The sequence below is a fragment of the Caloenas nicobarica genome, chromosome 9 (genome assembly GCF_036013445.1).
Source record: "Caloenas nicobarica isolate bCalNic1 chromosome 9, bCalNic1.hap1, whole genome shotgun sequence".
NCBI classification, from domain to species: Eukaryota; Metazoa; Chordata; class Aves; order Columbiformes; family Columbidae; genus Caloenas; species Caloenas nicobarica.
The window spans coordinates 22772040-23821965 of record NC_088253.1 but is presented as its reverse complement, the minus strand read 5'-3'; the positions used below and the strand labels follow the sequence as shown (position 1 = coordinate 23821965).

The window sequence follows — 1049926 nt, the reverse complement described above, 5'->3', positions numbered from 1 at the left end:
TGGGAACTGGCGGGTGGGGGAGGGGGCTGATGGAGAGAGGGACATATAAAACCCCCACACGTGCATTTCCATAATGTGCAGCTTTTCATACATTTCAGAGAAGAAAAAAATGAACATTCATTTTAAAAGATACTCCAGTCAGCTTGCTTTAAAGGACCGATCCGCACACGGCTCCCGTGCCGCGGGCGGTGTCGGCGTCGCCCGCACGCTCACCCCGCGTCACGGAGCACAGCCGCAGCAGGCTCCTCGCACCACAGATTTCTAACGCGCTTTATTTGTCCGTACGCAAACACAAACTGATTAGTTTGAATTACTTCTCTTCTCCAAAGAAATCCAGATGAAGCCCCCCAGTAACGCGCGCTCTGCTTTCACGTGCTCTGGCAGGGAGGGTTTGCCCACCACGCGGGGTTTATGCAGGTTGCACACACACCGGGTGGGAGAGAGGGCAAGAGAACGGCGAGGCGGAAAATGGAGGGGGCTAAATAAAAATAAACAGCGCTAAAAATGCCGGGCGATAAGAGAATCTCTCAATATCGTCTCCCTTCCCCCTCTCCCCAAATATAGCCTGGAGACAGTGACCCCGCTGGGGCACGGAGCCGCAGAGGTGACCCGATGCTAACCAGCCTGTTAGAACTAATAAGGTGTGCGCCTAAGCCAGGGGCTGACACTGGGGCATTGTGGAAATAACTCTCCTTGTTATTGCCCATCCTCAGCTTGAAATTTACTGCTCCTTTGCATTATTAAAGAGACAGCTTGCGTGCACGATGGGGGAGAGGCGCTGGGCAGGAGAAATAACTGCGCACGCTTTTTTTAATGTTATGTTTGTGCTCTCTGTAGTCTTTATAGTAAGCTTCGCAGCATTAAAGCATGCTGGGTTAATAGGTTGTTATTTATTATTTGAACTGTTTTCAAAAATAAAATCTGGTTTAGAAAAATCAGAATTATTTTTTTTCCCCAAATGGTCAGAAAACAGGAAACGTGTGAAACATCTTTGCGAAGGTCGGGCTGTGGCCAGCGGCAGGCCTTGTGGGACCAAAGCCTCTCCCAAACATCGCCCAGTAGCGCTGCTTCTCATTTACATCGGATGTGGAGCAGCACTTAAACAAAAAGCACAACATGGTGGATAGCGGGGATGACAAGACGGAAACAAGAAAGGACGCGCTGCAGCGCGTGTCCATCCTCACCGGGCAATGGGAAAGGGTCTGCACACCCGGAGCTGGTTTGTATCTCCGGGTTCTCATCAGCTTTCCAAGCAGTTGCGGAGAAAGGCTAAACTCAAAAATAGATGCTGGTGGAAAAAATCTCATGTTTGTCTCGGCCTCTGTTGCCACAGACTCACCCGCTGCCCACAGGAGCCGACTTCCACCACAAAACCAGGATCCCCGTGCGGCCGCGCGGAGCGGGGGCCAGGCCAGGCCGGCGGCCAGCACAGCAACCCCGACATGCATTTGCACGTGAGAGATCGAGTCTTACAGAAAATGAGCTGAACCACTCTTTCAGACAGTTTTGCAATCTCCGAAGCAGTTTTCATGGGGCTGGGGAGTCCGAGTCACACACGCTGGGGTCGTGGGCAGAGCCCCACGGCCACTGCTTCCCAGGGACGCACCTACAGTCATTAGGACGCAAATCTTTTCTGCAGAAAAACGGCTGACTGCACATTGGAGACATCACCGTGAATGGTGATCAATGATAAATACAGTCCTCGAGGTAAATACTGAATACAATTTAGCAGTCCGTGGGGGAATGGCAGAGCCGAGGGCTCCTTCTGAGGGGGCTGAGCCAAGGGGGGGCTGGTTTCTTGGGGTTTATTGTCAGGGATTCCATGAAACCAGCTACCAGAGGGATCTGAGAGAATTCTTCAGAGAACCTGAGCGCCACAGCAATATTCTAGCTGTCCAAGCCAACTGTTTTTTCCTGCCTGTTCAGGGACAACCCACTCCTCTCAAAGGCTGATGTGGGCGGCTCTGGGCCGGCAGCAGGGACCAACGTGCAGTGACGCGGTGACACACGGAACTGCCACCGTACGCTCAAGAGTGGATCACGTCAGTCCGGCACACTCGGGGACCAAGGAGCAGCTCTGAAAGCGGGTGCCGTTTGAAATGAGACCCGGAGCAGCCCCAAACGAAACAGCTGGAGGGAGCGGAGGGCCCTGGGCGGGCTGGAGGTGGTCGGGGGCCACCGCGTCCTCCTCGCCTCGCGCTGGCAGTGGCTTTCGCAGGACACGTGCCACGGCACAGCCACCGAAAACCGGCCAGGCCCCGAGGATGCTGCCCGTGTGCGCAGGATGAGCGTGCTGGAATCACAGCTTAACAGTGTCCAAACCTGTTTATAACTCCTGGTGCGGGCCGCTCTATCCTGATCACAAAACCAGCACGACTGAAGGCTGTGCATCACTGTTCAAAGTAGGTTTAAATACATTTGTGGTAACAAATCACAAATAAAAAGTATTGCTTAAGAGCAAAGGGATAACTCCCAGTGAAGACAGGGAAATGAAATCCAGATTTTTGATAGTGCCAGATATAAACAAGGAATTAAAATTGACACCTGGACAAAGAGGGAAAGCAGAAGCCTCGCGGACCCCTCCCAGTTATTCCCTTTCTGGCGTTCTGATTTTGTGAATCATCAAAAGCAGCCAAACTAGTCCTATCAGCATCTGAGCGTATAGATACTCATAACTCCTCTGTGCCCAAAGTATAAAGTTACGTTTATCAAAACACTCATTTGGTTGCACTTGCCTAAAATGTATTTGACCATTTTTGCATAAACTTATTTTTAATCATATCCCTCCTGTAAGTAATAACAACAGCAAAGAATGCGATGCTTCATATTTTGCTTGGAATATCGAAAGGTTATAGGGTAAAATCAGAGGTGTGGAGACTCAGAGGACTGTGTTAAGCAGCTCTTGTGCTCAGCCTTCAGGTGGTAAAGCTTAAGTAACGAGAGTATTAGAACCGTGACAACACTCTACTGGATTTAAAAATATAATTTTCAAACCTGATTGCCAAACTCTGATCTCAATGGCGTGCCAATTTTTTTCAGCTTTACCAGCTGATCCCATAAAAAGTATTATTTCTCCTTATAAACCCAGGCAAAGTTAGGCATCCAGAGAAGAGCGGTTTGATTTAAGGGTTTCTAATTGCCTGCAGCTCTCACAGTAACACTCAATGTCCTCTTCAACTGACATCAAAAACGCAATTATGAAAACAACGCCAAAATTATTTCTTACACATCCGGCTTGTATCAGTTCCGTATCTCCCACATAAAGCCCGGCGGTGTTTACCCTGCTGCGCTTCGTCCTGGGTCTTCAAACTGTTTAAAGGATTCTCTTGCCGCTTTGGCTGTTCTGGATATCACGCGGCACGTGCCTGTCGCAGGGAGCTGGTGCTGCTCAGCACCTCTGCAGCTTTGTGCTGTCCTCCCTCTCTTCTCTAACCATAACAGCAACCCACAAACAGCTACAACTTCTTAAAAATAATCAAAACCCCTTGTAACTAACGTATCCATAACAAATATAAGGGTGCATTTTAAGGCATTCTTTTGGGAATCGGAACATTAGATTGTTTTCTACAGAACAGGACTTATCTGCTAAATTTTCTAAGCAGTATCATTGTCAGTTATTAAAAAACAGCTCACAAAGCTTTTAGCATCCAAAACCTAATACCTAAATATATGAAGCCACTGCATGTGTCTTATTAAAAGTTATGAAGGGGTTTTGGATTTTTGTTAGTTCTCTGCTTTTAGTGTGGAACTGTTACAGAGAACCCACGTCCCCATGGTGAAGATGCTGGGCCTGGCCCAACTGCCGGGCTCGGCTCAACTGCCAGGCTCGGCCCAACTGCCGGGCCTGGCCCAACTGCCGGGCTCGGCCCAACTGTGAGGCCTGGCCCAACTGCCGGGCCTGGCCCAACTGCCGGGCTCGGCCCAACTGCGAGGCCTGGCTCAACTGCCAGGCCTGGCCCAACTGCCGGGCTCGGCCCAACTGCCGGGCTCGGCTCAACTGTCCGGCCTGGCCCAACTGCTGGGCCTGGCCCAACTGCCGGGCTCGGCTCAACTGTCCGGCCTGGCCCAACTGCTGGGCCTGGCCCAACTGCCGGGCTCGGCTCAACTGTCCGGCCTGGCCCAACTGCTGGGCCTGGCCCAACTGCCGGGCTCGGCTCAACTGCCAGGCCTGGCCCAACTGCCGGGCCTGGCCCAACTGCCGGTCCTGGCCCAACTGCTGGGCTCGGCCCAACTGCGAGGCCTGGCTCAACTGCCGGGCCTGGCCCAACTGCCGGGCCTGGCCCAACTGCCGGGCTCGGCTCAACTGCCGGGCCTGGCCCAACTGCCGGGCCTGGCCCAACTGCTGGGCCTGGCCCAACTGCCAGGCCTGGCCCAACTGCTGGGCTCGGCCCAACTGAGGCCACACCACCAGCCGCCTCCTGAGCTGGAGTCCATTGCTTAATCCTTCTGCAGAACAAGGACAGTAATTCACCTCTCCCATGACTCATCTGTTTTAACTATTTAAAATAAAACTCTGCAAGATAGGCAGTGAAATTTTAGCTCCTCTCAGCGCAGTGAGATTTGGCACACACTTCAATAAACAAAAATTGTATGTTAAACAAGTTCAGGTGTCTCTACAGTGAAACACTGATCTTGCCTGTGGTCTCTAAGTGCTTTCAGAGTGCTAATAATAAGAATGTGGTGGCACAGCCAAGACTACACTGCAGCCACAGAAATGAAAGGTCTTCGCTTTCCTTCATCTGAACGCTGCCAAAACCGCCTGTGCAGAAAAGTACACACCAGCGGTGCTCGGGGGCTGGGAATCCTGGAAACGTTACCTCCTAGCTGACTTTTTTTTTTTTCTGCCATTGCTTAAAAACTTCAGAATTATATAGTCAATATTGCAATTTAACAACTAAGAGATGGAATAAGTAAGCTCATCTTTCGGAAACACTTTGAGGTCTAAAATATTCTACATCATCCAGGAATTACTGTTATTCTTCTGTTTTCATAAAGAATTTAGGTGTAGTTCTGCACGGTAAATGGTGCAGAGTAATTCTCATTGCATTTCCAAAATCCTGAGCAAGTTGGGGGTTATGTTAATAAAAACGAAGGCATGAACTTAAAATACACACAGTTGTAACTCCCCAAATGACCTTAATCTGGAATAAGGACGTCTTTATTTTATTTAGCTTAGTGGTTCCTAAAGTCAGGAGCAAGAGACCACTCCCCAGTGCCGGAATTTCGAGTCACCTTGCACAGCCACACAGAACTGACTCATTCATAAATTTTACTGTTTAATGGTAATTCTATAGACTACAGTTAAGGAGCCGGTGGTTTATTTTACAGTATTTTGAAGAAGTTAAACCAAGCCCAAAAAGGCAATTGCTCCGGAGGGATTGTCCCTCGGCAGAACTCTGCTGGGGCGGGAGGTGCAAACAGCCCTGAGCAGCTGAGTCCTGGGGCTCAACAGCACTCGTGTTCCTAACGCAGATGCTTCTGAAAACACACGCATCCCTTTCATTCTTGCAACTCCCGACGTTGTTGAAAGATACAGAGAAATAAAAAACTGCGGAAGTATCTGGATGCTCCTTTAGTGTCCTGCTGTGGCCTGAGCCACCCTGCGCTCGCTCTGCCACCCCCGGCACCAGGCGAAGCTTCGGACACCTGCAATACGAGACACCTTTGCTCAGAAGAGTGTCCTGTGGTGTTATGTCCAAACCAAGTATAACCACGATAAAAGTCAACCAAAACCCCATCCCTTCCAGCTGGAACACCAGCAGGGAAGGTGACGCCACGAACTGCTCCCATGTTTGTATTCACGCCAGCAATGACTGGCAAGAATTGCGCTACTCGGTATTTGGAGGATGAAACTGCACAGTTCAACCTACTTTTTTCTGTCTCCAGCTTGTTCCTTTGCCTCCCTTCACCCATCCAGTGATTCGATATATATCATACAGGGAATAAACATAAAATCTCTCAAAGGGGAATCAAGAAGGGCATTTTAGGAACAGATAGTCAATTAAGCATTATCTGCAACTCTTGTGCTTTCATCATTAAAGAAGAAAGCACAAACCCCATTATTGCCTTTAAACAGCAGCTTACTTGGGGAGGTGCTAGTTGACAAGTCTCATGCACTGCTAAATAGATGTTCTTACAAACTAGATGATTATTCCTGGAATTGTAAATACAGAAGGGTGTTGGCACTGTGTCTTTAAAGAAAAATACAAAATATACACACAGCACAAACATTCTACTGCATGGTTTATATTTCAGCCAGAAAGTCGTGGCATATGGTGAAGTCAGTTTTTATACAAAGACATGGGAACGTATACCAAAAAAATTTCTCAAAAATAATGAAAAGCTAGATCTACTAAAAAACTCCAATATGTGTAAAAGAGCTCACTGTACAATTGTGGTGAGTAATAATCTCGCAGACCATTTAAAACTCTTATTTCTAGATGATGGGAGGTAATAGCGTAACTTCTGCCACATCCACTTCCATCACAGGCCTTGATCTTAGCAAGAGGCTTTTACCTTCTGAATGGACTAACGCAACAAAATAAAGCTGACCTTATAAAAAAGATACTATGTTTAAAAATGATTGTGTAAATAATTAATACATACGTGCATGCAGTTCTTTCAACCTGATATCGAATAAGATTGTGCCTGCTTTCCAGATCTTTGGTGTGCGCATTGCTCTACTCTGTGTCGCCAGCTAGAGCGCCTGTGTGGAGTCCAAAATAGCTGGACTCTCAAAGATTTCGAATTTTAAAATTTTATTTGAATTAAAATTATTCTCTTAACATTTTTCTGCTTCTGCATTACATTGCTAAATTCACATTTGGAATTCTATATCTATCTTTGAAATATTTATTCTGAATTGGTTTCTTAGGTACACTATTTACATTTTAAAACATTACATACGTGTTGCTCAAGATTCAAACTGCTCCTCCTCTCCACCCAGACTCTCCAAGACGCTTCTCACACGAGTGTTTTGAGGGGCCGAGGAGCAGGAACGTTACAGCTCCCACGTCACGAATCTGACCAGAAACAACCCCCGGAGCGGGTCTGGGCTCCCCGGCCGTGGGGGCGCGGGACGCGCACCCTGCGCGGCTCGGCCAGAACAGCAGCCAACGCAGCCGCAGGTGGCCTTTGGAAACAACTAAAGACCAATTTGCTTTATTGTTTCTCTCCATGCATGGTTAAATTATTAGCACATTTAAGCTGAAATGGTAAACCAAATAAGAGCTTAATTGTCTTTCGCAAACATCTTCTCTAATTAATGTGTTGCAGAAAGCAGAAAAGATTACCGAGAGCCAAACTTCGCCTTAGATTTTGGAGAAAGGCTTGTGACACCTTCAGCAAAAGTAATATAATGTAGAGGTTTTTCACTGGCATTTCTTTTTCCCCCTTTGACAATCTACAGAAAGAAACAATCTCCTGGGTATGCACTGTTTATTTTTTTCTAATGGTAATAACATCCTCTAGGAGTCGGTCATGCTGAGACCTGCTGGTTATCACTGCTCTGCCTTTTATTCCGTCCACAAGCCCTGTGGTTCAGCAGGAGGCGATTCCCACCAGCCAAAAAGATTAACTCATTAACAGCTCCCTTGGCCAGTTTATACCCGCCCTTTCTACTCTGAGTTTGGGACAGGCCATTCAGAAAGGAGCACAAGCTTTTCCTGAAGGCACGGAAAGTAAAGGATATGTGGGTTTAGCACCAAATAATTCACATCTGGAAATCTGAAGCGAGAGCTTCAGGAACTTTCACCTTATATTTAACCTGCTTATGCAGATCACAGTTCCAAAGTGCGTATACGTGGTATTTCCTAAAGCTACACGAAATATTGAAAACTGATCATAAGAAAGGATTTAGGAGGATGTCAGCCAAAACCACAGAAGAAACTTATTAAATGGCTAAAAAGACAATTGGACAATGAAGAAAGGTTACAACTTCAGCTAAAAGGCATCTCGGTTTAGTAGCAATATAAAGCCAGCAATTAAAATAGAAAATGAAGATGACAAATGGAAACCAGGGAAACAAGTAACAAGTAAAATAAACTGGAAGCCGTGGGCAGCAGAATATGGGTGAGGAAAGCTAAAGATAGCAGAAAAATGGTTACAGAGTTGGGGATACACGTGTTTTTAAGTGCACTAGAAAACACAGAAATTGTAGCCCAAATTCAGTAACTTTCTTGAGCAGAAGCCTCAGTCAAACTCTAGTTTTGGACTAGAGAAAACAGTAGTTGGGAAAAACTAGACAGATAGAGCAGACGTACATCCCAAGACCCCTCTGGCCTTAAATGCTAAAGAATCCTAAATTCTAAGCATTTTCTAAAGAAACAACAAAATGAAAGAAATATAACGACTCCGCAAAAGCCCTCAGAGCAGCCTCACCCAGCTGAACCCCAGTGTCCCACTGCCAACGCGCTCTCGCACTTGGGTGCCTCTCCTCCCTGCGCTCGCTTGGCAATGAAGCACCCCTGGATGAAAACGCGGGTTCTGGAGCATTTACCTGCTTTCTGAAGGACAAAGTAAGACTTCTAAAATGTTCGTTTTGAAGCGCAATTTACAGTGAGAATTTGGGCTGAAACTGCATCAGTACGCTGAAGAGGGGATAAAAGGCCCAGCGGGAAAGAAAGCAATAAAAATATCGTTGTACTATCCCTGACTCGATACCGAGCTGTCTCCGGCGGGGAGCGGGTCGGGAGCACAACGCGCGCTTCCCCGCTGCGGGCGCGGGTTGCAGCCGCAGCTGGTTGGAAAGCCCGGGCACCGCGGTTGGGCAGCTGCAGGTTCCGCCGCGCTGGAAGAGCCGGCTGGGCCCAGATGCCACCGCCCGCGTCCGCGGCGGCGGGGCCGGCACCGGCGCTGGCCCCGGCACCGGCGCTGGCCCCGGCACACCCGCGCGGCACCGGCACCGCTGCACCGGGCAGCTCTTCCCCTGCCCTACCCGAAACCGCACGGATCTGAATTCATTTCCATCCTTAGCAGCTACGTGAGAAACAGAAAAAAGGGAATGGCCCGGGAGCTTTGTGCTCAAAACATCTTACGGGTTGGGTGAGGACACTGACTATTAATGTACGCTGAAATATCTCTTTTTAAATCAGGAATAAAAGGTAGGGGCTTTAAAAACAGATTGTAGTGTCCCGATGAAAGAATGACAGCAACAATTCATAATTTTCTGCCGTCCGGTTCCCTCACCGGTTCCCCCGGCCGTCTCCCCTGCTCTCCCCCCACGTCCACCCTCCATTTGCCGAGGACTCGGCCCCGCGCCGGCTCCGGCTGCGTGAAATGGTGGAGCGCGGAGGGACGGGAGGAAGAGCGCGAGGAAGAGAGATTGAGAGAGACAGAGAGAATGTCAAAGCTCAAGTCTGGCATTTGCCTATTTAAATTCAATCATGCAGCCCTCGCAGAGCTGGAAATGGATGGCCTGTGTTATGAATTTCTGATCAGACGGCTGATAGGTTATGAGCAGGGACGTAATCCCATTGAGAAAGGCTTTTTTCCCAAGCAAGGGCAAGCAATAACTGCCCTTCAGAGATGGCTCTTTGCTTTGCCCTTTTCATATTTTTTTCCTTTTCTTAAAAAAAAAAAAAAAAGTCCAAATAAGCATTTTTATGATGATAAATGTGTAATAATGATTCACTCTGCCTGCATCTGAAATGGGATATGCCTTTGCAAAGCAGACATGAGCTCAAAATAAACTGCCATATTTTTTCTTTTTTAAACCTAATTAGAATTCTCTCCTTCTCTCAGCTCATTTTGTACCAACACTAGTGATCTAAAAAGAAAGTGAAAGGAATGAACACATGCACTGAGACCGGTATTTTTAATACCCTGCAGGGTTTTTAACATTTTATAGTTTGCCTTTTTTAACAGGATGTGTTTACATAAAAGGATACAAAAAAAATTTTCTTCAAATGGCAAGAACTACTGGCATACAGAGGGGCAAGCCAGAAATTATTTTAAAAGCTGATGTTTTCGTACTTCTACCCATGTGACATCATTCCGTGTTGCTCTGTGTTATCGTGAATTAATCAAAACAGCTGAGGACACGGAAGGATGGAGTGGCCCAGCGCAGCAGTGGGGACGCGCACGCCGCAGCCCCGCGGGCCAGCCCCGCGGCCTCGAGGGCGCTCAGAGCTTCTGTAGCCTTAAAAACTCAAAAACGTGGAGTTTTCTAGTTCAAGTTCAGGATGTATGTGCTGAAACAACACCCGTCCCAGTCTGCGAGGGCTGGAAACAGTCGTGGGGAGGAGAACATCACCCCAGAAGTGCGCTAACAGGGCAGAAACTGATGTGACCGAGGCTTCTGTAAATAACCAAAAGGGAAAAAATAACGTCCGTAGGCGTGGGGGAGGGAGAGGCGAGCACAGGAGCATCTCGGTGCGGGTGCTAAGCGGGAACTTGCTCTTGGAGCTGCAGCTCTAACGAATTTGAAACAGCGAGGAACACCAGTGGGATGCTTTGCACACGCGAGCGCTCTGGACAAGAAGGTCCTGGAGAGCTTGGCTGTCCTCACCAGGGACCACTCGTGCTGGAAACCCAGCGCCGGGGCACGCGCCGCATGGCAGAGCCAGCAGCGTCGTCAAGAAAAGATGGGAAGAACATGAGCTACTGTTAGCCTCTGGTGAAATTACAGCAAATCTCTTGTATCACAACTCCGTGGTGTCTTACAAGAATCCACAAGAGAAAGTCCAGGTAGGTGGGCAGGTGGCCACACCCCACGGTCGCGGAAGGACTGTCCGTGGGCAAGTTACAGCTGCAGAAACGTGTGCACAACCTTCCCCCTTCAATTCCTGTTTCATTCATATTTTTCCCTACTAATGTACTCACATGTCAACAAATCACCTTAAGTAAACGAAGCGATGTTTTAAGCGCCAGGCTTTCCCCGGCGAGCGCTCCGGGTGCCGCGGTCAGGCTGGGACGGTTTCGGCAGGTCCCGGGAAGGCGGGTGCACGGTCACCACCGATAGAAAACGTGTGGCAGAAAACACGAGACAAATCACACGTCACGTCACTGCGTTTCCTCTTTGATTTAAGCCGAAGGTGGCTCGTAACGTAAAGGAAAACGTGCTGTCTGTTGGTTCCTGTGGTGCCACAAGCCCCTTGGAAATAGAGATGGAACCTGCAGCCCGGGCTGCGATGTCTGTGTGGCATTTCTACAAGTCCCTCTAGGTTTGTTGGATTCATTCCCAGATGTGGCTTTTGCTTTTTTCAAGTTGCAATATGCCAGAACACCTCAAGATAAGGAGCACCTGAGGCTATCGGTGCCTTAAAGGAGATTGTCGTTTGCAGCTGGAGCTCTGTGAAATCCACGTGCTGGGTTTGCGGAGATCCGGCACCAAAGGCCGTCAGTCGGTCGGTCCCTGCGAGCTCTCGTTTGGAACCACCTCCCACCGGCCAGGAGCTGAAGCCAACTCTATTCTTACAAATGCAACTACCTCAGAATAGCAAAGCTATAAAAAAAACCCAAAAAACAAAAAACCAGCTTTTCAGGTGTTTCCTCATTTTGGTGAAATCATCGGCTGAAAACCAGGGCGTCGCGGGAGCCTCTCGGATGCACTCGGCCAAAGCTGCACGTGCTCCCCGGGCTCCAGCCGCTCCCCACGTAACCCCCGACCCTCCTGGCCGACACGGACACCTCGTGGCATCTCCTGACACAACAGCCTTTTTTTTCATCTTTTAATATATTAAGTTGTGTTAAACTTGCCCGTGTTGAGTTGCCAAAGCTACATGCACAAAGGGAAAACAGGTATAAAGTGATTTTCTACCCTTCTGACAACATCATCCCCGCAAACCTTTCTGAAATGTCACGTACACAAATGAGGGTCCCAGGAAACCCCTGCACGGCAAACGGGCGTTTTTCCTGAGGAACGCAAGGAGCTGAAGAGCCAGGTGGTTTCCTACTCTCACATGCTCCAAACAGTTAATTTTGTTCAGTGTCCTCGCACTGAAACGGGCGAGAAACTTCGCAGCTGATAATTATGAAATAACGTGGCCACAGGGGAGCTCCCTCCCCATTACCATTGGTTAGGGATTGCCTCATGTCCTGGAGCAGCAGAATTTTGATTATTTAATTGAAATTATATATATTAACATGGATGTCCTCATTAGCCATAAAATATCTAATATTTTCAATCTTGTTGCATCAACATCTTGTGGCAATGAATTCCAAGGGCTAAGAGTATTATGTGAAAACATCATTGTTTAAATTTGCCACCTTTCGGTGTCGCTGCCCGGACTCTTGCATTAGGAGAAAAGAAAACAAAAAGGAGAAGGGAGAGGTGGGAACAAATAACCGCCTATTTTCCTTCTTTATCTCTTTTTACGTCATACGCAGAATTTAAAAAATTGTTTTAACTGAGGTAGAAAAGTACTGTCAATTATCCAGCATAACACATAATTTCTTTTCAATTAAGTTTCTAAAAAGCTCTGTCTTCCATTACCAGAGCTTAAAGCTGAGCGTTGTTTAGTTCACAGGATTGATCAGTTCCCAATGACCAAGTAAAAATTCAGATAGAATTTTTTTTTCTAATTATCTGTGTTCCAACCAAATGGAGGAGCTCCTAAGCTGGTGGTTACAACTGCTGCCACTTCTGTTTGCAGTATCTACTTTACAGATTTGTTTGTTAAATCAAAAATAGAGGTTAGCTAAAGAAGCAAACCTACAACAACAAAGCATCTTCTTGCAGAGAGCTTTTAGTGGTTTAACTTATCCTTAAATTTAAACTCATTTTTTGCTAGTTTTCACTTCTGCAGTTAATAACTTTTATATAGCAGTCCTATAATTACATTAACAAAAAAGTAAATTCCCCCCATTTCTCACAGCATTACTAGTATTACAGCATTAATGGTATATTAACCAGTAAAACCGCAAATTAAGTCAACTCATCTTCCACTGATAGGGCATGAATTTGTAATTTAGGCAGGTTTGAAGTTTTCAGTGGTTTCTTAACTATTATCAAGCTTCTGCTTTTCCCAGTGTAACAGTAAAACCCACACAGGAGTCATTTTCACATCCTAATCACCATACAGCACGTTTTTATGTGGTTGCTGAAGTGCAGCAACCACGAGAGAGCAGCCGAGACGTCGGGCACCAGGAGAGGGTGACACGGGGACGCGCGGTGCCCAGAGCCAGCGGAGCACGTGGCCTTCGCAACGGTCTCTGATGGGCGTTCTTCTCGAAGCACGTCCTCAGCCAGCGCTCACCCGCAGTATTTTGGTTGTGTCCGTCGCACATTGCCCTCAAACCCACCTGCTCTGGGCCGCGGCGGTGCAAGCCAAGGGCAGCGGAGCCCATGGGACATGGGCGTCAGCCCCAGGGACGCCACCGCACTCCACAGCGCCAGCCCCAGCACCCGCAGCCGCTCAGTTGTGTCACCAAACTCTAACGAAGGGGCCGGGGAGGCGTCCACGAGCGGCCTCGGCTGCCCGCCTCGGCTCCAGCGCCCGCCTCGGCTCCAGCGCCCGCCTCGGCTCCAGCGCCCCGCAGCCCTCGCGCTGCCGTGGGTCCTCAAACCTTGAAAGGAGGAGGGGGCAACACAAATCGGGATAAAATGAACGGATTTCAATAAAAACTCTGACAGTTGAAAAGGTCTTTGGAATATTAGATTTATGCAGTGGGAAGGAGCCATCAAAACTGTTCCGTTCCAGCACTATCAAGGCTTACCGAGCTAGTGAAGCACAACAGAAACACTCAGCGATAAAGGACATCACAGCCCTTTATAAACTGAACTGGTGGTTTCCCAAATTTAATATGCATGAACAGTGCATGTGAGTCCTCTTAAATCCAAGTACCAAACCCTGCCTGTTTAATAAATCTCACCAGTACTCCACTATTAGACAGGGGATTAAAACTAATCTATCAATCCCAAAACCAAGCACAGAGTGGATTAAAATGCAAAACACATGAGAGTATGAAGATGCTTAATGCTAAATAACAAACATTTCAATCACAAAAATCATTTTTATCTTCTTGTTTATGCTAAGTACATACTATTAGGCTTAATATCTGTATTAACACAAGTGGGGGAAGAAACAGTTTTAAGAAGACCTAAATACTTGAATGCTACCGTATTGCTTGCGAGCAGCAGCTCTCTTGTTGGAAGCGAGTACACCATGGCGTTTAAAACAATTGTTTACTCTCTGAGGCCAGCTCAATGGTGCTTGACCTTTATCTGTTTTTTTTTTTTTTAACCCGAAGCAACGCACCCATAGGGTCTTGAGAAAGACAGAACTCAAACCTGCTATTTGCATCATAATATCCGAATATCACGTTACCCCCAACTCTGGTGTTGTCACAAATGTTAGTCTGACATTCAGTTCAGCTTGTCGAACAACTGCGGTTTGAGGTGGGTTTGGTTGCCTTTTTTTAAAGAGTAAATGCAAAAGAGCCCATCCCAAAGATGCAGAGAGAAGCGTGGAACTGTGTTTGCTCATATGAAACGGGGAATGACCAACGTGACTCACACATTGCTTCCCAGGCCACCCAATAATTCCCAACGTTTGCCCGAATTCACCTGGGAGCACAAAACCTGCACAACTGGGCTGTATTCCTCAGTATCTGAGCAAAAGCTACCCTCTGAATCAATGAGTAATCATTTGATTTGATAGGAAATAATAACCGCCAGGGCTTGTTTGGGGTGACCACCGCCCTCCCTTCGCTCGCGGGCAGAGCAGGTTGTGAACTGATGTCTGCGCATGCGAGAGCTGGCGCATTAGCCAGCGGTGTTATCGCAGCAGAACGTGCAGTGAGGAGAGGGAGAGCGGCTGCTCCGCGTGCGAGGATGGATCACGTCGCACGAGTTCAGGCTGTCCAGCTGGAGAGGGAAGTTTGGTGACAGGAGAAAAAAGCAAAGCCAAGGCCCAGCCTCACCTCTGCAGCGCTGACTTGTGGTGACGGTTCTTTGTCCGTGGGCTCTTGCTTTTGGTGTGGCAAGAGGCAATGGTGCCATTTCAGCTGGAAAATGCAGCAAAGTTGCACTATTCTTGTTTATCTTTGCACTGATAGCTAAACGTTTTCTCTGTTGTCCCTCACCAGTGAGCGGAGCCCTGCGGCAGCAGCGGCCATCCTCGGCGTAAGCAAGAAATCAAGAGAGAAGTACACTGGTTTCTGAGGCTTGGGACAGTTAACAGACTCACGCTGTCCTAACCTCTTAATTTTAGCAGAAGCCACAAGTTGAGGAAAAGAAAGAGGGAAAGGAGCAGCAGTTCGATAGTTTCTACATGGATCAAAACCATCGGTATTTGATTTCACAATAAAGTAAAAACACAAACCAGCGAGCACGCGCTCTCAGCTCCATTCGACAGCCTTTACTCTGCCGCTTTTTCCTGTTGGTGCTCAGCATCGCTCGTCACTCCCCAAATGCCCAGAGTGGTTCAGTCCTGTTATTTAAAGGCATTTTCATTTTCCCCACTTTATATAACACTCGACAGCAAAGATGCTGAGGAGGCGGTGAGAAGTCAGGATCATTACAAGTAAACAGCTCACGGTTGTTACCAAAAGCTGTACAAAATAAATTAATGACATTATCATTAGTAATTATGGAAGCACTCATTAAAATGCTATTTGGAGAGAGGAAATACCTTTGACAATGGTAAAATACCTGGAAAAAAAATTAGCCTGTAGCAGCACAGGGCTCAAAGAAGAAACCCGTGGGCAGAAGGAGGGGAAGGAAAAATGGTGCAAATGCTTTGGAGTACAGAAACTATTTGAACACATAGAGCAGCTCGGTCTCAACTGGACTTATCTGAACTCTGTTCAGCTTCTCCCAGTCAGTTCCCAGGGGTAACCGGTCGGTAGCTGTTGTTGTTATTTCCACTTTCAGTCCCTTTCCCAGCTGATCTCAACAGCTCCGAGCGGTTCGTTGGACGGAACCTGCAGGCACGGGCCAGCGCAGGCTGCCCGCACAGCCGAGCGTGCCCCGCAGCTCAGCACCGAGGCGCTGACCGACCCCCGGAGAGACAACGAGTCTGGAGCGCAAGCACTTGTGTGTGTCAACCAGCCATTTACCTCTGTCAGTCTCCACGTCTCCTCCTTCCACGCCGGTGCGCCCGTGCGGAGGCCGGGCAGACCTGGCCCAGCCTCGGCAGCCGCGCAGTTCGGGAGCAGCTGCCCCGGCCCTGCGGTCTGGGTACCAAACACATCACCCTCCAGACATCATCGGTGTTCACCCCCGAGCCAGGTCCCCAGCCCCGCCGGGGCTCCTGGAACAAAGGGGCTCCTGCGCGGATCAGGGGGAGCGTGGAGAGGTTTATAAGATTAATTCTTATCTCTCTGGGCAGTGGGTCAAGTCAGAACCGTCATTCAACGAACTCTATGGATAATCTCCCTTTATTACTTTCAATCAAACTAAGTGTCTGCAATCTGCAGTATGGTTACTAATTTATTGAAAGAAATTACTTGTAGAGCGTGATTATATAATAGACGAAATAGAAAATAGTCTGGGTAAGCATCCATTAAGTTTTTCCATATCTCATTGCATAGTAAAGCTTCTTCAGCTTCGCCGCATTAGCACCCGGCAGCTGTTCGGTAGGTGAAAATTCACAGAAAGAAGTGGACATTATGCTTGTCCACTTCCTAATTAAAATTTTAAAAAAAGAAATGTGATTAGGGTTATATTTGGTATCAAATCTAAAAATTTGCTGTTTGCGAATATTTAACAAATGCGTTTTGTGAGAAATCACATTCCTAGTGTATTCTGGTTAATGGAATTCTGCTGCAGCCCCTGGACAAAACAATGTAAAGCTGCCTGGATTGTGGAAATCATTCTCCTCCAGTGATGGATAATATAGCATGAGGTTTTGCTTGGTTTGATTAATTTCAGAATATTGCAGAGACACTGCATAATCCCTAAGATAGCAGAGAAAAGAAGGAAGACATGATGAAGTAGGATAAAAGCGCGTAGTAATGAAGCACAGACTGTTCCATATATTATAGAAAAGCTCCCAAACTCCTGGGTTTCTGGCAGGTAGCAACCACAATAAGGGGCAACACTGGAATGCACTTTTGCTTATGCAATTATATTACATGATATGAGCAAGGATATTTTGAAAGCGAAAACCTACTAAACATTTCCACAGCTATGACTGGAGACAGAACAGAAGGAAAATGCACGTTTCCTTTTTTCTGTTCACAACGGCCATCATTTATACAAGCACTGAATATGGAAAAGGCTCTGACAAATTTACAGTGGTGTCTGGATGGATGAGGATGACGAATGATGGATGAGGGAGGCAGAGGATTCCCTTATTAAAGCATCAAATCTTTCCCTAAACATCAAACAGACATCTTAGCCTCAATTGCTCGACTCATACCAAAAATTACGCAAACCACATAAAATTACGCTTGTTATTCAGAGCAGAGATGTGAGAATTGAACATGCAATGGCAGAACAAAAAAAAAAAAAAAAGAGGCAGAAAAACTAAAATTCCTGAAATTCATTGAAAGCGTTAAAAAGGAAGAGGCAGGTTCAGTTTAGCAACGTGCCAGACAAGGGGTTTGTGAGCAAATAGGCAACTGACACCCTGTGTTCAATTCCATGATGGAAAATAATATTTTAAATTCCAGGAAAAAAAAAAATGTGTAAAAAGTAGTAATTAGCAGGTTTCAGAAAAAGCTTTACGGCTCAGCTTCAGTCCTGTAGATGAGTCATTTTAGTTCCAAAACGTCTCACCCGAGGAAGCCGGAGCACGTAAGCAGCTCTAAGCAGCCCACCCAGAAGCGCCGTACGGCCTCTGTGCTGCGGGAGACGAGGCCGGAGCCCCCGGGGCAGCGGAGCCGCCAGGGCCCACCCGCACCCACCCGGGGAGCCTCAGAGCCACAAAGTCCAAAGGTATCAACATTTACCATGTAATTTCTACACTGTAAGAAGTCGCACAGTTTAAAGTAATGATGAACAAAGCTGCTTTGTGTATAGATGGGACAGTGTGATGCTCCAGGTACTTACTGATTCCCCAGCCCACCCTGTTTAGTAATTGCAACCTCTGTCTGTGTTGCCGTAAAACCTGCCCTGTTGCCTTTCCAATGACACACAGGAGGCCAAAAAGGCAACGAAGAGAAGAAAATACAGTCCCATGCGTGTCCCAGGCCAGGCAGGGAGCTGCGGCCAGGGGCGCGCGGGGGGACAGGAGGGACCGTCCCCACGTTGGGCTGAGCGTCCTCCCGGCACCTGCGCTGACCAGGCCCGACTGAGCAGTTTGCTGCCCCAGAGGATCTTTGCATTGTCTCCGATATCCAAAAATCAGCGGCGACTCACTTTGAATGAAGACAGATGACTATAAAGACACCGCTGCCGCTGGCTCATGGTCGCAGCCCCGCGTCCTTCCCGCGGTGACCCCAACGGGCTCCCTGTCCCCTCCGCTCGCTCCCCCTCCTGCGCCAGGGCCGGCGGATTCGGTATTCAATAGTTCGGAGGGACAGGTAAGCATCTATCCAAATTTAAAGCACCTAAGTGACGCCTGGAATTGTAATAAGCAGTTATTTATTGAGGCTCAAAATTCTGTTCTGTGCTACTAACGAAAACAAAAGAACCCACCAAACCCCGAGGAATTTTCATTACTGAAAATATCTTAATACGTGACTTTACTCGTGTGAGCAGTTCCTTTGAAGTCAACAAGACGTCTCGCACGTGTAACTGTTTGCAGGATCAGACACTTAGTTTATCATTTTTAAGTTCTGCTCCGGCACTGAAGGATGATGAAAGCATTTGGTGGTGCGGATGGGAGCCCGCGCGGCTCCGCAGAGAGCCGGCTTTGCGACAAGAGGCTTCGCGAGGACAGGAGAAGCAAGAAGCAGCTTCCAGGACTGGGGGAAACGCCGGGGAAGGTGCAGAGGGATATCGGGAGATATCACGTATTCTCAGCTGCAACGTATACTAGTGACCATCCTATTTCAAAAGAATACTGTCTAATTAGAGGTGATTCACAGCAAACCATCAGGAATGACCAGGGATAGGGAAAAATCTCTCACATGACCAGAGATTGAAAGAATTGGGGGTTTTTTAACCTTAACTAGGCAATAAATAAGAGCAGACATAGTAACAGCATATAAGATAATGAATAACCTATGGGGGGTAGATCAGCTTCTTCTGATATCTCATAACACCAGCACCTGGGCATCCTCCATGAAATTAAAAGGTGATGCATTCAAAACCAATAAGGGGAATTTCTTTCCACAAATGCAAATTAAACTTGGGAACTCCCTGGCAGTGAACACACCAAGCAGAGGAATACAGACAGATGCAAAAATGGAGTAGACATTTATGCAAATATAAAAAAATTTCCAGAATTAAAGTAGTTAATGGTAACGATTGGTGGAAAAAAGTTGTGGTTTAATTTACTTTCTAGTTACAGGGAATCAAGAGGAAAAATAGCCCATGGGCAGATGGTTGCATGTGTCTAAGTGGACATTTCTCATCCGGATTTGCTCTACCAGACATCCCAGCTACAGAGCGACACACAAACCCGGCCCTCAGCAGCCCACAGACAGCACGGGGAAATGGAACCCACGGGAGAAAACAGCCCCTTAGCCGCCTTCTATTAAAGCTCATCGGAAAGCTTTCTCTCCCTTTGTTGTGCAGGGGGGAACCACAAACACAGGAGAGGAAAACAAAACACGCAAACCACACACACCCGCACACACAAGAAAACCAGCCACGCGGTTCATTTACAAAAAGAATTGTTTGGCTCAGTTTCATCAAAAATTTTTTAAAAAAAATCCACTTTCAAAAATTAGTTGTTGTTTTTCATGTTAAAGGTCAAAGATTTTCAATCAAGACAGATATTTAAGTGAAAAATTCCGCTTCCTTACAACACCATTACAACTGGGAAAAAGTGTGTGAGCAAAGCTTTCTTCTCAAACATCTCGTGCTCCTCAGCTTTACGAGCTTCGAGCGCGTCACGGGCGCAGGTCAGGATGCTGCCAACCCCGCGCCTGGTCCTGCCGGCACCGCCGACATCGCGCCCACGCAAACACCGCAAAGAGGAATCACGGGCGTTAACGGCCATGGGAAACATTCAGAAGCGCCTTTGCACTGGAAGCCATTCATAGTTTCACTCTCCTGGGAAATATACACCTCATCTGGGTCTCAGTAAGGGAGATAATTGTATTCTCAAGTTGTCACTGTTGTATATTGCTTCTCCGTACCCGCCCACAGGTTTGACGTGCTCCCCGGTACCTGCACAACGAGCAAACACGCGCAGGAGCTGGGAGATGGATGACAAAGGGCTGAACGAAAAATGATGGACCCTTACTCAAACAACAGCTTGGAGGGGTCAGGGGAATCACCTGTAGGTAGATTTTCATTTGTTTGGTTTTGCTTTTGTTGTGAGAGCTCTCAACCCACAAAACAAACCTCTGCAAAGATAAATACGTAAGAAAAGCTAGATAAGATTAAATGTACTCCCATCAGTTTCCTGATGGGTTGCAGTTACATTTTTACATGGAAGTCAATAAAATTCCACGCAGTGTGGTTTTTTCCAATGGACGCAATTTTTACCAAAAAAAGGTTATAAATAAATTATTAGTTGGGTAAAGCTGCATTTGTTCTTAAAGGAGAAGAGGATCAAAGTACAGCAGTGAGAGAGAGAAGGCAAGAGCTACGACTACGTTAGGCTGCAAATACCTTTAACTTTTCTTTTATTACTGCACCTGTTAGATTCATTTTTAATGATTTTTAACCTTATAATTTTATATTTTAAGTCTCTAATAAATCAAATTTACCTCCCCTGGGGGCTGTGTTTTGATATCTGTTTATTTATTCACTTTAGTACCCAAATGGTTCTGGTAGAAAAAAATCTTCCCAGCGTATATTTAACATGTCAGAGTCTAGAAGGAAACCTGCGGTTCTCATAATATTTCTTGAGATAAACTCTCTCCTCTCTGTTTGCGGTGAAGGGGGGGGTGTCCCTGCACACCCCACACTGCAGGTACCACCCGCACCCGGCAGCCCCGCTCTGCAGAGACCCCAGACCCGCCACGCGGAGACCAGGGCGGTGGGTGCACAGACTGTGTTAACAGTGCATTAAAACATACTCGCAATCCTATTTAAAACTTCTGAATTGGAACTTAGGAGGGAAGAGGACAAACCACTACAGTGAGAACAACGCGCTGCACCACCACGGCTGGGAAGCGTCCGGGCCGCCCGGGTTGTACCCGCACGGAGAGCACCGGCAGCAGCCAGCAGAGAAGGGGCCGCATCATACCCACCTCCAGGTTCTCGGTTTGCGTCCCCAAGGCTTGGAGACGTGGGAGAGGCTGGTTGGGTCTGCAGTGACCTGGTCTTGCTGCCGATGGGGAAAACACCACTTCTTCACCCCTTGAGCCTCTGCTGGTGCTCACAGCCTCCACCCACGGGACCCGCCCAGACCAGCCCAGTTGGCCAAAGTAATAGTGATATAAGGAGTTTTGCAAAGGAATTTCCTCACCAGTCATTTTATACTTAAAACACGCTAGAGACTCACAAACGCTTGTGAAATAACGATAGCCCTGAGAGACGCCATCCTCACAGCAGGCTCCCACCCGTCGGCGATCCCAAAGCTCACGAGTTCCCAGCTGAGCAGGAGCCTCCTCCTTCCCTGCACCATCTCCCGCAAAGGCTCAAACAGCACAAACCCACCTTTGCTTCAACCTCCTCCTTCTGGTACAGACTGAGGGAAAACAGAGGTCTTGGCCAGGCCGGCGCTGCTCCCAAAACGCCGCTGTGCCGCGGCAACCCGCGCTGCTTGGCCTCCCCAGGGCTGCTCCCCAACAAGGCACGTTCCCCCTTTATCCGATGGGGTGGCATCCCACGAGATGCCACTGCTGCCTTTTCTTGGGCAAGGTTATGTGCATTTGACACACAGCCTCAAACAGAGTTTACTAGATAAAAGCGGAGCTCATGGTTGAATGCAGATAAACACATTTTCTCACATCAGGTAACAATGTTCTGTGAAGAAGATGTTGCACGTACCCAAAGAACAGAAGTCTCGGAATTGCAGAAGCAGCTGCTTTCCCCGCGAGCAGCTCTGTACCCAGCAGGCAGCCCAGCATCCGCTAACGTACGGGGCTGCAAACCCAGCAACCAACGCGCAGTCATCTTCTGGGTGGTACTTGCCCAAGGACCCAGTGCACAGAGATTCCTCCTCGTGCCGGGGAACACGGAGCTCCCCGTGGCTGCCAGGTTAACGCCGGCACCGAGCAGCTGCAAAATCAGCTGGGAAGCGAGAAGAAAGGGCCAGAAACACCGAGTGACAATGAAAAAGGCTGGAGAAGCCCTGAAGCACTAAGCAGAAGGGAGCAATTTTAGCGCTGTTTTTTAGAGGTATAGTAATTTTCTTGTCTGCGAATAAACACGCTACGCCACACACACAACGGCCACAGCCACAGGAAAATTACCGTTTCAGGATCCCATGCGGGATCCCCGAGTGTCTGGAGGAAGACACGACAGAGCAGGTGCTGGAGGTTTTGCTGAGGAACCGCACGGGGAGGAATTTCGGGCAGGACGGCCGAGGATGGGGACACGCGACCGGTGGCAGCTGATGGAGGAGCTGGCTGGAGGCACCAGCGCCGACACGAGATCACAGGAGCCCGTAGACTCCTGGCCACTAAATTCCACTTTTTTCTTTTTAGAAGCGGTGAGAGATCAGACAATGCCTCCTAGTCCCTTCCCATCACACTGTGTGATTTCTGTGATCTCCTGAAGTTCAGTCCTCGTGCACACAGAAAGTCTGCAGGACAGCAGAGTGAGAATCACGGGCTGATGTCACCGTTGAGGTCTGGGGGAGAAAACGTCCCGCGCCCAGCGGGAGCGTCAGCGCAAGCTGGTCGAGACAACACAGCTCTCGGCTGCAGTGACGCGTTTTGATCTGGATATGCTCCGAAAACCCAGAAAAGTAATCCATCTCAAGTATTATGGCTTTTCTATAGACAATGCATCCAAAAAGGCTTCTAACTGTAGGAAAACAAGTATATAATTACATAATTAAGCAGATGCCCAGCAATTTTTCTTTTATGTTACTCTTTATACTTTTAAAAGGCAGCAGGACGGAGCTGTGCTAAAAAGCAATAAAGCATGGGTAATTTAATACTAAATGACATCCATATTGAAAAGTTTACATGAAGTTGAGAGCAGACAGAGGTCAGGTTTTCAACAGGACTGTCTTTAATTGTGGCCATCAGTTTTAGCAATCCAGATCTCTGGATCAAAGACAAATGTAATGCGTTTCCTCAACACCGAATAGTGAAAGCAGACAGTAAGCATGGCACTATCTTGCACCAAAAGGTCATAAAAAAGATTATCAGAGGGGGAATACGTCTTGCTGTTCAACACACACCTTTGCATAACATACTGTATATTTTTAACAGTTACATTTTTCTAGCAGATTTTTCAGCAATCAGGAATTTAAATTTAAAATGTTACTATTAGTTTTCAGATGCAAAGGAGTTTTCTTGTCCTCTAATAAATGTGCCATCTTAGTGTAGGTCTTTTTAATTTCTTCCTCTGCTTTCAATCATACTCTCAACACAGTGAAACAATTCCTCACTCCTTAGGGAAGCGATGTGAGCCCAGACATTCTTTTCTTAGGGGGGGAAAAATACAGGAAAATTTTTAAAAACATCAAATGAGGATTAAATTATCAGGAAATCAGATAGAAACAAGTTTCCTAGATCTGCAGATCCATTGTACAAATGAAGCAGTTTCATCTCTGCTTGCTCTGGGGGGTGGGATTTTAAGTGGCCAAGGGGGACTGGAAGGGGATGCTGGCAGATGGAGCATCACAACATTTGCATGCACAGACCACTCAAATCTGCACCAGGAGACTACTTGTGAGAATCCATCTTTTTTCACTTAACAAGATACAAAATATAAAACACATTTGCCTCTTATTAAGCCTCTCTGTAAGTGGTTCCAGGTCCACCATTTTTAAAGGAGGGAGAGGGAGCCTGGCTGCTCCCTTGGGAATTTCACGGGAGTGACTGGAGATGAGGTACAGGCTGGGAGCCTTTATTACTTTTTGTTTTCATTTAATATTCCCTCCCCCTTCTAAAAGGACAGAAGGAGTAACATTTTAAATCATTAGCATTTACTTTAAGTAGCACTTTCTTCAGCGAAGCCCCCACTTCCCTCCCTGCCCCACAGCGCTGCACCCCGGAGGAGCCGCCCCACGGAATCACCTTCTGGCTCTTAAATGCACAAGGTGCTTTCTTAAAACTCCGGCCTCTAAACTGAGGCAGCTGTGAAAAAAACCTGTAATCTTGTTTTTCTTTAAAGTGCACTGAGAATAGGGTTCTTGTGTTTATTAGCACCTAGACCGGCAAAGCGTACGGCCTCAGAAAGTTCCTTTGGTGCTGCTGGAGCGGTCGCTGGTTTGGTTTGAAAACAAAACAACATGACACAAACCCACCACCAACCTCTGTTACAAACAAGGCTGCTTAGCAGCCTAAATTCAGTTCACATCCCTATGTCACACGTTCAGCAGCATTTTCATCATTTCTATGCTTGTTAAATATTAGATGCAATATTAAAATATTGAAGAGAAAAAAGGAGGCTGGTAGCAACTGCTTGAATTTGCAACACAGACAAAGAGATGGGTGGAGGTGAGTTATAAAAGAAATCATGGATCCTGCAGGTTCAAGCATGTTACAGAAAATAGTTACAAAATACCCCTCGTTCAGCATTCAGAAAGGAAGGGAAAATAAGTTGCTCCTTTACTGGCAAATTAGGTGTTAATGTGACCTCCTCAGAAACAAAAATCAGGTAATTTTGACTGCAAACCAGAATGTATGTGCTCCCTTTCAATGTGCGCAAAAGGAAACCTGAGGCGCAGGTGCTGTGTCTCGACTATCTAGTATTCTAAAGAAAACGGACCGTGTTCTGGAACAGATCAAGCATTGTCTTTCATTTCCACATGAAGAAAGAGGCAGAAGAAATTCTTTCAGAAAACAGAGAAAGAGATGGAAAATAGAGCATCAGTTGGAGAAGGAAAAACAAAACATCATCTCTGCTACATTTGGCACCAAAAACTACTGGATATTTGCAATGCCCCTTTCCCAATTGAGCCAGTTGCCACGTTTCCCCCAGATCCCTCGGAGACGCAGCTTTGCTGACCAAAGCGTGTCCATCAACCCCGCTCGCGGTGGAAAAGGTTCACCAGGAAAGTCCCGTTTCCCGGAGCAGCGGTGCAGGAGGTTAAACGCTGGAGCCAGCGGGAGGTGTCCCAGGCCGGGAGGCGAGCGCTGACTCCAATGGATGTGCTCGGCTCCGAGCAGGAGCTGCACTGTCCCCAGAGGGTCCCAGCTGTCCCCCTCTGCACCCCCCAGCTCCTGCAGGGACACACACCACCTGTTTGTCCCAGGGTCCCACAGGAGAGGACCCAGGCTGCACAGGGATCTTGTCTCTCACCCCACCTCAGAAAACACATTCTCCACCTCACCAGCCCAACCCTTGGCCACGGCGCCCACTCTGCAGCCAGAGGGACACCGGCTTTTGGGCTCCTACCTCCTGAAGGCGCTCTCCACCATCTCCTGCCACCACCAGTCCTCTTCCAAGGGCTCCCCTGGGCTGACACTTCGGGGAAGGATGGAGGAAAGCAAAGCCCTGTCCTTCGCTGCACAGCTCTCCCCAGGCACCAGCCAGCCCTGGCTCAGCAAAGTCAACCTCCCAGCTGCCCCCAAGGAGCAGTGATTGCCTTCAGGTGCACCTGCTCACAGCAATTAACACAGCCAAAGATAATCACTAATCCTGGTGAGACATTTCTCACCTATTTTTGGTAGGTTTTGTGGCCTAAACAAGACAGCAACTTGTGTTTCTCCAGCCAGGGATTCACTCGTAAGGAGGGAGATGTTAGAGAGCTCCTACATCTCAAGCTTCAGAGAAGCCACCTGTGAAGCCGCGTTTCCGCGGAGCTCCCCGTGCACGGTCAGCAGCGGCCGTGGCATCGTCGTTACTGACTCTTACCAAGCCTTCAGCTACACCACTATTTTCTGGAGGAGTACATACACTCTTTTCATCTCTTAACTAGGTCTCTCATTTCAGCAAAGGTCCCCAAACACCATATGTAATCTCCAACTTTCTCCTTTCAATATCCTAGTAACATTGTTACCTTTTTCAATATAACTTGAAAACGGGGATTGGCTACAACCATCCTGAGAAACCTGGTTGAAACAGGTGAAGGTATTAACTACGGCATGAACGAGCAGCCTCCAAAGGGCTGTTTCCCTCCAGCTCTCCAGTGCTCCCGGAGCGTGGCAGAGCCTGCTCCCCGCCGCGCGGGCACCCGCACCGCGGCCGCGGGTCGGGCTGGGAGGTTCCGGCCTGAGCTTTTAACGCCTTCGTCCCTCAGTCACCCCATCCGGAAAACAGGGATGATAATGTTTGCTAATCTCAGAAGGCCTTAATTGATTGTTTGTTAAGATCATCAAGAACTTAGCAGGAAGACTTTGAAGACCTGCAAAGTCTATTAATTATTTTATCATTATCGTTGCTGAAAAATGATGCGACTTCTTCCTTTTCCTTTGTGCTGTTCAGACCGGGAAGGTTTTGAGGTGAACTTTCTGTCTTCCTGCTCGATCACGTAGCGCACGACACCCCAGGGCCACATCCCAGCTAAAGTCTCTGGGCACTATTGTAATAAATAAGGATAGTTTTACTAGTGAATTTTTCAGACGGAGGAGTATGTCTTTCTGTTTATCTCATTGTTATATAGCAAAACAATGAAAACGATATGGCAGAATCCAATGCCCTGGCTAATGATGAGTAAGTCCAGCATTTAAGTGAATACAGCATGGAGAAGGCGGTAACATTTCTAACAGGGGAACTTTAGCTGCAGCTTTTCATCGCCCGATCTCCGAGCACTTTGCCGTGGAGCAGGAGCTTTTCCACGGCCGCGTAACGCACAGGTGACGAGCGATCCAGCCAGGCCCTCAACTCAGTCTTCATGAGGCGTTACTGTAAAAACTGAGGCTGTTTATCACTGCTAACACAATGACAATTGAATGTTTATTAATGTAATATATATAATCATATTAAAACCATATGTTTGTCTACATATGGATTCGTAGATTTTTTTCTTTAAATCACTTGACCCAAACATCGGTGTAACCGCACTACAATAATTTTCACCCTTTAAGGCCAAAGGCTTGTTAGAGCACTGACTAGGCCAGAGTTCACCGGCTCCTTTGGCAAGTTCTTGCAGCGCTAACTGCTGTCATCGGCACATCCGTGCCACGTTCTGTGTTTGAATTTTGGTGACCAGAACCTGAGCCCACCACCATTTGCGACAACGTCCTCCATGCAGACGCACACACACGAGGGAAGGGTTTTATGTCACCTGAGCTTACAGAAAAAAAAAAAGCTGACTTCTCAAAAGTGCTTTAGGCAGCCACTTGTGTTCCAAATTTTTGCATTTTGAGACTCAAAGGTTGAGCAAAAGTTCTTGTCACCAAAGCCTACCAAGACCAGGACTATTCTGATGCTCTCAAGTGAAGATTTTTTGCATGATTCTGGCAAAATTTGGCCACACCTGAAAGATTAGCTTGTCTGCTATCAGTAAAGAAAGAGATTTCACGGCTGGTGTACTAGGAGGAGGCATGTCCTAAGTGACTTGGGTTCACACCGGATCAGGGCACGCTGCGCGGCGTGCGGGCCGGGGCGAGCTCAGCCAGCGAGCGCAGGGACGCCGGACAGCCCGGCCCGGCAGGACGAGCCGCAGCCGGCACCGCGGCGGCATCAGCATCCACCCCACGCACCGGCCGGGGAGCATCTCATTTTATTATGGCCTCGGGACACTGAGCTGGAATTGGGCTAACAGGAAGGGGAAACTTATTGAGCCACAAGCTTTCTCTCAGATGGTTTTCTCTTCAGAAGTTTACTTTACCTCCCAAATTAAATTTTTTTGTAATATTCAATACCTTTCTTTTTAAAAAAATCTTAAGTTGTAGCAGCGTGTCCGCAGTTATTTATTACCTGCCTTGTGGTCTGAACAAATATGATTTTGTTATTCTATGTTGTCAATAGAAAAAGCACATATGGTTTTGGTTGACAAAATTATGATAAAATTCACTGTATCCTAAAAAATGATTGAAAAGTTTGCAGATGGTTTCTGGGCATAGCAGGGAGGGGGAGGATTGAATTTCAACAAAAGACGTGCCAAAGTTTTTTTCTCTTCTTACTGTTCACCCTGTTTCCACATCCCAGCTCTTTCCTGATTAGATACTGGGGCAGAGCAGGTATTCAGCCCAGAGTCATATGTTTCTCTTTAGCTTTTGGCATTCCATCACACTTGGTCATGTTCACATTATGTTCTAGCCAGGTTCATTCACAGATAAACATGAAATGACATCATGAGCCTCAAGTCACAAACAGCAAAACACAATTAACGGTAATCTAGAGAGTCACATTTGCACCCCAAAAATTTCAGGTTTGAGGAACGTTGGTTTTACACATATTCTCAAGGCTTTAAGTCAATTTAAATTGAGGTTGGTTTTTTTTTAAAAAAACCCTTAAGTTCTGTTCTGTGTTCTTTCACTTCCCAAGGGACAAAAATGTGGGGAAAGGGCCAGGAACTGTCAGCCCGGATCAGCCATTCTCTTATTTCTGGTCTGAATTGATAATGCCCTTTTCCTCAGCACTGTTCACATCGTCAAGATGATCACTTCTGTGGGCTCTGCTGTAGCTGCTCACCGTGTTTGTAAATGCTGGAAAGTAAAAGAGCCAGGCAAGCTCTGCTGTTTGCGTTTCACCTCCAAAACTTCTTTACACAGGGATTTCACCTGTCGTTTGGTGAAACACATTTTTCTTCTACTTTGTCTTTCTGGGGAAAATATTTATTTGACGGTGGCAGTGGCGGGTGCCCGGGGCTGGTGTGGGGCTGGGACCTGCGGCTGGCCCCGGACCCCGAGCCCGCGGGGGTTCTGAACCAACCACGGCACCCTGGCACTGACCTGCTTTGCTAAAGTAACCCGTGGGGAGCGCTTCTCACCTTCTCATGCTTTCCATTAATTTGGTAACAGACTTCAAGCTGTCGTGGCCATTTTTCTCTCCATGACGCTCTCGGTGGGTGATGACCTGCTCCATCACCGCCTCTAACGCCGTCCGTACCTCGGTGCACACATTGCGTGTAGCTCCGCACTGCACGTGGTGTCAGCGTGGGCGGAAAGAACAGAAACCTGGGCAGGAGATTCTGCTTTCCCCAGGAGAGGGTGGACGGACAACGTCGTCTCCGTGTCTGAACAAGAGCCAAGCTCTGAACTCTGTCCCTACTCTTTCACTTTAGCCATGTTAATGATGGATAACGCAAAATACTCAGAATTCATTCAGCCTGCCAGAATATTCCCACCTCTGCTGAACCTGGCAGTGGCCTTCAGCGGCTGCCGTCCTGCCTGCCCGCGGTGCCTGTGGAACAGCAAGCCTGGAGAAGGCGGATAATTACTGAGGGGAGAACATCTGGAAGGTGTCACTGGAGTGTTAGTAGCTCTCCCTGCCTACGAGCTACGCCCAAACATGTCGATAAGTTTCCCAACATGGAATTCATTTTTATAACAGGATACATGTGGAAGTTCATGTTTCAGTGGTGGCCAGAAGTGGCTCTTTTCTTCTTCAAAAAGATCTGTGACCTCTTCTCCAGGCTACTGTAATATGATTTATTTGGGTCTCCCTTCACAGAGCACTCACAGGCCACGGTATTACAGCACACGAGGGCACGGGCTTTCAACTGCGAGCTAATCGGAGTTACGCTCCGCGACCTGCCCCGGCTGCCCGGCAGGCAGCGAGCACAGGAGCGTGAGCATGGTGGACGTGAGCACAGCAAAACGTGAGCAGGGTGAAACGTGAGCACAGCGAACATGAGCACGGCGAAATGTGAGCACGGCGAAACGTGAGCACAGTGAACGTTAGCAGGGCAGAACATGAACACGGCAAAATGTGAGCATGGTGAACGTTAGCACAGCAAAACATGAACACGGCAAAATGTGAGCACGGTGAAAGTGAGCACAGCAAACGTGAGCACAGAGAACCGCTGCTGCGGCTCAGAGCCGTCCTGCGCTGGGTCCGTCTGTCCTGCACGGCCGCGATGGGCAGCGTGGGCTGAGCTGGGTACAGACGGCAAAACTCCACCTGCACAGAGCAAGTGTCAGAGGGCAGGACACGATGGAGGAACATTTCCCATCCCGCACCTGCACCCAGCCGCAACAGCCGTCTCCAGGCATCTTCTGTTCTCTGTGCACATCCCAGATGCGATGGAAAATGTGCCTGGTATGGACAATCAACCACTGAAAGACCAGAGCAGCACAGCTCCTTCCATGCTCGTGGAGTGCCCAGGACACGGAGGTTTACAGCCCAACTCCAACATGTCTCAAAGCTTTTACTGCATCCCAGAAACGCTCAAGGTTCTCTCAGCCGTGTGTGTTTGGTGGAGAGGATCCCTGTCCCACAGCAGAGGTACCTTCACAGGCAATTGCTTGATTGTGCAAAGGAAAAATTTTGCTAAGTCTTTACAGTACAAAACTCTGAACTGACAGAGGAGCGAGATGCTCTCCATACCCCTGCCTATTTCCAGCAAACAACAGTGCCTCTTAGAATTTTAGCTAAAACTATTTTCTTATTCAAGACCCCACAAAGCACTTATTAAAATAACCAATTTACCTATCACAATGACTCTAGACAAATGCAGCAGCTGGAAGATCTTTAGCAACAACTCAAAAAAACCTCCGTGCAGAATCCCACACATCACACGTATCTCAAGATACCTCCCCGGGCAGAGGGACGCGAGGCTCTGAGCAGCCCCTTGCAAAGGGCCTGGGCAGCGCCGCCTCTGCCTGGACAGACCAACGGGCTTTTACGCCTCGTCCGAACGGCTCTGGGAGCAGAATCAGCACTCTGCATTACTGCAAATCCTTGATGCGATGCCTAAACCTCTAACCCACCAGTTCAGAGGAAAGAGTTCTACCCAATAAACCTTCCTGACATGCAATAAAATAACACATTTATTTACTTGCTTGAACCCACCAATGTGCTGTTCATTTCAGTGATTGATAGAATTGGGTTATAATAAGCATACTTTATTATTGAAAAATTTAATTTAAGGTTTAAACATAAAACAAATGGTATTTTCAAATCTATTTTAATGAAGACTATCAAAACCATTCCATTGCCATAAGGGAAAAATTCTGTCTCCATATCTGTTATGTATATATGCATAAAATCTTCAGCCTACAAATATAAGTCGCCTGTCCTTCTATCAATCCATCATTCTGAAAATAGAATACAGAAAGCCTTATTTTTTCACTTAATTTTCATTAGATTCTTGAGGGAATTAAAATAACACAATAATGGGCAAATTCTGACACTACAAATCCAAATGACAGCAATGAATCTACTTACAGGCAGAATTTGGCCAAAACTCCAGCTCGGAGTGCCAAATACAGAGCGGACACCCATAAAAGTGTACTTAGAGCTCAAGCATGTCAGGTAGGTAAATAATAGACTTTAAATTCCTGCAGGAATAGCGATGCTGTTACCGTGCCGTGGTAACGGCCGGGCTGCGGGCCGCGGTGCAGTCCCGGTGCGCTGCAGCGTGCGGAGCACCAGCGGGATCCCGGCGTCGCGGACACAGCCCGCGCTGGCGCCGTCTGTCCAGCTGCACCCGCCCGCGTTCCTGAAGAGGTTTTTCTCGTCCAGGGCCATGCAGGAGTTCGGGTGCCGCCCCAGCAGGGCTGCTGGACACGCCAGCACCCGGCGTGATGCTCGCAGGGCTCCCTGCACAGATGGCAGCTGGGCTGTCCTCACGAGTCGCGGGCCAGGACAGCCCAGCACCGCCAGGTCACCTCTGCTCTTTCAGCAGGACAGAGGCACGAGGCTGTGCGCGTTGGCTCTCCCTTCCTCCATGCACATTATGAGGGCACCTCTGCCCCTTACACACGCTTGGAAAGAAGACTTTGGAGGATATACAGAGAAAAAAAACCACCAAAGCCAACTTTATACAGCTTTTCCCTGGGACCTTCCAGAGACCTCCCCACAGTCAGTGCAGACATCACCTTTCGCATCTTTAAAATAAAATATTGCAAAAAGCCCCGTCATGCCAGGAGCAAATCCTGCCTCTGGGTCCCTTTGCTCACGCTGTCCCCGGCTGGCGCAGCGCGAGGCGGTGGCTGCTGAGCCGGGGCTTTGGGAGCCGAGTCCCAGCCCCAGCGCTCAGCTGAGCGGCTGAAGATGCTGCCCAGATGTGGCACCGGGATCCCCCCACCCTGACAGCCTGCGCACATCTGGCGTCAGGCCCGATGCACAAACCCACAGCGTCCCATCCACCCGCAAACCACCGTCCCGGGCAGCCGAAAACATCTGCTCACAGCTGGCCCAGCTGGCTCTGCTCTCCTCAAACCCCTTCTCTATTCTTGTCCCATTGCCCTTCCTTTTCGGACATAGGTAATTTTTTTTTTCATTTGAATGCATTTAAAAAAATAATATGTGGCTGCTTGCTTGTTATAACTGAGTGTGTAAGTTAAGCTTCAGCCATGTGCTGGAGTTCAGGGAGTAGGAATAATAGCATCACATTAAGGATGCTGGGAACGTTCTCATTCACATTTTCCTTAAATTTTTTAAATCACCTTAAACCATAGCAGTACATTAAAAGCACAAGGTGTTGGCGGGATTCTTGTTTGATAATTTTTAAATGATCGTCTATATTCTAATTTGGTTTGTGCACTGCCCTGGTAAGTCAACAGATTCGTTTCTTCAGTGGGTCAGACCCTTAGTACGTTTTGCCTTTTTGCAGAAAAGAAAATTATCTTTTGAAATGACTTATTCTTTCCCTGGATGTTCCTTTGATGCAGGTCTATTGTTTCAGCGTAAAGAAAATGTATTCCTTTAACAGGTTTATGCCTTCAATGGAATTTGTGTAAGTAGGTTCCACTGCACAAACACAAAAAGCCCTAATACATGCAGGCTGGGTCTACATCACGCCGTCAGATGTCAGGTTTGATGACTGATGGTACTTACACAGATTTACACAACAAAAAGTACATTAAAAGGACGTTAAGATTGTGAGTCAATGTCACAAAAGCACAGAAATTCACATTTCAGGATTTAAACATCCAATATTGACATGGAATGCTGAATACTAAAATGGTATCCCGCTAGAGTTAAGGTGCTGAATAATTTTTAATCTAGACTATTAATTTCCTGAAATTTGTTGTTCTTTCTGCCTCCTATGGCTTTCACATTTTTAACGAAGTTTTTGTTGTGTACGTGTTCTTGTCTTGCAATTTCTAAGTTGCTCCTTCTATGTCTAGTATAATTACATAATATATGCAGCATGTATGATAGCTTAATTGGAAATACTAACCACGATATGTACAGGAATCATAAAAAGCTTCATGAAACTTTGAGAGTAAATGTTTCTACAGATTTACCAAGGTTTATAAACGGTTGTTTCCAGTATTATTCTCTAACAAAACCAATTACACCTAACACCAGCCCAACTTGGAGTAAAATTACGAATAATAATAAGAAGAATTAGTACTCACAGAATCCTTATCACCACAGTGTTATTGTTTCAGATGGAAAAACAGATTTAGGGTTAAGTGACTTGCCAAAGGGCCCATTCTGAGTCAGTGTAAAAGGTAATAAAAAAAAGCCAAGCTTAGCAAACACGCACCTCGAACCCGGCTCAGGCAACATCCAGCTCCCTGTCTTTGACTGTTGGACGCCCTCCCCCCGTGGCTGCTGTTGTTCTTACAAATCTCCTTTGGATCCAACCCTTTTGGCGTTGAATCACTCTTAGGAGATGGTGAGCGCTAAAATAAACGGGAATTGAAGGTGCTCAGAAACGTGCACCGCCAGAATGATGTCAAGTTAAAAACAGTAAATTGTATCTTGAATTTTGTAACATTTTAAAAAATATTCCCAAGTTTACAGGTCTCATGCCGGGCCTCACCCTGGCGTGAATTCTCCTCGGCCATTTTATAAGCCGAGTCCAAGTGTGCAGCAAGCCCAAGAGCGTGCTGTAACTTTAACCAGCAGCCTCACAGCCTCGCTGCAAGAGAAGCACAAATATGCAAGTTAAACCAGCGGATGAAAAAATCTCCCCTGTAATGACTATTTGCTACGCTCTGGAAAGGGGCTGGGACAGCTGCTGGGGACACAGCACCGCGAGGAGGCAAAGTGCGGTGAGATAAAACAGGAGCCGCTGGTTGGGATACAACGGACGTTTGCTAATTCCATTTCTATCCACACAGAACTGAGGCTCCATCTTACAGCACAGTGCAGCCATTTTAAGTTCACCAAGAATGAACTAATCAGAAAAGAGTATTCTTCCTCAAATAACCCATGGTATTGCTTCAAACGCTGACGGGAGTGAAGTAATGGCTAATAGATGATTACGGCCAATGTTAATTAAAAAAGGAAAATTTTCTTAATGTCTGAAGACTGCTCTGTAATTCCAGGACCAAAGGAATCGCCACTCTCCAGAAGTGCTCCCACATCAACATTTTTGTGTTAAATGCGTACAAAAATACACCAGCTACGTATAGGTACATTATTTGCAGAATACGATAATTTATCCATTTCCATTTTTGTAGAATTTGCTTTCTGCCAGCAGCAGCTTCACTTGGATGAGCAAGAGCAGGCTGTGCCGCTCCCGTCAGCCGGCACCGGGAGCCACCCCCGGCACACGGGCCGCGCCAGCCGCGGGCTCGCTGCGCAGGACGGGGCAGCAGCACGAGCGCAAGGCTGCGAAACGCCGGTGGGGTTATTCACCTGCTCCCTGCGCCGGTAACAAACGGACGGGTCTGATGGGCTCCGGAGAGTGCCAGGGTCTGGGGGCAGCGGGGAGTGCATCCACGTCTGCTCGTTAAACAACGGGCTTCTGTGGCAATATTCCCCGTCCCTAGATCAAAATTTACTATTGCTCTTCAACCACTTCTAAAATAGGGGGTTGAGAATCAAGGGGAAGCCAATTTCTGCTGAGGGAAGTTGTCTAAGGTGCATTTCAGGTGGTTTTGCCTTTTTCTCCCCATCAAAAAGCAAAGAGAACATGAGTTACTAGAAGAGGGGTTTTCTCACCACGGCCAAAATCTCACACATTTGAAATGTGGACGCAAGATAATCCAAAACGTGAGAGCTGAGCAGTCTGTACCGGAAGCCGCCTGTCCCAGCGCCGCCGACCCGCGGGGCTCCCGGAGCCCCCGCCCCGGCCGGCTCCTGCTGCTGACCCGCTCTCTGCAGAACCGCTCGCGGGAGCTGAAATTCGGGCTTATATCGAGAAATAGTTTCAGCCTCTGTTCTGCCTAAAGACAGCGCTATCGGAATAGTGGCAAGAGCTCTTTCACTTGGACTTCAGCAAAATACGAGTATCAGTAACTTTTAAATGGTATGTTTCAGCAGACAAATTGTTATGAAAGAAAACAATTGCGAGCCTCTCCTCCCCTCCTCGCTGGTCCAGCCTGAGGCCCGGGCTCCTTTTCCCACACCGCCTCGTGCACCGGCCCGGCCAACACCGATTCCTCCTCCCAGCAAGGCTGAGAAGGGCACTTTATTCTTTCCAGGTGTCCTGCACTGGTTTATTTATGGCCTCACTTTCTTTCTCAGTGCGAGCAATCCTAGCTTTTAGCCAGCTGTAAAGGATTGGCAAGTCGCATTTGTAAGAGGGAAAAAAATTAGCAACGCTTTTTTCTCACCAACCTTTGCCCACCTTATTAGGCGGGGAATTTTCCAGAGTACTTCAATAAGCCCCGCAGCAGCCTCGGCATCTCCCCCGGAGCAGCAATACACAAGGCACTCGATGTGTGAGTCCAGAAACCAGCCGAAACATGGTCACATCTGAGAAACCCGGGCTCTGGCTTTAGAAAAACTTCCCATGAGGAACGAAGGGAAGACAGACTGGTATTTCTACTCAGGGAGAGGGAGAGGAGAGGAGAGGAGAGGAGAGGAGAGGAGAGGAGAGGAGAGGAGAGGAGAGGAGAGGAGAGGAGAGGAGAGGAGAGGAGAGGAGAGGAGAGGAGAGGAGGTCCCCGCAGTGCCCACTGTGCAGCACCAGCTCAACCCCAGTGCCATGCAACAGCTACAGCTTCTGCACCAGAGCCCCCGACCCTCTGCCGGCTGCGTCTCACGTGTGAAAAATGGAAATGGCACGTTCCGAAAGACACGGCTGTGCATCGCTAGCCAGGCCTCGAGCTGTAAATTCGCACCCAGAAGCAGAGTGTGACTTTTTCGCTGGAAAAGCAGGCTCGGGGCACAGGGATGTGTTGCAGTGGGTCCATGAAGCCCAGGATCCCCGTGGGACCCAATCCAGGCGAGGCTGAGCAGCGCCGGCTGCACGGAGCCCGTCCGTCTGTCCGGCCCACACCTGGCCCACAGCACAGCTGGCGCTCGCTCCTCGGAGAGGTGACGTGGGAAACGTGCCCAGAGCTCAGGTTTGAAACACAGAAGCACGAAGGCCCTGAAAAAGTTGTTGCTTGAAAGAAAATTAATCTTGGGTTTATCAAAGTGAAGTGTCAGATACCTTTATGCATATGCTAGAGAGACTCTACCCTGCTTGGTTAATGGCAGGTTATTCCTTTTCTTACGCTGTCAACTATTGTTACTGATTGTTAATAGCATTAATATTTCCATCACTTAATTTATTTTATTAATCCCATTCAGGTTTACCATTACCAGCATATGAACTGTAAATAGCAATAATAATGCCATCAAGGTTAATATCAGTGATGCTGAAGGGTATTATGTAAAACACAGCCTGTGAGCGGCAGCGAGACAGGCGCCTATAAAACCTCGCCTGCGATAGCGGGGGGTGGGTTAAACAAAGGTCTCGCACAGATTTACGGAATTGCGTTATCTTCTGGAAGAGGTGAAGATTTAATACCAAAAGCCTCCTTTAAATTTCCTGTAATGTTCCTCTCTATCCTCCGACTGTAAAAATATAGCCAGAGAACATTCTTAAGGAACGGCATTTTTATCTTAAATTATTAAAAGTCTAATAGTGGTTTCAGTTTTCTCCTAAAAGCAAAGGCAATGGAAACAGACGATTTGTCAACTTTTAAATCACAATATGCAGGCATTAGGGTGATTGCAAATGGTGCCACGAAAAGGTCCGTGTAAGAGGACAAGACAAGCAAAATTATGGATGTTCCCCTGAAAGCCTGATGCCAAATGCCGGGGTGGGAAGGGGGCGGTGGCCGGGCAGGGGCTCGCCCCCCATCCTGTGCAAACGGCAGACACTGCTCGCTCGGGGCTTTGCAAATATTTCAGGTGCCGTCCGGAACCCCCGGGGCTGGGGGACAGCGAGGCCGGGGGGACTCGCGCGCAGCCCCGGCTGGGAGGGCTGCGAGCGGGACGCTCCGTCCTTGGGCTGACTTTTCAAATATGGGCGGTGGCTGCAGGGGCCTCGTGTGGCAGCAGCACCCGGGGCACCCAAAAAGGCCCCGTGGAGCACGTGCGGGCAGGTCTCGCGGGGGGACCCTGACGAGCAAGACACCCGCAGCAGCAGCCGAGGCCCCCGGCCGGGCGTGCCAGGGGCTTCTGGGCGCTTGGCTTCGGTAAATCCGGCACATCGCAAACCCAGGGTAGCTCTGGATTGCATTGCAAACCCACATTAGCTCCGGCAGCCAGGCGCTGGGCATGTACCGTGGTTGACCGAGAAGAGCAGCAAGCACACCTGCATTATTTATTCCCCTGGAAATAAAAATAAACCTGCTAGCTGAAGGTCTTATCAGCAATTAAAAGGCCAAAATATCTTCATGCAAACTATCATTCTCACAAGAAGTGTCGTGGCACAGCGAGGGGACACAGGTCTGACCCGTGTGTCACCGTCACACCCAGGTGAGCCGGCACAGGGCACCGGGACGCGTGGGGCCCCTTCTCCCGAAGTGACAGCCAGAGGGAAACACCCAGGGACGTCCCTGTCACGGACCCTGCAACCTAAGGAAATATTTGCAAATGCTGCTTTGGAAAAAAGGGGGTAAAAAAAGATAAAAGAACAAGAATTTAAATCCTACAGGAATTCCAGGAGAGTATGGAAGCCGTGAGTAAAGAGGCCACTGAATACAGTAGTTGAGGGAAATCTGGAGAAAGGGCTGTTGCCCCTCAGGGATGGATTTTTGAAGGTAAAGAACAAGTCCGCTTCCTGAGCCTGGACAGGGTGATTTAGTATTCACACCGCTTTATTTGGGAGGAATTTGTAGAAAAGTTGGAGCTATAAAATACCTTTCTGCTCATTTTTCACGGCTGCTGCGGCGGAGGCTGCAGGACGCTGGCGGCGGAGCAAGGCTCGGTCCTGCCGCAGGAAGGGCCCATCACACAGACCCTCCTTTCTTTGTTACATCTGCCTTGCCTTCCTCGAAGAATTAAATTAGATATACAAGGGGGAAAGAGAGAGGGAGAGGGGGAGAGAGGGAAAGAGGGAGGGCGAGGGAGGGAGGGAGAGACGAGAAAAAAGGCTCAGGCAGGAATATATTTCCTATGTCTGGATAAGGGGAAGGATTCGAGGTAATTGCTTGCTTTTCTCATTGTTCTCAGCTGCCAAGCAGAGATTCATAGAGTGTCTGCAAAGATCTCTCTCTTTTTTCTTTTCCTTCTAATTCTTCACACCCCCCTGCGAACCCCCAGCTACCCCGGTCCCCTTCCCTTCCCTCCCCTTCCTCCTGCTTATTCCACCCTAGGAAAAAAAAAAAGTAATTTGTCTGTTTTATTTATGATGCAATGAAGGTATGCTGAACGCATCGGGATAACCTGACACTGGTCAAACTATCTGTCAGCAAAGAAGAACTGCCTTCATACTCCAACGAGTGCATAATTTAACCATTTCTCTACCAGAGGGCAACGCCAGACCATCCATTTAAAGCAGGAGGGTTTGTCACTGCTCCCTTCACAATAAAACCCAGGTTTGTTGCACCCTGGCAAAAAGCAGCATTTGACATGTTTTCAATCAACCCTTTATCTTCTCATTTTCACTAGTCATATACAGATTGTCTGCATGTAATAAAACCTCTACTTGGAAAAATATAAAATGATTTGAGATATTCATAGGAAAGCCAGGTCCCAAAACAAGATGGAACACACAAATCTGCCAGCTATGAAACCAATTCAGGATGGATTTAGGACCCAGCCAGATCCAGACAATTGGATGCTGAGTATGGGGAAGGACCAGTAATGGCTCAGGTCTGAGAGGAGCACGTCTAATCCTGGCCTGATGCGGGAGCCGAGGGCTTCAGCTCGGAAAGAAAATGCAACCCATCCAGCAAGCCGGTGAGAGGGAAACGTGCGCTAAAGGAGGAGAGAGGGAAAAAAAGAAAATATTAATAAAAAATATTCCAAAATATTTGAAATGTGAACTGAGAATTTAAGGAAAAAAATAAGAAAAAGGAGCACAAGGGCTTTAAAAAAAAAAAATCCATGCAAGCCCTGTTGCAATAGGATGGAGCAAAGAGGGGAAAGGAATGGCTGGTGGCGCTCCACCATCTCGGCTCAGTCCCGCGTTTTCTCCTGGGCCCGGGCTGGGCGCAGGGGCAGAATGCGCCAGACCGCGCTGCCAGAGACCGGCCAAGGGAGCCGCTTCCCGGCAGCATCCCCGCGGCTGTGCCGCGGCCAGGACAGCTCTTGGGACGAGACAGAAAGCAAGACATGCCCAGTGTTAACCGATTCTTGATTTTCTCACAGAAATCACCCCTCAGGATCCGGCCCAGAACGGAGTGGTGGCAGCGCGAAGCCCGGCCCTGCAGGATTGCCTGAATGCTGTTGGAGCACGCTGAAGGAGTTCCGATGTTTAATAAATGACAGAAGAAAGTATAAAGAAAAAAATAATATTTTGCAATATAATGTGATGCATGCAAGAGGGATCAGGGACGGAACTCCGGGAAATCTGGGGTTTGAGGAACGGCTTCTGCACCTGATCCCGTCACTGCGGTGCCGCCGCGCTCGCAGGGCAGGGGAGGGAAGGGTTTATGAACGGGAATATCTGCAGCAAGGGGAACGTGCGACGGGGGAGAACGGGAAGGGTCAGAATTGGGAATATCTGCAGCAACGGGAATGTGTGATGGGAGAGAACAGGAAGGGTCAGAACTGGGAATATCTGCAGCAACGGGAACGTGTGATGGGAGAGAACGGGAAGGGTCAGAATTGGGAATATCTGCAGCAACGGGAACGTGTGATGGGAGAGAACAGGAAGGGTCAGAACTGGGAATATCTGCAGCAACGGGAACGTGTGATGGGAGAGAACAGGAAGGGTCAGAATTGGGAATATCTGCAGCAACGGGAACGTGTGATGGGAGAGAACGGGAAGGGTCGGTCCCGGCAAGGGGTGGCGCCCGGGCTGGCAAGTGCCAGCGGCCACCGGCCGGTCACCCCGCGTCACCCTGGGCCGGGGCCACCACCCGCTCCCCTCCCGCCCCGGCTGGAAATTAAACTGGGTTTGTGTTCGGCATTACTGGGAAACCGGCACTTGGAATCGACACCCATTTTCCTTTGTGAGATTATCCAGGAGTCATTCGTTCCAGCTGCATCACATACTCACCTAGAACCATGCAAGTATAAAAAACACAGTAAGGGAAAACCAAATCTATTTGGCAAAACATAAAAATAAAGACATATTTTGGATACGGGCAATCAATTTCTAAAATAAGAGATTCTGGAGTAGATAATATCAAGAAAAGACACGATGTTTGTGCTGTTATTTGGGAAATCCTACAGCTGCACAAAAATGACAAACATTCGGATCTTTTTCACACAAAAATGCTCCATGATAATAAGTATACTTGAGAAAAGACCATTTTACTTTCTTGTTCATCTTTGTTTTTTCACTACTGAATGAAGAAATAACACGAAATTACAACAACCAGCCACGCTCCTTTTACTTCACAGCCAATTTAAAATATGAAAATACAAATCTAGATAAATCCAGTGAGCTTTGGTTTTATTGTCAAATCACAACTAAAATTAAAATGAGTTAAAACAATTCAAATTTGTTAAGAAAAAGCTACAATGAGATTGAAATATTCTGTGCCTGTCTTTAACTTGAACCGATTTTTTAAGGCTGAGTTACAAACCTGAAAAGAGGGTGTCAATACCTGAAGCAGCTGCGTTAATGTAAATATAGGAGCCCAAATAACATAATTATAATTCTGAACAGGTTGTTTTATCTCCTCAAATCCAGAGTTAAAACCTACTAAAATAAAATTACAAGAGCCTTTTCAACAGACAAGCCTCTCCAAAAGAAACTGTACAGTTCTGAAACCTGATTTGTGTTACGGATGTTGAAGTGTTGATAATCTGTATTTGTGCACCAAGCTGGATTCTGACGGTGGGAGCTCAGATCCCTTCCCAGCCGAAGCACCAGCCTCCTCCCGGCCCCGGAGCGGCTCTGCCGATCTCTCCTCGCTTTGCACCTGACCCGGCCCAGGGAGCCCAAACCGCACGTTTCAAGCCGATCAGAACGGCCCAACCCCAAATCTGCTGTTAACGACATTTCTACCGTCCCCCCTCATCAGGAAGCGGAGGTGTGGGTATGCTGATGTGAGGGAATTCGCTTCAAATCAGTAATATTTTACTTAAATCAGGGACTTAAGTGAAAATCATACTTTGTAAAATAAAAGAATGCTAAAATTTCAAAAGAAAAGTAGAAAAAAAACACAGAGAAAAACAAATTCAAAAAAAACCAAAGAAAGGATAAAATAGGTAACAAAAGAAACTCTAAAAATAAACTCACAATTCTCATTAGTCATGTAAAAATTATTTGGATTACAAATTTCTGTAATATCCAGACCTACATTTTTGAGAGCTGGCTTTACGGTCAGTGGATATTTTTGTTTACATGGTCCTTTGGTGTAATAAAACCAAATAATAAAATGCAAGTCCTATTAAAACTGAAACACATCTGCAAGGGTTTTTTTCCACCTTTGATGACTTATGGGCATAGGAAAGTGCATAACCATTTTCCACGCTGTTTTAAAATAACTGTAAGCAATTTCTATAATGTATTTTCAATGGGAGCTTGTTAGTAATAAGAGAATTTTTTTCCCCACAAACTCCAGAATCCTTAATACTTAAACTGTTTTATCATTTGGCTGCTGAGTATTTATTTAGCACAGACATGTACTGTAGAGCCTCACAGGGAGAGATCCCGATATTTCTCTGGGCTGAGCTCTTTCTAAGTCTATTTCTTTCTCATATATAAGCACGAAAGAAATAGAGTTGAAATAAATACTGGTTTTCAAATACTGTGACGTTAATACCTCGGTAGCTACAGACTGACAATAATTTGGTATATTTGCCCCACTCTGTTGCAGGCTTTTCCCTTTTTTGGGTAGTGGTTTAATGAAAGCATTTACCTCTCTCATCCTCGACGCTATCCAGTTTTAAAGCAGGAATGGACCCTTCCCCTTCCCCTTTTCCGTCCCCCCGGTTCTGCAGACCCGCACCGGCCCCCCCGCCTGCTCCCCACCGGGCTTTTCCCTTCTCCTTAAATCTCAGCTGCTCTTTCAGCCGGCCTCATGCACTACAAGGGAATAATTTGCTTTCATAATTTAAATTTTTTTTTTATCTCCACGTCTCCTGCTTTGCTGGGGGATGGATGCTGCTGGGGACGCAGGAGCCGCGCTGCCGGGCGGTTGGTGGATGGCGAGTGCCCTCTGCAGGAAAACGCCCCAGACCCGCAGAGAACAGAAGCAAATCAACTCCCGCTTTTTTTTTTTTTTTTTCCCTCATTTAATTATTACCCAACACATCCGTGCTGGGGGATGCGGGAGGGCTGCGGACCCCCGGGCTGCATTTCCCTCCCCACAGCCCCAGCCCAGGGCGAGCGCTCGTCCCGCTGCGGGGGCACCGCAGGAACAGCACCGGAGAGAAGGAGAATTTTCATTTGCAAAGGAATGGTTTATGGCAGGGTCTGAAATCCCTGCCACGTATTTCAGGGCACAGACATGCAGGATTCCTGCTTCCCCTGCAGCACAACTGCACAGGATGGAATTTTTATAGGTTTTTCCCCCAAAATAAGCTCTTTAGGAAATTCCAGACCAAGTCCTGTTCAGACACACCTGTCCAGAACGACGGCGCTCACTGTATGCAGCGTGCACCATTCACTCTCCTTTTTAAATAGCAAATTCCGATTTAGTGTCTATGTATCTATGGGTAGAACCAATGCAAAACAAGGGCCAGGAGAAAGCTGTAATGGCAGGTTACAAACCAAAGGGAACAAAACAAAGCCTTTGAAGGCAGGTCTCTGCCCAGGAGCCTGCGAGCCCTCGAACGCTGGTTCTGCGGGGACCGGCTGCCCCGGCTGTCACAGCCACGAATCCTCCCCAGCACAGACGCGTGTGCTGCGGAAGAGGATGGGATTAGGAAAGAAACCTTCTGTAAAGGGAAAGCATTTCAAGAGACATCATGAAAGGAGAATTTACTAGTCTTTTCCAAGAGCTAATAATACCTGCGCAGCACAATCGGCATCGCTCATGGTGCCGCGGACAGAACTTGCAGGCTGCTGTTTGTGTCCCCCGCTTTTACAGAACATCGCTCATGCAAACCTCGCCGCAGACTTTGCCTTGAGATTGTGTATCAGAGCAGCAGGGGGGCTGATGAAGTGCTCATTTTTTTACATCAGTCTTATAAATTGCTCTCCCCATTAATTGTTTCCATGGAAACAATGCATTTGGCTTGTATGGGGAACCTGAAAATTTTTAATGGGATTCTTAAAAATGTGCAGGAGGTGGGCGGGGGGTAGGTTAGGTGCTCTCAGACACCCTCAGAAAAGATCCAGCCTAAGTTCTAACCAAATGTGCAGTTAATTGCTTGTTTCCAAATGTTGCTAGACTGAACCCAGACTAAATCGAGGATCTGAAAACATTATTCAAATGACCAGGGGAAAGAAAAAAAAAAAGGAAGAAACAAAAGGGCAAGTACAGATTACGTGACAGCACAGACGAGAATTTTCAAACACCTCCTAGCAAAACACAGCCATGAGACCATGACCAAATAACAATTCTTTAATGTCACAGCCTTAACTAATAATTTAAGCATGAGCAGTCCTTGATAACCCATCAGATCTTCCAACAAATACTGTGCTCCTCGCAGAATCTGACAGGGACAGCAGTCGCTACAACGACACGGGCCGCGCCAGCAGCCAGACACACACCCCCAGCTTCCCTTCGCCGCTCTTCATACGCCTCAGAGATTTTCTTTTTTTTTCCTTTTTTTTTTTTTTTTCCCCAGCAGGGAAAGTATTTGTATTACAGGGTATGAAACTAGTCCAACATGCAAGCATATTTAATTTGGAAAATGTGTGGCTAAATGCCACTTGTTATGGGATTAGTTAACAGCTGCAAGTCTGCTACTGTGGAAAGAATTTAAAAAAAAAAAACCAACAGAGTGAACGAAAAGGATTTAAGTGAGAACTGATATGTGCCGTCTCTCAACTTTCTCTGTGTATTTCCACGTTACATCCAGTTTCTCAGCTCTCTATGGGGTTGTCCTCACTTTACTGTCAGTTGCAGCCACCTCCACTTCAATCAACTCCTCTCAGTCTGTGGGCAGGAGAGCAGCCCCGGAGCTGCACCCCGGGCTGGGGCAGCGGCTCAGCCCCGCACGGTCAGCCCCGCACGATCAGCCTCACAGGATGAGCCCTGCTGTGATCAGCCCTGGCAGGATCAGCCCTGCAGGACCATCCATGGCAGGATCATCCATGGCAGGATCAGCCCTGCAGGATCAGCCCCGCTGTGATCAGTCCTGGCAGGACCATCCATGGCAGGATCAGCCCTGCTGTGATCAGCCCTGGCAGGATCAGCCCTGCAGGACCATCCATGGCAGGATCAGCCCTGCTGTGATCAGTCCTGGCAGGATCAGCCCCGGCAGCAGCTCCAGCCCAGCACCAGCTCCTGCCCGGCACCAGCACCAGCACCGGCACCGCCGGGTGGGCCCCAGCACAAAGCGCCCTTTGGCTCCAGCTAAAGACAACGCTCAAGCGTCAGGTTACCGGCAGCTCTCAAGTTATACCTCAAGCTAATCACGCAGTGAAGACAGGCTCTAAATTACTTGTTAAAAATACTGTACTCATCCTGAGTGTCCTATAGTGTCCTCCAACGCTAAGCACTGTTAATGAAGGAGAATATCACCTTTAACACATCAGTCACATATGGCAAACCCACCAGCCACTTTATTTTTCCTGTCCATATGGCCATGACCTCCCTTTGTGACTGCTAACAGATACTTTCATAAAGATGCCAAGAAGCAGGTTTCTAGACCATAACTTAACCCCCCACTCCCATCCCAAAGTGTTTCTCATTAGTATCATGTTGCTGTCTTCTTTCCTGCTCAGGAACAGCTCTTCTCTTGCGCCAAAGCCCTTCAGCAGCCTAAGCTGCTGGGAATTCCCTGGAAATGCGGCTCTCGGTACCAGGCTCGAGGAAGGATACGGCCCTGGAGCGAGCAGCTGTGGAGCCAGCCCAGGAGCCGGGGAGCAGCCACCCCCTGGGCAGGAGCCGCTGCAAATCCCCCCGGGGGAGTGCAAGGGTGAGGATGAGGATGAGGATGGCTGGGGGGAGGGAGCCGAGCACCGCGGGGCTGCTCAGCCGCTGTCGCTTTCCACTCTGGCCTCTGCGACTTGCTGCTGTTCAACCTACAGCAAAACGGTCTAAAGCGTTTTCATTGCAAAAGCCATAACAAAAGAGATAAACCGCTCCATTTGTCACCCCCTCCGACTGGTGTTACCCAAGTCACCTTTGTGGAAGACGTACCGTATTGGATGTACTGGTCTGGGGCAGGGAGGCCTCTTGCCCGGCTCCGGGCATGAGGGGCTCAGGAGCCGCAGTGACCCACGGCAGGGAGAGGGACGAGGGGCTTGGCGCCAAACCTCGAGCTCAGAGAAAGGACGTGGCCGTAGGGGACACTCATGGCAAGGGAGCGAGGGCAGGAGGACGAGGTGGGGCGGCCACCAACGCAGCCCCGTCCCGGCAGCACGTGCCCCTCGGCCTCTGACTCACAACCACGGCTGCACCTTCCTGCTGAACGGCCCCTGACGGACTCGTAATATTGGTACTTGGTGTGAGGGCTGTGCTAAGACAAAATACCAGCAGAGCGGCTGGAAAAGACCTTTAAAGGGTCTTTAAAAAGCACTGGGGATCAAAAGTGTATTTGTAGCTTTTAAGTGTATCAATATCTAATTCACAGTGATGAGTGGCAAACCAGCACAGAGGCTCCTGGTACCTTACGGGGCTGTGTAAGCTAAAATTTGTCACTTTATTCTGTGAGCAAACATAATCTCCCTGCACACAAACAATGTAGGGCAGCAGAACTCCTTTGAGCGAGCAAGCGCCAGAGCTGCAGGTGGGTTTGCGCGAGGGAACGGCCCGTCCCAGCGCACACGGGTACGGCTCCGCGCGACAGAGACAGGGGAAGTACGGCCCTCGTCCTGCAAAGTACGGCCCTCGTCCTGCAAAGAGCACAGGACGCATTAACTTCACGCACATCAGCAGCTCCACGGGGCCCTGCACGCTGCAGATGCTAAAAGTGGAAAGTAGCGTGCAGAAGAAAGCTGTCATTTCCTTAATTTTATCTTAAAATGGTCCAGACTGGGTACATTCTGTTTTTCACAACGCTACAGCAAAATTTTCCTTTTCCGATATTCCCTTTTAAAACTGACAAAACAAAAATCACTGTTTCCAAAGCTGGCGGTTTGCAACCTCACTCCCCCCAGGGAGGCTGCTGAAGCTTTTTTCCATGTGTCCGCATTAAAAACCGGGTCCACTTTAAGAGAAACAAGTGAGAAGTGGGTTTTACCATTTCAGAAATGAAAGGCATTTACCCTCAAGACAATAAAACAGATCTTTTAAACCTTTCTGATGCAAGAGAGGAAATGGGAAATTTAGAAAAGTAAAGCCCCGGTCCTGCACACACAGCCCCGATCTTCCTCGTGTGGATAGCTCACTGAAATCAATAGGATTTCTCACGAGCAAAGCCGCAGACGCACATAAACGTTTCCATATTCGAATCTTATATCAATACTAAAGTTGTATTAAAGAGGAAAACATTCTTCATTCTTCCCAGTAAATTCAAAGGTTTGCCCAGTTTAAAAATTATTTATGAATTATATATGTACTAATGTTTTTCACCAAAGGATGTAATTTATGCATTTATTTAAAGACAATACCCAGCTCACACACTCCTGTTAATGCCGAGCCTGCGGCATCAAGACATTTCTTTCCTCTGTATAGTGCTGCAAGGTCCCTGGACACAGCAAAGCAACAAGTATCGCACCAAAAGGACAGCAAGCAGTGCAGGAATTACTTATACATGACAGAGGGATCACTTCCCCAAGGCCGCCACAGAATCATTTTTTGTCCCACTTTATGAAGCCACACAAAGCAAGTCCCTCCTGCTAACCATAAAAAATGGGAGCTATTTGCTAGAGACTTGATAATGTTTAAAAATATATAGTCAAACATCTTGCTAAGTGAAGGCACGATAAAGTAAAGTCCATCTCTTACACTAACCTTCAAGGTAAAATTAATAATTAATTAGTAAAGCCAGGACATGGAATGATTGCTATCAATATTTTAATACTTCTACTGCTAATTTCATTCCCCCTCCATAATCTGCTTTCTGAACAAGCAGGAGAGCTACGTGTGCATTTTTGTCAATGCTGGAGAAGAAATATTGCCCAGAAGTGTGGCACAAATGTCATTGCTGCAAGAGACAAACGCCAGCGTCCGCCACTCGGATCTTGCTGCGTGCATTCTGCAAGCGCGCGCCGGGGCCTTTCGCTGCCTCTGCGCCAACGCAGGGGAAATCCAGGGGTGCTCGTCATGAAGATCAACAAAATGCAACCAAAAACTTCCCTGAGCATTAGAAGTATCTAATTCCCCGTCCTGCAACCAAGCAAGGAAATCTTTGAGCCAAGAGGAAACTGCTGGGAAAGTTCTGCGGGTGGACGCAGGCGGGTGGGTGAGGGGAAGGGAGGAAACTGCTGCCCTCCGCTAGTGCAAAGAAACGTGTGTCCTCCCTGCCTTATTTACTCTTTATTAGTCTAATGAGGCTGTTTCCTGGGAGTTTCATTACCATAATAAAGACAATTCCTTTCTCAACCCTCTTTACATCCTGGAAGAGAAAGAGCCTCTGAAAGGGCAAAGGCAAGAACACGAGTCCCACAGGGCGGTGGTGGTTCGGAGCAGGGGAGCGGAGCACGAGCCTCCGGCGGGTGGCCCCGAGTCCCACCCCGTGGGGCTGCGCCACGTCCCCGTGGGGCTGCGCCGGGTCCCCGTGGGGCTGCGCCGGGTCCCCGTGGGGCTGCGCCGCGTCCCCGTGGGGCTGCGCCGGGTCCCTGTGGCCGTGTGGCCAGCGGGCGATGCCGTGGGGGGTCCCCAGCGGCTCCACCGTCCACCCACCCTGCGCCCTGTGGATCCCAGAGCGGGAACGCAGCGCTGCGGGTTCTGCTGCAGAAAAATTAAGAGCACATGATTAATGCTACATAAAATGTGTGGGTTACCAGCCTTTTGAAATCTTACCTCTTCATCATTTTCCATTTACAGTTTACTAATGAAATTAGATATGGTAAAGGGTTTCTTTCTTTCTTACTTTCCCCCTCCCCTTAAATTGACTGTGCATTTTTTTAGAGTTAAATCAACATATTTTCCATTCCATATTCAGCAAGAAATCAGAAAAATAAATGTTGGGGTTTTTTTCTGGTGCTACTAAGAAATATTTCCACGGTGTTGCCATAACACATACAGCGATTTACTGTACGAGACTTACACATCTGTTACTCTATGTGCAACAGATAAAACAGATCAGATTAGAAAAACCTCTCGTTAGCTGGGCCAGTCCGTACTGACATAAAGCTGAAACACACACAAACCAGATCAGCTTTTCCTCCTCCCAAGAAAGCATACGTGTGTTAAATGGCAGACACTAACATTGTTCTGCTCCTTGCCGTGTACTTATTATTTTTTAAAAAAACCAAACCAAACCAAACAAATACCAAAACCAAACCAAACCAACAAAAAACCAATCCAGTGTTGAAAAGCATCAGTGAGCGGCAGGTTCGAAAGCAAAGCCCTGGTCAGCAGCCCCTGCGGCATGGCCGGGGCCGCGAGGCTGGACCTGGCAATGTGCTTCCACAGAGCTTTGCAGCAATAGACGTTTCAGAAAGGTAAAGGCAAAAAGGCAGTGAGGATGAAAAGAACCAGATCTAAGAGGGGAAAATATACAGCCTATGAAAAAAACAACACAGAGCTGTGTTAACCCAACCAGAAGCCTCTGCTAGCCTGCTTCATTCAGACAACAAACTGTAAAAGCAATTGCTAAAAAGGGGATCTGCAGCAAAACTCAGAATCAACTTGTGCCAGAGTCCAAAACAACATAAAATCCTCCACTATTTTTCTTCTAATCAGGCATCATCACCACCCATGTGCAGGGGTTTCCCTCGGCTGGTGCACGATCCCCATGGCTATTCCCTGGGCGCTCCCACTGTCCCCAGGACGTGCCCTTGTCCCTTGGGTGCTCCTCAGCATGAGTGACGTGCCAGGCACGAGGACACGGGCTCAGCGGGGCCATGCCAGAGGGCCGGGTGGGTGCTGAGCAGTGGGAAAACGGGGTAACTATTGCATGTTTTGGTACTCTGCCTCTGCCCTCTCCCACGCCCCAGCCAGTGCTCCTCTTCATCACTGGTGCACCGCAGAGCCCAGGGGAAGAGGTGACAGCAGGTGGCCACAGCACAGGCAAACATACGTGATGCAGTCACCAACTGCTGGTTCTTACTGTGTCTAATTGCACCACTGCTGCCTATCCTGACCTTCTCCTTCAGGACATCCTGGAGCGGCTTTGGCCCATGTCCCCTGCCAGGGACAGTGAGTGCGCGGTGCTGGGGCCGCTCGCTGCGGGGACCACCGGCAAACACCGCGGCACTTTGAAACAGCGGTGACCACCACCCGTGCTGTTAGCACAGCACAAACAAAACAGGGTAAGATGCCAAGTTATTCAGAAGCCACTTCTCAGGTAGGACGGTACTGATGAAATAAAGCAGTGAAAACATCAGTGCTGAGTTCCCAACTCGAACAAGGCCAGGCCACAAAGCACTGGTGCCACACACGCAGCGCGTCCACGGCAGCCAGAGCTCGCTCCTCCTGCACGGCTGCCACGGGACCACCGCTGAGCAGGGCCAGGGACCGGCGGCAGGAATCACCGACGTCACTTCAGGTCATACTCTCCTAAGAAACAGGCTTTTTGGTGTTTACGTAGCTGTTACCATAACCATCAATCGACACTGTAAAAATGAAGGTGAAATGGTATGATTAAAGACATTTCCCCAGAGGTTCTGATCACAGAGTAGCCACAAGAGCAAAAGGATTTGCGAGCCTCACGCTTCATAATGCAATGCCACATATTCAGATTAACGTTATCTTTTCCTGTGCTGCAGTTTGAAGGTTAGGACTTGGCAGCAAGAAACTGCACTCTCACTAGAACTGATACATGGAGATCCCCTTTGAACATCTCCTGAATGGTTATTTTGAATAACATTGTGTTTATTATCAGAGCAGAGGAAGGACTGTAAAGCGGGAGAACCAGAGTTTGATTTCGAGTCAGTGATGGATGGTGGGGGAGGCCGGGTCACCCGGCTGCAACATCAAAGGGGCGACTCAACCCGCCAGCACACTTGAAGTTCGTTAAAATGCCATAACAATTTTCTGAGTTTTTCTTTTTTCTTACATTTAAAGAAATTATATTTCACAGTGCTGGCTTCAGCCGTTATTTCCAGGTCTCTGACAATACCCGGAACCATAAGGCGGCACTGCCTGCTGGCATGCTAAGGAGGATTTGCCCCACATTTTAATTGCAATACCATGTGCTCCTCTCCTCAGCAAAAACGACAACTCTAAATGAGACAGAACAAAGCATCCACCTCCGACAACGCGCCGTTACGCACCCTCACAGCCCACACTTACTCTAACACATCAGGATTAACCTGCCAAGTGATCTGCATGGCTCTGGTTCCTTTGGGGCTAAAACTGGCCAGGCTCTTCCACAGCTCTGCAGGGCCAGCCTTGCCCTTGCCCTCTTGTCTGTCAACACAGAGTAAGGAACCGGCCGATTTGGGGTGTCCCTCGGCAGGAAAGGTAAGTGCTAAACCTTCGCTGGACAGCTGAACCAGGTACAGGCTGAAGAAATAAAGTCGCACACTAAGTGTACCGTGTCATTTACTAAGTGTAAGCTTCTAGTTAGCAAAGGTAAATGCAGTCTCAAACCGACTTCCAAGAGCAAGTTATATGTACTGAATGAACACGTATTCACAAAACCTCAGGTCTTCAATCAAGCCTTACCAAATACAGATAGAAAATAGCAAAAACTTCTGGTAAAGCAGCCACGCCTGCTGGCAGCGCTGTGCTGCGGGCATGCCTCTGGCGGCTCCCTCCTCACTCAGTAACTGCTCGAAGTATTTTTCCAATACGCATTTTCCATCCTGGAGAAAAGGAACCAGACTTAACGTGCGCGCCGCTGATTTATTTATTTTTAAACAACCACGTTACACCAGAGCATCCCCCCTGCTGCCGCCCTCAAACCTGCTCCCAAAGCCCCGGCTCCAGCAGATCCCCCGTGTGTGGCGGCCCGCGGCGGCTCACGGCGGGAGGGCAGCAGGGGGCAACCTCGGCCCGGGAACGGCCGGGGCCGCCGGGGCCGCGCCGCTCGGGAGCGGGGCCGGGAGCGGGGCCGGGAGCGGGGCCGCGCCGCTCGGGAGCGGGGCCGGGAGCGGGGCCGGGAGCGGGGCCGGGAGCGGGGCCGCGCCGCTCCCCGAGCCAGGGCCGCTCCGCTCCGGGAGCGCCCAGCCCGGGCTGCCAGGTCACAGCAGCGGTGGACGGGCCGCTCCAGGATAAACCGAGATGAAATAAACCGAAATAAGTAAAAAAAATCAAACACCCCCACACACACACCCGGTGCTGGCAAGAAGGAGGCTGCGGAGGCCGATAGACTTACCGGGGGTTTTGTTTTAACTTTGCCTGCAGGCACTTTTGAGCCCAAGTAACTGCGGATCTGGGAATAACAGGTGTTTATTGATTTCCTTGTGGTTGTTGGGGGTTTTTTCAGCCGCAGAGCTGCAGCAGAAAGACATATGTAATCCATATGTAACACATCAGAAAATGAAAGGCAGCAGAAACACCGAACAGGTGGGCAGGATGGGGCCGGGGGGGCAAGTTTTGACTCTCTCCCCAGTAAATTTTACCTACTTTTCCCACATCATCAATATTAGGAAGAAAGAAAAAAGAAATTTTTTAAAACCCGACCTGCCCTGAAATAGCTTTCAGTGTCGATGCTGCATCCCCCCAGATCAGAACCCAGGCTGGGGTTCCCTCACCCCCCATGCAGTGGCAGGTACAGCACAGCACCCCTAATTCCCGGCAGCTAATGCTCTTAAACGGAGGGGGAAATGCTGTTCTGCTGCAAAGTGAACAAAGTCACAGATCACAAGGACAAAGCCAAAAGCCTAGAAAACGCAAGCAAGCCGTGGCGTAAAGCTGGGCAGGAGGACATTCCTGCGGGTCAGGCTTTCCAAAATTACTTCCTAGGTAAACAACCTAGAACTGGCCTCTCCGCTCTGACGTACACCAACTTGTTTCCATAGGCATTCTGCCTGGGCAAAGAACCCAGGCCTTTGTCCCAGTTTGTTATCTGCTGAATTACAGCTGTGTATTGACGGTGGAGGGGGGCTGCCGACACATGGCCCGCGCTGCCTGCCCTGCCTGCGCTGCCTGCCCTGCCCACGCTGCCCATGCTGCCCGCCCTGCCCGCGCTGCCTGCCCTGCCCACGCTGCCCATGCTGCCCGCCCTGCCCACGCTGCCTGCCCTGCCTGCCCTGCCCGCGCTGCCTGCCCTGCCCACGCTGCCCGCCCTGCCCGCGCTGCCTGCCCTGCCCACGCTGCCTGCCCTGCCTGCCCTGCCCACGCTGCCTGCCCTGCCCACGCTGCCTGCCCTGCCCACGCTGCCTGCCCTGCCCGCCCTGCCTGCCCTGCCCACGCTGCCTGCCCTGCCTGCCCTGCCCACACTGCCTGCCCTGCCCACGCTGCCTGCCCTGCCTGCCCTGCCTGCCCTGCCCACGCTGCCTGCCCTGCCTGCCCTGCCCACACTGCCTGCCCTGCCCACGCTGCCTGCCCTGCCCACACTGCCTGCCCTGCCCACGCTGCCTGCCCTGCCTGCGCTGCCTGCCCTGCCCGCCCTGCCCACGCTGCCTGCCCTGCCTGCCCTGCCCACACTGCCTGCCCTGCCCACGCTGCCTGCCCTGCCTGCGCTGCCTGCCCTGCCCACACTGCCTGCCCTGCCCGCCCTGCCTGCCCTGCCCACACTGCCTGCCCTGCCTGCGCTGCCTGCCCTGCCTGCGCTGCCTGCCCTGCCTAACGCTGCCTGCCCTGCCCGCTCTGCCCGCCCCGCCCGCGCTGCCTGCACTGCCTGGGGAACCTTCACCCCGCTCCTCCCTCTGCAGCCACAACAAATCCTCCTCCACCGCATTAGCCCAGCATTATCTTATCAAACTGGGTGAGGGGGAAATAATATTGATCATTTTGTCTGATTTCAAAAAGAGGGTGAGGGAGGAAAAAAGAAAAAAAAAAAAAAAAAAAACTCAAGAAGGGGAAAGCCGACAAAGAGAGGTTAAATCAAACCACAGAGCAACAAAGGAGGAAAAACAGGTGGAAGACAGCAATTGTTTTCTGAACCCCAGCTAAGCAGAGAATTGAAGGGAGGCACCGCGAGAGGACCGGGGGATGAAAGGGAGGTGGTCAGAAACAGAAGGGCTATATAAGTCTGAAAATGGCTAGAAAGAACAAGGGGGAGAGGAGAGCAGAAGGGAAACCTCTGATGTTGGCAGGAAATGTTGTGATTCTAAAGATGAAACAACTTGTGGGGAAAGAAATTGGGAAAAAATACCCCGTGTATCTCCCAGGGTGAGTGGAGCAGCAAAGGAAGTGCAGAGGAGACGGCAGCCGGACTGCGCCGGGCAGCAAAGAACCGCGCAGCGTCCTCTGAAGGAGGATTCATTGTTAGAAAATGACATCCTTTCATAATACCCATCTTTTTCAAAGCCTGCTCCAGCTGCAGCTGCAGATGTGGCTTAAAAACCTGAGCAGGAGGCCCAATCCCCTATGGCAAGACTATATATTCTACGACCGTAATATTATTGCCATAAAGGGAATGGGAGAGATGGGGCAGGAGAGATACTTAAAACTTCCAAACTCATTCAAGACAAGTAATAAGGGACATACAAGGAGTTTAGGAGAAGAAACATGATGGCTTTCTTATCTATGAAATTATTATAGAAATGTTTATCATGTACATTTTCACTGTCCCCTAGTACGTTGGGGCTTTAACTCCTTTGGACAGATGCCAGCGCATCAGGAAAAAAGTGCTGGGGAGAGGGAAGGAATACATTTACCAGAAGAAAACTGCATTCCTTCCAACCTTTCTGCAGCTTCTTAAAAAAATACAAAAAGCCTCCTTCAAACTGCTCAGTGCCATTCCAATTTCCTGTGTAGACCTGAATATTAGGATATGTTTTTCTGTGTCTCCTAAGTTTCCCAAGTTACCTAATGCACACTCAGCATGAAGCATTTTTAAATGAGTTAGTCTTTATTGAATTATGATTTCCAGCAGTCACTAATAACAAAATTCAAATTGCTCCAGCAGACGAGGATTTTAAGAATGCTGAGAAGAAACTGAGTTTTTAAGAGACTCTAGAAGAGCCACCCACTGCTTGTGTATAGTAACCGTGAGCCTCTTGATGAAATACTTCAAATAGTTAATTAGATTTGCTAAAAAAAAAAAAAAAAAAAATCAGTCATTAGGAGTTCCCACTCTGGGAGACACGGGATAAAGACTGTTACTGGTGCACCAACGGCTTCATCAAAAGTAAAGCTAAAAAAATTTTTTTAAAATAAACTTTCAGGTTTTCCTCACACTGTCCCTGCAGTAGGCACGATGCAATTAGCAACACATCCAAAGGGGAGAGAGGAACTTTCATTCCATTAGGACTTCTTTTGTACCTCGGGAATTTCTTCAGGCTGCTAAAAAGGCATTTTTCAAGCAAGGAATAATAGGGACGCGCAGGGCCTACGTGCAGTCCACGCGGCTGAGAACTGCAGATCACCTGCAAACTGAATTTGTTCTATTTTGTTAACCATTTATTTTGTCTTTACTGGCTGTTCAAAGGGAAGTGTGATAATCCCACTGTTCCTCACTTGCTCAGCAGGGAGTTTAATCTAATAAAGCTATTACAGCAGAATGGATTAAAGCAACGTGAAGCATTAGTAATTTGAGGAGCAGTTAAAGAATGTTAACGCTGAGACTCGGCGCGTATTCTCCTAAAAACACCATCACAGAGATGAAAGCAGAGCTCCTACTCAATATGTCATTTTTCAGGCACAAAATTTAATTCTTTCAGCGTCCTCGTCCAGATGTTTAGAGTGAGGAGCAGGAGGCTGGCCATTATTTTACAACTGCTGAAACCAGAGGCTGCCCAGAACGGGCATGCTTTAGCTTACCCTAGTTTTGATTAATGCCTCTGTTATAATATCATCTTTTTTAGGAAGAAAGATATGTGAGCGAAGTCATCTGACACAGCATATTAGGATGAGGTGTAGTATTAAAAGCCAAGGGACTCGATAACGTTCCCCGTCATTCCCCCTGGGCGGGCAGGACCGGGATGGAGCGGGGAGGGTTTGGCTCCCGCGCCATGTCCCCATCCCAAACCGACAAACCACGGCGGTTTCGGCAACAGACGACCTGCGAGCTTCCTGTGCCTGCGCCTGTGCCAAACCTGCCCATGACGGCCCAAAGTGAAGACGTTAATTAATAACTGACAATTATAATTAATAACTGACAATTACAAGCAGGACTTGGGCTGCACCTCCTGAGGACGCAGAGCTGACGATGCCGTGTCCCCGTCACGAGCCAGGAGTGGTGGCAGCGCGGCCAGGGGACCGCGGCACCAGGTCCTGCTGAGATGGAGCAAAGCAAACAATACAGCGGCAGTGCACTGCGTACAGATTTTAAGTACACTATACACTTACTTTACTGCACAAGGTCTTTAACACATTATTGGCCTTACCGTGAAATCAAGCTTTGGGGGACAAGAATGCAAAAAACCCCAATCCCGCTGCAGATTCCCGGATTCTTTATCAGTGTTGTCCCAGCCAGGAAAGTCCTCGTCACACCTTTGGCATTTTGTCTGTATGTAATACACCTTGAGGATAGCAGACAGCGACAGGCTCGGGGTCGCTCCTGTTCTGAGCCTGGCAGGACTCGCAGCTGCCTCTCCACGGCCCAGGGTCACACGCTGGTGTTTTAAGGAAGGGATACGTTTCAAAAGCTGAACAGCACACAATTGCCGCAAAGCCTTAAGACAAATGATACAGAAAACACTTTTTTTTCCTCACAGTGTTCAGAGATGCTCCTGCTCAGTCCTGGTGTCAGAGCCGCTCTGGCTCTCCCAGAAGAGCTCATAAGAACAGAGGGAAAAGCCATAACGGGATCAGTTGTGCACCGGCCACATGGAGTCCTGGGCAGGAAAAACCTGAACTCCACATCATTTCCAAAGGCCACCAGTATGGTTAGAGCCAGGAACCACCGCACAAATTTAAGTCTGAACTTGAAAAGAAGAAGAATAAGCATTTGGAGGCAAGAACATGATCCCCCTTTACGCCTCAGTGCTGGCAAGGACAAGTGCATCTGCGAGAGAAATCCAGACGATCTCACCTCTTGAGCAGCACTGCAAACTGCTTCGGTACCCCAGGATGTAGGTTCCATTTGGTGCCCGACTGGTGCCTAAAGGGCAAAGTGTATATATATATATATATGCCTATAATATAAACTGTAACACAGCCCAGTCTGCAGCAGCACTTGCAGAGGCACAGAAGCTTCCAGAGGCACTGCCCCGGCCCAGCGCCAGCCCGGCAGCACAGCGGGGCCGAGCATGGCTGTCCCAGGGATGGACACGGCTGTCCCAGGGATGGACACGGCTGTCCCAGGGACGGACACGGCTGTCCCAGGGATGGACACGGCTGTCCCCAGGGCTGGGGGTACGGGAGGGCTGGGAGTCCCAGCAGCCCCCGCAGCCACAGCCCCTTCCCCGAGGGAAGCCCTACCAGGCAGCTCCCTCCACCCGCTGCCTCCCTGTGCCACAATAAACACTCCTCTATACATGGGAAATGGGAACCTCTCCTATCTGACGGTCCACACATGCAGTGGTCTCCTACAGAAAACTAACGGCTAGAATAGGGAAGACGGTAATTATTTTGAAAAGCTGGGAAGCGAGTGAGTAAATAACGGCGAGCATCCCAGGAGCACAGCCACGGCAGGCGCGGGAGCTGCTGCCCGGAGCCGGCACAACCATCCGTCGTGGGACATGGGACGGGAGCTCACAAACCCACCCGAGCCACCAGCACTGCCATTCATGCCGTAGATGTGGAAATGCAGATTAGCGCATTCAAAACACCTCTTCTGATGTTCTTTATTACATTTCCTATGGAAAAAAAAAATAGCTACATGCTGACATATGCAATGATACATGGCAGCAGCATTATTTCTACGAAATTCGTGGGGAAACTTGGAAACTGGACTTAAAACATGAAAGTAGCTGGCAGCTTAACTATGAAAAAATCTATTGCCTCAACATGATGCAAGTTCCTCCACTTAATTCAGTCACTGGTTAATTTGTTTCTTTGTTTAATATGATAGAAACCCCAGGGATCGAATCATTCATAATAAAATTATATTAGTACTTTATTTTTGTCATTTCTGATTGCTCTGAGCAAGCGTTATTGGATAGTTTGATCATGGGATACAGAAAGTTACCATTTAATTAACATGAAAGGTGCCTAAATTTTGAATAATATTGAAGAAAAAAGCCTTAGGACGTGGTAGGAGACTTGGATGTATTATTAACTCCTACTGCTTTCTGTGCCGCATTGCCTGTCAGCTTTTGGGTGCACTTCAAGACATGAGAGTTAATCTATAAAGCCCGAAGTTTCTCAGTGTCCTGGTCAGAAATCCCCATTTTCAGCAGTGGTAGGGGTGGGGTGGGCGCTGGGGCTGCCCCGCTGGGCTCGGGGCTGCCGGGGCCACCCAGCAGTGACAACTGCCTCATAAATCAGATCAGCTCAGGAAACACTAAGTTGTTATTGACAGTTTGAGAATAACCGCCAACCCTGCAGCCATGTGTTCACACAAAACCAGCCAAATCTTGCACAAGGTGGGGACAAACGTTTTTCCCAAGTGCAAGCGGCCGAGTCCAGCTCCTTGGCGGCTCCGTGGCCCCGGGCTGTGCGGAACCAGCCCGCAACGACACCATGAGCAGGGGCAAGTACAACTTGCTCTCTGTAAAACCCTTACACAGGAGGTTTCACAGCAGCCCTAAATCTGTGCCCATCCTTTAGCACTCCAAGAGTCAGAAAGTTTCATGTTACGCCCCGGCCAAGTCGTTCTTGTCACAAAGTAGGTTTCTGCTCTTTAATATGTTTGGTAGAAAAGATAAAAATTCGAGAGCAATTAATGAAGGTGAGGATAGTGAGGAAAGCAGGGGAATTGGCAACATGATTGGAAATGAAAATCAATGTTAGTAAGTAGAAGGAAATGTATACTAGAGGCAAAAAAATAAAGTACTTATGGACTTGGCGGTATTGTAGACAAACAGGGTCAAACCCATGTTTTCACAGAGCATGCTGTTGGACTGTCCCAAAGGAACTCACTGCAGGCACAGACACAGATTAAAAGTAACGAGATTTCCTAATTAATTATAATAAATTTAGAAAGGATAATAAAGTTTGTACCTTAGGGTTTATGTCAATCTTTAACTACCAGGGAGCAAAGTAAGATCTATATTTTGGGGAGCGCTTATGCAGCACCAGTGCCCTCTAAGGTTCTTGGGTTTTCCCCTGGAAGATGCAAAAGCCCTTGCAGGCAGGGATGAGTGTGAACCAGCAAGAAATTCCCAGCTGTCTCAGCCCAGCACTTGTTTCCTGCAGCATCAGCTCTCCAACTGTTCACGTCTGCCCGCACCAATTTGTACCTCTCTGTAGTTAATAGCACAACAAAGACAACCAATTATTGACTGGTGGTACAATTTGCAATAAAGAATGAGAAAAGCCTGATCTAAAAGGCAGCACACATGCACTTGAACAGCAAACGAACAAACGCAGTTCCCACCCTGCTGCCGGGGCAGCCACGTCCTCTCGCTGCCCACGTGGGACAGGCAGGAGCCTCGTGAGCGCTTGGGCACCAACCACCAGGGATGCTGAACCTGCCCCTTCCCTGTGGCGAGGATGGATGTTCCCAAGGATTCATGTATTTGTTGCTTTTGGCTGAAATCTTCGCTTGAAAACTGCCACCAGGACTAGCGCTGGCAGAACAATCCAGAGTCTGCTTTCCTTCAGCAGAAAGCCTCTTTATTTTGAAGTACCGGAGCCTGGTTCGGTCCGGGTGCTGCGGTGGTGTCCGCAGCCATGCGGCTGGTCCAGCTCACGCTGTTTGTGCTGCTGGGCCTCCTCACGGCTCACGAACCACCCAGCTCCGGCTTTGCAGTTTGCATATTGTTATGCAGACTGACCGAGATTACACTACACGTTGGATTAATTTTTAAGGAATCTGTGTCTTTCTAGTCATACGTCTTTAAAAATGAGACTTTATACACACATACCAAGAAATTCAGAGTTGACATTCCCCTAGCAACCTTGATTTTCTCCCCACAAGAACAGAGCGTGACCACTGAACATATTTATAAAGACATTAGAGCCGGTTATACTAACTTCTGTAAAGATGACATGTATACCTGTTCAGTGTACCAATTTCAATGCAAGCGATGGGGCTCTGCTGGTACGGCCGAGGAGCGGGAGCTGGCGGGGGAGCAGCCCAAGAGCTTTGCACGGGTTTCTCGCTGTCGTGAGTCGCTTTCACTATTTCCAATGTGCAAAGGCAAGGGATATTTTTTTAATTGTTGGGACTAGTTTAATGAATGTGAAGGTTATATCTAATGACCTAAATCCTCATTTTCAGGTCTTAAGCAGCTCTCCATGATATTGCCCAACAAAACAGGTGACATTGCCATGCCCTGGCTTTCCTACCAGCTACAGAAAACGCTGTGATTTGTCCCCAGTCGGCTCCCTAAAGAGTCATGGGTTGCAAGTTTAATAGTTTTTATTTCCATATCCAGCTGAAGAATTTTAGAAAAAGTCCCTGGTGCTACTTTGTTGCACAACGGACCCCAACATCTCTTTCCAGACCCTCTTTAACCCTGATGTGCACATGGGAGGAACTGGAATAGCACCACGATAACACACGGGACAGGCTGGCCCGTTTCATATTTGACCTGGGAGCTGTTGATCCAGTGCTGCCAGTTATTAAACAGGCACAACACCAAGGAAAGCTGAGCTCAGTTGCCGATCCAGGGGTTCCCGCAGCTGGAGCGAGTCCCTGTGCCCTCGGCATCGGGTCCTCCCGCGCGCCCTCACCAGCCCGGCGCGGCATCACCTACCAAGGCAAACGTTCTACGCAGTTTTAAGCGGCTGATCACTTGGTTACATTCTCAAGCGTAAGATTTGTTTGTCTTGGGATGTTTACTTAATGTATTTGGGAGCATTTCAGGCATTCCTCTCAACACATAGGCTTCTTGTTTTGCGGAAACATTTGACTACAAAGCACGTCAGGACACTCTGTCCCTCAGCAAAGAGGGAAGGTGAGAAAACAGCTGGGGCTGGTTGTCTTCAGGTCCTCCCAGCCCCGTGACTCCTCCAAGACCTCCAGCGCCATCCACAAGAGAGTGGACTCAGCCATGTGCTAATTCTGCACCTACTGCTGGCTCATTTAATCACTCCATTTCCAGCTTCAGAACCTAGAAGAAAGCGTTTCTCTCCGCTACAATGAACTTCAGGCTTGGGCAGTGCTCAGCGTGAACTCCAGCGAGATTTGCATGCTGCCGTCCCAGAAGAAATGGATCTCTGTAAAGTGCTGCACAGCAGCTGACAACCGAATCCCCCCAAAAGGGAATCGAGAAAGTGACGTGTCCTGCGGGTACCGGAGCAGCCACGAGGTCCCAAAGCAGCAGGTTTTGGGCAAAGAGCAGGAGTCAGGAGAGGCTGGTCACGGCGGCGACTGGCCCCAGGCTGACACAGCAAAGGAGCGTCTGCTCTGGCGTTTCATCATGCCGTACTGACACTTCCCTGGCTCTGGGGCTGGAGCTGGCAAAGCAGCTTGACCTTCCAGCTCCCGCTGCAGGAGGCAATTCGGCTTCGGGCTGTGACCGTAGGGGCGATTGTCCCTAACGCGTTCCATGGGCAAGGACCCGCTCGCTGCAGAAAAACAGGCATCGAGAAAGGATCTGCAAAATGTTTTACACTAAGCTGGCCACCTTTGCACTTTATCCTGCTCCAGCATTATCTTATGGTCCTCCCCAGTTAGCAAACGCCTTGATGTTATCTAAATATTTCTTTTAGCCACTTTCATCATCTTTTGTAGATTGTAAGTATTACTGGTTTGGCAGGTCCCCTCTGCAGTTTGCACAAGTGCAAAACCAAAAGCAACCAAGAGGAACTTGCTCAGACAATGAACAGAAGTTGCCTCCATTTATAAAACTTATTTTTCTCTTTTGTTTTGTCAGATACTCACAAATGGTAACATAATTAGCCTCCTTGTAGGTCCAGTATGAATAGTTCTTTTCAGTCAAGTTAAAATAATTGATGTTTTTAATGCTTATCAAGGCTTTGGAAGTACAAGATGCTGTAGGCTACATACGACAAAAATAAGACTACAGTTAAAAACATATATTATAAACGGTCCCTTAAACCCTAGAGTGGTATCCTTTTATCATTCCTTCATTCTGAGGTTAGTAGGTTATTAACCTGTATCCCAGGGGAGAAAGGATGCACATCAATTATATCAATTGAATAGACAAATGAAAATCAAATTAAAAATTTAACATGCACAACCATAATTACAATACAGTGCTTCTAAGAGGAATTTCATCTGAGGAATGAAATGTAGAAAAGCTTTCTCAATTTTAACTGCAATTTACAGTGCCAGGAAAAAGTAGCCAGAGAGAGGCAACCTAACAAAAGCGAAGTCCATCCAGGAGATTTCAATGAAGTCTTTAGTCCTGAAACATTCTTGTGACAAATCCATTGTAATTTAATTGACTAGTCCAGTATTCAGCACTGCGAGGAGTGCTTTGAAAAGAGAGATTCGTTGGTGTCACTAGTAGCCCCGGCCTAGCACAGCGTGGGCTGAAGCCGCTCCAGCCTGGCGCTGGCACCGCCGGCAACTGGGGCCGGGCTGCCCAGCGCCAAACCAGATCAAATCCTGCACCCGTCAGCACGTGCTGCCCGTGTCTGCGCCGCCCTGAGGAGAGCAGTGCGCTTGCTCATCTCACCTGCTGCACAGCTCCTTTCAAGGTCATCACGAAAACCCGAGTGAGCAGGGAAAACCTCTTCTTTTAATACTTTCTAAATTGTGGAGTTGTGCTGCTCTGGATTTCGTGCCCTACGACACCTCTATTCCTAACAGAAAAGAGTAAATGTTTAGAGGTATCCATCAGAATAAAAAAAGGTCTTTTTCTAAACCTGCCACCCACTGAGAACTTTTGCTTGCCATTTTAGAGTAAGATGCAAAAATATTTAGCTCATTTAAGTAATTAAATGTGTTTATACTGTGTAATTATGCATATTAACGTTGGCATATTTAAACAATTAAAGAAGCGATCATGACGCTTCTGCCTGTCATGGAGTTTCCCTATCACAAGCAGCTGCAGCTCCACGACCCTTCCAGCTGCCCAAGCGCTGCTGGGACCGCGGGACGTGCGAGGGGTCCCTGGCTGCTCCGCGCCCACCCGCCGGGGCTGCCGCCCGCCGGCACCGCCACGAGACACGTGTGAAAAATGCAATGGCGCAGTTCACTCATTTCAGTATCTCCAAGGGATGGCAGAGAAGAGAAAGGAGCCTGAACAAAATAAAATACCTGGAAGAGGACAGGCACGCTTTTAAGATAGCTCCGGTGATGCGAAAACCGGCATGTCCAAGCACGTATGAACCGAAGGAAGAGCAGGCCCTGACCCAAAGTGCCCACAGCCTAAGATGAGCAGCTGGCATCTACGTACAGTTCCAACAGCTGTTTTAAAATGATAAAAGAGCCATTTAGAGGTTGTAGAAAAACCTCTCCAGAAGGTACAGCAATAAACATCTCCAGGCCTCCACGGAGGCTCAGAAGTACCAGGCAACAGGGGAAAAGCGTGTAACTCCTGCCAACAGCACGCAAGACTTCACCTGAGAAGCTGGAAAACAAACCACTCAACCAACGTGCAAACGTGGGACCTTGAGCTCCTCACTGGCAACACGTCGAGCAGAGCTTGCGGAGGAAAGCCGAAAACGACAACCAGAACAGAAGTCCTGGGAAATAACTGGGTCACAGGAGCAAAAGAGACGTTGATGAAGGCTTCCCGCTCCCAACATAAAATCCTAGATACAGTATCATTTCCCCATATTCCGCTTTGACTCTGCGGACACCGTGACATGTGAGACCATATGCTTGTTGAACTCGCCTCCCGGCAGACACCACAAGCAGATGCTGTCAGCAAAGACAGAAAATACCAGCACGGCCCATGGGAAATATGGGCATCTCAGGCACAGGGAACAGGGAAAGCCTAAAACCAGGGCAGCCAACCCTTCCCTTCTCCTGTACGGCCCGGCCAAGCGTCCCCCGGGCGCGGGTCCAGGCGCCGCGCTGGGCGCAGGGTGCCGGTCTCTGCCCTCCCCACGCTGCCGGCAACGACCTCCAGCGACGGCTCCCCGTTATCAGAGCACTAAAGTGGGGGAAGAAGCAAGAGGCTCCACTTCTCTCTGCAGATTTGCCTGTAACTTCAACACTTCCTCACTTGTGAGCTGAGGACAATTACTCAGAAACAAACAGGGAACGAAGGCAGCGCTGCAACGGAGCTGTGCCATTTTAATGCTATTTCTGTCTATATAAAATCTTCTGTAATTTGTTTACAACTACCAGATTCAACAATAGTGTGCAAATGCAAACCCATTTATGTTAATGTCCTCTCTCTCTCTTTCTCAGATCAGATTCTGAATAAAAATTAGGTAAATACTCTGTTTGAAAATATATAAGGCGAGAACTAGTTGGGGAGGGAGCAAGAGAACCTCCAAATGCACGATCCTATCAACCACATTATTTTTTTTTACTTAATAACTTAAGTGTACTGTTAGTGAAATTACAACCTGCTTGTGACACAATAAATTTACAACAAAATTCATTCCATAAATTATTCAATTTGCTGACTGCAACTACGCTGAGAAATATCAGCATGAGCAGATGATTAGCATGTGAAAGGAAAGCCATCTCCAGACTGAAACAATCACTGTCACACCTCCATTTGAAGATGCCTAGTGGAGTTTTGTAAAATTACCATTAAGAATACACATTTAAGGCTTTGTAGTTTCTATAAAAGCGTTAAGTATTTGATTTACATTAGGTTCATTTGTTCTTTCTTCAACTGTCTCCTTTTCCTACAAACCATAACCATTTCAATAAATGCCGGCTCAATCAAGTGTGCATTAAAACAAAAGCATTTAAGTTCACTGCAAGTGATGAATCAGAACCAGAAGTCGGGTGCAGCAGGAGCGCCGGGCTGGCAGCCCAGGGCGCCCAGCGGCCTCACCCCCATGGCCACAGCTGGGGACAGCCGGGGCCGGAGCGGCGGGAGGGACACGCAAACCAAACGCCGCGTCCTCCTCACCGCCAGCGAGGAGAGAGCGGCTGATGGAGAAATGTTTCTGCACAACTCCTCCTCCTCCAGAGAAACAGTGGGGCTCTCCGCGGACACAACTTGGCACCTCACGGCCTGACCTGAACCAATCTGAGTATCCACCGAACTACAATTTTAGCAAAAGTTCAGCAATGAGGTCTGCAGCCTTCCCAACAACGACGGGAGAACCAGCCTGTAGAGGTACCCGATGCCCGCGCGCCATCGCAGCCACCACGAGCAGGAGCCGCGTCAGGGAAATGCTTCGCCAGGCTGCTGAGGTGGTTTCTTCACCTTTGGGAGTTATTTTCTGCCCCAAACGGCTATACAGCAGTAGGAGAAGCGACTACAGCCATATATCTCCTACATCATTGCAATATCATACCAGCAACAACTCCTTACATTGGTCCTTTAAAAATATTCCAATAGGGCACGGAAAGTATTAAAACCTCCCACTGTGTTCTCCTTTTATGCTAATTGAAGAATTCTTTTTATTTCAGGATGGAGTAGCTGCTCTGAAGACACACGTTACCTCCCGGTGAAAACCTGCAGCCGGCTATGGCGTCCCCCGCCCAGGGAAAACCTGCCGATAGGTTCATTTGAAGGAGAATTTTCTGAGGTGACCTAGATGAGTTTATCAAAACACCTCCATACAACAGACCCTTCTGATCCAGGCTCATCTTACCCATTAGAAGCATCTAAAGGGCTACCAACATCTTTACCTCCTGCTGGATTTCCCAGCTAGAGAAATTCAAGGAGTACATGTAAAGAATTTCTTTCCCTGGAAAGGAGGAGGAAGGATTCTTCTTGTTCTAGGAATCAAAATGCTAAATTTTTACAAAATACTTTTTTAAAAAGTCCATCAGCATCTCCAAGTGATTCAAGACTCATTGCCATGACAAAAAGCCACTTTCACAGACGTGTTTCAAAATAACAGCTACTGTCTTTAGGCCGCATAATGACATTAATCTGACTTCCTCCCCAACTGTGCAACTTGCATTAAAAAAACCAAAATTGTTCTAGAAGAGGTGACCACAAGGAAACAAACAAACACACACCTTTTTGCTCCTTTACCCAGAAACTTTCCTGGCTCTCCATAAGACTGCACTTCTCCATCCACTGCCAATTGGCTTTATCCTTTCTTATTCTGAGCTCATCAGCAGCACTCAGACACGTTCCCTAACTCTTTCTCGAAGTCGCTCCCATCTGAAAGCAGTAGCTTCCATTATTCATAAAGATAATCACAAATATGCAGAGAGCTGTAGACATGTAATGGAGAGGCTGACTTGTATCCGATCCAAATTCCATGCGCTTCATGGAGCTTACGACTTTCCCATAAATTCTTGCAGCATGGACAAACTTCCATTCTCAGCCACTCCAACAGTCCCAAAGCAGGGACAACTTCAGAACAAGTTCTCATGCTCCCCCATCAAGTTTTATTTCTTTGGAAGGATGGAAATCAAGTAGGTGTATTACACCACCTTCTCCTGGGTTCTCCACTTGGACGCATGTGTTCACGCACGCTGTCTCCTGCCCGTGCACAGGGAAGGCACAAATCATGGTCATGCTCTTAAACAGTATTCTGGAAATTAAGTGAAATTCAATATTTTCAAGAGCACAAGGAAAGTAAAATCCAGTTCCTGTCATTTCCAATGGCTCTATGAAAAAGCCAAGACAAGTCAGCGCCTTTGTTAGCATTGACTGCTGGAGGCCACAACTGGGCGGGTTTTAAGGCAGCTGATTTACCTCCAGTGATCTGGAGAGATTTCTGTCTCCTCGGCCCTGCAGGAACCTCCCTGAGCAGCCACAGTCCTGGGGCAGCTGCTGGATGGCTGAGGAGGGAGGAGTGAAAGGCCAGCCAGGCTGGAGAGGAAGGCTGTGTGAGCAGGGGCTGCAGGGGGGTCTGACGGGACCGACGGGGAGGGTGGGGGATCCGCACAGCAGGGGCTTTCCACTCATGCTACTGGAAATATCCCAACTCCTCCTGGACAAGATTATTAAATAACAGGAAGAGAGTAACAGATTAAGAAAACGGCAATATTTCTAAATCCCTCAAATTTGAGACCAAAGAAATATTCTTTCCATTAAGCTCCAAACACATCCTGAGCAGATTCTTGTTCTCAGATGCCGTCTAATGAGGAAGAAGAGATGCATTCACAGCCACATTAACCAGTAATGACTGTGTAACTTCAGCACAAGACAGATCATGGAGACATTAATAAGTGATGAGATCACAAAACATCTGGAGAAATGTGAGCTGATATAAAAAGTAGCCAGCAGAGTCTTATAAAGGGTAAATCTTGTTTGACAAATCTGCTGGAATTTTTTAAAGAGGTAACACAGACTCCAGACAGGAAGAAAACACAGGACATAATCTGTTTGGATTTTAAAAGGTTATTTGACCCATCACAGCCCACAGGCTGGTGTATTAAAGTACAGCAAGTCAAAAAATGCACCAACTTTGAATGAACAAATAAAATTAAGGAAGTTAACAGCCTGGTAGTGTTATCAGCAAAAACCAGAGGGAGCCAAGCGGAGCACGTTTTGTTCTGCGCACGTAAGAAAGAGAAGAGATCACAACACAAACATCCAACCAGACGGATCACATCGAACCATTATGTGGAGAACATAAAGTAAGATACTGTATAATGGCCACATTATTCATCTTAACTGTAAAATGAAGATTTTTTTATAGTAGAAGCTTTATGTATAATGATGCTTTCGGAAGACGCACAGCAGAAGAAACTGGACAAAACTCCAGAAACGACTGCAGAAGATGTGGTGATGGGCGAAGGCTCACGAGGCAGCGGGGGACCTGGCCCGTGCTGAGCGGAGCAGCGGCCGCGGAGGAAGAGCAGCCTGGCCGGCTCTGCAGCCTTCAGCCCTTTTCTTTGGGACAAAGTGCTAAGAGGTTGATGGCAACTCACACAGAAAAAATACAAACAGGCCCTTTAGATTTTAGTAGACCAAAGTTTCACTATCATTTCTTTTCCCAAAAGCTTCTAAAATCTATGTGGTTATATCTCTTAGAATTAGGAGAGAGCATTATCTGCCCCAAATCAGGTTCTGACACAGTAGGGTAGGGCAAAGTGTTAGAGTTTTTCCTTGCAGGAAAAGGCCCATGTAGTGGGCGCTCTGGTCCCTCCTGCTGCCCGACAGAGAGAAGAGTCATCGCTCCAGGAGCAGATGGACACACGTCCAAGGACCGCCCCAAGAAACAGTTCAAATGTAGGTCCTTGTGAAGCAGGTCCCTGGCAGATGGGAGATCGCCGATCTCTCCAGAATGTGCAGGTCAGCGGTGAGCTGAGCAATGAGCAGCCAGTAGCTGGCAGGTGTCCTCCTCAGCAACGGGCTCCACACGATCCTGGGAAAACTGAGGGGAACTTTCTCTCCTTTGAAACACAGCAAATGGTCTTACATTCGGAGATCACACACAATGAGGGCTCAAAGATTTAGATTATCACTAGACTGAAAACCTGGAAAGCAAAATGACCACTCCAGAGATCCTCTGGCTGTTTACAGCAAAGATGAAGGCAGCAAAAGAAGCATAGAAACTAAAACCAGAAATAAAATACAGTAAGGAAAATTCTGGTGCCAAGGGGATGCTGTTGCATCTCTGGCTTGAGTATCTGTGAGGGTGCGAGTGCTCAGAGGGGAAGGCGCACACCGGGCACTTAGAGGAAAACACACCAGTGCTTTCTGTTCTTCTTCAGCGGCCCTTATTTTTTCTTGATAAACCATTAATGACTGAGATTATTTGTTCCGTTCTATTGCCTCCCCATTCCTCTGTTTGCAGCACAATTCTCTTTGTGCAGTGGAATGGACTTGCAGGGAACTCCAGCAGCCCTTTGCATGTTTACTGCTCCATTGCACACAAACAGTTGTCTTATTTCAGTTCAAACACCACTGGCCTTTTTTTCCCCTCTGGCAGGCAGCAACAAGTAAAAACTAATGCAGAATTCATCCTCTGACATAATACATAGAACTTGATCACATTTTCTGCTTCTCAGCTGAAACATATTGATCTGATTACTCTTTGGGATGAAACATGGAAAAAGACAAGTTCTTCATAAATAAAAATAAATTATTTATTGTAGATGTCCAAACACATACACAATTATATTACACGTGTAGATCAATACATTATTTTGCAAAGCGTTTGGTCATCTCTAGAGATAAAGAACATATATGAAATTAAGCCCCAATTTACTGCATTACGCCAGTTTAATATATCCATTAATAGCATTGATCTTAGTGGAGTCAGACTTTCAGGGAACTAGAGAGGAATAAGGACAACCCAGAGAGGAGAGACTCACAGAACAAGAAGGGGCCAAGGCGGCAGCGCGAGAGGGGCCGGGTCAGGGCCCAGGAAGGAGCCCGGCTGCTCGCAGGGGGTTCTGTGCTGAGCAGCACCCGAGGAGACACTGCCGGCGGTTCGAGAAGTTTCTCATCAAACTGAAGCCTCGGCACAGCAGGAGATGCAGCCGCCCAGGGCAGGAGGGTCTGGCTGGGAGCGGGGCAGAGGGACCACGGACAGTGAGCAGTGCCGGATCGGTGAGCCCAGGGCAGCACCAAACCCAGGGCCGAGGCTGTGGCTTTGCCCAGCGAGGACGGAACGGTCCCAGCGCGGACGCGGCGTCCCCGTGTGGGGTGGCCGCGGGCACGACCCGCCCGGCAGTGAGAGCCACACGCGCTCCGGGAGATACGAACACGTTCGCAAAGAAAACTTAGTTCAGCAGTCTCCAACTTTTGGAATTTGGAACTTGAATAATCTCCTTTTCGCCTTTTCTTAAAAAAAAATATGCACAGAGGATTGTTTTTAAACACAGCCTGCAGTGCAGGAGGCTGCTGAGGCAGCAGCGTGGTCTTGAATTACAATTTTTATTTATTATTTTGTTGTGCTCCCTATATTTTTCTTACAGCACAGAGAAGGAAAAAGGCAATTTTCAAAAGTTTATAACTCAACTCTACCACAATGAAATGTAATTTGGGAGAGAGAAAAGTGGGGAAAGAAGGACATTTATGGCAAATCTCCATTGCCAGTGCTTTTTCTTGTCTCTTTACAAATGTCTGCAGAAAACACCGACAGAACTAAGGCTTATAGGAATTAAAAAGAAAAAATAAAGCTACAGTGGAATATGATAAGCAATCCCAGTTTTATATAGCTCTCTCTTTTTAAATGTTCATATAGTAATATACTAGTAACCATGTAAATGTGCGTTCTGTGAGGGCAGGACAGGGCCCTGCGATGGTTTCTGATGGGCAGCACTGGGGGAGGCAAAGTGTCCCCGCCGGTGACCGTGCCAGTGCCACCACACACCACAGCGGGCCCTTGTCACACGTCTTACCGGGATTGCCTTGGAAATATTCTGGCAAGCACTTACACATCTGTTTAGGGAGACTTACTGCATTCTTCCACCTGTAAAACTTTAACTGCTTTGTGTTTAATTAACATAAACCTCAGAAGGAAGGGGGGAAATATGAAAGCAAAGGCCCCAGGTTTCTCCTCGGCTGCAGGCGCTCAGTGGAGTTTCCCTTTAGCTTTGGTAACATTAACCAGCATAAAACCAATTACTAGAATGAATGAAAATTAATTTCTCGTCCCAAAACTTGTAACTTTCAAGCCAGCTCCTGTGAGCCTCCCCGGGCCAAAGGGAAGGGCTGAGCCTGCTGGAACCAAGGGCCGTCTGCTCCTCGGGGCAGCGGGGCCCCAGTGGGGCACTTGTGGGGTGAAAACAGGACAGAAAGGAAACGTCATGAGCAGGTATCGGAACTTACAGTTCTAAGTAAAGTGGATCTTATCTCTGTGCTGCCAAAACAAACACAAGCTGTGAGCAGAGGGCAGGTGAGGAGGTCAGGGATGCGCAAGTCACCGTTTCAAGATGTTATAAGGAGTGTGCAGATAGATAAACACTGCAGCAGCACCCAGCACCCGCAGCTCCCCGCGCTGACCAAACCCACGCCGGACTCAGAGGACTGACCGCCAGGAACAGAGCGCGGCTTTACCGAAATACCCCGCAGCGTGTCCCCGCACAACCAGGCCCAGAGCCCTCCGGGGCCGCCGCGGCCAGACACCTTCAGTTCCCACGGCTGAAACCAGGAACGCTTACAATCAGTCTTTCCTGGCACTCTCTCCATTGCAGCAAAACTATCATTAGGAAGGGGTTTGAAGAGCCGACGACAAATTCAGCATCATGTAATGCATGTGTAAAATACATCTCAGACCACTCCTGTAGCACAGATTCTGGAATGAAGTTGATTGCGATTTCACCAAGCTGCTCCAGGAGTATCCTTGGACAGTGTAAAGTAGCAAGAAAAGCCACAAAAATCAGAACACACATACTGGCATGTGAGGCAGGGAGCTCATTCTCAAGTATTGAGTTCTTTCTATCTGCAATGTGGAGCTTTAAAATAATTTCTACATAGGCTTTCTGTGTAAAAAGCACAGTCAGTGAAAAGTTACACTAATTTAAACAAAATTAATAAAGAAATGTTCTGCTTCTTTTTATCATCTTTCTACCTCTCATCATTTATCATGCAAATTAAATTGCAGTAATAGAAAATGTAAAGAAAACAAACTCTGCAGTATATTGAAACCTCTATCCAGCAAGAGATAAGGTTGAGTATTAGAAGGAAAGGTGCAGAAAATTAGCTGTCCATACAATAACTGGGAGGGAAACTGTTTTATTTAGCCTGGAGGGATTTTTTTGTTGCAAACTGACTAAATTAAAATCCAGGCTATTATACCCAGTATCACACCAGAAAACGCCTTTTCCTTGCACTTTTAGATAAATTTTCATTGATCTCATTTTATGCATGATTACATTTTTAATGAGATGTACAATATTTCGAAGCCAATTTTAAATGCCTTCTCTCTATCTTCTCCATTCCCCTTATACCTCCTCCCACGTCCGCACTCACTGCTCGCTGGACTAACATTTCTGATAAATTGCTAGACCAGAGAGGAGCGTTACCGAGGGGAAATAAATGACTTCCATCTTTTGCAGCTGCAGTGTAATAAAGTAACCTTAAAAATGCCCACTGTCTAATTACGCCACCTTGCAATTCTTTCCAAAAGCAATCATTTTATTTCATGTAATAATTTTATTTGTTGTCAGTAACTCTGAAAAATCACACAGATGCTGGTAAGAAGTCACCTTTATCTGCTGGCAGTACTGGTCATAGGAATCAGAACTCCCTTGAAACTCAAAACTCTCTAGAAATAAAAAGTTTTATTTGCAAGATCGTTGACTCTCGTGAATAAAGTACAAAGCAGGTGAACGTGAGTGAACAGGCTGGTTGCCAGAGCACAGCGATCTTGACTTCAAAATATTAGGTAATAATTGATTTTCAGCATGGAAAACTTGGCTCATTCCCAGAAGTTTTAAATTTTATTTTCTTCCTTTGACTATTTTTGGTAAAGTCATACCCTATAAAACAAAGGGGGAAATTGCAGGGACAAAGCATGAAATAAAAGTTCTGCCTCTAGCTCATCATTAAGTACCCAGCATTTTATTTCCCTTTGACTCAAGAGCTGCTTTGTTGTGAACAGGGGCTGGTTTGTTCACGTAGGGCAGAGGTTTCAGGAGCACGTTGTGGCGCCCATGTCAGCAAGTGCGACAGCAGAAAGAGCCTCAGAGACGTCGTTATTTGGGAGCAGCAGTCAGAAAATGAGAGTAACGCAAGCCCGGCTGAGGGGTATCGGCTGCGGCGGGCTGATGATGCACTGCGTTCAGGTGGCTACAAAAGAAGGAGGGTTTGCGTATCACATCACCTTCACGCACTGAGCGTCCTGTTCCTATCCTGTGACATGCCAAACAGCCTCAGTCTTCCCAAAGCCCCTCCCTGGGCCACCCCCAAGCCCCCAGCTCCGCGCGGGCTGGGACCCCCCCAGCCAAACCGCGCTCTTTTCCCCTGCTCTTCCTCCAACTACTCAATATCTTTTTCAAAAGGGGATTCTCCGACCGGATACTGAAATGTAAGCCAGGCTTTGCAAGCCCTGCCCAGTGCGAGGCAACAGCTATAGCTTAATATAGAAGGTAACACATCGCAGAAGGCTCAGCCACCAAGACACTGATGTGTATTAATACACCATCCCACTGACAAGTCACCCTCAGTCTGTAGTTACCTCTGTAAATTTCTTGCAGTTCTGCTACCTGGTTAGTTTCCCTCCAATTTGTGTTTAAGAATGGAAAATAAGTAAGTATGGAGATTTAGCTGCTTCTTAACTGAATTTCAACTCTAATTTCCAGCCAATTTTCAAATTTTCCAAGATTGTCTTGAATTGCTCTTGTCCTCCGGAGAGACAGCAGTTGCTCTCGTCCTTCCTCTGCCCGCCTCACAGACCGTCACTGCTCCTGTGCAGGGCAAACCCTCCCAGCTCTCCACTCGATTTCCCTTCTCAGTTTAAGAACAAACTACCGATAACTGCGCTTTTGGAAAATTCTGTTCTCCTAGCAAACGCGTACCCATCTTCAGAGGGCGCCAGTGCAGACAAGCATGAGCAAGGCTGCGCGGGACCGTGTCAGAGCACCACTGCACATCAAACGCACCACAGCTCCGGCCTCCGGCGGGTCAGCGGTGGCTGCTCCTGGGAGTCGGGTCAATTGGACACAATCTGCCAAACCCCTCCTGCCGTCTGCGTTTCTCCCGAGCTGCAGTTGTGTCAGGAGGAGCCGAGAGCATCGTTGGCACTGACCTGAGATGGCAGCCGGGCTGGTGACGGGCAGGGATGGGGCTGGGGGGAAATGAGGATCATGAGATGGGACAGCCCTGGAGCAAAGCAGAAGTGGAGACTACGAGAAAACCATCGAGGATACAGGGGGAGGAGGACTGAGATGGAGACTGGGTCTGAAAAACACGGAAATGAAGGAGCACCAGAGGAATATCTGCTCAAGCTGAAGCATCAGGAGAGGGGATTAGGAGTTTAGACTCGGGACAGTGGAAATAAAGCCGAGCAAAACGTCTCACAGACAATGGGAGCAGGAAAGAATCTTAAATGCAAATCCACATTTCATAAAGGATTTATTGTTATCCAGCACCGCTTTGAGAATTAAGTGTTTCCATCAGAAGTCTTGTCCCGGTGCACTAACACGACAGACGGCATGAGCCTTTCCAGATGTGGGAGTGCGGATGGGCTGACGGACCTGCAGCGCAAAACGCTTCCCTGCTCTCCCCAAACAGATGAATGGGACCTCTACAGAAGACGTGAAAAATTATTGTTGCTGTAACAATGCTTTCTCAGTAGCAGACAGCAGCATCCTGGGATCAGAACCAGTGTGTGAAAACACAGAAAAAAGCTCTAGAAAGGTAAATACTTGAAGAAACTGACTATAGATCCTGGAGCAAAACTGGACCCTCAGGATGCATCCCCAATTCGTATTAAATTGTAGTTATGAAGGATGAACAATGTGAGAATTTTTCCATGAATAAATGACAGGGTTTTGTGGTGAAATTTAAAAAAGTGTTAAACTTCCATAGCTAAACAATAGCAAAGAACCGTGATCAACAGGTCATTCCAGCACGGCTGCTATTAAACAGAAAATTTGTGAAAAAATCATGATTTCCACAGATACACTTTGAGATGTCCTGCAAATGATACAGGTGGGGGAAAAGAAAAGCAAGAGAAAGAAGGGGCTGGGTAGAGGAAAAAACATCCTGCACAGCCTAAGCAACCATAAATTTACAAGATGACCAGCTAGAGATCAGACATCCACGGCTGCAAACCTCTGGCAAGAAAGGTGCCTTCATAAAGGAAAATGAAACTAATCACAAAGCAATAAGAGTAGTCCAACATAGCCAACATTTTAAATACAAAACCTGCATGTTCATGTGGCTTCCACGTGTACCAAAGGCACCCATCAAATACATGGTGTGCCAGCAACAGACCACTTACGTTTGCTCTGGCTGCCACCATTTCACACCTGTCTTGTTAAGCAAATCCCTGTACAAACTACACACAATTTCCCTGCAGTACCTGTGGCACGTGGTCTCGTGAGGAAGTTAAATCCCTGACCTGCCTGTAAGGAGGGATAACCTGCAGTGGGCAGTCCATGCGTGTTAGCCGCCCACCTAGAGTAAACCAGAGTGAAATACAATTTCCATCTGTTTTTTAAAAATATTGAGCATCTTCATGAATATTTGTATTGAGGTAATGCATGTAAGAATGGCAACATGGGGTTAAACCCTGGATTCATCTGCCCCAGTGTCCATTTCTGACAGGGACCAGCAGCGAGTGCCTCAGGTGAGCACAAACCCTTCCCGGCACAAGCAGCACCCCAGCATCCACTGCACCAAAGCCTGGTTCTCTGGGCCCAGTTGCACTCAGCAGACACCCGGGTTTTATCTTAATTGTGCGGCTCTGTTTCAGGCTCGGCCTGTTTTCAATAGAGAGCATTTTCAAAATAATCCCAGACATTTGGCAGGGAAATTGCGAAAGCTGCTTGTAGGCTGTATGTCACTTCTAACACACCAAAGCAATTACTGAACGGCTCTCGAAAGGGATCCCGTTGGAGTGCTGGTGAGCGGAGAGCCGGGGCCGAGCCCAGAGCCAGGGCCGAGAGCCCAGAGCCAGGGCCGAGAGCCCAGAGCCAGGGCCGGGGCCAAGCTGAGAGCCCAGAGCCGGGGCCGAGCCCAGAGCCGGGCCTGAGCCCAGAGCCGGGGCCCAGAGCCAGGGCCAAGCCCAGAGCCGGGGCCGAGAGCCCAGAGCTGGGGCCGAGCTGAGAGCCCAGAGCCGGGGCGCAGAGCCAGGGCCGAGCCCAGAGCCGGGGCCCAGAGCGCAGAGCCGGGGCCCAGAGCCGGGCCTGAGCCCGAGCCGTGCTCAGCAATAGAACCCCGGCCAGGGCTGGCTCAGCCCCCGCTCTGGGGCAAACAGCAACAGTGCGGGCTGGGGACAAACTCTTTCAACCCAGGCCTGACCAACTCCCACACCCTCTTATTGCTGCTACTGCTTTATTAAAATGCATAAAGCGGCCAGAAGCAAAGACACCAATAAATTCTTCTGTAAAAGCAGAAGTGTTTTTTTTCAAATGGCTCCCTTAACACTAATAATCACAGCTCTCTTATGTGTACTTGACTCCGGTTAACCTTTTTCTGGCACTTTTTAACTTCTCCAAGTCAGGTACTAATATGGAACTAATGTGGGGTTTATTTTCCCTGTAGGAATAGCAGAAAGAGCACTGCACATTATCGTAATCACGCGAGCTCCTTCCAGAAACTGCAGGACTTTAGATCAAAGCATCCGCATTATGGCACAGGAAAAGAATTTAATAACAATTGTGGGACTAAGCATTTTTTTTTAATGTTAAGGGGGTTTTTATTGAATATTAATCCTATAAAACGCTCCTGAAAGTTGGCAGAAGGAAAACCGATGTCCCAAATAGTTACCAGGGCCTTCCACACTGTGGGGATGCAACTGCAGAGTAATCAGAATTCATCACACCATTAGTAGAGGACAACAGGAGAGGAGACACGTTCTCCTGCTTGAAACAATAAGAACGGTGAGCACAGAGCTCGGCGTTGTTAACCTCAGCCAAGCACTTGAAGTTTGCATGGTTTTTTTGCTTCATAGCCTGCAATTTCTTTCAGCTCATACTCTGTATTGCACTTTCAGTTTTACCTTCTGTGAAAGATTTGCATTATATTTCTTCTCCCGGGGGAACGGAGATGCTGGGAACATATCTGCTGTGAAAATGAATGAGAGGTACCCAGACTTTCCTCCCCTATTTCTAACTGCTGGATACTTTCCTTTTTTTTTTTTTTCCTGGAGGAGGTCACTCCAGCAGCCCAGCACGGCCGCAGCCGCGTTCCAGCCGCATTAATCCCTGCCCTGCTGAGCTGCTGGAGAAACAGGAATTCATCTGACACCAGCAGGGGAAAGACAGAAGGAAAAATTACGGGGGAAAAAAAAAGAATGAATAAACAATTGAGGCAAAGGATGAATACTTGAACAAAGCAGTGCCTGTGTGCAACGGAACGTCAGGCTGTACTAGAACAGATAAGCGCACCAACCAACAAAGGCACAGATTATGGCAGCACTGCACACGCCAAAGGAAGGTCAGGAAGGTAAAACCCGTTCCTGTAACGCATGAGGCTGAAGAGCTGGGGAGCAAAGCAGCCCCCACGCCCCACAGACCCTCCACACACTTGGACAGGGTCTAGTTTCAGACAGACTCTGTGTTAGTTTCTTGTACTGAGACACCTCTAACTTCTCCTTTACTGGAAAAGGAAAACTCTCCTGTTATGTATCACAGTGCCGTGTTATTTAGTTAACAGCCCAAAATGAAACAAGTGCAGAAACTACTTTTATCATCATCTCTGTCTCGTCGGTTCAGAGGCTGCTGGCACTCGGTGCAGACATTTTCCCACCTGTTTATCTACAAACATCCTAAAACGATAAATGGGAGAGTGACCAACCAAGTGCAATACAAAACACCAGCTGTTACCCCACGGTCCCATTCCAGGATCTGCTCCATGAACATTCTTGTCACCTGTGAGCCGCTGCAGTGCCACCTTCGAGCATCCCCAGCCCGGCTGCACCAACGTCCCAAAGCGATTTACCTGCCGCGAGCATCGAGGCCGGGGCTGAGCAAAAACACATTAATGCGTTTTGATATCTTAGTGTTTTATCAATGCAGTCTTGCGAGTTCATGAGCATTTGGCTTTATTTTACACCAGACAACTCCCCGCCAGCCCAGAGCAGCCTGCCAGATGTGCAGTATTTACTTCTACAGCCTCATCGCTTGCGACAGGTCAAGTCAAATAGAAACCTCCTGGGAGCCAGGGCCGCTCCCACACACTCCGCTGGGCACCGCTCTCCAAACAGGTTGACCACATTTTTGACACGTCTGGAAGTTATTTCAGGGACAAGTTGATGCTGCTGCCCAGCATCTGGGCCTGGGATGCAAAATTATGGTCTAAACATGTGAAAGACCAGCAAGGTGGGTGCTGCAGCACAGATTCATGGCACGAACTAGGTACATGAGGATCCCAGAGCTGCAAAGGCAGTTTTCATTCATAGCCACATACAGATCTCCCAAGATAAAGTTAAACTTGCACCTATGCAATACCAAAGCATATATGTGCTATCAAACGGTTGTGGACATCTCAGCAGCACAGAGCTCTTCACTGTCCTACACACTCTGCCATCACCTAACCTGGCTTTAAAACTCCCCAGTAGCTGAGTTTTCTCCTGTCTTTGAGGGACTTTTTCTTAAAGATTTCACCATCAGTTGCTTTTTTCCCTACTATTACCTAAAAATTTATTTTGTTAAATTCAGCCTCTCACCTTTGGTTTGCAAGATGGGCATCCTGCTGGATAACAGATCATTCCATCCTCGCTCACAGCTGTGGGCATTTCTGGATGCTGGCGAGGCTGCTTAGTCACTGCTTGGCCAAGCTGCACAAATTTACCTCTCTTCATCTCTTCTCATAAGCCAATTCTTCCAGGTTCCCAGTTCTCTGTTGCTTTCCTGTGAACTCGTTCCAGTTTGTTAACAGAAAGGCACTGACGCGGGGCCAGAACGGAGCACAATCTCCCAGCTGCAGCCACAGGTCAGTGCGGGGGTCACTGTTTTTTTCCTGCTCTTTACCATGATGGTTTAGTGCACGCAGTCCAAAACTCTGCTGGTCATTTTTCCTACACAACACTGCAAACTCATCTCTAACTTGCTGTCTGTTGTTACCCTGAAATGTCTCTCAGCATCACTCCCGCTCGGGTTCTTTCCTATTGCATATACCCGTGATGGATTAGTACTTTCATACACAGGCAGCTGTATCATCTGTATTTTTCAAGGCTGAATTTCATTTTTCCCCCTTCCTCTTCTAACTTCTGTAAATAACCTGGTATTATACCTGTATAATACCCCTCACTATTCATCATTCTCCAAAGTTAGTCTAATGATGTTTACTTCATCTCTTAAGTTATTAAAGGAAATGCATAGAGTTAATTCAGGACCAGGCACATGGCTGTAAATAACCCACCACCACAACATTAAACATTTTGCCTTTACCGCTGTTCTAAGCTTTAGCTTTTTGTTGAGTTCTCCATTTGGCAGACAGAGCTTCCACATGTGCCACCAGAACTGACTTTCCAAACAGGAGCCTGTGAGAAGACGAGGGCGGTTTCACTCAAATCTGCCCCAGGGAACCTACCGCCTTCCTCACACCCACTGCCTTTTGTGGGCAAAACACCGGAGCAACCTTTGAAGAATCCTGTTACCTGCACTGCTAAGGAGTCTGCAATTTGCAGTCTCAAGCACAGTTGCAATTATCAGAACCTGGGCCACCTTCTGAAGCCTGAGTTGGCACTTTTGCCACTGTTGCTGTTGGGAATTGTTTGAAGACTGGGAAGGCACACACAGGAGACATCTTGACAATCTGTTAAAAAAGTCAACCCAAAAACTGGAAGGGAGAAATCTTGCCTGCATCCCTGTTTTAATGTACCATGCAGATAATCTGAGTTACATAAACAACAAAACCTCAAAAGCTGTTGACATCTGAGTATTTTAAAGTTGCTGTAAGGCAACTTTCTGGCAAGTGGTCATATAATTATTTTTTCTGGAGACTCTGCATCGACTGCAGAAGTAGCGAACACAAGGTTGCAGAAGTTTTGCCCGAACATGCAGCAGAAGAAAGAGATGGTCTCTGTTCCCTAGAAGTCTGACCCAGCCTGGGCTCAACCACAAGAAATCTCTATTTTTCAGAAATAAACTTTAGTCTTATGACAGGTGGCTAAAGGGAAAACCTGTTGACACTTGGCCTTCCCTAAGGCCTTCAGAGGTGCCCGGTCCCCTGCAAGTCAACGCCTTGAGGATGGGGCTCTTGTCTCTGGGGACAGGCAGGGGCAGCCTCCATGGACCAGCAGCATCTTCAAACCACCTTTTCAAACCAGAGCTCCAAACCGACTTCATCCATGTTACAGGGAGGGAAAAGAAGCAGGAATCAATACAGTTTTACATGTTCCAAGGTGCAGATCACTGACAGAAGAAAACAGCTGTCAAAGTCTGAGCTGGCCAGACTATGGACAGCAAGGAATGTGTTTGACACATCAGGACCAAAACAAATGCCCAAAACTGAGATGGTTTATTACTCAGTGGAGATGATTATATTATTAATAAGGATACAGACAGGGCAGAACTGGTCAATAAACATTTTGTTAGGAAAGACACAACACACTCAGATCAGATGAAGACAATGAACTAGTTTGAGTCTATTTGTAGCCACATGGAGTATGAAACAGTCTAAAATCTGATGGCCTCTGGATGCCTTGTGCTACTAAGTTGTAAAAGAGTTGCCGAGAGAGATCACCAATCTGTCAATAGGAACTGGAAAAGTTAGCATAGCAGGGAAATTGCAGAAGGGCGTGAAGATTATATCCATACTCAAACAGAGCAAGCAAGACTTGTAACTATCGGTTACTTAACCTGACATCAATCCTCAGAAGAAAGTAATGGAAGTTAACATAGAGTTTGATCAATAAAATATTAGAGGATGGGAATAAAATTAACTCGAGTCACAAATGTTTTGTACAGAATCTTGTTGAGCAAACATTGATTATTTTTTTAGGTTTTGTAGTGTTGTTCGAATTGACTGAATCTGAGTCGGAGCCTTTGGGCAAGCAGGGCTGCAGGACACAGCAAACCCGGCAGGCTCTGTCTGCCCGGCCCCCCAGCGGGGGGACAGATACGCAGGCCACCGGCAGCACACGGGGCTCAGCACGTCCCCCCAGACCCTTGCTACCACAGCAAGTTATTCCATCTTGGTTTGAGGAGAAGGAGCCCCAGCCTTCACTTGAGTTGATCTTCTCTAGTAGACCTTGGAATACAGGTCACACCGCCGATAAACGCACAGCAAAACGTAGGGAAACATGAGGATTATCATGGTGTTGGCACCCGAGTCCTTTCTCTCTTACCAGTTCTCCTTGCAGCCCAAGCACAATGGCCAAGGGCGGGAGGGAAACTGTCCCACAGAGCGAGCGTGTGCTGGCGGAGACACTCCACAAACCACCGCAGCCACTTCCGCAGAGAAAATAAGCAAGCTAAGCGGAAGTTCGGCCGCAATCCTCTGAAAGCAGGAGATCATCTGTAAGCGTTACAAGGTGTTCCCATCCCACGTTATGGCCGGGCTCCAAATTGCACAGAAGTTGAAATAATGGCTTTTATTAAAGGGGATTGAGGCTGGCCCTTGGCTTGCTCTGCGCAAGCTTCCCGAGGAACGGAGGCTTTACGGCCACAGCAGAGTGGAGCTGATCTATCCAAAGAGTTTACTTTCCAGTTGCTCAGGTAAATGCAACTTCAGGCTAATTTTTACTAGTTAAATAAGTTCTCCATGCGCAAATTTACAACACATGTGACTGACTCAAAATTTTAATTACAAGAAGAGAATGATTAAGCTGCTTATTTAAAGAAAAGCCAGAGCTAGTCTGGTGGCCTTCTGGGAGCACTCCCTAACGCAATGGAGAGGCCTGGGCTGGCGCTGGGCTCCGGCAGCCTTGCTCGGGGCTGGCAGATGAAGGACAATCATCTGCTGGACGGGCTCCAGCATCCGCTGGGCCTCCAGAGCCTCACTGCCTGGCAAGGGTGAGCGCTGGGACGAGGCCAAGGTGCTGCAAGCACCAGGCGCTGGGGACCCGGCTCACCCTGCCCTTCCCGGAGGGGACGGGAGTCAGCAAGGGCTGAGCTCTGGGATGGGTTTGGGGTGTTTTCTTTTTCGAGAGGCAGAGCATTTTCTGACACTAGAAGGTCATAAAGTCATTTAAACCACGGCATTTTCATTGCATCTGCTCCAGCATTATTGGGTCTATTTGTAAATTATTTAAGTGTCATATATGAACTGCTTTAGGGAAATGCTGCGTGGTGGGATGCAGGAAGCAGGGTGGGCTGGGGCTTCTATAAAGTTAACAGTGAAACACCGCTGCAAACTGGCCAAGTACAGTTATGGTGCTACCGCACACAGCGTCACAGAGCACAATCAATGACTAATTGCTGCAGTGCAAGAGGGCACTGGGCACTCCTCTTATGGGTCCTCCAGGGGAAGGACTGGGATCCAGCTCCCAAAGGATCCGGTATCAGCCCCGCTAATGAGGTGGGAACGTGGTCCAGCTCCAGCACATCCCTGGCATGTCCCTCACCCTGCAGACCCCTCTGCAAGCCCCACCGCTCCAGCAGCCCCTCCAGCAGCAGCCTGCTGCAGGACACCCACCACCACCGTGAGCAAACCCCAAGATAACGGGATCCAGCAATTGTAAGATTCAACTTCAAAGACATTAAAACACATAAAAGTTAAAAAGCAGACGGCAAATAAAATGTTGAGGTCCACTCAGGTAGTGCTTTCAAATTTTTAATTAAAAGTAAAAGCAAGGCTGCTTCTACAGTCATTTCTCTTTGAAGTTGGACATTTAAGTATAATACCTGTTACCTGAAGACTTTGCTAAAGCTACGAGTTTAGGAAAACTGCCCAAAACATGTGTCTCAGCAGATCTGGATGCGTATTTTGGTTTGATCTAGTTTTACTTTGCCTAAAACTCTTCCCATACATTCTTTTGGCAATTTAAAAGTGATTTTGAATTCCATGCAACTTTTCTTTCTGCATTTTAAATTTAAGTGTCATGCATGGTTTTCACATCATCACGACAAATCGCCTCCTTTTCAATCCAGGAATAACCACGTCCTTGCTCAGCACCTTCCCACCGTCACTGCAATGGTTAACAGCGCCCAGCTCTGCAGGGTGGGATCCGCGCAGGGTGGGAGCCCCGCACACCAGCCCCGCACACCGGCCCCTGCAATCAATCGCACGGTGCTGCACGGGCATGGCCGCGCTCCAGCGCTGGGAGCAGCACAAGCCTCCAGTCTCCACGTTTCCTCTTCAGCACAAAAGCATCCTCACATCCCACATTACTGGGTGTAATGGGACCCATCAGCAACATACCCTTTCTACTGGAGGACTGTTACATTTCATTGCTAAAAGAACTAAAACTTTTGAAGCCTCTCCTTAATTTTCAATGAAAAGCATTTGGTTCCAGGGTGACAGACGAGGCTCTTAAGAGCTGTTACCACCTCGGGTAATTATAAAATGACGGAAGGGGGAGAAAAAAAAAAAAGAAAGAAAGAAAAAGAGAGCGAGCGCCACATTAACACTCTGTGCGTTTGTACAGGGCTACAAAGGCGCTTCCGCGGGCGCCTGTGCTTAAAGCTCGGCTATAACAGATTCCAGTTGGAAAAAAAATTGAAGGAGGATGGAAGTGAGGAAAGAAGAAATTGCAATTAAAAACTGAAATGAATTCCAAAATAACGTATGAACTGGAATGTTACAAAACTCTTTTGGATTGGGGGAAGAAAACAAAACAATTAAAAAAGTGGCTTTTGATGCAAACTGAAAACAGCCCAGATTTGGAGCCAAAGTCCAAAAGCTCCTGTGCAAGCTTGGGGCTGGCTCAGCCCTGCGGCTGGAGGAGCTTTGTCCTCTCCCTGGGAAGCAGGGACAGCTCAGCACATTGGAACCGCATTTTGACATTTCACTTAATGTACTCTACAATAAGTATAACTGGGGGAAACCAAAGCAAGACAAAACAAGGCAAAGAGGCTGAGCAAAGCCCTACAAAATGAGACTATTCCAGCAGTAATAACTAGCTGTTCAATATGGTGAAACTGAGTAATGTAACACATGCAGACAGACCATGCAAGGAACATGCAGACTAGAAGCACAAAAAGGCATTTTGTCTCAGTAAGAAGTAAAATGAAGCAGCTCTTAGTGACGACAGCTGGACACAGAGATGGGAATCATGCACCACATGATTAAACATCGCAAAAGCTGGAGACAAGGGGCATTGCTGGCGTACAGCAGCCTTTAACCTTTGATATCCCGGCCCCTAAATCTAAATTAAAATAAAATGCAAGATTACTAGCCTATAGGTCCACGCAATAAATTCTTCCCAAATTCTGCCTGCTGCCAGCAAACCGTTTCTGGTGCTACGTGGGGCAAAGCTGGGAACGTGTGTTCCGAGCAGCCGTGCTCGGTGCCAGCATGCCGGGCACTGGGACAAAGCTGGGAACATGTGTTCCGAGCGGCCGTGCTCAGTGCCAGCATGCCGGGCACCAGGACAAAGCTGGGAACATGTGTTCCGAGCGGCCGTGCTCAGTGCCAGCATGCCGGGCACCGGGGCAAAGCTGGGAACATGTGTTCCGAGGGGCCGTGCTCGGTGCCAGTGTCCCGGGCACCGGCTGAGCCAGCACAGAGCGAAGGCACTGCTCGACCCAGGGGAGACGGCAAAGAAAGGGCGCTTTAATAAACCAGCAGCATAATACAGGACTCTGTCCGCTTTATTTTTTAATAGAAGCCTTTCACGATATGGAACTAATTATCGCCATCTGCCGTCCCCATACTTATATTTCCTCTCTCACAGCTCATTCTTCAAAAACTCAGTAGCTTCCTCCCTTTACATTTGTAAATGCTGTTGACTATGGATAAAATCCATGTTTACTTTGTATTCAGGGCCCATAGGAAAGCTTGTTTTAATCATCAACAGATGTTACATTCTGCTCTGCTGTGCTTGGCACACAACTTCAGAGGGAAATAAAAGAAAAATCTTTATTTTAAATTTAAATTGTAGATTGTTACAGACTAAATAAAATGCCAAATTGTTATTGGAAACAACATGGCCACTGTAATAACTATAACTGACATTTACTTTTTACAATTATAATTTTTTTTTCTGGTGCTGTTTAAACACGAGATGGTTTCCACATTTTGCAAAGGTTTTTTTTTTTCCCCCCCTTTTCTCTGAAATGATTTGCAATCAAGCCACAGACATTTGTAATTTATTTTTATTTAATACTTTCCTACGAGTTTATGAAATACTGGGATTATTATGCTATATACAGTAGATAGTTTTTGAATACGCACTCTCCCTCCGGACTCATATTTCAATACACATTATCCCCTTGAACTCATTTATAAACACCCATTATTCCCACAGACCCCGCTATAAACATGTAATATCTCTGTGGACTGTTGCAGCCTTATGGTCCTTTTTATCTCTGGCTTCTTTCCCATTTCTGTCCATCTTTGCTGTGTGCACTCTCAGTTGTGCTTGCGGGGGCGCGGGGGGACCCTTCCCACAGGTCCGGCCCAGCTCTGCGCTCACCCGTTTCCAGCTGCTGGACACACTGCGCTGGCGACAGGGCCTGGCCGGGCACCTGCTGCCCCCTGGCTCTTTTTTAGCCACCGGTGTGAGCACAAGAACACCACCTCCACGCCTCCGTCACCAAGTATCATCCCACACCTTCCCTTATCAGCTGCAGCTTGGCCTCGCGCTCAGTTACAAAACCAATGCTTGCTTTGAGTGATAATTTCTCACTCCAATTTTATTTCTACACTACTGAAGAAACTAATTTGTGAAATTACTTATATGTTTAGCGTTGCTCAGAAGTAAAATGGAATAAAATGTTTGAGCAGAAAAAAATGAAAGATTAGGCATGAGAGCTCTTTGCTGTACCTGGCTACCGAGGGCGATAGGGAGCGCTCATTCCTCTGACATATTTTGCCATACATCAAATATTTGAACATTTGCAGTGGCAAACAGTATTTGTCCACTTTACTCCTACGGTTACAAAATACCCAAAACCAAAAACGGCCATGTGAGTCTCCAGAAGACCACACCATCCCAGGCTGGATGCAGCAGAGGGGTGTCTTAGAAGCAAACAAAAGGGAATGGGCCTATACTGCCATTTATAATCAAACCTTATACATTTTTATGGAATAAAACCTGAGTACTTTGAAAGGAAGGGGCATCCCACACAGCCAGAGTGAATTTCAAGGGGAGTGCTGGCTTCAATTCCTAGTCTGAAGAAGAGAGACATTTCTCAATTACTGCAGCATCCTCTTCTCTGTCCTTGACAAATGCTCTCTTGCTCTGTTCGCAGCCCGTCTGGAGTGTTCCTGCAAAGCTAATTTCCCCATCCATCACCGGGAGCGTATCGCACATCTCCACAGCCTCCATTAGCCGCCTCTTCTCCGCTCCTCAGACACAGGCTCCTTCTCTTCACAACCTCTCCCTGTTTTACAGACCATCACCCCAGCAGTGCTGGGAGCATCTCCCTGCCCATGCCTGCGGCTTTCCACACGCAGCCTGTGTTCCACCACTGAGATCCTGCTGCTCACACCGGCTGCAGAGGCAGCGCAGGCGTCTGCCAAACCCAAACCCCTGCCCAGAAATGCGCTCAACCGCAGGCACTCGTGTCCCATCTGTTCGCTCCGTGCGTGATCCTGCTTGGGTGCAGGCTGACAATGCTGAACTACAGTGCAAAAGCAAACCATCGAGATCACTTTAAAGTCACAAGTCATTTTTGTCTAAAATCATCTAAATGTCTAAAACTCAGACAAATCAACATGAAAGGGACAGAACTTTGTTTTACCTGCAGCACTTTGCACAACACACTGTCAGCTTTAACTCTGTTGTGCATCTCGCACTGAGGAGTTATCGCGAGTCCCTCCACCGAACTTCCTTCGGTTTTTATATCTCTCCAAAGCCCATCATATTGAAGCCCAAGCTTTCAGTAAATCAACAAGAGAGGGAGAGTTGTGCAGTTTCTCAATTTGCCAAGTGAAGAAAAATTATTGTGATCATCCTCATGCTGCTGCGAACCTGCACACGCCCCCAGCAATTTGCAGGAGTGTCCCCAGTGGGAGCCCGGGGAACGTGCTCCCGCGCCGGCGTGAAACCACGTGCACACAAGAATGCGCAAGCACAACAATACTGACAACATGGATGCAGATGCGGGGTTTACATGTAACATAACACACGTATGAAAATGCAACAATGCACGTGCAACTACTTACTGTCAGATGTTGCACAAATTTGTGCAAATACTAATCACAAACAAGTTAAAAAAAATCTTCTTAGGAAATTTTGAGATCTGAAAAACAAATCTCAGGAGTAAATAAATCCTTTTCTTTAGAAATTGCAAACTGCAGCAGAATGCAAACCAGCTTGGAAAGCAGCAGACTTCTATTTTCCATCACCAGTGAATACTGTTATGAATTAACAGCTCATTAAGAAAAGAAACTTTGCAAACCATGAATGTCAAAAGCAAGTCAGAGAAACTGTCATCTGCAATTTCCAGTATGTGAATAAATCTAAAAAGATGTCAACAGACGGAGTTCTTACCGAGCACCAAACAAACAGGTGTGCCCTGGCCTCCTGACCCTGACATCAACAGCGCAATAAAACTCTTTCCATTTTGGGACAAAACCATTTGGTACCAGTACGTGGAATAATACCTGCTCCTTAAAATACGGAAACGTGTATAACAAATGCCTCTTAAAGTCCCAGAAGAAACAGAGACTTGCACTGTGAAGTATTCCCCCTAGGAATCCTGTAAATCATACCAAAATTTTACTTGTCTTGGAACAGGTTTAAAAATCTGTTTGCGGTTTCTCGTACATTTTTTTAAGATCTATCTGGTCAGTTCATAAATGAAAGAGTCCTTCAAATTCCAGTGTAAAGATCTCTGTACATGTTGTTTTAAATAGCCTTAAATTGCAGACAAATTTGCTCTGAAAACTCAATTATTTTTATACGTTTGAAAAACGTTTACTCTCCATTGTTTTTATCACATTGGATTGATCTGTAAATTAAAGCGTCATTACTTCATCCATTCATTCCTGCCTATCAGATCCGGCTGTGCTGTCACCACAAAGGCCGCGCTGTCACAGCCGTGGGTTATTTTTAGCTCTGTATCTCCAGCATTTCCAGCGTGCAATCAGGGAGAACCAGCCGTGTTCAGCACAGCACTACCAAGAACACGTTAACATTGCATTTAACGTACACAAACACGCATTCCGTGTTAGGCTTTAATTCAACTATTTAAATCAATGCGTTCAGGTGTTACAGAAAGAGCTGTGCAGGTTAAACACGGAAGGCATGCCGGCTGGTGCCAACCAGCAGAACCCAGGGCCTCGGCTGCACGTGGTCAGCATTTGGGCAAAATAAAAATAATATGAAAAGAAAAATATCTGAACAAAAACCAAACAGATACTCTGTCACAGAAAAACATACACGTAGTTACATGGGTTTGTTTGTGTGCTTAAAATATAATGGCGTACAGAAGGAAAGGAACTGGAAAGTAAATGGGTAAATCTGAGAGAGAAGAGGAAATAAATATAAGCAACCAAAGCGAAGAGAGCGCCTGAACCAGTTGTTTTCAGAAAAGAGAAAACACCGGCAACCCCTCTGCTGGCCCCATTATCCCCAGTCATCCATGGAACCAGAGATCTCCCATTTCACCCAAAAGGAACCGTCCCCTCAGCACGCTGACCACGGTGAGTGCCACGGCCATCCCAAATGGCAGCGCCTCCTAAAGCAAAGGTACCTTGGCAAGACCTTCTTGGTGAAAACAAGTACACTGAAGATCAAAAACCATGGCTCATTTCCCCTCACGAATAACAGATATTATGTTGACTAGCATCACCACCCCGATGGAGGTTTGCATCCTGCTCTCTGAGCATCTGTGGAAATATCTCACGTAGCAACTTCTCAGCACGTGAACCTTGTTTGCAGGACCAGACTAATGAGGATCTTGTTTGGAAGAGACAAAGCCATACAGTGTTTCTCATCATTACAGAACTCTGGGCATAACAGGTAATCACTTGATGATAAAAATAAATAGGTCAGGTGTTACCCTGTATAAAAATCTCTGCTCATGCAGATGGTCGCCCACATTTAATTTCCTTGACTACCTCTCCATCCATCCATCAATTCCTCTGCACATGAAATGTAAAGTCAATTTGGAAAGCTATTCCAAGATAACCTTCAAAGTCATTTCCAAAAGGTATGCCTCTGATCGAGGATGACAGTCCAGCCACTCTTTGGTGTTATATCTTTGTGACCATAATTCACTGTATTCACTCTGTATTGCATCATATTTCAGCGAGAGGAGCATTTTTTTAACAGTACACGTTAGCGTGCAGTTTATTACAATGAAAACCCTTTATCTCCTTTGTCACTTCTCTCAGTTCCTAGCAGTTTATCCCATCATCACTCTCTATCATTAAACTAATACGACATACATACAGAGATATGGTAAATACCAAATAATAAAACAGACAACGCTAATGTTGTGACATTCACAAAAGGCAACAAAATTAAAGCTGGAATTGTCACTCCAGCCTTGCGTAATGCTGCGTTTGACACGGGGAGCCACAGTCGCATAAAGCATGGCAGATTTAAAAGAAGAATGGACAGGGATACACAAAAAGGCAGAAACATCAAGGATTTTTTTTAAAATGTATTTTTTCTGACAGGTCATTGCATTACCATTTCTTTTCTATACTTTGGATCATCACTGAAGAAATCCCATGTTCAGACAATTCACAATGATGGCATAAAACGTCATATCAAACTCACTGGATGGTAGGACTGCTGAATTATTCAACAGGAAATTATTAGAGGTCATGTTTATTCAGAAACAAAAGTGCCTTATTAATTCATAGGACTCTAGGTAGTGTGATGATTTGATCTGACACTTTACATAATATAGGCCACCGGAATTTTCTGTATTACTTCCAGTTTAAAGCTCAATAGTTGCACTTGAACTGCAGCTTTTAGAAAATCGTCCAATCTCGATTTTAAAATACCCACCAGAATGGCCATTAAGCTGTTCCAGTGATTAATTACCTTGCCTGATTAACATGGACATTATTTCTAGTCAAATTTTTGTCTACCTTTGATTCAATTCACTAAATCTAATTATACTTTTTTCTATTACTTTTAAGAGCTCTCTATTCTCAAACTTCTTTTGCCTGTGTGGGCACTTAGTGACCATGTTCAAGTCACCTCTTAAGTGCCTTTTTGATAACATAAGAGACTTGACTTTTTTTTTTTTTTTTTTTTGATCTGTCACCGTAAGATAATTTTTCCACGTATTTAATCACCTTCCTGGATTTTCACCACACCTGTTTCAGTGTCCTTCCCCAAGTGCCAGGCCAAGGAATAGACAATATTCCAGAGGGGTTTGCAGTGGCCAAGAGAGACCAGGTCATCCAGCCCCAGCCCGGCACAGCATCCACCGGCACATCTCTGTACTCCTGCTAAAAGTGACACACAACTCCAAGACAGAACAGTCTCCACAACAGACATGTCGTAACGTCTCCAAGCAATGATTGCACAATTATTTTAAACTTTATTTAAGGTCATGCAAATGACTTTAAATGGAAGCGCATTTCTATTAATTCACAGATCACCAAGGTGACACATGATAACAGCTTTCAAAACAAGTGGTATTTCTCAAGCTGGAAAGGAAGGTACTTTCACAATGTCAAATGAAAAGTCAAATAATAGCTTGTCTAGAATTTGTCTCATCCTCTCTTTGTGTATGCAGCCAGAGAGCGATATCTGTTAGAACACCAGAAAACACTGCGGACCGGCAACACCAGGCATCCTGTACACCAGAAAACACTGTGGACTGGCAACACCGGGTATCCTTTACACACTCAAGTGCTGCTGCTCCTTACACAGCACAGAAATATTGTGGATGTGCAGAGACACAGTCCTGGCTCGCCCCAAGGGGCACCTGATGGAGAGCAGCCCGACAGGCCCGAGCTCCAGCTCAGCCAGCTACAGGCACCGCCAGGAGAAAACCACAGCCCTGCTGGGCATTCCTGTGCCGGCTCACCGTCCCACGGCGACCACACGCCAGGCATCACCGGCTCACCGTCCCGCGGCGACCACACGCCAGGCATCGCCGGGGCTGCCCCGCGTGTGCAGCAGCCACAGCCGCCTCCCCGGCACCACAAGGCGTGACGACGCGTGACAGACCCCAGATGCAGAAAAAAGTGTGAAGTGACATCACTGCCAACATCATGAGAAGGGATCTGTGAGGCAGGGGAAACACAATCAAGAACTCCTGAAAGAAAAAAATGTATTCTTATCCAGGGCTGTCCACCTTCTTGATAAATGGTGTTCAGATGACACTATCATAGTTTTCCAAAGGGCCAGACAGCAAAAGCCTTTTTTGATGATAGATGGTGGTGACACAAAGCTGGTGACCACTCACTGTACAGCCCTGCCCCAAGCCCTGACTTCGACCTACTTGATGTTCCAGCACAATGTAATTTTCCAGAACACTAAAGCCATCAAGACCAGAAAAATATTACAAGTTATATTCTACATTTAAAATATTTGAGTTGCTTCAACTGGATGCAAGCAAATTAAAGCTGTAATTATTTTATCTCCTGCATAACCCTATGCCTTGATGAGACCTTTATGTTTCATATTTGAAGCGAAGGAAGAAAAAAAATAAAACTCATAAGTGAGAAGGAAATTGATGAACATCTCAGGAGCTTTTACTGCAGAAAAAGCATCCTTTGCTGCTGCTGGGATGTACATATTTTGCTGCATCAGGCTTTACTAATTTAATTTAAGTATTAAGACTTCCTTTAAATAAAACACAAATGACAGGAGCAAGACATGAGTTTCACTTTGAACGCTGTATGATTTCTGCATTGCCTGGGACAGGCCAGGTCAGCCCCCGAGCTCCTGGCCTGGGCCCGGGAGCACGGCCGAGCGGCCCAGGAGCCCCCGGGGAACCCACTGCACGCAGAACGCTGCAGCCGCTCTGCTCCTTCCCCCCGCACGCAGAACGCTGCAGCCGCTCTGCTCCTTCCCCCCGCACGCAGAACGCTGCAGCCGCTCTGCTCCTTCCCCCCGCACGCAGAACGCTGCAGCCGCTCTGCTCCTTCCCCCCGCACGCAGAACGCTGCAGCCGCTCTGCTCCTTCCCCCCGCACGCAGAACGCTGCAGCCGCTCTGCTCCTTCCCCGTCCTGCAGCTCTGAGGACTCTGCTCGAAACACTCAGTACACCAGCGCAGGGGCCGCATGAGGGTGGCAGCTGCAGGTGTGCACCCAGATGATCATAGAGTCTCTGGTCACCAGTACCAGCGGCTGCTTTGCCCGTGTGCGAGTCCCTGCCCGGCACCCATGGCTGCAGGAGCTGTGCTGACTCCTGAGCTTCACTGAAGAGGAAAACTATCAGAATACACAAACTTTTCAGTGATTATTTTTAATTTTTCAAAAGAGCCGCATGCTTTTAAAATGAATTTCAACAAAAGGCAGTATCTTGCGTTTTTATAAATAGACAACTTTGAAATGTATTCTCTTTAAAAATTATAGCATTTCTTCTTCACATCTTAATTAATGCCAAAAGCTTTATTTTCTTTCTCAGTAGTGTATTAGAAAGCTGCTATTAATGTAATTTAATTTTTGTTAGGAGCAGCATTTGTTTTCTATTTTTAAAAAAATAGGTCGTTCTGAAATCCTGGCCTGTCAACTTCGCTTAAAACATTCCCATTCCATGCCTCTATGTAATAAATTAAATCAGTGTTTTAATTGTGCCCATGCTTTCTGGTTCCTGGCAGTACAAAAAGATCTTCTGTGAATGCACGTCCCAAAAAATCCTACCGAGTGATTAATTACTAGTCTGGAAGATATAAATATGCTTTTCAGTAAAGACAGTGTGGACCGCTGGAAGCTTTGGCCTTATATATCTCTGCCGATCTCCTTCACCCAGCAGATGTCACCTTAATTCAAACAAGATCCTAGGTTCAATATTCACCAGCAGTTCAGAAACCCTCCTCTGCCCATTTGCCCTGTTTAATTAATACAAGGTATGTATATTTGACAATGAGGAATATGAGATATGTTTATTCACATCTTTGATTTCTCCAAGTTTTCCTCATCATGAATAAGCCATCCACCATGGAGTCTGAGGTCCTGCATGTTCTGGCCAACACGGCTCCTCCAGGGTGAGGTTTTATCGGCATCCGAGCACAGGACAGCCAAGGTGCTGGTCCCGGCCCCATATATTATTAATACTTTCCTCCCTGCGACTCTGCTGTCACAGCTGGTGGCTTTGCTCTCTCCTTAAATGCTTCTGCTCCAGATCAGTTCTAGGAGAACCCAGCAGTATTTGCAGTTTGTTCCCAGCTTGTCATACAATAAATACACAAGGAGAGGAATTTTATTTTCCTTCCTACCAGAACACCATCTAAATTAAAACAGAAGTGATTTTCTACCTGTGCACGTGGAACGAGGCAGTGCTGCCCCAGCCAAGCAGCGGGGTCCAGCTGGAGCTTCCATCGCCTCAGGGAACATCTCCCAGCGGGGTGAGGAGCAACGGGCAGGAGATAGTTCAGTAGAAGGAAAACTAATCAAAACCAGCAGCAAGTTGAAAGGACCTGGAACCCGCAACGCAATATTGAACTTCTCACAGTCAGGTTACCAACACCAACCACAGCATCTTAAGTGGAGATTACTGTGTAATGGCCTGAAAGAGGGGCTTGATGGATCATAATCTAGCTCCTTATCATAAGGAACACCATTTATTTCACTACAAGCAAGAACATGACAAACAAAGACTAACTCCATCCTTACTCTTTGAAAAGGTCTGTCCATAGTCAAGGAACAGACTGAAATATGAAAGAGAAACGTGTGTCTGCTTTGAGGACAGAAGACCAGAGTCTTGCAGTTCTCTGAGCACCAAAATTCACTGCAATCACTGGTGCCATTGTGATTGCTCATTAACAATACACATCTTCCAGCTGACATTTTTCATTTGGACCTTGTGAAAACCACAAATCAAACATACATAAGAAGGCAGCCAACTTCAACTGAGGAAAGGTCTTTAAAAAGCAAGCAAGAAAATAAACCTTTGATAAAATAATTGCTTCTACTGTTATTTTTTTTTGCTATTGCTTCAAAAACAATTTCTCTTTCTTTCTTGTTCATCTATCTGGTGTCCTGCTGTTGCACAGATGAAAGGTCCAGTCTCTTTAAAATTTCATGCAGGGCTCTTTAGAACATCTCAGTTTTAAATGCCCGTGGCAAAGACAACAAAATGTAACAGTAAATGGAAAGCAGATGAAAAACCCTGTTTATATACTTCATAAGGTAGTACATGCAACAGAAGGTGTATTTTCACACCCAAGCGCAATGGCTATAACCATTATTAAAAATCACTGAACCACATAACTTGTATTCACCGAAGCATTGACCAGAACTCAGCATCCCAAAATCTGTCTGTAACTTACCAGGCCTGGGTGCCGTACAATTATATTACCTGGTAAGAAAAGTTTCCTTCTCCTTCCACCCTTAAAGTAGAGGTTCTTCCAACATTGCACTAGCCTGGCTGTAACAACAGAGGACACGTTCTTGTGGCTGCTTTAAGGGGTGTAAAGTAATGACCCTGGTGGAGTAAAAGCTCGAGTTGTGCAGGGTGGATGTTCCAGCACAGGCATCACCATGGACCAGACATGTCCTGCCACCCACCACCCAGCCCAGGTCCTGCTGGCTCTGCAGCATTCTGGTGAGAGGAGCCTGAAGATGCACACACACCGACACAGGTGCTCTGGATTTGGACACACACCGACACAGGTGCTCTGGATTTGGACACACACCACTAAGCAGCAGCTGTTTCCAAACTTAAAAAAAAAAAAGCCTAATTCCCTTTTGCTGGAAATAGAGCATACTCCTATGAAGATGAGCAGATTTCACTGACATTTCCTTCAGGTCATTTTCCCAAACACGAATGGTATGTTTTTACCAAATTCAAAACAACAAGGCCTCACCACCCGTTTCTACAGCTTGTGAGGCAGTGTGGTCACCACCACCACCACCGAGGCGGCAGCCGCCAAGTCGGACAGGTCCGTGTGGGTTTGTAGCATCATTTTGTATCTAAGAAGTCTAAGGTATTTTACCAGAATGGTCACTGAATTTAAAACTGAGGCCACAACATCTGTTTCAAGTATCTCTGCTATTGCTGCTCCTATTTACAGTGTTCACAAGTCTCTGCACTCTCGAGGATGTTTTTTAACTCCCTGTGGATCTGAAGCAGAAGTGTCACACCTGTGGTGCTGAAGCACCCAGGGGAGAAAGCAGCGGGTCCCTGCCTGCAAAGACTGGGATATGTACGATTTAAGTAACACACACAAACACAACAGAAGAACCAGTTGCCAAACCTTGAGACACTTCAGGACAGAAACTTATAGGCTATTTTTCAGAGAACTGTCCTGATACCTAATCATATTCACACTCCAGAGATGGTAATATGGACTTTGGCAGAAAACTGGAATGTAAGTAAAATACTGGAGGTGTTTGTGCAGATTCAAGAAAAATAGTCTGGCGTTTCAGATTATAAGAACTGTTGAGCCTATCGCATCCAGAGTGCAAAGCAGCAAACACCGCGACAAGGAGGAGCCCCCAGGTGGCTGAGCAGCACAAGACACAAAACATCTCTCATAAAACAGCACCAGCTTTCCTACATACAGAGGATTTTGGAAGTGCTGCTTAGAATATTGGTTACAACATATGAAATACAGATGCAACGAAGACAGGTGACAGGACCTTCCCCTTTAGGAACTGGGTAGTTTTAGCTGCATAAACTCATTATCAGTGGAATTATGTTTTGTTCACTAAAAATGAAAAGAACAAACAACTGTATCAAAGTGCGCAGGCCTGGAGGTTTAGATTCTCCGCATCCCGAAACAGAAAATGTTACTCTCCAGGAGTTGCATTAATCAAAATACTCTGCTAGCAAATCCCACATTGATAATGAGGTTTAACCACTAAGGGAGATCAGGTGTGCGATGAGAATGACACAAAGTAAAGATGATTCAACACGGAAACATCTCTGCTGTAGCCTAGAGGTCAAGTTTGGAGGGAACTGCGCAACATCACCCGCAACAAGAAAACTTATTCTGTATCCAAACGAGCTGCTGATGTACATGCTCATCCCGGATAACCTTGTGCCAAGGCAGTCTCAAGGAAGCAAATCAAAGTCAGCAGATGTTCAACGGAGCAGCCCTGCAGATAAAGGATGGCATCACAGAGCGACGTACGAGTGAGTCACAGGCTATTCAATACCCAGAAATGAGTCATGGCTTAATAAATGGGCTTCCTCTGGCCACATCCCTTCATCATATAGGGCTAATAAGACCAAAACCCCTAATTGCATCAGCCACAACAGAGGAAACAATAAGCTCATTCAGTCTAGACTGAGCTCATGCATCCAGAAACATTCCAAGTGACTGTGCTGATAATTTTTGGGAAGGTATCAACAGAATATGAAACACAAAATACGTTCTATATTACCAAATAACCGAGGAGGTGAAGCAGCCCAGGACAGCCCAACTAGGAGCGAGTCCATCCTGAGCCTGACAGCAGCACACCAGCCAAGGCAGTCACACGCCAGAAAATACTCACGTGCATGTTGCACATACTGTGCATTTTATAGACTATTTATTTTAGCCTATATTGTCCATCTTGCCACCCCTTCATATAGATAGGTATTGCCTGCGGTATAGCAAACCAAAATAACCTGAAGGAGTTGCCGTGCCGTGGTCCATCAGCGTGGGACGGAGCAGAGCGTGTGGAGCGAGAGGCTCCTCGGCCAGCACTGCTGGGACCAGTGCGGCCCCGCACGGCCCAGACCCGGCACCGGCCACGGGAGCTGGGGAACCCCCGGCTTCCTCTGGCCGTCCACAGCCCAGGACCCGGAGCTGCTGGTGACTATGGCCATACACAGGCCTTCTGCTTTTTAATTAACGTACATCACAGAAAAACTTCCAACTTAGAATTGTTCCAGTACTCATCGACAAGTATTCCAACTTGAAGTATCCGTATATTTAAAACTACTGGACCCATTTTCCACAAAACTGGCTTCTACTTCCTCCTTCAACAATGATCACATCTACTGAATTCGAAATTCCAGCTTCAATGGTTTTGGGTTTCTTGGCTATGCACAAAGGAGTAATTTAAAAGGGAAATTATTTTCACACTAAGATCCAGAAGTCCAACAGACTCTGAACTATTTGAGGAAATATTTGAACAGATAGCAGGCAAGAAAAATTTCAGCTTTAAAGAACTAAAGCAAGCTATCAGTTACTGAAACATTGAAAGACATTAAGCCAATAATGGGTTTCTATCAGCTCCTGAAATATTGCTCATATTCATATATTAATTAATATATGAATATATTAAAATAATATGTTCATGTATTAAAATAACAGACTTCCCATGGAAAGCAGTTGAAGAGGCGAGGCGTTCCCATGCGTGCCGGCAGCACCGCAAGCCAACCGCCTGGGCACGTTAATCACCCCGCTCGTTAGGCACTCGGCGCAATTAGCTGCAGTCAGTGCAAAGCGCATTTCTGCTTGGCCTTTCTACATCTGCGTTTTCCCCAATGTCTTGACTTGCTGGTTTACTGCTCAAATGCTAAAATTCAACTCTCTCTCCATAAAGTATTTTAATCTAAAAATAATTTGAAACATGTTTATTTTTAAAAACTTTTACCCTCCCAAATACAATGTTAAAAAGAAAGCAACCTTAAACATTAATACAGAGTAAGTAATTGCTGTTGCTTTTGTTGCAGATAAATCACTTTTAATCTAATTTTTTTTTAAAAAAAGATCAAAAGTAATATTAATCCTGCTGGCCAGGGAGCAAAAGGACATACCCAGACATTAACTACTTTCCAAATATGAAAAGCGTATTAAATATCTCTCTTAAAACAAGATGTTTTCCTCATGTTTCCTTTGGGGGAATTCTGCTGAGCGCGTTCCTCCTCCGGCAAGGCTCAGGCACCACCAGCCGGGGCAGCCCCGCCGGGCACCGGCACCACCGCTCACCAACCCGCCCGCATCCAGCCCCGGGGACGCCCCCCAGCGCTGGGACATCACTGGGGACACTGGGGTGGCACCGCCACGGGAGGTGCCCACGCCACCTCCCCTGTCACCAGCCCCGCGCCAATAACCACAGCACAGGCCTGGTTTATACGCGAATTCTGCACTGGGAATTGTCCCAATTCTGCAAATTGATTTTTCCCCAACTTTTATAAGAAAGTGCACATGTGGAAACTCCCAGCCCCGCCAGCTGTCACCACAGCACGCGTTGATCGACCACCACACACAGATTTTGCTTTTATTTAATCATGACCTGCAATTTCTGTTGCAATAGGACCAGAGAAATACACTTGTGCAGTGTAAGGAAATACAATTAGGGTGAGTCCCAAGAAAGATCCAGTGAAGCTGCTTTTCCTTGGGCCAGGTCTGCCCAGGCCAGCAGGGCGGCCCAGCGCTGGCCGGCTCCTCACTCCCCACACAGTGAGAGCAGAAACCCGAGTCAGGGGAAGGTGCTGCCTCGGGCACACAACCAACAGTACCAAAGCAGCATTAAACCCACAAAGTGGATTTGTTACTAGGACAAAAAGCAGCAGAGGAAATGATGCTCAATGCTGCATACTGGCCACAAAGACCATCAAAAGCATCACTTCTCCCGGAGGTTTTTCACCCCCTCTCCCCTCCAAAGACTTTTTAGCGATTTAAAGACACGTCAAGAAAATACAGCAACTTTCTTCCAATCCAGGAGTGCGCTGCCAGTCCAGCCTCCTCCACCCACAGCAGGGCACACCAGGTGCCAGCCGCAGGGATGTTGTACGCACGATGCCACCAGCCACGTGCGATACTTGAATGCCCAGTTTCCTTAATTGCGGTTGCAGTGTTCCTTACGCACAGAGGCGTTCTCAACAAACCCCACAGGCTCCCCACGCACAGCCAGGGGACACGGCACCTCCGTGGCGACGCTGCTCCCAGCTCCTCAAACACCTCTGCCTAAAAGGACAGGGATGGTTCTGTTCTCCAGCAATAAAGGCTTCTCAGCTTCTCAGGACCTCCTTCTCCCCACTCCCGCCAGCAGCAGGACGGACCCACGGCCAGAGAAGGCTGCTGAGCAACAGCCAAATCTACTGCTGGGTTTGCTTTGTGTATTTATTTTTAACTGAAGCCAGTCACCCTAATTACTTTTAAAGCATGTGAATTCTGGTCACATGAATTAGAATCTTCTGTCAAAGTAATTTTCCTGAAAGAGCTGTTTCTCTGGAATAGGCTTCTCATCTGCTAATCCACCAGAGCTGCAGCCACTGGCCTTCCCAAAACAAAAGAATAAGATTTTTTTCCTTCTCAGATACACAAGGTAGAATTTTATTAGGATTTAGCGTACATGTATGATTAGAATAACTGAAATAATAGTTTATTTGTGAAAAAACTGACGTAAAAACAATACCCGTGTCCTCAGAGGACAGGGTAGATGCCTTTTAGCAAGGAGCACTTAAAAAGTCCCTCACTTTTTCAATCTAGTTTCTTCTTCCTACCTCACCAGTATCTTTTTTTTTTTAAACAGAACAGCAGTAGTACTGGAACTGTGACCAACTCCTAATGAATTAGGATTTTGCATGTTCGTCATCCCTCTAAGAAAAAATTCCCACATATCCCAGTAATAAACAGCACATAAAGCACAATGCAAAATGATAAAACTGTTGGAAAGTTGATAAATAAAGAACTTTAAAATATTTTAATGTTAAATATACGATAATGCTCGATTTCGCTGCACTTGGTCAAAACAAATTAAGTGAGGATTTGTAAAAGGATGCTGCTCAGTACCTCTCACCAATATGGTAGCACACGGCACGTTCTAGATGTTAAAAATCCTATTAAGCTGGAATTACCCCCCTAGACTTACCTGCCAGCTCCCAAGTGCCAAGCTCTACAGCTGGCAGCTGCCGCTGGCACTCGTGTCACCCCAGAGGAACAGGAGCAGCGGGTCCCTCAGCCAAGGGGGTTCCCAGCTCAGTGGTGGCCGCAGGGCTCCCTCTGCACCCCCCACATGTCCCACCTGGGCCCTGACAGGACTGACAACACCTGCGAGATGTTTGGGGTGGCGGCGGCAGAACCCAGCGGCGCCTGTCCCGACCAGCGCTGCCCGCTCCGTTGGAACACACACCCTGCTTGGAGCTGGAACACCACAAAAGGAACCTACAGCAATTATTACTGTGTTCTGATGCACCACTAGATTGATGTTCAAACAGAAGATACACAGTCTAAAGTTATTTTCAAAACATTAGAAGAAGAAAAAAAATATTTAATATATTGATTTCAACTTCTGTTGGACAAAAATACTTCAGACCGTACTCACAGCTGACTGTTCATAGGTGTGTCTACACCACTGCTGATACCAACAGACCTGTCGCATTCAAAATTCCTGCATAATTGATACAGTAAAAAACAAAGAAAGAAAAATAAGTAAGGCTTCCCTCCAAACTTTCTCCTTTCCTGTGAAAGAGACGGTTATCCCTGCTCCGGCAGGGCTTCGATAAGCACATGCAGAATGTCCACAGGCTGCAGTTTTTCATTTTCCTCTTGGCTGATCTACAGCTAAGCTGCCAAAATAAACAAACTTACCCTTCCAGTCAGGCTCAAAATGAACCAGCAAACTGAATTTTTATGTCATAAAAGGAAGCAAAAAAAAAAAAAGCGGGAGCAGTTAAAATGCTTAAAATATCAACACTTTTTTCCAGGAGGAAAATAAATTTATGAAGACAAGCTATTAAGCAATGATTTCAGATGCTAATTACACAGTCCTCAATGCATCCACCACAGTATCATCATCACAGTCTCCCTTCTGAAGTCAATGAAGAAAGAAAGTTTGGCCCTGTGGCATCAGGGAAAAAAAAAAAATCAACTTTTTAGGTCAGAAGAGGAACAAGCACATATTTTGACAGCTACCTCATCTAACTCATTCTTAGCAGAGGAACAACTTCATTAAAGTACAGGGCTTTTGAGTGACACGTCTGCTGCCCAGTGAAAGCTCCAGACACAGCCTGGGGAAGGACCCGACGTCTCTGGAGCCGCAGGGATGTCCCAAGGTCACCTGCGCAGTCAAGAGCCAGCTCGGCTATTGGGAAACACCAAGTTTTCTCCTTAGGATTCATTTCTAGACCCAATTTGAACTCCTGATTAAGTTATTAAATATTTTATTGTGCATTGCAGACCTGCAAGGTGAACTTTTCTAAAATGCTGAGAACACAGCAAGCAAAATGAAGACAGCGCAGATCCGAAGACTCCCGCAATCGCCCCCACAATGCCGGTCAGCACGTCTCGGTGTCATCTGGGCACGGTTCTGCCTGCCAGGCCAGGAACCGCAGCCAAAGCCAAGCCGTGAGGTGCCGCACAGCGTTCGCAGCTCCCCCAGCACCACCACACTGCTCACCGCGTCTTGTGCGCACAAACCACCCAAAACGCTTCATGGAACCAGTCCTGTACTGACTTGTGCAAGAGATTTCTTGGACCACTTGGTTCATTATACAAAGATAATTACGTCATGCAAACTACTTGCTCTTGAGAGGCGCAGCCCCCACAAGGTGAGGCTCAGCCGGCCACTGCAGGAACCTGCAGCCCACGGAGCGCAACAGCTCCGTGGATCTGGGCACGTGCCGGGGAGCACTGGGGGTCACTCCAGCCTCCATCACACCAGCCCAAGCCCCACACCTGCGGGGAGACAGCTTTCCATCGGCCCCCGCAGTAAGGAAATGTCCTTTCCTGGGAAACAGAAGATGCAAACCTCACTTAAGGTATTGCCAGCTCATGTTTTAGGATGACTGTTTCAATGGAAATGTTCGTAGGGGAACACCGCAAAGGAAGCCACTGGTATCCATTCAAACTGCTCTGATCTATTGAGCAGTTATATTATAAATTGTACAAGTAACTGGTACCTGTGCGTGGGACAGCAGACCTGGAGACTGAAATTCTTTGGTTTCACTTACACCTGTGCACTATTCCCCACAGAACATTTCCAGGTTTGTGACCAACCCTGCAGTATGTGCTAAAATGAAAGATGAGCACGAATGTGCACAACTTGCTTTTTTCTGCTTGCAAGATTCATTTCACTTGAGTTTATAACAGCCCTCTTTTTTCAAGATAAAAACATACCGCAGGCTTCTTACAGAAGCTGTAGCTGCGTCCCCATCCTTCAGTGTGTAATTTTTCTTCACATTTGAACTATAACCGAGCACATGTGCTGCTTCATTTATCTCCACTCTTCTCATTAAACTAATTACTCAGTAAAGCACTTGAAGTACTTTAAAATATCAGCATACGTCTCCAGCTTGGCTCACTAAGGCCTAGACACGAGCCTGGTGCGGGACTGCAAGCTCAGTCCCAAACACATCTTGGCGCAGTCCAGCACTGTTTGAACTCACCGACAGCTGAGGCACCAGGGGAGCTGCGCAGAGCAGAGGAAATCCTCTGGCAGCTCACACGGAGCACTTTGCATCGGGAAACCGAGGAAAAGGATCCCGACCAGCAGCCAAGGGCTCCAACAGCCCTTCACAGGCTCCAGCCGCCCTGCCCCGCTCTGCACACGCAACTCCAGCCTGGGATTCTTTTCCTTGGGGCAGGTCTTGCCGTGCTGCTTGCTTATAGACATGGCCCTACCGTATTTTTTTTAATTCTCATTATGAAGAGGGAAGTAACAATATGAAAACAGCCCTTGCTTCGTCTCTGCCTGTCACTTTTGCTTACAGTAATTAAAAAGTTTCTGTTCTTTTTATCTCTGCAGTGGCAACACTTCAAGAGAAGTCCCAACTGGAGCTGCCCGGCCTCACCCACCGGCACCAGCAGCGCTCACCGAGCCCCCACTGCACAGCCCTTAATACTGATGATAACGTACGAGCCAGAGAGAAAACAGACCTGGTTTTAGAGGCCAGAGCCTGGAAAAAAACCAAAAAACAACAAACCACACACAAAAAAACCAACAACACACACAGATTTTAGCTTTTAAACTGCAATTTTGCTGGAATCATTGAAAAAGAACGAGGATTCCATGATGTCACTTTTACAGTCAATGTTCTGACAATAACTGCACTCTACTGACCTGCCAGTTTGAAGTACTAGTACACCTATTCACAACTTTGCTGCATAAAAGTGTAAAAACACCGATTTTGAATAAAAAGCCCATTTTGTGATTCATATATACAAAAGTACAAACCCCAAGTACCTGCTGCGTCAAGTAAAATACATAAAGCATTATCAGAAAAAACACACTGGAAAAATGTGAGTGCCACATAAAGCACTCTGGAAGAGTAACTTAAAATGACTTATGTGATGCTTGTCTTTTTTTTTTTAAATGTGCTTTCGCCCTTCTTCCACTTACTGCACTCATTTCTCTTAAAAAAAATATTCCCCTTTATACGGTGCTTTTGTTTGAGCCTTTCAGAGAATAACATAGCATTAACAAAACAGGCAGGCAAACGTAGAGACCAAAAGAGAGCACAACATATATTACACTCAGTTCCACGTGAAGGACAAGCTTTGACTGGGAATTTGTGTGGACGGTAAAACTGAATTATCAAATTAATTAGAATTTTATGTTCTTTTCCTTGTTATTCTCACAAGAAGGAAAAAAAAAAAAAAAGAGGAATTATTTCTACAACATATATCTTAGGACAAGATGACTGCAGATCCTAAGGAGAACCAGAACAGAATAAATCCCTGGAACACACATCTCCAAGATTTCACTATTATTCATACACAAAGGCTTAAAATAGCTAGTAATTTGGACACAAGCAAAATGAAGCATTGTCTGCAGATCTTTCTGTATCCAATCCTTGAATAAACTTAGCACACAAAATAATACGGTATTACGTGTATTTTATACCAAAGGCGGATTTCCAATCAGCTCTGTTTGTTCGGTCCTGCAGAGCCCCGGTGCAAGACCCTGCCCAACACCCGAAACGGCAGCACAGAGGGACGGACACGTTGCCAGAGGCACTCGGACAGACACACGGCAAGTCTGCGACCCACCTCAGCACCACTACCAGACTAGTTTCCCTTCTTTTGAAAAGAAGGTAAAATAATGGAGCTGGAAACTAGTGTGAATATGCAGACAGCAGGCAGCAGCTCACAGCTGAGCCGCCAGCAGCAGCGCAGCTTGGTCACGCAGAGCAGCTGCACCAGCTCCTCTTGTCCTGCTCCCGCCACAACGCCACCGTTGCATTCCTGTGAGACCAAGGCAAGACACCTTTTTTTACTGAAAAGAGCCTAGTTTGAATCGGACATTCAACTGAAGTTTTTGGCACTGACAGCACTCATCACCGAGAAATTCCTCCCCAAAAAGCCTGGACTCTCCATCCCTGTACATTCGCAGATCCCAATTTGAGCCCCTTTCTAAACACAGGCGTTGATCAGAGGCGCCATCGAGCCCCGTGCTGGTCCCACAGCCACAACCAAGGGGTTCTGAAACACGGGCCAGCAAGAGGGAGAAAATTCCGATGGGCATTGTGGTTTTGGACAACTAAGTGTTTCCCTGGAGGATGGAATTTCATCCTGCCCCTGCAGAGACTTCTACCAGCTGAAGCCCCTGGGTCAGGCCAGCCCTGCCAGAGGCTGTTCCAGACACCGACCTGCAGCCCGCACACGGGGCTGTGGTTTGCACCGTGCTCTGTATCTTCAAGCACTGAGTTAATGGGATTTGTTTTTACACGTAGTGCTCAACAGCACTAGATGCTGAGTCGCACGGTCTAGATAATTTTCAGTTTAATCTCATGGAGATTCTGACTGAACCCTGCTTCTGACATTGCCATAATTAGAAGTGTGTGACATTACATTTTAACAACTTTCTTTTTATTGAACATTTTTGTGTGCAATTAATAACCTAGACTAAAAATAATATTTATGTATATATACACTGCACTATGAAAACCAAGATGTTTTCAATGTATTTCATTTTAATACTTTGAGGTCATGTGGAGCATCTGTTTATATGGATAACTAGAAGCAAAGAGGAATCCATCATGATAACATGCAAATAAGTATGGTGCATTCATACGAAACCAAACACTGAAGTAATAAAAAGGAAGAAGACTACCCAGCAGGACAGATACTTCCAGCATTAATGTAGCATTTTCACCTGCTGTGCAGACGCAAATTCTGTGTACATGAATTAACACTTGTTCTTATTTATTTTCTCACCTTCTTTATAGACCAGAAGCCCTATGTGCATCTTTACCTTCAACTAATATTAAGAAGCATCCGTAGCTGAAAAGATTATTTCTGTTTCTACACATATGTGGAAAACGTGGTTGTTATATACAGTTCCTGGGGGGAGTGGAAGTTATGCTAAAAAATAAGAAATGTCTTTTTGACTCTCAGCCTTTTAACACCAAAATACCTTTAAAAAACACACCTTACCTCTGAATACTCATCCAAATGCAAATAATAAGGACTAAATCAATTTAACATAACTTCTACATCTGCTGGTCGAGCAAAGCTCAGCAGGGAGCTCCTAGACTTCACATAGGTGGAGACTGGTCTCTGATTTCTTATCTTACTGTTGTGTATTAACCTTCTTTTAAGATGAATACTACTCTGAAAACAGTCCTGCATGTGCAATTTTGTCATGCATTTATTTTCATCATCATTCCTCTTGCAAGGTTTAACTAGTTTCTTGTAGATAAGATTCTAAAATATATTTATATTTTTGTGGTAGCCAGAAACATTTTAATGTCAAAACAAACACCAAAACACATGGTTCTGAGAAAAAAAAAATCATTACTTCAAACATAAAAACAAAAGGCAGAGTACTGCCAAACTCACAATTGTCACAGCAAGCCTGGAACAGACAACAACAGCTCAGCCTACAGGGATGATCCATTGGGGAGCACAAGGAGACCAAGCCCGTCCTGGTTCCTCCCCATGCCAGCAAAGCCCATGTGCCCCCAGGCAGAGCCCAGGCAGGTGCCCCCGCGCTGGGTGACCCCGCAGGGAACCCCGCAGCTCCCGCTGCCCCACGGCCGTTTCTCGCTGTGCTGGGTGTCCAGAGCCTGGACATGGTGCTCCAGAAAGCGGTAACCGCTCGGCCATACACCTCCTCCTCAAGCAAATTAACTCGCGAGCACCATTTTAACTGTTGTTATTCAGACCAACATCTCTTTTCTCTTTCCCCTGCTTTGCCTCCCCAGTCCAAACTGAAATCACTGTCCCCTTCACGTGCATATCCAACCACAATATAAACAAAATCAATTTTACCAAGGCGCACCTCTCAGGTTTTACCTCCAGGCATTCCTTGTTTCTCCTGGCTCATCTTCACGAACAGCCATCACCATGTTCACACTCACAACCTGGCTGGTACCCAAATCTCACCTTTCCATTTCTTCCATCAAATCTAACTGCACGCTCTTCCTGACCAACATCAGGACACGACGCTTCCTTTCCATCCAACTAAATGTCCTGATCAAGCCTTTATCACATAACATCATAACTCCTACAGCCTTCCTCTCTACAGCCTTGATAAATGCAATCTTGCTCAAACTCTACCCATTTTAAAAGTTGGCTCAAGAATAATTTTCTTGTGTTTTTTTTTTTTTTTTAATATGACAAATACATCTTTGCAGTTCTACATATTGCTTACCCTCTTTACTATAAAAAAAACCCCACAACTGCGCATGTTTATTTTTAAGGTACTTAATCACTCAAAGTTTACAAAGGGCTTTGCCTTTATTTTTTGTTCACTGTTGAACTCTATCTTCACCAAAGATATTTGCCAATTCATTTTGAAGTAGGATATTTTCACCTTCTCCTATGATACAGTTGTGCCACAGAACGTGACAAATATCAGATATCTCTCATCATGCCTCTTATGAGAAGCAATGATAGAACAGTCCTGATTGCCTTTGTTCTGATAATTAGGAGGGAGAAACCCCTGGAATAAGTTGTTGCCAGTGAGTGCATTAGTGACCACACAGCACAGTAATACAGCACCACAAGAAACTTCTGTAACAGATAATTCTGTCTTTCTGCTTTCTCGAGTCTGACACAAAGCTGGAATAATTAGGATGATGGAGTCTAAGCAGCCCTAGTAAATTCAGCTAAATCTGCTATCACCACAGTTGGGATGCTTAGTTGCATATTTAAATTACTCAAGTGACTAATTTTATAATTTCCTTTTCAATTGCTGAATGCCTTACTTTTAAAATTAGTCCCCTGAGAAGCAGAGGCACAGTGCACGGTGCTGTTAAAGTTAAAAACTTGTTATACTTTAAAAGATTAACATAATATTGCATACATTATTTCTTATTTAATAAAAATTTAATTGTGCATATAATTTGATAATTTAATACCAATAATTTGTTATACAAATCTAGAATGCATTTGTTTGTTTTTTTCTTGGAAAAAGTCACATTCCGAGTTTCTGTGAATAAACATTCTTATTACTAGAACTCCCAATTTTGCCATATTTTGCCCACAGTCTTCCTAAACGGGACGACACTCATACCCAGTGAAACCTATCATTTTGTTGTTACTCAGACGTCCTTCAATCAGCCTCCTGTTGTTGTGGAAGGTGCAGAACACTGAGACAGGCAGCCTCGCTTCATTAATGATGTTCTGATGATGCTCCTCGGGCACATCTTCAATGCAAAGCCAGTGACCAAGCACACAAAGCCATGACCAGCACCAACAATGTTTTGTCACCCCTGGAGGCAAAATCCTCCCCTACTCTTCTTCCATTGGTGTGCAGTTTTTAGGAGAAAGCCAGATCTCTGGCAACCATTACAAACAGTGCTCACAGTACAACGGGACCTGTTTTCTGCAGAGCTGACTCCTTATGACCTTCCAAAAAGCCACGCTCAACATTAGCTGTTTATTTCCTCACACAAGGACAACAATTCAGCAAGAGGAAGCACTCAATAAGTTGCATGAGCAATGGTGATTTGCTTGGCTTACAAAATAGATAAAAGAGAGTCCTGCTTGTAAGGACACTGCCACTACAATCCTAATTTCTCCTGGGTTTGTAAAATATATGGATTTCAGAAAAAAGAAATCTTGCAGGTTTTACTTATAACCTGGATCAATCCTTGTATAACTGTGGGTTTCATCCATCCACCTCCTTGCATCAATAGCAGGTTTGCAACACTGGCCTTGGCAGTTCTGCATAGCTTCTGTGTGTATTGAAGGGTATGTGTAGATTTTAATAACAGACTGCAAATGGCCACTGTAAACGTCTTTAAAAGCATTTGGAAAATCCCATTTTGTTACATCATTGCCAATTATTGTCTCTGGCAAACTAGCCCCTCACTGGCTTGTTGATGTGCAATCTAGTTTCCCGTATCCTGGGGGAACGGTGATCTCAGGAACCTCCTAATGAAAGTAAAACTCACACAACAGGATCACAGGAACGACAGATCAGTTATCGTCTGCAGAAATTATGAGAAAGTATTTTCTAATGTGTTCTACTGACATGTTATTTATTTCCTGTTCTCCACCTTGGCTCTCTGCGGACCTCATCAAATCTCCAAAGACAACAGGAGCAGTGGTACCAGCTCTGCAGGCCTCTGCAGCCCCTTGCAGTCCTGCTCATTCACCAATAGTGTGCTGCCAATACCACCGAGCCCCGGCTGCACCCAGCCCCTCTGCACTGGGGTGACACAGCCCCACAGCCAGAGCCCAGCTGCACCCAGCCCCTCTGCACCGGGGTGTTGGTGCTGCTCACATCAGTTCCGCCCTGGATGGGTAACAGCCCAACAGCCAGAGGCCACATGCAAACAAAATGTTGGAATTAGTCTCCCAAAACTCCTGCTTCACTGTACTCTTGTTTAGTTCCCTCGTTCTTTATTTCTTTCATTTTTTATACTTCTAGTTTCCCTGGCCAAATATAGCAGTTCGGTTTTCAAAGCACCTGTTTCTGGTAAATTCACTTCCACCCTATCTTTCTATTGCTCGGGAAGGCATTATCTGAACACGGCAGTGACATAAAAGTTCAAAAGCCTAGATATTTTTCCCTTCAAAAACAAAAGAAGAGCAATCATCACTCCTTCCCCAAACCGAGAACACAATCCTGCACCCATGTGCCCAACGGCAAGTCATATTAATGTATTTTGTCCAAAAGTTTAATCAAGAAGAATACCAGAGGATGTATTTTTCCACTGGGGAGTGGGGGGAAAAAATCCTCAAGTCCTAATAAATTTCCACCTTCATGCAGGTGTTAAAACCATTAAAACATATTAACTTTAGCTCTTGGTACTCAGAGAGTAAAGGGTTATTTCTGTCACATGAAAACAAACTTTTCATATAATGTAGTTTTCACAGAACTACGCTAATGTCCTCACACAAAGGTCAATAAAGCACACACAGCAATCTTCTAAAGCTTGCTGCTAAGAAAACTGACTTTTCAATCTGGTAAGCCTATACGCAATCTTAATATAACATACAGATGACCTTACTAAGCTTCTCTACCTTCTATAAATTTAAATTAATTGTATCATTTTATTTAAGTTCCCAACTTGCTGTGGTGTATTAGCATATTAAAATTAACTCTGCAGGCCGTAATCACTTTACCTTAATAAAACAACTTACCAAGGCAAATTTGATAAAATTATAGTACCCCCTTGTGGTGTTACCTTCATACCCCAATAGAACATTTCTTAATATTATATTCCAAAAAAAATCATCTTCTGTCAAGCTCAGTGGATAACTAATTAACCTTTTCTAAAATCCAATATGAGCAAAGGGAAATTAAAAGGACTATCACCAGAATCTGAAAATGGATGAGCTAGAACGACATTTTTCCTTAAGCTGAGAAAGTAATCTTTAGTAAAACCTTCTGCATTTTTACACCAACAAACAGCATATAACGCTTTAACATGAAAACAGCATTTGGGTAATTGTCTCCACAATGCAACACTAGTAAAGAATGCTTTCTATTAAAAAAAATCCTGAAAAACAGTCAGCTTATCAGTTATAAAAGCAATTTAAGAGTTCACCATTCGATGATTCTGTCTCACCTTGTACGATGTTTCCTCTCACTGAATTTAAATTACTCTGGCCCTTCAATTCCAGAAGCCCCTGAACTCTTCAGTCTCCCATTCTCTAATATTTATACACATATATATACACCCCACATTCTCTTCTCACCTCACTATGAAAACAATTATAATAATGATAATTAAAGCTTAAAAAAAAAAAAAGAAGAGACATAATTGTCCCATTTTCTTCATGATTATACGGTGAGAGTTTCAACTGGTATCTGGCCAGACTAAAGTGAAAAAGCTGATTTTATTTGCATTAACCTACTGGCTTACTAACTAATATATCTATAAATGTATTTTGGTGCTTAATCTCCACATGAGAAACATGGCAAAGGATATCAAAGCACGCCGGTGTCCAGAGCCTGGCACAGACCAGATGGCACAGAAGTTGTTGAGTACCTGAAGCAAGCATTCACTGCACCCGGCAGAACCGCTGCTGAACCGCCCTGGAGCCGTGCGCAAACCTACAGGCACATTTTGAGCAGCCAAGAGCCCACGCAGCACCGGCTGCGTGCCCCGTCTCACCCAGCAGCCCGGACATGCTCATCCCCGGATTTTAACCCCAGCATCTACCCAGTGCAACACGGTATCTTCCATCACAACACAAGTACGCAAAAACATGAACCTCCCCATGACAAGCAAAGCTTTACCTAGACAAATGTACACATATTCCTGACATTTGACTGCAGGTTAAGGATGGAAAAAAAGAGAAAGAAATAGACTTAAGGAGATTTTATTCAGGAAGGAGACAACCTCCTGCTTAACATACACATGCCATTAAGAATTTTTCAACCAAATCATATGGAGCTGCACACACAGAACACGTTAATTCTTCTTCTTCCTTACAGAAGTAATGATGAAAGTATCTTGGCTCCAGAAGGGACTGGTTTAATTCTGCTTCAGCACTCAGTTCTGCCTTTCATTTTCCTACTGACTTTCTGAAGTTCCATGGAAAGCCATTGTTGTTAAACAGCAGTGAGTGTTATTCTCACAGCAGTGTACACTAATAATAATTCAGTGTGGTGTCATGGAAGGCTGTGAGCTCTTGGCTGAATTTATTTGAAAAATAAAGTTTGATTTTTTTCTCAGAGATCTTTACTTAAGTCAGCATGGAACTCTTGTAAAAGATAACTACCAATAAGTCACAACTACCCAAGGAACAGCCTTTTTATTTTATTTTTTTATTCCTTGCTCACCATGACAACATAATAAATGAGCCCTGAGAGACTAGCAGTGCATAACTATTTAAAATTTTGTATTTTATCTTTCATTGTATGCTTCCAGACATAACACTCATGATCTATTTTTTAAAACCCTCTTCAGTGTCTCCAAGTGAAATACACCAATTTCCAGCTGCAATATACAATCATCAGAAATACGCCTTAGCTGCGATTCTAGGTAACAGTTTACAAAACTAGTCTTATAGTATTTTTGCGATCCATTAATAATTACTTGCTCCTGTAAAAGAAAAGCAACAAGCCAACAGTTCCAACATCTGCTTTTTCAATTTTTGTTTTGAGTTCTGTTGGAAGTCTCTGTATTCTTTCATACATGACTAATAGGAAAGATACAAGACTAATAGGAAACATAACTGCAACTTCACTTACGGTTGGTTTCAGTTAACAGATGGTCTTTAAGCTATCCAACATAAAAGCATTCATTTTAGAAAAACTGACCCCGAAACTGCTTCATAAAATAAAGTATTTCAATTTTTTTTCTTCTCCTCAAAGCTTTAGGATCTGTCAAGACACTGCAGTATAAGAGGCCCCAGGGTTTAAAAAAAAAAAAAAATCTGACCTTAAATATCAGAGACTAAAGGTTTTGCAATACGAGTATCAGAAGTAACATACACACTACACAAGAAGGTGGGTCTCCTAGACTACATCTTCTCTTGCTAAATTTCAAGTGCCAAAATAAAATGACAGCAAAGAGATCTGCAAAGTCCCTGTGCTAGAGCAGAGTGCCGGCGGCCACGCAGAGCTGCGGTGTGCCAGCGGCACAGCAGGAACCGCGGCGCTGGGCTGGGCTGGGAGCTGCCTGCTTCTGCAAAACCCACCACAAGTCAGCCACAAAGAAACATTTTCTTTAATTTCTCAGTAATAGGCTTTCACAGGCATACGGATGAGGGTGACAACAGTACGAGCCCTACTTCCAAACTATTTAATGTAGAATACGGTCAACGAAAAGCTTGTCCCCCACATAGCTTGTCCAGTTGAAGAGAGTTTCCTTAGCAGCGATAAACAGGTTTGGCAAGACCTGTGTTGTTCCACATTTCTTATTCTGACAATACCACTGTAGGTTTGCCCTGTTCGAACGCAACCACAAACCTGCTGCTGACCAGGGCCAAGGAACGGGTAGCAGAGCAGACACACCTTTGGTGCTTCTGGGCAGTGTTTTGGTGCATGAATCGTCACAATCAAGAGCTCTGCGATAACTTTGCTACGAGCACTATCTGCTTACACGGGGCTTTTCCTAAAGGTCCGTCTACAAAAGAAACCAAGAACAAACCAACCAACCAAAAAAAAAACCACCCAGCTATTGTCCAAAATTCCTCCCAAGCTCATCCACCACACTCGGCACAACCCGGGGACAAGCGGGTGCCGCCACAGCACCCCAGTGTGCGCCCATTTCCATCTGAACAGGCGCTGATGCCTCTGCCCTTTTCAGACTTGTCCTTCCACATGAATATGACAGCAGCCCAACTGAAGCCAAAACATCAAGAGCAACTTCACAACACATTTTAGGTTGACAGTTAAAGATCATGATACTCAAAATGACATCACCAAGTACTTTTTGCTTCTCTTTCAAAGGTGCCTGTGGAACAGCCCAGGAGCGCAGCCGGCAGCGGCCGCCCGGGCACAGCGGCTCTCTCCAGGACGAGACTGGTGGTGGCAGCATTTTCCATGGAAAACCACAGAATTCGCTTTTGTAACATTCAATTTACACTCAGATTCTGAGCCCCTTGCTCATACACAAGGATATTTACCCTTGCAAATCAGTCCCTCCCACAGAGCTATGTCTGTTAACAAAGTGCCCATACGAGCCATCAATATTTTGGCCTAGACAAGCAGCTAAATTTTCCTTTCTGCTAACATTCAAAACGTCACTCAAATACAAGTGTAGAAACAGATGAAGCAACTGAAGCTTGCAAAATAGCACTATACCCTAGCAGCACGGCTCTTTATTTTAAATAGAGTATTTATATCTCTTCCTAACCAGAATTCTTTCAGCTTTGCAGAGGTATATGCGCACTTTAAAACAAAAAACACCACACCAATCTCTAGTTTAAAAAGTGCTATTTAAAAAAAAAAAAAAAAAAAAAAATCACACAAGAATTAGCACTGGGAAAAAAGTTAGTGAATAAATCAAAGTTGAAAGTAAGTTTCTTTCTCTCAGACAGTCTGTTTTTCCAGATGCATCATCAGCATCTGCATGTTAGCAATTTTTCATTATTTATAAATGTATTACAGGAACACAGCCAAGCTACAAGCCAAGAAGTCCAACACACACATTTTTAAAAATAGGGAATGTGTCTTGGTTATAGAACAAAAGAACTTGTTTTATCACTTGGCTTTACCGCTTGAGAAAATGGCTCCTGGTGTGCTGAACTCCATGATAAATGTGCCCCCTCTAGATCTTTATTGCCCTTGTAAATCACAGGACTGACAGCAGTTAATAAGAAAGCTTTTGAGTGGTTTTGAAGTTTTGCTTTGTACAAATAAAATCTCATATTAAAGAATTTGCTAGTCCTCAAGGTGTGGAAAAATGAGTATGACTAGAACCTGTTGTGCCTTTTTTTTGTTAACTGTTTGTTTCCACTATTTTTTCAAAAAGCATTCTGCAGCAAGGATACCAGAATAAAATAACCAAACCACTCTATTGAAATATAAAAATTAGAGTCAGTGACTTAATTATTTAAAAAATAAGTGTACAATATAAAACGTGAAAGATTTTTCCATATTTACATTAGATGTTGACAATACTTTTACAGACCATTTTTAACTAAAGAAAGTGATGATTCTACATCCAAAAACTATCAGTCAAAATTCCACTGTGATACTGTTGTGGGGATGATGGGATTATTTGAGTCACCAGCTAACCCATAGGTATGGACAAAAGTTTTTAAATCCATTGGCAGAAACTACAGCAATATTCAGAGACAGCCAAATTATGGTAAGTAGCACGAGCTCAACTTATGTATGTACCTTTTGGTTGCAACAGTACCCTATAGGAAAGCAAAGAAATAAATTATTACAAATATTTACAGATCACATAGCAAAATGTACAGATCAATTGATAATTACAGCTTTAAAAGTTGCTTTAGAGAGTACATTCTAGAACAGACATTTGGAGAAAAGGGTTATTTGGAGGTGTTTGCAGCAAAGTGCAGTTGGATAAGGACACCCTTTACAGCATCGTGCATTGAGTGCACAGCGCCAGCACTTCACTGAGTTACAGATTAACCAAAACAAATTAGAATTCATGTTGTGGTGGCTCGCTGTTGTGCTTCCATGGCTTGCATCACCCTTGTTCAATTCCAGGCAGCATCTTTCCTTCTAAAACAGTTTATGGCATGGCCTGGCCGAGGAAATCTTAACAGGAAACTACGGTTATTTGGACAAACCTAAACGTATTTATAGGGAAATAAATCTGTTTCCTGTTCAAACCGGTGGCACAAAGGTATTATGTGACAAACTACCAACAGGTCTAAAGAAAGCCTAGCTTCTCTTGACTGGGTCTTAAAACAAATTTTAGAAGGCATCTCATGGAAAATGCAGGTAAGTGGACATTGTCTCTTTAACTGTTTGGTTCCCCCTGCCCCAATCTAGGAAAAATAAAGTAGGGTTTTTCTTTAAAAACAAGGACAACCAGTATTAGAGAAGTACATTCATTAGCATCATTTCGGATTAGCATCCAAAGTATCAGGCGTCGGTATTTCCCAGCTGCATGGATCCTTTGCAGCCAAAGTCCCAAGGATGTCACTTATCGCAAGCGCACCCTGGAAAGCTACAGAGAAAAAGTAAATCTGCCGGCAGCGTTACTGCCTGGAAACACAAACCGAAGGTGCTCAGGAAATGTATGATGATCAGGCTCTTCTGCGATTCTGCCACGACAATTACCTCCATTTGGTTTTTCCCCATTACAAATTTCCATCACTGCCCCGTTCACCACCCGATACCGACAGATGGGAAGAAGACAGGAGAGAAAGGCGGCAGCAGCGTCCCTCGGCCGTGGTGCTGCGGGTGGAGGGCAGCCTTACTTAAACGAGAAAACAGCTGGTAAGCAGAGGCTCCATAAAACCACGCTTGGTGGCTGCCAAGAGAACACGGCACCAAGCTGATAAGTATCTAGGCCCAAACACAACACAGGTCATTTCACAGGAATAAAACCTGAGTTTCTGAAACATCTAGTTATGTTACAGTTTAAAGACAAATACTAATTCCCCACGGAAAGTCTGACATTCATGAAGTACAAGTGTGATCGCCAGGGCTGGAAAATGACAAAAGATGTAGAAACTCCACAAAACCTGGGTACCGACGGGTGCCACACACCATCGTGGTTCCTCGCTGCCAACTTCAGGTTATCAAGGCCATTAACACTCGAGGTTGGTTTAACATTTATAATCATTAATTTGATTTTTAAACAATTTTATGATGATCCATTCTTATTTTTCAATCCAGAAATTATTCTTAAACCTCTGAGAACAGTTATGTGTAAGTTTGGGGTTTTGTGGGGCGTGTTTTAGTTGGTTTGTTTTTGTTTGGTTGGGTGGTTTTTGTTTGTTTAAAAAAATAATAGCCCACCAATTAATGACGGAATCACTTGTTCCATTTAACGAACAAAACGCAGCTCCCTCCCTCCCCACCTGCGGTCAGCTGCCAGGTGCTCACATACTGCAGAACCCCTGAAACTTCGAGTTTCAGCTCAGCAATCATAGGTACTTATTGATGGTTGCCACTCTACAGTTAAATTACATCAAACATCAATGCAATCAACTCATTAGCTGTTTTTTATTGAGCACCAACATTCATTACTTACTTCTCAATTCTTTGATTAAGCAACATATTGCCTGTATTCCCAGTCTACATCTACCAGCTGATTAGCTCAATAATACTGATAATCTTCTCAAGTCAAAAGAGCTGGGAAGGGAAGTCACTGAAATCCCTACAAGCAGACTCAATTTACTCCTTTGTGTACAACATCAATACACTAAACTACTGGCAATACAATCCAGTAAATGAAACTTCAAATGTGCTAAGTTAGAGAGTAATTTTAACAAAAAGTCACAGCAGGTCATTAAAATGCCCCTTAATTGTCTGTAGATCATACTCCGTTATCCTTCCACAACCTTCCTGCCATGCTGAGATTTTAAATCTCTCCTGACTGATGTACGAACCAAGAAGAGAATTGAAGTGTGATTGTCACATATGAGTCTGAATGCCAAAGGTCGGAGCAGCTCACTGGTACGCTGGCCCACTGCTCCAAATTTTATATCTTTTCTGTCCCTTGGTTATTGCCTGACATGATTTAACAACTGTAATTCCTTATTTAACGATGTCAAAGGTTTTTAGGAAATTGACTGTATTTCACCAACGATATATTTCTTCTTGATTACAGAGTGGTTAAAATGATTTTAAACCAAGACAGCAAAATAAAGCAGTAATAAAATCAATAAAAGGTGCTTAAAACATTCCTTCTATTAGGTAATGGCATTTAAAATATCCGTAGCTTGTAATGGCACTTAGGATATGCCCAAAAATCAATGAGCTAAATTACTTATTGAACTAGTTAATTTGAACATTGAGTTTTATATGTATATTGATAAAACAAGCTACAAGAATACCAGCTATATTTGAATTTCATGGTAAGATATCTCCCTCTGCTGGAAAAATCCCTAAAAACTCGCCCAGATTTTATTTTTTTTAAAGTAGCAACACTTAAGGATGTAACGTCTAAAAAACTCCACAAGAGGTCTCTGATTCTCGTCGAGTTTGGCAACGAATGCTGTTTCTGCTGAAATCTGCTCAGCGTTAAAAGATGTGAAACAGCAACACAAAACTTTAGATTTCACCCAGAACACCGGACCTGAGAAATATGCAAAAAACACATAAAGTGGGGAAAGTATAGAAAACAAGGGCTATTGCAGTGCTTTAAAAACAGCGTGGCTGTCCTCAAGAATTTGGTAATACTCTTCATGTTAATAACTCCTCCGTAGTAAAATCAGAAATAACAGCCTCGGCTTCTATTTTCTTGTTAGAAACACAAAAGAAAAGCTCTGTATGCACTCGTTCCTACTTGTGAGGTGCAAAGCCCCTCGTACAAAGGCCAGCCCAAGCACTCCGCTTGCTTCAGGCTGTTTCCTTACACCGCGGAAAGCTGGAATTCGGAGGGGAAAACAAGCGCAGAAAGAGAGGCTGAAGTCTGTTGGGTTTGCTGGCAAAACCAAACCAATTAGCCTGAGGTAACCCCCTCAGAAGAAAGCAAACACCAACAGCAATAGGTATTTCTGCCTGTTTACACAGACTTCCATCCCTGCAGTACTGGAACCACGAAGCTGCAGGGGCTGGGGAAGGCCAGGCCGGCTGATGCAGTTTGCGCAGCCCAGGCTGCAGCAGCTCCGGAGTTACAAACACAGGAGTTCACGCAGGGCACACAGCCCGGGGGCAGATACAGATACAAGCACAGGAGTTCACGCAGAGCACACAGGACAGGTCGCGATGTCACGCCCTGCCCGTGCTGTTCGGGCTCTCGCTCCGAGCAGACAGCACCCCCGCGCTTTAAACCTGCAGTCTAGCGGCAACGGTAAAATCACGCCATCATTCTGAGGCCGCTCTCTCATTTTTCGAAAGGTCACGGTGATGAGGGGACGTTCCTGGCAACTGGACAAAGGCAAGTGCCGCACTCGTGTGCCCGAGGAGCGGCAGCCGGGCCGCTGCCCGGCCCCGAACCCCGGTCCCAGCGGGCTCGGGACGCACGCGGCCTGAAGGACCCGCTGTGGGACCGGGGGAACTCCCGCTTCCCTCCACCCCCCGCTGACAGGAACCAGCCCCGCAGCCGCCCCCCCCGCCCTGCGGCGGGGCGCGCCGAGGTGCGGAGCCCAGCACCCCCGAGAACCCCTCGAGCGACTGCCGCTCGCCGGCTGCCCGCCTCCCTGCTCCGCCGGCCCGCCCCTCACCTCGGGCGGAGCGACTCGACTTCCCCAAGATGGAGCCGCGCCGCCGACAGCGGAGATGCACCTTCCCAAGATGGCGGCGGCACATCCGGCCCCAGCGACCTCTCCAAGATGGTGTCCTGCCGCCACGACCTCTCCAAGATGGCGGCGGCGGCCCCGCCCCGGCGCGGGGCAGGCTGGGCGCGGGGCCGCGCGGCGGGGAGCGGGCCTGGTGCGGCGGGCGGGCGGCGCGGGCTGGCGGCGCAGCGGGGCCGGGCGGGCGCCATGCCGGAGCTGGCGGTGGACCGGGTGGTGGTGCACCCGCTGGTGCTGCTCAGCGTCGTCGATCACTTCAACAGGTGGGGCCGGGCGGGCGCGGTGCCGCGGCGCTGAGTCACGGGCCGGGCCGGGAGGGACCCCGGGCCCTGAGGGGAGCGGGGCCCGGGCGGGCAGATCGGGGCGGCGGGGACTCCCCGCCGTGAGGGGGCGGCGCGCCGGGGCGCGGCCGGTCGGTCGGTGCCGCGATCCCCGTGTGGCGGCGGCAGCGCGGCCTGCGGGAGCCCCGGGCCTGCGGGAGCCCCCGGGCCTGCGGGAGCCCCGGGCCTGCGGGAGCCCCCGGGCCTGCGGGAGCCCCCGGGCCGCGCCAGCGCTGTTGTTTCCTCCTCAGGCGGAGAGGAGGGGGCGGGCGGGGGCCCGGGAGGGCTGTCAGGGCTGGGGAGTAGCGTCCTGCGCGTTTACACACGAGTGGGGGAGATCGTAGAGTCATTTGGGTTGGAAGAGACCATCCAGATCATCGAGTCCAACCGTCAGTGGAGCTCGTTCCTGGAGCTGCATCTGTGCCTCATTTAACTTAATTGCGCCAGTCCACGAGCAGTTTTAGTGCCAGAACTAAGACCCAGGCTCTCCCAAGGCGAGCCAGCCTTGTTGTGCAAGGAAATGGCGATGACACGAGCAGCTCCCGAGCTCGCTCCTCACAGCCGCGGTGCTGCGGGGCGAAGCAAGAGGTCTGCTGGTTCCTTCTGTCCCGAATCTGGCTTTTAGTGCCGGAGCTGACAGTCTTCTCCATTTAGAATAGGAAAAGTTGGAAATCAGAAGCGAGTCGTTGGTGTGCTGCTGGGCTCCTGGCAGAAAAAAATCCTGGATGTGTCCAACAGTTTTGCAGGTGAGTTTGGGCATCCTGCCCTTGTTCAACTTACTGAATTATTTAATAGGTGAATTGCGTTTGGGGTTTTTTTTAAGCCACGCCGCCAGACCACAGATTGTTCCCTCCGTGTACCGATCAGCCTATATCAAACTAAAAATGCTAACTGCTGTCAAAACCACAGCGATTCCAGCCAGTCTTGTCCTGCACCTTCCCGGTGCAATGCGGAGTGTTTCGGGAGCGGTGTAAACCCCTTCCAGGACACTGGGGAATGTTTTGCTGCAGTGGGCTCGTGGAGCTCTGCTGAGCGATCTGTGTCGCAACACGTCGAACAGGAATCACAGCTCTCGGTGCTGATGTCACTGTTAGCTACTTGTGTGAAGATTTCATGTACATTTTAGCTTTATTTCTTTTCCTCAGATTTTGTCCAATTCAATACTAGTTCTTAAATTTGTTGTTAACAGTGTCAAAATAGTTTCCTCTTCAATACTTATATGTGATAGTAAAAGTACTTCTTGAACGCACGGCTTTTGCTGACCCGTTTGTGTTACTTAGATCATTTCCTTCCCAGTGGCGCTACTCTGTGACACAGCAAAATTATCTCAGTTTATATGGAGTTCTTCTCTCAAGCGTGGACTATTTTTTTTTCCCCAATTTTTGGAGGAACTTTTTTCCATTTGAGTTGAAAAGAGGGTTTTTTGTCATTTTGACAGCCTTTCAACTATGATGCTTTTACCCATAAATTAAAAGACTGAGAGCAGTCTTTGTTCTCAGAACGGAGCCTGTGTCCCTGTGTACGTGCTAACTGATAAAATGACTAGTTGTGTACTCGAGGGTGAATAGTCCTCACGTAACGTGCCTCACGGTGTTCTGGTAGTCCGTAAAAGTGCTGATGACATGCTCTGTGCTGAAGACTGACTTTTCTCTGAGCAGACTGCTGTTGGTCAACAAACTCTCCGGTCTGCTGGGACACTTTGTTCATTATATCGAATGTCTGTGCACACCAGTGAGTCACCACTGTCTGTGGGAGGATTTTTCTCTGATGGTTTGTGTTGTCTGCTGGGGACACCCCTCAGAATGATTTGCGGTTAGTTCCTCAGTTCGGAGCTGTCAGTAATTACGAGACGGCCTCTACCTGAGAGACCTGGCCGGCACTGCAGTTTCGCTTGCGCAGTGTAGTGTTGCAGGACAGTTAAAACTGATTAAAGTCTGCTCCCTTTAGCAGCCACAGATATCCTAAAACACAGGGTTTCTACACACATTTTCATTCTGGAAGTTGGATTCTTAAATATTGATATTATTGTTTTATTCCCAGTACCTTTTGATGAGGATGACAAGGATGACACTGTGTGGTTTCTGGACCATGACTATCTGGAGAACATGTATGGAATGTTTAAGAAGGTCAACGGTAAGTTGGAGTCTTCTCGCAGTCAGGGATACGCTCCTAAAAATTTCCAAGACTGTGCGGGGAAGGGAATCCATAGTAAGGTAGAGAGTTAATTGCTTACTTGAGAATCTGTTCCATGCTAATTCCTTGCTTGACTTCACTTTCACCGATGGTTTTCCATGGGTTAATTTGTGCAAATATGTGGTGTTAACAGATTAATTTATACCTTGATAATTTTTCCAAGTCTCCTGGCAGCTTCGTATCTTCAGGATAATTCAGATTTCAAAAATACCATTTCTTCTGAAGAATCTCAGAGCTTTCTCCTGTATAACCCATCCCATACAGATGTGCAATGAAGTTAGTTTTTTAATTAATTTAAACACTACGAACTCACATTTTAAGTAATGATTCTTATTGCTTCACCACTCTTTTAAAGTGTCGTCACTGCTCAGTTTGAGACTTTAGAGCAGAATGTTCAGTCCTAACTTCATTTTTCTTAGCCCTAGGAACAGTTGTCATTCTCGTGATACAGTTTGCACTTTTAGAATTTTTGTATTCTTGGATGGCAGAGTTTCAAGCTGTCACATCCTGATCTCTGCAGAATTAATAAATGATACTAAATAGTCCAGCTTTGTTAAGAACCCAGGAGCAAAGTTATGTATGTGATTAGAAAGCTGTGACAGTCGGTCCAATCAATAAGCCGTCACTGGCCATGTCATTGTCTCACCTACTGCAGTTCATTTCCAACTACTTTACACTCCTTTCTACACACATCAGGTTTTCACCCTTGATTTGCTAATTCAGTCTCTGCCCAAGTCTCTCTGCTGTTGTCAAGTCTGATTTAGAATCCTTTCTGGTTTTGCTCAGCTAGAGAAAGAATAGTTGGTTGGTACCACACAGGCCCTAAACTGCACAAGAATGACATCGCCATCAATGAGCTGATGAAAAGATACTGTCCGAACTCTGTAAGTGCAGAACTTTTTTGGTTTGTTTTGGTTTTTTTTCCTCTCTCTTCCTAAATGGGAGATCTGGGAACCCTTGGCTACCTTTGTTACTGGTGATACGGCATGTTAAAGACCCGGTAGCTGGCAAGTGATTGAGGAGCTCAGTCTTGTGCCTGACATGAACACCTCTTAGCAGCCAGCATGCCATTGCTGCAAAGAGCTGACTTTGATTTTTTTTGTTTTCTTAGTCTTTGAATAAAAACTGGTTTTGTGAAATGTTTGCTTTTTCCATAAGGTGTTGGTGATTATTGATGTGAAGCCAAAGGACCTGGGGCTGCCCACAGAGGCTTATATTTCGGTTGAAGAAGTTCACGATGTGAGTATTGAACATGTGTCTTTTCCTAGGTGGCTGTTAGGATGGCCTCCTTTTCCAAAGGATGTTGCCTTGTACATGGTGGGGGGGTGTTGCACACACTAGTGAGGGCCTGCGACTTGCAGCCAAAATCTGCTGAAAGCACAGGTTAAATCCCAGTCACAATGTAACTTTGTAACTAAACCTTTCCTCCCCAATGCCCCTGGGAGAAAAGCTGCGGGGTTCTGCCTGACCTGAGGAACTGCACAGCTCCAGCGGTCCCTGTGATTTAGGTGCTTCTTACCTGGTTCTGTCATGTCCATGGCCATGAAGAAAGTCACAGATGGGAACGCTCGTAAGGTGTCGCTTTGACATGTCAGCCTGTTTCTGAGGTGTTCTGAGTAATTACAGGCTTAGTCATTGTGCACCAGCAGTGCTGAGTGGGCAGGTCCGCTCTGAGCAGCACTTACTAATCACTTGCAGCACTTACTAATCACTTGCAGCACTGTGTGGACAAACAACATACAGTAGTGAGTCAGCTTTAGCTTGGTATTTACAATTGGTCGATTTAAATTACATTCTGGATGTATATTAAAAAGAAGTTTGGTCCTTTTGCCTTTCTCAGGCCCCCACTATGCAGAAAAAGCTGCTCCCAGAGTTGTAGATTTGTTCTCAGTTTTGCAGGTTCACAGTAGTCCCAGTGGTGCTTTCTATTTAAAGCTCTATACAGGGCCAGGTAATGGTTTTGGAAACACATGGTAAAACTCATTCTCAGAAATTCAGCCTGTGACTCTTGTAAATGTATTCCTTAATCACCAGTGTATAAACTGTAATTTTAATGCAATTGTTCCGTGTTAGTATTTTTTTTCTAGCTCTGCAAATGTGCTTCTAACCAGCTGAGAGCAAATACCAGAATAGCAGAAGGTGTCCCAAAATGTAATAAGGTTGTACCAGGAAAGAAAGAATTGGTGATATTTAGTGAGACTTTCTGTTCTACTCACCAGTACATAGACCAGCAAAATACATTAATTGAAAATTACACGCAGCAGAAGAAAGAAGGAATTGCTAGTTGGTAGCACTAATTAAACCAAGAAAAATCCAAGTAGTCTTTCTGGTGGACTTTGCTGGTTTTATTAATATACTTTCTCACACTCCATCTAAAATTCCATGTTTTTAGAAGCCATTGTGACTCAGTTACAGACTTCTCCCCTTAGCCGTGTACTTCAGCCACTCCGTACTCTGTTTTGCCATCATTTGCCCCATTGCCCCTTCCTGACCCTGTCACGCAAAGCAGTGTTGGTTAATGTGACGCTGTGCGAGGCGCCGGCACTCACCGGCGTGTGCCTGTGTCCCTGACTGTGTCTCCTGCCTGCTGTCCCCTCCAGGATGGGACTCCCACCTCCAAGACGTTTGAGCACGTGACGAGTGAGATCGGGGCAGAGGAGGCGGAGGAGGTTGGTGTTGAACACTTGCTGCGGTAAGTGGCTCTCACGTGAAAGCGTCCTTACGAGATGTGCAGCAGCCAGCACGACCCATCTGGCATCTCCCGCTGCCAGCTTTCCCAAGGAAATGCGCGGTGTGTTAAACACGCTACTTAAATTCTAAGAATGTATTACTCGTTGCTAGTGAAATGTGTGACTGAAACTCCATGAGGTGATGAAAACGCCACTTCCATTCTGTGACAGCAGCAGAATGCAGCCTGGGTTGGGCCTGTGCAGCTGCTGTGCACGTCCCCAGGCAGGAGCACAGGGGAGCAGTGCTGACGGGGCTCCGCGCTCAGAGACACAAACCACCTTGCCTTTTTGCCACGCAAACTGCTGTTCTTTGTTTCTCTCTGTCCCTCTAACCAGTGTTACAAATATTACTCCAGAGAACACATGCAGCACAGGATACAACACCACTCTATTTTAGACCTACTTTGTCACAAACATCAGGCTATTCTCCTTTGACTTGGCGCTTTCATTTCACTTGCGCTTCATCAGTGCTTCAAACTGCTTTTCTGTTTAAGTGGGAAAGGTGTCTTAAGTGAACAGGCCCACCTGTTAATGAGACTGCAAATAACCTTCTCATGCTGATTTTTTCTGTTGTGGGCGTTTCAGAGATATCAAGGACACAACAGTCGGCACGCTGTCCCAGCGGATCACGAATCAGGTCCATGGCTTGAAGGGACTGAACTCCAAACTTCTGGACATCAGGAGCTACCTGGAGAAAGTGGCCATGGGCAAACTCCCCATCAACCACCAGATCATCTACCACCTCCAGGACGTGTTCAACCTGCTGCCCGACGTCAACCTGCAGGAGTTTGTCAAGGCCTTTTACCTGAAGACCAATGACCAGATGGTGGTGGTTTATCTGGCGTCCCTCATCCGCTCGGTGGTTGCCCTGCACAACCTCATTAACAACAAGATTGCCAACAGGGATGCAGAGAAGAAAGAAGGACAGGAAAAAGAAGAAAGTAAAAAGGAGAGAAAAGATGAGAAGGAGAAAGACAAGGAGAAGAGTGATGTCAAGAAAGAGGAGAAAAAGGAGAAAAAGTAAAATGTGTAGGTTTTTTATTTGTAAATTAAAAATCTTGTAAACTCTTTTCTCTTGTTGAAATGCACAGTGCTCTGCTTTCCTCTGCTTTTTGCGTTCATCAGAAGGCAGCTGGAGCGATCTCAGCCGGGCAGCGGCCGCAGCAAGAGCCAGCTCTGCAGCACAGCCTGGCCCTTGGCGCTCAGCTCAGGCGGGGAAGGGGAAAAACCAGAGGCAAGATTGTAGATATTTTTTTGGTGCAGCACTCTTTCTTCCCCCATGCGCCTTCAAGGGCTTCTAGACCAACAGCCGAGGATTTCTACCACATCCCATGTCAGCCTGCGTTCCAGCTGCTGGTCCTACCTGCTGCTGCTTTCGCTCTGAGAGCTGTTTGCAGCACTTCAGTTGTGAGCTGAGGAGGTGCAGAGTTCTGGAGGCGCCGCAGTGATCAGCAGCGAGGCTGCTGCTGGCTGCTTTATTTTTTTTGCTATCTTTTCTAGCTGGGCAGTGACGAGACCAGGGTGGGCTGATTCATTACCAGACACTTAAAAAAAAACCAAACAAACAAACCTAGATTAAAACCTGTACTCCTGGCTCACATGATGCTCGCAGGGGTAGAAACCCAAGGGAGGGAAGAGGGGATCCTGCTGCCGGAGGAGGAAGGTTGTGTGTGACGCTCTCACACAGGAGAACATCTTCCCTTCCTCCCTGAGGCATCAGTGACCATTCCAGGCTTGCAGCGTGCGGACGTATTTGCACTTTTCAGGACCAATTCATTACAATGAGCCCATTCCGTGACGCAGACAGCTGCGTATTTAACCTGGCTCCTATTTGCACAGTCCCTGTGCACCTCAGTGCCCGTGGCTGCAGCACAGGTGCCACCTCATAGCGCCCACAGCTCTGCGCCAGCCAAGGCCCCAGTGTGGCCACCTGCCCGGGGAGGGGACAAGACAGGTTTTTAGTGCTGTTTGTGTTAGTTTTTTTTGGTTTTGCCCTGACCACCACCAGCGCAGTGTGTGCATGGGAAAAAAAAAAACCAAAACGTTACTTATTTCTGCCCCTGTCAATAAGCTCCAGGTGCCCATCAGAGTCTGTCACCACCCCAGGCTGGGCTGTCCCCCCCGTGTGACACACCAACAGGGACACACACCAACAGGGACACACACCTCGGCAGCTGCTTATCGTTTATTGCACAAGAAGTCGGCGTCGCTGAGGCAGGACGGTGCAGTACAAAACGATCCGGGTACCAGTCGAAAGCGATGGCAGCATCTCGCACCCACAGTCCCTCTCTGTACAGCTCTGTACAGCAGCGCTCGCGCGGGTCCATCTGTCCCGCGCGCTGCAGGGACAGCAAAGGAGGTGGCAGCCCGGCGAGGAGCTTGATCCTGCCCTCACCCACAGCTCTGGCCGCTCCAGCCACCAGTGCAGCCAGTGACAGAGGAAACGGGGAGTTTGGGCTGAACCCACAAACCCAGCAAAGGCCAGATGTGCCCCAAACATGGCCAGAGCCCCCAAGGCTGCTGCAGAGCACCAGCTCTGGCAACCACTTAAGTATTAAATACATCATCACAGGGGCCACACACTTGCAAATCAAAATGCAGGGGACACGCTTGGCCAGGCCCTGGGTCCAGCTTGTGGGATGCGTTGGCCCCAGCAGTAGCAACTGGGCTTCCTCGTCACCCTTGCTGGGTGCAGGACAGGCCACAGATGGGACCTGAGAGGTGGTTCAAGAGCCAATTTTCCTCCTCACCTCTGCGTATTAAAATGCCACGAAAAGGCAGAAAACACTACAGGGAAAAATAGCCTGTGCTGAGCCAAGAGCTCCTTTAAGTGTGTGTGCAGGGGGACCAGGGAGCCTCGGTGCACCGCGTGCTTCGCCCCATCCCCTCTGTGCCAGCCCGCGCCCCTCGTGAGCGCACGAAGCCAGGCTCCTGCATCCACCTCCCCAGCACACCTCAGATTTGCTTGGGGAGGGAAACGCAGACCCATTTCCCCCGGGGCTACATTAGCGCAGGTCTCGCGCAGAACAAGAGCAACAGCGTCCGCAGCCGCCTGCGCACCGTCCCGTGGAGAGGGCTCAGTGCCGGCAGGCAGGACCTCACGGCCTGGGAAAGCACCAAAGCTCCATCACTCCTGTCCAAATCCTTCCGTCTCCTCAATGGCATAAAGCAGCTTCTCCTTCAGCTGTTCGTAGCTCTTGTAGGGAGGGAGATCCAGGCGGTTAAAGCTGGAGAGACAGCAGAGGCTGTGAATTGTGCTGCAAACCCAACTCTCCCTCCTTGGCAGGGTCTCCCCGGCCTCAGCCACGCACGGCAGCTGCGGTGAGACGCCCGGCCGGGAACAGCAGCCACGTCCCACGGGAGCGCGGGTGGAGGGGACGGAGGGCGCCTGGGGCCCCGTGCACCTGCAGAGGCTGCCAGCAGTTGTCCCCGTGTGCTCTGAGAGGGGCCACAGAGAAATGACTTACCACGTATGGCTCCGAGGCAGCCACGTCTCTTTGCCAACTTTATCAATACAGAACTTCTGGGGCCCATTGCTGCCTGTTAATTATGAGCACAGCAAATTTCATTACGTGACCAGGAGGTGAAAAAGAAAACACTCCAACATGCCGTGCGCCAGCAGATCACACCGTCACACCCCCCATGATCCCAGAGACACATTGGGGCAGAAATCCGTAGCAGCACTCACTTTGCAGAGGTGGGGAACAAAAAACAAGAACAGAGAAAGCTGAGAAGCATTTTTACAGCACAGAAAACACAGTGTGGCTTCTAAGCAGGATGGTTAAACAGCAAGTGCTAAAATATATTTATCCGTAGACCCCAAGGATGGAGCGGGTCCACCTGAGCGTTTTGAAGGACCTGGCTCAGGAAGTCTGAGCCACTGAGGTCAATTTTTAACAAATTGTGAATGCTGGAGAGGTTCCAGGGGGTAGAAAAGAGCTAATATGCCAGCAAGAATAAACGAGTGGGCTATGTTAGCTGGTTAGCTCAACACTGGTTCCAGGAAAGTAAGGGAAAAGCTGGTACAGGCCCCAAAAAGTAGCAAATTAAAGGATGAGAGGAGAATTATGCCACACTGTGGTTTTCTGGAAAAGGGGTATCATCGCACAAAAATCAAAATTAAATCAAAAATCAAATCTCATTCAAAATGAGATCACAAACTGCACTGACAAAGTTAACTGTGGCTGCACACTTCATGGCTGAGGAATTTCTCTGGGTACAGCACGCCACCAGATTATATTGCTGTGCTCAGCCACCTCAGCTGCTTCCCTGCTTGCGTGCTGCCCCGCACTGTGATGGAGCCACGGACAGGCAGCCCCGGCCGCAGCCCCTGCAATGCCGCTGCCCCCCCGGAACACGCACCGATGAGCTCCGCAAAGCCCCCGACGGGCAGGCGGCACGTCCCCGTCACAAACTGCAACAGCCGGATCCTCTTCTCGTTGTCCATCTCTTTAACCACCTACAACAAGAACGCGGCAGGAGTGGGATCCCCGTCGCCCGCAGCCACGCAGGGCAGCGTGGGGCCCGCGGTTCAGCTCTCGCCCCCACCCCGCGTCCTCAGGGACAGGCGCACCCCCCAGGGCCTGCGGGAGCGGCTCTGCTCAGCCTCGCGCTCCTTCAGAGCCATTGCTGACCCCTTCCCTCCCGGCCAGCACAGAGCAGCACCCCTGAACTGGCGCGGCTCTGTCACATGCCACCCCTGTCGTCCTGCCCAGAGCAGCAGCCATTGCGAGAAGCGCGCTGACCATCGAGCGCTGCCTGCTGGCCACAGCAGCCCCAGGGCCACCGTCAGCCACAGCCAAATGCTTCTTGCTGAACGCGGGCTTGCGGTTGTATTTCGTTCCTCCTGACAGCCTGCGAGGCCGCCTGTCCCACGCCGGCCCTGCCAGCCCCACGCCACAGGCAGGGGACAATCCCAGCGTGGGGAGCGGGACAGAGGCGCTGCCGGCGCTGGGACTGACCTGCCAGAACCACTGGATCTGTTTGCTGTTCTTGGTGTAGTGCCGGTAGATGGTATTCTTCTGCCAGTCGTTCATGTCGATCTCCTGCATGCCGCACAGCATCAGCTGGGGACAGGGGACAGTCAGCAGGGAACAGAAACAAGGCCCTGCGCCCACGTTTTGCAGCACTGACCCCTCCAGTGCCGGGCTTCACCAGGCACAGGCTCCGGCCCTGGGACTGGGAGGTGTCACCTCTGACATTTTCTTGCTAATGGACCCAACCAGTGTAGCCGAGGGCTGGAGGGTGCAAGCAGAGCCTGTGCACTCTGCCGTCACCGTGTGCCGTTCCCGGGGCAGCCAGAGGGAAGCACCGGCATCTCCGCTCCCCCCTGCCAGCCAAGGCGCCAGCTCACCTCCAGCTCCTTCTCGTCGAAGTAGCGCAGCCACTCCAGCGGCACCACCTCGTTGAAGCCGTCCAGGAAAGCCTTGGTCTGCTCCTCCACGCCCCGCGTGAACCGCCAGTCCGTCAGCAGCCTGGGGAGCAGACGGGGTCGGCCGGCAGCCAGCGACCCCCCCAGCCCTCCCACTGGCAGGGAGGGCCCTGGGAGCCACAGGGGCGCATGGGGAAGGGGACAGGGGCTCCCTGCAATTCCCACTAGCGTGTTTCTCTCTCCGCCCCTGAACCCGTGAGCACAGACAGCCCCAAGCACACACCAGCAGCAGGTCAAGGCTGCAAACCACGGCCCCTGGTCAGAGCGGCCGTCAGCAGGAGAAGTTGGCCCTGGACCCCCAGCTCCCCTAGCGGGGCACAGGCTGGGTGAGCAGCCACGGGACAGGGAGAGGAGTCTCACCCTCTCTCCCCTCTCCTCTTTCCTGAAAGTCCTGGCAGCTGCCCAGCCAGCAGCACGCCAGACCGCAGCAAGCTCGGCCGCCCGCGCCAACCCAGACTTGTCACAGGCCACGTAGCCCAGGGAAGCGGCCACGTCCCAAGGCCCGTGTTCCCACCCCAGAACTGCCCGCACCGGCGTGGGCAGGCGCCCGGCACGGGCATCGGGACGGTGACTCACATGATGTACTCCTCCTTGTTCTCCTCCGTCACCCGGATGCTCTCGCCGCCCTCCTTCAGCTCGTGGGTGGTCACCTTGCCCAGGATCTCCATGTCCTGGATGAAGTACAGCTCCAGGCCGCACTCCTCCAGGCTGTTCTCCCTGCGGGAGGACATGGGGATGGCATTTCTGACCGAGGCACCGGCAGTGGTGTGGGGCTGTGGGGGGAGTGCTGTCCCCGCAGCAGGGTAGCCCTGGGGCTGGGGGGTGTCGCGAGGACTCACTTGGTCCAGACGATAGAGTTGTAAAACTCGGGGTCGATGGATTCCAGGTCCTTCAGCGTGGGCCGCTTGTTCAGCATCCGCTTGTAGAAGGGCAGCGTGAAACCGGTGTCGATGAACTTGCCGTGATACAGAGCCTGTGGCCGGGAGGTGACATCAGGTCACAGGGGACCCCGGGACAGACCCATGGGATGAGATGGTGCCTCGCCTGTGGGGTGGCCATGGGGACAAAGGGAATCGCTCCTGGGGTCCCTGACCTGCCGTGCTCGCTCCCGGCTGGCAAAGGCGGTGTGGAGGAGCGGGCTTCCCCGACACGCTGCCCAGGGTGGGGGTGCTCGCAGCCCCTTTCCGCTCCCCACCGCAAATTCCACCGTCTCCTTCGCCCCTCACTGCTCTATTAAGAGCACTTGTTTAAACAGAGCTGTGCTGCGGCTTCCCTGAATCCCTGGCTTCCAGGAGCCCCAAGGCAAAGGCAGCCAAAAATAACGCAGACGCTTGTCTAGAACGGCCCAGCGGTGAGTAATAGTCTGGGGTTTTATTGGTATCCTGCAACGCGCAGGGCAGGACAGAGCAGGGAGCAGAGCAGCCGCCTCCCCACACACCTCGCAGGGCCACGGGCCAGGGACCCTTCCCCAGGCTCGGGGAGCCCCTGGCAGCCCCGCTGGCAGCCCAGGGTCGGGTGACCTGCGGCACGTTGGCCTTGGAGAACGCAAGACAAACGGGAGGAGCCGCCCTGGGGCTTGGGCAGCTGGAAAATCTCACACTGCTGGGGCTAAAAATAGTCCCAGAGCTGCAGCCCCGACAGCACCTGGGGTGGCAGCCAAAGACCTGGAGCCGTCCCCGCCACACAGCCCCTGGGAAACCAGGTCCCTCCAGCCCCACAGCCGCTCGCTGGATTCACAGCGCAGCACCCGCAGCACGGACAGCCCGTGTGCCACAGCCCTCACCTGGGTCAGCGGAGCAGGACGGTGACAGGGACGAGCCGAGCACAGCCCCGGCGTGCGGAGCTGCCCCTCGCCCCCTGACCGTCCCCATGCCCTGCAAAGCCCCCACCCCACGGCAGGGACACAAACCAAGGGTCTTGTGTCCCGTCCCCTCCCCGGCCCCTCTCCCCAGGCGCTCACCATGGCGATGAAGCGGCCGATGAAGCGGAAGTAGGTGAGGTGGTCGGGGTTGATGGAGGAGGCCGGGTTGATCTGCAGGCAGTAGTTGTTCTTGCCGGCGTACTCGAAGAGGCAGTACATGGGGTTCAGCACCTCGTGCGACAGGAGGAAGAACCACTCCCTGGGGCGACAGGAGGGCAGCGGTGACCAGGGGGCTGTGCGGGGAGGGGACAGCCCTGTGTCCCCACACACACCCCGCACAAACCAGGTGCCCGTCTCCTCGGGGTGTCAGTGCAAGTGCCGGGTCCTGGTGGGACTGGGTGCGGGTGTGCTGCACCCAGGGGTGCTGCGGGGGCTGCTGGAGGCACCAGCAAGAAACACCCTGATTTGCCGGAGGCCCTGCTCGGAGCACCAGGGATTCTGGCAAGCACCAAGTGGCTCAGTCGTACACAGACACACACGCTGTTGTGCACACCCGGACAACACACACGCTGTTGTGCACACCCACCCCAAGACCCCAGAAGCCCCACTGAGCTCCAAGCAGTGGGACAGGCACTGTCCTGGCTTTGCTGCCCCAGCCGCGCAGGAGATGGAGTCCTCAGCTGCAGAGGCAGCCCCAGCATCCCGTCCGTGGTTCTACCCTGTGGTAGAACAGCATGACGTAACCTACCATAGGGTAAAACCACTGGCAGGACACGGAGAGAGGCAGCGAGCAGGAGACTGCACCAGAGCCGGGGCAGCAGCACCACGAAGGGGAGTGGGTGAGAGCGCGGCAGCACAAATGCCGGCACGGCGGTGGGTGGAGGAAGCGTTACCAGCAGCAACGCAGACACCTTGGGCGAGCTGGGGGGCTCCTGGGGCCACAGGACCCCCCTCCAGCCGAGACACAGCCCATGCTCTGTGGTACCACCATCCTTGGGCAGGCAGTGGGGGCTGCAGCAACCACATATCACCACATCTGCCCCAGCAAACACTGGCTGCTCTGGATACACCAGGGCCTGCTGGCTGCCAAGGTGGCTGTGGGGAGAAAAGGCCGCTCGACCCATCGACCCACAGCCCAGGGGCGGCAGGAGAGCCCCAGCTGGGTCCCCCAGCCCCCTCGGTGCCAGGGACAGGCTGGTGCCATGCTGTCAGGGTGTTCCACCGCTCCGAAAATTCACAGAGTTTCCTATTTGAGCACTTTGGGCTCCTCCACCCGAGCAGGTGCTGCAGAAGGGCCAGGACCCTGGTGCAGCTCACACAGGCTCCCTGGCCTGCGCTGCCCGGGTGGATTTGCACTGCGGGCAGGGATGGCCCTGTGGCCCGGCACACCGGCGCTCACCTGGCGATGCCGCCGTAGTCCAGGCCCTCCTCCCCTCGCATGATAATGTACAGGCGGCGCCGCAGGTCATATGGCTTCATGTTCATGATCTGGGGAGAAGGAAGGGGAGGTGTTACCATGGGCTGGTGCAAGGGGCTCCACACCGCCCTGGGCTCTGCAGCCCCGGCACCTGCTCACCTGCTGAAACGAGTCCTCAAAGAGCGTCTGTCGGGAAACGCTGATCTTCACGTGGCTGGGCAACGCGTTCGACTACGAGCAAGGCAGAGACAGGAGGTTTTGTGCAGGCAGGAACAGCGGCTTTTCTCACCTGTGCCTGCCCACGGGGTCAGCCCCACGCTGCCGAGCCCTGTGGCTGCTCTACTCACGTGGCAGAGGAAGCGGAACTGGTGGTACTTCCAGCGAAAGCTCCGGTCATACGCTCCTGGGGAGCCGCCCTGCTTGCTCCTGCAAAAGCAGCAGAGCCCTTGGTCCAGCATCCTGCCTGCCCTGGCACAAGCGGCCCGGCCCCGCAGCCCCATCGCCCGCCAGGGAGGAGGAAGAGCCAAATGTGGGCCCTAAACCCACCGCTCCATGTCCTTGCAACAAAGCTGACCCGCTTCCCTCACCCCATGTCACGACCACGGGAAGGCAAGAGCTGCCAACAGCTCAGGTCCAGCTCCTGGTGCACCGCTCAGATGCAGAGCAAGGCGCCTGGCCCAAAAACGCTCACCCAGACTCAAATCCAGGGCGCGGGTCCTTGAAGGTGGTGGTGCGAGTGTTGTGGTCCACGAAGTAGCGCACGCCCTCGTTCGTGTACTTCATCTCCCAGCCGGGCGGCAGCGGCGGCTCCTGGATCATCCTGCCAACAAGGAGGGGGTCACTGGGCTGGCACCTCGGGCATCTCACCCCGAACTGCAGCTCCAAACCGCTGCCCTTGGGGACCACCTTCCATTTGCAGCTCCATGCCAGGCAAAAGGAGGGATTCGTGGGGTGGGATTAGCGAGCGCCTGCCTGCACTCCAAGACAGGAGCCTTGCTTAGGCTGCGCTCTTGGCCACGGCCAGGACTGGCCATGGTGACAGCTTTACTCTCCATCTGCGGGAGAGACGGCCGCAGCGCAGAGCTGGGCCAGGCTCTGGAGAACAGCCCAGAGCTCTTGGGAGCCCGAGCAGAGCCCTGCAGGAAGGCGACAGGGCAAGAAGCAAACACCTCTGTCTACCCAGATGCCCTGCAGTCTTCTCCATCACCTCCTCTCCATCCGCAGCTCCCACAAGCCAGTGTTGCCCGGCGATGCCCAGGCCTGCAGCATCCAACCCTCCTGGGCTCCAGACCTGCCTGCAGCTCTCGGTGCTTTGGCTCCCCGGTGCCGCAGCCCGCTTGGTGCCCCGGCACAGGCAGCCCTCAGCCCATCGCATGGACCTCCTGACACCACGAGCATTCTCCCTGCTCTTCCATGGGCTGCCTACCCCTGCGTGCGAGGGTCTTCCCACTGGGTGGTCCGCGTGTTGTGGTTCACGTAATACACTCGCCCATTGTCCTGTCTCTTCTCTACGAGAAAGGCGAGAGGAAGCATTAGCTGGAGCACCCAGGCCAGCCCTGCCCTGCCCAGCACAGGAGAAATTTGGCAGCTCCCCCGTCCCACCTCCCCAGCTCCCTGGAAAGGGCAGGAGAAAACCCCGACATTGCTCCTGCGTGCACAAGCTGCCATGGCTGCGGGAAGGCCGGTTCCCCCAGTGCCCCCACGGCCAGCGTGCGGGGAGGTGCCACAGCAGGGGACAGCCCTGTCACCACGCTGCCAGGCAGGTGCCAGGAGTTTCCCAAACGCATCCCCACTCCTGCATGGCCCTGCTGCGGGCACACAGCTCACACACACCCGCACCGCTTCTGCTGCACGCAGACACGAAACATGCACTCCACCCCCCAGCACTGCTGCTCGGCCCCTCTGTACCCACAGCCTCGAACGCTTGCTGCATAGGAGCCCCCTAGCACACGGTCCCCCCATCCCACACCCCGTGTGCGCCATACGCTACCGCAGACACCCCTGTCCTGACACTATTTGCATGCTCGGCAGAGCAAGTGCCCCCCAGCTGTGGCTGAGCCCCACATGCCCTGGCCCAGTGCTGATCCTGCACCCACTCCCCCGCTCGCCAGCCCCCACCCCACACACCTCCCTCATCACTGCTGCACATCTGCCAGCGCTGCTCTGCCTCCCCAGGCGCCCCACACCTCCTCCCTCCACGTGCCCGCGTCACGCCCCGCACGCCGCTCCATGCCGGGAGGGACGCCCTGCACGCACGCGGCCCTGTCACCCGGCCACCGCCGCCCCCACACTGCACCCACGTCACGGCTCTGGCAGACCCCGCACGCGATGACTGGGACCCCATCCATCCCGGGGACCCCCACCCCAGGGTGCTCAGCCCCGTGCAGAGCTGTGCCTCCCCCAGTCTGCCCAGCAGACACTGGGGACGGGCCCCCTCTCCTCGCTGCTGCAGGAGGTGGCCAGGCCACCCAGTGTGGCATAGAAAAAGCTCCAGCCCCGTCTCCATCAAGACCCAGCCCTTGGGACACCCCCTCACCAGCCCGGGCCCCCTCTGTCCTGCACCGCGCTCCCCACGGTTCTAACGCCCCTCCCGCCCTCCCTGCTCGGCACAGCACAGCCCCTCCGCTCCCACCAGCACCCCAGCCTGTGCTTTCCAGGGATGCTCTGCCATGGAGGGGGGTGCTCTGTGCCCTGGGGTGGCACAAGGACCTTTCAAAATGTCCCAGCACCTGACGCTTGGGCCATGGGGACAGGACAGTCCCACTGGAGAGCGGGGCAGAGCATCCCGAGGACACGCACGGCAGCAGGACGGGTCTCTGCTCAGCAGAGGAGGGATCTAGGGAGAGCGAGGAGTTGGATCCCCTCGTCCACCTCTCCCCCGTCCAAAAGAACAACCACAAGCACTTCTGCATTCAGTAGCTGAGAGAGACTGGGAACTCCTCCAGGAAAAGGGGAAAAAAAGGAAAAAAAGCTGGATTTCAAATCAGAGATCGTGCTAATCACAGGCAGACTCAGCCCTGCATGCAGCAGAGCATGGGGATCACTGGCTCCCCAGCCACCACTCCCAGTAACACCAGGGATGGGGGCGAAGGAGCCTCTGACAGCACCGTCCCCCCCGCGGGACGGGTGACAGGGGAGTGTCCCCAGCGAGCACAGTGGTGGGCAGGTGAGGCTGCTCAGTACTTACCCCAGCCAGGAGGAAGGGGACCAAGAGGATCATTGTCAGATGGGGCGCCAGACGACTAGAGACAACAGAGAGGGCGAAAGCACAAAATAAAACCAGGGCAGGGACGCCTGGGAAGAGCGGAACATGGAGGTGAGCTGTGCAGCCCCTGCTCCCACTCGCCTCCCCTTGGCCCGCAGCTCCAGAGAACTAAAAAAACACTTGCACACTCAAGGGGGTTAAAAAAAAAAAAAAAAAAAAAAAAAAAGGCAAAAACAAAAAGGAAAAAAAAAAAGCACAAACTAAACAGAGGCTGGGGCAGCCAAGGGGGCGGCGGGGCAGGGGCCGTGCGGGACGGGACGGCAGGTCCAGATGTGCGCGGCTGCTCGGCTCCCGCCGGCCGTCCCCACCAGATACACCTCCAGCCTCCTCCAAGAACCACACACCAGAGGGGAAAAAATATCGCAGGCCTTTCCAATGAAATCATTCCCACAAGCCCTGTCCACGCCCAGTGCTTCCTGGCGGCGGCCCCCTCCTCCGGGCCGCGGGGCGCGGGGGGCCGCACTGAGGCCGCATTCATCCGCCCAGACGGGCGGCCCCGCGCCCGCCACCCCCCAGCAGGTTGGGGGGCCGCCGCACAAAGCACCTTTCTTCAGCCCCGGGGTGGGCAGAGCCGCGGCCATCGGCCAGCCTGAACCGGGGCTGCCCCACGGCCAGGGGAGCGGGACGGAGGGGCCCCACTGCCCCTGTGCTGAGCCCCTGTCCCCGGCTCTGCTGAGGTCCCCAGGGATGGGGCACAGCCCCACAGTCGGGGGTTCAGGGGAGAAGGAGGCCTGCGAGTGCTTTCAGTGGGTAAATACAAAATGCAGTTACCAAAAAGGCATTTTGAGTGCACCTCCTGAAACCCGGCTGCTGGAGAGCAGCCAGCGTCCCAGCCCTGCTGGCATCCCAGTCCCACCGATGTCCCAGTCCCAGCAGTGTCCCAGCCCCCCACGCTGGGCTGGGGATCGCAGCCTGGGCTCAGGCAACGCCACCCGCAGCCCATCCCGTCCTTCCCGCCCAGGGCTGGGGGGAAGCCCCAGGCCCAGGCATGGCCACTATTTGTGGTGCCAGGGCCCCCCACCAGCATTCAGGGTGCCCCATGACAGCCCAGCACTCCAGGGATGTCCTGGGGCACATCAGGGACCCGGCTGGCACGGTCTGTGCCTCTTCGAGCTTCATCTCTGGTACCCGACCCCCCACACCAGGACGGGGAGCAGGCGGCACTGCCCTGGCAGCCGTGGCTTTGGGGGCAGCCTCTGCTCCCTCCCTGCCCAGACAGACACAGTCAAGTCACATCCCAAGGCACCACCTCCCTGTGACCTAAAAATAACGAATTGAACTAACAGGGCAGAGACACAAGAGCCCAGGGCAGAGCTGGGGGGAGCCAGCCCTCTACAGCTCCAACGGCCCCGCGAACAGCCTGGCCTCTCAGGCCAGCGGGACCCCTGGGTGCCGGGACACTGCAGGGACAGAGCGGTCTCTGCTGGCACCTGGGGCTGCAGTGCTGCTCATCGCCTCCCACCGGCCTGTCCCCGCGAGGAGGGAGCTGGGTGCTGGAGCTGGAGGGCTCGGCAAAGTAGAAAGTCCCCGCGGGAAGGAGGCAGAGCAGGAGCCATCGCCGCTGGCAGCGGAGAGCTCCAAACAAAAAGTACAATCGTTTCATCAGGCTAAATTTGGAGCTCGAGTCCCTCCCTTTGCGCTCCACGGAGCCCGGCCAGGGTGAGCTGCACAGGGCTGGAGCGACTCCAAGGCCGGCGCTGGCGGGGACACGAGCGGGCAACAGGCCCGCAGCCCGGTATGGTCTCGGGGGGAGCCCCCCCTGCACCGCTCCGCAGCCGCCTGCTCAGGACAGCGGCAGAGCCGTGAGGGTCCCGCTGCTGCTGCCAGGCCTGGAAGGGCTCTGAGCTGTCTGGGGAGAGGTGGGGGGAGAGGGGCATGGCAGCTCCCCACACCCCCGCGAGCAGCCCCAGTTGTGTCCCATGCAGAGCAGCACTGGGGGGCAGACTCTGCACCCCCTCCCACCCGAGGTCCCCGCTGCAGCACAGGGCTTGCACCCACGCTCGCAGCACTGCTGGGACCCGTCAGCCGTCCAGCTCTCCCTGAGAGGAGCTAAAGGGCGATGCGGAGCTGGTCACCCCGCTCTGCCCACCTTCGCTCTGCACCTGCCCCACCAGACCCCCGCCTGCTGCCAAGAGCCATGTTTTACACCGTGGCACAGCCCTGTGAGGCTCCCAGCGGGCTGTTGGCAGAGAGCAGCAGGACATCGCTGCTCCGGGAGGCAGGAACGCACCAGCCTGGCCGCTTCCCCAGCGCTGCTCACCCCGCAGCACAGCGGCTGCCAGCATGGGCCTGGTTACCAGCGGATGCTCACCAGCCATCAGAAGGTGCTTTCCGGGAGCCAGGTCCCGGCTCCAGCAGTGACGGCAAGACCAGGACAAGGGTGTCTCTGCCCAGGAGCTATTGCTCCGCCGGGCTGTTGAGAGATCATCCCCTGGGCGAGGAAATGCAGCTGCTCAGCCCAAACCGGGAACAAAGGGAAGAAGCGGGGGAAGCAGGAGGACACTCGCTGAGCCCAGCAGTGCTCGTTCCCTGTGCTCTCTGGTGTCCCAGCTCTTGCAGCCCTCACTGTGCCACCCCTCAAACCCTGGGCCTGCAGCTCCTAATGCCACCCAGGACCCAACCCGCTGTCCTCAGCCCAATGGAGACTTGGGGAGGGATGAGCTTGGCCTCACGAGCTGCCCCTCCTGCTACAGACCAGGCTCCCACAGCTCCTGTAGTGTCTGCCCGGCTCCGACAGCACGAGCAAATCCTGCCAGCCTCGCAGGCCAGCTGCAAGGCCTGGCTAAGGGAGAAAGCATGTGCCTAGCCACGCTGGCACTGAAGGGACACCAGGGACAGGCTGTTGAGGACACCTCCCACCATCCTTCAGGGCCGTGCAGGCTGTTTTATAAAAAGAAAGTTACTCCCACGGGGTTCTTGGCACGCAGCAGAGGAGCTGATGGGCTCTCCTGTCTGAGTGCGGAGCTGACAGACTCCACACAGCCCAGCGAGCACCTCCCCACACTTGGGGTCTCGCAGGTGGGACTGGCAGGAGAACAGGGGGAGACCCCCACCACCGCAGCCCCGGCTCTCACCTGGTAAAGGAATCTTTGGCTGAACTGCTGCATGGCTCCTTGGAGCTGGTTCCGCTGGGACTGCCACTGCTCATAGTTCCTGACGTACTCAGCCGTGGGGCGCTGCCACGTGGTGGTCCGGGTGTTGTGGTCCACGTAGTAGTACCTGCCTCGAGGATCCACGCGCTTCTCCCACCTGGAAACACCCAAGGAAGATGTCACTGTCTGTCCCCAGACAGCTGGCGGGTCCTGCTGGCAGGTGCCTCCAGCTGCCGTGTGGCACCTCAACACTAACACTGATGTGAAGACAGCAGAGAGAAGCCCCGGAGAGGTCGGGAGGCACAGCAGAAGGCACGACCCATGGTCCCACACTGAGGAACCTCCCATTGCCCTCATCTGAGGGCCGTCCCTGGGGCCATAGACACGCAGCAGCAGCTTGAGAACATCCAGCTGCTGCCCCAGAATGCGTTGGAAGCCCAGCTGTGAGGAGCACTGGGTGTGAGCCCTTTCCCCAGCTGCCGCGCTCCCCTCCTGCTCCCCACGCAGCGGCTCAGGAGAAGATTTGTGGCTGAGTTCTGCCTCTCGGAAACGTGGGTGAGAAAAGCAGCTCATAGTCCTCCGAGGGGGAAGAGCTGAGAGCTGCCAGGGCCAAGGGCTCAGCTCTGAAGACCGTGATTTTTCATGTCACTCCAACACTACAGCCTGACTTGAGACACTTTCTCTCTGGCTCCTCTCACAAGACTAAGACACCCTTTAACACGAGGGCTCTATTCCCAGCTCCAGCATAACCACCAGTTTCGCAGCTGAGGGGGCTCTTTCAGACTAGGATCCACCAGAAGGAAATACAAAAGCCTAGCAAGACCTGCAGCAGCTCCTGCAAGGGCACATGAGGCCTGGATGGGGTGCCTGGACACCAGCAGAGTTCACGCCAGGATGCTGTAAGCTTCCCTCCAGACAGCTGACCTCTAACAGGGCTGGAGACCTGCGCGGGAGGGCAGGAGCACACCTGGGGTGCTCCCAAACCTGCCTTCCCAGCTAACAGCCTCCCTCCTTTCACACCAGACAGACTGCACGCTGTTGTAGGATTAGAAAGCGGCTGCAGAGATCACAGCTTAACTGCAGGCAGAGGTGCCCACAGGGACCTGGAGGCTCCTGTGGAGGGAAACTGGAGAGGCTGGTGTTTCATGCACTGTGCTGGTGGTTAAAGCTCACTCCAGTCATCCCAGCCCCCAACAAACTCAGCCTAAAGAACAACGACGATTTGTCTGTGTCGAGTTCTCTGCTTTTAGGAGCACAAAGAGGTGAGAATTCAACAAGTTTCTGGAAAGCACGTGGCACCCAGGGTTGCTTATGGCTTGTGTGACCAGATCATTTGCTCCTGCAAAGTAAAGCATGGCCCATGGACATGAGCTTTGCAGAATGCTCCCTGCAGGGCTCGTGGAGCTGAGCAGCAGCATCTTCTCAATCACAAGCAGCCCCCAACGGGGCTGAGAACACAAGAGCCTCCCCGAGAGAGTCCCAGGGTCCAGGCCTGGGGCACGCTGAGCACGCCTGGTTCTGCTCACCGACAGCTCACTTCTCATCTACGAGCATCTGTTTTCCAGGTGACATGAGGCCCACGTCTCTGGTCCTGGGGGGACTTTGCTGGCACCCCATCCCGAAGGGCCACTCCTCTGCCCTGCCCGCACACGGCTGCACTGCTGGTCAAGTGTTCAGTGACTCCCATGGACTGTTTAAACAAATAATCATCTAACAGAGGTGAAAATGCAACAGACTGGAAAGCTTTTTCCTTTTTACAAATGATGAAAAGACCTTTCTGAGGATACAGGGTGTGCTTTCAGGCCAGTGAACACTTGGTCATCTCACCCCACTTCTTTTTAGGAAAGAAAAGACCTTCCTACAACCAATCCACTTCTCCCCTTCTGTGCCGACTCCCGCGCACCTGACACAACAAGTTAGCTCAGTATGTGAGACGCCAGCTGCCCCAGAGCCCCTTACCCTGGAGGAAGAGGTCTCTCCCACGTGGTGGTCTTGTTGTTATGGTCTACATAGTAGACTCTACCATTAGGCAGCTCTCGCTGTTCCCACCTGCAAGAAAAACAACAACAACAAAAAAATCATGAGACAGTTGACACTTGCACAAAGACTGAACCCTGGCCAAGGTGGAGCTACCAAACCAACAGTGTGTCCCTGCTGCAGGGCTCCCCGGGCACCCAAACCCACCACGCTGGGGCAGCTGGGGAGAGCAGCACCCCGGGGAGAGAGCAGCACCCCGGGGAGAGAGCAGCACCCCGGGGAGAGGCCACATGGAGGAACGCTGAGGCTGACGAGACGGTGCCTGTCCTCTCCCCAAACACAAGGGTGAAGCGAAGGGTCTCAGCTGGAACAAGCCCCGTAGATCCAGCAGCCCTGGCACCCACAGGGCAGCGAGTGCTTGAGGCGTGCAACAGGCAGGACTTCACAGGGACCTTTGCTTTAAATCGTGCCCAACAGCCTCCCAGGAAAGCTGTAAGCGTGTGTGCCCGCAGGCTCGGCCTGCAGCTGTGCAGCCCAGCTGCCCCTGCAGAGCAACGAGCTGCAAATAATTAATAATCACCTTATTACCAAGAATGTCCAGAGAGCTGCATCTGGTGGATTAGCAAGCCTACCTCCTCGCACTGCCTAGCTACAGTGTTCTAACCTTGGTTTAAAATCAAGAATGAGAGCAGGTCTGCATGGCATTTTGGCTGGCTAGATCAAGGCTATTGGAGCGGTGCTGCAGCAGTCTGCTGTCTGAGAACAGGCGTAATTCGGAGCATAAATTCCTCATTTCCTCCAGAAAGTAGGAGAGCTGGAGTAAGATTTCACATAGGGTCAGCTTTTTGCCCTGTGAGTTTTTGATGTAGTTTTTGTTTGGTTTGTCTTAATATATCTTTCAAGGGGAGCCTCTGAGCTTGGGCCGGGGCTGAATTTTCTCCCTGGCAGCCCTCCTGCTCGCTGCTGACAGATAAGGCTAAAAACATCGCGTGGCCACAGGCACGGGGTTTGGAGCTGGCCCCTGAGGGCAGCCGGTGCGACAGGGACGCCTGGCTTTGCACAGCTACACTGAAAACCGTCCTTTGCCTTCATTCATCCATGAAAGTGATTGCCCTGGCGAAGGTAAAAGCTCCGTGGAGCATCGCACTTCCCTGTCCACTTTCATTCTGCAGCAGAGAGAGGCGAGCCAGCAGCTGCTGATGGATAAAGTGTTCTGCCACACTTCTGCTCCCACAGCTCCCCTCCCAATCCAATCTTCAGCCTCAATCATCACAAAAAGCTCTAGGAAATTAATATGCCAGCTTGCATTGTGACAGCAAGGGAACAAATCAGGCTTTCAGCAAGCAAGCAGCGCTTGTGATGGAGATGCTCTAAGCACTAATGCCTCATCGCCCAGGCTCGCACGGTCCCTGCTCATCCACAAACCTCTCCAGGGGAAGATGAAGCCACCAAACAGTGACCACAGCCTCGACACCGCTCTCAAAAGGTGGTAAGGCAGAAATGGGGAGAGCTGCCACCGTGTTTCCAAGCCCTGGCAGCATGATGTCAGCTGGGGACTCCGATGGTCCAGCGGCTGGAGAACCCCTGCCCTGGGCAGAAGCAACCTTGAACTCTGAGAGAAGAGCCAGTTCCCCAAAAGCAGGAGGGAAACGTGAATGCCAGGCTCAGGATTTAGCTGAGAGATTGTCTAACCCAAATCAGAGCTGCTGGCTTCGCTCTGTGTGCTTCTCAAAAGCACTGTCAGCTGAAGGCGTCTGCAGAGACCAGGGAACAGCAGCAGCATGGGACCTTTCTCATCCCCAGAACAGCTCTGGGGACACCAGGGGTTCTCTCTGATGGCACGAGCCCAAGGCAGGACTCGCTGTGCCCGTACACCTTTGGCAGTGAGGGGCTGCCAAGCGTAACGCTGCCCAAAGGAGGGACCGTGCTGCTCTGGCACCAGGACAGCCCTGTGTCCCCAGCCCACAGTCAGCCCTTCCCTGGGCTACCCCGGGCAGCGTTGGGCATTGTCAGAGGGAAAATGCCTGAAGTTGCCTGTTCACTAACAATGAACTTGCTGCTTCATGAGCATGAAAGCTCCAGGACAGCTAAAAAAGATTGAAATCTCTAAAGAGAAAATCAGCACAGTTGGGATTTCTTGAAGACACAAGCATGTCCACCCCATGAGATGACAGCAGAAGGTCCTCTGGCACCTCCAGGGGAAGGCAGGGCTGTGGAAGTGCTGGGGGCTGGAGCTGCCCACCGCGGGCAGAGCTTTGGGAAGCCCCTGCCCAGCTGGGCATCACCGTCACCACCAGCTACAGACCCAGCACAAGGCTCAGGAACACTACTCGCAAACAAAACTCCAAGGCACGACTCCGCTCATGAGACTTCGCAGGAGTCAGCATCCCACGAAAAGCCTTTAAGCCTCATCCTTGTGAAGTCAGCTGTATGTACCAGCCTCCATCGGGCAGATCCAGCAGCTGCAGCACCGCTCGCGTACAGTGAGAACAACCCAGCCAGATTCCCCCCGCTCTGTCCCCCCGACGCGCGGTGCTTCAGACCTGAACGGGGCCTCAGCCTCGTGCACACAACCAGAGGTGCCAGCAGCTGTTACCGGAGGGGACAGATCCTCCAGACTCATTAACAACAGGTTCTCTGACCAACGTGGCTCTGAGGACTTGGAAGTCCCTTATCACAAGGGGCTCTCAAGCTCCCAGATACCATTTCTGTGGTTGCAGAGACCAGAAATCCCACAACAAGGACTCCTCCAGGGCAGAGGTTTTTGTATCCCTCAGATACTCCTCTGGGAGCCCTTGTGACTGCAAAGAGCCCTGCAGGACGGGGAGAGCAGTGGCAGTGACTGACCGATGTCCTCGGTCCCCATCTCACACCCTACACAAACATGACAAGCTCACGTGCTCCGCAGGTCAGCAGCTCGCTTCTGATCCAAAAAGTAAATTTGCACAGGGATGCCTCGCCCTGTGAACACTGAACCACGTTAAACCGCAAGCTGTGATGAATTGTTATTGTTGCTGACGCGTGGCAATGGCCGGAAAGACAGAGGCACTGGGGACAACCCACCCGTGCTCCGCCCCTCGCCCTGCTCCTCACAGCCTCGCCGAGCCCCTGCATCCCATTTACCATCCAGCAAGGGACAGCTCAGGGACACGTGTGACAATGGGCTCTTCCTCTGGGGACCCCAAGTCCCGCCAGCGTTCCTCTCCCATGCCTGCTGCCACACGGCCACCAGATCGGCGGTTTGGCGAGGGCTGGTGGTGGGAGCTCACCCACGCGTGCCGCTGCCGCACGCACGACACGTCAGCCCCACTCACTGCTCTGCGGCTGCTCCCCAGGCTGCGATGGCAGCGGATCCAGCGAGGCACGGACGGGGCGAAGCAGCAGCACTGAGGCAGTCCCACAGTCCAAACAAAACGCCCTCCTTATGCAAGAAACCGCAGCCCACGCCTCTGCCAGGCGGCATAATGCACCTCTTTGTGCGGGCGAGACAGCGCCTGTGCACAGTGCGCTAACGACCGTCTGTCCCTGTGCAGCATCATCACTGATAGGAACCAGATGCAGGAGCCAGCAGCTCTCATGCCCTCCCCGCTTTGGCTATCGGTCCCCTCGGAAACCCCCATGTGAGAGTCGGGACCCCCCAAAGGCCTTGAACATGGCGACCAGCTGCTCCTCTGCCACCCGTGCTCCCCAGCTGCGCTGGGAAACGCTCTGTCCAGCCAGGAGGATGTGAAGGAGATTCTGGGCACTGTCTGGGCTGGAATTATTCACATCACCTTCCAGCACCCTCCAGCCCCTAGAACATACTCCCAGTTGTGTGAGAGATGCCTTTGTGCCCACCACATCTGGTGCAGATGTTTGGAGACAGCTCTCTGAGCAGGATAAATAGCTCTGAATCCCCACATGAACCCAGCAGCTCCCGGCTCCATGTGCCCGCAGCCCGGCACGAGCCGGGGGCTCAGCACACCCGTAGCGGGGAGGGCCGCTGCCCTCCAGGGCCAAGGGAAGCCGAGCGCAAGGGTTCTCTGCACTCCCACAATGAAAGGAGACGCTCAGGGAATGAGGCAGAGCCCCTATAGAAAGCAAGAGGGACACAACAACTTTCCGTCTTGTCAGCGCCAGAGCAGCTGACAGCTCTGCGGGGGAAGCCGCTCCTGCGAGCAGCAGAGCCAGAGCGATGGGTCCTGAGCTCCGCAGCGCTCTCTGCGCAGCCGTCCCAGCGCGGGGCTGTCCTGCTCCTCTCTCTGCAGAGCACGCTGCTGCCAGAGCTGCAGTGGCCTGGGTTTGTCTGCGCCCCCTCTGCCCGGGACGCCGCTGCCCCCGCCAGCCCAGCCACCAGAGCCCCGGCTCCCAGGCTGGACCCAACCCAGGCAAAGCAAAGCCCTGGCGCGGTGAGCCAGCCAAAAACCAGCTGCCCCACATCAGCTCTCAAGAGATCCCCAGAAGCTCATTTATACCACATCAGGGCCATAGTGTCTTATGCAATCCCAGTTTAGCAAATCCCTGTTTAACAAACCCGTTAGCCCAGAGCCTGGCCTGGCAGCTCTTGGGCAGTTCACGCCATGCAGACCTCAACAGACTCAATTCTCTGCTCTCCTTCCCCTGGGCAGACCCTGATATTGGTCTCCAGCTGAGCGAGCAGGTCGGCTGCTGCCCCAGCCAGCCCCGCATGAGCAGGCGGCTCGGACAGCCCGTGCCAGGGGCTGCTGCCCTCCTTCCCTGCACACCCCACAGCCAGCGCGGGGAGGGACAGACACACAAAGGAGTCACCAGAGATCCCAGTCCCACCGGCTCAGCCTGGTGGATGGCTCGCTGCGCCTTCACCTCTCTTCTCCATCCGCATCCCAAAGCACAGCAGCTTTATCCTCCTCCCCGCTCCAACACACGTGATTTTCTGGTGCAGGGACACGGGCACAGGCCACCCTTCCACCCCGCGGGACCAGGTAAACACAAGTCTGCATGTCCTAGAAAGCATCGTCTGCAGCTCCCCGAGCCTCCAGAAACCCTGATCTGGAGATACCGTGAGTTCCTCTGCACCCTGGGAAAGAACCAGCAGCCTGTCTGCACCTGGGCTGCGCAGAGGTGGGGAAAGGAGCCCTCCAGTCTACCTGGTAGGAGCAGAAAGGGGCATGAGCTCTGGTGGAATAAAGACCTTTTTCAGAGCACTGGACTTTTCCAGCTGCCTGGAAACAGGAAGGGCCCAGGCGGGAGAACAGAAACCCTCACACAATTCTCGCACACCCGCGCAGAGGCACGCTGAGCCGTTAACCCTAATTACCTGTGACTGACATGCGAGCAGGCCCTGACCTTCCAGGCATCACCTCAGCTGAAGGAAAATAAACAGCTCCCTTCACGTGAAACGCAAGTAATTTTCAACCCCCCCCCGCCACTTTGCATTTTCAGTCCGGAATTAAAGGTGTATGAAATACACCGGAGAAGGACCTGGCGGCAGCACGGAGCGGGCTGAGCCCACCGGCTCCGCTCGCCAGCCCCGGCTCTGCTCCCTGCCCTTCCCCGCCACCCAGGGAGGAGGATGCAGAACATCTGCGCCAGGGAGAACGGGCACGGCCACGTGAGGGTCCTGTCCACCGCCCCCAACAGCGGCCAATGCCCCCGCAGTGTCTCTGGAACGCATGTTTGTGCCCCCCTGCTCAGCAGGAGCTCCCTGGAAATCCCTGCTCAATGCCTTATGCACTTTCCTCTGGCTGACCCTTACAGCAGCCCCAGGAGAGCCGGAGGCTTTGCTGCCCCCGCGGGCACGAACACCGAGTGGCTGCTCGCTGCAGAGAACGATTCACTGTTTATTACTCCAGGGACCCACAGTGGACGCAGATCAGACCCCAGCCCAGAGGAGGGATCCACAACAGCCAAGGCCCCGCCAGACAGCTCAGCCAGGGGAGGCCAAGCCGCGCCTGGTGAGCGTGGCACAGGGACCCCCGACAGGCACCCCAGACCCTCTCTGCTCTGCTGCCACCAGCGTTTCCACCACCTCCTGGTGCAGCACAGCCCCTTCCCTCAGCCATCCTCTTCTCCCAGCACACAGCAGTGCCCCAGTTTGCTCGTGTGCCCCCAGCCATCCTTCCAGGGCCGTGCCTCCCTCCCCAGGGCCACGGGCTCCCCGTCCTGATGACCCGTCAGGGGAACAAGCCTCAGGCAGAGGCAAAGCTTACCCGGGGGGCAGAGCGTCGGGGGCTGGCACGGCTGCCCGGGCTGGTGTGGTGCCAGAGCCGGAGGCCTCCTCAGCCTCCCCAGTGCTGGGCAGAGCAGGAGTGCCGGAGCCGTCAGCCGCACTCGCGGGGGCTGGTGCACTGGCTCCCGCTGCCGGCCTCTCCTCTTCGCTGTCTGCAGCACCCGCTGCGTCTCCGTTCACTGCAAAGGCAGAGGGCAGAAACGTTAGCACCCCAAAAGGGCTGATGAACCGCACCCATGCTGCGCTGGCAGCGGAGCACACAGGGGGTGGCAGCCACTGCCACCGAACACGGGACCAGCGGTGCTGCCAGCCACGGCAGTAGCTCCTTCACCCGGCAGCCAGATCCCTCTGGAACTGTTGCCACTGCCTCTGTCCCGGGACAAAAGCAGAGGGCACTATGCATTTGTGCTCAGTGTCACCTCTGCCACCTGCAAACGTGCTGCAGGCCTGATGAGAATTCAGGGAAGGAACAGGAGCTCAGAAAGTGCTGGTGCAGAGTGTCCCCCCCGGGCAGAGGGAAGCCCAGGCCCAGCACGTCAGCTGCACTGGCAAGAGCTCAGCACTGTTGGATTCCACTGAACTTGGGGAAAAGAGGAGGGGAAGAGACAGAGCAAAGGAAAATTACAAAGAGAACTGATGAGGAGGAAAATGCAGACCAAAAAAATGAAAGGGAATTTGTTTGACGAATATTTATGAAATAGTCAAAACACCTTGAGACTGGGCAGCCCGGCAGAGGATAGCTTTTGCTACAAGACATCCTCGCTTCAAGCAGCAAAGCAAAAGCCTTAAAAACAAACCAGCAACATGCATCAAAGGAGTAAAGGATGCAGACAGAGCTCCAGAAGTGAGAGCTGAGAAACGCAGAAAACTGTAAGGGAACCATCTGTCTCTACAAGCCCAAGTTTTTAGAAGTACTGTAGGAAAAAAACCTCTCAAAAGCATAAACCCCTAGATGGGACAGTGAAGAGCTACAGAGGCTCCAGCAGACCGTGCGGGACACTCCTGCTTTGCAGCCGAAGCGGAGCAGGACGGCAACCCAAGCGCCGGAGAGTCCTGTACCAGCATCAGCAGCTGCAGGCGACCAGGATCCCCAGGTTCGCAGCAGCTCCCACAGACTCCGGCAGCACTCAGCTGAGGAGTTCCTGACCGCTGCCCATTTCCAGGAAGCCCTGGAAAGGGCAGTTTTAGAAGCTTCAGCCGCGTTGTGCCAATCTTCAAAGGGAACCTGCAGAGTGGCCCAGGTAACTGCACTGGGATCGGCTTGATCTTGGTCCCGGACAAAGCAGGGGAAAAGCTGATCCAAAGTTCACCTGATAAGGAAGGCTCCAGGGGAACACAGTCAGGGCTGGGCACAAAACGTGCTGTGAAATAATCTCCTTTTATTGTCAGATGAAATCACAGCTGTGAGCGACAAATGTAATGGGGACATTCTTGCAACAGTCTACATAAAAACCATAACAATGTCACTGAGATGTACTAAACTGAAGAGGAGGAGGAGGATGGTTTCTAGAGGCATTCCACAGGGTGCAAAACAAGGTGTCCAGCACTAACCCCAGCCACCCAAAACACTCCTCTCCCGCCCTCAAGTATGAAATCATCGCCAACGGGGCTCACGGGAGACACGGAGGGTGGTGAGTGGTAAACAGTGATGAGGACAGCACGGTCATAAAAGCACCGTGGAGGCTGGGGCTGGGCCAATAAAACATGTTTTAAACAAACCAAAGCCAAGGAGCCAAGTTGTGCTCAGGAACAAGAAGTCTGTCCCCAGCCCGAGGGAGTGTCCCCTGCACAGCGAGGACACTGGAAGGGCTGGCGGGTGCAGGGGACACCGCACGGCTGTTGCTCCCAGTACGGCGCCCAACGGCACGGACGAGCCACAGTCCCAGGAGAGGAGCACAGCGCTGGAGCCACAGCTGAACGGCAGCATTTTCCACCAGCCTTCCACTCCCCATCTCCCTCCCAACGTGGGGTTTGGCAAAATTGAAATGGCACTGCTCCAGGTTTTCCAATGAAATGCAATTTAAAAAAAAAAAAAAAAAGAAATATTCCTTTTGAGTTGGACAAAACATTTCTTTCTACCCAGCACAAAGCACTCTGCTTCTCCTTCCAGGTCTCTGCTAAATGCGAGAGAAAGGACGGTGTTGCCTGCAAAAGCAGAGCAGAGGAGCAGGAGATGCCGCGCTGCTCACCAGCTCCAAAAAGGACACCGGATAAACTGCTTGTAGCTTCATAATCAGGCACTGAGCAGGTCCCAGTCCCTACGCCACAAGGTACTTACGGCTTTGTGGACAAAACCAAGAAAGGACAAGAGAAACTCTTCCAGAAATACTCCCTGGTGTAAGAATCAGCCCCCTTTTGTGGGTGGGTTTGTGTGGTGCTTGACAGCTGCTCCTCCCCGACTCGGTGGGCAAAGACCTCAGAGCATTTTTGCTGAAGACTGAGGGGCAAATTCAGCTGAACGCTCCCAACCCTGAAAAAAGCCCACTCAGCTGTGACAATTGTCCTTCTTGCTGTGGCACTGATGATATTGCTGTCCCAGTATTCTGCCAAAAACCTGCAGCTGGATGCAGTGCTTTTGTCAGGGGCCTCCAGAGAGGAGCCACAGAAATAATTCACAGCAGGCAGAGCAGACCCTACCAGTGTGCTCTGCAGAGCTGCCCAGCTTATCAAAAGTAAAATCAATAAAAATTAATCAATTCACAGGGAGAAAACCCCCAGGCACTACAAGATCCGTTACCTCAGCAGAAATTCATTTTCTCTCACAAAACGCAGCCCCAAGTGCCGTCCCCCCACTCCCCAGAGCACGGGCTCACCTGTGCCGTTGGCCAAGCCATGGGCTGTGCCGGTGGTCGTGCCGTTGGCCACACCGTTGGCTGTGCTGGTGGCCATGCCGGTGGCTGTGCCGTTGGCCATGCTGTGGGCTGTGCCAGTGGCCGTGCCGTTGGCCATGCCGGCGTGCTGCACACTCTTGGCCGCCTGCCGGTGCCGGCTCCTGGTGCTGGGACTTTGCTCTCCACTCCCTGTGTTTTGCCGAGTCGCTCCAGCTGCGTGTCGGTGTGTCCTGGAAGGGAAAGAAACACAGGAGGTAAGACACACCAGGGGCCTCACAAAGAAAACGCCGCTCCTGCTTTTCCCCTAGCACAGCCACCAGCCTCCCCCAGGAACAGCTGGGACGCAGCCATGAGCCTCCGCTCCTCTGGCAGCACCACAAACATCGCGCTGCTCACTCAGACCTGCCAGCTGCGGGTCCTGGCACCTGCCTGCTGCGCAGAGTCCCATGGAGGAGTAACCCAGGTGACAGTGACCTTGCTTTTGTTTGTGGGTGCTCACCCCGGCTGCCTCACGTGCTGAGGAACAGCCCTGGGCACTCACAGCCAGAAATCTGCCGGCAGCACCCAACTGTCACGGCTTGCCGGCAGTTTGCTCGTTCCAGCCTTGCAGTAAAGCTCCAGGAGAGATCCTGTGCAAGCACCAGCTCCTGCACTTCGGTGCCGTGGCAGGTGCCGGTGGGAACCCTCACCGTACCCCTGCCCAGCAACGAGCCCTGCACAAAGCAGGTGAGGAAGGTGCCGATGTCCCCTGCTGCTGGGACAGCCCTGACCCTGCAGGGGGGGAACCAGCAGGCGGGAAAGACCAGAGCCCAAATCAAGGCACAGGTTTCAAACAGTGCAGATGTGGCTGCTCCAGCTCACAGAGGGGTATTCTCTGTGCCACACCGGAGCTCTCTTGCCAGCGCGTCCTCTTTGCTGGGTGGCAACCTGGCCACACAGTGGCTGCCATGGCCAGGGCAGCCTGGCCTCCACGGGCAGTGTCCGCAGCACCCCCGAGCAAACCCTCCCACCCCACCAGCCGGCCCCTGCAGCAGCCCGAGGGCAAGCACAGAAGGGCCGGGTTTCAGGTTTATTGAGAAACCTGGTCACTGCTGCAAGCAAAGAGGGGGACAGGGGATGCTGCCATCCCGTGCAGGGGGCCGGGGGAGCAGAGGCAGAGCCCGGCCACCTCCGCCCAGGATTGCAGCTGGGGCAGCGGCTGCAGGGATTGGGAAGTCGCCTTATCCCAGCCAAGTTCTCCCCTTAAAAGGACAAAACCCACAAACTGTCCCCACATCTCAGGGCTGGAGCTGGGAGGGGACGGCAGCTTGGCAGCGACAGGATGCAGCGTCAGTCATGCCACCCTTGCCAGCTCCAGCAAGCCCCGGGTTCCTCCCACTTGCTCCGAAGTTCCTCCTGACACTGGGCAGAGGAAGGGCTGAGATCGGGAGGAGACAAGGGAAAGCAGGAGACGGTGGTTGAAAATAGACTGGGTAAGAGCCACGGCCAGAGCAGCCTGTGAGCAGGAGCTGTTGAGGCCACTTTGACCAGCCCCAGACCTTCCCAGCAGGGCAGCCCCGCACAGGGGCTCCTCGAGGGGTTCCTCAGATGGGGAACTGGCCCCACAAACCCCAGCTGCCCCCAGGACACCACTACGTCCTGGGGATTTGCTGTGGCCACCAGCACCGGGGGACTCAGAGCGGCTGCGGGCACAGAACGGGCTCCTCTCCCTGGGTTTGAGGGGCAGGTTGCCCCTCACCGCCCGGCCATGGGGCTCAGTGGGGCACACCGGCACCAGGACCTCCCGAAAGCTGCCCAGGACCCACGGGCGCACAGTCACCCTGTGGCGAGGCCAGGAGGCGGCACAACCCCCAGCCCCGGCCGGAGGGGAGCTGGCAGGTGGTACCATGGGCAGGTGGCACCGTGGGCAGGTGGCACCACCAGGAGCGGCCCCGCGGCACGGGAGGAACCCGGTCCCTGCCCTTCTCCGCACAGATGAGCTAAGCACTGCCCAGAGAGTTTTTAGAAACCAAAACAGGATGTTTCCAGGCTGCCAGGCGGCCGCACAGGGTGACCAGGCCTGAATTAGCCATCCCGCCGCCCAGCCCAGCCCTCCCACGCGTGCTCCCATCTGGGCATTGTCTTTTAATAGACACCTGGACACAAACCCAGCAAGGCCATGCAAGCGCAGCCAGGCTGGGAACAGGCTCTTAAAATAGGAGTGGGGAGAAAACATGGCAGAGTGGGGATGAGAACAGCCTCTCGTGGCCACAGCGGTGGGACGGAGTGGGGCGCGCAGAGGGCAGCCCACCGCGCCGGCAGCCAGCAAGACCCGCCGTCCCCCACCCACTGGGGACCTGGAGTGGCTGCTCCATGGTGTGCTCTGCCCATGGTGTGCTCTGCCCATGGTGTGCTCTGCCCACGGCCCCTCCTGGGCTGGAGGGCGGAGGGAGCTGACTATGCTGAGGAGGAAAGCGGCATCAGCCAGGGTGACATCAACCTTCCAGCTGCCCGTCCTGCCGAGGCAGAGCCCCCCGGGCCGCAGGGGCTGACGTGGGCCCCAGGCATGGATGCAGGAACAGCTGCCTCCTGTCCTGGCACGGGACACCCGCAGAGGTGGCAGCGCCGGGCTCAGTCTCACACACCAGCTCACAAACAGTGGCCGAGGAGGCAGGAGGGCAGAGCACGCAGTGGGAGCCAGCACCAGTGGCGGGGGGCCGGGGCACGGCCACCAGGAAGCACAATCGGAAGAGCCCCGGTGCTGCGGGGGCTCAGCTCCTGAAACATGGAGCCGAGAAATCCCCCTGCCCCTGCGTAGGGGGAGGAGGCGGCCACGTTCCCTGCACCCAGCCCTCATGCCCACAGTGTCGGGGACAAATGGCACCCGGGTACCAGCCCCTGGAGCTGGCCAGGAGGAGCACTCCCTCACCCCACAGCGGCGGGACATGCAGCCGAAGAGGTGGCTGGCTCCAAAACCCCAAACCCAGTTGATTCCTGTCAACTCCCCCCTTCCCATTGACCCCAGACCCATCTCATGGCTCATTCTGTGACGCATCGAGCAGCCGCCGGCCCCTCAGCAGCAGTGGGCAGCATCCCCACATCTCTCCTGCCCATGCCAGGGTCGCAGCTGCTGGCAGCTCCCCTGGCCTGCCCCTGTGCTGTGTGACACCAGAGGCCACGTGCCTGGGGACACCCCGCAGCCACCTGTGGGGCTTTGCAGCACAAGGGCTCTCAGGAAGGGGAACACTTTGTCTGAGTGCCCCGGAGGAGCATCTCCCGCCTGCTCTCGGGGACACTCATGCCCGTTGCTGGGTGAGTGGTGACACCTGGACACACACAGCAGAGAACACGGAGCTGCTGCACTGAAGAAACCACTTGGGTTTGCACGAGCTTGTGACGGGTGACAGCAGTTTCCCATGGCTAGATCTCTCTCTAGATCACGACGCTAGCCGCAGCCTCTCCACAGGACCAGGGGACTTTACTCCCTGCTGGCAGAGGGGCCCTTCGGCCACCGCGATACAAATGGGGACCGCAGCAACTCTCCCGGCACCCATGGCACCAGCTCTCAGCCGGGACCTCTGGGCTCTATTTTGTCTCCACACAGAGGACTGTGGAATTTCACACCCCGTCACCAAGGTTAGCAGCAAATCCCAAGATGACATTTGTTCAGAAGAAGAAAGAGAAGCCCTGACCAAGCAGTTTCCTTCAAGGGGACAGCATAGAAATAGCTGAGGAGCAAAGAATGACCCTTTTCTTTCCATCCTGCCTGCGAGTGAGTTTGCCAGCATTCATCACCAAGCCCGTGAAAATAAACACAGTGCTGTGTATAAACAGAGCAACCATCAAACAGCGTGTGCGAAGGACCTGTGCTCCCCTCCGGAGGACGCAGCCACCTCCACAGTGGGTACGCACAGCGATGCTCTGCCCCACGCAGCTGTACTACATCAAACTATGGAGTTACGTCCAGAACAACCCTAAACTGGGGTGAATCTAGGAGGAATTGAAAACTAGCTGGGATGTTTCCCGTACCAGAGCAGCCACAGGATTCTGGTGACTGCAGGCACACCTGGCAGGTCCCCGAAGGTCCCTGCAGAAGCACTGGCCTCACCACACTGATCTCACACACTCAGAGGTCAAGATGATACCAGAACCCAAAACTACTTACAGACAACTGGAAAGCAGTTGTGCATCAGGAGTAAGCAGTCGCCAGGCTGAGCCTTCCAAACCAGACCTTTCTTTGCTTTCTGGCATCAACTGGTATCTGCTGAGCGGCTGCAAAGCCCAGCTCTGGTCAGGACACTGGGCACTCCCAGCCCTCAGGAGGCTTTAACACCGGGACAGTGGGACTCGAGAGGAGCAGCCACAACAAAAGGGCACAAACTGTGTTCAGCAACCTGCTCCCAGTTTCCCACCCCACTCCCTCCTCAGGTGGGAGACGAACACGTATACAAAGGGCCAGGGTCACATCTTAGAACTAAAAACATTTCTCCCCTTCACTCATCGCTTGTATGCACCTGGCAGTTGAAGAAGGAGCAGAAGAACTGGAGGTGTGGGGCTCACTGCTGAGTGTCCCCAAGCCTGGGGACAGGCAGAGCCTCTCATCAGGCAGACACTCCTCAGCAGAACATCTGCATGGGCTGCTGGGCCCCTGCCACACTTTGGAAATATAAATAGGTGTTAAATTCAAGTCCGTGTTGACAGTGTGACACATCTCTCGGTTACCACAGCTGCAAACGGAGCAGCGCTGAGCCACTGCAGCCCAGCGAGAAGGCAGGACCGGCCCTATGCCAGGCGCGGGGTGGCCTGGTGCCCGAGAAGCTCGTTTCCGTTGGAAGCAGCTGCTGTTTCCCTGCAGCTCTGCTCCGCCTGCTCCCCCTGCGCCTTCGGAAGGATCCGCCTGTGACCATCACCCAGAAGGACATTCTGCTTCCTGGTTGGGCTTGAGGCAGGAGCTAGGGTCCCCCTAGTCCCCATTTGAGGGGACCCTGCAAACAGCCTGCTCACAGCTCGCCCCACATCTCCCAGCAGACCCTTCCTCTGGCTGACAGTAGAGCAACCAGAGGAAACTGTCTGGGCCATCACGGACCTGATATTCCTTGAGAAACAAACACTTGACAGGAGGTGCAGATCAGCTGCACGTCGGCTGTGTGGCCACCTCCCAGCTCTGCTGTGCCCAAGTCGACCAGTGTCCCCCTGCCCCACTCCTCCTGTGGGAGGCTTTGCTGGGGCTCACTGGGAGACCTGGAGCAGGCTCCGCTGCACAAGGATGACCTGGACACTTCCCAGCCGCCTCACGGCTGCAGCAACACCGAGTAGCGGACAGATGGTGCTGCCAGCATGGGAGCCTTACCTGGGTCTGCTCCCAAAGCAGTTTGCGTTGGGAGGTTGGTGTCTGCCCTCCGTGGCTGCAGCCGTGCTGCCAGGGTCTTGGCCAGGCACCTGGGACCCTGAACGGGCAAGAAAAAGTGGGTGAAGAAAATGACTGAGTCACCTACTTGTTCTACCCTCCCTCCTTCCAGAAAGGAGACCCAAAAGCTCAGCAGCCCTGTACGTGACAGGACAGACCCACCGGCACACGAGGAGCCCCTGCCCTCGTGCTCTTCTCTCCCACTGCTGTGCAACAGGCTTCATCTCCCAGCAAGGAAGAGAAGGAGCTGAGGGAAAGCAGCACACCAGCCCCTGTCCCGCACAGGCTCTGTCACTCCTCAGGTAGCCCCCACAGGTCAGACACTGGCCCGTGTCCCCGCACACCCTCTGCCACAGGGAGCCCTTTTCTGAGTGGTTCATTAAATACAGAAGCCGCTTCCCCAGCCCAGGGGGGACAGCGAGGGAAGGGACTGAGCTGCACGGGTGGCTGTGGAGGGCCTGGGGAAGGGCTGCTCCTCTCATGCTGGCGGGGATGCAGGGCATGAGCCTGTTGATGCTCCTGCCCCACCGCACAGTCACTCCCATGGGAGCCCGAGAACAAGCCCAGGGCTGTAGCTGGGGGAGGAGGCAGCTGCTGGCTGTGGGACCTCGCTCAGGGGTCCCGGGGGCCGCACTCCCAGGCCCGCTCCCGTCCCCACCGCATTGTGCCCAGAGCTGCTGCGTACACGCGGGGACAGGCGCACTCACCCTCTGTCGTGGCACTGCCATTAGGCAGAGTTCCCAGATCAACAGCTGGGCCGTCCAGGAAAATCGTCAGCTCTCCGCCGGAGACAACGCTGCCTTTGTTCTCCGTCTGCAGGTCCAGGGTCAGCTGCCTGTTCTCCACTGCGAGGGACGAGGGGATGTGGAGAAAGAGAACGAAAGTCACCACTCAGGATGCTGGCCATGATGGCTCCATCACTCCGGCTCCCCCATGGGACGGGACCTCAGCCTCCTAGTCCCCTCCAAGCCTCCCCATGCCCCCAAAGGACAATGTCCTGCTCCCTCAGGGCCACTTTTCCCAGTGAGCACGATCAGCATTGGGCCCACACCTACAGGGACCCACCAGCGTGGCCAGAGGACACGTGGCCAGCCTCAGCACCAGCTCCCGAGAAAGACCCTCGTCACCAGCCACTGCTGCCAAAGCGGGGTACTCGCGTGGGGGGAGCTGCCCCGGGGCCCCCAGCTGCAGCACAGCCCAGACACCACGGGTCCAGAGCTGGGGCTGCAGGGGACACCGGGGCAGGAAAGCTGAGGGATTTGCTGGTTTGGCACAACACACGAGGCAAGAAGGGTCCTACGTGAGGGTGATGCCAGGCAGGTACCCGGGACATGAAGCTGATGGCCGCATGCCCAAGGGCGCCCACGGCCCTGGTTGGCTGCAGAGGAGCAAGCAGCAGCTCCCAGAGCCGGGAGATCCTCGTGCCACCTAGAAAACCCAGGTACACAGCAAAGGAAATGCCCAGGCACATCCCTGCATCCTCATCCCTGTGTTTCAGTTCCACTGAACGGAACCGGGACAAAGGGCTGCCCCAAACGCACAGAAACACCATCAGCTCGCCTGAGCAGAAGCTTCTGGAGCGGGTGCCCTGGGCTGGGAGGCTCCTGAGGCAGCCGCCAGCTCCACTCTCCTCCCTCCTCAGCCAGTTTGGCTCCAGCAGCTCAGCGAGATTTTGCCAAGCCCAGCTCCACGCGCAGCTGGACATGGCGGCTTTGCTCAGGGGTAACGGCCCCAGAACGCAGCTCCTGTTCTCCCCTGGGCACAGAGTGAGGGGCTGCCCCGGTGGGGAGGGGAGCCAACGAGTCGCATGGTGCTGGGGTAGCCAGCAGCTGCTCCGAGAGCCAGCGCCTGCCCCGCTTCACCGACACACGTTGGCAGCCACAGCTCTGCCTCCGTGCACCCCAGGACAGAACCCACCACCTTCCAGCTCCTCCCGACAGCTCCCTGCCACAGAAGCCAGAGGTGGCCCTGGAAGCCACCAGCACCCAGCACGGCTGGAGCAAGGCGCAGGGCGAGGAGGCTGCCCGCACACCTCCCACTGCCCCACAGCTGTGCACCCAAAAGCAGCCACCGCAGGGCTGCATCCCCACAGGCGATGGGAGGACCCCACGGCAGGCAGGGCTCTGGCACCGCCGCAGCAGCCCCTGCCGGAGCCAGCGGGACCGAAACACCCGGCTCCACCACAGAGGGACAGACAAACTGGGCTGTGCCAGCCTGGGACACCAGCCCAGACACTTCCTGACTCATTTGCTCAAATAATATTTTTATTACACACAGATTGCTCATGACACAATGGCATCATTTTTTAGCAACCTGCTTTGTCCCAGCCCGCCATGGGGATGGGGTGCGGTATCTGCCAGCAGAGCAGGAGGAGGATGGGGACACGCTCCCCCCAGACCCCTCGTCCCATCTCCAGCTCTGGGATGAGACGCTGCTGGGGCCACCCCAACGGCACCCACGGCTCCCGGCTGCCAGCAGCAAGAACAAGGCTGCAGGGCAGGCTGTGCTCGTGGACCACAGGACAGTCTCAGGTTTTTGGTGGGAAGGAGGTCGGTGTCCCCTTGACACCCGGGACTGGGCACAGCAGGAGCACATGCTCATGGGGGCACAGCACAGAGGCTGGAGTGCAGGTCTGTCCCTTGTTACCCCAACCATCATCAGACAAGGGGTTCTGCTAAGCCTGGCCTTACCCCTCTGCCTAAAGGAGCTGCTCTCAGTTTGCTCCCAAGGAGAATCAGTCTTGTAGACCATTTGAAGAGCCTGAGATAGAAGATGCTACTGGGCACAGCCAAAAACCAGACCCTGTTTCTCCCTGGCTGCTCCAAGCCATAGGAATTTGCATTTCCTCTGAGCCATGCGGAAGTTGCACCCGGTCACTCCAGGGGTCCCCTCCATGCCCCGCCGTGAGCGGCCGGCAGCCGAGTGCGTCCCTCTCCCGACCGGCACCGCACAAGCCCCCATTGTGTGGGCGCCCAGCCGAGGGGCCGGCAGCACGGGAGCAACGACAAGGTGTCTCCAAGTGGAGGATGTGAACATGAACCTCCCAGCTGGCTTCCTTCTCCCCCTCTCCAGCCCCTCCAGCTTTTTTAAAGAAAATAAACACCAGCAGAACCTTCCATTCACTGTCCCCGTCCAGCATGCAGGACGCACAAAGGGACATTGCTGCTGCACCAACAGAGGGTCCCCTGAACGCAGAGCACAAAGGCTGCTGTGTCCCGCGGCAGCCAGAGTGTCAGAGGGATTATTATTATTTTGGGAGGGGGTCGGGGGGTGATTCGGTCCTGAATAAGGTCTCAGTTCAGCTACTTCCAGTGCCCCGCATGCAGCATCAGAGCTCCCATTTAGCAGAGGTGAGCTGGAATTCCCACCCAGCCCATTAAGCGGATTTACGGTTCCATGAAGCGGGACTGGGAGCAGCCAGCGTGATAACGGCCCCGCGCTGAGCCCGAGCCCCCTGGGACCCCCAGGAGCCACCCGTGTCTGACGCCCACAGGCACCACGGAGTTGCTGGGGGGCGGGCAGGCCCCTCACCTCTCCTCTGGGTTGGGTGGCTTCATCTTCACGCACACAGCCAGGAAGATTTCCAGACAGACAGACAGACAAGACAGACAGATGGTGCTTCCTGCCCTTGCAGTTCCCCAAACCCTCTGCGCAGTCCCACAGGGTGCAAAGGCCAGTTCCCACTTAAACAGCTCCAGGCGATCAAAGCTGTACCCACCATCACCCCTCCAGAGCAGCCGGGACTGCCGCTTATTCACACAAGAGATCAGCAGATACCCCGTGCTACCCCAAAAACCACGTGCTCCAGCCACAAACCTACTTGCCCCCATTAATCTAAAGAAGAATCAAACCCCAGAGGCAGAGCCCTGCCCGAAGGTGCCCTGGCACTAGACAGAAAGGGCACGGCAGCAAATAACTTCAGCAAAGAACTGAGCCCTGCGGCTCCCAGGGGCCTCAGGACCCCCAGAGCTCAGGACGGGCAGACAGGCAGCAGTCACCTCCCTGGGGCTCAGCAAGTTAGGACCGGCTTAATCTTTGTGCATACCTGCAGCAAAAGGAATGACTCTGTGCTGTGGCTACTGTCCCTCCAGGAAGAAGCCGGGGGAAAGTTAAGCCCTTCCACAGCCACCCATAAACCAAGGAGGAACCTGGAGGTTCGAGGAAGGGAGAATCTTACAGTCCCAGGTAAAACATAAAAATCTCCCCAGGCAGAGAGAAGCTTCACTCTTGCTGCTGACACAGCCTCAGCCACCGGCAGCTCAGGGACTACCGTATCCCACCATTTATCTGTCAGGTATAACCAGGAGGACACCTCAGCCTTCTAATTCTTTCCTCTGCACCCCCACAGCCCTGGGAGGGAAGACAGGATGGGAGGAGAAAGCCAAAAAGCCAAAGAGCCCACATCTCTGCCCAGGGGCAGCCAGCCGTCTGCGGAACAGCCCCGCAGGGCTCAGCGCAACTGGAGCCAGCGGATGGGGTTCCTAGGGACACGGTTTAGTCACAGTGTTGGGTTAAGGGCTGGACTCTATGATCTTGAGGGTCTGTTCCAGCCAAATGATTCTGTGACCTGGGCTGGGCGCAGAGAGCAGCTTCCCGTCCACAGAGAGCCTGGGGGTGACCAGGGCACAGGGACAGCGCGGAGGTCACAGTCCCAGCAGCTCCGCAGGACACTCGGGATGTGGCACCCAAGGGTGATGTGGGGTAGGCACAGTCTGACCCCCGCTATGACTTACTGGCTTGGGTGACAGGTTTTATGAGACTGGCCCAGCCACCACGGAGCCACCCACTGAACAGGCATTTGCCGTCCCGGCTCCAAGCCCAGGCCGCCAGTGCTGGCTGCCCCGGCAGCACCTTCCCGCAGCACAGGGCAGGCTCTGCGGCTTTAAGAGTCCTCCCTCCCAGCCCACGGTGTCAAGGAAAAATCTGACACGTTTTTTCTGCTGAATGTTAACGGACAAGCTAGAACAGCCAGTTGCCTTTTCCATTCATTTTCCACATAGCCCCCTGGGATGCTTGCTAATGAAAGAGCCGATTGTGCTCCTGGCAGTGGAGCAGGCAGGTAAGGCAGGAGCAGCGGCGGCTCCAGAAGCCTGGTACAGCGCGGCACTCACACTGCTTGGGAAGAAAAAGCTGCCCAGGAGGGTGCCCTTGGCAGGGACCTGACGCTGCAGCCCCGGGCAGATGCTCAGGCCCTCATGAGCTTTGCGAAGTGACACAGCTGCAGCACCACTTCCTGCACTGGCCTTTGCCACCCCGGCAGGACAAGGTGCCACACCGGGGCAGGGCCGCCTGCCCATGCAGGGAGTGCCGCGGGGACACTGGCGCGGTTTCGCAGCCGGTAGTGCCAGGGGAAGCAGCTCACCCAGCCTCTGGCACGGGGAGAGGCTGAACTAGCCCCGTATCCCCTGGCGCACGGGAGGCCCCTCTTCCCGCTCAATACCAGGTCTGTCTCCTGCGAGCGGTGGAGCTTTGCTTGGAAAAGACACAGCGAGCCTTTTCCAGCCCTGCGCGGCCCGGCCCTGAATGGCTGCCTTTATGCGGTAGCTGCCATCACGAGCCACACTCTGGCGACCACAAATGGCAGCACATAGCTGAGGGGTTTGTGTTTCCGTGCCGGCGGCAGCGCCCTGGCTAACAGAGGTATGGCTCCCGTCACGCCCCGGCCCGGGCGCACAACAGCACCTTGTTCCCTCCTGGGGCACGGCAGCCACTGCGGCCACTGCTGCTCCCCCCGTGCGCGCCCTGGCCAGGATGGGGCTGAGGGACCCGCGGGGTCCGGCTCGTACATACATCTCCTGCCGCTCTTGAGGAGGCTGCCCAGGCTGACGGAGGCTGTGCCCAGCAACTCGTTCCACAGGGTGTGGCAGCTCCACACCTTGAGGTCCAGGTGGCTCTGAGCCGTGACGTTCCTGCAGAGACCAGAGAAGGGACTGTCACCGTGGCATCGCCCGTGCTCCATGCTCGGGGAGCAGGCAGTGCCAGGCCAGCAAGCAGAGGGAGGCGGGCACAACCACGGGGCAGCGGGAGCCCCCCTCCCACCACCCTCCAGCCCCGCTGTCCCTGGCAGTGTCCTTATCTGGGGACCCTGGGGTCCACCCGGAGTCCGGGGCCAGTCCCGGCACCACCCAGGCTGAGGTGTCACAGGGACTCACAGGATGAGGATCTCATTCCACAGCAGCTCAAAGCTCCCAATCTGCTTCCCCGTCTTCTTGGTCTCGCTGGGCAGCCCGTCGCCCGCCACCTCCACATAGCAGTTCATCCGCGACGGGCGGCTGTGCACCTTGGGCTTCATGGACACCACTGGGCAGGGGACAGACTGGGGGTCAGGAGGCCGCAGGGGAGACCCTTGTCCCCTGTCCCCTGCTCAGGCCACACACACCCCAGCCCTGCCCGCTCGGGGTGACGTGGTTCACCACAGAGTCAAACTGCTTTTGGGAGGAGGGCAGCGAGAAGCAATTCTCCTGATGGCAGCAATGATCACATCCAGGTGGTCCTGTCACTGCCTGTCCCCAGCTTCACCACTCCCAAAGCTGCAGGAGTGTCACAGTCCCCACAGACAGTGCCCTGCCCCAGGGCTGTGGGTGAGGTGGGGGGACACGGGGGAGCCCCTGGGAAGAGGCACCCACTGGGCTCGGCCCTGCCACCCCCAAGGCAGCAGTGTCCTGGGCTGTGGGACAGAGCAGGGACACAGCTCCAGAGGACGCAGCTCCAGGGGACGCAGCTCCGGGAGCTGGGAGCCATCTCGCGGCCACGGGAGCACTGAGGCGGCCCCAGAGCCACCTCCCGATGGAGAGGAGGTGCAGAGCCCAGCTGATGGCCACTCCACTCCCCTGTGCACCCAGGGGACGCAGGGCAGCACTGGCCGTCCCCAGCCTGGGGTGCAGGCAGCGCACACACCAGGACCAGATGCACCCAAAATCTGCATTCTCACTGCGAGTCCCCAGTCCCCCCTCCGGCCAGGCAGCAGGACCCACCTTTCACGGAGAGCTGGGACTTCTCGCAGGGCGGCCCGGCCCTGGCCCTGCTGGAGCTGGCAGCAGCCATGGCATCACCCCTGGCTGGAGGCAGAGAGAGAGGAGACACCTCAGCACCGTGCCAAAGAGCCAGGGCTGCAGGTCAGCCCCTCGGGGGGCCCAGAGCAGCCCCAGCCACAGCGCAGCCGTTCCTGCGGGTGACCCACACAGCGGGAGGCTCAACAATGGACAGGCGCACACCTGGGACACACAGGTTTATCTCCCTCCTGATAAACCAGCCCTGCACCCAGGGAGAGAAGCTCCACCCAGTGGCATCGCCGAGCTGAGCCGGGCAGCGCTCAGGCCTCCGGATGCCCCATTTGGGTGGCTGCAGCTCACCCCGAACCAAAGGCCACGGCCAGTCACAGCGGCACAAGGACAGAGCCATCCCCAGAGCCTCCTGCAGACACACTGCCCCGCGCCTTGCAGAGAAGCCTTGGCTCACAAGCGGCCAGCATGGCCGCAGCACAAGGGACCCCTCGGGAAGGCCAAGGCAGCGACACCAGCAGAACAGAGGACGGTCCGGACACAGCACGGGGAAGCAGCCGCGTCCCGGGGCTCCTAGCTGCAAAATCCCACCAAAAAAACTGATCCCATCTGCTCTAACACACCGCGGAGGGGCTGGGAACCGCAGCTGCTCTGAACGCAAGGAAAGGTCATGCTGCAGAGCCAGCTGCAAGCACAAGCGCTCACTGGGGCCACGTCACTGTCACCGCAGGGACAGCACTTCCCCTGCCTCTTCTGCTGCAGCTGTCCCTGGAGTCACCCACTGGGGACAGCGCACAGGCAGGCAGGACACAAGCTCTAACACCCGGGGATGCTGGCAGAACACATGGCCGGGCACTGGTGCCACGAGGACTGGCTGCAGAGCAGGAGGGTGAGGTCACGGATCACGCTGGAGCACGAGGTGCCCAGGCTCTGAGCACAGAGCCACCCACACACACTCCCTTCCCCCCTGGCACAGGGGCTGCAGGGGACACACTGAGTGCAGGCACTCACAGTGGGTGTCAAGGTCCCAGACCTGAGGGTCCATGTCTGTGCAACCCCTGACACAGCGGGACAGACGGGGACATTTGCTGCCCACCCCTGGGTAGGAGCAAAGAGGAGACTCAACCCTGTCACCGGGGGTGAGGGCTCTGATGTGGGCAAACCCAACGCCCTCCCCAGTTCCGAGCCCCCTGCCCATGCTGCCAACCCCTCCCTCCCCAGATCTGGGAGGGAAGGACAACAAGGGGATGAGAGCACCCCCAGCAGCTGCAGCCCCAAGCGTTCCTCTGTCCCCACCTCCCCTGTCCCGCAGGACTCTCTTGCTCTCCCTGCCCTTTCCCTACACCCTCACTAGACCTCACCGAGCTCCGGCTCAGAGCCAGGTTCCTTTCCAAATCCCCTCCCGTGACCCAGGGGCTCCGCTCTGCATCCCCTTCTCGGTACCCCGAACTCAGCGCCAACCTGACCGGTGCCGGGACAATCCCCACCTTTGCCCAAAATCCTCGTTTGGCACCAGACCCGCCGCCTTCTTGGCTCTGTCAGATGGGGCTGGTTAACATGCTGACCTCCTCCCCTCACGAGTGGGGCGAGCAGAGTTACTGAGGGAGATCTTTCACCACACGAACTGCACTCGCTATTACTACAGTTGCTCCTACTCCAATTGTCCCAGCCCGCAGATCAGCCCGGCCTTCCCTCAGGATATTGTTATCTGTCGTGTTTGTTGTGACTCCCCAGCTCCGCATCACCGCTCATTTCATCAGTGCCGTTACGCAGGGACAGAGGGAACACCCGGGGACAGTGTCCCCTGTGCCAGCGCAGGCCCAGCCCCGGGAGCAGCTCGGGGCCCCGGCAGGACCGGGGTGCTCAGCCCCACGGCCGGGGGGGTTCTGGATCTCGCTCCTCCCCCCGCTCACGGCTGCAGCTTCTGCTCTTCTCCGGCCGCCACCACGGCCACAGACAGCGATCCGGGGTCGTTAATCCCCGAGCGTTCCCCGTTCCAGAGCCGGTTCCCCCGCGCTCGGGGAGGGCAGAGCCGCGTCCCACCCGCCCCTTCCCTCACCTCTGGACTCTTTGCCCATTTTTTCTTTTTGCGATTCTCCACCATTTCACCGTCGCTTCTTTAATCTCCCCGGCCCCGTCAAACGCCCCCAGCGCTCAGAGCCCGGCGCTCGGTGCCGCTCCTCCCTCCCGCACCGCGGTGCCGCTCACGCCGTTACCGAGTCCCTGTGAGCGGAGCGGGCCCGGCCGCCCACTCACCCGGGTTTCCTTATTTCCGAGACTGAGGCCTCCCCGTCCCCGCTTCCCCCGGGGTTCTCGCTGCCGCCTCCCGGCCGGTCCCGGAGAAGCGGGCAGCCCTCCCCGCCCGGCCTCACCCCACCGGGCCGGTACCGCCCCGGGGCGGGCAGAGCTCGTGGCCGAGCAGCTCCCGGGACGCCCCGCCTGGCCCTGCCCCTGGACGGGAGCGCCTGCGGGGCTGTGCGGGCCGGCCCGCTCCAGGAGGCCCCGGGAGGCCCCGACCCCCCCGCCCGTCACCCGAGTTACCGGCGGCCGCTCCGCTCCCGCTTCCGGCTCCAGCGCGCGCCGTCATGTGACACCCGCTCGTCACCTGACCGCGCCGCCCGGAAGCGCTCGCGCGGCGCTGCCGCTCCCAGCGGGCACCGCGGCAGCTACGGCAGCCGGCGGGGGCCATGGGGCGCGCGGACATGGCGCGCGTGCCGCACGTGGTGGCCGATAGCGGCGCGTTCCTGAGCGCGGCCCCGCTGCAGGTGCCGGGCACCGGGACACAGGGCACCGCGGGGAGCGGGACACCGGGGGGAGCGGGACACTGGGCACCGGGACACCGCGGGGAGCGGGACACCGGGGAGCGGGACACCGGGGAGCGGGACACCGGGCACCGGGGGGAGCGGGACACCGCGGGGAGCGGGGACACCGCGCTGACGGCGCTGCCCGCAGGACATCGCGGAGAACCTGTACACCGTGCCCGAGGTGCTGGCCGAGATCCGCGACCGCCCGACGCGCCGCCGCCTCGCGGCCCTGCCCTGCGAGCTGCGGCTGCGCCGCCCGCGGCCCGACCTGCTGCGCCTCGGTGAGTGCCGGCACCTCGGGGCACCGGGACCCGGGCCCTGAGGCTTGGGGGTGCCGGCCTCGGAGAGGCCCGGCCCGACAGCCCCGTTCCCGCCCCGCAGTGACCGAGTTCTCCAAGAAGACCGGGGACTACCCCAGCCTTTCGGCCGCCGACCTGCAGGTGCTGGCCCTCACCTGCCAGCTGCAGGCCGAGACCGACGGCCCCGGCTGCCTGCGCTGGGAGCCCCAGGACAAGGTAGGGGCCACCCCCGGGGATGGGGCCACAGCCTCCGGGCAGCCCCGCCGACCCCCTTGCTGCCTCCCCAGGTGCAGCTCAGCTCCACTCCGCGGCACCCCGAGGCCCCCCTGCACGTCGCCGGCTTCCACCTGCCCGCCAAGGTGAGGGACAGGGACACACACCCCAGGGGACGGCCCTGGGAGTGGGGCCGTCTAGGCCATGGGGAGGGGGACGGAGCCCCACAGAGCCCATGGGCAGCAGCATGCAAGGGACCCCTTGTCCTGTGTCCCCCAACAGCACAAGCCCCCAGGGAAGAGCCAGCATCAGCCCAGCCCCAATCACAGCACTGTCCCCTCCGAGAGCGACAAGTTCAGCTCCTTCCTGTACTGGCGAGCACCTCTGCCCAACATCGAGGAGGAGCTGCAGGAGCTGCTGGTGGGACCCGGAGCCTCCTTGCCCCACTGTCCTTGCTGCCCTGGTCCCGACCGGGAGCGCAGCGTGAGCTGTACCTGACTTGGCTTCTCCACCCCAGAAACCGCCGGCCGCCCCCATCAGCACAGAGTCCGCTGAGGAGCAGCAGAGCTCTGAGGATGAGGCCAGTGCGGAGGAAGAGGAGGACGAAGAGGAGAGCGACAACGAGGGCTGGATAACACCCAGCAACCTCAAGCAGGCCCAGCAGGACATGGGACACTGTGACACTGCGCCCGTTGGCATCCAGGTCGGCTGCGTCACCACGGACTTTGCCATGCAGGTGGGTGCTGGTGACTGCCCTGCGTGGCACTGGCACCAGCCTTGGGACTGGGGGTGAGCTGGGGGCAGGTTCCCACGTTACCCAAAGCTCCGGGCTGGTTAAACCAGCACAATGAGACAGAGGAGCGTGTGGCTGCATCCCCTGGACAGGGTGAGAGCAGCTTTGCAGCAGCTCTTTTTACTGGGCAGCCCCAGCTTACGCATCCCGCTTTCTCTCTCCTCGCTGCAGAACGTGCTGCTGCAGATGGGCCTCCACGTGCTGGCGGTGAACGGGCGGCTGATCCGCCAGGCCAGGAGCTACATCCTGCGCTGCCATGGCTGCTTCAAGTGAGCATGTGTGTGTGTGGAGCGGTGCTGCCCTCGGCATGGGCTGGGTGCAGGATCCTGCTCCTGTGTTCCCCACCCAGGGAGCAGTAACCCCCCGGCTCTGCCCCTGTCTTGCAGAACCACTTCGGACATGACCAAGGTTTTCTGTCCCCACTGTGGTAACAAGACCCTGAAGAAGGTCGCAGTGAGTGTCAGCGAGGACGGGAGCCTCCACATGCATTTCTCCCGCAACCCCAAGGTGCTGAACCCCCGAGGGCTCAGGGTGAGTGGCTGCGCGTGACGTGCTGGGCGGCTGCTGCTGGCACGAGGGCCTGGCCTGGGGTCAGCTCTGCATTTGCTCAGTTCTGTGCTCATCTTGAGGTTCCTCAGAGTGGGAGTCACCCCTGAAGCGAGTTTAACAACCTCTTTTCTCCTGGCAGTACCCGCTGCCGGCCCCAAGGGGAGGGAAGCACGCCAACAACCCCCACCTGGTGGAAGACCAGCCCTTCCCGCAGCAGCGGCTGTCCCGCAAGGCCAGACAGAAAACCAACGTCTTTGACCCAGACTACATCGCCGGGGTCTCGCCCTTCGCAGAAAACGACGTCTACAGCCGCGCCGCCAATCTGCAGATCCGGGACGCAGCCCTGGGCGCGGGCAGGAGGCGCCTGAACCCCAATGCCGTGACAAAGAAGTTTGTGAAGAGGAGGTGAAGGGTGGGACGGGGCCCTCGGCAGCCGGTGCTGCCAGGGCCCAGCTGCCCGGGCCTTGCCCATCGCTGCCCAGCACGGGCAGGAGCTGGACCTTTCCTTCCAGGGTCTCAGGTGCCCGAGGAGCAGCTGGGATTGGGGTGACAGTTGTTGGGTTTGGGGAGCCTCCAACCCTGCCAGAATGGGGGAACCTGGCTGAGGTAGGGGCTGCGTTGCTAATAAACACAAAACCGCAGCACTGCGGCTCAGGCTTGTTTCTGCGGCTGCCTGTGCCAGCTCGCAGGCCGGGGTTTGCCTTCCTCTGAGCCTGGAGAGGAAGAGGGTGTCACAGGGTGTTCTGTCCTGCCGTGCTAATGAGGGGGGTGGATAACGAGCCGGCGGCCGGGAGTTGTTTGTCCTGCTGCAGCACGCACACGTCTGACCAGGGATGCCCAGGGCTGAAAGGGCAGGTGCTGGGGAAAAGCCGTTGTATGAATCTTTCACAGTAACGCGTTCTGCCCGGCTCTCGGGGTAACTCCAGTGTTTCTTCTTACCTGTTGTAATTTTTCAAAGTTACACAATTGCTGGCGGTGGCTGCCAGCCGCGCGGTTGTGATGGAGGTTCCATCCCCACAGGTCGGCAGGAAGGGGAACACACCTGAGCCCCAGCAACCCCGCCACAACAACAGACGCAGATAAAGTGGGACAGAACAACAGACACTTTCCCCCGGCAGAGAGAAGATGCCCTTGAAAAAAACACAACAAGACTTTACACTGCAAAATGAAAACTTTCATTGTTTTATTCTTGACTGCGGCTGTTTACAGAAATATAGTTGCGAGTATACAAATGTCCCAATAGAAGCAAAATATTTTTATTTTTTAATATTCAACAAGTTATCACAGGATAGCTAAAAACATAGATGCAAATGAAATATCCCCTCATAGAACAATCTGAAAACACTGGGAATCAGTGCTTCAAAACCCCCCACTACGAAAGCCGTATACACAGAAACGCACAAAGGAATATCTGGTGCTACTTCCACATGGCAGACGGTGAAGAGCAGCTCAGCGGTGGAGCAGGCGCTTGGCAGCACATGGCAGAAAGGCGGGCGAGCCGCTCGCACACGCAGCTACTGACAGAGGTAGAAAGCACTGCTCTGATGGTGTTTGGAGCTTACTCATTAATAATGAGCTCAATGTAAAGATCTCCTAATTTCTAGTAGTGTCCAGAATCTTAAAAAAGCTTTGGGAATGCTGTGGGTGACTAAGCAGGACATGGGACGTGTTCCCAGCTCTGACAGCCAGCCGTGCCCCTCTCAAAGCCCCGAGTGCCGGGAAGGCCACGTCCCCGTGGGGACCCCCCTGCACGGGGACACGGGGCCAGAGCGTCCCCGTCGCCCCACGGGGCAGTTCCAGGGACTGCACAGATGTGACCCGAATGCGGGACCCTTGGCTAATCCGAACCCCGGAACCCACCCCCCGCCCCGCGGGGACGTTTTCCAGCGGCTGCGCCGGGTGTCGCAGCTCTCGAGTCTGACCCGTGTTGTGTCAGCGCGTGTCCCACCGCGCCTGGGGAATCCTCACACCCCTCAGCCTCGTCCTGCTACACCCGAGGGCTGGGAGGCAACGGCAGCAGCTCCAGCGGCAGCGGAGCTCAGACCCGCCAGGGGACGGCGGTGGTGGCACAGGGCTCTGATCCAGCCTGTCCCACCGCAGTAAGTCCATCATTGCCTAATGCCTGATTTGGCATGAAGAGTCGTGCTAGACAAAATCCACGCTCAGGATTTTACGATCTGGAATTCTTGTAGAGTCTAATTTCTCAGATGATCTGTAAGGAATCAGTACAAGTCGGGGCAGGGCTCCTCACGGCTGGAAACCGAGGAGAGCTGGCACCAGCTTTCAAGGAGTTTCCTAGACAGTGACTGTTACAGTACAAAGTCAGTTATAAACAAAAAAACCAGGATGTCTGCCTTCATGAGAACAACGAGGAACGACAGGTTAAGCTTCACCTTTCCAATCCAAAAGAACCCAGCTGGGATCCTTTGCTGACTATATAACTGATTAATATGCTGATTAATAACCCACACAGAGACCCCCCCACTGCCCGTCTGCGGGAGCTGGGGGGCACTGGGAACGGGGGTCACCGGTGGGGCCTCGGCCAAGGCCGCCCCTTCTACTCTTCCGCTAACACACCTGCAATCGTAATAAAAAAAGATATAAAAATACAAAAGTGTACAGCTGTTTTCAGCCCACGGGTATTAGTGACGTTCACAAGCAGAGCAAGTTTCTGGAGCAACGTTACCAACGGCGGCACACGTACAGTACTGAACGGCGTCCATACAACTGCTTTACTACAAAACCTTGGTAAATAACCTTATACTAAGGAGATGTTCTATTGTTTCAGGTTTATAAAAATGTAAATATAACAGTATTATGTGTGTCTACTAGTTATTTATATATAATAGATATATGATCCTCTATATACATATATAACCCTACAATATACAGGCATTGCATATTTACAGACTGTAAGAAAGGAAACGCCTCTGTGTGACCCCGCGGAGCCCAGAGCCACCAGAGAACGTCCGAGGACACCTGTACAGGAGTTCAGCTGCTGCCGCGCCTCCTCATCTCCGAAGGACATTCGCCTGTTCCCAGCAGGGATCCTGCGCTGGGTTCCCAGCCCGCAGCGGCGCAGACCCCACTGTCCAGGGGGCTCCTGCCCCGTTCAACTGGCAGAATTGGTCTGAATACGAACACAAAGTGCTCACAATCTATCCCAAAAAAACCCAAACTAAGACAAAATCTGCAAACAAAGCACCTCAGTACCAGTTTCCTTTTAGCTCCCACAATAACGGAGCTGCCGCCAGGCCCTCTGAACATAAAAAGCACTTATTCCTTGAAAAAGTTTTGCACTAATGAGAAGCCACCAGTGGCGGGTGTTTCCGCCCGCGGGTCGAGCGGAGCAGCCCCGTTCAACCCGGGACGGACCCCGCGGGTCCCAGAGCCATGAGGCCCAAAACCCGACAGCAAAATCCTGTTCTAACCCTTAATGAACCATCACACGCGTGTGCACACACACACGTACCCTCGGGGAACCACCTGCGGCTGCTTTAGTCCCGGAACAACTTCTTTGATTTTGCTTTTTTATTAAACCACCTTTCCCGCTACTCAGTGATTTAAACTACATTCAAGACGAATGCAAGCTGCTGATTCGTCTGGCGTTCTGAGGACTCTGGAGCAGACAGATTTTCAGACAAGTTTTCTTTTTAGAAACTACATCCTAAATCAAAACCACAACAGCCACTTTAAAAAAAAATTCAATTTCTCTAAGGTAGGGGAATGTCCACTGATAGAGCTGCCCAGACTCGGAATATTTCCAGTACAAAAATCTGCCAAAGTTACAATTAACTGTTCATAATTTAGTCTATTTCAAAGCTAAATAGGAAGTAACCACCCTGTCAGTAATTAAAGGTAATTATAATAAAATGGTTGGTGATTAAATAAATACCCACTTTGAAACAGAAAAGCTGAAACTATTTCACAGCAAAGCATTTGACTTGAATAATGGCTGAAAGATCCGGCAGCGAAGAGGCAATTAATAACAACACGTGAACTTGCTAATTAAGCACAAAGCTCCAATCACTTCCTGCCAGAGGAGACGTTTGGCTGAGAGCTGTGTGTGTTAGGTGTCATTCACATGACTTTTAAAATATATATTAACAGGATATAAGCACCCTAGAGATGTGCGCCAAAGCCATGCCTGGGGATTTAATCTGGATCCAAACCGGCTGTTGTGTAACCCGCCGTGCCCGGCACTCCCCGGCACACACAGCCGGGGCCACGGCCCGTTTTTGGTACGGAGACTCAGATTTAACGATTCTTTTAAGGGTAAGCTTCAGCCACAGGAAAAAACAACCTTTAGAAACCGCATCCCAAATACGCAGCTCTGCCGTTTCTCATTTTTCACCAAGTTGTATCTTCTATAGTTAACTGCTGCTTTGTGGATATGACAGTAACTCCCTCTTTACAATGATGTCAGGAACGCTAAATGTAGAGACTCTGATACCTCAGTCTGACCTTCTCAACCCGAGCGGAGCAGGTGCCACACGGCAGCTCCTCTGCAGCGGGGGGCAACCGCGGGGATTAAAACGACAAAAAAAGCAGAGTAAGCTCCAATTATCAACTGCTTAAATCACCAAAGCACATGTTCAGGACTCTGATCAAATCCAGATGTGGCTCACGCTGCTGTTGGGTCTTTCTGCCATGAAATCCTGCAGCCCGTCGTTAGCTCGTGACGGGTTTACCAGCCCGCGGCAGCTGCCTGCGAGCAGCACTGGTCCACCGCTGAGCAAGCTCTTCGTTCATAAGACAAATACTTTTTGTAACCAAATCACATGTTCGAAGTGTTGTACATTTACACATTGACCTAAAATGAACAAGGTAAATTTAACACAAGGTGTCATCCAGAAGTGAAAAATGTGATAGTACAGCCCTTTTTATTTTTATTTTTTTTTACACTTTTTTATTTCTCTTCTTTTCATAAGCGACCTAAAATCCGCAGACAGTTCAAACATACCCTTCCCCTGGAGCTGTCTTGGGTAAAGTTCTCTCTTGGACACCCACCTTGTTAAACGGAGAATTGGTCCCTGGTCACTTGGCACTGACAGCACCTTGACACGAGGATAAACCCTTCGAACACCACAACCACGGGAACAGCACACAGCCAATTTCTCATTCCTGTTTCTGTGTATGAGGGCCCCGGGTGACACCACCAGCTTGTCCTGGGACTGCCATCCTGCAAAAGCCACCAGTTCGCTCTGGAGTAACCAGCTGTCGACTGCCAAGAACATCTGGAAGTCATTTCGGTCCACAATTCTGAGTCTTCTACAAAGCCTCATCTAACATTTAGTCAATGCTGCAAGATTGCTGTTTGCATGTCATGAACCATAACAGGATTTCGTTAATATTTTGTCTTAGTAGAAGAAAAAGAGGAAAAAAAAAAAATCACAGAAAGAAAAAATATGGTTCAGGGTTACAAAGCAGCTCTGGACATTATGAAGCAGGAAATTCTTTTTCTTATGATTAAAATTTTAAACATTTTAGCATAATCATAAATTAAGAGTTAAAACACAGAGGCGCTAATAATAAAATATTAAATAGACAATGATAGTGGATAAAAGCTGAATGGCTCATTCTGAATGAAACCCCATTATCTTCTACGTGCCTAAACGCCTACGGGTTTCCTTCCTAGCTCATACTGCTGAGGGACAGACGCATCAAAACACACAGAGAAGCTTCTCGTAGCTGGAACAATAAACTGCCTGATGGAATGGCGAGAGATGAACAAGTTATTTATGTTGCAAAAAGTACTTAAATACTTGATAAAGACATAACAAACCCCACCCCACCCCACCGTTATCAGACGCCACGTTGTGGTAGAACATCAGACAAACTCACAAATTTACCACAAAAATGTGTGGCAAAAAGAATATTTTATATATATGTATATATATAAATTTTTATATTTATGCCAATGTACTCACTCAGTACAAGTAGCAAAATAGTATACCATTTCCTAAATACAAAATATAGCTTTCCAAAAAAATGAAACACACATTAGATATAAACCATCCAAAACTTGAACGATTGAAAACTGTATTCAAAATTAAATGACCCAGAGCAGGTCTCTTTCTGAAAAGTTCCCTTCATATCGGCAAGAAGCCTTACTACTGAAAACGTAATTCAATGCCTCTCAATGAGAGAGAGAGAGAGAGACAGAAAGAGCAAGTGAACGTTATGACAGACGGACAAACAGGAAAATCCATTAAAACGAACAAAAACTACACGGCTCAACTAAGCACACAAGGGAAGGGAAAAAACACACAGTAAACAGACTAGAGTAACTTAAAAACCATTTACAGACTACTCTTTGTTATTTCAAATAACAAAAATGAAGAAGGACATGATACCGACTACACCCTACCAAGGCATGGCAGCCGCCGGCGCGAGCTGCTCGGCTCCCACCGCAGCAACGGCTCCCACGGGCCGGAGAAAATCCAAAACGGGACGCGGCTGTAGTGAGATATCGCAAACTGCCCGAGTCGGAGCACCCACAAAATGCGCGTGGCTCACAAGACAACTGCGTGGTCTGGAGTGGGTTGGTTTTACATTCTGTAACATCTTTTTTTCAATTGAGACATGACAGAAACGAGACTTGGGGGACTGTTGGTAGGAAAAAGAAAAAAATCACTTCAAAGCTGCAATGAGCTCAATGTGCTACAAAGATGCAACAGCCCAGGATGAAGTGACATTTTCAAGAATGCTTTAAAATGATGTAATTTGCCCCCTACTTGGAGTAAAGCCAAGCTGAAGATTTCCACCAGTAACATCTGGAAAATGCCCAGCTAAGGGGGAGTCCTGCATTCAGAAGGTGCTGGAGAAATTGCCTCCTCTTTCCTTAATCCTGGATTGTTTGTCAAAGCTCCCACTGACTAAGCAACTGAATGCCACGGATTCCTAAAAGCTGCTTCTGATCTTTAAAGCCAGTAGGATATTTATGTCTTTTTTAAAAAACACAGTACGAAACTGAGGGAGAGAAAAGGAAAACTATGAGAAGAATGAAAGGGAGAATGCAGGTCTGAGAATGGATAACGCAGCCTGAGCGGGTTCTAACCCACACAGGCCGCGCGGTTCTTTCCTCAGCCAGGCAGAACGGTTCTTCCAAGCTGAAGGTATTCTAGAGGGTAAGATTTTAAGAGCAAAATTTAAGGGAAAGTTCCCCTTCATTTTTTCATGCTGCTGGAGCCACCAAACCCTCGCTCTATGTACAGTAAGAGACGTGGAAAACCGTTAGTCACATTCTCCGACAGGAAGCTCCCACCTCTGGCTATCTACGGTAGAAAGCAATTCTCTGGTTATTTATTACAGTTATCAATATTTTCACTGCCATCTACTGTAATTAATAAATTGCAGTATTAGCTCTCCCACTCGACTGTAAAACACACAATCCCTTCCCTTCCTGACAGCTACAAGTCACGGCTCATGTCACAGGCATTTCATGTTTCTGCTTCACAAGCTTTTCTAGTCAAAAGAAGGGATGTGAAGAAGGAAGAGGAGGGGAAAAAAAAAAGTAAACATGGTAACATGTATTACCTTCTAACATCAATAATAACTGACCAGATATGCTTTAAATTAAAAGAGCACCCCACTGTCAATGTGGTTTAGGAGTCTGGTAACAGTACAACCCCACAAGCATAGCTTTTCAGCGTTATTGGCACTACAAATCCCAAATACTGCGGGCACAGCCCGAGGTGCCAGACGCTGCACTTGGCCACGTGTGTGCTCTTTAGAGAAGAGGGCCGCTTTTTGACAGAAGCAATTGGTTCCACAAAGCCTAATCCAGAGTCGGAAGGTCTGAGAGGATCTGGGAAATCATCACTTTTTTCTTCACAGAATTTCTGCAGAAAAAAATAACAAGCAAAAAAAGTTAGGCATAACTAGCAAAAGTCATTCTCTTACTTCTGTGCAGTTCTTTCATCTTGAAAGTGCAGACACGGAGTTACGAGCGGGTATCAGAATGCAGAACTCTTCCATAGAGCATGATTACTCGTCTTCCAATTTTTTAAATTTTTAACATTTGTAACTTCATGTACAAAACAGTTTAGATTAGAAAATGAACTGTATCACTTAAGTGAAGCTTATGGGGGATTTAGGACGGCAGCACATTTAACTAGAGCCAGGCTACACACTGCGGCCAACACGAGGTTCCAGAGTCGCCGGTTCCTGGACTGGTCTGCACCGAAGCCCCCCTCCCCTCTGCTGGGGCACCTTCCAGGCACAGGACGCTTCCCGGAACAGCTGAGCGCGGCAGCTCCTTTTTAACAACGGCTTGGCCTATCGCACACTCTCAACAGCCCCCATATCCTACCCAACTTTGTTTTCACATTACGTTATTGCAACCCAGGGGGCAACTTCAGACTGGTACAGACCTGAGGTGTTATTTACTCAATAAGCCTTAAGTTTTTAGCTACACCCATACTTCATAATACCTTTATCTGCCAAGCTGTCAGTGATCTACTCTCCTTCCTAATAAAGTCCTAGACTGTGACAGCAGATGACAAAACACACAGCAATTGAATAAGACGCAGTTTCAACCAGCTGTTTCATACAAATTCTGACCTCCGACTGGTTTTAATAACTTTTAACTCTAGTCACTGGTTTATCTTCTCTGCTCAGCAGTACTGGTATTTCAGCCGATCCTAGAGCACGGTGATACACGCCGAAGCAAAGACCAAAAGCACGCATGGCAGGAAAGAACCCCAAACCCCCAGCACCCAACTTACTTGACTAATTAAAACGAGCCAGCCATATTGTTCCCCTGGTTTTGCAAGGACACGAGCAGATCTCCTATCTTCTCCATGTTCTGATTGGTTGCCATGGCTGAGGACAGCGGAGGGGTCTCGGAGATCTGCTGGGAGAGCAGCGTGGGCACGGCCGCCTGCCCCTCGCTCTGCGCCTGCCCCGCCTGCCCCATGGCCATCAGCTCCTCCGGCAGCGCCGCCGGCCCCGACGGCAGCAGCTGCCCGCAGTCTGGAACGCAGGAAGGGAGGAACAAAGCAGCGTTTAAACCAGGTTAATACATGCAGTGAAACAGCCAACGTCTTTGCATCTATCCACACAGACTACCAACTGTGTAAGAAAGCTGCAGGTGCTCTTGTTCCCGTGGACACCTTTGCTCCCCACTCCTCAGGGTACAAGTTCAAGGTGCATATACCGAATATATAGACTCTGTATCATGACTAAACACCACTAACACCCCAAACAGAGGACAATACTAGTTAGAAGAAAGACAAAACACATGGCATAAGGGTCGAGTATGCCCATCCTTTGTCTTTACTAATCACAGATGCGTCTTTTTTGGTTCAGCCAAGGCACCCACCAGCTTCTTCCATTTTAACAATACATACGCGAATAATAGATATTATATATATTTCCATATAAATATAGGCCAAATTCTAAGATTATTTTGTCACATGTTAATCCTAAGTGTAAGAAGATCAACAGATATTTAAGCTGAAAGTTCTCATGCAAAATCAGCAATGTAAGTGCACACTGAGAGCAACATGATGAGCATGTATATTCTCAGTTGAAGTGCTGAACTACTTATTTCAGGATTTTCTTGTTTTGGTAAGGAAATATCTTAGAATTGACTAATCATTGTCTCATGGACTCCAATCAGTAGCTCTTCTAAACTGGAAACTCAGAATCAGGCATCTACCACTTACTGTTTTGAATGCCAAAGAGGAATATTCCTGACGTCTGCTGAGATGAGGCAGGAGAATTCTGCAGCTGGTTGATGGCTCCTCCTGCTGTGCTGTGAAATAAAGCAGCTTGTTGCTGTGGAGGAGAAGCGGGTCCTGGCATTCCTGCCATGCTGTTTTGAGAAGAGTACATGGGAGACTGCTGCAGCTCCGGCTGGCTCATGCCGCTCTGCAGGGCAGACATGGAAGCTGAGGAGATGAAGAGGGTGACTTGTTGCTCTTGAGAACTCGGTGACCCTTGGACCAGCTGAATCTGGGGTGAGTTATGGAAGATGGCTGGCTGCTGTGCTTCGGCCTGGCTGGACCCCGGGTTCTGAAGAGAAGACACTGGTGTCTGACTCTGGAATTGCAGGGGCTGCTGCTCCTGGTTCATTGGTGCCATGTTAGTCTGTGGATGAAAAATGGACTGGCCTTGTTGCTCCTGATTGGGAACTGGGCTTTGATTTGGATTGAAAATCATGTTCTGTTTTTGAGAAGCAATTGTACTCATTGCATTTTGGTTACTGAACATCATGTTCTGCTGTTGCTGCTGCTGCTGTTCTTGGGATGGAGGACTACTCTGAATAGCAACTATCGAATGCTGAGGCTGGAAGATGGCTCCTTGCTGGTTCTGGGGAAGTGAGCTGGACTGGATGGAGCCCAGCGACACTTGGGACTGAAACAAACCCTGCTGGGCAGGCTGGGGCTGGGGCTGGTCCTGGGGAAGCATGGAACTCTGGATATGAGCTATCTGCGGCTGCTGCTGGAAAGAAGTCTGCTGTTCGGTGTTTGTTGCTGCCTGAAGAGGAGAAATGGGATTTGGGCTTGTAAAGAAGGACATCTGTTCGTCCTGAGTTGCAGGGTTGCTCATGGAACTCTGGGAAAGGAACATGTTGGCAGACTGCTGGTCTTGAGGAACGGAGGAGCTCTGCAACACTCCCATGGCGTTCTGTGAGTGGAACATCGGAGGCTGCAGCTGATCTGAGGAATTGGTACTGGGCTGGTTGTGGACAATGGAATTCGGACTGTGAAAAATAGAGCCTTGTGCTTCCTGCGATATATTTTGAGCATCACCAATAGGATTCTGAGAGTGAAAAAGCTGAGCTTGTGAATGTGGAGACTGCTGCATAAAACTTCCCGACTGAATAGACATGATTTCTCCGCCTTGCTGGAACAGACCACCTCCTTGCTGTTGGGTTCCGCTTGCCTGAACAGTCATCATGTTTTTGGTAGATGAAAAGAGATTAACTTGAGACTGACTTTCTCCACTGTGCTGCATTTGAACCATGGTCTGAAATACTGTACTTTGCATCTGTTTATTCTGACCTGAAGCTTCTTCTCCATCCGCAGAATTTGATGCCTGAAACATAGAAGGTCCATTGTTGGAGACCTGTGGCTGAGCAGCAGGGGCAGCCTCACCTCCAGACACACCGGGAGACGAAGAGAATAACTCACACTGCATCTGCATGTCTTCGCTTGAGGATAACCCGCTCATCATGTGAGAGGCCTGCTGGTAAACGGGTGACTGCTGGAGGGCTCCGTTCCCTGAAGTCGCTGATGAGAACAGATCAGACTGCATCTGTGTTGCAGCTTGGCAAATGTTCTGTTGGATTCCCATCACCATTGCTGCAGAAGTCTCCATCGCCTGTTGCTGCTGCTGCTGTTGTTGTTGCTGTTGGTTGGACAACGCGTTTTCAGGCTGTGAGTGAACATTTTCAGCTCGTCCAGGCAGAAGGTTTTCTGGTCTGGAATGGACAGCTGTGTCTGATGAGGAAAATATCCCAGAATTGACACTATTTTGTATCTGGCTAACTTGCTGAAAGATATCTGCATTTAGCTGATCTTGAACATCCTCACTGCTGTCTGAACCAGAAAATAAAACAGAAGATAACTGCTGTTGAGCTTCCAGTACCTGTTGCACCAAGTCAACGTTTCTGTTGCTGCCAGTGGCAGTGTTGGTCGGGAAATTTCCAGCCTGCAGCTGCTGGATAGTGTTCTGTAACTGACTCACACCGCTCGCCGATGAGAAAATACTCGATGAAATCTGTTGCTGCAACGTCTGTGCTGGTTCCGAGAGTGAAGACTGTTGTTGTTGTGATGCATCGGTTAATTGTGACAAAGTGACCACTGTGCCATCTGATTGCAAGACTTCCCTGGTCTGGGAATCTCTCGGTTGGAACTGTGCAGCTTGCTGCAACAACGCATCACTGTTCTGCAGCTGACCCGGAGTAGAGACTGCGGAAAAGTTACCAGGCTGGGAAATGTCCTGCGTTTGGATAGTAGTTAGTGTCTCTGGATTATACACCTTCGGCTGGATTTGTTGCTGGTTTTCATTTTCAGAAGGTAAATGGGAAGCAGAAGTTGATATGCCAGACATACTGTTTTCCAATGTTTGTTGAGTTGGTCCAACCACATTTGAAGCCTGAAAAGAGCAAAACATTAAGCAATTCATAAGCTTACTCAGCATAACCATAACGTAAGCATAAACTTATAAGAAGTCCACCAATCCACTATGTTCAGGCAAGATCAGATGGAAGATCTGATGGCTACGTATCTCTCCACACATAATCAAACAAGTAAGCAAACGACCAGCAGTGGAAATGCTACTTCATGGAAGGAGTCAAGGTACAATTTAATGAAAACAATGCTAGGAAGTGATTAAAACAATATTCTTACAGTAATTTACTAGTTTGGTGTCACAGGACAAAAGAAGTTCATCACAGTATCACTAACCAATCCATTTGTTTGAATGCAGGAGCAAGATAAGTTACGTTCAAAGGAAAACATCTAGTATTTTAATCATGCTCTGTGATCATACGTTTTGCCCAGACCGATCTCAGACACAACATTTTCCGTCTATGTTACTCTTCTCCACTACTAGAACACGGACCGATGGGCAGAGGTAACTCAGACTATTACAGCTACTGTCTTCGGAACACAACCAAACTCACCTTGAAAACAGGGGGAGACCTTTTTTCTGCACTTACTTCCATTGGAGACACATCTTCATTCTTAATCATACTGCTTGGCATGAGTGGAGTTATCAAGGCACTAGGAAGCATGTTCACCTTCTCCAGGTTACAGCTGGTGGCTTTCACTGCTGCAGTCACAAAGAAGGGAAAGGCAATGGAACATCAACACTCACTATGCAGAGTGGGTTCCTTGTTTCCCTGCTCCCCGTTCCACTGTGCAGCTCTACCCTAAGAGCTCTCATCCTCATCTAAGATGTCGACATGCACAGAGATCACTGCAACCATTTGAATACTGCCAATAGTCCTAAAAAACAACTCAAACCTTCAAAGATTATTTTTAAGACTAACAGCAAAGCCCTGGTTTTGTTTTTCTTTCATTTTGTATCCTTCTAGACCAGGACAGCTGTCCACCAACTGCTTTAGCTACAAACGTGAGAGCTCAAGACTCCACACATTTTTTTAACTGTACGACTTTTCTATTTCATTTTGAAAAATGTCTGTTTTCAGATAAACATGTGAACAGAGCGACCGAAGTGTTCAGACAGTATCCTAATTCTCTTAAATGACAAGTCAAGTAAAACCTTGATAAATCTGCATGCCAGCTCTGTAGCAAAAGCAAATTGTTATTTTGCTTTTGTAGTGCCTGTTTCTTCTATTTTTTTAAGTAGAAAATTGGTTTCTTAAAATGAATTTTTAAAGTTTTAATTCGAATTTTTCCTGATCCACATTAAAAATATTACATAAGCTGAGATCCCCACCTGGTCTTTATCACTTACAACAGTGAGGAAGGATAGGCTAGGACACATGGAGAGATAAAGTAAAGAGAGCAGACAGGATTGTCTGACCTCTGGTTCATGATCAACCCAGAGCACAACAGGTACAGGAATGAGCTGTCAAAAAAGAGCTGGCTCACAGAAAACCCACATAAGAAATTAAATTAAGATTTATCACACAAATCAAGCAGAGGGCACGAAGCGACAGCACCAGCACATTGTGCCCTGACAGGCAGCAGATGTTCTCCCAAAGCCGCTGGTCTCCCCTTGGTTGATCACTGGGTCAGACGGGTGTCAGCCTTGCCCCAGTACATCAGTCATTATTTCCCTCACCTTTTTAATCTCGACGATAGAAGTCTTACCAGTCCCTTTATCAACTTGTTTCATTGCCCTAAATATTTTTGCATGTTTCTCCCCCAAATATTCTCTGCAGGTTTAAACTCATCATACCTTGTATTATCCTTCCCAACAAGTTGCAATGTCGACTTATAAATACATGCCCTGCCAAGACCAAGCTATTAACTTCAAACACGAGCTTCATGATTTTAACTTGAAGCTACAGATTCCTATCAAACCTGTGATCACCTCGTTAATTTGCTTATCTTTCAACCTGCTTTCAGCAGAGCAGCCTATGGAAATTTCCATTAACCTTTGTGCACTGCCATAGTTCTACCAATCGACTAAGAAACGTTGCTTTCCTCTACTTCATTTCAATTATCGGAAGGATCAATTCACTTCACACTTAAAAGCCAGGCAAACCTAAACCTCATTCCCTTGGAACAAAAAGATAAACTTTGCATGGACAGACTGGTCAGGAAAAAACCCTCGCTGAAGGGGAATTGCCAGAATTAATGGCAATTAATTAGCTCGACCCACTGGAAGCATCAACAGCTTCTGAAAAATACCGTGTTGGCACATCAGGGCTTTCAGTACTCAGTTCTTCCCTCACCATCACCTTGTGTTTCTGCTTAAAAGAGCAGTACATAGCTTCTAAATCCTTTGTATTAACTGACATCTTAGGCGGCTTTCTTGTTCTTTTTCCCTTGCAAGAGTATTAAATGCAGATTAGACTGTATGGCCTGAGGCATGAAAACAAAAATGGGGTTTTTTAGGTGGTTTTTGGTTTGGGTTTATTTTGCGAAGGTTTTGTTCTATACTACCCCATGTTAAAATATACTTAAAGCAATACGGTTATAAAGTAAAATATTCAGAATCAGAAAACAAACCTCGCTAGAAGAATATGGCCAGATTTTATAAGCACAGACTTATCTTCACAGGATGTCTGATTCATTCCTCCAAATTTGGGTAAGAATTCATAGTTCAATTATTAACAACAATGATAAGAATCAATTTAGTACCTTTTATAGCCTCTTCAAAAGAACAATGTTGGGCTGGGCTAGAGATTTCCTTCTTCACATTAACTTTCAGAGTACCAGCTGTTGAGACAAAACACATTGAAAACTTCCTTACGTTAACAAAATAAACAACAAAAAAACCCAGAAAGCAAACCAAAATAGTTACACCTTAAAGAAACTGAGGTTGTTTGAAACCCAGAGACACATTCCGAGTCATACATAAAATTTTCTGTTTGTGGCTGTGAATGCACCAATGACCACAGTGCCCAAAATACCATTTTCACGTCCAAAACCAGTCAGTCGGCAATTGCACTATGCATTGCAATACAGATTAATAAAATGCATCAGATGGTCAAACCTCAACAGTCTTCAGGATAAAGCTTGGTGTGGTTTTTTGGTGTATTTGGTGCACTGTATGTAACATCTCTGCTTTTTTCCTGCTCAGCTTCATTTTGAACCTTATACTAGAAATGGATGCTACTTTCAAAGAACAGCTGTCTCCATGAGCTGGAATTTGAGCTACTTGCCACATAAACAAGGAAAGCAGGCCAGCAAGAGGAGTTTGAAAAGATCCATGTTCTTATTAAACATTTCTGGTTTATGCACTAAATACTACAAAATCAGCAATGAGATGCTTAGCAGGTGAAACTGTCCACTCTTTTCCCCAGTTTTGTGTTTTACATACATGTATCTGGAGTGTAGGTAAATGGTTGCACATCGTGTGATCTGCCAGCGTTGGTCACCACGTATATTCCCACAGAAACAGCTGAGGTTATTTGCTGGTCATGATATGGTGGCACCTTCACAATAAGGTGATTCTGTAATGCAAAAATAATTTTTTAAAAAATCACTTCGTTACTGTTGACTTTAATTGTATTTACACCCACCAAAACAGAGACACAGACTGATAAAACATAAAAACCAAAGACACTGGGGAAAATGTGATCGAGTTATACTTTCAGTAACTAACCTGTGCTAGAAGATATTCGAATAATCTGCCCATATGATGCTCATTGGCACTTTACAGCTTAAATGGAAGGTGAAGAAAGCAAAGACCTGTAAAGTCCAGTACTTTAATCATAAGCTTGGCCTAAGGTGCCTTACTGAACTGCAATCCCTTTGCCATCAAACGCTGCCGGACTCAGACACTTCACCGCTCTGCTGAATCAGGTCCTTGTATTTGGTGTGAACAGATGGAGGAGGCAGTTTCATGTTACACTTAAGCGGATTTAGCACTGAGCAGACATCAAAAAACAGACCTGCGATCAGTCACCAACAGCAGCAGCGACGAGTGATCTACAGGCTGTTTATTCCCCAACTATCTGTCCCACCAGAAGTGTGAAATCATTTCTACCAGCACATGCACAGAACTGCCTTCGGAGGTGGGAGCAAGACGACATTTGTTAGACATTGTTCACACCTAAATCTCTCTAATTTCAGACCGATAGTCCAGAAAGACAATTAAGTGTGTCAAAAAGAATAAACGAATACTTTGCAAAACGTTGCCCAGTGGAACAGAAACCCAGCCAGGTGTGCAGACCATGGCCCACACACCATGTGCTTCCCCTCAGCAGTAACCTAACGCGTTCTTAGGAAAGCTGCTGGAAAACCTGGAGTAGGCCTGTTAATTACATCCTAATTAAGGACAAAGACTTGCTCACCAAGGTCATGTACCACACTCCTACGGTGGTATCTAAGTTCTCAATTAGAAACTGAAAAACTATACTTCCGTAAATCTCAAACAATGATATTCTACCAGACTCACTGAAGAACTTATCTGAAGAAAAGCAATATTATTTCTAGAAATGCACGGGAAGAAGAAAAGGTTTATTCGGGTTTTGAGGAGGCTTGGGGGGGTGGGGGTTGAGCGTTTTTGTTTGTTTGTTTTTTCTTTGAAAACAGAGTTGGAGTATTTTTTCATAACAACAACAATAATAATAATACAGAAGTACCTGATGGAATAATTCCATGTCTATTTCAGCTTCTGCCTTCCAAGAATTCTCATCTAAATGAAAGTTAAAAAGCATAATTTATTGTACATCCATATAAAGCAATTTATTTTAGTGCCTTTGATTCTGCTTCTTGGTTTGCTCTCTACAACTAAACGTTATCAACCCCCATAAACCCAAACACGTGCTCTTCAGCACCCCCAGCCGTTGCTGCTTTCACACTAACCAGAAACGTTCTCTTGGAAAATCACTTTTGTTCCCTTTAGAAAGTTCTTGCCAATCAGAAAAACCTCCTCTTCGCCCTTCACAGAACAACTGTGCAGACTTTTCTTTAGGATCTCTGGAACTCCCGCGGGTTGAGCTGCAATTGAAAAAACACACAGCTTGAAATCAAGACAATACCAACATCCAAAACAAAAAGCTTTTCCTTACAGGATTATAGAGGAAGGAACAAAATAATTCCTGAGCTTCTTCCTTTACTATATCATGCATGACAAAACTTTTCAGAAGATAACCGTTCCGAGTATTTCCTCGCTAAATGTAATGACCTCATAAAAATCACACTTAGGTAAACGATCCACTAATAATATTTTCCCTTTTCTCCTGTATTTATTAAATCTTCAAAACAAAACTTTCAGTGTTTGAGCTAAAGCTCAAGAAGTGTTCTGAAGAGAATTCAGTTCTGTAATTCCCTGGCATAGAGAGCGATAAACAAATGCATCAGCCCTCAGATACAGCTGAAGCACAAACTTATCCTTAAGCTCATAAAAACGTTTTTGTGAAGCTTATTTTGTTCTGCTATGCAAAAGGGCAGAAGTAGCAATTCTCATATTACCTGTTGGTTTTTTTCTCAGATTTTTTTCCCCTGCCGTAGCTGGCACAAGAGCTGGAGGGTGTCCCTCCGTGCAGGGCTGGGGCTGGACCCGCATTAAGGTCCCTCCCAAAATCCTGTGATTCCTGGACTTTCAGAGCTCTGCACTTCAGATGATACAACTCCTGCAAGAGCCGCGTCTCTGCAGTTGGGATCGCAGCACTTTATACCCCAGAAACTGGCCGAGAGAACACGGCTTACAGGTCACAGCCCTGGAAACCTCCACCTCTCAGGGATGATTTATATAACACATTACAAACTGTCTCTGCTGCAAACTATTTCTGTGCTGCTTAAAGCATTAATCAAATAAGCCCACGTGCACTAAATGAAAATGAGCGCCAAAGACAATTTAAATACAGACATACATTTTAAAATAATGTATTTTGACTATGTCACATGTAATATGTTATTAAATCATTCTAGTTTTTAATAATATTTTCTCAACCATCTTTTCTGTTCAACACAAAATCCCAGTGGCATAAGCCTGTACTTGTGCTTTGCACGTGCATGGCCCATTTTTAGTGTTTAATAACAGTATTCTCTGGCCTTACACAGAAGAACACACACACTGTAACACTCCAAATTATTTCATGACCTTTCTGAAAGGATTTTTCTACAACTGTTGCAGCGGGTTCCTCGGCAACCATTACGCAACACTAAATACGCTCAAGGCACATGAACTTCTGAAAAGAGCAACTGGATTTAGGTTTGCTAACAAGTTAGCAAAGCCTGTTTAAAATGTAGACCTTAAATAAAGAGCCCACATCTACTTAATGTTTCCTATGGTTTCAGGAACATTACTGAAACTTTTGACAGCAATATTAGTTGTAAAACATTAACAGGCTCTGATGAGTAAAACGAACCTTATTATGAGAAGGTGCAATACACATCTGTAGTAAGACCCATGTAGCAAACAAAGCAGATGTAATGTGCTGGAGGAGATGATTTATATAAAAGAATAACAGAAACAACAACGTTTTATGCCATATTGATCAGCCAGTATTTATGTACCAGCACTACTCGGCTGGTTGAGGTTTTACTGCGATCACCGTAACTTGGGAGTAAGTTACGGCAGCAGAAACACAAAATCTGGAACAGCAAACCTGGGAAGAGCCTCAAGAACTTTATTTAGGGAAGGATAACTTTTTTTTCTTTCCTTCTTCCTCTTCTTCTAATGTCCTTTAGCATGTCATCACTCAGATATTCTGCTTTTTACTCATCGCCCATATCTCAAAGCATAGCTACTAATGTTACAGGTATCAAAGGATCTATTTGACAAACAGGAATTAAGACCACAAGGGACCCTCATAAACCAACCATGGAACGGCCTTACCAACAATCGAAGCAGGAAATGCACCAAAAATACCTTTTTTAGCTAAACGGCCTGTTTTAAAATTGACCTCTCCAATAGCAAGTTCTGAATTCAAGAAAACACCAAATAATTTACATTCCCATTTCTGCTGTGATTTAAATAATTTTATCTTTAACCAGTAAGTTAATGATACAAACCAAACATATACAGAAATAGGTTTTGGAGATTTTACAGAAAATGTTTATCTCTTAAATCAGAAAATTAACATCAGATACTAAAATGCGATACTGACTGGAATGGACTACAGAGACAACCATATTTCTAGCAAACGTACTTATGTATTTTCCAACAACATAAACGGAGAAGTCTGAGAACTCTGCCAGTTTGAAAAACACAGGGAAAAGAAGGATTTAGCAAAAAGTGGCAGGAGAAGGAAAAAAGCTGGGAACACCTGGAGCTGACCTTTGTGGCAGAGCACCCAAGCACCAAATTACGGCCTGAAGCATCGCGCACGGCAGAGGGGAAGGGGAAGGGGAAGGGGAAGGGGAAGGGGAAGGGGAAGGGGAAGGGGAAGGGGAAGGGGAAGGGGAAGGGGAAGGGAGAGCCCTGTGCTGGCAGCACCACCTCCCTGGTTACCAGCGTTTGGGGATCCCGCGGGGCTCCTGCTCCCCGCAGGCCGTGCCCAGGGACGCTGGCAGAGCAGAGCCCTGGCAGGCGGGACAGGCTCCACGGCACGCCTGCTGAGCCGCCCGGCGCCCGCAGCGCTGAGGCCACGCGGGGATCTGATGGGGAAGCTCACATGGTTCTAATTATCTCCTCTTCCAATCTGTTCTTTCTTTGGCAACAAAGCTGCGCTTTCTGATGAGTTGAATAGCAGCCCTGACACAATAGGTATTGACAGTGTTTAGAAAAAAGAAAACACCAAAACCAGGAAGTTTTTATACAATGTAAAGAGCACAACACAAGCACCCAGGAGCTTGCATAATCACACCACGTTCCATGCATGGAGAAAAAGCTTTCCTATCGTCCTGTTCATTGGGAAGTAGCAATAGTTCCACCAACAGCTGTCTGAAACACACTTCCCCATCTCTTCCCTTTGAGAGACGAGCACAATTCCCCAGAGCTGGCCACGGGCAGCCCCGACGTGCTGCAGCCTCCTCCGACCGCCCCAGCCCTGCTGCTCGGTCCGACCAGCCAGCGCGGCCAGCTGCGCCCAGTGCTAAATAGAGCATCTTAATAACTAGCTATAAAAAGTTTCATTCTTGCACTGAACCAGAACAGATTCAGCCTCTGGCCCAACAAACTCCCACAAATGTGAAGAGCCGCGCTCACTAACTTCTGAGAAGCCCTTGCTGTCACTGAGAGCTGGCACATGTACGTGACAATACAGAACAGATGAAAACCTCTATCAGGAAAGTCATACAGTGAGTTCAAAGGAATCATGACAAAAATTCTGACCTTTTAAGAGGCAAAAAATCATTTAATAAAAGTTATAATTACTTTTAAATATTGGTCAGTCATTTAACACCCCACCCCAAATAAAAATCAATCCATGTGATCTTAGCCATAGCAATTCTGAAATAATCACAGATTAACATTGGGTTTGTTTTTTTTCCTCAGGCATTTTTAGGCAATCACACTAAAATCCAGAGTCCTCTAACAGCAACTTTTAATTTTGATACTTACTGCACAAGATTGGGGAAGAAGGTGTCTGAAGAGTCAAAGTTGAACCATCTTTGCGGGTGATGTTAACACGAAACACCAGCCTAGCACGGGTGCTTTTTTTCTTGGAACCAGCAATCCCTATCCTAGCTTCAACGTCTGCATTTCTCAGCTTCAGTATTCCCACACAATCAACCCTAACAACACAAAATAATTGAGAGTTTAAGAATTCAGTATCTTTAATAATCTTACGACTACTTACACATGCCACAAAGTAAAAAACTCTTGAAGCAATTACTGAATATTAGGGGCTTTTTAAATTTACATGAAGTCTCTATATGACCTTTCTCATTATATAGCTTTGTTTTCAATTCATCCCTACATAATTTGGATGATGAATCATGGGAGGAAGGAATATGAAAGCAGTATGAATAAAACAGAAAATCCAATGTAACCAAGTAATTCTGGTAAGCATGCAATTTATAATAATGGATCTTCATTCTTCCATTCCTGGGGCTAGATCTGGGTTTGTAGGATTATTACTACAAAATATTCCGTGTTCACTTAAAGCAGCAGTAGAAGAAAACTTACTGTAGTCCCGTTATTTTGTATGCTGAGTGGGACGTGGGAGTGACAGACCCGTCACCCCGTAACCGGTCCCAGGCTGAGCCCGATGTGGCGCTGACGCGCAGAAACACATGCTGGATGCAAAACGGGTTCAAGCAAAAAGCAAACAAAGAAAACAACCTCAAACACAGCCTGATGTATTAGGGAGAACGTTGTTGTTTTACCAGGATCTCAAGCCCTACATCCAAAAAGTACAGGGAGCATCTGAGGCCTAACTTGGGATGTTCAGTTCAAAAAGAACATGAAATTAGCGTAACAAAGTTAATTTATAGGGTTAGGGAAAGACCAGATGAAGCATCAAGTATAATAAACACAACCTGAGAATGCAATTTTAAAGTTTTTCTTATATGTGTAGCTTCACTAAATTCCTGGTGTGTGCCAAGATGTTCCAGACTTTTAACTGCTAAAATCCAGCTGAAAAAGGAAAATCAGTTTCTGAAAACAAGCGAATAAATGACAATTTCTTAAAAAAAAAGCTACTCACGCAAGTGTCATATTGTTGCTCGGGTCCAGTCCGACCTCAATAACAGTCGTCCCCTCTATATCCACCTCTTTACAGGGAGTGGTGTTTCTCCCAGTGACCCTGCAGGCCTGGTAGAACCCGTGCGGCTTCACCCGACCGGAGTCGTTCCCCACGAACACCTGCAGCACCACCGGCTCGTTGTGACCTTCCAGCTGAAACGCACCGACACACGTTAAATATTCCAACTGGCCAGCAACGCCTCTTAACCAAAACAGAAAACATTTTACGCCGCTGAATTTGAAGTGAATCTGCTCCCAGTGTAGCTGGAAACAATCCTAAGTGAAGAAGGAACAAAAGTTTTTCATCTAGTTTACAAACAAAACGCCAATATTTTTTTATCTTTTGTCATTTGTTCTTCCAGTAAAAGACAATCAACCCTTAAATAAACACTACAGGCTCCCATGTACGAATCACATCAAAGAGCTCAAAAGCCAAGAGAGCACGAATGAACACGGGACTGTGAAAACAGCCAACAAAAGGACTCCGTTTCACGCGGTGGCCCGAAGGAGAGGGCAGGAAACAGGACTCTGCCATCCTGCCGTTGAATCTGTCACACGGAAAGCTGAACGAACAGTCTTTGTCACATCACCAAAGCGTCCTTGGCCAGAAACAGCCTCACTACAGCAAACCAGTGCTCGTTTTCTTCCCGGTGCTCTTGTCAGAGGAAGATACGAAAGGTGTGTAAGAGGATTTCCCATCATCTGGATGGTAACTGCTCCAGCTGGGCAACACCATCAGCAAGAAAACGCAAAAATCTGCTACCGACGGCTGAACACCCACTGACACCTCGCAGGCATGATCATCTTTCTTTTGCCAGACAAGTCACTTCACTAAGGTCTGATTATACAATTTTAATGTTGCATATTGACTGTAGACTCTCTAGTTCTAAGTCATCAAGTAATGTGGTTTTCTCTGAAGGGCCACAGAACCTGCTCCTCCTCAGTGTGCTTAAGGGGGAGCGTCTGCACGGCTGCCCATAAAGACCAGTGAGCGCCAGATCCCTACTGAACTATCAACATTTTTACACTGTTCCTCCTCATCTTTACAACATCCCAAACAAAACAAAAAGCCCTCTTGTACTTTACTTTTTTTTTTCCCCACTAGCTCAGATTTCCTGAAAATCCACTGACTCATTTTGTCTGTCCAGCCCTGGCAGGCTTTTATATGCAGAGTATGAACGAGTTTGCTTCTTGGTGAAACAAGCTGGAGCTTCCAGGAATTCAGTAACATGAGACTCTTCCACACAGAATTTTCACTGATGGGTGCTAAAGGGTAACCGGGAAAGGAATTAAAAGGAAATTCAGATGAACAACGGCCCATTAAAAAATTCACACAAACGAGCACTAAACCACCATAGCAACAGGACTACACAAAGGGATTATTTTCTTATGAAACTTTACTGGATTTTCTACATTACCCAGGAGGACTGAGTGAAGTGTTAGAGATGGTTTTAACACTGTTGAACTGGACTTCAAAGATAAGTATACTTCTATATATCGGCAGCAGTAGTCAGCACAAATTTTAAGGGCTGTATCATAAACATTTCTTTGTGGACCTGGTAAATTAAAGGCATCGAAGTCTACACAGGAAACAGGCTGCGTTTGCTCGGCGTGGTCACAACTGCTCCCCCTGCTCCTCCTCCCTTTGCCGGTTCTACCGATCCACATGTTCTTCCCCCCTGCTAAGCACACTGCTAGCACACCTCGGCTCCACCTTATGACTCTGCCTTAAAGGCAGACACTGGATATGTGGATGCAGATACTACTTTTTTTTTTATAAAGGCGCCTTTTATTTTTTAAATGAAACCTAGTTTTATGTCTTTACCAATAAGGCAAAATGATGACCTACTGTCATCAGCAATCAGTTACAGCGCTTCACCGTCCTAGTTCCGTAAGTTTCAAGTGTCTATTTACACAGTTGGTGTAACTGCAGTTTAACAGGACGTGCATCACAGATCATATATATCTGCCTTGACATAACGCGTCCTTCCTCCTGTAACTTTGCGATGCAAATCGGACTTCTTGTTACCTGCAAGAAGAGTTACAGCACAGTCCCTACAGCAAAGAGACTGCAAAGTCCCTCCGCTTCCCTCTAAAACCAGAGATTCCGGGCCTCTTTGAACGGAACCAGTTCCCATGCTACCGAAGCGCCCCTGGGAAGGGTCCCGTCTCCCCGACACCCACCTTCACGGTGGGGAAGCCCTGCTGCGTGCGGTCCTTCACGGAGCCCCGGCTGCCCTCCGTCAGGTACCGAGCCCGGTGCTGGGTCTCCGGCTGCACCACGATCTTCAGCTCCTTCCCCTCGCTCTTGGTCGGGTACTGACCACACAACATGGGCGTCTTCTTCCCGCCAGCGCCCTTCGGGGTCTCCGATGCTCTGGGAAGCCAAAGCAGACCATGAAAAACATGTTATAAGCAGCTCCCTAGTAAAAACAAACTAAATCACAGAAAAGCTAAAAAAGATAGTGTATATCAACGGACAGAAGGTTTATAGTTGAGAGCAAACTTTGGAGTTCTGTTTCTGAGAAGGAAGGAAACCTGCAGGAGGAAGAGGAACGGTGCTTCCCTGCCTCCTCCATCCAGTGCAAATGAACTGCATTGCAGAGAGTGAACGTAAAGGATGGGAAAAGCAATTAGCGTTAAACTATGCTAACAAAAAGAAGGCTGATAATCTGCTTTTTCATAGTATGTGATACAGCATGATATTATCCGAATATGCTGTTTCGCTTCTGTAACAAATATACGTATGTACACACACACACTGAATGGATTTAAGGTTAAATGATACTTCTTTAAACAGGAAAACAGCCTCATGCCTGTCTCCGCCTGAACTTGCATATCCATGCAAACTCAAACACCAATTTCTGTCAAAGCAGATTGATAATTTTTTTAAAAACCAAATTAGTTACTGCAAAAGCTCTGACATAATTGCACCAGTTTTAAATCTGCGGTGTATGCAAAAAACACTGTTTCTTTCCAGGTGCGTAACTGAAGATGTACTGTAAAGATTTTGTGTTCAGTTCCATAATTAAAACATGAATGAAGAAGCCCTCCAAAGTACAACGTCATGTGGTCAATTCTGTGTTCACTTTAAAGCGCAATGGAAAATAAATCTTGATCTTCTCTGGGGCAGGTTTGTATAATGATCCTGAACTGAAAATGGACTCATTTCCCACTAGCAAACGTAAACATGCCATGGCAAACGGGACAGGCAGAAAAAGCGCTCAATGAATTGATGCAGAAATGTCATCATCTTTTTTACTACCAAAAAGTAGTTTCTAACAGCTAATGACTCTGAAGAAAGCAGTTTAAAATAACAGGTGTGAATTGCTTGAAAAACAAATCCTGTTTCAACGTGCAGTACACAGAAGTAGTTTATCCTGGATTGTTTCTTCTCGGGGAGAAGGCTGAAAGAAATGCCGCCTCTTCCAAATCCTTTCCCGAGAGCTTTGCCACTGCCCTGAAGGCTGGGGTAACCCGTAGTGTTCTCTTCCCGATCCCCAGTTGATTTATACCGACAAGCTTAAAAGGACCTTCCTAAAGCCGCTGGGGTGCGGTGACAGTTCCACGTCACTCCCGCACCGCCTGGCCCAGCTGCTCCCGCACAAGCGCTTCCCTGCCCCGACTCCGCCGCGCCTCGGACCCCTCCAAGCCCTGTTTGTCACGCTCGTATTTCTACAGACCGTCCAAAACCTTTCAAGAGATGTAAGAAAGGGTTCAAATGGACATGGCCGTGCTCTGTATGAATTGCCCTCACGTTTTCCTGCTCGGAGGGTGAACCGCATCACCACGGGCTGCCCAGCGAGGCTCCCGCTCCCCCGGCACGTGTCCCCAAGCAGCCCCGGCTGCCCCACACGCTCGTCTTCAACCCAGTGAGCACACAGAGGCAGGGTCAAGGTAAAAACTAGTACAAAAAACTGCCAGAGCACCATCTTTCTGCCAAGGGGTCCCAATTACTCTGCCGTAGTCTAGTCAAACAGGCCGTTTAAAAAACAAAAATGCTATGTAAAAACATACCTTCTCTTAGGAAAATAAAAGAGACAAAATTCTTCTTCAATGTAGCATATACAAAACCTGCAATACACTAAATTAACCGTAATTAACACCACTACACTCTTCGCTTCTGTATAAGTTAAGCAAAAATGCTAATCAACCTCAAGCTCATTAGATAACCCCTTTTTCTGTTCTTCTTGTCAGGACGTTACTCCAATGGACCAGTGATTAAAAATCATACATTTATGAGCTTTCTGTGACATCTCCTCTTTTCCTCACTCAGGATTCTAAATCGCACAGGTGTAATCTCTTAATGTCCCGCGGGAAGGTGAGGAGGAAGCCTCAGCCACTGCCACCGCGGCACCAGGATCCTGCACCCCGCGCAGGACGGGAGAACCTAAAACCATCGCTGGGATTGCCCAGACCAACCTGGTCATCTCCAGCTCCGTGAATTAATACAGGAGGCTGAGATGTTATTGCATTTGAACGGAAGCATTAGAGAGGCAGCCAAAGCGAAAGTCACTTTTAACACTCAAAACGTGAAGTTTTAGCTGTGCGCCATTAACACTTGGCTGCTCCAACACAACTCCCTTTTTCTGACAGTACTTTACTCTTAAAACCTAAGTTACCTCAATTGCCAACATACTAATATTTTTTACATTGTCATATCTAGGCAAAGAGGTGCTGGCTAACAATTATTTTGAATGTCTTCCCTCTAGAATCCTAAAGTAATCGTTGCTTTCAATCAGATTAGCTGAACTTGAAAAGCAACTGTAAAGTCTTCACCAGAACTGCGCAGTGGTCTTTATTCTCCAATTATGAGGATATTTCGTTTCCACATCCTTTTAATTTAGTTTTTTTATATCACTAATACCCATGCACATACAAACAGTAAAATGTTTCATACACATTTATTAGCTCAATTGTTACCAGACAACGGCTCCTCAAAGCTGGCACTTCTTTTGTAAAACAGCCGTGTAAGTGGCAAAGCCCGTGACTGCGTCCAAAGCGATTCCCCGAGCTGAGCTTTGCCTGGTCCTGGCGTCAGGGCTGCTCCCAGCAAAGGCCCGAGCGACACCAAGCACGTCGGAAACCTGAGACTCTGCCCTAAATCACCACCAATTCATCTGTTTCTAAAGAGGCTTTCACGAATTCTAAGTTTCCACAGGAATATATTCTTTTGCTTCCCAGCTCTGAAGACAACTGACTCCAAGGCTCTTTTGAGGCAAATGCTATTTCCACTTCGCGGCCCAGCCCGGACGCTCTCCTTGCTCTTTTCTGAATGCCGGGAGCAATGAACTCCCTCGGCACAGCTCCACGGCCGGGCAGCCAAAAACCCCAGTCCTACCGTGACCTAGATTTGTAACGCTACATCTCCATATACAGCTGCAAAACAAAGTTCTCTAATACCTTGGCCATTTCTTGTCCCAGAGCTTTTAAATAAAAGGTCAATTCTGTTACATACGAGTTTAGCTGCAGTTCAACCTAGCCTGTGTATGACACATTAGGAAAAAAATTATGATTATCTATCCCTACGTTCAGAGTACTGCTGACAGGAGCGATCCATGTTCACTGGTTAGCCCCTAATATTTGATGGAATGTTATCATTTTGTGATGTTTTAGACTGAGATCACATGTATTGTTCCCGAGTTTACTAAATCTCCCTTCTCTGTCCAGAGGTCCCATTCACAAGTCCCACAGTTCTTCCCCTTCCATAAAGTTTGTGGGGAGAGCTTGATCTTTGTGCTCGCCGAGGCAGCCTCCTAGTTCCAAGGAACTGCTTTACATATGCAAATCTGCTTCTGCACTAATGTTTTATTATCAGCTTCAGCTGGCGCAAAGGAGAGATGCCAGACCAGCGCAGCCAGGCGCGGAGCGGTCGGTGTGAGGATGGAGCAGAAGAGCCCGAGGCGTGAGCGGGTGCAAGGCTGGGGCTCCCAGTACCGCCAGTTTGGCTCCACCGCTGTGGTACCCAGGCCGCACACTCTGGAGAGTTTCTCAGCATCACTTTCTCACAGTGAAATTTTAAGTATGGAACTGCAACGACCCTGGGAATACAGACTCCAGGCTCTTTCCCTTTGGAATATGAGAAGTTCATCATCTTTCCCATCAGCCAAATTTTAATATTCACCATTACTGTGATGAACATTAGAACATACTGCGAGCACAGACATGAAAGTAAAAACAGAAACAAAATATCACCCCTCAAAAAAAAAAAAAAAGCACCAAATCTATCCACTTGACCATCCATACTTAAAAGTATTAAGAAGCCACAAGTTAAAAAAAAAAAAAAATCAAAATGTATCAACACACTAACACACTAGTGTAAACTGATGGACTTTTCCCTCTTTAAGCAACTACTGAAATGCATTTAGTGAACAGTGTGAAGTGGGAGAGATGAGAGGCCACCACCCAGGCGTGCCCACATACAGACACACGCATGCACACAACCCAGAAGCACAGAGAGAAACAGGATTAGAGGTTTATTTCTGAAAAAATCAAATACAGAAGTGAATTAACAAGAAAAAACAAAATTTTGGTTCACCGTATCATCTTAACATTTTATAAAAAAGTAAAGGGTATGTTAATTTAAATGATGAGAAATCTTAACAAGCCATTAACTTCTACTCCCATCACTCTCTCTATTTCATGAATAGAGAAAGAGAGAAACAGAAGCAGGTAAAGTGCACAGACTGAAATCCTCACATAAAAGTCTGCAAAAAGCATTAAGACTTAGGGTGCGTCCAGTCCACTTCTGACTTTTTTTTTTTTTAAATACAATAACGTTTTCACTGCTATTTATAAATGGAATGGTGCAATCTTTTACGAATTTCACTTAAACAAGAATACAGATGAACTCATCAGTGCTGCATCCAATTGTTGCGGGCAAGTTTAGCTTTATCTTCTAAATAAAGATTAACCAGCCTAATGAGAACTGATCGCCGTCTAGGACGCCAAAGGGAACAGCGAAGAAGGGAAGGGATTTATGTGAGAACCTGAGTAGAACACTTGACGGGGAGCGGGGGGAGTTTTATTAGTTTGGTTTTACATATGGTGATAGAACTTTTTTTAAAAAAAAAAAAAAAAAAGCAGATACCAACCCATTTCCTGCTTTAGAGTTGCCTTTGCTGTCCGTGCTGAGCTGAGAAAGGACATAGTGAGGCGCTTTGGCACTGTCGGCATCAAATATATCCATGTTGGACTCTTCGCAATCTCGGCGTTTGATCCCTGGCCTCTGCTTTGGGTTTCGTTTGCGCGATTTACGTGGCACCTCAGTGTTATCATTGTAGGAACTGGTGCTCATGTTACTGAAGTTGGAGGGTGAATCCTCCATCCACATACTGCAGCTCTGCTCGGACTCCAGCGCACAGCCCTCATCCTGGCAGGACATCCGACTGTTGTCCAGCAGGTCCTCGGGTGGCGGCGAGATGTACAGGACTGTGTGTCTCTTCGGCGCGGGCGGCGGGGCCGTGTGACTGGTGAACTGCGGGTCACTTACCCCTCGGGTACTTACCCCCACGGCTGAGGAGCAGCTCTCCACTTGCATAGCCTTGCTGTCGGTGACTGAGGTAGAGCAAACGGCGGCGCTGGAAGAGGCGGGAAAGGAGCTGCAAGCACCGCCCATGGAGGAAGAGGAAGGAGCTGAAGAAGCATCTGCGGTGTATAATTCACAAGTAAATACAAGATACATGGTTCTGCGTGTGCTGGCTATAGCAGTCCCATTGAAATAAAGTGATTTAGGAACCGATTGCTTTCCCCCAGCAAATATTTGGAATTTGGTAACGTTTTAGAATGTTAATGCTTAAAGCAATACGGCCTAACCGCTACGGTAATTTGGCCATGGCCAAACAAGACTTAGTACGATCCACTGTCATCAACTTGTTTAAAACTTAATGTTAATTCATACAAACGGCTGCAAGTAAACAGAGCTTTCATTGCCTCAGCTGGACTAGTTATTGTGTAGAAGCCATTCCATCTAAAATAATGGAAGCCCCAATGCAAAATGCTTATAATCCACATTCAATGCCAATTAAACCATTTATTGTTGGAAATTTTTATTTTTGAAAAAGACGGGACTGTGCTTAGCCACAAAATATTAAAATAAGTTTCTAACCTATGAAGCAGAGAACTACAGGTCATTTTTAATGCAGACACTCCCTGCTTCAGAGGCAAATCCTGGAATAAAAATATGAGAAAATAAATGAGAAAAAGAGCTGCTGAATATTCCATCATAAATGAGAAATAAAATATAAAATCAACTGAGTTGGTAGGCAAAATGGAACTGGTATCAGTCACTATGACATAGCTGTTGATTTTGAAGGTATTGGTGACGCGCTGATATAAGCCGATGTTAAATTTCTGTGGTTTGACTCTTTCAGTCACCGAGCCAGAGTTCGCTCAGACTTTATTACCGAGTTCCTTACACAGAGACAGCTCGGGACAGAGCTCTGAGCAGCCCTGTCGAGCAGAACATTGAAACAGTGCGATCCTCCGGAGGTCGTGAGATCCACCTCTCTTAGAAAGATGAAAGGACAGCTGAATGACTGAAACAAAACCCTGCGCGTTTCTGGAGAACAACATCGTGATTTCCATTGAATAATTTTAATGGACAGATCAGCCAAAAATATGGGCTAAAACATTTGAGAGGAAATCGGTACAAACACAGGTTTTTATTTATTCATTTAAATCAGCTGTAGCTCACTGAGGAATAACTAACTGCATTTTTTATTCAGATTTACACTTCCTAGGGGGAAGATGCTATTTTCTGCATTTCTGCACTGCTGACGACACCTTATGCAATAAACCAGAACCACAGAAATAATCTCATTTTGGAAACAAATCGTACATAATATATACACATAATTATCCAATAAGTTTGTTCAGCTGGTTACTGGTGTCCTAGAGGTAACACCTGTTATTGAGAGGAATGTGATGTTTTCCTTCTTGTTGTTTAGGATTTTTTAAAAAATCCAAAATAATATATTAATCTCTCCAGTCTAAGAGGTTTACAGACGGTCACAGTATTTATCCAGTTTAAGCTATTTAAAACTAACAGAATAAAGTATATTCAGCCATGACGTATTTATTGAACTAAGAGCCAAACCCAGCCAACCTCCCTAGAAACCAACCTGCTCGTGAGTACCGGGGGGAGCAATGACCCATGAAAAAGAGTTTTTAAACTATTATTGTTTCTTGCAGCTCGTCTGCGCTAAATGAATTTAAAAGTAAACCTACGCTACTTCAGATTGTAAAATTTAGTGGTCATTCCAGTTTCTCAATAAACTATTCTGCTTTTATCTTCATAGGAAGCCTCTTCCCGAACCTCCCAGTGAACAAGGAGCACAAGAATGATACCAGTTCCATTTTCCAGTTCCTTCGGCAAATACAGTGGCTGAAATTGAAGAATTCAGTCGCTTCGAACTGCATTCCAATTTAAAGGCAAATTTATCCTTTCTATATCATGCATTAATGCAATGCTTTTTTCAAAAACAGTTATAGGATTGGCAAGAACTATTCAATCTAGATATTAATTTCAGTGACAATATTTAGGAGCTGATTTGCAGCCACTTTGAGTTGAGGAAGACTTGCTATTTGGGATCTCCACTTTGTTTTGTTAAAATAGAATTAGTCTCCATTCACCGTTTGTACACGCCATCAGAAACCTGCAGCATGCAGATGGTGTATACGCTGCACGCGAGTGTTTGCAGAGGGAATACGTGGAGCACACAGCACAAACACCGTACAACTGCCTTACTGAACAGCTGTATTTTCCCTATTTTACATCGATTCTGCTTTTAATTGGTGAAACAGTGTGCGCACGTCTCATGTCTGCCAGCCCGTGACAAAGGCTTTGACAATTAAATGATCCTGTTCATAGAACCAGGCAGCAGGGCTCCGGAACTGGAAGACTTTCTCCACTACGTTAATATCAAAGATTTATCTTTTCACAGCAAATACTGGGAATGTTTTAGAAAGGTCTTTTAAAAGACCTGTAAGAAAAACGTGAAGTGCCAATTCCTGCAGAGGCGTGCACAGAACAGGGGCGGCAAACACCGCCCAGACCCTGCCCAGCAAAGGGTTCAGTGCACACCCTGCCCACAAATACAACCATCGGACTTTGCCCTGACCTTCCTAGGGGAAAAAATAAATCTATCGCTAAACAGAATACTTTTTGGTATAAAGCTGAAAGAGCTGCTAATGGTATCATTACTTTAGGGTGCAGCATTTTGCAATATTTAAGTTACTTTCATTATTACTATCCAAAAATTTCCCCTCCAGGTTTTTTCCTTGAAGTTAAAAGCATGTGTGTGTATGTGTTCCTCCTTTATGCATTTAAAAAGGAAAGAAACACTGTCCCTTATAAATTGGTTATAATCTCCTCCATTTATCAGAAACCCCAAAGGAGATCTCTGAGTTCAGTATGTTGTATTTTAGGGGAGGAAAAAAAAAAAGTTTAGAATAAAGTTTTCAGTATTTCAAATGTGCCCAGTATTGCTGTAAGAGGTGAGAGCATTTTGAATTCCTTGGGTTTGAGGAATGAAATTTCCCCCCATGCAGCCAGTAAAGCCAGTGCAAGCAGGGCTGGGCTGTCACCGTGCGAGGGGACACGGCCACACGCGTTCCCAGCTTTAGCATTGCTCTTGTTTGAGGCGACTTTCTTCAGACGCATGGGAATGGGAATTGTTACAGGTGGCTCTTTCACTTGCAATTTAACAGTGCTTGCAATGACAAATATATAGTTTAAATGAGCACGGACATTTTGAAATATAAGACTGAATATATTTTAGCACAGTCTCAAAACAAAAATCGCTTTCAGAGCAACGCCACTGACCAGAAGCCAAGTGCATGTTACGGCAAGTGTGTGGCCCCAGGATTACACATGAAACGGGCACCAGCATCACAAGGTGGCTTTTCCTTTTTCTTAGTAAAATAATGGGAGAGAAAAGAAAACTACTTCCGCATTAGAGCAACTTTGATCGTTGTTGAAACTAAGCCTCCTGAATCTATTCGTTGCCATCACTGTAACAGGTAAGGTGGCTGAAATAAGTAATTCAGAATTTGTTGCCTGTCTTGCGAGCTTTTTCTTTCCAAGAGAGGCAGAAGGACGTCAGCCAGATCAGCATATGGAAGCGCTGGTTCTGGTTTGGACATCATAATTTACACCTCAATAACAAACAATTCTGTGATGTGTAAATGAAAGAGAAAATAAAGAACGAACAAACTAAGTGGTTAGTGCTGGAGTTCAGAATGCAAGTAAAGATAACCAATTACTCCGCACCACTCCCAGGAAAACTAAATTTCAAAGAATTTCCAGTTGTTCGTGACACCAGTCATTTGTACTTTCGCTTCCCAGAAATTCTAAAAAGGTGCCTCCCGCTCCCACACATCTCCCTCACTTTCGGGGAGTGAATGGAATTACATTCACAATCGAGAGACTGAATAATTCCGGTTCTTTCTGAAGACAAAAAGCAGCCAAAGGCAGCAGCGGCAGACGGACACGACGCGCCTGCGGCACAAACGCATGCGGCTGAAAATCACAGGCCATGGAACGGCAGAGCCCGGGGAACACGCAGCAAAGAGCATCCCCGGGAGCAAGTCAGTGCAGTCTTTTGCTTTTCAGAAACATAAAGCATTGCACAAAGAAAATGTATTACCTCCTGAGTTAGCAACTAAGGCAATGACATATATGTCTATATCCTATTATCTTGTGAAGTCAAACAGGCATTCAGCCTCTACAAAAAGGTCTGAAAGGCAGGAGAAAAAAGAAAAAATCACTACTTGGCATTGAGGGAGTCTCGTCTTTAGATAACACTTACGTGGAGCCAATCCCGAACTCCTTGTTCATTCATGGTCTTGATAAGACTTTTGTATTTTCATTGGCTTATTTGAACCTCTGGACACAGAACAATTTCAGAACAAAACCAGAAGGATACATGTGCAAAATTTCCATCACTGACCCTTGTATTGCCAAAGGTTTTAAAGGTAAAACCCAGAACTTACAAAGTGGCTGCAAACCTGCTTTCAACATCTCACATGCCAAACTTGGGGTTCTACTTTTCTTCGTCTTGTATTACTGATGTAATGTCAAAAACTTTTCCAAAAAGTTTAGTTTCAGATCAGTATCAATCCACTATTTAGAAATAAAACAAAAAATAACAAAAAAAAAAAAGAAAGAAAGAAAAGAGACTTATGAAGAAGTCTGAAAACAAGACCGACCTATACCCTGGGTGAGATTGGATGGGTTAAGTGTCTCTGGCACTATTTGTCTTCACTATTGACAGACACTGTCACACAACCCACCACTCGATGCCTGTCTCTGAATGGCGAAGCTAGAATGCAAGTTAAGTGTATTAATAGAGAAAAAAACTAGCATCCCAGCAAATATAATAAAGCAATCCAGTTCACCAGTTATTAAAAACACTCAGATTCAAGATAGGTAGGTTAATTTAATTTTCATTAAGCCCAACAGTGTAAATTCCCCTTACATTCACATGCTGAACCAAGCAGTGTATTATATTTTGGGTAAATACATCGATCAATCTGGTTTTGTTACAAATGCCATCGTTATTAAACGAGCACTGGAGCTGAGGTACCCGAGCAGAGCTGTGGTTAGTGGCTCGCACCCCAGTCCGTGTATCTCCGAGTGGTATCAGTTGCGCACAAGCAAGTCAGAACTCTAGGACCCCCAGCTGCTCTCTCCAAGCTCTGTCACCAAAAAGAGTGACGGTACCGTCACCTGGCACAACAACTGCACAAACACTCCTCTGTTCTTCACATGTATGGTGGTTCTTTTCTAAGAATTTAAGAACTCTTGGCCTTCACCAAGTCTTCGATGCTGCTACTGCAAGGAGGTGCGCAAATAAAACTGCAATAAGATTGTTCTCTTTCTGCCCTTCGCTGGCTTGTTTTTTTATTATTCATCAGGGAACAGGGAATTCTCTTGTCACAAAGTAATTCTCAAGTCTTTTCAATGTAAGAACGGAAGCCACTTAATGCAAGAATTTGCCTTAAAAATAATCTCTCAGAATGATAAAACAGCGCTTGTGTTCGATTGAGCAGTTCCGGAAAATGTGGTTTACTGACCATATCAGATTCAGGAAGACTGAAAAGAAACTTAATGTAGAAAAAATGTGATGACTAGAGTACATCTATCTGACCCTCTGCAGGTAACTGTAAGGAAGCTCTGCTCCACGTCTGCACTCAACGCACATACAATCCCCCACAACTACAGCGTTCTAACTGCATTTGCAGAGAACATGTTGCCTAAAGAGCTTCTATAAAACAAAACCTTGTCTTTGGCGCTCCCAGAGCTGCCTCCTCCCCAGCAGACAGTGCAGACGACGGATCCTCCCCACCAGCCCAGGCCGTACATTTCCCCATCAGGGCTCCAGAAATCATTCTCAAACGTGTCCACGTATCTGGCAGTGCTAAATTAATGGTTGGACTCCATGATCCTAAAGGTCTTTTCCAACCAAAGCGACTCTCTGACTGCGAGTGCTGACCCAGCGCGGCCAGGGCACCGCGCTGCAATACGCACCAGGAAGGTGCCGTTTGAAAGAGCAGCAGGACCTGGTCCCAATGACTCTGTAAGAGAGCGGTGCCTGGGACACCGGCAGACAGGAATCCCTGGAAGGCGCCCGCCGAGGACACACAGGAAGGTATTTCCAACTGGAAGGGCGGTGGGAAGGGGAAGGGAAAAGCCTACAAAGAAATTGAAGTCTTTACAGGCACTGGAGAGCAACTACAAAGAAGAATCCTTTTTTTTTTTTTTCCTGATAATTGGATAACAGAATTAGTAGCAGCACTGATATCCCCTTTGAAATCTCTGGTAATTATTTCTGTATCAACAGGAAAAACTGACTAATGACTCCAGGAAGGATGATAAATTGACAAAATATTTTCATTAAAAATAAAAATTAAGAAGCCTGACTCTAGCTACTCAGAAAAAAATAAAACCTCACATCTCCATTTTGAGGCTTTATTAGAATCTTTAGCTTGAGAATAATGAAGCAGCCTTATCCTGGCAGTAGGAATCAGCACCCAGTCTCTACCCCACAGATAATGCAAGGATTTATATCCACTTCTCTACAGCAGCAAGTGAGAAGCAAAGCCTTACTTTCATAATTAAAATGACCAAAAATGCTTAGGCAAGTATTTCAGTAACAAGTCTGATCAAAAAAGCCAATTATGCCTGTTTGGGACAAGTAGTTTATCCCTTTAATTAAGCGGAGCACAAAAGTGACATGACCACAAAAAGGTGAAGCTTCACTGTTTACCAAATATTTTCCCAGGATACAATCAGAGATGTTTGGGAGCCAGAAAAATTCAATATATCACAGATTAATTATATCCAAATCTGAAGAATGTGAAAAAGAGATCAGTAAATACATTTCAGTGGCATCAAATCTGTTCCCCCTTTGGTTACGGCAAGAACAATGCTCTTTTTGTGGAGAATTCAGTTTGAGATAAGAAACTGCCAGAATGGAAACTATGCAGGAATTACTATCCTGGGGAGCGATATAAAACATTGGTAAAGAGGGAAAAGGGAGAACAGCCCAAGAGCTCATCAAGAGGCTGGATCCGCCACAGCGCGAGGAGCGGACGGGAGCAGAGGAGCAAGTTCTGCAACCGCTTCCTTCCCTGGGGCTCGGACGGTTGGAGCATTCCTGCTACCGGAGATAGAAGATGAAAATGCAACACTTGTTTGAAGTACGTGGTCGAAAATACACCTGACTCAAAAGACAAGAACAAGGTGTTGAGCTACCGACTAGAAAGGCACCTTTGGGAAAGGACTTAAATTAGCAGGTTGAATTTTAAGCATTCAAAGCACTTGTTCAATGTGTCTTGCTCAACACACAAAAAAAGATGTTCAACTTTTAAGAACCGACTAAAAAGAACCAAGCACCCCTCCTTGCAACTGGAGCTTAAAAATATTGTGTCGAAGGCATTATTGAAGCTTCAGGCACATTTACTTCATATAGGAAAGCTCCAGGCACAGCTTCCAATGACATTTCTCAGCATGACACCCTCCTGCATTTCAAGAGTCTAGAAGATGATTCATATTTAATGTGTTTATGGTACCACAGCAGGCAAAATCCTCCTTTTCCTGTCCCCTGAACAAAGACACTTGTAATTCAAATAGCAAGCACAGAGAACAGTTTCTAGCAGTAAAACCAGATCCTTTTCCTCCCTTCTGCTTTCCAGAAGAATAATGGAGTTAGAAGCTGGAGACAGCAGCTTAGGTTGTGAACATCGCAGCTCAAAATCCTAGAGTTCTATTAAATGATACTTGCCTGTTTGATATTCAGAGAGTGGGTAATACCTCTTTTGTCTGGATTAATGAATATGAGATACACATTTATTAACCAATTAATGAAAATCCAATCAGCAACATTCCATTTTAATACTCTTAAAACTGTTCTGTAAATCACAAAACAAATTTCCAAATGGAAGAACTAGAAGTCTGCCCCTGCAAGGTCATCGCTGCTAAAAACAGCCCATCCTGCTCCTCAAAAAAAACCAGAGAAGTTAACTGCAGCAGTATGTATTTCTCAGCTATAACATGATTTATATGGAGCAAAACCCCACAGCAAAGTGACTGACAGAAAAGCCTCAAGCAAGTTAAATTTCAGCCAGATACGACCTTACTCTGTGTTTCAGGAAGCAGAGCACACACTGTGTTAACTACTACAGGAGTAGTAAAAAGCTCTCATCACGTTGGATCATTCCCTGAAATGTAATCCTCTCATTATCGAGAGTAATTATATCTGGAATTGGCTTCCACATAAGGCGTTGCTAGCAGCGTTTCAAATTAGCCCTTCCTTTTAAAAACAAGAGTAAATGAGATGATCTACGACGTTATGGAGACTGAACTATCATTTCCCTATCACTTCCAAAACAAGTGAGGTTTTAGAGCAACTAAGAGCTGACATAAAAATGTAAAGAGAGAGAGAGACTTACAGAGAACAAGGGCAAGATTTCCGATAAAGGAACACTGGGTTGCCCGAGCCATCTTTCCTCCTCACCCCCTCATCTGGACAGTGTCAGCTCCTTGAAAACGTGCCTGCATTCTGCTACTATGAACTTGAGACATGCAAATGAACAGTCAGTCTCAGGCCTTTAAAAATATAAATGTAGAATATAGCTTTGTTTTCCTGTGTAAGCATACAGACATGCACAAAGCCCAGGCTGACTTTCCTCTTATTTTCCTGTTGAGAAATCAGAGCCCAGCCCAGCCAGACTTCTCCTTACTACACAGGGCAGAGTAACAGGGCTGGAAAACGTGGCAACAACTTTCAAAGACACTGTAGCAATCCTGAAACGGTTAAAGAAAACACAAGACACCCTTTTAACTAGAACCATGGCACAGCTACGGCAAGAACACAGCTGAGACACCTGTGTCCTGTTCTCTGGAGAAAGGGGAGAGGTTTGGGACCAGCGCCCGTCCACACGCGCTGAGCTGAAATGGCTCAGAGGACAAATCCTGATCGGTCACTGCACAGGGGAGTTTGTGGGAGGGGGGACTGTGACTGAAACAATCCGCTGAGATCCACCACAAAGACTGAATTCACCTCTCCTTGTACCCCCACCGACAATTTTTGTAGACATTGATGTTCCTTCCCCTGTTCCTAAGAGTTTGTCCCCAGTTTTAAAGAGAAAAAAAGCCTGGCCTCGGACGTATCAGAAATACCCAACCATCTGTCCACCCATGAGATGTATTTTATATCTATCTATCTGACCTCCCAACAGCAGAGGGAGAAGCAAGGACTGTTCTATTCAGCTTTCTGCTCTGTCTCTACACTTTTGGAACAGTCTACAGACCTGTTTTGCAGGTAAACATTTACCCAAGATGTAGGTATTTTATTTCAAGGATGTGGTGGATAGGCGAAAAAAATAAAACAAATAAAACCAAACAAAACCCCACTAAGATGTTACACTAAAACTATTTGACCCTGTACTATCCACTGGGGCTGAGCCGGCGCGAAGCGCGGGGCAGCGCTCCCTGCACAGGCGGCACCCGCAGCGCTCGCTGCACGGACCCTGCGCACACAGCTCCACTGCTCCGGCCCTGCTGGAGCGGACAGTGACAGAAGCAATGAAAACAAAACTAGCCTGTATTCTGCTTGGGGTTTATTGTCTACCTGGTTCGGGCTTTTTTTTTTTAAACACAATTTTTAACTGTAGTTGCTTGTGTTTTGTAGTTCTGAGCCTGACTTTACCAGCACCCAGAAACCCGGCTGGCTCGTCGCTACACGGGTGGAAGGGCTCGGAAGCCACGGCTCAAGAACCCATTTACGGCGGCACAAGCTGCCAGCCGTGGACAGAAGCTGCCTCTGCCGTGTCTGCCCGCTCGAACCCAGAGCAGTTCCCCAGTCCCAGCACTGGCAAAGCTCGGCTTTGGGCAGCTACCAGCCTAAGCCTGAGTGAACCTACGCCCGCTGACTCGAACAAGTGCTCCTCATTGAAGGAGAAGGTCCTTTCAGTGTTAACAAAAAATCTCAACGCTACTTTTTGAAGCTTTTCACTCAAGAAACTTGTGCTGCAGTTTAACCCAAACACAGCGAACACTCTCTGTTTTTTTAAAAGGAACTGGACTGGCTGTTAGCAGACACTAAATACCTGGAGGTAACAGACATTTAGTTCCATTCAAGTTTTTAAGTCTTTTCTGTTAGATACAGAAGTAATTAGCAGTTCATATCTATCTGTGGATTTAGAGTATAACAGGGTTTGTGGGATTTTTTTTTTGTTCGCTTATTTTTAAGATATGTGCTTCTACAGGATTTGGTTGCTGCTGTCTTTGAACCAAACCAATCATTAAGTAACTCAATTTTAGAAATGCATGCTCAAATTATTTTTTGAATAAAGTGATACAAAAGTATCAAATCCTTTAAATAGAATAAATAAAACCATCAAATTATTTCAATGCCCGAAGTTCCACTGTGCACAGTTAAATCCACAGGCTGTCTCAGAGAGGTCTGGCAAAACATGAATGGTGAGCAGTGCTGGAAAGTTTCTCAGACAAGTCTACAACCACTTTGGTTTCTGATCAGGATTCCTGCACCATGCAAATCTGGGAAACATTCTCACACGAATATTTAATGTGTATGAACTCATAGAAAAAAAAATAACGCAGCTATCGGAATCCTCACCTTAAATATATATGTTTTTCTCAAGCAACAATTTAAGGCCAATTAGGAAAGTAGGACATGAGTTTGTAAGAAATATGGGGATCAAATTATGCAAAAAACCCCTTTATCCAATGAAGAAAGATGCGTCCATAATGTTTTTTTCCTCATTGCACAAACATTTACTAACGTACACAAGTTACTGACAAGAATTCCAGGTGCAAAGCAGCACTAAGGCTAACCTCACAAATCAGAATTTTGGCCTTAAATCCTCTATTTTGTTTATGTTTAATAAAGATCAATGACAGGGCCTCTAACCTAAAGTCTAAAACATGACTGGGAGTAAGATAAAGATAAAACCGTCATGCCTCATTTTTATATGCTGTCAATTAGAAAAATAACTAATTTAAATCCATCAGTTTATAAAAGTGTCATCCTAACATATTTGATATTCTCATGTGTTTGAGAATTGTGTAATACATTCCAATAGAGAGATATGTGTGAGCGCAGCTTAAGTACTAAGCTTCCTCATGACCGTCCTTCCTCTGTACAGTCTGGGAAAAGTTTCGGGCCCAAAATGTAATCTCCCATTTTTAGCCTAGCTAGAATTCGCCGTTTTACAGTCGGTCAGCATTGTGCCTTAGTTCCAAATTGGTATTTATTCCCTCTGAAGCAAGAGTGCATTCCAGGAGGTAACAGCCCTGCGCTGTGTAATAACAGAAGAGCAAAGCAGGTAACTTATTGCTTGAGGATACATATATGAAATACAGCAATCATTAGCACAAAATACCTTGTCATTTGGACTGCCCAATTTACTTTAATTTACCTAAATTCTCCTAGAATGAACTCTGTTACTTCTCCACAAGCTCTTTTTTACAGTCGGAACTTTGCCAGCACTGTTCATGTTGGCCAGAGCGCCACAGCCCTCAGCAAAACAAGGGAAGAAATGAGAACTCTTACCAGCAGCAACTACAGCGGGAGGCGGCGAACCGGCCTCGCCACCGCTCGTCTGGCTCATGGATGCTACAGAAGTTTCTCTGGAAGGTGGTAACTGCAGCTCCTTCGGGAGAAGGTCATAGACAGATTCTGTCGAACAGAGGGAAGACAAAAAGGATATAATCAACAATTTATGCGTGTTCTGTAAGAGAAAAGAAATAATGTTTTTGCCTAGAAGATATGAACCATAATGCAACCTTTGCAGGACCTTCTGAAAAAGCTACACTAAGTACTTGGCGATCTTAACATCATGGAATAAAGTTATTTCAGAAAACAAGCAAAGCACAAAAACATTAAGATATATATTCTTGAGACTGAAACAAAAGTATACAAACTTGTTCAAACAAAGAAATAATTTATGAACTTCCATGGAAACTGCACTCATTTGGAATGAAGGGGCTGTCAGCAGGTACGGCGGATCACGTGAGAACTAAAGACAAACCTGTTCGCTGAATTCCAACTGTGCCACTGACTTCCAAAGAAAAAGAGACTAATTTAGTACCATCATCCGCGCAATATTGTACAGTCTTCCCCAAAGTGTCAATTCTTGTTATGTAAAATCCCTTATCTCCATTTCTCTGCAACTTCTTTTCTCCTGAAGCTCTTCTGTAAGCTCGTGCAGATGCCCCCAAGCCAGCAGGCTCCGCTCGCAGCATGGCCAGCGCCAGCCCGGTTTGCAGGGAAAGCTCTTGGCTACAGCTGTGGCAGAGCTGGGCAGCGGCACCACCTCTGCCAAACGGTTCTGCGACTTCCCTGCCGCGAAGCTGCGCTGGCCAGCACAGCTCGACACACGGAGCAGCCACAGCCTCGCGTTCCACCGGCTGCTCCATCCCGGCTGGGGGTTCACCCAAGTCGCTGCCGGCGCTCGGGTGGCGACGGCAGAGCCCTGTTAGCAAGAGACTGAGAACGTACCCCCAGTTACTCCAAGGTAACACCAGCACGCAGCGCTGAACACAGCCCTTCATGGGGACGCACCAAACCCACAGCATTTCCAACACCCCGTGCAGAGATGTACATAACTGGGATAAACAGCTCTAAACCGCATCTACAGTTCTACAGCACAAAACTTGATGAAATCCCTTTATAAGTATTATTTAGGTCCCTGAGACAGACATGGAAAACTCAATGTGCAATTTTAAAGTTCTTTTTTCCCCTATGAAGCAATAATTATATTCAATTGATCCTGAAGTAAAATATATTTGCGCAGCAATTCTTCTGTAAAAATTAGAAACCCCCCAAGTTGTTAACTAAAAAGCTTTATCTGCATTAGACCCTGTCATAAATGCATCCTACTCAAGACAAATGCACAGGTACATACACACCCAGCAACACATAACTGTATTAAAAATCTAACACATACCAAGTGCTGGCTATGCCACAGACCAGCACAGGTACTGCACTGGGTAAGAGTGCAAATACTCCTGCCACAAATTGGCATAAAAGGAGCCTGAGAAAGGTTTCATGCTGTTTACAGGATTCTACTTGTCTGTTACGCAGAAAATCAAAGGCAGCACGGAGAGCGGCTGCGAGCTGGCGGGAGGCGGAACCCAAGCGAGCTCTGCTGCCCGGCCACCGGCTGCCCATCCCATGCAAGATTTTCTTTTCTTTCAGTTACACCCGCTTTTCAGAGTTACGCTAACTTTTCAGTACTGTGACAAACAGAACTTTCTTTTAATTTAAGCAGATAATCAAAATATTGGCAACCAGAGGCTCCCATCCAAATGCCAAGCAGAAATTCTCTGCTGAGGTTTTCTATAAGGGTTACCTGTAATGGTGAGACAACATACAAGTAAAATATTTCAAGACAGTTCAAGTTAACTAACCATAAATTCATAGCTTTATTCTTTGGAACAATCAGGGGAAAAAATGTGCTTGCCAAAGATCTTAAAAGGTACGGAAGGCAAAGGGAACAGGTATACACTTGTTGGTATTTTTGCTCCTGTTATACTCTGAGGAACAGCTGTATTAGCATTTCCCTCCAAGATGAGTTCCCTTTTTAAAATTTAAGTTTTTCCCAGAAATACGACATAAGAAAACCCCAAACAGGAGTAAGGAAAAACATGGGAGCTCTACAGGGTAACACGCGAGGAGGAAAAGAGACCAGAACTACAGGATTAAAACAGCCTGGGGAAGAGCTGGACCTGCTGGAGAGGGGCCAGAGGAGCCACAGAACTGATCGGAGGCTGGAGCAGCTCTGCTGGGAGGACAGGCTGAGAGAGGTGGGGTGTTCGGCTGGAGAAGAGAAGCTCCGGGGAGACCTTATTGCAGCCTTTCCGGACTTAAAAGGGGCCCATAAGAAAGATGGGGACAGACATTTTAGCAGGGCCTGTTATGATAGGACAAGGGGTGATGGTTTTAAACTAAAGGAGGGTGATTCAGGCTGGACATGAGGAAGAAATTGTTGCCCCTGAGGGTGGTGAGAGCCTGGCCCAGGTTGGCCAGAGAGGTGGTGGATGAACCATCCCTGGAGACATCCCAGGCCAGGCTGGACGGGGCTCTGAGCAACCTGAGCTGGTGCAGATGTCCCTGCTCAGGGCAGGGGGGGCACTGCGGGAGCTGGGAAGGGCCCTGCAACCCAAACCATCTGTGATTCTATGAACGCATGGCAGAAGTTTAAGGTCAAAGCCAAACTTTAAGAAAAAACAAAACAAAACCAAAATCGCCAACTCCTGGCTTTTCTTCAAAAAAGAAGTAGCTTCACAGGCTAAACTAAACCTTTAGTGAACTGGATTACTAGGCGCTATCATTTCAAATCTCTGGAAATTTGAAATAGCCTGGGTACCTTTAAGAGGGCTTGCTGCAACAAACCTGCTCTTCACAAATCAGACTTCAAATGAAACTTTGTGTTTTCACCTAAACACAGGCCAATGTTTATATATGCTGCACTATAAATAACATTAAAGCAAAACCTGACAAATTCCAGAAAGATTAGAGTCGTTGCAAGGAAACTACTTCTTCCCCAGAGGATACAGTTTCCCTCCACATCTGATAGAGTGTTTAAATAGCTAAAGCTCCCTCCCCTATTGATCAGCTCATCCCCATCACCGGGTTTTACATACGTGTGCGCACACACATGCACACTGAGTATATGAAATGTTCTGTTATGATTCTATGTTTATTCATGTGGAAAATATGCACAAAAAAGGCTGTTACGTAACTGCAGTATTACATTTGAAGGCAGAAATAAAAATTCAGTCTCGTTATGCATTTCTACCTAATTAGCAAGAAAAAATATGTAGACAGAATTCCTGTTTTAAGCGTTGAATCAACGAGCCAAGTTTCAGCTGCCTGACAGCATTAAGTGTCTTGTAACGTATTGCTGATTTAAAATCCCCTTGACAAATACACTAGTTGATCTTAAGTTTAGGGCTTTTTTTGCTATAGGTAGCTCCATTTTTATCAAACATCTCGCAGAAACAGATTTTCTTTCTCCATATAGGAACAGAGGAACATGCGTTTCAGGGTCACTGTTAGTATGAAATACAAACAAGATCAACACACAAACAAAACAACCAAACACTGGTGATCAGCCGGGAGCCGCTCACACTCGTTCCACCTCAGCCAGACAAGCCCAGGCTTCCAAACTGCTGAAATCAGGGACACCCGGGGACAGGCAGATTTACAAAAAGTACTCGAAGTGTCAAATTTCTCCAACTGCCCTTTATCCGATTATCCTGCCCCTCTAATCTCTCATCTGAGATCAGCTGCTTCTAACTTTGATCTTCCTGCCAGTTATACTGACAGGTCAGAAAATTATATTTCACGTGGCTATACTGACCAGAGCAGCAAACACGAGGTCGATACCCAACATGGCAAAACTGTAAATCCGGGGAGAAGACTTAGTGTACTGCTTGAAACTGCACAAAACATTCAAAATTGAAATATTCTTGAAAAATAATCGAGTAACGTGGTAGCGGACTTGCTTGTTATGGCAACACGTCAAAAGCAGCGCAGCTGAGCCCAGCAATAACCGTCCCAGTCCCACTGGCCATGGCAGGAGCCCAGCAGCACCCAGGGACTCACCACTTCTCCAGAACCACAGGAGCAGCACCAGACCCTGCAGATCCACACCCGGACACACAACGCTGCTGGAAGGGATGCGCACTGAGGACAAAATGCAACGCGCAACTGAGATCAGTTCACTTGAAATTAAAAGAAGGGCACAAAAGCTATCTGTGAGAGGGCTGCACGCATTACCACCGGTCTGCACAAAAATACTTCCTTGGGTCAACATGTATCTGCATTGGTCCCAGCAGCCGGGGACAGGAGGGACAGAGAGGAGAGGCCTGGCAAAGACTGAGGCAAAATAACTCACAAAAGGTAGGAAACAGCAGGTGAAGCTGATCTGATGATACTACAGTGAAAGTGCAAAAGCCTGGTTGGTTGTGATGCCAAACTGAAATTTCGAAGTGCTCCTTCTCTCCTGTTCTACTCATTTCACCATAGTGCACACAGACTTTTGTAGGAATGTTTTCAGATTTCTACACACAGACTAACCAGGATGGTCAAAGGCAGCTGGGCTTACAGCAAAACCTGAGTACTGCAGCCTTTCCCCACCACCACCACCAGAACATACTACACTTGAACTTTTAAACCATCCTCTTCATCACAGTATCAAAGGACCTTTCAGAAACACACCAGGAACACTGAGTTCCTCCTTACTAACTAGGAAACTGTGGTTCTATTTAGATTCTATTCTTAGGAACAGAGCAGCTAAGCTCATGGAAGCAAAGCGAACCCAGCTTAACACAACTGCTTCCTTTGGGGAGCGCTAAGGCAGCGCTAAGATTCTGTGAGAAGTCACTGCGGCTTTGGACACAGCCCAAAGCCAGCCCCGCTTCTTCCAAAGCACACGCATTCCCACCATGGAGAGGGCTCTCCCTCGTAACCAAAAAGGAGAATTCTCATCTCAGAGTTTCAGATAACCTCCCATGGTCAGAGCACTGGCCACTTCCAAGGAAAAGGTCTCTTTTAATAATACAACTTCAACACTCAAATGGAGATGGGTGCTGCCACTTCAAGTGGACAGAAGACAGGAGGAGGAAAGAGAAATAGTTTCCCCAAAGTAGCTAGTGTTGCACATAATCTGTTTAGCTGTAACACAGTAAATGAAGTACCCACGGCTGCAGTATTCCATCCCACGGAATTACAAGTGGGGGTCCCTCAGCAGCTCCCCTGTGCTCCCCAGCGCAGGCTCTGAGGTCAGGCCAGCCCTGCTGTTCAAACGCGATTGTGGGGTGATGGAGAGAACCAGACACGCTGCCAGCAGCAGAGACGGGGCATTTTCCACTCCAGCCAGCATCTTCTGCCTTTAAGGGTATGTACATCCTGGAAATCCCTCACCACTTCTGTGACCTCATGACCAACAGCAAAGTTAATACTTGTCTTTAAATAAGCTCCCGGCACGGAATGGCTGCCGCTTGATCCCCACTGATACTGCTCTCCTCAACATGTTTTAATACCCGTACAGAGTTGGCTGCTTCTTCCAAAGCCATTTCCTTGCTGTAGCACATGACAGTCACACCAGAGATTACACAAAACCTTGGTGTACTCTTCTAATCAGCTGGCAGCATCCAAGCAGAAATCTCTTCTAATAATGTACTTCTAAGCTGATTAAAAAAACCAAGCAAGCAAACAGGCAAAGAGAGTTGTTTATATGGAACTGAGATTAAGAAACAATTAGAAATACATGAACCTGCAAGTAGCCTCTGCTACACAGGAGGGAGCAGAGAAAAGTGGAGCACACGTGCTCAACAAATCAAAGCAACTCTATAAAGGAAAACACAACGGTGTCCACGCTCCACCACGTACCCAGCTAAGCGTCCAAATTCAGGTTCTGCATGCCCACACACACATGTATGAAGATTCTATGGTGCTGATCAGCTCATGTTAAGACAGAGTTTTGGGTTAAACCTGTATTATCAAGGTTCCAAATGTCAGCTAAGGGCCTGACTGTCACTCCTCATTCCAAAGGTAGCTGCATTTTATTAAAACTATACATGCAACCAAGTACCTTTCAAAAACTTTTGTGGGTAAGAGATGCAAAAACCAAGATCTACTCTACACCTGAAAAATCTAGGGCTCTGAATCTGCCAGACCACCCTGTGGTTTGTTTAACCTGAAGTTCTGTTCTACAAAGAAGTCCAGAGTCTATGATAAATAATATAGTTTAGTAGTTGAGTTTACTGTATGCCAGTGTTTCCAGCACAATAGCTCAGTTCACAAATAGTTTTTAGAGGTGGGGGGGAAACGGGGAGTGTTACATCTGCTCTGAACATTCACCATCTAAGCAAAGTCTTGCTTTCTTGCAAAATGTTAGCGGCACGTGACCCTCATGGATTTTTCTGTACACAAAAGCTGGGGTGTGGGAATATCTCGCAGTGAACTATTCCACCTGTCAGGAAAAACCTGTAAGAGCCAGCCGATGAGCCCTCCGTACAGCCACCAGAGGCAAACAGGTTCTCCTGCAGATCCCAGGAAAAGAATTTATTGCACAAGTTTGGTTATTACTGCACAGAGAACAGAGGATTCATTTCAGAATCCTCAGGACACCCTCAAGTACAACAACCAACGCAGAACCTCCCCGTGACGTGGCGCAGTCACGGCTCTTTGCTGAGGCTGAACTGGGAAAAGTAACATCAGGACCCACTGGAGTAAATTCTGCAGTGAAAATATAGACAGTGTATTGCTTTTTTATCTCTCAATTAGCAAAATGAGACAGTAGTACAGCTACTCTACGAATACACACCTACGCCTCTGTGCAAACGACACAGCCCGTCGGCAGCCAGGGCAGGTTTCAGGAACCGCAGCCCCAGGAGGTGGCACGCTGATAGGGCTGGCGCAGGGACAGAGCGGGGACACGGACCGGAGCCAAGGCAGGATAAGGAGCACTCAGTAAGCAGCTCAACAGAGGAAGCTTTGAGAGTCCCAGAAAGGCAACTGGAAAAAAGACAGAGTGCGCAGTGCATCAAATCGGAACAGAGACAGACTGAGACAGGCCAGACCAGTCTTTGACCACTACAACACTTTCTACTCCAGTGAGGCGGGGGCGGGTCAACTGGGGTTTGGGGCTTGTTTGTTTGAGGTCTTATTTGTTTGTTGGTTTGGTTCCCCCCTCCTCTTCCTTTTGTTTATTTGTTTGGCTTTTTTGAGTAGTCCATAGGGGACCTACACTCCCACCTGCAGAAGTGAGAACCACCCGTAACTGCAGACAACAGCAGCTCTACTTAAGGTACAGCAGAGATTTTACATGGTCAAGTTACAAAAAAAAGACTGGCAAGAAGGAAGGAATAGGCAACAAAGGTAAATCAGCTTCTGTTCTGTATCTGTTAAAAGAGGACTTATATTACAGACTATCGCAGTTTCTGTATTTCCTACCATCTTTGCAACTTCAGTAGACTTGACACAGGCTTGCTCAGCAGCGCAGTGAGGGGCACAGCCCTGCAGACGGGTTCAGGGTACGAACAGGGCAAGAAGGGAAGACCCCACTTGAGCACACATAAGAACAGATAAACTGCAGCGACTGTTCCAAGAATGAAAGGTACCTGTTGCATAACTGCACGGCAAAAGCCAAAGAGCAAGAAAAAGCCTTTACTTGGCGCAGCTGAGCAAAAGGACACAATATAGTACTTAATAGCCTTGATGCAGATTTATAAAGTTGTCAGTCTGATTACTCCTGCTTTTTTTTGCAAATGCAGAAACTGAACAGTAGGAAGAACGTAACTCAGAGTGCTCCCCAGCTGGCACCAGGACTCAACTGAGCATCCCTTACCCAGAGCTCAATCCACCAGGTAACACGTGCTAAAACAATGCTTTTATTTCATGTCTTCAAGCACATGTCAGAATAACGTGACTAAACACAGGACTCAAACTGTCAGCGTAACCTGAAATTCCTTCTGTTCCCATGTGCATTAACTATTCTGAGGAAGCTCCTGTGCACAACCTGCAAAACTATTCTTCAGACAGCTCAAGTGCAGGAATGTCGGCAAGACTCGCGGTGTGTTCCCAGACATTGTGCTGGTGCTTCCAGCCCAGCAGCACCTCTGAGGAGCAGCAGAGGAACCTCCAGAGCGCTGGTCCCCGCTCCCCAGCCACGCTGTGTTCAGGGTCTGCACACGGCAAAGAGGACAGGACTGCGAGCGAGTCCCCCCACCAGTGCTCCTGTTATTGTCAGCACTGGCACAACTATATTGCTGCTACAGCAACAGTGGCAGGTTTTCAAAGAAACTGCAGTGTATACAAGGATGTTTTACACAGCCAAACAGAAAATCTTCCTTCCAGTTCCCTCTGGCTTCAGACAAAAGCAGCAAACCCTAAATCAACACCATTCAGGAGCACACAGGGAAAGGCAGATGCCGCAGTTCTGCCTGCACTAGAAAACTTTCTGATTAAAAGCCGATGTTTGTGCAGCTCTGCTCTGAAGAATCAGCAGAGGATCGGAGCCCTTGGTGGTGATGATGCTGCACTGGACACTGTCACAGCCAAATCTTGCCTGCAAATGTCCTACCCCAACGCTGAGATGCACGTTACAGTATGTTAGTGAAAGGGAGAGAAGAGTTTGCTGACAGACAGACACTTCTGTCTTAAAGAAATATGGTCAGGAATATATTATGAACCAAAGTCATTAAAATTTTATCACACCTGTAATACCATTATTGCTTGTACTTAGTGAAAGCTAAAAGTTGTTTCTTGCATTATTTGAAGCACTAGTATTAGTACCACAAATGCTAGTACTGAAAAGGTAATTTCACAAGCAATTCGTAACTGATCAGATACTACAGTATTCCACTAACCTTCAGAAAAGCCGTTAATCTCAATATTCAGGATTCTGCACAGCAGGGTAGGGTTGAGAAATTAATCCTTTTAAAGTTGAATTTCAACAACTGACAAAGGCATGTGTTAGCTGAACTCCATCTATGGCGTTCATCCAAATATCAAATAAAGCTTTCCTGGCTGTGGTTCAGCCAGCCCCATTCACAGCTCTAAGAGTACGTTTATAAATGTAGACGGACAGTATAAATCCTGTGTCTTGTTTGCATCCAACTTTACACATCTCCAAACGAGAGAACAACATCGTTTAGTATTTGTCACTTCAAGAAATGGACCAGTAAGAGTCTAAGCCATGCAGTTGTGAACTCCAAACAAACCCCCAAGAACTCAAGAGATACTACTAAAATACTACAGTGGGCAGGGCAGAGCGAGTAAGGGCTGACAGATCTGCCCATACATGAACAGACCAGGGTACCGCTCTGCTAAACTGGTAAACCCTTCGGCAGCATATTTGAAAGGCTTTACTACACAAGTGGTATTTAGAGATGCACATAACCCAAAATGGGAGGAAAAAAACAAATTAAAAACAAACAAACAAAAAACCTGTTCAAAATAGGTGAAGAATTAAAAAGGAAATAAATCTAATGTGGCCATGTTTTAATCTTCCAGCAGGCAGGAAACCGAGCCAAGCTTATGTCTGGAAAGAATCCAAATACAATAGGTATAAAAAGTCAATTACGGAATTTAAACAAGCTCATTTTGCCATAACACTGTTATATACAGTTGTTACAACAGTGGCATTTATTTATTTGTGATTCCATACTAAACTGAATTTTAAGGATAGTTGGTTTTCTCCCCATCTTCACACTCTGTCACTACAAAGACTTCTGTTCTCAAACACTCAAAGAAACCCAAATACAGCATGACCAAAGAATATTAATAATAGCTATTTATTAACCACTTTAAAACATCGCTATTGTTCCAAAATCAAAGTTCAGCAGAAGCACAGAGGTGATCGGGTGCTCCAGCCAGTTCTGCTCGTTCCATGGGGGCACCACGCCGCCCGCATTCAGAGACACCAAAGCCCACCTGACCTGTTACTATTGCCTCAGAACAACGTTTCTCAGCCTTTTCAGGTTTGTAAAGTTTTTTCCAATGATCTCACATTTCCAATGATCTCCATCTCTCACATTTACTGTAGAACAACCAATCCAATACCAGCAACAACAAATGTAACGCACCTTTTTCTTTTGAGGCTATACCACAATATCTGACCTTGAAGAATAAAAGCGTGCAGGTATTCAGACCGACTTGCAATACATTTCAACCTCGCAGATTCAGTATTTTATTATAGACCTGGGTGCAGAGGCTCCGCTCACGAGACTTGACATGTCCCAGCAACTCCCAGCATGATGTCTTGTGTCTTGAGCCCACAAACCATCTTCACACCTCCCTCAGCTCAGTCCACTCAGATACTGACATTGAAAGGTATTTCCTTTAGTCATCCCCAAAACTGAGAAATATTTATGCTACGGCTGCAGCTCAGGCTCCACATCCCAGCCCCTGGTTCTTCCCAACGCACGCAGCGAGAGATGCGGCTGCTGCGGTACCTGCTCAGCGCCGGGCACACCTCTGGGACACACACCGCACCTGGAAGGGATTCTGCAAGGAATAAAGATGCAAGTTGTCTGTAAAAACACAGTTTGAAACTCTAAAGCAAGTTCTTCTCCAAGTATGTTTGCACATGACTCTTGGGAGACAAGTGGGAACCTAAGCCAAGCATCTAACAGCAAAACGGGGATCAGAGATGAGATCCCTTTCTGTACTACACAGCTACACCTCCAACGGAACCAGAGGGACAACAGCAGCGGAAGAATCAGTGGTGTAACTGCTCGGGAGCTGAGAGTTATATAAAACTTGAGGATGGTTGTAAAAAAATCAAATTAAATATTGATTAGCCTGTATCTTTTCTCTGATAGGAGCAAACTATATAGAAATGTTTACAGGAACCAATAAGTTTAGAGAGTATTTCTATTACGATATCTTCCAAATTCTCACAATCAGCTACAGACTAACTCCCCAGCCCACAGGCTTCCCTGAACAGACATATCCTCTATAAATCTAACAGCTGCTGAAACCATTTATCCTTTTACCACCTAAAACATCCCTCAATTGTTTCCACAATCAAATGGTGTACAGACCAAATCTGGACGGACACAGTGTGCCTGTCAAAAGCTTCTGGGGATTCCAACATCCCTCGTCCAGGACTATCCCCCACACATGAGCAGCTTCTCAAAAGTCATATGCTGGCAGACTCAAAGACCTCTTCAGCTTGATTAATTTGTCTTTCCTTATGGGACCTCTAAGCGGGAAAAAAAAGTTGTACTCTGAGTTTCTTCAACAGATAACCGGTATCCCACTACAGAGATCGTTTGTTTCAAACACCCAGAGTACTTCAGTTACCTTTATGTCTAAAAAGTGAATTCAGTAAAAATAAAGCCTTTAAATTCCTTGGCTCAGGTGCAGACAGGCAGTAATGTTCCCAAATTAATTCTTCTGCTATTGTATTAATGTATTGAAATACCTGCATGGCAAGGAGTACTTAAATTTACTCTAAACAATACAATCCCTTCCTTGCTACCACACCTCCAAAAGCACCTTTTTTACTTAAGTGGCAGCAAGGAACTGAATTCCTGGAGCTTAAACTGAATCCTTTCAGGCCACAAAATAAGAAACCAAATGATTTCCCCATCTGATTAAAGAGCAACCCCATTCAAGGTGCAGTTCAAGTTTCAGGGTGAGGCAGATAGCCCTTTCTAGAATTCAGATGTCCTAGAAGAAAAACAAAATAAGATTTACTCCCAAATGAAATCTGCACACAGGCTAAGGACGGGCACTGATCACACTCACAGATATATACTTACAGACAAGAGATGATGGAAGTTCTTTATTACTAACAAATGCAGGGAAGAGTTTAAGACTGTGTGCCTGAGCACAGAACTCCAGGAATGCCCACAAAGTGGTTTTCAAAGAACACACTTGATAAACAAGTGTGATCCCCTTTCTGAAAGGGGCAATGTGGCAGTCACATCTCCCCACAGGTTCTGAACCTGGTAGATATCCTCAGCAAAACTGATAGCAGAATACAAAAATCTCAGGCTACATTTCCTACAGAATTCAGGAAAATAAACAGCTATATTCAAAAGGAAAAATCTGACTTAGTGCCCCAATAAGAAAATGACTGCAACGTAACACTAGACGCGAGAATTTCTGATGTGAAAACCCGCAAACATGGCGACAATTGTAAAAGCTGTTCAGAACCCACCAACTGACAGGCACGTAGGGCCACAAAGATGAGGGGCCTGGAGCATCTTCTACGCAGGGAGGGGCTGAGAGGGCTGGGGCTGTTCAGCTTGGAGAGGAGGGAGCTCAGGAGATGAGGGAACAAGAAGCTTTTCTCAGCGATGCTGAAGGACAGGACAAGAGGCAATGAGCACAAATTAAAACACTTTAAATTCCATCTTAATTATCTTACCCACGAAGGGAGCCAAACGCTGGTACAGGCTGGTCAGGCAGGTTGCGGAGTCTCCACCCGTGGGGACGGGCAGGACCCACCTGGCCGTGGTCCCAGGCCAGCGGGTCTAGCTGGCACGGCTTGGCCAGGCTTGGCTTAGATGATCTCCAGAGGGCCCTGCCAAGCACAGCGAGTGTGTGACGGGCCCTGGCACTGCCTCCCAAAACACTCCCCTGCTCCTCTCCCACCGCCCGCTCGGCCGGGACATCCCGCGGTGCTCGGAAGTTTAACCTGAATAAGACTCCTGGGGTCTATTTACTTACGAGATATAACCAAGACTATTAGAAACTGTAATTCTAAGTTCCTCAGTACATCTGCTTTAATAGGAATACATATTCGAAGCTAAGCCACTTTTTTTTCCCCCCTAAGATACAAAAACATACTCAAATATTTTAAACTAGAAAACCTCTTCAGTCCTAATACTGAACTGAAGAGAGAGTGAACTTAAAATGGAAGACAAGAAATATTTCTTCACAGAGTATACAACTGGACTGTGGAATTCCTCGCTGAATGCAAAAAACTAATCAAGAGTCAAAAAAGAACTGAATAAGATCCTAGGTACTCCTGTTATACCCCAAATAGTTAAGCATATCCACGTGTACATACAAAGGAACCTGACTGCAAAGGTACAGTCCTGAATTGGGAAACACGTCGTTAGTGGGACTCGTGTTACTCAAACATACCATGTGCAGTGCTGCTCGGCGCAAGCTCTGCCACGGGACGGAGCCACCGCAGCCACCACCGCTCCCCGAGGACACGCGCCGAGGGAGCGGAACGTCGTTTAACGGGGGAGATGGTCCCAGCTCACATCCCCCTGCCTCGCTTTGCAAAGCGGCTTGTGTGGCCACTACCAGTTAGAGCCACATTAGCAGGTCCTGTTCCCCTGTGCACAGGAATCAGAAACTGTCACAGTTAATAGAAGCTACTGAACTCTGTAGTTCATTATTTTCCAATCACCCCGTAGCGCTACTATCAAAACTCACAGATTCTTCTGCTGAGTGAATCCACACCAAAAACAAAAAAACCAAACCACCAACCACCACCACCACTAAAACAGGCCTCTAGACAATGAGGGACTGAAACAACTGGCTTGTAATGTCAGTTTTTTCTGAACAGGACTGGAACTCCAACATTTGAAAACTTTATTACTGTCTCTAAACCTCTTTCCTATATGTGTCACCTTGTCAGGGCATTAATGGGACGTGTGATCCATCTTCCCTTTGTCTGCCCGACAGCCTGAACTTCAACGCAACTCAAATCTGCTTTCGGTACCAACATTTTGCATTACTTGGGCATATTGCATTAGTTTGATAAGCTTTGCGACCCAAAATTCTTTCTAATAATTTACAAAGCAACTGTCGAACCTTTCCAACTGCTGGAAGGACAAGTAATCAAGGGAACTGGAGAATGATTCTTCAGAGTGTATTTACATAAATTGTGAAAACATTCCTCTTGGTCTGGCACGGTGATAATTCACCACACAGACCACTCCGAACTGCACAAGTCAATAACCTAACGTCACTGATGCTGAGCATTTGCATTTCAACCCCTGCTAAAGCGCCTCATGCTTTTGGAAACTGCGGTTACTTAAGATTTTACTATGTGCCTATTAGAATCTGCTATTACAACACAGTGCAAAGTTAGATCTGAGAGTTCATGTCAGCCAGCCCCCAAAATAATTGCCGTACTTGCTGACGAGAAAGCCAAAACTTGTCTGAATATTCAACCTCATTTGCTCTTTACATAAACATAAAGAAGATAACAACCGTGATAAACTGCAGAGACCTGACCACATCCCCTCCTTCACCTGCACTTTGGCCACTCATCAATTCCTCCGGGGATTTACCAGCACGTCTAAACTCCAAGATGAGTTCAGGTCATTGCCTTTTTGTACAAAAAAAGAGCATTCCTTCTTCCTTTTCTCCAGCTCAAGTACATTTCCACACAAAACTAAGTAATCTGTGTATTGGTGCAAAAATCAGATCAAAGCTCCAGGCCGATAATCATTTTTAGTCAAGAGACCCTGAAGGGAGTCGCTGCAACACTGGCTGTGCTCACACTGAGATCTCACTAAATTGAGTCAAATTCAAGCCTCTCATCTCAATGTTCAAATCCTTCCATGGGATGAGAGAATTGAGCAATATATGGAGATTCTCTTAATAGAAAAAAAAATCTACAACTTTTGTAGAAGGATTTAAAAAAACACCACATAAAATTGACTCTGAGAAAAATCCAACTAGTCTTAGAACTAAAGAAAAAGCTTACTTAATTCCTCTTAATTTCCCCTACTCCTTGATCCACACCCCACATTTACAGCAGCCGCAAACAGGCAGCAGAGCAGCAGAGGCAGGAACAGTCTCGCCTTCCTCCATCCCTGGGGCGCGGGGTGTCCCCCGCTGTCCCCAGCTCCAGCCCTGGGTCCCCAGCTCCAGCCCAGGCAGCACGTCTGGCTTTCCCAGGCCCAGCACAGCGGCACCGGCCCAGCGAACACAGCAGAAAGCACGTCCAGAGGAGGGTTTCTTTCCCCGCAGAGCCAGGTGAGCAGTTCTGCCTCATCTGCTGCCTCCATTTAATCCCAATCCTCAACACTCCCTTCTTGTCTTGACACTACCCATGCAGCTGCGCACTAAACCAGACCGGGGAGCAGAACAATGTTAGAAAATCTTATCAGAAGTACAACAGACTCATTCTAGATTGGTTTCCAAATCCCGTTTATCTTGCAGCCACAAAAAACAATTGTGCTGGCACAATTCAGAGAACAGTCCACGGGTGAGAACAGTCGGCAGGGAAAAGGGTCTGTTTGAACAGCTCTGGCCCTGCAATATTCAAATTACAGCGTGGAAAGCTGTGAATTCAGAATCCTACCCCCAGCACCACACAGAATCATCCTGCAGCAACATATTCTATAGTTTTGTTTGTAAAGCCAATAAACAAGTAAGATTCAAAGCAGAAAAGGACATTTACAAGGCTGGCACAGAATTTAGGAAACTTCGGTAGACTCGTCCCATTTGCCTTCAGTCAGACATGCCAGGACAGCGGTGGGTGCAGCCCCCCCGGAGCGCCCAGCGCCTCCTGTCCAGCACGGCACCTCCTGCAGCTACAAAAGGGAGCCAAGTATTATTTCTGATCCTAAAAACTGCTAGTACTAGTTCTAAAGTTCTAAACAAAATGCAGGCTCTTCCTATTTTTACAAAGCATCTGTTCCATCCCTCTTTGATAACTCAGTCACTGTCTCATAGAGTTATCCTTTGGATCATGGGAAGAAAAAAATTCTCATGGGGGAAAAAAAAAAAAAATCACCAAAAACCACGTGTTGTATCAACAGTTTGCAGTTGAACACAAGTAGATTACCGTCAGTTAACATTTAAGCATGGATGAAAACAGTGTTTTGACTATATGACATTTTTAGGGCAAAAGAACTATTTAAGAGTCTACTAACATTTTTCTAGTACCTTCCAAGTTCCAGAAAGACTCTCAGTTTTACAGTTACTCAGCTATGTAAAGCAAAATCAGAGATGGGGAAGGAATATATGAATAAAAAGTTTTCATCATGCTTTTTGCCATCCAAAAATGCAACTTTACTAGTGTACATACATTACTTCTTAATTGTTAAAAATGAATCTATCAGCTAAATTAACCACACATTTAATCAGCTCAGATTTAGTACCTGACATTTGATAAACTGTTTTAATTACAGGTTTTCACCTCTGCCTGTTTACGAGGAAGAGCCAACTTTGCTATATTTGAATGTTCCATATGATATTCCACCGCAGAACAACTAGCCTCAAGGTTTTAGGTTTTATGCTCCAGTGATTTTTCTACTACATGACTAATTTGTATGCACATTTGGGTTGTTTTATTTCAAAAAGGACAGCATGTTACGTAAAGATGGGAATTAAAACTATTACATTCTAAACATCTTCAGCATTCAAAAAGGCAAACTTTTTTATATCTCTATTAGCTTCTTACTAGGACATACTATCCTTCTGCCATGGTTACAAAGCATATACGTTTTCAAAATATTGATTATACATAAAACGATGGGGCATAGTTCTTAGCCCAAGCCCATTCCCCAGGAGCTGTGGGGATGAGCTCCACAGCAACCGGCCTTGGACTCAACGTTTTGCATTTCTGTTCTTTTTAAGAGCTCTAACCAGTCGTATTGCACAGCCCTGCCGCTTGCCTACAGTTTCACTACCATTTCAAGGCAATTTAAGCTGGCGCTGCTGCTGAACAGTCCCACGTTCCCACACGGCCCTGCCTCGAGTCAGCACCAGCCGCTCGCAGGATCCTCACCTGTTACAAACCAACACTTCTCCTCCCCTCTTCCTTTTGGTTGCTGGGGTGGCAGCTGGGAAGGAATAAGGGAACAGCTGAGTTGATTTTAACGCGATCCCCAACCCGGTTCGCAGCGTGGCCACAGAAGGTCTGGCAAGAACAGAGAAATGAGGAAAAGACGGGGGACGAGGCTGCTTGAACTGGGCAAGTGGGAATTCCTGTTGCTTGGAACTGCTCAGGAGATCACATCTACAGGAGTACAAACTGGAAGTACTTAGATACCCAAAGAAAAATATTCTCTTTCCCCAGGTATGCATAAATGGAAAGAAATAACTCAAATGACTTATCAGATCAAGTTTTAAATGAACGACTCTCTCTTTGTCCATCTTGCCGTTTCACCTTAGGTCTGCATGCCTTCAGAAGTTTTGCTGAATGTTTTTACAGGAATATGAACAAAAACCTTAACCAAAATGGCCAAGCAAGCCAAAACTTTAGCACATAACTCCATCTGTCCAGGGAATGGGACAAACTATGCCATAAAAAATAGCACCAGCATAAGCTACATCTCAACTCACTGGGTTTTCAAGTAAACTCACTTTTAAGAGCAGGCAAGTACATTTTAATCAGTACACTACTAATCTTCTACTTTCAGTAAACTAAAGTTTGTATGTTAGAAAACCACCCCAATCTTCCAGCTTCTCTTACTCTCGTACTCTTTATATTTCCAAAACCCCGCAGTGATCACCATCGACAAACCTCCACAAGCCGATCACTAACCCACGGCTGCCCCGGCGTGCATGGGAACACGATGCGCAGGAGACGTTCCTGGCCCCGGTTCGACCTGCGGGCTGGATCCCGACCCGTGGGCAGGTCGCTCCAGAAAGGAAAGCACTTAGGAGAAACTACAGCTCCTAACACACCCTCATCACAAATGCATATTTGTGGCTTTCTCACTGTGTTCAGACCTTTCCCTTTATCTCATCACTTGTATTCATACTCACAGCATCTCTCCACAGGATAAATTTATCCATATCTATCTAGGGAAAAAAAAAAAAAAAAAGAGAAAAAAAGGCACACGCCAAAGTATATTCTGATTAATCAGATAAGCACTAGTATCTTTTCCTACATCCAGCTAAAAATTGTACCAATACCAACACACCTCACAGCAAACAGGATCACTTCATTATTCTGGAAAAGTATATTCATTTGTTCTCAATTTTAATTTAATTTTCCATTTCAACTTAACATCTCCTTGATCTTTCATTATGACAAAACAGGAAAAGCAAACCTTGCTTTAACCTCTTTATAACCATTCACTGCTTTATACACCTCTATCGTATGCCATTTGTTTGGATCAAGCAGCTCATTATGGCCACTACTGAGCATCAAACATCCTTCTCTGGATCTTTTCTAGCCCTGAACCCACATCAACGCCACCAGAAGAAAAAGTACACTCTCGATTAATCAGTCCGAGATAATTTTCCCACCCTAAACAGACACTCAACCATTCCATTAAATATAAAAAATTCTCAGTAAGGTGGGTGAGTTCACAAGTTCTGCGTAATTAAGCACGAGTCCTTGAAGAAATTTTGCAACTTACATGCAACCTCTTTATTTTAAATGTTTTACAAATTACTTTAACAGTGCACGCTACTCAGCTTTCCAGTACGCTAAAGGATAATTTTGCTGGGGTTTTATCACCTGTATTTTTTAATTAGAACTGCCCTGTTTCAAAATACTCTTTCCCTTCTGTTGCCCTCACTAGGACTGAAACCAAATGGAGCACACAGTGTTAGAGAACAGGAGAGCCGTAAACCCCTGGAACAGCTTTTAAACAAACTGCAAACTCTTATGCACTGGTGATAACTTTAAGATCCCCAAACAGTGAGCCAATGACTCTGGGCAGTTTGAGGGCTTTAAAGATGTGCTTTGACTCGTTGAAGTTTTTTTATTTGTTTTAGCTTTGGCACTAACGACACCCAACTCAAGAGTTAGTGAACATATTACAATTAGTTCCAAAAATTCTAAAAAAGTTTATTCTTTCCTGTAACAACATTAAACTCTTTTTAGCTCCCTTCCTTCAGAGTAATAGAAGGCTTTACGTTGCTGTTGTCATATATCCCCAAAGTTGCTCCCCACCCCGTTGCACCGTGGGCAGGTATGCTCAATGAGCTACTACGAGGGACTTGCAAGCCTTTTAAATATGAGAAAACGAGTTAAGAACTTGTGTAGCATGTAACATTTGTCCTACCATACATCACCTCATTACCATGCGCTTGTCAAAACTAAAACTCAGATACCACGAAGATAGGTGTTCCATTCGTTTACAACTCTCGGTTTCCCCCAAGGATGCCGTTTTACCCCCAGACCCCCATGGATGGAGTTAACGCCCCGAGACGGCCTGAACTGCCAGGTACCGTAACCCGTGCTGGACACCGGCCCTCCGCTTCTCGGGTTCTTTACCCGTTTCTAACCCAAATCAGACCGTCCACGTTCTCTCCGAGGCCGCTTGTTCCACTGAAACCCTTTTCCGACAAACTTAAGCAGCAGCTTCGGGGCAATCCCGACCCGGCCGTGCTCGCCGCGCCCGCTACTTCGCGCTCCCAAGTCCAGGCCGGAGCGCCCGCGCCCCCCGGGCTGCGCCGGCCCCAGCGGGCTCGGCCGCATCCCCGCGGATGCGCCCGGAGCGGCGCGGCGAGCGGGGCCGCGGCCGCACTGCCGGCAGCGGCAGGGCAGGAGCGGGGCAGGAGCCCGCGGGGCCGGGCAGCCCCCCGCCGCGGAGCCGCTCCCGCGGGGGCCGCCGCCGGGCCCTGAACGCAGGAACCTGTCGGGACACATTCTTGAGGCCGCGGCGGCCGGGCCAGGAATGCGGCCGGGGGAGCCGCCGGGCTCGGCCCCAGCGCGGCCGCGGGGCCCCTCGCGGCGGGGCGGCCCCGAGCATCCCGGCGGGGGAGGGGGGGCCCTCGGGCCGCGCGAAGCTCCCGCCGGCGCCGGGAGGAGCGGGGCGGGGGGGGCGGCCCGGGGCGCGGGCCCCGGCGGCAGGGCCGGCCCTCAGCGACGGTTAACGGCGCGGGCCCAGCGGCCCCCGCGGCCCCGCCTCCCCGGCCCGGTGCCACACTCACCCTTGGAGTAGAGGGACTTGGGGGACTCGAGGTCGAGGTCGGCGCTGAGCAGAGAGATGAAGTCCGAGGGCATCGCAGCTCCGCGGCCCAGCAGGGGCGAGGGGGGCGGCGGGAGGAGGGGGCCGGGCCGGGAGGGGGGCGCTGAGGCCCCGGGGTGCGGAGGGGAGACACCGGCAGGCGAGAGCGCGGCGCTCCGCACGTCGGGGCCGCGAATCGGGCCGGGTCGGGCCAGGCCGGGGGCTCCACTCGCCGCAGGCACCGGGCACCGCCACCCGCCGCCGCTGACAGGCACCGGCTGCTGCCAACACAACGCGCCCGGCCGCCCCCTCCGGCCCCGCTCTGCGCCTGCGCGGCCGCGGGGAGAGGGCGCGCACAAGGAGCCTCCGCGCGGCCCGCCCGCGCATACGCCCGGCGGGCGGGGAGACACGCCGACAGAACAGCGCCCGTGCCGGGCCCTGCGCGCCTGCGCGGAGCCGCCCGCCGTCGCGCGCCCCCCGCCGCCGCCAGCAGGGCCGCAGTGCGCATGCGGGAGGGGGCGCGGCGGAGGGCGGGGAGCCGCCGGCCGGAAGAGCCGCCGCGGTGGCGGGGCGCGCGGAAGCGTCTAGAAGCGCGGGGGGAGCGCGGCCGCGGCCGGAGCAGCGCCGGGGCCCGGGGGCCGCGGTTCGGTCCCGGCCGCTGTGCGCGGGGCGGCCCTGAGGGGAAGCGCTTTGCCGGCAGCGTTGTGCGGCTGCACGGGCCCTCCCCAGAGCCAAGCGGCGGCGGCGGCCCCGGGGCCGTGGCGGGCAAGTGCCCGGTGCTGCCGCCTCCCCCGGCGCGGGGGGCAGAACGGCGGCCAGGGGGCGGCGGCGCCGTCCGCAGCCCGGCACAGCGCAGAGCGCGTCCGCACTGCCCGTTTGTCTTGTCCGAATAAAGAAGCAAATATTTCTAAGCAAACAAAATGGAAATGTAGAAAGAGCGTCAACAGCGTGTTATAGTAAAGTGAAACAAAGCTGGGGTACAGCTTGGGGAAACGTACCGAGATCAGGGGAATCCGGACAACGTAAGTGCTAGAAAGCCGAGAAGTTGAGGGGTTCGGGAGCCGTCGCTGTGCGAGGAGGTGTCAGGTGCGGTCACCCACACACATCTCAAATTGCTTTTCCAAAGTGATTAAAATCCGCTTTGGAAATGGGAAAGGGATGGGAAAGCAGGAGGGTTTGTGGTGTGAGCAAGTGGAGGCGCCAGGCGGATGCTTAAGCTGTGAAAAATGGAGGAGGCCGAGCTGCGAACAGCTGCCGCGTGCTGCCGGCTCCGGTTTCCCCGCAGGGACGGTGTCACCGAGACGTTGGATCCCGGCCTCCGCGCGGCTGGTTCCTGTGCCAGCCCGCTCCGAGAGCCTGGCGAAATCACCTCCAAAAGCACTCCGCATCTTCCAGGAACCCGCCGTGCCCCGCCAGCGGGGCTGAGGGTCGGGGGGCTCCGGGGACGCCGGTCGGTGGGTCACTGTGGCACAGCCTCCCCCGAGTTGTTCACCAGGTGCCCGACCGCGCTCTGCGCTCGCCAAACTCTGGTGTTGGTGCTGCGCGCGCCGCGTTTCGTTCTGCCGCGTTACCCACATGAGCCGAGCGCTGAGACGGTGCCAGTGCGTTCGGTTCACAGCAGAACGGTGACAGCCGGGCGGTAGGTGTTGGGTTTTGTTTGAAGTCGGGTATCCCTTTCACCCCAGACCGACTGCTTTAATCCCCCAGAGCTGTGCTGACATCTTCTCTGCCCAACTTCATCATCACTTGTGGCGTTTTGAGAGGACGTGGTGCTGAGGACAGGGAATACAGCTGCAGATTTCAGCACTGTCCAAGGGCTCACGTGTATCTAGACTCTGACACCCTTTTCCGTCATCATCTGCCCTCCATATCTCCTGCTTCTGCCCCTGTCACCTACTCACCCATTACGGTTTTGCACCAACTCATGCTGGGCTGTGCAGGGATTTACCCAGCAACGCTCTCCACCTTTCCCTTAAGGAATTGCCCTGTTGCTGGCCAGGCAGCCAGTGTGTGCCCCGGGGAGCGGGCAGCGTGTCCCGCCGTGCCAGGGCGGTCGTGCCGGGGCCGTTGTGCCAGGGCGGTCGTGCCAGGGCCGTTGTGCCAGGTCCATCGTGCCAGGTCCATCGTGCCAGGGCCGTGCCGGTGAGCAGCCCCTGCCTGTGGCTGCGTCCCTGGGCCGTGGGGTCTGCAGGGCCCTTCCCGGCCACCCCGCTCCCCGGGGAGCGCCCATTACCATAATTCTGCTGCTGCTTCAGGGCACTCTGACAAAAATACGATATCGAACGTGTTATTTTCATCACGTCTAGAGAGCAGAGTGTTTCTGAGGCTGAACCCCAGACGAAGCAAGGTGTTTGTCCTTCCTGCTCAGTAAGTGCGATCATCCCTGGGAAGGGCTCTGGCCGCTCGTGTGCTGCCATGCACAGCAAGAACCGCGCTCGTGCGTTTTGCTCAGAAGCGGCTGTTGGTCCCTGGCCCCGTCCCTGGCTGTTCGCTGCTGCCGGGAGGGCTCTGCCGCTGCCTGGGGAAGCGCGGGGGACGTCTCTCTGCTGCGCCCCGAGCTCACACGGGCCCTTTCCTCTGCTCCCGGAGCTCCGGTGCCGAGTGGAGCGGCTTTGTGTGAGGATGTGGTTTGTTCTTTGTGCCAGGCACGAGTGTCCTCCCGAGTTAACCATCCTCCAAAAGGGTTTGCTGTAATCAATATGCAATCACTCAGCTGGCAGGTGAAATTTCCTTGTGGTAACCCGGCTGCTTTGCAGTTTCTTAAGTTACAGCAATGGCGAGTGATTGAAATAAGGTAAAAGCCAGCTATAAATCCAAGAAAGGAAGAATTTCAAAGCGTGAGTCTGAAGGCATTATTTTGCCTCATCCGGCTGCCAGAGCATGCAGGGGAGAAGGGGAGAGCTGAACATACAAACGGGCAGGCTCAGATTATACAACTGTGGAATTAAAAGGAATAGCTGATAAATTTACTGAACAACTGGAAATTATTTTTATGGTGGCAAGATCAGAGAGGGGAGAAAAAAAGCTGTGGAGGAGCAGTCATATTCCCAAGAGCTGCAGGTTAAGTGTCCCCTTGGCAGCGCGTCCCTGGCAGCCCGGGGGGAAGGTGAGTCCCTGCCCCGCGCGGGAGGATCCGTTCCCGTGAGAAGAGAGGGAGCTGCTCCTACCCTGGCACTGAGAAAGCAAACTGTTTGGGAAGCGTCCAGGGAAAAAGATGTAAGACTCTGCTATAATCACCTTTTCTCAGTAATGAGGGAAACAAGGCTTTCTGAGAAGGTGCCACTAACGGATGGGCTGCGGCAGAGAAAAACAGCTCTTGCTGCTGGAAGGGGAGCGGTGGGAGATGGAGCAATCGGGGATGGAGCAGGTGGCTCCACTGCTTTTGGGGGGCAAAGGAATTCACCGCTGACCAGCGAGACCGGGCAGCACCGACAGCCCAGACGCCACCGGCACAGCGGCAGCAGCCACGTGATGGCGAAGGACTCGCGCTGCAGCGGGGACACGTCACCCCGCAGCCGATGACTGGTTTAATTGCCAATAAATGCACTCGCGGGTGGCACGAGAACGTTCTCCTTGTGGCGCAGGCCCGCCGAGGCGGCTCTGTCCGCCCCGGGATGCTGCGCTGGTGTCCGGAGCTGCTGCCCCGGTCCCGCTCCCCAGCTGCGCCCCATGCAGCGGTTCATGTGCCGGGGCCCACGGGAGGAGTTTATGGCCCCAACTGGGCTCCAACAAACCTTGTCCTTGTGTTTCACTGACCTGTCCCGCTGCGTTATTTCCCCGAGTCCCACGGCCAGGCACCGCTCCCTGCTGCACCCTGCGCTAACCGTATTTAGTCATTAAAAGCTCTAGTTGTGCCGGACTGCCCTCTCCTCCCAAAGAGCAGGTTATATTCTTGATTTTGCAATCATAGTATATGGAATAAATGTAACTAAAATACACCAAAATCCTAACCTATTAACTGCCAGACACTGCAACAGGAGACTTCCTGGGAGAAGTTACGTGTCACTAAGGTATTTTCTCTTTTCATAATGAAGTTCCTCTCCCTGCATAAGCGGTTAGATAGCAGCAGCTGTGAGGGGGACAGCATCTAAACCAGGATAATGGCGATAAATAGCAGGTGCATGCGTAATATTGTGAACCCCATTTGCAATTTTGAAGCCTATGTAGGTGTTTTATTTTGTAACTGTGTTAGACAGACTGTCAGAAAATCATTAGGCTCTGCCAACAGTTCCCTATTCCCAGGTTATGGCTTCCTGACTCATTACAGCTGCTGAGCTTGGCAGGAAACTTGTTTTATAGTAATTTCTGCGAGTGGTGTCCCTGGAGAAGAGACACCAGCGAGCCTGTGACACCGGCGATACCTTCCCCCGGTGACGGAGGCAGCTGGAGCCGTTGGGATCACCGCGTTCCTGCTGCAGGGACACCGGCACCGTTTGTCCCCATGCTGGGACAACGGGATCCCGGGCTGCGGAGCTGATGTCTGGGCAAGGCTCCATCGTAGAGACCAGGAGCTGCTGTGATTTGCAGCTTTCCTGAATATTTGGTAAGAGTTTTAAAGAGAAAAAGGAGCTGTTTAAAATCCGTGAAAGAAATGACATTCCCATTCCATCTCGGGAATGAGCCGCAGCATTGTCCCCCATTGCCCCAAGAGCAGTGGCGGCTGGAGGCTCCTCGCTGTCCCACGGGCGGCACATGCGGCCGGCCGAGCACGTCCTGGGGTGCGAGTTTGTTCCCTGGCGCTCTCTGAGCCCTGTTTTCCCCATCCCACAAGTACTGAGGTCATGAGGCAAAACCCCATATTCAGGTTGTAATAATCCCGAGGCAGCAGTGTTGTCAGTGCTATTAGGGGGTACTTGGAAAGCTGTGGTGTTTACCCTTTTGTGTTTATATTTAATTGTAGAAAATATCTGTATAAATTTCCACAGCATAACTCAAAATTTTTTTTCCTCTTTATCAGCTAATTTCAGCAAAACCAGGAATACACTCAGTCCTCCGACCCATCCTCCGCAAACCATCAACCCAATTAATCAACAGTTCCATTCTGCTTTGTCAAGGACTTGGGGCTGTGGGGAGGCAGAAGAGACCAGCACGTTCTGCTGGCGTTCCCCAGCAGCCACAATACGGTCACGTTAATGTGGAAGCTGCCCCCGCACTCGTGTTTATGGTTTCTTCACTCGACTCCGTGTCCCAAGCACCTGAAGGAAGCAGAGCACACACACCCAGCTTTAATTTCACCCCGCGAGTTTTCTCACAGGCTGACAGCCGAGCTCGGCGCCTGCATCGCGCGGGGACCTGGCAGCAAACACCTGCTGTGCGAGAAGTTCAGTGTGAGGACAAAGATTTGGAGTTGTCTTTTTTTAATCCTCAAATAAAGCAGGTAAACAAGCTTTGGTAACACTCCTTAGTTGCCTGAGCCGTTTCACACCCGTGGGACCCGCCGTTCAGCGAGAATTCTTCTGAAGAAGGAAGGAGCGAGGAGAGGGGGCAGCCGGTGGGATGGGGAGCCCAGCGCTGGGGGAGCCAGAGCTGATGGAGTCGCCTCCATCGTGGACGGTCCGTCCTCCAAACCGCCCCAGCTCCGGGACAGAGCTGCAGGGGGCATCTGCAGGGTGACAGACCAGTAAAACCGATACCTGTGCCGGGTGCAGACGCTGCTCCATGCCTGCAGTTCCTGGAGAAGCGGGAAGACTCCGATGTCCCTTCTGTAAATGCAGCTCGAGCCCCTCGAGATCCCCGAGGGAGTGGGCACGTGTGCGGAACAGGGAGAGTGGTTTGGCAGAGGCTGCCTGGGCTTCCAAAGGCTCTTCACAGCTCTCGGAAGCCCTGGAACAAGACTGAAGGTCTCCCCATGGTGGTTAATCGGTTAAAAGGAAACAACAGCACCAAAAGAAAGGCTCCCTAACAAACGGGGATTAACAGGTAGTTTTCCCAGTGGTTACTGAGAGACAAGAATTTGCCTGGACTTACAAAAATACAACTGAAAGTAGAGCGTGCCAGGAAAACACTATTTGAAAGAAAAAAAAAAAAAACTAAAATGCAGGTAAAAGTAATGCCAGTGGAGCAAACAGCCGCGTTTCGAGCACCACGTCAGGCATCCGCACCAGCCCCTTTCCTCAAGGCTCCTGGAATCCAACCAGCTGGCGTGTGCAGGGCCCAACCCTGCCCTGAACCAACCTGTCTCAGAGAGATGGTGCTTTAGCCAACATGTGCCTTCCAGCTTTAAAACTTTCCATTGATAGACAATCCACTCCAGACCTCACTACAGCATTTTCATGGTTAATGGCTTTGTGCTAAATGTGCACAAGTACCTATGTCCAGTTTGAAATGCTCAATCTTCAACTAGTGGCCTTTTTAGACCACTGTCCTCTAGATTAAAAAACCCTTTGATGAAGTTTCCACGCCATACACGAACACCTCCATGCTATGATTTTGTAACCCCCCCTTTGATAGCTAGATGGGGCTCAAGCCTCTTACCCTAAATAATGTTTTCTGAGCTTTTAGTCATTTACATGGCATTTCTGTTGATTCTTGAAAGCCAAAGACCAAAAAGCCCAAAGCAGCAGTTGCCATTCCCAGTGACCACACAGATCCTTGGCCTTCATTTTTAAAAGAGAGAGTGTCATTCCACACCCAAGAAGTTCTTCTGCACAACCCTCTGGGGAACAGCAGTTTCACGAAGAGAGAAGAACAGCCCCAGCCCATGGAGGACCCCAGGACATCGCTGCCCTTTCTGCTGCAATTCAGAAAGAGGATCAGCTTTGCTGCGATGTCTGACTTGGGCACCGGTGTCAGAGCAGCGTGTACAGCACCACTGAGGGTATCAGACACCAGAACACAAGTTCCCGATGTGCTGGAAGAGCTGGAAGGATCCCAGTGGCAGCACATGAAGCACACCTGGCATTGCCAACTGCGATACACAAAAACAGACACGAGAAACATCCTCCTCTGTTCCCTGACAGAACCAGTGTTATGCGCAAATCCCACATGAATTTCTTTTTCCTTTTCATTTGGGGAGAAGAGACCAGATTTATTTGTTTTTTCTCCATCTAGTGCACATTCACAGTAAGTGAGTTTTGTTTCCAACATGTGTCCAATCAAGACCTCAGGGAGAAAGAAAAACCTGCGTTTCAAGAAGCCACGTGTTAGTTCCCACTTCTAGCCACACAAAAGCACCCAAACAAACCAGGATTCAAGGTATAAATTGTTTCACAGAATATACATTTTAAAGGGACAAGTACAAATATTACAAAATGAACAGAATCACTTTTAAAATACTTATATTTGTTTAACCGTTAAAAACAGACACGTACAGAAAGAGGTAGCAAAGCTAACAATTTCCTGCTGCTCCGGTTAGTGTTGCCTGCATGCACTGGGAACGTTACTGTGGAGCCGCATCTCCGGACAGCTTTTCTGGACAGGACCGCAGACAACTCGACGGTTATTTCTGCCAATGCTATGTGAAGGACCGAGGCAAATCCACAGGCTCACTACCAGCTGTTTCACGTTGTCTGGCTTAACGAAAAGGCATTGAAAGAAAAAGGTTGTCTGTGGTTTACTGCAGAGAGCGAGAGAGAGTGGGAGAGAGAGCACGCGAGCACAGCGGGGCGACGGAGACCACAATCAAATGTCAGAGAACACCGGGAAGTCGCACTTGCTCTGCCACCGCAAGAGAAAGTACGGCAGGTCCGTGGGTCCCAGAGTTAGGACAGAGTATTAGCTTGGTCCCATGGATATCAGCATCACTCGACAGACTCAAAGCCAAAAGCAAGGCAGAAGTTGGGGGAAGCTGCACACCCGGGCTGCACACGCGCTCTCTCTCACGCCCTGTCAGGCTTCCTGAGGGGCCAGCAAGGGCAGCTCAAGAGGTTCTCCCATCCAACAAGTAATAGCGATACATTAACCCTAGGACCAGTGCTCCGAAGATGGGGATTAGCCATGTTGACCAGAAACTATGGGGAGAAAAAACAAAACACACACAACATAAACCAGAAGAAAGTATGGAGTTAATCATTCCTTCAGGATGTTCATCACTCGCTACCCGCCTGGTTTCAGCTGGGAGCTCTGGGAGCCCTGACAGCCCCCCCGCGGCCCCGTGCCCGCACGGCTCGGTGCTTATAAAATAGCAGCTGAAGTGGTGATGTTTCCAGCCTGGCACATACAGAAACCAATTCAGGGGTTTTTGTCGTTGGTTGTTTTTCCTTAAATAAGTCAGGCTGTAATTTGTGCTGTACAAACAGCTGGGTGGATGCTGGGATGGAAATTGCTACAGCCATCCCACAGTAGATCCTCCTCGCTCACAAACTAGCGGTCACAGGCTCAGCGTCAGCAAAGCGTTCTGTGTCAGCCACGGAAGACTGGGGCCCTGTTCTAGCTGGGAGCAGCCCTGGGTTTGCAACTAAATGGGGCTGCTCATGGTAAAGACCCTCCAAAAAACTTATTTTGGACCATCTGCTTGCTGGAAGGGTAGTGCAGTGATACCCCTGGGGGTTTTTGCCTGCTCATTAAGGTTAATATGCAGCTCTCCAAACAGAGTCTCCTAAACCCTGAATTTCTTACTCTTATTTTAAGGAGATACTATACCTTGCTTGGCCTGAGGATGTCATACTTGGATTCTGCAGGAGGAAAGAGGGAGTTAGCAGGGGAAAAAAAGAAACATGAAACACATTCCATCAATCCCATCCCTCTCCAGCCTCTTCCTCAACAGCTGCTGCTGCTCTCCAGTTTCATCAATACTTCCCAGCCAAAAATCAGGTTTCCTGCCCATCCTAAATGGAATTATCTCAATTTCTGGAGAGCCTCAGCACTTGCTTTTCTGCCATAATGCATCCAGTGGATGCTAAACATTGACATTATCTGTGGGGAGCTACTTCACAACACTATACAACTTTTTTTTTTTGGTGGTTCCCCCCTATTTATTTTTACATTGCTGACTTCTCTCTCCTGCTATTATTTTTAAAGTGTACTTGGGCCTGCTTTTAAAACAGACATTGTGCACTGGAAAAAGACCTTGGCTGTACATAACTGACTGGACTTTCTCCTCAAAAGAGAAAAATACTTGAAAAAAAGAATTGAACTCCCATCCAAGGGAGTTACTCAGGTCAGTACTTATTTCTATGCACATTTTACGCACATGATTCCATTTATGAAACGGAGCTGAACCAAACAGTAAGTTTTAAGGTGAATATATGGATAATCCCACAGTCCTGTGCCAGAACTAAGCACAGGCTTCACCCAGCGCGAGTTGCTCTGTCTGGCTGACTACAGCAAGCGAGCTGCAGGCTCAGGCTCCCCAGGGCCCAGGCCCAGCTCACAGGTTCCTTCTGGGCCCTGCGGCTCCGCCGCTCTGCACCGCGCCGGCTCAAAGCGCTGCTGACGGCAGAGCCGCCCAGCCCGCAGCTGGGCCGAGGACAGCCCGCAAGGCGCATGTTTACCCCTCCGCTGGGATTCTATTATTACCCGTTCCCTCGCCCCATCCATTTCAAAAGCATTTCTGCAGCGCCATTCCCTGTTCTAATCCAGGAGCACCTGAGTTTTAAGCAACACCAATGATTACTGGGGCGGTTAACAGAGAATTCTTGTTTCACAGCCAGCCCCACGGTGGCTGTGCCTGTCTCCTGGCTCAAGCATAACAACACTAACAGTTCAGTGGTCAGGCCAGTAATGCACAAAAAATGGTCTGTGGCTCAAGGTGTGGAAATAACATGCTGATATCAGGGGAGAGAGGGCACAAAAAACCACTTCCAGTTTCACAGAGGTGACTGCTGAGCTTCAGAACAAAAACAAAGCTATAATTTGCTTGCAAGATTTATTCATGACTGCAGTTTGTGTAAACATAAAGCCGCAGGCTCCACAGGGAAAAATTAAAAAAAAAGGAAGGTGTGACAACTTCTTTGTTCATTTTGTGAGCATAATATTGTCTCCACAGCATTAATTACAACGGAAAAGTAACACTAATAGCTTACCTTAGAACCTTCTGTTTTACGATCGTGCTGTCAAGAGGGAAAAAAAAAAATAGAAAGATAAGCACTGACTTCAAGAGAAACCTGCAGTGTTTATTGAGGGAATTGCTCTGTACACATCCTTCATCACAGGGGTAATTGCCTGGACTCAGTTTTCAAAGGAGTTGTTCCTTCAGCACTCAAAGGCACCAAAGGTCTCCGTAGCAGACAGGAGGCTGGTTTTTGCACCCCTGTGATCTCTCACCCTCCTGTACTCGAAATGCCAAGGCAAGGGGATGCTATGGCACCACCAGCCAACAAGGGAACCAATTAGATTAACTTTTTTAAGTGCCACTGATTTAATTGTAGTGAGAAATCTGCTCTGAATGGTGGAAAGAGAAGACTTGTTTAGTTTCCTCAGAGATCCTCTTTCCCCAGCTGAAATCCCAGACAGACACTGTGTAAATCCCTGAACTACTCACTTATTTCTTGAGACACATTTTGGTGTGTGTTTACTGTGTGACACAGAGGACAGTGACACCTTTACAGAGTCCCACCGTGTGTTTGAGAGGCTGGTCCTTACCGGGTGGACCTCCCCAATGTAGTACTGCTTGAGCATCTCCCTGGCGTCTGTGGAATGCCCAACATCTTCAAAGCTCTCAGTGGCATCTCTGCCTGCTTGTTCGAGCAAAACTTCTTCTCCACCTGGATGCTGGAAGAGAAGATTTCGGGTGAGCAAAGGGCCAGGTGCAAAAAAGGTACCAAGAGACTCAGCAGCCTTCCTTCTAAATCTTCCTCAAACCAACATCACCACTAAAATCTCTCCTTCAAGAACTGACAGAGAACAACATGTGCAGCACAGCCTGGGAAATATCATACATAGAATAAAACCCTCCCATGATTCTGTAATGGACTTGGGCAAGAAAATATAAAATAAAGGATATCCTCATGTAGCTTTTCACAGGCTTCACCGCATAAATCTCTTGCTTGCAGAGGAGCCTCTCCTGCAGGATTTTCTCCTTAAGAACTTTTCTGAGGCAACTCAACTGCCAGTGAAGCACAAGCCAACGCTGCCTTCACGGGCACCAGTGGAGGAAATCATGTTCAGCTACTACTGCACAAAAGACAATGGTATTTGGCTGACAGCCTCTCTCTGCAATGCAACGAGGAGCAGAGAAGAACAGAGGAGAAGTGCATTGTGTTTCCCAGTGGCATAAGCAGGAACAACTCCAGTGTAGCTGCACCAATACTGAACCTAATCCAGTGTACCACCACTCAACAATCAGGGGAAAAAAAGCATAAAATGTCAAGAAAAATGATACTATTTGGCATCATATACCAATTCCAGAGTTTCAGGAGGTACAACAACAAAAGTACCAAATCCACGGAACACTCCCCAGTGACACTGGCAGTTCTGTTGCAGCAGGGTCACAGCTGCCGTCACATCAAGCCATCTCAAGTGACTAAACCCGCTGCAGTTCTGGTCTCTGTGACGGGTTAGGCTCTTCTCTAGCACAATCAGTACCAGAATTCAAGGAACGGACTGGCAATGGAAAGCACTAACCCCAGGGCCAGCAACATACAATCTCTTTACAGTGTGAGTGTGAACAAATAGTGCAGTTCAAACTATCAGCTAATCCAGTCAAACCAATAAAGCTTCCAGCTCCTGAGTGCACACACAGGGACTAACCCGGTTTTCTGGCGCATCAGGCACCAAACAGAGTTGAGAGGACCAGGCTTATTCTCCGCTGCCTGAAATTCCTCTCCCAGCTCCAAGCCTGGAACTGGAGATGTCAGACATCTCGGATCAAAGGACCAACGCACCTGTTTCTCTCTGTAATGTCCTTTTCCTTCCCACAGGCACAGAACAGTTGTCATTGTCTCTCTTCCTTCAGCTTCTCTGGTTTTGCTGCCAAAAGCCCCAGTATTCCCACTTGGCTGTCAGACTCATACCAAACATACCCTGTGTGGACCCAAAATCAGCCCAGTTATTTACTGCAGTGAGTTGCTGCAGCCAATCCCGTAATCCTCATCTCAGAGCTCTTTATTCTGAATAAATCCCTTGATTGTCCAGGTACATAACAAAATCAATGTGGAGCGTTCTCAGCAGCCCTGAAGGGCAAAGTCTGCGGTCAGGGACAGTTTGGTCAGTCAGTTATGAGACTGCTTTAGCTGTAACACCAAGCGCGGCTCTGCTTGCTTGCTCGCTCCCTCCATACCCGGCTACAGGTCTCACTGCCGTTTCTCCCACACTGACCCTCCTGCTCCCTCGATCTCAGAGGCGGATCAGGGGCTGCCCTGGAGAAAACCCACCTACGAAACAAGGAAAGGAAGCGATAGTCTGCAGGGTGGCTGTGAACAAGCTCACTACGTGTCTCTGTCCACACAAGGGGGTCAAGGGGAACACAGGCTGCAGCAAGAGCACCCTGCAGATCATCTCTGCAGCCCTGGTCCCAGGGCAGGGTGCTGCACACTGTGTGCACATCACTCACACAACCGCCCAGTTTTCAGCTATTTTATAGGCATGCTTGCAAAGATCCACAGAAACCAGGGAACGGAAAGTTGGCCGGTTACTTTAAGCCTTCTAGAAGAACTCCTTAGGGATGTCGCACCAGAAATCTCATTTCAGATGGAAAAATATCAGAACTGAGTTTGAAGATGATAACCTGGCTTTCCTTATCACCTGCCCTAAAAGGGCAGGCAAAAGCTGCAGTAACAGGGAACGTGCAGTTGATATTGGCTTTTGGGGGCATCCAGTTTTTGCTCATACAAGACACAAGAAGAATGGAAAAGCACAAGAGGAGGATGGTAAAGTTTACTCCTCTTTACATGTTTGGGTCTGAAGCCCTTCTATGCACTTGCTAAATCCACAAGTGACAAAAATATTTATTCATGCACATATGTCCTTTGCTATAATCACCAAGCCAAAAGAAAAAACTTCACAACATTTTGGCATTTCGTATTTCTGAAAGGACTCCCTAGTCCAGACAACCACAGCTGCAGCCAGACAATTCTTACCTTGTCCAACCCCAGCAAACGCAAAGCCAGACTATTTATACAGGAAGACATTTACTTTGCCGCAAACGTTCTAAAAGCTGCAGCTCCTGCAGGAAAACATGAAAACTGAAAGTGTGGCAAACAACAGAGGGGCAGCAGGAGGGGACCAGGCTGCTCTGCCAGGGGGCCTAGGGAACACCCCAAATCTCCCCACGCTCCCCAACGCTTCCTGCTGCAGCAGCTGCTGGCAAAAGCATCATTTCAGGGTGAGCTTTGAATCAAATTCTCCAAATTCCGAGCTGGCTCCAGAGACCCAGTTTGCGAGACTGCTGCAACCAGGAGTAACAACGTGTATTCTGGTGGTCCAGTCACCAAGATTTGGGAGAAAATTATACTATTGCCATAAAACTATCTCGGATTTCAAATAATCGCACTAACTCCAGGTGCTCACAGGCTCTCTGAAGCACAGATTGCAGTCTCAGAAACATCTATGACACTGCTGCCTTTGCACATCTCCTGCATTTTGTTCACGTTCTTACAATTCAGTAGAATTTTGCTACGTGATAAGTGTCCTAATTGTTGCTCCTGTTACACAGTAGATAAAGTAAATTGGAAGTTTAAACTGGTCAACAAACTTCAAACAACGTACAGACTTTGAGCTAACAGCTGACCTGCTGTACCTAGTTTACAGGAATCACAAAGCAAAATTCGACAATCTTTTTGCAGTGAGGCTTCTTTGCGATTGCAAAATCACCCCGAGGTAACGCTCCAGCGGGATTCAGCAATCCTGGACACATCACCGCGGAGCAAAGGCCAGAAAAGGTGCCCGTTAGACACCCCTTCAGTGACCACACAGGGAACATGACCCACTGCAGCCCCAACAGCTGCAGCTACAGCAGCTCAGAGCTCCCAAGCAGAGCTATTTATCAGACAAATGTAACTTCTAAACAAGACAAACACTCCTGGTTCTGATCAGCTACACATTGTTCTCCTGTCACTCGACTGATTACAGTGGGGTAACAGATAGAAAGTGTATTTCTGCCAATAAATCAGGCCTTGATCTATGTTGACAAGTTTCACTATGTCAGCAATAGGTGTCCACAGCAGTGTTGTGTCAGCCACGCTGGCACACTTCAAACACTGGCCTTATTCTTCTGCCTCTCCCTAGGCCAAGTAGGTCTTTTTCATGTCAGAAAAACAAAAATGAGATAAAGGGCAATGCAAAATATCATCTCAAGGTAACATTCAAGGCACTGTTTAATGTACTGTTCACCGCCTGGCTTGCTGGGAGCAGTGAAGCGTTTTTTCTGGGCTTATTTCTAACACTGAAGGTGTCCCAGGGAGCACGAACCAGACGCTGCCTTACACAGAGAACACCGAGATGAAGAGTGTGACCGTGACGCAGTGTCCGCGCTCTGAAACACAGCACCATCCACACTGGGGAAAAACACGTTGAAAACATTTTTCCAACTCGTAAGCCTGTAAAGCGATAAGCAGCAACCACAACTGGAACACAGAGACAAGTGTGAGACAAGGCACGCGGTTTCTGCAAGTACCGTCTCAACATCCAGCTGGTTTTGGCTCTTCCAAAACCTGCATTGTTATTTAGAAAACCCACAGCGAATTGCTTTTCCATATTTCTGCTTTATCTTCCCCTGAATCTACTTAACCTTCTTGCATCCACAACACCCTTTGGCAAGCAGTCGCCAGTCTGCTGTTGTGTGGAGAAACACGGTTTGTTTTGAACCTGGCTCCAGGTTTCCGTGATGTCCCCTGGTTCTGGTACCAGACATTGAGACGCAGGCAAACACAAGATATGTCAGAAACTAGTGGAGTAACAAAGTTGTCCACAATACACCCGCCACCCTGCCCATTTCACTTGATCAGCAGAGGTAGCGGGACCCACGGCTTTGCATTCTGCTGCGCTGTCTCAGGAATGTGACAGATGCTGGGTCTGGCCTAGTTTGGGAACCCAAACAAGGGATGGGGTGTGCACTGAGGAGTCAGCTGCTCCAAAAATCCTCCTGTACCAGCTGGAAAATTCCTGGTCTTGTGAACTGACCCTGTAATAGGAATCCGAGCACCTTAGTTCTGCTCCTGGCTCCACCATTTAACAGCTTCCTGAGTTAGGGCTGCACTACGTAGGTTTGTCTCCTTCCCACCTCGACTACAAGCTCTTTACGGTACAGTTTACGTCTTGTTGTAGACGCACGCGCCTAAACATTCAACTGGTCCCTCAGCTCTCCTGTAGAGCAAACAGCTGAGCACCAGCTGATCCTTCCTGCTTGTGCTGCTCCGCAGCACCGAGCTGCTGTGCTTTCACCAGGCACCATCCCACCGCCCCACGTACTTTACTTTCCAGCACACTGGGTGCCAAGAGACTCTCTCCAGCAGCAAAGACCCAAGAACAGCTGCTGCTCTTCAGATCCCATGCCTGACACAGAGGCACCTCTGAGCAGCGCTGGAGAACCCACAGCAGACGTCGGTGAGCAAAGGAGCGAGCAGGCAGGATCTATTTACAGTCCTGGGAAAGCAACATTTTTCATTATAAAAGCCACAAACAGTGCAGAACTGGCTACAGTTCAAGCCATTGTAGTAAAAGACACTCCCTAATTTGTTCACTGAAATACCTGAGAGGATGTCTTGAAATAAATATTGGGGGGAAGCCTCAAAGCGCAGTCAGATTCTGAATGAAGCATTACAATGCTGGATTGAATGAACAAAATCAATTGTGTCCAACTTGATAAATAAATACCAGAAAGCTACACAGAAAGCCACTACCCCAGCTGCCGGGTCACTGTAAAAATGTGGTTATCGTTCTCCACTAAGCCTCTCCACCTCACCAAGGTAGCTTGGTTATTGGATGTTATGACTACAAAGGAGACGTGCTTTAATCAGATGTGTCCAGAGGAAGATCAGAGTTTAATTGAGACAAAAAAGCAAAAGCAGCAGCACACGCGTTTTCAACGAAGTGCTCTTCCACAGCTGAATCAGACTAACTCTGGTACCTTACCCTGTAGATGCCACAAAGGGTTCGGTGTTATTTTAAGCTGGGATAAAAGCCCTTTGAAAGTTTGTTACCATTTCTTCCCACTCTATTTTTAGCTCCCAACACTAACTTGTGTTTTCGAGAAGGTTGAGAAGGTTGAGAGTGGTACGGTTAAAGGCATCGGGTCTAGAAGCAATGTCTGTCCCCACCTCAGGAGAACCGGAGATCCCGCAGCAGAGGCTCAGCCCTGCGGAACCGGCCGTGCTGGGCGCTCGGGGCCGGCGGGAGCTTCCCTCCCAGCCCCACACCTCTCGGGGGCCGGCGGGGGAAGGACGGGGCCTGGGGGGGCTGAGGGGAGCGGGGGTCCCCCCGCTCCCCTCAGCCCCCCCAGGCCCCGTCCTTCCCCCGCCGGCCCCCGAGAGGACAGGCCAGGACCCCGCCCCGCCCGGCCTCACCTCCTCCAGGAAGCGGGTGACATCATAGACGCGCCCGTGGATCACCAGCCAGGCCTCGCGGCTGGAGTTCCGCTTCCCCACCTCCTCCAGCGTGAACACCGGCCCGGCCTCCGTGCGCTCCGCGGCCTCCGTGCGCTCCCCGCCTTCCATGCTGGCCCCCGGCGGCTTCGCGGAACGAAAGGCGTGGCCCACGGCAGCCGCCGTAACGACAGCGGACGCCTCCGCCCGCCCCCTATGGCTTAATGGCGCGTGGCGACTCCCGGGCGAGCCCGCTGGCCAATGAGGAGCGAGCGGCACCGGCAGTGGGGCGACTGCCGGCGCCGGCTGCAGCCAATGGGAGGCCCCGCCGCCGGGCGTGGGCCAATAGGGAGCGGCCAGAGCGACAGGGCGGGAAGGCGTTGGCACTCGGCCGCGACTCCCCCCGGTTCCCCCGACCCCCCGGTTCCCTCCGGCCCCGGACTCCCCGGGTCCCCCGTTTTCCCCCGGGCTGCGGCTGGCGGGCCGCCAGGGCGGCGGCTTTGTGCTGCCCGACTCCACCTGGGCCGCCGGAGAGTGAGGTGCCTGTCAGCGGGCTGTCCGCGGCCGTCCCGGCCTCTGGTAACTCCCCGTCGGGCCTGTTGGGCGGGTGAGGGGACGGAAATCCTTCTGTGGAAACCGGGAGCACCTGTTCTGTCCGGGACCGTCTGAGCTCGCAGATCCCCTCCCAGGACTGAGCCGCATCTCTGTGACAGGCTCATCGGGGCGTCCCTGGAAGCAAATGTGACGGGTGCGAAGACAGGGAGTCACAGCAGCAGCTGTTTCATCAGGAAGGTGTGAGGGAGCTGCTGGCAAGAACCATTTGTCAGGGGCGCTTGGCTGAGCAGCGTTGCTCCTTTGGTGGCTTTTTCATTCCACTGCCAATGGGAGCAGCTTTTGCACTGATCCTTTTGTTTTGATTCTTTCTGCCTGTATATAAAATAAATAGTCATCTCACCAATCTTTAAAGTGAGCCAGTGCTCTGATGTCCTTAGATTGTTGCATTTGTGTTGGTGTCTAAAGGAAAGTGTCCATGTGCAGGTCTGGTGTGGGTCGCTTGGGAAGTTCTCTCTTTCCTGCCAGCCACATCGAACAGGTTTAGGGACAGAGGAACAGTTTGGAAGCGCAGGAGCCCAAGTAACTTGTAAACCTGATGGTTTCCATTCCTAAAGTTGTATTCATGGCTGTGGAATTTCTTACCCTTGCAGTGCAGGTAAAATGCTGGACAGTGGACTGTTTGTTTTAACGTAACTGCTGAGGAGGCAGAAATGCCCCACGTTGTAAGAAGTGCTGACACTGTTACCAACACTGGCTAAAGATTAAAGGTCTATGCGAAGAGCATTTGAGCAGGTGAACATTGGTGCTGTTTCCTATACTTGAGATTTTCAAAGGAGCTCAAGTGAAGCGGGTACCTGTACCTGGGATCTCTGTGGGAACGAGACGTACCTAATGGTGCAGTCTGGGAGATTTATCAGCTCCAGGATGTTACGGTAACTGCCTGTGCTGTCTGTCCAACCCACTTCAGGACAAAGACAGGTCGGCTCCCTGGAGGCTCCAGGCTGTACATCAAACAGATCTGGGTCACTCTGGTAGGAAAGCAGGGTGTCGTCTGTGATGAGGGAGAAGGAAATAGCTCTGGTGGTGCCTGCCAGCCCTAGTCTGTAATACAATTGCTGTTGTAACACACAACCTTTACACACGGCTGAAATTCTGGGCCGAGACTTGGCATGGCGGCTGTTTGTCATACACTGGCTTGTCCTGGCCTGGTTCTGCTGGATTTGCACAAGGAAATGGGGAGGCAGGTGCAGTTGAAGAAGTAAAGAAATAAAGCCACTGTGGGACATGAAGAATAAAGCGTGGGGAGAGATGGCATTTGAGCCAGATCAATCTAATCTGTGTAGGATTCAGCTCCCTCCTGCGGTCAGTGTGTTTGCCATTAGAAAGTCAGCTACAAATCTGGATACACCACAGCAACAGCTGAACTTCACTGAATGCCTCGTGTCCCTTGGTACTTTTGGTGGTGACTTTTCCTCATGCAGGCTGTTGTGCCCCGGTACCTCAAGAGGTTTGGTTCTCACAGCTGTAGCACAGAGTGTTTGTCCTGCAGGCGCACTTACCGCCTTCTGTTCCCAGCCAGCTTGCCGTCTTTCATCAGAACTCTTACTCACACTCTGCTGGCACAGCAAACAGGGGTTTCTGCTGCCCACCAGCCTGGCAGGTATCGCAGCATGCGGCTGCATGCGCTGCCCTGCCTCTGCTCTGGTGCTCCGGTGAACTGGAGGCTTTTGTGGGGCCATTCTCTAAATTAAACTTTACGGCGTTTGTTGATGCAGCCATAAAGCTGGAATATTTCTCTGTCTCTCAGGGCTTTCCATTATGCTAGCTTTTTTTTTTTTCCCTACCGAGGTAATGCAAGTGCTCGTGAAGTCCTCCTTTAAATGCACACTCATACGTGCTGTTGCCCAATAACGTCTGCAGGGTGTTCTGGCAGGCCCAGTGCCAGAGCCAGCACTGTCTGTACATGTCTGGGCTGTGCGAAGCTGCTGCCAAGGTCGTGCTGCTCTGGAAATCCTTGGCCTCCTTCTCCTCTCAAGCTCTGCTGCAGGCTGGAGGGCACCAAGCTCCCGGCCTCCTCTCCAGCAATTTCGCAGCAATACAGATACTTCACCTCTAAACGCAAAATCTTCTGTTTGGGCAAGCCCATAAATTTACTTAATCTGATATTAGTGCAAGTCTTAGCCTGTTGTTCTGAAACTTCTTCACAGTTACCTAATCAATAGCTCACTCTCAACATAGCTTAAATTTTGAGCTTATTCATCTTCTTTTCATCCTTTCTGTGTATCTTTTTCCAGTCATTTCTGCCATCCACATCCCTTGGTTGCATCACAAACCACGTCTCTCTTTCTAGACCCTGCCCAACACGTTCCTGCCTGTCTCGGTGTCGGGGTGAAGCACCTGCCTTTGCCGCACATCGGTTCACAGCATCACTTTCTGCAGCCTGCTCGATGCATTTCCAAATGAGCGCAGTGCCTTTGTGCTTCCTTCTCCGCAGCTCTCGTGCTTGGAGGGTTTCTCCCTATATTTTGCAGAGCAATCTCGTCACCCTCCTCAACTTTTCCCTTTTCCAGTGACAATGTTTCGTCGCTGCCTGTTTTTCCGTAGCTGGTCACTGTCTTTCTAAGACTACTTGGCGCAGGATCTGTTTTGCACTGGTGTGTAACACAGTGGATCCTGGTCCGTGACTCTCCAGGCACATTAGCGACACAAATAATGAGCCTGGTAACAAACAAGTTCTATATTTATTTATTGAGCAACAGAATTCAATTGCTGCTCTTCCTTACCATTATCAAGCCCAAACAGAAGTCAGAAATCTGTGGCGTGTGTCAAGAGAGCAAGCCCTTCGGAGCAGGTTGGCTGCCTGGTGCGGCACTGCACATGGTGACCAGCTGCCCCCGCTGATTTTCCTGTTTTCTTTTCCACTGTAATTCATATGGAAAGACACGAGACCGCAGCAACGTGCAGATCTTGTTCCCTGGGATGTTTTCTTTCATCTGCAATCGCTTCACCAAAATCCATAAATCACCTAGTTAAGACTAAAAAGCACAAACACAACTGTAATTTGTGCCTTCCTGCCTGGTGTTTCTTTTGGCATGCGAAACACCAAACCTTTTCCTGAAATACTGCTGATGACACCAGGCAAGGACTGGGTGCAACTAGACAGCGAGGCCACGTGCTTTCCCGCTCCACTGCCTTCGTCCCTGTGTCCTTCTCATTCATCGCAAGACATTCCTGGAGTAAAACAGTGGTTTGTGTTTCTGTATTGTCTCTGGCAATCCCAGTTCCGGGCGGGTTCCCCAGCGCTGGGTGCTGTGAACACACGGTTGGCCCTGCAGGCTGTGAAACAGGGGGAGGGCAGCCCAGGATGGGGTGCCAGGGCTGTGTCCCTGTCACACACCCTCTCCTCACTCCGTCATCTCCTCTCAGCCCCGGAACTGCCCGTTGGTATATCCGCATCCTTCCTACCGTCCCACAGCCGTGTGACAGGGTTGTGCCACATCCCTCGCTGTCCCCGGGGCGGTCCCGCTGCCCCGGGTGACCAGCCACCCCTCTTTCCTGCACAGATTATTTTTATCTCCCTTTGTTTGCCAATAAAAAATTCCCTCCCAGTTTTACCGTTTTCCGTTTTCGCAGGGATTTTTCTCGTGTGTGTTTCCTTCTCCCCTGGCTGGGCCGGCAGGAAGGGAGGGTCCAGGATAACCTCATTCCAGAGGAATTTTCACGTGTGTTTCCACCTCAGGTGCGATAGTCTCTGGAACGGTGTCAGTGACGTTCCCTGGGACAAAGCCACACCGTGTCCGAGCAAGGGACATCCCACAGTAGCAGAGAACCAGCCCGTAACCGAGAGGATCTGTTTGTCCTCCTCGGGCCACCAGTTCGTCCTGGCCCTCGCGCACTGGGCTCACTGGGAACCAGCGCTTCAGATTCATTGCGCAAAATCTGAATAACTCCGGGGAAATCTCAGCCTCGAGACGCTGAAACAGGGACCTTGTGATGTTGTTGCAGGTTCAGGGGAAGGGATTTGCAAGTGTCTGGAGTACAAGGAGCGGGTGTAAAGCGTGTGAAAATGTCCTAGCTGTTCAGCGGACCGAACAGATAAAGCAGCCGGTTGTGCCCGGGACCAGCGCTGCAGCGCCCCGCCCGCCCGCCAGAGGGCGCCGGCCACGCCGGGCGGTGCACGCCGGGAGCTGTAGGCGCCTGCTTCGTATGACTGTTTGCTGCGCCGGGGGGCGGGGCAACAGCTCGGTGTGACCGTCACTTCCGGCGGGGCCTGACGTCAGTTCCCGGCGGGATGGCGGGGAAGCGGGCGCGGGCGGCTCGGCGGAGGGGGATGGCGGCCCCGGGCGGGGTCCCCGAGGACGCGGTGAACGGCCACGTCCTGCACTTCTACTTCTACCAGGCCATGGCGGCCTACCGCTCCGGGCGGAACCGCGACTTCCGCCAGCTCCGCGACGTCATGCAGGGTGGGCCGGGCCGGCGGGACGGGAGCGGGGCGGCGGGGGGGCAGGCCCGCGGGGAGGGGAGCGGGGAGCGGGCCGGGCCGCGCTGGGCCGCTCTGACCTGCCCTGGCCTGCCCCCTGTCCCGCAGCGCTGCTGGTGCGGCCACTGGAGAAGGAGCCCGTGGTGGTCCAGATGCTGCGGATAATGCAACTCCTGTCGCGGATCGAGGAAGGCGAAAACCTTGGTGCGTCCCCGAGCTCCCAGCAAGGCCCTGGGGGAGTCTTGCCTGGCAGCCCAGCCCCAGCTGGAGCGTCCCTGTTCCTTGGCTGTGTCTGCAGCTCCCGGGAGCTGTTTCCGCACAGAGCAGAGCCCTGGGCTGCAGCTCTTAACCTGGAGGAGTTTCCTCTGAGGGTGAAGGGCCAGAGAGCGTGGCTGCTTGCATCTGCGCCACGCTGCCTCAGCCAAGAGCGGTGTGCTCAAACCCACACCCCGGGCTCTCCTGCTGTCCAAACGTACTGGCCTTGTGACTTCTGCTCAGCCTCAGGGCTTCTGAAATGCTCCCCTGGGTCAGTTCTCTACAGTCAGGTGCTGCTTCTGTAGGTCTTGGTGCCTGGGGGATGAACCTTGCAGCTTGGACCCTTGGCAGTCAGCCTGCCATTCACCCTCGTCCTCTGTAGCTCTAGAACGTGTGGTCAAACTGAGCAAATAAGTAACTGGCTCTCTGTAAGGCAGCACAGCGAATGTCTCGCAAACCAACGGCTGTGAATTCTTGTAGATTGCACCTTCGAGAGAGAGCTGGAGCTCACGCCCCTCGAATCAGCCATCGGTGTCCTGGAGCTCTTTCAGAGAGAATTCTCTGTGGCTGAGAAGACGATGGAAGCTGTTCAGAAGATGGTGAAAGAGGCTGTAAGACCGTTTTCTTTTTCCATAAATGCTGTGTTCACCTTTGGTTTTGGAAAGGCCTGGCTAAAGGGCAGTGGGAGCTGTAGAATTCTTGTGTAGAATATTGTAGTTAGAACTGACTTGGCCGCGAACGCGTACCTGTGGTGTATGCGCATTCACAGCAGTTAGCATGCATGTTGTTGCTCTGTGTGAGCTGGCGCTAAGCTGGTACCCGTGTGCTGTGCTTGATTATTATATGTGCATTTCCCAAGCTGGTGTCGAGCGTATGGTCGGTTTGATGTCAACAGAGAAACTGACGTTTTTCTTCTGTAGGCTGTTATCGTCTGCATCAAAAACGGGGAGTTTGAGAAGGCTTTGAAAATTGTCAAGAGGCACATGGGGAAGGAGCCCAAGAGCCAGGTGAGCGTTGGGGGAATGTGTGGTGTGTCTCCTGGGGCATTTGGGATAGAGGGAAGGGGCACTGTGACCTGTGTCACAGGAGTAAGAGGTTTCTCTGAGACACAAGCATCTTGGGGAAACCTGGGCAAGAAAAAAGGGAGCAAGTGATGAAAGAGAAAGGGTCCTCCCTGAGTGACGGGCCCTCAGTGTGACACATTTTTAAAGCTCGTTGCTTTGGAGCTCTCTCCGTTACTCACGTTCCCTCAGGGACCTTCATGAGCCTTCCAGGCATCAAGACTCATCCTGTGCCTCAAGGCGAACTCGAGCGAGTGCGTCAGCAGGCCTGGTTCTGAGGCCAAAGTCCCCGTCCCTGTTTCTGTCAGCGGTGCCGTGTCTTGGGCACCAGGAGCAGAAAGACAGAACCACTGAAACAAGGTGGCTCTCCCGTTCCTCCAGCCTTTCCCCAACCTTGTGGCAGTGGCAGCTGGTTGTTCTTGGAGGATGTCAAGTAGGAAAGGCCCAGTCCTTGCCCAGCGCCTGGCTGCTGCCATTGTAGGCTGCGCCCTGTGCCTGCTCAGAGCATTCTCACCTCTCCTCTAGAGAAAGCAGAACGAATTGCTGGCTGTCATCCGCGAGAAGGATGTCACTCATCCCATCATCAAAAACTTCTCTTACAAGAACTTCCAGCAGAGTGTGTTTCAGTTCCTGAAGAGTTACATGGACGATTCGGAGCCGCTGCTGCTGACGGTGCGTGTCTGCCCCACTCACCTGCCCTCCTGTCCTGCTGCAGGAAAACAGCACGAGGTGCAAATCTGGGGAGAACTGACACTGAGACAAGGCAATGAAATACAGTCATTTGGCTGCTGTGTGGCTTCTGTGCAAGTAATGAGTGAGAGTTTAGGCACCTAATTAACAGTGGGTTAAATCCAAAATACTTTACATTTTGTCCATTCCTAGAAGGTTTATACAGTTAGAGCATATTTTTCAGCCTGTGTAACAAGTTTTGATTGATAGATGTGAGCTCTATGTGCAGTGCCAATTGACCTATAAGTAGCAGCTTAAAATGCCTTTGGGAGGGGATGAAATCAGCTGGTCGCACGAGGAGTCCCCTTTATAATGGTTCTGTGCTTTCTCTCTGTCCAAGATAATGAAGAAGACGTTGAATTCAGAACATGCTGAAGGGTCAAAATGCTCATCAGCGACTCCCGGGTCTGCAAACAAGCCGAAGGACCAGGCGGCGACTCTGCAGCCCTCGGGCAGGGCAAAGGGCTCGGCAGGAGCCGCGGAGCCTGCAGAGACGGCAGCGGAGCCGGACGGAGCTCCCAGCCCTGCGGGAGGGACAGACGACCCCACGGCCGCTCCCGAGCCCATGGAAGGAGATGATGACTCTGCAGCAGCTCCCAAGGCCACGGAAGGAGATAATGACCCAGCAGCAACCCCCGAACACATCACAGCAGCGGTTAATGTCTTAGAAGATGCTTCAGAGCCTATGGAAATACCTAAAGAACCAGCAGCAACAGCTCCAGAACTTCCAGGAGTGTCCTTCAAGGACTCAGACAGGTGAGCAGAGCAGTCTGTCCCTACGCTGTGGATGAAGTTTGGTGGCAGTTCTGCTCCCAGGGGGAGTTTGCTCTGTCCAGGCAGCTCTAAATTCCCCGAGCGGGTCCGCCCAGGCCGGCCCCAGGGGCTGTTGGTGCAGGACTTCTGTAAAAACGTGAAGGTGTTTGGCTTTTATTTCTGAAGATACGTAGCGCTTCAGTAAGCGAGGGCGGGAGGGCAGTGGCTGCGGGAGGTTTGCTCTCGGGGAGCAGACTGTGGGGTCTGTGGGGCTCAGCCGGTGGTCAGGATTAGCAGGAGGGCGCCTGGGCTGTCTCTGGCTGGGAGTCTGGTCCTGTACTCTCCAGACCTGCTTCCCCCGCACTGTTCAGGAGGCTGCAGGGTTGGCAGTGTGCCCTTGAATAGATTTTGTTTGTACCCAGGGCCGTAGTGAACGGTTAAGGGTCACACCAGAGGGGAAAAGCCCGATTTCAGTGAAGTGGAGCCACGTTGGGGAAACCTTTACAAGCTGCTCGGTTGTGTTTGTTTTGTAGGCAGCCCCCTGGAGCTGTAACCACCTACGGGATGTCTGTTCTGAGAGAAGCTTTCAAGATCCTGTCGGACTCCCAGGATTCTGACGCACTCTTCACCAAACTGGATGAAACAGACTTTTCTTTCCCCAAGCAACTGTCTCCTTCTGTATCCCACAGAACCAAGAGACGAAAAGAAGAGGAGTATCAAGATTATGACATCTCAGACCCTCCCAAAATATCCCATAAGGGCAAACGTTTGTTGACCATAAGCAAACTGGTCATGGAGCAAGACAGCCTGTGCAGCGAGTCAAGTGAGAGCCCAGACTCTTCCCAGGAGCCAGTTGTATCTTCTGCTTCCAGACCTGTTCAGAAATTGCTTGACCAGCCGGTATCTTCTCGGAGTGCCAAGTATGGAGCCTGTCTCTTGTGGTATATTCTAACCTGCACCCAATCCTTTGACTTGCAGCTGATGTTGGTGGCATGAACAACAAAAATCTTGATTCGGGATGAGTATATTGACCGTCTTGTCCACTGGTGTATGTGGAACTGGGCAAAGGAAACCCTTTGTTGTCCTTACGCTTGATGTTTGGTTAACGGAGAGGGAAAATGATCTGGCAGGGAGTCTGGGGTTCTGCAGTTTGGTAAAAGTTCGTAGGTGCATGGTGTGGAACAGACCAGACTTTCTTTTCCACCTCTTGAGTGATACAGCACTGACCCCGTGTAAGCTCTTTTTTCCTCAAAGCTGTGCTGGTTCAGAAACTCCTGGCTGTAGCTTTCTGACTTTCGTGAGTGAGTTACCACCTTCCAGCTGAAATGACAGCAGTAAAGAAGGCAAGGGCATGTTAGGCTTTTTTCCCTTTTGTAAGGATTTCCCACAGAAAACAACAAAGCAACTTACTGGCTGAAGTCTCAAATTAACGCTGATAAGAGACTCTTGAGGCTCGCAAGTGTCTCCTGCAGGCTGTGGCAAGGGTGTGATGAAGGTTCCTGCTCAAATGTCCGAGTTGCTCTCCTGTTGTTTGGTGAGGCTGCATAGCAGCCAGTGATGGTGGTTTGGAGTGAAACTGAGAGGATTGAGGAGAGCTCAATGTGTTCGAAAAGATAACTAGAACAGTTTCCCTTGGTTTCCTGACTTTGGAATGCTGAGAACCCCGAGGTTTGGTTTGGAAGGGTCACAGTGCTCTGTGCAGCTCAGCTGCCCTGGAGATGTGTTGGGATTGCGTCTGTGAAGTGCAGGAGAGCAGCTGCAGGCAGAGATGTGCTGCGGTGCTGCTGGCGTTGATGCAAACAGGGTGAAATCTCTCAGACACCTCTCTGTGTGTCTTGCTCAGGGTTAATTCTCAGATGTGATGGTGAGAAGGGATTTGACTTCCTTGAGTCACTGGGAATTTTACCTAATAGATTTCCTACTTTTTCAAGGACTTGCAAGTGGTGACAGTTGATCTCTTCTGCTTTCTATTCAGCGAGGAAATGTCTGGAATTAATTTTGAGGGTGCTGGGGGACATTGTGGGGCTGGGATGATGTTTTGTGAATGCTTCCAGAGCAGAGCGCGGTGGTGACTGCACCGGGAAGGGGCCAGACCCAGTGACTTGGGTGCGATCCCATCCTGTGCCGGGTGCCCGGAGCGCAGCTGCTGCTGCTGCTGGCTCGAGCGGTTCTTGAGCTTCAGCCCTGCCGCTGTGCAAACTGGTTTCCAGTTCATCTAGGAAGTGATTTATTGTCTGGGCTGCTGGTGTGGGAGTCTTGTCTTGAAGCCTCGGAGCGTCGGGACTTGTAGCAGTGGTGCTAACGATGTCTGTTTGGAAATGGAATCGCGTGCGTCTCTGCCGGTAGCTGTTTCTTGGATGTTGATGTGCAAGAAAGAGGCGCCCAGCAGCGCGACCTCAAGTCAGGACAGAGAGCAGTTATTTTCCTGTGGTCATAAATGCTGCCAGTTCTACTGGCTGCAATAGTCTTGGGTGAACCTTGTGAAGTTGTTTTTTTTTTTTTTTTAAGAGACTCAATTTAATCTCACAAGTTTGTGCTTGAGGGTCGGAAGCAGGTGACAGCATTGAGGTGCTTGATCTCACGGAGAGGCCTCTGTGGCTTGGCTGGCCTCAGCAGTGTCAGCAGTGAAACAGTAAGAATTAAATGCTTCTTAGGAAGATTTAAGGGCTTCTCTGATGAGCTGTTGGCAAATCTGTGCTGTATTGAAGGCTTGGGCTATCCAGCTGTGTGTGTTGGTGTGCTGTGAGTGCTTAATTGTCTAGTATCCAGTCACTTGTTTATGCAAATGTGGGCTACAAAATACAATATTTAATTGTATTTGAGTCTATACTGCACACTGTACTGTCTGATATGGGCTCCTGAGGATTCTGTCCCCACAGAGGGGAGTGGAGGAGGTGGTGCTGTGTTTATATATTGCTTTATGGGTGCGTTTCTCTGTGCTGTGTGCTCATGACAAGCTTGCTCCAAGTGCCCTGCACCTTCTCCCCCTAAAACATTCTCCCCAGCCAGTGGCCACATCAAACGCTTGCCTGCTTTCAGGTCCTTCCATGGGCGGTGGAACAGCTCTTACGGCAATGAGGAGAAGGACAGCTGGACAGAGGAGGACGAGCTCTTCTCGGATGCAGGTAGGGACAGAGCTGCTCTTGCAGCGATTAACTGCTGATAATCCTGGCTCTGGGGCTCATTCACGGGCATCTCGCTGCCTTTTGCGTGACTGGATTTTGAAACCAGAAATCCTGAAAGCCCAATAAAATAGGTAGCTGTCCAGCTTGGAGATATTTGTTCTTTGTCCCTCTGACCTGACCTGCACACCAGAAACTCCTGTTCGGGTTTCAGACTAATCACGCTTAGCTTAGAGGATGTAAATATTGGAAGTACAGCTCTTTCCCTGTTCCCACTTTAGTGCCATGACATAATGGCTGAGTTTACCTCTTCAGCTGATCAGTTTTCCAGTCCGGTTCCATTTGCAGCTGGATACGCAGCTCTGCTGCTGAAAAAGAGCGGAAAATGGGCGCCTCTTTCCAACTTCAACACGCAGTGTAGCCACGTCCTGGCTCCGTGCCCCTGTTCTTGACATTTTTGTTTAAAACAAACCAGATCTCACTGGCAAGCTTCACACAGACCAAGTGGGGCTTGGAGCAGAAAGGCTGCACATGCTACAGCTGTAGAAAGGGGAGGGACAACAGAATTTGGGTTTATTGTCTGCCACAGGGTGCTCTTCTCATAGGCTGCCTGCTCAGTGCAGCAGTTCAGCCCCCAGCAGCGTCTCAGGTCTGTACCTCCTGCGTTACAGTGACACGTAATCCTCTCACCTTGTTTTTTAGCGTCACATGAGACAAACAGCCTCAACGCTACAGTCTTCGGTTCCAAGAAACAGGTAACGTAGAGCCCGTAAGTCCTTTCAGTAAGGCCTGAGATAGGGACGTGTCCGTACAGAAGAGCAAACTGTTGGGCAGTTTGCCGTGCGTAGAGCGCATCCCCAGCAGCTGGCAGGCTCTGCGTGTGTTGTCCCTTTTCATGCTCAGAGCTGGGTTTGCTGGGTTCCCCGCATGCAGGAGAGGTTCAGCATCTTGTTTGGGTGAAGGACGCGCGTCCAGCAGCCATTGCCTGGGGAGAGGCCCCGAGTTTGGTGCTGCTCGGCACGCTCACACGTGCTGGCAGGATTGCTGCGGGTTCCTGTGCACACCATGTAGCACTTTGTTCTCACAACCGCTTTCTTCAGTTACTTTGCATTTTGCTTCCAATACAAAAATTGGGGTCCCCTGTAACAGGGGACCTGCAGACCTGAACTTGCAGGTTAATTATTTTCATGCTCTACTTGGGCGCTGTTAGGCGGGGTGTAGGCAGTGAGCACTCTGTCTGCAATGCTGTTGCATTTTGATGACTCCTTATGTACGTGTTCAGTGTTGAGCTTCGGGAGGCAGAACTTCTCCTGAGCTGGTGCCGCAGCTGAGCAGTGCTCTTATTTGTAAGTTAGAGAGCACGTCTATGGAGATTTGACTATTGAGCGGTGTGTGCAGTGGACAGGACACCTCTCTGCCTTTCCTCCGGACTGGCACAGGTGACAAGGGGGAGCCAATGTGCTGGGAAGGAGTTAGTGCAGTTCTCTGCCCCTTGCAGCTCCTCCTCTGCTCACCCCGTGCTGCTTCCCTGCTCTCTTGTAGAAATGGACCATCCAGGAGAGCGAGTGGATCAAGGATGGTGTGAAGAAGTTTGGTGAAGGGAGGTGGAAAGCCATTTGCGAGAAATACCCCTTCCAGAACCGTACCTCGGTGATGATCAAGGATCGCTGGCGGACCATGAAAAAGCTGGGAATCCTCTAAAGTCGGGAGCCATGGGACCTTTGGTGCAAAAACTTTCTGATTTTTTTTCTTTTGAAAGATGGACTGGAGCAGCAGCAGCAGGGAGGCTGCTGTGCTCATCCCTGGGGGGTGTCGGGCTGGCGTGGTGATCCCCCCAGCTCAGGGTACCCAGAACTGCTGCAGCAGCTGGAAACCGCGTCTGACCAGAACCGAGGAGCCTCGTCTCTCCCGTTGTAGCTGCGAGTTTGGGTCTCCTGCAGCGGCAGAAGCTGCGCAGCCTGATTGCACAGAAACACCTGGGCCTGGAACTCTTTCTGCCACCTGCAGCCTTTGCAGAACGAATCCCAGCCCGGGGGGCTGCGGAAATGACAGTTTTCTCTGCTCAGTGCAGGATAATCCCATCAGTGGCTGGTTTTGTGTTTTAATTGTCTCAACTGTGAATTGCTTGTTTCATCTGTTTGCACCCAGTGTGCTGTGGGACAGTGGCAGCACCGAGTCCCAGAGCTGCTGCACTGAAGGAGATTCAGGCCAGGTGGTCGGCTTTTTTTTTTTTCTTTCATTCTTTCACATTTCTTTCTGCTTTATAAATGACCTCCCAGCTTTGAGGCTTCAAAAACATTATTTTGTTTCAGTACTGAAATGTTGGTTGTTCCCATGTTAAAAGTTGTAGAACTTACTGATTTTGGTCCTGTTGTACTGACACTTCTCCCGTGCAGTCCCTGAGCGCGTGAGCCCGAGGACACTGTGTTTCCTGCCTGCAGGTGCCAAAGCTGGGGCCCACATTCCAGTGCTAGTCTGTAAAATAAAGTTCCTTTCTTGTTGGATATTGAGAGTTGTAATAAGTGTATATTTGTACCTTGGGTGGGAATGTGGCAGCTTGGGGAGTGCTCCCTGCCCCCTGGGGCACCCACTACCCTGGGAAAGGGAGGATCCGTGTTCCCCCCCAAGCTGGCTGAGCTGGGGATGTCATGTCAGCAGCGGTTTGGGTCCCACCACGATGCCCCAGAGGTACAAGCTGCTGCTGCAGCGGCAGAGGTGCAGAGCAGCAGCTTCTGGACAGGATTTCTGATGAGTTAAAGGTTCGGGGAGTGCAGGGACCCTTTCACCTCCCAGCTGTGTCCCTGCAGAGCCAGTGCTGGGTACGAGTGTGTTTGGGAACACCTGCGTCCCCTCTGTCCTTCAGCTGCAGCTGTGGGACCACATGTCCCTCGTCACCTGGCTCTGGCTGTGCCTTTCCCTCCCCTTGGGCTTGTCGAACCCTTTCCCCAGGCTCGGAGCAAACTGGGGCTGAGGGGCTTGATGTGAGCCACAAACTGGGTCAGTAAGTGTCTGGTTGTGTCCCGTGGGAAGGAGACGTGTCCACGCTGCACAGGGCCGGTGTCACAGCAAATGGCCGGTGTGTGGGGAGCTGCTGTGGGGGACACTGTGCGCCCTGTTCAGGCAGCCTGGGGAGGGCTTGGGTGAGTTTCTTAGAGTAAAAACACTTTTGCTGCTCAGTTTGCTTGTTCAGAGGATGCAGATTGGCAGTGTTGGTCTGCAAAGGAATGGGGCTGGTTGGGGACAGCTTTGTGCTGCTGGGGACAGCTCGGTGCCACTGGGGACCAGGTGCCGCTGGGGACCGGGTGCTGCTTCACCACAGCCTTGGGCTCCACTGGGGGCTCAGCTGGGTCGGGTCCAACACAGAGGAGCCGGACCAGCTCCTGCTCTGCACCGGGATCAGCCTGAGGACCAGAACATGTCCGTTCCTCTGATACCAGCCCTGGCACTGCCAGCAGCTGCTGCAGGGCAGTTAATGATCAGTTAATGATTATCCCTGCCCTGGCCTCGCTGCTGCCCTGCCTGGCAGAGTGCACTGGGGTGCGACACAGGATACTGGGGCACAGGATGATACTGGGAGGCAGGATGATACTGGGAGGCAGGATGCTGCTGCTGGTGCTCCTGGCACTGCTGGGCCCTACCAGCTGCCCCAGGACCGAGCCCCCGAGCGGGTCTGCCCAGGACCCCCGCTTCCACGGGGCGGATCGCTACGATTTTGCCATCGTCATCCCTGCCGGTGCCGTGGAGTGCTTCTGGCAGTTCGCACACCAGAGCGGCAGCTTCTTCTTCAGCTACGAGGTGAGTGGCACGGGACACGTCCCAGGATGCCGCCGGTGCCGAGCGGCTGCTGATGGGGACTGGAAATGGCTGTGCCGGATCAGCCCCGCATGGCAGCGGCTCCGTGGCCGGTGTGGCTGCCTCCCCCGGCGGCCCGGCAGGTCCTGCGCTGGGCAATCCTCCTCACTCCCTCTCAGGTGGAAGGCGACCCCACCTGCTGGCCCCCGGGGCGGAGATTTTGTCTTGCAACAGAACAGCCCTTGGTTGGGGCTGCAGTCACTTGGATGCTTCATCTCAGGGATCGTGCTTTTTTAGGCATCATCTATCCCGTTTGTTTTTCTAAATACCTGTTCTAAAACCATAAAGCAGTGCTGAGAGCTCTGGATATGGTGGTCAGAGCTCACTGGCAGGGAGCTGTGGGGTGTCCCGGCACCTCTGGGCTCTGCCCCTCGCCGGGCTGGCTGCAGACTGTGGCACAGCCCTCGGCTCTGCCCAAGCTGCAGCACAGCCCCCGGCTCTGCCCAAGCTGCAGCACAGCCCCATCTGCCTGTCCCCGCGCCCGTCCCCTTCCCACAGGGTGACCTGCAGCCCTTTCACCTCCTGTTCACAGGAGGCTGGTTGAAAGCGAGCTGGGCATGGCTGTGCCCAGCGCTGGCAGCTTCCCCCGGCTCTGCGCTCGGCAGATCCACCCCACAGGGACAGGGCTCGGTCCTGGTGTTCAGCACAGCCCTGGGGCTCGGCACAGCCCTTGGGCTCAGTCCTGGGCTCGGCAAAGCTCCATCTCCCAACTCTCCGGCAGCTGCGGTGGTGCCAGCAGCACCTGATCCGGGCGGTGGGGAGCCAGATGGGAGCCGCAGGGTCTGTGCAAGCACCTGTAGCCCCATGGGCAGCGTTGGGAACCGCAGGGCTCCTCATCCAGGGCTGCAGGTTGGGGTTTTTTCTTTCACATGTAGCTGGCAGCTCACTGGAGGCCATTCCAGCCTTGGCTCACAGCAATGAAGGGGCAGCTCCCCACGAGACCCCAAACCAACCCCCTGCAGACCCCCTGCTGGGTCCCTGCCCTGTGTGCAGGGGCTCCTGTGGTCTCCCGGCCGTGTTTCCTGGGGGCAGTCAGACCCACAGATGCCCCACGGGTGTTTCTGCCTCCAGGTCCAGCGGGCAACAGGGATCGGCAACGACAGGCACATCCGGGCCACGGCGAGTGACCCCAGCGGCTTCCAGCTCGGCGCGTCCCAGCACGTGCGGGGACAGATCAGCTTCCCCACCAAGGAGACAGGTCCCCAGTCCCATCCCGCCTGCGGGCAGAGCAGCAGCTCCAACCCGCCCAGGCAGCCGATTGCACCTCCCTCCCCAGAGGGGAGGACAAGCATGGAGCCCTGGGGACAGCTCTGCCCAGCCCCGGCTCTTCTACCAGGGAACGACAACCCCATTTCTCCCTGCAGGGTTTTACCAGCTGTGCCTGGACAACCGGCAAAACCACTTCGGCTTCATGCAGGTGTATCTGAGCTTTGGTGTCTACTATGAAGGCTTCGATGTGGAAAACAAGCAAGTGGGAGAGAGGAAAGAGCTGAATGACACCCTGGAGGCAATTGAAGTGAGTGTCAGGGTGACCGCAGGGTGCTCTGATGCAACGGGGATGGGCACATCCTCCCGAGGGAACCCAGACGGGTGTTAAGCTGCAGCTGAGCTTAAGGCTGAGCGCGGCGGGCAGCTCTAGGCACGGCTCTGCCAGTGCCGGGCTCGGCCATGGCCCTGTGTCCCCCTCCCGCAGTTCAGCACCCAGAAGCTGCAGCACCACATCTTCCACATGTGGCGGTTCTACAACTTCGCCCGGATGCGGAAAGGGGCCGACTTCTTCCTCCTGGAGTCCAACCAGAGCTACATCAACTGGTGGTCGATGGCTCAGAGCTGCGCCATCATCCTCTCCGGGCTCCTGCAGCTCCACTGCTTGAAGCGCCTGCTCAACACGCAGCCCTCGGGCAGGCAGCAGTGCTAGAGCAGCGCCCAGAGCTGCGGCAGGACAGGCACCCGGCTGCTGCCGCCCACAGCTCTCCGTCACCGAGCTGGCCGCTGCGAAGTGGGACAGGCTGGATCCTGCTGCCAGGAGGGAGCGTTGTCGCCGCTCCTGCCTCCAGCTCTGGCCCTGCCTCAGCTGAAATGACCCCAAGAAAAAAGCGTGAAGTGATCGCCTGAGCTTTGCGTGCTGGGCTGGTTCATTGAGTCCCTGCCTCTCTGTGTCCCAGCGCGCCTTTTCTGTCAGACCCCCAATAAAGGAGTCCCCGGCACACACTCTGGGGAGCGTCACAACCTGCTGCTGCTGCTGTCCCTTCTCTGCCAGCCTGGGCAAAGCAAGTCCTGCCCCATCCCTCCCTCCCTGATGGCTCCTCCAAGGCTGTGAGCCTCCCCGGGGCTGCAAGCCTACACCAGCATCACCTTCCAAACCAAAGGCAGCATTTCTCCCCTCTGGAGATGCACCCGGAGCATCACGCTGCCCCAGGACAGCAGCACCTGTGGCAGGGGGAGGGCTCGCTCCCCCGGCCCCACACCAGACACCAGGCGCTTGGGGAGAAGGAACTGGCTTTATGTGCGGCAGGGGCAAGGCTGGCGCGGGGGCAGCTCCTCCTGCCTTGGCAGCACCCCCGGGGGTGTGGGGCCGCGTGCTGGCAGCTCCCAGCCCCGCTCGGGGGGCTCTGTGCGGCTCTGTGCGCCGCAGCTGCACCGACGGTGCAGGACAAAGTCTGGTCAGCACAGAAGCGCTCGATGTCACTTAGGTCAGCGTGTCCTCGCTCCGCACGTACTCCCCGACGTCAGCCTGGTGGAACACCACGATGGCCATGGGATCCACCTTCCGGCACTCCTGCGTGGACTTGGCGGCCACCCCGAAGCCCTAGGAGGGTGATGGGGAGATGAGAGCAGGTTTTCCCCACAGCCCAGCCCTGGGCAGCGCAGGGGCCGTGCCAGGCGCTCACCAGCGGGACGTCGGCCATGGAGTAAACCACCACACCCTGGTACTGCGCCGTGTTCTCCGTGATGCGGCCCAGCCCTGACTTCAGGACGTGGTTGCCATAGAGGAAGGACTGCTCCGAACCAGGCTTCACCCACACCTTGTACTGCGGGGACACAGGGCCATGAGGGACTGAGGGGACACGGGGGTGAGATGGGGCTGGGAGGTGACGCGGGGCAGGGGGTGACGCGGGGCTGGGAGGTGACGCGGGGCAGGGGGTGACGCGGGGCAGGGGGTGACGCGGGGCTGGGAGGTGACGCGGGGCTGGGAGGTGACGCGGGGCAGGGGGTGACACGGGGCTGGGAGGTGACGCGGGCAGGGGGTGACGCGGGGCTGGGAGGTGACGCGGGCAGGGGGTGACACGGGGCAGGGTAGCCAGGGGCCCGTGTCCCACCTTGGCGTAGGGCGCCAGGAAATCCAGGGCCGTGACGCTGAGCCGGAACTTCTGCGTCTTGGTGAACTTCCCGAAGCAGGTGCCGGGTGACACCAGGTTGTCCCGGGGGACGCTGGCGGCCACCTTCAGCAGCTTCTCGCTGCGGAGAGCGGGGCAGGGCTGGGGCGGGTACCGGAGGCCCCGTACGCCCTGCCCGGTCCCCGCCGCTGTCCCAGCCCTCCCGTGTCCCCCCACCCGCTCACCTCAGGTAGAAGACGCGGTCCCGGTGCAGGCGGAAGCAGTAGGTGCCATCGGGCCGATCCACCAGCAGCTGGATGTTCTCACCGATGCTGCGGGGAGGGACCCCGTGAGCCCGGCCCCGCGGGTCCCCCCGCCCCGCGCTCCCGGTCCCGCCCCGTGCCCGGCTCCCCCCGGTCCCCGGCCCCTCCCCACCCCCGTGCCCGGTCCCTCCCGATGTCGGTGCCCGTGCCCGCCCCGGTCCCTCACTATCGCTGCAGCTTCTCGAACACCGCCCGCGTCTCCGCCTCGGTCAGCGGCCGCATCGCCGCGCACCGCACACGTGGGGCCGCGCCGGAACCGGAACCGGAGCAGCCGGAAGTGACGCGGCGGCCGCCCCGAGCGCGATGGCGGCGGAGGAGGCGCGGCTGCTGGCCTGGCTGCGCGGCCCGGCCGGGCCCGGCGGCCCCGAGCTCTCCGCCTACGTGGCCGAGCTGGCGGCGCTGGGGCTGGCGGAGCTGGGCCGGGAGCCGGCGCGGCTGGCGGCGGAGCGGGCGCGGGTGGGCGCGGAGACGCGACGCTTGGCCTTCGAGCACTACCGAGCGTTCATCCGCTCCGCCGAGTGCACCGGCAGCGCCGGCCGCGGCTTCGGCGGCATCGAGAGCCGCCTGGGCAGCCTGCTGGAGCGCCTGCCCGCCCTGCAGGACGCCTGCCGGTGCGGGACCCTCGTGGGGAGCGGGGCCGGGCCGGGGGAGCGGGGGCCTGGGACGGGGCTGAGGGGGCGGGAGCGGCCCTGGGGCCAGGGGGAGCGAGAGGGGTCCTGGTGCTGGGCCCAGTGAGGGCCGGGGCAGCTGGGACTGGGCTGGAGGTGTTGTCAGCATCGCTTAAAAGAATGAATCTCGTCAGCAATTGCTGCCCTAAAGCTGTGTAAATCCTTCTAGTTCGGGGTCAGTCTGACAAAGACAAGGGTGACTTGTAAAGCACCTCATCAGAGAGACTGACCTGACGGCTTGAGACATTTTGAACCTGCACGATTAGTTGAGTCTTGTTCTAACACAGATCTGGAGACTGTTGGATAGAGCGTCCTTTAGCTGAGTGTTGCTCATTACATGCTAAAAGGATCATGTAATGCAATGTGCAGGTGTGTAACCAGTTGGCTCTTTAGGGCTGCCCTGAGTGTGATAAGATTTTGTACATAACAGCTGTTACTTCTCTTGCTGGCATGCTGGCTTTATTCCAGCATCCAGACGTGTGCAGCCCTGTAATGACCAATCTGTACTGAGTTTGGCTCATTTGTCTGCACACTGGGTAAGGAACCCTGGTGCTGGGACAACAGAGGCAGCGCTGGGAAGGGCCCTGGGTGACGCTGGGGAGAGGCCGGGGAGGGTGGGGGGCTCCGGGGCCCACCTGCTGCACAGAGGGGGACCCTGGTGCTGATCCCATCCCGGTCCCACAGGAACTTTATGCGTGACGCCGAGGAGATCGCCTGCAGCCGGCGGATGAACAGCCTGACGCTGAACCGGCACACGGAGATCCTGGAGATCCTGGAGATCCCGCAGCTCATGGACACCTGCGTCCGAAACGGCTACTACGAGGAGGCGCTGGAGCTCGCTGCCTACGTGCGCCGGCTGGAGAAGAAGCACAGCAGCATCCCTGTCATCCAGGTGGGTCCCGCGCCAGCCCTGCCCCGTGCCTGCCCTGCACACGGCCCCGCCACTGAGGCCTCTCCCTCCCTCCCAGGGCATCGTGGACGAGGTGCGCCAGTCCACCCAGCTGATGCTGAACCAGCTCGTCCAGCAGCTCCGCACCAATGTGCAGCTGCCGGCCTGCCTGCGGATCATCAGCTACCTGCGCCGCATGGACGTCTTCACGGAGGCTGAGCTGCGCATCAAGTTCTTGCAGGCGCGGGACGCCTGGCTGCGCTCCATCCAGGCTGCCATCCTGGATGACGATCCCTACTTCCACATCACCAAGACCATTGAGGCCTGTCGCGTCCACCTCTTTGACATCGTCACCCAGTACCGCGCCATCTTCTCCGATGAGGAGCCGCTGGTGCCCACCGAGGGGCAGGCCCTCAACGAGGGGGCCATCTTCCACGGCTGGGTGCTGCAGAAGGTCTCCGAGTTCCTGCGGACGCTGGAGCGCGATCTCCAGCGCGGGGTGGGCGCCCGCCTGGACTCGCTGCTGGGGCAGTGCATGTACTTCGGCCTGTCCTTCAGCAGAGTGGGGGCCGATTTCCGCGGGCAGCTGGCCCCACTCTTCCAGCGCGTGGCAGCTGCTGCTTTTGTGAAGGCGGTGGAGGAGACGGTGGAGAAATTTCGGGAGGAGATGAATTCCTACACGCTCATCTCTGCCCCAGCCGTCCTGGGCAGCAGCGCGGCAGTGCCAGTGCCTGCGGCCCAGCCAGGGACGCTGCAGCCGCCCATGGTGCTGCTGGACTTCCCGCCCCTCGCCTGTTTCCTCAATGGCCTCCTCGTCGCCTTCAATGACCTGCGGCTCTGCTGCCCCGTCGCCCTGGCCCATGACGTCACCGCCTGCCTGGAGGACGCACTCGGGGAGGTGAGACACCGGGGAACGGGGCTGTGCCCTGTCCTGGAGGAGCACAGGGATGGGTTCCCCCTGCCCCAGGTGTTCATAAAATGATTCTATAATTCTATTCTGGTTGGAAGAGGCCCTCAAGATCGTTGAGTCTGACCATAACCCACTCCTGGCACTAACCCATGTCCCTGAGAACCTCATCTTGGGTCTGTTCAACCCCTCCAGGGATGGTGACTCCACCACTGCCCTGGGCAGCCTGTTCCAATGCCCGACAGCCCTTTGGGGAAGAAATTGTTCCCAAGATCCAACCTCAGCCTCCCCTGGTGCAACTTGAGGCCGTTTCCTCTTGTCCTGGTGCTTGTTCCTTGGGAGCAGAGCCCAGCCTCCCCTGGCTCCAGCCTCCTTTCCTCCTACCTATGTGTAGAATTAACAACTTTTTCAGAAACTAAAGACTTTTCCTTTCGCTCCAGGTGACCAAAACTATCCTGGCCTTTCACCGCGCGGAGGAGGCGGCGTTCAGCGGGCGAGAGCAGGAGCTCTTCGTTCAGTTCTGCACGGCCTTTCTGGAAGATTTGCTGCCCTACCTCAACCGCTGCCTCCAGGTCCTCTTTCCCCCGGCACAGATCGCTCAGGCACTGGGTGAGACCCCAGGGTTGGCGTTTCGTGGTGGGGGGAAGCCACGGGTGGCACCCCCCCACCGAGGAATAGTGGGTTATGTATCACTGTGGGGGTTCCTGTTGCCTGTGGGCCCCCAGCCAAGCCCCCTCTTGCTCTTCACCAGGTGTCCCCCCCACCCAGCTGCAGCGCTTTGGCCGCCTGGGTTGCATCGATGTGGCCGCCCTCCGGGAGCCGCTGGCTTTTCTCCTGCCGCCACCGGGCGAGGAGGAGGAACCGGCCCCGGAGAGCAGCATCCCACACCCGGAGGGAGAAGAGGAAGAATAAAGTGCCGCCCCTTGCCCCTAAAACCTCCCCCCAGCACCGGGCAGCGCCCACCCCTTCCCACCGCCTGCACCGAGCGGCCTCCGCGCCGCCAGGCGGCGCTGTCCCGCCCGCAGTGCCGCCGCGGCTGCGCGCGCAGGCGGCTCTATGGCGGCGGCGCTGCGGCTGCTGGAGCGGGCTCGGTACCGGTACCGGGCCCCGGGCCGCGGCTGCGGGGACGCGGCGGGCTGGGGCCAACGGGAGCGCTCGTACTGGCGGGCGCTGCGGCGGCGGGTGCTGGGCCCGCCCGTTCCGCCGTTCGCCACCCCGTGCCAGGTGGGAGCCCCGGTCCTCCGCGCCGCCGCTGCCACCGTGGGCCCGGAGCGCCTGGGCGGCCCCGAGCTGCGGGAGCTGGCGGCGGCGCTGGCGGCCGGGCTGCGGCGGGGGCCGTGCCTGGGGCTCAGCGCCCCGCAGCTGGGGATCCCACTGCGGGTGTTCGCCGCCGAGCTGACCCCGGCGCGGTGCGAGCAGTACCCGCCGCCGCTGCGCCGCGCACACCGCATCGAGCCCTTCCCGCTGCGGCTCCTCGTCAACCCCGCGCTCCGCGTCCTGGACTCCCGCCTCGTCACCGGCCCCGAGGGCTGCGCCAGCCTCCACGGCTTCTCCGCCTACGTCCCACGCCACTGGGCCGTGCACGTCTCCGGTACTGACCCTGCTGCCCCGCACCGTCCTGTCCCGCGTGGGACACCCCACTCACCTTCCTCCCCCATTACCTCCCCTCTCCGGGCCACAGGGGTGGACGAGTGCGGGGAGCCGGTGAGCTGGGAGGCGACGGGCTGGGCTGCCCGCATCGTGCAGCACGAGATGGACCATCTGGATGGGATCCTGTACATTGACCGCATGGACCCCCGCACCTTCACCAACGTCAGTTGGATGGAGCTGATGGACTGACCTGGCCCCCACCCCCAGCTGTGCTGGTGCCTCAGCTCGCCACCACAGAGCGGGGTGGAGCTGGTGAAAGCAGCACAGATTCGCAGCCCAGGGAGTTCCACAGGGCTTTACTGCAGCCAATACAGCCCATGAGGACTTAGTTCGTGCCTATTCCTGCCCCCTTCCTGGCTGCTGCCTGGGTAGGCAAGATGGGATGGGCTGGTGTGGCCACCAGGAGCCTGGCTCTGGCTGCATTTTGGCACCAAAAATTACTTCATGGGTCTAGGAACAAGACCTGCTGGCAGGGGTTGGGAGGAACCCCTGCTCCTGGGTGCCTTTGGGGTCTGTGTCATGGCGTGGGCAGCCCCACACCGCCTTGCACAGGCACAGGTCCCTGTGCAGGGTGGGGGGAGCCCTGCACCCCCCGGGGACAGGCACCAGCCCCTGGAGTCTCCTGCCTGTTGGGGGAAGTGGGGGGTGTATGTGGCCTCCAGTGCGGTCAGAGCCTCAGGGAGGGACTGGGTGTGGATTGAAGCTTTTGGATTGTTTTTATTTTCATACAAACAAGACAGAACCCAAAGCAGCATTAATTTAAAAAATAAAAAAGAGCGGGAAGAAGAGTGGAGTGGGGCACAGCCAGGGGGAGCATCCAGCCACCCAGGCCATGCTTGGGCTCCCCCCAAAGTAGTGTCAGCCCCCGCCCCAGCTGTGCTCCCTGCACCCTGTTGGGTGCTGCAGTGTGACGGGGGAGTTGTGAGAGGAAGATGAACCTGTTTGGCACAGCTGGGGTGGGGGGGGCCGGCACGGCCACCCCAGCCCCCCCCCCCCCTTACCCCTCCCTTAGCCTTCCTGCCCAAAATCCTCCGTGAATTTCTTCACTTTCAGGAGATCCTCAGCATTCACGGTGGGGCGGGTGGTGGCCAGTGAGCGTAGCATGTCTGACTGCAATGTAGGGATGGGGGGGCTGAGCCTGGGCACTGGGGTGGGAAAGGCCGGGGGGGACCCAGGCCCTTCCCCAGCACCCAGCCCTGCTGTGGGGGCTCAGCACCCTGGGTGGGGACAGGTTGGAGGGAGTGAGGAGCTATATCCTTCCCCAGGAGCCACAGCCTTGGCCTGGGGACAAGCAGCTGTGCTGAGGGACATGGACAGAGCCGGATGGGTTCCCGCCCCCAGGCCATGCTGCCACCCCTGTGCCGTGTTACCACCACACTCACCATGCAGACAATGGGCTCCATCAGTTTGTCACTGGGCACCTCCATCCAGGTCATCTCAGTGGCACCAGGGTCACCTGGCGAGCACGGCGTCAGAAGATCGTCCACGATGGCACCCGGGGTGGTGCGGGATGGACCACGCACCTACGGCACAGCACGGCGCTGGCAGGCGGGACGGGACCGCGGCACCGACTGCTGCCAAGGACCCCCCTAGGACAGACCCCCCCTGTCCCAACACAGCCCCATTCACCTTCTTGAAGTGCGTGGCCGACTGCACCTTGCGCACCGGCTGCATGAGTGCGTCCCGCACAATGATGCTGATGTCGGCCCCCGAGTAGCCCTCGGTCTTCCGCGCCAGCTCCTGCACGTTGGCCTCCGTCAGGCTGTGCGGGGTGTTGCCCAGGTGCAGCTTGAACATCTGCGCCCGTGCCGCCTCCTCGGGCAGCGGGATGTAGATCCGCTTCTCGAACCTGTGGGCAGGGCAGGTGGGAGGCAGGGTAAGCCCCCCCATGCTGCCAGACCCCACCGGGAGCAGGGCGGGCTTGTGTCCTGCTCACCTCCTCCTGATGGCTGAGTCCAGCACCCAGGGGATGTTGGTGGCACCCAGCACCAGGATCCCGTCACTGCTGTTCCCCACACCTGCTCGGGGACACGGCCGGGGATAGCTCAGCACGATCCCCAGGGAACTGCGGGATGAAGGCGTCCTGCAGCGTCTCCCACCCCACTCCCCGCCAGGGCCCCCCCCGCACCCTGCATGTGCACCAGGAACTCCGTCTTGATGCGCCGCGCCGCCTCACTCTCATTCTCGTTGCGGGAGCCGCACAGCGAGTCCACTTCATCAATGAAGATGATGGAGGGTTTGTGCTGCCGCGCCAGCTCAAAGAGGTTCCTCACCAGCCTGGGAAGAAGGCAGAGGACAGGGTCCCTGCTCAGGGCCCCTCCACAGCCCCAGTGGCACCCAGAGCCCATGACAGCCCCGGGAACCCTGTGCTGGCAGTGGGTTGCCCCTGGCACCCATTATCTGTGTTAACAGGGTTCACTGATGCTGGTGGCTGCTCCGGCACTGCTGGCGCAGCCATGGGGATGCCAGGAGCCAGCCTGCAGCCACCGCGTGTCCCCATGCTCACTTACTTCTCGCTCTCTCCCAGCCACTTTGACATCAAGTCCGAGGACGACACGGAGAAGAAGGTGGAGTTGGTTGCCTCGGTGGCCACGGCCTTGGCCAAGTACGACTTGCCGGTGCCAGGGGGCCCGAAGAGCAGGATCCCGCGCCAGGGTGTGCGCTTCCCTGCGGCAGAGGCCACTGTCATGGCTCTGACAACCCTGCGCAGGGTGGCTCTGCATGGGCCTGCAGGGACATGCGTCCCTGCTGCTCGGGGTCACCTCCCTGCACACGCTCGCCCCAGCTGCTGCCCCACAGCACCTTCTCTGTGGGCACAGCCACGGTGCCGCCGTGACCCTCACCGGTGAACAGGTGTGGGAACTTGATGGGCAGGATCACGGCTTCCTTCAGTGCCTCCTTGGCTCCCTCCAGGCCAGCCACGTCGCTCCACCGCACATTGGGCTTCTCCATCATGATGGCACCTGCAAGGGGGCGGCTCTGCTCGCGTGGGCACCGTGCTCCCGACGTCTGCCGAGAGCCGGGACAGCCAGAGCCCCTGTCCCTCCCCACCAAACATCCCACCCACACCAACCCCTACCTCTTGGCACAGAGGCCGGTTTGGGGGCTACCAGATCCCAGCAATGCACTCCTGGGCCCCCATCCCACAGCCTGTCCCCCTCCCCGCAGCCATTCAGGAATCCCCCTGCTGACCCCGCGGCCACCACAGCCCCTCACCCATTAGCTGCTCCTGCAGCTTCTTCTTCTCGGGGTTCTCGCCCTCACTGTCACTGTCGCTCCTGGGGAGAGGGGACACGCGTCAGGAGCAGGAACAGCCCTGGTATGGCAGCAGGGTCCCGCCAGCATCACTGTGGGGCAGGGAGGGGCCCCGCACCCCCACGCACCCCTTGTTGTCATTCTGGGACTCCTTGACTGGCTTCTTGCCGTGCTTGTCCTTGCTGCGCAGATACTCCTTCAGCTTCTCCGCCCGGTCCAGGTACTGCATGCACTTGGCTCGGATGCTCTCCTTTGCCTTGTCGTTGTGAGCCTCATCTGCACAGACCCCCGCCAGGCATCACCTGGGGCCCCGTGCTGCAGCCCCAGTGCCCCCGGAGCCCCGGCTCACATTTGATGGCGTGCAGGAAATACTCCACGGCGTGCTGGTACAGCCGCAGCGCCTCCTCGTAGTTCTTGGCCTTGTCCTCCTCGGTGGCTTTGGTGACCAGGTCGATGGCTTTCTGGCGGGGGAGGAGGCAGCGCCGTGAGCCGGTGAGCGGCCCCGAGGGGGCCGGTTGAGGCTCTTCCCCACCGCCCCCCCGAGGGGCCGGGCCTGCTCGCACCAGGGCGGCCGGCGGGGCCCCTTCGGCAGCGCCCGGCAGGACGAGGCCTCCGTCCCCCCGGCAGGGCCCGGGGCTGGATGAGGCCGCCCCGACGGGACCTGGCAGCGGCGCAGGCACACCTGTCTTCGGTCGGCACCGGCACTGGGTGAGGCCTTTCCCCAGCCGGCACCGCACCGCCCCGGGGCCGGCTGAGGCCTTTTTCCGGCGCGGCCTCTCAGCGCGGCGGGAGGAGGCCCCGCCAGGCGCCGGCCGAGGCCCGGCTCCGGCACCCCCCCACCCCGGTCCGTACCTGCAGGGTGGACGTTGTCATCTCATCGCCCGGTGTCGCCGCTCCTGGCGCGGCCCTGCCCGGTGGCGGCGGCGGGGCCCGCGGGACCGGCCGCGACTGCGGCTGCGCACCCGGCCGAGGGGCGGGGCCACCCTCTCGCCCCGCCCCCTCCGCGACCCACCTCTTTCTGCTCCGCGCATGCGCAGCCACCCGTGGGCGGGGCCACCCTCTCGCCCCGCCCCTCGGGCAGCCCCAGCGCACGTGTGGGGACACGGGGGCTGTTCACGCCCCGCCCCCGCCGTGCTGACCCCAGCGGGGTCCCATCCCACCCCCCCGGGACCCGCGGGTGTCTGTGACACCGGAGATCCCCCCACACCCACCCACCCGCGGCTGAACCGGCCCCCCTGCCCTGCCCCACTCCCACCAGAGACACCCCAGCTCCCCCCAGCAGCCTCATTCCAGGCTCTGGCCGGTACAGCCCAGTCTCTTGTACCGGACAGCCCAGCACTGCTCACCCCCTACGTGTGCTGTGCTGGGTATTAGCTGTCCCCCCCCAGGCAAACGCACAGGCTGTGACACCCACACTGCGACGCCCGCACCGTGACACCTGCAGCCCCCCCAGGCACCCGCTGCTGCAACCCCAGCACCCCCAGAATGAGACTTGGAGCCCCCAGAAAAGGCAATCTGATATAAATAGCGATTTACAAAGAATACAAAAATAGAAGGAGCGTGCGGCGCCCACGGTGGGGGGGCCGGGACCTGTAGTGCTTGTGTGCAAGTCACAGCCCCGGGCTGGGGGCTGGCACCCCCAGCAGCCCATGGCCCAGGGCCAGCACAGCCCCTGGGAAGCAGAAAAAACGTGCAGCAGAGTTTGGCTGAGGGTAACGGAGTCTCAGCCGGGAGGGGGGGCCCTGCGGGTCCTGCTCACACCATATCCAGGGTTCCCCCCAGCACCCTGGGGTGAGGGAGCTGCCCCCCGGGGAGACAAAAAGTACAAAAAGCAAAAGTGCATCAATCTACACGTCCTGCCCCAAACCCGCAGGGGCCTGCGACCCCCCCGGCAGCGGGGGCTGGACCTGCACAGCAGCTCCCGGACAGGGGGGCCCAGGCTGCAGGGTGTGGGGGGGCCGTGGGGTCAGCACAGCTTTGGGGGGCACCCCAGGCAGCCCCAGCCCCTCTGCCCAGGGCAGCAAAGATTCAACTTTTGTTTTCTGGCTTTGGGAGGTTTGGGGGGGTCACTGCCACACCCTGCCCTGCTGGCAGTGAGGCGGGGGGAAATCAGCCCCTTTTGTACCCCTGAGTGTCCCCAGTAAGACAAGTGTGTGTGTCCCAGCCTGAGTGGGGCAAAGGGACCCCATGCTGCAGCAATGGGGGCTCCAGCCCATGCAGGGACAATGTGACCCCTTTGGGGGGAGCCCCAAGGCAGGGGGGGCTCCCCCAGTGCAGTGGGGGGAGCACCGGGGGTCCCCCAGGCCGGGGGGGTGGGCTGGCCCCGCTTCAAGGCACAGGCGGTGAGATCAGCAATGGCTTCGGGCCCGGGGGGATTAAAGCTGGTGTCTGTGCCCAGGGGGCACGGGGGGGCTGGGAGTGCCGCCGTGGAGCTGGAGGGGCTCCCCCCAGGCAGCCGTCCTGCCACAGCCCTGGCGGCTCTTGAGGCGGCGAGTCCCGGCCCCGGCAAGGCACTGGTGGGGCAGGAGGGCTGGGGGTCCCTCCACTTTCGCCGGCTGGTTTGTGACGGGGAGGTGGGCGGGGGTCGCCTACGCCAGCAGCCCCATGCGAGTGACTTTGGCCGAGAGGAAGGTGTGCAGGACAAAGACGATGGGCTTGGGGCAGGAGTGCAGGTCCAGCGCCTGGGGGGAGATGGAGAGCAGCGTCAGCCCCCACACCGGCACACCAAACCCTGCGGGGGCACTCACAGCTGGGACTGGGGGCTCCCACCCAGCAGTACCCGGGCGAGGAGGGGATCGAGGCAGCTGGGATGCTGCAGGGATGGGGGGAAGCAGGAGCCACCCCTGGAGGAAGGTCCCCCCCAAATCAGGAGGTGAGCCCGGCTGCCCTCTTCTCACCAGCTCCCCCTCGGGGCCCCCGAAGTCCAGGTAGAGGGTCCTGATGCCGTCGTCCGCCGACATCTTCAGCCTCTCATAGGGGTAGCGGAAGAGGATGGCGCTGCCGCCTGGCTCCTCCCGGCTGATGGTGAAGCCGCCCTCGTAGTGGAGGCAGAGCTGCACCCCCTGCCCCCCCAGCGTGCAGCCTGCGGCACCGGCACCCTCAGCCCCCGGCACCGGCAGCCGCAGCCCCCTGCCCGCCCCGCTGCCCGCGACATCCCCAGGGCAGAGTTCCCCCTGGGCTGCCCGGGTCCCGTTGCACCTAGAGCCCCGGGAGGGAAAGGAGGAGCCCCAGGGTCCCCCCCTGCCTCACTCACCCACTGTCACCTCCTTGATGAGCTCAGCGGCGGCGTGGCAGCCCTGGACGAGGACGCGTGTCCAGCAGGAGAGGTCCCGGTGGGTCTCCACACGGAAGACGTGCATCTCCACACCCTGGCGAGAGCCCGTCCGCGTGGCGAAGGTCAACTCCGAGCCCAGGGCGGGCGAGCGGTGGCCGGAGCCTGAGTGGACCAGCCTGGGGGGGAAACGGATGGAAGGGGGAGGTCAGGAGTGCAGCTGCAGCACCAGCACCACACCATCCCTTGCCCACCAGTATTTCGGGGTCATCCCTGGCTCCAACAAGAGCCAAGGCACGAGTAGAGGGGCTGGATGTGGCCAAGGGGGGGCCGGTCCCTGGGGACACGGGGACAGATCCAGCCCCCCAGCCCACCTGGTTGCCACCAGCGGGTAGCTGTGGCAGGGGGAGGCCCAGGCGTCCCGGGTCCAGGGCACGGCATCGTACAGCAGCAGGTCCTTCTCTGTCACCGCCATCAGCACCGGCCGCCACTGCTGCCGCCCGCCGTCCAGACGCGCCTGGAAGAGACGGTGAGGGGCACCGGGGGTGGTGGCACTCGCTGCTGCCCGGCACCCCGCTCCTGCACCCACAGCCAGGGTGGCCCCACACCAGCGGCTCTGCGTTGCTGGGCTTGTGGCAGCGACCATGTAAAGCCACACACGGTGCTACCGAGAGCAGCCGCCCTGGAAAGCGGCACCATGGGCAGTCCCTCGGAGCCGAGCTCATGGCAGTGCCCAGGCAGGCTGCGGCTGCCGGGCAGTGAACTGGCGGAAAAGCAAGGGGGTGATGAGCATCTCCAGCTAGGAAATCCCAAAGGGAGAGGGGGCTGAGGACACGGCAGCGCCGCCTTTGCCAGGGCACAGCTGGCTGGGGCAGGGGATGGCGGCTGAGCGTGGTGGCCCGGTCGGTGTCAGGGCTCCCCAGCAGCAACCGCAGCCTCGCCAGTGCTGCTGTCCTTGGGGATGACACCGGGCAGCACCCGTCCCCAGAATGGCACTTTTGTCACATTCCAGGCACCGGGACATCCCCAGCAGCGCGTACCTGCTCGGCCAGCCAGGCAATGTGCTTCACCTCCCGGCTGCCAGCTGCGGCCCCGCCGGCGCCCAGCATGGCGTTGAGCTCGGCCAGGACCTGGGGCAGCAGCGCGGCGATGTTGGCGTGCAGCGCGGTGAACCAGGAGTGGGCCGTGGCCGTGTCCTTGCAGCGCAGGATCAGCGTGTTCCTGCTGTCCGGCGAGTGCAGCTCGATCAGCCTGCCAGGGGATGCGGCGCTGGTGGGGCCAGGGCAGCAGTGCCCGTGCCCAGCCCGGCAAACTGGCTGCACTGGTTTGGGGCTCCGGCCGCACTGGGGAGCTGCTGGCACAGCCCAGTGCCAGCAGGCAAAGGTGGGGGATTTGCAGGGCCCCCCTGACTGTAGGCAGAGGATGCTGCCAGCCCCATTTGGGGGGGCACAGCCCCAGCCCCGGCCAAACTCCCCAGACTTTTCTTTCCCAGCTTGGGGAGGAAAACGAGAGGTGACGGCCGTGGTGAGAGGCAGCCCCAGCCCCATCCCGGGGGGCCCATGGAGTCCCCCCCCAGCAGCAACCAGTGGGCTGGGGGTGCGGGGGGGCCCTCACCTGTTCTCCAGGTCAGGCATGCTGAGGTTCCTGGCAGCGAAACACATCTTAAGCGGGATCACCTTGCGGTCACGGGGGCCCTGGTGCTGGGGGGAGCCCGAGTCCTCGCTGCTGCTCAGGCTGGGTGACTGCGGGGGGGCCCCCTCCCACGGCAGGTCCGACACCAGCGAGGGCTTCTTGATGTAGGGGGTCACCTCCCGCATGAACTTCACTGGGGGAGCAGGGGGGCAGGTTAGGGCTGGGCAGGCCTTCTGCAGCCCCACGCCGCAGCCCCACACCCCGGGGATGCTCTGACCACAACGGTGTCTTGTCCCCCCCCAGCACGCACAGGCACAGGGTCTCGGCCAGCCCTGCGGGGTTGTGGGACCCTCCCAGCACCACCAGCACAGCCCGAGAGCTGAACTCACCCCCCAGCCCGTGCTGCAGGCAGAGGACACACAGGGGACAGGCAGGGGACAGGAGACACCCTGCCACCCCCCACAGGGGTGCTGCAGCCCTGGGGAGGGGACACGGCCCGGAGGGTCCCACCCTGCCCCGAGACGGAGATGTCCCAAGGACAGGCGCTGGCGGCTCATCCCCGGCACCGGCGCGGGCATAGGAAGGGGACACAGCGCAGGACAATGGGCCGGGCAGGAGGTCACCCCACAGCCCATCCTGACCCGCCCCGGCCCTGCGCTGCCAGTGCGGCGCCCGCCAAGTTTCCAGCGCCGTGGGCGCCGCCGGCGCGATGACCCCGTGCTGCCGCTCACGCCTGCCAGCAGCTTCGGCAGGACGAGGAGGAGGAGGAGGGTTTGCGGCCAGGACATCCCGGCTCTGCGCTCCTCTCCAGGCTGGGCAGGAAGGAAGGAGCCACCGGCTCCTGCTCCCCCCGGACCGTGGCTCCCCCGGCACCACCCAGCACAGCCCCGGCGAGGCGCCGGCACCCCGCAGCCCCCCCAGCTCCGGCCGGGGCGAGCAGGGCGTGCGGAGCCTGGCTCAGCCAGCCCATGGTGCCACCGCGGCCACACCGGTGCCAGCCGCCACGCTCAGGGAACGCCAACGCTGCGCCCATGTCAGGGAGCGTCCGCCGAGCCGCCGGCCGGAGCGGGGACGAGGCCAGGGGAGCTGCCAGCACTGACGGCAGCCGGGGCCCCCACCCGCCCCGGCTCCCCGGCCAGCACACACGACAGCAGGCTGCCTGTGCCAGGCCCCGGCACACCAAGAACAACATCCACATACCCCAGGGCAGTGGGGAGTTAAAACCAACCCAAACCCAAGCAAATAAGCTGTAATTCGCTGTGAAGCGAAGCTCCTGCCGCTTGGGGAAAGTGTCTGTGGAGCCGGCACAACACAGCGCTGCAGCCAAGCCGGCCAACCTGCCAGCGCTTTGCTGGAGGGGGAATGACAGTGGCGACAGGGACCAGGTCCGGCTCTTGGACGGTCGTTCTGCTGCCCAACCCACCAGCGCCTGCCTGTGCGGGCAGGAGATGTGGGCAGGGATGGGGAGCGGGCAGGCAGACCAGCCCCCGACGGATCTGCTGAGCCGAGCGGCGCACCGGGGACGTGCTGCCACAAGGCGCTTGTCCTTGCTGCGGGCAGCAAACGAGTTAATATTAGCCTCCCGCTGCACTGATCCTGGGATTACTGCCGTCCCCACGCACCCCTAATCCTGCAGCCGGGCCAGGCAGGGCAGCAGCGCCGCGGGCAGCGGCAGGGGCGGCAGCTCCCGCCACGGGGCTGCTCGGCAGCTGTTTGCCAGATGTGGGCACTGGCTCCAGCACTGGCTGGGAGCCCAGCACCCTCCAGCCAGCCCCTGGCAGGGCTCCAGCCCACGGTGCTGTGAGCCCGTGGTGCCAGTGCCAACCTCCGCCAGGGCACGGCCACCACCTCCTCAAAGGCTGGGCTTGCCGGGAGGACAAGAGGCTGAGGAGGCAGCTGGTGGCGTGAGAGCCCGAGCCCTGTGCTAGGAGCTGCCAGAGGAGCGTGGGCTTGGCGGGGCTGTGGCCAAACCGGTGGCTCTCAGCAGTGGCTGGGACCAGCAGGCAACTGCTGCCAGCTGCACCAGCTCGGCCACCGCAAGCGAGGACCCAGCACGAGCAGATGTGGGGATGGCAGCAGAGCTGGCTCCCTGCTTGCGGGGGGACACAGCTGCAGCACACGCGGGAGTGTGGAGCCCCCCGTGCCAGCAGACACAAAACTGGGACCGGGGCAGCAGCACCTGCACCCACCTCTGCTGCTGCTGGTGAGCCAGCGGCCGGCACACACCGCCCTGGCACACACCACCCCAGCACAGCTGCTGCCGCCCGCCTACACGCTCACCGCAAAGGAAACCCGGCCGCTGCCTGCACCCCTGCCTGGCCCGCCGCAGGACGGCTGCTCTGCCTGCGCGGCAACACCGGGTCAGCACCAGCCTCGTTGGGCTGAGCCCCCATGCACCGCCGGGCAGCACTGCTCTGTCCTCAGGGCTGGAGCCCCCTCCTGCCACTGGCACCCAGAGAGAAACACGGAAGAAAACACCGAGAGGTTTCCCCACAGTTGTACATGGGTCGGTTCTTGCAGTCGCGCTTCCCGTTCACCAGCGCCCACCAGCCCGTGTGCTGCCGGCCAGCGGCTCTGCCCGCAGCCTCCCCGCAGATGCGGAAGGGCTCCCTTCCCCCTGCCTGTCAGGGCTCGCCGGGTGCCTCTGGGCACGCCAGGAGGAAGGTGCCCGGTGCAGGTCTCTGCAGCCAAACACAGCGCCCAGCACAGGGGCTGTCAGCCCCACGGGTGGAGGACTGGAGCTCCCATGCACCACGGCCAGCCCAGGGCCCCAGCAAAGCCCCGGCACCTGCCCAGGAGTTCAGATGGTTGCACCTCCAGGGGCTGGCAAGGAGGAACAGGGCAGGACATGGGGCTGAGCCCTCCCAGCTCCTCTCCAGGCCCACGGGTGCCAGCGGGCCCGTCCTGCCACAGCCACAGCCGCAGCTGCAGCCGTCAGACAAGCAGCCCCACAGCCCCGGCGGGACGGGACGGGAAGGGACGGCCGCTGCGGCGCCCGTGCCTGTGGCGGAAGCGAAGGACAAACGCTGCGGGGCTGGAGCTCCTGCGGATGGGATCAAACGGCCGAGCGGCGCGAGGCAGGACGGGGGAAGGACATGGGAGAAGATGATGAATCTGGCACAGAGTCCTGCCAGGACTCTCACTGCCTACGATGGTGGCCCTGACCTGCTGGGTGTTTAAACATAAAACCCAATGCCGTGACTCCACCTTGGCCCCTGCAGCCCCCAGCCGTGGCCAAGCCGCACAGAGCTGCCCTGTGCCGGGTACGGCTGTGCCAGAGAGTCACCTCACCACCCTCGTGCCAAGGGCAGGTGGGTGAGCCGGAGCGCCCGTCACCGGCTCCAGCCCAGCTGGGCACAGCTGCATTCATGGAGCAGCCCCACACACCAGAGGACAGGCGGCCTCACTGGGACAGGACAGTGTGTGTGGCACCATGGAACTGCATGGGCCACCCTGACCCTCAGCACGGGGGGTTCATGTCCTCCTCGCTGCCCGATGCACAGCACCCCACAGCACCAGCCCCGTGCCATGTACCGCCGGGCATGGCGGGTCCTGCCCGAGCTTGTCGGGCAGCTGGGAACAGGTTCGGCAGGAGCTGGTGGCTTCACTGGGCCAGCCCCAAGCCAGCTGCACTGCAGGCATGAAACCCACGGGGACATGGGCAGACCCCAAACCCACCCCCCAGAGGGCCAGTGCCCTCCCTGGGGACTCAGGGCGGGCACAAGCAGCCATGCTGGGGGCTCCATCCCCAAAGATGGGGGACACCACAGCCAGGGGACTCCCGCTCTGCCCCAGGGGACACAGTCAGCAGAGATGGCCCATCCTCGTCCCCAGCTGGGAGGGGTCCCTGTCCCACAGCAAGCAGGAGCACCCTGGCCAGGGAGGAGACACTGCTGTCCCTGTCCCTGTGCCAGGTGAGGACACACTGAGACCCAGCACTGGGGTTGTGGGTTTTGGGGGAATAAACACACATGTACTGTGAGTGGGGTGGGGTGGGGAGAGTGGGGTCCTGCAACCGGAAAAGGGGACCAAGAGCGGGGTCCGGGAGCCCGGTGACAGCGGCAGGGGGGTGTCGCGGGAGCCGGTAATAGGACTGGGGGACACCCGGAGAGGAGAGAGGGAGCACCGGGGGTCTGGGGGTGGGGTTAGTCGGTACCTTCGAGGATGACCTCCTTCCCGGCTCGCTTCAGCGCCTGGACGGCTTGATCGTGGGTGGCATCCCGGAGATCGACGCCGTTAACGGCGAGGATGGCGTCGCCCAACCGGAGCGCTCCGCTCCGTTCCGCCGCCAGCCCCGGGAAGATACGCGAGATGAGCACCGGCATACGGTTCTCCCGACCTCCCTTGATGCTGATACCGAGCCCTCCCGCCTCCGCCTTCACCACCCGCACCCTCCGCACGCAACCGGGCGCCGCCTCCGCGTTGCCGTTCACCACGCCGTTCACCGCCGCCGTTTCGCCACCGCCTCCTCCTCCTCCTCCCCCCGGTTCCGCCGTCAGGCTCAGCGCTTCGCCGCTCAACTCCGCCGCCACCCGCACCCAGCGCTCCCGGAGCAGCAGCTCTAACAGCCCCGTTTTGCACGCCCGCGTCCACACGGCCATGCCGCTGCCGCCGCCGCGAACCGGGAGAAGGGGCGGGGCCTGGAGCGGAGGGGGCGTGGCCGTAGGGGCCACGCCCCCGCCCGCATGGCGCGCTGCGGTAGGCTCCGCGTTATGAATGAGGCGGGGCTGGGAAGCTCCACCCCTCCCTCCGACGCGACCAATCGCAGCAGCGGCGGCGGCCAGCCGCCGCTGCTGCGATTGGTCGCGCCGGAGGGAGGGGCCATGAAGCCCCGCCCCGTGCGTTATTTCCCGCCCTGCTCTCCATTTCCCGGGCTCTGCCAAAAGCCCGTTTAGCGAAGCTTCGCTCCCCGCCTTATTTCTGGGAGACCGACTGGGCAGCTGTTCCTAGACCCTGGATTTTCCCCTCTGCCCCCTCCTTTGGGGTGCGGAGGGAGGGAAATCACAGGGAACCCTCAAATTCTGCTCTCTCCAGGCACGGAGGTCCCAGTCCCACCAGGGAGCCTACAAGCACAAACTGGAAATGGGGTACTGGTGTTACTGGGAGGGCTGGAGGAGAAGGTGCCACTGCAGAGCTGTATGTGTTGAGAGAGGCGGTTTGGCGGGGGGACCTCATGACACCCCAATCCCACCCGAGGAGCACCAAGACACCCCAATCCCACCTGCACGCAGCCAGGACTGTTCCAAGGCACGCAGCAGGGGCACAGGCTGCTCACACAGCTACAGGTGCTGCACGGGGGACTGAGCACCAGTAATCGCTGTCTGTCTGTCTGTCTGTCCAGAGCCCAGCTCCCTCCGCGATGGGAGTCCCCTGCCCCAGGCAGAGCCCCGGTGGTCACCAACCCCCTCTGGCTGCTGGAGAAGCCCAAAGCAGGACCTGATGCTACCCAGCAAAGCAGGCAGCAGGAAGGAGATCCAGGGTGTCACCTTGTTCCCACAGCCCCAGGATGGGGACTGGCATGAGCTGCGGGACCCTACGAGGTGCCACATCCTTGTGCTTAGGCCAGTGCCAACCTGACTTGCTGTCCAATACCAGGGAGCCCTGCAGCACAAGGACGAGCCCTGAGCCTGCAGCTGTACAGAACAGCGGGGTTTATTCCTACAGTACCCTCTGAAACCTACACACACAGCTTCTGCAGCCAAAGCAGCTGGTTCTGCTCTCAGGTGCCGAATTTCTTCTGTTGGACGGGCAGGGGCAGCTCGGTCTTGATGTCCATGATGGGCCGCTCCACCATCACCAGGCAGTTCTCATCCAGCAGATCCGCAAAGAGCAGGGGCTGTGGGCAAGGAGGGCAGGGGATGAGGGTGCAGTGCTGGCCCCCTCCACCAGGCAGCCGGCTCTGGCTTAGCTGTAACCAGAGCCCACGAGATCGCAGCCATTGGCTGCACTGTGACAGCGTGGGACAGCTCTGCTGCTCAGGCGCCTGGCACTGGTACAGAACTGGGAGCAACTGGGCACAAGAGCAGGTGGGGCTGCAAGGACCAGGGGGCAGGGCTCCCCCCAGTCCCTGTTCCTCGCCATGGCACGCACCCAAAGACACTGTCACCCACCTGGAACTTCTTGCAGATCTTGAAGGCGTGGAGCTGCCGCTGCCGGGCTGTCTCCGGGAGCTGCTTCAGGGTGCTCTGGTTCAGCAGGAGGGCACTGTTGTCCGGCAAGGGCTGCCGGGAGAGCACATGGAACACATCAGTGCCACCCGGACCGCCGCCAGCTCGGTGCCGCAGGGACGAGGACAACTGGAATGGGCAGGGGACATACCCTGGGCACAAACCCAGCCCTCCCGACAAGGCACACGGGCTCACCAGGGACTTGTCGAGGACACAAAACATGTAGACGTCGTGGAGCAGGATGTGCGAGGGGTTCTTGGGGTTGAAGGTGATGTGGGTGATGTGCGTGTCCCTCTCCAGCCAGAGCCTGTGCAGCCCGCAGTTCTGCACCATGCGGCTCCAGGCCGTGTACTGCTGCTCGGGGATGCTGAACTCAAACAGCTGCAGAAGTGGGAGAGGGGGTGGCTGATGAGATTGGGTCCTCCCCAGCATCATTACAAGCCAGGCAATGCGGCCGGCAAGCCCCAAGGCCAGGGAGAGCCGTGGGGAAGAGACCGTGGCCACAGGGGCTGTGACTGGGATTGCTCCTACCTGCTGGTCCGCATAGGCGATGACGAGGTTGTTGGTGACGGGGTGGATGGCGAGGGCCGTCACCGCGCAGCTGTAGGTGGGCACCGTGCAGTGATGCTGAAGGGCAGGAGGGGACAGAACTGTGACAGGAGCAACCAGCACCACCTCCAACCCCTCTTCCCTTACACGCCCCAGCCCTGCTCTGGGGGCACAGCAATGCCCCAGGGTGGGGTCCGAGGCGCTGAGCCCACCCTCCCCAGCCCCACGGCAGGAGGGCAGACGGATCGCTCCCGCAGCCCCCACCCCTACCTTGAAGCATTTCAGGCTGTAGATGTGGATCGCCCAGTCTCCGCCGACCGCGGCCACCCAGTGCCCATCTGCACTCACTGCCAGTAGGTAAACGGCCTCGGGGGTCTCTGCAGAACACCTGCTGGCTGTAATGGCTGCTTGGGCCTGCCAGGAGCCCCAGATCCCCCCGGGGACATGCAGACACAGGTCCCCCCACTGACTGGGGTGTCCCGGCTCCCCCAGTCATGCCAGGCCACGAGGGTGGCACAGACACGGGGCAGGGGCTGCCAGGGGGCAGGACCCACGTGCCTCGGGGCAGGACGGGGGGGACACGCTGGGCCCTGCACACCCCTCTGCACCTGCAGGGGGGACAGGACTCAGACCCCAGGGACCTCCAGCACCCCAAGCTCGAACCTGATGGTGGGCGCAGTGTATGCAGGTGTTTGCAGCCCTCTGGCTCCAGCAGCTGGAGGACGTGGACAGAACCTTGAGCAGAGGCGATGAAGAGGCTGCTCGAGTCAGCGGCAAACTGGAGCTGGTAGGCTGGGAGGAGCAGTTTGGGGACTTTGGGGACCTTGATGGGGAGAAGCAGCGCTGGCAGTCACCTACTGCTGCCACCCTCGCTCCCCACGAGCAACGCTGGTCGTGCCAGTCCCCAAGCACCCCACAGCCACCCACCAGCCCTCCCAGCCATGGGGTGGCCCCTCGCCCTCCTCACCTTTGCAATACTGACGCTGTCGCCCTCGTACCGCAGGCGGTAGAGGTGGAAGCGGGAGGTGGTGGAGTAGGCAATCCAGCTGCCACACGGTGAGACACAGCTGCAGTAGATGTGCTCCGGCCCCTGGAACACAGAGCGGCTGAGTGGGGCTGTGAGACCTCCCGGTAGTGCAGCACACACAGCTCGGCCATCAGAGGGAAAGCGGGGGCTGCCCTGAGCCCTCTGGGACAGCCCTCAGCCCGGCTCAGCCCTACCTTGCTCTTGAGCTGCACGAGGTGCTCAGGCATGTGGCGCAAGGGAAGGACCTCACCGTCCTTTCCTGGGGTGACAAAAACCATGTGGCTCATCAGTGGCAGTAGGGAAACCTCATGGGTCCTGTCAAGCAGCTGGGGATCCCGGGGAACAGCCCAGACCCTTCCCCAACCTCCCGAAGGCTGAACCTCCCAGGCCTGGCCCAGCTCCACTGAACCACAGGCTCAGCCACACACTGGCCGCGCAGCCGCTGCCCGGGCACACACTGCACTGGGAAATGCGGAGCTGCGGGGAGGAAAGGGCCGGGGCGAACCCACCCCACACTGCTCCACAGCAGGACAGGTCGTGCCCGAAATCCTGCAGGCAGTGCGGGCAGGGCTGCAAGACTCACCGGTCTTGTCAGTGGAGCCAAGTCTCCAGAGCTCCAGGTGCTGGGTGAACTGGAAGAGGAGCAGCCGGGCTTTCCTGGCACAGGAGACGAGGCGTCGCTACGTACAGAAATGGGCAGAACTGTTGTGAACCCGCAGCCCACGAGACAGGGCTGGGCCCAAACCAAAACACCCCGGGGTGCCAGAGACTCCCAGGTGGGGAGAGGAAGGACTCGGGTCCTGTGGGACGGGAGCCTGGAGGTGGAGACCCAGCAGGACCAGTGAGACGAGCCTGCCAACTTCCCACCCCGCGCCCGCTCCACAGCAGGAGCCTCCAGACATGCCAGGGCCAGGGAGCGGACCCGGCAGGGCAGGGAGGGGACACAGTGGGGCAGGGAGGGCCAGTCTTTTCCCGCAGGACGAGCCAGCCCTGCCAGCCTGCCTCGCCAGGCACGAGTCCCTCCAGAGCGGCACTCACGTGGGGGAAAGTGAATTTGCGGAGCGCTGCCTCGTAGCCCTTCTTCTGCACCTTCTCCATCAGCGAGCGGATCACCAGCTGCGCATCCAGGCCTGGAGCCAAGCACAGCTCAGCCAAACCGGTACCACTGGGAGCCCCGCGCCCTCCCCGTGCCCACGGCCGGCCCTACCCCCCGAGATGAGAGCGGTCCCGCTGTGCACCACGGCTCGCACGTCATGGGTGTGATGCTGGAAGGGCTTCGTCCGCACCCAGCGCTTCTCCAGGCTGCCCACTCGCACCGGCAGCAGCTGGAGCTGGTAGGTGGCCCCGGTGGAGGTGCCCACAACGATGCTGTCCTCCTTCTGGTGACAGAAATGGGGACGGGGCTTGTGGGCACAGACTGGGAAGAAGGAAGAGGCAGCACTGGGAGGCAGGAGGGACCATCAGCCTTGGTCCCAGCCCTGCTCCTGCCCGAGCGCCTCTGGCCCTGCACAGAGCAGCCCAGACGGGCCCCCAGCTGCCCGGGGGGCGCTGGGGGGGCTCAGGGGACTCACCCACCTCTGACACAGCCAGCGAGAGGGCAGAGGAGGTGCTGACGGTGTGGGACTCCACCAGTGTCCCCCGCTGCCAGTCCCAGAACTGCACCCTCCCAAAGGAGTCGGAGGTGACGATGGTGCTGCTGGCGAGGAAGATGACGCTCCAGACGACGCACTCGCGCTGCACCTTCTGCACGTGGTAGTTCACCATGATCCGCTGCACCGTTTGGCCTGAGATGGGGGAGGGACGGTTGGGGGTGGCAAGGGGACCCCCCAAGGCGCAGGGTCAGCCGGTGCTGACAGTCCCCGGGTCAGGGGACAGGCCAGGCGCGCCCCTCGGGATGTGAGGTACCTGAACAGACATCGAGCACACGGAGGACGTCGACGGAGCCGGCTGCTATGTGAGTGTCTGACGGGTGCCAGGAGAGACAGAGGATGCGGCCTGTGGGGAGGGACACTCCAGATGTGCCCAGTCACCAGGACAGGCAGGAGGGGTGGACGGAGGGACAGAGGGACGCTGCCACCACAGCACCGACCTCCTGCACTCACCTTTCCGCCTGTCCAGGTTCCGCTCAAACTGGATTCCCCCAGGCATGACTTGGAAGAGTTTAATGGAACCGTCCTCGCAGCCGATCTGCCGGAGGGCAGGGGTCAGCCCCGGGTGGGGCTGGGGTCCGTCTCCCCCCACTGCCCCAGCTCGGGGCTGGGAGAGCCCCCCGGTGCCGGTGCCGGTGACTCACCACGAGCCGGGTGCCGCTGCCATTGGCCGCCATGCTCCAGATGGGCCCCCCACCGCCGTCCACCGAGCAGGACGTGCTCAGCCGCGCCAGGTCGTACTCGGTGATAGCCCCACCGAGCCCAGCCCCGAACAGCCGGTCGCCCCCCGCCCAGCACAGCGCTTCCACCGACCGGGCATCGTGCCCGGGGATCACCTGCCGAGAGAAGGATGCCCGTTACCCACCGCCCGGCCCGGTGCAACCCCCCGGTACGGCCCGGTGCAAGCTGGTACGGTTCGGTACAGCCCAGTACGGCTCGGTACGACCGGGTACAACCCGGTACGACTCAGTACGACCGGGTACAACCCGGTACAGCCTAGTACGGCTCGGTGTGACCCGGTACTGCTCAGTACGGTTCCGTATGGCTCGGTACGCTCCGGTACGGCTCGGCAGAGCTCCGTACGGCCGGGTCCAACCCGGTCCGGCCCCCTCACCTTCTCCTGGAAGTAGTTGGCGGCGAAGTTGTAGACCTCGACGGTGCCGTCGGTGCGGGCCAGGGCCAGGCGGGCGGAGCGGGGCTGCCAGGCCAGGCAGCGCACCCCGGCCGGCACCAGCCCGAAGAAGCGCACCCGGTGCACCTCGAACTCCCCCATCCGCCCCGCTCCCGGTTCCGCCCCGCGCTGCCCCCACGTGCGCGCGGCGCCCCCGGAACCGGAGGTCCGCGCGCCGGGGAGGAGGGGGCGCGGCCGGAAGCGGAAGTACCGGCGCGGCGGGAGATTCGGGCGCTGCCGGGCGGCGGCTCCGGCCCGGGCGCGGGTGCGGAACGCGGGGCCGGGCCGGGGGCTCGGGGAGCGGCCGGGGCTGGGAGAAGGGAGGGGCCCGGGCCGCGGAGCGACTCGGCTGGCCCGGCCCGGCCCCGCACCCCCGGGGCCGCTGGAGGGCACCAGCGTCCGCGGCGACGGCCCGGGGCGGACTACGGGGCCGGGGCGGGGATCCTGGGTGCGGAGGGGGTTGCAGGACTGGGGGGCGTCTGGGTCTGGGGGGGCTGTAGGGCCCGGGGAGTCTGGGTATGGGGGTCTATGGGGCCCGGGGTGGAGGGGCCTGGGCATGGGGGCGCTGCAGGGCCCGGGAGGGGCAGCTGGGTACGGGGGGCCCGGCGGAGCCGCACACGGCCCCGGACACAGGGACCGGGGGCTCCCCCCACGGCAGGGCCTCCCCTGCGTCCCCCCGCACTGACCGTGGCTGTGCCGGTGCTTTGCAGGCCCGGAGCATGGTGCAGATCGTCATCTCCAGGTGAGGCCAGCGCGGGCTGTGCAGCCCCGGGGGGGCCGATCGCGGCCCCGGGTGCTGGGGCCGCTGCTGCAGCCCCCTCTCTCCCCGCAGCGGCGGTGCCGACGGGCTGGCACAGTGGGTACTGCTGGAGCTGCAGGGCGAGGTGGAGCCCCGGCAGAGCGGGGGGCTGGCGGGGAGCGTCCTGGGAGACCTGCACTACACCCGCCAGGTCAGGCAGCCCCCGCCGGGTGTGCTGGGACAGCCCTGCAGCCCTCGCCCTTTGCCATCATCCTTTGTCCTCACCCTCTGTCTCTGCTTTCTGTCCCAGGGCATCCCCGTGCTCATCGTGGGCCACCACATCCTCTACGGGAAGGTGGTGCAGCTGGAGAAGCCGTTTGCCGTCCTGGTGAAGGAGGGAGCCGGCGAGTCCCAGCCCGCAGGGCCACACGCCCGCTATGCAGTCACCGCCCTCATCAAAACCAAGCTCCTCTTCAAAACCCGCCCCAAGCCCATCATCACCAACGTGCCCAAGAAAGTGTGAGGTCCCACATCTGGGCACCCACGGCCCTTCCCAGGTCACTTGTCCCCCCCTTAATGACTCTGTGTCTGAGAACAGCTGAGCTTTAGGGTGCAAACCTGGCTGCTGTCCCAGGCGAGATGGATCCTGGAGGGCAGGAGCCTCCTCCGAGCCCTACCCTGTCCCCACACGCTGCCCTTTCTCTGCATAAGTCTTTATTTTGACAAATCCATCAGGATATAAAAACCAGACTTTTCCAAGACATGAAAAAAAAAAAAAAAAGTCCACCCTGCAGGTTAAAAAATAAATAGATTTACAAACAATTTGCAATCAGTATGAATACCAAAGAGCTACAAAAGTCTTTCTAAAAAACCTTGTATTAAATTAAACAAAAAGCCATCTAAATGCTCAGTTGTAGAAAGGTGTTTTGTTTTTTTTTTTTATAAGCCCTGAAAAAAGGGCACAGGAGAGGGGAAAGGGACAAGGTGGGGCTGTGGGTTGGCCCATTTATGCATGCCGGGGTCTTTGGCAAAGCTGAAGGGAGGTTCTGCCCTCCCGGGGCAGCTGGACCCCCCTGGAAGGGGCTGGGGGAGCCTTGGGGGTCCCCGTGGGTACGTGCCCGCACATACAGCAGCCATGGGGCAGAGGCGGCACCAGCCAGTGGTGCCGGCACCGTATGGGGCTGTTTTGCCATAGCACCATGGGAATGGGGAACACAAGGTCCCCGAGAAAGCACCAAAGGGTGGAGGATGGAGCTGTGGCGGGGGGTGGGGGGAGCCCGGCCAGCAGCGCTCCGCACACTGGGACGCTCGGTTCGGCACCAGGAGGGACACTGCCGTCACCCCCCCCAGCACTGGGGCTGTGCCCAGGCTGGTGACGAGCAGCCCCAGCTCAGCCTCGCCCTGGCTTTGTACAGAAAAACGAAAATAATAAGGAAAAAAAAAACAAACCAAAATCAGGATAAAAAAGTGAGACAATGAAAAACGCGGCGGCGGGCGCGCTCAGCGCTGCCCAGCACCAGACGGCTCAGTGCCGGCTGCGCCGGGGCTGGTGGCAGGAGGGGATGGGCAGTGGTCACCTGGTCCCCATCCCTGGGGCCACCCCGGCACTGCCCGCGGTCACACCTCGGCAAAGGCCAGCCCGCACTGCTCCTGGCGCTTGCCGCAGCGCCGGGCCACGATGGCCAGGTAGAGGGCAAGCAGGGCCACCCAGTAGCAGGCGTAGAGGATGGCACCCGCCACCAGGAAGGCCACCTCGGTCTCGCTGAAGAGGTCCTGGCTGCAGGCGGTGTAGGCCAGGCCGCCCAGCAGCACAGCCACCCACACCGACACCGGCAGCAGCCCCACCGCGTTCACCACCAGCGTCCGGCGCCCCGAGGTGCCCCAGCCCGACTTGTTGATGGTGGCGATGGCGAAGATCTTGGCGGGCAGGAGGCTGGACATGTAGAGGAGGGCGTAGAGGGACATGAAGATCATCTCGGCGTTGCCGCGCAGGAAACAGGCGTAGGTGGCCTTGATGATGCCCACCAGCTGCACTGTCAGCAGGAACAGGAGGATGTTCCAGACGCGGCCACGGTAGAAGAGCTGAATGACAGTGGCGATGAGGAAGAAGGGGAAGAAGCCGGTCACCACCGACTCGTAGGTCATCCAGAGGTGATGCTTGTGGAACCACAGCGCGTTGTAGAGCCACTCGCGGAAGTAGGACTTGCTCCAGCGGGTCTGCTGATTGAGCCAGCGCAGGTAGCGGGTGGGCGTCTCCGTCAGGCACTTGGAGCGAGCCGTGTACTTGGTCTGGTAGCCCAGGCTGAGCACGCGGTTGGTGAGGTGCCGGTCGTCCCCGAAGCTGCACTTGCTGCCCAGGAAGGTCTGGTGGTACCAGTCCTCGAGGAAGTGCTGCAGCAGCGTGTTGCGGTACATGCCCAGGGGCCCGCTGATGCACTGCACGCACCCAAAGTACGACTGGCAGGCGCGCTCCACGTTGAAGGCCATCCAGTACCGCACACTGCTCAGGAACGACAGCCACGAGTCATACTTGTTCAGGATCTGGGAAGGGCACAGATGTGAGCCCCGGTGCCACCACAACCCCCCGGCACCGCTGTGTCCCCCCGGCACCCTCCTTCGTGACTGCGGTACCTGGACGTCGCCGCCGACACCACCAACGCGGGGGTCTGCCTCCAGGATGCGGAGCATCTCGGCGGTGCAGGCGGGGTCCAGCACCGTGTCTGAGTCACACACCTGGGGGGCAGAGGGAACGTGGAGCCCCACTCCTGCCGCCCACACGCGCCCGGCAGACAGCCCAGCCCACAGCCGGGCAAGCCCGAGCCACGGCTGGCGAGACCAGGCAGAGCTGTGGAGCCCGGCAGGCGGTGGCAGAGAGTGGAGTACCCGCGGTACCCGGTCACCGCCGCCCCGGGCCAGCCACCCGCTGGCACCGCCGTGGGACCTGCCCCAGCCACCACCCCGCACCCACACGCGGGAACCCGGCACCCTGTGCGGTGCCACACGGGGTGACAACAGCCTGGGGCACGTCCTGCCTGCACCACAGGGGATGCGCCGAGGAGGCGATGTGGGACCCTCGCGGGCAGCGGTACAGGCAGGGCTGACCCCTCCGGCCACCCTGGCGGCACTTCACCCCCAGCCCACTGCTGGTGGCTCTGCAGCCGGTGCACGGGCCGAATCCAGCACCAGCAGCTGCTCCTGCCCCTCCCGCAGCCCCCTTGCCTGGCTGCACATGCCCCTGCCCAGCTGTGCACCCCCTGCCCGCATCCCCCTGCCCGCCCAGTCCATGCAGCCACCTGGATGTAGTCCACGGAGTCTCCAAGTGCCCGGAAGGCTGTGTACATCACCTCCCGCTTCCCGCCCCACTTCTGGAGGATGCAGGAGTAGGTGTTGCTGCGCACCAGCGCCTGGACGCGGGCCAGCCCTTCCTGCAGCCCGGCCTCTGTCTCCCCCTCGCCTCGTGCGTGGAAGTTGCTCTTCCAGACGTAGCTGCCCGAGTGCTCAGAGCCCATCACGTCGTGGAAGATGTCCAGCATGTAGGTGTCGTCAGGGCCATTCCCGTCCACCACCATCACCACTTTGAGGTCAGGGAAGGCGATGCGCTTGACGGAGCGCAGGCACTTCTTCAGGTAGTCGGGATCCTCCTGGTAGGCAGCGATGCAGAGGGCCACCGAGCGCCCCAGCCGCACCGGCCGCCCCTCGCCCCGCATGCGCCGGTGCTCCAGGAAGGCAAAGAGGCTCTGGATGAAGAGGTGCAGCCCCAGGATGGCCCCGTAGAGCCCGAAGGAGAGGTAGTGCTTCTCCGTGTGGATGAACTGGTAGCCCGTGACGTATGCGGCGAGGATGCCCCCCAGCACCGCCAAGGCGAAGAGGCTGGTCCCGACGATGCGCAGGGCCGTGGAGAGGCTCCCTGGCATCTAGGGGAGCGGGCGGCGTCAGGGCAGGGCCAAGGGGACAGCCCATGGCACCACCCACCGCCTGGATCGCCCGGAGGGGAAGGCAGGGGGACACCACTTGGCTGCTGCCCCGTGGCTGCCTTATCCCTCACCAGTCACCAGTTTGGGGGTCAGACCTTCCCGGTGCCTCCATGGGGCCGGGAGAGGTGTGGGGGTCCCGAGCATCCCACTGAGCACTCACAGCCCCGTCCAGCCAAGCAGGGACATGGCCAGTCCCGGGCCCCTGGTGATAGCCGGGCTGCAGGGCTGGAGGGCAGGGAAGGGCACAGGGACACTGGGGACCCGGTCCCGGGGTGTCCCCAGGGCAGAGACACTTCCTGGGCACGGCCACCCAGAGCCTCCGGCCGCCCCAGTGCCTGCGGCGGGACCTGGCCCCCGACCCCGCTGCAGGACGGGGACCCGGGGACGGGCAGCGCGGGCGGCGGGGACTGCAGAGCCGCCCAGCGGGGCACGGCGCGGGGCGGGAGGCGGGCAGGGCGCTGCGGGCAAGGGGTGCGAGCAGGGGGTGCGGGCAGGTGAGGGGGTGCAGGCGAGGGGGGCGGCACGAACACGTGAGGGGTGCGGGCAGGGGTGCGGGCAGGGCGCAGAGCCACGGGCAGCACCAGCCCCAAGGACCTCCCGCGGCACCGGCAGCGCCCCCCGGGCAGCCCCTGCCCCTCCCCGGGCCCCGCAGCCCCCGGTGCCGGCTCCGCGCTCCCGGTGCGGGTGCGGCCGCGGCCGGTTCCGCGGGGGCGGAGGCGCTCCGAGCCGGTACCGCGGGGCCGGGAAGGAGAAGGAGAGACCTGGAGCGGGAACTCACCGTGGTGGTGCCGGTGTCGCCGCTCGCCCCGGCCGCCGCCGCCGCCGCTGTGCGCCCGGCCCGGCCCGCGCGGCCCCTTTATACGGCGGCGGGGCCAGCACCGCCCGCAGCCCGCGGGGGCCCCGCCCGGCACCGGCACCGCCGGCACCGCCACCAGCCCCGGCACCGGCAACACCTGGCACCGGCCCCAGCCCCGCACTGCGGGAGCGATGATCGGCCCCGGCGGCCCCGGCATCCCCATCCCCCGGCGCCGGCATCCCCCCGCGCGGCAGCGGGCGCCACCGGCGCCGCCCCGGGGACCGGCCGCCGCTCATCGGCCAGAGCAGCGCTGGGCCACCCAGGGCCACCTCAGGGTCCCCGGTGCCACCCCTGGGGACACTCTGTCTCTCCTATTCCCCTGCCCCACTCCTGAGGCTCCTCTCATGACACCCATGTGTAACCTACATGTCACCTCCGCGTGCCACCGTGTCCCCTCCACGGTGCTGAGCCACCTGGGCACGGTCTCCCCGCTGTGTAACTCTGTCCCCGTGGCTTCTGGGTCCCAGGGCAGGACCGGGGCCATCCTGGGGACAGCAACCTTGTGCCGGTCACACACAATGTCCCTGTGCTGAGCTGATGACAGGGGACAACCAGCCCTGGGAGGGACCACGCTGAGTCCAGAGGAGGTGCAGCCTCAGCTTTGGGCTCAAATGCAGACTTTTGGGTTCCTCACCCTGGTACAGACCATCGTGTCCTGCTGGGCTGGGAGATGAGTGATGCTGGGATTAGGCCTGGACCGCCCAGTCCCAGGAGCTGGGGAGAGGGATCTCTCCAGCACGAGCCCCTGGCCAGGCAGGCCCCCTCGGCTGATCCCCCGGCATGGCGGTGACGCCGCTGGCAACTCCCCACCACAGGTGCTGGAGCCGCGCCTGGAGACGGTGCTCAGAAACTGGTGAGCCTGTGGATGGTGGGGATGGGACAGGGACACCAGGACCCTCAGCTCAGCTGGCGGGGCTCCCACATGGCAGTGGTGGGGTGTGGAGCTGCGAAACCTGGCACAGTGAGGTCAGACCTGGCATGGCTGTGCTGGTGCTGTTGCTGCAGCACTGCCGGGCACATGGGGTGCCCCTGTGGCTGCAGGGACCTGTCTCTGGGAATGGGGGGGACAGCGGCAGCGTGTCCCAGCTCCACAGCCCTCCCCAGTGTCCCCCAGCAGGGACCCAACCCTGGGGCTGCCCAATGGCCCCTTACCCCTCAGTGTGCTGGCAGCTGCCGGGCACCTGGCCCTGCTGCCAGCCACAGGAGCGCTGCCCAAGGTGGAAACCAACCTCCTTCCTCTAGCACGGCCGCCTCCTTGCTCCTCACGGCAAGAGGGACAGCCAGTGCCCAGCCAGCGGCATCAAAAGAGACTTTTCATTCAAGAACGGTCCTCTGCCGGTCACAGTAGGCCCTGGGGAGGCACCGCTGGTACGGCAGCATCCTGGCACGTGCCCGTGGCACCGACGTGGGCTGGCGGCAGCGGGAGCAAGGAGGAGCGCTCGGCTGCCGCTGCTCGGCTGCCGCTGCTCTCCGGCGAAGACAACGTGCTCCTGCTGCCCGAGCACACCTGGCCCAGCGGCACAGTACAGTATGGCACAGCACGGCGAGGTGTGGGCCCGGCGCAAGTGGCTTCACTGGGCATGGAGACACAGCTGGGCACCCCCAGCCTGGTAGGAAAGGGTATGCCGGGCCCCTCACACCATCCAGTACCCGGGGCTGTGCACAGCGGGGCTGCCCAGCAAGGGGGCTCTGGTGTGACCCCTCAGCATCCCTGTCCTAGTGCTGGTTCCCCCACCCAGTGGGTGCACGGCAGCTCCTGGCACAGGAGTGGGGCTCACAGTGCTGCAGCACCCATGGGCCTGCCCTGGCCAGAGGCAGAGAGGTGGGGGTTCCAGCCTCCAGGGATCGTCCCCATCCCTCACCCAGGGCTGGCACCCAGAGACGGTCCCTCCATGGGCACCCACCAGCGAGCGTGTGAGCGTGCAAGATGCCAGATTGGCAGCCCCAGCGTCCCCCAGCAGCCCCTCGGTGTGAGCGCGGTGCCCAGGCAGGGCCATGGGAAAGCAGTGGCTGCTGCCAGACCCCGGGGTGCACAGATGCCTGTGCTGGGGGTGCAGACAGCAGAGGCCCCCCTCACTGGGGCCTGCACCGCTGCCACCACCCCAAAAATGGGAAGGCGAGCATGGTGCAGCTGCGGGACGGGACGCGGCTGGGATGGCACCCAGGGGCTTCGTGCGGCTCCATGAGATGTCACAGGCACAGGACTGAGCAAGTCTCCGTTTAATCTCCTGCCTCGACCCCGCGAGCCCACCCTCCCCAGGCTGTGGCTTCCTCCCCGCTGGCACCCGCCGGCGGTGTCCCAGGGACACAGCGAACCCATCCCCTCAGGGAGTCGCTTGGCCCCGATGCCAGAGCAGGAAGAGTTCGCTTCTGCAGTCTTGGCACCCGCTACGGCAGCACCACGATCTTCTTCTCCAGTGTCTGGGGTGGGAACAGGACCCTCCTCATCACTGTGTCCAGCTCCTCCAGCGCCAGCTGGGCGTGCAGCACCGTCGCGCCGTCAGGCTCCGTCGTCACCACGTGCTTCAGCAGGCGGTACAGGTCCCGCAGGACGTCCTGCAGCACCTGGGCAGAGCGGGCCGAACCGTCAGCACCCACTGGCATCTCACCCACACCCGCAACAACCCAAAACGCAGCCCCTGGCGTACCCCGTCAGATTCGGTGCTGCCCCTTCCACTGATGCTGCCAGTGCCAGGACATGGTGACAACACCACCACCGCACTGCCCCCAGCACGAGCCCTGGCGCTCCTGTGACTCAGTTTCCCCAGGCACCAGCAGCACAGCGGTGTCCCCCCGGCACAGGGGCATGAGGGGCAGCTGGGATCCCAGCTGCGAGGATTCCCACGGGGACCAGCTCTTTCCTCCTCAGGAGCTGAGTCTCAACATGCTCATTCCTGGGAAGTGGGCAGGGAGGCCACGGCCCACGGAAAAAATGGGCATTTCCAAGGCAAATGAGTGACAAACACCTCCCACGGCTCCCAAGAGCTGGCACTGCCCTGGCATGGCCAAGCAGCACAAGGGGATGTCCCTGCAAAGTCCCTTTAGCTGCTGGCGGGGCCCTTGGGTGGGGGCGGCATAAGCCGGAGATCCTGATCCCATGAACTTTCCCTGGAAGCTGCCTGGGAAGGAGCCCCCGGGGCTGTCCCCGAGGAACACCGTGCCCTGCCCGAGGACACCCGGGAGCCTGGCAGAGGCTGTCCCAGCCCTGGGGACAGGACCCACCTCGGTGGCCTTGTCACTGAGCCCCCGCAGCAGCAGCACCACCACGTGCACGGCAGCTCTTCGCACCTCGGCCTCGGGGTCCGTCTTGGCTATGGCCGTCAGGCAGGACGTGACCTGCCGGGACAGTGTTGTCAGCAGGGGGGACACGAGGGGACCCCACAGAGCAGCTGTCCACAGCAGAAGGATGAGGACGGGACCCCTACATCCCACCCGGGGCAGCTGCGCACCCCCCTGCCTGCGCCCAGCCCCCCAGATTGGCTTTCTGCAGGTCACGGAGCAGCCCTCCCTCTCGCAGGGGCCAAGCAGAACGCTTTATAAAAAGCAGGCAGTGTCAAAGGAAGCTAATTCAACCCCTGGCAGTGACAGCCGGGAGAATTAGCAGAGCTAGCGCCTGCCTGAAATAGCTGCGTGTGGTGCGTTGGCATCACGCAAAACGCTGCCGGTACCCACTGGTGCCAAGCGGGGACCCGCGGAGAAACCCAAGTGCTGCATCCCTGATGTCTCCTGCCCTCCCTCCTGCTCTGGGAGATACAGAGGGCAAAGCTCCGGCTCCCAGGGGGACACAGACCCACCAGCTCCAGGGCTGCCGGACTGTGACACCAGTGGCTCCCAGTGAGCCCCCCCAACCCTCCAGGGAGAAGACCCCCAGGAGGCAGGACCACAACTCCAGCAGCCCTGGGCACCCCCAGAACTCCCCAGATAGCAGTTGCCTGGTGATAACAGGAACGGTAAGGAGGTCTCATTAACTCATTAAGCTGGAGGAAGTGCCCCGCGCAGGTGCTAACTGTGCCCCCAGGTCTCCTCCTGCAGAGCCATTGCACCGCCTGGCCTTGGGCTATTGCTTCTCTGCACAAGAGACATCTTTAGCTGCTTATAAAGCTTTTAGCCCTAAAAATCAGGGTGAGAATCTCCTGAGTGTTTGCTTCAGGTCCAACAACTTTTACACTCTCTGATTTCAGTAAATATCCCCCATGTCCTTTATGGAAATCCCAGGCTGTTGTACCTCCAGCAGCGAGCCCTCAGCAACCCTGCCATCCACTAACGAACTGCCCTTCGTTAACAAGCGATGGCCCCTTGCCCCGCCAGGGACCGAGCAGTACCTCTTGGACGATGGGGCCCAGCTGGAAGCCCAGGCGCTGGCAGAGCTCGCCCAGGTTGGAGAGGTTGCTGGCCCGCAGCGCGCCCTCGGGGGCCCGCGCGCCACGCAGGAAGGCCTGGACCAGCGGCTCCCGGTGCCGGAACACCATGTCCCCTGTGGGAGAGAGCGGAGCAGCACGTCACGGGCAGGGGACAACCCCAGCCCTGTCCTGCCCGAGCCCTGGCTCCAGCAGGAACAGCCAGACCGCAGCACTGGCCAACAGCTGGGTGCAACATCTGGCGTGTGGCTTGTGCCCAGCATGGGACCCGCTGTGATGTCAGGGAGGACACTGTGGTGCAGCCCCCGGGGCGCTGGCGAACCCAGTCAGCACACGCCCCCGGCAAAGACCTTTGTCTGGGGCCGCTCAGTGAGTCCCACGACCCCCTGGCTCCGCTCAGAGTGCCCAGAGATCCTGCACAGAAACAATGTGCGAAGCCCTAATTCTCACCTAATTCAGCCGCACAAACCCCCACCCAATTAGCATGGGGAGGTGTGAGCCGCCTAATTAGAGGCCAGAGGCCGGTGCGCAGAGCCTGTGACTGGCATGCAGGATCGCCCAGCGCAGGAGGTGCAGCCCGAGCAGTCAACGGGTTTGCAGCGGAAGCGAGTTGGGTGGGTGCGGGGTCTGTGTGAGCCCCCACGCAGCGCTCGGCCCCGCAGGGCTGCAGCCAGGGGAGCAGCTCAGGAAGGGGCTGCCACGCACATCCCACCGCGCTGCCCATGCCAGCCCATTGCTGGGAAATAGGTGCTGCTGCAAAATGGGAAAGAAGCTGCTCCAGTGGGATGGCAGGCAGGGCTGGGGACAGGGCAGGGGACAGGGACAGGGCAGGAGGGACGTGCATCGTCCCCAGGCAGCAGCAGGAGAGCTCTGAAGGGCAGCAGCGCTGCTGCACAGCGCAGAGCGTTTCTAGAAGCACCAGATAAACCCTCGCTCTCGAATCCTGAAACTTTGCAACAAAAACAACTTAATGCGATCCGTTCTATAAATATGCAGGCGAGCCAGGACGTGCTGGAGCTGCTGCTCGCGGCAGAGTCACCGCGGAGCAGGGGAGAGCCGCGGCAGAGGCTGTGCCGGCCATCCCACTGCCAGCTGTGCCGCCGGCAGCTGCCAGGGAAACCCGGCCGCAGTGCTGGCCATGGTGAGGGCTGGACACACGGACATCGCCCAGGGGCTGCAGAGACCGTGAGGCTCCAGCGCTGCTTGCACGGGCTCTGCGGGGAGGTGACGGGGCTGTGGCCCGTAGGATGCCCCCTCTCCATCCCAGCAGCTGGGCAGGGCTGTGGCACAGCCTGGTCCAGGGAGCACTGGCCCTGGCAGGATGCCGGTAGAGCTTGGGGATGCCACCACGGCCGGGGGACACTGCTGCAGTGGCTGTGCCCTGCTCCAGCAGGCCCGGCAGCCAGGGGCGTTGGCTTCGCCTTGGCCAACCTGGGGAACAAAGCGCCTGGACAGCGACCGGGGACCCGACCCCTGCCCAGGCTGCTCCCACTGGCCTCTTCTCTACCAGGGAATCAGACAGGCGTCTGAGTCGTGTCCCAACAGTGGCTGCTGGAAAGGCCTCATCCAGCTTCTACCCCTCGGCCCTGCATGTCCGGGCGCTTCCCGGCAGCCTCTGAGCCCAGCGCTGCGGCCGACGATCGGTGGGCTGCCGGCAGGACCCACTGCCCCGCTCCTGTCCACCGGCAACCCCCGGCCAGCCGCCCTTTAGTCCCCTGTGGTGCGGCCTTGGGAGCTGGTTCTTGCCTCCAGACATCAAGAGCCCCCAATAACATTGCCTCCCAGACCTGGCAGCGTGGCAGAGAGCAGCGAGGGGGCGAGCAGTGCCATGGCTGCCGGCATCGCCAGCACTGCCACGGCCATGGCTGTGGACTCACCCAGCGCCCGGGTGACGCGCATCAGCACCTCGCCCAGCTTCATCCGGGTGATGGTGGCCGCAGTGTCCTCGGTGCCCTGCGCCGAGCAGCTGTACTGCGCCAGCAAGACGGGCAGGATCCGCTCTGGGTACTCGCTGGAGAGCAAGGACACGCCTGGGTAGAGCAAGGGACAGAGCAGGTCAGGGACAGACACAATGGTGGCACCTGCCACCCCAGTGCAGCCATCACCCATAGGACCCCTGAAGCACCCCAGCCCCATGGTACAGCTCCTGCATGCAGAGCCGCAGCACCAGGTCCGGTTGGATGCCAAGCTGAGAAATAAATAACGTAGCAGCTGGCAGCAGGTGCCCACTAATTGCTGCTGGTTAACGTTCCTCGAGGGAGTGCTGACTCGGCACGCTGGCCATCAAACACTGCCAGGCTCGCCTGTGGGCTGGCCCAGTGTCAGGGCAGCCGGTACTGCTGGCGATGCTCGGGCGCAGCCCCCAGCTCCCTGCCACTGGGCGCACACCGCTGGGGCATCCTCGTCCCCGCCAGGGCTCCAAAAACCCCCTGGTTGTCCCCAGCCCAGGCTGGTAACCAGAGCCCGAGTGTACCCTGAGCTCACCGCATCTCCCCAGGGACGGGAAGGGCTCAGGCCCCGGCATGGGACGTGTGCGGGCTGTGCCATGGGGCTCCACCAGCCCTTTAGAAATGTGGGCTGGGGGCGAGTGCTGGGCTTCCCAGGTGGTTGGCACCCCTCCGATATGGAACGGCAGCTGCTCTCCAGGAAAGAGCAAGTGGCAGCGGCTGCTCCGGCAGTGCCCGGCGCTGAGTCATGCTGAGCCCCGGCTCCCCTGCCCTCCAGGAGCTGCTGCCTTCACCTCCAACCTCATTCCCCAGTTATCGGAGGGTGCCTGGCATGGGTTACCCTCTGCAAGCCCACGCATGTCCAGCAGGGCAGTGACCTCTCCTCTGGCATCACTGCACCAGAGCCCAGCTCGGTGATCCACCGTGGTGCCACGATAGCTGGCTCCGGTCCCAGCCTCGGCACGGCTGCTGCGGCAGGGAGCCTGACCGGGGCAGTGGGGAGCCCGCCTGGCACAGCCACTGGCACCGCACATGGCACACCACAGTGCCACCGCCAGCATGGCGCGGGTCGGGTGAGTCACCGCCACAAGGAACCGCGTCAGGGTTAATCACAGCTGCAGCTGGGCTGCGAAACACGGAGGCAGCTGCAGCGGGTGTATTAATCACCCGGGGACGGTTGAAGCGTTCGTGTCTCACCTGCGGGGCAAGGACAAACCCGTCCCACTCAAGACCGTACAGGCAGAGGGAAACACATCGATAAGCTCCTTTTCCCGCTGATGGTTACTGACCCAACGGCAGCCGTGGCTCCTGGCAGCACTGGCATCACTTTGGGTCATGGGAACGGCACCTAGTGACCTGCCGGCACAACCACCACACAGGACACCCACCCCCAGCCCGGCCACAGCTCTGCTGCTCTCTGCCCTCACTGCCCAAACCCCCCGGCACAAAACGCTCTCCTGGGAAGCACAGGCGCTTGCCCCGGCCAGGTATCGCTCACCTTGGATGGCCGACAGGTAGACGAAGGCGTCCTCGTGCTGCAGGTTCTCCAGAAACACCTGCAAGGAGGGGAACACCATCAGCAGCGGCCCCACACCAGGCGGCGGCACACGGGCAGCCCTGCTCCGGTGCCGGCAAGGTCGGGGGCTCTGATAACATAGACCGTCCCCAGCCCAGCCCACCAGACACTCAGCCGCGGCGCTGGCGCAGGACGGGACCACGGCGGGAGCTGGTACCTGGAGCAGTTTCTCCTGCAGCCGAAGCGCCTCTGGATCCCTCTGCGTGATCAGGCTGGCAAGATGGCGCAGGGCGGCCGCCCGACCGGGGGGCTGTGGGTCGTACGCCGATACCAGCAGCTCCTGCAGCCCCCCTGGGGCTGGGCTGGTGGCACATGGGGCTGGAGCGGGACCCATGGTGCTGGGCTCCTGGCTCATGTTCTGCTTGTCACTGCTCTTCCCGGGAGCCGAGGGGCTGCTGTGGCCACCGCCCGGGCTTGGGGCTCTGCCGGGGACACTGGCAGGGGTCTGCGCTCCCATCCCTGGCTTCTTCCCCAGCATGTCGCTGGCAGCGGCACCCACCGTGGCGGGGGAGCAGGCGCCACGGGTGCAGATGGCGATGCGCAGGTCGGCAGCCAGCTCCTGGGTGAGGGGCTCGGGGTAGGTGCGGGACAGCTCCTCCAGCAGCGGCACCAGCCGCTGCAGCACCGCAAAGTCGCTGGATTGCAGCTGCGGGGGGAAGAGAAGCTGCGCTGGCACAACCACAATGGAGGTTCACTCCCTGGGGTGCTCCTGGCAAGGCAGCTGTAACCTGCTCCCAGGCTGCAGCGCCCGATGGGGAGAAGCACCTGTCCCAACCTGGGTTTAACTGCTGCAGCAAAATTTGGGCCGTAAGATCTGAAAAGTGATGCTTTAGGGGAGATTTCAGGGGAGGTTTTGGGTGATTGTGTCAAAAACCCTTGGCCACTGGAACCCAAACAGCTTTGGAGCTGCCTCCAAAACCTTTTGTGTTCAATTTGCCAAGATAAGCTGCTCCCGCTAACACTTGAGCTTGCCTAGGAGGGGGCCTGTTAGAGCTGTGAAACTCTGGTTTTATTTTTTCTCCAACTAAATAATGTTCTTTTCCCAGTGCTAGGAATTTAGCAATAAGACACAATAAATTATCTTTTTCCATTAAGAGTTGGATTTTCCTTTGGGCAAGTCTGGGGATGAAGCAACCCCAGCAGCTCCGTGATGTGAACTGGCATGATTGCAGAGCCCTAACACACGTGGGATCACTCCCTGTGTGACGGGGTAACAGAGCAAGGTACCATTTATATAGACGATTTTCAAGAATGGTCAGTCCTTGAAACACTGTGAAGTTTACTGCACTCCAGAAATGAAGTCGGGATGCAGAGGATGGACTATTGGCATTTAAAGATGCTGTATGTGATTGCGCTGCTCTGTCAGTGCCTTCTCAGCAGCGGATTTTGAATTATAAATTAAATAAATGGGCCCTCAGGGGTGCCCTGCCAGGACTGAACCCTCAGCCAGTGCCCTGGCACTGCTCTGAGGAAAAATTATATCTATCTATCTATCTATCTATCTATATATATATACACGTATACATACACATTCTCTGGGGTTAAAGAGCGACCTGACCTGGGGGAGCACCAGAGCCCAGAGCACTGGGAGCAGCAGGACAGTGCTGGTCCCCCTCTCCCTGCACCCCCATGTGTCCCCCCCTCACCTGCACGGCCCCGCCGAGCATGGCGGCCACCAGCCCCATGGCCATGGCCAGGGTCTGCGCCTCAGCCGCCGCGCCGGGGCCCCGCGCCGGGCTGGAACAGGCGCGCTGCAGCACGGCCCCCACGAACTCCTGCACCTGCGGGGACAGCGGGGGACAGCGGTTAGCAGGGGGACATTGGGGGGTCCCAGGAGGCAGCCACTGCCTTCAGCTCTCCCTGGCTTTGCAGCTGTTTGAATTTTTCCAGCCCAAAAGCCTTTCTCCAGCACAAATCCTTCCTGTTTCCCTGTTGTCACCCTTCGACCTGGACAAGCTCCCACTGACGTGTGTCACTTATTTTATGATTTTCTCACAATACTTGTTTTTTCCCCTCAAGCCCATAACAACCCTGCCGGGCATTGGCCTCCTCAACACTTGGCACCAAACCTTGGGATTCTCAGGCTTCTAACGGAGCTTGAAATTAGGGAGTTTATTTTCTCCCGTGCCTTTGCCAGCTGGGAAGGTGCTGGATCAGGGTTGCTCCTACGTAACCAGCACGTTGCAAAATAAAAGGAACTATTTTGCTCCTATGTTGGAAAAGAAAGCACAAAGGCAACAAGGTACTATTGCATGAAACTCCACATTTCCAGCCTCCAGGGCACAAGCACTGGGTGCAAAGCGTTTCCTCATCAGCAAAGGAGCTGATTGCGGCCAGCTTCATTAGCCACTTCCCTGCTGCGGCTGGGGGGCTGCGGAAAAGGCTTCGGGACCTTCTGGGCTGGTTAGCCCAGAAATGAAATGCCACCAAACAGCAAGAATAGGGAGTAAAAACAAGTGTCAGAACATCTGCTCTCACAAAACAGTGACATGCAAACTGAACGGGTTGAAATTCTATTTAATGCAAAAAAAATAGGAACATCGTGCATAAATAATCTACTAGTAGATAGCGACTGAGAAAAACACAAAGCTAAAAAAACACCCTAATCAAGAAGGAAAAAAAACCCATCCTAATCTAGAAGGGAAACAAATGCTTGAAAAATAAAACACTGGAGCATGTTTCTGTCTCACACAGGACGAGAGCCAAGGAAACCAAGTGATTCTCGTGAAACTCAGTTGTGAGGGGTGGAAAAGGTAAACGAAATCCATTGTGCCACTGAGGGGTCCACAGCTGCTGCCACTCCCAGGGTCTGGTTTTGCAGAGCGATCCCGCTTGCTCCAACCCTGTTATACACAAATCCATGCTCCAGAGTGCCCAGAGCAAGAAAACATCCCCGGGGGAGCCCTGCGCTGCGGAACCTGCTTCAACGTGGCTCTGCCGCTGCCAGCCCAGCGCAGGAGCGTTCCCCAAAACCCAGCCCTGGAGGAGGCACAATGGCTTTTTTGTCTGCGTTTCTTTTTCGGTGGCTGTTGCTTTTTAGCCCAGGCTCACGGTTGGATCCAGACCTGGCAAAATCCTTTCCCGTTTCCCACCTGAATTTCTGATGCAGGGCGCAGGGCCGGCTCCATGCGGGCGGGTGAGGACGAAGCTGCCGCGGGGACAGCAGCTGCGTCCCCTCCATCACTGCAGAGCACACAACGGTTCCTTTGTCCCCGAGAGAAAAGTGAGGAAACCTGTGCGAGCAGCAACTGCCCCTGCTCGAGCCAGTCGCGGTTAACTGGCACAACCAGGTCACGGAGGTAAAGAGACAACTTGGACGAGGAAGTTACACCACGGATTGGCTGGGGGACACTGCGGCGCCCAGCAGCCAGCACAGTGTGGGACAGCCGAGCGCTGCAGCAGCATGGGCTCAGGTGGGCAGAAATCCCGTATTTTAACAACGCTGTTTGGTACCAGGTTCAGGGAGCCCCAGCTGGCCTTTCCAATTACAATATTTAATAAATTTTGTGGCTGTCCATTCATGAAGACACAGACAAGTACTGGCCTTATCAGCAGTTACACAACCCCAATGACTGCACACACCACCTGGTGCGGGTGTCCCAGCAGCAAAAAATCAGGGAGAAGCCACGAACGGCCTATCTGGGGACAAGGGGCCAGCAGGACATGGCAGTGCTGTTTGTCTGGCTGGCAGCTCGGCTACCACAGCTCCTGGAGGCGGTAGCTGAGACGTGTCAGAAAAAACAGGTACCGACACCATGGACAGGCAGCAAGTGCTGGCTGGAGAGGTCTGTCAGGTACGGATGTCTTTAAACTCGGGATTAAATTTTGCTTGAAATAAAGACGAGAAGCTGGCAAGTCAGAGTTGTGATTAACACCCTGACCACTCTCTTGGCTTTTAACACACAACCATGGACAGAAATGCGAAGATGTCCCTGGGATGCTCCCTCCTGTCCCGGTAGCTGACTCTGTCCCTCCTGCTGGCACCGAGACACTTGTGACCAAATCAATAAACCACTTTTCCTGGGGATGCTCCAGCTTTCTCCAGATGTTTCTCAGCCACCATTTCCCTACAGTCCAGAGCTTGGTTTTCCCCGTGCTCTGGCCACTGATCCCCCAGGGCTTTGCCATCACCAACCTGAGCAATGTTTGTGAACACGGTGTCTGAGATGCTCTCACACAGTGTGGCCACGAGCTGCAAGACCAGCAGGTTCCTCCCCTGCGCAGCGCGGAGCTGCTCCAGCTCCAGCAAACTCCCCCCAGGCACCGCAGCCGAGCTCGAATCTGCCTCGTCCTCCGCAACCACACGAGTCAGCGCCTGCCGGGAAGGAAACGCAGGGAGAGGCCACGGTTACATAGAATCATAGAGTCATTGTGGTTGGAAGAGACCCTCAAGATCATCGAGTCCAACCATAACCCGATCCCGGCACTACCCCATTTCGCTGAGAACCTCATCTCCAGTCTGTTCAACCTCTCCAGGGATGGTGACTCCACCCTGGGCAGCCTGTTCCAATGCCCCACAGCCCTTTCTGGGAAGAAATTGTTCCCAAAATCCAACCTCAACCTCCCCTGGCGCAACTTGAGGCCATTTCATCTCGTCCCGTTGCTTGTTCCTGGGGAGCAGAGCCCGACCTCCCTGGCTCCAAGCTCCTTTCAGGCAGGTCAGAGATCAGAAGGTCTCCCCTCAGCTTCTGTTCTCCAGCTGAACCCCCAGCTCCCTCAGCTGGACGGGGCTCTGAGCAACCTGACTTGGGTGAAGATGTCCCTGCTCATGGCAGGAGGTTGGAAAGGTCTCTTCCAACCCAAACCACTCTGTGTGCCCAACCAGAGACGTGCCTGCCCTCACCTTCAGGCAGCTGATGAAGAAGTCCCCGGCCAGCCCACTCTTCTGGCAGTGAGACACGAGCTCCACCAAGTTCTCCACATGGCACTGCTCCGAGGAAACCTTCTGGTAGAGGGCCTCATCTTCATCACTGAAACAGGTCACCGTGCCACCAACAACGTACCCAGACACCCCAGGACCAGCTCTAATCCACTCCTGGTGAGGTGAGATCCCGCTTCTGCCTTCTCATGAAAACCTCCCTTCGCAGTGCTACCAGAAAGAGGGAGCCTGGAGGCAGCAGAGCCAAACTACTGCTCCTTTCATTTAGTCTACGTAACCACGCACTCTTTTTATTAACTTGCATTCATTAAAGGAATAACATTAATAAGCCATGAGCATAAAACACAGGTTTAATCCGGCTGTTCTAATGGGATCAGTGCTGGCTAATTCATGCAGTGGTCACCGCCAGAGGAGCAGGACAGACACCGGCAGAGCCACGGCCGTTGTTAAGTGCTAATTTTAAAGCACACCCAGTTTAACCAGTGCAGACCTCAGGGCATACCTCCTTCTAATTCAGCTCAGGAACAGACTGAAATGAAACCAAAACGAGTGTGTTTGTAGGGGGTTTGTTGTGGGGGCACACAGCTCCTGGGCGCTGCCTTGGGCTCCAATTAACAGCCGCCCCTCGTTAAACCAAAGACTGAGGAACAGGCCTGTTTGCACGGCTGGAGGCTAATGGCTGCCGTTTATTCCCCACAGGGCCACGCTCTGCCACTGCTTGTAGAGACCATCTGTGAGAGCAGGAGGGGAGCTCGGTCGCTGGCATCGCCGCGAGGCCTCGCTGTGATGGTGCCACCTGCGCCCAACGGATCCCGCTCACTCCATGCAGCCACAATCCACCACGGGACAGGCTGGAGTGCAGAAGATGGATTTGGGGAGTGTTGGGGCTGAAGGAGCCTGTCCCTTTCCCAGACTCCCCATAGACGGGACTTGGGACTCAGGACAAGCACGCAGAGCAGAGGCTAATGCTCAGAGCGTGCTGCTTCTCAGGAGTGAAAGTCAGAGCTCTGCACCATGTACAGGGAACCGGAGCTGTGTGGAAGCATCTCCTGCCCGAGCTCGGCACAGGCAGACAACGAGACCGTGGTGGGACAGCACCAGCAGCCCGTGCTCACTGGGGCTCTCTCTGCCAGGCATTCCATGAACATCCATGCGTGCTGGATGACGCCTGGGGACACCCCTCACACCCGGCACTGCCCAGCAGCACTCACCCGATGGGCTCCTCCACCACAATGACGGCACCGCCCTCGCTGCCCGCACGGAACTGGCACCGCGGGTGCAGGGCGCACATGCTGCTGCTCAGCCCGGCAAAGCCTTCCAGCACAGCCAGCGACGCCTCCCGCTCCGACTTCTCCAGGAACCACAGCAGGATCTCCTGGCACGGGGACCTGGAGAGGACAGAGGACACGGTGGTGACATTGCTGTGCCCGCCGCAGCCCCCCTGCACCCCAGCAGGACCACGGGAAAGACAAGAGTGATCTGGAGTGACCACAGACACTCCTTGGGATGCTCTGGGCCAAGAGAGAGACTGAGAGAGTTTGGGTGTTCAGCCTGGAGAAGCGAAGCTCCCAGGGGACCTTATTGCGGTCTTTCGGTGCTTAAAAGGGGCCAATAAGAAAGATGGGGACAGACTTTTGAGCAGGGCCTGTCGCGATAGGACAAGGGGTGATGGTTTTAAACTAAAGGAGGGAGATTCAGGCTGGACATAAGGAACAAATTGTTGCCCCTGAGGGTGGCGAGAGCCTGGCCCAGGTTGGCCAGAGAGGTGGTGGATGAACCATCTCTGGAGACATCCCAGGCCAGGCTGGACGGGGCTCTGAGCAACCTGAGCTGGTGAAGATGTCTCTGCTCATGGCAGGGATGGCACTGGATGAGTTTTGGAGGTCCCTTCCAACCCAAACCATCCTGTGATTCTATGACAGCTCCAGCATTTCTGCCATTTTACAATGGGACCAGCAGCACGTCCTGTCCTTCTGGCGTTCCCAGATGGAAGGATCTGGGTCCTTCAGGATTTCAGGCTGGTGAGGAGAGGAGTGCTGTCAGAACAGCGTGTCTGTACACGGACGGGCTCCGCACGCCATGCCCGGTGCTTCGGGCCAACATGACAAAGCACAGAGCTGTCAGCTGGGCCAGGGAGGAGGAGGAAGGAGACGGGGAGCCCTGGAAGGTGGCACGGAAACTCCTGCCAGGGAAAGATGCAGGTTAATGAGGTGCAGCAGCAGCGCTGTGCCAGGGGTCTGGAAATCCAAACACTTCCAGGCAGCTGCAGTTTTAGCTACTCCTGCCAAATTCCTCTGCAAAGAGAGAGGCGAGCAGCAGTGATGTTCATGCAGCAGCAGCATTAACTTGGCTTGTTTGACGAACTTGCCACAGTGCTCACTGCTCTTTGAAGTGATTAATGACGTCTTTAATAACAGCAGAGGCTGTGTCTGCACAGACCTTTCAGGGAAAGCCTCCAGCACCCACATGCCAGAGTCGCCAAAGTGTAAACCCACCAGGAGCGTATTTACTAGGCTGGCCCACACCCAGCGCAGCCCAGGGAAAGCCTGGGGGGAGAGGGGAGAGGGGAGAGGGGAGAGGGGAGAGGGGAGAGGGGAGAGGGGAGAGGGGAGAGGGGAGAGGGGAGAGGGGAGAGGGGAGAGGGGAGAGGGGAGAGGGGAGAGGGGAGAGGGGAGAGGGGAGAGGGGAGAGGGGAGAGGGGAGAGCCAGCACCTGGTCACCACCATCCCTGTCACTGTGAATGACACATGTGGTGCTCACCATGGCATATCAGTCATGGGGGAGCAAGGAGAATGCTCTGGTATTTCCAAGAGCCAGCACTCAAGCTGTTTTATCCAGTTTTTTTAATCTAAATCCTGGATACACAGATCCCTCCAACACCCAGCCAGGTCCCAGCATCACCGTCTCCACCCACAACCACGGTCCCCGCTCCTCGGTGGGCACAAAGAGTTAACCTGTGCTGTCAAGGTGCCCGCGGGTCACATCTGCCTCTGCACCCAACATTTTGGCTTCAGGGAAGCCAAAAACTACTGCAAAAACTGCTTCCCCAGGCACAGGCCTGCCAGGAAGGTCACACACCGTGCCTGTGCCTGCGGTTACTGCCTGCTTTGAACGAGAGCTCTCCAGGGTGAGAAAACTGGTCTCAGCTTCTGTACATGCCCATGGAGAGCACGTCCTGTGGCAGAGGGCAGAGCGAGGAGGATAAAACCCCAGAAGTCGTGCACAATCCTTCCTTACCGTAAGTATGACACATTCTGCTTGGCGAAGGAATAGAGGGAAAAAACCACTCCCAGGACTGACTGTAAGGATCCCAGCAGCAGGCTTGAGCTGTCGTTCCCAACCACATACACCTACGGAGAGAAGGGCACGGGGAGGAGAGTCAAACACCTGCGCGGAGCCGAGGGAAGGACAGAAACCACGTCTCTGCGCAGAACAGCTCACAGAGGGTTTGCAGCCTCTGTTCCTTCAGTCTGGAGCCTGTTTTCCCTGATTATCCCCTGTCCTGTATTCAAAGCAGCCTTCAGCAGCATCTTTCTCCAAGTGTTTGCTTAACCGCAGCTTGGCTCCAAGGAACAGGAACAGTGCAGCTGGCAATTCAGGAACTCTGCTGCTCAGGAGTGAGGGCTTGTGTTACAGAGAGGTGCAACAGGCACCTCTGAACCAGGAAATCTTTACGGAAATACCGCACTTAGAGCCAAATCTCAAACACAGAGATCAGTCCCACACAGGACAGCGGGGCTGACGGGTTGTGGGGGCTCCGAGGAGGCTGTGGGGCCACGCTCCTCTCCTCCATCCCACCCTCCCGAATCACTGTCCCTGCCCTCCCCACGAAACCAGCACCGTCCCCACGCAAACCACTGCAAGCAGCTCAGCACACACGGGTCCCACCTCGCTGACCACAGAGCACAGGACAAACACTCACAGAGCTTTATAACATTGTGTTTCCTTTTGAATCCTTTGAATTGAATTGTCCAAAACTAAAAGCCAGGTGAGACACTTTCAGTCAAAGCCATAACGCTGGGAAAACTTGGTTTAGAGAATGGTTAAACATCAAGCCTCGCCCAGGCAGACTCAGGCTTTACTCGGGGTTGCTGTGTCCAGGTCCTCATTTGAGCAGGCTCCATCTCCCCTCACAACTTTTAGTTTTTTTAAAAAAAGGGCAGAAAATCAAGTCTTTTCACAAGTTCTCCAAGGGACTTCCAGCAGTGTCTGCTCCGAAGATGCCGTCCCTTTTCCCTTCACCCTACACCTCTCAGATGCTCTGTGGCTGGAAGTGTCCTGGGGACAGACCAAGGAGCTTTTCTCACCTGCTGCAGGCAGTGTGACAACCCAGGTAGGAGGGAGATTCTCCTGATAACATTCTGCCCCACTGTATTGATGCAAACAGACCTTTTTTCCTGTGCTAATCCCTGTGGAGCCATTCTTCCTAACCAGAATCTTTTGTACACAAAGCCTGCCTGATGAAGCCTCAAGGATGGTTTCCCACTCGGCATCAAATGACACTTGCCAGGCAAGAAACTCCGTCAGTAATCTGGCTGCTCCCAGGCCTCCAGAATTACACCGTTAAGGAGGGATCCGCCCCGAACTCCCCAGCACTGCACTGTGAACCACAGAGCAGCCCTGCAGACCGGTCTCTGCCTGCCAGCTGGTTACAACAGCTCATTCCGACACAAAATACTACAACAATCCCAGCACTTAAGAGCTTAGCCTGCCTAGGGGCATGCCAGTAAGCAAGTCACCGGCTTCTGAAAATGGAATTCCTGGGCTGGAGATGTCCTTCTGGGCTGGAACGTGCAGCTGAGAGCTGGGCAGCTGTCCGGGCAGGCAGCGGAGCCGGCAGCATGGCACTGGTGATACTGGTGGGAACGGCGGGTAAAAGGAGCTGTGAGGGGAGCTTTCAGAAGAGCTGCTTGCACAGAACAACCCAAAAACAGGGATCCCTCCTCTCCCCCAAACGCCAGAGCCAAGGTCTGTGCTGCTGAACACCCTGCGTGTCGCTGCGAGGGAACCCTTGTGGGATGGGGCTGCACAGAAGGTGCTAAACCTGCACCCCCCTGCCCACAGGACATCTCTATCACTGAAGATGGTCTGTTATTGGCAAAGCCAGAGCATTTATCCAATGAGGCCTGAGTTTCCTTCCATTTTCCTGAACTCTTCCCATCTCTCCTGCCCTTCAGCAAACCTTCCTGCACCCAGCAGCCCCTCTTGCTTTGGACACACCGACCAGCTCTGGGTCCCACCACCACGTCCATGCACCGTCCTGCAACCAGAGCAGCTCTGGAAGGGATGGCTGGACACCCAGCAGCAGCGGCTGGACGATTATCCACCCACAGCCTTAAAATTAACTTCATGCACACAGAAACCCACGTGTCATGGGGTTCAGTTTAGAGTGATCCCTGCAAAACAGGCTGCTTATTTTTCCTTATCAATTTACCTCATTTGTCCAATGGGACTAGACAGACTGTGATGCCTTGAGCCCCCTGATTGCTATCAGCAGGGGAAGATGAACAGCTGGGGACACCCCATGGGGACCAGCTGCAGTGTCCCCAATATTCCTGGGACACCTGAGGGGAGGACACAGCCAGCAACAGTGTCCTCCCTACAGCTAAGCCACTGCCCACCCTCCCTTCCCCAGTTGCTCTGACAGTTCACCCAGACACAACAGTCCTGTCGAAGCTGCACAATTTAGCAATGCTCCAAGTCTTGCTGCAGCTCATGGAAAAAGAGGATATGAGAGCACTGTGGAGACTGCTGGCTGACAGGGCACTGCTCAGACCCTTCCTGCTCTGACACACCAGAAAGACATTGGAAAAAACTAGAAGCAAGAGCTCACTGCCATCTTGCAGAATGTTTTGGGGTGAGAATTCCTGAAAGGATTCCGGCAGTGCCTCTGGTAACCAGCATAAAGCTGCAGTCCCGCCAGTGCGGCACTGCATACAAGGTTATTCTGTGCAGCTCTTGGCCCCGCCGCAGCATCGCGACTGCAGGAGATGTTGGTTTGTGTCACGGTCCAACACACACACGGAACTGCTCAGAAAGTCCCAAACCAGCTCATTTGTAGCTCCCTTGCCTGCCCTCAGGCCTGAATCAGACACGATACCTTAAGCACATCTTCCACGCATGTGCCGAGCTCGGCCTCTGTTACCAGCACGGTCCCTGCTGGTAAATCTTCCACTGCCAGCTCTGAAAACAAAAGGCACAAATATCAGCACCCCCACACACCGAAGGGTCTGCAGCAGAACAACAACCCCACCGTGCGCAGTGCCAGAAAGAAATTTGATGGGTCTCTCACCTTCCCCGCCTCCATCAGCACTGCATGGGAACGATGAGCCCTCGTTAGCAGCACTAAATGTCACTGTGGTGTTGTAAACCCCACGAGGTTACAGGCAAATCAAAGCAGACCACAACTTCTGGATGGATTATTCCCCAGAGAGCTGCTCGGTCAGCGTGGGGAACCGATGGCTTCCGTCCGGAAGCCCAAAACGAGACTGTCAGACTGGGAGAGCTTCCCAAAAATCAAATGGCAGAAGCCCCACTACGTGGCTGTTACACTACAGCAATTTGACCCAAGCGCTAGTAAATACAGTGCATGCAGATGTGTTCACAACTGACAGCGCTGGGCTGGCATGCTCCGCAGCCCAGCCACCAGCCCGGGAAAATCCTGATGGAAAGACAGAGATCAGCGAGAAACCAGCCCCTTCTCGGATCGGGGGCTTGGGGTACCTGCTGTCCCCACACACCTGAGCCCAGCCATACCTGCTGTCCCCACACACCCGAGCCCAGCAGTACCTGCTGTCCCCACACAGCGCAGCAGCGGGGCCAGGAGCGGCCGCAGCAGGTGCGACTCCGCCAGCTGAGGGTGCTCTCTCGCCATGGTGAGCAGTGTGCTGGTGGCCACTCGCTGGAACTGCCGTGCCGTCAGCTTGTCCTGGATGTGCAGCAGGTCCAGAATCTGGGGGGAAAATCCAGGATAAAGGAACAAAGATCAGCAGCCCCTCGGAAGGGGGGTAGGCCACCTCCTCGCAGCCATTGGTGGAGACTGAGCAGCCTCTTGCCTGCTGCTTTGCAGGACATTTTGGCACAATATTCCACATACAAAAAAGCCGCTCTCCTCCACACACACGTGAATGTAGGATGCGTTTCTGGGCTCAAACCAAGAGCCTGCACCACTCCCACCGTCAAAGGCTGGAAGCGAGAGCTCCGCAGCAGAGATCTCCTAGTGCTGCACAGCTTGTGCGACCAGGCAACACTTTCCAGCATTTCAATCAAACATGGAAAATTCAAGAGTAGGGCGGAAACGTGTCCCGCTGCTAGAGCAGCAGAAAAACATCCACGTCGTCCTGGCTCAAGCAGGCCATGCTCAAGCAGAAGCAACAGTAACGACGCTCCCCAAGTCAGGAGCTGGCTCCAAATTCCCCAACGTGCTGCGGGGAGTGCGGGACCCACCTGGGGACACACCAGCCTGTAGTACTCCTCAAGGGACAGACACTGCTGTGGGCAGGCAGCCAGGATCTTCGCAACCGCGTCACATTTTCTCCAGTCCACAGCTGCGGCTTCAGCGCCAGCACCACCTGCCACAGCAGCAGAGAGCCCGAATCAGCTCAGCACAACAGCAAGGCCAGTTTTGGCTGAAGCCTGACGTTTCTGGCCAAAAATTGGATTTCTAGCTTCTGTTACTCTCTTTAGAGCAAGCATAACTATTTAACGACATAAGGACATAACTATTTAACGACAACAGGACATAACTATTTAACGACAAAAGGGGAAAAATTATTGTCCGAGACATTTGATACTGGAAAACAACCTCTACAAGTGTATGAGCCAAAAGGCGGAGGGAGGGAGGTCATGCTCAGGTGGTGTCATCAGGTTGGTATTGGCCAGAGGAGGCTTTTGCACAAAAAATCATGGAGTTCAGCTTTTAAAGGGCAACAATTTCCCTCCCTGGCAGGAAATGGAGGGCAGGGGAGCAAGGCTGCCGAGCCCTGGGGCAGGATGGGTCTGACTGCATCTGCGTGGCCCACAGCCCCGCGCCGAGCACAGCTCCCACAGAACCAGCACCAGCGCGGCTCCTCAGAACCGACCCCCTCGTGCACACAGGAGGTGCAGCCCCACAGAGGCACAAACAGATTAAATTAGCTCGGGGGCTGGACCTCAAACATGACGCTGTACCCTGAACTTAAGGTTTGTGCAGCTGGAAGGCGTTCAGTTTGGGGGATGAGCACAGAGACAAAAATCTGTGTGTCACGGAGCCAGCCTGGCCTGACAAAAGCTGTTTCCCATCTCCACGCTCTGGGGGCACCGCTTCTCCCGAGCCTCTCCTGGGATGAAACGTCCCAGACACAGCACCACAGGCTCTTTTAATTGGCCGCCCGGGAAGCCAGGCGCAGCGTCAGGACACCCACTCACCGCCCGTTCCCTCCATGACGCCCCGAACCACGGCCTGGACCCCGCTGGGCCGCAGGAGCCTCTCGGAGAGCAGCTGCCCGCACAGCCGCCGCAGCCATGCTGGGGCCCGCGCCAGCGCCGGCTTTGTCCCTTCCCCAGGAGCAGGGGGACTCTGAAAGGAAAGAAAGGAACGGGCTAAGGAGCACATCTGCACAGTCCTGCGCAAACCCTCCGGACAGCAAACCGCCCGCACCCTGCCTTGCAGGACTTGGAGCACACGACAGGGAAACCTTTAAATAAATCACTTCTTCATTCGGCGGCACAAAGCAAATTAGGGCTTAATGAGCAAGTCCAGCCTTCCCCTGAGCACTCCCTGATACAGAGCTTCCTTCTGCTAATTAAAGCCCCTCAGGCCCAGGCAGCAGCTTTACCAAAATGGTGCACAGGGGACTCGGGGGACAATTTGGGCTCCATGCAGGTAAGGGGTCTGCAGCAGTGACCCCTGCCAGGGCCTGGCACACAGTCGGGCGAGCAAAGTGAGTGCCCCAGGACAGCACAGACAGCTCTGGGGCCTGCAGAACCACAATGCGAGAGCTGGAATGGAGGAGCAAGGCTGGGGGAAATCAGCTCAGCTTTTGTTTAACTGGGAGACTCCGCTTTTGTGTGGAACAGCCGCAGCCTCCGGGACAGCAGCCTCTGCCTGCTGGGGAACCACGTGTGATCCCAGTCAGAGCATGGCCCCGCACCACCCTGCGTACACACCAGCAGCTCCTCCTGTCCTGACCCCAAACAGTGATGTGGCAGGTGGGCACACACCCACCCACAGCACCCGCTTGGAGCTGGGACGTGGTCCTTTCCCCGGGGACTCTACACACATAGTGCTAAGGAGATTTCTCATCTCCTTCTCCCCAGTGCCAGGAGGCAGCCTGTGAAACAGCCACGAGCAGCAGCCAGTGCCGAGGCAGCACCTCCTCACGCCCTGGAGTGGAAAGGGGCAGGTTCTGGAACGGGAGACGCTTTGCTTGGCCGGGCACAGCGGATTTAGCTGCCAAGGCGGCACGTGCTGTGATGAGTCCCCAAGCTCACACGCCCCGTATGGCAGGGCTGCCGCTGCCGTGCAAGCGATGCGCACCCAGCAGCTTCACACGTGTGCTCACACAGCGCTTAGGGTTGGGGTGCTGCATCAAACTGGGTGTCAACACATAAGAACGTTTCCAGGAGAGCAGCAAAGGCACCCTCGGAGCGTGGGAACACGCAGCCCAGCCCCGCGGGTGGCAGCACCGGAGCGCCCCGCGCCGGGTACCTGCTTGTGCCGGCCCTGCAGCATCAGCAGCTCCCGCACCGCCAGCGGCGGGTACACGCGGTCCAGGACGTGCCGCAGGGTTTCCCTGCACCGCGCTCGCTCTGCTTCCGAAACACCCTGTAGAAAAACAACCCCCGGGTGGGGAGGACAGTTCGGCCGGGTGCCGGTGCCCCACCAGCCCCTAGCCAGGCTCCGGTCCCTTCTCTCGCACAGAGATTAACGTGCGGGGTTTGGCAGCTGCCACCTCTCGGTGAGCAGGAGTCCGTGGGCTCAGCCATGGAGGGCGGCAAGAGGCTCTGGGGAGGCTGGTGACCGGCACGTTTGTGGCAGGGCCGGGGGCCGACGCTGGCACCGACGGGACCGGGGGGCACGGACCTGGCAGTGTGCAGCGGGGCCGTGGCCCAGCACGCAGAGCCCGGCGAGCAGGAGGCCGAGATGGCGGGCGAGGAGGGGCCCGCCCAGCGCGGGGTGCTGGGCCAGCTCGGCCAGGGCGGCGGCGGCGGCGTGGAGCCGGGCCCCGCGGGCGGCGGGCGGCCCCGGGGGCGGCGCGGGCGGCCCCAGGCGCTGCCCCACGCCCGGCGGCAGGTAGGGCAGCAGCCCCAGCCCCACGGCGGCCCGCAGCGCCCGCCGCACCGCGCGGCCCTGCGCTACGCTCAGCGTGTCGGCGCTGGGCGGCGGCGCGGCCCCGGGCGCGGCCCCGCGGGCGGCGGGGGCGGCGGCGAGCGCGGCCAGCCGCTCCTTCAGGCACAGCAGCAGCGCCAGCAGCTCGCAGGCCGCGGCCCAGCCCGAGTCCGCCTGCCCCGCCGCCCCGGCGGCCAGCGCGGGGGCCCGGGCCAGCACGGCACGGCGCAGGCCGCGGAGCGCCGCCCAGCCCGGCGCCCGCCGCAGCCGCCCCTCCAGCTCCGCCGCGTTGCTGCGCAGCGTCTCCAGTCGCAGAGTGCTCTCCGGGCCGGGCCCGGCCTCGCCATCCCGCTCCCCGGGCCCGCCGGGCGGCCGCAGCAACAGCTCCAGCGCCTCCACCACCCGCTCCAGCTCCGGGCCCGGCTCCGCGCCGCCCGCCATCTTGGGGCTGCCGTGAGGGGGCGGAGCGTCACTCGCCGCCATCTTGGGAAGGGCGGATGAGCGGGCGGGGCGCGGCTCGCCGCCGCCATCTTGGGGAGGTCGGGCGAGGGGCGGGAGCGGCGCCGCCCGTCGCCGCCATGTTGGGGCCTGGCGGGAGCGGTGCCGGGGCGGCGGCCGTCGCGCTGCTGTCTGTCCGTCACGGCAGCTCAGGGCTCGTGTTCTTCCCAGCCCGGAGCGCAGGGGGCACGGCTGTGCCCGCGGGGGCCGCGCGGCCGCCGGTCCTGCTCCTCGCGGGGTGACCAGCACCCGCCCCCGGGCAGTCGGGTTTCGGGAGCGCTCCCGCTACAGCGGCAGTTTGCAGAGAGAAAGCAGCAGCTGCAAAGCACAGGCGTTGTCAACCGTCCTGCCCAGGGCTGCGGGGCCGGTGGTGCAAGCCCGTGTGTGCGGCAGCAGCCCGGCGCTGTCGTGTCCCTCCCGGGAGCTCCAATACTGTAAAATCGGCACAGCGACGGGCTCCTAGAACCGCGCCTTAAGGTTTTAAAAGCAGCATTTCATATTCAGCACAGTCCGCCGCTGACCATGTGGTTATATATGGCTTATATTGACAGAAAAGTTACATATTCATTACAATTCTTGGCAACCATTAATATATTCCACACCTATTCTAACACAAGCCGTTTAAGCAACGCTAAGTAACATTCGCATGCTTGTCAGTTACCTGTTTGAAGGGAATATGTCATAAATTGTGTCAATTTCAAGAATAGGGTAGGATTACTAAGTACAAAGATTCTATGGTTACGAGGATGGTTGATCTTTAAAGTTTGCTGCCTTAATGTTCTCCTAAACTATGAGTCCTAGAATTCCTTAAAATAGAGTCTAGTAATTAGAAATACAGGTATCAACACCCTGTCCTGCTCCTCCTTCCCCAGGGCCAGGACCTGGGTGCCCGACCGATGGGGCAGCGGCTGCTCGGACGCGGCCCGTCCCTGCCCGGTGGAAGCGGAGACAGCGGCCGCGCCGAGGAGCAGCTCTGAGCGTGGGCACAGGCAGCGAAACCAGCGCGGAAACCCAGACAAAAGGGCTTTTGGTTTTCTTAAAACAATTTATTATTTCAATTTTATATAAAAACCATACAATCAATTAATACTAGACCATTGCTGGCTTCCCACCCTTTTCCCGTGATAAAAAAAAAAAAAAAAATACAAACCATAAAAACAGCTAAACACAAAATTCAGAATTTCAGTAAAGCCCTTTGATTTCCGAAAGCGTCTTTCATTGACTGCACGATAATTACACCTGGCACGACACAGAAGGAAATCATATCGTAATCTGGAGTACAGAAAAATAGAAATCTGCCTGTGAGTGTTTTATCAAATACAATTCCCTCACGTGCAGCACATCTTTGGTCTGCATTTATCGAGGACCTCGCCTCACAGCGCTGCGGTGCTGGGGCCGCATTGCTCCTCCAGCACTGGGTTTGCAAACACGAGGATTTTCAGAAAAAGCCAGAAAATCCCTTTTCCCCTGCGGCAAACGCCGGGAGGTGTCAGGGTCTGTCCTCCCCGGGGATGAGGAGCTGATCCTGCCCCGTGCAGCCGGGAGCACCTCAGCTCCAGGATGGGGAACGGACCGAACGGCTCTGTGATGCCCAGAGCTGATGGGGAGGAAACACACAGGCTCCCTAAAAAACCAAACCCCCCAGCCCTGGTGACCCCGAGTTTCCCCTGCACTGAACGCGGGGGACGTGGACACCAGGCTGAGGGGGGCTGGAGAGGGTTCACCTCCCTGGGTGAAATCCAACGTGAGTCCGGTGGGTGAAATGAGTTGAGCCGCCTGCGCGGGGCGGCTGCCGGCTGGGGGGTCCTGGGGGATCCTAATCGTCCTCCTCTCCCCCACCATAGAGCTCTGCCAGCTTCTTGAAGCGGCTGCCCCAGTCGCTGAGGTAGTCATAGTCCTGGTCGCGGTCAGAGTCGGAGGAGTTGAGGGAGCTGAGCGAGGCGGCCTCCGAGCCGCTGCCCTCGTAGTCGAACACCAGCAGCGAGTCGTAGGGGGGGGCCGTGGGGTCTGTGTCGGCCGCTTTCAGGTTCTGGGGGAGCAGAGGGGTCAGTGCCTGTTCCCTCCCGTGCTGGGGACACCCCAATGGTGCCTGCATGAATGGGGACTCACCCCCCCAAAGCACGGTGTGGGGTCAGGGCTTACCTCATCGATGAAGTTCCCGATCTCGTCGGGGTTGGCGGGACGGGGCCGGTACTGGGGGGCGGCCATCAGCGGGGGGGCCACGTCGTTACGGATCACCTCGGGGCGGGCGTCCAGGCCCCGGTGCAGCTGGCTCAGGTCGTAGTCCTGGGGAGGGGGGGGGACACGGACATGAGGGGATCACAGAATCACAGAATGTCCCCGGTTGGGAGGGACCCACAAGGATCATCGAGTCCAGCTTCTCGATGATGTTTGAAGGGTGGCCATGGGCACTGCTGTGCTGGGAGGACTGGGGGCACCGGTGACCACAGTGGGGGACAAGCAGGTCCACCACAGCCTTGTGCACCCCAGGTGTCACAGAATCATCAAATCGTTTTGGTTGGAAGAGACCTTCAAGATTATGAAGTCCAGCTGTTAACCCAGCACTGTCACTGAACCATGTCCCCGAGAACCTCATCTGTCCACCTCAGTGACCGAGGCCACCCTGCAGGGACGGGTGCAGGGTCCCACCTGGTCCTCCTCGCCACCACCTTCCTCATCGTAGTGGTACACGTTGTCCCGCATGTCGTCCTCAGGCGGGAGCAGCGGCTCCTTCACCACCTTCCTCTGCCTGGCAAAGAGCAGCAGCAGCAGCAGCAGGACTGCGAGGGGGGATAATCGGTGTCAGGGCTGTGGGACAGGAGTGTCCCTGTCCCCATCCCCCGGTACTCACTCAGCAGGGCCAGGATGCCCCCCAGGATGCCGAGGATGGCGGGGACGCCCAGCCCGCCGGCGACGTACGCTCGCCGCTCGCAGTTCTTGGCCGGCCCTTCGCAGTCGCACACCTGGGCCTTGACTGGTGTCATCTGCACCTTCCCCTGCCCGTCCGTCAGCTTCAGGAACAGGCTGTACTCGCCTGGCTCCAGCACCTTGTTCAGCTTCAGCACCACCAGGTCTGCCAGCAGAGAGAGGGGTTGGGCTCAGAAACGTGTCCTCACTTTGGGGACACCTTCGGCACCGGCGCGGGGCTCTGCCAGGAGGCGCATCCCCAGCCCGCTGCCCGTCACAGGGACCAGCACCGGCTGCTCTCAGGGAGCACAGAGAGATGAGGGACCTGGGATCTGGACCTTAGATTAGTTGAATAATTTTGGTTGGAAAAGACCCTCAAGGTGATAGAGTCCAACCCACCTCTGGCACTAACCCATGTCCCTGAGAACCTCAACCTCATCAACCCCTCCAGGGATGGTGACTCCAGCACTGTCCTGGGCAGCCTGTTCCAATGCCCCACAGCCCTTTCTGGGAAGAAATTGTTCCCAAAATCCAACCTCAACCTCCCCTGGCGCAACTTGAGGCCGTTTCCTCTGGTCCTGGCGCTTGTTCCTGGGGAGCAGAGCCCGACCCCCCCTGGCTCCAAGCTCCTTTCAGGCAGGTCAGAGATCAGAAGGTCTCCCCTCAGCTCCTGTTCTCCAGCTGAACCCCCAGCTCCCTCAGCCGCTCCCATCACCCTTGTGCTCCAGCCCCTCACCAGCTCCGTTCACTTCTCTCAACTCGCTCTGGCACCTCAAGGGCTTTCTTGTCATGAGGGACCAAAACTGACCCCAGGATTTGAGGTTTGGCCTCCCCGGTGCCCAGAACAGGGGGACCTTGCTCAGTGTCTCCCCACTGCCCCACACCAAGGGTGGGTGGCTCAACCAGACCCACTAGCACCTACCTGGATCAATCACCTTGACCGTCCAGTTGCTACCGGAGCCGTGCTCCAGCACTGCCTGGAAGGGGTAAGTGTTGGGGGGCAGGTCCTTGTCCACAATGGTCAGCGTCTGCTCCTCAGGCTGCTGGTTGCAGATGTCGAAGTTCCGGGGCTCCGGCGTGGGCCCGTTGTCATTGACGTCCTGGAGGAGGAGGAGCAGCGTCCCTGTGCCGGTGGCATCCGGCGCCCCTGCGGAGCCGGGGGTCAGTGCGGCGCCCGGGGAAGGGGTCTCAGCCCCGGGAGTTCCATTGGGACACGGGCAGGTGGCAGCCCCGTCCCCAGGGGTGCGGCAGGGCACTGCTCACCGTTGTCCACGGCCAGCACAATGGCCTTGTAGGTGCTGTTGATGGCGTGCACCGACTCGCGGTCCAGCGGCTGGGCCGCCGTGACGATGCCAGTCTCAGGGTCGATGGCCAGCCAGCCCGCGGGGTCACTGCCCATGCGGTACCTGGGGAGAGCGGGGGTCAGCGGGAGGATGCTCTGCAGGGTGGCAAGGGGCAGATGGCACAGCCCCCCGCCACTAACCACCCCACTCACGTGATTTTCTGCCTCTGGTCCTTGTCGGGGTCCTGGGCTGTGTAGGAGGTGACCTGGTGGCCCAGCGGCAGGTCCTCCATCACGTCCACCTTCTTGACCGGCGGCATGAAGACGGGGGCTTCGTTCACGTCCCCCACCAGCACCTGGACGCTGGCCGTGGAGAGCAGCAGCGGCACGGCAAAGGGGACAGCATTCTCCACCGTCACCACGAGGTTGTACTGGCTCCTGCTCTCGTAATCCAGGCCCTGGGAGAGAGGACTCGCAGTCGCACCCATGGGGAGGTCACCGGTGCCGGGGCAGCTGCACGGCAGCAGGACCCACCTTGGCGGTTTTCAGGATGCCGTCGTTGGTTTTGGGGTCAGTGGTGATAGCGAAGCTGCCATCCTCATCCCCACTCTTGATGCGGTAGACGGCTTGCCAGGCAGGGGAGCCCTGCATGTCCCCATCCGTCACGTGCAGCCGGGTCACCACCACCCCCACCTCGTTCTCCTTCACCGTCCCCTCATACTGCAAGAGAGAGGACAGGGATGGTCACCCACGTGTTCCCAGGCACCCCGTGGTGCGGGGACTCGTGCCGTGGTGACGCGGGGAGGGCAGCGGCTGGCGGGAGCTGGCTTGGGTACCCTGGTGGGGTTGAAGATGGGAGGGTTGTCATTGGCATCGGTGACTTCCACGATGGCGGTGGCAGTGGTAGCCAGGCCAGTGCCCTCCTGGTCCGCAGCCTGGATGATCAGCGTGTAGTTGGGGGTGGTCTGCAAGCCAAAATCACTATGGTTAGTGCAGGGATGGGATCTGGCACATCCCACTCCTCTGGTGCAGTGCCTGCCTGCTCCTCCACCCTCCTCTAACCACGGTGTTCATCGCCAGCACAGACACTCGCCGACATCCCCACTGCCCACCTGCTCTGGGGCTCAGCAGGGCTGGGGGCCCTGCGATATCTCCAGCACAGATCCCTGACAGACTCAGGGCTGTGGCAGCCCCAGAGCAGGGGACGGTGACCCAGGGATGGCAAATCCCCAAACTGGCCAAACCCTGGGCCTCTGGCACCCCCAGCTCCTGTGGCCAGTCCCATGGCAGAGCTGCTGTGCGGCACAGCAGGATGTGGCGAGGGCACTCACCTCCCGGTCCAGCCCCGTGCCGATGACACTGATGACACCTCTCTCTGAGTCGATGGCGAACATCCGCTGCGCGCTCTTGGGCTCCTCGCTGAGGATGGAGTAGCCAATGATGCCGTTGTTCACAGTGATCCCATCGTCTGCATCCGTGGCGTCCACGGTCATCACGGATGTGCCTGGGCACAGGGACAAGGAGGGGAGGTTTTACTCATGGAACAAAACCCACTGGCCACCCCGGCACAGCTCTGCCCAGGGCTCTGTGTGGTCCCAGCTGTGAGGTCCCCACTCGCTGGTCCCCACGCACCCGGTTTCGCGTTCTCCTCGATGTAGCCGACAAAGACCTCCTTGGTAAAGACAGGCCGGTTGTCGTTCTGGTCCGTCACGGTGATGATGATCTCCATGGGGTCCTCCACGGGCTGCCCATTGGCTGACACGGCGTGGGAGAAGAGCTGCCAGAGGCACCATCAGCCCTCGTGTGTCCCTGGGGACTGTCCCCTCCCCACCCTGGTTCCCCACTCACCACATATTTATCGATCTGCTCCCGGTCCAGCGGCTTCGTCACCTCCAGCCACCCAGTCTCGCGCTCGATGGTGAAGACGCCCACGGGGGGAGTGTCCGCCCCCTGCCCCGTGATGCTGTAGAAAACCTTGGTCTCCTTGTCCTTGTTGGATTTGATCTGGCGATGGGGCACAGGGGGGTTAGAGGGGTTGTGGTGCCCCAGGGACCCCCCTGCCCTGTGCCCCATCCCCGCAGGGCCACGTACCTGCACCAGCTTCTTGGGGAAGGGCCCCCGCTCATTCTCGGGGCAGTTGATGGGGGGGATGACCCAGTCCCTCTTCTGCCGCTGGAGCCCATAGCCACGCTTGGGGAAGGTCAGGACATCGGGTGCCGTGTCCTAGAGTGATGATGGCTCAGATTGGTGCCAGCACCTCACTGAGACCCGCACACGCTCTGCCCCAGCCACGGTGACCCCGGGGAGAGGAGCTGCGCTTTACCTGCTGCTGCTGGAGGTGGTGGAGATGGTGCTGGTGCCACCGCCTGCGCAGGGTCACCCTTGCCGAGTGCCTTTTGCCCGTGGTGTCCCAGGCATGGACGGAGAAGCTGACCTGCCGCCGCTGGAGCTGCAGGGGCCGGGTGGCAGAGACGATGCCATCCCTGCTCACCTTGAACCGCGTGTCGTCCGAGAGGAACACACCACGTTGCTGCTCATCGCAGTCCCTAAAACTCACTGGAGACAGGGACAGCGAGTGGGCAGGGGGTCCCGGTGCTGCCCCAGGGAGAGCTGGCAAGGGCAGGGTTGAGGCCCAGGCACTGTGGTCCAGACAGACAGCAGGACAGCGTGACATGGGTGTACGCGGCACGTCCATGGCTCAGAGGCCCGGGCGGACTGTGGGGTCGCAGGTGCATCCCCATCTATAGCACCGCGTATGGCACATCCCTGTCATGTGGCACGTCCCTGTGCACGGTGCATCTCTGTGGCACAGCACATCCCTACGCATGGCACATCACCGCTGCTGTGCCTGTGGCAGCGGGCAGAGGGTGCTGCTGCTATCACCGCTTTACAAATAAAAACCAGGGCAGCACCCGCTCACCTGCACGGGCACCCAGCCCGGGTCCTGGGGGCTGATCCACAGGGCACTGCAGGCCAGTGGGCACCCTGGGGCCTTGGGACCTGTGGGGTCCCCAAGCCCTTGCGTGGCCAGGGACCATGGCCACACATCTGCAGCAGGCACAGCCCAGGCTGTGGGAAGGGGACACCCGCCTGTGCCAGCCCCGCTGCACAGGTCAGCAGCTGGGACGCCCAGCCCACCCCGGCAGCACCAACACCTCGGCTGTGCGGTCCCTGGGGACAGCGGGGGCAGACAGTGTCCTGGTGGCGCCAGCCTGGCAGCCTGCTGGGGCATGGAACGAGCCGGGACTGGCCGCGGGAGCCGTGGTGAGCTCTGAGATAGCACCGCAGCGTCACAGGCATCACATGAGCCAGGGCTGCGCTGCCGGAGCCACCGAACAAACACCCTTTGTCTGAGTGATGGTTTGTTTGCGCCCGTGGCACCCAGGCTGAGGCCCCCAACAGCATGGTCACCACCGGCCCCAGCGTGACCCACGCAGAGCGGGTGCTGGGGCTGCACCGTGGGAAGGCAACGTTCTGGGGTGGAAACAGCGCAGTACAGCCAGACGCTGGATGTGAGGCCATTGCCAGGCCTGGTGCCACCATCGCCAGGGCCGGCACCGTGGCCAGCACCGTGGCCCGGGGGGTTACGTCAGCCCACAAGCAGCCCAGGAATTTGGTGGCGGCAGCAGGACGGCGGCAGGCGGGGAGCGATAGTTGAGCTCCAGGCTGCCCCTGCCCACCGCGGTGCCCCCGACCCAGCCCGGGCAGCTGGGGGGGACTCGCCAGCACAATGCCAGCCCAGCCCGGCCCCACGGCGCAACCCCTGGCACAGGCTGTGGCAGCCGGTGGTGCCGGCTGGGCAGGAACGTGCCGGGACCGGCTGGGTGCTGCCACAGTGGGGGCTGGCGGCGGGGAAAGGCACCCGGCACCCACGGGCACAGGTGCAGAGATCATCACTTGGGTCCTGGCACCGTGCCGAACGGGTGCAGTGAGGGGGCAGTGCTTGGACCCCAGCCCTACGCTGGGTGCAATGGGTGCTGGGTGCTCAGCCCCACGTGAGATGGGTGCAATGGGTGCTGGGTGCTCCGCCCCACGCTGGGTGGGTGCAATGAGCACTGGGTGCTCAGCCTTACACCAGATGGGTGCAAAGAGGGCTGGGTGCTGAGTGCTTGCTCTCCCTCTTCCCCCGCCCAGCCGTGCACAACCTGTTTTTCCAGCTCCTGGGCCGGTTGCAGCCAGCCCTCCCATCCATCCCTCCCCTGGCGCGGGGCCCCTCTCCTCTGCAGGAGCAGCGGGGTGGGAGGTGAGGGGAGCTGTGAGGGTCCCTCGGGGGGATCTCCCCTTCCCAACCCTCACCACTACCCACAGGTGCTGGGACCGCCAGGCTGCCTGGGTCATGGCCGTGGCAGGGAGATGAGACCCGCACCTGGATGGGGACCGAGTCACCCCATGTCCCATGGTGTGTCACTGGGGCTGGGGACAGGCTGAGTCAAGGGCAGAGCCGAGGGCCATCATCCCAGCGGTGTCCGCTCTGCCTGGGCTGTGCAAGCGCAGCCGAGCCGGGGCAGGAGACGGTGATGGGGAAGTGGGGGGGGTCACGTCACCCCGTGGGCAGCCAGGGCAAAGGCACCACGAGTGGCACGTCCTGCTGACACACCCGCTGACGTCACCCCAGTTTCACCGTGACACCAGACTCTCCAGGTTCCCCCACCCAGGGCTGACTGGGGAGCGTCCCAGCCCACGTCACGTCCTGTGGGCCAGGGGGGCTGCTCACCCCAACCCAGAGACCCCCCCACCCGCAGAGGGGGACACGAGGCCGGGCAGAGCTGCAGGGTCCCAGCCCAGCCCCGGGGACACCGCGGCCCCCGCGCAGCTGTTTGCCTCCCTGGCCTGTCCAGACCTGTCGGAGGGAAAACACCGCGCTCAGCTCATCAGCCAAATTACAGGCTGGCTCGTCAGCTCAGCCTCACCGCCAGCTTTGGTGTGCTGCGTGGCATGGGGGGCAGCATGGCCGAGCACCCTCTGTGCGTGTCCCTGCCGTGGCTGGGCATCGCCGTGGCACAGCTGGGCATCACTGCGTGGGCACAAGGCCCAGACACCCATCCCCTTCCCTCCTCCCTCGCCCCATCTCCATCCGGGACCCGAAACTGGAAGTTTTGGTGCTGGGATGGGGGATTTCCAGCAGGTCCTGGCTCTGGAGACCAGCCCTGCGTGGCTGGGAGACACCGGGGACGCGTGGCCACCCGTCACCCTGGTATCGGGCACGGCTCTAGTGGCACAGGCTGCTGCAGCGGGCAGCTTCGTTAATGAACAACCAGAAAGCTAACGAACAGGCAATTCCTGAGGTGTGGGGCAGGGTGCAGCTTGATACCCGAGCCTGGGCAGCTTCCAGAGCTGGGGGGGTTTGGGAGCCCCCGGCGCGGTGCTCTGCGGCTCCAGCTGCCCCCGGCAGACTGGTGCCAGCCCTCCATCAACCATTAACCAGCGCGGATGGCAACAGCCCAAGCCTGAAGCCAGCGACCCCGCAGCCCCCAGCACCCACAGATCACAGGGTGGGGATGTGCAGGGCACCCCAAAGCGGCAGCGGGTCCCCAGTACCCACTTCCTTGGACACACCTTCCCCCGGTGCCTCCCCCGCACCCCAAAGCCACAGAGCCACACAGGCAGGGCTCAGCACCTGCCACACCAGGACGGGGATTTCCTGCTGGCATGGTGACATGCCACTGACCCCTGGGGTGGCCGTGCTGGAGACTCAGTTCCATGGCTGTGAAAGGTGGGTTAGCCCCCACGCCCCAGGTGCCGGGACCCCGCGGCAGGCGAGGCGCGGGGCAGGACAGGCGCCTGCGCAGCCCCACGCCCCGGCTGCCGGCCCCGACAGGTCTGCACCGCCTGAGTCAGCGCCGCCCGCGCCGGCGCACCCCGGGGAGAGGCACCCGCTGCCCCCGCACCCCAACACCGGCCTGCTGTGCTGGAGCACCCGCGCTGCCCCGGCCCCACCGCCCTGCACGGACACAGATGTGGCTCTGACCCCAGTGCCACCTGCGGCGGTGTGCACCAAGCCTGTCCCCACCGCTTTGACACTGTCCCCATGGCCCTGTCCCCACGGCCACCCACAGAGCCAGGCAGAGACTGTCCCCATTGCCACCCCAGCACCATATGGACACAGAGCCACAGCTTCATCTCCCATTGCCAACTCCAGCACCATGCACCCCGCCTGTCCCTGTGGCCTTGGCTCTGTCCCCATGGCCAACATGTCCCCACACACCCAGCCAGTCCCCATGGCCACCCCGTCCCCGTGGCCTTGGCTCTGTCCCCATGGCCACTCCGTCCCCAAGCACCCAGCCCATCCCCACAGCCATCCCGGTGCCACACACCCAGCCTGTGCCCACAGTCCCCACCTCACCTCGTCCCAGTGCCCGTCCCGCCGCCACGCTGTCCTGCGGCACGGTGAGGGCGAAGGTCTCCGCGGTGAAGCCGGGCTGGCACAGAGCTGCCTGCTCACACAGCTGGGGGCTGGCCTGCCCGGAGAGAGGGCTCAGCACCGAGCAGGGTCCCACGGTCCCGGGCAGGGTCCCGCTGCTCCGGGCAGAGTCCCAGGGTCCCGTCCCTCACCTGGAGCAGGAGGAGCAGGAGGCAGAGCGGGGCCGGACAGACCCCCCGCCGCCCCATGGCTGCCGGTGCCACTGCGGAGCCGGAGGGATCGAGGCGCCGCCGCCGCGGATCCGCAGGTGAGTCCGGTCCCGGTGCCGATCCCGCCCTGCAGGTGCCGGCCCCACCCCGGGGGACCCGCCCCGCCGGGAGGCGGTGCCGCCCCGCCCGGCCCCGCGCCCCGCTCCCCCCGTCCCAGCCGTGCAGCCCCCGGGCCGCGGGGGCTCCGTGGGTGCCCGTCCGGGGCGCGGGGGCTCGGGGCGGTCGGTGGGGGGGCAGGAGCCGGGGCGCACCCACCCCCCGGGATGCTGCAGCCCCCCCGACCCCTCCAGCACCCTGTCACCCCACACACAGTAAAGCTGGGGGTGACCCCACGGCACGAACAACCCCCCGGAGACCCCCGGTGCCATCGGCTGCCCCCTGGGGCTTCGTGGGGGACAGAGCGTGGCCGGGACCGGGCACGGAGCCAGTGGGATCTCCCGGGGCTGGGGATGTGCCGGTGCTGAGCCCTCGGCCCGGGGCAGCAGGCACAGAGTGGCGGGCTCAGTGCCCTGCCCGTGCCCCCCTGCACCAGCTCTGAACCCCGTGGGGACAGGGGCACCCTAGGGGAGCCCCCGCTGCTGGGGGGCCATGGGCGCTGCCCCGCCATGGGCGATGCTGCAGCCGAGCCTGTGGGTACCAGGCAGGGAACAGATGGGGGCTGCTGTGGGCAAGTGGGATGGGGCTGGGGGGGTCACAGTGGGGCTGGGTTCAGCACCAACCCCTGTGGAGGGCAGCAGCTCCCCAGGGACCTCTCCCAGGGCACAAAGCCAGGCAAAGGCTGGAGCATCTAAAAAAACCACATTCTTTATTAAAACTTACGCCAGCACCCGCTCACCTGATCTGTAGCATCACACTACTTTATTTAATACATTAAAAAAAAAAATACAGGAGAGGAAGGTGAGGGGGCTGCCGCCAAGGCGGGGGGCACAGCGGGAGGGGGCAGCCCCAAGGCACAGGCAGCGGTAAGGCAGGGGGCAGGGGGGCAGCGGGGCTGGGGGATCCTAATCGTCCTCCTCTCCCCCACCATAGAGCTCTGCCAGCTTCTTGAAGCGGCTGCCCCAGTCGCTGAGGTAGTCATAGTCCTGGTCGCGGTCAGAGTCGGAGGAATTGAGGGAGCTGAGCGAGGCGGCCTCCGAGCCGCTGCCCTCGTAGTCGAACACCAGCAGCGAGTCGTAGGGGGGGGCCGTGGGGTCTGTGTCGGCCGCTTTCAGGTTCTGGGGGAGCAGAGGGGTCAGTGCCTGTTCCCTCCCGTGCTGGGGACACCCCAATGGTACCTGCATGGCCGGGGTCAGGTCTCACCTCCTCGATGAAGGTGCCGATGTCGTCGGGGTTGGCGGGACGGGGCTGGTACTGAGGGGCCGGCAGGAGGGTGGGGGCCACGTCGTTGCGGAGCAGCACGTCAGGGCGGGCGTCCAGGCCCCGGTGCAGCTGCCGCAGGTCGTAGTCCTGGGGGGGACATGATGGAGAAGGGCAGGGTCAGGCTGCCTGCACTGGCACCACCCCCCCAGCCCCCCAGCACACCCACCTGGTCCTCCTCCCCGCCGCCCTCCTCCCCGTAGTAAAAGATGTTGTCCCGTGTGTCATCCTCGGGCAGCAGCAGCGGCTCCTTCGTCACTTTCCTCCTCCTCACAAAGAGCAACAGCAGCAGCAGGATGACTGTGGGGAGCACCAGCATTGGTGGGGACATGTCCCCCTTCTCTGCCCCATGTGGGGTGCAACCCCTCAGCACCGGGACCCCAGGACCCCCCACTCACGCAGCAAAGCCAGGAGGGCGCCAAGGGCAGCAAGGACGAAGGGCAGGCCGGTGGCGGGCTGGGGTCTCTGGGGACAGCTCTGCACCGGCCCCTCACAGTCGCAGACCCGCGCAGTGATGACGGTGAGCTGGGCTTTGCCCGGCCGGTCAAAGAGCCGCAGGTAGACGCTGTAGAGCTCCGGCTCCAGCGGTGCCATCAGCCGCAGGGTGACGGTGTCATCTGCACAAACCGGCATCGTGGGTGACCCATCTCGGTGTGCACCAGTAATGCCACCGCAGCGCAGCCCACGTCGCGCTGAGCATCCCCCCGGCATTACCTTTGTCACCGACCTCCACAGCCCAGCTCTCTCCCGAGCCGTGGCTGAGCTCAGCGCGGAAGGGGCTGGTGTTGGGGGGCAGGTCCCTGTCGGTGATGGTGAGGACCTGGGGCTGGGGGCTATGGTTGCAAACGGTGATGTCCCGGGGCTCGGCCTCAGGGCCATGGTCATTCACGTCGAGCAGGGTGAGGAGGAGGGTGCCGGTGCCTGTGGCGGGCGGTGAGCCTGTGGAGGGGAGCGATGCTGGAGGGGGGACCCCAAAACCAGGACCCTCACGGGGACGGGGATGCCCCGAGCAGGAGTGGGGACAGGCAGTCCTGGCACCGCTCCGTGCCGGAGCTGGGACGTGGTTCCTGGTGCCGGCAGCACATGTCCCTCATGCGGGATGGCAGGAACAATGGCCCCTTTCATGGCCCTCACCGTCGTCCACCGCCAGCAGCACGGCAGCGTAGGTGCTGTTCTTGGCGAAGGGCGACTCGCGGTCCAGGTGGTCCCGTGCCGTCACGAGGCCGTTCTCAGGGTGCACGGCCAGCCAGCCCGCCGGGTCGTGCCCCACCAGGTACCTGGGGGCAGAGGGGAGCTGGTGCTGCAGTGGGGGGCAACGGGGACCCCCCCAGACCTCGACCTCAACCCCATCCCTGCTCACTTGATCCTCTGCCCCTGGGCCGTGTCGGGGTCCTGTGCAGTACAGGAGGTGAGAGTCTGCCCCGGCGGCACGTCCTCCGGCACCCGGGCCAGCTGCACCGGTGGCTCAAATACAGGCGCCTCGTTGATGTCCTCCACATTGACCGTCACCGTGGCAGTGGCCGTGGGCAGCTTCACGGCGAAGGGGGCCTCGTTGGTCACGGCCACGTGGAGCACGAACTGCTTCTTGGCCTCGTAGTCCAGACCCTGGGAGAAGGGAGGGTACGGGCAGCACCCTGCTGCGGGTGGCAAGGGGGGACGTGGAGGGGACACCTACCTTGGCGGTGCGGAGGACGCCCTCATTGCTGGCGGGGTTGGTGGCGATGGCGAAGGCTCCCCCCTCGTTGCCGCGCAGGATGGAGTACACAGCTTGCCACGCTGGCGTGTTCAGCTCGTCCAGGTCAGTGACAGCCAGCCGGGCCACCTCCCGCCCGGCCGCATTCTCCGGCACGGCCGCCTCGTACTGCGGGTGTGCAGCACCGTCAGTGCCGTAGCCCGCCGGGCACTGGCCTGGCCCCATCCCACGGGGAGAGGGTCCCACTGGGGGCGCCCCACATTACCGTTTTGGGGTCAAACTCAGGGGCATTGTCATTGACATCCGCGATCTCGATCACGGCCAGTGCCGTCGTGGTCAGCCCCTCGCCGTCCAGGTCGGCCGCCTGCACGGTCAGCGTGTACTCCCGCACGCGCTGTGGTGGACAGACAGACAGACACAGCGTCAGTCTCACCCAGGCCCAGGGCCGACCCCCCCGCAGTGCTGCAGGCCCACCTCCCGGTCGAGGCCGCTGGCGATGACGCTGAGGGTGCCAGTGGCCCTGTTGACGGTGAACATGTGGGGATGGGGCTCCCGTGGCTCCTGGCTGAGGATGGAGTAGGCGATGACGCCATTGTAGGTCTCCACCGCGTCGTCCGCGTCCGTGGCGGTCACCTGCATCACGGAGGTGCCTGGGGACAGGACATCCCAGTGAGCGGGGAGACGGGCACCCACGTCCCCCATAGGGACGGTCCCAGGGCTCTCCCCAAGGGACGCGGCACAGGGTCCTACCTGGCAAAGCGCCCTCGGGCACGGAGCCCCTGAAGATCTCCTGCGTGAACTGGGGCTTGTTGTCATTCTGGTCCGTCACTGTCACTATGATCTCCATCGGCTCCTCCACCGGTTTGCCATTCTCAGACACAGCGTGTGAGAAGAGCTGGAGGGCGGAGGGGTGAGCTGGGGGGCCGGCATGGCACACTGGCACACCACGGCACACCAGCACACCATGGCACACCGTGGCACATGGTGGCAGGGACCTACATGGTACTTGTCGATGCGCTCCCTGTCCAGTGGCTGCGTCACCTTCATCCAGCCCGACTCCTTCTCGATGGTGAAGACGCCCTCAGGGGGGGCATCTGCCCCTTGCCCCGTGATGCTGTAGAAGATCTTGGTGTCTTTGTCCCGGTTGGATTTGATCTGGGAGGAGACATGGGGGATTCAGTCCCCCTGCACCCCCAGCCCCGATGCAGGGGAATGGCCACCACCAGCATCTCTCCCACCCTCGACGTGCGCAGCCATGCTCAGCCCCAGCCCCCACCCAGACCGACCTCCCGCATACCTGAACCAGCTTTTTGGGGAAGGGGCCCCTCTCATTTTCAGGAACCTTGATAGGGGGGATCACCCAGTCCCTCTTCCGCCTCCTGGGAGCGGCACGAGCCCCGGGGAGCTCCTGCGGGACAGGTTGTGTGAGTGTGCAGCCAGTGGGGGGTCAGGGGATGGGGAGGGGGCAGATGGGCAGCGTTACCTGGGGGGAGCGCCTGGTCCGCACGGGGACAGGGGCAGGGTCTGGCTGACCGGTGGCATCCCGGTGGCGGCCAGCAAGCACCCTGCCCACGCCCAGCAGCCGCACAGGTCCCCCGTCCTCCTGCACCCCAACATCGGGCTCCTCGGACCTGTACGGCCCCACGCAGCCTCCGGAGCTCGCTGCGGGAGGGCACAGGGTCAGGGTGGCCGGGGGGACCTGTCTCCCAGCCCCTCAAGGCAGCAGCCCCAGGACCCTGCGACCCCCCCAGCCTCCCGAGGCAGATCAGGTCAGGCAGGGGATGCCGGGAGCAGCACAGGAGCGCGGAGGTTTCGGCTTTTGTTTCATTGATGACGGGAAATTCCTGGGCAGGCAGGGCCCTGCTCCAGCCTCCCACCTGGTGTGTCACCCCCCTCGGGGCTCCCAGAGCCCCCACCCAGTGTGTCGCCCTCCAGCAGGCTCCCAGCCCCCCATGGCCAGGACATGGGGCACAGCACGGGCCCCCCGCCCAGGACCACGCTGCATCCCCCGCGCTGGACATGGCCCAGCTCCCTGCACCCCCAGCCGGGCACAGGATTAGGGGATTAGTGGAGCTAAACCAGCTCTGCCGGCAGCAAGGGGCCACGAGAGCCGGGAGGGGATGGGGAGCGGGGCTGGGGGGTTGCAGGAGCAGGGGGAATGTGGAGTGGGCTAAGATGAGCTGTGTCCCACGGCTGCCCCATATTGTGATGGGGAGCGAACCCCGGGGCGATGGTGGGGTCCCTTGTCCCATGCTGGGTGCAGCAGCCGTGCCTGGAGGGCAGCACTGAGGGCCCCTCCCAGCCGCGATGGCCTTGATAAGGGACATCAGCAGGGCCGGAAGGGACCCAGCCATGCCAGCAAGTGGGGCTGGGGCACAAGGAGCCACGGGGAGCCCCAAACACCCACCATAGGGAGCCCCCAGCACCCGCCGTGGGGACCCCCCAGCCCTGCTCCCCACCAAAGGCTGGGCGGCACAGGGGGGTCCGGGTCCGCAGCCTTGCTCCAGCCCCCTTGGGGGGCCAAACCCCGCTGTGCCCTCGGGGTCCCCCCATGCAGAGCCCCCGTGGCACTGTGTCCGGTGGAGCTGCACCGCTGGTGTCAGGGCCACGTGCTGCCCACAGGAGGGGGGTTTTGAGGGTTTTGCAGCGGTGTGGCCGGACCCCAGCCCCTGCCCGCGCGGGGTCCTGGCAGAGCCCAGCTCCATCCCGCAGCCTGGCAGGAGCTCCTGGTGGGCTCGGCCAAAGCAGCGGAATGTGGCATCCGAAGGTCAGGGCCTCTCCCGGCACAGTGAGAGCACTTAGGGCCGGGAAGAGCTTTTAGTGCTTCGCGGCCATTAGGCGAGCGCTGGCTCTGGCTGCGGTTCCCGAGCAGCCCTGCACCCCCAGGACGTTGCCGAGCAAATGGGGCAAACAGGCCCATGCAACACATACTGCCCCAGCCCCAGGGCATCACCGGCACTGGGCCAAGAGCGGCACCAAGCCCCTGCCCAGCCTCGGGCCAGGCCAGCTGGACTCTGCAGCCCACGGCACCCGCTCCTGCCCACGGCTGGAGAAGGTGGCCCTGGGGCACCCAGCCCCATCGCCAGCCCGGCGCCAGGCACCCACCCTGCGGGGATCCAGCCCTACCCTGACGGGTGCCCCACGGCTGGACCGCAGGCGCCAGCATCAGCCGCCACCATCCCCAGTGGGGCCAGACAGGCAGGCTGGGCATTGCCAGCCCTGCTGCTTGGGGCACCGCCAGCCCCACGGCCCAGCCCCGCTGCTGGGGGAGCACCGCCAGCCCCACGGCCCAGTCTTAGGAAGGGGCAGCTCCATGGCCCAGCCCCACAGCCCTATAACACAGGAGCCTGGCCAGCCCCACAGCTCAGCCTCACACCCAGTGAACGGCTCGCCCCATGCCCCGGATCCCTGCCAGCCCCACACCCGGGGCAGTACCAGCTCTCCCTGAAAAGCACAGACCCCATAGCCCGGGGGGGCACAGCCGGCCCCACATCCCTCCCCAGGACCCAGCCCCACGGTCCGGCGGGCACACCCAATCCCAGATCCAGCCCCACAAGCCAGGGGGCAGAGTGGGGCCGACCACCGCAGCGAGGTGGGACCCCCCCGCCGCCCCCAGCCCGGCCCGCACCCGAGGGCACGGCCCGCCCGCCCCAGCGGCGCCCCGGACCCGATCCCGATCGCAATCCCGATCCCGCACCCGATAGTAACCCCGGTCCCCGCACGGCCGGTGCCCCCACTGCGCATCCCAAGGGTCCCGGGGGGCCGGGAGGAGCCGCGCCCCGACGGCGCCGCTTACCTGGTGCCGGGAGCGGCCCGCGGCGCAGCCCCGGGGGGACGCACGGCCGGGCCGGGGGAGCGGCGAGCGCGGCGGCCGCCGGCAGGAGCGGCAGGAGGAGGAGGAGGATGAAGAGCGGGCAGAGCCCGGAGCGCGGCTGCCGCATGGCCCGTCCGCTGCCGCTGCCGCTGCCGCCGCCGCCGCCGCTCCGGTCGCCGCCCGCCGCGCCCCGCCCCGCCCGCTGCAACGCGCCGCTCCAGGTGAGGCGGCGGCCGCGCAGGTACCGCCCCGCCCCGGCCCGCCCCGGAGAGCGACCCCGGTCCCTCGGTTACCCCCCCAGAACCCCCGGTTCTTCCGTGCTGCGCCCCCGGTGCCTCCGGCCCCCGCCGCTGCTTCTCCGGTAACTCCGCGCGGCCCCGGAGACACCGCCCGGGCATCCCGGGATCTCCGGGCGCCTTCCCGATATCGCCGTGTGTCCTTCCATGTGCCTCCGGTACCTCCGGGTGCCCCCGGGCACCCCGGTACCTCAGCGATAACCCCACACTCCTCCGTCCCGGGGGCTCCCCCGGCCCCGGTACCGGCCCCACACCGGGGCTGAGCGCCCCCCGGTGCGACCTGTACCCCCGCTCGGGACCGAGCTGCGGCTCTTGGGGACCCCCGGGGACCTCCCACATCCGGCGACCTGGCACCCTGCGGCGGGGGCTCCCCCAGCACCCCCGGCCCACTCTGCCGCAGGGTTCGGGGTGCTCTCCGCCCTGGGGGGTCCCATCGGGCATCAGCCGCAATGCTACTCCCTCCCCAGCACCCGGGGGGGCCCGGCCGGTCCCGAGCATCACCTGGGGGTGGCACCATGCTGGGGGTGGGGGCTACGAGGGTTCAATGGAAGGGGCTCAGCTCCTCGGGGTGTCCTCAGCACTCCACAGTGCATCGGGCTGCTGGTGAGGGATGCCTGGGGGGCCTGGGGGGCCCGAAGCCCCCTCTCGAGTTTGGGTGCATGGGACCCCCGGAGTGAAGAGGGACATTGGGGTGGGGCCATGTGCACACCCCAGCCCTGCTGCGGTGGGGTGTCCTGTGGCCCCTCTGGGCTCCTGGGATCCGTCACCCCCCAGCCTGGAGCAGCATCTTGTCCGCTGGCCCCGTGCTGGTCCCCTCAGGCTGGTGGTGGCAGCTGGGCCCCCCCTGCACATCCTGGCACCCGCGGGCTGGCACTCAGCCGTCCTGGCAGGACTCGGCCAAGGTCACGGCAGCCACAGGGAAGGTCCCAGCCAGGGCAGCCGGAGCCATGTCGCCCTCCAGTTTCACCTTCCTCTTCTTCCTCCTCCTGCCGGTAGGACCGTCCCCACATCTGTCTGCGGTGCCGGAGGCAGCGGGACAGCCCCCCCAGCCCCTGGGCAAAGCTCCGTGGCCCCTCAGCCCCGCTCTCTGTCCTGCAGGGGGTGCTGGCCTTCCCCGAGGGCACCCATGGGCTCCAGCGGCAGAAGAGGGACTGGGTCATCCCCCCCATCAACTACCCCGAGAATGAGCGGGGGCCCTTCCCCAAGAAGCTGGTGCAGGTACGTGGCCCTGTGGGGACGAGGCACAGGGCAGGGGGGTCCCTGGGGCACCACAACCCCTCTAACCCCCCTGTGCCCCATCGCCAGATCAAATCCAACAAGGACAAGGAGACCAAGGTTTTCTACAGCATCACGGGGCAGGGGGCAGACTCTCCCCCCGTGGGCGTCTTCACCATCGAGCGCGAGACAGGGTGGCTGGAGGTGACGAAGCCGCTGGACCGGGAGCAGATCGATAAATACGTGGTGAGTGGGGAACCAGGGTGGGGAGGGGACAGTCCCCAGGGACACACGAGGGCTGATGGTGCCTCTGGCAGCTCTTCTCCCACGCCGTGTCAGCCAACGGGCAGCCCGTGGAGGACCCCATGGAGATCGTCATCACCGTGACGGACCAGAATGAAAACCGGCCCATCTTCACCCAGTCGGTTTTTTGCAGCACCGTGCTGGAGGGGGCTGAGCTGGGTGAGACTGATGCTGCTGAGCAGGAGGCAGAACCAGGGTGGTAGCAGAGAGACGGGGGAGATGTCACCAATAACCACCCACCCCAGGCACCCCCGTGCTGCAGGTGGTGGCCACGAACGCCGATGGCGCCATGAGCTCCAGCAATGGGGTCGTGGTCTACTCCATCCTGCGCCAGACGCCAGACCAGCCCCAGCCCCACATGTTTGCCATCAACGGCAGCACTGGGGTGATTTCTGTGGCAGCGGCAGGGCTGGTGGCACAGGTGAGCCTTGGGCATGGCCCATCACCCCCCCACATGCCTAGTCTGGTTCTCGCCCCCCATTTGAGGGTGACGCTGTCTCTCACTGCAGGCTGTCCCAGAATACACCCTGGAGATCCAGGCTGTCAACTCGGAAGGTTCCGGGCTGCAGGCCACCGCCACTGCCTGCATCAAAGTGCAGGTGAGGCACTGAGCCCACCCCTGTGCCCCCCGGCAGCAGACGGGCAGGGGGAGGCCATGGTGAAGCCGCTGCCTGCTCCTGGCAGCCCCCACCACATGCCCAGCTGCTGCGGCACTGACGCACTCCAGGCACTTTCCAGGCTGGGATGGCAGCTCTGCCGCGGCTCCTCCTGGCCCGGTGCCCCAATGCCCTGCTGGGCTCTGGTCCACCAGCCCCAGGGCCGCGGTGCTGCCGGAGCCTGGGTGCCGGCAGGGCTCCCAGGTGCACCTCCCAGGGGGAAGCCACCCACACTGGCTCAGCCCAGCCGGGGAGGAGCGCCCGGTGCTGCCGCAGCCCCACACTGGGATAGCAGCATCCAGCCTTGCCAGCTCCGTGGGGAGAGGCTGCGGTGCCAGGACAGGCATCCAGGTCAGGGGATGGCATTTTGTGCGGTATTATCCTGCCTGAGCAGGGTGGAGGAGAGCCAGGTAAGCAGCCGGGCACCCTTGTTGTAGTTGTGCCTCTCCAGTGTCCCCTCTTCATCCGGTAGTCGAGGCCCAGAGCCGGTGCCAGGACGGCAGCAGGAGCCCGTCCCGCTCCAGGCAGGCAGCCCAGCCCTGCCTGGCCGGCAGCAGCCCCAGAGCCGCAGGACCAGTCCCTGGGTCATGCTCCCACCCAGCGATGGGAAGTGGCCCCTGGCCCTGGGCAGCTCTGGAGCACTTGCAGGGTTAACGTCTGCCCACACGTGACACCACGGGCAGGGAAGGGGAAAAGATATGGAGCTGCTTCCTCCCTGGGTCCGGGCCAGCCAGTGCCGCCACGCTGTGGCCCACCAGGACGAGCGTGGAGCCCGGCGGCACGCGTCTCAGCCTCGCTTACTCCTCCACCTCAGGCCAGCGGCATGTCTGGGACACTGAAAGGCTCCCTGACCACCCACGTGCTGAACACGGCCACGGGGCTGCCGGCAGCCGGCCTCGCCATCCGCTTGGCCCAGCTGCAGGAGCCAGGGCAGTGGACGGAGGTGGTGCAGAGGTAAGAGAGCCAGGGGCAGCCACCGGGCAGGGGATGCTGCTTCCTGTGTCCCCAGAGCCAGGTGGCGGCCAGGAGAGGCTGCCCAGCCTGCGCCCTGGGGACAGCCACCACTGCAGGGCTGGGACAGCCACCACGGCAGAACTCGCTCCCGCTTGCAGGTGGACCAACGAGGATGGGCGCTGCCAGCCCCTCCTGGCTGCGGGAGAGGCCAGGGCCGGCACCTACAAGCTGCGCTTTGAGACGGCGGCGTACTGGCAGGGCCTGGGGCAGACCAGCTTCTACCCCTTTGTGGAGGTACAGAGTGCGGGGAGCAGGGGATGGGTGACATGGGAGCTGGCTGTGGCCAAAGCCACAGCAGGACCAGAGCAGAGTCCGGGTGCTATGGCCGGGCTTGGGGGAGCTGCCTGCTCCCTCCTGCAGTGCTGCCAGTGCTGCTCTGAGCACCCCCCAGCCCGGCTCTGGCTCACTGAACCCCGGCTGCTGCCCCTCGCTCTCCCCCAGGTTGTCTTCACCATCACGGACCCGGCACGGAAGCTGCATGTCCCGCTGCTGATCAGCCCCTACTCCTACACCACGTACCGGGGCAGTTAGGGGACAGGAGTGTCCTCCCCCAGGGACACAAGGCACCGGGGGGGAACTACGGCACTGACACCATTAAAGGCTTCAAACAGCACCATTTGTCTCAAAAAAAATCACCTTCCTGGGGCCAGTGTACACACGGCTTCTGGAGGGGGAAAGGAGGGGAACCCTGGGGGCAGCATGGGCAGGGGGGCCCGGGGGGGCCCTGCTCCTGCTGGGGCCAGCGGGTGGGATGCCGGGAGCCCTCTGGCTGTGCCGTAGTCCTGTGCCACGCTGGGCACTGCTTGGTCACAGCTGACCCAGCTGGCAGCTGCCTGTGGCCAGCCTCCCCTGCAGCAGGAGTGGGGGGCTGCCCCAGAGGAAAGCCCCTCAGGGAGGAGGGAGAGGGTCGTCCATATCCTCCAGAAGGCTTGGGAGGGTGCTATTTAATGGCACAGAGCAGGCAGGGGGCACAGCCCCGTTCCCTGCAGGTCCCTGCTCAGGTGGGCACCGCCACCAGCCCCGCGGGGCCCTGTCCCAGCACCTGCCCCAGCACTGGGCTGGCCAGCGGCTTGAAGCCCAGGTTGTCCAGGGGGATCCCAAAGTCCGTCAGCTTCGCCTGGAACGTCTGCAGCATGTCATTGTGCGCCTGCAAGACAAGGGCAGAAGGTCCCGTTTGCACCCCCTGAGCCACAGCCACCACCCAAGAACCCCCCAGCCCTGTCCCTCACCTTGCAGACCCGGGCCAGCTGGAGCTGCAGGTCCTTGATGGTGGCATTCTTGGAACTGAGCACGTCCTGCAAAGTGACACAGCGCGTCAGGCAGCCGCTGCCTGGCCCCGGCGGCACTCCGGCTGTGCCATGCTCTGCTGTGCCGCTCCTGCCTGCACGGAGGAGCTGCAAAGCGGCCTGGCTCCAGTGGAGCAGCTGGCAGCACGGCTTGGCAGGCTGCCACCCCCCTGCCTGTCCCCTTCAGCCGGCAGCCCCGGGGACAGCCACCCCCAGGCAGAGGCCAGGGACAGGGACCTCCTGGACCAACACCACAAGCACCAGCCGCCACCGTCAGCCCCGCTGCAAAGGGGGGTGACGGCAGCACCTGCTCCGGCAGCACCGCCCTGCCGTGGCGGCACTGGGGGAATTACAGGGAGAGAGTCCCCAAGAAGATGCCGGAGGCAGCCGGGCAGAGGAATTTTGGGATCCCAGCAGCTGCGGGAGAGCTCGACGCCATGACGCCTTCCCAGGAATGTGTTTTGCTTCCTGCTGCGGTGGCACCTGCTAGTAGGTGACACATCCGCTGCCCCATCCTACAGCCACTGCCGTGCACGTCCCCAGGACACCTTGGCAAGGGGGTGTCTGCGAGCTTCACTGCCACCCACCCAGAGGAGACCTGGGAGGGGACAGGCATGTGCAGCATGAGCAGGAGGGCCCTGGGGTGGTGGCCTCACTGAGCATGGAACCAATGTCCCCCGTGTGTCAACCCAACCTGGAGCAAGTGCTGCTTCTCCGGTTACGGCTGCAGCAGGCTCCAAGAATGTGGGTCTGTGAGACACCACGCTAAGGCTTTCTGCATACATATTTTTAGCACGGCAGACACTGCAGAGCCCTGGGGAAGCCGCCCGTGCTGTCTCTGCAGCTGGGGAGGCCAGGCGAGGTTCGGCGAGGCTCCACAGCTGTGACTCCCCGTGCGCAGAGCACCCCAGGTCACCGAGGGTCCCCGCACGCAGCCAGCTGCTCGCAGCACAGAGCTGGTGAGCGCTGCTCAGCCTGGGGCCATCCTCCTCGAAACACGTCCCACCTGAGGGACAGATCAGTGCCAAGCTGCCACCCACACGCTCTGCTCTCGCGGGAGAGCCGGCATGCCCTGAGGCACCGCACGTGGCCCTGGGAGTGTCTGGAATGAGTGACATGGCAGCTACAGCCATGTGAGACGGGGACCCGCAGGCTCCGAGGTCTGTGCTCCCCCCAGAGCAACCTCTGCCCCCCAAAACCAGCCTTTGCAGGGCCCACAGCAGCACACCTCCAGCTTGTTCGAGACCAAGGAGAGGGCACCCGGGTCGAGGTTGGAGGCTGCAAAGGCCTCGCTGAGCTCCACCTCCTTCTTCTCCAGGACACCGAGGAGTCCTTTCAACTTGTGCTCCAGGAGCAGGTTCTTGAAGCCTGTTTTCTGCTGCACCTCGTTAATGGCTTTGGTGAACTTCTGGTAGAGCTCATCTCGCTCCGCCTGCACCTGCTCCCAAAGACAGAATGTCCCCACACTGCCCACGGGACCCCCGGGGCCCACGGCCACCCGGGGCTGGTGGCAAACAGGTCCGGCAGCTCCAGCCACAGCCCGGCTGCTCCCGGCAGCTCCTGCAGGCCGCGGGGAAGGCAGGAGCCAGAGCAGAACTTCCCTCCCTCCTGCCATGGCTGGCACCTCCTCAGCACCTGCACTTCTGCTTCCTGCTCCCCAGGACACCCCTGACAGCAGAACGGGCTGACAAGCTCGCTGCAGCACTAATTGAGACCTCGGAGAGGGCCCTGCAGCACACGGGGTCTCTGCTCTCCTGCTGGCAGCTGGCAGGAATCCCTGGCTCACAGCTAGTTAATAAGTGTCCTAATTAGGACACATTCTCTTCTCCACAGCCTATTTCTGAATGCACTGAATATGTTGCTGCCTTAATGATGGATTGTTAACGAGGCCTCAGATCAATGTTCATATTTCTGGGGATTTCTACGAATTGCAAATGAGCTCTCTTCTTGCCTCAGTAGATTTATCTGGGTTAGCTGGTGGGGGAAGAGGCTGAGTGGGGGAGAACTCACTCGAGAGGGCTCATCCCCCCACGGCACGCGGGGGGAGCGGCCCCCGAATGCTGGCAGAAGGAGGGAAGGAGCTCCACACTGGGGTGGTGTCCCGTGACAATCTCTCTGTCCCTGAGCCAATGCTGCGGCCAGGCCTTGGCAGGTTGGGAGGGGACCGCTGGAGCGTGCACGATTGCTTAGCAAAGTACAAGGTCAGGCCTGTCTGCTGACCATGGGAGAGGCCAATGCTGGGAGAAGCTTTGTGGGAAGCGGCAGTTATCGCACAGCTCGGGATTAGGGCTGCGGAAAGCCCTCGGCTAAGCACAGCCTCTGCTGTGTCGCCTGCTCTGCAGAGGGGACAGGGTGTGGGGGGCACCCAGAGCCACCAGCAGCGCTCACCTTACTGAACCTCTGCTCCAGCACTTCGTGTTCCCACTGAAGATCCTTCAGTTCCTTCTGGCTGACTTTCAGATGGCCTTTTGCATGCTGCAAGAGGGAGGGGACAGTTAAGGAGCAGGGGTTTCTCTGAGAGGGGCAGGGGACATGTTTTGGCGAGGAGAGTGACCAGCAAGGAGATATGGATGAGAAATGCCAGGCCAGGCAGCACCCACAGCAGCTCCCTCTCCCTCTGCAGTGGGGGCTGCTCTGGTTCCCCACTGCCAGAGTCCTGGGAGTCCCACCGAGATCTCACTAACACCTGGCTGAGCTGGAAAGGACTGGAGGACTTCACTGAGCGACAGAGGTCATTGCCAAGCAACTCCCTCCAGGAAAAATCCAGGGTGACTTGGGAAAGGCCAGGGCTGGCCACTCACCTTCAGGGCCTCCTTGTCCATGTCGTAGTGGGCCAACTTCTTCTGCAGCTCGAACACCTGCTCCTGGGTGTGCTGCAGGGACTCCTTCAGCTGCTTGTTCTGGAGCAGCGCATCCGCCTTCTCCTTTTCCAGCTTAGTCTCCCTCTTCTTCATCTCCTCCATCTGCTCCTGCGCTTGAGAACACGAGTGTCAACTCTTGGGGGCTGCCCAGCTCCTCAGAGCTTCCCACACCGCCCAGACGCCCTTCCAGGGCTGGCCCAGCAAGATGCACCTCCCTGCGCTCAGGAGCTCATGTAACGATGTACAACCCTCCAGAGAGCAGCAACACCCACCCGGGAAATGGCCAGATCTGGGTGAAATCCTCACAGGATCGGTCCCTTGGTGGCAGGGTGACACTGCAGGCCAGGCAGGGGGACAGGCAGTACCTTCAGCAAGGTGATAAGTGCCAGGTTTTTGAGGGTGATGTCGTTGTAGTAGTTCTTGATGTCACTGAAGGCCTTCTCATGGTTCCTCATCAGCTCGCTGATCTGGCTGTTCTTCCTCTCCTCCACTTCGTGGATCTCCGTCTTCCTCCGCAAGTCAAGCTCGTCCCGCAGAACTTGCATCTTCTTGTTGTACTTGGCCTCGATCTCTGGGGAGGGCACAGGGGCTGTGAGGACCTCGGGGAGACCCCGCGCAATGCCCTGCAGCTCCCTGAGCCAGCGCCGCCCGGTGTGTGCCACTGCTGCATTACTCAAGGACAAGACGCTCATTAGCAGCGTCACTGCAGCTGCCACCAGCATGCGGAGCAGCCACACTGTGACCCTGGAGAGCAGAGCCCAGAAATAGCATCCTTGGAAAGAGGGCATGGAGATGCTAAACATTCCCAGTCAGCCCAGGAGAACCTGAGATGTCCCCCAAGGAGGAGACGGGAGCGAGGGCTCTGCAAGAGCTCCACCACGCTCAGCTGTATGGCCTGCAGCAGCGACAGCACCCTGCCTGCACCCCGCACCATGGGCACCCGGCCTTCTTCCATTCACACAGTGCTGAAGGTCTGGCAGCCCCAGAGCACAGGGGAGCAAGAACTGGGGGAAAACCAGCCAGAACCGGGGGAAAACCAGCCAGAACTGGGGGAAAACTGGCCTCCTTTCTGCTCAAGGCCCTGCTAGGGAGCCTGGCAGCGCAGCAGAGCTCGGCGGAGCCTTCCCTGGTGCACTGACAAAAGGAGCTCGCACAGGAGTTACACGCATGTCCTGACCTTTCACTTGTCTCTCAAAGTCGTTGCACAGCCGGGTGATCTCTTCCTCTTGTTTCTGTCAGAGAGAAGCTACGTTTTAGATGCAGACAACCAAATCCTGTGCCAGCCGCATCCCAGGGGAGTCCCTCCTGCTCCCTGGGTGCCACCATGGCACCAACCCCACATCATCCATGCAAACGGCAGCTCACAGGCCCTCCAGCTGCTCTTGCAGCTCCCTGCTGTGGGAGGGGTTCACAGGACCTGCCCCAAGAAGCCCTTGTCCTGTTCCTGCCGCACACCAGGGCTGGGAGGGCACAGCCTGCGGCCCCACCACCTCCCTCTGCAGCGGAGGCACCTCGTCCGCAGCTCCAGCCCAGCCAGGGACGTACCAGGCGCATGTTTTTCACCACCACCTCGTTGGCCAGCTCCTGCTCCTTCAGCTCCACTTTCAAGGAGCGCATGTCCTTGCGCAGCTCCATCTCCTGGGCCCAGTGATCCTGCTGGGCCCGCTTCATGGACAGGGTGCCCTCCACCTTTAGGTCGCTGAGGTTTTCCTGGTGTTCGTACAGCAAGTGCTTCACCTTCTGCTTGTAAACCTAAAGACAAACCACAGACTAGGTGAGGGGCTCCAGCATGAGACATCCAGAGCTGGGATATTGGCTGAGATGCTCCTGGTTTGCATCTTGCCCAGCTCTTCCTCCTCTTCCCTCTCCTCCTCAGAGCTGCCCAAGGCTCACCCGGAGCTTGGGGCGCTCACAACACCTTTAGTCTTCTCCTCTCCCACCTTGATCTCCACTTGATGCCGCTCCTCCGCCTCCTCCATCTCCCGGTCCTTGTTCCGCAGCTCTGCTTTCTTCTCCTCCAGCTGCCGGCGGGTGATCTCCCAACAGGCGTGAGTCCTGTCACGCTCCAGCTGGAAATAGTTGCGCTCTTCCCGTTCTCGGTCCAGCTCCTCCCGGAGACGCACAACGTGCGCCTCCAGCTGCAAAGCCAAGGGGAAGAGCCAGGGAGGAGGGAGAGACCTTTAAGATCATCGAGTCCAGTCATTAACCCAAAAATGCCGAGACTACCACCAAACTATGTCGCTGAGAACCTCATCTCTGGTCTGTTCAACCCCTCCAGGGATGGTGACTCCACCACTGCCCTGGGCAGCCTGTTCCAATGCCCCATAGCCCTTTGGGGAAGAAATCGTTCCCAAAATCCAACCTCAACCTCCCTTGCTGCAACTTGAGGCCGTTTCCTCTTGTCCTGTCGCTTGTTCCGACCCCCCCTGGCTCCAAGCTCCTTTCAGGCAGTTCAGAGATCAGAAGGTCTCCCTTCAGCTCTTGTTCTCCAGGCTGAACCCCCCAGGGCCCTCAGCTGCTCCCATCACATTTGTGCTCCAGCCCCTTCCCCAGCTCTGTTCCCTTCTCTCAACTCGCTCCAGCATCTCAAGGGCTTTCTTAGCCTGAGGGATGCAAAACTGACGCCAGGATTTGAGGTTTGCCCTCCCCAGTGCCCAGCACAGGGACGGTCACTGCCCTGGGCCTGCTGGCCACACCAGTGCTGGTACCAGCCAGGATGCCATTGGCCTTTCTGGCCACCTGGGCACACTGCTGGCACTGAGATGCACAAGATCTTATCCCAGAACTGAGGTCCCCAGGCAAGAACCATCTCCTCCTCTGTTTGGAGGACGCCCAGCTAAACAAGCAGGACTTGGGGCAACCGAGGGGCAGTGGCTGCACCTTCCACCTCTGCTCGCCCTCCCTGTGCCCACAGGAGCCTCCTGCCCCTGCAGCAACATGGCTGAGAGCACGGCAGCTGCAGTCACAGAGCTCCAGGCTGAGCCATCACCCAGCTGAGCCAGCTGCCGGCGTCGGGGAGAAGACAGCGAGGACACAGGGCTGGCGAGCAGGGCACCCTGGATCAATGGAAGTGAGGGTGGGATGAGGGGGCTGCTCCTTCCAGGAACAGTGAGAACCCCACACACAGCCCAGACAGGTGTCAGGCAGTGAAATGAACCCCGATCGCTTGTCCCTGTCACCCTCGGCCACCTGTTGTCCCCAGAGCCAGGCACTGAGCAGAGGTCCCTCAGCACCGCCCTTGCAAGCAGCATCCTCCCAGGGGTGGGCTGGGGGCCGGGGGTGTCTCTCACCTGTTCTTTGCTCATCTCCTCTGGGGACAAGACATCGGGCACTGCTGAAGCTTTGCTCCCTTTCCCTTTTTTTCCCGCTTTCTTTTTGGGCGCCTAAGGAAAGAAAACAAAATACATGAGCTGTGCGTGTGGCTCCGGTGCCAAGAGGAAGCTGTGGCACCCAGAGCTCCGGTGCCAGCCCAGCCCACCGACCTGCTCTCCCGGCGGGGACACGAGCAGGGGGACAGGGAGCGCTGGGTGACGGAGCCGGCGTCCCCACGGAGGGGCCGGGAACCCTCTGAGGTCCCCACACACGCTTAGCTCATGTCCAGCCGCTGCCGGCTCAGCTCCGCGGTGAAGCCTCCAGCGCGCACCCCGAGTCCTGCCTCACGGGGGTCCCGCAGCGCTGGGCACGGCGACAAGGGGCTCCCCGAGAGAGGGACAGGCCGGAGCCCCCGCACCCGCGGGCCTCCCTCCCCAGGAACCAGCCGGGCGGGGCCACCCCGCCCCCTCCGCTCGCAACCCCGGCTCCAGGGCCCCTTCAGCAACAAGCCCAGGGCCCCCAGCCGCCCCGGGCTCTCTGCCCAGCGCCGGCCGCGGTTCCCCCCGCCCGAGCCCCGCTCTCACCATGGCCGCTGCCCCCGGCGCCGCCGTCTCCAGGCAACGGGCGCGCGGCTCTCGCGAGAGGAGCGCGGCAGCAGGACACGCCCCCTAGCAACGCGGGGCCCCGCCCTGGCAACGGCGGCGGGGCCCGATCCGGGCGCGGGGGGGCCCGATCCGGGCGCGGGGGGTCCCGCTGTGCTCGGTGCCTCCCCGCACCCCCGGGCTCAGCGCTGCGCCCCGGGCCCCGGCACCCCCGGCCTCCCCACCCGGGGACCCCCAGGGCCCCTCTGCGACTCGAGTCCCCGCCGCACGCCCGGGGTCCCCGCTGCGCGCCCGTTCCCGTGTGTCCCGGCCCTCCTCCGGGTCCCCTCCGCACCCCCGCGGCCTCCCGGGTCCCCGCCGTGCCTCCCGCCCCCCGGACCCGCGGTCCCGGGCGCTTCTCCGCACGCCCCGGTCCCCCCCCGCCCCCGCACCGCCCCCAGCACCGCCCCGCGGCGGCGGGCAGGAGCGTGCGGGCTGCGGGCTGGCACCGGGCCCGCCCCGCCCAGCACCGGCGCCGGCCCGGCCCGGCTCATGGAGGCTCCGGGAGCGGCCGGCACCGGAGGTGAGGGCGGGGCGGGGGCACGGCCGCTGCGCCCGTCACCGCGGCCCCGGGCCGGGCGGCTCGGCCAGGCGGGACCCGCAGCGGGCGGAACCGGGCCGGGCCCCGCGGGGGGCGGGGGTGCGCAGGGAGGTGCAGGGCGGGGTGTGCGGGGGGTGTGTGCGGGGTTGCAGGGGGTGCATGGGGTGCGGGGGGGCGTTTGTGCAGGGGGATGGAAGTGGGGGTGCGGATGTGCAAGGGGGAGCGTGTGTGCGCCCAGGGACATGGGGGCCGTGCTGGGGTGCCCGGCTGCAGGGGTGCGGAGCTGTGGGATGGGGGGGCTGGGGGCCGGGACGGAGGGTGACAGCGCACGCAGGGGGAGTGACTGCGCAGGGAGGTGTGTGCAGGGAGAATCTGGGATGGGACTGTGGGTGCGCACGGGGGGTGCCCACGGGACGTGGGGGTGCAGTGGGGTGCCCAGGGGGTGTGGGTGTGCAGTGGGGTGCCAGGCCAGCATACGAGGTGCCCGGGGCAGGGTGAGGCGCAGGGGCAGTGCTGGGCAGGCAGATGGGGTGCCAGTGCTGGTGGAGGAGTGCGGAGGGCTGGGGCGCTTGGGGACAGGGTGGTGGCCATGCTAGTGGAGCTGGGGGGGCTCCAGTGTTAGGGGGGGCTGCAGCGGGGTCCTGCATGGTGACACGGGTGGTGCCGGGGCTCCTGTGCACGCCCATCCCTCCTGCATGTGCCCCGCACACGGCTGTGCCACGGCCCCTGTCGCGGCAGTGGCCCCGGCTGTACCCTCCTGTGGCACCGGGCCCTCCAGACCCCATGGGGGAACAGTGTCACCAGGCTGGGCACCGGCCACGAGTGGGGCTGACACCAGTGGAGTGGCCGGAGCCGGCTGCTGCCGGGCTCTGCGGATTGACGTGAGTCAGCAGAGCGGTGTGCGGGGAGAGAGCCCTGATGGCAGCCCCGCTCCCTGCCAGGCAGCCGGTGAGCCCAGGCCGGAGCGGGGCAGCGTGGCCGGCAGTGTGGCTGGCGTGGCGTGACCATGCAGGCGGAGGCCAGAGGGGATTTCTGCGGCAGGGACCAGTGCCCTGGTGGGTGGGGGTTTGGGAAGGGGGAGTGGGGCTGGGAGGCTGCTGGTGGAAGGGGAGGACGTGCTCCAGGCAGTGACACCGCTGTGTCACCCCACAGGGCTGGGCAGTGTGGTGGTGCATGGGGTGGGATGGTGGGAGCGGGCAGGAGCAGGCAGCCCCCATGTCCCCCCCAAGGAGCACTTCCCAGCATTGGAGCAGGGTGGGGACCCCATTTCCCAGCCAGTGGGAAGGTGCCAGCAGCACAGGGTGCGTGGTCCTGCCTTGCGGGGTCAGGACACAGCAGAGCTGGTGCTGGAGCAGGGGCACTAGTGTCCTGTGGCTCCGTGTACCAGGAACCAAACACCCCCATAATGTCCCTTTCCCTGTCCTGCCTCCTTTGGGTTCAGGGGATTTCTGTCCCCTGTCCCGCTGTCACCATCCTGGGGGGAAGGAGGAGATGCCCAGCGCGGGGTGAGCCCATCCCTGTGCCATCTCACCCAGCAGTGCGATGATGGCAGGACCCGGTGGCACGTGGTGCCGGGGCACAGCTGGGTCCATCCTGCTCCAGCACCGACCTCGGGTGGGCTGGGGCCCCATGAGTGGTGGTGCCCAGTGCTGCCCCTGACACACAAGGTCTCCTGCCCACCCTTGGTGCCCTCAGCCCCGGAGGGGTGTCCAGGCACGGCTGTTTCATGGTCATGGGCTGTGCCACCACTGTGGCTGCCTTGGCCCCACCGGCTCTTGCCGGGAGACAAACCATCCCTTGTCTGGGCTCCGGCACAGGCCGCGCTTTTGTCTCGCCGACACAAAGGGGCTGTGCAGGGTGGGGGGCGTGGGGCTGCCGGCTGCCAGCACAGGGGCTGCCAGGACCTGGGCAGCTCTGCCCGTCCTTCCGGGGGTCCCGCTGCCCTCATTCCCCTCAGCTGGGACACCCTGAGGGGGCTGGTGGGGCCTTGGGAGGGAGCTGCTGTCACCGACGCAGCAGATGCCATTGTCACAGAGCTCAGCAAGGAGGCACTGGCCCCAGAGTGCCCAGCAGGGACCCCCACCCATGGGCCAGCCCCGGAGCCCCCCGGAGCCCCTGCAGAGGAGCAGGGCGGCATCCCCATCCCCAGCGCTGGCCTGCTGCAGGTCACCGAGCGCAGACGTGAGTGCCACCCTGCGCAGGCAGCCTGCCCATCCCCTGGCATCCTCGGCCTGTCCCCAGGATCCCCTGCCAACCCCTGGGGTCCCTACCTGTTCCTTGGCATCCCCTGCCTGTCCTCGGGATCCTCCGCCTGCCCATAGCATCTCCTGCCTGCCCTCAGGGCCCCTGCCTGTCCCTGGGGTCCTTACCTGTCCCTGGCATCCTCTGCCAGTGCCCAAGGTCCCTGCCTATCCCTGGGGTCCCTGCCTGTCCCAGCGTCCCCCGCCTGCCTCCAGCTGGCCATTGTCCCCGCCGAGCCCCTTGTCTTCCCGCCAGCTCCCCGAGCTCCCACCCCGGGTGCCCACCCCCGCTGTCCCCAGCCTGTCCCCGGGGCTTCGTGGCGGGTCCCCAGTGCAGCCGCTGTCCACAGAGCCCCTGAGCAGCGTCTCCTCGCTGGAGGTTCACTTCGACCTGCTGGACCTGACCGAGCTGACCGACATGTCGGACCAGGAGCTGGCCGAGGTTTTTGCCGACTCCGATGAGGAGAACGCGGCCGGAGAGTCGCCCAGCGGTGAGCGAGCGCTACCGTCCTCGGCCTGTCCGTCCGTCCGTCCGTCCGTCCCTGAGCCGTGTGTCCCCGCAGGGCTGCAGCCGCCAGCCGTGCCGCGGGCTGGGTACCTGCGCTCGCCCTCTTGGACCCGAGCACGGGAGCAGGGACGGGACAAGAAGCACCTCAGTGACCCGGAGCTGCCGCCGGGCCCCCCGGACGCCTTCCTGCCCGCCGAGCGGCCCCGAGAGCCCTAAGGGCTGCCCCGGCCCCGGGGGGCGGCGGGGACGCGCCGAGGGACACACGGACACGGGGACACGCCGGTGCCGGCCGCTCCCCGCCAGCGCTGGAGCCCGAACCCGCCGCGCTGCCCGGGGGAGCCGGGGCGCACGACTGGTGCGGCGGGAGGGGGGCGCAGAGGCAGCGGGGGCCGGCCCCGGGACCAGGCGGACCTCAGCCCCGCGGAGAGCGGCATGGAGCCGGCCAGAGCCTGTGGCCCGAGGCTGGCACGGTCGTGGCTCCCGGGAGCGGCGGCCCGGGCCCGGCGGAGCGGGGCCGGTACCGGTGCCCGCCCCGCACTCATGTAGCAGCGCTGAGTTCCGGTAAAACCGACCGACCCACCACCCCCGCGGCTCTGCCCGTCTCCGTCGCCGCGGGGAGGGAAAGCGGGGGGGGGTTAGAGGAGGGACCCCCCGTGCGGGACACGAGGCTCCCGTCGGGCCCGTGAGGGACGGCGGGCGGACACCGGGGATGCCCCGGGCAGGACAGAGGGAGCCCGGCCGTTACCGGGACAGCACCGACTGCTGCCCCTCCCGGAGGGCGGGAGACCGGGGATGGTCACCCCTCCTTATGTCACACCGATGACGTCATGCGACACGGCACCGGGGTGGGACAGGCCCACGAGGAAAGCCCGGGGTGGGGGGGTCGGGGCAGCCCCGGTGCTTCTCCCGTAGGGCGAACCCCCCCGCTGCAGCCGCAGCCCCGACGGGAGCCCCTGGCCCGGCCCCCGCTGACGCCGCGCCAAAGCAGGGACACGAGTGCCGGGTTGCACAAAGAGGCCTCGTTAATGCTACAGGAAACCTGGGGGGACCCGCGGGGTGTGGGGAGAGCAGCCTCACATGGCGCCTTGCCCAGCTCCAGCCCCCCTGCAGCCCTGGGAATGGGTGTGGGGAGTGGAACCAGGTGCTTTCCTCCAAAATCAGCAGCGTTATCCCAGTAGTGTGTGTGGGGGGGGTGGCAGGGCCCCCCAGCTCCTGCTTCCCGCCCAGGCCTTCAGCACCCACAGGTATGGCAAGCGCGCTCACAGGGGGCTCCTCCAAGTCCCCATGTGCTCGCCCTCTCCGGCAGCACCTGTTGCTCCAGCTCGACCGGCATGATCACCCGCAGCGCGTGGCTGCAGGCAGCGGAGCCCCTGCCTGCGCCCCTGCCTGTGCTCCGGGCTGGCTGGGGCAGGCTCAGCGCAGGGGTGGCGGGAGCTGCTGTGGGTTGTTAACCGGCTCCCGACACCTCCCGTGGGGCTCATCCGACCCTGGGGAGCAGCTGGGGTCTGGCACCGACCCCCCCACGATGTCCATGCCTCACAGAGCCGGGGGCTGCCCATCCGTCCCAAGGCCCCGTGGCAGGTTGGGGGGGCTGTGGGGCCGGGCCCCCCTCAGGGCTCTGCCTCGTTGCCAGAGTCCTGGAAGAGGGACTGCTTGCGCAGGCTGAGCCGGGCGCACTTGGGGCACGTGGTGGAGTTGTCGTAGTAGCAGTCCCTGCGGGGAGGGGACAGCAATGGGTCACCCCATGGCACTGGCCCAGTGACACCCGTGTCCCCCCCTCCCTGTGCCACACCGGCGGGCCCGGCTGCCCCCAGTGCGTGCCGTACCTGTGGAAGACGGCAGAGCAGTCGGTGCAGACGGAGGTGTGGCTGTCGAAGGGGAAGAGCACGTCGCCCTCCTTGCAGAGCTCGCACACGAAGCCTTTCGCCTGGCAGCGCTGGTGGGGAGCGGGCAGAGGGTCCCAACGGCGCCCGGTGGGGCCCCCTGCACCCTAACAGGGTGCTGGCCCCACCAGAGCCACGCCGTGGGTCGCGGCCGAGGCTGCCCCATGGCACCAGCTCACCTCGCAGTCCAGCTTGATGTGTTTGGCGAAGAGGGTGTGGATCTCCGTCAGGGAGCAGCTCAGGCGCCCAGCTTCAATGTCAATCAGGTCCTGCAGCGAGTACATCTCATCGTTCTCCACAAAGTGCTGCCGGTCCTGCAGCTGCAGGCAGACAGCCTGTCACCCTTGTGCCCATCCCTACTGTGCCTATCATCACTGTGCCCATCACCGCTGTCATCCCTACTGTGCCCATCACCGCTGTGCCCTTCACCGCTGTGCCCTGTGCCCATGGTCCCCCCTGCCTGGCTGCCCACGGGGGCTGACCTGCAGCAGCAGCCGCGCCTCCATCGCCTCCTTGCAGGTGATGAAATAGGGCTTCATGAGCAGGATGTCCTGGCGCAGCTTCTGCGGGGGTACATGATGGGATGGAAATGGGGACAGGGATGGGACCAAGACAGGGAAAAGGGCAGGGGCAGGATGGGGACAGGGGTGGGAACGAGATGACAATGGTGTGGGAATGAGATGAGGATGGGGATAGGGATAGGAATGGGATGAGGACAGGATAGAGACATGTGACAGGGACAAGGTCAGGCTGGGTCAAGTTCAGCCCTGTAGCAGTTTGGGCACCCCCCATCCTGACCTCCACCCATGCCCTGCCAGGTGTGGGTCCCCCCACACAGATGCTCCCCTGCTCACCCGGATCTCCACCAGCTCCTCCACGTAGTTGAAGAGCAGCGGGTTGATCTCCCGCAGCTTCAGCACGGGCCGCGACACCATCAGCGCCAGGTACCGCATGCTGCAGCGCGACACCTGCCAGGCCCACACCCGGGGCCACCATCACCCCACAGGCACCGGGATGTCCCCACCACCACGGCCCTGGGGACCCTCGGCACCACTGCCCAGGAACTCCATCGCCAGGGACACAACTTTGGGGACACCCCCACAAGTGACCTCTGCCCAGGGATGCAGACCCAGGGACAGTCACGCCCAGGGACATGGACCTCTAAGTGACCTCCAAGCAGAGACACAGCCCCCAGGGACCCCTGCCCAGCAACATGGCCCCTCAAGTGACATTTACACTGGAACACAGTCCCCTAAGTGACCTCCAGCCAGGGACACAGCCCCCCAGGTGACCTCCACAAAGTGACACAGCCCCCAGGGACCCCCATGGCCAGGGACACAGCCCCCTAAGTGACCTCTAACCAGCGACACAGCCCCCCCAGGTGATCCCCTAGACCCTGGGCACCCCCGAGCCCCCGCCCCACGCCAGGGGCACCTTGCGGGGCTCGAAGTCCCAGTTGTGGATGGCGCGGGCAGGCACAACAGCCAGGTCATTCCAGTGGCAGCTGCTGCAGTAGTAGAGGCCGGTGTAGTCGCACTGCCGGGCCTCGCTGGGCACCCCCCCTGCGGCGGCACACGCCCCGGCACACGCGTTGGCACACGCGCCGGCACCCCACACCCTGCTGGCCCCACGCCACAGACCCCCGTGGGACCTGCGGCAGCACCCGGAGACACAGCAGGGCCCCAGCGTCACCTTCACACGCGCTGTGCCCCCCCAGCTCCAAACAGCCCTGACCCCCAGCTCCCCATAGCTCCAAACAGCCCTGACCCCCAGCTACCCCAGCCCCAAACAGCTCTGACCCCCAGCTCCCCCCAGCCCCAAACAGCCCCGACCCCTGGCTCCCCCCAGCTCCCAGCCCCAGGCAGCCCACAGAGCCCCAACCTCCAGCTCGCCCCAGCCCCACAGCTCCCCAACCCCATGAAGCCCCCAAAGGACCCCAGCCCCTCCAATCCCCCAGCCCCACACATCCCCCAGCCCCACACAGCCCTGGCACCCAGCTCCCCCCAGCCCCACACACCTCCCAGCCCCACAGAGCCCCACAGCTCCCTCCAGCTCCACACAGCCCCATCCAGCCCCCAGCCCCATGCAGCCCTCAGCTCCCGCCAAGTCCCCAGCAGCCCCTAGATCCCTCCAGCCCCACACACATCCCAGCCCCACAGCCCCACACAGCAGTGCAGCCTCACGGAGAGAGATGGGTGCGCGGCACTCGGCACAGCGGTAGTCCTGGCTGTCCAGCCCACTCTCGGGGCAGATGCTGAGCTGGTACTCGGCCTGGTGGCTGACCTTGGCACGCACGCAGGGCTTGCTCACCAGCGGCAGGCACTTGCTGTGGCACCGGTAGTAGCAGCCTGGGGCGGGGGGCGGGGACAGGTGACTGTCCGCGCAGGGATGGAGGGGGTGGGGGCCTGGGGTTGGGGGGGGTCCAAGCCCCACCTGTGCAGGTGTACCAGGTCTGGATGAGGCCCCAGATGATGGTACTGCACTTGTCACACATCTGCTTCACGCTCTTGCTCTTCTCCTTGTAGAAGCGATGCTCCAGGACCACCCGGATGTTGGGCTCATCCTCACCAGGGTCCTGCAGAGGTGGGGGGTGGTCAGTGTGGCACCCCCCAAGCCATGGAGACCCCCCACACCCCCACCTCGGCCCCACCTTCAGCTCCTGCAGCTTGAGGCGGAGGTGGATGAGCCGCACCACCGCATCCTTCTGCCGCTCCGAGTGCTCGGGCAGCGCCAGGATCACCCGCTTGCACTCCTCGATGGCCTGGCGCAGCTGCTGCACATCTGGCGCCAGGATCAGGCCCTGCGGCAGCAGGGGGAGCAGGAGGAGGGGGGTCAGCAGCCCCATACCCCCCAGCCTGCTCCCCCTGGGCCCCGCTCACCTCGGGGCGGGAGAAGTGGTCCTCGGCCAGCCCCAGGTCCAGGGTGCCTTCAGGGTCCCCTGGGGACGGATCCGGCTGTGGGGCTGCAGGGGGGCAAGTGCCACGAGGGGGCTGGGACCACCTCCCCTCCCCCAGTGTGGGGCCGGGACCACCCACCCCCCCGGCCACGGGGCAGGGATGGGACAGGGGCAGCCCCGCCATGGGGCCCAGACCACCCACCCTCCCGGCCGTGGGGCAGGGGGGTCAGCACCCACCTGGGGCGGGGGCCCCCCCGTCCGGGTGCTCCTGCTGCTCGGGGCCCTTGTTGAAGGGGTTGAGGTGGGCCTGGCGGAAGCGGGCCAGCCGCTCGTCGTACGCCATCGTCACCCACCCTGCGGGACGCGGGCGGCCGCCTCAGCCACCCGCCGCCACTGGCACCGTCACCCCGGCGCTGGCGCCGTCCCCCGTGGACAAACCCGTCCCTCAGCCTCCCACGCCCGCGGTCCCCGCCCTGCCCGGCTGCCACCGCCCGGCTCAGCCCCGGTCAGCCCATCCCGGCACCGTCCGGCCCCCCCGGCGCAGCCCCCGCTGCAGGTCGCTCCCCGTCGTGGGGTGCCCGCAGCCCCGACTCTTCTTGCACGGGCCTGGATGGCAGCGCCCCCCCGGCACCCCCACATTGCACAGCCCCCCCGTGCACCCCACACAGCCCAGCCTCCCGCACCCCCTCCCTGCACCGGCTGCTCCCCGCACCCCTGGTTGCACAGCCCCCCCGCACCCCGCATGGCACAGCCGCCCATTTCCCAGCCCTCCCGCATCCCCCGCTGCAGGGCCGCCCCATGCACCCCCTATTGCCCCGTACCCCGCTCCCCCCCGCCCTCCCGCACCGCACCGCGCCCCACCCCGCAGGGCGCAGCCCCCTGCCCCTGCCCCTGCCCCTGCCCCTGCCCCTGCCCCTGCCCCTGCCCCCGCCCCCGCCCCCGCCCCCGCCCCCGCCCCCGCCCCCGCCCGCCAGGGGGCAGCGCCCCCGCCCCGCTCACCGCAGCACCGCGCGCCGCCCCCGCTCTTGAGCGCCGCGCTCCGCCCAGCCGGGCGGCCCCGCCCCCTCCGCCCTGCCGCGCTGCCGCCCCCCGCCGGCCGGCGGACCGCACTGCACCGCAGCGCACCCGGGCGGGGCCGCGCCGGGAGACAACGGGGACGCGGCGTCCGGGCACACGGGCTGGACCCCCCTGCGCGGCCCCGCGGCTCCCCCTGCCCACCGCCCCCTGCGCCAGAGACCCCAGACCGCTTCTCTGCGTAGCCCCCAGCCCCGCAGCTCCCGATCCCCAAAACCCCCAACCCCCATAGTCCCCAGCCCCCATAGCTCCTGGTCCCCAAAGCCTCCAGCCCCATAGCTCCCCGCAGCCCCAGCCCCACAGCTCCTTGCTCCCAGAGCCCTTAGCCCTATAGTCCCCATCCCCTTAACCCCACGGCACAGTCCCTCTCCCCACAGGGACCCCCAGGAGGGAGCAGCGGCCCCAAGGGGCTGCAGCACCACAGCCTGAGCCCCCCCGGGTCAGCCCAGCACCCGGGCTGGAGCTGGGGGTCACCAGGGTCAGGGGGTTCAAGGTTGTTTGGGCTGGGGGTGCCCCGGATCCCCCAAAGCCAGGCACATGCCCAGCCCTGGGGGAGCACCCTGGGGTCCGTGTCCCCACCTCGTCTAGAGGGACAAAGGGCCATCACTGTCCTGGCACAGGGATGGGGCAGCCACCATCCCCCACCCCAGAACGGAGAAGGGTGACAGTGGAGACAAAGGGACAGCCACCCTCCCAGGCACTGCAGCCGGGTGAAATGACACCTGTGCCCCCTCCCTGGGGACCAGGACAGTGTGGGGCACAGCATCATGGGACAAGGGGACACACTGGGGACAGGCACCAGGAAAGAAGCAGCACAGCCACCCTGGGCATGTGGGGTCCCCAAGTCCCCCCATGAATGGGGTTGAGCCCCCAAGTTGCCCCCAGCAGAGGGTCCATTGCTCCCCCCTCCCTCCCTCCCCAGGATCTGCAGACAGGTGGTACCTGGACAGCAATACATTTATTAAGTATTCAAAAAAAAAAATAGACACGAACCAGTAAAAAAAGAAAAAGGGGGAGGCAGGAGGAGGAGTGGGGGAGCTGAGTCGGCTCAGGGTGGGACAGGATCAGGAGACACCAAAGGGACACGCAGGGACAGCCCGGCTGGGGGGCAGCAGCACGAAGCCGGGGAGACTGCGGGCAGCGGGGGGGCAGCGGGCATCACTTGGCACCCTGCGCCTCCGACTCCTCCTCATCATCCTCGTACATCTCGCCCTCCTCCTCGGCCGTGGCGTCCTGGTACTGCTGGTACTCAGACACCAGGTCATTCATGTTGCTCTCGGCCTCGGTGAACTCCATCTCGTCCATCCCCTCGCCTGTGTACCAGTGGAGGAAGGCCTTGCGGCGGAACATGGCCGTGAACTGCTCTGAGATCCGCTTGAAGAGCTCCTGGATGGCAGTGCTGTTGCCGATGAAGGTGGAGGACATCTTCAGCCCCCGGGGAGGGATGTCGCAAACAGCCACCTTGACGTTGTTGGGGATCCACTCCACGAAGTAGGAGCTGTTCTTGCTCTGGATGGCCAACATCTGCTCATCCACCTCCTTCATGGACATGCGGCCACGGAAGACGGTGGCCACGGTGAGGTAGCGGCCATGGCGGGGGTCGCAGGCGGCCATCATGTTCTTGGCGTCGAACATCTGCTGGGTGAGCTCGGGGACGGTGAGGGCGCGGTACTGCTGGCTGCCGCGGGCCGTCAGCGGGGCGAAGCCCGGCATGAAGAAGTGGAGACGCGGGAAGGGCACCATGTTGACAGCCAGCTTGCGGAGATCGGCGTTGAGCTGGCCGGGGAAGCGGAGGGAGGTGGTGACGCCGCTCATGGTGGCAGAGACGAGGTGGTTGAGGTCGCCGTAGGTGGGGGTGGCCAGCTTGAGGGTGCGGAAACAGATGTCGTAGAGGGCTTCATTGTCGATGCAGTAGGTCTCATCCGTGTTCTCCACCAGCTGGTGGATGGACAGCGTGGCGTTGTAGGGCTCCACAACCGTGTCTGACACCTTGGGGGATGGCACCACGCTGAAAGTGTTCATGATGCGGTCGGGATACTCCTCCCGCACCTTGCTGATGAGCAGGGTGCCCATGCCGGAGCCGGTGCCGCCGCCCAGCGAGTGGGTGAGCTGGAAGCCCTGCAGGCAGTCGCAGTTCTCACACTCCTTCCGCACCACGTCCAGCACCGAGTCCACCAGCTCAGCCCCCTCTGTGTAGTGGCCCTTGGCCCAGTTGTTCCCGGCACCACTCTGCCCTGTTGTGGGGGGACAAGAGGCACCTGATGGCTGGCGGCACCCCCACGCCCATGCTGGGGAGGGGATGGGTGCTGCCAGCGGCAGCATCGGTGAGATCTGAAGCTGGGGTGGGGTGGGAAGCGGAAACCGCAAAGGTTTGGCGGCGTGCCGGTGGTGCCAGGCCCTGTGGCGCAGGTGGGGACGCACCCGCCGAGCGCCCCGGGGATGGCGACAGCCCGGGACGGGTATGGGGACCCAGGGGATGGCGTTCCCCACCCCGGGACCTACCGAAGATGAAGTTGTCGGGGCGGAAGAGGTGGCCGAACGCTCCCGAGCGCACACTGTCCATTGTCCCTGGCTCCAGGTCCACCAGGATGGCGCGAGGCACGTACTTGTGAGCTGCGAGAGACCCCATGCTGGGAGGGGATCTGCTGTGCCCTCTCTGGGGTACCCCCCCACCCTATAGGGTCCCATGGGGCTGGTGTGTGTGTGTTCATCCCCCCAAAACACAGGGTCCCTGTGAGGCTGGGTGCACTCATCGTATGCCCCCCAGAGCACAAGGTCCCACTGGGCTGGGCGCACTCCCCCAAACCATGGTGTCCCCGTGGGGCTGGGTGCACTTGTTATGTGTCACATCTGCCAGACCACAGGGTCCCATGGAGCTGGGTGTGTGTGTTGTGTCCCCCCACCCCCAGAGGACAAGGTCCCACGTGGCTGGGTGCACCTCCCCCAACCACGGTGTCCCCAAGGGGCTGTGTGCATGTGTTGTGTCACCCCGCCCCCCTCCCTCCCCAAGGACAAGGTCCCATGGCGGGGGGTGCACATGTCATGTCCCCCCCCGACAACAGGGTCCCTGTGGGGCTGGGTGCAAGAGTGTGTCCCCCACAGCACTGCAGGGCCTCACAGAGCTGAGTGCATGTATCTGCCCCTCCAAAATCACAAGGTCCCACAGGGTGAATGCATGCCTGCCCCCCCCCACCCTCAGGGCCCCATGGAGCTGATGCATATATCTGCCTTCCCAAAATCACAGGGTCCCACAGGATGGGTGCACATATCTGCCCCCGCCAAGGGCCCCAGGGGGTGTGTATGTGTACCTGCCCCCCTCTGCCCCAGCAGACACAGGACCTGCCTGCACCGGGGGGGAAGGCACAGGCCCCCCCCCACGGCTGGGGTGGGGGTGCTGGGCTGCCCTGCCCGGGGGGCCCGGGGGGGGTCGCTTACAAGAGGCCTCATTGTAGTAGACGCTGATGCGCTCCAGCTGCAGGTCGGAGTCACCCACGTAGTTGCCGCTGGGGTCGATGCCGTGCTCGTCGCTGATCACCTCCCAGAACTGGGGGCACAGGGCTCGGTGTCGGGACACACACACACACACACGCACCCCCCGGGGCCCCCCGGGACCCCCGGGACCCCCCGGGCAGGGCGGGGCGGGGCGGGCGCCCCCTGGCGGCGGGGCGCGGGGCGCTGTCCGCGGTGCTGAAGGGCGGCGGCCGGACAAAGGCGCGGGGGGGGCCGGGGAGGGCGGGGCCCTTTGTCCGCCCGGTGCGGCGGGGAGGGGGAGGGGGTGCGGGGGGGGTGTCTTTGTCCGCCGCTCCGCCGCGGCGGGGCGGTGCCGCCGTTACCTTGGCGCCGATCTGGTTGCCGCATTGCCCCGCCTGGATGTGGACGATCTCCCTCATGGTGCTGCCGGGCCGGAGCGGGACGGGCGCGGGAGCAGGAGCGGAGCGAAGCGGCACCGAGAGCGCGGGGGGCGGCCCCGCCGCCGCCGCCTCCTTTATAGGCGCCTCGCGCCGCACCGGGCCGGGCGCTGACGCCACCGCCCCTCCGCAGCCAATCAGCGCCCGCCGCCGCAGCGCTGCAACAGCCCCTGCGGCACCGGCGCCGCCGCCCGCCCCGCCCCGCCCCGGCCCCGCCGGTTCGGGGACCCCCGGCAGCCGCGGGGGGCATGGGCGGGGGAGGGGACCCCTGCACCCATGGCGGGGAGGGGAGGGGGCCCGCCCCGGCACGCGGGGGGACCCCAGGACCCGCGCGTGGGGGCAGGGATCTCCCGGTACGGCGGGAGCATCCCGAGGCAGCGGCGGGGGGGATACACCCCAAGCCCCGTCCCCTCGCGGGGGTCTGCAGGGACAGGGCACGGGGGCTGTCCTGGGGGTCGCGGGCATCAGGAGCCCCCGCGGGGCCGTGGTGGGCGGCGGCGGGCGCGGCCCGAGAACAAAGGCGGCGGCGGCGGCGGCGGCGAGGGGACCCTTTGTCCGGGGGCGGCCGTGGCTGCGCCCCCACCGCGGGGACCGGCCTCCCGCCGGCCCGCGCCCGGGGCTGCTCCCACAACCCGCCGGTCCCTCCCGGTCCCTGCTGGTCACCCCCGGTCCCGGGACCAGTGCAGGCGGCTGTGGCCTGACAGCGACAACCGGGAACAATTGAGCTTTGAATAAACAGTGGGGCGGGGAAGGGCTGAGACCACCCGGGGCTGCACGGCGGTACCAGCTACAGCATCACTGCAAAGAGCCTTTATTGGGTACCGCGAGCCCATCAGCCCGGATCCGGGGACACCCCGCAGGGCATCCCGTCCATCCGTCCATCCATACATCCATCTGTCCATCCCGTGGCAGGAGCGGCCGTGCTGTTACCCGCGTCCCGCTGCCTACCAGGAGCACAGCACCACCTCCCACAGTGTTCGCCGGAGCTCCTGGCTCCGGAAGGCATAGATGAGGGGGTCAACCACCGAGCTGATGATGATGAGGATGAGGAAGAGGTTGAAGTAGCTGAAGAAGCAGATGCAGAAGGGGTTGGTGGGGCAGGTGACGATGAGGAAGAGTTGGAAGAAGAACGGTCCCCAGCAAATGAAGAAGACACCCAGGAGGATGGTGAGTGTGACAGCTCCCTTCAGGCTGCTCCTGTGATAGATGGGCTGCTTCTGCTGGCTGGACATGCTGCGGAGGTGGTGGCGGGCCAGGGCGAACATGTGGGTGTAGAGCACCAGCATGAGGACCAGCATGAAGACAAAGAAGCTGATGAGGCAGAGGAGGATGGCGTTGTTGCGGTAGTAGATGATGAAGATTGTGCTGGAGACGGTGCTGGCCAGCCAGATGCTGACCATGGTCACCACGGCCCGTTGCAGTGTCATGATGCTGTGGTAGCGCAGGGCGTAGAAGATGGTGATATAGCGGTCCACGGCAATGACCCCCTGGAAGGAGAGGGAGGACATGACAGAGCTGCAGGTGAGCATGTCGATTACATTGTCCATATGGTGGACGATGCTGGCGCGGATCACCAGCATGCCGTGCTCCATCAGCAGCATGAAGAGCGTCTCCACCAGGTTGCTGATGCTCACCAGCATGTCAGAGATGGCCAGGCAGCAGATGAAGTAGTACATGGGTGAGTGCAGGTTCCTGTTCTTCAGGATGGCGGCCACCACCAGCAGGTTCTCCACCAGGCTCACCAGCCCCAGCGTGAGGAAGAACTCGTTGGGGATGTTGAGCCCCTGGCACCAGGTGCTGCTGCCCACAGAGGTGACGTTGCTCTGGTTGCCCTTGCTGGTGTTCCAGGGCTCGCGCAGCAGGCGCAGGGGGGCCAGCGTTGACATGGCCCCCACCTCAGCTCCAGGGCACCCCCAGCTGGGGGCTGCGCCCACGGGGCACCCTGCAGCACCCACCGTCTGCCAAGCCTTGGGCCCGCCCCACCAGTGCAACCACGGCATGTGGTGGCAAGGCTGAGGGGACGCAGAGGAATTGGGGATGGGGGGTCCCACCACCTGCGGATGTCCTGGGGATGCCGTGGGCCAGCCTGGACCCCTGATATTGCGCCGTTCTCCTCGCCAGCCCTGCCTGGTGTCCCTGCAGCTGCGCGCCTGCTGGACAGGGGTGGTGGGGAAGAAAGGGCCCTTTCTCTATCCCGCTTTAAAGGCGGCTCCCGCAGCTCCTCCTCCCGAGGAGGGTGGGCACCCGCATGATGGTGACACCCTGGCAGTGAGGGGGGCTGCTGCACAGCCTGGGGTTGCCGGACCCCCGGCATGGCCGTGGGTGAGCCCCCAGGCTTGGGGCCACCATGTGTCTGCAGGTCCCATGAGCCCTGGGTGGATGCATGCACCCCAGAGCTGTGCTGCTTGGGGGGTTGTGTGCCGCAGGGGTTCAAGCACCTTGGGGTCCCTGAGTGTCCTGGGGTCCCCATGTGCCCTGGGGGAAGCCCTGCACCCTGGGGCACTGGGTGTCTTGGTGTATCCCATGTGTCCTGCAGGCCTGTGTGCCCTGGGGGGTCCACACACGTTGGGGACCCCAGTGGGACCCTCCCCACTACAGGAGCTACTGCCCCTCCCAGCCCCGTGCATGGGCTGAGAGCCCTGTCCCCTTGACAGCACCATCAGCCTCGCCTGGCCCAGCTCCAGGGATGGTGTTTTGCCACAAAGAGGTCAATGGGTCTGATGGGGGTTGACAAAGACGGGATCAAACACGATGCCTTGCCCGTGCCCTGGCCCAGCCCAGTGCTGGAGGGAGCCTGGGCAGACTGGGGGGACACGGGACACATCTGACTGTCATGTGCCTTCAGTTGGTGTTGATGCCTGGAGCTACTTGGCTGCCAAAGAGCCATTCACGGCCGCATGAAAAGGCCGATCCTGTGGTTGCTCCCACCGTCCGCTTCTGCTCCTTGCTGCGGGAGCCCTTCCCTGCAACACAGAGCACCCCACGGCTCAGCGTGGCTGGAATCAGCTCAGCTGGCAGCGGGGCTCAGGGAGCTGCGGCTCACATGTGCTGCACGTCCAGTCAGTGCATGCACAGCCCCGGTGCCCATGGGGAACGGCAAAACACCGCTCACCCCCAGGGAAACGTGGGCTGGGAGGGGGAGTCCGGACCAACAGCCACTGGCTCCCCTCCCCTTCCCGGCTGCTGCTCATGCCGGGACGTGCCGTGAATTTTTATCTTTATCAACAGAAGCTTTGAAAGCGGAGCTAGAAAACGCCGAGTCTGCAAATCCAATCGATGTGAGCACAAGGAACAGGGTTCCCGGGATGGGGGGGAACGGCCTGAGCCCTGGGGTCTGCATTATAGCGCTCAGACCAGCCCCCTCCAGCCCCATCCCCACCATCGCCCAGGGGAGAGGACGCAGCAGGATTTGCAGAAAGGGGGAGGATTTATTCCGGGCAGCACAGCCTGGCTCAGCAGTAAGAACCACATCGACACCGTTACACAGCAAAAAAAGGGAAAAACCTTTGCGGGTTTGAGTGCAGTTGACCTTATTCCTGGCTCTGCATTGCTCCGTGTCCCCATGTGAAGGTGGGGAAAGAAGGGATGGGGGGGAGGAAAAAAACAAAGATGGGGGGAAAAACAATGAGGGGGGATCCTTTGTGCTCCCAGCACAATCAAACAGCTGCGGCACAAAGAGGAGCCGCTTCCCGCACCCCTTTGCTGGTGCAGGGAGAGCTGCACCTCCTGGGGAGCCCCAGCTAGAGCGCAGCTTGGTCCTCTGCACCCCTAGGGACCCCCTGCACCCCCAGGGACAGCACTGCAACCCTGGGGACCCCCTGCACCCCAAGGGACCCCACTGCACCCCACACTCTCCATCAGCGAGCTGGAAGGTTCAGCACTGTCAGGGCTCAGGGTGTTTTGTGGAGGGAAGTGGGTTTCAGCTGCAGGAGAGGATGAAAACCCACCCCAGACATTTAACACAAGAGGCAGGAGATGAGCAGGCGGGGGACGGGGCAGCAAATGTGCTTGGGAGGGCCCGGGGGAGACTAAGCCGGGCTGGGGCCGAGGGACAGCTGCTGTAGATTAGCTCTGCCACACTCAGACTGTCCTCGCCCCCCACCGAGAGCCATGGAAGGTGCCCGTGGTGGCAGCCCCCCTCACCAGAGCCCACTCCCTGCAGCGAGAGCAGGTGCCTGAGGTTTGTGTGACTTTATTGGAGGGTGACACAAGTCAGGGGGTGATTACAGAGGGTTTGGAGAGGGTGGGGGGAAGACACGCGCTCTCGGCTCAGTCCCAGTCCCCATCGCCTTCAGGATTGTCATCTCGGGGGGGCTCCTGGAACTGGATGTTCACCAGCATGTCCCGCATGGCCGCCATCAGCCTGTTCACTCCCTGGTTCAGGTCCTGTCCCGCTCCAGCCTCCTCCTCCCCGTCATGCCTGATGTCCTCCTGTAAGACAGCAGCACTGGGGCGGGCGGGCAGCTGCCTGCACCGCAGGGACGGACGCAATGCCGCTCGCCAAAAGCAGCAGGCTGCTCTGCAACCTGACGTTGCCACGCTGTGCATGCCAAGAGCCGCTCCCTTTGCAGGGAAAACTCATGCGCACCGACAGCAGCGTGCGCGCTGATCTGCCTGCGGCAGCCGACGGCACATACCTGCACGTTAAAATTTGGCAACAGCGATCGGAAGAAGAGAGATAAAGTGTTTTCGTTGGATGGCGGATTCGTTCTGAAAGACACAAGTCACAGCAGGGTTACAGGGACAGCTTGGGACTTGACCTCTCGCCGGGGCTGGGACAGCGCAGAGATGCTGGAGGGACCCAGGCTGCGCCGAGCCACACGTTCGAGCCACTCTGCAGCAGATATCGGGGGATTCGCAGGGATTTATCGCCCGGGCAGCCAGCAGCTGCCAGCCGCAGGGCCCAGTGGTCACCAAAAGCCCTGACATGTTTGCTCTGAGCTGGGTCAGCGCACAAACCCCACATGGGCTTCACCCGCACGCTCTGTGCACACCATGGCTGGCTGCATTTAAACCTTCATTGACCCTAAACCAGCTCGGTTAAGCAACAGGCAACATTTTTCAGTGGCCTCTGCCTCAATGGCTGCAAGCAGCTGCCGTCTCTGCCGGTGTCCACCAAGGCAGAGTGGCAGGACCAGTCCTGCCTGCGTGCTCTGCCTGTTGGCGAGCACCACAGGCCAGGCGGCTCTTGCTCCGCGAGGAGGAGGACGCAGCCCGCAGCACCCAGGAGCACACTGGCGGGGGCTGAGGGCGTGCTGGGAGCACACTGGCACAGAAACAAGGGGTGGAGAAGGTACCTTTCTGGTCTGGTGTAGGAGATGATGGAGTCCAGAGGGGGCAGGGGGTCGTGTCCCATCACCGGCTGCGAGGTCACCTCCTGCGGGTGGGGAGAAGGAAGAAGGGGTGAAGGCGGCGTGAGGAGCAGCAGACACGGGGCACAGTGATGGTCAGAGCAGCGGCACAGCCCTTAGTCTCAGGGAGCACAACAGAGTTGGGCAGCAGCTGAGCCCGGCCTGCCCGTGTGCCACCTCGTGAAGCTTTGCATGCAGGGAGGATGCTTCCAGCTCAGGCAGATGTATTTTGCTGGTGGCTGGGGTTTAAGACATGCCCAGTGTCGCAAACACAGCAGGGATGCGAGTGCCACCACTGCCCGTGCCCCGTCAGGGCCCCTCACCAGCGGCAGCGCTGCCATGGCCTCCTTCACCTCCGATAGGACGATGTGCCGGTAGATGTTCCTGGGTGCACTCTGGTACCGCGTCTTCCTTCTAGAGCGGGGAAGGGACAGCAGATGGCACCGAGCACGGCTCAGCATGGCTCAGCATGGCCTGCTGCACGGTTCTGCTTCTCCAGCTGCGTCAGCTCCAGCCCTGGCTCCGCAGGGACACGCCAGATCGGACAGAGCTGGCCACAGCAAAGCCAAAGTCACCTGGCAGCTGCTGAGCCCAGAGGGAAGAGCAGAACAGCCCAGGGACGTGACACAGATCTCTCACTGGCCCTGTTCCTCTGCAGTCCAGCAGAGCAAACTAACTCTGGTTTAGGACCTGACCTGACTCCTCTCTCTCTCCTGCCCCTCAGGGCTGGAATGTGTTTCAGCAGCCCCTCCACCCTCCCCGGCGATTTCCAGGGCTGGGGGACACCAGCGCAGCACACGCTCCCTCCCCAGGGAGCAAACGCTGCAGCTCTTCGCTCACACTTGTGCGAAGTCGGCAAGAAGAACCTCTGCCTTCCTGGACCTGCAGTGTGACTCTTGGTGTCACCAGCCCCACCAGATCAGCAGCCGCGGGCTCTGCACCAGCCCCAGCGCTGCCACAGCCCAGCGCAGAGCCCCACACCGTCCGCAGAGCCCCCTGCCCGCTCCGTCCCCACGTTTCAGCCCCCAGGCCCGGCACAAGAGCCACTTGCCCCCGCTGTCACGCTCACTTGTGCTCAGCCTCCTGCACCAGCGGGTCCCGGGCGTCCACCTTGCACAGCACCTCGTGGACGTGGGTCTCCAGCCACGCCATGACGGCCGGGTCCTTCCACAGCGAGTGGGTCCGTTCCACATAGAGGGAGGTCAGCTGGGTCAGGGCGGGGAGCTGGCTGTGGGGGACAGTTGTTACTCAGGACACTCTCACCCCTTCTGCCCTGCGCTTTGGCGTGAGAACACAGAGAGCAGAATCGCGGGCTCTCTGCTTTGCTATTTCCATCTATCTTCACCAGTTTTTCTGCCTCCGTCTATTTTTGGGATAAGCATAGCCGTGAGATGAAAGTCAACGCTGCCTTGACCCAAGGGGGAGACCGTTCGCATGTTTGATGACCATGTGTTGGGGAAACGCAAACTGGCAGGAGACAGCGTGCCCCGAGAGTGGGCACACATCGTTCTCTGACTACATGCACCGGCAGCTCCAGTATGAACTTCTGACCCATCCACATTAAAGTGAGGTGGCTGCATTAGCTTTTTCTGGTGGCCATTATAGGAATCTATTATCAAAACATCTAACAGCCTACTCAGGAAAACCAAATATTCTCCTCCTCCACAGCTTTGTCACTCCATTAGTAGCCTGAGCAAGTAAAAGCCCCACTACTGGCAACATCAATTCCTTCTCTTTACTGGAACATCTCCAGGGCTTACCTTATCTGAGCATTCAGCCCAAAAAAGGAATGGGACGCGACCCTGGCGTCAGGCTGCACGCCACAGTGATCCAGCAACGGCATCAGAACTGCAGGAGAAAGCCAGAGAGTTCACTTGTGAGGAGAACCACAGAATGACCAAGAAACAGCCCGGTCCCAGGGCCGGCACCCCCCTGGGTGCTAAACCCACACCACGAGGGTGCAAGGGTGCTGCTGGGGGTTGTGCTGCGTTTTGATCTCCACGTGGATGGTGGAAATAGATCCAGAGCAAACCAAACAACAACCTTTTTCACCCGCCAGCGCTGCTGGCCTTTGAACTTGAACAAGGGGTTTACTTCAGTCACCATGAGGAGCAGCAGCAAAGATGGTTTCAGCCAACATAAACTAAAGCTCTGTTGGAGAGCTGGTTATTCCTGCCTGTGAGGACAGGCCCGCCTCGGGCCCGGCGGGGCTGTGGATCTGCTTTCATGGCCGTCAGCACCGCAGGATAAAAGCAGGAGTGCTGGGCGCCTGAAGAGAGCAGATTGGAGGCAGAGCAGGGCCTCGGAGGGAAAGCTGAGGGAGACTCGCTGTATGTGGGGTGGGAAACCCAGGGCAGAAACGTTGTCCTGTTCCAAGGCTCTGGTTCTCACCCTCCTTGAACTCGCAGGCCCATGACCATCCCCAGTGATGGGCTCTGAGGAGGGCATGCAGCAGGAGAGCAGAGCTGAACTCAGCCTGGTGTGCCAGGGGAAGTTTAAGCTTTGACATGAGGAAAAGGTTCTTCACCCAGAGGGTGCTGGAGCACTGGAACAGGCTCCCCAGAGAGGTGTCACAGCCCAAAGCCTGGCAGGATTCAAGAAGCGATTGGCCAACACCCTTAGACACGTGGTGTGAATTTTGGGGTTGTCCTGGGCAGGGACAGGAGTTTGACTCAGTGACCCTTGTGGGGCTCTTCCAAATCAGGACATTCTATGATTCTATGTGGAGGGCTCGTGGCTGCGGAGATCCTGTCTGGTTCCACTGCTCCCTCGCCAGCCCTGCTGCGGTGCGGGACCGCTAAACCGCCCCAGAACCACCCCACAGACACACGGACAGCAGCATCTGCCCACCTGCCTCACCCTCTGAGTCAGGGCTCCCGCGGATGGAGGCAAATGCCATTTGCAAAGTGCTGCCTCTGCATGAACCTGACTGGAACCAGACTCTGCTCTCACTGATGGAGGCGGGGACAAAGCCTGCAGGGACGGACATACCGGTGGGGACAGACTTACCGCTTGGGAACATGATCAAGGCTAGCTGGATGAGCTGGGCGGCTCTCTCCCGGGCCTGGCTGAGCTCCAGCTCCGAGCGCTCATCCTGTTGGCTCAGGAAGAAATAGGCCAGCGGCACCGAGAAGGCAAAATTGGGCAGCTGGGACAAATTCCGGTGACTCTGCAGGATCGGAGAGACAGATTTACCCAGAAATGATGCTGTGCAGAACGATCTCGATGTGGCTGGGCTGCACACAGAGGGAGGTTTCTTCCTGGATTTAGGTACTTGCCAGCCACTGGCTTGGTGCCCCCACCACTGAGTAAGCACTTTTGAGTTGGTACAATTGTTTGCAGGGTACCAGGATTAGAAGAACAAACACCCTGAGACTTTACAGGTCATTCCAATGACTTTGGGATGCCAGCCTGGCCACGAGACAGCCTCCAAAGGGCTACGCTGGCTACAAAAACCTCCTGTTCCCTGGCCCAACAGCCCTGTCCAGCCCAGCCCGGGGGGGAGCCCCAGGAACCAGCTCTCCCCCATCTCGCTGGGGCTGCCTGTTGCAAACTCACCTCCCACTCCTGGAACATGCGGGTCAGGAAGGTGTATTCTCTGGCTCGGAGGGACAGAAAATCGATCAGCAGCAGCATACACAGCGGGTCGTTGTCTGGATCGAGGCTTTAGAGGGGAAGGAAAGAAAAATCAGTCTCACAAAAGCTGAAGAAGTAGCTGCCCTCATTTGTAAGTCAAATGAGACTGTCCCACCAGCACCCCGAGAGCTCATGTGACTCAACCAGCACAGGTAAAGGGAACACGATCGTTCCTGCATGGCTAGGATGGTGGTGACACACGCTGCCGGTCTGTGTCCCTGCAGAGGGGTGACGGTCCCCCTGTCAGCACCCGGGAGGAGGATCGGTGGCCACAAACCAAGCAGGCTGAAGCCACCATCGGATGTTTGCTCTGCAGAGACTCTGGGCTCTGCGGACCAGTTGGGCCCACGGCTCAGCAGCCGAGAGCCAGGGCCACCCCGGTCCCAGCTGGTTCAGCCTCCTCCTCAACAGTCATCTCTCTCCAGGGCAGCACCACAGACATGAGCGTGTGCTCGCACCTGCCCTGTAACACTGTGTCTGTAAGGAGTGGAAACAATTCCGTGCTGAGCCTGGGAGCAGCAGGATACCTCAGAGGTTTATGTCCCCCTCGGTTAGGCTGGGTGCATTGTTTGAAGCCCATTCCACCAAGCCCGAGACGCCCCATCCCACAGCGCAGCCCTTGGCGGGGACACCGACCTCAGGATCAGCTTGCAGAACTCCAGGGCTGTCCGGGGACAACCTCTCTTCTCCAGGAACATCAGGTGCTTGAAGAGAGCCAGGAAGAATGACCTGCATGGAGAACGCAGCATGTGTTAGAAGCCAGATTTGGAGAGAAGCACCTCATGCCAATGGGGACCCACGGTCAGCCCCAGCTCCTCAAGCACCAGCGCTGCTGTGCAGCCCATGGGGTGCAGGGAACCCAGCCCAGTGCAGTACAGGGGGGCACAGACCCCCCACCTTCCCACCGCTTGTTTTGTTTAATCTCTTTGTGCAAGTACAGGGACAGCAAACTCTCAGCCTGCTCCGTCCCTGCTGCCCAGGGCCCCACAGTCTTGTGCTCTCACAGAGCAGCCGACAACTCAGGACAAGAGAAACAAGTAAATCCCCAGAGTTTGCATCCTGCCTCGTCCCAGCCACACAGGGATGGTGACACAGCACGTGCACGATGTGTATGGGGGGAGGACTAACACCCAAACCCGGTGAGATACAGATTACAGTGCTCAGGTCCCAGATGGCACAAAGCCCAGGAGTGAGCGGGGACTGGAAATGTGAGCAAGCTCCAGGTACAGCAGTTTGGGAGGGATGACTCGGGTCAGCTGAGTGGAAAATTCCCAGAATAAAGTCACCTTTCCCCGCAGCTGCAGAGCTGTCGTTACATAAAGAGCCAGGCCAGGAGCAGCGTGAGCACTGGGGACGAAGGCTGGGCAGGCACCACACAAGTGACCAAGCATAGCCGTAAACACAAAGTGAATATTGTGATAAAAATAAGGGCCATTTTGGGCTAAGGGGTACTAATCACAGGAGAAGGATGTGATGGGGAGAAACAGTTAAGGAAACTCTCAGGAAAGAGGATGTTTTGCAAAGAAACCTCAGTGCAAGAGCTGTCTGTACCCCAGCACCCATCTCAGGAGCCCCGCTGCTGCCTCGCTGAGGGGCATGGCTACCAGCTGCCAAGCCTGTTTCCACAGAAAGGGACACTCAAGGTCCCTGTGTCACCGGTCGTGATGCAGCAGACACTGTGAATCTGGGTCTTGGTGTCCCAAATAGGCCAGGACGCGCCACCACGGCTCTGGGCAGGCGCGGGCGGGCCGGCACGCTGCCTACCTGTTCTCTGGCCGGCGGTAATCCAGCCTGCAGGTCCCGCTGGTGAGGCTGAAGACGGGGTGGAAGGTGCACTCCATGCTGTAGAGCGCCTGCTCTGCAGACAGCAAGGACAGTGTCAGAGCAGCCAGCACCCCGGCCCGCCGTGCTGCCCCACCACTCACAAAATGGCAGCTGACTTAGCCCAGAAGACAAAAATTGAGAGTTTTGGTGCCCACAGACCATGAAATACGCTTGTTCACAGTCCAGTGAGGCACAAAGCTACTTCAGAGGACATGGTCCCAGCAGACATTCAGGGAAGCAAGCCTGGTTCCCTTCTGTAGGTGTTATAAAAATAACTTCTGGAGGAGCTCTGGGACTGAGGCTATGACAGTCACAACTATCTTCACGTGGGGAAACCAAAGATCCTGTCCTGACTTCACCTCTGGCCCCTCCTGTCACGCTGGAGAGCACGTGTCCCTCTTCCCAAACAGCACGGCTCAGACACCCGGGACAGGGCACAGGCTGCCTGCAGCAGCCCCCCCGCAACGCAGGGCCTGGGAGCTGCTCAGTCAGCCCCTTATCCTGCATGGGACGTCTGCAGGTGAGACTCCCATATCTAGACAATCCTTCTGTTTGTTTTGAGGGTGAATGCTGATGTGCTTTGCCTCAGACAAGCAGGTCCGGCTCTATTTAAAAGCCTCCAGCAAAAGCTGCTGGTCTGTAGGATCACATAACGCCAAGTGCTCATGGCCCAGAGCTGCAGACCAGGAGCCAAACCAACCCTTCTGGTTCGCTGCTTCTCCACTGAAACAAAACCAAATGGAACCAAAAGCCCTTGGTTACTAATTCACGCCAGTACATCTGCTCTCTTCAGCTCTTACCTATGAAATCCCGGGCCATTTCGTGATCCTCCCGCATGCGGCACACGTCACTGAGCTGCAGGAGCGAGTCCACGTGGTACGGGTCCAGCGCCTCGAGCAGCATCTGCAGGGGAGCAGGAGCTTCATTACATGATGGCACAAACCACGGGTTCCTCCTGCACTCACTCTGCACACGAGGCAAACCCGGCCAGCGTGGCGAGGAGGCAAATGCCCCGAGAGGGGCTGTCTGAGGGTGACAAATCCTGTTGCGCGCCGTCAGAGGGCTGGTGCTCAGGCTGCGGACACACCTCGCGTGAAAGGCTCAAACTATGGACTAAAGAACCCAAGAACAGCCACGCTGGGTCCAAGCAGAGCTCCACCGTGCCCTGTCTGCAAAAGGAGATGCCTGTGGAAGGTGGCACAAAGATGGGCACGCGGAATGGCTCCCAGCTCACTCTGAGCTGCCAAACTTCAGCAATTTGGGGACCCCTACTGCCAAAGCTGACGTTAATGGTGTCTCGTCCCAGGAATTTGTTCACCTACTGACACAGGGACCTTTCCAGCAGCCCAGCTCTGTGATACAGAAACTCACCGCTGAAAAGAACTTGATTTAATCCCAACCCACCAGCTTCACCCTTATGTTGGGAGGGACACTGGGGAGATCTCCCCCGCCCCAGGCAGGATCTGAGCCCTCGATTGCAGCCTCCCCCAGGCTCCTCTCTCCCAGCCAACCCAGCTTTTCCAGCACAGAGCCCGTGCTGGGCCTTTGATCATCCCTCCTGTCCTCCTCTGAACCTCCCCGGCTCCACTACATCCTGCTCAAGGTGAGGGCCCAGCTCTGCACACAATAGTCAAGATGCAGGCAGGAGGCATGATAACATTTTTTGTTTTATTCTCTCTCTCTTAACAATTCTGAGCACTCAACTGGACTTTTGCTTCCTCTGGGTACTGAGGACATTTGGACACAGCTATTACTATTCCAGAATCCAGCTCCTGAATGGTAACAGATTAAAAAGATTTTTTTCAGGCTTCAGAATAGAAGTTTAGCTGCACCTCAAGAACCTCTGCATTCACTAATTACATTATGAATGAGCTACTATTTCCAAGTACCTAAAATTCCATTTCCATATGAAAATACTGAAACTACTTCAAATCTCCTCAGAGTTTCATTTTGGGATTTTTTTTTCCCCTCAAACTGAAAAAACACACTTCACAAGCTGCAGAAGCCATACATCTGCAGGGAGCAGCCAGCGTGCCCATCTACAGTACAAAACCTCAATGTCCTGGGCTGTCCCAGCCCCACACCTTTGCCTCGGTGCCACTTACTGACGTTTTACTCTGTCCTTGCTCAAAGTTCCTTTCTAGTCCTTGTTTTCAGCAGAGATGGAGCACCTAGGGTCACTGCGATGGGAAAAAGTGCTCTTCGCACACTTACAGCTTCACCACAAAACCCTTTCAACCCACTGGCAAGATCAGAAAAACACTCACTGAGCAGGACCTCCCAAACACTCCTGTTTTGCACACTGGAACCACAGCAGCCAGGCTGATCAGGGCTCCAGCTACGTGAAACTGGGGGTGTCACAGATCAACTGGTTGGGGGTTTGAAATACTTCTGGCATCAGCAAACCCCGTTAGATTTTACCTTTAACAGAAAACCCAAAGAAGAAAGCTGTAGGAACATCTTCAGACGTAGCCAGACCCACTTAACAGAGACAGAGCACAAAGACTAAAATGTACTGTGGAAAATCCATCCCGCTCTGCCCAGCCCGGTGAGACCATGTCCGAGGGATGCCGGGTCTCAAGTGATCGCTGCTGCACAGGAATTACTTGGCATCATTTACTGTGAATCCCTCAGCCCCGTCCACAGCAGAACTAAGGAGCTGGAGGGAGCAGCGGCCGTGAGCGGAGGGTGGGAAAGCAGAAGGAAATAAACTTTATTTAGCAGACAATGGCCTTTTTAAGAAACTTCCCTGGGGCATATACTCAAGCTCATGTGGCCAGGGTTTTCAGAGCAAAAATATCTCAATTATAGTCCAGTACGGTGTAGAGCAATTTTCTTGTTGCTTATCACTACAAACTCTAAATGCTACCATACAGTTTAATGAGCTTGGACACGCATGAAGAACTTTTAACACAAAGATCGTTTTGCTGAAATACCAGGAAAAAACACATTCTTCATCCATGCAAGAGTTTATAAACAGGTCAGCTGTTAGTTTAGCTTCCCATTTAAAGATGAGTTTATACAATATTTTTCCTTTCCCAGCTGAAGAGCTGAGACAAGGGAGCTTTATTCCTCTCTCCCCTGCCGGCGCCTCTCCGGATGGCTACTGGGATGTGCTCGGGCAGAGACACCAAGGCTCAGCCACCAATTTGGACCAAGGTGGTCACTTATTTTATGGATACAGTGACAGCAGAGCTCAGCACGCACCGCTGCCTCACCCCACACAGAGAGGGCATGGGGCTCTGCTTCTCAAAATGAGAGCAAGAAAAAATAAACCCTGGGATGCACCAGCCCACCTCCTCCTCCGAGAAAGGGGCTGCAGGAACACGGGAGGGGAAAAACGATTTCCCAACGTACCACAATGCTGTTGAGGTTCATGGACTCGACAGCCTCCAGGAACTTGAACTGCAGTTGCTGGTACTTGTGATGGTGCTTGAAGGCGAAGTATTGCACACCCCGCCTGGTCTCCAGCAGCTCCATGGACATACCTGGAGAGGGGACAGACATGGGCATCGCCACCACCAGCACAGCCGCGAGGAAGCTCTTCTGCTTCTTAGCTCATACACATCATCGGCTCCAAAGCCACGTGTGTTTGCGAAAACTCCCAGAGAATTTCACTCCTTTCCCTCCTCTCGTGAGTCAAAATCCAAAACCCACCTGAGGAGCCCAGGCAGCTTGTTCTCCCCATAGATATTTCACATTATCCAGCAATATTGCTGTTAAGAAGGGAGGTATTCATCACCTGCTACCTCCAAGAAGTGCAAAAAAAAAAAAAAAAAGCTCAAACACTCAGACACTATACAACAGAGCTCTCCCTCCTGAACACAGAGGTATTTCCACCAGCTGATGAGCTATTCTCTCCCTGTACAGCCAGCGTGAAGCCTGGGCCTGGCAGCAGATAAAAGCAGCTTGGATTTCTGAGGCTCTGGCAGGAGCAGCCGCCTGTGTCAACGTGGGCACGGGACTGATGTGTCTCCCGTAGGCTGCGCGGTGCTTCGGTGGCACCGAAAGCCTCACCTGTTCTGCTGTAGCGTGGCCATGTGTTCTTGGGAGTCGTCAGCCACGTGCTGCGGACGTGCTGGTGCTGCCGCTGCCTTGGCCTGGGGAAATAAACACAACAGGTCACAGTTCCTCTGTACTGACAGGGTGAAGAGGGCTAAAACGAGCCAGAAAAAGGATGATTTGGGGGGAGGCGGGGCGGGGAAAAGATCCAACAAGTTCTTCCCCAGCTGCAGCCCTGCCACAGGGAGCTTGTGCTCAGAGCTTTAATGTGTTTGCCTTCGAGACACAACATAGCTCGGCTCAGGCTCTGCCCTACTTCAGCTGTTCCTCTTTGGGCCAGCCAGCGCCTCCAGCATTTCCGTTCAATGGCTTCGCTCCTCTGTTTTTACTCCTGCCAAGTTCTCAGCTGCCTCTTTGCTTCAAGTAGCTTCCCAGGTCCAGTTAAGCGAGCCCCACATCCCTCTGACTCATCCCTCTGCCCAGCAGGGCCCTCGAAAGTCAATGGATGGAGCTCAAGCCGTACTCACAAATGCAACGTATGTATTGGTTCGGGGCAGGAGGAATTCAGAAATTAAGGCCACTCTAAGAAAGTCATGTCTCCACAGTAAGGGGCTGCTGCTTCTTCCTTGAGCACTAAATATTCTCCCACAGACTCTCTCAGGGAAGATTTCCGCTTCCACCGTCGCTGCTCTGAGCTTATACCCTTCTGACATGCACATTTTTCAACCAGCTCGTGGAAGCGGGTTTCTGGAGAACGCTGACCACAGTGCAATGGGTGACTGCATGGAGACCTCACACCCAAGGGGCAGGAGGTTCCCTGGGCAAGTGCTTGAGACCCCCGGGAAGTATCCAGGGTCCACTCTGTAAGACATCAGGGACTTTGGAACAGCAAAACATGACAAATGCTGGAGAAAGAAATAAAATGGAAGAGCCTATATTCTACAAATTTGAGTGAAAGGGCTTTAGAAGGGAATTTGACAGTAAATGAGCGGGGAAATCTGCAGAAAAAGCAAATGCTAGCAAAAGCCTGGGGAAGTCTTACACTCCCTGTACATGCATCATAAAAAAATATTCTTCTGTCCCAAAAAGTGACTCCCACATGAGTAACACACCCCGACTACATCGGGCTGTTCCAGGTCCCCTGCCCAGGTGTGGCACTGGGAGCTCAGTAAGCCCCACCCAGGAGGGACAGCCCTTGAAAGGGTTTAATATTAAATTCTGAACTAACCTCTGATCACCAAGAACAGCGCGAGCCCCAAAGTATCTCTTCAACTCATTCTCTGGATTCAAGTTTCTGAGAGGTTGAAACAAGAAAGAAAAGCTACTGTCAGTTAAATGCAGCCAAAGTGTCACACTCGCATCTTCTCCATCAGCACCAAGTGTTCTGTACCTCCAAGTGCCCCTGGACAAGCCCTGGAGCTGTCACACACTCCACTGACCCAACACAACACACCGAAAGGAGCCTAAAAACGGTCAGAACATGGAAAACCTTGATCAGTCAGATGTGTGCTCCCTCTGTGCTCCACACCAAACAGCGCAGAGCTGGGGAACATGGGAATACTGCTGCTGCCCTCTCCAGGCAGCCGGGGCCTCAGCCGGGACACCCTGGGGCAGGAGTCGCTCCAAATGGCACAAGCTGGGGTCAGGAGGGCACAAGCCGGGTTCGTGTGCCTGTAGAACACCAGGTACATGCTGCCCAGTCTGGCAGTGACAGCCTGTGATTTGGGGCCAGCACCATAATCCCTGCGTGGAGGTCGACATGGATTAAAATACACTTTTTTAATACAAAGATCTTGTATTGAGTCATGACAACACCTATGGTTTTCTTGATCTACTGCTTGGCCCAGAGAAGGGAGGTGTATTTTGAGAGGCGTTTCTCACTGCCACCCAGTGAGCAGGGCTGGGAGAGTGGGAAGGCTGAGCTCCAGCACTGCCAGTCCTCACTCACCTGGGGATTCTCCACCTCTCAAAGGTTTCTGAATAATGCTTCCTTGACCAGAAATGTCAGTGAGGTTTAAAACCACCTCTAGACAAAACAAACATTCCTGCCTTTACCGAAGTGCCCCTGAACAGGCTGCGCTAGTGCCAAGCACCCACCAGCCTAGACTCAGCTTTGATGTTTCAAAACCCGGACACATTAAGTTGTCCCAGCTGCAAGTTTAAATGTTTTCTTCAGGAACAGAAAAGAGCTGCCAGCGTCTGCACCAGCCCAGGGCTCCAAAACATGCTGGACCCCCCAGCCAGCCTTCTCCCAACAGACCCAGACATTACAGGGCTCCAGTCTCAGGAAAATTCATCCTTTGGCTCTTGGACACACTTGGCGCTTAGTCCCCTTTGTCAATGGTGACATGTGGGGAAGGTCAGACAAGTCTAACCAGCTTTCCTGGTGACATTAGCTCCTGGCACTGCTTGGCCTCCTCAGGGGACAGCACACGCTGTCCTGGGGCCTGCCCGCAGCCTGTCACCCGGCCGGGCCAGTTCCATGGCAAAGCTTTATGTGCCAGAGCTCTGGGCAGAGATTCTCCCGCAGCATCACGGGGTGCTTGAGGCTGGAAGGCATCTCTGGAGGTGAAGCTGGTCCAGACACCCACTCAAACCAGGCGTCGCAGCAGAGAACAGCAGCCACCACTCAAAACCAAACACGGCTCTAAGAGCAATGGTTAGAAACAGGGCTGTGCACAACCATCACCACGACCTCGGCCAAGCCAGGTCCTGAATTCACAGACAGATGAGGCTGGCAGGCTCCCAGCTCCCTTCCTTGGGGGAACAGACATCCCTGTCGCACCCAAGGCCAAAACTGGCAAGGAAGCGAGTACTACCTGTGCTCCACATAGAGCAGAGGCCTGCTGTCAGCGATCACCCCGCTCTGGCTTTGCTGTGACAGCCCGTTGGTGTCCTCAGGCTTCTCCAGCAGCCCGTCGATGTCTTCCAGGTCGTTGTCTTCCTTGAGACAGGCACAGACAGGGCAGTTATTGGAGAGCGAGTCACCACAGCACGCAGAGATCACACCCATACCCTTTGGCTGCTCTTCCCTGCACGCTCAAGACACTGTTGAGCTGTTGCTCTTCACACCATTGCGAGTCCAAACGCTCCAGCTGAATAGATCTCGTGTGGGCAAGAGCCGGCTGGGCTTTGGTCTGTCCCTGCCCATCCAGCCCGCGCTCTCCTGGCTCTGGTTTATTTATACCACAATCCCTATAATAGCACGAAATGTTGGGGTGCTGATTTTAGTCATAAATATTTAAATAATCAGCCTTTACTGTCTGCTTTCCACAGAAACACTAAGCTATGGCTGTGACCCTTGTAATAAGACATCAAATACACATGATTTTAACCCAACTTGAACGCATCGCACTCTCACTTTCCACATCTTCAACCAACCCAAACAACCTGTACCCCAGCACACATTCAACAGTTGTGTAACACTTTTATCCTGATTTTCCTCTATTTTTCCCCATAAATAGCAAGTGATGCATTTCTTACGCGGCCCTTTCACATCTTCCTCATGATGTACATGGGTGGAACTCGGAATTCCATTCACGACACGCGAACAGTGCTTTTCCAGCTAAATATAGCCGCTCCGTGCAGAGTGGATTCGTGAAGAGCACAGAGCGTGCTTTGCATTTAAGCGCTTGAACAAAGGTGGTATTATCTCCACCCAGCACAACTAACTGCCTGGTTGTGGGCACGGAGTTTCCCTACAGCTGGCAGAATTCACCCTACTGCTGGTTACTCTCGGACAGGAAGCTCTTTGGGTGGGTTTTCTGCCTCGGTAACTTGCTCTGAGCTCACCCTGCCGAACTCCAGGGGAGGCGGCACCTACACCAGGGTCACGGCACCTACATCGGGATCACGGCTCACCTGTGTGCCTCAGGATCTTCAGCCAAGGATCTTACTAAGTAACAGTTCAGACTCTTAAACCTTGGCAGAAAACTACCTCCCACTTGGACTTTATTTCTATTATATTTAAAAAACCAAAAGACTGTGATCCATTTAGTCTCCCAGTCTAGCTCACCTAGATAAAGCATATTCAGGCACACACATTTGCCTCTCGCAGTTTTATTCACAACAGACTGTGGATAAAGTTCTCACTCCAAGCACGCTTGCTTGCGGGGGGACAGCTTAGTCAGAGAGAATGGCCCTCCCCTCCCTGCCTGCACCGCTGAGGGATGGAGCCCGGCTTCCCTGGAAGTTAAACACCTGCCTGCTGATGGGAAGCAGTGAATTAATTCCGCGTTTTGCTTTGCTCGTGCGCGCGGCTTTTGCTTTGCCTATTAAACTGTCTTTATCTCAACCCATGAGTTTTGCCACTTTTACCCTTCCAATTCTCTGCCCCATCCCACTGGGGGGATGCGAGTGAGCGGCTGCGTGGTGCTTAGTTGTGAGCAGGGGTTAAACCACGGCAGCTACCTAAGTAGGGCAAGGAAAATATAATGAAAATGCAAAATCCCTCACGCAGTACCCCCTCCCATGCGAAGCCTCAAAGCAGAGATGAAAGAAGATGTCACTGGGAGGATTTTGGCTCTGAGCATCTGCAGCGCAGCTGTGCCTGTCCCCGCTGCCTGAAGGACCACAGTCAAAAAGCTGTTGGTGTCATTTCATAATTTTAAACGAGTACAACGCAAAAAGTGGCATTTCTGCCTCAAAATCCTTTCTGGAGCTAGCTCAGAGTGGACGCTTTGTCAACCCAAAGGAGAAATTAGCACAACCACTAACTCAGAGCAAACGCAGACATACCAGAGTCTCCTCTGTTGAAGTTTTCTTGGCTTTCCTTTTCTTTTTTTTCTTTCGTGGCTTGTTACTCAATGAAGGCTGCAAAGAGAAAAGGAACAGCCATCAGAGCACACAGGGATGAAGCTCCACGGGGGAGAAGAGCATTTTCTGCAGGGATCAGCAGGCCAGGAGGGCCCTTAAATGAAACGAATATTCATCCTTTCGAGTTTGTCAGCAAGTGGAAATTAAGACACAAGGAGAAAATGGAGGAAAGCACCAAAGGTTAGCAAATGTAAGGGTTAAATCTCTCCTGACTTTCTTATCAATGTCTGAGATTACAGAATCAGGCAACAAACAGTTTAGATACACCAGGTGTAGAAGAAATGTTTCAGCCCTCCTTCACTCTCTAGAATACACTTTATTTCTGTCTTTCTAGTGAGCATGACAGTTTCGTCAGTCTCTCCGACTGCCACAGAAACCAACACCTGCCGAGAGCACTGCAGGACACAGGCTCCTCTCGCTGCCGATGCAGCTGCTGCAGCTCACGGTGCTGCGCGGCATTCCCTGACCCGACAGGCACATCGCTGCCCACACCGGCTCTTCCCAGGGCACAGAGAGTGAAAAACCACATTTCCAGGATTGACGCAGCAAGTAACAGCACTCCCAGAACAACCCTACAGCTCCTGGGCTCATTTCAGATCCAGGGGAAGGCTCAGCCCTGATCTGGCTCTACCAAACACAGGGAGACACTTGCCAAGGGCTCCCCCATTTCTGCCTGGGAGGCTGCAGGAGGAGCAGCAGGTGAACCCCGTGGTGCCCACACAGCAAACTCACCAGGACCGGGCCCACTGGAGCCACCACTCACGCAAGGACCAACCAAGCAGAGCCCACACTGCACATCCAGAGCGTTCCCAAGCCCTGGGCTGGCTGAGGCCACCAGCACAGCTGGTCACGCACAGACAGGGGTTTTGGCTACTCTGGCCACAGTGCCTGGCACCAAAACCCAAGGGGACACCCCCAAACGCTGAGCCCCAAAGGGTGAGGCCAGGGACCCAACGCCCCTCATTTCCAGTGAGACACGGGCCAGACTTGTAAGGACAAACTGTTAATTAAAGTGGCCCTTTCCTTACGTGCTTTTGCAAGGAGACACTTCTGGGCTCATACAGACCACAGGAGGGAACCTGAACACAAAACAACAACAAAACACTACAGGGAAGAATAAGTTCAGTGTCCGGTTTATTTTGTGTGGAGTCTTCACATCATCCACTCCAAAACAAACGCTTCACAGAGCATTCACCCAGCAGCCCAGCCTCCTGGATGGCGCAGAGCGCAATTAATCATGCAGGGAAGGAGCAGAGCAGCAATCACCACTGCAGAAGTCCAGGGGTGCTTCCCTCGCACACCCTGCCTGCCCTCAGCGCTCGCAAGGCTTCAGCCCAAGGTCTTCCCCAGGAACCTCCCCTCTGGGGCTAGAAAATCTCCCCAGATCCTGAGCACAAACCCAACGCTCAGCACCAAACTGCTCATTCCTCCACATCTGGAGCCCCGAGTACCTGGGTTTAAGCTCCCTGCACGTGTTCCTCTCCTGAGGCTCACAGCCTCAGCCTCCAACAACATCCCGGCACAAGAAACACACTGCGCTGTCACCACAGAGCTCCTCAGCGCATGCAGAGACAGGCAGATAGGAAATCTTCTCTCTGCAGCTCAGTTACCATTTGGTCCAGCTGCTCTGCCTCCTCCCCATCTCTGTGCCTGTCGCCTTCGGCGTCTTCAGCAACAGCCACCTCGTTGTTCCCTTCTGCTGCGTCCCGCTCGCTGAGCCAGGCATCTGCTCGCTCCTCACTGGACGGCGGCTCATCCTCTGACTCCTCCGCGGGGATCTGCACAAACAGACAGACAAACTGCAGAAACAGCCAGCATGGGTCTGCGCTCTGCCCTCTCCTGCACCCAAGGGACAGAATGCCCCAGGGATTGGATCTGTTCCATTCCCACCTGCAAATGGAAGACAAAAATATCACAGAAGCAGCACAGGGCTCAGCTGCCCAAATGGCTTCTCCAGCAAATGGACAGGGACAAGGGGATGACCCCTCATATAACATGTGTCACTCAGCGGGTGCCTAGAACAGCCCCACACCCACCAAATTGCCGGAGGGGAGCATGGCGTCATGAGGACACATCCCCCACATGGCATGGCCCTATCTGGACTCTGCTCTTCCTTGGGAGAAGCCTCCAAGGCTGGGGAAAGAGAGGGAACTGCTGGGGCTGGCCAAGGTGCTGGGGGAGGAAGGACAAGGTTCTGTCACCCCAGGACTATTTGTGCCACCAGGGTCCACCTGACCCCCAGCCTCCAGCACCAGGATCTTGCGGGGCTGGGCAGGTGGCAGGAATGTTCCTGAAACTGGCTTCACCCATTGTTTGACCACCCCGATATTCAGGTCCAGACCACCCAGTCCCTCCCAGGTCTCCCTCCAACTCCCTCCCAGTTCAGCCCCAGTTACTGCCCCCTCAAGCCCCCCCTGCACCCCCATGTCACCTCAGCTCCCCCCCTTTCCTACCCCCAGCTCACCCCACCACGGTCACCCACCATCCCAAACCCCTCAGTTCCACCCCAGTCACTCTGACACAAACTGTCACCTCGATCACCGCACCCAGCCACCACCCCTGGGTCACTGTCACCCCTCAGTCACAGCCACCCACCCGCCCTGTTCCCTCCAGCCCCACCCCGAGCCCCCCCAGTCACTGTCCCCAAAGTCACCTCCTCACAGTCAGTCACCCACCCTCCCAATAACTGACAACTCAGCTGCCCCCAGCAGCCACTGTCACCCCAGCTGTCTCCCCGCCCACTGCCACCTCAGTTGCCACCTCGCAGCCGCTGTCACTCCGAGTCCCTCCCGGCCCCAACCTCCCCCTCAGCGCTGTCACTCCCTCACCAGCTCGAAGCGGTTGCTGACACCGGTGCGGGCCGGCCCGCGGCGTCCCCTCCGGGTGGCAGCGGAAAGCGGCGGCCCCTCCGGGCCGGGCTCCAGGCCCAGGTGGCCCAGGCCCGGCTGCTCCTGGCCCCGCTGCTCGCCCCGCAGCCGCCGCAGGGCCCGTCGCGACATGGAGCCCCCACCGCACTGCGCCTGCGCCGCCCCGCCCCCTGCGCCTGCGCGCAGCTGGCCGGCGCACCTGCGCCACTCCGCGCCCCGCCCGCCCACTGCGCCTGCGCGGGCTACGTCTCCGTGCGCCCCGCCCGCCCTATTGCGCAGGCGCACTGCGCAGAGCCGGGGACCCGCTTCGCGCCCGGCGCCGTCACCGCGTGAAATATGTCTCGGGGTGGGAGCGCGGCACCGACGCTTTCCCACGGTCCCTGCGCGGGGGTTACGATGGGGAACGGCCCACGGAGACGGGGGGGACCTGGAGGGCAGCCCAGGGGGACAGCCTGGGGTGGGTACGGGGACACACGGCCGGGCAGGGTGCGCTTTGGGGAGGCGTGGGAACGAGGAGTGGGATTTTCCCACGGGCCCTGTGCGGGGTCGCCGGGGGCGCACGACCCGGGGGGACACGGGGGACGGCCGGGGGCTGAAGGGGATCACGATCAAGGGGACCACGGTGGAGTGAAGGGGGTGGTGGAACACCCAGCCCCGACCCCAGGTGCTGCCCGTGCCCCCCAGCACCCTCCGCCCCAGCTCCACCTTCCCTCCCACTCAGCAACAGCCATACGGCCCTGGGGCAGCCCAGCGGGTTTATTAGCCGGGGGGGGATGTACAGAGCAGCTGTGCCAGCCCGTGGCGCCGGGCACCCCAGCATGGCCAGCACCGACCCAGCGCAGCCAGGGCTTGGCACAAAAGCGGGGCTGGGGGCAGCGAAGGCTGGCAGCTGTGGGTGCCCCACAGCAGGATATGTCCCCCTAGGGGCCATGTCAGTGTCCCAGCGGGGACAGGGGAGTCTGGCAGGGACAGCAGGTGCCCCACTGTGCCACTGGTCCTTGCCACCCCCTGGTCCATAAGGTATATAAATATAGAGCTGTATGTATACATCCTATGTATATATGTACATCCAGGTGGCCACCAACGGGGTCTGCACCCCCACACCACGCCCCTCACTTGTGCCAGGAATCACTGTAGAGGGAGCGGGCCTTGGCGCGGCGTGGTGCGGCATTGAGGGCAGCCACGCTGCGGCGACTGGAGCAGATGACGTCGGTGACAAAGCCGGCGCAGTCACTGCAGACGTCGCGCAGGACGGAGCCCTGGGCGTAGATGTGGGGGAACTCCTCTTCCACCTGGCGCCAGCACGTGCCCGAGAGCGAGCTATGGCACGGGGCATCCGATCAGCCCCGGCCCGAGGTGAAGGAGGAGGGGAAACAGGGGGAGGAAGGCTCAGGACTATGGGACTCACTGGAAGGTCTCTCTCCTCCGCAGTGGCAGGGCTTTGGCCAGCAGCGAGCCTGGGAGGCTCTCAAAGCCCAGCGCGTAGACAGGGATGTGAGCCAGCTTCTTGGAAGGCATCTTCATCTGCTGGGTGTGTGGGCGTCAGGGCAGGATGGGGACGAGGATGGGACAGGGATGGGGACAAGGACAGGAAGAGGGATAGGACAGAGACAGGGACACAGTGGAACTAGCCAGAGCCAGTCCCTTACCTTCAGGCTGCAGGAGCTGCAGACAGACCTGCAGACAGAGAGAGAGGCTGGTGAACAGGGCCATGGCAGGCACTGTCCTGTCACCCTCCTGTCACCCTCCCAGCCGCGTGGCACAGCACAGCACAGCATGGTGCTCACCGCTTGCAGAAGAGACAAGCTGCAGGCCAGGAGAAGAGGGGGAACTTGGCCCTGCAGCAGCAGCAGACCTGGGGGCAGAGGGAGGTGAGAGCGGGGCCGGGCGGGCGGCACTCAGCCCCTCTGGCCCCAGCTCCCACCTTCCCCTTCCGCAGGCTGCTGTACAGCTCCTTGCTCTGCAGGAACTTTTCCATCTCGGCCTTCACCAGCACCTTCCGCACGTTGATCATCTCCTCCACAGTGAGGGCCAGGCTCTCCACGGGGTGGCTGAACTCCTGCGGGTGAGGGGGGACGTCAGCCCAGTTTGCCGCAGGGCTGCGGCACGGGGCATGGCCGAGAGCATCCCTGTGCTGTGGGCAGAACCTTCCAGCATCGGAAGAGCGTCTCGACATAGAATCGTAGAATCTTGGAATCATTTTGGTTGGAAGAGACTCTCAAGATCATAGAGTCCAACCATAAGTCAAGCCTGGCACTAACCCATGTCCCTGAGAACCTCATCTCTGGTCTGTTCAACCCCTCCAGGGATGGTGGCTCCACCACTGTCCTGGGCAGCCTGTTCCAATGCCCGACAGCCCTTTGGGGAAGAAATTGTTCCCAAGATCCAACCTCAACCCCGCCTGGCGCAACTTGAGGCCGTTTCCTCTGGTCCTGGTGCTTGTTCCTGGGGAGCAGAGCCCGACCCCCCCTGGCTCCAAGCTCCTTTCAGGCAGTTCAGAGATCAGAAGGTCTCCCCTCAGCTCCTGTTCTCCAGCTGAACCCCCAGCTCCCTCAGCTGCTCCCATCACACTTGTGCTCCAGCCCCTTCCCCAGCTCCATTCCCTTCTGTGGGGTGACATGGGCAGAGCACCCCGGCGCAGGCACAGGGCACACAGCACAGTGTGCCTCAAGCCCCAAATCCTGTGCAGAGGGATCAGGGAGGCCATGGGGACCCACTGGCCACCTTGTGCCCTCATGCCAGGCTGCCGTATGCCAGTGGCCATGTTCACACAATATCCCCATCCCTAGTGTCCCCAGCCCCACCACCAGCACTCACCAGCCAGAGGTGCTTGGAGCTGGTGCTGGGGGCAGTGCCAGATCCTTCCTCCGGCCTCTCCTCCACGGCGCTGAGGGCAGCCCGGGGTGGCGCTGAGCTGACTGGCAGTGGGTGGCAGCTGGCGGGGACAGAGCCTGCAGGGAGGGACAGGATGGCCGTGGCAAAGCCACATTGCCCGTTGTCACCCGTGCTGCAGGGCACAGCACAGCCAGCCCGGGGACAGGGGGACGGGGGTTGTGCAGGGCTGGGGACCCCGGCGGTACCTGAGCGGGGCCGGGGCTCGGGCTGCAGTGGCTCCGGCTCGGGGGGCGCAGTCTGGCCCCCCCCCAGCTGGCTCTGCAGCTGCGCCAGGTCCTGCTCTGAGAAGGAGCGGTCCCGCTTCAGCGGCACCTCCACACCCGGAGAGTCCTCCTCCTGCAAGGCCATAGCCACCGCATCAGCCCCTTGTCCCGCCAGCACCTCCCGTGTCGCCCTCTCCACCCTCCTGCCCCGCTGCGTCCCCTCTCTCACCTCAGAGACGTTCATCTCCTCCATCTCGGCCAGGGTGGGCGCCTTGAGCAGGACGCGGGGCCGCGGTCGCGCCGTCATGGTGCTGCTTGGGCAGCGGGAGAGCTCGAGGCAGGAGCTGGATGCCAGGCGGCCGGCGCAGGCCTGTGGGATGCAGGGCAGGGAGCTGTACCCTGCACGGGGACACGGGGCTCAGTCCTGGTGCCGCAGAGACCTACCGTGGTGCCAGGCATGCCACTGGCAGCCCAGTGTGGCGGGGAGGGGATGGTGGCACCTTTCTGGCCGCAGTACGGCATCTCCACCGGCCGAAGCTTCCTCTCCTGCCTGATCTCCTCCAGGATCTTCTCGTGGAGCGTCCTCTGCTTCTGGGGCAGGGGCCGCAGCCGCCGCTCTGATGCCTGCGGGACGCAGGGATGGGGCCTCAGGTGGTGGCCGCAGCTCAGGGTCGATCACCCTCAGGTGCCCAGCCAGATGGGGGTGTCACCCATGGGACCCGCCAAGCCCTGCCCGGCACTGCCGCGCCATGGGGGTGTCCCAGTGCTGGCACCCACCTGCTTCAGTGGGGGCCGGGAGCGGATGAAGTCGAGGATGAGTTCATGGGCGTCCTTTTTCACCCGGGGGGGGATGTCCCCGTCCACCTGGGAGAGGGCAGAGGGGCCACGGGCAGTGCCAAGGCCAGCGGGCAGCCCGGCACCGTGGGGGGGCTGGTACGGGAGCAGCCTGGCCATGCTCACCATGACCTTGCGGAGTTTGTAGTTGCGGGCGCGGATGTCCTGCATTAGCATCTCGAAGGGGGTGAGCTGGTACTCAGTGGGCAGGGGGTTGAACTGCTTCTCCTGCACCTTCTTCAGCTTCACACCATGCCGCAGCTCCCGCATCAGCTGCACCCACAGCCGGGCCTGGGGGGGACATGGTGTCAGCCCCCGTGTGGCCGTGGCACGGCCCCCATGCCCGGTGGTGCCACCGTACCCAGTCGGTGTTGCGCAGGCTGCCTAGCTCCGCCACCGGCCGCTCCTCCGCCTCCTCATCCTCCTTCAGCTTCTGCAGCATCTGCCACAGCATGAGACGCTGTCACCCTGTCCCAGCACCCAGCGGCACTGGGGTCTGGCCAGGATTGTGCTGTGGGGCTGCAGTGCCGAAGTGCACGCCCAAAGCACTCCCATCCCTGCCATGCGCCACCCCTTTCGCAGCAGTCAAGGGTAGGTGGGAGCCGGCAGTGCCAAGGCACGACACCCGGGAGAGGGTGTACAGCCAAACACTGGTGCCAGCAGCCCTGGTGAGGGCTGACAGAGGGGGACACCATGCTCACCCCAGCGTGTTGAGCCTGCTAGTGGATCCCCTGCCAGGCATTGGTGCTGGCTGTGCTGCCAGGCGTCCGCACTCACCTCCTTGGCATCGCGGATCTTGGCAAGGAAGGCTTTCAGCTCCACGGTCTCGGCGAAGAGCGCCCGGCAGACGGCCTGGTAGTGCACCTGCGCCTCGGTGGGATCGGCCAGGCGTGCAGCACAGCACCGCATGGCCTGTCCGAAGGTGCGCACCACACGTGGCGGCCCCTCGCCCCCCTCCTCCTCCTCCTCCTGCCCCCCGTAGCCCTCATCGGCCGTGGCACAGCCGCTGTCCTCTGAATCGCTGTTGGTCATCAGGTCGATGAGCTGCTCCAGCCGTGGGCTCAGCTCCCGCTCCTCGTTCTCGTCCAGCCCCCAGTCCAGCGCCCGGTAGATGGCGAAGCCCAATGACTGCACCATCTGCGGGGAGATGGCACTGGCTGGGCCCTGGCCAGACCCCGGCACTGGCTGCGCCATGAGAGCCCCTCAGCACACACAGCCAACACCAGCTGCCCCCCTGTAACCCCCAGCCCTTGGGGTTCATTCTCGTCCCCCCGCTGCACCCCAGGACCCCATGACCACAGGGTGAGGGGGCAGGCAGCAGTGCCACCCAGGGGTGTGATGGCAGATGGTCCATGTCACCAGGAAGCTGTAGCAGGGCCGGGTGGGTGTCTGGCCCCCACCTACCTGGGCTTCGGCAGAGGGTGTCAGCAGCGGGGGCAGCCCTGGGGGAAGGAGGGCAGAGTCACCTCTGGCACCTGTGGCCCCATGCTGGGCATCCCCCTCCATGTCATCTCCTGTCGCACACCCCAGGGATGCTGCACCCCCAGCCTCAGCTGTGGGGCACCCAGCAGGGCCCCCTCCCATCTCCAGCAGCTCCTACCCCAAGCTGAGACCCACATCCCCAACTGGTCCCATCCTGACCTGGTCCCATCCCGACCTGGTCCCATCCCGACCTATTCCCAGCGAGGACCGGCAGGTCACCCACAGGACATGGTGTGTGCTGCGGTGACAGTTGTGCCCAGCAAATGATGGTGCTTCCCACCGCAGAGCCAGCACAGCTGGAGCATCACACACACACAGGCCCAGGACACACTCATGGGCAGCTCAGACCCTCCCAGGAGCTGGACAGGCAGGGGACAGGGAGCAGGAGTGGCTTTTACTGTGTCCCCAAGGGCAGTGCCCAGGGTGCCCAGCTCCACTTTCGCGATAGTGGCTGCAGAGCTGCTTCCCTGGCCCAGGGCAGCACTGGCCATTAGCTCTGTGTTTAGCTGATCAACGCACCAGCCACAGGGATATGCCAGCTTTGTGCCAGTCGTGTGCTAGCTGTGTGCCAGCCATATCCTGGCCATGGCCACATGGAGCCAGCCCAGGACCCTTCGGGGATACCGGGTACCACATGGAAGGGGTGGCACAAGCATCAGAGATGCGAGGTCTGGCCCTGCCGTGATGCCACACACAAGGACAACATCAGCCCTATGTCCCAGGCCGTGCCCAGCTCCCACTGCAGTGCCAGCCCCGGGATGCTGTGTCCTGGCTGTGAGGGGACACACCAGTACATCCCCAGGACCCTGTCACCAACACCATGGCCATGGTGGGAGCCAAGCTGGTGGGCTGAGCCTGGCTGGTCCTGCCAGCTCCCTCCAGGCACTGGGACATGGCCAAGGAGTGAGCTCCCATGGGACAAGGAATTGGAGCAGCTCAGGCGAGTGGTGCCGGCTCACCCACCCGGATCCAGCCCCATGCCCAGGTGGAGCTGCCGAGCCGTGTGCCAGGCCAGTGCCACCGCCTGCAGCGGTGCTGGGAGGCAGCCAGAGCCCTTCCAGCTTTGGGCTTCAGCAGCAAAGAACCTACATTTGTCCCTGAGGAGATGGTGCAGGCTGGTATGGGAGGGACTTGGGAGCAAGAGGTGTCACGGTGGCACCAGCTCCGGCACAGCGGTGGCGGAGGCTCAGGGAAGGGTGTGGGGCCATTCCTGTGTGCAGCCGGCAGAGCTGGTGTGACCACACCATGACCAGCTGCTGTGGGCACATGCCATGCCCATGCATGGCCCTGCCATGGGCACAGAGCTGCCCCACATGCCCCGGCCCCTGTGGGCTGCCCCCCGGCAGCGCTGGGCACCGGGTACTGTCCCCGGGCGCGATGGCCTCCCTGCGGGGAGAGGCGGGTGATGCCATTCGCTGTACTCTGTTGTTAGGCACAGGGGTGCTCCTTGCCGTGCCGAGCCACCCAGCATCGCTGCTGGCGGCCAGCCGAGCCTAATTACAGCCTGTAAACACTATGGCCCTGCCCGGCAGTGCCAACCACCCGCAAAGAGGGTATGGCCACGAGTCCAAAGGTCAGGGATGGTGCTGACCCAAAACACTGCTCCCAGGGGACTGGGGGGCGGTGAGGGCTGGGCACCCTGGGCCCAGCCTCACCAAAACACCTGGCTGGGCCCTGCTGGTGCCAGTTCCAGTGCCACTCCAGCCCTGGAGACCCAAGACACCGGCCCACCACCGGTACCAGCAGTGCAAGCAGTGGTCCTGGCTGCCCCGGTGCTGATGCTAGTCCCCCTTGTCAGGGCTTGGGGTTCGCCCCCATCCCTTTGGGTGCCGGTGCCAGCTATCTCCCCCATCCTCTCAGTCTCTCTGGTGCCGCACCCTCACAGCCGGTGCCGCACCGGTTCCCTGCTGCCGGCGCCAGTGATGCCAGTGCCTGCCCGCCCCTCGCCGGTGCCGCTCCTCCTGCCCATGCCCCGCTGCCGGCACCGGTTCTTCTCCGCCAGTGCCGGTCCTCCCGCCGGGGCCGCTGCGGGTGCGGGTGCCCCCCCGCTGCCGATACCCCCGGTCCCCCAGCGCCCCCTGCCGGTACCGGTAAGTCCCGGTGGTGCCGGTAAGTGCCGGTAAGTCCCAGCGCCCCCACCCGGCGCTGCCGGCTCCACCCCACGCCGCGGTGCTCGCTCACCGGGTGGCGGTGCGGGCAGGACGACGCTGCCGTCGCCGCGGAGGCGGATGTCGGCCGTGCGGAGCGGCGCGGCGGGGCCGGCGGGGGCGGCGCGGCAGCTCTGGAAGCAGAGCGCCCAGGCCTGCTCCTCGTTCAGCGGCTGCTCGTAGCACTTCAGCACCTCCTCGAGGGACAGCTCCCGCGGGGCCCCGCCGCCCGCCCGCGCCATCGCCCCATCCCGCGCCCGCCGCCGCCGCCGCCGCCGTTCGGGCGGGCGGGGCCCCGGGAGGGGCGGGCAGGAGCGGGGGGAGCGGCGGAGCGGAGCGGCTGGCGGAGGATCGGGCCGGCCCCGCCTCCGCGGCTCGGCCCCGCCCGCGCCACCGCCCGCCGCCACCGGGGGCGCCCACCGGGAGAGGACGCGAGGGACGCGGCGGAGCTGAGGGGCGCGGCGCGGCTCGGTACTGTACGGTACGGCTCGGTACGGTACTGCACGGTATGGTGCGGCTCGGTATGGCAAGGTACGGCTTAGCACGGTTCGGTACTGCACAGCTCGGCACGGCACGGCTCAGTACGGCACGGCAGGGCATGACTCGGCACAGCACAGCGTGGCGCGGTATGGCACGGCTCGGCATGGCAGGGCATGGCACAGCACGGCTCGGTACAGCACAGCTCGGCACGGCTCGGTATGGCACAGCTCGGCACGGCAGGGCACGGCCCGGCCCACCCAGGCTGTCAGGATGCAGGATCAGGATGCAGGACTGTGTGCCGGGAGCATAACCGGCTGCAGGGTGCAGGTGCAGGGCATGCAGCAGGGTGCAGCTCATGGGGTGCAGGCACAAGACAGGGTGCAGCAGCGCATGCGGGGAGCAGGGTGAAGGCCGCCGGGGGCAGGAGTTGCTGCAGGGCACAGGGCATGTGGCTGGGTGCAGGGTGTGGGTGCCCCCAGGGTGAAGGGTACAGGGCATGTGACGGGGTGCAGCATGCAGTGCCCAGGGTGAGTGCTGGGGGCTGGGTGTGGGGCACTGCCAGGGGACACTCCCCCAACAAGGGACGCGGTTATGGCTCCCCAGAGGGGTGAAGCACCTGGTTCCCAGTTATCCATCCCACAGAACACATGTGCTGCGTGTGGGGCAGGCAGGTATAGGGACACGATGGCGTCAGGGCCAGGGGAACATCACGGGAAACATGGCCATGAGCTCCCACATGCCAGCTCTGCTCGTCTCAGCAGCTCTGAGGAGCTGGTGGAGGGAAGGCACCAGGCAGAGACAATGACACTCCTTGGAGGGAAGGACAAGAGCTCAGGATGCTGCAGAGCAGTTTGGGCATGGCCAGGAGCAGCAAGAGCCAGCTGAAGGATGAGGAGCTGGAGTCTCTAGGGACACGATGTCCCACTGGAACATGGCTGGTGGGATGATGTCCTGCAGCCAGGAAGGGCTGGTGTGGCATGGGACTAGTAGGTGGCTCATGCCCCAGCAACAGCAGCTCCTTCCAGACCCATGGGACGGGCAGGATGTTTTGGCAGAGCAGGAAGGACAGCCAGCCTGCCGTGAAAGGTCAGCTAGAGCAAATTAAAGCTCTTGTCATTATGAGCTTCCCATTTCCATGATGGAAAGAGCATAAAACCTCGTCTCAGCTCCATTAACATAAGAGCATAAACTAGGGCTGATCCTGGAGCTGTGCTGGTGGGACTGGGAGAGGGACAGAGCCAGCAGCTGAGCGCTTGTCCATCTCACGTGGCCAAAGAGCTGCCCTGGGGCCAGAGACCCGCGGCAAAGAGTGTGGGGGGAGCAATGCCCTCCTGTGCCCATCCTGGAGACCATGAGCAGCGTCAGCTCCATCGCTGGGGAGGGAAATGGGAGAACAGGGTTGGACGGCTGGGAAATGCAGCCACGCACAGTGCCCTGGGGTCTGAGAAGGGGGAGGATGGATGCAGGCAATCCAAAATATCTGTGCATCCCTGACTTACTCAAACATACCATCGCTGGGACGGGAGCATGGTGCTGGCTGCAGGCTGAGCCGGATCTGCATGCCACAGCAGAGCCACACAGCTCCAGCCCCCCAGAGCAGCTCTTGGCTGCGACGGTGATGTCTGGGTCTGGCTTTCTGCACCAACAAGTGAGATTCGAATGCGACATTCACCCTGTAATCAGACGCCTTTGGAGCCTGCTTGGGGAGCGACTTTAGAGGAAGGAAAGCCGTGCATGCTGCCCACCACAGCGTGTCTGCGCTGCACCGAGCCGGCTGCCGGCGTTCCTGCGCCACACACACCTGCCAGCACCTGTGGACACAGCCAGGGCGGCACCACCAGGGACTGGAGTGGGGAGGACATGCGGCGTTTGAAGGCGGCGATAACCCAACCTGCAGGATTAATGGGAATGCATTTGAAGTATAAAGCACAAAGCCCTTTGCTTTGGGTAAAACTGTGATTAATATGAAATCGAGATGTAATTAAAAGCTACCGTCTTGGAAAAAAATCAAACAAAAGCCAAGTGTGTATGTGCATAGGGAAAATATAATTAAAAATGAAAGAAATAGGGAAACATAAATAGACAGGTTGGGAAATGGTTGCAGAGCCCTACGGGGGTGTTGGGTTTCACCTCGGCAGTGAAGCGGGACGTGCCCAGCGAGACGGCCGCGGAGCCGGGCTGGGGGCACAGCCTTTCCCCAGCAGCCTGCAGTGGGGCTGCGTGCTGGGTGCTGCTTGCGGGTAATATGTTCACATGGGTTTGCTCTGCCAAATGCAAAGAATTTCCTTAACAAGCCACAGGAACCTGAGATGAGCACACAGAGCACCTGGGGGGCTGGATGTACCATTTTCCTGGGATGCTGCAAGAAACTGGGGGTCATGAAAGGAGGGGGCATTTCACACAGTAGCTTGCTTCGCTGTGTGCTGTGTGCTGGCCTTGGATGTAGCTGGAATCTGAGGAACATCCTGGCGTCGCTGCGTGGAACGCAGCCCCTGCTCCGGGCAGCGATGCTGAGCTCTCGGCTGTACCTCCCTATGGGTTTCTTCTTGTTTTGGCCATCACGGTGATGGCTTCCCCCCTGGTTTTTCTTCTTTGGTCAAAGCAGAGGCGAGTCCCTGACCGCGCTTGGTGTCACGGAGCACTCGTTGCTCCCAGACTTTCTGGTTCCCCAAAACGCCCCTGCCACCCTGCCAGTGGGTTCCCCACCCCGAGACTGGCACCTCGGTCCCCCTGGGAGGGACACCGAGCCCTGTCCTGCTGCGCTCGCCACTGCTGCCCTGCACCCCGCGCTGGGGCAGGAGCGGGTCTGCAGCGTCCCATCTGTCACACAACGGAGGCTGCTGCAAGGGCTCCCTGGGCTCCTCTCCACATGAATAAACTCTGGGGCACCCCAGAACCTGGAGGTCCAGGTGAGATGGCCACGCTGGGTGATCCCTTTGGAATTGTAGAATGTCCTGAGTTGGAAAGAACCCACGAGAGTCATTGAACTCCTGTCCTTGCATAGGACAATCCCAAAATTCACAAACGTTGAAGGATTAAACACAGCGAGCACAGCTCCTTGCAGGTTGGTGAGCCGGTGTGGCCGCAGGGACCGGTTGGTGATCACCGGTGACAGGGACATTTGCTGTGCCACTGCTACCCGCGGGCGAGGGCACTCCCGGCTGCAGCCTGGCACAGACAGACAGACGCAGGGCTCTGTGACACACAGGACACGGGTACCAGCCTGTCTGCAGGGACGCTCAGGGAAGATGGGACAGGGGACATTGCGGTGGCTCTGAGCCCACACGTTCCTGGGACACATCTTGATGGCCGCCCACTGCATCCCACACACGCTGCCTTTGTAGAGGGCATTCTCCCCTTTCCGTGTCCTACCCCAGCGCGTCCTCCACGTCCGCCGTGCCCCCACACATCCCTCCTCACCGCCTCATACAGCGGCTACCGCCCCGCGACAGACACCGGCCGCCCTCCTCAGCATGGCAGCTCCCCGCCTCCGCCACTACCAAGATGGCGGAAAGGCGTGCGGGACCGCCGTGCTCCCAGCCAATGAGCGGAGGCGGCCTCGCCCGGCGGGGAGCCAATGGCGGCGCAGGGCGGGCGGGTTTGGTTGGCGGGGCCGCTGTCATGGCGGGCCCGGGCGGGAGGACATGGCGGGATCTGCTGGGTAGGTCCGGGCCGGGGCAGCTCCGGGACTGCTCTGAGGGAGCTCTTGGACTGGAGCTTCCTGCAGGGACAGCGGAAGGGAGGGTGACTGTCCTCTCTCTGTCCTCATGCATCCTCCGGCCTGTGCGGTGCTCTGGGCTCCTGGCAGCCGCTCACCTCAGCCCCTCACCTCAGCCCTCTCAGCCCCCTCAGCCCCTCACCTCAGCCCCCTCAGCCCCACCTCTCCCAGGACCCCTCTCCCCAAGGCTGGTGCTTTCCTGTGGCTCTGCCGTGGCTCCCGTCCTGGGGCGGGGGTGTCAGGGTGGCACTTTGGCTGCTCTAGGCCAAGGGCCTTTTTAGGCCGATGGCTGATGGTGCCCGACGGGGCTTGGGCTGCATTGGGCCACCAAAGAGCACACCATGCAGAGCTGCCTGCAGTAAACCAAACAGAAACATCCTGCACAGCTCCTGCCACGCTGCCGGCTCACCACGGTCTGACCGGGGCTGCCTTTGCCCTGTGAGTGCTACAGCAGCAGAGCTGCCGGTGTCCTCGGGGGGCTGTTGGAACACACTGTGGTTATTAAACAAATCCGAACGTCTCAGCAGGGAGAGCCAGGAAACGAAAAAGCGCCTTTGGGAGTGGAGCAGAGCTCCGGGAAGCAGCTCTGCGCATGCTGGATCGCCATCAGAACCTGAACGACCTGCTCCTGGAGGTATGAGCAGGCTGTTGGGGTGGTGGTCAGGCTGGGGATCGCCGGAGGTCCCAGCTGGAGGTGGGTTCCAGCAGGGTCCTTGCTGGGGCAACTGCGGAATGAATGTCACAGGAACACAGATTTCATGACAACTGAAAAGAAAAAACAGCACCGTAGGAGGAAAACCAAGTTTAGAGGTCTGTGTTGCAGAAATGAGATTCGTTTTTCCTTTATTCCTCTATATTTTAATGTTACAGGCTTAAGATGGTTAAGCATGGTTTGGTTTTGGACAAAAGGAAACTCAGCACCTTTTTCTTGGGGTCCGCACTGGCTTCTTGTGAAGACAGGAAAAAAAAAGCAGGGGAGACTATTATTGGGTGTTCTCTGAACTACAAACCGTTTCTGACTAATGTGGCTGTTGTTATGAAAACCTGTGTCATTTGCCTGTATAGATGCTTGAGCCAACATTCTGACTTGGCCACGTTCTACCTCCTCCTCATGTATGGGAGAGAGCTCTTGATTTTCATAACTTGAATAGACAATTCAGATACTTCCCACAGTTCAGCCACAAGGATGTTCCTTTCTGTACAGAATGCCTGTCTTTATAAAAAGAAAAAAGGGGGTTTAACTAGAAAAGGATCCAACATTTTGACACGTTTCATCAAATATTTATGACAGCGTGGCTTCACGGAAGGGACTTGAAAGATAGAGATTCTGTTCCTGGTGCTGTTGCTGATCTGTTGGATGACAGGGGACAAGCAGCTTTGACCTTTATCTCATTTTCTCTGCATAAAATGAAGATAACTGTACTTATGTCTCTTGTAAAGTGCTCTGAAATCTCTGGTTTGCCACAACTATGTGGGAGCTTGGTGTTAACGTCACTTCAGTTGCTCCAGCCCCCGAGGATGCCAGGGCTGCTCAGTGTGTTTTAGAGGAAATAGGTTTGTAAATGTGTGTAACAGAGATCTCAGAGTGTTATGTTGTTGTTTGGCTTCCAGGTGGAAGATGCACCCAAGCCAGGTGGACAGGGGAGTGTAGAGCACCAGGAAGTACCCTCAGAATCATTTATAGGTGACTATCTATTGGAGACAGACACGGCAAAGAACTTTTCTTTATGTATTGAATTTCTGCCTGTTGAATAGAACCCCAGTTTTGCTTTCTTTTCATTGTTCTGGTCTCCCACTTGGCTGCTCATTTCTTTGTCTGGTGATGACACTCCTGGCAAGGTCTGATCGTTAAATACTTTGATTGTTTGGAAGTGTCACTGTGAGCCCCACAAGACTAAAATACAAGAATCTGCTTAATAAGGATACTCCACCTCTGTGGTTGTTTTGCCCCCATTTTACATAGAGAAAAGGAATGAAACATGGAAATGAAAACTATTTGCCCAGTGCAACAAACAACATCTGTGCTGGAAGAGGTTTAAGACTTGGGACTTCTGTCTTCATAGTCATGTTCAAACCCTTTTTTCTCCCATGCTGACAGCTTTCTGCTTTGTTGTTTTTTTGTTTAGTCTCTGTTCTCCAGGAACAGGCCTCAAGACTGGGTGTGCCCGCAGCAATCTTGGCAGCCAAAAATGCCATTACCAACATCGAGCGGATCTGCCAGGATTCTGCCAGCCCCTCTCAAGCCCCACTACTGAACTTGGACCAGAGAGTAAGGGAAAAGGTTTATGTTTAATTTATCAAGAAAATTGTATTGTTAGGTTTGACTTTAAACTCAGTTTATCTGTTCTGATAAAGTCACCCAAACACGTAGCACTTGAGCAGCGATTATTCTTTTATGTGTCCCATATGTGCACAGAAGTAGGGAGTTCTTCTCCTATACAGGAAAGTGTCTGTTTTTGGCAGCTTAGAACTGAAGTTTTTTATCTGTTGCCAAAGTGCAGCATTACAGGGGTCTCTCTAAGCAGATCCGGTGTTATCACCTCTGGTTATTTACAAAGAAAATTATCTCTGCTTCATTTCTGGGGTGATTCCAGAAGAGGTTGTCTGGCTTGCTTCATACCATGAAGGATTTGCTGGCGAACAATGTATTCTGTCGCTCAGTCTTCTGTCAAGAGATGTGGAAAATGAAGGTAAGAACTCACGGAGAAATGTTGCCGTGATACAGGCCAGTTCGACTTCACCTGCGGGATGTAGTAGCGTGTTTTCAGCCCTGCTCTCCCGCGAAGGCAGAGATAACAGGGACACGGACTGACAAAGTGCTGAGATTTCCCTGCAGTTTCCCTTGGTGGTTTTTATGGTGACTGAGAACAACTTCGCCACTGCTCATCCCTGCAGTCCTTAACTCCTGACAGTCACTGTGGTCTCTCTGACCTTTCAAAAGCACGAACTGAATTACAAATGGTGGGGTTGTTTTTTTGTTTATTTTAAAGCAAATTGACTGGGACCTTCCTTGCCTCTAGCAGGGTTTTTTTTTTGAGGAGGATTTAGTAGAACTTTGAAAGTAGGTGAATTGTTAAAATTGCGTGGCAGTTTCTGCTAAAAACCACCACATGGTCCCAGAAGTCCATTATGTGCTTCATCAGCAATATTCAGTGAGCCTTTGCCATCGTGTTTATCTGGGAGTGGTGATAACTCTGAGTGAGTTCACGCAGAAAATGGCTTGAGAGATGCAATCGCAGATACCAGGTTGCGTTGCTTCACAAGAGTGTTGTCTTGATTTCATTTGGGGGGTTTGTTTTCTTAAGATAAGTGATGGTCTAAATGTGGGTAAGGACTTTTTGCGAGGGGGGCAGTTCTGGTTGCTCCAGTGGGAAAGAAGGCAGAGGCTGATCTGCCAGGATAAAGAGCCACGCTCTAGTCTCAAATATACGACCCTGGGCTGAAAATAGAATCCCGTGTGTTTTGTAGGCTGATTAAGATCTCCCAGTTCTCGGGCAGACATGGAGATCAAGTGCTGCTGTGTAACTGAGATTGTTACAGGAAAGAATTAGGTTGTCCAAGACAAAGTATGTGGGCGAGTCCAGGGCCACGCTATGAGGCAGCTGCTGGTCGCTGCAGAAAGCTTGTGGGGTTTTTCTCCTTCATGGCCTGTCTGCCCAGGACTCCCAGGTATCTCTTCTTTCTGTTTTTGTCCTCATGGACACGATGCTTGGTGCTGATTTTTGCCAACGGTGAGCCCGGTGTTCAGGAGCCGGACTGTCCAAGTAGCATTGGCTTTTCCTCTGCATCCATCAGCCTCTCTGCTGGTACAGTTGCCATGTTTTTCTCTCATCTCCTATTGGGAAATGGATTTGAGAGCAGCAAACTCACTTCACGGAGACTAATAAACAGTTAATAGGCTAAGCGATAATTCTCTAATCTGTTTCCAGAGCCGAATTATTATAACAAGACGTGAAGCTTAGTGGTGTTACCTGTTTTCTGGGATATCCCTTGCTCCCTTGAATATGCAGCATCAGCATTATTCCAGGGGGACAAAATTTGAGATATTTATTACTTGACCATGAAAATTTAAAATGATGATGCATCTACAACCCTAAACCATTCAAAATTTGTAGGAAGAAAAGATCAGATGTAATCTTTCCTCATTTGTTATTTCCTATGTTATTAAGTTTTAATAAGTTCTGGATAGTTTGAATAAACAGAACTTAGTTTTATTCTTTTATGTGTAGTTTACATTAGCCAAATGTTAATGTTAAGTGCCAAATGCAGACCATGACCTGATTGTGACACCTCGTTAGGCCCCTCCGGTGCTGGAAGCTGTGTGGCACCTGCACAGAGGAGACGTCGTTGGGCTGGGAGAGCTGCTGGAGAGGTGAGCAGAGCTTTGGAGGTTTGCAGATGTATTTAATCTCGTAAAGCCTATTGAAATATAATCAAGGATTAGTCATGAGTATTCTGGACTAAGAATATAGTCAGGTGCTGGCAAGTGATCAGATTAGATTTAAGAAGTTACCCTGGGTTTGAGAGGTTACTCTGGGTTAATTAGTGCAGGTTAAGTGGCCCGATGTCTGGCAGCTGCCGAATCAGCTGCGGTGTGGAGCGCAATGGCTCGGTGGGACCTGTCACTGCAGCTGTCCTGGCAACGCTTTCCCCAGAGCTTTGTTTCACCGCTTTGTTTCTGCCTTGGAAACTCATTTAGCCCCCCAAAATGAGTGCTGGTCTCGAGGAGAAGCATCGCTTTGCAGCAGCTGTGAGCTGCTGTCTTCACAATCCCTACATTTCAGTAAGGTTTGGTGGAGTTAATCTCCAGAGAACAGTTCTTCTAGGAACTGATTTATTTTTAAACTAACAAGTAATACCAGTTATCCTGTGGGAACTTCAGGGTGTTTTCTTATGGTGTCAAAGGAATGTTACAGTAATCTTCTATGCCTTTGGTGTTGGTTTACTTGTCTGTTAATGGAAGAGGAAAAAAGCCTTCAGTGTCCACTGTACTTCAAATTTAAGCAAACCAAAGGGATAGATTAAGAGCTTGATTTTTTTGGTTAACCATTTTTATCCAGGTATCTTAGAAACTGGAACTAAAGTCTTCTAGCAGAACTTTCTAAATGGGAATACTTTAATGTCAGAGATGAGGAAATACTTGAACACACAATTTCACACATTTTTTCCCTTTGGATGTGTTTGTTGTGGAATCTTTTTACAAAGCAAATAAAGCTCTTGCTGGTCCAAATTAAATAAATGAAAAGCCACATACAGGGCAGAGTCCTGCACAGATGGTTCTTTCCCGAGTCCAAGGGGGTGGTGGAGGAAATAAAACCAGCCTTACAAAGAGCAGGAGGGATTGAATTGAATGTGCTTCTGTTTGTTCTCAGCACCCCGTCTGTCCCTGCTGTGGTGGAGTGGCTGTGCCGTGGCCTCGGTGGCCTCTGCGAGCAGGCGGAGGGGACCCGCGGGGAGGAGGAGCTGGTGGGACGCGTCCTCTCAGGCAAGACACCCAACCAGGCGCTGTGGGAGGGGGCTGAGCAGGTCAAAGGCTGGGAAGTGTAAGGACAAAGGCCTCGCTTTGCATTTTCTTACCTCGTCTCAATGAAGGGAATGTATTTTTATGTTTAGCAAATTCAGCAATTTTTTTTTCCCTTAAAAGAGAATTGGTTTGCATTTCTGTATCTGTTTGAGTTATATTATCACAAGAAAGAGTAATTGCAGGGAGTATGGAGCCAGGGATCATATATTGAGTGTGACACTCCTGCAAACTGTCTGAGATATTCTGGACCAGAATATCTCGGAATATCTTCTTTTTACAAGGAGTCCCATGGAAAACAGGAGGGACAATGGGTACAAGCTACTCCTGGGGAGATTCCGATGGACACAAGAGGGAAATTTTTCCCGATGAGAACAATCAGCCATTGGAATAATCTCGCAGGGAAGTGGTGGGTTCCCCAACACTGGATATTTTTCAGATCCAGCTGGACAGGGCTCTGGGCCAGCTTGGCTAGACTGGGCTTGTACAAAGAAAGATTGGACCAGGTGATCCTTGACGTTCTTTCGACCTGGTGTTTTATGATATTTAACAGTTCCATTTTCCCCTTGCCCTTTTCTGTTATTTATTTTATGGTTTTGTTTAGAAAATGTCGCTACACAATTTGATTGACAAGCTGCAGTCAGACTGTTGGACCAGTGGAGTTGGTCAGGTACAGCCCACACAAGTTCTGCAGCAGTAATAAGACCTGTAAATGCTTTGGTCTGTACAATCCTTGGAGTTTCTGTGCTCCTCACCCTCCATTGTTCTAGGTCCTTTTGCCCGGGAGTAATTTTACTCCAAGAAAATAAAAGATTCCTGCTGGCTGCTGTGTAGTGAACGAGGCTTTTCAGCCACTGGTGCTGTTAGGAGATGGGGAGGCAAAACAGCGAGTGATCTTTATTTTCATGCTGAAACACTAATTCCTTCTCAATTTGCAGACTTTGCGATCGTGTTTCTTCAGAATGGCTTTCAGCAAACTTCAGAGCTGGGAAGGAAGTTGGAGTTCAAGAAGGTCCCCTATGTAAGGACAAAGTGAGACTATTTACAAATGATTGTTTAAAGAATAGTTCCTTTATATACCTCTGGGCCTTGCTGAATATAAATAAATGTGAGTTTAGCGCAACAAAGAAAGGGTGGTGGGTCTAGGCTGGAGTGGGTGATGAAGAAATGCTGAAACCAGAACACAGGTATTTTTTTAGAGAGATATTTTCCAAGGTGAGGTGTCCGGGGTTTTGTAAGCTTCCTCGGTTTCACCTTGATTGGTTTCTTTGGAATGTCAGGTGTGGAGTGCTTGTGAGCACGGGAAATGCTTCCCCTTCTGTCTATTGTATCTACTCTACCATAAAGCCTGAGCTGAAGGTTAAGCTTTAAATCAAGAGGGACAGAACTTTCTTTGAGTCAATTTAATTTTTCTGCATATTACTGTATCTATTTTAAACTCTAAATGGTCTTAATTTGTCCATTTTGAACAGATCTGTCATGCTGTCTTACAAAGAATGTTGACATGTAAGTGTGTTTGTGATTCCCGGCTTTGTGCATTGCTGCTGTTTGCTCGACTTGAGTTCCTTGTTCATTACTAAATCTGCGAGGAGAAATCCTTTGCCTGGGCTGCTTTTCCCCTGCTGTGTGTATTATTAATGTCACTGATTTTGTGTGCCCCTGTTTTCCCCTTTGCTCTTGTAAAGTGAGTGTCTTCCAACGCTGTGGATAATTTCTTGCCTGTTATGCCAGTTCGTTTTGATGTTCCCAGCTGCAACATCAGGTTGATATCTGAGCTGATTTTTAAGAATTGTGCTACAACACTGGTTTGCTTCCAGAGGTTAAACTGGGAGATTTTTTTTCCTGCTTTGAATTTACAAAGTTATGTGCAAGTCAGCTATTTTCCTGGTTCATGGTTTGAATTTGCAGACTAGCGTTTTGTGAAACCTATTTGTTTTAAATGCTGAGCAAAGATATCTAATGTACATGTGTAGTTCTTAAACGGACAGTCTTCAAGAAGTGTCCCATGGCCAAGGTGCCTGTTTTGGCCTGGGCAGTCCTGCTGCTGCTGCTGGGAGCTCAAGCATTGTAGTCCCTGCTTTGCATTGCAAATCCTGACTCAGAAAGACCAAACACGCATTGGGGTTATTTTTTTCTTAAGTCACAGATAGATGATCTTCACGGTAAGTTGCTGTACGTGCTGCACAGTGGAGGAAGTGTTTGCTCACGCCTGCTCATGCTTGCTCACGCCTCCTCACCCTCACTCACGCCTCCTCGCTCTCTCTCACACCTCGTCACATGCCCTATACCGGGATATTAATATAATCTGGCTGTGCGGCTGCTGTTCCTTTCCCGTCTCCTTAGTGACAGCACTTTACCACTTTTGCTGGCACGTTTCAGCTTCAGCAACGTGCTCAGTGCTGCTGCAGAGGCTGGTGCTTCTCCTCTGCTGTAGGATGCCTGCAGAGCAGGACACATGCCAGGGCTGCTCCCTCTCCCTGCGGTGCTGCCAGCCCCATCCCATAGCCCCTGTCCCACAGGGAATGTTATCTGCAGACGGAAAGGCCTTACACACCTTGCGGAGTGGGTCTAAAAAGGGAAAGCTGTAAGAGAAGTGCTTGATTATTTAGTATATATGAGTCCTATCTCAGGTGGCCCTTTAGCAGCATTGGTATTCGAAAAATAACCCTCATAAGCGCAGGACGGGGGGGATTTCAGAGGAGAAGAAGCGGGCTGCCGGCAGCCACACAGGCAGCTGTGCTGCCCTGCTCTTCATCTGACCTTCACGTTCCTGCAGCCTGCACTGCTGCTGGCTGACGTGCGGTCTGTGCACCTGAAAATGTCTTAAAAGAGTTTTATACAAGGTATTTTTGTTAGTCTGTACTTTTGGGTCACCTTTGAGGGGTTTCACTCCACGCATCAGCTGCTTTGAAGAACATTAGGATTCTTTATGTCAACTAATTCACTATTAGTGAAGACCTTCACAGGGGGAGAAGGACAGGCTGGGAGCAGCATGGGAGCACTGTGCTGCACAGTGATGATCTTGCTGTATTGAACTCCTGTGCCCGAGGATAAGCAGACTTTATCTCCTTTTCTCTATTCTCCCCTACTTAACCTGACAGTATTCCTCAGCTGGGGAGGAGAGCTTTACAACTAACCCTGTGGGCTGCCTCGTGCAAGAACATGGTTTTGCTGCCCCAGCTCAGTATATTTCCTTTTCAGGGTGTTTCCTGGATGATCCTAATGAAAAAAGCAAACTCTTAACTGTTAAAAGAGGAGGCTTTTGAAGGTAGGATGGGACAAGAAACAGGAAAACCTGCTGCTGCAGCGGGCTGTAAAGCACAGGGTCTCTCAGTACGTGGTCTTTGGCATGGGCTGATGGTCGCAGCCATGTACTGTGTGAGCTGCCAAGCTGTTTGAGCTCCAGCCGTCATTTTGGGGCAGATCTAGCTCTAGAAGGAAGTTCTAAGCAAACGTAACATGAAGTCCCAGTGGCAGCAGTGTGCTCTTTTGTTTGGTGAGGGCGGTTAAGACCGTTGTCTCCAGGGGTTGTTAATTCAGAGCCTGCTTATGCAAATCCCTGCCCCAGACAGGCACTCCTCTCCTGCAGCTTTGCAGGGTTCATACTTGCAGATCTGCTGCACAATTAGGGTTGGGTTTGGAAATTAAATACTAATGCATGTGCATTTTTAGAGGGCTTAATTATTAGCACATTCTTGGAAATGCTTTTAAATTGGTTCAAGGTTAGTATTAATAGTTTTTGAGTCTCTGTGTCACTTTGAAAAAAATTAATAAGAATGTAATGCTGCTGAATGGCTTCTGCACATTTCTCCAATGGGGTCACCTTCTTAAAGGTGCACAATTAGTTCCTGTGTTGTTTAGTGTCGCAGTTCCTTCCATTTCCATTTCTCTCATTGCATTTTTGTGTTTCTGCTTTGGGCTACAGGGGTGCTTGATGCTGTTGGTAAACAGAAGCAGGAAGATGTTTCCACGTCACAAGCTATGAGGTTCTGGTAAGAAACGCTGTTCCCCTGAGTAATGTCAGGAGTTTTTTATCCACTGTTAACACTTGTTACTGAAATAGCGTGAATGTTCCCCATGCCGTGCTACTTATGTTTAGTATTCTCTCTAATAAAATATGTGCAAGTGAAAATGCATATTAAAAAAGTGTCAGGTAGGAAAGGGTGTTCTGGCAGGGCTGGAACCAATCTTGGAGCATCTTCTTGGCATGTGGCGAGTTTCCCCCATCGAGTTTTCTCACTCTGCTTCTGAGCAGAAGCAGCTGGAAGGTGCCATCATCTTCTCTAATTCCTGCTTCCAAACAGATTTTGTCTAACAACTTCGTACATGTCAAGCCAGACCCATCCTGTGCAGGGGTATACATTGACTTAAGTTTGTAAATCTGATAGCTACGTAATATTGAGTAACCAATAGGTTTTTAAAATACATACAAAAAGGTATATATCTCTGGTAATTTGATAAGAGAGATAAGGAAAAAAAAAAAGTCTTTCACCCTCATCAGTACCTAGTTGATCATACTTCCTGTGCATTGTTTCTGAACATTTCCTTGTCATTTGTAGGCTGAATGTGTTCAATGTGTCACTTTATAAAAGTGCGGTTCATCCGGATTCCTTGCAGCAGTTTTTTAGACACACCCTGACCGAAGTTCTTACCTACAACCCGTTGTTGAAAGGTAGGAACAGGCGGGGAGAAGCGAGTGTCTCCGTGGTGTGTTAGTGTGTGTCAGGAGCTCCAGCCTACCCAGGTCTGGCTTAATGGAGTCCAACCTGGAGGATCCAGAGCTAGAGCAGCTGCCCGAGTCCTCAGCTCTTTCCCTGGGGGATATATAGTCATAGTGCCAGATCAGACCAAAAAAAAAAATCTGGGCTTGAGAGGGCTGTAGTTCAGGAGAAAACTTTAAGCGGAAAATCAGTGCCTTCAAACAGAGCTTCTGCCAGTGGCTTCTGAACAGATATTTGGAGTAAGTCTAATGGAGCAGCCCTGGGAGAGCTCTGGCCTCTGGGAGTAGTTTTGGACAAAAGGACAAACTGGTTGGGAGAGGTGATGCTGCAGAGAGGGCTGGGGCTGACACAGTCTGGCCCTGTGTGTTTGGGTTGGGGCCTGAGACGTGTCCTTTCTCTGCTCACTGGGTGTTTCTTTTGGTAGATTAAAGGCAGGAAGGCTTTTAATCTGTGACTGGTAATTGCGAAGCTGGATGTTTTTAGGAAGAAATATGTTTGGGCTACAAAATCCCTGGTAAAACCACTCTGGGCTATGATCTAGAGCCACGTATGGGTTGTGTGGGAGAGCTGTGTCGTTGTCAGCTTCCAGCTGGAAGAGGTTATTGAGGAAAAAGCGATTCCTGGCTGGTTCTCTGTGCACACACCGTGGTCGCCTGTGGATGTTTGAGCAGCCTTGAGGTGACAGTGCTGTAGGGAAATGGCACCGTCCTTGTTGCCACAGTGCATGTCCCAAAGACAAAAGGGAGAGAAAGGATTTCAGCAATTTTTAATGTGTCTGGCTGTCAGAGCCAAAGGGTAATTTTGTGTGGTTAAGTTACATGGTTTGGGTGAGTTTAAAATTATTTCTGAAGAGTAAACTATTTTTTTTGTCCGGATACAGTGTCTGATGCCATCCATATGCAGAAAGAGTGGAGCTTTACAAGAACTTGTTCACTACTTACTACCTTGTATCGCAAAGTACGTCTTCCTGGTTTTGCAGAGAGAGCTTTACTATGTTGGGGTTCTATCCATTGAAATATCTGAAATGAGATTATTTAAAAATAGTACGTTCCAGTCACAGAATCTGAAGCAGCTGCCAGGAATTCTGGCAGTATGAAGCATGAAGAAAAAGTACTACTTTTGCGCAAATAGTGCTTTTGAAGAAAAAGGGACTTTTGTGCAAAGCTCTTAATGAGAACAAAGATAATAATTGAAGACGTGAGTTTTTACTGTTAAGAATATGACATGACTTCTGAAAGAACTGGAATATTACTGTGTATTTTGGCCAATGCTGGTTCCAGGCCAGAATGATGTCTGGCCCTGGAAAGCTGACGCAGAGATGCATGCAGGATAGCTTTGTAAAAAGCCATTTAAGAGACATCTGTGTGTTAATCTTGACAGTGTATTTCACTCTTACGGGTGCTTGTATGTCATAGCTAAACCAAATTGATCTCACTCTTGCAGCTGTTTGTGGCGTTCAGCGCGAAGGAGTCAATCTTGCAGCTGCAACAAGTCCTGGAGACCCACGAGGTGAACTGGCAGCACGTCCTGTCCTGCGTGTCCACGCTGGTAGTGTGCCAGGCCGAGGCTGAGCAGCTCTTCAGAGGTGAGGAGGTGCTGGTGGGCTGCAAGCTTGCATGCTTGTTGCTTCTCTGGTGCTGAAGAGTAAACCATGCCGGCTGGTGTACAGCGCAGGCATTGAGAGTCGTTGTTTTGAGACTCCTGCATGGAAAAGAACAGCAGAAAATCTGCTTTTCTGTTCAGACATTCCATATCAGCAGTGATGTGAATCCAGGCCTTGTGCCTGGCGCTCCTCAAACTTAGTGTACAGCTAAGAGGGTTGTTTGATAATTACTTTAATTATTAATTGAAGCAGTGATTACTGAAGCTTGATTCTTCTGTCTCACCTTTGCTAGCAGACCTTGTTTGTTAGAGTTTCTTACCGATTATCTCATTGCTGCATTCCCTGCAGTTCTTCCGGGCTGAAATCCCAGAGTATTTGACCATTGAAAGTGCATGAAAAAAATATAAGTGTGTCCCAAAGGTTCTCCAAGCTGTTATACGCAGCAGATGTTTTATCACAAATATTTGTCTTCATTTACCATAGAAAATTACAGCACGGTTGTGAAGAGCAAAGTCTGAGGTGATTGTTTTGTGTTTCTAGATCTACTGAGCCGCCTCCTGATAAAGGCCTTTGAGAATTATGATATGGAAAACATGATCACCGCGTTCCTGATAGCTCGTCAGGCTGCTCTCGAGGGCCCTGCTGTGTTCATGCCTTACTCTGAATGGTTTAAGGTAAGGCTAAATGAGGCCTGACTGGTAATCTTTGTTTTAAGTAGGTGAGAAACCTGTGCACAAGGCATGTTCTGCTACCCAGCAAAAGCCTAGTTTCAGACCATATAGCCAGGAATTGGAGAGATGGAGGAGAAAAAAAGAGTAACAAGTGATTATACTGATATTAGGACTGATTTAATATTTATTACAGCCTTTGTGTCTGCAAAGAATGTATTTATTTGGCTTTCTCCAGTCTTCCCTACTTCCATCTTTTAAGTCCCTTTTACCTTCTGTAGTTATTTGTCAGGAATGCAGACATGTAATTCCTGCTGTAATCATCATCTTGGATGTATTTCAGTATCTTGATAACCAACACCGTTGTTATTGCATAAGTTGTGGGTTGTTGCAGATGAAGCATTCTGGTTTCCTGGATGTTTGCATGCAGCTCTAATTGCTGTGTTTGACCTTATAGGTAATTACTCGTTAGCTTTTAGTTGTAAACATGTAGGTATTTTAGGTATGCAAATCTCCACATCATTTAAACCTGTAAATTCCTTTGTACAATTTGCAAATCTAAGCTCAGCCTTTGCTGATAGAGTGTTTAGGCTGTATCAAAAGGTAAACTGGCTATGTTCTGTATACCCTCAGACTGGCTTATTTTCTTTATAATGCCCCGATAAAGCTGTGCAGAAACCTTGATGAATCTCAATTCTTTGGTGCATTTTGGTGTTGCGTTGTTTAACTCCTCTGAGTGTTCCCATAGTAGCACATCAGAACGACCTTTGAGGATGACAGAGCAGGCTTTCTGGAAACCGGACTAAGAAACTCAAAAAAAACTTCTCTAGAGATTTGCATAAACTTTCTCTGGAGACTTCTCTCCAGTGAGATTCTCTTGGCAGAAAGCAGATACCCGTAAGGGATGTCTGGGATTTGTGTGCCGGGTTATGGCCCTGCTGGGACGGGGATTCTCTCCTCGCTCAAAGGCTGCGGTGTCGTTTCCTTGTTCCAGGCATCCTTTGGGAACGCTGGTGGTCACCAGGGGAGCAGTAAGAAAGCGCTGGTCTTCCTCTTCGAGTTCTTGTCAGAGCTGGTGCCCTTTGAGGCCGCGCTGTACCTGAAGGTGAGAAAATGCTTGCAGAGATGGTTTTCTAAAGACTGATACAGAATTGCTCCAAAGTCAACTTATTTGTGCCTTTGACTAGGCTCATCTTATTTTTATTGTTAATGTAGTAATTGCATTAGTTTTGATATGTTATTCAAAACACATTCTTCCTGAAATAAGGAAGTACAAGATTCTTTTGTTTACTGGGCAAGAAGGAGGATTCCTTTCATGGAGTTAAATTTGAGTGCTTCGGTGATTTTTATTTGTTGTTGGGAAAAATTGCATGTTGGTTGCCATGAAAATGGCTTATTTTAAAACAAGCAATCACATCTTCTTTGGGGAATATTTGAGGTAGATGACTGTAAACACTAACCAGAATTTTACACTGATTTCCTGTAAAAATGGCAAATCTTGTTGTGAATTGCATGTTTCAGGTCCATATAATGTACCCCCCTTTTGTGCCAACAAAGCATCGGTCTATTCTCTTGGAGTACATCACTCTGGCTAAAACCAGGCTGGCCGACCTCAAGGTTAGTGAGAATTGTCTCTTTTCAAAGAGTACTTTCTGGATCTGTCAAAATACGAGCTGTGTCGTGACCGTGTGCATCTCCGTTAATCCCGCAGGTTGCTATAGAGGATATGGGGCTCTATGAAGACTTGTCTTCCACAGATGAAGCCGTGCAGGTACTGCTGGGCTGTTTAACGGTTTTCTCATCAGTTGTGCGCCTTTTCCTCTGGCAAAGAGCTCAGGTTATCAACCTCTCTGCCATTCCTGCCAGGTTTGAGCCAAATCTTCTCCAACTTTAAGACATAGCAGTCGTAAGAATGGAAATGTTCCCTGGATTTCATGAAAACCAGACCTGTGTAGAGGGCATGCAGGCAGTGACAAGTATTCCCAGAGGTGGACTTGCAGACAAACTCAGCAATTAGCCAGCCAGCTACTGGCCAAGCAGCACCTGCGTTAGCCCACAGCTGGGGCTGTGTTAGCTCTGCACATTGACCAGCTTGTGACAATGGTGACACGTCCTCTGTGGATTTGCTCCTGATGATTTGAGCACATAGGAAAGCAGTTTATATGTATGTCTTGATTCTTTTCAGTATAGTGTGTCATCTATTTGGTGTTGTACTCAAAGTGGTCACATTTGCAGGAGATTTGGGGAGGGAATTTGCAGTCTGAAGGTTCACACTCTGGTCCATGATAAATTTTGGATAACAACAGTAATTGCTAAGGAAGCATTTGGCTTTATTGTTTCTTCCTGTTCTACATTTTGATCACCAGTATGGCAGATTAGAGGGCTGCACTTAGACAGTCAGTCAACTGGAGTACATGAAATACAGGCTGGTTAAACATACTGGAATGAAATTTAGTCCTGTGATGAACTGAAAGTCATAAGTGAAGATTTCGTTTCATTGCCAAGTCTGATCTGTTGAGAAACCGGCCCAGGTTCTTGCAGTTTTAAGATGCCTCATGGCTCAAACAAGAGAATCCTGGGGCAGCAGTCCCTCTGCCTGGAGTGTAGCAGCACAGACTGGAACTGAAGATTATGTGTCTTAATTCCAAGTGCACGAAGTAAAATAGAATAACAATAAAGTAAATTCAGAACAGCAAAGATACTGTCCCTGTGGGGGACAACTGAATAAAGAATGTGACGTTCAGCAGGAGTATCTGCTGCAGGAGGTGTGTGCAGAATTATGCAGACCTTTGGGCTGAGCCAGAATAGCTGTTATTTATATATATTTATAACAGCTGATGGTTCAAGCCCGGGTTCTCCATCCTGCAGTTTTATTCGTGTTATTCAATTGCATTTGTTCAGTCACTTCCCTTCGCAGCGCAGACAACTGTTAGTATACTAACCCTGAAAGAACAAGCAGGGAAAATTATCGTGATCCTTGATTTCTCACAATATCTTCGTCTCGTTGTTACTCGTGTGATCCAGCCCCAGGGCCAGGCGCTTCGGGATGTTGAAAAGGCCCTTCAGATATTTGAAAATACCAGGAAGATCCCAACATCTGTGATAGAAGCCAGGTACTGTGTGCTTCTCAACTCTTCTTGGTTTTAGCTATAATAATAATAATAAATCCAAGTCCAAATCAAAATAACAAAACAAGAAAAATGGAGGATGTGAGCAAAGGAGGTTTTGGGAAGTTCTTCCGATGTTATCCACTTCCTCAGTAGCCATCGAAGAGAAGCTGTTTGTGCAGAGTAAAAAGCCATATGCACACCTGCAAGAGAAATCCACAATTGTTAGAATAAATAAAAAGCAAAATTAAAGAAATGAATAACTATTGGCTAATCTGGGCTTGATTTGTCTGTGGTTATTCACGTTACCATGAATATTTCTTATTTGCAGGAGCCAAATTAATTCTTGAGGTAATGAAATGGCACTTTGTAGCTTTGGTGGTGTTAATATTTTGCTATATTTATTTTCTGTCTCAGTATTTTCAGGCGACCATATTATACTTCCTGGTTTCTTCCTGCTTTGCTCAGGCCACGTGTGGTTAGTATTTGTTTTTGGATTTTGTTTTTGATCCTCCCATTTAGCTGCGTGTTTGTAGCCTGGTAATTTGCTCCTAACCTGCCTGTTTTTCTGTTGCAGCTCCCTAGAACCCCAGATGCACGCATGGCTTTTATAGATTCTTTAAAGAGGTATTGAGACTTCCCACTGTTATTTTCTGTGCTTTTGGACTTTCTCTTTGGAACATCTGACTTCACGTCAGATTATCTGAGACTTCGACACCTCGTTTATGAAACACTGAGCATGAAAAGCTCTTCTCTTTGAGAGAGAGTGTGGGAAAAAGGCAAGATGAAACTTCAATGTGTGTTAGTGCTTAATGGACTGATCTTAAGGGACACCAAGATAATGTCCCAGGAGAACACAGCACCTCTTGGAACTCAAGCTTGTCCTGTACACATGTTTAAAGGTGCTTTTCTGCATTGCAGGAACAGCTTTATTTTAAGTCCATTAATTCCTCTGTAACCTATAATGAAGAAAAAATGTTGGCAACGCTGCCTACAGATGAGGCGTTTGGTCCTGGCTTGTCATTCTAGTCTGACTCTAAGAAAGGCTGGATCATTTTTTAAAATTAAAGTTGTAAGAGAAGCAGCTGAGTCCTAGGAGAGCCTCATTTAATACGTTTTTAGTATTAAGCACCTGCCCAGTAAGCATTGGAGGTCAAACTTTGATGTTGTTTTAGACATGTGAATGCTGCATGTCACATAACTCACATTCTTATGTGATCTTAGCCACGTACTTTATATGAAATAGATATTAATACACGCCTATAATATTTATATAGTGTTGATTTTGTGTTGTGTGCTACACATGCATAATACTTGCGATGAAAACCTTGGCTGTAATTTTCTGGCCCTCATGCCAGATGATGATTAAAAAAATGCTTCAGATGCTCTGTATGCTTTGGAGCCTCTGTAATTACATTTTGAAGTGTAGCTGTTGCTTATGCTTATATTTAATAAAGCTGAAGTTTGAATGTGGTTATGTGGTATAATAAATGTCTTTTTTTTATTACAGAGCTGATAAAATACCCTCAAACTTGTACTCCACATACATGCAAGCCTGTCGTGACATGAAAGAGAAAATGTTACAAGGTAAAAAAAATACAACATTTACTTATGGATCAGCTTGAAGACAAGTTAATATTTCCATTGATGCCCTCCTGAATTGAAAATTTTCAAAAAGTTACAACCAATTAGGTCTTTAATCTATATGTAAAATGTGTATGTTCTTTAAGTCCTGTTGAGGTATCAAATAGTTACTCTTGTAATGACTTTCTCTGCCTGTCCTGCTGGGCTGGGATTTCTGCAGAGCTCTGTGCTGAGGCTGCAAGTGCCGTCCGCGCTGGCTGATTTAAACGCAGCTCAGAAACATCCGTGTGAATCAGCATTTGCAGCTCGAGCGGTCCCAGCTGGCCCAGGCTGTGACCCTGCTGTGCCGACCGCTCGTGCGCTGCTGCTGTCCCAACTCACTGTTTTAAGCCTGGATTAATGGGTGGTGACGGAGATCGGAGGCAGCAGGAGGGGCTGGGAACAGAGCCAGCGGCAAAGGGACCACAGTGCACAGTTCACCTGCGTTGGGGTGGAAGGGACCCCCCAGTTTCAGGTCCTGTCACTGCAGCTGTGTTACTGGTGCAGTGTGTGTTGGTGCGACGGGTATTTAATGAGCTCTTCTATCTTTTGCAGCAAGTGGGTGTTTCAAACGCATCTTAAAATGGGCAGCGTCCTCCCCATGGGTTTATATGAAATGAGAAGGTCAGGCTGGGGAGCAGAGATTGTTCCCAGCGTCTGGGGGAGATCATGTACTCTGTGTGGGGAGGAATCTGGAACTGGCTTCTGCTCGGGGTGCTTTGGGCGTTTGAAGCTTTCTGAAGATGCTGTATCTCGAGAGGTGTGACAAAGCAGTCCTGGGAACCGCAGATGTGCAGCAGGCTGGCTGCCAGGGTTGTCCTGGCAACCGGCAGTGATGAAGGACCCCGTGGGGTTCCCGGGATCTGCAGGATCCCAACGGGCAGCCAGAGCTCTGCAAGACTCCTTGAATTACCAGGGACCTCTGCTGGTACAGCCTGATCCCGTCCCCCGCATCCTGATCCCATCCCCCGCATCCTGGTCCCGTCCCCTGAGTCATTAATCCATCCCCTGCAACCTAATCCATCCCTGCAGCTCTTGCACAGAGACTGGATTTAGGACAGGGCTGAGAATGGGCCAGCTCTAAACCTGGCCTGTTCCTTAGTGCTCACTCTTGGGGACTCAGCAGTCTCCTAACACCTTGTTGTTTTACAGCGTGTTTATAACAAGTATTAATTCGAACCTTATTTACTTCTCTTGTTCATGGTTGAGTTATTTCTGGCCCGTGTACGAGAGGCTGTTTCTGCCTAACCGAGCGTACAGGTGGTGGTTGGTGTCCGGGGCTGTGCCCTGGCAGCTTATTGCTGCTGGCACTGTCTTTCTAGTGGTAAAAGAAATTTCCTTTTATTTCTTCTTTTAAACAAAACCAGAATAGAGTAACGCGTAACATCTGGAGATGATGTGTGGTGTTGGGTGTGAGGAGGAGCTGATGATGTAGTATTGATGCTGTAATGTCTGTCTCTGTATTTTGAGACCGGTTCCAGTCTCCTGGGGATAGCAGATGTCTCTGTGAGGGGCAGAGAGCTAAAGCAAGAGGAAGGCAGCTCTGAAAGGCGAACTCCTTTGTCTCCTCTTTAAAAACTGAATTCCGTTCTGCACCTAGGCACAAACTAATACATGATTAATCAAATAGCACATTTTGAATGTAAAAACAAAGCTGTGTATGTGGCAGATTGACAATTTGGGGATCTGTTATAGCTTACAGAAGTGTAAATACTGCTTTTACAGAAAATGTCAGCAGCGATGGCTGGAAGCATTTTATGAACTGATGTAGTGCACAAAGGTGAGGAGAACGTGTCGCATTTCTCTCTTATTTGTCTAGATGAATCAAAAGCAGAGACCAGCCTCTGCAAAGAGCCTGTTGAGCAGCTGGAGGCTGAGCTGGCTGAACTAAGGATGCTGACTGTGGACCGGGCTAAATATGAAGGTATGCAGGAAGGCAGGTTGTAGCTGTCCCTAATTGACTGTTACAAAAGCTACGTTAATAAAATGTGGCTAATGCTAGCCAAAGCAGCAGTAGTTACTTGCCACTGGTACCTGAAGATGTAGTATTTTCAAATCTGTGTAATCCTTCCATCTATTAATATATAAACATTTTAATGTCTGACACATTTCCCATGCTTGAGTTTAGAACTTCAGGTCTGTGTCTTTGTGACGATCGCTTGCTACCACAGACATCTTTGCCCTCTGTTGAAGGCTGTTTCCTTTCTGGTGTGAAAACCTGTCCTGGGTGTATGTTGGGAATAGCACTAGAGAAAAAATAAAGCTGTCTTCTAAAACAAAGATGACAATCTCTGTGTTCCAGATAAAATTTTTTGCTCATTGAAGCTTTTTGTAACATACTTTGGGCTCTGATCAATTAGAGTATATATTTCACTTGTTCTTCCTGCAGTGTGGATTTGTAAATCTGTCACACATTCTGCCCCGGTTCTCCCGTTACCTTCCCGCAGATGTGCCAGCACAGATTGCAGTGATTTCTGACAGACTCGCGAGCGTCTTGGGTCACAGCGGTGATGAGAATGAAGTTGCTACTTTGAATTCTCCCATCCAAGTTGACGTTTCCTCCCCCAGGCTGGAACGTGGCCATCAGAGTGTGAGTACCAGCTGGGGCTGGGCAGGGGAAAATGCATCCGGATAGGATGTGTGAAAGGTTGCTTTGTCTGTAGAGAACAGGAAAAACATTCTCCTTTTGTCTACCTTGTGCCCTGCACAGACTATTCAGATGTTTTATCCTCCTGGAAGTTGTTGGGTGATGGCGAGATCTCGAGATATCTTCTATGGAGCGATCCGGTGATGAGCGAGGCTTTCTCCACCAGCCTTGTCTAGATACTTCTGTGCTGGGATCATTCCTGGGCTGTTACAGTGTTAACTTTCCATCTCTTCTTAGTGCTGGTGGATCTGTACAACTCGTGAACATCACCAGCAATTTGTCTCCTTGTTTTAATGTTGGGAAACATAATGTATAGGCAGTACGAACTAGATCCAGGCATCCAGCCCCACAAGTAGGAATTAGCAGTGTGTCTCTTATTCCAGGTTGTTGATCTTCTGCTGACATCATTCTGCCAAAACCTAGTAGCTGCTTCCTATTTTAACCCCCCGGACAGGTAAGATGCAAGTAACACTGTAGGGAAATGAAAACTTGTTAATATGCTAAAATTCCAACACTTGTCTAGAGGTGAGGAGGGACTTGTTCGTACCCACTGTGCCAGGCTTGCACTCACAGACTGCTCTAGTCTGAGTTTCTGTAATCTAAGAACCAATGCACTTTAATGTAAATGTGTAAATAAAACATTTCTGCTCTGTCATTACTGATCCCTTCAGAAAAAGGTGGCATTTGGCTCTGATTTCTGCTTTGTGACAATCTATAAAACCTTTCCACAAATACCATGTGCTCAGGTTGACATTTTCAGCTCAGTGGTGGGGAACGAAGCAAATTCTTTTTATCTGGGAATTACTTGCTGGCTGTTATAGCCATCTCCTTCATGATGTAACAGAGGTTGTAAACATCATGGTCAACATTTCAGTGTAAAATTGCTTTGTTGGAAAAAACCAACGTACTGACATGCTGCCCATGATCCCAGCAGCTGAGGGAGGTGGCTGCTTCTCTGGGGTGCAGCGCGCTTTGGCAACCAGTGTGTCTTTCCCTCCCTTTTACACTGTTTTGCCCTGGAGCTGATGAATCTGTATTGAAAACCTGTGCTGGACATTGTTCATAAACCCAACTCCCCTTCCGATCTCCTCTGAGGATGTGTTTTTCTGTCACCTGGGTGGGAAAGTCCCTCTGTCCTTCCCTTCCTCTATTTTGCAACAGGACCTGGTCATATTAATTCCCTTTTGCTCTTGCTTTGTGTTTTTTTTTGATCCCATTTATTGCTCTGACTCTATTTACCTTGTGCTCTGTGTCTGACAAAAGCTGTCGGTGCCCCAGGCAGCTTCCTCCTCTCCCTGTTGTCACCTCTTTGACGATATATGAATATTATCAAGTATTCGAGGCAGGGCACTGGTGGAGTTCGTGTCTTTGTAGGGGTCCTCTGCTCAGATACTCCAAAAATGACACTTCCTCTGAGCCTGTAAATGGAATGATAATTGCCCTGTATTTAGAGACAAGCATGGCTCAGGTTCACTGTGTTTAAGTATTTTTAAATACCCCTTCCTGTACTAGGGATACAAAGCAGCAGTGAAGAAAGCATGTGGTTTTTCCCCTCTGCAGGCAGGGACCATGTCTCTCCTTGTTGGTGAAGATGATGTGTGGACACAGGAATCTCTTACCTGCCCTCCTGAGCAGGCTCTGCCAGCTTATTTATCACCAGGTTAGTTTTCCAACCACAAATTGTGTGGTTATAGCATACTAAAGGCTGTCCTAGCTCTGCTTCCCGAGCCATGGGGCACGTACCTGTCTGGATTGCACTGCTGAGGGGCTTCACTAGCTCTCAGGCTTCCAAAAAAAAAAAAAAAAAATCTAATTTCAGACAAATAGTGTGGGCTTACGCTCAGGAATGTGAGCTGTATGTGTTCCTATCCTAGAGAACTGCTACAGTAGTAGGTTAATGCGTTTGGAGATACATTATAACAGAACAGCAAGTTTGTGAACATAGCAAAGAGAAGATAGTCAAATGCTTGATTTCCGGTCTTCCACATTGAATATTTCAGCTGTACACCTTTTAAAAATAAAAGTAAGACTCCCAAATCTGGGGGTACAACAGTGCATGGTTTTCCTTTAAAGAACTGTTAGTTTCATTTCCTTTACCCCATGATATTGCAAGTGTGAATTAAAAGGCTGATAGACTAGGTTAGCGGTCATGGAAGCTAAAAAGCCTCGAGAGTCTCAAATTCTGCTAGGCTGAATATACAGGTAGTTGCTTCACATCACTGTGCTACAGAAACAACCACATTTTGCTGCAAGTTGACCAAAGGCAGCTGCACAATTTCAAGGAAGGAAGAACATGTTTGATGCAACCGGTGTCTCTCATCTGCTAAATTGATATCACTGCACTAATTACTCAATGGAAAGAAGCAATGTTCTGCTACTTGATTAATTCTGAGGTTTTTCTGAGAAAGGTTGTTTTGTTACAAATGAAATGTCTCTCTTCAGTTCTTTACTTCTGGTTGGCTTGCAGGGTCCTTCCCTGGATGACGCTCACATTTTAGGACTAGCAGCTTTTGTGATCCACTTAAGTGAATCCAGAGCTTTAATTCCTGAAGTGGAAGCCAATTTTGGGATTTCCCAGCCTGTTCCTGGAAAGGTCCTTTCAGTTTCTGAGTACTGGAACTCCTTGCTAGTGTGCAGGACGGAAGAGTCATTTGTCTTCTGCCTGAGGTGAGATCACGCACCCAACACGTCCTCTTTGGTTTTGACTTCGGACTTTCATCGGTGGGAAAATATATGATTGAACCAACCAGATAATGGAATTCTTTCTTTTTCTCTATCAGGTTTTGCACTGCAGCAGCATCTTATCTCATGTGCAAGTTTTCATCCTGTTCTCATGAAGATTTGTGTGCCTTGCTTCCTCCTGACCTTGTTAAAAAGGTAAAAAGAAAAAAAGTTTTGCTATTACTTACAAGAAAGATCAATCTCGGTTCAATCTCCTGCTGCAGACCCCTGTGCAACTATTACTTGTACAAAGAAAGTGATATAAAAATGCATCTTTGCACCCTCCCATCTTACCACCTTGTGTATTTGCTTGTTTGGCAGTTTCACACAAACAGAGGTTGCACTGGGCTTTTTCTTGTGGTGGAAATGTGCAGAAGTCGGTTTTGTGCCTTTGTTTTAGCTGCAGTACCTCGTGCCACGGCTGAGCTTGGAAGCTCGGGGAATCCTGTGTGAGGAGGCTAACACGGACCCCGTCTGGATTTCCCTGTCACAGCCCTCGCTGAACTACAGGAGAGCCAGCCTGTGTTTATGGAAGCAAGCACGCTTTCAGGAGCTCTTGAAGGAGGAAGTGTTCCAGGTATAAATCTTATCCGTGACTCAAGTTCATGCTGTAACTCTCATTTTTCAGATCTGTCCCCTGCAGTTTCCTTATTGGTGATAAAAAGCTTCTCGTAAAAAATTTAATGCCTGCAATGTTGGTCTGACAGTTGGAAGATGTGTGCGCTAGGTTATGTGCTCAATGTTACTTGTAGATTTTTTATGACGATAAGGTAGAAATAGAAAACTAGAGGTAAAGCTTGTGTGTCCTATTCATTGCAAAAGCAGAAAGCTTGACAAGATATACCATATCAGTAAGAAAATGCTCCAGAACTGTAGAGAAAAGGCCTGTCCGTAACCTTGGCTTCCTCCTGTGTACTGTCTGCGAGGCGATGGCGAGTCACGTAGCTGAAAATGCTTGCTGGCTCCTTTTGGAGCTTCATCTAAATGTCAGCGTTTGCCTCAACCATCCGTGTATCTGGGGTTGTTTGGCTCCGTCTTGCTGTGAAGCAGGTTAACGTCTCAGCTATTCTCTTTATACCAGCCTTGCAATGTATCTGATTTGTCAGGATTTCTTTTTTTAACCTAGTTCATATAAAACCAGTTTGTGTTTGTGCAGAGGAGTTTGTCGTGTTACTAGAATGACTCCTTGTGCTTGGCTAGCTTGATGTACAAGGCTAAAACACCTTCGCATTATACCCTTTCTTTGATGCTTATCCCAGTCTGTCTGACTATGGTGCTTTGTTCATTTTAGCATTTATTTCTAATAACGTGTTCGTTCTGGTATCTGGACGTTAGGAAGATGAGCATGTTTAGAAATGTCAAAGGACTGGGTGTGTGTGAGATGCTTTATCGGCTCGCTGTTAGTAAATTTTTGAATGCCAGTGGGATTTAATTAAGGTTTCTTGCAAGGGAAACAGTCCAGGAACTTCCTTGGGTTGATGTCTCCAGTTTCGTATCTCGGCATCTGCACGGGATTGTGTCTGGGTGGGGGTGAAGGTGGGTTTTATGGTGGGAAGAAGGTGGCTGTTCTGCACAAGTTACTTGCTGTGTTCGTCTGCCCTCTTACCCAAAACTGGTGCTTTTCCCAGTTGTCTTTCAGAGAGTGGCTGCTGCTGGAGCTGGAGGTGTACCCTGAAAAGGATATTCTCTCTGCTTCAGAAAGGTGAGTGCAGAGAGGCACTGTGGAAAAGGGAATTGTTCAAGAGTCTTTCCTACTCAAATTAGGAAAAAGCACTGAGGATCAGGAACTTGACAACTAAAGTTAATAAACAAGCTGCTGCAGGACACAAATGCCTGTTGACTATTAGTTTGTCCAGAGTGCAAGCAATGCTAGAGCGAGGTGTGTGTGTTAGCGTGAGGAGATTCACAAGACAGCCTCTGGCCTGCATGCGCAGTCCTTCCAAATAACTTTTCACATAAGTAAGAGGCGGCTGGTGGGTGGCTCTTTATATCTGCACTCACATGGGTGCTTGTGTCTGTCATCCCACCCCACTTTGATGTGTGAACTTCCTTTTATTATACATGAAAGGATGGGCACCATTAAAAGGCCACGATAGGCTTCTTATCTTCTCCTTTTCGCTCTTGCAGACAGGATTTCCATCACTGGGCCATCTATCAACGGTATCTTCCAGCACCTTCTGCTTCTGGTGGCTGCGATGGAGACCTGGAGAAGGCCTGTGGCGTTATTATCAACACCGTCCTGGATTCCTCACAAAGGTATTCTGTGCCAGGACATGCATTTCTGCAGAAGCAATGGTTCTAATGACCTCGCAAGCCAGGAGCCGTGAGCTTGTGCCTTACACGGGGCTGTGATTTCTGGAGTGGAAGCGATTCCTTTCTGGCAGGGAAAGCCGGGAGGTGGCTCTGTGTGACTCACCAGTCTCTGCATAAGAATCTTGCTCTAGGTGACAGAGGTCTGGGGCCGAAGTTACAGATAGTCCCTAGTCTGTCTGTCTCTTTTAAGTTGAATTTGTATTCAGGTTTGTTCGGCCAGACAAGCATCAGTGCCCCTGAAAAAGTGGCTGAAGCTGGAAAATAAGGAGGGAGGGTTAGAGGAGAATTGCTGTCTCACCTACAGCTTATTTAAGGAACATTAATGTCAGAGCTTTGTGTTCATCTGAAGCCATTTGACTTTATTTGAATTGTGTTCCTGGGCTGACAGGGTGAATTACCTGTCTCTTGATTTCAGGTTGGACTTGGGTGGCTGTGGCCCATCGAAGATGTCGGTCAGGCCTGATATTCTCTGCAGGCTGCAGGTGATTCCAGACTTTGATGCGTATCTGTATGTTCAATCCTTCAATTTGACCAGCTAAAGTGTTTCTTAATACCTCAGTGTATGTGAGGCTGACATTCGGTTCTCAGATGTCAGCAGTGGCAGGGAGACTGAGAGAGGGATATTTTTCTTATTGATCTCTTTGTCTTACTTGAGAGAAACGATAAGGGTTTGAATGCAAACTCGTGTGTAGCCCTGACAAACCCCGTTTCCCCCCTGGTTCCCTCCCTGTGTAGGAGATGGTGCTGGAGCTGGGGTGTAGGCCAAAGTCGCTTTCTGGCTGCTCGGATCTCCGGAAACACTTCTTATTTGAGATTCTCCAGGAAAGGCTGAAAGACAGAAAACGTGGCTCAGCTTTGGGCGAGCAGTTGTGGAGGCGGCAGGAGCTGCTGCTGCACAGGAGGTAAATGCAGATCGAGATGGCCCGGAACACCTTGAGCAGAACTGCTGCTCAAAGCAGCTACCGTGTGTACTCATGCAGTGGAGTGACCTCTCTGATTCCACGGCAACTGAAAAATGACACTACATGTCAGTAACAGTTGTGCCAGGGACATTTATTCCCGGGTACCCACATGAATTAGCTGTGCTCCAGTTTGCCATCCTGGGCTACGAGTCCCCCCAGCCAGTAGCCTGGATTTCAAAGACCACACATCTGCATGGACTCCATTTACAGCCAGCAATGCTCATAATGCCACCACTTGCATTAACCATCATTAAATTGCTCTACTTGCTGCTGTAATCTACGTGTGTGTTTCCATTTTTGAGCCATTGACAGTATCTGTGAGAGTGGTGTGTATATATATTCTGTGATCTCATTGAAATGCAGGTTCTTTTCTGGTCATTTGGAAAAGTTCCTTGTGCAGTTTCTGTCATCGTGTTTGAGATCTGTCACGTTTGACATACTCTGAAACTCCCCTGAATGCAAAAGGCATGAGCACTGAGAGTGTGGAGTCTGATTCTCTTCTTGCCAGTAACCTCAGTTTTGTTTTTATTCTTCCTTGCCTAAGGATTCTGGTGGAGCTCCCTGCGTCGGCCCTGATCGTGACTTTTCGAAAAGGGAAGAAAACAATGCTGGACTGTGAAGACTTTTTTCATTTTGTAAACTCGGAGCTGGTACGTGTCGTTAGCCAAATGACAGTTTCTTGTTGGCAAATGCTCTACAGAAAGCACTTTAACTTGGCTTTAGGACAGGAGTTAAAATGCAGCCAAACTTGAAACAACCTTGTCTTATATCAGAGCGTAGGGAGGTTCAGCTCATTATGCTCGAGACTTTCCAGCTCTGCGGAGGTGCCCTCGGCACTGTCTGCTGCAGGATGACTTTTGGGCTCATCCATTTGGAATTGCGGTGGCATTTTACGCTGTTGAGAGAGAATCCTTGGGAAATGGTGTATGCAGATCTGGGTGGAGCCAGCCAGCACATCGGTGGCATGGTCCAGGGGGAAAATCACTGGTGGGTTATCGCAGAGCAGCTTGGTCGTGGCTTGGCCAGTTCCTGAGAGTTTTTCCAGTAGCGTTGTTTGCGACAACGTATGTCCCTGGTGCATGCACATGTGCAGAAGCCTTGGGGACGTTCTCCTGTGTGGACACATCGTCCTTCTGTGCCACCTGCTCTTTGTTTCTTGACAGCAGGTTAGAGAGGAACCCGCAGTGTTCCTGTGGAGGCCAAGGAGCAAGGACCTGAGCTCTTCTCCAATTCCTCTCTCATGCCAGGGCGTTAATTTAATTTACTGTGTGTAGAGTGAGATCCTGCTCATCCTCCTGTGTTACGTACACAAGAGAAACATTCAGAAGCATCTGTGCAGCTTCCTGGGGGCAGATCAGTCGACTTGCAGGTCCCTAGAGCGCTGGTTTGTGTCCCAACGGCCTTTTCAAGGCTCCTGCACTGTCATTAGGCACAGCCAGAAACCTTCATTCATTCCAAGATTGTTAATCAAAATGCCACTGCCACCCACCAGTGATATGTCGGGCCCTCGGATTGGCTTGCTAGTGCTGGGACTGCAAAGCTCTACCTGGTGCTTCATATGGAAAGGAAGTTTCTGTGTTCTGAGCTGATAATTCAGGATCTCACAGGGAGATTTTGTGCTGTGCGAGTCCTGCTGTGCCAGACACCCAAAATGTTTTAAGAAAATCGTAATTCAAAAGGGAAGGAATGATTTTGTATTTTCCTTCTTCTCTTCTCGCAGAAGAACGTCTGTTCCAGGGGGTACGCACTCTCCTACGACATCACCGCCCACTTCTTCAGGGTAATGCTGCTTTTGTCACTGCTCCGTTGTCCGTCCTGGCCAGGGTAGATGTTTCTTTACCAGGATACCTGACTAGATGCTATTCTTAGCAAGGAGATGTGCCATTTGTACCCTTGTTTTGAGAGTTGCTGTTGAAAATTCCAAAAAGAGCAGCAATCCAGGAAAGTGAAGAGAAGGAGCAGGAGGAAGGTAGTGGCAGAGGTTAATTGTAATACAATATACAGGTTGGGGAAGGAGAAGCCGTTGGGCACACGGTTCTTTTGCTGGACCATGCTGACCCCTACAGTTACCTCTGATTAGTTTACAGGCGGCTTGGGGAGGTATTAATACTTCAAAGCGCATGTGTGTGTAGTCATCTGGTAATTTATCCTCTTCAGGGCCTGCTGAACGCCAGCGTGGGCTGTGAGGAACCAGCAGAAGGGGTCAACAATGTTCTTGCAGCGTGTCAAACCAAGTGTCCCGTTGTGCTCTTCTCCGCAGCGGTAACTGTTCACATTTCATTTTAAGAGTGCTACATGAAAATTCAGCATCAGTTCAGAGCATTTGTTTTAAACTTCACTTAAAGTAAGCTGTGAAGTGTGGGGGTAGTAATTCTTAACGCCTTTGGAAAACTGCAGTGTTTTAGTGCCCCTGGTGCTGCTGATCCCAGTGCTGGGATGGAACCTGCCTTGGTTTTAGAGCGTCACTGCAGAAGTGGGACAGGGGCTGTTCAAGAGTGAGAAGCTGGGAGACTTGTCTTGGTTTTGGATTCACTGTGGAGGGGCTGGTTGTTACATGCCAAACAACCAGAAAGTCCATAAAGCACAGCTGTTTTTCTCTCTCGTATGTGTAACTGCTCATGCACTGTTTTACACGGGGATACATGTTTTTGTTGCATGTGGTACGCGTGTACATCACCTTTTGCAGCACAGTTCCTTTGTGATGACTGGTCCTGCTAGAGGAGTTTCAGGGCGCCGTGGTATGAACACGGTCACAAATGACCCTCTCTGCATTTCCAGGATGTGAAACTCCTCACGTTTCTTATGTGTCCATGTACAATTTGGACTTTTTCATTATGGAGGGGGAAAAAAAAATACCCTTTTGCCGAGTACCTGGCTGAGGTAGCATGCACACAACTCCGAAGTTCACCACCACTAATGCTGCTGATTTCTGCCTCTCTTCCCAGCTTTGGTGGCCCAGGCTGGAGCCGGTACTTTGCTCGCAGTGGAGGAGGCTCTTTCTGGCTCCTCTTGCAGAAGAACTGGAGCGGCTGAGGGAAGGGCAGTCCGCGGCTGCCCGGTGTGTGCGAGGAACGCGCGGGGCTGCAGGCAGTAGAACCGGCTCTCTGCGGGATCAGCACCCGGCACGGCCGCTCCGCGGGGCAGGCGGGGGTTCCGCAGGCTGAACAGAATGCTGATGGGGACTGAAGCGTGTAGGACAGCTCTGCACAGATCCCTTTGCAGAGTTTAAACTCAAAACGGGTCATTATAATTATTTAGTCTGACCTCGCGTGTGATATGGGTCAGAGTGTTTCACCATAAGGAAAAGAGAATCTTTTCAGAGGAGACTGGAAGGCAGAGTTGCTGTCAGACAGACACTGGAAATCCCTTTAGCACAGTGTTGAGTCATTCCGTGGAGCTGCCGCACCCTTTGCTCCCTGGGCTGGCTGAATCTCTGGTTTCATGGAGCTGCTGACTGCTCCTCTGCTGTATGCGGCCTGTTCAGCAGCATGCACCTGTTCTCCAAAACCTGGGAAATTAGCACAAGAATCTCCTCGCAGGTTATAGAAATGTAGTAATGACATCAGGTGTAATAGTGTACACACTTAACTACCTATCTGATGCCTGACAAAAGACATTTAAGAATGCTGCTGTCTTCCAGACTTTTATGTTTTAACCTGTCTCCGTGTAGCATCCAACTGCAGGAAAAAAAAAGAGGTGTTTTTTTTTGTCGTTGTTGTTGTCCCAATCACAAACTTATACCCATTGCCCAAGCCCCTGATTTCCTCCTCATTCACAACTGTGATTTATTTTATTTTATTGATATGCTGATTTTTTGCTTCCTAGCTTCCTTTCCTCAGGAGCGGTTTTCCCCCCATCCAGCCCTCCCTGGACGTCGGCCGCCTTCCTCCACTGCGCGGTTCAGCAGCAGTTGCCGTGCGGACGAGCGAGAGACATGCTGAAGAGGCTGGGGACTGACGCAGAGCAGGCAAGGCGACACATTTCACATGTCTGCTCTTCCCTACGCTTGAAAACTAGAAGGTCTTTAACTGAGAAATGATTGTCCTGAGACGCAGCCATATCCTTGGTAAACCCGTTTGTCAAATCTTGTTGGTGGCTAATTGATAAACTGTAAATTACCTGGAGCTAAATACTTATCCTAGAGGCCAAGTTGTTCCAAACTTGAACTTTTAACTCAGATACTGGCTCCTCTGTGAAGTCAGGGAGGACAATTAAACAGCTGCTTTAAAAACTGAAGCTGCAGAGAGCGCTGCGGAGGTTGAGAGCCCAGTCCAGGCGTGCCAGGATCACCTCTCCCTCTGATGAATCCTTGTGGGTTTTAGCTCGGGCAGCTTGGCTGGGAGGTAAAGGAAATGCAGAAAATTTGTGAGACAGAAATGGAGGCATTTTCATGGGGAAGATGTGCTGAGAATCCCAGGACCAGACCTCCTGAGGGTTTTCCCAAATCCATTCTGGGAAATTCCTGCCCACTTCACCGTGCTCGGTGCCCTCGTGCACAGGAATTCTCTGAGTGCTCTGCTGAGGAGGGAGCTGAGCTGCTGCCCCCTGCTCTGTCACTTGATCTTCCAGGGGACAGCTGGGACCAGAGCTCAGCGTCCCCGTGCTGAGACACTCGCAGGTAGATGGTGTTGAAGCGGAACCTGTGCCCGACTATTCGCTCCTCAGTTTTATCGCTCTGGGCAGCAGTTACGGTAGCAGCTCCTCTCGCTATTTACACTGGCCTGGAGCCAAAAGCTGCGAGTCAGAAACTGGTGTCACTGAGTTGATACGAGCAGGTGGTACATGCACAAAACCAGCAGCTTTCACCTCAAAAATCATCCTTGAGACAGGAGGACGCCAGGAAGGGATGCAGGAGGGATCAGAAGAGCAGTAACAAGCGTATGATAGGGCAGGCTGTGGACAGAGAATTGAGGGTGGAATTTCCCCTTAGAAGCAATGAACAATGCCAGGCTGCAGTCTGTCTGCTTCAAACACGCTGCCGTCCCCGGGGAGGAACGGCAGCGCTTGTGGTTCATCCAGGTCCATCCTGGGAACGCACTTTGTGAAATGTTCTTTCCCGATGGGAAAGCACAAGTACCGAGCCACCGTGGATACAACTAACAGCGATCTCTTTGCCTTGTAGCTGCTTGTTTCTCTGCTGTTCTTCTCGCTCATGGATCTCATCTCGGCAAAAATAGGACCAAAGGTGAGTTCAGCCCTGAGAGAATTCTTGTGACACTAAATATGTCTCCGCTTGGTTCGCTGCCTAAAAATGCTTTGTAGTGGCACTGCAAAGGCTGGTGGCTTGTTCTGCCAGAAGGAAGGGATCAGCAACTCCCAGACAGAGCCTGCTGAAAGCCCGTCTGTTCCTATCAGGTTAAACCTGGATTTTGCTCTAACGGACATTTCTCCCCTTTCGCTATGGCAGCTTTTATTTCTCTTCCTGAATGACTTATTATTTTTGTTTCCTTGTTCAGACTTCACGCCTCCCAGGTAGCGCAGGAACCTCATCTCTCAGCTTTTGTGTTGCATTTCACATTTGTTAGATGACGTTTTTCCTCAGGTTAGAAATGTACGTGGTATTTCACAGGAGAAGGGCACCCCAGCAAGGAGGAACATCGGTTTCCAAATGATTTAACATTATTAAATGAAGGAGCAAAGATGACAAGGTTCTTCCAGCAGCTGTTGGCCCCAAGCACCCTCCTGCCTCTGAATGCTTTTTGCTGTTTTCTCGGCTTGGAGGCGCAGCTGCTTGTGTAGTCACCTAACAGATTAGGTTGGGGAGCAGATTCAAGTTAAAAATCATCATTTGGCATCATTGTCTGTCTTTGGGGGAGTCTGGAGGAAGAGTCATTGGGTAGATAAACTTCTTGAGCAAACAGATCTAGGAATTTCTTCCAAGTAAAATTAGTAATGCAAAAAAAACAGCCTCAAGAGATGCTGTTGGTAGGTGGGTTCAAGAGCCTCAAGTTGCACCAGGGGAGACTGAGGTTGGATCTTGGGAACAATTTCTTCCCCAAAGGGCTGTGGGGCATTGGAACAGGCTGCCCAGGGCAGTGCTGGAGTCACCATCCCTGGAGGGGTTGGACAGACGGAGATGAGGTTCTCAGGGACATGGGGTAGTGCCGGGGATGGGGTAACAGTTGGACTCAATGATCTTAAAGGTCTTTTCCAACCAAAATGATTTTGATTCTCAGCTGAGCCCTGGTCTGGCTGGGGGATGAAGGCATCGCCTTGTAACTAAAGCCTAAGACAAACGTGACCTGTCCTTTCTGACACCCAGGAGGGAGTGGATTTTCAGCCATCTCTGGAATGGTCACTGGAGATCTTGCAGTGCCTGGAGGAGAGGGGCACGTCCTGGCTGCTGCTCTTCCCTTCGGCAGAGAACGGTGAGCATGTCCTGTCCCCGAGGGGTGCAGACGTTTGGTTTGGTGCTGGGCCCGCGTGACCCCGTGCTTTAACACATGTACCTGTGAGAAGGAACCAATGGGCCTTTGTAAGAGCATGAAAAATGCTTCCTTGAGTAAAAGCTGAGAGCACTCAGCTGCCACCCTGCAGTGTGGTGGCCCAGCTGATGACTGGGGATGATGACACTCAGTTTTGTCCCCTCTAGTAGAGAGATCTCCTGAGGGGACAGCTGGCTCCTGGTGGGGGTCCCCACACCCCAGCACTGGTGTTAATTGTGGGCTGGAAGGAAACTGCAGCTGCTGTACTGGTCTGCAGGGTGGTGTGAGGAACCACTGGGGATCTTAATGCTTTTCTCTGTCACAGACCCTGGAAAATACCGTGTCCTGCACAGCGCAGCCTCGGACCGTCACATCCAGCTCCTGCCTCTCGCCTTCTACAGGTACAGAAGGTCCTGCTGGGGAGGGAGGTGTCACGAGGGAGGACGCGACGGATGGTTTGTGGGGTAACTTCTGCTGGGCTGTGAGCCGAGCCCTTCCCTTGGCTGTGCAGGAGACAACACTCGATCACAGCAGGAATGTTGTTTAAGGAGCCTCAGTTCTTTTGCTGGAAGTTTCCTTTCAGCTTTGTGCTCAAACAGGGGTGTCCCCAGCTGTCCCCTGCTCCTGGCAGTGGGGTGACCCCGCACACGATGGGATTTGTAACATGGACAGTGGCACAAGCACCTGCTGTGCTGGGCTCATCTTCCCGTGCCGGGACGCTGAGCAGCCACGGTGTGTCACCTCCAGCCTCACCCCTGCCTTCCGCCCCGAGCTGCTCACCCGAGAGCCGCCCTTCCTCCCCGTGGTGCTCGATCTGTATGTCCAGCTGCTCCGGCTCTTTGTGGAAGGGAAGGACTTGCCACAGTCTGATCAAGTAGGGGAGATCCCGGACCTCGCAGAGTGTGTGAGTAAAGCTGTCTCTTCTTTTTTTTCCCCCTTCTTGCAACTCTGAATCCTGTTCCTCATCCCTTCCCCTTGCAGTGTCCCTCTTGTTCCCACCTTCCTGTAGAAGCAGACGCAGCAGCTGTTTGCACCTTGGGGCTGACAGAAGCCGCCGGTGCTGCCATCCTGCTGCTGCCCGAAATCTGGGCTGTCTGGCCGCTGTCTGTCGTGTGCAGGACCTCGGGGTGACTGCAGTCACGGCTCAAGTCATCGTGTGACTTGTGAACAGCCCTGGGTGTGGCGGTTCCTGTGTCACTTTTGGTGGCAGGGACTGAGGGCCCCAAGTGACATGCTGGGCCTCAATTGCCCGTGTCTCTTCTCCGTGTTCTCCAGGGGGATCCGGTGGAGCTGATCGCCACAGCTCGGCGGTTCCTGCTTGGCGCCATCCCACGGTGCTCTGCCCGAAGCTTTGGGAACATCCGACCGGTGTGTTTGAATTTTTTCTCCTGTGTGATTGCTGCTCCTGCCTTTCCTGGGCACAGATCCTGTGCGGGTGCTGGCTGCTGAGCCCGTGACACGTTTGGGAGCAGGGCTGCAGCCTCTGGCTTTCTCAGCAAGGTTAAACACTGTTTCCTTCCCTCTGCTTAATGCCTGGTCTTGGGGGAAATATCAAGCATGGCCAAGTGGCAGGTGCTGAAGTTTCCCACCAGCCAGGAGCCCGTCTTATTTCTGTGTGAGCTGGCAACAGCTTTGCCCTCCTCTCCCTCTGCAAAACGCTTGGGTGCTGCTGGAGCTCGCTCTGAGGCAGCACGAGCGAGTCAAACACCGTCTGCTCCTCCTCTCCCCAGCTCCTGTCTGCGTGTGAAGAACTTGACCCCGAGCTGGGAGCCACTCTCCTGTGCTTCTTGAAGCCCGAGGCAGCCGTGGAGCTGGAGGAAGAGCTGCTGCTCTTCTGAGGGACGTGCAGGGCTGAGCAGGACACCCTGACTCTGCAGGAAAGGACAGACAAGGTGCCACCTTTCTACCAGTGCTGTTTCTTTCAAATTAACTTTGTAAATAATTTATTACAAGCATAACCATGAAGCTTTTGTTACAATAAAAAGTAGGTTACAAATTTCAGTTTAGACTTGCTTTGGGAATCATAATTTTTTTTTTTTTCAAAACAAAACAGCTGCTTTTAGTCACTCCACTGCTCCTGTACCCCAACAGCCACCCCAGGGCACTTCTGTACAGGCAGCAGCTTGCACAGGCAGGAACAGTTTTGGCCAACTCTGGTTTCAGAACTGTGCGCGTGGGGAGAAGGGGACACCAAAGGGTGCTGCCACCATCCCCTCCCCAGGGTCAAGAGACTCTTAGTACAACACTGCTGAATCGGACGTGAGCATGGAGAACCACAGCATGATAACAAGCTTTTTCTGAGCAAGCTGAAGCTAATTCCACCGAGTTCTTTGGGAGACTAAAACGTAGATTAAAAATCTCCACTCTGCGATACAGTTTCTACAGGGCTGGACAGGGAAAGCATCCCCGTCCTCCTCAGGTGGGCTCCTGCTGCGCAGTCACTTCTGGCTTTACCGCCTGGCTCTCCGAAGTCCCTGACGTGCTGAGGAGAAGGGGCTCTGGCTCCAGGGGCTTGGCCTTGTCCTGAGTCTGGGTCAGAGGATGCACCATGGACATGTGGACGTTCAGGTTATGTGCCTTCTCGAAGCGCTTCCCGCACTGGTCGCAGGCGAACTCCAGCTCCGTCTCCGCTTTGTGTTTGGTCATGTGGTACTTGAGCGACGCGCGCTGCCGGCACTGGAAACCGCAGATCTCGCACCTGCAAGGAAATGCTGGGCCTGAGCGCTGAGCCTGGAGCTGTGGCCGTGGCCTTCGCTCCTCGTCACATGGAATGAGCCCACAAGGAGGAAGGAATCTTTGCTCCCGAGGGTGGTGAGAGCCTGGCCCAGGTTCCCAGAGAGGTGGTGGATGAACCACCCCTGGAGACATCCCAGGCCAGGCTGGATGGGGCTCTGAGCAACCTGAGCTGGTGCAGATGTCCCTGCTCATGGCAGGGGGGGCACTGGGGGAGCTGGGAAGGGCCCTTCAACACAAACCATCTGTGATAAGCTCTGGAGCTGGGGCAGGCAACGTGGAAGGACATTTAAAGTGACTGAGCCAGGACCCTTCTGCTCCAGCAAGGTTCATGTCACAGAATTACCCTGTGCTAAGAGCAGCAGCCACAAGAGCTCAGCGGAACATCCCTGCTCCTTCTCTCCCTTTCCTTAGCTACGAACGGAGGGTTGGTTTGCACTTACTGGAGGGGCTTTGCTCCTGAGTGCCGCATCTGATGGACCGAGAGGTGTTTGCGTTGCTTGAAGGTCTGTCCACATTCATCACAGATATAATTGCGTACCTCTGCAAGGGAAAAAGGGAGAGAGTCAGTGATTCTGCCGAGTTCTCCACACATGAAACACTCACGCACAGAGTCCAAATTCCTCCCCCTGCCTCACATTCCCCCATGCTGGCTCGTTACAGGCGAGGCAGATGGTTCTACACCCGCACAGAGTCTTGCACAAGCCTCATGCAGCAACTCGCTGGGTGTCTGTAATGCCTGTCACCGGCTGGGACACACCTGTATGGATGAGCTTCACGTGACGCTGCAGGTACCGGTCGATCATGAACACCTTGTTGCAGCCAGGATGAGGACAGGGCCTCTCCCGAACCTCCTCGTGATGTTCTTTGATGTGTTTCTGCAAAGAAAGGACAGAGTTTCCAACCCCTGAGTTGCATTTTCCCCAGTGACAAACATGAATGTCCCAATAAACGAGACCCCCATCTTGGCAGGCTCACACATCAGCACTGCTTCTCTGTGAAAAAACAGATATTTGCACCCCAATCTGTCCCCAGCAGCGGGGGCTTTACCAGGACGCAGTGTGGCTCGCTCCCGGGGCCACTGCCAAGCCAGCGGCTGATGGCCAGAGCAGCACATGGAGCCAGAGCAGTGCCCAGTGCGTTTGGGAGCACAGAAAAGACCTCGGACTTGTGGCAGGACTTTGCTTAGCAGCTCGTTGCCTCCCACAGAGCGAGGCAGTGAATTAAATCCATCAGGGACCCTTTCTTCACATGGACACTGCTCCGTAATGCTCAGAGCTGTGGGCCTGAGACGGGAGCGAACCCCAAACGCACCTTCATGCCGTCCGCCCCTCTGTAGACCGCGGTGCAGCCCTGGTAAGGACACTTGTAGATGGTGGGCAGCTCCTCCCTGCGAAGCAGAACCCGCTGTCAGCTGTGTGCACACGCGGGGGTGCTGCCCCCCACCCCTGATCTGCGGTACCTTTCACATTTGATTTTTTTTTTCCAGCCCGGCTTAGGCCCCGGCTTCTTTCTTATTTTGGGCTCTTCCGCCTTCTTGCCTTCCTTGCTGTCACTTTTCTTGCTAGATACTCTGCAAGAAAGGAAGAAAGAGGGCGGTTTAACACTTGATCTTGGTTTTAGTCCTCCCAACTAATTGTCCCCAAGTGTTAAGCCCGGCCTGACGGCTCAGCCTGGTGCATGACCTGGCAATGCAGGGGCCAGCGTGAGCCGAGCTGCTGGACTTAGTGCCAGGGATGAGGGACGTGGCCACACTCCAACCTGACGGGAGCTGCGGGGACACGGGTGCTGCGGCAGCGTGAGGACCGAGGCCACAGAGAATGTGATGACGCTGGCCCAGCTGAGCCCAGCTCAGCAGAGTGGGCAGAGCTCTGCTAACCCTGCAGGAAGCAACTTACTTCTTTTCAGGGTATGGCTCGAAGGAGTCGTCTGAAGATGCCACGTTCCGCTTCTCATTTTCATCATCGCTTAAGAACTCCCTGGGAGAGAGAAGATGCTGTTACCGACACGGCACCGGCAGCAGCCGTGATACGTGTTCTGTGTTCCTGGTGCATCTGTCCCCCCGCCACGCAGCGGCCGAGGCTCCACGTGTTCTCCCCCCATAACCTCCCCGAGCAAACACAGCACGGTGAATGTGGCAAAGAGCAAAATCCGGCCCTTTTACCATCAGATCTCTGCAAGGATAATTGAGCCACTGTCAGGAGAACAAAAACCAGCTGTTACTGAAAAGATCTATTATGGTTGAGGGATGTTGCCACCTCTTCCTGTATTGGGATAAGCAATTTGTAGAGCAAGAATGCAATATAATTGTCTGGTGCAGGTTAATTAAGCTGCAGGTCATTCTGTGTTTTCTCATATGCAGCAGCCACAGAGGTTTGGGTTTTCCTTTCTCCTCCTTTTAAGCCCTAAGCCATACAAGAAACGATTAATTCTGAAAACAGGAAATGGGCAATAAACTGTTGGGGCACTTTTACTGTGACAGCTGCCAGATTTAGCTGACACACCAAAATAGGCCTATGCTCGGCCACTGGCTACTTCATAGACTGAGAATGACGATTCCATTATCGGTTATTGATGAGCCTCATGTTAAACCCCTACAATAGAGGGATTTAGCCAAATCTTTGGCCAGAAAGACTGCTGCGCTGCAGAGTCCATCCCACTCCCCATTGACTGCTCTCCCTGGGAGCCAACGGGGCAATTTCTCCGAGTGCCGCCTGTCGGTCTCCTGCAGCCCCAGCCCCCGCGACCGAGCAAACCCCGACGCCGCCTGCACGGCCCCTTCCCCAGAGCACGGGGGGGACCGAAACGGGAGCAGGTTTGCTGGAAGCAGCCAGCAAACAGAGACACGCGCGTGCAAACACACGTGTGCGAACACACGCATGCCGCTGTGCAAACCCCCCCGCAGTGGAGGCATTGGGGGGCGGCGGGGTCAGCGCTTCAGCGGCGTGAGCTCCGGCACAGCCGTGGCAGAGCCACGGCCCCGCGCCGCCGGGGCCTCGGGGACCAGGTCACCGGTGGAGAAAGAGCTCTCCGAGGTGGGTCAGTCATACTGGCAAAGAAGACATTTAGGCTATTTGAAACCCACTCTTCTCTCACCCCTCAGAAAGGTCACTGAACTCGTCTTTTACCCGCTCATCCGACGGTGCAGCCAGAACCTGCTTCCCACTCAACTGTCCTGGGGAGTGAAGGAGAGAGAACACGGTGCGTTACGAGGAAAAGCAGCAAAAACCGGCCAGCAGATATGGCTGCGGAGAAGGAACCGACCGCTCCGGGTTCACTCGTGGTGGCTCGTACTGCGTGAATACATGTGTTCCCTGACAAGTTAATAATTATTTAAACCAAACTCTGCGTCTTGTGTGCTCGGAGACCGCTTGCCCTGCGCCCTGGGGACCGGGAGAGCCTTGACCATGGAGGTCCCACCAGCATCTTGTGGTTTCCCCCATGACACCCAGTCCATAACCCAAAGACTCATCCCCAAGTGGGTCCCAGCTGCTGTTTCTCTTCCACCTCTCGTGGCTGTCAGAGACAAACACAGCCCGGCTTCTGCAACTCAAAATCGCTGTTAACTTCCCTCTTCTGGAAGTGGCGTTTGGGGGTTTCAGTAGTAAACCCATGTTAACTTGGCTCACAGGCCAGCCCACCCAGCTCCCGCTGTTGGGCATCACCTGCAGCCGCGGCAGGGTGAGGGAAACCCCTCCTTGCTGGAACATGGACAGGGTTTGGATTGAGTGGAAAGAAACCTCTGATAAACATGATGCCAGAGAACCAGTGACTGTTCCACACTGCTTGACAGGCACACGTCCCCGGCAGAGCAGGGCAGTGGGGTCTCACCCCCTCGATTGGGCAGAAACAGCGCCCGGGGTGAGGAGAGCGGCTCGTTTTGTGTGTCGTGGTCGGCTGAACCCGCGTTCCCCCTTCACCTCAGCATCCCCCATCAGAGGTGACTCTCTGGGCAACCTGTGCTCCCCGACAGAGTCTGTGTCCTCCCTGGGCAGCAGGAGTCCGCGAGGAGGGTCCCAGTCCCAACATCGCTCCCTGTGCTGGCTCTTTGTCCCTCTCCAGAGAGAATCGGGCGGCGAATCCCTTACCTGTGGCACCGCTCAGCGGCGACACGGGCTGCGGCAGGGCTTGCTCCTGTACGGAGGCCACGCTGTCCAGTTGTGAGTGAGATGAATCCCTGTTCTGTGGCAGGTCGTTCTCCGCGTTCAGCGGTTCCGATGTGGTCCCTTTGTTTGCGGGCTGCTGGCAAGGGGTTGTCCTTACTGGAGCGTGCTGAGCTTTGGGAGCAGAAACAGCCTCGGCGTTGTCTGCCCCGTTGTCAGTCAAGCGCTGCGCCGCGTTCTTGTTCCACTCCCGTTTGACGGACAAGGCATTGTCAACGAGCACTGTGCTACAGTCTGAATCCGTATCCATGACGTAGTCGTGGCCGTCGCCGCAGGCCCAGACGGCGCGGATGATGCCGCAGTACTCGGAGGAGAGGACGCTGCGCAGGCTGGGCACCGCGGGGCAGCTCCCGGCGTGCGTGTGCGCCCACGACACCAGGCTGTGCAGGCATTGTGGGCTGGACGTGATCAGGTCCACTGGTGGGGTGACAGGCAGCATGGGCACAGTCAGTTCCCAGGGCCAGCAAAGGGCATGGCCACCCACAAGGAGGGACAGGGAGGGACCCGCCACCCCCCTGGGGAGGGGACAGGGCTGGGGACCACGGCTGCGCTGGGCTCATGCATCCGAACGCAGATGAGAGACACCCGAAGGTGCTGCAGCTGCAGGCACTGGGACATGGGTGGTCCCGCTGGCTGCCAAGATTATTGATTTTACAGCTGGAAATGCATTTTACAGCTGAAAATGTATTTCTGATTGCCCCTTAGTGCCCGATTGCCCCCCAAACCTGCTCTGCCTGCTTCTCGCATCCCTGCCATGGCCTGTGCCTGGTGAGCTCAGCTCGAGGCAGCCGGTGCCAGTGAGGACCGTCCCACGGAGAGCCCGTGGCAGTGGGAATCGGCCAGAGCGGGCACGGCAGTGCTGAGGGGTGCAGGAACGGCCCTGCCGGGGGTCATTCCCGCAGCACACGTAAGCCCCAGCCCTTCCGTCAATGGTATCACAGAAAGAAAAGGAAAAGAGCTCCGGGAGCAGAGACTCACCCAGACAGGAGGCACCTCCTTCCGTGCCTGGCTGGGCCTGGCCCGCACTGCTCCTACAAAAACCAGAACAGCATAGTGGGGTCTCGGGGGTTACGGAGGGACTGCGCACCAACACGCGGCAAGTTACTGCTCCTGGGAAGGAAGAACTGCCACGTACTTTCCTTTCGACTTCATGTGGCCTGTGGGAGACGCGTTCACCCTCTGGATAAACGTCCTGAGGACGCTGCGGCATTTGTAGAACTGAGCGTGGCATTTCTTGCAGACGAACTGGGGGAGCGCGGGGTCCTGCCGCACCGCCACGCCGACCAGCCGCTGGAAGTCGCTGAAGAAGACCTGGTCCACGCGGCGCTGCTTCTCCGAGTTCTCCCCCATGACCGGCACCTTCCCGAACGCATTGCGCAGGCTCCTGGACGAGAACTTCCCGTGGCAGAGGCGACAGTACCCGGTGCTCAAGGCTCTGCCGATTCCTGCTGGGGAAGGATTGAACTGGGAGCACGGCAGCCGGCTGCGCCCGAACGCACCGGCGTGCTGGGAGCTGCTCCCCTTGCCCCGCCGCCTCTGGCTTCAGTGTGAGCACAGTGAAGCCGGGCAGGAGGAGCGAGATCTTCCCCGCGACCCCCCCGCAGACTGAGGTGCCGCATCACAGCCCGCTCACCCCAAAATCAGCCTTTCGGCCCCGACTGCCCCACTGGAGGAACCTCCTCCCAGCTGCAGCGTTCCTGGGGCTCGCTCACACGTTTGTGCTTTTGCAAACGCCATCCCCAGCTTAAGCAGTTCTTCTCCCTCCCCAGCGTTTACCTTTAAAGTGTCTATAGGCAGCGGTCACATCCCTCAGCCCCTGCAAGCCTGAGACCCCTCAGCACTCGCAGCCCCTTAGAGACCCCCTGACCGTGGGCCGGAGCGGGGCAGGGAGCCGGGATCTGCCGACCCGGAGCAGCGGGGCAGGACACAAAGCGTCTCTCCCGCTCCCGGTTCACCGACCTGCCGCCCCCCCACCCCGCAGTGTCCCCGCTCGGCGGAGCGCGGCGCCGGCTCCAGCCCCCGCTGCGCGCCGGCCAAACTCCCCGCGGAGCCTCCTCCCGGTCCCGGGGGACACGGCCGGGCCCTGAACCCTCCGCCCGCCCGGGACGGGGACAGCGAGGGAGCGGGTCCCGCCTGCAGCCCCGGCCGTGGCGGGGACCCCGCGACAGCCCGCGGAGCGACGGCGGGTCCCGGTGGGGACACCCGCAGAGCCCCGGGGAGGGGACAGCGGCGGGGACGGGCCGGGGGTGGCTGTGTGCCCGGCCTGGGGGGCTCAGCCGTTGTCACCACCTGTGGTTTGTCCCCAGACAGCCGCTCGGGACCGCTCGGCGACCGCGCTCATCTCCCGCCGCAGCCCCGCCGGCACCGGGAGGTTCGGCCGCCTCCAAACCGGACAGCGGCAGCGGGGAGGGTCCGCGCCCGTTCTGCCGCCGCACCCGCTCCTCGCCGGGGTATTTACCGACGCCGGGAGCCCCGGCTCCGCCGCGCGAACGGGCAAACCCGGCGCGGGCAGACCCGCCGCCCGAGCGGCTGCCGGGGCCGCGGAGCCCCGGGAACGGGGCCGGCTCCCGGGGAGAGGCGGCGGGGGCGGCTCCTGCCCGCCGGGGCCCGCCCGCAGCCGCTGCCGGTGCCGCGCCCGGGGCCGCCCGTGGCCGCGCTCCCTCCCGCCCAGGCCTCACCTGCCTCCGGGGCCCCGCCGAGGGCGCCGGGCCGTGTCCAGGCGGCGGTCGCCGGGGCCCACCCCGCGGGGGGCTCGGGGGGCTCCTCCGCCGCCTCGGTGCCGCGGGCCGCCGTGCCGGGCCGCCGCCGGGGCTCGGGGGCCGCCGCGCCGGGGCCGCCCGCGGCCGCCAGGAACCGGCCGCGCCGATCGCGCTTCATCGCCGCCGCCGCCGCGGGCCCGGCCCGGCCCGCCCCGCCCGGCGCAGCGCCCCCTGCCGGCCGGAGGACCCCGCCGCCGGTCCGGCCCCGCCGCGCTCCCCCCGGGCGCCGCGGCCCGATCGCGCCGTTCCGGGCGGCGGCCGCCATGGCCGCGGCGGGCGGCGACGGGCCCGGGGGGCCCGGGCCGGGCCGGGCCCTGCAGACCGCCATGAGGGCGGCGAGCGGCGCCCTGGAGATGGACAGCGCCGGGCGGGCGCGGGTGAGCGCGGGGAGGGAGCGGACCCCCGGGCCTGGCCGGCGCTGGGGACACGGGCCGGGCCGGGGTCCCACCGAGACCGTGGGAGACGCCCCGAACAGCCGCGGGGTTCCCCGGGCCGCCCCCGCCCCGCCCGGAGACCCGACAGCCCCGCGAAGGGCCCGACCGCGCCCCCCGCAGCGCCGCGGGGTGGCGGGGTCCCGCCGGGGCCGTGTTCCCCGGCAGCTGGTGCTCACCCTCTCCCTGGCAGGAGGCGTACGCGGAGTACCTGCGGAGCATCGCCCTCATCGCCCGCGCCCTGCAGGACGAGGCGACGGGGACAGGTAGGACGGCACCCCCGGCCGAGCCCCCGCAGACCCTGTGTCCCCTCCGGTGACCCCAACACCCTGTGTCCCCCCCAGACGGCAGCGAGGGGGTCACCCCCGACACCCCGAAGATGCTGAAGCTGGCGGAGCAGTGTCTGGAGAGGGTCAAGTCCATTGCGGCGGCGCTGGGTGAGTGAGGGCTTGGGGGTCCCGTCTCAGATTGGATCTGGGGAACAGTTTCTTCCCCAAAGGGCTGTGGGGCATTGGAACAGGCTGCCCAGGGCAGTGCTGGAGTCGCCACCCCTGGAGGGGCCGGACAGACGGACATGAGGTTCTCAGGGACACGGGGCAGTGCCAGGGGTGGGTTATGGTTGGACTCAATGAGCTTGAGAGTCTCTTCCAACCAAAATGATTCTGTGATTTCGGGGAGCTGGGGTCGCACTTGGGGGAGTGGAGCCCCCCCCGGGGGCCAGGCTGGTGGCAGGGGACAGCTGACCTGTCCCTCCCTCCCCAGGGAAAGACCAGGCCAAACCGGCTGCGCAGGAGCGAAGCGGGGGCCCCGCTCCCCTCCCCAGGCACCGCCGGGTCTTTTCGGACGAGGGGGGGAAGCTCTCCCCCTTCCTGCCGCCGGAGATCTTCCAGAAGCTGCAGATCACCGAGGCGCAGAGCACACGCAAGTACGTGGGACGTGGCGGGCTGGCGTCTGCCCCCATCTGCCAGGGTCCCAGGCTGGGGGGACAGCAGGGAAGGGGTCCCAGGTCGTGTCACCGTGCCCTGCGGCGGGTGCTGAGGGCTGGGTCCCGGCAGGGAGCTGACACCGCTGGAGGAGGCGTCTCTGCAGAACCAGAAGCTGAAGGCTGCCTACGAGGCGCGGGTGGCACGGCTGAACCCCAGCCAGGCGCTGCAGAAAACCTCGCTGGCAAGTGGGGAGCCCCCGGGGAGGGAGGGCAGAGGGTCCCAGGGGGACCCGGGCTCCATGTCTGCCACACTGCTGGCCGTAGCTTTGGTCAGGCGTCCCCAACACACCACCTGCTTCACAGACGCTGTCCCTGCAGCGGCAGATGATGGAGAACCTGGTGATCGCCAAGGCCCGGGAGGAGACGGTATCCTTCGCGGGGGAGTGAGCTCTGGGGGGCCCTGCGGCTGCACTGGGCTCCAGCATAGCCTGCACCGCGCCCCACGTCTGCAGCCCCGCATGCCGCTGCAGCCCCTGTGCCCTGTCCCTGGGCTGCACCCACCCCACACAGGCTTTTGGCTCCCTGGTCCTGTCCTGCTACCCGCTGATCGGGAGGATGGTGGTGGGAGAAGGGCTGATCCTGGCCCCAGGCTGCTGTGGCGGTGCCGGGGCAGCGGTTGTGCCGGGGCGGTGGGCGAGCGGTGCTGGGCGGGTGCCGTGGCGGTGCGTGGGCTGCGGAGCCTTAACTCTGCCGTGGCCCAGCTGCAGCGGAAGATGGAGGAGCGGCGGCTGCGGCTGCAGGAGGCTGCCAACAGGTGAGGGGGGACGTCACAGCGGGGACCCCGGGGGCCACCCTGGCAGGGGCTGTCACCCAGGGCCATTGCACCCACAGGAGGTTCTCCGGCAGCGTGGCCCTCACCCCAGAGGAGCAGGAGCAGAGAGCCCTGTACGCCGCCATCCTCGAGTATGAGCAGGACCACGTGAGTGCACACTGACTGCCGTGGGTGCCGTGGGGACAGGACGGTGCTGTGGGGCAGGCTGTGGGCTGTCCTTGGGTGCTGTGTGGCAAGAGGCCTTGACACTCCTGGGTGCTGCGGGGGCTGGATGCTGTGCCGTCCCCAGGCACCGTGGGGGCAGGACACTGTGCCGTGGGGCAGGATGCCATGCTGTGGGGCAGGGTACTGTGGGGCAGGGTGCTGTGGGGCAGGGTGCCGTGGGCAGGACTCTGTGCCATCCCCCAGGACTGGCCGCGGCAGTGGAAGGTCCGGCTGAAGCGCAGCCCGGCCGATCTCTCCCTGGTCTCGGGGCTCTTCTCCTGCCTCCTCAGGTAGCGCAGGGCTGGGGGGGTCCTGCTTGGAGCGGGGGCCGCAGCCGCGTGCCGGTGCCCCCTGCCCACCCCTCCCTCTGTGTCCAGCTTCCCTGATCACCCCATCACACGGCTCCTGCGGCAGCTGCAGTGCGCGGTGTATGCCCGCCTGTACCCGGCCGTCAGCCACAGCACCGCCGACCCCCCCGCCTCCCCCACCGGCCTCCCCTTCCTCTCGCCGGACACCGGGGGCTCGTTACCCGCCGAGCTGGGGGGCCGCCGGCTCCGGGCCTCCCGCAGCCTCCACTGCATGTTCTCGGTGCCCGAGCATGGGGCGGCTGGCCTGCGGCACAGCCTGTCCAGCACCCCCGTTGCTGACGGTGGCCCCGGAACCCCACGGGTGGAGGGTGGGTGGCCAGGGCCAGCGGCAGCCCCCCAGCCCCCCCGGGAGAGCTCCTTTGAGGACCTGGAGCGGTTCCTGGCGTCGCCGGAGGGCTGGGCCCCCGCGGAGGCCCCCGGGAAGGAGCCGGCGCTGCCGGAGCAGCTGAAGGGCATCGTGCGGGACATCCACAATGCCATCGGTGAGGGTCGGGGTCAGGGACCCCTGGCGGGGTCTGGCAGGGGCTCTCCCCAGCTGTGGGCTCTTGGGGGGAGGAGGGGCCCCCGGCACCCCGTTGTTTTAGCCAGGGTGGACTCGGGATGCAGGGTCAGGAGGCCAGTGAGTCTCGCGGGCACCTGCTGAATGTGCTGCGTAACTCGTCCCTTCCCAGACAGGCTGCTGTCCCTGACGCTGCTGGCCTTCGAGGGGCTCAACACGGCCGCTGGCAAGGACCAGAGCCTGGCGTGCCTGGAGGAGGCGTTCTTCCCCCCGCTCTGGGCCCCGCTGCTGGCCCTGTACAGGTACCGCAGCCCCGGGCTGGACTTCTGCGGCCCCCCGGTCCACTCCCTGCCAGCCCTTCGTCTCTGTGCCCGCAGGAACGTGCACCGGCCCCGTGAGGCGGTGCTGGCTCGCAGCATGGAGCGGCACCGGCACGCCGGCCCCACCGACATGGGGCTGTCCTCACGGCTCTTCCCCACGGCCTCCGGCTGCCCTGCTTATGGCTCCGCCATCGAGGACCTGCGCCTCATCCCGCTGGAGACGTGTCCCCGCAGGAAGCTGGAGTGCATTGGTGCGGGGACGGGGGAGCCAGGCTGACGGGGGGACCCTGGAGGACGGTGGGGTGACCCTCAGCACCCGCTCTGTGCCGTAGTGCGAGCCCTGCGCAGCATCTGCGAGTGCGCTGAGGAGTACTGCGGGGCTGGGGACGGCCGGGGCCCCGCCTCGGCTGCCATGTGAGTGCGGGGACACGGGGCGCAGGGGACAGGGGGGACACAGGGCATACAGGGGACATGGGGGGCGCGGGCGGTATGTGGGACATGAGGATATATGTGGGACATGGAGGGTATGGGGAATATGGGGGACACGAGGGGCTCAGGGGACATGGGGGGTGCAGGGGACATGGGGGACACAGGGGACAGCCAGCCCCATGGCCAGGTGGTGCAGAGCCAGGGCAGTGCTGGGCAGTGGGGTGCTCAGGGTGCAGCTGTGGGGTGGGGGGTTCCTGTTGCCGGTGAGGGGTGTTGGCGCCGGTGTCACCATTGCCGGGGTGGCTGATGGTCCCGTTGGTGGCAGCGGGGCTGACGACCTCCTGCCCATCCTGTCGTACGTGGTGCTGCGGACGGGGCTGCCCCAGCTGCTCTGCGAGTGCGCCGCCATGGAGGAGTTCATCCACGAGGGGTAGGCATGGGGGCACGCGGCTGTCCCTGGGCGGGGGACACTGTCACCCCCGGCACCCAGATCCTGGGGTGGGGATGGGAGTGGGGCGGGAGCTGCAGCTCCCGTGGGTGCAGGGCTGCGCTGCAGTGGCCACTGTGGCGCAGTAACTGTGGTGGTGTCCTGGCTGCGGTGACGCTCCGGCCATGACAGCGAGGCCACGGTGGTGTGGTGGCCGTGGCGGCGTCCCGGCTGTGACAGCACGGTGGCTGTGGTGTGGTGGCCGTGGCGGCGTCCCGGCTGTGACAGCACGGTGGCTGTGGTGTGGTGGCCGTGGCGGCGTCCCGGCTGTGGCAGCACGGTGGCTGTGGTGTGGTGGCCGTGGCGGCGTCCCGGCTGTGGCAGCGTGGTGCCGGTGTGGCGCAGGTACCTGATCGGGGAGGAGGGGTACTGCCTGACGTCCCTGCAGAGCGCCCTGTCCTACCTGGAGTCCCTGCAGTGAGGAGGCGGCACCGGGGGACCCTCTCCCGCCCCCCGGGGCACAGGCAGGTCTCGATCCCCCGCCCGGGGGTTCCCGGTGGGCGGCACCGCTTCTCCTCCCCCCAGCCTCCAAGGGGCGCTGTAGGCGCAGTCAGCCCCGCCCCTGGGGGCGGGGCCTGGGGCAGGTACCGCCCTCCCGCTGACGTCACTCCGCGGTGGGCGTGGCGCGGGAAGCGGAAGCGCCGCCCGTGCGGAGCGCGGGGCCGGCGGGTCGGGCCGCGGGAGCCGCGGGAACCGGGCCTGAGGAAGGAGCCGGCGCTGGGACCGGGGCTGAGGCTGCGGCACCCCCAGGATGTGCGCGGGCTCGGCGCTGCGGCAGGAGCACGGGCAGCGGTACCGGCAGGAGTACCGGCGCTGCCTGGAGCGGGAGCTCCGCCGGGGCCGCCCCGGCCCCTGTTCCGACCCCTCCTTCGGGCAGCGGCTGCGGCAGCAGCTGCGGCGGGAGCCGGCGCTGCTGGGGACCCTGCAGGAGGACGGCCCGGCCCTGCTGGCCCGGGGGCTGCGGGGCCGCCCCGACCCGGTACCGGCGCTGCACGGCCTGGCCTGCGCCTTCCAGCTGCTGGAGCTGGCGGCCGCCAACCTCTACCTCTGCCCCTGGCGCAGGGAGTTCCGCACCGTGCAGGTGGGGCCCAGGGACGGCGGGCGACACGCTAGGGGTGTCAGTGGGGTGGGGGGTGCAGCGGGGCGGGGCTGCCCGCTGTCCCCAGCCGTGCCCCCGTCTCGTTGCAGACCTTCTCCGGTGCCTACGTGCACTTGCTGCGCCCAGCGCTCCCCGAAGCCGACTTGCTGCGGAGCTTCGGCCGGTTGGGCTATGAACAGCATGACCGGCACCGTCTGACCATCTCCCAGCTGCCCCCCATGCCCGAGCTGGTCGCCGCTGCCTGCGGCTTCTTCGCCTGCCAGCTGGAGTGCGAGATCCTGGCGGAGCTGGTGCAGCGGCTGCGGCCGCGCCGGCTGCGCCCTGAGGAGCTGTTGGAGGCGCGGCGGGTGGCTGGGGATGCGGACACCTGCGTGGAGATGCTGCAACAGCTGGGGACGCAGCGCCAGGCGGATGCTGACTGCGGTGATGATGTGGACCTCTACCTGGAGACACCAGCCAGCCCTGAGGACACGAGAGGAGAGCACACAGCCCCCCCAGCGCTGTGGAGGGACCCTGGCAGCCCATGGGACGTGCCCGGGAGGGGCTGGGACCGCTGTGGAGATGGCGAGTGTGGGCAGGAGCTGCTGCCTTCCACAGGCAACCCTGAACTGGACACCTCCTCCTCTCGCCTCTTCCTGGAGCAGGAGCTCAGTGGAGCTGAGGATTCACCCCTCACCATCCCCCAGGAAGCCCCCGCGCTGCCCTGCTACCAGCTGCACTCCTGCTTGCGCCCAGGCTCTCTGCCCTCCTACTGCTGCCGCACCTGCCAGCAGCTCCACGCCAGTGCCTGTGCGGCGGGGCAGCTCTGCCGGAGCCAGCACCACGGGCAGGAGCTGCGCGGCGAGCGGCAACAGCGGCTCTGGCTGCAGCGGACAGCGGTGGACATGCTGCTGGCCGACACCGCCGGCCCCTGGGCCTGACTCCCCCGGGGGCTGCCGCTGGCTGTGCCCGGCCTCCGCGGCTGGGAGGGGATGGGGACAGCCACTGCTCAGCCTGAGGGACACTGAACTCACCCCATTTAGCCCCCGGGACAGCAGGATGGTGCTGGGCTCTGGGAGGATGGGTCCCGGTGCTCCCCCCTGTAAACGGCTCAGTACCCCCAGTAAAGTGCGGCCGCCTTGCGGTTTGGTGTGTCCTTCTGCACTGGGGGGAGGAAGTGGGGAGGAAGTGGGGAGCAGGGGCTGGATTGTGGTTGCTCCTGGAGAAGGGACACAGGCTGTGGGACCGCCTGCTGCCACATGGCCAGGAGAGCGGGGCTGGGCTGCTCAAGGCCAGTTTTGGGAGGCAGGACCCAGGGGTGTCATTGTCCCTGGGGTGGGACATGTGGCCCAGCGGAAGCAGAGCAGGGTCATGGCTGGAGCCAAGGGACAAGGCCACTCACTGCTGCATGTGCTTTTATTGATGGCAAAATCAGGGTAACACCGTGCAGCCAGCACAGGGTCCCTGGGGGACAGGGCCAGCCTTGCCAGCACCCTGGTGGGGCCCGGCCCCGTCTCTCCTCCCTCTTGCGCCTGGTCCCATGCTGGAGCACGCGGGGTCACAGTGCTTCCCCCCAGCCAGCCTGGGGAATTAAGTTGGGGATCCGTCCCAGGGGCGATGGAGCCGGCAGGGCTGGTGCTGTTCTGTGGCAGAACGCCATCCCGGCCAGCACATGCTGTGCCCCCCCACGTGCCAGGGCTCAGGGCTTGGTGCGCTTCGCCTGGCTCTCTGTCCCTGCACTGGTAGCAGCTGCCCGCTTGTTCCGGTGGTGGGGAAAGGTGGGCATGAGCTCCGGCTCGCAGGCTGCAGGGCAGGGAGGGCGGGGTCAGGAGGGCCCACAGCCCCCCTGCCCCGGTGAGGGGCGACTTACGCAGGGGCTTCTCCTTGAAGTAGGAGCTCTCCAGGCTGTCCTTCGCTGTCGCTCTGCAGGGACAAGGGGACATAGCAGGAACCCCCGCCCCAAAGGCACTGACCTGCCCCTGGGGACAGCCCCGCCACAGGGGGTGACACAGGCAGCCCTGCCCATGCAGCGCTGCCACCAGCTCTTACCGCTTCTTGGGGTCGTACATGAAGAGGAAGTGGAGCAGCCGCAGCCCGGCCTCTGAGAGCCAGGGGAACTTGTGCTTGAGGTTGTTGTAGGGCTGTTTGCGCAGCGTGTACTGGCTCACCAGCGGCAGCCGGGAGAAACCCTGAGGGGACAGAGAGTCAGAGCAGGCAGGGGGCGCGGGGGGCAGGGGGTGCGGGGGGCAGGGGGCCCGCCCGCTCTCACCGGCCAGATGTTCTCATTTGGCGTCCCCAGGAGCTGCACGATCAGGTCGATCTGGTGGATCTCAGAGGTGCCCGGCAGCAGCGGCTTGTGGGCCAGCAGCTCGGCGAGGATGCAGCCCACAGCCCTGCGGGAGTCGGGGGGGCAGGAGAAGCCCCTCCATCGACCCCCCTGTGGGTTTGCAGCCCCCTGGGGCCCCCCTGCCCTCCCCTTACCACATGTCGATGCTGGTGGTCTGGGTCGTCATCCCCAACAGCAGTTCGGGTGCTCGGTACCTGCACAGGGGACAGCAGCGGCTCAGGGGGATGGTGGCACCAAGGAAGCCCCTGCTGTGCTGCGAGGACTCGCCCGCATCTCTCCGAGCCAGTGCACCCCCCCCAAACTGGCCACTCACCAGAGTGTGACGACTTTGGGGGTCATGGGCTTCGGCGGCATCCCATAGGCGCGTGCCAGGCCGAAATCGGCTGCAACAGAGACTCGAGGTCAGCCGAGCTGTGAGCTCCAGCTATGTCACGGGGTGCAGCAAGTGCTGCGGGCACAGCCACCGCAGCTGCCAGGGACTCACCGATCTTCACGCAGCCTTTGTCAGTCATGAGCAGGTTGGACACTTTCAGATCCCTGCCAGGGAATGGAGCAGCTGGTCAGTGCCATCCTCCCTGTGCGGCCCCGGGCAGCTGCAGAGCCCCGGAGCTGAGCCAGCGCGAGGAGAATTGAATCTCATTGCTCAGTGGCCTCCCTGCCCCACCAACTCCCACACGGAGCTGCCAATTCACACCAAACCCCCTCCAGAGCTTCTCCCTGCGGTGCTGCCTGTGCCAGGACATGGGAGGTGAAGCATCCCCCCAGAGTTTGGGGCTCGGCAGGTTCCCCTCCATCAGCCGCGTCTCCCCCTTTCCCACCACATTTGTCCTGCTGCCCCCACCTGTGGATGATGTAGTTCTCATGCAGGTACTGCAGCCCCTTGAGAACTTGCAGGATGATGCACTTGACCTGCAGACAGAGGACAGGAGCTCTCACCTCTGCGAACACAGCACCAGCCAGGCAAACCCCAGAGGTTAAGCCCCTACAGCTGCTGTGGGGCCACGTCTGTCACCACTCCGCAGCCTTTCAGTGCCCATGTCCTCCCAGGAGGAGCTCACAGGTCGGCTGGGGCACGTTTTCTCCATGTTCTGTTTCCCTTCCTGTTCACTCCAGCCCAAAACCCAGCCTGGAAAGTGCCTGGTGCATTCTGTGAGCACCAGTTCAGCCCATGCTCTCCAGGAATCCTGGCTCACCCCAGCCCTGCCCAAGGCCCAGGGATCACAAAGTCTGGGGATTCTGTGCTGGTGGCCACTGTGTTTTGTCTGGAGCAGTGACACCCTCTGAGGGGTTACTCACCCAAAGCTCAGCCCAACTTTTACCTGAGCCTCTGAAAAAGGTGTCTGCATGTTCTCGAGAAGGCTGGCAAGGTCCTGCTCGCAGTAGCCCATCACCAGGAAAATGCTGTCACAAACAAGACGCGGTCAGGGGCCTCCCCCAGGACATGTCACCGGTGTCCCCATGTGGGTCTGTGCCACAAGAGGTGGCTCAGGGGACCAAGAAGGGTCTGAACAGCAGATACGGGAGAGTGGAGACCCTCACCTCTCCAGGTGGTTCCCCACAACCACCTCCTTCAGCTCCACGATGTTGGGGTGCCGGAGCTGCAGGAGCAGGGTGATCTCCCGCAGGCTGCTGACAGGCATTCCTGCAGGGAGCAACCGCCACCGCCTCGAGCAGGGGTCGGGGATGCTCCCGCCTGCCCCAGGAGCCACCCTGCTCCTCCGTTACCATCTTTCTCGTTGTCCATCCGCACCTTCTTCAACGCCACGGTCTCATCTGTCAGGGTGTCCCGGGCCCGGTCTGGAAGAGCAGCACAGGCCACACGCTCAGGACCAGAAAACAAACACTGTTTTTATTGTGACCCCTCCTCTCAGCCTCAGCGCCCCCAGCCCCCCCAGCCCCACACGCTGCCCCGGGGGCAGATGTGGGCAGACGGGCTGCAGGCCCCTCTTGCCCCCGGCCCGACAGCCGCTCGGCCGCCCTTACACACGATGCCGTAGGTTCCCTCTCCGATCCGGTTCAGCTTCTCGAACTCCTTCACGCTCCGGCATCGCCCCAGCTGGAACCGAATCACCGGGTCAGAGGCGGCTCTGGGACAGCCCTCGGCGCTTTGTCACCGGCCTCCCCGGGGACACGCGGCGTCCACGGGTGACCAGAGCCCACCCGCCCCACCGGGCAGACCCGGTGCTGCCCCGGCGCTTACGGACCAAACGGGCGTTTTGGAAGCACCGCCGGGAGCGGCGGCTGGGACAGAGGCGGCTCCTCCGGCCCCGGGGCGGCCTCCCCGAGGCCCGCCCTGTCCCGGCTCCGCAGGCACCGCACGCTGCCCGGCGCCGCCGCCCCCTCAGCGGGCCCTGGGCCCAGCCCGGGCCCTGAGGCCTCTGCGGCCCCCTTCCCCCTCAGACGCTCCCGGGGCCCCGCTCACCCTGTCGGCCGCCGGCACCTCGAAGAACCCGTCCCCCCGCAGGCGCCGCAGCCGCAGCGGCTCCAGCTCCTCGGCCGCGCCGCCGCCCGCCATGCTGCCCGCGCGCCGCCGCGCCGCGCCCTCCGCGCATGCGCCGTGCCCCTCCCCGCAGGCCGCGCCCCCCGCGCTGCCCCTGACAACGGTTGCTAGGCACGGCTGGGGGCCAGGCGGCGGGCAGCCCCGCCCCCGTGCAGCTCCGCCCCTCGCGGCCGCGTGACCCTGTCCCCGGTGTGACCCCGCCCCGCCGTGTGCGTGACCCCGCCCCCTCGGGCGTCGCACCCGACCCACCCACGTGACCTCCCCTCCAGGCGGCGCTCTCGCGAGAGTCGGGCGCGCGCACCCCGGAAGCGGCGGCCGGGGAACCCGGAAGCGGCGGCGGGGCAGGATGGACGGTGAGGGCGGGCGGGCGGTGGCGGGGGCTGCGCCGCGCCGGCCTCGGTGTGCGGGGGCTGGAGCTTCTCCTGGTGGGCGGGGCCGGGCCGGGGGCACACCGGGGGCGGGACACACCGGGGGCGGGGCACGCTGAGGCCGGGGCCCAGGCCCAGGCTCAGCCCCGGTCTCCGGTCCCGGCCTTGCCCGCGGTGCGCCGGCCCTGAGCCGCGCTCTCCTTCCCTTCCAGACACGCTCTTCCAGCTGAAGGTGAGGCCGCCGGCGGGCCCTTTGCCTCACGTACGGTCGGTCCCGAAGCGCCGGCAGCGGTGTCCACCCCCCGGGACTGTCCGCCCCCTGATTCCCGCCGCGTCGGGGCTCCTGCTGCGGCCCGGTAGTTGAAGCGGGCCCAGGCCTGCGGAGATTCGCCTTCCCGGGGTGTCCGGGAGCCCTTCGGCCGGGCTTCTCTCCCGGCGCTGCCGCTCCCAGCGCTTCCCTTCCCGGCAGTGGGACGGACGTTCTCCCCGGTTTGCTCTGGGAGCCTCTGGCCCGCGGGGGACCCGTCTCACCGGCTCTCTGGGGCGGCCGATGCTGGGCGGGGGTGGGACGGGGGCTCCGCTCCCCCCAGTCCCTGGTCCTGTGCTGCCGGGTCCCAGCACCGACCCGGTGATTTCTCCGCAGTTCACGGCGAAGCAGCTGGAGAAACTCGCCAAAAAAGCCGAGAAAGACTCCAAGGCCGAGCAAGCCAAGATCAAAAAGGTGGGTGGGTCACGGGGGAGCCGTTTCCTGCTGGAAACGCGCCCAGCAGAACCAGAGCATGTTGTTTATAAACCTGCGGCAGGTTCTCTGTGCCAGCGGTTGCCCTTTGCCCTTCCAGGCCCTGCAGCAGAAGAATGTGGAGTGTGCACGTGTCTACGCGGAGAACGCCATCCGCAAGAAGAATGAGGGGCTCAACTGGCTCCGCATGTCATCCCGGGTGGACGCGGTGGCCTCCAAGGTGCAGACGGCTGTGACGATGAAGGGGGTAAGAGCCTCTGCATGGGGCTTCCAGATGGTCTGCACCCCGTGGAGAGCGAACATCGGCTCTTCCCTTTCACTACTTTGAGCCTCCTTGGGCTCCCTTTCCCCGGGAAGGATCCCACATCAGAAACACCAGTTTCTTCTTCGCTGGCCTGGTTCTTCCTCTCAGACGGATGTACCTTGTGTTTGAGGAGCATCTGTGAAGGAATCTTCTCTTGCAGGTGACGAAAAACATGGCCCAGGTGACCAAGGCCTTGGACAAGGCTCTGAGCTCCATGGACCTGCAGAAGGTGTCTGCAGTGATGGATAAATTTGAGCAGCAGGTTCAGAATTTGGATGTTCACACATCAGTAAGTGCCGGGGTGCTCGGAGGGGTCTGAGAGGGTGGGTCGGGGAGGGCGGTTGGTCCCTGTGGACCGTGAAGCGCTGGGTCCCAGCGGTGACTCAGGATTCCACAGCAGCGCCCTGTTCCCTTCGGGAAACCCCCGGAGCTGCTCCCGTGGTTCTGCTCGCTGCGTTTGTGGGGTGTGGGAGACACTGAGGAGGAGACATCTCCACTGCCTGGCGGGGAAGGAGTTTGCTGTGCAAAGAGATGAATGCAGCAGAGGAGGAGAAGAGGGAGGGTGGCAGTCCCTGTGTCACAGCGAGCTGCCACGCAGATTCCCCTCTGCAGTAATGCTGCCATCAGGCTTGGGGCCGTTGTCACCAAGGGGCTGGCGGCCACATGGGATCTGCAGCTGGTTCGTTGGGGGAAGGAGCTGGGCTGGGCTTTGCCTGTGGGACGGGGTGACGTCTAGTTCTGCTGCAGGTCATGGAGGACTCCATGAGCTCCGCCACCACGCTGACCACGCCGCAGGAGCAGGTGGACAGCCTGATCGTGCAGATCGCGGAGGAGAACGGGCTGGAGATCATGGACCAGCTAAGCCAGCTCCCCGAGGGTGCCTCAGCCGTGGGGGAGAGCTCGCTGCGCTCCCAGGAGGACCAGCTCTCGCGGAGGTTTGTCCCTCCCTGGTCTTTCACCTCGTGTCCAGGCAGTTCAAGTCCTTCCTGGAGATCCCTCACGGGTGTGCAGGGAAGGAGTCAGCCCGTCGGGGCCAGCTGAGGGGGTGCTGAGCCCCCTCTCTTGTGCTTGGGCTGGCCGGAGCCCGACAGTCCCCATGGCACCTGCGCAGTGGCTGTTCGGGGCTGTGGGGACACTGCAGGCCTGGGGACGGGGGTGGTTTTGGCAGTCGGCAGCGAGCTCTTGTACAGGAGGTGCAGAACAGTCCCCCTTGCTCTGTGCTCACCCTCACGCAGCTGCTGCCACTCCGGGAACGCTTGGCACTGACCATCAAACAGCTCCGGAACAGGCTGTCTCGCTGGAACTGCCCCAGGAGACGCTGAGGAGCTTCCTCTCCATGCGCAGCCGCGGCTGGGGACAGGGGACAGCCCCGAGGCTGCAATGTGGGGAGGTGGGGATGGCACTGGGAGAGGAATGGGGGGCTGTGCTGGCACGGGTGGTGGCCGTGTCCTGCTGCTCTCACCCTGTCCTTGTCATCCTGTCCCCTCCAGGTTGGCTGCGCTGCGGAACTGAGCTGTCCTGTCAGTCCTGCGGACGGCTGCCCCGCGCGGGGTCCGGCGTGTGGGGCAGAGGAGCCCGGGGTCCTCCCACCTCTGCCTTGTCCTCCCTCTGCCCCAGCGGCACCAGCCGTCCCCTCCTCCGGCTGCACGTCCCCAGCCCTGCCTGCCTTCAGACTCTTCTTTTGGGGTGCAATGGCGATGACATTTCCCAGCGATCCTGGCAGGGGGTTTCTGTGCAGCAACGGCCTCTCTGGGCTGGAGGAACATTTTGCTGGGTCTGATTTCAGGGTGTTTTTTTATTTAAGGGTTGTTGCCGGTTCCCGGCAGCGTCCCGCGATGCAGCTCCTGACGTAACACTAACCAGATCCTCCTGGGGCAGGTTGCGGTGACTCCTCCGTGTGCAGCGCATGCCTGTTCTCTGGTTTCAGCTGGGTCTCTGAGCTGCGGGTTGTGTTTTTCTTGGGAAAAGGAGCTATTTACGTGGCGCAGGGAGATTCCCCCGGGCCTTCCTCTCACAGCTGGTCAGGACAGGGTTGTTTTCCTGGCTGTGGTGTTTCTGGGAAGGTCGGTGCCTTGCGGGAAGGGGATGTGATGCTGCACTATCACTGCCCTCGCCGTGACCTTGCCCAGCCCCCTGTGTCCCATTTGCCAACTTCACCTCCGTGTCCTGCCGGGCCAAACCTCCCTGGAGCTCCGTACCACAAAGTGGCCTTCGAGATGCTCGTCCCACCTTGTGTCTGTGAATCCCCACATTCTGCTGCCACCTGGAAATGTTTAATCCAGCCGTGACCTCCCTGCAGAGCCGGTGGAAGCAGCCTTGTCCCCACAGGTGGGATGGGTGTGACAGTAAACACTAAACCATCCTGCGAGTGCATACCCCTGCACTGGCTGCAGCTTGTGCCCTGGATTTCTGCTGCTACTTCCCTCCGCTGTCCCCACCTTGCTGCTTCTGCCCTGTGTCACCTGGCTCCATGCGAGGGGCAGCTTCCCGTGTCTCTTCCCGCTGCTCATGGGGAAATGTGTCCCCTTGTCACCTGGAGCCTTCCCTGGGGTGTGGGTTGGGTGGGAAAGTTGCCGGAAAGGAATTGAAGTTCTCTCTGGCTCTCATGAGGAGGAACTTCACCCGTCTCACCGCAGGCTGTGGCTGTGCCGTGCAGCTGCCAGCAGCTCTGATTCATCATTCTACAGGGAATTTTAAGGCTGTTTTGGGCAGAGGTGATGGGAAGGCAGCTGCCTCTCACCGTGGGGCAGGACTCACTGCAGGCTGGAGCCACCTCCCCGCAGTTGCAACACAAACACGTTTTGCTATTTTGATTATTTTTTCTGAGCTCAGTGGCCTTGGCAGCGCGTGGCCGGTGACCCCGGAGCCTTCTCTCCCGACACCTGCTGCGGGGCGGTGGCCTGGGGGACGAGGAGGTGACTTTGGGCTGCGAAGTCACTTGTGCGTGGTGGAGCATTGGATCTTGTGCCCCCTCCCCACGGGCTGGGCAGAAAATGGGACCCCCGGAGATTTGTCCCTGCGTCGCGGAGCCGAGGTGTCCTGGTGTCTTGTGCAGTGACACCCATGGGGCTGGGACGTGCCCTGTGGCCTGGGGAGCCCCCACTGCTGGAGATGCTCCTTCTCGGTGTGGTGTTTCTGTCGTTTCATTTGTGTTTCTTGTTTTTAAAGCTTTTCTCATTTGCCTTTTTCTTCGGTTGATTTACATTCTGCTATTTTCAATAAACAATCCCTGAACATCCATCCTGCTGCGTCTGGGGATTCAGACAAGAAGAGGGGAGTTCACGGTGCCCTCTGCCGGTGGCACAGTATGGTGGCTGTGCCCTGTCCCCTGCCTGGCACCAAGACGTGGGGCCGTGGGGCGGAGAGGGGAGGAGGAAGGGCCCGATCCTGCTCTCACCCAGGGGTCACTGCCACTGGGGGTGCCAGACGGGACCCCTGACGTGTCCCCCCACACCAGGACCAGTTCCCTTGGTGCAGCTGAGCTGGGGAACTGGTGTGAGCAGGAGCTGCTGCGGCCCCGGTGCAGCCAACACCGGCTCCAGCCAAGCTCCTTTCCCCAGCGTGGTTTTGGGGTCCCCAGCTTCCCGCACCCTTTACATCTTTCTTTTCCACGGGGGATGTCCCCAGGGAAGGAGCCCCCAGTCCTGCCATCGGCACCCACAGCAGCAGCTTTGTCACTAGGGATGGTGGCTGTGGTCACTGTCCCAGCAGGGGACCGGGTGCAGCCCGTCCCATCCCTGTCCGTTCCCAGTGCAGTCCCTTCCCCTTGCCCATCCCTTCCTTGTCCCTTCCCTTTGCCCATCTCATCCCTGTCTCCTCCGGGGGGCTGGCAGTCGGGTCTCTGTCCCTCAGCCAATTTGCGAATGCCACAGGAAGATGTTTCTCCTTCTCCTGCCTGTTTTCCCGGCGCCCAAAGCCGCCTCCACTCCAAAGACAGGCTGTTCCCAAATGTGAGAGGAAATTGCTAAGAAGATAATTGAGTAGCCAATTAATTAGCTAATGATTAATGGAAGCATTCTGCGGAGGCAGCCCTACAGCCACCCCGGCCGTGTGTTGCAGCGATGTGTCACTCCCGGTGCGGGGACAGTTTCCCAGTGTGCTGGGCTGGGTGCCCACCGGGCCCCTACGCATCTGTCCCACCGGGGACATGGAGCCGGGGTGGCTGACATGGCCGGTGACATGTCGAGGTGGCCAGTGACGTGCTGAGGTGGCTCATCACCTCCAGCCAGGAGCTGGCCATGGGGCTGGTTGTCCCTGCAGGGTCCCGGCGCGGACGCGGCTGCCGGTGGTGCTGGAAGCGCAGCTTTATTTCACTCACGGTTGGAAGAGGCAGCGCAATCAGGCCCAGCCCAGCAGCCACCAGGCCGGCTGCCACTGTCACGCCGGGCACGGTGCCGGGGCCGGGCGCTACGGGAGCAGGGAGCGGAGCAGCGCCAGTGCCAGGGCTGCTGGGGCGAGCCGGGCTGTGCCGGCACCACTGGTGCTGCTGTAGCCATAGAGGGTCCTGCACGTCCCCTCCAGCTCCTCGATGGCGATGGGTGTCTCGTGGGGAGCCGTGCCCTGCAGGGCCACCTTCACCTGCATGGGGACAGTCCCCGTGCCCCATTCATCCACTTGCCCCATGTGTCCCTGTGCCACCCCATGTCCCCATACATCCTGATGTCCTACTGGTCTCTTCTGTCCCATGTGTCCCCATGCCTGGTGCTCCCCATGCCCCGCGTGTCTCCATGCCCCATGTGTCTCCATGCCCCATGTGTCCCCATGCCCCACGTGTCCCCATGCCCCACGTGTCCCCATGCCCCACTCACCTCCTCCACCTTCCTGAAGACGCGGAGCAGGTTTTCAGCCAGGGCTCCTCTCACCTCGGCCTCCGTCCAGTTCCTTGCCAGCAGCTCGGCCACCAGCGCCGGGTACTTGGAGACGTCCTCCAGGCCGGTGGGGACCCTGCGGCAGCCCGCAGCTCGCAGCTGTGCCGTGACGGGGGCAGGAACCCCCACGCACCTCCCCGCAAGTCTGCACAGCCAGGGACACACTGCCCCCTCCCACCAGCGCAGCCCGCCCCGCTCCCCTCACCCGCTTTACCCTGGGACCCCGTCGTAGTCCCCGCCGAAGCCGACGGACTGGGCACCGGCCACCTTCTTCACGTAGTCCATGTGGTCTGCGGGCACAGAGGGGACGGGGTGAGCGGGGCAGGGGGCACACGCTGCCACCGCCGTTGCCCGCCCGGGCGCCCGCCTTACCTGCGACATCGATCAGCGTGGCCGTGTCCCCGCATGTCACGTACGCGTTGTAGAAGTTGATCATCACCAGGCTGCCCGTGGAGGCCTGGGGGAGAGGCAGCCCTGAGCCCCATGGCCTTCCCACAGCCCCCCGCAGCCGCCTGCTCGCGCCCGGTCCCGGCGCTCACCACCGTCCTCAGCACGTCGTCGGGCACGTTGCGGCGGTGTGGGCAGAGGCTGTAGGCGGACGAGTGGCTGAAGATGACGGGGGCTTTGGAGAGGCTCAGCACCACCTTCATGGTGTCCACCGAGACGTGGGCCAGGTCCACGATCATGCCCAGGCGGTTCATCTCCTCCAGCACCGTCTGCAGGGACAGGGATGGGGATGGGGATGGGGATGGGGATAGAGAAGGGTGTGCAAGGGGCCACGGCAGCCCCGCGCCGGGGGGACATCATGCACCCAGGACACCCTCTGCTCTGCTTAACCACCCGGCGGGGATGGTGGGTGCCAGTACCACGTTCCCTCACCCTGGTCATTGCTCCCAGGTGCCACCACCAACGCTGTCCCCACTCACCTTGCCAAAGTGCGAGAGGCCGTGGTGCACAAGTGGGTCGTCCCCAGTGTCCACCAGCCAGTTGTCAGCCCTGTGGATGGGAGACAGCATCAGGACAGACCCCTGGCCATGTGCCCCTGCTCAGCTGTCCCTGTCACCCCAAGGGCTGCTACCAGGGGGTGTTGCAGCTGTGGGTGAGGGTCATGTAGCGGACGCCCAGGTGGTAGAAGGTGCGCAGGATGCCCAGGCTGCTGTCGATGGAGTGTCCACCCTCCACCCCGATGAGACTGGCCACCTTGTTGTTCTGGAAAGCCTGCTCGATGCCTGCAGGGAGGGGGGCATCAGCAGAGGGGCACCGGGGCACCCACATCCCCGGGGCACCCCCATCCCAGCCTCGCTCACCGTTGCTGTCGACGACGCAGGCGAAGGTCTCGGGGTAGAGCTCGCACATGCGGTGCACCACATCGATCTGCTCCAGCGTGCGCTTCACCGCGTCCTTGTTCTGCGTGTCGCAGGGCACGTACGCCGACCAGAACTGCCCGTGGCGGCACTTGGTCAGCACCGGGAGCTTGGCCCCGTTCCCGCTGCCACCCGCGCCAGTGCCCCTGCCCTCCCCGGTGCCCACCCGCTGTGTGTCGCCCCCGCCATCCCACCTGCCCGCCCACGTGCCCGCTGCGCAGCTTGGGGATGTTGGTGTGGGTGCCCTCCAGCAGCGTCAGGTTGGCCTCTGGCAGCTTCAGCTGGTTGTTGAACCTCTTGAGGAGCTGCCAGGGCAGGTCGTTGTGCCTGGGCAGGAAGAGAGAGGGAATGAGGGGCTGTCTGTCTGCCTGCCTGCCCATCTGTCCACCCAGCCCTCTGGCTGCCCATTGCCCTGTCTGGCTGTCCATTTGTCCCTGCTTATCTGGCCAGCCTTGCATCCAACCATCTATCTTCCATCCACCCATCCTTCCTTCTTTCCTTCCATCCATCCACCCATCTATCCATCCATCTGTCTGTCCATTCATCTATCTATCCACCTATCATCCATCCTTCTGTGCACCCGCCCATCCATGGAAACATCTGACCATCTATCCATCCGTCCGTGTCCACCCATTCATCCATCTATCCATCTGTCTGTCCATCCATCATCAATCAATCAATCCATCCACCCCCTGGTCCATCTGCCCACCCATCTGTGCCCCATGTGGGACCCCATTTCCCAGATACCAGGGAGCCAGGGGGAAGTTGGCCCCCCCCCCCCCCCCAATCCCCACTCAGCCCTCGGAGCCAGCCCGGCATCCCTCCACCAGGGACGTCACCGTCACCACCGCGGGGATGTCACCATTACCACCGCAGCGATGTCACCGTCACGCGGTGTCCCGCACCCCACAGTATCGCTGGGGAAGTGCTGGGGGCCGCACGCACGGGCTGGCTCCCGCTTTTCCCCTCCCGTGTCACCATCCCCACATCCTCTGGCTTGGTGCTGGGCTGGTGCCTGCAGGGCCATGGGGACCCTGACGGGGACAAGAGCCACCCGGTGCTGTTGGGAACAGGGCTGCCGGTATGGAACCGGGGACATCCCTGAGGACACAACCCCACAGAACCTGCTTGGCCCGAGCAGGGACTTCCCCTGGGGCAGCCTGTCCCCGCTTCCCGGCACCCTGCCCGCTCCCCCGGGGCTGCCCCGCCGGGGATCCCCTCGGCTGCCCAGCACGGGCTGCCCGGCACGGGGATCCCCTGGGAGAGCTGTCCCCAAGGGGAGTTTCTGGCCGGGTTTTTCTCAGGGCACCGAGATGCAAGCACACCGTGGCACCGCGTAACCTTTGCTCACCCGTCGATGACCGGCGTGGTCGCCATGATGCGCTCGGCCTCCTCCCGGTGATGCTGCCCAGCGCAGGGCAGGAGCAGCCGCAGCGCCAGCACCAGCGCCAGCATGTTCCCTCCCGGCATCTTCGCCTGCTTGGTGCCGCTGGGGACGAGCCGGGGTGACCAGCCAGCGATGAGTGCACACACCCGGACGGCTGCCCCGGTTCACCGGCTGTCCCCCTCCTGCCGTAAATAAATAACCAGGATCCGCAGCCATAACCCCTCCCTGCGTGCCTTGTGCCCGGCCCTGGCAGCGCCCGGTGCGGGGACATCGGGGCGGCACAGCGGTGACGGCCACCCCCAGCCTGGCCCTGGGTGCAGGGCTGTGCCGGGGCCTCTCCACGGAGCTGCGGTTGCGCTCCCTGCCCCTCTAATGCAGCCCAGACTTTTTTTGCTGGGAAAAGAGCCAGTCCCATCCCCACCTCGGCCTCCCCAGCACCAGCACCCCCTGGTACCCCCAGCCCGGTGCCGGCACCCCCGGCTGAGCACCAGTACCCACCAGCAGCCCCGCTGCCGGCACCCCTGTCCCCGGCTCACCCTGGTCCCGCGATGCTCGGGCAGCTGCTGTCTGCGACGGCTCTGGAAGATGTTTTCCAGCTTGCGTGCCGGCGGCGGCGCTGGGACAGGCTCCGGCCACCCCAGAGCCGCCCCCCACCATGGCGTTGGGCGCGGCTGAGTGCCGCCGTACCCCGTGGTTGTGTGGCAGCGCCGTCCCGCCGCAGAGGAGCCAGGGGACAGCAGCTGGGGTGTCACAGCCCTGGCCCGCGGCTGTCGATGGTGTCCGATGTGTGCTGGGGTCCCCCACCCCACGGTCCCACTGTAGCGTTGTGCAGGGGGAAACTGAGGCAGCCATCGGTCCTGCAACCCAGCGCCCGAGGCGGGGACACCCCGGCTGTCTCTGGCGCGGTGCCAGCGGTGGCTGCGGTGCCGTGTGTGGCAGGAGGTGCTGGGGGGCTGCTGGGAGCGGCGCAGAGCCACGTGGCGATGGCCGTCCCTGCTCCCCATCCCGGGTGCGCCAGGACAGGGATCTGTTCCTCCGGCACGGTGCCAGCTGTGGGGAGCGTGGCTGTGGGGCACAGCATGGGGTTGGCATCCCCGGGATCACCACGGGCTGGCGTGGCCGGTGAGGCTCCCCGGCACCCATCGCACGCCCAGGTGAGCAGGGTACCCCAGCCCCCGAGCTGTCCCGGCTGCAGCCAGTGGGTCTGGCCGTGCAGGGCCCCCGTCCCACCCCATGGGCCCCCCCAGCCCAGGGCCGTCCCGCAGCCCCTGGCCCTGCCGGCATCGCTCTCCCGGCGCTGGCCCCAGTGTGGCCGGATCCCCGGTTCCCCAGCAGGAATGTGCTGGGGGGGGCCCGGCCCCCCGCGACGTTTCCTCTTTTGCAGCTATTTAAGGCCGGTTGCCAGCGCAGCCCCGCAGCGGCTGGGCCATGGAGCGGATGGAGGTGACCGAGACCTTCGCCGGCATCTCCCTACCTGGCCACCTCCACACCCAGGAGTCCCTCGGCTTTGCCACCACCTTCCCGTTCCGCCCCAGCGACGTGCTCATCGCCACCTACCCCAAATCGGGTGAGGGACTGGGGAGCAAGAAGGGTCCCGGAGGGATGGGGGCAGGGAGGGTCCCAGGGGTGTGAGGGGTCAGTGGGCAGGGATGGGGACCCCCAGGCTGAGGCGGGGGGCGTGGGCAGGCTGTGCCGCACAGCCCCCGGCTTGCCAGCAGGACCTGGAGCTGCCTGCGTGGCCGGGAGGTGGCTGGGGTTGGGGACAGCCCCTCCCTGGGCAGGACCCCCCGGCCCCCACAGCCCAGTGCCCACCGATCTCTCCAGGCACAGCACAGAGGACCCCCCGCCATTGTCTGGCAGCCCCCCAAAACTCCTGCCCCTCCCTAGCCCTCTCATGTCCCCAACCCCAGACTGGTGCGGGCTCTGGGGATCCCACATGGCACTGCCAGCCACCTGCCATTTTGTGCCATCTTGAGCCGTGCCACATTGAGTTATTCCATGCCGCGCTGTGCCAGACTGTGCCACGCCTGGCTGTGCCCTACGATGGCATGCCATGCTGTGCCACACCGTGCCGTGCCCTGCTGTGCCACGGCACGCTGTGCCACAGGTGCTGCGCCAATCTGTGCCGTGCCACGTTCTGCCCTGCCGTGCCATTCTGTGCCGTGCCATGCCGTGCCGTGCGGTGCCTGACGGCTGCATCCCCAGGCACCACCTGGATGCAGGAGATCCTGACACTGCTGTTCAGCCGCGGGGACGTCCTCCCCGCCAAGACCATCCCCAACTGGGAGCGGGCGCCCTGGCTGGAGCAGATCTACTTCAGGGACACGCTGCGGGACACGGCCGCCCCCCGGCTCATCACCACCCACCTGCCCGCCCGCGTCCTGGCCCCCGCGCTGCAGCAGAGCAAGGCCAAGGTGAGGGGGGGCTGGGACGGGCTGGGGGGTCCCCATGGGAGGATCCCCCTGCCACAGGGCTTCCCGCAGCTGGGGTGATTGCCGGGGGCTTTCTGAGTGGAATCCCCCCAGCTGTGGGGCTGATACTGTCCCTCCCCAGGTGATTTATGTGGCCAGGAACCCCAAGGATGTCGCCGTCTCCTTCTACCACTTCCACCGCCTGGCAAAGTTCCTGCCTGACCCCGGCTCCTTCGACACCTTCCTCACACAGTTCCTGGAGGGCACGGGTAAGGACTGGGGGGTCCCCAGGGTCCCAGGACTCGGCCACGGGGTCACCCCATCATCCCCGCCTCCCTCCAGTGCACTACGGCTCCTGGTTTGACCACGTCAAGGACTGGCTGGGCCAGCGGCACCTCCTGGATGTCTTATATGTCACCTACGAGGAGCTGCACCAGGTGAGCCCCTGCGTGTCCCCGTTCCTGTCCCCACCGGCTGCCTGGGGCTGACGATGACCCCGGCGCAGGACCTGCGCGGCACGGCACAGCGGCTCGGCGCCTTCCTGGGCTGCGCGCTGGCGCCGGAGACACTGGGAGCACTGGAGCAGCACTGCAGCTTTGCCAGCATGCGTGACAACGCCATGGCCAACTTCACGCTCATCCCCCCCGAGATCATGGACCACAGCCAGGGACGCTTCATGCGGAAAGGTGAGGGGGTGAGGGGACACGGGGGGGACACAGGGGGCACTGGCCGCAGCTGCAGCCTCACTGTCCCATGCCCTTGTCCTGCAGGTGAGGTGGGGGACTGGCGCGGGCACTTCACCCCCCAGCAGAACGCCCACTTCAACCGCATCTACCAGGAGCGGATGGGGGACGTGGAGCTGCCTGCGCCCTGGCCCATAGCCTGAGGGGCCGGGGAGCAGGTGACGCTCCATCCTGCTGCTGCACAACATGACTGGCCCCCCCACACCTGCCGAGTCCCACTGTGGGGGGGACACCCTGCATGGGGAGCCCCCCAGTACTCCCATAACTTATACACCCCTGTGTGTTGTCCTGGGAGCCGGGGCTGTGGTGGGGCTGAGGGGTCCGATGTAGGGGGGACGGGCTGCACGACACCCCCTGGGGATGGAGAACTTTTCCGGTTACGCATTGTGACCATCCCTGTGGCCTTCACGTGGCCATGACCCCCCCTTCCGCCCAGCCCATTCCGCAGAAATAAATATTTATTGCCGCTTCCAGCCAGGCAGCGCGTTCCCACGGGTGTGGGGCGGGAAGCGGGGCTGGCAGCGGGAAGCATCCGGCGTTATCAGGGGTGGGGACCCATCCCCAGGGACATTATTTGTGCTGGGGGTCAACGGCCGGGCTGCCAGGCCCGGTGACAGGTCATGGCACGGCTGCACGGTGCCAGGGTTTGCCACGGAGCCCGTGGCACAGAGCCCACCCTGCCCGCGCTCCCCAGCCCAGCGGCACAGCCAGTGGGTACAGCCTGGTGACACCAGGCACCCCCAGCCCCGCAGGGTCCCCTGTCCCAAACAGGGGTGCCGGGGCAGCCCCTGCCCGTGCCCAGGGCCAGCAGTGCCGCAGGCTCGTCAGGCGCCGGGTTTCTATGGCAACGTCTATTATCCCGCTGTACAGGAGATGAATCAGGCGCTATAAATATGCGGGGGACTGGGGCGGCGCGGGTGGGAGTGCCGGCAGAGCTGAGGGGCACGGCTGTTGGGCATGGCCATGCCGGTGCAGGGTGAGCGGCTGCCCGCGGCACGGCTGCCTGGACGGGGACAGGCTGGCACCCTGCGACAGCAGCACCCTGGAGATCTTGGGTGGCCCCTGCCCTGTGATGGCTGCCTGGGGACACAGTGTGAGTCCCTGTGGTGGCCTTGGGTCACACCCCACCTCAGTGGATGTCACCTCCCCAGGAGCATCTGCCTGATACCATAACAGCCAGCACTGGGACAATGACACACAGCGCATGGCACAGGGTGAAGAACACACGACAAACGGCACAGCGTGGCGCACGGCACATATGGGACACAGCCCATGACCCAGAACATGGCACATGACATGCAGCACAGAGCACGTGGCACATAGCAATGTGCATGATACATGACACACAGCACACGGCATGTGGCAATGCACATGGCACACAACACACAGCACAGGGCACATGGCGCAACACTGAGCCCGTACCATGAAGCATGCATCGGGCGGCACATGGAACATGGCATGTGGTACACGGCACGTGGCACAGTGCGTGGCATGCAACATACAGCACATGGCACACAGCACGTGGCATGTGGTGCATGGCACAGGGTAAACAGCACATGGCACAGCACATAGCACATGGCATGTGGCACACAGTGCATGGCACGTGGCACACAGTACGTGGCTCATAGCGCACAGCACATGGCACTTGAGACACTTCACATGGCACACGGTGCATGGTATGTGACCCGCAGTACAGCACACACAACACAGCACGTGGCACACGGAACATGGCACGTGGCACACCGAACACGGCATGTGGCACACGGACATGGCACACAGCACACAGCACGTGGCAGAGCGCTGGGCTGGGCAGGGGGACGGTGTCGGCGCCACTTCCCTCCCGCTCCCGTGGCCTGGATTTCGGGGCAGCGGCACAGCGGGTGTCCGCCTGCTCCGGCTCAACTTGAAAGCAGTGGCTGCTCCAAAATAGCACAGCTGCAGCACACCGGCGCTGCCCTGCACGCTGCCAGGCACAAATCCCCCAAATTACAGGGGCAGGCGGAGCAGCCGGCAGCAGCACCCTGCCCATACAGGCAGCCAGGGCTGGGGCCGCGTTCGGCTCTTGTCACTGGCCAGGGCTGGGCAGCGCGGTGGCACAGCTGGGGGCACGAGGGGGGACAGGCAGCACCTCGGGAGCTGCTGGTCCCTCTGCCCGCGCCAGCAGGGAGGTTTGGTGTCGGCGCCCAGAGAGCACGCGGCACGGGGACAGGGCTGGTTGCTTTATTGGGGGGGCCCTGTACGCTGCGGGGGTTCGTCATGCAGCCTCCAAACAGTGTCACAGCGACAGACAAGCAGGAACCGAGGGGACCACAGGGACAGCAGGGACGGAATGGGGACATGTCATGGGGCACGGACCAGTGGGACCAGGCAGCGCCCGCTGGGACCCCCAGCCTCCCCGGGCAGCACAGGGGGGTTCTCCTGCACCGGGGCACCAGGATTGTCCCTGCGTCACCAGGCAGGTGCCAGTGGGGACACAGTGCTGGGTCCCGGTGCCACCCTGCCCAGCGAGGAGGGGTTTGCAGCAGGGCTGGGACCCGGCAGGGACCCCCCATCCCCGTGTCACACTGGAGGGAGCGGGGGGGTCTCTCACTGGGGCGAGCTGAGGTTGGAGTCGGGGGTGTCGGGCTGGGGGCAGCGGGGGGGGAAGGCCTTGTAGCTGTAGTACTCCACCACCTGCTTGGGCACCTCCGCCAGCACACACTTGGCCAGGGCCGTGGGTGACGCCTGCGGGACAAGGGACACAGGGGGACACCGGGGGGGACGGGTGAGTCAGGGCATGCGGCACCCGTCTGCCCCAGTGTGCAGGGCACCGGCTTGTGCCACAATGCTCAGTCCTGCCACGGGGACAGGAGGCGACAGGAGGACCACCGATGTCCCACTCACGTTCTTGAACTCCCGGAAGGGGACAAACTGGACGATGTCGCGCAGGACGGGCTCGCCCTTGGGGGAGCGCAGGACGCCGTCGTCCCCGTCCAGGATCTGCATGTCGGTGAAGTCGGCGTTGCCCACGCCCACGATGATGATGGACATGGGCAGGTAGGAGGCGCGGACGATGGCCTCCCGCGTGTCCGCCATGTCCGTCACCACCCCGTCCGTCAGGATCAGCAGGATGAAGTATTGCTGGAGGGGGAGGGACGCTCTGGGGGGCTGCCGGCCGCGCCGCCAGCCCCGTGGCGGGGTCCGGGCTCAGCTCCAACGTGGGAGCAGCCACAAGTGGCACGAGGGTGCCAGGTCTCGGCCGCGCGCAGCGGGTACGTACCGACGCCTCCTTCGTCCGCTCCTCGTCAGCTGCCACACGAGCCACCTTGGAGATGATGGGGGCCACGTTGGTGGGGCCGTAGAGCTGGATTTTGGGCAGGCAGCTCTGGTAGGACTCCACGACACCCTGGATGCCTGCAGGGGGATGTGAGGGGTGGGGGGGCCGTCCCGGCAGCACCGAGGCCTGGCATGGGGGGGGCCATGGGACCAGCCCCCCTGAAGCTGGACTCACCCTCACACTCATCGTTATCGGGGTTGAAGTTGATGGCGAAATCGTGGGAGACCTGAAGGGTGAGAAGCGAGAGGGCAGCCGGTGCCAGCCCCCGCCATGGCCCCCGGCGCCTGCCGAGCCCCACGAGCACATCCCTGGGGTCCCACGGAGCCCCCAGCACCCCAGCCACCCCCTTACCTCGTACTTGGGGGGGATCCTCGCACCAAAGCCCAGAGCTGAGAATTTCTTGTCGCTGCAAGAAAGGAGCGTGAGGAGCCCCGGCAGAGCCAGCAGCCACGGGGTCGTCACCAGCGTGGCCATCACCAGGCATCCTGGCCCCAGAGTGGCCGTCACTGGGGTGTCCTGGCCCTGGGGACCCACCAGACCAACCAACCTGTCGTAGTCCTGGCAGATCTCGCCCACCGCGACCAGCGCCTTGAGGTACTCGTTGGGCTGGTAGGGGTTGATGTAGTGCAGGGAGCAGCTGTTCCGCGGGTCCCCGTTGGAGGCCGTGAAGTCAATGGCCACCTGACAAGGGGTAGGTGGCCGTGAGGGTCCCTCGGGGTGTGCGGGGCCACCGGTGTGTCCCCATAGGGGTCAAGTGGCCCAGTGCCGGAACCCCTGGTGCTTTGGGGCAGGGGACGCCGCTCACCGTGAAGTGGATCTGGCAGCCGCCCATGATGTAGTCCAGGAAGGAGTAAACCCTGTGGATCTTCCAGAGAGACCCACGTCAGCCCGTCCCGCCCCACGCTGCCCCACGGCAGCCAGGCTCGGCACGGCTCGGCGCGGCAGCGCTCACCTTCAGGTCCAGCAGCACCACGACCCCCGAGTTCTTGTAGTTGCGCTTCTTGAGTTTGTACTTGGGGTTCATGCAGTCCCACTGCACCTGTGGCACGTGGCACCCACAGCACGTGGCGCCCGCGCTGTCCCCTTGCCCCGGGGACACAGCCCCACATGCCAGCACCCCTCTCCATGACAACCCACAACCCCACAGCCCCATAACTCCCTGCAGCCCCACAGCCCCATAATGCTCCAGCCCTGCAGCTCCAGGACCCCTCAGCCCCACAACCCCACAGCTCCATAACCCCTCAGCCCCACATCTCTGCAGCCCCCTTGCCCCACTCCAAGCCCCTCAGTTGGGGCTGATTTCCCCAGAGGAGCCCAGACACACCGTCCCTTCCCCAAAGGGGCAAAACAGCCCCAAAACCAGAGGAGGAGCAGGGAGGTGCCTCCTGGAATGGGCTCTGCTGGCAGCACAGTGGGGTGACCCCAAAGGCTGTCCCCATGTCCCCACGCCCACCTTGTTCTCCCCCATTGCCTTCTGCATCTCCTCGAAGGTGGTGAAGAACTCCCCGATGAAGTCGTGTTTGCCCCGTGAGTCGTAGTCCCACACCACGCACTGTGGTGGGACACGGCTCAGCCCCGCCACCGTCCCTGGTGGCTTGGGGTCCCCAAGGATCAGGGATAGGGGACCCCATCGGTCAGGGATAAGGGTCCTGCATCGCCCTTCCTCACCCTCAGCTTCCTCTTCTCCTCGCAGCTGCAGAGCGAGTTGAGGGACACCTTGAAGGGCTCCCAGATGGGGCTCAGGTTGTTCTTCACCACCTGCAGGACGAGGGGCTGAGCGGGGCCGGGTGGCACCGGCGGGTCCACGGGCCGGGTCCTGCCGGGCTCACCTCGGTGCGGTACACCAGCTGCTCGCTGCGGTCGTCATCGATGCGGTAGATCTCCAGGAAGGGGTCTGACTTGCTGAAGAGGTCCTGGAGGAGGTAGGATGGGCAGAGCATCGCCCACCCTGTCCACACTCGCCCCCAGCTCCCCTGCCCTCACCTTGTCGTCCAGCTTCTTGGCGCGGAAGGCAAGCTCCACGTAGCCGTTGTTCCCCGAGATCTCCTCCGAGATGACCTGCCAGGAGAGGCGCTCAGCGCCCGGCACAGCCTGGTCCCCCTGCCCTCCCGGCCTGCATGGGCAGGGCAGTGCCGCAGGAGGGCACAGGGTGACACATGGCCCCCGGCACAGGGGGGACCCTCTGCAGTGGCCAGCAGACATAGGGACCCTGAGACCACCCCACACACAAGAGTCTGGGGGCTGTGGGGCTGGGTGACAGTGAGGACAGGAGGAGGGTCACTCGGGACCCTGCATATGCCCCAGCTCAGTGTCACCCCACTGACCCAGCTCAGTGCCGCCCATATGTCCCAGCTCAATGCCATCCCAGCGCCCCAGCCCAGAGCCACCCACATGCCCCACTGACTGCCACCGCACCAGCTCAGCCAGGTGTCACCCATGTGCCCCAGCTCAGTGCCACCTGTGCCCCCAGCCCGGTGCCGCTCCTGGCACAGGTTCGGCCGCTCACCGTGATGGTGGACTTGCCCGCGAACTTCCCGTACTTGAGGAACAGCGGCTTTGTCACTCGCTTCTGTGCCACGATCTGCAAAAGCCAAGGAGATGAGGAGGAGCCACCACCAGCGGGTGTCCCCAGGTGGGGGGCACAGGCTCACCTGCCCCACAGTGCACTCCATGCCCCCCAGAAAATCGTCGTCATGCGTGCCCACGCCAGCATGCCCATGGCTGTCATACACCTCGAACCGCAGCTTCTGCACCTCCTCGAAATAGTAATCCACCGTGAAGATCTTGGCGAAGACGGGGTTGAGGTTGCTCTTGATGACCTCGCTGCGGTCCACCTGCACGGGGGGAGCGCGGCTGGGGGTTGGCGGGGGCAGAGCCCAGGCTGGGGCTGCAGCCAGGGCCAGCGGAGCTGCCCAGGGCCTCGGGGTGCCAGAGCTCACCCCAGAGCCAGGCACGGGGATGCAAGAACCCAGGGGGATGGGGGGCTGCAGGGGTGGGGGATGCCGGGCAGCTGCCAGGACTGTCCCCGCCCAAGCATTTACCCACCTGTGCCGGTTCCCAGGCAAATGGCATTTGGAGGCAGCCCCGTCACCGGCATAGGCAGGGACATGTGTCCCTGCGGGCTCAGCCCCGCCAGCCCCATGTCCTGGGGTCACTGCTCCCCTGGGGCTCGGGGCAAACCCCACAGGCACTTGGAGGGGATGCTCTGGACCACAGTTTGCTGTCGCTCTGCTCAGCAGGAGCAAAGGGCTGGGGCCCAGGACGAGTGCCTGCGCTCCCATCCCGGGCTGGCCAAAGGCAGGGACCACTGGCCATGGTGACTGTGGCCAGCGGATGGGTGCTCAGCGTCTCCGGCCGCGCTGGCAGCAGGTGCCGAGCGGCTTCCGAGCGGCTTCCAGGAGCCTCCCCCGCACCCCGGCCCTGCCAGTGTTGACTCAACAGGAGACATCCTGGCCAGGGCACCCTGCCAGCCCGGCCCCTGCCCACCGCCCGCCTGGTCCGGCAGCAGCTGCCGAGCCCACGCGGCCGCGGTGCTGGCAGGGCCACCCCGGCAGCACTGTGCCTCCTGCAGGCACTGCCAGCCCCATGGCCCCGGCGCAGGGCTCAGGGTCCCGCTCACCTCAGCTGCTCCGGTGCCAGCCCCTGCCAGCATGTCCGAGGCTGTTTTGGTGCTCAGACCCTGCAGGCAGTGGCTGAGCCGGGTTCAGCCACTGTCTTGGCTGGGCTGGGGGACATGCGCTGGCAGGGACAGGGAGGGGACAGCTCACAGAGCCCATCAGAAAGGTGTCTCGGGAGGAGCCCTCTTAGATCTGGCCCTGGCATGGCACATCATAGCATAGCAGAGCATGGCATGGCAGAGTACAGCACGTTACGGCACACCATGGCACACAGAGCGTGGCACAGCACACTGTGGCACAGAAGGGTACAACTGGCTCGGCACAGCACAGCCACGGAGCCGCGGCTGGCACGGGGCCCCTCGCCGCCTGCCCTGGCTCTGGCTCCGGCGAGCAGAGTCGATTACACGCAGAGGGATTTAGCGCTAAATCTGCTGGCTGAGCAGCGGTGATTAGCGAGCGCGGAGCTGCCGGCGCCAGCCCAGAGCTCAGCCGTGGGGGAGCGATAGGAAGGAGCTGTGCCAGCCCCAGCGCCAGCCCCAGCGCCGGTGCCGATGCCAGCCCCAGAGCCAGCACCAGCTGTGATTCGTGTGGACACCAGGGCCCCACAGCACAGTGATGGGCACATGACCGCGGTGCCAGCCCTGACCCCGCTCTGAGCTGGCTGTCCCAGCCTGCAAGCCCTGACCAGCCCCCAGGGTGGCCAAGGTGTCCCTTGGCCCTGGGCAGCGGAGCCGTGCCAGAACCCCACACCACAGGCACCCTGTTCCCCAGCGCTGCCGGAGCCTGGGGGACTGGCTCCAACCAAGGCATCTGCACTGTCCTCATGTGCTGCTGAGTGTCCTCAGGCGCCTGCCCTGCCCCGTGAGCCTCATGGTCTGTACCTTGCACCTTGTCTGCACCATCTCCTGCACCTTGCACCCTGATCTGCACCCCACTCTCCACCATCTCCTGCACCTTGCACCCTGCTCCCTACCACCTCCTGCACCTTGCACACTGCTCCCTACCATCTCTTGCACCTTGCACCCTGCTCTTCACCATCTCCTGCACCCTGCGCAGTGTCTCCTGTCCCATTTTCAGCCCTGTGGGTGTGATCAGCCACCCTGGGGCTGTCTCTGCTCCTGTCCCCATCTCAGAGACAAAAATGCTGCACCCAGCCCTCCCACCCCTCCAGACCCTCCTACCTCCATCCACTGGCCCTGGGACTGCATCAGCAGCAGGACACAGGGGTCCGACTTGTTGAGGGTGTCGCGGTCCAGGAGGTGTTTACAGCTCACTCGCAGCTCCACCTTGGACAGGACGGCCAGCGGGGCCTGGGGGGATGGCTCGGGTGCCTCGCCCATGGTGGTCGGGCGCGAGGTGGGGCAGGTGGCCCCGTGGGCGAAGGGCATGTCGGGGGAGTGGGGTGGCCACTGCCTGCGTCACCGTCAAGGAGCCGGGCAGGTGCCCGTCATGCCCGGGGCACGTCGCCCCGCAGTGTCAGGCGTGGGGACGGAGCCCGGGTGCGAGTCCCTGGTGGTAGCGGGTGCTGGTGGATGCTCCGGTGGGTGGCAGGGACATGGGGACCCCTCTGAGGGGGGTGGCCGGTTCCAGTCCCGACGACTCTGTGGGGCCCTGTGAGGTGTCAAAGCAGAGCGGGGTGAGCTGGGGCTGGGTCACCCCTCGTATGCTGCCCGTGTACCCCCCAGCGCCAGCCAGCCCCACAGGCAATGCGGTGCCCCATGCACCTGCCAGCCCCCCCATGCAGCCTGGGGTCCCACAGGTTGTGCCCAGCCCTGCCCAGGGGCAGGATGTGTCTTTGGGGACGGGGCACCGAGTGCAGGGGGAGGCTGTGCAGGAGCGGGACCCCCCACCCTGGGCTGCCCCTCCTGGTGCTGGGGAGCAGAGACTCCCCTCCCGTCCCTGCAGGCAGCGCAGCCCCAGCCTGGGCAGGGCTCCCTGGCGAGCACAGCGGGGACGCCAGGTCCTTATCCATGCCACCAGGTGATGCTGGTAGTGCCGGTCACGTCCCACTGCCCCGGGCAGGGCTGGTGGCAGCACGGAGTGCCGGGGGGATGTCCCCCATGCTGGGGACAGAGGCCACCCTCCACCTGGAGGCTGGTGACACTCAGGTGGGCGATGCTGCAGTGATGGGTCATTGAGGGGCTCTGCCAGCCCCAGACACATCCCAGGGCTTGTCCCCCCAGCTCGGGCAGGGGCAAAGCAGCCCCCCTGCCCACCCGCACCTGGTGTGCCCAGCGTGATGAGCCTGGCCAGGAGCTGCCACCGCCACCGGCCAAAGTTTCCCAGCAGAGTCACGCAGGGCCAGGGCCCTCCCCAGCACATGGCTCTGGTGCCCCAGCTCCGGCAGGCACCGTCCCCCTCCCCGGGATGGCAGCACCCTTTTGCATCCCCCAGCAGAGGGGACACCAGCTCCCACCCTGCCTGGCCGCCCCCCTCACCTGGATGCCGGTGGCTGGGGCTCCACAGGCTGGGGTTGGTGTGCCGCGGGTGCCGGTGTGCCGCGAGTGCCGGTGTGCCAGCCGGAGCTGCCGCCGCTGCCACCTCCACACAACTGACTCAAGCTGCAGTTCGGGAGCGGAGCCCTAAGAGGGAGATGAGAAGCTCTGTTAACTGCCTCGCTGCTGGCGCCGGAGCAGAGCCCACCCACGGGCAGCGGGGCTCAGTGGGGTCCCCGGCACCGCTGGCTGTGCCAGGGCAGGTGACCCCACTCCTGCCAGGCCCCATGGCACAGCCCCTGTTCCTGTGAGCCCCCACAGCCCCTTGCCTTCCCCAGCCGCTCCCCGTGGGGGCCCAAGGCCCGTCCTGCTCCCAGCCCCCCATGACTTCAGCCAACACCCCAGCACAAGGACAGGGTGCCCCAAAGCTGCGGGGTGCCCTCCCCTCACACCAGGGCACCCAGACCCACACTCCACACACGGGGAGTCCCGGGCACCCCCCACCCACACCCCTCACCCCAGCCCTGCAGTGCTGTCAGCTCAGCTTTATGAAAGATGATGTAATTAGCCCATCTTTGGAGGGATTAAAATGCAGATAGGGCTAATGAGCGTGAGGGCACTGCAATGCCCTGGGCTTTGGGAGCTAATCCCCAGCCTGTGCTGCAGAAATAGGCCACTCTCCTTCCCCTGTGGGGGGCTGCAGGAGCGAGAAGGACCCACAGGGGGACACAGGGTCTGGCCATGGGTTTGGGCAGCAGGGACAAGCGGGCAGCCCCACATCAGCAGCGCTTCCCCCTCTGAGCATCCCCGGGTTCATCCAGCTGTGCCAGGGCCAGAGCTTCATTGCATCTGAGCCCCAAGTTTCTGTCACCCACCTGCTAATGAATACAAACGATGCAATTATCCCAGCACGGGCGATCTGCAGCAGGGCCAGGCTGCAGAACAGCCCCAGAACTGATGAGCCAGCGAAGGGGCTCGGCCAAGCGCTCCCCAGAGCGGGACGGAGCCGCCAGCGCTGCCCAGTCACCCATCGCACCCAGTGCCACACCAGCCCCTGCAGGCAGAGCCCCCCAGCAGCCATGAGTGTGGGCCAGAGCCCCCAGACCCTTCCCCAGGTCAGGGCCGGGCTCCTCTTCGAGGCCACCAAGGTTATTTCTCTGTAGAAAGGTCCAAAAACCAGCAGCAGGGGCTGAACCGAAGCCAGGCGATCCCAAGGGCAGCCCCCAGGGCAGCACAGGGGGACAGGGCGGGACTCTGCACCACAGGGAAAGTGCGGGGGACACCGCTCGCTCCCCTCCAAAACCCCACACCTGGGCTGGAACCCCGGCCAGAGAGAGCAGGTCACTGCCCCACGGGAGACCCAAACCACACCGAGCACCCATGGGTGACACCCACCAACACTCCACCTTCGGCAGCACGGCCACCTGCTCTGCCTCGCACAGAACCGCAGGCAAACGGGTGGAAATCATCACATCTGAAAGATTGGCACAGAAAAGAGCAGGGTGGGAAGCAGACAAAGCTCATCAGGGAGGGGGCAGCCCAAAACCACCTGAACCAGCAGCTCCAGCCGCACCTCCCGCAGTGGGATGGGGCGCAGGAGCCCAGGCTGCTTGAGGCCCCTGAAGGAGCTGTGCCAGGCCAAGGTCTCGTTTCTGGGAATTTTGGAGTGCTTAACCATGGCAAATGAGGTTTCCCACGTCTGAGCAGCAGCTCCCCCGGACCACATCCCTCCACACATGGCAGCCCACGATCTGCACCAGCGCCTGCCCTAAAAAGACGGCACGCTCTTATTTCTACTTTTTTTTATTGACAGTTCTAGGGAGAAAAGCTCATTTCTTTTTCTCCACATCCTGCTCTGCTGCTTCTTTGGCGCGTTTCGCACGAATCCCAAAGAGCCGGGCGTTGGCCCGGGCCATGCGCAGGCTGACAAAGGCCTTGAACTTCTTCTCATCTTCTGAAATAACCCGAGCCTTCTCGCGTTTGAAAACCTGGTGGGAGAGAGCACCAGACAGTCAGACTGCACATCAGAGGCTCCCGGAGAAGGCTGCATTGAAGGCTTAATGCAATTAATCTCGTGACATTTCTCCCAGCAGCTCAGGGACGCTGAGGGATGGAGCGTTTGTGCCATCTGCAGGGCCCTGCCCTTATCACCGCTCGCCAGGCACCTCAGTGCAGCCGGTTCCTCATTTGCTGGCGTGTCAGCGCAGAACCAGAATGTACCAGGGAAAAAAACAAGCCGAAAATGAAACCCGAGTCAGGTTTGTGGTGTGCTGTCGGCAACACCGTTTGGAAATAGGGAAGGTTTTGGGATAAACGGTAACCACACAACGTGGCTGGGCTGTGGCGCTGCCAGCGCACACACTGCCTCCCAACCAGCACCCTTGGTGACCCAAATTTCACGGGGGCACGAGGTCCCTCAGTGGAAGAAGTGAATGAACACGCTCAACTTAAACCCCAAGAGCTCTCCTCTAGAGCCAGGAACACAGCCCATGGTGTAAGAACTTTCTCAGTTGATAAAAAGTCTAGTGGAGCTCCAAGTAATTAGTTCTTTGCTCTGCAACACTGAGGAACCAGCCAGATCACGGTGCTCTTGGCAAAAAGACAAGCTTGACCCGCTCCTGGTTTTCTCTGAACCCTCTCTGTGAAGTTTAAGTCTCAATTACATCACACAGAGAACGCGGTTTAGTCACACTTACGTTCTTGATCGGCATAACCGGTCCTGTCAGCTGAGTCGCCATCTTGAGTTCCTCAGCCTGCGAGACAAGAGGACAGAAAATAGCTTTAAAAAAACCCCAGTATTTAGAACTTCTGAGGCTAGCACCTCAGTTAAAAGCACGCCCTGTATCCAGGTACCCAGATTAAACATAACGGTAACAATTCTGACTGGAGATTTAACACTAATTCAGCATTTCAGCCCTGCAGTTGAGGATTATTTGGCACGGCCGTGCCGCATCGACACCCCACGTTCTGCCCATCGATCAGCCCGGATGCGGCCACAGGAGCAGCGGCCGATCAGGAGTTCTGCCAGCTGGAAACGCGTTGACATCTACTGCACCATTTTTAGTTTGATACCCAGTGCACTCCTCAGCAATTCCTTCTACGGCTAATTCCAGCTTCTTGTAAGAGTACAGCATTAAACAAAAATGATGCAGTTTTATTTTAGATAGTTGATTTCAAGTAAACAAACACGACGCTGCATTCCAGGCATGAGTATCTGCACCCACTGGAACAGAAGCTCGAGACCTCCCTGCTCTGTTCTGAAAAGCAGCCCCCACGTGGCAGCTCCACAAGAGCTTGGAGCTGACAGGCTCTCCAGGAAAGCGAGCACAGCTGAGCGCACATCTCACCATCTACACACCTCGCCATCCACACAGGCAGAGCCAGGGAAAGCCAACGACACTCAGGATCTCGTTTTTATGTCAACAGCAACAACCTTCTCGAGACTGCCCGAGGCACGGCTTTCACTCCTCACCTGCCTCACCCCTTCCACAAACAACAGACACTCCAGACAGACACTTCAGCCACTCTGACAATTCAGCTTCACAAACTAAAATTCAGCTGCTTGGGCAGTGATCGAAGCTCCAGCAAACAGACCACCGAGGAGTCCAGCCCTGATCCGAGCAGCACCGCTGCAGCAGCACAGCAGGCCCGAGGCCAAAGTCTGTCCCAAACACAACTGTGACCCAGGAGAACCCCCGCGAAAGTCACCCCTGGGCTCAACCACCCCCTGCGTGTGCACGGGAGCGGGGCTGTGCCCTCAGAGCTGCCTGTTCCCCTGGGGGGTTACGTTACAAAAAGCGCTCAGGAGCACTGCCTGCCCATGCACCGTGGCACCAAACCTCTGAAAACATCGCCCAAAACAGACCCTGTGGAACGTTTCTAGTGGTCAAGCACTTACCGAGCTGTCTCCCTTCTTGGGCATCGCCGGCTTCCTGGGGAAGAGGATGAGCTTGGAGCGGTACTCCTTCAGCCGCTGCACGTTGGCCTGCAGAGACTCCGTGGACTTGTTGCGGCGCCGGGGATCCACAGAGATGCCAATAGTTCGGGCAAATTTCTTGTTAATGCCAGCGAGCTGAGAAGAAAGCGCACAGCGTCAGCACCCGGCAGCGCCTGGCACCACCGCACCGCGGCTGGGAGCCGGATGGGGCTTTGAGCCTGGGGAAAGGCTCAGCACCCAAACCAATAGCTGCGCCAGGGGCTGGCAAAAGAGAACCAGCTTGGCTGCAGACAAAGCGAGGGCTGGTGTCTCTGTTTTAACACTCAAAATGTTCCACAGATTGTACAGTGCACAATTTTCGCAGATGGATTTCTTCAGGAGAGGAAAGTGCGATCCCTGAGTAATTCTGAGGGGGACATCTAAATTCTGATCAGAGGAGACAGAAGTTTATGAAGTCAGCACATGGAAAACTCTGGTTCACAGAATACTGGAAGCTCCGATAAAGAAGCATTTTTTGTAATTGTTGTACAAAAAGAAATAACCTCATTTTCTGTTTAAAGACAAACATTTGCATATGATTTTGTACTCCAACAGTATCCACAATTAAAGAAAAACAGAAGTAACGAAGCATTTGGCATCCAGAAGAACAATTTTACTGCTTCAATGCTCTAATTTCACTGTTATAGATGTTTTAATTAATACTAAACAACACACAAGAGGCAGCTGCAAACACCAGCAGCCAGCAAGCACTGATGTTTGCTCCCGCCCGCTGTGGGGGTTTTCTGCAGAGCCCCAGACCCAGCTCAGCATGCCCGGGGAGGTCACCGAGCAGGTTCCCAAAGCGGGACGAGGGCACGGAACAAGAACACTTCCCACGGACCCTGAGTGTCCCCAAACCAGCTCGTAGCCATCACATCAGGAACAGCCGCAGCTGCTCTTTGAGGCTGAACAGTTCCCTTTCCTGGTACAACAGCCCCCTGCTAGAAATAACTGAGCCTGGTCTACTCGGTCCACATTGGCTAAAATTTTTAGGGTTAGCAGAAGTGTGTTTCACTAAGAATCAGAGAATCATTTTGGTTGGGAGAGGCCCTCAAGATCACCAAGTCCAACCATAACCCACCCTGGCGCTACCCCACGTCCCTGAGAACCTCATCTCTGGTCTGTTCAACCCCTCCAGGGATGGTGACTCCACCACTGTCCTGAGCAGCCTGTTCCAATGCCTGACAGCCCTTTGGGGAAGAAATTGTTCCCAAGATCCAATCTCAACCTGCTCAAACTCCCCTGGCGCAACTTGAGGCCATTTCCTCTTGTTCGGTCGCTTGTTCCTTGGGGGCAGAGCCTGACCCGCCCTGGCTCCAGCCTCCTTTCAGGTAGTTGTAGAGAGTGATAAAGAAATGAAAGAACTGAATGAAGAACCTATCAATCTTTCTTTTTCCACAAAAGATGTTTATGAAACTCAACTAAGGCTCTTCCAGAATCTGATTTTAATAGAACTCTGTTTGACTGACAGACTGACCAAACAGACATTTACTTTTCAAAGCCACCTTCCCCTCTGACACACACTATTCCATCCCACTGTTACACAGAAAAGACAAAACTGTTTTTTCTACATTCCCAGCAACACCAGAAAACATCTCCCTGGCTCAGCCAGCGCCAGCAGATACCAGCACCTCGGCGAGTCGCTGGCGCGTTGCCTACATGCAGAACGGGACAAGAGATCCCAGACTCAGTTTTATCAGGCTGGGATCAGTGCTCTGTACTTACTTTAAGCTCTTCTAGGCTAAAGCCTCTGCCAGCACGGACTTTTTTGTGGTATCGGATGGTTGGACACCTCACGATTGGCCGGATGGGCCCAGCCACGGGCCGGGGAGCGATGCGGCGAGCCTTGGCCTGGCGGGCCTTCCTCCTGAACGGCCAACGGGACAACCATCAGAACACGGTGTTTCTGTCACACGTGCCACCCGGGCGCTGGCCGGTGACCTCCCCTGCATGGCAGCATCTGCCACACGGGGATCTCTCAGGAACAAACCCAGCACCCTCCTGGCAGCTCAGGCTGAGGTCTGATCCTGCACAACAGCCGCAGTCATCAGAGATACAAGGGTTCAAGGGAATCATCAAGGCGGTACAGCGATTCCGGAGATTTCTCATCACTTGACTGCAGCTGGGACACCCTGAGCAGAGCCCCCAAGCCCCCACCCCAAACCAGCACCCTGAGCAGAGCCCCAGAGCCCCCACCCCAAACCAGAACCTGCCGCAACCCCAGAGCCTGCTGCAGCGTTCAGGGAACAGCTTGAAACACAGCCGTGGTGCTTCAGCTCCCCAAGCAGCCCGATGCCAGGCACAACCCCTCCCGGGAACAGGGGGTAAAGCAGGAGCGGCCCCGGGCACTCACCTGCGGATTTTGCGGGCGGGCTGATTGAACCATGTGGCCACTCGCCGCTGCCAGTCCTTGTGGAAATGGGGCTTCAGGATCATGCCATTGCGGCTGGGCGCCATGGCTGCTGCGGCCTGCGGACACGGACAGGGCTACAGGCACCCGCCGGGACATCGGCGCCTTCGCCAACGGCCTCAACGCCCGGTGCCCGCGTCACTCAGGCCAGGCCCTGACCGCCCCCGGGCCCGCTGCTCCCAGCCCGGCCCAAGCCGGGCCCCGTCAGCGCCCTCTCGGTGCCCGGGCCCCGCCATCCGCGCAGCCCGCAGCCCCCGCGCAGGGCTCCGAGCGGCCCCGGGGCCCGACCCCGACCGCGGCACGTCCCCGGCGGGCGGATGACGCTGGATGGAGCCCCCGGCCGCGCCAGCGCCCTAACTCACCTCCCGCCAAGGCTAATGGCCGACCGGAAAAGGAAGCGGAGGCTCCGAGCACGCTGGAAGTGCGGCTGCGGCAGCCAATGGGCAGCGCCGCGAGAACGGCCCAATGGGACGGACGGCGCCGGAAGTGCCTGGCTGCAGCTTCACCTCGCCCGTAGTAAAGATGGCGCCAGCTTAAAGGGCCCGCATTCGCCGAACGAGCGAGGCCCCGGCACGGATGCGAGGGGCGAACGGAGCCCCGGGCCCGCACCCAGGCTCGGCCGCGCTACCGGGCACGCTGGCAGGGCTGCAGCCGCTGCAGTGGCCTCTCCTGCACCCGGCGCCACCAGCCCAGGCTGGACACACCCCCGGTGGGATGGGACAGACACAGGACAGGGGTCACACTGTCCCCAGGGAGCCCTGCGAGGCTGTGGGGGACCCTGCTCCCCTCCACATCGCACCCCACGGCAGGGCCCTGAATCCTGCTGCCAAAGGAGTATTCGGGCAGCCCAGAACACAGCTACAACTTTTTAAAATATGAGAAAATGCTTGAAAATTTAATCTGCTGCTGAAAAAGCAAATTCAGAGAACAAACATGCAAAGAAACAGGCACAGTAGCATCCCACATGTAGAAAAGCACTCCTGCCCCTAAAAGCCAAGGAAATCACCCCCACGCTGGGGAGGACAACAGTGCCACCCCGGGGAGGGCTCAGGGCTCCGGTCTGTGCTGGGACAGGGGAGGGGACACCCCGCAGGACACCACGGGGGACACAACAGGCTCTTGGCTCCCGCCTGACCGAGCAGGAGCCTGGGTTGGGTCCTTTGGGTCACATACAATCCTCACGGAATAACTCAAGACAATAATTGCTCCTACAAGATGAACCCAACCAGAGCACATGCAGCACCAGGGATCATTTTAATTCTTTCCCTGATGACCGGCAGAGAACTGCACCATCACAGCTTGTTCTGCAAGGCCCAGGATGGAGCCACAGGAACCGCCAGCTTTTTAGTGAGGTTTCCCAACAGACACACCTGCTTTTGCTCGAGTTCCTGCGAGCAGCTCTCTCTGAACCAGCAGCACCGCTGATCTGCCGGTGTGTAACAGGGAGCTGCTCTCTGCAGTGCTGGTATCTGACATCGCACTGCAGGGTGACGCTGGGCTCTGCACACAGGTTTTCCTCAACCTCGGCTTGCAAGACACTTGCTATAAAACCCAAATATAAGTTATCGGCCGGGGAGAAGAAAGCGCTTGTCCTGTACGACTCCATAGCTCTAATAAGCTTCATACGTGCCAAAACACAGATCCGCATCTTGACATATTCTACAAACACGGCAGCACGTTATGGACAGTTTATTCTAGTAAAGTCTGGTTTTCAGTTTCTATTTTATGTTCAGCAGCAGAGACAATCAAAGGCTACAGCAGAGTCACACAAGAACTGCAGCACCTCAGCCAGCTTGGAGCCTCCCAGGGGTTTTACTGCACTGACCGTTCAGGCAGAGGGGACAGCCCTGAGCTCCTGTCACGTCACACACCACGGTGAGAGGTGGCTCGTGAGGCCTCTCACTCTTAAGAACACATACACTGCTCCTGTGTGCATGAAATCTTTCCAGTGGATTAGACTTACCCAGCTCCTAATCACTATCACCCTGCTGAGAAACAATTCAAAAACCCTAAGGAGTTCTCCTTCCTGCAGGGAAAAGCTTGTTAAAAGACCCAACGCAGCCATCCCTTAATTCTTGGCTAACAGCAGCGCAAGATTCCCTGCTCCGTATCTTCGATTCTTGGAGCTGAAAAGAGAAACGGTTGGTGTCCAGAAGAAGCCTCTGGAGTCGCCCCATTCCACATCAGGAGTGGGCTTCACACCGGTCTCAGGCGTGGTTCCTCCTCCTCTTCATGGTTCGGTGGCTGCTGGGGCATTTCTTCATCTCTTGTGTCTTGCTTGTCCCTCTCTGCTTGAAGCCAGCTCTGTGGAGCTATCATTTTCTTTGGCCCGTAGGGTGGAGGCCCAATCAAAGCTTCGATGTCATCGTAATTTATCACTTCTTTCTCCAGGAGGGCATGAGACAGCTAGAAAGAGTAAAACAAGGCATGATGAGGCACAGGGGTTTGAAAACAGCCTCTCTGAGCTGATCTGAACCCTCCCTGCAAGCTCGGCTCAACATCCGGCCGCAGCCCGTGCTGAGAGGCAGAGCCAGGGCTGTCACACCATGGCAGGGTGATCTCCCAGGGCCTGCTGGAGACAGAACAAAGCTCTTAGGGCTACCGGCGCCTTTCACAAGAGTGTTTTTGGCCAGGAATACGTAGTATGACCAGAGGCAATAAAGGAAGCTCTAGGGAATGATTTGTCAAGCGAGAACTCCAGGAGCAATTAGAGAAGCGCCCTTCCTGCCACTGTCACTGCACCTGCGGCCCTGCCCGTCTCAGATGTCAGAGCAGCAGCAAACCAGAGCAGAGCCAGAGCCCTCCCTGCACAGCGAGGGGTGGCAGCGCTGGCTGCTCCTGCACGCAGGGGCTGAAGATCAGCAGAAGCTCTTCTCCAGAAAAGCCAAATTCTCCAGCCCCTCTGCCAGTAGAAGGACCACGCTTGAGCAGCAGGTGGGCATCAACCATGGAATGGCACAATCCTGCTGACAAGATGTGACACACTGGCCTAGAAACCGAAACATTGACTCTGGAGATACTTTGGCTTCACTTAAAAGTTTTTTTTGTTCTGAGCCTCTAGCAAACATCTGACTGGTGTTAAATGACAGCACGAGAACAGAGGAGGCCTGCAGAAAGGAGACCCCCTAGCAACGCCTGCCTTCAGAGCATCCCAGGGCACCGTCCTGGGGACAGGCTGTGACATGGCCAACAGCAGCGTGTCCCAGCAAGAGAGCTCTGGCCACCTTACCGTGCACAGGAGGCCTGCAGTTGTGTAGCTGAAGGGGGTCTTATTTTTAAACCAATAAGAGCAACAACAAGATTTAAGGAAAGAGGATTGTTTTCTTTGCAAAACATGCAACACTAAGTTGACTCCTGGTTATTTCGGATGTTACGGACCCGACTTCTGAAGGAAAGCTCAAGCAGATACAGAGGGTGCTGCAACCCAAGTGTGGCTCAGCCCAGAGCGATGGGTGCAGAGCTCCTGGCAGAAATGGGGACACACCAGGGGACTGGCCAGGGGACTGCCAGGACACAAAGAGGGGGAGGCAAAGCTCAACCTTGCAACGAGGACTCCTTGGTATATCAGGTAACGAGGAGCTGGCAGGTGAAAACTGCCTGGAGTGTCCAGAAGATATGAACCAGCAGCAGGCAGCCGAGGTGACAGGTCCCATATTCCCTCACCAAAGCCAGAACTGTCCTGTACGTCTACAGGACCCCAAAAGCTGAGCTGTTCCTGCCTCTGCAGGTGTCACAAAACCAGTCACTCTCTGCTTTCTGGGAAATTATGCTCCCAAGAGGCTGGCAGAGAAGTGCAGGTGAGGGACACAAATCCCAGTGTTATCACTTCCACAGAGCACTCCTGCTCCTCCGCCCTGCAAACACCAGCTGGTGTCAGGAGGCAGACTAGTCCCTGCTGGAAAAGAACACACATTCCTCCCCGTGCCTGCCCCTGACCTGGGGGATATGCAGTCAACAGCTACTTGCTCACCACATGAGCCCCAGCACTCCCACTACAAAACTTTCTAGAGACGCTGCCATGGCTGAGCTACAGAGCACAGAAAGCAGCAAGGCAAAAACACCAGTTAAGACAAAACCAAAACCAACGAACAAAAAACCCTCCATAACTCCAACTTACTGTTTGCAGCTTGTCCCGGTTCTCCAACAGGAGTTTTTCTGTGCGCCTGTAAGCCTGAGCCACCAGGACTTTTGCTTCCTAGAAGACAGGAACAAGAAGAGATATTTGGAGCACAGGTGGCAACACAACATGTGGATAAACAAGGAGAGCACTGAGGGAGGGAAGCTGCAAACTGAGCCAGGCAGAAAGTGGTTCCCATCACGAGAAAATACAGATAAATCATCTGGAAAAAAGCCAAAGGAATACTCGTGATAAGGAACAGTAAACGCCTGCACAAGCACAACTCTTCAGCAGATCCCAGCTGATGGGAAATGCAGCCTAATTACAGAGGCTGTCCAGCAGCAAAAGACACATCCCAGCACAAACCCCAGGGAAACTCAGAACCAGAGCTTTTTAGTTTTTAGCTATTTGACTATTCTAGCTATTTGACTTTTCAACTCGGGCAATGCTTTTTGCAGCAAGGAAGCCCAATTTCCTGTTAAAACAGGCTAACGCTTTTCAGTCAGCCTGAATCATTTTAAGTAAGGTAAGTGCTCAGTTGTTGAAATTCATTACTTAATGGCTGACAGAAAAATGCAAATTGTTTGGGTGCAAGTTACTTGCATTTTTTCACTGAACTGCAGAAAGAATAAATGGGAAAGTGTAACCAAGGGTGGCCTTACGTGGTCCATCATCTGCTGGAGTCCCTGGCTGAAAGGGCGCCGACCAACGCCAGCTGCGCTCTCCAGCTCCGGGAAGGAGATCTGCCCGATGCTGGGCACCATCCCGTACTGCTTCACCATGGAGTAGGCGATCTTGGTCACCTTCTTCAGGTCGTCCTGGGCACCTGTGCAAGAGAGACAGATGCAAAGCTTGCCAGCTCTGAGTGCGAGAGGAGCACATCCTGCACAAACACGTGTTCCACCAGACGAGAGAGCAGAGGAGCCACAGGAGCCCATGGAGGTGAACACTCCACCTGCTGATGGACCTTTCTGCAGGTACTGCAGGACACACACACGACAGCGAGTGCATCTGCTGGCATCTAGACCTCGTGGAGTGCTTACCTGCCACCCCATTTGGATGTAACTAGTTGGAAACACAGCACAGAAAGCTCTAGGCCCTCCCACGAGCCAAGAGTTTCTCTGGGTAACTGCATCTGTGGCCTCAGGTTTTGGGACACGTTTAAGACAATAAAGTGGCAACCAACAGTAACAGACCTCCACGCTCACAAGTGCGTACCCAAGATCAAAACACACAATTTGACATTTCTTCTTCCTCTGTTGCTCAGATCACCCTCAGACAGAGCAAGTGCAGAAATTGAGGGTCTCTTGGCACAATCTCCACCCAGCTGTGCCAGGGTCTGGCTCCTCACCTGTGGTGACTTTGTTAAAGGTGATGGACTCGGCCACTCTCCCCCCCAGCGCCATGCACATCCTCTCCAGCAGCTGCTCCTTGGTGAAGAGGTGCTGCTCCCTCGGGAGGATCTGCGCGAATCCAAGAGCTGCGTTTGTTCGAGGGGCTATGGAAACCTGCAACACAGAGCAGCTCCCTCAGTGCAGAGAACAAAAGAGCTCCCAACGACAGTGGCAGGGGGAGAACAGGGAGAGGCTTTGCGTTCCCTGCAAAATTTGTTGAAAGCCACGGGGCAGGCTGACCTACAGAGACACTGGCCACAGCCAGTGTCACCATTCCCATACTGAAGGCTCTGCCTTCACAGCTACAGACATACACTTTCTCCTCAAGAAACGAAAAGGAAATTGTCCTTAACAGCAAGCCAGTGAAATCCTGAGATTTCAAAGTTGCTTTGGAGGGTATAAGGCAAACAGAGTTCACTTTACTGTGTTCCAGAATCACTGAGAGTACCTGGAAAAAGACAGGATGTCTTCAGAAAAATACGAGCTACTTCTCCCACCCTCTAAACGAGAGTAATTAACAACAGAGCAGCTCATACAATAGGTCATTCAGAGTGAATTTGCTGCTAGTGACCAGCCAAGGAGCTGTCACCCTTGTCATTTCCCCTCCCCACCTCCCCCCAGGGTTAAGGCTTTTTGGGGAGATGTGTATGGGAGAGAACACACCCCAGGGTGCAGAGAGGGGCCTTTCCCTACCCAAAAGGGCTTCAGGCAGACGAGTTCCCAAGCAATCTGAAAAACACATCTCCTTCCATCAGCGTCAGGGCAGTTCCTGTAATGTAGCTTTGCTGGCTGCCATACACCGGCAGCATGGCAGGGAAAGAGATCACGTCTGCACACACGGAACAGCGCTCTGCACGTAAACCGAGCAGCAGCATCAGGAGACTCAGTTGCTGCAAACAGCTTTACAGCTGGCTTTTAACTGCACAGCTTCTCCTAGAGCTGGTTAATCAGCTTTACACCATCACCCTCATCGATGGGGCCTAATAATGGATTTCTCCATATTTTAGGGATGTGGTTTAGTGGTGCACTTGGCAGTGTTGGATTTACATCTGGACTTGTAAAGGTCCTTTCCAACCAAAATGATTCTATGATTCTCTATTTGCCATTTATCTAGCAGCAGTATTCACAGTCCCCAGCTCCCGGAGCCCATGGTAGCGCAGCAGAACTCAACACAAGTACCACAAACCCATCAGTGCACCCTGGACAGGGGACCCCAAAGGACTCCCCCCACCCAGCACTGGGCTGCGTTACCTTCATCACGGCCTCGGTGTGCTCCAGCAGCCAGCCCACCAACGCGTGACCCGACTCATGGAACGCCACGACCTTCCTCTCTTCTGGTGACAAGATCTTACTTCTTTTGGCAGTGCCTGTAGGAACAGAGACAAGGAATCAGTAAGGTGGATGGCAACCGGTGTAACCAGGAGGACAATCTTGTACGGTGAAGTGCACAAGCGAGCAGAGTCTGTGGCTGAACAGCCAGCAAGCTCCATCCTGCACTGTCTAGGGAGAGGCAGTAAAAAGCATTTCAATTACACACTGTGGAAGAGATGCTCTCGGTCCCTGCAGTAGAAAGCAATCCACGCTCGGATTTCTTGGAAACAGTGGTAGAAACTTCTCCCCCTCTCCTCCTTACAACAGACTTAATAATTACACAAATAATTTAACACTTGATTAGATCACAGCTCTAGAACACAAAGCTCTGTTCTGTTCACAGCCCTGCCAAAGGCATGTTACGCAGTATTTCTGCCCAGGGACAGATCTGCAACAAGTCAGGCTACCATTCGAGGAAAAAAAAACCTAGAAAAAAACAAAACCCAATCCAGGGACTAGCTAGAATATTACACTGATTTTGCTGTATGGTCTTTCAGTCCCTTAGGCAGGAGAGAAGATGTTGCATTATATATGAGAGGTCCCAGTTGAGATTCTTGTGCATTAGGAGTGTTCAAATCAGCAAAACACCAAGAGCATATATGAAAATGTTTCTCCAGATCCTGGAAATGTCTCTGATTACACATGGCATGCTCTGTATGAGCTTATTCCCAGGCTCCTGAGAACCAGCAAATTAAGCCATAGCTCACTCTTAAGACTTCTTCCAAAAAGGTGATTTTTGAAAGTGTCTATCTTCCAACCCAGTAGTCCGTAACACACAGTAAGTCCAATTAAGATTAAAAAAAAAATATGCTGAATGGGAGTAAAACTTCGAGGACACAGAAAATAAGTCAACTACAGAATACACAGCATATCAGGCACTCATTATAGCTCTGCATGACGAATGCAAAAAGGTAGCAGTACATTAAAGCAATGTCTCCACAATGCCAGGACAGCAGGGGGGAGAGCAGGCAGGGGCAAGAGCAGCGTTACCCCAAGCTTGCTTCTTGTCTCAGAAAGCAACATTCTATTAACATTAATTTTTAAATAAAGTCAAGAGTTTTATTAAACAAGGAAACAGCAAAATTAGTGTGGCAGATCTTGTAAAATTACAGCTCGGGGATGCTGGAAACCACTGTGCCCTGCAAGGCGTGATGGTGATGGAATAGCAGGTTAATTGCAATAGCCCTGATTTTCATCAGTCAGTCCCTCACGCTGCCTTCAGCAGTGCGTGCACACAGGTCTGTATGTCTCTTTCTGTAGAAAGATGTATGTGTGTATATATATATACACACTATATATATATACACAGACGCACACATACACTTAAATTCTGGAAGCATTCCTTTGTCAGCCCACCAAGGAGGGAGGGACCATGCTCTTCCCAACAGAACACAGTGTGCTAACAAAGATTCTTTTCCTACACAATCTCCAGGCAGAAAAGTTCTTTGAAGGCCTGTACTTATCCCATATACGAGAAAAAACGCAGGAAACAGCTCGAGTGCATCTTTGCCGGCTTTACGTGGCATACACAAGCCCCACCAAGAAAACAGGCTCCGCTGCATCTTCTACAGACGACTCCGAAATGCCTCTGTGTGCTCAGCAGGTTTCCTCCCTCGCTCCCAGGAGACCTGACTTACTGACTGCTTTCTGTTCCCGAACTCCAAACACAATGGGGATACCACACAGAGTTCTTACTCCTCCCTTGCAGCAACACAAAGCTTTAAGGCTGACAGGGCCTCTGGACTTACAAAGTTCTCTTTTGATTCCAACACTACTCTTATTAAAACCAGAACCTTATAATGGAAAGCACAGTAATATTTTCTTTCTTTCAAGAAAAGCTTTTATAGCAACTGAAATGCCCTCTGGATTGCGAAACCCAGAAGTGTTCCTGTTACATGGCAAGGGTACATTTAATAGATGGGCCTGGAGGGTTGTTTGGGGCCTTTTAGACTTAATCTAAAAGAAAAATAGCCAGGTTCTGCTAACATGAAAGAACCCGATCATGCAACAAAAAGGCTTTATGGCCTCCTATCCATCCATGCCCCACAACGCCCCACCACGTTAATCCCAGATTTCCCTCTGGCTACACACCCCGTGTGGCCTCGCTTGCTTTCTGCCTCATCTGCCGAGTCTGGGGAACTAAAGCGAGGGTGGAAGTCAGGAAAAGTCAAGCAAATCCCTACAAGTTTGGTGCTTTCTCTCCCGCAGATGGGAAAGTAAAGCACACGTTTGCTCTGGCTGATGAGGACTTTGGCGTTACAACCAGAGTCACCTCACTGTCCGCTCCTGGGAGCTGCAAGTGTTGTCTGAACTTTGTGCAAGTGTGGCCACAGTCACCCAAAACACTCCAAGGGTTTTGTTTTTAAGAGGCAGGTGAAAGGTCAGGAACTGTTGCAAAAATCTTCTCTTAAATGAGGAATTAAGGCATTTTCTGACAAAGCAAACACTCTGGACTGAATTCCAGGCTCAGGAAACAACTGACCCAGTACAAACATCCTGTTCCACACGCTCTAGTGAGAAAAGCGCAGCGTGCCAGCCTGTTTGCCCAGGCTCGCCCTTGGGAACAGCACTGCAGCCTGGAAGTGGTTAAGTGTCTGATTACCAAAACCAAGGCTTTGCTACAGGGCAGTTCAGACCAAAACCCACCAGATTCAAATCCCTCAGGTGAAGCAAAGAGTTCTGTGAACTCTTTCCCCCGCTCCGCACAATATACGGCTACAGGGTAATCTCCAGAGGTTCCTCTGCTGGCAATCACACGAGCGACAGGGAAAAGCCGACAGGATGTTCTCAGAGGGAGAACAGTACTCTACTGTCTTCCAGTTTGCTCTGCCAACTCAAAGCCTGGGCTTTGAGACCAAAAAGAAAAATCTCCAATTTCTTGCTGTTGAGGATGTGTAGTCTATTTCATGTTTATGTAGCAGGCATCCAGAGCAGCAAGAAAAACCCAGAGATACTTCCAATATATATATATTTTTTAAACTAAAAAAGCCATACAGATTTGAATTACCCTCTTTACTGTTTTGCAACTGGCCAGCTTCCCTGAGCTACGGGTTCAGGCTGCCTGCAGATTCAGAAAGATAGATCCGTTTGGGGGCTTGCTCAGAGAACTTTCTGCGCCTATGGCATGTAAGACCTTCAGGACAGCACTACAGGAGGGAGCAGTTAGGACCCATCTGTCTTGAATGGAACCTGTTCACTTGCACCTACTCGCAAGCAGCGTGGTACAGACTAGTCAGACAGCAACAGAAACGGCCGGGTCACTCACCTGCAATGACTCTTTCCACAGCATACTCGAAGTTGGAAGTATCGATGGATTTGTGACCCTCCCTAGCAGCATGAAGAGCAGCTTCATTACATATATTTGCTATGTCAGCTCCTGTAGACAAGAGTTTATGAGAATTACATTGGATTTGTTGCGTGACAAAGACATTTTTTTATAAGAAAAAGTCTGGAAAAGGACCTAAGGAAGTCAAACAGCCTGCACTTTTTCATTCCTTGGGAACAGGGAGCAAACCCAGTTCGTGGTGTTTGTGTTGGATTTGAACAATACAACTGCCTTGGCAATGAACGCTGTGTTGCCACACAGAGGACAGAGTTCAGTGATCAATTCACAGGCCAGAGCCAGGCTGGCTCTCGGCAGCCGGGGAGCGGCGTGGGCAGCCCGGGTTGGCACAGGCCACCGCGCTCCTCATACAGCGACCGCACAACCTCTGTGCGCAAGAGAAACAACATCTGTTCCGAGTTTGCGTGTGGGGGTGATGGTGGTGGGGGGCTGCTGAGAGAAGTCACGAAGAGGCAGTGTGCTGGGGCCTGTTAGAGGGGAAACCCAGAAAGGATATTCCAGGAACTCCACATAAACAGGAACTCCGGAGCCCCTTGCTCAGCACTGTTTCAAACTCCCAGGGCCCACTCTGGAAACAGGCTCAATGCAGGAGCCAGAGTTGTCCAATTTCTACTCTGACAGACAAAGTAATTGCTATTCATTCTTTCTTTTGCTTTCCTGGTAACATTTATCAACTTAAAGAGTCTCAGCTTAAAGTCAACTAAAGTGCAACAGCCCATCCAGAACAACAGCTTGGACAGGAGCATGAGCAGAGGTTCCTACCCTTAGGAATCAGGAACTCGGGGATTATAAAAGTGTATTTTCCCTACCCCCACACCCTACTACTCCCCGAAGTTTCCAAAGATTCGGAACAGCCATGAACAATTGCTCATCACAGCTCCATCCACCAGGGAGCTGGTTGGTTCCCACTACTTCCACAGAGATAGAAAAGGCTTGAAGAAAAAGAGCCCTTTAGACCAAAATATCCAATTAAAACTAAAGAACCAAGAAGCTGCGGGTTGAAGGGCAGCACTGGCGCAGCAGCAGGCAGAGCAGACCCCGAGGACGCAGCAGTCGTACCGCTGAAGCCCGGAGTCAGTTCAGCGAGGTGCTGTGAGTAGAAGCTGGCGTCTTGGATGAGTTTGAGCCCCTTCAGGTGCTGCTCAAAGATCTCTCTCCTCTCCTGGAAAGAAGACAGAACAGCTGAGCCCGGCAGTGCTCACAACTGTGTGGACGCAGGGCAGGGAGCGCAGGGGGAGCAGACCAGTGGCAGCGGGGACAGTGACATTGCCACCAGAGGGCAGGGCTGTCCTTACAGCCTTTTGGTGCCACAGGAGCCCTGACAAACACTCAGCACCCAAATTCAGAACAGCTGCTCAGCAGCTCACCCTGAGTCATCGCTTTCTCTCGCAGGGCTACTCTCCCCTCCTAAACTTTTGCTCTGATCTGTCTTAACTTTCCTCTTACCATAAAAGCGCTCGCAGGAAGGACCTCCGGCTGCCTCTGCCTGCTACCTCACACAAATCCCCTACCTGCCAGCTACTGTGCCTGTGACCGGACCGCTTCCCAGACGGAGGTGGGGGTGAGACGAGGGCTGGCAAGGAACCAAGGAGTAACTCATTCCACCAGTCCAGGAGATCCTGATCAAAACAATGCGTTCCCTTGCCAGGGTTTTCCCCCTTCCTCCATCAGGGCAGCTGCACAGTTCATGCTTCCGGTGCCAGATTGTATCAGGCATTTAAGGCATTTTAACTGAAAACTCTGCCGACGCCAGCAAAGCACAGATGGGAGGAGAAGAGCTTGTGCTGGCAGAGCTGACAGATCTTTACTGCAGCTGAGCCTATTCCCAGAACTCTGCTACAAATGTCAACACAGCAGACATGGAAGACTCCTAGTAAATGGCTTTAAAAAGCATTCAGAAGGAGAAAGTTACTTAACAGGCTGCCTAAAGGAAAATGAGGAGCCTTACAAGGATAGTAAGGACAATAAACCTAAAGAACAAATGGTGCTTAAGGCACATGGCAATTTAAGCTCCCACACAAGGCAGTTTTACAATGAGGTGATTCCCAATTTCCTGGAGAGAAGACACAAACAGTTCTGAATCTGCGTGGCAAAGAGAACCTCACAGAATAACTCACTGCCAAAGCTCATAGCAGAGCAGAGGCACTTGAAAACAGCCAGTTGTCATTTCAGAGAAACAAGCACCTGCATTAGCGTGTCAAATCTTTGATTTAGAGCACATAAATAAGAATAAAGGCAAACAGAAGCTTACCAGCTCTATCTGCTCCAAGCTCAGCCTTTCCCAGGCCAGTGAATCACCAGCAGGGACCAGGACACCTTGGTCATTAGCATTAGGTAAGGACAGGGCAGTAGGTGGAATATACCTGGAGTGTTGGAAGATCAATAAAGATGTGCCTGTCGAGCCTCCCCGGTCTCATCAAGGCGTTATCCAAGACATCGGCACGGTTGGTGGAAGCCAGCACTATGACATGATCAGTGGTTCCCATTCCTGTAGAGAAACAAGGAAAACCAAAGGTGAGGGTTTTCACCATCACATTCTGCTCTGCCAGGCAGGACGCAGAGAACGATTCACACATCTGTATCCCAAAGCCGGAGGGTGTTCACTGCATCCCCTGGGGCAGCTGAGGCCAAGCAAGTGTCCTCTGCAGCTGGGAGCACAAGACAGCAAAGAGCCTCCCAAGTCACCCAGGCCAGTCTCTGCTCATCACGGATACTCCAAAATTCCCTTTTCATTTACTTAACAAGCCTTAACACTTCTTTTTTTTACCCTTCCTTTTGCCACATTTGGAAATTGCTGAACCAGTAACCAGAACAGAATCTCCCTGCTTTGATCAGTTAGGAGATGCCTTCTCACCCCCAGGCTTAAGTCAGTTCCTTCTCCTTTAGCTCCAGTTGTACAATATTTGCTAGCTCAAACAGCCTTCCCCTCCCAAATATTTCTGTGGAAAGTCCTTTCAGGTTTCATTTCTTTTAGCATTCAGTCACAGGATCACCAGGGAAGGGACAGGCTTTCTTCTGACCGGCTCGGCTTAATGCAGAAAGATGTAGCTTTGCCACCCAGCAAGGGGCATGTTACAGCACGATTTGAGCTTTGTCTCTCACTCATCTTTCAGCACTCGGAAGGCACCCAGGCATGTTGCAGAACAGTGCAAAGACCGACCCTGCAGAACCTACACCGCAGACACGTAGGCAGACAAAATGCAACCAAACAGCTCTGCAGTGATGATTAGCACAGACTAGCTCAAACCAGAGTCAGAAAAGGTTTTGTCTCCAGGTCTCACGGATGAAGGGAGCATCAGGTTTTACAGGCCTCGCCAGAGCAGCAAAGGCAGACGGGGCTTCCAGGGGACGCAGAGCACCGGCAGCTGGAGGGCAGCGAGGGGCAGCGGCTGTGCCGCTAGGGTGGGGAGCAGGGATCATGTTGAATCACCGAACCACACTGCTTATTTATCGCGTTCCGCCAGGTGCCCGCAGGCCCCCGGGGATGAGTCACCTGCTTACAGCAGATTCAGCAGCCCTGGCACGCAGCAGCCTTCCCAGGGAACGGACGCGCTGGTCCCACGTGCTGCCTCTGCTGCCAAGTCACACGCTGTGGAGAGGCAGCTTTCCGCACGTCAGCCGGGCGAGTTTCAACTCCCTCCAGCTCCTCCAGCAGAGCTGCCAAATGTGTCAGCGGCCAGGAGCTCAGCAGAGAGATTCCGGTTACAGGTAAGTCAGAGGCCTGGCGCTGTCAGCGTGGGCTCCAGCAAACCTCAGCTCTCCCCGCCCGCAGAACACTGAAGCTCCTGGAGAGGATGGAGCCGGCCGGTCTTCAGGCATCTGTTACACCGCACTCTGGCGTGGGATAAATCGGCAGAGACTGGCAGGCACTTGGGGACAGCAAGCTTAATTCGCACGGCAGGATTAGATGGGACAGTATGTCATCTGCTTTGCAGCCGGGAAGACTCTCTCAAAATAGGCCTGACTATTAGAACAAATATAAAACCCCCCACCACTGAGAGCATCCTTCTCACATCAGCTTCTGCCCCACTTGCTTTCAAGCCTGTATCCCAGCAGTACAAAACACTGCTCCGAGAAATCTGCAACTGCAGCCTCGGATTCACATCACTGTTCCCAATGCAACATCACCTGGAACATCACAGGCTTTGGCTTCCACAGGCAAAGATCAGCCAAAGGAATAATCTACAAAACAACCACCTCAGTTACATCAACAAACGAAAAGCAGCTCTGAAAATTCAGTCTAGAGAGAGCCTTCATATCTGCGGTGTTCACAACTGAAGCCACTTCAGAAAGGAAAGGAAAAAAAGGGTCCAGTTGAATCAGCAAGTGCCCTGCTCCCCATGGGCATCTCATCTGCATTATTACACTGTGTAATTCTCTGGTCACTTGTTTAAAAGCTGTTTGGACATCATCTGTGAACAACATCACTGAAACGGGGCCACATTTGTGAGGGAAGCCTTGGGGTCAGAACGTTGTACGCAGCTCAGAGCAGGGGAGAGGTCATATCTGAGGACTTTGGGGAAAGAGCTGCTCCTGAAGCCATCCTGCGTTTTCATTCACAAAACACACATCAGCCCGGGACTGTCAAGCTCCTCTCAAATGCACTCAGAACAGAGGAGATATTTGGGTCACATTCCTCTTCCGCCTGTTTGCAGTTTGTGAGGGAAGATTCACTATTCAAACCAGGCACCTGTTTTGACAAAGACTGCAGTAACATGTGTCACTCTGCTTTTAAAAACAGCTTTTGTACATAACAGGCTCCCCCCAGTCCCTCCTCTGCTCCCACCAGGCTCCTGGTGCTTCCAGAACACAAAGAAAGCTGTCGGTGAAGAAACCAAGGCTGCTTGCAGGAAGAGCACTACAATTACTCTAAAATCTGCCTACCAGAATTACCACGCATCAAACTGCACATTTATCCCATACATCTTCACATAATGGCTTTTTTCTTGGTGTCCTCATCCTTCCTCCAGCCCGCAGAGTGGGTTCCATACAGCTCTGACCTCCTTTTCTTCCTCTTCCTCACCTCTGAGTAATCTCATTCAAACACACGAATTCAACAATCACTGCTAAGCTGATGACTCACAGATCTACTCTTGCACATGATTTTTTTTTTTTCCAAATTAATAGCTAACTCAGTTCTATGGTGTTGCCTTGCAGAACTTCAACCATCAATTTAAGCTGAAGAGAGCCGAAACCGAGCTCTCAACCTTCCGTTCCAAGGCCTCCTCATTACAAACACACACCGCTCCTCCGCTTGTGCTTGGGCAGAACTGTCAAACTCCTAAAAACCTTCTTCACTACCATCCTGAAAACTATTTTGCCAGGATGCACGTCGCAATTTGGTGTTTGTTTCGGTAATGTGCTCAGTTAGATAACATTTCGGTAACATGCAGAAGATCACTGCTCCTGAGTCCAAGCCAACAGCATGCCCATGTTTCCTGGACCCGCCTGCCCGTCCTTGCCACCTGTCTCCCATTTGACATTGTAAACTCCTTGGGCTATTTTTTTTAGTGTGCACTTGATAAAGCACATAGCAAAATGAAGGACCGAGTGCATGATCTGCATGAGACGCAAATAATGATACTATATAGATTTAAAAATAAACTAGGCAGCACCCAGTAAATAAAGGACTATTAACATACATATTGAGGATAGTATTTACCTTTTAAACTCACTTTCCGATAGAGTTGTACCCTATTTTCTGAATTGATACCAAAAATACACTCTAGAAACAATGTCTAATTTCTACAGACTGGAAGAAATCAGACAGTTTCATTTTTAGTATAGAGATGTGGATTGTACTGACTGCACACTCCCGTACAGACAGACGGATCTCCATTTAATTCAGCGTTAACTTGTTGCCAGCTCATCCTACAACTGTCAGGGGGAAAAAAAACCCCAACCCAGCCTGTTCTGTGTGTTACTACTGGCCTTTTCTGTCAAGACCATCTACAATACTATACAGATACAGCTGCAAATAGTTATATTCACTCCAAGTGTATTCATGTGCTTGGCCAAGTTGCCTAAGCTAGTGCATGTGCAAACTCCCAGGGAACTGCATGCACGTATTTCAGGTGATTTCTGCTATCATGCAGCATTGTGTGTTTCAAGCAGACTTTTTGTCCGGTTGTTTAGAATCCAGAGCTCATTCCTCTCTCTCAAAAACTCCATGGCCCCTGCACTGAAGCAGAGGGATGTTCGGAGGGTCCCTGTACCACAGGACCACTCCACCCTGTCTGTGCCATGCCGTGCTCCTGCCTACAATATCCCCTCCTTCTGCAGCGAGGGCAGAGATCCAGAATCACGGATCATCTTGCACGCAGTACGGAGGAACACCTACCCTTTGCTGAAAACATTTTTACAGGTCCCAGCTCCTCTCCTAGCAAAGGGAGGGCTGACCCCGGGGCAACGTGCGGAAGACAGCCTTGCTGCTGCGCTGCAGGACGCGCTCTGCTCCCGCAGGGCTGCGCCCCCACTTCACTGCAAACACACCGTAAAAAAACAAGCAGGAGAAAGGGAGATGCTTTTAGCACGTGATAGCTTTTAATTTTTCATATGAAGACTGTGATGAGACAAGTGTCACAGCTACAGCTAAGGGGAAAGGCAGCTCTGTCCCATGGAACAGCAGGCAGATACAGACACTCCCTGACAGGCAGGTTGTTAGTTATTCCTTCCCCTGCTCTGCAATAAGATTTAGCAACAGAAACATTGCAAGTCGAGTCAGTGCTGCAGGCTCCGACAGAGTTATGACTAAGAATAGCCAAAGGATGATTCTTTTTGGCACTTGGGTGAAAGTGTCTGAGAAACGGGCTTATTCCAGATATAGCATGGCCAGAAACCATCCAGAACGCAGCATCAAACAACAGCCTGTTTGCAAAGCTCCTCTCTCTCAGTTTAGATAGGGATCCTGTGCTCAGGCAGAGTGTGAGAATAAGTCAAAGGATGGGAGCATTGATATAGCACATTGCTTATGTCCCTCTGGGACAACTAAACTTTAAACTTTAACAGCCTTTAAAACCACTACCTGTCTTAGACGTAATACGGCAAATATCCAACAACATTTAACAGCCAGCTAGACCTGAATGTTACCCTCTACAGACAGCAGTGCCCTCGCCACCAATTCATTTTCCTTTGTTTGCCCAGTACAGTAAATAATTCTTCTCCAACTGCCAGTAGGAAAACACACTCCTGCACTGAAGCCATTTACTACACTAAGAGTCTTTGGGGTTGCTGCCCTCTGCCAGCCACGATCTCTAATGCACATTTTCTGTTTATTTGATTAGCAGGTGGATGCTCACATGCCTGTTGGTGCAAATTCACTCTCTTCTGACTCAGGGTCTTCAGTAGTAACACCACCAGTTAGCTCCAGGGTTTTAAAATGTACTAGATTTAGCCCCAAACCCTTAAAAGCCTATATAAATATCTAGACTTCAATGCAATGGTAATTACTTCAGCAAGAAGAGAACACTAAAGAGGAACAGGGAGTTCAAGCAGGAAAAAGATGTATAACAGCTTGGATCTCGAAGGTAACAAGGGCCCAGCTGCTGAAAGGCAGAGAAATACTGACCATCCATTTCCACCAGCAGCTGGTTTAAGGTCTGCTCCTCCTCAGCATTGGCAAAACCAGATATATTGGTTGAGCGCTTCTTGCCCACAGCATCGATTTCGTCGATGTACACGATGCAGGGAGCACGAGCTTGGGCTTCTCTGAAGAGGCTCCGCACTCGGGCAGCTCCAAGACCTGTAGGGAAAGAGAAGATGAAATAAGCCTCATAGCAAAAATTGTTAGTACAGCGCAGAACAGCCCCCAGCATGACACCGGACACCAAGGCAAACCCTCTGTTTGTGACAGTCCCTCTCGCAAAGGGGCACAAAGAAATTGCCAGAGAACTCCTAAGTTTAACTCCTAGGCGCTGCTCCTGCAGCATGCTGGCTTTGCACTGGGTTCCCAAAACTGCAGGGATTCCTCCAGCTGCTGTAAGAGGAGCTCTGCTCCCAGCTCCTAACACAAACTCCTGCTCCTTCCACAGGTCAGAAGCTGAAATATTCAGCATTTTCCTGCACGCTGACCCTTGTCGGGTCTCGAGATCTAGGAGAAAGGAAGAAAAGGAGGAAGATGGAAATCCCAAGGCACAAAGGGGCCATACTTTCCCCATCAGCAGGGAGCCGCAGAAAATCCAGCAGCATTCTCATGTAAGGAAGGAATCCTCAGTCAGTGGCTTTCACAAGAGGCACAGGGAAGTCAGAGACAGTGGTTTCAGGTGAAGCACCACGGCTGCATGCTGTCAGAAAAACTATCAACTCTGAGGGCATGCATTTTAATTACTATGGAATTAAGTACTCTCCACCCCTGAAAACCTTCTATATACTAACTCATCCTCCCCACACAAAGACAGGCTAAAACTCTGTGCTTTGCAAGGGGCCCAGCCAGCACCCTCCAGCTCCACAGCACATCAGGTAACGCCCACACTCCTCCTGCGCTTACCTCCTATCACCTCCACAAACTCCGAGCCTGCCATGGCCAAGAACGGCACTTGTGCTTCTGTAGCCACGGCTTTCGCCAGCAACGTCTTTCCGCAGCCCGGCGGTCCCAGTAACAAGGCACCCTTGGGCACTTTAGCCCCAAGCTGAAGGTAGCGATCAGGGCTCTGCAAGAACACCACGGTCTGTCAGATCCCCCGCTCGCATGAAGCATCTGCACAAGAATACAACCTCCCAGAGCTTCCCAATACTGTTTGCAGCCTGAGCAACTCGGAGCTGCTAATGGCAGCAGCTACACCTGCATTCCAGTTAAGGAACTGGAAATACAGAGATTGAGTCACACTGATCGCTGTCAGCTTATCTAAACAGAGGCTGCTCAGTATCACGAAGGATGAAGAACAGAACATACCCTCCACCCCAGAACAGCCACCTATCCCAGAAGATGGATAGCAAGCACTTATTTTGTTCAACTTTTAAATACCTTTAAATAGTCCACAAATTCTTTGACTTCCATTTTCGCCTCGTGCATTCCTGCTACGTCCTTGAAGCTGATCCCTTTGCCAGATTTCCCATCCACAATGGTGAAACGAGCCATTTTCAGCTGGTTCTGTGGAAGGCAGCACAAGTACTGAAGGCATGCTCTGACTTTGGTCAAGTCAACAGGCTGGAAAGGCTGTTTGCTCTACTTTGGAATACTGGTATAAGCTGCCCCTAACAAAAACCACTAAAATGCCCACCGATGCACTGGTGTTTTACTAACTTTTGCTTTGGAAACACTTCACAGCTGGATTGTTGATTCAAAACTTTATCCACGTGTTGCTGGGAAGAGATGGAATAAACCTGCAGCAACATTCCCAACACAATTCAGCTCAAACTCCGTGTAGACCAGGCAGGGATATTTATTAAAAATGTGCAGAATGCCCCAAACCTTATTTGGGATCTTCTCCCCAATTTTTGAATGCTCTGATTCTTAAAACGCATGGAATAAGTATAGTTTCGAGGAATATGTATGGATGGTAAATAATTGTCAGTGGTAAATAATTACCAATATTGTCTTGTAAACGCACATAAACAGACACTTTGCACCACTGTCCGATGCTGCTGCTGGTTTCTACTGCAACACAACCCAGGACAGAACTACAGGTTCCCAAATTTAACAGCCACTGCATTTCAGTCTCCTGGTGTGTGTTAAGCCACAGTGACAGTCCAAACAAGAATTTATTTAAATGCCCTACATGTAACTCCTCATTACGTTCAGACTGAAGAAAGTTACTTGGGATTTTTTTTTTTTCTTTTGAGAAGGAAGTTTGTAACTTCTTAGGCCTCAGAAACACCAGCTTATCCAACTGAAGAGTTAAACATGCAGGGCCTGGCTGTCCCCACTTATGCAAGGACAGAATCGAGTCCTCAAGGCCCTCATTACTCAACACTTTAAAATATTCTTCTCCTCTGAGCAGCTGCATCCCTTTGTGTAAAGAGAATCCCAAGGCCAGAAGAGAATCACAGAGGAGACTGAGTGGGAAATCTGACAAGGGACTGGATTCACCGTATTTTCATCCCCAAATCCCTGCGGTCAATGGCAGCGCACCCCGGGCTGATTTCTGCAGAATTTCATCAGCTGATCCTTGCAAGGGTGGAAGAGGAGAGGCGGAGATTTGACTGATGTTGCAAGTGAGGCATGTGGCATGAGCAGAACAGGCCAACACATAATGAAATCCAGAATCTGAACATATTTTATAAATTGAGAACTCATTTTGCAGAAAGCAGCAATTCCTACTTCTGGCTGTATGGGAGGCATATTGGCAGGAGCCAGTGAAAAACACCATCTGCAGCTGCAACTCATTAGCAAGCTTTGAAAATAGCAGAGCAAACGGGACTGCAAATTCACCCAGCTCAGCCCTTCCTGCCACCGGGGAGAGCAAGAGCCTCCGCCACGGCCGGTTACTGCACAATCCACAGATGCAAGATGTGTCAAGACTGAAGAGTCCTTGGCACCAATTAATTCCCATTCTGCATTGATTTTGCTGGGGAAAAGGGAGGAGATTAGGCCAGCAGAAGACAGGACTACCCACAGGCTGCAAACCAACCTCAACATCCAGGATACTCACAAAGGCGTTGAATCCTCCCACCCGGCTCGCAACCCTGATGAGGCGAAAGATGCTCCACAACATGGACACAGCCACAAGCGTCACTATCAGGGAAATGATGTCACTGAAAGGACAGAAGTGAGACAGGTACAAATTGAAATGCTTGGCCATAACTTGGTAAATACGACTCAAGATAACTTTTTCAGTATTTTAAAGGTCCTGACATTTGTACTCTGGAGCCCATAAATCCTGTTTTGCAGAAACATGCTGCTGGTCTTAACAAAAGGGCAAATAAGCCACCTCAGCAGCAAATGACCACAGAACACTCGTACATCACATGAAAGCACAGAATAAAGCCCAGCCAGCGCTCTACAGTCTTTTGGCAGATCTCCCCTCTTCTCATTCATAATAGCTCATTTCAGAATTAAAAGCTCTTAGCATTATTATTTTTTTTTTTTTAAGCAAACGATCTTGGTTTCAGGTAACAGAACAGGGCTGGAAGTTTAACACAAGCACTCCTCTCACGGGGATTTTGTACGCGAGCATCAAAGTGGCTCAGCTCGGTATGTGGCGCAGCGGTAACACACGGGCTGCTCTCGGAGGTGCGGCCAGGATGAGGTGGTTATTTGTACAGACTGAACCACCACCACAGACCTTCCTCAGAGCGTGTTGATGGGCAAGGCTCATGCAGCACCAGGCTGGAACAGCACTTGTTGAGTCAGGGTTTCTATCCCACTCTGCACTTGAATAATTGATTACACGGACAAAAAGTGCTCAGCTCTGCAAGAACACAGACTTTCCTCAGACTTGCTGACACTGACCCAAAACAGTCTGCTGCATGCTGCAGTTCCACACACCTTCTTGGGACCCTCACTTTTCAAGCATTAAGGCACATCTAGAGTGTGTCTATATCTGAAGAACAGGGTAGGCGCTCCAAAACTGAGACCACTTTTTTGTTCTATATTTATAATAACAACATCTAGTTGAAAGGGACTTTCCTTTCCAAGTGAGGGATGTTGTCACCGATACAAGATCAACAGTCAGCATAAATTTCTATCATACTTTCCATAAAAGCCAGGATGTTTGTAGGAAACGGGGATTCTCTCTCTCTCATCAATATTCAGCTCGTCCTCCGCAGCTCTCAGCTTCTCTTCAAATTTGTCAATGTTTGCCACCCGCATTGTGTACAACAGGGTAACATTCTGGGGACACGAAATCAAAAGCAGCATTTAAGTAGTGTAGTGTAAGAATACAGCAACAAGCACAAGGGCACAGCATGGACAAGTCAGACAAAAATTAGCTTTACGTTGCACCCCTTGATGCTGCTGCATCCATGAACTCAGGAGCAGGGAACTGGCACGAGGGCTCCAAAGGAACCTGGGGATACCCCCAGGCTTTTCAGCACCTTACGAAAGCAGAAAAGCCAAAAACTCTCAGCTCTTTAGAAAAAATGAGATGCAACAAACTGGAAGATGGAGTTAGTATTATAAACCCAGTTATATTGACACCTTGGGCTCAGACAAACTTTTGTACTATAAATGGAAAAGTGCATCAGACTTCGTGGACCTTGTTTCTTTGTCTTTATCAGAAACTAATTTCATCCAGCAGTTTGCAAATGCATCATAAATCACTAAACAAAATGGGATGTGTCCAAAACCAATATTTTAATCTCTCAAGGCAGCCTGTAATGATCTTAGCGGCAACTCCTGGAAGTAAGTACGTGACCAAACTTCGCTTTGTTTCCATTTTGGAAGATTTGGAAGATTTAGGAAGAAAGTCTGATGGAGTTTGACAGAACACTTGAAACTAAAATCCAAATAGGAGAAAATTTTTGAAACAGGATTTGGTAATAAGAGTTCGCAATCTTTAGATACCTTCTCACATACCAGACTGAGCCGGCAGAAAAAACTACTGAGTTTTTCCAGCTTTTTAGACATACGCAAGATTTTCTTCCAGGTCATTATTAATTACTGTTACAATTTAAAATAAAAGTTTTAGTTTCCAGATTGATACAAGTAACAGAAGTCCCCTGAACTTCAAATACAAGAAAGAGAAAAATTAATAAAGAGCAAATTTACCAGCTATAGTCTTACCAAACATATATATTCCTTAATTCAGTTCCTCTCAACGGTATAATCTAAGATCATCCGTTGCAATTGTAGAAAGTCACTCACAACTTGTCCGTGCGGAGATCCTCCCGGGTGCAGATAAATTTCCACAATGTCGCTCTCCGGCACCACTTCGATCCTCTGCACCTCCCCCTTTGCCAGCATCTCATTCACGAAGTAGTTCCAGGAAATGTTGGTCCCTTCTCTGTTCTCACTGACCGTGAACCGAAACATCAGCATGATGAAGGTGATGATGAGGAGAGCCCGTAAGCGCTCCAGATGCATTTGATTTTCCCTTTTCCTGCGTTTCTCTTCCTCTTTAGAAAAATAGCGGTGTAAAAAAAAGACACAAACATAATTGCAGAGCTTTCTGACCCAAAGGAGGGACAATTTAATGACAAAGATACACATAACAGAATTGTTAAAGTTTGTGGGGTTTGTTTGTTGCACGTTTGGCTCTCCCGAAGGCCCAGCTGCAGGAGCGGTACTCAACCTGCGCTGCACTGGCAATTTTCTGGTGTGGCTCTTGCCCAAGAGCAATTTTCTGGTGTGGCTCTGGTGTGGGACTTGCCCAAGGTCACACAAGTGAGTCAGTTTTTTTGCATCGCATGACATTCCCAGACCTTTCCAGGCTGTCAGACCACAGGCCCTGAGCTGTACACGCGAACAAGCCCAAAGCCCAGCTATGGAAATACAAGCACTCAGATTTACCCTTAAATTTGCCTTCTTTCAGGCAACTATTTGCATCCTGCTGGCCAGCAGAAAATCCACATGCATCACACAGCTGTGGCTATTTGCAGCTGCTCCCCAGTGCCCCAAAAGCCAGGTGCTGAGGCACTGCGGACACAGAAGACGATGCAGGATCATCACCTCTTTCGCTCTAATTGCTGCTCCAGTAAAAGGAAGAATTGAAGCACCAGTGGGCCCAAGAAAGCCCCTCGCCTCCACAAGTTACTGATTGAGTACAAAGGCAGACAGCAATCTCAGACGTATTTTGAAGAGCCCTGGTTGGTAGATCCTGTTTTAAGGCAGTTTAATCCTGGTCCAGGAGACTTCAGATGCTCACAGTCCACTAGACCCATCACAATCCCACTAAATGTCACTCTGTGCTAAAACAAGAGACAATCTCACTTGCTTAATATGGATACAGACCAAATAAAGCCATCAGACCCTCGTTGTTAAAAATCGGATTCAAGACTGACTGTAGCCCATTTCTGTATAACGTGCTTCTACGCTGCTGAGTCCTCAGGCTGTTGCTGACACACCCACTGGAAAATATGAGTAAAACCAGCCAGAGCGTCACTGGCAAATCACCCAGCACAGTGTTATGAGAGAGAATTGCTTCCTGGGGAGCTCCCGACCCGCTGGCACCCTGGATCACGAGGCCAACAATGTTTCTGCTACCTCAGAAAATACCTGCATTTGCAGTGAATCTGAAACAGCACAAGAGACAAGATCTGCAGCTCACCTATGCATATAAATACACTGCAAATCAATCCCACTGTCTCAACAAAGTTGCACAGATTTTCTGCCATGCTACACAACCAACCTCCTGTTTAAAAAGGTTTGCTAACTTGTCCACACTAAGGATGTGCATCAAAGAGGGATCCCATGCCAGATGTGCCTTCCCCGCCTTTACTGTACTAGTGACATACTGAAGTGATGACATGAGAAAAAGGGATGGTTTACTTCAAGTATTTGTTACCAAACCTTTTTTATCTTTCCAGACTCCCAACATTTTTGCACTGCGCAGGCAAATTTAAAATTCTGTGGTCTGCAAAGGGCTGTCACAGCACAGTTCAATGGCAACTGCTAGAGTTTCGGTTGTTACGATGACAACAAATGTCTCCTCCTCTTTCCAGTCATATGTGGATGTTCTTGATATATAATTTAGCATTTGTTCCTGATATACAATTTAACATCAACAGCAACATGGCATACATAAATACTATTCTACACCCAGAAATAAATTAATTCTGTGCCACTGGACTGCTGGCGCATCTGCTTGCTGCAGCCCAGATTAAATTTATTTGCAAATTCCTAACAAATGTTCTGACACTAGCATTTATCACCGGCCATCAATTAGACTCTACGCACACTGCCACAAAACCAGGGGACAAACATATGACCCAGACAGATGCTAAAAAAAGTGCTCTGTCCTTCAGCTACGCAGCATCATTTGTCACTCCTTTCCTCACTCTGCTCCACATTTAACAGGAAAGGCTTGTTCCTAAATAGAAACAATGCAGCTTTTCAGATAAGATCATAATTCCAAAGGACAGTGACAAGCTCAGATGCTGTGCCCAGCCCATCGATGCCATCTCCTCACTTCTGTTATCTGCTAGATCCAGCTTCATTAGAACAAAGCAATTCATCAAAGCTGCAGGATGACATCCAGTATAGTCTTAGTAAAGAAAATTAGAATATAGTATGATAGAGGCTTTAGTCTGAGCAATATCCTGAAAAGCTGAGCAAATTGTAAAAGAAAGATACTATAGGGAAAATAAACTACCCTGGCAAAGCAAGTACTGACACAAAGAAAGTCCATCTATCGCTACACAAGTTCCTTGGAGATGTCAGAGTCAACTCTTGCTAAAGCACTTTCCTGTATTCAATTTCAGACAAAGTGAGGATGCATATATGTTCTAAAGCACACAACTGAGCATACGGTCACAAGAAGATCACCGCAGGGTAAACGCTGCCCGTTAGACATCCAAGCACAACCAACTTCTCCAGTTTCCAGGAATTAGATTTGCCTAGGACCTTTAACCTACAGCTGAATAATCTCAGCAAAAAAAAAAAATTCTAGAAGGCAACACAAAACTTTACTCTGCATTTAATTAAGGAAAAAAAAAAGAAAATCAATCTATCTCTAAGCTCATGTAAAGTATGGCTGTCTTTACAGCGTAACATTCATATTGCACCAGAAGCTACCCCACGATATTTCGTAAATGAGAACCAGTAACTGGATGCGACACTCACAAGCAACAGCTGTGGGAACATTTCCAGCTTTTTCGTCTCAAAAAGCCTCCATGAAGCAATGATTTGCCATTAACCCCACATCTGAACTCTCTGATTAAAACCTTGCAAGGGCTGCAGTGACAGTTTGAAGAGTTCTTTTTAATAATTACTGCAGAGACAAGGATTCCCCTGGAGACGGGGGGTAGCGTTCCACCTCCCAAAGCCAAGCTGCCCATTAATCACGGGAGAACAGCGGCCGCCGCACACAGCACATTGCTGTTCGCTGATTTAACAGCTGCACCGCTGCTCCACGGCACTGCCTCGTCACCCCACGTGGCCTCGCAAACACCGAGAGCCCAACCTCTCTGCTCCGACTTCCTCAGCAAGGACCCCGCAATACCTGCACTTGCATCCCATTTAACGAGGGGACATTTAACAACGACTTCAACCCAGTTAAACGGATCAAACCAGCCAAGCTCTTCCCTCAAAAAACTGCAATGACTTGAGCCAGGCTAAAAGTCAGTGGCAGCTGACGGCTTTTACTTCAAAAGTCAGTCAGTCCGAGACGATTCAACCACTGTGTTTAAGCACAGCAAAGGAAAAGCCAAGCTATTGCATCATTTGATGATACCTAGGTAAAAGTTTAATGTGTAATTTATAAAATTATATCATGACCTGTGTGACTTAAGCATGATGTTAAGTGCTTCCCAAGGCCTGGAGCCCTCCATCTCCAGGTTTATTCCTGACTCAAAGGGCCAGGAAATGAGTAGCACAGCAGACAGACAAACTCGCTCGAGGCATCACCAGCCCCTGCAAGCACCAACTAATGTCACAAAATGAAGAAAATGCTCTGGTCTGTTATGCTTCTGCAAGCATTACTGCCGAGACACAAGAATGAGACCTTCACCTGGGCCATTTCTGACACCCTGTTCTTGAATCGCTCCACCAGGCCAGCAGATCCAGGCCAAGCCATTGGCTCTGGACCTCACAGCTAAAAATCCACACCGGAGTCTGAAAACTGTCTTATCCAGAGCCCAGACCTTTGCACGCACTTCAGTTCTTGGGAGGCATGTACTCACAAACAAGCACAGGATTCTCCTTGCAGAAAAGTCAAATTACAATTTTTAAATGGAATGCAGCTGTTGTCAATCTACAAACAGCAGAAAGCCGACAACAATACCAAGGACCAGCCACAGATCTGCTCGTATTTGAAAAATGTTTGGTGAATATCTACGGGTAGAAGACAACGGTGCCTCCCACAGGGACCAGAACGCTGCCGGGCAGAAGTTGCACTAGGGTTTTGTTTAATACACTAAAGTTATTCCCCTGCACCCCCCTCCATTAGTGTCATTAAATTCCCCATCCTGTTAAGCTTAAGGTAGTTCTCAACATCATGTGGCACACCACGCACATCCCTGGCTACAGAACACATTTAGTGAGAGAAAACTCATTTTCAAAAAGTCCTGTACAGCAGGATGCCTGGGGCTTAGGTGGTATAAGACATGTAAAAACCAGATTCTAGAGAGACTGATTTAAAAATAAAGAAAAATTCTGAGCAAGTGCCATCAGTAAGACAGCTAAGAACTCTTTAAGGAATCTATTTTTAACTTTGAGCTCTGAAAATCTCTAGGAGCAGAGAGACATCCACAGTGAAGGTAAATGAAATACAAGAAAAAAACCAGAATCCATCTTAAAAACCCCTGAATTTATTTAATACAAGTTTATTGAGTCAAAATGGTCTGCAACAAAACCTCCACGGCAAGACTCAGTTAATACTTTTCCCCTTTGTAAGGCTGCATAACTAAGGCAAACACCAATAAAGTTATTTGCACAGGATGCAAAGTGGCACAGAAAGAGAATCAGCTTAATGATCTGTCTTAAACCTTAATATTCCATCATCTAAACCAAAACTAACCCTTTCAACTTGTTCTCAGCCGCAGGCTCGCAGAGGTGGGAAGGTGCAGGTACAAGTTTGCAGCACCCACCAGAGACAGAAGCATTAAGGTGGGTCTTCCAGGCTGAACACCCTCACCCCTCACACACGGTTTGTTTCATTAAACATCTTTTTGGCCTGTACATACCCTCGTCCTCCTGCGGAGATTTCCTTTTGAATCCTCCATTCTTCTGGTTACTCCTCCAAGAACCTGAAGTACTAAACCAGTAAGTGCTACCTGCAGGTAAGCAGAGTTCAAGAGTTATTACCAGCAGACAGTGAGAAAGGGGGAGTGAGGACGGCAAAAATACACAGGAGCTCCAAATGCAGAGCAAGCAAAGCTCCACAGGCACCCAAGCGCAGTGTTGTCCTGTGCCAGTGAATGGGACAGCACCGGGGGAGCAGTGGTGGGACAGGCTCCTTCCGTTGCCTTACAGAATATTTTTTTGACAATCCAATCAAGATATGTCTTTTTTTCAGAGATTATTTTAATGGAGCAAATAAAATCATTTGGAGAAATTTCTTCAGTGCTGAAACATACACATTTCCCAAGGCATAACCATAGTTAACACCAGTGTGGTCAAGTAAGAGCAGCCTCCCAACAGGAACTGTAAACGCTTATTAAAGGCAATATATGTACCGAGTTAAATGCTGATTTCTCAGTAAATGCTGTTAGGATACTCTAATAAGAACCAAGAAAGTAAGGCTACAACCAGCAAGACTCACAGTTGTTGCTACAAAACAATAACCAAAGGCTTTTTCCACCAGGAAAATGCAGAAAGCTCAGAAGACAAGTGACCGGACAGCAGGTGCTTCCACCTCCCACAGTCTTTCACGGCGGCTCCAGAAAGAGGAGTGAGCCCAGAAACTGGGCTGCTTGTCCACTGCGTGTTCTACTAGAGGGTTTGCTGCCTTTTGAAAGATTATGCATATATTTTTAACTTTAAAAAGAAACCTCTTAAAGGTAAAGCAGCTCAAGCTCCCCAGGCCCACACCGGCCAGAACAGCCATGACCAGCTTTGTTCAGATCTCAAAGGTACCGGCAAATTCATCTTTCCAATCTGAAGGCAGCAACAACAATAATTGCCTTTGTTTTACCCTTCTGTGCTTCTGCTCTAATTCAGAATACATTTTCTAACACACGCGTTTAACTTGTTCCAAAGCAAAGCTTTCAGCAAGGTCAGATGGTGTGATTTCTCACAAAGGTGCATGACATTTTCATCTCAGGCTTTGGTAATGAGGCAGAGAAAGATTCTCCACTTTCAAATTGCAGTTTTTCAATTAGCTTGCAGGTCTAATGACTCAAGTGCTTACTTAATCATGCTGAGCTCCTTGTGGAAAGGTGCCATTGTTCATCCCTGTCACCAACCAAAACCTAGAACCCCGCAAAATACACACAGCTTCTAAAGCCAAGAACAGAACAGCCTGATTTCAGTTTCAGGAACACAGGCAGTGAAGGTAGGGAAAAGTCAGTACTCTTAAGACCTTTTCGTCTCCTCTGCCTGTTTCAGGACTCACCTAAGAGACTCCAAAGCCTGAGTGGATCTCGAATTACGTGTTGTTTCACCAGGACTCCACTGAGACCCTGACGTGTGGGGGAAAGTGTTTGCGACAGAAGGCTCTGAGGAAGAAAATAAAGAAAAAAAAAACCACAAAAACTATGGGAAAAATATCATGACTATTTAACCTTTCTGTATGCTATGAAACTCACATTTCTAAATGTGAAAACGTTGTGGGTAAGTTGCAGGACCAGCAGCTGGGAGACCTGAATATTACGCCCTGTTGTGCTGTGGACTTGCCATATGACTTTGAAGATGTTGTTTATAACCCAGTTTAAAGAAAACACATGTATAAATAGAAACATGTTCTCAAAAAACTTGAAAATTGTATCTTTTTTTCCTCCCTGTTCTTCATTACAAAGATATGTTAGAAATCAGTGCTTAAAATGTACAGATACCCTCCCACAAAAGGAAATCTTCAGGACTTCTGCTCTGTAACTGCTGCAGGGCAGTAAGGACAACACGGCTCTTTCCCCAGGGAGCCATCCTGCAGCTGATATTCCCATTTAAAGGCAACTCCACAACACGTGAACCAACATTTATTTACTAATTAATATTCCCACTGAACGCAAGTCTTGCCCCTTCTCCAATGTGTGATTCTGACTTGCCACCCCTCTACAAACCCCTGTGCCGCAAACCAGACAGCACTCTCAGGGCTGAAATCCCTCACCCTTCCTTCTGGGTTTGCAGAGCAGCAAAACAACTGCTGGGGCTGGCTCAGGGTAACCCCTTGGGATCGATACTTGCTAGAACAGAACAGCTCAGACTGGTTTAAATGGATCACAGAAAAACCTGGCACGATTCACAGATCAGCCTCACAATTGTTCTTCCTCCTTCACATACTTGGACAGCCAGTGCTTTTACACTGCACTGAAGAGAAATACAAAAAAAGTCTTAAATCATGTTGGAGGCCTCGTTTAAACAAAGTGTTGCCTGGACTTTATGATCTTGAGGGTCTTTTCCAACCACGATGATTCTATGACTCTGCACAAGGGCCATGTTGGAGAGCCCTGTGACACCAGCAGCACAGCAAGATGGGAAAACGCCTTGGTGCACACCAATGTGGTGAGTGCGTGTATCACATGGAATGCAAGTCAGAAAACGGCCTTTAATCAATGTTTTCTGGCTTACGACAGCCTAGGTATTCTCTTCATGTGATATTTCCCCCAAGTTACTGTCACACAGCACTTAAGTGGCCGACCTTCGGGCTGGTCTCACCAGAGACACCTTAGAATCACAGGACAGTTTATGTTGGAGGGCCCTTCCCAGCTCCCCCAGTGCCCCCCCTGCCATGAGCAGGGACATCTGCACCAGCTCAGGTTGCTCAGAGCCCCGTCCAGCCTGGCCTGGGATGTCTCCAGGGATGGTTCAGCCACCACCTCTCTGGGAACCTGGGCCAGGCTCTCACCACCCTCGGGGGCAACAATTTCTTCCTCACGTCCAGCCTGAATCTCCCCTCTTCTAGTTTAAAACCATCACTGGTTGTCCTGTTATAGCACACCCCGCTAAAATATCACCGTGTCAGTTAATTTAATCGCTGTTTTCTGTGTGTTTCTCTCCCATCTCGAAGCACGAGCCCATGTGAACGCGATGCTCTGAGTGCTGACCCGCCTCCCCCGCGCTCCGCTGCTCCGGGCGCTCCCCGGGGGCCGCTGCCCGCTCGGGAACGCTGCGGAGAGGCCGAGGGGAGGCCCCGTTACCTGCAGGCCGCGTCCCGCGCCGAGGGAACCGCCGCCGGGCCAGGGCCGGGGCCAGGCCGGGACTGGCCGCGGGCCGGGCCGCCGCCAGCAGCTGCAGCGTCCCTGGAGCAGCAGCAGCCGCAGCAGCGCCATGACCCGCTCCGCCTGGAGGCCTCTGAGGGGCGGCGACGGTTACCGAACGCCGAGGGGCCGCCGAGGGGCCCGCGCCAACGGGCCGCCGCGCCGGGAGCCGGAGGCCTCAGCGGGGACGGAAGTGTCCGGTGAGGAGCGAGCGGCCATCTTGGAAAGGGGCCGGCGGCCGCGAGACTGCCATGCCTCAAGATGGCGGGCGCAACCGTCGGCGGCAGGGCGGGGCTGACGGCCGCCCGCTGGCCCCGCCCCCGGCTGCAGCCGCGCGGGGGCTGCTGGGCCGGCCGCGCCGTTACCGTGGCAACGGGGAATCCCGGCGCCCGCCGGCCCCGAGACCCGGCCCAGCCCGGGGCCCACAGCCCGGCCGGGCCCAGCGCCGCCCCGCCAGCATCGGCACAGCCCGGCCCGGCCCAGCGCCGCCCCGCCTTGGCCCGGGCCCAGGATCCTGCGGCCTGGCCTTGGCCGGGGCCCCCACAGCCCAGCCCGGCCGCCCCCCGAGGCCGCCTGCCCTCCGCAGACGAGCCTCCGGCCAAGGTCTGCCTGGCTGGATTCCCTGGAGCAGACAGTTCCCACAGACCAGCCAGGCCTAGCGCAGGCGGGTCCTGCAGCCCGGTCTTGGCCAGGCCTCTCCCAGCAGATTTGGGCAGGAGGAGAACAAACACCTGGGAGGAGCAAACAGGTTCCCGCAGGTGCAGGACGGAGGCCGCGCCCACCCGCGCCCACCCGCCTTCATGGTGGCAGCTCGGCTGGCAGGGAGAGCAGTCCCAAGTACACAAATAGCCCGGCTTTATCACGCTTAATGTCATGTCCCACATGATTGTAACAGCTGGGAGAAGAAGAAAGAAACACCTCTGCAGTCTCAGATTCAACAGAGACCAGCTCCTTCCCTTTGCGGCCGGTGCTGAGGAAGGCTCCCGTTCTGATAGCTTAAGGTATGAATTAGCTCTGATAGAAAACAGCATTTAGTGTCTGCAGCTGAGCATGATGGATTAACAAGTATGCTTGGAAGTAAAATGAGTCAACAAATATAAATACATTTACGTGTTTGCTCTTGGGTGGGCAGGTTAGCTGGCTCCCATGATCTATCTTCTGTGGAGAAGCTGTTACAATGTGTTTGACAACTCCCAGTAGCCAAGGAACAACGCGACTGACGCTGTGGGCATTTACAAGCGTTGCGGTTGTGCAGGAGCGCGGTTGTAGCAGTGGTGGAACCCCCCAGCATTACAGCAGAGCGTGGCAAGGTTAGGAGTGGTGTTAAGTCCCCTATGTAGAGATATCACAAAGGTCATTGTATTTTAAGTCTCTGATCCTAAATCTTGTGTAATGTCTTCCTATTCTGCACTAGTTGTGCACAGCAGAGTGGGTGGGCTCCGTGTCCTCTGCTGAGTGTTTCTTTGGGGCAGGAAGGCATTTCAGAGCCAACGTCACCCTCCTCCTGCCACAGTTACAGCCTTCTTGCTCTCCTGAAATGAACATTCTGTTCACCAGGCCTGCGAGGCCTGTCTTTTCTGCCCAATTCCTTCGCTGTGTCTTCAAAAATTCGTGTTTCTTTCTCTTCTCCTGTCTTGCTGCCTGGGATGGTTTGTGCAGATTTTTCTCCCTCTCTCCTGCCCGTGTGTCTCCCCACAGGTGGCTCCAGGGCAACTTTTAGGTACCATCACTGTTGGTAGTTCTCCCAGCTCACCTGTCCTGAAGTATCTTGGGCATTCTTGAATGGGAGGTTGCAGGGTCACATAAAATAATAATAAATAATTATCTCCCTTCCCAGCAGGTCTGAATTAGCATCCTCTTTCTAGAAGAGTCTCTTAGGATGTTAATTGTCATCTGCCCCCTGGGATATGTCTCAGTAAACCTTCTCCCAGCAAGGTCTATTAGCATGTTAATGTCCTCCTCACTCCTGGAAGTCTCTTTGTATCACTGGCTTAATCATCAAACAGCTTAATTTACAGACACAAAATTAAACTGGTTGCAATTAATCCACATTGGCTGGCCATAGCTGGCAGTGTCGCGGTGGGGAGGTGACAGCGGCTGTGCAGACACCAGCGGCTCCTCCGCCCCACAGATCCTGCCTGGCGCGGCTGAGCTGCCCAGGAGATGCCGTGTGGCTGCGTTGCTGCCCGTCTCCGCTCCACGCTGGCTGTCCTGGCATGCTCACTGTTTGAAGGTCACGTCACCCACTCTGCCTTGGGGGGAATCTCTGTCCCTTGTCCTGGCCAAGGCTGGAGGCTGCGAAACCCACGTTTGTCCCCTTGGAGGCTGTGAGGAGCCTGGTCTGACCGGGGCACACACAAAAGCAGAGGTGAGACGGGCACTGCAGAGCTGTGGTGGGGACTGACAGCAGTAAAAGCTCCGGCTGGGCACTAACAAGGGCAGAGCACAAGCCTTTGTTCTGTGCCCGCCCTGCTCAGGCAGGTGGCTGTCACAGAGTGTCACATCTTCATCTGCCCTGCATGGCAGGGGGGCTATTGACACTCCAGCTGTTTGGAGGAGGAAATGGCTCCTTTGGAAATGCCGACTGGTGGGGAGGCTCCCTCCAGCATCTGCACAGAGCTGAGACGTGCGGGATTTCCAGTGCAGAACCATGGGATGGAGCAACTGCGGCACAGTGTGTTGGGAACCGAGGGGCTGCGCGACCTGCTGCAGGACACCAGTGCCACATGCATCCCACCTCCCCTTCGCTCAAGGCATGTCACACATCCATCGATTTTGTGATTAGACCTGTTGCTAATTAGGCCTGATCTATTTTTAAAGAGTTGCATCATTGAAACGGAATTACATGCCAATGAGAAGCAAAGCAGTGCAGTGCAGACAGGACTTTACTGACTCCTGTCAGCCAATCGGGTTTAACCGTGCCTGCCTTTCAGCTTCACTCCAGCTTCAGTGAAGACAAACCTGCACCCATTTAATGATGGAGGGCAACGAAAGCTGAACGGGTCCCAACTCCAGCACAGATGACCACCCAGCTGAGTCCAGGCAGGCTCACTGACTGCAAAAGCAGCATTTCAGGTCTGTAGGGCAGCTGGGCTCTCACTGTGATGCTCCCAGCCAGCAGATGCAACCCTTGATGTGACAAAAACCATCCTGAACTGGGAGGACTGGTTATCTACAGACACACCGCATAGCTGGAGCTGATTCCTCCTCTCATATGGTGCCTCCGAGGCAACCAGATGGTGAAACACCAGGCGGGAGAGCTGGGGGGTCCTCGCTGGTGCCAACACAAAGTGACGCCAGGAATCAAGAGGTTTTGCCCTGTGTGCAGCCAGTGACCACCACAGCCACGCTGCGACTTCAGCATGGGCAGCTCGGGCTGCACTGCGTACGCGGAAGCAAGCACTGTCCCTTCCGCATGTGTGAGAGGTGACCTTGGGAAAGGTGGCTTTGGTGGCTGCCCTCGGCCTGGCAATGTGCTCCTCTGGGAGTCAGCCAGCACGCTGAGAAAACAGATAGAACCTGATCCAGGCTTGGCCTCGCTGGGCTGTGCTCCAGCCATGACATCATTCAGTAATGCCACGTGTATTTACTACAGGGGAAAGGCACGGGATTGGAGGCTGAAATCTCTGGTTTATCGCTGAGCAGGTCAGGAGCAGGCAGCAGCATTAGCAGCCCCAGCCCTGGAAGTTTCAGGCCAAGAGAAATCAGTTTCTACAGCCAACTCCCATCTCCTGCTTTCGTGCTCCCTGTAAGACAATCTTGCCCCCCGAGTTGCAGGAAGCTCCTTGCAGATGCCACCAGCCCCTCAGCTGAGCTCAGACTCATTCCAACCCAGCACTGTGCAAACCGAGCGAATGGATACCTGGAATCAGGTGGCCACTGCGCCATCCACAGACTTCACATCAATAATGAATCAAAGGATTAAATGTAGAGCTGAAGCTGGTAGAAGGCAAAGTCAGACTTTTATTTAACAGATGAAGGCTCGCTGTGTTACCCACCAGGCCAGGACTCCTCTGGGGCAGGACAAAACCGCACAGCTCAGCGCTGGACAGGACGCCCCTGTGCATTCCAGCAGCCCTCAGCAGTGTGCATCTCTGTCACATACCAGATGGGTTTTTTAGATTACTTCTTTGCAGATGACAAGTCAAGGTCAAGGGATAGATGCTCCCCTTCAACACAGCAAGGCCAAGTATCCAGGAAAGCCTTAAGCGCAGCAACAAAGGACACACTTAAAAGACCACAAGCCTGTCCCTCCAGCACAGCAAAACTCCTCAGCAGGGTGAGCTCTGCTCAGCAGAGAGCCTTTCCGTACCAGCCAGCCAGCCCCAAACCATCACACTGTTCCTTCAGGAACAGCTTGGGATTGCTGCAAGTTCCAGAGCTTCCCGCTGCCGTGGCCAGAGCCACTTCCCTCCCTGCTCCTCGGCGCACACAGGGCAGCGCGGCACCCAAACGGCTCCTCCCGGGGGGCAGATTGGGCCCCCAGCCCCACAGCAAGGCAGCCTAAGGGACACTGAGCTGGGGTACAAACTCTTATCTCTCATTCATCTCCAAAGACCAGAGAGTTTCAGACAGGTAGGTGACAGATGGCGATAGGCAGGGGATCCCAGGGACTCAGCCAGCGCCTGAACCGCCTGCCAGTCATGGCTTACGCGTCACCAGAAAAGCAAAGGAAACATGGGCACGAAGGAGCAACGCTCTGACTGAGCGACTCGGGCACCTCCTGGCTCAGCTCGCAGGAGCAGAGCGGGAGGAGGGAAACTCAAAGGCCATGAATGAGCAGATTTTTCCACGGGAGTGCACTCCCCAGAGAGCTGCTGATGCGTGCGGAGCCCGGGAGAAGCCCTGGAACCCAGCTGTGTGCGGGAGGAGGCTGAAGTCATCTCCAAACCCCGCAGACTGGAGGAGACCAGTAAGCTCCAAGCAAGCAACTATCACTCCACACCCCTGAAATCCAGAAGCAGGCTAGAAACCTAAAGCCTGTCATTAGGAATCATAAAAACAGTAATTAGAGCAGGACTGTCACGAGTTCACACCTAGAACATCAATATAAGGCATTTCCCCAGCAGCAGGGGCCCACTGCCCTCAGAAAGCGTCCTCCTCCAGGGATGCAGGAGGCCTAAACCTCCACAGACTTACTGTCCACATGGGTGTAATGTCCTTTGGGAACCACATAAATAGATTTACTATCCACAGGAGCAGCTCAGAGTTTTGAGAGGACCGAAAATGCTGCTGCTGTGCAGGCCATGCGCGTGGTGTAGCATGGGAGTTAAATCAGGTCCTGGTGCTTTCCTGGGCTGGTACTGGACTCAGCTGATGACACTGCGAGCTGCACTGAGGAGTCAGACCTTCAGAAGTATGTGGATTTTGATACGAGTGAGCTGTTGCATTAGTTCAGCCTTATTATTTAATCACATCTCCTAGATCTGTGAGCAACCACCTTATTATAAAGCAGGTGAAGGCCCAGTCTTCTGTTTCTTAATGGCATCACAGGCAGGAGGGCTTGTCTTAAGTTGGAGTTGTCCTTTAACAACAACAACAAAAATACAGGGATGGCTTGAGAGTAGTTTTATTTAAGAAAAATGAGATAGTGCGGAGTTAGGGAAGTTTCTGCTGCAGTATCCAGAGCACCAGCTCTGCGTCTTGCTGGCTTTCCAAATGGCTGCTTTGTTTGCCAAAACCATCTCTCTTCAAAATGTTCATAATGACATTACCTAAAACATAAGCCAAGCTTCAAGTAAAGGTTCTTCTCATTAAAGTTCTTCTAAAGTTTTATTCTCTTGGCCTCTGTGATGTTGGCACTGAGTGGTCACACAGGATTTACCCTGACGTCTGACCGCAGCAGTTGTAAATCACACATTGTCTAATCTATTAAAAATAGTTTCCCATCTTTATGTTCCGATAGGAGCTGAATCAGCAGAGAACGGCCCCCACAGTAACACACCGCGTATTTTTGCCCATATAATTGACATGACGGGAGCTCGGCTGAAGTGATGAGATAGGAATGTGGTTACCCATGGGCTGCAAAAGCCGGTGAGCGCCTGCCACAGGTGCCAACGCCAGAGATAGACAAGGAAAGCGTAACAGAGCAAGGACAAAAGGGTCACAGAGCTCTGTCCCCAACATTAGTGTCCTTTTAGTTTGCTGTGACAGACAGAAATAGGCCTGAAAGCACATTCCCCAAGTGGCCTAATTTCTCTGCCCTCACACAACGTTCTCTTTCCTCCTCAGCACCAGAATATTTGATTTATTTTAGGATTTGAGAGCTCACAACCTTTAGTGAAGGATAACGGTGCCCAACAATTAAATATAGGGTTGTTTGTTTGTTTATTTGTTTTTCCCTCTTAAGTATTACAATGAAGTTGCAAGGAGCAAAAGCCATCCAAGGGTAACAAAACCAAGCAGGTTAAACATCCTCATCACAGAATTCTCACTTAGAAAAACCGCAGAACAGCCCCAACTGAAATCATCGCCCCCACTCCCAATGTTCACTTTCTTTCACCAAGTACTTTTAATGTCCCTCCCTGAAATAGGTTGATAATCCACACTGTTGCGTTCAAATAAAAAAAAATTCAGGATGACACAGAAAGCATTTAACTTCCGCCCCAGCTCTGGATCTTTGACCTGGATGACATTCATGGCTGCCAAGGAAGCCGTTACAGCCAACTATATTTAGGAAATGAAAAAACGTATTTCCCCTCTCATCTACTAACTCAGAGGCACCAGAGAGGCAAACGCTTATTTTCAGTGAAGTATGACAAGAAGCTTAATGAAAGGAAGGACAAAACCACCCCAACAACCTTCCTTTTGACTGGTTTAGTAGGTCTTATGGAGGAGGAAGATGGGTAGAGATAAAGACTAAGCCTAAGTAGAACACAGGACCAGCTTAACAGGCTCAGAATAAATCTCTCTCATGCTGTTATTTAACAGCGAAGTCGGACATGTGCTCCTGAGCCACTCCTGCATCGCTGCCCAGCCCAGCAGAGAGATTTTTCTTCCCAGGGGACTCTTGGAATCCTCAGCACATGAGAACAGTCCTTAAAGCTGCCAAACGTGTGACTCGATGTGGAATTACAAATGCCAAAAAAGCAATCACAGTTATGGGCCACACTCTTGGAAGAAGGGGAGTTAAAAACCCAGAACGATTACTGATGAGGTCCCTGGTAGAAATAGTTTGAGAGCTGCTGCCCCAAGGGTTCCCCATCCTCAGCAACCAAAACAAACCCCAGTGACGCAGCCGCGCAGGCAGCTGCCACCCACACCAGGGCACCTCAGCCACCTGCTCTGGGTGCGGAACTGTGCACGTGTCCCCATTTGGTACCTGCTGTGACGATCTGCTCCGTAAACAGGATCCTTCCCCAGGGGATTGCACAGCACGTGCTTTACCCTGAGGACATAAAGGGGCTCTGGCATGGTATGAAATACAGATACACAACGAGCATTCCAGTCCTGCAGAAGGGTCATGCTGAGCTCACGGCAGCTGCGTTTGAGTATCAGGATCTCCCAGCGCTTTTGAAGTTACCGCAGCACTGGAGAGCACAAACGTAACTGGCAGGAACAGCGCGGCTGTCCAGAGACACGACGGCTTTGCCGTGGCTCGAGGCCCAGCGGCAGCCGGACAGGACGGGCACCGGCAGCGTTTGCTCCGGTGCAGGAACCGCGGCGTCACGTGGCTGCTGGTCTGCATGGCGCCGGCCAGCATGACTGTGCTTACTTCTGCCGCTTCCACGAGCCCAGTGGGACAAAGGCGGGAGCCTAATCCAGCAAGAGCAACTGTCCTCGTCTGGAGAGCCACGGGTTTTGTGGTTTAGAAGAGACCCTGTAAATAAAAACAGCACAAAGGCCTCTTGGTGTTATGCAATCAGTGTTTGGAAACAGAGGAAAAGGATCAGAGAAAAAAAACAGGCACAACAAACACTGTCTGGTCAGAAGCAAGTGACCTGTCCCAGGGCAAGAAGGAGCACAGCTGCTGTGACACAGCCGTGGTGTTCGGTGGACATCACCCGGGACGCTGGCGGAGAAACCAGCGTGGCAGCCAGTGCCAAGGGACGGCGTGAGGGCTGCGCCCTGCGCTGCTGCACCGACCCTGTGCCTCTGCATTGACCCTGCACCGCTGCATTAATCTTGTGCCGCTGCATTGACCCTGCGCCGCTGCATTAATCCTGCGCTGCTGCATTGACCCTGCACTGCTGCACCGACCCTGCACTGCTGCATTAATCATGTGCTGCTGCGCTGACCCTGCACTGCTGCATTAATCCTGTGCTGCTGCACCGACCCTGCACTGCTGCATTAATCATGTGCTGCTGCACCGACCCTGCACTGCTGCATTAATCCTGTGCTGCTGCGCTGACCCTGTGCTGCTGCATTGACCCTACGCTGCTGCACTGACACAGAAACGATGGTTTATGTCAGTAACTTCCAAGGAGCTTCACCTTAATGTGGCCCCTTTTAAAAGCCAAAGCAAACATTTGGCACCAGGAACATTTGATGAGAAGGTGACTGAGGAACGGAGCCCCCAGCCCGTGACTCGCAGCGCGGTGTCTGCGGCAGCGCAGGGGCAGCGGCCGCAGGCGGGACCGAGATGCCGGTCAGTGCCGGTGCCGCCAGCCCCGCCGCACCGGAACGTGTGACCGACCGGCCCCCGCGCCCACCGGCGGCCTCTCCTCGCCCAGCCCGGCACCTGCCGTTCCCGGGCACGTCGGTGGCAAACGGCGCAGCCGCGGCACCGGCCACGTTAAAACGGGGAGTCCCCGTTCGCGGTGTCTGGCACAAACAAGGGGCAGCGCCCGGTGCCGCGGCGGGGCCAGCCGTTAGGGGACGGGACCGATCGGCTGCACCGGGACCGCGGGGCACAGGGGTGGGTTTGAACAACCGGCGGGGGTGCCCGGAGCGCTGGGGAAAGTCCCGCTGGGACGGACCCCGCACCACCCGCCGCCGCCATCCCGTGCGGAGCCTCTGCCGGACCCCGCGGCCGCTGTACAGCCCGGGGCGGGCAGGGCCGGCCCCATCACGCCCCGCACGTACCGCGGGGCCGGGCAGCGGCGGGGCCGACCCGCCCCCCGCCCCGGAAACGCCGCCGCGCTCGTGACCTCTGGGGAGACCGCCAATGGGCGGCTCCGCCGCTAGGACACGTCAGCCAATGGCGGCCGGCGCCTCTCTGCCTTGCCCCGCCTCCCCGCTCCCGTCGGCCCTCGCGCGCGGCGCGGTGTAGGGGGGGCGCTGCGTCGCCGCGTTCCACCTCCCTCCGCTCCCCCCCTCCCGCGCTGACGTCGCGGCGGCGCTATCCACCCTTCCGCCAATGGGGCGCGCCGACGCGGCGGGCCAATCAGCGGCGGCGTCTCAGCGGTGTCCGGTCGGGCGGCAGCGCTGCGAGCCGAGGCCGAGCGCGGCGGGGCCATGGAGCGCGCGGCCGGGACGCGCCGCCGCCACTGCCCGCGCGCCCGCCGCTAGTCCCGCGCGCCCGCCGCCCAGCGCCGCCACTCACCCCCGCCGGCCCTCTATGCGGCGGGGCCGGCGGAGCCGCAGGCCGCGCTCCCCCGCGACGCTGCCCTCGGCCTGCTGAGCGCCGGTAAGGGGCGGCGGGGGGGGGCGGCGGTGCCCGGGGAGCGAGGCCCAGGCGGGAGGGGCGGCTGCGGCGGCCTGGCGGGGGGAGCGCGGCCTCGGCGGCGGCCGGGGAGTGCTGAGGGGGTGAGAGCAGCGCGGCCGGGGCGGGGGGGGGCACCGGAGCCGCGGGGGCGAGCGCAGTGCGGGGCCGGGCCGGGCCGGGGGAGAGCGGCATGCTGAGGGTTGGAAGCGGGCGGGGGGTGTTGGGGGGCGGCGGAGGCGGCTCGGGGCTGCTGAAGGCGAGAAAGGGCTGCGGGGGGGCAGGGAGGGGGCGGCGCGGCGGGGGGGGTTTGGGGGCTGCACAGCGAGCTCAGGGGCTGGTAAATACCCGGGGTGCGGAGGCCCGTGGGAGCCCTGTGCTGTTAGGGGGCGGGGGGAACGCGGCGCTCTGGGGGTGTCCGGCCTCCCCCCCAACCCGGTGTTTTTGGGGGAACACGGGGGCGAGGGGGGGAGCGCATTTTGGGGTGAGCGCTGTGCAGGGAGGAACAATACCAAAAGTTGTCTGAAATGGTAATTTCCGTTTCCCATTTCATCATCCCTGGTAGGCGTTAGCTCTGCTGTGTGCGCGCAGAGGATGGAGCTGAACCGAGCTGCTCCAGCCGCGCTTATTTATTTATTTTCCGGTTTAATCTTTAAATTGCTCGGTGTTTTTCTCCTCGGAGAAGCCTTTGTGTGCGGGGAGGGGCTGCTGGACACCTTTGCCCCTTAGCAAAGAGACAAAAAAAAAAAAAAAAAAAATTGAACCCAAAACAGCTGCACTTCTGCAGTCCAGAATGAACCTCCCCCAGGCCAGTGGATTGATGGCGTGTTTAGAAAGGCAAATCGCCGCTCTCCCCCAAAGGAGCCCTCCGTGCCCTCTGCCCTTTCCCAGAGAGAGCAGCTGTCCGGCGAGGGGCTGTGCGTGCGGTGGAAAATCGGCCCCTTCATTGAGGCACAAGAGCCGGTGTGTTTACGGGTTGGCTTCTACTCGAAGCTTAGGGATGTGTTTTGATATCCAGTTGCAGGAAAGGGTTCCTCCCCCCTCCTGGTTTTGTACACAAAGTGCTCTCTTACCGCTGGGGACATGGCCCTATAGGCAGAGAACAAATTCCAGGCAGCTCTTGAAGCAAAATTCCCTCCTGAGATGGCTTCTGAAATTTGGTATAGGCTGCTTTTTTTTTTTTTTTTCCCCCTGTGTAGGCAAAGGCATTTAGCTGAAAACATCTTGCGGATGTAATGCTTTGTAGTGGCTGTGTGCTTTCTTGAAATGCTGGAATTTGTATAAATGGAAGGAACTTGGAGTTGAATGAATTTTTCCTTTTGTCTGGTTTGTTCATAAAATGGAACATTTTTATATAATCACTCTAATTATTTCCTTTTTTCTGGGAGAAAAAAAAACTCTCCATGGAGTCACGGAGAGGGAAAAGAAGATTAACTGTCGCGTGTTTTCAAATGGCATCAGTACGTTCTTTTGTATGTGCGCTACCAGGAACTAAATATTTGACTTGATTAACTTAAAAAGTTGGCGTTTGTACAAAATGGATTTACTGGCAGATCGAAGGCGCGTATTGGAGCATTTTGAGATGGTTGTGGTAGGAGGGTTTGAAGTGCTGCGTGGGGCCAGGGCTGCGCTGGCCCCTCGGTCTCTGCAGGGAAACTCGGCTCCTCGTGCCCGTCAAGCGTCTCCCTGCGGCTGCCCGACCTGTTTTCTCGCCCTGGGAAGCGCTGGGGCTGTGGAAGATCTCGCTGCGAGGGGGGGTCCGTGCATGGTCCTGCCACCTTTGTGCGTCCGTCCCCAAATCAAAGCCTTGCCTGCGCTCCCGGGCTGGCATTTGCTCTCGCCCGGCTGTGCCCGCGCCTTGCAGAGCTCAGCTTTTCTTTGTGCTGAGCTGCTCCAGGTGTCTCTGGCTCCAGGAGGTGGTGCGGGGAGGTGTAAGACGTGCCGGGGCACATCTGTGTGTCCTCCCCGGCGCAGGACGCTCTGGCTCGGGGAGTCTGGGGCTGTGTGATGGGCGAGCCGGGACTCGCGGCCCCTCCGGACTCCTCTGAGTAAGCGCCGAGGGTTTGGTTTGCAAAAGCCACGGCAGACAGAGTTGCCCGTGCAGTGAGTAGTATGGTGGAGTCAGGAGCACATACGAGTTTCTGCCCCCCAACTCGAGCAGTTCCCAGCTATTTTCATTTCTTATTTCTGCTCTAAACAGCCGTTCTGGGAGCCCTGGTCACGTAGGCGTTAGCGGCTTTGACAGGCTGGAAGCTGGAGATGTTACGTTTGGTGTTTCACAATTGTTTTTACTGTTCAGTTCTGCTTCTGCTTTTAAAGATCAACTTTTGTCCGTATCTCCATTTCATCAAAAACGTTGCACAAGGCGAATTGATTGTTGTTGTTATTTTTTTTAATATGCTGCTTTTTGTTGTTGTGACGTTGTAATAGCATTTTCTCAGACTGAAAACATACAGGTGAATGTTGGTTTTGAATGGGGGAAGAAAGCTCAAAAACACAAAACCAACGAAGCACAACAACCCCACCAAAACAAAAAACCCTCCAGGGAAGCCCTGGGCTCCATTTCTTCCTTCGTGTGTGGCAGCCAACCTGTTAAGATTATTTTATTTTCTACGTATATTTAAATTGACTAAGTCTCCAAAAACGCTCCAAAGCAAACCGAAGCGCATGGCGGTGTCGTGCCGCGTTCCTGCGCTGCTCAGCAGAGCAGACAAATGTATTTCTCTGGGGTCAGCGAAGACTCGTCGTGTTAATCAATACTGAACCAGCAGCGTTCCCTTTGCAGTAACCCAGATGCAGAACCTACAACTGGTGGTGATTATTTTAACTGTGTAATTGTAACATGGCTGCGTGATGACAGTGTTTCCTGCAGATACTTCAAAGGAGGGTTCCTGACAAGTATATCTTTACAGCGTTTAATCTGTACTCTTTGTCTTTATGTTGTGGCTTTTGGACATGTGTTTGAAGTACTGAGTTTTTTATTTTTTTTCCACTCCTGTTTTTCTGTACATTAGAAGGTGACAATACTCTGTAATAATGAAGTGTCTCAAGCGTGGGAATAAACCTAGGATTTTGGGGACTCCCATGGTGGCGTATTGCTTTTGGTTAGTTTTAGATCCATGCAGTGACTAAGGTAAAAACTACAAAGAGCTTCAAGTTACCGTGAGGAAACACCAGTATGCTTTTTTTTTTTTTTTTAAATAGTGCTTGAATCTTCCCTAAGCCTGCATGTGGCTTTGTTTGGGGGAAAATAGGTTCTGTGGTGACCTGAGTCTTAACTGGGACAGTCTAATTACTTGATGAAGAAATCCTTCTCGGAGGAAAGGAAATGCCCAGGACCGGAGCTGGTTAATTACATTTGGTAAAATTACCCGGTGATGACTTAGTGACGAGGTTGGCCCCTCTCCCTCCCTCTGCCGAGTACCTGAATTTCAGGCTTGACAGTCTGCCTGCTGGATTGAAATTCTTCCTTGGTATTAAGATTTAATGGTGGTAGATACCTAGCAAGTAGTGGCAGGTACGGCTGCTTTTCAGTACAGCAAAGCAAATAATACTTGGAAATATTTACATGGTGGTTGTTATTCTAATTGTATTTCCTTGATGAGGCTCTAGTGAAGGTGGGTTGTCTGCTGCCTCCATCGCGAGTGCGAATTGTGTGTATTGCGGTTGTAAAAGGCTGTGGAGAGAAACTGGTGTCTCCATAGCAAAGATTTTAGTGTTTCGTGATAAACTCATATATATTTTTACCCCATCTAATTTAAAACTGTCTGCACGACGCTTTACAGGAATGATTTGTATGCAGCTTTTAAATATTTTCTCTTTCCTGCAGGAGAGATGAGAGGCACGGAGCTGCTGTTCGAGGGCGCAGAGCGCTGGGATTCTCAGCGAACTGTCGGGTCATTTGTATGCCACTGGCACACGGTCATAAAACATCCTCGCGTAAATGTTAAAGGGAAGCTTGTGTAGTCAATTATTGGAAATCACCAGCATCCTAAACAGTGTGGGTTTGTGCAGCCAGAGCCTTGTGTGGTGTGGGTGGGCAAACACCGTGGAGGGGCAGGGACCATCAGCCCGGCTTGGAGCAGATTCCACTGTACCTGTGATTTTCAAGCTTTCCTGTGTGAGAACTGGTGTTTTCTGGTGTATTTTCTCATGCAGCTGTTGGGTATTTAAAAATCTTAATTGGAGTCTGGGTGGTGGTGCCAGCTTCATCTGTGGCTGCTTACAGGTGATGCCAATTTGTAATCCTTTACAAGAATATAAAAATTAAAAAAAGAAAAAAGTTTCAATGCTAATAGTGAAAAATCTGTTCAGTATGCAGCGTGTGTGTGGAAAGCAGGCACAATGCTAGGCTGGGGAGTCTCTGTCAGCTGATGGCTTTTAAAAATCAGTTCTAATTTTTATGCTGTATGTGGAATGGCTAATCCCATAAAAGCCTCGCACCTTTTGACAGATGAAACGCTGCTGCTCTTAACTTATTTGAGCAAAATATTTTTATAGATGGTATTAGCTCTGTGGCTCCGAGGGTAATGCAGTCCTTACACGAGAAAGATCTTGCTTTGATCTGACAGCTTTCAAGATCCATTTCCAATCACCGAGTTCCATTAACTCTGTTTATAATGGTGCCCTCAGACTTTTTTTTTTTTCTGTTTATGTGACTCTTTAGGGTGTTAATGTTTCTGCTTATTTGAGTTCTCTTTAATAAACCAAAGGAGTAATTGGGGTCGGAAAAAGAAATAATCCTGTTAGAAGGTGCAGTTAATTCTATCAGGTGTTTTGGGCTCCAAAATTCCTCCCCTTCGTTCTTCAGTGCTTTCCCCCAAATTGTAGGATGTGGAAAAATGATCAAGTCGCCACCAAAAGAGGACAGTGGGGCAGGGTGGTCCCGTCCCTCTCGGTGGCACCGCCGGCTCTGCCGGACTGCGCAGTGAGCGCCCGTGCTGGCCTTTCCTGCTGCTCGCAGTTGTTCTGCTTGTTGTGAGCAGAGGCTGGAATTGCGTTTTGCGAGGGCCGAGGAATTGGGGATGCCGCCCCAAAACCAGCCCGGAGCCTGGGTGGTCCTCGGTGGAGCGGGGCGGCGGCGACGGGGTGAAACCGCTGCTGTAGCAGCAGAAAGTGCTGGTTTTTTCTAGGTCAGGGTTGAAGGCGCTGTCAGGGCGGTGATGTGGAGCATATATTACTGTCTGCATTGTCCCTGCCATATGGATGTGTGCAGCGCTGCCCTTGGCATTCATGCATTGAATTATTTATCCTCTAAAAATCCGTAGGCAGCCTTGCTTCCCCTGCCTCGAAGAAAACCAAACTTATCCCATTAGTGTTTTTAAAATAAATCTTCCACTGTAAGTCATTGCAGTAGCAGGTGCAAACTATCGATTGTATATTGCGTTTGTATTAGTAAACCAAAGGTTACAACATTTGATATTGTGTGGAAATGTTGAAAGATGAATTCTGCTGTTCAGTGCAAGAGTGTTAGTGCTTGTGCTGGGTTCATATGTGAGTGAAGTGCACGCCTGTTTCTTCTTTGGCAACAACATTTACAGGCTTTGAAAGTGGAAAGGGTAGAAAACTTTTTAGCATGTGTAAAAGCAGCTTTGTCTAAGCTCTCTATTTTTTTTTTTAAGAGACTGATAGCTTTGCAGTGTAGAAAAGGTCTAAAACAATTTACCTTTAGAGCAGCATAATGCTGCTAAAATTATATCACATTATATCAGCATGGCAAAGAAGAGAGACGTTACCCTGTAAAACATGCACCGCGATCCAGAGGCAGCCTGGGCCAGAGGCTGCAGAGCCAGATTTTGGAAATAAATGCTGTGCTGAGTATCTTGATAGGAAATGAAAGTATGTGTCATTAGGAACTCCTTAAAAATTTACATTAAATAGCTTTAAAGGAAAATAAGGTGAATGGAAACTTCATTATTAAGTATAAAATTCTTAACTGCAGCTCATGGTGCATCTTTGTTTTCAATAAAGCAGCCATGCAAGTGCTCCCCTCCCCCTGTGCACAGCGTTATCAGCTTATCTGGGCAGGAGTTCAGAGCCATAAAAACTATATCCTGCTTACACCTTCCAGCCTCTCCTGTGACCTGCTCTGTGTAAACAAGTTGTACCAGGAGCTCCACATTACTCGTGAGTAGCTGGATTTTCTGCAGGCCGGTTGGGTCCGGGAGCAGCCAGGCTGGAGTTCCACCAAGTTCTCGTTGGGAACGGTGTCCTGAGAGCCGTGACAGAGCTGGTGTCCTGCTGGCTGTGGTGGTGACGGGACCCCGGGGAAAGCCGTAATCTTTGGGGTAGACTTCACACTTTGGGTGTTTTCCACATCGCGTGGTGCGATGGCTGTTGCAGATTGTTGTAAGGACACAGGCTACTCGCTGCACCGACCGTCCTTCTGCCGCGGCATCGTGCCTCGGACGGACTGAAGATGTGAGCCTATTTATAACGTACTGCTACAGTGATATCTTTAGATAGCTGGATAAGATTAGCCATGCCGATGCTGGGAAGAGATATAGGTAGATGCGGGGAAGGGAGGGAGTGTGTGTGGGGGAAACAAACATCCTGCCCATGGCTGGTGGTTTAAATAGCACCGGCTGAGCTGGTGCTCTAGTTACAGGCTTTGGCCGCTTCCCACAGTGAGCTGTCTCCTTGGTTTCATCTTGCAGCGAGGCACAGGCAGACACAGTTACCCAACGAGATTGTGGGTCTGCAACGAGCAAGCCTGTGTGTTTTCGTGTGTAAGACTTTACCTTTCTGAGCAGTGCCAGAGTTGAGTGCACTAGCCGGGTTTGACGAGGAAAAGTTGCGCTCCTTGAACATCGACCTTTGACTCCAACTCTTTGACCTACCAGCTCAGAGCGGACATGCGAGAGTATGCAAATTTTGAAAACGAGGAGAGCTGCTACCTGCAGTATCTCCTCTCGTTCCCGTCCTGGCTGTAGCTGCCCCTTGTCCCCCGTGGGGCGCGCGGTGGCCGTCCCGCTCGCGCTGGGGACACTCTGGCTCTGCCAGCAGCCCAGAAGGCTCCTGGGTTTCTGGCCGGCGTCTGAGGTGCCGGGCATGACTCAGAGCTGCTGTGTTGTGGTGAATTAGATCACCTTCCCATGTGATCAGTGCTGGTACTGGGGTGTTAAACTTGTTCTGTGGGGAGAGCTGGATTGCCTTTGAGTTAGCCCTGGCCCAGGGGAGAAGAGATCAGACGAGAAGTCAACTTTGTGGCTTTTTCCTGGTGTGCTGAGTAGTGCTTCTTAGTGAGAAAGCTACAGGTTGTAGTCCTAAAATGCTGAATTTCCTTCAGCAGTCTGTTCGGTCTGCTGGCTTCCTCTGCTTCACCCACCATCGTGTTTCTTCCCCCTTCAGTCTGTCCCTCCCCTCCTGTGGTGGAGGTTCTGCTCGGCTCTACTCTCGCCTTGGTCTTCCTCATCCAGGATTCTTGTCTCTAATTTTAGCCTGTCTGCCTTTTGACGTTCCCTCCCGTCTGTTCCTGCCTTTCTGCTTTTCTCTGAGATCATCCTTCATCTCCCTTTCGAGATCTGGGCCTTGTTTTCGCATGGTGGGAGGAAACTGCTTGAGAATGGAGTGAAGCTGCAGGAGGTGAAGGATCTGGGGGTGCGGAGACTTCTGCCAGGGATGAGATTTTTGGGGTGCTGGCAGCATCAGGTCTGCTGTCGTATGCCTGTTGTGTGTACCACTAATGGCTTGTCACTGTCACCACCTATTGTCTCTGGTTAGATCAGCTCTTTGAATCTTTGTCATATGGATTTGTCCTGTATTTGAACAATAGGACTCTTTTCCACCATGTTACCAGTGATAGTTGTAGGCAGAATGTACTCTTGGGGAGCAGTGCAGGTGATGGAAATCTGCAAGAATCCTTCTGATGGTCTATGCACAGAGCTGTTCTCTTGTCCATCTGGTGCTAATTCACTCCATGCAGGTTGCAGTAGAGCCGGGTGCACGGCAGGTCTGGCAGTCCCCGATCCCCTGCCCCGTACTAGGGCACGAAAGCTGCGAGCCGTGTGCTGCTTCCCCGGAATTGTACTTTGCGTTAGCACGCGTTTGCTTACATCTACAGAGAAAACGGCTTTTCTGATGCGAATGCGTTTTTGACACAGTAAGCCGGTTCTCTGCAAAAGGCTGCGGGGTACCCGACCCCCAAGTTTGGCATCCTCGGCCTGGTGGGATCCATCTGCGTGAGGACGGGTGAGGGTGGTGCTGCAGGCATGATCTCATTTGTGCACAGAATATAAATACTTGCTGCTGCAGACATGCAGCCTGTGGTTTTAGAAGCACATTTGTGAAAACAACATTCAGCCCCTCCACTGCTGCAGCAAAGAGCTTCAGCAGAAACCCAATCCTGGCAATTAGGGGAGGTTTTAAAAGGAACCTAGCAACTGCTACTGTAGTTCCATTTGCAGAATTGTTTTTTTTTTCTTAGTCTAAGGTTCGTAGCTGTTTTCTTTGCGTTATGTGGAGACAGTCTGCATATCTCTGCAGAAAGGTGGAGGGAGTCGTGATTGTGCTGAGATCAGTGACTAAATGAGTTGAAGTGACGGTGGTGCTGCCGTGGGCTCCGCAGCGAGAGAGATGGGACGGACCTGCCGCTGCGCGCGGGTGTCTGTGGGGAACCTGAGCTCACCTCTGCGGAGCTTTGGTACTTTCTGACCCGACTCGCTTGTGTCAACAGTCGCACCAAGTGATTAAGGAATGATGCTTTCCCCAAGTGTGGTTATGTAAAATGTTAATACGCCGCGTTTTTTTCAGATCGGCTTTATAACGTGTGCAGGGCTTTAAGCTGAACTTCAAAGAAGGTAGTTTGCTTTATGGCTGAACCTCTGAGCAGTTTTATGTGCAGGGTGGAGTGAACTTGTGGAGAATATTGCAGTTTTCCCACTGTCATAAAAACTTATGATCCTCATGATTCGAGTATTGTTCTGTAGGTGGAGGCAAGAGGCAGATGCAGAGGTCGGGAGCGCGTACGGAGCAAGTTCAGATGTGCCAGTGGAGTCAATGGCGCCTTCTGTGTTCCCAGCTCGCTGAAACGGGTTCAAAAAGCGCCTTGTGCTCTTTCTGGGTCTTCCTCAGAAGCTGCACCTGTGTTACCCGCGAACACACAGCCCATTTCCATGGGAAAGGAACTTGGCAGGGGGACGTGAGCCGCGGCTCAGAGGGGGCTTTTTTCTGATGCGCTATTTTAAAGCATCCTTAAACGTGGCATTTCAGAGGGGAAAAGAGACTGAAAGTCAGTTTATAACCTACTTTCTTTCTTTGGGCTTTTCTTTGGGGTACAAGCCGAATTAATAAAAAAAAAAGTAAGTGGCTGCTTCTTGAACAAGCCTCATTGCAATTTACTTAACTCCTGCTTCAGAAGATATTTAAAACCTGAGATATTCCCTAAAAAAAGGACTGTTTAGGCTAAGTGATCGTGGTAGGAGAGTACGATAACCTTTTAAAGCCTCAATTGTGGGCTTTTCTAAAAGTATCTGGTAGTGGAGGATTCTCATTGACCTGTGCTGCTTTTAAACCCGAGGAGGTACAAGACTGAGCTGTAGAGTCAATGCTGCAAATTCTGAGCTATAAAACAGTTTTCAATAAATAAGTTATGGCTGATTAAAATAAGTCACTATTCCAGTTTCAATCAGATCTGTATAAATATTCTGAGTGCCTTAGCCTCTCGTTTAAAACATTTTCTCCTGGGATGAGGAGGTACAAGTGTGCTCTTTGTTTGCAGCCAGGAAAATTAAAGGATCGCAACATTCAAAAATGTATGTGCTAGATCTTCTGAAAAACTGTTCCTTAAAGGATGTATACTAGATCTAAATGTGCAAATACCTTTGTTAGGGTGGTTTGTTTTCCATTCTGTTAGCTGGAAGAATTCTGAATACATTAAAACTTGGGGGGGGAAAAAAAAAAAGACTATGGTCCTTATCTTTGGCTGATCCATTAGCTGTTACAGCCTTTTATTTATTTTTGTAAACACATGTGTGAATGTAAACATTTTATCTGGAATGGCCTTGCAAATGTTTCTGCATTAACATATATTGTCATGGAGAATAATTTTCATTTAACTGTAATTTGCTTTATATTTTCCTCCGCGGTTGCCATGGCGACGCGGTCCGATGTGGTGGCTGCTCAGAGCTGGGTGATGCTTTGCTCTCTAATGGACCCCTGTTAATCACCGCCCTTCTCACCCAAGGAACTGGGATTATTTGCAGGCGGCACTTTATTTTTATAAATTTGTAAGATGCCTGTGGTACCTCAGCTTAATATTCAGAGTTATCAAGGGTGCTTTTCTGTTCTGCAGAAGTTTTGTCTTAAGAACTGTCGATGGTGATTGTGGAATTGATGTATATTTACTTAAATTTAATGTCTGTTAGACTTCATTTTCAATTCATTTGCTGTAATAGCCTGACTAGTAATGCTCTTTGCTATGGCTCGGCTTAAGACATTAAATGTCTGAAACACAGCAGTGAAACATTTGTTGTCCTTATCTATGCATAAAAAGTTGACTTGCTTTTCTTATTGATGTGTCCGTGCCTTCCTGGTGGCGGTTGTAGCCGGGCAAACACCTCAAACGTGGCACCTGAGAACAGCTTTGGCCAGCACTGATACCAAAGCGCTTAGTCGCACTTAGAAAAAACCCCAAACCAAAGCAAAACCCCAAACGTTTCCATTTGGCCAAGAGCAGGTAGAAGGAGGGCGAAGAGGGATTTTAGTCCCATTTGTTGCCCGTCTCTGGATTTGGGGTCTATTTTGCACCTCTCCTTTTTGGCCACCGTGTCCACCTTGTGCAGCGGCTGCTGTTCTTGCCCGTGCCCACGTTTCCCTTGGGTTTCCTGCCCGCTGTGCTCAGATGCCTGATGTTGCAGGGTGCTCTGAGAAAACGGAAGGCTGCTGGTCTCTGCTTTGCGGATGGCTCATCGAAGCCTTGGAAGGACCTGCTCCCGAGATCGGAGTCGTGGTGGCATCGGTTCAAGCTGAACTCGTCAATTAGCAAGTGATTCATTTTTGCTTAATAGAATGAGCTAAAGGAGAGAAAAATCAACCGCGTGGGGTTCTCTTTTGTCTGTGTACTTTCATGGCAGAAACCTTCAATTGTAATTTAGAGGCTTGAATTTCACTTGCCTCCCCAGACTCTCCTCAAACTGAATTTTTAGTTTGGTTTTGGGTCTTAGAGGAAACATGAGTGTTGGCCCTTTGCTGTTCAGGGTGAGACGCCGAGCGTCGGTTACACAAGCCCGGGTGACTCCGGCACGTGGACGCGTTCGGGTGCATATGGTCTCACAGTTATTTCTCGGTTCTTTACAAAAGGAATTGAGTAACATTTGGTTCTATAAGGCAGTATTAAGCAACCAGGCATTTTTTCCTGCAGTGCCGTATAAACAAGTGCTGATGACATCCTATTTAAAGCATTTGGAGGGGGCAGGGCCGACTCCAGATTTATTTTTCTTATACCTGCACACTGTATTTTAGTAGAATTTTGCTTGCTGTCCGTGAAGGCTGTGCGCGGTTATAAATCGGCTGGGTTTTAAGGTGTACGTGCACAGCGGGGTGTGTGCTGTGGGGCCGGAGCAGCTCTGTTAGTAGCTGTTCCCCAGCGGTGCTCCCCTGTGCCCATCGCCGCCTGGCTGGTGTTGGTGCGTTTTTGCCGTTTACAAGAGGCACATGTGAATCGTAGTCAAAGGCCAGTCTCATTTTTATAGAAGTCTGAAAAATGGCTGGGCTGGAGTCAGAAATTTTGGGTCTCCTGTAGACACCTTGCATTCCCCCCCCTTTTTTTTAATGTCACATAAATGCGCAGAATTGACCATTAATTTGTGGTCTTAAGTGACACGTTTGGGATACTCAAATATGCCTCTTCAAACAGGGTAGGGAATGTGTTCTGACAATGCCGGCGTCTCTAAGCTATCAGATGGGACAATTTATGGAACAACGAACACTTTCTCCCTGTAATTCATAGGTTTATCTGAATTTTATTGCATTTTTGCTTAACTTCAGCTACCCCAGAATCAAGTGTTCCATACCAAATGCTTTGTAACTGGGAAGTATTTTGTTTGAGAATTCAGTGTTATGTAATAGCACAAGAAAAGACTAAGAAGCATATTTTTTGAGCTGGTGTTGAGTTGCTATTTCCAACATCATAGGAACAGCTTCACGTGGGACTAAAGGTGGAGACGCACGATGGGTGTTGAGCCCGTGGTTCGGGTCAAGGAGGTGTCGTTATATCGATGGAGCACAGCTGGGCAGTCTGCTTAACGTTTTTAGAACAAGCGGAAAACCCACACGACCCTGCAGTCTGTACATAAATGGGTACAGATGACGGGTAACGTGGGGACAGCGTGTGGTTTTTGACTTTTTCCCAGTCTGAGGCAGCTGTCTCAGCAAAGCTTTGAGGTGTGTTTTCCTGAGGGTTGCTTGATGAATTGTATTGTGAGCATGGTTGTAGGTATAAACTATGTGGTGACTAAGCGACCTTCTGTGGACTCATCGAGTAGACACCTGCACCTGATAGTTGGGTTAAACATTCATTGGCACTGCAAGAGCAAAGTGGCTTTGGTGACGAAGAGAGTATTTGACTCCTTCTGGAGCTTCGCTCTGAGAACGTTTTAAGGTTCACTTATTTGCCCTTGGGTTTGGTCTGACAGCTCATACCTTATCAGCAGTCATGAAAAAGTGTTACTTAGAGATAAAACACTATAAAGTTAAACTGTGGTTCTGCCCCGTCCTTTTCTTGGCCACCCGGGCTGAGTTTGAGGCACTTTTATCCCGTGCGGTGCCCGGCGGGTGGTGCTGAACGCGGCTGCGTGCGTTGGTTGGGGCTGTGGGAGGGTGGGCAGTTTCTGACACGGGCACACTGCTGTTATCGAGAAAACGGAGCGAATGGGGCTGAGCTGTGGGGCAGTGGCGAGTTCAGAGGAGCTGCCGCGTGTGGGGTTTCCGCAGGGAGCGGACGAGTCGTTTCCCTGCGCTCTGAGCAGCCTCTCGAGCGCAGGGCGATCGACCTCCCACAGCTCATTGCAACCTGGAGACCTCCGCCGTACTGCCGCCTTCCAGCGTTTGTACCTAAAAATACATTTGTGCTGCTGCACAGCGGGCTCAAGGCACGTTAGTCCTTTTTTCTTTAAGGAGACTTGTGTTGCTGGATGAACTACTGAGTAAATTGTATTTTTGCTGCGCAGCGTTACCATTTTTCTTTTTCCAACAGAGAAATGTGGTGAGAATAATTGTTCTGGTTGGAATTCCCTCTCTGACAACAATAGCAGAAATGGGGTGGGGCTGTTTGCAAATGTTTAATGATGAGAAGTTTTGGAGGAGCGAGCTCTCCCGGGCTGCTCAGGCTTCCCACGTGATTCCCGTCGCTGTTTAGTCTCCGGCAGAAGCGGCGCCGTTCTCGCAACCGGCTGCTTGAATAGTTTTGGCCACTTCTGTCTCTTCTGAACACAACTGCTCGAGAATGCTTTGTCTGCGGCGGGTCTCCCTTGCCCTACTGCATTATCTCATTCAGCTGCGTTAATTTGGTTGTAATTCAGCACTTTTTCCCTGGATGAGGAGGAATGAAAGCCTACCAGGCGAACAGCCCTGAGCAGTGCTTGGAGTTGTTGCTGCCTCCATGTAGTGATCCATCCCGCGGGCAGACAGCTTGCTGCCCTCCGCACCTCCCTGGAGTTCCAGACAAATTCAGACGTTGTGCTTCGCCGTTTCTGCCTTGCAGACTCACAGCAGTGAAGCTTCTGTTTATTGTAAGGCTTTGTTTCTAGGTAACTTTGGAGGATATTTTCTGGTAGCGGCAGGAGAAGGGCTGGTTTAGACACAGCGCCGATAGCCATAGGTGAGTTTCCTGCCTCGCGTTGAGCAGCTCAGCAGCTGATGTTCTTGCGACGAGTTGTAACTTGCAATCCTGCTGCTTGTGGCCCTGGGGAAGCGCAATGGGGCGTCTGAGATCTGGGAGAGAGAACGACTTGCAGCAAACCTCGCATGAGTATGTGTAGCTCTGGTCTCCGTGCTGTTTTTTGTGTGTTTCTAAGAAGGGATGAGACCTGGTTTTTACCTGCCAAGATATTTGAGATTCAGCGTGTATCTTCCTCCTGCCATGTTTGGCTGACCTGGACTCTCGTGGATACGGGAGCTCATGTGCTGGACTTGCACCGGCTGCACCTGCGGTTCTGGGACCGGCCGTTGGTGCTGGTCGGCAACAGGGCTCAGTCACCAGCTGCTCAGACAACATAAACCATTTGTAAGGGAACTTTCTGTGAAATATGGATGGCATTAGAGGGACTCGGGCTCAAAGTTAGAAACTGTTTGTGATGCACAGTTGTAGTCGTTTACCTTGAACCATAATTATCTTATTTCCTGAGTTAAAAACGTCACGTCAGCTTGCTGGAGCAAGATTTGATGACAAAGGAATTGTTTTTAGCCACCAGCAGAGCAAAGAACGCTTCAAATGTGTGTCTAAATATGATTTTATAACCTAAAGTATAGCACACTCAGGATTTTAAATTGGCTCTGGAAGTTGCGTGGGCTTATGGGTAGGCCATTTGGCCGGGGATCAAGGGACTGGGTTTAATCCGAACTCCCTGTCCTTTTGTCCTCTGAGCGCTTTCCTTGCCACCCCCTGTGCTGTTTGTTTGCAGGAAGGGCTCTGCCCTTTCGCCGCTGCGCGCGGGGTTTCTCGGGGTGCGGTTTCGCGGCACGGCGGGTTCACCGCTGCTGCGGGGGGCTGCGCCCCCACCTCCCGTTCACCCCTCCTGTGATGGGCGGCCGGGGGGCAGAGGAAGATGAGCAGGTTTTCTGCTGGCCTGGCGGGTTAAGCTGATTTACGGACACGCTCCGGCAGTGGGAGAGGCTGGGGATCCGGGGCTCGGCCCCGCTCCGTGTCACCGGTAACGTCACCTCCAACCCTCCTGAGGAGCCGAGTACTGCTGCCACACACAGACACACATTGGACTTATTCCGTTATTTGATCCTTGTGCCCTCCTCCCACCGTTCCCCAGACCTGGTGCTGCCAGGGGGTTCGTTTTTCAGCAGAATGGAACACGCGAGGGGAGCAACTTCTTTAATGAGGACAACTGCTGCTTAAACCCGTTCGGGGCTTATAATAGAAAGGGAAAAAATAATCAGTGGAAGCTGTAGGTGCTTTCCATTTATGTGATATTTTTGAAGATTTTCATTTTATGCTGACCTTAACTTGCCAGGACCTAGGCAGTGGGGGAGATGCCGTGTGTAAGTCAGGGAAGCGCGTCCGTGACCGTTTCTCCTTGAATTTGAGGTGATTGTAAGGCCCTTGTCCCAACTCTGGAAACTGAAGACGTGAGCACGTTTTAACAGTGGAATTTTTCACGTTGCTTTCTGGGGACCTCCTGGGTCATCAAGCCGTGTCTGCTGCAGTGGCAGGTGATGGCGTTTGGTCCTTGTGGGGGCTGCACGTACCTGGTGTGAGCCCTGGAGCAAGACCTGCATGTCGACAAGAGAAGAAACCCAGATCCGAGTTGTTGAAGTCTCCAGTTGTAATGTTCATGTGGCTACACAGCGTTTTCCTGGCTGAGGAGGCTGTAAACTGCTGCTTGGAGCGGGTGATCGTGCGCTCCTTGGATACGTCTGCTCTGGTTTTTTCCTCTGAGAGACACTGTGTATGTTCTCAAAAGCTGAATGGTGACTTCCTTGACTCCTCCTTGGCTAATTAGTGTGTTTTAAATGGGATGCCTGCATCCTTCTTGCAAATCAGCTTTCAGAGAGGACAGGAAATAGTTCAGTTATTAATAGTAACCTATATCCAATTTGCCACTGAATTGCATGGTTGCAAATATCTGAGACTCTAAAGGTGACAAATGTGTCTGTCGCTCTTTTTTTCTTCTCGAGAATGGTCTGTATTTTCTCAATGTGTTCAAATTGAGTGTGGAGTAAGAAATTGCCGACTCATATTTTTAAATAAAGCGGTGCTCTTCCCAGGCAAGTGGCATCGTTAACGCTCCTTCCTTCCCGGAGAAGAACTTACAAAGGGAATTGGAGTGGAATGGATGAGGAAAGGGCTCTTCGTCAAGCTCCGGGGAAGGTATTCGGTCTAATGATGGGCAGTGTGTCCTGCTTCAGACTTGTATTTAGGAGGAATGAAAAGGAGAAGGTGCCCGAGATATGACAACACCGATGATCTAACTTTAAATTACTGGTTTAATTCCAGAGAACATGTTTGTTTCTGTTGGGTTGTGGAAGGCCAGCACTGTGGACCTGAGTTAGGACAAGTTGGAGCTTCATGATTTTTCAGCCCGGCCCCGTTCGGTTCAGCATGGTGGGTTGTTCTGAGCTCTCGAAGATGGACAGTGCTTCTGTCTGTCTTCAAATTCACCTTTGGGTGTCCCTTTTGATGGCGTATCAGCATGTTCTTTATCGTGCATCTTTTCGACCGCCAGTGGTGGAAATTCCCCTGGTCCCTGGGGGTTATTTGTGTTACGAGCGCGGGTGGTGGGTTTGTAGGATGGCTGTGACCGCGTGAGCTGGAGAACCCGGCAGCCCCGTTTGCCAGAGGAATCTGTGGCGATTCTGGCTGTTTGTTGTTAAAAACTTCAATTCTGTACCTTGTGAGTATATACTAAGTTTTCTAGTACTTGATTAATTTATCTTAGTTTTCCCATAAACGTTTCTAATGGTCACCATCTGGGGATGTTACTTCTCGTGCTGTTGACTCCAGCGGTGCTGCTTTTCCTTTATTACTTCTTGTTTGTATGGCCGAGAAGAACGTTTGTTGTCTTTGCCTCCTACCTTTTACTTGAACTTGCTGTGCGTTGGTTTCTGTGTTGGCCCAAAAGTCTTTTCCTGCACAATGCTTCCGAAAACATTTGGTTTTCAGCTGTGTTATGCCCTTCATTGTACATATCTACATGGATTCTGCTGTACTTAAGCTTTCAAAAAAAGTGCTATTTATACTGTTGTTGTGTTATCTGACTATAGAATAATCGGGTTGGACATGTATTACTTTTCAGATGGGGCTCAGCAAATATTTGGGATATGGAGGTTACAATTTCATCTCATATTCATGTGAACTAAAAATAATCATAGAACTGTTCTGCTTTGGATATTCACACTGTTGTGCATCCTGTGTCTCTTCCCAAATGGCTTAGGAATTAACTGCTCCCCATACACGACAATAAGCAGCTTGAGGGTTCTGTACACGTTGATGTTGAGTTTGCTGGCTGGACAGCCAGCCAGCTCCGGTGGTTTGAGAGCAGGTACGATGCTGCCTGTCTGTGCTGATGGTTTTCTTGGAAACACGTTCTCAGGGGCTCCACATGTACATTGGGTTTTGCTGTGTACCAGGAACACTGACGTGTTCTTCCCAAGCAAGACAGCGTCCTTGCTTTGCACGTGCGCGTCACTTAATGAAGAAATGAGCCTGATCGTGCGTCTTTTGAAAGAGGTTCAACCAGGCTGGAAAGACCCAGCAGTCTTAGGTAATTACATTTCATATTGGAGCTCTAAAGAAGAAAAATGGTAAGTGTCTGGAGGATTATTTGGAAGCATTGGGGCTGACAAACAAGGATGGCTGTAGCTCCCTAGGCTGCCGAAGTGACAGTGGATGCCAGCGATTTTTGGGTGCATAACCATTTTTTTTATTTCTATCCGTAGCAAACATGGCCACTTGCTCTAATTGAATGCCATTATAAGGCAAGCATTGTTCATATACTTAAGACTTCTGTATCCATTTGCTGATAGAAGTACATAATCTTTAAGGTATTTAACATTTTTAAAACCAGAGGAGGTGGGGTTTTTTTAAGTTACGCAGACTAAATCACAGGCTGGAAAGCAGCTTGTCCTCCAGCCTGAGTCTTGTCTCTGCTTGCCAGGACAGAAGGACGAGCTGCAGCCTTGAGCTTCGCTCCAAGGTTGGGTAAGGAAATTGCAGAAACTGTATTTTGACTTAATACTTTCCACTCATCAGAGAAGCCACAGAAGGGTGGTAATGGTGAAGGGGAGAGCTGAGGGAACATGCTTGTGTGTTTCCAGAGCTCTTAATTGTCTGCACAGAATTGAAAAATCTGCTCCAGTGGAAACTGTTGAGGCTTGTTGGGCTCCTCTGCCACCCCACGCCGAGAGAGAACCAGTTACTGAGAGCGCCAGTTACCGCAGGGATTGCGGCTTGCGGGTTGTGCTGGGGCTGGGACTCCCACAGCCTCCGTTTTTTACCCTTTCATGGATCTTTCCGAGAGAAATTCTATGTAATTTTAGGAGTTGGCAATTTTGACATATTCTTGAGGGACAGAGAACTCGAAATATCTGGTGGGAAGAGATAACCAGTAATAAAGTTGGAATGTCCAGTAACTTCAGAGTTTGGCTCAACTGCCTGTTGTGTGTTTGCAAGGGTTAAACTCAGGGAAACATTGGGCTTCTGCTGGTAATTAGTTTTTTAATTTAATACAGTTCAAACACAAGGGTAGTTAAGCACTTTTCTGCTGTCTTTTGACCTACTGAAGTGAACTGCAGGATTTTTATTTGAACTTCTTAAGTCTCATTTCTATAAAACAAGATGTAGAAAGGTACTGTACGCAAGCGTCGTTTCCCATTCTCGTTGCAAGCGCGATGTTGGAGTGTTTGTAAAGTGGACAGCAGTGGTGGCAGCAGCTCCTTGGGGCCAGCCTGGAATATTGGTGATGGGAGCTGAGCCCCAGTGTTAGATCAGTGTGTAAATATTGTCATTAGTGTCATTTAATCGGCTGGAAAAAGCAGAAATCTTGAGGAATACTTGGAACACATTGAAACTAGGTATTGGACGTCACAGATCCTGGATCCTTTTTGTTTACTGGAGTTCTCTGAACAGCTCAGTCGTTCCTGGATTTAGATGACTGTCAACCCACAGTTTTTGTGGCCTGTTGCGCGTTAGACTTTCAATTAAAACACTTAAAGGACAATTTGGTTCCACAGGAACCACATCTTTCCCTTCATGCTTGTTTTGGTGGGATACATTGAGCCTTAGGCTCTTCAGCTCATGTGTAAGTATTTTGATCTGTGTTTTTCAGGACAGTATCAGGTTATTTCATATTTTTATCAAGTGGCAAAGATGACAGGAGCTTTAAAAAACGTAGATCTCAGCACACATATTGTCTGCAGGGCAAAATAAAGGAACTTGGAGACCAAGAATACATTACCTGCTTAGTTTCTGAAAGCTATCAAATTAAATTTTACTTGATGTTACGTTGTTGTCACAATCAAACATACTGAAAGGTTTTTTCCTTTTTATTTTAACCACTAGTGGAATTCTCTCTGCGCCTTGGCTCTTGGGTAATGGGTACTGTATGAGTATGGTTGGCTCCCGTGATTGCTGTGGGAATATTTGCTTCTCTGCGCATCCTGGTGAAAGGCGCGTCCTGGAGCTCCCGGCGCTGCCGGACGGTTCCTCTGGAAGTGCCAGCGCGGCCGCCAGCGAGTCCGGTCCCTCCGTGCACCCGCTGGCCCAGCGTGGATGTGTCGGAGATGCTCGCTCTGGAACCTGCTGATAGGATGCAGGGCATTTCAGTTGAAGGCATGTTATTTATCTCTAATTTCTGCGTATTTCTTGGAAACAACCCTTTCTCCCCTGTTCAGGTCTCCAGTGCAACACCTCTCCTTTTCCCTCTCTCTTTGATGGCTGTGTGGAGCGCTCTGGATGTGCTTGTCCAGGCTCTGCAGTGAAATTACCCCAAATGTGGTGATTTTTATTCGCCGTGCATCCCCTCGAGGGCCAAAGGAAAGGACTGTTGGATCTCAGGGGTGTGAGCAAAACCTACAGAAAGGAGTGGAGCCAGCATCTCCCGGGTGAGGAAAGGCTGAGGAGCTGGGGCTCTGGAGCTGGAGAAGAGGAGACTGAGAGGTGACCTCATTCATGGTGATCAATATGGAAAGGGGGAGTGTCAGGAGGATGGAGCCAGGCTCTTCTGGGTGACAACCAGTGATAGGACAAGGGGCAACGGGTGCAAACTGGAACACAGGAGGTTCCACTTAAATATGAGAAGAAACTTCTTCCCGGTGAGGGTGCCAGAGCCTGGCCCAGGCTGCCCAGGGAGGCTGTGGAGTCTCCTTCTCTGCAGACATTCCAACCCGCCTGGACACCTTCCTGTGTAACCTCATCCGGGTGTTCCTGCTCCGGCGGGGGATTGGGCTGGATGAGCTTCCGAGGTCCCTTCCAACCCCTGACATTCTGTGATTCTGTAATTTCTGTACGTGGAGCACTTTGATGTCTTCCCCAAACTCCAGCATTTGTTATTTTGGTTCTTACCAGACTTTGGTGCTATAACCAGGCAGGAAAACAATCCCTGTTGTTGCAGAAGGTACCTACAGATATTCCTGGAAGATAATAAGTACATGGGGTCTGTAGTACTGGTTGCTCATGGATTCTCCCCCCAGCTCCGTTTCCTCAGACGGTTGAACTGCAGTGTGTTTTTCCAGTTTTGCAGGTTCCAGCAGGGTGGAAGGTGGTCTGGGTGCTGTGCGAAGCTGTGCAGACACCCCCCGTGCCCGTGGAGCGCGTTGGAAACGTTTCTCCGTTTCCCTCCCTCCGCACGTGTTGTACCTGCTGGAGTTGTGCGCGAGGTGCTGGAGCTGGGCCGGCGCCGGAGCTCCCTGTGCCGTCTGCGTGTTCCGCGCCGCGCGTTCGTGCTGCAGCCCTCGGTGCCTCATTGAAATGTCGTCTCTTGCTGAAATTATTTTGAGGGAGGCAGATGAGCGCTGTGGGAAATGCTGCCCTGCTCCCTAGAGACCTTTTCCGCTACAAGTTGGTCTAAACCAGAATCTACACTCGTGCCGGGATCCTGTTACGCTCCTTAGGTCTGGATCACCGTAAAATCCGAACTGATGCAAGTCTCTCTTTAAATCTAAACACAACTTCGTACTTTTTGCTTCAAAGAAGCACTAATAAGAAAAAAAAGTACTTGCTCATGGGGAGGTTGGCCTCTTGATTCTTTCAAATGCGACTTCAGCAGATGGGTTCTTTCCTGCTCCCTGGAACGTGGAACCCTTGTTGCGTTCAATTGATCACATTCAGAAATAGCTGGATGTATAACGTTGTTGGATCTGAAGCACATTTTTCATAGAGACCCTTCTAAGTGTCTCTTTATCTGTACAGAGCTGGTCGAGTTTTATTCTTTTATGGCTGAATTGGTCTGTGAATCCACCTCCTGCCTCGCTGCTGGAACCAGTTAGTGTTTCCCTGCCAGCCCCAAACTGCTTTGATGGAAATAGTCCATAGTTAATCTTAATGCAAGTGTAGTTTGTTTGTGGTGGTTTGTTTTTTATTTTTTAGGTCATGTCTTGTGAGCGTAAAGCATTTTCCATCTACAAATACTGATTTCTCTAAAGTTACAACATACCCTTTAATTGAAGAAGTTTGAATTACTTAATTCCTAATTTTTTTTGGTGAGCGCTGGGAAAAGCTGCACCGTGTGCTCTAAATCTGAAGTTCACTGATCTGTCTGGGAGCGCAGCAACAAGAATCAATAACTAATCAGTGGGAACTGCTGAGGACAACGTGTTAAAGAGCAGGAGTTGGTGGGAGAACTCAGAGGTTGAAACACTTTTTTTTTTTTTAATGGAACTGTCTGCTTATACAGAGTTTCCAAATTACTTGATGTTAATATAAAATAAAGCATCGCATGTCTTGAAAGCTTGAGCCTGTTTTGAACCTGGATCTGGTCACCTTGAACACTTAATTATTTGGTCCTTTTCCTGCCATTTCAGCGCACAGGGAGGACGAGCGGTTTGTGTTGCAGAGCAGGTCGTGCAGCTGCACTGAGCTCGGCCACTGGTCACCGGGGGGAAAACAAGGATGGTGACGTTAGTTTGTGCAGTGATACCTTTTCATCAGACTGAAGCTAAGAAAACTGGATGGATAAACGTGTCTATTCATGATAACTTAAGGTTTTGGAAGTGAAGTTGGTTTTAAATTGAAATGTTGGATTCTGCAGAAGAGGAACATGGTGCGAGTGGCCAGAACGTGTAGCCAGTGAGGTTCTGCCCGTCATCTCTGGGTTTGGCATCTTCTGCTGAAGTGTTCGCTGTACTTCCTAAATGACGTGACAACCATTTCATAAAAATGGTACAGTGTTTGTCGTGGAAGTTACTTGGCTCAGAGATGATCACTCTTGCAATGTTACAATACTAATATATATTTTATATGCGAGCTAAGCGATGAATAAAATTGCTGTATGTAGGCCAGGAAGCAGATATAAATAGATCCTCAAAATTGTGTATCAGTATGTCATGGGACAGGATTTCTGTAGACTTTTAGGATGATTTTGTTCAGAATTGATGATGATCACTGCTGTCAGCAAGTAGCACTACTGATTTTCCAGGTAATGTAGTTGGAAGTTCAGCTCTTTTTTTCTTCTCCCCGGTTTATCTTTTGTCTCTGTTTAAGTGGGTATCTCTAATTAGAGTTGTGACTTATTATGGAGGAGAAGAGCGTAACAGGAGTAGGAGAACGATGGTGGCAGAGCTGCTGCGCGGGTGTCGCCGTCGCAGCGCGTGGGGCTGCGGGGGATCCCTCAGGGCCCCACGACCCGCCTTGGAAAAAACCCTGAGGTAGCCGCGTGTCTCCATCTCCTTTGCTCTTTTGAAAGAAGAGTGTCAGAAAACTTTCATTTGCTTCCCTTTTGCTTGTCTGGAAAAGTCGACGTGCTGCAGGATTTCCTTTGAGCCAGGACCATGCGCCCTTGCGTGTTCCTTTGGGTTTTTGGGTTTATTTTGGCCTGTTCCTTTTCACTGTGGTTCCCAAGACTCAACTGGTAGCAGCTCTACCCTGGATGCAGCTGTGTTGCTCATCTCGACATCTTCCCTTCGACCTTTCATCAGGGAGTAGAAGTTTTTCCAAACAAAGGAGGCTCTCCCGGGTTCTGTGCGTGTTCATCTCGGGGACTCTCCTTGATGGTTCTTCAAAGCCCATCCCGTTGGGTGTTGCACACCCAGCCGCACCAGAGCAGCGGTTTGTAAGCAGTAGAGTATAAAATTGGACTCCGCATCACGAGCTCTGCATAGGCCAGTCCTGTTGACTGCGAACTTGTGAAATGATTGTGGGAAACTAAATCTGTTGCTGTTTAAAGCAGCGTGGTGTGAGCAGGCCGGGCCTTAAAGTGGTGCAGGCGGAATTTGGGAGAATGATAATAGGTTAAAACAAGGTTTAAACAGTGGTGGCTGGCTGCTCCAAAGGACTTCCACGGTAAAAGCATCAGTGTGAGAGGTGTTAGGAAGAGAACACAGCAGCGGGGTGTAGGTGGGAGGAGGAGGAGGAGCAGTGGGTGACGGTCCTTGGGCTGGAGCTGGTCGGTGTGAGTTGTGGGGTCTTTAGCAGTTCGTAAGGGGCGGCTGCAAATGGAACAAGCGAGTGAAAATGTTCTGAGAAAAACACATCTTGTGCTTTGTAGTTCCCCACTTGTGACTTTCTATATGTAAGTTTTTGAGTATAAAATCAGGTTTTAGAATTTCTCCTTTTAGAAGAAAAGGTGATTTAGAAGAAATCCAAGTTTTCCGTTGTCAGCTGGAGCGGGGGTCGGTTGCCGTGTCCCTCGGTGTGGTTTACATGGTCTAGAGGTCAGACGGGACACGGGGTTTTGGGTGGGGAGTTCGGCAGGAGCAGATGTGGGGCTCCCAGCGACCCCTCTGGCCGGGGCCTGCGCTGCCGTGGCTGCCGCTCGCCTGGCACAGCTCATTTCTGTTTAAATAGACCCTTTATTGAGCTGCTTCGCTGTGGAAGTACAACCGGAGCTCAGGTATTGCGGTTGGGTGTCTAATGCACGTTTTGAAGAAATTCCGCGGTTTTGCTTAGAGCGTATGTTGACTCCTTCCATATGTGCAGGTCCCTTACAGCTACCAGTGAGAACCTGCTAATGCTGAGCAGGTATCTGGAGGTGGTTTGGTTCATCGTGGACACACAGAATCCAGGATAATAGTGTTTTACACGTGGCTCTGCCCAAGCTCTCTGGTCTCGCACATTGCAAAGCCTCAAGTGTGCTTGTGAGCAGTTCAGGCTCGCCCTTGCTGCTGTGACTTGTGTGGCTCCTCCCCGCCGTGTTGTCCCAAACGTGTCCCCTCTGCAGCCAGGGAGCCGGCCAGATCACCCGAAAAACCACAGTGACGTTTGTGGAGATCTCGTCTGGAACAGACTGGTTTGCTCTGGCCGGGAGATGAATTTCTTCCGGAGGAAGGTGCCGGTGGGGCAGAGCGCGGCGGGTTCAGCAGCAGCACCGGGGCTGCCGGGGACGGTCACCCCGAGCCTTCCCTGCCCGAGAGGGGCGCGGGGCTCAGGAACCGGGTTTTGGGCTGGGAATCGTCTGCCAGGCCTTCTAGGAACCGGTTTCTGAATGTAATTCCCCTTTGCCTTGGGTGCTGAGAGCTCCGGCTGGTTCCTGCCCAGCACCAGAAATTTCACTTTGGGAATTTGTAGCTGGAAAAATATCTGCGAGAGGTGGAGCAGGAGCTGTTTAAAAAATAACGACAATGTTAGAGATTTGTAATAGATTAACTGCTCTTCAGAGCAAGGATCCAAGGTGTGCTTGAAAAGAAAGTGCTCGTGTGGCGGGTAATTCGGCAGAAGGTGTTTAAAAGGTGAATCACCGGCACAGGGCACCTGGGATCGCGGCCTGGGCAGTTCGCTCATCCCTGCGGACTGTCGGGTCAGGGGTTTCTCACCGCTGGGGATGCGACGTACCTTTTTTCATTTAAAAAATGCCTGTAAAACCACACAGATTGTTACAGAAACCTCGAGACCAGTACATTTTTTTTTAAATTTTTTTTTTAGTCTGTTGTCAGAAAGCTACAGAACTTGGTCGATGCTCTGCTAAGCTTTCCACAGTTTCTTTATTGTTCTGTTTGTACAGACTTGTTATCAGAAGGTTTATTTATCAGAAAGTTTGTTTCTGGATTAGGGAAGGGTTTTTATTTGGTAGCCTTCGTGTACTCAAATATAGCATGCTTGTTGTGAATAAAATTAAATTGTGTATTTTAGTTTTCTAATGAAGTAATTCCTGTGTTTTTCAGATTACACAGCGTTTTTGGGACACACCTCTGTTGGATTTTAATATATGTCCTGCTAAAGACAGCTTTCAACTATGGAATCGGTAAATATTTACCTTGTTTCTGTCCACATCTTCTTTTATTACCCAACAAGTGCTTGTGTCCATGTCAATGTTTTCATTGGTGTGTGGATATTTTTTTTTTGATGTTTTCTTTATTTTCTGAGATTTGAAGGTAAAAATTGCAAAGTTCTGTGGAATAACTTAAAGGTACTAACTGTAATACCTTAGGACGCGTCTCTAGTTCTGAGGTGCCCTTTCACTTTCATATTATTTCCCATGTAAGGAGTTTTTCCCTGAGCTCAGTGAAAGCCCCGGTGAACTTCGTGGTGGGGGCAGTTCCAGCGCCGCTTTGTCCAGCGGATTGCGGGGCTGGTTGGGGCTGTCACGTGCTGGGTGTTCAATATGCTCTAGTGTACCATGGGCTGCTCTCTTTCTCTTCACTTCAAAAAAAAAAAGAAAAAGTCTATTAAAAAGTGCCAGTTTCACAATATAATGTCTCCTTGTGATTAGTATAATTGAAACAGATGGCACCTGTGTTTCATTTTGGGCAGAGAAACCTCCCAATATGCTGAGACTGCAGTTTGGTTCAGCGTTAGGATTGAATTTTTTGGTAGCGTTATCAGATGCAGGAAGGACAGGCTCTCCTGGGGTGGAATTTGGGGCGGGAGGAAGAGATTTTTGCTCCAGCGTTTTGCGAGAGGCTGAGATGAGCGGGGCCGGTGCTGTCGGCTGCAGGTGTGGCCGGGAGGAGGGAGCCGGTTCGTGCTGTTTTTCTCCGCGTTCCTGGCAGTTCGGTGTTTTTCGAGCTGAATAAAAGCCGTTGTTGGCCGCTCCCCGCGTGCTCAGCGTCGCTGCGTGTGTCGTGGCAGTGGCGTGAAGTTCAAGGTCATCTCAGTGTTGCCAGAAAGGCCGCGGAGAGGCTCCCGTGGAGAACCTGCAGCGGGGGCGCTCGGCTGACCTCTGGGTTTGTGCTGCAGCGGGATCACCTCTGAAATGATCGTTATGATAAAGGCTGTGGGTTACTCCTGTGTGGAAATGCAGATCTGCTTTATCAGGCGGCTTTGCAAGCCAGTAGGTTTCTTTTGTCCTGGGTTTTGAGAAGAAAAACCCCAATCTTTGCATTTAGTTTATCCGTAATAATTCCAGTTTAGTTTGTCTGTAATAATTCCAAGGTATTCAGGTGGAGACAAGACGTTATTTCAGTTTCCCTTGGTGAATATTAATAGCAGTAGAAGCCTTTAAAGGTGAAGCAAACCAGGCGAGGCATCAGTGACTCCCCTGCTGCAGCTGAGTGATGAAAGCGGATGGAGTGTGAGCCCTTTTGCTGGCTGTGCAGTAACTCCTGCCTTGATGGCTGCTCTGCAGTCCCTGCAAAAACCGAGCTGAATCCTGACATCCATTAGAAAACAGGCTGTTTACTACCTATTATATTTCATGGCTTGGTGCAAAGATTTTTTTTTTTTATTCCAAGTTTTGAAGTAAATGGCGTTTCGCTTTTTTGAATGCAAGATATACTTTTAAAACAGGATAGTATTAATTGCAGTACCTTTCACTTAAACGAAAACTTACTAAACATTCAAACAGATTTGCATAGTAGACTTGCCCACTGGGCAAAATTACTTGCTTCCTGACAGATTATGGAGCTTTATGGCAGACTGCGTCTCTCCAGGGCCTTCTGTCTGCATCACTTGCCTTTTGGCCACTAATATCTTTTAGGATTACTCCTGAGAGCTTATATTATACACCACATTGCTGTGGCAGATGCCCTTTGGAAAAGTTTGCCACATCTGCTTTTTTCTCCATCTCTTTAGCCCTTTTCTCTCTGGATGTTTTGTACTTTGTGTATATGTTGATTATGGCTCTAGCTGAAACCGTGGATGGAAAAACTTGACAGATGAAGGTTGAGGATGTGTGACGTGACAAGATATTCACACTGTGTAGAAAGAAATAATTAGTATCAAGTCAGATGTTTCCCTGACTCGTGAAACAAACAGAAAAAAAGGAAAGAAGAGTGATTTTGCTTTGTGGGTCTTGTGCTGGAAAGGGACTAAGGAGTGTCCACTGCGCCCTTCCCGTCGGTTGCAGATGTGGTGCGGGTGTTTCTGTCCCTGGGAGGTGGTTTATTCCCATCTCACGTGCCAGTCCCGCTGCTGGTGATGCCATGCTGTTAGCCTGGTCGCCGAGATATTCTGCGTTTAAATAAAATGGAAATATGTAGAGGTTTTTGCGGCTGGTTGGTGGTATGACGTGCTGCCCCGGTTGAGTTGGCGCTGTGGTGGGTGCTGGAGGGAGCGCAGGGCCCGTGCCGCTGCAGGAAGGGTTGGGAAACTCCGAGATTTCTCCATTTCGGTGGATGGCTCCTTCATTGCGAAATACGGGAGTTGCTGCAAACATTGCTACGCTCGGTTCTCTACAACAGACTTGGGGTTTTTGTTTTGTTGTTTTGTTTGGTTTTTTTTACTGCAGCTTTGTGCAGTAATAACAGCAGAGGTCCCATGCAAGTGGGTGGAAAAAAAGGGAGTTCAGTCGACTATGTGAGATGGCAGCTTCACGCAGCCCGGACGGCTGCAACACGGCAGCTCTCGCACCACGAGTAGGACAGGTATTTTCTCACTGAACTGTTTTGAAAGGTTTGCCTGAAACCAGCCAGACTCGTCGCTGCAGCTGCTTTTTCGTTGTTGGCAGCGAGAAGCGGCTGTTGCCCTGGGCTCGCTCGGGGCCTCGCCGGGTTTGCAGCTCCGGGCCCAGCGCTGGTGGGATTCGTGCTTCCCAACGGCTTCGTTGGGCAGCACGGGGGTCAAGGCTTTATCCACACAGAGATTACAGCGGCCTTTGATGGCGGCTTCGGCACTGGTATTCTACAGAGTTCATCATGAATATGTAGGTGTAAGATTAAAAGAATGAATAAGGTAGCGCTGCTGAACAGAATTGCTTTTCAGAGCCGCAGCCGAGCCGCGTTCTGACCTCCCGAGAAGGAGACAATTGTAAAGCTGAGGCCCGTTGTGGAAAAGCAATTACAGTACATGCTGCCAGGATTGAATTGTCCTCTGAAAGTCAGATGCTGCAATAATGGTCGTGTTGTTTAGGTGGAATGTGACTTTACTTAACTGCTTGTTATTTTTCTATTAATGTTCTTAAATGTGTTCATAAACAGTTTTCAATTTTTACTGCTTTGGGGGAAATAGAGCTTAGTATTCCACAAGGAAGACGCTTCTTTGCATAGAAGTGTTCTTCTGAGCCTCCAGCCTTTTTTTCCACATTTCAATTCTTATCCCTTCCCGATGAGGGGGGTTGGAGGGTCACGCACCAGCAGCACCGTGCGTGTTTTTTCTTTGGCGGGTCGGTCACGGCCGAGCTGAGTGCTGAGGCTCTGGGTGGCGTGGCAGGAAACGCTGGCTTTGGGGGCAAGACTCTGAGGTGCTGGGAGGCAGGGCCTGGAGCCGCGTGCAGGTGGAATTAATAGTCTCCTGTAGCATTAAAGAGAGAACTGTGTGGCTTGTGGGTGCGACTGAGTCCTGCTGCGGGCCTCACCCGCCCCTGCAGTGCTGGAGCCCTTTCTCTCAGAAAAAAACCACACATTTTGGAAGTGCCTTATTGCAGCTGGGTGGTTTTCCAGGTACAGGTTTGCCTGGACTGTCCGGAGGAGGCCGTTTGGGTTTGTGCCGGGAGGTGGGTCAGAATTCCCGGCCCAGGCTCCCCCGGGCTGCGCTCGGACGCTGTCCTGAGTGAGCCTGAGCTGGGTTCCACGGCCCTCGGGAGCCGTGAGCTTTTCTGTCTGTCCATTTTCTGGATAATCTGCATTTAATTTTCGAAGCCGTATCTTCACCGCAAGCAGAGGTGGCTTTATTGTGAGCCCGGGTCTCTTCATTGCTCAAAGGAACTTGCATTTTTGGACACCAAACACCTCTGACACCTGCAGAAAAGATCTTTCAAATCCTTCCCTCTACCCCAATGAAAAAGCTGTAATCTCAGTGTAAGCATCTGATTTGAGTGTTTGAATTGCTGCTTTTACAGTTCTCTGTATTTTATCAGAATTTGTTAAATTGCCAATGTTATTCACATGCCACTTTTGGCAGATGCCACCTACGTGCCCTCGATTTGAAGGCAACTTTCAGGAGAAGTGTGGGTAGGGAGGTTCCTTTCTCGCATGTCAAATGTTAGAGAGTGAAGCGCTCGCATTAATTCACTTTCACCAGCCTTTCTGCTGCTAATAAGCTAACCTGGTCCGTGTGCACAATGCAGTGCCCGTAATGAACAGGTCTGAGCTAAGCAGAAACTGCTTTGAAAAATGTCTTGCTTGACTTATTCTCTGGGTGTAGCTCAGTTCTGCGTGTTCACCACGACACCGAAGGAAGTTCTTGGTAAGAGCAGTTCACAAGCACATAGAACACTGGGCCTCCTTCCTCTCGTGTCCTGCTTACAACTAGACAAAGCTGTGGCGATAATTACCGAAAAAGATGGAAAATAATTTTTGTTTGGTTGGTTTTTTTGACTCTGCTAGTTTTTGAGTAATTTTATTCTTTGAAAGGACTACATTATGACTACAAAAATCCTATTTTTAAAAAAAAAAGTATACTTTTGAGTTAAGATTTTGCAGATTTGTATCAGCTAATGTATTTTACACAGAAAAATCACAGCTGAGTTTAGGAACAAGTTCATTAAAACAAGCTTGTAACATAGACGGCGCACAGGATCATCGTTTCCAGTAACTGGCAGAGTGTTATTAATGTTTCACGGGGGAAGGTTCCCGTGAGGCACGTGGCCCGGGCGACACATGGAGACGATTTCAGGAAGGGACTCGGAGGTTGGTTGGTGCCTAACGACCAGTTCCTGCTGCCCTGGCTGTGCGACGCGTTCGGGGCGCGACCTTCCGCAGGTAAAGCGGTGTCAGGCGGGTCCGCGTGCCCCTTGCAGGAGGGACCCGGCCCTGGAGAGGTGAGGTGCAGGGGTTGGGGCGAGGGTTTTACTGATCTCTGGGTGTTTTGTGTTCTTGACGGAGGCTGCAGCTGTGGTCTCTGCCGGAGGCAGCGGCGCCCTGGCCGCGGGCTGACGGGCTTTGCAGGGAAGTGGCAGGATGACACAAAGCATGGCTGGAGTGGTTTGTTTTCAGAGATCTCCATCGTGCTGTGATGCAGTGCAGCCGATGCATTTGGCAGCAAGAGGTGCGCAATCTGTTCCTTCCCGAGGAGCCTGCAGACCCACGGGCTGCTGATAGACCAGGCTCACGGTTGTGCTCCTTGAATGAATAATAGTGTAGAATGTTCCCGTTCCTTTATCTTTTGCTCTTTTAGATAACAGTATAGAGAATTGTGAGCCTGGTGGTTTTGACGCTCAAATCCCAGAGTTCTTTAAGGGGGAAAAGCAGTTTTTGGTGTTTGGGGGAGTGTGTTCCCGTTGTGCGGGTACCGAGGGAGGCGGCTCGGTGACTCGGGCATCCCCAATGGAGCTGCCGGTGGGACAGTCGGTGTCTGGGAGGTCCCGGTCACCTGCCTGACACCCCGAGATATGGGGATCAGTGCTGGGTGGTGTAAAGTGGCAGGAAAAAATGGAGTGTGAGTTATATGGAAACCTTGCACGGAAGACGGTTTGGCCAAACCACCGGAGCGTCCGACTGTGACTGGCAGGTGCTGCCTGTTTCTTTAATATGTACCTGCAAAAGGGGGAAATTGTTATTTTTGAAAGGAAATGCAAAATTGATGGATAGACTTTATAGGTGTTCTTTGGAAGGGGACTTCTGATAAAAACGGGAAATGCTTCTGAGAAGTCTTGGCTGTCAAGTGTGAAGATGGAGACTCGGCATTATCGTTATTTCTGTTCCCTTGGTTAAATTCTTGGCAGAGCTTTAATTTTAGAAGAGCAAGACAACAAGGGCTGAGATTTGCGAGCTCAGTCTAATTCATTACTGACTTAATTAGATGCTTGAGAATGCAGGTATTCTGACAGATTTTGCGACGCTGCGTGTTATCCCTGTGTTATAGTAGTTTGCTGGACTTCTCCAGCAGAAATTTAGAGATACTTCACTGAAATGTCTTTAACAAGTTAACGTTTTAATTAGTATTTTGATTTGGGATTGAGACTGGATGAGGCGAATTGCTTCCCGCATCTGGGGATGGACGGGAGCTGGGAGAAGGGATTTTGGGGTGTTTTTCAGGACGCCCGGGGGTTTTTGGAAGGGGAGGCAGTGCCAGGGTGCAGCAGTAAAGCAGATCTCTGCAACGCTGGGGGAATGGCTGAAACTCCCTGTTTCCCCAGGAGCCGTCTCAGCTGTAATGCTTTGAACTCTTGAATTTGGAACAGAGTTAGCAGCTCACCTTTGGGGGTGGCAGCTTGTGAAGCTGTCAATACTATTGCCTGTAACCATCTGCTCCTACCACTAAGTAGCTGCAAAAATCAGTAATTCATTATTTTTTTGAGGAGCTTGGGTGTAAATCTTCTCCCTTGTTATTTTTGTGAGCTCCCTCGTTACACAAGACAAGCATCTCCTCAGTGCTGGAAAGGCAGAACAACGTTTTTTAATCTTTCATCTAAATTTATTTGAAATTTAAATTCAAACGGTTGCCAGTATCAGAGGTTACTCCGGATCACAGCAGCTGTTCCTGGCGCGTGGGTCTCCCCTGTCAAACAGCAACGTGTAACTTCACCCGCGGAACCGCTCCTGGGAGCGAAGGATGCGGTCGGTGTGCGTACAAGGGGTTTAGAAAATGGATGTTGTGTTTTGGTTTTCGTGGATTTCTCATGGATTCTTAATCTTTATTTAGTCATTTTTGTCCAGGTGAATTAATAATCCAGGTGGGCTGGCTTTGGTAGTTCTGATGTGAAGTCGTTGTTGGTAATTAGGGTCGTGGAGGGAGAGGTGGTTGTGGTGTGGGAGTCACTGGAACATTGAAACAGCATCGATGGCAGGACGGACAGACAGACAGTTATCCAGGGCTGGGATTTCACTTGTAGGTTTAAATTGCAGAATGGAAATGGGTTGATGTCCAGTAATGATGTTGGTGTTTTGGGACACGTGATGCTGGTTACTGGGTTGTCTCCAGCACTGTCACGGGGGGGACAGTGGTGACGTTTTTTTTAGTATAGAAGGACTTTGCAGCCTGAGGACGGACACTCTCCAGAGGTTTTGCTCCCTTCCCATCACTGGAGTCCAGGTTTCATCGCGTTTGTTCTGGTGGTTGTCCGAAGTACCACGTATGCCGAGGGGTCTGTGGAGGTGGCGTCCAGTGTTCCAGCCTCGCGCCAGCCCCACGCTCGGCACTGCTGGCAGGGTTGGCTTCTGCCTGATCTAGACAACAACTGTTGGATGTTGATGGAGTTTGCGTATCGCACGTATCTGGACTCATCCTATGATACAAAAATGTAAAAATACAGTATTATCTTGCAATGATATACAAGCAGCAATGACCTGAGCAGCTCTGCTCTCGCGTCGGGTGCATCCCAGGGCCTGTTGTATCTGCATGGGCTTTGCTGGAGGTGGAGCAGGACAGGGGTCCTGTGCCCTCGCTGTCACGGCGGGTCCTGCACGCGATGGGAACAGCCCCGCTACAATGAAGAAAGCTCTTGGAGGACTTAGGCCTGGCTGTAATGAATATTTTGGAGGATTTGCAGCATAGGAGGGTCTCTGAGGACTGAGAAGCCCAGAACAGTGCATCTGTTGTTCCTGGCAGCCAGAGAGAAGGACCTGGCATTCCACTGCCGATTCCTTGTGTAGCCCTAGAAAATTTTAATACTTGCAGGCGTTGGTGGTTTTCAGGAAAAGCCATTAGCCCAAAAGTTGTGCATCTTGCAGGGAGGCTTGCACTCTGCTGGGCAGAGCTCAGGTGTTTTAGAGAGTCCATTATCTGTGACTTTCCTTGGCTTCAGGTGATAACACTTGATGTTAATTCAGAATTTCCCGGCAGTCCTGACCCCCAGTTTGTTTCCAGGCTGGTGGGAGGCAGGACTGGGGGTGTTTGTGCCCCCGGGCACCTCCAGCTTGGCCCAGGCCTGACTCCCAGTCTGGCTTAGCTGAGCTCGAGTGCTCGGCCCAACACTGACCGCAAACTAACACGGGGGAAAATACCTGGAGGAGCTGCAAAAAGGAGAGAGCTGGTCAGTGTGGATGTGGGGAGGTACAGCAGGAGCAGTTCTTTCATTTTAGGCATTTTCATCCTTTTATAGAACTTTTCAGCTGTTTAAACTAACGGTCTAAGGATGACAAGGTTGATGTTGAATAGCTCTGGTTGTTGTTTGCGGGATCTAGACTTACTGCTGGTGTCATATAAGAAATATACTTCCTTTTCATGTTACACAGAAGAAAATTATTTTTTTGTCTTCAGTAGTTTTTACCTCATTCTTGTAGTCTTGCCAATATCCTGTGTTTGTTTTTTGCAGGAAGCCTTTCAACATTTTCTTAATTGGAACTAAGTGTTGTATTAGAAATACATATTTTGGTGGAAGATAATGTAGGAAAGAAATATTCACAGAAATGTATTTTAAGTCAGTAGAAAAACATTCACTGGAGAGCTTTGCTTTGGAACTTTAACTTGTGAGAGGTTTAATGAAAGGTTTCTGTGCTTTTGGGTAATAATAAAGGAATAAACCAGCTGTAGTACTCCTGAGTTCTCTTGAGCAACTAAGCTCGGAGACTGATAGTAAGTCTATTTGTTGTATTGTTATCTTCTCCCTTGTCCCTTCTCCCCTTTTCTGGGTTATTTTAGTGCTTTAGTGTAAGGAGCACCTGAATATGAATGATGTACTCGAAGGTTTGGTTAAAGATACAGAAACTTTCCTCATTCCCCTGACCTCAATCTTGCTGGAGATAGGAAAGCTTTTAAAAAGCACAGATAGCGCTGGGTACACGTGTGCAGCTCTATGTGTACGTGCATATGGATTTTTAAGTGTCCCCTATTTCAAGGTCATATGCAAAGTGCGGGTTAGATTTGCTGTAGAAAATCTCTGCTATTGGGGGTTATTCCTGTGGTCTGAGAGGCACCCAAGGAGAGGTTTTCATCCTTCCATCCCCGTGGAGCCTGTACCTGGGGGAGCAGAACGTGGGGTCGCACTCTCTCTTCCCACCGCGGTCCCCACAGCCGCTTCATCTGTTTCTTTTGTTTTTATGTCATACTTGCAAAACAGCGCCAAGCTTTGAGGCGCTCCTGTGTAAGCTTCGGTGGTGATGAGCAAGAGGATTAATGAGATCTTCAAGGCAGGTAAGTGGAGCGGCGAGGTGTGCGCGGCAGCGGGCTGGAGCCCTGGCTCAGCGCGGCCCCTTCCAGCCCCGCGTGCCCAGACGCCGCTGGGCACTGCAGCAAAATTTAGTAAGCAAATTACGTGAACAAAAAAGCTCAACCTTGATGTTTTTTGCACACACCAGAATGGTTGTCAGTGAAGCGATTAATGCTGGTTTGGTCACCTGGTGGTGTCTTCCTGGTACATCTGGCTGAGATGCGGATTCCTCCAGGATGCTGCTGAGACTTAGACTTACTGGTTTGTAATGCTAAATTAAGGAGAGGAAAAAATAAAAAGGATTCAAATTAGATTGCAAGTGTAGGGCTTTTGTGTGTTCTGTACCGTGCGATTTGTGTGCGTTTGAGCAGGGCCACAGGCAGGTCTTGCTGCTTCCAGAAGCTCCTGCCCCAGGAGGAGGTGGTGGCTTTAAGGTCGGGTGTCACTGACGTGAGTGCTTTGTTTAGGGAAAATTCAGCTTAAAAACCCACCTCTTCCCCATGCAGAGCTTTCCTTTGCTCACAGAAGTAGTTTCTGTATTCATATTTAATTTACAGTGGCTCAGAGGAATGAAGACAAAACTGGACTCTATTTTTTTTTGCCTAGTCCTTGTTAAATTTCTTTGGAACAACTCTCGGATACAAACAAGGAGGACAGAGTGTACTGGGCAAAGCAGCGAGACATTTTTTGTTAAAACCATAAGTGTTCATAGCTTTAACATTTGAAGGTAAAAACCAGTGAAGTCCATCAGATGCCTCAGCGTAGTTCCAGTTCCCACTTACACTTTTCCAGTTCCTTTGCCTCTGTGATTTTGTGTAGCTTTACCTCTTGACACAGATTTAGATTAATTTTTTTCCATTATTGAAAACCTTGCATTTCTGATAACGGCAGTAAAGAGCTGTGCTCTGTAGCTTAGGAGAAAGTTGGGTCATAATTCAAGTCATGGTCCTGGGGAGGCTTCAATTAAGCAGCGTTGAGGCTGTATTTTGCAGTTTTGCAAAGTTGGAATTTTTTTCCTGTTAAAACCTTGGGGATCCCTGGGAAAGGAGGTTGATCCTGTTGTGTTTTTTTTTTTTTTTTTTTTTCTGCTGGGTGAGTAGGAATTTAAAACTTCACCCCCCTGCTTTGACCTAGTTATGAAACCCTTGCCTGTAAAGTATTAATTTGCTTTTCTGTAGAGCCACCTTGAGTTTAGACATTAAAGGATGGTGATAAATCTGATAAACTTAGAATATTTATTCCAGTGGGCTATAAACCATCTTCATTACTCTGGAATTAATCAATGACTTTGACTACTTTTTTCCCCTGCTCAGCTTTACTTTCACAAGGTATAATTAAAAAAAAAAAAAAAAAAGCTATAGTTTTCCTTTTTGTTCGACTCTGCTGTTGTTGAACTATGTGTGGTTTGGACTGGAGCCCTCCAGAATATTGGCAGAAGTTCTTGTCTGGAAAGAAGTGGTAATTCTTTTGGGGTTGAAAAATGGGGAAGGAAAGATCGGTGTAGCAGAGATGATTTAAAGCAGAATAAGTCTATATGGGTCTATAGATCTGGATGTGCAGTAAGGTTTGTGTGATTTTTACACGGGGCACACAGCGATGTTCATTCCGCGTCATGCAGCCCCTCGATGTTTGTGCCGCTGCTCTGGGGGCCGCGCGGGGACTTCTGCTTGTGGCTCAAAAACAGGCAAGCGTATGGAAGTCTATCTATGTGTGTGTGTGCGTGTATATATATATATATATACACGCACACACACACACAAAAACTGAAAGGGGAAATGTGCGTTTCTTTCAGCCGAGAGGGTTGTCATCTTCCCTTTTCCTGGACATAGTAAGGATACTTCTCTAACAGCAGCAAGATTATTGCATTGGCAATATGGGAGGTCAGAATAAATTCACAAACTTTTCAGGCTGGGTTTCCAGCAGAAACACGGACAGCAGCTGTCCCAGCTGCTCATCTCAAAAAAGCATCATCTTCTTGCAGAAATCTCTGTCCAAAGTCAGGATCAAGCTTAGAGTTGTTCTTAGTCTAGAACACTAACTCCTATGTAGTTTATTTATCCAGTGTTGTTATGCCGTGCGGGGGGTGCAGCTGCTCTGGCTGGAGGGACAGCTGTGTCCCTGTGTCCGTACAGTGTCCGTATGGTGCTCGTGGCTGAGCCGCCATACCCGGCCGAGGCCACGGTCCCGCGGTCCAGGGCCTCTCCTGGCTCCGCGTGCGAAGCTGGGCTGGGATTTGCAGCAGGGTCTGAGCTGGGATTACTTTCGTAATGCTGCGTTATGAGGACCTGTGCGCTTTGAAGAAAGCAGATGTGAAACCCATGTGAAGCGCGAGGTGAGCGGCAGATACTCCTGCATCACGCTTGAAAGTCAAAAATGGGAAAACTCGCTACGTGGTTTCACTGTAGGGGCATAATGCTGGTAACTCCGGTTTAGAGCCGTTCTAACAATTTGTCTGATGAGCTGGAGAGGCAGAGGTCACGGTGGGTTTACATCTAGTAGCTTCCTTTGTACCTTTGTGGTGAAGCAACTTAGTATTGAAGTACTTGAACAAAGAATGTGTCTGGAAGTGGCTACTGGTCACTCTGGCAGATACTTAAGACCAAAGCTGCTATTGTTTTTCTCTTAGTTAAATAACAGTCAAACTCATGCTGTGGCTTTTTTCTTTTCAATGGCAGTATAATGGGAGTTTTCACACATCCCCGGCGCAGGGGTGCGGTGGGCAGCACGCAGATGCGTTGTTGGGGTCCCACATTCCAGGGAGATCAAATGCTCCGTGCACCACATCAGCTGCACATCTGCAACTGCTCAATCCTCCGCAGCCCTTCCAGACGCAGGTGCCGTGCAATTACTGGGTTAAAGGCATCGAGAGCTGCTGCTTCTAGGTCCTTTCTGTTGAATTCTGCCCGCTTTGATTCCCTACAGCTGGTGAAACAGTTAGACTTGGTTCAGGCATGTGTGGAAGAGAGCTCATTTCATGCTTGGAATTGTAATTATGTTCTTTTCTTTCAAGCTGCCAGCAGTAAAAGATGTCTTCCAGTGTGTATTATCTAAATAAGCTGTAGCGTTTAAATGTTTTCTTACTTCATTTTAAGAATGTGGCAAAATGAATTGTGCTTACTCTTCCAGTTTTCGTTGCGGAGCAGTTAACTCCCCGTAGCTCTGTCCCGCGCCCCGGGCGCGCTCGTGAAGCCGTGAAGCTGCTTTTCAGGAGCTGCACAAGGAGCCGCGTGAGGGTGACGGAGCCGCCCCGACCTGCCCGCGGCTCCTCCCGTGTGCGCCGCGTGTCTGCCGCTGACAATCCATTCTGTCCCAGTCATCTTCTACACTTACAATAGCAGTTGCTTACTCCTAGTGAATTTTAATCTGTTTAATAGAGATGAGCAAGAGACAGACTACAGTGCAGATGTCAGTTCTGTCTTTAAAACAGCCTTTTTTCCTGAGTTTTCCCCCGTGAGAGGATCTGCATCAGCGTGCCGGTCAGCAGCGGTGCTCCATGTTCGCTGCTGGAGGCTGCAAGTCTGGGATTTGGGGCATTTCCGTGGTGCGCTCTTGGTGCCATCGGCTGGGTTTGGGGAGGAAGGAGCCTGACAAGAACACAGCTGGTTTTACCTCACCCTCATGGGGGTATCTGCAGCTTGGATCTGAGTACCCTTGCAGTTAGCACCTATTGCCTCTCTCTTCTCATCTTTATTTTTCATGTTGTGCCAGCTGTACAGGTCAGATCTTTCCCTTGGAGGAGAAATACTCTTCCTTGAGAGCCTGTCTTTCAGTGGCCTGATGTTTGGGAGGAATGTGTCCTCTCATCCCCTGGCTCATGGCTGTGCCGTCTCACCTTGGGTAGGGAATGCGCTTCTCCACGTCTCATCCCAGCACACAGTTCTTCCTCGAATGGACCTGATCTTCTGGAGCGGTCCCTGCACGTGCTGTGACCGGCGAGTTTCTTCAGAGCCGAATTTGTCCCCTGGTCCTGGGCTTTTGGCTTCCTTATAGAGATAAGCATGGTTTTTAGATGCAGCTGCTGCAGCTTTTCTCTGATATTTGGGTGTTTGAGTCAGCACTCAGCTCTGCTGCCCCGCGTCTCTGGGGTCTGTCTGCTCATCCTGCGGTCTCGAGCCATTTCGCTGTCTCGGTGATTGACTGGAAGTCACAGTGGATAAATCTTTCATGACTGGAAACCACTTAAGCCACGAGGTGGCTGATGATCACTGGTTATTAGTGGAGAGGTTCTACCAAACAATCAGGGAGGATTGAGTGGCAGAAGATATAATTCATGACTGCATCCCAGCACTGTGGGGGCAAGTCTGTGAGGATCGACACAGTGAAAGAATTATGTTTGACAGATATTTTAAAGAATGACTCCAGTTAGTGTCATTTATGGGTGGAATGTGTGGACAGATCCCGAATCCAAGCCCTCTTAGGGATGGTGCCAAAACCAGATGTGAAAGAGTGTGCAAGAAAATGGAGATGGGCTATATGGCTGAGGGCTTGACTTTTCTGATAGCGGGCAAAAGAATGTTCTAAGGGTTTTTTCCAGTAATTCTCCTGTGATAATACAGTTTATGGATCCTACTTAGTGTTGTTTGAAACTCCTGCCTGAGGGGGATCTGTTGGAGCTTGTAAATGGAACAGTACCTCTGCAATAAAGGCATTATCAACGCATGGAGAAGACCAGTTAGAGGAAGTTCTGGAACATTCTGGAAATTTCTTGCGTTTAATGAGTGCTTGCAAAAAATGCCTGTAAAATTGTCCCTGGGATATCTTAATTTTTGCCTAGCTATGATATATGGTGTAGGAGAAATCTATCTTCCTTTGCTGCAATGTGTATTAAAAATAAACGGACAAAAGCCTCAGTGCTCTTCTGTGCAGTTGGATCTTCCTCCTCGTGCAAGTGACAGATAAGTACCGTTAACTCCAAAGGAGGAAAAACTCTAGAAAAACGTTATTTCTTCAGATGTTTTGTAGTGGTTATGCCTCTGAAAGTATTAATCTCTCTCTTGTCACAATTTGGCACTCGCTCTCGTTCCCAGCAGGGGTTTCTCCGCTAATCCTCATCTGGAAGGTTTTGCTGTACCTTACATTAATTTCTGATCTGCTCCACGGCCCGACGTGGTGTGAGGGTTTGTGTTCACCTCGAAGGACATCGCAGACCTTCCTGTCGGACCCTGGCTTAAAACATCGGGGCAGTTTAAATACCTGTAAGAGTTCCCGGAGCGCTCGCCTGTGCCGCTCGCCTCTGCAGCAGCTGTGTCACTGTTATTCCCTTGTGGCCCTGAAGAAACTGTTTGAGAAATTTGGTTTCAGATACAGGGTTTCCTTAACATGAATAGCTCGCCTTGAAAGTGGCAGATATTGTCACTTGAGCCTGTGAATGGCAGCTGCTGAGTCAAACATCTGCCCACTCCGGAGGTGGGTTTGGGCTGGGTGGATTTGTCCCTGTGTACGTGAAAAGTTGCTGTTGTGTCGGTGAGGATCGTCTCAAAGTGTTGTCCCACTTCCTTCCGTGTAGGTGCACAAAAACATTGAGGAAAAAGGGAAGAATCCCAGATTTAACCTTTTGAAGTGCTGCATTTCTCCTGTTGCTGAACTTTTTGCCCACCACGTGAGTCCATCCTGTGCCTACAAGGACGTGAAGCCGTAGGCCTGGCTTAGGGCTCTGCGTACTGCAAATGCATCCTGGTGCGGACGGGCCAGGGCATGAGTCTGCTGGGTTTATTCTCAGGTTTTGTAATTTATGTTCTCAGGAGCTGAAGTTTCTGCCAAGTCTCTGCTATAGACCAAAGGCGGGGAGAGAAACCCTTTAGCTAATAAAACATTTATTACCTTTTGGGGTTTAGGTTTGTAAAAACAGTTCAAAATGAAGTAGCCATCCTCTTTTTAAACTTTCCAGGCTTAGCCTACAAAGAGACCCAACCTCGCTTGATTTGTGCTTGATTTTTCTGTCGTGATGCAGCGAAGCTGCTAACGGAGCAGCTCCAGAGGCTCGTGCTCCCTTCAGGATTCATTGCTTGGGTCCTGCCGGGCTGGGAGCTCTGCCCTGTGCCCAGAGTCCTAAAGCTCAGTCTGGAGTTCAGACCTAGTCTGCTGCTTGTCTCAGCAAAAGTAATCCTGCGATTCCCTGCCGTGCCTGGGTGAGGTTCTGCCGGCTTTGGAGAGCTGGCAGTCACGCTGCGGAGCAGGGAGCGTGTAAACTTAGTCTAAAGATAATTTATGGTTTCTAAAGCTGCTGCTGAGTAAAACTTTCCAAGGCTGGCTTCTGACCTAGCTCTCATCAGTGCTAAAACTGAGAACAGTCATCTGAAAGTAGCATTTTTAGTTGTGTTGAGGGGAAGGAGGAAATTAGGCTACCTCGCTTCTCAAGCAGCTCATCCGCTGTAGTTCTGTAGCACATGTGAAATTGTTTCTTTCAAACTCAAACCACGGGGTAACTTTTCCGTTACCTGAGCCTATACTCAGCTTATCAGTTAAGACTGGTTTAACCTTGGCTTCTCGCTTAGTGCGTCCTGGGTTTTTGCTGGGTTGATTCTAGCAGCGAGCGCGATGTCGGGATGATACCAGACCCGTTCTCGCTGTCCCCGCGCGCGTGGGACCGCGTCTCGCTCCTCCCGCAGCAGCTGCGGGGGGAGCTGGGGGTCCCGCCGGGCTGAGCCGTTGGCAGCAACGCCCGCGTGTTGGCACGAGCTTTCCCAGCGAGAAGCTGGAGAGCAGAGGAAGACTGCTCCTTGTTTTTGCAAATTAGCAAATGAAACTCTAAATAAGTGTCTAAACTCAGTTTCCTCCTGTTGGTTTAAGAGTGGTGGTGTGCTTGGAAACCTTCAATCTTCACTGGCCCCAGCATGCTAAAAACACCTTCTTTCCAGCCCAGGCGGTGCTTCTATCTTTCCAATACATTTGACTCACTTGCTGGCAAATCATTTTTATAACACTCGAGAAGCTCTGTAGCTTCAGAAAAACAGGCTGTGTGCTCTGCCTTGTGTTTAGGATTCTCTTCCCAAGTATTCTGGGCTACTAAAAGAAAAAGCCCCAAGCCCCTTTTGGGGAGCGAGAGCTCTGCGCAACCGTTGGGTGCTGGCAGGACAGATAGCGGCACTTGGGTGCCCGTTCATCAAATGATTGATATCGGGTTAACAACGGTGTGTTTTCATTTGGCGACCCATTGGGACAGGCTCAGCAGCCCTCCCGTGTTCCCGTGTTAACTGAATTCCTTTCGGCAAAGGCCGAGTCTCTATCAGTTCCCAAGCAGGAGCACTCGCTGAGGTCGTGGTGTTCAGATACTGTCCCCCTTCCCCACCCAAACTGGGGGAAGAAGTTTCTCATCTCTCCTTGGGCTGATACGGCGATTCCTTCTTCCCACAGAAGCTTCTGGAAATTTTTTTAACAAGGACAGTATTGATACTAACGGTTTTCCAGAGTTTTCTGTATTAGATGGTTGGTTTCTGTTCTTCATGGCTTTGTCCACTGAATTTTGCATCTGATTTGGCATTTTAAAAAGGTCTCTCTTTAATTTTTTTTTTTAACATTGAAGTTTCTCGTGAGCTGTAGTAGCAGGGGAACCACAGCTTGTGGTTGAAGTCCCATTCATACTTCAGTTTGGGCAAGAAGCAGGGATTATAACCCAGCTCTGTAGTGCTCAGAAAACAGGAGGTGACGTGTGAGGGTCTGTTGGGCACCCAATAGGACAGACAAGGGAAACCAAGGAGGAAGATGGAAAATTTCACTCTAACAGTCAGTTTGAGATGGAGTTCATCTGAAAAGACCGGCCAGCCAGAGCTGGAAATGTCAGCCCATTTCTCTGATTACCGAAATACTTGTTTGTAAGTAATTTTGAGAGTGAAGAGAGCAGGTTTGGGTGTCTTGTAGAAGGGTGAGGATTTTCCCTTCCTGCCACTAACTGAACACACACCTCCTTATTTAATCAACGCATGAATCTAGAGGTAAGAAAACCTTTTCAGAAGGACTTATTTTCAGTTATGGCAGAGGAATTTTTACTAATTGCCAGTGAGCAGGGTGCAGGGGGGGCTGGCCGGGGCGGGTGCTCCAGTCCCTCCTGTGTTTTGCTGCTTTTGAGCATTACCACGTTATAAAATGTTTAATCTCAAATAACGTGTCTGAGCTGCGGTGAAGGTGAGTGACCCTTTCGGTGAACGTTTCTGTCTGGGGGACAACGCCGGTCCATTTCTTTGTCCGTTTTTGTTTCTTGAGTTTTTCTGGCTTTCTCCCGTCCACTCTTTTATATGGTAGGCACTGACGAGTTGTTAGAGATCTTGCTGTGTGTTGTGATTTCTTGCTTTTAGGGTTTCGTGTAGAGAGCACTTCAGTTTTTACAGTTCCCCAAGGAAGTGATGCGCTGTTATTAAAAATAAAATATTGACTTATCGCATTTGAGGCCTGGCCTTGTGATTGCGGGAAGCTTTAAAGTGGCAGCGAATTACTTGTTGCCACCTCCAGCCGCGGTGCCGGCGACCGCGGTGCCGGTGATGGGGGGATAAGAGCCTGGTGAGCCCTGGCCCGGCTGCCCGCGGCCGCCCGCTCGTGCAGGTCTCGGTGACACCGTTCTTGGTTAAACCTGGTCTCGGGGTGGGTGTTGGTCACCCGGAGCCCGTACAAATGTCTACAGGTTGTGAGCGTGTGGAACCCTCTGGGTGCGGGACGCGAGGAGCTGGAGGGGTGGTCCCTGCGCAGGGACTGTGCGTCTGCTCGAGTGTCCCTGACAACTGCTGTGGTGGCTCGGGCGGCTCGGTTTCAGAGCAGTCCTTGTTCTGGAAAATCAAGCCCCCCTTGCAGTGCTTCTTCCCTTTTCCCAAAAGCCTCCTGTGTTTGGCAGGACGGGGGTGGCCGGGCTGTCACCTCCCCGTGGGACAAGGGTGCCCTGGGCTGCCCGAGCCCCGTGCTCCTCCAGACCTGGCTGTGTCAGGGGGCCCTGGGCCTCATTTCCTCTGGAAACAGGGCTAAAAACACACCTGAAACACTACGGGAAAGGTTACACATGGTGGCTGGTCCCAAGCAGCCTCTGCTCTGCGTGTCCCTGCGTTACGTACGCCCTCGAAGCCTCGTGTTCAACGTGGGCACTCGCTGGCCGTTCCTCATTCTCTACGTTCGCTGTAAATGTGGTGTTGACAAGTCTGTCTCTTAAAAACAGCTCCCTCCACATCCTTACTCCTAATTTTGGTTTCCTTCTTGATGATAAGAGAACATCTGTATTGACTGGAGCTTTCTCTGGTGAAAATAAAGCTGCAGTTGGAGTCAGAGTGGACATAGAGGCCACTAAGAGCTTATCTTTTAATGAGAATGTTCTTTGATTTGAGCATCACAGATAGAAAAGGACTTGTGGCTGTGGAGGCCTGGGGGGCCGTTGGGCTCTGCCAGGTTTTGTGTGCCCGTGGGCCCCGTGTTCGATGTCCGCCCGGCCGTTCCGTAGGAGCAAAGCTGCATGTGGGTGCTCACGCCTGGAGCTTTTCACCGCCGGGGGAGTTTGGTGAGGCCGGAGGGTCCAGCCCCGCTCACGGGGGTGGATGAGGATGATGAGGATGATGAGGAGCATCCATGGGGAACATCTCCCGCTCCTCATCCCTGGTGCTCCCTTCTGGTGCCTGCGGATGCTCAGGATGAAATAAAGGGGTTTGAGTCTGTCTAGTGTCTGGCAATCACATTTACATACACTTAATAGTCCTAAAATATCCCATTTTAATAAAATTGGGCAGCGTCGCCCTTATGTTCCTGGTGTGCTGCTGCTGGGTACAAGTTTTGTGATCGCTGTGCAGCGGCCATGCGTGGGTGGGATGTGGGGCCCTTCGTGGGCAGAAACACCAGCCCATCCGGCAAAATTTTTATTCTAGGACTTTATTTTGTCTCCTCCAGTTGCTTAGTGTAACCTGACAGGGAAAGAGTCCTAGGCTTTAGGTTTGGTGTTTGGTTTTTTTTTTTTTTTTAAATTTACAAAACCCACCAACTTGAGTGGGCACAACCACTTCAGGTTGGTGGGGGTCTCAGCCTGGGTGCTGCTGGCCACCGATCCGTGTCTGTGTCACCGGGGCTGTCACCGCTGGGGCTGCGGGAGCTCATCGCAGTCCAGAGGTTTGCGTGAAGAACGTTGACTTCCACGGCTGTTGAGAGTCCCTGTTTAAATTGATTGATTTCCTTTAAATATTAATTGAAACAATGACTTGAAATATGGATGTGTTCTCTTAAAGAGCTTTAAAACATCACACTGAAATAATAGACAAATTGAAGCTGAAACATTACATTTTTTCCACAAATATGGATGGGCTCCAGGACCATAAAAAGAGTTTGGAGAGGCTGTAAAACACATGTTAAACAATTTTTACTTGAGGCACCTCTAGAAATGTTTCTTTTCAAATAAATTAAATATTTAACTTGAAAAAAATCATCTTTTTTTAAAAGGCTCTGGTAATTAGAAACAGAATGCTTCTTGCTTAGCAGATGCGTATTCAGAGCGCGACACAGCAGCACAGTAGAATAAAATTCCAACCATGTGAAACAGCAACTGTACTTATGGGTGTTCTTTCAAAAAGCAAATGTTTGACTTTACTGGCATAAGCAGCTCCTGTGTTGGGTTTGGATATTTTAATGTTTACTATGGTATATATCCTGAATCAGAATTAGAAAAATAAATTATTTTAAGATTTATAATCTGTGGAAAGACCGGGCAGCATATAGGCCGTGTTGCTTTAGGGTCTTCAACTCCTGGTCTGATCAAAGAACCTTAATATTTGATGCTGAATTTAGTTTATGAATGAAGCACCACTGCAGTTTTCTACAGGAGGTAAAACTGGCATAACTGATACATATAAATTGTATGTTTAATATATTTAAAATTAAATGTATTTAAGCTTAGCATTATTTGGAAAGGAGGACAGACTTTAGATCTCAGCATAGAATGTATTAATACAACCCAAATGTTGAAGCCAGGGGCACTTCTCGAATTTTTGGAGCCTAGACGCGTGTGTTTAAATTACAGAGGGTTTGAAGATGGTGACTCCCAACTAGAGATTGATTCGAGCTGTATAAATGCCAGTGATATGTCATGTGTTAAGTATGTATTATTTCCAGTTTTTACAGAGGAGTAAATTTTGGTATTTAAACTTTTCCAAATGTCAGCTGCTTTTGCACACGATAATCTTGCTGTGGGCGCTCTGGGTTCCGCCAGCCTGCGGGTGCACGGAACCGCTTCACGTGTTACCCGCTTCGCACAAACTGCTGTGAACGCTGCCCCCCCGGCCGGGGCGGGCAGAGCGGTCGGTGCTGGGACGCAGATGTTGCCAAAATGGGTCAAATTCAGCGCTAAATCAGTAACAACGTCAATATGTGCCAGTTTTGTTATTGATTGGTGCAATAGACGTTCCCAGGGGAAACAAATACAATGTGCAGTCGATCCAGCAAGCAGATTGAAAATATTTTTGCCGTCATCATCAAGTTTCCCTGAAGAAGAGGCCGCTCTTGTTAGACCAGCGTTTGTCTTCAAAGCTGCTCCGAGGACCTCGTGGTGGGGAGGGAGCAGAATATTAATTTAATCTGGTTTGTAGCTGCAAACCTGACGGTTTCTCCCTCTGAGGCTTTATTGAACGGAACATAGTTGTTATGTTTGACTTCAAAAACAAACAAACAAACAGAACAGTTCAAGTGTTTGAGGAGGGCAGGGCCAGGATTTATTGGTCTCCTGAACGTGTCCGCAGCTGTGGGAGCGTGTGTTTATCAGCAGAACAACCTCGGAGCCTTTGTGGAAATCCTCACTGGTGTTTTGCAAGCAAGACGTCAAAAATGTCCCAGAAATGGTGGCTGGATGAAAGCGCCGTTGGCTGCAGGGCCCGTCTGCGTGGCTGGACCAGCCTGCGCAGCAGGACCGGGAGCGCTGGTCGCATCTGGGCCCCCTCGCAGCAGAGAGCCCCCGGGCCCCACGCTCCTGGGGAGAGCTCCCTGCTCCTCCTGTAGCCAGTTCCCACTGCTAAAGTATCACCAGAGTTACGTCCTTTGTTTTGAAGAAGTTTTCTACACATTATAATAAATCTCTTGTAATTAAGAGGATGATTTCCTGCCTTCTTGGAGGCGATGTCTCCGCAGTAAAGCCAGCCGGTGTTGCACAGGGTCATTACATGACCAACGGGGCAGATTTTTCTTTGCAAAAGCAGCTTGGAGCTGCGTTCTCTGTGCAAAATGCCTCCGTTAGTCCCATGGGAATACTTGCCAGACTGGGAATTTCTGTGCATGTTAGTCCCATACTAGAGAAGATGCTCGCTTCCTACTGAGTAATCGTGAGGGCTGATGACTTTCAGTATTTTTCCTAAGCCTCAGCAGAACTCAGCTGACTTAATCTTTAATGAAAATGTAGGAAAAGGCGTAGTTAAGACTTTATATAGTAACCAGTCCAACCAGTTCCGTCGTCCCACCTCCCTTGGAGGGATTGCTAAGGAGCTTGTTGGTCTAGATGCTTTTAAGGATGGTATTTAAGGTGTAAATGTGGTTAACCTTTTACACATGAAAGCTTGCTTTTCAGCCGGGAGTACTCTGAACACAGCAGCAAGGCCAGAGCTCCAGAGCTGCCCAGAGAATTGTTCGTAAACACACTATTTCGTAGAGAAAACGAGCTAACTTTTCTGACCGCTTGTTTCTGAACTGTCTGGTCTTTGGATGTAATGCCAGAAAAAAAGCCACCATCCATTTTCTCAGGGATGAGGAGGGTTATGTGCTTGCAGTTTAACAGCAAGTGCTTCTATTCCAAGAGGCAGCTTCTCTGTCAGAAAGGGGAGAGCTGAAGGGCTCTGAAAGCAGAGGCGGTGGGTTCCGGGGCTCTCCTTTGAGAGGCGGTGGGTTCCGGGGCTGTCCAAGCTGCCCGCAGGCTGCCAAGGAGCAGAGCTGCATTTGTAGGGACAGATTTGGTGAAAAAGCCCAAAGCCCTCATACAAAGTTTAGATTCAGAGTTGCAGATGAAAAGGCACCAAATTAGCGTATGGCTTTGGCTTCTCATTATTTTTTAAAACGGCGCTGTCTGCCAGCCTTGATGTGGTGCGTGTTCCAACACCGAGCGCTGTTCTCTTGTTGACGGAACCTGTTCTTGGTGAGCGTCACCTTTGCTGTGGCTCCAGGTTGCCGTAGCTTTCAGTAACTGGGTGCAAATTTATGCAGCTATTAAAGAAATTTCCCCAAATGGCTTGGTTTCTCAGCTGCACTGAAAGTATGTGACTGTTGGAGGGGAAAGGTACCGGTGGTTCAAAAGGAAACAGCTTTTAAAGATGAGTTTCTGAAGAGCTGCCTGTAAATGTTGGATGGTTAGAGTTGTGAAAATTGTCTAGATATCCAAAATAGTCCCCAGATGCATCAGAGGTGTTGGAGAAAAACTACTTGGAGAATAGAATTATGGATTTTAGAGAAATTGCTAGGGGAATATAATCATGTATTGTAGCAAAATTACTTGGGGAGCACAGTTGTGTATCTGCACGTTTAGAGCGCCGAAACACAGCGGAGCAGTTCTGTTTGATACAGCTTCTGCAGGGTGTGGATGCAGTTTGAGTTAACTTCTCAGTTTCATGTGAACTGGTACGTGTGGTTGTGTCATGAAGCACCTTTTTTCACTCTCTGGGTACAGGGAGGGGGTGACGGGCTCAGACCCCTCAGCTCGGGGCTTCTCTCTGAGCAGAAAGCCCTGGAGAGGAGGCGGCTGCTTTGCTCGCCGGAGGACGCGGTCCTGGCCGGAGCGTCTCCCCGCTGCAGGACGCGGTCCCGGCCGGAGCGTCTCCTCGCTGCAGGACGCGGTCCCGGCCGGAGCGTCTCCCCGCTGCAGGATGCGGTCCCGGCCGGAGCGTCTCCCCGGTGGAGGACGCGGTCCCGGCCGGAGCGTCTCCCCGGTGGAGGACGCGGTCCCGGCCGGAGCGTCTCCCCGCTGCAGGACGGGTCCCGGCTGGAGCATCTCCTCACTGCAGGACGCAGTCCCGGCCGGAGCGTCTCCCCGCTGCAGGACGCGGTCCCGGCCGGAGCGTCTCCCCGCTGCAGGACGCGGTCCCGGCCGGAGCGTCTCCTCGCTGCAGGACGCGGTCCCGGCCGGAGCGTCTCCCCGCTGCAGGATGCGGTCCCGGCCGGAGCGTCTCCCCGGTGGAGGACGCGGTCCCGGCCGGAGCGTCTCCCCGGTGGAGGACGCGGTCCCGGCCGGAGCGTCTCCCCGCTGCAGGACGGGTCCCGGCTGGAGCATCTCCTCACTGCAGGACGCAGTCCCGGCCGGAGCGTCTCCCCGCTGCAGGACGCGGTCCCGGCCGGAGCGTCTCCCCACTGCAGGACGCGGTCCTGGCCGGCTCCCTGCGGAGGAGCTGAAGAGGCTCCAAGAAAGGCACGTGAGCGGGGCCGGCTGCCAGCGGAGCCGCCGCTCTGTGCTGGAGCACGTCGGCCGCGCCGGGCACAGCGAGAGCCGCTGCTCTTCTCAGGGTGCAGGGGCACCTGGGTCTTTTCTCGATGCCATTTGAGTTCGGTTTTGGGTGCGGCGGGGCTGTCCTGGCTGGGTGCCGGGAGCTGCGTTTCTTGGGCAGAGCTGATGTCCGAGCTGAAGCTTTGACGTCCGAGACATTCCCGTCCTGCGTGGAGCGGGACCGACCTGGCGGGCGTGGGACGAGGTGGCCGCTGCCCTCGCTCCCCCCAGGAAACCAGACCAGAGGAATTCTTCACGTCTGACTATAGCCGTACTTTTTTTTTGAAGGCAGAACAGCTTTTCAGTGGTTTTTAACTGAAGAGGAACTGACTCCGTTCTCTGTCCGGCGGGGCTGCGTGCTGTGCCAGGGCCCGGCCGCGGCACGGGCGGGTTGCTGGGATCGCCGTCCTTCCCCAGGCGCGTCCCCCCGGCCGTGCCTGCCCTGCTCAGCTGCTCCAACACGTTTCTGGGCCGGGGCAGCAGCCGTTCCGGTGCTTTTCAGCAGCGATCGTGTGGTGCTGTTGCCGTATGGATTTAACAAAAAATGCCTGGTTTTAATCTGATTTTTTTTATCTGGCTCCTGCTTAAATGTTAAGTATAGAAATATATTTATTAAGATGGAGGACATATTGTAATTCCTGTTACTACTCTTAGTTTTTTTCTAAACCCATTAAAAATTATATTCCACATGGGCTCTTTCTGCTGTGGAGCAGGTTTCAATACTTCTCATCAGTTGTGCCAGCGCAGCTGCTTGTGGGCTCATCAGGATTGGATTAGAGGTAGCAGATTTTATTTTTATTTTTTAAAAAAAGGAACTTTTTTGTTTGGCTGTGTTTCTTTCCAGCTGAGTAAGTTCCTGGATCCGGTTTGCAAGCATGGCAGGTTGGTGAAGAGGATGGAATAATTTGACATGGTGCTTTTGAGCAAAACCTTGGGTGTGCTGGGACACGCCGGCACCCTAAAAATTGATTAAAAGGGGTTGTAAAGATGGTGTCGTTACCAAACGCCGGCTGCAGTTTGCCTGGGTCTTGGCTGTGTGCTCTCTGTTGGATGATCCACTCAGTGCATATTTAAAAATAAAGCTAAAAACCTTAAGACGCTTGAACACGTCGGTGCGTGTGAAGGCACCGGAGATGCCTGGTTGTTCTCGCTGTGCCGCGGTGGGATGACCGTGGGGAGCCGGCTGCCGCGGGCCTGTCTGCCAGTGCCGGGGGTTGTGCAGCACCCGCTGGGACACGTCCTGGCAATTACTTGGGCTTTTTCTTCTATACTTAAAAATACCTTATAGGGAAAATGAATCAAATTGAGCCTGAGCTTCTGGAGATGCAGTGACAGAAATAGCAAACGGTTTTATCGTGAACTTGCTGGCAAGCGCGAGACATCTCTGCGTTCAGTTTAAAGGGATTTCCCCTCCCCCCCCACAGATACTTTTCAAATTCTGTTGTCCTATTTGGGCAATGGGGTTTCTCGAGCTGAGTGGCAGGTTCTGACGGCGTGCCCGTGTGTCGCGGTTCCTCGGCCGAGCCGGGGTAGCGGTGCAGCCCCGGTTTGATGGGAACACGGAGCCGGAGCCTGCGTGCAATGGGAGAGCCGGGCGAGAGGAGCCGAGCACGGAGCACCCCCAGGCCCCCCCGCCCGCCCGCTTCCTCCCACACCATCGTCGGCCTTCCCTCGACAATCTCCCAAGGAATTAACTTGTTCCCGACTCGCGGAGACGCGTACACACCAATTTGGTAAGCTTCCTTGCACCTGTCTGATGCACTTTACAGCCTCGGCGTCACAAAACTGTTTGTCATTCAGGCGGGACAATGTCCTCTTGTCTGCCGGGCTGCCAGCGGGGGCGACACGGCTCGGCGGGCGGATGGGCTTCCCATGTGAAATCAGATGGGAAAACAAATTGCTTCCAGACCGTCGTTTCGCAGGCGGGAGCAGCGATCCTGCTCGAGCTGCCTGGTTGTCATTCACGTTTTCCGTATCTAGGTTAAATATCAAAGGGTATAAATGTGGGTGAAGAAAACACAGGTTAAAAAAAAGAGCATTTTGAGAGCTCCGAAGGGTCTGTTGGTGTTCTGCGTCCTGGAGAGACCGGCTGGTGGTTCTGATGGCGCTGAAATACGGGCCCGGAGAGATCCAAGGCGGAGGATGCACAGAGATCTCTGTTAGTGCCGGGGCACTTTCTGGTCATATTTGCAGAAATAACTTGGTTCTTGTTCAAGGTTTCTTTTCTGGGGAAACTTTCTGCATAGTGTTGTTCTCACAAGGACGACTCATGCCTGTAAATATCACGAAACCTTGCGTGTGACTCGTCTTGTAAGAATAGCTTTGTGTTGTGTGTGTGCCTGGAAAATGTTGGACTGTAGGAGAATCCAGCATTTTTTCCATGTTGGGTAGGTGTATCTTAAGACATAGCAATATGACAGTAACTGTCTTTTGACAATTAAATAGAAGTACAGTTCAGGATTTTAAGTAAACATGGGAATTAAAGTTGAGTAGAGGTAATATAGAAGGTAAAGCCCAGACTCACCTGTCTGTACCTTTGCAAAGCACAGGTGTGCTTATAAGCTGTTTAAAAGCTCAATAAACCAAAATGCTTCATATTATATAACACAAACTTGTACATTTTGCCATTGCGCGTGGATGGTCTGTAAGGGGGGTGGTAGTTCCAGGGGCTCCGTGCTGCTTTGCAGGAATTCTCAGGTCAAAGTCTCCTGTTCCGGGTCCGGTGGCCTCTCGGCACAGGGTGATCGTGCTCCGTACCATCAGCATCCCTGGCACCGTGTTGGCTGGGCCTGCGAAAGGACCTGCTAACCATAGTGCAGCCTAATTGCTGAGTCTCCTTTTTACCCTCCCCTGTTCCCACACGTCCCAGAAAGCTGTTACTGAGTCTGGGTAGCGTGCCCTGCGCCACGCTGAACGAACCCTTGTCTGTGGGTTGAAGTAGCAGAGAGACACGCCAACCTTGGCTGCAGATGTGATTGTGTGAGGGGCCAGGGAAGCTGTAGTGCCACCTCCTTTTCCCCATAGTGTCACCTCCTGTTCCCCATAGTGCCACGTCCTTCTCGCCATCTCTGCTCCTCTGACAGTGTTGGCTATGGGGCAGTTCCAAACTGTTTTGTTACAACCCAACATTTTGGCCACCTGAGTATTCAACCAGGGAAGTTACCTAATAAATGAATTGTTCTATTGCAGCAAGAGCTCTGCTGGGCACAGGGGGACAAGCAGTGGCGGTGGCAGGAGTCACAGGCAGCGCCGTCTCCGGGGCAGAGGTCCTGAATGTCCAGTTGGTTTGTCATTGACTGATATATTCCACCTGTGAAGAGAGCTGAGCAAAGCCCTTGAGTAGCGGTCCCTGCTGGCAGATGATGATGTTGAGGTCCTGCAGATGTCTGTCACCACTGTGTAGGTTTGGGGGGGATTTGAATCATAGAATCATTTTGGTTGGAAGAGACCCTCAGGATCATTGAGTCCAACCATAACCTAACCTCACTCTGGCACTAAACCATGTCCCTAAGAACCTCGTCTAAATGAAAAATGGTAGAGGTTAAAATGTGTCATTGGGTAGTGCCTTTCGAAGAGGAGCTGTGGTGTTTGGCAGCTCATCTCTGGTGTCTGTGCCAGGCAGGGCTCCTGTTGGGTTCGGCCGTCGGGAGCTGGGAAGTGCGGCTGTTCTTGTCCCCGCTCCCACCCCAGGCTGCCCAAGCGCTTTATGACTTCGGTTATTTTTTACTAAAGTTTTACAGTTCCAGCGCAGCTTTCCTGCCTAGACGTCTTCTCACCCATCTTTAGTGTGGGCTTGAGGCTTTAGGCAAAACATCAGTCAGCAGATTCCACCCAAGTACTGAGACAAATCAACAGTCTGTGTGAATCTGGGGTGAGGGAAAGTGGGTGCAGGTGTTTGACGGGAACGCCTGGTGGGGCACCGCTTGCCACTGTGCACACAGGTGACACTGTGCACGTGGCTGACCACAAACCATTCATGATTTCTTGCAGAAAGGCTGAAAAATGTGTGTTGCTCCGCCTGCTTTGGGATCTCCTCTGGATGAGCGTCGTTTTGACAGCGGTTGTGTCAGTGGCCATAGCGAGGGGAGCAGTGTCCCCCGCTCAGAGCCGAGGGACCAGTGCTGGGACACTGCTGTGAGCGATGCTACCGAGACGGGGATGTGTGAAAAACAACCCCGGCGCTTCTCAAACACTCGGCGTCCCTCTCAGAGCTTGGAGATGCTTTGACGCCGATGAGACTGCAGCGTTTATGGTATCGAGTGAAGACAGGGAGCGGGTGGGTGGCGATGAGATGGCCCTGAGCTGGTTCCAGTGCCCCGATGTCCAATGTCTTGGGCGGCATCTCTTTGCACGGGGTAAAAGAGCTCTGCAGCCTGCCTGAGTGTGCGGCAGCACTGGCGGGGGCTGCAGGCCAGGCTCAGCTTTGTGTCAGAGGCCACAGCCTGAGTGCCAAAAGGGGAGAAAACTGTAACACCTCCCCAAAAGAGGTGAGAATGGTCATTTTCTACCCGTTAGTTTTTGGCTCGGTTCGTCGCACAGCGGAGGGTGCGGAACCGCTGCTGCTGGTGACCACGGCGGCTCGATGTGTTTTCTCAAGTGACCGTGTACACAGGCTGGTGACCACAACCCCCAGCCCGTGCTGTGAGCTCCGCCGGACCTGCCGGTGCTGCCGCGGGGCCGTAACCGGGACCCCCGGCACCGCAGACTGCGGCTCCGCGGCAGGCAGGCGGCCTCTGAGGCAGAGGACATTTGGGGCTGATGAGATCACTATTCTGTTAGTAATATGTTTGGTACCTTTTGGAATTGGGATTATTGTGCTGAATGCGGTGCCTGACATTTAAACTTTAAGACTGCGGATGTGGATCTGCTCGGCAGCAGGACCGCAGGAGCTCCGGGGTGTGTGTGGCTGGAGGAAGGGAAGGAGGAACAAGCAAAGGCTCAGCTCACCGCTCGTGTTGCTCTTCTCAGCAATTTCCGGGGCACCCGGACAGAGCGGGGTCTGTGAGGACCGGCTGCTGAGGGAGAACTTCTCAAACATGGAGATGCTCGAGGGAGAAGCCGCATGTCCTTGTGCTCAGGGGCAGTCGGGGTGTGGGCTGGGAAGACGCTTTGGACCGGGGTGTCGAGATGTTTGTGCGGGTGAGCACGTCTCCCGCCCCGGCCCCGACGGCGGCGGAGCTCAGACCCCGTCCGTGCCGCGGGGGGTTTGCTGGGCGGCACGGGGGGAGAGGATGCAGCAAATACAATATGGGGAAAGATGAAAAAATGAGTGGGTGGCAAGGAGAAGGAAGAGGAGGAGATAACCCAGACGATGAAGGAAAACAGGATCTTCTGTAAGAGATGGGACTATTGGAAGGAAGCCAGGAAGGAAGCCTGAGAAAATGGAGAGAGCACTAGGAAGCCGGCGTTGCTCTGATAATTTCAGCAGGTATTCCTGGCATGCGGCGTCAAGAAACTGTGAAGCGTCTGAAAGCCCGGTGAAAACTGGTGACGTGCAGTGAATAATCTGAATGTGTTTGAGTTAAACTTTTACTGTCTTGACATTTTTTTCCAGCGGGGTTTGGTGCGTGCTGTTGGCCTGTGCGGGGAGCTGCCCTTGGGGTGCGGGTGGGTGGTGGTGTGGCTGGGAGGAACGGTCACCTATGCAGGCTTCTCTGTTCTGGGCGATTTAATGGATTTTTTCTGTGGATTCTGCTGGGGAATCCTCCCTGCCAAAAAAAAATAAAATCACTTTTGGAATTGGTGCTTGCCTGTGTGGGCAGAGCAGCCCCGGCTCTGTGGACAGTGCCTGAATCCAGGCAGTGCCGGGCTCCCACCCCGGCCCCAGAGCCGCCGGATCCCCGGCGCGGCTCAGCGCGGTGAGACGGGCTCGGGGAGGAGAAGCAGCTCCTGCTCCAGCACCGCAACCCATTGGTTGGTAAAAATAACTCTGCTGCTGCCGTCAGCGCCAGGCTCGCATCTGGCTTCCCCGAGCGAGCCGCTCCAGCACCGGCTGCCGGGGGACACGTGGTGGGTTACGGCTGCGGCGCCGTCCTCTCCTCTCCTGCCTCTGCACGGCATGGTCGTGACAGCCCTGTCGTGACAGCCCTGCCAGCCTCAGCCTGTGCATTTGGGAAATGCCTTTGTGCTGGTGGCTTCCTGCAAACCACGGTTTAATAACAGAACCGCTGCTGCTTGGTAACCCCATCTTAATAAACCGGGAAACAATCCCTGAGTTAAGGCAAAGCTCAGAGCTTTTTGGGTGTCCACGGAGAAGGTGAACAGCTGAACAAGTGTGCAAACCGCGTCTTGCTCCCTGATTGCGCAGTTTGGGCTGAGTAGGTGTTTAAAAACAGTTTTTATGAAGACGGCCATTTCCAGCGTCGTGATTTCTTTTTTTAGTCTTGCTTTTTTTCAGCGTTTAAGCTACTGAAAACAGGGGGATACCTAATGGAGGCAGGAATGCTCTGTAGACAGAGAAAGAAGATGAAGCAGCCTTGCAAAGTTAGTGGTACGTCTGCATCTGCTCACCTGCATGACTGACAGTGGACGCTGAACATTCTATATTCTTTAAAAAACGAATTACCGGAGCTCCAAAGAGTAGTGCAAACCTCTTAAATAAGGCTGGCTCAGTGGGTGCCCTGAGGACCGAGCTCCGTTCCTGAGCGGGGCTGCTGCCCCAAACCCGGACTAACCGCCTCTGCCACCGACCAGGGGTCCCGCCGCTGTCTCACGTGTGCCGGGAAGAATAATTGACACACAAAACTGCTGTGGATGTTTTGTGCTGTCAGTCTGTGCTCCGCGCTGGCTCACCCACCGGAGCTGCTCTGAGCTGCTGAGCCCGGGCTGCCTGTGCCACACCAGATGTCTCTCCCATTTGCAGCCTGTAATTCCTAATCCTTCTCATGAGAAACGTCTCAAATGGAGCTGCAGGACCTGGTGAGCTGCTCCTCGCTCTGTCCCGGGGCCTCCTGAGCGCAGCACCTCCGGTGACGTCCATCGTCCCAGCCCTGCGGCGGGTCCAGCTCTAGGGAGCCCTCGGTCAAGGGCCCTGGCTTGGTTTGCATCGCTGTGCAGTTTGAGCTGATTAAATTTTAGTTTTAGAAGTTATGAACTGGCTTAGTAGATGTGTGGGATTTTGCAGCTGAAGTAATATTGGTGTTGCTTCTATGCTGAGAGTGTTTGGGAAAGGCAGAGGGTGACAGAAACCCACCCTGTTTTCAAGATTAAGCGCAGAGAGGTGGTGGCTGAACCATCCCTGGAGACATCCCAGGCCAGGCTGGACGGGGCTCTGAGCAACCTGAGCTGGTGCAGATGTCCCTGCCCATGGCAGGGGGGGCACTGCGGGAGCTGGGAAGGGCCCTGCAACCCAAACCATCCCGTGATTCTGTTAAGGTTTGTACGTGTGTTAGAAGGAGGGAAACAAAACAATCCCACAGCCACGTGCAGCTCCATGGGTTTGGGGCCGGCACAGGCGTTCGGGGCCACCACCAGCCCCGGAAACCTGGCAGCAAAGCGCACTGCTGCAATCTGGGAATTCCCCTTGCTGCTGTTTAAAGTATGAGATACACAGAAGCATTTTTGTTGTAGTAACTAGAAAAATATTTTCAAGTTATCAACAGTTTTGTTTTCAAATTACTCAGAGTGAAGTGTGTAACTTTTTTTTTTTTTGGGAATTCGAAACAAGTAGGATCACACCTTATGTAATTACTGCTCCGTGGAAATTTAGTGTTTTTCACATACATGCACAGTGCGTGTTCCTGTGCTTTGATTTGGGAATGCTAGCCTGTTGTTTCTAGTGCAAGTGCCATCGTTATATTTTTGTTGGGAAAACCGTTTAAAGTATTGACTGAGTAGAGGACAAATGAGACCGTCTGGTGAATGTGCAACTTGGGAGTTTTCAGAGGTGCAGACGGGCTGAAGGAGGAGTATGAATATGGGACCACTTTCCACCTCCTCTTTAAGAATTTAGATCAAATACTGGAGTTAGGGGAGCACAGTCCAAACCGGTCGTTAGTCTGATGTCGTCTGGTCCCTGGGCCTTCAGCTCCGAGCCCCTGGGGACAAGGGCAGGGGATGGAAAGCAGCCGCCTGACGATGATGTTTTGCAGGTTTTTAAAGCTGCCTTTTCTTAACTGAGGAAACTTGGCAAATACCTGATCTACAGAGTTATTTCATGCTGGGCTCTGAGATTTTTTTTAAGCACTTAAATGACGGGATTTTTGCTTTAATTTTTCCCTTCCCCTTAACTAAGCGAGGCCTAAGTAGCCAAGCCCAGGCCAGGCAGTTCTGGCTTCTGCCCCGGGAGCCTCCAGACGCTGGCATTGCCCCCTGCCCGTGTTCTTTACAGTGGGCTGGCTCCAGCTGCAGTGTTTGCAGGTCGATTTTATTTTTAAAGCAGATTTTATTCCATAAAAATAAAAGCTCTCTGCTTAAAATTGTGCTCTGTTACTGGTTTAGTATTGCCTTTATTTAAGGTGTAGGGATGGCAAGGAAATAAACTGGTGGTGTTGAGGGCTGTGATGTACAGAGAGTTAATCTCTATTCCCTCTGAGGAAGCTCTGTGCATCATGTAAAGCATTAGCTTTCATTTCAGTCATTGATTAACAGCTCCCAAACCTACTCTATAGCCTGCAAATCTTGAATTTTGAATAACAGAGATTATAGCGTGTAGTCAGAGTGGCATAATTTAGCCTCAACTATTTTATGCTTTCTTTGTTTGGTCAGTCAGCTTGAAAATTTACCTGTCTGTGATGAAAAAAAAATAATTGTACGTTTTGCCTGAGCTGAGGTTTAATTTATTTTAATTCCCCGTTAAGCATGCAGGAGGCTGTTCCGTCCCCAGGAGCTGGCAGAGAGCAGTTCCCGGCTCTCTTGGCCACCTGTTCGTGGTCACTGGGGTTCTTGGGGGCCCTGAGGTGCTGCCCCTCTCCTGGAGATCGCTCTGCTTACGATGGTTGTGACTTTTTTGAGGTGCAAACTTACAGGCTTCTCTTGGCCTTTTCCTTTCTGCTGGTTTAACGTGTTCTCCTGCCCAGGTAGAATCACAGATGGTTTGGGTTGAAGGGCCCTTCCCAGCCCCCCCAGTGCCCCCCCTGCCATGGGCAGGGACATCTGCACCAGCTCAGGTTGCTCAGAGCCCCGTCCAGCCTGGCCTGGGATGTCTCCAGGGATGGTTCAGCCACCACCTCTCTGGGTAGCTGGTCATTGAACATCCCGGCTGACGGAGGCGGCCGCTGACTAACGCAGCTCGTGAACCAGTGACGGATTTGGGGTGTTTTGCGTCTCCCATTGGCAGCCCGGGTGGGTGCTTTGCCCCGGACTGAGCCGTGGTGAGGGGCAGAGCCGGGGGTGGGGGCTCGGGGGGCTCGTGGCGCCCGCTCTGCCCCCGTCCAGCTGCGTGTAATCCCGGGGGCAACGCTGCGCTGAGCAGCACAGAGACCTCAAATCTTATCTCTACATGGGATTTTGCTTTTTATCTCCCTTCCTGCCTCCTAATTGCTAGAGAGTATTACCCAGTGCAGGGACGGGCTCTGGGAGATGCTGCTACCGGGGAGGCTCAGAGCAGAGCTCTGGCTTTGGGGCTGCCCGCCCTGCCCGTACGGTTGCACTTTGTCACTTGTTGTAGGTCGCCCAGCTTGAGGAGCTTCAGCATTTAAATGGAAAGAGCCCGTGTGAATTGAAACAGCACCTTGGAGTCCCAGGGACCGGGTGGGAAGGCGGCTCTTTGGGCCGCGTTCCTGCTGGGGCTGGAAGGAAAGGAGCTCGTGCAGGAAAGGCGGCCCCGCGTGCTGGCTGCCGGGCTCTCGGCCGCTGCTGGGGTGTAACCCGGCCTTGCAGCAGCAGCAGCTTCACTACTGGGTTCCAGAGTAATTTCTCCTGGAAACTGGACTGTTGGGAGGTGCAGCTGTCTGGGGTGATTTTTTTTTTCTTCCTTTTAAAGTGATCATACTGTTGTGCCCCTTATCCTGTTTTTATGCATTTAACGTGCCACCAGCTTTTTATAATTGCTTCCAACTGAAAATAAACAGCAAGAGCTTTAGTGGAGGTAAAAATACTATTTTATTTCAGTAGATTGGGGAATCTATCGGTAAACAACACAATTGAGCTTCAAAGCCCTTTTCAGCTAAAGTGCATTGTTCATCCTTTGAGCCCTTCTGCCTCGCACCCTAATAAAAGTGGAAATCAGGCGTGGGGGATGGGGAGCAGCAGCAAACACAGGCTGGGAACGGGAGATCAAAAGGACAAACAGAAGCAGAAGGCAGCGAAAGGGAGGCACAAAGAGTCACAGCTGAGCGTGCGAAGCCTCCGAGTGATGGAGGAGCGAAAACAGCTATTAGAAAAGGCGAAGGAACAATGGGGTGAACATAGCACGTTTTTAGCTTTCATTTCGGTTTAACAAAGCCGCCTTCCACCAGCGTCACTGCACGGAAGCTGTGGCCTTAATTCATCTTGAAAGTCGCTGGCTGCAAACGCGCTTCGCGCCCTGACCGAAAAGCGAATCTCTAAGGGATGGATCCGTCCAAGGGCCGTGGCAATGGTTATTTTCTCCTAGTTTACACCGTGGCAAAACGTTTCCCAGTTTGAGCTGTTTCTGGTTGGTGAGAGCTGGAGTCAAGGGGACTGTGGGAAAGAGGAGCCGCTGCCGCCAGCGGCTCTTTTCGCTTAAATTGTGTCTTTCAAAGCCCGAACCTGCTCCCTGAGCACAGCAACAGCTTCTCCAGCCGATTGAACCCGCTCTCAAAACCTGGCAGCCTGCATGCAAACCCAGCTTTGTTCGTAAAGCCTCAGGGCTTTCAGTGCAAGTATTTATTGTAACAAATAATTTATACTGGATTGAGAATGAGGAATATTATTTCTGTAGCGCCAGCAGCAGGTGTTGCTCAGGCCAGCACTGGCCGAGCAGGCCGGCCCGTGGAGCGGCCCCCGGCGTCGGGCTGCGCAGGCTTGGTCTTGCCTTCCCTGGCTTAGCGCTGGAAGCTGCTTATTCCCTCTGCTCATCTGCCTCGGAGCTGCGTGTTTGTGGGGGCTCATCTACGGCAGCCCCTGTTCCCGGGGTGCCCCAGGGCCGGGGGTGCAGGGAGGGGAAGGAGTGGGGTTTATCTGGCAGCCTCCACCAGAGAACTGCCACCAAGCCGGGCTTTGCGAGGCTGTCACTGGGGCGAGGGCCGTGCGACCGGGGAGGTGGCTGCCAGGCGTTCTCAGCCGGGCCAAGCCTTCGCTTTGGCCGTAGGAGTTTCTAGACCTCGGTTTGATTGCGAAAAATAATAGCTGGGCAGGTCAGTGCAGTCGTATCCTGCTCGTCCCCCACTGCCCGTGTTCGCTTTCCTTTGTCTGGGGCTCGTCCTGCTCTGACTTGCCCCGTCAGCCTGGCTGGATGCGGCTTTGCAGAGCAAAGGCTTCTCCGGGAGCTGCTCTCTACCTGGGTGCTTAATTAAAAGGAAGAAAGATGTGTTCCAAAAATACTTGGCTTTCTCGTCTGACATGGGGCGTGCTGCGAGGCTTGCTGAGCTGGGCTTTGGGAGAGGAAGGAACACGGCGCTGGGCTGACGTAGCATCTGAATGGCCGTGTGGGGCCCAGGGAGCGAGAGTTCAGGAGGGGGCAGGGAGAGTGAAATGGATGCTGAAATCCTGAATCTGCTGCTTAAATTTCCTGCGTCCCTGGAGAGGGAGGGAGCGGAGTTCAGCGGGGCGTGTTTGGCTCGGCTCCCTCTTACCTGCTGTCTCCTCCTGAGCCGGGCGTTTGGGGCAGAGATAAAGGATGGGGGATTTTTTTATGGTGCGAGAAAGCACTTTTCCCTTCAGCAACGTTTTCTTGTTTGTGGTCGGATTGCATTAAAAAAAAATAATCCAGCATTATTGAAGAATGAGTGGGCGAATAGCTGCATCAACTACCATGGTAACTTTTAAAGGGCTTCACCCGTAACTGTCAGAGCTAGGTTTTTAGTGCTGTAGTGACTTCTAATGTAGAATAGTTTCTAGGCCATTTAATTAATTATTTTGTCTCCTCATTTAAAAATAACGCCAAAATCCCCTCTTTTCTGGGCTGCCTTCCCGTTGATGATGTTCTTGTGGCTCAGTCTCCAGGTCACCGTGCAAACCTGCTCTGCTCCGCTGTCCTGTTGCTGCCGCGTCCTGTGCCAGCAGGAGGAAAACGCGGGAATAAGGGTGTTCGGTGCTCGGACACCGCTGGTGGCGCGGCTGATGTCACATCTCCGGGTGCGATGTGGTGCCCCTAGAGCTTTGCGTCCGGTTATTTTGGAGGGTTTTGTGGCGTTGGGTTTGAGGCAGGATTGGCTGTAATTGCACTTGTAGCCTCTGCGTGAGGCAGACCTGCTTTCTGGTTGTGTCCCTGGCAGCTTCCTCTGCAGCACCACCCATCTTAGCTTTGCTCAGCATCCCAGCAGAGTTTAAAATGGTTTCATTCTGAATAATTGATCTCCCGGAGAGAGCTGGTGAAGAGAAGCGCGGGGAGTGCTGCAGCAGGAGCCGCAGCGCGGGCTGGGGGACGGGGCCCCCGGGGCAGCGTCGCGGCCTCGCAGGCCTTTGTTCCTCCGGCTTTTTCTGCCGAACAAAAGCTCGGGGTCCCGGGGAGAGGCTGCGGTGGGATCCCCCCGACCCGCTGCCCAGCTCCGGCACCTCGTTGTCCCCTTTTCCAGCGTGTCCTCCCTGCCTGCGCGGGCAGCGGGTGCCACGGCGCGGGCAGGTGGCCGAGCGGTGGCGTGGCTGGTTTGCCAGGGTACGACGCTTCTTAATTAATAGTTGCAAGCTTTAGTAACGAGTTTCAAGATGGAGGCAGCTCCGCCGGCCTCCCCGTGGCACGGCGTGGGTATGCGCTGCCCTACTTCTCTGGATCAGACGGCCCTTTCTGAAGCCCTACAAAGAGGTCTGAATGCATTAGTTTACATGGAATTAATCTCCAGATTCCAAACATGCTTTCAAGCTGGTTTGGCCTTATTTTCCTGCAAAAGGAGGCCAGCTCCGCGTTGTAGGCAGCGACTGTTGTAAGCAAGAGTTGAGCTGGAGCGGTGGGAGACTTGCACAGGCGCTATATTCAGCCCATTAAAAGGAATTTTTGGCTCGTGGACAAAACAGATTGAAAAAAATCTCATTCTTTGTGTACCACATCAGCAGTGACGGAAAAACAGAGCAAGGTTGCGGGGTGATCCTCCTGGTGACAGCCATGCCTTTCGTAAGGGGCTGGGGGTCCGAGTTTCGATAGGGGAATAATAAAGATTTAAAACATGCCACAAATCGTTGTATAGAAAATCTGGGGTGAGGGGAGCGCTGGAAAAATGTCATAGTTGGAGGCGAGGAGCGCTGGGAGCAGCGGCTGAGGTGCGGCGCTCCCTGCGGCCGCTGCCTCCCAAAGTCCCGCTGCCCCTCGGTCTGCGCCGGGGCCCGGGGGGGCGCCGGAGCTCGGGCTCCCGGGGTTTCTCGGGGGTGGCCTGTCATCCCTCAGCAAGAACAGTTGCGTGGGGGTGGGGAGCGTTGTATTCAGAAGTGGGTGAAATGGAAACGAGCCAAAATTCTGCAAATTTATAAGGAGCAGCAAACACTGATTTCTTTGAGAAGAGGTCGGTGCATTTGCTTTCAAGCACAGCCCTGGTAGGAGTATGCGAGGAAATGGAAACTCTGCTCCACTGTGCAGGGTTTTTCATAATTCAACCAGGCAAAGATACACAAAGATGCTTATTTTGGGAGATGGTGGAGTGTTTCTGTGATTTCAGCGAATTTTGGTGCACATAGAGCATCTGTAAGAGTAGCACACCCACAGTTTCATGTAGTATGTTCTATTTGTTGGGAAAAAAAATGCTTTCCCTTGGATTTGGAAGTGGTTTAACCCAGAGGAATCTTTGCTGCATTTATTTTTCCTCCCTGTTTAGTATCCTAGAGCTGCCAGGTCCTCACTGCTCATCTCACAGACCAACATAAGTGTCTCTGTCCGAATGATACCCGTCCTGGTTGCAGATGCTGTGGATGCCAGCGCCGGATTGTGATGGGCAGAGCTGAGCTCTCAGCTACAGGAAAATAATTAGAAAAGAAATTGAGATTGTTCTCAAAAGGAAAGGGTTGAAATGATGGCAGGAATACCCCTGAGGGGTCTTCGTGGTGCACCTGGTAGCCTGCTGGAAAGCTAATAACTCACATTAGGAAGACTTCATTTTGGACCGACAATTTTTTCCCCTTGTTGACGTTGAACATGTAGAAGCAGGTAGCGTTTGAAACCCGATATGCAAAACACCGTATTAGTAACCGACTACATAACATTCCTGCGCTGCAGCTCGGCTGCCTCCAGCATTGTGCTGATTTTATAAGCTCGTTTGAGCTGGCGAGGCGGGGACGTGGAAGGTGAGAGCGGTGAGCTGGAGTCACGGGCACGGCCAGTCGCCTTTAACCATTTACACGGCGGCTGCTGAGTTGGTGCCTGTTTGCTTGGCCAAAGGGAGGGAGATACGGACCTCACCTGGTGTGTGTGGGGGTGCCCTGGTACGGCCGTTCCGCTCCGAGACAGGAGGGTTTGGGCACACGAGGTTGTACCGGGAGGTATCAGCTGGTGAGCGTTTGGCCCATTGCCTGTGCAGAAAGCAGATTTATCTTCAGCAGATAAGCAATAGCAAGAAAACGCAGTGGTGGGCTTTACTGCATGCTGTTTTTTCTCTAAACAAGTTCTTTTGCAAAAATCTCTGCTTTCAGACAACTGGCAAGGAAGCTCAGAAGCCAAGTAGTGTGACAGTGTTTGGCTAGAGAGCAGGGTTCTTACTTGGCCACCTTGGCATGGAAAGGAGATGCTGTAACAAATCGCTTTGCCACTTTAAAATGTATTTTTTTAAAAAAAAAAAGTTGAGATCAACAGCGATGCTGGACTACAGCGCAGCCTGCTTGCTACAAATATATGAAGAAAAAGCCACCAAAATAGAAAATGTCATCATTGCTGGCGGGGCGGCGAGAGCCGAGCGCGACGCGTTGCTGAGAGCGATGGCGGAGCAGGAAGTTTCCCTCCCCCTCCCCGGGCTCCGCGCACAGCCCCGATCAAAAGGATGGAAAGCTTGTTTACAAGATGTATGCAAAATACATTCGGGAAGGAATATAAGGGCTCTGCAGACCGGGAAGCGCTAAGAATATTTGACATCGTGTTAATATAGGTTGCAGTCTGAGGCTATGGGGCGTGTGTCCCAAAGTCATCGTACCGTTGAGGAGCGGACCAACAAGGCGCGTTTCTCCGTGGGGTTGTGTCCGCTGAGCTGCTCGAAATACCCGCCGAGAAGCTTCCTTTGTGAATGAAAGCTCATTGTTGTCATGAAATCTGAACAGCGCGCCAAGAAAAGCGTTGGGTCCGCAGCGCCAGGAGCGGCGGTGCTGCCGCCGCGGGGTGGATCGCGGGGCCGAGCGCTTTGCGTAGCGCTCCCGGTACCCCCAGGTGGGACGGAAAGCGTTTGGAAGGGGGACCGTGGTTTTGAAGCTGCTTCAGAGTCTGGAGTGAATTGGTAAAGGTCTTGCTAGACTGATGATGGCTCTGCGCTAGACTCAGTGATGTTCGTGCGTGTTGAAACAGCCTTCAGCCTCGCTCACCTTCCTCTGCCTCTGGGAGAGAGGCGCTTTCCTGCCTCACAGGGAGTCTTAAGGCTTAATCCATTGTTTGTAAAGCTCTTTAAGATCTTTGTTTGGGAGCACTAGAATCTGGAGGATTAAAACCAATTTATTTTTGTGTATCTTGTATAATGTGCATCTCAAAGACTTTCCAAAGAAGGGGGAATTGTGAGCCAGAGGGAGGTGGCAGGTCCGTAAGGTAAACACCAGGGAGGAAGCGGCTTGGAAGAACAAAGAGGGTAAAAGCAAAAGGCCGGTTCCCCGTTGTGGAGACTTGGCTGTAGGGAGGACAGGGCCGGGTGAGGTAGAACCGTCTTCCTCTTAATCCTGCATGAAGACCCAGCTGGGCAGTGCTGCTGGGAAGGGCAGCGTGCAGGTTTTCCCCCTGCTCTGTCTGTGCCCTTCGATCGTCTGTACTGGGAAGCAGAAATCTCCCCTGTTCTCACCCGGGCTGATTTCCCAGCTCTAAACCATCAAATAAGCTCACAAGAATTAACACTGGTGATCTGGACAAGGGTGATTTTTTAAAACCGAGTCTAGAGCAGTCAGTGAATGGCCCCGCTCCGCTCTCACCGCGCTGCCTGCGGGCACGTGCGGCACTCGCCCTGGTCTCTGCTCCCACATCCGTGTCCTGCCCGTGGACCCACTGGGGACATCAGTGAAGGTTCGTCCTCCCGGGGGACCCTGGCTGGACTGAGACCTTTGCTGTTGGGCTCCTCACACCTCGCAGAAAACTGTCACTGGCCGGGTGTCCCCGTGGGGACATCCCTCCTGGCTGCTGTGGACCTCCCCAGTGCCGCTGTTCTACGTGCAGACGTGGGTGCTCCTGCCCTTGGGCAGGGCTGTGCCACCGTCCCCGTGTCCCCGGTGCAGCGCTGGTACCGTTGTCCACAGCTTCTCTTCGTCCCCAGAGCCTCATGTGCCAGGTCTGAAGCCCTGGAGAAGAGGTGACCCAGGGCTCTGGACACGGGGCCTTGGCTCCTGTGGGGAAGCAGAAACTAGTGATGAGATTCTCTCCCCGGGTGCAGCCTGAGCGCTTTGTGTAGGTGCGTTGCCATCAGGTGACTCTCAGCGTTTTAAACACAATGTTTTCCCACGTGAACTTGTTTGGGGTCACAGAACGTGTTTCTGTTTTTCTCAGTCGTAGATGAACGTAAGACAGGGCTGAACTAAAGGCTTTGCCGGTTGGGATTTCTGGTTTGGGTTCCCACCAAAAGACGTCCTAAATACCTGTGATGGTACAAGCAAGCCCCAAGGCTTCCAAATGATATCCAAGCACACCAGAGACCCTCAGTGTTTTGTTATCCGAGCCCTGTGATTTGACAGAAACGGAGAGCTCAGCAAAGCGACCAGCAGCTGGTATTTGCGTGCGGGGCAGGCCGGTGTGGGGCTGGGCTGGCCGAGGCCCGTGTTGGCGAGTAGGTGTGGGCAGGGAAGTTCTTGGCGTGTGAGTGTGCTGGAACCGGCGAGGCCGAGGGCTGGGGACGGCCGGCGCCGGGCCCTGCTCACCTGGAAGCCGTGACGGGAGCGTTGGGATGGGACACAAGGGACCCTCTGCGTCCCTCAGCCGCGGCTGCTTTCCTTGGCCTGGCACCCTAAGGTCGGGTTTATCCTAAAACCAGGAGTATTTCTGGTTCCTCAGCACCCCTGGGGTTGGAGCGCTCGCTGTGTTACGGGAGCCACTGACAATTATTTGGGTAGTAGGTGGGACCAGCTCGCAGACTGGCTTTGCAATGCCATAGCTAATGAGATTAACGTCGTATTCACTTAAAAAACAAAAGGAGCTGGTTGGTTGAATGGGACTCAGAAGACTCATTTCATGCGTTAGGGTTGGAAACACAAGCTGTTTAGCTCCGCGAGGAGAAGGTCGAGAGGATGTGGTGGGTGGGAAGCGTGTCCGTCCCTGAGGGCAGAGCCTGGGCAGGGTCCTGGGGGTACATCCACCTTCCCAACGTCTGCTGCCCCCGGGCTGTGGGCCACCTTCCCTGACCCCCGTCCTGCTTGCTTTCTTCTGGGATGTTATTTAAAAATAGAGAAAAAATCCCTGCTCACTGGATGTTGAAGCTAGAGAAAATCAGCTAAAAAATGAAGTACTGGATTTGTTAGGAAGGTTGCTGGTGTGAGAACAGCTAATCTTGTGGCTATGGCAGACCTCATGCCCCTTAAATGTGAGGGTGTTAGGCTTGCCTTTAAATACTGTCTTGGTTTTAAAACATCTGCTGTAGTTGTCCATGTCTATAGGAAACGCAAGCAGAATTAACTCAGGGAAGCTCCTGTTCACTGATACGACTGCAGCAAGTCCTTCTGGCCTTGAAAACAATGGATTTCACTAATTTGAACTATTTGCTTATTTTTGCTGTTCTTTCTTCGCTTCTCTCCTTTATGTCTGTAACTCTCTTGCCTGCTCAGCTAATTATTTCTGAAACCCCAGCTGCTTCACAAGGCGACTCCAATGTACCCATTAATGATGCAGCCGTGCTAAATACCTGTAGTTCTGGGGCACCTTTGCTTTACCCTCCATGATCTGAAAATCTCATCGGCGCTGGTTTCCCCGCTTCCCCCTGCTTCTGTGCAACCTCAGTTCAAAGTTATTTGATGGGGACTTGAAATGCCGTTTGAGCTCTGGAAGTATCATTTCCCTCAGAATATATTTTTCCTTTTGTTCCGCTTGATCTTGCGACTATTAAGTAGTTTTGAATAAAGATTATTTTTAGTCTTTTGCACCCTCTGCAACAAAGCACGATAGCTTTGAACGGGCACCAAAATTTTCTCTAGTGCAGTAGAGAAATTCTTCCAAACTTGACGTAAACTTTCTCTTCCCGGTGACCTCGTTCAGAGTACGCAGAGCTAGCGTGCGTTCCCAGGCCCCAAACCGTCACATTGAATCGTCGCAGAGCAAACCGTGTGTTGTGCACGTTAAGAAACCTCTTATGCACATAGAGCAGAGGGGCACGAGAGTAGGTTTCCTTAGACCCCTGAGAGGTGGGAGTTGAGCATTTCAGGAGAATTTTTCATTCCTGGGGGTTAATCCGTGGCACATGAAGAGCCACGCTGGATCTGCCGTCGGAGCAGAGATTTCGTGAAACTCCACAGCTGCTGGCAGATCTTCAGGTTTTTCCTTGGGTCAGATGTAACCTCAGCCGATGTAAAGCTGTGATGCAAAGCACGTGTTGCAGTGGGAAGAGTCGCTGGGGTTGCTGCAGCGAGAGGCTGGCGATGACTGGAGGAGCTGAAGTGAGCTCTGCGTGCTGTACACAAGGGCTCTGCCGGCGGCAGCGGGAGGTGTTTGTGCCGGGTGGAGGTGGCGCTGGCACGAGGGCTTGCACAAGGGAGCGGGGTGGGGAGCTGTGCTGGGCGAAAAGGAGAAGCTGGAGATACCGGTTGCATTCAGAAATCTGCTACTGATTTTTCGTGAGTGAGCAATAGCCTGTTATTCCTGGTGCCCGAGCCCCCTTCTCTGCTGCCTTAGACCAACGTGCTGGAGATATCGTTCATGGTGACATCCCAGCCACGCGTTTATTGTCCTCTCCTCCTTGACTTCATTATGTCTTGATCTCTGTAACCTCTTTAACATGTGTAAATACTGAAATGAGATTATCTTTAAAGAGCCCTTTATTAAAAATGTACTGACCTTCCTAATCAGAAGAAATGTTCCTGTAGCTGCTTTTCTCCTTTCCTGCACTTTGACAAGTAGCGAGGGCAGAATGGTGAATCATCTCACCAGGGCGACAGTTTGGGCTGAAAACCGGGCGGATTTATCCAGACACGTCACTGCTGTGATGCTCCCCAGCACCTGCGCCCCTGCCCGTTCCGCTGCCACGGAGGGGCCCGGGGACACCTTCCTCGGGCTGGCCTTGCAGTTCAAAGCAGCTCCAAACCTCATTAACCTTCAGCCTGATGGTGAGCGCGGTGCTGAGCTCCTGCTCTGCTCGGCTGACTCGTGACCAAACTTTTTGGGTGAGCGTTTGCGGCGGCTGCAAACCCCGTTCCGGCGGCTGCCGTGGGGTTTGCGCGTGGTGGGCATGGCCGGTGGGCCTCTGGTGGGTCAGAAGACCCTGATTAATGTCCTCACCGCTTCCCGTCCCAAACCGGCCCCGGGTCCGAGCTGACATTGGACCTGCACCCGCTATGGTGCCGGCAGCCCCTGCTCAGTGCCGTCACTGCCACAGGGCACTGCCGGGCTCCTTGCAGAGGGATGAGCACACTGTAAAAGGGCGTACATGCATGTGAGGGGCTAAATTACAAATGATTTGAAGCCTTCTTTCAGTGCGTGCTTTTACTGAGAGCTTTACAGCTATTCGAATCCAGTAGCAGGAAAGCAGGCGGTTTCCCAAGTGAGGCAGCCAAGCACCGGTGGCACCCGCGGGGCAGATGGGTGCCGTGTCCCTGCAGCCGCGGTGCCGTGTCCCTGCCCGGCCTGGCAGCAGAGCCCTTCCCCGGGCTGCGTGTGCTTGTGCCTGGGATCCTGGTTTCCTTCGGGGATTGCTGGAAACTCCCCACATCTGTGTGCTGTTTATTGCTTCAGAGCCGATGGCTGGAGGAGCAGGGTGGTCTTGCTGCTTTACCATTGGTAATTATTGCCGGAGCTGAAGAGCCTTTCCTGTACGGTTCTGGTGGAGCCCTTGGCGTGCAAGGATGATCAGAGAGGAGGTTTTTTTCCCCTTGTGAAATATATTCCAGCTCCAGTTTGTAATGTGGTGAGAGGGGGAGCGAGAGAAGGGAACAACAGCATTAGCGGATGTAGAAGTAGCTGGAATGAGAAGCTTTTGTGCCATTAATAACAGCCCTGGCTGGCAGCCAAGGCTGGGAGTGTGGGATTAGCCTGAACAATCAAGACTGCGGGATCAAAACAAGGAGGCAGGAACAGCGAGGTCACGCTGCTGCCATCTGCGCTGCCGCAGTGGTGGGAGGCGGCGGAAGGGGAGCCGTGCCGGCAGATCCCCACACCGCCCCGCGCCCCCGCGGCCGGGCCCTGGGCCTCCAGCTCCCGGCTCTGCCGGCACCTTCCCGGCGCTGTTAAGAAATGGCTTCTGAAAAACAGAAGCGGCTCAGCGGGGCTTGGTGGTGCGCTTGGCTCCGGGGCTCCGGGGCGAACGGTGGTTGCGGCGGTGGGTTTGGGGTGGGTGTTGGTGTGCCAAGGCCCATTAGCTGCCCCGGTGCCGGTGGCACCGCCGCGCTGGTTGTGAACCCATCGGTGACCCGGGGCGGGTTCGCTGCGGCTTTGCTGGGGACACGGCAGCGTTGCTGCCTGCACCGACCCTTCCAGGACTCCATGTGCCGTTTACATCGTTTCCAAAGGACCGACTGGAGATTCCTGCTGAAAGATGAATTTCAAAGCAGATGGAGGGAAATCTTGTTCATCTTCACTCTGGTCTCCATCAACTTCTGCTGAAATACCTTCCGAGAGTATCAGAAAGCAAAATGATCCGCATCATTTATGCTGCTTCTCCTCTGTTTCCCCCCTCTGACCTAGTAAATCTTTCTGTCCTGCAAATGTAAATACAAAAGCTGAAATGCAGTAGAAGCAAAGCAGCGTCCCACAAACAGCCTCCCAGCTCTTGCTAAAAATATCTCTGCGCGGTGCAGTAACTCCCAGGCATTCTTTTGTCTGACTGCTTTTGAATTCCCTAATTGAAGTTGGTTGGAGGGCAGTGCACCAGTTTCCTGAATAGCTCAGATGTTGATTGTGAGTTAAAAAACAAGAGCAAAATTGTTTTTCCTTTGTGCAGCCGCGCTTTTATTTACCTCCCCCCACCCCTACCTTTTTACTCTCTGTATTTTTACTTGCAATGTTATTTTGTAAGACAACTGCATTAAATGCGTGTGCAGAGAAGGGGCCCAGGAGGCAGCGAGCGGGCAGGCGCAGTTTTTGGTACGTGATGCCACGTGCGCGGTGGAGCCGGAGTGCCGGAACAGTCCAGCCTGGCGCAGAGACGCGCTGCAAATGGAGCTTAACGTAGTAGGAAGTGTTAATAATGGTTCCTAATTGCCTACTAATAACTAAATCTGTGGAATTTGGCAGCAGTTGGGGTATAGTTTTCTCCTGCAATCTGTCCGTTCCCTCCAGAAAGAACAAAGTTGCTTCACTGACGTACAGCAGCGCGTCTTAAATTCACCGAAGGTAACGGGGGAAAGTTTTCCAGATCCTGCGTGGCCTCCGGCCCTCGGCAGAGCCCACAAGGGTCCTTCACCGGGCGAAAACCGCCACGTCTTGGTCCAGCACTGCAGGATTTAGCAGAGGAAGAAGAACAAAATCAGGCTGCTTTTCTCCCTTTTTCTTTTGAACTCGGAAATACAGCAACTCAGGCGGTTTTCGAGTGCTGGGAGCACCGTGTGCGTGGGCGGCTCGTCCGGCTCTCAGGGATGGGTCCCTGGGATCTTGTGGGGACGGGTGGAAGAGTTTGTGACCAGTAATTTGTGATAAGTCACAGTTGGTCTGAGAAGCTCCCCAGAATATATCTGTTGGGTAAACGTGATAAACCGCGAGTGCTCAGAGCTCCTCTGTGGCTGGTAAACAAACACAAATGTTGCTTTCACTCAAGCCTCAGTAAATTAAAGGTTTGAAATTGTGATGGAGATTGGAGAGCAGCTGATTTCAGATGCTGCTTCAGGAGCCGGGATTTATTCAGGCTCTCAGTGACGAGAGGCGTTTCGTAGCTGCTCAGCAGCAGCAGAAAAACAAGCACATTTTTTCCTGTTTTCAGGGATAACTGCAGTGAAGCGTGGGGGGGCAGGGCCGTGCCGCTCGCTGGTACCGAAATACCTCCCCATCCCTGTGCACGTCGGCAGGCCCCACAACTTCCCCGGTGCACGGGGTGGGTGCTGGTGCTGCCCCGCCAGGAGCGGGTGCAGGGACCGGTGCCGGCAGCCCCTGACCTGGGGGCACAGGCAGCTGGGCTGCTCCGACCTTTCCTTGGAAACAGAGCATCTTCATAGTTTGACACGCGCAAAAATAGGATGCCGAACGGGTGAGCTGGCAGCCTGCGTGCTGGGTTTGCTGCCGCTCACTCTGCCACGGTGAAAAAACTGGCAAAATGCGTCTGGGGGAGCCTGTGGCAGTGGGCACCCCGCCTTCGGGCTCGGCCGTGGGGGCCCAGCTGCCGCCTGCCACCTGGCTCTCCTTGCCCCCTTCCCGCAGGCAGGTGGACTTGTAGGTGAGAAACACCCTCATCGCCCAAAACCTCCCTTCTTCTCCAAAGCCGCGGCTGCCTGCTGGCGGGAGAGCCCGGCGGCGCTGGGCAGCGCCGTGCCGCAGCCGGGGCAGGATGGCTGCGGTTCCGTGCCCTCCTCTTCGCTCCTGGGTTAACGTTTAACCTGTTTGCCTTTCGGTACCTCGGGTTGTTTGATGTTATGGGGCGCTTTGTTCAGCTCTCGCCTACAGACGGGTACAGCTTATCTGCTGCGGAGGAATGTGAAGAATTTCGTGGGGAGGAAGATGAGACTTTTCCCTTTCCCAGTGGGGGGAAACCACGTCTGGGCAGGTGACATTGTCATGTTTTCTGTACCCAGGCAGCTCCCTGCTTTGGGAGCCTGTACGTTAAGTTTCCACCTGGCCAAAACATTTTCCTTCGGACTGTAAACTTTAGAGGGGAGAGCGCTCAAATGGAAAAGTTGACGCAGCCTTATCTGCGGCGCAGCCTCGCGCCGATAGAGGAATCCGAGCCCTGGCTTATGTCAGGCTTGAAGCTTTCCCCTTTCCTTCCAGCAAACTGCATACCGCTGCCTTGGAGCCGTTCCTTCATCGGGGGCACATCCTTCAAGGAGCATAGTTTGGTCAAGAATCGGGTCTTGGTTCATTTTAAGTATATTTTGAGCTCCCCGCTGGCTGCCTCTGCTCCCTCGTTGCCCGATGCCGTTTGAATGGTCCCTCTTCGGGGGCTGGGCAAACAGCAGCACCCCTTCTCCAGAAACTTTAGCCCTTGTCTTCTGTAGGCAATTATTCTTGCAGGAGACATTCAAGTCACCCGTTCCCCTCACGCAGTAAGTGACACTTCTATGAATGACTGATGCGTAACATAGTCAAGGGTCACCTTACCCAGCTCAGGGTGCCCAAGGCTTTCACTGCAGCGTGTGGGAACGGCCTCTCAAGCTCCCTGCCGGCTCCGCTGCCGGCACGTCATTAGCAGGAAAAAAAGCCTGGAAATAAATGTGCCAGCTGTGCCCAGGCCCCGCGGCCAGCGCGGCGGAGCCGTCCCACCCCTGCCTGGTGAGGTGGGAACCGGAGCTCCCCGCGTCCCCCGCACCGTCACCGATAACTGACCCGAAACAACGACTGCGGGTCAGGCTGACATCTGGCACGGCACCGGCACCGCTGCCGGGAGGGAAACGCCAGCGGGGCTGGAAGGAGCCGGGGGAGGGCGGGAGGGAGGGGAAGGACGGGCTGGAGCTGCCGGAGCTGCGGGGCAAGACGTGGAGCTGGAGAAGGGGCAGAATGTGATGCTTGGTGATTTTTGCGAGCGGCCGGCTGCTTCCACAGGATGTCTCAGGGCTAAGGGCACTGCTTGTTTTCTAGCAAGACGCTACAAAGAATAAAAATAACGGTTGAAGTTAATTGCCACGTATCCATCACGCCTTGGTTTTCGTTTGTCTCAAGGCAGGATGTGCTTGCAGATGAGTTTGGAAAACAGCTGAGGATCAAATGTTGGGTTTTGTTCATTGGCACTGAATATTTTGCTCGCTGTTCTTGTTTGGTGATGCAGATCTGCGTGTGTATTCAAAGTCTGTAGCTAATATTACAGTTTCCTTCCTGCTATGGGCTTCTGTTTTCTGTGCTCACACCTTTCTGGAAGCCTCCTTTGGGCTGTGGTACTTCCTACTTGGTTTTGTATTAAAGAAGTCTTTTTTTTTCTGTAAGGATTGAGAAAAATCTTTTTGCTTTAGGCACGTAAAGGGATAATACTCTTTAACAGCATTTCAGAATGCTGAGCCTGCTACAGTGCATTTTGTTTAGCAAAAACCATTTCCCGAAGTGGAGAAGCTTTTGCAGCTGAAGCAGAGGTTGAGGGTTGATGGTGCGTTGTCCTGCTGGAAATCCCCAGGGGTGAGGACTCCCCTGCTCCCCATGTGCTCCCCGCTCCGTCCCGAGCAGCACCCGGGGGTTACAAAATCACCCATTTCTGCACTGAGGTTGCCCCAAACCAGCTTCCTTTTCTCGGATGCTCTGAGCACATCGCGTCTGCAAACAGGGGCTGATGCTCATGCACCCTCCTAAAGACCTTAATTCTCTCAGATGGGAATTTACTCTTTTAAAACGGCTTTGACGATCACACGGAAGGGTTGTTTACTGGCTGCGCACACGCTTTGCTGTCCTGGTCCCATGCCTGGCTAAGAATAGAACCCAGAGCATCGCTCTGCGCCCCGTACAGCTGCGGCTCTTGGAAAACCGACTTGCCCAAGTGTTTTGTACGTTTGTGGCTGAGTCGGCAGCGGAGCTGAGGCTCCAAACTGCCGCTTCTCTGCTCAACCCCCTCATCAGCATTGCTTCTGAAAGGACTATAGATAGTGTGTGCAAGCTGATATTACAAAAATAAACTTTTCATAACCTCCCTTTGTTTTCTGTAAATCCCCAGGCTTGCAGGTCCGCACCATTATCCGTGGGCACTCACAAGGCCGTCCTCACCACCGTGTTCTCCCCACTCTGTTTAATTGCAAAGGAGCCTTTTGGAGCAGCCTTTAAAAACCCCTTTTGCCGCTGCACTGTCCGCATTAAATGAATGGGGCTGTTGTACGTCTGACAGCTGCCATTTTAGTGCTGGGTGTTGTATTTCCTTGCAGGAGGCTCAACCTCACGAGGCAGATTAGGACTGAGAAATCCAGGTTCCATTAGAAACCATTGGAAATGAGTTCCCAGGTTGTTCTAAGGTAAATCAATAATGCACATAATCCCCCTGGCTGGACTTAGTGACTGAGCCAACAGTTCATTTAGCCACTTTTTTTTTTTTTTTTAAAAAGCACTTTCAAAATCACTCTTGTTGAGACTTATTTCTCACTCTGAACCGCTGTTACGAAAGTTTCGGGCAGCGTTTGTTTTTGAGCGCTGCCGAAACTTTGGTAACTTCCTCATCCCTGTGCTGGGGAGGAGCCGCGGTCACGGCGGCAGTGCCCAGCCTGGCGCCGGTACCGCTGCGTTCGGTACCGCGGGATGCTGCTCCGGGTCCCTCTGCTCCCGGACGGGCCCAGACGCCGCATGTGGGTCCTGGGGGAGCCCTTGGCCTGTCCCCGTCCCCCCCTTGGCCTCTTCCCGTCCATGTGTGGAGCCGGTTCCCGGCCGGGGGCAGGAACACGTTCCTTTGTTCACGACCGTTCCCAAGCGCTCTGTTGTGCCGCCTCTGCTGTTTCGCAGACCGATCCTGGAAGGAAACAGGAATTTAGTTACAGAATAATCAAATCGAGAAAGATGAAGCCTTTTCAGCGTTACAATAACAGGTTTTGCTAATTTTTAATTTATTTGAAATGAGCTTTAATAAGTGGATTGTCCTTTCTCCGAGCAAGTATTCCACATTCCTGAATCTTTCAAGCTAAATATGATAAGGGACCACTGATTTTTTCCTGTTCTGTTAGTGAAGTGAGGCAGATGATGAGCCCGTGAGTGCAGGATCCCCGCAGCTCCGGCGCTTTCCCGGCTGGCACCGCTCGGCCCCGGGCCTGCTCGGCACCGGCTTATTCCGTGCCGGTTGAATTCAGTGCGTTTTTGTACTAGATAACCGCTGGTGTCACGTGGTGGTCATCCTTTTGATTTTGTAGTAAGCACCTTGCCGTTAAGTTTATCGTCTCTTGGAAATCCAGCCTTATTTAACAGTACTTGAACTGTCGGATGTTAAAATCATCTCTCTTGAACCACTAGGATGGGATAAGACTTGGCTTGATGTAGGGCTGTGGTCTTAGAAAACCTGTAATTCCCCGTTCTCCCCTGCATTGATATTAGTATCAGATTTTTCTTTTTGGCTGTGGCAGAGAGAAGATGGAGTTGCTAGAACACGATCTATTTTGATCACTAAAATTCTTAGCACTGCTAATTTGGTCAGCTGGTACGTTACGAATGTGGGTTCTGTGTTCAAACTGTTCTTGTTTTTTTGTTGGTGGGGTTTTTTTGTTGGTGTTTTTTTTACTTACCAAGTTCTCCCGATGGTTGCCATGGAAATAATCCCGGGTTGGGAGGATGCGCAGGCCGGTCCTGCTCACCGCCCACTGCTCCGTGTCCCCCTTTGGAGTTTGGGGCAGAATCCTCCTGGTTTTCACGGTGCAGAACACTTGCAGAAACCACTCACTACAGCTTTTCGCTGATCGAAGGTTAATTGTGGTTTTCTGTCTCACATTTGCCTGAATCCCACTCATGTGAAATGCTTTGGCTGTTGCTTTGCCGGAGTCTGTGGGGTCTGTGCCGAATTATAGGGAATTTCCCCCGCTCGGCTCCCGGTGCTGCCGGAGGTGCCGGTGCCACCGGCGCCTCTCCTGGCCCCATTTGTGCCGCAGAACAACGAACCCGCTTCCTCTGGGCCTGCGTCTTCAACAGCTTCCTTTTTGGGCAAATGTTGTGTTTTTCATGAAATTGCTGCACGTTGTTTTTAAACACGGTTATTGGAATTGTTTCCTATGTCTAAGCCAAACCTGGGTAGTTCTTGTTGCTTGAAATAAGACAACCAGTCCTACCTGCAGGAAAATTCACATTATTTTCCTGGCTCCTTACTATTGAAGCTTTTTATTTACAGTGGAATTGACTCGTTTGTTTGTTTGTTTGAGGTATGGGGTAGATATTTAACGCAACATTCGGGATATGTGAATCCTGGTGGGCAGCAGCGGGACCCGTGCAGGAGCTGCAGAAGCAGCAGCTCATCTCGAATTGCTTCAAGTTAGATTTCGGGCCAAACAAAGAGCATGTTTTAAAACGCTTTTCAAGGGTCGGAAAAGTGGCTGTGGTAGATTGAATTTTGGGGCGAGCAGTGGAAGAGGTGGGTGGCGAGTTAGGACAAATCCTCGGGAGCCGCGTTGGGCCAGGACAGTGGGACATTGTCCCTTCTTTCCCACTGCGGGGCTGAAATACGGGTGAATCACAGCTTGGCTCTGCATGCTCAGCTTGTACCTGAAACAAACACCTATGGGAGATTTTATATGTTGTGTGGTTTTGTTTTGTTTTGTTTTTTTTTCTGGCATGCTGAACTGAGCTTTCTACTTCCCTCCCTCCTATTTCCATACATTATTGAATAGCTCTTGCTGTGACAGGTAGGAAAACATGCGGTGCAGCCCTTTGCGTGGCACAGTGACAGACCCAGAGAACCCCCCAGCATCGCCCATGTCCCCAGTTCCACCCCCGGAGCCCTGAAACGCTCCGTGTTTGGGTCATCCCAGTGACCGCTGGAGTCTCAAATGCAGATTTTAAGCAGCCCAGGCAAGCACCTTAATACAAATTATTGAGCCCGCAGCTCACAGCCAGCGCCCACCGTCCTGGTGCAGCCGGGGAGGGACAAACCAACCGCAAGTCCCGCGTCCCCTGACACAGCTCGGGGTGTATTAAATTAGCGAGCGGGGTGACAGCTGGGCAGGAGGCTGGGAACAATGAAGATAAAGTTGGCTTTCAGCGATGTGACCCTCTGCAGGCTGCGCGCCAGAGGACTATAAATAATGGATGGGAGCAGGGCCCCCGGCCAGCTCGGTAATGCACAGCGCATCGCGGCCGCAGCGCCCGGTGCATCACCCGCCTCTCGCCCAGGCTCTCCCGTCACCAGCGTAATTTCGCTGCTTTTAAATAATAAATTGTGCTGGGAGTTGAAATACTCCTTCACCCCATTCAGGCCTACTAGGGTGTGCAACTACACAAATGAATTTTACATATGGCAAGATAAATTTTGTATCAAGCTAAAGAAAATTTCTTGCAGGGGGAGTTTAGCCTCCCCAGTATCGGTGACGGGGGTTTAGGGTATCAAAGGCAGGTGGTTCCGTTGAGTGACTTTTGATCTGGCTCGGTGTCTGGAATGATTTTGAAGCTTGGCTTGGGGTCACTGGCCTGAGTTCACGGGTAGTTTGTGGGGGTAAAGTTCTCTGGTGTTGCAAGGCAGAAAAATCCCCTGGGCTGTGGCCGTTTCCGCCAGCGGGTGCACGAGCTCCCCGGCCACAGGAGCTTTCGATTTCAACGGCTCAAGTTTTTAAGTGGTGAAAAAAGCTTGATGTAACCCAAAACCTGATTTCTTCTGCCTGAGTCTTTAGGTAAAGTCCTGTAACCTCTGCTTATCCACATATGGGTGTGGAAAAGCTAAAATGCGCTTTGACTGTTCCAGGCTCTGGGATGGGGAGGGATGGGGAGGGATGGGGGTCTCATGCACATGGAAACACTTTTTTTGATGGACTCTTGCAGCTTTTATGCCCATTTGTGTGGGTGTCCAGGGATTCTGAAAATGGGATTTAGAAAAAAAACATAGAACTGCTACACTAGAACCTGTGCAATACGAAGCACAGGGGTGTTGAGTGTGGTGCAGCAGGACGGTGCTGCCGGAGCTGTGCCAGTGATCTGGGGACAACCAGCCTTGCTCAGGAGGAATAAGACGCCAGAACAGTGTCACAGGAGATGGCTTAATTTGTTGAAAGAAGATAAGGAACAGATTTTGGTTAAGGGTGTGATTCAAGGTAAGATTAGAAACACGTTTTGACAGTACAGGGCGCTGACACCAAGGGCTTGCATCTCGGTGTAAGGTTTCTTTTGTGATCCCGCACGAAAAATCCTGCACTGTGCTCAGCACTGAGGATGAAGTAGATGTTTGGGACCCTCTCCCAGGACACACCTGTCCTGTGTGTGCATCTCACGGGTCTCAAAATCTGTGCAGGGTCACTGTGAAAACGGTGGTTTTCACACCTGCTAGAGCAAGACTTAAAGAATTATTATTTCCAAATCAGGAAGTGAGCGATGTCGCAGAGCTACATAAGAAAGCGTAAGCTGCTTACAGTGGATTAAAATGACTGACCGTTTAGCTATGCAATTAGATGGGAGATGGTGTGATAAATCATGAGTAACTAGCTTACCTGTCCCATGATGTTGTTTATCTCCGGGCATATGTGCACTAGTTTCCATAGGATGTTGGAGTATTTGCTTTTAAAGGCATAGGGCCCTGAGAAGCGGATGAATGTCTGTGCTTTTTGTAGTTCGCTGACGTTTAAGGATAGCTAAGAAACCTCAGGTTTGCCCTACGCATCGGCACCTGAGCATTGCGCCTGCTGCCGGCAGGACTCGTGGGTTCCAGGTGAGGCTTCAGCTGCCGAGCGCCTGTCCCCGCGAAGGTTTGAGGTGTTACCAACCTGGACTTGCAAATGCTCTGGGCATCGGAAAGCTTTCATAGGGCAGTACTGTGTAAGGTATTTTAAACCGTCCGTCGGTCCTGCCAGATGGCCGGGTTCTGGGGTGATCTGGGTACCTGCAGCTCTGCCGTCCGTCTGTCCAGGACGTCAGTGCTGTGAGGCCCCAGGACCGGCGATTCAGCGATGCCGAGTTTGCTTCTTCCCATCCTGAGAACTTCTGCCTTACCTTCCCCCAGCTCATCAGCGTCTCCTTCACCTCCCAAGCTGGCAAACGCCCTCAAAATCCTTGTGGTTTTTGGCCAGCTCCGGTTTGGAGAGTTGGCTCATCGGAGATGCGGTGCTTGTGTGGGAAAGCAGCTCAGCCCGTGCGAGATGCTGTTCGGCGTCTCTTCCATAATGACATGACTGTTTGAATGGGTTGTTTTCTCGGGTGATGGTGACAGGTCACTGTGTGGCCAGACAGGAGCCCGGCCCTGCAGATGTGCTGCCTGTGCAGTTCTCAGGCTGAACTAGTCACCCAGAATTTTAGGCTCTTACTGAAACTTTGACTCCGAAAGCTCTGAGATTCACAAACTGTGATACAAGGTACAGAGAGGGACTTCCAAAAGAAAAAAATGAAGTAGATGAGAAAGATGCCAAACAGACATCCCAGAGGTGTGCTGCGGGCAGAACGCGCGGCTGAGCCCCGCGGGAGACGGGCAGGAGGTGGGAGATGCTGCACCATCCATCAGCAGGGTCCCCAGCGCCTCCATCCTTCCCCCAGCGCTTCCGTCCTTCCCCCAGCGCCTCCGTCCTTCCCCCAGCGCCTCCGTCCTTCCCCCAGCGCCTCCATCCTTCCCCAGCGCCTCCGTCCTTCCCCCAGCGCCTCTGTCCTTCCCCCAGCGCCTCCATCCTTCCCCAGCGCCTCCGTCCTTCCCCCAGCGCCTCTGTCCTTCCCCCAGCGCCTCCATCCTTCCCCAGCGCCTCCGTCCTTCCCCCAGCGCCTCCGTCCTTCCCCCAGCGCCTCCATCCTTCCCCCAGCGCCTCCATCCTTCCCCCAGCGCCTCCATCCTTCCCCCAGCGCCTCCGTCCTTCCCCCAGCGCCTCCGTCCTTCCCCCAGCGCCTCCATCCTTCCCCCAGCGCCTCCATCCTTCCCCAGCGCCTCCATCCTTCCCCCAGCGCCTCCATCCTTCCCCAGCGCCTCCATCCTTCCCCAGCGCCTCCATCCTTCCCCAGCGCCTCCATCCTTCCCCCAGCGCCTCCGTCCTTCCCCCAGCGCCTCCGTCCTTCCCCCAGCGCCTCCATCCTTCCCCCAGCGCCTCCATCCTTCCCCAGCGCCTCCGTCCTTCCCCAGCGCCTCCATCCTTCCCCAGCGCCTCCGTCCTTCCCCAGCGCCTCCATCCTTCCCCAGCGCCTCCATCCTTCCCCAGCGCCTCCATCCTTCCCTGCGCTCGGGAAAGGGCCTGTGCTATTCTTAGCCTCGGCAGAAGTGCTGCTGCTCCAGCGAGACACACACAGGAGCCTTTGATAAAAGGAGTGGGGAGTAACCATGGCAGTCAGGTAACCATGGATTACAGAAATTAAAGGTATAAAGCAAATAGCAGGATTATCTGTGGCGTGGTGGTTTTCTGGTGAACAGAAGGCCCTACCCGACTTCTGCATTTAGGTGAGGCACTATAAATTACCTGTAGTTAAAAAATAATGCTAATTAAATTCAAATGCAATAACGATTAACACTGCTGATCTCAATTCACTGAATTTCCTTGCGACTAATTGACAGAGGAAAAAAACCTCAACCCTATAGAGAAGAAAGGAGGGGGAGTTTCTTGCTTCCGGCTCCATGCTGCATCCCTCTTCTGATGCACCTGTCAAGTTTGCGTTTTCCGTTTCCCTAGCCTTGTTATTTTTTATTTTTAATGCAGGGCGCTTCACAAATAAGCTGGGCTTGCTTTGCCCGTCCCTTTGTGGGCCGGTGCCCGGGGAGGTGGCCCCGAGCTCTGCCCGTGCTGCACCCGCAGGACTGCGCGGCAAGCACGTGGGGAGTGCCGACACCGACCCCCAGCACCGCAGACCCCCCAGCGCCGTCCTGGCCCTGCTGTTCTGCCCCGTGGCTGGTCCGGAGCAGCGGTGCCAGCCGGTGGCTCTGCCGCAGGAGCGGCGTCCTCGGCCCCGCTCGCTGTGCCCCCAGCGTCCTTTGCACAGCAAATTTTGCTTTCAAGTTCAGCGAGTGCTAAAACTCTGCATAGATGGGCCTGCTAAAGATATTTTTTGACATTTGCAAATGCCATTAGGCTCGTTTCTCCCTTCTCCTCCCTCTCCCTCCCAGCTTCACACGGGGGCACTGCAAAGGCTTCTGTAGCCGGCCGGGTCACCCCCTGCACCGCAGAGCTCAGAAATATGGGTCACAAGGAAACGAGGAAAACAAAAAGTACATTGTCCTGACGTGGGATGCTGATGGCTGATTGAGGGACTCCATAAATGGACAGTTTGAGATCTTAATGAGGTACCAAACATGAGGTAATTCGGAATATGCCCCTTTCACGCTGTCTGCTCGCTGGCACAGCCTTCCAACGATGGGATCCTCTGCGTATTCCTGCCCGATGCTGTTGGAACTGCTCTGTACCACAGGCAGGGGCTGGCAGCATCAGTTCCTGCCTGAGTCAGTGATAAAGCCCATGAGCACATTGTTTATTTTCTTATTTACAAATAATTCTCCTAAGTTGAGGCTATTCCTCATGGCTTTAAGCGCAGGGTTGGATGTTGGAGCAGATCTTTACCCTTCGTGCTGTCTGGGGTTATCTGCAGATTTTTCTCCAGGCTTTTCAAAATCAAATTTGAAAAAGAATTTCTATTAAATCTTCTTTCTGGGAACTCTCTGAACCGGAGTAGCCTGCAGTGGGACAATCAGCCAGCGGTGCTGTAGGTGTGTAATTACACAGGTTTTGGGGAGCGGGGATGCAAACAAGTTTGCATACATTGAATTACAGGCGGTGTTTTAATAGTATGTTTTTTAGGTCTTGGCTCGAATCCAGAATTTTTTCGTGCTATTATCCTCTATTTACAGCTTTCAGAAATCAGCTGATGTCACTGCACATATGTTTAGAGCCGTTGCTAAGGTGATTAGCTCCAGAATTCAACGCCTACGCAGTTCTGATGAAAGGCTGAGAAACTGCTCGGCAGCGTCTGTTCAGCTCCGTGCATTGTCGGTTTGAACCATCAAGAACCATAAAACAATACTACCTGATTTTAGGGTGAATACGTTGGCCTTGACTGATAATCGTGCATCAGGTGTTACGGGAACACAGCCTTTATCTGCCGCGTTTAACCGAGTCAGAGAACATTGTTCACTGGGAAAATGTTTAAAATTACCCGGTTCCCAATTCCCAAGAGCCTGTGCAGTGTTGGTGCATTCGGGGTTTCCTCTGCCGGCTCGGGGGGCAGAACTGCCGTCTATAGGTGTCTGTCCTCTCAAATAGAAATTAAATTTACCTTCCTCTCCTCTTGCAGAGAACAGGATGGAGTTGCCTGTACCAGCAGGGCTGGGAGCCCGTTACCTGCCGGGCTCCTGTCCGTGCAGCACGAGAACAGCTTTTGTTCATGGTGGAGAAGCCATGAAATACAATAAAGTTGCCCACAGCCTGCGCCAAGGAAGGGCTACCGGATTACATTTTAAGAGCATTATAGATGAAAACTGCTTCTGGGTTTAAGTCAGTGCATGAAATGTATGTGAAACATCTTCTTTCCAGTCCAGGGTACTTTGGTGTCCTTAAAAAATTAAACCATTTTAAAAAATTGCAATTAAAACTTTGAAAAGATGTGGATATGTACACGCATTTTTCCCCCAGTCATCCAGTGCACACGAAGTATCTTGAATGGTAGCAAACGTTTTCTTCCCTGGGAGGTCACTGTTCTCCCACTGATTGTTTTGTTTTCTTCCCCATTTTTTAAAGGATACTGGCTAAGGCTTGGCCTAGTTTGCCCGTCATCGCGCCGTGAAACAGCGCGAACATTCGCCTAACGCAGCTGCCTGTATTTTTGTACTATGGGCTGTGCAAAAATAGCCCTGCCCAGCGAACAGCTGAGTGTCAGTAGTTGCGCAGCGTGTGGTTTTGCACGGACCGGGCCTGAAAAGATGATTTTGCTCGTTCCCTCCCCTGCTCTCTGCGTCGGGGGCTCAGTCCGGCTGCAGGTGGGGACCTGTCCTGGGTGTCCCCATTGCTGGGCCGTGTTTCCAAGGAAGAAGAGCAAACAGGTTGATGCATCATCCTCCCACCCAGCCCGGCTCCCAAACCATCTCAGGCCCCTTCCCTGCTCCTCCTCCCCTCCAGATTGTCTGTCCGGGGCTCCAGCGCTGTTCCCAGGGCCCGGGCAGGGTGAATAGAGGTTGTGCAACCCCATGGGGCTCCACGGGGAACAAAACCCAGATTACGGCCTTTCTGCACGGAGCCGGGGGGGCCGGGGGACATTGATATGCAGATCTGCTGTCGGGGGCCGCAGCCGCGGTGTTTTCACGTGTCCACATGTGGGGTTCGTGAAGCCACGTAGAAAAGAAAGTAAGTGAAATATTCTGTGCCAGAGCGCGGTACAGGAAACGCTGCGGTGATGGAGCAATTTTCCAATACAACCCTATTTCCAGGAGGCCGTTACGACAAAATTGCACCGTTTATATTAAATGTTCGCACTTTCCCAACCTTCTAATTTTCTAGGGTTCATTTCAAGTGGAATTTTTTATTTTTTTCCTAGGCTCTTCTTTTGCAAGAACGACATTAAAAACGTGAAAGTTGATGTTTGGGTGAGTTTTGTTCTGCTGTCCTGGGGCCAGGCTGCCGTGCACAAAAGCAGCGGGAGGTTTGGTCGTTACCTGACGCCTTTTACATGAGATGCTGGTGCTTTGTCCCCTCTGGAGAGCAGCACAAGACCCTGCGAGTGTCCCCAGATCCTGCTCACCTTGGGGCAAGTGGCTTCCCCAGGGGCTGCCCGTGTTGAGCAGCTCAGATGTGTCTGTTCGTACCCGCCGGTCCCGTAACGGTGTAGAACGTAGAGGTGAACGCTTTGAGAGGTAGGAATGGCAGTGTGTGGATGGTGAACTGCAGGAGAACACTTCTGAGACCAAAATTTGGTGTGAGCTGCAGGAGCTGGAGCCCGTCTCGTAACTCTCCAGAAGAAAAAATGCTCTAAAGCAGAAGGGCTGGCGTGGGGAGCGAGGAGCCTGGGCCAGGAGAGCGCTGTCACAGAACCACTGTCATCGGGTGGTTCTGGTTGGAAAAGACCTTGAAGATCATTGAGTCCAACCATTAACCCAACCCTGCCGAGTCCACCTCTAAACTATGTCCCTGAGAGCCTCCTCTCTGGCCCTGTTCAACCCTCCAGGGACGGTGACCCCACCAGCGCTGTCCCTGTGGTCTGGTTCAGCTCCTGCGGAACGTGGGACCCCGGCGGGACGGAGCTGCCAGGCAGGGCCAGGATGCTGCAGGGACCACAGGAAAACTAAAGAAACAAGATAGAGTTGAGGTTTTATCTCGGTATAAAAGCATTTTAGGAATTGTACCTTAAATAAATGAACTAGCAAACCAACTCATAACTCTAAAATGGCATTGCGTGTTCTGCGCGGTGCAGGAATCTGCGGTGACATTCCAGGACAGAGACCTGCCCTTGCCAGTGCTGCTGGGCCAGTCGTGTTCCCAACATCTGCAGAAAGGGAAATGTTGCGTTTATTTCACCGTTTCTAGAAAAGTCTTCTGCCTTGCTTTCAGGCCAGCTTCTCTGAGGATTGCTGGGCTTTCTCCTGTCCTCGTCTTGAACCTGCTCCGGTGTTGGGGTGTTTTCTGGCTCCTGCAGCTCCCGTCCTGCTGCCGCGGTGCTGCGGGCGCGAGCGGGGATTGGGGGGTGCAGAGCCACCCGTTCTGGGAATCCAAATATAGTTCCATGTGATCAAGTGCTCGCAAAGAAATCAAGTAATCCATACTTGGGACAAGTCCAGGGCTTAAAATTCTTAATAGCCTTGTTCCCGGGCTCTGCAGCATGTGCTGCGCTGAATATGTTTTGGGAGTCAAGGTCTTTGCTTCTGATGGTTTAATTTGGACAATGAGTATCACTTAATAGTAGCGTTTTATTACATTCGTTTCACTCTTACTTTTCAAAGAATCCTTCTGATGCATTCAAACTCCTGCCCTTTGGATGCTAATGGGTTTCTGCTGAGATTTTGTTTTTGTTATTACGTAGCACCAGGGCTCCCATTCGCAGGGGCTGGGTATGGAGAATGCCGGGCCTGAGACAATGCCGCCATTCACCCGCCCTGACACAACGGGCTGGAACGCTCATCATGGCAATTAGCATGCAAAGCCCCGTCCTAATCAATGCGTTGTGCTGGGCGTCTGTGCTGCGTACGCTGGTACCGCTCCTGCAAAGTGCTGAGCTGTTCTGCACAGCCAGACCGTCCTGCGCATTTCAGCGCTAAAATAGACGTGTTCCTGAATCAGTTTGTACAAAGCAGGAAAAAATTTCCTAGTTTGCATCGTAGCACGAGTGGAGCATCTGCAAAAATCACAGTAGATGGAGTCCAGCACTACATCGTGTCCGAAGGTATTTTTGCAGTAAAAACCACTACAAAGATGGTTGATCCTTGTTTCCTGTGTCCGTGTGGGCTGCTGGAGCCGAGGGACGGTGCCGTGCCGCCTGATGGGGCAGCAAAAGGGGCTCCCCGGGACAAGCCCGGCTCAGCGCCCCAGACAGGCCCGGCTCAGCGCCCCCAGACAGACAAGCCCGACTCAGCGTCCTCAGACAGACAAGCCCAGCTCAGTGCTCCTGGACAGACAAGCCAGGCTCAGCGCCCCCGGACAGACAAGCCCGGCTCAGTGCCCCCGGACAGACAAGCCCAGCTCAGTGCTCCTGGACAGACAAGCCTGGCTGAGCACCCCCGGACAGACAAGCCCGGCTGAGCACTCCCGGACAGACAAGCCTGGCTCAGCGCCCCGGGCCAAGCCCGGCTCAGCGCCCCCGGACAGACAAGCCCGGCTCAGCACCCCCGGACAGACAAGCCCGGCTCAGTGCCCCTGGCCAAGCCTGGCTCAGCACCCGGCACTGCGCTGTCCCGGTGCCTCTGTGTGCAATACCGCTCATCTTCCCAAGAGCTGTGGGGAAACATTAACCCACAGCAGATTATTTCTGCAGCCTTTCATATATTCTTTTCGTTTGTGCATGTTGTTTCTCCTTACTGACCCTCACAAGCAGCTGAGCAGCTCCACATGAGATGTTCTGTTTGATGGAGCAGCAGCAGCAGTGCTGTTTTGTCCCAGCCTGAAGTTCAGAATGACTTTTAAATGCACTTTCTGGTAGTAGAGTTGTGTTGTGTAAAATGTAAAAAAAAAAATCAGTGGTTCTTTGGCCTGCCCTGCACCAACCCAGCAGGCTGAAACGGTGACTTTCCTGTTCTGTAAGCAACGGAGTAATTGAGCCTGAGCAAGGGAAACCTGGAGGAGGATCTGGCGAGGGCTGGGGAGAGGGAATCACCCCAAGGGCCAGACAGGTGGGTCGGGGAGAAGCAGAAATGTCGGGGTCCTTCAGCATCCGCATCCGTGTGCGCTCCCCGCTGTTTGCTGAGTGTTATGCTGCTCTGGTCACACGAAACCCGCTCACAAACCTGCTCGTGTGACAAGCCGTTGCTGTTAGGCGATAGCCGGGCCCTGAGACTGTGTTCTGGCTGCTGTTTCTGCCTTGCTGTAGCAGGACAACGTTGCAGGTTAGAGGAATTTGTCGAAGTTTGTACCAGAGGAGCCGTAAGTAGAGGCTGTGCATGCAGTAAGCATAAAATCCCAGAATTTATAGCAACATATGCAGAGTGTCATCATCGAGAGCCTGGAACAAAGCTCTGACGTGCTGGGAAATACCTGTATCTTCATGAAAGCAGTGTGCGGTTCTCCGTTGGTTCATTTGATAACACCTTTTGATCTAATGCTGGAGTAGCTTAATCCATCACAAAGTGGGGAACAGAGACTCAGATAAATCCTTGCAGAAATAGGGAAAACTGGCTAACGGGGGAGCGTGTCCTGCGTGGCTCTAGCCAGGCAGAGCGGGTTTGTTCTTCTGGAGGTTAAGCCTGCGATCCGGGGGAGGATACCAGACCCGTTTAATTCGCTGTGATCCATGAGCCACCATGGCCACGTTTTGCTGTGGTTCTTCTGCTTCTGTGTCAGAACTGGCGCTGGCGCAGCCGGATAATCTCAGCCTGGGTAATGTGAGCATGGAGGGCCGGGAGCCGGCGGCGTTAGTGACCCTCTGGGCGCAGAAAAGCCTGGAGGTTGTGGGGACAAGCCGGTGGTGCCCAGAGCATCTGCTGGAGGGGTTGGGCGCAGAAGCGGGGGGTGCCGGAGGTGGATGAGACACGTACTGTCACTTCAAGAAAATACTGAGATGGGGAAATGTGCAGTTTGTCCGTACACCCTCTGGTTTGTACCTTAAGTAGCCAGTTATGCTTTGTGTGGCAAAAGCTGTTTTTAATCTCTCTCGATCTCAGTCATGAGGCTCCAAGGCGAAAGGGTTTATAGGGACCAAAATGAATTGGGCCGGTCGCCCTGGGCACCGGGGGGCGGCTGCCGAGCCACACAGCCCTGGAACAGCCGCACCGCGTGATCCGATGTGCCGGGAGGTGCCGGGGGCTGCTGGACTGCCCGGGGTGGCTGAAACACAGCGTGACCCGTGGCTGGGACAGGAGGCTCCTGGGCTCCCTCCCCGGTGGCTCCTGGGTCGATGCTGTGTCCGATCCACGCCTCGGAAAGGGACAAATGCAAAGATGGGCTGGTTCACACACTGCAAACTAGAAAATGTTTTTTCTCTTCAGTAGCATGGCACTACCGGGCACTGCTCACAAACCCTTGTCCTCCTCTGGACATGTCGCTTCAGCAGCTTCCCGCTGGAGATCCCACACCAGCGCGGGCTCCTCGTGTGCCGCCTCTCCCTGTCCGTGGGGCTCCCTGTGCTGGTCCCTCGTGCCGTCACCGCAGTGCCCGGCCCTGCCAGCGCTCCTGCTGCTCGCTGCCATTGCCCGGCGAGTGCCGGTGTCGGGAAGGAGAAGAGGACTCGTTGCACACGCGCTTGTCCCTGGTTGCTCCGTGTGCCGTGTTCTGGTTCCACGTGCTCCCGGTGTCGCGGCCGCGGCGCGGCAGCCAGTGCTGGGGCGGCACCGGTGGGTTTGTCAGCGAGTGGTGTTTAAGCCAGTTGTAGCTGATGTCTGGCTGTAAGGAGTCTCATTAGTTGTGCCATTTTCCGTGAAGGTTTGTTTGACCTCTGTCAAGTGACAAATTAGCCGGGCAGCGTGGGTTGGAGACCTTGCCCTCGAGTCCCAGCGCGCTGAGCTGCCCGTCTGAGCCGCAGCTCTTGCCAGCGTCAGCACCTGGTGGTGTTGGGGCGCTGGGTGAGGATGCAGGAGGGTTCTCAGTGGTGTCGGGCGCTGGGTGAGGATGCAGGAGGGTTCTCAGTGGTGTCGGGCGCTGGGTGAGGATGCAGGAGGGTTCTCAGTGGTGTCGGGCGCTGGGTGAGGATGCAGGAGGGTTCTCAGTGGTGTCAGGGCGCTGGGTGAGGATGCAGGAGGGTTCTCAGCGGTATCGGGCGCTGGACGAGGATGCAGGAGGGTTCTCAGTGGTGTCGGGGCGCTGGGTGAGGATGCAGGAGGGTTCTCAGAGGTGTCGGGGCGCTGGGTGAGGATGCAGGAGGGTTCTCAGAGGTGTCAGGGTGCTGGGTGAGGATGCAGGAGGGTTCTCAGAGGTGTCGGGGCGCTGGGTGAGGATGCAGGAGGGTTCTCAGAGGTGTCAGGGTGCTGGGTGAGGATGCAGGAGGGTTCTCAGAGGTGTCGGGGCGCTGGGTGAGGATGCAGGAGGGTTCTCAGAGGTGTCAGCTGCTGGGTGAGGATGCAGGAGGGTTCTCAGAGGTGTCAGGTGCTGGGTGAGGATGCAGGAGGGTTCTCAGAGGTGTCGGGGCGCTGGGTGAGGATGCAGGAGGGTTCTCAGAGGTGTCAGGTGCTGGGTGAGGATGCAGGAGGGTTCTCAGAGGTGTCGGGGCGCTGGGTGAGGATGCAGGAGGGTTCTCAGAGGTGTCGGGTGCTGGGTGAGGATGCAGGAGGGTTCTCAGAGGTGTCAGGTGCTGGGTGAGGATGCAGGAGGGTTCTCAGAGGTGTCGGGTGCTGCTGGCACCTGCCATGGCCGTCCTGCATCCCTCTCCCCGTTACGGTGGGACTGCCGTCGAGAACAACAAGCCCGGGAGCTGACACAGTTCAGAGGAACTCCCTTCGCAGAGGGGTTTTTAACCTAGGCAGGCTCTGCGATTCAGGGCACAGCCCCAAAAATGATTGCGCTTGGTGCAGTGGGATGGAAAGTGGGAGCAAAAGCGGCTTCAGGCAGCAGCTGTGACAAAAGTGACTCTCGGCAAGTGGAGCCGCGAGTCCCTGCGGGGCTGAGCCCGTCAGACGGGCAGCGCGGGGGCGATTTCGGTCACCCAAATGCCCCTTGATCCGCTGTTAATTCAGGACGCAGTTTAGGGAACTTGGCGGTGGATTTTCTGGCTGTGACGCTGGTGGCCGCCCCTCCTTGCTGCCCGGTGTGCAGGCACGTCAGAGGGAAACCGGCTGGGAGCAGAACTGCCTGTAAAAAATGGCCAACGTGCTTTAAAGCCAGATAAATTCCTTCATTTACTTGGTAGCGATTGGTTACATTGGAACAGCCAATGGAAAGGGGAAAGAAGCCATAACGATGTTTCACAAGAAATGGTGTAAACCACTTTTTCACTACATAATTTTAAGCAGTCAGGATAGGAGGTGGTTAGAAAGGCTGAAAAACATGTTGAAAACTTGGAGCATTGCTGTAGGAATCCCGGTGAGGTCCCCGGCAGGGCCTCGGGTGGGAGCACGGAGCGGGGACACGAGGCTGGAGGAGCCACGCGCGGTTCAAAGGAGATGAATGAGAGATGGCCGGGCCGTGTCCCCGTCTCAAATAAGTAAATAACGTGGGTCTGACCTTTCCTCAGTGTCCTGATACTGTTTGCAGCCTGTGCTCTTGTGTAATGGCCCACTCGCCATGATCAGCAAACCGAACTCTGCAGCGAGGTTATTTTTTTAACGTTTTTAAGGCTTCCTGATGGACATAGATTTACAAGGTAGCAGTCACAGGTGAGTGGTAAAGTATGACAACATTTTTTTTTTTCCTCTTATTGTATGTGAGAATTTAGCACTGAAAAAAAATGTAAAGCCTATGGAACTCAGAACCAGGGAATTTCAGAGTAGCAAAGATTTTTAGGGTTTGTTCCCCGGTCTCCAACGGCTCGGCACACACCGACCCCAGTGATTCCCTGCAATAGACTTTACCCGTACAGCACTGAGGCGTCAACGCTTTCCCTTGGATTTTAAATAAATGGCTTCATTTGCAGGCTCGGTTGTGACTCACCCCCTTAGGCTGATGGCAGCAGCAGCGTGTTTAACTTGTGCTAAAATGAGGACAAAACTCAGATTAAGGTTTGAGTCACGGGCTAAAGATGTGAACGAATAAGGATGGGAGAGAGAAAAGCAGCGGGTGAAGTGCCTGCACGCCGCGATTCCCGCCCGTCCGGTGCGGCTGTGGCAAAAGTAACGGGAAATCTGGTTTGGGAGGTCTGAGGGGAGAGGGGCACAGGAGAAAATAAACCACAAACCCAGCAAGCTAATGCCAAAGGAATGGGTGACTTGACTTCAAATCCTTGCGCTTTTACTTAACGTCGTGAAAATAGGTTGTGGCAACGTATGGGTCGAGTAGAGGGGGGCGTGAAAATACCTTTGGATTTTGTCAGTGGAGACCTCTGCATGTATAGATGGGAGTGGGATATGGTGATGTGATACGAACGGAGTATATAGATCCCATATGAACAGTGCGTATGGGTTCCATACAAGTGGAGCACACAGATCCCATATGAATGGAGCATATAGATCCCATACCAATGGAGCATATAGATCCCATACGAACGGAGCGTACGGGTCCCCTGCAGAGCCGCGGTTTCTCCCGTGGCCGGGGCCGTGCGGCGCGGCGGGAGGACGAGCAGGGCTGGGGCTGCAGGTCACCGCGCTGCCCGGGCTGCTCGGGCTCATCGACTCGCAGAGCAGCACCCCGAGCCCTTAGCCTTTAGAAGAACATGAAAGAGTTTCGGTCCGGATCTATTTATATTGATATTCTCGAAAACACGGCGAGTAAAATGCTTTTGGAACCGCTAGGGAGTTCATTTCATGTGCTATAGATATGCAGCCTGCACTTTCCTTCCAAAAATAAAGCAAGGAGAGGCAGGACCGGCGCGTATGCACCGCGGTGCTTTGGGGAAGGGTCTCCGACGGCACCGAGGAGGCCGTGCTGGGACAGGAGAGCCCGTCTGGGGGTGCAGCGTGGATCTGCTCCGGCACGGGCTGTGTGGCGAGCCGGGCGCTCCCGGGAGAGCAGGTTTTGCAGGAGCCGCGTCCACGCCGGGTCCGTGCGGCACCGCGAGCTGCTGCCGGCACGGCTGGGAACGCGGCTGCGGTAGCGGCCTCGCAAACCGGCTCAGCGCTGCGAGGTCTCTTGTAAAACAACGCTCACACAACAGTCTTTGTAAAGTGAAAACTGAGCTGCCGCAGCAACCGGCGCATCCTGAAATCCCTGACAACTGCCTTGTAAAGTCATCTTAAAGCCTATCTGTCTTGACAGTGCCTCTTAATGGCTTACTAATAATGCTTTCAGATTTGCCAGAGCTGTGCCACAGCCCTGCTGTAGGTTCGTGGTGATCTGCTGTGCTCTCCTCCAAGCTGAGATCTCCTCAGTTTTCCACGGTGAAGCTAAAAATGCCCCCAAACCGGCCACCTCGGGAGGTGTTTTGCGGGGCATGGGCTGATGTTCAGCAGCACTTGGTGTTGCGGTAGAGCCCTGGGTTCCTTATCGCCTACAGCCGTTTTGTCAAGGGTGATACAGGAGCTACTGGGGATTTCTAAAAATTAAAGTAATTACCTGAATTCCACAAGCAAAAATTTCAGCTCCATGAACACACGTTTTGTTACGATGTGGGTTTTGTGCCTGTCAGTGTGGGGATAGGGTTGTGTAATCCAGACATCCAGTGCTGGATTAAATTATTGCGTGCCGCAGGGTATTAAATCTCAGTGTTTGCGGTGGGGGTGGGAGGGGGATTACTGGTACAGACCAGCATCGCTGCTAAGCTGAAAGATGTTTTTAATCTAAAGTAAAATAGCAACCAGAACGCTTAGCGCATACCTGGGCTTTAGTCATCGCCAAAGAAGGTTTCATGTGCAATCCTGACAGCTCTGCTGAAGGGGTGGGGGCCGCGGGGGGAGAGACGTCAAAGCAAGAGCAAATGGAAGCAAAGAGCTTTGCTGGGGAAATATTTGAATGGTTAGTTTTACTTGGTAAACGGTTGGGAAAATGTGCGGGTTCAGCCAAGCAAATGAAGAATCCTTGGGCTAAAAAGGGAACAAAATGCAGCATAAGGCTGGGTTTTATATTTAAAAAGTCCTGACGCGCTGTGTGCTCCAGCAAACACGCCGGTGCCAGGCGCTCCTCTCCGGCCAGTCTTTCCTCCCGCTCCCCTGGGGTTCGCTTACGCCGTGTTAATAATTACTAGAATGTACTTTCAGGCAGGTTATTTGTTTTCCCTCCTCATGATGTGCAAGAGCGGATAATGAAATTAATTTGCACACTTTGTGGGTTTGCAAAGCTGGCCGCGGCCACGTTGCTGTGACACCGCGCGGGTGCCGGCGGCTGCGGGGCCGGTGTTTGCACAGCCGGGGTGCTGGGCTGGAGGGAGGGAAACGGCTCGGAGGGACATGAGGAATGCTGTAAAACCCCTTCTCAGTGCACTCATGCCGATCAGCGGAGCAAATAAACAGCCAAACAAAGCCCCGAAATTCCAGCGTTGCTCCTGCAGATTGCAGAGCTGACATTACCACCACTCAGGGGCCTGCTGGCAAATGAATTCAGATGTCACGTTATACCCTTGGCTTTGAGCAATGAGTCCCGTATCCTCCAGCTCACGGTGTGCAGACCACGGTGTTCCTGGCAGCGCTGGGCACGGTCCACGGGGCTGGCGGGGTGTGCGGGGCGATGGTTTCGGTTGGGACCTGGCTGCGTGTCCATGGGAAGCCCTGGGAGGTGGCAGAGCTTCACCGTGCAGGGGGACCTGCCGCTCCTGCTGTTTTCCATCCCCCGTGCCATTGTGCTTTGCTGGGGATAAAGGCAGGTTGCAGGTGTAGACCTGCTTGAGCCATTTTCTGCGCCTTGATTCACTGCGCAGGTTCAGTAACAGCCCTGCAGCGAAGGACCGAGCCAGGAGCACGAAGCACCAAGACTATCAAGCCCGACACTCCTGACGTGCTCTGGAGACCCCGGGGCCGAGCCCGTCACCGGTGTCCCCGCGGGCAGCCTCCTCGGCGTGGCCATGCGCCGGGCTGGGGTTGTGTCCCGGCTTGTGAGAAGGTTCAGCCCTCAGATCCCGGAGGCAGAAGCCGGTTGTGCTCAGGGCTGCGGCTCGCAGGTGCGGCGGGACCGCGAGGACCAAAACCATCCCCTTGCGGCTGCGACGCTGCTCGGAGCACGTGCGCTGTCTGCCGGGTGCCAGCCACGTCAGCCCGCGCAGACCTGCGGGACCGCGTATAAATAGCACCGCTCCGGTTGTACCGTTCCTGCCTGTATCCTGCCGATTTACCCTCCGAGGCTTGGCTCTGCGCATCCCTTGGTGTGTTATTTTGATCTATCTGCAGACCGGCTCTGGGTTGCTCTTAGGGCACAGGCTGCCTTTCACTTGTGGCTTATGTTTGATCCCCTGGAGTCAGTGAGCCTTGCTTAGATCCCTCTCTTCTCCGAATTTCGCTGCCGAGCGCTGTGTTGTCACGTTGGGCTCCTCAGCCCGGGGGAGGCAGGCGGATCCAGCACGCCGCTGGGAGACAGACCTTGCTTTTTTAAGGAAGACAAGGAGGTGGCAGAGAATCTGGGGTTTTTTTCTTTCCCTCAACTTGCCACACGTATGTTTTGTCTGAACATTGCCTTTTGGAAGCTGCGGGGGCTCCTGGGCGAGCGGCGCTGGGGACGTGCCGTGGGACAGGACATCTGCAGAGCCTCACGCTTCCCGCGCGGCACGTGGCTGCTCAGCTGCCCAAGCGCGGCTCCAGATATTCTTAACTTGGCTCCGTTTTCAGCAAGTGTTTAACCAGTAGCTTTATAACAAATAGTCTTACAAGAGGCCTTGTGTACGTGTAACTGAATTATGTTCAAAGTTGGGAAAGGCTCTCAGTTCTTTTTGAAGGGTGGGGGCCCATGTCCTTACAGAAACGATCTGTTAAAGCAGGCCCATTTTTACAGCTTTCCATCACGCCTGCTCTGATGCTCAACAATAGCTTTGTAGAGAAAACTGGATTTCCCTTATACAAGAATATACCCTTTTTGGTAAACGCATTCCTGTGTCTTTATATACAATAGATCACCTTCAACAGCACTGTAATTTGAGAGATGGAGACGGAGGAAGAAGAGAGGGGAGCTGCAGATTTGCGGAGAATTAACCTTGGTTTGAATCTTGGCAAACCAGCAGCAGGACTCTCGTTGTGCCCAAACCTTTCCTGCCATCCCTGGGAAGAGGATGGACACTCGGTTCTTACGTGTGCACGGCCGGCATTGCTGGCAGCGAGCGGAGCCAGGCCTGAGCCTGCTGGCATCGGCACGGCCGGGACGGCGGAGCCGGCGCCCGCTGCACCGGGAGCGGGGAAACCAGGCGGGGAATTTGGCTTCTGAGAGAAAACGAGCAGGAGTGACGAAGGTAACATGCAAGGTGCTTCTTGCCGTACACCTGGCAGCCTGCACGTGGGCATGTGGTTTGCCGGGAGAAACTCGTGTTTTTTCCGTGTTGCCGCAGCGCGCAGAGCCCGGCAGGAGCCACAGCGGGTTCTGATGCTGTTGTGCAGCGTGTTGAACAGCGGCGTGGCCGTGGCTGCAGACAGAGCTGCGCTTCCAGCTCCGGCTGAAACAATCTGCAAAGTCCACTGTTCTTATCAGCGTGGTGGGGCTCGGGGAGTAGTATGGGAAGTGTGGTGACAGTTTTGCTGGGACAGGGAGCAGCGGTGGTCGGGAGGAAGCATTAACAGAGCAAAACTGCGCGGGGGCAGCTCCAACAGCGGCGCGGTGTGTGCGGCTGCCCGGCAGCCCCGGTACCTGCCTGGTGGCCCGAAATCTGCCCCACAGCCCCGATATCTGCCCCGCAGCCGCGGTATCTGCCCCACAGCCCCGATATCTGCCCCACAGCCCCGATATCTGCCCCGCAGCCGCGGTATCTGCCCCGCAGCCACGGTATCTGCCGCGCAGCCCCAGTACCTGCCCCACAGCCCCGATATCTGCCCCACAGCCCCGGTACCTGCCCGGCAGCCCCTCCACAGCATCACTCCCTGTCCCTCGCTGCCAGTGCCACCACCCACACCTGGCCTTTCCCCCTCCCCAGCCGGCTGTTGCCCAGCGTTGGCTTCATGCTGGGCTCGCTCTGCGATGCGCCGTGTGTTGTGAGAAAGGGGAAGGCTTCCCTGCCCAAGCGCTGCGCTGGCACAAAACCCTAACTTTACATGGCCAAGACTTATTCCCCCCACCCCAAGTTCCTTCCAGGCTTACAGACTTCCCCGTTTAATGGGAGCTACGAATCAATCTTTTCCGTATCTGGAGGAAGAATATCACACGAGTTTGGTATTTTGCTGGGAGCGCAGTGGGTTTGCAGCTTTGATGCCTTGTCCCGTGCTGGGTTTTGGTGCTGGCGGTGGGTTTGGCTGCTGCACATCACGGCGGAGGGTGATGCCTGCAAGGGCTGGGGGTGGCTGATCAGCCTGGTTATGGTCCTGGGCTTGGTACTGGAGAAGGAAACTCCTTCAGAGCAGAAGCCAGTTTAGGTGCCTTGGATATTCTCAGGGGGCGGATCTCCTGCCAGGGTGTTTTGGGGTTTAGGAGCCTGGTTTTCCCAAGCCGGTGTGGTGTCCTGGTGCTGTCGGCTGGCGATGGCCTCCGGGTCACCTGCTCCAAGGCAGGTTCTCACCAACACCATCCCAGGGGGAATTATCCTTCCTGTGCCTTTCCAGTATTGGAGGGTGAATAAAACTTTGAGGAATGTGTTAACAGAAGGTTTGGGAGGCTAATGTGGCACTTCTAATAGTGCCCTCTGTAAGTGAAATCTTCTGGTCTGGAAAGTCAGAGCATCCCAGCTTTCCCTGTCTTCCCTTCTCTACTGGAATGATGTTTAAAGGTTCAGGGTTATTTCTGGATCAGTGTTTTGTTTTGGTTTTTTGTAGTGTCCATCTCTATTCAGTTCTTGCCCTGTCATTTAAAAGCTGCCAGTAGGATAGCAAACAAATACCAGTTTTGCTGCGAAGTGTTTTGTATATGGATAAAACCTCAGTCTAGAACCCACTGGCCTCAGTTGAAAAGGAGAAGGAGGCAGAGAGCCAGGGTGAAACTCCTGGGTTTGCAGACGCCAAATAGGAGTAAATCCCTGAAGTTCTGTGTTTCCTGTTTCCCCAAAGCTTGTTGCCTTCAGGGCCTCTGCCTGAAAAGTGGTGATGTGTGAGATCTTTTCTGTCACCTGGTACTTGCTCCTAAATCCACCAAAACACGCTGAGGTTCCCAGGCCTGCGGGGAGCTTTGCATGTTTGCAGTGGGCACGAGGCTGCTGCGGCGGGAGAGGGAAACCGCCAGGAATTGTGCAAGAGCGAGGAGGAAGATAAATGTTTTGCTGAGATTACCCTGGGCTTTTCATGCTCACAGCTGGGAGAAGATGTTACGGGGCTGTTGCGACACCGTGGATTGAACATGAGTTTAAACGTGGACATCCTGCAGGATTCGTTCCAGTCCCCAGGGCTGGAGGAGGCTTTTTGCCGGGGCGTACCCGGTGTCCGCGCTGCCCGCGGCTCGTCCTGGCTCCAAGGGTGCCATTGCGATGACCGTGACACCTTTGGCAAAATATTTTTGGGGTTTCTTTCTTCCTTGTGTAATTAACATGTTTGGTCATCGTCTCCTCTGGGTTCAAGGACTTGTTTAAGTCATGCAGGTTTCTTTGTAGTAAAAGCTGGTCTTTGTCTTTGACTTTAACATAATGAAGCATGTAATTGGACAGGACTGGGGCAAGAGTCTTGTTTGGGGTTTTACTGCAGCGTGTATGTACATCGTATATGTGGATATCTTTGTCCATACTTGTGTGTGCACGCACAGAGATACACACTAGGAACACGCAGTGTTGATTGAATTAAAGCAGCCGAACTCGCAGGGCCGGGTCTCAGTTCGCTGGTGAATTCTGCCCCTGCACCCCGGCCCAGCTGCGCCACGTCAGCACACACACCGACTTCCCGGGGGCAAACAAGGCACAAAGTTATTGGTGATTTAGCCGCGTAACGGAGACGCCTCTGCTAATTTAGGTGGCTGAAAATAAGCTCAAGAGCGTTCTGCTTTCTGTTCCCTTCCCGAGCCTTCCCTTTCTGCAGCAGATGGGGCTTGCAGGAGCTTTCCATAGGGACGGCGTTTGCCCCGCAGCCTCCCCTCGGGACACGGCACCAGTGCCGGGACGGGGAAGGCGGAAGATGTGCAGGTGGGGACAGAGCTGAGCGTGCCAGCAGACCCTGCCAGCCCCTGCGCCCGTGTCCCCGCGCTGCCACCGGCGCGGCGGGCTGCGTGGCACAGGCACCGCTGCTCCAGCCGCTGCCCTTGCCTTCCCTGAGAGTCACTCGGCATCACATCAAGGACAGCAACGGTCAGGAATTGTCTGTGCCAACATGTTTCTCCATCTTGCAAATCGAGCCCAGCTTGGTTTTGGGGCTTGGCTGATGCTCACGAAGCCCTTGAGCTGCGCTTCAGCAGAGCAAACTGCAGCCGCAGCCGCCTGCCGGCACGCGGGGACCACAACCCAAACCCCCCAGTTCCCAAGCCGGCCTGGGAACGCAGCGGATCCTACAGATTCGTGTTGGTTGGCAAATTTTGCCAGAATAAAGCAGCCCTGGGGAATCCCCGTCTGTCCCCGCTGCCGGGAGCGGGACAGGCCCGCAGCAGGTGCTGGGCCGTGCGTGCCGGGGCGGCTCGTCCCGCTCACGTCACCGTGAGCTGCGGGTCGAGGCTTTGCGCTCCCAGCACCTCCCAGCACGTTTCTCTCCTGTTTTCTGTGTGCAGCATCATTGAACTGTCTTTTTTCCTCTTAAATGCATGTGACATGCAATACATTGCACAGTCTGCTGAAAGTCAGCGCTGCCGATCACTCTGGAGGTGCACAGCGTGGCTTTGTATGGCTCCTTGGGATGTGCTTAATTAGAGCGATACTTTTCCCCCATATGCAGCAGCAGTGGCAATAACCGAGTGGAGTTTATCACTGTTTTAAGGAGGTTGATGTGCAAGAAGTCGGGCAGATGATTGCATTGGCAGACATGGTTACAGCTCTCCCCTGGTTGAAGCCTGATGGGTTTCTGTGCGAAGCAGAGAGGAGATGGACAAAACAAGGGGTCTGAACGGGTGATCCGGACCATCCTGCGATCCCACCGTGAGGACACCGGTGTCGTAATGGCAATTCCGCTCTGACCGATGGTGCGGCAGCGCCGTGCTCTGCTCCAGCCTTCCTGTCACACGCCGCCCGCTCCAAAGGTTTCCTCATCGCAGCTGATCCCAGACCGCCGCTCGGAGAACCGACTGAAACAACAGTTTTGTAACCTTGGCCAGAAACCAGAGAGTCAGCGGCATCCAGAAATGGAGCAATATCAAGGGGCAGCTGCATATAGATAATTGAGGGAAGGGTTTGTGGGAAAAACTGCTCCCGGAGAAACCACACAGGCAGAGAGGTTGCTCGTGGGCTCAGGGTGCTGTCAGGGCTCACTTGTATTTTGGACTTCGTGTATCCTGAGAACGGTCCCAGCTGGAGTATTCTGAATCACAGGGCAGAAATTTCCAAATATAATCTTGTTAAATAGCAGCACTTTGTGTAGTAGAAAAACTTAAGAGTCGTCATAATTCGAGACCATTGCCTGGTCTTCAGATGCTGGGGCGGGAAGTGACGCTCATGGGTGACATGTGGAGGGGTCGTGGTTTAAATTTCACCCCTTACAGGGATGGTTTTGTGTAGCGAGTCATCGCCCGAGAACCATCGAGGAGTTGGACTTGGACGGCGCTCCGTGAGGTCTTGAGCATCATCTTGGCCGCGGTCCTTGGAGACGTGGGTGCACGTCCATGTGCGCAAACCACTCGTCAGGCTGAGCTTCTCCGTTGCTTTATTTTCTGCAGGTCCTAATAAACACCAGGAAGGTGCATCTGTTTCACAAATGATTGAAATACTAACAGCTGCCTTCATTTGCTTGGCTGGCGTGTGTTTGAGAAAGCAAGCAAGCCTGGCCCGAGCCCCACGCAAACCCATCCCCAAGTGAGTAGTTCCAGGCGTGTCAGGAGGTCAGGAAGCACTGTGGGTTAAGGCGAAATAAATATTTGAGAAAGGTGGAAGAAAGGAAGGACCAGGCGTTGGTTCTGAGAACAGGAAAGAAAGAGCCACGCAAAGAGCTGAAGAAAGATGTTTCATCTGTAGGAGCTGCTGATGAGGAGCAACATCCCCCTTTAAAAACCAGGAGCGAAAAGATGGCAAGTTCCCCAGGGGAAAGAAAGATGTTGGGTTGAAGGTGAGGGCGTGACGGAGCCGTGAAAGTGGGGTGCCCCCCCATGTCCCCGCAGGCAAGCGCACTTTCCAGCCGCTGCGTTTGGGCAGGGAAATGCAGAGATCCCTCCATCTCCCTTGTTTTGATAACAGCTGCAAGAATTAGCACCTCGCGCTGCGCTGTCTTATTAACAGCCGATGGTTGTGGTTACCCGCTGTAAGGCTGGTGCCTGGAACGCACCGTGTTTGCCGTGCCGGCTCCCGCGCTGTGTACCCGTGCTGGGGAAAATGGACTTTGCTCTTCTGGAGCCGAGCTGGAGCACAACGAACAATGGTTCCTTGTTCCCCAAAGTGCACGTCCCGCCGGTGCTCACAGCCTGTTTTCAGTACTTACCCTGAGCTGTATAGGCCTGACAGGTAAAGGAAAAACTGGTGAGGAGCCGGGCTTTGGTGCTGGGAACAGCACGGAATGGGGTGTGCGTGGGCAGCACTGGGTTGAGGATGTGACGGTGGCTTTTTTGAACACACAGCCTGTTAGTGACGGACACGGGGACTTTAGTGCGGACTCGGCAGGTGCCACCGTTGGGCACAGCTCAGGGACGGGCTGCCTGGGGGGCAAACGTCTCGGTGATGGAGAAGGGCACGGTTCCGCGTGTTGAAAGACCTCAACTTACTGTTTTTCTCCCCACGCTTTCCAGTGCTAAGGGCAGGGGAATAAAGTTTTGCGTGTGATCTATGTGAATTGTTATTTTAAGGCAATTTTCAAAGGTTCAGGGGCACCTGTTCTTCTGGGACGGGGCCCTCGAAAGGAGCCTGACGTTTTAAAATTCTCATGTTTCAGCAGGCCTTGTTCATATTCCAACCTTTTCAGACCAAACAAATGTGTCGAATTTGTGCAAATAATGTCTGCGCCTCTAACTGCCATCCTCACAATGGAGTTTTTTTGTAATGGCCAAGAGCCTCCAGCCAGCTTTCTTCTTATTGTCTGGCATTTAAAGAAGCCTGCGCAAGGTTTTTTGTGCTCCAAGCTGGCAGGGCGCGGGCAGGCTGCACCGCATGGATCTCAGGCATGAGCTGATCTGTTGTGGCTTCAGCTGGAGATGGCAGGAGCCTGCGGGGCTGGTCCCACGGGGGTGCGAGCGCAGGGGGGGCCGGGACGGGCAGGACCGGGCAAAGCTGTTGCTCTGCCTTGGATATACATCTGGAAGCACTGGAGGACTGGAGGACTCCAGCGCTGTTTGCATTTTCTCCTGTCAAATATGGATGCTATGTGCTGTGCCCGTGAGGGCAGGAGTGGTAGGGATAGGGGGCTTGATGTACAGCGAGTCCGTTGGGTTTGTTAACGAGGAATCTCTCCTGAGAGTGGGGTCCGGCCGTGTGTGTCTGTGTCTGTCCCGACTCGTTCATCGCCTTCACTGGGAGCCCAGTCCCGGCTACTGGGTGTGACTGGTCCCCACATTCTCCCAGCCAGCCCGACGGGGCGAACATTGAGCCGCCAGCACCCTCCTCCTCCTCCTCCTCCTGCAGCTCAGAGGGACACATCACCCCCCTTTCCCTTCCCATCCCTTTTGGGACCATTGCCTTTTGACACCCTCCTCAGAAATGCTTGGTCTCAGTGTGTGGCTTTGGCTTGGCATGCCCTGGACAAAATAAAAGAAAATAATAATTTTAAAAAAAAATTCTGCTGGTTCCTTGCCCCAGCAAGGACAGAGGGGAGGATGAGGGGGATGTGTGTGTATGCAAGGAGTGATTGTGGCTTGAGGGGTCTCATGGCTCAGGGGTGCTCATGGCTCAAGGGGTCTCTTGCTTCAAGGGGTGCTGATGGCTCAGGGGTGCTGATGGTTCGGGGTGCTGATGGTTCGGGGTGCTGATGGTTATAGGGTGCTGATGGTTCGGGGTGCTGATGGCTCAGGGGTGCTGATGGTTCGGAGTGCTGATGGTTATAGGGTGCTGATGGTTCGGGGTGCTGATGGTTATGGGGTGCTGATGGTTCGGGGTGCTGATGGTTCAGGGTGCTGATGGCTCAGGGGTGCTGATGGCTCAGGGTGCTGATGGCTCAGGGGTGCTGATGGTTCGGGCTGCTGATGGTTCGGGCTGCTGATGGTTCGGGGTGCTGATGGTTATGGGGTGCTGATGGTTCAGGGTGCTGATGGCTCAGGGCTGCTGATGGTTCGGGCTGCTGATGGTTCGGGGTGCTGATGGTTCAGGGTGCTGATGGTTCAGGGTGCTGATGGCTCAGGGCTGCTGATGGCTCAGGGCTGCTGATGGTTCAGGGTGCTGATGGTTCGGGGTGCTGATGGTTCGGGGTGCTGATGGTTCAGGGTGCTGATGGTTCAGGGTGCTGATGGCTCAGGGCTGCTGATGGCTCAGGGCTGCTGATGGTTCGGGGTGCTGATGGCTCGGGGGTGCCGATGGCTCGGGGGTGCCGATGGCTCAGGGCTGCTGCCAGCCCAAGGGCTGCCGTGCTGGTGAGCGCAGCCCCCATAGCCGGGCTGGCTGCTGACCGGAGTAAACATCTTTTATTTTCCCGAAGAGGTGCGAGGGATTATATTCTGTTGTGCTCACTCCATCTCCCACTTCTTATTGCGCGGCAGACATATAATCATCCAGTTCAAGGGGCTTAGTTAATTGTTTCCCAAATAGGAAGGGTGCTGATTGTTCCCTGGTAGGGGGGTGAGGTGCGGAGGGGTGTCCTGGAAAGGGGGCGGCTTGTCCAGCTCCCAGATTAAGGAGGGATTGAAGCCAAACTGTAATTGTGCAGCCCTAGATTTGTGACTTGGAAGCGCTCGGCTGTCACTCCAATGAGCTGGGGATCGCTCTTCCAACCCGGGAATTTGTACCTCCCCTCTGACTCTTATTAAACGTGCTTAAAAATGAAATGAAGACTGCGAGCCTTGTTGGTAATTGTTGTGCAAATGTAATACTCCCTCCAAGCTGTTAAACAGGCCAGTGCTCTGTTTACACGCGAGGCAGCCAGCTTTCCAAGTGTAATGAGTCAGCGAGATGAACAGAAGGGGTGCAGAATTAATCTGGCATCCGTCTGGCCTTTTCTCAGTTAAACAGGTTTTCGAAGCTCCACGTGAATAGGTACCTACCCCGGTTACAAACAGCCGCAAAGACGTCAGGAGTGGGGAGAATTTATTTGAGAATAAGTTGACAACGTGCAGGCCATGGAGCAGTTTTACTGAGGCACTGGAAACGACGTGGTTTTAATTTTTGGCTGTTCATGGTCGGGAGCAGAGCGTGTCCTGGTCCAGCCGTGCTGGTCCCTGTGCTTGTGACCGGCGCGAGTGAAGCTGCTTGTTTTTAATATCCTCTGCAAAGCGTAAATAAATTTCCGTTGCCTGGCACGTCGTCTGAATTTCCACTTCTTAGGTTTGCAGTGAATATTGAAGTGAATCTGTGTGGGTGGGCGACTCCGTGTCCTCCGCACTGACCCGGCGCTCCTGCCGGCTCCTGCCTCCTCCCCAGCACGTGCTCCGGCACCTTAATGAGCAGCAGGTGAGACCGAGGGGAAAAACATTCTTAAACTTTACAAATCGGTTAGCGATGGCTGGCAGAGTGAGTTCTTGAGGCTGTCAATGTCTGAAGCCGCTTCTAGAGGAAGCGGTCGCAGCGCCTGGGACCCCGTTGATGTGCACCGTGGAGCGGACACCTCGGGCTCCGGGGCGTTCGGTGGAGCGTCACCAGCGCCGGGAGAGCTGGTGACACCTCGGTAGTGCCGAGCCCCTGGCTGGGAGTGCGGGGACAGCGCGGCCGGCGCCGCTGGCTCTTGGCTGCAGGTTTGGTGAGCTCCAGGCTCTCGCGACCGGGGCGAGCGTGCCCGAGCACGGCCCAGCTGCCTTTTTAAGGGGCTGTTTTCAGTCAGCCCTTGTGGTGCTTGAACTCTGGCACCGGCGCTGGGCTGCGGGCCCTTCAGATGACGAAGAGCAGGAATTTGGACGCGCAGATTTCTGCAGCCATTCCCTCGCTCTAACAGAAGATTTTTCTTTTTCCGTTTTCTCTTTATGGACATGCCGGGTGCGTATACTGGATTTTCTGCACTCTCTCCAGCTGCAGCCATGAGGAGGGCTGATCAGCCTGCTCGTGTCTTTGCCAGTTCGGATCCTTTCCTGCTCTTGCATCCAGAAGGAAAGGGCTGGGGTCCCAAAACTCAGCACGACAGCTTGTCCCCACAGGGAGCAGGGGGACACGGGGAGGCCTCAGTCCCCGAAAGCCTCCGTTCCTAAACACGGGTATCCATCCTCCCGTAGCGCAGGCCAAGGAGTCAGGGCGGAGGATGAGCTGCCTTGGAAAGCAGAATCTCTGCTGAAAATGCCAGCGCTGGGGTGTCTTAGCACTGTCTGCGCCCGGTGCTTTGGTCTGGGAGTTTGTGCTGCTGCGGGGCTGGGATGGGGCTTCTGAATGACTTTGGGAAAAAAACCAAAGCCACAAACCAAACCAAAGCGCCCTAAAGCCTCTGAAGCATAAATCAAACACTTAAATTATGAAGGGATTTCCAGGGAACTTGTGAAATACGGGGCTGATGAAAGCGCCGCGCTAGCGTCCCTCCAGCCTGTGACGCCCTGTCCTGCCCCGGCGGCTGCGGTGCTGGGGCCGGCACCTGGTGGGCCGGCGCTGGGCTCTGCTGGGGCTGCCGGGGACACGGGGCACGGTCCCCGGAGCTTCGTCCCCCGGCCTGAGCACGCCGGAGGGTTTGGCTCCGCTCCGCTCCTCTCCGCTCCTCTCCGCTCCTCTCTCCTCTCTCCTCTCTCCTCTCCTCTTCTCTCCTCTCCTCTCCTCTCCTCTCCTCTCCTCTCTCCTCTCTCCTCTCTCCTCTCTCCTCTCTCCTCTCTCCTCTCTCCTCTCCTCGGCTCTGCTCTCGTTTTCTCTCTCTCCCCACCCACAGAATTCCCATCTTGTGATGGAGCGCTGCATGACTCTGTTCCTGGACAATTTCCTGCAATTGTAGCTCTGCAGAAACCCAGCCGCTATTATAAGAAGTTAATGGGTGCAATGTGTAGTGTTGTCAGGTGGCAATTAGCTGGGGAAAGAGTTTTCAAATGTGCCTGTTTATGGCGTTTCAGCGTAAGTACAAGACCTTTGCTGTAGGGCTCGATGTGGGTCACTTCTCAGAGATATACTGTTGCACTGATGCTTTTTAGCCTCTGGTCTCCAGAGAGGAGATATTTTTATTCACCTAAAAAGGCCTCGCCTGCCTTGGCTTCGGATGGTATTTCTGATCCCTGTTGTAGCTCATGCTTTGCTGTATTTCAGATGTCAGTTGTCTTTTCAGCCATGTAACCAGGCAACACATGGCAGGAGCAGGCGGCGCTTTGTTATTCCCCAAATTGTCTCACCTGGGCCACGGCCGCGGTGCCGGGCGAGGAGCCCGTGGCGAAGCGCCCCGGAACGCCGGGCCCCTTTGGCCGTTTCTGGTCTCCTCTCGTAATGGCGGCGTGTTCAAGAAGCGCGTTTTATAAGTAGGTTTTGTAATTTAGCGATGCGCGTGTTGTTGCTGCGAGTGTCTGGCAAGCGAGTGTGACAGACGGGGGAGCGGGGCTGTCCCTGCTCCGGACACCCGCCCGGGGGCTCCGTCCCCGCGCCCCGGATGGAGCTGTAGCCGCAAGAAGCTCTGTGCAGCCTTGCAGTGATGCTGTAGATGAAGAACAGGAGGGATGTTGCTCTCTGTTAGGGCACGACCCATTTTAGGCCGTCCCTTGCGCAAGAAACAAGCCGTGTTTGCAGCTGCAGGTCCCGGCTTGCTCCCCATGCGGAAGGTGCAGGAGCCAGCAGCGGTTTGCCCGCTCTGGTCTGCGGTGCACGGCGTTTGGAGCTGCTCTGCCATCCTGGTGTGGCCACTGGAGAGCTCGGTAGGGATTTAGCCCCACGGGAAGCCTCTTGCCTTATCTCCCCAGTGGAAAGATCCTTTTGAGATGTCTAACTTCTCTTTTCCTCTCTCTAAACAGACGGTTGATGATGAGGCGATGGCAGCATAAATGAAGATCAAGTAAGGAAGGCAGAACGATGCCCAAGGGTGGGTGTTCTAAAACACCACAGCCAGAAGATTTCTCTCTCAGCAACGACATGGTGGAGAAACAAACGGGGAAAAAGGTACCGTGTTTGGTTCACTTGCCATCTTCATTTAGGGATGCTGCCCCTTATGCCTGATGTCTTCAAGCCGTGGCCGTATTCCGTGTGGCCAGAGGTTGCCGTGGGTTTTCATCACCAGAACCAGGTCTGTGTGTTGGCACTCTGCCACCGGCGGGCTCCACGTCATTTCTCGGTGGCTGCAACTCCCGGGCTGTGCCGCGGAGACCCGACCGGTCCGAGCCGCGGGGGGATGCTTCAATAAGTTCTCTCTGCAAGTACCGTACATTTTTAAGGCTTTCTGCAGTACACTGGGGAAGGACCAAATAATGCAGCGATCGCGCAGGCGCGTGCTGTGCCAGGGAGGAGTTTCTCCTCCTCCCTCCCTGGCTGGAAATGCCGCGTCTGTGTCAGACTCAGCTGCTCTTGCCTCACTCAGAGTCTGGGCTCCGAGCGTGGCCTGACCAGCCGCAGCGCGTGAGCTGCTCTGCTGAAACCACCGCTGCTGCGCCTTCATTGGGAGCGTTTGGGTTTTGACTGGGCTTGAGGTGAGGTTCTCCAGATGAAATCTGAGTTTAAAAATAAATAAGTTCATGCTTCTCTCCTTCATTCCCAGATTTCTTGTTTTGTACCAGACTCAAGCTCTCCCTCCTCTCATTCAGCTTTTTTTCATCCCTCGCAGTATTATTAGTTTCCCGTAACTAGTTGTGCCAAAAGCTGGGTACAAATACCTTTAAATAAAAATTAAAATCCACATCAGCTGCCTTCTGCTATGGAAAAAAATACCATCCGCTTTCCTGTCACCTCCTTGCGGCGGTTCCTCAGCATCCCCAGGAGCTCCTGCCAGGCCCCGCCAGCTCAGGCTGAGCTTTGTGCGCACCAGCGATGCCACATCGCTTGCTCTGTCGCTTCCCCTATTGATGACAGTGACTCCTCTTATGATTGAGGTCATATTCTTGCCAAACAAGGAAAATGACAAATAACCATTGGGAAAATCCGAGGCGGAAATTTGGTTATTGTGTGCGCCGGGAGCACCTGCCCCGTTCCCTTTTCTGCATTGCCGAGCGTGCGGGTCGGGCGCGGGGGCCGCACCGAGAGCAGCAGCGTCGCTTCTGCAGGGATGCTCTGCCGGGGGGGACAACAACCGGTGGACCAGCTGCGCCGCTGCAGCGGGGACACGCCAGCGTTTGCCATGGCAGCACAGGGTATGTAAATACGGGGTTTTGTCTGCGCCGCCTAAGAAGCTTACTGTTGGCGCAGGTGCTCTGGGAGGGAGAGGATCAGTTATAATATGAATCAGTTCCCCTTTTATTTCATCCACTCGCGGCAGCTTAAAGGCTGCATGTTATTTACAGAGCAGGTTTGTTGAGCAGCGCTAGGGATGCCGGGAGCTGGAGTTATCTCCCGCTGGCTAAATAACTAGGACACAAATAATTTTATGCTTCCCATTCAGAGGCGTCAGCCTCGGAGAGTGGTATTGAGTGAGGACAGGGAAGAGCCTTTCTGCTCACTTAATTCTGGTCATCTCAACAGAGAAAAAACTTGAAGGCTCTTGTCCTCCCGGGACTGAGCTGAGATCCAGCCTAAGCGGCCGAAGCACAATGTGCAGCAAATTGCCCTTTTTCTGGTTAACTCTGAAGTGAGCTGGGGCGGTGACTCAGGGTAAAAGCACTCGGTCCTTAGACCTCCACCTTCCAGACTGCCGACCTCCTCCTCCCAGACTGCCGTACCTGCCTGTCAAGCAAGCCCTGCTTTTGATTTTGGGCAGAGCCCGAGCCGCACGCAGGGACCCGCAGGGACCTGCAGCCCCCGGGGCTGCCTGCGATGGCGCGTGGGGCGAGCGGAGCAGAGCAATATCTGCATTGCCACTTAAGTGTATTCCTCTCAACGCAACGTCCATGTCGACGGTTAACATTAAACAGGCCTTATGTTTGGGCTGCGAAGCCCCAGCACCGAAGGCGTGGAATGGCGCAGGATGCTCGGCGGTCCCGGTGTCAGGGTGGGCTGAGCACTGCAGGAAACGTGGGTTCTGCGCTTGGACACGTTACAGCCGCCTCCCCGGGAGGCTGCCCTTGCTGCAGAGGGCTCCTGCTCTGTGGAAGAGGATGCGAGCTGCTGCCTTTCAGCTCTAGAGCTAATTACAAGAGCAGACTCCTCCTAGCTCTGCTCCCTGCCCTCCCACGTGAAGGATGCGTTAACTAGTGAGATGTCACTTGCACTGGCGCAGCCACGAGCGCAAAGTGGTTTAAAGACCGTGTCTGTGTTGCCCTCCGTGGCTGATGGCTTCAGATGCTTCATCTGCGTGGCTGCTGCTGAGCGAGGAGCCGTTTCTGCCGGGGTTGGCGGGGTGGCTGGCCGGGCTCTACCAGCCTTATAAGGCTGCTCACAGCCTGCCCGGGGCGGGCGCTGGGCGGTCCCGGGGGCTCCTTCTGCTTGAGTTCAGTCTGAAGGGGTTTATAAAAATATGTATGCCATATATGAATAATTCTCCTTTCTGGTGTAGATGCACAGATCCCCATACCAGACGCAGATTACTCATGACTTAGGCTGAGCAGAGCATCGCAGCAAGAGCGATACCAGTCGTCAAAACCATTTCCTGATGTGCCGGGACCGCTGGCTGCACGGTCACACCGGCTGCTCCGGGGCTGCAGCAGAGTTGTCTCTTTATGGCAAAACACTCCCACTTGCATAGTCCAAATTGCATTTTTGCTGCAGCCGTTGAACACCGAGCAGAACAGCACTTGGCCCTCAGTTCTGGATGTGCTCGTAGTAACTGAGCAAACCGGGCAGTCGGTGTTGGGGAGATGCTGACGGTGCTGCCGTCCCCTGCTCCCGGGTGATGGGTGGGGGGTCCTCGGTGAGGGAGCCTCGCCGGGGGTCACGGTACCTCGCCGGGGGTCACGGTACCTCGCTGGGGGACACGGTACCTCGCCGGGGGTCACGGTACCTCACTGATACCCGTTCTGGATCAAACTCAGTTTGCTTCCACAGGAGTGAAGGGGAAAAACTACTACACTTTTTATCCCTAATAATTTTAGTTGTATGAATACATTTTGCTCCTATTTCGTTATTTTTCCTGCCCTTCAGAAAAGTTTTTGCTTTTGCTCCTCCCTCTTCTCCCAATTCCAGAAAAGGGAACATAGTCCGTATTTCTCGTTTCTTCTCGAAGCCCTTTGTGCTGTCGGGTGTTTGCTGTGCCGGGCTGTGTGTGCAGCGCCCGCCGGGCCTGACACCGCGGAGCTCAGGGCGACAGACGCTGCAGAGCGACGTTCCAGAGGAGACCAGCAGCCCGTGGGCATCGCAGGGTATTTCTTACAAACCTGGGTGTCGGAGGCATGCAGGAACAGGGCTTCAGTTCCAGTTGTCTCCATAGTCGGGGTGAATATCCTGTCCATCCCTGTTTGTAACGTGGGGTGCAAACCCTTCTGTCTCTTCTCTCCCCCCGCGGCAGAGCCCTGTTCAGGACACGACCGACTCCTGCCTGCATTGGTGCAGGGAAACTCCTGCTCTCCCAGCGTTTGGTTTTTTGCAGCGTGGGTTGTTTTGCCCAGGGCAGGAGTTTGGTGTGTCAGCTCGGCGCGGGCATCGCCCGGGGGCACCACGCTGGAGCCCTCGGTGCTTCTGGGCTCCTCCCAGGCTACTGGCGCCGCTTTTGTTCCTTGCTGCTCATTTTTCTACTAGCGCTGCAACTTGAAATACTTTCATTTCAGAGAACAAAGGGCTGTGGGGATTTCCATTGCTGGTAATGCAAGTCTTTGCAGAAGGGGCTGGGCCGTGAGTCAGGTTTTGTTGGTGTGAGCGCAGGCTCCGGCGGGGCCGCGGTGCAGGTCCGGGCGCTGGCGGCACAGCCCCGCTGCCTGCAGCTGCAGAGCAGCCACGCAGCGCTCAGCCGCTCCGCTGGAAACACACGTTTCTTTGCGTGGGTTGGTATGTGGCAGAATTTTGCATCTAAAAGAACCACACGTTTGGTTTTGCTTTGCAAACCGGTGTTTGGACAGTAAGCTGAAGTGGCTTTTGTTCGAATGTTTCGTTAATGACCTGAGCAGATTGATATCAGGTCTCTCTTGCTGATGAGCGGTCGTTGCAGTCAGCACAGACACAGTGAAGCATCATCGTAGCTTCGCACCTCGGGCCGGTTCCTGATCGGTTCGTGCTCCAAACCCTGACAGCGACTTCTGATGCATCTTTTAACTGCAGCAAGTGCAACTCAAGGTGGGTTCGGTTATTCATATAGTAAATCTTACAAGTAACACAACATGACAGCAGGGGGTTTTTCTCAAGTCGTGGTCTGCTCTCTGCCCTTTGCCAGAGCAGCTTTTGTCAACACCTACAGAGGGAACTTGTTTCTGTTGCTGAGCTCCCCAGCACAATCCCGGTCCTCAAACTTACCCTGTCCTGGCCTTCAAGAGGCCCGGGCCTGTGTTACACACAGATGTTCATACAAGCTTCTCTCCAGCATCGACAAATTTGGGTTTATTCCTTTTGCTAAACCTGATTCTTGTGCCTTTCAGATGAATCTGAGCTTAACTTTGAACAGGAGGTGACCTAAAAGTGAAGACAGGTTTTACTCAAGAAAAGGACTACATTCTTCATTACAAAATTGGAAATGATTAGAGAAGTAAAGCTTAAAATAGGAAAATTAAAATGCACATTATTTTCCGGAATATGGCTCTCCAGGCTGCCTTAGTTTCTCTGTGGTGGTTTCACTGCAACTGCTGCAGGTCGCTGCTTTCCAGGGGGGAGCAAAGTTTGGGTCTTCTTGGCTCCAATTAGTATAAAAGGTTATCGTTCTGCTGCTGTACAAATTAATCTTCAAAGCAGTGCAGGGACTGCCGCCACTTACTTCATTCCTTGATGTTTAATTTTGCTGAACGTGCTGGCCGGGCAGCTCGCAGCTGGGCGCACGTGGCATTTCCACGCCGCGCTCCCCGGCTGTCCGGGAACGGCTTTTGCCTGATTCCTCTCTTCTTTGTCTTGCCTCCAACATGGAGCTTTGAACAACATTGCGATAACTTTGTACGGTAAGTTGCATTTTTACCTGTGCTGCGCTTTATCTTGTTCCCGGGTATGCAGAGATCCCGTATGGCATTGGCACAGCAGATGAGCGATCTGGCTTGTGGGCTCCACAGCCCGCCCGTGCCCACAGGTTCAGGCTTTCGCTCCACAGCAGTCAAATCCAGAGCTGAAGGGAATTTTAGAGCTGTGTTGTAAACAAGCCGTCCCCAGTTGTTGCTTGCTTTTAAGCGGGGTACAGGAGCAGCGGCGCTGCCGGCTGGTGCCCGGAGCTGGGTTTGCACGAGGCGGAGGGTGTTCTGGGCAGCAGAGGACATGATGTGATGGGTTTCCTCCTGCTGAAATCTGTTTTAAGGTAACAAACAATGAAAAATTTGTATTTTTTGCATTGAGCACAACTGACCTGTTGTTGGAGTGCTCAACGTGAAACTGGTGTCTGGAAGAAATGCTGGGGTTTAGGAAACCCCAGCGCAGGGGCCGGGGTTCAACCGCGTCCTGCCTGCTCCTGCCAGAGCGGGCAGAGAGCGTCATAGTCACAGATGGTTTGGGTTGCAGGGCCCTTCCCAGCTCCCCCAGTGCCCCCCCTGCCATGAGCAGGGACATCTGCACCAGCTCAGGTTGCTCAGAGCCCCGTCCAGCCTGGCCTGGGATGTCTCCAGGGATGGTTCAGCCACCACCTGTCTGGCCAACCTGGGCCAGGCTCTCACCACCCTCAGGGCCAGCAATTTCTTCCTCATGTCCAGCCTGAATCTCCCTCCTTTATTTTAAAACCATCACCCCCACTGACACAGGGGTGGAACAGCCTACTCGAAAGGTCGGGGTGAGGAAATTCCTGTACAGAAAGCGAGCACGGCCGAGGCAGGGACGTGTCACTTGTGAACTGTCGGCTGTGACTGATCCACCTCGGAGTCTTGCAGAAGGGCCTCTGACCCAGGGCTGTCACCGCTTGGTGCTGGCAATCCCGAGCTGCGTGTCGGCTGTGAGAGGTGCGAACGCACCTCCCGAGTGCGAATCGGTGCCGGGTTTCACCAGCACTTTGTGCCCGATGCCACGGCTCCCGATGGTGGAGCAGCTCAGGTGCTGATGCCCTTGGCATGGGCAGCAGAGGAAGAGATGAGCACGTGGGCTTCTCCAGCTTTATGTTCTTTGTCCCAGACCCTGATTTTTGAGAGTAAAAATTGTTGGGCTGATGGTTGTCTTGAAGCACAGTTGAAGTTCTTGAGGGGGACGCTGGGGTCACGTCCCTGCAGTTGTTACACCCTGGGAAGATGGTGCTTTACCCACATCAACACAGCCGCGGGGCGCTCAGCACTGATGCAGTTAGTGGGGTTTGTGCGTTAGACTTGTATTAAACTGGGGAGGGAAAGGCCGGACCGAGGGACCTGCTTGCAACACGGGGGTCCCAGGCGATGCTCGGTGGTCCCTGGCACCGGTTACACCTCGAGCTGCTCCGAGCAGCACCTGGCGATGGAATTGAACGAGTTTTGTTCACGTCAGGAAAAAAAGGACAACAGCATTTAAACCTGGAGTGTTTAAATGAGATGCCGGAGTGTTTATTTTGGCTGCTGTGACTTTGTCCCGTCGCTCCGCTGACTCCTGTGCCGGGGACGGGCTCTCGAGCGGCGCTGCCCTTTGTTGGGCTCCGAACGTGAAATCCTGTGCACCTGAAGCTAAACTTGCCTTGGCCACGAGAGCTGCTGTCAGATAGGTTTGTTTAGCTTGTTTTACCAAAAAAGGGATTCCCCAGCCCATTATTTGCAGCCCTCAGTGGGGCGGGAGAGAGGGGCCGAGCGTGGGGGTGCAGCCGGGGGTGTCACGCTGCCCATCGCACCAGGGACACGCGAGAAGAACCTGTTGGTCTGAGCGAACCGTTTCTCTTTAATCTACGGGCAAAGTCTGGTCGTCAGAGAGAAGCTGGGGAAGGGGAAGGAGCAGCGTGCGCGGTGACAACGCGATCCTGTGACTGCCGGCACCGGAGCCGCCTGCCAGCGCCTGGGTCTGCGCCGGCAGCCTGACCGGGCTGCTCTAAACACGGGAATTTCAGTCACATTTGCTTGTCTGAGTTTCCAGAGATGGTCTGGCATGATTTAATGTATTGAGATTCTTTTACTTAATCTAACTTTTAGGGTCTGGGTTTTGCTAGGTTATTGAAATCAGATCTGTCACAAAGCTGCTCGTTCTGTCCTTGTTTCCAGAGCAGTGGCACAGTTTTCAAACCAGCTCTTGCTCAAAATAATACTGTGTCTCCAACAGCAGAAACACAAGTGCGTGACTTCAGTCTGTATATATTCTCAGTATGCTGAATTCTTGAAGTTTGAGTTATATACCAGCTCTCACTGTTGCTGTCTCAATACTTGGTGATGTTGTCTCGCTCAGGATGTTTCTCCGTAATTTCTTCCAGCTGCTCATCCCGAGCAGCCCCAGCAGCACCTGCTTCACCTCAGCGCACACTGAAGTCCAAACCCACCCGAATAAACGAGACTCTGGGAAAGGGATTAGGTGGACACGGTCTGGGATGGCTCTTGTTAATCCGGTGTCTTCTCTTTCTAGGATAAAGATAAAGTTTCTCTAACCAAGACTCCGAAGTTGGACCGGAGCGATGGCGGCAAAGAGGTGAAAGAGCGAGCGACCAAACGGAAGTTGCCTTTCACTGTTGGAACAAATGGAGATCAAAAAGACTCGGATACAGGTACAGAAATGACATATTACACCTATAGAAATGACATATTCCACCCTCAAAACGTGAGTGTTGGGGAGCACCCGGTGTCCCATGTACGAGCAATCTATACCAAAGTGTTCTATAGAATTTCCTCTATTTTTTAATGGAAGGAAGAGGCGTGTGGACACGAGGATGCCTAACGGCAGTATGCACAAACACGTCTGGAGCTGAGTGCATTAAGGCCCTTATGTTCTTAATAACGTATTTAGCTGGACGGAGAGGCGGCTCTGTGAGGAGACACCCCTCCTTCGGCTGGTGATCTGTTCTCCGTTTCTAACTAGTCTGGTTCATGAACAAGCCGAGAAGCAGTGCTGGGCCTGCTAGTAAGAACTTGGAAAGTAAGAGAATAAAGCTGAGTACTTCTTAAAAGAAAAAAAAAAGGGGGCAGGAAAAAAAAAGATTGCAGAAATCTGCCTAAAGTATATATGTGTATGTCTATATAAGTATATATATGTATACCTCTCTAGCCATGCTTTGTTGTTTCAGGGTTTTAAACTTTTAGTACTTCACTGTCTTAAAGGTGAACAATTAATTCCAGTTGGTGTGTGCACCAGGTGTTGTCAAACACCCGCAGACCTGTCTGGAGGTGCCAGCGATGGCTGGAGCTGTGAGTTCGGTGACGTGGCCACCTGGGGTGTTCAGGTCGGCGTTTTGGGGCTGGTGCGGGTGGTCCTTGGGACCGGTGCGAGGTTAAGGTCACTGTTTGCCCCTGGTTTTGGGGACTGCCGAGGCCGCTTTGGGGGTTGCAGCAGGACTGGGCAACGCGGCCATGATACACAGCTGGTTTTGGGGAGCGCGGTGCTGCTGTGGGGGTCCCAGCCTGGCTGTGTCGCGGTCGGGCAGGTCACTTCTTGTGGCAGAAGAGTGGCCGGTACACGTGGGTCTTGCCCACCGTGGCCCCGCGTAGCTACAGAGATGTTGAAAGGGCTGTTTGATTTGTAGAGCAATTGGGGAGAGCTGCAGAAAAGCTCTGACACGGAGAAAATAATGGTATTTGGTTGCGAGGGGCTTAGCTATGGCTTTATGGCCAGAGGTTGGTGTAGGTTCTTTCTGTACATTTCTGGGAAATCTGCACTTGGAAATAGTTCTGGTAAGGATCACAAATGGTGCAAAGAGATAAGATGGACTGCAAGTTGGGAATGTGCTTAGAAATGGTCGAACCGCTGTGTTTGCTCCACTCTGGGGTGGCGGGACGCGGTGCGTCAGCCCACGGGAGCTGCCGCCTGTCTCCTCCGGTTCAGAATTGGGGAGGGCGGATTTTCAAAGCTGCGAGTGCCGCCCGCGTCCCGCAGCCACCGTGGGGTCGTTCACGGTGGCCGTCCTGGGGCTGTCCCCGCATTTCTGGGGGTTTCTGTGTGCCGAATGGTGTTTTTCTCAGTTGCTGAACTCCCTGTCTGGAGAGAAATCACAAGATTAATTCATTTCATTAAACGACAGCTCACACCGACGGCGGTTTGCGGGGATGAGGTGTCATTTTTGCGTTCGTGGCGTGTGGATGGGCCAGTGCATCGCAGAGCGAATAAATGGGGTTTGCAGGTGTGTGAGAAGGGGTGACCCAGCCGTGGGGAGCAGACGGGGTTACAGACACGGGTGATCCTGCCCCTCTCCAAACACGCAGGGTGGAGAGGCCTTCGGCACCGTCACCCTCACCGGGATGAATTCAGGGGAGAAAAGGCGGGCAGGGCAAGGCAGAGCTCATCAGCCGGAGCCCATAGCTGCTGCTTTTTGTCAAGGGTGTTTCTGCCACGTTCAACACTTGGTTGAGAATTTAAACCCAGACTTGCTTCAGCGCTGTCTGGCCCTCGTGGCGGCTCAGGTGTCACGGCAGGGCTCCAGCAGCGCTTGCTGCTGCTCACAGGGCTCCGCTCTCTCTCCGGCACTGGGCCTGGTAGAAATGTTTGTGCCGGCGGCAGCGGGAGGGAACCGACTTGCAGGGGGAGCAGCAGGGTGGGGAGCAGGTGCTGTGGGGCGGCCGCAGGGGGCAGCCCCCACACGTCCCAGCCCATCGCTCCCGTGTTACCCCCCCGCCTTCGGCGGCCGTGTCGCTCTCCATCCTCGGACACGGCTCCCTCCTCCTTGTCCACGCTCCCTGCGGAGGCCATTGCGCTCAAAGGCACATTTAAAGATGAACTGGGCTGGACCCGCGCTGGAAAGGTGGAGGCGAGTCTGTTAGTGACGTGTTTGGTGGGGACCGAGCGGAGGAGGGAGCAGCAGGGAGCTGGGGCTCAGCAGGAGCCTGTGTCTCTTCTCTGAGATCTTTCACTCCAGGAATCAGATGCTTGAGGTGGGAGAAGCCTTAACTGGCACCTCGCTCCCCTCTTGCACCACCCCATTGCAACCATGGGGTGTTCCAGGTCCTTCTGTTCCTTGCTCGGGCTGCAGGCCAGCTTTCCTTTGTCTTTGTGGGTGCACAGAAGTTGCCCCGTGTCCTGTGGGGACGGAGGGGCTCTCCTGAGCCTGTGCACTGTGGTGAGAGTGGCCCTCGTCTAACGACACCCGTCTGGCATCGCGCGCTCCAGCGGGCTCTGCAGGACGGGCTTCTGTCCCCACCGAAGGGGCTGCAGCCCCCAGTCCCTCCCCTTCCCGGGCAGAAACCCACTTGCCTGCATCCCCAGAGGAGAGGGAAGCTGCTTTTTCTCCTTCCGTTCCTAAACTTTGATTTCGGCTCATGTGAGAAGTGGGATTGCAACATCAGTATTCGCTGTGCCAGTTGCAGAGTTGACCTTCGATGGTTTACGTAACGCGGTCGCTGCTTCCTGGGCTGCTGCACACAGGCTGTTGTGTGCGTTGGAGGGTCATTTTGCTCGGTTGTTCCACAGCCACTTGGAATTTAGCCGTAAGGATGTGGGAACTGGGAGAGCTCGCTTTTTGCCTGTAGTGCGGTGTTTTTTCCCCTCTTTAAATGTTTAAACAATAGCGTGAGTCCCTCATCCTGATTCGTTGCGGTGACTCCTCTTCCTTAGCACAGCATATCTGTTCCTTTTTTCCCCGGCAGCCCTGGCTCAGCGGTGACCTGTGCACGCTGTGCGGCACACGAGGGTGTCTGTGGTGGGTTTCCCTCACCCTGGACGGGCCCCCGAGCCCACCCAGGGGTGTCTGCGGGAGCCCTGGCGTGTTTGCCAGCCGTGGAACAGGCGAAGCAGGCGGGTCGTTGGTGTGGGAGATCCCACCTCCCTCACCGCCCCCGTTTGCCTCCCGCGTGGCTGCAAACCTTCACTCACATCTTCACCCACAGGATTTACCCTGAGTACCGGTGCCACCCGTCACCGGCACGGCTTTTCCAGTCGCACCGCGGTGTCCCCAGGGGAGGGGTGTGTTTGAGGACAGGTCTGTTCCTCTCCTTTGCTCTCAGCCTTTCCTTTCCCCTGCCCTTGCAGCCCACCCCTCGCGTTGGCTCAGCGTGCGCTGCTGGCAGAGTGCTGACGTGTTCAGAAAGCGAGTGAGCACGTGATTTTATTCTTGATATTTTTATTTGCAGCGCTCGCCTCCAGCACAGCGTGCTTTTCCTGCACCCTGATCCCGAACCAGTGCTCCCAGTGCCGCCCCAGTGCGTTCGCGCGGGAGGGTCCTGGCGTGGGCTGCGGGAGGTGCTGCTGCCCGGCGCTGCTCTCGAGTGTGTGGTTTGGGTAGAAAGGTTCAGTGAAAGATCTTTTCAAATTATCTGCTTCAAAATGGTTTCTAGAGCAACAATTCTGGCTCTTGGGTTCCTCAGAGTTAACTAAAGAGTCTGTAGGAAAAAAAAAAAAATTGCATAAAGCTGTGAACCTCCTTCTGTGCCTGGGACTTCTCCTCCCTCTCCTCTCACTCCTGCAGCATCTCCCCACACCCACAGACCCATGTCCCCACACCCACAGACCCATGTCCCCACATCCACAGACCCATGTCCCCACACCCACAGACTCGTCTCCCCACATCCACAGACTCGTCTCCCCACATCCACAGACCCATCTCCCCACACCCACAGACCCATCTTCCCACACCCACAGACCCGTCTCCCCACACCCACAGACCCATGTCCCCACACCCACAGACCCGTCTCCCCACACCCACAGACCCATGTCCCCACATCCACAGACTCGTCTCCCCACACCCACAGACCCATCTCCCCACATCCACAGACCCATCTCCCCACATCCACAGACCGTGCCGAGAGCCGACGTGCTGCCTGGCAGCCACTGAACCAGCAAAGCAGCTTTTTCCAGCAATTCCAGCAACTTGCGAGGCTTCATCCAAACTACCCCATATCCCCAGCCCTCGGGCGTCCCCAGCCCTTGCCCTCTCTTGCCCCGCTCCCAGCTGCCCATTGTGCTCTGCGGTGTTTGGAGGGGGTGCTGGTGACCCCCGGCTGTCGCTGGCACCGCCGCAGGGCTGGGCCATGTCCATCCATCAGCTCCTCTCTGCCTCGGGGTGTCCAGCAGCTTCCTCGCTCCCGGCCGCAGGTTTCTGAGGTTTTGTGTTGCAGTCCCCACGATTTATTTAGACCCCGTGCTGTATTTATTCAGCGAGCAGCCGAACCCCCGGAGCAGCTACCGCTGAAGGTGCCGTGGGTGCCGCCGTCCCTCCGCAGAGCACCTGAGCGCTGGCCCCAAGGCTGTGCCGCGGCACAGGAGGGTATTGCTTTTTGGGGAAGAGGGGAGAAGCAAAAGCCCAGCCAGCCCTCCGAGCTGATGGACACACACCGGAGGGCTCTCGGGAGCCCAGGGGCTCATAGCCGGCTGGGGAGGTGCTGCCGCTGGACCGGGGTTCACGTGAGTCTGGTCAGCAGGAGCTTAAAACTGCTGCTGCTTCGCAGCCTCCTTCGTGCTAATCCCGCGGGTATGTTATGTGACGCTAATTACTAGGTTAGCAAACGCTCGATGAATCAGATGACCTAAACCATGCTCTTCTCCTGGAGCCGGCTCTCGGGTTGCCTAATGCCCGTGAGTGTTTGGAGCGGCATCGCATGGGAACGGGCTCGTTAGTCACAAGTTGCGAGGCTGGCGAGGGAATCCGTGAGAAGCAAATTGCTGGCTTATTAAAAAACGCATCTGCGTACCAAACCGCGCTCGTTTTCTGTCGCTGGCCTCGCTCTGATGTGTGCAGCTGGGGGACTCGAATGGGCTGCGCTGCACTGGGTCTTTCTTTGGTTGGATAATTTCAGTCCTTTTACTAAAATAGTCAAGAATCTGTTCTCACCTAGCAACCGGGGAGAGAGTGAATGTCAGAGCTTCTCCGTTTCTAACCGGGCTCCATAATGCTGGTACAGTGCGGATAGACTGGCAAACACCAGCCTTCAGATCACCCTTAGAAACTCCCCGTGTGCACCAGCCATCTGGGAAGGGCTGTGTGGAAAAGCAGGTCGTTTTATGATGGGAGCTGCCATAAATCTCCCTCCTCCCCCTGCAATCACCTCCTTAACATGCAGAGTGAGAGGTTGCAGTGTGCTCTGTCTCTGTGAACCAAAAATCTATCAATGATGGCTTTTTCCTTAATACAAGAGCTTTTATCAGCGCTGTCTGCGGTGTCCTGCTCCCGGAGGGGAGGGCTGCCCGGGCTCTGCGGAGCCTTCCCCCATCCTCCCTGCTCTGCCTCTTTCTTTTTCATGGGAAATGAAAGGTCTGGACCTGAAAATTGGTCTTTCTCTGAATTATTTGTGTTTAACATGGAGATTGTTGTTTCTGATATGAGCCTCTGGGTTCCTCTTGCAGCAGTTTGTTAGCCAGTGGCCGTTCCGGTGAGAAGATGCATTTACACATTTCTGCACAAGCCTGATGTCTGTCCTACAAGTCTAGGGAAAAAAACCCAACAAACCCTCTGGCTATTGCACAGTATTAAACCTCTCTAGCCGAATTATGCTTTTAAAATTCCTGCAGCCTCTGGGTTTGGGGCCTGAGGACGCTCTGTCCCCGGGGAGCCGGGGTGAGATGGTGGGCTCAGCCCCACGCACAGTGACCTGGCGCGTTATCAATGGGCTTGTTCCTCCCACCAGCATCCCTCCTCTGCTCACGTCGAAGCCGATGTCTCCACCGTCCTTTCAGCTTAGCCGTGCAGGGCGAGTCTCCGGCTCCGGACTGTCTCCACCCTTCAGATGAGGAGCATCACTGCTGCACGGGCCCGCCTCGGGGCACCTGCCTTGCTGTTCTGCCAAAGCAGACCCCGCTACAGCTTTTCCTCTCATTTTCCTCCTCAGTTTCCTTTTTGGCACCTGCTTTCATCGTCTCCCGTCTCTGCCTCCCGGTTTGTTTGCACTGCAGGCTCTGCGACGTGTCCGTGCGCTCCTGGTGCGAAGCATCACCTCCTCCTGCATCCTCTCCCAGCCCGAGTGCCGGGTTCTCTGCTCTGCACTGGCTCCGTGCAGCCGTGCCAGCCCTGGCTGCCCTTCTCCCTGCGCTCTTTGCGTTCACGTTCACCCAGCTTCTCCCCTGCTCCCCTCTCTCCCGCATCTGCCCGTGCCATCGTGCTGCTGCCCATTCTACACGGCTGCTGCCCTTACCCTGCTGCTGTCCTCCCCGCACCCGGGCATCAGCGCCTGCTCGGAGCCTTCCCGCAGTCCCGGGCTGTCCGTGGAGCCCTGGCTCGTGTTTGTGCCGTGCTGCTCTGAACCTTCCAGCTCCTCATCGGCCTTCAGCATGCGGTGCCCCGCGTCTGCATCCCTGCGAGCGTGTGAGCGTCCGCACGCCAGGGCTGCCCGCACAGGTTAAACCTGCTCTTCCCCTGGCTTGAGCTGACGTGCTCCAAAATGGTTTATGCCCTACAATTCTGCAGTAAAAATGAGTCACTCTTACGCACGCTAGGCTGTGGATGGGAAAGCAGAGGCTTGTGCGGTCTCTCGGGGGTGCAGTGCAGTCTCTATTGCTGTCTGTGCCGGTCTAATTTATTCTTATTGATCTTTTGTTTGTGTGCTTGCTCGGCAAATACACTGTTGAAAATCCCGACTCATCGGCAAGCCAGTTTCTCTGTGCAGCGTTGCGATGTTCGGCGCGAGCTGCTTATTTGGAAATGGTATTTTTCCTCAGGGTACCGCCTACTAAGCATGTGTTGTCACGTCAGGGCAGTTTAAACAGATGCTTTTTGCATTACAAAGCACGAGGCGTTTGTGGGGAGCAAGGAGCTGTGCTGCTCAGGGTTGGAGCTCCCGTCCCCACAACCCACCAGCGTCACAGGGCGTGTTTGAGAAATCTCGGAAAGATTTCCCATCGCTGCCCTTCTCTCGCTCCTTCCCTGCATCTCTTCTCTGTCCCGTTCCGGCGAGGGCAGGCGGAGCACAGCACCCAGCGCCTCTGTGACATGCAGCACCTGCTCTGGGACCTCCACGGAGCTGCCGTGGGCTCCCAGCAGCCCCAGACCTGTGCTCCCCATGGCAGCAGCACGAGCATCGCGTGGCTCGGAGTCTAATTCAGGCAGGAGAACGACCCGTGGACTGATGTTCAAACCCCTTTGTCCTGGGAACCTCCTCCTGTTCTGCCTTTCGCGAGACTCTGCTTTGGCGTGATTAAAGGGAGCAGAAGTGGTGCCCTGGCTGCGTTTGAGCTCGGCTCGGCTCCTGCTTCTTTCCCCTTTAAGCTGGTGCAGGCGGCTCCTGCTGGCGTCAGCGCGAGGGAAGAGCCGAGCAGGATCCCCGAACTAAACCGCAGCAGCGCCAGGCTGAGGCTTTGTTCTGGAGGTTTGCACAAGGCTGAAGCAAGCAGCACACGAGCTGCTTTAAAAATAGCTAAATGGCGCTGTGGCGCATCCCCGGGCGCATGGCTGGGTCTCCTCCCCACTGGGATCCGTGTGCGCGGTCCAGCCACCATCTCTGGTCATCGGCCGTGAGGCTCCTTCCTCGCACACCCCCTGTACCACGGGTTTTGCGCTTCCACGCAGGGACCGCCATGCGTACAACCTTGCTGAAGGGCTTTTAGTGTAAAATAACCTTTATTCTCGTTTGCTGAGGTATTTACCCGCTGTGAGTGTTTCTCTTAATTTGCCCGTGTTGCTGCAAGGTGTTACAGAAAAGCATTTAATTAGAGGAGTGGCCCGCGGGAGCCAGTGGCACTCAATGCCGTTGAGCAGAGATCTTTGTGCAGCTACCCCTTTTAAATCTGCTGAAAATCGGATTCTGAGTCAAGTCTTCCAGGTTGAAATAAAACACATTTGCAGCTCTTAGCCCGAGACCAGCCAGCCCAGAGCCTTCCTGGTGCTTCGCTCACGTGAGGCCGAGCAGAAGGTTCCAGGAAGACCTTATTGTGGCCTTTCCGTACTTAAAGGGGCCTGTAAGAAAGATGGGGACAGACTTTCCAGCAGGGCCTGTTGCGATAGGACAAGAGGTGATGGTTTTAAACTAAAGGAGGGAGATTCAGGCCAGACATGGGGAAGAAATTGTTGGCCCTGAGGGTGGTGAGAGCCTGGCCCAGGTTGGCCAGAGAGGTGGTGGCTGAACCATCCCTGGAGACATCCCAGGCCAGGCTGGACGGGGCTCTGAGCAACCTGAGCTGGTGCAGATGTCCCTGCTCATGGCAGGGGGGGCACTGGGGGAGCTGGGAAGGTCCCTTCAACCCAAACCATCTGTGATTCTCTGACCCTGCCCGGCGCTTCTGCTGACGGCGAGGACGGGACGATGCCGCCTTCGCCCTGGGACACACACACGAGCCTGAGTCCTTGGCTGCTTCACCACAGCGAGTGAGAACGCAGCAGTCGCTTTCCAATTTATTTTTATCTTGTTGATCACATGCTTTTTAATGTTAAATGTTCCGTGGAGGAGGAGATTTCTGCAACTGCAGAATTAATAGGAGTTTAGGGGGGTTCAGCTGAACTTGGTAATCAATTTTTGCAAACGCAGGCTCATGCTGACAACCCGCTGCAGCCGAGTAATATTAATGAAAGTGTTCCCATTCTAATTGTGGCTCTGTATGCACAGAGCAGCCCTCCACCACATACAACCCTCGTGCATCGCTTGCACTTCCACGGCGCTGCCGGGTGCGTGACCCCCTTGAGCATCTTTGTCCCTGGCTTTGCGGCACAGGACGCCGCCGGAGCTGCCTGCGGAGCTGAGGCGAGCGGCAAAGCCCGGCTTTCCCCAGCAGGGATTTAACAAACCTGCTTCGAGCGGCGGCTCGGGAGCCCAGCGAGGAGCAGGAAGGTGCAGCCTCTGCGGCTCAGGTGTCCCCGTGCCCGGCAGGACGCGCTGCTCGGCTCCCGGAGCTGCCCGGGCTGAATTGGTTCCTTACCGTAAGCACATTTAGTTTAATTTTATTTTAAGCCATTAAAAAACTTTCCTGTGATCTGATTTCATCTTACAGCTTCCAGGGTGACCGAAATGTGGCTTTGGAGAATTAGACTGGGATTCTACTTCAGTGCACAGACGTGTTTCCCAGGCTTGTATTTGAAGAGGGGTGGCCCGTGCTGTCTGGTTGGAGAGGTTCCCTGGCATGGAGTTGCTATTTTTGAAATGTACAGGATCCCAGGTGCGGGGGGTCGATGGAAATCATCTGTTCTGATGATTTTTGCAGCGGGAGAGCAGCAGACGGTGGCACCTTTGTGCACGGTGCAGGGACAAGGTTTTCAGAGCCGCCTGCTCGTCAGCCGAGGGAGCGCAGGAGACGCGAGCGGCACGGATGGAGCCGAGCGGTGCAGACATCCCCACGCGCTGCTGCCCTCCTCTGCCGGAGACTTTCACTCCGCTGGCGGTTTGGTGAATGAACGAGGAAACCTGCGCTTCGGCGCAAAGTCCGGCAGTTGAGTTTAAGCCCGTCTGTTGGTGGTTTTGCCTGAGCTGCTGGACTTTGCACGGAGGCAAAGCAGGTTCTGTCCTGCTGGTGGCTGCGTGGGGTGACCTGCGTCGCTTTGGACAAAACGACGAAGGGCTGGGTGAGCAGAGCGGGTTAGAGCTGGCGGGCTGCAGGATTTGCCGTTCCCCAGGCACAGGCCGGGTGGTGGGGAAGCGACTGGATGCCGTTAGTCCATCAAACATCTATGTGATCCGTTCCAAATCCTCTTAGACCTCCACATGTCCCCACACACTTTTGCCTCTCAGTTTCAGGGCACTGGGGCTGGGGACGGGCTGATACATTTTTGGGGTTTCCTCTCCCCGGCTGCTGGGAGCCCAAGCCCTGCATCTTGGAGAGCATTATCAGACATTGACCTGTTTGCAAACCTCCTTGTATCATCCCTCTAACACTTTCTGGGATTCTCAAAATATCTTCAGCAAAAGAATAAGCATGTTTGGAGTCAGATGTTTGTGTAGAAGGGTGCCCTTGCCTGCGCTCCGTCGCTGGAGGAGCTGGCATACCGCATGGGCAGGGGCAGCGCACCAGGTCGCAGCGCTCCGCTTCGGGGGAGCAGGAACGTGCAGCCTTGATGTGATAGATAAATAACCCCCTCGATTCCTCCGTGGCTCCTGGCAGCGTCCTGGCCAGAACCAGCCCCTGCTGGGGCCGAGCCCGGGGGCTACGTGAGTCAAAACTCCTTTGATTTTTACTTTGTGCTTCAAAGTCACGGACGGGATTTGCTCTCTTGAAAAGCAAGCGTGGTTGGTTTGAGAACAGAGCTGCTGTTTATGCGGGAGGTTTTGAACAGCTGGCTGTGCCGGGTGTGTTCATTACATCAAGGATGCAGCAACGTGTTTTGCTGCTCAGGTTCTTCAAGCAGCATCAGACTGGCCTTGATTCGAACGGGTGTTCGAGTGTGCGATGTGAGGGCGAGGAGCTGCTCCCCGGCCTTTGGGAACTTTTATGGCTGCTAAGAATATCGTCACCAGCGCTCTGCACGCAGCAGGAGCCCTGCAGTTAGTCTGGTTATAAACAGTGTCAGTGCTTAGAAATAGATGTGAGCGAAGTTGGATTTTCCACTTGCATGCACCATATCTTCCTTCTGCTGCTTTGTGGGTTTAGGACAGTTGCTGGGTAGGAGGGATGCAGCTTGGCTGCTGGCAAGTAATTGCCGTGCTGCTCTGCCGATATGTATCCTGCCTCTCGTCCACAAAAGGAAACTTAATTTTTGTTTCCTGAACTGGCACCTTGAAACTCTGTTCACCAGCACATCCCTGCAGTGGGACCGCGGCTCTGCAGCCCCGTGGAGAGTGCACAGCGGGGTTTGTGCTCCCAGCAGGCAGCGTGCACAAGCAAGCAAACCAGGGGCGCAGAGGAAGGGCTGCTGACCCCCCTTGCGTGCAAAAAAGAAAACTTGCATAAAGAAAACTGAAAAAGTACTCAAGAAAAGCTGTAGGGTCAGGGTTCTCGCAGAGGTTGGGTGTGCGAGCCGGGCTGAGCTGGGCAGGGAGGGAGGCAGCGAGTTGCACCATGCTCAGCAGGGACCAGTTCCCACCAGCTTGAAGCGGGGCTGCTGTGGGAGGCACTGGGAGCACGGCGGGCGGCGCAGGGAGGGCTGGGGTTTGGCTGGCCCTGTGCCCATGGCGTGGCGGCAGCTAATCCCGGCTGGATGATTGAGGAGACCGAGTGTCAGGCTGAGATTAGTGGGATGACAAGCCGGGCACGGAGTTTTCTTCCTCCCCTCCCATTTGTTTGGGGGTTTTTCAGATGCAGGAGAGTATGTGGCTGAATAGTCATCGCCCTGACTGCAGGTGGGTGCTCCGTGCTGGGCTGGAACCCCCACTGTGGGAAGAGAGGACCAGCCCAGTGCTCCCCGGGCCAGCAGAGCCCTTGGTTTGGTGATGACGAGGGCGTGACATGGCAACGTCTCCGATCTGTCAGCCCGTATCTCGTTAGCACTCGTTGCTGGTGCTTTTAAATGCCTCCAGTCCATGCTGTGGTGGTACAAGGCTGCATCTGCTCCTTGAAGTACCATTGGCATGAGATGGAAGCTCCTAAGAGCAAGATGGAAGGTACGATGCTGGCAGCAGCCCCGCAAAGGACCCGCTCCCTCCCTCTCCCACTGCTGTTTGATGGTTTGGGGAGAACCAACCATGTGGTGCATGTCCCGGCTGCAACCGCAGTGGCTGCCGCGGGTACCAGTGCCGCCAGCGCAGGGATGCAGCTGCCGCGGGTACCAGTGCCGCCAGCGCAGGGATGCGGCTGCTGCGGGTACCAGTGTCCCCAGCGCAGGGATGCGGCTGCCGCGGGTACCAGTGCCCCCAGCGCAGGGATGCGGCTGCCGCGGGTACCAGTGCCGCCAGCGCAGGGATGCGGCTGCCGTGGGTACCAGTGCCGCCAGTGCAGGGATGCGGCTGCTGCGGGTACCAGTGTCCCCAGCGCAGGGATGCGGCTGCTGCGGGTACCAGTGCCCCCAGCGCAGGGATGCGGCTGCTGTGGGTACCAGTGCCCCCAGCGCAGGGATGCGGCTGCCGTGGGTACCAGTGCCGCCAGCGCAGGGATGCGGCTGCCGCGGGTACCAGTGCCCCCAGCCCAGGGATGCGGCTGCTGTGGGTACCAGTGCCCCCAGCGCAGGGATGCGTCCGTCACCGCAGGCTGTTTTACTTGTGAGATGCAGAAGTGGAGTTGGAGAGCTGTTAACGCTTTGCTCAGAAACGAACGGGTTTTTCGGTTACAACGACATTCATGGGTTTTGTTTCTGTGTCTCCTCGCACCACAGAAAAGCAGGGTCCCGAGCGGAAGAGAATTAAAAAGGAACCCGCCACCAGAAAGCCTGGCTTGCTCTTCGGAATGGGCCTTTCGGGGATCCGGGCAGGCTACCCACTCTCCGAGCGCCAGCAAGTCGCTCTCCTTATGCAGATGACAGCAGAAGAGTCTGCAAACAGCCCAGGTGAGGTCCCGAGGGGGTTTTGCTCAAAGGTTTTGCTCGTACGCTGCTCTGTGGGGTCTCCCCGCCCTCGGTGCCGCAGGCGGGATGCTGGAGCGGGGCCACAGGCACCCCCGGGCTGTGCCGTGGCTCCGGGCACGGGCCGTGGCTGCCGTTCCTTCCTCCAGCCCACGTCGGTGGCAGGAGATGTCCCCCCGGGCCACGCTGAGCCTGCCCTGGCCGCTTAACCAGAGCTTTGGTTCCGCGGGAGCCTCCTCCACGGCAGAGCGCGTTTCCACTGGCCTCTCAGCCTGACTCAGTAAAGGAGCATTGTGAAAAAAGTTAAAATACCATCCGCTGTGGGTTTTTTAATGTTTCTTGTTGTGGAGAGGGATAGGATGCGTAACCAGTGCAGCTGTAACTTGAGATGCGGAGCAGCTGGAATGTGTTTACCACGGATTTTGTGTTTTAGTAATTTTTATCTGTTGCATACATGACCCCGCGGAGTTTTTAGAGGCACTGTGCTGTCTGTCTGTGCACATCTGCAGCCTACACACAAACATTGCAGCTTTTAGCTACGTATTTTGTTCTTAACACCGATCTAGCAGCTTATGTTGCTGTTACGGGGCGGGGGGCGGTGTGGAAAAAAGACAAAAAGCTGTGTTGTCTTCTGAGGGATGAGCTGCTCTCCCAGGAAATGCGCAGCCTCCTCCCAGGGCTGCCAGACCTCACATGGGCTTGGGAAAGGCCACTTCCCTTAGGAAATGAGGTTTTAGGGTAGGGAGCTGCATTGTCTGCCCCTAAATCGTGGGATCGCCTGCAGCCCCTGCAAGGGGCTCTCTCCAGTGGGCTTTGGCAGCCTGCAATTAATATCTGCATTCGGCACACACACAGGCTGTTCTCTGTCTGCGCTGTTGCCTCACGGGGAGCGTTTTGGGGAGAGGCGACACGAAACGTGTTGCAAGAGCTCCCTCTAAGGGCTTCGGCCTTCCTTGGAATTCCTGACTCTGTTTCTCTCCTCCCTGCAGTTGACACAACACCAAAGCATCCCTCTCAGTCCACAGTTTGTCAGAAGGGAACTCCTAACTCTGCCTCCAAAACCAAAGATAAAGTAAATAAGAGAAACGAGCGGGGAGAGACTCGGCTGCATCGAGCTGCCATCCGAGGAGATGCCCGGCGCATCAAGGAGCTCATCATCGAGGGTGCGGATGTCAATGTGAAGGACTTTGCAGGTAACCAGCCTGCAGGGCAGCGCACCCATCTGGGCCTTTTCCCACTCACTTGCACGTTCCAAGAATGGCTCCTGCTCGGGAAAGCAGTTCCTTTATAACATGGGTTTGCTATTTGTAAAGAAGGGAATTAACCCAAAATAAGGAGGAGGAAAAGTCTTGCTGTCCTTTTGAAAAAAACCCTAGAGCAGATTCGTCAAACTAATAAATCCCTGTGCAGGATCGGTTCCCTTGGTGGAGTTTGGCAGCTGACTTCCCAGGCTGTCCGGTCTGCCCTGACGATGCTCCCGCTGGGCGGTGACGCTGGGCTGGATCCGCAGCGCCCCCGGGGGCTGCCGTGGCTCCGCGCTCTGGATCTGTGAGCCTCTGGTCCCTTTTCTCCTGCCCTTCCATGTGGGTGCTGTCTTGGAAGTCTGGAGGGGGCTTTGCAAGGGGAAATGGGCTGGTTTAGCTCCTTTTTTTACTTAAAATATGGAAAATGATGTGCACAAAAATACTGAGAAGAGTGGGTTTGTAAAGTCATCACTCCAGCATTGAGTGGCTGATGCCTGCAGCATTCTGGGTGTTGTTTTTGAGCACCGAACATGGGGGTGCCGCCGGCGGGAGCGGTGCCAAGGACAAGGTCAGGCTCCAGCTGCGCCAGCTGGGCAGCTGAGTTAGAGGAGATGATCCTAACACCCGGCTCTCCTCATCCTCCTCCTCATCGGTGCTGCCAAACTCCCGGTGCTGGCAGCAGGGAAAGGCGCCTGGGACGGGCACAGCCCCGAGTCCTGGGCGAGACGTGAGCGGTGCCGTTCGCGCACCCGCGCCGACGGCCGGATGGATCAGCGTGAGGCGCCTTTTCTTCCAGCGTGTCCAGGAGCTTGACTTTGCTCTTCGCTGTTCTCTTCTCACGATTTTGGGGCTATAAATAGTTACGCGTGTTCCTCTGCCTGTATGATTAATATCGGCGCTAGACTGAAGTATCGGTTGTGATTAATTCTGGTCACAGGTGCCCCTTTTTCATGCTCCAAGTGAAGGTAACGGAACGAGCTCCCACGACGCTATCAGCAAAATACCGAAGGAGCCAGGCACATTTGCTGCGAAACTTCAAAACAGCCTCTGCTTAAAAATAGTCTGTTTGAACATGATAAAATATTTCATTCTGTGTTCTTCAGAGGTTTGTTTGAGAACCAGAGCCGCCGTTACTGTGGAGACCTGCTGTTTGGTTTCTCCCCGCGCCAGGGCCTGTTTTGCGGCTCGCGGCCGCTTGTTTGGAGAGCACAGAAAATATTTGTGAGGTCTGTGTGGGGGATGTTCCAGAGCCATGTCTGCAGTCTGGACCTGGGCAGCAGTGTTTCTCTTACAGAGAAGTTGGAAGGGGAAGGGATTTTAGACCTGCCTTCCACATGGCATCAGCAATTCTCTTAATTTCCCCCACAAACTTTTGCCTTTCCATTTCCTGGGGCTGTGTAGATGATCTCTTTGTAGCTCATTGCTGGGCCAGAAGGAAAAAAGGGATTGATGTAACTGTCGCCGGGGCTGGCAGAGCTGCAGGTTTCTTCCCGCTGTGCCAGGGGGAACTGGGCAAACGAGACCAACTTCTTGGCCACCAGGGCCACAAGCCCCTTGGTGCACCAGCACCGGTCTGTGGATGGAGGGTTCTTTTCACCATCTGTAACCCCACGAGGGTGACGTCCCTGCTCTGTGTCCCTCTGCTCGCAGGCTGGACGGCGCTGCACGAGGCGTGCAACCGCGGTTACTACGATGTCGCGAAGCAGCTGCTCGCTGCAGGCGCCGAAGTCAACACCAAAGGCTTGGATGACGACACCCCACTGCACGACGCAGCCAATAACGGGCACTTCAAGGTTGGTTTTTGCTGGATTTCATTGCTTTGTTTTTAATTTATTTGTTGGGTTTTTTTCTTCACTTGCGCTTCAAGCAGCCAACTATGCAAACACAGAGATTCTGGTTATTTTATTATTGTTTGCTGCTGATAGCCGTGTAGTGGGTGAGAATTTCGCTGCCCCAGTGCTGTTGAGAGCTTTACTTGGTGTTTCCCTGTCCAGGGCACAGTTCTTTCTTCTTCTGAACTAGGGGAGGGAGCGTGGCTTTGCATCTTGTTTTCCTCCTTTCTTTCTTGCCCATGTTGGTTCACGTTGCTGGTTTTTGACTCTTATTGTCGACTGTCGGTACCATAAGACGTGTGCTGAGGACAGGCTGCGTGAGGACATCCCCCTTTTAGTTATCTATGAAAGTCGTACAAAAAGCCCGGAATCGAAACATCATGAGCATCTTCAAGTCTTAATTTCTGTTCTTAGGTGGTGAAATTGTTGTTACATTATGGAGGAAACCCTCATCAAAGCAACAGGAAGGGTGAGACACCTTTAAAAGTAGCTAATTCTCCCACCATGGTGAATCTGCTCCTGGGAAAGACCACGTACCCCTCTAGCGAAGAGAGCTCAACAGGTGAGATTGGCCTTTGTGTGAACGTGGGAGTGATGTTCGTGGCCTGCAGCTGTCTGTTAATACAGAGACGTTAAGAGGACAGTGAAGTTAGACCCTTGTCAGAATATCTGCACGCTGCTGCCACGGTCAGGAGTCCGTCCGTAGCTGTAACCCAAATTCTGAGAACATAAGTGGCAGCCGTAGCTCCGGGAGCTCTAGCTGCTTGCCCTGGCAGCCTACGCTGAGATCACTGCCCTGGTGCAATCGAGATGTAGGATTGGAAACCAATTGCAGGTAAATGGATGTCTTACCTTTGAAATGTGGGTCGTATTCCCTTATTTGCCCCGCCAGTGCCACCACTGTGGCTGTGCCAGAACCGCTGCAGGTCTTAATTAGTGCTAATTGGAGTTCCAGTCTTATGGGGAATCTCGACCTACGCTGTTTGCAGTCATAACCCTGTTAGCGTGTTTTTCTCTTGGTTAAAACCCTGGACGTTGTTTTGAGGAACACCCCGTGTGGGTCTGGATCTCCCAGCCTGGTGCTTGGAGCTTTGAGCCGCAGACGTGGGAGGGGCTGGGGGGGCAGAGGGGCGGCAGGGCCCTTCGCAGGGGTCACGTCTGCAGCAGACTGGTGATATTCCCTCCCCAAAACCCCTTGCAGCCCTTAACACGTTGTTCTCCTCTCTCCGCAGAGACCTCAGAAGAGGAGGACGCCCCTTCCTTCGCTCCCTCCAGCTCTGTCGATGGCAATAACACAGACTCAGAGTTTGAGAAGGGTTTGAAGCACAAGCCCAAGGCCCAGGAGCCGCCCAAAACCATCACCCCGGTGAAGGATGAGTATGAATTTGATGAGGACGATGAGCAGGACCGGGTCCCGCCAGTCGACGACAAACATTTGCTGAAAAAGGATTACAGAAAAGAGACTAAAGCAAACAGTTTCATTTCCATACCCAAAATGGAAGTGAAAACTTATGGTAAAAATAACACAATTACACCAAAGAAAGCTGCCCACCGCATCCTGTCGGACAGCTCGGACGAGGAGGAGACCAGCGTGGCTGTGGGGACGGGGGAGAAGCTGCGGCTTTCGACCCACTCGATATTGCCCAGCAGCAAGATCCGGGAGCCCGCCAGCACAAAGCCACAGAAGGAGAAAAGCAAAGTAAAAAAGAAGCGGAAGAAGGAGACGAAAAGCAAAGAGGTTCGGTTTGGCAAAAAAAATGACAAATTTTGTTCCTCTGAATCAGAGAGTGAAAACGTGGAGAGCGAGGAGGACGATAGAGACTCTCTGCAGAGCTCTAGCTGTGTAAAGGACTCCAGGCTAGTGCTAAAGGAATCCTCCTTGTTTAACTCTCTGTCTGTCTCGTCGACCTCTTCTCATGGGAGTTTAGCGTCCCAGAAACATAATCCCAGTCTTACAGAACAGCACTCCAAGCACTGGAGGACGGACAATTGGAAAACCATTTCTTCCCCAGCTTGGTCAGATGTCAGTTCCTTATCGGACTCCACCCGGACGAGGCTGACGAGCGAGTCAGACTATTCGTCCGAGGACTCGAGCTTAGAGTCGCTAAAGCCAGTCAGGAAGAAACCAGAGCACAAAAAGAAAAACACCTCACACAACACTGTTTCTGAGAAAAAGAATTCATTCCATAGCAATGTGGATGGAGCAATTCCAAAGCTGGACAAGGAGGGGAAGGTGGTTAAAAAGCATAAAACAAAACACAAACATAAAAACAAGGAGAAGGGGCAGTGTCCCATCAGCCAAGATATTAAAATAATCAAAACCTTTTCTTTTGAGTTTGAGGACTCTAAACAAAAGCCTGAGAAAGGCTTGATAGTAGAGACAGAAAATCCAGTCGAAAACAAATTGAAAGTGTTAAAGCATGAGCGAGAACATGGCAAGAAGGAGGAAAAGCTCCCCAAAGGTAAAGCGGAGGAGAAGGAATGGTTGTTTAAAGATGAGACTGGAAAATCCTCGAAAGAGGAGAAATCATTAAGAAAAGTCAAAGATGGTAGTAAAGACATGAGCAAATCCTTCAGAGAAGGATTGAGTAAATCAGAAAAAGAGAAACCTGTAAAGGAGAAATCTCCCAAAGAGGAGAAACCGAGAATACACAAGGAGGAGAGGAAGAAGAAGTCAAAGGACAAGCAGTCAAAATCTGAAAAGAAGAATGAGCTGAAGGAGGAGAAGGTTTCTAAACTAGAGAAAGAAAAATCCTTCAAGGAGGAGAAAGAAAAATGCAAAAAAGAAAAACTTTACAGGGACGAGTCTGGGTTTGATGAGTTCAATAACAAAAACCAATTTCCCGAAAGCGAGGACACAAAATTCAGCCTTTCGGATGATCAGCAAGAGAGGTGGTTTTCAGACTTGTCTTCTGATTCATCCTTCGATTTCAAAGGTGAGGACAGCTGGGATTCTCCGGTAACAGATTTCAGGGAGATTAAAAATGACACCGTGGCAAAACTAATAATAGAACCCGTGAAAGAGGAAATTAAAGACAAGAAAAAGGAAAATAAAACGAAAGAGAAGAAGGAATACAACGAGAAACGTAATGAAAAGGACATTTTCTTAAAGAAGAAAGAGAGGGACTATGTGGACAAAAGCTCCGAGAAGAAAAAGGACCAAACGGACAGACACAAAGTTCCTCCTAGTTATTTGCCTGAAAAAGATAAGAAAAGGAAGGATTCTGCAGAGGGTGTCAAGGAGAGGAAAGAAAAAGATACAGGTGAAACCATCAAAGACAGAAAAGATTCCTCGGATGGCTCTAAAGATCGAAAAGATACCAAAACGAAGCAGGAGGAGCCCTATCGAGACGACTTTAAAGAATACGGCTGCGAAACGTTCTTCAAGGATAAGTCTGACCCTGAGTTCGGTGGTAAAGCTCTGGAGAGTTGGGAGAGGCACCATTCTGGGAAGGAAAAGGAGAAGAAAGATGCTCCTGATAAAGAAAAAAAAGAAAAGGTGAAGCCGGAAAAATACAAGGAAAAATCCAAAGAAGGCGACAAGGAGAAAACTGAAAAAGTTGCTCCTGAGAAAATCCTGAAAGACAAAGAACTAGACAAGAGTTTCAAAGAGAAAAAAGAAACTAAAGAGAAGTACAAAGACTTGCACAGCAAAGACAAGGAAAGGAAGAGCTCTTTCGACCAGGTTAAAGAGAAGAAAGAGAAAAACTTCTCGGTGGATCGAGAGGACTTCTCCGAGAAAAAGGACGAGAAGAAAGGCAAGGAGAAGAGCTGGTACAGCATCGCGGACATCTTCACGGATGAGAGCGAAGACGAGAGGGACGATTACAGCCTGAGCGGGTTCAAAGTCGGTGACTCTGCCGGGAGCGAGATGCACCGGCTGGACGGTCTGCAGGACAAGGACGACGGCGCGGCCGCCGAGAAGGAGTCGTACCCCGACAAGCACCGCAAGTACTCCGAGCGGCAGCATTCCGGGGAGAAGCAGAAAGATAAGGACTCCAAGGAGAAGAAAAAGGACAAAGGAACATCGGAAGGGGGAAAAGAGAAGAAGGACAAAGGTTCCTTTGAAAAACACAAAGAGAAGAAAGATAAAGACTCCACCGAGAAGTACAAGGACAGGAAAGACAGAACGTCCATAGACTCCACTCAAGAGAAGAAAAACAAGCAAAAGCTCCCAGAAAAGGTTGAAAAGAAACACGCCAGTGATGACAAGGTGAAAAGCAAGCATAAGGAGAAGCTGGATAAAGAGCATTCCAAAGAGAGAAAGTCTTTGAAAGGCGGGGAGTCGGAGAAGAGCCTGCTGGAGAAGTTGGAGGAGGAGGCTCTGAATGACTATAGAGATGACTCCAACGACAAGATCAGCGAGATCTCTTCTGACAGCTTCACAGACCGAGGGCAAGACCCAGGACTGACCAGCCTCTTCGAGTCTTCTAACCTCTCTCTTAATGATGCTGAAGAAAAGTTTAAGGACTCTCTCCCTTTACCCTGCTTGCAGGACAAACTCAAGGAGAAGGAGAGGCACAGGCATTCCTCATCTTCATCAAAGAAAAGTCACGAGAAAGAAAAAGCAAAGAAGGAGAAGACCGAGAAAAAGGAAAAAACAGAAGAATTCAAAGACTCCAGCAGCAGAAAGGATTCCACTCATTACGAAAAAGATTTCTCTGTGGATGGGGAGGCTTTTAGCTCTTCCTACAGCATGAAGGCAGAGCCTGATGAGGAACCAGAGAAAAGCATTGATTACTTATTTTCTGAAAAGAAAGATAAAAATGATTCTGAAAGAGAGCTGTCAAAGAAGGCGGAAAAAGAAAAGACTTATGGTTCCAGTACCATCAGTACAGTCAAAGAGAAAAAGAAGCGAGATAAACACAAGGAAAAATGGAAGGAGGAAAAGGAAAAGCATCGAGACAAACACACAGATGGTTTCTTTAAACATCACAAAGACGAGCCAAAGTCAACGCTCAGAGACAAGGACAGTCCTCAAGTTACTGCCTTCAAAGATAAATCAAAGGAGGACAACCTCAAATTCGGTGAGACTAAACTGAAGGAGAAGCTCAAGGAGAACCAAGAGAAAGACAAATCAGAGTCCATCAAAATAAGCAACGGGAATGAAAAAATAACCCTTTCCAAAGACAGCGGCAAGAAAGATTCCAGGCCAAGGGAGAAGCTCCTGGGAGACGGTGATTTGATGATGACCAGCTTTGAGAGGATGCTGAGCCAGAAAGACCTGGAAATCGAGGAGCGCCACAAAAGGCACAAGGAGAGAATGAAGCAAATGGAGAAAATGAGGCACCGGTCCGGAGACCCCAAATTAAAGGACAAACTTAAAAGCTCGGAAGAGGCACGCAAGAGGAGTCTGGATCTGGCAACGAAGAAGCCGTTAACGCTGGACACTCAGCTCAAGGACAAGAAACTGAAAGAACTGGGTCCGCTGACTCCTATGCTGTCACCAGAAAACAAGGCTCAGCCCGCGGCTGCGCCGGACTCCAAGGACTGGATCGCGGGCCCCCAGCTGAAGGAGATCCTCCCGGCGTCCCCCCGGCCCGACCAGAACCGGCCCACGGGCGTCCCCACCCCGGCGTCTGTCGTCTCATGTCCCAGCTACGAGGAGGTGATGCAGACGCCCCGGACTCCATCGTGCAGCAACGAGGACTACGCGGACCTGATGTTCGAGTGCGCGGACTCGCAGCACGCGCTGCCCATCTCCACCATGTCCATGAACGCCTGTTCCCCCTCCTACTTCGACAGATACGCCAATGTTTCCAGTGGGCTCCCCGAGAACCCGAGCCAGACCCCAACTCGCACCATACCCTCCACCAACCTCTACCGTTCCATCTCGGTTGACATCAGAAGGGCACCTGAAGAAGAATTCAGCGTCGGGGATAAATTTTTCAGACAACAAAGCGTCCCAGCAACATCAAATTATGACTCTCCAGTGCAGCATTTAATGGAGGAGAAAGTTCCCCTTCCCTCTGTTCCTGCGGAGAAGTTCCAGTGTTTATCTCCTGGGTATTACTCCCCAGATTATGGGGTTTCGTCACCCAAAGTGGAAGCTCTGCACTGTGCGCCGGGACCTGTCAGCGCAGTCGCTCAGTCGCCCGAAAGTGTCTTTTCTGGTTTACAAGCAAAATCCTCCCCTTCGCACAGGGATGAATTGCTGGCTCCTTCGGTAGAAAGTGCTCTGCCCCCCGACCTCGGCATGCCCTTGGACACCACGGAGGAGCAGCAAGCGACCGCCTCCATTATGCCGCCAGAATCCACCTACTTACCACCAATCGAAGAAAACCATTTTAGTTCGGGGATGCCGGAACAAAACAATATAGACTGGGACAACCCTCCTGCCAGGAACCCCGACCCCACCATTCCTCCCAGCCTGATGGGGAACCCGGCAGAGCACCCTGTCAGCTGGTCCATGGGCTCGGAGCTCCTCATGAAATCTCCCCAGAGGTTTTCCGAGTCCCCTAAACCTCCGCTCTGCTCCCTGGAGCCGATTCACCCTCCACCGGTAGCCTTCATTCCCACAGATTCTTCCTACCCCGTTTCTCCCGTCTCGTACCCTCTGTCTGTGTCCGAACCGGGGCTGGATGAAGTCAAGGAGGATGCGGAGGAAGCAGTTCCAGGAGAAACAGCGAATGCGGAGGAGCAAGCTCCATACATGTCCCCTACTAGGTTAGACACGTTCTTCAATAACTGCAAGGCTCTCCCAGAAGAAGCACCTGAAATACCTCCAGAGCCCCCCTGTATGCCAGCAGAACCTCAGGCAGAAGCCATCAGCATGCCAGAAAACAACTATTTGGAAAACAATAACGCTGCACCTGCAAATACAGAGGACCCGGTAACGTGGCCGGATCCCTTCACCAATACAGAAGATGACTTGGACCTCGGCCCCTTCTCACTGCCAGAGCTGCCGCTCCAGCCCAAGGACGTTGCAGAGACAGAGATGACGGAGGCAGAAGCGGTAGAAGAAAGTCCAGCAGCAGCTTCAGAAACGAGCGCTGGGATCATAAAAGCGAGCGCGTCCGTCACAGGGGCTGGAGAGGCAGAGGAGCCGCCGGCCGGCCAGGCGGCCGCTGTCCTGCCCGTGGAGACGGAGCCGCAAGCAGAGGAGCAGAAGCCAGAAGCGGCTGTGCAAGAAGCCACCTCGGAAGCGCTGAACGGAGCCGAGGAAAAAGGAGCGGAGGACTCGGAAACGCAGATTTTCCAGCAGACCCCGTCCGAGGCTGCTCAGGCGGAGGGCAAAGAGGTGGAGGCCGCGCATGAAGAGCTGTCCTCGTCCGGCGGGGTGGCAGAGAGCGGCTCCCAGGCCTGTCCCCCGGCCGAGGGCAGCGTGTCGCAGGACGGCGCTGCGGCCCGCGGCGCCAGCCAGGTCCCCTCTTCCCAGGCAGACGCACCTTCGGGCAACGCTCAAGCAGAAATCGTTGAACCGGTACAAAAACCAGTAGCAGAAGCTCCCAAACCACCCAAAATAGAAGAGATTCCTCAGCGGATTACCAGGAACCGGGCTCAGATGCTCGCCAACCAAAACAAGCAGAACGCTGCCTCTTCAGAGAAGGAATTTCCTCCGGTGTCTGCGCCCGCCACACGTGCCAAAGGCCGCATCTCGGAGGAGGACGATTCCCAGGCTCAGCACCCGCGCAAGCGCCGGTTCCAGCGCTCCAACCAGCAGCTGCAGCAGCAGATCAACACGTCCACCCAGCAGACGAGGGAGATGATACAGCAAACCCTGGCAGCTATCGTAGACGCTATAAAACTGGACGACATTGAACCTTATCACAGCGACAGGTCCAACCCCTACTTTGAGTACCTCCAGATCAGGAAAAAGATTGAAGAGAAGCGGAAAATCCTCTGCTATATTACTCCCCAAGCTCCGCAGTGCTACGCCGAATATGTCACCTACACGGGCTCCTACCTGTTGGATGGCAAGCCCCTGAGCAAGCTCCATATCCCAGTGGTGAGTCACCTTTTCTCTTTAAACCGCAGCATCGGGGACTGTCCCCTCCCTTGCTGCTACAAGCACCACGAGCGCCCTTGCAATGCCGACGGCACCCCAGCCATGGCTTTAACCTGCTTTTAGATCATGCTTGTGACAACAAATCTAAGCCTCAGTAGATGGATGGCTGCGTGATAAATGCATCCTCTGAGGTGCTGTGTTTTTGCAGAGAAGACCTTAGGCTGGGCTTAGGAACCTGAGATTTGTTCAGGCTTTAGAGCTAGTTCATATTAATCCAGTGGATTTGAGGCTGGAAGGCAGAACTGCTTTTACGAGTGATACAGTAATTGGATCATGAACCTAGAAGACTGTAGGAAAAAATGTTTCTTAACCCCTTTTTTGTTTTCCCAAGCACTGATATTTGCCGTGCTGATAGCAGACACTCCTTGGCAGCAGGGTCTGCATTTCCCTGCTGTACTCGTGAGCGGACCCGCTCGTACAAATGCATCTGTAAACGTAAAGCTGCAGGCACTAAATCTGGGATCCAGCCTGGAGGAGGAGGGTCGGTCCCACAGCCATGTCAGGCTTCGTTCCTGGGTGAAATGCTCAGCTCCGTGGGTGTTTCTGTTGCAGTGTATTCCATGCAGGAGTTCCCTTTCGCAGACGTTCCTTTTTGCAGGAATCACTACCGGCCTTTGCCCCTGCGCCACAGTGCTTGCAGCCTCTGTTCTCATCTGCTTGTTCCTTCCCAGACTGACCCGGAGCCACCTGCTCCTCTCTTCTGCACCTCGGGCTGTACTTGGGGAGCACTTTGCTCCCCAGGACAGTGCAGCGCAGATCAGGACACAGGCCCCTTCCCAGGCCGTTCGGGCAGTGTTTCTCCAGCAGCATCATCCCCTTCACCAGACGCGCTCAGGCCCCTTTACAAACCGCCCTTGCAGCGCGTGGGGTGATTTAGGCTCTGGTTCTGCAGGCTGAGCTCGTCTCTTGGCACTGGACACCTCTTGCCTGGTTGTCTCGCCCCTCGTTGTGGTCTGAGCGCTGGCGGGACGTTGTCCTTTGCCACCAGGCTGCTGAGGACACGGGCAGCGAGCTCCGGTGGGGTGGCACTGATGCCCTCACCAAGCCCTTGGCACTCGGTGCCGTGGCTGTGCCGGGGATCGGGCAGGCCTGCCGGTGTGCGCCCGGTAGCGCCGGCTCTGACCCCGCTGTCCTGTGCTGCAGATCGCGCCGCCGCCGTCGCTGGCAGAGCCGCTGAAGGAGCTGTTCAAGCAGCAGGAGACCGTCCGGGGAAAACTGCGGCTCCAGCACAGCATAGAGCGGGTAAGGAGGGAGCTGGGGAAATCTCTGCTGGGGAAGAGGTCCCGAATTTCCTCTGCTGGCGATACCGAGGCTGCCACGTTCACGACTTCGTTTGCTCTTCCCCAGGAGAAGCTCATCGTCTCCTGCGAGCAGGAGATTCTGCGAGTTCATTGTCGGGCAGCAAGGACTATTGCCAACCAGGCTGTGCCCTTCAGTGCCTGCACCATGCTGCTGGACTCCGAGGTCTACAACATGCCTCTAGAAAATCAGGTCAGTGCCTGTCCTGGTGGAGAAGGGGTGTCCCAGAGGTGCTGTGCAAGACCCCGAGGGAGACGATGCTTTTCTGGAAGGAGGGAGTTACTGGTGCTCTCCCTCCTCAGGTGTCTGTCACCCATCGTGGCACAGAGGTGCAGGACATCCCACGGGAACCCTCCCCAGCACGTGCCCGAGTTGCCTAATCCATCTCGGGTTCTGGTGTCGCGTGTTCTGGGATACCCCGTGTGTGTGAAATATATCTGGGAACATGGGGCTACAGGGAGCATTGTGTCTCTTTGGGATCAGAGCTGACTCATGTCTATTAGTGAGTCTCAGGACCCTCTGCCCTTCTTCCTTCATCAGGTTCATCTGCACACTCGAAAGGTTTATTTTGCTACACTCTGGGATGTCTTTTCCTGTTGAAGGAAGGGGAGAGAGCCATTAAATTGATTTGTGCCTGAACAGTGGCTTTCAAAGAGCCAGCCTGTCGCACAGCCCACAAAAAGTGGTCGTTTCTTCCTTTGATTTCACATAGTTCGGTGCTGGAGAAGGAGAAATCGTGTCCGGTTTCCGCAGGCAGTGCCGTGCGGCTGCGGGGGTCCCCAGCTGTCCCACCAGCACCATCGCAGCCCCAACCCCGCAGCTGCTGCCCACCCTGCATGGCAGGAGGGTCCTGAGCGCATTAGTGACCTGGTGTATTGATCCAGGAGCCTCGATCTGTCCCTCGGCATTTCCCAGCCAAGTGCTGGTGCTTCTCCAGTGACGACGTTATGATGTAGGGTGTGAGCTGAAGGAGGCAGAGAGGTGTGGGTGCTGTGACGGGCTGGCACGGACAGATTCTCTGCAAAGCAAGTGAAAACGGGGAGTGCGTGTCCATGTGTGTGTGTCTCTGGGGCTGGAGCCCCTGGCAAAGGGCTGCAAGAGCAGCTGGGAGCAGCCTGTTCTATTCTCCCTCCCCGCAGGCCCCTTTCTTGTTTCTGATGCTCGTGTGCCCTAAGAGAGGTTTGAGTATGGCCTGTTAGACCTGTGATGGCTTAAAGTACAAAAAATCCACCACGTAATCCCCTTTTGATGTCTTTCGCTTAGGGAGACGAAAACAAATCGGTCAGAGACCGTTTCAACGCGCGACAGTTCATCTCCTGGTTGCAGGACGTGGATGACAAGTATGATCGGATGAAGGTGAGAGGGGCGGGGGGAGCATCGGCGGGGGCTGCGGGGGCGCAGCTGCCTCTGCTGGCTCCCAAAAGGGGGAAGGGAGGCGGGTTCTGCTCCGGGTTGGCCGGCCGGCTGTTCACTCTGCTTCGCGCCATATGGTCTGGAGCTTTCTCGGTCAGCTGAACCCTTGGGGCTCGCTCTTTGCCAGCGACACATGCTGCTGCGAGCTCCAAACCTATGGCCAGCGTCAAGACGGCAGGAGCCCATGCTGGGCGCTCTGCAGAGCTCCAGGTGACAAACCCTGGCACGGCAGGCAAGCGGGGACAATTGTCCTTTCAGCTGGTGACACACAGGGGGTTGGCAGCTCCCTCAAAGGGAGCAGGACCCTGCTCTGGGCAGCCACTGGGGACTGTGTGCCGAGGCTCACTGGGGTCAGTGCTCTGAGCACCTACGAGCCTAAAAGCCGCCCCACAGGCCCTTTCAGGTTTGCCCCTGCTCCTGCTGGAACTGGGCTTGGCAGACGTCCCAAGTCCAGGTTTCCTTCTGCGAGGATGCTTGTGCCATCCCTCGCTCCGTTTGCTGCTCTGTGCACCGTGACGGCTGCGGGTCCCCTGGCCGCGCCGGCTGGGACGGGCAGCAGGAGCTGTTCCTCCCCCTCCCGCTCACCCCTCATCTCCGCCTGGTTTTTGTTCCCCGCTCCAGACGTGCCTGCTCATGCGACAGCAACACGAAGCTGCCGCCTTGAACGCGGTGCAAAGGATGGAGTGGCAGCTGAAGGTGCAGGAGCTGGACCCCGCGGGGCACAAATCCCTCTGTGTGAACGAGGTGCCCTCCTTCTATGTGCCAATGGTCGACGTGAACGATGACTTTGTGCTTTTGCCGGCATGACAGTTCCAAACCAGGAGACATCACTGAACACTGGCAAGGACGGGAGCCCTCCGAGGTCGGGCGGTCGAGCTCACATTCACCCTTACCGCTTGCTGATGAATCCCTGGTCAGAGGAGGAGGAAGCAGCTATCGGCAGAAAAACAAAACAATAAGAAAAATAATTGCACTTTCTTCACAACGCGTCCCTCGCTTCCGGACTGACGGCAGCTCCGCCGGGCAGCGGGCCGGGGCGCGTCTCCCCGCGCAGGGAGGCAGCCGGTCTGCGCGGCAGCGAGCGCCCAGCGGGCGAGACTGGCAGGGGCGCGGAGGGAGGAGGCCAAGGACACCCTTTGCGTGGTGCAGAAGCTGCTGAGCGGGGCCAGCGACCACGCGATTCATGTACTTGTGAACACCGTGATTTCCAGCTCTCTGTTTTCCACCGGTCGCGGATCTCCGCTCGGAGAAGCTGCAGTAGGAAACCATGGGGGGAGGGGGGGAGCGTTTGAGTTTCTTGTTCCATCCTGGGTATGTCTGAAAACACAAAAAAAAAAATTTTAAAAAAAGACACAAACAATTGGAAACAAAAAGACAGTGCCCAAGTTGGGCAGAGGCGGCTCTGAAGGTGCGGACGGCTCCGGGTCCGCTCGCCGCCCTGGGGAGGAGCGGAGGAGCCGCCTGTGCACCGTGCGCCGGAGCGGCACGGCCGGCGGGGAGACGGTGACGCAGAGAAAGGACTTTGCCAACTGTGTTTTTAATGGAGTAAAATCCATGTGGTTTATATATTTTTTTTCCTTTAATCTTGGGCATTTCGTTTCTCTTTCTGAGAACATAACTTGAAAACACTACAGAGCCAATACTCATATAAAGAAAAATTGTATCCCATAAATGCTGTACAGTTTTTATATACATTAACAATGTACTTTTGCTGCCTTCTAGATAATTTATTTTGCAACACATTACTGCACAGTTGTAAATAACTTATGTACTGTAACATCACTTTCAGTTATGTGTAAAGAAATAAATAAATTAATTAAAATTATCTTTGTATGTATAGTTCACCCTAGGCAGCACTTTCCCTGTCAAGGACAAAATAAGTGCCGGGACGGCGTGTGGTGTCACGTGGAAGCCCGTCTGATGCTCTCAGGTACGCACAGGTCTGGCCGCGGTCCGTGGTGTGGGGATGCTGACCTGATTTTTAACACTGTGTTGTTTTTTTCCTGTTTTGTGTTGGGTGGTACCAGAAACCCAGCGGTGCAGCCGGTTGTGGCGGGGTGGACCATGCGCCAACTGGGGGTGCAGAGTGATGTGACGGGTGACGTTTGGGCTGGGGCTGGTGGGTTTTACGGACCCTGTGTATCCGTAGCGGCTGCAAGTTGCGGAGCTGCTGTTTTGGGGCTGCAAAGCTTGGAGAAGGATGGGGGAGCCCAGCGCTGCCCGTTGTGGTGCTGGGGCACCGGCGCTGGGTACTTTCTGGATCAAGAGGCCAGTTGCTCTTCTTTCCTTCTTTTTAATACTGCAGAGGAGTCTGTAATCCCACAGAAAGATGATGCCTGGGTCTGGCAGGAGCAGTCACACGGTGCTGTGCTCTGCCCCCAGCGTGTCCCAGTCCTCTGCAGCCCGGGAGGGACCGGGGGAGGCTCGGTAATGTTCTGGGCATGCACGTTGCGTGGGTTTGTGGCAGGTGACACACAGCACGGGTTTGTGGGGCTGGGGACACACTGCGGGGGTTCGGGGCAGGGACACGCTGCGGGGGTTTGCAGATCACTGCTGAGGCTGCTCCGTGGTGGGAAGGAGCCACCAGCTCGGCGTTGCCCGACTCGCTCTTGGGTTGGGTGCCAGCTGTTCTGCGGCCATCCTGCTGCCGTGTGCTGGCACCGCGGCCTCTTCTGCAGGGGATGGTGCTGGACGTGCGGCTCTCGGCAGAACCACGACCCAGCCCGGGCTTAATGCAGTTGGCAAAGTCGACCCTCAAGCACAACCTTGCAAGGACAACACTGGAGACAGATTTAAGTGCCTCTTCCAAGACTCTGTGCCTTGCTCACACCTGCTGCTTGGCCTTCCCTGGCTGCCCCCTGAACACCCACTGCCGGCGCCGGGTTCTCCTGCTTTCTCTGTTGGGCTTTGCAGGGTGCACGTGCTGGGTGAATGTCTCAGCTGCTGCTTTTGGAAGCAGAAATGTTATAAATGTGGTTGGGCTCCTCATCCTCTGCTCAGCTGGGGGGGACGGAGGGGACACGCCGAATTCTCAGCCACTTTGCAGCCCCATTCGCCTCTTTCTGCGGCGCAGGCTCTCGTTCAGCCCAGGCAGCCCCGCTCCTGCGGCGGGCGGTCTGGGAGCGCGGGGAGCACCGAGCCCTCCCCGGGGCGCGGGCAGCACAGGCAGGAGCGGGCAGCACAGGCCGGCGCTGCCAGTATCGCGGCAACACACAGGTCCCTGGCAGGAGGGTGCCCACCGCGCTGGGACGGCTCTGCACCCGGCTCGCCCGACTCAGCCACCAGCTTTGCAGCTGGTTGAGGAATTTTCCACCGTCCTTGGGCCAGGGAGCTCAAGGGTTTCACTCCAATGCAAGAGCCGGGGGGTCCTGCCTTCCCCTGACCCCCCTCCTGCCTGGGCACCATGGGCTGGTTGCCCAGAGGTTTCAACAAGAAAGCAGCCACAAGTGACATTTATTTCTTATCTCCAGCCCTGCTCTGTCTTTTGTTAAATTACCATAAATTATTCCCTGTAAGCATGGAGACACCTTTAATCAACCATGTAGAGCAAGAAAAGTCCTGTACTGTCTTCTCACCCCAGTGCTGGGAGGCTCCGGAGCCCCCCGGGGTAAGTTTTCCTCCCGGTGCCGCCGGGTTGGTGGGTGCAGGTACCTCCTGGGCCGGGCAGCGCCATGCTCCCTGCTCTGTAACGCACCCGTGTCACTTTTTCATGCTGTGGTTCGTGGACACAGCTCTGGGTACCGGGGGCCTGCGCCGCCGCAGCCCCCCCGTCCTTTTGGCTGTACGATTTCCCGGGGAGGGGGGCAAAAAGCGACCACAGGTGTGATTTTTCTACCGTTGCACGTACCGAGCTGAGTGCCAGAGCGATGCAGTTGTCCCAGAGATAATGTTTGTAAATAAATTTTGGAAAGAAGGAAAAAAAAAAGCCTGTTTGCAACTTGGCTGCTTCGCTGGCTCTTCCCACGGGCTCCCCGTGGCACTGGGTGCGAGTGGCTCTCACCAGTTCCCTTCCTGAGGGGGGCAGAGCCCACCAGCCCCCTTAGAGGTTTAGGGGGAGCTGGGTGCACTGGTGGGTGGTCGCAGTGGGGTCCTGGCACCCCCGGCTGCACCCCTGGGACCCCCAGCACCAACTGGACCTGCCGGTCCCCCCGTGCTTGTCTGGAATCCCAGGGAGAGCGGAACAGAACTGGGCTGGGGGGATGAACAGGACGGGGCGGGTCTGTGCAAATCGGGCTTTGGGGGCTTAACCAGGCTGGGAGCACAAACCGGGGCTTGGGAGGTGAACGGCTCTGGGGGCAAACCGGGCGGGGGGGTGAACCGGGGTGGAGTGGTGAACTGGGGAAGGGGGCCGAACCGGTTTGGGAGGGGCGAACGGGGCTGAGGGGCCTGAACCAGGACTGGGCAGGGCGAACCGGGTTGGGGGGACTGGACCGGGCTGGGGGTGAACCGGGCTGGGGGCACTGAACTGGGCTGGGGGTGAACCGGGCTGGGGGCACTGAGCCGGGCTGGGGGTGAACCGGAGTGGGAAGAGTGAACTGGGGTGTGGGGGGCAAATCGGGCTTGGGGGGCCGAACCGGGCTGGGGGGAACGAACCGAGCTGGGGGGTGGAACCGGGCCTAGGGAGAAAGAACCAGGTGGGGCGGTGAACCGGGTTGGGAAGGGCGAACCGGTGCTGGGGGGCTGACCCGGTGGGGTTAAGGAGGGCAGAACCGGGCGGGGGAGGCCGAGCCGGGCGGGGCCGGCGCTGGGCGGGGCCGCTCCGCCCCCACCTGCCGGCTGCCGAGCCCGCGCGATCCCCGGTGGCGGCGGCGGCGGCTGATGGCGGCGGCGGGGGGGTCGCGTCCGCGGGGCCGGCGGGCGGCGGGGGGGTGGCTGCCGTGCGCGGCGCTGGCGCTGGGCTGGGCGCTGGGCTGGGCGCTGGGCGCCGCGCCCCCCCACCGCTGCCGGCCCGACGCGGCGCTGCTGCCCCCCGCGCTGCGGCGGCTGGCGGGGGCCGCGCTGCTCCGCGCCGCCGTCCCGCGGCTCCGCGGCGGCTGGAGCCCGTGTCAGCTCTACCGGTACCGCCCCACGGGCACCGGCAGCGCCCGGCCCAACGGCACCGGGCCCTGCACCCGCGGCTGGCACTACGCCCTGCCCGCTGCCGGCCTGCGCTCCAACCTCGTCACCCAGGTTTGGGGGGGCGGGGGTCACAGGGCCGGGGGGGAGCCCCTGGGGCCGGCGGGGTCTGTGGTTTTGGAGGGGGCTGGGGGGCGACCCCTGGATACAGAAGGGGTCGTGTTTATGGGGAAAGGCTTTGGGGATGGATGTCTGGGGAGGGGGAAAAGGAGCCTGATGGGGGAGCGGCGGGGAGCAAGCTGGGGACACCAGCAAGGGTCCCGTGGGAAAGTGCAGCGGGTGGGGAGGGGGACTTTGCATGGGGGCGACCAGGGATCCTGGGGAAGGGAGAGAGGTTCTGGGGGGGTAAGGTGGGAGGTACCCGTGGAAGGGGCTTTGGAGGTGGCTGGGGGAGCCCTGGGGGAAGAAGTGTCGGAGGGACAGGGGACAGAGCTCTGAGGGCTCTCAGCACTGTCCCTCCACATCCAGCCCCACATTTCTACTTGTGGGGTGGGGGCTGGCCAGAAGCCCCCCAGGCAACTCATGGGGTTGGTGACCCCGTCTGTCCCAGCCCTGCGGGGGGTCTGCCAGGACCCCCCTGCCGACGTGTCTCTGCCGTGTCCCCCCTCACCCGCAGTGGGACCTGGTGTGCACCTCGCGCTGGAAGGTGCCCCTGGAGCAGACCACGCACCTGCTGGGCTGGACACTGGGCAGCGTCACCGCCGGCCTGGCCTGTGACAGGTAGCCGAGGGTCCCCGCGGCAGCCCCCCCAGGCATCGGGGCACCATCCCCAGCCCTGCTCACTGTCCTTCCCCTGCAGGTTTGGCCGCCGTTCCACCTTCGTGGTGTCCCTGGTGCTGGCGGTGCCCCTGGGCCTCAGTGTGACGCTGGCTGTGAACTTCGTCATGGTCCTGGTTGCTCGGCTGCTCTTCGGGGCGGCGCTGGCGGGCGCCTTCCTCTCCCTCTACGTGGCACGTGAGTGTCCGGCAGGGCTGGGTGGTGGCGTGGGGACCGAGGATGCTCCAGGGTGCAGGATGCCCCATGACCATGGCACCCATGGTGCCCCCTCGCCCCCCCTGCAGGGCTGGAGCTGTGCGACCCCCCGCACCGGCTGGGGGTGACCATGGTGGCCGGGTTCTTCTGGATCGCCGGGGAGCTGCTGCTGCCGGGGCTGGCGGTGCTGTGCCGGGACTGGCGGGTGCTGCAGGGCGCTGTCACCATGATCCTGGCTCTGCTGGCTGCCTGCTGGTGGTAAGGACCCCCCTGGGCTGGGGGGCTGTGTGCGCAGGGAGGGGCTGCTGAGCTCTGGGACTGGTGCCAAACTGGTACTGTGCCTGGGGAGCGCCGGGCCAGCACCCCAGCCCGGCACACCTTGCCCGGGGCCACGCTGGGGATCAAAGGCTGTCCAGGGCTCTCCAGGTGGAGCACAAGGACCCCCCCCCGCCCCGAGTAAATGTTTGCTCAGGTTTGAAGTTGCGGGTTTCTGGGCAGCGTTGCCCTGAAGCCAGGAAGGGGAGGTCAGCGCTGGAGCGGGGCCAGGCCCCTGGGGAGCCCCGTGACCCCAACGCTTGTGCCCCAGGTGCCCGGCGCTGCTGCTGGAGTCGCCACGCTGGCTGCTGGCCACCCGGCAGCTGGAAAGGGCCAGGAAGACCCTGCAGGCGCTGGCTGAAAGCAGCGGCCCCGGTTCCGACAACGGCTCCTGCCACCAGGAAAGCTTCCTCGCGGGTGCGTGGTGGGGGCCAGACCAAACCAAACCACTGGTGCCAGGGGCAGTGGGACAGTGCCAGCTCTAACGCGGGTCCCCCTGTCGTGGCAGAGCTGGAGTCCCTGTCCGAGGGGTCCCCGCAGCCCCGGTACCACGCCGTCTGCGAGATCTTCGGCACCAGGGTCATCTGGAAGAACAGCGTCATCCTCGGCTTCGCAGCGTGAGCAGGTGGAGGGGATGGTTGTGGGGGGGTCCTGTTCACAGCCCCCTGACCCTGCTCTTCCCACAGGTTCATCGGCTCCGGCATCCGCCACTGCTTCACCCGCAACCTGGCCCCCCACCTGCCTCACTTCTTCTCCTCCTACTTCGTGCTGGTGGGCACCGAGGCGGCCGCTTGCCTCTTCATCTGCCTGACGGCCGAGCGCTTCGGGCGCCGCGCTGTCCTCCTGCTCTGCACCATCCTCACCGGCATCTCCTCCCTCCTGCTGCTGGCCCTCACCCAGTGTAAGGACAGAGGGATGGACAGGGGACCCCCACCCCCCTGCGGTGGGAACAGGATGCTCGAAGGGGTGGATGTGCAGGATTTGATGGTGTTTCCTCCCCCCAGACCTGCTGGACCTCATTGTCCTGACCCTGTCTGTGGTGGGTGTCGCTGCCTCTCACGCCGTCACCATGCTCAGCATCTTCTTTGCCAGCGAGGTCCTCCCCACCGTGGTCAGGTAAGGGGGGAGCTGCCACCCTCCCCGTGCCACACTGGGGTGGCGGGAACCCGGGCATGGTCCCCTGGGTCCCTTCTGAGCATGTTTCTCCCACAGGGGTGCCGGGCTGGGCCTCATCATGGGGGCCAGTTTCGTGGGCAAGGCGGCCGCCCCCATCACTGCCATCCCCAACAGCCGGGGCTTCTTCCTGCACCACGTGGTGTTTGCCTCCTTCGCCATCCTCGCCGTCCTCAGCATCATGCTGCTGCCCGAGAGCCAGGGCCGCAGCCTGCCCCAGTCCCTGCAGGACGGCGAGAGCCAGCGCCGGCCCCCCCTCTTCCGCCGCCCCCCCCGTGAGGACCACCTGCCCCTGCTCGCCCCCCACGGCATCCCCCACGACTACTCCCGCCTCGCCGCCTCCACCAAGAGGATGCTGGGCCCGCCAGCCCCGCCCTGTGAGATGTAGCTGTGCCCCCCCAGGATCTTCCTGCTGCTGGGGGGGCTGAGCACAGTGCTGGTGCCCCCCCCGTAGAGAACAGGGACCCCCACCTGTGGTGCTCATGGGGACAGCGAGGTGCACCTGTGACACATGCAATGGCTGGGCTGGGGGGCAGCGCACCCACCCCACACTGGGGCTGGATCCTGCCCCGGGAGGAGCTGTGCTGGGAGTCCTGGGGCGGGGGTGATGCCCCCCCGGGGTGTTTGCAGTGGGTGCTCGCAGCTGCCAATAAAAGTGCCTTGTTTCTACAGGCGGCTGGTGTGGTGGGGGGCCCCGCGTGGCACCCACACCACCAGCCCCCTTTTCTGGGGTGTTTATTATGGAGGGAACCAGGGCACCCCTCACCCCCCTGGCTCTGCAGGGTCTTTCCCCGGGGTGTCCCCTTTTGCGGGTGGTCTGCTTTCCTGCGGTTTGCTGGGCAGGTGTGTGCAGGCGTGTGACCCCCTGCGCTGAGGCCTTGCTCGGTGCGCACACATGTGCAAAGCCCCTGCACCTGGGCATCCCATGCACACGTGTGTGCAAACCCCCCTCGGCCCCCGTCGCCGCTACTGCCCGTACAGGTCTGCCAGGCGGCGGAAGCGCGGCCCCCACTCGCTCAGGTAGTCGTAGTCCTGGTCCTCGTCCGTCAGGCTGGAGACGATGGAGCTGAGGGGGCTGGCGATGGAGCCCGAGCCCTCGTAGTCGTAGATGAGGGCGGTGTCGTAGGGGGGGACGCTGGGGTCGCTGTCGGCCGCCTCCAGCCCCTGTGGGGACAAGGGGACACCGTCAGCCCCGCCGGGGGGCTGCGTGTAAGGGGGGGACCGGGCCCTGTCCCCACCTCATTGATGAAATCCTCGATGTCTGAGGGGCTGCTGGGCAGCTTGCGGGGGCCCGGGGGGCTGGCGGAGCTGAGCGGGGCGTCCCTGCGCACCGGGGGCTTGGCCCGCGGCGAGAAGAGCTCGGGGTGCCGGAGCTGGTTGATGTCGTAGGCGTCCTGCGGGATGCAGGGGGTCAGGGACAGCCCCCCCACCTTGGGCCCCTCCCCCGGGTCCCGCTCACCTGGTCCTCCTCGCCCCCGCCCTGCTCGTCGTAGTTGAGGATGTTGTCGCGCACGTCGTCCCGCGAGCGCTGCAGCAGCCCCTTGCGCAGGGCCCGGCGGCGGCCGCGCACCCCCGCAGCCCCCAGCCCCGCCAGCGCTGCGGGCACAGCGAGGGTGGGCACGGGGGGGCACAGGCGCACGGAGAGGGGGGACACGGGCCGGCGGGGCTGCTGGTTGGGTTGGGATGAGGTGGGTGGGGATGCAGGGAGGGATTTGGTGTGGGGGTGCTGGGCGGGGGGTGATGGGGTGGGGTGGGAGGTGAGGGAGATGGTCTGGGGGGGTCTTGGAAGGAGTGAGAAGGGGTTGCTGGGGTGGGGGGTTGGGGTCGTGGGTAGGGACTGGAGGGGGTGTCCTGGACCAGGATGGGGTGATGTGTGGGGGACGAGGTGATGGCACCTGCTGGGGGGGTTGAGATGGGTGGCCAGGACCGGCATGGGGCTGGGGCGCTGGGGGGGCAGGATGGAGGGCTGGGGGAGGATGGTCAGGGGTCTCACTCACCGAGGAGGAGGATGCTGCTGCCGAGGATGATCATCAGGGCACCGAGGGTGACACCGGCCCCAGCGGTGGCAGCGGCCAGGACACCGTCCTGACAAGTGCCGTCCCGGCCGCAGTGACACACCGAGAGGTTCAGCAGCTGCTGCCGCTCCCGCGGGGGGGACCCCGAGTCCCGCAGCAGCAGCGGGAGCGAGTAGAGCCCTTGGGGCAGCTCCGCCAGCACGGCCAGCACTGCGTGGGTCACTGCGGGGGGGACAGGGGTGAGCGGGGTCCCCCCCATGCAGCAGCCCCCTCTCCGCCAGCCCTCACCGTTGAAGCGGGTGATGCTCCAGTTGCGGGCGAGCTGGGGGTGCTGGGGGCTGAGCTGGAAGTGGAAGGGGGCACCGTGGGGGGGTCGGTCGTCGTCCGTGGCCCCCAGCAGCAGGTTCCCCCCGCGGCCCGGCCGTCCGCAGAGCACCCCGGCCGGCGGCTGCAGCAGCGGTGCGTGGTCGTTCACCTCCAGGATCTCGATGGAGAGCGTGCCCGTGGCGGAGAGCGGGGGCTCGGCTGGGGGCACAGAGAGGGGGTTCAGGAGGGGACAGAGGAGGGGACAGAGGAGGGGACGGACATGTTGAGGGGGGCTGCTCACCGTCGTCGCGGGCGAGGACCAGGGCGATGTACCAGCCCCCCTGCAGGTAGGCGGAGGGGTGCAGCAGCTCCCGCTTGGTGCGGACGGTGCCGGCGTGCGGGTCCAGCTGCAGCCAGTCCGCTGGGTCGTACAGCAGCGCATAGCTGTGGGCGCAGGGGGGTGCACGCTGTCACGCCCCCCAAAACACCCGCCGTGGGCTGCAAACATAAGAGCCTGAACGCGGTGGGCGCTGGGAGGCGATGCGATGGGAGCGGGTGACAAAACCTGTGTCTGCGACTCACGTGAGGGTCTGGAGCTGGCGGGTGTCGGGGTCGCTGGCCGTGTAGGTGGTGATGGGGGTGCCTGGAGGGGCCCCCTCCAGCACACTAACCCGCCGCGGGTTCTCGCGGAAGACGGGCGCCTCGTTCACGTCCCGCACCCGCACCCGCACAGTGGCCAGCGCCCGGGGACTGGCGGGAGCCGTGGGCTCCAGCGGCCGCTCGTTCTGCACTGACACCGTCAGCTCGAAGCGGTCCCGCACCTCGTGGTCCAGCGGCTGCCAAGAGGGGCCATGGGTCAGCTGAGCCATGGGATGCCCCCCCCAAAGCCCCCCGTCTGCCCCCAGCCCACCTTGGCCACGGAGAGCACGCCGTCGTTGGTGTGAGGGTCAGTGTGGATGGTGAAGGCACCCTCGGGGTCGCCCTCCAGGATGGTGAATTTGGCCAGCCAGTTGGGCGAGCCGGCCAGGTCCTTGTCGTGCACGAAGACCTTGCCCACATCCACACCAGCCGCCTGCTCCTCCACCTCCATGGAGAACTGGAGGGGAGCGGTGTGGGGCTGGTATCTGCCCCCTGGGACGCTGCTGCCGTGGGGGGGATCAGCTCCCACCCCGCTGACCCCCACGTGTCCCCACACCCCGCCCCAGCTGCTACCTCCTCCTTGGTGAACTCGGGGGGATTGTCATTGATGTCCTCCAGGTAGATGACAGCCGTGGCGGTGGTGGTCAGCCCATCCCCGGACATGTCGGCTGCCTGCACCGTCAGGTTGTACACCCCCACGGTCTGCGGGGAAGGACAGGATACCGGTGCTGAGCCCCTCCAGCCCCACTGGGAGCCCAGAGGTCCCTCAGCTGATGGCCACCTGCCCTGTCCCCACACCTGCAGCTGCTTATGGCTGGAGCTGTGGTTTCACCAGCTGGGGGGTCTACAGTCCCAGTGCCACCCCGGTGCTGCCCATGCCCCACCCCGTGCCCGCTACCTCACGGTCGAGGCCAGGCCGCGCGGTGCAGATCTCGCCGGTTGTGGCGTTGATGCTGAACATGCCAGCACCGCCCTGTTCCAGGATGGAGTACCGCAGCACCGCGTTGTCCGTGTCGGGGTCATCAGCATCGGTGGCATCCGCTGTCATCACGCAGGTCCCTGCGGCCACAGGAGCATCCCGGTGGGTGTCGACGTGGGGGCTAGCTTGTCCCCCCAGCCACAGCCCCCCCAGCTGGACCCACCTGGCTCAGCCCCCTCCACCACATGCCCCGTGAAGACGTCCTGCCGGAAGAGCGGCCGGTTGTCGTTCTGGTCCACCACGATGATCTCCAGGTCAGTGGGGTCCTCCAGCGTCATGCCGCCCAGGTCCAGCGCGAAGGCTTTCAGCTGCGGGTGCAGAGCGGGTGGGTCGGGGCCCAGCGGCGGGGTGGAGGCAGCCAGGCAGCATCCTTACCCGAAAACGGTCGTTCTCCTCCCGGTCCAGCATGGCGTTGAGGAAGACCTTCCCACTGAACTTGTCGATGGAGAAGATGCCCAGGGGCTCCTCGTCCACCCCCGGCCCCTTGATGCTGTAGATCACCCCCCCAGGCTGCTGCTTGTCCGACTTAATCTGCCCCAGGAAAAGCAGGGCTGGTGGTCCCGAGGCTGGGGGGTCTGTCCCCAACCTGGGGTCCCACTCTGCACCGAGTGAGTCTCCCCCCATGCCATGTCCCCCTCCTGGGGTGCCCTCATGCAACCCCCCTGACCAGAGTGCCCCCCACCCTGCTACCTGGTGAGGGGGTCCCTGCCTACCTGCACCAGGAGGTGGGGGATGCGCTTGTGGTTCTCCGAGATGCTGATGGGGGGGATCACCCAGGCTCTCTTCACCCGCCGCAGACCCTCGTGCTGCCACCAGGCCCGGGGGCTGCCCAGGGCTGTGGCACCCGGCTGGGCTGGGCTGGCGCCCTGTGGGGGGACACGGTGCTGCTGGTGACCCTGAAACCACCAGAGTGCCGTGCAGTGCTGGGACAGGGGGCAGGACCCCGGTGCACAGTGCCAGGGTGCACAGTGCTGGGATACACAGTGCTGGGGTGCACGGTGCTGGGGTGCACAGCACTGGCACACCCTGGTGGGGTTGGGTCTGGGGGAGCGGAGAGGCCACCCAGCTCCCCCATGGGGGTCTCTGTCAGTCCCCTGACATCCTGATGTGACTGTGACAGGTGTCCTGCCAGGCTCGCTGGGAAGGGGTGCCCCACAAATTACCCCGGTGATCCCCCATGCACAGCCCCGTACCACGGCTGGGCTGTGTCCTGCGGGACCCCCACGGTTGGGGTGAAGGAGTTACCCCAGGAGGGCAGGGTCTGGTGTGCCCCAGCCCACGCCACTGTCACCACATGGATGTGGCAGCAAGGGTGGGAGGATCAGGGATCGGTTTAGGCTGCACGGGTGGCCCAGCTGGGGCACAGAGCTGGGCTGCTGGGGGGCAATAGGAGGATGGGGAGGGCTGGCATGGAGCTGGGCACTGTGAAGGGGGGGATTAGGAGCAGGGACTGGGGAAGCAGGACTTGGTGGGGCTGCAAGAGGGGCCAGGGAGCTATGGGGGTTAGGATGGGTCTAGGGGCTGTGAGGGACTGGGCTGGGGGGTCAGGTGTTTGGGTGTGTGGCATAGGGGTCCGGAGCTGTGGGGAGCAGGTGTGGGGCTGGGAGATGGGGGTAGGGAGGGGGGCAGGAGCTGTGCATGCAGCCCAACGGCACATTGGTCAAGGCTCTGTCCCCGGGGAAGGAGCACATCTGGGCAGTGCCAGGCCCTGCACCCACATCTGCACCCCCCCACATCTGCACCCATCCCGGCTGCACCGCTGGGTGCCGGGGAGCCCTGGGTCCCTGCGTGGGGACTCTGCCCAGGGCTGGGGAGCGGGGCAGCGGGGATGGCTGTGCTGGGGGTCCCTGGGGATGGTGAGGGGCTGTGCAGGGGCAGGGGGGCTGCGTGCCAGTTCCATGGGATGGACAGGACAAGGATCTTGTTTTCAGGCTGTGATGAGAGCTGTCCTGTGGCTTCCAGCTGTCCCTCTGCCCTCCCCAGGCGAGACCCCGCCCTTCGCGGGGGGCTGCTAGAGCTTTGGGTGGATGGGGAGGGTGGTGGGGGCATGAGGGGTCCTGCTGCTGAGGGGGTCTGCCCGACAGATCCCTTTTCCTTCCCCTGCCCTGAGCACCCGGCTGTGGAGCCCAGGCCAGAACCTCAACAGCCCCATATGGCTCAGGCCTGAAACCGCAGTGAGGGGTTCTGGGGGGACATGCATGGACAGGGGGGTGCAGGGGAGTCTGGGAGCACAGCTGGGGTGGGAAAGGGGGGAGCAGGCTGTTTCTGAGCACCTAACCCTCCCCCAAATCCCATCTCGCGGTTCACAAATGCAGGCAGTGTGCCGGAGCCGCAGGCTGCCCCCCGCCGCTGCCATCTGTGGGGTGGGAAATGGCCCAAGAGGGGCACCAAGCCCCCGCCACCCCTGTCCCCATCCCCGCCACCCCCAGGGACATGTCTCTGTGGGGTCTGGGGTCCGGCTGCTCCCCAGTACCGTGTCCAGGTTTCCCAACCCGGCTGGCCTTCCCAGGGCACAGAGCTGGGGGGTCCCCATCCCCATCCTCACCCCATCCCCATCTCCCCGCACCCCTTACCCGAGCGCAGAGGGGGGCGAGCAGGCAGGCGAGGAGGAGCGGGGGGCCCATGGCAGAGCGGGGCGCAGTCCGGCCGCCAGCCCCGAGCCGCTCGCCAGCCCCGAGCTAAAATAACGGCCGGGCTGGCTGAGTGACAGCACATGTGCTGCCGAGCGGGCCGGGCCCCCCCCGGCCCGGCAGCTGTCCCTGCCGCCCCCCCGGCCCAGAGCCTGCAGCCCCTGCCCGGCGGGGCCCGGCGGGGCGGGCGGCGGGGGGGCCGGGCGATGCGGAGGGGCGCGGGGGCCCCGCTGCCTGGCGCGGGGTCGGGGCTGCGCGGCCCCCGGGGCAGGGCGGGCGGGAACGCGGCAGCTGTCGCGGGGCGCGCCCCGGGGATGCCGCGACGGGGCGGGCGAGACGGAGAGACCCGGGCCCGCTGCCCCCGCCACGGCCGGGCCGGGCCCGGGACCAGCACCGGGACCGGCAACAGCACCGACACTGACACCGGGAGCGGGAGCAGGACAGGGACAGGGACAAGCAACGGGACAGGGATGGGGATAAGGACAGGGACAGGCACCGGGACAGGTTCTGCCCGCCCCACTCCGCTGCGTCTCCCGTAGAGGCGAGCCCGCCCCTGGCCCCCCCGACCGCTCCCGGGTCCAGGACGGGGGCCGGCACCGGTGTCGCCTGCGCTGGCGGTGGGGCCGAAGCCGGTGGAGACTCGGGAGAGGGACAGCAGCGTCCCGCGGTGTCCCGGTCCCGGCGGGTTCCCACGGGGCGGAGCGGCCCCGGGCTGCTCCCGGAGCGCCTGCAAAACCCCCGGCCCCGCTGCTCACCGACCCCCCGGTGCCAGTCCCGGTGCTGCGCCCCGACCCCCGGTGCCGGTTCCGGCGGCTCCGCGGGGCCGCGGCACCAGGTGGCAGCATCGTCCCGGCCACCGGCCCCGACACCGGCGGTCCCCGGGGTGCCGCAGCGGGGAGCGCCCTCCGCCCGCCGGACCCGGCACCGGGGGTCTCGGCTGCAGCAGGGTTGGAGAGCCGCCCCCCCGGGCAGGGCGGAGGGGGCCGGGGAGGCTCCTCGCCCTCCCGGGGAACCAAGCCCTGGGCCTGGGAAGAGGTAGATTGGTGACACTGGTGGCACTGCCATGACCCTGCTCGGCTGCAGCGGGGACCCCTGCCTGGCCAGCACTGCTCCCCTTCTTGGGATTAGGTGCCCTTGGTGCCCTCCCGGTGCGGGACATCGTTTGGGGTGTGGTGACAGCATGGGGCACTGAAACAGATAGGGCACCAGGCGTGGGAAAATGACACAGGATGCAGGACACGGGATGCAGGATGTCCTCTGTCCATCCCCAGAAGCTGAGCGGTGGTGGCGGGGCTGTTGGTGTCCCCAGGGACAGCAGGAGGGGACATGGAGCTGTGTCATGAGTGGGTGAGCATCAGGCACCGGTGACCCGTGGCGTGGCCGGGCCCTGTCACAGGCAGCGGCACTCACTTGCCCGTCTGTCTGTCCAATCCCATCCGTCCGCCCCGCTTGCCCCGTCACTCTGCATCAGTGTCACAGTGAGGAGCTGCCCCGGTGGCACTGGCTGGGGGTCCTGGCAGCTGCCCCTGACCTTAACACGCCGTGGCAGCAGGGCGGCCGAGCAGATGTTCCCTGCCACCGGCACTGCGGCATGGGGGTGGCAGACGTGACGGGCTCTGACAAGGCGCCAGTCCCAGGTCATGGTGCTGGTGCCGCCAGCCACGGGAGCTGCCTGGTGCCCATGGTTTGGCCCTGGCTGTGGCACGGCAGCTGGACCCCCCATCCCAACGTCCAGCCCCACACTGCAACCCCCTGCCCTTCTCCCCCTGCGAACTGGGGCTCCCACTGGGGTGCAGGGATTTCAGGTCCCACAGAGGTTGGGTACAAGCAATGCCAGCCCAGGCCTATGAAGCCCCCCTTGCCATGCCAGGTCAGAGAAGGGGTGACCCTATTTTGGGGGGGCCAGGTCCTCCCCTCCCAGTTGCCACCCTCTGATCTGCCCAGACCAGTACAAGAGCTGTGAATGTTGGGACAAGTTGTGCCTCCACTGTGGGTGGTGGGACCAGTCGTGTTCCTAATGTGGGTACAGTGGGACAAGTTGTGCAGGGACTGGGGGGGTCTGGGCAGTGCTCCATCCCCACCGTGCCCAGTGGTGGGGAGAGCAAACAGCCAGGAGCACAGAGCCGAGCAGTGCGGTGCCAAATGCCGGCACAGCAGCCATAAAGCCACTGGAGCTTTGGTTTTTATATGGCAATAAAAGATAATGTCAGCTATAAAGCGTGAGAGCAGGTCCTGGTGTTTCAAGCTGCCCGTCAAGCCCGGGGCAGCTGGGGGGGACATGGGGGTGTGGGCTCAGGGTGAGCAGGTCCCCAGGTGCCCCAGGGTGGGCTGTGGGCATGGGGACACTGCAGCGGGGAAGGGGACACTGTGGGATGGCCAGCATCAGCAGTGGGGCTGGCGTTATGGCCGATGCATTAAAGATACTACTTTGGGTTGTTGTTGTTGTTTTAATGGTTTTATTGCACGATGGTGGGGCTGGCCTGGCAGGGCTTAATGAAGGAGATTGATGGCTTAATAGCCTGGAGCCATTACGGGGTAATTGAATGGTTGTGTACATATGATCAGGCCGTCGATGGGGACGTGGCTCGCAAGCGAAGCGCCTGGAGCCGCAGGGGGGACGTGCAGCCCCCATGCACCCCAGAGGGATGCAGCACAGGGTGGCAAAGCCCATGGCCTTGGGGACCCCCCCATGTGTCCCTGATGTCTGGGCTGTGTCGGTGTCCTGGGGCCACATCCAGTGATGATGGGATGGAGCAGGTCTCCGGGTTCATCCAGTGGCACCAGCTCACCAAAACTGGCCGGCCCAGCTCCCAGCCCGGGCTCTGGGCACCATAACCAGGTGCTTTAATGAGGCTTTTAATTAACAGGTCACATCTACAGGGATGAACAGCAGTGGGGGAACGGAGGTGAGGGCCACGGGGGCAAGCATAGGTGGCAAACCCAAAGCGGGGCTGCAGCCGTGGCCACCGGCACCGCAAGGCTGCACCACCAACCACCCTCCCTGCGAAAGCCGCCGCCAAGGAGAAAACACCGCAGAGCCACAGCCGGGTCCCCATACCAAGGTGTGAGTCAAACTACTCATTTGAGTGTGTGACAACCAGGTGTTTTACAGTATTTGCTACCTGTGATCATCCATCAAAGCAATCGATAGCGTTCCTGCAGAGTTTTATTAATGATCTTGTCACCGGGCTGGTGCTGGGTGCCTGGGGTTGTCGAGAATGATAGATCATTAAGAGCTTTTGCTGCTATTTATTCTCCAGTGACCTTGTCTCTCTCCATTGTTGCTTGCTTAAGAGTTATGAATGTGAGACATGATAATTTGATATTGATCTATTTGGTAAGTTAAAAAATTTACTGCATCGTTGATGTTTTAACAAAGGAGCTGCTCGCTCCCTCCTGTGGACCGGTGAGAGCCGCTGGTGCTGTGGTGAGGGCCAAGCTGGGCGCCGTGCCGGTGCGTCCACTGTGCCCACCGGGCATGGGACAGCGAGGGGTGGCTGCAGGAGCTCTGGGTGTCCCTGGGGAGCCCCGTCCCAACACCTTCTGAGCCTCAAGTACCAAAATCCAGGTGCTGGCACTGCCTGGGGAGATGCTGCTGTGGGCAGGGTGCAGGGATGGACAGAGCGGGCACACGGCTGGGGATGGGATGGGGGGGCTGCAGTGGAGGAAGCCTGTCTCCATCCCTGTCTCCATCCCTGTCCCCATCCCCACCCTACCCCTGCTCCCTCTGCCCAGTGCCACGTGTCTGCCAGGTGTCCCCTCCATGTCCCCTCCATGTCACGAATTGTCCTCCCAGATGTCTGGGGCTCCGCTGACCACAACAAAGGTATTTGATGTAATTGCTTGTGCTCCCCATTCTTCTCGCCCACCCTGGTGCCTCCAGGGTCCCATCAGCTGGTGGGGAAACCTGGGGCTCCCTGTCCCCCCTCAGCACCAGCCCAGCACCCCACAGCCCCGCTGCCACCACCCAGCCCCTCCTGATACCTGGGGGATGGACCCACGGGACACGGCCACCGTCCCCTCCCGGCATTATCGATCCCCATCGCTCGCTGCCGCGTGGCCGGCAGCTCACGCTTGAAGTCAAACAGGGACAAAAATCTGTTTATAAAGGTGGCATTTATCGACACCGCCTGTCCTCCAGGAAATCGATGACCTTCAGACACGGGTGCCAGTGTCAGCACACAGCAGCACATGGGGACTGTAATTCACGCTGCATCTGCTCTCTGGTGCCTCTGACACCCTGCTTGGCCCCCCTTCACCCGACAGTGCGCCCCCCATGACTTGCACTCCTCACCATGCTGTGGCCATGTCCCTTCCTCCCCTAGTCTGTCCCCCTCCGTTATGGGACAGGTGTCACAGCGGGGGAGAGGTCCCCAGCACTGGGGGGTCTGTCCCGGGGGTGCCAGCACCCGTCCCCTGCCATCGCTCTGTGTGGGGACACAGCTGGCGTGGGAGCACCTGGGTGGGGAGAGGCACAGAGTGGGTAAGCACAGCTGCTATTTATTTGTGATTTGGTATTTATTCTTCAGGCTGCTGGGAAATGGGAGGTGGGGTTTGGTAGGGCAGGGGGGGTGGTAGCAGTAGGTGATGGGGTATCCCATGGAGAGTAGGGGGCCAGGGGTGGGGGGACTCACTCGCTCTCTGGGGCTTTCCCTCTCTATAAACCCAACTATGGAGAGAGTTGCTGAGTCCGTGGGAAAGGGCAGAGAGGAGGAAAAATTACTAGGCATCACTGCAGCTGGCTGCAAACAGGAGTTTCATCTGGAGAGTAATTTAATCTGGTGATGAGCTGCACATGGCTTGAGGCAGAGCTCTAAGGGTGAGGAGGTGTTTGTGGTGTCAGCTTTCCACCTGCCTCCCAGCACCTACGTGGGGGCTACACAGAGCAACTTTGGCCAGCACGTGCTGCTGCCAGTGCTGGCACAGGTGGGGTCCTGCCCCCCCAGCATTGACCCCTGCTGCCCTGAGCCTCCTGCAAATGGCTCCTGCACAAGGTGGCCCTACAGCTTGGGCTTAGTTCAGCCAAGGAGGAGACCACACAGCAAAAATCTTGCTTTTATTGCACTTTATTCATGGACCAGACTGCAATGAGCCCAGAGCTACCGCTGCTGATCACCGCTGGGGCCATGTCGGTGCTGCTGCAGAGGGAGGGTGGGTGTGATAGAGGAGCAAACACCCCCGGGCTCCCCGTCCTGGCCTGGGGCCGTGCGCTAGGCTGGGTAAAAGCGCTGCAGAAGCTCCTTCTTGTTGACTTTTCCCATCTGATTGCGCGGGATCTCCTCCACCACGATCAGCTCGGTGGGGATGCTGTACGGCGCCATCGTGTCCCTGCAACGCAGAAGCACAGTCTGTTACGGCTGACAGAGCAGCACTTGAGGAACAAATTTTTTTACAATGAGGGTGGTGAGAGCCTGGCCCAGGTTGGCCAGAGAGGTGGTGGATGAACCATCCCTGGAGACATCCCAGGCCAGGCTGGACGGGGCTCTGAGCAACCGGAGCTGGTGCAGATGTCCCTGCTCACGGCAGGGGGGGCACTGGGGGAGCTGGGAAGGTCCCTCTAACCCAAACCATCCTGTGATTCCAGCCCCTCCATCCTCAGAGCCTGATCCAAGACAGATCCACTGGGGATTTGCTCCAGGACCCTGTGTCGCGGTGCCCAGCCAAATCGCCCTGGCTCTCCAGGCAGTGGGACCATGGGAGAGCAGCTTCGGTGGAACCCTGACCATGCCCTGGCTCCACCCAGGCTGAGCGCTGACCCAGGAGAGCAGCAGGGCTGAGCCATCGCAGTGTTCGCTGGTCACACATCTCTGTGCTGCAGACCAGGGGGACTGGAGAGCAGCCCCTCTGCAGGACGAGCTGTCCTGGGGACACCCACAGCCCCAGCAGCCCATCGATGATCCCATGAGCTCGTCTCTGCCACCATTTTACTCCTGCCTGTGCTGCCTGGCCAGACCCTGGACCCGGCTCATCTCTCGCTGTGTTTGGGGCTGCCCAGGGACCCCGGTACCCGGCTCTGCTGCCACATTCAGCCCCATTGGTGGGGACACGGCCTGTGCAGGGTCTCCCTGGGCTGCCAGCCCTGCCATGCAGCACCCCATGAGCACAATGCACCCCACCAGCACCCCAAAACACCCACCCTGCTGCGGACTTGTCAATCCTCCTCGTTAAAATGGGGAGGGAAAACAGCTCAGCAGTGTGATGGACGCTGGACGCCCCTGTGTTCCTGGTGCTGGTCCCCAAGGAAGGTACTGCAAGGTGGGTCTGCTCCCCGTGTCTTGCCATGTGCTCCAGCCCCCGGGGGGTGTCCCCGCTGCGGGAGGGAGCCTGAGCACCGAGCGTTGTCCTCGTGCGCTTTGCCGAGCCCGGAGGGGGGGCTCTCCTGCCTTCTGCTGCCCGTGTGTCACCAACCTGGGGCCGTGCCCAGCTCTGGCAGCGTCCTGGCGCTGACTCTGATGTGAGGTGCCAAGTCTGCTGAGCCCTTCAACCATCGCCTGCCCTCCTCCCCCCACCCGCCACCAGCACCCCCCGCCATATGGATGCCACTAACTCGGGATGGCGCCTGTCGCCGGGAAGCATGATTGGAGGCGAAAGCCGCAAAATGAATCACTCTGAAGAGGGACATGTGTCTCCTGCCAGGGAGTGCGAGAAAAAGGGCCAAACGAATGTAAGTGACATAAAAAATAAAGGGGAGAGACAGGGTGAGAGGGAGAGGCGGCGGGGGGGAACATGGAGCTAGCACTGGGCAGGGGGCAGCAGCTCCTGAGGACCTCGGGTGGGTGGCTGGACACCCCAACCCTCTGGGGGTTTTGTTTCAAGGGCTCCTGCCCTTGCTTGGTACAGGCAGAACAGCAACGTGTCTGCCCAGAGAGCTGGGGACGGCGATGCGGACAGACATGCAAGGACAAGCGGGAGCAGCCTGGGAGGGGGGCACAGGGACGCCCAGAGCAACACCTGGGTGACCCGCAAAGCACAGCTGTGGGTAGCGGAAGAAGGGATCTGCTGGGGTCACGGTGTCCCTTAGGGATGAGCAGCCACCCCACAGCACAGTGAATGATCCCCCTCCCCACTCTCCATCGCTCCTGCCCCTGCAGAGGCCGAGGGGGTTCTGGGATGGGGGATCCTGGAGCACCAGACCCCGTATGGACCAGGACAGGCTAAGCCTGGCTGGGAAGGGACATCTCGACTTGCAAGGAGACATCAGCAAACTGAACAGAAGCTGCTGGTGGCTGTGGGTGCCCTGGGAGGAGCAGGAGTCCCAGAGGGTTTCGGTGTGCACAGCATGGAGGTGCCAGCGGCGGGGGACATCCCAGAGGGGGCTTGTCCCCCTGCCCCAGCAGCCACCCCGTGGGTTTGGTTCCTTTGTTTGCTTCTCTTCCCCCACTACGTGATGGTTTAATCAGAGCAGCAGCCGGCCAGCGAGCATCTTCCTCGCATGTGCTAAATCGCAGTCCCCCAACTGTGATTTTTGCAAATCCAGGGGAAATCTTTAATTGGCTGCTGCGCGGCCCCTGATGAAACAAGTGCTCCTGCCGCTTGCAAAATAGCGCCAGCCTTGCCAAAAATATCCACCGCCTGAAGGAGGGAGTCACCAGGAAAAGAAAGAATTTGCTATTAAATATTTTCCTAACGGAATATTAGTGATAAACCTGGTGATTCTGCTTGCTGGCTCCTGCCTGCTTATGCTTCCACAGCCTGTGCCTGAAACCTCAGCACTGGCCGCTCTCTGACTGATTTGAAGCAGAAGGTGCAGGTTTTGATGCTGAAAGCTCGCAGGATGGCAGGCAGCTGCTCCGTGCTGTGCTCATGGGTACTGCGGTGGCTCCGAGCGAGGTCCATGCGCTCTGGTGTCTTCCCGCTCTCCAGACCCCATAGGAGATATCTGGGATTAACTGGGGACTGGGCTGGTGTCCGGCGGGGGGGAAGGTGAGCATGGGGTGATTGCAGAAGCCAGGGAAGAGCTGAGCAAATGTTCTCGCTGCCCCGGCACTTGCTGGTGGCTGAGTTCAGGGCTGCGGGGTAAGAGCTGCTTGGTCATTTATCAAAGGTGCTTTTGGGGTGAGAGGCCCATTTATTTCCATTATCTTAGTGGAGCTAAGTTGAAGCTGTGGTCTTTTCTCTATCCCCAGAACCCGCAGCACTTTGTCACCGCCAGCAACCCCTTTTCTGAGCTGTCCCTGCCGAGGCCGCTGCAGGCTGGGAGCGCGCTGTCCCTGTGCCGCTCGCCCCGCGGGGTCGTACCTGGCCCAGTCCTTCAGGTCCTTCACGGAGAGCATCTCGCCCTTGCGCAGCTGCACGACGGCGCTGACCCGCTGGCCCCACACCATGTCCGGGGGCCCGATCACGGCCACGTCTGCGGAGAGAGCAGAGGACCAAGGGCTGAGTGCCCCGAGCGATTCCTGGGGCTGGGGGAGAAGGAGGACTCAGCACCGCTGGTAGGTGCCAGCGGCAGGGAAGGGCCGTGCATGGAGGATGCCGTGGGATGTTAGTACAGGAAAACTACGGGATTTTTGTGCTGACACCATTTCCAAGAAAAGAGCTTTTCATCAAGGAGAAGGCAGGAAGCCCCATGGTTTGAGTGAGTCCAGGGGGAGGAATATGATGTACAGGGTGGTGTGAAGCCAGGGGCAGTGCTTCCACCCCCTCGTACAGGGTCACGCACAAGGGCAGGATAGATTTAATTATAGTCTCATTTCCAAAATCAGATGAGAGCTGCTGCTGACTTGGCACTTGGCCGCAGGCTTCGCAGCTTCGGCCCCGAGAGACGAGTAACGGCAGCTTCAAACGCAGCCTGCTCTTCGCTTGGCCCCAGCCTCGCTAACGGGGGGGCTGGGAAACAGCCCCCAGGCACGAGCCCTCGGGCAGCCCTGCGTCTGCACGGGCTGAGCCGGGGCTGGGGCCGCGTCCCTGTGCCCCCCGCCGCGGGACGCAGGGAAGACCAGCGTACCTGTGATGTGTGGGTGTGCAAGCAGATGCCGTTCCACCTCCAGAGCGCTGACTTTGAACCCCCCGTTTTTGATGATATCTACCGAGGTGCGGCCCTTGATCCAGTAAACGCCGTCTTTGTACGCTGCCGTGTCTCCTGGAAGGCAAAGTGGGCTGATCAGGGACCGTCCCATTGTTTCTCCTCCGCCTTTCCTGCCATGTGGATGTGACACTCCTGGCTCCCTGTTCTGGCGCGCGGGGATGGCCACGCTCAGTGTGACACCCATGACCATCCCTGCAGGGACCCCAGGGATGTCAGCCTGCTCCCAGGGACATGCCGAGATGACACAGCCATTGCTTTTCTGTGGAGGGACAGGGAAGAATAAGACTGTGCACCCAGAAGTCCTTTAATATGGAAGTAACGGACACAGGAGCCGTTGCTGCAGGTGGATGTGGTCCCCAGTGACCTCCCAACATGGACCACAGGACAAGCAGCTCCAGCGCAGCCCCTTCTTCGTCTCATCTGTCACAAAGACCTCAGTTGTCCCATCCCGGTAGGACGTGACTCCTCCGGGACCTCTGCCACCCCCGGGGCTGCTCGGCCCCCATCACATAGTCCCCAACATCCTCTTCCTCCCACCCGCTGGCCCGTGCGATGAGACACCCACCTCCAGCTGCCTGCGAAAGCCATGGCGGGTGTTTCCCAGCAGCTCCAGCGCCGTGTGCATGTCCTGGCCGCGGCCACCAGCCCCTGCCACCCCCTTGCCCTGAGGACACCCAGCAGTGAGGGGTTTCCCCCCGATTCCTGTGTGGCTACTGTTAATAACAAAAGCTGGAGGACAACGCTGGGAAGACGAGACTGTCCTGAACAACGCCTTGACTCTGACCTGTCCCTTCTGCGGGGGGACAAGTCGTATGGCAGGTGTGATGCGGTAATTAGCTGCCGGCGCCGAGGCCGGGAAGATTGAGAAGCGAGGTCACGTCAGCACAACCTGGCTAAATGCTTAACAAGCTGGCGCGCTTTGATAGCTGCTTAAGATGATTACTCACATCCTGCTAATAGAGCCTTTGCCAACCAGGGGGGCGAGGGAGGGCTGGGGACCTCGCTTTTCCATTTCAGAGCCTTGATGGCAGCACCGGGGGGGCCCTTAGCATCAGTCTCCATCCTCTCCTTAATTGACAGGCGCTGCCGTTGTGTCCGCACACCCGGCCTGCTCCCTGCTGCGGCTCCGCTCCCAGACCTCATCTCACCACCGGCTGGAAAGCTCAAATGCGGAGATGACACCGAGATTGGCAGAGGGAAAAAGCAGCTTCCAACAAAGCGGGCTGAACCTTTGCTGGAGTTCCCATGCTTGCTCGCCTTACTCCATCTCCAGGTACGCGTTGAAAATCCAGGGCAGGAGGAGAGCCTGGGGTTCCACACCCCGGGAGGACCTGCCCAGCCTCGGGTTTGGGGTAGGCTGTGCAGGTGGGCTCGGGTTGGGTCGAGACCTGGGGACTCCAATGGGTGGCCAATGGAAAAGCCTCCCCAGTGCCAAGGACCATGTGGCCCCCGGTCCTCTCCTGCAGAGACGAGGTCCCCACTTCTCCAGGGGACTCAGTGTCACCCAGCAGAGGTGAGGACACCCCACCATTCATAGAATCACAGATGGTTTGGATTGAAGGGCCCTTCCCAGCTCCCGCGCTCCCCCCCTGCCATGAGCAGGGACATCTGCACCAGCTCAGGTTGCTCAGAGCCCCGTCCAGCCTGGCCTGGGATGTCTCCAGGGATGGTTCAGCCACCACCTCTCTGGGAACCTGGGCCAGTATTTTACCACCATAACTGTAAAAAATTTCTTCCTCATCTCCAGCCTGAATCTCCCCTAATCTCATGTTGCTGAACCCCACCTCTGCCTCGCTCCTCTCCTTCCCAGTGCTCCTTCTGGCCCTCCCAGTGCTGCCTTTTCCCCCTGGTACCATAGGCTGTGTCCCCCTGGTACCATAGGCTGTGTCCCCCAGTTTTACCAAACCCTCTTTCCAGCTGTGGAGTTTGCATGTGGAGTGTGTGAAGGCAGCGAATACCCAGAGATTTCTGGTGTCAGAGCAATGAAATATCAGCATCAGTTGTGAAATTCGGGCTGCTCCCCACAAGAGCCGTGTCCCTGCTCAGCTGGCACATGCCAAAATCCCGACCAGCTCATCCTGCTCAGTTCAGCCTGGGAATGATTAATTGTGCCTGTATTTGCCTGCCTGCCTCTTGGTGCTCTTGCGGATATTGAAGGCTATGTGGAATATTTTTAAGTTTTGGGGAGAGTTTTAAACTAGAGCTCTCTGGGTGTTTGGCTGCTCGGGGCTGGAAGGAATTCGCGACTGCTGTGATAAACTACCTTCTGCGCCCCGTACCGCTGTGGCATGTGTGACTGACACAGGACTGGAGAGTGAACATTAATTAAAGGGTGGCACTGGGGGAGCGGAGAGACACGAGCTTTCGGCAGGGAGATCAGGAGCTGCTTATTGACACAGAGAAGACAGGGAGAGGAGAGGGAATTCAGACCTGCTTCAGTGATACAGTTCCCCTGTTGCTCTGCAGGATTTAAGCACAGGAAAGCTGCCACACTGGCGTTTTCCCCTGTGCTGCGATGGAGAGGATGGTCCCAGGGACAGGTCCTGGGTGAGGACAGAAGATACACAACCCCATGTGCCCTTGGGTCTGTCGGGAGGTGTCAGCCACAGCTGATTTCTCTGGAGCCTGTTTGTAAAGGAAAGTGCCAGGGCAGAGCCCATCACCAGGGTCTGGTCTCTGCCCCACTCCTGTCCCCCCGTGCACAGTGGGACACACAAGCCCCAGCAGATCCCATTTCCCACGAGGGAATTCTCTGGGATTTGCTATCGGTGGTGGGATTTTGGGGCATGGCTGTACCATAACCAACCACTGAGCTGGCAGCAGCCGGAGCTCCCGGCACCATGTGCGGTACCAAGGGGACGCACCTCGAATCCTGGGGTCAGTTTTGGGCCCCTCACACCAAGAAGACCTTGAGGTGCTGGAGCGAGTTGAGAGAGGGGAACGGAGCTGGGGAAGGGGATGGAGCACGCGGGTGAGGGAGCTGGGGGTTCAGCTGGAGAACAGGAGCTGAGGGGAGACCTTCTGATCTCTGACCTGCCTGAAAGGAGCTTGGAGCCAGGGGGGTCGGGCTCTGCTCCCCAGGAACAAGCCAGCCCTGCACGGCACGGCGGGCAGTTGGCGTTATTATTGTGATTATTGTGAGCTTCTGGGACGAGCTCTGTAATTTTCCCCCGTCTCTTCCTTTCTGCCTCCTCTCTCCCCGAAGCCGAGCATCAGGCTCTCGCTGTCAGTTCCTGCGCTGACAGGCCGGAGCTCGCTCCGGGGAGCCGCCACCGCCGAGGACAGCCACATTACCCTCTGCCCCACGCCATCTGCTACCAGCCCGGCACATCAAGACAGCATGTGTGCCGGCGCATCCAGCGCAGCAAAGGTTTCCTGGGGATTTCTTGGGCCAGCGAGACTAGTTAAAAGGATGCTGTTGTTTGCTTAATGACTCTCCCCCACATGCTGCTGTTTAACAGTGCTAAGAGTGTAGTTTCCAAACCCGGCATTGCACCAAGGGCCTGGGGTGAAGGTTGCGCCCGGCTCACCGGGGCACCCGACGCGGGTCCCTGTGCACAAGTCCCGCAGCCCCTGCAGACAGCCCTGCTGCTGGCAGCGTGCTCTGTCTCCCCCTGTTTTTTCTGCTCCATTATTAAAGCTGCCACCTCCAGCGAGCTGCAGCCCACGGTGCTCTTTGCCCGGCAGCCTCAGAGCGCTGTGCCTGTGTGGGTGAACAGAAGTGACGGGGAGGATTTTTTGAGCAGAGAACAGAGCTTTTCCCCCCTGAAATGACACCACCTTCCAAACCACCTTCCTGCTGCTCCTCCTTTGCAGCAGCCGTGCCGGAGGCTCTCGGGGAGCAGCAGCGCAGGGACAGGAGGGATGTGGTGGAAGCAGTTCATCAAACAGTGGCTTCAGCACATGTGATCCTGCTCCTGAACCACCAGCTCTTCTAGTCTGAAACGGAAACAACTGCTCTAGCTATCAGCAGGCCCTGCAAACTCCGCAGGGCAGGGCTCCCAGGCTGCAGGATATCTTGTCCTCCTGCCACATCAGCCTTGTCCCCCATTCTGCCTCTGGAGCTGCCTGGCACTATGCTGTTGTTTCAGGAGGATTGATGTGAGCTCGCAGCAGTGAGACGACCTCATTTTGGCACGGTGAACCCCGGCAGCACCCTGTCACCTCTCCATCCTTACTCCCAAGCCCTTCTATCCTGTGGTACAGGGACACAGCAGCAGGCCAGGACAGTCGTGAAAGCGCTCAGATGCTCTCCCACAGCATAGAGACAGAAACGGTATTTCCTTCCTCGCAGGCAGCTGTGCGGGGAAGGAGATTTTGGCCAATGAGAAGGTGAGGGTCTCTGACACCACATCCCCATCTCTGCGTGCTCGGGCCACCTCCGACTGGGCTCCTTTCATCAGACAAAGCAGCCAGTGGCAGAAACTGCCGCCGCGTGTGGCTCAGTGCCGGGGCTGCAGCGCAGCTGATGCTGGCGAGGCCGTGGGATTATTGTTTCCCTGACAGCAGCCGTCACCGCTACCTTTGGATTGGTTTCAAGATGCTCCGTGGGCATCTGTTCCGCGAAATGTTAAAGGCTCTGCTGACCTGCATACTGAACAGGCTCCTGTGCCGGGTGGGCTGCGCTTTGCTGGAGTTTCAGACTATTATCTATATAGAGATATTTAAAAAAAAAAAAAAAAAAAATATATATATATACACACAATAATAGAATGGTTTGGGTTGGAACGGACCTTAAGGATCTTAAAGATCATCCAGTTCCAACTTCCCTGCCATGGGCAGGGACATCTTCTACTAGACCAGGTTGCTCAAAGCCTCATCCAACCTGGCCTGTTATATATACATATGTGTGTGTGTATATATACACACACACACACACACACACATATATATGTATATATAAAAAAACCCCAGGCATCAGGCTGGCTCATTCAACACCTTAAAGCAAGCTGTGGACATTTCCATCAGCCTGCAAGCTCAGCGGGTACCACACCACAAGCTGGCATGAACCATGCCATGAACCATCAGACACCATGTAAAAGGTATAAAAGACCTTTTCCAGGTTACTTTTGCTTAAAAAATGAGGCTTTTTGGTAAGATCTCTTTAGAAGGAAGGGTTGTCTATAGATAGGTACTTGGCAATGGCTGTAGGATTGTAGTTTGGTTGCCCAAACCAACTTTAAGAAGCAGACACGCTGCAATGGAAACCCTATTTCCAAACTCAAATCCCAGAGTTTTCTACAAGGAGGTTCTTCATGTTGCAAAGTACTTCTTGCAAAGATGTAAAGGGTCCTTGTGATTCCGCCACTTGGTTTGTGCCCGTCCTTCACAGAGTGGGAAGATCTCCCAAGGACTAAGCCACTTTCTCAGGACATGCTGCACAAGAGCCTCTTTGCTCCAAAGAGCAGAGTTCCAGGAGCAAACCTGCCCTGGAGCTCCTGTGCCAACTCCCTCGCCCATGGGTCAGCTTGTTCCGGGCAAACACAGCAATGCTTCTACATCAAAGGTGTCATGAGCAAATATTTGAACCAAATATTGACCAAGAGAACGCTTTTGCTGGAGAAATGAAATGCTGAGCAGCCCAGAGAAGCTCTGAGATAGCAGAAGTGCATGGGAGAAAAATGAGAATTTTCAGGTCAATCATGAGGAATGATGACTTAAGCCCAGTCTAGATGCAGAGCCGGAACTGTCCCAGGATCTGCTGGAAAAACTCAACAAACAGTGACAGTGTCGCCCTCATAATGGGTCTGCAGACACAACGTCCCTGCTCACCAGGGACAGATGCTACTCGATGCCTGGAAGGACAGCAAGACGAACAATTGTTTGGTCACACGTGTCACCAGGTTTGTGACAATGACAGTGTTGGCTGCGCTGCGATGCGCGAGCTTCAGCTGTGGCTCTGTGAGCTGAAAACTGGCATGGCAAGGTGACATGAGAGCAACGCGGCACCACACCGACCCGCAAATTGTCACCCGGCCTTTCCTGGCTTCTGGGAGGTTTTTCACCATCCTCATGTTATTTATATACCTATTTCTTTGCTCTTTATGCTCACCAGAAGAAATGTGGCAGGCGTTTCCCAAGCAGATGGGAAGCAGGACAGCGCAGGCACCCAAGGATATGCTGCAAGGTTTGCAAACCGAAGCCACGCAGTTCACCACCACCACGAACAGATCCTGGCCCCAGAGCATCAGAGCCAGCCGATTTTGCTGTTTGCAGCTGTGATATGGAAGATTCGCTCAGGACCTCTCTGGCTGTGTTGTTGGGCAGGGTTGAAGCTGGGCAGATCTGGCACTGGTAACACTTGGCAGGGCAGCAGTGGGGAAAAGCAGGAGGGAAGGGGTGCTGGTGGCTGAGAGTCCTGTGGTGTTGGAGGAGAAAGTTTTGTGTGTTATCCAACCTGGTCTGGCTTGAGGATGTGGCCCCTGGAAGGCAGGAGAGCTGGGACACTGGCGACTTTGTCTCAGCACCCTGCTGTGAATGTCCCTGCCACTCCTGGCCACAGTTACCTGGTGCTTTTGCAGACCAATTGCTGCACAGCAGAAAATACTGAAAAACATCAAAACATCCCTTTGAAAGGGAATCTGTCTTGTTAAGAAGAGAAAAAAACTGGATTATTTTTACCTTCCTGCCACGGTGGCGGCTAATGCTCTCATGGGAGCTCCAGAGCCTTGCTCAGATGCTGCAGAACATCCCCCTGCGCTGGGCACAGCCCTTGCTCTGGGGAATGGTGCTCTGGGGCAAGGCTGGGTGTCCAGTGCCGCCTTCGCCCACCTCACCCTCTCAGCAAAGCGACTGGAAAGTGCTTGTGGACCCAGCAGGCTGGAGCTGCTGGTTTAACAGCTGCTGGAGTGCCTTTTCCAGGTTTGGGAAGTGCCTGTGGAACAAAGACGCGGGTGAGGCGCGCAGGGAAGCGGGCTGGGTCTGCGGGGCTGGCGGGGAGGATGCTGGTGGGCTCTTCCCTGCCTGCAGCACTATGTGGTTCCAGTACTTTCTAATAATAATTAGACCTGTTGCTGTCAAGGAATCATTCCGGATTTTGCGGTTTAAGCCTTGGCTTTCAAATGCTTTGTGCTAAGCCCAGCGCTCCTCAGAGAGCTGGGCTGGAGAGTAGAGATGTCTCACGGCCACTTTTCCAGGAGACACAGAATCAGAGAATGATTTTGGTTGGAAGAGACCCTCAAGATCATCAAGCCCAACCGTTAACCCAATGCTGGCACTAAACTATGTCCCTAAGAACCTCATTGACCTGCAGAGACATAGAAGACCCATGTGGCTGCCCATCTGGTGACAGTTCCCCAGGACGGGGCAGGATGGCAGGGGCCAGCCAGCAAACCTCCCTCAGACCCCATAATGTGCCCCAGAGACCCTGGACAGTCCATGAGGAAGCGTTTTGGTGGGTCCCACTCCCGTGCTGCCGCACGGACCCTGTCCCATGGCCATGTCCCCAGCCCGGCTCAGGACCAGCTCTGCTGTATCAGGGGCTGGACCAGCCCCATCACCACCATGAGAAATCAGCACCGGCCACTCCAGCTGCGCTGAGTGGAAAAACAACCCCCAGCCAGCCCCGTTCCCGGTGACGGCAGCTGGTGTCGGGCTGTCAGGGGGTACCGGGGGGAGCGGGGTGCCCCCAGCTCCGTGCCGCCAGCAGCGACGAGCACCAGGCCCTGCTGCCACACTGCCGATGCTCCTGCCAGGCTCCACACCTGCTCTTTTAGGAGACTTTAAGCTTTTTTTTTTTTCTTTCCCCCAAATTCCAGGAGGAACCCCCTGCTGTCAGCTGCTCTCCTGGCACCACGATCCCTTATTTCCAGAGATTTCGTCTCGATGAGGCGAGGTGCTCGCCCTCCTGCATTCCTCCGCTCTGCCTTTACCTGCGGAATCGCTGCTCTCACCAGATGAGTGCGTCGTGTTGGGGCTCCCAGCTGGCAGAGCCCCGGGAAGCTCGCAGGGAGGCAGTCAGAATGATCAGTCTTTGCCCTTCTCTGGTGCCTTTCAGCCAAGGATCTCAAAGCACGCCGATCCACAGGCTTAATTAGGCAGAAACGGGAACAGCTGGTGGGATGCGAAGCGGCCTCGCTGGCTGCTCGCACCGCGGAGCAGCGGGCAGGAGGTTGAGCATCCGTCTCTGCTCTGCCCTGGGATTAACTCCTGCCTCTCTCCTGCTTCCCTGTAATGATACTTGATGCTCCTGGTCCATCGTAGGCTGAGGCAGAGCTCACCCTCTGGCAAAGAGACACACATCGGTGATGAAGATGATGATTTCTTTTCCAGGTGGGATTGGTCCAACAGTCTGGGCAGGTGGTGAAGACCCTGAGCCTCATCCTGATACTCTCACTGGTTCGGAGAGCAGTGCAAAAACCTGGCGGCTCGAATCCTTTTTGTCTGAACAGGGTTTTACGGGAGCGAGCCTCAGTCCCTGTGCCAGGATTTACCAGCATGAACAGCTGAATTGGGACGCAGCTGAGGCTTGTGACGGTCACCCTGCCCATGTGGTTGTGACGTCCACCCTGCCTGCCCAAAGGCAGCTGTGGGACCACTTCTTTTCACGGGTTTTACTCTTTTCAGGCCAGCTCAGTGTCTCACTGGTCTCCTAAGTCCATGGAAGTTATTTTTTTGTAGGTAACGCAGACAGAGTGGGACCAGGAGGCTGCAGAGCGTGGCAGGGCAGGGACACTCCTGCCACCGCTCTGCCCATGCCAGGGACAGGAGCGGTTTTCCCATCCCTCTCGGCACAAGCTCCCTGCGCAGCTCCCAGCCCCAAGCCCAATGCTCACAGAAACATTTTCTTCCCTCAGCCAGGAGTTCCTGCGCTGGAGAAAAGCCACAGGAGGAGATGTGAGGTGGACAAACAATGAGGAGGTGAGTGTGAAAGGTCGTCTATAGGAATTAGCGAACCTGTCCTCCCTGCGGCCAAGTGCCCGTCGTGCTGGGCAGAGGGACGGGAAGCTCTGCGATATGTCTCCGTTACGGACATAAACCTTTCCCTCCCCCCACGCAATGAAAACTGCATCAATAGATCCCCCATCTGCTCACATACATCACACACTTCACTCCAGTTTATTAGCTGGAATAAATCATAAATATTTCATTATACATCAACGACGCTCGACTCCGGGAAGGCGCAATCCATCACCTCGACACTCCTTGCGACCTGCCGCCATGCAATAAGCTTTCCAGTCTATTAAACAAGATTGATACAGTGTGCTAGGATGGACTAGGGGAATTTATTTATGGAGCACTGGGAGAGGGAGGGCACCGAACGCAAGGTGCCTCTGGGCAAATGGGAGCTGCTCCGGTCAGCCCCTTGGCCTGGGCGGCCCAACCAGAAAGGGATGGAGCAGCAGGCGGCAGAGCCCTCCTCTGAGCACAGAGCAAGGTGAGGAGACGCTACGGCAAAGCAGGGCCCGCGTGGAACCCCAGTTCAGGTCCTGTGCAAGGAAAGGGAGCTCCAGCTCTGGGCTGGACTGCAGGGCTGGATTAGCAAAGCTCCAGCACAAAGCTCCCAGCTCTGCCCTGCTCAGCGGCACGGACAGCAGAGCCCGGCGCTGCCGGGGCTGCACGGCGGCAGCAGCTGCTGTTCCGTGCTCTGCACAGGCTCCCCAGCACTAAATAAAAAAACATATCTACTGCGGTGCCAGCATTTTGCTACTCTTTGTAGCTCTGGGCTGATTTTAATGCCACACCTTCTCCTTTCCTTCTGCCTACAGTGGAAGCGAACATTGACTCCAGCTGAGCAGAGGCCAGCAGCAAACAGTGGGAACTTTCCCGGTACACCGCGCAACCGCGGCACTGCTCCTCCACCGCCACCACATCTCGTGGCGGGGCACCCGGCCATCACCCTTACAACCTCATCGCTATTGCCCTCGAACCATCGGGTCAGCTCTCAGCTCAGGAATCCAACCTCATCCACAGAATCACAGAATCACAGCCTGGTTGGGGCTGAAGGGACCTCTGGAGATCATCCAGTCCAACCCACCTGCTACCGCAGGGTCAGCAGAGCAGATCACACAGGTCGGTCCAGGCGGGTCGGAATGTCTGCAGAGAAGGAGACTCCAAACCGCTCTGGGCAGCCTGGGCCAGGCTCTGGCACCCTCAAAGTATTTTCTCCTCATGTTCAGATGGAACCTCCCGTGTTTCAGTCTGTGCCCGTTACCCCTCATCCTGTCATTGGGCACCACTGAACAGAGTCTGGTCCATCCTCTTGACACCCACCCTGAGATATTGATCAGCATCAATAAGATCCCTCTCAGCTTCTCTTCTCCAGCTGAACAGCCCCAGCTCTCTCAGTGTCTCCTCATCAGAAAGATGCTCCAGACCCCTCAGCATCTCTGTGTCCCTCCACTGGACTCTCTCCAGTAATTCCTTGTCTTTCCTAAAGTGGGGAGCCCAGAACTGGACCCGGGACTCCAACACATCCACCTAAGGCCTCATCCCTCCACATGTCCCTTTAAGAGCAACCGCACCACTGCTGCCAGTAACCCGCCAGTTGAATATCGGGTGTGCAACTGGCCGATGAGTTATCAATGTCCGATGGATGCTCGGTGAGATGCTAACCTGGCACACGGTGAATCCGGAGCATCCCCGCGGCACTGCCGGGATTGATCGAGGCAGCTGAGTTCCTGAGGGGGATTGACACAGCCCCAGCAATGATGATGTATGTGCATGTATCTATTTAATGAAATGCTAAATGATAGGCTAAATATACAGAAGCAACTTTAGCTTGATTTATTGCATGGAAATGAATAATGTTTGTCACTGCTGTCAGCCATCTTGGTGAAGAACAGAGGTTATGAGCACAAATTGTAGCTAATTAACGGTAATTAGCACTTCTGAAATTCTGGGGTTTGGCTCCTTTGCAGAGGTCGGCTGTGCAGCAGCATGTCCCAGCCCACAGGTCACTGCTCGGGCTGCCGAAGGCTCCTCACCCCCATCCAGCCCGGCGCTCCAGCACATGTGTTCTCCGCTATCAGGCTGCTTTCCCGGGGTTTGCTCTGTTCCTCCTCTGCTCCCTGCAGCTCCTGGCGTCCCCGACCGCTTTGGCAGGGAAACACGGCAGGAAAACCCTGCGCTCCTCTGCGGACCCCTGGCATCAAAGTCAGCCAGAGCCAAGCCCTGATCCTGACCCTTCCACAGGCTCTTGGATCATATTTTGAGTTAAAACAGGACCTGACAAAGTTCCTGTTAATCCTGATCCAGGGTGTCAAGTTGAAATCTTGAACTTGTGCTTTTGTACTACGTTTCCACCCCGTGCGGACCATGATGGTGAGACCTGCCGAGCTCCCAAGGACTGGCTTGCTGCTGCCTCCAGAGCCATTTTGGTTGGAGAATCATTTTGGCTGGAAAAGGCCTTTAAGATCACCGAGTCCAACCTTTAACTAACGCTGTCATGGAAGTGGAGCAGCTCTTTGGGGCGCCTCAGGTCCATCTGCCCTCACCTGGTCGCTTGGACCAGCAAAATGCCTTCCCTGGGCTCATGAAACACAATGACCAAAATTAAATGGGCATTTTCCGCAGGGGCGCGGGGCTGCCCCAGGGCACCGCTCCGCTGTGGTGCACCGAGGGTTTGGTGTGCGCCGCGATCATTAATAACGCATCAAAGGCTCCTGAGGGGAAGAGTTTGAAACTTCTTTGAAAAACACACACACGCGTTAACAATGCACCAGTTATTCATGTGGAAACCATCTCCCCCTTCCCAGCAACTTCCAGAGCTCCTGTTTGCTCAGGTGCTGTCGGAGAGAAGAGAGGACGTCCGAGGACCCTGATATGCCGAGGATGATACGGATTGCTCCCCTGCCTCCCCCTCAAAACAATATCTGGGAGTAATAGGTGGCTGTCACACTTTTCAGGCCACCGTCCACGGAGGCAGAGCAAGATTTCGGCACCGTTACAGATTTCTACCTGCATGAAATCTGGAGGTAATTTAATGGCTCACGAGAAAGGAAATAAATCTATTAGAATGGAATCGCTGTTTGTTTACATATCTTGCTATGAACATCACCAGCAGCAGCAGCAGCAGGTGTATGTGCAAGCACCATTTATTTACATAATAAAATTGCCAAGTAGATTTGCAGCTCAGGGGCATCCTCGCCGCTCCCTGCGCGTGCCTGACTCCCATTAGTGCTAATGGCAGGCGTTGCGTGCTCAGCGAGCAGGGAACAGGCCCTCCAACTGCCCTGATGGCTGCGACTAAGAGCCGGAGGGACACAGACGTCTCCATGGGTTGGTTCCTCTCCCCTGACTTGGTCAGGGGTGGCAATTGCATCACAGCCTCAAGCTGCTTTGCGGTCTCCCCACCTGCCTGCTCCCATGAGAGAGGGGGTTAACCAACCCACTCCCTACTCTTCAAAGTTCTCCAGAGACCCCTGGAGCAGCCAGCACAAGGCAAAAAGAAAAGCAGAAAAAAATAAAAACCCAGCCTGGAATGAATTCTCGTCATGCTCTGCAGCAGGTAAGTTTGTATTCCGCAGGCAGCAGCACCGAGCCTGCTGTCAGAGCCACGCTGGGAGAAAGGGCAAAACCCTGCCGAGATGAAAGAATGTGAAGCACCAGTACAGCCTCCCCTGGCATTTACACCTGGAAAAAAAAAAAAGCATCACTCAAGGGCATCTCACAAAGAGCTGTGCTAATAAAGCACTCCTGCTTGCGCCGTGCGGCTGCGCCGGCAAAGCGGGAGACGGAGCGGTGCCGGGAATGCCGGCAGCATCTCCCGGTACCTGGGAGGTGGAAGCTGCAGATAAGACAACTCTGATTTCAACCCAGTAATTCTGAGCGGCGCTCTCCCCGACTCTGCTTCCAGCCAGGGGACAAGGGGACTCGGGGACCTGCGGCTGGACAGACGAGGAGTGCAGCCACCCCTTGTGTCGGCTGATAGACCTGTGATACCTTCCTCTCACAGCTGTATTTTTTCAAGGTCCCTCGAGTTTATTATACCTCAGGTGAGAAGCCGGGATGATGCTCACTGACCCCTCATGACTTGCCCACACGTCCCGTGTCCTTCGCCGTCCCGAAGCCTGTTCGGTGTGAGTCGCCCTGGCTGTGCTCTGCTCCACAACCCCGACCCGACCGCGGCAAGTGGCTCATGTCTCCACACAGCCCTGGCTCTGCTCAAGAGGGTGTTTCTCACCTTGCTCAATCAGAGTGCTCTGCACAGGTGAGAAGGCCAGGCAGGATTTAGGCAGGGCCAGATTAACCCCTTGTGACACTCAGTCCTGCTGCACCATCCTTCATGCAGAATCCACCCTGAGAGGGCACCGTCTGGGCAGTCTGGTGTTAAAGAACTGAGGTTCCAAAGGGTAAAAAGCACAAGGAACTACAAGACAGGAAAGATGCAGGTTATTTTTGGTCCAAGAGGCTATAAAACCAGCCAGGAGACTGCAGCAGTGAGGTTGTAGTGCATGTATCAGGTGGGTTCTTGGCTGTGTACCAAAGCTTGGGGCTTGGGGTTCTGCACGCAAAGTCAAGGCTGAAGGATCTCTGATGTCTGCGGGAGATGTACACACAACATACACACATCTGGCAGCTTCTTTGTGAACTGCGAAGCTCACCCATCCTTGGCACCGTTTCACATTCCCACACAGACCAGGGGGCTCCAGGCGACCTGAAGGGCTGGGTGAAGGCTGGTGGTGGGGCTGGCAGCTCTTGAAACCCTCAGATGAACAGAGCCAGCAGCTTCAGCTTCATCTGCAGCCACATCAGGGGAGCTTGGAAAGCACCATCCACCACATCCCCTCCAAACCCCAAAGACGGGCTTCCCCACGTGCTCAAATGGCCAGTGGGTTTTGGCCAGCAAATACCAAAGCTCATCTCTGTACTAGTGTTTCAGGAACTCAGGGATTACTCCAGCCTGGCCTTGGGTTGCCGTCAGAGCCCCCTTACTTGACATACGCCAGCAGACAAAGTCCTGGGCACCAGCTTTTGGCCAGGAGAGGACAACACCAAGTGGATTAACAGAAAGTGGGAGCTCGGTGGATTCTGGCAGCATCCTGGCTCCCACCTGCCCTTGGCAGAGCTGTTGCCCCTCATCTCGGGGTTCGCTCTGCCCACGTAGCTCAGCATGACCAGGAGCCCCCGAACCCCTCAGCGCATCCCAGACCTGAAGGACAAGCAGCAGCTGAACCCCCGCAGGCTGCACACCCTGCCCCAAGGTGCCGTGCTCCGCTCACGGGAAAGAGCAGATAAACCTCACATAAAGCTTTGAAGGTTTCTGCAAGCCAGGCAGCCAAGACTTGGTAGGGTCACCCATCCTCAGCAGGAACTCCGGGGTGACTGCTGTGAAACAAGTAGGCTGGGCAGAGGGAGCCCCCCCCACGTACAGCCAGAATTACTGCAGATGGGTTTGCCCAGAGGACAAGCCAGAAAAGAAAATGGGTAAGTAAAAATGAAAAACGTTGTTTGTTTGTTTGTTTTTTCACATTAGCATTTAAATATTTATAGAAATCCCTGCAGACAACAAGATGAAAAAGCAAATGCAAAGACTAATAAATAAGTAAACGCTCCAAGGTGTGGCAGCCCAGCTGAATGCGGCTGCTACTCAGCTGCTGAATCTTAGAAGAGCATGGTAACCATGCGAGCATGGCTAAAAATAATAATTGCAATAATAAAAATATGAGACTAAACCACTCTGCTTTGGGTTCTGCCCTCTGCAGAACAGCTGAGGGATCAGTTACACCTTAGCTAAAGAGAGCACTGCCTCTTGTTTTCTGAGCCATGACTTGTCCCGGTCTCTGGCGAGACGAATTATTAAATAAAGCAGAGATAATGATGTGAGGCTGTTGACTAAGAGAGGCAGTGGTGGGATCTGGGGAAAGTTATCTGCCTTAAATTGTTTGCTTAAATATACAGAAGCCCATACTTTTGCTTACAGCATAATGCCATTAGTCGTAAGTAAATATGTTCTCAAGTGTCTCGAGCAAAACCTAGCGGGATGAGACTTGTTGGAAGCAAAGAGCCTGGAGCAATCACATCTCGGCAGCTCTCTGTCCAGCGCAGGGTGCGTGCCAGAGCCTCCCGAAGCCAGAGGTATCCTGCTCTTCTTCAAACACCGTCACCAGCCCAACAAAACACCCAACAAAAGCTTCAACACTTAACGGCGCCCAGTCTTGGATCACCCCTCCTAAAAGTGACCCCTCGCTTTCCTGGCCTGAGGAAGGATGGAAATCAGGCCACCGGTTCCCCAGCTCGTCCTACGAGCCGTAATCAATTTGTGCAATCCCCCGAGCCTGCTCCACTTAGGGCTGCGCTGGGTTATGTAAATCAAACACCGAAAACTGTTCAGCAAGTGAAACAGATTGTGTGGGCACCAGCAGAGTGCCTCGAGCAACGGGAAACCCGGCAAACGAGGAGGAAGGGAAAGCTGAGGACACAAAATAAGGCAGAAAAATGACAGGTGGCCAAAGGTGGAAGGAAGGTCTATTTTTCAACAGATTTCCTCTTGAGCTGGGCATCTCTGGTGACAGGCAAGTGGCAGGACTGAAGATACACCCCATCACCACCCGAACTTGTGGAACAGGCATCCCCACAGCCAGTGAAGCCCGGTTCCCACCCTGTGCTGCTTCAGAGGAAGCTCCTGGTACGAGACACCAGGCAAAAAGCCCACCACGACACGATGAGAGTGTGCAGAAGTGTGCAGCAGCTGGGAAATGGACCCACAGGACCACCAAACGCAAAACCCACAGCACAATGGCTTCAGCATCCCTCCCGAGCAGCTCCAGCTCTCTGCCCCGGCTCCCCTCGGCCTCTGCAAGGTGAAGCTCCTCCAAGAGCTCTGAGCGAGCAAACCAGCAGGTTTAGCTCCTGCCAGGTTGTTGCTGGAGTGAAATCTCCATCCCAAGGGCTGGGCTTGGTGGTTTGAACAGGATGAGGCTGGGCAGCAGCAGCTGGGCTTGGCGAGGAACAGGGGCAAAGCACAAACTGTCTGTACACAGATCACAGCTCTCGTTTGGAGCAGCGAGTTGCCAGTCTGGCATCTGAAAAGCCGAATGCTGTTTGGATTTGTGGTGATCACTTCAACATTCAATTGTTACCTTTCTTACCCTGATGGCCTCCGCTGGGGTACAGTAAATCCATCCCCCAGTCACTGCTGCAGACAAGTCGCTGTTGCATGTATCTCTCCTGCTGAAGGGGCTTCCCAAAGCCCAGCGGCCACAGGACAATCAGTGACAGTAAAGACACACCAAAAACTCAGCTTCACAGCACCCGAACCTTTAGCATGGAGCGGTGACAATCCCTGGGGCCTCAGCCCAGCCATACTCAAGCCCACGCATGCTCTGACAGCGGCTGCGCTGGGACCACAGCGCCGTCCTCTGCCCGACTGCTCAGGGGTCTCATTCAGCTCATTTGATACTGACCTTGCCCTATCACATTTTTAATTTTGCACTGGAAGGAACGTGCTACTTATATAGCAGTAAAGAGCCACTTGAAAGCAAGTCTTGCCAATGAGCCAACGGACTCTGCCAAGCACCACGAGAAACATGATTGTCCAGCCCATTTCTTTACCACATCCTGAGCTCAGCCCTGCTCTTCTCCTCTTAACTTGCCAGCTTGTGATTCTCCCGCTAGATCTTCTGAGAGTCCTGCAGAGCTCAGCCTGACGTCTCTACAACACAACCCAGCTGGAGCTGCGGACGGGACTCCCCGCATGAATCGCTGGGATCAAAAGGGAAGAGTCAGTCGGGGTGGTCGGAGCCCCTGGCCCTCCAGGCTGCAGGAGCAGGGCTGCCAGAAGAACAGCCTGAACAGTCAAAGCAAATACAGACCGAGAGGGAACAGCCTGGATTTTGGAGATGTGGGCGCCTGCTGTTCCCACCGACACGCAGCTGGGCTGCGATTGCTCTGTGCCTCTGAAAACCGGACCCTGCGTAGCAGAGGTTCTCGAACAAGTGAAGGGTTGGCATCCAAGATGTTTGATACTAGAGTGGAGCTTTGTAGAGAATAAGCAAATTCTGTGCCAAAAGCTGTGCTCATTTACAGCTACCAAAATCCCAAGTCACCCTGAACTGTTGAAAACAGCCGTCTCATGAGCAGTCAAGGAAATACGTGGGTTTCATTTTGCTGTGTCCTGATGACCCTAAGACTTCCAGCCCTGGGGCAAATCTGGTATTATCCCCTTATTGCTCAAGGAGAAAGAATAAACACTGAGGCAGGATGCAGAAGAAGTGAATTCTCTCTCCACCGTGTTAGAAGCATGTGTGTATAAGGAACATTTTGAGATTACAAAGGAATCTTTACACACGGCTGACAGACTAAGCACCACGCCATCTTCACGTTTCTACTTCTAGAAACATCTCTTCACTGAGGGCTGGGTGGAAACGTGAGCCCAGCACAGGGCTGGTCTGGTGTCGCCGGAGAGGCTGCGTGGTTGGTGCCACAGCCCCTGTCCTGCCCCATGCGATCCAGAGGGAAATCAAATCCTTCCTAAAGCAGCACGTGGAGGTGTGTTTGGGGCATGCTTGGCGGTTTTTTTGGCCTCTCTCCATGTAATTTGCAGGAACGTGGATGAGCGCTGCCATCCTGCCCGACTCATGAGCTTAAACTAGGAGAGATTCAAAAAGCAGCTCCTTCAGCCCGGCCTTGGAGGGAGCCAACGCTTCACCCTCTGGGCTCACCAAACTCTAAGTCACATCATCTGCAACACATTATAATTAAGGAATCATTTCTTTAAAAAAAAGAATTTGCATTAACTAGATGTGTGACTAGGAAACACAGTGCAAACAAACAGAAAACCTGCAGATTAGGATGCTAATGAGATGCATTTCTATTTATAATCTGCCTTGATCAGGCTAAAGTACTTTCTGTTTCAGGTGTCGGTGCTACACCCACGGATGTAAGCAATTCCCCTGGCAGGGAAACACCTGCTTGTCTCTGGGGACAAACAAGTGCCAGGGAGGGACGGGGTGTGTGTCACTTGTCACCTCTCCTGCCCCTTCTCCTTGGGGACCAGCCCCAGAGCAGGAATGGGCTGTGTCTGGCCAAGGATGACCCGGCCAAGACGTCTCCTAAAAACATTTCTTCCCTTGACTGGGCGTTCACAGCTGCAGCAAGAGCTGGTCCCACTTCGGAGCAACCCAGGATGCTCCCGGCTAAGCCACGGCTTGTCCTTGGTGCCCGAGTTCCTAGATCACCGTGCAAAAGCCTGAGCTGAGAGAACGGCACGTTCGGCAGCCACAGATGGATGCTCTGCCCGAGTCTGGCAGCATCCGACAGCCTGCCAGAACTGACAGCTGCTTCTCATTTCTCCTCATGATGTCTTATTCCATTTAATTTTTTTTTTCTCTTCCCCTGGATCTCCCTCTTTCATTGCAGAACATCCAGAAGGAATAAAGACACAGAAGGTCCACCCCGTTCTCCTTTTAAAGCCTTCAACAACAGCATATGGGAAGTCTTTTGGGTCACAGGAATTATTGTTACTGGGAGTCTGGGGGGGGTTGTGACCTGAGTAAAAGGATCTAACAAAAAGTCAGTGATAAACCAGGACTTAGCATTGTGAAAAACAGCTACAGGGCTGTTTTTTAAAATGCAGCTTAAGGAAAGAAACTTAAAAGATATGAGTCATCATTTTGAAATGTGCATCAAACAAGTTAAATAACTCTTACTTTCTTAACGACATATTAATCAAAGTGCATTGATTCTTGAATCAGATTCTACTACCAACAAGCTTTCTATCTTCTCCATCCTGATGCATGCATTAAGAGAGTTTTATTCTGACAGATACAATATAGCAATCAATAAAATCTTATTATATGGAGCTGAGATACATGGATTTGTTGCAGGATTTATGCACTACTTTCAAACCCGGTGCTATTTCATGTCTCAGCCTTAACCTGTAATTGAAAATAAATCTCCCTGAATACACCAGATTCTAATTTTCTGGATGTATGGGCAAATGTGAATGGAAACCGGCCTTCCCTCGGGGAGAAGTCTGCTTTCTGATCATATCCCTGCCCCGTGCACACCACTGAATCGCCACATTCCTCCGGAGAAGCTCCCGGCCCGGCCCCGCGTGCAGCTCCATCACCTTCCCAAACCCTCCGTCTCCTCCCTCACGCCTCCACAGCCGCTCGGTTGCTGCCTCCTGGGCAGAGATAACGCAATGTGACAGTGGCAGAGCCTGAGTGACACCAGCATCGCACGCCTGGGATGGATGAATAAAGCTCAGGGAGCAGGATGGCTGGAGAAGCTGGTGTTTGTCTGCTGCTTCCTCCAGCTCCCGGGGTTTGCTCGGCGATTGCTCAGGGAATCATAGAATAGTTTGGGTTGGAAGGGACCTTTCAAGGTCAAGTCCAGCCCCTGCCATGAGCAGGGACATCTGCACCAGCTCAGGTTGCTCAGAGCCCCGTCCAGCCTGGCCTGGGATGTCTCCAGGGATGGTTCAGCCACCACCTCTCTGGGAACCTGGGCCAGGCTCTCACCACCCTCAGGGGCAACAATTCCTTCCTTCCTTATTGTTTTCCTTCCCTCCTTCCTGCTCAGCAGCGCGTGAGTGTGCTCGGGGGCTGCCTGTCACCTCGCGGGGCTCAGCACAGCTGGGGAGGTGCGGTAGGGGACAGGCGGCCGCGGGCGCTTTTCCTTTGGGGTTGTCTCGGCCTCCCAGGGCTCGGTGCCACTTGGATGTGTGACAGCAGGTGGATATCCAGCAGTGTCCCTGGAAAGGCCTGGAGGGGACTTGGATCTAAGCAGCTCTGTCAACAGCGTTAATACAATAAAAATAATCAAATTCACTCAGATGGAAATGAGAGAGACGGAGAAATCAGCAGACAATGGTGCAAATCGGAGGGAATAAAGAGGACGGGAGCAACAGTAAATCACTTACACAACACCATGAGTTCAGACACTTCGCAAAAGAGCCACGAGCTTGAATCCATCAAAAAGTCACCACAGCATTGTGCCTTTTTGTCTGCTTTTTTTTTTTCCTATAACACGTACACTCGTACTTGTTCCTTCTCTAACTGGAGGTACAAACCGGGCACGTTTGCCGAGGGATTTCTGCACAGCACACACAGTGTCTGCCTCTCGTCCTGGGGGAGAAAACACGGGTTTGCAGTTGTTGCACTAAGCGCCTGGTTTTTCCAAGATTTCCCCAGAAAGCGAGCAGGGAGCTGCAGGACCGTGCTGTGAGACAGCGTGGGTGGCCAGAGGCTGCATCGCTATTTTTCCCTCTTATCATGGAGGGAACGACCATTCCCCAGTGCTCAACGTGAGGTTGTTTTCTTGGGGAAGACAGTTTCATGGGAGAAAAGGAGATTTTAATAAAGGGGCTGTCAGTCAGAAAGGAAAATGAGTACTGCCATGTAAGTGTTGCCTCTTTTTTTTTTTGGTTCCTACACTTTCTGAAAAAAAACCCCACGATAACTCAATTTACAGAAACAGCAACCAGAAACACAACTGGCCTGAGGAAGGTACTGGGAAAATAAAGCACATGTAGTCAGAAAAGACTTAAAAACTAAAGAATCCTTGGTGAGCTTTGCACTGCACAGCTCGGCGAGTGCCAACCGCGGGACACCCCTCCCCGTGGGCCCTGTCCCCGTGCGGTGTCACCCCCGAGCAGCCACCTGCCAGGGACACGTTCCCGACAAGGAGCAGCACCAGCAACACACCGGGGTTCCCCTTGCAGTGATTATTTTTCATTTGCTGAATTGCCATTAACAATGAGAGCTGAGGAGGTACCCGCACTGTCTCCAGGTTCACCCTCTCCAAACCCCGTCCCTGCCGCAGCTGGTGCCCATTGCCCGTGTCCTTGGGGGTCGTGGGGACCTGGCCATCGCCTGCAATCACACCGTCACGGTTTTAGGTGATGTTAGGTCACTTGGTGGGGACACACGAGGGTCTGGCAGCAAGAGGAACGTTAGCACGGAGGCAGAAACACCATTGCCAGGGTTTTGGCAGCACCATACGAACACGGCCGCACCTTTAAGCACTGACCTGTATGACCTGCAAGGGGCAGATATCGCGGCTTATCACCCAGCAGCAACCAGGCTTTGCCTTTTTTGGATTCTGCCAGTGTGGTTTCCATTCCAAAGTTACCCACCGCTGCTCAGTGGGGGCAATTCACCCTCCAGATCCCAGTTGCTGTGATGGGACACAACCTCCCCGGTTCCCTGAAGTGGTTTTTGATCATCACGGGGACATTTGCCGTCTCCGAGTGATCTCCAAAGGCTGTCACCACGGTGGGGACACGCAGGGCGAGCGAGGGGTGACAGAGCTTGCTCACAGCACTGCCGGCTAAATGAGGCTTGGGAAAAACATAGAAACACAGCCCCATCAACCCGACATCCGCGAGAGACGGAGCAAGCGGTCAGGAGCGGAACGAAAGGAAAGAAAGGCAGAGTAGGGGAACGGGGTGGGGAAGAGAGTTAAAAGCTCTCTGTCCTCCCTCAGCAGCTCAGGGACATCGGGGACACGGCCTGGCCGGGTTTCTGCTACTGGGGGGGTCAGCCAGGCACCCCCCAACCCAGCCCGAGCCCCCCACGCCTGCCTCCGCTCCCCCTCTTTATTTCCAGCTCTGAGCTTTGCTCGGCTAGCGAAAGGGTTAAGTTTAATTTATACTGATTTCTATTTAATATCATTCTCTCCCCGTAGGAGCCGGCAGCTGTGAGCTGATTGTAGTCTCTCATTATGCAGTCTGTATCACTAATGGCCTGTGACAAAGGCATGCCATCTTCCCGGCCTTACCCCCGAGAGCCAATTAAACACACATACTCCCTTCCTGTTTGCAGCGCATTACAATGAAATTAAACTGAATTTCAAAATCATTTTCTCCTAAAGACATCTCTTTGCAATAATTAATGCATGCTATTCCTTTGCATCTGAAATATTCATCAGGAGTGCTGACGAAAAAAAATTTTTAAAGCTGATTGCCCTGCACCCTGCACATCGCTTGATGATGCTTGAGTCCCAGCCTGCGGTACCCACCCGGGATGGGGACCCGTGGTGACACTGCCAGCAGGGCAGTGCCACGTCTGCTTCGGGATAACAATAATAATAAATCACAGCTTCTTCAAGAACTGCAAATAAATAAGATTACACAGAAGGCATCAGAAATCCAGCCTGACTGCAGACTCGATGGTGCTACTGACACGCAGTAAAAGAGGGGAATGGAAAATAGAATCACAGAGTCGCAGGATGGTTTGGGTTGAAGGGACCTTCCCAGGTGCCATGAGCCAGGGACATCTGCACCAGCTCAGGTTGCTCAGAGCCCCGTCCAGCCTGGCCTGGGATGTCTCCAGGGATGGTTCAGCCACCACCTCTCTGGCCAACCTGGGCCAGGCTCTCACCACCCTCAGGAGCAACAATTTCTTCCTCACGTCCAGCCTGAATCTCCCTCCTTTAGTTTAAAACCATCACCCCTTGTCCTATCACAACAGGCCCTGCTGAAAAGTCTATCCCCATCTTTCTTATGGGCCCCTTTTAAGTCCGGAAAGGCCACACTAAGGTCTCCCCGGAGCTTCTCTTCTCCAGCTGAACACCCCAACTTTCTCAGCCTGTCCTCCCAGCAGAGCTGGTCCAGCCTCCGATCAGTTCTGTGGCTCCTCTGTGGATATTCATGCCTTGTCATATCTATTCCGTTCAGGAACAGTCTTCAGCCTGGTATCCCCTTCAATTAATTATCCCATATGGTGGGCAGGATTAGACTTAAAGAGTTCTCCTCTGAGAACTTGCTGTCTCAGCCACAGCAGCTCCCCCCTGCCCCTCGCGGTACCTGTTTTGAACCAGCCGTCGGGCGTGAAGGCATCTGCAGTTTCTCTGGGGCGGTTCCAGTACTCACGGAAGACTGAGGGTCCCTTCACCAGCAGCTCCCCCTCCTGCCCCTCGAGACCCGGGGTCACCTAGGACAAGCAGTGACATGGTGAACGTGAGCGGTTGTCCCTGCAGCCACATTGTCTCCACCACCTGTCCCCAGCACCATGGCTGTGGGGACAAGTAGGACTCAAGTGTGTGCCCTCCAGCCTTCACCAGCCTGCCCACAGCAGGACCTCCTTCCTTGGGTGGAAGGGCTCAGCTCCGTGCCTTTGATATTCAAAAGCCCTGAAACTATCCATCCATGTTACATGAAAACAAGAACTGTCATCCTGGAACCAGAGTCACAGAATTATTTTGGTTGGAAAAGACCTTTAAGATCATCAAGTCCAACCATTAACCCAACCCTGGCGCTGCCCCATGTCCCTGACAACCTCTGTGTCTGTCCAACCCCTCCAGGGATGGTGACTCCACCACTGCCCTGGGCAGCCTGTTCCAACGCCCCACAGCCCTTTGGGGAAGAAATTGTTCCCAAGATCCAACCTCAACCTCCCCTGGCACAACTTGAGGCCGTTTCATCTCATCCCATTGCTTGTTCCTTGGGAGAAGAGCCCAACACTCTTCTCAGTCTTGGTGGGCTGACACCTCCCAGCCACTGGCAGAGCAGAGGAGAGCTCTTGCGCGCAATCATGCAGGAAATACTCTTGGAAAAGGGTCGGGAAATACTCTTGGGAAAGGGATAGTCCTTTCTGAGCCCGGGATGGCCTGATGCAGACCAGCTTCACAAGAGCTCTCTGCACCCCACTCCCACCACAGCACCCATCAGCCTCAGGCAATCATTCGGGAACTCCCCCATCCCCACTTGCTGCCTCCGGCACCTCGGCATGCTCCGAGCAGTGGGATGCTGGGGGGCATCACAGAGCTTCCTTTGCAACCTCCAGGCACCCCCATCGGGGCACCCACCTGCTCACGGTGCCCGTCTCCCATCTCTCTTTGGCCAGACCGCCCTTCCCCGCGGCAGGTGCTCTCCGGGGATGGATGAAGCTGGTCACACAGGCTGCATCCCCAAAGACCCCTGCATCCCCGTGTATGTCCCCAGAGTGCTGCTGCCCTCCAGGCCCCTATTTCTTGCAGTGACAGCTGCAAGCTGACAGGGTGAGTGGGTGGCTCGCCCGTGGAAACAGCCACAGGGGACACCGGCCACCAGCTGCCACGCTTGGCACTCGCAGGAACCTGTCGCTGTGCTGGTAGTGGTGAAGCTCTGTCCTCCGCAGAGAAGGGACACACGGACCCCTGTCCAACACCAGCCAGGAGATCAGATCCTGCTCTGATGGTGAAGGCACCACCACCGCTCACCCCAGACGTGTCCTCAGGGATGGGGACTGTCCTCCTGCCCACCGCGAGGCAGGGGGAGGCAGGGGACGATGCGCCCCCGTGACTGTGCCATGCTGCTGTCTGCGCTGTTGACAGATAGAAACCTTTGCTTTCCAAAACTGTCAACATAACACTTTATTTTTTTTTTCTCCCTGAGGAGGTGGCAGGAAACACCATCTGATTTGTTCTCGGGGGCACACGGCTTCTCTCAGGCTCACGGGAAGGCGACAGTTGTGGTGACAAGTTGGTACCCTGCAAACCTGCACAGGCAGGTTTTCTATGGCAACAAAACAAATATCCTGCTGTTATGGAAACCGGGGAATCGCGGGAAGGTCACAGACATGCCTGATGTGGCACAATATCTCATCTCCCCTGCACGTACATGGCTCTGTAATTATATATATATAATTATAAGGATGCTGGCTAACAGACGAGGGACTAGAGAGGCATGAATGTGGCACCGCTTGTGGGAGAGCCTTAACCTCAAGTCCTTTGCCGGGAGGACGTGCAAAGCCACAGCGGGGATGGAAGGTTGCTGTGAGATGCGCCTGCACACACCGCTCCATCCCTTCGCAGAGAACATCTCGGTAACGGGAACGCCGAGCTGCTTCATACCTGAGCTGCTGCAACACAGCCGAGATCCAGCTGGGACCCCCAAAGTCAGCAATGCCAGAAACATGGCCACGAGGGAAAGCGGGAATGGCAGAATCCCCGAGCAGGGCAGGCTTCGCGTCTCCGCACAGCCTTTGATGGAAACAAAGCTTCTCTAATGGGAAATGCTTAGAAAGCTGCTTTTAAGGCACAATTTTTGTTTGATGTCATTTCTTCCTGATGTCCTGTCTTGGAGGGTGGAGGTGACACGGGGCTCTGTGCACATACAGCCCAGGTTTTTCTACAGAATCACCTCAATCCCTCGATGTGTCCCAGGCTGGGCTGAGCCCCCAGAGCCCTGCCCGTGCATCATCCCCTCTCCCCGGAAGATGCTGCAAGAGAAAAAGATCCTTAATGCTGATGACAGGAGTTTAGCTGAACAAGGACAAGGTGAAGATGGTGCTGGGGATCTGCAAGAAGGAGCCTGAAGACCAGACTATCCACAAGCACAGAGAAACCTGGGGTCCAGGGGAGCCCAGCACCAAACCTGCGGCAAGAGGCACAAAGCCAGTGCGGGCAAGCGTGGCAGGGACGTGGTGGGTGATGCAGAGGAACCGGTGAGGGGGTTTCAGTGCTGGTGCAGATGCTGCCGTGTGGTCTCACACTGCAGCTCGCTCTTCTCGCTCCTTTTCCTGCTGGTCCAGCCGTGGCATCACAAAACAAACAACCTCCCTGAGCACCTCAGTGCCCCCATGTTCCTAATTCCAGTTTTGCCCATCAGGTAACGCCGCCCTTACATCCCTGCCAGTGACACCTCCCGGGGGCAACTCCACCCGCTCACCTCCCTGCAAACCACGCCGGATCCCATCCACCCCATCCTCGCTAGAGATAATGGGTTATCAAAACTGCCTGCATATTACAGGCATTTTAATTACTAGCGTTTAATTACCAGCTCTCCAAAGTCAACCCCTTTAGCCATCAGGCTGCCTCTGACTCCCCCAAAAGTCGTGGGGGAAGTAAGGACAGCAAGAACCCGCTAACAGCTGCTCGAGCTTCATCTCCACCTCCTGCCAAGATTTTGTCTTTCGCTTTTTGGCAGCGAACACAAGAAGGGATGTAAATTTTGCCACTTCAAACGCCTTCAGCCCCAGCCTGCCCGGTGGAGCCCTGCGCAGGTGTCGCGCCGTGTCCCACCAGCTCAACCCTGTGCCATGCCCCAGAGCGGAGCAGCGGAGCTGCCCAGGGATCCATCCTGCACGGCGTTCACCTGCACACTGCGACGTCTTGTGCAAACCCAGCCTTGAACCGCCTCCAAATTTCTTGTCATATCAGCTCCAATTTTGGCAGCAGCTCAACCCACATCTTATCTCGAGGAGAGCTCCTTGGCAGCAGGCACCTCCCCGTTGTGTAATTTAATGATGTTATGGCTGGCTTGCAAACAGTAAAACAGAAAGGCCGTGACGTTATCTTAATAGGATTTTGCTTGCTGAACTCAAAGTGTCACTGGCACTGCTCCCCAGCGTAGCAGAGGGGACACAAACCACCCCAGCGCCAGCAGCTTCTGCTGCTTGCAAACAGCATAAATTAAAATTCAAGGTTCAAGGCATTTATCTCCTACAACCCCTTGCATCTGATCCCTGCTGAAATCCCACATACACCAAGCTTGCTGGCTGCTAACCCACTTGGAAAACGCTTGTTTTTTGCAGCAGCAGCGTGGCTAGCATGTTTTTCCTTTCTCCATCAAATCTCAGTGGCACCCGTTGTTGATACACCAGATCAATGTTGCAAGCAGCTGCTGAAAGCTTCGGATTGCTAATTGCACAGACATCCTCTGCTCCTAGTGCCATATTTTAATGCACATTTCAACTGCTTTAATGCATTCGAGCAACTTTAACACCCCGGCGCAGCGTGGCCCCGAAGGTTGCTGTTTGATAGCTTTCTGCTGTAAAACCGATGCAGCAAGTTGAGCTGGGCCAGCCGGCGTACTAGATAAGATTACATTTTCCACGCCTGAAAATAAAAGGTTGTAATAAATCCTTTGAAGGACTAAATCTGGGTGATTATAGAATGCATATTTTCCCTGCTTCCATTTTACCTCTTTATTAGGAGGAAGCGAGGGTGGTTTGTAAAGAGCTGGGAATCCCCGCTTGGCAAGCGGCCCTGGGATTTGTTCAAAGTGGCCATTTGTTTTCTTGTGGTTTCTGATATTTGCTGCCCCGCGCTCCTCCGGGAGCTGCGGGAGAGGAGCTCGTAATGGACTTTAATGGAAGTCGGGGCTTTTACGGAGATGGGTGCGGAGCAGCATCTTTCGCTGGGAAGCGGAGGAGGGACCGCGGATTCTGAAGCAGAAACGTGGAAGACACAGAGTGAAAGCTGGAAGGCGAGGCTTGTACGGGGAGGTGATAAACTTGTTATAGGACTAGGAGGAAGGCAGATAAGCTTTTACGAAAAAAGTCCAAACACCTTTTTCAGGTTGCAAACAGTCGGTTTCAGGGGGACACATTTAACTTCAACCAGACCCCTCCTTCCCCCTAAAAATAATAATCTGAACCTCTGCCGTCCTTGCTCCAAGAAAAACCAGTTTCCCCACAGGCAGCCCCCTCCTGCAGCTCCCAGCACCCCGGGCCGGGCACCATCACCAACACAACCAAGAAAAGCAAAACCATTTCCACCTGGGGAAGGAAGGCCGCAGGCTGGCAGCCCTGCTTCCTCCTGCGCTGCTCCGCTTGGAAGCGCTTGGCATTTTTCCCCACCTTGTAAATAAGTGATTACTGTGATCAAAATAATTAAGCAACCTAGCCTTTTAAGTGACTAATAGAAGGCAATAATTGATATGCGCGAGGTTTATGGAAGTGATGGAGCCCTTTTAGCAGTTCTTGCAGAGTAGTTACTTTTTTTCTGTTATTTTTTTTGTTTGTTTTTTTAAGCACAGCAGACCATGGAAAATAACATCACGAAGCCTGAAGAGCTGTCCCACCTCCCCCCAGGCACCCCGGGGTCGAGCTGCACGCTCCCTGCCCCTCACAGAACCACTCACTGACCCCTGCAAGATTTTGGGGACCCGGAGAGCACTATGATACAGCAAAGCCTTTCCCCAACACGGTACCCGACAGCTCAGACTCTGCTTTTCAAGCCCAGCAGCTCACGTTACATCCCATCCTGGCGTGGTGGGTGACGAGAGAGACCAGGACACGTTCACCTGCCTCCTAAAAGGAGCCCGGAGCCCAATAATCCGCTTGGCAGTGCCTTTTAATCACTGTCTCTCCACGCTGTATTTGAATGGATGTCCTAGAGGTTCGAGGCTTCTAGAGCGTTACCCAATTCCCAGGCAAGATGAACTCTCACGCGCATTCATAATTAAAAATTCCCTGCTACGTTGCGTGTTTTTGTAAAAGCATTATCGTTCTCCGAGCTCCGTGTCCTGCAGCATCCTGCAGAAGGCAAGCAGGAGGCAATTTAGGCACAGAACAATTTTCCTCCTGCTAGATAAAGGCAGATTTCTACTCCTCAGGGACACAGCACAGAGAAAGGAAAAAAAACAACCCAAACCTCGACCAGAAAACCCCAAGCCCAGACTGTAATCTATGAGGCCACATTTCACATCTGTTTTTGCAATGTTAACTTTTATAAAAGGGCTGGGAATAACACAATCAATTTACTTTTCATTTTGGAAGGCTATAAATTTAAAAGCAAGGCTGGTGCACAGTGGAGCTGGAACACTGAAACTTACTTTCAAAAACGCCAACCCTCTGCTTACAGCAAATGTTGCTCCACTGAAAACAAAAGTGAGCATATATATTTTTAGGCAATACTGATTTTTAGAAGTCACCAGGCTGATTACCTCCAGATGATCCCAAAAGAACCACAGAAAACAACTTAAGTTTGGGAAAGGTCAATCCTCCCCACAGTTGCTCCATGGACCCAAAACTTCTTGATCTATATTAACATCATAAATTAAACATGTCACACTAGTCCAGAAACGCCAACAGCTCTCCACACCGCTGTTCTCATCCCTCTTGTTTGCAGGCTTCAGAAGATAATAAACGAGGTGAGATGTCAGCACATCTTCCCACTCCCTCAGCTCTCCTCATTAGAGCAAAGCTCCTGACGTGCCCTCGCAGCGCCCGCCCCAGTTTTGCGCTCGGGGGCAGGCAGAGGACCAGGCAAGGATTCAATTAGTGGTCCACCTTCGGTTCGCTTTTCATAAGCCTCGCTTAAAAGCCAAGGTCAGGGAGGCTGGGATGTGCTGCGACTGCAGACGATCGCGCTGCCGAGAACCTCTAATTGCTTCCGCGTGCTGAACCAGGCTGCGGCAGCCGCTGTCTTCTCCCTCTGGCTGGAAATGCTCCGGGGCAGAGACTGTCCCTTTTTCTTCTGGTTTCTGCTTCTGCATCTCCCCCTCCACATCCAGGGCTCTTTGGCAAACATCTCCAAGATGTGCTACAGCAGCAACAGCCTCCAGGACCTGATGGAAGTCCAAGCAGCACATCATAGAATCATGGAATCATTTTGGTTGGAAGACACCCCCAAGATCACAGGAGGAGGCAGGTTCTAAGTATGTGGGCTGAACCCCCAGCTCAGGACGACTCAGGTGTGAGGTTGCAAAAATTGAGCAGAAACAAGCACCAGGCAGGAATCCCACTTTCATCCCACGCCTCACAACACCAAACATGAACACGCTGGTCTCCCAGGCTCTCCTGGCACAGGTGAGGACACAGAAAAGGGCTGAAGACCCAAACCAGCCATGAACAGAGAGGAATCCACCCACCCCACATCCCTTGTGTTAGGAGAACCAGGACTGCCAGCCTGGAGAAGGGGACCAAGGACATGTATCCCTCGTCTTCCTCCTCCTATGAGGGGCAATGAAAGCACAAAATGAGAATAAAGAGATTAATAGAGGACATTGAGGGTGCCGTGCCAAAGGTTCACTCAAAGGAAACACTCAGGGAAAGAGGATTCTTCTTGAGAGGTGGATTCAGTTTGAGTGGGCAAGGAAATAGTCTTCTGGGATCAAGGCTGTTCCTGTGGTAAGAAAAGTTCTCTGCTGAGAAACACGGGGACATGATGCAAACATAATCTCTGCCTCCACTTTTAGTACTGGGAAGAAATAAAATACAGCTATGGTGGCAAATTAAAAAAAATTAAAAATCAGAGGACAGACAGAAAGAAGGAAGGAGACATAAATACATATGAGAATGCAATTACTGACCAACTGAAGAACTGGATGTGATCAATGAGAAGCAGCTAATATGTTTACAAAGTAATGAAAGCAGCCTGGGCAACAAAGCGGAGAAACTTGAATTACTTGGGCAGGACACAAAACAAGACACTGAGGAGACGAGAGGAACATGGTGAAACAAAACTGTAACTGGAATATACACAACTGCAGCATCCAACGCTGCAAGGGCTTTGGAAGGAATTTTTGGAAGAAGCAGAAGCAAATGGAAAATGGGAAAACACACAACATGAGTTTTCCAAAGGTGGATTGTGCCAGAAAACCTGAGGACTGATGTTCCAGATCTAATCCACGCTGCCTGCCTGGGAGGTGGCTACTGATGGGAGAGACCACAGGGCTGAGGGCAAGAACTGTGAGGTGGGTGAAGATCCAGCCGGAGGAGATGAAGCCCAAAGCATCCCATGAGTGCCTCTGGTAGCCAGCCAGCCTTCGGCTCTCCATCGCTTACCTTGAATTTCACCCCAAGTAACAGTTTGACCCTGAATCACTGACTTTCTGTCCTGGTGAAAACATCCTACGAGGCTTCAGCACCATCCAGCACGTCCTGCACACACGGAGCAAGCTGCTGATGGGAGATGGAACTGGGATGCTGGAGGTGGGGGTCACCATCCAGAGACTTGCAGGACATACCACTGCACGAGGATGGGATGCAGCAAGGGCAAGACCAAGGAAAATTGTACCAATGGCAGATGTTCTGAAGTGTAGGACTGCTGAAGATAAAGAACAAACTGGTTTAGGCTGAGGTCTGGTCAGTATAGGAAAGGATGAAGCCTCCAAGACAACCTTGGCAGCTCAGTGGTGACGGAGCACCTTCCCACCGCTTCTCCAGAGATCTGGGGTGAACGTGAGCGAGGTGGAGCCATTCCTAGTCCCCTCCACAGGGACATCAACAGCCAAGACCTCCAGCCTTAACAAAGGGCGAATCATGATTTGAGGGATGATAAGAGGCTGGACCAGCTCTGCTGGGAGGACAGGCTGAGAAAGTTGGGGTGTTCAGCTGGAGAAGAGAAGCTCCGGGGAGACCTTAGTGTGGCCTTTCCAGACTTAAAAGAGAAGATGGGGACAGACTTTTCAGCAGGGCCTGTTGTGATAGGACAAGGGGTGATGGTTTTAAACTAAAGGAGGGAGATTCAGGCTGGACATGAGGAAGAAATTGTTGCCCCTGAGGGTGGTGAGAGCCTGGCCCAGGTTGGGCAGAGAGGTGGTGGCTGAACCATCCCTGGAGACATCCCAGGCCAGGCTGGACGGGGCTCTGAGCAACCTGAGCTGGTGCAGATGTCCCTGCTCATGGCAAGGGGGGCACTGGGGGAGCTGGGAAGGTCCCTTCAAGCCAAACCATTCTGCGACTCTGTGGAGGCAGCTGCCCCCACACCCGCGGAGGTGCTGGCACCACCAGCAAGTGCTGGCAGATGGCAGAGACACCAAGGGGGCTGGGCAGGAGAGGCCAGGAGATGCTGGTGGCTTTTGGGAAGGATGGCCGCAGCCGAGCCGGTTCCCATCCAGGACGACAGCTTGCATATGGATAAACAACGAGATAATTACAACCTTTGAGGGGGGAGAAAAGCCCATGGCTGCAGCATCCTCCTGCTGCCAGCTCCCGCAGCCCGTCCGTCCCGCACGGCTCCCTTCGCAGTCTCATCACGAGAAAATTACTTGCCATAAAAGCCCTGGCTAGAGCACGGCATTAGATACAGCTGTGAAACCATTTATCTATTGATAGACCCCTATTGTCAGGGACTAGGGTTTGGCTTTCGTGTGCACAAGCAATTTGGAAACGGAAAAAAAACAATCCAACAAAAATGACAACCCAAAAAACCTAACAACCAACAAACAAACAAATATAGAAGGAGAGAGACAATACTCGACAGCTCGCAGGGTTTCCAGGCCTCTGCCAGCTGGGAAGCTGAGCGTATGAAATATGCATCGCACCGAACAAAGCAAACTGAAATGTTCGGTGCTGGAGAGCTGTAACCCTTTCCTGTGCGCTGGAGCCAGGCACAGGGAGAGCGAGAATCTCGGGCTGCCAAAAAAGGGAAAAAAGATCAGGAGAAAAAGCATCTAGGGCTGTGGGGCAGGAGGAGTGCTGGCAGCTTCCTCGTGGTGAAAAGCCAGATCCTATAGAATCAGAGGAGCCCAACAGGCAGCTGTTTGATGCAGAGTGATGTTCAGGAGCTGCTCTGGACACGAGCGGCTCCAGGAGAGATGGCTGGGATGGCCGAAAGCAGGGAAAGCTGCTGCTGTCCCCTGATGTCCCCTTCCACACCTTTGCTCTGTATGGCGGCAGAAGCACTTCTCCAAGCACGTGAAGGGAGAAGCTGGGGGACGCTGCCAGGTGCCAGCACTGTGACTCTGGTGGGGACAGACACCTCCTGCTCCACCACGGGTGGCCCTGTCCCACACCAGGCTGCAGAGCATCCTTGGCTGGAAACAGACTGTGCAGTGAGGAGATCTCATCAGGCTGGAGCACCTTGTTTTGGTGTTGGCAGTGACGGTGCAGTCCCATCCCCCAGCCTGTCACCCAAGAGGAATCATAAAGCCAAGCGTGGGCAGGGAGGGGACAAGGGAGAAAGCAGGACACGGCCAACAGCCTGAGCGCACGGCTCTGTGTCAGCTCAGGAAACCAGCTCATAGCCCCAGCAGCAATAATCAGCAAGGAAGTGGCACAAGAACCAGCTGGAAAACCCGAGCAAACTGGCTGCAACAGAGCACAAGGCTCATGAGAGCTTCAAGGAGATGAGAGCATGTGCAGGAAAGGAATCCAGCACTCTCATCAGGGAAGGGAGAAAATGAGGGGAGGAACAGAGCACCAGCAAACTTTCAGCTAAGTAGGTTATTGATCTTCAGGGTGTGCCAGGAACCAGCTTTGCACATTACAGCAGTCTCCTGCTGCCAGTGCGGGCAGTTACCGGATGGCGGAGCAGAAATGGTCCCCGTCTCCCCACTCCTGCCACCTACACGCCTTCCTCTGCCACCGCCACGACGCCACCGAGCTCCTGTTTGCATCTCACTGCGACACGACGCAAAAACACGTCCAAAGGGTGACAACGTGAAAGGAAATGGCACAATACCCCAGCATCTAATGGGAGAGACGGTGTTAGTGAGGAAGAAACAGCTTGGAGAAAGTCTGTTGTCTTCTGTTGGCGAGAGGCAGCAGAAGGCAGAACCCTCAGCCCAACGCAAGCAGGGAAGGCGGTGACCTTGCGAGGCTCGGTACAGCTCAGCAAATAATTTCCTTGGCAAAGGCAGACACACTTTCTGGTTGCCGTCAGGAGGGTTTCTGCACGGTGGAGCCGAGGTGTGAACGCCTCGCAGATTGCCCTGACAACGCGCCTAACCCCGGCACAGAGATCACCCGCTCGCAGGAGCCGAGAGGCTGCAGAGAAGAGACAGCTGGAGCTCAACACCGACTGCGGTGCTCAGCATCCCGCCAGATCCGCCCCATGTGCTCGCCCTGAGCCCTCTGTGCTGCTGGGCACCATCACCCCGTGGCACTGTCACCGCATGGTACAGCCCCGTGCCCCCACCACGGCTGGGACCAGCTCTGACCCGCAGTTTCGTTATTATCTGTGCAGCGGCACAGATGTGCACCGTGTTTTCCGTGTATGGAAAGAAATCCCTGCCCTGCAAGCTGCATAACCGAAGCAGACGGCAGGCGCTCCCCGGCTGCCGGGAGGCGCTTATTTCCAGCAATCCATTACATGATATTTGATGATTTCTCATAGCAGCAATGCCAAACCAGACAGAAATGCCTGGAGCAGGGATGGGGCCAGGGATGCTCATATCAAACCTGGGCAGAACGGGCACTGGGAGGGCTGCATGCCTCCTGCCATCGTCCCCACTGCCACTGTCCCCGCACTGGGACCTCTGCCTTTGCCAGGGCCACACCACCGACCTCCCAGCCCTTGGCCACCGTGCTGTAAGCCTCGGAGCCCTCCTGCGAGGGAGGCGAGGAAGCATTTGTTTATTCCTTCTCATAGGAGGCAAGGAAAAGGCCAAGCCAGGGCTGTCTGGTGGCACAGGGATGGAGGGTGACATCGACTGGGGGCCTTTTCACCCCAGGGACAGCCCCTCTGCCATGGAGGAGCAGATTCTAAACAAAGCCAGGCCCGTCTTCGACTGGTGGAGCGTGATAAGCACTTGGACTGTCAGATCCTCCTTGTTTTAAATAAATTCCACTGACGTATGCTCTTCTGACATATATTATTAACCAAGCATGATGCGCACAGTGTGCCAGCAGCAGCATCTCGGGGCAGGAGCAGGTGAGGTGGGTGAAGCAGTGAAATGACACCGTCACAAGAGCTGTGCCACCACGGCTGCCACCTGCCCTGCCACGCGAAGTCACACTCCCTACCCAGGCCTTACAAAAACCAAACTCCTGGCATCTCCACATGTCCATCTGTGCCAAGTCACGACAAGAGCAGGGACCATTTTTCCCTTGTCACGGCCCTTCTGACAGTCCCAGAGCTCCTTGGGAGCGCCCTGAGACATCAAAATGAACCTAAACTCCCTGTGCTGGGGAATGAAGGGTGTTTCTGAGAAATGGCTGGGATAAAAAGGCAATTCCTCTACCTCAAATATAAACTCAAGCAGCCTGAAGTCAGAGAAAAAAGAAGAGTTGTGAAAGTCTCAGCTCTCTGAAGCCCTGGGGCTGGTGGGCTTCCAGCACTACACACAGGTCATCTGGGCTTCCCTTCATCTCCACTCACTCGATACACCAGGAGGAAGGGAAAGGAGTATTGAGCAGAAAAAAAAAACCAAAACCCACAACCCAAGATTATTTATTTTTTCCTCTCATAATTCAGAAGAACAACGTCCACATTTCATCCTGGAAGCAGCAGCACTTTGGGGATTCCTGCATCTGAGATCTAATTTGTAAAGCGTCTAGGGATCCCTTAGGGTAAAAAAAAAAAGCATTGTAGGATCATTATTAAAATGGACACATAATATTTCATGTCTCAGTTCCACACAAGTGGCGGAAAAAAAAAGGCCAAGATTTAAGTCTGGGATGAGGGGACAAAACCGTGAAATATAACACTCATCCAGTGAAGTGAAGTGATAAAAACAGGATGTGGCTTCCAATGCATTGAGCAGCCACACTGGGTCTCCTGCTTTGCCCACTGTCAGCACAGATAATCTAGAGAAAAAAAAAAGCCTTTTCAAGCTTTTCACCAGTCCTTACACCAGCAGTGCCTTTGAGGATACCCTGCTACAGCCCAGGAAGCTCCTTTCGAACCCCTGGCATGTACATGGCGAGATGAGAAGCTGTTTCCCCAGAGGAACGAGCGAAGCCACCTATTTCAGGCTGGATCTCATGCCTGCCTGTCTCCCAGCCCCCGGTGCACAATTTCTCCCCCACACACAGTATCTGTCTGCTCAACCGAGCCCGTACATCACCTGGCTATCGATCTGCCGCTGGTGATGTGACCTGCACCGCAATGAGGGTGCAAAGGAGACGTGGCAGGAATGCAGACCCTAGGTAGTTGTTTCTGTGGGGACTGGAAGGGACTGAGGCAGGGAACAGCCTGGACCTCGGGCTGGAACACACAGCACCCCAACACGGGGCAGCTCGGGGGCAAAGGGGCCCAACTGCTTCACCATCAAGGATATCGGACTTCTGAGAGCAGAACTGCTGCTGCAGACACCGGCTGGGAGCTGGAGCTCAGCACGGAGCTGGACTTCCATGGAAACCAGATGGGTTTCCCCCTGCACCGTTTCAAAACAAATGCAACCCCTAGGGGCCCAAATTCTGTCTTTCCAATTCTAACCGCCAAATCCCTGATCGAACCCAGTGGAACATATACAGATCTCATTTCTGGATTTTCCAATGCTCATTCTTTCTTCCGGACTATTCAGTGACTCTTTAGACCACAGCAGGGTCCATCTGAATTCCCTTCAATACCTCATTCTCACCTCCTGCAGTAAACTTCACCTTTTTCTCCTGGCTTTCAAAGGCCAGGTGCTGCTTAAGCCGTCACCTTCCTCTGGGGCATCAACAGCTTTGGCAGACACCCATAAAGTACCACGGCTACAATAAGCCATAAGGAATATAAGAAAAACCCTACATAGCATCACTGAGTTCCTGGGAATAACAGCAGAGCAAGTTATTCCAAGTTATATTATCAGCCCTTGGGGTTTCAAAGGGCTGGGGAGGAGAGAACTTTTCATGGGCCAAGGTGACCGCAGCTGAGCGCTACCTTTGTGTTGTCTTCATCTCCCTGAGCGTGGATGGTGTAGGAATGACCACCGTTCTTCAAGGTCTCGGAGGCAATGCACACCTTCACCCCTGGGAGGGGGGTGCCCACAGAACCTGCGAAGGAAAACAAGACTGAACGAGTGGACAGACCTTCTGGGAACCACCAACATCAAGGATGCGAAAGAGCAGCTGCTCGTCTATCAACAGCATCTGCAGACTGTGCTGGCACTAAAGAACTTCCTAGCAGGGGGTTACCCTTTGGGAAGGCTTCGATCACATCGTATGTCTGCATGCAAATGTCACTGCGGTGCAATGTGCCGCGTTTGCTGAGCAGGCAGTGTTGGAAATGCCTCGGAAAACACGTGTCTTCAGCCTTGAACAGTCTCTCTTGGCCAGTCTTTAAAGACATCAGCACAGCTTTGTAGCTCAGTAATGAAGCTGTCTTTTTAAAAAAAAAAAAATACACACCGTGAAAGCTACAGAGAGATGTGAAAAGAAAGAGCACAATGATTGCTACAGTGGCTCACTGCTCCTCTATAGCCTGGACCTGACGGAGAAGGCAAAGGCTTAACCGCGAGCATTGCAAGGGATTAGCTCAGTTTTATGACACATCAATACACTGTATATAAAACATCACAGGAGAAAAGCAGAGATCAAAACCACACTGTTCTTCCACAGGTTTCAATTTTCAAAGCCAAGGAACCTGACGCAGTGTCACCAACAACTGCTATTAAGCTCCAAGATGGTTCTGTGACCCAGAGCTCCCCAACCTGCAGCATCCCCACCCCCTGGTTTAGTACATGTTCTTGGTGAGCACCCGAGAGCCCAGCAAGAGGGCAGCTTTGTGCTTTGTTCCTGCAGCTTCTGGCTGGTGGGGGCTCCAGGCTCAGCAGCAACCAGGAGCTGTGGGCATCTGCTGGCTCAGCAGGTTTCACTCTGCATCTCAACAGCACGAGACGCCTCTTGGTACAAGATGATGCCCATGACGTTCATCCCCTGAGAGGGATGTGAGCATAGAGCAACCCGTGGCTCAGGAGGACTGGACAGGTCTGAGCTTACATAAGTAAGCGGACTCTTTATTTAAGAGATGATCCTTTTTGCCCCCCGGAGAGTCTCTGGTTGGTGATGCTTTCGAGCTCTGCTAGGATCAGCTCGACATTGGAAGTCCTCAGAGCAGGGTGTACAGGACCTGGAGCTCAGCGCTGTCCTTCTCTTGTCTGTATTTCAGGCATTTTCAAGGTTCAAGTGGCATTTTCCCTCTCCTGGTCTCATTTTCCTGTTCAAGCCCTGGAGATGTGAGATCTGTGACATCATGATTTTGTTTGCTACATTGGTCAGTTGCCATGGAAATCAATATGTCGTCCTAGCCCAGATTTATGGCATCCCCACAGGATCCGCTGAGAGCAGATGGGCTACGAGGGAGTGAGATTTTATTGCAGCAAAACTACCCGAACAATTAGCAAATCTGGAAGGAAATAAACAGAAAGTGACGTGGCAGTTCCGTGATGTGTGTCTGTTCAACCTGAAATTGCCTCCGGCCTTCAGGTCAGCCAACACGCGGCTGGGTCCTTCTCTACCACAAGAATCTCATCTCATGGCCAGACACTGGTAGGAGTTGGAGAAGAGGACTGCAGCAGGGTGGGGAGGGAGAAGTCACCAGAAGTGCCCCGAGGTGCCACGTCAAGGTATTTCTGTATTTTAAACAGCCTGGTACCTGCCACAGTAGACTCAAGAACTCAAAAAGCAAGTTACAAGCCATGGAAAACATGTCAAATGTGTGCTTTCCATGACTTGCAACTTGCTTTTTGAGGTTTTTTTGAGCACATCAAGCTTGCTTGAAGCCACCTCCTAGTCTTCTCTGGGAACATTTTCTCCCGTATGACAAACGCCTCATGCCTGCGAGCCAGGGCAAGGGACAGAGCAGACACCACGCAGTCAGTCTGGCAACACTCATGGAGCAACAGAGACCAGAGCAATGAGCTGCCACGGCCTCTCACAGATTTGCCACCGCTGGAGCCCCTCAAAAAATCAAACCCCCTGGGCTGGGTGCCCTCCTAGAAGATGCTTCTCCCCTCTATGCAAGCTGCTGACCTTGGTGCAGAAATCTAAGGGACCAATTCACGGGCAGCAGGACTAAATGCTTAGTGCCCACTTCCACTCTCAGACTTTGAGAATTAAACACCAAAGATCAGCACAGCGCTGCCAAACAAATCTGAACACATGGAGCAGTCAACGTGTCCCCCATACAGTGCTTCAGGTCGCAGTTAAAAATATAGTTACATCAATTTATCTCCTAGTTGGCTAAAGTAAAACCAAAATGTAAAGTAAGTCCCTCATGGAGAGCTGTTTCCTTATATTTGGTGTGAAAAAAGCTTTCTGGTATTTTAGGAAAAACGACAAACTCGGAAATCAACACCTGTAAAGGCTGGAAATGCTCACACCACTGATTAGAGCTACACAAACCTGACAGTATTAATAAAATTTGTGCAAAGACAACGACTAGAGCTTCTCGGGCCCATTTGCAGTGTCAAGACACACACTGCCGAGTCCAACAGGTCAGCAGAAGGTCGAGCCCGTTCCCAAAGGAACGGCACCCAAGGTCCTTCACCCAGAGCGCGATCGGGGTGATCAGAAGGGGGCTGACACTCAGCACTGGTTTCCTTTTGTCCGAGGGGAAACCAGGGAGAAATCCCTGCTCCTTCCCCTCTCGCTCCCTCCCAGCTCTCTCCAATGTGCAGGCTCCTGAATGTTCAGAAGTGCTGGCGACGTGCCCGCGGTGTCAGCTCCGCCGGCATCAGCCAGGAGGGAGTGACGCTGTTATTCTTTCACCGGTTCCCCTCTGTTTAAAAAAGTTGTCAGCTCTTTCCCAGATAAATTTAATTGGCCCTGCGGTCTGTGTCCTTTGGTATCTGGGGACCTGGATGCTGTTATGTGCGGTGGCGTCCTGGGAGAATTGAAACAGGCCAACGATAAGGCACTCAACGATCTCACTGTCAACAATACACGGAGTTCCCGCTGTAGGAGCTATTAGCCGCCTCTGATCTAAACCTCCAATTAAAGTGGTGATTAGGCCCAGTGAGGCATTCTCTGTCCATGAATTATTCATCTCCCTTCACAGTAACAGCACCGGGGGGGATTAGAATGAGAGCTGGTGAAAACAGAGGCATTTTAAGCAGGGTTTTAACCATATATAAGCAAACATTTGTCTTTCAAATCTTTCATCTTTTCTTCTTCTGGAAATTAAAGCCCCCTTGCCCCTTCAGGCCTGTGCTGCGGGTGGGGAGCGGTGTCACGCTGCCAGGGACACCAGTGGGGACATGGGCAGGCTCCAAGGACTTGACATCAAGCAAAGGAAGCCCCAGGACCGGAGAAGGACGTGAGCTGCTTCCATTCCGGCAGAAATCACCTGGCAAGTGTGAGGATCCCTGGACTGACTCACCGGGTAAATCGCCACACTCACAGCGCTCCTGTTTTCAAAGTACAGCTAATTATTGCTTTGGCCAGCGTGCGGGTCTGTGGCCACCACTGTCTGGCATCTGCTCCTGTAACACAAGTGCCATCCAAGGTCTTTTCTCTGGATATTCCCTCCTCCAACATCTCTCTCACCCATGTTATTTTACGTCCTTATGTCCTTTCGCCTTTTGTCTCCTGGGAAATTTCTAGAGCCTCCACTCATTTCCCCTCCTGAAGATGAAGGAAAAGCAAATGTAACCAGGCCACAGGGACATTCAAACGGCACCGTCACCCTGCGGTGTGGGGCTCACGGGAAGCTCAAGCAGGTGGGAATCTCTTTTCCCTGCCTGCTTTCTCTCTTCTGCCTCCCAGGACAGGGTTTCTGGAGAAGGGAACACTGGCTGAGCTGGGGTGGGGGAACCACAGTTTCTCTGCAGAAAGTAAACCAGGGTTTGTATTTCTTGCTGCCCCGAGCTGTCCTCGGGTGGAGGAGCCAGTGCTGGGGGAGCTGTGGCCTCTCCTCTCCCTGTGTGATCCCTGCAGGGACACGGCTTCTGTGACCTGTGGGACTGGGGTGCTGGGGGAAGCCACGACATCCAGGACAGCCCCCCCAGGTAACATCAGCCCCCCAAAACACCAGAGACCAAGACGATGCATCTGGTGCCAAGCACATGTAGATGCACATGGAGAGGAGAAGGTGGATCAGTGGTGGGCTGGGCTGCTCCGCAGACAGATGGCCATGTTTTTAACCAAAGGGAGGGTGTGGGCATTTTATATTTTTACTGTTTCAGACCAGTTTCTTTCTAGGTTACATAAACTACAGATACTGAGAGGAGTTACAAAGCGTAGCCAGGAGAAGTGAGGGAAAACAAGGAGGGAACAGAAACAGAGCGTATAACGAGGTGTGACAATTTGTAATTCCTGAAGAGTCAAAAAAAGTTGCACTAAAATAAGAGTGAGCAGACATCCTATTTTAAATATTCAGTACAGATCGGTTGGACACAACTTCACAGAGCAGGAGCTGAAGATGCAGCCCCACCACCGTGCTTGATCTAAAACTCTGGACATAATAAAGCATCAACACAGACTCTGCCTCCTGGACAGAATGGTAATTAGATGTACACTCTCTGTGATGAGAAAAAAAAATCCAGAATACTTCGGAGCCAAACGCCTCCAAGCAGCATCCACCCTCGAGAGACTCCTACCTGGGACACGGACTCCATGCAAAGGGTTAGAAAGCGCCATCCCGATCTCAGTCATCCCATACCTCTCCAGCAACGTGTGCCCAGTGATGCTCTTCCACTTCTCCAGGACAGGCACAGGCAGGGCTGCTGAGCCTGACACCATTAACCTGCACAAGGAAACCCAAGATAAGAAAGTAGCCAAGATCGCCTTTGCTCCAGGCAATTCGCAGTCTAACACAGGGTTACATAAAGCTTGCTCCTATGTAAAACCTTAAGACAGAAGCCCCAAAAGCTTTTTAACCAATACCAAGGATGTTTGTGACATACAGAAGATTGTCTGACTGGGGTTTAAGGTAAGATGGCACAGCCTCCTAAAAGAGATCCTGTAGTACAAGATTAGGTTGCAGGACAATGTCCTTAGCCTTGTGTTATGTAGGGTGACACATATAACAAGCATGCAGTCCCCTTCTGGCTTTACCATGCAAGAGTGGCTCATAATTAAACAATGTCACCTTGGTTCTGTGGAAGAGACACTAAAGTAAAACCACCAAGAGGTGATGCTGAAAAGAAACCTCGGTAGATCCACCGTGGGGACAGCCAGCTGCCAGCAGCCCCTGCCCACAGGGACATCGCTCACCCACCTGATATTCTCCTGGCAAAAGGCACGCACGAAATCCTGGACTTGTGGCTGAGAGAAATGCTTGTCGTAATACTCGATCAGCTTGGCATAGATGGTGGGCACTGCCATGAAGACGCTGATACGGGGAGCTTGGGTGCTTAGGAGTTTCTTCCAAACCTAGAAAGGAAGAAAGACATATATAAAAATACACCTCAATGTGAAGCGTAGAGGGAAGCAATCGCCAGTGCTGTTAATGCCAACTGCTCAGGTTCACAAACAGGTTCCCAAGTGAGGGCTCTGCAAACGCTTCCTGGGGCAGTGACCCCCACGGCTGCTCCTGCGAACGGCGCAAGGGGAACCTGAGGGGCAGGAGTGCAACAGACTGGCCCAAAGCAAAGCCACCCCAGTCACAAACAGTTCAGCCTCTGGTGCCAAAGGCTCCTGGAAAGCACAAACTGGAAGCCCATTGTGCACAGCTCATCCAAGCCCAGAACACCAGCTCCCAACCCTCATCATATCCCCTATTGCCCAAAGCGCAATATTCAGCTCATCCCAGCCAGGGATCACCCACCTGCTTTCACTCTCAGCGAGCACAAGATGATGGAAAATGCATTTTTAGTACTGTCATGTTACAGCAAATAACTTGCTCCTGAAGACATAAGCTTGTGGCAGAATCAGTTAATTCCCTTATCATGTACAGCACTTCAGGGGCTACACAAAGCCTCCAGCTTTTCAAAGCATGGGAGCTCTTCTTTGGAAAGACACTAAGCCACAGCCAAAGATACACAGGTAGGAGCCCACAGACTCCAGCCTTTGAGGGAGAAACGCTTTTAAGCTGGATGGCAGGGCTGGGAAGAGAGATATCATACGCTTGAACTGGGAGTGAGACTCCACCACAATGGAAACGATCATCTTCTGGGGAGCGGGTGCAGACGTGTCCCCAGCGAGCTCAGACCAGCCAGCAGAAACCACAGGTAAAACCACAGATTAAAAAACCAACCAAACAGGAGGGCAGGTTCACCAACTGCACTCTTCCCAAGAGGAACAGTCCCTACAGGACAGACGTTCTCCAGTTGCAACACCTGCCAACCTGTGGGAACCACAAGTGGGGCAAAATTCCAGGAGAACCAGCTCTGCTGGGGGGGATGGAGACCAAGCGACCCCCGGCTGCTGCCCCGGCTGAGCAGCTCCCCCTGGGAGCAGTTAGCAAAGGGTACGAGCCATAAGTATTGCGATTGTGCCCACCCCTCCCACACCTTGCCACTCTTCCCCCTAGGTAAGCTCTTCCCAAGACAGGAACGATCCAAAACCATCAATAAATAAAAAGCTACGGTGACAGTCCCCTCTTCCTTTCGCTCCGGTCCCTGCCCCAGTGTTGACAAATGTATTTCCTAACAGCTCCTGACACCGCGTGCCGCCTCTCCCCTCCCTCCCTGCGCACGCTCAGCTGCACACAGACACGTGAGACGGCGAGAAAAAGCAGGAATTGATGGAAGGTGAACAAGTGATTCTCCTTCATGCTGTCACTCTGCCCCTTCCCCTCCGTCCTGCTCGCTCGGGCTCCATTTCATTACTTTCTACTTCGCTGCGTCGGTGCCTCCTCCCCCCACATCTCTCACTCCACTGCTTCAGAACAATCAGCTCCTAAAAATAAAAGAAAAAATGCAACAAAATCACAACAAACAAACCCACTGCCACCATGTTGTTATTCTTAATAGGGCAGGACTCATCCGACAAAGGCACCATCCCAATGAACAGATGGGAGTTCACGCTGCTTCCCAGCCCAGAGATGGACCTCAATGAGTTGAGACAAATGCAGGAGGTGGAAACCCCCAGACACACCAGGAGCTGCAAGATCCCCTTGGTATCAGGAAAAGCAGAGGAGGGACACGACTCGCCTGGACTGATGGGTGACATGCCCAGAGAGGGAACATTGCCCTTGCAGAAACCCCATCTACCAGCACAACCTCCTAAAACAAGCTGGAATAGGCAAAATTGCATTTAGGAGCATCTACCCCGTACCATACTCCTCCCAGCTCCCCCCAAAGCTCCTTTTCTCTCCAGTCCCCCCAATATCTTCCCCCTTGGAGCCACGGGATGGAGAAGGGCCTCTCCAAAGGCAGGGCTGGATGCACGGACCCGCTCTCGCAGCCCGGTGCGAGACGTGATGGCAAGCGGGGATCGGGACCATGCCAAAAGAACTGAAGGGAGCCAGATGCTCGGAGCTGCTGGATCCTTGCTGTGTTTTTGTTTTTGTTTTTTTTAAATTCTTTTTTCCTTCATGAGTTCGGAGCAGCTGTGGGGAGCACAGGCAGACTTCCAGTCTGGCCACACAGCAGTTATTTTCACACGGATTTAGATTTGAAGAATAACAAAACCATTGCAGATCTCTCTTGTACTCTAGAGTCCCCTGTCCTCGCAGTCCTGCTCAGCTCCTGCCCCAGATAAAATCCTCCCTATCCCCACTCCAGCCACGGGAGCAGTTTTTTCTGTGCCAGCCCGACTCGCCCCAGCAACAGCCCCTTTCCTGAGGATAAGCAGCTGCCTTTGGATTTGTGCCACCAGCTGCCAGGGTGACCTGCTGAACAGCCAAACATCTCCACCTGCTCTGCTCCTGCTCGGCCAAGTCTCCATCCTACCGCCGTGTTTTATCGGCACCGAGCCGCGGTACAAAGCTGGCAAACCCAAGCCCTCTGCAGAGCCCGAGCTGTCCGGAGGGCTTGTCACCACCCAGCCAGCTCTAACAGTTATTTCTGGTTTGTACCTATAACTTCAGGGTTTGAGAGAAGAATCTGGGAATGTCTTGTTACCTGGAACTAATTAAACAATCCTAGGGCTTGGTCAGGCTCATGGAAAGAGCCCGGCTTCCCCTTCCAGCGCCCGGCATCCTCCAATGCCGCCGTGCTCAGAGCAGTGCAATCCATCTCCCCCTCTGTCAGCCCATGTGTCACCGTCACCACATCAATCGCCTGTGCACAGGGTATCGGCAGCACGTCATTTCAGTTTATGCTGCCCACCTGACACCTCAGGACTCCAAGTGCTTTTAAAAAGCCGTGGATTCTGGAGGTAAACACAGTGTCAGACACAAGGGAAGCAGCCGCCTTCCCATGGAAGGTGTTCAGGGATGGACCAAGATTTCCTTTAGGATAAACAAGGGTTAGAAATAAAAAGCTTCTAACTGCAAGAAAGCAAGAGTGGGAACAGCTTCCTATCAGCAATAACAGCAGCAAAAGCCCAGGGCTGCCGGAGCCAGCAAAGAACCAGGAGACCTCCTGTTCCCAAGAGCCTTCCTCTCAGCCCGACATTCCTGATTTGCTTCCCCTCCCACTGCACAAAAGCATATCTGGGCAATTCCATGGGCTGGCCAGTGGGATTTTGCTATCAGTAAATAAAAAAAAATAATTTTAAAAACAAAAAAAAGGAGAAAATTACACCAGCAAGTACAAAACAACCTGAGTGAGAAACAGCAGTAAGATTTTTTCCCATGTATTTCTTCCAGCACGTAGATGGCGAAGGAGGATGGAGGAACATGCGACCTGCTCCAAGAGATGCTCATTCCATCCAGCAACCTTCCCAACCAGCCTCCAGGTCGCCTGAAGGAAGAGATGCAAGCACAGAGGAGAAAAAGGCAATAACTTTTTTTCCTTTACAGAAGCCTCACCTTCAGTGGGAGATGCGCAATGCCAGAAACTAGACAGAAAACACCAAATCTGCCAACATCTGGGCATCTTCTAATGCAAAAAAAAAAAAAAAAAAAGAGAAGGTGGTTACAACCACTTGCATGCTAAATCTTGCAAGACTTTGCCTGATACAGGACTTCCAAAAGCAGCCAGAAGAGATGCAGGCAAAAAAACCTTAAAAGCTGAAAAGAAAGCAAATATTGGCACAGATTTTCCCATCAGACCTCAAAGGGATAAGAGACAGCCCGTGCCACTGCCTCTATTGACAGATACAACAGCTCTTCTCTTCTATAAAATTATTGTATCATTTTCAGTTGCTATTGTATTTTTTTAAACCTTTTCAGAGGTAACAATACCCCTAATGCAAGGTTAAATCAGCCCTTTACTCCCTTTTTAACGGGGGAGATGGTTTTGTGTTTCGTATCGATTGCTGCCGTGCGGGGAACAGCACCAGCGAGGAAAAAAGGGCTGCCTGCAATTTCTGGAGCCCGATCCTCGTTTGGCAAGACACTGCACCTAATGCCGAGCACAGAAAGCTCCGGTAACTCTACACACATGTTTGACACCGGTTTATCCCCAACAAAGGCAGACAGGCACGACGTGAGAGCATCAAGGGGAGCTCTGCTCTCCCAAGGACCGAGTCGCGGATGCTTCATGAGCAATATGAGAGAGAAACATTCTTCTCTTCAAAGGGAAATTGGGCCCTTGGTGGCTCCATCTCATGTTTGTTATAACCCCAAACTGTTTGCGCTCGGCATGACTCTGGTTTTAATCATTTATTCATCAGCACGGTTTGATGGCCCCTCTGCATTCCAGGCTGAAGCTTTTAAACCCTTCCTACGCTGTAGGCATGCTGAAAGGAGCAAGTGCTTTCCCTGGGACCTGGTAATATAAGTAAATATGACAGGCTCTGGTTCCATTTTTTATATTTCCCCACACACATCAAAAGACATTACTCCGTAACAGATGCTGAGGACAGACGGCAGATCTGGGGAGACGGGAAGAAAAACCTCGAACTTTTTAAAGCCAGGTCTGCAAGAAGTGATCAAACATAATCCATTCACTAGTGACCTGCTCCTCCCTCCACCGACTCCTCTTTGAGTCTGAAATAAAATTGCTCCTCTGAAGCCTCCCATTAACAGATGAAAAGACAATTGCCTTTCTCCAGCTGAAACTGGATGGGAAACACAATCCCCGAGCTGCATCTTAGCGGTACTTGGTAGAGCTGGGTAGAGTGATGTTTGCAGAAGTGACAGACCCGGGGGAGAGGCTCGCCGTGGTGCACGCTTCTCCTTCCCGGGGGCGACCGGGGCCGCCGAGCCCTGGATCTCCCCGCACGGCCTGGCAAAGGCACAAAGCATCAGCACCCAGCCCGGCTTGCACGGATAACGGCAGCAACAAGGACAAACCGTTTGCTTGCGGATCAAACCGCTGGGCTTCAGTGCAGGGGCATAAGCGTACAGCACCAGCAATCCCGGAGCAACACCCCACACGTAACCTCAACAAGCATCAGGTCACGGCACCCTCCCGACATGGGAAAAACTGCCACAGGTGACAAAACACTCCAGGCACATCAAGGGAATTAGTCTCAAATCGCATGCTGGCTCCAGGCACTCATTCCCACCAGGACAAAAGCCTAGAAAGACAGGTCCAAATAAAATTAACAATTATGATAGCTTTGTGTGTGACATTGTAAAGCCGGGTATGATTTTTAGAGGGCTTGATCCTCAGAGGCACCTTAAGTCAGACACGCAGGAACACTGGCACCAAAACAACGGCTCTTTTTGGAACTTTAGGGCAGTAAATCTGCATCTTGGCATATTTCTCACAGAAGTGGCTGTGGGGCACAGACATGGCTGTCATTCTGCAGGCAGCACAGCTCCAAACCTGCCCAGCAGAGCCAAGCGGGCAGCGCACACCACAACTAGGTCACAAGGAACCCAGATTTCTATAAGCTGCCCCCATCACTCATCAGATCAAGATTTTTTTCCTTCAAGTTTCTGAATACTTTTATTCCCCCTCCCGCACTTAAAGCTAAAAGGCCTCCCGGGATCCGATCTCACATTTATCAATGCAGAGAGCTGACAGGGAGCCTCTGCTATCTGAACATCTTTCCCTTCAGGCGACATCAGAGGTGGTCCAAGGCAAAGACAAGCGGGTGCCATCGTTCAAACTCAAGAGTGAACCCATAGCAGCTGAAATCCCCAGCAGAGGATCCTGCCAAGCAGCCACCAACCTCCCGACTCACTCCAAAAGGCTCCTGTGCACAGGGTGCCAGGTCCCAATTCAGAATAGGGACAACGTGTGACTGTCACAGCAAAAGCACAGATACAGAGGACGCCTGGCTTCCCCTGGGCCCATCTTTATTCCTGACATTTCCATCAAACAACAGTCACAGCCCAGGGTGTGCTCGGCCGTAGTGCTTGTCACCGAATCGATGCAGGGAAAGGAGATGGAGAGAGGGAGTCCCTGGGGAATGGAGGCTCCAGTGTCTGCTTGGTGCAAACTCCAAAGTTCCCACAGCCCTTCAAAAAGTACTTGGTCATGGGCTTTCTCTGCTGCCTGGTAAGGAGAGGGCTCACCTCGCACTCCTGTCTTAAGCGGAGGTGTTAATCTCTTCTCCTCTGGCCACCAATTTGCACAAAAACTGTACAAATCCAGCAGCTTTAAAATTTCCAGTCCTGCAGAAGAAAAAAAAAAAAAAAAAACGGGCATTTCAAACAGGTTGAGAAGCAGCTGAGAAATGCTGGCTGCCTGCAAACAGTCCCCGTGCAGCTGGAGAAGCAATGTCAGCTTGGAGAAGCACATTATGATGGGAGGATCACATGGGGCTGCTCGGGCTGCACTTGCTCTGGCTCCGGAGGAGGTTCCTGCCCTCCCAGTTCTCACCCTTGAAAAAAGAAAAATAAAATAACATCAGAGTCACCCTTGGCGCACACAGCTGCTGGGAGGAAGGCAATTCCAGGCTCGCTGCTGGTCCGAAGGGCTCCCCGTGGTGACACGCTGCATCCCAGGGACTACACGCACCCGAGGACTCCGCACATCGTGTACAAGTGAACTGTAACACGGGAAATTAAGGGTCCATTTATAAACCCTTTATTAATAAATGATTAATAGATGCAGCCATATTTTTTAATAACTTACAATAAAAAGATGCTACAGAAAGCTTAAGCAAGACAGTCTTAACAGATGGTGCTATAAAGTGAATTATAACATGTACAGTAGCTAGTGCAAAGTAATGGATGTCCTCATTTAATAAAAAGAATCTGATTTTTATGCAGCAACTTTCACGCTTGAGGCATCTCAATACACTTTAATGAGCCCTTGTGGCCTCAGCGATAGCTCACACGCAGTCACGGACATCGGATGCTGTTTTAGTAGGAGACTGGATGTTGGTCAGGACACTGGGGTTACTCCAGTCTCGGTTTTTAACCTTTCCTTGGACAGCTACCAAAAGCAGACAGAAGGGTCTGAAAGATGTCACCTCCTAACACTGCACTGCAGGGAATGACAAGTGAGTCTTGGGCTGGGGCTTGAAATGTCTTCTAACTAAGGAGGGAAAAAAAGAGAATTACTACCACCACCAAAACCAGACTGGCATCTGTATCCATGACTATAAGGCACGCCGCAAATTATGTAATTTAATAAACACTGTAATAATAAAGTATTTATTTTGTATAATGAAGTGTTAGTGATTAGAAACCAAACACACATTGGGCATGCTGCTGCGGTTTCTCTTGAACCCTTGCCAGTATCACTCAAGGCTAAATATGTCTGCAGCAGGTTGAGAGTAAGTTCCTCGCCTTGTTTTGATCAGCCTGTCAAGTGTTTTAGTTGCCGTTCAAGTTTCTTTATATCACACTATAATTGGCTGCTTTCTCAAGGTGCAGCGAAGGAAAAAAAAACACAAAAAAACCAAACCACACACAGCAAAACTCAGGCTCCTTTTGCGAAATCCTCCACTGAAACTCTGCTGCTTTTCTGAAAGCTGATTTCAGTAGCAAAGGGCATTTTGTAAACAGCTGGTGAAAATAGACTGGAACTGAAAGGCAGCTTGCATTAAACTCCACAAGAAAGCCTTATTTACCCTCATGTGCTTCCTTTGTAGTGTCGATCAAACCACTTCCAGCTCCCAGGGGAGGCTCTTGGAAAAATAAAGGGAATAATACAAAAGAAAAGAAAATAGGAAAGCAAATAACATCCTTCAGAGTTCGAACGCACCTGAGAGTCCTCTGCACGGTGCGCACCGCAGCAGGGACACTCGCTGCGCCGTCCTCCCTGCCGAAGTTCAACCTTCAGGGTCACGGGGACGCCTCCAGTGCTGTCCCCGCTCGCCCTTGGTTGTCAAACGGAGGGGACAGCTGTGATGGGAGCAGGCGGGTGGGGTGCCCCGCTCCCCCACACCCGAATCCATCCTTCAGCCTCAGCTCATTGATTTGCAGATGTCGGGAGAGCGAGCAGAGAAAGTCAAGGGGTAGAAGGGACAATCAATCACAGGTGGCACAGGATGTGGAGAAACGCGCCCTCCAGAGGGCTCGGCTTCGCTGCCAGCACCATCTTCTGACACCTCAGCAGCGTCACAGGGGCTGGGCACTTTCTGAGCCTTGGCTTTGGTGGAGAACACATACCCACCACATCCTGAGCTTTTGGGGTGACACCCCAAACACGGGGGAAGACAATTTGGCAGCGAACACAGAGAAGACAGCACTGGCTACAGCTGCCGGGCGACCTTCCTGCCACCTCGTACCATAACATCCTACCTATTTACCTGGGAAACGTAACCACAGAGCTGCCCCTCCGGGATTCGGGGGCTGTTCTCCACCAAAGGACCAGCGCTCGGGCAGTAACTGGGGGTTCAGGTGTCAGGGCCATGCTGAAGCAGGAAAGGAAGCATGTGTTTTCTGTGGTCGCTTCTCCGAGAAGCAGAAATAAGAACCAAAGAATCATATGGTGCCGCAGTCACTCGGATCAGAGCCCGGGCTCACCCTCACCCGGCAGCAGCACAAAGTCACCAGGGTGTATCCCGCACCTTTGCACTTTGTCCTTTCAGTGTGACAAAGCTGCCCAGCACGCGAATAAATATGACTGGGTAAAGCAGCCTGTTTAGGTACAAAGCATAGGCTTGACAGGCTCTTTTTGCTTTCCCAGGGAGTTCTGTACCAACAGCACACATTTCCTTTCTGCTACAAGGTGGCACCAGCACTTGCAAACCCAACTGTCCCTTAGCAGTGACACTGCAGACCCCAACATCTCACACCCATGACACTGGGAGATGTACACGAACGGTGCTGGATCCCAGAGGCCAGTACCTGTACAAACTGTTCCACCTCGCTGTCAGTTGTCCTGTTTCTAGTCCCTTTTCTTCCTCTCTTTAGGTCAGCTGCCTGCTACCATAGCAAGGAACAAAAGAAGCAGAGCACCGGGACTGGCATTTTCTCTCTCGGCTAGAAAACAGTATAAGCACATCTCTACTGCATTCCAGGTTTCCCTCCTGCCACCTTTACTGTAAGAAGCTCTCAATTTGCAAGCGCTCTCTCATATTACTGAGTCTAAACCAACAGATCTGTTCACACTTGTTTCTCCACAGAGGAACAGCAATGTTTCCATGCAAGCGATGAGTACCAGTATTTCTCTTACCTGCACTGCAAGAAACTCTAGAGCCTGCATTCTGTCATGTAATGTAACACAAAACATGCTGGGCATAGGATGGGAAGGGAAAATGCAAGCTACAAAAAATAAAATGTCTGACAAGCAGCATAACTTCAAGCAGCACATCGTTAACGTGCAAGAGAAAAATCCGGTATTTCCACTTTTCCTGGCACTGGAGAATTAACAACCCTTATTCTGGGTGCAGATGCTCTCAGTGGGTGTGCGGAAGGATCCACCTCCAGCCAGAGACCCTCAACATCCTGAGGAGGGACAGTGTAATGTTACCATTACATACATCACGCTTAAATAAGTTGTACCCTCCAGAAGAGCACATTTACCCCAGACTGAGTGTCCAACCAAATGCTTTTTTTTTTTTTTAAGAGACACTTTGTGAACCGCACGCAGCCAGTGGCTAAAGAGGCTGGAATTCTTTATGAACTTATTTCCAAAGTTGCTCTAATTACAATGCATGGGGTCTCGCTGCTGAATTTCAAAGACAACGCGCAATCCCTCCAGGCTTACCATCTGTGCGCTGAATTCGGGTAACATGATGCATGTCGCTCCCACCCAGAGAGGACAGAGCAGCTTATTGATCACCCCATGGACATGATGCAAAGGCAGCACGTGCAGGATAACATCCTCCTTCCTCCACTCCCATTTCTCAACCAGCCCTGTGGTCTGTAGAAGAAAACATACAAGCCAGTGTTAGGACAGGAGGAAAAGACTCTCCCTGCTCAGAAAACCTGGGGTCTCCAGATCCCCCGGGCACAGCTGGCTGCAGAAATCCCAGACCTGGAACAATGCCTGGGCACAAAAATCTTTCCTTTAAGGCATAAAAATCTTTCCTTTAGGGCCAGAAGAAAATTCCCACCACAACAGCAGAATACAAGAGGAACACCTGCATCTTGTCAGTACTTCTTCATACATATATTAGCAAAGTCCTTCCTCATTACTAAGAAATAGTCAGCATTGATTTTAAGTAGGACCTACAAAATTATTAGCCTGCCGCTGCACAGGCAGAGTTGCCAGAAATAGGAATCAAAAGCATAATTTTCCCAGAACTCTGTTGACATAGTTTGGACACTGATGACACTGGGCTGCTAGCACCTGTAAGGGATAGTCAGGAGGAGCAGAAAAGTCACTGTCTGATAAACAGAAAGGAGGCCGCATGTTAGTAAAAAATATTAGTATATCAAGCTTCTAAAATACTCTGCTATGAAGGGGTAATTATCTAAAGCATTAGACCCCAGGCTTCTGGGTGAGCAATGCCCTTCAGAGCCCAGCGTTAGCAACTGGAAAGATTATTTCCAGCCATCTAAAAACAAAAATTAAAAAAAAAAAAAAAGCACCATTTGAACAGCGGAATTCAGTCGTGTCATTCCCAACCCTTTTCCACAGGGCAGGGAGCGGGTTTTAAGCTTTCTGAAGACAGCTCAAGAGATGGTGCCTGCTCAGGCTGCCTCCCAAATGATCAGCATATTTGTGAGGGAAGAGATTCTTCGCCCAGTATAGCCCTGCCCTGGCTCTATCCATCACCGCTCTGCACCGCTCCCATCGCTGCAGCATCCAAGCACCCAGAACAACGCCAGCGCTCGGAATCATCCGTAAGGTGCGATGTATTCCCTGCCCTTTTTCCCTAATGCCATGAATCTATTGGTTGCAGGCAGCGATAACCAACTGGGGAGGGAGTCAGCAGGCTCACACAAACTTTTAATTCCTTTTGGCTCAGAGAGCTAATGGATTTTTTGCCTTGGGGATATATAGCTGAATAATGCACATACTTCACACAGCACTGTACAGGGCTGGGCTAAATTATATTCCAATTAGGGGCAAAGATCCTTTCTTAGTCACAGCGCAGAAAAGCAAATTGCAAAGAGAGCAGTCTTTTTACAACAGGTCTCATCCCTTCTGCTTTCCAGGAAAGCAGAGAGAAGAGTCCAAAAGGACAAGGTTTAGAGCCTCAAACGCTCTTCAGAGAATCATAGGATCATTCTGGTTGGACAAGACCCTCAAGATCATCGAGTCCAACCATAACCCAACTCTAGCACTAAACTATGTCACTAAGAACCTAAACTATGTGCCTTTTAAAGCCCTCCAGGGATACACCTTCTGTGTGTTCACCTTAAAAGCATTGAGGACTTTTGAGATACAGCCCCATGGCTCTGGGCAGGAATTCGGTCGTGGTGTGCTTGTAACCTCAAATCACCTCCAAAGGCCAAGAGCTCTGTAACCTGGCAGGAGCACTGCGGAGGGAAAGCGGCACTCACCACAGCTTGCACGTTCTCATGGGTGCTGAGGACGCCTTTAGGTCTTCCCGTCGTCCCACTAGTGTAGATTATCATGGCTCCTCTGTCTTTCCAGGAGGAGCAGGTTGTCAAGGGACCCTCCTCCACTGCTGCAGGACTTGCGGATCCCTCGCTATGAGACCTAAGAAGCGGCAGAACCGGGACTCCCAGCTTCTCAGCACTGGGGGTTATTTTCCCCAAAAATTCCTCTGCTGCGACGACCAGAGCACTCTGCGAGTCCTCAACCACATATTCCAGCTCCTGCACCGGGTGTTTCTTGTAGAGGGGCACTGCTATGCCCCCGCTCATCCAGGAAGCCCACTGGGCCACCACATACGAGGCATCATTGGGACACAAAAACGAGATCCTCTCTTCCTTCAAGTCCCTGCTGGAGCACCCCAGAGTCCTACAGATCTCCTGGGACAAGCGCAGGCTCTGGCTGAGAAGGTCCTTGTAAGTGTGCTCACCGTTTTGGTCAATGATGGCGATTTTATCGCCAAAAGCCAAAGCCCTAGTGAAGACAGGGGTAATGTCACCGCTGTGGGCTGCCCAGGTGGTTTGCAGAGCCCTGCGGGGACAGCTGGCCCTCTGCTGCCCACACGGCCCCCACCTGACGTGGTGCAAGTCCCCGACGAGGCATCGAAGGGCTCGGCTCGCTCGGGGGAAGAGCAGGGAGACCAGCATCCTGCCAGCACCGCTTGTTTTGGAGCGAATCTGCAGAAAGCAATTATAGGAACAGATAAGTACACGCAGCGATTACCCAGGGGGTTATTCCCACAAAGGAGAAGTGGCAGCCTTCAGTTGAATAATGCCCACTGTATTATTAATGTTTATGCTTCAGACTGCTGCATCCCCAGTGCGCTAAGCCCTGGTCGGATGGAAAAGGAGACAGAGACCCTTCCCTATGCAGCCTCTGTGTCCCTCAAAACCAGTATAACTTAAATTCTGAAACAGTTTTCATCGATCAGTAATATTAGGATACTAAGTAGTGGCTACTTAAGGTGCCGTTTGAACTCAGTGTGACCAGCAGTTGAGGAAATTAAAGACAACGATCCCTAGCTCTCAATTCACAGTTTCCGCCACTGTGGTGAAACACCACCTTGCTCTGTGCTTCGAGTTAGGCAGCATGGAGCCAGATACAAAATCCAGGCCTCCTCAGGTTTGGTCCAGTCAAGGATTATTTCCTACGTGAGCTTTCCCTTGAGCAACAGCACAGCTAAGTACAGCAACGTGCCCAAACCCTCCCATCTGACGGATCATCCATCACTAACACCGCTCCAGCTCAGACACGTTCTTACGTGACACAGCAAGCGGTTCACAGCAAACAGCAGCAGGGAAGCGCGGTTCTGCACACCCTGACCTGGGGGTTTGGTACTTCTGAAAGTACCGACCTGGCAGCTGAGCAGAGCATTGGGACAAGCTCAGCTCCACTTGATCTGAGCCCAGTCTAACCATCACCCCGGCCACTCTGCCAGTGATGACATGATGCACAGGGGCATTTCAACACAGAAAAACCTCCAAAAGGGAACAGGGAGATGTATCAGCACCACTAAAGGCTTTACAGGAAGATCATGGCTGGCACAAACGTCCCACGTTCTGCCTTTGTGCTTAGACAGCACAATGACATCAACCTACTCGCTCATGGGAGAAGTCAGCAAAAAACCTCTTGTGATGACTGGTAAGAAGTCCCTGAAGTTCTGAAGTTTGCTCTTCACCCCTCTTTTCATCATCCTCTCCCTTTCAAAGGGAAAGGTTTGTGTCATAATATCAGACAGTGCTTGGAGCATCTCACAGAAGCATCAGGGAAAACGTTAATGCACAGAGCAAATCCCACCGGAATACAACGGGGAGATGGGAGCCCTGGGGACCACAGGAACACTCTGCAGGGGAGATCACTGGTACCACAGAGATGAGGGGAAAAATAAATAAATTGAGAGAACTGAAAATATGCCTCAAAAGAATCCTGACCCGCCGCTGCACAGAGCCTGGAAGCTCAGCAAGAACAAGCACCCTTGCGGTACAGAGACCATCACGGACACCAACAGGGGAGCAGAGAAGACAGAACAGAGCTGTGACAGAAGAAAAAAGGGCTTTAGTGCACGGCCTGGCTAACGGCTGCTACTAAACACCCCCCCGAGGCATCCCCGGAGAGATACTGTGACAAGAGGACACAGCCAAAGGATGACAACTTCTCCCTTGGTAAGAGTGTACGTGACATTTCCTTGATGCTGGAAATAATGACTTGATTTTTTTAAAAAAACAAACAAACCAACCAACCAACCCACCCTGTTATCAACGCCTATTAGTGGAGCTAATATCCTCAACTCAAATATCCTCCCAGCTCAGCTTCCCACCATGGGGAGGAGCTGAAACAAAAAGGATCTCAAGAACTGGCAGCTCAGGGATGAGCTGAACACGGCTCAACCCAGCTCAGGCTGCTCAGACAAGGGGTTTTTTTCGCATAGACGTAGCTGCGAGCCCTGCAGTCTCTCCCATCCACCTTCAGAGCATTTCTCCGGCCAGATATTGGCTTTGCACATATTTTCTTTTGCATATCGACCTCAATTTCTGCTTCTGCAAAATAAACTTGTGATTTAGTGCGGAAACATCTGGGAGGGGGAGAGGCTTTAAAGCCAGAGCGTGGTAACCAAGTACACTCATGACATACACCATCAGGATGGAAAAAAACCAAAACAGGTCATGACAAAGCTCACATGACAGCTTTCCATTTCTCTGTAGAGACTAAAATATAAAATAAAGTGAGAACACCATCCGTAACATAAACCAAGTCACCTCACTCTGACCTGTGCCCAAGGTCAGCTCACTGGTGAGATGTCAACGCTCCAGTCATTAAGAGGGGCGTTAATTGGAAGCGACCCTTTGCCAGGATCCTGCTGCGCTCCGGGCCAGCACAGTTAAGTGCACTTGGCGTGCTCACTGTTCCTCGCACGGCTCCGGAGCAGGTGTTAGCTGCTGCTTGAGAACAGCTGCTTCCAAAAAAAATAAAAGTAAAAAAAATAAAAAATAAAAAAATCATATTATCCCCTTTTCACCACAGCACCAGTTCAGATTTAATGGAACAATAACCAGCAGCACCTTCAGCCAGGCCTGGGCGTTTATGGACTTCGTAAAATAAGTGTTGACAGGGTGTGTACAGACTCACAGACACCCGGGACAGGGTCAATTAGCACCAGGGGCTGTTTTCTTTACCTGCCTGTTGCTCAGGGGCAAATGGGACACAAACGCCCCCTGGCTGAGCACACACTTGTGGCTGGGGGCCCTGGGGTGGTGGCAGCACAGCAGATGAGCATTTGCTGCCTCCACCTCCACCCCCTACGGCTAAAATAAGAAATTAAAGCAGCTGGCGAGCTCACACCAGCTCCTGGCACCACCAACCCGCCGCACCGCGCGGCGGAGCTGGACCCAGCAGGACGAACCGCTGCGGGCCCCAGACCCGCCGCCTCTCCCAGGTTTCCTTCCTCTGACACCCCGGGCAAGGACTCGGCCCCAGCTCCCTGCCCCGCACGCCAAACCCAGAGCAGCGGCAGGAAAATCCTTCTTTCCATCATTTCCCAGCTACAGCGGGTGAGGATCGGCCTCACCAGGCCCCTCACACCCGGTGCGAGCCCCCGCCGGGCCCGGCCTGACGGGACGGGATGTTTATTATGTTTTAATTAAAGCCACTGCTAATCGCGGCACGGGGCGGGGACACCCTCCTACCCCCCAGCCCGCCCGCCGCGGGTTCCCAGCGGGGAGCAGAGCCGGGCCGGGGGCACCGGCACACGGTCCGGTCCGGTTCGCCGTGGCTGATAGGACGGGACAGGCCGGGCCCGACCCGCTCCGGCGGGGCCTCACCTGGCGGCTGCACCGCGCCGGGGACCGGTCCGGCCGCGAACGGGCTCCGGCGGAAACGCGGCACCGCGGCCGAACGTTCCCCCCGCCCCGCACCCGTTTTATGGGGATTTGGCCCCAAACCGCCCACTGGGGGGCGGGGCTTGGCGGCGCAGCGTGCCGGTGACATCACTGTGTCCCCCGGTGGCGTCACCACGGTGTGCTCTGATGTCATGGCAGGTGTCAACGATGTCATGGAGCTGCAGCCCTGCCCGCGGGTGCTGGGCTCATGTGCCGCACAGCTGGATTTGGGCAGGGCTGAGCAATGGCCCGGGTTCCTCCTGGCGGGGACAGGCATCCTGGGGACACACGGACATCCCGGGGATGCACAGACGTGCTGGGGACACACAGACGTGCTGGGGACACACAGACATCCCAGGGATGCATAGACATCGCATGGACACAGACATCCCGGGGCCACACAGACATCCCGGGGATGCACAGGCATCCCAGGGACATGTAGACATCCAGGGGACACGCAGACATCCCGGGGAGGCACGGACATCACATAGACACACAGACATCCCAGGGGCACACAGGCATCCAGGGGACACACAGAGGTCACCGTGCTGGCACGTGGCAGCTGAGCTGGAGCTCCCCGGCCATGGCAGCACCGCGTTCCCCTCCCAGTCCAGCCCAGGCCGTATCCCACTCTCCTGGCCTGGCTGAGCGCAGCCCCACACCGGGGGGCCGTGGCACAGGACAGCCGGGTGACACCGACCCCACCACAGCCCCGTGGCACCGAGCGGAAACCCTGCCCAGTTTAGTATTTTCAGCCGGTCCCGTTGCAGATTTGCATTCGCCTCTGCAGCAATGGGGGACATGTGGGACACGCCCGGGGACACGGGGCAGCTGACACCTCCCCCGGCAAGGCCTGGCACGTGGCTGCGGACACCCATGGGAGATGGCACAGCAGGGCGGCCACGGTGGGATGGAGCAGGACTCCCCGCATGGCCCTGCCAGCTTGGTACCAGGATGCTGCTGGTCCAACCGTGGCATGGGCAGCAGGGCTGCCCCTCGCATGGCGGCACATGGCTCTCGTGCCATGCAAGTCGCCATGTGCCAGCCCATCTCTGGTGGCATGTGCCCTGGTGCTGTCACCTCCCAGGCTCCGCAGCCCGCTCCTCCGCTGTTTTTCCACTGTTGCGCAGCGGTGCACGAAGCGGGACAGCTGGGGTGACCCCCACCCACCTCCCTCAGGTGCGTTTCCACCGGGGCCGGGGCCGGCAGCCCAGCCAGGCGCAGCGGGGCTGGGAGCGGAAACGGGGACAGGAGCCCAGCTCGGGCAGAGCCCGGCCATGGCAGGGGGGGAGGCGCCAGCCCTGTGCCAACTGTGCTGTATAGTGCCCTGTTGCACTCCTCCTTACAGCACAGCTCCCCACTGCACAGCTCCCTCCCCATGGCACATCTCACTGCACGGCTCCCTCCCCATTGTACAGGTCCCTGTTGCATGGCTCCCCATTGCACAACTCTGTCCCTGTTGCATGACTTCCCGATGCACAGCTCCCCATTGCACGGTTCCTCATTGTACAGCTCTTTCCCTGTTGTACAGCACCCTCACCATTGCACAACTCCCTGTGGCACAGCTCCCCAGTGCACAGCTGTTGCATGGCTCCCTGTTGCACAGCTGGTCCCCTGTTGTACGACACCCTCCCCATTGCACGACTCCCTGTTGCACAGCTCCCCACTGCACAGCTCCTCATTGCCTGACTCCCCAGTGCACGGCTCCCTGGTGCACGGCTGTTGCTGTGCTGCCCTGCAGATGTGCCCTGCTCCTGCCACCGACGCATTCATTCTCCTTCTTACACTTGCCATCTGTCACCAGCCTCTCCCAGTCCTTGCAGGCTGCAGGGATTAACCCCCCCGGGCGGGAGGAGCAGGGGCGTGTGCCCACAGCGGGGTCTCTGGTGACAGTGGGGTGCCATCGTCCCTGCAGTGGTCCAGGGGCTGGCAGGGACAGGATGCATGGGGTGGGGACAGGGCTGCGACAGCCGTGGATGTGTGCACCAGGCAGGATGCTCCCGTGTGGCCCCTCTGGGTTGTGCAGGTACCCCCACCCCGGCAGGGTGACAGGGCCATGCTCCCCCCTGACCGCAGCGAGCTGCCGGGCCAGCTGGCTGTGCACGCAGCAGATGTCCACCCTGAACCACCCTCTGCCACCCCGTCCCCCAGCACCTGGTGCCCACCGGCCATCTGGAGTCGGCCACATCTCTGGAGACAATGCTCAGCCCTGGCCGCGAGCAGCACCCGGCCACCAACAGCCATCCCAGGGGGCTGCAGGGCCAGACGCTGCTCCCCAGGGCTGAGGGGGGATGGAGCTGCTCCCTGACAGTGCCATTGCCAGACCTAGGGGAGCAGGTTATGGTTTATTTGGTTTATTTAGTTTATACAGCAGCCGCAATGCCAGCTCACCCTTTGGCTGCACCGGGAGAGACACGTGGTACCCAGCCCCATTCTGTGTATCAGGGTGGCCAGGAGACCCCGGCAGGGAGGGGATCAGTCCAGATGTGCCAACACAGCTGGGAGCAAAACACCCGGCGCCTACAAAAGCTGAGACTGGCGTGCACCGTAGCCCTGTCCGCTCACGGACCCCCTCACGCCGGGCTCATAGGGCTGCTGCCATGGTCCCCCTGGCAGTGGGATGTCCCCAGGTTGTCACTGCGGTTCCTCACCCTCTCCCAGCCGGGTGTGAGCCCCATAGCCTGTGCTGGCAGGAAGGTTTTCTGCTTGCTCCCACCCCGCCTTACCCAGCTCGCTGATTAATTATGGATCCAGCAGAAAGCTTTTATTACATTAGCGTTTACTTGTGGCAACATCCGTATTTATTAAAAAAAAAAAAAAGTAATTACTACGGTGGTGTAAACACCACAAGCACCACTGGGTTACAGCAAGCGTGATGTTCAGGGCGAGCGCCACAGCTGCTGGTGGCTCCAACCTGGTGGAATGGGGTGGGATGGGATGGGATGGGATGGGACGGGATGGGACGGGATAGGGTGGGATGGGGGCACCAGGGGCTGCCCCCACAGTGCTGCTGGGAATGAGGATGGAGCATAGTGAGGTGGGAGCCTGTTCATCCTCACTGGGACACAGGTGGCCATGTCCCCAGCTCTGTCCTGCTCCAGCCCAAGTGGGGACAGAGCCAGAGCCTGTGCCGAGGTCCCCAACTGCAACCGACGAGGGAGTAGTAAACAAGGTGGAATGAAATGTTTGTTCTCCCTCCATCTGCCGGTGCCTAATCTTCCACCCATGGCCCTCGTGCCTTGTTGCCTCCCAGTCCCCCTAATCTGCTCCCCACCAGCTGGTGGAGAGTCAGCACCGGGGCCACCGGCCACTCCTGCAGCCACATGCCACACAGCATCGGCACAACCGAGAGGCTGCTGCCATGCAGGTGGCCAGGCCGGCTTGGCCATATGGTTGCAAAAAACAGATTAACTGTTCCCATTTTGGGGTTTAACCCCTGCGCTGCTCTGCAGTGGCGGGAGGGCACGAACCAGGGAATGGGGTCCTGCTACTGTCCCCTGTGCCTGCATCCCACCTAGCACAGGCATCCGCTGCTGGAGCCGCTGCCCACACCGGGGTAGCAGGGGACGAGTCTGTCCCCAGGGGCTCATGGGGGACACGATTGCCATCGAGACTCCCTGGGGACGGGAGCAGCTCGAAGACGCTCGTTGTGAAGTGGAGCCGTAAGTGCCTCCTGCGTCACGTGGCGAGGATAAGTGCAAAATGGCCCTATTATGATAATTGCACAAAATTATGATTGATGGAGATTAGCTGCTTATTTGAGGAAATGGCAGGCGCACGTGTGACACGGGCAGGCCAGGGGATGGGGGCACGGGCAGAAGGACACACTGGGATGGCTCCCCGGGCTCTTCCTATGGCCTGGACCCTCATGGTCACCCTGGAAACTGCTGCAGCCCCGGCTGGGATGTGCCACCATGTGGGGACAGCTAGGGCTGCATGGCCCCGCCATGCCCCATGCAATGTTCTTGGTGTATCCTGCCAGCCCCATTAACCACAGCTCTGATTAGGGGGTGAACCTGTGAAACGGTGACAGCAGGAGGATCTGTGTGTGCTGGTGCCATGGCCAGTGCTCCTGATGCTCTGCCCCACCGGGCTGTGCCATGGGGCTGGTGACAGAGCAGCAGCAGCCCTGTAAATGCAGCTCTCAATAAATGACTTATTTGGGGTGAAGCCGAGCAGGGTGCTGGGTGGCTCTGAGCTGGCAGCCTGTCCTCCGCCTCCTGCCTGGCTGTCCCCACCGGTGTCCGATGGCCTCAGGGACCCTCCCGGTGTGTTGGAGCAACCTGAGCTGCAGCGGGTGCCCAAGCCACGCTCCTGCTTTTGCCTTCAAAAAGACACCGAGACCAGGAATTTGGGGAAGAAAAGCTGGAGAGGCTGGATGGCTGCGACGCCGATGGCCAGCGGGATGGAGCCCTGGCACACCGGCACTGCCGGGGCCAGGATTCTGCCATGGGGTGGGGATGCTGCGTTGCACGAGGCTGAGGTGGCCGTGCAGGGTGGCACATGGATGGAGGGCACCCCAAAACCACCCACCCATCGCTAAAAGTCCCTCCTCCGCTCTCCCCTTCCCAATTTCCCTGGCCCCCCTGTGCGGCAGACGGATGCTGGGTAAGAGGTGTGTCTGCCAGAGCCGTGCTTGCCAAGCAGCATCGCCCAGCCGGGCTGGTCCATGCTCACCATCCCCGGGATGGGCTCTCCCGGCTGGGCTGGGGGCACCAGTGGAGACAGATGGGGCTGAACCTCTCCATGTGACACTGGCACCATGGCCAGGCTCTGCCAAGGGACAAGGACATCACCCAGCTGGCTGTGGCGAAGGGAAGGGGCTCCCAGCGCATCCCCCACCGCTGGGCACGGTGAAGCCAGTTCCTGTCTCTGCCGCTTTCCCCTTTTCCTCCTCCCCGTTTGGCTTTTGGCAGCGGAGCCGCGGTGGCGGCTGGGGCACACGGTGCCGGGGAAGGGCTGCCAAGCGTCGGCAGCCCCCCGCCGTCCCCGGCCCCCCGTGCCAAGGCTGGTGGCTGGCAGAAGGGCTGCCTGTGCCTGGCAGGGCTCCGGCAGCTGCGGGAGGATCCCTGTGCCACGCTCGCTGCCAATTTCCCTGTGAGCTGGCACTGCAGGCGGCTCCGGAGGCACCGGTGGAGAAAGCTGTGGAGGACGGATTGTGAAAGGGACAGAGGAAAAAAAAAAAATAATGGACACATGCCATCGCTGGAGCGGTGAGGCTGCCAAAACACCAGCAGGCAGCGCAGGGCCAAAACCCGCCAGCGGCAGAGAGGAGGGTCTGGCAGCCCGTCCCGGCGCGGGATGCATCGAAGACAGGCAGCGCGGCAGAGGCACAGCGCGGCCGAAGCGGGACAGGTAGCAGATGGTGGAGCCGGAGAGGAGAGAGGTATTTGCCATCGTTTTAAAGGCTGTGTGTGTGTGCATGTGTCTGCTGCTGGGGCTGCCTGTGGCCTCCCTGGCCATCCTGCCGCTCTCCTGCCCGCGGCCTGCCCGCCCTTCACTGCCTGCAGCCGCTGCCTGCACCGGCAGACGAGGGCTCCCATGCCGGCGGCTGCAAAGGTGGCTTTGCCGTACCCTGGCCGCACACGGGGAGGCTGCGGCTTTGTCTGGTTGGGCTTTGTCTCCTGCGGCAGTGCCGGGAGCCGCGTGGGGCGGCCGCGGGGAGGGTGGGAACCGAAGTCCCGCCAGTGGCAGGGCTGGCACGCGGGAACTGTCCCCTGCTCCCAAACGGGGGCTATCGGCAAGCTGAGCTGGGTGGCTGGAGAAGGGGAGCGTGGGCAGGGAGAGCTCAGCACCCGCTGCCATGCTGGGCAGGAGGAGGAGGAGGGAAAGGTTGTAGGACGCTGGGGAGTGGTGCTGGGAAGCTCGTAGTCCCATGGCCTCACAGGGCTCACAGCCGCGGGGTGGTGGCTGCAGGGGCTGGCGCTGGCTGGGAGGTTTGGGGGTGCAGGTGGGTGTGGGGAGCCATGGGGAGGGGGCTGAATGGTGCAGGGCAGAGCCTCTGCCTGGCAGCACCGGTGCTCGTGCGGGTCGGTGACGGTGCTGCCCACCCCATGGTACGGGAGCAGCGTCGGAGCCGGCAGCGGATGCCGGTGTGCTGGGAGCACCGCGACTTCACAGCTCCACCAGCACCCACACCAAGGCAAAGGGGTCTGGCTGGACCCCCAGCACCAAATCTGGACACCGGGGGAAGGAGCCGGCACGCCTGATTGGAAACAGAGATGTTGGCAATGCCGAGCCTCTGCAGCACCCCAACTCCTGCCTGCTGCTCTGCATGCCTGAAGGAGTCAGGCTGTACCAGGGATGTCTTCTCTGCACGAACACCCCCAGGACAGAACTCCCTCAGGGTCCCTGCCCCCCAGCACCCATCGCTTGCAGGAGCCAGGACAGGGGCTCAGACCCAGAGACACTGCTGCATCCAGCTTCAAGGGCATCGGCATCTCCCTTGGAGGGATGTGGAGTGGGGAAAGAGGACCCACCGCATCCCATCCCATCCCATCCCACCATATCGCATCCCATCCCATCCCACCCCACCCCACCCCATCCCATCCCATCCCACCCCATCCCATCCCATCCCACCCCATCAATGCTGGCCGCACTGGTCCATGCCCGCCTGCCCCACAGCCAGCCCATGCATTGCAGCTCTGAGCTGGAGGAGCAGCTCTGCCCACATCAGATATTGGGATTAAACACAACACCCTGCTTGTGAGGGACAGATCATGCTGCACCTCTGTCCTCAAAATATCCCATGGAGATGGATCAGAAAACACCCCTCCAGCAGCCGGCCCACACTACCACAGCCCCTCCATGTCATGCAACCCCCCCAGGGCTGCCCTTCCCAGGAGGACGAAGCTCTGCGCCTGCCCCGTGCCTCCCATCGCAGGGCCGGGGGGGCAAAACGCTCCCCATGCCACGGGATGCTCCCCCCGTCTCCCCCTCTTCCTCATTTTCCTCCATATTTCACAGTTCCTGCTTCCTGCACAAGGCAGGGGTCTCCTGGGACCCCAGCCAGATGTTCTCCGCAGCACACCACATTGCTCTCCTAATGAAATATTCATGGAGCCTCTCCGCCTTTCGCCACGGAAGCCTTCTGCAGCTCCCAGCCATGGCAACGCCGCGCCGGCAGCATTCCTGCAAAGCCGCCTGCCCGGGCTCCCGGCCCCCAGCTTCCCACTCAGCACCTTCACACGGCTCCTCCTTCCTCCTTCTCCTCCTCCTCCTCACCCAGGGCACAGCCAGGGCCATGTGCTGGGGACACCGGTGACCCCACATAGCTGTCACCCACCCCAAGGACAGGTCCGTCCGTGGCTCAGGGGGGTGGCAGGTGGGTGCACACCCCAGCACAGAGGGGTCTCACCCACCTCCTGCCAAAACCACCCCGGAGGTGGCAAAGCCAGAGGCCTCGTTTGCCGGCATGGCCCTGGTGCTGTCACTGGCTCCCCACCAGCATTAGCAATGCTGTGCACTATGATCCAATTAGGTTGTTTATGCAAATAATCAGGTTTTATGTTTTGGTAAAAGGCTTAAATAACCTTAATCAAAGCGAAAAACCTGATTTTATCTCCAGAAGAGACTGTGGTTTGTGGGGTGGCGGGCAGGACACCCAGCCCAGCTCCTGACACCCTGTCCAGCTCCTGACACCCTGCCCAGCTCCTGACACCCTGTCCGGCTCCTGACACCCTGCCCAGCTCCTGACACCCTGTCCAGCTCCTGACACCCTGTCCAGCTCCTGACACCCTGCCCGGCTCACACATGCCCCTGATGACTCCACGACATCCCCGGGGCTCAGCACCAAGGACCACGTAGGAGATACTCTGCCCCAGCCCAACACTGCCAGAGGGTCTGAGCTGTCATAGGGGGTCCCAGTGCCCCTCGGTGTCACGTCCTGCAAGGCCCAGCTTGGTCCTGTGACTTGAGGGGGCCAGGGGTGAGGGTCCCTTTGCTCACAGCCACCCACTCAGTGAGCCCATGGGGGCTTCCTTGCCCAAAGATCATTAACTGAAACTCCAGAGGCATTAATCACCCAGAGCAATAACTCCAGGAGGGAAGTGCAGGTGTGGGGTGGGCATGGGAGGCAGCGGAGGGTGCTGGGGTGCAGGTTTGCTGTGCCAGCTGGGGGCAGGGGGCCACATCTCCACCACAGCCACCTCTGGGGCTCCCTGCTCTGGGTGCTGAGCATCTGCACCTCCAGTTCTGGTCCCCCAGGGCCCCTTGTCACCACGGTCCTGTATGTGTCCATAAACATGTGAGCATCACTCTGCACCAAGGCATCAGGCTGGGAGGATGCAGGAGATGTCACTCAGCGACTGGTCCAGCACGCTGCCACCATCCCACCCGGTGTCACCCATCTGGGCTGCACTGACAGTACCAGAGCATCCCAGTGCCAGGAGAAAATACGAGCAGCTCCAGCTTCGGTCAGGCACGGCAACACGAGGTGGTACAACGGGCGGTGTCACACTGTCCCTGCACCCGCTTGGGGACAGGCACAGCGAGGCAGACCAGAGGAGCAGAGCTGGCTCTGGAGGGCTGTGCCTGCCGGCGCTGCCTCCCCGCACACCCCGAGTTTCTGGCAGAGTAATAAGCTATGCATGTAGTGTAGAAATAAAACATGTTCTGCAGAACAAATGATGTTAATTTGCTGAGAGGCTCTGAAGCTGAGTATTAGCGAAATGCCTTGAGGGAGAGAGCGGCAGCTGTGCTGGAATTAATGGCAACGTGCCGAATTAGCACCGCTATGCATCATAGTCAGAGGGAAAAATTACCGGAGAGAGGGGGAAAAACAACCCCTTCCGCATGCCAGCCCTGACCCTGAGGCATGCTGTGGAGCGAAGCCAGCCACGGCAGGTCCCAGCACCCATGGGTGCCCTGCCCAGGGACACGGCAAGGGAGGCTGCTTGCTCTGAGCTTGGTGGCCTCCTCTGTGAAGACGTGTCCTCAGGAACACTCAGCATCCCTCCGGGATGCTCTGCATCCCTCCAGGGTGCTCAGCATCCCTCTGGGATGCTCGACATCCTCTGGACCAAACCACGCCATTGCAACCCACCCCACTCCAAGGGATTCTCTCCTCCAGGGTCTGCATCCCTGCCGCTCCCCCATTCCTTCCCCTCCTTTCTGGGGGGTTATTTATCTCCTTGTCTATTTATTTCTTCTATTTATTTCTGGTGGTTGAGTGTCTAAAGTCTGGAGACCATCATTGATTCCTAACAATGCATCTGGCGTGGGCTCCGCAGCCTCCTCCAGAGCATCCATCTTCCTTCCCGCCACCTTCCGCCCGGCCGCCTGCCACGGTGTGTCCCAGCGAGCGGGAGCACGCTGCGGATTGTGCATTACCTCTTAATGGATGGTTCCAGTAACGTCCACGCCTCTGATGAATATTTAACACCAACATCCATCTCTGCTGCCCAGCCGGGGGGGCCGGTTTGACTGGTCAGAGCTGCAGAGCTGGTTTCGGTGCTGCCAGTTCTCACAAAACGGGTTTAGCCCCTGTGTGGCTGAACCCGCGCCTATGTACACACCCGTGAGCAGTTAACCCAGCAGAGACTGGCTGGTGACATCCCAAGCCGCTTTTCCCGTGCAGCCCTCGCCATCCCATGCGTCCGTCGCAGTCTGGAGCCACTCACCCCCAGCAGTTCATTCCCAGTGTAAAACATCTCCCTATTTGTCCTGTCATCCTCAGTCTTTTCTCCCATTTTTGCCTCTGCAGATCCCCATGGGTGCCACCTTCCTCCGGGGATGCGGCCACACTGGACGGGGCAGCCCCCAGATGCTACCGTGCCACCCAGTCCTGTCACGGGATGGTCCTGGGGCAGGGACTCACAGCTGGCTGTGCCATGGGACATGTGATGTGACGGATGTGGATGTGTCACCGGTCTGGTCCTTGCTGGGATGTGCCAACAACTGCTGGTCCCCAAACCCGCGGGGACATGGTGATGGAGACTGGAATCCCCCTGGGTTTCAGCATCACCAGGAGCATGTCCAGGCAAAGGAGGAGGTTTGTCCATCTGGAGGTTTATCCATCCAAACACCGGGACACGTGGAGCTTTACCAAACACGCTCAGGCCCTGCTGGCTGCCTCGCGGGCCGGGATTCAGCCTGGGGAGGAGAAACGTGTTCCCAGCCACACTCCAGACCGCAGGAGCGCAGGAGGCTGATGGTGGCATCGCCCAGCGGGACCTGCACAGATCCACCGCTGGGACCTGCTCTGCTGTCCTGGGACACCGTCACTCCTCACCCCATTGCCCCATGCCCTGGGGATGCTCCAGGGTCACTGGTCCATCCCCACCTCAAACTGGGAGCTCTGGGTGGTCAGGACTCAGCTCCACAGCACGGGGCCATCTCACCTCTCCATCCCCAGGCTGGGAAACCTTCTGACCCGGTGGGTTTTGGTGCGAGAGGGATGAAGCGGGAGGAGGATGCTGTGGGTGCTGCGGGTGCTGAGGGTGCTGCGGGTGCCCAGGCAGGGCGGCGGGGGCTGCCGGTCACTGCCAGGTTACATCTGCCGGGGCACGCAAGAGTGACTCCAGATGCATTAGAAGTGCCATGCTCCAATTTCAATTTCATCGTCTCACAATCATTTTCAGGCTCCTCTTAGTGCCACATTAACGAAGCCTGCTCGTTTGAATGCATAATTAGCCCAAGCATTCTACCTCGCTAATTTCGAAGCAAGAGCAGGGGGCGGGGGGGGGGAATTTGCATATTAATTTAGCAGAGGGAGAGAAAAATTGTTTACCACTTGCTTCTTGCTGTTGATCACAGCGGACTTAACTCTTTCCCGGGTGCCATCTGGAGTGGCAGAGCCGGGCGCTGGGCCGGCACGTGGGACGGGATGCAAAGGTTACGAGGCAGCAATTAAATCCTCCCCGCGGTGCCAAGGCCGGCCGGACCACCCTGCCTGCCTGTGCTACTGGGAGCCAACTGGGGGCACTGGGGCTGCAGCCTCCAGGAGCACAGGGAAGGAGAAGAGTGGCCAGGGTGGAGGTACAAGCCTGGGGTGCAAAGTGCCATTGTCACCCCCCACCCAGGGGGTCAGGGTCCCATCCTGGGTCTGTCCCTGTTATCCTTGGCAAAACCGGTGCAGTGCCAGGTGCAGCCCAGGGATGCCCGACAGCACCATTCCCCCTGGATCCATGCGAAGTCCACCCTGTCACCCTCAGTGACAGCTCTGTCCCCACATCCCCCTTGCTTTTTAGCATCACCCGCCCATAATATTAAGAATGTCGGATGCTCATATATGCCATCCCCAACAGCCCTTTACAAGGGGGTGGCTCATGGCATCACTGTGCCCGTGGACACGATGCACGCACACAACACCCACGGGCCGGGGCGGGTGGCCTTGCTGAGCACCAACAACTCGCTACAACCCCCCACTGCCATCTCCCTTTGTTTGGGAGGCTGTGGGCGTCTCGAGCTGAGGTTGGAGGTAATTTGTCTGTCTCCTGCAGCGGGCTGTCATCTCGCATCTGCGAACCAATTCCATTTGCGCTGCCATTAAAAAAATCGCAGGTCTGACAGGTAGTAAAAAAAAATTTTTAGAAAGGAGAAAAACCTCTCAAATCCAGCTCTCATGAGCTCATCGCATCTGCAACCATCCTCAAATCCAGCTACTGCAGATACAACGAGCCATATTTTGGCCTTTGCACTGCCATCCTCATCTCATCCGGACTCCCCAAAAAGGTTGAAATCACCCCCAGAGAGTCCCTGCCCCGACCGTCCACCTCGTCTCACTGGCGTGGAGCCATCCCAGCACGTCACAGCGATTCGGGGGACCACCTCCATCGCTGGCATCCCCGTCTGGCTCCTGCATCCCAGCGGGCAGATGTATGAGAGGTTCATCCTGCGCCTGTCCATGCTGCCAGGCCACACAGCCACACAACCAGGGGACAACCTGCATGTGGCTCCGCGGTCTCCGGTGTTGCCGGAGGGATGCCGGCGCTGCCACGACACCCAGGGCCGGCTCACAGAGGGTTAACAGCTGATTACAGCCTTTGTCTCTGCATCAGTGTACATAATGCGCCCCACATTTGCATACTGCAGTGTGCGCTCAATTAAAATGAACTTTTAATTTCTTCTAAGTAAATTACTTCTTCCCGGTACGTGACGCGCACAAATGTCAGAATAATGGGAGAGCCTTAATGAGCTGAGAATGAGAGGTGGAATGGGGAGCATCGGGGCCCCCGCCCCCCTGGGATGCTCTGCATCCTGCAGACTTCCCATGAGGGGAAAGGACGGATCCTGTCTCCTTCTGCCTTCCTTGCTGGTGATGGGGACATCCCTGCTGCCACCTGGAGAGCTCTGCAGTCCCCAGCTCCTCCTGACACATCCCAGCAAAGGGCTGAGCTCTCCGGGTATTGCATCCTGGCATCCATGGATGTGTGGGGACACAGGGATGTCAGAGCATCCCTGTGAGGGGCTGAGCTGTCTGGGTCCTGCATCCCACCATCCACGGATGCACGGGGACACAGGCACATTGGAGCACCCCTGCAAGGGGCTGAGCTCTCTAGGTCCTGCCCACATCCCAGCACATGTGAACCCATCACCATCCCAAAACTTCTCGCTGGGCCGTCTTCTGCCCAGGGTGCTCCATGCCAGCCCAGGGGCCCCACTCTGCCCTCCTCACAGCAGCTTGGGGATGATGCTCAGCGGGGACATGGGGCCCTTCGCCCCGACCCTTCTGCCCGGGGCTGGGGACGACTGCGTGTCCGTGGGGGCCAGATGGCAGGCGAGATTACTGGAATTTGATTTTCAGATAAATCACCAACCTGGATGAGCGAGTGCTGCTCCAGATGCATTACCCGTAATCCCCTGGAAGGGAACCTTTCGGAGGAGACGGTCCCTGTGCCAGCTTGGCAGCAGCTGGGTAATCCCGGCCGGCGGCACGGTCTTGCGCAGCCCGGGGGGATCAGCTGCTCCCCGGCTGCACCGCGCTGTGTCACCTGCCGTGTGTCACCCGCGCTCACTGTGACCCACATTCAGTCCCGCTGAGCCGGGGTGGGAGCAGATGCGACCAGCTGGAGTCACACCAGGAGCACCCGGGCAGCAGGACGAGCCCGTGCCCGTGGTGCCCACGCAGGGCTGTGGCTCCCGCTCGGCTCAGCGCTGCGGGAGGAGGCCAAGGGGACGCGGGGGGTAGCTGCTGGGCTCCCCCCACCCTTCTGCTCCCCAGCAGTGATGTCCAGATCAGTCCTGGGGAAGTGGCTGAAGAAGAGGATGGAAGGGACAGGGTGGCCACAGCCAGAGCCCGGCACTCATGGGGGCTGCCCAGCCCCTCTCCGGGGTCATAGAATCATTCCGGTTGGAAGAGACCCTCAAGATCATCGAGTCCAACCATAACCTAAGTCTAGCACTAACCCATGTCCCTAAGAACCTCATCTCCTCATCTATATGCCTTTTAAACACCTCCAGGGATGGTGACTCCACTACTGCCCTAGGCAGCCTGTTCCAGTGCCCAACAGCCCTTTCTGGGAAGAATTTTTTCCTAATATCTGATCTGACCGTTCTCTGGCACAACCTGTGGCTGTCTCCTCTTGTCCTGGTGCTTTGGGCTGCCCAGGGGAACCAGCACCCTGGAGCTGGGGAACACGGGCGTGCAGGCACCGGGCTGTGTCAGGGGCTGAGCTGACTCTTGCTCTCTGCTCCAGCCTGGGGATGTGCTTTGGGCCACATTGAGCTTTTGGGGCTTCTTGGGCTTCCCCGAGCCCCGCGGCTGGCTCGGCCCCACCTTTGGGAGCAGGTCCTGCAGCTCCCCATCTCCTTCTGAAGCTCAAATTCAGGAACTCCCCAACTTCTGCAAATAAATGCAAACTGCAAGTGGAGGGGATGCAAGGTCCAGGGCAGAGCCCCCCATCTCCCCACGCCACCCAGCCCAGCGCAGCCGTAGTCCCTGGGGCTGACCCCGATATCCCAGCCAGCGGTGACGGGTCGTGCCCGATGCAAGACAATCCACCCACCACGCACCAGAAATGGCAAAATGGGTGCATCGTGGCACAGGGCAACTGTAACCGGGGATGCTGCCGATCAATGGGCACATTAACCTGCGCCCACGTCCCTCCCTGGGGGCTGGTGGTGGATGGGGGGAGGCGGCAGATATTAATTCTTCTCTGGCTCCCAAAGGAAGAGGAGATGGAAAAAGCCAAGGGGAGGAAGCAGAGCTTGGTCTGGCTGCTGGTAGTGCCCTGCTCTAGCACGGCTCTGGGAATGTCACTGCCATGTGTACAAGGAGGGTCCTGCCACGGCTCAGCTCTGTCCCCACAAAGGGAAGGGTCCCCAAGCTGATTGTGACATAAATGCATATTTGTGGGACCCAGCAGAAATACCAATCATGGCCATTGCGGCACTCTAGTTTTTACTTTTTCTCCTCATATCTCCTCTTTCTGCATCCTCATTTACAGGGACTGCTGGCCCATCTCCCCAGGCTGCTGGCCCACCTCTCCAAGCCCCAGTGCCATGAAGCCAGGAGGCAGAGCTGTCAAACACTGTCACCTCTAAGACCAAGCATTACCCATCACCTTGTCCCCCTCCCCATGCTCTGAGTCCCCCCCGGACCTCCCCCACAGCACGGTCCCAGCGGCAGCCAGTGTGTGCCAGCGCACGAGCAAGGGAGCGTGCGCCAGCAGCAGCACACGGGAGGCGAGTGGGACCACGCTTTCCCCCCAGTGCCAAAATTTACATTGAACCACAAATTAATTTCATAATTTTTTCCTCTCTAATTATGCCAACATCTGCTGCAAGGCCCAAGCTGTGCACATGCATTTTAATACATCCCTCCCCCTCATCTCTCTCAGCACTGAACTTTTCAGTAATTATCGTCAGGAGAAGGGCTCCTTTCTGCGGGAGGGAGAGACGAAGGCTGGCAGTGGGCAGGAGCATGCAGAGAGAAGTGCAGGCAGTGCTAGGCAGGCAGGGACCATGCCTGGATTGCAGGCAGCTCTCGGGGCCACGGCTGGTTGCTGCACCGTGCTGGGCTCAGGGTACCCGCTCTGCCCCAGGGGTGCTGCACCGTGCTGGGCTCAGGGTACCCGCTCTGCCCCAGGGATGCTGCACCGTGCTGGGCTCAGGGTACCCGCTCTGCCCCAGGGATGCTGCACCGTGCTGGGCTCAGGGTACCTGCTCTGCCCCAGGGATGCTGCACCGTGCTGGGCTCAGGGTACCCGCTCTGCCCCAGGGATGCTCCCTCCCAGGGCAAGGGCAGCCATGGCTAGAGGTACCTCGCTTGCCTCAGGGCCAGGGAAGGTCCCCTGTCCCAGGACACCTTGGTCCTGTTTCCATCCTGGCATCTCCCACCATATCTTCCCCATGCTGCGCAACAGGCTCTGAATTTGTCCCTCTGCTCCTCGATGTCCTGCCTGCAACAGGACAGGAGTGCTGGGGGGAAGTCCAGGCTCCCCGTGCTCAGCCTGCAGTGTGCCATCCCCTGGCCTTGTCCCTGTCACCCACGGGGCTGAACGAAGGCAGTGGTGTGGCAGCCCCCTCCTGTCCCCCACTGCATGTCTGCTCCCACTCAGGGACATGTTTCACGGCCTCGCTGGCAGATGCAAAAGGTCATTTGCCTGCGGAGTAATTAAAACCTGACAATTATCAGTTTAGAGCAGCGAGCTCCTGGCCTGGTGAGCGCTCCAGTCCCTCTGTGTGAGCTGTGGGATGCAGTTGAGTGGCAGAAGCAGAGCAGGCACTGGGGAGGGGACGGCGGGATGATGTATGTCCCCCGTGCCGGGACCTCACCTTCAGCCCAGGCAGCTCGCTGGAGAGCCTGCAGGGATGCTGCACTCTCATTAGATAGTTCATCAAGAGATTTAATTAAAAGGCAGCAGGATGAAGGTGTGCTCAGCTGCTCCACTCCAAGGAGGGAAAGTCCAACCCCAGGTTCAGGCCATAGCTCGGAGCTGCCCCTATGATTGGAAGGGGCCCGATCCTGCCCAAGGCTGAGCACCAAGCGTGCCACGGGCCGTGGCACCCATGGCACAACCAAGGGGGTGCAAACCCTCTTCCCTCTTCCCGCCCCCCAACTGCCACGGGTGCTGCTGCCACCAGACCTGCCCAGCATCACGGTGCGGGTGGGAGCCTCATTCCCCATCCCAGGGGGTTCGGAGCTGAGCCCCCCTAGCCCCGTGCTCCTGCAATTAGTTACAGCTATAAAATTAATTACAGTGCTGGGGCTCTGCTCCGAGTCAGCTTGCAGCAAAGCAGGATCAGTCCCTGGGGCTGGGGGTGGGGAATTTGTGCTTTGGGGCTGTATATGAGCTCTGGGGTGGTGGCAGGGACTGAATCCTGCTCCAGCACCGAGACAACAGGCAGGGAACCGGCCTGAGGAGGAGCAGAGTCAGCAGAAATGGGGGTTTGGCCACCGTGGGGGACCCTGTCCCGCAGGATGCTCAAAGGGACATCACGAGGCACCCACCCACCCCATGGAGCATCATCCTGTGGGGCAGCAGGGACATCCCGCGCCCGCCTGCGCTGCCGGCTCTGGTGGCACCCAGATGTGACAGCAGGAGCAGGGCCGTGGCAGCCCCGTTGGGCTGCTGCCGCCCGCAGCCGGGAACAGATGGCAGGCGACAGAAGCTGCCGATGAATAATCCACGTCTAATGAGCGCCGCTCCCCGCCGCCCGCCCGCTCCCCACGCCGCCCCGCACGCGCGCCCGCTCGCTCCATCTGCGCCCGACGCCTCGCACAGGGCCCCGCGCTGGGGTGGCCCTGCCATGCGCCTGGCACCCAGGGGTGCTGTCCCATAGCGGGGTGCACCTTGCCATGCACCTGGCAGCCATGGGTCCTGTCCCGTAGTGGGTGCACCTTGCTGTGTGTCTGGCACCCACGGGTCCTATCCCATAGCGGGGTGCACCCTGCCATGCATCCGGCACCCGTGGGTCCTGCTCCAGACCAGGGTGCACCCTGCCATGCACTTGGCACCTGTGGTTCCTTCCCCATGCCAAGGTGCCCCTGCCATGCATGTGGCACCCACGGGTCCTGCCCCTTACCAGGGTGCACCCTGCCATGTGCCTGGCACCTGTGGGTCTTAATCCATACCAAGGTGACCCGACCGTGCACCTGGCACCCATGGGTCCTGCCCCAGACCAGGGTGCGCCCTGCCGTGTGCTCGGCACCCATAAGTCCATCCCCATAGCAGGGTGCCCCATGCGCCTGGCGCCCACCGATCCTGCCCTGTGCTGGGCTGTTCCTACCACCCTGTGAGTGCTGAGGCAACAGGGTGGCCCAGGGAAGGTTCTGGGAACCCGCTGAGCACCCTGGATACCTTGCCTGAAAATGCTGCTGAGAAACCAGCATCACTCAGGGGTGGAAGCCCCGAGTTTCTCCTCATGAGGAGCACGCAGGTGAGTTTTCCATCATCAGGGAAATGCGTCCTGGCTCTCCATGCCTGGGATGCTCCATTTACCAGGGCCGAGGGATTTGTGCCTCCATGGTCTGATGCCCCCAGGTGATCTCCCAGCTATCGCCATCACCCTGCAGCAAAGTTTCCATCCTGGTACACCTCACCATGGCCCCTGCTGGGGTGCAGGGGTGCTGGGGGTCAGTGGGCACCCCCCCACAACGCCTGAGGAAGAGGAGGAGGAGGATGGAAATCAAAACTCTGATGGATTGTAAAGCTATTGAAGTGCCGGCGAGTAAACTCCCTATTTTTAACGGCATTTAAATGCCTCCAAGCAGATTAATAAGGTCTAGGTAATAGCAGAACCAGTCTATATTTATTCTATCTTAAACGCCAGTTTGTCAGGCTGTATTAATATTGATGGTAAGGCTTGGATTGAGGACAGTAAATGCTGGGACTTCACTTTATCTCTCCCAAACAGGCTGTCTCAGCCCCTTTATCAGGGCTGCGGCTGCGGCAGCAGCTGCCTCTTCAAGGGCTCAGCGCATCCCCTCTCCCCCCCCGCTCCTTCTTTTTAATCAGAGGAGGAGAAGTTGCTGGCTTGATCGTTCCATTTTTATCTCTTTTATTTACTCCATTTTCATGTCTTTCAGTGCATATTTTATTCCCATCAAGGCAGGACCATTGATAGCTTAAGCTGTGCCCCCCCTCAACTTCCCCCACGCAGCATGATGGGGAAGGACAAGGGGTAATTACCGGGGAAGTGCCCCCCCTGCCCTCCCCTCCTGCCCCGCGGCGGCCGCACGCAGTGTGGCCCCCCACGAGGGGATGAGCTGTGATTTGGGGAGGCTGGGGGGAGCAAACTCTGCTGCTCTACATGTCCCTAGCTGTGGGGCTGAGCTCGGGGATGGCTCAGCAGCTGGTCCCCCCACCAGAACCCACTGCCTCCCAGCCTCACGAGCATCCCTCACTGCTGTCACGGTGCTGCTGCAGAGGGACCTGTCCCCAGTGCCACCGATGTCCTGGAGCATCTGGGACTGACCTCCACATCCCATCCCATCCATCTCATCCCATCCCATCGCATCCCACCCCATCCCACTCCATCCCATCCCACCCCATCCCACCCCGTCCCACCCTATCCCATCCCATCCCATCCCACCCCATCCCATCCCATCCCATCTCATTCCCCTCCCCATCCCATCACATCCTATCCCCATTCCATCCTCATCCCATCCCCTCCCCATCCCATCCCACCCCATCCCAACTCATCCCGTCCCACTGGCACAGCCCCAGCTACATTGCAAAGCAACACCAGGCACACCAGCACCCCCAAAAATGTTTAAATGGGTTTATTGGGTTTGCTGGGGCTGTGCCACAAGCCCACTCAAGTGCCGTGGGTTAGGGGTCTGGCACAGGGTAGCTCAGGCTGCAGCGGAGGCTGATGATAAACCCATTTTCTTCCTGAATATTCCCCAAAGCCCAGATTCCTGCCTAGCTCTTCCCTGCCAGCATTTGAAATTCAAAGTACGCTCTGCCTTGATTAGTTCTACAAATCATCCAGCTGGGGAGCAGCCGCCGGGCCACGTGGCTGGGGCGCAGGACCAGCACGGCTGGCATCACCTCCCCGGTCCCGAGCTCTGAATATTCACAGCAAACTGTTTGTAGAGCTCTTCCCCACCATGAGTGGGAAAAATGATGCAAAGACATTTGCAAATGATTTCAGATGGGGGATAGCGCTGGCTCTCAGCTCCACTGGTAACGAATGTGAAATAATTATAATAAATGCTAATTGCAGGAGGAGAGTTGCAGCCTGCCACAGGTTTTAAAGACAGTCTGTAAAAATCTATGTAGGTAGCAGGACAAGCTCCAGGTCATGCTGTGGGCATCCTTGTCCCCTCACTGTGGTGGGCAGTGGCTCCCGGCTGGCCCCAGGCACCGTGGCCGGAGCAGCTCCTGCTCCCCCATCACCCTCGACCAGCAGCAAAGCAAACAAGTTGAATTTAACAGCCATTAGTCCTGGAAACATCAAAGGGCTCCTCCACTGGAAAATGAAAATCCTCATTAACTAATAAAAAGCCCATCGCTCACTCTGCCTCTAATATAATTAACAGCAGCCAAGACTTCAATTAAGGTTTTATCCAAACTTCAAAATGCCACTCTCTCTCTCCATAATGACAGTGATCGCAGCAGTTCCAGCCTTCAGCAGGTTCCGCTGGGCGTGCACACACGCGTGCCCAGCCCCTGTGGCCCTGGGGACAGCACCATGGCTGGGGACGCAGTGCCTGGTGCGGACATCCCAAATAGGAAATGTTTGTGCAATTTGCTGCTCAGCCGGGTGGCTCTGACTTCAGCAGGGAAATATGCTGTGAGCGATGGGAACGGGCCAGTTCACCCCCCGCTCCTCCGCGGTAGCTGGAGGATGCTCCTCTGGCTCTGGGGATGGGAAAGGCTGGGGCTGGGGAGCCTTGTGCCACGTTGTCACAGGGGTATGTCACCCTGTCCCCTAGCCAGCATCTCGAAGCCCCAAAGCCACCCCTAGGGAGGTGGCAGCATTGGCTGAGTGCCCTGAGCCTGCCTCGATGTCCCTGGAGGATGCTGTGGGCAGCAAACCCCTGTCACCCTGCCCAGCACCAGGACACTGGCACTGGCACAGCCATGGGGACGATGTCCCCAAGCACAGCCCCAGCCAGCTGCTGCTCGGTGGGCAGGAGACCCCTCCAGCCTCCATGCCCATCCTCACACCTTCAAGCAGGAACAGGAGTCATGTTCATTTTAGAAAGGAAAAGAGTGACTGTGTGGCTGGAGTCCTTAAATCCAAATAAACCACAACTTTCATAAACACTTTTTTCCTCTTTTTATTAACCTGATAAAACACTGGCTAGGTTTTTGCCCTGTCTTTCTTCCAGTTCCCAGCCTCGCTTTCCCACGTGCCACCCTTTGCAGACCGGAGGCTGTGAGATGTCGCTCCCCCAGCCCCCCACCAGCTCTGATTTGCAGTGTTCAGGACCCCGGGAGGTTTTTAGGGCAGGAGCTGGGAACCTTTCCCTGTTCCTCTGGGAGGTGATGGCCACAGCACAGCTTCAGAGTGGCCCTGATGGCAGCAGGATGCTGAGTGTCCCGGGGACATGTAGGGATGCTGCATGCCTTGGAGATATGGGGGGGATGCTGAGCACCCCAGGGATGTGCAGGGATGCTGGGTTTCCTAGGGATGCAGGGATGCTGAGTGCCCCAGGGATGCACAGATGCTGGGTTTCCCAGGGATGCTGGGTGCCTCAGGGACATGCAGAAGGATGCTGAGTGTCCCGGGGATGTGCAGGGATGCTGAGCATCCTTGGGATGCAGGGATGCTGGGTGCCCTGGGGATGCAGAGGGATGCTGGATGCCCCAGGGATACAGGGATGCCGGGTGCCCCAGGGATGTGCAGAAAGATGCTGGGTGCCTCAGGGATGTGCAGGGATATCGATATCCCAGGTATACAGGGATGCTGGGTGCCCCAGGGATGCTGGGTGCCCCAGGGATGCACAGATGTTGGGTTTCCCAGGGATGCTGGGTGCCTCAGCAATGCAGGGAGATGTCTGAGCACCCCAGGGATGTGTAGAGATGTGTGGTGCTGTGCTCATGCACAGGACAGCCCATGTCCCACCCTGGATGGACTCAAGCCCTTGCTCCCATGCATCTGGGGACCCAGGACAGGTGAAGGAGAGTCCGGCTGGGCGCATCGGGGGACCAGACCTGCCAGGAGACAGAGACACAGATGGCAGCTCTCTTGGAGCAACGGGGACCATAATCCTCCCCATGGGTCCCATTATCATCTCTATCTGGTGAAAAAACTCTCATCCTGGATGTTTCTAATCCTAATCACTCCCTATCACACAGGACCACTTCAGACGGGCCAGACGGACAGACGAGGCCTCCTCCTGCCCCGCATATCTGCACAGGCAGCCCCCGGCCCGGGGGGGCGGGAAGAGGCCACCCCTTCACTCCTAATCCCTCTGCAAGGCCTTCATTTAAAAGGGGATTTGCTGTTTATTCCCTCCGCAGGCTGTGCGATCATTACAGGGGGTCAACATCTGATCTGGGAGAGCCTTGTTAAAAAATAATAATGGCATGTTAATTTGAGGGGGGGAGGCTGGGGGGCTGGGTAATGCACTGGCGAGGTTCCAAGCCCGAGAGCATCACTTGGGCTTGTTGTCTGCAATGAAAGGCTTGCGTCTCTGCAGCGGTGGCCAGACAGGAATGTCACCGAGATGTCCTCTTCAAGCCTCCCCGCTTGCTCATTTAATTCAACCCTCTCCTGCTTCCACATCCATGGCAGGGGTGGGTGTGGGGCAGGATGGTCGTCACTTGGGGGAGGTCTCCCACTGCCTGCCCAGCCCTGGGGGTGCCTGAGGCTGCCGGGAGGGGGGAGAATAAATCCAGAAGGGAAAATATCCAGCAGCAGGTGCAGCTTGCGACAGGTCTGAATGGCTGCCAGCCAGCCTGGAAATCCCAACCACATCTGTGCTCATCAGTTGGACGCCAGATGGGCCCTGGGTTAGTATTTTGGGCTGGGGTTAGCTTGGGGGGGCTGGGGTGGAGGCTGGAGGGGGCTGGCTACCCTAGCCTGGGCTGCTCACATACCACCTGCATTCCCCTGGATATTTAGCCCGGTATTTTTAGCATGTTTTGCCAGCTGGAGACCAGATCCCTCTTCGGGTGTGGAGTAGGTCAAGGCTACAGCAGAGACCCCGATGTTGCCTGCCAGCCCCAGCTCTGCTCCCCACTTCTCACCTCAAATCCTCTGACACAACTCAGGTCCTCGCCCCGGCAAGTCCTTCAAGCATCCGCCAGGTGGGAGCTGCAGAGCCCTGCACGCACAAAAGCCCTGCCGAAGTGCTGAATATTATAATATTAACTCCCAATATTCTTTGCCACAGCCGCACATCTAATTACCCAGTGTATTAGTACCGTCCCAACCCCGAGAGCATCTTGTCTGCATCCCGGTGTCCTCCTGCCCCTGGTATCGGGCTGACACAGGGACGGCTGCATCCTCTCGCATCGGTAGCTCCAACCACTGCTGCAGCCAAAGCATGCTGGGGCCGGCCCTGTGAACCCCAGCCCCATGCACCTCCGTTCTGTGTACTCTGGCTTTGTGCACCCCAACCCTGTGCACCCCAGCCCTGTGTACCCAGCCCCGTGCACCCCAGCCCCATAGGATGGGATCCCAAGATCCCTGCTCGCTCCCCATCGCAGCAGATGCTGCTCGCCAGCCTCCCGGCTCCTGGCTATTTTTAGGAGCGTGTCAGTGGATAAATCTGGCACCGTGTGGGCTTGAGGCTCCTGGCAGTGTGGCGGCTGCTGCCCCACGCCACGTTCTCAGATGCCGTGTCTCCCCGTGCAAGCTGGGAGCATCGAGGGCACACATGAGGCCATGCTCGCTGGCTGGGGATAAGAGCCTGTGAGGGTCTCCGATGGCTTTGCCTGGTCTAACCTACAAGTAGCGGGACACCACCACCCGCCTGCCCCTTCTTGCAGGGCTGGGGTGATCAGGGCAGCTCTTCCCTCCCCATCTCTCTCTGAGTTCTCTGGCCCAGCCATACAAGGAGCCCACGGCTGCTCCAGTACAAGGAGGAAAGCGCTGAATGCAGAAACGCAGCTGTGGGGAGCGGAGCAGGTGGGGACTTGCATGCCCATGAGGAGGATGTGCCTTCCCCCAACCCTGCTCCTGCCCAGCTGGGAGGCTGTGAGGGGCCCTTTCTCCCTACATCTTCCCCCAATCCCACTGCCCCTGTGCACACACAGACCCATCACTGTCCCCATCCCTGTCTCCGTTTCCATCTCCATCTCCATCTCCATCATCTCCATCTCCATCTCCATCTTCATCTCCATCTCCATCCCCATCCCCATCTCCATCCTCATCCCTGTCCCCATCCCAATCTCCATCTCCATCCCAATCTCCATCCCTTGTCCTCGACCCTGAAGCCCAGAGGTGCCGGCACAGCCCCAGGGACCCTCGGGGACGCTGCAGCCAGGGCACAGAGCCCAGCACCCCAACTGGGAATGGCTGCATGTCCCTGTGGCTGGCAACAGCCATTCTGCTCCTCTCACCCCCTCCCCTCTCTCTCCCTTTCTGAAAATTGATAATTAACCTTTTGTCCGTGGGGCTGTTGTGTTTATTTGGTGCAGGCGGCTGCAGGGCGCTGATATGGAAATCGCAGCCTGCAGCAGCTCCCCGTCCTCCCCGCAATCTGCAGCCGTGCACAGCCGTTGGGCAGAGATAAGCAGGTGCTTATTCACGGCCCTGCAGCTGCCTGCGAGGGCAGCCCTACCTGATCACTCCAATCTCGGTGAAAAAGTACTTGAGGTTAGGCTGCCGTGATGGAGAGAGGTGATAGGGACCGCGCCAGACAGCTCCCCCGGCTCCTGCTTCGCCTCCGCCCGCGCTCCTGCCTCCCTCTGCCCGTGTCCTCTCCGCTCCCTCCGTCTCCTGCTCTGTCTTCACTCTTATCTCCCTCTCCACATCCCTTTGATTTCTTCTTTTTTTTTCTTTTTTTTTTTTTCCTTAAAGAATTTGTCTTTGTGTTTCATGCGAACCCTCAGCGGCTCCCGTCTCCCTGGCTCAGCTGCCTCTCTCCTTCCCATCCCCGGCTCCTGCCTTTGCACCCACATCCGTATTTCCCTGGGTTGGAAGAGGCAGATTTGGGCATCAGTGTATAAACCTGCATCCCATCCCATCCCATCCCGTCAAATCCACACACTTGCAGGCAGCCCAGGCCATGTGTGTCCCACCCCCACCCCAAAAGATAGCACCCACTTTGGGTGGCAATGGTCTCTTTTCGGTTCTGGCAGCTGCCAGTGATGTTTTGCTCACGGATTATTGCTGTGGCTTCCTTTCACCTCGGGTTTCCCACTCGGGGGTGGCCGCATCGCTGTTAAACAGAAAGGGGAAGGCAGCGGGTGCTGCTGGCGGGGGGGTGCGAGCACCCCCCGGGGAACTCCCCAGCACCGGGGCACCGTGCGGTGCCGAGCATGGGGTTGGTGCGGCCCCGGTAAGTGTGAAGGTGGGTTGCGGGTGCCCTGGCTGCCCCCCCGGGGTTTCTGCCTCCTGCCACCCTCATGCTCCGAGCGTGGGGGTGCTGGGAGCCCATCCCGCTTCTCCTTTACCTTGTGGGGGGAAGTTTCTGCTTGGCAGCAAGCGTGTGGCTCTGACTCAGAGAGAAACTGGCTGGGAGCACCAGGAAGCTCCCCAGAGGGTCGCGGGGGGGCTCTCCTGTGCCCCGAGATCCGTGGGGTTCCCTCCATGCTGAGGCTGACCCCAGGGGTCCCCACCCACACCAAGGCAGACCCCAGGGGTTCCCCCCACACCAAGGCAGACCCCAGAGTTTCCCCCACACCGGGGCATTCCCTATCTGCTGCAGGCGCCTGCAGCTGCCCGGGCAGGTGCTCTCCTGTTTCCCTGCAGAGAAAACCCTCCGGCTGCAGGTGACACAGGGGACATGGGGCCACAGCCGGGGGGGATTTTCCTGGCCAACCCTCTGGTTTCAACTTGCTGCCCTGGGACACTCCCCAGGAGCCACCGCTGCCATTTAATCCCCCATGCACTTTCTGTCTCCCGGTGCAGGCAAGCCTGATCCTTGCCGCAGGGCGGCTTGGCAAAACCCCAAACCAATGATGCTGAGCCCACCTGGACCTGTGGCCACCCATCCTGCCAGAAATAAAAGAGGAAGAGGCAAGAGCACGAAACACGGATGGAAACCCTTCTGCTCGGCGGGACGGGCAGCTGGGAGCCCTCCCCTCCCTGCAGCCACACGCTGCCAAAAGTCCTTGGTCCCCATGGCCGGGCTGGTCTGCCCTCACTGCTGGGATACAAGCATTCCCAGGATGGGTGGAATGGAGCTGGGATCCCCCAGCATCGCTGGGATACAGGATGCAGGTCCAGGCCATGCTGGGGGTAGCTGCAGCATCCCCCCTCCAGCGCACAGCCCTGGCTGGGTTGGGGCTGTGGTTTGTAGCCATGTGGCCCTTTCCCCTGGTGCATCACCCCGTGCTGGGGCTTCCCCGTGTCTCCCTGCAGCACCCAGACTGTGCTCACCGTCCCCTGGGGCCACGGGCTGCACCCAGAGGGCAGAGATGCTGCAAATCCTGCCGGTGACACCCCGCTTCACCCCACTCTGTCCTGCAGCCTGTGTCCCCACAGCACAGCACCCCTCACCTCTGCTCTCTGGGGCCCTCCTTCTCACTTACCCCCCACTGTCCCTTTGCCATCGTCCCCCCTCCAGGAGCCCCAAGCAGGGGACACGAAGCGGGGAGCCCCGGGTACCATCTGCGGGAGCCCAGGTGGCCGCCGAGACACGCCATCTGCTCAGCCACCTTCAGGGACCGTGCAGGCGCTGCTGTATTTTTAGGACACGTTTCCTCCCTCCCACCTGCAGCCCGGAGCCGCCTTTCGGTTTTCTAACAAGTTGTTTCTCTCCCTGGCGGCTGCCGGGGAGCCCAGGGTCTGGTGCGGGGAGGGATGGTGTGAGGGTACAGGGATGGACGGCAAAGGGGGGCTCAGCGCCTGCCGGGGGGGTTATCCCAAGTGCCAAGCGGGCCAGGGCGATGCCTGAAGGAGGCTGGTACAGGGAGCCTGTCTGGCTCATGCCTGGTGCTGATGCTGCAGCTGCAGTTCATGGCTATGGCAGCGGCCAGGGGACATCCTTGTCCCCACGGCTGTCCCCAGGCAGAGGGGCCAGCGGGTCACAGGGCTGCAGCAAGCGCAGCGATCCCTCGGTGTTGTAGCGTGCTGGTTGTGCTGGGCTGCGCCATGCTGGCAATGGTGTGCTACACTGCAGCAGCCGTGCTGTGCCAGGCTGTGCCACACTGTGCCAGGCTGTGCCACACTGTGCCAGACTGCACCACACTGTGCCAGGCTGCGCCACGCTGTGCTGTAGCTATCCCCATGTGGCACAGGCTACGGCAACACGATGCACCACAGCACCACCTTGCACCGCGCTGTGTTGCACCATGCTGGCCATGCCATGCTGGGCTGCATCACGCTGTCTGTGCCGCGCTGGCTTGCCCGTGCAGCGCTGCACCTTGACAGCTGTGCCGTGCCATGCCGTGCCATGCTGTGCCACATTGTGCTGGCTATGCCATGCCATGCTGCATGGTGCTGCCTGTGCTGAGCTGCACCCTCGCCAGCCATGCTGTGCCATATCATGCCCGTTCTGCCGTGTCGTGCTGCACCATGCTGCTCATGCCAAGGTGCACCATGCCAGCCATGCTCTGCCATGACAGCCTTGCCATGCCATGCTGCACCGTGCTGGTCCTGCTGTGCTGCATGGCGCTGCCGGTGCCGAGCTGCACTGCACCAGCCCCTCGCAGTGAGGAAGTGAAGCCAGCGCGAAGGGGAAGTTGTTGGGAAGTCAGAGCGGAATGGCTGATAGGGAAGGCAGAGCTGGGCTTGGTCACAGATGGTTCCTGTTGGGGAAGGACATGGGTGCAGCTGCCCGGTCCCCCCCCGCCCGCCACATTATCACTGCCGGGCAGATGTTCACCTTCCCCCTCGCCATGGGACACGGCTCTGCTGCCACCCCGACCCCGGTTGTCACATGAAGGGCCCTTGCAGCAGGGCAGGACACCCTGCACCCCGCTGCACCCCACCAGTGCTCCGCATCTCCCTCCTGCACCAACACGTGGGAGCAGGCTGGTTGTGCTGGCCCCTGCCAGGCTCGTGACACCGGAGTGCTCACACCCCCCCAGGATGCCCAGGGGACCCCCCAAGCAGGACGATCATGTCTCCTGGGTCAGGGCAGCGGGCAGGACCGGCCAAGGTAAGGCCAAGGCAGCAGTGGGAGGAAGGTGGTGGGTGGCTGAGGACCACGCCGTGATGCAGGTGACTCACCCCAGTGTCACACGCAGCCTTGGGGGACAGGTGCTCCCCGAGGGCAGCACGTGGCTCGTGCCCATCAGTGCATCCCCTGGGGACCAGCTGGCGGGAGCAGGGAGCCAGGGCATGGCCAAACCCGCAGCACCATGCGGCACCGTGAGCTCGCTGGCACAGGGACCCATTCAGAGTCTGCTCTGCAATTAACCATAATGAATAATCAGCCATGGTTAGGTTTTCTTTACAAGGTTTCAATCCTCTGTTTACTGGGGTTTTTTGTTCATTCCTGGGTCGGTCGCTCCCGTGTGGCTCAGGAGTGTGTTCCCACGCTGGCTCCCCGGCAGCAGCTGCATCCTGCATGCAGCAGGTTTGTGCCACCAGGGTAAGGATCCCACCCCATGGCAACACCAAGGCTCCATAGGACCAGTGCATTCCGTGGCCCTGTGTCAGAGCATCGCCCCCGCAGCGGCCACGCACAGGGCGAGGGGCATCCCACAGCCCCCCACCAAGTTTGGGGGGGCCCAGGGCTCCTGCTGGGCCTGTGCCCGGCGCAGGCAGGAAAGCGACTGCCGGCTGAGTCACCGGCGTTTGTCTGCCCCAAGTGAACAATACTGGCCCTCTGCCTCGCTTCCCCTCGCACGCCGCACTCTCCACCGGCACCGTGCTCCAGCCGCAGCCCCCTGCCCTGCCAATGGTCCTGGCACCTGCCCCACAGGTCGGGGATGCGGAGAGGACAGGCTGGAGGGCTGGGATTGGGGTGCACCCTGGGTGCTGCTCCCATCGTGCCGTGCCAGTTCACTGCGGCTGGGAGCTGTGCTGGGGTCCCTGTCCCCAGACCTGCCACCCGCAGCAACGTCCGGTGCATCCCCAGCGAGGGGCACCCGCCAACAAAGCGCCGGGGGCCGGGCGATGCCGCGGTGGCTCAGCGGGCACCGGTGACCGGATGGCTGCAGCCAGGGGAGCTGTGCAGATTGCTGTGGGCTCGCCGAGCTGCCGGTTAGGAGGTTGGCAGGAGAAATGTTTGTTTTGTTGGCCAAATATCTCTGCAAACTTCCTGATTTCCTTGTGGCCGGTGAGGCAGCGATAGGGCTGGTGAGGCCGTTGCCTGCCCCGCGCTCTGGCTTCGGCGCGGAGAGCTGTTATCTCCGCCACGCAGCGGGGAGGGAAGAGGTGGAGAAAGGGAAATGAAATACAACAGAGGTGGCACATTTTTTGCTCTTGATAACAAGCCCTGCTTTTAGCCTGGGAACTTTGAAACGATGCAGGTGGCCAGAGACAGCCACAACGTCCCCCGCTGCATCTGGACCTCATAACGAATCCCAGACATCCCCGCCGCCAGCCTGCGGCTCCCTGTGGCACGGCACGGATCGGCGCTGACCTCCCCATGGCCAGAGCCTAGTGCTGGGGCGTTTTGACCCTGGCGGGGAGTCTGAAATAAGTTCCTCGTGGGCTGGAGTGACGGCAGGCTGCGCCGCACCGCCTCCCGCTAGCTGCGATCGATTTTTGCAGGGATGCAACATGTTGGAAGTGCGATGCAAGCTAATTAAATTCCCATCGCTAAAGAGCCCCGTGCAGACAGTTGCAGGCTGTGGGGTGGGGACGGATGGCAAGCAGGCGGGTATCCCTGGTTTGTGGGGGAGAAGGGGGGTGAACCCACGGTTAACCCCAGCGGGGCTGCCCACAGCGGGCTGAGCGATGCTGCCGGCTCCCCAGGCCTTGGCATCGCACCGAGGTTTCACATCCCCAGGCAGTGTTAGGGGCCAGGCCCCGAGGATGTGGCTCTTGTGGAAGCTCAGCCTCCCCACGGCAAAGAAAAGCTGGAAACTTGGCCCCCAGCAGCCTCGAAACCTTAAAGCACCCAGAGAATGGTGCCGTATCCTGAAGTGTCCTGGTGTTTAAGCCAAGCCGGTGATTTTTTGGAGCCTGCAGCACAGGGTAAGCAGGGATGATAAGCAGTAGGGGCCGGTTTCCCTTTGAATGCCACAAAGCAGGAACGAATCTGTCAGCCAGGAAAACAGGATTTTTTTTTTTTTTTTTACTTAATGTTCGTGGAAATTGTGCAAAAGCCACAAAGCCTCCAGGTCTGCTTCCTGGCGGTGACAGCCAGGGGACTGCTCCTTCCAGCCTTTGGCTGAGGAATCAAGGGGCTGAGGTGGCTCTTGGGGGGTGACCCCAAGGTTGGGGACCCCCATGAGTGGGCGCAGAGGGAAGCCAGGTGCAAATGAACCCCCTTTCTTCAGCAAGGCTACCGAGTGTCACTTCCTGCTGAGCAGATGTCACCGCGGCGGATGCAGCTGCGGCGGGTGATAGCCGGCGGGCGGCTGAGCCGTCCTCCCCGGCCACTGCCCCCTCCCCAGCCCCTTATCTCCCCTGCGCATTCCCTGATGAATTAACACGCAGGGAAAGGCAGCGCCAGCCAGGGCTCCTTCTGCAAGAAAAATGCCAAGGGAAGAGCACCGGGGGCTGCAGCCAAGCTCCCGCCGCTCGCTCCGGTGTGGATTTAGGTGCTGAGATTCAGACCATCGAGTCTGTGGATGCGGCCAGGGCAATGGGACCGTCGCAGATACATTGACCCTTCCCAGCCCAGCAGCTCCCAAGCACGGCACCCTCACGGGGGTGTTCTGAGCAAATGGGTCCCTGTGCAAAATGGGGCTTTGCATGGTGTGGCTGCTCATGAGCTGTCCCATGCTGTCCCCAAGCTCTGGGCAGGCACCGCTGGCACAGCCACATCTAGTGAGAACCGCAGAGAGGCACCAGGGATGCTCTGGGAAGGAGAGGATAGAGATTGAAAAACCCAGACGGACAGACAGACTCACTGGGGGTGACACAGGAAACCTGTGGCACGGCAGGGGCTGAGCACCGGCACGGCTCGGTGCCTTCGCCTCCAGACGAACCTCCCTGAGAGCCGGGCTGTGGCAGGACCCCCGGCACGGCACAGCGGAGGGGCTGCCAGTGCCACGGGTGCAGGTCTGCTGCAGCTCCGAGCTGCACGGCGTGCCGGTGAGGGGACGGTTCACCAGCGTGGCGAGGGGGAAGGTGTGATAAACCAACACCGTGGGCTTTTTTAACAAGCCTGAGGCTGGTGAAGGGGGGATGCAGCCTGAATAGCAATCAGCTCTTACCAGCACACAGGGAAGCGATGGGGCTGAGCCCGAGCCTGGGCTGCAGGGGCTGAGAAGGAGAACAACACGGTGCTGGGGAGATGCAGGATGCTGAACGAGAGCTACAGGGAGAGAGATGGTGGGTCAGGACGAGCAGTCGGGCACCCATGGGCTGTGGAAAGGGACCCCAGCACCGTGGTGGCTGCAAAGGCACAAGTGTGGCACAGGGCTGGGGTTGCCCCAGCAGCAGCGCGAGCCAGCAGCACCCACGACGTTGCCCCCCAACCATGTGCTTGGCCCCGATAGCGGCTGGGGTCATGTGTGCGGGCAGATAGGGGGCCCGGCTGGTGTGTGGTGGTGACCATTTCCTGCGAGGGTTGGTGGCGGTTGCCCTCAGCCACCCTCAGTGAGCATCTTATCTGCTGGTGTGTGCTGTGCCAGGCCCCAGTGGACCCCCCTGTCCGCAGGCTGTGCTGCAGGGACCTCCTTTGCCTAGGGCAGGTCTTCAGCATCTCCCTGAGCATTACTGCTGCAGCATCTCCCAGCAAGGATGGAGGACATCCCTCCTCCCCGTGGGTCCCATGAGCAGGAATGATGGGTGATGGTACCAGCACCATCCTGCAGGACCCAGACACCCATGGGGGTGGCACTGGTGGCATTGGCAGGCGCAGGGCAGGATGTGCAGCGACAGGGGATGCCGGCTCCTCAAAACAAAGGCAGCAGGAATCGCCATAGCATGTGCGGCTAATCCCCGCGCTGTCGCAGGCTGCACCATCAATCACGCACCAGCGTGACCGACACCAACTCATCACCGGAGTTTCCATCCTCTCTTCTGGGTGGGAACCACAGGGCCCCATCCTGCCCCGGCTCCAGATTTGCTGGGGGAAGGATTGCCAGGCCGGGGCTGGAGCAGATCCAGGGAGGCTGTTGTGCCCCAGCAGGCGTTTATCTTCTGGCCCGGCCATCGCTCTCCCATCGCAGCGGAGCGGGGCCCCCGGCTCTGCCCAAGTGGGGCTGGTCCCACTGTCTGCCCCACTGTGCCACATCCACCCTGTGCAGCCGGGGAGCTGAGGGATGGGAGATGTTTCCCCATCAGCACTGACCCCAGCGGTGCCAGATCCCCCTCCATCCCCACCCGTGGGACCCACACATGCCGTGGGTGCGTGGCCGTGGGGCACCGGGCGCAGGGCACTGCCCAGTCAGCAGCCACCAGCCCGGGTCTGGGCTGGGGGGGCATGAAAGGGTTAAGCCGGGGAAGTTTGCTCACTGGCGGCAATGATTTAAACCAGACAGAAAGGTTCTGTCATCCATCACGCTAACAGCCAGATCATTGTGTTTTAAAGTGTCTGTAATTGCAGCAATACAGAGACTGGGAGAAAGATAAAGGCTGGGAAGATGCAAATGGGGAGGGGAAGCACCAGCCCCCTGCACCCAGCAGGGAGAAGCGCGGGGAGCCCTGGGGCCAGCCCTGCCCGGGGCTGAGCGGGGACAGGGATGGGGACAGGGATGGGGACAGGGATGGGGACAGCCGGAGGGCGGCCCAGGCATCCTCCTGCCTCGCTGGGGATGATGGCACAGGGTGCGTGCTGGGACATTCCCACGGCAGGTGGGAGCATCCACAAAACAGCTCAAGCAAATAAAACCAGGGACAGGCGCGGGCAGGGAAGGGTCCAGAGTGGGTGCCAGACTCAATCTGCTTTATTCAAAATATTATCTTTATATTACTTGTATCTTGCGGCAGCCAGCTCCTCGTTATCCCTGGCTCACTTCTCTCACTATCTCCTCTCTGTTGGAATCCAGGGATGCCAGGAGACAGCGTGCAAAGGATGCTGAGGTCCTGCCCCAGGTGTGCAAGGAGGTGGCCATGGGCACAGTCACAAGTGCCCAGGCATTGTCCTGGTGGTCAAGGCCACGTGCAAGCACGCCAGCAGGGAATTCTTAACATTCAGACGAGTCTCGCCGAATAAAGCGAGCTAACACAAATGTTTATTTTCACAGTAGTGAATTATGACTTCAATAGACCAAAATTACAGGCTGCGTGCGTGGAATAGAAACGAAGCAGACCCCACCACACAAACGCTGCCGGGGGGGACACGGCATGGCTCCCTCCTGCCCATGCTTGGCCTCAGCTTAACCACCTTGCCAGATATTTGGTAGCAGCCTTCAGCTACACCTCAAATTAACCAGGAGCTGGAGAGGTCGTGGCCTCTGGCACCTCGCGGGGACCTGCCGGGAAAAGCCACGACCTCTCCAGCTCCAAGAGCGTTGTCACCTCTGTGGTCAGGTCCCTGTTCCCAAAGGACCCCTGTGCTGGCACCCCAGAAAATGGGGGCTCTGCCTTGGGGATGCTCTCAGGCTGCCTTGGTGGTGGCTGGTGCTCCCCGGTGCCTTGACGTGTGCACCGTGCACCGCGTGTCCAAATGCGCACGCCGTCGATATTTGCATGTGCTGGGCTGTGTCGTCTATGCAAAGCCAGGGGGGCGGCGGGACGGGTATGCAGCTGTGCACGGGGGCGGATTTTCCTCCACTGCTGGTGGGGCCATGACACTCATCTGCAAGAAGCTTCTTGAGAAAGGTCCCATGGGGAATGAGGGCAGCGCAGGAAGGGACAGGAACGGGGACAACCCCAGGGCTTCAGGCAGGGTGCACAGCAGCAGGGGGTGTGATGCTGTGCAGCGTGCGCACACGGTGCCAACCGGTGTAGGTAAGAAAAATTCAGACCTGCTCATCCCAATGAAGCAGGGAAATGTAGTGAACCCCCCCTGATGTTGGTGCTGGGCCACTGTGAGACAGTAGAGCAAGACACATCAGCTTTTGGGGGGAACAAGCAAGACAAAACTGGAGCTGGAGGTCAGGATGGCCAAGAGTGGGGTGGAGGTGGCTGGGCTGGGGTCCTGCAGCACAGTGCCTCTGCAACCCTGTCAGTGGGGTGATGTGGGTGGGAGTTTGGCTCTGCAGTGGCCATGCAATGGTCATTTACTGGCTGTGCAATGGTCACGCAGTGGCCATGCAATGGTAATTTACTGGCCACGCAATGGTCACGCAGTGGCCATGCAGTGGTCATTTACTGGCCATGCAGTGGTCATTTACTGGCCATGCAATGGTCATTTACTGGCTGTGCAATGGTCACGCAGTGACTATATGATGGCCATGCAGCAGTTGCCTTTGCAGTGTCCTTGCAGTGACCGCGCAGTGGCTGTGCATCGGTCACGCCAGGGCCACGAGTGGCTGTCGAGTGGCCGCGCGGCAGTTCTGCAGCAGCGGTTGTGCAACAGCCGTGCAGCGGTGACTCGCCGCCTGGCAGGGCCGCCGCAGTCCCCAGCGCCCAAGCCCTGGGAAGCGGGCGAAGATGAGTCATACAACAACCATATGGGCGGCAAAGGCTCCACACAGCAACTCGCAGAGGGAAGGCAGCTGCCAAGCAGAGTAATTACGCAAAGAGGCAAGGCTTCGGCTTGCAGGGAAATTAGCAGGGCTTGCGTTACCCAGCGCACAAGCAAGCAACAACATCGTAGTAGGTTTTGAGGGAGAGGGAAATTTTTAATGCTCCCCCCAGGTGGCATGGGGTGTGCAGGAAGGGCACGCTGGGGGTCAGGCAGCGTCGCAAATGCATGCACAGGCATGCATCACTGTCGTGCACCGCTGCCAGGGGTGGGCCCTGCTGGCATTCCCGCAGTGCCAGTGCTGCGCAGCTGCCCTGGGGAGCCCCTCCAAAGCCAAGAGGGGTGGGGGGCACCCTGAGGCCAGGCAGTGATGGGTGTGTGGACTGTGGGGTGCCAATGGGTGCTCTACTTGTGAGGCGAGTGGCTGCTCCTGTTGCAACCCCGGCCCTCAGGCCTCTGGAAAGCAGAACCACACAACTCCAGCCCCCTGCAGCCCCCCAGCCCCTTGCAAACACCCCCACCCTGCTCCAGCCCCTGCAAGTCCCAGCCCCGGCCCCTTGACTGTTCCCACGGCCCCAGACAAGCCCTGGGCCCATCCCCTTGCTGCCCCCCGCATCCCACACGACCAACTCCCGGCTTCTTGCAAATCCCAGCCCTGACTCCTTGCAAATCCCCAAAACATTTGTAGCCACCCACCCACTCCATCTTCAGCAGCCCCCAACCCCTTGCGATCTCTGAACTTTTTGCAAACCCCAGTCCCCTGCAGAACCCGTGCACCCCCTGCACGGCCCCCTGCAGGTTCCCGTGCAGTCCCCAGGCCCTGTGCATGCCCCATGGCCCCGTGCAGCCCCCCGGTGCCGTGCAGCCTCGTGTCCCCATGCAGCCCCCCGGTGCCGTGCAGCCTCGTGTCCCCATGCAGCCCCCCGGTGCCGTGCAGCCCCCCGGTGCCGTGCAGCCCCGTCTCCCCGTACCTCCCGCTCCCTCCCCGCGGCCGCGCACTACGGGGGTCGCCGCTCCGGTGGCGGCGGCGGCGGCGGGGCGCCCCCTGCCGGGCGCGGTGCAGGCACCGTCTAAGGCAGCGGCGCGGGCGGGCGGCGCTCACTCCGGGGCGGGCGGGCGGCGCGGCGGCAGCGGCGGCGGCAGCAGCGGGCGCTGCGGGCGGCCCGGCCCGGCACGGAGCGCGGCCGCGGACGCCCCATGGCCGCGACGCGGCGCCGGAGGATGCGCCGCCGGGCAGCGCGCAGGGGGTGAACCAGCCCCGCGGATTTACCGGCTTCTCCTTCCCCGCCCTTCCCCGCTTCTCCGGTGTCCCCCCGCTCCGGGGGGAGGGGAGGCGCCCTGACTCCCGGGCTGGCGGCCCCCGGTGGCCCCGGGCGCGGCGAGCGGCGGCGGGCAGGTGCCGGGGGCAGCCGCCGCCGCGGGGCCGCGCTCCGCCCGCACCGGCCTTAACCGGGCCGGGGCCGCCGCCGGGGGCCGCTACCGGCTCTGCCCGCTCCTGCCGGCCCCTGTCTTGGGACTTACCTCACGCCTCCGCCACACCTCAGGACGGTAAGTGCCGTCCGCGGCCGGGAACGGGGACGGGGAGGCTGCCGGTGCCCGGAGAGGCTCCGAGGGAAGAGGTGCTGGGGATGCTGCCGGTGCCCGGGGGGTGCTCCCGGTGCGCAAGAGTCAGGGAGGCTCTCGGTTCTCGGGTGGTGCTCCCTGTGCTCAGGGGAGTCAGAGGCTCCCGGTGCCCGGGGGATGCTCCCGGTGCGCAGCGGTCAGGGATGCTCCCGGTGTCGGGGAAGCTGCCGATGCCCGAGCCAGCGTGGTCCCCGCCGCCGCGCTTTCTCCGTCCCGGTGCTTGGTGGCCTCCGGGACTCGCCGCAGCGGCGGAGCAGGGCAGGGCGAGCGGGGGCACAGCCGGGGCGAGCGGGCACCGGGGCCGCCGTCAGTGCAGCTGGCAGCGCTCGGAGCGGTTCCACCGGCGGAGGCCGGGCAGGAGCGCTCTGTCGCCACCGTGGCCCCGCTCCCACCCGCCGCGCTCACGCCGGGGCTTTGCCTGCGCTCCCCTCCCTATCCTTGGCAGCCACTTTCCGACAGCCGGGCCAGCGTGGGGTGGCCCAGCAGCCCAGAACCCACGCGAGTTTGTGCCCACCCCACCGCAGCAAACTCCCCCCAGTCGTGGCTCCCGACTTCTGCCCGGTGGGAGAAGTCGTTTTCATCCCTGCATCCCTGCTCCTCCTCGGACCTCCAACCCGCCGGCTCCACATCCCGCTCCGGCTGCTGCCGATTTAGAGATGGAGCCGCATTTCATGGCGAGGAGGAGCTGATCCACTCGGGAGAGTTTGCGAGGAGGAAACAAGGGCTGGTTTGGGAAGTTCCAGCAAACCCAGGGCTGGTTTGGGAAGTTCCAGCTGCAGCAGCATGTTTGCACACGAGGACACGGGTCCATGCCCATGACACACACTGTGTCCTCGCGTGTGCTGGGGAACAGTTGTGCTGGATGCAGCTTTGGGAAGGAAGGCTGGCTCAGGGAGCCTCCAGCTCCAGCCTCAGCGGTGTCCTGCTTCTGATCCTTGCAGCCTTTAATCACCATCCGGCTCCTGCTTTCCCTTCAGAGTTGCATTAAGCGGCATTTGCTGGCATGCCCGGCCACCCGCTCCAGCCTGGCTTTGCCGGGAGGATGCTGTCGGTGTAGCGATGGAGCGAGGCTGGCACCGTGCTCTGCCGTGGCTCCGCCGTGACGCTGAGCCGGGGCACAGCCGGCTCTCCCCCGCGCAGCCCTCGCCACTGGATGGTGCCTTTGGATACCGCAGAGCGTTTCTCTGGTTAAACGCACCTTTTGTTGGAATTTTTCTTCCTCTGTTAGCCAAGAAAAACTTTGCAACTTTCCTTCGCTTTCGGAGAGGAGCTGCTGCCGCTGCTGGGTTTCATTTTGGTTTTTTTAATTTGGAGTCACGTGCACGTTGACAGTGTCTTTGAATCTAAGCGATGGTCTCGTCTCTAGCTTAGAAAGAGCTTTTGAGCTCTTCCCTCTGTTGTTTTCTCTCTGTTCAGGAACAAAGAGAATTTTCTGCCTTTAATTAAAAGGAATATTAATTCTCCTCTCCTTTGCTGAGCGACTTGAAGACACTCCGCAAACATCCGTCTGCTCGGCACCGTGGAGGGTTGAGCTCTGCTATGGTACGAGGCACGGAGGTTTGAGGGGAACCATCCCAAAACCTCCGGCAAATGCGGAGCAGCAGCCGGGGAGGATGCTGACAGCCCCGGCGCCCGCAGTCCTGGGGTGAAGAGCCTCCGGGGCTGAGCAGCCTCCTGGGGCGGGCGCCTGCGGCTCCTGAGGCGGGTGAGGCAGGTCCCTGCACGATTCCATGCAGGGAGAAGTTTTGAGTGTTGCTTTTGCTGTGGCTGGGGTGGGAAGCGGAGATGGATTCAGCTGTGCAAAGGGGTTTTTCCCTGCCTCGTGCTTCCCGGCCCGTGTCTGTGCGGGCAGGTAAGGGTTTACCCGGGACGGCCAGATGTCGGGTGTGTTTTGTTTGAAAAATGTGGGACTGCAGATGCTGGCTTGTAGGGAGGAAAAGCCAAGATGTTTGTGTGAGGGGGAGGCTGTTCTGTGACGCTGGGTGCTGGCATGGGGTGGATGCCGGATTCGGGCAGGGCAGCAGCAAGGCCTTGTGTGGGTGCAGGATTTGCCTCTTACATCGGGAACTTCCAGGGTGCAGGGTGGAAAAACACTCCAGTGCTCGGCCCTGCTTCAGGCTGGGAGGGTCGAGCAGCTCCCTGGGCTGTGCCCGTTGCTGCAGCACTCTCAGCACCACTGGGCTTGGTGGCCGGCGTGCTGGGGAGGGGGCTCTGGCAGGTCCCGCAGGAGCTGGGGGCTGGCGGGTCTCCGCTGATGTCCCCTGTGTCCCTTCCCCAGATTTCTGCTTCTGAACCGAGGCTGTTTGCCGGCATGGAAAACCCCGGGCAGGATGCGGGTGGTGCAGCTGCGTGGTGTCGGCTTTGCCGTGGAGATGGGGTCTTGGCTCCGCTCGCTGCTGGCAGCTGGTTAAATCCCCGGTGTGGTCTTGAGGCTCTGCAGGGTGCTGCAGGTGCTGCAGGAGCCCCGGAGAGGAGAGGCACCCTGTAAATGTCTGTTATTACATCCCTTAATGGGGGTCAGTGGATTACACCGCTGAGCTCAGTGCAAAGCTGGGCTTAAACACAGCTGCTGGGGCTGAGGGGATGTGGGTCGGGCAGCCCGGGCTTGTGCTTTCCAAGCTGGACCAGGGACCAGGAGCTGGATTTAGACAAGGGGGGTCCCCAAGCTGGGGCCAGTCCTTGCGAGCTTTGTGATGGCTGGCACGGGGCAAGACCAGGCTGGTGGCACAGAGGAGACCCCCCTGCCCGGGTGCCGCTGGTGTTAGTGCCATTGCCCGGTTGGGGGGTTATTTTTAGATTTCCTGAAGCTTGTTTTCTGCCGTCCCTCCCAGCGTGCTCAGGCTCCCCAGGGGCAACCCCACCTTGACGAGCCCACAGCTTTCCTTTGGAAGATGCTGACCAATGTTTCCAGAAAACATCCAAGGGATTTCCTGTTTATTTTGCAAAATTCTCATTGATATTTTTTCCTGCAATGTTTGATTCAATCTCACATGAGCAAAATCGCATTGAAATGGAGCATGCAATTAAAAAACAGACAAAGAGTCAGTAAAGCAGCGGCTGTGGGGATGCATGTCTGGGTCTGGCACCCCTCGGAGCTGTCACTATCCTGGCGTCCGTGGGGCAGGATCCGGCGCGGGGTCCCTGGGGAGCTGGCGGTGCCTCGGCATTCCCACGCTGCAGGGACCTCGCCGGGAGCTCCCCACCAGCGCTGGCGTGTGGACGGGGATGTTTTCCTTTCCCCAGCTGCTCTCTGCCTCCAAAATGCCCCGAGTCCCTTGGCTGCTCATGCCACTTGTCCCCACTCCAGCCACCAAGGCCACCTTTGGGCACGAGTGTCCCTGTGCATGTGGCTGAGCGGCTGAAAAAATGGCAAATTGGGGGTGTTTTAGCCTGAACCTGTCCCTGCCTTTGAAGAGCACCCAGCTCTGCAGCTAGGGCAGGCACTCAAGGGGCTGGGACGGTTTTGGGGAGCCCTTTCGGCAACATGTTGGCAGATCACCCTTCCAGTGTGGTCACCCCAGTGATGCACCCCAGCCCTTGCACCAGGGAGGGGGTTTGCAGCAGAGACGTGGGTGTTTCCCGGGTGTTTCCCAGGGGGTAGCAGCCGCTGCAGGGCTCAGCCCCAGCCCTGTGCCACGGCACTCTGTTTGCTCCCGGTGTTTTCTCAGTATATTTAATTTCCAAGAGCATAAGGCAGCTAGGGAGCAGTGAGGGCGTGTGTGTGCCCACCCCCCCTGCCACGGGACGGCTCAGACAGCAGCACTGCAGGCAGAGTTTGCAGCAGATGCTGTGCCAAGGCTGGGGGGGGCTTGGCAGTGTCGTTGGCCCATCCTGATGCTCCTCCAGCATCAGTGGGTCAGGGGGACCCCCCAGGCAGACTCTCTGCAGGGGGGATCCCCACTGTCCGGGCTCTCTCTGCACTGACCGGCCACGTCGCTGCCGCCGCTGTTGACTCACAGGCTCCGACACCGAGTCCCAGGGCTGAGCCTGAGATGCTTTTCCAGGCAAGGCTGAAATGCACAAAATGTTCGACTTGTAAAATATGTAGCGTGAGAAAATAGCCTTTTCTGCTCTCCTCCTCACTGCCGCCGCTCCCCTGCCCCATCTGCTCACTTGGAAAGTTTCCCACAGCCGGGGGGGGGCGGGCGAGGGGCTGACGGCACTTGGGGTCCCTCGGCAATTGCCGGGAGGTGGCATCCACCCCACGGTGCCCACGCAGAGGTGATGCCCCTTGGCAGCACAAGGGGTCTTGGGGGTGGCACAGACACCTGGAGGATGTGCTTGGTCCGTGAGGATGCTGCCTGTGCAGACCCTCTTCCATCCTCCCCGTGTGCTTTGGCATCCTGAGGTCTCTCTCCCCGGGGACACATTCTGAGAGCAAACGTGGGGCTGGCACCGGGAAAGCCAGCCAGGCTGTGCCACGGTCACCGCCGGCACAGGGGATGACGCGGGTGGCGTTGGCGTGTCCCGTGGGGCCCGGGGTTTCCGAAACAGGGCAGCGTGGTGCCTCTGGGGAGGGGGCCGGGAAATACCCCCGCAGGGTGCCCTGGGAGGGGCCGCCACGCTGGAGCTGGCCACAAGCCACCGTTTTCACCAGCCACCTTCATCCATCATTATCTGGGCACATTTCGGATCCTTGCCAGGAGCAAGGTGGGAAGCGGGGGTTGTAAGCATGCTTTCCCTATTCCCCTGCCATCCTTTTTGCTGCCTGTGTGTAATTAACAGAGTAATTAAAAACAGGATGAGTTAATTGGTATTCATTTATGTGGCAGATGTTTTTAATTGAGATACGAAACAATTTACCTGTTTACATAAACAATAGCAAATGAAGGCTTGTAAAACAGAGAGGGCGCTTTTTTTTTTTGGGTTTTTTTTTTGGCTTTTTTGTTGTTGCTGTTTTGAGGAAAATCAAACCCATTTCGCTCCTCCCTGGCTGCGCGGGAGCCGGCTGGCACTGCCAGCATGGAACCCGGAGCCAAGGCAGCGGGTTTGTGTCCCTTGGCCACCTGGTTGTGGCTGGAGAAATGGGGTTGGTTTGGTTTGCGGTGTGTAGGTGAGTGTGGTCCTGGGTGCTGATGGCCCACATGGAGCTGGGACACTGTGTGCGGGACGTGGAAGGGGACCGGCCGCTGGGGTCGCCACTGGCTGCCCTGGAGCCAAGCGGGGAGCGTGTCCTGTGGCGTGTCCCCCGGCAGCACCGGGTGTCCCCAGGGTGTTGGCACTGCCGGTGCAGGCAGCACAGCTGGGGGCTGCTCATGCGATGGGGCTGTGGGGAAAACAAAGCAAATTGTGAAAATTGAGCATGGTGCAACCTGTGCTACTCCCGGCAGTGCGTGGGTGGGGAGTGTCCCAACTCAGCAGCGTGGGAGCCGTCCCAGTGCACCCACGGGCCAGGCGAGGATGGCAGGGATGAAGGCTGGCTCACCGAGCAGCGCCGAGGGCTGCCATAGCAGTGTGAGGATGGCAGGTCCTGCTGAGCTGGGGGGACAATGCCCAGGTTCGTGGGCTGGCTGGCACAGCACTGTCACCCATCCTGGGCCAGGCTGCCACCATCCCCCTGGCTGGAGGAGCAGGGCAGAACAAGACTTGTGCCATGAGCATCCCTTGGGCATGAGCATCCCTTGGGCATGAGCATCCTCGGGAGCATCCCTGCCTGCAGGAGTGCAGGCAGGAGCGCAGGCAGGAGCACAGGCAGGGCCAAGGTGCCTGGCAGGGCTGGGCCCCTCTGCCGGCGCTCCCCTGGCACCACCAGGCACATCAGTGTCCCATTGTCCTTGTGGCAGCCGTGACCTGCAGCCAGAGCTCCTGTGCAAGTTCCTCCCTGGGCCTGGAGCCAGCCAAAGCCGGGGTCATTTACATCTTGTGCAGAGGGTTTAATTAGTTGGCTTCCCTTTTAAAAGGCTTCATTTGTGCTGATGAATGCTGGGGTTCGTATCACTCCCTGCCAGCCTGGCTCCCCAAAATGTGTGCATGGGGCAGGCTGGCAGTGGGATAACTGCTCCTCAGCATGCCCCAGCATCCCACAGCCGCTGTCCTGCTCTCCTCCTCCATGTGCAATTGGGGATGAGCCACCTCCAAGCTGCCTGCTGTCACCTACTCCCATTGTCACTGCATCCCTGGAGGGATCAGGATGGGTGCAGGGGAGGAGGGAGATGACGGTGCCCTGCAGCTCCCACCACCTCTGCCGGGCCCGTGCATGTGGCTGGCGCGGCTGCCTGGCCGCTGGCGCTGCCGCGTCCCTAACACGCTCCAGCTGGGACAGCTCGGTCCCTCGCCATCTTATCGGGGAGTTGTTCCTGGCCCCGGTGGCAGCGGCAGCTGAGGAGCCTTTGTTTCGGAGGCAGCCTGGCTTCGGGAGACGTCGCCTCCAGCATCTGGATTTCATTTGTGGCCATTTGGAGAGCATGAAGGATGCTGGTCTTTTAATTCCCTTTTAACCCCTTCCTTGCCCAAGAAGTCTTGCCCAGCCTGGGAAGGGAGGGGTGTGGGAAGATGGAGCTTTTGGACGGCCACAGCCAGGGAAGCTCCCTGCCCTCTCCATCCCTGTCCCCGAGGAGGTGGAGGGAACAGGAGAGTAGCCGGCCAGGGCTGGCACATCCCTGTCCCCATGCCCAGCCGCTCCCTGGCCCTGCCCAAGACTGTGGGGGATCATAGAATCACAGATGGTTTGGGTTGGAGGGACCTTCCCAGCTCCCCCAGTGCCCCCCCTGCCATGAGCAGGGACATCTGCACCAGCTCAGGTTGCTCAGAGCCCCGTCCAGCCTGGCCTGGGATGTCTCCAGGGATGGTTCAGCCACCACCTCTTTGGGCAACCTGTTTCCTTGTGCTCGCTGCCCAGGGGTGATGGGCACCCCGGAGCTGGGACAGAGCCTGCAGCGGTGGGACGGGCTCCCTGGGGCCGTGGGAAATGGCAGATGCTGGGCTGGCTGCCCACTTTGCTGCTGGGTGCAGGGGCTGCTCACTGGTGTACCCGGTGCTGGGCACTGGTGTCTGCCAGCCAGCGTGTGCAGCTGCAGGATGCTGGGTGCTGGTGCCCACCAGCATGCACAGCTGCACGGTGCTGTGCATTGGTCCCTGCTGCTGTGCACGGCTGCAGGATGCCATGGTTGGTGCCTGTCTGCATGCAGGGCTGTGCAATGCCGTGCACTGGTGCCTGTTGGCATGCACAGCTGCAGGATGCCGTGTGTTGGTGTCTGTTGGCATGCACGGCTCCAGGATGCTGTGTGTTCGTGCCTGTTGGCATGCACGGCTCCAGGATGCCGTGTGTTGGTGTCTGTTGGCATGCACGGCTCCAGGATGCCGTGTGTTCGTGCCTGTTGGCATGCACGGCTCCAGGATACTGTGTGTTCGTGCCTGTTGGCATGCACGGCTCCAGGATGCCGTGTGTTGGTGTCTGTTGGCATGCACGGCTCCAGGATGGTGTGTTGGTGCCTGTTGGCATGCACGGCTGCAGGATGCTGTGTGTTAGTGCCCACCAGCGTGCGTGGCTGTACAGTGCTGTGCACTGGTGCCTGTGGGCACACACAGCTGCACGATCCCCTATTTTGGTGCCCACTGGTGTGTGCACAGCTGCACCAGGCCATGCATCGGTGCTTTCCAGCACCCAGCACTGGGGAGCACACGGCCGAGCAGCCCCCCTGCCCCAGCTCTGGGGGGGCAGAGGACTAGCTAATGGGCTCTCCCGCAGCTCCCACCCCGGAAGAGCGATGCACAAGCCAGGGCGAGAAATTCGGGGGTCGCCAGTACCCCGTGGGATCATAAACCCTGACCCCCATGGTGCTGCCGGGTGCCACAGGCAAGCCAGGGCCAAGCTGGGCTTTTTCAGCTGGTAGGAGCTGTGTTGGGGTGTCACCGCAGTGGGGACAGTGCCCGGGCCAGTGTGCCGGGGGTTAAATGCTCCGGTGTGACAAATGGGGGGCTCGGGGTCACGCGGGGGTGTGCGGGGTCCGGCATGCGCTGGCCCCGGGAGGCAGGGTGGGGGACGCCCGCTCCCGCCAGCCAAGGAGAAAATACTAATCCTTTTATTTTTATATTATTACTTATTCATCTGGGCTGCACAGGCCTAATGGAAACCAGATGGAGGAAAACAGACACAGCCCTGAGCAGCTGGGACAAATTACCCCAAAGAAAGAGAGAGAAAAAAAAAAAAAAGGAGAAAGAAAAAATAATTCCAGCAGAGTTGGAGTCATGTTGGGGAATTATTGTTTGGAGGCGGTACTGGGGGACTGCACCGTGCCCCTTGAAATCCCCTTCACCCACCATGGAGCTTGTCCCATCCTGCAAATGTCCTGGGTTGGTGGGTGCCTGGATCCTGTGGGCATCCCGGGCTCTGTTTGTTTTGGGTGTTTCTGGGCCTGGGCACTGACAAATCCCATCGGGTTTGGTGCCGTTCCTTGTCCCCGTGCCCACACAGCGATGTTTGGGTTGCAAACACCTCAGGGAAAATTTATGACTTGGAGGAAAAGAAAGGAAAAGACGAGAAAAAACGAGAAAAAACACAACCAGGCCCCATTTCCCCGGGTGTTTGCCCAGCTTTGTGGAAACTTTCCTCCCAGTGGGAAGTTGTGGAAAAGCTGTGTTGGTGCCAGAATGAGTGTATCTGTGTTTTCCCCTCAGTATGAGCATGTGTGTGGAGTCAGGACAGCGAGGAGGATGGGAACAGGGATGCCGGCAGGGATGGGGATGCAGGCAGGGATGGGGATGCAGGCAGGGATGGGGATGCAGGATCGTGTGGGAACCCGGTGGATCAAGGCTCTGCGGCTGCACAGCTGCAGCCACCCAGTCCAGGTCATGCTCTGTGCACGCTTGTGGCTCGTCCTCTGCTTTCAGAGCTGGATTCTGCTCCACTGATTGATGGGGGAAGGCTGGAGAAGCCTTGCCCAGAGATGGGCATGTCCATGAAAAGGAAAATAAAAGGTGTTTTTCAAAACATACCATTTATTTTGGCAGGCCCTGTAAAGAAATCATGGTTTTATGGGGAGGGATGCTGCTTGGTCTTGGGGTTTCTCCTGAGGCTGGAGTGGGAGAAGGGGACAAGGAAGGGGACACTGCAGCATCCGGGTGTCTGCAGGATTATGGTGTCCCCCGGGAGACTCAAACCCCCGTCGGGAGGATGTTCTGTGGTGCCGGAGCCACCCGGGAGGATGCTGTGGGATCACGGTGGTAACCGCCCAGGAGTCTGGCCCTTGCCGCTGGCTCTCCCATCTCCCTGTCCTCCGTGCACGGCATCGGCTTCGACACAAGCCCCGATAGCATCTTGCTCGGGATGAGGCTCTGGTTTTATTTAGCCCGGACAGTGTGCTCTTGCAGGGTTCAATTAATCTCACAACAGTTGCGGCAGATTAAGCATGCATATTAGATTAGTGCTGATCAGCCGTGCCGGGCGGGCAGCATGCTGGGGCGCAGCGGGGACCCCGTGGCCGGGGGACGGTCGTGGCTGCCTCTTCCTTCTTTGGCTGGGGCCAGTGGTGCTGGCGGCACAGGCTTGGGGACACTGATGGATCGTCACAGCTGCCCGCACTTGGGGCCACGCATCACCGCCCAGCGCGGCAGCCGCGGGGCCGAAACCTTGCGCAGGGGCTGTATCACCACCGTTCGGAGGGGACAGTGCTGGCACGCGTCCCCCGGGGATGCCGCTGCCGGGCGTTATGTGGGGTTGTAGGGCGGTGGGAGGGATGTGGGGGAGCCCAGCAGGTGATGGCAGGGAGCCCCGTGCTCCCCGGCGTGCGGGAGCCGGTGCCTCGCGGGGCTCCCCGGGGCTGTGGCAGGACGGTCACCGGTGGGTGTGTGTGTCCTGCCATTGCTGCTGCCACCGAGCATGGGCTGTAGTGAACTCACAATGTACTGCCTGGGATTACAGCGGCCTTGGGCACAGCTGCCGCGGACAGCGAGGGGTTGGTGGGCAGCCAGGGATTCCTGAGCCATGGGCAGGTAACTGCTGGCAGGAGGGTGCCGAGGTGACAGCGGTGGCTTTGCAGGGACACACGCATGCGCATGGGGCAGAGCTGGTGCTGCACGGGCAGAGCGGTGCCCTGCCCCATCCCCACCACCTGCACCCGCGCCGGACACAGGGCATTGTCCCCACCACTGTGCAAATGAGTAGGTCGGTCACTGTCCTGCGGGCACACAGCACACCAGGCACTGTCCCCACTGCCCGAGCTCTGCCCAGGGTTGCTGTCATCGTGCGTCGGGGAGCAGAGATGCCCAGGGCAGCCCGAGGTCCCCAAGGGTCCCCTCTGCCCCCAGTCCCTGTTCATGGGGACACACGGCGCTGCCTGGCACACCCTCCTCACCGCCCTGTGCCCTCTCCCCGCAGATACCGCGGAGACACGGGCCGCCACCATGCCCGACTCGCCGGCCGACGTGAAGACACAGTCCAGGTCCACGCCGCCCAGCATGCCACCGCCACCGCCCGCTGTCACGCAGGGAGCCACCCGCCACCCGTCCTTCATGCCAAACACCCGTGAGTACCGGGCTGCCGGCGGGGACGGGGTGACAGGCGGGGGGGCTGCCCGGCTCTCTTCGCCTGTGGGTCACTCGCTGCAGCCGGGACCAGCAGTGTCCCTGCAGCCCTGCACAGTGCTGGCCGCACTGGGGGGTGACATTACTCGTCTTTGCGCTGGAGAAGGGTTTTGGCTGTGCACCCTGAGCCCCGGGTCATGACTGTGCCTGTGGGGAGCACTGCCGCACTGCCCAGTGCTAGCAGTGCTTGGGGACAGAGATGTCCTGGTCACGGAGTGGTGACACAGAGCAACGCGTGACCCTGGGCGCTCTCGCCTGTAGGATGCTGTGCGCTGGGGCTGTGCCCGCAGGTCAGAGCTGGCCCCATCCGGGGTCCCAAACACATGGGGACCCGCCTGCCCGTCCGCATGTGGCACCCGACGGTGGCACGGGAGCGTCACGGCCAGTCGCTGTGGCAGGGATGTCCTTGCCCTGCCCAGGCTACGGTGTGGTGGCATCGGGGGACTTGGTGGGGACTCGAGGTTTGAGTCCTCAGTCTCTGTAGCATCGTTGAGCTGGGGGAGCCCTGACATGCTGGTTGCACTGATGGCACATGGGCTGGTTCTGCACCCACAGGGTTGCAGCCGGGATCAGTCCCTGTGCTGGTGTCACCGTCCCAGCACACGGATGGACAAGGGACACACAGGGCAGGATCTGGGCGGACAGGGGCCAAGCAGGTCCCCTGGCCAGAGCAGTGGTGGGTTTGCCAAGTGGTTGCTCCAGCTCTGCTGGCACACGCGTGTGCAGGGGATTTGCTTGTAGCTGCTTCACGCTTAGAAACGCCATCGGGGAAGAAAACACCTCAAAACGCCCCCCCGAGCCGCAGCCGCCCAACAGCCGCTGTCACTGCCATGGCCCTGCCACCTCCCCAGCCAGATGCTCTCTCGTTAGAACTGGGTTTGCATTCAGCTGCGATCTGAGGGGTTTTGCTTTTTAATCTCAGCCCAGTGGCAGATGCAGGGCCCTGGGTGCGGCTCGGTGTGGGACGCAGGGGCAGCCTCGTCCCGGAGTGCCACCGTGTTTTGGTTGTTCTTGGTCTTGGGGAAATGTTGCAAAATGCCCCTTGCGCTGGGGCTGTGCGAGGGTCATTCTGAAATGCAGGGACCATGTTCGGCAGCCGAGCATCCCTGGCTGTGATGGGATGCAGGGACCCGGCTCCATCCCCAGCACGCCTGGGTCTGGGCAGCTTCACCCACGGCACGTGTGTCCTCGCCGGCGAGGAGCGCTGCCTGCAGGGACCCCCTGGCTGAGAGCTGCCCCCTCTGCTCTCTCATCATAGCGTGTTTTATTTTGCTTGCAGATCGAGACGCTGGCCCTCCGACGTTTCTGCCTCGCGGCCGTTTTCATGGTTGCTTGAAATGGTCGATGGTCTGTCTTTGTAAGTAAAATGAAACATCCGCTCTCATGAGAGACCCGAGCGGCAGCCAGAGCCCCCCGGGAGGTGCAGGGTCCGGCGGAGGGCACAGTGCCGTGGGGGCGGGCTTGGGCAGGGTGTGCTCCCCCGCGCCAGCCCCTCTCCCTGCCCTGGTGGGTCACGGGGATGCGAACCCCATCCCTGTCCCGGCTGAGGGACATGTGCAGTGTCTAACTTAGTAACGCACCTGTCGTAGGAATAAAAGCAGTTGTGGCCGACGGGTTATTTTCGGCACCTCTTTAGCGGGCGGCTGATCCTGCCCGGCCGGAGAGCGAGCGGGAGCCCGCCGACGCAGGCAGGGCAGGCAGGGCAGGCAGGGCGGCGCAGGCAGCGCAAGGTTAGTGCCATCCCAGGAGCCGGGTGCCGCGGGGAGAGGCGCGGTGCATGTCTGGGTGCCGTGGAGCGGCGTGTGGTGGGGAACGGGGTGACGCGTGCCATCGCCCACGCCGGTCACGGAAAGGTCCCTGCACTCGCGCCGTCTGTGCAGGGGGCTGGTGCAGGACAAGGGACCCACCACACCGCCGGTCGGCATCCTCAGATGTCCCCTCCCCAGGTCCCCTGGTGTGGGGTGCTGCGGGCAGCTCCCGTCCTCCCTGTCTGGGCAGCGGGGCCAGAGGTGCTGGGGTGCTGCAAACCAGGCTGGGGTCCACAGAAAACGGCTCATGGCTTCTCCCTGGGGGAGCTGAGCATCTCCTGGAGGCACAGGATGGAGCCCCTGCTCTTGGGTGGCTTGAACATCAAGGAGCAGGATCAGGCCCTCGCTGTGCTGAGGCACGCACTGCATCCCATCCCTCCCCACAGCCCCTCACAGCACCGGGGACCGGTCCAGGATGTGGCCCCAGGGATGCAGCAGCATCCCAAAGCCTCACGGGTGCTGCCAGCCCTGTGGTACCCAGCAGGATGCTCCAGTTCCCTCATCCCCGCCTTGTCCCCACGGTGCCAGGACACAGCCACCTGCTCTGACCTCTCATCCCCCTCTCTCCTCGCAGTGATGAATGGGACCAGCCACTCACCCACCGCCATCAATGGGGCTCCGTCCACCCCCAACGGGTTCAGCAATGGGCCAGCCACCTCCTCCACCGCCTCCCTCTCCACCCACCAGCTCCCCCCGGCCTGCGGCGCCCGCCAGCTCTCCAAGCTGAAGCGTTTCCTCACCACGCTGCAGCAGTTCGGCAATGACATCTCCCCAGAGATCGGGGAGCGGGTGCGCACCCTCGTCCTGGGGCTCGTGGTACGTCCACCGGGCGCAGGGGGGGCTTGCAGGGTGATGGCATGTCTGGGGATCCTCTGGTCTGCTTTTGGGATGGGGATGCTGTTAAACGGGAAAAACAAATAGGGTCCTACTGGTGCTGGATTGACCTAAATCTGGGAAAAATGGAGGATGTATTTTCAGCATCTCCTGAGATCTGCACAGCATGGTGCAAGGTTGAGTCCCTGCTGCTGGCAAAGCCTTGAGCGTGGTTTTCCCCTCCATTGTGGTTTTCCCTCGAGCGTGGTTTTCCCTTGAGTGCGGCAGAGCCAGCAGATGAGCAGAAATGGGGAAAAAATGGGGGAGAAGCAGCAAAGCATCCCCATGGGGTGTGAGGGGAGGGCAGGGGCTGAGCCTGGGCTGTCCCCGCAGAACTCCACGCTCACCATCGAGGAGTTCCACGCCAAGCTCCAGGAGGCCACCAACTTCCCACTGCGTCCCTTCGTCATCCCCTTCCTCAAGGTGGGTCCCAGCCTGGGCGCTGCGGGGACATCGGGGTTCGTGTTGCCAAAAGGGGGTTCAGGGGGTGGCTTTGGGGTCAGGGCTGCCTGTGTTCCCCCCCAGGCACGCGTGTCCCCCCTGCACACCCAGCTCCTTGCACGTGTGGAGTCACACGAGGCCGGGGCTGTTTGCAATAAAGCGAGGGGTTCGGCCCAGCTGGGAACCATTTGCAATTCATTAAAAATCCCCTTTTTAAAATTTGCCTTTTAATTCTGTGCTGACTCAGCACTGTCACCCTGTTCCGGAGGGATTCACCGATCACTGGCTTGCCTGGCAGCACCGATGCTGCCGGCAGATGTTCAAGCTCAGTGTCGCCTGTCCCTTGTTAGCAAAGGAATAACAAAAAAGGGCAAAAAAAGCCCCTTTTCCACCTCTCCCTCCCCAACCCTGCAGTGCAAAGGTCGGCGCTCGCCGCAGGAATCTGCCTGCAAAGCTGCCAGGGCAGTTTGCTCCTGGCAGGGGAAGGCAGAGCCGGAGGGGACAGCAGAGCCCCCTCATCCCCCTGCGCAGGTTTGCAGGGGGACAGTGCATCCCCAGCCGCATGGCTCGTGGGGTCCCGCTGTGGGCTGGTGGCCCCATGGCTCGGCTGGGAGCCGTCCCCGCTGTCCCGCTGCCAAGCAGCCGCCCTGGCACCCCGCTCCCAGCTGTTCCCACCGCCAGCTCCAGATGTTTCTCATTATCCTAACTGCAACCAGCCGGCCTCGGCGTGCTGCCCGGATTCAGGGGATCTTGCTTGTTTTGGTGGGGTTGTTCCCTCTGCCCCGGGCCGGGGAAGGGAAGGGTCTGTCCCCGCTCGCCGCAGCGTGCGTCTCTGGCACACATGTGTCCCACAGAGCGGGTTTGGCTGCAGCTCAGCTGCCTGAAGGGCAAACCAGAGCTGGCAGCCGGGCAAAATGGGATATCTGCTGCTTCATTCTTGCTGCTCCATGCGCTCCTTGGGGCCACGGTGCCGGGGGAGGACATGGTGGGGAGTTCACGGCCCCGTGGGTGCCAGATGTGCTGGGGGCTCCCCTGGGCTGGGAGTGCAGGTCCCCAGGGTGACTGCCCCATGGACAGGGTGGCAGAGGTGGCTGAGCTAGCCGGGAGGAAGATGATGCTCTGCAGCCCCTGTCGGGATGCGGGAGGGGTTGGTTGAAGCTGTGGCCATGTCAGGCCCCGTGGCGTGCCATGTGTGTCCCCCCCGGCATAGGGGCTGGCCGGGGCACGCTGCAGGGAGTGGGGTCCCAAGGATGTCATAGAATCACAGGATGGTTTGGGTTGAAGGGCCCTCCCCAGCTCCCCCAGTCTCCCCCTGCCATGCGCAGGGACATCTGCACCAGCTCAGGTTGCTCAGAGCCCTGTCCAGCCTGGCCTGGGATGTCTCCAGGGGTGGTTCATCCACCACCTCTCTGGCCAACCTGGGCCAGGCTCTCGTCACCCTCAGGGGCAGCAATTCCTTCCTCATGTCCAACCTGAATCTCCCTCCTTTAGTTTAAAACCATCACCCCTTGTCCTGTCGTAACAGCCCCTTCCGAAAAGCCTGTCCCCTTGGGGAAGGTGAGCAGGACCCCAAAGCTGGGCTGCACCGGGGGGGCTGTGCTTGGGCAGCCGTGCTCTGCGGGGTCTGGGGGGGCTGCAGGGCTGTGGGCTGGACTCTCCCCTCCTCGCAGGCCAACCTGCCGCTGCTGCAGCGGGAGCTGCTGCACTGCGCCCGCATGGCCAAGCAGAGCCCGGCGCAGTACCTGGCGCAGCACGAGCAGCTGCTGCTGGACGCCAACGCCTCCTCGCCCGTCGACTCCGCCGACCTGCTGCTGGAGGTGGGCGAGAGCGGCAAGAGGAGGACGCCAGACAGGTGCGAGCCAGGGGGGCCACACACACGCATGGTTATTTTTTTGGGGACGCATCCCTGCCATCCCTCCCTGGGCTGGCGGGTAGCAGCGCACGCCGGGGACCGACTGTCTCTCCTTCCCCCAGGACCAAAGAGAACGGTTTGGACCGAGACCCCCTGCACCCCGAGCACCTCAGCAAGCGGCCGTGCACCATGAGCCCGGCGCAGCGCTACAGCCCCAGCAACGGGCTCAGCCACCCCCCAAACGGGCTGGGACACCCGCCCGCCGCCCCCGCCCTGCCCCAGCACTACCGCCTGGAGGACATGGCCATGGCACATCACTATCGCGACGTCTACCGGCACCCCGACCCCCGGGAGCTCCGCGAGCGCCAGCGGCCCGCCGGTGAGCGTTGGGGGGCAGCAGGGGGCTGGGGAGGCCCCCCCAAGAGAGAGGGGTGCTGCAGGGGGCTGACCCCCAGCCCTGCTTGCCTTGCAGCGGTGCACGGGGCACGGCAGGAGGAGGTGATCGACCACCGGCTCACCGACCGGGAGTGGGCGGAGGAGTGGAAACACCTCAACAACGTACGTGGTTCCCCCCCGCGGTGGTCCCACTGGGCTGGTGTGAGTGCTTCCCCCCCCCAGCCCTACTTTGCCCTCTGTCCCCACCATGTCCCCCCTACAGCTTTCCTCCCAAGCGTCCTCTGCTCCCAGAGTGACACGCCGCCCTGGCATAGCCCAAATCCACCCCCAGCACCAGGAATGGCGGTTCCCCCCCAACCCTGCCATTTCCCGGCCCCCGCAGCTGCTGAACTGCATCATGGACATGGTGGAGAAGACGCGGCGGTCGCTGACGGTGCTGCGGCGGTGCCAGGAGGCCGACCGAGAGGAGCTGAACCACTGGATCCGGCGCTACAGCGATGCCGAGGACATGAAGAAAGGCAGCCCCCCCTCCGCCCGCCCCCACAACAGCTCCTCCGAGGCACCTCAGTTAGGTATTGACCCCCGGGGCTGCATTTGGGGGGTCTGCGCTCCTCTCCAGGGTGCCCGTGCTGTTCCCCCCGGGGGTCCGGCATCTCCAGCGGGGGTGTTCAAAGGGGACGGCGTCTCCTAACAGCGTCACCCCTTCTGCTTCCAGACGCTCACCGGGAGTTTGCGCCGCGGCCGCTCTCCGGGTACATGCCGGAGGAGATCTGGAGGAAGGCTGGTGAGTGCGGGGCGGGCACCGGCACCCATCGGTGTGCTGAGCTGGCGGGGTCTCTGCCCCATCCCGTCCCCGCGCTGTGGTGGGGGCTGGCGGGGAGATGCTCACGGGTGGTGCTGCCACAGAGGTGGGTGCGCGGTGTCAAAGCTGGGGGGATGCCGGCACCCCCCACCTCACGCTCGCCCCCCTTCCTTCCAGAAGAAGCTGTGAACGAGGTGAAGCGCCAGGCCATGTCCGAGCTGCAGAAGGCCGTGTCGGACGCTGAGCGGAAAGCCCACGAGCTGATCACGACGGAGCGAGCCAAGATGGAGCGAGCCCTGGCTGAGGCCAAGCGCCAGGCGTCCGAGGACGCCCTGACCGTCATCAACCAGCAAGAGGACTCGAGCGAGGTGGGGACCTCTGCGGGGACAGGGTTGGTGGCAGCACGGGTGTTTGGGACGTGCTCTTTTTGCAGTCAAGTTCACATCTGTGCATGTGAGCATGGGTACCGGAGGGGCTGCGGCAACACCACGGGGTGGGAAAAAGAGGGGATTTGTTTGACCGAGCTGGGGATGGGGGCATGGTCCGGGATGGGGGAGCACAGTATGGAATGCAGGTCCAGGGTGATGTCTGTGGTCCGTGGTGGTGTGCATGGTTGTAGCACGGAGGGTGTTGGTCTTTTCTGCCAAGTAGCCAGTGATAGGACAGGAGGAAACAGCCTCAAGTTGCACCAGGGGTGGCTGAGGTTGATCTTGGGAACAATTTCTTCCCCAAAGGGCTGTGGGGCATTGGAACAGGCTGCCCAGGGCAGTGCTGGAGTCGCCATCCCTGGAGGGGTTGGACAGACGGACATGAGGTTCTCAGGGACATGGGGTAGTGCCAGGGCTGGGTAACAGTTGGACTTGATGATCTCGAGGGTCTCTTCCAACCAAAACGATTCTATGATTCTGTAGTCTGGGATGCAGGTGCATGGTTGAGGATGATGTGCACAGTCCAGGATGGGGGTGCACGGTCCAGAATGGGGTGCCTGCTCCGGGCTGGGGATGCAGGATCCAGGGCTGAGCTTTGCCTTTGCACCCCCGCAGAGCTGCTGGAACTGTGGGCGCAAAGCCAGCGAGACCTGCAGCGGCTGCAACACCGCCCGCTACTGCGGCTCCTTCTGCCAGCACAAGGATTGGGAGAAGCACCACCACGTCTGCGGGCAGACTCTGCAGGGGCTGCCGGCCCCCGCCGCCCCCGCCGGGCTGCCCCCGGGTCCCTGCCAGCCTGACGCCGTGGCCACCATCGCCAGCAGCCCCAGCGAGACGGGCTCGGCGGCCGCTTCCCGCGCCGGCACGCCGGCCACCCCGGCTCCGCTGGAGACCGCGTCCCGCTGAGCCGCCCTGCGCCGCCGCCGCGCTCCGACACACGTGGACTGCACTGGATGCAATTATTTCCTCAGCTACCTGACTTGTGTGACCTCCGAAACGACCTCTCTAGCTCTCACAAATAATCCTCACGGATCCTCAAACTGGGCTTTAAGTGGAGTTAAGGCAAATACCGGTCTTCTCTGTTCTCTCTTCCGTCTTTCTTTTGGCTTTTTTTTTTTGTTGGTTTTCTATTGGTTGGGGGATTGTCATTCGATTTTTTTTTTTTTTTTTCTCTTTTTTTTCTATTTTTTCTCTCTGGACGCGGGGTTCGGCCGCAGCCTGGCCACGCGGTGACGTGGGAGAGGCCGGCCCAGCCCCGGCTCGCATCGGCGCTGCCAAGGGGCTGCTTGCAGGAGGAAAGAAACTTCACTTCTTCGTCTCTGTCTTCTTTTTTTTTTTTCTTTTTTTTTTTTTGTAAAAAAAAAAAATAAAGAAAATAAAAAAGAAAACGTCAAACTCTTTGGCTTTAAGTAAGAAATTGTAAAAAAGGGAAAAAAAAAAAAAGAAAAAAGAAAAAAAATCCAAAAACCAGACGACGCCAAGTCAAGCCGCGTGACGGACGCTCACCTGTAACTACCTTGCTAGCTAGCCAAGAACAGACCGGACTCACCTCTGCTCCAAAGGAAATCCAAAACCAAGGAACATCCAAATGTCTCTCCACTGCCAAAGTTCGTTTCGTTCTGTTGTTGCTTCCTTCTCCTCCCCGCAAGGTTGGACGGATGCACCCCCGGGGCTTTAAAGAGTTTCTATTAAAATAAAGCAAAAAAAAAAAAAAAAAGTGGTTTTTTTTTAAACAAAAAAAAGCAAGTCACTGAGGCATGGGAGGGGGAGATGGTGGCTGAGAACCGCCAGAGTCGGCACATCTCTACCTCTGCCCGCCGCCGCCCTGGAAAAAGAGAATTAAAAGAAAAGAAATGAGATGAAAAGACAGATTTTGGTTTTCCCCCTTCCCGAAGCCGTCGGGGGACGCCTGCGGCCGGACCCCCCAAACCCCTCACTGCCGGGCTGCTCCCATACCCCGCGTCGGATTTATTTTGCAAGGATTTTTAAGAGGAAAAAGGAAAGGAAAACGAGCGCCACCTCCTTCCTGGCCGAGGAGGCAGCCAAGGACATTGTCCATTATTTTGTATTTCTTGCATTGTTGTACAAAGCGCAGAGGACGGGAGTGCAATACGGAAAGTCCCCCGGCCCCGAGGAGGGCAGCCCCGGCGGGCAGGAGTGCTGTACGCTAATGTGAATGTAAATAGTCTTTGCAGAGGTCCAAAAAAATAATAATAATGATGATCGTGATAATAATAAGAGACATTTGCCAAATAAAAGATGCTGAGAACCCGCTGGAGGCTGTGGCGTGGGGGAGCGAGGCTGCCGGAGGCGAACAGAAGTTGTTGTGCTCGATAGGAGCTGTAGTTTTTCCGCATTTGCAAAAACCATCCTGTGTGTTTTCTGTAGGGGAGGAAGAAGATGGAAGGGCTGGGGACTGGGTTGTTCTGTGCGGGGGAATGTTCTGTGCACCCCGAGACCTCAGTGCATCCCCCTGGGGGGTTTCTGTGCACCCTGAGACCTCAGTGCATCCCCCCAGGGGATTCCATGCACCCTAAGACCTCGGTGCATCCCCCTGGTGGGTTTCTGTGCACCCTAAGACCTCGGTGCATCCCCCCGGTGGGTTTCTGTGCACCCCAAGACCTTGATGCATCCCCCCGGTGGGTTTCTCTGCACCCTGAGACCTCAGTGCATCCCCCCGCGGGGATTCTGTGTACCCCAAGAATGGGAGATTTGCCAGGTGCCCCTTGAGTGACTGTTCACTTTATTTATGGTGTGACATACGTAATATCGTCTATTTTTCTTACGTTTCCTGAGAAGAGGTAATATATAAGAGTATTGCAGATGCACCTGCTGCGGGGCTGCCTGCTCTGCGGGTGACTGGCCCATCCCTGCCCCTGCCGCTGTGGGTGTCCCCACGTGTCCCCACATGCCCCTGGCCCTGCTCCGCACCAGGGCTCTGCCTCTACCTCCACCTCACCAGGAAACCATGGACGAGAGCATTTCTGTGGAGTCTGCTCTCATTTCCACTCCCTTCAGTTTTGGGTTTTTTTCATTTTTTAAATTTTTAAAATTTTTTTAAAAGAATAATAAAACTACTCTAAAGAACTTTGCATTGAAACCAAAAGCCAAGGGAGGGAGGGGACGGGCGGTGCAGTGCTAGCGGATGTCCAAACCAGAACGACAGCTTTAAAGTGTAATATTTCCCAAAAAATTAGTGACGCAGGGAGGACGGCAGCGGCGACGCGGCCGTGGGGCTGGCGCGACGCAGGCGTGGAGGTGGCTGTGGTGGCCAGGAAGGTGCTGGCCGGAGCGATGGGGGATTATTTGGGGTGTTATTTGGAAATGGTGTCGGTGTGTGCGGGGGGCCGGGGTGACAGCCCACCCAAGGTCCCGGTCCCTGCGGGGAGGCAGAGCCCCGGGTGCTGGGTGCAGCACCAGGCTGGAGGAGGTGACAGGAGGGACGTGGCACTGGGACCCCATCCCCAGCGGGTGAGGGTCTCTCCAGCTCCTTCCTCTCATTCCCAACCTGAAATCCCAGCTTAAACCAAAGTGCCGCGTCCCGGCGAGGCTGGGCAGCCCGGAGCGGGGCTCCCACCCCTGTCTGGGCTTTGCTCCATCACTGCTGGAGCCCTCACAGCCCCCCTCCTTGCCCTCCTCCTCCAGCGCCTGCCGGGCTCCCCCCTTCTCCTTGGGTTGGCCCCCTGGATCCTGGTAGGTTTGAGGTTAGGGAGAAGATGTCACCTTGTTCCCAGGTCCCAGGCACTGTGCTGGGGTGTCCCCACCATGGCGACAGCCCCGGGGCTCCTCTGGTGCCACCACACGTCACAGCCCCGGGAGGGAGGTGTCGTGCTGCTGTCCCCCCTCGCTCACAGCACCGGTCCCTGGTCACCCTCCCCATGTGGGGCTGAGCCCTGCCCACATTACCCTGCCAGACCTGGGGACAGGGACACCAGGGCATGGGGGTCCCTGGGGGGCTGGAAACCAGAGCCCCCTCCAGGGCTGGGGGGGCACGGCAGCAGCCTGTCCTGCCCTGCCGGGTGGGTTTTGGGGGTCAGCCCAGAGAGATGACGTGGTAGGACTTTCCTTCGGCATGCTGTCCCCCCCCCTTGCTGTTTCCCGCTTTCTCTAAGTGTACTGTATGTTTGACATGTGAAAGATGTAAACTTTATGATTCAGGTTATGTCTGTTCTTAACTCTGTATCTGTGTAATAAAGACAATTTAATATCAACTGGAGGCTCCGTAGCCTGGGCTTGTGATGGGTGCCCTCTCCCCCCTCTCCCGGCAGCGCCCCACACCCCGTGCCCCCAGCCCTGAGGGGTTCGTTATAGCCCTGGGGTCGTTCGCTGCCCCCTGTCCAGCTCTGAGGAGGGGTGTCTGCGGTGACGGACATTCAAGGTTGTCCCCAGGGAACCCAGAGGAATCTCCTCTCCCAGCTGCAAATGCTGCAACCCCTTGGGATGCCCTGATGCTGCCCCTGTGCTGGGGGCAGCTGCTGGGAGCTGGCTGCGGTCCCCAGCGCCACCAGCGGGGCTGGTGGACAAGGAGGGTCGGGAGGGAGTCCTCAAACCCGGGGGAGCCATGTCCCCGCCTGGCCACGCATAATGTCGTCCCCACCGCACACGCGTGTCCGCCGCCGCCCCCGGGGATCGAACCGGCAGCCCCGGTGTCACAGCCGGGCACGGCCGCCTCACGCGCCCTGCCGGCACGGGGCGGGGCCTGGCGGGGTGCCCTGCCCTGATTGGCCGCTGATGTATGAAAGTGGCGCGCCGGCGCGAGGGGCGCACGTGGTGGCGGGAGATCCGCACGTGGCGCCGCTCGGCTGGTCCCACCGACTCCGCGGAGGCCGCGCAGCATGTTCGGGGGCCGGGCGAGGTGAGTCCAGGCCGGTGGGGGGACCGGGCTGAGGCTCTCTGGGCTGGAGCAGGGTCAGCTTCTTACCCAGGGCTGGGAGAGTTTGCACCTCTGTGGACTCCAACCCACATACCGGGGCTGGAAGGGTGCGGGTTTGCCTTTGCGTGGGGGAAGCAGGACCCCCTGCTGCTCCCTCTAGGCAGCCTGGGAGCTCTGCTGGTGGGACAGGGCCTGCTGACTCTTCTCCTTCCCTGTCAGCAGGCTGTGGTGCTTTCACCTGTGGGTTTTTTTCACTCAAGTGAAGCTGCTTTCAGGTCCCCTCTGCAGCTGCCTAAGTTGGAAAGTGGCTCAGTATGAACTGGAGGCCTCTCAGTAGCCCTTACTCCTGCAGTTCTGGGGTCTTGCTGCAAGCTTGCCTGCAGCACTGAGAGCAAACAGCTTTGGTGCCTGTTTGTCCTTCTGCTGGAAGCACCCTTAAAGCCTCTGCCTGATGTTCTGCTTTAGGGTCTATGTTAAATTTCTGTTTGTTTGTTAAACGGCTTTTTGCCCCTCTTCCTGCCCAGTCCCCTCTTCCTGGATACTTCAGGGATCTGGTGGAAGGACCCACCGTCCCTGGCAGCAGTGGAGGCGCCTTGGGATGTGACAGAGCTGGCAGCTCTGTGGAAGGCTGCAGATGATGACTCAGACCTGAGCCACCTGGAGGGAGACAGCAAGAAGGAGCTGGATGTGCAGGACCTGGTGAGTGCCTGGCCAAGGGTGGAATCAATTTTGCTTGTTTCTCTCAGGAAGTGGGAAACTTTCTGCACATCTCTTCAAGTGCTTCCAAAAATTAAGAATAATCTTGGGCCCCTGATGTTAAAATCCCTGAGCTGAGAAGCTGGAAATTGAATTGTCACTCTTGCTGCTCGGCTTTCACTGCTGAGATGTCTGCCTGGCTGTGCGAGAGTCAGTTGGTCCTGGTTATCACCAGCTTAAATCTCTGGTTCCTTCTGGCAGCTCTGGTGCTGCTGGGGCCTCTCTGCTTCAGCACATGCTGCTTTGCAGGCAATCACGGGAAAGGAAATGTTTCCTTATTCTTTCTCCCCAGTGGAACTTGGAGCTGAACTCCCTTTTCATGGGACAGGCTGTTGTCCCCAGCAGCCAGGCCACTATTGTCCCCAGTGCTGCAACATCCCAGGCCAGGGTGGGGAGCAGTGTCTGGGTGTCCCTGCTCCGTGTGCTGCTCAGGCAAGTCTTGGTGTGGGTTTCAGGAGCTGGAGGCCATCAAAGCCAGAGTGCGGGAGATGGAGAAAGAGGATGAGAGGCTGAAGAAGTTGCAGCTGGAAGCTGAGAGCCGCTTCATCCTGAGCTCGGAGGCAGGTGCGGGCTGTCCCCTTGGGGTCACAGGGTGGCAACTGGAACCAGAGCAGGTGGCTCTGCCTCTCCTGGCAACCTGGGACCCACACAAGGTGGCAGAGGGACAGGGTCCCAGGAATGGCATGGTTCTAATGCAGGTTCTGTCCCCTCTTACCTCCTACTTGTGCACGCCAAGATGCAGTAAATTAATTTAATTAAATTTAATTCAATTAAGTAACTGAGTTTAGCACCAACAGCCCCAGTAGAGCGGTCACCCACTGTGGGTTTGTGTGGCGTGGTTTTTTTGGTGAAGACGGAGCAACGGGATGGAGGAGGCAGCAGCAGGGAGGGTTGGACCTACCCAGATGTGACCAGGGACCTGGGGAGCTTTGCAGTGTGTCAGCTCGGTGGTGGCCGTGCTGGGAGGGGACGTGCACAGATAGACGTCCCTCTGCCAGGGAGCTCCCACGACCCCATCCAGCACAGCCCCTTGTCTCTGCAGGTCTCTTCCCAAAGACAACCGAGGTTGACCAGCGATCCATCTATGTGGGCAACGTAAGTGGGAGGCCCTGGAGCAGAGTCCCCCTCACTGTTCTGTGCACAACTGAACGTACGTTCGAGAGCCCTGTCACGGGGGCCCATCCACCCCCCACCAGAGGCTGGCTGGTCCCATCCCAAATGCTTTTCCTCTGCCCAGCCCAGACTGGGAATGTGGCTCAGCACCTGCCCGTGATCCTCAGCGGCTTGCAGAAAATCTGTTGCAAGTGTCAGCTCCCCAAAATACCCCACTGGCTGCTGTGCATGGTGCCACATTGCTTGTTCCCTCAAGGGGGGAGAGTTGTCTCTTGGATTTGGGTTTCCAGGCTGGAACATTCAGCTGGAAAAGTGTCCTGAACCTCAGGAGATGATGAGGCTGTGGTGACAAGATGTGACTGGGGTTGGCCAGGCCCTTTGCCTCCCTTGGTGGTTCGTGGATGCAGATGGATGAGCTGGGGGTCTCACTGGTGACACTGGGGAGCCTGGGACTGTCATTGCAGGTGGACTATGGGAGCACGGCGGAGGAGCTGGAGTCCCACTTCCACAGCTGCGGGCAGGTCAACCGAGTGACCATCCTCTGCGACAAGTTCTCAGGGCATCCCAAAGGGTCGGTCCTGCGCACAGGGGCTGGGGTTGGGGCGTTGGGGGCACTGCCCCATGCTCCCCGGCCTTTGGGAGCAGCGGGGTGTCCCTGGGACTCTGCTCACCCGGTCCCCTTGCAGGTACGCCTACATCGAGTTTGAGGAGAAGAGCTCCGTGAAGGCTGCGGTGGAGCTGGATGAGAGTGTGTTCAGAGGCCGTGTCATTAAGGTAATTGCTGGATGAGGCCCTGGGGTGGTACATCCCTCCATCCCTGCATCTGACGTGGGGCTGTGCCAAACCCTGGTGCCGGCAGCACTGGCTGAGCCCCCCCTGCCACCTTCCAGGTCCTGCCCAAGAGGACCAACATGCCGGGCATCAGCAGCACTGACCGCGGGGGCTACCGGGGCTGCTTCCAAGCCCGGGGAGGGCTGTCCCAGCATGGAGGCTACTACAGAGGGCAGCAGCCGAGGGTGCGAGGGAGGATGTACAGGTGAGCAGCTGGCAGGGGGTTTCCTTGCATATTTGGGTCAAGATCTTGGTGGAGTGGGGTGTCCCCAGGATGGGGATAACTGTCCCTCGCCCGGGCTGTGCTCAGTGTTTCGGCTTTGCACCTCCCACCCTGGCACAGACAGAGAAACCCAGATGGAGAAAGAGCATCCTATTGGAGACCTGTGCTAGAAGTGTCTCCTGCCCATCATGCCCTGTCAGCATCACCTCCATGTCCCTGGGGTTGGCAGGAGCCTGGTGGCTGGTCCGGCTGGGACACGGGCATCTCGGGGGGACTGTGGGCAGCAGAGATAGGGAAGGACAGATGGGAGCAGCCAGCGGTGGCCTGGCAGAGCCATCCCCGCTGCTGTCCTGCGTCCCTTGTGTCCCCAGCACAGGACTGGAGCTGTTCTCCAGCTAGTCTCACTGCAGATTAGCTTCAACCGTATCCCAGCCCCTTTGGTACTGTGTGGGGAAGCAGAGAGGAGCTTTGGGGGTGGCAGAAACACCTGGAAACTCACCACTGTGCCCCCCATCCCTGCAAGGGTTTGGGGGGTGGTGGGTGGGCATCCTTCACCCAGCCTGGCTGGTCCCAGAGCTGGGCCTGTCCTTTGGGGGTGCCCTGTCCTTTGGGGGTGCCCTGTCCTTTGGGGGTGCCCTGTCCTTTGGGGGTATGCTGGGCTCAGTTGGGGTTAGCTGGAACAGGAGGGTGAGTCCCAGCTCCTGGGGTGGAGGGCATGTAGCTCTGCTTTTTGGCATCTCAGCTGAGCAATGCCCCTGATTTTGTTCATTTTCAGGGGTCGGGCAAGGCTGCTGCCGTGGTATTTTCCGTACTAGAAAGGACTTGGACTGCTCTGGTGATGCTGATGAGACTGAAATAAGGAGATGGGATTGGAGTGATTTGAAAATATGCCTACCCAAGCCAAAAAAGATTAATTTTAACATGCCGCCTGCCTGGCCGTGAGGATTAGTGGCGTGACAGCCGCGTGCCGGGCTGAGGGAGGGAGGACGGGACCCACTCGCACATCACCAGGTTGCTGCTGGCAGCACAGGAGGGACTCCCCTCAGCTTTGCTCAGGGGGTTGCACTTTCATCCAGAACAGTCTCATTCCAGAGAACACACTGTCCTGGGAAGGGAAGAGCTTTCCCACACCATCCTCATCCCACAGGAAAGGGCTGTACTGGAGGGTTTGCTTTGGCTTCTCGCTGTCCATGTGCCCTCCACCCCTGGTGAAGCACCCTCAGCTTTGCCAGATGTTTCTACAAGAGCTGGATCCTGCTTTCTCCTGCCCACAAGAAGATGCTAAAGACCTTTCCAAAGACGTTTTTATCTTCTCCAAATCAGTCTTGGGTTGCAGCTCTAGACCTGACTGCTGAGGGGCTTTTCCTTTATCAGCCTTGTGGGTTTCCAACCTTACCCTTGGGAAGATGGATGGAGCCTGACGATGTGGTTTGGCTTTAGTTTTAAGCTCGCTGCTGCTGTTGTGCATCGAACAACTAGGGGAGGGAAGCAGTATCCCTTGCTGTTTCTCTGGAAGCCTCTCTATCTCTGTGGTGCTTAAACAAGACGTGGGTGTCACAAAACCCTTCCCCCTTTTTATTTCAGAACTCAGCAACCCCCTCCTGCCTCCTCCTGCTTTTATTCCAAAGCTACAGGGATCAGAGTCCTGCTTAATTTTACTTCTAGCAATATTACAAAATCATCTCCACTGTTGCAAATTGGGTCTGATCTCCCCCTTTCCTCCCGGCACCGTTCCCGCTCCAGAGCCCCAGTGGGGATGGTGTGAGCCCGGCTGAATCCGAGCGCAGGCACCAGAGCTGGGTACCAGGAACAAGCGCTGCCTGGAATTTCCCCCTCTGCTGATTCCCGAGCTCTGAAACTGCTCATCTTTAGAGGCAAAACTTTGTGCTAGCAGAGGTGGGCTGCGAACACCAGCAGACTGTGTTACCCTGTGAAGTTCTGCATTGAAATCAGGTTTATTATGTAATTCTCGCACTAATCCTTCGGGATCCTTGGTTAGGATTCCTTTAACCCAGATGCAACAGATGTGACAGATTCCTAAAGCAGCTTTTCACAGCTCAGAGGGCATTGCCAGGCAAAAAATCCCACTTTTTTTCTTTTTCTCTCCCTTAAGATCTCAAGCTTTTTTTTAAAGCTTGGGGCTTTAACTCTTGATGTTATGTTGATTTTGCACTTTGCTCAGTGTGGACTGTGCTGCTGGAACCAGCCTTGATCTACGCCACCCTTCGGCTTAGGCTATAAAACCGGCTTTTTTTCCTAGGGCTTTTAAACTTTCTATTTAGTAGCTTTATAAATTCTTGAGACTTAATTTTAACAAAAACTACTTTGGGGCGTTTGGACTTCTCTTGTAGAAGAGGAAATACTGAACTCCTTCTCTGTGAGTGAAAAAAGTGAAGATTTTTATATGAAAACATTTTGGAATAGCAGCATACAGCTGTGCCTTGTTTAGATGGTGGGAGAGGCTGCAACACTTTCATCTCCCATTATTTGACAGGTCATTGTTGATTAAATGTATTCTTAAGTTCTGTTTGAGAAAGTATTGTAAATGTCACTTATTTTTAAAATAAATGATCCTGCTGTGTGAACCTCATCTGCAGTGAGCTGATACCTTTGCTGACCTGCCGTTCTCCAGGCTTCTTGTATCCTTTGGAGCTGTGCTGCTATTTTATTTTTTATTGTTATTTTTAGTTATGTTGTATGTATTTAACTGATTAGGTGCTTGAAGAACAGGCTGCTGCCTGTGGGGCAGACTTGGAGTAGAAGTGTGTGGAAAGCACTGAGTAGCTGCTCAGTGCCTGCACCTGCGTTACCTCTGCTGAACTTGCTGCACAGCCTTCTGTAGTGTGAGTGTTCTGCACAAGTGATTAAGAAGCTGGGATGCTTTTCTAGTCTAGTTTGTATTTTTTTCCTATATAAATACCTGCTATTGATTTGGCAGTCCTTAATTAGAACAGCAGGGAGCTGTGGGGGGAGGTGATGCTGATGGAGATGAGTTTGGGATGAGCTGGGGAGCTGTGCAGTCCTGATGTGATCTCTCTGTGTAGATTTATCCCTGCTGTGGTACCTGGGCTAGAAATAACCCTTAATGTGCCTGGCCTGGTGACATGGGGTTCAAAGTGACAACAGCAAATACTCTCAAGTGTGAGTCACCCAAAGATCTTCCCCAGGAAGGCAGGATCAGCACAGGGCTGGTGATGAGGTTCAAGGTGATGCTTAGAGAGCAGCTGTTTGTCTGCCAGTGTTCTCAGTGGCTGGGGTTGGAGAGAAACCTGCAGCCTTTGTCTGACTTGCAGAGTTTTGTCTTTTCAAAAGTATATACAGGTCTGAGGGCTCCCAGGTAAGAAAAAGGAGCCCAAGTAGGTTTGAATGGAGCATTGGGGGGGTTCAGCCTGGAGAACAGGAGCTGAGGGGAGACCTTCTGATCTCTGAACTGCCTGAAAGGAGCTTGGAGCCAGGGGGGGTCGGGCTTTGCTCCCAAGGAACAAGTGACAGGACCAGAGGAAACGGCCTCAAGTTGTGCCGGGGGGGTTGAGGTTGGATCTTGGGAACAATTTCTTCCCCAAAGGGCTGTGGGGCATTGGAACAGGCTGCCCAGGGCAGTGCTGGAGTCGCCATCCCTGGAGGGGTTGAACAGATGCGGAGATGAGGTTCTTAGTGATGTTGCTTTAGTGGTGGCCTTGGCAGTGTTAACAGTTGGACTTGATGATCTTAAAGGTCTTTTCCAAACAAAACAATTCTCTGATTCTGTTCCTGTCAGAATGAACAGTCCCGAGCAGCAGTGAAGGGGCTGGCAAAGAGCAGGAGGACCTCCAGCTGCTGTTGTGCTGCTCCTGCTGCAGAGGAACTGCTCTGAAGCACCAGGACTTGTGAGGAACAGGGTCACTGTCTGTCCCCCTTGGCTGACTGCAATCGAGGTTGACCCTGCTAATACTCTCTCAGCTGCCTTGTGCAGCTCTGCTTGCTCTCATCACAAGCACAGCAGGAACTGCTGTTTTTACACAAAACCCAAAGGCACAGCTGTACATGTTTGTGTTGGGGGCAAACCTCCTGTCTGACACAGCTGACCTTCTCTTGTGTTACCTGAAGGTATAACTGTGCTATACTCAGGTTTGCTAGAGTAGAAATGCAGGCAGACCTTGCAGGTGTCAAGTTTATTTTACATAGAATAAATTTAAAATATTACACAGAAGGAAGACAATATATACATCCCTTTGCAGGCGCACTCCTGTACACGGGGAACGTTCTCAGCGCTTGGATAAGGGGCAGAGCCTCAGCACACCTGCATCATCATGGAGTTCACCATATTATCAAAAGCCCTAGAGAAGGAAACAAACACAGAATATTAAAGGAAGCAGCTAGTTCTGCACAGCAGGGCTCTGGTAACAAAAGCAATTGCTAATGATGCCTTTTACTGGTTAACAAGTTGGCTTTCCCTGAGCTGAATCCATGGGTTTACTCCTTAACTACAGCATGTGCTGTTGAGTAAATAATGACTTTTAATTAAGCTGAAGTAAGGACAGGTCTTCTCCTGGCTGTTGCCCTGCCTCAGCAAAGTGGGAAAGAAGGTGTTCTTGCCTGGGCAATAGAAACTCCCAACATTATTAAAATTCCCTGTGAATTAGAGATGAGAAATGGGGGCACTGGCCCTCACACGTGAAGAATTACATGTGCTGAAGCCCATCTGTCCTCACCCAAGGACAAGCCCTGGACAAGTGCAGTTGTTCACTCTTTAACCTGCTCTACTAAGCCATGTTTATTCTCATATTTACCCACTAAACAGGCAAATTTTTCTTCCCAAGAAATTAATTTTCTTGAGCCAATGTTTCTAATCACCTTTCTGAGGTGGGAGTGAGGGTTCAGTGTAACTTCTCAGGAGACCATTGGAGTTTTCGTTTATGTGGAAATGGCCCAAAACCAACACAGTGGGTCTCCACTGAGGCAGTTAGAGCCTGGTCAACCACAGGGATTAAGCTCTTGGTGCCATTACATCATTGTGCACTGCAAGCTCCAGAAAGATGACAAAGATCAGAATTATGATCAACTTACCTGGAATGGATGCGGTCCCCTGGGTTATAAAAAGGGTTACACATTATGTCTGTGTATGAATTATGCAGCTTTCGAAACATCTGAAAAAGGATTGTAGTTTAATTAATTTTTTTTTTTTTTCTTCTCAGCACTTTATGAATAAGTGGAAGTAGCAAAAGCACTGATGTGGCAAATTGTGCTCCGACTTCCTGCACTTACACTGCGGATCTCATTGTCCCGAAGTGCTGTGTTTGAAGAATCCACCACCATAACAAACTTCACCTTCGAATTGGTCACGTAGCCGTATCTGTGCCGCTGTTAAGGCAAGAGCTTCTGACACACCGGAGCCTGGCAAAGCACCTAAAACAGGGCTGGAATACTCTCAAAGAAACAGGAACCACATCCCTTTTCTATCCACTTTTTGCCATATTGGCTAAATCCAGGTCAAGCTCGCTTCTACACAGGCCAGTAACTCATGCCTTGAATTTCAGAAAATAGCTCCCACTATTTTGAGGGGTTCTCCCTTCTTAAGAACCATTTCAATGAGATGGCCACCTTATTTATTCTTGTTTGGGAGGCCAGAGAGACCTGGAGATCTTCTAATATCAGCCAGTGGGACTGCAGACTTAAAAAATGAACAATCAGAAACCCAAAAGTCAGGTCTTTTTACAGCAGGTAACTTCCATCTGTGGGTTTCAGAGAAAAGGCCAAAGAAAGATCAGAAGATCAACTTTGTGGCTTAAAAACACTGGGACAGCTGTGGTGACAGAATACAAGTTTTAGAGAAATCAGGCCCCATACCTGGGATTTAGGTATTTACAGAGCTGACCCAGAAGACACCTTCATAGTCCTGCTACTTTGGAGTTTAAATTAGAGAGTGTAAGCTTTGTTCTAGTCACAGTCAACAGTTTTAATGAAGCAGAGAATAAAGTATCAAGTTTATGAAATGTGAAGTCTGGCTGCACCAGGTACTCTCTCAGCTCCTGAACTGACCAGGGCACCAAACCTGAACCTCTGCATTACAAACTGGTCAGTGAACATGGGTTTTTTGCAGTATTTTCTGCTGATGTCTTTAATGTGGTGCCAAGCAGGCAGGTTTCCCATGTGGAAACCCTCACAAGAGAGATATTATAACTATACGCTGGCATGGCAAAAGGCATGAGAAAGATACACCTTGTAGTCTTCAGTTGGGTAGAGGAGCCCCAGGTACAGTTCCCTCTGATCTACGAGAGCTTTGCCCATCGCAGAGATCTTTTCGTCCACGACATCGAGGGAGGTGTGCACGGTGTAGTGGAACTTCAGCTCATTCTCGGTCGGAACGCTCCGGATGTAGAGGGGATAGTTCTGCGGAGGAGAACAAATGATGTGAACTAGGACTGGCCATTCGGCTGTGTGACAGCTGATGCCCAGACGGTGCTTTCACGCTAACTGCTGCTGTTAGGTGTGAGCTATTTTAACCATTTTATGTTCATAGCTGTCGCAGCACAGCCCGCTTTACAGCGCTTGTGGAGCAGATCTGTCTCCATAAACCAGTGACAGAAGAATGATTTGCACAGGCACTGCACAAGGCTGAGGTCTCTCCGCTGCGTGACCTGTCCCCTTGCCCCAGCATGGCCTGTCCCCAGCTGCTTTTGAGGACAAACCCCCTCTTCTCCTGGCAGCAGGTCAGCAGGACACCACAGGGCACGCTCGCGCTCCCCCTGCCCTGGCCCCAGCCAAATTCAGCCTCCAGTATCTGCCCTGCTCCCCCAGTATCTGCCCAGGCTCTGCCCCGCTCCCCTCACCCCTGCTGGCCCCCAACCTGAGAGCCAGCCCTGCCACTGAAACAGAGAAACAAACTAAGCAGCAGAGTCAACGACACTGTTAAGCGCATTCTTCATTTTATCAGTGCTGGGGAACACTGGGGATCATCCTCCACAAGCGCTGCAAAGACTGGATGCTCTTGCGTTGCTTATATTCACATAATTATTACACATGCATTACAATTTTTGGAAATTTTGACATGCAATACATCTATACTAAGAAATAATTTCACAGAATCACAGAATGTTAGGGATTGGAAGGGACCTCAAAAGATCGTCTAGTCCAATCCCCCTGCCAGAGCAGGAACACCTAGATGAGGTTACAAAAATTTATGACATTAGTTATAATTGTTTAGTTTCTTACAATACATCTATTAATTATCAGTTAAATATAAACTAAGCACCCTGCTTCTAAACAACATATTACTTTTCTGTCTCACTCTTGTCATGCAGAAGAATCTAAAACTTGAAAAATATCCCCTCGTTTTCATAGAATCATGGAATCATTTCAGCTGGAAGGGACCCTCAGGATCAGAGTCCAACCATAACCCAACTCTAGCACCAAGACATGTCTCTGAGAACCTCATGTCCGTCTGTCCAACCCCTCCAGGGACGGTGACTCCAGCACTGCCCTGGGCAGCCTGTTCCAATGCCCCACAGCCCTTTGGGGAAGAAATTGTTCCCAAAATCCAACCTCAGCCTCCCCTGGCGCAACTTGAGGCCGTTTCCTCTGGTCCTGGCGCTTGTTCCTGGGGAGCAGAGCCCGACCCCCCTGGCTCCAAGCTCCTTTCGGGCAGCTGTAGGCAGCGAGGAGGTCTCCCCTCAGCCTCCTTTCTCCAGGCTGAACCCCCCAGGTGGTTTTGCAGGTGCTCAGAAAGCATTCACCGCGCCAATCGCTTAGCGATGGGTCGCAGCTTCTCTTCGCCGCAGCCCCACCACCTCGGTCCCAGTCCTGCTCCCTTCGCCGCTGCTCAGGCCCAGCCCCATCCCGCCCGGCCGTGTGCAGGCCCTGCCGCCCTCCGCAGCCCCGCTCCGGCCCCCGCCCACCTCCTTGGCGATCACGGCGATGCACACCGCCATCTTGGCCCCGCCTCTACCGGCCCCCAGGCCCCGCCCCTCCCGCGCGGTCACGTGAGGCGGCGCTCACGTGACCCGGGGCGGCGGTTGCCATGGCGAGGGCGGTGCTGGTGCCGCTGTGCCTGTGCTGGGCCCTGGGCGCCGCCGCGGCCTCCGCGCCGCCCAACATCCTCCTGCTCCTCATGGACGATGTGAGTGGGGCCGGGGGACCCCCCTCCACCCGGGGGAGGGGGCACTTGTTACCGGAGCGGGGACAGGGGCCTGTGTCACTGGGAGGAAGTCACTTTGCGGGGGGGGGGGGGGGGTGACACTGAAGTGGGCGTTAGGGTGGAGGGAAGGGACGATGTCACCGGGGACAGGGACCTGTGATCAAGAAGGGGGACGGGTACCAGTGCCCAGAGAGGGGCTGGAGTTCCTGGAAAGGGGTGAGTGTGGCTGAGGGGAATTGTGGCCTTGGCCTCACAAGGTTCTTGTTATGGGGTGTGGGCTGGGGGGCTTGTTATTGGGGTGCGAGTGGGGCCTTTGTGGTGAGATGGGGGGATTGTTATTGGGGTGAGAGTGGTACCCTCATGGCGGGGGGGGGACTTGTCATTGGGGTGAGAGTGGGGCCTTTGTGGTGAGGTTTTGGGGCTTGTCACTGGGGTGAGAGCAGGACCCTCGCGGTGAGGTGGAGTCCCAAGGCTGGCGGGGGGGCTCCCGTGGCTGCCCACCCTCTCCCAGGCCCTGGCGATGGGTGCTGAGCAGGACATGGCTGCAGTGAGTGCCTGTGCCTTGCGGACAGGGCCGCTGGCAAAAACATTGTGCCAATATCTGGGAAATTAGTGTGTGCCCAGCACCTCAGAGGTGCTGCGGGGGTTGCTGCGCTCGCAGGTTGTCATGGAACAGGGGCTGGGTCTAAAGCTGTGCTGATGCTGAGACAGAGGCCTTTAAATAGAGTTTTCATCGTGTTGGCTCCCCCCAAGCCTTATCCTGCAAATAACTGTTTTTCTGGACATCCTCCTAAGTGCACACAAAGCTCCATTTTTGAGCCTGGCAAGATTTGTGTTTTGTGAGCGTGTCTTGAGCGTTTATTTGCTGCTTTGTTCTCCCTGGCGCTCTGTCGCACTGAGTCCTGCGTGGCAGAGCTCTCCCTGATGTGCACAATCCCCCCAAGGTCACAGTGTCCAGGTTCACATGTCATCCCTTCCAGGTGGGGTGGCCTCCCTGTGCTACATCCAGTCCCTTTGTCGGGACAGCATGTGAGCGGGGTCTGTGCCGTGATTCATGGTCAGGGATCTGCAGCACAGTGATTCAGACACAGCTCACGGGTCGACGTGATGATCTGGAAAAGTTTGATTGAAATAAGCAGGAATAGTTTAATAAGTTTGGAAGTGCTTAACTCTGAAAGTAAGTAAGCAACTGTCATGCTCGGTTGCTTTCTTTCTCGAGTCCTTTCCAGATTTTGTGGAAAAAGCGGTGAAGACATGAAAGGAAGACCCAGACCTGGGGTATCCCTGCCTTGTCCCTCCTTCAGGGCAGAGCTGCCCAAGGTGACCTGCGCTAAAGACACTGCAAACCTCTCCTTATTCCTTCTGTGTGGGTGTCCTGCTGAAAACAAATGAGACTTCTCAGATCTAGAAGGTCAAGCCCTTATGTGCAAGTGTTTTGGAATCGGTGCTTACACACCTACATTCCTTACCTAGAAGTCTAATCATCTGATCTACCAGCCCCTTCATAATGACTGAGCAATTATCTCTGCAGTCCTTGGCAAAGGATTCTTTTCACCGGCTGCTAAATGTTGAAAAACAGGGTGTCCGGGTGGTTTTCAAACCTTGATAGAATCATTCTGCAGTTAAGCCTTGGTTTTGTAGCCTACAAAAATAATTGTGGCAATATCTTCTAATACTAGCCATAGATGTACTGGTAGTAGCGCTGAATAAGGTGCAGCTGCAGTGTAGGAAAAGACACTCCAATACATTTCAGGAAATGCTTTTAGAAACGCAGACTTGCCTCCTGAAAAATGGAACAAGAAGAAAATTATTTCTGCTAATTTTTGCTCTCTGAACTGTGGAGCAGGGGAGTGCAATAAATCATTAAGAGCAGAAATAGTCACTTTTTTTTTTTCCCAACTAGAAGTCTTAGCCGCGTGGGTAAGGAAATACATTCATTTCCAACACACTCAAGGTGCTGCCGTCTTCCTGTATTGTGTGTCTTCTGATAATTCCGTGTCACCTTTCAGTGTTGGTAGTAGAAATGTGTTGTGTGCCGTTTTAAGCTGCTCCAAAAGCTGATGAGGGTGGGTCTGTGACTCGAAGGGTGGGTGAGCTCTGATCGCCTGTTTGGCTCCTTTCTGCCAATCCAGTGTGACTGTTTTCGTGGTATTTCTACACTCCTGTGCAAGATAATGACCTCGCGAGCCTGGTTCTTCTGGCCACTTGAGCCTCCGGTGGTTCATCTCAATTTTCCAGTCAGGAATTTTTCCCCCCAAGCTGCCATTTGTAATTTTTAAGATGAAAGCTCCTTGAGACAGTGATTGTCCCACTCTAGAAATGTTGGTACAGCACAAGACATGATGAGGTGCAGATCCTGACTGGAGCTTCTGTGAACTATTTATTTATTTAATATGCTGTTCATTAAAAATACATTTCCGTGGTCTTTTTTTCCCTTTGATCCTTCAGTAACTTCTGTGACTCTGTCACTGTATGTGACTCAGAGCAACATGATATTCTTTTTTTTCTTTCTCCCTTGATGATAAAGATACCAAAGAATTGAGAACTCGGCGGTGATCCTGTTGAATCCATTTTAATTCCACATCCCGGTGTTAGGTGGTACCATTTAATTGCTCCTCACTCAAAGCTCAACAGCCGGCTCTGCAGCTTTTTTTTTTTCTTTTCCAAACCGCACCACTGCAGTGTAAATGTTACACTCTCAAATGGGACCAGGCAGATGGTTTTCTAAACATCTCGGTACATGACGCCCTCCGTATCAGTTGCTCACCTGATACACATCCGTATTACAGAAAGCTATTGCCTTTTTTAAAGCATAGTATAATCTTTAGCAACCTTGGTGCCTAATCGCTCATTAAGTTGTTCCCTTCTGTTTTAAGTCACTTAATTTTGTTTGGATTATTACCAGTAATAGTTTTCAGCAATGAACACAGACAATGTGACTGTAATTTTACGGTTCCCCTGGTGCGTGACCCCTCTGAATCAGGATGAAGACGCAGGGTGAAGCCACTGCCTTGCAAATAAGCAGAGTGAGATATGATGCCGCTGGCAGGTTTCTTTCCAGAGTTTGCTTTTAAAATAGATGCTTATTCTCTTTTCTGCAGCACCGGTTTTGAGTTTAGACATTTTCCTTGTGTTTCTAGTTATATGTACACAGAGAGAGAGATGCTGAGATGGAGTCTTGGAGTCTGTTGTCCAACACAAAGACACATAACCAGGGGCTGAAGGGTCAGATTTTGCAGCTCTACAACACTGAGTATATAATGTGTAACTTCCTTTTCCTCCCTGTCTTCAGGCACTTGAGTAAGAGCGAAGGCATTAGGGTTCTTACCCAGATCTGCTACGAGTGTTTTAATGCCCGTTAGCAAGTTGTTTTATCACGTGTGCCTTGCTTTCCCATTTACCAATGAAAACTGCAATAGTTCCCAGCTTCCCAGGCTTGGGGAAGATCATTCTTATCACACTGGTGAAGTACTCCCAAAGCAGGGAGGTAAGCGCTATAAAGATTTAGAAATTAGAGGATACAATAAAAGTGTTTTGTGGGCCCAGAAGCATTGTCGTTGTGGAAGAGTAAAAAGTACTTTTACATCTCTTGGTGTGTTCTTTTGACACAGATGGGTTGGGGTGACTTGGGAGCTTTCGGAGAGCCTTCCAAGGAAACTCCTAACTTAGACCAGATGGCTTCGGAAGGGATGCTTTTCCTGGATTTTTATACTGCCAACCCCCTCTGTTCTCCGTGTAAGTAAACTGGGGTTTTAAGCTCGCATGTAAGCATGCCACCTTCTGAGAAGATTGGGACGTTTGCCAGCGTCTGACATGAGCTTGCGACCAAACCAGTGATTACCCTCAGGGCAGAGCTTGGATTTGGTGCTTTGATCTTCCATTTTGCGCCCTTTTTATTTACGTTTTGATTGCAAAACCTACAATCTTCGGTTCATACAAAGCAGTGTTTTAGTGATCAAATCAGTCCAGCTAAAGAGTATTTTAAAACATTCTGGTTTAATATTCTAGCCTCAGTCACTGCAGTTTTTTCATCTTATTTTGGGCTAAACAGACAAAGCAGTATCAAAACTGTTGCTGAGCACAGTTTGTACGTAGTTTGTCCAATTCCATGGGCTTTGGTGAGACCTTCATGCCAGGAATGGCAACGGGTTGTGTCCTGGTTTTGACCCTGGTGGTTTGCAAGATTTTTGGGGAGGGACAAGAGATAAAAGAAACGTTTGAGTCTGGGAGACACAGATATTTTTATCCTTGTTGGTTTTGATGTGTGGTTTGGGGGTTTTTTTGGTTTTGTTTGTTTGTTTGTTTTCCCTTCCCAAACCTGATTGGCAGCCAGGAACTGAAAGAAAAATGAGAAACAGGGACTTTCTATTTGGGCTTTCATTTTGGATGTCATTCGTCAGTGTGCTGATGACGTCCTCGCTCAGAAAAGGCATTTAAAATATGCTGAAGTCCCGTTCAGTCCAGTGGTGCTTCTGCATATGCGTAAAGTTAAACATCTGTTTAAGTGTTCCCTGCAGTTGGGACTTGACTTTTGCTGTCAAAGCTGGACGGCTTGCTCTTCACTGTTACACTGTTTCTGTTCAGGCAAGCTTGACAACTTAGCCTTGAGCGTGTAATCAGTTTGCGTTATGATTTCCTCTTAAATATATATGTCAAGTATTCCTTTAATAATTACTGAGATAGGAGGGCTGCTACATTGACGATTGAAAGTAATTACTCTGCAGCAGTGGGTAATTTAATAGAGGGGCCAAATTTCAGTCGGGTTTTTCCTGGAATAACTCGAGTGGTGTTGGAGCCTGACTGGCTCTGTGGCTGCAGAGCAGAGCGATCTTATTAGCTGACTGTGGCAAAAGAACAGTGTGCTGTCCTCAGCCTTAATGCAATAATATTAAGAAGAGAATGCATGTAAAATAAACCAGTTTCTGTTATTTGCAGCAAGAGCAGCACTGTTGACGGGCCGTCTCCCGGTGAGGAATGGTTTTTACACCACGAATGCACACGCCAGAAATGGTATGGGCTTCATTCTTGATGTGCCTTCCTCTCTTGATTTCCCTCTGTGCTTCGTAGGAAGTTTTGCTTTGAACAAAGGCTTGGCCCAGGGATCTTCCAGAGTGGCACAAATAGATGACCATGTTAACTGCCTGTAATAAGGGTGAAATTTATTGCTTCCTCCTCATCAAGCAGAAAACCTCCTCAGATTCAGAGACATAAACAAGGCTGGTTGATCCGTTTGCTTCTGCTGGCTGAGAAGCGTTTCCTCTGGGCAGTCTAATTGGCGTCTGGTGGAATAAAGTCACGTGTGGTGCATGTTAACACCCAGAGGAAAGAATAGGCTGCTCACAGTTTTATTCAGCAGCCAGTTTTCTAACTCATTTCAGCCCTGGCAGTTTTATAGCACCGTTGTGCCCATGGAGCTTCCAACCAGTTCATAACATTTCTGGGTTGGTTTTTGGTTCCAGCGTGACAGACATCACATGAGATCATGCATGCACAGGCAAGAATCAGCGGCTGCGTACTGATTCACACCGGGTTTCAGCAACATGCTTGGCTGTCTCTGTCCTCACCAAAGTCACGCCTTGGATTCTCGAGGGCCAGAGAACTGTGGGCTGTGGGAGTCATCTAATTTCTTGCAGTCTGAGCAAATTTGTTGATCATTTGTTTTAGGAAAAAAAAAAAGCCTTCCTTTCAGAAAATATAAAGCAAATATGCGAGAGTAAAGGCAACTCCAGTGCACTCCTAAAGCACTTGCTTTCTTTATGACCCCCGTTTTCGAGGGTCTCACCCTCATTCCGTGACGGCAGCCCGTTTGTTTGTTGGTCATGGTGAGCAAGTTGGTGGATCTCTCTTTGATCTCCCTGAATCAACTTGTTCTCTTCATCTCGTGGTCTACGAGGACTTCCGAAGACTGATATGCTGGGATTTTGAATTAATTGCTCTTTCTGATAAAGTAATAATGCTTCTAATGATGGCTACCCATGAGCTTTTTGCTCTAATAATCAGAAATATTTGTTTGTTTTACGCAGCATACACACCACAGGATATAGTAGGAGGAATCCCAGATTCTGAATTACTGCTTCCAGAGTTGCTGAAGAAAGCTGGCTACACCAATAAGATCATTGGCAAATGGTATGCTTCTTTTAAGATCTCTTACTTTGAGACTTCAGCATTTTGAAGGAGCAGCAGAACAACCAGAACTGCAGGAAAAAAACTGTTTTGAAGCTCAGATGTCCAATTTTTGAAATCTGTGGTGGATCTTCCCCCCTGCTGTGATCAATTGCTGAATTGAGTGTTACCATTACAAGTACATACATCTATCTCATACAAAGAGTTGAAGGGGTTTTTATGTGTGTATATATATATTTATAAGCTCTTCAGCACTTTGTGCTTTCATCCATGTATCACACTACTTAATTTAATAAAAAACCACCAAGATGTTCTGTTGGAACTTGCCTTCAGCACCTACAGGCTTTTTATCTTTGGCCCCCACTGTATGTTGGGGGTTTTTTTGCTGGCAGAGTGGATTTAATCGTGAAAGCTGCTTTTTTGGGGGGGGGTAGAAGTGTGTGGTATAGAAATAGAGATGCAGACAATACTCCAGGGATATGTTGAAGATTGTTTGTTGAGTGCGGAAGGTCAGGGTGGGTAGGGGTAGACTTATCAGGATGGTTAATACCAGGTGTTTTAAAAGATGTAGAGGGCTGATCCAGTACTCCGTGAATGTTGCCTTTTGACCTTATGGACTTGCATGGAAGTATGGTATAATCTTTGTAGAGGATACAGAAGAACTTATGAAAAAACAATGTTTTGCGCTGTCCGCAAAGAATCAAGGGAAAAGCTCAAAAGGTACTTGGATCAAACAAGCGTGGTGGAATTACTAGTGTAATATGGAAACTGGTGCATTTGTAATATTTGAATTTCAAATGCACTTGTGGGCTGTAATGGAATCCCATGGGGTCTGAGGATCTCTGAACAGTTGATTCACAGTTTGGAACAGTGCTGCAATAAATAAATGTATCAATAGCAACTTCAAAACTATATAGACAGCAGAGGAGCACTGCTTGGTTAACGGAGTAATTGTTAATGAAGAGACTTCGGACAGGAGCAGTATCAGGGGGATACTGTTTAGGAAAGTAATAGAATATATTTTATTTAACAGTTTCATTAACAAGTTAAAGAATGAGATGGGATTGTGGTGAGATTCACCAGTGCTGCTGAAACTGGAAAGCGAGCAAACTAACCTGAGACAGCGAATTATTTATTACTGCAAATCCAAGCAGCAGAGTGGCCGTGAAGAATCGGATCAGTGGGCTGAATGCAATAAGATGCAGTTCAGTGCTAATACATGTAAATTCATACACCCAGAGAAAAGAAATAAACAACATCAATACAGATTGGTTCCAGGCAGTTATTTGGAAACCAGCAAATCTGGAAGGAGCTGCGGCTGCTAGCAGGAAGGAGACTAAATATGGGTGTGCAGGGCACTGTTGCTGTGCTCCCAAAACCGTGATCCTGGGCAGGACTGGGTCGGGATGCCGACCAGCAGCGGCCTCTCATTTGTGCACACCACGAAGTGTAAAGAAATGCCAAGTGCAGGTGTTCGATTGGAGTCCCATCCTAGCTAAGCACAGCATTTTAGGGCTTTGAAAGATTTTTAAAGTTTTCCGGCAGAAGATTTTTATATCCTTTCAACATCTCTTTTAAAAACTCTTCAGGCTGTCCTGTGACAGAAGTTCCACAGTTTAATTACATGTTTGCAAGTCAAGTGTTTTCCATGACCATTTTAGAATTTGTTGCGTTTCATTAAATATCTGTCTAGTTTTTGTGTTGCATCTCAGTAATTATTTGATACCTTTTTCAAGTCTCTTCCTCTATAAGTTCTCTTAGGACTTTCTTAGAATAAAAATATTTTTTTGTGTCTCCTGTTGTAGAAACAGCCGGAAATAGCTTTGAATTATTTGGTATATAAATGAGGAAAGGATAGAATCCTGCAGGTCAGACTTGCAGATTAAGTTAAATCACTGAGATATGACCATGGTTGCAATGATGATTATCTCTAAAAGAGACTGGGAGAGGACGTGTATTCTGTATATTCAAGATAGGATAAAGGAAGGAAAAGGAGAATTTGCAGTAGAGAAGTTGGAGGTTAGAGAGGAGCTTCATGTTGAAGTTAAAGATGGAGAATTTTTGAGCTGCATGGTAGAATGGAGTTGTCATCAGGAGCAGCTAAATGTGTTTTATGTTCATGTGTGTACATACAGAACTCATTGTCATTTACATTCAGGTCTCTTTGTACCATTTTAGCAGCGTGTATACTCCATAAAGGGGATGCAGATATAATGGTACATTTCATTTTACAGCTTAGTGATATAAAAGTGACTTGTCATAGGTCAGAATCCTTAAGTAAAACATTATGTGTGTCTTTGCAATGGCTTTGGGCAATACAGTCCATCAGTTCAGATCATTGGGACAGCGTGAGAGAAGACACCAGTGGAAGGAAATAATGGAAAACAAAGAGTGGACAGTAGACTAAAATGGGATATATGTAAGCTCTGGAGTGTGTCTGCACAGATGCGCTTGCAACAAGTATGAGAAAGATCAAGACAAGGCTTTGCAGTCATTTATTTGATTAAAATGCTTGAACTTTTTCTCTTAGGCAAAGATTGTTTTTTTGCATGCCATTCTGATGAGATTATTATTTGCTTCTTTGCAGTAGGATTTTAACTCATCTGTTTCTTTTGTTCCTAGGCATCTGGGTCACAGGCCCCAGTTCCACCCCCTGAAGCACGGGTTCGATGAATGGTTTGGATCCCCGAACTGCCACTTCGGACCTTTTGATAACAGAGCACTCCCCAATATCCCCCTGTATAGGGACTGGGAAATGATTGGCAGGTAATTCAGCTACTTGCCTGGTAATGTTATTTTCTTTGCTTTCTCTGCTGACATGGTCCTTCTCTTGTGTGGATGTCCACCTTCCTAAACCGAAGGTTGTGTCCAGTTCTTTAATAGCCGCTGACTTCACCTCCATGAACTAGTCTTGTCTCTTTTCTAAATCCACTTGTATTTCTGGACTCTACAATATCTTGTGCCAGGATCTCAACTCTTGCTTTGCCCTTGCACTTTTGAACAGGACTTTCCCTCTAGTCTGGGGATGGCCAGTATCCAGCCTTGCAAGGCCTGGGTGATGGTTTCCATTGGAGCTAAGACAGAATTAAGGGAAAGCCTTGTGTGGAAAAAACATTCTATGCTCCAGATCTGCAGTCTGTGCTGTTCTTGTCCATTCACTTTCGAGTCCGGTATCATCTTATTTCACTTGCTGTTATTCTCCTGAGGACTGTCCCCTGCCCTTCTTTGCTTAATTGGTGTCTAAAGATATTTCTAATATAACATTTCCAAAGCAGCCCAAGTTCTGATTCCAGGATTGCTCTGTTTCATTGAAAGTTGTTGTGTAGTTCTGCAAATCTTACACATCAAACAGCTCTCTGTTGAAGGGGTAGTGGCCTCAGATCTTTAAGCATACTGCCCCTATTCTAATAGCTTAACAGGGAAAAGTCGGTGGCTCAGATTTGTCCAAATCTTGCAGTCATTCATTGGGCTCTAGCCATTTCACTGCTTTCTCCCATAAGAAAAAAACATGGTAACATTCTTTTTAATATCTGAAGAGAGTTTGCTAAGTAGCAACAGTGACCTGCTTGTGTAATGAGGGGGAGAGGGAAGCCTTTTAATGTTGTTTATTCCTTAGGATTGATTATTTTTTCTCTCTGATTCATTTTATCTTCAGATATTATGAAGATTTCAAAATTGATCTGAAGACAGGTGAAGCCAACTTGACTCAGATCTACCTGCAGGTACTTTCATTTTAATTCTGGTTTCTAAGCCACAGTGACCGTATTTTTTTTGAGAGAGATTTTGATGACAGAGAATGATTCCATTAAACTCCTTTTTATTGCTGTTTACAGGAAGCTCTCGATTTTATTAGCAAGCAGCAGGCCAGCCAGCAGCCATTCTTTTTATACTGGGCAATTGATGCTACCCACGCTCCTGTTTATGCCTCCAAACAGTTCCTGGGCACTAGTCAGAGAGGACTGTAAGTCTTGGTTTTGTGGGTGTTGGTTTCGTTGGGGTTTTTTTAAATTAATACCTTATGCTGCAGAAGCAGAAAACCTAAGCAATGTTTATTAGATCCAAGCATATAGATCATTTCTCAAAAGTGTATATGTGTGCTGAAATACATTAGTTAGCACGAACTTTGCTTGGATTGTTCTTTTATAATTTTGCTATAATCTGAAATGAAGATCATGTGACTGAAATGGGGGAGAAGGGGGAGTCTAAGCTCCTTTGCCAGTTGTGTGAGTAATGAAGTGCAGAATGTGGCACAGATGATTTTTTGGAAGGCCTTTGTGTGATGAATTCCTGTTTTAAAAGCCTATAAACCAGACCAGCAAGTAGAAAAGCATGCATGAAAACCACAATTTACAGGAGGCAGAGAGCTCTGTTGATATTGTGAGCATTGCTTCTGAGAGGACAGTTTCAAACCAGCACCCGTAAGCAAAACCATGTTATTAGCTTCAAGTCTATGGCAAACCGCTTTGCCACCATTTAAGAACTTTATAGCTAAGTTTATATTAGTTGCCGGTCTCTGTCCACGAGTGGCTTGCATCTGAACAAATTCCGACTCTTAATAGCCAAGACAAGTTGCTCTCCACAGGTAAGAGACACAGTTTTGCAGTGACGATAGAAAACTTTATTCAGTACCTGATGCATAAGAGAAGTATTTCTGCAGCACAGGTCTAAATTACATCCACTAAAAGCATTGTGGCCAATTGCAACGTGTTTTATGCTGTGTGACACTTTTCTTCTTTTGCTGCCTTTAATGTTTTGCATCCACTTTTGCCTCAGATATGGGGATGCTGTGCGAGAAATTGATGATAGCATTGGAAAAATCCTGAAACATCTTCAGAAGCTGGGGATCAGTGAGAACACTTTTGTGTTTTTCACCTCCGATAACGGGGCTGCTCTCATTTCAGCTCCTCGACAAGGTGAGTCTCAGATGAACAAACCTGGGCTGAGGTTGTGAAATCAAGGCTTAAACCCCCATGTCTGAGGGGGAAAGAGACCCGTACCTGGGGTTTTCCTTTATGCAGTTTGGAGAAGCCTCAAAATGCAGAACGTTTACATTTAGAGCTAGCTTATGTTTATTATTTCTGGTCACCATTGGAGGAGATTTCCTTGGTTACATGGAGTTTTGGCCTAGCGCAGTGGGGCTGTTCACCTGTGTGCATTTCCACTTTGTGCTCCACTGTCAGAGGGTGAATATTTTTAAATTTATTCAGGACCAGGCACAATAACTTAGCAGGATGTTTAGTCTCCACCTGCCAAATGCATAATTGAATTTGTGAGTAATTACAGAGAGTTCAAGAGTTCCTCCTTCTTCAGCTCTCATGAAAAATAGCGAGGAAAAAAAAGTATTTTTGTTACTTCACAAGTTTTCTTTTGTTTAAATGATTGTTTCTCTCAAACAGGGACATTGCAAATTTATTTTTGTAACCCACTCTCTTCTGTTTGGAGGCAGGCTGTCTTCTTGTGGTTGTTGGACCACAGAGCAGGGAGTCTCCTGAGTTCAGATTTCAGCTGAGCCACCGTGTTTGACTCTGTGACCTGGAATCAGTCACAGGACTTCCCTGTTTGCTCCTCAGTAACCTTAGCTAAAAGGCTGGGTTAAAAACCCAGATATTTCTGCAAAGCACTTGCTGTCTCTGAGATTGATCATCCAGGGAATGCATGATCATTTTTCTCATTCTCGTATCTGCATCTAATGCAGATCTAAGCACCTCTGGTGCTTTAAAAGGACTGTGAAAGAAAATACTATTTCTACCTGAAAGGGCCAGATTTCCTTTAGTTACAAAGAGCAATTAACATCCTTAAAGGGAAGGAAAATGCCAGCGAAGTATTTTCTGTTTGTTTGTTTTTTCTTTGGTTGATAGCAAGCTGTGTCTAACTGTCGCTTTCTCCCCATGCTGAAAAATTTCTTTATAAAAGGGTATTTAAAAAACAAACAAACAATCCCTTGAACACCTCTGGACATGTTATTTGAAGGATTCATGCAGAAATGAAAATTAATTTGAAACTAGCCTAAAAATTTCCTGTTGATGGCGTCCCTTTCAAATATGATATCAGCATATCATGTTTTTTATGCCTTCTTTTCTCTCTGTAGGAGGAAGCAATGGTCCTTTTCTGTGTGGCAAACAAACCACCTTTGAAGGTGGCATGAGGGAGCCGGCTATCGCATGGTGGCCCGGTCATATACCTGCGGGAGGGGTGAGTATCTGCTTTTAACAATTCAAATTGGTCTTAAGTGGCCTGAGGTGAATGGAGCAGTTCTTGCTGGGTTCAGGCTTTGGATCAGACTTTTAACATGCCCAAAGTGTCAGTCAAGACACTCGTCTAAATAAGGAGCTGAGTGCTGCCCGTACAGAATGATGCCGTTCCCGTTCATTATGGTAAATTTGCATCTAGAGTGTCTATGATCAACACTTCTGTGAGCACCGAGCGGTCTGGTCTTCTTGTCTTCCTGCTCTATTTAAACCCTTTAGTCTTTTGGACCGCAGTATTTTTAGTGGGTTGCGTGTTCGAACAAATTGGAGCATAAAAACACTTTGCTAATGTGTGTCCTAGTCCAGAGCAGGAGTGTGCTGCCCACACGCTCTCTGTGCCCTCAAGTATCAAGTGATTTGACCCTCATGGCTCCTGCTTTGCTGTTTGATAAAAATTCCACTTTGGGAGTTCTAGATGCCAGACTATTGCTCTTTCCTGCCCGTACGCAAATTCAGATATGATCACTTGAAAATAATCCTCTGGTGGCACTACCAGCCTCTCTTGTCCCAGTTCTCATTAAAGAAAGATGCAATCAATTCTTCTGCAGGCAGGGTTCACAGTAAATAATACAGACTCCCTCCCCTTTGTGAGCATCTCTCATCCCTGAAGAAAGTGATACTTCGTTAACTGGGCGCTTTGCTTAAGACTGCAAACTATTCATAAATAAAACATTTTTCTGAGGTGCATTCCTTTTCAGCGGTTTAATTGAGTCAGGATAATGATAATTTGTTGTTTACATTTAGGAGGAAGCCATCAGATAGCTTAGATCTGCAGCCGAGGGCAGGAGGGCCGTTTGGTTTCATCATTTTTAAAGAGTTCACAAAACCTACTAGGGATGTTCTATTACTTTTTTAATTTGAAATGAAAACGGTCTTTTTGTTTAAATTTAAACATTTCCGTAAAGCCTTTACAAGCCAAGTACAACAGCCTTGGGCCAGCATACGAGAACATGAAACTGAAGCTGACTGCTTTGCTTTCAGTGTCCAAACAAAATAATGTGCTAAAAGTAAACATGCGTTATAAATGGGGACAAGTAAATACCAAATTTAAAAATTCTTTCTGTTGTAGTAACTCTGAGGATAATTAAGAACATGAGCAGAGAAATCTGCTCATTTTCTGCCTGTAACTGGCTGTACCCCTCGCACAGGTAGTCTGCATGTAGCGCAGCGGTGACTGTGCGTGGTGCAAACTGTTCTCGGTAGCCTGGGGTGCCGCATGGTTTCCTGCTTGAGGCCACACTTGCAGCTGCTGTTTGCCTTCCTTTGAACGGGCATTTCTGTGCAGAGTTCCCATGTTTGCGCAGATGGGGGGGACTGACCGACGCCGTGCTGTCCTGGGCCCGTGCATGCTCAGCTTAAGGTTTATTGGGCAGGTCTGTGCCCGAAATTCCATTCCTCCACCATTGCTGATCTCATCCTTGGCGCTTGAGCACATGCTTAACTTTAAATCCTTCCTATCCTGGGCTCCATCGCGTGACGCTGCCTGCCAAACATCTGCACATGCAGGTGTTCTGCTCCCAGATGTTCTCTTGGGTACCTCAAGAAGCTGTCTGTCCCCAGGACAGGCTGCTTTGTTCTGAGGTAGATTCTGTGTGATGCTACTGATACGTCAATATGTGGCAGCTACTTATATGTCTTTTCTGCTTGTGTTCTTGCCATCGAGGCTCCAGCACTGGTACCCGCAGCAGCGCTGACCGCAGGTGAGAGGTTTGGCTTTGCTTCTGTGTCATACAGCTCATGCTGCGTTGGCCTGTAGGGCGCCTGTAGTTATTGTTTTGTAATTACCTGGTATAAGTAAAGAGACGTGTTTTCTCGTACCTCTTTGGCTTCTTTTCTGTATCTTCTGCAGTCCGTAGCTTCAACGTCTTCTTGACTGCAAGTTTAAACTAGTCAGCCTAAGTCCTGTGTAGTCCAAGTAGCTGGAAAATGTGGGAAAACTGCTTCAAAGCCTCTTGTTGCTCTTTCTTTGTGAAAGAGCTGAAGAAAACAAAGGCTTGGGAGCACAAAGCTGAAGGGTCAACTGCTCCTGCTTGCACCGGGGTTGCTCCCAGTGCAACGGTTGTTCCTTCCCAGCCGAGGATGTTTGGAGGAGCAGGCAGAGGGGCCAGCGACCACTTCAGCCACAGCCGGGAAAAGAGAGCTGGTGTTTTTGGCCAGTAAAATCCAGTTACTGGGTGGAAAGCTCATCCCACTGCTGGGATCTAGCAGTTTATTAACATCTTATTGATAGATAGGATTGGGGTTTTTTTGTTTCTATTAAAGGATACATTTGTTTGCTTAAAGAAAGGAGGACCTTTTTATTTAAACAAAAGAAGGTAGGTGATAGGATTGTGAACACTCGACAGGACATTGATAGAGGTTTGGAGAATTGGTGCAGTCAGCTGATTTGTAGTTTTCTGGGGGAGCAGCCTGCCTCGGGAACGCGTCTTGCTCTTGGCATCAACATTCAGTTCATTCTGGTCCCCCATCAGGAATATTTATTCACACACAAACAACCTTTCTGCAGTTTCCTCCTCAGCTACGTTTTCCAGGTGAATTCACAACAAATCAGCATTTCAACATTCCCCACATCACATCTGCCTTCTGGAAGGATCCAGCTGGAAAAGAAAGAAAAAAAAAATCATATTCTGTTGGTATTTGCATCCTCCCCTCACCCTCCTCCACTGCCTCTCTCGTGCCTGCTTCCTGAAGGAGAAAAGAACATATCAACCCAAAGACAGCATTGCAACCTTTTCTTCACTATCTCCCATGGGGCGCAAATTGAAATTGAATTAGACAGGGATATCAGGTCTGCTTGCTGTGATAACTGTAAAAGGATTTTATTTAAAAACACCCTGACATTTGTTCACCCAGTTTCAAATATTTAGCTTTCCTCCTTTCCATTCCTGGCGGGGGCGACTTTATTAATTGTCGCCTTTGATTCAGAGTTAAAGCTTGAAAGCACTGATAACAGCAGTGGTGACTATTTCTTCTAGCGACGTGGCCCACAGCAAAAGGATTTCATTTTCTTAAAGACGTTATGTGTATACTGAGAGTTTATTAAAAAGAAGGGGGGGAGGAGTGGGGAAAAATCCGTTCTTACGTGCGTAATACCGGCTGTTTCTCACTGATACGAGCAATATCTGATCTCACTCTTTTTTATATATTATTTATTTTCTCTGGGCTGTTGCCCTCACTGGATTTTTCTTTTTCTTCTCTTAAAAAAAAATGGAAAAGGCAACTAGAATGAAAGAGCACTGTTGACAGGAGAAAATGGTAATTTTTTTTTATTTTTCTCTGAAAATACTTCAAAGTTTTATATAAATATTAACCTTTTTTTTTTTTCCTCTTCTTCAATGTGGTGCTGCAGAGCACAGATAAATCCAAGTGGCTGTGGCATGGGCATTTAATTTCCTTAAGAAGTTTTCTCTGCTTCACGGAAAAAATGTTGTCTGAGACCAGAAACGTAATGGGATGATTAAAGAGAGTCATCTACATCTGGTTATGGTTAATAAGGGCCAGCACAAGAAGACCATGGTGGCCCCACAGGATTGTCACAAGGCGATGTATAAATTAGGTGATATTAGAGACGCGAGTCTCAGGTCAGTGGTTGCCTCTTGCAGCCTAATATCAAAAGATTGAGGCAAGGGAATGGAGCGACAGCAAGAAAAGGGACTTTTGGATTTGCGTTATAAATTGCGAGAGGTTTAATTACAGAAGGTCTCAGCCGCCGGTTTGCCCACCCGTTCCTGACGTAGCAGTTCTCGGGGTGCAGCCGTGGGCCAGATCTTCTCTTCATTCCCCCTGAGCTCTGCAGATGCTGTTCTGCTCTCCGAAGGTGCGCTCGGGGTAAATTACCTGCCAGAGGAGCCGATGGGGGACTGAGCATCTTTGCCGAGATGCCGAGCACTTGTAATCCCCTTTGACTTCAGAGGCAGCACAGCGCTCCCAGCACCAGTTCATGAGGCTGTCCAGCTCTAAGATGTGAGCTGATGGTTTGAGTTGGATTTTTTTTTTTTAACACGTGTACAGTTGTTTGTTTGTTTGTTTGTTTTTTAATGTCAGTCCTTTTTGAGTGCACAGTTGAGACCAGAGAAGAGCCCGTGCAAGGGGCCGGTCCGAGGCACGCGCAGCGCTGTCTGCCGCAGCTCATCTCCTGCGGGACACAGCCAGCTTTGGTTTTCCCCAGGTCCACATTTGCCAAATGGCCCCGGGGAGAGCAAGACTCAGGGTTACCCCATGGGAGGGCTCAGGGCTGTTTCCTTTTCCACAGCAGTGTATCAGAAGTTCCCCGGCCTTGTCTCCATGCAGAAAGGGAACTTCATGTCATTATCCTGCTCTACTCAGTGCTTGTCAGGCCCCAGCTGGAATCCTGTGTTCGGTTGTGGTCCCCGCTGTACAAAAAAGATGTGGACAGGCTGGAGAGGGTCCAGAGAAGGGCCACCAACATGACCCAAGGGCTGAGGGGACACCTCAGCACCATGTTCCAGTATTTAAAGGGCAGCTACAAAGAAGCTGGAGACTCCCTTTTTACAAGGAGTCCCATGGAAAAGACAAGGGGCAATGGGTACAAGTTGCTCCTGGGGAGATTCCGATGGACACAAGAGGGAAATTTTACACTATGAGAACAATCAGCCATTGGAATAGTCTCCCCGGGGAAGTGGTGGATTCCCCAACACTCGACATTTTTCATATCCAGCTGGACAGGGCGCTGGGCCAGCTTGGCTAGACTGGGCTTGTGCCAAGGAAGGTTGGACCAGGTGATCCTTGTGCTCCCTTCCAACCTGGGATTATATGATTCTACGATTTGCGTTTTGTGGGGGCTTTGTGGGCTCCTCTCTGTCTGTCCCTGCCACAAGGACAGGCTGAGCACGGCCCCTTCCAGGCCGTCTGCTGCAGGACTATCCAGGAATAAGGCTCAATCTCAAATGCCTGAGACCTTCTGCAAGATCTGTTGATCTTGGTCAACTCATCCAACAGCTTTCCTGGGCAGGGGTTTCCATGGTGAGGCTTCCTCTTGCGCTTAGCACTTTGCACTTGGATTTTCTCTGGCGAGTTGTGAAAGTATTCTTGCATGCAGCTTTAATATTATGTGTTCCTGCCAACACCTTTTGATGAATGAAAGCCATTAAAATTTGAAATTACTGTAATCAAGTAATGCGATATTGTAATGTTAAACTTGTAATCAGTTCCCTGAATGTTACTTTCTCCCATTTCTTCTTTTAACTTGGTAATTCTTCCTTTAACTGTTTGCTTTTTTCAGCCCGGTCTCTTAATAAAAGGCTTAGTGTCCCAGCAAAAATAGCATTTTCCCTTCAGTTTTTTTTTCCTAGAGCCGGCATCTCACAAAAATTCATTTATCATGTTATCATTTGTTGTCATATTTAAATAATTAGTGTCAGCTTACAGGCTGGGAGTCTGTTTGTGCGTAGAAAGAGGATTCAGCGATATAAAGTCTTTGATAGTCCCGGCATTGTAATGTTCACACTGACATTTGCAAGGCTGCTGCTAGAAGTTGGATTTGAGTCAGAAAGTGCTTCTGTACTCACAGATGTGGGCTCGTATCAGATGGCTTCTTGTCTCCAAACAAGTGGTACAACTGAAGTCTCTTTTCATGTTGCGTCTTGTACTGGTGCATCCTGGTGCAAAACAGTCTTGCTCTTGATTTGAGTGTGTCTGCTTCGATTCAGTGTTAATTTAGTGTGCTAATTAACCATCCTGCAGCAGATAACCATGGCGTACCACAAGCAGGCTGGGAGCAAAGATTCACAAAGAAGCGGTCAGAACAGACTTTTTAGGTTTTTAAAATATAAGTCAAGACCAGGGAGATAAGTATGGCTTCCAATTAAGGAAGGAAAAAGGAGAAAAAAAAAGCTGGCACATCTCTGTTGGAGCCAAAGCCAGATGTTTTTCTCCCCTATTAAAATATATACTAAAAATACCACAACTTTACAGTTCTTGAATTGTTGGAAATGGTTTGCAGATGAAGTCATCAGGCTCTTTTTGTTATTATCCATCTATCCCTGTGCTTTCTGGGACTCTCTCAGGGTATTCTGGACTTCAGAGATGACCTGGAGAAGGAACAAATCAAGGACTTCATTTTTTTTTCTTGGTTTAAATGCTGATTTTTCAATCCACAAATGATTTGGAATTTGCTAAATTAAGTTGAACTCTGCAAAAACATATTCTTGTAAAGCGGATACTTAGAGAGAAGTGAGAAGAAAGAGAATAAAATGAAAAAATGGATCAAAATGCAAATGCTCCCTAGAAGTGGAGAAATATGGATCGTCTTTATGATTTCAAAAGGAGGTTTGCTGGCGACTGCAGCACCGTAAAGGGAGATATTCTCAAAAGCCGCTTAGCAGCAAAGGAGATTCAGGCAGCAAGACTTCTGCTTGGGTGGAAACCAGCCCGTTTTGGTTTGGCTTTTACTGAAGGTCTCTTTGCAAATGCATTTCCCTTGGTTTTTCAGGTCAGTCACCAGCTGGGCAACGTGATGGATCTGTTCACCACCAGCCTCTCCCTGGCGGGACTGCAGCCTCCCAGTGACAGACAGATTGACGGCATCGACCTTTTACCTGCCGTCTTGCAGGGCAAGCTAATTGACAGGTTCGTTATGAGCCCAGAGCTCCGACCCTTTGCCTCCAAACTGAAATAATGCCAAATTTGGGGTTAGTTTTTAAATCAAGTTTACAGAAATATTCTATAAACTGAATTAACGCATCATTGCTCCTGCTCAGGGAGGTGGGGTAGCAGCAGAGCTTTGCGCTATGTGTTAATTCCGTGGTGGAGCAAGTGGAGGTGGGATTTCCTGACATGTTGTCGTACAGTGGTGTCTGGGGACAGATGTAAATGTCAGGGGGTTAGCAGGGATCCCTGGAACAACGTATGGCAAAAGGGGAGATAAAAGCCTGAGAACTGGAGCCTGGTAGGGTAGAATACATTATTTATTACTCAAAACCATCCAGGAATATGCTGGGTCTTTATAGCCTTGGCTTGAGAGAGGCTGGAGGTAAAGGCTGGGCTTTGCGGGTGAGCTGGACACCCACCTCCCCCAGGGTCCAGTTTCTGTGGATGCTTTTGCAATAACAGATTTGGGTTAAAGACCCGGGATGTTTCTGTGCCCGGAGTTGTGCTGTCAGCTGTCGGGTACGGGCACCGAGATCTGACAGCAAACACCCTTGGCTCTCTCCTTGGGAGCACTGGGGGTCAAGAGAGGCCTTGTAGTTGTGATTTTGATAAGGAATTTGCCAGCTCAGGAAATCTGAAAGGAAATATATTCTTTCTCTGTGAGACAGCAAGGAAATATACGCATGGAAAACATATTTGACTGCTTTTCTGTGTTGGACATAAGGCTTTGTTCCATAAAACTGCTTTTGTGCCCTTTAATGCGAGAAGCATGTGTACAGTGTTACCTGAGAGCTCGGCCAGCGGCTGCCGTGAGACATTGCGTGTTCCTCAAACACAGCCTGGCCCAGCTCTGCTGCTGCAAGTTTGTAAAGCTGCTTCGGTGGTTTAAAAGAGAATTTCAGTGCAGTCACCAGCCCCTTGGAACTGCTGCTGTTTGCGTTACCATAGCAGTCACTCGGAGTGCATCACGGCTTTTTTTCCTTCCTTTTTTCCCCTTCCTTGTGTTCATTTTGTTTGTTTGGGCTTTTTTGGTGGTTTTTATTTCTGTTTGTTTGTTTGTTTGTTTGTTTTCCCAGACCTGTCCAGGTTACCATTTCCAAAGCCCCCCAAAACTTTCTAAGAGCTGCAGGTTTTTGTGGTTTTTTTAAGCTTAAAAGGAAAAAGTGAATGGGGAAAAAAAGAAATCAGTAGTAGCAGATTTTTAGTACAAGCTGCAACCCTCTTTCAAAGATGGAAAATATATACTTTTTTTTTTAAAAGGGCAAAAACCTGCAGGGACAGCTACGATTTTAAAACAGAAGAGATCTAAGGCCACTCCTGTCATTCAGATGTGGATATTTTAACCTTATCTTGCATTTAGGGACTGTTTTTTCAAGGTGGCATCACCAGAGTGGGTAGTTTTTTGCCAAGTGGTATCTCTGAAGGAAAGACAGAGATGTACGTACCGTCCCAATGGTGATAAACGGTGATAAACGATCTTGTCAGCAGCCTGAAACAACTGGAGAGAAGAGCTGACTAAGGCTGATGTCTGTGTGATGAGCTGCACCAACAAACCAAACCTTTCTCCTGTAGATAATGCACTTCAGTAAAATTTTCTACTGTTCCCTCAAAAACCAGGAGCGTGTTGTTGGGCAAAGCCACAGGAGCGTTGCTGGGATGCCCAGGGCAAGGGTAGTGCGTGTACACAGCTGCAAACCAAATGCTCTGAGCAAAGTGCATTTCTCAAATGTATTTTTAATTAGGAAAACCTCCGGGAAAAAACCTGCAGTTTTCAGGGATGTGTTTAGATGATGCAAAGGGAGGATTTGGGCAAGAAAATGGACAGGAGTTAAAAATCAAGCGTGTCTGGCTACCAGGTTTTCCTGTATGGAGTTTTTCTGAGGTGGCATCCAGAGCCGGCCAGCATCTGGTGTCCTCCCTGGCCACCCTGTCTGCGTGACACTGATGGCGCATAGCTTGGTGCTGCCGTCACGAGGAGACTAATCGTCACACAGGCTGTGTCCTCGTTTCACACACACGCGCCATTTCTGAGACATTTGGTGTTTAAGTCGGCGTGCGCCATAGGAAATAACAGGGTCTGATAGTTCAGGGATTAACAATCACTGGCAGCCAAGCTGTATAATGTTTCATTCTTGCGCCCTGTGAGCTCTCAACTTGATGAACGCTTTTAAAAAATGTTAATTGAAAACCTTGCAGCGGAGACTATTAGGAGGCAGCCTGTTTCTGCCTGATAGCCGGATCGGAAGCCAGACGCCATTTAAGTGTTTGTCTCCCTTATCAGCCGGGCTGCTGCGGCACTGGCTGCCCGGGCCCGTCTCCTTGACGTTTCTCATACAGCTTTGCTCTCTTTTCTCAGGCCCATATTCTATTATCGTGGCAACGAGATGATGGCGGTGAGAGTCGGGCTTTACAAGGCTCACTACTGGACCTGGAGCAACTCCTGGGAGGAATACAGCAAGGTAACGGGACACTGACCTGCACCCTGCTCCTGTTCATTCTCCTGGGGAAAAATAACCCTTGAAAGCAGAGATTTAAATTGGGGAATGTCACTGTGCACTTGCAAGCCAGACTTTTATTCACAGCCTCTTAAGATCTGCTGCAAAATCTAAAGGGACTGGTGTCACAGCACCCTTCTGCTGAAGTCAGAGAGGAGCAGGGAAAATGAGCAAAGTCAGAGTTGTTCTGAGAGGTGTTCCCTTTAATCAGCACTTAATGTCCTTAATATTAAGCTTCTTAATGCCCCTCAATATTAAGCTGCTTTCCCTGCTGAATTCTGAGCTTTCATGTGTACCCTTACAAAGTTTGGAGTCCGATGCCAAATTGATCCTGTATCTCACAATATCTAGTACAAAAGACATGGTGCCCTGAACTATTTAAGTGAAATAGGAATGGGCTTGTTGTTTTGTTTTGTTTTTTCTTGAAAGGGAAAAGGGAAGCCGTAGGAACCACACAGTGGAAAGAACAGCAGTTGTTGAAAACAGTAGAGTACATGTGTTTAATCTATTATCAGCACTTCTGTAAGCCCGTATCGCACTCTAAGATGTTTTACATTTTATTTCCCAAATAAGCACAGCTTTTATAATTTCCTGGCTGATCTTCTTACAATTGGATGTTAAGCACTATTATTTTTCTTCTTTTGTATCTTTCTTGCCTCAGACTTGGGTACTAAACTCTGGGGCATTTTTGGAACGGCAGGTTCACACATGTGCCTTGCTGATTATACCTTTAGACATGAACTAAATGCATTATGGCACAGCTCTCAGCAATTTTGACAGCAGGCTGGTATTGGGGAGGGATTGTTTGTATGAGGGTTTTTTATGTCTTTTTTTTTTTTTAACTTATAGTGGGTCCTCAAGGCATCGCAGGTGCAGAAATAAGTTCTGATGACATTTGTGGATGTAAAAGTGCAGAGTTTCTTTCATTGGAATGTCCTGGGGGTAGAAGGAAACGTCAGCTCCAAGGGAGTCATTTACATTCAGGGCTGTAAATATGTGCATTTGTCTTTTTAAGGCTGTAATGCTCCAGGAGTCAAAGTTTCTGTTTTACATGGAGTAGGAAGGAAAAAGGGGAAGGGAAAGGAAAGGAAACTCCAAAAATGCATTGCACGCTCTGTCTCAATACTAATTCTACACAGCTAAAATGAGATGGTGTATTTGTTTAGGTTAGTATGTGAGTAAAGCTGATACATCACATGTGGCACAGTGTGGAGGATTTTCCCTGCGTGAGACTGAGCTTGTGTGCGTGTCTGAGGGTACGAACGGGCGCAGACTCATCCTTTTCCCGTGCGCATGCAAGATAATGTCACACACATGTACCTAGTTGGGAAATAAATAAATGGCTACATTGATCTCAACTTATTTGTAGATGTCTGAGTATGTGTGTAGCCGTGATAATGGGGACCAGTTACTCATTTCAAAGGCTTCTCCTACTGTGAGCAATGGCAGTTGTGCAATTAGGGAATATTTATTTCTTTCTAAGTCTTTGTTTAAGTACTGTCTGATAAAAGTCAGCAATTATACTGTACATCAGAGAGATTATTAAAAATTCACTTGCTTTCCTGCAGCTTGTATCACACGTGCTTGATGGGGGTAAAATTGGAGCACATTAGTGGACAGCCCAGCCATTAACAACATGCAGAGGAAGCTGAGGCTGAAATTTGTTCCAATTCTCCGCAGGTCCTCAAGCCATTAATTACAAGCCTTGCAAGTTTAAAAGTAGAAATAAATCAGAATGCAGAGCAGTTCCAGAGTTCCGAGCCCTGTTGTAGTTTTGTGATCTCACCTTATGATACTGCTGCCTGTTTCAGTGCCTGGTGTTCTCAGCTGGGTTGATATTGGGCTACAGTTGCGCTGCCAGAATCAAAAAGGCCAATTTGTTTTCCGATTTCATTTGAAAAATGTATTTAAATAGATGCACGTCTGTGGCATTAGGAATTCTGACTGTTGGCAGGATTGCTGTTCGATAAGTTTGATTTGCCATCCCAGTAGAACTTCGGCTAACGAGGCCTTGTTAATTGTAGGATCTTTAGCATGTGTCCTTCCCTTATTTAAGGTGAATCCAATATGAAGACTTATTAAACTTCCAAATGTGAAGCTCTTTCTGTCTGAAGGTCCAGGCTCAGATGGATCTGCTTGGCATGTCATCCATTTGAAAGAGGTCTGAAGTTGGCCAGATGTGTCAAAACAGCTGTCTGCAAATTTTTGAGAGGTTTGTTTTATGGGTAGTTGAGTATCTCATTCTTTCGACAGATACACGGCACATTTTAGCCAAACCTCCTTTCGCTTTCAGAACTCCCTTGTTACTCGACAGTGTGGGAAATCATTGATACAGGAAACTTGCGCTGTTTTTAATCCACGTTTTGTGCATTTTTGTTTGACTTTTAGATGAGATTATACCATTAAAGCAGCCAGAACCACATTTTCCTGTTGATATTGGAAAATGCAAAATTGGTGCGTGTCCTGGGTCTGTTTAGGGCTACCAGGTCTTTCAGGATTATCTAGAAAGAATGTGTGCAATTTTGGCCTCTAACCTGGAAAGCTCTGTGTTTGAATGCGGTATAAGTTAGTTAAGTAATAAAGTATGTATATGCAAATAAAAATGTACCAGAGAGAAGCAGCTTACGGGAAGCACAGCCTAGGAAAGCAGAACTGGGATATAAATGCTTCTCTCCATATGGCACTTGGAATATTTACCCTGGAAATATCGCACACAAGCAGGACACAGGTTTCCAGTCGTCTTAGACTCCTGTGACATTAACCTGCCCTTACTGGTCTGCATCCTCTGCCGCAGGGATTAAAACTTGTCATCTGTCACCAAGACAAAGTGTGCTATTCTGCTCTTCCTATTTTTTGTTTGATTTGTTTTTTAACCCTCAAGCAATTTTTTTTTCCGTGCAGCTGCCAGCATAAAGTCTTGTAGTCGTCCTCAGAGCTGGAGGATACCTCTGCTGTCTGTTCTGCTGGCTTAACTTGATTACTTGGGTAACTTGCATTCTTGAATGGAAGCACAGAGGGAAGGCTCGCTCGACAGAAGCGACTGACAGCAAGAGCTCCATGGGACATTTTTCCTCCAGACTGCATAGGATGTTTACCTGGCTTCCATCTCCTTTCATATAGGTGGCTCGTGTTTACATAGTTTGACATTCAGGAAGTGATAAGTGGGACAGAGATAGAAGAAAGAAAAAATTACTTGAAAACTGTGGTTTATATTTTTAAATGGTAAAACAGTAAAACATTTTGAAGTAGTTTGGTAGAGGGAGAGAGAACTTCCCCCTGCACAAGGACCGAGTCCCTGTCGCTCTAGGACTGGTGGATATAAACACGTAGGCTTTTCCACCATCATTGACCACCTTTCCTCTTGAGCAGCGATAAAAATAGCCACGTGTTGTGTGTTGGAGCAGAAGTAAGAACTAAGGATAAACCAGGGGACATCCCTCTCTTGTGCAGCATAACACGCAGGACTTTTGCTGGAAATCCTGTGTAAAATGCTGTTCTTGTTGCTCTCATCCTCTATCCTTGTTCATTACCAAATTTGAACTGGACTGCAAAATACATGACACATAATGCATGCAAACTTGGCTTTTCTGTTCTATTGCTGCTGGTGCCCACAGCCACGATGCTGGGTGCACACTTTCCCACTCCTAAAATAGGAATGCTCAGTGTCTGCATTGTTATCAGTTATTTTGTCCACTGGATTGAAGGGAAAGGTACATTTCATCCTCCTTGTTTGGAAGGAAAGGTCTGAAAGGGAGGGGAAAAATGGGTATTCTCTATAGATTTATCTGAGTAACTAGTAAGGCCTTTGGGAATTGCCTAATTTAATACTATGCAGCAGAGACAGGAGTATGAGCCAGCAGGAGGAAGGAAATTTCTGTCTCTCTGCCTGCCACAGAGACCATCCAGCAGAGAATAGTTCTTGTGCCCTCCGAGAGCGGTGATGCAAGAAGGGGAAAAAATAATTAAGAAAAAAAATGTGGAAAACACCCTTTGGTTCATTGGAGAGTGGCTGATAACATCAACCTTCCCGCTGCCAGCTTAGTATCTCCTTAGTAGCCTTCAGTGATTTTCCATGGGAGCTCCTGTGTCTTTAAATGATTGGTGTGGGTGCCTGCCAGCAGAGCCGATTGTTTTAATGTAAAATGCCAAAGGGGTTATTCCTGCCGCAGCCTGGCTGATTGCCCTTCTCCCCGACATGAAGGGATCGATAAAGCCTTTTCTGCGAGGGGGATGTGAAGTCAAGTAGAACCTCACAAATAATGACATTTGATTGTGGTCCTCTGAGCATATGAGCTACCCATTGATCGCTTCTGCTTGAGAGCCGCCGGAGGTTTTGCTGATCTGCCCATCTTCTGGGGTCTCTTCCAGACAGTTAACACATTAGAAGCAATTTTTGTTCAACGGGGTTGGAGCTTGGCAGCCACACTTTCAGGTGTCTGGTCATTCAGAGCTCCAGTTTGGGAGGTTTTTGCTGGGAATTGCCAGGAGAGCGAGAACGGCCACTTACCCGCGCTGTGGCGAGGAGCAGCAAGAAACGACGTTCTCGGCTTTAATTAACTGCTGTTCTTTTCTCCTTCCAATATTTTGCTGCTCTGGGTTTTGTGTGGCAGAATGAGGAGCCATGACCCGGAGACAGACCCCAGATCTGCTGCGCCGCTATCAAAACCTGCAGCCACTTGTCAAGTCGGAGGGATCTGGGTTAGCGCCAGGGTGATGAATTGCCAGAGGGCTTAACGTTAACACAAGTGGTGATTCCATCACTTGGCGGAGAGCCCAAACTGGCAACCGGCTGTATTTGTCTCATGTCTATATTGACATAGCATCTGTGGTCCATTTGCTCTGGAAATTAAAGCATAAGCTGTGCAACTAACAGCCGCTAGATCTTATGAACGGAAAAACAATCCAGGCTACACGATTGCTGGGAAGAAGGGCAGAAAGATGTGCTCGTTGAAAGGTTTACGTGATGTGCGGGAAATGTTTGAGGTTTCGTTTCGGGGTTTTTTTTGTTTTAAAAAGGAGGATTGCTGGAATTTCTCCTCCAGCAAACAGGTCTGTGCAGTGGCGCAAAACCCCGCGCCTGGGTAAGAGAGCGGGTGCCGGAGCTGAGCTATTTCTGGTTGCCATCTGATGCTCTTTTACAGGCTCCCTTAGAAGGCAGAGACCTGATGTGCTCCAGATAGGATCTTCTGGTTTGGCTTTCATGCTTTTATAATTGTGGACAAAGATCCACAAGTTTGCTTAAACCCAGCAAGTGACCTTTCTACTTCGTGTGATCAGTATTACCTGTAAACATGCAAATTACCTTGGACAGTGCGCAGAATAAAATATTAGGCGTGTGCTTTAACCGGCTATTGATCCCTTGTATATTGTTATTAACAGTCTGCCAAATAAATACCTTGAAGGAAATAAGAGCATATGGAGGGGTAGTTGATGTGGGTTCTGTTATCCTGGTGGAAAGGGCAGGCGTAGCTGCCTCTTTGCTCTTGTCCCACATAACGTAACTTGATTTTTGGGTGAATTGCCCTCCTGTTGGCAGTGCCAGAGAGCTGAAGTCGGTCCCCTGTCAGTGTAAATGGGGGGAGCTCCTCTGCAGCCTGGGGGAGTTGTTTAACGAAGAGCAAGAAATGATCCAGGATTTAAAACTGGCATTTAGAAGAGAGTCCCCGTCCTCAGCAGGCCCGTTGTCCTGCCTGGGGAGCAGAGCTGGAGGGCAGCTCCTTCCGTCCCATCCAAGACACACACAAGGACTTTTGCCATGTCTGTCCCCCCCAGTACCACGCGTCACCAAATCTACACACTTTCCAAAAACCAGAGGCCTTGTCCAGGTGCTCCAGAGTGTGGATTGGCTCGTCTTTAAATAATTCTCAAATCTCAAGCAGATTTAATTTATACTGATTTTGCTCCAGAAAAGAAAAGCGATCCAGACTTGGGGATCCCAGACTTTCAGTTCACTGGTATAGCTGACTTTTCTCTTTCCAGCCTGGGAACTGAAAATGCTTTGACTTACAAAATAGGATGAGATAGAGTTGTGGATGAAAAGATATTCTTTTCTGTCAAAGGGAGAGAAGACTGGGCTCCTCTAGTATCTGTAGTGTAAGTCTGGCTCTGATGCAGGACAATGCCTTGATCAGGGGTGTGAGGATATAATTTCAGCTCTTATTTTTTGCTCATTTGTTGATGGGCAGGTAGGAAATATTTGAAGTTCTCTCTGTAGGTTGAATATTGGCAGTCACACAGTACATAAAAATAATAATAGTCAATTTTATTTGCGGAGATAAAGTTGAAAGGCCTTAGAAGTTTAAAGCATGGCTTCAGTCATATTTTAAGAGAGTTATTTATCAATGTTGTAAAATGGTATTCTTGATTTTATTTTTAAATTTATTTATTTTATTTTTCCCCCAATAGACTACTTTTGAAGAGGCCATTGAGTGCTTAGGTTAGAAGGACAAATAACTTTTGGCTGGCGGCATCAGGCAAATTGTCACAGCAGATGCAGCCTGGGCTGCGTTCTGGAGTCTCAGCTACAAGGATTTTGTAAGAAACAAAAGATAAAATGTAAACAGAGCAATGTATGAACAAGTGCCCAAGAGACTAAAATCTTCTTTCAAACTAAAGCATTTGCAGCCGAAGAGCATTGTACCAATTAGCGGGCTCTTAATTAAATAGCTTGTTTGATTCGCATCCAAATTGTAATTTGGATGTTATGTAGGCTTTGATACCTTGTCATTAACTGTTCCTTTTGAAAATAAAAATAAAAATCTGTTTTACACTGTGTGTTTCAGAGGCCGGTGGCGTCACAAGGTGGAAAGGTCAATAATTTTTGTATCCATTTAAAGTCCATTATTGGTCAGCCACTACAACCTATCAAGCAACTCTCTTATTTTTCCAGTCAGTGATTCAGGAATCTATAGCTCTGTGCAGATAAATGGGATTTCATGGGCTTCTAAACTTCTTGCTTTATTGAAAAGCAGAATATTAACTGCTCCACTGACCAGCTGTCCATTAAAAACACAGGATATTTTTAGAAAATTGTTTGCCAATCAAATCCTACCAACATCTGTAGAGACCCTTTTCAGTATGTTTTGTAAGCAAATGCTACAGCTGCTTTCCCACCTCCATTGAAATATTCCCATTTACCTTCTCTCCATGTCTCTGTCCATGTCTCGGGGCGTTTTGAGGTATTGTAAGGAGCACAGCATGTCAGCTGGAATTGTAAAACCAAGCTTTAACAAGTCCATTTGGTGCTAGTCTTTGCTGGTCTGTGGGGCCCCCTGCTTTATTTGCCGCTCAGTGAAATTAGTGCTTTGCATTTTGGGCTGTTCCCAGGGCTAAATAGGTTCCGTTCACCCCCAAGACCAGGCTCAGGGTGATTAGGCAGCTCGACACCTGGCTAATAACCAGCCAGGCTTTGGGAGGTGTCTGACCCTCCAGACTTGAATCTTGGCGACAAGAACGTCTCCAGACTTACTGTATTTTCTTCCAGCCCCACTGTCATCTCCTGGTGAGTGCTTCTCTACCAGCCTGCTAGGAATCAGATCAACAAATGCACCCATTTCTTTAAAATTAACCAGATTTGCTTTGTTCTGCAGTGAAACAGATCCTTCAGCTCAAGGCGAAATTTCAGGGATGCTCACAGGCACACGTTGCCCCTCAGTTTAACTGGATATTTTCCCCGGGACTGTTGCTTTTTGATCAGAACTGCCAAGTGATCCGATCCTCTCTGTGTGTTTCTAAGCCATAAAAACCAAAAAGAGAAGATCCTTTCCACATACACGATTCTTATGATTAAATGGTTTCGCCTCTGTCTTTAGTTTTGCCATTTCATTTTAATGAATATTTTACAGAGATGATTTTTTAATAAGATAAAAATGTAAAGCCTGCTCCAGCTCTTACGTCAGTGCAATACCAACATTGTCACCTTATTTTACTCCATCAGATCAGAATCCATTTTGCAGACTCTCACTTCAAAATAACTCTGGGTTTTGTGGGTATAGTGGAACAAGGTGCTGAAGAAAGTGGCATCAGCTAAAATTTTGCTCCCTCCCCTGCTTCCCTCCTGATGATCTCTTCTCTTCACTGCAGGGCATTGATTTCTGTCCTGGGCAGAACGTCTCCAGAGTGACAACACATACGCAGGAGGAACACACGACTCTGCCGCTGCTTTTCCACCTGGGGAGGGACCCTGGAGAGAAGTACCCGTTAAGGTGAGCCGGTTAACGAAGATGTGAAAACTCTCAGCACTGTCAGTGTGTGCTTTATATGATTGGTTTGCCTTGGCAGGTGTTTCTTGCAATCTGCTTGAAAACTGTCCCAAAAAGCCATTACTGGCGAGAGTAGTAAAGAGAACTGAACAAACCTTCATTTTCAAACGGTCAGGTTAGTGATGTGCGTATGTCCAAGACTTGTCAGCCCCGTCGTTCTTGTTTTGTGTCCGACCACCCCTGAGGGAGGAGGCCAAACAGGCACTTTTGGACAGGACAGGACTAATTGCAGGGCAGGTATGGAACAAAACAGTGGTGCTGGTGAGCATGTGCATCGGAGCTGTGATTCTCTGTGTTTTGGGGCTAGGAGAGAAATGTCAAGTGATCTTTGCACACTCCGGGGTGCTCTTCCTCTGTGCACTGCTATCTGTGGAAGGCAAATATGGTGTAACCTTCGTGTCCCCCAGCCCCTGCTAAAGGAGCTTCTCCAGAAGGGCTTTAGCAAGAGAACTTTCTGCCCAATCCTGTTCCCTCCTGGACTTTCCTGGCTGTCTGAATCTGGATCCATGTTCCTATAAACCTGCTATTGTAACATTTATCTCCAACACACACCATGCCTTGAGAGATTTCTGTAAGGATTTACGTAGTCATCAGCCAGCACAGCCCACATATGAACCTGCCACCTCTCAAAAAACCTCCCAAAGTGTCCCCATCTCCCTCCCTCCTTCCTTCTACTGACTGGGTTTTACCCTGCGGCAAAACCAGCTGCAAACGGGGGCACACAGACTCATCCCTCACCAGCGGCTCCCACTTGGAGAACGTGGAAATAAAGAAAGAGAAAACCAGTGCTACCGTGACCGCCTGCGCAGAAATGGTTTTGTGCAGCAGCTTTAACAGAGAGATGTTTTCTGAGCTGACAGGACTGCATTTACTCAACTGTTTTAAATAATTGAGTGGATACACTCGCTCCATTACTTTCCAAAGAACTAAGCCTGTGCTGTCCACTAAGTGTTTTCACTAGAGAGAGAAGGGAAGGGAAAATATTTTCACTTCTCTCTCACTTAACAGACAAGCACCCTAGAGGTGCATTACGCAGCATATAAAGCTCTTCAGAAGCCCAGCACATTAGCTCTCGCTTTTTATTGCGTTTCGGCACTAATGAATAAAGCAAATCTGCAGCTCCTGTATTTTAAATTCAGCTCTGTGAAACTACGCTCCTGGGTTGGGATTCCAGACAAGACTATGCCTGGCTTGGTTTAACAACTAATTTATTTTAGGACAAAGAGTGGATAGAAATGACCTCTTTTTCCACAAATGAAACAAATGGGTAGTATTAAGTGAACTGTAGTTTGCCTACAATGTTTCCTCTGGATTTGAGGGAGAGGAGCTCTTCCCAAAGAGGTGTTTGCAGGACTGCAGCTTCCCCATTATTTAGACATTCCTTATCCCAACCGTGACTTGAGCATTGAAATAAATCACACAGAATCACAGAATGTTAGGGATTGGAAGGGACCTCGAAAGATCATCTAGTCCAATCCCCCTGCCAGGGCAGGAACACCCAGATGAGGTTACACAGGAAGGCGTCCAGGCGGGTTTTGAATGTCTCCAGAGAAGGAGAATCCACAACCTCCCTGGGCAGCCTGTTCCAGTGTTCCGTCACCCTCACTGAGAAGAAGTTTCTTCTCAAATTTAAGTGGAACCTCTTGTGTTCCAGCTTGAACCCATTACCCCTTGTCTTACTGTTGGTTGTCACCGAGAAGAGCCTGGCTCCATCCTCATGACACCCACCCTTTATATATTTATAAACATTGATGAGGTCACCCCTCAGTCTCCTCTTCTCCAGGCTAAAGAGACCCAGCTCCTCGGCCTTTCCTCATAAGGGAGATGCTCCACTCCCTTCAGCATCTTTGTGGCCCTGCGCTGGACTCTCTCCAGCAGTTCCCTGTCCTTCTTGAACTGAGGGGCCCAGAACTGGACACAATATTCCAGATGAGGTCTCACCAGGGCAGAGTAGAGGGGAAGGAGAACCTCTCTCGACCTACTAACCACCCCCCTTCTAATCCACCCCAGGATGCCATTGGCCTTCCTGGCCACAAGGGCACAGTGCTGGCTCATAGTCACCTGCTGTCCACCAGGATCCCCAGGTCCCTTTCCCCTACACTGCTCTCTAAATGCCAGTGTTACATCTGCAATCATTCCTCCTACGGTTCCATTGATTTTTGGGCACTCACAAGCTGTTACTTTGATTGAATTTTATGGCAAGATTATGACACGATTATGGAAAGCTGTGCTGTTGTTTAATATACAGACCCTAAAAGAAAGCCTCTTTTTAGTACATGAATCTTCCTTTCTGCAGCACATTTCTGTTTCTATTGTCTTCTCTCTGATCACAATGGAAAACTCATGGGAAGTGGGTCTCTTATATCGAATGTGGTAATTAAATTATCCTCATTTGTGGAGCTGTTACTGTTGTGTATTTTTATTTAGCCTAATTATCCCCCTTGGCAGACAGCCCGTTGGGAGTCCCGACACTAATGTTTCTCAGGAGGGACTCCAGCGTTCTCCTCCAAGCGTCCATCTGTCCGTCCGTCCGTGCCAGGTGTGCTGGTCCCGCTCCCGCTCAGCCCGTGTTGGCCACTCTGCTCCATCCCCCCACACGGCTCTTTCACCAGCTTGGCTCTTCTGCTGAGTCGTTACGTTGCCAAAGCATTTAGAAAAATTTGCATTGCGCTCCTGATTTACTGGTACCTTTTCCTCTTTAATTTACTTTTACCACTTTGCTTTGTTAAATCTGTACTGGATTTTATTGGGTTTTGTGCTGCTGTTGTGGAGGCTGTGAAGGAGCAGCATGGCACACTGATGTCCTGTTCTTCTTGCCTGCTTTTGCTCATTTTTTATTTCATTTATTCCTTATTTTAGTGCAGCCTTTTCTTCTCCCTAAAATGATTTTAATCATCTGTCGTGTCTCTTGGTTTGCATTCATTTGGAGTAGAGTCACAAGCAAAACCACCTGTAAGAGGTTTCATTGCTGTGCAGGAGGGCCACGTGTCACACGAACCTGTAGAGAGATCCACTCTTTATGTATTTGGGATCTCTTGGGGATCTCGGAGCTGGGGCAGCCTCGAAATCAGGCAGCTCAGTCAACTGCGGCAACACGTCACTTGCAGGGTGCTTGTCTTCAGGCAGCCTCGTCTGAAATGTCTTCAGGTCACGACATCGTGCACACAGGGTACTGCTTGACACTACAAGACTTTTTCAAGGCTACGATTTCAGTTCATCTTTGAACACACCTTTCCAGTGTTTGTTGAGGAACCGGCTGCTGAAGGGATCGCTGAAGATGCAAGTCCTTCAAGATATAGAGACAGCACGTAAAGCTTTCAATTCCCTGGGTTTCACGGTGGAACAGAACAAGTCCTTCCTCTATCTGACAGTTCACTGAATTTCCTGGAGCCTGCCTGGAAGCAAAAACTTATTTCCCCGAGGAGCACTTTTCATGCAGTGGAAAAACTGGTCAGGCAATTACAGGCAGGTCCTGTCATCACGTTGGGGACACGTCTGGCAGTTCTGAGCCATATGGCACCCTGCACTTATGTTCCCCTTCACGTAAGGCTGTGTGTGCATCACCCACACGCCTGACTCTAGAAGAGACCCTCCCAACAAGGTTGTGACCGTCCCTTGCTGCTCCTGCCCCTCTGGACCATCTCCTGCACCCCAGTTTCTGCCCAGGGACACGGTTGTGTTTGCCCCCTTCGCCTTGAAAGATAATCACTGATGCTTCTCAGCCTGAACTGGAGCTTCACCCCGGGAACCCAAGAGCCTCACAGACTCGCCGTTTTGCTAGCCGGGATTCACAGCAGTGCCAAATGCATGTCAGGAGTTCTCGCACTGCCCGAGCTTGCCCATATTTACATCATCACATCAACAGACTGGATGGAGCAAGATCCCCGTCCTGTAGTTGACCTTCAGGACTGACATGCTCAGCACTAAGCATCAGATGGGTTAATTAGCAAGCTGTCTCCTGGGAAGAGGACGACTCTCCTGCGAACTGCATTGAGCAAAGCTTGGCACCGTAGGACAAGCTCGACATTTATGTGGCTGCACGACGACGTGGGGCATGAACATGCCTGCAGGTACTGAGGAGGCAAAATTGGCATCTGGAGAGGCGCTTGTAATAAGAACACCTGCAATACCAGGGTATATATGGGCAATATGTCTCAAAGAAGAGTGCTTAGTGATAAATAAGCTTTTCTTTGATTGCCAAAAATGGTAACGTAACTGCACTTGCATTAAGTAAGAGTTGCCTTGTTATCTGGTCCTTGTGTAGTGAGAAGTTTGTGTCTTTTGTCATCCAAGAGATTGACTAGATCTGTGTAGGCTGTAGGATAGAAGATATCTCTTTTTTATAGCTCTCAACTTTAAAATATAAATAAGATTGGGCGTTAGGCAGCACACAAAGCAGAAACATTTCTTTAAGCAGCATTTTGTTTCCTCCCTAGGTGTAATTACTAGGGGGTTTTGCTTCAAAAAAACCCACTCAAACTGTGGGTGCCTTTGTTACCAAATTTATCAAAATGCAGAACTAAAAGATCTGATAGGTCTTTTTCTTTACTAAGTTGTGTTATGTTTGGGGTATTGTGTGTCCACTAAGTACCACATAGGGAACTTGTTTGTGACAAATTCAGTGAAATTATCTCTTGGTAACATCTTCACAACCAGTTGTCAGTTTTATTACCCAAGTCCCAGATTACCGTTTATACATGCCTTTACTAAAATACTCCATTGCCAGTCAGGAAGAACAGAAGTAATAATATATAGCAAAAGCTGGCACAGCTTAAAATACCGTTAACAAAATACCCAACGCAGACTGAAGTAAAGAGTGTGTTTTGAGTCAGACGACAAAGCTGAAAAAGAGAATTTAGAGCAGAAATCTCTGAAATTTTGTCAGTTTGAGCCAGAGGTGCGAAGCCTTAATAACACGTAAATACAGGGTGCTCGCACCTTGTTGATACTCCAGGTTAGTAGCAACTCCTGCTTAGAGCAGTTAGCCCCTGTTCAAAACTGAGTTTACTAAAATTTGAACGTCAAAATACCTGTGTTTTATTTACGGCAATAGATTTTACTACTATGGAAAAAATGGAAGTGATAAGGCTTAGTTGATGAACATAATGATTTTAGAACACATTAATTAACAAGAGAGCTCACAAGTGCCTATTTCGAGCAGATGGAAAATCCAGGAAATCATCAGAGAGGTAATTGCACTGGTTATGGAGCCAGAAAAGAAGGGAAGAAGCTCCTGAAGGGGAGCTAAAGGGGAAAGGATCTGATAGAAACGTTGCCAGTCTCGCCATACTGATCAGGGCAGAAACCTCTCCGTGGAGAAAAGAGAGAAGATGCAAAATGTGTATAACAAAGAGCCAGAATCTTGCTCAGGGGAGATGCTGAACTCTTCGTCTTCTTGAAAAAGAAGGAAATGGCAGCAGCTGCAATTGCAGGGGCGAATCAGCTGCTACCACAGGAGAGGTGGTGTTGAGGAACACTAAAATTCTGGAAACTGCGGAGAGCTGAGGGTAAAAGAGCCTCCGCAATGCCAGTAAAAAACATCCAGCCTAACCACGCAGGGGCTGGATGCGGAGAGGTGGTCAGACGTTTGCAAGCCAGGCATGACAGCCGCTGTGCAGCCAGCTCTGGAGGGAAGGGGGCTGAAGAAAAATATGTCTGTGGAGGAGAATCTCTAGCCTAAGATTAGAGGCAAACTCATCTCGATTGATCGCTGCCCCCTGCCCCGTCCGGGACCAGCGCTCTGCATCGTGGCGCATCGTCTGATCAACCTGGAACTCCTGCGTGATTGTGGCAGACCAGCAGCCTGCAGGTATTTCGGTGAGTCTGGGCTAGAGTGGTGCTGTATAAAAAAGGAATATTGAAGTAAAAAGCCGTCTGAACCAGTTTCAAAACTGCAAAATGCAGTTTGAAATGGACGTCTTCTTCAGAGACAGGTCAGGGCAGCGCGGCAGTAGCCTGAAGGACACGTTGCTTAAATTCTGCTTCAGAAATACCACTGAAGCAACCAGCGAGAGGATCAGATGGACAATCGTTACCTTCTGTCACCCGTTCACACAGATACTGTGGCTTTATGTAGTCGCTCTGCCTTCATCTCCTCTGCCATTTGAATGCTGCAGTCGCTCGCAATGAAATGCAGCAGAAAAGCAGGATTCTTGCAACCGGGGAGTTACAACTCCCATGAAAACAGGTGACTGGGTAGAGGATCAGCAGGATCACATCTCCCTGCTGCAAGGAAAGCTGTGGACACCATCGGAGAATCCACACAGGGGAGACGCGTCGTCAATACTCCAAATATTCCTGTGGGTAACTGGCCACATGCCCCGCGTGGGGTAGTTGCAACTGAGGCCCAGCGGATGCTGCTGGACCAGACCCTTCGGTCTTCTCTTTGGTTCCCTTTTTGCTTTTCTTCAGCCCTGGGAGCCTTTCCAGTAATTGTAAGTTGCCTTGTTTCAGAAGCAGAGCCCCAAACCTGTTGTCTGCCTCACGTATTGTGCAGACTCTAAATTGCAAATAAACTTGATAATACAAGAGAGGAACTGAGGAAGACTGAATAATGGGACAAGATCAAGACTTGGATAGTGCAGTGCTGAGCAGCCTCACAGCACTGATAACAGATAAAATCAAATTACCTGAATCTGGGTGTATTTCACAATTAAAAATAATGTTTTTAATTAAAATAATTCCAATGGAGAAGGAAGTAAAATATACTTCATTAGCCAAGTTTTATGCTCTCGCCATAACTTCACGTGTGTCTGGTAAAACACGCTATAAATCTGAAAACATCTACTAAGAGCCCTCTGTCAGATTTTTATGAAGCACACTATATAATATCCATTTTGATACATTCCTCTCAATAATGACATGGTCCTGTCACTCCCAGGATAAGCATACTGCACTGTGCCCATACGGGAATCATCAGGACAAGATCTAGATTTTTTTAAAACGCTGAAAATCCTCTTTAATTTGCTCTGGTTCTGATTTGAGGGTGTATTGATGATGGTGGAGAATCGCCCAGACATGAAGGTGAAAGACTGACGACTGCAAGAATAAACCGGAGCTCTAACACCGAAAACATGGGCAAACCCTCCTTCCAAACCTGAATTTCAGCGCAGGGCATAGGGGGGTTAACGGCAGAGCAGGTTCCACGGGGCTGTTTGGCCGGGGAGGAGATGGGAGCAGATTGCCAAGGCGCAATTACACTAAATGAAGGAAGCAGAGGCCACACCTGTGCCTGGGACCCGGCGCTCACAATCCAGCCCTGATTGGCTCTCCCGAGACTTCCCGGAGGTAAAGTGTCAATTAGTGTAATGACCCTGGACTTTGTCCACTCCGTTTGCTCATTCTGAGCGTGGAATAATTTCGTGTACGCCGGGGGATCTCTTTTAGCAAACTCCTCACAACACCACCTGCTCACCCGCTCGTTCTTCCCGTGCTATTCCCAGCTCTCCTTCGGCAGGACTGTTGAACTGGAATACAAGATGCTGCATGTCCCAGGGGCAGTGAGCTCTGCATCTTCATGCACACAATAATGCCCAAACACCTGTATAGATAATATCATCTTTTTTTTTTTTATTTGGAAAAGAGAATGTAGCAAACCCAGCTCTCGCAGCCCAGTCCTGCATACACATTCAGGGAAATGACGGGACTCCATCGTGTAAGAGAGTCTCTGCACTCCATTAATGATTCAGACTGATTACCATGAAGTAATTATCTCCATCCTACATACAGAGTAAAGGCACTCTTCTCTTGCAGATTTTGTCTCAAAATGCACTTCTTGCATAGGGCCGGAGACAGTTTTAGCCCCCGGTACGCAGTCAGCAAATGCTTTACAAACCGCTGCGTGGATTTTGGATTCGGAGCGCTTTGTGGAGCTAAACAGGTCTGTCTGAGCAAAACCGGAGCTGGTCGGAGCAAGGAATGGGGGCAAGGCAGGAAAACCAACCCCCAGCGCGGTGCTGCTTTGCCTGACTCTAGTTTGTCACCAGTGCCAGCCCCGGGGCTGGTGCCATCGCAGGCATCACCGTCCCCTGCTATGCACGGAGACTTGATACGCGGCCGGATGAGGAAGATAGTTCATGTGCTTAATTGAGGAACCTGAAGACGATCCGTCATGATCTTGCAGCATTGAGTGACACCTTATAGCACGCGGGGTCCGTCACTGTCGTGTACTTCACCGCAAGGAAGACAGCTGCAATCGGATATGTTTTAAGCTAACGTCAACAGGTTGAGCCAGCTGAAAAGCATGTTAAGCCCTACTGAGACAAGGTTTATAGGTTAGCGGTATGACTTGGAGCATAATCTATACATGGTCTTTAGCTTTAGCCAGCTTTGTACTTACGTGAGAAGTGCGAGTCTTTTCTGTGCGCCAAGCCGTTTCTATCACGCTTTAGGGAAATCGTTCAGCCTGTGCTAAATGCTGAAATAATCTGAAAGTGTAGAAGCTGCGGGGGAGAGCAGTTCAGAAACACCAGGAGCTGAGGTTAGGCCAAGATTTCCCGTTGCTGCTGAGCTTGCTGAAAAGGCCATGAGTGTCCTGAACGTGGGAATTAAAGCAAGAAGATGATTTAAATGACTCGAGCTTACTTTGTTATACTGCGGCATTCAAGTGTCTTAGGCTGCTAATGAGCAACAATGCTGTGGATAAGTGCAGCAGTTAAGATTATAGCAAAAAGATTTTTTTCATTGCAGCGGGACTGGCATATTTGGAGCAAAAAGCAGCAGTCATGACAAAATGTTGTTTATCTCTCATCCAGACCACAGCTGTGTTTTCCGCTGGTCTGTCCAGATTATAGCTAATTTGGAACCCTATGTATGAAAAGCCGTTGGGATGGATGAAATTGGGCTATCTCTTTAGCACTTAAATATTTGCAAAGATGCTGTGGAGCTTAATTAGTTAGCAGCAACATTTTATCTTATGGGTCCACTTCCGAAAGATCTTCAATGCTGGAGAGATGACGTAAGTGTGTGACAGACATAAACACATTAGATAGTTACAAGAGCAGCAGTAGGAGGCATGAAATGATTTGATATCTAGAGTATCTGTTAGACTCTAACAATTGATTAAAATATGTATTAATTCATATTAATCCTTAATATGAGGATCTTAATAAAGTGTGATTAGCTCTTGGAAGAGCTTTCAAATCCTGGCACAATAGGTGCATTAGAAACCTGAAACACTGAAATACACGCGTCTCCCTAAGCTGTGTTTCCCCTCTCTTTCCATCACTGCGTATGTCGGCTTTGAAATATTTCTGGCTCCCCCATTTCATGCCGTGTCCAGCTCAGACGTCCGACACGCCGTGTGCATCCCTGGTACTCGCCTGTGGTTTCAGGCGAACTCCCGCAGTCTGTTTGTCTCTGCAGCGTTTTCTCTTTGTGTGCAGCCCTTCCCATGCGTGCTCTCCTCTGCATGTCAACACAGGTTAGCTTTAAACCCTCTCTTCAAAACTGGTTTGATTTTTTTTTTTTTTTTTTCAAGCACGCTGCCGGGCTGGCAATCCTGTGCACTTGAAATAGGACCAGGAGGTTTCCAGATAAAATCTCTCCAAACCGAAGGGCCCTTGTGCCACCGGGATGTGACACCGGCTGAGCTCAGTGATTTCTGCCTCGAGTGTCCTCATCGGGCTGGGAGTCTGCGGTGGTCTGTGGCAGCTCCCAAACTGCTGCCGCTCCCTCTGGTTTTGGAGGAAGGAGCTGTGAGCGCTAAGGTGGGATGTGTGGGGAGAGGAACAAATTTGGGAGCTTTGCAAGAACCATCTGGATGTCAGGGTGGTCCCACAGATCCCCCAGCCGGTCCCGGCCACGTCCTCTCCACCAGGACGTGGCCACTGGGTGTGAGAGCAACAGATTAGTTTGCTCAAGCTTGTCATTTCCAATTCCCTTCCGCTTCTCTATCAGCAAAGCTCAGGCCCATCCCCACAATCAGCTTCTCTCTGGATGGTTGCCGAGATGTGATATTTATAGGGTTTACTGGAAACTGTTGGCACATTACTGGGCTTCGAAATGGGATTGTTTTTCAAAGAAGGAAATTAGCCGGAGCGTGGGGCTGGTGGCCAGCTTGGACTGTAAGCAAAGGGAGCCTGAGGTCAGGACCAAGCTGCATTGTTTCTTTTATCTTCAGAAGCAATTTGCCGCTCTCTGTTTTTTAAGTGACTCTTAACGTGATGGACAAAATGAGATCATTGGGTAGTAATCCTCCATTTTAGAGGTACTTGAAGTATTAGTGAAGTACACCCTGAACCACTTAAACAAGTACCTACTGGAGTAATTGGGTGGATAAAAATCTGGTAATTTATAACCTGGTATGAGGGCTTGGAGCATGACAGATGGGTCCCAGCTTGGAATAATAAAGCTGTAATGGAAGAATGTAGATGGGGCAGAACCCCGGGGTGGATGTTGCGAAATGGCGAGGTATTCTTGTCTTGGACAAGTCGCTTCTATTCTTCTCCATCTTCCTGTTTGCATAATATTAGTTCATCTTATTTGGTGACTGTGAAGTTTTACTAGCCAACGGTTGTACTTGAAGTGCTTAGCTTGAGAACACCCTTGAAAAACAAAGTATTGACATTACCTTTCTTTCCCTACAATAAACACCTCCATGTGATGCACGTGCTTCAGAAAAGCAGCAGAAGGAGTGGAGGACGAATGCGCGGAGAGCTGGGCGACCTCGTGTGACACACCACAAGGATTGCCTGGGCAAACTTTCTGTACTAACGCGTCTGGCAAGGTGTCTGTCCTGTACCTAGGGTGTCTCTCGTGGTAATTGTTTAAGGCACAGCTCGAGGACAACCCCAGAAGCACCTTCTTGGCACATGCCACCCTTCCTCCTTGGCAATCAGCTCAAGCTTGCAGCATATCAGCCGTATCCAGCCAGGCTGGACTCTGTCAGCCCACATGCTTCCTTCTCCTTCGCTGTGGCCCAGGAAGAGTCTTCTGACATAGCTCAGTGATGTGGACACTGTAATGATGCTGTGCATGATGCACCACTAAGAACTCTTGCATTTTCTTCCCGTTCTAGCTTTACCAGCGATGAATACCAAAGGATCATGGAGCGAATATCGGTCGTTGTCCAGCAGCACAAAGCGACGATGGTGCCGGGGGAGCCGCAGCTTAACGTGTGCGACAAGGCTGTCATGGTGAGTGCTTAAAGTACATGTACGTTTGAGAACCCTTAGCTTAAAATATGTTTTGTAAAGGCTTTTAAAATGTCACCTGATGCTGGGAAGGGATGGAGAAGAGCTGAATGCTCCCCTGTTACAGGGCTGTTGGGCTGTTGTGTGGTGGAGAGGGCTGTTTGTTACCTGCGGAACGCAGCAGCATAGGAAGGCTCGTGCGGAGCGGGGTTAGGTCTGGGAAGTCTCACAACATACTGTGATAAACTCTGTGGCTTCCTTCCTTAGAGATACCACAGTATCTACGGCTGTAGATCTTTCTTCTCCTTTCTAATCCTTCTGCAAATCTCAAAAGTTCTCTGTGTTGTAAGTGGTGGGACTGGGACAGTGGCTCTTTTGCCAGTGATGTGGGTATCTTTGGTCTTGCTCAGTCTCCCCCAGTTCCACTCACGCTTGACTTTTCCAAAGCCTTTATGACTTGAAACATGACAAACATTTTCAATTCTATTTTCTGCTTCAAATTGCACATTGGGAAGTCACAGTTTGGCTTTCCTGTCAAATGCTGCTTGGATTGTTGAGAACCTGGGAAAGGAACTGCGTAGTTTGTAGGAGTTAAAGTTGTCAGATGACAAGAGTTTGTGTCGTCTGAGGGGATGTGCCTATAGACTGACACAAAACAGTAACAGGCGAAATCTTTCTGATGCTGAAATAATCTTCCGAAGCAGTCAGTACCTGCTGCTTAGGGTCTGTCCCCAGCCAGCCAGAAAAGTACAAAATGTGGAACTGTGTCTTCTTAGTAAGAAGGCAAAGATCTTTTTCAGCTTTGTCGCATCTTTTTATTTTTGGATGTTAAGTAGGAAAAAGATTTGAAGGACCATTGTTTCAGTCTTGTTTGCTTTCATTATTCAACTTTTCCCTTAATAAACACTGTTCTGTGTTCCTCTGGGATCTTTTGGGTTCAGACGCTCTCCCCAGTGCCTGGCTGCTGCCAAAGGCCTGCACTGGAAAAGCATTTCTTCCGTGCTGGCTCCGGCTCCAAAACTGGTTCATAAACTGTCAGAATAGTCCCCCGTTCTGTGACTACCCTGGTGTAGCGTGTTTAGGTGCTGGGAACACATCTGCTATCCTTGTTTGTCAACAAATAGTGTCTTTGGGTCGCATGGTGGAAAAACGGCTGGACTGGGGGTCCCGGACTCCACCCCGTACCCAGGCCCCTGTTTGGGGGCTGTTCCCCCCGAGCGTGCCTTGTTCTGGCTCAGCTGGGGAGACGTTTTGCAGACCATGGGCTGCTGCTTGGGCAATGGCAAAGCCTCGTGGTGCCTGCCCAGGCTGGGCTCCAACGCTTGGCCAAGCTCAGGCCACACCATTCAGGACATCTGAGGCAGAAAAGCCTTCCTGGTGGGCTGGAGGGGTCTTCTGATCCCAGGAGAAATGTTCAAATCCCAGCAGGAAACTTTTTTACATTATGAGTTTTCTATTCTGTGTAACATCCTAACAGGCTAGTTACATGGTCACAAAACCAAAATAAACAGGCACCAAATTATCGCCTTTTGAGACCAGAGATGAAGATATCCAGATCATTTTGGAGTGATAGTATTGCTGGGGTTGATTGGGCCCTAAATCTGTCTCTTGGGGATGCTGAGAGATAAGTATCACCTACTAATACTAAGCCTAACACTGCCTTCTCAATTCTGTCACCTGTTTATTTGCTATGGGCATTTAATATCCTTTCTGGGACAGAGGAGAAGAATTGCCTTTACTTACACATAAGCAAAGCAGAGGGATCTTTTTGTAGCTGCTGTAGTCAAAGAGTGAGTGTCAGGAGGATGGAGCCAGGCTCTTCTCGGTGACAACCAGTGGTAGGACAAGGGGCAATGGGTGCAAACTGGAACACAGGAGGTTCCACTTAAATATGAGAAAAAACTTCTTCCCAGTGAGGGCACCAGAGCCTGGCCCAGGCTGCCCAGGGGGTTGTGGAGTCTCCTTCTCTGCAGACATTCCAACCCGCCTGGACACCTTCCTGTGTAACCTCAGCTGGGTGTTCCTGCTCCGGCGGGGGGTTGCACTGGGTGAGCTTTTGAGGTCCCTTCCAATTCCTGACATCCTGTGATTCTGTGATTGCTGTAAGTGCAGCAGCATCGGCCCTCCCGAGCTGGGAAGGATTTGCTGGCTCATCTGTGGTCAGTCCTGCCAGCAGCGAGGACGAAGCTCCTGCCGAGCCTGTTCTGCTGCGTTTTCCTCCTGTGGAAGCACAGGAGAAATTGCTCCCTGCAGTGGAACCGCGCTGGCTTGTCTGCATGTTTAACTCGCAACGCACACGGTGTCCTCAGGGGTCTCATGCTTAAGCTCGGTCCAGGAAAGCTGACTTGAACCGTGAGACTAAAGCAAATACGATTCGTTGGGGTTGTTGTTGTTTTTTTTTTTTTTCCAAAAGAACAACTATTTCATTTGTTTCTTTGGAGGCATCTGAAATTTCCAGCGGTGGTTGTGCATGTTAAAATTGATGAAACTGATTTAGAAAACAGCATTGATTGTTCTTAAAGCGTCCGGAGCCCTTCGTGCGGTGCCTTCCACCAAAGGTCCCCTCTGCTCCGCTCCCTCTGCAGCCATAGCTGGTGTCTCACTGCCATCTGTTGTCAGCTCTATGGAATAGAAACCTGCTCTGGCATTTTTTCTGGGGTTAAGCTTTTCTTTTACTCTATAGGAATTCAATTCCAAGAAAACATAAATGACTTGAAGGATAAAAATTAGTAAAATGAAAGGTCAGAGCTGAACTGACGTTTAATAGGTGCCAGCAGGAACCTCCCATGCACGGACAGACCTGGACAGAGGGAGAGACAGAGAATGAACACAAAAGCTTTTTGAAGGCAGAATGGGAACTGTGACCGTTCACATTGCTGCAGTCCGGAATTTAAAATGACAAAACTCCATGAAACTGAAGAAGTTTAAATCCAAATTCCTTCCTCCCTTAATTCCTTTGGAAGATGCGGTTTGCCATGGGTTTCCCTGCTGATGTCCTTTCTCTGTTGTGCACATGTTGGAGGAAGGTAGTTCAAGAAACATGGAAACAAGAGAGGCAAATACTAATATTTTTGGTCTGCATGCACTGGAGTAGTTGCCTCATAAATGCCTCCTACACCATCTGTTCATGAATTCACCCATCAAAATGCTCATTAAAACATGGGTGTTCTTATCTCTCTCACACCCTTGGCCTTCTGTTCCTTTTTGCTTGTTTCCTCAACAAGGTGCATGGATATCTTGGTGCTAAGAACAATAACTCTTTTTCTGGATGCAAGGAGAGTTAGGGGTTTCATGGTCTGCTTGCTCCATTCTACTACAGGAAAGAGGGGACGGTCACCAGAGTCCCAGCAAACTGCATTTGCACAGGAGACACTGCAGTATCCCAGGAGAGGGAATCTTCTGCTGCAGAACGAGTTCTACTCTTTCCCAAAGCTTTTTTTTGAGTAGTGTTTGGAGTTGGGAAGTTGATGAGCCCAGGAGCGTCAGCTGCAAGAGGGGTTTCATTTTTCACGCAGGACACAAGAGCGTCTTTGTGAGAGTCAAAAGGGGTTGGTTACGGTACAGGGCTTAGCAGATAACATGGTATGAATAATTTTTGTGTGTATTTTGTGTTTGTTTTTAACAGAACTGGTCTCCGCCGGGCTGTGAGAAGCTGGGGAAGTGCCTGAAAGCACCCAAGCCTGATCCTAAGAAGTGCTTTTGGCCTCACTGATCTCCGCAGCTCAGAGCTACATGGAGAAGCTATAACCAGCCGGACATAGGGTTTACAAAGCATGTCTTCTCATGTCGGCACTCCTATTTACACAGAAAGGGTGTGATGTATCTATGATATCATCATTTGCTCTTCCAAAAGGGCCAGTGTTTATATTGCTAGTGCTCAGGGTTTAGCCTGGACTCCTCTGTTGTTTCAGTTGTTTCCGTAAATGGTAACTTCTCAGTGAAGACTCTTTCAACTGTAAAAGCTCTCTGGACAACCACAACTCTGCCACCGCCCCAGAAACGCCGTGGACGTACCATTCCTCTTCCTTCTTCCACCCAACCTGCCCTCTCAAATCATTGCTCATTCGGATGCCCCAGCAGCAGCCATGGGGAACTGTTCAGGAAACTCAGAGCCGCCAGAAAACCTTGCTCAAGCTGCCCTTGTTTTGCTTGCCTGTCACTTGTTGGTTTAACATTTGATTTCCATTGTGAACTCTTTGAACACTGACTTATTTTTCTTTTCTTTGTAAGCTTGTGAGCACTGGGTGCAGCTGTATGGCCCAGACCACTGCTGTGCATCGCTGGGTGCAAGTGAGTGCTCCCACCCTCCCTTCCTTCTATCTGGAGCTGCAAACATTCCCTAGGTAATGGTATGAAAAAATCTGAAGATAGTGTTTGTGTAAGTATTGCCTTATCGATGGTGTGCAGGATATTCTTAGGGCACTGGGGGTCAGTTGTTAATTTAAAGGGTTTTCTTCATTTCCAAAAACCCGAGTCCAAATATGGTTTAAGTCACGCTTCTAGTCTCATGATCTGGGCCCAGCCAACTGCAGGCTCAGAAATGCCCGTTTACATCAGACGTTAACTCTTGACCCTGTTTCCAGCATACACTCTCTGAGGAATTCTCCTTGTGCAAACTTTCCACAGTCTGGGTGTAGCACTTCTTTAAACAGAGTTCACGGTAAATGCCGATCCTTCGCACAATTTCACATTGCAAATTTCTCATCTGCCTTTCAGCTTGTTTCACACCCTTCGCTATGGCTAAAAAACATGTCTGGAACAAAACTGAGCAAAGTTACTCTGAGGTTTCAGGGGAGCAGCTAGAACAACACTGAATGTGCTGTTTGCACCACCGACAGCCCCGCTTCCACCCCTCCGGGATTTTATAAGTACACGTGCCCTCTCTGCATGGTGTGGTGCTGCATTGGGAAAAATCGAGGTGCTCTGTACCTGTAAACAGCCCTTCTTCTTTCCCAAGGAAAGCTCGGGGCTGGTTTGAGACGGGCTGAGAGCTCTGCTCTGTGTCTGTGCTGTGCTGCTGCTCCGGGCTGCTTGGCTGCTTCTTACCCTCCCCTCATCCCAAACGTTCTCCTTCTCTCCGTTCCCATGGTTTATGCCACCTGTAATCCCCTCCTCAGTAATTGCTAGTGTATATCTCATGAAGCTGGATAATCCTGTAAGACTGTAATAAGAACAGCATTTGAGTTGGCTCTTACTGTTCCACCTGTCAGGAGTCACAGCCAACATTTCATCGGCTGGCAGAGCCTCTGCATCTCTCTGCACGTCTGCAAATGGTGCTCGTTGATAGTCCGAGCTGCCTTACAATGTTCCTAATTGTCCTTCCAGTATACCAAAGCATTTCCAGTTCATCCATAACATTTCTCCTTGTTTTGACATAGTGGGGATAGCTCAAGTCTTGGGAGATTCTGATCAGCCTGTTCTTCAGTCAGGACTTGCAGCAGTCGTGTGCATCCATCAGCCCAGGAGACCAGACAAAAATCAATAACTTCCTATTTTCTGGGTGTTGTCCACCTCAGCTTTAGTGCTTCTGTCATCCAGAATTGTTCAGAGCCCTGCAGTCCACGAATACCAGCAGATGAAGATACCACCAGCGGAGGGAGTCCAGCGCTGCAACTCCCTGAAAACCCTCGTCAGCTCTCGGATCGCGATGAACGCGCCTGCTGCGAATTGTAACGGTGCTTTGTCTTTCTGCGTCCTGCTTATTGAGAGGTCACATCGCAGGGTGGCAGCTCAGCAGCTCGGCACCAGCCCAGACACGTTTCTCAGCTCTTAGCATCTGTAGAATGCACGTCGTGAGCGCACGGGCTGCCCCGTGTCCCCCGCCTGCCGCTTCGTCCTTCACTCTTTCACAGCTTGCAGGTTTGAAAATCTTGCTTTTCCCCTCTTGCTTGGACAAGCCATCCTGTTCTCAGTGCACCCGGTGTTTGTCTGGTTACCCAGCACACAAAGTCCTCATTCCTCATTGAAATAATCTCTCTGTGCATAAATTCTGGATGTAAACTTCGCACTAGAAAGCTGGCTGCTATAAGTGAGTTGACTTCATGTCCATTTATTATCTGCTTCATGTCCCTTTATTAGAAAAGATCAAAGCTTAGTTTGAAGAAGCTACTGCTTTAAATTTGAATAATAGTTTTACAGCTGGATAACTAAGGAGGATTTTAAATCAATGCCTTTCCCAAAGATGTACATATTTTAAAGTTGTGAGATAAAGAACTAATGAAGAAAAATAAACTAATTTATCAGAAATGCGTTCTACGATTCGTCTGTGCGCACCTGTAAAACAACCGAATAACACCTTGCTCTGGGGCAGTCTCACAGATACGCCTTCCAGATCACGGGACTGACCTGGGTTAAAAATAACTTGTTTTGTTTTCCCTGTATTATTTTTAACGTGGATTGATTTCCCAGCCCACGCAGCTGCCCGAGTGCAATTCCGAGCCTGCTGTGGGGACCAGGATGGATGTGGCCGGAGGCTGCGGCCGCCAGCACGGCCCCAGCTCCAAACCGCCCTCGGATCACAAAACACAGACGTGCATCGCCCTTAATAATCGTCCCGAGCCTCCGAGCTGAAGCTGGGCCGGGTAATTCTTGCCCGGTTTGAGGAACTGGCTGTACTGGGGCAGGTGTTGGCTTTGCAAGAGCTGCTGCGGGACCTGCCTGGGGTTGTGTGAGCGATAGCGATGGGCAGGAGTGGGGCTACTGGGGTTTACTGGTCGCTCGGGGACCCACAGCATGAATCTGGTTTGTTGGTGGTTTCTTTTCTCAACACATACAAGCGAAAGGAATGACAATGTCTGTCTAAGACCGTGTCTGTGTGATATTCCTTTCTTATATTTAAATATCTGCTACAAGCTTAATATCCACTTGTGCTTAAAGTCCAAGGAATTTCTTCTTGCCTTTAATTTCCAACTAGCTGAGCCTTTCGAGTCTCCCTGCTCTGCCCCCGAGGCTGCGTTATCATCTGACCCTCCATGCAGAGAAGCTCCTGAAATGGATGTAACTAATAATCGTGGAAAAAAGTCCTACTGCATTCCCAGTCTATAGCTGCAAAAATTGGAGCCTTGATTTAAAATCCTGCAGCGACAAATGGATTATTTCGGTGGCAAATTAGCCTCTGTGGACCAACAATTTGGGGATCTGAGCACTGGAATTGGAAATGAGAAAGATCAATTCCGAACACTTAGAGCTGAGGTTAATGCCCTGGAAACGGCATTGAGTGCGACGATGGAAGATAACACACCTCTGCGCCTTGAATGGGAAGCTGACAAACACAGTATTAAACGTGAAAATTGGGCAAGTTCAGAATGAGAGCAAGCGATACCTGCATATTTGCTAATAAAATGTTACACACTGTCTGGGGACTGAGTTTTCAGGCAAGTGCTGAGGATGACAGCGGCTTTTCCTAAAGAAACTGGAAATAATATCACCAAGGACAAAGCTGTTGAACTCGGGACAGTCGCTGCCGCCTGGATGCCCGTACCTGGTGAGTCGAGCCTTTCCCAAACATGGTGACCAGCTTCCAAAAACCGTCTGGTTCCACATAAAGCAAAGCGGATGAGATGAGGATCTCCTGAAGACTGGAGAATACTTTTTTCCCAGTGAGGACATCTTTGCAGTCACCGTGCAAAATAATTTCAGCAGCTGCAGGACCTTTGGAAGGTGAGAAGGGTTTGATGCGGGGCTCGGGGGGAAGGTGGCGCTGGGAGGTGCTTTATTGTCCGCGGAGTCACCAGCAGAGCCAGATGAGAAATAACCCCCCAGAGATCTCACTGTTGTCCTCAGCACTGGGAAACTTCACAATCTGCATCCACTTTTTCTCTCCCAGAGTTCCCCCGAGTGCTGGTTTGGTGTCCAGATCACTCTTTTGCAGATAGAGTGGCTTATTTTCCATTTTGTTTTCAGTTACAATAGTTTTATTTTCAGTTATAATACTTGGAAATAGACTTTTGCTTTTGTTTTCTGTAGTATTTGAGGTGAGGTTTTCAGAAAGCAACACAGCGGTGCCTCTTGAGTTAAACCATTAGTTTTTAAGAACAGTTGTAAGGGAAGAACTGAAATCCCATTTTAGGTTCTTTTTTATTTTTTTTGCCTTTGGAAACTGGCTGCTTTAACCACCAAGAAAATACTCGGTTTGCCTGTTTTCTTTATATCCCCTTCCACCATTTAGAGTTTTGTTGTTGCTTGAAGCCTAGTTGGGATTATAAAAATCCGCAATAAAGGTGGATCCCTAGCCAAAAGCCTGTGGTCTCTTTGCAGTGAAAAAAAAAAACCAAACCCTCTGCCATCCAACATCTCGAGTCTGGCAGCTCTTTATGCCTTTGTCCCTCCCGGAGTCACTTAACACCCTCCTGGGCGATATGTCGGTTGGTAGCGCGATTCCCATCTAGAAGGGATACGGGGGCTGAAAAGCCCATGGGCCCGCTGGCCAGCAGCGAGGAACGCGTGCCAAATCCATCCGTTCTGGATCGGGTTTTAAATCCCCTCCCGGCTCGGCCAGAGCGGGAGTTTGGTGTCTCCTCCCAGGGCCTGATCCAGCCGCTGCACCCAGGAGCTGCTGGGTTGGGCGCTGGGTGCTGGTTCGTGGTGCCTTCACCTCTCTTTTGGGGGACAAAGCTCCCTCGTTACTTGGTACGGACGCTTCGGTCGCCAGCCCAGGGAGCTGGCTGGGGAACTGCATTCTTCTGCTGTTGAAATAAGATATGTCAAATTCGTCTTTTTTTTTTTAAATGGGTTTAAAGTGCATGCATTTCTAAAGCTGAAATTGAAACGTTCCAGTGGATTTGAAAGGAAATTTTAGTTCTCGTTTCCCCTCGTGGGGTATGTTGAAATTTTGAGCACTTTGTTCCGCTTCACACTGAAGTTTTAAAATCCTTAGTGGAACAGAAACTTCCACACTCAGCGCAGCTCTTCTCATTGCCTGGTTAAGCTGATTAGAGTTAACCCACAAGATTTTGTACCCCCGGTTTTTATGTTCACAGGTTAATAATATCTCTCATATCAGGATCTCCAAGCCCTTTTACGTCACTGATTACTTCCGTGTCCAAAAGAGGGGCAAAGCCAGTGTCCTGGGACCACAGGACCATAGTGTCCCCCGGTGCTCGTGTCCAGAGCCGCGGCGGTGACACAGAACAGCCCTAAATCTCCGAGCCACCAGCGGATGTCGAGACACCTCCCCGGTGATATTCCAGAGCCCAAGTCCTTTGACATCACATTTGGAGATGCGCCCTAGGAAAGTTCTTTTCAGATGGAAATTGCAGTAGGAGTCAGCGCTGTTGTTCAAAAGGTTGAACAATTACAGGGAAAATTAATTTACTTTGGATGTTACAAACCAGTCTGTACTGGTAGGTGCGATTCATATCCTTTGAAAGGGAGGATTAATGAGGTGAAGTTCTGACAGAGATCTGAGAAATGTTGGTTTTTGAACCTGAGCTGGCATGCGGCATAATTTCTGGCAGCTGAATCACTGGAAGTCCGATTTGGTGTAACCTTTACGCTTTTCCTGGCAGAACTGACGGTGTCTGAAGGGCCTGATCCCACATCAGAGGACGGATCCCTGCAGATGCTTCTTCACCCGGCTGCTGGGCGCAAAGGGACCGGTGGGAGCCGTGAACATCTCGTCCTGGTGAGACCTGCTGGTTCGTCTGGGCACAAGGGGCCTGGGAACCTCGCTCAGCCTCAAGAAAAATACACTGGTGTCTTCTGCTGGTACTGGTGGTGATTATGTAGGAGGGTCACAAACAAAGGTGTGATGAAGATCCCAGCTGTCGGATCCTCCCCTAGTGAGAGGCAGAAGGCTGCCTGCTGTTTGCATGGAGGCAGGAGAGCCCTTTCTCAGCTCCTGCTTGTTTCCACGGGTAGGCAGGTAAATTCCATCACTCCCATCTGCCAGGAAGAGGGGGAGTTGCTGGAATAGCTCATTGTCCAGTATCATGGTTGGGAAGGTTACAGGAGAAACCCTTCCAGCTCATCTGAGGGAGCGAGGGTGTTGTGAAGCTCCTGTTCCAGTGGAAGGCTGTGTCCTTCGGCTGTGTTTGCTTCGCTGGAACAGCTGTTAGAGAGGATTTTGCTGGTGCCAAAGAGATAATCTGACTTCAGGGAAAATCTTAGTCTGTAAGGGAATGGTTGTGAAAGGAGGCACGCTGCCCTCCTGTGCGTTCTCTGGCAATGAGAGCTTAACAAGAAAGGAAGCAACCTTTGGATTGGCCTTCAGCTCGTCTCGTTTGCACCTTGGGCCAACATCCGTTAAAGAGGTGCCTTTTGCTGCCTGTAGATGAATTAAAAAGAAAACAGAGCAGTGGAGGATTCAGTGTGCGGCAAATGATTCCTGAGGGTTTGCACCAGGCACTGGGAAATATGCAATGACACAGGACGTGTCGGATGCTGGGATGTGGGCAGAATCGGGTGTCCCGTGAGCTGTGCTGTGCGTATGAGCCCGTCACAGCTAATTCGGAGAGGAGGGCAGCTTCCCCTCCTGTGCCAGAGCTGCTTCTCATAGCAGGGAGAGCTACGGGGCTGTTGGGAGCGACTGGTCCAGCAAGAGCACGAGAAAACAGCTCTGCGTTCATTCCCAGCCCACAGGGTCCACAGCAAATCACTGCAAAATACCCGGCTGGCTGCTGTCACCCTGTCACACGCCTTGCAAACGTGCGCTAGCGGCTGTCCGGGTGTGGAGCCAGCGCTGAGCTCGGGCAGGGCTGTTACACGCTAGAACTGCCTTTGATTTCTGCAGCGGGTTGTACCCAGATGCATTTGGACCAGATCCAAGTTGCATTTGCTCATGTAAGAGGAGATCTGTACTCGTTCAACAGTCTGGCTCCTGCCCACGACAGATTTTGCGTGGACAAGCGGCTGTTTGCCCATCGGGCGGTGGGAGGTAGGAGCTGTGTGAGGGTGCCCTGACCCACCGTACGAACGAGTGACACCAGTAGCTGCTGAGCGGTCAGCCCAGCACCGAGGGCGCTCAGCCCGGCTGTGTTATCATCCCCCATGAGCGTAATCCAAACCAACGGTTTTAACAAACAGAAAATGAGATCCCAGGGGTTCACAAGAGGTGGCGAGGGACAGAAAAGCAGGAAATAGTTTAGTACTAACAGACTCGCTATCTCTGCAAGGCACTGGGCAGGGGTGAAGGGAGGTGGAAGTGTAACCCCTGGGCACAGGACTCCTTTCCAAAGCTGGCTGGGGCAAGGCAGGGTCCCAGGGCTCTGTGCCCTGGAGAAACACAGATCCACACATTGCAGGTACCAGAGCACTCTTCAGAGGGGAGCTGGGACTCCCTGCACTAGGGTACCAGGGCTTTGTGCAGTGAGGGCACCCAGCCTCTGTGCAGCGGGGTATAGAGCACGGCGCATCCTGGAGCAGGGGGCATTGAGACACGGGAGCTCCCTGCTTCGAGGTACTGGGGCTCCCCGCTTTGAGGCACTGGGGAGATCGGGGCTTTGTGCACCAGGGTGTCAGAGCTCTACCCACTGGGGGACTGGGGCTCTGTGCCCTGGTGGGATCAGGACTCTGTGCATCAGGCTACCAGAGCTCCGTGCACCAAGTGAACCGGTGCTCTGTGCATGAAGGCACTAGAACTCTGTGCACTGGGGTGCCAGAGCTCCATGCTCCAGGGTGGTGGGGCGCTGCGCAGCAGGGGGACTGGAGCTCTGTCCCTTGGGGTACCAGAGCTCCATGCACCAGTGAACCACGGCTCTGTGCACTGGGGTTATCAGAGGCCCATGTGCCAGAGCTCCATGCACTGGGGGGACTGAGCTTCTGTGCCCCAGGGCGCCAGACCTCCATGCACCAGGAGGTTGGGGTTCTGTGCACTGGGTGGTCAGGTCTCTGTGCACGGGGGTGCCAGAGCTCCATGCACCGAGCGGGTCAGGGCTCTGTGCGGGGAGTTATCAGAGCTCCATGTGCCAGAGCTCCATGCACTGGGGAAATTGGAGCTCCATGCACTGAGGGGATTTGATTTCTGTGCCCTGGGATGCCAGACCTCCATGCACCAGGAGATTGGGGTTCCATGCCCTGGGGGGTCAGGGCTCTGTGCACCGGGGTACCAGAGCTCCACGGACACAGGGGACCGGTGCTCTGGGCACGAGTGTGCCAGAACTCCATGCACTGGGGGCCTGGGGCTTTGCGCTCCGGGGACTGGGACTCCGTGCACCGGGGTACCGCAGCTGCGTGCACTGGGGGAACTGGGGCTCTGTGCACCGGGGAAACCCGGGCTCTGTGCACGGAGGTGCCAGAGCTCCGTGCAGCGGGGGGCCCAGAGTTCTGTCCCCCGGGATACCGGAGTTCCATGCACCGGGGTAACAACGCCCCGCACCCCGAGGTGCCGGCGCTCCGTGCGGGCTGTACCCGGGGGCGGGCCGGGGGCGGGGCGGAGCCGCCCCCCGGAGCCCCGCCCGGCGCTGCGCGGTGCGGAGCTGCGCAGAGCGGGGCCGCCATGAGCGAGGAGCGGCTGCGGCGGGTCCGCGACCGCGTCCGGCCCTTCGCCGACTTCCCGGTGCCCGGTGTGCTGTTCCGGTGCGGCGGGGATGGGGGTGGGACCGGACGGGCTGGGCTGGGGGCTCGCTGCCAGCTCCTCCGCATCCCCCCCGGCATCCCCTCCGCATCCCCCTCGGCATCCCCCCCCGGCATCCCCCCCGGCATCCCTCCCGGCATCCCCTCCCGGCATCCCCTCCACGGCACCCCCCCCGCATCCCCCCCGGCATCCCTCCCGGCATCCCCTCCCGGCATCCCCTCCACGGCACCCCCCCCGCATCCCCCCCGGCATCCCCCCCGGCATCCCCCCCGGCATCCCCTCCACGGCACCCCCCCGGCATCCCCTCCCGGCATCCCCTCCGCATCCCCCCCGGCATCCCCTCCACGGCACCCCCCCCGCATCCCCCCCCGCATCCCCCCCCGGCATCCCCCCCGGCATCCCCCCCGCATCCCCCCCCGGCATCCCCCCCCGGCATCCCCCCCCGCATCCCCCCCCGCATCCCCCCCCGGCATCCCCCCCGGCATCCCCCCCGCATCCCCCCCAGCATCCCCCCCCGCATCCCCCCCCGGCATCCCCCCCCGGCATCCCCCCCCGCATCCCCCCCCGGCATCCCCCCCCGGCATCCCCCCCGGCATCCCCCCCGCATCCCCCCCCGGCATCCCCCCCCGGCATCCCCCCCCGCATCCCCCCCCGGCATCCCCCCCCGGCATCCCCTCCGCATCCCCCCCGGCATCCCCCCCCCGGCATCCCCTCCGCATCCCCCCCGGCATCCCCTCCACGGCACCCCGCTGCATCCCATCCTTCCCCTCGCCCGCTCCTGGCAGCACAAGGCAGGACCCGCTCCCCCGGGGCTGAGCAGCTCGCTGGAAAGCCAGCCCAGCCCCCGGAGGTTTTATTATAACTGCTCTCCTTCTTTCTTGCAGAGATATCAGCCCCTTGCTGAAGGATCCTGCAGCTTTCAGGACTTTGATTGATCTTCTGGAAGATCATTTGAGGGCATCTTTCCCCAAAATCGACTTTATTGCAGGTGGGTGTTGGTTGAAACATCTCTGAGGCCAGTGCAGAGTACGGTGTCCTCAGGCTGCCTGGGCGGGAGGTGTGGGGAGGCTCCTCTTTTAATGGGGCAGCAAATACTGTAGCCCTTGGTCATTATAACCACCCAAATGTTGGCCTCTATCGTACGGTAATACTGGCCAGGTTATACCCTTAACTTACTTCTGTAGTTTCCTGAAATACTGGATTTGGATGTGGCAGATGCCATCTAATGATACCTCAGTGACAATTTCGTAATTCATTGCTTTCATCATTTAAAAAAAGAGTCAGGTAGTACTGAAAGTCTGATGTAAAAATCTTACAGGCGTGCCTGTAAGGTCTCACACAGTCCCCACGGCAGGCAGACCCTGTTCCAGCATGTTTTCCTTCTCAGGGGACCTTCTCAAGCCAACAGAAACAGCCTTTGTGGTGATAACGAGTTAGAGCGCACCTATGAAAGCGGCTGAGCGTGGCAGTGCTCGCTCAGGAGGGCGCTGCTCGGGTTGGGCAACAGCCCAGAGTTCAAGGCGTCTGGACCAAACCGGGGCCAAATGCCTCATGATAACTGAAGCCTGAACACCAGCGGTGCAAAGTCCCTGGCTGTGTGGGAGCTTTGCCGAGCTTATCTCTAAGAAGGAGAATAAAACGGGCTGATGGGGGGATCGATGCGGTGCCCTGAAGCCTGTCAAGCAGCATATTTTGGTGAACACAGGCAGTGCAGGAATGTAGTGCTTGTGTTTTTAGCCCGCAAAAACAACTATATGAACAAATTGTTTCTAGAGACCTCCGTGAACGTGGGAGGGTAAATCTGGGGTATCGTACAAAGACACCCCCAGTTTGTTCTGAGTGTCTGTGCTGCTCTGCTCCCCCCAGGCCTGGACTCCCGCGGCTTCCTCATCGGCCCCCCCCTGGCTCAGAGGCTGGGCATCGGCTTCGTGCCCATACGGAAGAAGGGGAAGCTTCCCGGCCCCACCGAGTCGGTCTCCTACACCCTTGAGTATGGCAAGGTAATGTCCAGGGGGGACAAGAGGGTCTCCAGGCTGGTTTGGGGAGGTGTCAGCAAGGGGGCAGGGTGATAAACCCAGCGGAGGGTCCCCAAGTTGGGTTTTGCAGCCGGTGCCGATGGTTCAGGAGCAGCGCTGAGTGTCCCCGTGCCCTGGTGGGGCAGCTCCCTCCCGAGCCACGGACACGCGCTCTGTGTCGGTGAGCCGCACTGATTTTTGGGGGGGAGAAGTGATAAGACTTGGTGCTAAATTGCTTTCTTTGGCTTGAGTTCAGGGGCATGAACGTGGAGCGTGTTTCCCACTCTTCCAGTAAGTGCTATAAGTGAATGCCTTTACTGCATGGCTTCAAAACAGAGTGCTCGCCTCCTAACACCGCAGCCTCTCTGATTAAAGAGCCTAATAACCCGCAGCCTAATAACTAATGGCAGGTAGGGACCAGCAGCAGAAACACCAAATCCAGGCGTTATTTATGAGGATTGTTTGGGCCAACCCCTGCCTGGGACAAGTTCCTCTGACACAGGACGTGCCTGTGACAGTTTGGATCTGGCTCAGCGCTCCAGCCCAGGGCATTACAGGAGATTTTCCCCACTGGAGAACTGCTTCAGGATAAGGTTTCAAGATGGGACCATAACTCACTTGATGAATGTTCAGGATCTTGACGTGCCAGAGGGTTGGCCCAGCAATCACCTAACCTGCTGGATATTTCCATGGCAATTCCCTGTAGCTGGAGCATGTGTTTTTTGGGGGGGGTTTAGGTGCTGAGTGTTAAGGTTGATCTCACCAAAGACTTGTCTGCATTCCACCATGTGTTAGAAGTTGGTGAAGTGTTTCTCTGTAAGTCAAGACTAAAATAAAGCTGCTCTTTCCACTCCACAGGCTGAACTTGAAATCCAGAGTGACGCCGTGGAACCGGGACAAAAAGTAGTTATTGTAGATGACCTGCTTGCGACTGGAGGTGAGAGAAGCAGAGGGCGTTGGAGCATGTGGAATCCACATACTCGTGCGTTGGGAGCAGCGGCCGTGGGGTTTGAGACTTCCCCCGGTCCTGCTCCTTGAGTGACGATGTTTCTGCAGGTACCCTGTGTGCAGCCTGCGAGCTGGTCCAGAGGCTGAAGGCTGAAGTCCTGGAGTGCCTGGTGATCATAGAGTTAAAACCCCTGAAAGGGGTGGAAAAGCTCAATTCTGTCCCCTTCTACTCGCTGCTGCAGTACGACTGAGGAGGAACCAGAAGGGAATTACGCAGTGACTCTTTCTGGGTGTCACAAGGGGGTGGGAATCTACAGTTTTAGTCCTGACCAGATGCCATACAACCATAAGTCCTATTAATTTTCCAAGCCACAGATTAAGGCGTGTTAAGATCCTTTTTGGAGTTCATCCTTTTGGGAAGAAGGAACAGCCTGATTGTTCTGGGGGAATCGAGACCAAGATGCAGCTTCACTGATTCTTTTTTTTTTTAGGAGACCAAAGTGGAAATACTGCTGCTGAGGCAGGAGAGGTCTGACAGCTTAGGGGGCCAGAATTCCCTTTTGGTTCAGCTGCCTGGGAACCCATTAAGTTTGCCAAAGGAACACAGAAGATGGGCACAAAGTGATGATTTGTTTAAGGGATAAATCTCTAATTCCTCTGCTGTGTTCTCCTTGGGGCATAAGGATGTAGAAAGGATGATGCTGGTTTGGAGCCCATTATTGTTGGTGTGTTTGGTGTCAGATAAGGCCACGGGGAAGAAAAAAAAGAAAGAAAAAGTGTTGTGTTTGCAGCTGAGCTCCGCTGGTCTCACTGGGGTTATGTGGTGGATGACATGGGGTTTGGAGATGCTCCTCTAGCACAGTTCAGTTTGGTCACAGGAGCAGCTAAAACCCAGCGTGCCAAAACTTTCACATGCCTGAAAACATGAAGGACTGTGTCCCTGTCCTAGCAGGGGCTGAACTCAGTGGTAAAATAAAAGTTGACTTATTTTTATTTTTTCTAAACTGTCTCAGAGCTGTTCTTGCAGTAGCTGAAGCCGTTCATTACCCTCGTGTCTTCCTCCAAGCCCAGGCTGTGCCGTGACCCCCCCCTTGCCACCCCAATCGCATGGAAGGAATCGCTTGCCAGGACTGAGCAGTTCAGGTATCTTTTCTCCGTGCCTGACATCCACCTTTAACTGGTCCTACTGGGTTGCGGTGGAAATGCCCAGTGGAGCACAAACCAAACCCCCGCAGCTCTGCTCACCTCCCCATCCCACGCGTGGGGATGCTGCACACCCTGCTCTTACACTTGTAAGGGCTATTACGGCTATTTTTATCACAGTTTCCTGAAAAGCCACTTCAGCAGCTTCTCAGTTTGCGCTGAGAAACTCCATTCCCCCGGGAGAAACCTACCCCGGGTGCTCGTTTTCGCAGCCAGCCCCTGCGCGGAGCCAAGGGCGGCAGCGCCTCGCACGCACACTTGGCACCAGGAGACGGTTCCCGCTGCGAGGTAGAGAAGGGAAAAATCAGTTCTACCCCAAAGAGCCGTGGAAAGCAGCTGCGTGCTGTGGAAGTGAGCACAAGCCTGGCCAGTGCCAGAGCTGGCGGCGTGCGGGGCCAAGGGTGACATCAGGGAGCGCGGGGATGGGGCCGTTGTGCTGGCCGGGCTGTGCGCAGCCCTTGGTGTAATTGCTGGTAGAGATGAGGCTGTGCAAGGCTGGCTTCCAGGCAGGAGGAAGGGTTTTTTTGTCCCCAGCAGCAGAACAGGAGCTGGCTGCGAGCTCCCCTGGGGCACACGCGTGTGCCTGCCAGGCTGCCGAAAGCAGCTCCTTTCTCCAAACCCAGTTCCTTTCTCCCAAACCCAGCTCCGCTGTAGTGAGGTGTTCAGTACAGCCCGTACCCAGCCTCGCACCCCAGCCCTGCGCATCCCTCCAACCTCCTCCTTGCAAACAGGGCTACCTCCTGCCAGCATTGCTGGCCAAGCAGCCTGCAGGATGGCAAGCAGGGGCCCGGAGGAGGAGGAGGGCCTGCCTGCTTCCTCGGTGCTATGGGGCTCGATGATGCTGCCAGCCCCCGGTATCAGGTGGGGGAGCTTCCCTGGACCAGCACATCCCCTGCCCAGAGGGATGAAGGACAGCCACCTTTCCGTGTGCATCCTCAACGTCCCAGGCTAAAACCAGCCAAGCTTGGCTCAGAAAGCAGCGTGAGGTGTGCCCGATGCCGTGCTGGGGAGACACAGCTCCCACCTCACCCCCTGCTGCCCTTCCTGCCAGGCTGTCACCTCCGCAGCCATCAGCCCCCTCCTCGTCCCTCTTCCCGAGCCACTTCAGCCCAGTGACACGGGCTTTCCCCTGGGGAAAAGCCCCCCCGGCACCCACCCCCAGCCCCATTTACAAAAGCCGCATTCAGTTCCCTGCAAACCCACGCTCACTTTTTCCAGTAAGTCTTTCTCCAGGAGCTGGACGGGGACCCAGCCCTTCCCCGCGTGTGCCGGCCGGTGCCAATTGCCATGGAGAACCGCGGGGCTAACAGACAGGCAGCTCACCGAGGCAGAGCGCTGGGTTAACGCAGCTATATTTAAAACATTTAATACAAATGTGTTTTGACAAGTCCTGTAGTTGTTTCCAGCGAGCGCTGGAGATGCGTTTTTCCCTCCCTTAAAAACAGAACAAGGCCCAGAACTCCAAAAACATCAGTTTGTGATTTCTTCTCTCACTCCTTCCTGCTGTCACCCTCTCACCCTGCCCGGTCCTGCCTCCGCCCCACCAGGGCCTGGTTAATGGAAGAAACCTGCATCAAACCTTGGGGAGAAACCTCCAACGCCCAACCTGCAGGAGAAGGCAGCAAAGCCTGGAAGGTTATTTGCTTCTCTTCATCACTTGCATTGTCACCCCAGGACCCAGGACTGCCTGCCTTCAGCTCAAGGGCTAGGGGAGCTACAGTACTCATGGACCCTGGCAGAGTAATTAGTTAAATTAAGGCATTTTGCTCTTCTTCACCACCAAATCCTGGAGCGCAGTTGGGTTTTGCTACATTTAGAAAAGATCACACGGGGGAAGCCTCGACCCTCGGGGGCTCAAAGAGCCTCTGCCTCCTTCGCCGCCCTGGTGAGCTGCTCCGTGACCAGCCCCAGCTCCTTCCCTTTGTCCAGTTTGATGTAGGTGTCTGTCCGGAGGACGTGGATCCCCACCCAGTCAGGCAGCAGCTCTGCGAAGAGGCGCAAGTGTTTCTCCATCTCGCCTGTGAAAAGGAGCAGCAGCGGCCGCTGGGTCAGAGCTCGGCTCCCCAGCCCCTTCCTCCAGCCAGGAGACCCCCCCCCGGCCACTGCATTTCCTACCGGGAGGCATCTGCGTGTCGTAGCTGTCGGCCAGCCGGGCACAAACCACCTCCATGGGCAGCGCCAGCTTCTTCTCGGCCACGAAGATGTTGCGCAGGACGCGGGCCATGGCCGGCAGCCGCCCCAGCATGGCCAGCCGCTCCTCCTGCCCCGCGTCCCGCGTCATCAGCGCCTGCAGCTTCTGCGCCTCCTTCGCCCGGATCTTGGGGAGCGGAGAAGACGGGGGTGAGACACCGGCAGGTCCCCCCCGCCCCGGCGTTACGGCCAGGAGTGAATTACTCACCCTCTCGAGCAGCGCCTGGGACACCCCTTTGAGAGCGCTGGAGGTGCTGGCAGGGGATGGTGCTTTGGAAACCGCCGGTTCCCCCGCATCGGCTTCAGCCGTTCTTAGGGCCAGGTTGGCGAGAGCTTTTTCCATCTGCTCATGTGGAAGAGGGAGGAGGAGTTGGGTTACAGCTGGGAGGAAGGAGAAGTTTCCCCTCCGCCGCCCCCGCCGCCGTCCTGCAGCCCAGCGCTCCCACCCCAGCGCCTCCGACCCATCCCTGCCTGCACCGAGGACGCTTCGGGGTGTTTCGTCTTCTCTCCCAGCCCCAAAATCAGGACTGAGAGCTCCTCTAAGCCTGAAACCAGTCCTAGACCCCCACTTGCAGCACTAACAGCCAGGCTGGCGCTCCCACCTGCCAACACCTCAGTGCTCCCAGTCCCACAGCTCCGAAACGACCCTTCCCAACCCATATCCAGTAACATTTTCCTGGAAAGAGAAGCGGACCCCAGTCCCAACTCACCTTGGGGGGCAGCACCCCCCGCGCCGAGCTCAGCACCTCCTGGGCCGTGCTCGGCCGGTCCTCCCGCGGCGGCTGCGGCAGCTCTGCCGGGCTGATGTCTGGCACCTCATCCACGTTGAAGCGGGGATGCCAGCGGGTCAGCTTCTCGTCCGGAACCACCATGGGAGGGTTGAGGGCGGCCAGGAATGCCTGGAGAGGGGCGAGAGCTGCGTCACGGCGTCTGCAGGCCAGGTACGGGGGAGCTGGCCATTGCCCCACACTCCCAGCACAGTTTGGCAGGTTGGTTGGAGGAAATTCAGAGCCAGGAGAGATTCCAGCCGCCATCCTCCCCATCCACACCATGTGCCCAGAGCATCCCACAGGAACCAGTGACATCCCTCAGCTGAGACACCAGCCTGCTCCTCTAGACAGTGACCACAGCAACCCCGGACCCCAAAAGGGGAGGCTCCAGGGGGGGGTTTCACCTTGTGGTGCTGCTTGACAATGTTCACCAGGTTGCAGTTGAACTCCTTCCTGCGCTCCAGCAAACGCGACGCCGACAAGTGCGGGCGGCCGTCCACCTTCTCCTCTGCGAGGAGACACGAGTGTCACCCACAGCATCTTGGCAACGCCACGACAGGGCCCAGGAAGGACGGGATGGGAGCCCCTCCATGGGACTGAGTCGCTGCCAGAATCGCTGCCCTGTCATCCTCCCACTCGCCCCAAAAGTGTTTTTTCCACTTTCAACGTGTCAGATGATTAATGGACCAAGCACAGAGCATCCCGGTGGATTCAGGGATTCCAGCCCGCATCGAGTGACCCCCGGCTCTTGTGGCCCCTGAGCCATACGTACCTTCCCCCAGCACCGGCTCCAGCGTGAGCTGGTACTCAGATTTCTTCGCACCGCTGCCGAAGGTGGGGATGTTCTTCTCCTGGCGCAGCCGGTACGAGGTGGGATACACTGCCTTGATCTGCCCCACGTGCCGCTCCTCAAACTGCCTGCAACAGCACCGGGGATGTCGGGAACCCCAAGGGAACACCAGGGCATCGGCCCCCCCGCCAGCTGGGACCCTGAAACGGGCTGCTCGCTGCCACCAACTCACTTGCGCATCATGTCCCGCACCCCCTGCTTGACCTTGGCGAAGGTGATGGTCTCGGCGCGGTTGAAAAGCATTCCAGCGATGGTGTCCACGCTGCGGAACATCTCCGCCAGCACCTTGAACTTGTAGGGCAGCGTGAGCCCCGGGGGCAGCTCCTGAGCGAGCGTGTGGAACCGCTGGTACGCGGGGGGCTTCTCACTGCCGGGAAAGAAGCAGGATCAGCGTTCCCCAACACACAACAGCCACCGGTCACAGTGAATGCAGTGCTGGGACAGCCCTGAAAGTGCAGCCAGGACCAAAACTAGCCAGGATGGGTGTCCCACTGCCGACAGGAGCCCAGGAGCTGGGTGCCCACCCCACCTCTTCCTCCTGTCTCCAAACTCTTTTCTGAGCAACTTCTGCCAGTGCCTGGGTCACATCACCCACCCCGGGCACATGGATGCCCCAAGGCTCACAGCAGAGTCGGGGGAGCTTGGACCACACTCAGAGCCCTTTGCATGGAGTGGGGCTGGTCCAGCTCCCGCAGAGCCCCCAAACCCTTCACAGGGGTGGGAAGACCCCTGCAAAACCACTGCAGGGCTGCGCAGCAGCAAAGGGCTGCGGCAGATGCCAGGACACCCCAATTTTCCCTCCGATCAGGGCCTGCACCCCAAAGCCTCTCCTCACCTGGCCTCTGCCGCAGGAGCTGCCGCCCTGGTGTCCCCAGATGTGGCTCCGTGTCCTGCTTTCTTCTCACGGATCCGCAGCTCCAGTTGCCGCACTTGCTCCAGACGGTTCCGCAGGTCAGTGCTGGCCCCGGCGAGGACAGGCGGCAGCTGGGCCAGTGCTGTCACCTTCTGCAGGCGGCTGCGCAGCCCGGCCAGGTCCTCCTGGGTGGGGAGGGGACACACGGTCAGAGCAGGGCTGGCACACCCGCAAGACACACAAAAAGATCAGAGCAGAAAGCTGGACTTGTCCCATACCCGCTGCAGGCGCCTTGTTTTCCCTGGGGGGGCTGTGCCAAGCTGTGTCCCCCCATCCTGTCCCTGGCTGGGGGACGGGGTGGTGCTGGCGGGGGGGTGTGCTGCCAGATCCAGCGAGGGTGGCACCGGGGGACGAGCAGTGGCCGGAGACAAAGGCCTCGTGGCCTGCGAGAGAGCAGAAGAACATCAGAGACTGCTAGGGGGTGTGCGGGGAACCCCCCTGCCAGGACCCCCTCCCCAGTGCCCCCCACCACGGCCTTGAACTGGGTGGGAGGAAGCCATAGGAGGTCTGTCCTAAGGGCAAGCCCTGATGGGGGGGCCATGTCTGCATCAGGAGAAAGGGGTAAGCCCTGGGCGGGGGGTCTGCATTAGAGGAGGGGGCGAAGCCCTTGGGAGGGGGGGGCTGCTCCGGACGGTCCCCGGTTTTACACTCCCACTCTCCTCATTTCAGGGCGCATCCTCCCCCCGGCAGCTCCTACCGCGACCGGCGGCCCCGGCTCCGCGTCCCGCTGCAGCTCCAGCCTCTTCCGCGCCGATTTCCCGCTCGGTTCCCCGGGCCGGGCCCCGGCCGGTGACTCCGCTTCCATCTCCCGGCGGCTCCGCTTCCTGCCCGCCAGCCCCCGCACCGCCGGGGAGCCGCTGCGGGCCGGGGTGCGCGGAGAACCGGGCAGCTGCGGCGGGTGGGCGCTGAGCCCCGCCGGGGCACCATCCTGCTCCGCCTCCCGGTGCACCGGGGACCCGGCAAGAGCGGCTTTGAGCCGGCGGCCGCCGCCGCGCTTGGCCGGGGCTCCGGTAGCCGCTTTGGTGCTGCCGAAGAAGTCGGTGAGGCGGAGCTGGGCCATGGCGGTGACGGTCACGGTCGCTGTCCCGGTCCCGATCCCGCTGCGGCGACACGTGAACCGCGACCGCGCGCGCCAAAAGCCGCCGCTCTTGGCGGGAACCCGCGGGGCCGAAGCCCCGCCCACCGCGGGGCCGGGGTGGGTCACGTGGGGCGGAATTGGCGCCACGGGGTTCTTAAAGGCGCCGCGCCTCCTATACCGCGCTGCTCCACGTGGGGGCCAGCGAGGGGCTGCCCGGTTGCGGGGATCAGACCCGTTCTGGGGGACGGTCCTTGGACCGTGGCCGGTGCTGCGGCGGCTGGTCCGGGAGACCCGCTGGTGCCCCCTGTGCCCGCTGCACGGATGGAGGCTGCCCAGCCCTCGGCTGGTGCAGAGCACGGGGGCTGCAAGTTGGGGGACCCCTGAGCAGGGGGAGAGCAAGGCAAACAGTGCCTGAAATGCTGCTGGACCCGACCAGCCCCTGGGCTGGTGGTCACCCCCTTATCTGCTCTCCCCGGTGCATGGGGCTGGGGGCTGCTTCTTTGCAGCTTGCATGGGGCCAAGCCCTGCCCAGACCTCTGCGGTGGCCGTGGGGTCCCCTGAAGGACAGTGCCACTGCTGCCTCCTCCTACATCCCTGGTTCTGAGCAGTGGGTGCTCTGGCTAGCGATAGCTATGGGGCTCCGGAGGCACCCGCAGCACCCCATGCCCTGGCACCCCCCTGCCCCATGGCGTGGCCATGTGCTAATGGCACTGCCCGGACGCCGGAGAAGCTTCTTTGCCCATAAAACACCTCGCTGGGCACTCAGGCTGTACCCACAGCACATTATGGGGCTGATATGTTCTCCAGCATCTCTCTTAAAGCCTGAGCAAGGCTGGCAAAATGGACCAGGGCCGGATTCGGCCGCACGAGGCAGGGCTCTGGGGTGCCGTTCCCCGCACCCATTTACTGCCACAGCCTCCATTCCCAGCCCGGCTGCGGTGCAGTGGGTGCTCGGGCTGGGAGCGAGACACCGGCACAGGCGCCATGCACCACCCTTTCCTGGATCCATCTGGATGGGGGGATGCAGCCTGGGCCTTTTGCAGCGGTAATTTCTGTGCCGGGGTCTCATGCAGAGCACTGTGGGTCAATGTTGACAAGCATTTTATTTATACAAGTGAATCTCTCTGGGTCCCAGCAATGAGGATGGATGTGGCCAGGCGGAGGGGCCATGCCCCTGCTCTGAGGATGCTCAGAGGTGGTTTAGGCACCCACAGCCCATCCCAGCTCCCTTGAGGGGCTACGCCTGGCAAAACTCACCTGAATGCGTGTTTGGGGGCCCTCAGGCCCATCCTGCCTGCGGTTTGGGGACTATGGCATGGGCAGCTTCTGCAGCACATCTGGGGTCCGGGCCTGAGTGGGGGTAAGAGCCCCAAGGGTGCTGGAGGGACCCAGGGAAGAGAGTGGAGCCTACCAAGGTGGGGAGCGGGTTGGCAACATGCCAGCTGGATGTCAGTTTATTAAGAGTGTTTGGAAAACAAACGTGGGGAAGCTGAAGAATGTGGAAAATTTCACGGGCTGATGGTTCCTGTTAGGGGCTGGCAGTTACCAGCACTGCCTGGGGTGCTGCCCTGCGGCGCTGCCCCCACTGCTGGCACCCGGCTCCTGGGGGCTGTGGCCCTGCACCCCATTGCAGCACCTGGCTCCTGGGACACGTGGTTGTGCACCCAGGTCCCCCTGCCTGGACACCCAACTCCATGGGTGCATGGCCGTGCAACTGGCTCCCCAGGGTGTGCGATGCACACCCAATTCCAGTGATATAGGACTGTGCACTCAGCTCCAGGGACACATGACCCGGCTCCCAGGGGTGCATTCCTGAGCACCCTGCTCCGGTGCAGCGTGGCGGCTGTGCCCAGCGGCTCTCTGCCCCACGCCGTGTTGCTGCCCCGGCCGCAGGGCTCTGGCATTTCCGAGCCCCAGCCCCGAGCAGAGCACTCAGCCTCAATTACCTCCGGCGTCTTTCTTTTTTTTTTTTTGTTTAACGAAGCAAACAGGAAACACATCAGCTTTATTTATTTATTTAATAAATATATATGTTTTCGCCCTCTGCTGCAATAGCCCAACGGGAATCGAGGGTGGGAACTGTAGGGTCCATGCTCGCCCCCTTTTCTCCCCGGCCGCAGCGCTCCGCTCCGGGAGCCGCCCCCGCTGCCGTCGGGGCTGAGACCGGCCAACTCGTGTCAGCAGTGGCGGGGCTGCAGCGCCGGCGGGCGGCGCTGGGCGGGCCGGGCCGAGCCGTGCCGGGCCAGCCCGCCGAGGGGGGCGGGCGGTGCCGCTTATAAAGGGCGGCGGGAGCGGGGCAGGGGGGGAAAGCGCGGCTGCTCGCTGTGCTCCGGGACCGGCCAGCGGGGCCTGCCCAGCCCCGGCGGGGCGGAACGGCGGGGGCTCGGCGGGGCATGGGCCGCTCCGCCGCCTGACGGGATGGAGCGGCGGGCGCTGTGCGCCGGGATCTACTGGCTGCTGCTGCCGCTCGCCCTGCTCGCCGGTAAGTGCGGCCGCACCTGGGGAGGGTTTGGGGGGGGAATGGGGTGTTGGGGTGCGCGGTGTCCCCCACCACGCGTGAGCCGCGTCGCGGTGCTTCCCAACTCTGGAGGAGCCGCCCCGGGAGGCGGGGGACCTCCCCCCCCCGCACCTCCATGGAGACCCCCCCCCGCCCCGGACCCACGGGGGACCGCCCTGCACGGCCCCCTCAGCCCCACGCGGGACTGAGCCCACTCTTGGGAAACACTGCAACTTCTCCGGGCTGGGCGTAGGGGCAGCGCCCTGGGTATGTGGGTCGTCCCCCCCGTCGGCAGAGCCAGCGGGCACCCGCACCCGCAGTACTGGGCACACGGCGGCTGGTTGGGGCTGAAACCAGCCTGATTTGGGCACGGCCGTGTCACCCGCTCCCTTTCCTGCCTCTTGCAAGGTGGGGAGGGCAAAGAGGGTGCTGGGACAGGCCGGCTGCCGGCGGTGCTGGGGGGCGGCTGGGATGGGCGGTGCTGGGGGGCAGCTGGCACCCATCCTGGCTCCGTGCCCGGGGACGGTCCGGGAGCCACGGCGGGGCCCGGGGCAGCCACCCCGGCTGCAGCAGGGCCGCGGCTCCCGGGCTGCTCCCGGCCCGTTCGCTGCCTTCGGAAGGCAGATGCACCACCCACCGAGGCAACCGGCTGGCTACCGGCCTGGAAAATACCCGTGTCCTGGGACGCGCAGAACAAGAATCGGCTCTTTGAACCCCGGCTGCTCGGGGGAGCCTGTTCGGGGACTCTCCGTTTACCTTTACGTAGACGCAAAGGAAAAACCTCTCCATAAACAGGATTGTTCAACGGGCTCCTTGTGTCCGGGCACGGGCAGGGTCCGGGCTCATGCCGGGGTGTTTGCAGCTCAAGGAAGCGGTGGCGTGACTTTTGGGGTAGTGTCCCCCAGAGAGGTGACATGCAGCCTGTCCCCGCCGCGTTTGGGGGAGCCGGGCTGGGGTGCGCGGTGCCGGCCGTGCCGAGCCTCGCTGGCAGAGGAAGTCGGTGACTGTCGAGAGAGAAAAAAAAAAAAAAAAAAAAAGCCTCTTTTTATTTGCTCTGCCTTGCTCGAGGAGTGACTCAGTGCATCGCGCAGGATGTGAGGAGGTTAATTATAACCCTGCTTACGGACGGGGCTGGGAAGGGAAGGTGGCCGCTTGCACAAGGTCCCCCCGGCCCATGGGGCAGCGGCCGCCGCTCGGGGCACCGGGGCCGCCGGGCGCGTCCCGTGGGTGCGCGGGGCGATACGTGGCCTCTGGGTGCGGCCGCCCACATGGGGCCCTTGTGCCCCAAATACGCCGGTTTGGCCCCAAATCGTGCCGGGTTTGTTTGCCCGTCCTCTCTGCTTTGGCACGGGGTGTTGCGTCTGGGACCTGCCGCCTCCCGTGGCCGGTGGCGTTGGTGTCATTGTCACCCCCCTGGCGAGCTCGTAGGTGGCTCGTTTAAATTTGGGGCCGTCCTGGGAGAGCAGCTCCCTCCTGCTCCAGCCGCTTGTCAAAATAGCCGTAGGGGTGACTCAGCGGGGTCCAGGGGGCCTGGAGCCTCACACCCGCTCCAAGGGGGAAACTGAGGCACGGGGTGGGGGTGGGATGTGGCTCATGCCGCTGCACCTTGCAGGCGAGGAAGAGCCCTGGAGCACGACCCGCCTGCGGCCCTTCCTTCTCCAGCAATTAGGCTCTTCCCAAGCGTCCGGAATATGTTTCCTCGCGGCTCCCGGCCAGCTTGGGGTGGGTGGAGGCGCAGGAGCTGCCTCCCACGGCATGGGGCAGCCCCCCATTTCCACAGGCTGGCACAGCACCCCACGGTGTGGCTCCCAGCTGTGCCACGGGCTGTATCCACACCCAGGGCAGGGAGCTGCCTCGGCTGTGTCCTGCCCACGGGGATGCCGGGGTGCACCGTGGTGGGGAGGCACAGCCTCCCCTGCATCCCACCCGTGGGGTGATTGGGGTGGGGACCCCCAGGCTGGATGATGCTCCTGGGTCCCAGCTCCAGTGTGGATCTGTGGTGCTGGGGCAGAAGCTGTGGGTGAAGGTGGCAGCCCCCCCTCCTTGGGGCTGCTGTGTCCCCCAAACCGGGGAGCCTGACCCGGGGTGAGGTGAGGACATGACCCGTCCTGGCTGAGCCCCCTGCCTGGCCAGGAGGTGCAGGGGGGCCCCTGGAGGGGGTCCCAGCCACCCTGGGTGCTGGCGAGTGTGTGGGCTGCAGCCAGCTGCCTCCTGCGGTCAGGTGCTTTTTATAAAACGAAGGGAAATAAAAAAAAGAGAAGGAAAAAAAAATATTATAAAAAAGCCACCTCTATCTCCAAGAGCAATAACTCCCGTTTCCTCCCCAGGCGCACAGGGGGATGGGAGGCGTAGGGCCGGCTGCCTGTGCTGGGGTGCCTGTCCCGCGGGACTGAGCCTTTTGCAAAGCCCCCGCACAGCCCCACTGGGGTGGGTGATGCTGAGGGGGCTCCCCGGGGGTGCAGTGGGGCCTCACGCTGCCTGTGGCAGGGGAGCAGCTCTGGGTCCGGGGGTGTTGCTGCAGGCTGGGCTTGCGGGGGCTTTATTGTTGGCAAAGCCCAGGTTAGGCTGGGATTAACCCTTTGCCTCCTCTGCACCCCGCTTGCAGCAGAGTGCTGGGGTGTCTGCTGCAGCTGGGCGAGGAGAAGGGGGGTGTTTTGGACACTGCTTGGTGCTGCCAGGTGGCAGACACTGTCACGACTCCAAGCCGCACCTGAGAAATATTACGGTGGGTCTGGGAATGTCCCCATGTGATGGGAACGTGTGCCCTTGTGCGCAGGTGGGTGTGCAAGCAGCAGACATGCACGGGCATTCTGGTGCTGAGCCCACGGCTTTGAGGGCCCCAAGGACCGTCCCTGTCCCCTTGGCACGGACGGTCCCCATCCCAGTGTATGCAGGGACTGCAGCCACAGGGCTGTGGGTGCCGGGGAAAGAGGTGTCCCCAGGCACTGCAGCAGCGGTGAGCACCTGTCCCCAAAGCCGCTGTGTCCCCTGTCCCGTTGCACAAGCCGCTGGGGTTTCCCAGGCTGGCAGCCCTGGCAGCCGCTGGCGCCCGGCCTGGTGCCCTCCCGGTGGCATCCCCGGGGAGCGGGGCCGGCTGCTGCCTCGGCGCTGGCAGGAGTGGGATTAATTTTCCACAAAAACAGGATACGGTGGGTGAACCGGCGGGGCTGCTCCCTTGTCCCGGAAAGAGGAGCCAAGGCTGGGGTGGGACTGTGCAGCCGCTGGCTCTGCCGCCCCACGGCTCGCCGCTTTGGGGCTGAGCGGATTTTGGGATGGGGAGAGCCTCTGTGGCCGGGGTTTGTTAGCCTGCCTCTGGTTTGCAGCCAGCGGGTGCAGAGTGCAGGGTCCTGAGTGCAAAGTGGCACCCTGGGGACACTGTCCCCCCCATCCCCAGGGACCCCCGCTGGGGGGTGTTAGCCAGGAGGCAGGACCCGGCTGCAGGGATGTGGCTTGGCAGAGCTGCCTGGCTCCGGCAGCAGGTAACGGGTCCGTGTGAATAGAGCAGGGCAGGCAGGGAATTAAAGAGCTCTGCTAATTAATCCCGAGCTGCCGCAGGTCCCTGTAGAGCCCGCGGCTGTGCCGGTACCAATGGGTGTACGGGCTGTGCAGGGCGCTGTGGGGCCGGTGTGTGGGGCTCCCCCATTGCCAGTGGGATGCGGGGAACCCCCTTTCCCCTGTGTGGTTGGGATGGATCCATCCCCGGGTGCTGGCTGGGCAGGGATGGTGCCTGGTTTGCAGGGAGGGGGCTGTGCCAGACCCCAGACCTCTCCCGCAGCCGCCCTTCCCACTCTTCCGCAGCCCAGTTGCGATGGGAAAAGCCCCATTGCTGGTTCTCCCCAGCTGCCCCAACCCTTGCCACCCAGTCCCTGCCTTCCCCTGTGGTCCCTGATGACCCCCTTCCCCTCCCACGGGGAGATCTCGAGGGGAGATTAAAGGCTGGCGTGAAGGGAACCCAGCACATCTCGCCCAGCTCCGCCACGCTGTGATTTATCCTCCTCCCGGCACATTAACATCGTTAATAATTGAAGCACTGCTGGCTGCCAGCACCGGCTGCGGTGGCGGTGACCTCCCCAGCAGCTCCCGAATCCCCGGGGTCACGGGGCTGGGGAAGGGGGGGTTTGGGGTGCGGATCCAGAATAATGTTGCTCAGTGCGGGCCAGATCCTGCCCTGTGTGTGAAGCAGAAGCAAGACCGCAGGGTGCTGTGGGTGCTGGTGGCACGGGGAGGGGGACAGTGGGTGCCAGCACCCACCAACCTGCCTGGCTCCTGGCGGAGGTGATGATGGGGTGCGGGGGGGCGGGTTTTGCCGCGGGGCTGCTCTCCCCACAGGCCAAACTGGTTTTTCTCCCCACGCCAGCGCTTTCTCTGCTGTCAGCACCCTGGGGAACCGGTTCCCTCCGACTGCAGGACAGAGCACCCACGCACCGCCGGCACGGCACGCCCCGGCGCTGTTGGGATGGTGTGGGTGCAAAGCCGGACACTGTGGGTGCTCCCAAACTGTGCTGGGGGGCTGCTCCCTACCTGGCACACCATCAGCATCTTTATTTTTTTCCCTTTTTCATCCTCGAGCTCTTAAAAGCTGTTTGAAGCTGGTGAAAACTGACCACCCTCCTGGGAGCTTTCCTGGTGATGCCTCGAGCCAGAGCCACTGGCCAGAGGGTCCCATCGGTGCTGCTTCGGTCCCATGGGTGCTGGTTCAGCCCCAGGGTGCTGCGTGTTTGCAGGCAGCTGCTTCCAGCCCTTCCTGGTGTCACAGGCCACCCCAAAGCACTGTCACTGGGATGCCAGCTCCGTTCTGGCCCCTGCCCGGGGGTGGTGTCCTCAGTCCTGGTGGGCTGGGGGCATAAAATGTGCGGGTCAGGCTGTTGCTCTGGTCTCGGGTGGTCCCTGCAGCATATGTGTGCCCAGTGATGCCCGTGGGGCTCCCCGCAGCTCTCTGGCAGACCCCAGGCGGTGCCAGTGGCACAGGCGGTCCCCCCTGTGCCACCAGCACCCGTGGGGTGGCCATGGCTGGGACAGGGGCTCACGTGGGGCTGGTCCACCCAAAAGACCCTGCCCTGGCGTGGGGGTGGGATGCGGGGTGCCGGTGGCCGGGGGGGCTGGCTGGCTCCCACATCAGCTCGCCCCCGCACCGGGACGGCTCCTCGTGGCCCCGTTGCCGCTGGCGCGGGAAGGGGAATATTTGCTCCGTGAGATCATGGTTTGCCGAAACGGAGCCAGCAACGCTCGGCAGCGTGCGGGGAGGTGGCGCGTCCTGGGGTCACCGCAGAGAGGCAGCTGGTGGGATGGTGGTCCCGCTCCCCCCACCCTGTGCCCCCCACTTGTGCTCGCAGGGGGAGGCAGCTGGGGACCCCGCAGTGGGGCTGGGGACTGGCTTTAGCCCCCATGGGTGCCGCGCGGGACGTGCGCTGGGCTGCCGGGTGCGTTCCTGGGTGCCTCCCCTCCTGCCACCCCTGAACCCTGGGAGGACACCCCACTGTCCCCAGGGTGCCACACCATGTGTGTCCCCCCCGCCAGGCCACGCTGTCCCTCGCCCCAGGATGCGCCGTCCCATTGAAACCTTGTAAACACAGGAAGGGCCGTGCCGGGCTGGCAGTGCTGAGCACGTCCCCTGGCGCCGGCCTGTCCCCCCCCGCCACCCCCCAGCCCCATGGGGCTGGAGGCTGCCTGCTTGGCCCCCTGTGCCTCCCCCTCTTCCCACGGGGGGTGCCAAGGGGGGCACATCCTTCCCCTGGCTGTGCAGAGCTGGGGTCCCCAGCACTGGTTCTGTGTCCCCTCCCTGGGCTGCCCCAGAGGAGTCCCCCCCCCACCCAGAACAGGGTCCCCCCAGCCTGCCGGGGGGAGTGTGGGGACACGTCGCTCTGATTTCCATGTGCTGGCTCGGCGGGTGTCTCGCAGCGGCCGTGCCCATCACCGTGGCCTCGGGGCTGTCCCACAGCCGGTGCATGTGCCGGTGTCTGTCACCGCTCGCCCGGTGCGTGCATGCAGCCCATGGGAACGCTGCGTCCCCAGCCGCGGTGGCAGCTGCCTCGGGATGTCCCCGCCGCGAGGTCCCTGTCCCTGCCAGTGACAGCTCCGCAGGGCGCTGGCTCAGCCCCGCTCCCTGCCCAGCTCCTCCGATGGTTCTGCGCCTGCAAACAAGCTGTAATTTAGGTCTAAAAATAAGCGAGGGGGAAGGTGGTGAGCTGGTGGCGTGCCCGGAGCAGGGCTGGGCGCAGGTGAGGGGCTGTGACAGCCCTGGGGTGGCAGCGGCTGGGGGTCCCAGCTCAGCTGCGGGGTCTCTGCAAACCTTGGCATGTCCTTGAAAGAACGGTGTGAAAATGCAGCAGATTTTGCTCATTGCTCTCGTCCCCCTGTCACCCCACACATCTGGGAGCTCAGGTGTGTGCCCCCTCTCCCTGTGCCGGGACCGCCCCAGCCCAGCCTGCTGCCCGTGTCCCCCTCATCCCACTGGCATCTCTGGGGGAGCTTGAGCCCCTGCCTGGGACTACTCATCATTTTGGGGTGCATCTCATTTTGGGGTGTCCCTTGTCTCCTGCTCGGGTGTCACTTGTCACGGTGGTCAGGGTGCCATCCCCGGGGCGGGGGGGTGCAGCGGGGATCCTGGTGGGCTGCAACACCCTCCGCGTGCTGCACCCCCGGCACTAACCCGCCTGCCCCCTGCCCGCAGCCTGCCTGTTCCGCTTCAACGTCCTCTCCCTGGTGTATCTGCTGTTCCTGCTGCTCCTGCCGTGGTTCCCGGGGCCCAGCCAGCGCGGGGCCGGAGGTAAGGGTTTCACCGGGGTGGGGGGAGCGGGCAGGGGGCGGGCAGCTTGTGGGCAGCTCTGGTTTGGGTACCTGCCGTCCTTCCCCTGCGGTTTCCCCCCTGCCGGGCAGCGTGGCTCCGTGTGGCAGCCTCGCTCTGTTAATTATAGCCCGGTGCGGCTATTAATAGGCCTCCAGCTACAAAAATGGGCAGTTTGGAGCCCCAGCCTTATTAACCCAAAACCTCAGGGCTGGGCTGTGCCCGCCGAGTGGGCAGGGATGGACCGGGAGCTGCCCCCCGGCCCTGCGCGGGGACATGGGGCTGTGGGCACGCCTGGGGGTGCAGGGGATGCGTCACCCATGGTGGGTGCATGGGTGCATCCCCCCCGATGGCTGCATGGGACATGTCCCCTCACGGTGGGTACCGGGTGCCCGTAGCCCTGCCTGGCCCCTGCGCGCTGTGCCAGGCTGTAACACAGCCCGGCAGCGCCTGGCACGGCGGCGGCTAGAAGCTCTGCCCTCTGAATATTTCATGGGCTTGCACGGCCCCGGGTGCTGCCGAGAGCTTTTGCCTGGATTTACAGGAAAAAACAAACGGAGAGAGAGTTTTTGGCCCGGTGCCACCCCCCGGCTGGCGCGCAGCTGCGGTGGGCTCCCTGCCTGTCCCATGGCCAGGAAAACGGGCGAGTGGGATGAGGGCACGGCTGCAGCTGCTGGAAGGTCTGACGGGGCGAGTGGTGTGGGGAACCCCCACCCACAGCTCCCTCACAGGGACCTTCCAGCATCGGGGATGCTGAGCTGCATTCCAATGCTGATCCTGGTTCATCGGGGTGGGAGGGTGGTCCTGGCGCCCTGCATTGCCCCGTGCCTCAGTTTCCCCAGTAATGCAGCAGAAAGGATGCTCTCAGGCTGTGCTGGGTGCACGGTGAGACATGCAAGGTCCTGGTGGGACACTGTTCCTTGGGCAGACCCCTGACATCTCCAGACACCCCTTCCTGGGGGTGCTGGGTTCCCGCTGTGTTGCTGGTGCATCCCAGAGTCACCTCAGACAATGGGTAATGGGGTGCTCCTGTCCCGCAGGTCACACTGGCCGCCTCCTCAAAGCTCTGCTGGGGACCAGCATCCTCTTCCTCCTCGCCCATTTCGTTTTCCAAATATGCCTGTACACGCTGCCTGTCCTGGACCAGCTGCTGGGGCCCAGCTGTGAGTACCGGGCATGGGGACAGGCTGCCGGGGGGTGCCCGCATGTCACCAGTGCTGGGTACCGCGGGGAGGCTGAAGCCTGGGGGAGCAGAGGTGCGGGAGGGCGAGAGCAGATGCGGGGCCACTAAGGCTCTGCAGGTTCCCAGCTGCGTGCCCAGCTCTGGGGACAAGCTGTGCCATGCCAGGGGGGTGCTGCACTAGGCAAAGACCCCGTCCCGGGGTCCCCATGGATGTGGGGTGTTCTCCCCATGGGGATCCGCCTGCTCTGGGTCTGCCAGCCTCAGCGCCTCCCTCCTTCCCCGCAGGCAGCACCTGGGAGGTCCTCGCTCGGCACGTCGGGGTCACCAGGTAAGGGTCCCCCTCGTATGGGGCTGGGGGCTGGCAATGGGGAGGTGGCACCACCTCTGAGCCCTCCCCCACCCCGGTTTCCCCCCTCCCAGGTTGGACTTGAGTGACATCCCCAACTCAGTGCGTCTGGTGGCACCTGATGTCGGCATCCTGCTGGTCTCGTCCCTTTGCCTGTGCCTGTGCCGCCGCCTTGTCCCCAAGGCCAGCGCTGCCCCCCGCAGCCACAGACCGGAGTCCCTGGAGCCCCTTGAGCGGGTGAGATCCACCCCCAGTGCCATCAGTGGTGTCCCCCCCGCCACATCCCCCCAAACTCCTGGGGTACAGCGGCTGGTGCCCGTCCTGTCCCCAGGGAGGGCAGCCTTGGCATGGGGACATCCGCAGTGGCCAGGGACATAAGTGGGGGGCAGTTTTGGCTGACGGGCAGCGGTGGAGGGCTGGGTCATCATCCCGGTTTGGGGGTGACTCAGCCCCATTTGCTCCCACGTTGCCATAGGGACCCTGGCAAACAGCCCAGCCCCGCGGCTGCCAGCGGTGGGGGGACCGCGGTGCCCGCCCCGCAAGGTTCTGGCTGGCACCGTCACCCCAAAACCCCCATGCTCAGGAAGGGCAGCGGGGTGAGCGATCACGGGGTGCTGGCACCCAGTGTGAGCTCGCTGGTGAAACACCGTGCCGTGCCAGCCCTGCCTGGTGGTGCCAGCACAGCACCAGCTCATCCAGGCAGACACAACCCCAAGCTGATGACACTCCCCAGCCCAGCAAACACTCCCGGGGGCTCGGTGCCTTTTCAGGGTGCTCCCCACTCGTCCGGGTGCTCGCCTGCCCGGCTCCAAGCGCAGCCGGGCTGTAACCGGAGCGCGGGACGACGCGAATGCCTCTGCCGTGAGCGCGGGGCCAGCGCGGGAGGCGGCCTGGAAAAAAGCTCAGTGCTGGGAACCCGGGTCCTGGCGCCAAGAAAAACAGCCGCCTTTCAGAGGCACTTTCCAAGCGGTTAATGAGATAAACACGGCCAGGTGCCGGGCTGCACGCCTGCCCAGCGCCGGGCAGGACGCCCCGGCCATTCACCGTGTTCTCCCTCCAGTGGGGAAACTGAGGCACGGGGAGCAGCAGCCTGAGGCCACCATGGGGCTCACACCGCACTCTCTTCGCTTGGCAGGGGAAAGAGGAGGATGTGGAACAGCACAGTGGCACGGCTGACGGGGACACGCCGCTCAGCGCCAGGCTGCGGGTGACGGCACACTGGCTGCTCTGGGCGGCTGGGAAGGGCCTGGCTGTCCTGCTGCTGGCCTTGGCTGGTGGGTATGGGATGTGGGGAGCTGGGGGGGTCTTGGTGGCCAGGATGTTGGAAGGGATGATCAGTCTGGGGGAGAAGATGCTCAGTCCAGGGGGAGAGGCTTGGTCCAGGTGATACTCAGTCCAGATGGAGGATGCTCGGTCCAGGGGATGCTTGGTCCACAGCGGGGATGCTCGGTTCAGGTGATGCTCGGTCCAGGGGGATGCTCAGCCGGGGGCTGCTCGGCCGCGCACTGACCGCCCGCGGGGCACTGCTCCCCAGGGATCACCCTGCCCTCCGCCTCCTCCAGCATCTACTACCTGCTCTTCGTGGGGCTGTGCACATGGTGGGCCTGTCACCTCCCCGCCAGCCGCCTGGCCTTCGACACCCTCTGTGTCCTGGTTGGTGTCTACGCCGCCTGTCACCTCCTCTGCCTCTATGCCTACCAGGCACCCTTCGTCCAGGGGGTCTTCCCGCCCCCCACCATCTGGGCACGGTGAGTCTCCAGGGAGAGGGTTGTGCCACGGGTCCCTGTATCACCCTGGTTGAGCAGCCAGCCTGTCACCGCACTGTGTCCCCATCCATCCCACTGCCACCTGCAATGGGTCCCCAGAGAGGGAAGCCAGAGGGTGCCTGGTGACACGATGTACCTGGCCAGCACCAAAGCGGGACCCTGGCTCATGGTGGCGGACCCAGTTTGGGGGTAATGCCACCTGCTCTGTCCCTGCAGGGTGTTTGGCTTCAAGGACATCATCCTGTACCGCAACTGCTCGCGGCCCAACGCCCTGGTGCTCAACACCCACCACCCCTGGCCCGTCTATGCCAACCCTGGCATCCTGCTCCTGCTCTACTACACTGTGGCCACCCTGGTGAAGCTGCGCCGCCGGGATGCCAGGGTGAGAGGCTGCGGGGCCGAGCTGGACCCCATGCCCGGTGCACCCCGCTGCTCTGCCTGCCCCGGTGCTGGCATGGGGGGTACCCGCTGGAGGGGAGGTGGGGGGCAGGGGGTGGCTGTGGCTGGGGGGACCCTCAGAAGGGGATGGGGGATGACCCTGCTCCCCCGGCGGCTGCAGCGGGTGCCCTGAGCCGGCTCCTGCCCCTCGCAGAGAACCGCGGCACCGGCACAGCCGCCGGCCAGGCGCCCGGAGAGGGAGTTGGTGGAGATGGAGAGCTGGCCCAAGGACACGGATGGCGTGGCTGAGGACACCAAGGTGGGTTTGGGGGTTCTACCCCCCAAAGCAATGCCCGAGCTGGGGGGAGGATGGGTGTGGGGTGTTCTAGGGGTGCCAGGGTGGGCTCTGAGCCCTCTCTGCCCCCCCAGCCCATGCTGTCTGCCAGCACCGGGAAGCCAGATGCCGAAAACTGCACTGTCCACGTCATGGGTAACTCACCGCAGCTGGGTAAGCCCATCCCCATCACCTCCCCCTCCCCAAGGCCTGCCGGTGGCGGGGGTGGCGGCTCACGGTTCCCCTCCCCATGCCAGGCAGGAGGCGTCCGGCAGAGCGGCTGCCCCTGCACACCCTGAGCCACGTCGTCATGAAGCAGAGCTACGTCTGCGCCCTCATCGCCATGATGGTAAGGAGGGGACAGATGGACGCAGGGGGACAGATGGACACAGAGGGGGTCACACATGTGAGCGGCTGCATCCTGCCTGTCCCCAGGTGTGGAGCATCACGTACCACAGCTGGCTGACCTTCGTGCTGCTGCTCTGGGCATGTCTGATTTGGACGGTGCGGAGCCGGCAGCACTTCGCCATGCTCTGCTCGCCCTTCCTCCTGCTCTACGGCGTCGCGCTCTGCAGCCTGCAGTACGTCTGGGCCATGGACCTGACCCCCGAGCTGCCCACCCGCCTTGGCTTCCTCAGCCTCGAGCAGCTGGGGCTGGTGCACCCTAAATATCCCTGCTTGGACCTGGGGGCGAAGGTAAGGCCGGTGTCCCCGTCCCTGTCCCCGCCAGTACCTGGCTGTCCCCACTCACCGCCTGTCCCTGCAGCTCCTGCTCACCCTCACCTTCTGGCTGCTGCTGCGGCAATTCGTTAAGGAGAAGCTGCTAACAAGGAGGTGCCCGGCCACCCCGCTCCTGGAGGTGACCATCTCAGATTCAGGTGAGGGCTCCTGGTGTCACCCACCCAGAGGGACCCTGCGTCGGGCTGAGCATCCCCGGGATGTGGGTGCTGGGGAGGGGGGGACCCGTGTGCCCCCCCTGCAGCCCCCTCCCTGCCCCACAGAGCCCAGCCGGCACCGGGACGTGCTGAAGGCGCTGGGGGTCCTGGTGCGGGATTTTTACGCCAAATACTGGATCTGCGTCTGTGCCGGCATGTTCATCGTGGTGAGCTTCGCCGGCCGCCTCGTCGTCTACAAGATTGTCTACATGTTGCTCTTCCTTCTCTGCCTCACCCTCTTCCAGGTGGGGTGGCTGGGGACCCCTCCTGGGGCTGGGGACCCATCCTGCTCCCTGGTGTGTCCCCGCTGATGTCCCTGTCCCCACAGGTGTACTACAGCCTGTGGCGCAAGGTGCTGAAGGGCTTTTGGTGGCTGGTGGTGGCGTACACCATGCTGGTGCTCATCGCCATCTACACCTTCCAGTTTGAGGACTTCCCCATGTACTGGAGGAACCTGACGGGTCTCACCAACGAGCAGTGAGTGTCCCCAAGGGGTCCCTGCCACCGCCAGCCTTGTGGTGACACCAGGGCATGGCCAAGGGATGCATTGCACGTGGGGAAACTGAGGCACAGGTGGAGTTGGGGTTGAAGCCCAGTGTGACGGCTCGGTTGCTGTGCGGGGGGGCTGGATGCGGCCCAGTGCTGACCCCCGCTTCCCTTCCCAGGCTGGGTGACCTGGGCCTGGAGCAGTTCAGCGTCTCCGAGCTCTTCTCCAGCACCCTCATCCCGGGCTTCTTCCTCCTGGCCTGCATCCTCCAGCTCCATTACTTCCACCGTCCCTTCATGCACATCACTGACCTGGAGCATGTCCCTGCTGCCACCTCGCCACCCTGCCACATCCCCAGGTAGGGCCCTGAGCCAGGGTGACACCCCTTGCACCCCAAAACCCCCATGCCCATGCTGAGGACTCCTCCCTGCAGGCCTGAGGAGCTGCACGGGAGCCGGCTGCTGCGGGATGCGGCCGCTGCCGAGAGCGCCGGGATGAGCGACTCCGACACTGTGTCACAGGGTACCGGGGGACAGGGATGGATTGGGGTGTCCTCCCAGCGAGGAAGAGGCTGGGACAGTGGGGAGATGGATTTGGGGGTGTTCTCCAAGTGTGGGAGGCTCCAGGAATGGATTGGGGCATCCTCTAAGCCAGGAGTGGGCTGGGGACTGCAGGGGTGGATTGGAGTGTCCTCCAAGCCTGGGAGGGTATGGGGATGGATCGGGGTGTCTGCTGAGCCAGGAAGGGGCTGGCGGGGGATTCAGGAATGGATTGGGGCATCCTCCAAGCAAGGAAGGGTATGGCAGGGTGGGGAGATTGATTTGGGGTGTCTTCCAAGAGGGTATGGAGATAGATTGGGGTGTCCTCTGAGCCAGGAAGGGGGTGGGAGGCCACAGGGATGCATTGGGGTGTCCTTCAAACCAGGGTGGGTCAGGGGGGTGCAGGGGTAGATAGGGGTGTTCTCCAAGCATGGAAGGAGTTCAGAGGCTACAGGGATGGGTCAAGTCAGAAAGGGTATGGGGAAGGGTTGGGATGTCCTCTGAGCCAGGAAGGGTGTGGATGTGGATTGGGGTGTCTTCCAAGCACGGGAGGATACAGGGCAGGGTTGGGGTGTCCTGTGTGGGGGTGTCTCTGACAGTCTGTGTCCCTACAGTGCCCACCAAGTGGGGGCTGGTGCTGGAGCGCCTGATCGTGCTGGGCTGGACCTTCTCGGACATGCTGACCCGCGGGCAGGTCTTTGTGGGGCGGCTGCTGGAGCTCCACGTCCTCAAGCTGGTGGCTCTCTACACCATCTGGGTGGCCCTGCAGGAGGTAACAGCCTTGGGGTGCTGGGGTGGGGGGGCTCAGCTGGGCACCCCGGGGTGCTGACCCAGCCGCTTCCGCAGGTATCGGTGATGAACTTCTTGCTGGTGCTGCTGTGGACCTTTGCCATGCCCTACTGCCGCTTCCGCCACATGGCCTCCTGCCTCTCCACCATCTGGACCTGCATCATCATCGTCTGCAAGATGCTCTACCAGCTCAAGATTGTCAACCCCAGCGAGTACTCCAGCAACTGCACCCAGGTGCCCAGGCAGCCCCGTTCTTGGGGTGTTTGTGGGGGGTTCCCCAGCTGAAGGTGGGGTCTGGAGGTGGGGTGAAGGGTGCTGACACCTTGTGGCGTCCCCTCTGCAGCCCCAGCTCAACGCCACCAACTTGAACCCAGAGGAACTCGGCAACTCCACGTTGTACCGTGGCCCCGTGGACCCCGCCAACTGGTTCGGCATCCGCAAGGGTTACCCCAACCTGGGCTACATCCAGGTGGGTGCGGGGACACCCTTGTCTGTGGGGGTCACCTGGGGGGTTGCTCGGTGACATGTCGTGGTCCTGAGCACCCCCTCACCCCCCCAGAACCACCTGCTGGTGCTGCTGCTGCTGGTGTTCGAGGCGGTGGTGTACCGGCGCCAGGAGTATTACCGCAAGCAGCACCAGCTGGTGGCCCCCGTCACCGAGACCATCTTCGATGACATCTCCCGTGAGCACCTCGATCACGGCCTGGGCAGCTGCGCCAAATACTTCCTCAACTACTTCTACTACAAATTTGGCTTGGAGGTGGGGAGCGGGTCCTGCGGGGGGGGGTCCTGCTGCTCGCAGCACGCCAGGGCTGAGCCTCTGCATCCCCTCACCGCCAGATCTGCTTCCTGATGACGGTGAACGTGATCGGGCAGCGGATGAACTTCATGGTGATCCTGCACGGCTGCTGGCTGGTCGTCATCCTGACGCGGCGGCGGCGAGCGGCCATCGCCCGCCTCTGGCCCAAGTACTGCCTCTTCCTCGTCATCTTCCTCATCTACCAGTACCTGCTGTGCGTGGGCATCCCGCCCGGCCTCTGCGTGGGTAAGGGCTGGGCTGGGGGCACCCAGCCTTTGGGTGGGTCAGGGAGAGGGAGGTCTGTGCGTGGGCAGGGTGCCCACCCTGCGTAAGGGGTTTGAGGGGGCTGGTTTCAGGCAAGCCCACTGTCCCCCATCCCAGACTATCCGTGGCGATGGAGCCGGACCCTCCCCATCAACTCAGCGCTCATCAAGTGGCTCTACCTGCCCGACTTCTTCGTTCCCCCCAAATCTACTAACCTCATCAGTGAGTAACCCCCCGACCATGGCATCCCCTTGCCCATGGGACGCCCCAGCCCCTGTCGCCACCCTGCCCAGGAGGTGCCCTGTCCCCCCTGCCCATGGGACACCCCCAACCCCAGCTGTGGTGGGGGTCCCATCCTGCCCCCGGGAAGGTGAGCAGAGGGAAGGGGAGGGTGGGCAGGACGGGTGGGAGGAGCTAGAACAGCCCCACCCTTTTGGGGTGGAGCTTGACGAGTGCCCTCCCCTTTTGGGGAGGGGCTGCAGAAAAGCCCTGCCCCCTTTGGGGAGGAGCTTGGTTGAAGCCCCACCTCCTTTGGGGAGGAGGTGGAGCCTGGGGAGCCACACCCACGGGGCGGGGCTTGGTCAAGGCCACACCCCCAGAGGAGGAGGGGGCTGGGGGGCCACACCTCCTTGTGTGGAGCTCAATGAAAACCACACTGGGCGGAGGAGGGGGCTGGAGAGTCCCGCCCCTTGGGGAGGGGCTTGTGGGTGCCACGCCCTCTTCTGGAGGGGTGTGGTCTGCCAGAGCCCCGCCCCCCAGTCTGAGCCATGTGCCCGCAGACGACTTCGTGCTGCTGCTGTGTGCATCCCAGCAGTGGCGGGTGTTCGAGGCCGAGCGCTGCGAGGAGTGGCTGCGGGCGGCTGGCAAGAACACCGACCGGCTGGACCTGGAGCGGGACCCCCACAACCCCACCCCCAACTTCATCCACTGCCGGTGGGCACCCACTCCCGTCCCGGGGCTGGGACACCTGGGGACATGGGGATGGGACCCCCCCGGGATGGGACCCCTTGGGGGATGGACTGGATGGAACCCCCAGGCAGTGGGACCTGCTGGGATCCTTTAGGATGGGATCCAACCCCCAACACTGGGACTGCTTTGGGAAGCCCTGACCCTCCACGAACCCTCCATGGCTGGGACAGGACCCCCAGTCACTAGGATGGTCCCCAGGCTGGGACAGGAGCAGCTGAGGCTGTGCTGGGGGGAGATGCCGTGGTCCAGGACACCCCTGGTGGTGGTGCAGGACCCTCATGGGCACTAGGACCCCATAGAGTGGGACAAGGCACTTTGTCTCCCAAAAAAAGGGCTGATGTGGGGACTGGGACCATGCTGGTTTGGCTGGGGTGTGGGGTGGCACCTTGCTGCACCCTGAACCTGGGTGGTGCCAAGTGTGGGTACTGGGAGGGAGGGGGACATTGCTCTGAGCGCCCCATCCCACAGGTCCTACCTGGACATGGCCAAGGTGGTGGTTTTCCGCTACCTCTTCTGGTTCGTCCTGGTGGTGGTCTTCATCACCGGGGCCACCCGCATCAGCCTCTTTGGCCTCGGCTACCTGCTGGCCTGCTTCTACCTCCTCCTCTTTGGCACTGCCATGCTGCGCAAGCCGGCGCGGGCTCGCCTGGTGCTCTGGGACTGCCTCATCCTCTACAACATCACCGTCATCATCTCCAAAAACATGCTGTCGGTGAGGGATGCTGGTCTGTGGCTATGAAACAAGCATTCCCTGGGGAGGGGGTGGGTGGCAGCACTGTCCCCCTGTGCTGCCCCCCTGGCAAACCCCATGCTCTGTACTGGGTACCGGTGACACTGAATCGCAAACCCTGGCGTCAGTTTTGGGTCTCTCACACCAAGAAAGGCCTTGAGGTGCTGGAGCAAGCGGAGAGAAGGGAACGGAGCTGGGGAAGGGGCTGGAGCACAAGTGTGATGGGAGCAGCTGAGGGAGCTGGGGGTTCAGCTGGAGAACAGGAGCTGAGGGGAGACCTTCTGATCTCTGACCTGCCTGAAAGGAGCTTGGAGCCAGGGGGGGTCGGGCTCTGCTCCCCAGGAACAAGCGCCAGGACCAGAGGAAACGGCCTCAAGTTGCGCCAGGCGGGGTTGAGGTTGGATCTTGGGAACAATTTCTTCCCCAAAGGGCTGTGGGGCATTGGAACAGGCTGCCCAGGGCAGTGCTGGAGTCACCATCCCTGGAGGGTTGAACAGACAGGGATGAGGTTCTCAGGGACATGGGGTAGTGCCAGGGTTGAGTTAACAGTTGGGCTCAATCTTAAGGGTCTTTTCCAACCAAAATGATTCTCTGATTCTTTCCCTGCAGCTCCTCTCCTGCGTCTTCGTGCAGCAGATGCAGAGCAACTTCTGCTGGGTCATCCAGCTCTTCAGCCTCGTCTGCACCGTCAAGGGCTACTATGACCGTGAGCCTTGGGGGCGTCTGGGGGCTTGGGGGTGCCGGTTTGGGCTGCTGCTTGACCTGCCTGCATCTCTACCTGCCAGCCAAGGTGATGGGCAAGGACCACGACTGCTCGCTGCCCGTGGAGGAGGCGGGCATCATCTGGGACAGCATCTGCTTCTTCTTCCTCCTCCTCCAGCGCCGTGTCTTCCTCAGCTACTACTTCTTGCACGTCATGCTGGACCTCCAGGCCTCTGCTCTGCAGGCTTCCAGGTGGGGCTGGGCTCCCAGAGGGGTCCCTGTGGGTGCTGCGGTGCAGGTGCCCCCTCTCACCTCCCCGCTCTCCCCACAGGGGGGTCGCGCTGTTCAAGGCCAGCACCCTGAAGAGGATGCGCTTCCACCGGCAAGCCGAGAAGAAGTCGCTGGCCCAGCTGAAGCGGCAGTGAGTGGGTTTTGGGGGGTACCTGGGCCCCCACCCCATGCAGCCACCAGCACCCTGGCGTGGGTGGGGGTGCCCTGGGTGGAGCTTGGGGGGTGGGCTCCACAGCAGCCTCTGCCCGACAGGATGGAGCGGATCCGAGCCAAGCAGGAGAAATACCGCCAGGAGCGGCTGCCCCGTGGCTCTGGAGAGGGACAGAATGAGACCGAGACAGGTGAGAGCTGGGGAGTCCCCACCGCATTCCCCCCACCCCTCTCTGGGCACAGCCGGGTGGCTGTGACCCGTTGCCGATGCTTGTCCTGGTGAAGCCACACAGAGCATCGCGGTGACTCCCGTGGCTCACCCCCATGCCGGGGTGGATACACCAAGCGTGGCCGTGCTCAGCCCCCGCGTCTGCCATTCCACAGCGCCCGGCGACCTGGTGGAGCCGTCCCGGCAGAGCGAGCGGTGGTGGCGGCCATGGTTGGACCACGCCGCAGGTACTGCCCCACCACGCAGACATAACGGGTCCCCTCCGCTGGGGACCACTAACACCCGTGGGGAGCGGCGATGATGGTGCTTTTGGCACGCTGATGCCTTGCATGTCCCCTGTCCCTGTGCTGGGCTGCGGGGCACTAACCAGGGCTTCTCCGCTTCCCTAACAGAGTGTTGGGCTGGGTTTGGGGTTACTGGCATCGGTCACCTCCAGACACCGGCACTGGAGGGACCCTGGGTTGGGGACATGGGAGTTAAGTCGTTGACCTGGATGTCCCAAATGGGTGACATCCCCATGAGTGTCCTTGGTACCTTGCCAGCAGTGCAGTGCCAGGCAGCAAGCCCTGGGGAGATGGCAATGGAGCCAGCGTGGGCACCAACCATGCTGTGCTACCCCATGCCATGCCACTGGCCATGCTGTAACACGCTGCACCACGACACCAGCCATGCCGTGTCACCCTGTGCTATGCCACCAGCCTTACTGTGCCATCCCGTACCATGCAACCGGGTGCTGGCCATGCCATGACACCCCATGCCATGGCACCAGCCATGCCGTGACACGCCATGCCACCCTGGCAGTGCTGCACTCGGGTGATTACTTCCTCTTCGAGTCGGACAGCGAGGAGGAGGAGGAGGCGGCGGTGCCGTTGCCAGAGGAGCCGCGGTCGAGCAGGCAAAGTGCCTTCCAGGTGAGCAGGGCTGGGGGAGCCTGGGGGAGGTCTGGGGGTGCCCGCGGGGTGCTGACAGCCCCTCTACCCCCAAGATCGCCTACCAAGCCTGGGTGACCAACACCAGGACAGCGTTGCAGCAGCAGGAGCAGCAGGAGCAGCCGGAGCCGCCTGGTGCCGAGGTGGCTGCAGGTGGGTCTGGCTCACCCCAAAATGGGGCTGGGGGGTGGAGGGGACACGGCTCTGTCCCACACCCGCTGTTTGTCTCAGCAGCTGTTGGCAGCCTGTGATGGGGCATCATCTCAATGGGGTTACTGGGCTGTGTGGACTCTCTGGTGGCTGCACCAGGCTTGGGCACAAGCCATGCGCTGGTTTTTAAGCAGGATGGGGGGGACATGGGATGGGGCCATGAGTGGGAGAGCCCAAACAGGGGCCAAAAATGATGCCCAACCCCCCCTGAGCCACTGCTGCCCCTTCCTGGGGGGATCTGACCCTTGCAGGGGACAGCGGCGGGACAGAGGAGCAGTTGGAGGCACCTGACGAGGCTGAAGGCCAGGAGGATGAGGAGGAGGAGGAAGACTCCGGTATGTGGGTGTCAGGACTGCAGCGCAGGGGGTTGCTGGGGGGGAGCCCGAGGGGGCACAAAGTAACCCCCCCACCCCTCTTCTCGCCCCGACAGAGCGCAGCAACGTGGTGCAGCGGGCGCTGAGCACCCTGCGGTTCCTGTGGGTGCTGTGCCGGGCCATGGTGGACGGGCTGACCCAGTGGCTGGACGCCTGCACCCGGGAACACACTGACATGTCCACTGTCCTGCGCCTCGAGAGATACGTCCTCACACGCCGCCTGGCCACCGTGAGCTCCGGCGGGGACACAGGGATGGGGGGGGCGACAGCCCTGTGGTGGCACTGACCCCCTGCCCATTACAGGGAGGGGACATGCACCGTGGGGTCCTGGACGAGCTCTACCTGCCACCGGAGGAGGATCCCCCCGAGGAGCCGAGCGCGGGGGGGTCTGGGGTTGCAGACCCCCAAAACGGCGTCGCTTCCAGGCAGGTGCATAGATACCCCCCCTGAGGGGGCAGCGGGCAGGGGCTGGCAGGCTGGGGACTCACCCCTGTCCCCACGCTGTCCCTAGCGGGCACCAAGAAGCCGTTCCCCCCCCGGCGGAGTGCCCGCTGCCCCCCAGCAGCCAGGAGCAGGTGACACCCTGGGGGTCCCAGGAGGACGTGGATGGGTCTCGAGAGCTGTTGGCCCAGCCCCAGAACCGCAGCCGGACGGCCAGCGAGCTCCTCCTCAGCAGGTATGGGCACGTGGGGACATGGGGCTGGGGGCACAGCAAGGCCGGCTCACCCCCCTGCACCCCACAGGCGCTTGTACTTCCCCGAGCTGGAGGAGTCGGAGCAGTTTTATCAGTCCCACAACCGGTTCCTGAAGCTGCTGCTGGCCGGGTACCGCTGCGTGGCTGCCCACTCCGAGCTGCTCTGCTACTTCATCATCATCCTCAACAACATGGTCACCGCCTCCGTCATCTCCCTCTTCCTCCCCATCCTCGTCTTCCTCTGGGCCATGCTCTCCATCCCCCGGCCCAGCAAGCGCTTCTGGATGACGGCCATCATCTTCACCGAGGTGGGGACAGGAGGTGGCCGGGGAGGGGATGATGCCACCTGGCTGCCACCCGCTGACCCCCAGTGTCCCCACAGGTGATGGTGGTGGTGAAATACCTCTTCCAGTTCGGGTTCTTCCCCTGGAATAGTTACGCCATGCTGGTGCGCAACGAGGGCAAGCCCTTCTTCCCACCCCGCATCTTGGGCTTGGAGAAGAGCAACCGCTACATCAAGTACGACCTGGCCCAGCTCCTGGCGCTCTTCTTCCACCGCTCCCTGCTGCTGGTGAGCCTGGGGGCTGCAGGGGCTCCTGGGGTGGTGGGGGCTCTGGAGAGCACCCCGTGGGTGCTTGGGGGCTCTGCTGTGGTTCCCACCCAAGGCACCTGTTGCTGGTTGGGTTCCTGGGGTGCAACGGGATGGGGGGTGAGGTGTGTAGGGTGGGGGGCATCAGGAACAGGCTGGACACCAGGAGGAGATTTTGTACATTGAGGGTGGTGAGAGCCTGGCCCAGGTTCCCAGAGAGCTGGTGGATGAACCATCCCTGGAGACATCCCAGGCCAGGCTGGACGGGGCTCTGAGCAACCTGAGCTGGTGCAGATGTCCCTGCTCATGGCAGGGGGGCACTGGGGGAGCTGGGAAGGTCCCTTCAGCCCAAACCATCCTGTGATTTTTATGACTGCTCTCCTCCCCAGTCCTATGGGCTGTGGGACCACGAGGAGGACCCCTTCCCCAAGAAGAAGGTGGAGGTGGAGCGGACAGAGGACGAGGAGGAGGAGGAGAGGCGGGAGGAAGCAGCATCCCCACTGCTGCCGGGGGGTGAGGAGGGGATGGAGGCGCTGGCAGAGCCGGAGGCACCGGGCGCAGCTGTGGGGCCAGAGCCAGAGGGCGATACTGTGGGGCAGGAAGAGGCTGCTGGGGCCACGCGGCTCCGCTTCAGGAGGAAGAGGAGGCAGGGGAGGAAGCAGCTGGAGGTGGCTCCGGAGGAAGGTAAGCGACGGTTCCCATCCCTTGTACCCTGGTGAGGGGCGAGGCTGGTGTCCCCAAGGGCAGGACTTGGCCTCGCAGGACCCCGAGCTGTCACCCATGCTGTGTGTCACCCACAGGGGATGGGGAGGGAGAGGAGGAGGAGGAAGAGGAGCAGGAGAAAGAAGAGGCAAAACAGAGCCACGCTCAGAGGAAGCTGAAGGCGTTTGGGCTGCAGGTCAAACTCTTCTTCCTCACCATGTGAGTGCCCTGTGATGGTGGTTGGGGTGCGGGATGTGGGATGCAGCCCTGGTCACCCATCCCCTTTGTCCCCCTGTCCCCTCCAGGGCACAGAACATGTACCAGCCCGTGCGTGGGTTCTTCCGGGACATCCTGCACACCCAGCAGCGCGCGGCCACCGACGTCTACGCCTTCATGTTTTTGGCCGACGTGGTTGACTTCATCATCATCATCTTCGGCTTCTGGGCTTTCGGGGTGAGCAGGGGGGCTTCCTACGGGGCTCCCACCCTGGGGTCAGGCTGGGCCATGCCCTGACCCCTCCTGCACCCCCAGAAACACTCAGCGGCCACCGACATCGCCTCCTCGCTGTCTGATGACCAAGTGCCAGAGGCGTTCCTGGTCATGCTGCTCATCCAGTTCACCACCATGGTCATTGACCGGGCGCTCTACCTCCGCAAGACCGTGCTGGGCAAGCTCATCTTCCAGGTCATCCTGGTCTTCAGCATCCACCTCTGGATGTTCTTCATCCTGCCGGCTGTCACCGAAAGGTACTGAGCATCCCCCGAGGATGTCCCCAACAGTACCGCATGATCCTAAGGTGGCAGCTTTGTGTCCCCAAGCCCAGCTGGTGGCCCAGTCTGGCCAAAAGGGTGACATCTCTCTACAACAATTGCTCTCTACAACTACCTGAAAAATAGGTTGTAGCAAGGAGGGTGTTGGTCTCTTTTCCCAAGTAACAAGAGACAGGACCAGAGGAAACGGCCTCAAGTTGTGCCAGGGGAGGTTGAGGTTGGATCTGGGGAACAATTTCTTCCCCAAAGGGCTGTGGGGCATTGGAACAGGCTGCCCAGGGCAGTGCTGGAGTCACCATCCCTGGAGGGGCTGAACAGATGGAGATGAGGTTCTCAGGAACATGGGGCAGTGCCAGGGCTGGGTTAATGGTTGGACTCGATGATCTTGAGTGTCTCTTCCAACCAAAATGATTCTGTGATTCTATCTGTCTCCCACAGGTTGTTCAGCCTCAACACGGTGGCCCAGCTGTGGTACTTTGTAAAGTGCATCTACTTCTCGCTCTCAGCCTACCAGATCCGCTGCGGCTACCCCACCCGCATCCTGGGCAACTTCCTCACCAAGAAATACAACCACCTCAACCTCTTCCTCTTCCAGGGGTACGGGACGAGGCCGCGCAGACCCCTGCCTGCCCGGGGGGTGCCGTACCAGCCCCCTCTCCGTGTGTGCCCCCCAGGTTTCGCCTCGTGCCCTTCCTGGTGGAGCTGCGGGCTGTCATGGACTGGGTCTGGACGGACACCACGCTGTCCCTCTCCAACTGGATGTGCGTGGAGGACATCTACGCCAACGTCTTCATCATCAAGTGCAGCCGCGAGACGGAGAAGGTACGGCCCTGCCATGCTGGGAAGGGCCCCCAATAAGCCCCTTGTTGCTTGAGGTTCCCCTGAGCCCACCTGTCATCTTGTGCCCCCTCCCAGAAATACCCCCAGCCCAAGGGGCAGAAGAAGAAGAAGATCGTGAAGTATGGCATGGGCGGCCTCATCATCCTCTTCCTCGTGGCCATCATCTGGTTCCCGCTGCTCTTCATGTCACTGGTGCGCTCCGTGGTGGGCGTCGTCAACCACCCCATCGATGTCACCGTCACCCTCAAACTGGGGGGGTATGAGGTGAGGATGCGGGGGGGTGTTGGTGTGCCCAGCCCGGATGCCAGGGTCCCCTGCCTGGGCGACAGCACCCTGTTTTCCACCCCCAGCCACTGTTCACCACGAGCGCCCAGCAGCAATCCATCCAGCCCTTCACCCCCCACGACTACGAAGCCCTCACCCACCAGTTTGAGCGGCAACCGGTAAATCCGTCCCCACAAACCCGCCCCCGGCTCCATCCCGCTGGGTGCCCCGGGGCGTCCTGGGGTGGGAGCTGAGCTGTGTGCCCCCCGGTGGCAGGTGGCCATGCAGTTCATCACGCTGTACGGCTACGAGGACATCGTGACCGCCCGCATTGAGGGCAGCTCGGGCTCGCTCTGGAGCATCAGCCCCCCCAGCCGGGAGCAGATGCGGCGGGAGCTGCAGAACGGCTCGTCCGACATCACCATCCGCCTCACCTGGACCTTCCAGAGGTACCACCGGCCCGATGCCCGGGGGGAGCGCTGTTTGTATCCCTCCCTTGCTCAGCCTGTGCTGCCTGCAGGGACCTGGGCAAGGGGGGGACGGTGGAGCACACCTTCGACAAACACAGCACCGACCTGGAGCCTGGCGCGCCCCAGCGCATGGAGCTGGCCCAGCTGCTGCAGGGCACCCGCAACACCCCCGTGTGAGTGTCCCCGGGGAGGGAGCAGGGGGCTGGACCCCCCCCATGCTTGGTGAGACAGCGCTCCCCTCCGCTCACCCCATTCATTTGCAGGCAAGTGCCCAAACTCTTCCCCAAATACATCCGCGCACCTAATGGCCCTGAAGCCCCCCCGGTCAAGCAGCTGCTGCCAGGTGGGTCTCACCATGTCCCTCCCCCAAAATAAAAAAGGGTGTTGCGGCACAGCTGTGGCCGTGCTGTGCCCTGATGGTGTCACCCCGCTAGCAGACGGGGAGGACAGTTACCTGGACGTGGAGGTGCAGCTGAAACGGGAGCGCGCGGGCCCCGGCCGAGGGGGCAACAGCTTCTTGGAGTGGTGGGTGGTGCGGCTGAAGGAAGCCCCCCCCAACGACGGCCACATCCTCCCCATGGTCATCTTCAACGATAAAGTCAGCCCCCCCAGCCTGGGCTTCTTGGCTGGTTATGGGTAAGTGGAGGGGGTGGATGGGGAGGGGGGGTGGTGGGGACCACCCAGCTGCACCCCAAAAGGAGTGCGAAGCCAGGGGGGTGAGACACAGGCTCTGCCCCACCCACAACCTTGCAGGATCATGGGGCTGTACGTCTCCATCGTGCTGGTGATCGGGAAGTTCGTGCGGGGTTTCTTCAGCGAGATCTCGCACTCCATCATGTTCGAGGAGCTGCCGTGCGTGGACCGGATCCTCAAGCTGTGCCAGGACATCTTCCTGGTGCGCGAGACGGGCGAGCTGGAGCTGGAGGAAGAGCTCTACGCCAAGCTCATCTTCCTCTACCGCTCCCCTGAGACCATGATCAAGTGGACGCGGGAGAAGGAATAAGGGGAAGGTGCTCCAGGCCCACCCAGTGCCCCCCTGGGGGGACATCACCGCCAATGCCTTAACCAGCCCCCCCAAATCTGGGGCTGTATCCTGCCAGGGGAGGCAGAGGGAGCATTTTTTTTTTTCCTTACGTTGCCGTCCAGCCTGCGGAGACCACATTGTGCCTTCCCGGGGTGGGGAGCAGGAGCTGCCCCCCCCACCCGCTGGGCACCCCTTGCTGCCGGGCAAGGTGGGGGGCAGGAGCCGGCTGGTGCCCCTCCCCGCTCTCCCCTGCTCTAGAACCAGGTTGAACTCAAAAGCAATAGCCCCCCAGCCCCAGGATGGGGGGCCCTGGGCTGTAGCACCCCCCCACAGTCAGGGAGGGGAGCTGGCAGCCCCAGCTGGACTCTAGACACTTGTTGTGACTTTGGTTTTGTTTTTTTATTAATTCAAATGGTTTATTTATACAGATATCTAATAAAACAGAGCTGAGGCTTCCCCAGGTGATGTGCGGCTGGGGCAGGGGGGTGGGACAGGACTGGGGACCTGCTGCCCGCGGGTACTAGCACCCTTGCCCCCACAGATGGGGGCTGGGGGCTCTCCCCAGTTCCTCGGCTGTAACCAAAATGGGGTGTAAACGCGGGTGCCAGGGGTCCCCAGGGGCTCTAGTCCCCCACCATCCTTTGGGAGGGGTGACATCCTCCCCCACCAATGCCTCAGAGGGATGGGGATCTGTGTCCCTCGATGTCCTCAAACCCCTTCAGCTCTTGCCGGGCTCCTCATCCTCCCGCGGGACCTCCGGGCTCTGCTGCTCCATCTCTGCACTGCAAGGGACACGGTGTGGGACACAGGACGCCGTGTGGACAGACAGACATGGCCTCAGGGGCTGTGCTGGCAAGGAGTGGACCCTTATCTCCCCCTACCTGCGGATCCTGCGCTGGGCCTCAGCGCGCACGTAGGGTGGCAGCGTGGCGAGGGGACCCTGCGAGAGAGAGGTGACACAACTGGGGACCCCTGTCCCCAGGGAGAGCCGCCCCACCACACCCCGAAAGCCTCACCAGTTCCTTGAAAGTGAGGCGGCAGCCGTAGCAGAGCAGCGGGATGAAGGCGGCTTTGCTCTCAGCCCTGCAGGGACAGGGACACTCAGCGGGGACAGCGCGGTGACCCCGGTGCCGCCACAGCGTCCCACCCCCGCGCTCACCGTGCTGCTGGAGGGTCCTGGCAGCACCCATTCTCCTCGGGCTCCTCCATGATCAGCGTGGGCTCCAGGGCCAGCTCCTCCTCTGCAAGAGCGGGAGGGCAGGGGTGTCACTGGGGGTGCGTGGCTGCGCCCCCATAACCCCCGCGCCCCCCGCCTGCCCCACTCACCCCCAGCAATGTCCAAGGCGCACAGGCAGAGCAGGCAGCGCTCCGACTCGCTGCTCGCCTTGGCTGGGGCTGGGCTCAGCTTCTCACCCGTCCTGCGGCCAATTTGTGGGGGTGAGCAGGTGCACCCCACTTGTCCCCAACCCCCCCACCACCACCCTGGGGTGTCCCTGTGCAGGGGACACCGTACCGGTAGACGGTGCTGATGGTGGCGGGATAATCCTCCTGCAGCCCCAGGAGGAACCGTTCTATCAGGCGGTGGATGCTGGACTTCTCCCGGCGCTGGGGGAGCGAGCAGGGGCAGAATGGGGGGCTCTTGTCCCCGCCGTGGGGCCATGGAGCTCAGGATCCCCCCCACAAGGGACAGGGGATGTCCCTACCTTGGTGCGGAGGGGTGGCGCGATGACGGTGGGGACGTGGAAGAAGTGGTTGTAGAAGGCGATCTCCTTGGCCGTGTAGTCCCGCATGGGCCGCACCACCAGCACGTCGCCGTGGCGGTCGTCCATGAATCCCTGTGGGTACGTGGCTGCTGAGGGACGCCCCCCCATGGCATCATGTCACCCCTCCGGGTAAGGACAGGCCACCCCCAGCTCGGGGACAGGGTGCCGGCGGGCTGCTTACTGTGTCAACGGCGAGGAAGGCACCGCGACCCAGCGCCAGGTTGGTGAGGAGCTTGATGGCCACACGGGTGCAGCTCTCGCCTGTCATCACCTTGGCGTAGCCCTTGGTCCGGGCCGTCTGCAGGATGAGGTGGGTCCTGTGGGACAAGGTGACATTGACTCAGTGTCACCGCGCCACGCCGGTGTCAGCACCGGGCAGGATCGTCCCCTCACCGCAACATCTGCAGCAGCTCCTCTCTCGCCGTCGCCGTCTCCACGGCCTCAAAGAGCCGCAGCAGCTCCTGGGTGCGGGCAGGGGCGGGCAGGCGGGGGTCAGCCGGGTCCCCCACCTGGGTGCTGGGACCAGGGGGCGAAGTGCCACCATGTGTGTCCCCCTCCTGCCGCTGCTGCTGGATGAAACCCTCCACAGCCTCCTTGTAGGATGGGCCGGGCTCCCCAGACCCCCCCGGACCCGGTCGCAAGATGGATGCGGGCAGCTCCAGCGCCTGCGGGGCAGAGATACACACCGGCGAGGGGTTGGGGACCGCCAGACGTGTCCCCCCGCCCTGGCGTGTCCCCCCAACACCCCTGTACCTGCTCCAGGTGGGCCAGGTGGAAGGGGAAGCCAGTTGCTTGCAGCAGGGCCTCCATGCGGGCCAGGCTCTGCTCCCGCTGCGCCGGGCTCTGTCCCCGCACCGCTCCCTCTGCGCGGCACCGCCGGGGACACCGCGGTCAGGAGGGGACACCCAGCCCGTCCCCACGGCCAGGGGGGACACCCCGGGGTGCCACAGCCTCGCTGGGCTTGGTGACAGCTCCCAACCCTGGCACAGCACAGAGGGACCCTGCCCTGGGAGCGGGCGGCAGGGCTAATTCTTACCATCAACGTAGATGAGGCTGGGGACAAAGCGGAGCCTCTTGGCCGTCTCCCGGCTCAGCCCCTGGCAGAGGCGCAGGGTGAGGGGCTGACCGAGTCGTGCCCCCCAAGCCCCCCCATTGCCCCCGCACTCACCTCCTGCACCTGCCGGAGCATGGCACTGGACGTTGGGCCCCCCGACAGCGCCAGCAGCACCTGCGGGGACAGGAGGGACGGTCACTGGCCCCGGCGGTGCCGCACGCGTCTCCCCCATGTCCATGTCCCCCTCCGTACCTTCTCTCCCGGGAAGATGACGCGGTTCTTGCCCAGCATTGCGCGGAACTTGTGCACGAAGTAATCATGGAAGCAGCCGCTTTGGGGACATGGGAACGTAGGGACACAGCCGTGAGCCGCAGCGTGTCCCACGGCCCCCAGCAACCATGTCCCCAAGCACAACACCACTGAGCCCCACAGCTCCAAGCCTTGATATCCCCAAGACCCAATGTCCCTGAGAACCAACATTCCCAAGCCACAATATCCCTGTACCCTGCTGTCCCCAAGCCCCGTGTCTCCAGGCCCCAACATCCCCAAGCTGTGATGTCCCCAAGCGCTAATGTCCCCAAGCCTTGATGTCCCAGAGACCCAATGTCCTCAAGCGCCAATGTCCCCAAGCCTTGACGTCCCAAAGACCCAATGTTCCCAAGCCCCGTGTCCCCACACCCCAATGCCTCCACACCCCGTGTCCCCACACCCCGTGTCCCCACACCCCGTGTCCCCACACTGCACAGCCCCCATCCCGGTCCCTCACCGGCAGAACGGGTCCCCAACGCGGATGATGAGGGCGGCGGAGCCCCCGCACTTCATGCAGGGTCGCGGGTGGCTGCGGGGACACGGACCGGTCGGCACCGGGGACACCGGTCGCCGACACAGCCCGGGGGCGGTACCCGGCGGGAGGGGCTGAGATCCCGGTCCCCGGGGCAGCACCAGGAGCGTACCGGGGACAGTACCGGGGGGAACCGGGGTCAATACAGGGGGTACGGCAGGCAACACCGGGAGATACCGGGGAAATACCGAGGGGGATACCGGGGGTAGCACCGGGGTGGTACCGCAGGTGGCAACGCGGGGTGGTACCAGTGGCAACACTAGAGACAGCACTGGGGGGTACCAGAGGGATAACGGGGACAGCACCGGGGGGTACCGGGGGCAGCACCACACGGCAGTTAACGGGGAATACAGGAGCGATACCGGGGCGGGTACCGGAGCTCGTACCGGGGGGGCTACCGCTGCGGTAGCGGGGAAGGGTTACCGAGGGCAGCACTGCGGGGGGGAGTTTGGGAGGTACCGGGGGCAGCACGGGGGATACACCTGGGGGTACCGCGGACAGTACCGGGAGCGGCCCCGGCGGCCCACCCGGCTCCCGGCTCGGCGGCCCACCTGTGTCCGTGGCCGCGGCGGCGCCGTGCCGGCCCCGCGCCCGCCCCGCACCCGCCATCCGCCGCCGCCTCGCACATGGCGGCTCCGCTCGGCCCGCGCCGCTCCCGGTGATGACGCGGCGGCGCGCGGCGCACGTCAGCCCCCGCCCCTCCCGCCGCCGCCGCCGCCGCCGCCGCCATGTTCCGGAACCGGCTGGTGGCGGCGGCGCAGCGGCCCCAGGCCCCGGGCGGGTCCCCGCGGCCGCCGCCTCCCGCCGGCCCCGCCGCCGAGGCGCTGGAGGCGCAGTTCAGCTGCCCCATCTGCCTGGAGGTTTTCCACCGCGCCGTCGGCATCGCCGGCTGCGGACACACGTGAGCCGGGGAATGGGGGCGGCGGGGACCCCCGGCCTGGCCCGACCCCCGGGGACGGACCCGCCGCGGGCACTGGGCAGCGCCCCTCCTTTGCACCGGGGCCCCTCCGGGCCCGCTGCTCTGTCACCCCAGCCGGCACCGGGACCCCCAGCCCACTCTGCCAGCCTGGTACGGCGACCCCCAGCCCGGTACCGGGACCCTCCAGCCCAGTACTAGGCCCCCCAGCCTGGTACCGGGACCCCTGTCCCTCCCTGCCAGCCCGGTACCGAGACCCCCAGCCCAGTACCGGGACCCTCAGCCTGGCACCAGGACCCTTAGTCAGGTACCGGGATACCTGTCCCACCCTCCCAGCCTGGTACCGGGACCCCCAGCCCAGTACCGGGACCTCTATCCCACCCTGCCAGCCTGGTACCGGGACCCCCAGCCCAGTACTGGGACCTCTATCCCACTCTGCCAGTCCAGCACCGGGACCCCCAGCCCAGTACCGGGACCTCTATCCTACCCTGCCAGCCTGGTACCGGGACCCTCAGCCCAGTACCGGGATCCTCAGCCTGGTACTGAGACCCTTAGTCAGGTACCAGGACCCCCAGCCCAGTACCAGAACCCCTGTCCCACCCTGCCAGCCTGGTACTGGGACCCCCAGCCTGGTACTGGGACCCTGATCCCACCCTACCAGTCCAGTACCAAGACCCCCTATTTTTCCCCCTCCTTTTAGCCTGGTACTGAGAACCTGGCCCCAGCTCCCGTTCCCCAGCCCGATCCTGGCGCCGCTCCCCCCACGGGTGCTGTGACCCCCGGGGAGAGGCTACAGGGAGCTGGGGTCCCCTGGTCCCACCAGCATTTCGGTGACACCTTGTCCCCCATTCATGGTCAGGTTTTGGGACACTTTGGTCTCTGTTGAGGCTGTGGCTTTACTTGGTGCCCCAGCCTGGTCTCAGTCTTCCTTCTGCACCCCAGCAGCTCATTTGGGGCTGGTGGCACCTCACGGGGGTGATGTCGGGGAGCTGGGCAGGGGTCACCCCCCCGTGCAACAGCAGAGGTTGAGCAGCGTTTCCTTCCCCTGTTCTGGGTGGGCAGACGGAGGGGCAGGGACGTGGTGACAATCAAATTTGTGGAGTCCAAACTGCTTTACCCCCTTCCCCAGGGGAACCATCCTGCGCTTCTCCTCTGCTGGTTTGATTTCTCATCCGCGCTCCCGCGGGCGTGAGGACCTGACAGGCGCGGAGCCGGGCTCTGACCTGCTCACCGGCTTTATCCCCGCGTGGCCTGGGTGCTCAGCACCGGTTTTCATTTGGCTCGGCTCAAATCCACTCCCGGCCACGGGTCTCAGAACAGCGGCACGTCCAGGGAGATCCTTTGGGTCTTGGGCTGTGCCGCAGCACCTCCCAAGCTCCCAGTTCTGTCCAGTTCTCCCAGTGGGGCTGCCGGGCCGCTTCATGCCGCTCTCCGTGTCCCCAGGTTTTGCGGGGAGTGCCTGCAGCCCTGCCTGCAAGTGCCGTCCCCGCTCTGCCCGCTCTGCCGCATGCCTTTTGACCCCAAGAAGGTGGAGAAGGCATCCAGCGTTGAGAAGCAGCTCGCGTCCTACAAAGCTCCCTGCAGAGGCTGCAGCAAGAAGGTAAGGCTGGCAGGGAGGGCTGGCTGTCCCCGTCCCATGCGGGCACGGCGTTGTTTGGCTGCCGGTCCTGCAGCCGCGGTCACTTGCTCTCCGTGGTTCAGTTTGTGGGGTCCCCTGTTTGGTGGGTCCCCAAACTGCGCCTGTGAGCTGTGGTGTCCCCTGCGTGCCTTTGGCAGCAGACTGGAGCTATTATTTGACAGTGGGGACCTACAAAGGCAGGCTGAGGTGTTCCTGCCACACGGGAGAGGCTGAGACAAACCATCTCTGCTGCTGCTCCTAACTGGGGGAAGAGTTTAGGTTTTGCTTAAGGTGCTGTGATCTCAATGGCCGTGGGGGAGCTCAACTGGCAGCGTGGCCAGGTCCTGGGTCTGGGACGCTTCAGGGACCAGCTGTAAATTCATGTGAAGTCGTGGTGTGTCTCCGCTGATGCATTTTCTGGCTCCCGTTAACTTTGGGAATCTTCTTGTAACTCCCTGGCTGTGGCCCAGAAAGGATCCTGTATGGTGTCAGGGCAGTTTGGGGTTTCCGTTGGCCAACGGTTCCTCTTCTGCAAAGAAAAGCAGTGTTCGTGCTGCAGTGTGGCTTGTGCGTGACCTCTGGGGACACGTACAGCGAGCGTGCAGCCCCAAATCTCTGTCCTGCAAGGAAGAACAGGCTAGTGCAGCGTTTCCATGCCGACATGGGTCTGTCCTGCACAAACCGGTGTTCGCTCTGACCTCAGTTGACCAAAACTGCGCTCCCGAGCTGTAGGGGAAGGTGTCACGGCCTCCAGGAGTGTTTCTTCTCTCCTCGTTCTCCAGGTGACCCTCGCCAAGATGCGCTCTCACGTCTCATCCTGCGCGAAGGTGCAGGAGCAGATGGCCAACTGCCCCAAGTTTGTTCCCGTTGTCCCCACGTCCCAGCCGATCCCCAGGTACTGCCGCACGTCGGGCAGGGAAACGTGTCCCTTCTTGCCGACTGCACTGGTGCTTCCTTCCCTTACAAGCCTTAAAATCCAAGCATGTGTTCTATTTTCCCCTGGGTAATCACAGGGAGAAATATCAGTCCCCCCCGTCACTTCCCAGGGGATCTGAGCTCGTCCTCGTTCTCTTTAGCAACATTCCCAATCGCTCGACGTTCGTGTGCCCGTACTGCGGCGCCCGGAACCTGGACCAGCAGGAGCTGGTGAAGCACTGCATGGAGAACCACCGCAACGACCCCAACAAAGTGGTGAGCGACGCCGGGGTGCTGGGACAGGCTGGTTCTGTGCGGGGTAACTCCTGGAAATCCAAGTACACCGGAGCTGATGCTGCATCTGAAGCCACCAGCATGCAGACCTGCTGCTGTGCATAAAGTACAGCGGTGTCCAGATGGTTTAGTTTGGTTTAAATCCCGTTGACGAGAGGCTCTCTGGGATGAGCTGCCTCTGTCCCCCTGTGCCTGCGACCTGCCTGGTGTGGGATTTCTTCTCCCAATCCCTGCTGGGTTGACAGAGATGGTGAATTTGCAGCTCTGGAACCATCTCAGACATGAGGAAGGAATTGTTGCCCCTGAGGGTGGTGAGAGCCTGGCTCAGGTTCCCAGAGAGGTGGTGGCTGAACCATCCCTGGAGACATCCCAGGCCAGGCTGGACGGGGCTCTGAGCAACCTGAGCTGGTGCAGATGTCCCTGCTCATGGCAGGGGGGGCACTGGGGGAGCTGGGAAGGTCCCTTCAACCCAAACCATTCTGTGATTCTGTGATCTCAGAGGTGCTTGTGCACGCGTGTGTGTAAGTTATCACCAGGTTAAAGCAGCCTGTGCCACATGCCAGAAGCTCCGTGCACCGAGGGATCCACTCAGAAGGGGGCAAGGACCCTCCTGTTTAGCACATCCCTCTCTGTGAGAGAAAAGGGACCCCCACTCACCTGTCCCTCATGTTGTGGCTGCCCCAGCCCCACCCAGGGGAGGTGGTGGTGCAAGGGTCTGTGCCCACGAGTCACGATTCCCCTTGGAGTCACAACTCCCCTTCGTCCCTGCCCTCCGCAGGTGTGCCCGGTCTGCTCAGCCATGCCCTGGGGGGACCCCAGCTACAAAAGCGCCAACTTTCTCCAGCACCTTCTCCACCGGCACAAGTTCTCCTATGACACCTTTGTGGTGAGTGTGGCCCTGAGCTGAAACGGAATCATCTTCCCCACATCCCACACCGAGCAGCCGGGAGATGAAACTGGCTCTTCCCGTCCCACTTGCAGCCCCTCGGGAGGGGAAGGGGATGGATCCTCCTTTGGGCTTTTGGGAGACACCCCAAAAGTCAATTTATTCAGGCAATAAGCTCCAAGCAGACTTTATTCTAGCCAGAATTGTTTAACAAAGAAAATCAAGTAGAAATGGGGTTTTAGCCAAAATTATTCAGCACTTTGACAAGGGAGGCACATGGCGCATGTGTAGCCCCACTTAGGAGACCTCCCACGGGTGTGGGGCTGGGCCCGGGCAGTGTTCGAGCTGGTTGTCATCAGACACACCAGGAAAAAATCTCTGAAGAAGAGGAAAATGTTAGTGATTTATGTGAAGATGGCTTCTTTCCTCTGCATGCTCCATTAAAGTCTTCCCCTGAGGAATTTTAACAAAAAAGCTCTTTTCTTTGAGGCTTCACAAGTCATGGGAGGAGAGCAGCTGGGGTTTGGGGGGTCTGGCTGCTGCGTGGGGGTATCCATGACCCCCCCTTGGGGAGCTGCTGACCCCTCCTATGTGGGGGTGAGGGGGTGATCGCCCAGCCCTGGCCCCAGGGACCCCGGGGAGGCTTTGTCAGCATCCTACTCTTATTGCAGGGCCATTTGGTGTTGGGGCAAGGGACCAATAACTATTTTATGGACAAATATTTCCAGTTGAAGGGGCGGTTGCTGTGTGGCGGAGCGGTGGAGAAGCCTCTGTTCTTACCCTTTGGCTGCAGCTTCTCTGTGGGAACGTTTCACCCCTGCCCAGTCTAAGGGCAGAGCTGATGTTGGCAGGAGAGGGACCGTGGGCACAAAGGACACCCCAAAATGTGCGTTCCGGGGACCTGTTTGCCAGAGGAGCTGGACACTCGCAGCCTTGCTGGCTCAATAAGGAGCAGGATATTCGATGGGGGCTGTGTGGCCCGGCCGTGCCGACTGTCCTGACCATCCCTCTCTGTTTTTAGGACTATAACATCGACGAGGAGGCGGCGTTGCAGGCCGCCCTGGCGCTGTCGCTCTCTGAGAACTGAGGCTGACCGCAGAGCATCCGTTCGGACCCCCCTCACTGCACAGTCTCCTTTTGCACACTCGGCCTTCCCGCTGGGGAGACACGGAGCTTGTCAGCCGCCCGGACTCTCACTGCCGCCTCCCGCCCCTCTCCTCTCGGGGCAAACCCCACCTTGTTGAAGAAGGTGGAGCCTCTTTAGTGTCGCGCTGGACCGGTGAGCGAGCAGAGATGTCTGCTGCTGGGAGGAGAGAGGAGTCAGCGCCAGAGGGATCGTTCCTCGGTTAGACGTTTCATATCCGTATACGGAGTATATACCTATATCCAGATCTATTTATTATTAGATGCTTTTTGGCACCATTTTGTCTTCACACTCTCTGTTGTGGTTAAATAATAGGTACGTAAAACTATGATGCATTTTGTGCAGAAATGCCCTAGTTTGAAACTGCAGTCGCCTGCCTCCTTTTCGAAAAGGAAGAAAACGGCACGGAGCATCTTTTTTTAAACTCCTCAAGGCTTTTTCCAGAGACGTCAGTCTGTCCCGGGCCCTGTGCTGCAGGCAGGAGCCGCCTCTTTTGCCAGGCTGAATCCCAGGGCGAGACGGTTGCCCTCGCATTCCCCGTGATGGCAGCAGGTTCGGAGGAGTCCGCAGGGATGGTGACCGGTGAACCCCTCACGTTCCTCATTTTGTACTGGCTCTTGTGATACTGAGTTCTTGCATTTTTCTACATTGATTGGCGTGATGCCTTTTCCACGTTTTATAGAGCGGCAACAGAAGCTGTTACTCTTCACGCTGCAATATCTGTCACCGGGGACAAGAGTATTTTTATGGAACATTATTAAGAAAGTATATTTTTAAAAAAACAAACAAACATGCTGTGGATTTGAAATCGGGTGAGAGGCAGGAGCCAGACCCCCACAGGACTCTGCGGAGGATGCGAGAAGCACGCGGGTGTCCCCTTCAGTTTTTTCTGGGCTGTTCTCTCCCCTCCTCATTGTGTTTCTGTGCAGGCGGGTGCTGATGCAGGAGAGGCCAGGTCAGAGCAGCATCTCGTCGGGTGCCGAGTGGGTCATGGTTGAGCTTTTGATGGCTTAGCCCTCACGGGCAGAGCTCTCTGGACGCGGCCATGGGCAGGACGTAATCCTGAGCGCTGGTTTTCTGTCTGCAAGGGAGCGGGCAGGTCAGTTGTGCCGCGCTGGAGCTCAGCGCGGAGCAGCCGGGTCGTGTCTGGGCGATGGGTGCGCAGGGGGACGTCTGCCCATGCGGGATCTCATCCCCAGCGCCGAGCATCTTGTCCCCCTGAAATAGGGGGCTGCATCCCCCTTTCCCAGGTCTCTTGCTGGGAGTAGGGCACACCTGGGCAGATGTTGATCCAAGGGATGCTCTGTAGTGTCCCGGTGACTATCCCCTCTGATCCCCCACAGGGCTTTGCAGAGAAGGGATCTGGGACAGCCCATCGCTCCGCGTGTCTCTGCTCGGGGAAGTGCCCTTTTGGGGTTTATCTGAGCCTTGGCTCTGGCTCCAGCTCCGTTCTAGCAATACTGTCTTGTTTCTTACTTTGATCTCGATAGTACTGGGTGTTTTGGGGCTGTGAGCTCCGCCGTGCCGCTGGCAGCCCTGTGAGGAGCAGGCAGAGCCCATCCATGGCAGAGGGCAGGGAAAGGCTGGAGCTGCTCCGCTCCCCTCCCTCCAGCCAGGCTAGCGAGGAGGAATGGGGTCGTCCCTTACCTGCATGGTCATCCTGGCACCTTCCCGGCCTGGGGGACATCCCTGGTGGGACAGGGAGCACTGGCACCTCCCAAAAGGGACCCAGGAGGGTTTCCCTGCCCTGTCCTCAGCTGGGACTCTCAAGTCCCAGAGCAGCTCTGGCTTGTAGGGAGCTCCCTGCCTCCGAGACAGCACTATTAACCTCTCTGTCTTCTTCGTCTTCGTTTTCCTCCTCCTTTTTGCCCTGCATTGCCAGAGCAGGGGCAGTGACAGCTGCTTTTGTAAAGCACTTTAAGGCCCGGGATGTGAGGGCCGCCGGCCGTGCTCGTCAGTGTGTTACCCGCCACTTTTTGCATAACTAGAACTTTTAACGAGACGTACTGTTTTTTGAAGAAGAATAAAATCAATGAGGTATTTGTAGCAAACCATTTTTCTCAATAAAGGCAGTTTCATCCACAGGCGGCTTTCCTGTGCGGTCTCTGCCCCCCACCCTGCCTTATCTGGGCTGCTCCTTCTCCAAACACAGGACTCATCTTTACAGCTTTGTGCCAGACTCATTAACTCCTGTTAACGGTGCTGCCGTGGGGTTTGGCAATGCCATTTCATCACCCCGGCCTTCCCCCCTGCCCTGGTTGCTGTCCAGGGGACCACAGCAGGTGTCCCTTGGGGTGTCCTGGCTCCGAGCCCCTGCGGGGCGGTTGGTGTTCCCCAGGGACATGGGCTGCATCCGTGTCCCCCTCCCTGGGGCAGCCACTGACGTCCCCTCAAAGGGGTCCAGGGGTCCACCCTTGTCCTGGTGCTGGCCTGTCACCTCTGGTTTAACCCCAGTCAGCAGCTAGGACCACGCAGCCACTCACTCACTCCTTCCCCCCACCCTGGTGGGATGGGGAGGAGACTCGGGGAAAAAAATAAGGTAAAACCCATGGGGTGGGATAAAAACTGTTTAACAGAACAGCCAAGGAAGTGATGACAATAATAACAATAAAAGAATATACAGAGCGAGGGATATGTGATGCAATCGCTCGCCAACCTGGAAACTGATGCCCAGCTCGCTCCCAAGCAGCAGTTGCCAACACCAGTCCCATATGGCTGATCCTGGGGAAAATAACCATACAGTGGTCTCAAACAGCCGATGCTGGAAAAAGAGCAAATACAAAAAGCCATTTCCAGCTACAGACAGAGCATGAGGCGAACGGTCCAGCCTGGGTGTGGATCTCAGTGCTGTCCCGTTGTGCTTCCTCCCGGCTTCCACGTGCACCTGCAGCTGGAAAGTGGAAAAACGGTCCTTGGTCCCCCTGGCAACAGCCAGGATATCCATGTGTCCTCGCATTCTTCTCATTCCAACCCCAGAACACAGCCTTGCTACTGGAAAAAAACCCTCTGTCCCAGTAAAACCAGCACCAGTGTGCCGGCCATGCCCCACTCCTTCCTGGTGAAGAAGCCCCCACGTCCCCAGCGATGGCCAGCGTGACACTCACGGTAAGGCCCCCCGAGACTCACAGTTGGGCGTGGGGTGATGCCCAGTGCCACGATGCTGGAGGGGGCCCATGTCCCTGCTGAGCCACCACCAGGAGGGGGGACACTGCGGGGTGTCCTGAGCCCCCCGCCGTGGGCAGCCACCCTGGGGAGGGCAGTGAGCCCCACACCATGCAGTTCTGTGCCATGCCGTTCTGTGCCATGCCGTGCAACACCCCAAGAAGGGACACAAGAGCATAGGACAGGACTACCTAGGCTGTTGGAGAGGGTCACCGCAGTCCCATGGCTGCCCCCCAGTCAGGGACACGGTGCCTGGCCCGTTCTCCCACCGCTCCTGGGCACCTGGCGGGGTTTTACCCCGTCCATGGCAGAAGACATTAAAACAGAGCCAAGTATCATGGGTGTGAGTGGAGAAAATGTCCCTGGTTGCTGCCGCGGCTGTCCCGGCTCGGCTGGCATCGTGTTCTGGGGGCACTGAGGGGGTACTGGGAGTGTTGGGAGCATTGGGAGGTGGGGGGTACAGGGGTTTTGGGAGCACTGGGGACACTGGGGCAGTGCTGGGGTAAGTGGGAGAGCTGGTGTGTTGGGAGTGCTGGGGACACAGGGACCATTGCGGTAACACTGGAGCACTGGAGGGTCAGGGGCAGAGAGGTGCTGAGAGCACCGGTGGGTACTGGGAGCGCTGGGGTGGTGCTGGGATAACTGGGAGCACTGGTGCATTGGGAAAACTGGGGGTGCTGAGGGCACGCGGAGCACTGGGGTAACACTGGAGCACTGGAGGTGTTGGGGACAGGGGAGCGCTGGAAGCACTGGGAGCGCTGGTAGGTACTGGGAGCGCTGGTAGGTACTGGGAGCGCTGGAAGCACTGGGAGCACTGGTAGGTACTGGGAGCGCTGGTAGGTACTGGGAGCGCCCGGACCCCGGACTCGGCGCAACCGCACATGCGCAGCTCCTGCCCGACTCCAAGATGGCGGCCCCGCAAGCCCGTCGAGCGCCGGCAGGGGCGGGGCAGGGCGGGGCCGCTCCGTCGTCCGATCGCTGCCATTGGACAGCGTGTGCCGGGCGCTGCTACGCCGACCAATGGTGAGGCGGCGGCCTGCCACAGGTGACGGCCACGTGAGTGGCGCGGGGGCGGGGCTTGAGGCCGCCCGCACTTTGCCGGGAGCCCCGGGAGCGGCGGCAGCGCGATGGCGGAGGAGCGGACGCTCGCCATGGTCACCTGCACGGCCCCGGTCAACATCGCCGTCATCAAGTACTGTGAGTCCCGGCGGCCTGCGGGCGGGTGGCGGCTCTCCCGGCGGCCGGGACGCTCCCTCGGTGCTGCGGAGCCCCGGGACGCGACCCCTGGGCGCAGACGCGGGGCCAGGCGGGGCGGAGACCCCCGGTACGGGCCGGGGGGACGGGGCTGGGACCTGCCCGGGGTGGGGACGGGCAGAGGAGCCGTGCCAAGCCGGGCCGTGCCAAGCCATGCCAAGCTGTGCCGTGCTAAAACAAAATGCCACAGAATCAGAGAATCGTTTTAGTTGGAAAGGACCTTGAGATCATGGAGTCCAACCGTTCCCCACCCCTGGCACTGCCCCGTGTCCTGAGAACCTCATCTCCGTCTGTCCAGCCCCTCCAGGGATGGTGACTCCACCACTGCCCTGGGCAGCCTGTTCCAATGCCCAACAGCCCTTTGGGGAAGAAATTGTTCCCCAGATGCAACCTCAGCCTCCCCTGGCGCAACCTGAGGCCGTTTCCTCTGGTCCTGGCGCTTGTTCCTGGGGAGCAGAGCCCGACACCCTCCTCACCACACTGGGCACAAATACTGAAAATATTGATTATAGCTGCACTAGCTCAGCTTATTCATAAACAAAATGAGTGCTTCAAATACCCAACACCTCTGACAAGCTGTGCCGTGCTGTGCCGAGCAGCGCCGTACGAAGCCGTGCCATGCCGTGCTCTCTCTCTCACAGGGGGCAAGCGTGACAATGACCTGATCCTGCCCATCAACTCTTCCCTGAGCGTGACGCTGCACCAGGACCAGGTTGGTGTGGGGTCAGGGTCAGGGTCAGGCCCCTCTGCCCCACTCCTGCGCCCCCCCAGCCCCTGCACAGGGGTTACTGAGCCCCCCAGGCCCCCATACTCACCCCAACTCTACTCACAGCTGAAGACCACCACCACGGCCGCAGCCAGCCAGGACTTCACGGAGGACCGGCTGTGGCTGAACGGGGAGGCGGCCGACGTGGGGCACCCCCGGCTGCAGGCCTGCCTGCGGGAGGGTGAGTGTCCCCCGCCCCGGGCACCGCCCAGGACCGGGAGGGGTGTCCCCCGTACCAAACCCCAGCTGTTCCCCCGCAGTGCGGCAGCTGGCCCGCAAGCACCGGGGCGGCAGCGCCGAGGACGTGGCCCCACTCAGCCTCTCCTACAAAATCCACATCGCCACCGAGAACAACTTCCCCACCGCCGCCGGTTTGGCGTCCTCCGCCGCCGGCTACGCCTGCCTGGGTGGGTGAGTGGGGACATGGTGGGGTGGTGGCGGTGGGGTGTCCTCCCTTGACCCCGTTCTGTCCCTGCAGTGTCGGCGCTGGCGCAGCTGTACGGCGTGGAGGGCGAGCTGTCGGAGGTGGCGCGGCGCGGCTCGGGCAGCGCCTGCCGCAGCATGTTGGGGGGCTTCGTGCAGTGGCAGCGGGGCGAGCGGCCGGATGGCAGGGACAGCCTGGCCCGGCAAGTGGCCCCCGAAACGCACTGGCCGGAGCTCAGAGTCCTCGTCATGGTGGTGAGTGGGCTGGGGGGGGATATGGCTGTACCCGCTGGCTGGGTGGGGTTTGGGGGGAGGGTGCTGGGAGCACCCAAACCCCATGTGGGTGGGGCCCCTCGGTGGGGCTGGGGGCTCAGAGGGGGTCGTGTCCCACTGTCTGTGCTCCCCCCAGGTCAGCGGGGAGAAGAAGCCGGTGGGCAGCACGGCGGGGATGCAGACCAGCGTGGACACCAGCCCCTTGCTGAAGGTACGGGGCAGGGTTTGGGGTCCCAGTTCCCTTAGACGGGGACATTTCTCCATGCTGGGGGGCTGCACCTGCGATGCCAGCCAAGCAAAGCCCAAAGGCTCGCGGTGCCGTGAGTGTCCTCGAATTGGGGTGACCGTGACCCTCCGGCCGCGGCAGCACCGGGCAGAGGTGGTGGTACCAGAGCGCCTGGAGCTGATGATGCGGCACATCCGTGAGCGGGACTTTGAGGGCTTTGGGCAGCTCACCATGAGGGACAGCAACCAGTTCCACGCCACCTGCCTCGACACCTTCCCCCCCATCTTCTACCTCAACGACATCTCACGGCACATCATCGCCCTGGCACACCGCTTCAACGCCCACCACGGCCACACCAAGGTACCGGCCGGCCCCGCGCGGCTCCCTCTTTGCTGTGGTACCCAACCAGGTCACTGTGTCCCTCCTCCATTCCACCACAGGTCGCCTACACCTTCGACGCCGGCCCCAACGCCGTCATCTTCATGCTGGCCGACACTGTGGCTGAGTTCGTGGAGGTGGTGAAACGCAGCTTCCCCCCTGCCGCCAATGGGGACCAGTAAGGACGATCGCATCTCTTACTGGAGACGGAACGGGGTGGCTGGGGGTGGCTGGGGACTGAGTGCTTGGCCGTGCCGCAGGTTTGTGCGGGGGCTGCCCGTGGGCTCGGCCTCGCTGCCAGAGGAGCTGCTGGCGGCCGTGGTGATGGAGCCGGTGCCAGGGGCCATCCGGTACATCCTGCACACCCAGGTAGGGGGGCTATGGGGGGATGTGGGGCAGGGGGACCCCTCTGCCTGGCCTCTGTGGTGAGGCTCTGTCCCTGTCCCCATCCCCAGGGGAGTGTGTGACCCCATCAGTGTCCCCAAGGGGGTGTGTGGGACCCCATCCCCAAGGGTGTGCATTGACCCCCACCCCTGTCCTCATCCCCAGGGGGGTTTGTGGGACCCCTTCCCTGTCCCCATCCCCAGGGGGGTACCTGAGACCCTGTTCCTGTCCCCAGGGGTACACAGGACGCTGTCGCCATCCCTGGGGGGTTTATAAGACCCTATCCCTGTCCCCAGGGATGTTCATGGCCCCCCATCCCTGTCCCCATCCCTGGTAGGGTCTGTGGGACACCATCACTGTCCCCAGGGTTGTGCAGGACCCTGTCGCTAGACATGTTCCCACTGCCATGACCCATGGGGTGGTCTTTTGGGGTCTGTGGGCCCCAGAGCTGTCCCATAGCCCCAGGGGGGGTCCCCAGTGCCCCTAACCCCCTCTCCTGTCCCCCAGCCTGGCCCCGGTCCCCAGCTCCTGGATGACCCCAGCCAGCACCTCCTGGGAGCGGACGGGCTGCCCCGCCGCGGCGGCTGAGCTCCGGGGACATCGCCAGGGACATCGCCAGGGACAGCTGTGATGTGCCGGGGGGCTCTGCCGATGCTACCCGGAGGGCTCAGGGTGCTGAGTCTGGCCCGGCACTAAGTTGTCCCCAGCCCTGGGGTGGGATGTGCCCCTCCAGGGCTGGTTTTTACTCTTTCGTAAGGAAATAGAGGTTTTCTGGCTGCAGTGCTGTTTTGGGGTGTCTGGGCTCTGCGGGTGGTGCTGGGGGGAGTGGGCAGTGCTGGCTGCAAGGTGGGGGGCAGGGGACAGCTGTGCATGGCCCTGCTGGGGCTGATCCTGTCCCCTGTCACCCCAGACGTCCCTGCTGGGGCTGATCTTGTCCCCTGTCACCCCAGATGTACCTGCTGGGACCGATCCCGTCCCACATCACCCCAGACATCCCTGCTGGGGCTGATCCTGTCACCCTAGATGTACCTGCTGGGACCGATCCTGCCCCACGTCACCCCAGACATCTCTGTCCTGCACAGCCCCTGTCCCCTGCCATGTCCACTCTGGAGCTGCTCCTGTCCCCTATCCCCTCAGTTGTCCCTGCTGGGACTGCTTGGGTCCCCCCACGTGGCTCCTGTCCCCCCGTGTCCCTTGCTGGGCTGATCCTGTCCCCTGCACCGTCCTTGTCACCCCGATGTGTCCCGTCCCCCCGTGTCCCTTGCAGAGCTGGTCCTATCCCCACACGGCCCCTGTTCCCCGCTGTGTCCCCGGGAGCTGGTGCGGTGTCTCTTTGGGGTGGGGCTGGGGCGGGTCCCCGCGGGGGGTGTGGCCTGCGAAATAGGGGCGTGGCCTGTGGCTTTCAGGGGGTGGTCTACGGAAAGGGGGGCGTGGCCTGCGGGAAAGAGGGCGTGGTCTGCGGGAAAGGGGCGTGGCCTCGGCCGAAAGGGGCGGGGTTACATTGTAGCGGCGCATCCGCCTTCCGGGTCCGGACGAACCGAACGGAGCCGAACGGGAGCGGGACGAGCAGAACGGGAGCGGGACGAGCCATGGGGCAGATCGAATGGGCCATGTGGGCGAACGAGCAGGCGCTGGCGGCCGGGCTCAGTGAGTGCAGGTGGTGCGGATCCGGGGGGTGCAGGGGCAGGACCTGGCTGCTGCCGGGGGTCCCGAGCGCCCCCGCCCCTCGCAGGGACCTCTCCGAGTCCCCCCGGGCTGTGGGTGTCCCCGCACCGGCCCCCGCGGCGGGAGGAAGTTGAGCGCCCAGCGCGGATGGGCAACCCGGCTCCGGGAGGGGTTTGGGGGGCTGAGCCCCGGGAGGACAAAGGGGCACGGCCCCGTTTAGGGGGGCGGCAGCACCGGGGGGACCCGGTCCCGGCAACTGGGGGGCGCCGGGGGCTTCCGGGGTGGCGCAAGCGGGAGGCGCCGGGGACGATCGGGAAGTCCCGGTCCCGCTGGGGATGCGCAGGGCAAGAGTCTCCCTCCCCTCTTTCCCCTCCCTCCTCTCCCTCCTCTTCCTCTCCCCGGCTTTCCTGCCCACCCGGAGCAGCCAGAAGGGTGCAAAGCTCGTGGGTGAAGGCGACATGTGGCCACGGGGACAAAACTCTCCCCCCCGAGCCCCGCACCCTGGAGCCCCCCAGGTCACTTCCCTTTAGGTCCCGCACACAGCATCCCCCCCAGCATCCCGCATATTGGGGTCCCCAGGGCTGTATCCCAAGCTGGGGGTTTGTATCCCGGGTCTGGGGGGCTGTGTCCCCAGGCAGGGACCCCCCAGCCCCGCTGTGTCCCCGCAGTCATGCTGACGGGCGGGATCGTGGCCGTGGCGGGGCAGTTCAAGGGCTGGTACTTCGCGGCGTACGCCATGTATCCTTACCGGGAGGATGCCCAGGGCTGGGCTGCGGGAAAAACCTGCCCTGATTGGGGTGGGAGCCATGGACGGGGGGGGCACGCCATCCTCCTCCCCAGTCTGAGCCCAAATCACTCTTTCCCTGTCCCAAACAGCCCTTTTTTTGCACTAACCCTGCCCCCGAGCACCCCTTTCCTTGACCCCCCCCGCAGCGCGGCAGGCGCCTTGGTCTGCCTGCTCGAGTACCCCCGGAGCAAGCGGAAAAAGGGCTCGACCATGGAGAGGTGGTAAGTGGTGTGTGCCCCCCCACCCCCCCAGAACTGGGGGTCCTGATACCCACCCCCAGCCACAGGGACATGGCACCGGGGTTGGGAGCAGAGCTGGATCCCATGCGTGGGTTCCCTGGTGGGGACAGCACGGTGATGGGGGGGTCTCTCGGGGCTGGGTGCCCCCAGGGTGGGGGCTGGTCCCTCTGACCCCCTCAGTGTTGCTCTGCAGCGGCCAGAAGTACCTGACGGCGGTGGTGAAGGTGTTTGGGCCCCTCACGAGGAATTACTACATCCGCGCCGTCCTGCACGCTGCGTAAGTGGGGTGTGGGGTCGGGGCTGGGGTACAGCGCCCCCTGAGCCCCCCCGAACCCCCGATCTCTCGCACAGCCTGGCCGTCCCCGCCGGTTTCCTCCTCTCCACCATCCTGGGCACCGTCTGCTTGGGCATCGCCAGCGGCATCTACCTGCTGGTGAGTGCAGAGCGGCTTTGTGGGGGGGTGTTTTTCGGGGCAGCTGGGGAAAAGGGCCCCTCGTGCCCACCCCCATGGCTTTGCAGGCAGCTGTGCGTGGGGAGGAGTGGAGACCCATCGAGCAGAAGCCCCGGGAGCGGCCACATGTTGGGGACACCATCAAGCAGCCGCCCAGCAACCCCCCGCCCCGGCCCCCTGCTGACGCCCGCAAGAAGCAGCCGGCAGAGGTGGGGGGGCAGGTGAACCCCATCCCCGTCGAGGCTGAGTAACGGGGGGGCCCCTCCTGCTGCTGCCGTGCCGCTCGTGCTCCTGCTTCCCAGCCGCATCCTGGTCCCTTGGGAGGAAACTGGGGTGCCTGGAACCTGGGGATCCCCAAATTCCTGGGGATGCTCAGATCCCTGAGAGGTTCCTGGCTCCCTGAGGGATCCCCAACTGCTGGGGATCCCCAAATCCCTAGAGATACTTGGATCCCTGAGGAATCCCCAGTTCCAAGGAGCTCCCCAGCTTCTGTTGGATCGCTAAGGATGCCCTGCTCTCAGGTGGGGCCCCCATCTCTGGGGGATCTCCAAATCCCTGAGGATGCTCAGCTTCCCAGCTCCCAAGGGGATCCCCAGCTCCTGGGAATCCCCAAATCCCTGGGGCCGCTCAGGTCCCTGGGGGATCCTCAGCTCTCCCAGCAGCACCCAGTTCCCTGGGCGATCCCCAAATCCCTTGGGAACCCCAGTTCTCCAGGGAATCCCCAGCTTCCCGAGGGGTCCTCCAGCCCTGCAGCCCCTCGGGGATGGGGGCGGATCAGGCAGCTCTGCTCCCTGCACCCACTCTTGCTGTTTCTTGTCACTTCTGTGGTTGCTGTTGCAATAAAAGGTGGGAAAAATGCCGGCTCCCCCTCCCTCTGCTCCCCTGGGGGGGCTGCAGCTGCTGGGGCTGTGTGGGGGCGGTTTAAGGATAAACAGCGCGATTACGGGCAAACCCTGCGGTGCAGCTGAAGCTGGGCTGGAGCACAGTGTGGCTGCTGCAGGGCCATGTCCCTCCTGCCCCGGGGGGGACAGGGCCATGTCCCCAGGGGCCATAGGGGCAGGGGGGTGAAGCTGGGGGGACGCGTGCAATGGCATGTTGTCCCCAGGGGTTGCCCTGTGCCCCGGTTGCGCCCCAGAGGAGCCCCCAAACCTGGAGTGCCCCCCCCAAGCAGGGAAGGTGTGTGGGGGAATTTCCATCCCCACTCCCAGCTCGTGAGTGCTAGGGGGTGACTGGGTGTGACATGCGGGGGACAAGGGACAGTCACATCCATGTGCTGCGTGGTGGTGACAAATTCTTGACCCAGTTGGGCATCAGCCGCTGCTCTGGGCCCCCCCATGTGAACCCTGGTCTCATGGGGGGTGCAGCCGCCCCAGGGCACCCGTGGGTGCTGGCAGGACACGTGGGGTGGCCCCGGCAGGTGGCGCTGGGCCCGTGGGTGCTGGGGGGCAGAGCCTTGGGAAAGGAGTGGGTGGTGGGGAGCTGCGGCTGCTGGGGCTGCCCCCCTCCAGGGCTGGGACCACCCTCCCCATTGCCTCCCAGTTCATCCTACCCTGCTGCACTGGGTGCACTGGTGCTTTGCCGAGCATCGCCCCACGGGACACCCGTGGACGTGTCCCCATCCATTTGCCCCCCCTCTGGCTGGGAACAGAGTAAGGACCATGCCCAGCGGGGTCGTCCTTTATTTGCTGCCATCGTTAAATAGCACATATAGAGGAAACAATAAATAGGTTTTGGGGAAAATAAATAACCAGCGAACACCCGACAGTGCTCGCAGTGTCTGGCTGGGGGGCCTTGGGCACCGTGGGGTGACGCCGGACCCCAAGTCGCAGCTTTGCAGGGGTCGGAGCGGGGATCAGCAATAAATACGGGTTTAAAAAAAAAAAAAAAAATCCCCCAGCAGCAAGGCTGATAAATAACTCATAAATAAGAAAGTGACGGGTTGAGGGGACACCCGGCTGTGGGTGGGTGCTCTAAAACAAGCACGGGTGGGGGTGGACGCGGTGACACAGTCACGCTACGGGGCTCCACGGGAGCCGGGGGGCTCAGCGGCCGGTGCGGGGCAGGACGCAGGTGCAGCCCACCGGCACCCTGATGTAGTCCACCTCGAAGGTGACGAGGCCGGGGCCCGCGGGACGGGGACAGGGCTTGCGGCGCAGGACCATCATGGTCTGGTGGATGGCCACCGAGTTGAGCGACGTCGTCTCCCGCCCCGTCTTGACGTCCACGCAGCCGCTGCACAGGCACTCGGCAAAGGCCAGCTTGCGCGGGTAGCGGTTCTCGTCCTCATCGATGCTGCGGGTTGAGGGGGGACACGGTCAGTGAGCCCCTTACCCTGTGCCCCCAAGTCACCCCCGTGTTCGAATCAACAGTGCCAGGTAACAGGGATGCCCCGGGAAGAGGTGTTTGAGGGATGCTTGGGGAAACTGAGGCACGGAACAGCAACCAGGGAAAGGGTGTTTGAGGGATGCTTGGGGAAACTGAGGCACGGAACTGCAACCAGGGAAAGGGTGTTTGAGGGATGCTTGGGGAAACTGAGGCACGGAACTGCAACCAGAGAAGGGGTGTTTGAGGGATGCTTGGGGAAACTGAGCGCAGCAGCCAGTGCAGGATGGGGGGTCCCGGCGGGCACACACTCACCGGTAGCGCCACGGGGAGATGGAGCGCTCGTTGGGCTCGCTGCGCAGGCCGCTGCGCAGCTGCAGCGCGGGGCAGGCGGGCTGGCGGTGCCGGCGGTGGCGGTGGGGGTGGCCCGCCGTGGCCTCCTGCACGCGCTCCAGCTGCGGCACCAGCTGCACCGGCACGTAGTGGTCCCAGCGCAGGCTGCGGCCCAGGAGCTGCGCGGGGGCTTCGCCGTCCCCCAGCTCCCCCGCGCTGTAGCAGCGCACGTGGGGGTGATGCGGGGGGACGCGCAGGCCGGGGCGCGGGGCCAGGGCAGCCAGGAGCAGCAGGGCAGAGAGCCAGCCCTGCGAGAGAACGGGTCAGAGGGGGCACATTTACACACGTGTGTACACACACACACACAAAAAGATACACAGAGTACCAGCACATATCTATCCACACACCCGTCCCCCCCAGAGTTATGCATGTGCATGCACGCACGTATACAGCTATACAGACACACAGATTACCTGTACATACACATACGTGTGTGTGTGTGTATATGTATATAGATATATATGAACAGAAAATACCTGAATACACACACACACAGAGTGCACAAACACACACACACAGCACAGACACTCGCAGCACTGACACATGCGCATCCACCCATGGAGGCACCAGCACTTGTGGCCGACACACTCTAGTACCAGTGTGCACATACATTTATATGTACAAGCATGCGTATACACCTACGTGCACTGCCCTTACATGCATATACACACTGACATACATGGTTTTATATATTTGTGTGTGCGTGTGTGCATATATATATATATATATATATATATATACACACGCACGCACAGAGTACCAGCACACGTCTATCCACACACCCACCCCCCCCCACCCAGAGATGTAGCATGCGTATGTGAACATGTGCATCCACACACATATACAGCTACACAGAGAATACCTGTACATACACACACACACACACATATATATAAACAGAGAATACCTGTATGCACATGCGTAGAGTGCACAAACAGGAACACTGTCAGCACAGACACCCACAGCACCGGCACATGTGCATCCACCCATGGAGACACCAGCACTTGTGACCGACACACTCTAGCACCAGTGTGCACACGTGTACGTACATGCACACAAATACACAGACATGTTGCACACTGCCCTTCCATGCACATACATGTTTTTATATATATATACACAAGTACAAGCGTATGTGCAGCTACATGCCCAGGGGTAACAGCACATACAGACATGCACATAGGCAATCACACACATATGCAAACACACACATGCAATCACATACATAAATTATCAGCACACACGCATACACCCAAACTAATCTTCCGTGTGCACAGACACACCCCCAGCCACACACCCCGAGCCAGGCACGTGCGCACACACCAGCCAGCCCTTACGCGTATAGAGCGCTATACTCCCCATACGCACACGTGCACCTCCAGCAGTACGCACGTCCCTGTGCCCACCAGCCCGATGTGCACAGACACGTATCACTGGTACCTCTGCATCCACACACACAGAGAGCAGCACCCATAAATCTCCCCATTTCCACCCCATGAGCCCTTATACATACGTGTGCACCCCCAAACCACGAACACACCTCACCCCCCCCCGCCCCATGCGCGCACACACACACGGTCTCCCCATCCCACCCCCCAGCAATGTGCCCCCGCACCCCTGTTACCATCAGGTGGGCGTCGCGGGTGCGGGAGCACAGCTTTGGGGAGGGGGGGCCCTTCCGAAATGCTGCCCCGGGGTTGAGTGGCTGCGCCGCTGCCGTCGCCGCCTTTATATAGCGCTGGGCAGGTGATGTACACACACCTGGAAACTCCGGCTGCTGCCTCCTCCCCGCGCCCCTGCCCGACTTCCTCCTCAACACCGAGCCTTCCAGCCCGGGGAGCAGCTCCCGACACCCCCAAAAATTAGGAAAAGGGGGTGGTGGGGGCTTGGCTGGAATGGGGTGTGCACCAGTTTGGTTGCTGGGATGTTGGTGCTGGGTTAGAGCATCGTGGGATGAAGCGGTTGAGGTCGCGGGGCCGCTGGGGCGCGTGGCGGACGGGACCCTGCGTTGGTGGGCATAGGATGTCCTGCGTCCCCGTCCCCCCCGGCCCAGCCCCCCGTGCCCGTGGGGACACGCTCCCCATGCCGGGCCCCGTTGCGCAAACCCCGCGGTGATGTCACTGTCACCGGCACGTTCCTGCGGAGCAGAAATCCCAAATGAGGCAACTCTGGAAGGGCTGGCGGGTTTTGTCTGATCACCTCGGTCCAGGGCCAGGGATGGGGTCAAAACGGGACCGCGGTGCTGAGCAGAGTGTGGGAGAAGAGGAGCCAGTTCAGGGATGAGCAGAGGTTTATATTCTTATCTTATTTTTATATTATTATTTATTCATTTTATATTATCTTTATTTTATTTCAATTATGTTATTCTATTTTATTTTTATTATTTCTTTTATTAAACTTTATATTGTTTTTATTATCTATTTTTCAAATTACTTTACCTATTGTTATTTTTTCTTATTATTTCCTTTAATTATTTATTCATTTAAATTTAATATTTTAATTATTTATCTTAATTACTTATAAAATGATTTATTAATTTTACTTTCTTTACCATTTCTTATATTTTAATTATTTTGTTACTTTTTCCCCTCCTCTGCTCTGTATCCCACACGGCAAGGACATGTTTGGGCTCACGGGTGCTCCCTGCCAAAGCCTCACCGGGACCACAGCACCGGTGCCCAACACCTTCGGCGTGCAGGGAAACGCCGCTGGGCCAGGGTCTGTCCCCATAGCAGCCCAGTTGTCCCAGTACAGCGGGACGCACAGCGCTAGTGGGAGGGGGATGTGGGAAAGCAGTTTTGCACAGCTGCAGGAGCGGGTATAGCCACACTTTGTTTTTTTTTACTGGAGCAGTGGGATTTGCACCCATTTTGGTGGTGACTTGATGCAGCAGCTCCTCCAGCCACACGAAAAATAAACTGAACACTCCAAAGATGGGGGGGAACAGACTCCTCACCCCAGGAAGGGGAGAAGGAGGACGGGGGCAGGCAGAGAACAGCAGCAAAAGGAAGAACTGGTTATCAAAATACTTTATTTCAGGGAGATCCCTCAAAAACAAAACAAAACAAAACAAAAAAACAAACAAAAAAAAAAAAAAAAAAGGAAAAAAGGACCCTCCTTGTCAGACAGACATCCCCACAACACCTTCAGGGCTCCTTTAAATCAACTCAAACAATCCGATGCTTCAAATAAAAGGTCATTTTCCCAATCAGACTTTAGTCAAGAATATATATATATATTTTTGTTCCTGGGGCGGGAGGGCAGGGGGAGAAGGTGATGTCGCCAGTAGTTCACAGCAGTTTTCGGCTCTTTCGTTACACAGTATATGGAACTGCATCGCTGAAGACACTCAACACACAGCAGGGCTAACTAGGAGAATACAACTCGAGGCTAGCAAAGAGGAGAGGAGAGAAAGAGGGAGAGCGAGAGCATCCGACGGGGCTGGAGTCCTCGGTGCAGGATTTACACGGAACCGGCGCTGGCAGAGCCAGGGACGGGCCCCACTCGCCCTTCAGGAGCCGGAGCGAGTCCTCACGGGCTTCTCAGCTGACAAAACTTCAATATTTAATTTTTTTGTGTGTGTGTGTGTGTGGGTTGTTGTCGTTTTGTTTTGGTTTTTTTTTTTTTTCCTTAAAAAGAATCGCAGCCAAAATAAGACAGAACTGCAAAATCCCAAAGTGGCCGCTTGTATGCTATTTATAAAAACATGAAGAGTCACTAAGGGGCAGAGCGATGCTCTCCCCACTATACTTTCCCCGGGATTTTGGCCCGTTTGCGAGCGATGGCGTCTTCCACCGCCTTCAGCTGCTTCAGGAGCTCCTCCCGGCGCGACAGGGTGCTGGACTTGCCCGCCTTGGCGCCCGCGGGACCCGGCTCGGCCGCTTTGCCCGGGATGCTCGTGACTTTGCTGGAGCTCTTGGACTGCGGCGAGAGCTGGCGTTTCCTGGCAGGGAGGAGAGGAGAGGAGAGGGTGGTGAGATGGCGCTCGCCGGCAGCTCACCGCACTGGAAACAAACCCCTTCGGCAGCTGCTCCAGCGGAAAACATGGCTCTGAGCGCCAGTGGGAAAAAAACAGGGGCAAGGTGCAAGGTCTGAGGTTGGAAAACTGGCTGAAACAGTTTAAAAAAAAAAAAAAAAAAAAAAAGATTTGCTCTGGGGAGAATTTTAAACTTGGTGCCACGGGACATTTAGATTTAAACCTGGTGCCACCATGACAGCGACCCCAAAGGCCATGCCAGCTGCTGCGGGGACACACGTGTGAGAGAGCGCTCGGTCGCACGAGCAATGAGGGGACGGTGTCACGGGTAAGTGCAGGGCAGCTCTGAACCCCCCCCGGCTCTCAAATCCTTCCCCAGGTGTCCCAGTGAGGATCCAGCGGTTGCGGGGAGCTCACAAACACGCAGTGTCGCGCTCCAGTTCTGTTCCAGTGCTGCTCTGCTGCGGTTGAAGCCATTGCTGCAGGAGCAAATCAAAGCCGGGGGACACTGCTGGCCCCGCACGGGGAGGACAGGAGCCACCAGTCCCCATTGCTGGCACTGGTGGCTTTTTCTGGCTTGGGCTGTGACCAGGGCTGGAGAAAAGCAGCCAGCGGCTCTTCCCACCACAGGCCACCGCTTCTTGCAGTGGGACACGATGACAGGACCGAGGAGTGCAGCAGTGGCACGAGCCTGCCGGGGTTTGCAGCGCTGCCAGCTCGGTAACGCAGCAAAGGCGCAGTGTGAGCCCCAGCTGGTGCTTTAGAATCATATTCATAGAATCATAGAATCATACTGGTTGGAAGAGACCCTTAAAATCAAGTCCAACCATAACCTAAATCTAGCACTTGCTTTCTAATGACTCAGAGCACTTGGTAAAGCCTGTGCCACTGCTGCAGATGGCAGCGGTGGGAGTCACTGTCCCCTCTTGCTGATGCCAGCGCCACCCTTCTGTACCACGCTCAAGAGAAGCTAGGTGATGCTCACGCAGCCCCAGGGAGTTCCAAACGGGACACGGACTCACCATTCAGCTGCCCTAGAGAAACCCAGAGTGTCCCTACCCACCCCGGGGTGGCTGTGGCACCTCAGACCCACCAGTGACACCACCAACCCACACAGCAGCAGGCAGAGGAGGGTCAAGAACCAAGGATGTGGTCACCACCACCAGCCTGGGAAGGCTGAGGTTCGTCTTCGCTGCTAGAAAACAGGACCTGAGGGCTGAAGAAGGACAGGGCTGTGGCCGCCGGGGCTCAGGTTTGGTTTGGGAACACTCTGACACACAGAAATTGAGGCTCGCTTGTGCCCCAGGCTGAGGAGAGGGGATGACACGAGTCTGGCCGGCCAAGGGACGCAGGACAGGGCTGTTTGTTTGCTCCTGGAGATCCTCAGCGAGATGACACCAGAGACATGCAAAGCAGCGCAGGCCGGCTGCGGGCGAGGAGGACGGCGGAGGCTTCAGGTGTGCTGCACACCGTGCTCCGCAAGCCTTGAGCCAGCTGGCTCTGAGCTGAGCCCAGCCCACGTCCCTGGAGCCACACATCCAGTTCTGCAACGGGATCATTCCCAGCACAGCAGCAGCTACAAGCTGCCAAGAAACTGGCTGTGAGCTGGTCACCTGCCACCGGAGGGGACAGAAAGGTGCAAAGCCAGGGCTGGTCACCACGCAGGGGTCACGTTTTAACATCTCACAGCAGCACAGTGAGCAGCTGAGGGTACGTCGGGCTACAAAAGGGAATGCAAGGCTGGTGCCACAAGGACCTCAGCAGCAGGCAAAGGGGTGTATTTTCTTTCTCATTAGCACTACACAGCGCTAACGAGAGGCAGAGGTGCTGGCATGAGTGAGCCTGCGCCTAACCCAGTTGGCTCTTCTTGCTGGGACTGATCTCAAGAAAACCCTCCAAGGCTCCTGCTCATTTCTGAGCTGGAACGGTTTAGTCGGTGGCTTCCGTGTGAAGCCCTGAGCACCTCTGGCTCCTGCGCAAGGAGCTTCGTGTCCTTCCTCTTGCTGGGCCTCCGTGGCAATTGGAAATTACAGCCAGAGCCCTGGGAGGAGGGACTGAACCGCTGGAGAATTGTGAGCCCCAGCCTGGCTGACAAGAGACGCAGCAGAACAAGCGGACACTGACCTGTCTGTCTGCGCAGGAGAAGGTTTTGGGTTCTGGCCTCTCTGTCGCTCTTGCTTGGGTGAAGAGAGTCTCCCGGTTGCCTTTCTGTCACGAGAACCTGTCGGGAGAATAAGAGGTAAGACATTCTCACTCATTGCCAAGGTATGGGTCGCTGCCCTGCCCACCACACCAGCTCAGCAGCATCAGGACTTTTTCTTCAGACTGACCAGACCCCGCAGCAAAAAGCCAAGTCCAGCAGCAGCCAGAAAAAGTATCTACTGTTGTGCACCCTGTCTTCAGAAAAGCTCGTCAAACCAAAGGAGGGGAGATTCAAGCTGGACATAAGGAAGGAATTGTTGCCCCCGAGGGTGGTGAGAGCCTGGCCCAGGTTGGCCAGAGAGGTGGTGGATGAACCATCCCTGGAGACATCCCAGGCCAGGCTGGATGGGGCTCTGAGCAACCTGAGCTGGTGCAGATGTCCCTGCTCATGGCAGGGGGGGCACTGGGGGAGCTGGGAAGGTCCCTTCAACCCAAACCATCCCGTGATTCTCTGATTTGTGCTGGGACACCGGAGCGCAGGTGCCTCCTGCTCAGTCCCAGTTCAGCCAAGGATACATTGCCACTGGGAGGTGAGGCTGAGTTGCCTTCAGGGTTTGTGTCCTATTTGCCACTGCTTAAAAACATTTTGTAACGTGCAGACAAAGTATTTAATTACATCTACATCTATAAAATCAGCACAGTTTGCCAGGTCGGCCCATTCCTTTGTCTGCAGCTCAGCTGCAGTTGTGAACTAAGATCCCAGTGAACTTCAACCTCACCCAGTCCCTTCCTCGCTGCCTTTGCAGGAGTCAAACACAACCAGGCTATTAGCACAGGCATTTATTTTTTTCTGGCTGGCACCCAGAGTCAACAAGATACACCTACAGCCGAGACAACAGGGAAAACAACATCACGTGTCAGTGCTGGCTCCTACGTCAAAACCAGGCACCTCTGCCCGCCAATGATTCCTCCTCTGTGTTTTTCGGCAGCAGAGGCTGAAGGGTGGCATTTAGGTCCCTCTCGAGGTGCTGAGGATTCAGACAGAGAACACTTGGAAAGCCCGTGTCTTTCTAAACACACGAGGCAGATCAGATTGTGTCACACACAAGTGGGGAAATCGTCTCATTTGGCAGGACGGGTGATGTGGCCAATTACTGGATCCAGCCCGGAGCCCTGGCAGCCCATGCTCCCTTTCCAAGCACAGCCACACATTTTTCTACCAGGAAGACTAAAATCCATTGTGATGCAGAGAAATATGAGGCAGAGTAGACCCTGGGACACAGTAAGAAGAAACAATGTGATTTCCACAGCCGCATCCAATGACTTTACTAGAGAACAGGAGGGGAGGGACATGAACCTACCGTGGAGAAGAGCATGCTACATCTTCAAAGCAAAAGGTGTTTTTTTTTTCTGGAGGGGGTTATTTTTGCAGTGGAGTTCTACAGACATAGTGGAGCCGAGGGACTCACAACATGCACCACAAGACAGCTAGGCACGGTCGGGTTTGTCCTGCCCAGGGCTGACCTCACCTCGCTTACTTCACAAACCCAAGCGTCTCACCTCCACTGTGTTTTTGCAGCAGGACAGCTAATACACCTGAGTTATCTAGCAGCAATCGCACACTCTGAGGTTTTGGAAGGACGCACGCCTGTAATTAACCTCTCCAGTGAGTGGACTCTTGCAGCAGAGACTTTCACAGGACATTTGTCGCTCCAGCATCACCTCGAGCGGCACAGCAGGAACCCAGCCAGGCCAGGAGTTCCCGGGACAGCTGATTTCTCACCTCTGTCAGGGGACAGGTTCGTCCGTTTGGCTGGAGGAGAGGTCGGCCTGTCTTTGTCTGCTGGCTCGTATCTCTTCCTGCTTCCTTTGTCAGCTGCCTGAAACGGAATTAAACCAGACAAGGGAGCTGAGCAGCCACTTCCCTCTGGGGAGGGAAGCAGGCAGAGATATTTCCCGCGACGGGTGCCCGTGATGCGCTGCCTGGCTCATGCCTCCCATTAAATTCTTTGTGCATGCCAGTCCCAACCATTGCTGGCACCACAGCACTCCCCTGCCACCATAAACCGCAACACCCTCTGGCCCTGGAACTAATGTTCTGCTGTTTTTGTAATTATCAGAAACAGGAAAACAGCATTTTGTAGAGTTTTTTTCTTTTAGCAGCACCAAGGATAGCAAATGCCGCTGATGCATGTGGAGCTGTGACTTCTGCCAGGGTCTGACCATGCCAGCCGGCGGTTATGTGTCACTGCACACTCCTCCCCAGCAAGCACGCTTCACAGCCTCGATAAAGGCGCCTCACGTCACAGCACAGGGAAGTAGAGAGAACTGCGGCCTCAGACTGCAACGGGGAACTGGGACTGTCAGAAAAAAACCTTAACGCTTCAAAACCAGGAACCTACTGGGGACAACACCCTGCTCCGGCACAAAACCCTGCAAGGCTGAACTCTCCCACGTGATCTAGATTTAGGGAAAATTTCTTCCCCAAAGGGCTGTTGGGCATTGGAACAGGCTGCCCAGGGCAGTGGTGGAGTCGCCATCCCTGGAGGGGTTGGACAGACGCAGAGATGAGGTTCTCAGGGACGTGGGGTAGTGCCAGGGCTGGGTTATGGTTGACTCTACGATCTTGAGGGTCTCTCCCAACTATGGCTCTATCTGGGTTGCAATCTCAGCTGAAGGCACTGAACTAGGGAACTGGGCTGAAGCGCGAAGGGGAAGGAGCCAGGCTCCCTGCGGAAAGCCTGGCTGGTGGCAGCACCCCAGAGAGGCGAGGCCGTCGCTACTGTTATCTCCTGACTCAGTTAACGACTCGTCAGCAGTCTGCTCCAGAGCGGGCAGCACGAGGAGCAGGATTTCAGCGGCACCGCGCCACGCACGCCTGCGCCCGGCTGCTGCGGCCGCGGCCTTCGAGAAAGCGGCAACCAGCCCTTGAAGCTGCAGCAGGAATGTGCCCCAGGGGAGCCGCCAACACAGTCCCAAACCGAAGCCACCACAGGGTGTGTTGCTGCCAGACTGGTTCTGGCTGCCGCCCTTCGATCCCAGCTGCAGAGCTACCCGGCTGAGCTCACCCTGCCAGCGCAGAGCCGGCAGCTCCCCTTCCAGAACCCCCGAAGCCCAGCATCCACCCCAGCCGCTCCTGGGACCCCCGACGTGGGGGGAAACGCACCCGCCCCACCTCTCACCTTATTTAAGAGCGTCAGTTTGATCTCTTTGTGAGCGCTGAAGCCCCCCTGCTGGGACTGGGGGGCTGAGGGCTGCTGGCTCTGGAGGAGCTGCTGAGATTTGCTCCCTTGGGTGGGTTTGGATGATTTCAGGAGCTGAGCGGGCACATCCCGTTTCCGTTTCTCCTCTTTAGCGCTATCTTCTTTTTTTGACTTTCCTGTAGAAAACCAGAGAGCAGATGTAGTGACTCGTGACCGATCCCTTTCTCTTTGGAGGGCAGGGCAAGAGGATGCTGCTCCAGGGACTGAGAAAGCCCACACCAGTCAGTACAGCACATGGCCCCAGGGTTAAAAGATTCAGGAAACCAGAATTTCCACAAAGAGGACACTTGACATAAAAGACAAAGAACAAAAGGCTCCTGCTGCCAACTCTGCTACAGTCTAAAAAAAAAAAATAGAGGAAGAGCAACATGATGCTGGAGTCAATCAGAAGATTTAGTGTCACCTCACAAGAGAGGGGGCACTGGGCAGGACTCCCAGGCAGGAAAAAGCATCTTTACAGCCAGAGACACATGGATGGAAGGATGTGAATGTAGATTTGCTCCACAGCCTCGCTCCTCCATGGTCTCACCCTCCTCAGATGAAGCCTCTGGGCTCCCCTATTCTATACCAGCCACAAGCATCAACAATTTCCCTGGAGCCCACAGTAGCACCAACGAAGCTGTATCCAGATCTCTGCCCGCACCGTCTTTGTCCAGGACCCCCTGAAGAAAAAAAAAAATAGCAAACCAGGTACCTCTACCTTTCTTCTGCTGCGCTGGGGTTGGGGATCGGGAGCTGGCGGAGGAGACGGGGCTGGCCAAGTCCGCGTACATGTCTTCGGAGTCGGCGCTGCGTACGGAGCTGCTGCTGGAGGAGGCACTAGAGACAGAAGAAACGCTGCTCACGCTCAGGGACCTGCAAAGAGCCAACAGCCCGTTACAGTCACGAATGCACCCAGAATCGGGCCGCGAGGAGACACCTTTGTTTCAAATCCCCTACGTGGCTGGGATGTCAGAAAGCTGATCAGTTAGGTAATAGCCAGGGATAGACACGAGCTGTGTCTCCTGGGGTGCAGCTGATATGAAAAATCCCAAGCATACTAGATGCAAGTCTAGAAAGTATTGTTTATCTATCAACAGGGTTAAGGTAACATGTAAACAGGTCACCGTCACCCCAGGTAAACAAGAAGTGAAAGCAGGGTGTGCGCTGTCAGGTACAGGTCAGTGTTATGGCTCAGGTCAAGGGTTCCCTGGCGATGTTGTTGTTGTTGGGCACACATTTATTCATAGAGGCTTTAAAAGCCCTCGAGTCCCACAGCTCCTACCCAGCTCCCCGGGGTACGGGAGAGCCTAGCTGCCTGTTTTGACGATGCACATACTGCCACAACCAATAATGACGGGAAAGATGGCTATAAGATGGCTATCTTCTAATAGTGCCCATCAGATGGCTATCTCCTAATGGATTCACAACATTAAAAATGCCAGACAATCATTAAATTCCTTTGAGGAAGAGTTTCTAGTTACAAATGCATCAGACGAAAGCACAGGGCTGTGCACTAGCCTTCCCTTCGGGGCCACGTCGCCACCGCAGCTTCGCTATGCTGAAGCGGCTCCAAAAATCCCAGTTAGCTGGGAACCGGGCGGCATCGCGGCCACTGCCGCGGGGACCGGGCGTATGTCAACTACGGGAATATTTCGGCAGGTTCTGCAGCAGGTTCTGCAGGCCACACCGACCTCTGCGCTGCCGGCACCGTCTGCGCTCACTTGCTGGAAGTACTGGCTTGTGTACGACTGGATGAGCTGTGGCGGCTGCAGCGCAGACGTGCTCCGGAACAAGCTGCAAAGTCTCTACCCGCTGGTATCCCGGCAGAGACGAGTTTTGCGAGGTCTCAGCGACTGCTGCAATGGCAACTGGATGAGCCAGAAAGTCCTTCTGCAGGAAAGCTCTGGGCTACAAGGTTGTGACAGCAAATCTGGTGTGGGCACAGACTGTATTTCCTGTTTCCTCCTTTTCCACACACCCGTAAAAGCAGCAAGCGTGGCCCCAGTGCCACACAAGCAACATCTGCATTAAGTTTTCTCCACCTTCTCTCAGAGCCACCGTGCCTGAGCGCTCTCTGAACCTCTTGCATCACCCCCCTGCCTGATCTGATGAATGTGACAAGCATGTAGTAAACAGGTTTGTATTTCCATAAAATAACGCGGATGTTGAAGCCTGGAGTTTCACAGAGCTCCGATATGTGAGTTACCGCTGCTCAAAGCCAAGTCCTACCTCATCCACTAGTCCTAAACTACTGGTCTTCTTTTAAACCCGTATCACAGGGAAGCGGCGTGTTTCAGGGCTCTTTGTGAGGTTTCAGGGATTCTTGTGTGCGAAGAAGGGCAAAAAAACCCAGAACGAAGAACTAGACAGAGGTTTATTTCATGACTTGACTGGAGGGAGTTAGCTGTTTACAAATCCCACAGACTAACAGCCACATAACTGTTCACTTGGGGCTAAACACAAAGGGAACTGGCCACACAACTTTAGCAGCAAAGCAAAAATATCATTAGCTGGGCCTTGTAGGTGTTTTCTGACCTCCCTCTCCTGACGGGCCACACATCTTCCCTAAGGACATTCAGTCACTGAGCTAGTAGAGGTTTAGTAGAGCAAAGCTCTGTTACCTTGTAAATAAATTAGGATATGGGATCACCCTGACCATAAGGAAATGGTTTGGTCACAATTTAGGTAAAAATGGACAGCTTGGCACACATTACAGATTATTTTCTTGAATAAGCCACAAGGACACTACCAACATTGTGCCACTGTTGTGATTTAGGACTTGTAATGCCACACAAAGAAATAATCTTGTGTCACATCCTAGTTACCTATAGCTTCTGGGACTTGAAGCTAGAGAGAGTTTCAGCTGCAAGAAACCACAACAGTCAGGAATAGTTACAATCTCCTCCTACTTCAACAAGGGTTAGGAAGGGTTGCGGCTGTACCTGGATTTCCTGGACCCAGACGGGGAGTGGGAAACTGAGGCAGACGATGATCTGGAATGAGATCTGGAGAGAGAGCGAGACAAGGACCTGGATCGGGAGCTGGAACCGCTGTAGCTGCTGGCGCTGCCGCTGATGCTGCCGCTCACGGTCCGCCTGCAAGACAGCAAACAACAGCCTCACCTCGCTGCGCTCTGCTGGGAAACAGGGCTAGAAATCACTGATCGGGGACGCTTTGAGCATGATGCTGTTGTCCTGTGTTGTGTACAAGATCAGTGCTTTGCAAAGGTTAATGGTTTCAGATGGTTCTTCTCAACCTTGCATCCCCATTCCGCACAGTAGATGTTTTATGCAAGATTGAATAATGCTAATAAGAGCCAGGCAAAGAATGAGCTAAAAGCACCTTAATCCTGTACTGATATCAGGAGCAAACGCTTCCTACAAAGAAGAACTGCGAACTGCTTGACGCAGTGGGACTCGCTGGTATTTCAGGCTATAGAAATAATTTTACACATTTTTTGCGACTATCACACCAGTATTAACAAATAGAACTGTTTGCCATTTGCACAGCAGGGAGAGTGGAGGGCAGGGGGTTTATGTGGGTATAAGCACAAAAAACCCCCTAAGACTGGAGTAAAGATTAAGGGAGGGTGACTAAAGACATCCAAAATTATTATTAACTAGTTAAGGTAAGTGAAACAGAAGCTACAACTGATAGAGTTTTTAGGGAAAAGAAGCTGCCATGATCAGTTTTCACCTATGGAGACATCACTGCTCAGCCTAGGCCTTTTCTTCAGCTACCGAGAAGAAATAAGAGATGTAATTCCCATGCAAAAATAAGAATTGACTTGCGACGTTTCTGAAAACGTGAACAGAAAACAGACTTACAGCCATCTTCAAAACACAGGAATAAAAGCATCATCCAGTGATCCAAGAAAACCACCTACGCCTTACTGCAGGGATAAAACATTCTCGGTGCTCATGAGACAGACATTTCCTTTAAATACATTCCTTGCACATCGAGCTACTGCTTCCACAGGCTAGGCACACAGGTATTGTACTGCTATTTCTAAATTACTAATGTAAGAAGGATGCAAAACAAATTTCAGTTGCGCTTCGCCGACCTCGAGTCCCTCTGAGAACAGGTGATGCTACCTGCATTTATCCTGTAACATTTCTAAATACAGTGGTAAAATGGATTAAGCCTGACAAACTGATTTAAATACAGACAAATGCTCCTTGTTTGAAAACCATCAGAAGCCTCTCTCATTTCAAATGCAAAGGGAGGAGAAAAAGGACAACATAAACAATTAGAGGACAGACAGAGAACACTCGAAACATTCGGGATGAAGCCAGGAAGAGAAAGCAGAGCAGAGGAGGCAGCGAGATGTGTACCAGGGAGATTTCTCCTCCGCTCCTCCAGCAGCTCTGCTGGATGCTGATGAACCAGCTCCTGGGACCACACACAAGAAACACTCCCTGCATACTGGCACGTGTTTGGAGTAAACAGGGCCCAAACCCATCACCACAAATCTCAACCCTCCAACGTGTCAGATCTGTGCTCTGGACCAAACACACCTTTGCTGTGCAGCCTCCACAACCAGCTGCTCCCAAACGTGCCTTTTTTTTTTTTTTGCACTGCAGACTCTGCTTTTTGGCACATTTGTCGTTGGACTCCATGATCTTACGGGTCTCTTCCAACCAAAATGATTCTGTGATTTTATGATTTCACATATTATCCCCCCGACCAGCCTTCAGAGACAGGAGCCACTTGCTGTGGGAAGTCATCACATTCCCCCCCAACTCCTCCTCTCTTTCCACATTTCCTTCCTGCCTCAGGAAACATATTTCTCCTTTAATCCTGGAGACTCCTTGGAGTTGGTACTGCCAGGAGAAGCCCAGGACCTGCTCTATCTTCCAGCAGATCAAGCCGCACTCCACCCCACAGCTTTCTTACCTCCTGGGTGGAGTCCTGGTCTGACGTTCCTTCCTTCTCGCCTCTCGATTATCCCCTGGCTTGGCTGGCTCCGGTGTGGCTGTTGTAATTTTAGCGAGCAGCTGAGGGACTGGAAGGGCAGCAAGTTTCTTCACAGATTTTTCACTACAAAAATCAAAATTTTCATGTGCGTGATCAACGTTGGTAGATACAGAACACGGACATTTTCAAAAGCGATGAAACGCACTAATGTTTGTTAACTAAATATTATAAAGATAGAGTTGCTGTAGCTATAGACACTTAGCTATTTCATCAAAATACCATCAAATAAATACAAATTCCCTTAAAGGGATCTGTTTCCCATATTGTAAATCAAGCCACCTTTTCGCAGACAAGTTACTATACAACAGTCAATTTTGGAGACATTGTAAATTAGCTAATGAAATAAGCTATGTGGAATCGCTGTTTCCTATCCATTTGATTTTGTGCATTTTTATCCAAAACACGTACACGTACTTAAAATCTCCCAGTCAGGCTTCAGAATCAAATGCACAGAGTTTATGCCAAAATGCTCTTTTTCATTCCATCACATGGAGCAGGAGGGTGCAAACGTCCCTTGGCTGTAGTTACCCTGCAGAACATTTCACGGGTAACCCCACGGCAGAGGATCACTACACGACATTTTTTCCGACTTTATTTAGCACCCACTGTGCGAGACGGGAACCGCTTTGGCTCTTCACGCTGCTCACTCCTGAGCACTCCAACCTCTGCTCTAATAGTTGGTTACTACTCAACATCCCCAGCACTGACGTTACACCTAGTATTAACTGGGGCGGAGGCGGACATCTGCATACAGAAATAGGGACTGTTAATTCCTCCTCTTGTGCTTAAGAATATCTGTGCTCATCCCCTGCAGAATACAGGATTAGGTGCATGCGATATTACGCAGCAAAACCAATCCCCATGCCAGAGCTGGCTGGTGCCCTGTGTCACCAAACCAGCACTGCAATGGGCACTAGAAGGTGTAAAGACATCACTGCAGGTGGGGAGCGTGTCCTTAGAGGGCTGAACCCTCTGAGTTGAGAAGAAAACATTTTAAAAAAGCAGGTACAAGAAGTGTGGCAAAGGGCATTGTCCCACATTCTGGAGAATTCAGGGGATTCCCATGGTCTCATTTATTTGCAGGTCACCTTAACAGAGGTGACATCACTACAGTGTTGTGTCACCCTCCAACATATCCATAATTTACTACGTGTTACAGGAGTTTGTGAAATAGCAACTTCAAGTATTTAGAGGAGCAGGAGCACTGGCATAATCTGTCGACCCAACCGCTTAATCGCCATAGCACCGTTTTGATTTGTCTCCAATATTAAAAGTAGATGAGGCTGAACTGTTTCTTTATTCTACAGCTGCGTATTAACTAAAGCTACAGTAGAGGAATGAATTGAACTTTCTTGTAGCTCCTGTATAAACATATATCTGCACACAGAGAATGTTTAAATAGTAAATCATGCGTGTGTTTAAACACTCATGTATACATGATGGGCCTCAATGTGGCACTTAGGGACAGAGTTTAGTGGTGGACTTGGTACCGTTAGGTTAATGGCTGGACTCCATCTGAAGTGTCCTTTCCAACCTAAATGATTCTATATAATACTTAAGGATATCTGTACATTATAACTCAGACTTAATAAGTGAAAGTGTCATCATTTAATTAAGTTTGTGAAGCTAAGCGTTCTTCTATGTGGGTCATATTTTGCATCTTCCATTTCTTCCTTAAACTGTCAAGCAGGTGAGAAGGGTCTGACTCAGGGATTAAACTACTACTTGGAGGTTTTTCTGCATGGCGTTATCACGACGGAACGGAAGCCTTACCCTTTACCCGCCGCTGGTAACAACTCCCCTTTAGCCTTCGCAAGCGGCTTGTGTGGAGACGGTGTTGGAGAAGGAGAGGGTGAAGATGAGAAGGACCGTGACCTAGAAAGGAAGGACAGAAGGACGGAAGGATGGAAGATAATTTTCTCCATAAAATAGAAATGTCTAAATAGCATAGAATAATTTTAAACAAAATATGCACCAAACAAAATATTTATATTTATTTTCTGGGACTGCAGAAGGCTTTCCTGGCTTTCAGTGCCAACACTCCCTTCTTTGGTCAGTGGCTGCATCCCAGGAACTAGTTCCCGCGGGTTTGAGCTTATCCCAGTTTCATATCCACACTCTGCTCAGCAAAACTAACTCCCATCACCAGATCAGTTGTAAAAGTAGAGAACAAAAGGAAAAAAATAGGGTCAGCTGCAAAAGAGACACTCTCAGGTAATCCCACACCAACATCTGAGGCTTGCTCAATACCCTCTGTATTCTCTCCTTAGGGAGAATACGTCTACAGGAAAGTAAGTAGGATTTTGACTTGCAAGTTCAGTGTGATTTGTTTCAACCTGCTTTATGTTCCTGTAAATCCCAGTGCAGTCGACAACCTTTCAAACAGCAGCAAAAAAAAAAAACCAAACCACAAACACATCTTGGGAGAAAGACAGAAAAAAATACATCTAACTGGATATCTGTATTTCTAGAACACAAGGAGAAAAATTAATCAGAGTATATGAAAGCCAAGAGATCAAAGGGCAAGAGCTATTTCCTAAGATCAGGACTGACCAAAGAGGCAAATCACCCACGGAGCTCAGCAGATGCTGGGGTTCTGGTGATTCACCCCGCTGCCAAGACTGGAAGTGCCCTTCTTGCAGCCTTGAACTTCAGAGAGCCAAGAGGCCTCGGTGACGGGCTCGCTGGGGAACACTTGGGCACCTGGGTGTTTCTCACCCTCCCACCTCCAGAGACAGGCACGTTAATTTAATCAAAGTGTGTCACCTACACTTGGCGTCGTCCTGCAAGGAGCAGCCTGACGCGGGGTGGATGGGGGAAGGTCAACCTTGAATCGAGACCAACTCCCAGCTGAGCCTTTCCTGGGAGAAACCAGCTCTCCAGAAGTGATGCTGTGTGATCCGCTCCGGGTATCTGTGTGATTCCAGCTCTGAAGAGGTGCCTATCTAGGGAGCCAGTTCTCCTACTATGCATATGCCAGACTTGAGAAACTGTCTGCAGGGGCAAGGAAGTGGCAGAATAATAAAACTGCCTGTGTTTAATCAGCACGGGACACCAACGTGCTACTTTGAAGTGTCAGGACTATCAGAAGACACAACTGCTTTAATAAAGAAATGTGATTTGCCTCTTTAAATAGAAGATCCAGTGCAACAGAAAAGAGATGCCAGTAACTTTTTTCTAATCATAAAATGCAAATGATGGAAACATTTATCGCAGCCAGGCTCCTACAACCGCTCGGCTACCGCAGGCATGGGAAACAGCCTGGAACTCGTGGGTGGGGGTACTGGGGAGAGGAGGGGGTGGCTGACATATCTGCTTCATCCAACAACCCAACCAACAGGCTGCCTTGAGCCTTATCGTATTTCCCTCCCTCAGGAAAATGGCTTGAATGTTTTATTTCAAGAGTTGGCTATTTGGTTTTAAGTAGCAGCAGAAATAGCTGTTTGCAAGTGTTTGGCAAACAGTACAGCATTACTTTCAAAGCCAAGGAGCCTTTACCTGGACCTGCTGCCTGAGAAGGAGCTGTGTCTTGAAGAGCGACTAGAGTAAGAGCTGTAAGAAGATGATCTGGAACGAGATCGTGAGGAACCTGACCCAGAATAGGTGGATGAACGAGAAGAGGACCTGAAAGAAAAGGATTAAAATTCAGCACTTCTTGAGAAGTCCCCTGAGACCAAGGTCTTGTTTCCCATATTCTCTTGCCAAGTTCTCAAACACTGCTCCAAAAATTCCCTGCCTTCTCCTGGGTGGTCTGCCAGGACTACAGCCTCTCCTCGGTCCCCGCTTTGCTTTTAGAGAGGATCCCGCTGTTGCTACCCCCTTTGCACCCTTAAAGAGGCCTCCCCCTTCTTTAGTTAATGACTTTCCCTCCCTTTTTGAGAACTCTGTCCACACAATTTTACGCCTTTTCACCAAGCATTCCCCTGGTACGTTGGGTTACACAGGCTTGAGAAAACAGAAAAATCTCAGGTGCAGTGATCCCAGCTATCTGCTTCAGGAGGACTTTGGCTTTTAGATCCCTATCTTCAACGCATGTTCCTCATTCCTCTCTGATACTTTTTCCCCCTCTTTTCAGGAGCTTCAAGTTCAAGCACTTAAAGAAAATGGATCCAGCTTATGCCTCAACTCTCCCAGGTTCAGGGGGCATCTTTCTGAAAAGTGTTTTTTATCTCACATGTGCTGGTTTCCAAGCTCCACTGCAGTCTTCTAAAGCTCTGTCAAGCCCCCACAACCCCAGTTTTTCCTTGCAGCATCAGCCTGGTCTTCCTGGAGTGGGGTCACCTCATCCCCTCAGCACTCCTGGAGTGAAGAGCCTTCAATTTTTACCACTTCCAGCTCTTTCTGCTCCTATTAAGCTCAGTTTTCACCTAGGTGAGCTACTGATCATCTTGGACTGCTTCCCAGTCTAATTTCTCTGAAGTGATTTTTCCAAGGATCTGTCTTTTCTTCATCTTCGACAGATCACATCACAGCACCCACAGTTAGGTGACCCCTTTAGCTTCCATCTCACTACCTATGCGCTGGTGTCCGCAGCTGTTAACTGAGCAGCAAGTCTTGAACTGCTTTCCCAAACATCTCAACATCATCTACTGACCAGAGAGAGCCACATCACATTCCCTGACACACCAACGAGGCTCAGATGCCACACGCTCTTTGCCTTCCCTCACCTTGAAGAGCCAGAGGCAGATGCTGAAGAAGCGGAGGTTTTTCGGCGCCTACGGGCACGGCTGGGAGACACAGAGACGCCGAGTTTCTTTTTGGGGGACTTAGATCGGCGCCAAGGGTCCTTCCATTCATCCGCTCTCTTCGACTGAGCGGTGGTGATGGCGGTGGCCTCCTTCTCCTTCTTTGGTGGCTCAGGTTGCCGGCTGGAAAACAAAGGGGAGTTAAGTAGCTGGGAGTTTTTTATGTAGTAAGGCTGATAGAAGCACAGGGCCAGGAAAAGATCTGAGAAATTCATCCTTCATACCAGTATTAGCTCTTAACCTTCACTGCGGGATAATCAGCCTCATTTTGGGGTGATGAAGTGTTAGAACATTTTGTAAATCACTGACTGCAAGCCCATCAAAGCAGCAGGACCTGCAAGTTTTGTGGACTACTCTGTGGCAGTGACCTGCCAGCTGATTTCAGCTTCAGCTCTTGGCCTTCAAGGATGGGAAAAAGCACATGCAAGAGGAAACCTGGTTCTTCTTATGCCTGTGCCAAGTACGCAGAGCTGGAGCAACCCAAGCCTGGCAGAGACTCCCGTGCAACAAACATCCTAAACAGACTGAGGACAGGTTTTGAACATGCATTTGAAACACCTTCTCGACACAGCAAACTGCTGGGAACAACCAGTGGGCACCGAGGGAAGAGATTCAGCCCGAATTACCCTCCTCCAGTTCCCTCATCAGGAGACCACGCGGGACTGTGTCGCCAGCCTTACCGTGGCCAAGAGTCACCCAACTGTTCTCAGCCGTACAAAGGGGACAGTTACCTCAGCAGCTGAGCATAAAGCAATTTATAGTGGCTGTTTTATCACCATATTATTCTGTAGGTGCTTATAAACGCCATCAAATATGTGCCTTCCTGTTGTTGATAACCATGAAGATGTGACTAATCAGGCCAGACACCCTCCATCTCCTCCCTTCCCTTTTAAGGTCTCCAGTTGCGTTTCCCCTTTTTCTTTGGTTTTCTGGGCTTCCCTTCACCTCCATGACCCTCTGAAAATAATTCAGTGTTAACTTTTCAGCATCTGCACTGAATAGTTCCGCAAATATTCCAGGCTGAGTTTCTTCAGGCTTAGATTTTATTACCTCTCTTATCTACGGGTGATTTAACTTGGGATTTTTCCTCACCCTTACTCTAATCTGCACACAACTGTTCGATTACCCGCTCGTAACCTTCTCCCTCGTGTTTTATGCAAAGTCTGTGCTTGCTTAAACGTTTATGAAGTCTGCCATGCTCATCAAATTACCAGTACAATGATGCGCTTATTCCTTTTCTCAAAATAATGAACCCTCTTTGCTCTGAGAATTTGGGGGAGGAAAAGCACCTTCCAGCGCCGGGTTCAGCCAGTACCACCCCATTAGTCACAGGACCAAAGCAACCACTCCCCACGCGCCTTCCTCCACCTTTTGAGATAAAAAAGCAACCTCCGAGTTTTCTAATAATTCTGTGGAGCGCGTTTCTTGCCACAACACTTTTTCAACAGATGACAGGATAATTAAAGCTCTTCGTTAGCAGCCTGTTCTGCCCTTTGAAGGCTTCACTAGTCACTAAGAATTCTCACCACCTCCTTGCTTGGCAGTATTAAGACACAGTCTCAACACAGCTGAAACTCCTACGGCCTCTCACCTCTTCCCTGACTTCAGAACTTGTATTTGTTGACTTTAAAATCCAGCACAGCATCCCACTCTTCCCCTATCTTTGCTGACATAACCACAGCAATTTTACAATTTGTCCCACATCTATCTCGGTATATACAGATTTTTATGGGAGGAGAAATTCTTCTTTCACATTTACCTCTCCCACAAACACCATCCCAGCCTCAGAAGAGGACGCTTACGTATTAGCACACAAAATTGCTGACAGCCTCGTAAGAGAGGCCCAGGCAGGGTTATGGCTCAGCATTATTCACCAGCATCTTCATTTAGCATCATCGCCCTTCCAGCGCCGGTGTGACATAGGATGTTTAGCACAGCACGTTATTTGCAGTGGGTTGGTCTAGTTTGCCACGTTACAGCCACAACTGTATCTGAGTATCTAATCATGGAGAAAGACCATGACTCTGAATAAGCAGTTGAGATAGACAGGATCTATTATTTATACTCTGGTAACACTAAATAGTCACAGCCAGGATGAAGCCCTCGCTCCAGCAGATGTAGTACAAACTCGTTTTGAAGCCATCTTGACCTCTGGAGTATTTTCAAAGCAACTAAGCACAAAGCAGGATGAAAAAGAAGGTTGGGAACAGCCTACCCACCTCACAGCAAGTAGAAGGAGAACACCAAGCAAGGATGCTCAGTGCTCTGTGTCCTGCTGTGATGTCCCTTCCCAAGGGACCGCAGTCGCCATCCTTTGGGAGATGCAGGGGGAATATTCTGCTGACACAGGTGGGTAGAGGCAGATCCACCTGGATAAAACCTGCTGAGAAACTTTCCACCGCAGTGACCGAGGTGACAGAAACACGAAAGCCAACACTAATAAAGAACCTTGTCCCTCTCCAGACAATAGCTTTTAGAAAGGAAAGCCTCCTACGGAATTTATTATCCTTCTGTCAAAAAAAGCAACCTGACCACATTCACATCCCGGGAGCCAGACCTCAGCTCCGACCCCACGGGGGAACAACTTGCGCTGAACTCCACAGCTCGGAGCGAAGATGACTGCAAAAGAAATCTCATTACTTGCACCTATTACCTGGTTTGACGCAATTCTCTCTCGATGAAGTCATTTTCTGGGGGAAAGGCTTTTTACCCGAGGAAAACCACAACAGAAAGCCTCACTTCTAGAGAGGCTTTAGCTTTTTGACTCAGCAGTAAATACATCACCATGCTATAGCCAAGAAAGAAAGATGATGCTCATGTCAGGACATTTTCAAAGTCTTTCCTCAAGAGTTACCAGCGTGCCCAACATGTAGCATCACCAAATAAACTCGTTCAACTTAATACAAGGGCCCGGTATCTGATGCCGCTTGGCTCGTCTCCTCCAGCGGAATCCAGGAGTCAGAACTGAAAGTAAGACGGAGCAATCGCCAAGATCCTCACTGACATCTCAATTACAGCCTCTACGAGTTTCACCAAAGAGACTATTCGAGGCTCGCAGTCCATGAAACAGTTGGTGTTTCAATCAAATTTACTCTTGCATACTGATACCGTGCGGTTAGGCCAACCTAATGTGCTTCAGCATGGAAAGAGGCTGGCAAAACAACTCACATGCTACCAAAGCACGCGTCTGAATCCCCATCTCCCTTTTTCAAATTATTCCAATTTTTAGGAAACATTTCAGGTATTTGAAAATTCACACCCTGATTAGGTAAGCCTATGCCACAAGGTTTAGAAAAACTTAGATGGAATAAGAGACAAGACAGACTGACCAAATGCATCTTAATTTCCTTCCAGAGCTCCTGCGTCACCAGGGCACAACCAAGGTCTGCAGAGCATAGCTATTTCCGAAGCCCATTTTACCCTTAAAAATAACTAAATGCTTTATTTTCCAGAACGAACACATTAATGCATATTTGGCTGGAATCTAATTACAGCAATCAAGCGGAGAACTGAAGCTGAACGTGGCTTTGGCAACGAGAGGAGGAACAAAGCGCAGGTCCAGCTGGCAGAAGCCAAGCGCGGCGCGGGTCAGCCAGCTCCCCACCGCACGCACGCCGGCTCCCAAACAAACCCGCTTTGAAGCACGGCGCTGAATTTGACAAGAATTTGGCCGGGGAAATGTGGAGTCGCTCGGCTCAAGTTTTCCTCCTCGTGTTATTATGCAAACGATGCTGCAGCATTTCTAACCTTGGAGGGGAAAATAAGCTTCCTGGGGAAAGCGCTTCCTTCCTTCCTTCCTTCCTTCCCCCTCCCCGTGGGACGCGGTTCCCACAGGTAACGCAAACCTTGTCACCCACCGTCACTGGTGACGTCAGCCTGGCTCCGGGGCTGCTGTTTTGGCCGGCAGTTACAGCTCAATTTTCTGAAAGAGGAAAGTCCACCGATGATTTAAAAGCCTTTTCGTTTCTTACAGGAAAGCGAGCGTTGCGTCAGCAGCACCGGCACGAATTTTCCTTCAGTGTCAGTGGAATTTTCCAAGGAAGAGGACTCGAGGAATGACTGGAGCCATGTGCCAAGGCAGTTGTGAAAGGACCTGCAATTGCTGCAAAATAAACTCCAGCGATGTGCATGCACGCTGGAACACTTTTCCGTCTGTGACACAATAAAGTCACTTGTGTGGCTGGAGAGGGACAACAGCTCCCAAAAGCCACCTACGATGGGAAATGCTGAACCTTGGAGCTGCTGCTAATTGATCTTGGTGAAATATTAGCAAAGGACACGCTTTTCTCAGGATGTTTCGATCTAAAGCAGAGTTATCAGTTGCTTAAAAGAAAAAAAAAAAATTCTTCAAAGCCTGATGGGGCGAGGCTTTTAAATTAAATAGTGGAGATACAATCTGAACCTACAGTATGAAATCATCACAGCAGGCAGATAAACATATCGGAGATGTGATCTACCCTAAGGGCTGAGCATTTGACGCCTTGAGAGCCTCCTCAAGATGAGAAGTACCCGCGTGCAGCGATTCTGCCCCAGTCTTTGCAACGTTTTAATAAAATCCAGTGTGAGAGATCTCGCCAGTAATTCCATCTCTGAAACGTCAAAGAAAAACACATTGATATCCACATCTGAGTCACTCGATGCCCTTCATCTTGATTTAGGGTTAGAAAAATCTTTCTCCTTTTACTGTGGAAGGGGAGGCAGAATCATGAAGACTAACGAGAACTCCAGTCAACAGAAATGCTTCGTAGGGAACTTCGAAAAGTTTTGCTGATTTGGTTCACAGAGAGATTTTATTATCGTTAACTCCCCAAACGAACCGGGAGCATAACCAAAAGCGGAGCCGTCTAACCAGGTTCCATTGCTCCGGCTGGAAGCTGCACCACAAAAAAAACAGGGATGTAAACAAGTCATGAGAATGTTTATCACCACAGTGTTCCCATACGGGGCACGCGAGTCTGAAGAACTGCAGAGCAGCATGGGGAGAAGGGAAATCCTCCCAAATCCTCTTCTGAGCGTTGCTGCACCATGTAGCACTGCAGGCAGCGTGGCAGAGCCGCTGCGTGCCCGAGGAACACAGGTCTGGCTCAAGGCACGGCCGATAAACCTCACTTCAGCCTGGGAAATGCAACAACCTGGGGCCGTTTGCTTCTCTTAACTCGCTGCACCCCAAGAAGCCACTCAGGGAAGGTGCGGACACCCGGAGAACTCGTCTGTGCATCCCGATGGAGGCGGCTTTTCCCCCTCAGTGACTCCTCATGGATGTTAAAGTTAATTCCGAGCCCTCCAGGGTCCCACCGATGCCTAACTTGAAACCTGGGGGAGCGCAGAGCTGTCTGTCCTGCCTGCTCATCCTCTTCTGGCAGGACAAACAGGAACACGTGAAGGATTTTCTGAGAGAAACAGGTGACATTTCCACAGGGAAAACTGACAGAAGACGAAATCTACCAGGCTACTGCACCATCTTTATACAACAGGATGAGATCATAGAATCAGAGAATCATTTTGGTTGGAAAGAACCCTCAAGATCACCAAGTCCAACCATAACCCACCCCCGGCACTGCCCCATGTCCCTGAGAACCTCATGTCCGTCTGTCCAACCCCTCCAGGGATGGTGACTCCACCAGTGCCCTGGGCAGCCTGTTCCAATGCCCAACAGCCCTTTGGGGAAGACATTTTCCCTAATATCTGTTCTTACTAAGCTGACCAAAACACCCAGTTCCATTTGAGCAACAGCGGCTTTCGTACAGAGCCCCTACACGCCAAAAATCAGCAGCGGATCCAGCCGGTGGCACGGAGAGACCACCAGGAGCTGTGGGGAAGACGACGACGACCCAGGAACACTTAGAATTACAGGTTCTTCCAAAAAAATGAGTTTAGTCGGTTCACGATCACATACATACACACAATCATGAATCACTCCATTTGCATTCCCTTACTTTTGCCATTCCTTTATCTAATCAACCTCATTCCAACACTTTCTAACTTGCAAGCCCTGAGTAACCTGCATTCATTGATTTTTATAAAGCATCTCATAACTGGGGGCTGCTGCTACCCCAACAGAAGCTGGAAAGAAGCACAACGCTCCTTCCTGAGTTTTACAAAGGATTTATGATTTGCTACAGAACGGCTGCCCTTTCTGACATTGTTTTAAATTTTACCATGTCCCTATTTGCAGGTGTTATTTTTATTTTTTAATGGCTGCGTAAGTGCACTCCATCGATACTCTTTAGCCCAGCTGAAGAAAACTTCCTTCCAGAAAAACTGTTGTGTGTGCAATAATCACAGGACAGTTCCCTGGGACGTTGCTCCTTCCTGGCAGCTTCGCTGTCACCTCCTGTCTGGACCCTGGGACATTTCAGGACAACAGCCGCCTCCTCACCCCACAAATTCTGGGGTCTGTATCATGGACTCTGACCAAACTTGTCTGCGTGGAAATAGCTTCTAGCTGATGCTTCAGGACAAGTCTGCTGCCCTCACCAGCGGGTCCAATTCCTCAACGTCCCTCCGTGCCTTGGAAATACAGCTGCTAACAGGTCCCATGACATGAACTGTGTTGCCTAATGCGCTCCTGAAACAATCAGATTCGCTTGGATGATGGCAGGATAAAGACCTGTGCAACAATAGGAGGATTAAAGCAAATTACTACGTGTGCAAGGCCTTTGCTTGCAGCTAAAGGCCAGCAGCCCGGGTAAGAACACCTTGTACTGCACTAAGTCTCTGCAAATAAAATATTCCATGCCACTTCTTTATCCCTGAAATGCTTTGCACAACAGTGAGCTAGACTGGCAAGGTAGAGATACAAAGCAGAAATCTCGTATTCAGCAAAAACCAGTCACAGCCTGGGGCATCAGAACTCGTTCTGGAGACGGGGAGCACGAGGACAGCCAGCCAAGTTATCCCTCTGATCCACCACCACTGTCCCGGCTTGTTGAAGTGTTTGGTGCCTGACGAGGGAGGAGGAGGAGAGGGAGGCATGACTTTACTAGCATTGCAATCTCAGATTATAAACTTCTTGGAGTGTTCATCTTAATCTTGGGGGGAAAAAAAACCCCAAAACCCAAACCAAACCAAACCAAAAAACACACAAAACAAAAAAAAACACAACAAAAAACCCCAAAGCACAAAGCAGCCATTGCACCCCCCTTCAGAAAAGGCCAATCCACATGTGACAATCCTACTTGACACTCCAACACTGCAGCCTCTTCTTTTAAAGGGTTCAAGGAACATTTGGCACCGAGTCCCTTAGGGTTTACAACCTTTGTTGTTTGTTAAGTTCTAATCCTCCTCATCTGTAGCAAGCAGCGATGCCAGGAAGTCCTCTGGCTTCTGTGTTATTAACCTTAACTACTCTGCTGCTGTTTAGAGATCAGATTAAACCTTCCTGCTTTCAATATAAGGGAAAGGGAATTTGTTTTCACATTCCTGGCCATGTGCTTTTTGAGTTTTCTTCCATCCCTTTTAACACCGCATTCCGTATATCACGGTTTATTCCTTCCTCCGGCCTCTACTCGACGGAGCTCGTACACTGACAGACAGACCGGAATCTACCTGTAATTACAGACACCCTCAGCGCTGCTGTTGGCAAAGCTCCTCGCCGGTTACACAACCTCTGGGGAGCAGTTTTCCCGTCTCCCCGGCTCGTTGGGAAGGGAAGAGCAGGCGCGCGTGGGCTCCGGCTGGAAGCGGCGCAGCCTTTGCTGCAGGAATGTTAACGGGCAGCTCGGCGCGTGACGACGCCTGGAAAGGCCGGACCTGCCAAAAAGCTGGGATGTAGTGATCAGGGAAAGCCCGGAGTCTATAAATAGAGCCGCAGGTGAGGGTTACGCCACCATCGGGCATCCTGCTGCCCGGGAAATGCGAAGCAATTGCAAGCGTTTTACACATTAAACAAACTCGGGAGCTGTTTAATCCCGAGGTGCCAAACCTGACCCTCCACGAAGGTATTTGGAGAAAAGGTGAGACGGCTCGAATAGCCACGTTGCCACGAGGAAGTTTGGAACCTGTCAAAAAAAGGTGACGTGGGAGAAAACGGCATTGCCCAGAGCCAGGTCACACCGCAAAGGTGACGGTGGCTTCTGGGGAACTGCTGGAGGAGGGGTGTCTGCGCCAAGGGAAAAGAAGCTGAGTTATCATGGAATCGTTCTGGTTGGGAGAGACCCCCAAGATCGTTGAGTCCGACCATAAATGCTTTCACTGTGTTAAAAAAAGCTTTTAAAAAACCTTATTCCTGCAGTTTTATTTTCTCAGCAAACACCTGCACACCTGTAAATGCTGTGGCAAGTGTTCATGTTGACACGGGTTTCAGCTGAAGTGCCATTGAGAGCACATGGAGATCTGCCCTCCACCTCACGGGGCTGCGGGGTTTGCTCCTAAGTGCTCCCACTAATTCCCCTCCACTTTAAGGGCAGATCCAGTGTGTAAGTGCTGACCTCCAATTTTTTTCCTTTAAGATTTTAAAGCTTCTCAGTACTAGCTCCCTATTCAACACAAAAATTAACCGCAAAATTTACAAATGCTTCTTGCCACCCGGTTTTAAAGCCCCACAAGATACAAAATCAAAAGCGAACCCTGCTTGCTGATCCTCCCACCGGCCCTACAGTCACCAGCGTTGCAGGACGGGACAAAGCTGAGGACATTTCCAACAATAGATTCTCTACAATTCACTTTGAGAAAGAACAGCAGTCTTAGAACAAAAAAAAAGGACTCTTTTTAATTTAGCAAGACTCATCTTAAGCCCGATTCGGAGATCCAAGAGGCATCCCCAGCTCTCTTAAATGGTGCTTATACCAGAGGGGGCAACACAGGAGGGGACATGGGGACCTGCATCCACAAAGCACGTAATGTCACAAACACCAGAAACCCCGTCTCAGGACAGGACAGACATGGACCTGTTGGAGTGGGGCCAGAGGAGGCCACAAGAATGATCCGAGGGCTGGAAGAGGCTGAGAGAGTTCGTGCGTTCAGCCTAGAGAAGCTCCGGGTAGATTCATTGCCGCCTTTCCAGACTTAAAAGGGGCTGATAAGAAAGACGGGGACAGAATTTTGAGCAGGGTGTGTTGCGACAGGACAAGAGAAGATGGTTTTAAACTAAATAAAGGAGGGGAGATTCAGGCCGGACATGAGGAAGAAATTGTTGCCCCTGAGGGTGGCGAGAGCCTGGCCCAGGTTGGCCAGAGAGGTGGTGGATGAACCATCCCTGGAGACATCCCAGGCCAGGCTGGACGGGGCTCTGAGCAACCTGAGCTGGTGCAGATGTCCCTGCTCATGGCAGGGGGGGCACTGGGGGAGCTGGGAAGGTCCTTCAACCCAAACCGTTTTGTGATTCTACCAGATCGGCAAACACGGCCACCGCTCCTACGCAGCAAACCTTGGGCAGGACTAACAGCAAAAACTCTCCCTTGTACAAAGCCCCAGCACCGGTGTCAAGGGAAGGAGGAAACAGTAAAATCGTCCTTGCGTGCGGTGATCCCGGTCACAGTGACAGTTAATGACTAACAACTCGAGCTGCCAATCAGCTGATGTCACTTTCATCATCATCATCACATGGTTCTGGACAGCAAGATCTCTTCAACACTAACCCAACGAGAGCACAAACCAACAGCAAATGTGGTAATTAAAGTGCAGAAATTATGGTTTTAAGTAAAGATTATAATTAAACGTAGCATATAATTAAAAGTATTCCTATAACCACCCTGGCACTGCTGCTGCAAAGCATCCACAAGACACATTCAAACTGTTCTGAAACTGCAACCTCCTCTTGGAAAAAAGGGTCATCAAAAATCAGCTTTCCATACAGTAACACCAACAAAAATTCTGGGTCAGAAGACTAATCTCTGCTCCCACCTGAAACCACACAATTCCATGTGGCATCTCGATGTCCTTCAGCAAGAAATTTGATACTTTCCCCTAATTCTGAACCAAAAGATGTTGTCTTATGGGAAGTTCTAATGTCACAAGTTCTATATTCAGCTCTAATATTTATACAGCGCTTTACAAAATATGCTTAACACACTGGTAAGCCACGGTACCTAAATAATTGACAGACAAACAAAATGGGAATCACTATTGAAATTCCAGAACTTTTAGTCTGTCTGGTTCAATTTTCTCCTTCACACAGGTGAGAACCAGGATTTTCAGAATAAAACGGGCAGTCAGAGTCAAGAAACCTGACTCCACGCTGCAATTCCACCGCAACACCTAGCAGAACCTAGCAGAGACTCACTTCAAGGCACACAGTCCCTTTACCTTTTCAAGCCTCTTTTGGGAGTTTTACCTAATAAATCTCCAGATGCTTGTGCTCTCCACAAACTCCCAAACCAGCTCTGATTCATCTCAGAGGACATTTGTCAAGGCCTCACGGGGAGCCGTCACCATCCGCAGGACTCTCAGCACTGGGGCTCAGCTGGCCTCCCAGAACGTACTTGCGCCTCAAGGGAACAGGGACAAGCTGCACACTTCCATCCCTACAGGCTGCAGGACAGACGCTCTCCTCCTTTCACAGTCAGGTTACGCACGCTCGGTTCTTAGCGATGATTTAGCTCCACTTAGTGGCCAGCAAGACTCATTTAAAGCGTTGCCTTTTTCTTCGAACCACCGCTTTACTCAAGAGGTGTGGACAAAAGGGATCTCCTCCGCTCTGATCAGCATGAGCCTGGTCCGTGATCCACAACTGAACCAGTATCAGCTAAAGCGTCAAGTCTGATTTCCAGGAAACGCTTACCTTGGTAACAGCGGGGACCGGGGCTTTGTTTTTTCTTTCTCCTTCTCGCGTTCCCGGTCCCTGTCCCGGTCTCGGTCCCTGTCCCGGTCTCTGTGCTGCCTGTCTTTCTCGTCTCTCTTCACCCGTTCTCTCTCCCGTTCCCACTCTTCTTTCCGCCGCTGGCGTTCCTTGTCACGCTCCCGTTCCCTTTCTCGTTCTCGCTCCCGCTGGCGCCGCTCCCGTTCCCGCTCTCGCTCTCTCTCGCGTTCCCTTTCTCGTTGTCTGTTCTCTCTTTCCCTTTCCCGTTCCCGCTCTCTTTCCTTTAAAAAGAAAAGAGAAATCATCGTTGACGCCGCAGTAACATCTCCTAACAAAGCAGGCAGTGAGGTTTCAAAGTCTTGGACCGTGAGCAATGACATATACTCTCCTGTGTTAGAGCAAAGTATTGAGATAAATAATAATCTGGAGCTTTCTGGCCATCACCATTTGCTGAGCAAGCAGAAAATGGAGAGGAACAAAACACCGTATCATATTCATCATAGTTGTAATTTTCAAAGCCAACAGTCACAGATTAATTTGGCTTATTACGCTTATTAAAGAAATGTATTGATGTTTACAAGTATTTACTCTCATTGCTAATCATGTTTATAACAAGCTAATTAACTTTAAAAGCAAGCACCATGAAAATAATTGACGGTGCATCATGTGCAACAATAGTGAGGACAGGCTGCTGTTTATGCACTGTTTCTGTAGAACAGCAAGGTCTTCCAGCTAAAGGAAAGTCGCTTTTTAGAGGACGTGAGAAATAACCACTGAAAAGCTCCCCACCGAGCAAGACTTATTATTTTTGCCACCACTCTCGAGGCACAACAGTTCACTTGAGGGCAAAAGGAAGCGGAAGGAGAAGTATTTTCCCTGGGCTCTGCACCTTCCAGCAGTGCAACACCAACCGAGCGCCCGTTTCAGCAACGGGCTGGATGCTGCTTTGCTGACTCAATCCACTAATGTGTAACTCCACCAGCGGGGGACAGTCACCCTGGAGCCTCCGTCTGTACACACAGCATGCCTGTCCAAATCTAATCCCTTCCGTCTGTCCCCATAACTAACGAGCAAACCATTCTTCAGTCGGGTTGCTTCCTGGAAACTCCTTCCCTTTCCAATGTTTCCAAGAATGGATGCAGATCACAGATTTGTTTTGGTTGAAAAACACCCTTAAGATCATCGAGTCCAACCTTGCGCTGGACCGTGGTAAAGTTAATAAGCACCGCACAACTGCCTGGTGCGCAGAGGAGAGGCCAGTGCACGTGGAGAGGAACCACCTCCCCATCTCAGAGATGCTTTTGCCTTCATCACGCTGAACCAGAACATCCTCCCATCCCTGCGCCTATGGTGTGTTCTGTACGGCAATTAAGTCACGATTTAACTATTTGTAAGATGAGGCATCGTCAACATACATGAAAAGCCCCGTTTCAATCACCGCACTGGAAACACGACAAGAACCAGAAGCACCTGGAAGAAAAGTCGAAAGGAAAAGTGTGGAAGGGGGTTATTACCTTACTTACTCTGTAGTTACGGTACGGATCTGGGTCTGTGTACTGAACCCTGAAATTCTCATACTGCCCACCACGCCAGAACCGTTCTATTTCATAGTCATAATAGGGATCTGTATAGGGATCAAGCCTACAATGAAAAACAGGGAAGGTTAGAGAGGGAAATATCGCCTTGTCACCATACAGAAACACTATGTATTCTAGGTCAGGTCTTAGTCACTGTGCACTGACAAGAAAAAACACGTTCAGCAGAGTACGACTGTACAAAGTGGTTTATTTTCAACATATCCCAAATGGGCAGAAACAGTCTTTTTTAAGTGAAGCTTATCAGAGAAAAGCACAAACCTTTCTTGATAAACGCACAAAAAAAGAAACACCACGAACTAAATTCAGTCTTCAAATCAATGCGGTAAAAATATAGAAACACCAAATTGTTCTTTATAGCCACTTCAAACGTCGGCAAACGGAAAGAACATGTTTTGCCTCATTGATTTAGAGCTGCGTTTTCTGTCCATGCACACACAGCTGATCAGTGGGACGGATCGGGATCTCCGACTCCCCAGCCGCCAGAGGGGGTGGGTGCATCCCAGTGCCACCAGTACAGGACGAGCTGTTGCTGAGCTTTCCACTGGGAGAAGCCAAGCTTCAGGCTCTGGCCAGCAACGCTCTGCCCTATGTAGCCTGGAATGACTCCATGCAGTGCAGGTAACCGCATCTGCAACTGATATTCTCCCTGGTAAACAAATGCTGGTCCCCCAGCACAGAAATCGACTGGCAAACACGGAGCACACCCTGCTCAGTTGTAAAATTATAATTACTTTTGGGGAGGAAAACAATCTAACCCCCCGCCCCCGTCCTTAAATCTGCAATGTTTCCTCTGTTTGATCATTTCTATTAATGTTATTTGATGGTTTTTTAACAATATCTAATCCTTGCCAGTCACCTGGAGTGAAAATATCAGATCCACTGTAAAGGTGGGGAGGTGGGTACAGGAAACAACAAACTTCCAGGGCCACAGAGGAGTCGGTGGCAGAACTAAGATTATAAAGCAAGTGCTCCCAAATTCCAGATTATCCATAATGAGACTCTGACTTGTACCTAAGAGGAATAAATGGCCCACTTTTGCATTTTAAAATGCCAAATAACCTAAACCAGGCTAAGATGTGTTGCCCTGCGAGTCAAGCAGCTGTTATTTCTTTCACCGTGTTTAAATGGCTTAAGATTTCTATTTTTGTCCGAAATGATAAGCCAAGGGAAAGAGTACCACAGAATCTTGAATAATGATGCTTAATTCAGCAAACTCCTGATGCCAACCAGACAAAAGTCTGCATTCAGTGACATCAAGTGTTCAAAGAGACACACAAAAAATCTCAAGCTCCATCAAAAAAGGAAACTCTTTACTTTTTAACCCAGCCTCAAGTCTGGATCTCCCCATTCCCTTCCTATAACATTAGTGGACATTTTGTTCATTTAAACAAGCATCACCTGCTGTGCATTTAGATAATTCAGTGCTTAGATCCTTCGGTGAATAATTAGTATCACCCGAAAAATCACATCTGACAGGACAGCAGTCTGTGGCCTGGGAAGTTTTTAGAAGTGCAATGGAGAAAGGAAAGGAAATATTTTCTTACAGTTGCAACAGTACTGGAATCAAAGACCTGCTTACCCATAGTTAATGTTTTCTTTGATGTCCACCTCCCTATAGTTTTTCAAAAAAGAAAAAGGGATTCATGAACTATTTAGACATCCTCATATGTCACAAGACAGTCCTGAAAGCATTTATTAACATCCCAGCTGCACCACCAGTGCTCAGTTTGCTGCAATCTGTGCAATAAAGTGTTTGTGAGAGAAAAAACATCATTTTCTACAGTTCGCAGCAGCAGCAACTTCAGAATTTTTGCCTTTACACACAATGAAGATATTTTAATGCCAGAGTCTGGTTATGCATAAAGGCGCTTGAATTTTCAGGAATTCCATTTATTTGGTTACTTCTGTGTAACACTGGCTAGATGCAATACATTTTTTCTTGACTCTATGAAAAAAACCCAGAAAATTCTGTACCTAACACAACAGTTCTTACATCAGTCAGGCAGTGGCATAAAATAAGAGAACGTTTATGCTAGTTTTCTTATACAATCCTAAAATAAAGATACTATATGGTCAACCCACAGAGCACTGGTGAGAATATGTCCCAGGTGCAACTGAAAACCTTGGAAAAGACCAAAATATAGACTGATTTCTACACAGGAAAATATTAATATGGGGCAACTGTTCAGTTACAGTCTGCAGAACTGAGTCAATAGCTTCTTTTTAAGATAGGGAAAGGAATTAAACTCCAGAGTAAAGCAAGGACAATGGAACAAAAGCTTAGCCTGCTCATTTTCAGAGCTTTTTTTTTTGCAGTTCATTCACTCTAAGACAGACAGAACCAAGCCTTGCAAACGCGTTCTCTGTGAGTAGAAATAATCCATAATCTGTACAGGTAGGAAGAACAGAGATGTGTAAGCAAGAGCGAAACAGATTTGCCTGTATTCCTGCAGAACACAAACCTCTCTCTCTCAAAAATTGTTTTTCCATTTGATTTCTTGGCTCAAGAACTACTAAGCAAGTGTACCAGAGCTGACTTATTTATCCTTTCACCCTCTTCTGCTGTGACAGGAGTGTGTCTGAGGTGTCCATCATCTTCTGTCTTATCTCCTTAAAAAAACAATCCCCAAAACGCTTAAGTTCAGGGTGTTTGCTTTGGTCCAGGCCATGCCCTGACGACTAACACGTTTGCTTTCTGAGCAGCGTCTTACTAAATAGTTTATCTGGGACTGGTCAAGATGTTTGTTAAGACCAGTTGCTGTGGCAATGCCTTTGCAAATAAACACCCAGCTGGTCGATACGGTACAACTGCTGCCCTGGAGCTCTCAGACTTTGAGCACAATGCAACTTTGCAGCCCCAGCTTTTGAATTTTAAAACTCTCATGGGTTGGAATAAGAAAAATGAGAGGAAAAAAAAAAAAAGTCAGAAGAATGCACTGATGTGAGGCAGGCAATGCACAACTAGCTAGTGTCCTGGAGGGACCAGTGTGCCAACAACATTGAGGGCAGAAAGGTTTAAAGAGGACTGTAAAGGAAGGTGGAGTTTAACTGGAGTGACTGGAGGCAGCTCAAGTTTTTAACGGGTGTACACACTGCTCAATGGAAGTCACTTCCATTTTCTGAGGCGAGCATTCCTCCAATTTGGAGGAACAAGTGAATCGAAGGCTGCCGTACCGCACGACATTTCCCACCCACCTGTCCCATGTACAAAACCAAGACTGCATCTTACGCTGTATCTCTGACGTCTCTGGTGATGCGGTAATTCCAGTCACGGAAAAACTCGTTTTCTTTGTCAAATTCACGCTCGTCTTCTCCAATAGTCACAGTGAACCTCTTCTCCTCAAAGTCAGGCTCCTGCTCTTTTCTCATAGTTGCCTTTTTTAATACCTGCCATAATATAAACATAAAAACATTATAAAGAGAGAACGTTTCTGAGGCACAGAGAAATAGAGCATTAAAAATCCTTCACTTGGGAGAAACCTGCTCTTTCAACTACTTCTACCCAAGCCTCATCAATGTGCAGGACACTGCACTTTTCTTGATGTAGAAAAGTGTAATTCATGATTCCATCAGCTCACAACAGCAGCAGAGAGGCAATAAAAGCTTCACACGTGCTGATCCCATTTTCTGAAATGATCAGAATCGTGGATCGTATGGATGCTGCAGAAACGTACTGAATTAAGGGAAATTGGATCAGCTTAAAGAGTTTTGCTTTGTGGAGGGCTCGAAATGGTCAGGGCCACAGACTATTGCTAGCTCATGTTAATATAAAAAAACCAAACCTGGATGGCAGCTTGACTGTATAATAAATGTGATATTCAACAAGACACAGCTAATAGGCAAAAGGAAGGCTCCTTAAAAAGACCAAGACACTACGAACTCCAAAAACAGCTCTTCTAGCATCCTGCTCCAGATGGAACAGGCCAGCGGATTTTGGAGATGCTGAGCACACTTCCTGAGGGTGGCATTTACCTCTTTCGCATGGCGGAGTCCTCTCTCCCAGGCACTTTCTGTCGGAGGGTCTGGAGGAGGCGGAGGTAAAATTTCATCAACGACTGGCCCTCCCTGTCAGAAAGGTGAGGAGAGGAAGGAGACAGACACTCGACATTAGTTTTAAGTAGCAAAGTCAGGATTTGTAAACAGTTACCCCAGAGAACCTCCAGATACTCCGGAGAGGTATCAGCAAGAAACACTCTGGCAGCTTCAACGTCACCTTTTAAAAATCATATATCCAGTAGATGCTCAAATAAAATCTTCACTTCTCCTAGAGCAGGAGACAAAAGCTGTGTGCAGAAGCCATAAATTCACAGAACAGAAGTGCGTACCCAAGGGTTGGCTGGCATGAGCGGGTGAGGGCCGATGGGAGGAGCGCCGTTTGGCGAGAAGGGCTCGGGCTTGGAGATCAGGGAGTAGTTTCCTTTGTCATTCACGCCAGGGTGAATAAATCGACAGTTCATGCCCCAAGTACAGTGACCTGTGGAAATACAGCTCTGTTAGATCCCTGGATGCCTACAGCAAGCATGCGTTCAGCCTCACAGCCATTTAAAACCCAACAAGGAATAATGCCATTTGAGGTATATAGCTTTCCTTCTCTCTAATTTTGTTGAGATTTACCTGTTTTCATATATACAGAAAGACACTTGCCACTCCCCACCTTCCCAGGGAGGACAAATAGATCCAGTCACAGATGGATGAATGTACGAGAACCTTATTACGCTGGGAGAAGGGAGGGATGGACACATACATACCATGAAGCAAATGCAGTAATAAGCCTACGAGCTCATCAAGTCTCATTAATGACAAACACTTGAAGTTAGGAGGTTTACCTTTTCCAGAAGACAATAAATATAATCTGACAGCAAAGAAAGCATCACAGCATGTTCAAAATAAACAGCTCTCTGGTGAGGCACGAAGTACATCAAAGGTTTTCTCTCTGACTCCACAGGCTTGCAAGCACAGAGCAGGAGAAGACATCGCTATGGAAGGCAACAGACAAATCTGAAGCTGCTCATCAGCTTCAGGTACCACCTCAAAAGAGACGGTAACACTCAGGGTCTCTAACAGGATATAAAGCTGATTCCTAACTTGAATTTAGCTTGCTGTAGAAACAAAACCCTGTTTTCTTGGCTGGCTAGGCAACGTGTCAGAAATTCACACTGCACCTGAGTCTATGGAAATGCTTCTCCACCAGCCTCAGATTAACCATGAGCTGGCGTTTTCAAGCAGAGGCAACACTGGATGCTTCTGTACTGTCAAACGTCAGCAGAGCACAAACCCCTTTGCGCAGCAGCTCACAGAGCAATGTGGCCTTTCTCAATACCTAAAATCCTACTGAGGTGTCACACAGAATTATTACTCTGACAAGTAAGAGGCCCTGCTACGTATGTCAAGGTGGCTGGACATCAGCAGTTTCACTGGAAGGTGAGGTTGAGGTTGGATCTTGGGAACAATTTCTTCGCCAAAGGGCTGTGGGGCATTGGAACAGGCTGCCCAGGGCAGTGGTGGAGTCACCATCCCTGGAGGGGTTGGACAGATGCAGAGATGAGGTTCTCAGGGACACGGGGCAGTGCCAGGGGTGTGTTATGGTTGGACTCAGTGATCTTGACGGTCTCTTCCAACTAAAATGATTCTGTGACTCTAAGCTAGTCATTCATTGCTCTGGACAGACGCAGCCACGTGAGTGCTCCTCAGACACGGCAAGGACAAAAATCCAAATGGCTTCAAGGTCCCTGATCTTCCTGGTGGCAATCAAGCTCTTCAGGGGTGAGCAAGAGTGGATGTCAACGTTATCTGAACCCACGCCAAATCAAAGGAAAACAACTGCGGCAGGAGATCCTGCAGCCTGAACTTTGACTCAGGCAAATATTTCCACGCCGCACGAGGCGCACGTCATGCCGAGGATTCAGGAACAAACAGCTCTGCTTGCCGAGGGACTTCCCTGTTCCACCATCATCATCAGCACGTTCGTGTCTCAGGACAGGCAGAAAATTTGATACCGGAAGATATTCAGGAAGCCACGTACACGATATCTGACGGTCACGTCTCTGGAAACCCCCTAAGCAGTTCCCGACGTTGCATATGCCGCTGACGCAAGGAACGAGAGACTCCACCCTGCTCTCCACCCTTCTTCTCATTTCAGATTTTCAAAAATTGTTTCAAGGGTGATTGTAAATAGAACCAAGTAAATGAGTAAACATTGAGATGAAGCTGAAGGAAGTGGAAGAGAGCTATAATCAGTTTAAATAAGAAAACTTTTATGAAATCTACTCTTCACACTAAATAAAATTGCAGGATAGTCTAAGATAGCTCTCGTGGTATTGCACAAACTTTGGGGAATGTCCTACTAAGAAGAATTTTAAAAAAAGGAAATAAAATTGGTTAGATTTAAAAGTTTCAGGTCTTAAGTCTCACAATAAGAAATACTTTTTGTGATTTCCTACCCCCGTTCCTTCCAAGTGAGGCTGACAATTCCAGTCCTATTTCAGAAACGTGGTATCTGACACAGTGCGGAGCAATCGTCTGGCTTGAGGAAAAAGCTTTTATTTACACAAAGATTATTTCGAATTCCAGCCAGCCGTTTCCTCCACCCAGGGGAAGTCCTGGCCACCAGCACATCTCACCCGTCGGGTTCAATGTCACCCCTCAAGCAGGTTTCTGGGTTCCTTGTGAAAACAGCTCTGCTTGAGTCGCCAACACCTGACACGACCGCCCCGGCAATGCAGGAACCTGCTCAACGGATGCGTTCGCAGGGGCTGCAGGGGCTTGGCAGATGCCAACATGATGGCACAACAATATTTCTTACAGAGAAACAGTATTTCTAGCCCTATTTTCAATTTAAAAATTTCACCCAATGCCTTTTAATAACTGGAGAAGTGAGATGGATACAGGAGAGAGAGAGAGATATATTTATATATTTATTTTTATATATATATACATATATATTTATCTATATGAAGTGCCTATCACCGTATCAGTAAACATTCTTTGGAACCACTCTGACAGCAGAGGTAAGAACAGGAGTCAGCCTGTTAGTACCTCAGCACTTGTTTCGAACAAGTTGTTTTAGCAACGCATGAGCTGGACAAGAAATAACGAGTATTTGCCATTTTTGTTTTCCACAGAATAATCTCTAAGCAATGGCTCATTGTTAAATCAGCCCAAGCAGTTTTATTCCACGCTGTTCTAAAAACACTAGCAAGTTTTCCTTAATTTGCTTCTACTGGGCTCACCCCACTAAGACTAAGCAAAGCAATTTTTGCTTATTGGCACTATGTAAATTCAGCATCTGGCCACCAAGGAAGAGAAAGGTGACACTGAAGATGCCTGAGGGACAGTTTATCATCTAGACAGCAGCTTAACGGGTACGAAACCAAACAAGAAAAACGACAGCATCTTTGCTCTTCTCCCACCATTATAGCGTGTCGTTACCTTTCATGAAGAACCGGCAGGTGGGACGTGGTCTCACTTTTCTGTCGCTGGGGTCTTTCACTTCTCCTTCTTCCAAGTCATCATCCTGGAACAGACAGACAAGCCAACATGTCATGTGCTGCATTTTCTGCAGCGACTTGACATTTCACAGTATGGTCAAATATCAGTCACTGAAAACACATCCTGGAGCAAAACACAAGGGAAAAACAATATAAAGTTACAATAAATACCCCACAGCATCTTTGCGACATGCTGCTACAAACAGGAAGACACATCAACTTTGGCATTTCAAAGGCAGCTGCAAAACCCTCCAGGCATTACGGACACCTTGGTGCCATCACAGACCAGAGCTTTGAGTTGCATCATTTTACCTGATAAATCCTCGAAGGCTCAGAATCAACAGTACAGTGGATTAAGCTCTTACACTTCTGCTGAACAAGGCTGGTTGTGCATTTTTAACCGACAGCAAGTGCAAAGTAGAGGCAGCTTCACACTCTTTCGAGGCAAACGAGCTGAATCCCGTTACCTTTCCTGCCTGCGAGCACTGGTGTGGGGCAACTCACCGCCCCAGAGCCTCCAAACCAACTGTCTCCTGTCTCACGTCACCCCTGTTCAGCTCAGGCCAGTTCCTCCTGTTCCTTGATTTAAAATACAGAGTGGTATTCCTGCATTTATGCAATAACCCAACACAGACATCACACAGCAAGTTCTGAAGGATGACTGCTATTACAATAACTAATTATAAAATGCTTCCCCACAACACTGAGCGACCACCTCGCACACGAGCTTTCCGGGGGAAAAAAAGTCAGAGATTTCTTCTAGTCCTCTCTGGCAACAACCTGGCACCTTCCTGTCCACTCCTCAGCTCCACACTGGAGTTGTGCAGCAGTTCTAAGAAAACTCTACATTATCCCCAGGAAAAAATTCTGGGAGATGGAGGTTGCTTTGCAGATTAAGAACCACAGGGAATGAGCGTGAAATAAGAGTCATGAAATGCCTCCAGAAGAAAGTTGTTGAAACTTTAAAGTACCAGCCTTTGCCTTTGTTCTCTGGGGAAAAACAAACAAACAAAACAACAGAAACACACACAAAACAAAACCAAAGCCAAAACAACCCCAAACAACATAACCAAAAAATAAAGCAAAACCAAACAAAAATACCCAAAAAACCTTCTCTGGCTTCATTAGGCTGCATCTGAAAAGTCAAAAGGAGCTAAAAAGAGGTGGCGACACAGAAGGCAAAGGTGTACATGACCAGAGAGTTGTCAGAGATATCTGGCAAGGAGATCAGTTATTTATCCTAAAAAGTACCCTCGCTCTGTCTCCATTTCATCGCCACAGAAGCTTTTAGTGTATAAGATGCATCTGAAGAGTGAGCAGCTGGTGGACGCCTTCCTTCCTGCAACTGCGGCAGCGCCAGCAGTTGTCTACATGGAAAAGGTGAGGAAAGTTGTGTACTTTGATCAATTTAGCAGCTGGAAAGGAGAAAAAAAACCATCATTTGGCTGTAGATAAAGGATTGACAGAGAGGTGGGTTAACAGCCTCTTCTGCTGCATTCCTCTGAGGGCAACACAAGGGGAGCTCTCCTGAACAAGAAAAAAAAGGCTATGCATATATTCAAATTAAAATTTGCATTAATATTCCCCTCCCTCCAAGACAGAAGTCTGAAAGCAGAATAAAACACAGAGATTTAACAGTTTCCCCCAGCACTGGGACCGCATTCAACAATGTGTGAATGGTATAACCAGCCCAGCTCCGCCGCTTTCAAAAGAACCGTGTGAAGTCTTTGCAAATGCTGTACTTGAACAAAAGGCAAAGTATTTATTTCTGTGAGGTCTCCTTGGAACCAGGCAGCTGGGAACCCTGTTATGAGTTAATGTATGAAAACCAGAATACAGATTCATCTTGTGCTTTGTAAGGAGAGCGCTCCCAAGAATGCCTCAGCCTCTAAAGGAAAGCATTCATATTTTAATCAAGAAGCCGGCACAGAGTCAGGACTCCAGGAATTTTTTTCCCCCTGCCTGGACACTCCCACAACACACTGGAATTCCTTCAAACTGAATCAGAAATACGCAAAACTTTCGGAAAACGTGTTTAACAAAATTACCTGTGAGAATAGGCATGATATTTTTCAGCAATAAGACTTGTCAATGAACCACTAGAGTAAAAAATACACAATATACTACTAACACTATTTGGATTCAGGCAAGGTGTCTGCCAGAGCAGGAACCTACAGGAGGGTTTCTACGCTACTGCCAGAGTTGGTTTGTCCTGTTCTGCCTTTAAGAGGGTGACTGTTTTAAGCTATTAAGCTATATTAAATACAATTGCGTACTGCAGTGCTACCGGTGACAAACATGGACAAATAGTGCTATTTGCCCTAATCATTAATGTACTTAAAACCAGTTTTTGATTTTTCTACGTTGCTGGAGGAAATTCAGAGAAGGGAACGGAGCTGGGGAAGGGGCTGGAGCACAAGTGTGATGGGAGCGGGTGAGGGAGCTGGGGGGTTCAGCTGGAGAACAGGAGCTGAGGGGAGACCTTCTGATCTCTGACCTGCCTGAAAGGAGCTTGGAGCCAGGGGAGTCGGGCTCTGCTCCCCAGGAACAAGAGGAAATGGCCTCAAGTTGCACCAGGGGAGGTTGAGGTTGGATCTTGGGAACAATTTCTTCCCCAAAGGGCTATCGGGCATTGGAACAGGCTGCCCAGGGCAGTGGTGGAGTCACCATCCCTGGAGGGGCTGGACAGACGCAGAGATGAGGTTCTCAGGGACATGGGGTAGTGCTAGATTTAGGTTAGGGTGGACTCAACGTTAAGGGTCTCTTCCAACCAAAATTATTCTATGAGTCTACGACTTGGATGCAATAATGAAGGGGCTTTCTAGAAAGCTCAGCACCCTCCGTTCCTCTTCCATGTGCCCAGATGCTGCCAGAGCCCAACAACAAGCTCAGGGCCACGAGGTTCCCACACACACCTGACGCCTCAAGCACACGACAGCCACTACAGCACCAGCTCCTCAACATAAACTGGTGAGACAGCTTATGAATATCTAACCCATGGCCAAGTTATGTGCTGTCAGCATCATTCAAATGTCCTCTGAGAGCTGAGGCAAAATAGTTTCTACATCCTAGCCGCTGAGTTTAGGACCTGGTACATCGTATGGTCTTACCTGCAAGCAAAAAGCACGTTACTTGCACACTGGGGACACAGCTAACACAGATATTCACACCAAAGAAGGCAGGCACAGCAGCCTAAGAGCCAAGCAGTTCTGAAACATGAGGACAGATGTCTCCCTGCAGGACCATGTCCGCCTCGGACCAGCTCTTACTTACATCAATCTCTCCATCATCAATTTCTCCATCATCTTCTTCTTTCTTCTTCTCCTTGAGAGGGTCCTGGCCATCCTTTTCATCGTCACTTTTACTGCTGGATTTTTTCTCATCTTCATGGGCATCATCTCCTTTCTCCTCTTCCTCATCATCCTCACCAGCAGCTTTCTCACCATCCTCCTCTGCAGCAGCAGCACTTGGTTCCTCAGGAACTTCCTCATCATAGTCCAACTCGTGCTCATCTAGTTCACGGGTGACAGAGGACGCTTCGTCGCCAAGGTCATTTGTCCGGTCTTCCTCCTCTCGTTTGCGAGGCGGAGGGCTCTTCAGCTCCCCGCTCTGCTCATTGTTGTCAGACTCCTGAGACTTGGTTTCGCTCAAGCGATCTTCTTCATCCGAGTGGTTCTCCTCTTCACCGTGACTCAGTCGTCCCCTGGCTGCCTCCTCCTCCTCCTCCTCCTCTCCCAGGACGCTGCCTTGCCCACCGTCTCCATCAAGGTCCCGGTCTGAACCGCTCTCCTTCAGGACTTCATCATCGGAAAGCTGCTGGTCCTCTTCGTCGGGAGAGCAGGGGTTTCGCTCAGGGCTGTCGGAAACGTCCATCAGTACCCAGTAGTCTGCAGAGGGTAGAAAACAACACTTGTTATGGGGAAACAAGCTGGGAAATCAAGAAAGGCTCACCTTGCTGAACTTGTACTCTTGTGCTTTACCCCCTGAAAGAGGAAAGGTTGCTTGAATTCATGAACAGGGTTTATCATAGTACCTTCAAGAAGGAAACAGAGTTTAAACTGCACATAAAAAATTGATTCCAATACTGTCCCAGACTAGATAAGAATGTGCCACCCTTCACGCACAACGAGGGAGCGTGAGGTCGGGATTTCATCTACAAGCTCTACCAGGTGAGGCTGCACGAGCGCTCCCACCAAACCACCACCAGAAATCCCAAGGTTGTCTCCTCTCCCCAGGCACGATCCACAGCAGCATTTCTTCTGTGAGCAGGATAACGAGCCTCCAAACGCAGGGCCAGGTTTTCAGGTGTATTTTGAACTATAAGCACATGGCACCGCAAATTGCACAGACTCCCGAAGAGGGACAGGAACACAACTTACAGTGATGCTGGAAAAACAGCCTGTTATTTACAGCACTCATCAGACTGCTCCAGGAATAGACACAAAAGCAAGGACAGTATGCAGTCATGAAAACTCCTGGATTTTTAATCAGGTTTAATTTAGGCAGCACATGTATTGCCATCTAATTGCCACCTGCTTTATACAGCAAAGATTCAAAATTCCTTCAAAGAAGCAGATGATAATTGTCTACATCATGCACTGTGCTAGAAGGTCAGTAGGAACATGTGCTGGTATGAATAAGTTAAAAATTAGATGTCTGCTTAGAATGAGCATAATAAATTCAACAGAAAGGGGAAAAGAAAAAAAAAAAGCACCCATACATCTATTTATTTTACACCAGAAAAAAACCCCCGTGAATGACAGTAGGACTGTCTGACGCAAGGAAGTACCTGAGCTGTCTCTTACTAGGACGATTACTGGCTCACATCGAGACAAAAGCTCTTGGTGATTAAAAACTCTAACCCTCCAGCCGTGGCCTCTTGCTGTAGCATGTCCTTAGCCTTATAAACAAAGATGGGACTCCTTCCTCACCCCGCTCAGCAATAACCAACGGTGCATAGAAGAGCCCAAGCTGAGAAAGGTGCCTCGGCAGGTTTTCCAGCACCAGCCAATGCTCAGAGAGATAAAAAGAGCCACAGTAGTTCTCTGGTTGTATTAATACCAGTGGAACAGTTCAGAGGCATCAGGATCCCCCTTTCCAGGGGACTAAATTCACCATTTCAATGTGTCACCTCCTCCTCCATCCCAAAGGTCTGTACGGGAACGGGCCTGGGCAGCCATCACACAGAAATGAAAAGCTAAAGACAAACCCAAGGCTTCCAGAAGCATATTTAGGGCTAAAGAAAAGCCACGAGGTTACAAATCAACAGGACTTCTTCATCTGAATACGTATCATGTTTGACTTTGGCTGCTCCCAGCTACAACCTCTCTGCAAGCATATTTCCTGCTGGTGCAACAACAACATGGCATAAATCACGAGATTTTTACCTGTTATATTTAAGAATCGTAGAATAGTTCGGGTTGAAGGGCTCTTCCCAGCTCCCCCAGTGCCCCCCCTGCCATGAGCAGGGACATCTGCACCAGCTCAGGTTGCTCAGAGCCCCGTCCAGCCTGGCCTGGGATGTCTCCAGGGATGGTTCAGCCACCACCTCTCTGGCCAACCTGGGCCAGGCTCTCACCACCCTCAGGGGCAACAATTTCTTCCTCATGTCTGGCCTGAATCTCCCTCCTTTAGTTTAAAACCATCAACCCTTGTCCTGTCCCAACAGGCCCTTCTAAAAAGTCTGTCCCCAAGTGTCTGTGACCCTTGGAGCAGAAATGCTACAGATACAGGACTCTGGTAGCTCCTTTAAACACATCCAGCAATCCAGTCTGAAATAAAAGTTATTACCAGTAGGCAGGTCTGTGCTACTTAACCTTTCCCTGACCCAGCCCATCACTGTTCTCCGCTGGGCTCCTCCGACTGGTTCTGCATCATAAAGCTTCTCACCTGCCATCAAAGAGCAAGACCAGACAGGGGCAGACACCCCAAGCCATAGCACCCAGCCACGTGCTGGCAACGCCACCCAAGCAAATCTGAGCCTTGGCAGCATCCAAACCCCTAGATATGTTGGAAATGAGAGAATTAGAGATCTCGGTGCTGAAATTCAGCAGGAGGGGAAGCGCGGGGAACGTGTAGCATCTCTTCTATGTGTGCCTGGAAATCAGGAAGGCACAAGAACTTGGTTACTTGTGCTACTCATCTCCTTCTTCATCAGCTTTCCAGGATCGGGGCTGTTTTATTTATTTCTTGTACACTGCCAGATGAACCATCATCACTGAGATAACATCTCTTGCCTAGTGAAGATATTATTAGCTGAGGTTTGCAGCAAACTCTCATGAGGAAAGTCACACTCAAGAAAATGGTGTTCATTATACTACTAGAGGTCTCTAGAGAAGGACATGAAAAATAAAATAAAATGAAATACACTCCCAGAAGTGGTACAAGTCTATGTCAGCACCTAACACCTGTGCTTTACTTCAAGTCTTCTAAGATATTTGTTAATTGATCTAAACATTCGACAGGGCCCCAAGCAGCAGAAGAGTCACATTTTGAGCTCCTGAATGGCTACTCTTGTTTTTCTGCACGTTTGAAGAAGCTGGTTCTTGCTCACAACCCAAATTGTGATTCTACTGAAAAGTTAAAAGCCAAATTAAAATACAGCAATCACCTCCTGGTGATAGCGGCTCTGGGCAGTTCTGTATGTAATTCTGCATGTAATTTGAAACAAATCATATTCTTACTGAGCCTATAAAGGTTGATGCTGAGTTCATGAATGCTTGCACAAATTGTTACTGGCTTTATGAGCAATTTTACAGCAGCAATTTTAATTGTCTTAAGTGTCAGAGAAGTTACACTTTGCATGCACATAGAACAACTTGGCACATTAGCTCTGAAGGGTCAGACTCCAGAGGCAGCAGAAACAGAAGAGCTGTCAAGTGCAGATGTAGTCAGGAAATTTGTTTCCCGATTTCTTGCAAATAAGCAGCAAAGAAAAAATGTTTGAGTGAACTCAGTGCCCCCCTGTATTCGACACCAAGACCTTCCGAGGGATGGGAAAATGAGGATGAATCATTCTCAGCACCAGCTGAGGTGATAAGTGTAAAACATTCACCTCCGCTGGCAGCTATTAAAGCTGTTATAAAACTCCAGCGCATCCCTCAGTTACAATAATTTCCTATTAATTTCCATGAGCAGCAATGATAAGAAACACAATAAATGACAGGCCAAGTGAAAAAAAAAAAAATCCAGGCAGTCTGGTTTTGGTGCGTATTTCCCTGGATTGAAGAAACAGCAAGTTTTGGTGACAGGCCCCACGGCCTCCCCGGTGCCTCCACCTGCTCAGGCAGTGAAACAACATACAGAAAACACATATAGCTCCTATATACACCACATTATTTCAGCAAGAGCCACAGTTCAGCCAGTCTCCAAGGGCTGTTGCTCCAAGTTCACCAGCAGAGGAGAAAAAATATCCCCAAACCAATGATTTTGGTTCAATCTTATGTGCAACAGCATGTGTAGAATGGCAAAACCAGCTTTTGGGCGACAGCAACGTCGCAGAAGCACCATCTGACATGGGAAAAAGCCTGTCCCCCAGCTAGGTGGAATTGCTTATAGTCACTCGTTTGTAGAAAAAAATAGAAATAATTGAATATTATGTAAGGCAAGAGTACCAAAGTAAGATTTTTGTGAAGTGCTGGAGTGCTCGTTACAGCCACTCAAACTTCCTTTCAAGCTCCAATTGATTTATTCTTTGCAGAGCAGCAAATATAACTCCGGTTTAAAGTGCAAGTCTCAGAATAATCGCAAATCAGTTTATTAAAGATCTATGGAATCTTGCAAGGTTGGTTTGTTTTGTTTTGCTGGGGGGGGGGTGGGGGCGGGCGCTGGATTTTTATTTGTTTGGGTTTTTCGCTTTCCACTCTCCTTGAGTTACACAAACAGGCAAATACTAGAAAAATCTAAGAAAAATTACATGGAAATATTTCAAATTGAGCAATACTGACGTAAGTGGTAGAGCAGAAATCCACAGGTTTCATCCCTCATCATAAGCTTGGAATTATTGTGCCTTAAAACCAAGCCAGTTTCCTACTGTCTTCAAACCCGATTATAAAAGCCAAAAATTAACTTCTACCCTACAGATAAGATTGTTTGACTTTTAGCTTAGGATGATGGGGCAAGAACCAGGTATATAATAATACTTCTCATTTAGCAGCGTTTTATCTTTAGAGGTGTCTTTAAAATTACAGGCAGCTCAGGCAAAGCCAACTTTGGTCAGAGCTCGCAACCCCTTCTGTTACAAAACTGACTTCATTTGCTCAAAGTGTGTTGAATTTTCATCTTCTGCGTGTCTGAAGCGGGTTCGGAACAGGTCGCTAAGCCTTTCAGATGAGACTTAGAGAACCCTCACTTTGCCAGGCTGAACCAGCTGGTACAGCCTTTCCGTCGAGAGGCCTTGGAAAAAATGCAATAACAGGGTGCACTTGCAGCCAAAAATGTGGTTTTTAGTGTCTCTAGAAGCACCTGTGCATGGCCCATTGAGCTGAACACCCCTGAAAAGCATTTCATATATCCTTAATAAGAAATTGAGCATTTGGCAGCTTAACTTCCCAGCTGTCCCCCGTGCAGTGAGCACAGGCCACCCTCCCAGAGGTGAGCCAGATGGTACCTGCTGTCCCCACAGAAAACACTCGGGTCAAGCAAGATTTTTTGCTCCGGCTGCTCCTTTTGAGTCCTCATGTCCCCAGACAGTCCCTGTTGGCTCACAGTGTTCCTGCCAGTGCTGCAGGACAGCAGGATTTGAGACAATATTAGACAATATTGGACCTTGGGAACAATTTCTTCCCAGAAAGGGCTGTCGGGCACTGGAACAGGCTGCCCAGGGCAGTGCTGGAGTCACCATCCCTGGAGGGGTTGAACAGACGGAGAGGAGGTTCTCAGGGACATGGGGCAGTGCCAGGGCTGGGTTAATGGTTGGACTCGATGATCTTAAGGGTCTCTTCCAACCAAAATTATCTTATGACTTGGATACAATAATAAAGTGGCGTATCTTGTTCTCTGTTCCCATTTAAGCCTCAGAGCCTTACTAGAAAGCATTTAAAATGACACAGCTCCCCCCAGCTCACACACAGGTAAAAAGGCACTGCACCTCTAGCAGCTGTCAGGGAAATTTAAATTCATCTGCTTCAGCCACATTATATTTTTTCCAAAGCAGCCTTGACACAGTACTACAGGGAGTAAGAAAAAAGCCCTTTGCTATGCAAGTTGCTTTCTAAAACTCAGCTTCAATATTGGCAGGTGACCCCAGGGTATGCTTTAAATAATATTTTCAACCTTACACTTTTGTGAGGTGATTTGCCCAAGGCAAGAGACAGATGAGTCAGAGCACTGGAATTCTTAGCAGCAGGTCTGTTTTCAAGAAGAAGCCCAACTTCTACCCTCTGTTAAATTTGCAGCATCAAAAGGTACAAAACTAGAAGGAAGAAATTTTTCTAGTTTTAGTCTGTGGTCATCTCGGACAAGAGGGCAGAGCAGCGTTTCACAGATGCTGATTCTTGATCTGTGGCTCTCGACAGCGCCTGTTGCTGCCAGGAGGCTCAAATCTGTTCCTTGTTGCTCTGCGCTGTACTGTTTTCAATTAGAATTCAGGTTAAGTTTGAGCAGCATCTTTAATTAAGCCAAAAAAGTTAAGTTTTGTGTACAACTGACTTGCTGCTGCAGGTAGTGTCTTGGCAGCAGATGAGCTGGAACTAGTCTGGAAAGGACTAGCTCAGGATGGCGGCTTAATCTAACTCACTGCAGGATCTACAGGATAAGCTGTGAGTTAAGATGGGATTTGAAACAGCCACTGAGGAAAAAAATACTCCTGTTAAGCATTATTTCCATTCATTAAATTCCTCCCTCCACAGCTGAACCTCTATATGGTGTCACAAAAAGTTTTTTCTGAGTGAACAAGGAAAACACTTCGGATACAGTATGGGGAACGACAGCTTGAACTGTTCCAGCACCTCTGGTAGCAGGAAGGCACCAAGTACCCAATAGAAAAGAGGAGCTTCAATCTTGAAGTGCTACAAATTGTCAGTCAGATGGCAAGAACCAAACTCAAACCCAACTTGTGTAGCCCCAGCAGAGACCTCAGAGCTTCTGGGTGTCCATGGGACAGAGCACAGGGCAGAGGCCAAGGAAGGAAGCTCAGAACATCTGTTTTTCAGGCAGAAATCTTTGAGATAGCAGAAAGTGTTTTTTCTCCTTTCTAACAGCCAAACAGCTTTATGCAAAATCAAAGCATTTCCATTAGAGACACAAACACCATGGGTTAATGCAGAACAGAAAAGTTCTGGAACATGAGTACGGGTGAAGACAAACAACAGGTGAGTTCAGGAGAATGAATGGAAAATAGTGGTGACAGGACAGGTGAGAAGAGAAACAAACCACAAAAAGATTTGGGGAAAAAGAACTGGAAAACAGAAGTAATAGACAGGAACCACAATGCGGAAAAAACATGGAACAGTTGTGACAATAGGTGAAGGAAATAAAACGCCTTTTGATCCAGGAAAGGAGCATCATGTAAAACCGAAAAGACGTGTAGAAAAAAAGCAAAGCCCCTAGTCCTTTACTTTGAATGAAACTATGGCTGTTAACAGAGTTAATTAACTAAATACAGACTTATCTGCCATCCTCAGAGAAGCACTGACTTTGAAAACGCACAGCAAACTTCAATTACCAGGCAGCTGTCAGGGAAGCTTTTAGCACAGAAAACTGAGCCGCCTTTCAGTGTTAATTGAAGAGAATTGCTCGGTGACAGCCACTTCCAGCCAGCTGAGTTTTAAAGAAGAGCTCAGAGAGCTCTGATCCAGAACGTTCACACCAAGCAGATACGCTGGCGCTACTCATTGCTTTCTGTCAGGCAAACTCTGGAGTCGAAACTTGAAGAGAAACAGCGCTGTAATCAGCTGGAGTTTGTTTTCATAGTGCACCTGATTTTCCTACTGCTGGAGCACACACAGCTCTTCCTGCAGCTCTCTGCTGGCAAATGCTAATTTGAAATTATTGGCACCTCGGTCCCATGACAGAAAACAAGACCAATTGTCCCTGTATTCTGTAGAATTCATGAATAATCACTATCAAGAGTCTAATTTTGCTCAGAACATTGGATCAGATGTCTTGCAAGGAGTTGTCTTGATTACACCACAGCTTTTTTCTTTAATCTAGGCCAACCTTAGGAAGGCCAGGAGAAAGAACTCACACCTTGCAGGTGCTGCTCTTGCTACGGCCAAAGCAACTATGAGCAGTTGCTTCAGCAAAGCTGAGCTACCGATGACAGCAAAAGAAAATATTCTTGACGTGGATGTCAAAAGGGCAGCTCTGAGGAGAAACAACCCCGCTGAGACAATTCACGGAGGGAACTCAAACCATCTGCGCTGGACAGGCCAACACAAACCAGTGTTATGTGGGTGACGCACCCACCCATGTCAGGATGGACTGCCCCACAGGATGTTCTCATTGCCCATCGCAGGATGGATCCCCCCCATGCAGCCAGTGCCACTGTGGGTTCCTGTCCGCCCCCCCAGCTCCCTTACCTCCCAGGGCCTCCTGCCAGGCTGAGCTGCTGCTGCTGGGCCCCCCAGGCCGAGGCTGCTGGGGCTCTCCCTGTTCCCACCTGCCTGGGGAGGGAGGATGGTCAGAGCCACCTGCAGCCCTGGGGTCCAACCACCCCCTGTGTTGCCCCCCCCACTGAAATTACCCCCTTCTATAACACCACCCGAAACTCGAGCTCCCGTCCAAGCTGGTGCTGCCTCCTCCCTTCCCTTCTGCCCCATCTAACTGGGGCTGCGCCCCCCGCCCCAAAGTAAGGCTGCACTCCCACCAAACCCCTCCCCAAATACCCCTGCAAACTAAGGACTCCCCACCGCTAGCACCCCCGGTCCCCATCCTATCCCCTTCCCGGTGCTGCCCCCCCCAGCCCCCCGCTCCAAACCGGGGCTCCCCCCCCACATCGCCTCCAACTGGCGCTTCCCTCCCCAGACCCCCCTTCCCAAACCGCTCCATCCATTCCCAGCGAGAGCCGCCCCTCCCTTCCCACTCCCCACCCCGGGGGTCTCCCCGCTCCCCAGCACCTCCCGCCGGGGTCGCCCCCACCTGATACCGCCTCCCCCCGGCCGCGGCCGCCCCCCCCGGTTCCGCCGGCGCCCAGGCCCGCCCCCCCTCCCCGGCGCTAGGCCGCAGCCGGTGCCCGCCGAGCGCGGCCGTGCGGGCAGCAGCTCACCTGGGCGGACGGGCGCGGCGGGCCGGGCTGGGGCGGCGGGCGGAGCGGGGCGGGCCGGGGGGAGACGCGGGTCGGGGACGAAGCGGCGGCGGCGGCGGCGCGGGACGGAGCCTTCACTCGCGGCGGCGCAGGGCGGCCATGGCGTGACGTCATCCAGGCGCGACGGCACTCACGCCAGGGGGCGGGACGGGCGCGCTCCTCTCGCCGCTCCCTTTCCCGAGCGCGCGCGCGAACGCGCGCCGTCGCCCCGGCCGCGCCTTAAAGGGGACGCGCGTCCGCTGGGGAGGGGCTGTGGGCAGATGTGCCGGGTACACACAGATGTGTGCACGGACATGGCGGGGCACAGAGAATCATACAATCGTTTTGGTCGGGAGAGGCCCTCAAGGTGATTGAGTCCAACCATAACCCACCCCTGGCACTGCCCCATGTCCCTGAGAACCTCATGTCCGTCTGTCCAGCCCCTCCAGGGATGGCGACTCCAGCACTGCCCTGGGCAGCCTGTTCCAATGCCCCACAGCCCTTTGGGGAAGAAATTGTTCTCAATATCCCATCTAAACCTCTGCTCGTGCAACTTGAGGCTGTTTCGTCTCATCCTATTGCTTATTACTTGAGAGAAGAGACCACCACCCTGCATGCTCCAAGCTCCTTTCAGGCAGGTCAGAGATCAGAAGGTCTCCCCTCAGCTCCTGTTCTCCAGCTGAACCCCCAGCTCCCTCAGCCGCTCCCATCACACTTGTGCTCCAGCCCCTCACCAGCTCCGTTCCCGTCTCTCAACTTGCTCCAGCACCTCAAGGGTTTTCTTGTCCTGAGGGGCCCAAAACTGACCCCAGGATTCGGGGTGCAGCCTCATGTGTGTGCAACGCAAGGAGGGGTGCATGGGGCATGCACACAGGGGGTGCACACACAATGTACACATGAGGAGGGGTGCACACATGAGGGGACATGCGCAGGTACGCATATACACACGTGTGGAGGTGCACAGATGTGCAGGTGGACATGTTCAGTCCAAGGGCTCCTTGCGCTGTTCTGGTCTCCAACCTGGGGCCAAATTCAGCCCCGGGAGGCACAGGGAGATGTCCCAGAGGTGTGAAACTCCCAGGAGGCTGCTCACTGGGAGAGGGGTCACTGGGAGTGGCCCGGAGGAGCAGATGCTGGTGGGTTTGGGCTGGAGGATGCTCCCTTGGGACAGCCCCAGGGATGCTCCTTCATCACCCGGGGTGGCCCCGCCCCCTGCATTGACCACACCCTCTGTGCCAGCAGCGGATTGGCTCAGGCAGGAGGGGTGGGGCTGGGGGGGCGGAGTCTTTGCACGACAATTATATAAGGTGGGGTGGGAATAACTGAGTGAGGAGGTCTTGGTGGTTTGGTAGAGGTGAGTGGGGATGATTGATTGATTGATTGATTGATTGATTGATTGATTGATTGATTGATTGATGATTGATGAGATCCCCGGTAGACTCCTGGCTGGAGGTGTCCCTGCAACAAGGTTGGGGTTGTCCCCATAGGCACTCCTGGCATCCCAAAGCCTTTGTTGCCCACCCCATAAGGCTGGGGTGGGGGTGCAGCCCTGTGTCTCACCTTTGCTCCAGCGCTGACTCAGTTGCACAAGGGCCGTGCTGGCAGCAGACTCTGCTCAGGCGGCCACCACCGCCCCGGCCAAAGGGCAGGCACGGTGCCTGTGTAAAGGCAGTGGTGCTGGGGTTCTGGCTCAGTGCTGTGCTGAGCTGAGGGTGGGACAGGTTTTCCTGGAGAGACCCCACTGCCGAGGGCTGAATCCTTCCTCCCTGGCAGGCTGGACCGTGCTCCTTGCAGAGATGGATTACGCCAAGTCCCTGAGCCTGCGCCTGGCTGCCCCTGTCTCCAAGTAAGTGCTGGGAAGCCACTGTCCCCGGGGTGGGGGACATGGGAGCCCTGCCTGCTTTGTCACCTCTTGGCTCCCTGGGTGGATGCGCTGAGTTTTGGAGGGGGGTCTGGCACTGCCTGGGGCTGGCGGTGGGTCTCAGGACACCCCAATCCCTCCATCCCCCCCAGATGTGTCTCGGCAAGCGCCTCCATGACCCAGCAACTGCTGTCGAGCCCGGCCCCGCGGCCCCGACCCTACCGCGTCTGCAACTGGGACCGCAGCCTGCGCAAGGGCATCATGGCACACAGCCTCGACGACCTGCTGCGCCAGGTGAGCTGGGGGCTGTCTGTCTGTTTGTCTGCTGCAGGACTGTCTGTCCGCCCAGGGTGGTGGGCTGGCTGTCCCCCAGCCCCGCTCACCCCCAGCACCTTGGCAGGCTCAGAGCGCACTGCTGGCCCCGGGTCCCGTCTCGCTGGTGCTGGATGAGGATGGCACTGCGGTGGAGACAGAGGCTTTTTTCCGGACGCTGGAGGAGGGGACGGTACTGATGGCCCTGAGCAAGGGGCAGAGCTGGGCTGCCTCCAAGGTGGGTGCACGCCTGGTGGGGCAGAGCCTGGTTTGTTCCATCTGCATCCCATGCTGGCATCATGCATGTTGGGGTTCTTCAGCATGGAGAAGAGAAGGCTCGGGGGAGACCTTATTGTGGCCTTTCTGTACTTAAAAGGGGCCGATAAGAAAGAAGGGGACAGAATTTTCAGCAGGGCCTGTTGGGACAGGACAAGGGTTGATAGCTTTAAACTAAAGGAGGGGAGATTCAGGCCGGACATGAGGAAGAAACTGTTGCCCCTGAGGGTGGTGAGAGCCTGGCCCAGGTTGGCCAGAGAGGTGGTGGCTGAACCATCCCTGGAGACATCCCAGGCCAGGCTGGATGGGGCTCTGAGCAACCTGAGCTGGTGCAGATGTCCCTGCTCATGGCAGGGGGGGCACTGGGGGAGCTGGGAAGGGCCCTTCAACACAAACCATTCTGTGATTCTATGATCAGTGATGCAGGGCTGGGTGGTACCCGGGATGCTGGGTGGTACCCGGGATGCTGGATGAGGTGGGTAACCCTGGTCCTACACCTCCCTAGACACCCGGGTACCAGCTCAGCCTGTCCCGCAAGCCCCCTCGCAGGATTGATGTTGCCTGCGTCACCTTCGACCTCTATAAGACCAACCCGCGGGACCTGGGCTGCCTCAATGTCAAAGCCACACTCTACGGCACCTACAGCATGTCCTATGACTTGCGCTGCTATGGGGCCAAGCGGCTGATGAAGTGAGTGCTGGGGGACTGGAGATGGCTTGGGGGTGGCGATGCTGCAGTGGGCGACAAGACCTGCTCTGTGGGGTGCAAGGAGAGCTGCTCACCCCCTTCCTCCCTGCCCAGGGAAGCCCTGCGCTGGACACTCTTCACCATGCAGGCCACCGGCCACGTCCTGCTCGGCACCTCCTGCTACATGCAGCAGCTCCTGGACGCTACGGAGGAGCCGAAGGAGGCAGAGAGCAACCCGGCGCTGCAGAGTCCCCTGCCCTGCAGCCTGCCCCCTGTGCCCCGCAGGAAGACGCTGCAGTGAGGGTCGGGTGGCCTGTCACCACTTCTCTGTCACTGTCCCCATCCTTGGGGGTCCCAGCACCCCGCTAGGTCAATGCCTGGGGGGAGGGTGCTGTGGTGCCTGACACAGCCTCTCCTTGGCCAGCTGTCCTCTGTAATATCTATTATTCTGTAAATATATTTATTTAAGTAAAGCTCCTGTGCCCCCAGCTGTGGCTCGTCTCTTTTCTGCCACATTGGGGAGGTTTTGGGGGTGGGGGGAGGAGGCTCAGCCACTTGCCCTGCCTGGCACAGTGGGGCTGTGGTGCAAGAATCTGCAAGGAGGGGACCTGTTGCAAGCACTCCCCAAAGGAGCTGTGGCTTTTGCCCTCCTCCCTGTCACCCATGTCCCACCTGGCAGGCAGGGCCTGGCCCCCACCCCCCTGGCATGGAGTTGAGTTGGCATGTGCCAAGCCATGAGGAGGGGATGGTGCAGAGGGGCTCCCTCACCCCAAACCCTGGGGCAGTTGGCACAAAATCTGTTCTTGCTCTGATGACAGATGTCCCTGACCCTGCCATTAGCACCCAAAGGACTGGCAGGGAGCCTTGAGAGGGGGGGTGGTTTAGCCCCTTATGTCCCCAGCCCTGTGCACAGGGACCTGCTGCACCCCCCAGCCTTGCACAACCCCACGGGGGATCAAACCCTCCTGCAGCGCCAGGGATACCAGAGTGGGAAACAAAACACAGCCTGGGGTGACACTGGGTTATAGCGACCTGGCAACTAGGGGGCAGCTGTCCCCAAGTGGGAAATGGGGGGCTCAGATGGTCCTTGAAATGTAAACCAGGGTGGGGAGGGGAGAAGTCAGTGCTATACTGGGAAGCACTGGGATGAGCTGTGGGGAGGGGAGAGAAGCTGTGCTTAGGGACATCTCCCTGTGATGCATCACAGGGGACAGGAGCCACACTCACCTGGGGACACCCCACCACAGGGGACAGGAGCCACACTCACCTGGGGACATCTCACCATAGGGCTCTGGGGCTCCAGCACAGGAACAGCCAATGTAGCAGAACCCAGAGCTGGGCTCAGGGCAGCACAGCCCACCTGTGGCTGTGAGGGCTTAATTAGCCTGATAATTAATGAGCTAACAGCCTGCAGCCTGGCTGCATTGCTCTGTGACACCTGGGGTGAGGCGAGTGCCACTGAGGGGACAGGGACACTGTGCTCTGCCCCACCATTGCAGGCTGTCCCGGCCATACACATACCCACCGTCCCTGTCCCCAGCTCGCCGCTCCTGACCCCACGGGGTGACGGTGGCCTCGCCAGCCCCCACAGCATCCCCCCCACAGGCAGGCAGCAGCCCAGCTTTATTAGACATATTTATTTCTGTACACACTTATACACACGCTTCCCAGGGTCGCTCCACCCTCGTTCAGTGCTGTCTCCCCGCAGGCTCTGCTCCACGGTGGGGGGCACCCCTACTTTTCTTGGGGTGCCCAGGGCCGAGCCATGCCGAGCCCCCTCCCCATCCCTGTAGTGTCAACCTGGGGGCAGAGCCCCCCCCAGAGCCCCCCAGCCAGGGCAGGGCCACGCACCTTCCCCCTGCCTCAGTTTCCCTGCGGCATCAACCCCGGTGAGGCTCGGCATGCACTGGGGACTGGGGGGGACCGGCCCCCCCACCAGCACTGTGCTCACATGGGACCCCCAACCCAGGGCAGAATGTGGGGATATTGGAGGGAATTCCAGCCGCTGAAGCCTCCCGGGGGGGATCCTCCATCACCCCAACCCCTGCAAAGGGGGGTGTCAGCCACCGGTTCCCACCCCCCCGGCCCCTGCAGCCCCCCAAGCGGTGGTGGGGGGCAGCGGGGGGGCTTTACTTGACATGCTCGGCGGCGTGGGAGGAGCAGTAATACTTCTTGTGGGCAATGAAGGTGGAGAGGCTGCTGAACTTGATGTTGCAGAGGCGACAGTACCTGTGGTTGCCGTTGGGCACGGGGCTGGTCACAGCCTTGGCCGGGGGGGTCTGCACCCCCCTGTCCGTGTAGGTGGGGGGGGTGGGGGGCTTGCGGGCGCCTTCCCGCGGTCCCTCGGGGGCTCCGGGCGAAGCGGGGGGCTGTGGCGATGCGGGGGGCCGGGGGCTGCCGCCGCCATCCCGCCCCTCCTTGCTGTTGAAGCTGTCCCGGCGGAGCGGGGGGGCGGGCGGGCGGGGGGGTGACGTGGCGGGGAGCGGGGGTTCGGGCGTCCTGCCAGCACCGGGCACCGGGGTTTCAGGGACACCCTGCCCGGCCACCGCCGGCTTGGCTATGAAGAGCCCGTGGGCGTTACGGAAGTGCTCGAGGAGGTCGCCCTTGATGGCCCCGTTGAGGGGACAGTAGGGACAAGCGGAGAGAGGTCCCTTGGTCCCCATGGGCGACAGGGGACCTTTGGGGTGACGCTGCAGTGAGTCCGCACTGGGGTAGGGGACGCCGGGGCTCCCCGCCGGAGCCACCCTCACCCGCATGCCTTCGGGGTCCCCCTCGCCGGGGCTGTGCCGGTCCTTGAGGGGGGCGGCCATGGCCCCCTTCATCTTCTGGAGGTGCTCGAGGGTGCGGGGCTGCAGGGGGGTGGCCGGGCACTGGTACTTCTTGTGGGCCAGGTAGGAGTCGAGGCTATGGAAGCTGATGCGGCAGGCGGTGCACTCGTGGTAGTCGGCCAAGGGCAGCAGCGGTGCCGGCGCCAGTTCGCCCTGGCGCCGCGGCTTCTTGCTCAGATCGATGGGACCCTCGGTGTCCGGGCTGGCGTGGGGCGAGGGGGCAGCCCCCGGGGGCTCGGGGGCCGGCAGGGGTTCAGGGGCTGGCGGGGGTTCGGCGGGGCGGTGAGCGGCCCCGTGGATCTCATAGAGCTTACGGCGCTTGCGGGTGCGGAGGGGCTGGGGGAGGAAGGGCACTTTGGGGACAGTGGGGCGGCGGAGAGGGGGGTCGTGGCGGGAGGCACAGTAGAAACGCTTGTGCACCACGTAGGTCTCGTGGCGGCTGAAGCGGATGTTGCACGCCTCGCACAGCGTCTTGCTGGGGTCCTCGTCCCCCTCGTCCCCCGCCGAGCTGCTGGGGCTCTGGCTGTCCTCGCTGCACCGCCCTGACACCCCCTCCACTTCGGGGGACCCCACTTTGCCGCTTCCCTCCTCTGTTTTTACTTCCAGTGGGGCGGTCGGCGGCGTGGCATCCCGGCCAATGTCTCCATCCCCTGCCAGTGTCCCCTGACCGTCACCCGCTGCGGGGGACAGCAGTGTCCCCGGGGTGGGAGCACCCTTGGGTGCCCCGGGCGGGGCTTTGAGCTTGCGCACCCCGGGGGGGCTGTCCTCGGCCAGGTGCCGGCTGGAGCAGTAGAGCCGCTTGTGCACGTAGTAGTTGTTGATGTTGTTGAACGTGATCTCGCACTCGAAGCACGTGGCACCCTTGGGTGCCGGTGAGGTGCCGGCATAGATGGCGGGTGGCACGGCGCCGCCGTGGCCCTGCTTCAGCCGGCTGTGAACCAGCTCCGACATCTTCGCCAGGATCTCGGACGCCTGCGGCACCACCGCAGCTTCATGGCCGAACACGTACTGGGGGAGGAAGACGGTGCCGCCGGCCGTGCCCGTCCCCGGCTCGCTGGGCACCGGGCTGGAGCCCGGCGTGGGGCTGGCGAGCTCAGACTTGACCTTGGCCGAGGACAGGCTGCGGGGGGATGAGGTCCGGGAGCTGGGGCTGCCACCCCGCTCCGTGGGGCCGCCGCTTTTCGGCACCTCTGCCTCGCTGGCCGGGCTGCCGGCGGGCTCCTCCTTGATGCGGACGGCCTCGCCGGATGAGGATGAGGAGGATGATGACGATGATGGTCCTTCCCCGTTCTGCGGCTGGGTGGGTGGCGAGACCTTGCCAGCCCTGGCATTGGGGGGCGAGGCGGGCGGTGCGGGGGGGGCCACGGTGTCGGGGCCAGGCGGTGGGGTGGGCAGGGGCCCGTGCAGCACCACGTGCTGCGGCAGCGCCGGCAGCCCCTCGGGCAGGAACGGCGGCAGGCTGCCCTTCCGCAGGGACGCGTTGTTCGTCTGGTTCAGCCCTGCCGAGGGGAGAGAGGCACCAGCTCACCCCCCTGGCACAGGGACGCTCCCCCCGTCCCCCACCTCCCTCCTCGCCATTTGGGGACGCAGCCCTCGGTGGCAATGCCAGGCTCTGCGTGGGGCGCTGGCACGTGTCCCCGCCATGGGTACCCACCGGGGGTGAGGGGTTTGGCGGCGGGCAGGGCTGGCCCTGGTGAGTACACCTCTCCCTTGGAGCCCGGCTGGCAGATCATGTGGTTGGTGACAAGGTGGCTGTAGAGGATGTCCCTCGTGGTGGAGATGAAGCCGCAGCTGTGGCAGACGCCTGCGGGGAACGTGGGGCTGAGCGGGCAGGACACCACCCGGCAGGGACCCGTGGGGAGTGGGTCCCTGTCCCCAGGCTGTGCTGGAAGGGACAGGGGTGTCCCCATGGGGCCGCTGGGCAGCGCTCACTCACCGTTCAGGGTGTCCGTGTGCACCTTCAGGTGACGCTCGCAGTTGGCTTTCGTGGTGAAGGCGGACAGGCAGATCAGGCAGACGAACGGCCGCTCTCCTGCAGGACAGACAGACAGGCAGACACCTCAGCGCCGAGGGAAGGGGGATGGGGACCACGGAGACAATCCATGGCCTGTGCCAGCCAAGAAGGCACCAGCTGCAGGAAGCAGGATGCTCCTTTTGTCTTTACAGGGCATGGGGGAAGACCTACAAGGGAGCAGCCCCAAACCAGTAACCCAACTGGGGGAGAACCTCATCTAACTGGTCACTGTGCTGCAGTCCCACCGCTTCTCTACCCCTTCACTCTTGGGGTCCCTGCAAGTGGCATGGTGTCCCCAGACTGCAGCGGTGTGCCATGCCACGCCACATTGTGCCATGCCGCGCCGTGTCATACCGCTGTGGCTCCGCATGTGGATCTCCAGGGAGCTGGCGCTGGGGCAGCTCTTCTTGCACTGGGGGAAGGGGCAGATGCGCTCGTTGGGGTACGTCTCCTTAGGCTTCTCCTCCAGGGCAGGCGAGCCGGCGCTCTGCCGGCTGGCGCAGTAGTACATCAGGTGGGCTTGCAGGTTGCGCTCGCTCCGGTACCAGATCCCGCAGTCCTTGCACGGGAAGACGTCCTCTGCAGAGGGGACAAGGATGGGACATATAAATTTCCTCTTGATAGGACAAGAGGAAACAGCCTCAAGTTGTGCCAGGGGAGGTTGAGGTTGGATCTTGGGAACAATTTCTTCCCCAAAGGGCTGTGGGGCATTGGAACAGGCTGCCCAGGGCAGTGGTAGAGTCATCATCCCTGGAGGGGTTGGACAGACGGAGACGAGGTTCTCAGGGATGTGGGGCAGTGCCAGGAGTGGGGAACGGTTGGACTTGATGATCTTGAGAGTCTCTTCCAACCAAGATGATTCTCTGATCCTATGATACATCATTTGCATGACAGGCTGCGGACCCTTGGCATGGTCCCATGGGCTGCACCATGTCCCCCCGACCCCGCCATGCCCCCCGAGGACTCACTGTTGACCACGGCGGTGGCCAGGATGGCAGCCATGCCCGCTTGCTGTGGCAGCAGCTGGATGTCCGAGCGCAGCGCAGCCGGATAGGGCGAGTCGCTGGGCTCCGCTGTCACCACATGGTGGTTGGCGACGGCTGGTGGCTCCGCCACCACGAAGGCACACACGGGCTCATCCTCCCGCAGAGCGCGCGTCGTCCGGCACCACAGGGCTTCATCTGGGGGATGCGGGGCGGCAGTCAGCACGGACCCCCCAGATCCCCATCCTGCATGGCTCTGTGCCCCTTGTCCCTCACTGTCCTTGTCCCCACTGAGCCTGGTGCTTCCTCCCGGCCATGGCTGAGCCCTGAACTGCCTGGAGATGGCGGTGTCTGCCTGCGGCCAGCGCTGCCTGCACCGCCCTGCCTGCACCGCCCTGCCTGCACCCCCTGCCTGCCCGCAGCCTCCCGCTCACTCTCGCACCCATGCTGGCACCCCTGCTTGCAGAAATGCTTGCACAGAGTCATACACCATAGTGGGCAGTAACACTTGCACCAGTGCTTGTGCTGAGTTGTGCAGCGATGCTTGCACCAACACATGCAGTGATGCTTGCACCAACACATGCAGTGATGCTTGCACAGGGTCTTGCACCAATACTGGAGCTAACTTTTGCACTAACGCTTGCACCAATGCTTGCAGTAATGCTCGCACTCTTACACTGTTGCATGCAGTAAGTCTTGCACCAATGCTTGCACTGAGTCACACCATTTTGTACAGTACTGTTGCACCAGTGCTTCTGCTGAGTTGTGCACCAATGCTTGCACCAACACTTGCACCAATGCTTGCAGTAATGCTTACACTGAGTCTTGTACCAATACTTGCACTGAGTTTTACATCACTGCATGCAGTACCGCTCGCACCAACATGTGTGCTGAGTTGTGCACCATGCAGTACCGCTCGCACCAACATGTGTGCTGAGTTGTGCACCAACACTTGCACCAATGCTTGCAGTAATGCTCATACTGAGTCTTGCATCAATGTTTGTGCCAAGTCTTAACACCAATACTTGCAGCAATGCTTGCACAGAGTCTTACACCGCTATGTGCAGTAATGCTCGCGAGGAGTTTTGCCCTGAGGCTCGCACTGGCTCTCGCCCCAGCTGCATGCACTGATGTTTACACTAATGCCTTCAGCAACATCTGCACCAGCTGCTGCCTGCTGGGACCCTCCTTATGTCCACCAGCAGCCAGACAGCTGGGGAGGGCTGGGACAGGGGACAAGCCCCAGGGACAGAGGACAAGTCCCAGGGATGGGGGGACAAGCCCCAAGGATGGGGAACAAGCCCCAGGGATGGCCAGCGAGGGGTCACGGCGGAGCAGCCGCTGCCCCAGGTGTGGGGGGCCCCAGGCAGCAGCTGGGGTGGGCAGCCACCAGCAGCGGGCGGGGGGCTGGATGGGGACAGGGACCCGTCTCTCTGCAGCAGCACCCCTTCCCTCACCCCAGTGCCAGGGCAGCCATGCCCGCCCCCCCAGAGCCCCCAGGCAGCGGTACTGACCCTTCCTGTAGATGACGGCGTTGGCATCGGGCTCTGCGGGCACGAGGGGCAGGCGGGACAACCAGCAGCTCTCATCCTCCAGCACCAGTGTCACGGGGGGGCTCTGCCGAGGACAGGGAGTGGGGGTGAGCACTGCTCCCCAAAACAGGCAGGGGTCAGGGTGGGGGGCTGGTAGCGGGGGGGCCGTGGTACTCCCCGCTCAGCCTGCACCCAGCTCTGCCTTCCTGCATCTCTAATGAATATTAATGAGCAGAAAGAGGTGGTGGTGGGTGGGGGGAAATTAATCTGCCTGATCCTCCGATGGCTGCTGCGGTAACGATATGAAATCTAATTATTCGTCCCAATATTTCTAAACCTTCCGACTCAGCCTGACAGTGGCAGCCGGTTGAGGCCTTATCACCAGCAGGAGCTGAGTGCCGGCAGCGCGATAACCCCCCCACGCGTGTGTGTGTGCTGGCACACGCGTGTGCACATCTCACGGGACTCCCTGCCCCTGCGGAGAGTGGCTGGGAAACGGGGCTGGGGGGGTTTTAGGGCCCCCCCTGCGTGGGACACGGGGACGGGTGCTGCTGGTGGCACGTGGGCTGGGGACCGCGGTGGCCCCGCTGTGTCCCACTCCAGGAGGGAGTGGAGCGTCTCTGCAGGTATGCACTGTGCACAGGGGGACCTGTGGGTATCCCCAAACAGAGGGAGGCCCCTGTGGTGTCCGCGCACCCCACAGCACCCCTGGGTGCTCCCAGCACCCCAGGGCGCCCGCCCCAGCCCCCCTCGGTGGCCCCAGCCCTCGCGTCGAGCCCTTCCTTGTTCTCCCCGAACAAAGAGGTCAGTGTCTCCGCTTTGCACCGGCCCGATAACCATCGGAAACCCAATCTGCTCCACATCCGCCGGGACGGCATTACCGGGGCAGCCCCGCTGCCCCCCACCGTGGGTATCGCCCTAGGCAGCTGGGGGGGACGTGGAGCAGGGATGTGGGGGGACAGCCAGGGGTGAGATGGCACATGGGGCTCCGCTGACCCTTGGCACCCCCGGGCTGGTGCTGCCGGAGGGTTTGCACACCCTCCCGAGCAAGGCTGGTTTTGAGGGAGCCCCATGGGCAAGAAGGCATCTTCCTCCTCCTCCTCCTCCTCCTCTTCCTACTCCTCCATCAGGGCAACGATGGGCACATGCGATGCTCCATGCCACAGTGGCATTAAAGCCACCCAGTGTTCCCAGTTCACACTGGGCTGGGATAATCTCCCGCATGGAGACAGACAGCAGAGAGAGGCAGGATTTAGGGGAGACCCCCTGCACCCCCCGACCACCTCCAGCAACAAAGACGAAGGGACCCGAGGGCGACAGCCCATATCAGGGATGGGGCTGCGATTCCTTCCTCACTTCCCCGAGCAGAGATAGGGAGGGAGGAGAGTGGTGGAGGAGAGCAGGGCTGGGAATCATCAGCTGGGCTCGATAAGGGAGCTGCTGAAATGGGAGCAAAAATATTTAGACAATAAATGAAGTATCAGAAAAAAAGCCGGGCATATCTTTAAGAAATCAATCATCCTGTACCGGGTGTCTGGACACACGGCGCCAACCGGGAGATAGGGAGCCAAACTGGGCAGATAAGGGTTAATCAAGGATTTAATTCGGCAAAGATAAACGGGCCTGAGCTAAAAAAAAATGGAAAAAAAAAAAAAAGAAAAAAGAGCGAGGGACACAGGAGGAGGAGGAGGTGGGGATGGAGCCTGGGCGAGATCCTCCGGCCTCGAAGACCCTGGGCTGGAGCTGCTCGTGTGCAGCTCCAGGGAGATGCTGGAGGAAGGATGCGGCTGGGATGTGAGGATCCAGCACCTAAAACACACCCATGTGCACCCACCCCGACACAGCCACCAGCCCCGGCACCCCCCGCTGCCTCCCCTCCCAACCCAGTGCTTTCCAGGCACAACCAGGATCCCCCGGGAGCAAATCTTGGTTGGGAAACCCAAACCGCATCTCCTCTGTGAGGACGCACATGCCACCGAGCAGCCTGCAGCCACGTGCAGGAGGGGACAAGCGGGGACAGGCAGCGTCCCGTCCCCCTGCCCATGGGGACACTCTGGTCTGGGGGCAGCGTGTGTCAGGGAAACCTCCTGGGCACCCAAACCTAAAGATTCCCAGGGGGTCGGCAAGGCGAATCCCTCCCAAACCAACTCCTCTCTCCAAACAACTTCATTCCTTGGCATTTTCCCCGTCACCATCCCCGGCAGCACTCCTTACCGTGTCACCGTGCCCCGGCGATGCCAGCTCGCTGTGGATGCTGCCCTGGAAGGGTCCCCAGGAGAAACCCTCGGGGAGGCTCCTGCGGCTTCGCACCCGCCGCTCCCCGTCCTGCGCCGCCAGATCCAGCTCATCTGCGGGGAGACGGGCACAGCATCAGCACAATGTCCCCAAACCAGACCCCTGGCTGCCCCAGGTCCCCGGGGATGTGGGCACCCACGTGGAGCCCAGAGCCGCTGGTGGGTGTCCCAGGGCTGCGGTGGGTGGGTGGGATGTGGCCGCTTGCCGGGGGGTCCGGGCACCGCACAGCGGAGCGGAAGGAGCATTTCCCATCCCCGCACCCAAAGTCACAGCAGCTTCAGGGCTTAATGGCTTTGATTATCTGATAAGCCCCTGGTTTAATGGGTTAGATAACATGTTAATACACTATGAAGGCTGCTCTAAAATGTTTTAACTGTGCCTTTGTCTTTCGGAGCGCAGATAAGATGGCAGGTAACCAATACGCAGATGGATGCGCGCTGGCTGCCCCTCGCCGTGCGGTGGGATGGATGCTGCACCCCAAAAAACAAGATGCTCCCCAAGGACAGAGAGCCAAACACCCAGCCAGCAGCCAGGCAGGGTGCCCAGGTCACCCATCTGCAGCTGGGAAGGCTCCTGGCACCCTGGGGTACTCCAGGGCAGAAGGGGGGTTCCCCCATCATCATCCCAGGAAAAAGAGCCCCCCCAAAAGTCACATGCCTGGAGCCTGTGTCCTTTGAGGACGCCGCAGTAGCTGCAGCCGGTGCCCTGGTCTCGTGGGCGGGGAGGAGGCTGCGCACGTTTGAAGGCAAAATTGCTTTCCGAGCTGGGAGCGCGGGGAGGATAAAATGATCCCATGGTTGCGGAGATTGAAATCTGATGTGTTTATTAGCCGGGCTGACATGGGGATCCTCTCGGCGCTGGGGTAAGTTAAGGTGAGCGACTGGAAGCGCTGGGTGCTGAACGCAGGTTGGCGGCACCTGCGATCGCCCGGGTCCCGCTGTCAACCGTGGGTCCCCTCCATCCGCCGAGGAGGACCCTGTGCCACCGGGGATGTGGCTCCGAGCATGTCCTAGGGGAGCAGCCAGTGCCCCTTGGCAAAATCTGCTGGGAGCTGGGCTCGAGAAAAGGTCTGTGAAGGCGTCAAAGGTCCCTGAGATCTTTGGGGTCACCAGGCTGGTCCCCGTGCCACAGCCGGTGTACCGAGATGTGCTCTGCCTGCCAGCCCCTTCCCCTGCCCGCTGCACCTCCTGCCCGCAGCACCTCGGAGCCTTTGACCTCACAGCCCTTGGCGCTGGCACGGAGCTGGAATGCTCTGAAATCTGTCCTGCCCGAGGGGATCCTGGCTCCATTTCCCACTGGGATTTCATCCCCAGCAAAGTGGTTTTGGGGGTGTGCACATCCCCGGCATTCCCCTGCCCCATGTCCCCAGCATCTCCCAGCCTGTGCCCCAGCTCCATCTCGGCGAGGGGAGGAGGAGGAGGGCAGAGAGAGGCCTGGGACCTCTGAGGAACTGATAGGATTTATTCCCTGGCACAAACCGACGCCAAGGACAGGCAGCAGCAGCCCCACGCCCGGCTGGTCCCTCCCGCAAAGGACGTGGCGGGCAGGCAGGGAGCGGAGCCTCCAGGGCAGGATGCGGCCGTCACCGCGGGCTCGGGGCTGAACGGCGCAGTCGGACCCTTGCACGGTGCACATTGCTCCGCGTTTCCAACAACCAGCTCCCGTCTGACTCCCTGCCAGGGTGTCAGGCTCCCTCCAGCCCCTCTATTGTGCTCCCAGCATCCCCACGTCACTGGTCCTCACCAACCCGCAGCTCCAGGGAGGTGACAGCAAACCCCCAAAAGAGCCCCGAGGGTGGAGGCTCCTCTCTGGCTTTGCCACCCCACAGAGCCTGGCTGCTTTTGGGGGATGGAGCCCAACCGCCACCTCTCCCGCTCCATGCCCCCTCCCCCTGCTTTTTGCCCCCCCCTCTTTCCCCCCGTCTCACTGGTAATCAGCGGCGTTTGGGTCAGGAGACCATGTCTCCGAGATAAGAGCGTTCGCCTGACACTTCCCATGTCAGAGCACTTCATCTTCTGTGTATCAATCCCCAGCAGAGAAAACACGCAGGCGCTGATAAAGAGAAAACCGTTCCAGACAGGGGGGACAAAAATAGTGTTGCCGGAGCCGGCCCCACTTCCCGCCAGCGCCCCATGGCCACGGCACCGGCCGGTGGCCCCGTCCCCCAGCGTCACCCCAAAAATGGGGCGGTGCTGAACCCCGGGCAGCGGTGCCGAGCGGTTCTCTGTCTGGATGGGTGTCCCTGGCCCCGACCGGTGACACTGCCGGAGCCCCCGTGGTACCTGGCTGCACCCACACTGATACAGCAAGACAAAAAGAGTGGGAAAAAGGCGATTTTTCAAACTAAGCACGTGGCATTGCTGCGCTTAGCATGGGGGGAACAACGGCGGGAAGGGGCAGCCTGGGAGATGCTGAGCGTTCACACTGGCCGCACTTGAGAGCAAAGCTCAAAGCAATCGAGCTGTGTCCCCACGTGGACACAACAACGCGGCGGGGAGCAATCCCCCTCCCTACGCTCCGACGGCACCGGATTCCGCCGCATCGCCCTGCCTGCACCCTGGGAAAAGCCGGTGCCAGCCCCTGGGGTGCCCCGGTGCCCCCCAGCGAGGAGCAAAGTCCGTGGGTGCAGCCCCCCTCCCCGCGGGATCCCCCCCGGCAGGTGAACACCACGCCGGGTATCTCATCTGGCCATCGGTCCCCGAGCAGGCGGTGCCCCCACCGTTATCACGGGAGGGTTTATCTCCCAGATCATTAACCAAATCGGGCAGGGACCTGGCTGTTTGCTTTGGGTCGCGAAGAAAAGCAGCATGAAGGAAGGAAGGAGGGGAAAAAGCCCCCGGCGAGCTGGGTGCACCTGCTCGGTGTGGCACGGCCTCCAGTGCTGAAACACGGGGTGCCAGTGCTGTTCCCTGCCCCCCAGGACCGACAGCGCCTGCTCGCCCAGCGCTGCACCTCGGTTTATCTCCCCATCAAGAGATTTCAAAGAAATAGGCTGAGCTGTGCCGGAGAGCAAAGATTAATCCTGTCATCACACCACGGCCACGCAGCAGGCGATCAATGGCTGAGAAGGCGCTGCTGGCACACGGGTCCCGGGGGACACGGGGGTCCTGGCTGGGGACACAGGGAGGGACGAAGCCCACGAGGTTGCAAGATGCGGCATCACCGTGCAACACGGCTGCATCATTCTCCGGGATGGGGTGGACGCAAGACCAGGGTGTAATGAAGATGAACTTCTGCAAGAGCCCATCTGCAAGGTGACCCACAGCATCCATATGGCCAGGGAGATAACAGAATCATGGAATCATTTCAGTTGGAAAAGACCCTCAAGATCACCGAGTCCAACCCAACATGGGGCACTACCCCATGTCCCTGAGAACCTCATCTCCGCGTCTATTCAACCCCTCCAGGGATGGTGACTCCAGCACTGCCCTGGGCAGCCTGTTCCAATGCCCCACAGCCCTTTGGGGAAGAAATTGTTCCAAGATCCAACCTCAACCTCCCCTGGCGCAACCTGAGGCCGTTTCCTCTGGTCCTGGCGCTTGTTCCTGGGGAGCAGAGCCCGACCCCCCTGGCTCCAAGCTCCTTTCAGGCAGGTCAGAGATCAGAAGGTCTCCCCTCAGCTCCTGTTCTCCAGCTGAACCCCCAGCTCCCTCAGCCGCTCCCATCACCCTTGTGCTCCAGCCCCTCACCAGCTCCGTTCCCTTCTCTCAACTCGCTCCAGCACCTCAAGGGTTTTCTTGTGAGGGACCCAAAACTGACCCCAGGATTTGAGGTTTGGCCTCCCCAGTGCCCGGTACGGGGGGGTGAGGATGCACCATTGGGAGCTGCACCGAGCCGTGCCGGCCCCTGCAGCACCCACGTTTGCTCCTAGATGCTCTAGAGGTGCAGCTGCATCCACGCATCGACATTTGCTTTCCGTGTGGGAGCAAGCAGGAGGGAAAAGCACATCGGTCCCATCGCAAGCGGCTCCCGCATCCGCACAACTTTAATCAAATGCCAATGACCTGGCTCTGCCCCTCGGTGCAGACCCGGCCCAGAGGTCCCCGCAGTGTTTGCAGCTGCCTGGATACTATCGGGATAAATACCGTTATCGGGGTGTCACAGGACCACATCCCAGCATCAGCTGCACGTTGCTCCTATTAATACAGCGCTTTGTGCCTGGGCCCAGGGGCTGCCAGCCCTGCGGGGGCCACGACGCCGGGTACAGCCCCCGTATGAGCCCTGGTGATGCCGAGTCTGGGGAACCAGGGTGAAATTGCGGTCTCTGCTCCCATCCCAGCACTTGCAGGATGTCCTCATGGCACAGGAACCCCAAGGTGGACGGAGATTGGATCCATCCACCCACCCACCCATTGGTACCCAACCTCCTGTGGCTGTCCTGCTCCCCCTGGGGAAAACCGAACTGGAGAAGCCCTGACACCCCCCGCCCGGCCCCGCCACACGCCCCAGCTGCTGTTTTTAGAAGCGGTGAGTGCACGGCGGCGGAAGGAATAAATCCTGACAACTCAACTAGTGCAATGATGTGATGGCACCGCTCTGATAAGATGGAGGGAGCCGATTGGGAAGAGTCTTAAGCTGCGAACACGCAGCATCTCCACTCTTCACCTCCGCGCACAAAGGGAAATCTCTCCAAAGGGGCTAAGGAGATTATCCCGGCTTTGCCGTCCCGGGTGCTCGAGTAATCAGGGCAGCCTTGGGGACGACAAAGGAGTGAGGAGGGTTTAAATTCCAGCCTTACTGGGCTGTGCCTGCTTGGGCTCAGCCTGGGGTTACTCCAGTCGAGCTGCCGCGGATCGAGGGGGGACAGTTGTGGGAGAGCTGGGCTGCTGCGGTTTTGGGGTGCAGGGGGGCACCCCATCGCCCCGACAGGGCAGGAGCCGAGGGGAGACCTCTGCCTTTATCACTCCTGCCCATCGCTTGCAACTTATTGATTTTTTTTTTTTTTTTACTCCCGACAGAGTACAAAAGCAAATCTTTATCGGGCTGAACCCTGCCCCTGGTTAATGGAGGAGCCGTGACCTACAGAGCAGAGCAGGCACCTCCCGGCACCCAGGGGTGAGGACACCCGGGAGCTGCTGCACCCCAAAAGGGACGGGCACCCCGCTGGCCAGCTGTGCAGCACAGCTGGCAGGCGGCAGCAGCGGGGCAGGCACCGGCTGTGCCACACGTCACCCCGCGATGGCCCGTCCCTGACGGCCCACGTCAGCCACGGTGCCCTGCCCCAGCGGGACGTGTCCCGATAAGCCGCCCCGGGACGTTTGTGTTCAGGGTGTTGCTGTGTCCTGCCGGGATGTGGCCCCGAGGGGTCCCTGTCCCCAGGGGGTCCTTGTCCCAACGGGGTCCCCATCCTGGGAAATAAGTGGGAGCTGTGTCTACGGGGACAGGAATAAACACCAGGAAAAACATCGGCAAGAGCTCAAGGAGGATGGGAAGGAGGAAAACTTTCTAGTTTCCCCAGGGGTGGCTGGACCCCTGTGCCAGGGACCCCCTGTCCCTGCTCTGTCCCCACTCGTGGGGCTGCTGGGACCCCCCAGGCTGGTGCGAGGCAGCGGGTAGGGGTGACGTGGTGGGGCAGGAAGGCAGAGAGGGGGAGGAAGGGGAGTGAAGGGGCCCAGAGCCGATGCAGAGGGTAGATATCCCCTCCGGAAAAGGGGAGGGCACCGCATGGGCCTGCCTGCAGGAATTAGGGGGGGACACCCGGTGGGGCAGCACCCAGCTGGAGGAGGGGAGTGGGAGCTCAGCCTTGCACCAAGCCCAAAACCCACTGGTCCAGAGACCCAGCCCAGGGCAGAGCAGCAAGGCAGGACTGACTGACAGCTGTCAATCACTGTGAGCCAGGCAGCATCGCCCTCGGGGCTCTTGCCCCAGGTGTGCAAGACATTTTTCTCCTTCCCAATGGAAAATGGAGGGGAGGATGGGGACAGAGAGGGGGACAGTTCCTGCAGGTCTCAACGGTCCCCAGCGTTGCCTGACATAGGGGTGTCCCTGCACTCCAGCAGTGTCCCCAAACTGGCCTGAGCATCCCTGCACTCCAGCAGTGTCCCCAAACTGGCCTGAGCATCCCTGCACTCCAGCAGTGTCCCCAAACTGGCCTGAGCATCCCTCCACCCTGCAGTGTCTCTAGACAGAGGCTGAACAGAGAGCAGGGACAGACCCCAGCAGGGACAGGGTTCCCTTCGATGTCCCCAAGCCAGGACAGGTGCCACCACCCATGCTAGGACCATCCCACTGCATTCAGTGCCCACATGTGGCTTTGCCAGACAGAAGCCAGACGAAGGGGGAAGGGGGTCAGGACCCTGAGGAACTCCCCAACTTGGGGGGCTACTGCCTCGAACCCCCAATTCTCCCCAGCCCCCAGCAATCAAACACAAACACAACTATCTGCTGCTCAGCCCGGCTCCCAGCGATAAAAAGAAATAGCTGGAATAATTTTTTCCCACCCACACATACCAGGGCAGAGGGGAAGGGGGAGTGAAGGGGCACGGGCGGCACGGGGCCGTCCCTCCGGACGAGCCGTCCCCTCCTCGCCGTGCCCTGCTCGCCCCGATAATCAACCTTGAGGTTTGCAGACAAACTCCGGGCAGCCAGAGATTATTCAGGCAAGAGTCGTGGCGCAGATAAACACAACCGAAGGCGAGCGGGAGGCAAAGGGGAAGGCGGGGGGGAGGGAAAGGAAAGAATAAAAAAATGCAGTTTTAATTAGATGCACCAAAAATATAAGTTGCCCTGTCCCATCCTGATACCCGGCACACAGGACTGGTGGTGAGGATGGAACCCTGGTTCTGGGAGAGGTGGACCTGAGCCTACTCCATAATTAACCAAGAGCCATCGTTAGCACCACGAGCAATTGTATAAACCCTGGAGAAGCCAGCAGCAAGGTGGAAACCTCGGTGGGGACCCAAATAGTGAAGCTGATGTAGAAAAGGGGGTGAGGAACCCTCAGAGGGACAGGCCAAAAGCCACCCTGGCTTTGTGCCCGTCTGCTCCATCCCTTCCCTATTGGTGGCCCACTGGTGTCCCCACAGGGACAAAGGCAAAAAGCTTCATCCCACCTTGCACAAAGGCAAACGCCGGCCAGGCTTCCCCAGAGCTGCTCCTGGTGGAGATTCTCCAGGGTCTTGTAAGGCGGTTGAGCAGCCGGTCCCTCCGTGGGGCTCAGCTCTCCTCTGTTCTCCTGTCCCAACACCACATTGGTGACATTTCTTGGAGCTTTTTACCTTATCCCTCTGCAAAAGTCAGCCTGACATGGTGAGGTTGACTGGGCAGCGATGGGGCAGGAGGCGAAGGCTGCGGCTGCTCCCAAAATTCTCTACTATCAACCCTGCTCCGGAGCAAACAAAAACGAGTGGGAAAGATGGAAATCTGGGGCACGGCTGAGAGCAGCCGGCAGGGCTGCGGGGAAGGATTTGGAGTGGTTTTGGGGAATTTGGGGAGGATGGACATCCCCTCTCCAGCCCTGCCAGAGGCTGAAGGCACAAGCGGGCACCACGTACGGCCACGCTCCATCCCAGAACAGAGTCGGGGTGTCCCAGCACCCCGACACACCTGCAAAGGCTCCCAAATCGTGGATTACAGCCTCCGGCTCCCAGGGATTTGCATATCAGCCAGGCGAGCGGCAGCCCCCTCCAACGAGCAAGGTCATTTCAAAGATAAAACAAAATATTCCTTCTCCCTCGCCAGCATGCGGGGCCAAGGAGCCCCATGGAGAGGTCCCGGCACGGTGCTGCACCCAGCGGGCAGGGGTTTTGGAGACCCAGAGGGCAAAGCCATGGGGAGGTTACACCCGTAGCCCCCCAAAAAGAGCCAGGGGAAGGCGAGAGACCCCGCAGGGCGCAAACAAAGGCACCCAGGAGCAGCCCGCTCGCTCCCCCCTCCACATCGCATCTTTGCGGCTGCCATTGCTGACATACGGCGGATCCTGCCAGATAAAAAAAAAAAAAAAAAAAGAAAAGAAGAAAATTCAGGCTGCTCAGAGTTTCCCTTTTCGCCAGCTCCATCCCTGATAAGTGCAGAGCCTGCAGAGCGCCTGATAGACGGGGCTATCGCGGCGGTTGGTGCGAAAGGAACACCCTATCGCTGCAGCATCGCCGGACCGCCATCAACTCCCAGCCACACAGAAATTAATACCACTCCAATTACCAGAATAGAGATGGGCTGGGAGAAGGCGATAATAAAATCTCTTTTACATAAAGAATGCAAATAACCCACTCCGGCGCGGGAAGGCGGGGAAGGGGAGGCACGGCCAGAGCTGAGGCATCGTGGTCCGTAGATGTCAGTTCTGCTGCAATATGAGGGTGCACGGTGCCGCGACCCCCCTGGAGTATTGGGACAGCCGGGGGTGACACACCGGGATGCCAGCACAGGGGGTGGTGGGGACAAAGGGCCAGGGAGCAGATAAGGAGGAGCCGGGGGTGGCCTCATGGCTCCTTCCTGCCCGGCACGCAGGAAGGGCCGGGATATCAGCGGGACCGGCCAGCGCTTCCCCTTGGCCGGGGCGGGACGGGGAGCGGGGACGGGGCTCCCCCGGGGCCGTGGGGATTTCGGCAGCTGCTGCAGCACGTGCGCCGGCAGCCGGCGGTTCCCATGGCCCAGCCTGTGCCAGAGGCTGGTGGCCCTGGGGACACAGCGGGGACCCCCCACTGCATCCATCACTGCGGGGCGACCGCTGTCCTACATCGCCCCTTCAAAAACTGATCTACCAGTATCAACCCACTGGGAGGAGCAGGGGGTGGGCAGCGCCAGTGGGGCCCGAAACATGGCACATCCACCCTTGGGGGGTGTCACAGAATCCCAGACTGGTGGGGTTGAAGGGACCTCTGGAGATCATCCAGTCCAACCCACCTGCTACCGCAGGGTCACCAGAGCAGATCACACAGGTCGGTCCAGGTGGGTCGGAATGTCTCAGAGAAGGAGACTCCAAACCGCTCTGGGCAGCCTGGGCCAGGCTCTGGCACCCTCTAAACAAGTTCTCCTCATGTTCAGATGCAACCTCCCGTGTTTCAGTCTGTGCCCGTTACCCCTCACCCTGGCGCTGGGCACCGCTGAACAGAGTCTGGTCCATCCTCTGACACCCACCCTGAGATATTGATCAGCATCAATAAGATCCCTCTCAGCTTCTCTTCTCCAGCTGAACAGCCCCAGCTCTCGCAGTCTCTCCTCCTCAGAAAGATGCTCCAGACCCCTCAGCATCCTTGTAGCCGGACTCTCTCCAGTAATTCCCTGTCCTTCTTAAACTGGGGAGCCCAGAACTGGACCCAGGACTCCAGATGGGGCCTCACCAGGGCAGAGCAGAGTCTCAGCTCCCCCCGTCTCATCCCCATCCACCCATCGGGTGCCGTCCCCATCAGACACGCGCCCGCAAACCCAAATCTGGGCTGAGAACCCCGAGCGTAACCCCACGGTGGGTAGGTTTGGAGATAGCGGGGCGATAGGGCGCGGGGTATCCACAGGGCTGCCCGCGTGCCGGCGGCCCCGGTGCGGAGATGCTGAGAGGGAGATAGACGGTTCTATTCGCTCCTTGGGGTTTTGATAACCATCACCAAACCGCTTGAGCAGCGCTTTTGTGGTTGCCAGGATGATTGTTAGTGCCCTCACGATGCAGGACGGGGTCCAAACCCTCCCTGCACCGGGAAGCGCGATGCCAGCCATGGTGCCAGCATCCCCACTGCCTATGGATTATTTTTTTTAATGGTCTTAACAACAGCCATCATCCCACACCTCCTCTTCCAGCAGAAGTGGTATCTGCAGCCTGCCCAGCTCCCAGTGCTCCCAGTCCCCCTCATACTGGTTTTTGCTCTAGCTGCTCCAGCCTGTAGTCCAGCTGGGATGGAGCGGGATGACCGGCCGCGCACCGGGGACTCACCTGGCCCGTTCCAGGCGTCTGGTTCCTGGGAATTTTCTCCGGGATCCGGCTTCTCCGGCTCCTTTGGACTCTCCGGGGCATCTCTGGACTCTGTGGTGGGAGAGGGAAGGCAGTTGGTCACGCATGGGGGATTTCAGAGGTGACATCGCCTGGTGACAGGGAGCAGTGCCACCCCGGGACCAGGATGCCGGGGGGTTCACCCTTGAGGATGTGCATAGGGGGGTTCCCCCCTCAAAATCCCTGTGCCTCAGCAAAACCCCCCATTACCCAGCCATGGGGTCCCCTGTGCCCCATAAGGTGACCCACAAGGACATCCAAGCCCACCTGTGCATCCTTCCCAAGCCACCCATGGGTGGGCACCCACCTCCCACTCCAAACCCGCCCCCCCCGTCTCTCCCACCCCACCGTGGGCCCCATGTCACCCGGTTCAGCCCCACTCCCATCACAGCTCTATTTGTGGCGTATTCATAGCAACTTGATAACAATTATTTTCTCCATTAACTGCTGCTGGAGATGCAGCTGATAAAGCCAATCTGCATATGACAGTGTGGAAGATTAGTGCCCAAAGTACATGTTTGCCTTGGCGTCCTGGGCGGATAAACCAGCGCAGAGCCCAATCGATCGGCGCCAGAGCGAACACCCAGGGGTGACGTCACCGGCATTGGAGATTATTAATACAGGTGATAAGCGGAATGATTAACATCAAATAAATCAATCACCGGGTATAAAAGTCCTATTATTTTTGGCTATAAATCAAAGTGCCTGGCATATCGATTTTTATCCATCGCGCTGAAAGCTTTAGTGGCCGTTATTGCTGCTCGGCGTTATCTCTGCTATCACCTTTTTATCGAGGCAGCCCAGTGCCAGGTGCAGCTCCGCGCCCGGGCTCCCGGCTCCCTCGCCCCCAGCCCGGCTCCCCCATCAGATAAAGCACCGTTCCCTTCTCCCCGCCGCCAAGCAAAGTTTGCCGGCGAACTCTCCCTGCCCCGGCGTGGATCCCCCGCTTTCCCAGGTTGGCTCCGGTGGTTTTGGGGGACGCTTTGCCCCCCGCTTGCTGGTGGCTGAAGGCAGCAGGTGCTGCCGGGGACTGGCCGGCTCCATTAGCCTTGCCCCGCCGTGGTTATCTCGCAGGGCACTGCAAACATTAACTGATTAGGATTTGCCCCCACCTCCACAGGAAGGAACTTAAGGGATATCTGGGGACTGGTTTAGCCCGGCCCTGAAACGCAGCCACCTCTGGGGTGGGGCACAGGGTGGCAGGCAGGGGTGCGGGCAGGAAGCAGGCAGCAACGTCCCTGTCCCCCCGTCCCCATCCACGGTGTTGCCAGTGCCAGCACCGGCAGCCTCGGTGGCTGCTTTGCACCCTGGGGGGGGTCACTTTGCATCCCTAGGGGTGTCACTTAGCACCCCAAGGGGTCGCTTTGCACCCCAAGGGGGATACTTTGCATTGCTGATGGAGGGCACTTTACATCCCTAGGGGCGTCACTTTTCAGCCCAAGAAGTCACTTTGCATCCCTAGGGTGTTCACTTTTCACCCCAAGAGGTCACTTTGCATCCCTAGCGGGGGGTCACTTTTTACCCCAAGAGGTCACTTTGCATCCCTAGGAGGGGATCACTTTTCAGCCCAAGAGGTCACTTTGCATCCCTGGAGGGGTCACTTTGCACCTCCGCATCCTTCTGCCGCTGCTGGCAGCTCAGCACAGGGGCAGGTGAGAGGTCCTGAAACGAATCCGGGGTGACGATGCTCATTAGCAGCCATCGCGGTGACCAACCCGCTCCGGTTTCCAGCAGCCTGGCTCATGCTCCCCCCCGGCACAGCCGAGATTGCTCCGGTCTGCGCCGGCCATGGGGACCATCCTCGCTCCTACCAGTCACTCGCTGTCACCCCAGGGCCAGGCTGTCCCCCGTGGGTCCTGCCGCTGGCCAGAGGGATGGAGCGCCCCAGGGAGAGCAGGGGGGTCTCAACCCACAGCCCATCCCCTGGTGGGCGAGCAGGATGCTTCATTTGCTAATTAACACCATGCACCAGCTGCGGACACGGTGCCCAGGATCCCAGCAGGTTGCTCTGGTGGCAGAGCCTGTCCCCACAGCGGGGGGACATCAGGGGCAGCCCCCCACCACCGCGGCGACACGCACCTTCGCTGCCGGGGGGGCTGGAGGCATCGCGCTCGGCAGAGCTCTCGCGGTCCGAGGCAGACCCCTCCCTCTCCGAGGGGCTCTTCTCCCCCACCGGGCCGTCCTCGCCGTCCTCCATCGCTGCCAGGGAACCTGCCAAAACACAGGGCGGGTTATGGGGGGGGCGGGAAGAAAACCCCAGGGGGTCTTCCCAGTTGGGTAGTGTAGGATGCGGATGATGCAGGGTCTGGCAAAGGGCCCTTTCCCTGACCCACTGTGTGTGTGGGGCTGGGCGGGAGAAGTGCCCTCCCCAGGCAGCATCTCCCTGGGGTCCCTCGTCCCCTTGCAGGGGGTGTTTACAGAGACATTGCCTTGAGATGTCCCCTGCGGGACACCCGGGTTCCCTGTAGACGCTGTGGGGAATGAGCCCCATATCTGCTGGGGACGTGGGCGAGGTCCCCTTGTCCCACAGCTGCGGCACAGTGGGGTGTCCAGCCCATTGCACCCCTCACCCACAGCTTCCCACTGAACCCCCCCCGGCACCTGCCCTGGACGGGATGAGGGACCCCAGAGACTGTCCCCCACAGTCCCCAGCCCCCTTTGTCTGATGGGGGAATCCAAAAATCAGCCCCCTCGCCATGCCCAAAGCCCCGGACAACAGGGGACACTGTGGCGGGGACACTGGGTGCAAGCAGGACATGAAGGGTGCAAATGGGGGACACCCAAATGGCCCTGCCAGCCCACGCTGCCATTTCCATGGCAACGCAGCATCCCCCATCCGCGCCAAAAATCAACGAAGAAAGAAAACTGCGGCGCACGCGGCTCATGTCACATGAAGCCGCACTGGGGGCTGCCCGGTGCCCCAAATGGCACCGTCCCACCAAGTCTGGCACACGGGCAGGGGGACGAGGCGGTGACAAACCCTCTGCAGACCTCAGCTGCTCTCTGTGACTCCAGGCATGTATATTTACAGCGGGAGAACAAAGAGCCCATAATCTATACAAAGCAGACAACAATGAGCGTGAATAAAGAGGCTGCCGGAGAAGGGAAGGCAATTTATTCTAATTCTGCTAATTTCAGTTCCAGCACAATTAAAAAGGCTCTGATAATATTCAGAAACAATCGCCAGCTAACAAATCGTTTCTCTCGCTGTAAATGAAACATTGTTAGGCTAATTTCTTCTTTCACGCCTTCACGGCTCTTGGGCTGATGATAAAGTTAACCCGACTCTCGCCTGCTCCATAGCTCAGCACCTCCAGCCTGGCCGGGGAGGGATGGACGGAGCCGGGGAGGGATGGACGGGGTTGGTACCACATGTGACACCCACCCAGAAGTGCCCAGACAGACCACCTGCATCCTACCCCAAAACACCAAACCCCAGCCAGGAGGGAGGTGGGGATGCCCTGTATAAATGTAATTGTATAAAGCGCAGGGTTTGGGTACCACAGCGTCACCGAGCGCCTACGGGGATGACGGGTTGCCGGCAGCATCCCAGCACAACGGCACCGTGGTCCCTGGATGCACCCAGAGTGTCCCATCGCAGCATCCCGCTCCCAGCACGCCCGCCCAGCCCCAGGGGATGCTCTGGCCCCGGCGATCCCGGCTGCACGGGTTAAATGAACTACTGGAGAGCTTAAAAAAAAAAAAAAGGAGGAAAAAAGAAAAAAAAAAGAAAAAAAAAGAAAAAAAAAAAAGGCAAGCGAGGGAGCACAGAGCAGGGAGCGGAGCGTCACTTCTCCGGGATTGCTGGAAGCCCTGCGCAGTTATCACCGCACACAGCCTCCCTCGGCTTGCCTGATCTGTCTATTCTTCATTAAGCAAATACGCTGAAATGGAAATGAAAACATAATAGCTATTTGATTTTCGGCGAGATATTTTGCATATTGGTTCAGTGCTGATAGTGGAATTTCATCAACTCCCTTTTTTCATGCTTTAAAACTGAATTACTGAGGCTGGCTTTACAGAGAGGGGACGAGCCAAAAAATGCTCCTTTCCAAGATACTCCGCTTCGACGATTAACTCTTCTCCCTCCTTCCTTCTCCCTCTTTTTTTTTTTTTTTGTTTTATAACAACGGAGGATTTTTTTTTTTTTACCTCTTTAAAAAAAAAAAAAAATTACAGCAATTGTAAAAACTTGCAGGAAGCGGAGGCGATGAGCCCGTGTCACAGGCTGGGGACGTGGGGCCAGGTGGACGCGAGGGTTGGCATACCCAGCGGTAGGAAAACCCGTCGTTACCCAGGTAATGATTTGACCATTTCACTCAAATTAAAGTTCTCCCTGCGCAGGAACAATAAACCTTTTCTCGATTCTTTGTGCTTCGCCGATAAATTAGATAAAAGGAAAAAAATAATATAGAATATAAAAAAAGAAAAGGAGGGGGGACTTTTTCAGGCTGCCAAGAGCGAGACCCTGGACGCTCCGAAAGCCGGTACGCAGACAAGAGCAAAGTGATAAGAAGCCTCGATAACAGATAGAAAATAGCAACAGCCCCAGACTTTCCCACCGGCTCTGGAGCGGGGAGGAGGAGGAGGAGTCGTCCCCACGGAGGAAAGCGGGTCCTGGACATAAAGCACGTGCAGGCTGGTGGCAACCTGCTTCCACGCTCATCAGCGTGCATCCCACTCCAAAACCTGATTATTTTTAAAAATAAAAACGCTGGGCGGGTGCTGAGTGAGGGGCAGAGCATGGATCGGGCAGCACCCCAAACCTCACCCACAGGCACCCCAAAGCTCCCCAGGGTGCTCGGGTTGGGGTGTCACCCCTGCCAAGGCCAAAGGGACCCTGGGGACGTCCCCAGCTCCACCGGGCTCGGTGGGACCAGGCAGGCGGTAGGATGGGGACTCTCGTCTTCATCCTGCCGGCTCCTCCTCATCCTCACGTAGACCCTGAATCCACCTTCCAATTAAAAATAAACCAAAATAATAATAATAGACTCGCTATAATAACCATAATACATAATAAACCCCAATAATAATAAAGCCCCAAGCAGGCGGGGGAGGCTCCCCACCAGCACCGCCACGATGCTCATCCACCACCTCGCGATGGAGACGCGGGGAATCCAGCCCAGGCACCACTGCCCCTAAATCGCCTTATCTTCCCCCAAATTTTGCAGCCGCGAGCAAAGGGCTGCAGGAGCAGACACAGACACCGGGATTCCCCAGGAAAACCTGCTCCTGATCCTTCTTTGCAGCAGCTGCAAAACAATTTTGGGCAACTCGGTGGGGATTCCCTGGGGTCTCGTAGCAGGGTTGTGCCGTGTCAGCCCCGCAGCAACGCCCAGCGAGCAGCCTGGGCTGCAAATGCAAAAAACCACCAGTATCTGATGGGACACCAGCCCAGCTCTTCTCACCCAATTTTTTTTTCCCCCGGTATGTATTAATGTTTGCTTTTACTGAAGACCTCGGGTGCCCCCGAATCCGTTCCCCCGGGGATCAGGGATGCCAAGCGCCGAGGGCAAATGAGGTTTCAGTGGCTAGAAGATGATGCTGGTCCTAAAAATTCACATTACCCAGTGGATTATTTTTTCCCCTCCCCTTGGTTGATGCTGCTGGGATCCAGCATTAGATTGCAATGCGCTCCAAAAACAGGGGTCCTGGGACAAGACTTTCCCCCAGGACCCTCGTTTTTGGGGAAAATGGACCTTTTTGAGCACAACCCAACCTTCTCCCCTATCAGCCTGGCTGCAGCATCCCAGGGCTGGGCTCCCCCCACGGATATCGGCACATGAAATATCAGCCCTATGCATGGAGCCGATAGCAGTTGGGGCCACCCTATCTCTAATTTGGGGCCTTTCTCCATCACCCCCAGAAAAAACTTGCCCTGACCCTTCCTGCAGTTCCCTGTACTAAAAGGGCAAGGAAAAAAATAAATACATTTAGGGAGCTGGTAGGTGGAGAGGGGATTTATAATAATTTATTATTAAATTAGGCATAATTTATCCAGGAGGATGGTGGGGGATGCTACAATTGCTGGTGGGATGCTGCAGTTGCTCACAGAGGGGGGTATTTATAATAATTTATAATTAAATTTATAAAGTATTTAGGCCTAATTTATCCAGGAGGGGAAGGAAGGTGGTGGGGGATGCTGCCATTGCTGATGGAGGGATGTTGCTGTTGTTTGCAGGAGGGGGGATGCTGTGATTGCTCACAGGGGGGGTTGCAGGTGCTGCGAATGCTCATGGAGGATATTTATAATAATTTGTTATTAAACATATTTATAATAATTTATTATTAAATATATAGTATATTTAGGCCTAATTTGTCCAGGAGGGGAACGAAGGACAGCGGGGGAATGAAGGTGGTGGGAGATGCTGCAATTGCTGATGGGGAAGATGCTGCGATTGCTCGTGTTGGGGGGAAATTTATAAAAGTTTATAATTAAATTTTTGATTTGTTTAGGCCTAATTTATCCAGGAGGGGAATAAGGGATAGTTTGGGTTGTGGTTGCTGACTGGGGGGAAAGCTCATGTCACATACCTACCCAGGAGCATCCCCATCGATCCCCGTGGGATGCAGCACCCCGAGCATCCCTCCCCGCACTGGGGCAGCGCTACCCCAGGGGAGCCTCCAGCCACAACCATCGGGGGGGGAAAAAGAACCAGGGAGAAGCAGAGCCTGAGAAAAGGCAGCTCTGCTGATAGGGGAGAGATTGGTTTCAGCCGGAGCTGCTCCCCCTGCCAAGTCCATATCCTATCTGCGCGGGGTGCAGTTACTTAACATTCATCACCGCCTGAACTCTGTAACTTTATCAGCGGCCGAGCATGGCGCCATCGCCGAGCCCAGCCATTCCCGGCGCTCAGATAGGGCCGATAAACCGCTGATAGATTACAGGAGATTGTTTCACTTCAGGGGCCGCGATTACTAATACTAATAGCGAGAGAGCCCGCATCATATCAAACAGTGGCTGGAGGTGGTGGGGGGGAGGAAAAACGGGCCACGGGGGGCACGGGAAAATAATGAGAGAAAGAAAATACAGGGACAATGACAATGAAGTGACTTTATGTTTCAGATGTGGTTGATAATGCCTTGATAGATTTTAAGAGAGGAGAGAGTCTAATAGAGCCGTCCCCAGCACAGCAGATGGATGGGAGCAGATCGCTCTGTTAGACGGGGATGAGATGCTTAACATGGTCCTGCCCTCCTGGATGGTGGGGGGTGAGGGGGGACAGAGCAAGGAGGAGCTGGTCAGAGCCCAGGAGGGAAACTGAGGCAGCCAGCAAGAGGGATCCATCCTTACCAGGGGACCTGCGGGTGTCCTCCATCCCAATCCCCATCCAAGAGCAGCTGGAGATGTTCAACCTGATGCTGCTCCTGGCAGGATTTGGGCCGCCCGGGGTCAGCCCGCAGCTGGACACCCCAGATAGTCCCTAAGAAAACTCCATTCATGAATTTCAGGCTCCAGATGTTCAGGAGCATGCAAAGCGGCACCGATGTGCACAGCTCACTGCCACCGCTGCTCCCACACCAGGTGCCTTCACTGCCGCTGGCCAAAGGGACTTTTTCTGGGTGAAAAAACCCTCAGTTCTGGTGCTTTTTCTCCCACCTGGAATAAAGCAGTTCCAGCGGGGAAGGGCTGGGGGGGATGCTCACCCAGCAGCATGGCCACACAGAGCCCATCAATACCAGGTGACGGCGAGGCCAGAGGTCAAGCTCTTCACTAATCTAGCGACAAATTACCCCGGAGATGCCGCGCCGGAGCCGTCCCCCCACCCGTGGGAAGCGGCTTCGGGTCCCACCAGGTCCATCCCACTGCCAAAAGCTGCCGGGAAGGGAACAGGGACAGATTCCAGCCTGAACCCTAAGACTTTCAGTCCATGATGGTACCAGGTGAGGACAAGGACGGAGGAATGGGGACAAGGACAGAGGAATGGGGACAAGGACAGAGGAATGGGGACAAGGACGATGGTGGACATGGCCCAAAAGGCCACCAGACCCATCACAGAAGATGCTCTGGCTGGGGAGTCCCTGCTGCTCCCAGTGCTGTCCTGGACCACTTTGGGGTCTCCAAGCAGGAACAAGCAGGGGCCGGGGGGGGCTCCAGGAGCAGAAAGGGACCCTCAGTGGGTCCAACACGGTTGGGTGGCCCATCTGCAAGAAGCAGGGTGGGCTGCTGGCACCAAGCCCAGCAGATGAAAGCCACTGGGGGCTGCTGGGACAGCATTGTCCCCAAACACTCTCCTGCCAGGGCCCCCCCCCGGGCAGCCTTTGCTGGACCAGCACAAGCACCGCCATCACCTTCACCCCAACCCTCCTCTTCCTCCAACTCCAACCAGCGTGGCCGTTCACAGACACCGAGTTTGCCTCCGTGCAAACGCGCGTGCCTGCGCTGCCTTTTTTTAATATTTTTTTTTTTTTCCTGTTCTTGGCATTTTGGTGGAGCAAGATAAGGGTAAAAAACAACAGAGCTGCTCGGAGAGTGAAAAAGGGAGATAGATAACGCAGATACCAACTCCTACACAAAACAGTCCTGGCTTTATCACTGCTTTTTATCACAGTTCCTCTAAAAAAAATAAAGAGAGCAGCCTAACTGGAATGGGGCAGCACATTAAAAAATGAACTTTATACTGTTTGCTCTTTAGTTTTATATTTAGATGAAACCAACTTAGATTCTTGTGGTCGATACCTTTCCCAGCACAAGGAACCAAAAAGTCTGGAAGCCCCATTTGCTCCGGTGGGGATGAGTGAGGAAACTTGAGTATAAATTAGAAAAGCAGAAGCTAAAGGAGCGGTGCCTGGTCCCAGCACCCAGCCTTGCTTGAGGCCACGGGGGGTGATGGTTGGAGCTTCTTTAAGCCTGGATGGGCCAGCAGGATGAGGCTAGTCCTGAAGCATCCCAGGGGAGTGGGCAGCATCCTGCAGCAGAACTGGAGATGCTCAGGCTGGAGATGGGTGTAGAAAAGTCTCCTGAGCATCCCTGAGTCCCCTCCGGTGGCTGTTGGTCCCTGGGGACAGCTGGAGCCCACTCGAGATGCCACAGCTGGCACCAGGATCCCAGCCATGTGGCATCACTGCAGCCAGCAAAGCCGAACATCCCTGCAATGGGAGCAGGTCCCTGGCACTTGAGGACAATATCTCCATCCCAGCATGGGGACACAACTGCACGTGCAAACACACCCTGGCCACATGGTCCCCACAAATTCTTTGCCCACCGTGACCCTCCTGTCACCGAGGGCACCGCACAGGGCTCTGCCCTCCCACTGCCAACCCCAGGCACAGGCTGGGGGGGGAATTTCAGAGCAGAAAAATCCCAACCCACAGGGCATGGCCAGAAAGACGGGGGTGGGGGGGGAAAAAAAAAAAAAAAAAAAAAAAATGGACTGGAGGTTTTTCCTTCCCCTCGCACTCCCTTCCCTACCTTCTTTTTGAAAAACATAATTTATCTGTGTATTATCAAGAAATCCAGACACTTTAATCAGTGAGCTATGAAGTCAGTATTTCCATTCTTATCTAGCGGAGGAGTGGAAATGGAGAGCAGATAGGCAGCTCCGAGCTGGTCCGTGGTGGGGAATGTTAATGGGAGGAGCGGCAGAGCCATTGGCTACCGAGCTGCCGCTATCGCTGCCATTATCGGGGCGTTATCGAGGCAACCATCGCAGCGCAGTAATGGGGCCAGTTCAACTTTCCGCATTATCATAGGAGCTGGAAGTAGCATGAGAGGCCTCAGCTGGGAGACAGAGAAGCCAGCGAGAAACCAAACTTCCCGGCAGAGCAGGGGGGGAAAAGCTAAAAGCGGATTTTCCTCCTCATGGTCCCCTGAGCTGGCAATGCGCGGGGTGATGCTCTCCTGCTCAGGCATCCTTCGGTGCATTCTGGGTACCGATCCCAAGGCACATCCCCAAACCCTCGCGCATGCTGAGTACCAACCCCACCAAGCATCCCCAAAACTCTGGGTACCAATCCACCGAGAATGCCCAAAACTCGGTACCGACCCCACCGAGCATCCCCAAAACTCTGGATACCAGCCCCATCGAGCATCCCCAAAACTCTGGATACCAGCCCCACCGAGCATCCCCAAAGCGCCGGGGCCATGACCCTCAGCTCACCAAGGACGAGAGAAAACAATGCATCTATATTTCATCAGATGAACAAATTAGAAGAGCACATTTCCTCCACGCGCTATCGAATGGGAGATGTCAAGAAAATATGTTGATGTGAGAAAGAGGAGATAAAGAATTATTTTGGAGGAAAAAAGCCGTGGAAGGCTCTTATCTGGAGTGACTCATAGGCACACACTCCTTAACCCCACTGCAGCCCAAGGTCAGCAGTTACATTCCTTTTGGCATTTCAGCCCTTCCAAAAAAACATGTTGCAGCAGGAACAATGCGGAGCCTTTGCCGGGCAGCCATCGGAAGAGGGAACTGTATTACCCCCGAAACACTTGAACTTTCCTGATAAAATAAGGAGCGGGACAGCAGCCTGGCCAAGCTGGGGAGTCCAAAAGCCCTGAGTCAGGCAACAAAAACAGTCATGGGACATGTCGCAGAAAAAAAAAAAAAAAAAGAAGATATATTTGCCTCCTGCTCCCATTCCTGCTCTTCTCCAGCAAGGGGGGAGCTGATTTCTGCTCCCTCCAGGAACAAGAATCCACACCCTTGGCACAGCCACAGGACCCACGGAGCCAGAATGCAATATAGGGTTGGTAGAGAGCATTTTTCCACTTTTTCTTCTTAAATAAAGAAATCTTAGGAGCACAAGGCTTCTCTGCTCCTGCTGTCCCTCCAGTTGCTCCAACCAGTGCTGGGGGCTGCTCACATCCCGCTCGGGTCCCAGCGCCAGGCTGTGTTGCCGTGGATGCTCTGGGCTGGTTTTCTCTCCACAGCATCGTCCAAGCCAGTGTTTTCCAGGGCAAATTATGGGGGTTTTTTTTGTAGCAGGACAGACAGCACACATGGAAAACATCCTCTTCCCTTTGCTCAGAATGTGAGTATTTGAGCCCAAATCTACCAACACCACACAGGGCACAGGGGGCTGTCCTGGGGCTGCGCCAGCCCCACTGCTCCCAGTTTGGGCAGCGTTGTCCCCTCCTTTCCTGGGGACACAGGTGGCATCAACCCCATGACCAGCATGGGGCTGGGAGCATCACACAGCATGGGAAGCCCTGGGGATGCTGTGGATGTGGACGTGGTGACACCAGAGGACTTTGCTCCCCAGAGACTTGACGCCACCTTGTCTTTGTGATGCTGCCAGCGCTGGGTGGCTCTGGTGGGTCCCCAGGGAGGGACGGAGCTGCCTCTCTCCAGAAACCAGAGATCACCTGCACCAGGGCACTATCTCCTGCAACACCTGAGGAGAAAGGCTTGTGTGCTTCCCAATCCCGGCTCACAACTTGGCGCAAGGGGAACCTGCTGCTTTCTAGGTGACCTCGTGATTCACGATGGAAAATAAGACCTTGCCCAACTGTGCGAGTTCAGATCCAGAGCCATAAATCCCAGCTAGAGGTGACATTCCCGCTCTGGTGTGGGACATCAGGGATGGTCCCCATGGCATGGGCATCACCGCGGCTCCGCGCCTGCCTGGGGAAGGGCCATTGCAGGGGTGTGGGATGCAGCAGACACAAACCAACCCAACCCCAGCGCCCACAGGCCCTGGAAGCGGCCGCCTGCCAAATCTGCCGCAGCCTCCCTCGCCAGCGCGGCTGCCAGCAGCGACGTGCGCCGGGGCTCTCGGCAAAACAGGTTTTACCGTGTCACCAGCTGCCAGCCCAGCTCTGGCACTTGCCCTCCGAGCATCCCGCACCCACCCGATGCGGAGATCGGGATGGTCAGGAAGGACCATCCTGGGGATACACCCCGAGCGGGGACCAAAAATGGGCTCACAGGGTGACCTGGCACTGCAGGAAGCACCTGCGTGGGACGGCCATGACATGTGCTGTGGTTGGCAGAGCACGGGGCCGGTGGCATGGGTCCCCTTGGCCACCATCAAGGTGCCAACCCCTCTCCCAGACATGGGGCCCACAGGGATGCTCTCACCTGGACCACTGGCCATGGAAGAGGAGAAAAACATCTTCCAGCATCACCTGTGGCTGGTCCAAACCCTGCACTGTGCAGGAAAACAGATTTTTGCTGTTCCCAGCAGGAAATACTCACCATGGTGGGTTCTGCCGGCCGCGTGCCACCAGCACCGCAGCATTGCCAGCCCAGCCCTGTCTCACCCTGTGGGGACCGCGATGGGTCCTCACCTCCGGGAGCTCCTGATGTCACCCACGGCGCATCCCAAGACGCTGGAGCCTTCTGGGCTGGGCAGAGCCACTGCGGAGGCAGATGCGCTGCCTGCACCCCTGCCTGCACCCCTGCCTGCACCCCTGCCTGCACCCAGCAGCCATCACTTTCGAGATGCCACTGAGTCAGGGCTGGCAAACGCCTCAGGGGGGGTTTGCACAAGAGGGGAGGAGTTGGCAGGGAAGCAGGTGGCACCCGTGGGAGCAGCAGACACGTGGGACATGGGGATGCCAGGAGCAGGGCCAAGCACAGGGGGGGCTGTAACACCAAGGGAGATGCAGAAAATATCCCGTCACCCACCCCAGCCCAGAGCATCCCTCCCCAGCAGGCATGGATGGGGAAACTGAGGCACAGAGGCTGGCAGGGATGGGAAAGTGCAGCAATATCAGAGTGATGGGAGGTGGAGGGGAAAAAAAAAAACAACCACCACAACAGTAAAAAGCAAACAAGAGGAGGCAGTTAGTCACCTGCAGGGACTGAAAGGAGAGGAGCGACTCAGTGGAGAGGAGCGAAGGGAGCGGGCGGGAGGTGTGCCGAGAGCATCCCACGCCACCGCCTCACCACGCCGCCACTAAAAATAGACACTGGGTTGGCCACTGTTGTCTCTTTAGAAGAAACGCAGTTTTCCAAGCTCTTGGGAAGGACGGCTCCCATGGTCCAGCCGGCACCGTGACCCCCCCATCCGGCAGCAAGACCCCCTGCCCGGCATCACCACAGAGCCCACGTGGGACCGGGGAGCAGCCGAGCTTGCAAAAGAGGAAAGAAAACCAAAACAAAAAAAACCCAAAAAACAAACCACCCCATCAAGAGGTTTAACAGCATAGATCACACTCGCTATCTAACACCATCTAACTGCAATTAAAGCAAATCCACACGCAAAAATATGACAGTGCTTTCGCCTCCCGCCCCCTACCCCAGCCCATGTGTTCACCATGATGAGCAGAATGGGAGAGATAACGATCAAAAAAGAAAGTCAAAGCTCTCATCAAACTAATGCAACATCTGCAGCTGATAACAGGCGCTGGGGAGAGCTCAGCTTGTTTCACAGAGCACATGGCGGGGGGGGAAGAAAAAAACCCACACCTTGAGAAATAAAAACACATATGCAGCTGCCCCCCATCAGATAATTAAAGTGCCTGCGTTAATCATATTTGCAATGGAACAAATTCTTGGAGCCCTTTTGCCCCTCTCTGCTGTATTTGTTGTTGTAGCAAATCCTGCTCCGGTCTGCTGGGGAGAGATAAGTGGTCCTTATCTCTATCAGGATGGAGATCTGTGCTTATCAGGAGCTCAGATCTACTGTAGCTGAAAGCAGAATAGAAAGGGAAAAGGAAAAAAAAAAAAAGAAAAAACCACAACAGGCCCTTGCAACTACTACAAAAAATGTTCCTTTCCAGTTAATTTCGGAAGGGGAAAAAAAAAATATACACCTATTAGAACAACAACAGAGGGAGAGGCACATCAGCAAGACGAGATCAATCTGTGGCTTATCGGGTTCCCCATCGAGACCCGGCGCTGCGGGTGCGGAGGAGCTGCCAGCAGCCGCGCTCATCAGCCCGGTGCCCGCACTCCCATGTTTGAAGTTAATAAATATAACAAGGTATCTGGGCTGGAGATCAGCTCCTGCTTCGCTATCAGCCCCTCACATCTATCTACCAGCAGAACAAAAGACAGACACACACACGCACACAAAAAATAAAGAGGAGAGAAAAAAAAAAAATCCACCACCTCCTCTAAAGCAGCAGCAGCTGCAGGGAGGTTGCTGGTTTTACAGCCGCGGATGGAGCAGGGGGCAAAATGCAACTGTTTCCCCCGGGCAGGTACCCCGAAAATTAAATGAGTAAGTGCTCCGTGTGTTTTCTCCACTATCGGAAGCCACCATCCAGATGCAATCGGCTTGCAAAGCCTCAGCACCGCGCGTCACCGCGCAGAGGGGGTGTCGGGGGGGGCTGGAACCCCCGTCCCCCTCCATCCGTGCATCGCTCCAGCACAAAATGCGAAGAAGGTTAAAGCAGCTGGTTAAATATAGTCCGGTGTCTGATCTTTGTCTTATCGCTCCTGGCGATCGCCCGCTCTCCCGCGAGCCTATCTGCACATCGCATCGAGCTTTTTAAAAAAATAAATAAAAAAAAAAACCAACAACAAAACCCAGGAGATGAAGCCAGAACGAGAACATAGCGTCACCTAGGAAAAATAAAATCAGCAGATACCAATCTGGAGGAGGCTTTTTTTTTTTTTTAATGCTCCAGCCGAGATGATAAAAAAGATAGACTTTGTGGAAACAGGTCTGGTCTGTACACGAGAGGAGTCTGGTTACCGGAGCCCTGATTCATGCAGACCTGCCCTCAGCGGCAAAGACGCTCTCGCCGCGCTCGCCGCCTCTAATGACTGTTTTCATGTTGACACATACAGGAAAGGTTCCAAGCTTTCAGCTTTTAATCAGTTTTGGCCATCGCCGGCGGCCCTGAGATCAGCCTCCCACTTTTTATCATGTCTTCACATCTCTGTAGAAAAAGCAGCAGGGGAAGGAGATACAAGCCGCCTTCGCTCGGCCAAGCTGCCGCGGCCTCGTCCAGCCCTATTTTTCCCCCCACAAAGGTTCAGGCCGGCGGGCGTCGAGGCTGGACGGGGGTCCTGCCGTCGGTGCATCCCCCACACGGCCCTATCGCCCACATCGGTGTCGTTATTTCGGCGCCTGCGACGCTACCGCTCGCTTCGGGTTTAACACTCCTGGTTTAATGAGCTGGAGTTACCCAGGGAGGGATCACTGGGCAGCCGGGCTTTTTGCCGAAAAAAAAAAAAAAAAAAAAAAAAAGCCGCGGAAGTTGGATAAAGCTAAAGGAGAAAATTATCACCAAAAAGAAAAAGAAATATAGAGGAGGCAGCTGGGACTATTTTTAACTCTACCCGGGTAAAAGTCTAGCTGAGCTTTATCGCCAGAGCAATCACCCAGGCAGGGAAACAGGTAGGTGCAACTCAGCCTTGCAATTATTTCAAGAGAAAGATAAAGCCTGATTATCACATGGTGGCCAGCCTTCCCTATCCTCCCATCTCCCTCTTATCGCCAGCTTCCATCGACTCGAGGGGGAAAGAAAAAAAAAAACACATCCACACAGCAGAGAGGAAGGGAGAAGAGCCAAGCTGAGCCCGGCACCGAAAAACTTCCATCACTTTGCAGAATTTCTCAGCGCAGCCGGCACATTCCCACCGGACCGAACCCAGATCCCGGCCGACGGGTTGGATCGTGGGAAGCACGACCCTCCGGGGACGGTGTATCGGGAGGGAGGTGACCCAAGTCCCACGGGACCCCCATGCTCGACCTTCCCACTGTCAGCCCGGGGTGTTATTGCCCTGTCCCTGCCCGGGCTGGGGTGCGAAGGGGAAGCCGAGGGGGCCACCGGGCAGGGGACAAGGCTGAGGCCAGCGCGGGCTGCGGGGACAATAGCGCTCAGCGGGGACGATGGCACCGATGGCGAATGGGGGGGGGGGTCCCCGTGCGGAAACGGGAGCGCCTGGCAGGATGAGGGGACCGTGCCCGGGGTGAAGAGCTGCTGGCAGGGCTGGGGTGCCCCGGGGCGGGGGTCGGGGAGCCCCGGCTCCCGGCGCTGGATGGGAGGCAGGCGGGGGAGATAAGATCACAATTTCAGGCCGTCCCGACAGAGCGATGTTATCAGGACGGGACTTGCAGAACGGAATATTTTCAAGCCTTATCGAGGCCCCCATCGGGAGCCGGTACCGGAGCCACGGCGCTGGCGGGGGGAGGCGGCCAGGAGGGGGAGGCGGCGGGGACGGAGACCAAAGCGGGCGGCCGGTAGCGGGATCGGGCACCCGCCGCGGCCGTCCCGGGTGGGCACCGCGGGGTGAGGGAGTACCGAGGGCTGGGGGGGACCGCGCTCCACCGGGGGCGAGGGTGCTGCCGCCGGGGGAGTGCTGCAAAAAAATAAGGGGGTGGGGGGAAGGCAGTCCTTCTGGAGGGAGCTGGCGGTAGCGGGGACTCACGTTTGATCTGCCGGGGGTTGCTCTGTTTCCTCCTGGACATCGCTCGGCGGGGGGCGAGCCCGGCGCCCCGGCTGGCGGCTGGGCGGGCGGCAGGTGGGTGGCGGCGGGCGGGCCCCCGGCTGCTCGCATGCCCGCCCGCCCACCCGCGCTGCCGGGGCCGGGGCCGGGCCGGGCCGGGCCGTGCGCGGCGGAGCGGAGCCGCCGCCGCCGCGGGATTTTCTCAATGGGGCGCCGCGGCCGATCAAACCCGCGGAACGTTCCACGGGGGCGGGGCCTGCCCCCGCCGCGCGCCGCCGCGGCCGCCCATAGGCCCCCGCCCCCCGGAGGCCCCGCCCCCCGGATGGCGTAGTGGCGGGGCGGGGCGGGGCGGGGCCTCCCGGGGGGCCCGATCCGTGCGGAGCATCGGGGGCGGCCCTGACACCGGGGTTCGCGGCGCCTCTCGCGTGTCCCCAGCCACACTGTGGGGTCCCCGCGCCCCCCATGAGCCCCCCGCTCCTCTGCCTTGGGACGCCGCCCCCCACCCCCTTGGGGTCCTGCTTCCCCCGACCCCCGCTGCGGGGTCCCCAAGCCCCTCCTTTGGGATCCATCTCCCCCTTGAGGGGTCCCCAGCCCCCTTTAGAGTTCCTAAGCCCCTCCTTTGGGATCCCGAACCCCCTCGCTTTGCTGTTCTTAACCCCCCCACTTTGGGATCCCAGTCGCCCTTTGCACCTTCCCCGCAACTCTATGAACTCCCTGAACTCCCATGGGGCCACCAGTTCCCCCCTTCTGGGACCTCAGTCCCCCACATTTCGCTCCCAGCTCACCCTTCGGAGGTCCTCAAAGCCTCCTGAGGGGGCCCAAATCTTTCTGTGGGGTCCAGGGTCTCTTTCTGGGATCCCAAATGCGTCTTAAAATCCTGCTCCTTTGTACATGGACAGCCCAAAAGGTCCCGCTCGTGTCTTCCAGGGTCACTGTCACCCTATGGGGTGGGCATGGCATAGGGGTGCTGGGGTTCCCCCCCCCAGCATCATCCTAGGCCATAGGACCCAGTCCTGACCGTGAATATGCAGCCAGGAGGCAATTTGGGGGCTAATTGCGGGGTAAACAGGAGCTGCTTATGTTTTGAGTCCATGATGGGAATGTTGCTGCTGTCAAAAATAACCATTTTTGCCAAACCAGGTCGTGAGCCGTGGCTGATGTCATCTTGGGGGGGGGTGCTCCCCAATTAGTGCTGCAATTTTTGGATCGGGGGGGAGCAGGGGGCTGGTGGGCTGTGGGGACATGGCACAGCACGCCCGTGTCCCCTCTCCATCTATCCCTGAACATGAGGTGTCCTCCCCCCAGCTCTTTTTCTTTTTTAAAAGGGTTTTTAATTAACTTCCTGTTCCAATGGTGGGCTAATGACTTTTAAGCAGCACATGATTCCAGTAAAGAGGTCAAGCCGGCAATGAGGATGTCAAAAGAAATTAAGTTAGGAATTAAGAAGAGTTCCAGGGGAGAAAAAAAAAAACCCACATCGAGAGAGGGAGATGCTGCTGAGGACAATGCTTTGCTCTCCCCCCACTTGGTCGGCCATCCCCCAAAATGACCCTGATAGCATTTTTCACCTTGTTTGGCCCCGAATCGCAGCCTTCCTGGAGACCGTCACACCGCAGGGCAGGCAGCTCTGCTTCCAGAGCCTTTCCCTTCCCCGCCACTGCTCCCGTGTGTAATGAAATCAAGCGCCGGCTTTGCAAGGTCCGGCTCAAGGAGGCTTGAGTGGCCTCTGCTTTGCGTCAGCTGTGATGGACGCTGACTCCATCAGGGCCTGGGTGATGTGGAGCTGAAGCTCTGCTGCTTTCGGGGGGTCTCCATCTCCCCCGGCACGGCTGCAGGAGTTTTGGGGTTGCAGAACCAGCCGGTTCCTTCAGCACATCCACGGCATCGCCCGCCGGCACCGCTCACAGCACCCGTGTTATTTACCCAGCAAGTTGGCTTAGACCAAGACAATTAGACAAACCATTTAATTAAATGCAACGCCATTAATTGCCTGGACCTGGGGGGGTGCTGAGGATGAGTGAACACAAATAAGGCTTCCAAATTTCCTCTCCCCAGGACGGCGCAGGGAACGTTGGCTATTCCTGGCTCTTTGTGCTAGAAGAAGCAGTGGCAGCACCATTTGGGGAGCTGAGGAGACAGACCCTGGTCACTGTCACACCCCCAGGGGGCTGCTGCATCTCACCCCTGCCATAAGAAGCCAAAAAAAGCCTCGAGCAAGCTGGCAAGTGCCAAACACAGGGTGAAACCCTGCCCTGGGGAGGGCAGCCCAGCTGCGGGGAGGAAACAGGTTGCAGTCCTTCCCCTTGCACATTCCTCACCAGCGTCCTTTTAATTAGCTTTTTGGCACTGTCCCAAAGCCTCTTCGATCCCCCCCAGGCCTGAGAATTTGCAGTCGCATCAAACAACACCAGGCCAAGGGCTGTGTCGCTGGTGTGGGGACGTCTCTGAGTCCCACATCTCCCTGTCCTGTCACCCCGCGCATCCCACCTTGCCATGCAGGGGACCCATGGGTGCCCCTGCACAGGGACAACAGGCACGGTGCCCATGACAGCGGCATGGCCGGGTGTTTTTTGTCTCCCTCAACCCCCGATCCCATCGTGTTTGCAGAGAGATTGTTATAGGGTAACAGAATAAATAGCGTGTTTTCCCGAGGAGTGAATTACACGCCTGCAGAGCAGAGATAATGCGCGAGCAGCCGTTTCCCCCATTGTGAGCGCGGTGACATCTTTTTATGGAGCTGTGTACATTTGTATTAGTGCCAATTAATCTGGGGTGATATTATTAGAGGTGCAGGGAGAGGAGGTGTCGGCGGAGGAATGTAAATGGGAACAGCTAAGGCGCTGCCTTGGCCATATTTCAGGGGCGAGGGGTGGTTGTTGGTGATGCTGGGTGCTGCACTGAGCACCCCAAGGGGGTCTGGGTGCCCGTGGGACCATGGGCTGCCCTGGCTGGTGGCACCATCCGCTGGCACGACTCTGCCAAGGCTGCAGAAACAGCTTCAAAAAGTCATGTTTTAGGGTTTTTGGTGCTTTTGTCCCTCGAGGAAGGAGTGGCATCTCCATGGCCTGGCCTGTGGGCAGGCTGGGACCCGCGGGGCTGGGTGCTGGATGTGCTGCGGGGGGACCCTGCCACCTGCCGGCAGCAGAACCTGGCCCTGGGTGCCACTTGTCACCTGCCTGTGGCTCAGCCCCAGGCAGCTGCCAGCAGCCTGGGGGCTCTGCAGCTCAGGCACAGCTTGGGGACAGCTTGGGCACAGCTTAGGCCTGGCTTACTCCTGCGTTATCTCTCCATCTCCCCCAAATCTGCCATCCCCACATCCACTTGGGCTCAGGGTTTCCCCACCTGAAGGCAATTCAGCATCAGGGATGCAGGAGCCTGTGGGTGTGTGTGGTCCCCATCATGCACATGCAGCCATGGGGACGTGGGAGCCACAGTCTAAATTCCTGCTGTGCAAGGAACAGCCAGATTTGACTCAAGAGCAAGAAAAAAAATTATAAATCTTTAGCCCCGGCTAGCAGCATGACAACCATGGTGGATCCCGTTATCCCCTGGGCTTTACAGAGAGGCTTAAAGCACCTCCAGCTCAGAAACTTGGGTGTGCGCCTGAGAAGAAAAGGCAGTTGGATTTGGGGGGGCTTGAAGGGCAAACAGTAGCTTGAGGAAAATTTAGGGTGGTGGCAAGAAGCCGAGAAAGGGACTCGGTGCAATGCCAGGCACCCTCCGTTCAGACCCGGCCACCCTGGGGCTGGTGGCAGGGTTGTCCCCATTGCAGAGGGTGGGGATTTGGGACGAGGACGATGCAGGCCAGTGGGGTGCAGCCCTGGGACCCCCAGACGTGCCTTGTCCCATGGGTGCCCCCCCGTGCCGCTGGCACCCACCGAGCAGCGAATTAATCTGCAGCTGGGAGACGCTGCCCAGCTTTGCTGTCCTCGCTGGAATGACGTTGACGAGGACCTGAAATCTCCCGAGTGACAAGTGCTGCTGGATAATGCGGGATGCAGCAAACCCAGGGGGGTTTAGGGAGCTGATGGATGGTGGGGTTCACCCGCTCGGCAGGTGCTGAGATTGCGGGAGGGTATGGAGGAATAAAAACCTCCTCTCTATCCTAGAGAAAAAAGGGAAGAATACAATATTTCATCTTTCAGAGCCGCAGGGATGATGCCAGCAGCTTCATGGGGAGCATCGCCTGAGCCTGAGCTGCAGTAAGGTGGGTGCTGCTGTCAGACGGTGTCCCCGCAGCCAGTGTCCCCAGGACGGGTCCCAGCCCCTGCAGCGAACCTCTGGCTCCTGCGGGGGGCTTCATTTCCAGGTCATGAATCCAGGGGTGCGGGAGAGCTCCAGCACCAACCAGGCATGAAATACTCCCCCGCCCCACAGTTCTGCAGCCCTGGTGAAATATAGTAGAAGGAAAACATAAAAGTCCCATTTCCAGCTCCATAATACTTCCTGCCAAAAACAAAGTAAAATGTGCTGCCTTAAATTTTCTGCAAAATTCTTCTGAGGTTATTTTTTGTCCCTAAATTAAGCCATACTAATTATTTTCAGCCACTTTATCTCCACTCTGCAACACACCAGGAGGGTGCAGGCGGCAAGCATTTTAAGCCTCCATAAACAAAAGAGTAGTTTGGAAAATAATTCTATCAATTAATCAAATTAATCCTGCAGTTTTAGTTACAAGCCCCAAGTGGCAAGGATTCCAGCCTGCGGTGAGGAGCTATCTCTCACTGACAGCGTTTAAATGTTGTGATTGCAACAGTAATTAAAGAATATAATATGCCTGGCTTTGTGTCAGCCTCCTACCTTCAGACCTCAGCGCTGTGCTGACAGAGGTCAGCTTGAGGACAAATGGGTGATGACCAAACTGGGCCATCACCAGCACCAATTAATAATGACCAAACTGGGCCAATGTCGTCACCAGTTGACGATGACCAAACTAGGGCATCGTCATCACCAACTGGTGATGACCAAACCGGGCCCTTGCCATTACCATCACCAACTGCTAAATGACCAAGCTGAACCATCACCATTGCCAGTTGATGACGACCAAATTGGGCCATCACCATCAGCAGTTGGTGATGACTAAACTGGGCCATCATCATCATCATCATCATCACCAATTAATAATGACCAAACTGGGCCATTACCATCACCAATTGATGATGACCAAACTAGGGCATCATCATCACCAGCTGGTGATGACCAAACTGGGCCATTGCCATCGCCAGCTGATGATGATCAAATGGGGCCTTCACCATCATGTTGGGCTTTCTTTTGCCCCTGCGGGACAAGACACCCATGTCTTGAGTAGGAGTTGGGCAAGATGCAGCGGGGAAGAGGAGATTCACAAGGATCTTCACCACTGAGAAGCTCCATCGCTTTGCAAAAGATTGCAAGGTGACAGCAGTGACACCAACGTCCTCCTGTGGCCACCTTCCAGAGGACACCATGAAGAGCATCCAGCTGTCCATTGGAAATATCATCGTTTGGTTAGAGATATGCGTGGGAGGAGGGGACCGCGGGGTACGGGACACATCCCACAAACATCACGCAGACAGGAAATTTCTGTGAAAATATTGGAATATATTTGAAAAGATTACTCATGTATGATTTTACAGTACCACCCCATATTTTCATCTCATACTTTATTTAACAATATTAAAGAGGCACTTTTAAAGCACACATACAACATCATAAAATGGCGTTTCCTGCTCTCTCTGCTTCTCTGACAAAATATCAAAATAAAAACTTTTGACAGAACACATTGCACCCAAGGTAAATTACCTACAATATTTTTATACAATACAAAGAATTGTAAAGATACATATTAACAGAATAAAGCCTCTTTTTTTTTTCCTTTTAAATCTAAAACAAAACAAAAAATAATAATTGCAGGACAGACGCAAAGTACTCTGACTGTTCATATCACATCAGTGCATTACTTCACCTCCTTGACTTGGGAGTATTTCAATAGTATTTTTAATTATCTTCCATGTCCTCGTTTGCACCTGAGATTTCTTTCTGGATTCAAAAGTTTGGTTGTATAACGTGCTCGTTTAACATGACATAACCTTTTCAACACTATGGAGTACCAGCATACAGGATTTTTTTCCCTAAAGTTGGATTTTTAATTTTTTTTTTTCCTGCTTTGTTTTCCTTTACAGGTAACAGCTACTTCCTAATGGTTCCCTTTTATTTTTCAATCAAGGAAGTCTGTATTCACATTACAAAAGAAGAATAGCACCAGTAACTGCATAGTAAAAAGCGGATACCTATAGAGCCACTAACTCGATACAGTAAGATAGTTTAGAAGTGATACCGTTGAGGGCACTCGGACAGTACCGGTTTGGTGCGGTAAATTGGCACAGTTTTGTCGTTGCGCAAAAAAACCAAACAACAAAACAAAAAACAAAACCCCCCACAAACAAAAAGAAAACACACACACAGAGACAAAAAAGAAAAAAAAAGCAAACCAAACCAAAACCAAAACCCAACCCTAAAAAATCAGAGTTTTTCACAAGTGTCAAGGTGCAGTTTGCTCGCGGTGGCGGCTCTTCTCCGGTTACATCGTCTACAGTGGTCACAGAATGGCAGCCGGTTCGTTATTCTCTTGACGATGTAGAAATAAATTCATAGGGATGGCTGTCAAAATATAGGAAACTCAATTCTTAATTTAATTTTTTTTTTAAATTGTATCATCTCTTAGGCCAGCTCCCAATTAAATGAATTGTATGGGATTATTTGTGCAAAATCTTAAAAAAAAAAAATTTGCTTTCTACAGTGTGCTGCACCTTATGAATAAGACGTCTATGGAATGAAGTTCATCTCTTCAAGTACTTTGTACAAAGATAACACAGACACAGTCTCAAAAGGGTCTGAGATTTGCAAGTATCCTTGTAACCTCAGCACTTCTGCAATAAAGCAATTGCTCTTGACGATTCAGTCTGCCCAAAGCGATTATAATTTCAGTTCATGAAAATCATCAGCAACATCAAAGTTCTAGCATTTGCATGATAAATCAGGTGAATTAAAGTAGATTAGTAGACACAAAGCAAACTATTTCACAGAGGCTGCAGTGCAAGTTCATTTAAGCTAGACAGAGAAATCATGCTACACAAACGAATTGAATGCTTTGATAATTTTTACCCTTGCAAACCCCATGAAAGCAGCTGAGGATCACCATAAGTCACTTCCATAAATTACTCTGAAGTATCTCGTCTTAAAGGAATTTTAAAGCTAGTTAATTTTTGCCCAAAGAGTTGGCTTAGCAGGTTGTTCTGGGACTCGGCGGTGTGGTAGGTGGCCGAGCCGCCCGGCTTGGCACCCCGGGCAGCGCGTGGGCCGTGCAAGGGACCTCGCGGTGATGGCGATGGCCCCTTGGCCAACACTTGGTGGAAGCTCTTCCCCAGAATGGCCTTCCTGCGCTTCATGTCCCCGTTGGCATGGCGGAGCTCCCCCTTCTTCTGGTTGAAAGTGTCCAGGACCATCTTCTTCAGTTGGGTGCCTGGTTTGGGTTTGGGTACCAGTTTGTTGCAGTGCGCCTCCCTCTTCCCGGAGGAGAGGGCAGAAGATTCGGTGTTGCTCCAGCCAGCGCGTTTGAGCTCGCTGGCACTCTCGCTCCTCCCCGGACACAATGTCCGGGCTTTTTTCTTCTTCCCATCTCCCTCTAAGTTCTCCCGGGAGCCAGAGCTGCTCCGGTGGCCTGAGGACTTGTGTTCTTTCCATCTCTTGGGATGAAGCTTGCCGGCAGCTTTGCTGGGCTCCACATGGCCGTGTCTCATGGCATTACTTGTCGCCTCACCTCTGGGGTGGTGGCTGGTGGATTTGCTTGGGTTGACACCTTGGTCCTTGGCGCTAGCGCTGCTGTCCTTGGCGTTGGCCTCGGGAACGGCCTTCTCCTTCCCCAGACCAGGTTGCTGACCATCCTCGGTGCTGTCGCCAGGGCTGTCCATGACAGGAGCAGCCCCACCGCTGGGTTGGCTACTCGTGGTCTTCTTCTGCAGGGCTGAATCTTTGGAAACTCTGTTCAGCGTGGGTGAAGCTGTCTTGTCCTTCAGGGGCAGGGAGTGGTGGGCAGCTTCTGGAGACGTGGCTTTAGACGCACCTTCCCAAGAAGAGGCGTTGCTGGCACTGGGGTTACCCCACCTGTGGGTCTCCTTGGCTGGTGGAGCCTCTGTCTGGGGGGAAGGAAGTTCCGAGACCTTCTCAGCAAGCTGGAGAAATGGGATCCCATCCATGGTGTGGGTGGCTGCACTGGGATTTTCCAGGACACCTGCTGTGTATTTGTCTTTGTTACCTACGCTTGTTCTTTTACAGGCATCAGTGTAGCCACGTTTCTCGGTGAGGTGTGGAGGAGAGAGTTTTTGGTCTGTGGTCTGGTTACAAGCCAACCCAGCAAGGTCAATGGTGAACTCAGGTGAGTCCAAGAAAGGAAGTGGTTTCCCATCAAACGCTCCTTTCTCCAGCTCCTCAATAGACAGGGCAGTGATATGGCTGAGCTCCGGACCGCTCGCCATGGCCTGTGGCAAAGATGGGGAGAGGCAGGGTGGTGGAGGAAGGGTATCAAATTGGGATTTGTCCATCTCTGCCAGGAGGTCAGAGAAGTCACTCACCACGTCTTCTGTTTTCACGGAGGGTTGGGGTGCTCCTGGGTCAGTGGGTGCTGTAGGGAAGGAGTCAGTGGGAGCTTGCAGGTTGGGCCTTGCAACCTCTACCAGCTGAAGGTCACTAGTGTGGTCCAGGTGGACCGGTGAGCTGCTGTGGTGAGCAACCTTCCTCTTCTTGCTTGGTGGCACACCCTCCCGGAGAGAGCTGTCCTCTTTCACCTTCTCCCTGCCTTCTCTGCAGGCAACGCCAGGTCTCATGACCCCTCTGAATTTGAAAGTCTTGTTGCTTCCCACCAGGTGCTTCTCCATGTGCCGGTCGTACTGCTCTTTCTTGGAGAAGGTGTAGTTGCACATGCTGCAGATGAAGGACTTCTTGATAACGTGCATGACGTCTGCACAGAGCTCGCATGCGTACAGGGTGGTGTGCTTGATCTCCTGCTCCTCTACTATCCCATGCTCCTGGCTGAGGTGGTTTCGAAGCTCTTTGGGCTCCTGGTAGAACATTGGACACTTGTGGCACAAGTAAATCTTCTGTAAACTGTGCACAACCAAATGCCGCTGGAGCTTGAAGGGTTTGGGAAACTGTTTGCCACAGTGATGACAGTCCCTGGAAGGATCCTTGCAGTCTGGGTGCATGGGGACAGATTTTGGAGTGCCTTCGCTTTTTGCCATGTGCTCTGGAGATGGACTGGCAGATGTTTTAGAGGAGCTGGGTGCAGGTGGCTTCACCTTGACATTACTTTCCAAGGGGTCTTTCATCGCCTTGGCCTCCTGTTCAATGGGCAGATCCTTGGGGCTCTTGCTCTCTCTGCTAATCCCATGCTTGCTGCTGGGGTCGGCATGCCGGGAGGACCTGCTGGGCTTCCGATACATGATAGTGTTGAGGAAATGGGTGACAGCAGCATTGTCCTCACCGAAGCAGGCTGGCAGGCCCATCACGGACTTCTGCGCTTGCCCCTTGCGAGCAAACTGGGTGGCGTGTTCTCGGAGGTGCTCGTTGTACATCCAGACGTCTGAGATCTCCTTCAGGCACATCCCACAAGCCCACAGACCAGCTTTGTTTTTGGCGTGCTTCTCCTTCAGATGGTCCCTCAGCTGCTCCCGGGAGCTGAATTTGCGCTGGACACACATGTAGCAGGTAGGTGGAGGGGAAGGGTTATGGGAGAGCTTGTGGAAGTCCAGCTCCCCCAAAGTTAGGAACCACTGGAAGCAGACTTTGCATTTGTACTGCTTGTCTTTGGCCTTGATGGTTATCTCACCGCGGTTTTTCCCTACCTTCCCATCTTCCAGCTTACTTCTGTGCTTGCTGTGCTGGCCCGGCTTCAGCTTGAAATTCATGGCATTGTCCTCCCCATGGTCAGGAAGATCTTCACAAGGGCTGAAGAAGCATATGTCTCTCATTTTCAGCTTTGCGTTCAGCATCTCGATGTTGATGGTATGAAATTCGGGAGAGTCTGAATCTTCATTAGCCTTGCCATCGTAGGGCTCCTCCACCAGGTCGGGGGGCTCGGAGCTCGCTTCTCTGAGCAAGCGCTCGTCCTCAAGGTCCATCAGAGGCTCAAACATGTCCTCGGCAGAGAGGCTTTCTCCCTCCTTCTCCAGACTCCCCCAGATGTTCAAGTTGGGGACATTGTCCACTTGGCCATTTTGGCACAAAAAGGTTAGCATGTTGTCTTCCAGGTCTATGTCCTCCTTCCCTTGGTCAGTCTTCTCGCTGTCCAACCTCAGCTCAGTGCTTTTAGATCCATTGGGAGCAGCATCTCTGCTCTTGGCCTTGCTGCCGTGACACATGTTTAGCATTAAGGCGTCATCGACAGAGATGGTTTCGTATTCACAAGGGTCGTCCCTGGTGACACAAAAAGGGCTGGTTTCGCTGAGGTCAGAAGCCAATCGGATCGTGAAGAGGTCGATGGCACCTGCTGGCTGGAGGTTCACCTCAGTGACAGGCTTGGGTTTCTTGCTGCGCTTCCCATACACCCGTGTGCACCTTCTCCGGACAAACTGGTCATCCCGTGGGAAGAGCTGGGAGAATGTGGAGTCATCGTCAAACAAGCTCTGGAGGTCTGAGGTGGCCGTGCTCTCCATGCGGTGCTCTCTGCCTGGTGGTGTGTCTGCCTTTGCCCATCGCTTTGGCTCTGCAGGAGGGCTGGTCCCTGGTGTGGTCTGCAGAGCGCCTTGCTCAGGAACCTTCTGGGTGGTTTCCAAACCACCTGTCTGCACCAGCAGACCTCCTTCAGCAGGAGCTGTGGGACCCTGTGGGGCATCGCTCTGGTTCCCAGGGCTGCTGCCTGCTGCAGGACTGTCTCCTGCCTCAGCATCTACCTCCCCTGTGCCGTCGCCACCACGATGCTGCTCTTTTTCTACCTTGCCCAATCCCTTCTCCACCTGCTTCACAAACCCACTAATCCGTTTTTTGCAAGCCTGGATGTCTTCCCTTCCATTTGGATATTCCACCTCCCTGGAAGAGGCAACTGTGCCTGTTACTGATTCCTTGCTGACCATCTCCTTTGAAGACACCATCCCGTTGCCCATGTCGTCTGCAAGCTCAGCTGTACAAGGGGACTGTTTAGCTTTTTGAGAGTGCTGGGATGAGTTGGACCTATTTTGTTCCTCTGTGGAGATGCAACCACCTGGCTCACGCAAGCCCTCTAGGACCCTGGGCAGACTGGAGATGAGTTCAGCAGGGGGAGAACCTGCGTTCTTCTCCAGCTCACATGGACCATCAGACTCATTTCTACTGGGAAATACCTTTGCTTTCCTTCTTCTCACTTTCCTGTTTAGCTTCTTTTCAGAATTGCTGTTCACTTCTCCAGGATCTTTGCTTTGGCTCCTTCTGCCCTTTTCTCCCTTCCCGGCTTGCTGTCCCAGGTCCAGCTTCCCAGCCGCCGCCTCACCTGCTCCCCTTGTCTCCGAGCGCGGTCCCTTTGCCTTCATCTCCTTCTGCAGAACCTGTGTGCGGTGCAGCTCCTGGGACATCTCGAAGGAGATGACGCTGAGGTCGCTGAGCACTCTGCTGACCACTTCTTGCATCTGCGTGTTGGGCTCTTTCTCCAGGTCTGGGCGGATTTTCTTGAGGATGTGGTCAACGTTGGTGGTTGGCATCTGTGAAATGCAGGTTTTCTCTTGGACCGAAGTCTTCAGGCTCCTCCTGGGCACCTTTTGGGCTGCTTTCGGTGTCCTGTCTGCAGGAATCAAAGTGGACCTGGGAGTCTTGCTGGGCTGTGGTACGCTACCGTTCTTCACCTGGTGCTTGACAGCTTTGTGCCTGGTCAGGCCAGGCTTGGACCGGAAAGAAGCTGAACAAATGTCACAGGTCACCGGGAGCCCGTTTGGCTTCTTTTCTTTGTGAAGTTCATTTTGGGAAGGGTTTGGAGTCCTGTTACACGTGCTGCCCTCTCCTTGGCCCACATTGTTTAAGACACAACTCCCGGCTTCTCCAGCCCCATGGCTTTTGGGTTTCTCCCCTTTTAAACTCTTTTCTCCACTCTCTGTGGTTTTGGAAAGACCAAGTCTCACCTCTGCTGCCTCTGAAAACTCGTGGCCATTTAATTCAGCAGGACCAAGATCTCCAGTTCTTGTAAGACCTTTGCTGACAGCAGCTGGCGCCCGCTGAACAACAAAACCACTGGACAAGGCCTCTGTTTCACTTTGATGCTTATGTCCATCATCAGAGCAGCTTTCAAGGTTCTTCTCTTGATTCAGGTTTATCTCTCCTTCTCTGATCGGCAGAAGATCTGTCGCGGTCTGGGTTGGGTAATCTTGGGTTTCCAGAGGAATGGAGTTAACTACTATATCCGTGATGGTGCATGCTTGATTTTCTTTAAAATGAGAGGTTGACGGCACAGCACTGGTGCTTTCAGGTACCTCTTTCCCAACACCCTTTTGGCTGAAAGGCGGTGAGTAGGGAAGAGAGCTGTCCTTCCCATGTGGTTTCTGGGGATCATCCATCTCCAAGACAGAGCCCCCCAGACCATTAGCACGCAGCAGAGTGTAGGGTCTTGCTGTCCCTTCTCTTTCAGGTGGTCCATAGCTACCCAAAACGTCAGGGAGGTGACGGTGACCGTCCTCGACCACCTCCGTGGGCACAGCCCCACAGTGATGCAGCGAGGGAGGGAATGTGGGTGGTCTTTTCCATGTCTCTTGCTCTACCAGGTCCATGGTGGGGTGAGGGCTGCGATGGCTGTTGGCCTCGGGAGGACACCTCTTCATGACAAACGAACTTGATGCATTAAGCAGGGACACGCCGTATTCCTTCTCAACTGAGAGCTGAGTGCCGAAGTTGGGGACCTCTCCTCCCCCAGCCCCATCACCTTGCAAGCATTTGGGGCGAGAAAAATTGGTCACCAAGGGCACGCTGGCCAGCGATTCGCCCGTGTAGTGACAGTCATTGAGGGACAAGTTCTTGCCATTTCCTTCCCTGGGAACCTTTGCATTGACTGCTCCAGCACTTATCTCCGGCACCAAGTGGTGATCCTGGTGGAAATCCTCCTCGGAGGGACTGGTGGGACTGGTGGGATCACTGTGCAGGGGCTGTGTCCCCTGTCCCACCTCATTCCTTTCCAGCCTTTCTGCTGCTGCACTGCCCAGCGTCTCTTTCTCAAGCAAACTATGGCGTAAATGGGATTGCTCGTGTTTTTTAAATGCCAAGGTCACTTTGTTTTTATCTTGCTCCTGCTCTTCCACAAGTTGATCAGCTTTCTTTTCTTGTCCTGGCAGTTGGGTCACCGCTGTGTTTTTGAGTGGCGAGAGGTCATTACACTCTTGGGAAACACCATCTGCATGGATATTAATGTCATTCAGCTCCATGTGTTCATTTGCTAAGTGCTGCAGCTCCATTACATTATTTTGCAGCTCTGGCTTCGCAAATGTGGATTGTTTTGCACGGTAAGAGCCCGTTGCACCCAATGACTCCAGCTGCTCGCACCCACCAGTGAAAAGCACAGCCTCTTTTGCTGGGGCAGCAATATTTTCCGTCTTGCCTCCAATGGGGACATCCCCCTCCCCTTGGGCAGGGCAGAAGGTCTGAGTTTCCCCTTCCAAGGGACCACCGTTCTCCTCTTTCTGCTCCGGCTGGACGTGGGCTGTGGCAGAGGGCTGGCTGGGAGCGAGCAGCATGGGGAAGCACGGCATCAACAACTCCTCCTCGTTGCTCTTCACCGTTCGGGCAACGAAGAGCTGGAGCTGCTGCAGAGGGTTGGCAGCTGTCTCCGGGGATGCCAATGACTGTCGGGAGCCGCAGTCCGTCTCCTTGGGCAGACTCAGCATATCAAACAGCAGAACTTTTTGTTTGCTGGCTTTGTCGCCATGTCCAGGATCTGGATAGGTGGTGGGGCTCTTCCTCTCTGCTTCTTCCATCAATGTAGACTCGCCACCATCCCCTTTGAAGTCCACGGTGCTTTTTGCCATTTTGGGTGACTTGGGCTTGCTTAAGGGTCTTTCTTCTGTATCTGGGACCTCTTTGATGTGAGGTGAAAATGGGAGATCCATGGCTGGGGTGGGACCTTGCTGAAAGCCAAATTCAGGTTTAGGGTTTGGAAGATGAGCATCAAACTTCTCCAGCTCTGCAGCATCAGTGAAGCCTTCATCCACTTTCCCTGGCACAGGGAAGGTCTCAGCATCGCGCTGGCATGGCAGGGATGGCAGGGGATCTTCGGTCGCTTCTGCTGCCTCCAGGGTCTTGGGGAACACGGTGACAACAGGGGGGCTTTTTGTCACAGGGTCTGTGTAGGCAGGAGCTTCTGTTCCATCTGGTGTGCATGAGCCAGGTAGGCTTTTGGATGAAGACCCATTTTCCATCTTTCCAGGGCCACTTTCCTCAGCAGCTGCAGTTCCCCGAAGCTGCTCGCCGCTGTCTTTGGAGCAGAAATGTCCCGTGGCAAGTGGAGCTGGGGGGCACATCCCTGTCTGCAGTGAACCCAGCTCCACCGGGCAGGGCCAGGGCTCCCGGGGGGTCTCATAGTCCCCATGGCTGCTCGTCACAACCGGCTTCTCACTCCCCAGCCTCTCCTCGACACACAGGCTTGAACTGCCCAGCTCATCTGCCAAAAACAGCCCTTTCTCCTGGCCCGTCTCTTGCTTGGCCGGCAGTGGTGGGAACTGCTCGGCCACTGGTCCTCGCAGATGGGCAGCGACGTCTTGCTCAGGTTTCTGAACGGCGACAGACGCCTCATTATCCAGCTTGCTGGTCTGCAGTTGACTCTCCAGCTCTGTGACTAATCGCTTGATCTCCAGCTCATCGTCTGATATGTTGTTCATAAAAGTCACGTTATAATCCGTTATCCTGTCTGGCAGCGGCAGGGAGAGTTGGCTGGTGGGGACAGGTCCTTCCTCAGGGAATTTCTTGGCTAGCGGCTTCTCCACCGAAAGGCTGTGGAACTGAGACATGTCTTCTGGCAGCATCGGAGTCACCTCCTCCATGAGGGACCACTCTTTCTCCGGCATGAACGGTGGATATGGTTGCTCAAATGGCAGTGGCTTGCTGGGGGCATTGGTAAATGTTGTCACATAACCGTCCTTGCTGGCAGAAACACTCTCATACAGTGGCGGATCGAACTCAGTGACAGGAAGCTCTGCAAATATCGAAGAGGAATCGAAGCTGAGAGGGGAGGAGACCTTGCCCTGTGGTGTTTCTGCAGCGTAGGGGGAGATGCTGGCATGCTTCTGCTCGAAGGAGCTGGTGTTGATGTCATCCCGGCATAAGTACATGTCATCCATGTGTGAGGAGCCCAAGGCTGGGGGCTTTGAGAAGAGATTGTCATCGTAGTGACCAGGAAGGCCTTTGGGATTGAAAAACGCGTTGTTGGTGCTGAGGTATGGCTCGGGTGCCTTGGCAGTGAGCATCATCCCCATGGCATCCCCCTCGTATGGGGCAACTGCCAAGGCACCTGACCCATGTGCCTTCAAGTATTTGATGCCTGTTTCCGAGTAGGCAGCACTCCCATTGCCAGGACCAGATTCGTTACTGCCCTGGGATGGAGCAATTAGCTCTTCTGCATGGTACTCCAGCACGCCATCCGTGAAAGGGGCAAACTGATGCCTCTGGTTGACTGTGGACACCTTGGGTGAGTCCTGAGCCTCCAGGCTGGGTTCTCCTGTCTCACCCTTGTGCTTTTCTGCTCCTTTGGGCTCTTCTGTCCTCTCCTTACAGCACAGCCCAATGGGGCTCCTGGCTGTGCTGCGCAGCTGCCTGTCCTGGGGCTGCAGTGACGGCTCCTCCTTTGCACCATCCATCACAGCAACATCTGGTTCAGCACTCGGATGGGTCTTGGAGTCAGCTAGCAAAGGTTTGGCTGAGCCCAACTGCCTGCTCCCCTTGGGAAAGTCCTCTTTGCTCTTCTGGCTCTTCTTTGGGCTCTTGTCCTCAGGAAGGCTGAGCGGAGCCCTTGGCACCCGTGCCGAGCCACCCGAGCGTCTCCTCCTCTGCACGCCTCGCTTCTCGCTGCCCGAGCTGGCACCATTGGCGCAGGGTGGGCTGGTGGCCATCTCGCTGGGCATGCTGTTGCTGTGGTTGCTGCCAGTAGATGACTGGCTGCTCTGTCTTCGGACTTTGGTGGCACAATCCTCCTTCTCAACAACCTCTTGGCTCAGGACCCCCTTGTGCTCCTGTGTCTCCCTTTTCTGACCGTCCCTTTTCCGGCTGTAGCTCCAGGCTGGATCTTTCTCTTTGGATCTCTCAGTTCTTCCTGGGCGTTTCTTGCTAAAGCTGTACTTGGTCCTCCCAGTGAATCCCGTGCCTTGCTTCTTCCGTCCCCGGACCTTGCTACACTCTGCTCCATCATCATCTGAGTCGGAGATGTACTCGTACTCCCGAAACCTGCCCTCCTTGGCACCTGGCACCAGCCTCTCAGCGACCTGGGGGAACGGTGCCTGCTTGCTGCTCTTCACCTGCAGTTTGTGGAGCTTGTTCTTCTGCTGCACAATCTTGTGAATGAGCTCCTTGCTCCATGTCCCGCTTCGGGGCTTCCGCTTCTTCATATCCTTCATGGAGAACCGAGGTGGCTTGGAGCTCTTGGTGTCAACACCTGGTCTCACCTCACTCTTTGTCGGAGGCTCCTGGCTGAGCTTCCTGAGATGTTTTTGGCTGGAGGTGGACTTGGAGGAGGTGGTGGCTGGTGGGACGCTGTTCTTCCTGCCTGCCCGCAACTTGGGCATCGTCTCTGCTCCCACCACCCCGGGATCCAGCTCCTGGGCTGCCAACCTCCGCGCCGCCCTCCCCTTGTGAAGGTGCTGCTTTCCTGCCCCTCTTTTCACCCGCTTCCCACCCGGGTGCTTGTCCTCATAAAAACAGCTGGCTTTGGGCTGGCCTGCTGCCTTCTCCTCTGCTGCTGCCTGCTTCGATTTGCTCTCTGAGGCCAGGGCTTCCTTCGCCTTGTGGGACATCCCACCGCTGGTCGCCTTCACACCCGTCAGCTCCTCGTCAGCAAACACGTCGATGAAGCTGCTGTCGATCTCTGGGTTATCTGACTGGTACCCCAGGCCGTTGAGGGCTTCGGTGATCAGGCTGTCCAGCTTGGCGTCGTCAATATCCAGGTCGGAGGCGGTGAGCGGCAGAGAGCTGGTGGCGAGGCCATTGAAGAGGCCGCCCTTCAGAGCATCTTCCTTGCCCTCGCTTTTGCTTTCCCCATCCAGCAAGAAGTCATCGCTCTTGTTTAATGCCAACAAATGCGCCTGGGGGTCTGGAGAAAGCCCCAGGCTGGGGGGCTTGGGGGGTTCTGTGGGGAGTGCTTTCCGCCCCTCGGCTGCCCGGGGAGCATCCTTGGCCTCGCCCTGGGGAGCAGCGGGGTGGGAGGCGCAGAACTGGCGGTGCTGGAGGAAGGAGGAGAGGTTGCTGTAGTTCTGGTCGCACTGTTTGCAGGTCAGGAGCACGTCCAGCTGGTCCAGGCTGGCACTGCTGAGCGAGTTGGCCAGTAAGTGATGAGAGGAGTACGGCGGTGGAGGCTGCTCCCCGTCCAGCCCATCCGAGCATCCTTTGGCCGCCTCCATGCCGGGTTTGTGGAATAGGCTTGCCGGGGCACATTTCAGGAGGTTGTCATCTTTCAGAGCATCAGGAGGGAAGTGGAAGGACTTCATGGAGTCCGGGTGGTGGTAATGAAGGGAGCTGGAGTTCAGGATGTCGGAGGGGTGGAAGGTTTTATTGCCATCCTTGGGATGGCAGGGGTGCTGGAAGAAGGGAGAGGGGGTCAGCGCTCGGGACATCTGGCTGTCTTCAAAACCAGGGTTGAGCGGGCTGCTGGACATGGGGGAGAGAGACGAACAGGTGCTGCCGCAGGTGGGGTTGGGGACAGGGGACGGTAGCGGGGACTCGCAAGGGGAGGCAGCCACCAAGGCTGACGCTGGCAGGACTAGCGCTGAGCCCGACGAGCTCCTTGAGGGAGGAGGAGGAGGACCTGCTTGACCCATGCTGTAGAAGAAGGCTTTGCTTCTTGAATCGCAGGCGGGAGACCCCGGTTCCTTCCCACTCTCGAAAGAAAAAGCGCCCGTTGAATTGGGGTCTCCCCTCTGGACCCCAACACTCTCTCCTGACAAGAGCTTTTTGCTGTGATACCCTGGAGAATTACTTACGGGGGGCCCTTTCTGGGCTTTCCCGCTCCCCTGCCACTCCGCTGTGCCCAGGGGGAAGGGGAGCTTCTGGCTGGTGACCTGTCTCGACAGCTCGAGCCTGTTTGCAGCGGGCATTGCAGAGGCGAGGTGTATTTGCTGCCAAGGCATCCTGGCATTTTTCTGCCTGTGCTGCCTCTGCTCGGGGCCAGACTGGCACTCGAATGAGAACTGGTTTCCAACAGGGTTCGAATAAGGTGCTGAATTCTGGTCCATGGGAGAAAACGCCTTAGTGGCACCTTCCCAAGCTTGCACAAGCCGGGGGTGGGTGGGTGCCGTAGTGGGAACGCTTGTCTCAAAAGGCACGGATCCTGTGCCGGCACTGCCCGCGGGGGAGCTGCAATAGGCTTTGCTCGGAAAGTGCACTTGGGAGAGAGAATTTGGTGGCATGTTCCTTCTCAGAGGGCTGCTCGGGACCAGCAGCCGCGGGCTGGGGACACTGTCTTTCGCTGAGGCTTGCCTCTTCCCGACTGGCTTTGGCATACTAGGCGAGTGTAAACTAGACGGAAAAACAGCTTGGTTTTCTTGGAAAGTGCTTGGGTTTTGGTCGATAGCACCAGATGACGAGAGAGCACCGTTGGGGTCGGCAGGATGCCGTGGCGGGCCGTGGTGCGGGGCCGGCGGCGGGTGCAGGAACGGTGGTGGCGGTGGTGGCGGTGGCACGGGCAAACCATAGAGCCTGCCCTCGGGGGACACGCTCTCGTAGGAGCCACCGCTCAGCACCTCCTCTTGCCACTCTCGGGAGGACGAGTGGAAGGTGAAGGTGCCGTGACCCAGCTGGCCAGCGGCCAGCCCCACGTCCAGGTACTCCTGGCTCCCCGCATCGCCGCGGTACGGCTCCTTCCCCGAGTCGTGCAGCAGCTGGAAGGGGTATTGACATGGCAAAATCCCCAGAGTGTGGCCACCGGTTTTACCACCCTCGGGGAAAGAGCTGGGCTTCTGCACCGTGATCCCGTAGCTAGCACCGGCAAAGCTCTTCTCTGGGGAGGGCCAGGACTCAGCCCCGTTGGCCTGAAACTCTAAATAATGTAGCTGCCCATTGGTGCCGGGGGTCTTGAGGGGGATGCTGGCAGGGGGCTGCCCTTTGGGGGCATGGGGGGGAGTGGGCTGTGAGGTATAGTTGGTGGAGGTACGGCCGGCGGCATCGGGGAAGCAGCGGCTGAAGCTGAGATCTTCTTGCCGGAGCTCGGCCTCGCGCTGCGGGATGCTGGGCACGTGGAAGCGGTAGCTGCCGGCCACGGGACCACGATTTGCCTCCGGCTTCTTTGGCGGGGTCACTTTCTGCTGTGGGTAGGCGATGCCGATGGTGGGGTTGGGCCGGGTGCCGGTGATGCTGAGCCGGTAAAGCTGCTGGTGGCCCCGCTCGCCCTTCCCCGAGCGCCGGCTGCGCTCACGGGCTCGTCCCTTCCCCGGGGGGGACTGGGGGCTGCCCTTGACCTCTCCCCAGGTGCTGTCATTGCCAAACTTGGGCTTATGGTGAAGGGACTTGAAGTCGATCTTCCCCACTTGCTGCGGCCGGATCACAGCTTCCCGCTGGCTGTGGGGCTCCTTGTCCTTGGGGACGGGGAAGGGGGATGTCCCCTCCCCGCCAAGCACCCTCCCGTCCTTCTCCTCGCATCCAAAGTCCTTCTCGGGGTCTTTGGGACCAGTCTCAGTATCACTGATGGTGTAAACATGCTGGGTCTCTCCAGTCATGATACCGAGGAGCGGGGAAAGGCTAAAAAGCCCCGTTTTCCTGTCCCGCTGCGAGCTGCCGTCCCTCCGTCATGGGCATGGTCCTCTGCTGGTGGGCACCGGGAGGGGGACAGGGGCAGCGGCTCCCCGGGGCGGCGAGGGGTCCCAAGCGCCGGTGGGGCTCTGCTGCATCCTTTCAGACCTGGAAAAATAGAGAAAGGGCGGCTGTCAGGCAGGGAGAGGACCAGCGGAGGGAGGGGGGATATTTTGGCCCTTTTTCTGGGTGCTGCAGTGGGGAGGGGGATGGAGGAAGGGGCAGCGCAGCCCCCCCCGAGCATCCCTGGGGTGAAACCTTCCAACTTTGGGCTCTTCAAAGGCTGCTCGGAGCGTTTCGCCTTTGGCAAAAGCTGCTGAGGGAGGCACTTTTTTTCCTCCCAGGGAAGCTATTTCTGGGTACTTCTTAGCAATATAAGCAGAAAAAAGATGACAGAAGAGCTCCACCTACGGATTAGCGGGAAGGGCTGTTGGGCTGGGCTGGGGGAATTGGCCTGGCAAGGGCTCCTGTGTCCCCACGTCCCCGTGTCCCAACTCCCACGGTCAGAGGGATGATGATGTGTGTGTGCAGCATCCTTTGGACCTTGCTGCCCCTCCACCAACCCATCGCTCTGAAACCTCCAGAGAAAGGACTTGAGCTTCTGCTGCCTCTGCCTTCACTTTAACAGCACCTACAAATCGCCCTCGTGATTTTAGACACTGTTAAGTAGCTGAAAGAATAAAAACAAAGTCCCAAATTCACCAGCTGGTTTTACAACACAGGAGCTCAGGGTGTTAGACATGAAGCACAAGTCGAGCGCAGCCTTTTCAAAGGTACCAGGCAGGATTTTAGCCCCAGACACAGGTTATATTAAAAAGAAGAGTAAATGCCTGTTTTAAAGAGTCTCTTTTTAAAAGTCTGCTGGAAACAGAAAGGGTTTATTTCTCGTCCTTCACTGAAAACACCTCTTTACTCTCTGCTGCAGGAGGCAAAGGCATGATACTCCCCAGTCCCATTCGGGGTCCACCCCGTGCTGCACAGCCTTGCCGTCCCTGCCCAGCAGCGATCTGAGCAGAAAATGAACATTTCTGCAAGAAAAGGGCAGCAACCTGCATTTATTCGAGGTCTCTCAGTTCCCATCTGATGCTTTGCACAAATAAACAGCTGGCCTGAGCACCCAGCGCCTCACGATGCTGCGACAGCACATATGCATTAATAATATTATTAATAATATTATCATGTACATATAGAGAGAGCTGCTCCTGCTGCAGAGATGCTGCGAGCAGAGAGGAGAAGGCAACACAGTGGGGAGAGCCTGGGGGGGCTCCCCAGGGTCCCCTCTCCGATTTGAGCTGCCGGGCTCCAATTCCTCCACAATTACACACCCCACGAAGTGAAATGAATCCCGGGCTGATAGGGCCGGACCCCATCGTGCTCGCTCCCCGGCCAAAGCTCACACGCGGCCCGTGGCCACGCCGGCGTTTTGCTTGCAAAACAATGCGCCACTTATGCCGCGTCCAGCCACAACTGCGGAGCCTGTTTGTTGCTGTTTAAATTTGCAAAGGCTCCTTGCCAAGATAAAATACCCAAGGCCAGCGCTCGCTACATTATCACAGTTGTGCTCTTTCAGCCACATAAAGGAGCCTTTTTTTTTTTTTTTTTTTTTTTAAGGAAAGGCTCGTTTGTGTGTCTGTAAAGCTGCAGGATTTGCATGGCAAGGGCTGGGGTTTGCTGGTGCATTAGTGCTGAGCGCCAGGAGAAACAAACACCCTGATCCCTGCTCTGACAGAGTGATGGAGATGGGGACAGCAGAGCCGGTGGCATGTGGGACCGTCCCACAGACCAAGGGGATGCCTGGCGATGGTGGCAGAGGGGGGCAGGAGATGGGCACGAATTTATCCCATGCAAATGATAGATGATGCACATAAAGGCAAAGTGTAAATTAGGGCTTTGTTCCCCAAGCCCCTGATGCTCGTCCCCGCACTGGGGCTGGTGGTGGCCCCAGTGTGACGGGATGGCAGCCCTGGGAGCAGCATGGAGCAGAAATGTGGGATCTCTCGGTGAGTCTCAGCCGGTGCTGCTGCCCATGGCGGGGTCGATAAGGGGAGCTGGGTGTGCTAATTTCAAGTGATATTCCCCAGGCAGCTGCCTGCATCCATCACCAGAGGGCTTAGGTATCCAGCCTAAAAATTGTTTGCCCCTTGCAGGATGGGAAACCCAGAATAAAATTAAAATAGGGACCATTTCATCTTCTTTTTTGTCCCATGCTCTCAGCCTGCTCCTTAGCCTGTCCCCAGGCCCAGGCTCCTCTTTGGGTTACTGCCAGCATTGCTTCTCAGTTTTTTATGGTTCATCTCCCAGGAGAGGAGGTGAGAAGGGATAGGATTGGGCAAAAGAAGGTTATGCTTTAAAAAACCCCGTGATATTTAGCAACGGGCTGCTTGGATGCAGGGAGAGCACTCCCCGTCTGCAATCGTGTGTCCTGCTGGGTGCTCGGCCCTTTCACCCAGAGCATCTTCCCGTGTTGGGGCTTCCCACAGCCTTGCTGTGGCCTGGGGACACAGGGGACAAGCCAAACGGTGACGGCAGAGCCCAGGCTGCCGCTCTGTGGGGCAGGTCCCATCCTGCCGGGAGCCCCAGCGTGCCAGACGGGTTGTGATTCACCGCCCCGGCTCCCTGGCACCCGGAGCCAAGTGCCTCAGCTCCTCGCACCCCAGGAGCTGGTTGTGCCCAAGGGGCAGAGCTGAGGGTCCCCTGGGGTTGCCTATGTCCCCCGAGAACCCCAGAACTTCCCTGTCCCCTCAGCACTTACTCCTGCAGGGCTGTCCCAGCACGGATGTCCTTGGGGACTGTGTCACATCCAGCCCTGATGGCATCTCCTTCCAAGAGAGAAGAGCCATCAATCCCACCAGCAGGATGCCAAAGCTTTGCATCTCAGCTGGGACACCATATAGGGACCACACCATGAAAGCAAGAGGACCACCATGTCCCCATGAAGACCGAGTGCACCACCATGTCCCCCAAAAGACCGAGGTGATCACCATGTCCCTGTGAAGAGGAAGGGGACCAGCACACCTCCATGAAGACTGAGGAGACCACCATGTCCTCATGAAGACCGAGGGGACCACCACGTCCCCACCATGGGCAGGGCGGCAGCAGGTGATGCATCTCCCCAGGGCAAAACAGCGGCAAGGGAACAAAATGGTTGTGTGAACAGCAAAAAAAAACCCCAACACCCAACAAGAAAACCCCAGCAGCTGCTGGAGCAAAGGACGACGAGCGGGCTGAAATGGCAGAGGGGCAGGTCCAGCCAAGCATCGCTCGGGGCAGAAGGCAAAGCCCCGTCCCTGCGGCAGGGAGGGCAGGGACGGCCTCGCCGGGGGACACGGGACAGCCGGGTTCAGCTCGGCTCGGCCTCTCCCTTGCATGACCTTGGGTACGGCAGTTAATCGCGGTGACTCACCCTCCATCTGTAAACCAGCCCGATAACGCTTCCCCTCGCCTATCTGCTCTCTATCATCTGTTGAGATTAGCGAGGCAGGGACTGTTCTTGCTGTTTTATGTACAGTGCCTGGTTCAGCAAAGCCCTGGTGGGCCTGGGAGATGTCCAGGGATGGGTGCAAGGGGCTCCGGTCGGGGTGGGGGTCCCGGGGCTGTGGCTCCGGTTGGGGTTTGGGATGGATGAGGGGAATAAACAACCATCCCAGGACAGGGCTGCCGTTATCGGGGTGGGTATCGCGGCTGGCGGCACTGCGGTTTCGGCAACGGTGGCTCAGGGACGGGCGTGGGAGTGGGTGGAAGGAAAAAAAAAATCAAGGTGCCAGCTGGGTGGCATCACCCAGGCAAATACCCTTTTCTATGGGCTTTCACCAGCTGCACAAGATGCAGGGGTGACTCTGAACACATTTTGGGTTTTGCTCCCAAAAAGGGGAATTCAAGCACTGCCTAAAGGATTTAAATCCTGCCCAGGTGGGTTGATCCTATCCAGGCATGGCTTTGGCTGGGGCTGTGAAAAATCCCTTTTTTCTTGTGAACCGGCTCCTTCTCAAAGCCTGGAGCCTCTTTAAACTTCCTGCCTCCTGCAGCCGGGCTGCTGTGGGGTGAGAAAAGCAGACGGTGATGTCCCTGAGCATCCCTGCAACTGGGGTTTGGGGGGGGCCAGGGGCATCCCCTGAGCCTGTCGGGGATGAGGAGGAGAGTGTCTGGCTCCCAAAAATAGCATCCAACCCCGCGCTGTCAGCTGGCCCGTACCTTGGCACCCTCTGCCGCTCAGCTACTGCTGGGACTCACTTTCACCTCCCATGAAATATGAATTTCTTGGCTGCAAAGGAAAGAGAAAAATATGTCAGGAATTTGTGTTTGGCTTGGCTGCTGGCACTGCGATGTGTGGGGAGTGCTCGGCTGCCAAAAGGAAGGGTTTCCACCCCAAAATGCCCTGTCATGGCCACCTCCATCGGGTCCCCGTGGGTGGGTGGCTTTGGCCAGGTGCGTGGTCATAGGGTGCTGGGGGAGTGAGGAAACTGAGGCACAGATGGAGATGGGGTCCTGCCTCCCCGTCCCCTGCATCCCAGCTCCATCCCTGCATCCCGGTGATCGCTGGGGTCCTGCAGACCCAAATCCTCGCAGGGGCTCATTGTCACTGCAGTCAGGATACAGCCCCGAGATGCAGGAAACATTCTCACCGGTGTGAGGAAGAGGAGGAGGAGGAAGGGGAAGCTGAGGACAGCCAAAGCCCAAACCACAGCCCGGGGAGTGCTCAGGACACTGGCCAGACTCCAGTCTGCTGCCAGTCCAGTCCCGTACTGCACACGGCGACGGGCACAGGGTTCCCTCCCCGCCGTCCCACACCCTCGGTGGTGCTGGTCCCCGTGATGCCCAGCTCCTGCCCGTATCCATCCCATACCACGCCGGATCAGGCCACCCTCCCAAAACAGCACTTGCATCCATCACACCTTCGAGGGAGCTGGGAAAAGGCACTCGGGGGGAATTTAAGGGGTCACTGTTATATCCTTGCCAGCCTCAGGTCCAACCTGGAGTTAACCCACATTTGCAACTTGTGAGTCACACTCAGAAACATCAAACTCTGCTCCGGCATTAACCCATTTCTGGGACAAATCTGGTTCCTGGCATGGTCAAAGAGTCACAGAATCATTTTGGTTGGAAAAGACCCTCAAGATCACCGAGTCCAACCATTAACCCAACCCTGGCACTACCCCGTGTCCCTGAGAACCTCATCTCCGCATCTGTTCAAGCCCTCCAGGGATGGTGACTCCACCAATTCTGAGCTGAGCCCTGGTTGAAAAGGACCTTGTAAGGGGGCCTGGGGACGATGCCGGGGGTGCACACACAGATGCCCGCCTGGATGGGCCGGCCTGGCGGTGTCAGGACAAGGAACAGTGCAACAAGTTGCTCCCAGCAGACTTTTCTGGCCAGAGGAGAAGTTGTAAGTTTACTCAGAAAGTTTGTTTCTTGCTCACAATGTTCCCAAATCAATTTTCTGGATCTGAACAGGTTTGAATTTCCAAGCTGGTGCAGATCCAACTTTCACTTGGGATCCAGATTTTGCAAACAGTCCCTAATCCTTCCTTGGTTTATAATGCAAAATAGTGGGGGCGGGCAGGGCAGAGCCTGGCAGCTGCCCCGGCACCCCAGGAGATGTGGGGGTGTCGCGAGCCGACGTCTCGGCACCGTGCCCGGGGTCCCTGCCCAGCCTGCCCGGTGCTGCAAGAGGTTGCGCGTCTGGCAGAGGCGACGTCCCGCGGGAGGTGGCACCAGGAGGTGGTTGGGGTGGGGTGGGGGGAGAGGAGAAGACACGGGAAGAGGCTGGAGGTCACCCCAGGCTGATATCTGCGGGAAAAGAGACGGATGGATCAGAGTGACCTGGCAAAGTCATTCCCCGGCCGGGCGGTGGCGTGGGGTGGGTGACAATCAGCCATGGCCGCTCGCTCGGGTCCCATCCCCGGCCACGGCCAAGGGCATCCGCGGCTTTTCCAAGAGACTGCGGCGGGTTTAATCTCCCCCAGGAATCAGCAGCAGGGCTGGGCCTGACAGCAGCATCTTTGTAGGGCTGTAATAAAGAATGACTGATTTTTGACATTTATTTAAGAAATATTAATCTTTCATTTTCCTCCTAAATGCTCCAGTTTGCTAAGGAACTATCTGTTACCTAAGTGCTCCGATAAATCTTCTAAGGTAAAATTACATGTTAGATGCTGCCAGAAGGGTACATTTAAGAATGCTTCCTAAATTATCAACTGCATTAATCTTAATTACTTGGGTAAAAGTAGAGTCTGGCATTAGGGTGAACTAAATTGAACGGGTGTTTGTTTGTCTTTATCATATCACATATTTGAGATCATTTAACAGAACGCAGATAAAAGGCAACGAGGTACAGAGCAGCTGCCTAATGAAAATGACGGCTCCGGATGACAAAGCGCAGGCAGGAGGGGACCGCAGGGACCCTTGGGGTCCCCAACGTGGCGGGACTCGCCTGGGGCAGGGTGGTACATGGCCAGAGGAGCACGGCAAAAAGATCAAAAAAATCAAAATTAACTCCTTAGACACTCACTTGGAGGGATTAAAGCAGAAGATTGGAAGGATAAAAGCAGGTTGGTGTCCCGCTGGGTGCTGGGTGATGGGCTCTGGGTACCAGTGCACCCCGCATCACCCCGCGGTTGCCACGGCAACCGACCTGCATCCTGCCGGGGCAAAAACAGACACAGCGGGATGCACCATGGCAAGTTTTTTGCTGAAATTTGTCCTGCTTATTTGGAGAACTGTGGTGTGCCTGAGCACAGGCCCTTGCCTCAAGATGAGCGCATCGCTCAGGATTTTAAGGCACAGAAATGAAATTAAGCGTGGGATCAAGCGCTCTCTTGCGCTGGGGCCTTGGAGAGGTATTAAATATTGCTGTGATGAAATCTCGTCATCTCCCCAGGTCTGCGTGACCTGGGCAGATCCGTTATCAAAGCAGAGTGAATTTGCATAATCCAAAAGGGAGGATTTTCATCTTGTTTTAAATTTAACTAAAATTTGTCTGTTGACGCTCCTGTGCACGGGATGCTGAATGGGAGCTGGTGGAAGGAGAGGAGAAATGATGCTGCTGGAGATATGTATAATGGATAGATTTTGGGGAAGAGGAGCCCAGCAGCAACACCTTGACCATTCCCAGCCCTGGCTGACCCCTTGGGCATCGTCACGGTGTCCCATGTCACTGTATCCCCCCTTTCCCCATTTTCCCAAGAGAGAGACCCACTCCGCATTTCCCTCCTAGCCTTCCATGACCTCAAAATAAAGGAAGAAAAAAAGCGAAAAAGCAAAGGCGATGACACCATTCCCAGGCCAATATCACATTTCCTTCCTCCTGGCGGAGCCTGGGTTTGCTCCAAGCTGCTTTTTCCCCCCCACTCACAGCCCTGGTCAAATGGGGACAGGAAACCTGAGAGCGGTGAGCACATCGCCAGGATTTTCACCCAAAGTTAATTAAGCTCCTTGTCCTTTCGGCATCCTGCTGCTCGGGGAGGGGGGGAGTCACAGCAAATCAGAATCTGCCCCATGATCATTTGGCTGGTTCTGCCTTTGGGCAGACACACACACGCACACACACATATCTCCGCGCAGAATTAATTGGCTCATTGCAATTAACGCAGTCACAAACTTCAAATGGGGGCTTTGCTCCTGCCTCGGTGTCAGCGAGCGCACGAATCCAGCCCCCATCCATCAGGGTCCCGCGGGTGAGTGACTGGGGACAGCCACATCCCCACAGGTCCCATCCGTCCCACAACCCCACTGGTGACCAGTGACGCCCGTCTTACCGAGCCCTGGCAGACGGACTGACGGACTGTCACCTCCCCAGACTCTGTGAGAGCACCAAAATCACATTATTTCTCCCCAAGATGAGAGCGCGTAATGGCGCGTTTCGGTAGATGGAGATGGTGACATGTCACAGGTGTCACAGGTGGCACAAGGAGCACCCCAGCACCAGCCAGCACATTCACCACCAAGCAGGTTCGGTTCAACTTGTCACTCTCTGTGCTTGTCCCCGAGCTCAGGGTGACCCTCAGCACCCCCAAGTCCATCTCTGGTGACACAAAGCCCTGTCACCCGCCTGTCACCATCCCAGGGAGTCCCCCCCATCGCTGGTGGTACCCACAGCATCCATCCCCTCCCAGTCCAGACGTGCTCCTGTCCAGCATGAACTAGTTACCCCAGGATCTGATAGGAGGAGACTGCTGTGAGATTTGGGGCTTTTAAGCTGTCAACTTTCCTATAATTATTAACAATGTTTCAAATAAGCTCTCTTCTGAAATTTGCTTCTGAAAGACGAGATTAATGAGCATTTCCTTTGGGGATTTATTGCAATGTTAATTATTCTCTTCCAGAAATTTGGTTCAGAATATTATCAGCTTTTTTTTTTCAATTAAAAGTGATTATAATTTGCTCTGTATAAAAGAAAAGTGGATTTAAGAAAAAAATATAATAACCTCCCTTCCTGATTAAGTATAATAGTCAAGTGATGGAGATAAAAGTAGCCAGTGGCTCTGGCAGGCCACGCCGTGCAGACATGAACTTGGTGTCCCCCCCAGCAGCTCCACCCCTGGCGGGGTCCAGCTTTTGGGATAACGGGATGCTCAGACTTGCAATTGATGGAGATTTCCTGCAGAGGGAAGCAAAGGTGTCTGCAAGCAGCCGCCCGGTGCGGTGCCAACTTTGGACAGGGGGGATCAGGGAGGAGAAAGTTGGGGTTGGTGAGACCCGGCGACGCTGCCCCAGCACCCACCTTCTCCCAAATAATGTTGGGCTGCAAGTTCAGGGCTCGAAGGGGAGACCAGGAGATGCTCCTTGGGAGAACGATCCCAGTGGGAACATGCAGCAGGAAGGTGTTGGTAGAAATGGTGGTTTCTCTTTTCACTGAAAAAATGCCTTTTTGCACCAGGAGAAGTGGGACCCAAGCAGGGACAGCCCTGGAGAAGAGGCTCTGGTCCCCAGAAACACATCCTAGGGCAGGCACCAGTGCCTCGCCGGTTCACCCGCTGTTTGCCCTGCCCAGCAGACATTCCTCTTGTGTCTCCCAAATGCAAAACATGCCGAAAATGCTCTGAACACAAATGCTTGCTTGGTGGGGGATGGATCCGATTACACCCAGGGCACAGGGGGGAGCAGCCCCACGCACGGCTTTGCTGGAAAACACCCTGCAGACGGCACAAGAACCCGAGACACGGACCGCTGCGAGACTGGCTTTAACCCCAGACTGTCCCCGCAGCAGCCCCGCGGCTTGGCTGGGAGAAAGCAAATGAGAAGATGAATTAAAAGACTGGGAGATGCCCTGTCCTGGTGTGTCTCCCTGGGATGGGCAGATTTGGCTGGTCCCCGACCCATGGAGGCTGTCCCGTCCCTGTCCCCTGGCACACAGATGGGATGCTCTGAGCTATGTGGACATATTTCAGATGCCACCTGCCCTGAGGAGCCCACACGTTTGTGGTGCTGCCTTGGATGGCCCTGAGCTGGAATCACATCCCTGTGCCCAGACACCCGGGTGAGGGGCACATCACTGACCAAGGGGGATCACAGGGGTGACGTCCCCGTGAAATCCCTGCCATTCCCAGGAGCGATTCCCACTCTGTCCCCATCCTCGGCTGCCTGTGACTTGCAGCCGCGGTGCAGATGCTGCTGCAACCCCCCCCAGCTGCATCGCTCCCCGTCGCTGCCGGAAAGCGGGCGCCCCGCCAGCCCCCGCAGCAAGAGAGGATTTTAAAACCATTCCCTTAATTTACTGCCTTTTTACTGCTTTCCATAAGTGATGTCCTTTGCTTGGTCACAGAAAAATGATCAGGGAGCAGGTCCTTGCTGCACAGCCCGTGGTTTAACTCTGCTCCAGCGCATTTCCCCACCACGGAAGGGGAAGCAGATGGGGAAAGAGGAATGCCTAGGAGGAGAGAATTGCATCCCAGAGAGCAGGGAGGGCAGCTCTGGAATTTTGGGTTGTCCCCTAATTTAGGCTCCCTCTCCCATCTGTGGGGCTGGGATGCACCCATGGGTACCACATCACCATGGGGAGCTGCACCCATGGGAGGTGGGAGCGGAGCTGCAGTGATTTTATGGAAAACAACGCAGTTTGGCTTCCTTGGGACGGGGCTGCTGCTTGAAGCCGAGCTTGCCATCACCTCCAGTGCCTTGCGCAGCATTTCCCCAGGATTCACAGCCCTTTGCAGGCAGGAGGGATGAGCCACGTGGGAAACCGCAGCATGGGGTTGAGGTTTTCGGAAAGGGCTCAATGCTCAGCCTTCTGGCATCACCGCTCCTCACCAGGATGGTCCCCGAGCTCTGTTGTGTCTGAGCTGCAAAACACACTGGCCGCCCAGAGCTGAGCTTTTAGCCCATGCCGGGGCATAGGCACACCGGGAATGTTGCATTTGGGGCAGCGGGACCCCAAAAAATGAACTGCCCTGGTGCAGCCCCCTCCCATCCTGGCTGGCTGCGGATGCCAGTGCTGAGAGATGCTCTCTGTTCTCACCGGGAGCAGAAACGCTCAGGGCCAAGAAAAACGTGCGGAGCTATAAAAAGGCTGGCGAACAGAGGGACATTCATGGCGAACTTCAATCGGCCGCTTCGTAAAGCTGCTGGTGGCGGTGGGGACGGGTACGTGGCCCCGGCAGCCGCGGGCAGCACGCCAAGGGCAGGCAGTTCGGTCCTCTGCCCACCAGCGTGATGTGGATGCGGCAAAGCATCGGTGAAATCAAAGCAGGGAGGATTTACACACCCCACTGGTGCATCTCTGATTTGTGGGGTGAGGAGGAGCTGGACTGAAACCCAGCCATGCTTTTCATTGTCCTTCCCGTGTGACCGGTCCTTTCTGTCCCCTTCCCAGGAGGGTGACAGCCCATGGCTGCAGAGACCCTCCTGTACCTCAAAACATCAAAGCCGGGTGGCCGCTCGGGTCAGGTTTGTTTGCAGGTGCCGAACATGAGTCCGGCACATGCCTCAAACTTCAAAGGCTGAGTAATGAAAAGTGTTTTTGCCAACTGGTCTCCAGGCACGCGCAGCCCTTCCTGCTGGTCCAGCTGCTGGTGGCAGATGTGGGGACACGTCCCTGTGTCCCAGCCACGAGCCCAGCGATACCAAGGTGGAGAAAACCCACCGAGAGGCTCCATGCTATTTCTTCTGCCTTTTTTTTTTTTTTCCCCCTTCTTTTCTTTTTCACCAGGCACCATCTGCGAGCAAGCGCGGTTGAATAATGCCAATATTCATCGCCCGGACAAGCCCAGGCTCTGTTTGCACGGGAGGCATGTTTTCTCCAGGGACACACCGAGCAACAAAATCCCCTTCCTCACGTCGCTGTGTTTTACTTTCATCAGTCAAAAAAAATTAACAGAGGATATTTCAAAGATCTGAAGAATGGCATCCTGCAAATATTTGCCTTTTCCTGGTGCTGTGTGGGGTGGAAAACCACTTGGGGTCCAAACCCATCACTGATGCCTCGCTCTGGGTACCGGTCCAGGATAACATCCCTCCTCGGTGTGAGCTTGCAAGGAGGATTGAGGATTGAGAACCTCCCTTCTGCTTTGGGGTATCATTTTCAGGTAGAAAAAGATGTTTTTAAAAGATGTTTTCTCAGGAAGACCAGGTTGGAGACAAGGATGAAGCTGCTGTTCCCGCAGGGAAAACGCAGATGCTTGTGAGGCTGAATCCCAGCAGTGATGCTGCAAGGAAAAAGTGGCTGGAAAGCACAGAAATGAGGTGGGGATGTGGCCATCGAGCCTGGGCTGGGCAGCATCGCCAGGGACCGGGCTCTGTGCTTTCCTGTGCATTTCATCCCTTTCCTCATCTTCGACCACCGAAGAAGGAATGAAAAAGAACAAAAATCTCCCCGCAACCCTCTGGGAGTCTGGAAAAAAAAAGTGTATTTTTATATCCTGGCTGGAAAACTAAATTCTTCCAGTGACCTTTTTTTTTTTTTAATTTAGCTTCTGAAAAATGGGTGAAACCCACCCGTTAGCCGTTTCTCTCCAGAGCCCAGTGGCGGGCAGATGCGGGCAGGAGATGAAGGGGCTCAGGGCATCACTCCCCATCTGACGGGCTCACCCCGGGATTATTTTTCCTCCCCCCCAGAACGCATCCCAGACAATACCTAATCCCGCGGCCACCGGAAACTATTTATTTCCCTCAGCTATTTAGCAATGACCGAACCAGCGCTAACGCAATATTACTAAACCCCACATACTTTTACAGTGAATTCACAGACCAAGAGGGGTTTTTTTTTCCCCTTCACCTGGAGATTTAATGCTGCTGGGAGCAGGCAGGAGATATTTGCAGGGGGAAGCCGGGCGGGATATTCGTGCCGGTGTGGGGAGCAAATAACTTCATGCAGCTCTTGTCTGCCACGCTCCTTTTCCTTGCGTTTTTCCAGCAAAATGTTGCAACTAATAATTTTCGCACATGGTGCAAGAGCTGCCGTAAAGCGGCTGCTTATTTCATTACCAGCCGCGGGTGCTATCGGGTTTAGGGAAAGGGGGTGTTGGAGAAGGGCCCCCCGCACCCCGTGGGGTATCGCTTTACCCCGCCGCTTCCTGCCCAGGTGAACCCACACAAAACCCGCCTGTGTGATGGAAAACAGTCGGGACCCGAGACGCGTTTCCAACGGAAAACACAGGCTGCGATTCAGCTTCTTTCCCTTCCAAGACGTCCCTCCTTTTAACACAGAAAGTGGCATTTATCTTGGGATTCCTCAAAGCCGCAGTATGAAAAAAAAAAAGATATATATATGTGTGTATATATATATATATATAAAATTAAATAAAGGTCTGGGTGTCTGCCTGCATCCCGTGGGGCATTGCCGTGCCCACGCTGCCTCTTGCCTCGGGGTGGTCAGTGCCCCTCGGATGCTGGGGGATGCTCCCAAAACAAACCATCCTGCGCAAGCAACCCTACAATAACAAGCCGGTGCCAGAATCGGTAAGAGGAAAACTGTTTCTCCATGCCGGGTCCTCCTGACAAAAAGCAGAGATGGGGAGACGGCACAGTGAGAGGACAAGTCCCTCGCAACCGCGCCTGCTCCCAGTATGTCCCAGTATCCCGACACCCAGCCCGCCTTCCCCCCGCCACCCTTTAATCTTCCTCGCCGCCTGTTTCTAAATTGAGAGTTACAATTCTCAACCAGAGCAAGACTTCGTTTGTGTGCTTGGTGGGTTTTTTTGGGTTTTTTTTTTTTTTTTTTTTTTTTAAGCTGGTTTGCACAAACACATTATCAAGGGGAAAACGTGCCGCCCGCCTCTGCCCCAGGCCGGGGCCAGCAAGCACGGCGGGGGCTGCAGGGTCGCAGGGACTTTGCCCGTCCTGCCTCGCCAGGGCCAAGCCAAGGCAGAGCCTGGGGGTTGCTCTTCCCTTTCATCGGGTGCCAGGTTTCAGCCCAGGATTTATACAGTCAAATCCAAAATCCCTGGAAGGCAGGGCTTGGCGCAGCGGGAACGCAGATGCTGCCTTGACCCTTCTGCTGTAATTATGCCACCAAACTTAGAAAGCAGCGGAAGAGCCCTATGTAGCGCTGCAATTAGGAGGCTGTTTAATTACAGTGCAACTGCGGATTGTTTTCCTCTCCCTGGCTCCAGTTGCCAAAAACCAGCTGAGCATCAGGAGCCGCGTTGCAAGGCGGCTCCCCGGCGCTCCCCGCTCCTGCATCCTCCGAGCATCCCTGATGCTGTGATGCACATGGCTCTTGGCACCCCAAATCTGACCCATTCCAGATGTATGGCCCCCTCTGGGTCAAGAGCAGACCCAGCCGGGGCATCCAGACGGGGAAGGAGCCACCAAAACATGTATCTGCTTGATGAAAGATGCTTTCTTCAAGCAACAGACATTGTTCTCCTCTCTGGGTCTCCCCTTCTCCTGCCCAAAGCACACTGACTGGCCTCGGGAGCAGCCGGCAATGATTTCTCCCTGTCAGCCTGGAGATTAAAATGGATATATGCGTGGGAACCAGCAGCAGTGATGGAGACAACAGGGGAGAGCAGCTGATTTATATCACATGGCCCCTGCAAACGCCACGCATAAATCTGCTGCTTTTCAAGGCAAAGCGTGAATCAGAACAGCTCCGCTCGACTTCGCTTTATCTCCTCGCTGCGTGACTCAACCTCGGAGTGTCGAGCTGGGTTTCCTATGGAAAAGCGAGGGATGTATGCAGCCAGCGGACCGGCTTTGCACTGGGGATGTCACTGCGCCCAGCAGGAACGGTGCCACCACCAGCTCCATTGTTGCATATGAAGAAAATGAGAAACGTAGAGAAAAAAACCCAGTTGTTCCCAGTCTGACACAGACAGGCGCACACCGGTTTGGGCAGAGCCAACTCAGGTCCCCTGTTCTTGCCCACAGATCTCGTGCTGCATCCCCAGGGTTTAAGCCTCCTGAGATGCTCAGCAGACGCTCCATGGATTTATCCAGCCCCAGCACCAGGAGAAGGAATGCACAAGGGGACCCGGAGCGCATCCCTGGTGTTGGGGCAGCTTGGCTGGGGCTACACAACACCGACTGAGGTGGAAAACATGAGCAGGGTCTGGCATCTTCTGCAGGACAGTTCTAGGTTGAGGGCACTGTCGAAAGGTGAGATGCTAATGCTCAAATATCAGGCTTAAGGTGTTCTGAAAGTGGGAGCAGATCTGGGGAGAAAGACTGGGGGAGCTTTGTGTTCCCACCAGGGCTGGGGTCTCCTCCAAGCTTCTCCCTCGCCGCTCTTTAAAATGAACCAGCGCAGCGGCTTAACTCTCACAATTCAGCCCTAGAAGTGTCTATAATGATATCAGTGACCAGAAACACCCAGGCCTGTTGGCTGGTGGGGAAAAGTCCCTTTTCCTCTCCATCCTGCTCCTCACTCATTCCCTATGATGCATCTTCTCCTGTTTCAGCCTTTTACAGAGGGGTTTGCGGGCAAGCTCCAGACTGCAGCTCGAAGCCAGTTTAAACCCCAATCCCTGCCAAAGAAGTACCCTTAAACACCAATCCCTGCCAAAGAAGTACCCTGGAAGCTGCTGTTTCCATCAGACCCACAGGGCTGTGCCAGTTCATCCACCTTGATCGTTCGGCGGTTGGCAAACGGGGATGAGCATCCTCCCGTTGCAAAGACCAAGACGCCCAAGGCACCGAGTCGTCTGTTCTCCCTGCCACGGTGGTGGCTTTGCCGGAGGAGCCGGACACATCTCCTGCATCACGCGGGGAGGCGGCTCCTTTTGTTTTCACAGCTGACGGCAGGTCTGGAGAGGCTGGTGGGAAGGAAACGCGGCAGAGGGGTTGGCCGGCAGCTGTGGCCACCGCTGCCTGCACCTGGGCTTGTCCTGGGGCCGCGCCGACGGCGAAGCTCCTGGATCTGCAGCACAGCGGGGTGCAGAGGAGGTTTTCCAGGGATGAGCTGCTGCTCTGAAGCCCTGCAGAGCTCCGTGCGCTCAGGAGCATGAGAGGAACGGCAGTGTTGCTCGGGTTGCCCGTGAGCCAGCAATGCGCCATGCGGCCAAGAAGGTCAACGGTACCTGGGGTGCGTGAAGGAAGAGTGTGGTCAGCAGGCTGAGGGAGGTTGTCCTCCCCCTCTGCCCTGGTGAGGCCACATCTGGAGTCCTGGGTCCAGTTCTGGGCTCCCCAGTTTAAGAAGGACAGGGAATTACTGGAGAGAGTCCGGCTACAAGGATGCTGAGGGGTCTGGAGCATCTTTCTGATGAGGAGAGACTGCGAGAGCTGGGGCTGTTCAGCTGGAGAAGAGAAGCTGAGAGGGATCTCACTGATGTTACAAATATCTCCAGGGTGGGTGTCAGAGGATGGACCAGACTCTGTTCAGCAGTGCCCAACGCCAGGGTGAGGGGCAACGGGCACAGACTGAAACACGGGAGGTTCCATCTGAACACGAGGAGAAACTTCTTTACAGCCGGCGGTGTGGACACGGTGAGAGCTGTGGGGACAGCCATGAAGGGACAGATGACCCAGCGCAGCCCAGGGATGTGCCACCACCCCGGACCTGGTGGCAGCAAGGACACTGCTTGAGATAAAACACCGGCTCCAGAGAAAGGCCAGAGAACCTCTTCCCTTCCTTCATTCCTTCAACGAGCTGCTCTCAATAAAGTCATGAGCAAAAGGAAATATATACATATATACATAAAAAAGCAGACTGTCTGGGTTTCCCCTCACCGCACCCCGCTGTTGAACGCTTCCCAGAAGCCTGCGGAGAGCTCGGCTCAGCCCAACACACGCCTGTCCCCCGCAGCCGGTGTCACAGTGCAACTGCCATCGGCTTGTCCCCCTCTGCAAAAACAACAGCTGAAAGAAAGAGCACTTTTGTTTCTTCCTCCTCTATTGACACAGCTGGGAGGGCTGGAGCCGGGGGAGGTTCCTCCTCTGGAGGGTCAAGAGCCTCGGCACATTCGCTTTGTAGCTTTGGCGGTGCTGGAAGAGGCAAAGCTCCTTCGCCCACCTCACCCGGGCTTGCTGGATGCAGACAGAGCATCCCCTGACCCATACCAGGGTCCCCAGCGAGGTGGCAATGGGCAAAGACATGACCCCTGCTGCTCCTGGTGGGTCCCCTTAGATCTGGGAGCCCCAGGAAGGATCATTTCTGGGATGTGCAACCCCAAAGCTGCGGCTGCTGGCACCAGGCTGAGCAAACCGAGCCCAGCCGAACCGCCCAGCGCTCCTCCCGCACCCGTCCAAGCCAAGGATGCTCCAGTAATCCCGAGGGACTTGCACCGGGGGCTGTGCCGTGCCGGGCACCAACCCCTCCTCTCCCTTCCATTTCTGCTGCAGAATTTACAGCGCTGGCTTTCACTGATGTCCCGTGCAGCTATTTTATTGCCATTTATTCTAAGCACCCCAATCACTGTTGCGACACCACAAGGAAGAGATAAATTAATAAACTGTAGGAAGGAGCTATATGCTCCCCTGTAAATAAGCCCTTGGATGTTGCCGTGTGTGTTGGCAAAGTGCCGCGATTAGCTGGGGTTTGGGAAGGGACACGGTTCCACCTCTTAGGGCAGAACGTGCCCTCCAAACCAAACTCAGGGCCTCATCCAGCCAACATTTAAGAGCATGAATCATCCTGACTGACACTCCCCATGAGCATCAACTCTGAGCATCCCCATCCTTGGATTTACAGGGATCCGAGGCCAAATCTGGCTGCCCAGCCGCTGCACGATCGGTGGGTTTCCTCCTCTTTGCCTCTGAGGCAAGAGACAAATGCAAAGCATTCCTTTATCTCCCTGCCTCTACCGAACGACAGGCAAAGCAATAAAATGCCTTTTTTTTTTTTTTAATAGAGCTGTAAATTTAATTTCCTTTTAAACCATTTGCTTCCACTTAGAACTCAATGGAAATCCTGCGCTGCTGGCAAAGCTGCAGCCTCCCTGTCCTGCCGTCAACGTATAGAAGCCGAGGGCAACAGTTTTTGGATGAGCTTAAAAGTTGATGGAAGGGAACATGGGGTGGGGGAAGAGAGGAAAATTCTTAGGGCATTAAGGGCCTATTTTCCATCTTCCTCAAGGAAAGACCTTAAGCTGCTTCATGGGGGCATAGTTAAGGTCATCTCTGTCTGCAGGACAAAAGTTCAGCCCTGGATATTGCTGCAAAGACGAGGACGCTGGTGGCAAGGGGGAGAAAATAATGATTTTTTGGCCTGAGAAACTGCATGGGGCTCTAGATTGGGTGCTACAAAGCAAGAAGCAGCAGCATGCGCTCATGCACATGTCGGTATCCACACACCACTGGGGAACCAGAGGGAATTTTCCCCGGTGAGCGAGGCAGCGGCACTGGGATCGCCCACCCCTGGCACGGGAGATCAACCTTGGCACAAAGCAATGGGTGTTGGGGTTGATCCTGTGGATCAATCTGCAGCAGGGCGTGGATCAGGGCAGAGCCTGCTGCTCACTTGTCCTGGGAGCTCCTTGTTAGTGTGTCCCTTGATGAGAAGCAAACAACCAGCTGCTATGGCATGAAGGATGCACGGTGGCCCTGGAAGTCTAGAGCACCCATCACTCACTTAGCTGCGGATCTAGCATGAATCTGGGCCACTCCTCTCCTCCAAACCCCCTCCAGCCTTTGCACAGGAGGTAGTTCCAGTCTGCATTCGCAGCAGCCGCTGTCCTGGGAAGCAGCAGGACAGACGGACGGTGCTTAGTGCTGTACAAGGATTCCTGACCCAGCACCTCACCCACGGTTCTGAGCATCCTCCACCGGCGCCCAGAGCTGGCACCGAGCCGTGGGCACGCTCTGGGGACCTGTTTTATGTCTCCTGCCCAAAGAGGGTGGCCGCATCCCCATCACCTACCTGGGACCTGAGGACTCCTCTGTCCTACTTGGGCTCCTCGCGAGCTCTGGACATGCGGAACTCCCCGGTGTGGCAAATCCCAAAGGCTGGAGAGGCCATTCCTGGTTGTGCTGAGCAGATTCTTCTGTGCTCCTGCTTGTCCTGTGCCACTCCAAGCTGCTTACCGGGTGCTGGATCTGCGGGAGAAGGAGCAACCTGGCTCAGCGGGGAACACCTGCATCGGGATGCTGGAGATGGGCTCCAAGCCACCGCTGTAGGGACATCGTCCTGCCACCCCGGGGTATCCAAAGTACAGCAGCCTTTTGGAAGAAAAATGAAGCTTCTCCAGAAAGCCAGTGCAGGGATTTGGGAAGAGCTACCCATCCCAGCTTGGGGGGGATGCTGCGGTGGGGTTCGCAGGGGGCTCCCACCAAAGCTGCGTGGTGCCAGGGGACAGCAAGGGGACAGCAAGGGGACAGCAAGGGGACAGCAAGGGGACAGCAAGGGGACAGGCATGCTGCTGCCCCTCCTGCCTGCAGGCTGCCCTCCTTGCTGCCAGCACTGCCAGGCTGGGTGACAAAACCTGAGAGGTGCCGCGTGCCAATGGACACAGGCCACTTTCTCCCTGCCTCACAGCCTGCTGATCTTTGAGCTCTATTTTCTATCCTGCTTTTTTAATTGAGTGATGAGGAATGAGGATAAAAAGGCTCAAGACAGATCCATGGGAGCTTTCAGTGTCTCTGCCAGCACCAGATTCCACCCCCAAGCCCTCCCCTCCTGCCCATCACCTCCCCCGGGGATGCTCACCAGGCTGGCACAGGCTCCCCAGCCATGTTTTAGGGTACCTGCTCCCAGCCCAGCACCCTCTTCACCACACGCTGGGGAAAAAGCTGCTTGTAAACACCTGCAAACACCTGCAAATCCCTGCTCTCCAAACCTGCACCATTTCAACTGATATTCAGGTTGTTTTGGGGGACAGAGACCCCCGTCCTGCTCTGTGCCTGTGCAGCACCCCAGCACAACATGCCTGGGGCTGTCAAAAAATATAAGAGTATAAACAAGCAATAACAGTTACACTTTAAGCCTAGCTTAAGGAATTATGAACTAATCAAGCTCAATTCACTCCCACGACCCCGGAGGCAGCTGTGTGACCCACAGCTGTAGGTGTTGCTCGTTAGTGATGTGGGACTCATTTGCAAACCAAACTGAGCCCATCCACACCCTCGTTAATCCTCTCCAGGTGAGCAGAGCTCCCAGCACTGGCTGCTCTGGGCTGGTCCCACCCTAGAGCCATTTGCTGCTGCTTCGGGAAAGCTTCGTGCTGTCGCTTCCAGACGGATCTATGGCAACTCCAAAACAAAATGTGCCTTTTTGGGGTGAAGTTTTAGGAAGGCAAAAGTGGGAGCAAAGCAGAAAGGAGTTTTAAAAAGACCCAGATGAACATGACCCTGAAAACATCATCCCCACGTCCAAGCCGTGCAGCTTCTCTGGAATCAGGATGTGACCCGTTTCTACCGCCTCAGGTCACAGCGGCAAGGCCAGATGCTCCAAACAGCAGCGGAGCACCCAAATCTTCCCCAGGCCACGGTCCTGGGCTCCTGGAAGCATCAAATCTCCCTGAGCAGGCTGTGAGCTCTGATCTTGCATCTTCTGCAAGCTCCCAACCCAAGTGGTCCCAGCTGAGCCCTCGGACATCCCTTGGTGGCCATGGTCCTCAGATCTGAAGTTGGGGTGATTCGTACCAAACCTAAACCTGGTGCCGAAGGCTTCAAAACCCCCTGAAGTTTAAAGCGCGATGTGAAGGCCACTTCTGAGAGCTGCAGCTTCCTACTCAATAACATCAGGCGTCTGGATCAAAGGCTGCATCCTAGGAAGTCCAGCAAGGGAAGGGAAAATCAAATTGCTTCCTCTAGAGCGTTCCTCGCTGCTAAAAATCAGCTGCTGGTTTGGGAAGATTAGACTATCACATTAAAATTCTAGATGATGCCAAAGCATGCTTCTCTAAGGGCTTTATGGGGTTCGGAAACAGTTTGCTAGCAAAGAAAAAGGGTGCAGCAAGTCTCCAGTGCTGTTTGAACCCAGTCTTGCGCATCAGGTACATCCAGCTCACCCCTGTCCAGGGATGTGGCTCCCAGCTTTTCCCACCCCGAAGGGGACGGGAGCGAAGGGGACGGCTGCCAGCACAGCCCAGGACAGAGCCGGCAGCTGGGGACAGAGGGACACTCAGCCACGCACAGGATGTCCCAGGCAGGTCTCAGGTTCAGGAGCATCCCTTGCTCCCGGTGCCTCTTGGCAGCTGGAAGTGCATATTCCTCTTTTTAAAGCTGCTTCCCAGCTTCCATGGCAGCTCCAAGCGCAGTCATGGGGCAATCCTCCCAGCTTTTCAGTGTTCCCAGTCTGCCAGTTCCTGCTGGCTTTGCTATCGGTGCTCTGGTATGCCAGCGCTGGGAGCTGGGCTTTGCTGGAAGCCACCCTGGAGAACGGCCTCAGCCCATCCTCCAGCTCCGATAATCACAGAATAGAATCACAGAATCATTATAGTTGGAAGGGACCCTCAAGATCACCGAGTCCAACCATTACCCCACCCCTGGCACTAACGCATGTCCCCGAGAACCTCATCTCCGTGTCTGTTCAAGCCCTCCAGGGATGGTGACTCCACCACTGCCCTGGGGAAAATAATGAGGTGAGAGTGAGCAAACCTCACCTGGCCGGGGGTTCCTCGTGAGGCTGGGCTCTCTGGGCTGGGGGATGTCACCCCAGGATGTCACCCTGCGATATCCTTGTACCTGCTCACCTGCCATCAGCCCTGCAGGACATGCGGGGAACTGCCCACGGCTCCTCCAAAAGCACTTGGTCCCAAAAGCATCTACCAAGGGAAAGGGATGTGGTGCTGCCTCCTTTGGGGCTCCCCCAGGGCCAGCCTGGCATCTCCCAATGCATTTTGCAGGACGGCAACCGTCTCATCCTGCTGAGAGTCTCAAAATCCCCAGAAACAGCAGCAAAATGGCCATGTGCAATAAAAAGTCCAAGTCAACTGACACCAGAAGCAGCCCTGGGCAGCGCCGGTGCCCTGAGCTTACTCTAGGCAGAGGTTTTCCTCCTGGCTTTGCAAATGCTGTCACTGAGAGTCAGGGTAAAAGCAAACCACCCCTTTCATAAAGCCGTCTCTGACCACACCACCTTGAGACAATCCCATTTCACCCCCAAGCAAAACCCCAAAGATCCCATGGAAGCCTGCGAACACTCCGAGCCCTGCGGGCTTTGCACCGACTGGATGGAGCAAACCCCCTGGCACCAACTCCGGAGGTTTTGGGATGCTCAGACCCACCTGATGCTGCCAAGAGCACGGAGAAAGGGTGCTGGGGACAAATCGGGGGGCAGATGTACCAAAAAACACACATGCCATGCGCACATACCATCAATCATTGCTGAAATCCCTCCTGCAAACCCATCCTTCCCTCTGCCCAAACACACCGGGATGCGTTTGCCAGGTCCTGGTCCCCGAGCGCAGGCGGGGGCTGCAGCAGAGCCCGGACCCAGCGAAGGCTCCTCCTCATCCTCCTGCCCCTCATTTTGCACCCTGCAGCAGGCAGGGACAGCAGATCCTTTCTCTGCCCTCCGCCTCCGCAATGATTAGTGCCTTTCAGGAACAGATTTTTTTTTTTTTTTCTGGCTAGCCGGCCCCAGATGAATAGCTCTGGGCAGAAGCGAGCAGACAGCATCCCCTGTATTCCACCCTTCATATGAAAACCAGATGCCACGAGTATCGTTACAAATCAAAGCTGACAGGGGGACGAGAGGTTTACTTTAGGAATAGAGAGAGGGCACAAAACCTTTCAAAAAGGGGGCTACCGTGCAGCCCCCTGATGCACAAACCCCTAATTGTATCAGCCCAGGTGCCTGGAAACCGCCGATCGTCATCCCCTTTTGCATTATTCGCACTTTCTATTGGCTTTTCTACAAATGATAACTGGATAATGAGTTGATTTCTGGGGAGCCTTTTATTTTTGTTAGTTTTAACTCATTGCCGCATTTATACAGCTGGCTGGGATGATGCGGGGCACGGCCGAGCCTGGAAAAAAAGCCTGGCTCAGGTGGTGGCAGCATCCTGAGGGGTCCCGCGCTCTAATGAACTGTCAGCTTGCAGAGGGAGAGCTGATGAAACAGCCGGGCTAATGTTTCGTGACAGCCGCAATTTAGTAATCCATCCGAGAAATAAATAGGAGCCGCGTGGAATGAAAGCGAAGTTCAAGCCCAGCCCTCGCTGGGGCATTCGCAATGAAACAAAACGTCAGGTTTTATAAATGACCTTTTCATGTAAGTCCCTGGGGAGGCCCAGGAGGAAGAGGGGGGCGGCTGCCTGGGGAAGAGCTTTGAGAGCTGTGAAGGCAGGAGCCTGGTGCTGCATGTGGCTGTGGTGGGATGAGGGCTGGAGGAGCAGCAGGGAGATGCTCTCCAGCCTGCCCGGCCACAGGACCACACCACCAGCAGCATCGGGGTGAGCACCTTCCGCGTCGGCAGCATTGGGGTGTGCGTCTCCCAAATCCGCAGCACTGGGGTGTGCGTCTCCCAGATCTGTAGCACGCATCAGGGTGTGCATCTCCCAGATCTGCAGCACACATTGGGAGTGAGCATCTCCCAAATCTGCAGCGTCGAGGTGAGCATCTCCCAAATCTGCAGGTTGCATCAGGGTGAGCATTTCCCACACCTGCAGCACACACTGGGGTGAGCATCTCCTAAATCTGCAGCATGGGGATGAGTACATCCCAAATCTGCAGGTTGCATCAGGGTGAGCATCTCCCACACTTGCAGCACACATTGGGGTGTGCACCTCCCACACCTGCAGCACACATTGGGGTGAGCATCTCCCAAATCTGCAGCGCATATCAGGGTGAGCATCTCCCAAATCTGCAGCGCATATCAGGGTGAGCATCTCCCACATCTCCAGGTTGCATCAGGGTGTGCGCCTCCCATTTAACCCCAGAGCTGCAGAGAAAAAAATCCCAGTTTAGACCTGTCCCAGGTCAACGGGACTAAGCCCTCGATTTGAGATGCTGGGCAATGCTCAGATGTGTTGTTCCAGCCCTGGAGGGTTTCTCCAGCCCCAGCAGAAGCTGTCCCGGCCGGGATGCAGGGCTGCATTGAAATCTCCCCAAGCAAAACCCTTGCATCGCTCATGCCACCATCCTGGGGTGGCTCATGCAAAGCATGGTGGCTTTTGATGCTGCAAAATTTCCTGGCTCGCTTGCCCTGCAAGCCCAGGCTGCCGACAGCGACACCCTGACAGCTGTGGGAGGGATGTTCTATTGCAAAATCCGTCGGGATGCAGACGGGATCCATGCCATGCGAGCCCTGTAACCATCCCAAGGACCTTGCTGTGAACCCAGGGTTGCGAAACTCTCCCCAGCCGATGTTCCCATCCGGGGAGCTCCATCTGTCTGGCCTGTGCATCCCCCAGGAGGGATTTATCTCTACTGGAAAAAGGGATTTTTTGCAGAGCAACCTGCCTCCCCGCAGCCCTCACTGCCGTCACAGCCCAGGAAACATTTCAGCTCAGGATTGCTGCAACCAGCTGGCAGCAAAGATCGCTCGGACCGTGCAAGTGCTTTGGGATGAAAAGTATGTGATAAATTAAGATTACTACTCTTCCCTCTGATCAGCCAGTCACTGGTTTCCAGTGCTGCGCTGGCCAGAAAAGTCTCACCGAGGGATTCTGGCCTCGCCCCGAGAGCTTGCGGTTGAATGAAAGCAGATATTTTACACCAGCGTCCAAAGTCTGCTTTGGGTTCTTGAAGTGACAGAGAATTCACCACAGCTTTCGTAATCTCTTCCAAAATTAATTATCCTCGCTTCTCAAAACCTTCCTGCTTGAATTGCTCAGCCTGCAGCTCCAGTGGCGGAGCCAGCGATGCCGCGGCGTGTGTGATGGGAGAGCCTCTGCCACGCTCCGGGCAGCTATATTGAACTGGATTCTCATAGCTTTTTGCACTAAAACCAGACTTAAAGCTTGTCCTTAAGCTCTCGGCATCACCGCGCCTTGCTCCTGTGACAAGCCCTGGGCTCATCGCTCCGGCTCACAGGCAACCCGTGCACTTCACTGGCGGCAATTTGCTGTGAGTCAGCGCTGCACCAACCTGCATGTCATCCACAGCCACCTGCAGCATCGCTTTACGCTGCCTCCAAATTAAAAGAAATAGTCCTGAAGTGTGAAACGCAGCAAGCGGAAGGAAGGGATCCCTCCAGGATACTCCAGGAAACATCCACCTTGCTTATGATCACCTTGCTTGTGATTCCTTGCTTGCAATCACCTTGCTTGCAATTACTTACTCACAATTCCTTGCTTGCAATCACCTTGCTTGCAATTCCTTACTCACAATTCCTTGCTTGCAACTGCCTTTCTTGCAATTCCTTACTCGCAATTCCTTGCTTGCAAGTCCTTGCTTTGCAATCACCTTGCTTGCAATTGCCTTCCTTCCAATTCCTCATCTGAGACCACCCACAGCCCACCTAACATGGGACCCCTCACATTTGTAAAGTGCTCAAGAGCCTTATCAGAGCAGCGTGCCAGGCTCTGCTGAACCTTCAACACCCCCCCCACCAGATGGACTTGCAAAATCCTCAAAAATTACATCAAAGTCAACTTGGCATGAAAACCTGCTGATTTTCTGCAAAATTCAGAGCAGCTGAAAGGCAGGAAAAGCAACGTGTACGAGATCTGCCGGGCACCGTATGTGCATGTATCTGTACACCAGGGCAGCCTCTGCCATGGCACGATAAATGGCAATGAAACGCTTCTGAAAAGGCCACCAAAACACATTCAGAAGGACTTTATATGAAGCAAAACACTGGTTTTAGTGAGAATGCTGTTAGGAAGCACATCACTTGCTGCATTGCTAGAGCTTTGGGGAGAATATTACGGAAAAAGGGTTTATTACCCCAAAATGCAGGTGTGAGCCACCAGTGATTAGCATCAGCTGAGATGTTGGACCAAAAAAAAAGCCCAAATTTTCCATTTCGAGAGTAACGCTCTACCATTAAATTTAGCTTTTTTTTAGAAAAAAAAAATCCAAGAGGATGCTGATGGGATGGATGAAGCAGAGACCCCGCACACAGAGGCTGGGGATGGTTCCTGCACCGGGAGCATCTCGTGCTCGGCCACGTGCCCGTCCCACCCCCGTCCCTGCGCCCTTTGGTGACAGTCACCACCATGGGCTTGTGCCACCAAGGACGGGTCCCTTGGCACACCCCGGCAGCCCAACGCCGCCGTGTTGGGCATTTTCACCGGGGAGACGTGGGAATCCTCCCTGTCACCATCTCCCTCCCGCGCCTCTGAACGCTGGCCAAGGAAAACACCATTGTGTCGGGAGCAGCTGAGGAGCTGGTGCCAGCGAGGGCTGAACAGCCGGTTCATTGTGTCCCTCCGGCTGCTGGCTTAGCTCGGGGTTAGGTCAGCCTAAGTGTGCAGCTTTTCACTTCCAGCCTTCGTTAATGCCTAGAGGAAATGAGAAACATTACACGGTGGGGCCGGTTTGCATGGAAGGCAAATGTGGAGAAGGAAAATAATCCTCTTTCCACGACACGATGCTCTGGTAGCAAAAAATCGCCCAAAACCGGAGCGGGGCTGCTGTAAAACATGGGGTCAGTGGGTTGGGAGCGATGCCTGGCTGCTGGTCCTTCCAGCTCATCCCCTCCATCCGCATCCCATCCCCCAGGTTACTGGGATGCACAACCAGGATTTAGGGGTGCTCCCACCCCAGTCTGCTCCTTCCCCTCCCCTTTATTAATGGATTTGCTGAAAAACAGGCATCCTACACCAGATGACCAACTCAACCCCTTTGGTGTGTCCTCCGGGGGTTTTTCCAGCTTCGGAGGGGTGGGAAGGGCCACCCGAGGCGTGGGGTGGGACACTGGGACTGCAGCGGGTGAGGGCAGATGGGACATATCCCCACGGGCTTCCCCTTTTAGCTTCATTTCACAAATCACCTGAAACAAGGTCATGCTAGTTCAGCTGCTCAGGGCTGTGCAGACACCCTGTCTGACCCCAAACCCTCCAACAGCTCCATGAGCTTTCCCAGCCCCAGCTGCTCCTGAGCTTTTCCTGCAGATTTTACAAAGTCTGTGCGAGAGAGAAGAGCAAGCGCAGCACCCTCGGCATCCTCACACCTCTCTCTGTTCTGGTTATACGCAGATTTCTAGTGAAACCCCCGGTCTGGAGGTGTGAAGCACCCACCTCTCCCTGCTTCAAGGTGCCCGAATGCCTCTGCCCGGGCTGGGAGCAGCTTGTCCAGACAAACATCTCTCAGCCCAGCTCGCTCTGCTCCATTCAGCATCCTTGTCCCGTGTCCCCCAGCAGCCAGCACAGCTCCAGCCCCTTGGCACAGCTGCCTGCACCAGTTTCTCCCATTCCCCCCATTCCCGGGGTTCGCAGTGGGCACAGGGAACCCAGCGCTGTCGCACGCGTGTGCAGCGTCGCTCTCTCCCATCCAAGAACTTCCCAGGCCCTTGTTTTGGTTTTAGCAAAGATAAACCATCAACATTTTTAGGCACACAGGGACGGCCGGATAGCCTGACCTGTCAACATCTCAAATGGAAAACAAGCTCGTCAAGTACTTGGGATGAGGTTCTAATTACTCCCCACATACCAGCCTGCATAAATACAGCGGAGCGGTCCAAGAAAAGCACGCTTCCGACACGAAGAGCTTTTCCCGGAGTTAAACGCCGTCTCCTTTGCCCTGGGAGCCGGGTTTCGTCTCCAGTAGGTAGCAATTTGCTTCTGCGGGGTTTGCAGGGCTTGATGGAGGAGCCGCAGCCCAGGCGGCATTTTTCCAAGGAGGAAAAGAGCAGCAGCCGCCACGGTGATGGGAACGGCGATGCTGCGGGACACAGACCAGGGTGGGCACATCCAAACAGTGCTGGTGTGGCCTCGTGGGCCTTGGGGACATCGGCCACACCGGTCTCAAAGCACCGGAGGATGCTGCGGGACGCTGCTGACAACCCACTGGGTCTCATCCTCCCTGGCTTTGCTTCTTGGGGAGCTGAACGGGGAGAAGATCCGATACCTTATTCATGGCACAGGTGAAACCCCCTCATCTTCATCAACAGCTTCCAGGCTCCCACCTGCCCTACAGGCATCGCAGGAGAAGAGATGCTGCCCCACAAAAATGCAACACATTTGCTTGAAGCAAATCCTCAGCTCCCCGCCCCACGTCCCGGCTCCTCAGAGATGCGGTTTCTGCTTCCTCGCAGTAAGAAATCCCCTTTTTAAAACTTCCACCTTGACTTCGGACAACTTGTCCTTGCTGGGCTGGCTCCGGGCTCTGGGGAGGCAGCTCCTGTCTAAAACCCCTGGTAAATAAATCCTCCTGCCCTCCCAAACGTGGCAATGGCACTGACGAGGGAGGCTGGGACAGGGATGAGGATGGTCCGAGCCAGGGCACCTCAGCGCTGCTGGGTGGATTTGTGTTCAGTTAATCACCATGAGAACTCTTTGCTACAACCCCCCTCTTTCCCACTCTCCATGCATCACAACTTCAGCATCACCAACAGGCAAGGGAGAAAATTGTTGATGCTCAGGAAAACGTTCAGGGGAGCAGAATTCCCCGGTTTAGAGTAAAATGACCCCGAACCGCAGCTGGCCCGGCTGTCAGCTCTGAGGATACACGACCAGGAGCAGGAGCAAGGTCGGGCTGAAGGGACAGGAGACTCCTTGGAAACCAGAAGGATCCCAGCAGGGACTGGGATGGACACCTGGATCTGAACCGGCACTGCCTCAGTTTCCCTTCCAGCCTTTTCCCTGCCGTGGATATTCCAGTTCTAACCTCCCAGATGATAAATCGCTGCCCAAGAGAAGGAAAGCAGAGCTGCAGCTTCATGCAACACGGGAGGGTTGCAGGGGAGCTGCAGCGGTCGCAGGCAGCGGTCACAGGCAGTGGTTGCAGGTAGTGGTTGCAGGTAGTGGTCGCAGGCAGCGGTCACAGGCAGCGGTCACAGGCAGTGGTTGCAGGTAGTGGTTGCAGGTAGTGGTCGCAGGCAGCGGTCGCAGGCAGTGGTTGCAGGTAGTGGTTGCAGGTAGTGGTCGCAGGCAGCGGTCGCAGGCAGTGGTCGCAGGCAGCTGTCGCAGGCAGTGTTTGCAGGCAGTGGTCGCAGGCAGCGGTCGCAGGCAGCGGTCGCAGGCAGCTGTCACAGGCAGTGTTTGCAGGCAGTGTTTGCAGGCAGTGGTCGCAGGCAGCTGTCACAGGCAGTGGTTGCAGGTAGTGGTCGCAGGCAGCGGTCGCAGGCAGTGGTCGCAGGCAGCGGTCACAGGCAGCGGTCACAGGCAGCGGTCGCAGGCAGTGGTTGCAGGT

At 54.6% G+C, this 1049926-nt stretch overlaps 56 protein-coding genes and 1 non-coding gene across 85 annotated transcripts; 25 read left to right on the top strand and 32 right to left on the bottom strand.

Annotated features, from left to right (window-relative positions):
- The first annotated feature begins 117717 nt into the window (after window positions 1–117717).
- Window positions 117718–123941, top strand: PSMD7 (proteasome 26S subunit, non-ATPase 7). The gene is made up of 7 exons (XM_065640629.1): window positions 117718–117892; window positions 118604–118695; window positions 119990–120082; window positions 120929–121026; window positions 121301–121381; window positions 122743–122834; window positions 123457–123941. Exons 1-7 carry the CDS (start codon window positions 117819–117821, stop codon window positions 123893–123895), a joined length of 969 nt encoding a protein of 322 aa, XP_065496701.1. The 5' UTR covers window positions 117718–117818; the 3' UTR covers window positions 123896–123941.
- Window positions 123942–125048: 1107 nt separating this feature from the next.
- On the bottom strand, window positions 125049–163928 carry WWP2 (WW domain containing E3 ubiquitin protein ligase 2). The gene is made up of 24 exons (XM_065640627.1): window positions 163861–163928; window positions 161293–161376; window positions 160471–160618; window positions 160109–160227; window positions 155026–155163; window positions 154262–154358; window positions 148915–149162; window positions 146082–146280; window positions 139897–139986; window positions 137920–138094; window positions 134768–134822; window positions 133007–133088; window positions 132272–132400; window positions 131928–132006; window positions 131740–131811; window positions 131563–131651; window positions 130263–130422; window positions 129142–129275; window positions 128879–129019; window positions 128225–128345; window positions 127833–127937; window positions 127234–127330; window positions 126339–126411; window positions 125049–126098 (listed from the first exon to the last, which is right to left on the bottom strand). The coding sequence occupies exons 1-24, from the start codon at window positions 163904–163906 to the stop codon at window positions 125999–126001; spliced, it is 2781 nt and encodes a 926-aa protein (XP_065496699.1). The 5' UTR covers window positions 163907–163928; the 3' UTR covers window positions 125049–125998.
- A 76-nt stretch (window positions 163929–164004) lies between these two features.
- Window positions 164005–167404, top strand: NOB1 (NIN1 (RPN12) binding protein 1 homolog). 2 transcript variants are annotated; one of them, XR_010606608.1, is made up of 10 exons: window positions 164005–164084; window positions 164272–164404; window positions 164505–164638; window positions 164710–164781; window positions 164918–165055; window positions 165153–165371; window positions 165600–165697; window positions 165815–165959; window positions 166117–166893; window positions 166998–167404. XR_010606608.1 is itself a non-coding variant. In XM_065640628.1 (9 exons), exons 1-9 carry the CDS (start codon window positions 164007–164009, stop codon window positions 166384–166386), a joined length of 1287 nt encoding a protein of 428 aa, XP_065496700.1. In that variant the 5' UTR covers window positions 164005–164006; the 3' UTR covers window positions 166387–167404. The 2 variants fall into 2 exon arrangements, 1 of the variants encoding a protein (XP_065496700.1); XM_065640628.1 differs by having other exon boundaries at window positions 166117–167404.
- An 880-nt stretch (window positions 167405–168284) lies between these two features.
- Window positions 168285–226867, bottom strand: NFAT5 (nuclear factor of activated T cells 5). 7 transcript variants are annotated; one of them, XM_065640619.1, is made up of 14 exons: window positions 226565–226867; window positions 206786–206911; window positions 194801–195353; window positions 189891–190083; window positions 187669–187859; window positions 186582–186754; window positions 182939–183073; window positions 182716–182768; window positions 181449–181581; window positions 180767–180844; window positions 178615–178763; window positions 175649–178085; window positions 174707–174953; window positions 168285–173821 (listed from the first exon to the last, which is right to left on the bottom strand). In XM_065640619.1, exons 1-13 carry the CDS (start codon window positions 226635–226637, stop codon window positions 174715–174717), a joined length of 4533 nt encoding a protein of 1510 aa, XP_065496691.1. In that variant the 5' UTR covers window positions 226638–226867; the 3' UTR covers window positions 168285–173821; window positions 174707–174714. The 7 variants fall into 7 exon arrangements, with proteins under 7 accessions (XP_065496691.1, XP_065496692.1, XP_065496693.1 ...); XM_065640620.1 differs by having other exon boundaries at window positions 178651–178763; XM_065640621.1 differs by lacking the exon at window positions 226565–226867 and adding an exon at window positions 195814–195875 and having other exon boundaries at window positions 206786–206874.
- A 6974-nt stretch (window positions 226868–233841) lies between these two features.
- Window positions 233842–243205, bottom strand: LOC135991935 (cytochrome b5). Its single transcript, XM_065640801.1, has 5 exons — window positions 242961–243205; window positions 237103–237231; window positions 236544–236570; window positions 235162–235193; window positions 233842–234530 (listed from the first exon to the last, which is right to left on the bottom strand). The coding sequence occupies exons 1-5, from the start codon at window positions 243108–243110 to the stop codon at window positions 234440–234442; spliced, it is 429 nt and encodes a 142-aa protein (XP_065496873.1). The 5' UTR covers window positions 243111–243205; the 3' UTR covers window positions 233842–234439.
- Window positions 243206–247824: 4619 nt separating this feature from the next.
- Window positions 247825–256412, top strand: TERF2 (telomeric repeat binding factor 2). 2 transcript variants are annotated; one of them, XM_065640913.1, is made up of 10 exons: window positions 247825–247996; window positions 248122–248217; window positions 248749–248879; window positions 249189–249275; window positions 249855–250001; window positions 250399–250814; window positions 251501–251731; window positions 253851–253936; window positions 254636–254688; window positions 255476–256412. In XM_065640913.1, exons 1-10 carry the CDS (start codon window positions 247825–247827, stop codon window positions 255632–255634), a joined length of 1578 nt encoding a protein of 525 aa, XP_065496985.1. In that variant the 3' UTR covers window positions 255635–256412. The 2 variants fall into 2 exon arrangements, with proteins under 2 accessions (XP_065496985.1, XP_065496984.1); XM_065640912.1 differs by having other exon boundaries at window positions 251345–251731.
- Window positions 256413–257497: 1085 nt separating this feature from the next.
- TMED6 (transmembrane p24 trafficking protein 6) lies at window positions 257498–259703 on the top strand. The gene is made up of 4 exons (XM_065641221.1): window positions 257498–257728; window positions 258857–258983; window positions 259150–259301; window positions 259479–259703. The coding sequence occupies exons 1-4, from the start codon at window positions 257498–257500 to the stop codon at window positions 259701–259703; spliced, it is 735 nt and encodes a 244-aa protein (XP_065497293.1).
- A 573-nt stretch (window positions 259704–260276) lies between these two features.
- Window positions 260277–261676, bottom strand: NIP7 (nucleolar pre-rRNA processing protein NIP7). Its single transcript, XM_065641151.1, has 5 exons — window positions 261592–261676; window positions 261348–261434; window positions 261106–261244; window positions 260677–260817; window positions 260277–260594 (listed from the first exon to the last, which is right to left on the bottom strand). Exons 1-5 carry the CDS (start codon window positions 261645–261647, stop codon window positions 260475–260477), a joined length of 543 nt encoding a protein of 180 aa, XP_065497223.1. The 5' UTR covers window positions 261648–261676; the 3' UTR covers window positions 260277–260474.
- A 37-nt stretch (window positions 261677–261713) lies between these two features.
- Window positions 261714–264888, top strand: COG8 (component of oligomeric golgi complex 8). The gene is made up of 5 exons (XM_065640752.1): window positions 261714–262036; window positions 262778–262985; window positions 263062–263880; window positions 264330–264498; window positions 264641–264888. Exons 1-5 carry the CDS (start codon window positions 261729–261731, stop codon window positions 264799–264801), a joined length of 1665 nt encoding a protein of 554 aa, XP_065496824.1. The 5' UTR covers window positions 261714–261728; the 3' UTR covers window positions 264802–264888.
- A 57-nt stretch (window positions 264889–264945) lies between these two features.
- On the top strand, window positions 264946–266325 carry PDF (peptide deformylase, mitochondrial). The gene is made up of 2 exons (XM_065640755.1): window positions 264946–265480; window positions 265571–266325. The coding sequence occupies exons 1-2, from the start codon at window positions 264946–264948 to the stop codon at window positions 265726–265728; spliced, it is 693 nt and encodes a 230-aa protein (XP_065496827.1). The 3' UTR covers window positions 265729–266325.
- VPS4A (vacuolar protein sorting 4 homolog A) lies at window positions 266237–269927 on the bottom strand. The gene is made up of 11 exons (XM_065640754.1): window positions 269647–269927; window positions 269144–269255; window positions 268923–269070; window positions 268756–268817; window positions 268383–268502; window positions 268050–268206; window positions 267668–267816; window positions 267476–267557; window positions 267169–267388; window positions 266922–267062; window positions 266237–266649 (listed from the first exon to the last, which is right to left on the bottom strand). Exons 1-11 carry the CDS (start codon window positions 269665–269667, stop codon window positions 266548–266550), a joined length of 1314 nt encoding a protein of 437 aa, XP_065496826.1. The 5' UTR covers window positions 269668–269927; the 3' UTR covers window positions 266237–266547.
- A 381-nt stretch (window positions 269928–270308) lies between these two features.
- On the bottom strand, window positions 270309–278384 carry SNTB2 (syntrophin beta 2). The gene is given in 8 exon segments (XM_065640788.1): window positions 270309–271475; window positions 271692–271876; window positions 272048–272244; window positions 272440–272582; window positions 273106–273316; window positions 273680–273890; window positions 277854–278354; window positions 278357–278384. Coding segments are annotated over 8 exon segments (1569 nt in total). The 3' UTR covers window positions 270309–271382.
- Window positions 278385–279337: 953 nt separating this feature from the next.
- UTP4 (UTP4 small subunit processome component) lies at window positions 279338–284462 on the bottom strand. Its single transcript, XM_065641177.1, has 16 exons — window positions 284204–284462; window positions 283734–283925; window positions 283543–283627; window positions 283346–283435; window positions 283016–283224; window positions 282648–282819; window positions 282479–282570; window positions 282024–282120; window positions 281635–281699; window positions 281381–281503; window positions 281077–281236; window positions 280684–280790; window positions 280396–280491; window positions 280060–280245; window positions 279808–279918; window positions 279338–279533 (listed from the first exon to the last, which is right to left on the bottom strand). The coding sequence occupies exons 1-16, from the start codon at window positions 284360–284362 to the stop codon at window positions 279417–279419; spliced, it is 2061 nt and encodes a 686-aa protein (XP_065497249.1). The 5' UTR covers window positions 284363–284462; the 3' UTR covers window positions 279338–279416.
- On the top strand, window positions 284443–285891 carry CHTF8 (chromosome transmission fidelity factor 8). Its single transcript, XM_065641178.1, has 4 exons — window positions 284443–284525; window positions 284971–285002; window positions 285093–285210; window positions 285310–285891. Exons 2-4 carry the CDS (start codon window positions 284980–284982, stop codon window positions 285520–285522), a joined length of 354 nt encoding a protein of 117 aa, XP_065497250.1. The 5' UTR covers window positions 284443–284525; window positions 284971–284979; the 3' UTR covers window positions 285523–285891.
- A 725-nt stretch (window positions 285892–286616) lies between these two features.
- HAS3 (hyaluronan synthase 3) lies at window positions 286617–288913 on the bottom strand. Its single transcript, XM_065641096.1, has 3 exons — window positions 288293–288913; window positions 287631–287732; window positions 286617–287540 (listed from the first exon to the last, which is right to left on the bottom strand). The coding sequence occupies exons 1-3, from the start codon at window positions 288911–288913 to the stop codon at window positions 286617–286619; spliced, it is 1647 nt and encodes a 548-aa protein (XP_065497168.1).
- Window positions 288914–292048: 3135 nt separating this feature from the next.
- On the bottom strand, window positions 292049–313383 carry TANGO6 (transport and golgi organization 6 homolog). Its single transcript, XM_065640618.1, has 17 exons — window positions 312652–313383; window positions 312277–312393; window positions 310995–311145; window positions 310035–310159; window positions 309378–309540; window positions 308689–308771; window positions 305826–305938; window positions 303800–303976; window positions 302553–302679; window positions 301845–302024; window positions 299356–299490; window positions 297867–298355; window positions 297632–297689; window positions 296065–296217; window positions 294152–294303; window positions 293052–293165; window positions 292049–292394 (listed from the first exon to the last, which is right to left on the bottom strand). Exons 1-17 carry the CDS (start codon window positions 313378–313380, stop codon window positions 292218–292220), a joined length of 3243 nt encoding a protein of 1080 aa, XP_065496690.1. The 5' UTR covers window positions 313381–313383; the 3' UTR covers window positions 292049–292217.
- A 1043-nt stretch (window positions 313384–314426) lies between these two features.
- Window positions 314427–324220, bottom strand: LOC135991838 (cadherin-1-like). The gene is made up of 16 exons (XM_065640617.1): window positions 324137–324220; window positions 323928–324042; window positions 319908–320140; window positions 319676–319807; window positions 319433–319588; window positions 319217–319361; window positions 318916–319088; window positions 318421–318549; window positions 318119–318304; window positions 317798–318042; window positions 317566–317708; window positions 317225–317449; window positions 316247–316468; window positions 316045–316175; window positions 315538–315681; window positions 314427–315424 (listed from the first exon to the last, which is right to left on the bottom strand). Exons 1-16 carry the CDS (start codon window positions 324191–324193, stop codon window positions 315212–315214), a joined length of 2649 nt encoding a protein of 882 aa, XP_065496689.1. The 5' UTR covers window positions 324194–324220; the 3' UTR covers window positions 314427–315211.
- Window positions 324221–325215: 995 nt separating this feature from the next.
- LOC135991909 (B-cadherin-like) lies at window positions 325216–331204 on the bottom strand. The gene is made up of 15 exons (XM_065640758.1): window positions 331060–331204; window positions 328747–328925; window positions 328561–328671; window positions 328263–328418; window positions 328014–328158; window positions 327738–327913; window positions 327529–327657; window positions 327246–327431; window positions 326931–327175; window positions 326705–326847; window positions 326285–326509; window positions 325969–326187; window positions 325740–325870; window positions 325514–325660; window positions 325216–325428 (listed from the first exon to the last, which is right to left on the bottom strand). The coding sequence occupies exons 1-15, from the start codon at window positions 331202–331204 to the stop codon at window positions 325216–325218; spliced, it is 2550 nt and encodes an 849-aa protein (XP_065496830.1).
- A 3070-nt stretch (window positions 331205–334274) lies between these two features.
- On the top strand, window positions 334275–335137 carry LOC135992210 (5-hydroxyisourate hydrolase-like). The gene is made up of 3 exons (XM_065641215.1): window positions 334275–334501; window positions 334660–334795; window positions 335003–335137. Exons 1-3 carry the CDS (start codon window positions 334371–334373, stop codon window positions 335090–335092), a joined length of 357 nt encoding a protein of 118 aa, XP_065497287.1. The 5' UTR covers window positions 334275–334370; the 3' UTR covers window positions 335093–335137.
- A 99-nt stretch (window positions 335138–335236) lies between these two features.
- Window positions 335237–342646, bottom strand: GAS8 (growth arrest specific 8). Its single transcript, XM_065641090.1, has 11 exons — window positions 342605–342646; window positions 341999–342091; window positions 340649–340846; window positions 340254–340460; window positions 339886–339940; window positions 339074–339279; window positions 338649–338816; window positions 338236–338322; window positions 337076–337285; window positions 335791–335856; window positions 335237–335708 (listed from the first exon to the last, which is right to left on the bottom strand). The coding sequence occupies exons 1-11, from the start codon at window positions 342605–342607 to the stop codon at window positions 335559–335561; spliced, it is 1443 nt and encodes a 480-aa protein (XP_065497162.1). The 5' UTR covers window positions 342608–342646; the 3' UTR covers window positions 335237–335558.
- A 341-nt stretch (window positions 342647–342987) lies between these two features.
- On the top strand, window positions 342988–346487 carry DBNDD1 (dysbindin domain containing 1). Of its 3 annotated transcripts, none has more exons than XM_065641140.1 (5): window positions 343069–343184; window positions 344148–344257; window positions 345237–345383; window positions 345793–345933; window positions 346006–346483. In XM_065641140.1, the coding sequence occupies exons 2-5, from the start codon at window positions 344209–344211 to the stop codon at window positions 346164–346166; spliced, it is 498 nt and encodes a 165-aa protein (XP_065497212.1). In that variant the 5' UTR covers window positions 343069–343184; window positions 344148–344208; the 3' UTR covers window positions 346167–346483. The 3 variants fall into 3 exon arrangements, with proteins under 3 accessions (XP_065497213.1, XP_065497212.1, XP_065497211.1); XM_065641139.1 differs by having other exon boundaries at window positions 344144–344257; window positions 346006–346482; XM_065641141.1 differs by lacking the exon at window positions 344148–344257 and having other exon boundaries at window positions 342988–343184; window positions 346006–346487.
- A 649-nt stretch (window positions 346488–347136) lies between these two features.
- Window positions 347137–351787, bottom strand: DEF8 (differentially expressed in FDCP 8 homolog). 3 transcript variants are annotated; one of them, XM_065640706.1, is made up of 12 exons: window positions 351729–351787; window positions 350967–351083; window positions 350713–350795; window positions 350484–350633; window positions 350267–350408; window positions 350017–350181; window positions 349268–349395; window positions 348688–348801; window positions 348316–348396; window positions 348013–348153; window positions 347777–347886; window positions 347137–347663 (listed from the first exon to the last, which is right to left on the bottom strand). In XM_065640706.1, exons 2-12 carry the CDS (start codon window positions 351070–351072, stop codon window positions 347561–347563), a joined length of 1323 nt encoding a protein of 440 aa, XP_065496778.1. In that variant the 5' UTR covers window positions 351073–351083; window positions 351729–351787; the 3' UTR covers window positions 347137–347560. The 3 variants fall into 3 exon arrangements, with proteins under 3 accessions (XP_065496778.1, XP_065496779.1, XP_065496780.1); XM_065640707.1 differs by lacking the exon at window positions 351729–351787 and having other exon boundaries at window positions 348013–348147; window positions 350967–351349; XM_065640708.1 differs by lacking the exon at window positions 351729–351787 and having other exon boundaries at window positions 348013–348102; window positions 350967–351349.
- Window positions 351788–352961: 1174 nt separating this feature from the next.
- TUBB3 (tubulin beta 3 class III) lies at window positions 352962–357597 on the bottom strand. Its single transcript, XM_065640705.1, is given in 4 exon segments — window positions 352962–354037; window positions 354306–354416; window positions 355239–355365; window positions 356482–357597. Coding segments are annotated over 4 exon segments (2430 nt in total).
- Window positions 357598–359887: 2290 nt separating this feature from the next.
- TCF25 (transcription factor 25) lies at window positions 359888–378339 on the bottom strand. The gene is made up of 18 exons (XM_065640836.1): window positions 378168–378339; window positions 376950–377117; window positions 375262–375336; window positions 373344–373468; window positions 371753–371818; window positions 370540–370622; window positions 369880–370010; window positions 367323–367425; window positions 366463–366556; window positions 365335–365427; window positions 364621–364726; window positions 364072–364231; window positions 362823–362910; window positions 362132–362290; window positions 361386–361476; window positions 361009–361088; window positions 360349–360421; window positions 359888–360142 (listed from the first exon to the last, which is right to left on the bottom strand). Exons 1-18 carry the CDS (start codon window positions 378336–378338, stop codon window positions 359981–359983), a joined length of 2028 nt encoding a protein of 675 aa, XP_065496908.1. The 5' UTR covers window position 378339; the 3' UTR covers window positions 359888–359980.
- Window positions 378340–379279: 940 nt separating this feature from the next.
- SPIRE2 (spire type actin nucleation factor 2) lies at window positions 379280–386165 on the bottom strand (the record flags this gene model as incomplete). The annotated part of the gene is made up of 15 exons (XM_065640664.1): window positions 379280–379526; window positions 379615–379730; window positions 379856–379883; window positions 379994–380061; window positions 380131–380265; window positions 381024–381157; window positions 381287–381437; window positions 381534–381703; window positions 381805–381928; window positions 382082–382168; window positions 382265–382429; window positions 382500–382580; window positions 382916–383275; window positions 383543–383580; window positions 385802–386165. Coding segments are annotated over 15 exons (2229 nt in total), but the record flags the coding sequence as incomplete, so codon positions are not given.
- Window positions 386166–389848: 3683 nt separating this feature from the next.
- FANCA (FA complementation group A) lies at window positions 389849–424237 on the top strand. 2 transcript variants are annotated; one of them, XM_065640735.1, is made up of 43 exons: window positions 389849–389908; window positions 390493–390599; window positions 391577–391649; window positions 392092–392234; window positions 392560–392655; window positions 394264–394337; window positions 395338–395450; window positions 396425–396507; window positions 396959–396992; window positions 399412–399478; window positions 400046–400158; window positions 401088–401164; window positions 401651–401792; window positions 402351–402484; window positions 403473–403583; window positions 404000–404095; window positions 404190–404249; window positions 405503–405591; window positions 406003–406063; window positions 406163–406212; window positions 407096–407172; window positions 409028–409132; window positions 409656–409798; window positions 410239–410309; window positions 411416–411515; window positions 412323–412522; window positions 412636–412732; window positions 412977–413153; window positions 414205–414278; window positions 414704–414832; window positions 415305–415371; window positions 415625–415791; window positions 416396–416501; window positions 417572–417631; window positions 418009–418113; window positions 418797–418909; window positions 419677–419818; window positions 420974–421036; window positions 422114–422219; window positions 422602–422677; window positions 423024–423150; window positions 423552–423644; window positions 424007–424237. In XM_065640735.1, exons 1-43 carry the CDS (start codon window positions 389869–389871, stop codon window positions 424112–424114), a joined length of 4269 nt encoding a protein of 1422 aa, XP_065496807.1. In that variant the 5' UTR covers window positions 389849–389868; the 3' UTR covers window positions 424115–424237. The 2 variants fall into 2 exon arrangements, with proteins under 2 accessions (XP_065496807.1, XP_065496808.1); XM_065640736.1 differs by having other exon boundaries at window positions 389869–389908; window positions 390490–390599.
- ZNF276 (zinc finger protein 276) lies at window positions 424192–432049 on the bottom strand. Its single transcript, XM_065640737.1, has 11 exons — window positions 431851–432049; window positions 430308–430617; window positions 430151–430203; window positions 429098–429589; window positions 428106–428184; window positions 426908–426988; window positions 426472–426582; window positions 426324–426399; window positions 425770–425887; window positions 425453–425552; window positions 424192–424974 (listed from the first exon to the last, which is right to left on the bottom strand). Exons 1-11 carry the CDS (start codon window positions 432047–432049, stop codon window positions 424692–424694), a joined length of 1902 nt encoding a protein of 633 aa, XP_065496809.1. The 3' UTR covers window positions 424192–424691.
- A 138-nt stretch (window positions 432050–432187) lies between these two features.
- On the top strand, window positions 432188–436859 carry VPS9D1 (VPS9 domain containing 1). The gene is made up of 15 exons (XM_065641093.1): window positions 432188–432308; window positions 432556–432628; window positions 432707–432799; window positions 433125–433287; window positions 433418–433529; window positions 433651–433713; window positions 434049–434101; window positions 434179–434266; window positions 434528–434613; window positions 434701–435173; window positions 435363–435492; window positions 435568–435761; window positions 435843–435924; window positions 436265–436369; window positions 436772–436859. The coding sequence occupies exons 1-15, from the start codon at window positions 432195–432197 to the stop codon at window positions 436845–436847; spliced, it is 1905 nt and encodes a 634-aa protein (XP_065497165.1). The 5' UTR covers window positions 432188–432194; the 3' UTR covers window positions 436848–436859.
- Window positions 436807–438647, top strand: SPATA2L (spermatogenesis associated 2 like). 2 transcript variants are annotated; one of them, XM_065641095.1, is made up of 3 exons: window positions 436807–436890; window positions 437177–437507; window positions 437615–438647. In XM_065641095.1, exons 2-3 carry the CDS (start codon window positions 437178–437180, stop codon window positions 438443–438445), a joined length of 1161 nt encoding a protein of 386 aa, XP_065497167.1. In that variant the 5' UTR covers window positions 436807–436890; window position 437177; the 3' UTR covers window positions 438446–438647. The 2 variants fall into 2 exon arrangements, with proteins under 2 accessions (XP_065497167.1, XP_065497166.1); XM_065641094.1 differs by lacking the exon at window positions 436807–436890 and having other exon boundaries at window positions 437175–437507.
- Window positions 438648–439106: 459 nt separating this feature from the next.
- Window positions 439107–442388, bottom strand: CDK10 (cyclin dependent kinase 10). Its single transcript, XM_065640738.1, has 13 exons — window positions 442274–442388; window positions 441835–441907; window positions 441577–441648; window positions 441391–441493; window positions 441171–441252; window positions 440693–440760; window positions 440336–440388; window positions 440165–440234; window positions 439986–440045; window positions 439774–439897; window positions 439554–439693; window positions 439375–439427; window positions 439107–439307 (listed from the first exon to the last, which is right to left on the bottom strand). The coding sequence occupies exons 1-13, from the start codon at window positions 442364–442366 to the stop codon at window positions 439204–439206; spliced, it is 1095 nt and encodes a 364-aa protein (XP_065496810.1). The 5' UTR covers window positions 442367–442388; the 3' UTR covers window positions 439107–439203.
- A 264-nt stretch (window positions 442389–442652) lies between these two features.
- CHMP1A (charged multivesicular body protein 1A) lies at window positions 442653–445362 on the top strand. Of its 2 annotated transcripts, none has more exons than XM_065640799.1 (7): window positions 442653–442704; window positions 442932–442951; window positions 443363–443440; window positions 443559–443705; window positions 443923–444051; window positions 444510–444697; window positions 445253–445362. In XM_065640799.1, exons 1-7 carry the CDS (start codon window positions 442698–442700, stop codon window positions 445272–445274), a joined length of 591 nt encoding a protein of 196 aa, XP_065496871.1. In that variant the 5' UTR covers window positions 442653–442697; the 3' UTR covers window positions 445275–445362. The 2 variants fall into 2 exon arrangements, with proteins under 2 accessions (XP_065496871.1, XP_065496870.1); XM_065640798.1 differs by having other exon boundaries at window positions 442683–442704; window positions 442932–442981.
- Window positions 445363–448169: 2807 nt separating this feature from the next.
- Window positions 448170–451493, bottom strand: DPEP1 (dipeptidase 1). The gene is made up of 10 exons (XM_065640982.1): window positions 451346–451493; window positions 450189–450321; window positions 449938–450070; window positions 449709–449859; window positions 449557–449626; window positions 449170–449346; window positions 449003–449087; window positions 448845–448920; window positions 448571–448706; window positions 448170–448340 (listed from the first exon to the last, which is right to left on the bottom strand). Exons 1-10 carry the CDS (start codon window positions 451462–451464, stop codon window positions 448170–448172), a joined length of 1251 nt encoding a protein of 416 aa, XP_065497054.1. The 5' UTR covers window positions 451465–451493.
- A 1316-nt stretch (window positions 451494–452809) lies between these two features.
- LOC135992119 (sulfotransferase 2B1-like) lies at window positions 452810–454969 on the top strand. Its single transcript, XM_065641091.1, has 6 exons — window positions 452810–452948; window positions 453587–453795; window positions 453935–454061; window positions 454135–454229; window positions 454298–454478; window positions 454563–454969. The coding sequence occupies exons 1-6, from the start codon at window positions 452810–452812 to the stop codon at window positions 454676–454678; spliced, it is 867 nt and encodes a 288-aa protein (XP_065497163.1). The 3' UTR covers window positions 454679–454969.
- A 1915-nt stretch (window positions 454970–456884) lies between these two features.
- Window positions 456885–463966, bottom strand: CPNE7 (copine 7). The gene is made up of 16 exons (XM_065640636.1): window positions 463907–463966; window positions 462650–463079; window positions 460503–460685; window positions 460358–460432; window positions 459835–459909; window positions 459681–459764; window positions 459520–459609; window positions 459305–459403; window positions 458804–458890; window positions 458657–458716; window positions 458399–458532; window positions 458203–458257; window positions 458026–458077; window positions 457795–457928; window positions 457419–457655; window positions 456885–457259 (listed from the first exon to the last, which is right to left on the bottom strand). Exons 2-16 carry the CDS (start codon window positions 462854–462856, stop codon window positions 457122–457124), a joined length of 1710 nt encoding a protein of 569 aa, XP_065496708.1. The 5' UTR covers window positions 462857–463079; window positions 463907–463966; the 3' UTR covers window positions 456885–457121.
- Window positions 463967–465690: 1724 nt separating this feature from the next.
- RPL13 (ribosomal protein L13) lies at window positions 465691–470731 on the bottom strand. The gene is made up of 6 exons (XM_065640859.1): window positions 470652–470731; window positions 470233–470348; window positions 469605–469746; window positions 467802–467975; window positions 466600–466656; window positions 465691–465891 (listed from the first exon to the last, which is right to left on the bottom strand). The coding sequence occupies exons 2-6, from the start codon at window positions 470334–470336 to the stop codon at window positions 465733–465735; spliced, it is 636 nt and encodes a 211-aa protein (XP_065496931.1). The 5' UTR covers window positions 470337–470348; window positions 470652–470731; the 3' UTR covers window positions 465691–465732.
- Window positions 469909–469990, bottom strand: LOC135992260 (small nucleolar RNA MBII-202). Its single transcript, XR_010606709.1, has one exon. It is a non-coding gene; the product is annotated as a small nucleolar RNA MBII-202 (small nucleolar RNA).
- Window positions 470732–471964: 1233 nt separating the features above from the next.
- On the bottom strand, window positions 471965–501657 carry SPG7 (SPG7 matrix AAA peptidase subunit, paraplegin). Its single transcript, XM_065640857.1, has 17 exons — window positions 501344–501657; window positions 499603–499705; window positions 498233–498322; window positions 493257–493507; window positions 492145–492284; window positions 491104–491206; window positions 489477–489602; window positions 489000–489162; window positions 488082–488255; window positions 482878–483002; window positions 481574–481676; window positions 480437–480547; window positions 477052–477167; window positions 475758–475914; window positions 475069–475232; window positions 474407–474484; window positions 471965–472695 (listed from the first exon to the last, which is right to left on the bottom strand). The coding sequence occupies exons 1-17, from the start codon at window positions 501473–501475 to the stop codon at window positions 472486–472488; spliced, it is 2346 nt and encodes a 781-aa protein (XP_065496929.1). The 5' UTR covers window positions 501476–501657; the 3' UTR covers window positions 471965–472485.
- A 9131-nt stretch (window positions 501658–510788) lies between these two features.
- ANKRD11 (ankyrin repeat domain containing 11) lies at window positions 510789–652162 on the top strand. Its single transcript, XM_065640605.1, has 13 exons — window positions 510789–510971; window positions 535965–536044; window positions 616023–616167; window positions 623707–623845; window positions 636380–636550; window positions 637555–637758; window positions 639460–639602; window positions 640056–640203; window positions 640874–647589; window positions 648793–648891; window positions 648997–649140; window positions 650212–650304; window positions 650983–652162. The coding sequence occupies exons 3-13, from the start codon at window positions 616081–616083 to the stop codon at window positions 651166–651168; spliced, it is 8130 nt and encodes a 2709-aa protein (XP_065496677.1). The 5' UTR covers window positions 510789–510971; window positions 535965–536044; window positions 616023–616080; the 3' UTR covers window positions 651169–652162.
- Window positions 652163–652425: 263 nt separating this feature from the next.
- SLC22A31 (solute carrier family 22 member 31) lies at window positions 652426–658324 on the top strand. Its single transcript, XM_065640663.1, has 11 exons — window positions 652426–652480; window positions 653435–653566; window positions 655064–655530; window positions 656093–656196; window positions 656276–656430; window positions 656538–656706; window positions 657035–657180; window positions 657272–657380; window positions 657450–657664; window positions 657768–657879; window positions 657976–658324. The coding sequence occupies exons 1-11, from the start codon at window positions 652426–652428 to the stop codon at window positions 658322–658324; spliced, it is 2013 nt and encodes a 670-aa protein (XP_065496735.1).
- Window positions 658325–658596: 272 nt separating this feature from the next.
- CDH15 (cadherin 15) lies at window positions 658597–664620 on the bottom strand. The gene is made up of 14 exons (XM_065640607.1): window positions 664449–664620; window positions 662589–662741; window positions 662251–662406; window positions 662039–662183; window positions 661795–661955; window positions 661470–661598; window positions 661168–661353; window positions 660840–661093; window positions 660559–660701; window positions 660240–660476; window positions 659934–660173; window positions 659396–659532; window positions 659175–659330; window positions 658597–659100 (listed from the first exon to the last, which is right to left on the bottom strand). The coding sequence occupies exons 1-14, from the start codon at window positions 664497–664499 to the stop codon at window positions 658903–658905; spliced, it is 2346 nt and encodes a 781-aa protein (XP_065496679.1). The 5' UTR covers window positions 664500–664620; the 3' UTR covers window positions 658597–658902.
- A 5010-nt stretch (window positions 664621–669630) lies between these two features.
- Window positions 669631–730458, bottom strand: ACSF3 (acyl-CoA synthetase family member 3). 2 transcript variants are annotated; one of them, XM_065640616.1, is made up of 11 exons: window positions 730381–730458; window positions 727136–727239; window positions 726508–727036; window positions 724763–724918; window positions 714934–715088; window positions 714314–714459; window positions 709657–709769; window positions 696224–696350; window positions 673450–673584; window positions 672744–672855; window positions 669631–669833 (listed from the first exon to the last, which is right to left on the bottom strand). In XM_065640616.1, exons 2-11 carry the CDS (start codon window positions 727207–727209, stop codon window positions 669716–669718), a joined length of 1665 nt encoding a protein of 554 aa, XP_065496688.1. In that variant the 5' UTR covers window positions 727210–727239; window positions 730381–730458; the 3' UTR covers window positions 669631–669715. The 2 variants fall into 2 exon arrangements, with proteins under 2 accessions (XP_065496688.1, XP_065496686.1); XM_065640614.1 differs by having other exon boundaries at window positions 726508–727239.
- A 26921-nt stretch (window positions 730459–757379) lies between these two features.
- CBFA2T3 (CBFA2/RUNX1 partner transcriptional co-repressor 3) lies at window positions 757380–784547 on the top strand. Of its 6 annotated transcripts, none has more exons than XM_065640609.1 (12): window positions 757380–757549; window positions 776025–776171; window positions 777510–777587; window positions 778613–778854; window positions 779245–779334; window positions 781023–781204; window positions 781327–781583; window positions 781677–781762; window positions 781983–782172; window positions 782316–782384; window positions 782583–782770; window positions 783446–784547. In XM_065640609.1, the coding sequence occupies exons 1-12, from the start codon at window positions 757480–757482 to the stop codon at window positions 783734–783736; spliced, it is 1890 nt and encodes a 629-aa protein (XP_065496681.1). In that variant the 5' UTR covers window positions 757380–757479; the 3' UTR covers window positions 783737–784547. The 6 variants fall into 6 exon arrangements, with proteins under 6 accessions (XP_065496681.1, XP_065496680.1, XP_065496682.1 ...); XM_065640608.1 differs by having other exon boundaries at window positions 782580–782770; XM_065640612.1 differs by lacking the exon at window positions 757380–757549 and adding an exon at window positions 765246–765634 and having other exon boundaries at window positions 782580–782770.
- A 3118-nt stretch (window positions 784548–787665) lies between these two features.
- Window positions 787666–791441, top strand: PABPN1L (PABPN1 like, cytoplasmic). Its single transcript, XM_065641173.1, has 8 exons — window positions 787666–787685; window positions 788228–788402; window positions 788915–789023; window positions 789502–789554; window positions 790037–790143; window positions 790259–790346; window positions 790463–790608; window positions 791402–791441. The coding sequence occupies exons 1-8, from the start codon at window positions 787666–787668 to the stop codon at window positions 791439–791441; spliced, it is 738 nt and encodes a 245-aa protein (XP_065497245.1).
- Window positions 791442–794762: 3321 nt separating this feature from the next.
- Window positions 794763–798557, bottom strand: TRAPPC2L (trafficking protein particle complex subunit 2L). Its single transcript, XM_065641088.1, has 5 exons — window positions 798501–798557; window positions 796823–796995; window positions 795871–795958; window positions 795673–795752; window positions 794763–794942 (listed from the first exon to the last, which is right to left on the bottom strand). Exons 1-5 carry the CDS (start codon window positions 798531–798533, stop codon window positions 794897–794899), a joined length of 420 nt encoding a protein of 139 aa, XP_065497160.1. The 5' UTR covers window positions 798534–798557; the 3' UTR covers window positions 794763–794896.
- A 63-nt stretch (window positions 798558–798620) lies between these two features.
- GALNS (galactosamine (N-acetyl)-6-sulfatase) lies at window positions 798621–845853 on the top strand. Its single transcript, XM_065640997.1, has 14 exons — window positions 798621–798721; window positions 802351–802474; window positions 803675–803749; window positions 804763–804865; window positions 807485–807628; window positions 808518–808584; window positions 808696–808823; window positions 809636–809775; window positions 810951–811054; window positions 817562–817698; window positions 820076–820178; window positions 828297–828418; window positions 839493–839610; window positions 843233–845853. Exons 1-14 carry the CDS (start codon window positions 798623–798625, stop codon window positions 843317–843319), a joined length of 1551 nt encoding a protein of 516 aa, XP_065497069.1. The 5' UTR covers window positions 798621–798622; the 3' UTR covers window positions 843320–845853.
- A 6183-nt stretch (window positions 845854–852036) lies between these two features.
- APRT (adenine phosphoribosyltransferase) lies at window positions 852037–856060 on the top strand. Its single transcript, XM_065641083.1, has 5 exons — window positions 852037–852120; window positions 853003–853106; window positions 853985–854118; window positions 854992–855070; window positions 855190–856060. The coding sequence occupies exons 1-5, from the start codon at window positions 852041–852043 to the stop codon at window positions 855330–855332; spliced, it is 540 nt and encodes a 179-aa protein (XP_065497155.1). The 5' UTR covers window positions 852037–852040; the 3' UTR covers window positions 855333–856060.
- A 1576-nt stretch (window positions 856061–857636) lies between these two features.
- CDT1 (chromatin licensing and DNA replication factor 1) lies at window positions 857637–862181 on the bottom strand. Its single transcript, XM_065640937.1, has 10 exons — window positions 861705–862181; window positions 861226–861390; window positions 860930–861132; window positions 860267–860461; window positions 860017–860162; window positions 859649–859752; window positions 859185–859373; window positions 858683–858817; window positions 858400–858601; window positions 857637–858302 (listed from the first exon to the last, which is right to left on the bottom strand). Exons 1-10 carry the CDS (start codon window positions 862065–862067, stop codon window positions 858139–858141), a joined length of 1866 nt encoding a protein of 621 aa, XP_065497009.1. The 5' UTR covers window positions 862068–862181; the 3' UTR covers window positions 857637–858138.
- A 2218-nt stretch (window positions 862182–864399) lies between these two features.
- PIEZO1 (piezo type mechanosensitive ion channel component 1 (Er blood group)) lies at window positions 864400–889578 on the top strand. Its single transcript, XM_065640996.1, has 51 exons — window positions 864400–864567; window positions 871253–871348; window positions 872407–872529; window positions 872835–872877; window positions 872970–873132; window positions 874031–874169; window positions 874430–874643; window positions 874878–875043; window positions 875254–875358; window positions 875469–875547; window positions 875631–875722; window positions 875809–876069; window positions 876140–876251; window positions 876375–876553; window positions 876637–876785; window positions 876974–877153; window positions 877229–877317; window positions 877949–878106; window positions 878181–878357; window positions 878467–878592; window positions 878683–878883; window positions 878964–879168; window positions 879304–879408; window positions 879966–880119; window positions 880624–880867; window positions 881495–881591; window positions 881671–881839; window positions 881919–882008; window positions 882131–882219; window positions 882413–882484; window positions 883059–883168; window positions 883243–883339; window positions 883648–883731; window positions 883827–883999; window positions 884074–884195; window positions 884282–884446; window positions 884514–884772; window positions 884847–885035; window positions 885443–885737; window positions 885854–885974; window positions 886061–886208; window positions 886287–886501; window positions 886964–887122; window positions 887200–887347; window positions 887441–887629; window positions 887716–887808; window positions 887906–888078; window positions 888150–888272; window positions 888363–888442; window positions 888537–888735; window positions 888853–889578. The coding sequence occupies exons 1-51, from the start codon at window positions 864504–864506 to the stop codon at window positions 889100–889102; spliced, it is 7533 nt and encodes a 2510-aa protein (XP_065497068.1). The 5' UTR covers window positions 864400–864503; the 3' UTR covers window positions 889103–889578.
- CTU2 (cytosolic thiouridylase subunit 2) lies at window positions 889504–893419 on the bottom strand. Its single transcript, XM_065640998.1, has 15 exons — window positions 893333–893419; window positions 892707–892778; window positions 892193–892271; window positions 892055–892114; window positions 891923–891983; window positions 891640–891749; window positions 891280–891551; window positions 891068–891203; window positions 890827–890958; window positions 890637–890728; window positions 890450–890541; window positions 890283–890364; window positions 890140–890206; window positions 890005–890063; window positions 889504–889905 (listed from the first exon to the last, which is right to left on the bottom strand). Exons 1-15 carry the CDS (start codon window positions 893407–893409, stop codon window positions 889842–889844), a joined length of 1455 nt encoding a protein of 484 aa, XP_065497070.1. The 5' UTR covers window positions 893410–893419; the 3' UTR covers window positions 889504–889841.
- A 90-nt stretch (window positions 893420–893509) lies between these two features.
- RNF166 (ring finger protein 166) lies at window positions 893510–900629 on the top strand. 3 transcript variants are annotated; one of them, XM_065641251.1, is made up of 6 exons: window positions 893510–893682; window positions 895141–895297; window positions 896098–896210; window positions 896392–896506; window positions 897303–897410; window positions 898432–900629. In XM_065641251.1, exons 1-6 carry the CDS (start codon window positions 893510–893512, stop codon window positions 898495–898497), a joined length of 732 nt encoding a protein of 243 aa, XP_065497323.1. In that variant the 3' UTR covers window positions 898498–900629. The 3 variants fall into 3 exon arrangements, with proteins under 3 accessions (XP_065497323.1, XP_065497324.1, XP_065497325.1); XM_065641252.1 differs by having other exon boundaries at window positions 893620–893850; XM_065641253.1 differs by lacking the exon at window positions 893510–893682 and adding an exon at window positions 893870–894004.
- Window positions 900630–902792: 2163 nt separating this feature from the next.
- MVD (mevalonate diphosphate decarboxylase) lies at window positions 902793–906216 on the top strand. The gene is made up of 10 exons (XM_065640946.1): window positions 902793–902913; window positions 903612–903682; window positions 903803–903917; window positions 903997–904143; window positions 904215–904414; window positions 904569–904643; window positions 904800–905018; window positions 905099–905214; window positions 905297–905405; window positions 905928–906216. The coding sequence occupies exons 1-10, from the start codon at window positions 902844–902846 to the stop codon at window positions 906006–906008; spliced, it is 1203 nt and encodes a 400-aa protein (XP_065497018.1). The 5' UTR covers window positions 902793–902843; the 3' UTR covers window positions 906009–906216.
- A 679-nt stretch (window positions 906217–906895) lies between these two features.
- LOC135992056 (cytochrome b-245 light chain) lies at window positions 906896–909412 on the top strand. Its single transcript, XM_065640992.1, has 6 exons — window positions 906896–907067; window positions 907754–907823; window positions 908019–908093; window positions 908305–908388; window positions 908463–908544; window positions 908631–909412. The coding sequence occupies exons 1-6, from the start codon at window positions 907010–907012 to the stop codon at window positions 908811–908813; spliced, it is 552 nt and encodes a 183-aa protein (XP_065497064.1). The 5' UTR covers window positions 906896–907009; the 3' UTR covers window positions 908814–909412.
- Window positions 909413–910604: 1192 nt separating this feature from the next.
- IL17C (interleukin 17C) lies at window positions 910605–912196 on the bottom strand. Its single transcript, XM_065640661.1, has 3 exons — window positions 912185–912196; window positions 911200–911525; window positions 910605–910854 (listed from the first exon to the last, which is right to left on the bottom strand). The coding sequence occupies exons 1-3, from the start codon at window positions 912194–912196 to the stop codon at window positions 910605–910607; spliced, it is 588 nt and encodes a 195-aa protein (XP_065496733.1).
- A 2134-nt stretch (window positions 912197–914330) lies between these two features.
- Window positions 914331–962455, bottom strand: ZC3H18 (zinc finger CCCH-type containing 18). Of its 6 annotated transcripts, none has more exons than XM_065641130.1 (20): window positions 962391–962455; window positions 961705–961788; window positions 953459–954072; window positions 950127–950211; window positions 947024–947172; window positions 946671–946763; window positions 945928–946085; window positions 944278–944310; window positions 942615–942741; window positions 941083–941381; window positions 930285–930485; window positions 929116–929241; window positions 927391–927492; window positions 925537–925680; window positions 923583–923735; window positions 921353–921513; window positions 920578–920774; window positions 919179–919275; window positions 917378–917474; window positions 914331–915220 (listed from the first exon to the last, which is right to left on the bottom strand). In XM_065641130.1, the coding sequence occupies exons 3-20, from the start codon at window positions 954056–954058 to the stop codon at window positions 915022–915024; spliced, it is 3021 nt and encodes a 1006-aa protein (XP_065497202.1). In that variant the 5' UTR covers window positions 954059–954072; window positions 961705–961788; window positions 962391–962455; the 3' UTR covers window positions 914331–915021. The 6 variants fall into 6 exon arrangements, with proteins under 6 accessions (XP_065497202.1, XP_065497203.1, XP_065497198.1 ...); XM_065641131.1 differs by having other exon boundaries at window positions 942624–942741; XM_065641126.1 differs by lacking the exon at window positions 962391–962455 and having other exon boundaries at window positions 921359–921513; window positions 961705–961781.
- A 1695-nt stretch (window positions 962456–964150) lies between these two features.
- On the top strand, window positions 964151–965950 carry LOC135992136 (lipid transferase CIDEC-like). Its single transcript, XM_065641115.1, has 5 exons — window positions 964151–964254; window positions 964422–964563; window positions 964670–964819; window positions 965363–965547; window positions 965659–965950. The coding sequence occupies exons 1-5, from the start codon at window positions 964205–964207 to the stop codon at window positions 965843–965845; spliced, it is 714 nt and encodes a 237-aa protein (XP_065497187.1). The 5' UTR covers window positions 964151–964204; the 3' UTR covers window positions 965846–965950.
- Window positions 965951–967394: 1444 nt separating this feature from the next.
- On the bottom strand, window positions 967395–1001461 carry ZFPM1 (zinc finger protein, FOG family member 1). Its single transcript, XM_065640935.1, has 10 exons — window positions 1001390–1001461; window positions 987195–987326; window positions 985059–985148; window positions 975116–975249; window positions 972884–972986; window positions 971355–971567; window positions 970741–970965; window positions 970309–970404; window positions 970027–970176; window positions 967395–969871 (listed from the first exon to the last, which is right to left on the bottom strand). Exons 1-10 carry the CDS (start codon window positions 1001427–1001429, stop codon window positions 967674–967676), a joined length of 3381 nt encoding a protein of 1126 aa, XP_065497007.1. The 5' UTR covers window positions 1001430–1001461; the 3' UTR covers window positions 967395–967673.
- A 7142-nt stretch (window positions 1001462–1008603) lies between these two features.
- ZNF469 (zinc finger protein 469) lies at window positions 1008604–1021408 on the bottom strand. Its single transcript, XM_065640928.1, has one exon. The coding sequence runs from the start codon at window positions 1021300–1021302 to the stop codon at window positions 1008604–1008606; it is 12699 nt and encodes a 4232-aa protein (XP_065497000.1). The 5' UTR covers window positions 1021303–1021408.
- Between the last annotated feature and the right edge of the window lie 28518 nt (window positions 1021409–1049926).

Bases quoted from the DNA above. Each gene is read 5' to 3' on its own strand.
- PSMD7 (XM_065640629.1), top strand. From the start codon at position 117,819: ATGCCGGAGCTGGCGGTGGACCGGGTGGTGGTGCACCCGCTGGTGCTG. The intron at 118,696-119,989 runs GTGAGTTTGGGC...TTTTATTCCCAG, and splicing joins TGTGTCCAACAGTTTTGCAG to TACCTTTTGATGAGGATGAC. The intron at 121,382-122,742 runs GTGAGTATTGAA...TGTCCCCTCCAG, and splicing joins CGGTTGAAGAAGTTCACGAT to GATGGGACTCCCACCTCCAA.
- WWP2 (XM_065640627.1), bottom strand. From the start codon at position 163,906: ATGACGGCGCGCGCTGGAGCCGGAAGCGGGAGCGGAGCGGCCGCCG. The intron at 133,089-134,767 runs GTAAGTACTGAG...CCTTTCTCGTAG, and splicing joins TCCCCTTCCTCCTGGCTGGG to AGAAGAGACAGGACAATGGG. The intron at 129,020-129,141 runs GTGAGTCCTCGC...GTCCTCCCGCAG, and splicing joins AACTCTATCGTCTGGACCAA to GGAGAACAGCCTGGAGGAGT.
- NOB1 (XM_065640628.1), top strand. From the start codon at position 164,007: ATGGGGCGCGCGGACATGGCGCGCGTGCCGCACGTGGTGGCCGATAGC. The intron at 164,405-164,504 runs GTGAGTGCCGGC...CCCGCCCCGCAG, and splicing joins GCCCGACCTGCTGCGCCTCG to TGACCGAGTTCTCCAAGAAG. The intron at 164,639-164,709 runs GTAGGGGCCACC...CTGCCTCCCCAG, and splicing joins GCTGGGAGCCCCAGGACAAG to GTGCAGCTCAGCTCCACTCC.
- NFAT5 (XM_065640619.1), bottom strand. From the start codon at position 226,637: ATGCCCTCGGACTTCATCTCTCTGCTCAGCGCCGACCTCGACCTCGAG. The intron at 195,354-206,785 runs GTAAGAGTTCTC...TATACACCGCAG, and splicing joins TCCCGCTGTAGTTGCTGCTG to ATGCTTCTTCAGCTCCTTCC. The intron at 190,084-194,800 runs GTTGGTATCTGC...TTGGCTTCCCAG, and splicing joins AACTCTAAAGCAGGAAATGG to AGCATCGGAGACCCCGAAGG.
- LOC135991935 (XM_065640801.1), bottom strand. From the start codon at position 243,110: ATGGAAGGCGGGGAGCGCACGGAGGCCGCGGAGCGCACGGAGGCCGGG. The intron at 235,194-236,543 runs GTAAGCTATTAG...TTCCTCCTGCAG, and splicing joins GTAAAACAGAAGGTTCTAAG to AATCCAAGTATGACATCCTC. The intron at 234,531-235,161 runs GTATAGTATCTC...TTCTCCCCATAG, and splicing joins ACATCCTCAGGCCAAGCAAG to TTTCTGGTCAACATGGCTAA.
- TERF2 (XM_065640912.1), top strand. From the start codon at position 247,825: ATGGCGGGGAAGCGGGCGCGGGCGGCTCGGCGGAGGGGGATGGCGGCC. The intron at 248,880-249,188 runs GTAAGACCGTTT...TTTCTTCTGTAG, and splicing joins AGAAGATGGTGAAAGAGGCT to GCTGTTATCGTCTGCATCAA. The intron at 254,689-255,475 runs GTAACGTAGAGC...GCTCTCTTGTAG, and splicing joins TCTTCGGTTCCAAGAAACAG to AAATGGACCATCCAGGAGAG.
- TMED6 (XM_065641221.1), top strand. From the start codon at position 257,498: ATGATACTGGGAGGCAGGATGATACTGGGAGGCAGGATGCTGCTGCTG. The intron at 257,729-258,856 runs GTGAGTGGCACG...TTCTGCCTCCAG, and splicing joins GCTTCTTCTTCAGCTACGAG to GTCCAGCGGGCAACAGGGAT. The intron at 259,302-259,478 runs GTGAGTGTCAGG...CCCCTCCCGCAG, and splicing joins ACACCCTGGAGGCAATTGAA to TTCAGCACCCAGAAGCTGCA.
- NIP7 (XM_065641151.1), bottom strand. From the start codon at position 261,647: ATGCGGCCGCTGACCGAGGCGGAGACGCGGGCGGTGTTCGAGAAGCTG. The intron at 261,245-261,347 runs GTGAGCGGGTGG...CGCTCTCCGCAG, and splicing joins GACCGCGTCTTCTACCTGAG to CGAGAAGCTGCTGAAGGTGG. The intron at 260,818-261,105 runs GTGGGACACGGG...GTGTCCCCGCAG, and splicing joins TCCTGGCGCCCTACGCCAAG to TACAAGGTGTGGGTGAAGCC.
- COG8 (XM_065640752.1), top strand. From the start codon at position 261,729: ATGGCGGCGGAGGAGGCGCGGCTGCTGGCCTGGCTGCGCGGCCCGGCC. The intron at 262,037-262,777 runs GTGCGGGACCCT...CCGGTCCCACAG, and splicing joins GCCCTGCAGGACGCCTGCCG to GAACTTTATGCGTGACGCCG. The intron at 263,881-264,329 runs GTGAGACACCGG...CTTTCGCTCCAG, and splicing joins TGGAGGACGCACTCGGGGAG to GTGACCAAAACTATCCTGGC.
- PDF (XM_065640755.1), top strand. From the start codon at position 264,946: ATGGCGGCGGCGCTGCGGCTGCTGGAGCGGGCTCGGTACCGGTACCGG. The intron at 265,481-265,570 runs GTACTGACCCTG...TCCGGGCCACAG, and splicing joins CTGGGCCGTGCACGTCTCCG to GGGTGGACGAGTGCGGGGAG.
- VPS4A (XM_065640754.1), bottom strand. From the start codon at position 269,667: ATGACAACGTCCACCCTGCAG. The intron at 269,071-269,143 runs GTGAGCCGGGGC...GGGTCTGTGCAG, and splicing joins TTTCCTGCACGCCATCAAAT to ATGAGGCTCACAACGACAAG. The intron at 266,650-266,921 runs GTGAGTGTGGTG...CCTACATTGCAG, and splicing joins TGGAGCCCATTGTCTGCATG to TCAGACATGCTACGCTCACT.
- UTP4 (XM_065641177.1), bottom strand. From the start codon at position 284,362: ATGGGGGAGTTCGAGGTGCACCGGGTGCGCTTCTTCGGGCTGGTGCCG. The intron at 280,492-280,683 runs GTAGGGGTGGGG...CCTGCCCTTCAG, and splicing joins ACAGCCTGAAATGCTTCAAG to CATCACTGCACGGTGCCCAC. The intron at 279,534-279,807 runs GTGGGTGACAGT...CCTTGCCCACAG, and splicing joins AGATCTGCAAGAAGTTCCAG to CCCCTGCTCTTTGCGGATCT.
- CHTF8 (XM_065641178.1), top strand. From the start codon at position 284,980: ATGGTGCAGATCGTCATCTCCAG. The intron at 285,003-285,092 runs GTGAGGCCAGCG...CTCTCCCCGCAG, and splicing joins GTGCAGATCGTCATCTCCAG to CGGCGGTGCCGACGGGCTGG. The intron at 285,211-285,309 runs GTCAGGCAGCCC...TTTCTGTCCCAG, and splicing joins ACCTGCACTACACCCGCCAG to GGCATCCCCGTGCTCATCGT.
- HAS3 (XM_065641096.1), bottom strand. From the start codon at position 288,913: ATGCCAGGGAGCCTCTCCACGGCCCTGCGCATCGTCGGGACCAGCCTC. The intron at 287,733-288,292 runs GTGGCTGCATGG...TCTGCCCCCCAG, and splicing joins ACTCCGTGGACTACATCCAG to GTGTGTGACTCAGACACGGT. The intron at 287,541-287,630 runs GTACCGCAGTCA...TGCCCTTCCCAG, and splicing joins GTGTCGGCGGCGACGTCCAG to ATCCTGAACAAGTATGACTC.
- TANGO6 (XM_065640618.1), bottom strand. From the start codon at position 313,380: ATGGCGGCGAGTGACGCTCCGCCCCCTCACGGCAGCCCCAAGATGGCG. The intron at 312,394-312,651 runs GTCCGTGCCCCC...GTTTTTCTACAG, and splicing joins GCCCCGCTGCACACTGCCAG to GGTGTTTCGGAAGCAGAGCG. The intron at 311,146-312,276 runs GTACCCGGCGCG...CTTTCCTTTCAG, and splicing joins TGCAGGGCCGGCACAAGCAG to AGTCCCCCTGCTCCTGGGGA.
- LOC135991838 (XM_065640617.1), bottom strand. From the start codon at position 324,193: ATGGGGCGGCGGGGGGTCTGTCCGGCCCCGCTCTGCCTCCTGCTCCTC. The intron at 320,141-323,927 runs GTGAGGTGGGGA...CCCTGTCTCCAG, and splicing joins GGGACGGGCACTGGGACGAG to TGAGTTTTAGGGACTGCGAT. The intron at 317,450-317,565 runs GTGAGCAGTGCC...CCGGCTCCGCAG, and splicing joins TGTGCTGGCCGTGGACAACG to GGGCGCCGGATGCCACCGGC.
- LOC135991909 (XM_065640758.1), bottom strand. From the start codon at position 331,204: ATGCGGCAGCCGCGCTCCGGGCTCTGCCCGCTCTTCATCCTCCTCCTC. The intron at 328,672-328,746 runs GTAACGCTGCCC...CCTGTCCCGCAG, and splicing joins GGACCAGGCGCTCCCCCCAG to GAGCTCCCCGGGGCTCGTGC. The intron at 326,188-326,284 runs GTAATGCCGGGG...CGGTTTGTGCAG, and splicing joins TGTGGAGGTCGGTGACAAAG to ATGACACCGTCACCCTGCGG.
- LOC135992210 (XM_065641215.1), top strand. From the start codon at position 334,371: ATGTCTGGGACACTGAAAGGCTCCCTGACCACCCACGTGCTGAACACG. The intron at 334,502-334,659 runs GTAAGAGAGCCA...TCCCGCTTGCAG, and splicing joins TGGACGGAGGTGGTGCAGAG to GTGGACCAACGAGGATGGGC. The intron at 334,796-335,002 runs GTACAGAGTGCG...GCTCTCCCCCAG, and splicing joins GCTTCTACCCCTTTGTGGAG to GTTGTCTTCACCATCACGGA.
- GAS8 (XM_065641090.1), bottom strand. The intron at 339,941-340,253 runs GTACGTCCCTGG...TCTCTCTGACAG, and splicing joins TGGTGAAAAACATGCGCCTG to AAACAAGAGGAAGAGATCAC. The intron at 335,709-335,790 runs GTGAGGGACAGG...CTTGTCTTGCAG, and splicing joins AGCTGGCCCGGGTCTGCAAG to GCGCACAATGACATGCTGCA.
- DBNDD1 (XM_065641140.1), top strand. From the start codon at position 344,209: ATGCAGGCGGAGGCCAGAGGGGATTTCTGCGGCAGGGACCAGTGCCCT. The intron at 344,258-345,236 runs GTGGGTGGGGGT...CCATTGTCACAG, and splicing joins CGGCAGGGACCAGTGCCCTG to AGCTCAGCAAGGAGGCACTG. The intron at 345,384-345,792 runs GTGAGTGCCACC...CGCTGTCCACAG, and splicing joins GCAGGTCACCGAGCGCAGAC to AGCCCCTGAGCAGCGTCTCC.
- DEF8 (XM_065640706.1), bottom strand. From the start codon at position 351,072: ATGGCGTACGACGAGCGGCTGGCCCGCTTCCGCCAGGCCCACCTCAAC. The intron at 350,634-350,712 runs GTGAGCGGGGCC...CTGCTGCCGCAG, and splicing joins ACCACTTCTCCCGCCCCGAG to GGCCTGATCCTGGCGCCAGA. The intron at 348,154-348,315 runs GTCAGCCCCCGT...GTCTGCCTGCAG, and splicing joins AGGCGCGGCTGCTGCTGCAG to CTGCAGGACCGGCAGCACTT.
- TCF25 (XM_065640836.1), bottom strand. From the start codon at position 378,338: ATGTCGCGACGGGCCCTGCGGCGGCTGCGGGGCGAGCAGCGGGGCCAG. The intron at 367,426-369,879 runs GTACGTTGGGAA...GCTCCCCTGCAG, and splicing joins TGAACCTCAACAGCATTGTG to ATGCTGCTCGAGGCGCTGGA. The intron at 362,911-364,071 runs GTAAGTCTGTCC...TTTCTCCTGCAG, and splicing joins CTTGATCATGTTCCCAAGCG to TTCTGATGCCGTTGCTGGAT.
- FANCA (XM_065640736.1), top strand. From the start codon at position 389,869: ATGGCGGGCCCGGGCGGGAGGACATGGCGGGATCTGCTGG. The intron at 403,584-403,999 runs GTGAGAAAATGC...TGCATGTTTCAG, and splicing joins AGGCCGCGCTGTACCTGAAG to GTCCATATAATGTACCCCCC. The intron at 409,799-410,238 runs GTGAGTACCAGC...CTCTTATTCCAG, and splicing joins TGGAACGTGGCCATCAGAGT to GTTGTTGATCTTCTGCTGAC.
- ZNF276 (XM_065640737.1), bottom strand. From the start codon at position 432,049: ATGAAGCGCGATCGGCGCGGCCGGTTCCTGGCGGCCGCGGGCGGCCCC. The intron at 430,618-431,850 runs GTGAGGCCTGGG...CTTCCCCAGCAG, and splicing joins CGGCGGGGCCCCGGAGGCAG to GAATCGGCAGAGCCTTGAGC. The intron at 426,400-426,471 runs GTACCGCAGATC...TCTGCTTCGCAG, and splicing joins AAAAAAATCAAATGTGAAAG to GGAGGAGCTGCCCACCATCT.
- VPS9D1 (XM_065641093.1), top strand. From the start codon at position 432,195: ATGGCCGCGGCGGGCGGCGACGGGCCCGGGGGGCCCGGGCCGGGCCGG. The intron at 432,800-433,124 runs GTGAGTGAGGGC...CTCCCTCCCCAG, and splicing joins GTCCATTGCGGCGGCGCTGG to GGAAAGACCAGGCCAAACCG. The intron at 435,762-435,842 runs GTGCGGGGACGG...TCTGTGCCGTAG, and splicing joins CAGGAAGCTGGAGTGCATTG to TGCGAGCCCTGCGCAGCATC.
- SPATA2L (XM_065641095.1), top strand. From the start codon at position 437,178: ATGTGCGCGGGCTCGGCGCTGCGGCAGGAGCACGGGCAGCGGTACCGG. The intron at 437,508-437,614 runs GTGGGGCCCAGG...GTCTCGTTGCAG, and splicing joins GGGAGTTCCGCACCGTGCAG to ACCTTCTCCGGTGCCTACGT.
- CDK10 (XM_065640738.1), bottom strand. From the start codon at position 442,366: ATGGCGGGCGGCGGCGCGGCCGAGGAGCTGGAGCCGCTGCGGCTGCGG. The intron at 441,253-441,390 runs GTGAGGGTCTCC...TGTTTGTGACAG, and splicing joins GTGGGGAACCACCTGGAGAG to CATTTTCCTGGTGATGGGCT. The intron at 439,428-439,553 runs GTAAGAGCTGGT...TTGTCCCTGCAG, and splicing joins ATGTACGACCCCAAGAAGCG to AGCGACAGCGAAGGACAGCC.
- CHMP1A (XM_065640798.1), top strand. The intron at 444,052-444,509 runs GTAAGTGCCGGG...GTTCTGCTGCAG, and splicing joins ATTTGGATGTTCACACATCA to GTCATGGAGGACTCCATGAG. The intron at 444,698-445,252 runs GTTTGTCCCTCC...TGTCCCCTCCAG, and splicing joins GAGGACCAGCTCTCGCGGAG to GTTGGCTGCGCTGCGGAACT.
- DPEP1 (XM_065640982.1), bottom strand. From the start codon at position 451,464: ATGCCGGGAGGGAACATGCTGGCGCTGGTGCTGGCGCTGCGGCTGCTC. The intron at 449,860-449,937 runs GTGAGCGAGGCT...CCCTCCCTGCAG, and splicing joins CTGCGTCGTCGACAGCAACG to GCATCGAGCAGGCTTTCCAG. The intron at 449,088-449,169 runs GTGAGCGCCGGG...CCTCTCCCCCAG, and splicing joins ACGACGTGCTGAGGACGGTG to GCCTCCACGGGCAGCCTGGT.
- LOC135992119 (XM_065641091.1), top strand. From the start codon at position 452,810: ATGGAGCGGATGGAGGTGACCGAGACCTTCGCCGGCATCTCCCTACCT. The intron at 454,230-454,297 runs GTGAGCCCCTGC...ACCCCGGCGCAG, and splicing joins CCTACGAGGAGCTGCACCAG to GACCTGCGCGGCACGGCACA. The intron at 454,479-454,562 runs GTGAGGGGGTGA...CTTGTCCTGCAG, and splicing joins GGGACGCTTCATGCGGAAAG to GTGAGGTGGGGGACTGGCGC.
- CPNE7 (XM_065640636.1), bottom strand. From the start codon at position 462,856: ATGCCCTTCGCCCACGGGGCCACCTGCCCCACCTCGCGCCCGACCACC. The intron at 459,910-460,357 runs GTGAGCGGCCGA...CTCTCCTGGCAG, and splicing joins CGGGCAAGTCCACCATCACG to GTCATCTCGGAGGAGATCTC. The intron at 457,260-457,418 runs GTGAGTGGGACA...CTTGTCCCGCAG, and splicing joins CCTTCCGGGAGTTCAAGAAC to GCGTCACCCACGGCCCTGGC.
- RPL13 (XM_065640859.1), bottom strand. From the start codon at position 470,336: ATGGCGCCCAGCCGCAATGGCATGATCCTGAAGCCCCATTTCCACAAG. The intron at 467,976-469,604 runs GTAAGTACAGAG...CTTTCTTCTCAG, and splicing joins TTAGCCTAGAAGAGCTTAAA to CTCGCTGGCATTAACAAGAA. The intron at 466,657-467,801 runs GTAAGTGCTTGA...CTTGTCTCGCAG, and splicing joins CCAAGAAGGGAGACAGCTCG to GCTGAGGAACTCAAGATGGC.
- SPG7 (XM_065640857.1), bottom strand. From the start codon at position 501,475: ATGGCGCTGCTGCGGCTGCTGCTGCTCCAGGGACGCTGCAGCTGCTGG. The intron at 493,508-498,232 runs GTATGTACAGGC...ATTTTTCTAAAG, and splicing joins ATCTCCGCAGGAGGACGAGG to AGGAAGAGAAACGCAGGAAA. The intron at 489,603-491,103 runs GTGAGTATCCTG...TGCCTTCCACAG, and splicing joins TGGGAGGATTCAACGCCTTT to AACCAGCTGAAAATGGCTCG.
- ANKRD11 (XM_065640605.1), top strand. From the start codon at position 616,081: ATGCCCAAGGGTGGGTGTTCTAAAACACCACAGCCAGAAGATTTCTCT. The intron at 623,846-636,379 runs GTACAGAAATGA...CTCGCACCACAG, and splicing joins TCAAAAAGACTCGGATACAG to AAAAGCAGGGTCCCGAGCGG. The intron at 639,603-640,055 runs GTTGGTTTTTGC...TTCTGTTCTTAG, and splicing joins CCAATAACGGGCACTTCAAG to GTGGTGAAATTGTTGTTACA.
- SLC22A31 (XM_065640663.1), top strand. From the start codon at position 652,426: ATGCGCCAACTGGGGGTGCAGAGTGATGTGACGGGTGACGTTTGGGCT. The intron at 655,531-656,092 runs GTTTGGGGGGGC...CCTCACCCGCAG, and splicing joins GCTCCAACCTCGTCACCCAG to TGGGACCTGGTGTGCACCTC. The intron at 657,381-657,449 runs GTGAGCAGGTGG...CTCTTCCCACAG, and splicing joins GTCATCCTCGGCTTCGCAGC to GTTCATCGGCTCCGGCATCC.
- CDH15 (XM_065640607.1), bottom strand. From the start codon at position 664,499: ATGGGCCCCCCGCTCCTCCTCGCCTGCCTGCTCGCCCCCCTCTGCGCT. The intron at 660,174-660,239 runs GTGAGGGCTGGC...TCCCCCCCGCAG, and splicing joins GAGCATCACCCGCTTCAACG to TGACCCACGCAGTGCTGGCC. The intron at 659,331-659,395 runs GTGAGCGGGACC...TGCATCCCGCAG, and splicing joins GCGGGGGCGAGGAGGACCAG to GACGCCTACGACATCAACCA.
- ACSF3 (XM_065640614.1), bottom strand. From the start codon at position 727,209: ATGCTGGTCTCCCTGCTCTTCCCCCGAGCGAGCCGAGCCCTTCGATGC. The intron at 709,770-714,313 runs GTAGGAGTCTCT...TTTCCTTCGCAG, and splicing joins GCATGGAGTCCGTGTCCCAG to GTTCTGTGGGCACCCCCCTC. The intron at 669,834-672,743 runs GTACGACCCCGC...TCTGCGTTGCAG, and splicing joins GACCTGAAGGACTGGGCCAG to GGACACGATGGCGCCGTACA.
- CBFA2T3 (XM_065640608.1), top strand. From the start codon at position 757,480: ATGCCCAGGGGACCCCCCAAGCAGGACGATCATGTCTCCTGGGTCAGG. The intron at 777,588-778,612 runs GTAAGTAAAATG...CTCTCCTCGCAG, and splicing joins ATGGTCGATGGTCTGTCTTT to TGATGAATGGGACCAGCCAC. The intron at 779,335-781,022 runs GTGGGTCCCAGC...CCCTCCTCGCAG, and splicing joins TCGTCATCCCCTTCCTCAAG to GCCAACCTGCCGCTGCTGCA.
- PABPN1L (XM_065641173.1), top strand. From the start codon at position 787,666: ATGTTCGGGGGCCGGGCGAG. The intron at 789,555-790,036 runs GTAAGTGGGAGG...CTGTCATTGCAG, and splicing joins GATCCATCTATGTGGGCAAC to GTGGACTATGGGAGCACGGC. The intron at 790,144-790,258 runs GTCGGTCCTGCG...GTCCCCTTGCAG, and splicing joins TTCTCAGGGCATCCCAAAGG to GTACGCCTACATCGAGTTTG.
- TRAPPC2L (XM_065641088.1), bottom strand. From the start codon at position 798,533: ATGGCGGTGTGCATCGCCGTGATCGCCAAGGAG. The intron at 796,996-798,500 runs GTGGGCGGGGGC...TCTCCTCCGCAG, and splicing joins TCGCCGTGATCGCCAAGGAG to AACTATCCCCTCTACATCCG. The intron at 794,943-795,672 runs GTAAGTTGATCA...TTCCTTCTCTAG, and splicing joins GGGGACCGCATCCATTCCAG to GGCTTTTGATAATATGGTGA.
- GALNS (XM_065640997.1), top strand. From the start codon at position 798,623: ATGGCGAGGGCGGTGCTGGTGCCGCTGTGCCTGTGCTGGGCCCTGGGC. The intron at 809,776-810,950 runs GTGAGTCTCAGA...TTCTCTCTGTAG, and splicing joins CATTTCAGCTCCTCGACAAG to GAGGAAGCAATGGTCCTTTT. The intron at 811,055-817,561 runs GTGAGTATCTGC...TTGGTTTTTCAG, and splicing joins GTCATATACCTGCGGGAGGG to GTCAGTCACCAGCTGGGCAA.
- APRT (XM_065641083.1), top strand. From the start codon at position 852,041: ATGAGCGAGGAGCGGCTGCGGCGGGTCCGCGACCGCGTCCGGCCCTTC. The intron at 853,107-853,984 runs GTGGGTGTTGGT...TGCTCCCCCCAG, and splicing joins CAAAATCGACTTTATTGCAG to GCCTGGACTCCCGCGGCTTC. The intron at 854,119-854,991 runs GTAATGTCCAGG...TCCACTCCACAG, and splicing joins ACACCCTTGAGTATGGCAAG to GCTGAACTTGAAATCCAGAG.
- CDT1 (XM_065640937.1), bottom strand. From the start codon at position 862,067: ATGGCCCAGCTCCGCCTCACCGACTTCTTCGGCAGCACCAAAGCGGCT. The intron at 861,391-861,704 runs GTAGGAGCTGCC...GCTCTCTCGCAG, and splicing joins AGCCGGGGCCGCCGGTCGCG to GCCACGAGGCCTTTGTCTCC. The intron at 858,303-858,399 runs GTAGGAAATGCA...TCCTTTTCACAG, and splicing joins CGACACGCAGATGCCTCCCG to GCGAGATGGAGAAACACTTG.
- PIEZO1 (XM_065640996.1), top strand. From the start codon at position 864,504: ATGGAGCGGCGGGCGCTGTGCGCCGGGATCTACTGGCTGCTGCTGCCG. The intron at 879,169-879,303 runs GTAAGGGCTGGG...CCCCCATCCCAG, and splicing joins CCCGCCCGGCCTCTGCGTGG to ACTATCCGTGGCGATGGAGC. The intron at 881,592-881,670 runs GTGAGCCTTGGG...TCTACCTGCCAG, and splicing joins CGTCAAGGGCTACTATGACC to CCAAGGTGATGGGCAAGGAC.
- CTU2 (XM_065640998.1), bottom strand. From the start codon at position 893,409: ATGTGCGAGGCGGCGGCGGATGGCGGGTGCGGGGCGGGCGCGGGGCCG. The intron at 891,984-892,054 runs GTGAGTGCGGGG...CGCCTCTGCCAG, and splicing joins TGCTCCGGCAGGTGCAGGAG to GGGCTGAGCCGGGAGACGGC. The intron at 890,365-890,449 runs GTGAGTGGGGCA...CCGCTCTTGCAG, and splicing joins CGCCTTGGACATTGCTGGGG to AGGAGGAGCTGGCCCTGGAG.
- RNF166 (XM_065641251.1), top strand. From the start codon at position 893,510: ATGTTCCGGAACCGGCTGGTGGCGGCGGCGCAGCGGCCCCAGGCCCCG. The intron at 895,298-896,097 runs GTAAGGCTGGCA...CTCGTTCTCCAG, and splicing joins GCAGAGGCTGCAGCAAGAAG to GTGACCCTCGCCAAGATGCG. The intron at 896,211-896,391 runs GTACTGCCGCAC...CGTTCTCTTTAG, and splicing joins ACGTCCCAGCCGATCCCCAG to CAACATTCCCAATCGCTCGA.
- MVD (XM_065640946.1), top strand. From the start codon at position 902,844: ATGGCGGAGGAGCGGACGCTCGCCATGGTCACCTGCACGGCCCCGGTC. The intron at 905,019-905,098 runs GTACCGGCCGGC...ATTCCACCACAG, and splicing joins CCCACCACGGCCACACCAAG to GTCGCCTACACCTTCGACGC. The intron at 905,215-905,296 runs GTAAGGACGATC...GCCGTGCCGCAG, and splicing joins CCTGCCGCCAATGGGGACCA to GTTTGTGCGGGGGCTGCCCG.
- LOC135992056 (XM_065640992.1), top strand. From the start codon at position 907,010: ATGGGGCAGATCGAATGGGCCATGTGGGCGAACGAGCAGGCGCTGGCG. The intron at 908,389-908,462 runs GTAAGTGGGGTG...TCTCTCGCACAG, and splicing joins CGCGCCGTCCTGCACGCTGC to CCTGGCCGTCCCCGCCGGTT. The intron at 908,545-908,630 runs GTGAGTGCAGAG...ATGGCTTTGCAG, and splicing joins CCAGCGGCATCTACCTGCTG to GCAGCTGTGCGTGGGGAGGA.
- IL17C (XM_065640661.1), bottom strand. The intron at 910,855-911,199 runs GTGAGTGTGTGC...CTCAACCCGCAG, and splicing joins ATCTCCCCGTGGCGCTACCG to CATCGATGAGGACGAGAACC.
- ZC3H18 (XM_065641130.1), bottom strand. From the start codon at position 954,058: ATGGACGTTTCCGACAGCCCTGAGCGAAACCCCTGCTCTCCCGACGAA. The intron at 947,173-950,126 runs GTAACGACACGC...GTATTTCCACAG, and splicing joins CTGCCGGTTCTTCATGAAAG to GTCACTGTACTTGGGGCATG. The intron at 941,382-942,614 runs GTAATAACCCCC...TTCTTTTTAAAG, and splicing joins GTAACTACAGAGTAAGTAAG to GAAAGAGAGCGGGAACGGGA.
- LOC135992136 (XM_065641115.1), top strand. From the start codon at position 964,205: ATGGATTACGCCAAGTCCCTGAGCCTGCGCCTGGCTGCCCCTGTCTCC. The intron at 964,255-964,421 runs GTAAGTGCTGGG...CATCCCCCCCAG, and splicing joins CTGGCTGCCCCTGTCTCCAA to ATGTGTCTCGGCAAGCGCCT. The intron at 964,564-964,669 runs GTGAGCTGGGGG...GCACCTTGGCAG, and splicing joins TCGACGACCTGCTGCGCCAG to GCTCAGAGCGCACTGCTGGC.
- ZFPM1 (XM_065640935.1), bottom strand. From the start codon at position 1,001,429: ATGTCCAGGAGGAAACAGAGCAACCCCCGGCAGATCAAAC. The intron at 987,327-1,001,389 runs GTGAGTCCCCGC...GTGTTTTGGCAG, and splicing joins CAACCCCCGGCAGATCAAAC to GTTCCCTGGCAGCGATGGAG. The intron at 970,177-970,308 runs GTGAGTGAGCGC...CGTTCCCCGCAG, and splicing joins GCACACGGACACCCTGAACG to GCGTCTGCCACAGCTGCGGC.
- ZNF469 (XM_065640928.1), bottom strand. From the start codon at position 1,021,302: ATGACTGGAGAGACCCAGCATGTTTACACCATCAGTGATACTGAGACT.